The 1,091,440-nt window shown below is 38.9% G+C and overlaps 5 protein-coding genes, 2 long non-coding RNA genes, 1 other non-coding gene and 4 pseudogenes across 13 annotated transcripts; 7 read left to right on the top strand and 5 right to left on the bottom strand.

Moving 5' to 3' along the window:
* Positions 1-155,913: 155,913 nt before the first annotated feature.
* LOC116580190 lies at positions 155,914-209,440 on the bottom strand. Its single transcript, XR_004281541.1, has 3 exons — positions 209,361-209,440; positions 156,732-156,842; positions 155,914-156,187 (listed from the first exon to the last, which is right to left on the bottom strand). It is a non-coding gene; the product is annotated as an uncharacterized LOC116580190 (long non-coding RNA).
* A 71,010-nt stretch (positions 209,441-280,450) lies between these two features.
* On the bottom strand, positions 280,451-281,283 carry LOC116579933 (annotated as a pseudogene).
* A 30,729-nt stretch (positions 281,284-312,012) lies between these two features.
* On the bottom strand, positions 312,013-553,336 carry PHKB (phosphorylase kinase regulatory subunit beta). 2 transcript variants are annotated; one of them, XM_032326066.1, is made up of 32 exons: positions 553,185-553,283; positions 550,943-551,055; positions 519,961-520,050; positions 517,814-517,952; positions 498,914-499,013; positions 492,903-493,010; positions 489,182-489,262; positions 462,233-462,348; positions 446,464-446,527; positions 439,860-439,955; positions 438,398-438,595; positions 434,909-434,966; positions 434,075-434,152; positions 425,662-425,820; positions 406,897-406,991; positions 367,050-367,105; positions 366,443-366,536; positions 359,980-360,063; positions 359,449-359,553; positions 357,929-358,011; positions 357,633-357,723; positions 352,651-352,712; positions 352,392-352,554; positions 351,004-351,085; positions 349,584-349,641; positions 347,137-347,227; positions 344,110-344,312; positions 332,747-332,881; positions 318,888-319,017; positions 315,817-315,924; positions 313,527-313,667; positions 312,013-312,882 (listed from the first exon to the last, which is right to left on the bottom strand). In XM_032326066.1, the coding sequence occupies exons 2-32, from the start codon at positions 550,995-550,997 to the stop codon at positions 312,745-312,747; spliced, it is 3,261 nt and encodes a 1,086-aa protein (XP_032181957.1). In that variant the 5' UTR covers positions 550,998-551,055; positions 553,185-553,283; the 3' UTR covers positions 312,013-312,744. The 2 variants fall into 2 exon arrangements, with proteins under 2 accessions (XP_032181957.1, XP_032181955.1); XM_032326064.1 differs by lacking the exon at positions 550,943-551,055 and having other exon boundaries at positions 553,185-553,336.
* A 52-nt stretch (positions 553,337-553,388) lies between these two features.
* Positions 553,389-847,180, top strand: ITFG1 (integrin alpha FG-GAP repeat containing 1). Its single transcript, XM_032326067.1, has 18 exons — positions 553,389-553,781; positions 555,476-555,548; positions 560,924-561,069; positions 562,253-562,310; positions 563,762-563,836; positions 584,307-584,401; positions 642,118-642,179; positions 653,947-654,028; positions 690,032-690,126; positions 692,785-692,957; positions 738,670-738,820; positions 741,547-741,655; positions 769,301-769,344; positions 794,655-794,733; positions 838,398-838,522; positions 839,165-839,247; positions 843,106-843,223; positions 845,773-847,180. Exons 1-18 carry the CDS (start codon positions 553,574-553,576, stop codon positions 845,830-845,832), a joined length of 1,836 nt encoding a protein of 611 aa, XP_032181958.1. The 5' UTR covers positions 553,389-553,573; the 3' UTR covers positions 845,833-847,180.
* On the top strand, positions 775,421-775,522 carry LOC116580354. Its single transcript, XR_004281611.1, has one exon. It is a non-coding gene; the product is annotated as a U6 spliceosomal RNA (small nuclear RNA).
* Positions 832,537-832,652, top strand: LOC116580389 (annotated as a pseudogene).
* An 11,136-nt stretch (positions 847,181-858,316) lies between the features above and the next one.
* Positions 858,317-922,644, top strand: NETO2 (neuropilin and tolloid like 2). Of its 4 annotated transcripts, XR_004281388.1 has the most exons (10): positions 858,317-858,419; positions 870,163-870,219; positions 872,870-873,010; positions 873,733-873,981; positions 877,967-878,011; positions 878,094-878,221; positions 896,640-896,868; positions 916,595-916,708; positions 918,059-918,878; positions 920,864-922,644. XR_004281388.1 is itself a non-coding variant. In XM_032325420.1 (9 exons), exons 1-9 carry the CDS (start codon positions 858,386-858,388, stop codon positions 918,637-918,639), a joined length of 1,557 nt encoding a protein of 518 aa, XP_032181311.1. In that variant the 5' UTR covers positions 858,317-858,385; the 3' UTR covers positions 918,640-922,644. The 4 variants fall into 4 exon arrangements, 3 of the variants coding, with proteins under 3 accessions (XP_032181311.1, XP_032181313.1, XP_032181312.1); XM_032325420.1 differs by having other exon boundaries at positions 877,967-877,990; positions 918,059-922,644; XM_032325422.1 differs by lacking the exon at positions 918,059-918,878.
* A 15,309-nt stretch (positions 922,645-937,953) lies between these two features.
* LOC116580263 lies at positions 937,954-950,129 on the top strand. The gene is made up of 4 exons (XR_004281571.1): positions 937,954-938,238; positions 942,540-942,873; positions 949,346-949,443; positions 950,046-950,129. It is a non-coding gene; the product is annotated as an uncharacterized LOC116580263 (long non-coding RNA).
* Positions 950,130-985,916: 35,787 nt separating this feature from the next.
* DNAJA2 (DnaJ heat shock protein family (Hsp40) member A2) lies at positions 985,917-1,001,197 on the top strand. Its single transcript, XM_032324988.1, has 9 exons — positions 985,917-986,147; positions 987,591-987,650; positions 987,962-988,185; positions 991,115-991,195; positions 991,442-991,575; positions 993,852-994,048; positions 998,755-998,899; positions 999,080-999,207; positions 999,979-1,001,197. The coding sequence occupies exons 1-9, from the start codon at positions 986,070-986,072 to the stop codon at positions 1,000,168-1,000,170; spliced, it is 1,239 nt and encodes a 412-aa protein (XP_032180879.1). The 5' UTR covers positions 985,917-986,069; the 3' UTR covers positions 1,000,171-1,001,197.
* A 22,760-nt stretch (positions 1,001,198-1,023,957) lies between these two features.
* On the bottom strand, positions 1,023,958-1,058,194 carry GPT2 (glutamic--pyruvic transaminase 2). Of its 2 annotated transcripts, none has more exons than XM_032325089.1 (12): positions 1,058,060-1,058,194; positions 1,057,576-1,057,846; positions 1,049,595-1,049,684; positions 1,047,299-1,047,407; positions 1,042,032-1,042,165; positions 1,039,814-1,040,057; positions 1,035,811-1,035,890; positions 1,033,693-1,033,829; positions 1,030,302-1,030,476; positions 1,028,687-1,028,842; positions 1,027,310-1,027,422; positions 1,023,958-1,026,035 (listed from the first exon to the last, which is right to left on the bottom strand). In XM_032325089.1, the coding sequence occupies exons 2-12, from the start codon at positions 1,057,816-1,057,818 to the stop codon at positions 1,025,945-1,025,947; spliced, it is 1,572 nt and encodes a 523-aa protein (XP_032180980.1). In that variant the 5' UTR covers positions 1,057,819-1,057,846; positions 1,058,060-1,058,194; the 3' UTR covers positions 1,023,958-1,025,944. The 2 variants fall into 2 exon arrangements, with proteins under 2 accessions (XP_032180980.1, XP_032180981.1); XM_032325090.1 differs by lacking the exon at positions 1,058,060-1,058,194 and adding an exon at positions 1,057,948-1,058,045.
* On the top strand, positions 1,046,104-1,046,186 carry LOC116580398 (annotated as a pseudogene).
* A 5,893-nt stretch (positions 1,058,195-1,064,087) lies between the features above and the next one.
* The window catches only part of LOC116578853, a 41,953-nt pseudogene continuing 14,600 nt past the window's right edge, over positions 1,064,088-1,091,440 (bottom strand).

The raw sequence follows: 1,091,440 nt of genomic DNA, 5'->3' as shown, positions 1-1,091,440 counted from the left end.
CAAGGCAGTGATGGCCAGTACATCTTATATTTGATATCTCCCATGCACCTCCCCTTCTTTTTTTTTTTTTTTTTAAAGATTTTATTTATTTATCAGAGAGAGAGATGGGGAGAGAGCGAGCACAGGCAGACAGAATGGCAGGCAGAGGCAGAGGGAGAAGCAGGCTCCCTGCTGAGCAAGGAGCCCGATGCGGGACTCGATCCCAGGACGCTGGGATCATGACCTGAGCCGAAGGCAGCTGCTTAACCAACTGAGCCACTCAGGCGTCCCGCACCTCCCCTTCTTAGTCTTGGTCACAAACGCCTCCCCATCCTTTTAAACATGTCTGGCAACATGAGCACTCAAGAATAAGTGGCACGAGTGTGTGAGGTTAATAACTTAGCTACAGATGCACAGGAAGGAGAGACAGAGGGAGCATTTGAATCCTAACCAGGCTGACCTTAGGAGCCCTGCTCCTAACCCCTCTGCAACAGCCACTCGTGTCCCTTCCCCTTGGCCTTTAGCAGGGACAGTGATGACTATAAGCACTGCATATCGGGGAGAGTGATTTCTGGAAGAGTGGCTCTTGTTTTCATGTATAATGACACAGAACAGTCTTAGTGAGCCCCCCACCACCCACACCTTACTGTTGCTGAAAAGTCCCCAGGGAAAGACTATGCTGAATAATAGTAACCAACATTTATCCAGTAGTCCTCAAACCACAGGCTTAGTTATTGAATCCTCATCATATTCCCACGGGGAGGCACCAGTGTTATATTACAGATGAAGAAACTGAGGGTCAGAGAGCAATGTGACCCATGTCACACAGTTAGTGAAATCTTAACCCAGGCAGGTCAACTCTAAAATGTGTGTTTTTCAGTCCATTTAATACAGCTGGGAACCGAGATTCTCCAGGTGAGAAGGAGCCCAGTGTTAAGTGTTGTAAAGCCTACATATTTGTCAGCATAGACTCAGTTATGCTGTGGTAACAAACAGCCCCTGATCTCAGGGGTGTATTCCCTATGTTTGTGACCTGTCCATCATGGGTCAGTTGTGCCTGTACTTTTTATCCTCTTCACTCTGTGGTGCAGGCTGGCAGAGCAACCTCTGCCTAGCACATCACTAATCTTGTGGCAGAGGGCAGACACACGTGACAATCAAAAGTGACACGTGCCATGTTCCATGGGCAAAGCAAGTCCTGTGGCCACTCCTGAGCTCAACAGTAGGGAGGGGCACCACAAACACATAGTGGAATTTGTCCCTTCAGGGAGTGTATAATCCACCTCTTGGAGGGGCAGCATGTATTCTGAATAACACTACAACCTACCACAGCTTGAATTTGGGTCTTGGTTTTGCCACTGAGTAGCTGTGTGATCTGGGGAAATTAGCTTGCCCTCTCTGAGCCTCCATTCCCTCATCTGTAAAATTTGGGGTTTGGACTGAGTGTTCTTTCCAGTCCTGACTTAACTATGAGAGGAGAAAAAAAGGAGGATATGAAAGCACTTTCCAAAGAGTAAAATCTAGACTTTTAGGAGAATTACAATAAACCCTAACTGTAATAAAAAAAAAATTTTGGTAAAGATTATATTTTTAAAATAAGTTGAACAAAGTTTAACCAAGTTCTGAATCTTCACGCCTCCTTTGATGCTCTTTGCATGTAAGAACATCTTTGAAATTTTAGTCTCACTTTATTTTGGTGGCCCAGTTCTACTGTGCTCTGTTCATCTGCTTACCCGTGGAGTGATCTTCTGTGAATTAGAACCTCTTGAATATCCTTTCTTGGGTGCAGAGAATAAACCACTTACAAAAACTACTATTATAAATTATTAACAAATTGCCTGTGATATGTTTCCCTGTTAGTTGGGTCCTGAAGCTAATTGTGAAATGGCTGATCTGGAATAGGGTGGGCAAACCATAGCCTGTAGGTCAAAACCAGCCTGCCACCTGTCTTTATAAATAAAGTTTTATTGGAACATGGCCATTCTCATTTGTTAAAGCATTACTATGGCTGTTTTCACATTCCAATGGCAGAGCTCAGTTTTTGCAACCAAATGCATGTCTTCTAAGCCAACAATATTTATTAACCTGGCCCTTGACAGAAAATTCTGATCACCCCTGGTTTAGGCATTTGTACGTGATACAATTCAGGTTAATGAGATGTGATAGGGAAGTCAACTGGGTTTTGGGGGGCAGGTTCTGGAAAGCATTCTCTCCTATTGCCTCGTGTGTTTATGGTGTCTGAAGCTGTGGCAGCTCTCTTATGACCACAGAGGAAGTGGAGAGATGAACAGAGCACAGGTCCTTGTTTACAACTTTGATCCACTGGCTTACCAACTCTGCCTTCATTTTACCTCTTATTGTTCCAGAAGATGCCTTTTCTTTATTATTCAAACCAGCTTGATTTGGCTTGTTGTTACTTGCAACCCACAACATCATAAACAATGCAGAGGACAGTGATGTTTTCCTTCCTGGGACATCGCTGATTCTGACTCAAGGGAAAGAGAATCTGGGTCCCTGTCTTGGGATTCACGCCTGTCTTCCTTTAGATGTGGCCCAAATGAGCATTAGGTCATATCTAAGCCAGGAGGAGTTTCCAATTCACATCTCCCCCTGAAAATTCATGCCATTTATGAATATTGCCCTCAACTTTCCTCCCTGCTGCTTAAGATCAGAAAGACTCAGGAAGAACTCACAGAGTTTGTTCTTGCTATTCGAGTGAACAGATCTGAAATTGGCCCAGAATTGCTGGTAAAAATGTGAAATATTCTCTGCTAAGAGTTGGAATCGCTTTGGCCAGAACAGCATGATTTAAAATGAATTGAAAAGCACAGGAGGTCAGTTTGGGGTCAAATGGACGATCAAAGAAATCACTTTTCTTTTGGCCCTGTGTAGAAGGTCACCTCTGGGTGAGGCTAAATCGGGCACTAAAACCTTCAAATAAATGCTGATTTCCATAGAGAAGGTCTGCCTGACTTCACAATGTGCCTGTTCATAGCTCCTACTGAAAAGCTTTCTCTCTGGTGGGACCGGCATTAAAGGGCCAGGCTGAGTCTGTTTTTAGGGTTTCAGCACAAAGCATGGCAGCATGATCTGTACCCTCAACTCCGGGAGCCCCTGGAGCTCTGTGCCTCCATCACCTGGCAAAAAAATTACACCCAAAGGAAATTAATTTTGGTTTTACACTTCTTTAAAACATTGTTTTATTATGTTAAAATACATATAAAATATACCATTTTAACTATTTTCAAGTGTGGGACTCAGTGACATTTAAGTACACTCACATTGTTGTGCAAACATCCCCACCACCCATCTCCAAAACTTTCTCATCTCCCCAAACTGAGAATTTACCTATTGAACAATAACTTCCCATTCCACCCTCCCCCAACTCTCTGGTAGCCACCATTTTACTTTCCATCTCTGTGAATTTGACTACTCTAGGTGCATCATAAAAGTGGAATCATACAATGTCTTCTTGTGACTGGAAGAATTCTTTTAGCATAATGTCCTCAAGGTACATGTCCGACACCATTCCTTTTTAAGACTATTCTAGTAAGTGTGAAGTGGTATCTCTTTGTGGTTTTGATTTGTCCCTAATATTTAGTGATGCGGAACATCTTTTCGTGTGCTTATTGGCCTTGCATTTCTTTAAAGGAAATTTACATGACATGTAAAAATCTTAACAGAAGAGACAGTGTTCTACCATTTTGCAAAGTTACTTTGATACAGAATGTTGTGTGGATGGTCTGAGTCAGAATCTGGACAGGAATTTAGAGAATACAATTATTAACTATGAGCTAAGCACCTGATATACTTCATATCATTAAGTCTTTAAAACAGCACGGGGTAGAAATGATTCTTCCTCTTTGCTTGGGGAAATTATGCAATTTGCCCAAGGTTACCTAGATGGTAAGTAAGGGAAAGCCCAGAGCCTACTCTTTCAGCCCAATCCCTTCACTTCACAGATTAGAAAACTAAGGCAAACAAAGCCTAAAACTGGTCTAACTCATCTAGAAAGTTACAGGAGAGAATTAGTATCCTGAACTTCAACTAGTGTTATACCGATGACTTCACATTGATTGATGCATAGACTGTTTTCCAAAAGGTCAGTGGTGGCCCAGTTCTGTAATTTGAGTCATAAAATAAGTAAAAGACAATAGTACTTTCTTCCAGGTAGCTTATAGTATTACTGGAGATATGACTTAAAAGTGCCAAAGAGAATACCATTACATGATGGAGGAGAGAGTGTAAGGTTAGATGTAAGCTCATTCATTCATCCTTTCACTCATTCATTCACTCATTCATTTATCTGATTCTTCACTCTTATGATCCATCCTTCCATTTAAAAGAGGGAGAGATGAATGAAGATTGGCACAGATGAAGATGATTCTGGAAACCACCAATGGCTCTTATAGGACAAGAAGGGTCTGTGAATATGATCCTGTTTGAGGAAATCATCTAGAGACCCAGAGTTAAGGATTAGCTTGGTTGAGGGAGACAGCAGGCAACTGTCTAACTAGGGCTGACAACTGTTTGGAAAATTGTCAGGTACTTCACTGTCTGCATTTCCAAACACAGTTGGAGACCACCAATGGCTTGGATACAATTGGTGATGGGAGAACAGTTTGTTGTAGAAACAATTAGGGCAGCACTGGGAAGAACCATTAGCAGTCATGGGAGTCTGGCCAAGGAAAAGCAGGGCTTCTGATAATCCCACTGCAGCAGAGCCAATAAGCTATGGGGGACAGAAACTGGTTGGTTCCAACACATCACCCCCTTCCCCAGGGCAGGTTGGGCATCCTGAGGAGAAACTGCCAGTGTGGCACACAAGGGCCACATTTGCTGGTCCATAACATGCACTCTGCCCCCACCAACAGGAAGCTCTTTCTCAGGCATGCAGTAGAAAGCCAAGTTCCTTCTGCTGCATCCATTTCAATTGTGTGCCTCTTTGCATTTTCAACTGGTAAATCAGAGATCATCTGCACAGCAGGATCATTTCGGAAATGATGAGGCCACTCTGCAGAGAGCACATTTGGCTTGGCAGCCAAAGGGGTTCTTTGGGAAGTGGTCATAATGGTGCTACCACACTAATCAAATTCCTCCATTTTCTCCGACGAGGGGATTTTAGAGCCAAGTCTCACTCTAAGCAAACACAACATGTTAATATCTGAATTGACCAACTGAGGACAGGGACATGCGGTATAGAGAAGCCTAAGCTTTAGGATTCTAGGAAGGGTAGTTAGTACTCTGCGCACGTCCCTCTTGTTTGTTTCAGTGTGATTTGGTCAGTGCCTTTAACTCTTCTTCCCAGGATTGCCTTGGACTACTGGAGCCCTCATGAGGAAAACCAGAAAAGCCTAGAATCAAATCCATCATTTCAAGTCTCTAGCACCTGTTGGGAGACCACCACCCACTCTATTCTTAGTCCAGGATCTAGGCAGTTCAGGCTGACCCCAGCAATTGCTCTGGGGTTAGTCTGGGAACCCAGACCAGGCTGATATGAGTCACATCTCCATGGTGCTCTGAGAGATTTGAGTTGGGCACATGACCCAAGTTGGGCCAGTCAAGGTAAAACCCCGAAACTAAAGGGTAAACAGGGAGTTCTCCTTCTTAGATGGTGAGGTCCATAGATCTCTTTAGCTTAAAGATTCCAAATGCCATTTTCAATATTGCAAGGACAGTGTCTTCCCGAGAGTGAAGCCAGTATAGAAGAAAGCAGAGCCCAGATAAGGAGAAAATGTTACTGTGGGCCCTGGGTATTACTTATCTGCTCTGAGGTAGCACAGTCCCTATTGGTGGATTGGCTGTTGATGGCCTACCTAGGTTGCTGACTTCTGTTATCCTCAGAGCTTCCTAACCCACTAAAGACCCAAATGCCCCACTGTGTCAGAGCTGTGCTGTTTCATGCCCTACGTGGGAAGAAGGCCCTCACCAGATGGCCCCACTCCAGTCCATGGGGAAAGACTAGGAGCTAGTTGCTCTTCCAGATGAAGGCCTTCCTTGCATAGACCACCTCCTGCAATCAGTCTTCGAATCTGGGAGGTCCCTCTGCTACCCTGTCCTATAAGCATCTTGAAACATATAAATAATAAAACACTTATTTAATGCTTGCCATGTGCCAGACGCTGTTTCACAAGTTTTGCCTGACAACCTCATTTACTTCTCACAAGAGCTCGATGAGCACATGTGGTTGTTATCCACATTTTACTGAAGCATAGGCAGGCTGAGTTACTTGCCCAGGGATCTTGCATTTTTAAAGTATCTTTAAGTTCTTAAAATGATTTCACATCTTTAACCTACTTTATTATCACAATAGTCTCCAGAACTGGGATTTTTATTCCTCATTTAGATTTTTTTTTTTTAAAGCATAAAAAGTTGAGATAAATTGCCAATGGTCAAGCTATGACTCTTAAGTCAGCATTCATTCACAAAACCACAGAAGCTCATACTTGGGAGGGACTACTAAAGACACCCAATTCTGACTGTCCCATCTAATGGGAGGGGAAAGAAAGGCTCGAAGGACAGAGAGGTTTGCCTAAATGCAGGTTGGTGTCTGGAGTCTAATCTCCCAGTTCTTTTTTTTTTTTTTTAAATATATTTATTTATTTATTTGACAGACAGAGATCACAAGTAGGCAGAGAAGCAGGCAGAGAGAGGAGGGGAAGCAGGCTCCCTGCTGAGCAGAGAGCCTGATGTGGGGCTTGATCCCAGGACCGTGGGATCATGGCCTGAGCTGAAGGCAGAGGCTTTAACCCACTGAGCCACCCAGGTGCCCCTCTCCCAGTTCTTTTATTTTACCATGCTCCTTGGAGAATGTGTGACTCTATCTCTCTCTCTGCCTTTGTCTCTCTCTCTCTCTCTCACACACACACACATGCACTGACACACTGCCCCTACCCACCTTCTAAGAAACGACTCCTTTTTACCCTCACCACATCTCCCTACCCAGAATGGCCACCCTCTACATTCAGAAGAAAGAGAGGGTCTGTGCTAGTCCCAGTCCCTCTGATGAGCTAGACCCAAATAGCTTTATTTCCCTCAGGAAGTGTCCTCAGTGTTCAAGGAACTTCCAAATTTCCCTCAATTTTTAGGGAAAGACAAGCTGAAGGGGGAAGCAAGTACATGATTAAGGGACCCCACAGACTGAGAGAGCCAAGCAGGAGGAGGATGGGAGTGAATCAGCCAAACAAGCAGGCCAGTGAGCAGCCATAGCCAGCCAGCCCCGTATCACAGTGCAAAGAAGACATGAGGGAGACAGCCAGGGAGGGTTCATAGTCAAAAGGAAAAACCCAAACAAATGAAAACTATCAAGTGCCCTTGAGAGGTAATGAAGAAAGTGGATCAGTAGAGGCAAGGCAAACTCCCACTGCTAGCCAAGCTCTTTCCTTTCCCTTCCAAAAAGCTAACATGTGTGGATTGATGGATATCTCCCGAGTCGGAGTCAGCAGCACAAGTAGAATTAATGAGGGCAATAGCATGGAAATGCATTGTATTAATAGACCCAAGCAGAAAACAGATTCAAATGACTTTCATAAATGAGTTCAGCTCACAACAGAAAGAAGATGCAGAGCACAATAAAAGGTGGGGGAGGGGCTACAGGAGAGGTGGGAAGACTTTGAAAATGATTACCAAAAGTTATTTACTTGAAGCCCTTGGTGACAGCAACTCAAGAGATGAGCTATCTGATTAAACGTCAATATGAGAGCATGGCAGTACTCAAGGTTTGGCACCAGGGAGGAGATTGAGGATAAGCAGAGGAAAATTTGAAAATCAAGAAAGTGAAGAGCATGATTCCACAAAATTGCATTTGCAACTGTGTGCAAAGTGGGGTCTATGGGGGCAGAGTTTCACTGGTCATTGACGGACGCAGTGACAGAGAAGCACTGCTCATTGGGCTTCTGGCAGCTGCATGAAGTTGGAGTTCTTCTGATGGGAATGGTGACTGTACTGGAGAAGGCCAGGGACCAGTCAGATCTGAGCAGTAGCTAGCATTTCCAAGGAAAGATGAATATAACATGAGTGTTTCAAAACAAAAACAAAAACAAAAATATCCTCCCCAAACATAAGTGTTTCCTAAGGCTTCAGTCTTCACAAGTTCTCTGTGAATTAATTGGAGCCAGGAATGGGATCTCAGACTACACCGTGTGGGTTGGTGACTTTCCCCCAGTGGTTCCTCACCTACTGAAGAAAAGGTGGTGGGGATTTTAGTTTCCACCTGTAGCAGAGTTAGTGGTCTCACCAAACATTCCATCTATGCCTCCCTAACCCTCCATTCCTGGTTCCCTTGGTATCAGGGAGAGATTTTTGCAATTCTTTCACAATTTTGGTCAATAAGCTTAAATGGAAGTACACATGTCAAAATAAACTGACCCATGGAAGAGCTAGGGAAAACCCTCTAGAAAGCTCTTCCATTGTTTTGGCCACATTCCAAATGGTGAAGCCTCTACCATCCTGGGTCCCTGAGTAAGTAGATAAAGAATTTTTCTTCTTCTTTAGGGAGGACCCTTTTCTACCACAGGCAGACCTGAATAAATCAGGTGGTATGAGTGAGAATTAAATTTCTGCCATATTAAGTATAAGATAAACCTTTGTTAGGTAGAGATCTTACTACAGTTATCATGCCCTAGCATACTAGGCCATGACTGTTACACTCTCTAATAGGCACCAATCACTATCCAAATGGATACGTGCAAAAGCTCTATGACATCAGTAAACTGTCTTAAGATTTGATTATTTCAACTCAACTAGCACTTATTGAGTATGTACTAGGTTCCAGGTATTTTCCTAGGCCCTGTGGCTACTGAGATGAACAAGACCTATGGACTTTGCATTTGTCTGGGGAGATAGATTCATGGGTATATTATAATGATGTAGTAGGAGAAGTTTTATTGCATTGTATTCCAAAGTACCATGAGGAAATCAGAGTGCTGAGTACCAGAAGCTGAGGTAGGGTAAGGGGGTCAGGAAGACTGTACAGAGGTTATGTCTGAGCTGGGCTTTGGAAGAAGTATATGGATGTATCAGGTAAAGAAGGCTCAAAGAACATGCACATCAGAGAACTCAGGAAGATTAGAACACTTCCTTTTTGCTTCTTTATTGGGCTATCTTGCCTGCTATCTATCCTTTAAGATCTTCCCAGGCATTGTTCCTTCTTGAAAGCCTTTCTCACCTCAACCCCTATCTCCCTCATCACCCACCACCGCATACACAACCCCAACCCCAGGCCAGGTTGTGTGGCTCTTCTCTTTGCTTCTGCAACATGCCAGCCCCACCAAAATAGCATTTCGTAATTCCCCACCATCTTGTTTGTCTTCCCAAGTGTGTTGGAACCTTGATGTCAGGGTCTGTCACTATATTCCAAGAGTCCAGCAGAAGGCTTACTCATCATACTAAAAAAAATTTTTTTTTGAAAAGCAAATAAAACTGGGAAAAATGAATAATCCAATCAGAAACAACTCAAGATTTCATAGCAGACCTAAGGAAATTTGGCCTCTGTCTGGCTCCAAGTTCTAGGTGTAATGGAAAGGAGGAGATCAGAGGGGAGGGATGACACAAGGCAGGAAGGTCTAGGAGAAGGTGCAGTCCAGCTGGGAAAAATCAGCTGAACCAGGAAAGGACCAATCTTTAAAAGCGAGAGAAGGGGCAGTAATTTAGTGAGGTAAGGTCATGGAGATGTCACGAGCTATTAACTTTGTTCAGTCATTAATGCACTGACTGTTGACCAGAAAAGAGCATCTCTCTTTCCTACAATTTCTGATTTCCCCAGGAACCTCTCTGGCATTCTGGAATTTCTGTTAACACACGTAAACATCTCAATGGTAAATTCAAAGTGTCACCACTGTTATTGGCATTTTCCCTGGGCTGAGATCTAAAGATCATCCTGTGTCTGGGAATCAACAGCTACTTGATAAGCCTTTGCTCTAGACAAGGTGCAGGGATAGGAGTGGGGACACCATGATAGAGCAGACCTATCTGGGATCTTGAACAGTAGTTACAGTAGATTACAATAGCTAATCTTTACAAGGTGCTGGGAAAACATCCATGTTCTACACTATCTAATAATCCCTCAAGGCCAAAGTGGGGTGTGGAGCAAACCCAGCTAATACCAGGGGTCATAGTGGCCCAGGGACTGGAGTCAGGCTGGGTTGGTGCTCACACTGGAGGCTTAGGATAAGACAGAGCCAGAAAGGCAAAAAAGCTGTTTCCTATGGACAGGAGGGATCAATATCAGGGAAGTCAACTTCTGTGCCCAAGTTCAAAAAGGAAAAAGCAGGGCCAAAATGGGAGAATTGTTGAACGTCAGAAGTCAAGAAAAGACTGAACAGGAAAAGACTAGAGGGATTGGATGGGAGGAGAGAGAAGATTCAAGACACTTAAGTCGTAAACTAGGCTGGAGGCCCCAATATCTGTTTTTATTGGTTGTTAGCCAAAGCTTTTGTAGGTGGGTGGGTTTATTTATAGGCTCAGGGTTTGGGTATACATCTGTGTAGTTCTTTAAGACATGACTCACAAAATCCAGTGCCAGGGTGGGTTAGAGGACCAGAGAAACACAATCAAGAGAAATTTCAAAGCTAGCACTCCTATCCCTGATTTAGATTTTTCAGATGTCAAGGAGGGCATGTGTTTGACCTCAGTCATTCTTAACACATTTTTGTTTTTTCTCTCATCTACTTTGCCCATGTGCTATAGCACTCCAGACTTATTATTTTCCAAGCCACCCTGAAAGTCTTCAGTCTCTCAGCCCTGACTCCCCAAGATCCCTTGTATTTTCCTCCCTCTCCCTTTTTCCAGATTCTGCACTACTGAGTCTCCAGAGCAGGCCTGCTGAGCAGTGCCCTTCTTAAAGGGTGGGGAGCAGGCTCAGCCAGAATGCTCATTAGTGGGTAAATGGTCAGGGAAGACTGGGAACTTTAATCTTTTAAATGTTATATTCCATCACATATGGGATGGATCACAAAATGCCCAATGAGAAGCCAATATTCGGTGGAGGTCTAAGGACTTGTGTGGGCTCAGACAGCACTCCTGAGTCATGGAGATTTCTTGGGAGAGTGGTGTAAAGTGTCCCAAAAAGAACATTCCAGTCCTTCTAGGCAAAAATTAAGGCTCCCACTTCAGGTCAAAATCTAGAGGATGTCTCCCTGTGCCCCTGTGATGGTTCAGACTCCAGATGTAGGTTTGACCAAGTGTTTCATGGTTGATTTCCCCCTTCACTGCTTCCACATTCTCAAGCGGCATTATTAAATGCCTGTGCTTTGATGGTAGGGCACACCTTAGATTTCCCAACTACAAAATGATCCTATTTTATAACACTGCAGGCACCGTATTGCTTGACTGCTTCTCAGTCCTGGAATCAATCCTGCTCAAGCCAAGTTGTTGAAAAAAACTCCCCAGCCATTTTCCATTCATCTCAAATGTTGAATTTCCTGACATAATTGCCCAATCCTGGGGTGTCTCTGCCTCTTCGAATCGCAGCTGGAGGAGATTGGTACCATTTCCTTATAGATAGAAGCAGAGCAGGAGGTTAGTTCCTTCACAGAAAGTGAAAATATAATTTTTTTTCACAAAGTGTGAATTTTCTAGGAATTACCCTAGTCCACACCCTGCACTTTAAGCATGAGAACAGTAATTCCAAACAGGTCTTATAACAACAGATGAACCTATTTAACAACCACGTTGGCCACCTTTTGGCAGACTGGGCTCTGTCCCTGAGGAGTCCTAATCTCAGGCATTTTTAGGTGGCTGAACATTCCCTAGTCAGCATCATTCCTGTCCTATGCAACCATCCTCAACTTCTTTCCTCTCAACAACAGGTGACAGGTGTGTGCTACCTAGGAATTAGAACAAAGCTTCCCAAAGAAGATTGTTCTCTGGAACCCTGGTCCCTAAGGTGAACTGTGAGAAAAGAGTTCATCGATTAAACACATTTGGGAAAGGCCTCAGACTATGGAGATTTACAGCGCAAGTTGGCTGTGTTTTAACTTGGGCTCCCCAAGAGCATTTACTGCGATAGACTCCTGATTCCTGGAAGATGCAGAACGAGAGTGGAGAAGTGAGTCAGGAAAGAGAAAGCAGCCCGTAAAGGATGAGTTAGAGGACCAGTTACCATTGTGAACTGAAGTTTAATCCCATTGCAGACCAGTAGACCACAGGCTTGTCATCCCATCTGAGGATGGTGCAGGAGAGCTCCATCTCTCTTTGTTTGAGGACTCCTCCTCACGAGGGTTCATTCCTCAGCACCTCTTACTTGCTTTGGCTGAGCAAAGTGGGTTCCAAGGATCACACACGACCCTCAGGGATAGAAATGTGTGCATTGACCATGGAAGTAGGGCTGGTGTGCCCTGAAGGAGGGCGAGGGAGAGATATGGGTGGATGCTGACGGTATCTGCCAAAGATCATCAATTCATACACTGTGACAAATTTTGGATAAAACTGACTCAAATACTTAATAGGTAGACATAAAATCAGAGCTGAATATAGTGCTTCACAGGCTTTTCAGCCAGGAGAATAGAAGATACTAGAGAGGTGGGGGTAGGCCTTTGAGATGTTTCCAGGCAGGGAAGCCAAACGAGCCCTTCTTTTCTGGAACGCAGTGGGCAGATCTGGCTCAGTGAATGGAATAAGTGTAGTGGCTGGACCCACCACCAAAAGGATGGAGGGAAGTGACCTTCCCAGTGCTGGACAAATTCTAGCAGCATCAGGATTCTGTTTGTGTGGGGGGTTGGGGTGGGGTAGTGGGGTTGGGTGAGGGAATATTTAGGGAGGGGACATTTGTTGGAAGGCCAGACATTAGGGCTCTGAGTTTGTGGTTTTTAAGTTTTGTTTATTTTATTTTTAGAGAGAGGGGGAGGGGGAGGGGCAGAGGGCAAAGGAGAGAGAGAATCTTAAGCAGGTTCCACATCCAGCTGGAGCCTGATGTAGGGCTCAATCTCACAAACCTGAGAATCATGACCTGAGCTGAAACGGAGAGTCAGTTGCTTACCTGACTGAGCCACCCAGGTGCCCTGAGTTTGTATTATTTTGAAGTCTTCATTTGCATTCTTCCTCTAGGATTGAAGGGCAGGAAGATTAAAAAAGCCAGGACATTTATATCTAGTTTCTCCATTTACTTAGCATCTCTAGCACTAGCTGTATCTCTCAGTGCCCCCTGGACAGAGTCAGCCGTGATTTGTTTTTTGCTGGAAGGCTCTGGCTTCTGAACTTCAGACAAAAGATGGAAGACTCATTTCTCCTCCCCATTACAGATTTATCCATTGGCTGAGGGGAAGGGGAAACCTGTTCTTCTCTTAGAACTAGGATGGGAGGAGGGCAAGGAAGTGTAATGGTCTGAGGTGCTAATGGCCAGAGGTCATTACCTGCTGTGGCAAAGGCCATTCTCTCTCATCTCTTATCACCAAGTTAGCAGTCCCACAAGAAACTCAGGCTGTGCTGAGATCTTTAACCATGTCTCAAGCCTCCAGACTGCTGAGAAGGCGGGGAACTTCTTGCACTCTTAACTCAGAAAGTTGTGCTTTTCTGTTGATAAGAAATAATAGTTGCCTTTTGTTCAAAGAGTCAGAAAAATGGATTAGCCTCTTGGGAACCTACAGATTTGGTTTAAATTAATCTTCCAAAGACGTATGGAGAACATGAAAGAAAAATCCCAGATTAATAATAAAAAAGAACGGAGGTACTTGTCAGAAAAATAAATTAAAGAAAACAAGCAAATCTAATTCCCCAAACCCCAGCAGGGCTTGCCTTTCTGCTCTCTGTAGTATTCTGTATTCTAACAGAGCAGCCCTGGGTATGCAGTGTGTTTCCAGGACCCTTGTAATTCACTTTGCCCGGTGCCTTCTGACACTTCCCAGGTGAGAGATGGCCTTTTGTATTTTCACTCATCCAATGAGACAAAGTTCTGTGCTGGCTCCAGGGGAAACAAATCCAATGGGAAGTGTGGAAGGAGGCTATGCTCCTCAGATGCCTGTTTGCTTCCAAAACCTTTCCCTACCTTCCCTATCTCATATGGTGTCATTGGAAACCACATTTCCCAGACTCCCTTGCTCTCTGAAGGATGAGAGAAGAAGAAAAATGAAGGTATTTCTTCTCACCACCCTCTGCCTGTTGAGGTGTCTTTAGTAGTGTCTGTGTCTCCTCTGCTGTTTCAGCTTCCACCAGGCAGTCCCTCTATCCATTGTCCCAGATACTTCCCAGAAGCTACTGCCATGGTTTTAGCTCCTACCAGGAGGCCTGGCTTCTGCACTCTGTAGACCCATCTCTTCCTATTGTCCTTCTAGCCCTCTGGTGATGGTGACCTGCCATTGTTGCTAATTTCTGGTTCTCTGCATTGTCCTCTGCATTTGTCTTGGTTTTTTTGCATTATCTGTGTTGCAGTTTCCCCATATCAAATTGCTTCTGCTTGGACCTGGACTGACTTTGACTTTTCTGACTAGATCCTAATTATAATAGTGATCTGTTCTGGGGTTTGAGGACAAAAGAGTCCCTATTACCCTCCACTGACTAATGAGATGAGAAGCTGATTCTTCTAACTCAGGAATGTGCTAAACAGAAGCCAGGCCACAGGGAACAAGGATTTGGGTCAATGTTATTATCAAACAGTAGTCATAGAGGCCCCTCAGTGCCATAGTTCCCAAAATTATTTCCTTCTGTCCTGACCTAGAACATTCTAGGTTTGTTACTATTACCTACTATTTTTATCCTATTTTGCAAATATGGAAATTAAAATCTAACATGAAATCAGTTGCCAAAGGTCAGTGTGACTCCAGAGCTTGTACTCCTGACCCCTATACTATTCCAATCCCCTGACATGTTCTCCACATGGTCCCCAAAATAAGTATTGGCCAAGATCCTCTGTTTCTGATCTACTCAGACCAGTCCTGCTTTCTTCTGGCTTTTAATGGGAGTTGGGCTGCAGAAGAAATAAAAACATGTCCAATTTTTGCATCTTAGATCTCATTTGACTTGTACCAAGGTAAGTCCCTAATCAGCTCTGTCATAAAATGGCAGAAACAGCCCACAGGTCCTGATGCTTAGGCTGTAACTATGGGGTCTACTTCATAGATACACATATGTTTTCTAATCCAGCAGTAACCAGCCATCCTCCACGCTCTCTTACCATCTATAGGAACATCTGAGGGTATTTGCAAAATGCTGAGTGAGATCAGGGGTGGGCTCCACTCATGAAATGGACAAAGCTCATTACCTTATGAGGGGTTGGAGCCATGACATCAGCCTCATTAGCAAATGTCTCTAAACAACTGACAACAGCCATTGATGCAAACTCCTTTCCTTCCAAGAATGTTTTAGGCCATAGACTAAAAAGCTATGCCCATACCCATTCCCAGGGAGCCAGGCCTCATTAAGAAAATAACTTAGATGGGTCCAAAAGTTCCTCAGAATGACAAATTAACTAAGCTTTTTATAAACTGTAGCCTTGGGGATGAAGAGGAACTGGGTTATTCCCAGCGAGTCTGCCCCACTGATGCAGGAAGGCTGTTGTATTGCAAAGAGCCCTGAAAGAATTGACTGAGAAGGCAACAGGCACCTATTAGGGAAGAAAAGAACTTGCAGAGCCTGAACTAGGGCTGACCTGATTTCTTGTTGGGGAACTGTTGCCTGGTGCTGCAAGTAGAACACAGAGGGAATTTGTTTCAGATTTGTATCACCATGACTATCATCATCGTCCTCATCAATGACATTATCATCCTCAACCCCAAACAATATTTATAGGTTATTTATATTATAGGTTACTATGGCAGCCAAATAAATTTGGGGTAATTAACTATGAAATTTAGGTCCATATCTTACTCGAGCCAATCAATCAAATATCCACCAACATTTTCTGAGTGTCTCTGACATGCTGGACCACTAGTTCCAGTTGTGTGTTAGAATCACCAGGGCCTGAGCCTCACATCAGACCAATTAAATCTAAATCTCTGGTTGTGGGACATGGCATTTGTATTTTTTTTTTTTAAAAAGTCCACTGGAGACTCTGGTGTGCAACTGAAATTGGGAAGAAATGTTTTAGGAACTGGGGAAAGGCAAACAAAACAGAACAGGTTAACAAAATCAAACACCTGACCTCTGGGTACTGCCTAGTTAGGGAAATGTATGTAGTTAAATAACAGCATATGTGTTAACTAAAGAAGTAAGACAACAACTTCAAGGGACAAAAAAGTTAGGAAGGTGTGAAGGGAAGAGTAATTTGAAGACTTTGTGAGAGCTTTCTGGAAGAACTGGAAACTGAGAAGGGACTTAAGGACAGTCAGATAGCAGTTGGATTATTCAAAGCTGGAGTTGCCCAATAGTGCTAGAAAAGGAGATTAAACTTGTTATATTCTGGAAGCAGTGGCTAGACCAAGAACATATTTAGTGGGTCACTACAAGAGAAGATTAAAAAGGTCGGTCATAGACTAGATTGAAGTCAGCCTTGACTATGTTGCCCAGCAAATTTCTAGAACTTGTTCATCATGTATAACTGAAATTTTACACAAATTGAACATAGTGCCTAGTTAACAATACTGTATTGTGTACTTAAAAATGTGAAATTTGTTAAGCGGGTAGAGCTTATGTTATATACTTTTACCACATATACAGAAAAGACACAAGGGAACGTTAAGAAGTAATGGGTAGGTCTGTTACCATAATTGTGATGATGGTTTCTTGTTTGTATGCATGAGTCCAAACTCCTCAGATTGTACACATTAAATATGTACATTTTTATATATTACACCACAATAAAGCTGTTTTTAAAAAGGAAGAAAGGAGGGGCTCCTGGGTGGCTCAGTTGGGGAAATGCCTGACTCTTGATTTAGGCTCAGGTCATAATTTCAGGGTTGTAAGATTGAGCCCTACATCGGGCTCTATGCTAGGCATGAAACCTGCTTGAGATTCTCTCTCTCCCTCTCCCCCTTCCCCTCCCCCACCTCTAAAAAGAAAAAAGAAAAAGGATGAAAGGAGCCTTTACTGCAAAATAAGGTACTTGGGTGGTGGAGGAACTGTTCTGTTGATTTCTGAGAAGGGGAGTTCAGAATGCAGAGATTTTTTATTTTTGGACTGGAGTGGAATGGAAGGACCTGGGGAAAGGAAGGCATTTGGAAAGTTATTGTATCATCTCAGGAATGAGAACTTCGACCAAGACAAAGGCTATATATAAAGAAGAAGCTAAAGAAGAAGAGTCACTGGGTCCTAGTGACCAGTGGGATATCGAAGTTACTGGTTTGGATGTTTGATTGGGTGCTGGTATTATTAACCAAATAGGATGGCTGCCAGACTGGCATAGTGGAAGATCAAGGTTTGGAATAGCTGGACTGAGTTCAGCTGCAGGTCCGCCACTCACTGAACAAATGAGATTAGACTCTGAGATCTAGTTTTCTTATCTGTGTAGAGGAGCATACAATATCTGCCTTGCATGCTAGCTGGGAAGATTAAAAATAATGTATATGTAATGCTACTTCAGGGCCTTGCATAGTATAGTTACCCAGTTGGTGTTATTATTTTTAGTATTATTAAAAAACATAGGGGAAGATGTTAGGATGAGTGGAGATTTCACTTAATTGAGCTGTAGATATGTTATACTTTCAGGATATCTCAACGGAAATGTCTAATCAGCAGTAGGTAGTATGGGCCCAGTACTGAAGTCAGGGCCCAAAATAAAGATAGGAGGATCAACTACTTAGAGGTGACAGCAGAAATTCATGGAGGTGGATGAGATTTCCTAGGGAAAGTATACAGAGTAAGCAGAAAGGAGGTTCAAGAGTGGTTTTTGTATCCATCCAGACTCTGGTAACAAATGGTAGAACTCTAACTCAAGTGGCTTAAGAACAAAAATGCAGAAAGGAAGGACTTTTATTGACTCTAGTAACTGAAGTTACAGGGGAGGTTCACACGTGACTTCACACATGGTTGCATGTCAAAGATGTCATGGATGTCAGGAGGATTCTTCTTTCTGCTGTTCTTCTGGATGGCTTCATTCTCAAGCATGTTCTTCCCGTGTAGGGCAAAAATGGCCCTGAGGCTTTATTCTATAACTTATAAAGACCGACAGAAAAAGGTCATGTCTTTCATTGGAGTTCTAACAAAGGAAGCAAGACTGATTCCCATCAACTCATTGCTCTCATGCCCGTCCCTGAGACAATACCCAGGACTTGGAGCCTGGATTATGTGACCACCCTTAGGCCTGAGGAGTGGGCTCAGGGCCACCAAAACAATATGAACTGGGGTAGTGAAGGTATGTCTGCACAAAGGAAAATTGGAGGTACTGTCAGTCCACCAAACAGGGGTCCACAGGCCAAATCCTCCCACCTACAATGCATTTTTATAAATATAGTTTATAGTTCCAAAGTTTATTTGGAACACAGCTAAAGCTACATGTTTACGTATTGTCTACAATAGATTTGAGCTACAGCAACAGAGCTGTGCCATTACTACAGAGACCACCTGGCCTGCAAAGTCTGTAATATATAATATCCTACTATTATGTCCCCTTACAAACCAACTGACATCTTCCTTCAATACCTAGAGCTTCTGTCTGTGGGTTTAACATCTTCTGGATCTCTGTAATAAGCCCTGGGGGAATTGCCCTGTATACATTGTTAAAATTTAAAGACTATATTGGTTCTTTACAGAAAAATTTGCCAACCCCTGCACTAGGACCTAAGCCCATAAGAACAGAACTTTGTCTGTTATATGTACTGCTATATGCCCCATGCTGGCAGAAGTTCTGATAGATGGTAAGTACACAATGAGTATTTGTGGCATGAATAGGGAAGTGGATACTGGGTTTGTATAAAGATTGGATGTTTGGTACCAAACCTCAGAGAGCATTAACATTGAACAGAGGTCAGCTTTAGGGTCAGGAGGGAAGACAGAGGAGGGAATGGCACTTGAGCAGGACCCATGCCTCCAGAGCTGCATGAGGAGAGCAGATCAGAGAAGCAGCAATGGCAGGAAGGGGAGAGGAGGCTCATGGGTCTGGATGGTAAGAAGGCACTCAACATACTAATCTTCCCCAAAGCCAAGCCAGTGGATGCAGCCTGATGAAGAGTGGGTTGAAGAGGTAGAAACAGCTCAGGCTTAGGGACTTGGGAGGAACAAATGCTGGGCAATGAAGTGTCATGTGGGAAGGGGACAATCTTTCACATTCAGGTTGATAGGAGGGGCAGGCCATAATGAGGAGGATGCCTGGGTCCCTTGGAGGTCTTCTCTCCTCGTCGTGGCTTGGAAGTGCACTCCTGAGAACCCAACCAGCCTGTTCTGACATCCATCCTCCAAACAGCTGGGAATCATGCAGCTCCGAGAGCATTATCACACATGGTCAAAATGATCTACTGTTTCCTTACTAACTCACATTTTCCTCCAACATCCAGAGCTCTTGGATTTTCCCTGTGGGTTTAACATCTTCTGAGTCTTTGTAATAAGCCCTGAGGGAATTTCCCTGTATACACTGTTAAAATTTAAAGCAGGAAGTATAAAGGCTGGTCTTTTCTTCTTTTTTTTCTTGAACTTAATTCAAAGACCCCCTCTGCTAACTTTATTGGAGTATATTAATCAATGTCGAAATCACCCATCGCAGAGGTACAAACTGCCAGTTATAAAATAAATAAGTTATAAAGATAAAAAAAAATACAGCAGAGGGAATATTGTCAATAATATTAAAATAACGTTGCACGGTGACAGATGGTGACTACATTAATGTTGGTGAGCAATGAGTAATGTATAGAATTGTTGAACTACGTTGCACACCTGAAACTAATATAACATTGCATGTCAACTATACTTTGATAATAAATTAAAAAAAAAACACCAACTCACAGTCAGCTGAATTTAAATCAATTCAAATATATGTAGATCCCATTGAAGGCAGGATTCCGTTCCTCCAAGTGTCAATTCCCTCCCAGAGGAACTCCTCACATTCTGGTTTCCTCTGTGTGAATCTTAAGTGAGCTATGGTTTTTTGTTTGTTTTTTGTTCGTTTTTTATTAACATATAATGTATTATTTGTTTCAGGGGTACAGGTCTATGATTCATCAGTCTTACACAATTCACAGCACATACCCTCCCCAATGTCTATCCCTCAGCCACCCCTTCCTCCCTCCCCACCTCCCCTCCAGCAACCCTCAGTTTGTTTCCTGAGATTTAAGAGTCTCTCACGGTTTGTCTCCCTTTCTGGTTTTTGTCCTATTTAATTTTCCCTCCCTTTCCCTATGGTCCTTTGTCTTGTTTCTCAGATTCCTCATATCAGTGAGATCATATGATACTTGTCTTTTTCTGGTTGAATTATTTCGCTCAGCATAATACCCTCTAGGTCCATCCACGTCACTGCAAATGGTAAGATTTTGGGGATTTTGATGGCTGCATAATATTCCATTGTGTATATATACCACATCTTCTTTATCCATTCATCTGTTGATAGACATCTAGGCTCTTTCCATAGTTTGGCTATTGTGCACATTGCTGCTATAAACATTGGGGTGCCTGTGCCCCTTCGGGTCACTACGTTTGTATCTTTGGCGTAAATACTCAGTAGTGTAATTGCTGGGCTGTAGGGTAGCTGAAGTGAGCTAAAGTTTAAAGAAAGAAGCCTCTAGCAGTGTCTCCGGACTCAGTAGGCACCCACAAATCCATTTCCCCTTTCTTTCCAGCCCTTCCAAAATGGACCTGGTCAGAAGCTGGTTCTTCCCACTGACCTTCGATCCTAGGAAGGGGAATTTCAGAAGGCTTTGACTTTTTAGACTCCCTTCAGGGAAAGTGGCCTTTGCATCAACTCATTAACTGGGGTTAGGCATCCAAGGACACCCTTAGTATGCTGTTTCAGATAAGCTTTTGCATTTAGGTTTTCGTTAAGAAAAGGTGAGTAAGCTGTCATCCAGGATAGGACTTTCAGGTTTTGTTAAGTCATTCCCTGGGAAGACAGAAGATACTCTGCTGCTAATACAAGCCCCTCTCTCAAGGGTGCCATTAGGCTTTTCTCACCCTGGCTGGTGGCAGCTGCTGGTGGGGATGTGAGGATAAAAACAGAGATTAGGAGCCCTTGGGTGAGGCCGGGCCTGTCTACCCCTCATTCTCTGACAGCTAATTCTCTGGACAAAAAATCAAGTCAGAGCTGGGCCCCAGCTTCACAAGATATACTGGGCCAGTGAAAATGGGACTTTGCTGAAACTCACTCCCTGTTCTCACCAATCTCCAGCTCGGTACTCCCACCCCAGGGGCCACTGATCCAGATGTTCCCCAAGGACCGCCCCCCCCCCCAACCCTAACAGTGTCAGTATGAGTCTAAAACTAACCTGGTCCCTAAGAAATAAAATTAGTGAAGGTGAGCAGGGAGTCGGGGGGAGGGGAAGATGTTTCAGGGTCCTACTAACATCTGGAGACGAATTTAGAACAACCTAAACTCTAAAGCCCTGTTATTTGGGATCCTTTTACAGTCCTGTGTGTTGCAGCTTACTACCACTAGGGGCTGCTGTGGTCGGGGAGTAGAACCAAGAACCTAGAGCTGTTTACAAAATGAAAAAGAGAAAAAAGACAAAGCAATGATTATTTCAGTTCATGAATATTTTTGTGATTTGGGTAGTGTGCTTGCCCTCTGCCCCCATTTTGCAAGTACGTGACTCCTTTCTTACAGAGTGGCCCCTGCCAGGACGACCCCATTAGAAGGTCCCCTCCATTTGATCTGCAGACCTTGTGTTGACAGGTGCAGGCTGTTATGGCTGATACAGGCTGGGCTGGACTCCATGAGTCATCCAACCCAGTGCCTAGGGAGGAAAAGCACTTCTGAGGATACAGAGCGGAGTTGGATTTTCTCTTACAAGTCGGGTAATGAACGTGGAAGAGAGCAAACTAGATTGGGGGACAAGGTGTGGTCAGTCCATCTCCCCAGATTCTGTAATTCTCTATAGGGCTAACACCAAGATTAGAAACTATCAGTGCTTCAGTTTAATCCCATGCAGCATTTACCAGGCACCTACTATGTGCAGGATACCTGATCTAGTTCAACAGTGTTTATACAAGACCTCTGAAGAGCCGAGTTAGAAATTTGTAAGGCAGGGTAGGGGAAGAGTTGAGAGGCTTTTGAAAACAGCTCACAATAGCAAGGAAAGTAAGAAAAAACTGTAAATGCATTTATTTAATTTACCAGGAAGCAGAAACTGGAAGGGGAAAACAGTGAATTAAAGGATAGGGTTTATGCTTCCTTTATTTCTTATGCCTAAAAAGCATGAAAGCTGGAAAAATGAATCCCTGCGGAAGAATGATTTTCTCCATATTGCTAAAAGGTCATGGTGGCATTGTTTTATTATTATTATTGTTGTTGTTGCTGCTGTTGTTGTCCTTATTGTGGACATTTTTTTTTTGCCAGTGTGAGCAATTGTCTGCAAAGGACATGCATTGTTACTTATCAATTTAGCCTCAAAACAAAACAAAAACCCATTCTTCCCCTACTGGAAATAGACCTGAAATTGGCAGCATTAATAATGGGATCGTCATGCTGCAGCATTACAGTCTGGGCTGGAGCACTGTTATGGTTTGGCACTTCAAGCCCCAGGAAAGATTTTTGTGAAGGTGGAATCTAGGCAGGACTTCCACATTTGCTCTCTGCAGCCCTCCCCCAGGAGCAGACAATACTGGAGGGAAACAATGACAGCCTACAGTCAACCTTCACTAGATTCTCCTCAGGCAGCCACACGCAGCTGTGATCTGGGCACACTTTGGTGTTTGTCCTGACCCTCCAGACAAAGCGGGATATTTGGAAACACAGTCAAAGTCAGGACCTGTATGTAGAGGCACAAAGGAGCAGTCTGGAAAGTGTGTGCTCACCCCCAAAGTTCATGCATATCTGGAAACTTCTTTACCCTCTATTGCCTTGTGACAATGTATAATGAGCAGAGGGTAAATGTGTGGAATGAGTCTGGTCCCTTGTCTGGCAGAGAGTAGGTGCTCAACATATGTGATTCCCTCCTCTTCTCCCTTCCTTGTTGACTTGTTCCCCTGTATCAACCAAAAGTTATCAATCTAGGGATTTTTGGTGAGGAAGAACGGGCCTTTTATCTGGTGTTTCGGGAATGGCCTATGTGGTCAGCTCAAGAGGGGAGGGCAATTTACTCCTGCTCTTCAGGCCAAGTAGGGGAGGAGCATTGGGGTGGAAATCTGAATGGAAAACTGGTAACTCAGAAACACACTTAATGGAGAGGCTCTTGGAGGGCGAGAGACCATTTTGCCGAGAGTAACAGCAAGGGGCTTTAAAGTGTCTACAGGTTCTGCATGAGTTATGTATTTTCTGCTTGTAAAGCATTTGACAGGTTTTTAAATGCATCAAACTGAGCAGATTTGTTGTGAAATGCAGCACACATATGCTGAGCGTTTTAGTAGAATCATAGCCACCAGGAATGCTTTTCTTCTGGTGTGAAAATACAAATACCCCCTCCTTCCTTTGATCACAGTTCCCAGCAGAGAGATCTCTGGATTTACATAAATAGAAAGATTAATTTTTATGTCTGGAAATCACACCCTACCAGATTTCTCAACTTTGTCTTTTTCGCTGAAAGCTCAGCGCTCAGGGACTCTTAGGAGTGGAGGTGACATACAGTGTTACTGACACTAACCCGTCTGAGGAGTTTTATCTATATCCTCCCTGCCAAAGGGTGGTCGATGAGCAGCGAGCCCCAGCATCACCTGGAAACTCGCTGACAATGAAGAATCAGCTGCACCTCAGACCGAATGACCCAGAAGCTGCTTTTTAACAAGACCTCCAGGTGATTCACGAACAACTGAAGTTTGAGAAGTGTTGTTCTCCTTCCGCTCTGACAGATGCCACCTTCTTCCCCTGAAGAGAGCGAGCTCTTCGAAACTTTTCTACTCATTAGCGATCATGAGCTTTCTGAAGCATTGGCTTTCTGAAGCAGCATGTAGTGTGTCAACCCTCCCCTCTCCAAGCAAAGCAATTAATTGACTCACCCAACAAATATTTATGGTCTGCTGACTCGGTGCTAAATGTTTGTGGGGGAGGACAGAAATGTATGTGAAGATAGCAGTTCTGCATCCCATCACCTTCCTTCTATGAACGCGCAGTGTATTCAGCTGGTTCTCAAATGACATGGCTTTCCAGCCCCGTTGTCACATTCTTTTAACATCAATTCACCCCAAAAATATTTATTGAATCCCCCTTAAAATCTGGCCCTTAGATAGGGTCATGTAGTTCTTTTCTTCTTCTTTTTTTCACCAGATAATCCAGGATTCCCACTTCTGGGTATTTATCCAAAATAATTGCAATCAAGATCTTGAAACAATACCTGCACTTCCATGTTCATTGCAGCGTTAGTCACAATAGCCAAGATGTGGAAACAATCGGAATATCTATCAGCCGATGCGTGGATAAAGAAAATGTGGTGCATACATAAATGGAACCTTAGGGGCACTCGAGTGGCTCAGTTAGTTAACTGTCCGCCTTTGACTCAGGTCATGATCCTGGAGTCCTGGGATCAAATCCCACATAGGGCTCCCTGCTTGATGGGGAGCCTGCTTCTCCCTCTCCCTCTGCCTCTGCCCCTGCTTGTGTTCTCTCTCTCAAATAAATCAACAAAATTCTTTTAAAAAATAAATGAAATCTTAGAAAAGAGGGATGTTCTGCAATATTCAGTGACAGAGATGAACTGTGAGGACGTTATGCTGAGTGACATAAGACAGTCACGGAAGGACAAGCACTCCATGATTCCACTTACATGAAGTATCTCAAATAGTCAAATCTATAGATGCAAAAAGTGGCATGATGGTTTCCCATGGTTGGGGGAAGAGGGAAATGGGAAATGACTAATCGACAGTTAGAAAGTTCCAGTTAAGAAAGATGAAGTTCTAGAGATCTGCTGTACAATGTTGTACCTGTCATTAACAATGCTGTATGTACCTTAAAGACTTGTTGAATGTAGATCTCATGTTAAGTGTCCTTGCCACTATAAAATTAAATTTTAAAAATCTCATATTTCTTATATAACCTGAAAAATTAATAATTTACGGGGACTTCTTGTGGTCTGGACAGAATTGTCTGAAGTCTCTAGTGTGAGTCCCATAACTACCACTCATTAGCTGTGTGACTCCGGGGCAAATTCTTTCATTTCTCTGGATATCTTCAACCTAAAGTATGGCTATTGGAGTACATCACTGAGATATGTTCACAAACTACGTTTTATGAGAGATACTGTGAAAAAGAAGAAAAAGAGACTCCGCCCGCCCCCCGCCCAGCCACATTGCACCACTTGGAGAACACCACTTCCTTTCCACCATATTTACTGAGCACACCCTTCCCTCAGTGCCAGGCACATTCCCACACTCTGGAGATGGGGCAGTGATTAGAGCAAACAGCCTCTGCCCTCATGGACCTTCCATTCTAGGAGAGAAAAACTAAAAACAGAGGACCCATAAATGAGCTTCTTGCCCAAGAGCTCTTGGCCTACATACTGCAGGTTGGGCGGAGTGTTGCTGGAAAGACAATAAGAGGAGAGTCAGGAGGAAGGATTTGCTTCTTCTATTACTGTCACCCTCTCAGTTCTTCATCTCTGTTTTGCAAGCAGCGTTGAGACTGAGGGAATGAATAAAGTAAAATAAAACTCTTTGTTTCTTGCCAAACCAACTCTTTCCTTTAACACTGACTCCCACCAGGAGAACTATGTTGTCTTTCCTATTCAGCAAGAGGAGGGAAAGAGGAGAGAAGTAGAAACCTGCAGCATCAGAGAAACAGTCATCCTTCAGCCCTCAGGCAGCAGGAAAGAGCCCGTAAAGTGGGCTCCGAAGTATGATTTATGGAGGCCTGCTGGCTAGGCCACTCCACTGAGTGCTCTGGAAACAAAGCTCTGTCACAAAATGGAAAATGCGTGTTTACAGGTTGCCCCGGTACAGGTCCAGGGGTGCGTGCTTAAGAGCTGACTCACTGACATTTCCCAGGCAGGTTCTTTCAAGCATCTCTTCTGCAAACAGTGAGACTCAGAGGATGGCCTTTCTTCAGGATCCCTGCCATTCTGCTGCTGCAGGAAATCATTTGCAGGAGCAAATGCACCTTGAACAAGCTTGGTGATGGAGATGTATTGCTGCATTCCAGAAGAATGTCCCTGTACAAAGCCTGTGTCCCCTTCCACCAGACAACTCCAGCTTAAATGCAGACTTTAGTCCCAGAACTCCCCAGGAACTCCTCTGTTTGATCATGAATCCACCATTCTGGAGACTCCAGGTGCCTCTCTCTCATCAGACAAGGTTTGCTGAACATCTGCCATACAGAATCTGTTCATCTATAGCTGCATGGTCCAAGAAAGACCTAGTCCTCTCTGCTACTTTCCCAATTCCTTGACTGGCCAAGTGGGGTGCTAGAGCTTTAACAAGATTTTAAGCCCCACCAACCCCTTTGTGTCAGTTAGGATTCTGGGCTGCACCCAACAGAAAACATCTTTGGTCTCTTTATATAAATGGAGACTGCTGGGAAAGATAAAACAAGTAGGAGTTGTTCTATCTCAAGTGTGGATGCCATGGCCACTACCACCTCCACCATTGCCATGATGAATAGCCTCATCATGGGTCGTTTACTTTTCAATGGTTTTCTTTTCAGCAGTCTTTCAAGATTCAATGTCTGGAGAGAGAGAATCTGCTCTAGTTATCCTGAAGTGACTCCCTTAGTTTTATAGTGAAAGATATTCATCTGGAATTATTTTTCACCAAGAGTATCCCCAATGGGGAGCACAGGAGGTAATTTCCCAATAGGAAAGTGGTGGGCATTTGATGTCTGTCTATGACATAGTTGGCCAACCTCCATCTTGCAAAGACAACCAAAAGAAAATCCAGGGGAAGGTATCTAAAGCTCTCCTGGTTTTATCCTCTTTGTCTTTTGACAATATCAGAGACATCACACAGGAGCCCCTATTTGGGTTAGAGTGTAGGGACCTAGTTCCAGCCCTGTCATATCCCAGCTTGGGGTCGTCTGTAAAATGGGGCTAGCCAGTCCTGTCAACTTTTCAGTGTTGCTGTGAACTGAATGAGGAAATGAGTATAAACGTTTTTGAAGAGCAGAACTCATCAAGTAATTGAGAGATATTAAGCTTGCTCTGAATGGGCCAGCTGTGCCTGATCACCAGCTTTTCATTCCCTCCTGTCCTCACTGCCCCTGTTAATTTGCTTTTGCTTTGATTTATTTAGTTGGTTAGTTTTACTCCGCTTTATTCCTCAGAGGGTTTGGCTTTCAGGTGGCAGAATTTCCTCCTTCATTCCCTGGCAGGCTGGTTTTTGCTCACACCTCTGCTTCTGTGATTTCGTGAGGGCATTTTTCCTTCTTTGGGTTTCATGTGTAGATGATGGAAGAGTTGGAACAAGTGTGGGGCTCACCCTTTGATGGACAGCCTTTCCTGGGCACCCACGAAGGACCAGGGTACCTTTTTTTCATCCAGGCTTCTGCAGAATTATTCCCACTCTCCTGTCCCAACACATTTCCCTTTTCTTCTTCTCCCCCACCCCCTCCTCCTCTGCTTCCTCCTCTTCCTCCTCTTCTTGCTGCTGCTGCTGCTGCTGCTGCTTCCTTCTCCTTTTGTTTCTAAGTGTTACTGCATTGAGACCCCTGGGACCCAACAGGCTGAGTATAATACTCTCAGGATCTCTGCCCAGTGCTTTCAGGGTCTGGGTGTAACAGACCTTCCTAATCTAGTCTACTCCAAAAAGGTGTCATTAGGCTGTAACAGTTGCAGACTGAGACTCACATTGGAAAGAACCACAGGAAAACAACACACTAGAGTCCTCTTGAAAAGGACATCCAATAACAACATATAGCCAACTAAGAGAGAAGTCAAAATAAAGAAGTAGGGGTGGAGAAGTCACGGAAAGGGGCAGTTCTGAACACTAGAGCCACTTAATTATGAACCAGAACTAAATAAGTTGGGAATTGTAATTATAGAATAGCTTGCAAATGTCATAAACCTTGAAAATTAAGAAAAAATAACCAATAAAAATGGGAGTAGGGCAGTGCTGATTTTCATATCTTCCATAGGATGGAGTAAGTAAATATTATTTGAAATTGGTATATATAAACAACACTTAGAAATTTATATGGATAGCTAAAATAACATTAGACACTTTCAAGTTTTAATTGTCATTATTACTTTAATCGCAGCTTTACTTTAAAATTACTTTAAACGCAGTTTACACGCATTACTAAAAAATTACTTTAAATGCAGCTTTTTAAGGAATTAATACCTTTGATGGTACAGTAACTTTTACTTGAAATTTATAAATTCTTTTAATTTAATGTTAATTTTTTCCTAATAGATTCAAGTAAAATAAATTTATTTTTAACGAAATAGCGTGTTTGGTATCTTCTACTTCACAGAAATGTATTTTACATGATTTATCTGTCCTCCCAAATATATACATGCAAAAGAAAAAGTGTTTGAAATGATATTCTGATAATTTTTTTAAAATTCACATTATTTTAATAATACCTATTTCTAGGGGTTAGATTCAGTACAAATCTTTTACTTACTTCTTTGTAGATTTGGCACTGCTTGAGTTCTTTAGAATAAACACAAAGCATTTTTTTTTAAAGCCCAGTACATCATTACTCTCAAAACAAGAATCTTAAAGTAAAGGACCTGGGTTCATTGAAAAATATGATGTATCAATGAATAATTGAGTATAGATTCTTAGGATAACATACATGATTACTCATGTTGACGTGGACTATTTGAATTTATCCATAAATCCCCCGAATTTGTAACTCAGGTACGTATTTTTTGAGCTTAAAGTCTTCCAATTAGGAAATGTTTCTGTATGTTAACATATGGCTCTGCCACTGTTGAAGTGTGGTACACACGCTGTCTTAGTCCATGTTGGGGTGCACAGCCGGTGACAAAGTTGGGACAGAGGGTAAAGAACAAGCTCCTATTTTAAAGGCCAATGAATTTATTATGATCAGAACTACCAGAGCGAAGCAAAAAGGGAACATACAATGAATTAATGGTGTGAGGGAAGGGCCGAGAAGAAAGACTCCTGTCAGAGTGACCGCAAGCTTAACATTGTGACTTACGGCCTCTCTTTTTATGCCTCCCTCTAGTTTGGGCTTGATGTAGAGACAGTCCCATGCTTTAAGACTCTCTCTTGTTCCAGTTATTTTTCCCTGGGTGGCAGTTTTTCTGCTCTCCATTCAGGGAGAGTGAGCTGAGAGCAGGTGAATTGGTGGGAGAAGCCTAGCCTGTAGAAATCAGGGCGGGGAGAGGCTGTTTTTGCTAATCTTCAGCCCCTACTAAGGAAAAGCTCTTGGCGAGTCGATAATGTAGTGCCCTCTGTAAAAGTGGGTGGTTTTAAATTTGAATTCATCTGGGAAAATTGCATTTCAGCAAATTTATGCCAATATTCTGACCCAAGCTCTGACACTGATGTCACCCAAAGCACTGGTATTTAACCAGGGCCTTCAGAATTTTATCAAAAACAAGGAATAAATGACCCAAATACCTTCTTACTGAAATTGTGAGAAATATTTAGAATTGCTTGTTATAAAAAAAATCAACAAATACATGCATACATTTTTTACATGGAGAAATATGTACATTTATTTTGTATTTTAACATAAACCGTATCTTACTATATATCTATATAAATGCATCTAAAAAGGTCTGCAAATCTTACCTCAACAGTGATGGCCTTTAGGGAGAAGGGAAGGGACCAAGGCTGGGCATGAGGAGCAGAGACCTTAGCAAAAAGATATCTGTGATTTTCTCACATCTCTCTCCCTCTCTTTCTTTTCCTTTCTTTTGTTTATCTTTTTGAGAAATAGTCATACTTCACTTCCACAATTTAAAATTACTTTTAAGGATTCGGCAATAATCTTTCCCAGGAGAGTCCAGTTATGCATTTAATCATGGCCTAATCAAATTGTTTATCTGGTTGTTTTAAAAACCAACTTTTGCCTAGTAGCTATGGCTTGTGATGCAACTGACTTCATATGGTCACTGAGATAAATGAACATAGTAAAGGAGATGTGTTTTTTTATTTGATTTTTTCAATCTGAATAAATGTTGTGGATGGATGGATGGATGGATGGATGAACAGATAGGTGGATGGTGGGTTGGGTGGATGCATGGGTGGATGGAAAGATGGATAGATGAGTGATTAATGGGGTGTGAGAGATTGTTGAATTAAGGGTGACCTTGAGCATAGGTTATACATTTGAAAAATATATGAGTTAAAACACATTCTTATTTCCTTCAGGCCAATAACTGGATTTGATAAAGATATTATTTCTTATCTTTTAAAAAAAATTAGCAAAATAAGGAGTTGGGCGATGAAGCTGAGGTTTTGTAGGGGTTCGACAATGAAATTGAGGTTTTGTAGAGATGCAATAGGGAGCAATAAACTGTTTCTTCTCTCTCAGTAAAATGAGAGGAAAACATACAAATGAACACCGAAATTATTTAGGAATGCAGAAGGGTGATTATACAAGCTACAGGGAGGACAACTGTGCCCAGAGGTGTAGCAAAGCAGTCAGGAAAACTGGATCGGCTGCACAAATATGGGTTTTATTCCAAAAGGGACAGCAGAAGGAGACACTCACTGGCAGCCAAGCTGGTTCTCCACCCCAAATGTGATAACGGCATCAATAATTCCACAAAAGGAAGCAAGAGACTCATCCTCTCGTGGACACTCTGTGAGAGGAGACCAGAAAGTTACATTTTTACTTGACCAGAGTGATGCTTTTTCCTAAAGGATCACCTCCTACTCACTTTCTACTTCCCAGCTCAAGGTCACTGCCCTCTCCCCCTACCCACAGGGTCTCTTTGTATTTTCCCAGATCTGGATGTGGAGAAAAACGAAGACCGAATGTGAAGCATAAAACCTTCATCCTGTGTTTCCATCACTAGCTGACTTCATCCCAGCCTATTGGGGAAAACAAAATCTTTTCTCCAAGCCCTAGAAGGCTCTTTTGGTGGGCATCTTGCCAGAGAACACCTCTTGGCTTACACAGCAAAGAATCTCTAGGGCCACAGCTTGAAAAGTGCAGTGTTATATGATGTCCTAGCCTCGTGGCTTTTCCAGGAGCCACTGGGCATCTTTACAAAGAGAATTCTAAGGCAGAGACTTTACCTAGAAATTAGTGGCAGCAAGAAAAAATAGATTTGGCTATTTCACACAACCACCTAAAGAGTGTAGACCAAGGCTCTGGGTGGAAAGAAGGAGAAAGAGAGAAAAATCCCCCTCCCTCCCCACTCCCACCTCACACAAAGGCTGGCAGTGATTGACTTTGGAAGTGCCATATATGCATCTCTGCTTAAAACACAGGCTGTCAAACTTGTTTTTCTGCTCCTTGAAAAATTCTGTCAAATGCCATAAGCCATTCTGTCAAGAAATCTCTTGTTTTTAACTGCCAGATCCTTTGCCTTGCCTCTTTTTTCTTCAAAGCATTAACCTTCTTCTTGGGCTGTTGGCCAAATATGATGCAGGAAATGAATGCTCTAGTTGGTTGTCCCGATGATGGAATGTGCTATTTGGCAATATGCTAAGCCACAGGCCTCAAACTCAAAGGCCTACAGGGGCCCAGCAGGTGACATAAATAAACAAAGCAGGCCTGATGGTGGCTTTGGAAAGTAGGCCATCCACAGCCCACCATCGAGGGGAACCTGGTCCTGAGCTCCAGCTAAATGTTGATCTGAAAGTCTGGTGTGGCAGATCTGCTTATCCATCTGTTTCAGAAACCATTATTTTACCCCTCCTATTTCTCTAATTTTTATGTTTCTTTGGGGATTTTTTTTGTGTTTCTTCCGGTGTTGTTCAGTTTATAGTAACTGCACCAGTGGCAAAGTCGCGTTACCTCCCTCCATCCCACCCTCATCTTTTAGGAAACTGTTTTGTTTTTCTCTTAGTCTGTGACTCTAAAATGTAACTTACCAGAAGCTACTTCTGGTAGCTGCACAATGACTGCACAATAACTACACAGTAACTTCTCCAAAACTTCTCCAAGAACAGGCACCTAGCCCAGGCTGAACTGATTCTAATGCCACACCTTCCTGGCCACAGTGATTAGTCCAGGGGCTGGTCTTGTGACCCAAGTTGCCCAATTAGCATCTTTTCCTCTTTTCTTTTCTTTTTCTCTTTTCTTTTCTTTTCCTTTTCTTTTCTTTTCTCTTTTCCTTTCCTTTTCTCTTTTCCTCTTTTTTTCTTTTTCTTTTCCTTTCCTTTTCCTTTCCTTTCTTTTCCTTCCTTCCTTCCATCTGTCTTTCACTCTTTTTTTTTTTTTTCTTTTTTGAGTTGGAGCTTGGGGAAAAGAGCCTTCTTTTCCCTGTGAAGCTGGGAGGGTATCATCTAGGAAATAATTGGTGGCCCCTATTGCAGCTTTGTGGAAGAAGTTAGCCTGAGGGAAGTGTGCAAACACCAGAGATCAGAGATGGAGTCTCTAATGGCAGTCTGTGAGGGCAGCCATGTTTCCAGCCTCTGTTGCTTCTGAGAGCAGGGTTATTTTCAAGGATTAGTTTATGAAGAGATAAACTTTCCCTTTTTGCCTAGCCAGTTTGTGTTGAGCATCTGTCACTTGTAACTCAAAGGACCCTGTCAATTATGTGGACTCAGCTGGACTGTGTGGGTTTGATCTACATGTGAGGCTTCTTAGCTCTGTGATCTTGAGAAAATTTATTGACTTCTTTGCCTCAGTTTCCACAGCTATAAAATGGTAACAAGAACAGAAACTATCTTGGTGTTACTGTGAAGATTAAAAGAGTTAATACATATAAAACACCCAGAACATAGGTGTCGTTATCCAAGTGTGATCAAGTGGCAAAAAAATTATTTGGAGAGACAGAAGGACTCTATCAGTCTGTCTGCAACTGGACCCAAAGTGTTTGCACTTTCACTCAAAGAAAAATTTGAAATCTAAAAGTGCTTCCTCTTCTATTAGGTTTTTGCCCTTAGTCAAAGAAAGTGCCTAAGAAAGATGTTTTCCTTCTTCTTTCCCAAAGAGAAGGAAAAAAGAAAGCTTTTATAAAATCACATTTATGTTATATCTAGAAATTAGAAGACGAAGTAGATAGGAACTCTAGAACAAGGAGGAACTTATTAATATTCTGAGAGGGATGGAAAGTTGAAGAGAGAGTAGAGTCATTATAAGACATTTAAACACCCACTACAAAGAGAAGTTACTAATGGGTGAGTGTAGGTATAATTTAATGCTTACATTTATGAGAAAATCCAGGAAATGACAGGCCTGTAATTTTGACTTCAGAGAAGAGGTAATGGAAATGCTGCTCAGGCTTAGAGCAGCAGAGTGCTGTGCAAGTTATTATTTAATTAGGACCTGTAAGCACAGATTCAAACAAGGGAAGAACTCATTTTGCATGCAAGTTCATTGGCATCCTGAAGAAACGAAGAGGCAGGAGAGAAGCAAGATACTAACATCTTTAAGAGAGCCTGTCTAAAATGTTGCCGAGGGTGATCATTTGGGGTCATGAGTCTCCAAGGGAACCTTCCTTGCAAGCTGCCTTTTCTCTCAAGGGCCCTTGGTGCCAGTCTCAACAGAAACAATGTCATCTTCAAGACAGGAAGGAGAAAAACGAAGTTGGGCAGTGATTTCTGTGCTTTAGGAATTGAACCGAGAAAGGAGGAGATTAAATGTCAAAAGAATTGCAGTTTTGATAAGAGAATCAACTTTGTGAAATCTAATGATGAAACTTCAGGTTGAGGCTATGGCATCCAGGTATGGCATCTCCCCTCTTGAAGATCTTTAGGAAGGGATGTGATAGTCATTCGAAGACAAGAAAAGTGAAGGAGACAGGTCTATTTAGGGTGATTTTATGGCTATTTTGCTCACTTCCACTGCCTGCCCAACACCACATATCACCATGAGTTATACTGACATTAACAGACTGTCATGGAAAGTTTCAGCACTAAATTGTTTTCAAAGACAAACAAAGCTTTCATGAAAATTTCATGTTACCTGGGAAGCCCTCACTGTTCAAATGGTGGGGCAAGGCAGGTTAGAGCACAAAGAAACTCACAGCTCTGTTTGACATCACTGTTTTTCCAAGGATGAACAGCAGCCTTCAAAAAAACAATGGTTATTGCCACCGAAATGGCTATCGGTAGATAAAAAGATGTGGTACATATACACTAGAATACTATTCAACGATATGAAAGAGTATATCTTTCCATCTGTGACAACATGGATGACCCTTGAGCACCTTAAGCTAAGTGTGATAAGTCAAATAGAGAAAGGCAAGTACTATATGATATCACTTATACATGGCATCTCAAAGTTATATTCATTTAAAAAAAAACAGTAAAATTGTGGTTAGCGGGGGATGGAAAGGAGGATAAGAGTGATGTTGCTTAAGGGTACAAACTTGCAATGAATAGTAAAGAAGCCATAGAGATCTGATGCACAGTATAATGAATATAGATAATACTATATTGTAAGTATGTAATGTGACTGATATTGCTACAATGGCAATCACATTACAATATATAAATGTATCAAAGAAATGCATAATGTTATTGTCAAAATTATCCAATAGTTTTATTCAATATGTCAAATTTTTCCAATAAAAAAAAGGTGGTTATTTCTGGGTGAGACATTTCCTCTCGGAGGATCAGAAAAAGGATGGATCATCAGCCCCAACCTTTGTTTCATTCATTCTTATTTAAAAAGGTTGAAAAAAGAAAGTGAATCAGAGGCCAATTTGGAAAATACATGGAAAATGCATTTTATGAGTCAGTCTAATTGGTCCCACAACAACTTACCTGGTCACAAAGTCAAGGGCCCCATTACTAAAAGTATTTCTAAATTGTCTTAGGGGATAACAATCTTAATTCAGAAAACAGTTGGTGTGTTTAGGGTCTGAAGGCTCATACCATTGTATATCTGTCAGTTCAGTCTCTAGGTTATGCCCACAGGAGGTGGCCAGGGGCAAAGAAGCGAAGTTATTTGAACCAGCTGACACAGTTTCCTGTCTCAACTCTGGCTCTGATTCTGGTGACCTTAGGCAAGTAAGTTTTCCTGTCTAAGCAATTTTCCTTTACTATAAACTTGAAGAAATGAAGAGTCCTTGGCTTCTAATTTCCCTTTCAGCATTTAAGCTCTGTGAAATAAGTCTTTTCTAGAAGAAGAGGCTATAGTGTGAATTCTATAAAAGTGTGCTTTTGGGGAGGCAAATGTGATAGTGAATGAAATGTTGACTGAGAAGGCAAGACAGAGCAAAGACAGCACCAGGATTGCTGCAGACCAGGAAGCAGGAGTAGAATGTATTATGGGGTGCATGGTAGCACGGAAAGGGAGTGAAGAGCTTTGAAAGTCAAAGGCAGAAGGAATAAGGAAAACATGGAGCAGAGTCAATGCATACAGCACTGGGTTCTACCTCAGACTCTGCTCTGAGGTTCATTCCTCAATGTGAAGTTTTAGATTCACCTTCTTGAAGCCTTTCCAGACCAGTCCCACCTATAGTACTCCGGACAGGTCAGGCTTCTCTCAGAAACCATCTGTGGCTCCTCATGGCATGGAGAATAAAATCTAAAATCCATATCCTGTCTTCAAAATTTGTCTTCTACCTATTTTTCTAGACCTCTCTTTAACCTGCCCCTGGAAAAGGCTAAATACTTGATCCTTTCCAGACTATTCCTGCATGTCCCCCCACTGCTTCCTTTTTCTGGAAAGCCTTTCAGTTCCCTCACTATTGTGAGTGGAAATATACTCATCTTCAAAGATTTATGACACTGTTCCTGACTTTGGGAGTATTTTACCTATTAGCCCTACAGATTTTTCAGGAGCCTATGACCATGAGGCCTGCAGAGAAGGCAAAAAAGAATAATGGGCCTCAAAATATGAAAAACAGAAATCAAAAAAAATTTTTAAAGATTTTATTTATGTATTTGACAGATAGAGATCACATGTAGGCAGAGAGGCAGGCAGACAGAGAGAAGAGGAAGCAGGCTCCCCACTGAGCAGAGAGCCCAATGAGGGGCTTCATCCCAGGACCCTGAGATCATGACCTGAGCCGAAGGCAAAGGCTTTAACCCACTGAGCCACCCAGGTGCCCCGAAATCAAAATATTTTTAAGACACATTTTTGACAACAAAATATATTTAATCTGAGAACTGGATGCATTTTAATATGATGACCATGTTTTGGGGTGAAGCCTTAAAAGGAAAAAGTGCTTAGGGCTTACAGATGCCTCACAAGAGAAGACCCCTGCTGAAAACCACACCTAGAGGGCTCTCTCTCTATCTTTCCTACTTCTCTAGTACTTGGAGATGCATGCATCACACCACTAATTCACTCTGCCCTGTGTCAAAGTGACCTGTGTTCCCTACTGCCCATGCTTCTTGAAGGCAGGAATCCTCTGTCTCCAAATGGGGATCCCAATTAGTAGCCCATAGGTCAGTAGACAAGTTTTTCAAATCAGGAGATTTCACCAAATGCCCTAGTTTTTGGATTCTTTTATTTATTTTATTAAGGGATAGGGACTGGCAAGGGAAGAGGGAAAGGGAGAGAGAGAATCCCAAGAAGACTCCATGCCCAGCGTGGAACCTGAGGCAAGGCTCAATCTCACGACCCCAAGATCACAACCTAAGTTGGTCATACTTATGTTGGATACTTGACCAACTAAACCACCCAGGTGTTTGGTTTTTGGCTTCTTTTAAGAACTTAGATGCTGTGGTCATACCAGTCTTACCTTTGTGCCAGGTAGTAGGTGACTGGGTGCTGAGTAGGCAGAGCATATAGTCTCTTGTTTGCCATGCTCTCCTATGCCCCCTTCAGCAACTTATGTCAGCAGCCTGGCAAATATAGGCACTGAATCTGGGACCCTTTGTCTTATTCATTTCTGTGTAACTCCTCTTAACTCCTCCTCATACCCAGAACATTGTCTTGTATAGTTCAGGGACTACATGTATTTGTTGAGCAAATAAGTGATTACAGGGTTTGGGGCTTGATGTCCCCAGATTTCACTGTCAGAATCAGAGTTGGAGTTGCACAAACTTTAGTCATTTACTAATAACATGAAACTATTTTCCCTTTTCCAGCTGGTCGAGGGAGGGAAACTAATAACAAGCTATGTGGAGTATAATTGGATCATTTTACTGAAAATGATCACAGCAGTGGCAAATTATATCTGTATGATGGATCTCCAGCATTACTGAATTTTTTTGTCAAATTTGCAGGCAAATTATTGTCTTAATTCCAAAATGATGTATTCAAAGATTTGTTAATGCAAGACTGTCAGATGCAATGGAAATTTGTAATGAAACATCAACTGAAAGCAAGATAAATGTGTACCATCTAGTGCTTCTATTTTCCTTTTATTAAACAAAATTACCCTTTTCTCTTAAATTGAAAAATATCCTTTATGAAATGAAAAATTCAGCTGAAAAGAACGCTAGAGAAGTTTAAATATTGCTGACCAGAGATTTAAAACCATCATTTCAGAAACCCAAAATTTTTTCAAAAATTTAAATTTGCTTCTTAAATCCAAGGTACAGATATTAGGTTTGAGAAACATGATTTAAAAAAAAAATGCTAGTCCATAGCCTCAGTTGTGGAATTTAGGATGATTATTTTCAGTGATGGTTTGACCTAAACCATACGTACACTGTAGTACTGACATGCCTGGTCTATGTCAACATGGGAGAGCATCTCGATTTTCCAACCAGATGCTATGCTCCTTAAGGGTAGGTACTGTGTCTCACCACTCAGTCTGTCTTCATTTCCCTGCTACAATGCCCTGTGTATAACTGGTGCCTAAATACTTATGATTACTTGGCTAATAATGGGCCCAACCCATTTGCAATTAAATATAAGAAACCTTCATTCAACTCTCTTAGAAAATGCCAAGTTCTAAAATGTGGGAGGGCTATGGAAAAGTGAGTAGAACTATAACGGGATCCTTTGTATTAATAACTCATGCAGGGAGAAAACTGTAATTGGAGAGCAGAACACTGCCAAAGCTTTGGGTAAGTTTCTATAGTTTTGCAGTGGAAAGGTTACCACTTTGGTAATGGGGAATGGGACTTATATATTGACCAGTTGCATCAAATCAGGTGTAGTTGTTCAGTTTCAGAGATAGAATGTGACCTGTGAAATACTCCAGTCAAGGAAGTAACGAACTCTTCAAGAAATAGAAATATATTGTAGCATTATTTCACAAATCAAGAATATACGTAGTATTACCATTCAAACATGATGTGTGTTTCTATTCCTTGACCAAATGATCATTGAAACCAATAGTACTTGAGGCCCAGATAGACAAAAGTATATGCTAGATTACACTACTCTTAAAAAATTTTTTCTTCCACCAACCTCATTCAATCCCCATAGGAAGATGCATCTTGACATTGAGCTGGGCCACGTGACTTGCTATGGTCAATGAGGTGTTTGTAGATGAGAGTACAAGCAGAGACTTGAGGTTTACCTGCTTTTGCTTCTGACACATGAGAAGACCATGCCTGTGTGGCTAATGGCCCTTCCATCAGTCTGGGCCCTGAGCTGAGGTCTGTGAAGCAAAAACACCCCCACAGATCTTCATACCTGTGAGTGATCTGCTATTTGGGGGCACTCTGTGGTGCAGTAATAACTGATTGATATAGGTGTTTGAACTCTCCAAGGTCAAACAGCCAGTGAGTATACCAGGAAACTTGAAGATTCACAGCACCTTAGCTCTCCCTCTGACAGAGAGAGAGAAGGGAAGCAAGGAGCTGGCAATATCATCCTTGAGGACTCAGAAAGCCAGTGGTGGGACAGAGAGAGAGAGAGAGGCAGATGTGGGTGTTGATTGTAGAATCCTGGATCTGGACTTCTGTCACACGGCTGGGCTCTGACGGAGAATGCACCTATACTGCTTTGAAAAATTCTATCATTGAAGAGTTACATGAGAAAAACAATGGATTGCAGACCCAAAACTCTCTCCCCACTCCACATCTTTTTCTCTCTCTCTCTCTTTCTTTTTCTCCCTCTCTCCCTCTTTGTCAACTTGAGGATGGAGCCAGCGTGGTACACTTGAAGCAAGAAAATTATGTTTTGGGGCTCTCTGTGTCACTCTATCTGAGACTCTGGCTAAGTTACTTCACCTCTTGGGGCTTCATTTTCCTCAGAAGTAAAGCAGAATTGGTAATACTACCTGCCTCTCAGAGGCATGGAAGGGATTTATGAAATAAGAATTCTAAAGTGCTCATGATGGCCTCTGGCTCAAGTTCTGCCTCTGGGGAGAGGCAGATAGCTCCTCCTTTTACAACCTCTTGCCACAGAAAAGGTTACATATTTCCCCCCCCTCTGTCAGGTAAAAATGTGCAGAGCCAGCAGATGCTAGCATCTTCCTGTCAAGAAAATCGGCACAGAACAACCTCCCTGATTCAGTTAAACAGGTCACCAGGGTCCTGTGCTTCTTCTCTAAGAGTCTTGTGTTCTTCTAAAACCCTCAAGTGAGTTATTCTTCATAGACAGGTAATGCCACTCATTCTCCAATCTGGTCTTTTGACTTTAATTCCTGATTCAGACATCATGCGCCACCAGGTTTCATTTCTAGAGCCTCAGTTAGATTTGGACCTTCTTAATTACCTTTATTCAACAAACGTGTGCCAGAGGCAACTCTCACTTGTGAAGCAGACAGAAAAATCCCTGCCTTGTTCTCCAGGAGCTCGTGATCTCTCTGGGGAAAAGACTTTAAGTAGGAAGTGTTCATTTATTTAACAGTTATTTATTGAGCACTTACTACATGCCAGGCTCTGTGCCAGGCTATGTGCCAGGCCCTGGGAATGTTGTGGCAAATAAGACAATGTTTCTGCAGATATTTAGTCTGGAACAGCTTTGTCTGACATAAATATAATGTGAACCGTATATATAATTTTAGGTTTTCTAGTATCTATATTAAAAATGTAAAAACACACAGGTGAAGTTAATTTTAATAATATATTTTATTTAACCCAATACACCCAAAATGTTACCATCTCAACATGTAATCAAGAATTGTACTTTTAGAATGTCTGGGTGGCTCAGTCAGTTAAGTGTCTGCCTTCGGCTCAGGTTATGATCCTAGGGTGCTGGAATCAGCCTATATTGTGCTCCCTGCTCAGCAGGAAGTCTGCTTCTCCCTCTACCTGCCACTCCGCTGTTTGTGTTCTCTTTGTCTCTCCTTCTCTCTGACCAAAAACAAACAAACAAACAAACAAACAAAACAAAACAAAAACCTGTACCTTCTTACTGGATTATATGGTAATTCTGTTTTTTATTTCCCCCTGAGGAAACCCTATACTGTTTGCGACCCAAAGAAGATGGAAACACTAATTTGAAAAGATGTATGCACCACTGTGTTTGTTGTAGCATTATTTACAATAGCCAAGATATGGAAGTAACCTGAGTGTCCATCCATAGATGAATGGATAAAGAAGTAGTGGTACACACACACACACACACACAGTGGAATATTATTCAACCATAACAAGAATGAAATCTTGCCATTTGCATCTATATGGGTGGAGAGTATAAGGCTAAGTGAAATAGGTCAGTCAGAGAAAGACAAATACCATATCATTTCACACCTATATGGAATTTAAGAAATAAAACAAATGAACAAATGAAGAAGAAGAGACAAAACCACCCTTAAATATAGAGAACAAACTGGTGGTTATCAGAAGGGAGGTTGGAGGATGAATGAAATGATAACAGGGATCAAGTGTACACGTATCTTGATGAGCACTGAGTAATATGAAGAAATATTGAATCATTGTGTTGTATACTTGAAACTAAAATAACACCCTAGGTTTACGACCCTTCAATAAAAAAATTAAAAAGTTTCAAAAAGATTTGTGCCTTCTTTTATGCATACTCTTTGAAACCTGGTGGGTGCTTTATAACACATCTGGATTGGGGCTGCCACGCTTTACATACTGGGTGGCCGTATGTGGCTAGTGGCTACTAGCAGTAAGAGTGTAGAGTAACAGACAAACAATGGGAGGCTTTGCTGGTCTGCAAAGAAGAGTGAAGAGGGCAGGAAGGGCACAGACAGCGGAGGGACTTCTGAGGAGGCAGGTAGAGCGGAGCCTCAGGGGTAGGAAATAGGTGGCCAAAGCTAGAGCAGAGGAGACATCCCTGCTGTGCCAGGAGTCAGCTCAGCCAAAATGAAGGGGGAATATGGGAGGGGAGAGAGTGAATCGGAAGCGCTGGAGTAATTCCAGCTCTGGAATGGCACAAATAATCCCAACCACAAGAAGCATCCTGAAGGGAGTACCAAGAACCTGAACATATGTTTGGTCTCTGAACATCAATTATGTTTTTCATTCATCACAAATATTTGTTGAATTCCTACTATGTGCCAAGGACTGTGAATATCGTGGTGAATAAGAGGGTCCCTTCCCACATAGAAATCACGTTTAATTGGAGATCGGTAGATAACAAACAAGTGATAAGTAAATACCATGGTTTCAGATAATGGCAAATGCATGAAAGGGAGGGGAAGAAGCAGGAGAAGTGACACCCTAGTGACAGCGGTGGTGAGCTGGGTATTCTCCATTTGTCTCTGAAGACCGAATCTTCACCTTCACCTTCACCCAATCTCTGCCCTGCCCTGTGTCCTAGGAGGCCAGCTTCTGTAGAGTGTAGCAGCAGACTTGTTCCCTGGCTCCCTGGCCAATGGGGAACACTGATAGGAAATTGAAGAAGGAGAGGGAAAGGTTAATGCCCTCCCAGGACCCACCCCTGTTGCAGCTGTCCCCACGGTTTGGGGAGTAATTGCATGACTTTACCTATGGCCCCAGTTCTTGCCAGAGATACTTACACCTTTTTCTCCTCTGAATCTAAGCTAGGGATTGGTAATAGCTCCTGTCTGGCCCATTCCTGTGTGCTTCACTCTTCCATCTTTATCTCTGTAACCCATCTTCTCCTCTGTAAAATGCACCTTAGTTAAACTCCCTTCAATCCCAACTCTGAGTGCTCCTGCCACTTCAGGCTTGATCAGGGAGGCTTCTCAGAGCTTTTGCTGGAAGGATGAAGGTCAGCCAAGGTGATATCTGTGCAACGGAGCTCCAGGCAGAGGGGATGCAGGAGCAAAGGGCTTACAGAGAACAAACTAGGTGTGTCATAGGAACAAAAAGAAAGTCAGAGGGACTGCAGCTCAAGCAAGCAAGCAAGAGGAGAGAGAGGTAAGTGTGGGGCTGGTGGGTAAGGTCAGACGTGACGAGGGGCTCTTGTGGGGGGCAGAAGTGTGGGGAAGAACTCTGGGGCTTACTCTAAGTATGGTGGAAATGTGTGGGAGGGTTTTGAGCTGTAGAAGAACATGATCCAATTGATGCTTTAAAAAGACATGGCGGAGGGGGCACCTGGGTGGCTCAGTGGGTTAAGCCACTGCTTTCGGCTTGGGTCATGATCTCAGGGTCCTTGGATTGAGCCCCACATCAGGCTTTCTGCTCAGCGGGGAATCTGCTTCCCCCTGCCTCTCTGCCTACTTGTGATTTCTCTCTCTCTCTCTATCAAATAAATAAATAAAATCTAAAAAAAGAAAAAATAAAAAAGACATGGCTGAGGAGCCTGGGCGGCGCAGCTGGTTGAGTGGTCCACTCTTGGTTTTGGCTCAGGTCATGATCTCAGGGTTGTGAGATCATGACCTGAGGTAGTAAGTTGGGCTCTGTGTCTCTCTTCCTCTCCGCTTCCCCTCTCCCCTTCTCTCTCTCTCTTTCTTTCTCTCTCAAATAAATAAATAAATAAATCTAAAAAAAAAAAAAAAAAAAAAGAAAAGAAAAGAAAAAGAAAAAGACATGGCCTGTGCCAAACACGAGAGATCAAACCAAATAAAAAACAATCCTCAAAAAGGTTGGGGACACTTAAAAAGTCACATAAGCCCAGAAGCCACCCTGAAAGATCTCCCAAGGGTCAAACTAGAACAAAGTAAATAATAATTGTGTTGGATTATCACCCAAAGAGGAAAATACTTATTCATAAGTCCATACTGATGTAAATAAGTAATTGAATAAGTAAATTAAGTAAATAAATGGAGGAGAAAAGCTGACTCTTCCTTACAGAAGAATTCCAACTAATAAATGGGACTGAATGAGGGGAAATAGAAAATCACCGTTAAGGCACCAGAGTAATCATTGCTGCAGGCAATATCCACCAATGAATCCTAAAATTAGTGAGGTAAAGTTTAAGGAGAAGCAGGATATTTGTACAGCCTCAATGTATCTCCCTTCAGATATACATTAATTACTGTGGTGCATTTAACATATACCTACACATTCTTTGACACTCCTTCCTCCAGGAGACAGAGCTTAACTCTGTTCCCCTTGAATGTGGCCCGATTCCCTGACTCACTTCTAATATATAGCATACAGAAAGGAAAACTAGTAACTTTGGAACGGATACCACTTTAATCTAGTGATGGAAGTTAGCATCACCAACAATAAGACATGTGGCTTTCCTCTATCCCCCTCTACGACAGGATGAGAAGGGCTCCCTGTCTCTGTGGTATACTTTCCTGAGTCTGTAACTTCAGTCTGATCATGAGAAATCTTTAGGCAAATAAAAATTGATGGATGGCTTGCAAATTACCTGACCAGCCCTTGTCAAATGTTCCAAGGTTATACAGGATGAGGAAAGATTGAGGAACTGTCACAGATTAGAGGAGATTAAGGAGACATAATGACTAAATTCCATGTGGAATCCAGATTCAATCTGGTTTGGATCCAGGAACAGAAAAAGGAAATCTGAATAAAGTCTGTAGTTCAGTCAATATTATTGCATCAATATTAATTTCTTAGTTTTGATCATTGTACTATGCTCATGGAAGATACTAACATTTGAGAGAGGGTGGATGAAAGGTATGTGAAAACTCTGCTCTCCCTGCAACCTTTCTATAGAAAAAGTCTAAACTTATTTCAAAATGAAAAGTTAAAAAAAAAATACATGGTTGTATTAGTTGTGGTTCTCCAGAGAAACAGAACCCCAGGATCTATGGCTGTATCATTTATAACTATATCTGTATCTTTTTCATCTCTATCGTCCTTAGATCTATCATCTATGTTTATATGTCATTTATTTCATCTACATCTATATCTATACAGACAGAGGTATTGTGAGACACTGGCTCACACAATAGTGGAGGCTAAGCAGTTCTCTATCTGCTGTTTGGAAGCTGCAGAGGAAGAGCCATTGGTATCATTCAGTCTGAGTTAGGAGGTCCCAGAACCGGGGCAGCTGATGGTGTAATTCCTAGACCCAAAGCGAAGACCACTGTCTCAGCTCAATCAGGCAGGGAAGGGACATACCCTCCTTCAGTTCCCCTTTTGTTCTGCTCAGGCCCTTAATAAATCAGAGGATGCCCACCCACCCCGTGGAGGGCAATGTACTTTATTGAATCCACTGATTCAAATGCTAATCTCAGCTGGAAGAGCTCTCACAGACACGCCCAGAAATAACGGTTAGCCAAATATCTAGATACTCTGTAATCCACTCAAGTAGGCACTGCAAAATGAACTGTGACAATGATCCAAGATGAAAATACATGTATCAGCAAGGAATTTATACTTAGGCATATCCACAAGAGGATGACCAGGAAGTTTTAGTAGCATCATTTTTACCCTGCAGACTATGGTGCTTAAAACCCAACTGTCCCAGCAAGACTGCCTAAATTAAGGGACCAAATTAGCACATCCCCAGAGCTCTTTTTAAAAAAAATATTATTTATTTATTTCACAGAGAGAGCGAGATCACAAGTAGGCAGAGAGACAGCCAGAGAAAGAAGGGAAGTAGGTTCCCCACTGAGCAGAGAGCCTCATCCCAAGACCGATCCCAGGACCCTGAGACCATGACCTGAGCTGAAGGCAGAGGCTCAACCCATTGAGCCACCCAGCCACTCCCCACCCCCAGAGCTCTTTAATGCAGGGTGAGAGGAACACCCATCCTCATGCAGCTTCCTTACTCTCTAGAGTCTCACTGAATTGCAGGAGCTCAGGTTTTGCCTCTCTGGGCCTTGGTGGTTCCATCCATAAAATGGGACTTTGGGCTATAGGACCTCTAAGGCTTTTGGGTTTTAGATGTCCAACTCTGAGGGCAGATTTACTGGATGGGAATTACATCCCAAGCCACTGGAGCCAAGTAAAAAGAGCCAGAAAACACGTGCTACTTTTTGCATGGTAGGCTCCCCACAGTAGGAGGCAGTTGTAACAACAGCTCTAAAGGTAACTAACACCTTGCAGAACTCTTCCTGTGTGCTGAGTGGTACTCTAAGCTCTTTACAAGTATCTACTTAATAAATCATCATCATCGTCGCCGTCGTCATCATCATCATCATCTTCACTTTATAAGTAAGAAAGCCGAGGCACAGGGAGGTGAAGGGAGTTGCTTAGGTTACACTGCTGATGAGTTGCACAGCTAGACTTGAACTCTGTATTATAATATAAGGGCAGGACTTGCTCTGTGCTGCACAGAGCAGGGATGATGACGTCCTGGTGAGGGCAGGGACGGAGCCTGCCTCCTATCCCAGAAAGGGAACAGCACCTGCCAGTTGGTATTTGCTTCACTGCACCCAGGACCCCGAGGAGCCACATTCGAAGGCCTGGCCGTGGTCCTGGCACAGAAACGCTCAAGGGAATGAACACTTTAGCAACTTGCTCTCTCCAGAAACAGCTTCTTTTCAGCTGTTTCCGTGGGCACGTGGGGAGTATCTGTCTCTCCCACGGACTCCCCTACCTCCTCCTTATCTCTTCCCAGCTTGGCTTTTTATGGATGGTGTGTGCTCATGCGTGCCCACAGTTCATTTATTTTGTTCCCTCTGTTGGTTTTATAAAAATTACAAAGTGATAAATACTCATTGTGAAATATTCAAATAGCACAGACATGCATAATGGAAGAAGTAAAAACACCCTCTTCCTTCCTCATGCTTCCGTGCCCATCCCTGAATTCCCTACTCTGGGGGTAGCTGGGTAGTTGCTATGAGCAGACATTTTCTGAGGCACACTCCACCCCCCCCCCAAAATAGGATCCATGAAGCCAGGGCTATATCTGTCTTGTTCGCTGTTGCAGTCCCAGGAGAGAGCCTAGGTAGGTGGTCACCCATGTTTGTTGAACTCTGGATGAATTCATGTTGATCATCAACTTACTTTCTTTTTTTTCTCCTCCAAGAAACAGAGCTATTGACCTACGTCCCTTTTTAGGGACTTTGAAGCACTCCATAATCTAGATGTACCTTAACGCATCCAATGTTTATCCTTGGATTTATACAACATTTATACCAATAAACACTTGGGTCTTTTCAGGTATTTTGGTACAATGAGCCTTCTTTTATAGGTTTCTCATTTGCACGAACGGATGTTTCAGTGAGGGAGAATCGCCATAATGCATCTGCTGGGTCAGAGGGGGTATAGAGTTCAAATTCTGCTCCAGAGATGGGGCAGTGGAATGGAGGGCCCAAGGTGGCTGCAGGGTCTCGTGAGGCCATGGCTGCTTCCTGACAAAGGGTTCAATCAACATCTCTGCTCAGGCATGGGTTGCAGCTTGTAAGAGAGCATATTCCTCCTTCAGGGCCGTTGTCGAGAAACTGGAGACCCGCAGGTGACTCTGGGGGCAGACAACAGTCTCTCTTCCTGGACATTTAGGATTCTTTCTTATAACTCACAAGCTTTTATAAATGCTTGTGATTTTCAAAATACCGTCACTTGATTAGCTTCCCTGGAACTTATAATCCCTGTGATGCAGACAGGAAAGCCCACATCATCTCGCTTTATAGGAGAGGTAAATGGCAGCCCAAGGTCACACCCAGGTCAACAGGAACAAAAGCAACTGTGTGAAAGGCCTAGTAGGACCTTTGGAATGTGTTCTTTTCCTAGAGCAACTTTTCAAAGGTAAAAACATCCTCAGGTTACTTGAGAGGCACCTTTAAAGAGGAGAAAAAGAGAATGAAGTCTGTCTGATATTAAATCCACAGAAATTTCTGCTAGCCCCCAAATAGGGTCTGCACACAGCTACTCTGAAGGGACCCCACAACCGGAGAAGGAACTTCACAAAGTAGAAACAAGATTGCAGAGGGTGTCCTTTGTGTGTTCTCAGCTTGGGTCTTAGGGAAGTTAAAGTATTACCTCATAGGAAGAAACCACTGATGGTTTAAAAATTATTTATTTTTGGGAGGCTGGTTCTCCATTCAGTTAAGCCAGTTTATTTAATTTCCTCATCAGAGGGTTTCATAACAAGATCAATAGCAACAACAATAAAATGGACACCATTTTTGACTGTAATCGCGGGGGCACCCTTCTTTGTTTTTCATCCATGAGAACCCCCAGTGCCAACCCCAGGGCTTTTGCAGGAGTAATCCGTAAATAGGTCAGCACCTCCTACTCAAGGTCTCCAAACCGGTAGTTGGTAAGTCTGGAGCTACTACGGCCCTCTATTCAGCATGTGGGGACAGGCTCCCTGAGAATGAAGTTGGTGTGACAGGGAGCAGGCTGAGAGAAGAGACATACATAGCCCCTGAATCCAGCCATTCCTGAAGCCAAACTACTCCTGGACTTTCCAGATAAGAGAGTCAATAAATCCCCTTTTTGTTTTTTGTTTGTTTGTTTGTTTGTTTGTTTTTTAATTTATTTGACAGACAGAGATCACAAGTAGGCAGAGAAGCAGGCAGAGAGAGAGGAGGAAGCAGGCTCCCCGCCGAGCAGAGAGCCTGATGCGGGGCTCGATCCCAGGACCCCGGGATCATGACCTGAGCCGAAGGCAGAGGCTTTAACCCACTGAGCCACCCAAGTGCCCTCCCCTTTTTGTTTAATCAAGTTTCATCTCCACCATTGAAGGACTCCTCATTAAGATTTACAAAATGTTAAGCAAAACTGTGATTTTTACTGGTAATTCTTTGATGAGGATATAACATACACCATAAAACCCAGATCTCAAGTATTCCGTTCTATGAGTTTTGACAAGTGCACGCACACCCCTATCAAGACACCAGACAATTCCATCACCCTTGGAAAAATCCCTTATGACCCTTCTTTCTGTCCCCAGCTCCCACCTTAAGGGCAACTACTGCTCTTATTTCTTTTCACCAGAGATTAGTTTTGCCTTTCGTAGAACTTTATCTCAATTAAATCATACAGTACGTGCTAACTTGTGTCTGGCTTCTTGAACTCAACAAAATGATTCAAGGCTCATCTACACTCCTGCAAATAACCTCTAATGTTTTTGAACGCTCCTGGGCTGTCAGGTGCTCTGTTCTGCACTTAACATTCTTCCAATTTTTATAATAATCCCACAGAGTGTTATTGTCCCTGTTTTGCAGTTGAGGAAACTAGGCTTAGGGAGGTTAAATAACCTGCTCAGGCACATTGCTGGTCAGTGGACCAGTCAGAATTTGGTCTCCTGTGTCTGACTCCACAGCCTGGCACTCTGTCCCTTGCACTGGGCAGGGTACAAAGGCCCAGGCTCTGTCCCCTGCACTGGGCAGGTCAAAGGCCCAGGCTCTGTCCCCTGCACTGGGCAGGTCAAAGGCCCAAGCTCTGTCCCCTGCACTGGGCAGGTCAAGGGCCCAGGCTCTGTCTCCCACATTGGGCAGATCAAAGGAGGCCTGGGCTCCGACCTGTGCTGTGCAAGTCACAAAAGATCAATAACCATCTGACACATGCCCCTCTCGGCCTCTGGACTGCTGCTTCCACCCTCCTCTCAGTCTCCTTGCTCCTGGGCTGGAATCTTCTATTCTATTCTACTCCAGAGGGGTCACCTTCACCACCCCTCCACAGGAGCGAGCTTCCGGGAGAGAGCGCCCGGTGTGTGAAGGTGGCACGGCTGTTCCGGTGAGTTACTGCTCCATCACCGTCCTCTGAGTGATGATTGCGTGCGAAGCCTGACCCATAAATACGGTTACATTTCTGGGCCTGTCTATGGAAAGAAAGATTATCTACAGCTATAAAAAGGGTAAGGTGCAGTTAGAAAAAACAACTGCCACCCAGATAACCCAAATTAAACAAAAGCCTTTCCTGTCTAAGGTGACACCTGATCAAAATGGAATTTTGGGGGGGAGGGTGGGAAGCTATTAGTTATGACTCACAGACACATTCTAACATTAGTCCAGCAGATCCAGTGGGCACATCCCAGCCCAGTGGCCAGGAGATGTTTGGGTGACTGGATATTACTCAGCACGATGAGGAGGGGAAACAGCCAGCCTGTTTAGGAAGCTCTCTGTTGAGAAGAGCAAAGCCCCTGCTCCTGACCCTGCAGACTTCCTGCCCACCCCTTCTAGACTTTTCTGCCTCACCTCCTTCAGATCAAGGCCAGAAAAAGATCATTTGGGTCCTCTGGGAGGGGAGTGGGGTCGAATGGAAAGCAGACCACTCTGGGCACACGAAATTGGGAGGAAACTGGGCCCATTATATTGAGAAAATGAAACAGGATGGGCAACAACCCGTCTTCCAGGCCTTGAAGGACATAGAATATTTCTTGGCTGTGTGATCTTAAGCAAGTTGCTTAACCTATCTGTGTCACTGTTTCCTTAGGTGTGGCAGGGGGTTAATAGTCGTACATATGTTATCAGGTTAATACATGTAACATACTTAACATGGTTTCTGGTAGAATAAAAGCACTCAATTCATGTGCATAGTATTGCTATTACTTTCGTTGTTGGGACTGTAGAAAGAGCATTCTGAACTAGGAGTCGGTCAAGGCAGATTCTCCTCGTGGCTCTGTTCATAACATGTTGGATGGTCTTGAGCAAGTCACTTCCCTTTCTGGGTCTCAATTTCGCTATCTGCAAAGTTAAAGGCCCATTATATCTCACGTATTCTAGAGTCTACACTCCTTGGAAAGACAGGTTTCAAGCAAAGCCCTCGAGCTCTCCTCCCTGTCCCTCCCCATTGGTCCATAACACCCGAATCTATCTGAAGATGTCAGCAGCCTCCCTGTGTTTCAAGATGGAGAGCTGAGACAGTCTCAAGCTTAGTTTGGAAGACTACCTTTTCCCATATGGAAACTGCATCTGTTGGCCGCTTCCCTGAGGGTGATGCTTTCAGGCAAATTGTCCAAGTCTTTGCTTGGCCACTGACCAGCTGCTTGACATCCCTAAGTCCCAGATTCCTCTTCTGTAAAGTAGGGGTAATAGTAACAGCTGTCTCATATGGCTATCATAAATGCGCCTCCGCAGTGGAAGAGCTTAGCACCATGCCTGTTGCAAAATAAGTGCTCAGCAAATATCAGTCATTTTTTTGAGCACTATGTTCATCACCATTTCCTCTGTTCCTGTCCTGGCCCTCAAGGGCAAGCAACAAACAGTCTGAGAACATAACCTCCCCCTTCGCTGCTCTTGGGAGCCATGTGTTTTGCTCCCTCCGTGTGGATGTGTGCCCACGTGTGTTCACACATGCTCTCTCACCCACATCCATCCATTCACCACCTGGCTTTCAGAGCACCTGGACTGGCTGTCCTGTTGGGCAAGGGCAAAGACAAGGAGCGAGCATGCAGCTTCTGGCCCGAACACAATGATTTGCAGGCCAAACTGGGCTATTTCTGCAGGTTCCCCAGCAATTTCGGCTGCTCAATAAACACAGCCCGCAAGTCAGGAGTCGGGTGAACTGTGTGCTCCGACCCATATTTAAGATCATCCTTGGATAGCAGTTGGCAGTCAGAAAACAAAGTGTGTAATTTTCGATTAGTGGCACTACAAGCTTCTAGGTTTGCCTAGACTACAGCAGTCTCGTCTGGAATATGGTTTGTCACTGGCTCTAGCCTAAAAGCAAATGAGCCCAGGACTCTTGCAAGGAAGGGAAAATATTTTGTATGTGAGGATTTCTGAGCACCCCTTCTCTGTGCTCCTGACGTCCATAGCCTTGTTATGGGAATGGTGTCCCCTTCCAATCCACACTGGGGGTTCCCCACCACGCCCCCTTGACTCAAGTGCCCCCTCTTCTTCTTGCTTCAGTAGGGCACATACTCCTCTTCTTCTGGGCCTGGCTTCAATTACAATGCTGTTTGATCTTGCTTTGAACTCCCAAATGACCATCCTTTTGTGTACATACCAATTTCTACATTTTTTAAAAAACGACAATCACTACAACAGCAACAGTAATAATGATGATACTTCTTAGTTATGGCCACTGTCTATACAGCAAGCACTGTGCTAGCTGCCTTATGAGCATTAATTCACTTAATTGCAAAGCAGTCCTTGGGGGCCAGGTGCTACTAATGTTCCCACCTTGCTACTAAGGAAATGAGGATGAGAGAAATGAACTAAATTGGCTGAAATCTCCAGTCATCTTGAACTTGAACCATACAAGTCTGATGCCAGAATCCAGGTTCCTAACTTCATGTGTCACTGTCTTAAAGAGTAACATGTGGTCTTTGATGATAATCTTCAAACCTTGGCTTGTGACCCATTAAGTCATCTTAATGAATCACACACCCTTTAAAACAGATTAAATTAGGCGGGGAGTATCAAAATGCATCACCCACGTTAAGGACAAGTACTATTTCATGACACTTTTTATCTTAGTTTGACGTGTACATGTGAGCTTGTACCTGTTTACAAGGTAAAGTGTCTATCCTAAGTTTAGTCTCAACCAAAACCGGTTTGAAAATCTCTGGTCTGTGGAGTCCTTCTGGGAAAATGCTGGATGTTTTGAGTTGAGGTTCTGCCCTCTCTCTTTGCTACCTTTCCTGATTATAATAATATTAACAGCAATGCTTTTTCATGGCTCTGATGAATGTGAAATTAAGCAAATCATAAAATCATAAGAAAGTTCCAGATTGATTCTTACTTTTGCTGAGTGGTTTTGTTCACAAATCTGGGAGTGAATGGAGAGGGATAGGTGTCCTGGACTATTGTCAAGGGCTCCAAGGAATCTCCCGTCTCACTGTCCTGTGGTTGCTGCAGCCTGATGGCCCTTGGGGTACCATTTTTTCCAATTAGTAGCTCAATGCCTAGAGGTTAGCGTCTTAGGTGATGGGATGGAAACGCTCTTAGTCCTTTGGGGAGTGTTTTCAGGAGGAATTAGCCTTGTCAGCCTTTTCCCAGGTATTAGAAGTCTAGCCAGGTCCTAAATTCACCCATCCCAGCAGGTGGCTATCAGCTTCCTGGTGAGAGCTGGGACAGAAGTCTGCTGATCCCCCTCTCCCCCACAATGTCTTTGCTGGTCATCCTTTCACAGGTCACCAAGAAGAACTTTGGGACTTGATTCCTAAGCAATCTCGGACTTCGCCATCAATGCCGAGAACGACAACAATTCTATGGGTTTACACAGGGCCTTTCTTCTAACAAGTTCCAAGTACTTTCTTGAATTTTGACCTCATTTTTTCCAAGGTCACTGTGGAAGGTGTAGTTTTGTTGCCAGTTCTTGATACTGGTTTGATAAAAGGTCTTGATGACCAGCAGATGGCACAGGTTGAGATGGATTTGCCCGTAGCTTAACTTCCCAAATCTTGCCATCTGATTTCTGCTTTCTCAACCTTGTTTTTATTATCACCTCCCTGAAGAGCCTTTTTAGACAATTATCCTTACTTGCCTTCCACCCTCCCTGACACCCATGAAATGTTAATACCATAGATACACTGAGCATCTATTTATGTACTGTGTATCTCTGTGCCCCAGGGGGTGATTTTGCGCTGTCAGGAATGCATGCTCTAAAGATAGAGTGTTGGTAGGACCTAGCCTCTTGAGGTGAAGTGTTGGCTCCTTGTCTGTATACTAGTGCAAGGTAACAAGTGTACCTCCTCACGGCATTACCGTAACCATAGATGGTCCTTAAGAAAGTGCTTAGCCCTATGCTTGGTACACAGTCAGCTCTCATAAGTGCTGTCTCATTATTAGTAGCAGTAATTATAACAGTTAATGTATTAGGGAATTATCGTAAGATGGAATTTAGAGCTTTTCATAAATCCAGTGACTTAGTTCTCATTGCAACCCAGTGAAGTAGGGACTATTATTGTCAAATAAGAAAACTGAGGTCCAGATAAGTTGACTTATCCAAGGTCTCAGAGCCAGTAAGTGACTGTATTTGATTCTAGGGAGTCTGGTTCCTAAATTTATACTCTTTGTATAAATTGTATAAATTTTATACAAAGCCTTTGAGGCTCTGTATGTGAGTCATGTAAACATAATGTTAGTAGAAACGTCTGGATTAATCCTTTAACTTTTCCAACAACGGCAAGTGGCCCTATTGGTAGTATGGCTTCAAATAGGGTCTGGCTCATGTTATCATCTCAGGACTTTGAAATACATTTTTTCTGATTCTTGCATACCAGGCAGAACTGGCTGAGTTACTGATAAGAATCAGTTATTTGAGCTCCCACTTCCCAGCCTAGAAAAACCACCCAGGTTTCCTCTACAATGATAACTCTCTCTTTGGAATCAAGATGGCACTGAGTACGGGCTGCTGCTGTGGAGATGCGTGTTGCTATGGCAACAGCTCCTGCCTCCTTCCTACCCTCTCAGAGGTGCTCTTACACAGGCAGGAGTTTCTATGGAAACAAGCTGAATGGAGGGTCCATGAAGAAAGGGCTGTGTGGGTTCTGACATGGGGGAAATTGAAAATGAATCCTGGGCATTTGGAGGGTTATCCTGTCCCACGTCAAAGGCAAACAACATCATCCCTGCAGGAATGGTCCCAACAAGTAGAGTATTAGAAATATCAGGGTTTCTTAGTTTATTCTCTTTACAAGTTCACCTTTTGCCTTTCTTTCTAAGGATACTTTCAGACTTCAGAAAATAAGATGAAGAGGAAGAAATGGTAGCTGAGAGTGAATGCTCAGGGGTGCATCATTAAATTACTATGCAGGCAACAGTCCCACAGATAAACTTTTAAACATGGTTCCAAACCCTTCAGAGAAGTTTCAAAGGAGGAAAGGATCACTGGTCTGTCCTAGTTGAAGCTGTTCAATGCCCCGCTGCAGAAAACGCTGCCCACGGATTGACAGTCTCCACTCTGCAGGCTGCGGGAGCCTCTTCAGAGACTCCACATTTCCGGCTGCCAATAAGTCAGGGCTGCTCCACTCCCCTCCCTGGGGCCCTGGCTAGCTGCACCTTGAGATCAGGCCACATATCAACACTCACTTTGTCCTTTGCCTGCGTTCAAGGTAACAGGAGGTGCGGGAGGAAAGCCAAATTTGTGTCAGCCTAGTATTCTAAGAGTGCACTCAGCATGGAGAGACCATTTGGCAGTGGCAACTGTTTTGCATCTCTTCCTGGTTCAGCATATAAAATAAGTGATGGGATATGCCCCTAAATGCTTATTAAGAACTTACTTTGTGTTAAGCACCATTCTAAGCAATTGACATCTATTGACTCATTTAATTTTCCCAACAACCTGATGAGATACATAACATTATTATCCCCATTTTACAGATGAGGAGATAAGCACAGAGAGTTTGAAGAACTTACTCAAGTTCTCACGCTTAGGAAATAGCAGAGCTAGGAAGCAAAGCACACATTAGTACCCTGAATTTAGGTGGTAGTCATGGGAAGAAGCCAAATTAGTATATTTATAGAAACCTGGGCAGAAAGTGAGCTTGCTGCCAGAAGATGTGAGAACCAGAGTTGGGCTCCTTCAGTAACAGAAGTCCACTCAGGCAGTCTTAAGGAACAAAAGGATTTCAGATGGTCACAGTACAAAGATGCTTGGGATGCACCAACTTCAAGCCCAGGAAATCCAGCAGGTGCTCAGTCTCTCAACCCAGGCCAGGCTCCTCTCTATTGGTTCATTCTCAGACTCTCCCCCGGTGGTGGCAAGGATGGCTCTTGGCATTAAAGCTTTAGATTTTAGACATCCTGCCAGCTTAGGAGCTCCTGGATAAAAAGGGGACCTATCCCCCATTATTCTGACCAAATCTTGGAATTGACTAGGTTAGCATGATTGGTCACAATGCAATCCCCAAACCAGTCATTTGGTTGATGCTATATTCACATTGGTCGAACCTGACTCGTATGCCCAATCCTGTCATGACATAAAGGTAGGAAGAAGTGATGTGTTCCTAAGGGGAGTTCCCAGTTGAAAGTCAGGTTGCTATGAGCGGCACAAGGGTGGATGGGTGCAAGACTAACAGCAGCTGTTGTTAACCCTCACTCTCTGGTACATATAGAGAGATATGGTGACCAGACACTCAGCAGCCTGCATCCACTACTTCTGCCCACTCTGACTCCCCAGCTTTGCAAGGCAGATATGAGCCAAACTGTTCTCTCTCCAGGATGAGTAGCCAACCAGGGGCAGCTGTGCCAAGCTTGTCTCTGCCCATCATTCCCCCTCTGCACTTGAAAGGACACCCAGCTCTCTGATACCTGCTCTTGCACTGCCTCATTACCTTTGCTCTCTGGGTCTCTCATCACCTCACTCGGACTCTTTCATCAGCAATGTTTCAACTCTTTCAGCTTCCCCTTTCTGCCCATCCTTCACCCGGCATTTTCCCCACTGTCCTTAAAGAAACCAAAGCCTCGGCATCTCCTCCCTCTTCTGAGATTCCCCGAGCCTGGCACATAAGAGCCCAGGAGTTTTTCTCGGGGGGCTCTCTGAGCTTTTGAACATGAGCTCCCCGAGAGTGAGATTCTGGGGACTCAAGCATCTCTTGCTGGGGTTTCTGATGCTGAGGAAGGGCATTTGGGGAGATAGTATTTTGGGAGGTCATTAGGTTTAAATGAGGTCACAAGGGTGGTACTCTCATGATTGGATTAGTGTCTCATAAAAAGAGGAAGAGACACAAGAGCTCTTTGTCTTTGCATGAGCGTGCACTGAGGAAAGGCCATGTGAGCACACATAGAGAAAGTGACCATCTACAAACCGGAATCTTGAATTTCCCAACCTCTAGACTGGAAGAAATAAGTTTCTGTTGTTTAACCTATCCATTGTGTTGTATTTTGTTGCAGTAGTCTGAGCAGATGAAGACAAGAGTGTCAGCAGCAGAAGCTAGCCTTGCTCCTCTGTTCCGAGAGCTCAGATAGATTACAATCAAACTTCTTGGAGCTCAGTGACAAACTTCCAAAGATTAACTTTCTGAGTTCGTGTACCAGCTAAGAGAGAAAGACAAATTCATTACTTTTCCCACATAAGGTAGTCATTAGTACTGTTTAATAGACATTTCTTATTCTCCTGATAAAATGTAGGAAGTGCACTGTGTTACCTCCTTGGAGTTAGGTGTGCACATGTGACATTCTTTGGTCAATAAAATGTGTAGCGACTCTTTCAGGTGAATGTTGTAAGAGCCAGTGTGTGACTGATCATGTTCTCTCTTCCTCTCTTTCTCTCTACCACAAGACCCAACATTAAGGTCCAGGCTGCTCCATCAGCCTGGGTCTTGGGATGAGGAGCCATGAAGCAGATTTCCCTCCCTCCAATCTGCTGTGGACATGTGCCATGAATACCACGTAAGCCTATGTCATTATGCATCATTGAGATTGGGAGTCACTTACTATGGTAACAGAATCCAGTCTGATCTGACTGATGGTCAAATGCTATTACAAGAGGGCTATATGTGGATCAAGGCCTAAAGGCACGGTTGCTTAAGGGATATTCCCCAACTCCATTAGCCTAAAGTATCCTCTTCTCTACCCACTAACTCTTCATATGGCTTAGTTTTATCTTTCAGGTCTTAGTTCATAGGTCACACTTTCAGGACAGCTTCCTTGCCCAGAATGTGTTAAGAGGTTCCTCCCAGTAACTTCATACCTTCATCCTTCAAAGGACTTGACAAACTGACAGTCTTGTTTATTTGCTTCTCCACCAGAATAAAAGTTCCTTGAAGGAAAAGACCTTATCTTGTGTGCCATTGCATCCTCAGTCCTTAGAATCATGTCTGGCATGGAACCTCCATAAAGTTTGTTGAATGAATGAATAAGTGTATGGAAAATAAAGTGACCAAGAAAAACCTTTATGTGTTAAGATGCATCTTAATGAATGGGGGCTTGGCAAAGTTTGAAACTCTTCTTTCTCCTTCAACCTCACTGTTTGTACTATGTTTATATCAGACCTCAGTAGAATTGGAATACCCCATGAAAATGTTTCAGCAGCAGTTAATTGCCCCAACTCCTCCCCAATGAACTCACCCCTCCCATGTTATCCTCTCTGAAAGGCTGCCTTGGCCTCCAGTGGGCTTATTATCTGCTTCATTGGGCTACCACAAATCTCCACTGTTAAAGCTTAACATACCTTATTGTGGTACATTATGAGTATATGGCCCTTAGTCCATCAGCCCCTTGAGCACAGGGATTGAATATTTGTACCTGCACTTCTGCAGGCTCCCACAACACTAGTCCTATACAAGAGGGTGAGGAGATGCTCACTGAAGGAATGAATTATCTTCCTTTGCCTACAGTTATTCCCCACATGTTAGTTTAGTCATTCTAGTGGGACTGGAGTAAAGTTGCTGGAGGATAGTATTTTATTTCCTCCTTAGGTCTTCTTTATATCAAGCATGTAGTAAATGTTCAGTAAATATTGTCTGATTTTTTTTCCTTTGTCAAAGGCCCACTTTTTTTTTTTTTTTTTTTTTTTTTCCCATTGCACACAGAAACAGGTATTCACAGAAGGAGCTGATACGCTTCCTGTAAACCCCACGTGGGGGATGTCTGGGTTTTTTAGAGGAAAGATTAAGTTGGGGAAGGGAGGCAGATATCACAGGTGGGCAATAGAGTGTTTTTTTCCCAAAATTTCTAAATTGCACATTATAACACTGGATAAAAACTTTTATGTCATGATTAGGTGCATAAGGTAATTTTGGAGTTAAAGTTTAGATGCCCAATAAATATTAACCAAATGAGTAAATGAACAAATGGCAAATACTAAGATGACAATGCAGAATTAAAACTTTCTGTCTCATACAAAAATAGCACCAAGAAACTATACCCAGAAAGGAATATCTTCATTTTCTAAAACTCTTCTGTAACTTCAAAATAGTCTTTAAAATCTGAAATGAACTGGTTCTCTCCTTTGTTTTGAGATATTCTGAAGTCCTTAGAAGTTCTTATAAGAAGCCAGGATAATCCTGGTCACTTCTGTCATGATATTATAGTCAAATACTCAGTGCACTCAAATGGAGCCCCACAGATGGGTGACTGGGTCAGTACCCACCCAGGGTTAGTGTTTTCATCACAGATGAGTGCCTTCATCTGCACATTGTAGACTTGTGGCCATACGATCATCTCTTGTCTGATATAATACCTCTTCTAACTGAGCCAGTGGGGGACAGAAACAGGTAAGTGAATACTGGTAACAAGAACATCAAGCTTGCTGTTCTCCTCCTATCAGAAGAGGCTATGAGGTTTAGTGTGCACCAATGAGGAAATGGCTAATTGTCTGCTTACAGTCAAAGAAAGCTTTGAAAGATGTTTAAGCTGAACCTTGAATAACCAATAGGAGAGGACATTCTAGCTTGTAAAGACATGATTATAAAAAACAGAGGTGTGTGGAATAGCTTGGTGCCTTGGAGCCTTTCTGGGAACAGCAGGTAGTTCAGCATTGCTGAAGAACAAGGCATTTCCATTCTGTCTTCAAATCTGCTTTTCATCAGGTTTTTATAGTCTTGCTATCATATAGCATCAAATGCACACACTCACATATGTGCACATACACACAATCATGTGCACACAAACACACTTGATGGGACTGACCTAAAATACACTTAGTGAGCTTCTTGTGGTCCAGGGAGTCTGTTTCAAAGGCTTAAGACTCACATATTAAGTGTGCGCACACATTTTAGCCTAGCATGTGCCCCTCTCAAGTGCCTAAATTGGTACCTCCATTCATTCTGTCTGGGTAACCCAAAGTAAAAAAATAAGAATAGATCTGGATTATGGTCCAGAGAAATATTGGGGTATTATCTCAACAAATAAAGCAGTTATGGAATCTCCTGAATAATCCTTTGGGTCTGTGTTGTTAAACTTAACACTGCTCTCCTCCACATATTTTTGTTCAATCGAGTAATGCAGCAATGTCAGCTGCCAGTATCAGACCTTTCTCAGCTACTTGAAGGCCAGAAAAAAGCTAACTCTACCATCCTCTTGATGATTGCAAGAGCTATCATAGTACACGTTTTACCTGACCTACGATCAGGGTCATTTTGAACAACAGCTTTATGGTTTTTTGTATACACTCATACCCTATAAAAAGATGGCAACTGTCAGGGTCAGTGATACAGATATGCATGTTGTCTCAGCATCCAAATAATGGGTTCTGAACTCCTTTTTCTCAGCTTTGTTGCGGTAGGCTACTTCCATGAAAGTCTAGAGATGGCAAATGGGAAAATGACAGTGAGACCCTACAAGCTGGAAGCCATCTCAGTTGATGGGCAGGGTGTCCCTATTATGGTACTACCATTTTTGTTAGAGGTAATAGTACTTACCTTGTTTAAATACCAGGTACTTAATTTTTTTTTTTTTTTTTTTTAAGTAAACCCATGAGCAAGAAGTGGGCCAATATGGTCTGGAGAGAAGGAAGTTAGTCAAATATCAAGATTTAACCCTTGTTTCAGGCAAGGGACAAAAAGAGTGCCATGACATGAACAGCCTCCTAATATCCCTATCTCACTGGACACCTGCTGTGTTTTAACTACCCTCCAATATGACCAGTTGGACTACAAGGACTTGTTAAAAATGTATGCTCTAACTAAATTCCAGATTTCTTCTCTTGAAAGTTCACTGAGTAGGGGTCATAATCTGGTGACTTAATCATATCAGCTCTTATTCTCTAGAAAAGACAAGGATCTGAGGAATAGAATTCACATCTGGGAGAATGTCCAATGCTCAGAGGGTGCCAGGAAGCATACCAGGATGGTCATTGGAAGGCAATGCCAAAGGGAGTTATGGGCTCGTGACTGAGACACGCCTTGTCTATTTCATAACTTTGTGCAAGTCCATTTCTAAGGATTTTGTAAAAAAGTAGAATACATATTTCTATCAATTTTTCTGAGCCTTTAAAAAACTTTTCCCAGCACGATTTGCCCTCTTGAAAAAGTGAATCACATCTTCCCAGAAGTGGTTACAGATGAAACCCAGTGTATGTTTATGTCCCTTGATAAGAAAGAAAGAAAGAAAGAAAGAAAGAAAGAAAGAAAGAAAGGAAGAAAGAAAGAAAAAGGAAAGCAAGGCCAGGGTAAAAGTCTGTCCCGACCTGTATGGCCCTGAGAGGAGTGCCCAGCAAGGTTGACATCAGTGGGACAGTTCCTTCCAGCAGGGAGAGCTGGCGGCTTTATTACAACACCCAGTCAGAGCACTCTAATTGTTTTTCACGCCATACAGTCTCACGAATCTCGCCTTCCCTCAAAGTCCGGCAGCCAGCATCCGCACGATGATGATTTATTTCAATTCTGCTTTTATTAATAGCTTCTCATATTTGGTAAAATCAAATCATTTTGCTGTCGTCCAGAATGTTAATGCACTGCACAGCCCGCAGAGCTAGCTTGTCAGGACATTCTCACAGATACACACATGCACATATTTAAAACCAAAGGATTTTATAAAATTTCACTTTGCACTTTAAAACACCTCTGCATTTAGCTCAGAAAAATAAATGTGTTTCTGTAGGCAGGTCTATTACCTGCCCCCTCTCACTGCTTCTTTCATGTCTTTCAAAACTCAAAATCACCTTTTTCACGGTATCTTATAATTTTTTTTTCTCTTTTCACCTCTTTGGAGGGATTTTCATCTCTACAAGTCAATTCCCTTTAAAGGAATTTTGAAGATTTTTATATTTTAATACTATACTTTGAAAAGAAAGGGAATTCTCAGTTTGTGGATAAGAATATTGGACAAACAAATACAAAATATTTGGGGATCTGGAGGATAAAGCTATGCATTTGTGTTTGATAGTTTGATAGGCCTTTTTTTTTTTTTTTCTACATGGCAAAGGGAAATCGGCTCTTGAATTTTCTTATTGAGATCCTGTCTTTGTTGATTACTTTGCTACTGCCTGAGCCCTTGATGAAAAGCTCCCCAAGGCAGGAAGATGCACACCTCTATCTCCATTATCATCCTCCTTCAGCCCAATTTGTTCAGGAGGCTGCGGGCAAGAGAGTATGTTGGATGGGCTAGGGGCCAGGTTGTGTCCATTAGAAGGCACTCCCCCCAGGTTCAGCCACACAAAGGGATTTTAAGATCAAGCTGTGATAAAAGCCTTTTTCTCTGGCTCTTCAAGAGACCCACATCCAGACTGAAGACTTCCTTCCCATACTGTGCATCTCTTCAGGCAACTCTTAGTTATCTGTGCTGATGGAGAGTGGCAGCTCAGCTAAGGGTTCCACATCATTTCTACAGGACTTTGGAAGTAATTGAATGAGCTTGGTTTTGAGGAAGCCAATGTATTTTCTGGATTACTTAGCCTAATAGACTCCATGTTATTAAAATGAGGTCACACAAAGCAAGGGTGGACAGTGATGGGATCTGGAAGGGGCAAGGAAGAGTCAGTCTGGGGTTAAAAGAATTTCAAGCTCAGTTGCAAAGCTGATATCAAGAAAATCATTGGCAGTCTGCATCTACAGCAGGGCTGACTCCTGAGTGAGATTTTGGGGAGGTGTATTTTGTTTTGTACTTCTCAAGACCATTTTTAAAATTTGAGTTAAGATATATATAACAAAATTTACCTTTCTAAATTGTTTTAAGTATAGAGTTCAGTAATGTTAAGTACATTCATAATGTTATGCAACCAATTTTCAGAATTCTTTTCATCTTGCAAATGTGAAACTCTGTGCACATTGAACAACGACCCATTCCACAACCTCCAGGCATGGGCAATCCCTTTTCTACTTTCTGTCTTCTTGGGGCCATTTTAAGTGCCTATGCTATTAGGGCTCTTTTAGCCATAAGTAACAGAAGCTGCTGGAAACTGCTAAAGCAATAAAAGAAATTTATAAGCTCCAGAGAATTCAAGGAAAGGTTGGGCAGTCAACCACAGAAAGGGAGGGATGGGCTTTAGGAGCATATAGAATGTAGACCTCCAATGCCACCAAACTCCTGCATCCCTGCTTCTGACTACCCATCAGTTCCATCACCCCCTCTCTGCAGAAGGGCTTTCTCTTTTTCTCTCACATGGCAAAGAACATGGCTCCATGTTAACTTCATCTACTAGAGACACACTGGATTGAAAAGTTTTGTGTTTCCAATATAAATTTGTAGGAAAGAGGCTTATTGAAGCAAATGGATCAGAGCCCCATTCCTGGACTAATCAGCCATGGCCAGGATGACTGGCCTAGCTTAGGTCAGGTGCCCACCTCTGACCAATCAGCTATGGCTAGGGGAGGGGCACATAAGTTCACAACAGAACCCATGGGTAAAAGGAGGCTCTGAAGGACTTCCCAACAGGAAGTGCCAGTGGTGCTGGGCAGATACACAGAAGGCATCCACTAGCATGCCCTTCACCTCCTCTTTCTCCATATATTTCAAAGCCACTTACGCACTGTTCTCTCCCACTTATTATGACAAGTCTTTCCTAGGACATACCCCCTTTCTTAGAAGCAATAAGAGATAAGATAATGAGGTAGTCACCTACATAGTCCTTGGAACACATGCAGAAATATTCTGTCTCAGGGAGCCTGAGTGGTTCAGTCAGTTAAGTCATTGCCTTCGGCGTAGGTCATGATCCCAGGGTCCTGGGATTGGGCCCACACTGGGTTCCTTGCTCAGCAGGGGAGCCTGCTTCCCCCTCACCTCCCCATTCATGCTCTCTCTCGCTATCTCTCTTTCTCTCTCTCAAATAAATAAATAAAATCTTTTTTTTTTTTTTTTTTAAGAAATATTCTGTCTCTCTCTAACAAAAAATTTCCTGTTAGGATCTTAAAATATGATTCTTCCCAATGCTTTCTCATACTTATGAAAAAAAAAAAAGAAGAAGTAAGGACCAAAATCTTCTAATGGCCCATTGCTCCAAATTCAAACCTCATCGTGGAATCAAGGCATCTGGTCACCTAATCTCTTTTCCCTGAGCCTGCCCAGTAGTAATTCCTTGTTGGAACAGCCACGAAGCTGCTGGCAAGAAGACAGAGGGAGGTTTTCTCCTCATTCTTGTTATTACACTAATTCCCTTGTTTTGTGACATTTAAGCAGACAGGCTCCATCTGTGTTTTTATATTGGTCAGATTATCCTTGCCTTTAAAGAGTTGTCTCAGTATTCGCGCTGAGCGGACTTACAGGCAGACAAACACTTCCTCTTCACAGCTTATTAGCTGAAAAGCAAAGCCCACTGTGTTCTGGGAGGCCTCCATCCCAGGCTGATCCGGGCCATAAATTGGCCACAGCAGTGTCCCCAAAGAGATCCTCAGAGAAGCTGTTCACTGGTTGTCAAGAGGATCTCAAGGGAGATCACAGACCCTACCTAGCGCCCACATGGAGGCCTATTTAAAGTAACACTACTAAGCCTGGTCAGTCCCTCATGTGTTTAAAAGACCATTAGCCTCATCTGAGAGTTTCCAGAGACACTTTTGAGGTCTGATGCTCAGTCTGAGGCTGTTGATCACGGTTCACAAGTTTGAACAAAATCAGAGAAAGGTTTTTAAGAATGTTTGTTATATTTTTGGCCACAAGTATTGCCCCAGGCTTTTCTGCCTAAAAAAGATAGAATTATAGCATTGAAAATCTAGGAGTTTTCAATGTGAATCAGGCTTGATGATTGCCAGGATAAAGGAAAAATTATTTATTGAACACACACAATGTACACACAGTGCCCAAGATTATGCTCAGAAAAGCATGAGCTGTGATTTCTACCCTCAGGAGGACTACAGCCCATTTCCCTTTATGCCACTCAAGGAAATCTGACTTCCTTTGAGGAAGCATCCCTACTCCACTCTCAGATTGTGTGACGTGTTAGCACTCCTCTTCTCAAATGTCATAGTCACATGACTCAGTGCGAAACAATTAGGCTTTTTCATCTCTCTGATTGCATAATGGAGCATATGGCCCAAGGCTGGCCTATCAGACTCATTTCTGAGGCTTTTACCGGAATTATTGGGAAAGAGCCTTGAACTTTTTGTTTGTTATTTAGCTAATGAGGTGGTGGTCCAGAGTGTCTGGTCTGGTAGTTGTATCCTTCTTTGTTTTATGGATGAGAGAACTAGAATACAGAAAAAGCAAATAATTTGTCTAAGTTTATAAAGTCAGCTTGAGAAAATGCTGGGATTCAAATCCAGATAGACTGTTCTAGAATCCATGCTCTGTTAGGGTGTCTCTCCTGGAATCCATATACCTCTCATTACCCGCCAACAGAGATCTCTTCACACTCCCCATAGCTCTTTCTTCCAGGAAGAGACCCTCTCTTGCACATTCTCCCAGGTCTGTCAGAAGCAATGATCTCTGGCGTTGGGGCATATCATGGGTAAGTAGGACTGATCTCTGGGTGAAGAAATTAAGGAACACAAATGTAGGAGACAGAGGACAAATAGCCCATTAGAAAGCCTAGAATGAGGACTCTCAATCTGCTAGGAGTTCCTGACCCCTCTGAGAATTACATTTCCCAAAAGAGTTTGTATGCACTTGAAAGTTTATATCTGACAAGGTTTTTCTGATTGCAAGTGACAGAAACCCAACTTGAATCAGCTCCATTAATAAGGTTCACATGACTACGGTAAGAGGAAATCTGCAGCCAGGCTTAAGGAACAACTAGAACCAGCTACAAGAATTGTGGTTTGTTTTTTTGTTTGCTTGTTTCCTCTGCTTCTTTCTATGTGTTTGTTTTATTCACTCTCACCCATGGTAAACAACATGGTTGAAGGTGAATCTCATTTCACATTGCTGAACCACATCTTTGGCCCAACTCTAGTTCAAAAATATCCCAGTAAAGGATTCCAACTGGTCATAGGTTATGGACCTAACCCTATGGCTATAGAAGCAGAGAACTGGGGTCACCAGTAATTATCACTCAAGGAAAAAAGGTAATATCTTCAGAAGATGCAAGATTGTGGGGCAGACAAAAAAAAAAAGATGACCCCAGGAAAGCACCCAGGGGAACTTTGGACCTAGAGTCTAAAACTGTGTCTAAAAAAATAAAGTGGAGAACTAAAGATATTATATGAATAATTCAGGAAAACATCTCAATTATCTGAATAGTTCAAGAGAAATGTTTTGGCCAAGATTATCCAAAATGCGGCCTCCAAATTTTCCTTTTTTGGCAAAGAATTTATAACACAGCCCATTTCCTGTGCCCCATGAAAGGGAAAATCACTTTACAAAACAGAAAGAAAATATTGATTTCTTATTGGGAAATACAGTGCTCTGTGAGCTCATCTTAGCATGAAGTTTCTTTTGTTTTCATATTTGAAAAGAAGAGACAGACATTAAATCAGATTGGTCCTACCCAGGTTGTTAGTTGTGCAAAATAGATAGGAAATGCTCAAGTAGGCTCTTAAAAGTCATCCTCCACTTCAATTTAAACCCCTTTCAGTCTATCTTCTGCACAGATCTGGGGTTAATTTGCCTAAAACACTAGTTTGTCATGATTCTCCCTAAATTCCTGGTGCTCAAAACTACACACAACAGTGATCCACTCTCCTAAACCAATCTCATCTACAACTACTCTGTCTGGGGTTGCCTTGTCATCCTCCAAAGCTTCATGCTTATTTTCACCTCTGACATCCTCGTCTTCTTTCAACTTATCCCCAATCTCATCCATTATGTAAAGCCTGGTTTGATTCCCACATTTGCAGAGGACTACCGAGAGCCATTTACCTTTTGTCCTTCAATTCATTGCCACCTTTTGCCTGTTCTGTTCTGTATGTAGGGAACTGATCCCTGCAAACTCTGTTTCCCATGGTCCCTTGAAACTGTGCTAACTGGTTTCCAGGTATATTCATCCAATAGGAGGTAAGTAGGCAGAGGATATTTTTGAGGAGTGGCATCTCTGGTAGTGACTAGTCTCCTCCATGACCAACTCTATCCTCTGATGTTGCTAATCCCTGGGCTGTCTCACTAACCCTGTTTGTCTTCTCACTTTATATTTTTGTGATGAGTCCTCCATATAAAATTCACTTTATATAGATACCTGGTGTAGATTCATTTTTCCTGACTAGACTTTTTTTTTTTTTTCAAGATTTTATTTATTTATTTGACAGAGAGAGATTTGACAAGTAGGCAGAGAGGCAGGCAGAGAGAGAGGAGGAAGCAGGCTCCCTGCCGAGCAGAGAGCCCGATGCGGGGCTGGATCCCAGGACCTGAGATCATGACCTGAGCCGAAGGCAGCGGCTTAACCCACTGAGCCACCCAGGCGCCCTAGACTTTTTTTTTTTTTAAACAGGATCACTTCATAATCACTTTCTTCTCTGTTTTCCCATAATAGATTTTGTAATATCACTTTTTCAATCATATTTCTTAACTCTTAAAAAGTAATATAGTTTGAACTATTTCAAATAGTACAAAATAATAAATAATAAAGAGTTTCTCATTCTAGATGCCAAGTTTTTTTTTTTTTAAAGATTTTATTTATTTATTTGACAGACAGAAATCACAAGGAGGCAGAGAGGCAGGCAGAGAGAGAGAGAGAGGAGGAAGCAGGCTCCCTGCTGAGCAGAGAGCCTGATGCGGGACTCGATCCCAGGACCCTGAGATCATGACCTGAGCCGAAGGCAGCGGCTTTAACCACTGAGCCACCCAGGCGCCCCCAAGTTTTTTTTTTAAGTATACAAGAGTTAGAGCATGATGGCAGACTAAGAAACTCCTGTTTCTCTTTCCCCCACAGAAACAGTGAATTAACGATACATGGACTGTAATATATGGACAGTTGAGTTGAGAAGCCATGGAACACAAGCTCATGAAAAATCAAGAAAGAATTCCAGAGAAAGAGGTGGAAAAATGTATGAAATTTTGCAAAACCATAACCTCCCTCTACCCAGCATAGCAAATCACAACACTTCCCCCATTCCAATACCAGAGATCTTTCCTGGGATCTGAAACAAAAAGGAGGACTGTGCATCCAACTTTCTGGGCTGCCTGGGGATTGTTCTTTTGTTTTTGTTTTTGTTTTTTTCTGGGGATTGTTTGTCTTTGGGGTTGCTATCTAAAGGATTGGTTTCTGTATTACCTGACTCAGAGCACTTACAGGACTAGTGCCAGAGTTTGCAAGCTGCTGAAAACAAAGGCAAGCATTACAGAATATTACAGCCACAGTTCTTCAGGCATACATCAAAGGGTACAAGAGATCAGAAAAGGTTTGAAGAGTCCTAGAACTTTTTAAAAAGATTTTATTTATTTATTTATTTGATTGTTTGCTTATTTATGTATTTTATGTGGAAAGCATCTTTTTAAGATTTAAGTTCAATTAGCAAGCATATGGTACATTTATTTATTTGAGAGAGAGAGTGAGTGAGAAAGAGAGAGAGAACATGAGAGAGAGAGAGAGAGAAGAGCAGAGGGAGAGGAAGTAACAGACTCTCTGCTGAGCAGCAAGCCCAACATGAGGACTCAATCCTGGGACTCCGGGATCATGACCTGAGCTGAAGACAGACACTTAACTGACGGAGCCACCCAGGTGCCCCAGTCCTAGAACTTCTACTCAGGTTAATTATGAAGTTCTTCTCCTGTGTGAAGCCACTACTTAAAGCCTGGGAGAGGTGGCTGCTTATTCAAATGCACAAATCTCAAGAAAAAATATCACAAGGCATACAAAGAAACAGGGAAACATGGCCCAAAGTAACATAATAAAACTTTAGAACCAGACCTTAAATAAATGCGGGTCTCTAAGCTGCCTGACAAAAAACTTAATTGTCATAAAGATGCTCATGAGCTAAAAGAGAACACCGATAGAAAACTAAATGAAATCAGGAAAACAATGCATGAGCAAAATGAGAATATCAACAAAAAGATAGAAACTATCAAGAAGATGAAGAGAAGGGAGTTGGGGGAAATTGGAGGGGCAAATGAACCATGAGAGACTATGGACTCTGAAAAACAATCTGAGGGTTTTGAAGGGGCAGGGGGTGGGAGGTTGGGGGAGACTGGTGGTGGGTATTATGGAAGGCACGTATTTCATGGAGCACTGTGTGTGGTGCATAAACAATGAATTCTGTTACACTGAAAAGAAATTAAATTTAAAAAAAAAACAGTAAAAAAAAATAAAAATAAAAAAAGAAGAACCAAACAAATTATGGAGCAGAAAATTACAAGAATTACAAAAACTAAATGGAAAATTTATAGAGAGCTTCAGTACAAACTTGATCAGGCAGAAGAAAGAACCAGGTGTGAAGCTAGGTCACTGGGAATCAGTTACAGGAGCAAAAAGAAAAAAAGAATGAAGAGAAGTGAAGAGAGCCCAAGGGACTTATAGGATACTAGACAGTAGATCAGCAGATGCATTATCAGAATCTCAGAAGAAAAAGAGAGAAAAGGGTAGGGAAATTTTATTTAAAGAAATAATGGTTGAAAACTCCCAAATGTTGGGAAAGAAATGGGCATATATATATTCAAGAAGTTAAAAAACTCTGACTATGATAAACCCAAATAGACCATTTAATGATTATTATAATTAGTCACATTATAATCAAATTGTCAGAAGTCAACAACAAAAAGAGAATCTTGAAACAAGCAAGACAAAATTGACTCATCATGTACAAGGGAGCCTCTGTAGGATTATCAGCAAACTTATCAGCAGAAAACCTACCAGCCAGAAGGCATAATATATTCAGAGCATTGAAAGAAAGAGCCCAAAAACCCATCAACAAAGGATTCTGTATCTGAAAAAAACTGACTTTCAAAATGAAGGAGAAGTGAAGATTTTCCCATAAAAACAAAAGCTGAGAGAGTTCAGTACCACTTGACATGTTCTATAAAAAAATGTTAAAGGGAGTAAATTGAATTGAAACAAAAATATGGCAGACAGCAACATGAAACTGTACAAAAATATAAGGTTCTCCAATAAAGGTAAATACATAGACAAGTATAGCAAACTGTATTATTGTAATTTTGGTGCATAGAATTAGAGATGAAAACTTAGCAAAAAATATAAGTCTATGGTAATAGGTATACAACAAATAAAGACATAATATGTGACATTAATAACATGAAGTTCAGGGGGAAACAGCTGTAGAGGATAGAGTTGTTGTTGTTGGTTTTTTTTTTTTTTTAAGATTTTATTTATTTATTTGAAAGACAGAGATCACAAGTAGGCAGAGAGACAGGCAGAGAGCAGGGAAGCAGGCTCCCTGCTGAGCAGAGAGCCCGATGGAGGGCTCGATCCCAGAACCCTGGGATCATGACCTGAGCTGAAGGCAGAGGCTTTAACACACTGAGCCACCCAGGTGTCCCGAGGATAGAGTTTTTGTATGTGATTGAAGTTACCAGTTTAAAATAGAATGTTACAGCTTTAAGGTATTTTATGTCATTGTAATGGTAACAATGAAAATATCTATGGAATATAAACAAAAGGGATGAGAGGGAAATCAAAGCATGTCCCTACCAAAAAGATCAATAAAACACAAAGGAAGGCAGTAAAACAGGAAAGGAAGGACAAACAAGTTAAAAGATACACAAAAAAAAGGTTAACAAAAGGGCAATAGACTATCAGTAGTTACTTTAAATATAAATGGATTAAACTCACCAATGAAAAGACATAGATTGGCTAACTGGATTAAAAAATAATATCCAACAATATGTTGCCTCTAGGAGATTCACTTTATTTACTTTTTAAAAAATTTTATTTATTTGTCAGAGAGAGAGAGAGAGCATACACAAGCAGAGAGAGCAGCAGGCAGAGGAAGAAACAGCATCCCCACTGGGCAAGGAGCCCAATGTGGGACTCCTCCCCAGGTCCCTGGTATCATGATCTGAGCCGAAGGCAGACACTTAACTGACTGAGCCACCCCAGGCATCCCAGGAGATTCACTTTAGATCTAAGGACACATAGGATGAAAAATCAAAACCTGAAAAAAGGTATTCCACAAATAGTAACTGAAAGAGAGCAAGAGTGGCTATACTAATATCAGACAAAATACACTTTAAGTAAAAAACTGTTACATGAGACAAAGAGGGATATTAAATAATGGTAAAGGGGTCAATTCACTAAGAAGATACAGCAGTTATAAACATTTATGCACTAAACCTTAGAGCTCCTAGTAATACTTTGAAGAATTGTAGGCAGAAATAGCAACACAATAAAAGTATGAGACTTCAATATCCCACTTTCTTTTTTCTTTTTTTTAAAGATTTTATTTATTTATTTGACAGAGAGAGAAATCACAAGTAGGCGGAGAGTCAGGCAGAGAGAGAAAGAGAAGCAGGCTCCTGCTGAGCAAAGAGCCCGATGCGGGGCTCGATCCCAGGACACTGAGATCATGACCTGAGCCGAAGGCAGCGGCTTAATCCACTGAGCCACCCAGGCGCCCCCAATATCCCACTTTCAATAACGGATAGGAAACAAGACAGAAATATCAGTAAGGAAAAGAAGATGTTTACAACACTATAGATCAATTGAACCCAACAGACAGATCATGAGATTAATAATGTATTAATAACATGTATATGTAATCTGTATATGTATTAGGAATACATATAGAGAACCCAACAGACATATACAGAACACTCCACCAAACAATAGCAGAATATACATTCTTTCCAAATGCACATGGACTATTGCCCAGGATAGATCACCTATTAGACTGCATAACCATTCAAGAAGTTTGAAATCATACAAAGTATCTTTTTTGATCACAATGGAATAAAATAAGAAATCAATGGTAGAAAGAAAACTTGAAAATCCACAAATATATAGAAATTAAGCAACACACTCTCAAACAACCAACCAACCAAAAAGTCAAAAAAAGAGGTAACAAGAGAAATTAGAAAACTTTTGAGAAAAATGAAAATAACAACACAACATACTAAAATTTATGGGATAAAATGAAAACATAAATAAATTTCATATTATGTGTATCCTTTTTGTGTTTTGTTTAATTGATCTGTCAAATTCTGAAAGATACTGATCTGTCTCCCAATACTAATATGGTTCTATGAAATTCTTCATTACATTTCTATATATATCTATTATATATATTATAATATTTTTGTTGTATAAATATTATAAATTTTTTGTTGTATATTTTGTTGTATAAAGATACATATCTTTTATCTTCCTCTTGTGTAATATAATTTTTGCTAACAAATATTATTTTGTCCCTTTTAATATTTTTGGCCCACTGCATTCTCTCTAATGACTATGTATTCATAACATGGGCTACTATATTGCTTAACCAATATTCTATAGATAAACATTTTAATTGTTTCCAGTAGTTACTATCTTCAGTAATGCTCTTCATTCCAAATTTGTTTAAGCATATTACTTTCCTGTTTTTTAGTATGTTATATTAGTCACCAGTATGTCATTAACTTTTGATACAGTGTTCCAAGATTCATTGTTACGTATAACACCCAGTGCTCCATGCAATACTTGCAATACTTTGAACTCTGTTCTGTTGAAGGAGATTAAGAAAACACATAAATCAATATGTTTAAAGACATTATGAGATGTTTTTATTAGCCTGGACCTAAGGTATATGTGCAATGCTTTTTAAAACCAAGCTTTCTCCCCTGTTGATCTACTTGTATAGTTCTTGACACTTGGGAATCAATTCTACTAACTTATTATTAAAACTAGAGGCAGCAAAATAAATTGTTGAACAACTTCCTTTAAGGTAGGTATTTAATACTAGTGATAAATGTACAGAATGATTCACCAGATAAATGAGGGAAAACTGAGTATTCAAAATAGAAGAAATCTTGCAGATGGTACAAAGACAACTTTGACATTTAATTCAATAGCAGAAAACTGAATGAGATCAGAGGGACTTTGAAATTACAGTTCCATATGGCCGCTGTTATAGAAAATCACCAGGGAATGTTACCAAGTTTGTTGAACACTACTATAATAAAAAATTATTATCATCTCAGGAAGGAAGAAAAATCATTGATTACAAAGGTAGACACTGCATTGCTGTAATTCCAATGAAATCACTGGCGTATTTGTCACATTGCAGAGAACACCACCTCCAGCCTTTTCCCATCGAATTATTAATGGAGAATTGGAAATTACTTGATAAAAGGCTGAGAGGGAGTTACATTTAGCAAAACAAGTGCCAGTGACACTCAGAGAAGCAGGTGTTGATGAATAAAACATTGAGGTTGTGGAATACAATGAGGTGTGTAGATGATTTGGACATACAGCTTATGTGGACTGATTTGAGTGAAACAGTGCGTTCTGGGTGAAGGAAAGTAACACAATCATGGGCTTCACAAAGGACATTTCCTGCCAGGGAATCTATAAATTAATTTTTTAAACACGGTATTTCTTTTATAGCGATTCCTGCCTTTGACATGCAACTTGGGTCAATGAAGGATTTCAGATGAGAGTAGAAATGATCCTGGAGGAAGTGTCTTCCATTCTTACATTCTGCAATAAAATTCAATTAGATCTTTCTCTTGGATCAGAGATCTCCATGGGTCTCCATACTGAGAGGCTCCCATGCCTGTAGCACTCTATCAGGTGCAAAGAACAGTCTCAACTATTAGAAAAACACACTAAAACTCTCCTGTCGACCGAATTAATCAATGTTCAGTGACTTTGGTCTCTGGTCTAGTGGAATTCATGTCATTTTCTTCGTTGTGTTAGCAGTAGTTTATTTGTAAGACTGATGTCTTACAAATATACCTTTAAATTGTGGACTATTATAGTGTAGGTACAAGCTCAATGCTAAGGCAGTCCCACTATACCCCAAGACCAAAGTTTCCCAAATACAAAGAATGGATGAGCTGGATGGACATTAAGGCCTCTTGAGGCTTTTACAGTCAACAAAAATACACCCTGTATAAACATCCAATTCCTACCAAACTGAACATATGTATAACAGGCTCTTCTCTTATGTTTATTATTAATGTTGAAAAATCCTGAGATGCTTTGGTCAAAGGCTTTAGATTTAGTACCAAATGCCCAGTTAACTAGTTCTTTTTGGCAATGCTAGCACTGCAACATTTCTGAGAAGAAATGAAAACAATCTGGATGGTAGTTGACCACTCACTTTCCTATGTACAGTATCTCATTTAATCCTTTCCAACTTTTGTTACCCCCACTTTTTGCATTGAAAACTTAAAAACATTTATTTATTTGTTTATTGTGATATAAGAACTTTTTTATTATGTTATGTTAGTCACCATATAGTGCATCATTAGTTTTTGATGTAGTGTTCCATGATTCATTGTTTGCATGTAACACCCAGTGCTCCATGCAATACACACCCTCCTTAATACCCATCACTGGGCTAACTCACCCTCCCACCTCCTACCCCTCTGAAACCCTCAATTTCCCAGACCATAGATATCTAACTCTTAAAGATATTTTTAAGGATGCAATACAATATTGCTATATATGGGTACAATGTTTTAGAGCAATGATTTAGAACTTATAATCTTATGTAAATTGTGTAGCCATTGATTAGCAATTCTCCTTTTCCCCCTTGCCACAGCCCCTGGCAACTACCATTTTGATCTTTGCTTTCATGAGTTTACCCTCACTTTATATATGAAGAAAGGCAAGTTCTAAATAATTGTCCAGACCATATAACTAATAAGTGGAGAAGCCACATTGACTCCAAAAACCAATATTTCCATGACACTTCACTATTTATGAAGGGAAGCAGACTATTTCTGTGTCAGAAATTGTGCTAAGAGCTGTAATACGAAAACTTGTTGAGAAAGTACTGTCATTGACATCATTTTACAGAGGAGGGAGCACACTTGGAGAGCTAGAAACTCAGAGCTGGGGATCAAATCACGGCAAGTTGTTCAGTTGTGAAATCACTGAGCATTCTGCCTCTTTTCTAAGGTGAAGAGAAAGGAGAGCCAAAGCCCCTGGAGGCATAATGTTTACATCAAACAATCCCCCAGAGAAAAGTGGTCTTGTTTTGACAGCGTCCTAAAGCAATGTTACTTTGGTACTGACTCTACGAACACAAGAATCCACTGAGGCTCAAATGCCCACCTTAGAGCACCATGCCTGTAGCTCTCCTTCTGAATATAGATAATATACCTCAAGGGGAAAAAACACAACAAGACTTTGAAAATTTGTAGGGAACATTAGAAATGGAAACCCGAATGATCACAGCTTATTGAAGAAGCCTGGTGTGTAAGAGGGCTATTCAGTCAGGAAAAATAAAGACTGAGCTGGATGGTGGAGGTTGCCTTGGTAACCAAATCCTCCTACAAGATTTAGGGTGTCCCCCAAAGCCTCAGAAGAAAGTCTCATTGTACAGTCTCTTCACTCTGAGGCATGTGCCTTCCAGTAGCAACACTCTCCATGTCAGTTTGCCACTCCCTCTATTTCTCAGTCATTTCCAGCCTCATTCATTGACGACTCTCATTGTTGGCTCAAATCAGCCATCCGTTTCCCATAAGCCACCCTATTAGATCAAAGGTTCAAAAAGCTCTCTTTCAGTCTATGAAATTCTATCACTTAAATTCATTCACTGAATAACCCCCAACCAGACCAATTCTCCAACCTCATGGAAACATCTAAACTGACTCTTAATTTTTTTTTTCCCTCTCCATGTGTCTCCTCCCTACGCCAGTGAGTCCCCAAGGTTCATAACTAGTGCCTACACTTCCCTTCCTTTCTGTCCTTTTAAAGCACCTACCTTGGCTCCATCCTCCAATGAATCTGACTACTGCCTTCTCCATGGCTGCATCTGCACTGCTGGGCACTTGGAAAGAAAATTACACAAGTGGGTCACTGGTACCAATAGAAACTCACGCTCACCAATCTCAACAGGCCAGGAAGCCTACTATGTTTTCCTGGTTAGTTCATACTCCTATTATTTTCAAACTTTTTCATCTTCTTAAATCTCAGACTCCTTTACCCCTCACTTACTGTTTATTCTCAAAACCAAATATGCAAATGTTCCTGCACTAGCACTGCAGCATCTGTCCTTGGGGCCGCACTGAGATCTCCTTAAGAGGTTGGCACACTCATTGCCCAGTTGGTGTGGAAGTTGGCAGCTAATGGTTTGTGCCTGTGCCCTTCTCTGGAAGATTATTCAGACTACAGAAGCTGCCTCATCCAGAGATATCTGGGGGATTATGCACCCCACCCCACTTCTAAGAGAGCAGCCGTTGGCTACCTGATAGACTGATGCAACCCTCTGGCCTCAAAGAGAAACTCAGTGGAAATGGTTCACATGCCAAAATTCCTTGAAGAATCATGCAGAGTCTGGATTTCTGAAACCATATTACCTTGCTTTTGCCCTACAAAATCCTGCTTCCTATACTCTTTACACTTTTTTTTTTTTTTTTTTTGAGAAAACTCCCTCAGTAAATCACTTGCACAGAAACCTCAAATCAGGCTCAGCTTCTGAGGAAATTGACCGCAGATAGCCATCAACATTTTCTTCCCCTTTCCTCCTACTGGAACTGAGTGATCCCTGCTCCTATTCAAGAACAATGCTTCCTCCTGTGTTCTGGACCCCGTGCTGTTCTGTCTTCCCAGGAACTTTGCACAATCAATAATCCTTTTTCTCTTTCTTGGCTTTTCCCCATTAGGACTGAACGAGCTCAAGCCTCTCCCATCTTGAAAAAATAGACCTTCCTTCAACCCCATCTCCTTTCCAGCTATGGTCTCCCTCTCTTTTCTCTTTCATAGCCAAACTTCAGCATTCAGTTGTTGGAGATTTTAAATTATATTTTCATAGCTACATTTCTCCCTCATGTGTAGAAGATAAAGGGTCTCCATTACAGAAAGATTAGAGATTTTGGAGGACTCAAGATATGGCCGGAAGAAAGCACTTTAAGGATGTGCCCACCACTATAATTGTTATTTTGAGCTTTTCTGGCATATGAGCTGGTGAATTCTGTCCCATAGTGCTGTTTACATATATCTCCTTCATTCCCTCACCTCCTACTCTTTTGCAACCCACTCCAATCTGGTTTCTTCCCCCTACCACTTTCCCTTTGACCCCCCTGTTGCTAAATCTAATGGACACCTTTCAGTTTCCATCCTACTTGATTTCTCTCCCTCATTCTTTTTCTCTCTCTTTGTATTGCTCCTGCCTGTCCAGCTGCTCCTAGTTTGGTTTGGTTCCTTTGCTCCTGCTTTGGTTCCTTTTCTAGTTCCTCTTTCTTTCAAAACCCATTAAATAATCATATCTCTCAGAAATCTGACTGGAAATTTTTTTCTTTTCTCACTCTGCATGTGCCTTAAGTAATGTTGTGCATTACCAAGAATTTAACCACCATCTCCACAAAATGCATGTCCAAATATCCAGCCCAGGCTGTTCTTCTGAACTCTGGACTTACATCTGCAACAAACTTTGCCACATCTCCATGTGAACACCTTAAATGTGTCTTAAACAGAAAATGTCCAGAATTAAAGGCACAGTTTTTCTACCCAGACTGCTCCACTGCAATCTTGATAACATTAAGAAGTGGTACCCCTACCCACATAATTTTTCAAGTCAATAATTTATGAGTCAGTTGTTAGTCCTCTCCAACGTCATTTCAATCAGTGAAGTAAGTCCTAGTAATTCAGTCCTGTTCTACACATTCTCCCATGACAGTAGGCTACTTTAGCTATCATCTCTTGTCTGAAGTATTGCAATAATCTCTGTATCACTACCTATAATCTCTGTGTCAATTAGGGGTTAATTGTAGGCAGTAGAAATTCTTTTAGCTTTTAGGTATACAGGGATTTAATGTAGAAAACAAGAAGCTTACACAATTCTAGGTAGACTAGAAGACTCTGAGATAGGCTTCCAGAAATAACCTCTGTAACAATACAACAGAATGAACCCATCAGGGGAACTGCTTCCTTACCACAATCAGGAAGGAAGTCAGCACTGGTACTGCTGACCTTAGATGTTACCCAGGGATCACAAAGCCAGTGGAGCTGCCTCTTGCCACTATTTTGCTGGTATCTGACCCTGGACTTCTGCTTCAGAAAAGCCAATGTCCACAACCAGTCTTGCCAGCTGGAAGTACCTTCTGAATCTCCAAGATGTATGTAATTGATGGAATCTTACCTGTTCCAGAACCTGAGCTATAATCTGGTCTTCTGTAGGCTCTGCAGTGCAGGAAAGCATATTTGAGGAGAACTGTATTGGACACTGAGTCAGCCAACTCCCCCACCAACTGCCATAATCCCCCCCCCCAATATCTTACCTTCCCCTCCAGCCCCTTTTCCTCTTTGCTGCCATAACAATGCTTTTAGAGGCACAAGACAGATCATGAAATCCTTTTTAAAAACTCATTGATGTCCATTGGTGTCCATTGCTTGCAAAATATAATCCAAATTCCTTGTTGTGGCCGACAAGGCCATACATGGTGTTTATCATGTGCCTACTATGCCAAGGTACTCTACTAAGTGAATTTTGTGAATTATCTCATTTAATCCTCAAAATAAGTCTATGGCTTAGATACATTATTCTAGTGTCACAGTCTTTGAGAGGTTAAGTTCAATTCTCAAGGCCACCCATTTGGGAGTCATGGCAGTCAGACTTTCTGTTCGACTCTCATGCACTTAGTTCCGTGCCATATTGTCTCCATCAACACAAGGACTGGCAATGTCTATAGTTTTGTTTCTTACCACTGCCTTTCTTACTCCCTATGCTCAGCCCATGCTGGTTATCCTCAGTCCTGGAAGATATTGCATCCTACAATTTTGAACATATTAGCTCTTTTTTTTTTTAAAAGATTTTATTTATTTATTTGACAGACAGAGATCAGAAGTAGACAGAGAGGCAGGCAGAGAGAGAGGAGGAAGCAGGCTCCCCGCTGAGCTGAGAGCCCGATGTGGGGCTCGATCCCAGGACCCTGAGATCATGACCTGAGCCGAAGGCAGAGGCTTTAACCCAATGAGCCACCTAGGTGCCCCATATTAGCTCTTTTTTTCTGGAATGTTCTTCCTCCCCTTTCTCTTTAGCTCATGCTTGCTTATCATTTAGGACAACTCAGCCAAATACTCCTTCCTCTGAGACGCTCCTCCTGACCACTTGGTGGATGCTGACTCTCCTCATTACTCCCTCTTGGGGTGCCCACCCACATCTCCTCTACTACAGCACTTCACACACATGGAATTACCCACTAAATAGTCCAATATGCCTTTATTTCATGTTTGGTTAATACTGCATGATGAGGGATGCCTGGGTGGCTCAGTGAGTTAAACCTCTGCCTTCAGCTTACGTCATGATCCCAGGGCCCTGGGATTGAGCCCCACATCAGGCTCTCTGCTCAGCTGGGAGCCTGCTTCCTCCTCTCTCTGCCTGCCTCTCTGCCTACTTGTGATCTCTGTCTGTCAAATTAAAAAAAAAAAAAACTGCATGATGAGGCATAAGCCTCTTATACTCCTCACTCTCTCCCAGGCATCTAGAACCTTGTCTACTATAAAATGGGTACTCAATGCATATTTATAAACTGACTGACTTATTAGTAAAGAGAAAGATTTAAAAATGTTTTTCATCTTGTAGAACATTTATTATTTATGTATTTAGTTGTTATTTTTTGGCAGTTTCAAGTTTTTATTTAAATGCCAGTTAGTTAACACATAGTGTAACATTAGTTTGGGGGGTAGAATTTAGTTACTGTTCACTTACGTACAACACCCAGTGCATCACCAAAAGTGTCACCTTAATACCCTTTACCCATTTAACCCATCCCCTTGCCTACCTCCCTCCAGCAACTCTCAGTTCGTTCACTATAGTTAAGAGTCTGTTCTACGGTTTACCTCTCTCTCTTTTATCTCCACCATGTTCATTTGCTTTATCTCTTAAATTACACATATGAGTGAAGTCATATGGTATTTGTCTTTCTCTGACTGACATATTTAGCTCAGGACAATACACTCTAGCTCCATCCTCATCATTGCAAGTGGCAAGATTTCATTATCTAATGGTTAAGTAATATTATATCAGATATCTCACAACTTCTTTATCCATTCACCAGTCTATGCATATTTGGGCTGTTTCCATAATTTGGCTATTGCTGATAATGCTGCTATAAACATCAGGGTGTATGTATCCCTTTGAATCAGTATTTTTGTATTCTTTGGGTAAATACTGAGCAGTGCAATTGCTGGGTCATAGGGTAGTTCTATTTTTAACTTTTTGAGGAACTTCCATACTGTTTTCCAGAGTGGTTGCACCAGTTTGCATTCCAGAAATTTTTAAATCTTTACACCTAATTATCTGAAATAGGGTGACAAAAATAAAACCAGATCAACAAAAAGCATGGACAAACTCCCCATTAGAAAGTAGAGGAATGACTCAAGGATATGAGATATATTTCCAGACACTGTTGATTTCCTGAGTCCATCCATGTAGGTACAGAATGTAGGAGAGATAGAAATGGGGCTACAGTGTGATTGGATCCCTATGTGCAGCCCCAATTCTCACTCCATGCCCACCTTTAAGTCAGGGTCAACTGTCACACGTTCCAGAATAAGATCTCCATGAAAGAATGTTATATTACCAAGAGGTTAAGGTGAGGGAAAAGAAGGTTAGATGTCATACCATGTAGCCAAACTTCATAAATATTTCCTTTAAACATCTCTGATCTATTCCCACAGTCTTCTCCAGCTACTAGCCAACCAATCTACCCTTTCTTCTCTAGAGCAACCCTTCCCTAGCTTCCCCAGCCATGCTAGACCCTTCTTACCAGACACTACCCATATTTTGTGTGTTCTTGTCTTCCCTTCTTTGGGCAGGACAGTGAGAGTCACTTTCTCAGCTTCTCCTGGGAGCATCCTTACACTCAGCCCTTGCTCAATAACAAAGCCTCCTCCTTGGAATCACTTCCCCTAGAAGGCAAGGTGGATTATTGTAAATATAGTGAAGATATTTGGTGGGGCATCAAAACATTATAACATTTGTCCCTGATAATCCTTTGTCCCTAGTCATGATGGGCACAAACATCAAGAACAATGCCTAAAAGACTCAAATCATAGTTTCTCTCATGGTGTAGCAAGGAGGCTCCCTCTTCTGGTTTTAAGTCTCAGCCATGAGACTCAGTACCATGGGGGAACAGGGTAAGTTCTTTCCAAAGAGAAAGTATGATTAAAAAAAACCACCACTTCCACCATAGTGAAATGTAGAAACAATTAGGAAGAAGATGCTAGACACATGCCCCACTATTTTCCTCATTGGGTGGAAGCTTTGCTGGAGTTATGGAAATAATGAGATAGATATGGGGGAGACAATATCCTTATGGGGCTGTGGCTGAAAGGTAACATATTTCAGTGGGCATTGCTTGGGGGAAAACAATGTGACACAGGAGAATGTAGCACCTCAGTTTGAGGGGTCAGATAGAATAGTCTTTCTCAAGCTTGTACTTGGGCTGCAGAGGACCCAGATGTTCCTACATACACTTGTGAAGGAGACAAAGGGTACAGAGAAGACTACTGGTGTAGCAAAGTCTTTAGTGAGGAAAAGGAAGTTGTCAAGTGTGGAACCTCAATGACCAGGGGCAATGACAGTGGTACCTAAGCAAATACCAGTTCAGCCATCAGACCACCTCAGTCATGCTAAAGCAAAAATCGGAGAAAGAAGACAATTTGTGAACTGGGTTTCACAAGCTTTTTCATGCCAGGAGGACTCAAGCTGTCTCCATACTCAGAAAGAAGGAGAGAGGAAGAAGAAATGGCTTTGAATGGATCAAATATTTACCCAGTAGAGACTGTTCTAAACTAAAAGAGACTTTTTTAGATAACTCAAATTAGAGAAACCACTTGGCATGTTTCAAGTTTGTTACCTATCTTCTACTCCCTCTGTACTCTCTAACCTACCCTCAACAAAGAAGTCTAGAGACCTATGTGGTCTTGTAGCACCCAGGGAAGCTGACAATACTTAGAGGGACCTCATCCTTCAGGACTGAGACATATAAGACTTGGGGAAAAAATCCCAGCATCCTCATGGTCTCCACAGGGATTCTGAGGGAAGCCACAACAGAGCACACCTGACTTTACCTGAGTGGTCTGGATATTAATGAGACAGCATGCTCAGATCTTGCAATGTCATTGCTGCCTATAGCTGGCAGGTTGTAAGCAAACAAACAAACAAACAAAAAACCCAGTTACATTTTGAAAACCATTTAATTGTTCCTCGCAGTGAGCTCTTGTCCAAGGACAGGATGAGGGAGGGGGCCAGCTGCTATTTCACAGGGAGAGCACCGCCTGCCAAAGACACCCGGCAGAAAACGACCAGCATTTTGAAAGGCTGCAGCCTGTCCGCCCAGAAATTAGAACATGGCATTGAATGAAGACAAGTAAAACGAGAATGAAGAACCCAGGAATGGGCACAGTTTGAATGCTATTGCCATGGTTTTTTGTTGTGGTCTTTAAAACATGGTCAGTGCCGATGGGGAAGGGAGAGGGTATGGTTAGGAAGGGCTGAGCTGTTGAAAGGACAAAACTGCCAGGAGCGGCAGCTTTGGAAATGCCACTTCAGCTGTTTAAATGCTATGGTTGGTTGTACAGAATGATTGTTATCTTGAGGCCTGAATTCTGCTGATTCAATTGCTCTTATTTGGATTTTCGAATTATTCCTGACAAGATAATAAGTCTCTTTCAAAACATTAAATCGGATAAATCTCCCGGCTGGAGGTCTCTAGTTCCATTTAATTTTCTGAAGATATTCTAAGGACCTAATGAGAAATCAAAATGAAAGGGCTTAATTGGAATTCCTCTAATTCCCCAACATGAGGTCCCAAGTTAAAGAACTTGGAAGCAGCGGCCATGCGGCCGTGTGTTTCCTTGCTCTCGCTCTCGCTCTGGGTCTTGCTGAGGAAGTCCTACTCCTGACCTTTAGACCGTCTTGTTAAACTTCACAGTCTATGGATGGCTGAACATTAATTACAGAGCTTGATTTTTGCTTGTTTTTGTGGCCAATTTTAATACACTCCCAGTTTTCTCTAGATCTATTTAAGGCTGCATGTTATGTCTTCTGCTGAGCTGCATGGACATAACAATCAGATGTGAATTTTCAGAGCTGCTATTCTACAGAACTTGGAGATCTGAGAACTGAGCCTGTAAAGTCTCCTAGAAAATGGTTTGCCAAAATTTATGTCTTTGATTCTAAGGAGCTTCCCTGGATAAGTGCATTTGATGTCGTTACCCTCTATACTAGGTAATAACCATTGCCCTTTATTGAGGACTTGCTATGTGCCGGGCACTTTGCTAAGACTTGTACATATGTATTTCATTTAATACATCTCCACACAACATCCCCATGAGGTAGATGCTACGATTATCTTCATTTTATACATGAGCAAGTAGACTTAAAGAGAAGTCATTTATCCAAAGCCACACATTTAGTCGGGAGAGTGTGTTTGGGGAGTGGGACACAGATCTGAGTCTAGATCTGTGTGTGCCCCAAATTTATGCTCTTGTTACCCCCAAGAACAGACCATCTAAGCTATACAAAAATCACTCTGAATGAGGTTTCAGGAGAGCATGGTATGGCTTTAGATAACAGAGCACAATCCTTGTCATCCATCCATCCACAGAGAAAAATTATTCAATTGCATATGGGGGTCCCTTTACAGAGAGGGATAATGAGGCAAGAGGAAGGAGAATGGGGTATAATTTCCTCACCAAAAAGTTGCTGCCATCCAGATGGGAGAGAGATTGACCTGACGGTGCCTACCTTCATGTTCCTAGGATTGTGAGAGAAGACAGAGGAGTCACATTAGCTGCTCTTGGCAAAGCTCCTGCTTCATTAAAGATGATACCGGCCAATTTAATAGTCCTGGGCCAAATATAAAGAGTGCCTCACTACAGAATCAAGTCAACAGACAAAAGAACACCTACCCAACAGGTTTTATTTTCTCCCCTGCTGCCACCTGGGCTGACAACTACCCCCCACCGCCCTGCGCCAGTTGACAGATACTTCTGATATTAATGGCCATCTAAGATTAATAGAACCAGAAGAGTAAAGACCATCCAGGAACTGCTTTGAGTGGTAATTTTAAATGTGGAGCCTGTTCTTGCCCTATCACTTCTCAACTTTTATCACCAGCCATGATGATACTGCAAAAAAAGATGCTCTGGCCTGGACACTTTCAGGCTGGGTTTGCTCACGAGACTTCACTATAAATACAAGATGGCTGGCCTGTGCCCCTTGCTTTAAAACCCATAGGGAGGGACGGCAGTGAGAATGGGTGGAAAGAGCTAACTTTGACTTAATCAGCATAAAAACTTTCAAAATAAAGAAACCAGTCAGCAAATTTCTTTTTAGGGGACACTGGCTTCCTCGTAAAGAGGTGACTAAGACCTTGGAAGTCTCAGCACCTGTGTCTGGAGCTCTCCAAGCTCTCCCCCAGTACCTCTATATATTTATGTGCCGTTCCCCTCCACTCCCCACCTTACAACAACCTAGTTTTCACCCTTCACTTGCTTTGAAGGCATTTGAGAGGCAAGTAAATTAAGGAAAATCACCTTTGAAAAGTTTGACTGCAGGGCTTAGAATTTAAGCTCTTTGGCAGAAGGAATTGCCTCCCTTAGTCTTCTGTATCTATCCAAGGAGCAATCAGAAAATGGAAATACTTCAAACAGTAACATCACAGCAAGCGAGCAAACAAGGAGCTCTGAGTGAAGGCACTGTCATTTACGGGGATGCTATGATGCTGCGGGGTGGGGTTTGATATTGTTGGCATTCGAATCATGGCTGGGTCAATCTCCTCATGAGCCATTTATTATTTATAACCCTGACTACTTTCCAAAAAAGGTAAGGTAGCTTATAGCAAAAGGCACATACTGTAAAAACAAGACTCAAATAACAAGACATTGATAACTATTGAAAGAGACATAACAAAAAAACTTTATTGTACAAGCCTAAATTATGAAACGTTTAAAATGAGCTTCCTGACATCCAAGGTGAAAAAGGAGCCATGTTAAGTTGCATACTTTTCAACATCTTATTTTAAAAGCACATCACGTTAGGGTATGGGGACTACATAGTTTTACTCTGTTCCACGGCTGCCCATCATACCCCAAGCAAAAGCCAGACAAAACAAGCAGTCTCTACTTTAAATGAAACTTAGAGTGGCTACAGTATTATTATTTTTTAAAAGCGCAACATCCTCTCGTCATTGCTTGGTAAACTCTCAGTAGGATTCTGGATGAGAATTAATTTCATTAAACTACTCCTTGTAGGACTGGAGAACAGTTGTCTGGTAGCAATAGCTGAAAAGCACCTCTGAGCTTTGCTGGAAGGAGCAAGGAGATCACTTACTATTTGCAAAGATCTGTTTACAATAGAGCATGACCGTATTCCAGAGAACACTGACATGGGAATCAGGATCCCTGAGTTCTTGTCCCAACTGGACAAGTAAGATGACCACGACACTGGACAAGCTCCTTCCTTTTGAATTTCACTTTCCATTCTATACTATGAGAAGGTTGAAGTTGGTCAGCGGTTCTCCACTCTGGCTGCATATTAGAATCACCTGGGTGAGCTTTTAAACATGCATATGCATGGCCCCCTCCACGTGTAAATTAATAATTTTTAATTTCCTAGGGGTAAATACTTGCCAGGCACTGGTGTTAAAAACACCTCAGGATATTCCCGCGTGTAGCCTGGACTGAGATCCCTGGGTGGGATGATCTCTAAAAGACCCCTTCAGAGCTGTGCTTCATGGAGACATTCCTATTTTGAGGAATACCTCAATTAATGATTCCCCTGGGCATGGAGCTCTTTCTTGCAGTCAGCTAGGTTAAAAAGAACAAACCAGAAAGGTCCTTATAAATCATGCAAAATGAGCTGCCTGCTTATGCAGCTGCACGACAAAAATACCTCAGTGTACAATGTCTATTTCTCCCTTCTTGTTGATGATAAACAGCACCCCTCTAATGCAGAGCACGAGCTGCATCATCTATGACCTCAGTCTACCTTTCTGGTTTCCTCCTCTCCCCACTGGTCCCTCTTACCTCACTTCACATTCCAGATCCTTCCCCCCATATATATGGAGAAAGAGCTGATAGCAGGCCTTAACCCACAGGGTTGGCTGACTGAACACCAATAAAACATTAAATTTTACTTCAACTTGATTTAATTCAGCAAGTATTTGGCAAAGGCTGGGTTAAGCATGTTCCCTACTTTATTTTAAATATTTTATTGCCTTTCAAAGATGCCAAAAAGTAAACATTTTACTGGCATTTGTAGAAAACAGGAGATATCACTATTTAAAAGGCAAGCGTCAGCCCAGCGATAGGTTTGGGAGGAGCCTAGGTATGATACCACAGGGGGCCGCCTTGACTAGCCTTAAAGGATAGCCTCTTCCAAGGAGCTTGGGGGAGGAGATTGGGGATGGAGTCTAACAGACTGTCCTCTCCAGGGTGTTTGGTAATCAATGGCTTCTCCCAGGACCTGGATCCCTAATTGCCATAGCTACGGTTGACCAGTAGGCCTGTGCCTCAGCCCTTTGCTGGCTTTGCTCAAATAATTTGGTGAATTTACATCCTAATCTCCTGTCCATTGGCCCATGAATTTGTTCATATTTTGCATCTCTTGGATCACTTGAAAATAACACAATTGGTATGTATATCCTGATGCTCCCATTCCAAACTGACTTCCAGTGAAACATGATAAATATTATAAAATACTTCCGGTAGGGATAAAATAAACATTAAGTGACTGAGGAGATTATGGTTCTAGTATAGAATGCAAACATAGTAAACTAAAACCTAGTAAACTAAAAATAATATAACCAATAAAAATAAAATTGTTGTGAAGGGACCAAGCAGACAAAAGTACAAGCAGGGTAATCAGTTCATCTACCACAGCAAAGACGAAAAGTCACTTCTAACAAAAGAATTAACAACAGGGTTAACTCTTAAAGTTTTATAATATATTTTCATGGCCATAGAGAATCCTTTGAGAATAAATGGTGTTTGTAATAAAAAAACAAAACAAAACAAAACAAAACAAAAACAAGAAAAAAGTTTAATAGAAGTTGGGAAATTTCTTCAGTCTTGCATCAGTTTCTTTCCATTGTTTTAAATTCATACAAAATGAAATGAAAATGTTTTTATTTTCTAAAAACCATGTATCCTCACAGATTTCTCTCTCTTGCTCCATATGTATATTCATACAGAGATGTCTGGAAACATGTTCACCAAGTGTTAATATTAGTCATTTCTAGGAGTGGGAGTTTAGTTAATTTGTTGCTTCAATATTTGTTCTTTTCGATCTTGTTTGCATTTTTTTTCTTTTTACCTTTTGACCCCATTCATCCATTTATCCCATCCCCTATGCTTTACCTCTGGCACCATCAATCTGTTCTTTTTATCTATGAGCTTTAGTGGGTTTCTTTATTTGGTTTGGTTAGGTTTTTTAGATTCCACATACAAGAGAGATCATATGGTATTTGTCTTTCTCTGTCAGACTATTTCACTTAGCATAATGTTTGCATTTTTTAACATGATCATGTATTATGTTTTAAAAAAATCATGACTTAAAAAAGTCAATGACTATGATGGGTCCACAAGTTCAAGGTAAGTTTGAAATTATATGCAATATTTTCTGTATAATATGTATTTGCATTTTTTTCTGGAAAGTGTGCCATATTTTCCTTTGGTTACCAGAAGTGTTTATGACTCCAGAATGTAATTCTGTGCCTTCTGCATTTCTTTTACTTTCAGTTTTTAAGCTTTTGGCTAATAATATAGCTTTCAACTATCAACTAAATGCCAGGCACTAAATCAAGTACTTTATATGTGTTGTCTAATTTTATATGGTAGGTGTTAACAATTCCATGTTATGGAGGAGAAATGAGGACCAGGGATGCTCAGTTACTTGCCCAAGGTCACACAGCAATTAGGGGTGGAATTTGTAATCTGAACTGAGTTCTGTCTCGGTATGAAGTCTACACTTGCTCTATAGTATTCATCTACTTCATCACATAAGTCACCAGAAGTCATTCATCTGCTATTATTTGAAAGCCTGCAGAGCTGGCAATGTCCCAGGTGCTGGGGACACAGCCGTGAACATTGGACAAAAATCTCTGCTTTCCTGGAGCTGATATTTTATAAATAGCTCAACACAGTTTTAAAATATGTTTATATTACTTCATTTGATCATTATAAGAATCCTCCAAAGCAGGCAAAGGATTTCCAGTTTTATAGACAAGCTAACAAAATCTGAGAGAAATTAAAGAGTTATCCAAGTTAGGTAGCTACTGGGTAATGGACTCAGAGTATCAAATCTGACAGGATGCTGAGTCTCTAAGTTTAAAATACGTATCTATTTTATAACTTGATCATATCCTAGTAGCAAATAGTTGTAGTGATAGAATATAAAAGTTAAAAGTAAAGTTTGCCTACATTAGTAGCCAGTCTCACATGATAAAGATCATTGGAATTATGCAACAGATTAGGATTTCCCTTCCCACACTCCCACTTCCCCTTTCAGGGTCCTCCTCTTCACTTCCATGGTGTTTTTTTTTTTTTTTTTAATTTTTTCAATTTATTTATCTTCAGAAAAACAGTATTCATTATTTTTTTCACCACACCCAGTGCTCCATGCAATCCGTGCCCTCTATAATACCCACCACCTGGTACCCCAACCTCCCACACCCCTGCCACTTCAAACCCCTCATATTGTTTCTCAGAGTCCATAGTCTCTCATGGTTCACCTCCCCTTCCAATTTCCCAACTCCCTTCTCCTCTCTAACACCCCTTGTCCTCCATGATATTTGTTATGTTCCACAAATAAGTGAAACCATATGATAATTGACTCTCTCTGCTTGACTTATTTCACTCAGCATCATCTCTTCCAGTCCCGTCCATTCATGCTCTTAATTTTCACTCACGGTCCTCAGTTTATTCTCTATTGTTTAAGCACAGCTCAAGTCCAACCCTGAAGTCAGGGGTCAGATGACAATAATTGGCATGTCTTCTATATGCAGTCATTGATCACCGAATACCGAAAGGATGCTGAGCATAGTGCAAGTGTGGGGAAGTATGTATGCAAAGATATGGCCCAAGTCCTCTCCCAACAGGGGTCTGTATTTGCATCTTTATTTTTTTTTAAGGATTTTATTTATTTAACAGACAGAGATCACAAGTAGGCAGAGAGGCAGACAGAGAGAGAGGGGGAAGCAGGCTTCCTGTGGAGCAGAGAGCCCGATGCGGGGCTTGATCTCAGGACCCTGGGATCATGATCTGAGCCGAAGGCAGAGGCTTAATGCACTGAGCCACCCAGGCTCACCTGTATTTGAATCTTAATTTGGGATTTCTTAAGCCTAAAGGATGTTAAGACCTAAAAACAGGTCTCAGAGGGTGAATATTTAGGTATATTTATTTAGTTATTTAAATAGTTAATTAAGGTATAATTGACAATATACCAGTAGTATCATGTGTATCTCATACTGATTTGATTCATTTACACATTGCAAAAGGATCCCCACAATCATCTAGCCATCATCTGTCACCATTTAACGTTATTACATTATTATTGAATATATTCTCTATGCTGTACATTACACCCCATGACTTCTTTTTTTATAACTGCAAGCTCGTACTGTTTTATACCCGTCACCCATTTCATCTGCTCCCAAACCCTCTCTGATAATCAACAATTTGTTTCCTGTATCTATGAGTCATATTTCCATTTTGTTTTATTTGTTTAGATTCCACATATAAGGGAAATCATATAGTGTTTTTCTTTCTCTAGGATTTATTTCATTTAGCACAATACCTACTAGGTCCATCCACATTGTCACATCATTCTTTTTGATAGCTGAGTGATAGTACATATATATAAATATGTGTGTGTATATGTATATATACATACACACATATATATATGTACTATATATACATACACACACATATATATATGTATGTATGTATGTATCCCACATCTTCTTTATCCATTCATCTAACAGTGGACTGTTGGGCTGCTTCCTTATCTTGGCTAGTATAAATAATGCTGCAGTAAACATGGGGGGCATACATCTCTTTTAATTGCTGTTTTTGTTTTCTTCAAAAAAATACCCAGAAGTGGAATTTATGGATCATATAATAGTTCTATTTTTAATTTGTCAAGGAAATTTTATACTGTTTTCCACAGGAGCTGTATCAATTTACATTCTCACCAAGAGTGCACAAAGCTTCACTTTTTCCACATCTTCGCCAACACTTTTTCGTTGTTGTGTTTTTGATAATAGCCAATCTGACCAAGTGAGATGACATCTCACTGTGATCTTGATTTGCATTTCCTTGATGGTGTGGGATGTTGGCCATCTGGATGTATTTCCTGAGAAAATGTCTGTTCAAGTCCTCTGCCCATTGTTTAACTGGTTGTTTGTTTCTTTGATGTTTAGGCATCAGTAAGTTTTTTATATATTTTAGCTGTTAACATCTTATCAGATGTCTGATTTGCAAATATCTCCTCCTATGTAGTAGGTTGCTGTTCCATTTCATTGATGGTTTTCTTCACTATGCAGAAGCTTTCCAGTTTGAGGTAGTCCCGTTGGTTTGTTCTTGCTTTTGTTGCCCTTGCTGAGAAGACTAGTCCAAAAAAAGATATTGTTAAGACCAATGTAATAGAGCTTACTGCCTATGTTTTCTTATAGGAGTTTTATGGTTTTAGGTCTTAATTCAAGTCCTTAATCACTTTTAATTTATTTTTGTATTTGGTGTAAGACAGTGGTCCTGTTTCATTCTTTTGCATGTAGATGTCCAGTTTTCCTAACATGAATTATTGAACAGACTATCTTTTTCTCATTGTATATTCTTATCTCTTTCATCATAGAGTAGTTGACCATATGTGGTATGTTTATTTCTCTCTAATCCATTCCATTGATCTATGTGATTGTTTCATGGCAGTACCACACTGTTTTTTTTTTTTTTTTTTATTCTTTTATTTATTTATTTATTTATTTATTTATTTTATTTCCAGCATAACAGTATTCATTATTTTTGCACCACACCCCGTGCTCCATGCAATCCGTGCCCTCTACCACACTGTTTTGATTACTACACCTTTGTAGTACAGTTTTAAATTGGGAATTGGGATGCCTCCAGCTTTGTTGTTCTGTCCCAAAGTCGCTTTGGCTATTCAGGGTCTTGTGGTTTAATACAAATATTATGATTCTTTGTCCTGGTTCTTTGAAAAAATGACATTAGTATTTTGGCGAGGATTGCCTTGAATCTGCAGGTTGCTTTGGACAATAGGGAAAATTCGACAATATTAATTCTCTTAATCATTGAGCACTGTATATCTTTCCATTTATTTGTGTCATCTTCAGTTTCTTTCACCAGTGTCTTATAGTTTTCAGAGTACAGGTTGCTCACCTCTTTGGCTCAGTTTTTTCCTTAGGTATTTTATTCTTTTTGATGCAGTTGTAAGTAGGATTGCTTTCTTAGTTTCTCTTTTTGAGAATTCGTTATTAGTGTGTAGAAATGACACTGACTTCTCTATGTAAATTTTGTGTCCTATTTTCAGATATATTTTAAACATATATTCCATTGGAATCATTTCTAAATTATCTGAGAGCTTGCTATAAATTGTCTATTCCCAGGTTCCACTTTGAGAACTCTATATTCTGGGGTTGTGACCAGAAATCTACACGTTCAGAAAGCTTCTCAGGGTTCATGCAGCACATTTTTTTGGAAAATCATTGGTGTGTGGGAAGAGAATGCACTGAGAACTGACTCCAGAAATCTTTGCATCATAGCTGCACCCACTGGATGTCTGTCAAATCACCTATCACACTCTATTATGCTTGTCTGTCTGTGTCTGCCACCAGAGTAGAGCCCATTTCTATTCAGTTTTGCATCCTGAGTTCCTGGCTCACAGTATCCTACCTAGAGACATTCAGTAAATATTTACCAAAATGTGGAGATAGGCCCAACTCCTAGCCCTGCACTGCTACAGTAACTGAGATGAACACCTGTTTTTGCAATATGCTAAAAAGGAAGGTTTCATAAAGCCATAGTTGACCTATCAGCTGAAGAAAAGCAACAAGGTACATGATAAGAAGAAAGTTAATCTCTTGATACATTCCCACGCCCATCTAACAAATAAAGGCATGAAACTTACAATAAAGAAATAGTGATCTTAGTGAAGATCACACAACAAGTTGCTTAGATTCAGGATGAGAACCATAATTTTTTTCATTCCATATCAAGTCCTTACTGAGCTGATCAAACCTAAGAAATCCAAATATTTTTGATCTTTTACCACTATCAGTAAAAACATAATGATACATGAATAAAACCCGATTTTTCATCTTATAGATATAATGAACAGAACTGGAATGTCCTCTTCTGCATGACAATGGATTCTCTTGCACTTGCTCTAGAACATCTTGACTGCATCAATTCTTTTACTTAAAATAGAAAAATCTAGTTTGGAGGCCAAAGGGGAAGGAAGTCCAAAATAATAGGCAGAAAGAAAGAGAAAAGGTAAGAAAGAGAGAGAGGGATGGGGGAGGGAGAAAGCTGAAGTAAGGGAGGATGAATGGAGGAAAGGAAAGAGGGATGTAAGAAGGAGGAAAGAGGAAGGAGTGGAATAGGGCAGAAGGGAGAGGATTCTGAAGCCACACACAGATTTTTTTCTTTTTCTTTTTTTTTTTTTTTGAAGGCCAACTGCATTATACATGGGATCATTTCATGATATTGTTATTCTAACTCGCAAGCAACAAGCTTGGATTAGTCAGAGGAATAGCAGGCTATTCCCCACACTTTCCTCATTCCAATTTGCAATCTACTTTGGTAAGATGTCAAGTAAGAGTGTCGCTCATTCATGGCTTCCCTGATGCTTGTGAGAGCCCATGAATGTGTTTATGGTCAATATCTCTCTATTCCGGAAAGCAGTCTCGCAGCACTGTTTATTTGTTTTTCCCCATTCATTTTCCAGGCCTTTGACTGAGACTCCAGCACAATGCAGCCATGATAATAGAACAGATAAGGTACTTATTATGTCTAAACTGAGACAATCCATTTGTGAACATGCCAGAATTTGTTTTAATAGAACCAAATAAAGTCAATGCTATTGTGAGCCCAGAGAATCCCTACAAGGGCTGAAACTCTAAAATATTTTCTTCTGTATTTCATATATTTGGAAAGAACTTTGAAGGTCATCTAGTCCATTCTCCAAACTATGAGTTAAGTACTAAAAAAAGAAAGTCACTTTATCTTTGGGGGGGGGTCCTTGGTTTCTTCAACTGCAAAATGAGAGGACTGTTATTAATTTAAAGTCTAAGAGTCATTCTGGTTCTAACCTCTTGTAAATCAACAAAACTAGGAGCAGTAAGCAGTCACAGATATCTTCAAACCCTGAATATGACAGATGACCAAGCATCATCAAATATATTGAATAAGAAATCAGAAGTATGGCTCTCTTCTTTGCTTCCAGATATCAACTTACAAATCCTAACCTTAAAGTGTTTAAAGGAAAAAAAAAATCTAGATACTGAATTTGTACCACAATAAAATTTATGTTTAAATGTTTCTTAGGCACCTGGCTAGCTCAGTTGGTAGAGCATGGGATTCTTGATCTTAGGGTCATGAGTTCAAACCCCACCTTGAGCACAGAGCTTACTTTAAAAAAAATCCAAAGTATTTAGAAGAAATGTGTTCTAGTCTGGAATATACATCTAGATACCTCTAGAAGTATAAATATTTTCACTTTTTTTAGTATGGTAAAGGGTTAATTATAAGCATCTTTTATTTCCATGATTTCATATCACCCCTTACCAAATGAGCAACCTCAAAAGTAGTGTCAAAAGGGTAGTAAAGTTTCCAGAGCTAAAAAAAAAGAAAAAGGAAAAAAGAAAAAAAGAAAAAAAAAAAGGGCATGTCTTCTCAGACTTCCACAAATGCTAATTACTCATAATGACAAGTCATTACCCAAATCCATTTCTGGAAAGTCACAAGGACTCGACAGGTCAAAGCAAAAATGTCATTTCAGGCTCCAGCAAAAGACTCTGCCAAATTAACCCTCAATATACTTATAAATGTGCTATCCTCTTTCTTCCTAGGAGGAAGAAACAAATATAAAGGGAGGTCAGTACCTTGGAGAGAGGAAACCAAATCAAAATCTTCTACTGGGAAAGCAAAGGCAGCTATTGAGCTCCAGGAGAAAGAAGCTTACGTCAAGGGTGTCCTGTAGCCCAACTTTTACTACAGGCACAACTACAGGCTTCTATAGGGGACAGAACTCAACAGGCATAAATTCAGCCATCTGGAATTTGGAACTGGGGATATGGGAAGGTCCAAGATCTTTGGACACAGACAGGGAGAAGATAAGACCTATGGCTATCTTTAGCAACAGATCTTGTAAACAAATTTTGGTTCCACCCAGATCCCTATTAATAAATGTATTTGTTATTTCATTTATGTATTCAAGCATGTATTTGATCACCAGATATTTCCGGGGGATCTACTTTTTGTCAATCACTGTTCCAGGTTCCAGGGATAGAGCGGTTATAAAGGTGGATAGTGTCTGACCTCCTTGAATTTCCAGAAATAAGATCAACAGTAACTAAATAAACACACAAATAAGTAAATATAAATGAGGTTCACACTTTATTGAGTACAACAAAGGGAAGAGAGAGGGCAGAATGAACGGTTTGAACAGTATTACTTAATCTAGTCAGCAGAGGGTTATGGATAAGAAGACAGGGTCATCCTAGCAGATAGGAGCTAACAAAATCAAGAATAAAGAATAGTAGCATTCCAACAAAACCTCTAAGATGGGGATATAGGAACTTGAAAGAAATGACAGTGTGGTTAGAACCTAAGATAAGTTTGAGAGTTGGGGGAGCAGAGACTGGAGAGGTGAGAGGGAGCCTCTGAATTATAGGTCAGTTGGGAACAGGAAAAAAGGTAGAAGATAGCATGTCCCAAAATTCACAGGTAAAAATAGGCCAAAACTGGCACAGAGAAGCAGTTCCCTAGAATAAAAGAGGCTGCCTGAGGACTGCAAATACCTGAGGAAATTATAGAGAACCTTGTCGTGCAGGTAAGGAATTTGGGGTTTACTCTAAGTTTAGTGGGAAGCCACTAAAGTATTTTAGTTAAAGAGCAATATGATTTGACAATGTTTTTAAAGATCACAGTAGGTATATAGTGGTAAAAACACAAAAACTATACAACAACATGGAACATTTTTAGGAAGACGATGAATTTTTAAAAGCAGCCCTGGAAGACTACATACTGTGAGATATCCTCTTTATCAAGCTCAAAACAAGCAAAACTAAGAATGTATTGTTTGAGGATTCAGATGGGATGAAAGAATAGCTTTTAAAGGGAAGTATAAACATGACATTCGGGATGATGGTGACCTCTGGGAAGAGGAAAGAGGGTGGTGTAGGAGACAGATAGGGAGTTATCAGGTTTGTGTTCTAATCCTTAAGTTGCATGGTTGGTTTTGTGTGTTCATTTTATTATGCTTTATCATATGTTTTATTTAAGAAGAGAATGGGTTATTCTGGCTATTGCATGGAGAATGGATTTAAGGGAAACAGGATTGGAAACTGAGAGACTAGTTAGTGCCCGTTTCAGTCCCCAGGCCAGATACTTACTGTCTTCCATTGTGCAAGTGACAAGAGGTTTGAGGGAGGACCCATAGCCCACCAGTAACACCTGCCCAGCACTTAGCATTACTTCGTGTACATAGTAGAGAGAGTCAGTAAAGTGTTCCTTAGTAAAATCATGAACAAGTACAAAGAGTGCCTAGATATATTGAAAATCAAGAAGCACATACAATGTTTATTGAACTATCAACTCTATGGTAATTACATGTTTAAAAATCACTTTCACATTCATTGTCCTTTTTCACCAAACTATGGGAGATTCATACATTCCATAAGAGGTAGCTGAGCACAGTGTCATGCCTGTAGTCCCAGCCACTCAGAAGGCTGTGGCAGGAGGATCACTTGAGCCCAGGAGTTCTGGGAGGTAGTGCACTATGTTGATTGGGCACCAGCACTAATTTGGGAATCAATATGGAGGACTTCCATAAGTGGGAACCACTAGGTTGCTTAAGGAGTGGTTAACTGGCCCAAGTTGGAAACAAAGCAAGTCAAAACTCCCATGCTGATCACATGAGAGGTAAAGTGACTAGTCCAAGTTCATACAGCGAGATAAGGGTTGAGATGAAACCATATCTTTCTAAGTTGACATACTCTTTCCACCATGTTTTGATGTGTCTCAAACACCAAATGTAAATAATCACTTTTAATACCATCCCACCTCATTCCCAAACCATTCTATTTAAGCTCTGTTACATTTTGTCAAGTATCTTTCAAACCCTGTAGCTTTTAGAGTTTGTTACACACATACATATATATATACTGTATACATATTCTCTATCTGCCCATCACCAATAATTTCACCAGCTTATTGACCAGGATATGTAAGCTTTCCCTTTTTCTGCAACCCATAAGGTACTGGGGTTGTGAGTGTGTTGAGGAACTACAACCTGTGATCCCCTGGGTCACCAAAATTGATCGAGCTATTCCAGTGGCTTCGCAGGTGTGTCCCCCTTCTCTCCTCACTACTCTAGGCTGAATGTCCTCTTGATGAACAAGACTATCCTTTGTGAGGAGCTGCCTGTTTCTCAGACAAAGTCATTCAAGATAGCTGTACACTCTTGCCAGAAGTTTCTCAAAGTCTAAGCCCTGACACCAGACCCACAGTAGTTGATTAATAAAGTTTCCTCTGTATTCCAGGGTAGCAATTCCCTATTCATCCAGATTCTAAGACATCTGATATCTTTTTACAGGGGCTCTAGATCCTTTTCATAATCCTGTTAACTATAATCCAGGATACAGTATACCATCAAGAATATCAGAAATTCATGGCTGTGCTCTGGAGAAACTAAAATTTAGGATTTAGTCCTGGATCCAGGATCAGAACCACAGAAATCAAGATGCAGAAGGTTGAAGTGGATGGATGCAAGGGTTAAGCATAGTCATAAGCTTGGTGCATCAAGCTAAGTTACCAAATAAAGGTAGAAGTCTGGCAGAGAAGTTGTAGGAAGATCTGAGAAATACCATAATCCAAAGTTCACATGCTGAAACCAACTAAGACATACAGAAAGAAACCACTCCCTAATGGAGAAAAGTCTTTCTGACAATCCAAAACACCTAATGGGCTCTTTTTTGCAAGAATAAAAATGATCATCTCTGCTAAGCATCATGTGCCTGGTACCACTGCAAATTCTGCATTCATACTTTCATTTAATCCACACAAAAATAATTTACCATTGTTTTCCCCTTTTGCAGATGAGGAAACTGAGGTTTAAGAAGATGAAGTGATTGCCCCAGTGTCACACAGCTATCAAGAAAGAAAATAATTAGAAGAGATAAAGACAGAGAGGTTGAACTGGATCACCTCTAGTCGGTGTTGCTCAAGAAACACCATCTTAGCGAAAAATCAATACTACTTTCAGATGAATCCGTGTCTTCAATTCCCTCTCACATTTCCTGACCACATATATACATACATTTATAAAAATTAGAAGTTTATATTTATTTGGTTTTGAATTGGGTTGAGCATTTTGGATGACCTTTGAGATGACTTGAGAGAACTCAGGAGTGAGAACCACAGCTTTGGGCTTCAAAGGACCCCACGGAAGGGGATGTCAGGAGGCTGCACCCTTGAGTTTCCCCTGGAGGATTCAGTGTGTCCTTTATAGCTCTGCATGGGGTCTCCAGCATGCTGTCATGCCTTGGAGTGATCAAGGGAGGAGACTAGGGGCAAATTAGAAGATACACAAGGACAGGTCTGAGTGTTATAATTCTGATAAAAAAAAAATCAAGGCACCATAAAAATTCTATTTCTGAAGATTTATACTCCACTTAATTCTATGAAGACTTGAGGTGGCTAAAAAAAATCTATTTGGAAAGCAAATAGAATTATTGGATTGTGAAATTGAGAGCTATAAAATTTAAAACAATTTTATATGAAACTTCAATATTTTTTGTATTTCAAAGTAAAAGAGTCAGAGACTATCAAGTAAATTTGAATCTCTTAGTTTTGAGGACACAAGGAAGAAGAGGAGCACAAGGTTTCCCTTTGCTGGGTAACAGAAAGGCTGCCATCAGCGGGAGGTACTTTGGGTTAAAGGCCAGCTTTGGGCTAAAGCCTGTGCTTGACCCTGATTCTTGCTATACAAGCTCTCTCCTGCTGTCTGCCTGATCCTTCCTTTCCCCTAAAGAAACTCTGTTATGAGTTTTGTACCTACTTCAGCTTCTTGGTGAACACAGCACCTGAATTTCACATTTAATCACACCGTGTAAGATATTACCTTCTATTCTTCTTCTTCTTCTTTTTTTTTTTTCCTTTTCTGTTAAGTTCTTTTTTTCCAGTTGAAGAGTAAGCTCTTTTGGTTCAAGAACATTCCCTGATGCTTCTCTTGTTTTCCCCAGTCTCAAGTGAGTGACAGCTTAGTTCAGTGATTAAGACTTGAGTTTAAATTCTGACTCTGTGTAATATTGAATAGGTTACTTACTCTTTTCTTCCTCTGTAAAATAGGGATTAAGTGGGCATAAATGCTCAACCCAGCACCTAGCACATATTCATTACCCAGTAAGCTTTATTTATGATCATTATTCTTTATTGATTAGGAGAAGCAGCTTCAGGTCCTAAAACACAGCCGAGGCCCTCTTAGGCACGATCTCTGAGTTCTTAGATATCATTCCTCCCTTTTCAAGATTAGGAACTGAGCCCTCCTTTCACCATAATAAGGAACCCCCACCACCTCTGCCACTACAGCTCCTCTCCATCTGATTTGAGTGTCTATTATCATTTCATTGAGATGCCACTTAGACATAGCCTTAAACTGTGGAGCTGTGGAGGGGGTCTGGGTGTAGTCTAGGATAGAGTCCTGCTCCATTAACATTCAATCCACAATAGAGACCATTATCTTGGCAGCAAAATACCCCAGCAGTAGTGATGTGAGGAAATGGGGGTGGGTGGGTTACCAAAGCAACAGAGAGACTGGAGCTGCACTGTTTCTATGGCAACAGAGAGCAGGCATGAGCACTTTCCTAGTTGGAATGATGGTTAGTTAGACTCTCACCAACGGTATGGGTGACTTATCAGATGAATTGCATTGCAAAGGGTGGATTAGTAAAAGGTTTCTCCTGGAATTTTGACCAGAATGAAACCCAGAGTAGAAATCCTAACCCTTCAAGGGGAGCCCAGACGTCTCTCTCCAGTGTCAGTGTTCTTTCTTTGGCTACTGACCCATTAATTACCTCCCCAATATCATCAATTCTTATTTATAACCTGCAATCTCCATGAGTGGCTCTCTTGAATGAAATCCATTTATGGAAATCCGACTCATCAGGTACATAAATTAAATAGTAGGCAACTAAATGCCCAAGCAGTTTTTCCTTTTTTTCTCAATTTTCATTTATAAAAGAAATACACTTACATCATTAAAAAGTAATTAGTGCTTAAAAGCTTATGAGAAAAAAATAGCATTCCCACATGTATAATACCTCCTCCCTCACCCCAGTTTATAGAGGCAACTACCTTCAGCAATTTTAGCTGTAAACCCTTTATTTACCTTAATATTCCCAAATATATCTATATTGAACACAATTTCCTTTTAAAGTAAATAGAGCTCTCTTACACCCTACCTCTCTTCAATTCCAACCTCCAATATGACTATATCACAACTTTTGAATAAATCCATATGGAGTGTTTTCAACATCAAGCACTGCTGAGTCAGGTAACAACATGAGACATGGGTAAGGGGCTGGAGGTCTCCTCATTTGAGGTGCAGACATCCAGCCAATCCCCTGGGTTTGGTCTGCCCCATCTGCCCTCCCCTGCACCCACTGCACCTGAAGCTGGAAGCTCTCTGTTCAATTTCTCTAGGGAATTACTTCCTTGTTGTTTTGCGGTGATTATAATAGAAGAGGGTAGAAGCACCTTTTTGCCATTAGAGATTTTGAAGTTTTGTCGAGGTGCTTGGCTGCCTAGGAGGTAGACTTCATTGAAGTGATTTGAGGATGGGGCTGGATTGTATGAAATACCTTCTAAATCTTACAATACCATTATTTTAAATGTATGACTCTCTAAACCCATCCAGAGAATGATTTAGTTTGAAAAAAATTTGGTTTGAAAAAATTTTTTTTCCTGTTCTGGTATATTGTAATCAAGGCTAGGCAATTTTACTTTTGACTGATTGAGGCTCTATCCTAAGAAAATAATTTTAGACAAGTACTAAATGAAATTGATTATTGCTGTCTTAACTATAATTGTGAAAGATGGAAATTACCTAAATGTCCAATGAGAAGGTGCCTGGGATATGTGACTGCAACGGAATAATATGTACAACATGAAAAATATGCCATTGTATCAAGCAGCTGACTTCTTGTTCTGGTTACAAATGTGTAATCTAGCCATTATAATCTCTCTGTGTTTCAAATTCCCCATCTGTACAATGGGATAGTAAAGTAGTTACTTCACAGGCTTTCATGAGGATGGAAGGAAAGAATGCCCCCAAATCTGAGCTCATGCCTGAGACCCGGTAAGCATGTAATAAACGTTACCTATAGCTGCTGCTTGTTCCACAATATGATGGTGTGCATGTAAAGGTTGTGAGATTTTTTTGTGTTCCATTTCCATTTTTCCTTTTTCTAGTATTCCTCGCCAAATCAAAAATCAAGACACACAATAATTTCCTCCATAACAGTACAGAAACACTTATATTATAATGAAATTGTTGTAAGCAGAGATCCTTTAGCTAAAGAAGTGTGGTTTTGGGACCAGCAACATCAGGGTCACCTATAAAGTTGTTAGAAATGCAAATTCTCAGTCTCCACCCTACACCTTCTGGATGAGAAACTCTGGGGTGAGGCTCAGCAATCTGTGTTTTAACTAGCTCTAGAGGAGATTCTGATGCATGTTAAAGGGTTCTCAACATGGGCTGCACACTAGAATCATTTTAGAAGCTTTAAAAATGAGTGCCTGGTCCCACCCAGATCAATTAAATCAGATGCTCCACGGATGGTGTTCAGGCATCAGTAATTTTTAAAAGCTACCAGGTGATTCTGATACACAACCAAGACTGTGAACCACAGTTTTAGAGAGATCACTATACAGGCAGGTCAAGTTAGATGGGAGGAGCAGGTAGTCATACCCAAAACGTTTTTTGTTTTTGTTTTTTTTGTTTTTTTTTAATTTTTTATTTTTTATAAACATATGTGTATACCCAAAACGTTTTAAAATTATTCCACCATCCTTTGTTTCCCCAAGACCCTACTGTGCCTATTCTTAATGGATTCTAAGTCCAGAGAGACTGGGGTGATTAAGAAGGCTCTTCCAAGTCTTCCAGACATGTTGATAGATTTTGGAGATGAAGGAGAAATAGAGATGAGGAAAGTTTGATGTGGTAATGTTAGACACAAAAGAACATGATTCTTTTTACTTTTGAGAAAACTATCTCTTTATAAATTAAGATCTGGGTACGCCGGTCTCAAGGAAAACCTGATATTTTCTTAGGTGCCAGACCAGAGGCAACCTCACATAGCCTGAGTTTTCCACGCCTACTTCCCCTTTTAGAGTCAAGCTTGTGTCCCATCAGAGTCAAACACCCTCTAGGAATGAACTCTAATTCTGGGCTCATTTTCTGGGTTTCATCTCGGAGATTTACTGACAAATTTCTGTCAAGAAATTACAAGGAAATAAACATTGCTGGTTATATTTTATTTTCCTTTTACTCCAATTTTCTTACTCATTTGCTTTTATCCTGTTGAATCTTTCATATTTTTATACTTCTCACCAAATTCTTTTTTAGAATTTGGTGGAGTAAAATAAATAGAAGCTATAAAAGCCAATCAATCGTATTCTGCATTTGCTTTTTTACTGAATCCTTTATTTAACCAACCAGTAAGCATTTATTTCTATGCATTTTAAGAAATTTCTATTGAGTACCTCTAGGTGCACTATGAAAGCTGCCAAAGAAACACAAGTTTTAACACCCTTCTTTTCTTCGAGAAATTTGCTTACTATTGTTACTGGATGAACAGAGAAACACCTGAAATAAATAAAGAACAGTATGGACAAATTGCTGAGCTAAATACAATCAAATGTGAGAGAATAGACATGCGTTGAGTGCTTAATACAAACCAGGCATTGGGCTAGGTGTTTTTCATGTTACAAGTGCAACCCTGTGAGCTGGTAATTTGGGTTGTCCAGCCTCATGGGTCAGGGTGTGAGCTCCAGAGTATGCCAAAGCAATTTACTTACCCATTCTGTGCCTCCCAGGCAGAATGGGGGTAGTAATAACCCTAACTCAACGGGTTGTCATGTGTTTCAAATTCAGGTAAAACACATAGAGCAGTGTTGGATGAATGTGTCTTAATTCCTCAACACATTTCCATGCCTGGCACATAAAAGCTATGCATCGTGGTTAGGTGGCGATCTAACCACATGGTTAATTCCATTTTAAAGATGATAAAACTGATGTAGAAAAAATAAAAACAAGGTAGAGAGAGCATGACATCATGTTATCACCACATATCTGGGCACCAAAACCCGTGTGCTTTCTTGCTTGCTGGTAAAATCAAGTGCTGACATATTTGCCATAGAATCCAAGCAATCTACTGTTCTGTTTGCATTATAAAAATATTTAGCAAGGGCACCTGTGTGGCTCAGTGGGTTAAAGCCTCTGCCTTCGGCTCAGGTCATGATCCCAGAGTCCTGGGATCAAGCCCCACATTGGGCTCTCTGCTCAGCGGGGAGCCTGCTTCCTCCTCTCTCTCTGCCTGCCTCTCTGCCTACTTGTGATCTCTGTCTGTCAAATAAAGAGACAAAATCTTTAAAAAAATATTTAGCAAAGCCAAAGTCAAACTCAACTTGGTCATTTTTATTCATTTATTGCTTGATTTTTAATAAAGAGGTATGCTGTAAAAAACACTAAGTGCTTCTGCTGGTAACAGACCTACCCAGGCCCATCACAGCATGACATCTAAGCCACTGTAAGTATGTTCAACTCCCACCTAAGGCAAGCGCACCATCTGCCTCCTTCCTCTTCTTCCTTTTCCTTTTCTTCCCTGTTTTGCATGTCCCCATATTCCAAAGCCTTGCCAAGGCCCTTTCCTCTGCAACCCCATCTCACCCCTGTTCCTTCTGTCCCCCTTCTCAGAACCCATGCAGACATGGTCAATATTTATAATGACTACTACAAGTCTTTCCTCACAGCACAGAGCACCCCACCCATAATATCTCACTGAATCTTCAACACTGCCTTGATTTTGTGACCCTCACTCTACTGATGAAGAAAACTGAACTTCAGGGGGTTGAGGAGCATGTTGGAGTTCCCACATCTAAAAACTGGAAGAGGTAATGCTAAATCCCTCACTTTATCCTGCAATACTCACGTTTCATGTTTATTTACCCTGACCTTCCCAGCAGACTGAGCTCTTTGAATTCAGTGAGCATAGGAATGGAACACAGCAGAACTAGCCATTAGTAACTAACAGAGAAGTCCTTCAGATGGAATACTGTGCTCTAAAGAACTTTTCTTCCCATCACACTCCCAGTGTGTATCACTGAAGACGCCCCAGTGGGCACAGACTGACACTGAGGACACTATAAAAACCTTCATGATAGAGCCCAGAGACCACAGCATCCCCCAGCCCCAAGCCAGGCTTTGTGTAAGCTATTCCTTTTCACCTCTATTTCTATCTAAACTCTAAGGTCCCATGGAGGTTTATCTGATTTAACTCTTAGATGATATGAGTTTCTTCTGGACTTCCATTAGTCATTTATTCATTTGAAAATATTTATTGAGCTGCTACTATGTGTATGTTCACTGGACTAGGTGCTGCTATATAATGAGCAAAAAGAAATACGGTCCTTGCCTTCAAGGAATAGAGCCAAGTAATCAAAGAATCCCACAAATCCATTTGGTAACTACTGTGGCCAAGAGGCATGAGCTGCTCTGAAAACACTCACTAGAGGGACTTAACCTGTCTGGGAGATAAGGAAAAGTCTTTCTTGAGAAAGTGATAATTGAGCAGAAATCTGAACAAGAGTAAAAGTTAACTAAAAATAGGGAAGGGGTACAGAATGCAGGGCAAACATTATATACAAAAGCCTGACATGATGACTACATACACAGGCAAAAGGAAGACAAGGAAGGAGGTGTGAGTGGAAAGGAGTCAGACCAGGAATGGCCTTATGGACATATTAACAATTTAAGCTTTTGTCTTAAAATCAGTTGGAAAACCCTGAGGTTTTTTAAGCAGAAGGCAACATTATTTAATGTATGTTTTGGAAAGTTTACAACATGAAAGTCACACTGGAACCATGCACACTGTAGACCATTAGGCCAGAAAGATGATGTAGGACAGGGTGATTCTGGTGAGGTGAAAACAAGTGCACCAGTGTGAGGTAGTCAAAGGATAGAACCGTGGTGATTAATGATAGGAAAGAGTGGCAAAAAGCCATGTCAAGGAAGACACTTTGGGTTTTAGTCTGAAGATTGGTAGAGGGGGCCACCATTCATGAAGACAGGAATCTTGGAAGAGGACAAAGTTCTAAGGGGAAATAATGAGCTCAGATTTCAACAGGCTAAGTTTGAGGAGCCCTTAACACATTCACATGGAGATATCAGGAGGGTAGTTAGGCATATGGGTCTGAGATTCACAGGACTGGCTTAAGTTCTTCAAAGTAGAGTTTGTGAGTCATTAGCCCATAGGAGATAATTAAAGTCATGGGCAAAGACAAAATTTATAAGAAGAGATTAAAAAATGAGGGAGCCTCTTCAATATTTAATGAGCCGAGATACTTGTAAAAAGACAGACATATGTTCACAGTGATAGGAATAAAATCAGGATAAGGAAGGGTGAGTTTTAAGGATGGTTTCACAATGTGGAGGTCATTAGGGCCTTATCCTCAGCTTTGCAGTGCAGTGATACCAAGAGCAGTCGAAATGGAGTCTGTTGTCATCAGTGATTTTCATGGATGTGAATGCCAGAAACCCCGTGTTACAGTCCCTGCCAAACACTAATAACCTTGGTCTTGGTATTTGAGTCCAAGCCAAGCTGTTTGAAAGAAAGCTGGTTTCATCCAACTATTTCTAGCATTCCAATCCAGCAGAAGAGAAAAAGACAGAAGAATTTGAATTTGCTGATAATCTTTGAACTAAAGGTCAAGACAAGAAAGGGAGTAATTATCTGCAGCTGAAATCAAATCTCTCAACCAAAGGTGCTGAATTCCCAGGTGGATGCAATGTGCACACCTAATGAAGAGTCCATCTGTTATAAGATGAATTGTGGCAAAGCTCTGGGAGCATCACAGTATCCTATGACAAGACCACTTTGTCCCTTCAAGCATGTTATAAAGACTTGGGAAAAGCTTCATTTTGCACCTGACATTAAAGCACCATTAAAGGATTGTGAATACAATCTCAAAGCCAGGCAATTCTGAAGATGGCAGGAGTCATGAACTCATCCTATTACTTTTAGAGGGACAGGAAACATTAAAAAAAAAAAAAAAAAAAAGAAGAAGATGAAGAAGAAGAACAAAGCTCTGTTTAAAGAACAGAAAAGCCCAAGAATAAAAGAGGAAAAATGTAAGTGCATGTGGAATCACAGCTTAAAATAACACACAGTGTGTCTGGTGTCCTGTGAAGGAGCAATGGCCACAGAAGCTTCTGTGCTCAAACATGCTGTCACATGGGTGTGAGGCTTGATCCCTCCTTCCAAAATTCTGGATGCTGGCAATTACCACTATTCTGGGGTGTGCAGGGGGCTCTCTGTCAGCCATGCTCCCTTCCTAGTGTGTTCTGAAACTCCATAGTTCACACCCAATTCACACAATGATTAGTCTTTTTTTTTTTTTAAAGATTTTATTTATTTATTTGACAGAGAGATATCACAAGCAGATGGAGAGGCAGGCAGAGAGAGAGAGAGAGAGAGGGAAGCAGGCTCCCTGCTGAGCAGAGAGCCCGATATGGGACTCGATCCCAGGACCCTGAGATCACAACCTGAGCCGAAGGCAGCGGCTTAACCCACTGAGCCACCCAGGCGCCCACACAATGATTAGTCTTAAGAGTGTCTCTTCCCTTTAGATACCTGGTGAGTTCATCACCCATCATGGAGGAAGAACGGAGGTCCCATGGAGGAGGTGGGAGGGAGAAAAAGTTTGTTACTGCTCCATCATGAAGAATGACACAATGGCTGCCATTTACTATTTATTATTACTGTGGTCCAGAAACCATGAAAAACACTTTATGTAGGCTTTCTCTCCAATCCTCACATGAACCCTGAAAATTAGGAACTATTCACCTTCATGTTACAAATAAGAAAGTTGAGTCCAGGAAAGAGAAAATGATTTTCCATGTCAGACTCCAAAGTCCATCCTCCTTGGACTTCACCCTTGATTCTTATATGGTTGTAGATACAGTGTGAAAAATCAGGAGGTATTAGAAAGTAAACCCAGTGGCAGAGATAGCCACTACTGTCTGTTAATCCACCATCCATGGTCCCTTTTGAGATATTGCCTCTCCCCTACTGGGATGGAAATCTAGACACCCTCCACCCTATAGAAGCTATAGGAGTCCCCAGAAGCTACTTCTGCCAAATTTTTCCTCTGCTCCTCATAGATAAGGTTTGGCTCAAGACCTAAGCTTGGCCAGCCAAGGTCTTTCCCCTGGATATTGACTCCTAAACTGAGGAGAAAGGACAGAATCAATCATAAAGTTTATCAGTCCAGCAAAAGAACTCAAGAGAGACTGCTGAGTACTTCCTTCCTCTTTCAATCTGGATTTCTTAACCACTTCTTGTTCAATAAATTCTCTAACTCCTTGCAACCAGTTTCTGTTCCTCATAGTCAAAGAACTCTAACTGAAAAAACTTAGCATATAAAGGAGTTCTAGTATTTTATAAAACAAGAAGGAGAAAAAATTTGGTCAATAATTTCAAAGAACATATTAAAGGAGCATGGAGGCATATGAGCCTTGGGTGGGAAGTGCTATAACCAATAAAGTATGGCAGAAGCGATGTTATATTAATTCTTGGCACTGCCCTTAAGTGGCCTGGAATTTTCCATTTTTGCTTGTTGGAACACATACTCACATGACACTCCCTCTTGGAATCAAGCCATGATGCTATGAAAAGCCAATTCACATGAAGAGGTCATGTGAAATAGTCCAGTCAGTCGTCCCCTTGGAGCTCTCAGCTGCCAAGCAGCACCAACTGCCAGCCACGAAGTGGACATCCATCTTGGATGTCTAACCCAGTTAAACTTTCAGATGACCACAGTCTCAGTCTCCATCTGATCATAACCATATGAGAGACCCTAAGTGAGATTCAGCTGGTCAACATGCAGAAGTGTGAGCAATAATAATAAATTGTTTTAAGCCACTAAATTTTGGGTTGGTTTGTTATGCAGCAATAGATAACCAGAACAGAATGCTCAGAATTAAGATTGCTGGATAGAAGGAAATGTGCTTTTATGATTTTGATAGATACTGTCAAATGTCTTCCCTGAAGGCTGTACCAGTTAACACATCCACCAGGGGTAGATGATAATAAAGATGGGATTCTGTATCCCAGCTCCTTATATTTTTCATAGCTATGAGAAATCAAGAGCACTCATGTATCACCTACTAGCACTCATTATTTCAAAATTCTTGTCAAGAAAAATGAATGGAAGAAAAGATATTTGAAAAGAAGGGCAGGCTGTTCCAAATTCCTTTCAACACCTTGCAATATATTTTTGGTCCGTCACTCAATTTACCTTGGATCCTGACAGTAAATCACACTATCATGTGTGAGTAGGGTAACTAAACAGTGGCATTTAATTAAATTTTATTTGATATGACAAATGCTTACTGAAGCACTACTCTGTGAGAAGCACTGAGGAACCATAGAGATGGCTGAGATAGGAATGGAGCTGAGTCTACAGTGCCTCACATAAATAAATCAGACCTGCTTCCTCTTTTCTGCAAAATTACAAGCCCAACATTGAGTCTGCACCTTAATCCTAAAGCTGGGTTGTTCCTAAATGTGGGTTTCTTTATTTACCAGCCTTTGTCTATTCCAGGAGGCAGCCTCCATTCCTGTTAGCTTCAGTTCCTACCACTTTATAATATGACTGTAGGAAATGGGATTTTTCCTCTTCCTTCTTTACATCTCAGTGCATGTCCAAGATGGTTCCATTATCATAGTGTTCGTGTGTGTGTGTGTGTGTGTGTGAGAGAGAGAGAGAGAGAGAGAGAGAGATTTCCAGATGCTCAGATTCCTGGATCTCTAAAAGGACACTGGAAACTGAAGTAGTTGAGTAGTTGAGGCAAAGAAGATGGTGAGGTCAGATGTCAGTGGTAGGAATGAAGAGAAGAGAGCTGGTCCCCATATCAGAGAGCAAACTGTTCCTCACCCCTGGCTACTGAAAGGGACAGTGAAGGAGAAAAGTCTGTCTTACACGTAATAATTAAAGAATGTTACAGGACCAGCATTATGACAAAGACTCTCTCCTTGACCAAATTTTAAACAGACTCCTCTGAGCCCTCTTTTCCATGGGAACTTTACTGTGGCTACTGTCGCATCTTTGGCCTGCTCAGACCTGTCTAAACAAAGAATCCTGCTCAGTCATCCCTGACCTTTGATATCCAATCAGTCTTTCATCCTCCACCTTTGATGCCTGCTTTTAGCAAGAATTCTCAGAGGTCAGGTTAGCAAGAACACCCATCCCTTGATGTCTTCTCTTATTAATTTTCCATCCAATGACCTCCTCACCCTGCTCCTTGGCTATAAATTCCCACTTGTCCTTGCAGTATTTGGAGTTGAGCCTGATCTCTCACCCCTACTGCAATAGTCTTATTTCAATAGTCTTGCAAAAGTCTTCCTTACCATTTTAACAAGTGTCAGAATAATTTTTTCTTTAACTATGCATCACGAATGTGGAAGATCCTATGTCCCCTTGTGCGCTTGGTAAAGTTTCATTTATCCTTAAGTTCAATGTCACATTGTTTTCCATTTTTCCCTGAGGACCTCATACCTCCCTCAAAAGGATGAAAAGTTTCCTGTGATTTTAGCATGTATTACATGGCATTATGTGTTTTGTTTTGTTTTGTTTTTACTATTTGTCTTCTCTTATATGAGCACGTAGAGAGAAAACTGTGTCTCTGTGTCTTTGTGCCCCCAGAGCCCAGCACAGCCCTGGCATGGAGAGGAAGCTCAAGACTCTTAACTGAATTACTTCACTATAAAGTCAAGCTCTTAAGCTTTGTTATGGGCTGAAAGTTTGCATCCTCATAAATTTATATATGGAAACCTAATCCACAGTGTGATGGCATTTGCAGGTGGAACCACTGAAAGACAATTAGATCATGAGGGTGGAGCCCTCATGAATGAGATTTATGCCATAAAAAGAGACAAAAGAGAAATGACCTTTCTCTCTTGTGAGGACACAGCCAGAAGGCAACCATCTTGCAAACCAGAAAGAGAGTGTTCACCAGGAACCAAATTGGCTAGCACCCTGGTCATGGACTTCCCAGCCTTCAGAACTTCAAGGAATGAATTTCTGCTGTTTAAGCCATGTAGTCTAGGGTGTTTGTGTTATAGTAGTCTGATATAAGACAGGCTCAAAGCACAAGGAGAATTTTTTGGACTGGGAAAGGCACAAGTAGGGTTCAAGGAGAATGGAAAATGCTCAGTTAAGAAGAAAGCAGTTAGGAGGACACCACTGAATCAGGATCAGCATAATCAAGTGGGGGACAGTGAGATAGTTACCATGTAGGGGGAAATAGCATAATTTGGTATATAGAAACAGCAACCCACTCAATATTTGAGCAGTTCCCTGTATATAAATTATAGCTCAATTAGAAAGCAGACTTATTATAAGCTTATCTCCTGATATACAAGTTGAAGAAACATGGCTGGTTGTTAAGATGAACAGTAGTAAGGACCTGGAATGCTGGAAAGATCACAGACAAAATATATCTTATCTCTCCATCCCTAACTTTCCTTGGATCAGCTTTATCTATTCCACCTTCACATGGTCCAGCCTGGTCATTCCCAACTCACCTGCACAGTCACCTCTCCAAGTCCATAAAACCTTCCAGTCTAGCTCTACAACTAACTAGAGCCTCTATGAGAGTCCCTTGACCCTCTTGAGGTCCAGTCAGGTGTGGTATGGGAAGGGAGACACCTAGGGTTGCAGGGATCTGGTCCCACGACGGTAGAAGGGTAGTTTTTGGAAAAGAAGTCCTAGGAAAGACAGAAACTTCACAAGTATGTCAACTACAGGGCACATTAAGGAGATCAGCTGGATCAGAATAGAGACTTTGTGTTGAAAAGAATTGGAGATGGGGTTGGATCACAGAAGTTGACCAACAAAATGCCCAGAGGGTTATGTACAGTATCTTTTAGACAAGGACAAGCATATGTTGTAGAAATACTTTAATATTGAGTTCCAGGTTCCAAGGGATGGGGGAGGGTATGTATCCTAGAATGCCTTCCCAAGGAAGAAGACCAGAGAGAGCCTAAGCAATCCAGAGCTCAGTTTCAGAACCCTATTCTATGCAAAGAAGAGCTGTTGGAAACAGTTTAATGACCTGCCTCCTCTCATTATAGAGGTTGCCCTTCTTCACCAGCTGGAGAAGCAGGGACAGCCACATCTCCTGACTACAATGACAGGTACACATTGAGATTTGGGGCCTCCAGATGGGGCTGTGCCATCTGGCCCTAATTACCATTTTGAGGAGCAGAACAGTTCTGTCTCATCTTGAAGGGCCCACACGGGGAGGTGGAATGTGTGCCCTAGGTGTCTTTCTTGGCAGTGGACTATTAAAGCAACACCCAAGGGAGGGCATGAAGGTGGTGCAAAGAGCTGGCAAAATGTGGTTTAGCAGTCACATCAATCTCAGAATACCTTTGTACAGCTTACAACTCTTCTGGTTACAATTACCGATCCTACCCAGAGCTGGCATTGACCAAAAGGAGAAATAACAAGAATGTAGAAAGAAGTGTCTTAAAAGAATCCACTGGGTTTTAGGGACAGCATGGACTCAGGACTGGAGCCCTGGGGCCCAGTTATACTTTTTTTGCATGCCTCCTTCATTCTTTTTCACCCAACAGAATAGCTAACTCCTCTTCCTTGTCCACAAGGCCGAATAACAGTCACCAGCAGCTCCTGAATTCACATGACTTATTTTCAACAACAATCAACTGAACCTGCCATGCCTCAGTTTCAGTCTGTGTTTATTGGGGGGGACCTGACTGGCAGCTAGCGCTGATGAACCACCAACTGTGGCTGGAGGTGTGTGTCCATGCTATATGTACATGACTTCTCTCATTGGAAAAAAAGAAGCTGAGGGTCGCGGGGAGAGGAGACTGTTATAAAAGCAAGGGTAATTACACCACAAACTACAAGGCACTCCAAGGCTGTCTGCTGTGGCCTCCCTGTGTAGGGACCTAAAAAAAAAATCCCATTTTTTTTTTAATGTCACACAATGATTGTTCTGTTGGCCAAGCTTCAGTCACTCACAAACCATCTTGACAATCCTTGTTATCTCTAGTACCACCTTTCCTGTTATCTACATCATTTTTTAACATCAACTCCTTTGTTTTATTTACTTAAGTAAATTTTGGGCTTGACCTAACCAACAATAGTCATAAAACTGGGTTTGGTGTGTTTTTAAAATATTTTTGTCTCACACACATTATAATAGGTGCCTACCATTAAAATTAAAATGGTTCATCCATAAAATCTTGAAGTGGTTTCACATACCCCTAGTGATAAGGGAACAACACTTTGGGACTGATGCCCCTCAAAATGTCCCAGAAAAGAAAATAATAGCAGAGGATCATGGTTCTTGGAGCCAGGCAGGCCTGAGTTCAAATTCTAGGCTTTCTAGGCTATTCAATCTTTTGCAAGTCACACGAACTCTGCCAGCCTCAGCTTTTTCTTCTTTTTATGTAAAATGATTTTATTTATTTATTAGAGAGAGAGGGGGCATACAGAAGGAGAAAGGGAGGGAGAAGAAGACCCCCCACTCTGCTGAATAGAGAGCCCAATGTGGGACTCGATTCCAGGACCCCGAGAGTATGACCTGAGCCAAAGGCAGATGCTTAACCAATTAAGCCACCCAGGCACTCCAAGATTTCTCAATTTCAGTACTTTAAAAAGTAGAATTGTTTTGTTTAAGTGACATTACATTGTATTGAAATGATAGCTGTAAATGGTTGTTATGGGAAAGATACTATTTTAAAAATTTTCTAGAATAATTTTTATAACTCCAAGGTCTTTAAAGAACAGTAAATATTTTATATAAAGCATTTTAATATATCAAATAGTTTCATATCCATTATTCCTTAAAATTCTCTAACATAAATATTGCTATACCCATATACAAGATAAAATGGATTCCACTAGTTTAGGTGATATAATCAAGATCATTTGGTTTATACAGGACAAAACTGAGACTTGAACCCAAATCTCCAGACTCACATTCTGTGCGCTATGCCACCCTGCGGCTCTGAATAGACACATTACACCTAGAAAAGAATGTGGAATGGTGTGTTGGATTTCTAAAAATGTGTATACTGTTGACTTATTGATACTATAGATGAGAAGCATGGGAGGCTTTGTTAACTCAATCGAGTGAAGAAAAGCTTCAGCTTTTGCATTTAAACATTTCTTTCAGTTGATCTATTATTGGCATAACATTGTGCAAGTTCAAGGTGTACAACCTATGGATTTGCTAGCTCCCACTTCTATCACATCACATGATTGTCATTTACATGGTGAAAAAATTTAAGTTCTAGGCTCTTAGCAACTTTGAAGTACAATGGATGAATGGATAAAGAAGATGCAGTATACATATACAATGGAATGTTATTCAGCTATGAATAATTTGCCATTTGTGACAACATAGATGGCCCCTGAGGGTCTTATTTTGAGATAAGTCAGGTAGAAAAAGAGAAGTACTATGTATCACTTATATGTGGAGCCTTAAAAATGCCAAACTCAGGGCACCTGGGTAGTGCAGTTTGTTAAACCTTGAAAGGATGCCTGCTCTGTGTTCTTGGTTTTGGCCCAGGTCATGATCTCAGGGTCTAGAGATCCAGCCCGCATCAGGATCTATGCTCAGTGCAGAGTCTGCTTGAGATTCTCTCTCCCTCTCCCTTTGCCTCTCCTACTCAGGCTTTCTCTCTCTCTCTCTCTCTCTCTCTCTGAAATAAATAAATCTTTAAAAAGTATATAAAAAGCTAAAGTCGTAGAATCAAAGAGAAGAATGGTGGTTTCTTTAGGGGTGGGGAGGTTGTTTAAGGATGCAAACTTGTTATAGAAGATGTGCACATTTTAGAGATCTAATGCACAATGTAGTGATTATAGATTTTTGCATTTGTAAAGTGGGCATAAGCCATACCTGCCTCAAAGGGGTGCTATAAGACTTAAAGGGGGTGAAGTTTGGGAAGTGCTGGACACTCTTTCCATGCTGCAGGGGCTCAAACCCACTGAGGTTTTCAAAGGTATGAGGGGCTCCTGAAAGACGACCACGGCTAGCTCGTCTTGGTGCCATCTTGTGCACACACCTCGGAAACTCTCTCTCATCCCTCAAGGTGAACCAGGCTCCCGGATGAATCCCCCACAAAAGAATACAAGAATGTAATCACAGTATAGTGCTTAAAGTGCTAGAAGTTAGCTGGGCCGGATTTAAATACCAGTTCTGCCATTGAGTAGCTGGGCAACCTTGGAAAAGTGGCTTCCCTTCTCTAAGCTCCTGTTTCTTCATCTATAAAAATGATTATAATAATACCTACTCCCAAAAGGTTTTTGTGAAGATCAAAAGAGAGAGAGTAAGCCTTCAACACCCTTCCATCTGCCTTTATTCTATACCAGTGGTGTAACCACAGCAGTCACCTGCTATTGGCCACCGTGACTGTGACATTCCTATACATGCCTTGACAAGAGCCACTGTTTCCGGGATGGGACAAGCTGAGCTGTCTGCTGGAGAGGGACTCCGTGGGAAAACAGGCCTGACCATCAGCTTCATGAGTTCTGACAGTAATGTGTCTAGCAATGAAAACAGTCATCATTTTCCACAGCAAAAAAAGGGAGGAAAAAAAAGCATCTCTCAAACCTTTGTAAATGAGAAATAATTCATGCATGAAGAAAGTCATTCCAGGGAGATATTATTAAAATTCTACCCTTTCTTGCTATTAAAAGAACAAAATAGGCAGAAAGAACTAGGGGAAGGGGGGGCTGGATTCTTCTCCCACATCTGCAACTTCAAAATAAATATAAAATGTCTTCTCTTTCAATTTTGAAATTATGTCCCTTCTCACTTGGGACCAGATAGGAAGGGAAAGAGTTGGGAAGCCTCTGATGTACTCATGGGGACCCTTTTGAAAAATTTACTCTTTTTCATAAAGCCACAGGGGAGGTGGGATTTTTTTTTCCATTCAAATGCAAAGCTGACCTTCACGGGTTTGCCTTGGTAAGGGTATGAAGGTAAGAAAATGCAATAAGAAGGGGCCACTGAGGGAGAGCCTTTGAAGAATTTAGGTTTGGGATCCCAATTTATTTGTTTGTTTGTTTGTTTGTTTGTTTAATTTATTTTCAGTGTAACAGAATTCATTGTTTATGCACCACACTCAGCGCTCCATGCAATACGTGCCCTCCATAATACCCACCACAGGCTCCCCCAACCTCCCATCCCCTGCCCCTTCAAAACCCTCAGATTGTTTTTCAGAGTCCATAGTCTCTCAAGGTTCATCTCCCCCTCCGATTTCCCTCAACTCCCTTCTCCTCTCCATCTCCCCATGAGGGACCCCAATTTAAATCAGGACTGCAAACGTTAATGCCAACAGGGCATTAATTTAGGCAGGTAATTTAGATAAATGAGGGAAGAACATAACCAACTGGAGAGTCCATTCTCCATCTAAATGGGGACAGCTGCTGTTTAATGCAGCCAACTCCTTGTGCTGGAAAACGGGCTCCAAATTGCCAGATCTTCCAGTCCTTCTAGAACAGCCAAAAATCTGGATTTTTATTTTCAATTTCTTTTTAGTTCACACTATTTAAATATTTTTTTAAAAATAGTGAATCGGAAACAGCCCACACCACCGCCCTCCCCCCCAAACTCACAATGTTTATAGGCCACATTTGATCCAGGGGAAACTGGTCTGTGACCTCTGATTTAAACATTTTTTCCTTGGCCTACCTTCTTGTTCACTGGGGTGTTTTTAGACTGTTTTGCTAGTAAAGAGTCACAGGGTGTCTTTGGTCGCAAGACACGCAGAGCTTTGAAGGATGTCTGCTCTGTGTCATTAACGTAGGAAAATTTGCATCCACACCTGCCTACCAATCCTCTCCAGAACATGTATTTGTTCCTCAAACTACTCCATTTTTTAAGGAGGTATATTTTTCAATCTCAGATGTGTTTTCAGCCAGGACGTTCTCTTTGACACCAGCATAATCTACTGTGACATCGCCTGCTTGCTTGACAAATGACAAGACAGGGGCTTGACAATCAGGACAGATTCCCAGCCACAGGCCAGGCCTATTGCTACCTGCAGGTCCTCCAGGGAGCCCGGGGGATGCTGGCCACCCCCTCCGACATGGGTTGCCTGATACACAGCTCTGCCAAGATGAAGCCTCTAGGCATTTTGTCATAAATACAAGAGCTATATTTTTCTGTTTTAGTCGTTTAAACATGCAATCTTGAGATGGCTGCAGCCTCCCCAGAGGGTGATGTGTTTTGACATCCATATTTAGGGCTGACATTAGAAGACTCCTGGAGGAATAGCCCTGATGTGATATCCCTTCTGAATGGAAGGTACATGATGTGCAAACTGCTTCCTGGCTTGGCTTTTTATGAGGGGTATTCCACTGAGTGTGAGATGCAAGCATCATACAGAAGATAAGCTATTTGAAGGTCACAAGTGCCCCCATAACTGTAACAGTAAAAGAGAGTAAGAATACTTATTCTCAGGGCCCTTCCTAGTATTAACTGAGAAAGTCCATGTAATACAGTTTTACAAAAGAAGATCAAACATTGGCTCCATTCAGCTTCTTAACTAGAAAATTGTATCCCCAAATTGTTGGACAAGTGGGGAGGGAAGAATTATGTTGATAACACTTTAAATTCTAAATATTTTGAACTTATACACTTTATAATTTATGTAAATATCTTCTCATGAAATCAGAACACCTTGGACTTATCTAGTATCCTTCTCCATTAGGAAGTTTTCATGCTCTTGTTTCATTTGTTCTCCCATAGTAACACCTAGGCATATGCTCTTGGGTGTGTCACTTATCTTTGGGTTTCAGTTTGCTTATCTGTGAAATGGGGTAATTTAATGCTCCAGTGCCTGGGATCTGCCTAGAAAAGAAACTGTGGTAAACTATGTGAAAGCACTTTCTAAAATACGGAAAGTAACATACACAGTGAAGTTACTGGTTAGTTTGACCCCCTCAGTCCATCTGAGAGCCCCTGCGGTACCCTGTCCTCTATGGCTAGTGGGGTTCCAGCCCCACTCATCAGAAGTGGACCTTGGCTCCTTCCTGGTAACAACACAGATGGTGGGGCAGAGGGTGTGAGCCCTGCACCTCAGGGCCATGCAGGGTTTTGCAAGTGTGAGCACTTATATGCTCTTCCCTTTCCTAACGGCCTCATGGGTCCTGCCGGTCACATCTCCATTCAATATCTCAGTGAACCCTCTTGACTTCACTTTCCAAATGGATCCCACCACATGGCTGTCTCTCTAGTCTGAGCCACTGCCATCCTTTGCAACAGCCATCTCACTGGTCCCTGCTTCCACCTTTGCCCTTACAGTCTGCTCCCCATGCAACAAACAGACACATTTTTCACAATATCATTCAGACCAGGGCCCCCTCTGTGTTCTAGTCACAGCCCTCCATGTGTCCTTTTCTTCCCTGAGGACACAGCTGATCCTTCTTTGGGCTTCACAGACTGGCCTGAGCTGACCTCTTGCTCCCTCTCCACTTCTCTCATGCCAACTGCATAGACCACCCAGCACTTTCCATTTCACCTTCCCACTAGCTATACGAGGAGTGGACTCTGATATCCTTTTACGGAAGAGGGAACTGTGGATCAGAAAGGCAGTCACTTGCCTAAGGTCATGCTAATCACCTTTGATTGGATGGAAGTTTGGATTGGAATTTGAGCACCACTTTATGCTGGCTTTATTTATTTTTACCCTTTTGTATAAACCACTTTGATCCATTTTGGAATAAACGGAAGGAAGAAAGGAAGGAAGGAAGGAAGTAGGGAAGGAAGGGAGATTTTGAAGTCTAGGACGAGCCATGTCTCTAGAACAAGAGCCTTTGGAGGCCAGAAAAACTATTAACCTGGTAAAAATCATTCCAGAAGGCATATTTCAGCCACCAGAGAAGTCCTGACTAACCAGTCTAGCATTTGAGTTAACGGCACAGAAAATGTAGTTGAGCCATCAGAAAATTGTTTTAATGTCTGGAGTTTCTGCTATTGTGCTGCCGTTAACATGATGCTAATGAAATGTAATAAAATGTGGCTTGAAAAGGAAGCCCATCTGCTCTGAAACTTCAATTAATATGATTAAGATACAGCTTTTACACAATAAACTTGCATCTGATGCACATTCTAGGCTTTATGGATTATTACAGCAGCACTATTGCAGTCATATAAAGTTAAGTTGTGCCCAATTAACATTTGCAGCCAGCTCTATTGCCCAGGGCCTCCTGGTAGGGGAGAGGGAGTAGTAGTGCCTCAGACCTGACCACTTCCCTGAATGGCACATCACCTCTGCTCTCAGTTCCTCCAGACAGAGCCGCACCTGCTCTCCACTTTTTCCTGCTTTTCTCCCTTCCGTGGTATGTGACAACACGGATCAAGCAGGGAAAGTGTCCATGATGACAGTCTTGTTCTAGGACTGAGAGAGGAATGTCTACCCTGCTCTGACTAGAAGGGGCTGGAAGTTCCTTGGTAGGAACTCACCCCTTTTACTTTCTTCTTTCGATATTCTACCATCAAACTCAACAAGTTTTTCTGAGCATCTACTATGTGTAAGTCACTGGAAGAGAGAAGATATACAAAGAAATAAATGGCAGCCCTGTTCCTTAGAACACATGGAGAGGCTTCAGGAACAAAAACGGGCCACTGTGTTCAATGATATGGATGGAGCCAAAGAATATAATGCTAAGTGAAATAAGTCAGTCAGAGAAAGACAAATACTGTGTCGCTTCACCCATATAGGGAGTCTAAGAAACAGACCAAGTGAACAAAGGAAAAAAAGAGACAAAAAAATGGACTTTGGGGGTATCTGGGTGACTCAGTGGGTTAAGCGACTAAGCCTCTGCCTTTGGCTCAGGTCATGATCTTGAGGTCCTGAGATTGAGTCCACATCGGGCTCCCTGTTCAACAGTGAGTCTGCTTCTCCCTTCTCCTTGCTTCTCCTACCTGCTCGTGCTCTCTCTCTCTTTCTCTCTCTCTCTCTCTCTCTCAAATAAATAAATAAATAATCTTAAAAGAATAGACTCTTAAATATGGAGAACAAACTGATGGTTACCAGAAGGGGGTAAAGGGGTGGGTTAAATAGGTGATGGGGATTAAGGAGAGTACTTGTTATGATGAGCATGAAGTGTTGTACAGAAGCGTTGAATCACTACATTGTATACCTGAAACTAATGTAACACTGTATATTAACTATACTAGAATTAAAATTTCAAAAGATATCACTGAGGGAAGAAAGCCTCTTCATGAAGAAGAAAACCCCTCAGAGAGGAGAAAGAATAACACAACCATAAAACAAGGATAGGATGTCATTAATAAAAAAATTAATAAAAGGAGTACTCAAAGGGAGAAAATAAATCTCTTGGGGGTGGAAGGCATTGAAAGACACAAATGTACAACTGTAAAATAAAAAAATCATCATGATGTAACACACAGCATGGTGACTATAGTTAATAATACTGTATTACATATTTGAAAGTTGCTAGGAGAGTAAATCTTAGAAGTTCTCATCACACACAAAAATCCTGTAATTATGTATGGTGATGATGGTAACTAGACTTATTGTGATCTTTTTGCAATGTATACAAATATTGAATCATTATGTTGTATCCCCAAAACTAATATACCTCAATTTTAAAAACACAGGGGAAAAAATGGGCCTCTGTGAAAAATCTTATATGGGTCTTCTGTTCACCTTCCTTCCTCCAAACTCCAGCAGACTTCAGATATAGGGAGTAGAGAGAAAAGTCCAGTCTTCTTTTTGCTTCAGTGGCAGGAAGGTACTCACCCCAAAGATAGAAGGGGCATCTGTCCCAGGTGGAGTCCCCACAGTTTGGACAGGGGTAACCCTACCCTGTCCCCTGTTTCCAGGCATGGCTGATCAGGGCAGGCCATGCATCTGACCACAGTGATTGGCTCAGGAGTCTGCTCTTGATCAAATCAAACCAATAAGAATCAGGCCTAGGACATTCTATGGGAGGACTGGGGAAGAAGTGCTCTCCTCCAGGTGATTGCAAAGCTAGGGAAAGTGGGCCAGGAGCTGCTTGGGGGCTATGTTTGCCATCAAGGGGAGTAGAGGAGCAAGAAGCCAACAGAAGAAGGCAAAGCCAAGCTGTAGGGAAAGACAGCCTTGATAACACAATTTGGGCATCTACAATCAGTTGTGCCTGATAGCAACTTATCTCCTGCCCTGCCTAGTTGCCAGGCTTGTGAATTCATCTTTTAAAAGGTAGTTATTTTTTTGTTTTGTTTTAAATATTTTATTTATTTGACAGTTCACAAGTAGGTAGAGAGGCAGGCAGAGAGAGAGGAGAAAGCAGGCTCCCTGCTGAGCAGAGAGCCCGATGCGGGGCTCGATCCCAGGACTCTGGGATCATGACCGGAGCCAAAGGCAGAGGCTTTAGCCCACTGAGCCACCCAGACACCCCTAAAAGGTAGTTTTAAGTTGACTGTTGCAGCTGAAGAAGTTCTGGCTGGTATGAAGGCAGATGCCACAAAAGTACTAGAATTTCTAGGGACATGGTGCTGCTGGAGGGGTTTCTTCAGACCCCAGAGATGTTACAGAAACTGAGCTGGGATGTCTCAGAGATCAGCTGACTTCTGTGATTATTGCGGTCTGCAGAGGCTGCAGATTCACAAAGCCCACCCTCTCCTTTATTCCCTCCACCACCACTTCTTCTTCCATGGTTATCTCGTGGAAATATCCCATCAACCTTCAAAACTGTTGTAGGGACAGTTGATCCACAGTTCGTGAACCATTGTGACCAGTGCTCTCTCACGTGTGTTACATTTTCAAGAAACTCATAGCCTGTGAACCTAAAGCAACATTGCTCGAGGAGATATTTCAAAGTAGGAGAATGAGGAAAGCACTAATCAGCCTATCAGAGGTGTTACTCTCTGAGTTAGTAGAGGTGGTACCTGTGGAACCTTACTCTGATGGCTCTGTCCTGGATTCATGGTCCCTACAACTACCTTGATTTTACTTCCAAGCACACATTGAGAGGCCTCAAAGCTGAGTTGGACAGGAGGACATAGAAACAAGATGGGGGAGAGTGGATAGGATTTCTAATATTGAATAGACCTGGAAACATAACCCAGTTCTGCATCTTATATGAGTAGCCTCAAAAAGTTACCTAACTTCCAGATGCCTCAGTTTCTACTTTGGCAAAATGGTAATGCCTTCATAGGGTTGTTGTGAGGATGCTTTGAGCTAAGATTGCATATTGCTTCTCTTGGGGCTTGAAAATACTAAGCTTTTTGTAAACTTAGTTTTTATATTCCAGGCACCAAGCTAGAAGTGTTGGCATACTTTTTCATTTAATCATCACCAGATCCTTGTTAGGTAGATATCATTTTTCTTGTTTTACATGCAGAAGCTGTGCCAGTCAGATGCAAAAAAACTAAACAAAACAAAACAAAACAAAAAACAGAAACAGACTGGCTTTCTTGGATAAAAAGGGAATTTAATCAAAGGATATTAGGGATTGGGGATTCAAAGAATCACTGAGAGGTCACAGGACCAGGCTGGGTGGGGGGTGGTGGCTGGGAACTAAGGTCATGCAACAGAACTTGTCTGGGCCACAGTTCCTAACAGTATGGGCAAGGATAAGACTTCCAGATGGTCCCTCCAATTTTTACCAATCGGCAAGGTCATAGAAGAGAGCAGCTGGCTGAGCTTACATCAGCTATGTCCATTGGCTGGGATGGAAGGTAGAAGGAGGGTAGAGAAAGGACTGGGCACCTCTGCTTCCATGGCAGAAGGTGGGCAGAGGAATGGCCCTTCATCAAAAGTACACAGTGGGATATTTCCCAAATGAAGATTAGGGTGTTAACAGATTAGAGTATTTGATTCAGGACAGCTTACAATTCCAGAGGATCACTGGAGACAATAGTTTTGAGACTGTTAGTGGCTTGGTCAAGTTCTGTCTGTCTGTCTGTCTCTCTCTCTCCCTTTCCTTCCAACCCTCCCCTCCCTATACATTTAGTAACGAATAAGGATATAAACCCATACCTTTTGACTCATGGACTTCTTTTTCTGCCCTTCTACACCTTCTGCAAGGTGAAGGGAGAAATGATGGACAGAGGCACCAAAAAGGAAGTGGATTTTGAATATGGTGCTTAGGTAAGCCTCATGATTGTACAGAGGGAGACACAGGGTTGGAAAAACTGGCCTAGTTGTGGGGAGGTAGGGAGGCTATGTGAGATGGGCTAGGAGGGATGCTATCTCCTCCAGAGAGAGCAGGAAAAAGGAGAAATGCTGGGGAGTGAAGTGGGCTAGGAGTGAAAAGCAGAGCACTTTGGGGTTCCAAGTCTGGATAGTAATACCTGTCACGTGCTCTTCAGAAGAAGCTAGAATGCCAGGACAGGCTGCCCTTGAGATGCTGAGTCAGCACAGCCTGGCCAAGAATCTCCTCCAAACACAGGAGCTCATAAATCACAGCTGACAAGGTGGGGGTTGTCTGCTGTGCACACCTTTTGTTTCAGGGACAGATGGTCACTGGAGCATGTGTGTGGATTTTTTTGTAGTTAGGGAACTCCATGTGCATCCTGGAGTACTTATTAGTCTAGATAGCTAAAATAAGGAGATTGTTTCTGCCTGCACCCACCATGGACCACAGAAGGGTTTCCCAATCTAAAAATATTAGAATATAAATTGTTCTATAATTACAAAATGTTATCATTTTATTTGGACTCATTTTTAAAGTCCAAATAAATATATTTTTAAAGTAACTTTTAGACTTTCAGTTTCTTGTCTAGCTAGAGAGCTTGAATGCTGTTACTATGCTCCAATAACAAGTAAAAAACTAAACAAACTGAAAAAGCAATAATTCTTCTTAGATCTGTCAGAGATGTGAGGTCACACGGCAAACTGAAGTCTCTACAATTGGAGGGACAGACAGTGAATATAAGAATCATAGCTTACTGGAGCAGAAACATTCTGGGGAACCAGTACCGAGTTAGGAAAACCTAAACTGTAACTGACATATTGCTGGGGGCTCACTGTGGACAGGTCTTAGAACTCCTGGGAGACCCACTCATGGGGGTCTGCACACTTTGCAAATTTTACCTCTAGGAGCTCAACCAAGTTCTTACAGTAAATATCAAAGAAAAATGTCCTTATGCTTTCAGCAGGGAAGGTGAAAAAGAACCACTCTGAAATATGCCAGAGGACTCTGTTCTTTTTAACAAGATCTACCCTCAAAAAAACCTATTATACCAAAGCCTGAACTATTAGAGTTTTATCAGAACCTAATCAACAAGAGGAAAGGAAATACTCAACTCTAAGCCACTCTAGTCATCTTGTCCATTTAAGGAGGAAGAAGGGGACTGAGAAGCATTTGTAAAGTTTTAAGCCCAGAGGCACAAGCTCATCAAAAGACTGAAACCAGGCCAGAAGAGTATAGAACACTTACTTCCTCTTCTCCTACAATACCAAAGTCCTATTTATAATTGCACCTTTTATCCAGCACATCGTGTCTGGCTATTGAGAAAAAATTACAAGGCATCCTAAAAGGTTAAAAGCACAGTTTTAATGGACAGAACAACCAACAAAACCAGACTCAGGTATGGCAGGGATGTTGAAAACAGATCAGCAATTTAAAACAAATATGACTATTATGCTAAGGGCTCTAATGGAAAAAGTAGACAACATGCAAGAATTGATGGACAATATAAACAGAGAAATGGAAATTCTAAGAAAGAATAAAAAAGAAATGCTAAAGATAAAAACATTGTCAAGCAGAGAGAGTCAATCATCATATGGTTTCACTTACTTGTGGATCGTAAGGAATAACATGGAGGACATTGGAAGATGGAGAGAAGTGACTTGGGAGAAATCAGAGGAGGGGACAAACCATGAGAGACTGTGGACTCTGAGAAACAAACTGAAGGTTTTGGAGGGGAGGTTGGTGGGGGGTTGGGAGAGCCTGGTGGTGGGTACTAAGGAGGGCAAGTATTGCATGGAGCACTGGGTGTTGCACATAAACAATGAATTCTGGAACACTGAAAAAAATAAATTAAATTTTAAAAAATTGTAAAGAAATAAAAATTGCTTTGATGAGGTTATTAGTAGACTGAACAAAGAAGAGAAAAAAAATGTCTGAGCTTGAGGATATGTCCATGGAAACTTCTAAAACTAAAAGCTAAGAGAAAAAAGGAAAACTGAAGAAAACAGAACACAACATCCAAGACCTGTGAAAAAATTGCAAAAAGCTGTTAATATATACATAATAGGAATACCAGAGTGGAAAAAAGAAATGGAAAAAACATTTGAAATGACTGAGAATTTCCCCCAAATTAATGTCACACACAAAACCACAGACCAGACCTAGGAAGTTCAGAAAACACCAAGTAGGCTAAACGACCAACCCCCCACCCAAACAAAGACCAAAACCCACTATGCCTAGGCATATCATATTCAAACTACAAGCAAACAAAGAAAAAACAACAAAGATAAAGAAAAAAAAATTCAAAGAAGTCAGAGAAAACTTTTCAAAAACTTACCTGGAGAGGAGCAAAAATGAGAATTATTATTGACTTCTCTTCAGAAATCATACAAGCAAGAATGGAATGAAATATTAAAAATGTTGAGAGAAAAATATTTACCATGTGAGAGAAAACAACCACCAATCTAGAATTTTGTACCATGTGAAAGTGTACCTAAAAAGTGAAGAAGAAATGATGACTTTATCAGACATAAAAATTGAGAGAATTTGTTCCCAGTATCTCTGCCTCATAAGAAATGTTATAAAAAGCTCTGTAGAAAAAACAAAACTTATCTAAATTAGAGATTCGGATATACATAAAGAAAGGAGGAACGCTAGAGAAGGAATAGTAAAGGTAAAGTAAAACTTTTTTCCTAATTGATTTAACAGATAATGAAGTAACAGTTTGTGCAAAATAACAGCAACAATGTGTGTGTGTGTGTGTATTTGTATAAGCACTTAAGTGAAATGAATGACAGCAATGGCACAAGAGATGAGAGGGGGGAATAAGTATTATTTTGTTATTATAAGTACTTGCACTACTCCCACAAACTGGCATAGTCTTATTTGAAAGTGCACTTGGATTAGTTGAAAATAAACATTGAAAAATCTAGGGAAGCCAAGTTTAAAAAAAAGGGGGGGGAGCAAAACTAATATAGAGAAAGAAGAGAAAGTGAATCATAAAATTCTCAATTAAAACCACATGATATACTGTATGATGACTAACTTAAAATAATAAAAAAAAGAAAGTTTCAATATAACCCAAGCCTAACATAAATAAACAAATAAATAAATAAATAAATAAAATAAAACCACAAGAGGCAGAAACAGCAGAAGACAGAAATAGGGATTGGGAATAAGGGCAATAAAAAGAAAAGGGTAACAAATATGGTAGATATTAATTCAACTATGTCAATTACCACATTAAATGTCAACGGTTTAAATACATCAATCAAAAGACAGAGATTGTCAGAGTGAACCAAAAAAATGAGACCCAATTATATGTTATCTATAAGAAACCCACTTTAAACATAAAGACACATATAAATTAAAAGTAAATGGAGAAAGATATGCTGTGTAATGCAAAACAAGGCTGGAATAATTACATTAATTTCAGACAAAACAGACCTCACAATAAAGAAAGTTATCAGGCATAATGAGGGGTATTGCACAATGATAAAGGAGTCAATTCTCCAAGAAGATATAACAATTCTTAATGTGTATGCATCTAACAACAGAGCATCAAAATGCATGAAGCAAAAACTGATTGAACTGCAAACAGAAATAGATGAATCCATTATTAGAGATGGAGACATGAATACTCCTCTATCAGAAATGGACAGATCCAGAGAGTAGATAATCAGTGAGGACATAGTAGAACACAACAGCACCATCAATCAAGCAGATATAATTGACATCTACAGAATACTTCATTCAACAAGAGTAGATTATATATTCTTCTCAAGTTCAAATGGAACATTTACCAAACCAGACTACACTTTGGCCATAAAAAACAGCTTATCAAATCTAAAAGAATATAAATTATACCATGTCTGTTCTCAGACCTCAATAGAATTAAACTAGAAATCAATAACAAAAAGATCCAGAAAAACAAAATGCACTTGTGGGTTAAGCAATAAACTTCTAAATAACATGTGTGTCAAAGAAGAAATTAAAAAAAAAAAAACATATATATATATATATATATATCACTACATGAAAATACAACTTATCAAATTCATGGAATGTAGCAAAAGCAGTGTTTGGAGGGAAATTATAGCATTGAATACATATATAAGAAAATAAGAAATACCAAAAATCAATAACCTAAGTTTCTTTCTTAGGAAATTAGAAAAAAGAAGAGCAAATTAAGTCCAAAGTAAGAAGAATAAAAGAAATGATTTAAAAAAATACTAGAGCAGAAATCAATGAAATTGAAAATAAGAAATCAATAGAGAAAATCAACAAAACTAAAGCTGATTTTTAAATAAATCAGCTTTAGTTTTTATTAGTAAAATCAATAAGACTTAATTTAGGTTAACTAAAAATAACAAAAAGATACAAGTTATGTATATCAGAAATGAAAGACGAGACATCACTACAGATCCCTTGGACATTAAAAAGGTAATAAAGGGGTTGCCTGGGTGGCTTAGTTGGTTAAGCCGCTGCCTTCGATTCAGATTATGATCCCAGGGTCCTGGGATCGAGTCTCACATTGAGCTCCTTGCTCAGAGGGGAGCCTGCTTGTCTGTGTCTCTGCCTTCCTCTCTGTCTCTGCCTGCCACTCTGCCTGCTTGTGTTCTTTCTCTCTCTGACAAGTAAGTAAATAAACTAACAAAATCTGGGTTTTTTTTAAATGGTAATAAAGGAAAAATTCTATGCCCCAAAATTTGATAACTTAGATGAAATGGACCAATTCCTTGAAAGACACAATCTTCCAAAACTCATATAAGAATAAATCACAGGGTGCCTGGGTGGCTTAGTGGGTTAGAGCCTCTGCCTTCAGCTCAGGTTGTGATCCCAGTGTCCTGGGATCAAGCTCCACATCGGGCTCTTTGCTTGGCAGGGAACCTGCTTCCCTTTCTCTCTCTCTGCCTGCCTGTAATTTCTGCCTGTGAAACAAATAAATAAAATCTTAAAAAAAAAAAAAAGAATAAATAGACAATCTGAATAAGCCTATATTTCTTAAGGAAGTCAAATCAATAATTATTAACATTCTAACACAGAATGGACCAGGCTCAGATGAATTCATTGGTGAATTCTATGAAAAAATTAAGGAAGAAATTATACCAGTTCTCTACAATCTCTTCCAGAAGATAGAAACAGAGGAAATACTTCCTAATTTATCCTGTGGAGCCAGTATCAGTCTAATACCAAAACCAGACAAAGACATTATAAGAAAAAAAATTAGGGACTAATATTGCCCATGAAGATAGATGCAAAAATCCTAGATAAAATATTAGCAAGTTGATCCAATAATTTTAGAAAGAATTACACACCACAACCAAGTAGGATTTATCCTGGGTATGAAAACTGGTTCAACATTGGAAATCAATTAACGTAATTCATCATATCAATAGCCTAAAGAAGAATCGCCCATTATACTATATAATTCTACCAACATATGTATAGAAAGCATTTGACGAAATCCAATACCATTCATGATAAAACAAAACAAAAATCCAAAAAACCTCTTTGTAATTTAGGAATGGAGAGGCACTTCCTCAACTTGATAAAGGACATCTATAAAAACCTACTGCTAACATTTTATTTAATGGCAGGAAATAGAAGCTTTCCCACAAAATCAAGAAAAAGGCAAGGATATCTCATCTCACCACTTGTTTCAACTTCATATTGGAAACCCTAGCTAATGCAAAAAGACAAGAAAAAAAGATAAAATGTATAATGATCGAGAAGAAAGAAATAAAATTCTTTGTTCACAGATGACATGATAATCTATGTAGAAAAATCCAAAATAACTGATAAAAAAGAAACTCTACCAGAACACTATAATAAGTGATTATAGCAAGGTTGCAAGATACAAAGTTAATATTGAAAAATTATTCAAATATTGAAAAATGTTGAAAGTCAATTCGTCTCCTATGTACTAGTAATGAACAAGACAAATTTGAAGTTAAAACACATTATAATTTATCTTAATACTTCCTCAACATATTTAAAGATAAATCTAACAAAATATGAGCAAGATCTATAAAAAGAAACTACAAAGTCTGATAGAAATAAAAGCATTAAATGAATGAAGAGATATTCCATGTTCATAGATAAGAAGATAATATCAAGGTGTCAGTTCTTCCCAACTTGATCTATAGAGTCAATACAAACCCAATAAAAACTCCACCAGGTTTTTTGGATATCAACAAGCTGATTCTAAAAATTGTATGGAAAGTTAAAAACAAAACCAAAACAAAACAGAATAGCCAACCCAAAATTGAAGGAGAAGGACAAAGTTAGAGAACTGACACTACCTGACTTCAAGACTTACTGTAAGTCTACATAATCAAGACACATATAAATGTAGTTAACTAGTCTTTGACAAAGGAGCAAAGGCATTGGAGAAAAAAATGGCCTTTTCAGCAAATGGTGCTGGAACCAATTGGACCTTCATGAGCAAAGAAATTAATCTAAACACAGACTTTACATCCTCCACAAAAATTAACTCAAAATGAATCATAAACCTAAATGTAAAATTCAAAACTGTAAAATTCCTAAAGGATAACATAGTCTTCTCTTAAACTAGATGACTTTGGGTTTGGCAATGACATTTTAGATGCAACACCAAGGCACAATCTGTGAAAGAAATAATAAGCTGTATTTCATTATAATTAAAAACTGCTGCTCTGCAGAAGACAATATCAGAGAATGAGAAGACAAACCACAGACTAGAAGAAAATATTTGCAAAAGACCCATCTGGTAAACTGTTAACCAAAATATAAAGAAGTCTTCAAATTTCATTGATAAGAAAATGAACAACCCAATTAAAAAATGGGCAGCAGACCCAAAGAAACATCTCACCAAAGAAAATACACAGATGGCAGATAAGCATATGAAAAGATGCCCTACATCGTATGTCATTAGAGAAATGCAAATTAAAACAAAGAAATTCTACTATACACCTATTAGAATAGCCAAATCTAGAATGATGACAACTGGTGAGGATGTGGAGCAACAGGAACTTTCATTCATTGCTGGTAGAAATGCAAAATGGGTACAGTCAGTTTGGAAGACATTTTGGAAGTTTCTTATACCACCAAGCATACTCTTTCCATAGGATCCATCTCTCAAGCTCTTTGGTACTTACCTGAATGACTTGAAAATGTATATTTACACAACAGCCAGTACATGGATGTTTATAGCAGCTTTATTCATGATTGCCTAAATTTGGAAGAAACCAAGATGTTCTTCAGTGGGTGAATGGATAAATAAACTGTGATACATTCAAAGCATTTGAATGTTATTCAGTGATAAAAAGAAATGATCTTATGAAGCCACAAAAAAGATACCAAGGAAGCTTCACTTAATATTACTAAGTGAAAGAATTCAATCTGAAAGGCTACATATTGTGTGACTTTAACTATATGGTATTCTGAAAAAGGCAAAACTATAGAGACATTAAAAAGATCAGTGGTTGGGCACCTGGGTGGCTCAGTGGGTTAAGCCGCTGCCTTCAGCTCAGGTCATGATCTCAGGGTCCTGGGATCGAGTCCCACGTCGGGCTCTCTGCTTAGCGGAGAGCCTGCTTCCCTCTCTCTCTCTGCCTGCCTCTCTGCCTACTTGTGACCTCTCTCTGTCAAATAAATAAATAAAATCTTTAAAAAAAAAAAAAAAAGATCAGTGGTTGTCAGGGTTAGTTAAGAGCGAGGAAGGGTTGAACAAGTGGAACACAAAGGCTTTTTAGAAAACCCATGAAATGTACAACAGCAAGAATAAATCCTAGCATAACTCTGAACTTTGGGCAATAATCCGTCAATGTAGGTTCATTGATTGTAACAATTATACCATTACATTGACGGATTTTGATATTAAGGGAGGTTACACATATGTAGGGGGCAGGGTATGTATGGGAAATGTGTACATTTCACTTAATTTTCCTGTAAGCCCAAAACTGTTCTTAAGAAAGTCTGTTTAAAAAGACATTTTATTGTATACATTCTGTAAATGCAAAATCAATATTAGGTATGAAAAGAAAAATAGCTCTAGCTTCCTTCCTTCCTTCCTTTCCTGAAAAAAATCCAGTTCAAAAGCCATCAGGTGGTACCAAGCATAGTAATTCTTTGTGCCAATGTTGAGGAGCAGCCCAGTGTGAGGCGTCACAAGTGTCACAAGAGGATAATATCCTTGCAACCTGTGGAGAAATGCCAGAGTCTGTGTATGGAGGTGGAGGCAGTAGTGGTGATGACCCAGTGCAATGTGTTGAAGCCTGGGAAGAATGAAGAATGTATCCACACATTGGAAAGAGGTCAGTAGTAACAGGAACCATAGGGTGTTGGGTGGCAAATGGGATGAAGAAGTTAACTGCACAACCCAATGTGGAGTTTTAGAATTCTAGCAGGGTAAAGAAGGTAAGTATGGGGTAAAGTGTCAGGCCCAGGAAAGATGAGGAAGGAAACTGTGTGTTGAGGGGTGATGGCAACAGCAGCCAGTGTAGGGTGGAACCTGAACCTGATGAACCTGAACAGGATGAAAATCATGCTTGCAATGGAGATAGAAGAGGTAGGAGTCAGTATGAGATGTCAAAACTCAAGTAGGGTGAAAGGGCATCTGTGCATGGGATAATCATGATGATTGGAGACTGGCTATATAAAGGAGAGTTGTTCCAGGAGATTAAATAGATTGATGCTAATGAGAGCCAGTTTTCTCACTGTTGGAGAAGGAAGTTAGGAGTATAAAGAGGGAGAAAGTGGAATGAAACCTGTGGTTTGGGGTTGGATTTAGTATGAACTTATGATTGTAGTGAGATAAAGAGCTAACAGAGTTAAAAATAAACAAGCAAACAAATAAATAAACTGAGAGGGCTTGGGAACAATGACATCCCAATGACAACGAGCACACATAGCACCCAGACCTTGGTTTCTAAATACCATTCTCCACTAAAGTAACCAGAATTTCTTAGAGAAATGGCTGATTCTAGAGCTGTGGTTGAAGATCCTGGAGAATTTTGTGACGGAAAACAAGGAAGTGCTTGTAGAATGACTGGACATGTCAAAAGAAGAAAGGACAGACTGCAGAGGCTCTTATTAACCAAACTTGGGACAATTTGAGTTTCAAGATAAATGATAGTAAGAGATTAGAGACAAAAGAATAAGATAGGAATTTGTGAGTATCTACAGACATAAATAAATATATGGGGGGGAAGAATGCTATTTCTCTCAGCTGAAAGGTTGACGAAAAATAATAGAATGAGAAATACAGTGTTTGGTAACGATCAGAGTAATGATTAATTCATTCAAGAAACATCAATTGATGCTAAAAGTAGTCTTTAAAATTTAACGAGGAACAGGATATTTACTTGGTATCACTGTATCTCCCTAGAAAAGGTTTATAAATTACAAAAGGGAAAAGAACAGCTTTTTTTTTTTTTTTTTTTTTTTTTTACAGTGGAGAAACCTGGCAGGCATCACCTTAATCAAGTAATCAAAGTTAACATTAGCAGTAATGGGACAAATCAACACATGTGCCCTCTGAGAGGATGCAGAGAGGAAAGATACATCATCTCGGTGATATTTTGCCAAAGATGCATAATCTAGATCTAATCATGAAGAAATGTCACACAAATGCAAATTGAAGGACACTCTACAAAATATCTCACCTGGGATCTTTAAAAGTGTTGAGATCATGAAAGTCAAGGAAGGACTGAGAAACTGTTCCAGATTGAAAAAAACTAAAGAGAAATGACAACTAACTACAGTGATCCTGAATTGGATTATTTTGCTAGAAAAGACATTCTTGGTGTCTTATGGCTTATATGGTAGTTACAGATCAGCATTAACTTCCCGATTTTGAGGGTTATATTTGTGGTTATGAAGAGAAAGTCCTTGTTTGTAGAGCTTACAAATATTCAGGGGTTATGAGCATCATGTCAACAATTCACCCTCCAATAGTTCAGAAAAAATATTATATAAATTTCTTAAATTTGTCTCTAAATTTGAGATTGTTCAAAATAAAGATTATCTTCATCTTAAAAATAAGGTGACTATGAAATTAATACAATGAAAACAAAATGTTGTGAAATAGCTACATTGGGTTGCTATGAAGGGCTGGGAGCCTGAAGTCTTCTCTTTGTTTGAAATGAAGATTAACAAGAGTTTGGTGTTCAGGGCATGCTTATAAACAGAGGTTTTCTTCTGTCATAGAAGAGTGAGAGAAATTAGACAGGAAAATAACTTTCTCAAGACAGGTTTGCATGTTATATAACACTCTGTTTGTGTTCCCCTAAAATCATTCCCTATACCACTAGAAGTGTTTGGTCTGCACTTCAGGAAACACTGGAATACAATGACCCAAATATATACTTAACAAATTCTTATGCCTGAGAAGATAAATGAGGGTAACCTGCTTTTTTTTTTTTTTTTAAAGAAGCACTATTGCTTCAAAATAGAGGAATTTGGGCAGAAAGAATATTGTTAATAGAAAGTCCCAAATTACTTCTAGACTTCACCCTATTTGTCTCAAATTCTTTCACACCCAAGTGATACAATGTTTAGTCTCCTTCTCTTAATACTGGTCTCTGAGCCCCAGAGTGTGCATTTAATGTTTTCTGAGCCCCAGGCTCAGTATTCAGCAGCTTATTGACATGTTCACGTATACAACCTACCCCTATCACAATGCTTAAATATTCAAAACTGAACATATCCTTTCCCTACCCCTCTCCCAAATCTCAGATCTCTTCCCCCTCCCCTCATCTCTGCCTTAGTGATTAACACCCTCATCCACCAGTTTTTCAAAACAGAACAGAGGCATTTTTTTTTCACACCTCTGTCTCCCTGAGTCTGTGAGTCTACCCGAGACTATATCATAAGTGCATCCATATTTCCCCATATTCTTTGCCTCCATTCAAACCCAAGCTCCCAACCGGCCATTCCACTTGCACTCCTGCCCTCTCCAATTCATTCTCCAAACTGCAGCCAGAGTGAGGGTTTTTTTTTATTTTTAAAATTTTTTATTTTATTTATCTTTTTAAAGATTTTATTTATTTACTTAAGAGAGAGCAAGAGTCAGAGCCAGAGAGCACAGAGGGTGATGGAAAAGTAGACCCCCTGCTGAGGAGGAAGCCCAATATGGGACTTGATCCTAGGACCTCAAGATTATGACCTGTGTGAAAGGCAGATGCTTAAAAACTGAGCCACCCAGGCACCTCCAGAGTGAGTTTTTGTAAAGATAAATTTGATCTTATAATTCTCTTCCATAAAGTCTTTCAAAGCTGCACTAATATAATAGCCACAAGCTACATGTGGTTGTTAACTTTAAATTAATTGAAAGTAAACATTCAATGCAGTAAACAATCTTTGTCATACCAACCACATTTTGAGGGCTCAATAGCCACATGTGGCTAGTGACAGCCATACTGAATAGCATAGATTATAGAATATAGGAACATTCAATTGGATATGGCTGCTTCAAAGGTTTCCCACTGCTTTTGAATAAAGTTCAAACTTTTGTGGAGGCCTATAAGGCCCCTCTTGAATGGATTTCAGCACCTTTCCAACCTTTTCACATGCTTCTCTCCCCACCAACCACGATACTCAAGCCACATGGGCCTTTTTCTCATTTCCTCAAATGGACCAAGCCATCTGGTCCTCAGGGCTTTACTGATGGTGTACCCCTGCCGGGAACATTCTCTCATTCTCTGTCTCACTACCTTCTATTCATCCTTGAGATTTTCTTAACTTTCCAACCTAAATAAGTAAAATAAGTATTTTACACTCTTTTCTGCACCCTTCTTTTAAAAAAAAACTACCTATTTTTTATTAGATTTTATATTACCACAGGGCCTGTGAAATTGTGGACCATAAAGAAACATTTTTTTAGAGCAGCTTTAGGCTTACAGTAAAAGATTTCCCCTGTGCCCTTGCCCCCACACTTGCACAGCCTTCCCCCATTCCTCACATCACTTGGTACAATTGTACCAAGGATAAAACTACAGTAACGCATCATCATCACCCAAAGTATAGAGATACCTTAGGGTTTGCTCTTGGTGATGTACATTCTATGTGCTTAAACAAACATAAAATGTATAATGACATATATCCTCCATCATAATAATATCGTATAGAATGTTTTCACTGCCCTAGATACCCCATGTACCCCATCTATTCATGTAACTCCCACCTTCCCGCAGCTCTGATCTTTTTACTGTCTGCATAGTTTTACCTTTTCCAGAATGTTATATAATTGGAATCAAACAGCATGGAGCCTCTTCAGATTGGCTTCTTTCACTTAGTCAGATGCATTAAAGATTCCTTCGTGTCTTTTTATGGCTTGATAGCTCATTTCTTTCCAGTGCTGAATAATAATCAATGTTTGGATGTACCACAGCTTATGTATCCATTCACCTACCAAAGGACATCTTGGTTGCTTCTAAGTTTTGTCAAATACAAATAAAACTGCTGCAAAACCAACCATATGCACATTTTTGTGTGGACATGTTTCCAACTCCTTTGGATAAATACCAAGCAGCATAATTGTGGATTATATGGCAAGAGTATATTTACTTTTGCAAGAAACTGCTAAACAGTCTTCTAAGGTGACTGTATATACCCTGCTTTTCTTGTTTCATCTCATTTGTCATATTCACAATGGTGATATGTTTAACTCTGTGTTTATTTAATATCTACCTCCCTAGCTCAAAGGAAAGAAGCCCTAATTTTTTGCTCACGACTCTACTTCCATTGCATAACAGTGCCTGGTGCATAAAATTCACTCAAATTATTTGCTGAAGAAGAAAAGAGTGATTTTATAGCAATGTAACACTATAATCTATACACCTCTTTGGGAGTTAGGCTAGGTATGGAGTCAGTGGCAGAAATCAGGAAAACAATTTTCCACACGTCGTCCTACCTTACTGCTTCTTAACCATGGGTTCTTGTCTTTAAGACTTGTCTTTTCTACTGAGGCTGTCCAAGAAAAGACACTTTCTCTAATCTTTTGTCTTCATAGTTCAGCATTAGTTCCTTATCTGTGAAATGGGAATACAATTTCTCTGCCTGATATCTAGAGCCACACTAGCAGATCTCTTAAGAAACTCTTCTGCCCAGACTATAATGGTATAATTCTCTGTCCAGAAGGCTGGTTTCCCCTATAGGCAAATTTGTAACTAAGTAGCTTACTACAGAGGTTAATTGCACAGAAAATGTGGTTTGCGGACCATCAACTTTTTTCCCCTCCCATGTTTCTGCTATTAGGCTGCAATAAATGCTTGGCTTAAAACAAAACAAAACAAAACAAAACCCACCACACCTAAAAATATCAAGAAGGAAAAGAAAACAAGGAGAAATCTAATACCTGAAACACCCATAATCTGGACCATTTGCTGTGTGAAAGAGAGAGTTGATATTGCCCTAGAGAGAAAGCATGCACTAATTGGAGCCATTGCTGCACAGTGTGATGAGAGAAACAAACTGTCTCCCTTATAGAAGTACCCAGCCCATGGCAGGAGAGGGATGGGAGATACATCTCCTGCTTAACATCACAGAACAGCAGAGCTGGAGGGAACTTAGCAGACCTCAAACCCAAGCACAAATTCACATTTGCAGAAGCAAGCCCAAGCTCTAGGGACTGGAACTCAGGTGTCCATACCTGCAATCCAGAGTCCCTTTAAGTCAGCTTTGCCACACACCAGATAATAGGGGTTAAATCTGATTGTGCATAACGTTTCTTCACTGCCTCCCACACTAAGGTTTCTGCACTAGGAGTGACAGGCAAGGTGTGTGTGGTCATGACGCTGCATCAGGATATCAGGGGGAAAGCTTCAATCCACACCCACCTTGAGGGCTTACATTTGAATTTTGCTTTGCTTCAACTCAGAGTCAGTGGTGCTGCCTTTTTAAACTACACTCCTACACCATGTCCTGAATCAGCAAGACCTTTCCCTCTTACTCCATTCCAAATGAGTAAGGGACTAGGATCCCCCATTTGGTCACAAATTCCCTCCTTTACATTTTTAATGCAAGGGCCAGTTCCTTCCTTCTATACCCACAAGACCCTGGCTTGATGCAGGGCCCATAGCAGGAAAGTGACTCTTTCTTATCACCATATCTGACAGGACGATTGCAATTTAACTGCTTTCCCACTTAGAAACAGAGGATAGCTAAAGAAAAGACATTTCCTTCTTTTCCCTTCTCCCCCGGGATAATCAAGTTAGTCATTGGTGCTGGGAAAAGAAGGGGGTGGGGCACGAGAAAATAAATACTGATAACTTTTTTACTGAGATCTTATTCAGTCTGCAAATCATTCCAATATAAAGTGGAAAATTATTACAATTTCAAAAATATGGTTTGTGAATCATGGTCAAAAATTCCCTGATAAAAGGACCACAGGTGAAAAGTCACTAATTAAGCTCATTCTCTCTCTCTCTCTCTCTCTCTCTCTCTCTCACACACACACACACACACACACATTCTCTCCCTGAGTTATTCTCACAATACATTACAATCTAGGAAATGGCTTCCTCGCTGAAGAAATCTAATAATTTTCCTCAAAAGAAACATACTAGGATGCATGGGCCATTCTGAATGAAAAAAAGATATCCTAAATTAAGCACAGTGTGGTCAACATGAATTTAATTCTACCTGCCAGGGTCACTGGCTATAAACAGACAACTAGTATTCTTTATTTTGCTACATAAACAGTGGCTTCTCATCGGATTTCCTGCTGCTAGTCCCTGAAAGCCATTGCCTGAATCACCAGTAGGGCTGCTAATTGAAGAGCTGAGCAGATTTTTCCCTAAAAGTCAGGATGACATGGTGAAGCTGGGCACATTGCCCCTGCTCCCCATGCATCCTTTTGGAAAGTATGATCTTCTAAACAGAAATAAAACTTGCAAAGCACAGCAGACAGAAGGCTGAAGGTCAAGTGATAAATTCCAAGTGCTAAGACATGCTTTACTAACTAAACTCCTATGTTCCACTACGTCTCTGTGTATATGAGAAAAAGCTGCAGGAGTAAAGAACAGAGATTCACAGGCTCAGGAAGAGCTGAAGAATTTGGGTCAGACTGGAGGAAGGATGCTCCTTGGCTGGAAACTAGTTACTATTTGTTGGATACTTACAATATAACAAGTAAATAGATAGATGATAGACAGTGACAGAGATTTTTAATTTCACAAAGTAATGTATTTTTATATATACGTATGTGTATATATGTATATGTGTGTATATATTATACATGTACATATATATATACTTATTTATGTTATGCATATTTGTAAGAAAATCAGAGCTCAGAAAAGCTGAGTAAGTATATTGGCTTGTCGCCACATCAGAACTTGAGGAAAAAATTTGAGAGTAGATGCTTTATTTCAAGGTGATCCCAGTAAACAGGAGTGAGGGAGTGGGAAGTGTGATACAAAGAAGGAAGAAAGAGCCAACATGAAGTGTTACTGAGCTGGTTCCTGCTGTGGCAACTGCGTTCAATTCCGCTGGAGACTCTTTGAGTAACTGTGTAGAATGTGCCTCAGAACTGTCCCTTCAAAGGATAAAAGGATGGCATTAATTCTTGCGCTTCTGGGATGTTTCACATGTGAGCTGAGAGAGGGTCCCTAGCTTTGGGGGATACCCTTGAGGCAGGAAAGCTGATGGGCTGATTCAGTTGGCCTTTGAGAGATGCTATCTCTGTGTATGGACCTGTATGTATGCCGATAACTGCAGCTGAAATCAAAGGTAGGATGAGTGGAAATGATGTCAGGCACAGAAGCATGTTAGAGCGACCAAGCTGCCTGACTTCAAGACCCATGAGCTTTGTACTCTATTATGTTATTTTTCTAAAACTGGGCATCAGCAGTGTCAGGACAACCTGTCCTTCCTAGGTATTCATCCTGTAGCCCATTCCTACAGGTCCTTACTCTTAGGTGGATGCTAAGCCTTAGTTGAAGACAATGCAACATTTCCCCAGATCAGAGTTCTTAAGTTTTGAAAGCGGACTCCGCAACAGCTCTTTTGAAGTACACTAAGTACACAGGTAATGAACTTTCCAACTGTAAGATGTTCCATAAGCCCACAGTGAACGGCAGAAAGGCATAATATGAATGTCTACACCAGATGGTGAATTAGACTTGGATGTTTAAGGAAATTTCAGAATTAAATTCCAATTCCAGGATTCTACCCCACTTTTTCATGGGTAGATTCATGTTAATCCTTGTATATGCATATATGAATGCTGAGTTATAAGGGAGCAAATTTCAGTGTCCACTTCTTTTCTTTTTTTAAATCCAACAATGTACTTTACAGATTATTTTAGCCAGTTTGGACTGCTATAACAAAATACCATGGATGTTTAAATAACAAATATTTATTCTCATAATTCTGGAGGTTGGGAAGTCCAAGAGCAAAGTGTCAGCAGATTCAGTGTCTGGTGAGAGCCCACCTCCTGGTTTGAATATGGCTGTCTTCTCATTGCATCTTCTCATGGTAGAGTGCAGAGAGAGAAGAACCAAACTCTCTTGTGTCTTCTCTTATCAGGTCATTAATCCCATCACATAGGCTCCATCCTTAGCACCTAATTACGTCCAAAAGGCTCTACTTCCAAATAATATCATATTGGGATTAGGCTCAATATATGAATTTTAGGGGGGCACAAATATTCAGTCCATAAAACAGCTTAATCATTTTATATCAGCATGTTTCTCTCTAATATTTAGATACTGGTTCACTATATAAATAGTGCATGAGTTATTTAACCAGGTCCTTCTTATATTTACATGGTTTCAAGTGTTTTGCTTCAATAAGCATCTTTACATGTTATTTATGAAATATATCTTTAGGTTAAATTCCTGGTAATTGCTGGGAAAGTTGGTATGTGCATTTAAATTGATGGATTTTGCCAAAATTATCATCCGAAGATGTCACACCAATTGATAATTACCACATAAATGTATGAGCATTTTATCACCAACTCACTAAAAATATATCTCATCAATCCTTTGATCCTTAGGGAGACTTCCTTTTGTTCTACTACTTTTTATTAAGTGAAAAATGTTAGGAATTGGCATGAAAGCATCATTAGTCTTTGCACTGAAAATCATATCATATGAATATGACCTTCCCTTAGTGCCTTAACTACTGTATCAGTTTGTCTCTATATCTACCATTGTATCAGCTGGTTTTTGCTGTGTAACAAACCACTCCTAATTCAGTGGCTGAAAACTATAACTATAATTAAAAGCATCTTTTAAAGATCCTTCAAGACAAATAAGGCAGGTATTGAAATACTCTGCAATGAGCCAATCTGGGTCTTTCAAAATAGAAAAGGGACACAAGGGATGGCAATTTTCAGTAAAGCTGTCATTTTTCATTAATATACCAAGAAGAATGTGGCAGTTCATTGCATGCAATTCATCTTTATTCTTCTGTATACATTTTGAAGAGCTTTCTTAAATTCCCTTGGTAAATATCAGATATTATGGGCTTTTTATTAAAACTTGGGAGAAACTAAGCATAAAATGAAATATGACTGGTTTCCAACAAGCCCAACATTACCATTGTTAGAAACGTTTCACCAACTCAGGTTGCACTTATAGATTTTGCTGAGTTTTATTTTTATACTTTACAGTTCTGATTTGAGATTTAAAAAAACAAGCTATCCACTAGACAGAGTACATAATTCATAACAAGTAACAACAAAGATCTTTTATATTAGCTATTCTGCAGAAACTACAGCCTTCAGCCACTTTTGCACCTAACCTTAGGGTTGAAAAGGCGTGCGTGAGCAGTTTGCTATACATGTTTTACCTATTTTTAATTTAAAATTTTACCTAACACCCAAATTCTCATGATAAAAATTAATACAGCATAGAAGTGAGAATAAATATTGAAAGTGACCTTCACCCCTACATTTCCACCCCCATGCACTTCAAATACCGCTTACCTCCTAAAAGGCAACCACTATTTGCAATTTAATATATAACTTTCTAGATATTTTTCTATGCTTTCATGTTTGTAACATAAACATTTCTTTCTGTTTTACAGAACAACATTCTTCTCTACATTTTTTTACTTAAATTCACCTTTTTACATTTAATCATATGTCCTACAGATCTTTTCATGCTGTTATATTTAGATGCACATTCCTTTTTTACTTCTACATGGTATCCATAACATGACAGTATCATAATTTGACCATCCCCCTGCTGAGAAGTGTATGCATAATTCGTGATTATTTTTTACTACCATAAGTAGTGATACAGTGGATATTCATGTGTGTGCAGACATGCGCTAATGCTTAAGTGTTTTTGAAATATAATGTCTTCAAATGGGATTGCTAGGTAAAGGCAGTAGGCATGTTCAATTCAATAGATTTTTGTCAAATTGCATTCCAAAAAGGCTATATAAATTCTGTTCTGAGTCCAGTGCAGACAAGATGGACTCAGAAAGCCCCGAAATCAGATAGGTAGGGCTCATATCCAGCCCCCACCATATCTTAGGTAGTGACTTCAGCAGTTGCTCAAGTTTTTTGTGCTTCCATTTACCCACACACATAGGACTTATGCACATCTTTAAGGGGTATTTGAGAGTTTTAAAATCATAATGGATTGAAATGGAAGTTCCTGGTCTATGATGGGTATTCAGCTTTCCAAAATGTAGTAATCTAATTTTGAATCAAAGTGGTCCAGAAAGTCATACTTCATTGTAAGACTACCAGGAGATTTTGGAGTAGTTATTCTTTGGACTACACTTTAAAAATCACCTCATTACTAGGTAAGTCCCAATTCCACTGATGATCTCTCTCTGATGAAAGGAATCCTATTTAATATATTTAAGAAGACAATTTCCCTTCCTTCTTCCCAGCTGTCTGTCTCTATGCTTTCCAGTAAGAGAGAATGAATAAGTCAGAAAGAGGGATGGGTATATCTGTCTACATAATTTGTTAACCAGGCCTTGGAACCCCCATAGACTTTGAGATATTTTTGTTTTGAGACAGAGAAAAATTCATATAATAAGTTTATAATAATGATAATTGGTCTTAGAGATAAACAGCTCTACATTCAGCTGCTGAAAATGTCATATTTAATCAAATCCAAGATGCTAAGAAAGAAAAATGTTGTCATTTATAATTTTAAGTTTTTTGTATTATAAATAGCATCCCAATGTTAAAATATGAGAAAAATCTCTGTCTTAGAATTGATGAAATATAGAGATTTGCATAGAATATTTTACAGGCAAGGAGAAAAACACCAAGTTATGGTCAATGATAAAAGATGACCACTGGGCACCTGGGTGGCTCAGATGGTTAGGCATCTGCCTTCAGCTTGGGTCATGATCCGAACATAGGATCAAGCCCCACATCAGGCTCCCTGCTCGGTGGGGAGCCTGCTTCTCCCTTTCCCACCACTGTTCCCCCTGCTTGTGCTCTCTCATTCTCTCTGTCAAAGAAATAAATAAAATTTAAAAAAAAAAAAAAAAAGATGACCACTAAACCATCTCCTGAATGTGAGAGCCCATTGGAAGCCATTTGGCTTGTTCAGCCCCCTCATAAGTCTGGGTGTACACATTGGAAAGGAGGCAGAATTGCTCTGCTTGATGGAAGATAGAGAAGTATAAAATTCTTGGAGGAATACCAGAGAAAGAAAGAGAGGTGAATATTCTGGGCACTGCATGGGGAAGAACAAGAAGTTTTAAACACAGACACATGCATAAACACACATACACACACACACACCAGCATACACATATTCACACGTAGACATACACAGTCCCTTGGGAACATTCCTTAGGTGTGAGAGATGTAATGAAACCCCATTCTCATTCCCCTTACCAGATCTTCAGTGAAGTCGACATTGCTCATTTATACTCTTCGGTAAGTGGGTTCTTTCACAATATATAGATTTTGTTTCCCTTTTGTCAGTAAGTAAAGACAAAAATGTAGCTGCTAGCTGGTTATCAGCATTAAGTTTTACTTAATTCACAGGTGAAGAAACCTCTTTGGAAGAGCTAAGTAGCTTGTCTGACATCATTTAATGTATTTGAACCCCAGTTAGATTGTGGGACCCCTTGAGCCCTCTCAGCTTCCAGGTATCAGGCTCCTTCCTCTTCTGTAGGACTATATCCTACAGAAGATCCTTCTGTAGACTATATATCTACTGTTTAGTTTATTAAAAGTAACTATGCAGCAGAAATTTCTGGGCTCCAAGAGAACCAGGACCTTCAGTAGGTTATTCTGCTGCTTTTTATTTTTTTCCTGCTCAAATAATATTACACAACTTTTAGTGAGTGGCAGTGACTGCAGTCCTCTGAGATTTCTCTTTCTTTTTCCCATATGTCTACACAGCTATGTTACCTGACCCTGACTTCAAGGCATGGGTAATGATGGTAACAGAGTTTTGCTCGCAATTGAGTACCTTCTCTGAAGAAGGAGCAGCATTTTCAGCTCTTTTATGACCACCTCCTCCCCCCACTAGAGGACAAATGACTAGCCTGGTAAGGGTCAAGTGTCGTCTAGTCGTGACTTCTCTGGAATGGACATAGCACAGTAACTTGGGCTGCAACTTTTGGTGCTCTGGGTGCCCTCAGCTTAAGACTCAAACTGTCTCAATAGAGACCTGATCCATTGATGCTCGTATTAAGTGTAGTTCTCAGCATTCATCCCAAAAGAGCCAAGCCATAAAATTTAAAAAAAAAAAAAAAAAAATCCTGTTCTGCCTTTGCAAATTAAATGGAACGCCTAATAGTTCACATGAGGAAAATACAAAACTTGTAAACAGCTCTTTCAGGTTTAACAAGCGGAGACTTAGCTGAACGTTTTCTGCAGCTTGACAATCAGAAGTGACATCCACACAATAGAGTGTCACTCTTCTTAGCAGATCCTTTGTTTCTCTGCTAATAAATGCAAGTGTCACATGGAACCCACTTCTTGTTTCATTTTCTGCAGCATAGTGTAGGACTAAATCACCAGCACCCTGGCAAACTGCTAACATGTTCCCACAGGATGAATAGCATCTCAACAAAAGGATGAATGGAGACCATTTTCTCACTAGGAAGATAGTAGAAGGAATGAGAAGAGTCACTTATCGACAGTCATCACCAGTAGGTCTGTGCCTATTTGTTTTGATCAACATTATCGAGGTATAATGTACATTGAAAGGATCACATCCATTTTAATTGTTCAGGTCAATAACTGACAAATGTATACCACATAACCACACAATCAAAATATAGGACATTAGCATAACCCCGGAATATTCCACTCTACCTCTTTGTCGCTAACCCTTTCACAAGACAGCCCCAGAAAATCACTGATCTGTTTCTGTTGCTGTAAATTAGATTTCCCTTTTTTATAGCTTCATATAAATGAAACCATGTCACACATATTTTGTTGTATCTGTGTTTTTCACTCAGCATAATGTCTGTGAAGTTTGTTCCTTTTATTGCTAGTAGTATCCCTGCTTTGCGTGGATTTATCACAATTTGTTTATCTGTTCAGTAGGTGATGGACATTTGGATTATTTCCAGCTTGAATTATTATTATTAAAGCTGCTATGAGAATCTGTGTACAACTCTTTGTGAGAAAGTATATTTTCATTTCTCTGGGATAGTTATCTCTGAGGAATTGTTGGGTAGCACTGTGAGGGCATGTTTAACGTCACAAAATATTACCCAAATCATTTCCAACATGTTTGCACTACTTTGTGGTTCTATATCTCCACTAACCCTTGGGATTTTCATTCTTTTTAACACCTTCTAGTAGGTGTGAAGAGGTATATCACTGTAGATTTAATTTGCATTTCCCTGGAGACTAATGATATTGGGCATATTTTCATGTGTTTTTTGGCCATTCTTATATAGTATTCATTCAAATATTTTGCCTTTTCTTTTTTTTTTTTTTAGTTGTGTCTCCTTATTATTGAGTTGTAAGAATTCCTTATATACTCTGGATGCAACCACTTTGCCAAATACATTTTACATATATTTTATCCCAATCTGTGACTTGCCTTTTTAAATTCCTAAGGCTTTTTTTTTAAAGCACAGATTTTTAATTTTGATGAAACCCAAAGTTTTTTTAATTTTTTTTGTGTAAAAGCATAACATGCCTAAGAAATCTTTATCTACCCTGAGGTTGTGAAAACTTTCTCCTATTTTTTTTATAGAATTTTCATAGTTGTAGCTCTTATGATCCATTTGGAATACATTTTGGTAGTTTCTTATAAATCCAAATGTATACTTTCCATGCAACCCAGCAATTCCACTCCTATTATTCAAGAATAATAAAAATATATGCCAAAAAAGACTTGGATACAAATATTCACTGAAGTTTTATTCATTAGAGCCAAAAGCTACCAACAAATCAAATGTCCGGCAGTAAATGAATTGATAAACTATCTGTTATATCCTCATGTATATAATCAGCAGTATAAAGGAACACATTACTTATAAATATAATACTGAAGAATCTCATAGTTAGATTGGGTGAAAGAATCCAGTCACCAAAGAGTAAATACTGTATTATTTCATTTATGTGAAATTTTAGAGAAGGTAAAAATAACCTGTAATGATAGAAATCAGATCAGCGGTGGTAAATAGGCAGATGGAATTTGGGCAGAGAAAGATTAGGCAGAGGTATGAGGAAATTTGGGGAAAGATAGAAATGTTCTATATTTTAATTAGGATGGTAGTTTCATGAATGGTTACATTTGTCAAGTAATTGACTTGTATATTTAAAATATGTGAATTTTATTATGCAAAATTGTATCCCAGTAACAGTGACTTAAATTTGACACTTACCAAATTTTTTTGACACTTATTATTTTGTAATTGTATTAGACAGTGTTCTCCAGAGAAACAGAACCAATATATATATCTATACACACACACACACACACACACACACACACACACACACACGTATAGGATATAAGGTGTATAGGGTATAGGGTTCTCCAGAGAAACAGAACCAATAAGATACATACAGATATTTAATACAGGAATTGTCTCATATGGTTATGGAGAATGACCAGTTCCATTATCTGCCATCTGCAAGCTGGAGAATAGGGAAAGCCAGAATCTGAAATCTTGAGAACTAGGGAACAGTTGGTTATAAGTCCCAATCTGAGTCTGAAAGCCCAAGAAAGATGTGTGCTGAAGACCAAGGGCAGGAGAAGAAAGATGTCTCAGCTCAGGCCAAAAGAGTGGATTCACGCCCTTCCACCTTTTTGTTCTATTCAGTCCGTAAGTAGATAGGATAAGGCCCACCCTCACTGGGGAAGGTCTTCTGCTTTACCAAATCCACCACTTCAAAGGCTAATCTCTTTGGAAACACCCTTTCAGATGCACCCAAAATAATGTTTCACCAGCTGTATGGGAAACTTAGACTAATCAAATTAACACATAAAATTAGCCACCACATCTACTTATTAGGAGGAATACTATTTAATACATCTTCCTTTTTAGCCCTCAAGAACCCTGTGTGTTTTGCTCACCACTGAATCCCCAATACCAACGAAGCACAGTAACTAGCAAATGGAAGGTATTCAACAAATATTTGTTAAAAGAAGGGAAGAGGAGTACCTTACAGTCTTATTCATGAGAAACAATACAAGGAATTAAATAACTGAATGCAGGGTTGAATTCAAGTAAAAAGGCACAGAAGTTCAGGTAGAAGGGAATAAATCTGTGTGTTCTAATGCAGTTGAAGAAGACACTTAGAAATAAATGGGTTTTAAAAGGTAGAGGGATTTAAGAATGGGTGTATAGAAGAGATGGAATTCCTGGTGGAGAAGATTTCATGAATAAAGAAATGGAAGTAAATGAGTGAGAAATGAGGAGGAAGCAGAGCTTCGTGAATTCTTATCTTACTCCCAGAGTTTGCAGAAGAGACCCATCTTGCTACCTTAGCCCCATGCCCCAAATCCAGACCCTTATCCTCTGCCAACCTGTGCCATGCAACCCCCCAGGTGGCTGTGTGCAGAGCATCCCACCCATGCTGAGAGTGGGATGACTTTGAATCTTTGCACTGATGCTACTTGAGGTCCTGGTGCTTAATGGAAGTCCCAGGCCTGGGGCGTGCAGCAAATGGGCTTTGGAGAGAGCGTCTCAGGTCTTCTCAGTACTGCACACACCGGAGACAGCAAATTACAAGCCGAAAATTCATTACATTTGTGAAAAACCTGAATTTATTTAGACAAAAGCAGATGGAGAGGATGGATAATCTCGTTACATTTCAGAACACTACACTTTATTCAGAAGAAATGAAACATAACGCATTATGCGTTCTTTTCTTTCCATCTGCTTTCCCTTCCCTAAGTTCAGGTTTATTATTAATATAATGAATTCATCTTGCCTCCCTCTCAATTCCATTAACCCGTACTCCTAATTAAGTTTTGTTCACATTGTCCTTTTCAACAGCTCAGAAACTCTCTTTCAATGTAGCTATTTTCCCCAGACCTCAAATCATTTCTACAGATGAACTGCTGCTACCAGGCATATGAAATGTCTTAATCAAATTATAATTTCTCTCAAATGTTAAGAAATTATCTAGGCCTTCTGTTTCCCAAAGCAAATCTGACTGACTTGAAGGACAGATTCTTCAAAGAATTGGGACCTACTCTTGACTTAGGTTATTTGACTTGACCTGGGGAAGACGAGGTGAGCGTCCTCTTCCTCGAATTTCCAGGGTCTTAACCTTGGTCACTTGACCATTAGCCAGAGCATTAATTTTCCCATTCTTCTCCAACCAGTGCATTTTTTTCCCCTCCAAAGCAAATGTAATGGGTACAGAAATTCTCTCAGGGAAAGTTCAAGCTTCAGAGAATAAATGACAGATGAAAAGATGGCAAACCAGTGCTTAGAGGGATGTAGTGACTCAGAGACAAATCCCAGCTCAGCCCCAACTACTAGGGTGAACCTGGTCAAGCTACTTTATGCCTCAGTTTCCTCACCTGTACAACAGGGCTAGTGATTCAAAGATGCTTGATAGAATTATTGTGAAGAGATGATATGGGGTGCCTGGGTCATTCAATTGGTTACGCATCTGACTCTTGGTTTAAGCTCAGGTCATGATCTCAGGGTCTTGGAATCAAGCCCCATATCTGGCTCTGTGCTCAATAAGGAGTATGCTTGAGATTCTCTCTCTCCTCTTCTCTCTCCCCTCCCCCCACTCTCTCAGGCTCTCTCTCTCTCTCTCAAATAATACTAAATGAATAAATAAATAAATTTTTTTTTTTAAGTAGATGTAAGAAAGTATGACAAGTACTCAGCACAGTGTCTGGTACATGAATGCTCAATAAATATTGGCAGTTACAACGATGGCAGCCATTATGACTCTGCTACTATCCAAGGAAACCATCAGGTTCTGGAATTTGACCCCAGCTGGGCCTGCACACTCACTTTTGCACCGAAAGACTTAGAAAATCAACCTATAATTAAAGTCACAGCAACTTACACCAAACATTAAAAAGACCAGCTTTTCTCTGTTGGGTCAGTGTCACAGTCCACCCAACTGAGGAGGTGTCCCTCTGATAGGGTTACTGAGGGAGGCTCAAGTGTAACGACGATTCTCCTCTCAGAAACCAAATCCTAAAAGAGGTTACTTTCTACTGTATTATATCAACCTTCCTCCAAAACCTTATGGTTCTGCTCAGAATCTCTATCTTCGGGCATTGCATTTCTCAGGCTGAGTCTGGTGAGGCTGGTAATCCTGTTCTTTCTGTATCAAAGCTTTAAGCACGGGTCCAGGATGTCTGCTACTGGCATTCTGAAAGTTGGCAAATAGGATCTGTTCACCTCTCTTTATGAACCAAGGACCTGGATCACAGGGAAACCGACCCTGCCTCTGGCCTTTCGTTCTAATCGACTCTGAGAAACACCATCACTGACCCCTGAAGAACCAAGCTGCAACATCCCCAATGCTGCAACCCTGATTAATGAGTTTTCCTGGAACTCTTTAGTCACTACCTGCCTTATGCCTCAAGCAAGACACCTCTTTGACCAGGTCCAGTTCTTCCACAAAGCAGGGGCAGAGCAAGCTGTCCACTGACCTCAGAGGCCAGTCACACCTGCAGTCAGGGAAGAGCAGAGTCACTCTCAACTTTATTACTCCATCGAAAGCTTCCAGAATGAACTCACATAAACCACTGCTTGTTGGACTGGCGAGTGAGTTTTTTATGACTCTGTTCCTGGGCTCTAAGGAGAGAGCACATTTTCCCAAAGTTAAATCTTCTAAATTGGAGTTGCCACCTTTCAAGGGTGAGCTGATCCAATGTCATTGCTGGTCAAGGAAACTTCTAAATACAGAGGAAAAATTAACACCTTCCTTTTCACTCACCAGATGAAAGAGGCCATGATGCATAGGTCGAAACATTGGCTCAAATCAAATTGTTGAAGTTGCTTTATTTTTAGAGATAGAAAAATTGCAAAATGTCAGTCCTTCTACCTCCTTCTTCTGCTGAGGTCTCTCACCCATCCATCAGGTGACTCTGTTTTTGGCCTCAGAATCCTCCAGGATGAGCCTGCCCTCACCACCCCCATCCAGGCATTGTCTGGGTGCACTGACCCAGCAAAGCCAGAAGCCTGCAAAAATGTCAGCTCCAGAAGGCAGGGAGCAGCAACTGACTAGGACAAGACAAAATGTCACAGCCACCTCCCACTAGCACCTGTATCTCTCTGCCCCACAGACTGTGCCCTCAGGCTGGCCAACCCCAACTCTTAGCAATAGCAGAAGGAGGCAGACAAAAAATAAAAGAATGCCTTTGACCTGGAAGAGCATGCTCTCAGTTAGGAATCCAGAGCACAGTCCTATGGAAATGACTTGAGGCTGCAGAAAAAATATATAGTATGAGATCTAGGGCTCTGGAGCCAGGCTTCCTGGGTTTGGATCATGTACGTGCATGATAATTGTGTGACCTTACAAAGTTGCTTATCTTCCCCAGCTAAAACCTCATGGGGTTCTAAGGACCAAGAATGAGAACATGTGTAATATTTGGTACTACTTGACCAAAAACCTCTTTATGAAGAGCTTAATCATCTCACATCCTCTCTGCACCAGCTTCCTACCACACAGGGAACAAGATCCAGTTACGCTTCCCAACCACAAGCCCTGTACATCCTCACTCTGCTATCTCTCTAGCCTCAGGGTCCCCCACACTCCTCATTGCTCGCTCAGCCCCAGGCACACTGGCCTTCTTGTCATTCAAATCCAGAGACATCCTCCCACCTCAGGGCTCTTGCTTGGCTGTTCTTCATCTAGATTGCTCTCACTAATCCCTCCCCCTCGACCCCATTCTCTAGGCTTGTTCCTTAACTACATTCAGTGCCACCTATTCCCTGATCACTTTATCTAAAATAAAAATATACCATCCCTGATACTAAACCCCTTACCCTGTTTTTTTTTTCATTTTTCATAGCATAACTCAACCTGAAATTATATTGTTCATTTATTTTGTACTCTTCACTGTAGTATACTTAGAGTCTAGAAGAGTATCTGACAAAACAGACTCTTGATAAGTGTTTGTTAAGGAGTGAGTAAATAAATGATACGCAAGTACTTGATGAATGCTAATTTCTGTTATTACTCCTGCAGCAGGAGTCTTGGCTGTCCTGCTACACGTTGCCACCATCTCTGGTTTCAGCCACAGCTGTTGGATGGTCTTATGGCAGCCTGGACTTGTCTCTCGCTGGCTCTCACCTCAAGCACTCACAGATTTTCATTCTGCCCCAGCGTCTTCTCTGATGTTCTGGGATTTCGCTAGATCAGAACACACGTGCTGCCCCTGGTGTGAGATTAGTGCCCACAGGACCAATACACAATTGATAGAGGTGGGGACTTCATTGTCCCTGTCACCCCACACTGACAGGGACAGACATCCCTGGAAAGTGTTCTGCAGGCTACTTGGGAGGTCCTGCTGGAATCCAGCCTTAGCACACATGACAATGACCTCAATAATACATCTTCATACTGGCTTTTCCTCACCTCTTGTCTTGCTGTCTTCAGCCCCTCACATCTACTCTTTTTTATCACATCCCAAATGAAGCACCTGCTCCTAGTACCTGTCTCAGGCTCTTATTTGAGGAAAATAGCTCACATTGAGTCTTAAAGTGCCTTGAAGTGCACACTTGAAGCACACAGAGCATGATCCCACTGTGGTAGATAAGCAAAGAGGACTTCCTGGAGGAAATGACCTCTCAGTTTCATTTCAGAGAAGAGAAGTGTGGATTGGCAAGATCAAAACAAGCCCTTTCAGGCTATAGGGATTCAGCTCCCAAAGACTTAACAGGAAAGAGCAGAGAAGTGAGTCCACATGGACCACAAGGTTTTTTAGTCTGGAAAGATGGTAACCAGGGCTGTCAGGTTTCATGCTTTTCCATCTTAACCCTTCTTCATTGAGATAGCATTTATAAGAATGTTTTTGCCTTCCTAATGAAAATTTAGCCTTTCAAGTCTTATTAACCATAATGGGAAAAAAATACCTCAATCTCTTTTCTGGAGGTAAAAGCAATGATATTAAATGATCCAATTTACACATTCCTAATATCATTCTGGTCACTAATGAAGATGCATCTGCAGCGTAATGTGTGGTTCACACACAGGGCATCACTGCTCTGACAGAGAGCATGAAGACTGCTCTGTGGAATAAGGAAATGTTGGATGCAAATTAAATTTTTATGAATCAAATATTGCTCTCCTCTTGCTTCACATGATTGTTTAGGAATCCTACTTTCTAGCAGGCGGGGCCTGAGAGGAGGGTCTCCCCCATGTTCCACTTCTCCTCATTGCCATGTGACTGATGACCATAAGGAAAAACATGCACAAGGGGACAGCACCTTTGTCAAGTTTGATAGACTAATTAAAACAGTATGGCATTGGCATAAAAAGAGACACAATGATCAGTGGAACAGAAGGGAGAGTCCATAAATAAACGTACACATATACGGTCAATTCATTTATGACAAAGGAGGCAAGAATGTACAATGGGAAAAGAACAATCTCTTCAATAATTGATGTTGGGAGATCTGGACAGCTACATGCAAAAGAATGAAACTGGAACACTATTTTACACCATATACAAAAATTAACTCAAATGTAGCAAAGATTTGTATGTAAGACTTGAATCCATAAAACTCCTACAAAAACAAAGCAAAACAAACAAACAAACAAAAAAACCCCAAAACATAGGGGGTAACCTCCTCATTGGTCTTAGTAGTACTTCTGATTTTTGGTTTTTGGCTTTTGTTTTTGTATTGGATCTGACTCCATAGGTAAGGGAAACAGAAGCAAAAATCAATAAAAAAGTGGGAGTACCTCAAACTAAAAAGTTTCTGCACAGTGAAGGAAATCATCAACAAAATGAAAACGCAACCTACTAAATGGGAGAAGATATTGTCAAATTATATCTCTGATATTGTCAAATTATATCTTTGGTTAACATCCAAAATATATTTTAAAAGCTCATACAATTCAGTAACAAAAAACTATGACGATTCCATTTAAAAATGGGCACTGGATCTGAATGTGACATTTCCCCCAAAAAGACAAACAAAGGGCTGAAGGGCACATGAAAAGACACTCAACATCACTAATTTTCAGGGAAACGTAAAATAAGAACCACAATGAGATATCACTTTACACATCTAAGAATAGCTATTTATCAAAAAGAAAGAAATAACAAGGGCTGGCAGGCATATGGAGAAAAGGAACCCTAGTGCACTGTTGGTGGGAATGTAAACAGTGGAGTCACTGTGGAAAATAGTATGGTGGTTCCTCAAAAAAATTAAAATAGAACTACCCTATCATCCAGCAGTTCCCACTGGGTATCTATCCAAAGAAAATAAAGCACTAAATCGAAAAGATACGTGCAGCAATATGCACCTTTATGCTCATTGCAACATTATTAATAATAGCCAAGATATAGAAACAATCCATGTCCATCCTTGAGTGAATAAATATTTCTTGAATAATTATGCAATGCCAGGTACTGGTATATAACTGTCATCTTTTACTAGTATTCTTTAGGTGACTTAAAAAAAAAAGAAAAGAAAAGCTTTTATTTATGTATTTGAGAGACAGAGCGAGTGCACACAAGCAGGGGGAAGGGGCAGAAGGAGAGGAAGAAATAAATTCCCCAGTGAGCAGGGAGCCCAGTGCAGGACTCTATCTCAGAACCCTGGGATCATGACCTGAGCCAAAGGCAGAAGCTTAACTGACTAAACTATCCAGGCTTCCCTTTAGGTGACTCTTAGTGTCTCATGCCCTATCTCTTGTAAGTCTCACAATAATTCTGACTCTTATCCCCACTTTAGAGTTGAGGAAACAGATATAAAGATATTAAGTTCACATAGCTAGTAGCTGAGGAGCTGGGATTCAAACTCAGACACAGCAGACCCCAAGCCACCTTCTCCGCCTAAACTCTAAACTCCCTTCCAAGGGGAGGAACTAAAATTCAGACCTGAGCCTTGTGATTCTGAAGCTATGTTTTTGCTACTATGTTACATCGTGACAAAATTCATAAATGGTATTATATACTTAGATCTGTTTCTACTAAATATAAAGTTGTGGCTGCATTCGCAAGTGCTTAGAGCATACTAAAATGATGGCCACCATTTTCTAAAAAGATTTATTTATTTGAGAGAGAATTAGTGAAAAGGGCAGAGGGAGAGAAAATCTCAAGCCAATTCCATGCTGAGCTCAGGGTCTCATGCCAGGCTGGATCTCAGAGCTCTGAGATCAAGGCCTGAGACTAAACCAAGGGTTAGACGCCTAAACCACTGCCTGACTGAGCCAGCCAGGTGCCCCACAGCCATCATGTTCACAACTGAAGTCATCTGTCCGGTCCAAGGTCCATCACAAATAAGAATTCTGATGCCATGTTGTTTATGCCTTTTTGTTCCACTCACTCTGGAGGCATACTGGATAAAAATGAAGGCAGAATTCTGGGAAAAAAGCCCGATACACCTGAGCTGAGGATGCGTACCAAAACTTTAACCTACAGGGGACACTGGCTTGTCAGACGGAATCCAGTATCATTTAAGAGCAAGGCATGAGATACGGGGTTTCTCATGACTTCTCAGACTCAGGCTGTAGGCACTTGTCCTTGCCTCAGACAAATCTTGCTCCCACGAGGCATCCAGCTGCCTTTGTGGTTCTGGTTTTGGTGGAAGCTCTGCACATATTCCTCTCAAAATGAGCATCTTTGTAACAAACCCCCAAATGAGTATCATTTCAAATGCTAATATGTGAGGTGAACAAAATAAAAGAGATGAAAAAAATCGTCTGAATATATTTATTTGTGATGATACATGAAGTCTGGTGTTTCAGGGAAACCATTTTCTAAAGTGAAAGCTACCCATCATAATGTGAGTTGTCGGACAGCTAACTCAAAAGCAGAAGAGGCATGGGATTTTTCTGCATATTAAATGCACAATCAAAGAGCCATCTGCCCCAGATGATAGTGATGGAAATTGACAGACAATTCCATTAAGTATAATCTTCAAATTGAGACTTTCAGGAACAGCATGCAAGAAAAGGGTATGTTAAAGATTTATTATGCTTATGAAATATATTTTTGCACAATTATTCAAAACAGACTGCCAGGGTAAATTATTTCATAAAATGTACTTGAAATGAGTGTGTACATTTAGGTATTTAAAGTGTATGTATTTATTAAAGAGCTCTTAACATCCTGCTATTTTATTTGGCATGTGATTTTTGTTTTTAAACGTCTGTTAAGTATTTCTTTGTTTAGGGATATTTTTCAAGCATTTCAATAGGAAATGGAAAACATATTATGGCTGCTAATTTAGTAAAATTACATCTGGAGGAGCGTTGAACTCTGGGTGTGTGCCCTACCTATTTTATAAACGGCACTATATCAAACAGTGGAGGAGGAGGAGGTTGGTATATTTTAAATATGATGGGAAATAAGTAAGACAGGCACTAATATCTTTATATATTATTTATAATGCCCTAATCTCATGCTTTCAGGAACTTCTAGCCACACTCCTGTGCCATAATTCAAACTAAACTTCATTCACTTTCATATCAGCTTCCCCAGTGATCTTTCTCATTCCTTTGTGTCTCCAGGCAGATTCTGACACCTCCCATTACCTCCTCCATTCCATCACTTTGATCTTGTAGGACTTGAGGGTAATGGAGCCTATTCCTCCTTCCTCTGAAGAGCCAGCTCTGAAATATTTGGATTTGATATATACAATTATACTCTCGAATCCAGTCCATTGTGTGCTGAGAGGAGGTCCCTTTTCTTAGGGGGTGGGGAGGGCAGGACCAGTGCCATGGAAAGAGAAGGGCTATATGCTATCTCTGCTCTCATGGCCAAGCAATACTTGAGAGACTCTTGCAACTGTCCCCATCCCCAGCTCCTGCATTCTTGAGGAAAGGGGCAACAGTTCTCATGAATGTACCCTCTGGTAAATGCCTTGAAGGCTTACCACTAGCTGTAAAATAAATGCTCTTAGTATCAAGTATCAGCTTAACTAAGAGAGAATGAAGAGGAAAAGTGAATTAAGGGTTGTTGTACCACCAGAAACAGACATGAAGAATGAGCCAGATTATTAATATTTTTTGTTTAATATTTAACAAACCACAGCTCTCCACTTGCCAAAACAACTCCCCGGGTATAAATCTGGCCCAGATGGAATGAGAGGTTTCTTTTCCCTACTGCAAAATCTGATTTTTATTGTTCTCTTTGCAGTCTTAGAAATTGTCATACTCTCGAAATTTACTCTCTTCATCCCAGTATACCAAAACTCAACCTGTCCTTCACTTTGTCCTTGAGTTAAATACATTCCCAGTCATTTAAATAGTTCGGAGCATTTCCCACAGAGCTAGCAAGTCTCCTGCAGTTTTTTTCCTCCTCTGTCTCATGGTGACTTCAGACACAAGGAAAGAACAGGGGCTTGTGAACAAATCAGAAAGTTGGAGCTCGGAGAAGCTTTGTAGAAATCAGCGAGGGAAATTGAAGCCCAAAGGGGAAGAAATTGAGCCAGAGTCACATTGCCAGCATGACTTGGGACAGACATGCCCTCATGGGTGGGGCTGCATTAACTCTGGGATCTGGCTACCAGAGTTCCAAGGCCTGGTTTTACCATTTGTTAGCTGAGTGTCTTTTTAGAGTCTCAGTTTCTCCATCCATCAATGAGGGATAGTAACTGGTATGTACCTGCTGTGAGAGTTTCGTCATGTAACATAGGAAGAAACCCATGAGTGTCAATAATTATTATTGAATATAGAATGACTACCCATTTCATTGAAAAAACAAAAAACAAAAAACCTCTTTACCCAAATGTTACTTCTACAGAACTCAATTTTTCTTTTTACTACCATGGGCTTTAACAGATTCACTTACTATTCTGCTTATAAAATTTGAGAATAAGTGCTAGAGCAGCAATCTGCCATTCCTTTTGCCCCAGGTATTTCCAAAGACATTAAATTAATGTTCTCTCTTGCCCTTGGTGACTTGACAAACATGAAAAAAATATGGGATAAGGTCAAAGAAGAAAAGGAAAGGGGAATGAACTTCATAGAAGGACAGAGCAGAAAGACAAAAAGGGTTCCACGGGAACAGACAGAATTCCTTTCTGACTAGAACTTAAGAAATCATCTAATCCAACTGCTTACATTACATTTGGGGAAACTGAGGCACAGAGAGAGGTTAGGTCTCCATGGGGCAGAGGTAGAATAAGAACCTAAGATCTAGTTTTCCAAATGCCCTTCCCTCCGCCTAGAATGATTTTCATCCTGCACCACTCTCCCCATACCACCTTTTTGCCTTTTTAATGTCTATTCATTTAAAAATCCCAGCACAAACTCCCTTCTAGAAGTTTCTTCTAGAAATGAGAAGCATGTTTCTTCCCCCTTTTTCCATTCTCTACCCACCCTGCAGGGCTGGTAATCTGCAGTCTGCAAACACACACGTCCATTAGGGAACAAGAAACGTAGAGCATGTGCTCCACGTAGGATGCTTTTCACTACAGCAAAGAAACATCTCCATAAAATTCATTCATAAGGCAACAGACAAAAATAGTTTCCATTGATGCATCTTTCAATAGCAAAGTGAACGTAGGATTCATTAAAAGAGACTGTTAATTGTGATGTTCCCTCCTGAGAGTCAATGTGGCTCTTTCTCTCTACCCAGTTCCTCCTTTCAAGGCAAGCAGTGCTAAAGAGAACAAGAACTAATAAGCAAATTCCATCAATTGTTCTAGTGCTTTTTTTTTTTTCCAAACACTTGCTCTTATCACCCCAGACATACTTTATGTGGAACAAATTGATTAAAACATAAAACGAGGATTCACTTTCTGTTAGGCTCTGCTATGTGTAGTTATTGGGATGTAAAAAGATCCAAGTAGCTTAACTAAATCTAAAAAAAAATCCATTTCCTACTCTCTTATCTTCAGCTGTAAAGTTTAAGCTCCTTGCTGAGAAGGGCAGAGGAAGAGAACTGACATTTATTGAGTACCTACTACATTCCAAGCACTAGGTGAGACAGTGTTCATCATGATTAACAAGCATGCATGATTATTCAACAAATATTTGAGTCTAGACACTGTCCTAGGAACTGGGAATTGAGCAATGAAAAAACCAAAATCCCTTTCACTTCTGAGATTCCAGTCTGGTAAGAGGAGACAGACAGTAAGCAAAGGAAAAGACCACATGATGTCAGATAGGAATTATTTCTATGTAGAGAAATAAAGCAAATTGGAGACATAAGAGTAATGGGAGATATTTTTAGTTGAGTGGTGAGGAAAGTCTTTCTGAGGAGGAAGCCCTGAAAGAGAGAAATGAGTGATGTGTGTGCCAAAGCTCATGACTACTGGGACAAAGAGCATTCTAGTTAGAGGAAGGAGCAAGCACAGTGGTCCTGAGGTGATAATATGTTTAAGTAGCTGGAGGAAGCGAAAGGTGAGCCAACATATGGGGAGTCCAAGAAACAAGGCAATAAGGATCAGGAGATGTGGACAGAGGCCAAATCATGTGGCCCCACTAAGGACTTTGAACTCTATCACAAACGTCACAACATGTTGGAGGGTTCTGAGTGAGGGTACGCCATGATCTGATTTACTTTTTACGTGATTGTATGTCATTTAATCCTCAAAATAACTCAGTTTATAGAGGTAAGATTGGGGAATGAGGAGATTAAATATCTTGCCCAAGTTGGTGCTGCTTGTAAATGGTAGATTTGCAATTCCAACTCAGGGTTCCCAAGCTAAGGCTTTTCACACCTTCCCATGCCACCTGTGTCCTGTGTGATTTTGAAACATGGTCACAGCAGCCAGTATGCAGCCACCACCTGGTGGGTATTCCCTAAATGAATGCAGGAGACTCAAACTGCCAAATTCCTGGGACAGCTGGGTGTTTGGGTCACTGAAGAGGTGGATACGGAGAATGAAGGGATTTTTACGATCAAAAAAGAGAATGAAAAAAATTAAGATATTTTGATCTGTGCTCTATTTCAGGTCCTATTGGTCCATGGAAAACCACGATTTTTTTTTTCAGTGCTTCAGTGTTTTACTTCATTTGGTATTTAAAATTCTGTCTTCTACATACAGTGCTGTGCATGCACACAAACATCAACTGTAAAAAGGATGATCTCTTGCTGTTCTGTCCAAGTGTCTATGGAAATGACATCCATTACAGTCTGAGTTTGCTCCTAAAGGCTACCATGTCAAGATGAGAAAACCATGACTGGATGGTATGCCCTTTCTCTTTTTTACATCCTATAACCCACCATAGAGTGGTTCCTTTTCCATCTTTTTCCCAGGGTACCTGAAAGAGAAAAGACAATTTTCAGGTGAGAACACTTTATGTACCCCACCTCTGACTCAAACCCACCTTGAACACCTGAAGGCTAATCCTTGGTAGGTGTTCATGCAATGAAGACTAATAAGGAAAGGGACACATAGGGTTAGGAACTGTCCTTGGTGCTGGAGTGCTAGTGAGCTTGTCTAGGGCATAAGGCCAAATACATTCTCACACAAATATTAAATGGAAATGTGGAAAGGCACCGAAAAAAACAAACCAGAAATTCTAAGAGCTTTCAGAAGGGCCCTCAACTATTCTGGGGTGGAGGCACAGAGGCTTCTCTGATGAGTGACTCACAGAGGATGGGTAGGAAGATGAAGAGTAGAAAGGAGGAGCAGTCAAGGCTAGGAGATTTCTTGGTGCTCTGAAAAGGGCAGAATCAAGGGATTCTTGAGGACATGAAGGGGCTATTGTGACTGGGGCCCAGAGAGAGCAAAAGAAGACTTTAAGAAGGAGGCAGAGACTTACAGGGTCTGATCTCTGCATTGCTTTTGCCCTTAATACTCACCATACTGATTGTTGATGTAGCCTCCAAGTGAGACAGCACAATAAACAAGCCAAAACAGGCTCAGGAAATCCTCAAAGCTCCTGGGTGTCTAGACATAGTGGTTCTTTAATCCTGTAGGAGACGGGGGTGGAGAGGAATTTGCAAAGAAAGCCATTAACATCACCTCCCCAGGGAGAGGAACTCCAGGTGAGGCTCTCTGGGAACCTGGCCGTAGTGAATAGTCGTTTACTTCCTGGGGCTTCTGTATGAAATGAGAAGCAGTCATTAGCACAGCAAGCAGCCCTCATCCTTCCTTCTCCATAATAACTCTGTCACCAGAGGACGGAAAATTACCCTGACGTCTCTATATCTCTAAATTGCACTTTGGAGACAGACTGCATAAGGCAAACAGACCCCGAGTGAAAACCTCTTGGCTAGACTTCCAAGCCAAGGACTAATAAATAACCCTGAAATATACAATCTGACTGCAGCTTTGCTCTGTAGCTCGTGGCTTCTGCCCTAGGGAGGACCATGAATTGCAGGGTCTGACAGAAGGGTCAGAGAAGTGGTGTCTGCCTGGTGGGTTGAGGACCCACAAATTAACCCCATGGTGGTGCTTTCAGAGCAAGTTGGCCTGCTTAGGCAAAGACTAACCTCAACTAGAGGAGCAGGCTTGGAGGCAAGGCCTCCTGGGCATGAAAGGATCAACTCCAGCCCACAAAGAACAGGGATGAGACATCCTACTTGAATGAGGGAGCTCTATGAATCACAGAATGGAAGATTTTTAGCAGTGATTGAAAATGCTCATTAGGGGAGAGCCTGTGTAGCATTAAGTGAGCCCAATTGAAAGGTGCAAAATTTTCATAGTCTGTGTTTTTCTTTCTCAGTCAAAAACACTCTCAATTTGCCAAAGCACTTTTGCAATCATTTGTAAATTGGTCTGCCAGGGTCTCCATGAGAATGTTAAATGACAAGAAAAGAATCAATATCTCATCGCTGACTCGGGGGTAGGCATCCGTGTGAAAAACAAGATTCAAAGCACCATAGAACGATGCAAAGATGTCAGTCTCCTGGGATGAAAAAGAGTTAAGCAAAAGGTGCCAAATGCCAAGCTAGAGAGAATGATCTAAATAACGAATGCAAGTAAATCTAACATAAGGCGTCTATAAATGTTGAAGCTTTTTTTTTTTTAATTTGATTTTGTCAGGGACTACTGAGAAGAATTAATCAAATAAGATTATCCAGAATGAATTGACTCGCACTGAAGCAATGGCTGCAAAAATTGTGATGTGAATTATAGAGAAAATAAATGAACAACTTTGGAAATAGGGAATTTACAGAGAGTTTAGCACACAGTCTGCATCCTGGAAGAGGCACTGCTTTGGGGGTGGAGGACTGCTGTTTGGGAGTCAATAATCGTTAGCGTTTGTCAGGTGTTTACTGCATACATACAGGTACCACTGTGAGGGTTTTGTTTTTTGTTTTTGAACATTCAACATGCCCTATGAAGGATACAGATCATTGTCCCTGTTTTGTAGTGAGGAAACTGTGGCACAGACAGGTCAACTATCTTATCCAAGATCGCACAGCAAATCAGAGCTGAGATTCCTAATATCAGTCCCAAAGCTGTTATTATTTGAGCCTACTTTTCATAATTTCCTATCCATTTGTCTCAGAAGAAAGGGAATATTGCAAGGACTAGCTGATATTCCCACCAGAACTAGGAAGGAATAGTTAGATAGCTTTAACCAAATAAACTCTTTTCTGGGGGAGAAAATGAAATGCCATTGGAAAGAGAGAAGACAGGCATTATTTTGGGCATGGCCATCACCAAGGCTATTATTTTTCCCCTCAATGCCATTGCAGAAGCTTCAGCTTCTGCCTGCAACTTCAAAGAGAATCCTGGGTTTTTCTCTAAATACAGTTATATTTAGCAACATAAATATAAATTGGAAAGCAAGAGACAGAAGTATTTCTTAATACATGTTTTCCCAAGTTCGTATAGGAAAAGGAAATTCAGCAATGTAATCATTTGAAATATTTTTAAGTAATGGCACAACAAGGCAAAAAGCCAAAACATCCTCTTCTTTTTCAAGATATTCTGACTCCTTTTGCATTCCTACTTCTTGGAATAACAAACCATTGTCTCTTTTTATTTCTTTTCTATTTTAGAAAAGCTGCACAAATGCCTTTCAAGTTCATGTCACCCTCTTCTCAGCAAATTATCAGTGTCTCCTGAAATATTTATTCAAACATTGCAAGGCTGGTAATCAGATCCTTCAAGAATAAACAGAACTTTTTTTTTCTTTCTTTTTTACTTGTGGTTTTATACCACCAATGTCTTCTTTTTCCTCCAAACAAATATATGAATAAAATTCTCCTCCCGGTAACACATGACCATTTTCATGTTTCACTTTAAAGGGAAGTTCTGGAGTGATTGTTGACACAGTCCAGGCCAACAGTTTCCACCAGTAGATGCCAATGATCCTATTTTCTGTGTACTTAGTAGCCACAGTCCTTTTTTTTTTTTTTTTTTTAATGGTTCTTTTGTTATGCAGACCTGCTTGGAAGTGAGGAGGGCATTAAGTCAATTAATTATGTTTGGATGCAGCGGGTCTTATATTCTGTGAGCCAGCAGAGGATTGCAAGTTGGCTGGGAGAAAAGGGTCTCAGAGAGGGGGAAAGAAGATTAGGTGATTTTTGGGGGAAGTCACTGAAAGGGAGCCCACTGCCCAAGTAGCCCGGGTATGAATTGAATGATGACAGGAACAAGGCAGGCCTGCCAGAATGAGCAGCCCTGGCTCAGTGGGGTTTTGCTTCCAGCCAGCAACTCAGTGCTTCCTTCGTGAGATACACGCTCTCCTCTGGGTCTTTCTTTCTCCTTCTGTTTCCTCGGTGATTCAGAAAATCTTTTCCTTCACTCCCTCCTCCCTTTCCTCTCCTCTTCATACCTCCTTAATCTCTGTCTTCTTCTCTTTTACCTTTCTTCTGTCACTAATGTTTTATTGGATACACTCCATGTGGTTGGCATTCCCTCCCAGGGAACTGATGTGCAATCTTTTGTTCTTCCAAGCTGTTTTTGTTTCCAAGAGACAAAATACCTACTTTGTGTCATGCTCTCTTGTGTGTGACTAATGATAACAGAACAGTTATGAGCTATATATTTGTATTCTTAGAGAGCTTCAATTAGTGCCATTTTTAATATAACAATTATATTAACATAAATTGTTTGCCTCTAAAACAAAACATTTGAAAGCCAGTTAAATGATTTAAATTATAGATGTCCATTGACTACTAAAGCATTCAAAAATAAATGCTAGTAATTCTCAAACCAAACTTTGTCACTGTTTCTGTTAACTACATGTTTATAAGATGACTTTCTATGCCTTCTAAAAACAAAAGAATATCTGGAGGGGGAGAAACAGCTATCAAGGCAAATCATGTGCACCTGTTCTCATTTCTGATATTTACTTTCTGTGTTGGTTCTCTCTCTTGACATTTTTGATACGAGTCATAAGGCTTTTATAACTTAAGTTCTTGCCAGGATTGAACTAATTTTTAATAAACATTACTGAGTGGGTGAATGAATGGATGGATGATGTTTGGGTAGATGCATGGTGGTTGGACAGATGGATGTATGTTGAGTAGATGGTTGGCCATCTAGAGAGTAGAGGGACGGATGAGGATGGTTAGGTGGATGGATGGAGTGGATGGATGGGAAGATGGATGGATGGTGGATGGAAGCTGACTCTTCTCATCAAATCAGATCGTTTGAGAAATATTACCATTGTTCATTGTCAGTCAAATGAGTCCTTGCCTTATGCAAGACATAAGGTGGGTGGATGTGTTGAAAAAATATGTAGGAGATATGGTCTCAGCCCTCAAAAAAAGCTGCAATCTAAATCAGAAAGAAGACAATATATAAATTACAATGCACTTTTAATTAAATGCAAAATTATGTAGTACAAACTGTTCAGAGAAAACTCAAGTGGAAAAGCAAAAAAAGAATTCCAAGTAGAGAATGGAGTATTCAGGGAAAGCCTTACAGAAGTGACCTAATCTGAGCAAGGGTTTATAGGAAAGATTAGGTTTGGAGAAGTGGGGAAGAAGAGCCACTTCAAGGAACTAACAAATGAAATTTGGTGACACCAAGTCATTTCTCTTTTACTGATTGTTTTCCTCTGTTCAAGGGCTTTCAGTAGGAGGCATGGTAACCTTGTTTTTTCTTTAATTATACACTCAGTCCCAAAGCATAGTATCTTGCACAGTTTAGGATCTCAACTGATATGCAGTAAGTGGATGTTGAATGAAATGAATGAAGAGCTATACCGAAAGCCCCTATCCAGGCTCTGATTTCTTCTTGGGATTCTTGGCATAAAATGAAGTCCAGCTACACTCTGGCTAGTATGGATTATATTTGATTAAACTCTCCCTGTATTAAAGAGCTCTGATAGCAAGTTTACAATATGGATTGATGATAGATTGATTAAATAAAATTTGTTCTTTGGCAATAATGGAAGCAAAACTTCTAATATTTTTCCAGAAGGAACTCTTTCATTTGTGAAATAAATAGAAAAAGGCCAAAGGGAAAAATAGAGCCATGCTTTGACACAATCTTAATTAAATAACATAACTCCCAGCTTTTTAGAAAAATCAAATCTAGTCGTATTTTGCCCATGGATTGTTCTTCAAGAGGATAATAACAAATCACTCCACTAGCTTTAGCCTTGCAACCAGCAACATGCAGTAATTTAATTACCTGATGTGCTGTATCAGCAATTTAGAGACTGCAATTGACTACTCAGAACTAGACAGAAAACTTAACTGAGAAGGGGTAATTGCTTTTAAAGGTCCCGGGCAGGAAGTAACACAGGGAGTTTGTTAAAGACTTTACGTATTCTTTAAGAAGCTGAGCCCTAGATTCCCTAAAGTCCATCTGTTCTTGAAGTCCCTTTAGGAAACTTTAGCTCCAAGCCTAGAGAGAAAATAATGGAGAAAAAGGAAGGAATATTATAGCCTCCAAGAAGATCCTGCCTGCCTCAGGGCCTTTGCATTGACCATTTCTTCTGTTTAGAAGATTCTGCTCACAGCAGCCCAGACTTCCCTGACTTCTGCACTTCCCTCAGGCCTCTGTTCAAATGTCAACAGAAAGACTTTCCCAGGTCATCCTCCCATTTTGACATTCCCCTCTCTTTCCTTTTCCCTCCTGACCCCTTACTCTTCATACCCCTAGACTGCCTTATTATTTTTCCATAGTGCTTATTCACATGATAGAAATATTTGTTTGCTTGTCGTGAGTTACCTCACATGAGAATAGATAGGATAAAAGCCCTATCACGTGACAAGTCATATTCAGTACTTAACCTACACTCAAGGCTAGAAGGTGCCCGCCACACAGAAGGCACTCATAACTGTTAAGGGAATGAGTTTATTGTATTTTTGCCTTACATAGTTAATCCCTTTAAAGAGCTAAGAAAGGAGAGTTCTAATAGGAGTTGTATAACATTTCTTGAATACCTAGTGTATGTGAGGCCCTGGGTTAGTCCCCGTATGTTCATGGGCCCATCCAATCGTCACCACAACTTTATAAGTAGATTCTATTATACCTCTATTACAGGGTAGTGAGCTAAGGTAGTCACTGCCTGCCACACAGAAGAATTATGTTTAGGATCATCCCCTTAATAACCCATGTGTATTGAAAATAAAGAAACTACTTGAATGAGTCATGATAAGCTGACACATAAAATACTCACTATGTGTGGGGCACTTTCCTGAGCATACTATATTACATTGCACCTGATTAATTCATTTAATCATCCCACACCCTTATGAAATGACGCCTGATATGATCTCCATCTTACAAATCAGGAAAACGAGCCAGAGAGAAGAATTTGTTCAAGGTCACACATTCAAGCTAAATGTCAGAGTCTGGTTCCAGGGTCCTGCAGAAATGACATTAAAACAACAACGAAAAATAGAGCCCCAAAGAAGAGAGGCGCTCGGGACTGGAATCTGAGTCAGCTCCACAGATCCACAAGGACTCAGCGGGTACTATCAGAGGGGAGTTACAAAGACCCAGACACTAGAGCATTGTTTTTCCCTGAATAAGCTTATGCAATATTTACAGAAACTGTTCATTGAAAAGAATATTAGAGGTGGAATCTCTTACCAAAGGGGATTTTTATACCTAATAATCACTAGATAAGTGAAAAAATTCATGCTCCGTGGAGCTAAAAACTCTTTCCCAAGGGAAATGGAAGAAGCAGTCCCCAAAATAAATTTTTAAAAAAGACGTGTAGGATAATCATTATGCTAAATAATGTACATGACAAAACAACAACAACAAAAATCATCCAGTCCCTTGCATTTAACTGAAGAATTTTTTTAATGAGGTTCTTTTACTTGCATCTAAGAGATTTTTTTTTTTTCTGCTTGAACTACTGCAAAAAGAGTGAGTCAAAAGAAAACTTATTGGGAATGGAATTCAATAATATTTAGGGAGAAGTGAAATTAAATATTATTTGATGTCTCAATTCCTGGTTGGCCTCATATAAGTTCTTGGCTGGGAGCTTACTTAGCTAAGCCTCAGAAAGCATGTTCAATGGGTTGTAATTCCACACACACACACATACGCACAGACCTACATACAGGACAAGGGTGGGGAGATAGAAGGGAAAAAAAGAATAAGTCTGAATTCTCCAGTAGCACCCAGCATGCAACTCAGAGACTGTAGTTCAGACTTTGTGTCTGTATTCATGTCCCTTTTTTCAGCCAACTAGAATCTTAATAACTTGAATATTAATAATTATTTGTTGAGCACTTTCAATGAGCTCAGAACTATGCTAAATGCTTTCTGATTATTAAATCATTTACATTCTCACAATCCCATGAAAGAGATGAAGAAGTAAGGACCCAGAAAGGTGACCAAGATTAACTCCACCTCACAGCTGGCAACAGGTACAGCTGAAAGGTGCTCTGTGGCAGGCCCCACTCAAGATTCTGAGTTGTCAGAATTTTTTTTTTTTTTCAAAGATTTTATTTATTTATTTGACAGACAGAGATCACAAGTGGGCAGAGAGGTAGGCAGAGAGAGAGAGAGGAGAAAGCAGGCTCCTTGCTGAGCAGGGAGCCCGATGCAGGACTCGATCCCAGGACCCCGGGATCATGACCTGAGCTGAAGGCAGAGTCCCTAACCCACTGAGCCACCCAGGCACCCCTCTGAGTTGTCAGAATCTTGTCAGCCATGCCACAGTAGTGGTCAAGAAGCCTTTGGGAGTAGCTTTAGTTCACTTCTAATCCCATTCCCAGACCTCACAGAATGAGGTCAGATGAGAAATGGCTCCTCAAAATGAATTTCTGGGCTCTTGTACCAGAATAGGCAATGCGGGGAGAAGTGACAGACTCATTCCAGTAGTTGTCATTTACACCTGTCATGGATTTGTTTAGTAGGTGACAGGCCCTGAAATGACTGAAGAATAGCCAAAGGATACCATCCAGATGGGATGACCCCCTGATAGTCCTAGGCATGGGGGATCCATCTTTAAGGCACTACAACCTTAAAGACAAGCCCCAGGCTGCTCAGTGATGCCCAAGGCCACTTCTGCACTGGGAGGAATGGTTTGTCACCTGACTTTTTGAGAATCACCAAGGTTGTGATCTCAGAGGACACTGGAATAAGAAACATCAGGCAGGTCAGGGTCAACTACAGGGTCCTCTTCCCATTTTTCCCTTTGGGATAAAGTCAAGCATCTTGTCTCAGGTGGGGATTCCCCAGAAACAAATCCTGAGGTGATTAGTTAAGGACAAGTTGCTTATTTGGGACGTGATCTCAAGAATACCAGGAGGAACAGGAAGAAAAGGGAGCCAGTGCAGAGTGTTTACAAGCAGGTCCCACTGTGGTTCAATCCTGCTGAGGGCCAGAGGGATCACTTAGATTGTGCCTCAGATTCAGAGTATTTATCTGCCAACTCCCATCCATCATTTCTGAAGAGCAGCTCCCAAGGGAAGCTCGCTGACATTTCTGGCCTACCCTGGGTATACTGCAAATATTCAGGTGGCCAAAGAAAGCCCCAAAGGAAAGAAGGACAGGTCAGAGCAGTCCCAAGCAGTCTGGCTGGGGTGTGTGGGGATGAAGGAAGTGGGCCGGATGTCAACAATGCCCGCCACATGGACAGACTACTAGTTCTCTACGGTGGGGAAGGCAACAGCCTGCATGTCAACAAGAAACTGTAGCAGCTACTTCGCTCCAAACAATTTTTAGCCATGCGAGATGTGGACACAGTGTTCCAGAGAAACCACAAATCTAAGGTTTACTTGAAATCTCTTGATTTTCCAATGTGTTGCTAATTAATTCAGAAATTTAAAAAACACTACACAGGCTAAACAAAGCTCATCTGCTGGTCCCTGCTTATAGCTTCTGATACAATAGATACCTGTCACCTCACAAGGTCTTTCTCACATTCCAGGGACAAGCCCAGCTTCAGAGAGGTTTCTGCATAGAGCACATTGCAGAGTTGTCTGATCGGTTGATAAAAAGTTCTCCCAACTTTGGCTGTCTCTTCCCCCAAGCCAACCGTTTTGTGACTCTCCCGCATCCTACCAAAGAGCCCTCATCAGGGGTGGCCGGCTTAGATCAGGAACTTCTGATGGATTGAAGTTTTCCTGTTCACTTTTCACCCATCACACAGAGGTGGGAATTCTCAAGGCCAGTGGCACCATCCGTTGGTACCTCATCTAGCTTGCACGCCAGGAAATCTGCTTTCATATCCTTTCCACACCATTCTACAAAGAAGGGCCCAACAGTCACCACAGACAGTGGTGATATTTCCCAGATACCCACACACCACTATGTACCTCTTTAAACTTCCAGAGAGGCCATGGTCAGAGAATGAGAGCCAGACTTATTTACTCATTCAACAGATAATTACCAATGCCCACTGCGTGCTAGCACAGTTCCAGGTACAAGGCTGAACAAGATGGACGAGCTTTCTTCTCTCCTGGCACTTACATCCTATTCAGGGAAACTTCACATTGGAGAAGTTGGGAAAACATCCCCATTAACTACCTATAGGACCTCCTTGACCAGAAAAGGGTAATACCACCTGGCCTGCCCACCCTACTTACCTATGTCCAGGTCAGGTGAAGCCATGGGTGTGGAAGGAGTTGGGAAGCTGAGGACAGTGAAAATATGTTCAGCACTCACCTGGTCCATCCCCCTAGGCTCTGCCAGGTGGAGAAGAGCTATACCTTCCAGTCACACAGGAAGAAGTATTTACTAACACTTCTTTTGTTTAGGTAACATCTCTAGTGTTTACCCAGAAATTATACCTGGATTGGACAACTGCTGTATCGAATTCACAAGAGAATAGACTCACATCCATAAAGAGTCACTATTTCACAGCAAATTAAGGTATTTTACCCTAAAAAATAGTTTTGGGGTATCTCTACACCAAGGTTGTAGCCTTGTGTTTGGATATTTCTTATAAAAGTAGGTTTAGTGAATAGAAATGGTATTCAAAGTTAGGAGAGTCTGGAAGTATCATCTTGGCCACTCTCCATTTTATAGCTTGGAGAATTGCGGTCTGGAGGGAGGACCTAACTTGTCAGAGGCTGCCCAGCTGGTGAGAGCAGAGCAGAACAGGACCAGGACTTAGTCCAAAGCCTTCTCCACAACAAATCACAAAAATGGCCTTCGTGTGAATCTGACTCATTCAGTACATTCTTACTGAGCACCTTTCAAAGCAGGGTCCTCGGGTAAGCACTTGGGACAAGAATTTTCTTAAAATAAGTGTCCCAAATGCTTTTGCAGGAATTCTGATTCAGGAACTCCAAAGAGGACACCTGTATTTATAACAAGTGCCCCCAAGTTATCCTGAGAGCCAGACAAGTTGCAGTAGCAGCCTGACTGGCTTGGGGTATTAGTCTTATCCATCTTAGAGCACACATCCCTGCGATCTGCTCCAGCGACAATTCATAGTCATCTAATATTCTTTCAACAGCTTTCCTGGGTAAGCCTGATGCACACCATGTGCCTGGTACTCCTGACATCATAGGTAAGACCACTGCTACAAATGCCGCATGCAACGATTTAAATCCTAGCTCCCTAGTCACCGGCTGTGTCACCTGGGGTAAAGACACTTCTCTGCAGCAAACCACAAGGAGAATGGCAATGGAACCTATCTCTGAGTGCTCTTATGAAGATCAGATTAGATGGTTCATGTTGAGTCCTTAGCATAGTGTCCAGCACATGGGTACACAAGGAATGTTAGCTGTTGTTTAATTTTATGTAGTCTGGCAAACCTACACTTACCCAATAGCCTAAAACTCCATGGGAAGCTACAGTTCATGGCGTAATGAAGATAAGTGATGTTGGAAGAGAGCGTGTAACCAAACATTTTGTACTAAGAAAACAAATGCTAAGAGCTCTATACATACAGACTTTCAATACTGAACAAAGAGAATGCATTCCACACTGGGAAAACTGTCCCTCCTTTCTCCACATCTAACCAACAGCCTTCTTGTGTCCGCTTAACTTAGCGATGTTACCTAGCATAAGCATTCCAGCTTGTCCTTGGTAAGGACAGCCTTCTTGTGTATTCCTCCAATTTAGGGATGTTATCTAGCACAAGCATACCAGGAAAGGAAGCATTTGGAGTTACCTTTACACACATGTGGACATCTCAGAAAATCCTCGAATCTTTCAAAGTTAGCCAAGAGCACAGTTGAACTGACAGAGATGCTCTGAATCAGGCCACTTTTTTAGCAACTTCCCTGTTTAGGGGTTACTTAGAGCCATCCATTTTGGTGTTCTGCAAAGAGATTGTCCCATTCCAGGGAATAAGACTATTTCAAAGGAGCTAAGAAAATAAACACACTTTTCCTGTATTAAAGCCTCTGCCTTCTTTGAACTTCTCATTTTTAGAATATCTCCACTGATAAGGACAAATGCAATTTTCACCATCAGTGAATCTGAACAGACAATTACATTAAGGCAAATAAGACAGGGTGAGGCCAATGATGTAAATCACATTGTGTGCATCTAATGTGCAAACAAACCCTCAGATAAAAATGAACCCTCAAAAAGCAGTCAACAATTATTACTCTTTTTTTTTTTTTTCATCTAATCAGAATGTAACTTGCATAAACATTCCTCTGTCTACAACCTCCACAAAATCATTTGCTGGCATTAGAGGTCTGGGGAGAAGGTAGAATTCAGCCAATTTGCAAAAGATTTTTCCTTAGGAAACCACTCAACACCCTGGGGAAGGGCTTATGGGGGGGCTAACAGAATGTTTTCCCTATTACAGCATTTCAGGCCCATGAGTTTTTCTCATATCCAGTTCCCATTCAGTCCTCCCCACAAACCAGTGAGACTGACAAGAGAAATCCTCTCTTATCTTTATAATGGAGATAAACCCAAGGTTAGGAGTGGTCTCACAGTTAAGTGTCAGGACCAGAACTGGAGTCTTACTTTCCCTCAGACCAGGCTAGGGTTGTCTCTAAAGTCTTTGCCCAGGTGATGAGTATTAGCCCCTCCAGTAGATTCCCCCAGGCCTGATGCTGCTCTGATTCCTCAGTACAGAATTGGACACTGCTATAGAGCAAAGCAAGGAACTTGGAAAAGCGCAGCAAAAACTGCACACAGCATAGCTCAGATTTACATTTTTTTGCAAGTGGCGTTTGAGCCAGCTAAGCGGGAGAAGCAAAAGGTCAAGCTCACAGAATAAACCCGTGTTGAGCTTTTGTGTTGCTGGAGGAAGGGAAAGAAATGATATTCAGGAAAAGAGTGTCAGAGAAACCACAGGGAGGGTAAGGCGGAGCAAGGCCTGAATGCAGAGGCAGAGAAAGGCAGCAGCCTGCTCTTTAAAACCTCCCCAGCGCTTGGCATCCGAGAACAGAGACCAGGGCTGATATGCTTCTGAAAGGAAGCTGGCAGCTCATGGGGTATTATCTGCAGGCCTCGAAGGCATGGCAGTCCATGTTTGATGAAGACCTGAGGTGCCAGCCAATGTTGGGGTGCCAAAAGAATGTAGGCTCCCCACAGCCCACCCCACTGCTTGGCCTTTGATGTGCTTTTGCATCCCCCTGGCTGCTGACAGGACTGGTGGAGGACAGTTTTACTGCTTCTCTGTGGAAGAGGCAAGCATGGGACAGGGGGAGAAAGGGATGGGGAAGAGGATTCCAGTCTCTGGGGAGGCTTGGCTTTCCAGAAAAACAAAGGAGAATCCATGAAAGGGTTCAGCCAGAGCAACCTTGCTTTACACCAGCTAAGAAAATGAAGGGTACGAGATGACAAAATGCTGGGGGAAAACAACAGCTTGCAAACCACTGCCTATATACTTACTAAGGCTCTTTCCAGATCTGAGGTTCCCAGATTCTCCCCTTTCCAGCAAAAATGGGTCTTCTTCGTTCTTTAACCCCATGTTTTTCCGAATTGGGAATTAATGCATTACCAGGGGTTTTGCCTGGTATTTGGAAAGCATTGTTTAACAACTATGCATTTATTTTAAAGTGGTATCTCGTGTTTATAGCAAATGACACTGGGTTTGTATTTATGAAAATGATACGAAATGTCTTTTTAGATTTTTTTTTAAGATTTTTTAAATTTATTTGACAGAGAGAGATCACAAGTAGATGGAGAGGTAGGCAGAGAGAGAGAGAGAGAGAGGGAAGCAGGCTCTCTGCTGAGCAGAGAGCCCGATGTGGGACTCGATCCCAGGACCCTGAGATCATGACCTGAGCCGAAGGCAGTGGCTTAACCCACTGAGCTACCCAGGTGCCCCCGAAATGTCTTTTTAAAGTCAATTTATTTACACTTTTAAAAAGTGAGTCACTTTCATTGTTCAGTAACTGTTAAGTAAGAGCATGTGTTTGTTGGACGTGGAGTTGGCAAAAAGCATGCCGTCTGATTCCCGGCAACTGGGGACTTGCTGTGCTGATCCTATTGGTGGAGTCAGCTCACCATGGGCATGGACTCTAGTGGAGTGTCCATCAGGCACACAAACCCACTGAGAGTCCTAGACCAAGTCAGTGTGAAGCAGTGGCCACCGTGTGAGAATTCACAACTGGCCATTGCACGCCTCCCATAGTGGAGGCAAGGACAAGCTAAAGACTCAAGTCACACAATAAGATAGGAAAGTCAAAATTCCTGCCCACAAAGGGTGGAGTAGGGGTACACAGTAAGGGAAAAGGATGGACACCGACTTCTTGTGCACTTGTGTCCAATACAAACTCTTCCCTCTAGTCAGGCTAGTCTAGGACTACTCCATAACTGTGCTATTAATTTGCATCCCCTTTTTGTTTTCCTGCCAGAAATGATCTCTGTTTTCCTCTCTGTCTTTCAGAGCTTGTGTTCTACCTTTTCCCTGAAGCCTTCTTTGATCATTCCAGTATTATAAATGTTCTGTTGCCTCCCTTTACCATTTTCCACGCACTTACCCCTATTGCTTCAACCCAACCTGCTTTCCCCCTAGCGGGAAATGCACACAATTGATGAGGTATGGGATGATTTAAGGGTAAACTGACTCATCGTTAAAAATAACATGAAATCACAGAGTGAGGAAGTCACTTTTTCTTTGCTTATGATTAAGTCAAAAAGAAAGTCTCGGTTTGGTGCTAATATATCTTTAACAATATTTGCTAACCTCCCTGTTTAATAGAGAGGGAGTTCTGGATGAGAACCTTCATCATGCATTAATATCCACCTAGAATTTAATGACATTATTTTGTTTTTCTTATACCTGTTTTTAATTAAAGCAAAGTTATTCTGTTTGTTTGTTTGTTTATTTATTTTTTGGCTTGGCATTCTGATTTTTTGAATCGATATATTTAAACAAAAATCTAATCAATTTAAAGAATATATTATGTGGTAGCACATAACAATGCATTTATACATAAGTGTATAAATGCCCTCTGCCTTCTGACTATGTGCTGTGGGTACTCCCTCCCCCTCTGACTTTGGGCTTGGCCACATGGCTTGCTTTGGCCAATGGAATGTGAGCAGACATGAGGAGGTAGAGGCATTAAACATGCTCATACTTCTTGGCTTGGCTTCTTGCACTTCTGCTGCCTGCAGTGATAAAGAGCATGTCCTAGAATAAGAGACATGAGGAATAGACCTTGCCAACTGCAGCCTGTAGCAAAACTGCCTCAGGTAACACCTCTACTCATGAGCAAAAAAATTAAATATTATTGGGAGCTACTGAGATTTGGCAGTTTGTCACACAACCCTGTAGCAGAAAACTGGCTCTCTGTGAAATCACTGACCGAGTGGGACAGAGAAGGAGGGACCCAACCTTACTGTGGTTGATCAGGGAAGAAAGTGTTGATAACTAAGATGAGCAAGTAAGAGCTTGTCAAGGTAAAGTGGAGTGGGGGTCGGGGGGAGGGATTCCTGGTGGAGGCAGCAAATGCAGGGGGAATGCAGCAGGCTTGAAACACACCATTGTTTGCTTTAGCTGGACCATGGATTATAGGACCTTTTCATCCACTTCTCTGGGCAATCTCAGTCCTGTGACTTCCTTTATCATTTTTGTGTTCACTCTTCCTAAATACATCTCCAACTCAGACTTCTCTCAAGGTTCAGGATCCCTTCTCCAACTGCCATCTTAATGGAGCTTTCATAGACAACGTGTCCTAAGCTTTCTTTCTCAGTCCCCTTAAACCTGCTCTTACTGTGCTTCTGATCTCACCAATAACCACCCCTGCCAGGGGCCCAAGTCAGAAGGCTTAACCTCTTCTCAGATACTTACTTCTCATCCAACTCACACCCAAGAGAGGATGAAGTTCTGTTAAGCACACATCTTTACCTCCCAAATTTGCTCCTGACTTTCCATACCTCTTTCCACTGCAAATCATCATAGCATTGTTGGGCATTTTTACCTTGTTTCTAATTGTTAGAGGTTTCTGATGGCTACATTTTCTCAAATTGAGTAATTTTCCTTCTATTCCTGGCTTACTATGAGTTTTTTTTTTTAAACACATGGGTGTTGATTTTATAATTTTTTTTCTGAATTGATTGAAGTGATCAAATAGTGCTTATTCTTATTCTTTAATCAATTACTGAGGTAGATGTCCCGAGGCACTCATCAAACATACTTGGTCATGATGTAACGTTCCTTTAACTGAAAGCTTAATTTCATGCAGGGGTGGGTTCTATTACCATTCCCACATTGATTTCTCCCAGCCAGTGTCTCCAACTCAGACTTTTTGCATTTATGGTCATGACTGATATTGACATATGTCATTCAGTCTTTGTAAGATTATATAATATTACATGAAATATTTTAATAATACTACGATAATATCTATCTCATTAATAGAAATTAATTTTTACCAATTTTATTTAGGTTTTTGGCTTTATTGGTTTATTTGTTATTTTTTCTAGCTTCCTATGTTAAAAATTATTTCATTAAATTTCAATATGTCTCAGCTTCTAATGTATGTTCTCAGAACTATACATTTTCCTGTAAGTACCATACTGACCATCTCTCATTGGTATTGATTTATAGTCATTTTATTGTCATTCATTAGAAATGGCTTGTAAACAATCTGGCTATCTTCTATGGCAAACCATTTCTCATTGGTTTTTGGCTACTTTTGGATATGCAATAAACAAGACATTTTAAGTTTCTTGTTGTAATTTTAATTAAGATTTTATAATCGAGAATTTTTAGTTTAATTAGGAAGAATTCATATTAGATTTTCTAAGAACATGATATGTATCTCCATTTGTCTAGATCTTCTTTTATGCCCATCAGTGAACTTTAGCATTTCTCTTACAGAAGTCTTGGGCATCTTTGGTATGTGTGTGTTGGGCTATCTTTGTGTATCTTTGCTAGTGTGAAGGGGATCCTTTCCCCTTTACGGTTTCTAATTGGTTATTAATGATACAAGGATAACTAACAATTTATTATTATTAATGATACAAGGATAACTAACAATGCTTGTATTTGACCATACTACTAAGCAGTTTTGAGAATTAGTAGTTATTTGGGTTATCCTCTTGCATTTTCTGCCAGAGAAAAGGCAAAGTACCTGCAAACTATTCCTCAATAAATATTTGTTGAATGAATATTTGTTGACTTTCTGAGCTTGTCTTCCAGGAAGTATGGTCAATCTTACACAGTTTGGATGTCCTTTAAGAACCTTGCCATATAGGAATCTTCCAACTTTTCTAAATACACTCTGAATTGTCTTCACAAATTCTTCGTACCTCTGTGATTTATTTTACCACATCACATAAGCTATTCTCTGGTCTTAAATAATTTAGAAGAATCAGAATGTAAAGAATTCATAGAGCAGTCTCACAAATACTAAGGCCTCGGTGATGAATGCTCTCATATTTCTGAAAGACCTTCTACATCATATCCAAACTTCAAAAGTGGGAGTATCTCTATTCTTCCTCATTGCAAAACGATATTATTGGGAAATTTCCTATCTCCTCTCAGAAAGCTCAGACTGACCTTTTGTCTCTACATGTTCTTTCACACACAGATTCTTTCCACAGAAAAGGAGCAGAAAAAAGAAATGCTGAAACCTGTCTTTGTGGCAACACCAATCCAGGAAGACTTGAAAGAATTGGGAAATACAAACTGTCCTCCAAGAAACAAATTTGCTTTTTCTATATTTGATTTAAGAAATCCAAACTTAAAAAAAAAAAATCAATGAGGGCTAAGGAGGAGAAAGGAGTCAGGAAAATGAGCCCTTTGAAAATTCCTCTGGAGAACCAACTGAAGCCTATTAATATTAACACAAGGGACCTCTACCCTTGGATGCATTTGGAGATTCATGGGCTGGCTCTTGGGAACCCTGCTGTGCATGGTTCTTTTTGAATGTTAGGAATAAAACCCATGCTTCTGAGTGAGGCAGAAAAATGTCCATTTTCCTTTGTGTATACACTTTCATAGAAAACTGCCTGAGGCATAGAAAAGAAGGAAAACAATGAGAATTTTTAACCACAGGTTGTTTCTTGGCAAGGAAAATCCTTATTTAAGAATCTTACAAGGTGAAGAATGAATAGGAGACAATGAAATCATGCTCAAATTCATCTCAGGAAATTATTTCTTCCGGAGATGGACTCAATTACTGATCCTGCTTGGTGACTTACAACCATTTGTATCCAAAGCAGTGCAGTGAAAGCAGCATGGAACATTGGGCTATAGACAGAAAATGGCTGGAGGGAAGGAAGACTTAAAAATTTGGAAGAAAGAAAAGTGCTTCGGCCATTCCTTAGATACATATGGTTGCTTGGTGGGAATCCAGACTTGACCTAGAACACAAACAGATTCTTACCACTAGGCATCCAGACACTTGCCCACACTAGTCTATCCTTTTCTCTGGACAAGCCCACTTGTTTGCCTGTTTCCCATTGCCTCATAACCTGCCAAGTCTTACCAGTCTTTGAGGTCAGCTGAGATGTCACTTGCTACAAGAATTCATCCCTAATATTCGAGATCTCATGACTACTTCTATTGTAACACCTATTACACATGGTTATAATTACCCACTTAGTCATCTCTCTTTTCCCCACAGACTCTATGTCCATGCCATTGAATATTGCTCACCTGACACAGTGCCTGGTCCATGCTAAGAGCTCAATAAATATTTTTTGAATGAATGGAAAAGGTGTAGACCAGCACAGCATTTCTGGAAGCAATAAGTCACCCTCGCACCCTAGGGCTGCATTTCTGTTTGAAATGAAAGCATTTTCAAGGTTGGATATATTCCTGGAGTCACATTTAATTGGCCAGCATCCCAAACACTAAATCATTTAGTTCCAGGAGGAAGATTTTTTTTTTCTCCCTCAGCAAACATTTCCTAAAGAAAAGCAGATGAGGTGACTGTTGGAAGAAAATGAAACATTACCATGGAGTGTGCAAAGACGTCCAAACACTGCCAAAGATGTCCCACGAGTTTGCCCACTCAGGGAATATCTATAAATATTTTCCTCAGTTAGGCTATTAAGACAAAATCATCTTGAAAACATCTTCTAAATGTTAAGTCACAAATTTTTTCTAATAGTTCATTTCCCTACTTTCCTCTTCTTTCAGCATAATTGGGTGTCCTTCATTTCTGGACTACATGGGAAATCTTTGGCCTGCCTTAACATTTTTTGTGAGAAAAGGCAAACTTAAACAGTCAAGCTTTAGAGTTTGGTCAAAATAATCTTGACCCCTTAAATGAGGAATATTATTTTGCTAGGGCTGCTGTAACAAAGGGCCACAGACTGGGTGGCTTAAACAGAATGAAATGTATTTCCTCACAATCGTGGATACTAAAACCCTGAGACCAAGGTGTCAGCAGGCTGGTTTCTTATGAAGCCTCTCTCCTTAGCTTGCAGGTGGCCACTTTTCCCTGTGTCTTCACAGGGTCTTCCCCCTGTGCATGTCTGCATCCAAATTTTCTCTTCTTATAGGGACATCAGTTATACTAGAATAGAAACCACCCTATGACCTAAACTTAAATAACCTTTTAAAGACTTTGTGTTCAAATATAGTCACTTTCTGAGATATTGGGGGTTAGAGTTTCAACATATGAATAGGAGAGGATGGGGAGACACCATTCAGCCCATAACATCAGGCTAGAGTTTTTCCTCAGCCATGTTGGGCAAAAGTAGAAGACATAGGCGCATGGACTCATTTCTTCAAGAGTGAAAAGGGAAATGGAACCTGTCCTCTCAACATATGATCTCCAGTGGGAAGTCCCAAGTTGGGAAAAAGCAGTGATTTGATGTTTCCATGATTTAAATATCCCCCTCCCCATCAGACTAGGAATAAGATAACTCAGACTTTGTTGAAATTCTATTTTGGATTCCCCTTTCCCTTCCATTCCCAAAGTGCAGGAGGATGAGGACAAGGGGTAAAGATGTCAGGGATGGGTGAGGGGTGACTCCTTCCAGTCTGTTCCCCATGATGGAGATCCTTGATATCAGTGCACCACTTTCCTCCAGGATTCAGGGTGAGAGTGAGGGGTTGTTTCTCTCTAAGGGAGAGAAAGCAGAATGAAAAGTGACTTTTGGAGGTTGCAAATCACATCTGCCCTGACTTTGATTAAACACACTGCTGACTGTTTTTAGGAGATAAACAGTGTTTAATAAGATAGCCTAAACATGCCATCACTCTTCACCCAGACATGGAGATTTTTCCGAGCAGATGGGAAAGCAGGCTGTCAAGAACATCACTTAGCCTCATTTGACAATAGCAGAAGACTTGGAAAGAAATGTCAGCAATGCCCAGAACATGGCCCTGCAGCGGAGGCCTCTGCGTGTTCCTTGTGCCCCGTCTCATGTCCACCTTACATGTTCAGAACACTCTGATTTTCCTTTGGGGAAAATCCCCAGTGTTCCTGCGCCTGAGAAACTGCCACAGTTCTTGTCTTTTCCAAATCTTTTTTCATAATTACCTTGGATTCTGTGAGCTATTTACATCTGCCACCCAGACTTCCCTCTCAAACTCTGTTCATACATCCAACACCGGCACACAAATAGTTAGCAGGCACCCCAAACTTCAATCCAACTCCTGATCTTCTCCCTAAATTTGCTTTAGTCACAGCCTTCCTCATCTCATTGGATAGCAACTTCATTCTTCCAATTACCCAGGCCAGCAACCTTGGAGCCATCTCGGACTCCTGTCTTTCTCTCACGTTTCGCATGCAATGTAAGAGGACACCTTGAAGTATATTCAATGCATATTCAGAATCCAGCTCCTCACCACCACTTGGCCACCATCATGTCTTGGAAAATTCAGTGCAACTGCCCCATGATTGACCTTCCTGCTTCTACAGTCTATTCCACCAACGTATACCTTCCAAAATGAAATTCAAAGTATGTCACTCCTTTCTGCAGATCCTCCAGGCCCACCATTTAACTCAAAGTAAAATCCAAAGTCCCTGCCATGGCCAATAAGAGCCCACATAATTTGAGGCCCCTTTTTATCTCTTTAACTTACTCTATTACCACTCTCCTCCAACGCGTTCTTCTAGCACAGGGCCCTGTTTGCAGCTCTTGGAACACAAGAGGTGTGTGTCTGCCTTTGAGATCTCTGACTGCCATGGCTGACCCCTCACCAACTTCAAGCTTCCCCTTCTCAATGTGGCCCACCTTAATCGCCCTGTTAAAAGCGCCACCTCTGGCACTCTTGCCTTGCTCTACTTGTATCTGTTTGGATAACTTACTGCTTCTCATACATCCTGTAGCTTACTTATTCTTCTTCATTGTTTACTGTCTGTCTGCCCAGCAGCCCTTTCCCTTTCCCAACAAGAGACTAAGGTCTACAACGTCAGGGATCTTTGTCTGTTTTCCTTCTCTGAAAAATCCCAACCCCTAGAATAATACCTGGCACATATTAGGTGCTTATAGTTTTTTGATGAATAATAATAAAGCATATATCCTTCCAATGAATCCCTGTAAATTCAATCTAGCCCAAGTCTGTTACTGTTGCTTGCAAGCAAAGTAGCACAGCGGGAGAGAATGTCCTGCTCTGAGCGCCATGGTCCCAAACGAAAACCTGTTATATTTTTCTGTGTCTAAGAAAAAGGATCAAAACCAGAAAGAAACAGAAAAGATACATAGTCTTCTGCTTGTCTCTATATTGAATTCAACTCTGACCTGAGCAATTGGTCCTTTCTGTCTTCCATGTTAGTAAAAATCAGTGGAAAAGTCACTGGACTTGGAGCCAGGAGAGTGCCTTGACTCTGCTGTTTATGAATGATGCAATCTTGGGCATCATTCAACCTCCTTGGACCTGTTTTGTTTTTCCTATATGGCATAGCTAATAATCCCTATGCCTTGGGGTTGTTGCAAAGATTAAATTAGATAATGAATGAGACTCACTCAGCCCAGGTGCTGGGACTGGGAGGAGGGGATCCCCCACCCACTCCTTACAGTCAGAGCATCTCAGTCAGCATTGTGAGTAAGAGCATGAGCTCTGGGCCAAAAAAACAAAAACAAAAACAAACAAACAAACAAACAAAACAGTTCAAATCCCACCTCTACCACTTACTACAATGAACCCTGGCCACATCACCTGGCCTCTCCCTTAAAATGGGATGATAAAAGTAGCCTGCCTCAGAGGATAAGCACAGGAGTCACTGATTCATGCCCATCAAGTGTTGAGCACAGCCCCTGACACATGCAAAACACTCAATAAATATTTGTTGTTGTTATTGCTGGGGCTTGGTAAAGGTTCATTTTCCCTCCTGTGATGAGAGCTTCAGCACATGAGCCAGACCGTTTATTTCTTTTTTCTCCTTTGATGCCAATGATGATACAAAACTTGCCCTCAACAACCTGGCTCCTCTGGAATATTTTGATGGGATAACAAAAAAAAAAATGTGTTTGTCATGCTTTCTACAGCTACAGACCTGACTTCCGGCCTGGAACTGTCAAAATAACCCTAAAACGCAGGCTTTGTGCCAAGTCCTCTTTGAGAGGGAGAGAGTTAGCATTCAATCCTTCCTTTCTCCCTGCACTGCCCCCACTTCCACCCAACCCAATTCTTCTGCTGCAACGCACTGTGTCAGTCGTGCTTGGGAGGGCTGGTAAAACAAGGGTTTATTTTAGCTCGGTTGGCAGAGCACAGGGTAGTGTGTGGAGAAGGCGCATGGATAGAGGCAGGTGACAATAGTTAAGAAATGCCTGTGCGATGTCATTTGGCTGCACCAGGGCTCTGGAGCTAAAGGTTATGGGTGCTGTGCCCTTGAGGCTGACTTGGAGTCACAGCTTATGAAACTCTGCACGTTAATGAGGGATCAGAGCAGCTAAGGACAGACAAGGATCCCTGTCCACCTTGGAGTAGGTCTTCCAGGGTGATAAGAGCTGCCAGGGGCAGCACTCGCTGCCAAACCTTGTTGTCACATCATCATAGCTTCTTTGTCACTTCAGATTGTGACATGAGTCTTATAAAACAGACACTCTCCTGCTACCTAAGGTCTCAGAGTCAAGAATCTATAAAACTGACTTCACCTCAAGCTCATGTGAACACACCATTTCCATGACCTCTGACCACCCCTGTTTTGACCAGGAAAGCTAGACGATCATAGGTTCACCCTCCACATGAACAAATTGGGTCCCTCTAAAAATCCACTGTATTCGATCCATAAATTATCAGATACACCAATGCAGACCTGCGGTTGACAAAGAAATCACTCATTCAAATCTCCAACAAGCACGTATGTTTAGAAATAACTCATTGTTGGAGGGTATGTGCTATGGTGAGCGTTGTGAATTGGGTAAGACTGATGAATCACAGACCTGTACCCCTGAAACAAATAATACAGTATATCTTAATTTTTTAAAAAATTATTTTTTAAAAAGAGAAAGAATGCATTGTCTTCCTGAGGTCCCCTTTCTCACTTGCACAGGTTTATATTGGTCAGGATTCTTGGATGCTGATGACAGAAACCCGACTGAAGTTGGGTGCAGCAAGGAAGGGCACATAGTAGTCCCTGTAACTGAGAAGCTTAGCGGTATTCCAGCTGGATCAAAACGTCCCCAAACCACGCCCAGACATTGGTTTCTCTATTTTTTCCATGTTACAAGGATGGATCCCAGAAGCTCCCCCTCCCAGGTTTGCATCTTACTGGTAGAGCCTCCCCCAGAGAGATGTTTTCTTTGCTAATATTTCCGGCAAAAGTCCCAGCAAGGGATGGTCATGGCTCTGCTTGGCCCTACTTGGGTGACATAATATTCTCACACAAACTCCATTTTAAGAGCTGCTATTAATTGTCTATTGTGTGCCAGGACTTGAACCACACTAGCTCTTTATCAGTCTACTTTCAGATGATGGAACTTAATTAAGGAGTTAAATAACTTGCCCAACATCACATTCTGAAAATGGAGAAAACAAAATTTGGCCCAGTTCTTCTGAACTTCTTAGAGCACCAATCTCTTTGCTGCTATGAACAAGTGAACTTGTTCCTTGCAATTATTAGGTACCTTGTGTGTGCCAGGCACAGAAGTAAGATACCAGTTATGACTAGAAGATCATAAGGGCATTTCAGTACTCCACATACTCCTTTAACCTTTCATGGCCCTTTTCTGGGAAGTCACCTGGTAGTGCTAGGAAGAGACAAGGCTTATCAAGCACTCCTGGGTAGTACAACTTCCCCAAAGAAGACTAAGTTGCAGTTTGCAACTACTGCTCTGCCTGTTTGAGTTACCCTCAAGGAACTCACCATCTTAGGGAAGATAGAAGTGAAAAAAGGGTCACAAACTGTTTGGTCCCAGAGATATTTTTCTCAACCTACATGGTATTATTTCTAAATTGGTTTCTTGCCAATATTAAGACAGACATCCTACGTTCAATGCCACATTTCTAGCTTCTAAACATATTAGACGTGGCGATAATGTGCCCACACTCTCACATGGTGATATTCAGTAAGAACTGACCAGAGCACTGAGTAATGCTTTTGGGTGGGGCATGTGCTCCCAGTTTGCCTTAGTTCCCTTCATTCCCAGGCTGCTTTACTCATTTCCCTGTTAAGTGAGCAGAATGAGTACAAACAAGAGGCTATAGCCATGCAGAGAAAGAAGCTGTGGATTCCCCTGGGTGGAAAAGGAGAAATCAAAAAGAATTTCCAGGAGGAGTCAAGTTCCATCCAAGCTTAAAGGATGGTAGGATTTTAAATATAAAAAGGCTTCTTATACAAAGACAGGTTGTTATCATGAGAGTGGAATGATGTGGTGGTGTGGGAGAGGGGTTGGCAGAGGTGAGTGAAGGGCATGGGGAAAGGTACAAGCGGAATGCCCAACTGAGGTCTGGGGAAGCCCTGTCTGCACAAACAGTATTTTAGGATGTCAAACCACAGAGTGCAAGTAGGGTGAAGACCAACTGGACTGAATTCTACAGCATACGTACCCAGACTCTCAGGAGCATCAGTAGAGGTGTGAGAGGAGACCCCTGGGTGGCTCAGTCAGTTAAGCATCCAGCTCTTTCTTTTGGCTCTTTCTCTGCATGGCTATAGCCTCTTGTTTGTACTCATTCTGCTCACTTAACAGGGAAATGAGTAAAGCAGCCTGGGAATGAAGGGAACTAAGGCAAACTGGGAGCACATGCCCCACCCAAAAGCATTACTCAGTGCTCTGGTCAGTTCTTACTGAATATCACCATGTGAGAGTGTGGGCACATTATCGCCACGTCTAATATGTTTAGAAGCTAGAAATGTGGCATTGATCTCAAGGTGGTCATGATCTCAAGGTTGTGAGATTGAGCCCCACATTAGGTTCTGTGCTGGACATGAAGCCTGATTAAGATTCTCTCTCTACCTCTGCCCCTCCTCCCATTTTGCCCTCCACTTCTCCACTTGCACACTCTATCTCCCTCCCTCTCTCTAAAAACAGAACAAAACAAAAAAGAAAAAAATAGTTTCTCATGGGTTCAGAGATGCAACTGAGTCCAGCTGGATAACCCACCCTGTAGACCAGAGTAGGGAGCCATGCTCCAAACTCCGCATCGTCCCACTGATGTCTATAAATGTGACTGTTTCTTCAGCAGGCCTGATGAGTGTTTTGACCCGCATCTTGGTAGGATCAGGACCTCTTGCTTCTTCTCCCAACTTCTTTTCTGGCTGTTCTGGCTGCTTCTGAACCCCTAAGGCTCAGACACCTCCCCTCCAGCACAGCCTCCTATCAGAAAAGAAAGAAGTACCCCAGCTGAATATGGGCCCCCAGAGTTCTGCGTTGTTGGGTGGCAGACCAGGAACCCATGAGGTGGGTGAAGGGAGGGCAAGGTAACAGATGACAAGGTGCCCAGCATAGCTGGGTGCTTTCTTCCTTTGGAGGATTGGTAGGATTACCCCAAGTTTACAAAGGAGGAAACTGGAGCTTGGAATGGTTAGTGACTATGACCCTAGGCAAAGCCTTTCAACTTCCCATTTCATCCTCCAGATAATGAGGATAATTTGCAAATCTAGGTTTTGTATTGTTGTTGTTGTTTGGTATGTGAAATTTAGAAATAGTATGTAAAGTGCTGGCCTGATGCATTCATTTATTTTCAAATAATTAGGAAATATCTTATACCCCAGGCATTGTGCTGGGCACAGAATTACACACTCAATAAGATAAACACAGTTCCTGCCTATAGGGAATTATAGTCAGTATATGTGAGTGTGTGTTTGAATGTGTTGGGGTAGGGAGAGTGAATGACAACCTTCAATCCAGTGCATAAGTGACCACTGAGAGGAGTGTCCGGAGATCATAATTTTAGGTTGGGGAGTTCAGGGAGAATGTACCATTTCAACATCAGGTTTACAAAACAGAGAAAATCAGTGTGACTAGAGAAAAAATGTGCCTGGGAGAGAGGGAAGACAAAAGAATGTGAGGAGCATGGACCAAGGGAAGGTCAGGTGAGGCAGGACCCTAGACGTTGTGTTCAGGGAGTCGAACTTTATTCTAGGGGTCCTAGGGTGTTGTTTTAAGTGTGATGAAGGAGGAAAGAGGAGACATGAAGTTTCCATGCAACAACTTTCCCACTGCTCCTTTGGCCCACTGCAGTTCATCTCAACTCCACAGGCAAAGCAATCCCATGAAAACGCCAGTCAGATCACATCATGACTCTGCTTGTTACCCTTCAGTGGCTCCCCATTTTCCTCTGCATAAAAGCCAAAGTCCTCACAAGGCCCCCCATGACCTGGGCTTTTACGTCCTTTCTCGCTTCAGATGACCTTCTGTGGAGGATTCTCTCTCTGACTTTTGCCTCCACCTGGGATGCCCTCTCTCTTCTCCTCATCACCTTCACCTCTCTCCACAAATTTCACCTTCCCAGTGAAGCTCACCATGACCACCGATTTAATACTGAAGTTTGCCTCCAGGATCCCTCTAATATAGCCCCTTTATACCTTGCTTTGTTTTCTCTATAGCACTTCCCTCTTGTCAGTACCTTCTGGCCAAAGACCAGGAGGTTGCTGTGGGACATGCTCAGTTTATTACTGTTGCAGTGACAGACATGATATACCAGGGGAACCATGGGGAATCTCCTTCAGAGCAAAGAGCAATAAATTGAATGTGCTCAACTACACCTTGGTTCCCAGTGGCCTTTGTCTGGAGGTTGTTGACAATACTATAGGAATCACTTGATTGTTATATATTTTTTTGTCTCCTCTTCTAGTTTCATGAAGGTAAGTGTGTTCTGACTGTTCTGCTAACAGATCTGCCCAAGAGTCTAGAACAGTGTGTCATGTACAGTTGAAGCCATATTCGTATTTGTTGAAGGAATTAACTAAGTAATCCAAGCACTGACAGGACTTGGTGATTGGTGATTGGAATGGGGTGGGTGAAAGTGTCTTTCACCAAGATGGAGAAGACTGGAAGACAGGCAGGTTTGGTGGGTGGGTGTGGAGGCAGGAGGAACTGACAAGCTTGAGCTATTTTCAGTCACAGAATCATTAGCTCATCTTCCTGTGTCAGCCTCACCCACCTGCTGGCTGGGTTGCAATCACAGCCTCCACTCTCACCCTACGTTACTCCCAGGCATGCCTCAGTCCTCATTGAACTTCCCCAGCAGTATGAATAATAACACCGTTATAACATATGCCAGGCACTGCTCTAAACACTGGACACAACAGATCCATTATTTCGCCTAGTCAACATCTTTATGGTGTTACAGATAAGCAAACCGAGGCACAGGGAGGGTAGGTAAATTGTGATAGGCTAAACTGAGATTTGAATAACGTTGCTGCAAATTGAGGCTAAAACACTTGTGGGACATTCAGAAACCCTGAATTCAGATGCCAGGTAACAAGATAAGGCACCAAGGAAAAGTTGACTTTGGAGTGTAGCAAAGGAGCCCATTTTCTCTTCTGTTAGGAGGAGGCAGTTTGCAACAAACACTGCTCTGTGTCCCACAGGGAACCCCAAAGGCTGCCCAGCACCCTCCCAGCTGCCGGGTCTCACTCAGGCCTATCCCGCCCAACTGACTGCGTCAGCCCTGCTGGTTATGTAACAGGAAGGGACCGGTGCCTCTGACATGACGCACCAACAGGGAAATTCATAAAAATTTTAAAAGGGGCCAAGCTTGGTCCTTCTCTCCCCACCAGAGGAGAGCAGCTGAGATCTGAAAAACAGGGTTATTAACTCCACCAGGCACCCGAGTTGCCATGGAAACCACCAGCCCAGCATGAGGCTTCTGCCCCTTGGTCCTGAAACTGCTTTGTGCTTCAGCCTTGACTCATGCTGGCAGAAAGAGGATTTTTCTCCCCTCCTTCCCCAAAACTGATCCCAAAAGTGTAAGAGGGATTTGACGACTCAGAGCTGGAAGAGCTCATTCTACTCCATGTCATCTTTTTAACCACCGACTTCTTTCAGACTCTGACGTATGTGATGTTCATTGTAGTCACATTAATATGAACTTGTGTATGTGGCTACAACTGCGCTCTTAGAAAGTATGTACCTATGTATTTCTACTGTCGTTGAGGATTAAATATCTTGGAGGTCTGAAGAGAGGGAACGAAGAAGCAAATTAACACCTTCGAATGTCTGTGTTTGTGCCTATTACGAAGATGGCCATTGGTGAACCTGAGGCGAAATTAAAATTACAGATATGAACACAACACAGTAAAATGAAGCCTCAGTTCATCCTGACGGTGAAACCTCCAAGTCCCTCCAACACAGGGACAGTGATTGATCTTTGTGTCCCCAAGACCTCACACAAAACTATGCTGACATTCTCAATAAACTATCATTGATATCACATTCTCAATAAACATTGATCAAATAAGCACATTTGACTAATTTTAACTCCCCCAAAATTCCTTATCTCAATGGAGCCTCACAACTACATGAAGTCAGCATGAAGTATTATTGTCCAACCCAGGCCAAAATCCGTAATATAAATGATAATGATCTAAAATGCCAGAATAGAAGTTTACTTGAAATATGCCAGTCCTAAGTGGCTTGATGGATGGACTGAGGAATGACAGAGAGAGATGTGAACAAGCAAATACAGCAGAATATCAATGGTAAAATGCCTGGACTGAACAAAGCTCAAAGCTCCTTTTGTTTCCCCAATTCGGTTTTTGTATTGATTTCCTAAGCACCCATCAGATACATAGTATAAAATGAAGATAAATTGATGTTTCCCCCATAAAATCCACTTAAGATTAAGCTTTCCAGCTACTCAGAATAGAGCCCAGGTGTATCAGTCAGGGGCTAGCCTTTGCAGTGTTAGAGAACGGCCCCGAAATCTCAGGGCTTAAAACTACAAAGGTTTATCTCTTGCTCACGCTGTGTGTTCACAGGAGGCTAGCCGGGGGCTTTGCTCCAGCATCGCCATCAACGCTGTCATCCTTGTTGCTCTCACTCAGGACCCAGTGGACAGAGAAGCTCTGTACTTGCCTGAGGGAAAGAATAAAGGCCAGCAAAGCACCGGTGCCTCTTAGGCTTCTTCACACGTCATCAGCTAAAGCAAGTCGCACAGAGGCATGTGACTGGGGAGGGGAGCTGGTCCGCCACACTGTCACATGGTCCTTTCCCTTTCGGCAGAGTAATACACATGCTTTTTGTCCCTCCTCTTCTTTTAGATTGTAAGCCCCTTGAAGTCAGTCTCCATTGGGTTTTTTTCCCCTAATTATGCAAACTATGTCTAAAAAATTTCCACCTCCCTGACATACCCAGTGCACATTTGCCATCATTTGAGACTGAATTTCTAATAGGTTTACCCTCTGAGAAAAAAAGCTCTTCTGTATGTGTGAGATCCTTCTTTTGCCAGCTCCAGGATGAAATCCTATGGCCAGTGATCAAGGTGGGTCTTAGAACCTGCGGAACAAAGGCCTTGTGTGGCTTTCTTTGCCTGGCCGAGATGAGAGCCTCAGCAGCGGGACTGCCTCTCTTTCTGGAAGCTCTCAACCTCACACTCTGCTATTGTGCCATTGCAGCGGGGAGCAGGGAAAGAGGGAATCATTTCAGGGACCCCAGGGGCTCGTGTGGAATTTCCACAAGACAGAAGTGATAATAAAAACTCAGTGGAGTGGGACAATTGTGAGGGAGAATACGATTAGCAGTCGGAGTGGGAGGGGGAGAAGGGATTAAAAGGAACCCCGAGGTTTGTTTCCAAGGCAAAGATCTCATCTCCCCACTGGTGCGGCTCCCTTACCCCCGGTGCCCTTTCCGTCTACTGATGTCTTTGAGTCTACTCATTGCAGTGCTGTCCAAGGCCAGGCCCCTCCCCAGAGGCCATCAAGCCAGATGATTCATGCTGTACAACCCAGTACATTCGGACACAGGCTTCTGTGAAAGCCAGCTTGGCTCTAAAGCAGTAAAGTACAAAGCCCTTCACAGCAAAAGCCAAACAGGTACAAAAATGAATCAATACTCAAAGCGCTCAGCACATTCACACATATTTACTACAGAAACATGCTGGCCCAGGCCCAGTACCGAGGCCCCTAACTGTGCTAGTCAATATCACTCGTCAATTAAAAACTAAAGGAGTTTCATCCCTCCCCCTCCGACACCCCAGACTCCTGGCTCATAAAATGGATTTCAAGTCAGTGTAAATAGCTTGCTTGCCCAGCAGCTGTGTTCCTGAAAAGTTTCTTGTAAATCAAATCCTCTTTTAAAATGCATGAAACTTTCTGTTTAAAAGGAACCCTGTGATTAATCCTTTTGTAAGGCAAAAAAATCTTTCTGTAATATAAGAACACCACTACCACCTGCCCCCCCCATCTCGCTCTTTCTCTCCCTGCCACTCTACCCCTCCTGTGGCCACCTGCCCCCACCCATTCCCTTCTGTAAGGTCAGCTTTAGGCATAAATAACATTTTTAAAAGAGGACTTATGTCTTTATGACTTGGAAGCAAACCAAAGACCCATCTTTTTAACACGTATCTTACAAGCATCCTGATAGAGAGGGCTGCAGAATATATATCACTTGTTTGCAGATACCACAATGCACAATCACCAGAAATGCTGATGAGCTTGGCTATGAAAGGAACTAGCTGATGTTCTCTGCAAGAATGCCTCATCATTCCTCACTGGGGATGAAGCTGAAGACGGCATTGAGGAAGACAGGTGGAGACACGGTGAAGACACCCTTATGTCCCCTCCCCAGGTCCCCCCATCCCTGCTATAAAGACTGAAAAATACAATGACTCATGCAACATGCCATGCTCTGAATGTTGTTGGGAGCATGAGTCTGTAATTTTGCCTAAGTGTGAGGCCAAAGACTAGCCTGGGGTTTCTCAATCCTTAGCTATTTAGCTAAAATACTAGATATTTTAGTTAAATGACTCACTTCTTTTTACTTGGCCCCGTGGAAAGCAATGAGATTCATGAACGCACAGGTTTAAGATGTAATTATATTTTTTGGATGCATTAAAAAAAAATGAATATCTATTTTTAAAAAGTGTCTATCCAAGCTGTCACCAAAATAGTGTGGATCACTATTGATATATATGCCATGCTTTGCCAAGACTGGACTGGGTGGCCTCACCAAGTCTAATTGAGTCATGATAGTCTCAATGCCCTTACCATGGTTCGCATACCTGTGCCCATATTCATGCAATAGGCATTACAGAGTATCTACCGTACATGGGCTCTGTGCTAGGAACAGGTGACAAGAGGAAGAGCCATGTGCCTTTGGAAGCTTATGATTAGTGGAGGGAGCAGGCTGAGAAAGGTCATAACGTAGTGTGTTGTACAAAGAACTGGCGGAGCACAAATAAAAGGAGAAATGAACTCTCCCTGAGGAGCAGGAGCCTTGAAGACAACATTTTGAGTAGGCTTGGAACAATGGATGAGACTCCCTCTGATGGGAGAAGTGAAGGAAAAATATTCTAGGAGAGAGAAGAGACGTGTGCAAAGGCATGTGACAGGATGGTATATGGTTAGGAGGGATGAGTGTTCCAGGTGCAGGAGAGTAGCCAGGTTCTAAGATCAAATCATAGAGGTCTTCTGTGTAGGATAGTAAATAATAATGTCCTCAAGGCTCACCCATGTGGTAGCATGTGCCAGGATCTCCTTCCTTTTTAAGGTTGCATAAAATTTCCTTGTGGGTTGTTATGAATTGAATTGGGTCTCCCCCAAATTTTTATGTGGAAGCTCTAGCTACCATGTGAGTATATTTGGATATAGGGCTTTAAAAGTAGTTAATGTTAAATGAGATCATGAGGGTGGAGCTCTGATCCAAGGGGACTGGTGTCCTTAAAAAAGAAGAGACACTAGGGAGGCACCAGCACAGAGGAAAAGTGTTGTGAGGACACAGCAAGGCTGCAGACATCTGCAAGTCAGAGAACACTCGAGAGAAGCCAACCTTGCTGGCACCTTCATCTGCGATTCCAGCCCCCAGAACTGTGTGTGTCTGTTTTTGAAGCCACCCTGATTTGTGGTATTTTGTTACGGCAGCCCAAGCCAATTGAAACATATGTATGTACCACATTTTGCTTATTCATTCATTCATCAGTGGACATTTGGGATATTTCCACCTTTTGGCTATCGAAAATAATGCTACTATGAACAGTGCAGTACAAATATCTCTTCAAGAGCTTGCTTTTGGTTCTATCAGATATGACCCAAAAGTGGAATTATTGAAACATTATGGTGATTCTATTTTTAATTTTTTGAGAAAATGCCATACTGTTTTCCATTGTGGCTGCACCATTTTATATTCCCACCAATAGTGTGCAAGGTTTCCAATGTTCTCACCAATACTTGTTATTTTCTGTTGTGTTTTGTAGCCATACTAATGAATGTGACGTGATCTCTCATTGTTTTATGCCCCATTTCTCTAATGATTACTGGTGTTAAAAATCATGTTTTCATGTTAATTGACAATTTGCACATCAACTTTGGAGAAATGTCTATTCAAATCCTTGGCTTATTTTTAATCAGGTTACTTGTTATTGTTGAATTGTAGCAATTCTTTATATATTCTGGATATTAACCTCTTATCAGATATATGATTTGCAAATATTTTTCCCCATTCTGTATGTTGCCATTTCTTGGTTGATTGTGTCCTTTGATACAGATAAATTTTTAAGTTTGATGTAGTTCCATTTGTCTACTTTTCATTTCTTTCACCTATGCTTTCGATGTCATATTAAAAAAAATCATTGCTAAATTCAATGTTATGAAGATTTTCCTCTATGTTTTCTTCTGGGAATGTTATAGTTTGGGGTCTATAGTTAGGTCTTTAATCCATAGGAATTAATTATTTTATATGGTGTAAGGTAAGAATCCAATTTCATTCCATTGTATGTGCATATCAGGTTTTTCTAACATCATTGGTCCTTTCCTTATTGAGTAGTCTTGGCACTTTTGTCAAAAATCATTTGAACTGTATACATAAAGGTGTACTTATGGGCTCTCTATTCTATTTCATTGGTCTATATGTCTTTTTGTTGTTGTTGTTGTTGTTGACAGAGATCACAAGTAGGCAGAGAGGCAGAGAGAGAAGAGGAATTAGGCTCCCCACAGAGCAGAAAGCCCCATGTGGAGCTCGATTCCAGGACTCGGGATCATGACCTGAGCCGAAGGCAGAGGCTTTAACCCACTGAGCCACCCAGGTGCCCCTATGTCTGTCTTTTTAAAAAGATTTTATTTATTTATTTGAGAGAGGGTATGTGTGTATGAGAGAGAGAGCATGAGCAGGGGGAAGGGCAAAAGGAGAGAGAGAAACAAACTCCCCACTGAGCAGGGAGCCTGACAAAGGGCTCAATCCCAGGACCCTGGAATGATGACCTGAACTGAAAGCAGATGCTTAACGGACTGAACTACCCAAGTGCCCCTATATGTGTGTCTTCATCCTAGTACTACATTGTTTTGGTTCCTGTAGCTTTGTAGCATGCTTAGAAATCAAGAAACATGAGGCTTCCAAATATATTCTTCTTTCTCAAGACTGTCCTGGCTATTTGGGATCCCTCAATATTCCATATGAATTTTAGCATAGATTTTTCTATTTCTGTAGAAAATGCCATTGACATTTTATAGGCATTGCATTGAATCTATAGGTTGCTTTGGGAAGTATTAATATCTTAAAAAATATGAAGTCTTCCAGTCCATAAACGAAAGAAATCTTTCCATTTATTTGTGTTTTTTTGCATTACTTTCAGCAATGCTTTGTCGTTTTTAGTGTATAAGTCTATTATCTCCTTTGTTAAGTTTGGGTGTTTCCTTCTTTTTCATTCTTCGTTTTCATGCTATTGTAAACAGAATTCATTTCTTATTTTCCTTTTCTGATTGTTCACTGTTAATGTGTTGAAGCACAACTGATTTTTATGGGTTGATTTTGTATCCTCCAACTTTGTCCAATTTATTTATTAGTTCTAACAAATTTTTGTGTGAAATCCTGAGAGTTTTCTGCATATAATATCATGTCATCTTCAAACAGACAATTTTATTTCTTCTTTTCCATTTTGGAAACATTTTATTTATTTATTAAATTGTTTGTTTGTTTGTTTTCATCAATTGCTGTAGCTAACAATAACAAATTCTACTTATTTAACTTTGTTGAATAAATATAACTTTGTTGAATAAAAGTGGTGAGAGTAGGCACCCTTGTCTTATTCCTGATCTTAGAGGAAAACCTTTTCATCTTTCACCATTGAGGCTCATATTAGCTAATAGCTTTTCATATGTAGCCTTTATTACGCTGGAGTTGTTTTGCTTTATTCCTAATTTGTTGATTATTTTTATCATTAAAGGATGTCAAATTTTGCTTTTTTTTTTTGCACCAATTAAAATGATCATATAGCTTTTTCCTCTTCATTCTGTTAATGAGGTATATTAAACAGATTGATATTTTTGTTGCTGAACCATCCTTGAATTCCAGGAATAAATCCCACTTGGTCATTTTAATATGGTGTTGATTTAAGCTTGATAATATTTTGTTGAGGATTTTTACATCAATATTCATCAAAGATATTTTTTATAAGCCTTTTGGGTGTTGAGGGAAGTTTTCTATTTGTTTTGTTTGCTTTTTCTGTTTGTTTGTTTTTTCTTATAGTATCGTTGTCCGGCTTTGGCAGGAGGATAATGCTAACCCCACAGAATGAGATTGGAAGCTGCCATTCTCTTCAATTTTTGTAAGAGCTTAAGGACAATTAGTGTTCGTTCTTTAAATATTTGATGGAATTCTCCAGTGAAGTCTTTTTTGGATTTCTTTTTTGGGAGGTCTTTGATTACTGCTTTAATCTCACCAATTATAGGTGTGTACTGATTTGCTATTTATTTCTGATTCAGTCTTGATAGGTTATATTTTTCCAGTAATTTATCCATTTCTCCTATATTACCCAATTGGTTGCATTTAATTTTTCATATTAGTCTCTTTTAATTATTTTTATTTTTGTGGTAACATTTGTAATGTTCTCTCTTTTATTATTGATTTTATTTATTTGTGTCTTCTCTCTCTTGTATTAAACTACCTAAGGCTTTGTTGATTTGTTGATTGTTTCAAAAAAATTCTTAGCTTCCTTGATTTTTTCTATTGTTTTTCTAGTCTTTATTTATCCCTGTTCTAACCTTTAATAATTTCTCTTCCACTAGATTTGGATTTGGTTTGTTCTTCTTTTTTTAATTCTTTGAAGTATAAGGTTAAGTTATTGATTTGAGATCCATTCCTCTTTTTTAATGTAAGCATTTATAGCTACAAACTTCTCTTTCAAAATTGCTTTCACAGAATCCATATTTTGCTATATTGTGCTTTCATTTTCATTTGTCTTGAAATTTTCTAAACTCCCCATCATTTCTTCTGTGACTCATTCGTTGTTTAAGAGTGTGTTATTTAGTTTCCACATATTTTTGAATTTTCCAGCTTGCCTTCTGCTACTGATTTCTAATTTCATTCATTCCATTGTGATTGAAAAGACACTCTGCATGGTTTCAGTTGTTTTAAAGAATTTAAGATATTACAATACTAATTAAAATGTGACAAGTTGTAGGGCACCTGGGTGGCTCAGGTTAAGTGCCTGACTCTTGATTTCAGCTCAGGTCATGATCTTATGGTCATGAGATTGAGCCCCAGGTTGGGCTCCTCACTGGGTGTGGAGCCTGCTTGGGATTCTCTCTCTCCCTCTGTCCCTCTCTGCCACCCCACCACCTCCCTATTCCCTGCTCACATGTGTATGGAACACTCTTCCTCTAAAAAAAATTTGTTTTCAAGTGTTATTTTATGGCCTAACAGATTCTTAATCTGGGGAATGTTCCATGCTCACTTGAGAAAAATGTGTATTCTGCTGATTTAGGGTAGTGTTCTGTATATCTGTTAGGTCTAATTGGTCCATAATGTTGTTCAAGCCTTCTGTTTCTTAATTGATCTTCTGTCAGTTTGTTATATTATTGAAAGTTTCTTATTATTATTGTAGAAATGTCTATTTCTCATTTCAGTTGTGCCAAGTTTGTTTCATATCTTTAGGAGCTCTGATGTTTGGTGCATATAGATTTATAATTGTATCTTCCTGGTAAATTGACCCTTTTGTATTATCATATAACAACTTACTTGTCTCTTGTAACAGTTTTTGACTTAAAGTTCCATATTGGGAGAGCTACTCCTGCTCTCTTTTGGTTAATATTTGCAGGGAATATTTTTCTAATCTTTCACCTTCTGCTTCTGTGTATCCTTAGATCTAAAGTGAGAATCTTATAGGTGGTGTTTAGTTGGAGCCTGTGTTCCTATCAATTCAGCCTATTTATATCTTTTGATTAGGAAATTTAATCCACATATGCTTAAAGTAATCACTGATAAAGAAGGACTTCTATTGCCATTTTAATTGTTTTCTGTTTATCTTCTAGATTTCCTGTCCTTTCTTTCCTCTCTTACTACCTTCTTTTGTGTTTTATTTATTTCTTGTGGTGACATATTTTTGACTCCCTTCTCATTTCCTTTTGTGTATATTTTATACTTATTTTCTTTGTGGTTATTATTGTAATTACATAAAACATCTTAAAATTATAATAATCTATTTTAAACTAATAACTTAACTTCAAGGACATACAAAAACTGCTCTTTTGCGGGTCTACTCTTACCTCATTACACAGTATTAATGTCACAAATTACACCTTTATATATTATGTGCCCATTTATATTTTTTATGCTTATTAATTATTTTTATGCTTTTTAAAAACTATATATGATAGGGGCCTGGGTGGCTCAGTGGGTTCAGCCGCTGCCTTTGGCTCAGGTCATTATCTCAGGGTCCTGGGATAGAGTCCCACATCAGGCTCTCTGCTCAGCAGGGAGCCTGCTTCCCTCTCTCCCTCTGCCTACCTCTCTGTCTACTTGTGATCTTTCTCTATCAGATAAATAAATAAAATCTTTAAAAAAAAAAACCTATACATGATAATTAAAATTAGACTTATGCACCCAATTAAAATGCTTCAGTTTCTCTATTTTTCTGTAGATTTACGTGTACTAGAGAACTTCACAGTCTTATATAGCTTCATGTTAATGTCTAGTATCTTTTTATTTCAGCTTGAAGGATTCTTTTTAGCATTTCTTGTGGGACAGGTCTAGTGGTAATGAACTTCCTCAACTTTTGCTTATCTGGAAAAGTCTCAATTTCTTTTTCATTTTTGAAGGACAGTTTCTGGATATAGTATTCATGGTCGACAGGTGTTTTTTGTTTTTTTTGTTTTTGTTTTTTTCAACACTCTGAATATATTATCCCACTGCCTTCTGGCTTACAAAATTTCTGCTGAGAAATCCACTGATAATCTTGTGGAGGCTCTCTTATATACGATAAATCACTTTTCTCTTGCTGATTTCAAGATTCTCTCTTTGTTGTTGAATTGGGCAGTTCAATTATAATGTGTCTTGGTGTAGGAAACTTTGGGTTTATCTTACTTAAAATTCTTTGAAAATCTTGAATTTTTATGTCCATTTATTTCCTCAAACTTGGGGAGTTTTCAGGCAGTATATCTTCAAATAGACTTTCTGCCTCTTTCTTTCTCTCTTCTTTTTCTGGGACTCCCATATTTACCTGCTTCATGGTGTTCAGTAAATCCATTAGGCTCTCTCCACTTTTCTTCATTCTTTTCTTCTTTTGCTGCTGACTTGATAATTTCAAGTGACCTGTCCTCAAGTTTATTGATTCTTACTTTTGCCTAATCAAGTTGACTGTTGAACCCCCTCTAGTAATTATTGTATTTTTCAGGTCCAGAAATTTTGTTTGATTCTCTTTCATAGTTTCTATCTCTTTGTTGATATTCTCACTCTGTTCCTGCATCTTTATCCTGATTCTCTTTAGTTCTCCTTTATCTCATGCAGCATTTTCCAGACAGTTTTTTTTTTTTTTCAAATTTTTTTGTCAGTGATTCAGAGATCTGTATATTTTTAGGGCCAATTTCTGATTCTTTTTTTTTTTTTTTTTTTTCCATTGGGAAGAGTATCCCTGTTCTTTGCATGCCTTGTGATCTTTTGTTAATATTTGAGCATTTGACTCAACAGCCACTTTCTTAGTCTTTATAGACTGACTTTGTGCAAGGGAAGACCTTTACTAATCAGCCTTCCTGGAGGTTCTGGGACCTCTCATAACCTTTCTTAACATTCATGTTCTCTGGGCTTTTGTGTGTGCTTTTATTTCAGTATATATGTCTGCTTTTATCTATCTTAATTTCTCTAAGAGGCTCACCCCTGATTCTTCTCAGGAGTTTTTGTTTCTGCTTCTATTGTATTCTTCTGCCTATAATTTCTTGCTCGCCTGATGCATGCCTTTGGAACTTCTGACTTCCTGCTGCTCTAACATTCTGCAGTGCTTGCCAGCTATTTTCAGCATGGTCTACAATCTGGCATTTAAACAATGCCACTGTTGTCATCAGTGTCCCAAGTCATAAAACAGTCTCTTAGGCAGTCACCAAACTGAAGTCAGAATGTTGAACACAAATTCTACTCTTTCCTTTCTCTCGCAAGGGAGGATCCAGGACTTCAGAGGTTTCTTCCTAATTGGATGCACTGCATTGGGTGGGGAAAGGGCTAAAGTGTGCAAAACATTACAAAATTTCCCAATATTTTCCATCATTTTTTTCTTGTCTACATGTTCTACTGGGTTCCTCAGCTACCCAACTGATTTCTGGAATATTCATAATAATATTTGGGCCAATACATTGCTTTAATTTGGCATATCTGGTTGGGGGGGGCATATGAAGAATGATGGCCAGAATCTTCTTATTCTACCATCTTGCTGATGTCATCCTCAACTACTGTTTTTTGCCAAAGGTAAAAAGACAGTTCAATTAGAGAAATAATAGTCTTTTTATCAAATGGTTTGGGTTAATTGGATATATATATGCGATGAAATGAATCTTAACCCATTCTTCACACTGCATACATAAATTTACAAATTGAATTGCGGGCAAAATTGTAAAACCTGTAACTATAAAATTTCTAGAAGAAAGCAGAAAATCTTTGTGACCTTGGGTTAGACAAAGGTTTTTTGATATGATGCAAAAATCATGATCCATAAAGAAAAATCTGATATATTGAACTTCATCAGAATTTAAAACTTCTGCTCTTCAAAAGATTCTGTTAAAAAGTAAAAACACTTCAGATGGTAGGTTTTATGTAAATTAGAATGAGTAAATGAAACTGGTGTGAACTTAAGGTTTTAAATATATAGAAATAAATATAGAAATAAATATAGATGTAAATGTGTAAATATAAATTCCCTAACTCATCACTCTGAAGGCCTTGGAGCAGTGACACCCTATATCAATAGTCACACTAGATCTGGGTTTTTAAATACCATTCTTCTATTCATTTATTCAGGGATCCTTGAAGAAATTATTTATTTTAGGGCTGGGGTAGGATAAGAACAATATAAGTCTAGGTGTTCAAATTGATGGGGACATGCCAAAGGGACACAGAAGTCATCTTAAGGGGGCTTCTGTTGTTCAAATCTAAGATAATTTGTGCAACAAAATGAGTGATACTAACAGGCTATTGCTAATTTGCTAAATAAGAAATTGATTAATGCATATCAATGGACATAATAAATTGAAAGTTTGGAGAAATAAAATATCAACATAGTCTCAAAGTATCTCCCTCCCAAGAAAAACTTGTAAGTTACACAAGAAAGAAGAATAACTTTATAAATCCTAATAGATAGCACTTTAGTAAATGATCAAAGTTAACGTCACCAGTAATGAGTAATGAGACAAGTCATTGTGTGCCATCTAATAAAACACAAAAAGAAGCACATTTTATCACTTCTGTCATATTCCTTTCAAAGATGTTTAACCTGTCTAATCATGAGGAAACATCAAACAAATCAAAATCAAGGGATGTTTTACAAAATAAGTGGTCTATAATCTTCAAAAATGTCAAAGTCACAAAAATCAGGGAAAGACAGTCACTTTTACAATGTAGGAAGACTTAAATAGACAAAACAACTAAATACATGTAATCCTGAACTGCAACCTTTTACTGAAAAGGACATTAGAACAATTTGGAAAACTTGGAAAGTCTGAATGACATTACAATATGTATCAATTTTAATTTTCCAAGTTTGACGGTTGTATTACGGTTTTCACAGTTACCAAAATATTCAAGGATAATGGAGCATCATATTAGCAATGTGTTCTTAGATGGTTTATATTGTTTTTACTTCCTGTAAGTTTGAATTTGTTTAAAAAATGAAGACTGATTGTAACAGTTGTTCAACTAAGCCTCAATGAAAAATGAGCATAGAGTCATCAGAGCCCTTACCAGAGAGAGGACAAGACGAGGAGGGTGAAACTGGCAAGACCCAAAGACAGACGAGATGAAGGGGCAGCAATAGCAGGTGGAGACTAAGATGACTGTCATTTTGTAAGGCCTGGAAGATTGAGAAGATATTGGAGCCCCATTAAAAAAAGTAAAAATGTGTAAGTCAGGCAGAAGATTAGGGTTGAGTAAGGACAAGAATGAGTTTGCATTTTGGATATTTTGGACATGTTTGAGTTGAAAGAGTAGTTCACAGCATGCTCAGACTCCAGGTTCCTCTGAGGATATGGATAAGAGCAGATGCTAAACACAATATGTGTGTGTTGGAGCAGGGCAGATCAATGCTGGACTTGGCTTGTGCTGGGTCCACCTCCAATAACTGTCTGAACGTGCTGCATTCCTACATAAGTTATCCTCTTTCCCAGGACCCTGATTGTCCACACCTGTGAGGAATGAGCCTAAATATATAACTGATTATTCTTGGAAGTTTGCCAAGAGTAAAAGCTAAAGCCAGAAACTCTCCAAGCTGTCTCCAGAGCATAATGTATTTTCAGCTCACACAAATCCCCTGTTGCCAAATGATCTGTCAATGGCCTGGATTGTTAAAGGGATGGAATGCATTTCAGATGCACAAATGTGTCCTTTGATAACCTTGTTATTTAGTTCTCTATATAAAGGCAATTTGTGGCCCCAGTACTTTATCTTGGCATCTGAGACTCTCTCTAAATATAATTCTGTAGCCCCATTTCCTTTCCTTTCCTATGTAAGACCCATTGTCCTTTATGTTGTCAAAGTTTGTCTTGCTTTTTCCCACTTTTGAGACTTTCCTCATCTTGTGGGTTGAAATTCAACTCATCGTGTCTATAGAAAGCATTGTGCTAGGCACTCTAGAGGCACTTATTTGATTAAACCATGACCTGTGTCCTCAAGGAATTTGTAGTCACAATAGAAATATATAAGGGAGCAGGGGATCTTTATGAAGGCAGATGTGGGAAAGGAGTGGGCATGTAGACTCAAGACTGGACAGATTCTTACTTTTAAAATTATGATGTGAAGACATCAAACCAATCCGTCCCCCAAATCTCCCATTTACAACTGGCTGCTCCCACTACCTGAAGAGTACATATTATGTATACCATCTTCACCATCCCTCATTCTTCATGCCTCAAATAAAAATAAACACTTCCCTCAGAGTGGCTTTTCCTGATCCACCCCTGCCACTAACTACAGTACAATAAATGAGAAGATCTATATGCACACTTTTCTTTTTTCCTCAGGGAAAATGGCTGGGGTATTATAAAGAATTGGAAGTAAAAGATCAAGAAGTCTCAGAATCTCAAAGCTGGAATGGAGTTTCGCCAGGCCGGGCCCTTGCATGGCAGATGAAGAAACTGAGGTCCAGACAGGGAAAATAGCTTACCAAATACCACACAGCAGTTCAGATGACTTTGACTCGAAGAAATACAAATCTCCATCCAAACTGGCTTACACAAAAAGAGAAGTTATTGGTGCATATAATTGAATATTCCAAAGGTGTATATCTAACTTTAGATAAGACTTGATCTGGGACCCCAATGATGAGACTGGGATTGGGATTGGGATTAAGGTCACTTTCTCTCTCCCTCCCTCCCTTCCTCCCTCTTCTCCTCTTCCTCTATCCCTCCCTCTATGGCTTCCTATTGTGGCACCAAAGCAGGCCCTAAGACACCCAGAACTACAATTACATATTTCTCCACTGGACACCATTTCCCCAATAATCCAACCAATGCTCCGGAAGTTGGTTTTGTTGGCCTTAGCTTGGCCCTCACATGGCTTGGTGTGCAGTATACCTCTGAACTCATTATTGTGGTCACTGCAATGGGATATACAGACTTGTTTGAAGCAAACAGAGCTAGCCTGAGAGCTGGGAGTCAGATCAGTTCACCCAAACCTCATGGCTGAGAAATGTTGGATGCTATTGTGAAGAGGAGAGAAAATGGATACTGGGGATACAATCCATTGTTGTCCACCACAGAAAGTTACTGGCAAAGTCAGAGCTACAGGCCAAGTCTCCCAGATCTGTTTAATGGTGTCACCACATTCTGGAAAAGCCAGCTAAGTTTCTGTGGCACCAAGACTTAGCCACATGGCTGGTGGCACTTTGCATTCAAACAATTCTATACTGACTCTGAAGTGGCAAAGCTAAATTCACCATTCCTCAGGCAAAGAGAAAGTAACCCCAGGACCTGAATCCAGACAGAGATGAGGTACAAGAAGAAGAGAGGTGATCAAAATAAGCTACATATCTAAATCAGGAATGAGAAGTAGAGGACCCGGTAATAACTGTCCCACGTGTGCTGCCAGTGGAATTGAATCAGCATAATTGATTTAATCTACATGAAGTGAGACAGGTCTCCTGGAAAACTGCCTATGAGTAGATCAGCAAGACCCATAATAGGCATATCAAATGAAAATAAAGTGCGACTAAAGGTGGAGTTCTTCCAACCTGAAATACCCAGGGCAAACAGAGACTGGCTGGTTGGAAGAGCAGGGAGAAGGATGGCAGGTGTGATTTAGTCCAAGGGGGCCATAGCTCAGAGCTGGCTACATTAGGAATCTTTATTTGTGTATTATATTAAAAATGAAGTACAAACAGAATGCATTTTATTCACAGTAACATACAATTTAAAAAGTGTTTACTTCTTGGTTTAATCACAAAAATATTATATCTGCTAATCCCCAAGAGGGATTTCCGGTCCTATAATGATAACTCCTTTTGGCTCATAATTCTATCACCAAATAAGTAGGAATGACTCAAGTCCTTTGATAATATTCGTCTCCATCATTCCTAACTAAATGTTCTCTTGGAGAGAAGGGGTAGGGAGTTATAGGACGATTCTACCTTATGAAGACCCTTTTCTGGCATATACTCAGTAAAAAAAAACTTTCAAGTCTTTCGCAAGGCTATCCCTAGTCCTGGCCCACCTTTCAAACTCAATCTCTTTCATCCCTATTGCAACAAGCCCAAAGCAGTTTTTCTATACAGTTTCTATGCTTAGCCAATGTGGTTTCATGCAGGCTATCTTTTACCTTTCCCACATCTATGAGCTAGATTCAGATGTTGGTGTCTCTAGTTTGTGATCTCTAGATTAAAGTTCCACCTTTTTGATGAAGTCTTCTTTGGTTCCCAACAAGAAGACATGACCCCTATTTCCTGTGGTCACCTCATCATTTTGCTTCTCTTTCTCTTAGATTACTTGTTACATGTCTTGCTTTGCATTATTGTGATTCATGCAGCCATCTTATCTTTCATTTTGATCTCTTGATTTCCAAGGCAGAAGTGACACATGATTCATCCCTGTAGTCCCCTGATGCCTCGCCTGGATGGATTTCTTGAAGATATTTTACAGGGCAGAAACTGTGTGTATTTTATTAACTAAGGTACCCTGAACAAGTACAGTCGGATACCACAGGAAGGTAGATAAATGAGTAAATAAATGGAGACCGACCCTGGGTTCATTCTCTGATGGCATTCCCTAAAACCTTATTTTCATTGCCCCAGCTCTGAGCCTTTCACTGTGAAAGCTATTTGTCATCCTCAACCCAGAAGAACCTTCACTTATTAAATTACCATGACCCTGGACAGTTACTAATCTGTGAGGCAATTTCAGGCCAACATTCTTGGTGGCACTAATCATCTGGAAAAGTTATTGTGAAGTGACATCCAGCTGGTAACATGCCTTGGAGTGGGATGTTCCCAAGAAAGTTGTCTAGATTTAAAAAATAGACTCTGAAGTCATCAGTTACAGAAATAGATTCTGGTACAAGAGACCATTTGGTGGGGGTTGTTTTGTTTTCACCTGTGCTCTTGCTGCCAACTTACCCATGGACTCCAGCTACCCAAACTGCCCTACCCCTGTCCAAGGTAATAGCGCATCTCCCAGGAGCAAATGGCATACACGAAGATATGAAGACAAAAGACTTGTCTTCAGGGAAAACTAATCAACAACCCATATGTGTCATTAAAACTAAAGTGGAATTCAGTGTTATATTAACCACTAAAAATATGTATTCTAGAATTAAGGTTTAAGGTTTGGAACTAGCTCCCTTCGTTGAGGGACCTTGAGAAATTTATCTGACCTGAGCCTCAGTGAACTTATCTGTAAACTGATGACAGCAATAGTATCTACCACATAGAATTGTTTTAAAAATTAAGTAAATCATGCAAGGAAAGTCATTAGCAGAGTACCTGGCACATAATGGCATCGAAAATGTTAGCTATTATTTACCTCCTTTATGATCATTATTATTAAAGTTTTTGTGCTAAAATTCCTGGTTGATAGTTAAGAAGAGCCATAGGACAGGTTCTTAACCATCATCTTTCCTGAAACTGAAATAGTCATGGGCCATCAAGACCCTTCTACTACCTGCAAGAATGCCTATTTTCCCACATCTTTGAAAGAATGTCCCTCATCTTTTTGTCAGGTCCCTTGGATCTTTCATTAATAGATTCCAAGGAACAGAGCTAGAAACATAAGTTGGAAAAATATGCTGGGACTAGTTTCATCTCAATATAATGGAAGAATTTTCTTACAAATAGGACTGTCTAAATATGAGACGGATGGCCTCTGGAGGTAGTAAATTCCCCATCAAAGGAACTATTCAGGCAAAAAAAGCTCGGTGAACTTACTGGAAATACTGTGAAATAATTCTGATATCATATACAGAATTGAACTAAAAGACCTATGAGAACTTGACTAATCCTAGGATTCAATTCTATCTCTTTTTTTTTTTCACTCTTAACACTTCCTTGCAGAAAAATAATTCAGTAACATTGAAAAGCATCTGAAACACATTCCAGCTAGGGACCTGCTTTGTGAAACAGAGTGTTTTGCAAAGCAAAGATTCCCAAACTGTTACCTTTGGCTAATAGAAAAGAATTTCTAGTAAACACACTACCAACACCTACAAAACTCAAACTTGAGAGTCAAAGAAAATTCTGTTTACTCACTCTTATTTTAAAAAAGCTTTCACTGAATTGCTTAGCTATATGAACCTTAAGTTGAATTAAATTCAGGAGCAAGATATATCATTTAAAAATGCTTTCCTTCTATCTTTTAATATAGCATGCTTTCTGCCTTTGGAACGTGTCTTTTATCTTCTGGGGAGGATAGAATCTCTCAACCTAATCAAAGAGTACTTATTAGATGCTGTGGTATAAAAAAGAATTTGTGTGCTCTGTGTCCCAGATTCCTGGCAGGGAGCTTCCAAAACCCCTGGAATTTCTTAAGTGACAGAAGTGTCTTTGTAATGCAAATAAAGTGACTAATCGTGCTTAAATAACTTTAGGGTGGAACTTAGCCATGATAAAGACCAACCAGGTGATTAAAGGATACTGACCCTTGGGTCAGACCAATCTCTGTGGAGAAGCTGGGGGCTAGATCTTGAATTCAATTACATGGCCAAGATGTAATCAATCATGCCTATATAATGGAACACAATAAAAACTTCGTTACCAAAGCTCAATGAAGCTTCCTGATTGGTGAATATATTGGTGTTCTAGGAGGGTGACATGGCCTAACTCCATAGGAAGAGGGCATGGAAAGTCTTAATTCAGGATGCTGCCAGATCTCACCCTATATGTATCCTTTATAATAAGTTGTAAACGTAAGTAGAGCAATTCCCTGCGCTCTACGAGTCATTTTAGGGAATCATCAAAACTGAGAGGGTCAGGGAAGCCCCTAAACTTATAACCATTTGGCCCTTAAACCCTTAACCAGTTGGTTATAAGTATAGCCTGGGGACATTTGAAGGGTGGTTAGAACCTCAAGTTCTGCTTTCCAAATTTTGCAGTGTTATTCAGATGCATTCTGTATGTGCTCCTTAGGGGTAGCTGGGGACCTGGATGGTCATTCATCACCAAAGTTCATTTCTCAAAGTAGTCTGTATGTTGTTTAAAACCAAATCCACACGTGTGCAGCTTGGAGGCTGAGATCCAGAGTTCACCCACAACAACTTCATGGGATCCCTTTGTCAAGCTTCCTCCTCTCCACACTTCCGCACTCTCTCCCAGGACCCCTTTCTATCTGGCTAGAAATCCAGTGTTTTGGTCTCCCTAGAGGACTGTGCATTTCTCACCATTGAGTGTGCTGCCAGGGACAAATGGTGGAGGATAGAGAGAAAGAGAGAGAAGCAATGGGAACTTCCCCTACTCCTCAGAAAATAGGGTTGAAAGAAGGCTCCATCTTCCTCAGAATTTTAGATGCCTGACTAGCTACTGATGCCACAATGTTTTCTATCCACATTACATGAGCAATATATTCTAGGATTCCGGTGCCTTGAAACTAAAGGCAAAAAAATCACCAACACATCAGTCTTTTTTTTTTTTTTTAAGCTTTGTAATATATATTTTTTATTAACATATAATGTATTAATTGTTTCAGGGTACAGGTCTGTGATTCATCAGTCTTACACAATTCACAGCACTCACCATAACACATACCGCCCACAGTGTCCATCGCCCAGCCACCCACTTCCTCCTACCCCCTCCCTTCAGCAACCCTCAGTTTCTTTCCTGAGATTAAGAGTCTCTTACAGTTTGTCTCCCTCTCTGGTTTCATCTTGTTTCATTTTTCCCTCCCTTTCTCTATGATCCTCTGTCTTATTTCTCAAATTCCTCATATCAGTGAGATCATATAATTGTCTTTCTCTGATTGACTTATTTCGCTTAGCATAATGCCCTCTAGGTTCTATCCACGTCATTGCAAATGGCAAGATTTTGTGGGGGGCTTTGATGGCTGCATAATATTCATACACACACACACACACACACATACACACACACATACACATCACGTCTTTTTTATCCATTCATCTATTGATGGACACCTAGTTTCTTTCCATAGTCTGCCTATTGTGGACATTGCTGCTGTAAACATTCGAGTGCACGTGCCCCTTTGGATCACTACATTTGTATCTTTAGGGTGAATACCCAGTAACCAACACATCAATCTTACTTCACATTTTCTTCCTCAGTCAGCCTGATATCATTTACTCTTTGGAGTCCTCAGATAGTCATTCCATCCATTCTGTCCAGGGCTTTTAGTTATACTAAAAACAGTTATACTAGTTATTCTAGTTATACTAGAAACAGGATGCAACATGATTATCCCATCTTAACTGGAAATATTTTGTACATTTCTAAATTTTTGTATAAATAATCTCAGACTGTATCATTCACTTAAATTAATATTTTTTTAGTTTTATATTACCATATTATCTTATAAACACATGTCTTACTGCTATATGTAGTTCCTTACTAATACATGTTTAGTTTGTTTCTAACTTTTTACGATTATAAACAATAGTATAATGAACATCCTTAAAACATGCTTTAGCAAGACAGGAAACAACAAGCATTAGAGAGGATGTGGAGAAAGGGGAACCCTCGTACACTGTTGGTGGGAATGCAAGTTGGTGCAGCCACTTTGGAGAACAGTGTGGAGATTCCTCAAGAAATTAAAAATAGAGCTTCCCTATGACCCTGCAATTGCACTCCTGGGTATTTACCCCAAAGATACAGATGTAGTGAAAAGAAGGGCCATCTGTATCCCAATGTTTATAGCAGCAATGGCCACGGTCGCCAAACTGTGGAAAGAACCAAGGTGCTCTTCAATGGACAAATGGATAAGGAAGATATGGTCCATACACACTATGGAGTATTATGCCTCCATCAGAAAGGATGAATACCCAACTTTTGTAGCAACATGGACGGGACTGGAAGAGATTATGCTGAGTGAAATAAGTCAAGCAGAAAGAGTCAATTATCATATGGTTTCACTTATTTGTGGAGCATAACAAATAACACAGAGGACATGAGGAGATGGAGAGAAGAAGGGAATTGAGGGAAATTGGAAGGGGAGATGAACCATGAGAGACTATAGATTCTGAAAAACAACCTGAGGGTTTTGAAGGGGCAGGGGGTGGTAAGTTGGGAGACCCAGGTGGTGGGTATTATGGAGGGCATGTATTGCAGAGAGCACTGGGTGTGTTGCATAAACAATGAATTCTGTTACACTGAAAAGAAATAAAATAAAATTAAATTAAATTTAAAAACGTGTTTTCTTGTATCTGTTGTAAGAGTTTTTCTAGAACATATGCCTAGAAGTGTCACTGCTGAGTAAAAAGATATATCCTGTGTATTATAAAATGCTCTCTAAAGTAGTTGTACCAACAAAAACTCCTGCTGGCAATGGATAGATATTCTCTACTCCTCCCCATACCCTTGCAAACAAATTGTGTTGTTATATTTTTAAAATATTTTCCAGCCTCATGGGTGCAAAATGGTATCTTGCGATTATTTTAGTTTGTAGCTCTCATTTGTAGCTCTCTTTTAAATCATTTTATGACTGCAAAAACGTATATGTACACTATAAAAGTAGTATAGCTAACACAGAAATATAGAAAACTTGACAGAAAATAGAAAAGTATAAAGAACATTTTTTTAAAATCCAATAGACCAAATTAATACAAGTGATTATCCCACAGAGGGAGGATAGTTAAGACTGTGCACCATGGTCAAAGGGGATTTAGCTTTGTTTTTTTTTTAAAATAAAAAATATATTCATGCATTTTTTATAATCAAAAATTAATTTACTATGTGTGGTGATAGACGTTAACTAGATTTTGTAGCAATCATTTAGTAATATATACAAATAACAAATCATTATGTTGTATACCCAAAACAAATATAGTATTATGTGTGAACTATATCTCAATTTTTAAAATTAATTTAAAAATAAATTGTGATAATTTTGTTTGGCTATCTTTCCATTTGATATGTTATTAAAGGTTTATATGTTATTACATAGATACAAATAAACTATATTTACAACCCAAATTTGGGTTTTGGTACTCAAACCATAATAATTTATTTTTTAAAACTTTGTAAATGTTTTTTTTTTTAAAGATTTTATTTATTTATTTGACAGAGAGAAAGATCACAAGTAGGCAGAGAGGCAGGCAGAGAAAGAGGGGGAAGCAGGCTCCCTGCTGAGCAGAGAGCCTGATGTGAGGCTCGATCCCAGGACCCTGAGATCATGACCTGAGCTGAAGGCATCAGCTTAACCCACTGAGCCATCCAGGTGTCCTGTAAATGTTTTTAAAACTCTCTCCATAGAGGCTTTATTTTTATGTTGAGACATAGTTGACATATAATAAGGTGTGAGTTTTAAGTATGCGATATATTGATTTGCTACATTTATATATTGCTGTATGACTGCTACCTTTGTTAGCTAAACTTCAATCACATCACATAATCATCATTTCTTTTTTGTGGTGAGAACATTTAAATCTACTCTTAGCAGCTTTAAAGAGCACAATATACTGTGGTTAACTGTAGTCACAATGCTGTGCTGTAGATCTCCAGAATTTACTCAACTTCTAACCCTTCTAACATCTCCCCAATTCTTCACCTCCATTCTCTGTTTCTATGACTCCCATGTAAGTGAAATCATACAGAATTTGTCTTTCTCTGCCTGACTTACCTCACTTAGCATAATGCCCTCAAGATCCATCTATGTTGTCCCAAACGGCAGAATTTCCTCCTGCCTTTTTTTTTTTTTTTAAGGATTTATTTATTTTTGAGAAAGAGAGAGAGCACAAGCAAGGGGCAGGGGTAGAGGGAGAAGCAGGTCTCCTGGCTGAGCAGGGAGTCCGATGCCGAGCTCCATCCTAGGACCATCATGACCTGAGCTGAAGACAGATACTTAAGCGACTGAGCACCCAGACATCTGAATTTCCCTCTTTCTCATGGTTGACGGCTATTCCCTGTGTCTGTGTCTGTGAGACATCTTCTTTATCTGCTCATCCATTGACAGACACCTAGGTTGTTTCCATATCTTGTCAAATGTGAATAATGATACAATAAACAAGGGAGTTCAGATATCTCTTTGAGATACTGAATTCATTTCCTTTGGATACATATTCAGAAGCTCGATCATATGGCAGTTCTATTTTAAATTTTTTGAGGAACCTCCATACTGCTTTCCTTAATGGCTGTAGCAACTTACATTCCCACCAAAAATGCACAAACTTTCCTTACTCTCCCCATCTTCACCAACTTTTATCTCCTGCTTTTTTGGTTATAAGTATCTTAACAAGTATGAGGTGATATCTCATTGTGGTTTTGACTGACGTTTTTCCCGATGATTAGTGATGTTTAACATTTTTCTCATGAATCTTTTCATATATCTGTATCTTCTTTGGAAATATGTCTATTCGTTTTCTCTGCTCATTTTTGAATTGGATTGTTTGGGGCTTTTTATTGTTGTTATTGCACTGTACGCATTTTTTATATATTTTGATATTAGCCATTTGTCCAATATGATTTCCAAGTATTTACTACCATTCCATAGCTTGTTTTTTCATATTGTTGTTTCTTTTGCTGTGTAAAATCTTTTTAGTTTGATGTAGTCCCAGTTATTTATTGTTGCTTCTTTTTTTTCTTGTGGTTTTGGACTCCTATCCAAAAAATTGTTGCCAAAACCTGATGTTTTCTTCTAGAAGTTTTATGGTTTCGGATCTTATGTTCAGATCTTTAGTCCATTTTGTGTTAGCTTTTGTGAGTGATATAAGATTGGGGTCCAGTTTCATTCTTCTGCGTGTTGTCATTCAGTTTTCCCAACATCATTCATTGAAGAGACTATCCTTCCCCTATTGAATATTCTTTGCTCCTCTTGTCAAATAATAGTTGACCAAATATAGAAGTGTTTAATTCTGGGCTCTCTATTCTGTTCATTGGTCTATGTTTCTATTTTTTATGTTAGCACCATACTGTTTTAATTATTAAAGTTTTGAAATATAGTTTGAAATCAGAAATTATGGTACTTCTGGCTTTGTTCTTCTTTCTCAGGATTGCTATGGCTCTTCAGTCTTTCATGGTTCCATACAAATTGTAGAATTTTATTTTCTGTTTCTGGAAAAATGTCATTGGGATTTTGATAAGGATTACAATGAATTTATACATGGCTTTGGACAGTATAAACATTTTAACATTATTAATTCTTCTGACTCATGAAAACAGGACAGTTTTCCATTTGTTTGTGTCTTCTTCAATTTCTTTCATCAGTCTTGTAGTTTTCGTTGTATAGGTCTTTCGCTTCCTTGGTTAAATTTATTCCTAAGTATTTTATTGTTTTTGTAAACATCTTTAATGGTTGCACAAAGACCCATTTGTGTATGTGCATTATAATTTACTAACCATTCACCCCTGAAGGATGTTGGAGTTAGTTTCAGTTTTTCTCCTTGGAGGAAAAAATAACACTTCAAAGGACATCTTTGTCAACATTCTGGATAATTTCCTTAAGTTAAATTCCCAGGAGAGGAATTAATGTATTGAAGTGTATAAACATTGCTAAGGCTCTTAATATATCCTGCCTTATTATTTTCAGAAAGACTGGGTCACTTCAACCAGCAGTACATTAGAGCAGCTTGCCAGGATTCAGAAGTTTTACTTTTTAACAATTCTCTATTTTTTTTTTTAGTTTCTCATAAAAGAAATCCATAAAATAGCTCTTCAATTTATCTAAGACATAGCTTCATTATAGAAAGAAGAAGAGTGTGTATGTGAGAGAGAGAGAGAGAGAGAGAGCGAGTGAGGGAGTAAGAGAGAAAGAGAGAGACAGAGACAGAGGCAGAGACAGAGACAAGAGAAATAGCTCTTCTCCCAGCTAAAATAGAGTAAAGGCAGTGGGCAAACACCGACCAAATCAGCTCCCAGGAAGGGCAAATAAAACAAAATCAACTTTCTTCTTGGTAGAAAGCTTTGTTTTTCAACTACGTATTACTTCAACTGTCACGTTACTTCTCTTAATCTAAGACCACCCTCTAAGCCCCAGCCACAGGAGGGTCAGACAACAAACGTCATTGGTAATAGCATCTGAACAAAGTCCACTTGCTCAATCCCGCAAGAGAGTGGAAGAAACTGGAACTCCAGTCCAGTATGGAAGAACTAAACTTTACCCCAAATAACACAGAATGCTCATTTATTTTACAACAAGACATTTTAAACTTCTTAGAAGTGCTTTTATCAAGTGGTTGAATTCAAAACGTCATTCCATATTATATAAATAAAAAAACAGCTTTTTGCACCCAAGAAACACACTCACAGTTGGTTTTGTGGTTGTTGTTGTTGTTGTTTGCACCTTGTTTTTTTCACGTAATAACATAAGCTAGCGATTACTCTATAGCAGTACAAAGAGGGAGTTCTCAGTGTCTTATTTAGAAACAAATTTTTACATTGAGGTAAAACATAACATAAAATTAACCATCTTAACCATTTTAAATGTATAGTGCAGTAGTGTTAACTATATATACATGGTTATACAATCAATCTCTAGAATTTATTTATCCTGAAAAACTGTATGCACTGAACAACTTCCCCTCTCCCGTCCCCTAGCCCCCAGCAACCACCATTCTTTTTCCCCGTAGGTTCTTTTTGGAACATTTGAAATATATGAAAATCAAACTTACATAAAATGTGTCACATAAAGCAATTCATAATTCTCGAAGCTAATATAAAACACTGAACATAGACCCACTTTGCAAAGATGAAAATAATCTGTGAGTTCACTATTGAAAATCCTGTTCACAATAATACTTCCAATTTTTCACTACGCGTATTTTTCAGTTATTGGTATGATAACATTTAGACAATTTTTATCTTTCTTTTTTACTTAACTTTTTAATGTAAGCATTTTACCTACCATTCATCACTCACCATAGCACTGTTTTTTAATACCTGCACATAGATTATAATACACATTATAATATACATTATAATTTGCTATTTGCCTTTATTTATCTAGAGAGTTCCTATCAGGCAGGTACTATGATCATCTCCATTTTACAGATAAGACTGCTGCACAGAGTTTGGTATCCTACATCAAGCATGAAAAAAAAAAAAAAAATCTAAATAGTGATCCTTAACTGCTAACTGTGATTTCCATAGAAACTGAGAGCCCAAATAATCACTGTTTTAAAACCTCAGTTACCTTGTTTTAGTTGAGCTGGTGTCCATTTCCATGGAAACAGATGTGATAGCAGGAGAGGAGTGAGAACTGGCTTTGGTGAGCATCAGAAACAATTGTTGCCTGAGAGCAGGACTCTCGGTTCCTAAATTGCACCTGCCCAGCCCCCGGCATAAGCCACGCAGCTGGAGATTATAGATTATTGATTTTGGAACGTAAAAAGAAGAGTTCTGCCATATTTGACACCCAACTCCCCAGCTGAGCCTTGCAAGTCAGTCTAAATAATTTAGACAAAATTAGATTTGTTTTTAACCCAGTTTGCAGAGAGACTATGTAGTTAGCATCAACATTTTTGAGATAATAATATCCTACTTCATTCATAGGAAAAAAAAGCTTACTTTCATCAAAATGTGATTATGATTAAGTGACCCGTGTTCTGTGCGTATCAACAAAGGGTAAGAATTTTATAACTATGGTTTCACACCTTAAGAAATTATCATCTCTAACTTCAGGCACATATATTTTAATGTTTTACTATGGAAAATTTAAAATGTCCATTAAACTAGACAGAATAAACCATGGAAAAGCAAACTTTACCCTATAGGCCAAAGCTGGACTGCCTCCTGTTTTTGTAAAGTCTTACTGGAACACAACAGCATTCATTCATTGACACATCGTCCGTGATTGCCTCCGTGTTACAACCTCACCACTGGGTAGTTGCAACCGAGAGTACACCGCCTGAAAGCCTGAAATATTTACGATCTGACCCTTTAAGAAAAAAAAAAGTGTACAGGCCCCGATCTAATGAACCCCGTCTATCTATCACTCAGCTTCAGCAAGTCCCAGCACATGAGATGCATATGCAAGCAGGTAAGCTCTATTGTTTTGTCTCCCTTTGTGCCACTTAAAAACATTCAATGATTTATACAGCATAAATATCAAGAGTCAAAAATAGTTGCAACTCCAGACATGATAACTAAATCAGCAAATGTTTGGATAGCAACGTGGTCTTGCTGTCATTCCTCCTGCCTTTCTTGACTGGTGTCCCTGTGGACTTAGGCCCGAGGAAAACAGTGCCGGGCAGGTGGCGTGGAGATGACCCAGGGCTGAGATGTAAAGGTGCTTCAGAAGGGTGGGGGGCAGCTTGAAAGGGAAGGAAGAACCAAAAGCTGACTAGGAAATCTTCAGAATCTTCTCCCCATCACTGCAAGCCCTGCCCAACACACACTGTTTTCAAGATTTCCTTATATCCAACATTAGTGTAGGCATGAGACTAGGCGTATGTGGCTAGAACACAGAGCCAGCGGAGGAGGCTTCTGCTCTGATGCTAGCGTGCTGTGCCATGCTGGGTATGTCATTCATCAGTGCTGGGCAAATCAGTCCATGGGAGACTTGGTTTGCCTGAAATAAAAGGACATCATCCCCACTCTCAAAATTTGGAGGATCAGATGGGAAGGATATGCATAAGTGTGCTTTTTAGAGACCTGTCATTCGCCTACATGGTAGATACGAGGGATAACTGGTTGAGACCATCTAAAAGACACTCAAGAATTTGGAATGAAATAAACTAACAACAAGACAAAGGGAGAAAAGCCCTTCCTTTGTTTTCTTCCATGTCTTTTGACTTTTTTCAATGCTTTTAGTTTTATCCATTTATTTTACCCTCAGAACCTGCCTTTAAGGCATGTAGGCAATTTATCTAAACCCACATTTTATAGAGGAGAAATATGAAGCACTGAGGAGTAAACGCCATTTCTCAAGGCCACTTGAAGGCATGATCTTGTTCACAGCACAGACGGAGGGAGCTTGCCAATCAGACCCAGATTTCTGGCTCTAACACATGCCATCTCTGTTTCCTGGAACAAATTTCTTAACCCCTTATTTGCCACTTTTCTCTCCTTCAGGAAATGTTGCTAACAGGTACTTAACAAATATATATATTTTTTCCCCATAATGTGTATCCTGGAGACAAAACACTCAACATGATTTTTGTTTATGCGTTTGGGGCTTTTTCTAGGAGAGGTGTGTGGTGGTGCCTTGAAAACAGAGTCCAGTCCTAACTCTGCATGTATAGTAAACTTAGACCACCACTTTGAATGACAGAGAAATATTCAGACTTTTAGACAATGCTCTGTTCTGTTCTTTTCAAAACAGGAGCTCTAAATGATTAGACTACTTAACCTGAGCTACTAGCCTTGACTTTTAGAAACTTAATCTTCACCCAGAACTGGAGCCTGATGACTTTTGGGTTGGCTGAGTAAGGTGACAACTCCATCCAAAAGATACTGAGACATTAGGAATTCAAGGATATTCACGCTAACAGGTGTAGAGAATTGCTCCTTTCCAGACAAAACCCTCCTTTTTGGAAGCAGATATTCTACGGGTTCTATTACGAAGACACCCAATGCAAACAGAGGCCAAGGTAGACCCACAACTGCTATACCATAAAACTAACAAGACTGCAGGCTGACACATAAATGGCCAAGCACACACACCACCAAAACCTTCCTCATCAGTCTTCTGAGTCACATCTCTGCATTCTGTTTGCACTGGTGAGATTTTCTCCTCTTCAGCCTATTATCCTAGCATTCATCTGTCCTGTCAACACATCATAAATTGTTTATAATGCATCGCACCAGAACAGCCCTGAAGTAATGAGAATAAATAGATCCTGATAGACATATTGCTACCCACCAAAATTGAACCGTTAAACAGCTTATGAATATTTAGAAAGCGTTGACTTGCTTCTCACCTCATAAGGCATTTGGGAAATTTTGCCACAAATGGGAATCTGCTGTTCGAGAGCCACGGAGAAGCAATGAATAGAAAGAGTTGGGAACAGGGCATGTTCTAAGCTCTGTCACTGACTGGAGCAACTGGCTTTGAGTTTATTTAGCAAGTCCCTTAAACTCTGCATTTTAACTAGTCAGAAAAGTATCCCTAAGGTTTCTTCTAGGTTTGAAATTCTGATTCTTGGGAAATAAAGTCTTCTCCTCTGGACCTCGTGTTCCACAGTGCCTTGAGCCGCTTGTTATTACCCTAGCCAATCAACACTGTGATGACCAGCTCAGCTGGATTCAGCCTCAGCCTCGCATGGACATAGCCACAGGCCTGCCAACAGCCTCTTGTCCTGGAACTTCCCCACTGGACACTGAGGTAAGAACACTCCTGCCAAAAATCTGAGGTCATTCAAGCCCTGTTGGTCAAACATTGGACTGATGGGAGATGGGATCTGGCAAAAATTCTCCCTTACTCAACCAGATGGATTATCTTAAGAAGGATTTTTTTTGTGTGTGTAATTTGACATTGTAGAAGATGGTTCCATGAGCTAGAACAATGAGTTACATTTAGCAAGTGGTAGCCAGTTTATTAAAATCCCCTCATACTGCCTTTCCCTCCTTCTCTGCCTCATCCCCTTTGTTCCTCATGTCTGCCTCCTGGGATTTTACTCTCTAATAAAGAGGTAACCCATGAGTTTGCCTCAGGCTTTGCTCAGGGGAAACTGAGCTAAGATACTGGATTCATGGATCAAATTAAGACAATGTGACATTTATGGTCCAATAGAAACACCCAATGTTCTCTACTTGATTTGTGATTATTTTAGAAAGTAGAGTATCATTGGGCAATTTTTTTTGTTTACTTACCCAGAAAAAGAGAAAAAGTTCCTTTCAGAAATTTTCTTTAAGTGAAGCAAGAAAAGGTAAGACGTGAACTTCACCATAACTGAGACTTCGATCTGAGTAGGGGAAAATAATCAATATTCTTTCTTTCACTGCTGCCTTGCTTGGCTTGAACCCAGTAAAACAGTAACTCCTACCTCTGGCTCCCTGAGGCTTTGCCTGTTCTCACCATTCACTGCCATCATATCTAGAATTTTGTTGTTAGCTCTGTTCTGAAAATAATTCTGCCTGAGTTCTTATGCATACCTATTTGGCCTCACTAAGGTCCAGGTCCTAAGTACAAGGTCAATTAGAAAACTGAATTCTACGATTGTACACAAAAATGACTTCACTTCATTATATTTTGGGTTATTACCTTGGACCCTGACGATGCTCTCCTATTTTGCACAAATGCATATTTGAGTACTTTGGTGCTATTGTTGTATCTCCCTACCATGCTTTTTTCCTGTCCCAGCCCCCACCTTCTGGTTTTAAGCCTTGCTTCCGACACAGGGTTGGGTATATGACTCAGACTGGGCCAGTCTTAGTGCCTTAACCTACTCCTCAAGCCAGAAACTGGTCCAGGGAGAGATACTTGACCCAGTCTAGGCCAACCAGAATACTTCACTCTTGTTTTTCCTTAACAGAAGTAACGTGAAAGATTCCTTTTTTCCTTGGATGAAAGTTTCAGAAATATGATCCCAGAGTTTCCAGTAGCATGACCACTGCCAAATAGAGAAAACGTTTCTGATGTGCAAAAGAAGGAAGCCAAGACAGAGAGAAAAACAGAGAAGGATAGAGGAAGACAAAGTTTTGGTACCAAGTCCTCAGTTTCAGTCTGAGCTTTATGTATTCCTGTAGTGTTTATTCTCCAAGATGCTCCAGTATCATGTTACTAAATCCCTTCTTTGCGTAAGCTGGCTGCGATTGGGTTTCTGTCACTTGCAGTCAAAAGAATACTGGTTAATTATAGATGTGTACAAAAAGCAAAGCCCTTTCTCTAGTTTTTTTTTTTTTTTTTTTCACATCTATGCATTTTTTTTTATTAATTTTTTTTTTATTTCCAGCATAACAGTATTCATTATTTTTGCACCACACCCCGTGCTCCATGCAATCCGTGCCCTCTATAATACCCACCACCTGGTACCCCAACCTCCCACCCCCCGTCCCTTCAAAACCCTCAGATTGTTTTTCAGAGTCCATAGTCTCTCATGGTTCACCTCCCCTTCCAGCGCCTTGCTATTCTTTTCTTCTCTGTGCAAAAAAAAAAAAAAAAAAAAAATGGATTTGATGTAGAGATAGCAGGACCTTTTCAGCTACCCTGTGTATTAGATAGTTAAGTTGGATTTAGGCATCATCTTTGGAATTTGATCTATCATTCCTTTTTTCAGTGCCGTAGAGAAGTTTTATTTAGATGTCTACACAAACCAGTATAGGGGACCATAACTTAAGATGACAAAGAAAAGTCAACCAAGCTAGTTCATTCTGCTTACTAGTCCAAAATTTTGTCCATGAGTATAGCAGATGGAGGAAAAGCCAAATGTTTAATTTTTTTTTTTTCTGATTCTGACACATTGTCAGGTAGATAGAAAATCCAATTTTATTCTTTGGATGGAGGCTTTTCACTATGGAGTTTCATGATCATTTACTTTCATAACTTTCAGAGACACAGAGACCTGAGTAATTATGCAGAATGGAATATCTAATTGTATTCAATAATTACATGGGAAGCTACAGTGTGGAAAATAAAGAGTTACCAAAATAACACACTTTTCTGACAAAATGAGAGGAATGTATAGTTCTGACTCCAGCAGGAACAGCTGCCTGTCACAAGACTAGTGTACTTTCTGCTCATCTGGGCAGCTCTGCCACCCATGTGCACAGATGTGAAACCACCCAAGACACTCTAAGAGCTGACTCTTGTGGCTGGACATGTCTTTCTCTGAAACAAATTATGTGGGCTCCTTTCATACTTGAAAGTTTGTGTTTCAAAAAATTGATTCTCAGGCATCTGTCATTCTAACTTCTGAAATGTTTTCTTCAAAGATATAAGCACTTCAGTAAGGGGTCTCACAGCTACATATCCTGATGTCTTAGTTATCCAGTTCTGGCGGACCTACTAACCATGTACTTTGGATCCCTCTGTGAGCCCCTTTGCTCTGATAAACAGCAGAAAATCAAAATCCTTTGCATTTGCATAACATTGTCTTCTTCTCAAACTTCTTCCATTTTAAATGTAATTTCCCTTCTTTGGTTTATAAGGCAGGGGTTATCACCACCATTTGAGGGAGAAGAAACCTGTGGACCATGAAAAGTTCCAGGATGAATTAGGATGGATCTTAGCTCACATAGAAAGTATGACCACCCTGTTGCTATACACATATATGCACACACACACACACATGCACACACACACACACACACACACACACACCAGTGAGAAGTATCAATTAGTAGTAATTATCTGCTGTCTGATTGTTTTCCCCTGGAGATATCAGATCCTTCCCAGCCTTTCTTTATCTTGACCATGGTTAATCCACCGCTGAATAAAAAATTTAACTGCATTAATCAAGTATGAATCTGTGGTCTCCTTTCTGTAATGACCAGCCAGTTTAGAGTTGACTATAAATTTTGTCAATCTTCACATCTTTCTAAGAAGAAAAAATTCATAATGCTATGCTCTATCAATCGGTCTACTGTGAGGATTTCTAGCATTTGTGTGTTAATTCCACAAAACCTAAAATACCAACAAAGATCTTTAGAAAATTTGTCTAAATATGGTATAGAGATAAGCAAAGAAAATATAGACAAGGCGGTAAGTAGATGGTCACTGAAAAAACCCTCCTCTTCAATTATTAAAAGAATACCAGCAAACTATTACCAAAAATTTTACAAAAAATATTACTCAAAGATATTGCAAAGCCCCCTTTCATAGATGTTTACAGTCATTATGGTAAAGTCTACTAAGGAGAGAACAAAGGCAGAGATGGTAGTGCAAGGCCAGGATCCAAAGTGAGGGGAGGAATAGACTCCTGAGAGATCTCGATATACATTTGTGGTTTGTGCAATGTGAAATGTCATCACACAATAAAAGTACTAGAGAGGTTGTGTTCAGAGACATCCCCACCTGCTCTGATGAAGTATGGTGTCCACTAAGGGCCCATGGTGGGTCTACTGCTTAATGTCAGTGGGCTAAGGAAGCTGTGACAAACTGAAACCTGAATTCCTCAGACAGTGGGTCAACAGAGAGGAGCTGTCCCTGCTGCCCAGTGTTCTATGACTTTCTACTTGACTGGTTATTGTTCTTCTGGGTGCTTAGAGACCATTTCTGAGAGGCACTTCGTAGCTCACTAACTTCAAAAGAAATGGGTAAGAGGCTCTGAGTAATGTTGTTAAGAAAATGGAAAAACAGTTTCCTGCTCAAAGAGGACAGTTTTAAAATGAGGGTACAGGGAGGGAGGGAGTGGAAAAGAGAGAAAGAAGGAGATGGAGAGGAGAGAGAAGCAGTTTTTATTTTCTTCATGTTTTGGTTATTGTACTGTATATATTCAGATTGTTATTGTTGGTGTTTCAGGTCAACCCATATTGAGACAGAAGAGCTGGGACCATGCATAGATGAAGTAGGTGGATCTACACAGTGTGACTTAAGGGGTGGGCAAGATCCAGACCTGAAATAGTTCTTCCCCAGGCTTGACAGGGCACATTGAGTAGTGATTGCTTTGGGTTCCTCTCTATTTAAATGCAAAGAAGTCTGGAAAAGATAATATATATCATGATAGTCATTAAGCATTAGTGTGATTAGCTTATCAGATCACTTCTCCACTTGATTCCCAAGAGATCCTATTCAAGATTAATCTTGACTTACATATGAGTTTGTGATCTTAGATAAGTCTGCTAGCCTCAATGTGCCTTGGTTTCATCATGGTTCTAGACACCATTGTTTACCCCATCTGCCTCTTAGGACACTTGTCAGAATTGAATGAGATAAAGGCGCCTGGGTGTCTCAGTCAGTTAACCATCTGCCTTAGGCTCAGACTATGTTTCCAGGGCCCTGGGATTGAGCTCCACGTCAGGCTCTCTGCTCAGTGGGGAGTCTGCTTCTCTCTCTGCCCCTCTCCTCTTCTCAGGCTCCCTCTCTCTTAAAAATAAATAAATAGACATTTTAGCAATGTTTATTCTTCCGATCCAAGAGCATGGAATGGTCTTCCATCTTTTTGTGTCTTCTTCAATTTCTTTCATGAGTGTTCTGTAGTTTCTTGAGTACAGATCTTTACCTCTTTGGTTAGGTTTATTCCCAGGTATCTTATGGTTCTTGGTGCTATAGTAAATGGAATTGATTCTCTAATTTCCCTTTCTGTATTTTCATTGTTAATGTATAAGAAAGCACAGATTTCTGTACATTGACTTTGTAACCTGCTACAATACTGAATTGCTCTATGAGTTTTAGTAGTTTGGGGTAGAGAGGATGTGGAGAAAGGGGAACCCTCTTACATTGTTGGTGGGAATGCAATTTGGTGCAGCCACTTTGGAGAACAGTGTGGAGATTCCTCAAGAAATTAAAAATAGAGCTTCCCTATAACCCTGCAATTGCACTCCTGGGTATTTACTATGGGGCATTATGCCTCCATCAGAAAGGATGAATACCCAACTTTTGTAGCAACATGGACGGGACTGGAAGAGATTATGCTGAGTGAAATAAGTCAAGCAGAGAGAGTCAATTATCATATGGTTTCACTTATTTGTGGAGCATAACAAATAACATGGAGGACATGGGGAGATAGGAAAAGTAAGTTGGAAATTGGAAGAGGAGGTGAACCATGAGAGACTATGGACTCTGAAAAACAATCTGAGGGTTTTGAAGGGGCAGGGGGGTGGGAGGTCGGGGTACCAGGTGGTGGGTATTATAGAGGGCACAGATTGCACAGAGCACTGGGTGTGGTGCAAAAACAATGAATACTGTTATGTTGAAAATAAATTTAAAAAAATAAAAAATAATAAAAAAAATTTGTTTTAAGAGACATCTGTCAAATGGGAGAAATTCTAATAAAAGTAGAGCTCTTATTTTTTTTTTCTAAAGTAAAGCTTTTTAGATTTGAGCCAAGGATTCCCAGTCTATAAAATTTGGAAAGAGAGAACCACCTTCCTTACAAAGTTTACAAAACTCTTAGAAGGAAAACTAAGATATGTGTGAAAAGAGTTTCTAAACTCATAAATCTCTCTGTAGCATCAGAATGGAAGATGGCAGAAACATTATTTCTTCTCAGTTGCCTGCTATAAGAAAAATTGTTTCAGAACCATGAACAGTGAAACTACTCAGTTATGTTGAAAAACTAGCCATACCAAAGCAAGTAAAGGAAATTTTAAACCAGCTTTTAAGTGCAGTTTTGTGTCATTTAATGCAAGAACTTATTTCATTAAAGTGGTTGCAAAGTGATTAGATTCAATCACTAAAATAACCCCTCTCTCCATAAGCATCTGCTACTCCTACCTTTAGTGTGAATAGGTAACAGCTGGCAAGAAATCCTATTATTCAGGGCCTCTTGGAGAGCCTCACAAAATGAGAGGACAGGACACTCACAAGCAATTTGTTTCCTCAACAGCAGCAACAACTACACTTCCTGTTTTTTCGAACTTCACCTCTTTGACAAAATTTAGTTCATTGTTTCACATGAACACAATGGGTCTAGAGTAAAATGCTGTTGCTGGTGTTATACACCACCACCCATCAAGAAGCAACCAAACACCTTCAGGGAACAGCCATTTATCAGCTCTCAGATTCCAGCCACAGCTCCAGGTCAGCAGGGGATCTAGCACCAGAGCTAAGAAAGGGTCTGCACTTCAATAGATGAGAGAGAGAGGCTGCCTTCAGAGATGTCCTCTGATTTCCAAATTCCTCCTCTCTTTCCTGTTTCTACAAAGATCTGGACTTCACTTTTGAATACATTCATTCATTCATTTTACAGATACAAAGTGAGCACTTACTATGGCAGGCAGTGTGGTGGGCATGGGAATTACCAGCAGTAAATAGGGAAGATAAGGTCCCTGCAGAGAGTTTTATATCCTGGTGGTAGTGACAGGCAGCACACAAATCAACAAGATAATGAGAAGTGTCACAAATAAATGAAAAGAAGATCAGGGAATAGAGAATGACTGGGAATGGGAAGCAGTTTTGGATTAGGTAAAAAGGAAGGCTTCTCAAAGGAGACCTGAAAAATAGGAAGGAGGCAGCCCTGGAAAATATTTGAGGGAAAAACCATTCCAGGCAGAGGGAATGGTGCGTGTGAGGCTCTGAGTTGTGCATAAGTCCAGTGTGTTCAGGGAACCAAAGAGTTTTGTAATCAAGAAGACAATGAAACAAGATGGAGTCAGGGAGGCTGGCAGAGACCAGATCATGTCAACCCTTGTAGGCCACGGTGTAGAAGTAGAATTGTATTCCCTTTTCCCATTCCCATTGCAGTCCAGGAAAGGTGAAAGCACTGGATGTCTGAGCTTCTGAATTCAGGGAGGAGTGTTTCAAAAGGCAAAAACACACATGCACCTGAGACCAAACAAAACAGATCCTCTAGCATGGTGAGAGAGGAAGACATGGTAAACTTGGGAATCAAACAGTATTAAATTCAAAATCTCGTTCCTCAGTACCCCTACCTACTAACCTGGGACAAATTCCATCCTTAGAAAGTTCACTACAGAAGCACATAGAATGAGCATCACTAGGTGCTATAAACTGAATGTTTGTGTGTTCCTTTCAAAATTTATATCTTGAAAATCCCGCCCTCAATGAGATGGTGTAAGAAGTGGGGCCTTTGGGAAGTAATCAGGATTAGATGACGTCATGGGGGTGAGGCCCTCATAATGGGATTGGTGCCCTTATAAGAGTCACCAGGGATCTTGCTTCCCCTCTCAGTTGTCTATCCCATGAGGATACAGTGAGAAGTTAGCAGCCTGCAACCCAGAAGAGAGTACTCACCAGAACCTGCCTGGGCTGGCACCCTGAGCTGGGACTTTCAGCCTCCATAGTGATAAGAAATACATTTTTGTTGTTTATAAGCCAACCAGTCTGTGGTATTCTGTTATAGCAGCCTAAATTGATGAACACTTGGAAATGTACTGGAATTTATCTTGATTATCCCTGTGAGCACTAGGGGAGCATTCTATGATTTAATTCAATATCATAACAACTGAGTGTTTACAAAATGCCCAGAACTATGCTAGGTGATGGAGTTTCAAAAATGAATGAAATAGCAATAATAGCCGCATGCTTCCATGCACACTATTTTTCTCAGAAAGCGATGAAATTTTGGAAGCAGGCTTTGGCAAAGAAATCTTCTTAAGCTAAAAATAGCAAGGTGGATATTCCAAGCATTTTTAAATGTCTGTGTTACTCTCTACCAGTATGAAAAGAGTACTGCTTTTGGGGATATCTTCTTGTTCTGAATTAATTAGCAAGGTGAGTTGGAATCCACATCTAATTCTTAGGGCATTTGGCAAAATGGCAGGAGTTCTGCAGTGTAAATTGTTTACAACTGATGCTAATGCCTGCTCATTTGATTTAATGCGTGGTGTGCTATTCAGTTGCTCCCAGGGAGGTGGGAAGGGGGAGGATGTCTCCTAATAGTCAATCTTGTTCGTAATTGCAATGTCTGCCTGCCAAATGAATTCACAAATATTAAAAAACAATCCTATGAAACAATGAATAGAGGAATTTGAAGAAAATTTGCCACAACATGAACAGAAATGTAGATGAAGAGACAGAAGCTATATGAGAAAGGACCCTGCTGGAGTTGAGGGTCAAAAGTGAGAACCAGGTCCCAGGAAGGATTAGAGACATAGGAAGTCATGCCAATTCTAAAGAAAAAATGAAGGGAAGGAAGAAGGGAAGGGTCTGTCCTTCTAAAAAGAACTCTCCCATACACTCTACCTGCCTTCCAATGCCCCCCACTCCCCACCCCCACCCCTTAGCCCTCCACAACCTCAAAGCAAGGGAAATGCATTGTTGGGATAGAACCTTCAAGTGCAAGCACCACAATGGTTGGATGTCTGACTAACTCCTCATTTGCTATTTCATATAAACAGTTGGCATCCTGGTCCACGTATTAAAAATTTTAAACATTCCACGTATTAAACATTTCAAACATAGTTTGACCCCCTTTCCTAAACCACAGCCTTATCCTCAGTGACTTTCACTGATCTGGAGTAAACAGACTCTTATCCCTCTACTCATCTAACTAGAACAAAAATACAGCTGGCCATAACTAATGAGAGGCTCTTGCTGGCACCTTGCACCCCCTCTCCACATGCTCCCCTCAGTAATATGTGTAACATTCCTCAGGCACCCATGACCACCATAAACAAGCAACAGATATTTAACTTGCAGAGATCACAATCCTGCAAGACAGGAATCTCCCAACTATCTTGATGTTAATGGCTTGCTAAAAGACAACATTGACCAAGCCAGGAGACCTCCAGTATCCTGGCACCTTGTAGGCCCTCTTTAGCATATGAAAGCCCTGTTGAAACCTCCCTTTCTCTCACCTTCCCTCAACCGCAGGGTTACATAGCCTGCCATCCCTCACAACCTGGGGCAGCAGCTCCTCCTGCCCATGGGTTCTGTCCCCGTGCTTTAATAAACCACCATTTTGCACCAAAGATGTCTCAAAAATTCTTTCTTGGTCATAGGCTCCGGACCTCAACCTACAGAACCTCACCTAAGTTCTAGAACTTCATCATATGGCGCCCAACGTGGGACTGTGAGTCTTTACATTTGGACTCTGAGCTTTGGTGCAAAGTTGGTGAGTACTTTCTCCATCCTTTTCCTTTAGTCTCATTTCAGGGGCTTTTAAAGGAGTATGGTCTTATTGGAACACTTGCATGTCAATTGCTCAGGCTGTAATCCTCTAGCCCGTGGCTGCTCTACGGGGAGGAGAGCATCTGTCTTTTGGCTGTAAGTTAGTACCCTGGTGGGAATGGCAATAAGACCCAGAAACTTGATGGCCTCTCTTTATTCCTGTTCTTATATAAAGTTGTTTCTCTTGGGCCTGGGACAGCCACCTAAGTTACCAGGACGGTTGCCAATCTTTAGACTCCCGTGTGAGGTTTCCTCCTGATTGATGTAATGTGATCCCCTCCACATCCCTGATCTAGACACTTCTGGCCAAGAGACCTCCACTGGGAGCTGGCTGAAACCAGTACCCGATTGAATTAAAATGCAACCAGGGGCCGGTTCCCGGGGAAGTTGGCTGTAAGGATCACATGTGTTGGAATGTCACATAGACCATGATGGATTTCAGTATTTACTGTTTCTTGTCAGTGTCTTCTGCTAACTACTTAAAGATACGAAGCTGGGTAATTTCCCCTTGTAAAAACCTTCCTAGTATTTCCATGGGTTAAAATGGCAAAACAGTATGCAGTCTTTAGGATAGACGATGGCATGGCATGGCACAGTATTTTGGTCCATTCACCAGGCACCCATCAGCAGCCTAGGATGTGATGGGGAAGGGGAGGGATGCTGGCACTCCTCCAGGGCCTTTTACAGCAGGAATGCCTTCCCAGGGAAGGAGGATGGTGATCAATAGCGATTTTTGTTGAGGGACGCCTTCGGTCACTTTTGACATATGGGAACCTCTGACATATCCTGCTGGGATGCCACCCAGGAGTTGGCGGGGGGGGATTTGGTAATTGACCTTCTTTACTTTTCTGGGAGCATGACCTCAGTAGGCTTCTTCAGTTCCCAAGGACTCTACCTTGGGGTGCCCTTTAACCCATTGGAAATAATTTGGATTGCAAAACTTGGAAAAGGACTGAGCTCCTGTAACACTTCATGGCCTCAGTGAGAACTATCAGTTAGATCTTCTCTGCAGGAAACAGGGCAAATGGACCTAGGATACCTTCATTGCTCATACCTAGGTCTTCATTGCTCTACACCAGGACCCCAATCTAAGGGGCTTTTGCAGAATGTGTTTGTCCAAATGAGTCAGCTAGTAAACTTCCTCCTGACATACTGGATGATAATTATGTTAACAAGCTGCCTTCTAGTAAACCCACGTTGCTGGGCCATCACTAGCAAAGGGGACTCTGACTTTATGTCTCTCTGTTTCTCCTAATATATGTGAGGGCTTCTCCTTTACTCATTTCCTGTGTTAATGGCTATAACTGGAGCCAACAGGGGTTAGTCTAACTCGAGATAGAGACCGTAAGGAATATTCCCAAGCAGCTGCCAAAATTCCCTTTGTTTCAGGGAAATCCCCTGTCTTCTCTGGCCCGACTTGGACTGCTTAACCCCTCCTCCCTTGTTGGTGGGAAAGCATGGCATCTGCTCCTTTGTAGAGCTTATGAGCTCTAAAACTGGGAATCATTTCTCTGCCTCCTCACAGCACTTTGTTTCTTCTGTCTCCCCCTTATCGTGTTTCTGCACCAACGTGTGTGCAGCCTGCATGACTAGCCTCTAGACCATGCATCATGGCTCCTTCTCTCTTCACTGTCAAGAAGCAAGAAGAGCACCCACTGGACCTAACACCCCCCACTCCAGATCTTCCCACCCATGTCTCAGTTAAACATTCAAAGTGGAGTAAGTCCAGGTGGAACGTAAATCAGTATTTGAACTAAGTTAAGTTTGTTGGTTTAATTAAGATAGACATGTCTTTGAAGTTACAGCAGTAAATGTGAAACTTCAATCAAAGTTTACTGAAGGTCAAATAAGCTCGAGTTATTTGTTAAAATCTGTTAGCAAAGAAATTACTAAACTGATGGTTAGTTGTCTGTATCAATGTTTTAATGGGTAATTGCTGAGATAACTTTCAAAGTCTTTGGTAACCTGAAAGTTTAAAGTTTTGCTTGGATGACAAATGGAATTAAATTATGGTCTTAACCAAACAGGATAAAATGCTAAGTCATTAGTTACTGGATGTAGGTTTGTGCTTTTGACTTCTTACTGCAAAGAAGCTAAGAGTATTTAAATCTGTTGGTAAACATGTTTTGTGCTTAACTGATTCAATAAGTTTGCCATTTGAAGAATTCTGTTGTAACAGTTCACAACTGGTTAATACATAGTCTTTACTAGAGATTAAGGTGTTTCTAAGAGTACAAAATTTTGCTCAGTGTAACTAAGACTGATGGAAATAAGGGAAACAACTCTGGAAAAGTAGATGATATGTAAGAAAGATTTAAGGAATGGAAATGCATTTTATTAAAGATAAAAGGTAATTTTGTCCTAAATGTGATGGTTGTTTGGAAGGAAATGACTTGGGACAAAACCTGAATGCAAAGGAAATTTGTAGAAGGTTTGTGAAGGGAAATCTTCAGAAAAGGAATTTTAGCTATGGTCAGGACGGACTAAGATTGAAATGAATGGGTTTTAAAGGTACATTGGTATAAGACTGAAATTGTCTCTGTTTAAAAGGACAAAGTTTTCTTAGATTAATTGATCTGCTGTTAAGAAAATGTAAATGGTTTTCTCTTTGCCTGCCCAGAAAACCCAGTTTCTCTGTTTTGTCTTATCTCGTGTTTAACATCCCTAATTGTATTTAGGCATGTGCTTCAAAACTTTATAAGATTTTAGCAAATGTTGACAAGATTTAAGTTGTAAATCTCTTTAACTCCGGCTTTTCCTTGGTATGCTAAGTTACTCATGAAGTACTGCTAAACCAATGCTAAACCTTGGGTTACATTTGGGAAAATGCTATAACTATTCTAGAGATTCTATGCATTTCCTAAAGTTTTAATGTTTTGAGAGATCATCACTTGATATTGTAATTATGGAAATGTTATGTGTCACAGAAATAACCTGATTTCCTTGCCAGCTAAATGTCTCATCAGCTCTAACCATATCCATTCTGAGTTTTTGTCATTTATAATTGTTTTATTTCTCTTGTAAAATGAGTTTTATCTTCAAGGACATTCATATAAAGGACTTCCAGGACAAATACAGATATTTGATATACCTGAAAACCCTAAAACTGAAATGGGTAAGAATTTCCAGAACTAACTAAAGCTGCATTTGGACTAAACCAGAATTAGTAACATGGGACTAAATGAACTAAAAGATTATAGTGTTATGTCTCTTGTTTTAGACATTGCTGGTCTCTAATGTTTGCTCTTCCAGACTAGGGATACTTTCTTAAAATGTAAATTATATAAAATTATTTATTTGCAAACAAATCAAAGCATTCAACTTTTCTCTCGATCTGAACCCTGTGAAAATCAAAAGGTCTCAGTAAGTATTCCTTCTTCCATGGCAATCAGTCATTTGCCTAAGTTCAGTAAGAATCCGTTCTCCTTGTAACAAGACACCATTGGAAACATGGGTTATTTTACCAACGCTTTGACTGAAATGTCATATTTGAAAAGACTCAGATATGACCAGACAGCTTAAAGGAACTAAGGTTGACTTTATGAAACCTGGAGCAATGAAGCCCCTTGGGACTGTTGGCCTGATACCTTGCTTACAGAGTTCCCAGCAACCTCACCAGCTAAGTAAAGAATGTCACTTCCTGGCAGGATACTTTGGGAACCTCAAGAAGAAGAATTCACCCAAATTGACAGGTATTGCAGACATGTCTGATGGCGAGTATGTGGCTTGGCTTCTGGCCCGGAGTGGCTACTAAAAGTTCAACCTAGAGATACCTTATAAGAAGTTCCAGCAAAGCATATTCTAAAAGATCTATATGATCACACTCACTGTTCTTGCTGAGCTTATATAAATAATTAGGCCAAGTTTGTTAAAACTGGACTTGTTTTTCAAATGAATTAGTCCTAGTTTGGCTATCTCTAGAAATGAGGATTATTTTAGAGAGAAAAATTATGTTCAGTAACACACCTTTATGGATGTTAAATTCTAGATCTGATCGTCTTTAAATGTTTGTTTACCTAAGCTAGACAATTTGAGGTAAACTTCAGAAAAGTTGCACAATAGCTCATTTAGACAATCTTCTTGCTTTTTTATTTCGTGAGGATAATAACAAGACCCCATGGCACGTGATTAAACAACTAGAAAATGGGATTGATTCCCCTACAATTGTATAATTTAATTATCGCCTTGTGTGTGACTGGAATAACGTATTGCCTAAAAGCCAGCATACCACACTCTATAGGATTAACTATGGACTTGTGGAGATAATGGATGACCCCACTTTCTTTATGAGTGGATTGGATGATGCATGGGGAACTCCCCTTATCTCTTGACAAGTTTTCTCCCACTTGCCAGTGATCCTCTGTAAGAAGGATATTGTTAAGGCTGGACCACTCAAAGGGCTTCTTAATGGTTTCATCCTTTAGTCGTATTTATCCTAGAAGCCATCTCTGTTGAGGTACAAGTCCTCCTCATAAAAGAGCCTCAAAGCTCACTATGGGACAGTCCCTGACTGTAATGACTTCACATCAGGTCCAGATTTGTCTTAGAAGCCAAAGACCACCAATGGATGATGGAGGCCGACTTATTAAATACTGGGCTACGCTTACAGATATGCCAGAAATAATACTTAAAACTTGTCAAACTTTAAACCTAGTTAACTGTATGCCTGAACCTGACCACTGTACTTCTTTCTCTATAGAGAAAACTGTTCAGAGATTAATGATCTTGCTTACTCTAGTTGGTCAGATTTAAGATGCTCCTGCTAAAAATACAAATGACAGTTGGTTTACTGATGACAATACTTTTCATAGAAAGAATAAGAAAAACTAGGTATGCCATAGTGCTCACTAGCACTTTGCAATTGCCAAAGCCTAGCAATAAACATTAACACTGACTCCAAATATGCCTTCCTGGCACTACATGTCCATGGAGCTATTTGGAAGGAAAGGGGATTGTTGTAAGCCATAACTCCCCAATCAAATATGGGCCTAAGTTACAAAACCCTCCTTATTGCTATACTAAGGATGGCATATATCAAATCTGGGATACATATTTGTGACTCACACCCACTATTGGACAGCTCAGTCTAAAGGCAGTTTAATGCCAGGAACAAAGAAATCATACCTATGATACTTGGGCAAATAACACACAACATCTAGGATGGCTATCATTAGAAATGTGTTCCCAAATAATAGTACTCCAAGCTACTGACCGGTTTTCTACTGATTGGATAAGGCGACCTGGCAGCTCCAAACGGAACCCACTGGATATGTGGAACTAACCTGTGCCCCTGGCTTCATCCAGGATGGATAGGTCACCGTACTTTAGGATTTGCCTGGATTCATAGGTGCATTATTAAAACTATCAGCACTCCAGCTAATCTCCCTACTTAATACCGAAGTCTCACAGTTACGCAAGGCAGTCCTACAAAATAGGATGGCCTTAGATATCCTGACAGCAGCACAGGGTGGCACATGCGCAATTTAAAGCAGAATGTTGTGTGTACATCCCAGACTATCACAAAAATGTCACAGGACTAATAAAAGATATGAATGCCCAGATTAAGGCTCTACAAGATCCTTCTCTCTCTCTCAGTGATTGGTTAAGTTCCTGGTTTAAAGGAGAACTATGGCCAACAATTAAAAATCTCCTTTTCGGGCTTCTCATTCTTATCACCTTATTAATCTTAATATGTTGCTTTGTTCAATGTTTCTCTACTTGGTGCCGAGACTCCATTGCTGCGATGACTTCACAGCGACAGATGATCCTTACCACATGCAAAGACACTTCTTCACTGTCAGTGCTGGATTCAGCTGCTTCCGCCTTTCATAACTCCCCTATATGTTCCTCAATTGATCAATGTTGACCTGAGTAGGCAGGGACAGCTCTACACCCCTATTCAGCAGGAAGAAGTTACAGAAGATTACAAAAGTTACAGAAGAGACCTTCTACCTTCAACTACCTTAAAGATTTAACAGTCAAAATTGTTCAGGGGGAATGATGAGGGAGCAGGAGCCTGGCTGAGGACAAAGCAAAAGCTGGCACCTTGCACCCCCTCTCCACATGCTCCCCTCGGTAATATGTGTAACATTCCTCAGGCACCCCTGACCACCATAAACAAGAAACAAATAGTTAACTTGCAGAGATCACAATCCTGCAACACAGGAATCTCCCAACTATCTTGATGTTAATGGCTTGCCAAAAGACAACATTGATCAAGCCAGGAGACCTCCAGTATCCTGGCACCTTGTAGGCCCTCTTTAGCATATGAAAGCCCTGCTGAAACCTCCCTTTCTCTCACCTTCCCCCAACTGCAGGGTTACATAGCCTGCCATCCCTCACAACCTGGGGCAGCAGCTCCTCCGGGTCCTGTCCCCATGCTTTAATAAACCACCATTTTGCACCAAAGATGTCTCAAAAATTCTTTCTTGGTCATCAGCTCCAGACTTCAGCCCACTGAACCTCACCTAGGTTCTAAAACTTTATCAATAACCATCTTTCCTTTAAAGGAATAAAGACTTTAAGTTTTCCTTTAAAAGTAGAGACTAATAGAGACAAAAATGTTAATGTTCTCTGTCTGCTCCTAGGTTATCACTAAATCTATTTTAATTTCAGAATTTTATATGACAAAATAAAATATGACCCCAATACCAAAAAAAATCAGTCAGGTTTTAGATGAAGGAGTGTGACTATTTGGCAGTGGCCTTGGGCCACTAATGGAATTCCAAAAATGACAAAAGAAATGTCAAGAATCTGTGGAGTTGATCTTGGCAGCTGTGTCCAAGGAAGTATCTTGCAAACTAGTGAAAACACTATGATGGAAATGTTAAGCTTGGGAAGATTTGTCTTAGATCATTTCCCTGGGAAACAGACTCTGAGATGGAGATTTTCATGCTGGAAATGTATTTATTAGAAGGTGACTTAGGAATTGATACCTGTTTGGGAGTGAAGGAAGTGGGAATGAGTAAGAGAAGAAGCTGAATTCTGTTGTGAATACCAAAAAAGCCCTCAGCTGCCCCCATGTGGATCTCTGGTGCAGGGAGGGCCCTTTAGTGTTGTCCAGTCTCAAAGTAAGTGGGCTGGACATTTATACTCCTTCATTGAACAGTCATTGGATGGGGGATGCCCTTTGAAAGGGGCATGAACTTGGAATATGGCTTTCTTTGGCTGGGAGCAATTCCCAGAGAGCAACCCAATTGAAAGCCAATAGCTGTGATACTCCCAACATGTGGGGGAATGAATATCTCAGTCCTAAAGTGCAAATATGGTCTGTAAGCCATGGTATTCATTATATTACTAAGGGCCAGTGGCATGTCTGGTTAGTCCAGACTGTAAATCTGTCCTCACAGATTGCCTTCAAACATTCGATTTGCACACTGCCTTCTTTCCTTGGATGAAATTATCTTCCAACAGTAGTCTCTAATTACTGACTCTATGTGTTATCCAAACTGCATTTCTTACAAACACTTCTGTCCTCACTTTCTCCAGTTTCCTTTGTAGGGGGAAAGTCTCATGATCCAGTGCATGTTGGCTCTCTTATCCTCATTCTTCCATTTTAACAGCACTGGAAGGGGTCCTGATGTTCTTGGCACTGCACTCAGTCAGGGATTTACAAAGATGAAAATGGCACCAGCCTTCTCCCTGAGGAGCCTGTGTTAGAAGGCTGTGTTAGAAGGCTCTGTTCTTCTAACAGCCTTCTGTTAGAAGAAACAGTGAAAAAAAAAAAAAAAAAGATTTCAGAACAATGTGGTAAGAGCAGTGATAAATGTCATGAAGAAAATTTTTTGAGAAGGAATGACCAACTTCTACTTAGAGAACATTTAGAAGAAGGTTTCCTCTGGAACGGATGTTGGATCTTGACTTTGAAAAATGAGTTGATCTACCAGATGGGGAGATGGAGGTAGACAAGCAAGGCAGGGCATGTACAGAGGTATGAGTAGGTTCTAGATTCATTTGGGTTAGGGTTTGGGGACCTATAAAGTTCAGCATGGCTTGGGCATAGGGTGTGGAGGGCCCATTGTGTCAAGCTAATAAATTCAGATTTTATTCTGTAAGCAATGGGAAATTAATGTAATGGAGGTTTTCAAGTAGAGAATGACAAAATTAGATTTTCTTATTTCTAAAATATTTAGTGGAATTGTGAAGGAAGGATATGAATGCAGGGGAACTTCCAGAAAAGAGATGAGACAAGAGACTTGAAAAAAGTTTATTATTAAATATTCAAGATACAGAGAAAAACAGAGAATGTAATGAACATCTTGTCCATATCAGAGTCAATAAAACTTAACATTTGGGGATACTTTTTTCGGGTCTTCTAAAAAATAAGAAAAAACTTAGACACACTGTTGGAGTCTCACTCATATCTCTCTCCTCAATATGGCCCTTCCCTCTTACTCAACATCCCCCCAGGTGAATGGCCTCTGCTAAGAGACTGGTAACATTTCAGAGTGACAATGTAAGGGGTGGTTTAAAGCAATGGCAACTAGAAAGAAGTTGAGAGAAATGGATTCAAGCAGCTTCTATATTGTATACCTGAAACTAATAAACACTGTATGTTCACTATACTGGAATTAAAATAAAATAGAATAATGAAAAAAAAATACAAAGAAGCTTCCTGCTATATAATTGACAAAATTTGAGGTCAATAGTTTAAATGAAGGCGAGGAGAGTTGTGTTAGCCCTTTCAAGCTCCTATAACAGAATACTGCAGACTAGTGGCTTATAAATAACAGAATTTCTTTCTTGCAGTTCCAGAGACTGGAAGCCCAGGATGGCTGTGTCACCAGATTTGGTGCTTGGTAAGGGCCTACTTTCTGGTTCATAAAAAAAGCCTTCTCACCGTGTCCTAAAATAGTGGAGAGGGCTAGGGATCTCTGTGGGGTCTCTTTCATAAGGTCCTAATCCCATTAATGAGGCCTCCACCCTTATGGTTTAAAAACTTTCCAAAGGCCTTACCTCCCAATACCATCATCTGTGAGAGTTAGGATTTCAACGTATGAATTTGGAGACACGGGGGACACACATATTTAGACTGTGGCAAGGAGGAAAGGGTAATTTCCAAATTTTTAGCTTGGATTACAATTTAGCCTGCAATACCATTAATGAAAGATGAAAACAGATGTGACAAATCAGATTTGGAGAAAACAAAGTTCAACTTAGGGTAGTTCTGGAACCCCAAAAAGAAGTCTGGGCCAAAGCAATGTTTCTGGGGTCCACATGGAACCCTCTGCCTTCTTGTTTCCAATATTTTTCTTTATTTCAAACAATATATAAATGCAGCTTCAGAGAGAATTGATTGCCAGAACTGGAATTACGGAATTAGAAGGTAAGGAAAAGGAGCATTTGGCATCCAGGATTTGAATGTACTTATGTGCAGGAATTCCTCTTATAGCTCACTCTTGCCAGAATCAGCTATTATCATTTTGACAAACATTTACTAATCTGATAGGCAAAGAACAGTTCTCTTACTGTTGTTTAAATTTGCATGTCTTTGATTATACTGGAAGTTGCACATTTTTCCATATGTTTGTTTACTGCTTTGCATTTCTTATTTTGTGAATCATCTGTTCATGTCCTTAGCCCATTTATCTAGTTCAGTTTAAGTGTTTTCATAATCAGTTTTAGGAGTTCTTTATGTAACAAAGCTATTAACCCAATGTCATATGGCTTGCAAATATTTTTTCTCAGTGTGTTTGCCTTTTCATTTGAGTTATGCGTTTCATTTTTGTTTTATATACATATATTCTTTCATACTTATTCTTTTGTTTAAGATCTTTCTGCACTCAACTTCTGAGCATGATATGTAAGACCCTTAGGCGTTGGCTCCTTCCACTTGTCCCTTGATAATTCATCCCACAAAAATGCAAAGGTAGATGTCCTCAATGACTTCTCTCTATGTAAATGCAAAAAGCTCTCTCATATGTCTAGGAGTTAACATATATGACCAGAACACCCTTCTCATCCTTCAGAAACTAGCTCCAACATCACCTCTAAGGCAGTGTCATGAGGGGGTGGGTGCATGGACTCTGGAATAAGAAGTCCTGTGTGGGATTCCTAGCTCTACAACTTCCTTACCTGTTAAGTGAGAATAAAAGTAGTGGTTCTTCAAAGTATTAAACATGGAGTTACTGTATGACCCAGAAATTCCACTCCTAGGCATAAATCAAAGAGAATTAAAAACACACTTAAAAAAAAAAAAAAAAAAACTTGTACCTGAACATTCATAGCAGCATTATTCACTATAGCCAAAAAGTGGAAACAACACTGATGCCCATCAACCAATAAATGGATAACCAAAATGTGGTATATCAACAAAATGGAATATTATTCATGTATAAAAAGAACCAAAGCACAGATATATGCTACAAAATGGATGATCCTTAAAAACATTATGCTAAGTGAAAGAAGTCAGATATTAAAAGCCACATATTATATGACTGCACTTATATGAAATGTCAGAATATGCAATTTCATAGAGAGAGGAAATAGACATTACTGTTTGCCAGGGGATGGTGGTAGATGGAATGGGGAGCAACAGAGTTTGTTTTGGGAGCATAAAAATGTTTAGAACTTGATAGTGGTGGTTGTTGTACAATAAGTTTGGAAACTTCCTTTATGTCTATCCCCCAAGACATATGTTGGCAGGCATCCCCCAAGCATATGTATCACTAATATTCATCTAAAGGGTCTCATGCCCAAGATTTTATTAGGCAGTAATAAATGACTTTTTCCCAAAAATAGCTAGTCCCTCGAGGTCCTAGAAACCTTGCTTCCAAATTCCTTAGAGACTTACGCTATCCCTAACCCTCCCCCAACTTGAACGTATAATGAGCCACCCTTTATAATCAAAATGCAAACCCCCTCCCCCCAGCAACCCTCAAAATGCAGCTCTTTCTGCCCGTAGGTCCTGTCCTTGTGCTTTAATAAAAATCACCTCTTTGCACCAAAAAAATGCTTAAAATAGTGAATTTCAGATTATACAAAATTCACCTCCATTAAAAAAAGAGTACGTACACCATAGTGAGAACTATGCATATCTGGAGCACTGGGTATGGTTGGTCTCTGTGCCAAGCTAACAAGGCACTGGTACAGGGAATGGCATGAAGTGAGGCTACCTCCATCTCACTAAGAAGGGACTCTTCTTCTTTAAAGACACTTTACTCTCCTCTAACCCAACACTTATATGTATAGCAGCCCTTGCTTTACTTGTATGGGGTTCCTTATGAGAGTGGCTGGGTTATGGTCAACTACATGTCCCTGGTGCCCAAAATAAGGTCTGGAGTATATTGTGTAAGCTTAGAGTACAGCTGGGAGTGAAGCTGGATCTAAACCCTAGGAATATATGTGTCTAGTGAGTATGAGTCCAAAGCGTCAGCTTGAATCCCAGAATTATCACTTTGTAATTTCATCTTTTATTACAGAAGAAACCGAGACCTGAAATGTTGTATAATATACTCATGCAGGCCACATGGGGAATGAAAAGAGAAGATGGATTCAAGCCACCTTTCTAAGGACTAACACCGCCCCCCCAAAACACACACACACACAAACACTCAGCATCAATGGGACCATGACTACTACAATGGATTGAATGATATCTCTGCAAAATTCATGTATTGAAGCCCTAACCCATAATGTGACTGTATTTGGAGAGAGGGCCTTTAAAGAAGCCATTAAGAGGTCAGTAAATAAGGTCATAGATGGGCCTTAATCCAATATAATTCATGTCTTTATAAGAAGAGGAAGAGACACTGAATGCTGCTCACAGAGAATAGGCCAAGTGAGGACACGGTGAGAAGATGGCCATCTGCAAGCCACGGAAGAGGCCTCAAGAGAAATCCACCTGCTAACACCCTGATCTTGGACTTACACCCTCCAGGATTGTGAGAAATAAAATGTGTGATGTTTAAGCCACCCAGTCTGTAGCATTTGTTATGGCAGTCCAAGCAGGCAAATATGGTCACCCAGAAGCTGTTGGATGACTGCTCAGAAGTATGAATCATTGAACACTGCATCAGAAATTAATGAAATGATTGGAGAGGAGGGACAAGATGGCAGAGAAGTAGGAGACCCTGTTTCAACTTGATGAGGGAGCAGGAGGCTGGCTGAGGACAGAGCAAAAGCTGGCGTCTTGCACCCCCTCTTCACCGGCTCCCCTCCATATGTGTAGCATTCCTCAGGCACCCCTGACTGCCATAAAATGATAAAAAGTTAACTTGCAGGGATCACAATCCTGCAGAACAGGAATCTCCCTTGCTCTACAGATGTCCTAGAGATCTAAACAGGGAGGTTACCTTATCAATAGCACAAATTTCCAGAGGCAAATAACTCTCAGTTCCTGAAGCCCTAATGTCTCCCTCCCCACCATAAACTGGAGGAGGCTGAGGTAGAAGGGAATGTAAATGACAGCAGGATCATAATACCCCACCAAGAATCTCCCAATTATCTTGATGTTAATGCCTGACCTAAAGACGACATTGATCAAGCCATAAGGGCAAGGCCTCCCCCCGGCACCTTGTAGGCCCTCCTTAACATGTGAAAACTCTGTTGAAACCTCCCATCCCTTCCCCTCACCTTCCCCCAACCGCAAAGTATATAACATGCCTACCCTCACAACCCAGGGCAGCAGCTCTTCCTGCCCACGGGTCCTGTCCCTGTGCTTTAATAAACCACCATTTTGCACCAAAGATGTCTCAAGAATTCTTTCTTGGTCATCAGCTCTGGACCTCAGCCCACCGAACCTCACCTAGGTTCTAGAACTTCATCAAACTGGTCCCCTAAAGTGAGATAATTATCTACCAGAACACTCTGAATCAGCCTGAGATGTACGATTATACACTTCTGGATCTTTACCCACTGGAGAGGTAAAGCAGAGTAGGGATGATTGGACTGATATCGGAGGATAAACAGAACAGGGAGGGAGCCACCAGAAGTGACCCATTGGAAAGTAATACCCCATTTTAAAGTACCCTTTTTTTGGGGACGAGCATTAACTTAGAGTCTGGTTAAAAGCACTCAAAAAGACCAAACGATCTTAAGGGGCAACAGGTGGAATCAGGCAGTCATGGGCACAGGCCTAAGCCCATGGTCCCAGGAAGACCACGGCGGGTGACCACCTGTGCCAGAGAGAGTGCGGTGGAGCCCGCAGGGTTGCACAGCTTTCATCATGGCTTGGCTGGGCAAACTCCTGCCCCCACATGAGGGAGTCTGGTGACAGCACCAGCCTGTGCTCCCTAGAACTTTTGTGCACTGCGCGACAGGGGTCTGACACACTCCCTGCCCGTGCCTGAGCAAGCTCTGTCCTGACACTAGCCAGTGGTCTCTAGGACTGGCGGAGGATCTGGACTTTCCCAAATCAGGCCTGAAGGAATTCAGCGTGATCCCTGGTTACAATCCCACAGTGACAACCTGAGGTCTGGACCTTAGACAGCAGTCCCTGCAAAGGCGGCCACCAAAAATGGGCTCCCTGGACCAATATCACTTGCGGTTTTAGTGGCACCAGGGTGCAGAGACAAGTGGGAGCTTCGGGCATCCCCTGAGACAGTGGCTGGGGATGTGCTCTGCCTGTGGGAGATTGCATGGCTCAGCAGAGTTTGCAGAGGGGGAGTCTGTGTGTTCTGGACCACCCAGAGGGGAGCAGACTGAGGCTTCTCTCTGAGATGGAGGTCTGGGTGCAGTTTGCTTTCCACTAAACCTCTTAAAAGCAACAAAAAGCCTCCAGGGTCGGGGAGGAACCTCCAGAAACAGAACCCTGAAAAACCATTTTTGACCGAGCCCAGCCGCTTAATAGGAGGCAGAAGGACTCAACCCAAGCAAGACTGCCTGAAAGACAATGTAGCAGGACCCTCCCCCAGAAGGCAAGCCAAAAGAACAAGGGGACAATAACCATAGGGTCCCCATAAAACCGTAAAACACCAACATCAGGGGAAAACAATATATTAAGCTCCCGGTATTGCCCTAAAACCTATATATTTCATAGATACAACTTTTTTTTTTAATTCTTTCTCTTGATTCTTATTCTTTTTATTTTTTTTAACCTACTTACCATTACAACTAGAGGTTTAGTACAACATATTCCAAAATAACCGTTTAACTTGAACTTTTTTCATACATATACCTGTGTTTTTTTCTTTTCTATTTTTTTAGTATACATATAGATATAAGCTTCAAGGTAATCCTCTTTCCCTAATCAACACTACCCTATATATAAACCAGTTTTAATGTCCCTTTATCTCTGGAAAGTTGAGTCTGTTAACAAAGATATCAAGATACACCCAGAAAGAATCAAACTAAACTTCCTGGCCCACATCGAGGATTCATAACCACCCTCCCATCTTTTTCTTCTGTCAGTGTTTCTGTGTATTTGTTTTTGTTCTGGTATTATATAAATCTTATCCTTGGGGTTCATTTTGGCGGGGTTCTCTTCTTTTTTTTCTCTTGTCATTTACTTTTGTTGGTATTTTTGTTTGTATATCTTATAAATCTTACTTTTGGGGCTCATTCTGACTGAGTCTTCTCTTTTCTCTCTCTCTCTTTTCATCTTTTTTCTTTCTTTTTGATGGTGACTTCCAATTGTTCCAAAGCGTTCCAGGGTGCACCTTGTCTGGATCGTGTTTGATATATTCAGCTATACATCCCCTCAAACACCTCTCACCAAAATGACTAGGAGGAGGAACCCCGAACAGAGGAAAAGTACAGAGACTGTGCCCTCTACAACAGAGCTATTGGATATGGACATAAACCGTATGTCAGAAACGGAATTCAGGGTAACAATTATCCAGGCAATGGCTAGGTTGGAGGAAAACATTAGTGACAACATGAAATTGCTAAAAGCAGAAGTGAAAGCTGCCCAGGAAGAAGTTAAAAATGCTATCAATGAGATCCAATCTAATCTAAATACCCTAACAGCTAGGGTAACTGAGGCTTAGAAGATAGAATTAGTGATCTAGAGGACAAACTGATAGAAAAAAATGACCAGGGAAGGCATGGAAGAAACAGCTTAGAAACCATGAAAACAGAATTAGGGAAATAAATGATGCCATGAAACATTCCAACGTCAGAATTATTGGAATCCCAGAGGGGGAGGAGAAAAAAAGAAGAGTAGAAGATATAGTTGAACAAATTCTCCATGAAAATTTTCACGGTCAGGGGAATGGAACCAGCGTTTGTGTCCTAGAGGTAGAAAGAACACCCCCCAAGATCAATGAGGCACTTGACTGTGAGACTGATGAATCATAATTTGAGACAAGAGTTTTTGAGGGCAACTAGGGGGAAGAGGTTCCCTATGTATAGAGGAAGGTCCATCAGAATAACATCAGACCTGTCCACAGAAACCTGACAAGCCAGAAAAGGCTGGCAAGACATATTCATGGCACTAAATGAGAAGAACATGCAGACAAGAATACTTTATCCATCAAGGTTGACATTCAAAATGGATAGAGAGATAAAGAGCTTCTAAGACCAGCAAGGTTTAAAAGAGTATGAGACCACCAAGACAACACTACAAGAAATATTAAGGGGGTTCTATAAAAGAAGAAAGAACCCAAGAGTGACATAGAAGAGAAATTTACAGAGACAATCTGTTAAGCCTCTGCCTTCAGCTCAGGTCATGATCCCTGGGTCCTGGGACTGAGCCCCGAATCAGGCTCTCTGCTCAGCAGGGAGCCTGCTTCTGCCCTCTTTCTCTGCCTGCCTCTCTGCCTACATGTGATCTCTCTCTGTCTCTCTCTTTCTCTCTCTGTCAAATAAATAAATAAATAAATAATCTTTTTTTGAAAAGAGAGGGGCTCCTGGGTGGCTCAGTGGGTTAAGAAATTTACAGAGACAATCTATAGAAACAAGGACTTTACAGGCAACATGATGTCAATAAAAATGCATCTTTCAATAATCACTCTCAATATGAATGGCTCAATTGCTCCCATAAAACGGCATAGGGTTACAGATTGGATTTAAAAAAAAAAAAAAACACAGGACCTGTCCATATGTTGTCTGCAAGAGACCCATTTGGAACCTAAGGATACATCCAGACTGAAAGTGAAGGGATAGAGAAGCATCTTTCATGCCAATGGGCCTCAAAAGAAAGCTGGTGTAACGATTCTCATATGAGGTAAATTAGATTTTAAACTAAAGACTGTAGTCAGAGATACAGAAGGACACTACATCATTCTTAAAGGGTTTATCCACCAATATCTAACAATTGTAATTATTTATGCCCCCAATATGGGAGCAGCCAACTACATAAGCCAAGTGTTAATCAAGATAGAGAGTCATATTGATATGAATACATTAATAGAGGATCTTAACACACCACTCTCAGTAATAGATCATCCAAGCAGAAAATCAATAAAGAAACAATAGCATTGAATGACATATTGGACCAGATGGACTTCATAGATATATACAGAACATCCACCCTAAAACAACAGAATATTCTTCTCGAGCACACATGGAACTTCCTCCCGAATATATCACATACTGGGTCACAAATCAGGGCTTAACCAATACCAAAAGATTGAGATTATTCCCTGCATATTCTCAGACCACAATGCTTTGAAACTGGAACTCAACCACAAGAAAAAGTTTGGAAGGAATTCAAACCCTTGGAAGCTAAAGACTAGCCTGCTTAAGAATGTTTGGATCAACCAGGAAATCAAAGAAGAACTTAAGCAATTCATGGAAACCAATTAGAATGAAGACACTTTGGTCCAAAACCAATGAGATAGGGCAAAGGCGGTCCTAAGGGGGGAAATGCATAGCCATCCAAGCCTCCCTAAAATAATTGAAAAACCCAGAATACACCAGCTCTCTTTACACCTTAAAGAACTGGAGAATCAACAACTAATTAAGCCAACTCCACACACAAGAAGGGAAATAATCAAGATTATCAAGATTAGAGCAGAGATCAGTGAGATAGAAACTAGCAATACAGTAGAACAGATTAGTGAAACTAGAAGGTGGTTTTTTGAAAGAATCAATAAGATTGATAAACCACTGCCCAAACTAATCCAAAAGAAAAGAAAGAGGACCCAAATTAATAAAAGTATGAACAAAAGGGAAGAGATCACAACTAACACCAAGGAAATAGAAACAATCATCAAAAATTATTATCAACAGTTATATGCCAATAAGTTAAGCAATCTAGAAGATATGGATGCGTTCCTCGAAACCTATGAACTTCCAAAACTGAATCAGGAAGAAACTGAAAAGATTAATATCTGGTAACAAGACTGAAGCAGTGATCAAAACCCTCCCAAAAAACAAGATCCCAGGACCTGACAGATTGCCTGGGGAATTCTACCAAACATTCAAAGAAGAAATAATACCTATTCTCCTGAAGCTGTTTCAAAAAACAGAAGCAGAAGGAAAACTTCCAGAATCTTTCAATGAAACCAGCATTACCCCGATCCCCAAACCAGGCAAAGACCCCACCAATAAGGAGAATTTCAGACCAATATCCTTGATGAATATGGATGCCAAGATTCTCAACAAGATCCTAGCTAATAGGATCCAACAGTACATTGAAAAGATTATCCACCATGACCAGGTGGGATTTATCCCTCGGATGCAAGGGTGTCAACATTCACAAATCAATCAGTGTGGTAGAACAAATCAATAAGAGAGAAGAACCACATGGCCCTCTCTATTGATGCAGAAAAAGCATTTGACAAGATACAGCATCCATTCCTGATTAAAATGATTCAAAGTATAGGGATAGAGGGAACAGTCCTCAACTTCATCAAATCTACCTAAAACCTACCTATGAAAAACCCACAGTGAATTATCATTCTCAATGGGGAAAAGCTGACAGCCTTTCCTTTGAGATCAGGAACCCGCCAAGGATGCCCACTCTTCACCACTGTTGTTCACCATAGTATTAGAAGTTTTAGCAACAGCAATCAGATGACAAAGAGAAATAAAAGGTATTCAAATTGGCAAAGAAGAAGTCAAACTCTCTTTCTTCGCAGATGACATGATACTTTATATGGAAAACCCAAAAGACTCCACCCCCAAACTACTAGAACTCATACAGCAATTCAGTAATGTGGCAGGATACAAAATCAATGTACAGAAATCAATTGCTTTCTTATACACTAACAATGAAAATACAGAAAGGGAAATTAGAAAATCGATTCCAGTTACTATAGCACCAAGAACCATAAGATACCTGGGAATAAACTAACCAAAGAGGTAAAGGATCTGTACTTGAGGAACTACAGAACATTCATGAAAGAAATTGAAGAAGACACAAAAAGATGGAAGACCATTCCATACTCATGGATCAGAAGAATAAACATTGTTAAAGTGTCTATACTGCCTAGAGCAATCTATACTTTCAACACCATCCTGATCAAAATTCCACTGGCATTTTTCAAAGTGCTGGAACAAACAATCCTAAAATTTGTATGGAACCAGAAGAGACCCTGAACTGCTAAGGAAATGTTGAAAAAGAAAAACAAAGCTGGGGGCATCACATTGCCTGATTTCAAGCTGAACTACAAAGCTGTGATCAGCAAGACAGCATGGTACTGGCACAAAAACAGACACATATACCAGTGGAACAAAGTAGAGAGCCTGGATATGGACCCACAACTGTATGGTCAAATAATCTTTGACAAAGCAGGAAAAAATATACAGTGGGAAAAAAAGACAGTCTCTTCAATAAATGGTGCTAGGAAAATTAGACAGCTATGTGTAGAAGAATGAAACTTGACCATTCTCTTATACCATATGCAAAGATAAACTCAAAATGGACAAAAGGCTTCAATGTGAGGCAGGAATCTATCAAAATCCTAGAGGATTTTGACAGTAACCTCTTCAACATTGGCCACAGCAACTTCTTTCAAGATACGTCTCCAAAGGCAAAGGAAACAAAAGCAAAAATGAACTTTTGGGGCTTCATCAAGATCAAAAGCTTTTGCACAACAAAGGAAACAGTCAACAAAATAAAGAGGCAACCCACAGAATGGGAAAAGGTATTCACAAATGACAATACAGATAAAGGGCTGATATCCAGGATCTATAAAGAACTCCTCAAACTCAACATCCACAAAATAGATAATCATGTCAAAAAATGGGCAGAGGACATGAATAGACACTTCTCCAAAGAAGACATACAAATGGCTAACAGACACATGAAAAAATGTTCATCATCATTACCATGAGGGAGATTCAAATCAAAACCACATGAGATAGCACCCTTACTCCAATTAGAATGGCCAAAATTAACAAGCCAGTAAACAACAAGTGTTGGAGAGGATGTGGAGAAAGGGGAACCCTCTTACACTGTTGGTGCGAATGTAAGTAGGTGCAGCCACTTTGGAAAACAGTGTGGAGATTCCTTAAGAAATTAAAAATAGATCTTCCCTATGAACCTTCAATTGCACTACTGGATATTTACCCCAAAGATACAAATGTAATGAAAAGAAGGGCCATCAGTACCCCAATGTTCATAGCAGCAATGGCACAGTCGCCAAACTGTGGAAAGAACCAAGATGCCGTTCAATGGATGAATGGATAAGGAAGATACGGTCCATATATACAATGGAGGTATTATGCCTCCATCAGAAAGGATGAATACCCAATTTTTGTAGTAACATGGATGGGACTGGAAGAGATTGTGCTGAGTGAAATAAGTCAAGTGGAGAGAGTTAATTGTCATATGGTTTCACTTACTTATAGAGTATAAGGAATAACATAGAGTACATTGGGAGATGGAGAAGAGAAGTGAGTTGGGGGAAATCAGAGGGGGAGACAAACCATGAGAGACTGTGGACTCTGAGAAACAAACTGAGGAGTTTTGAGGGGAGAGGGATTGGGGCTTGGGTGATCCTGGTGGTGGGTATTATGGAGGGCATGCATTGCATGGAGCACTGGGTGTGATGCATAAACAGTGAACTTTGGAACACTGAAAAAAAATAAATTAAATTATAAAACTAATGATGTCCTGTATGGTGGCTAATATAACATTAAAATTTAAAAAAAAAAAAAAAAAAAGAAGGAAGTGTGCTACTCCAAGAAGGAAGAAGCCCCAAATGATGAATCAAGGTGAAGGTGAATACAAAGGAAGTGGAGTCTCCAGATGTTCCTGTTCTCTTCCTTTCCTCTCACCTCCTGTCTTTGCCCACATCTGTGGCCTCTCTGGCTGCAAGAACATTTCTCCAGCATTTCTTAACAAAAAGACAGCTGGCTCTGTGAAGGGCCAGGGAGGAGCAAGATGGGACATATCTGAAGGCCACAACCAATGTTCTGGTTTGCAATTCAGAGCAGCATCCTCCTCCCATCCCTAGGGTGACCTTCTCCCTGTGAATGGTTAATTAATCCTATGAATGGTTTAAGATACAGAGCACTAAATTAAACAGATCATTTTCTATTGCGAATTCTCCTACTGTCTTAGTTACTTTTTATGCCTGAAATTAGTTTATTTTTAGTTAACACATTTTTTAAAAAAACAGAATTAAATGCAAATCCTTACAGAGCTTGTCCGACTCCTGTAATGCTTAACTACATAAAAATTTCAATGTATTATTTATATCCAGATATGCTGCAGCTGAATTTTACACGTAAATGTTCAGAATTCCAAGTTCCTTAACTGGAAAAAAAAAAAAAGAACGTCTTCACTGCCACTTGCTTTCTCTCATCTTTTATTAAAGAGTCTGTTAACACTTTAAAATGTGGCCCTTATACACACCAGAGACTTCAGACCAAGTTAACATCTTGCTTTAATTCACAAAAGAATGAAAATCTAACATCTGAAAAATGTTCAACCTGTATATAAATGCTCTAAGTGGAGAAAAATCAGCAAGAAATGTCCTGAGTCCTGAATGAGTATTCTCTTGCATTTAGGGAGACAAGAAAAGCTTGGCTTCCTTAATAGTATCTATAAACTGTGAATTTGTACACTTTAAATCAATTATTTAAGTCCTGAGCTTGTGGTGAGACTGAGAGAGAAATCAAACAGATAGACTGAGGTTCAAAATCTTGGGGCCAATTATAATCACGGAAGCAGTGATGCCAATGGGAGGCTAACCTGCCTCGTAAAGAAACACCAGGATGCTGGGAATGGTACACACCATGCTGCAAGGAGAGGGCAGAGTCAGGTTTTAGCAGCCAGTGAGCAGGGCTTGGTTGTGGGAGAGGAAGTCAAGAAATATTTCCCTCCCAATCCCACACCCATAATCTCCTCTAGGTTCCCTCTATCATCCTGTTAATGATCCAATTGCATATTACATATCGAAGAGACTGACCCTTGCTCTCACACAAAGAAAGAGAGAGGATGAAAGCCACACTGGTTTTGGAGAGTGGGGTTGCTTGGGGAGAGAATGACTCTTCTAGCAATGCTTCTGACCAAGAGAAGGAAGACCCAATTCTAGGTCCCCTTTTGGCTCCAGCCATGTGGCCTCATGATAGCCACATGATCTCAACTATAATATGAGTCTGTCTTTAGTGAAGTAGGTGATTCTTTGATGTTCCTTGAAATTCTGAGTTCTAGGAGTCTATGAATTTGCATTCGAATCCTATAGCACTGCAGTAGAAAGCTGCTCAGGAGCTTCCTCCCTCTCCTCCTGACAGGTGGAGTAGGCTGCATCTCCGGGAGAATCATCACTGTGCTGTCAGCTACTCAGAGAACATTTCCTGGAGGAGGTGGGTTGTAGGAGCAAGTACCTAGAGAAATTTAAGAGTGAATGAAAAAACCAAGAAGTCACAGAGAAGCCTCTAAAGCTCCCAGGGGCTAAAGGGGTGTGACTTTCTCCACAGAAGTAGAGAGTCTAAGAGAACAGGTGTAGAGGGCAGCCCCTGAAGGTCAGCATGCCCTGCACTCAGTGGAGGGTGCTCAGAGGCACATGGGTTCACATAGGGAGGGTATGCGTGTGTGTTCATTTGGGTGCACAGAGATGACACTCAGTGCAAGGGTGGAAGATTATTTCCAAAGGACGGGCAAAGACTTGAATGTTTTACTACAAAAAGTAAAGGAAGAAGGACGAAAGGGTACTTCCTGAATCATCAAAGTTCATGAGTGTGGGGGAATGAAAAGACCCTATAACTACAAACACTAATCTAATAATAATAACAATCTGATAGTCGTTCGTATTGGAGCACTTATATATAAGAGAATATACTAAGCATCTTATGTTTATTATCTCATTTGACAGCCACAAAATTCCCGAGATACAGGTATTATTATTGTGTATTTCCAATGGGAACATGGGGGCATGGATGATTTAGTAACTTGCCCACAGCAACACAGTTGGGAAATTCCCAGACAGGGGTTTGATCCCACAGGATCAAAGAGAACTTGAGTTTTAATCCTTATAAAGATTCCTTAAGCTTATTATCATTGTTACCACCTGCTGAGTTCCTCCTAATAATACAAATGTGTGGGTGTCTGTCTTAAGAAACCATAAGGTCGGGGCGCCTGGGTGGCTCAGTGGGTTAAAGCCTCTGCCTTCAGCTCAGGTCGTGATCCCAGGGTCCTGAGATCGAGCCCCACATCGGGATCTCTGCTCAGCAGGGAGCCTGCTTCCCCCCCTCTCTCTGCCTGCCTCTCTGCCTACTTGTGATCTCTGTCAAATAAATAAATAAAATAAAATAAAATAAAATAAAAAAAGAAACCATAAGGTGGGAGTTAGGGAAGTACTGCCTTCAGGCAGCCAGTTTTGGGGAAAAGGGGCAGGAGAAATGGCTGCACTGTCTAGAAGCTGTGTTCATAGCCTCTTTTCCTAAGAATAAGCCTTCAGTAAAATGGCAGTGAAACTGTTTACTACTTAGCTAATTTGGGGGTTGGATCAGTCTTGGTCTTCTTTGAAGTGAATGTTTATGTCCCCCCAAAATTCTTATGGGGAAACCCTAACTTACTCCATCGTATGATGGTATTAGGAGGTGTGGTCTTTGGAGATAATTAGGTTTAGATAAGATCATGAGAATGGAGACCCCAGGATGGGGTTAGCACCCTTAGAAGAAGAGAAAGAGACAAGAGAGCTCTTTCTCTCCACATGCACATAAAGAAAAGATCATGTGAGCACACAAGTAGACAGCCATCTGCGAGCCAGGAAGAGAGCTCTCACCAAGAACTGAAGCTGCCAGTGCCTTGACCTTGGACTTCCCAGCCTCCAGAACTGTGAGAAATAAATGTCTGTTGTTTAAGCCACCCTGTCTGTGGTATTTTATTATGGCAGCCCAAGCTGACTAAGACAGGGTTCTTGGCTGTGAGCAACAAAAACAGAGGGAATCTGCTGAGGATTTCAGGACACTTGTAGAATCTGTGGAACAGTGGACTTAGGAAGGGCAGGAAACAAGAGGGTTACACAATGCTAGGAGATGGGCATCAGGAAGCACAGAATTTTCTCACATCTGAACTACCTACGTGGGACACCAGTCATCCTTTCTGTGTGTCATCTGCTCTGAGTCTTAGGACTCCCAGGATGTCATGTTCCATTGGCCAAGCCCAGCAAACCATGGTGGGGAGAGAAAGACTCTGTCATCTGGAACAGACCTCCCCCTAAGGCAACAAATGTTGGAGAGAAGAAACTCCTGAGAGGAATCTGGATGCTGCTGGGCAGAGAGACAAATTCTAGGCAGGCAGAAGTTAAGAACACATACCTAGATGTAAAATATGAATGAACCTGAGCTAAGAAAGTCTGCGGTGAAGGCGAGCACAATCCTCCCTTGTCCATCCCACCAGTACTGCCCTCCCACTTCCAGATCCCAGAGACTCTGAGTTCCACAGGAAATTCCACCATCTAGGGACACCATTGTCTGTCAAGGGGGCAGAAGTGTGGAGGGAATGGAAATGAGGGCTAGGGAGACTAATCTAAAGGAAGCAGCAAGTAGAAGAGAAGAAACACCAAGGAAATTTAACCAAGACGGAGTGAATAAACCTATTCCAGGGAAACAGGGAGGTAAAAAGAAATCACAAAATTATCCATTAAAGCAAGTCCTTTTAGCTGAATCAGGCATTCGGCCAGGAACCCAATAGCATCAATAAAGAGAAGCAAGCAGCCCTCACCCCTCCCTCCTGAAGAGCCTCAGGAAGAGAAAATCCCATCTTCCTCTCTTTACGTACCACTTTACCCTGCCTGTGTAAGTGACTGATGTTTTTCTAAAGCCCTTTACATTTGTTTTCACTTCCACTTGACCTCCCTTTGCATATTATTTTTTCTTTCTCTCCCAAGGCTATTGAATTTAGAAGGCAGGGTGAGAAGTTTATACACAGAGACCAAGGATAACTGAAGTTGGATAAGGACAGAGGGCATGGATAATGGGTATGATAAAGGAACTGCAAGTCTACAGACCTGGCCTCTCTTCCCAGCAATGCCACTGACGTATCTCCCCATCTTGGGCACTAGACTGCATCTAGACTTACATTTCTTAAAAAAACAGAAAAAGGTGCCACTTCTCCCAGGTACCTGCAGCTCATGGACAGCTTGGCTCTCTGGCATAGGTTATATTTCAGCTCTTGTTACCCCTCTGCTAAGTTCCTTATACAGTGAAAAACCTGCACAATTGGATGTAGCAACCCTATTCATTCAACTCATGTAACTTCTGTGCCTCTGTTTCCCTACCTGCAAAAAGGGAAGAATACCAGCTGCCCTGCTTGAATTGTAGATATGTATTCTTTTACCTTTTTGTGTATGTGAAATGTAACATACAAACTGAAAAGTGGATGAAATAAATATGCAATGCCCCAGGGTCATTTCAGGAGAAAATGAAATAATGCCAGGGAAGAGATCTGGAGAGTTAAAAGTGCTAATTTAACTGTTTATTGAGTCAGAGCCAAGGATTTTCACACCTTCAGAGGGGGAGTCTAGATTGAGTGTCTGCTTCCCATTCTTAATCAAGTTCCTTCTGAGCTCTCCTAAGGGACTCCTATGACTACTGAGTTAGGCCTCAGTGGGGGTTCAGGACTGATGCGATCAAGAAGGGTTGTCAAAGGGGAAGATTGGTAGTGGTGAGGGGACTGCCCCTTCCTCCTCCAAGCCTCGGTTGCTGTTTCGTGGTGCTGGGTTTGTGAGGAGATGTTGCAGGCATTGGGCGGCATCATAGCCTCCTCTCCTCCTCCCTCCACAACCAAGTATGACTCACTGTGGGATGGGGAGCCTGAGTCACTCGCCCACTCACATACCCAGCAACCCTCAGCATCACAGATAAGAACTCAGAGGACAGGGGTGCCTGGGTGGCTCAGTTGGTTGAAGAATCTGCCTTCGGCTCAGGTCATGATTCCAGGGTCCTGAGATGGAGACCTGCGTCATGCTCCCTACTCAGCCAGGAGCCTGCTTCTCCCTCCCCCTCTGCCTGCTGCTCCCCCTGCTTGTGCTTTCTCTCTCTGTCAAATAAATAAATAAAATTTAAAAAGGAAAAAAAAAAAGAACTCACAGGACAGAATCAGACTGGCCTGACCCATCACCACTGAGCTGTGTGGCCAAATCACCTTACCTTTCTGAGCTTCAGTGCCCATATGTATAAAGCAGGAATCATAAAACCTATCTCATAGGCTTATGACTATTTTGCATCAGATAAGCAGTCGACAGATGCCAGCCATCCTTGTGATTGTAGAGAGCTAGAACAAGCTTGCTGCTCTTCTTGACTCCATGTTGCTCACTATCTACCCTCACTGGAAGGTGGGGGGTGTTCCAGTAAAAGCTAGGTCTTCACCTTGCCCCTGAGAGGGAGCTGTTAGGGTCCGTTATCAAAGGAGCGAGACTGATACAAAGTGAAGGTCAAGCAAAGCTTTATTTCGCGCCAAGCATGGTGAATCAAACTGACCGGTCAGGGCCATCTCTTGCAAAGAGGCAACACCTCCCAGCCTCACAAACTAACTTTTATAGAGGTAGTTTAGCCGGGCTATACCCAGGTGGCCAATGAGATTGCAATACACAGAGAAAACTACACAGTCATGCTAAGTCTGCCATACACAGAAAAAAACTGCTAGATAACACATGGGTGGCCAATTGAATTTCAGTTTACCCTAGTAGATATATGTCTGCCCCACTGATTGGATGTCTTCACGTGGCCTGACCTGCCCTTGTATCTAGGCTTTGCAAGTAAGTTCCTCTGGGAGGGGCAGGGTCAATCTAAGTTTACCGCATAGGGTCAATCTAAGTTCACTGCAACGAAATGGCTCCCTCTGATTTAGTAGGCCCTTACAGGAACCACCAAAAGAACTTCTTCCTCTGGTCACACGGTGATTTTTAATGAAAATAATGAACAGCTTGTAGGGGTAAGCAGCCATATGCTGATTCTGGCCTCTTAGAGAACCCTCTTCCCGTTCTGACACTGAATGTTATTGTAAAGAGGCTTGTCCCATAGGAAGTGTCTTCTTTCTTTACAAGCACAGGAAACAGTTCAATAGCAATGCCTATGTTCAGTGTTCATCCAGGATCTGGCAGAAGTCAAGCCTTTCCTGAGTCTCTGGGAAGAAGCACCAGGACCTTCAACCCAACTCCCCGGATGCTTGTTCTGCATGGGCTGTGACATCACAATAACTACCTGGGTAGTTGTCTGCAGACAACTGTGACTGAGTGTGTTGCACCCCAGAGAAGCAGAGGATTGTCAAGAATCTCCCAACCCCAGGCCACTAAGGGGCCTCTGAGATCATTTAAATGAAGGGGCTCATCCATGGATGGATCCAAAATGTTTTCTAAGTATCATGAAATTATGTACAAAATTTTATCTATGTGAGGTATGTGAGTCATTTTAGGAAGAGAATAGTTTTCACTGATTCTCAAGAATGAATGGATGAATGAAATGAATGAATGAATGAATGAAATGGATGAATGAATGAATGAAAAGGATACAGTGAGCTCGAAAGTATATATAGTACATAAGTATAAGTGTGTGTATATATATATACATATATGTATATATACACACACATATACACACTTATGTGTACATTTATACTTTTTTATGGTCCTTATGGACCATATGGACCATATATACACACATATATATATACATATATATATACACACATATACACACTTATGTGTACATTGTATGGTCCTTATGGGTATGTGCTACAGCTCACTGTATCCTTTTTATATCTCCTTTTCGTATCTCCTTTCATATATCCTTTTCATATCTTCATCTGACGTGCTTCATACATTTATACTGTCTTCATGGTCCTTATGGGTATGTGCTTTTGAACCTTGATTTTTTTGGTCATTCATTCTTGGTATTTGGGGGGCTGTGGATCCACTTTTTAGGACAAAAAGAATATCTTGAGCCAGATCTGCTCCATTGGTCCAGTGTGCAGTCCCCACCAATCAACAAGAGAAAGGATTTCTCTAAAGAACCATCTGGGCCTACACCACACCTGGACCCACCCACACCCAGGAGGGGATCTTTCTACAACACTGCTTCCACAGCATCACTCTCATGTTCAAAGAAGAGGAACAACAAAAGACTGGGCTTGGATGCACGCTGTCACTAGAAAAGAGTAGGAATTAAGATACCCAAGGAAGCCTGTCATCAAAATTGAGGCTGCAGCTAGCTTTTGAAGGATGGAGAAAAACTATGTTTGGGCAAGAAAATACGACCGAAACAAAAACCTGCAAGGAATTTGGCTTGAAAGAGCTAAGAGTAAAGGTAAAAATTTCCATCAAAAGCTTTCACTGAAACCTGTTGTTGCCTAATTAACACAGAATGTTTTTAAGGAGACAGAGGCTTTTCAGGACATTAGTGGTCTCAAGGGTATTAAATAGAAGGTTTTCAGGCACATTTGGTTTGGAAAATCATTCCACCCAATGATGTCAATGCCTGACTCACACCCTGTGCCAGACAGCATCCCAGCCAGAGTGTTAGTCCCTATGGTCTGAGTCAGGAAAATAAAGGGAGATTTTTATCAATCTCACTAGCTGCTTATATCCCACAGAGAATGAGAGGTCAGTTATATCCTCTGTTAAACCGGAAAATATGACCTTTCTGTGCCCCTCCAGGTGACCGGACTGGCTTGGGACAGAGGGAGGGATGACCAAGAAGCAGGTAGTAGGTAGCAAAGGAATGTCATGGAAAAGATAATATTCTACTTAACCCAGCCATCATGCAAGGGCAGGGATAGTGCACTGATTCATGACTACAAGGAGTAGATCACAGGCCACTTTAGGTTTCGGAAAGCTTCCACCGCTTTCCTGCAGAAGTGATGAGACAGGAGGATAACATGAAGCTGCTCTATCAAACTACCAAACTGGAGGAAGCGATTGTGAGATCCATGCCATCCATGACTATTCTTTCCACAGTGCCCACAAGTAATGTTCTCCTTTCCTCTCCTCAGTCTCTATGGCCCGGATATTCTCCTTTGGCCCCTTAGGTCTCATCTCCACACTGTGCTCTATGCTAGAGGCTGATCTGTATACCCTGAGAACTGGATTTGCAATATTTGGGAGGAGTTAGTTGACTTTGAATGTTCTAAACTCCTAAGCCATACTGATAGCCCTTTTGCAGCAGAAACAGACATTCAGCTCCATTTGAAGGTTGTGATGTCTCAGTTGAAGAGCCCATAATTACCTCATCTGAGGTGGTTACATTACAAGGCGATCTTAATTCTCCTCAAATCGCACACCCAGCACTTCCCATTGTATTTAGGCTGAACCCCAGACCTCTCAGATCGAACTCAAAGTCAAATCCAGGAGAAGGCCAAAACACTACAAATTATTGCAGGATTTGCAAATTTATCAGCAAAAACCTGAAGGAAATGTACTAAGTAGATTCTGAATGTGTTAAGCACAGAAGGCAGAACAAGTTTAGTTCAGGCTTACCAGACTCTGGATTCAGTGTGTTAGCTACAGCTAATTGTGGTTGTTAAGTGTTGCATACTTGTTGAGTAAAACTGCATTGAATGGTGGGGGGTTTTTTTCTTTCTTTTAACACTAAATACCTCACCCCACTCTCCTCTTGCCTGCGCAGCTTCTGAAGAGAAGTTCAATGTAATTCTTATTCCTCTGTCTCTATAGGTTAAGTATTTTTGTCTCCTAGCCTCTTCAAGACTTTATCTTTGCCTTCATTTTTCTGTAGTTTCTATATGATACACCTGGATGTATTTTTTTTTGGTATTTTTCCTGCCTGAGCTTCCCAGATCTGTGGTTTAACATCTGTCATTAATTTTGGAAAATTCTCAATTGGAAAATTCTTATTGTTTCAAATATTTCTTCTGTTCCTTCTTTCTGTTCCTTCTAGTATTCACAATACATATATGTTATATCATTTGTAAATGTCCCACAGTTCTTGAATAGTCTGCTCCATTTTACTTCTTTTTTCTCTTTACATCTCAGTTATTGGAATGTCTATTAACATCTCTTTATGGCTTTTTAAATTTTTATTTAAATTCAACTTAGGTAACATATACTGTATTATTAGTTTCAGGAGTAGAGTCTAGTGATTCATCAGTTGCATATAACACTCAATACTCATTACATCAAGTGCTTTCCTTAATGCCCATCACACAATTACCCCATGCCAGCTTCCACCTCTCCCCAGAAACTCTCAGTTTGTTTCCTACAGTTAAGAGTCTCTTATGGTTTGTCTCCCTCTCTGTTTTCATCTTATTTTATTTTTCCTTCCCTTCTCCTAGGTTCATCTGTTTTGTTTCTTAAATTCCACATATGAGTGAAATCATATGGTATTTGCTATTGACATATTTTTAATTTGTCCTCCCTTCTGCCTGATTTGGGTTTATTTTTCTATTTTCTTGTCTAGGCTCTTAAAGTGGGAGCTTAGAGTTAGAGATTTTTCCTCTTTTATAATGTATATATACACTGCTATAAATTTCCACTTCTGCACCTTTTTAACTGTGCCATACAAATTTTGATATATTTTCATCTTCAGTTCAATGTATTTTTTGATCTGCTTAAGAACTTTCTTCTAACAATAACCATTTGATGGCTTGGCAAATTGATTGTTTAGAAGTACATTGTTGCCAAATATGGAGATTTTCCTGTTTGGGTTTTTTTTTTTTTTCCTAATTTTATTCTTTTGTGGTTATACCCACGCTTCAATTTTTAAAAATTTTGTTGGAGTTTGTTTTATGGCTCAGGTTTGATCTATCTTGGTATATATTCTACAAGTACTTTGAAAGAATGTGAATTCTGATGTTGTGGGTAGAACCTTCTATAAATACCTATTTGTTCCTGGTGGTTGATGATGCTGTTCAGTTCTATATGCTGACATATCATCAGTCTAGTTGAGTTGTTCTAACACTTCTTGAGGAAATTGTATTAAATCTCTGACTATAACTGTGGATTTCTCCTTTCAGATCTATTAGTTTTTGCTTCACATACTTTGAAACCCTGTTGTTTGGTTCATACATAGGATTGCTATATTCTCTCAGTAAATTGACCCTTGTTTCATTATATAATATCCCTCTTTGTCTCTGGTAATTTTCTTTGCCCTGAAATCTACTTTATCTGGCATTAATATATACTTCAGCTTTCTTTTGATTAATTTTTACATTATATATCTTTCTTTCTTTTAAAATATTTTATTTATTTTTTTGACAGACTGAGAAGCAGGCAGAAAGAGAGAGGGAAGCAGGCTCCCTGCTGAGCAGAGAGCCCGATGTGGGGCTCAATCCTCTGACCCTGAGATCATGACTGGAGCAGAAGGCAGAGGCTTAACCCACTGAGTCACCCAGGCACCCCACATTATATATCGTTCTTTAGCTTTTTTCCTTCAACCTATCTGTATCATTTTATTAGAAGTGAGTTTCTAAAGAGAACCCACAAACACTGTTGGGTAGAATGTAAATTGGTGCAGCCACTGTGAAAAACAGTATGGAAGTGCCTCAGAAAGTTCTACTAAAAATAAAACTCTCATATGATCCAGCAATTCCACTTCTAGTAAATATCTGAAGGAAACAAAAACACTAACCTGCAAAGTTATCTGCACCCCCATGTTCATTACAGCATCATTTACATTAACCAAAATATAGAAACAAACTAAGTGGCCATCAATAGACAGATTTTTAAAATATGGCCTATACCCATAAATATGTATAATTCAACCACAAAAAAAAAGGGAATTCTGCCATTTGCAACAACATAGGTGGACCTTGAGGACCTTATGCTGAATGGATGAAGTCAAAGACAAATGTTACAGGATTTTACTTATATGTGCCATCTTTTTTTTTTTTTTAAGATTTTATTTATTTATTATACCCTTTTTTTTTAAGATTTTATTTATTTATTTTATATGTGCCATCTTAAAGAACAAAAAACAAAAATAAACAAACAAAAAACCCTGAATCCATAGATACAGAGAAAAGATTAGTGGTTAACAGAAGGGTGAGGAGTAGAGGGAATAAATTGAGTGAAAGTGGTCAAAAGGTATAAACTTCCAGCTATGAAATAAATAAGTTCTGGATGTAATAAGTGTAGTGACTATAGTTAACATTGGTATATGCTATATTTAAAAGTTGCTGGGAGAATAAAAACCTAACCTTTCCTTCACCACAAGGAAAAACATTTTTTGCAACTATATAAGGTCATGTATGTTAACTTATTGTGATGATCATTTTGCAGTGTACATACATGTCAAGTCACTATGCTGCACCCCTTAAAATTATACAGTGTTGAATGTCAATCATATCTTAATAAAAATAGGGAAAAAAATTTTAAAATAAGTGAGTTTCTAATAAGCATCATATGCTTAGGTCATGTTGTTTTATCTAGTCTGCCAATCTCTTTTTATTGGATCATTCAGAATATTTATATTTAATGTAATCATGGATGTGTTACAATTTAAGTGGTTTTTTTTTTGTTTTCTATTTGTTCTTTCCATTTTTTGCTTCTCTGATTTCTTTCTTTTTTTTAATTAAATTGATTTATTTTGAGAATTATTTATTTTGAGAACAATAGTATTCATTACTTTTTTCACCACACCCAGTGCTCCATGCAATCCGTACCCTCTATATTACCCATCACCTGGTTTCTTTTTCTCTTTTGTCCCATAGGTTACTTCATTTTTTTTAGAAATCTGCTTTGAGGGATCTATAGTGATTTAAGCTTATAAGTGTATTAAATTCTTAGTGTACCTTCTTTAGTGGTTGCTCTAGAAATTTCATTTTATATACATCATTTGTTGCAGTCTACTGATGTTATCATTTTACCAGTTTGAATGACATATCGAAACCTTACCTCCTTTTACTTCCTTTAACCCTTCCTATTTGTCATATAATTGTCTTACATATTTGTCATATGTGCTTGTACAGTCACACCACAGAGTGCTATAATTCTGCTTCAAAAGATAAATATTTTGAAAACTCAAGAGGATAGGAAATTCTGTTTTTTCCACCCATATTTTTTTCTTTCTGAAGTTCCTAGATTCCTGCTTTTATCATTGCCTTTATATTTAAAGAATTTCTTTCAGTCATTCTTTTAGAGTAAGTCTGCAGGCAACAAATTCTCTGAGATAGTTTATCTGAGAATATATTGATTTCCCCTTCATTCTTGAAAAATATTTTTAACGGACTATAGGATTCTGGATTCATATTTCTTTCAGTTCTTGGAAAATATTTTGCCACTTTTTTCTGACCTTCATTATTTCTTTTAGAAATCTGCTGTCATTCTAATTTTTTTTTTTCATTATGGTTAAGGTGTCATATTTTTCTCTGACTTTCAAGACTTTGTCTTTGTCTTTAGTTTTCAGTTAATTCTGGTGTGTCTTGGCACAGATTTCTTTGAGATTATCCCATCTGGAATTTGTTCAGCTTGTTGAATCTGTAGATTTACATCTCTTGCCAAATTTGGGGAGTTCTAGTTGTTATTTCTTTGGGCACTTTTTCAGTCATGCTCTCTTTCTCCCTCTTTCGGAGACTCTGATGACACAAATGTTAGATCTTTCGTTACAGTCCGATAGATCCCTGAAGCTCTGTTCAATTATTTTCATTCTATTTTTCCCCAAATAGAGAGAGATATAAATCTGTTGTTTAGATTGTGTACTCTGTATTGTTCCATCTTCACTTATTCTTTCCTTTTGTTCTCTTCATTCTGCTGTTGATCTTATCCACTGATATTTCTTTCAATTATTGCATTTTTCAGTTCTAAAATGTGCATTTAGTTTTTTTCTATTTTCCATTTCTTTTCTGGTGCCAAACATTACAAACATGTTCATAATTACTCATTGAAGCATTTTTATCATGGCTGCTTTCAAATCTTTGTCAGTCAATTTTAATATTTCTGTCATTTTGGTGTTGACATGTACTAATGGATTCCATTTGAAATCGTTCTATTCTTCCTGGTATGATGACTGATTTTTTCATTGAAAATTTAACATTTTCATATTGTGTTATGAAACAGGATATCATTTTAGATGTTTTTTGGTGGGGTTTTGTTTTTTTTTTTTTGACATTGCTTTGGCAGGTGAAACAGATGCATTGCCTTGCTACTACCAGATAGGAGTAGAAGTCTAAGTTTCCCACACAGGTTCCATGACACCTGTGCATTGAGGGCTCCTCAGTATTACTAAATAGCAGTGGGAGGTCCAGTTTCCCAACTCCACTGACACTGTGGCAGGGACAGCATCATTTCCACTGCACTAGAGTGAAAGTCCTAACTTTCCAACTAGTCTTGCTTTGACAACAATGGGTACCTTATAGCTGCTGGGTGGAGTGGATATGCAGGAGGTCTACTGATACCACAGGGGTTAGGCACCATAAGCTGCCAGCAGGTATGAAGTCCCACATTCCTACTTGGTCTTCCCTGACACCAGCTCATTGGGGATGGTGGGGGGGGTGCCTCTTTATAGATTCATGAGAGTGGAAGTCTAAGCTCCCCACCATGCTCTCACAGGATTTAATGGGATGGGTGGGGATAAGAGCCATAATTTTTGCTATGGTATTTGGCTGGAATAGAGCCATATGTTTTCTATCTTGCTAGACTGCCCATTTCCTAGACCTTTGTTGGGACTTTTTTTAATTTGCATCCCTTATTATTTCCAATTTGCTAGCTTCTTCAGCTCCAAGTCTGAGAAACCTGAGGCCAAAAAAAAATTCAGGGAACTTATCATCGTGTTTTTCATTGGGTAAAGAGGTCTGCTTTCCTCTCTCCATGTCTGAGTCTTCTGTTTGCTTTATGTATGACCATTGATTTAGTTGTACTTTGAAAGGAGAAAGAGAAAAGTACATCCATTCTATCTTCTCCAAAGTGAAAGAACCACTTCTGTTTTTAAAAATTGGTTTTGCAGTTAACAAAACCAATAGACAACTGACAGAATGGGAGAAAATATTTGCAAATGACATACCAGGTAAAGGGCTAGTATCCAAGATCTCTAAAGAGCTTAGCAAACTCAACACCCAAAGAACAAATAATCCAATCAAGAAATGGGCAGAGGACATGAACAGATATTTCTGCAAACAAGACATCCAGATGGCCAACAGACACATGAAAAAGTGCTCCACATCACTCAGCATCAGGGAAATACAAATCAAAACCACAATGAGATACCACCTCACACCAGTCAGAATGGCTAAAATTAACAAGTCAGGAAATGACAGATGCTGGTGAGGATGCGGAGAAAGGGGAACCCTCCTACACTGTTGGTGGGAATGCAAGCTGGAGCAACCACTCTGGAAAACAGCATGGAGGTTCCTCAAAAAGTTGAAAATACAGCTACCTTATGATCCAGCAATTGCACTACTGGGTATTTACCCTAAAGATACAAACGTAGTGATCCGAAGGGGCACGTGCACCCGAATGTTTATAGCAGCAATATCTACAATAGCCAAACTATGGAAAGAACCTAGATGTCCATCAACAGATGAATGAATAAAGAAGAGGTGGTGTATATATATAATGGAATACTATGCAGCCATCAAAAGAAATGAAATCTTGCTATTTGTGATGACATGGATGGAACTAGAGGGTATTATGCTTAGCAAAATAAGTCAATTGGAGAAAGACAACTATCATATGATCTCCCTGATATGAGGAAGTGGAGATGCAATGTGGGGGATTTGGGGGGTAGGAAAAGAATAAATGAAACAAGATGGGATCGGGAGGGAAACAAACCATAAGTGACTCTTAATGTCACAAAACAAACTGAGGGTGGCCGGGGGGAGCGGGGTCGGGAGAGGGTGTTGGGGTTATGGACATTGGGGAGGGTATGTGCTATGGTGAGTGCTGTGAAGTAAACCTGGCGATTCACAGACCTATACCTCTGGGGCTAATAATATATTATATGTTTATAAAAATAAATAAATAAATCTTTAAAAAATTAAAATTGGTTTTTTCTTTTTATTGAATTTTAAGAGTTCCTTATATTTTCTGGATAAACACGCTTTTTTCATATTTTTAAAAAATATTTTGTTTATTTATTTGACAGAACTCACAAGTAGGCAGAGAGGCAGGCAGAGAGAGAGAGGAAGGGAAGCTCCCTGCTGAGCAGAAAGTCCAATGCAGGGCTCGATCCCAGAACACTGAGATCATGACCTGAGCCGAAAGCAGAGGCTTAACCCACTGAGCCACCTACGTGCCCCTCTTTTCATTTTTCTTGAAATTTTTTTCCTTTCAGTCTGTGACTTACCTTCTAAGGAGTTTTCTTAACAGTATCTTTTGAAAACAATTTATGACTTAGAGTGCTTTTTGTGTCATATTTAAGAAATTTTCCCAAGTACAGAGTAACTAAGATTTTTTAATGTTTTCTTCAGGAACTTTTATCATCGTAGGTTTTATATTTAGGTCTAAACTCTATTTTTTGTTATTATCTATATTTGTGTATTTATATGTGATTTGAGGTAAAGGTCAAGTGTTTCCTCTGCCCTATGAGGTTATCTAATTCTTCCAGCACCATTTGTGAGAAGTTGAATGGTCATGTATATGTGAGTCTATTTCTGGACTCAATTCTGTTCCACTATCCTATTTATCTGTCTTTAGGTCACTACCACACCATTTTGATTTCTGAAACTTTATTGTAAATCTGGAAATCAGGTAATGAAGTCCTTTCTTTTTGTTCTTTTACTTCAAAATAATTTTGGTTATTTCAGGTTCTTTGCATTTTACTGTAAAATTTTAAATGAGCTTGTCCATTTCTATAGACAATGCCTGTAGATTTTGATTGTGATTGAACTGAATCTAGAAATCAGTTTAGGAAAACTGGTATCCTAATAAATTGAGTCTTCCGATGTGTGAGCATGGTATATCATTCTATTAATTTCTGTCTACAGTGTTTTGTAGTTTTTGGTGCACATCTTACATATATTTTGTCAATTTTTTCCCTAAGACAGTTCATATATTTTGCTATTGTAAATGGTATCATTTTTTAAGTGGTATCGTTTTTTTAAATTTCTAATTTGATTTTTATTATAAATATATAGAAATACAATTGATTTTTTTATATTGATCTTGTATCCTGCAATTTAACTAAACTCACTTATTTGTTCTTTTAGATTCATGAGATTATTTGCATGGATGATCATGCAATCTATCAATAAAGACAGTTTACCTTTTCTTTTTCAATCCAGATGCCTTTTATTTCTTTTTCTTGACTTCTTGTTTTGGCTAAGACCTCCAACAAAATATTCAATAAAATTGATGAAATTTTAACAAGAAAGTATTTTGTTTCTCACCATTAACTATGACATTTATTATATGGGGGTTTTTGTAGCTGCCTTCTATCAGGTTAAGAAAATACTTTTTTTTACAAGTTTGCTGAAAGACTTTTCTTTCTTTCTTTCCTTTTCATTGTAACTAGATGATAAATTTTGTCAAATACTTTTTTATACATCTATTAAAATGTTTTTGTTTGTTTTTTAGTCTGTTAATAAGTCATACATTGTTTACTTTCAAATGTTCAATGAGCTTTGCATTTCTGGCGCAGGAATATATTTACTTTTGAAAAGGGTATAAAGGCTATCTTTGCAGGCAGTAGACTAAGATGGGAAAGGCCACACTTCAAAAAAGACACTCTTTCCAGGAGAATGATGCCATCCAGAAGTGAGAGAAGAGAGTCAGCCACAGTTAAATAATGTTGTTAGCTGAGCATGGTAACAGGCAGCAGAGCCCAAGTAGTGATTAGAAATATATGAAATAGTATTTGATGGAGGACAATTTACCACTGGAGTCTCTAGGACCAAAACAGATGAACAGCTCTATGGTCTTACTTGTCCAAGGCAAGCAAGACTTACTTGAGTCACTATGAAAAGAATTGCAGCCTATTATTTAATTCCAAGGCCCAAATCAATTTATAGATCTAAAGCACCTGGAATAAAGGGGAAACCAGGAAACACTGAGTAAAAATATTGATATAACACAGTTGTATTCTGGAAACCACTCTCCTTGCCATAGCCAATAAAACTAGAGATCAGGGTAACTGATCAATAAAGAAATGAAATCCTGGGATCTTTCAGAATTTGCAGGACTCCAGCTGTGGGCCAGTACTATTTCCTGACGACCCAGAAGGTATTATGATTCATTGGGCAGATTTATAACATTTTCTTCCCAGCTCTGTAACTTTGGACTCTGTTAAAGTTAGAGGTTTTCAAATTTAAGAGAAAAAGTCTTCTGCCTGGAGATTGCAATAATGCTTATATTAATCTGAAAGTTGAAAACTGCACATGATTATTTTGAACTACTCACAACACCAGAAAAACAATGAAAAAGCTGTTGTATTGGTTGGGGTCATTGATCCTAACTGTCAAGAGGTAATAGTAGTGCTCTACACAATGGGAACAAGAAGGAAAATTTCAAGAACCAAGGGATCCTTGAAAGAAAATCCTAAGCAATACTGAATCGGAACAGTCTTGGTGGGCATATAATCCAGGTACACAGAGAGGTTCCATGAACTTTCCTCTTGCTTCCCCAGTAGCTATCAATGGGTACACTGTACACATTGTCTAAGACTAACTTATTAAAAATTTCTATCTACTCATTTTTTAGTGAAAAGATACTTGAATGAAAGAAAGAAATTCCTGGAGCTCAGTTATTCCAACTATGCATCCCTACAGAGGAAACCAGTAGCTGTCAATTGATACCTATGTGACCACCTCCCATAGTAATGGAGTTGAATATGGGATATAGCAATCCAGCTAGGAACCAAATTTCCCAGTTCCCATGGTGCCAAGTGACGAAGTTCTCATAAATAGAATGAGAAGAACAATTCCTGCCTTACATATTGAAAAAAGTCCCCAACCCTGAACTATTCTCTCTTCCCTCCTGAGACTGAAATGGTAGTAGGCAGAGGGACCTTACAAACCATATGTTGAAAACAGAAGTACTATAATAAACCCGAACATTGTATAGAGCACAGAACAAAGCTTCACCAACATTGTACCACACATCTTAGACTGTTAGGGAAAAAAGAAATTTACTTGTTTTTACAGCTACTGAATTACAGGGTCTCTGTTTTAATCCTAATATATCTCTAATAGTCAATTAATACGCCTTGCTCTCGGGTCTGATGTTCAGTCTTTTTGTCAATTCTGGGATCTCTGTAATTATCTAGTAATTACCATTTTAAATATCCTCAGGAAAACAAATACCATAATCAATCTCCAACCATTGCATTAGGGAAAAAGAAATTATTTGACAGCACCCTGAAAACAACCCTCTGTTGAAGGGAATGCAAAATCTGGCAGAAAACTGCCAATATGTGTTCTCCTCTTTTCCCCTAAAGCTGATCATATAGCTATAGAACTATAGATACAACTCTAGGACTAATCTAGTTGTATAGATACAACTCTAGGACTTGTCAATAAAATGAAAACAGAAGTGATACGTACAGCTTTCAGATTGTGCTCTTAAAATGTGAAGGATTTCTCTCTCCTTCCTCTATCTGAAATGCAGAGCTGGTGTGTAATATGTTATGCTAATAGATATAGGTCAACTAGTAGAGAGAGCGGAAAGAGGACATAGAAACAACCAGGGTCCCTGGCCCAATAGTCTCTGACACCTGGGACTGAGTCCCTAACACCCGCTTTGAGAAAGAGAAAAACTTCTCTCCTGTTTAAAACTTTTATGTGAGAGGGAATCTCATTAGAGTGCCAAAGCAATGTTGTAATTGGTGTATAAATTATGTACTCAAAGAGAAACTGAGACAGTGAAAGGGAACTAAACTGTGTAGATTGGAAACCAGGAGAAGGGCTCTAGCTTCAACAGGTCTGTTAACAAGCAAGTCAGTTCCCTTCTCTGAGCCTCAACTTCTCCATCTGAAAATGCAACCTCTGCCAAGATGAACAGCCAGTGAATAAGCTGAGAACATGTTGTGCTAAGCACGATAATGAAAAAGAAATAGGCAAAATTGAGTCCTGCCAGAGGTGAACAAATCCTTGGAAAACATCAAAAACAAAAAACAAGTCATGCATATTATAGGGGCAAATCCATGTCTACCCCCCCCTTTTTTTTTTTGCCTTGATGTTATTCTCTAAGACATTTGTGTTTTTAAATAAATCCTACAGATTCAGTGCCAAAATTCCATCTGCCTCCTCCTGCTGAGAAGTCATAATGCCATGTTTATGACACCAGGCTCTGTTTCCATGGGGATGATTGTGTCAGTGTAATTCTAGCATTATGACTTCTGGGTATGTTTGAGAAGATGGTTGAAGGCAATGAAAAATCTTCGAATATACACGTTTGTTGTTATTCTGATAACTCACAGCTACATGAATGATGATGCTGAAAATAGAGAGTAGGAACTAGTCAGATGCCCACTGAAGGCTGAGATCATTTTTCTAAGTGCTGAAAAGGTCGCTTAACCCCTCACCCCTTCCTTCTTGAAGTTTTTGTTCTGCTAATTTTTAATATTTTTGTTAAGTTCTTAATACAACATAATTTGCATGAGGCAACTGTCAGGCTTTTATGTGCTCCATTTCATTGCCTGAATCTTTCAGCTGGGTGGGAACTGCATTAAGCTCAACCTGAATAATGGCTTCTATTATTTAAATCTATTATTTAAATTCAATTTTGCCAAGAAGCTATCACTCCTACTCTATCTGCAAATATGGAAACTTAAATGTAGAGGTTCCTCCTGAAATTTTCCACAGGGAAAAAAAAGTCATCCTTCTAAGTGCACGCTTTGAGCTCATTTTGCAAATTCTTTGAGCAAACAACTTTAAACAACCTGTTTCTTTTTCATATCAAAATTGGTATTTTTAAAAATTAAAAATTTTGCTGATTATAAAAGTAATTGTGCTTACTCTAAAAAAATCAATGAGGAATCTGAAATAGCAGTGTCTACTCAAAATTGCTACCCCCAGAGAAACATTGTTTTGTCTTTATATTTTTTCTAGATTTTTAAATATAAAGAAATATCCATATTTACATATATTGAATCATATGATACTATTACAGACTGTATTTTTTAAAGACAGCTACAACAATATCCCCTTCCTGTATGCTTTACTTAAAATGTCCTTGCTGCCCTGTCATCAAGAAATGCTATTTCTCCACCCCCCTGGAATCTAAGCAGGCTTTTGGACTATTGCCATCAATTGAATAAGACTACCATATGATGCCAGTTCTGTACATAGCCCTCAACTGGACTGGCAAATGACACTTTCTACTCCTTGGAAGCTGGTTGCTGTGTAAGAGCTAAGACTATCCTGAGACCACCGCCCTGTAAGTCCAAGGTGGCCTGGAAGACGAGATTCCATGTTGAGAGGTCAAGAAACCAAAGTTCACGAAGGCACCAGACATGTAGGTTAAGAAGCTGCTTTGCAGGGCACCCCGGTGTCTCAGCTGGTTAAATGTCTGCCTTGGGCTCAGGTCATGATCCCTGGATCCTGGGATGGAGCCCTGCTTCAGGGTCTCTGCTCAGCAGGGAGTCTGCTTCTCCCTCTCCCTCTGCCCCTCCCACCCACTTGTGCTCTCTCTCTCTCAAATAAATTAATAAAATCTTTAAAAAGAAAGAAAGAAAGGGAGAAAGAGAGAAAGAGAAGAGAAAGAAGGAAAAAAGAGAAAGAAGGAAAGAAAGAAAGAGAGAGAGAGAATAAGAAAGAAAGAGAGAGAGAAATAAACTGTCTTAAAAGTGGAAACTTCCAGACTCTGAAAAACAATCTGAGGGGTTTGAAGTGGCAGGGAGGTGGGAGGTTGGGGTATCAGGTGGTGGGTATTATAGAGGGCACAGATTGCATGGAGCACTGGGTGTGGTGAAAAAATGATACTGTTATGCTGAAAATAAATAAATGAAAAAAAAAGTGTGCTGAACACAACTGTTGCTGTAAGATAGGACTTTGTTCCCTTAGCATCAACAGTTTAGAACAGCTTTAAAAAAAAAAAAAAAAAAAGTGGAAACTTCCACCCCAGAGGATACAGTTGAATACATACAGCAAACCAGCCTGTTAAGCCCTTCTTGATTCCAGGTACAAAATCATAAACAGAGTAAAATCATTGTTTTAAACCTGAAGTTTCAGGTTTAAAATTAGATATTAGATATCTAATATTAGAGAACCAAAGCATATTCATTGAATATTTTTATGTTAAAAAAATTAAATTCACCTTGTCTCTTTTAGTGGCCCTCATAGTATTTAATTATATGCATTTACCATATGTTAACTCATCCCTAATACATGTACTTTTAGACTGTTTTCCCTTTAGTAATCATAAATAATGCTTCAGTGAACATTTCTTTACTGATGCACCCATCTGATTGTTTTCAAGGGTAAATTTTCACAAGTTATATTAAAGATAATTCAAAGATTACATTTTGATATCCAGCCTGATGATATATCAGAAATGTATAAAATTATTTTCACACCAGGTACATATGAGAACCTTTTTTCCCACACTGTCATCATCACTGGGCCTTATCATTCTTTATAATCTTAACTGATCTGCTAAAATATGTGTAATTTCATTTTTATTGACCATTTTTTTTAAAGATTTTATTTATTTGACAGACAGAGATCACAAGTAGGCAGAGAGGCAGGCAGAGAGAGGGGGAAGCAGGCTCCCTGCTGAGCAGAGAGCCCGATGTGGGGCTTGATCCCAGGACCCTGAGATCATGACCCGAGCCGAAGGCAGAGGCCCTAACCCACTGAGCCAACCAGGCGCCCCGACCATTTTTTATATTTTATAAATTGCTTGTTTATAAAGTTATTTCAAAGACATCTTAAAACTTAAGTTTCTTAATATATAAACAATAATTTCATAAATGTATATATAGTAGATATTTCTGCTCACTAATATTTCCAATTCTCCTCCCCTTCCAAAGGAGGACAGGAATAATAGATTTTCTTAGCTCCATGAATTCATGTATGGCTATGTGCCTTGGCTTGGAAAAAAAAAGAAGGAGGAGGAGGAGGAGGAGGAGAAGAGGGGGGAAGAAGAGGGGGAAACAACACGCATCAAATCCAGGCAAAAACCTTTAATTACCAGTGCACAATACTCCATGTTTTTTCTTTCCCAGCTGCAGCAATAACAAAAACACAGGTTGATAGGAAGATTCCATAAAATCTAAATGTCCTGGAGGTCTAAGCTAACCTGTTGAGAAAATTGCTCTGGAGAGTCTCCCAGACCCTCAGACTTGGTGTGAGCAAGAATTAAATGGTTTTTTTTTTTTTTATATTAACGCACTGAACTGTTAGTCTGTTTACCACTGAAGAATAACCTAACCTATTCTGGCTAATACAATACACGTCCGGTTATATAAAATGCTTTCCAAATGCAGACTTTGTTTTTTGGCTTCCTTGCTTGTTGCTTGGCCCTACACTTACCTTCATATATATCAGCCCACACAGCATAGGTCACCTCAGTAGAAGGATTTAAGAATCTGGTATGTGTCCTTCCATTGTTTTCCTTCATGCTCACAATACTATACAAATACACAAATATGCAAACATGAGAATGTATGTATGTAAAGTGAGATTTTAGTCTTTGTTTTACAGAAAAAGAAAGTGGGGTCGCCTGGGTGGCTCAGTGGGTTAAAGCCTCTGTCTTCAGCTCAGGTCATGATCTCAGGGTCCTGGGATCAAGCCCCGCTTTGGCCTCTCTGCTCAGCGAGGAGCCTGCTTCCCCCCTCTCTCTGCCTGCCTCTCTGCCTACTCATGATCTCTGTCAAATAAATAAATAAATAAATAAATTCTTAAGAAGAAAGAAAGAAGTCTGTATCTTGTATTCCTTACTCAACAAAAAGTGGTGAAATAAAGTCACCTACTATAGCTCTAATTCACTCATTTTACTGATTGTTCAACAGAATGTAGAACACATGCAGAAGGATTTATTCAACCAGTCCCTTCTTGACCAGCATCCACTTTAATCTAGTATTGTGCCGTTAGAAACAAGGCTGCAATAAACACTTTAGTGCCCATGTCTCTTAATACATCTGCTTTTATTTCTATTGGCATTCTTGGGAGAAGCCTAGTAAGGTTAAATGATATATGTGTTTTTATTTTTGATAAATGCTGCTACTTGCTTCTGCCAAAGGCTATAACACTGCACATTTCCACCAGGAATATGAGAGTATTATTTTCTTTCAATCGCCAGGAGTATTAAGTGTGTAGTTCTTTCTAACAAATGTAAACTGCAATCTCATTGCTCTTTAAATTTGCGTTCTCCTGGTTACCAGGGAATTCAAGCGTCTTTTCATATATCTGTGACCATTTACATTTGCTCCTCTATGACTTTTCCTTAGTCAATTATTTAACAGTGCTGTATTTTTCTTCTCATTTTGGATAAACGCTTTGAATAATATGGACAGTTTATACCTTGTTTGCATTTACATTACACTATTTTTTCCTGATCTATTTATTCATTGAATTTAATTGCCTCTTTAGCCACACAAGGTTATTATCATCCCTTTTACAGCATCCAATTTCTGCTCTTAGTTAAGATGTTCTCTCTGATCTTTACATTGCAAGATTTTCTTGTAAGAGTTCCTTTTTTTTTTTTTTTGGCTTTTTACACTTAGACATTAAAATCATGAGGAACCTATTTTTCCTTTTTTGATTTTTTAAAAGTTAAGGTCTAATTTATATAAGATAAAATGCATTTATTTTAAGTGTATAATTTGATGAATTGTGGTTAATTATATGAGATAAAGTAGTCACAATCAAGATAGAGGCAGTTTCATCACCATAAAAGGCTTTCTTAGACCCCTCTATTTCCCCCACCCCAGTCCCAGGCAATCACTGGTGTTTTCTGTTTTGCCTTCTTCTAAAATCATGTATAAATGGAATCATCCAGTATAGACTTCTTGTTTGACGTCTCTCACTTACCATAATGTTTCTGAGATTCAATGATGATGTTGAATACATTTTGTTACTTTTTATTGCAGTGCAGAATTTCATAGTACAGATAAGTCACAATTTATCCATGCCCCAGTTTTTGTCTCATATAGATTGTCCTGTTATAAACGTTTGCATACATGTCTCTGTGTATGTAAAATTTTCTTTCTCTTGGGTAAATATCTAGAAGTAGAACATCTGGGTCATATGATAAGTGTATGTCATACAGTTAAGGATACTACCAGACTGTTTTTCAAAGTGACTATGCCATTTAGTATTTCAACCAGCAATGAATGAGACTCACAATTTTTCCATATCTTCACCAACATTTGCTCTTGTCTGTATTTTTCAGTTCAGCCATTCTGGTATACATGTCACTGTGGTTTTTAATTGACATTTTTGTGATAACTAGTGATGTGGAGAATTTTTTCATATTCCTATGGCTATTCATATATCTTCACTTATAAAATCTCTGTTCACAAATTTGGTCCTTGTTTTAGAAGTACCTTTTTTTAAATTGGGATACTTGACTTCTTATGTTTGAGTTGTAAGAGTTCCTTCTGTATTCTAGGTAGAAGTCCTTTTCTGATGCATGTTTTGCAAAAAGAATTTCCCAGTCTTTGGTTTGCACTTTTATTTCCTTAACTGTGTCTCTTAGAATCCAAAAGCTTTTCATCTGAATGAAGTCTACTTTATCAAATTTTCATTTGTATTTTATGCTTTTTGATACTGTTTAAGAAACCTTAGTGTAACCAAAGGTCACAAAGATTTCTCCTATGTTTTCTTCCAGAAGTTTTATAGATTTAATTCTTATAATTAGGTCTATAATCCATTGAAAATTAATTTTTTGGTTTAATGTTAGGTAAGGGTTTAAGTTCATTTTTTCTGTACATGAATATACAATTATTCCAGTGTGTTTGCTAGAAAGACCATCCTATGTCTATTGATTTGCCTTGGTACTCAAATGACCATATAGTTGTGTGTCTAGTTCTGGGCTTTGTTCTGTTTTGCTGGTCTATATGACTATCCCTATGACAATCTTGATTCCTATAGATTTACAGTAAGTTTTGAAATCAGGTAGAGGTTAAGTCTTCCAAATTGATTCTGATTTTATGTCCACTGTCTTTACATATAAACTTTTGAAACTGCTTTTCAATTTCTTTAAAAAGCCTCTTGGTTTTCATCTTCTCAGATACTGGAGCATCCCAGATGTAGAGTCCAGAACTGGGAGGACGTGACTAATAAGGGGGCCCACCATAGGTGGAGTAACAAGAAACTGATTTGCTTTTATGCCTGAAACAACTAACAAATTGGACAAAATATATGAAAGACGTTTTCTGGAGACATTGAACATCAAGTAAAGAAGGACACTGATCCCTGAAAGATGAGAAACCAATGAAAGAGTTGCTACAATTGCTTTAGCTATAGCTGGGGGAGAATTTTCAGGCAGCAACACAGGAAGGGACAACCCACATGGAGCACAACCGTGTTCCTAAGTTGAAAAGGAGTGGGGATCCAGAGATGCTAAAGCAGCTACAATTAGCAGGGCAGAGTCTTGAAGATGAGAAAGCTACAAGGAAAGAGAATTCTAGAGATCTATGAGAGTCCCAATATTCTTCACACATGCATGTGAGAAAAGTACCAAAAGGATTGGGTGTGGGGGAGAGAGGGGTCCTTGAGGATTACCAAGGCCAGAATAGTTCCTCTTCAGACCATCTGGAGGGGAAAATCCTTATATTTTAGGATTGGTAGAATGAATGCGGAGAGTTTTATCTCGGTGGTGAAAATTTTACCCTAGGCTACACATTGCTCTATTCCTTCTTAACAAAGTTTAAAGTCAGACCTAAAAGGATCAAACTGTTTCTAAGTAACTTAACTGCATCCCAAAATGAAGCTCAAGTATATTCATAGGAATATAATAATGTACAGCATCCAACAAGGAAAATATCACAGTCTGGCATACATTCAAAAATTATGAAGCATGCAAAGAAGTGGAAAAAATGTAACTCATGAGGAGAAATGTCAATCAATCAAACTGACTGGAAGTGACATAGATGATAGATTTAGGAGACAAGGACATTGAAATAGTCAATATAACTATATTCATTCTGTATGTTCAAAAAGCTAGAGGAGATTGAACATGGTAAGTAGAGACAAGAAAGATATTTCAAAATAACAACACATCAAACTGGTTTTTCTTCTCAATCATCTTTCTGTTCTTCTCCTTGTATAATATTTATCACTTTGTCTTCAAAGTCATCATTTCCCTCTGTCATATCCATTTGGAGTTTAAGTCCATCCAGTAAATTTTTGACTTCAGAAATCGCGTTTTTCATTTCTAGAATTTCTATTTGCTCACTTTTTACTGTTTTTTTTTTAAGATTTTATTTGTTTATTTGACAGAGAGAGGAGACACAGCGAGAGAGGGAACACAAACAGAGGGAGTGGGAGAGGGAGAAATGGGCTCCCCGCTGAGCAAGGAGCCCAATGTGGGGCTCGATCCCAGGAACCTGAGATCATGACCTGAACGGAAGGTAGACACTTAACGACTGAGCCACCCAGGCATCCCTTACAGTTTCTTTTTCCTCTGCTGAGATTTCCTTTTCTGTGTTAAAATTTTCATTGATTGAAAATATGTTTTACCTTACTTTGTTAAGACAGTAATAATAGTCACTTAAATTACCTTGTCTGTTAGTTGCAACATCTTTTTCATCTTGAGTGTCATACTTGATTTTTTGCTCTTGAGAATATGTTACATTTTTTAATTTTATAATTTTATAAATTTGATAATTTGGGATTATATCCTAGACATAATGAATGTTAAATTGTAAAAACTCTGGATTTTGTTATTTTCTTCTTGTAAGTGTTTTTAGCAGACGATATTCTTGCTTAGTTCTTAAGCTTCAAACTCTGTCTCTTGAGAAATAGCTGTATTCTTGGTTCAGATTTTTTGCCTTCAGCTGAGCTACTTTGAGTCTTGTGCATATATGTAGTTTGAGAGTCAGAGAGTGGGTACATCACCACTCCCAACTCTCTTCAGTTTTCACATGATTCCAGCTTCAGTCTTCTGGTTGAAAGAAAGCAAGTTTTCCCACATGTACCCCCACAGTTGCTGTGTGCACCATTGTGTGAAGCCACAGAGAAGACCATAGGGACCTTCACATTTTCCCCACTCCAAGTAAATACACACTTCCCACTAGAATCTGTCGGCTTCTCTTCATCCTCCCATACTTTCAAGTAGTTGCTTTTTGTATTAATTCCATATTTCATAATTGTTTTCTGGAATGGAGAGTGGGCAGGTTACCCAGTATGGCCTTAGTCCATGATAACTGGAACCCTGACAGAGTCTATGAAAACTTATCTTTGGATATGGTATCAAGTAAGAGTCAGTTTAGCTGGATGGCTCACTTGAATAACCTCTCTTCCTGTAGAAGTTACCATTTTTGTCATATGTTAAATTCTCAAGCACCAGTATTTATTTTGAAATCTCTTTTCTATTTCTCTGATAGATAGATTAGATTAGATTAGAAAGATCTAGATAGATAGATTCCCATACAAGTATCACATTGATTTAAATACAGTGACTTTGTGACATAATATTAAAAAGCAAATTCTCCTTCATGATTGTCCTTCAGGGCTTCCTAGGTTATTCCGAGGCATTTATTCTTTAGATACTAGAATTATCCATCCATATTTTAAAAATTTTATTTGTATTACTAATTGAAATTGCACAGGGTTTATATATTCAATTGAAATGAACCAACACTAACAATAAGTCTTTATATTCAAGAACAAGTTTCTTGGGGAAACCTTTCTATTATCAGTAAGATTTTATAATTATCTCCAAATAGGTTCAATGCCTTTCTTTTAAATGTGTTCTAAATACTGTAAAACCTGTCTTTTATAAACAATGTTTTCATATTTCTTTGTACTGATTCCAAAAATAATGTAATTCATTTTTTCATTATTTATGTGGGGCATATATCCATCTATATACCTATCCATATAATGAAATATTACTCAGCCATAAGAAAGAATGACATCTTGCCATTTGCAATTATGTGAATGGAACCATAGAATATAATGTTAATTGAAAGACAAATACTGTATGATTTCGAAAACTCAGGTGTAAATTTAAGAAATGACACATGGTTATAGGGAAGAAAAAGAGAGAGGCAAACCAAGAAATAGACTCTCAACTATAGAAAACAAACTGATGATAATCAGAGAGGATGTGGGTGGGGAGATGGGTTAAATAGGAGATAGGGATTAAGAATTGCACTGGTGATGACCACTGGGTGTTGTATATAAGTGTTGAATCACTATATTGTACACCTGAAACTAATATTGCACTGTATGTTAACTAGCTGGAATTTAAATAAAAAACAAAAAGAAAACAAAAGACAAATTCTGATACCTTCTTAGAAAGCAAACAAACAAACAAAAGAAACCCACAAAAAGCAACCTTTTTATTTTCCAAGTTTATAGATACCATTCGCAAAAGCACTGTTGTTCTTTCCACCACTCACCTCAGTTTTATTTCATGCTTTATTTTGCTACAGGTTTTGGGAACTAATCATAGCAAGTATCCCTTATTTACTGCTAGATCAAATGAAATCAGTTTATTTGTTAATGAAATCAGTTTACTTGCTATTAAATTCATGTTTGTTGTTGGTATTTTTGAACAATGTTTTGTAGTCATAATTCAAGCAGTTTTCTTTTATTGCTATTTTATTCACAATTTTAATAGCTACTGAATTTTATCAAATGTCTTTTCTATGTCTACTGCTATAATATAGCTTTCTCTTTACTGTATTATTATAATGGACAACATTGATAGATTAGAATATTGACTTTCCATTTCTGGAGTAAATCATGCTTAGAGTTATTGTTGTGACCCCAAAAAAAATTCTTTAAAAAAATAGCAAATAGAGTCTAGCCTTGGCTGTATATTCATAAGCAATATTGGTTGTCAATATATTTTACATGAGGATTATCACAATCAGGTGTTAAAATTATGCTATTTTCATAAAGTAAATATATAGGAGGTTCTCATTTTCCCTTGGCCTAAAATATGTAAATAATATTGGAATAATACTATTCTCCAAAGGTAAAACTTATCTTGATTGGTGCCCTTACTAGTGATAGAATGTGAACAAAAGTCTAGCTTTTCCTATGGCCATTATTATATTCAAGTTTTCCAATTTCTGAGGAAAGTTTAATGATATCTACCTTGCTAGTAATGATCTATTTTTTTAGGTCTTAAATTTGAATATCATAGAGTTACAGGCAATATTCTTCTGTGTCTTTTAAATGGTTATAGTCCCCTCTCTCATTCCAAAACTTGGCTATTTTTGCTCACAGTCTCATCTTATTGATGTTTGCAAATGTTTGTTTTGGTTTTATTTTTCCCCAAAGGAAACATTTTCTGTATTTTTCTTTTCTTTTTTCTGTTCCATTTTTTCAACCTTTATCCTGATAATTCCCTCTTCTTAGTTACTTTGTTTTTTATAACTTTTATGATAAATATTTTGTTCCCTTAAAAATTTGTTTTTCTTTTTTTTTTTTTTCCTAATTGAGACATTTAAAGCTCTAGAGAATTCTGTTGTAGTGGGTCATTTTATTTTACTAACAATCTTTACATTTTTTTCTCTAATTCAGGTATTTTCTAAAAATGTGTTTCTTAATTTGCAAGTAATTAAAATTTTTTAAAATCACTATTTTATTATTTATTTCCATATCTATTGTGTTACAATCAGAGAATATACAGAAAAATTTAAGGTTTTCTTCATGGCCAAGTCCATTTTTTAAACATATGCATGAATATAGAAAAACCCCATTTTGTATTTGAAGGATATAAAGTTCTATCTATAGTTATCGAATCAAGTTTGAGTGTAATCTAATTCCACCTTATGATTTCTTTAAAAAATCTTTCTCAAAAAACAAAATTTTTCTCATAGGGAGACTGGGGTCAACTGAAATTACCTACTAGCCAAAGCTAGAACAAATTTGAACAACAAAATACATCATGAGAAATTATAACCTACAGAATACAATAAATTTTAATGATTCATACAGATATAAACAGCAATTGGGGAAAGAATAGACAAATCTTCCATGCAGAACTCCAAATATTTATGTAAAATTCTACTCTCAAGAACATGGAGAATAGCTCCCACTTCTTAAGTGTGGGCTATGCATGATGACTTTCTTCCACAGAGCACAATATGGAAAGTAACCTTACCTATAAATAAACATTTATCCAGGTAACCAAAGTTGATATCTGCATGCTATTCACTCGGACAACATGTTCCCTGGACATGATCTAATAGAAAACAGCATTTTGCCTCTGATATTTCTCCAAAAAAAAATCATAACTCCAGTCTAGTCATAAGAAAAAATCAGGCAAATACCACTTAAAAGACAGTCTACAAAATATCTGACTGGTACTCAAAACTGTCAAGATTGAGATATCCAAAAAAAAAAAAAAAAAAAAAAAAAAAAGGCAGAATAAGGACCTACATAAAAGCAATAGGGGAAAATGGTGAAAATAGTCGAATCAACTTTCTTGAAACTCTGGAAACTAAATGAGTACTTGGTGTAAATTCAAGAGCATTTAGCCAAAAAAAAAAAAAAAAAAAGAAGAAAGAAACACAATCTCAGCAAGAGTAGGAAGTTTGTGACATTTTAACTTCCCATTTCCCACTCTTCAGCACTGTTAAGACCTTGAAATATAGTAACCTGTATTCCTAGTACTAGAGGGAGCAAAATGCTGCTTGAGCTCTTCCTCAAGCCTCATGACAAAGGACAAGTCATTATTTGACCAACCTAGTGGTTCCCTGAAATACTTCCCTCTATTTGATATCACTGAAATTAGCTCAGTGTTAACAGCTTCTCCATGAAAGACATTTGTCAGACATCTTAAAATGTTGGCTTCCTGGGGCAATGAATAGTACATGGGGCAAACTATAGACTAACCAAAAGCCTAAAAGGAAAAGCTTAGGAATAAGATGTTCATAGGGGCAGAAAGGTCATTCACATGTGCAGGGCTTTATGCATGCTCAGGAAACACCAGAAACTTAAGGAAAGTCCTAAGTTCTCACCAAAGATTGACTTTGAAAATATGGGTAAGCAGCAAAAGTGACAAAGTTGTAACTCACCTGGTTGAGTGTTGAAGATATTCCCATAAAGGCACACAGAACTCCTTGGTAAATATCCATAGATTATAAGTTCTAGGCATTTAAGAAATCAGGAGAACAGTGTGTCATCAAATAGAAAATACCAATAAAAAGATAGAAATTATAGAAAGGAGCCAATTAGAAAACCTGGATCAAAGAATATTAACTGAACTTAAAAATTCACTAGATAAACTCAATATAAGATGTAATGCAAATATAAGCAGGAAAAAGAATCAGCAAACCTGAGCATAGATCAATTGAGTTTATTCAGTCTGAAAAAAAATTTAAAAGAAGGAAAATAAACAGAATATCAAGGACCTCTAAGGGTCTTTGTTGGCACCATTAGACATACCATCACAAGAATAATGAAAATCCCAGAAAGAGAGAAGAGAGATGGAGAAAAAAGGGTGTAAAGAATGTTAAAATAAATAATGGGTGGAAACTTACCAAATATTGGTGAAAGAAATGAATCTACACATCTAAGAGACTCAATAAATTCCAAGTAAAATAAATTCAGAAATCCTCTTAATCTCAAACATCATAATCAATGGTCAAAAGCTAAAGACAAAAAGAATATGTGAAACAACAAGTCACTGTTCATAAAAAGTGATTCTCAATAAGGCTATTAGTGGATTTATCATCAGAAATCCTGGAGGCCAGGGACACCTGGCTGGCTCGGTTGGTAGAACGTGCAAATTTTTATCTCAAAGTTGTATCTTTAAGCCCTATGTTGTGTGTAGCAATTACTTAAAAGTAAAATATTTTTTAAAAAAAGAAGAGAAGAGAAACCTTGAAGGCCAGAATGCAATAGCATAACCTACTAAAAGTAAAAAAAAAAAAAAAAAAAAAAAAAAAAAAAACTAAAAACCAAGAATTCGGCAAAATTATTCTTCAAAAAACGAAAGGGAATTTTAGATATTCCCAGATAAGCAAAAATGGTAAGTTTATCACTTGCAAAATTTCTCTACAAGAAATACTGAAAAGAGTGCCTCAGGTTAAAATGAACAGACACTAGAAAGTAAATTGAGTCCATATGGAGAAATAAAGAGCATCAATAAAGTTAATTAAATAGTTAAATATAAATGGTGTTACAAGTGTATTTTTTGTTTGTAACTCCTTTTTTTTTCCTTGTCTGATTTAAAAAAAAAAACCAACTACATAAAACAAGAATTATGAATCTAGGTTGTGGGCAAACAATGTGCAAAGACATACTTTGTGACAATAACAGCATAAAGGAGTGAGTGGGGGAATAGAACTTATAGAGAAGCCATGATTTATATACTATTTAAATTAAGTTATCTTGATCAAAGTTAGATCATTATAAATTAAGACTATAAATGGTAATTTTCAGGTAAAATACTAAGAAAATAACTCAAAAATATATAATGGGGTGCTTGAGTGGAGGAACTCGTTAAGCATCTGACTCTTGGTTTAAGCTCAGATCATGATTTCAGGTCATGAAATCAAGGTCTAAGTTGGGCTTTATGCTGGACAGGGAGCTTTTTTGGATTCTCCCCACCCCCACCCCCTGACCTCCCAATCTCTCTTTCTCTAAAAAAGTAAATAAATAAAACTTCTTAAAAATACATAAAGAAATAAGGAAAGTTAAATGATACACTAAAAATCTATTTAACACAAAAGAAGACAGTAATTAAAAAAAAAAAAAAAAACAAAGAACAGGGTCGCCTGGGAGGCTCAGTCAGTTAAGTGTCTGCCTCAGGCTCAGGTCACTATCCCAGGGTCCTGAAATTGAGTCCCACATCACGCTCTTGCTCAGCCTCTGCAGGGAGCCTGGTTCTCCCTATCCTCCCTGTTTGTACTCTCTCTCATTCTTTCTCTAATTTTCTCTCTCTCAAATAAATAAAATTGATTTAAAAAAAAAAAAAGAAAAGAAAACAAAGGACAAAACAGACATGACAAAGAGAATACAAAAAGCAAAATGCTAGACATACATTTAGTAATTACATTAAATGTAAGTGAATCAAACTCTCCAATTAAAGGTAGAAAATGGCAGAATGGAATTAAAAATATGATCGAACTTTATGCTGCTTAAGAGACTCACTTTAGAAGCAAACAGGTCAAGAGTAAAGCACAGCTAAAGAAACAAATAGGTCAAAAATAAATCATGGCAAAAAACAAACCCTGAAAACAATAACAAAGAGAGTGACTATACATATATGAGATAAAATAGACTTTAGGACAAAAATTTTTACTGGGGACAAATAAGGATATTTCATAATGATAAAAAGATCAATCCACTTAGAAGATATAACAATTATAAACATGTAGTCAGAAAAATAAAGATGGTAGAGGAGTAAGAGACCTTAGTTTTGTCTGTTCCCAAGAATTCAGCTAGATAGCTATCAAATCATTCTGAACACCTGTGAACTCAAACAGAGATCTAGAAAAGAACTGTTGCAATTCTACAAATAGAAAACTGACCATTTTCTTCAAGAATGACAAGAGAGAAAAACTCACCTCAAAAAAGAGAAAAAGAGGTAGCACTAACTGCCAGGAACCTAATCAGTAGGCATATAATTAAAATGTCAGAAATACAGTTCAGAATAATGATTTTGAAGATACTAGCTGTGCTTGAAAAAAACATAGAAGACACTAGAGAATCCCTTTCTGGGAAAATAAAAGAGCTAAAATCTAATCAAGTCAAAATCAAAAGGTTATTGATGAACTGCTATAAAAATGGAGGTTCTAACTGCTAGGATAAATGAGGCAGAAGACAGATTAGTGATGCAGAAGACCAAATGATGGAGACTAAAGAAGCTGAGAAAAAGATAGATAAACAACTACTGGATCATGAAGGAAGAATTCAAGAGATAAGTGATACCATAAAGAGAAAAAAATATTAGAATAACTGAGATCCCAGAGGATGAAAGAGAGAGAAAGAAGGGCAGAAGCAATACTGGAGCCAATTATAGCTGAGAAATTCTCTAATCTGGGAAGGGAAATGGACATTCAAGTCCAAGAGGCAGAGAAAATCTCCCTCAAAAACAAAAAAATATATCAACACTGCAACGTATAATAGTGAAGCTTGCAAATTTCAGAGATAAACAGAAAGTCCTGAAAGCAGCTTGGGACAAGAACTCCATAACCTACAAGGATAGAAATATTAGATTGGCAGCTTACCAATCCATAGAGACCTGGCAGGACAGAAAGGACTAGCATGATATATTTGGGTGTTAAATGAAAAAGAAGCCAAGAATACTTTACCTGGAAAACCTGTCAGTCAGAATAGGAGAGATAAAAAGATCCCAGGACAAACAGAAACTAAAAGAATTGTGACCACTAAACCAGCTCTGCAGGAAGGAGATTCTGTAAGTAAAGAGAGAGCCTAAAGAGTAACATAGAGCAGAAAGGAACAGAGACAATATACAGAAATAGTGACTTTACCAGTAATACAATGACACTAAATTCATATCCTTCAATAGTTACTCTGAACATAAATGGGCTAAATGCCACAATCAAAAGACACAGGATATCAGATTGGAAAAAAAAACCCGACCCATCAATATCCTGTCTATAAGATACTCATTTTAGACACAATGACACCTCTATATTTAAACTGAGGGTGTGGAAAACCACTTATAAGGCTAATGGAACTCAAAAGAAAGCTGGGGTAGCAATCCTTATATCAAATTAGATTTTAAAACAACGACTATAATAAGAGATGAGGAAGGACACTATATCATAATTAAAGGGTCTGTCCCACAAGAAGATCTAACAATTGTAAATATTTATGCCCCTAACATGAGAGCAGCTAATTCTGTAAACCAATTAATAACAAAATTAAAGAAACACATTGATAATAATACAGTAATAGTAGGGGACTTTAACACCCCACTCACTACAATGGACAGATCATTTACACAGAAGATCAACAAGGAAACATAGGCTTTGAATGATGCACTGGACCAGATGGACTTCACAGACATATTCAGAGCATTCCATCCTAATGCAACAGAATACACACTCTTCTCCAATGCACATAGAACATTCTCCAGAATAGATTGCATACTAGGTCACAAATCTGGTCTCAACCAAAGGATTGGGATCATTCCCTGCATATTTTCTGACCATAATGCTTTGAAACTTGAACATAATCACAAGAGGAAATTTGGAAAGAACTCAGATACATGGAGGTTAAAGAGCTTCCTACAAAAGAATGAATGACCAACCAGAAAATTAAAGAAGAATTTTAAAAATTCATGGACACTAATGAAAATGAAAAAGCAACTTTTCAAAACCTTTGGGATGCAGCAAAGTAGGCCTAAAAGGGAAGTATATAGCAATACAAGCTTTTCTCAAGAAACAAGATAGGTCTCAAGTGCACAACCTAACACTTAAACGAGCTGGAGAAAGAACAACAAATAAAGCCTAAACCCAGCAGGAGAAGAGAAATAATAAAGATCAGAGCATAAATCAACGAAATAGAAACCAGTAGAAAAATAGAACAGTAGAACAGATCAACGAAACTAGGAGCTGTTCTTTGAAAGAATTAATAAGATTGATAAACCCCTGGCTAGACTTACCAAAAAGAAAAGAGAAAGGACCCAAATTAATAGTCATGAATGAAAGGGGAGAGATCACAACAAACACTGAAGAAATACAAACAATTATAAAAACATATTATGAGCAATTACATGCTAATAAATTAGGCAATCTGGAAGAAATAGATGCATTCTTAGAGACATATAAATTACCAAAACTGAACCTGGAAGAAATAGAAAACCTGAACAGACCCATAACCAGTAAGGAAATTGAAGTAATAATCAAAAATCTTCCAATAAACAAGAGTCTAGAGCCTGATGGCTTCCCAGGGGAATTCTACCAAACATTTAAAAAACAACTAATACTACTCTTCTGAAGCTGTTTCAAGAAGTAGAAATAGAGGGAAAACTTCCAAACTCATCTTATGAGGCCAACATTACCTTGATCGCAAAATCAGACAAAGACTCCACCAAAAAGGATAATCACAGGCCAATATCCTTGATGAACATAGATGGCAGAATTCTCACCAAGATACTAGCCAATAGGACCCAACAGTACATTAAAAGGATTATTCCCCATGACCAAGTGGGATTTATTCCTGGGCTGCAAGATTGGTTAAACATCTACAAATCAATGTGATATACTAATTAATAAAAAAAAGGACAAGAACAATATGATACTATCAATAGATGCTGAAAAATCATTTGACAAAATACAGCATACTTTCTTGATCAAAACTCTTCACAGTGTAGGGATGGAGGGTACATACCTCAATATCATAACAGCCATCTATGAAAAACCCACAGCAAATATCATTCTCAATGGGGAAAAACTGAGAATTTTCCCCCTAAGGTCAGGAACATGGCAGGGGGCTCCACTCTCACCACTTTTGGTCGACATAGTACTAGGAGTCCTAATTCAGCAATCAAACAACAAAAATAAATAAAAGGCATCAAAATCAGCAAAGAAGATGTCAAACTCTCACTCTGCAGATACGATATTTTAAACAGAAAACCCCAAAACTCTACTCCAAAACTGCTAAAACTCATACAGGAATTCAGCAGTTTCAGGATATAAAATCAATGCACAGAAATCAGTTGTATTTCTACAGAACAACAACAAGACAGAAGAAAAAGAAATGAAGAAGTCCATCCCATTTATAACTGCATCCCAAACCATAAGATACCTAGGAATAAATCTAACCAAAGAGGCAAAGAATCTGTACTAAGAAAACTAAAGAATACTCATGAAAGAAACTGAGGAAAACACAAAGAAATGGAAAAACGGGGTGCCTGGGCAGCTCAGATGGTTTAGTGCCTGCCTTCAGCTCAGGTCATGACCTGGGGATCCTGGTATCGAATCCTGAATTGGGCTTTCTGCTCAGTGGGGAGCCTGCTTCCCACTCTGTGTCTCTCTTTCTGTCCCTCATGAATAAATAAATAAAATCTTTAAAAAAAGAAAGAAAGAAATGGAGAAATATTCCATGGTCATGAATTAGAAGAACAAATATTGTGAAAATGTCTATGCTACCTAGAGCAATCTACACATTCAATGCAATCCCTATCAAAATATCACCAACTTTTTTCAAAGAAATGGAACAAATAATCCTAAAATTTGTATGGAACCAGAACAGACACCAAATAGCCAGAGAAGTGTTGATAAAGAAAGCCAAACCTGGCGGCATCACAATTCCAGACTTTAAGACTTGTTACAAAGTTGTAATCACCAAGACAGCATGGTACTGGCACAAAAACAGACACATGGATCAATTAAACAGAATAGAGAACCCCGAAATGGACCCTCAACTCTATGGCCAATTAATCTTCGACAAAGCAGGAAAGAATGTCCAATGGAAAAAAGACAGTCTCTTCAACAAATGGTGTTGGGAAAATTGGACAGCCACATGCAGAAGAATGAAACTGCACCATTTCCTTATACCACACACAAAAACAGACTCAAAAATGGATGAAAGAATAAATGTAAGACAGGAATCCGTTAAAACACTTGAGAGGAACACAGGCCGCAACCCCTTTGACCTCAGCTGCAGCAACTTCTTCCTAGAAAGATCACCAAAGGCAAAAAAAGCAAGGGCAAAAATGAACTATTGGGACTTTATCAAGATACAAAGCTCATGACTTGAGCAGAAGGCAGTTGCTTACCCAGGTGCCTAGGGGTGGTTTCTACTTTATGAGGATTATGAATACTACTACTAATTTCCTTCAATTTCATATAGTTTCCTATGTACAAGTCTTACATATTTTTTGTTAACATATTTCTAAGTATCTTATTCTTTTTTATGCTATTGTAAATAGGTTTGTTTCTTAATTTTATGCTCAGATCGTTCACTGAAAATACAGTTGACTTTTGAATAATATGGGAGTTAGGTATGCTAAGCTTGTTGCCCACCCAAAAATCTATGTATAAATTGGACTCCCCCAAAACTTAACTACTGATAGCTTACTGTTGACAGGAAGTGCTACCAATGACATAGAGTCAATTAGCTCAGGGTCCTGGGATGGAGTCCCAGATTGGTCTCCCTGCTCAATGGAAAGTCTGCTTCTCCCTCTCCCTGTGCCCCTTCTCCCTGCACATGTGTGCTCTCGCTCTCTCTGTCTCTCAAATAAATAAACTAAAATCTTAAAAAAAAAAAAAAAAAAGAAAGAAACTACCCCAATATCCATCAACTGATGACTGAATAAACAAACAGTGGTATATACATGCAATTGATTGTTATTTGGCCATAAAAAGGAATGAAGTGCTGATGGAGCTACAACATAAATGAATCTTTTTTTTTTTCTTTCTTTCTCAAAGATTTTATTAAAGGTCTTTGCGGATTGAAATCCAGTCTCCAGATCCAGCTGCCGGAGAGACCCTGTTAGGCTGTGGGTACTGGCTGTGGCATAGCAGGAGGCTCTGGCTTCCCACCTTTCTGTTCCGAGATGAGGGTGGTGGGCAGTATCTCATCTTTGGGTTCCACAATGCTCACATGATCCGACAGGGGCTTCTTAGGGCCAATCTTACCACTTGGGTCGCAAGGAAGCATGATCTTCACTTTGATGCCAGGCACACCCTGTCTGAGCAGCACAGGGCGCACAGCCATATCAACGTAGTAGTTAACAGGGTCCCCACTGTGAATCATCAGGCCATCCACAAACTTCATGGATTTAGCCCTCTGTCCTCGGAGTTTCCCAGATACCACGACCTCTCAGCCTTTGGCCCCGCTCTCCATGATGAACCGCAGCACACCATAGCAGGCCCTCCGCACAGCAAGGCCTCCTAGGAGTTTGTAACGCAGAGACTCTGCCTAGGCAATAGCACACTGACCTCTTGTAGCCACCTTTTCAGCATAAAGCTCTACACTGCCCTCGGGGAAACCAAACCTCTTCTGAACCACAGCAGTTAATTCTCGGATCCGGCGGCCCTTCTCACCAAGAACATTCTGTGTCCTGGTGGCCAAGATAATGATTTCTGTCCTGGTTGGTGTAACTCGGACCTCAACCCCGGAGTAGCCATCTTCAGCCAGCTCCCAAGTGAGGAACTCGTTCCGTTCAGCTTTGAAGATGCCATCAGGGACAAACTTCCTCTTCTTCGAAATCTGCACCACCATCTTGCCGCCGCGCGCCCCGGATAAATGAATCTTGAAAACACTTTGCTAAGTAAAAATAACCAACAACAAAGGCCATATATTATATTCTACCTATGTGAACTGTTCAGATAAGGCAAATCCATGAAACAGAATGTAGATTAATGGTTGCATGGGCTGAAGGGATAGGAAGTTTGAGGGGGTAAAAAAAAAAATAGGGTTTCTTTTTGGGGTGATAAATGTGATAACTGATTAGAGCAGTGGTTACACAGCTCTTTGGACATATTAAAAAAATGCTGAGTTGTACACTTCAAATGGTATATAAATTGTATGGTATATAAATTATATCTCAGTAAGGCTGTTACCAAAATAAAACAAGTAAATGAACAATGGTCTAAGTTATCAAAAACAAGGAAATTCTGAGGAATTATTATAGTTAAGAGGAGCCTAAAGATACATGATGACTAAATATAATAAGGTATTCTGGATGGGATCTAGGTGTTGTTATACTCATATTTGACTTTAAAGCAAAAACTGTAATAAAAGACAAGGAAGGCCATTACGTAATGATAAAGAGATCAATCCAGCAAGAAGACATAATATTTATAAATATACAAGCACCAACAGAAGAGCACCAAAATATATAATGTAGATATTTAAAGACCTAAAGGGAGAAATTGACAGTGATACAATAATAATAGGGGACCTGAATACCCACTCACATCAATGGATAGACCATCTAGACAGAAAGTCAATAAGGAAATATCCACCTTAAACAACACATTAAGGGGTGCCTGGGTGGCTCTATCAGTTAAGCATCTGCCTTGGGCTTCGGTCATGATCCCAGGGTTCTGGGATCAAGCCCCACATCAAGCTCTCTGCTTTGCGGGTAGCCTGATTCTCCCTCTCCCTCTGCCCTTCCCCCTACTTGTGCACTCTCTGTAAGGTATATAAATAAAATCTTTTTAAAAAGACACATTAAACCAGACGGACATAATTGAACTATACTAAACATTCCAACCCAAAACAGTAGAATACACATTCTTCTCAAGTGCATATGCAACATTCTCCAAGAATAGATCACATGTTAGACTGTAATACAAGTCTCAATTAATTCAAGAAGACTGAAATTATATATATAAAAAATTTTACTACAATGATATGAAACCAGAGATCAATTATAAGAAACCTGGAAAAACATTAAAAAAGTGGAGATTAAGTAACGTATTTCATTTTATCATTATGTAATATCCCATTTTTCATCGTGTTTAGTGCTTTCAACCTAAATCTCACTCTAATTTTAATTGAGTCATTGCAGCAGCCCCATGGCATGCGTGCTTTCTACATGACCACAATAAGGTGGGATCTTTGCTTTTACTTCTCACCATCATCTATTTCATAGACATCCTCATTTTTAAGGCCTCTAGAACTTTTTACCTCACCTGTGTCTCTGTCTCCCAGCTCGTAAATTTACTGAGCATTTATTAGAATACCCCGTCTACCATACCCCTACTGCTCCCTCTTACCACACATCATCAATCCTTTCATATCTATTTATAGATATTCTGTTCACTTAATTTTTCTGGTTTTTCTCTATTCTTTTTATGTGGTTAGTCATTTCCTTGTTCTTTTCTTTAGATGAAGCATAAAAAGAAATATTTTTAGATCCATTTTTGAAAGCTTTCACTACTTCAGAAGTCACAAGGATCCTGAGTTTATGGACAATTTAAGAAATCATTATTGAAGAGAGTGATTCAAACTGTCTCTCCATCCATTGATTTCTTCAGAAGGGTGCAAAGACCTACTTCCTGCCAGGGAAAGGTGGAAGTTTTCTCTTCCATGAAAGACTCTTGAAAATCACCATGTATAAAGGCAGAAGCTGGAGATTGCTGGGATTTACCTACTTGGAATAGCCGGAAAGTATGTGGAGCAAATGTTAGTGTAATCAGCACAAATGAAAGGGCAGTTTGGCCTGTTGGAGAGGGAGTGTTTAAGCCAAATAGAGCAGAGTCCTACGCACTGGCTAAGGGAAGAGAGCCAGCAAAGTCAGCCTAGATAATAAGAGGTAGGTAGTTCTTTTCCTGCTCTCATTTTGGAGACCTTACCAAGCAGGATTTAGCTGTCTGAATACACTTCCTTGTAGAAAGAAGCCATGCCTCAATGAAAATAAATTCTTCTTCTGGTACCACTCAGGTTTATTTTAATGCACTGTTACAGGGCCTCATTCTAAGTAAAGGAAGGGAAGGAAGGGGAGAAGAAGAAGAAAAAAAAAAAAAAACGGAGCCAGGACAAGTTTCCAGGCCTTTGTAGGGATTAAACTTAAATAGAGATTATTTGGGGAAAGGTTACCACTTTTAACTTTCCAGAGAGAATGGCCACTACCTATAGATTCAATACAGCCAAACACAAACAGATAGGCTTGAGGACCCCTGACAAGCTTAACTGAAGATTTTACCCTGGGACAAAAGGGATTTCATTTTTTCCTCCCTACATATTGATATGCATTTTCTCAGCCTCCTAAGGCAACAGGCTGGGACCACTGGTCTGGGCCCAATGACTCATTACAATTATTAGTACAATCACATTTTTTCAGATCCCAAGAAAGAGCCTTAGGGTATATTTTTACTTATATGGTAGACTCAGCATTTGGTCTTAGGTATTATGAAACATCTTGATCAAAGTCAGACAGGTGAGTCCTAGGGCCAGGTGGGAGTATTCAGATAGTCTTATATTAGGCACTTTATTCCTCTATCCTCAAATCTGCTCTCACCTAGTATTTGAATATACAACATCTGTGCCGTTGTTCTTAATTGCACTCTCTGATGGGAAGCTGTACGACTTGATCTCTTACACATTATAGGTGTTTCATTAGAATTATCATTTGAAATAAGGAAAAATGGCACACTCCAGGGTGCCACATATTAAACATTTTATCTCTTCTCTTTAAAACAATCAGAGTTAAATGTTTTTACAGATAATCCCAGATCTCATTATAGGAGAGTAAACGCACCCTCTTATGAGCCACTTTTCAGGTTCCTCAATAACCTGGCTTATTAACATTTTTCTTTTCTCTTCCCTTTTCACATTTCACCTAGTTTCCTCTCCTGAAATTTAGCAGGAGCATCTCCACCTTGTGTACTTTGGACTGGGCTCCCCTGATTTCATTTCTGGAGATGATTTCTGGGAGTTATTTACTTAATGTCACCCACACTGTCACACTCTTAACAGAAGTTGACCTGTAGTGGATTATAAGGAGTTGACAACTTTATGTCACTTTCTTGCTTTGCAGTATGTTCTAGGGAGGGGAGAAATCAGTGGAGCTAGCTAAGTGCTGCCCTTACTTCCCCCTTAAACATTATTGTTATCGGGCGCCTGGGTGGCTCAGTGGGTTAAGCCACTGCCTTCGGCTCAGTTCATGATCTCAGGGTCCTGGGATCGAGTCCCGCATCAGGCTCTCTGCTCAGCAGGGAGTCTGCTTCCTCCTCTCTCTCTCTCTCTGCCTGCCTCTCTGCCTACTTGTGATCTCTCTCTGTCAAATAAATAATAAATAAAATCTTAAAAAAAAAAAAAACATTATTGTTATCCTTATAGTTGAGTCTGCAATGGGGTTTCTTTTTTATAAAGGACAAAGATAGCTCATGAGTGAAGGAGTCCATAGACCTTCATGTCTATCCTCATGCCTCTGTCCCCCAGGACAGGTTGGGGTCACACTAGATTTCCAGAACATTAGTTTTCCCTCTCTGCGTTGGGAGGGTTCAACTTCCTATTCAAATGCAGTAAGTTTCCTTAGAGAAGCAGAAGACTCTCCGGTCATCCTCCAGGCTGAACCAGTCATAATCCTTTCCTTGGGAAGATGGGTTGCGACTCATAGCAAGACCCCCAGCATGTCAACCCAGCTATTGCTGGTGGCCATGTCTCATACCAGATGAATTATAGAACTGATGGAATGAGAAAGTTGTGAAGAGGGGAGCCAAGATGAGGGCAAAGAGTTCTGCCTTGGTGACATCCATGTCTTTAGGTTTATTCTTTTTATATATATTTTTAAAGATTTTATTTACTTATCTGACACAGAGAAAGAGATCACAAATAGGCAGGCAGAGAGAAAGGGGGAAGCAGGCCCCCTGCTGAGAGGAGAGCCCAATACGAGGCTCAATCCCAGGACCCTGAGATCATGACATGAGAGGAAGGCAGAGGCTTAACCCACTGAGCCACCCAGGCACCCCTATTTTTTTCTGAAACCCAGCTGCCTCGTGTATCCATGAGCTGGTAATTTATATAATAAATTACCCCCTCACTTATTTCCCACTGTAAATAGCTCCAAGTTGGCTTCTGAGGCAACCAGTAGTGTCCTTACTCACAAACATTTCTAAGTCTTAAGGAATTATTCCTTTTCTCCTCGCCTTTCACCTTTTCCCATTTAATTGCTTGGTTTTGCCTTCATGGAGCATACACATGTGCACTTGTGTGTTGTATATCGATCTGCCAGTCCATATGGGAAAAGACACTTTTATCCTATTCATAAACAAGCACAGAGCAAAGCACTTCAAAGCCTCCCTTGGTGAATCCCTTGCAGAGGCAGCTGCTCTTCAGTATTAGTCTGTGGAAACGCAGAGCTTGTGTTGTGAGAGCTTACGCTTTTTTCATGAGAAATCAGAAATAAGAATTTTTATGAGAAATCTCTCATTTGACTCAATTTGTGTCTAACTATGCAATAGATGAAACAAAAAAGAAAACAAAACAAAAAAACCGCACAAAACTATCTGTGGGCTACTTGTGATCTTGACTTTAGATCTTCTTTGTTATTCATAGTATGGTCTGAAGACCAATGGGCATTGGCATCACTCAGTAACTCACTAAAAATGCAGAATCTCAGTCCCACCCTAGATCTGATGAATCTGAATTTGAATCTGAATCTGAATTTCCAGGTCATTTGTCCACATATCAAAGACTGAGACATCCTGGATTAATTCATTTGTTCATAAAGAGGGTTACACATTGAAATTACCTGAGGAGCTTTAAAAAATACAGGTATCTGTTTCCTACTCTCAGAGATTCTATTTTAATGAGTCTGGAAGGTAGCCTGGACACTTTTTTTCAAAGCTCCCCCGGTGATTTTACCATGAGGCAAATGTCAGGAACTGCTGGTCTGCGGTAGGATTCCCCCACTCCCTCTTGGCTCTGAGAGAACACACCCAGGATTTCAGTCAGACTGTATCTGCCTTGGTCTGTGAGTTGGCAACCCCCGGCCTGCAGTCTCAAGGCACGCGATGTGGATGGAGCTAGAGTATAAAGCGGAGTGAAATAAGTCAGCCAGAGAAAGGCAAATACCATATGACTTCATGCATATTTAAAATTTAAGAAAAAAAAACAAAGGAGTGAAGGGAAAAAGAGACAGAGAGAGAGGCAAACTAAGAAACAGACTCTTCTTAGAGGGGAGGGGAATATGGGGGAAATAGGTAATGGGGATTAAGAATGAGAATGGGGCGTTGTATGGAAGTGTTGAATGACTGTATTGTACATTGAAACTAATATTACACTGCATCTTTACTGGAATTTAAATTAAATTAAATCAAATTGAATCAAAAAGACTTTCATAGAAGTTGCATATTGAAGGTTCACAAATATTGCCAGATTTTTTTTTTTCACCCAGAACAATGTTTCAAAAACATATTTAATTTGTTGGTACTAAATAAGAAGACAGGACCTTGTTAAATGGTATAAAGAAACATTGAGTATAAACATCTTAGAAAAATAAACTATTATAGCCAAAAGTAATCAATTACACAGTACAAAGATTCTAAATACATATTTAAGACCTGCATCTTCAATGATCTCAGGCATCAGGAAAAAACCCGGTCCTTTGAAAATGCAGTCAAATGAGAAGAGAGAGCAACAACAACAAAATAACCAAGGTCAAATCCTGAGGAAATGGACACCTAAAATTAGAGTACAGGAAAAACATCTTCTTAAATTCTGACACCTAATTTTGTACTCTGATCACTGCCCCTACATTTCAGTAGCTAAAATAAGACTTTTTGTTTGTATCTGTGTATGTATAAAATTCTCCCAATGTGATAAAATGCAAATGAAAACCAAACTAACAATTCATTACCCTCCCTGTATCCATGCTCTTTGCAACGTGACTTGTGGCTCCTACCTTCCAGAGTTAGAGTCTAATACATCACCCTTCGAATCTGAGCTGGCCTGGTGAATGCCTTTGCCCAAATGGGATGGGCAGAAGTGACACTGTACCAGTCTGAACCTAAGCATCAAGAGGCCTTGTGCACAGCTTCTCTGTCTTTGGATCCCTGTTACTGCAGTGGGAGCAAGCTGGATTATCTGAACTGGCAGACGACCCAAAGCCTTCTTAAATTAGCTGGCATCCAGCTGACTCCCAACATTTGCAAAGTCCCAGCCAGTATCTGCAGTCAACTCTCTGACCCATAGTTGACCAAAGGAGCCAAAGGTGCATGAGCAAGCCCAGACCAGACTAAAGGAACTAACCAACCAACCCACAGAATCATGAGTTACATAAAGGACTAATTTGTTTGGGAGTGATTTGTTGCAAAGCAATATCTACCTGACATATCTAGCCCAGGGAATTTCAACATCGATGTTAAATTTCTAAAGAAATTGAGTCTATAGGAATTAGAAAATGGTTAAGCTAAACTAGAAAGACTTTGTTCCCCCATTGGGCCATATTGGTGATATTGAATTACTTAGCTAGGTCAAAAAGCTGAGCAGAAACAGAGCCAGCTCTTTGGAGGTGGTGCATTTTCGGAGGCTGTCCCTAGCGATTGGTATCTGATACTGATTTCTATCTACTTCCTAATTGTATCACCACCACTTCTCCTTTTATATTTCCATCCCCATGTTATTGAACATCTTAATTTGGAAACTAAATTTAAATGTGAACAATGGCTCATGTTCTGAATAACACTAATATACTGAATAAGACTTAGATAACTTCTGGGACACGTGGGTGGCTCAGTTGGTTAAGCATCTGCCTTTGGCTCGGGTCATGATTCCTGGGTCCTGGGATTGAGGCTGGCATAGGGCTTCCTGCTCAGCTGAGAGCCTGTTTCTCCCTCTGCCTGTTGTGCTATCTCTCTGTCAAATAAATAAATAAATTCTTAAAAAAAAAAAAAGATTTAGATAACTTCTATGAATTAGTAAGAATTACCATCTGAACCATACCCTTGGCAGTGCTGATCTACACATCATTATTCTTAGGTATGTCCATCTTGTAAAATTAGTATGATTTCCCAAATAATAGTAGCATTACATACCTTAAGGTTTTCTGCAAGCTTCCTAAGAAAGCTGAACTGTTTTCTTTCTTTCAGGGAAAAAAAAAAAACAAAAACTGAATTGTTTTCTTTCTTTCAGAGAAGAACTACTTTCAATATTCTTTCAATATTCTTGCTAGTTCTGAAAACCAGTTTAAAATTGAGCTCAAATGGCAAAATAACAGAAAGAGAGTCAGCATTTAAAAGATTAGAAGATAGCACATGCACAACAGACTTGGTCCTCCCCCTCCTCTAACAAATTATGAGTGGTGTTCAATCTTTAAGAGCAGACAGCTTTGTAGAAAAGAAAATTATCTGCATGTAGCTCCCTGTCATACAGGATGAAAACCAGATTTCTGCAAACTCCTCCTAGCCTTTAGAGCTAACTTGAATTTGTTAAGGAATAAAACCAGCCACATAATCCCAATTTAAGGCCATCATAGCTTTTAAGGAAGGTTGGGGGCTGCTTATAATAAGAAGCAGCCCAAATATGAGCAAGATTCATATGGAGAACCAGTTCTACATCAGCCTTACTTAGTAAGGTAAATAGAAGACAAAGAAAGTTGCTTTCTTTTCCCTCCTAATAATGAGGCCGGCAAGCTAAATACATGACATCTGTATGAATCTTTGTCCTAGGTATTATGAGAGGTAGAGAAGCCATTTCCTATGTAGTTACTGCTGTCAAGGAGCTAAGAGGCTAGCTAGGGAGACAAGATGGACATACTTGAGAAGAGTAGTGTGTAAATCTGAGGCTGAGAAGGCGTGGTTCAGAAGGAAAATGGTAACAGTTACCAGAGTTAGGGCTCAGCAGAGCCATTGTGAACTGGGAAGGCAGGGAAGGCAGCAGAAATCAAGTAGACCTCAAAAGACCCTGTTTGTTTATAACAGCATGACTGAGATACAATTAATAATACTGTATCTATTTAAAGTGTGTAACTTGATTTTTTTTTAAAGATTTTATTTATTTATTTGACAGACAGAGATCACAAGTAGGCAGAGAGGCAGGCAGAGAGAGAGAGAGAGAGGAGGAAGCAGGCTCTTTGCGGAGCAGACAGCCCAATGCCGGGCTCGATCCCAGGACCCTGGGATCATGACCTGAGCCGAAGGCAGAGGCTTTAACCCACTGAGCCACCCAGGCGCCCCTGTAACTTGATGTTTTGATATATCCTGAATCTTATGAAATGATCACCACAATCAAAATCAACATCTATTACCACATAGTTACCTTTTCTTTTGTGTGTGTGGGAAGAACACTTAAGTCTTCTCTCACAGCAGATTTCAAGTGTACAATGCATTATCGTTAACTATAGTCACCATGCAGTACATTAGATCTCCAGATCTTATTCGTCTTGCACCACTGAAAATCTGTACCCTTTGGTCAGCCTCTCCCCATTTCTTCCTCCCCCCAGACTCCTGGCAACCACCATTCTAGTCTTAGTTTCTGTGAGTCATTTTAGACTCCCAATTACAAGTGCGATCACGAGGATTCTGTCTTCTAGGTCTGGCTTATTTCACTTAGCATCATGTTCTCCAGGTTCATCCATCATATCATTCACTGACATGTGGAAAGTAAGAAAATAAATGAACAAAGAGGAAAAGAGACCCCAAACAATCAAATTCTTAAATATAAAGAACAAACTTGTGGTTTCCAGAAGGGATGGGTGAAATAGGTGAAAGGGAACTGAATAACATATAGAATCATTGGATCATTCTCTTATACACCTGAAACTAATATAACACTGTATGTTAATCCTACTTCAATTTAAAAAAAGCAAACAAACAAAAAACAGACTCGAAGATTTATTTACATGAGAGAGAGTGAAGATGCATAAATGCACAAGCAGAGGGAGGGGCAAAGGGCAAGGAAGAAGCAGAGTCTCTGCTGAACGTGGAGCCCAATGCTCCACACTGGGTTCCATTCGGGGCTCCAGGCAGGGCTCAGTACCAGGACCCTGAGATCATGACCTGAGCCAAAGTCAGACACTTAACTAACTGAAACACCAAGTGGCCCCCCCAAAACAGACTCTTAACAGAAAACATCTGGTAGTTGCCAGAGACAAGGGGATGATGGGTGGGAGCAGGATGTACAAAATAACTTAAGGGGATTTAGAGGTATAAACTTGCTGTTATAAATAAATCACAGAAGGGCGCCTGGGTGGCTCACTTTGTTAAGTGTTTGCCTTTAGCTCAGGTCATGATCTCAGGATCCTGAGATCAAGCCCCACATTGGGCTCCTTGCTCAGTGGGGAGCCTGCTTCTCCCTCTCTCTCTCTCTGTGTGCTCTCTCTGTCAAATAAATAAATAAAATCTTTTAAAAAATAAGTCACAGAAATGAAAAGTACAGCATAGGGAATACAGTCACTAATATTGTAATAACATTGTATGGTGACTATACTTATGGTGAGCATTGAGGTAATCTATAGAATTGTTGAATCATTGTGTTGGTAATTCTGGGCTGTTGTCGTTGTTGTTGTTTCCAGAACCTCCATATTGTTTTCCACTGGATTGTACCAATATATATTCCCACTGGCAGAGTACAAGGGATCTCTTTTTCTCCACATCCTCACCAACACTTGCTACCTTTTGTCTTTTTGATAAGAGACATCCAAACATGTGTAATATCTCATCATGTTGAACATCTTTTCATGTATCTGTTGGCTACTTGTATGCAGGACCTTGTTTATTAAATACACCTTTAGAGGTATTTTTTCAAAACCTGTCTCTCTGTTTCTCACACACACACACACACACGCACACATACACACACACACAAGGACAATGCTATATTTCTCTCAAGGAATCATCCCTGTCTCCTGAGAGATAGCTTGTAGTAGGTCACTGTTGTCATTTCTTTACATTATTCTGAGCTGACACAATCTGGGACAGGTGAGCTCCCAGAGAAAGAAATAGTCCCAAGTGTTACCAACAAGACAAGAGCAACCCAGACAAGTGAATCAGGAACACACAACAAAAGCATCCTTGATAAGTTCTCGTGAATAGCAATTCTTAGAAAGCTTTCTGTGGGATGCCATCTGGATGCATAAGTATCACCGTGATAAAATAGCACTTGCTTCCAGTCTAGCCATGCACATATCTTATAATTATCTATACTCCCAAGTTTTCTGAGCCTTTATTTTTAAGATTAAGGCAAACTTTATCTTTGCACATTTGGTTTTCAATACAATTGTAGCACATTTTCCAAAATGCCAAGTAATCTGAAAGTAATTTACATCTGAGCTAGGAATATGTTGAATTTTAAGGATACTTTCCTTCTTAACATCCTGAATTTTGCTCTTACTAATCTAGTAGTAAAATTAGTTAAATATTCAACTAGGCACAAACTACATGATTAGAGAGGACAGCTATGAGGGCTGGAAGGAAACCAGACTGATTTAAAATTTATCAGGAGATCATTTAATTCCATGCAATGAGCATTTCCCAACTACCAGGGAACCCATCATCATTATTCATTAAGACACGACCCACATGGGGCTAGATTAAGGGGTGATCGTTCAGAGGTCTCACTACTTTTTACATACAAATGTAACCCCATAGTTTTAACAGCACAGACCAACCTACAGATGGCAATTTCACCTTGCGGGCTATTAAAATAAGCCTCTCCAAGCTTTATCTAGCAGACAACCACCTAGCCTTACTGCAATCAACCTGAAATGTGCCGCACGTTGCATCTCGCTGCCTTAATTAAAGTACACCAATCATCCAATTACACTGCATGATTTCTCAAGCCTCTCTTGAAACAAGCCCCAGGAAAACCAGGAGGAAAAATAAACTGAAGAAGGAAGCCCCAGGACTTGAACAGGTTCTAACCACAAAGGGTTCAATTTGTCCTAGGTGTATGAGGGGTAAAAGTGAAACGAGGCTCTTCTCCCGCAGGGTCTTCACAAGCAGAGGATGTGGCTCGGCCCAAGAAGGTAAATGTGAATATGTTCATGAATGCCTCATTGTGAAGTTACACGTGGCCTCTCATTGTTTCTCACCCTCTAGGCTGACCAAGCTGGGTGGGCTTGCCTTGGCTACTAAAACATAAATCTTTGAGAGGAAACAGCTTACCTCTTTGGCCATATCATTCACCAGCAAGACCATTCTTACTTTTGATAAAGTGACTTTCAAAAGAGATCTTTCACAGTATGTGAAATAAATAAATCACAGTACATCCAAATGTCTCTTTATAAATAAAAAGCATCCATGTAGATTCCTCTTAAGAATGTAACAAGCATTTTCTGAATCTCTGCTCTGTGGCTGACACAACGTTGAAAAAGTGTTCAGTGCATGTGATACCTTTACTCTTAACCATCCATATGGGGACCTGACCTTGGAGTTCAGAGTGGGTGAATCATTTGCGTATAGACAGGCAAGAGAGAAGATGCAGAATAAGAAAATGTCATTGGACAATTTGAGAATACAAGTCTTGGGTTCTGCTCTTCCCAGAGAACGGAGACATGGTTAGGAGCATGGATTCTGGAAGCAAACCCACTTGGGTTTGAATCCTGATGTTATGACTTTATAGCTGTATGACCTTGACAAAGCTGTTGAACCCCACTAAGATGGGGATACTCCCCTCTACCTTATAAAGTTTCAATGAGGAATAAATTAAGTAATAATTCATGCAAAATACTTAGCACATTACTTGACCCACAGCATGTTCAGTCAGTGATGGCTATTATTATTAATTACATTATCTTCCTTGGTTTAATTTCCTCTCAGTCCTTTATTGGAGAAGCTAAAGACGGGAGCTTTAGCTAAACCAACTTCCAGCAGATGGATGTGAGAAGCAACTGGAGATCATTTGCCACGATGGTGATAAAGCAGTAATTAAATGGGAATTACCACCCAAATTCAACCAGGCAGGAGGGATTGGGTAGGAAATCTGGTCTAATGGTTTTTGTCTTTTGTTGTTGTTGTTGTTGTTGTTTTCTCAGAGGCAGAGCAGTGCTCACAGTGAGGCTGGGGTTGGAGGCAGAGGAACATGGAGCTAGAGGAAATGGAAGCCCTCATCACCTATGGCTTTCACTTTGATTAAGATTCCATTCTTTGCACCGTACCCTTGAACAAGATGAACCTTGAACACAGGGTGTGCTGCAAGAGACTCCATTTGGATCTGCTGGCTCCCAGGGCCAGCCATCTGCCACATCCGATTGGAGAGCAGAGATGAAATTAAATTGCTGCGGCATTACTCCCCACTCCCCAAGAAACCCACTGAAGGATGGTAGGCTCGCCGCTGAGGCCATTCATTGGGCAGAGCATTCTGTGCTAATCCAGCAAAAGAAGCAGGACAGCAAAACTGGGAGAGATGCATTTTCTGATTTTTCACGGAGAGACCTCGAGGAAAGACAATGCAAAGTGAGCAAAAGACATCAGAATCATGTTAGTACGGTGCCATCTCTATCGTTTAAGTTTTCCCAGACCAGAGGAGCACGGAAAACTTTGAAAAGAGTTACAAGAATAGCTGGAAATAAGAAAAAGGACTTATGCATGAGACCACCACTCAAAAGTAAAAAGCACCGCAGTTCACCCACAGTGCGGAGATGGAAGGGTCAGGATGGGACACAGTGTCCATCCTATAAAGCATATCTGGGCTAGGAGCAAAGGAGCCTTCATTCCAGTACTACTCAGAAGCGTGAGGGCTGACATGCTCACCAAGTGGCACTTTCTCAATGGCTTTTTTGTCCACATTCTGTGTTCACATAGATGAAAGACACGGGGCCTGTCTCGGTGTGAGAGCAAGACCACAAGACGCCCAGAGAAAACAATCCAAAGCACTTGCTGCGGCTCCTTCCCCCAGGCCACGGTGCCAGGCCAGCTCCGGTGGAAGTTGCCTGCTTACAGCCCGGGCGCTCCGACTACCACCCAGCCACAGAGTTGAGAGACTCAACTTCAGCCACCGGCTGGGGGTGCTGCTGCTCCTTCTGCCCGGCAATGTCATGAAGCAGATTCAGTGAGAGCTTTTACAAAAAGGCTGTTGTCAGTGTGCTGGTCCTCTCTCATGAGGCACAGACAAGGAGACGGAAAAAAAAAAAAAAAAACCCAGGCTTAGGAAACGGAGATTGGGGAGCGTTTCAACCCCTTCCTGCATCATTTTGTAAGTGAGCCAACGATGGCGTGGGAAGGCTGATTTCTGGAAGTTTACACCCCGAGGTCAGAGGTGGAACTAGGGCAAGGGTGACAGCGTGTTTGAGGAAGAAACTCCTTTTTGTTAGGAAGTTGAAACTGAAGCGTGCGTGGATGAGCGGGAATCTCTTTACTGAAGGCATGGAAAATGGGGCTGATTTTCTTAAGGTCTCAACAGCTCATGAGAATCAAGTTTCTTCCCCTGCTCAAGAGTCCACAAGCACATTCCTGCTCAGTGGGGAGCCTGCTTCTCCTCTCACTCTGCCCCTTCCCGCCACTCATTCTCTCTTTGGGGCGCCTGCGTGGCTCAGTGGGTTAAGACTCTGCCTTCAGCTCAGGTCATGATCTCAGGGTCCTTGGGATCGAGCCCCACACTGGGGCTGTGTGCTTGGCGGAGAGCCTGCTTCCCCTTCTCTCTGCCTGCCTCTCTGCCTCCTTGCGATCTCTGACTGTCAAATAAATAAATAAAATCTTAAAAAAAAAAAAAAAAAGAGTCCACAAGCACAGAAAAACAAAATGAAGAAACAATGAAGGACAGAGACAGCCAGGTGTGCAGAACAAGACGGACCCCGGGCAGCCGAGCCAGTATGGCTGTACGACTGGAGGGGAGCTGGGCATGTTGCAGGAGAAGACGGTCCGGGGTTGAAATTTGACTGCAATTTGACCTCACGCAGAGAGCTGAGAACTTCCAATATACAAGGCACCCTTCTAGGCACTGCTGAGCTTACACAGCTGTAAGAGGGGTTGGGGAGGGAAATAAAATGAAATGTTGGGACCAGATACGACAGGGTGTCACTTTCATGTTATGAGCCACTGAGCTAAGTATTGTTTTGCTTATTTCACAGACCGGAGCCTCAAACAGTGGCAGAAAACAACTCAGCATACTGTGTTTGTGCATTCTCTCCCTACATCCCTTCAGATTTTAGCTGGAAATGGGTAAACACCAAAGAGAAGCCCAGATGTGTTCGTGAAATTGACATTTCAACAAATCTGAAGACTGTAACATGGAAAAAGGAGATGCACATTCTCTGGCATCCGCACCCATAGCCATAGGCACAGGGATGGGTGTCGTCTTGACAACCCTTGACAACCCTGCTTTTGAATTAAATGGGATGCATGACTCTCCCCTTAGCAGAGAGCTAGCCGGTTGCAGAGTACAGCTTTGGGGTTTTCCCCAATACACAGTTTCAGAAGTCTGAACCCTACTCTGTAAACAGTGGGGACTCAAGAAATGTTTCTGAACAAGAGGGGAACTGGTTGGATATGATGCTTGTAGGCAAGCCGGGCCTAAAGGACAAAACTCGAACTTGCAAAGCTGGTGGGAAAAGGTTCTTGGAGGAGTGGAGAGGAGAGGTTACAAAGAGGAAATGAGAATGAAAGAGCAAATGGGTGGAAATTATCTCTCGGCCCTGCTGCCAGGCACCTTGTGTGATGAATCCACGTCGGCGCAGGTAACTGATGTGCTCCCAAGAGCCTAGAGCATGCATTTACCAAGAATCTCCTGGAGAGGATGGCTTTCTACCTAAAGGGCTACTCGAGGTGGAAAATGAACCCAAGGGGGCAGCTGGATGAGAAAGTCCCTCTGGAAAGGGGCAGGGAAGGCTCTGAAGCCCTGCTAGAGCATCTCTTGCTTTCCTTAGCTGGGAAAGGCTGCCCCCAGCAAGCACTTTTTCCACCCTCATCAAGCAAAGACTCCTGGGATATGCAGAGAGAGATGTTTTCTGCTGTTCTACCATCTGACTCCTTGTCCTTTCCTCTTGTGTCCATCTTCCAATGCAGTGATAGAGTTTACCCACCCAACCCTCCTTGCTGGTTCCCTGAAAAATAGGCAGAATCATGTCTTGCTTCTGAGGGACTATTATGAAAACAATTTGACGATTAATTTTTTTTAATGTGCAGAATAGATTTTAAAATTGTCAGACCTCTTAGCAGGCCCTGTCCCTGGGCTTCACTCAAAGCTAACCACGTGCTTTCTTCTCTCCATCTATCACAGACATAAAAGCTGGTTAAAGATCCATTTCCTCCTCCTGCCCCCCATTATTATTACCTTAGTTCTAACTGTCAAGAGACCTTGCTAAAGAAAAGAATGCTATAATTCAGTATTAGCTTACTAGAAAACACTAGTGGGAGTTGAAATCACAAGTAGGCAGAGAATAAAGTGGGACCAAAATTCATCACAAGGTCATTTTCACCTCCCACACTCCACTCTGACCCAGACACTACCCTTATTTGTGAAGAACATAAAGATTTGTTCCTGCATATCATAGGAAAAACATCATGATGGTTGGTTGCTGCTATTTTTCAAGTGTCAAGATTTGTATTCCTCCTCTGGAAAAGAGCAATATATTTTAAAATGCTCCTATCTCTTATCTACAATCAGCAAAAAATTTATAATTTAGTTCACTTTGAGGAAATGATGTTTGAACTGGATTCCAAAAGCAGCCTATGTGGCTAATTGGCAATTCTCTGCCTCTAAGAACCGTGACAAATGTCACAGAAGGGCCTTGTCCTGCACTTCAACAAGAGGTCCCTCGAAGCCCTTAGGTGCCTGCCTGATAGGGAGGCACAAGGAAAGCCGCTTTCAGAGGTGGACGGCTGGCTTCAGGCATCCAGCAATTTGGTGGCAGCAGTTTCGAAGGTAGAATGTTAACTCTGTAAATGTGGCCCAGTCATCTTAATTAAGGCCCGACCCTCTTCATTAAAAAGAAATAGCACTTGAGTTCGGGAATCCAATATAAGTTGCCACAACAAATTGGAAAGGATGGAGGGCACTGATTAAATATACAGCTAAAGGCACATTTGATTTTTAGTTGCCTTGTCTTAAAGCTAGTCTCAACTTATAGGCCGAGTGGCTAGCCAGGGCCAAGGGGTTGGAGGGTGGTCTGGTGAATGCTAGTGTCTCTGTCTCTTGGCTTAGGTGCTGCACAATATCAACTGAGCTTGGCCTTACCAGAGGCTATCCCTGTGTCTGATCCAGCAATGAGTCGCCCAGATTCTTCTTCCCTCCAACGCATTCATGTCACCAACAACACTCACTGCTTAAAACCTTCCAATGTCTTCCCACTGCACTTAGAAAACCGATCCCCTGGCCAAAGCCTGCAGGTTGTACAACATCCAGCTCCAGCCCTGCCTCAACCTCACATCTACCTATTCCCCTTTGTTCATTCCAGTCCAGTAATCCTGGACTTCTTTCTGTTCTATGCATGCAACTAACTCACTCTTGCCCCAGGACATTGGCATTCACAGTTCCCTCCTTCTGAAATGCTCTTTTCTCTAATCTTTACCTGGCTGGGTCCTTCCCGTCATTTGGTTCAAATGCTCCCTGCTCATAGAAGACTTCCTGATATTCCCTAAAATATCCTTGCTCCCTCCAGAACTCTCCAATCACAGTCCTGGTTTTGTTTCTTTTTATCATCAATCTCAGACATTGCTATATTTCTTGCTTATTTTTCTGTTTCTCCACACTAGAATATAAGCTCCTTGAGGACAGAGACCTCAATTGTCTTATTTGTCTCTAGACCCCTAGTGCCTATAATGTGCTCAACCAATAATTCTGGATGAATGAATGGATAAATTTGTTAGGAGACTCAAAGATCTCAGCACCCAGGCAAGTACATGTGGAAAAACACCAACGTGACAAAGCTTTAGAGAGAATTCTGCACACGTCTTGGTAAGAGTCACTGCTGTGGCTCCCACCACTGCTGTGCTCCTGGCTGGCATCTGATAGAAGACAGAAGTAATTTGTAGGAAATTGCTTTATAGTAAAAACCAGAGGGGCACCTGGGTGGCTCAGAGGGTTGGGCCTCTGCCTTCGGCTCAGGTCATGGTTTCAGGGTCCTGGGATCAAGCCCCGTGTCAGGCTCTCTGCTCGGCAAGGAGCCTGCCTCCCCCTCTCTCTCTGCCTGCCTCTGTGCCTACTTGTGATCTTTCTCTCTGTGTCAAATAAATAAATAAAATCTTAAAAAAAAAAAAAACAAAAAACAGAAGTTCTAGTTTTCAGGCCCCAGAGCCATTACATTCATTGGTGGGAATTTTTACCCAGAAATGCATCCTGCAGTCAGCCCCATTAATATCTAACATAAACAAGCTACAAAGGGCTTTAGTTGGAAAGACTTTAAAATAGCGTCTCGAGCAGTCTGTGCACAGACAAATTTCAAAGTTGGAGTGATGCACTGCTTGGGAAAGAGCCTGTGATGAAAAGAAAAATCGCAGTTGGAATCTCCTTCTGAAGTACATTTACCTACTTACTCTTCTTACACATCTATTTGGATGTTGTCCCAAGATGCCACACGCACACCCGGGAAAGCCAAAGAAGGCAGTTTTTTCAGTTATGGTGCAGACCGTGGGCATGCTCCCTGGAGCATTTTTTGCTTCATCTCGAGTGGGTGATCCAGAAAGGAAAGGAAAACCAAATGGGGTCCGACTCATTGATTGTGTTTGATTCCCTTTAGAGGAATTCAAAAATAAATAAAGATTAATACTTTGTAGGAAGCAGGGTATACAGTCGATCTGAATTCTCTCCCGTGGTTCCCTTCATGACTAACTGATTTTTATAACTTGTAGGATTTCTTCAGCGGGGACGTGAACGTGCGTGGTACCTCCATGGAGCCATGCCAAACAACAAAGAAACTATTCAGGAGATGTAAAACCATAATGATAATGGCAGTAATAATTCAGCTGTATTTCCCTGGGAATCGTAGGTGAGAACACTGCAGAGGACTGAGACCCTTGCCATCACCTGGCTGTGACTGCAGGTGGGGAGCTGGCCTGGTGCTGCCAGAGGCAGGCTTTCAGAGGAGCAACACAGAAACTCCAGGTTCTGATGGGCTTCGAACTTATAAGCTCAGGGTCACTTCTTCCCCTTGTGATGTGACAGAGGTCTGAGGGCATTTTCATAAAAAGGGATTAAAACAATGAGGCTGGAATAGACCAAAGCCAACCTTTCTTTCCCAAATCCAAAGAAAGAACAAAACATTTAGCAGTCCAGCCTGACTCAGGAGAGCAGCCCTGTTATGTACTCACACTTTTCACCATCGTTCAGTCAATAATTGGGCACATACTATGTGTGTGCAAGGCACAATGATAAACAAGAGAGACAAGTTCGCTGCTCCCTCTAGAGCTTCCATTCTCATATAAGGCTTTCCTTTTTTTAAATAAGACATATATTTATTGAGATATAATGCATATACTGTACAATTTTTCCATTTCAGGTGTACAACTTAATGGCTTTTCATATATTCATAGAGTTCTTCAACCATCACCATGATTGATTTTTTTTTTTTTAAGATAGTGTAAGGTGTTAAGGAGCTAATCCCTTCATCAATTAGGGCGTTGCAATTGTGATCATTGTTTCTCCCTCTTTGAAAGAATGAAGCATGAAACATCAGGAACTTTCTGGTCTTGGGGCTCCAAAAAGGCTTTCCGCAAAGTGACAACTGAATTGCAGGATGATGGATGACTAGGAGAGAGCCTGGCTAAAGGAGGAAAGTGAGGAGGCAGCCGAGAAAACAGGGGAAAGGCTTTGTGGTGAATCTGAGAAATGGAGACAAGAGTTTTTAATTTTATCTTAGAACGATTTTTTTTTTTAATTTTTTGAAGAGTTCAAGTCTCTCTGCTCTCCTCCTCAACACCCAAGCCCCCTGTAAGATTTTCATTCCAAAAGTACTTTGCCTGGAGTGCTTAGGTGGCTCAGTCATTAAGCGTCTGCCTTCAGCTCAGGTCATGATCCCGGAGCCCTGGGATGGAGCCCCGTTTTGGGCTGCCTCCTCGGCGGGAAGCCCGTTTCTCCCTTTCACACCACTCCTGCTTGTGTTCCTTTCTCTCTCTGTCAAATATATAAATAAAATCTTTGAAAATAAAACAACAACAACAAAACCCCACAAAAGTACTTTTCCTGCTTATGACTGAAGAATAGATTGGAGGTAAACTCGACACAAAGCAAAAAGACTAGTTAGGAGTCTATCTCAGAAGTTCAGCTCTGAGATGATGGTGGCCTAACCCAATGGAAATGAGAGCCATGAGTCAACTCAAGGTCTGTTAGGACCTGAATTGAAAGACCTTAGTAATTGACTCACTGTGGTAGTGATAAACCCCAAATATGATGCCTCCACGCCTGGGTATATGGATTATGGAAGGACAACTGGAAGTAAAGTGGGATTTTAGGAGTTGGGAGAGAGATCATTATAGGTTCAATATTGGATGTACTGACGATGAAGTGTCTGTCCATAGACTATGCTGTCAACTAGGTAGTTGAGTATGGGTCTGATGTCAGAGGTTTAAAGATAGAAACACAGAAGTCCCTGTTGTATAGTCAGCTGTTGATCAATGACATCCCTATCCAGGGAGACATAGTGGACTAGAGAAGGGGGTCTTGGGTGAAGCCAAGGGGAAATGCCAACATTTTAGTGGTGGGTAGAAGAGCATACTCTGGGTAAAGCCCCTGAGAGCTTCCGGGGAGGAAGAGGTAAACCAGGAGAATATAGAGGCCTGGAAACCAAGGGAAGATGGTGACTTAAGGTGAGAGAGGTTGTTGAAACACTGCTAAAGAGATGAAGCCTAAAGAAAATGTCCTTTGGACTCGGTGACATGAAAATTATTGATGACCTTACTAAGAGTCATTTCTGAGACAGACAGGAAAGTGAAAAAATAGAACATGTGCAGACTGTTTTGAGAAATTTGTCTGTGGATGGGTGAAGAAGAGGATAAAGTTGGTCTGGGTGAAGGGCCATGGGGAGTGAGGGAGGAAGTTTGTTTTAAGATGGGAGAGATGAAAGCATATGTTAATGCTAAAAAGAAGGACTCAGTGAAGAGTGGAAGAGAGGAGAGAGCTGATGGGTCAAGTGCCTCGAGAAGCCCAGAGAGGGTGAGATACCAGCACAGCTGCAGGGGTTGGTCCTAGTTGGAAGAGAAATCTGCTTCGGTCCTGAGGAGCCCGAGGCAAACCCTGGTTTCTGCCATGGCCAGGGATGGAGCCATGTCACACTGGCAGCAAGAACAATATTCTAAAAGAGCCTCATTGGGTATCTCTTCACCAGGCACTGGGCTTGTCTCCTTGCCTTCCTGGGCAACACACACACACACACACACATGTATGTACACTCATTAAACATGTGTTTTGGAAACAGAAACCTCATAGAAGCCCCTACCCCTACTGCCTGCCCAAAGCCTTTTTCCTTGCACTCCTGAGACCTCAGTATGTACTTCACACAACAAAACACCCTTTTACCATTCCTCCACCTCTCAGAGGCGTCCACCTGCCACCTTCTCAGGATGATAACAAAGGGCCAATTCCCACAGACAGACCCACTGAGACCTAATAAACAGCAAAAGGAAGGTCAGGAGCATAATATCACTCCAGAGAGGTGGTGGTGTTTGGGTCACTGCAAGACATCATGTTCCCAAAGGCAACAACATGAAGTCACTAAACGGACAGGTAGCAGCAGAGGAGAACAGCTGCTACCTGACTCTCTGCCCCCCAAGTCTATAAAATTCACGAAGCCTCAGGAACTAGGAAAGAGACAGCTGTTCTCTTTCTCTAGTCACAGAGTTCAGGGGGACTGGCCTTTGGCGCGGCTCCAGCCTGGTCGTGTCAGGGGGACGACGGAGCTGTATGTGCGCCATCGCTTTTAGAGGAGGGGAACCACCCCCAGAGGGGAGGCCCAGTGACTCCGAGGGTGAAAGGGGATAATGGCTGGGAAAGGGCCTTGCACAGGCGGCTGATATTGTCATGAATCATTAATGGTGGAAGGATTTGGTAAAGATTCACACGGATCCCTGGCCTGCAGGGGAGCTTTGGGCCAAAGGCCTGTGTGGTCACTATTCTAGTACCGAATGGGCACATTGAAGTCAGTCTCCCATATGCACCACAATACAATGCCTGTACATAGTTGAGGCTTCATTTTATAAATTATGCAATAGAATAACTACTAGGCAGACCTGTTGTTTTATACCAAGCAAACTTCAATAATGATGTGCTATATACTACAGTGCTACCTTTTTCGGGGCACTTTCTCATTTATCACCCCACCTTTTCTTCACGATGACCCTCTGAGGTTTCCCTCATCCATCTGATGAAGAGTGGGGAGCCAAGAGAGACCCACGGATGAGCATGCGTTTTCTCCATTTAATGGTAAAGCAAGGTGACCCAAGGCAAGTGTCTTCTCCAGTTACTACTATGTATTGCTGTCTTGGGTCTCTTCTTAAAGAACCTAAGGAAAATCTCACTGGCATAATGTATTTTAACCAAACCATTGCCAACTAAACTCCTGTCAAGGATACGGGGCACTGGGCCAAAAGTAGAAGGAATTGTGTTGGGATCATCCTCCACTCCACAACAGAGAAAATTAATGGCACCGCCCTTGATGCATTTGAGAGAACCACTTAACTAACTGCTGACTCTGCTAGTTCTAGTTATTTACTTCCCTGCTCAATAGAAGTTGAAAAATCACTTGTATTATTAATTTGCGTAAAAGCTCCCAGTTTCAGAATGTGACTCCAAAGCTATTTTTATAAAGCAAAGTTGGAATTCTCAGCTTTTTGCTTTCAGATGACTATAGTCATTCATCAGCAGTTCTCAGAAACATGGAGCTTACAATTTTTTTACCTTTCCTTTTCCAGATGAGATAAACATGTACAGGTTAACTGAATTTCTCTCTCACCGCCGCACAACCATATATAAAACTACAAAAATAGTCCTTAGTCTCTATTTTCAGACAAGAGGACAGTAACATTGCCCTTTGGAAAAAATCCCATCTATAATAAATTTTTATTATCCACTCTCTTTTTCTGTCAATCAACAAGCATTTACTCAGCCTCTGCTACATGTTTAGCCCTGAGGTTGGTAGTGGGTGGAGGCACCCAATTTATTTAGTCTTTACTGAGTGCCAGGCCGCAGAAGGCTTATATTTCACCTAAAGAAAACATTGGCCTCATGAAATACTAAGTGCACCAGTAGAGAGTCTATATTCTGTAACTGCGTGGAATCCATGGCATCCTTGGGCATGCTGAGCTAGAGACGACTAGGAGGAGGATGGGTCATGAGGACAGAAGAAGTAAATAAGAGAGAAGGACAGGAATACATTTCAGACAAGGACACCACATTTGTGTTTGTTTTGAAGACAGTAAGTAGCCTGGACTGACTCACAAAGCCCGACAATAGGGAGTCATTGAAGGTTTATTTACAAGATGAACAAAATGTTTACATTCAGTTTTGGAATGGCTGGAAAGGAATGGTAATTAGACTGGAGACCTCAAACTGGGTAAGTGGAGGATATAGTCAATTTGGCAGTGGTGTAGTTCCAGGGAAAGAAAATTGGGTTAAATGAGACAAACCATGCAAAGAGGGCTTGACGAAAAAATGGTAGGACAGATAAGTGGAAATTTCCAGTGGGCAAATGGAGATTTTATTATTTATTTATTTATTTATACACACGTGTGTGTGCGTGTGTGTGTATGTTTATGTATATATATGTATATGTGTACATATATGAGAAAGAGTTATGAGGCTTGAGGTGATATTTGAGGCAAGAGAATAGGGTGGTCTTCGAAAAGCAGCACCTAGTGACACAGGAGTGAAGCTTCCGTTTAAAGGAAAAGGGATGCACACAGTTACACAAATGGATGATGATTTGATAAAATGGTAGAGTTGAAGGGACTTTGCAAAAATCTTGCCCAACTCAGTCACTTTAAGGATAAAGAAACTGAGGTTCGGAGAGCATCAGTGATCAGCCAGTGGTCCACAGCGTTTAGAAAATGAAAGATCTGTGGCAGGAGACCAAGTTCTCAGATTCTCGGTTTTTGTCCTTTCTCACAGTTCTAAGCTGGAGACCAGGAAATGGCTGTGTGCAAGGTGAATGCTAATTAATATTGACCACCAGGATGAAATTGGCAATCGTGAGCTTCTAAATTGGGGTAAAATAAACACGAGTCAAGGAATTTTCACTACTACACCATTCTTTGTCCTCTAACACAGGTCAATAAGAAACACCAACAAAAGCAGAACCAGGAAAAAAAAAAAAGCATTAAATGAAACAATCCTTTAAATGAGGGCAGATTAACGATTTCAAAGGCTGGAAAATCATTCCTCCCCCGCCCCCCCCTTTTTTTTTCAGTATAAGCAGGTAGTAGAAAAAATCAGATTCAAACACTCCATTTCTGGGGGATTCATCCTGCTCCTTCTCAGTGCAGACTGGCACGTGAAGTGGACCAGAAGAAAAATTTGATTGCGCCGCCAAACTCCTGGGTCGTGAGCTGTGCTTCCGTAATTTGCAATATCTCCATCAAAAAACAATTGAATCTGAAGAGCTAGAAAGGCGTGCTGCATGAAAGACTTCTGATTACAGCACCCACTCCCAGGCTCAGAAAACAAACACTTCTCTAAATGATCCAAACCCCTTATGAACTTATCATCTCTACTGGTGCCTCGGCCGGTGTTCGAACTGAACTTGCCACTTAAACCTGCCCCCGTAGTTCACCGTACTGAGCGCACGAGATGGGAGAATTAATTACCCACTCGAGCCGTGTTTCTCTACCAAACACGGCAATATGGCGGGGTGGGCACTTGATGGTGAGTGTCTGATAGTATTGAGTTTCTTCGTTCTCATTGGATTCCTGGCTCAGAAAGGAAGTGAAATACATGCGGTATTGGGAACTTTTGTCCTTATTTAGAACCCTTCAGTGCTTTCAGCAAGATGGAACTGGGACCTGCCTTTTCTGTCAGATGGATATGCCTCTGATGATCTCTCTGCGAGGAAGGAGGGTTAAGCCAGATTCCAGAGTAAATGTGTTTCTCTCAAGAGCTGCAAGGCTTCCAGCAGTTCAGGGAAACTGCTTCCCTATGTCCCCACATCACAGAGGCACCGCGATGCTGTTGTAAGATGGGCAGGGGCTAGGGGACAAAAATAGATGAGCTCGGTTCTTAATAAAGCATCTTTGAACGAGTCATGTTACAAATTTGAGACTTTTCTAATGACTATGTATCCTTAAAATTTTTCAAATTCCTCTGCATTTGAGAAATAATTATCTCAGTTCTAATTTTGTGATCTGGAATCTCACTGTTCAGTCACGTACTATTTGTGGGACCTTGGATAAGAGGCTTAAACTCTGTTCCTCAGTTTCCTCATATGTAAAATGAGGATACTAATAGCTTCTACTCCACACTGTACATATGGCACTATGTGCCATATATACATAGAGCACTTCAATATAAAGAACTAAGCCCAATGCCTAGTATTTTAAATGCTCAGTAAATGCAACCGATTATTAGCCCCTGTTCTTACTTGATTAGGCTAACTGGTGGTATAGCGATCTAATGGTTTCTTTAAAAACCAACAAACAGGGACACCTGCATGGCTCAGTGGGTTAAAGTCTCTGCCTTCAGCTCCAGTCATGATCCCAGGGTCCAGGGATTGAGCCCCACATCGGGCTCTCTGCTCCGCAGGGAGCCTGCTTCCTCTTCTCTCTCCTGTCTCTGCCTGCCTCTCTACCTACTTGTGATCTCCATCTGTCAAGTAAATAAGTAGAAGATGGGATTGGGAGGGAGACAAACCATAAGTGACTCTTAATCTTACAAAATAAACTGAGGGTTGCTGGGGGGAGGGGAGTTGGGAGAAGGGGGGGTGGGGTTATGGACATTGGGGAGGGTATGTGCTTTGGTGAGTGCTGTGAAGTGTGTAAACCTGGCGATTCACAGACCTGTACCCCTGGGGATAAAAATACATGTTTATAAAAAAATAAAAAATTAAAATAATAATAAATAAATAAGTAGAATCTTTAAAAAGAAATTAAAACAAGCAAAAAAACCGGCTCTTAGATTTATTTTTTGTTTTGTTTTTGAATTAGTTTCACCTGATTATTTTCTTTCTTGCAATGAGTATTTAATTTCCATTTGATCTTGTTTGGTACTATGTTTAGAACTATAATTTTTGTCTGAATATGGTCATAGTCATCTTTTATGTAGTAATTTGATCACAGTTTAGATATTCTGAAATTTCAGTTTCGGTTTCAATAAAGAATTTCAAAATTATGAGAGGTTGGCTTTTTTTCTTTTCTATTTTGTTTATTAAACTGAAGCCTTTTTTGTTCTTTAACTGGACATAAGAGAATGCAGTCTTCACTTTTATTGGGCATGGAGCCCAATGTGGGGTCTGAACTCACAACCCTGAGATCAGACTCTGAGCCAAGATCAAGAGTCGGACTTTAACCAACTGAGACACCCAGGCACCCCTCCATTACTTCTAATTTTGAAATGCATGGAGATTCTCCCTGGCACCCAAAATAAGGACAGCTTCAAAATGTTTCAGGGGAACTAGAAGATATAATCTCTGTAGTTTGGATATAGAATTAAATATTTATGTTTTAGTGATTATTCCCATGGGGTCATTATTTGTTTGCAGATTTTATTCATCACAGGCAAGTTAGTGATTATGTTTTTGTTTCTCTTTGCATTTTCAGACACTTGCTTTAGGTATCTTGCTGCTGGCTAGAGGGAACTGCTCACATACACTCACTTTCAGTTTCATACTTTATATCTGGTTAAATAATTCTTTACGTTACATTCTTTTTGTCTAAATAACTGGTAGTTTCTGTATCCCGATAGAATCCTAGCTCAGTGATTAATGACAGGTGATGCAGCAAGCAGAGTGGGGGGAAAGAGGGGGTACAGACCGCCTGCCTCACCATTGGTCAGGGACTGACACTGAGGCAGTTTGGCCATTGTCCACAAATGGCTACCACATTCACCTTGCTCATTGTCATCTCAGCCCACAGGAGTAGGGGAAGTGCACAGGGCAGGCAAGCACAGAGGTTTATTGACCAGGTCTACAGGTACCATTCACTACTTCTGCTCATATCCCATTGGAGAGCATTCCACTGAAGTCACAAACCCATACTCTGTGAGAGATAATAGAATGTGTGGTACATCTGAGTAGCCATATATGCCCAGCTATAATTCTGTTACTATGGAAGTGGAGAATGGATTTTGATGGACGTCTAGCAATTTCTGCCATGACGATGCTTTGTTCTGTATATAGATTTAGGCCTTTGTATTCTAGTTACAGATTTAATGTTTTTTGTTTTTTTTTTTTACTTTTAATTAAAGGTTGTCTGACAGTAAAGTGGAGAGTCACAGTTATAAGGGATCTTGGACTGTCATTTTGTTTTCTGTCTTATGCTTTACGGTCAATTTACTGAACATCACCTCTCCTACCTGGCACCTTGTGGTAATTTAAAATTACTTGCAATTTCAAATCGTAAACTTAAAAAAAAACCTTAATTTATTGATTTATTAACTTTAAAAAATGAAGTGAATAATATTCCTTGCTGTGGAAAACAAGGAAATTAGCTCATTAGTACTTCCTTCTCAGCCACTACTGAGTTTTGTCTAAAAAGCTCTAGGCTTGTTGTCTCAGCCCATAATTACATCATTTTAAATTGCTAAGTTTTTCTTTCAAGTCACCTTTACATTCTTTTCTGTGACTGTAAATTGTATTGTTGTCACTATTGATACTTTAATGGATTAATCATTTATGAGTAGTTCTTACATATTTATTATGTTTTCTCCATTACTGCACTATTCACATTGATTCTCTTGGTTGACTGGATTTAGTCCAGTATTATTTTCAAGAAAGATTCACGGTGTTATGATTTCTGAGTTACTGTGTATTGAAGAATTCTTTGCCTTTACAACTGGCCAGGAAAAAAAGTCTTAGATCACACTTACTGAGTTGAGCCCTAGAAGATTATGGGTTTTGGGGTCTTAACTTCTCCAAGATGTTTCACTGTTGCTCACTTTGTATCAAATTTTTCTGGAACATGAAGTTTTCTCTCTACCTGCAGATTTAGTTCTTTATTTAGGGAAAACTTTATATCATTGAGTTTTTTTCTTCTGTGCCAATGTAGCCTTCTGTACTGATGGATACCAGTTTTATTTATGTTGGATCAACCTTTTCCACCTCCATCTCTATCCTTTTCCATCAGCATTTACTCTGATTATCTCTCTTATGAAATACCACATCAGAGACCTCTCCATAACCACAGGAAAACTAATGGTGTTTGTCACTCGTTCCCTCCCCGTCCTGTCTCATTTTTCTTCACAGCATTCATTACTATGTGTCACCCATGTTCCCAACACCAACTAGACTATAAACTCCATGAGAGGAAATTTGTCTTTTTTCCCCCAATTACCATGCCAGAACAGTGTCCAGTGTAGAGTTGATATTCAGCACTTGACTGAATTATCTCGTTTTCCTTGTCAGTCAGCAATTCAGTTTTTAGCTATGTATATTTTGTTCTTTGCTGTTTCTAATTTGTGAAACCTGTTGCCTCAACTCTATTTTCCTTTCTTATTGTATTGTCTTGTCTTTGCTTTCTTCTTTCATCAATTCCTTTTCTCTTTATTTTTGAGTATAGGGCATTTGTTGTGGAGGGAGTATATTCAGAATGAGTTCTATATCTATTCTTTTATCCTGTAGTATTTTTACATAGTTTACAAGCAGCTTCTTTCCATCTTTCTTGAGATTGGCACAGCATTTTTGTGGGTACCCAGATATAGTGTCGGTGGTCTTCTGAACTTCTTCCCAATCTGAACGCTTTTCTTTTGTTCTCTTCTAGCTATTTCCAGCTGAGTCCCTCCTTCTCTGGCAATAATAAGTAAGCTCCAAAGTTTGCCCTGTTTAAAGGAACAGTCTCATACTACAAGCCACTGTCCTTGGAAACAGGATACTCTTGATTAGGAAGAGTGAATTCAGGTCTCATAGTGTTAAAACAAGACTTCAGAAAAAAAAAGATAGTCGTCAAATCCAATCACCACTGCCAATAAGCCCCTTCTCAGGCAACAGGACAAGGTCTGCAGTACCTATTGACAGACCATCTATTGTTAGTAGATAATTGTTTCTAGGGGATTGTGGTCACCCTTGCTCCTCATCTACCCCACCCCACATGAAAAATCAAAACAGCCACTCTCAATAGTAATTTCCTTCCTTGGAGAGCACAATTGTGGCAGTGCCCAGGTAAGGTGCTCAGTTAAGAGGGCAACTGGGGGCTGAAATCCAGCTCATTCTTGGCTCTCTGAGCCATGTGTCCTGCTATAGGATTGTATCTGTTCAGTAAAAGGACATTTTTCTTAGCACAAAGGTGCCTGACCCTGTGCCCACAGGGCTGAGTGTGCCCAGAAAGGCTGCCTTTTTCTAACTCACACAGATGTCATGTGGGCTGGCAGTGGCCTTGCTGGAGAATAGTGCCAATGGTGGTATATGTGGAGGGGGAAGGAATTCTACGCTGGAAGGACACTGTCTTTTTCCCCTAGACGCTGACTCAACACTCATCTGTTTCCCTCAAAATGCATTAGGTTTTTCATAATTTATCTACTGCCTTGTCCTCGCCCTGTACAGCTTCTGGGAGGCCAGAATATGAACAGGAGCCAAATATGAATCCAATGAGCCTTTTGTCTTCCTGTTGCTTTATAGAGTTTTTGGTAGGGGATTGTATTGCTTCATCTGAATACTGCTGGTTTTGTTTTGCTGATCCTTCCTCCCTCGTTTTTCATTCATGTTTTTAGTTTCTGAAATAGAGTAGTTTTATGATCTGGCTGCATACTACCATGCTACTTCCAGCCTCTCCTTGATTTAAACATGGTCTCTCTGTGCTGCTATAACTGGGTAGTCAAACCGTGTTGACTTCTCTGCTTTTATACGCCATCTATTTAATATGCATGCTCATGAAGGGCAACAAGCACGTCTGAACCTACTCTTTATAGAGTTGTGGCAAAAAGCTAAATTTATTCAGGTGTCCTATAAATGTTATTTCGTGTCCATAAGGCACCGTAAGTTTATCACATATTGAAGATGACATCAAGATGATCCCACACTCTGATTTTTTTAGATTGAAATATGACTTTTTCAGACTTAAATAAAATATAAGAAAATCTGGAAAACACCATGTTTCTTAAAATGATAGCTCTGGAAATGTAGTTGAATTTGATATTTAGTCAGGAGTTTCCAACAGACGTTGCTTGTACAATAAACTTACACAGTGAATCTGCCATTGTGATAGAGGAAGTTTTAAATCAGATTTAAATCTTGTCATGCCTGGATAAATGTGCTAATATTTTCAGTCAGTCCCTAGTACAGCTGTTAAAATATTTTAGCTCTGTAGGCCAAATGGGACTTTTAAAATTCATATGAGTTCTGTATTCTAATTCTTATTATGTTCTGCTTTCCTAGTTAGAAAACAGACATTGGCTTCTGTAGAGGTGTACATCAAGGTTTACATATCTTTCAGTACAATAAATTTTGAATCTCATCAAAACACAAAGTTGGTACGTATGTCACAGATCCTGAATGCCTTAGCAGCATGGGAAAACCAGAATCCTGCATATACAGCATTTAAGCAGCAAACTAAAACTCAGGCAGGAAATATATTGGCATTTGATGTTTGATTTCAATAAAGGCAGTGACAGGTTTCTGGCAATTTTGCCTAGCTTATCAGACTTCTTAAAAATTCTTAAAAATACAACATAGTTTACTTTCCTCTAGATTTCAGCAAATACTAAATATTTCAAGGGCTTTTTTTTTCTTTCTATTTCCAGTTTCTCCAGCTATGAAGCATCAGTCTTCAATTCTCCATGGGCTTCAAGTTTAAGTTTTTTTAATGCTTGTTTTGGAAACTAGGTTCATTACCATGTTTTCATAAACTCTCTTAATTTATCAAGTAATTGTCTTCTTTGTCATATCCCTCTCCTTAAGATGTTCTATAAGGTCAGATTTTTTACCTCATTCTTCCCATGTTTGCCAACCAGTGCGTGTATGATTTCTTATGTAAGATCCAGGCAGTATACCTCAAAGTTATGAGAAATGTGCTTCACTCTGCAGATTTTTCCATGCGCTCACAGAACCATGTATTTGATATCAATTTGACTTGTTACTAAAGCCATTTGTCCTATGTTTCTTAGATCCTTTCAGACTATGGAATGGGCTGCCTCCTTTATGTAACAAGTTTGACTTCTTAGGTGAAACTCCATAATAAGTGGATATCTTCATATTATGGTGATACTCTATAATAAGACTGGTCAGAAAAATGACTCTCCTTTGGTCCATGGCTCAAACTAATGGGCTGTACTGTAACACTCAGTAAGGATTCATAAAACCTAAACATTTAATCCATTTTCTATTTTTCTTAAAGTCTGCTTAAGTGAATTTCATAGCAAAATATGTGTAAGAGTAGATACCACAGATTTTCTTCCACTCTATCTACAGATCAATTAAGCTGAAAATATTCAGGAGTAATAGACTTAATATTGCGAACAGGAGAATAAAAAGTGTGTCCAGATATACTCATTAATTCAGGAAAAAAAACGTAATGATTTTCAATTTTGTTTTTATTAGTACAAACTAGGTTAATAGTCCATACTTCTGAACAATCTTACACGTGCCATATTTTTAGTAAGAGCTCAAAGAAAATGTTTGATCAGGTATAGATTACACTGTATTTTAGCCCAACCCCTAAGGTCAGCAAAAATACAAAACCACAGTCATGTTTACAAGGTAAAAATTGTACAACAGCTCTGTATACTAAAATATTACCAACAACACAGTATCTGAAAATCAAAACATTAGCTGGAAGATTTGTTTTTATGATTTTAATATTTTTTCTAGTATGACAATGCCACTAAGTTAAGTTCACCATTCTTTCTCTATCTTCTCATTTCCTGTATGCACTTCTAACTGGCAAATTCATTTTAATGGCAGTAAGTTGGGAATTTATTCCAAAGAACAAAGATTCATTTCGATGAGTTATTTGATCATAAAACATGCAATGGTGAACTTTTAATTCATTAGCCATTTCTATTGTTCAGTAAAAATTATTATAGTTGGCATAATAATCATGAGAAATTTTTTCCACCTAGTTAAAGCATTTCTTACCATTAGATTGACTATGGCATGCAAGAGGTCCAGTAACTGCCAAGGGTATGCCAACCACCTCAGCAACAAAATCAATCCATACATAAATGGCAGCCTGAACTAAGCTTCAACACAAAACTTAACACACTGCTAGAAAATGTGTCTCAATTGAGCCTCTCACACCTTCCTCACTAACTAACCAGACATGGGTCATCGTTGCTTGGTTTGACTTCTCCTTCTAGCAGCAAATTCATCACAACCTTTGTCAAATAGCTGCATGTTCCTCTTTTTCCCAGTGGGGGAGTGTTATAAAAGGAAGTCATGTCATCCTACAAAGGAAAACAGTAAGCGAGTTGTTTGATTTTTGTTTGTAAAGAGTTGACAGGTAAAATCAGTGTCAGCCTAGGGGGAAAAATAAATTCGCAGAAAGATTTCCTCATGGAAAATAGAACCTTCTTGAGGTTTTCTTTCATTTTCCTAAGGCATCTTCTCAGCATATAAAACAAAGACAGACATTTTTAGTATTCTCCTCTTTGCTGATAATTTTTATTTACTTAGGGAACCTTTTTAAGATGAGCATAAAATATTAAACAGAGAGCCTGGAAGGCACTATATTAGATAGTATACACAGCACCAATGTAGCCTGTTACGTATTCCCATCCTCCCCAGAATTTAATTTTATAGCCTTCTGGAATCTATGGCTCCTCTCTGGTAAAACACATTTTAACTGCTAACTATATAAAGGAAATTTATATCTTCCCAAGTTTTCTTTTTAGTCAGAGCTTCATAGCTGAACTGACTAGTAATTAACTAAAAAGCACCACTAATTTCTCAAGTAAGTCAGACTTCTCCCTGCCCCTCAAGTACTCCATTTTGCACTCTATAAATCTGTTTTGTAAGTTAAACGGTAAGAGATTAGGGATATTTTGAAGAGTTGAGACAATTTAAAAAAAAAGCTTTTTTCTCTACTTACTTGTTTTTCAACTTCCTTTAGTCGACTCTCATCTTTTTGAAATTCATGAAATGCTTCTTTTACCAGTTTGTCTAGATCTACTTTGTCTTGAAATTCTAGCTCAGGGTTTCTTTCCAGTACAATGGATACAACCATTAGTAACTAGAAGAGACAGACGTTGAAAGCCAATTATATGAACCATAAAAGCAACACAGTCTGGACATGCTTTCATTCTTTACTCAGATTGATGGATGACCCTTGAATTCTACAGTGTGTTCTATACAATGATTGACTATGATCATTGTGAATGGAATCTTTCTAATCTTGCAAATTAGTAGGACAAGTTCTGTTTGGAAACCACACATTTTTTTCATTGTGTATATCTTTGTAGCTGTGCAGAAATGTTTTAGGTCACTTAAATGAAATAAGAAAAATGGTTTCCCAGTCCTGTCAACAGTACACTGTGCTCTATTTGCCCAAGGTGTCTGAACTTTCTGGCCTTTGGGCATTAATCCTTGTTGGCAAGACACCAAAACCAGTGTCCAGTGGAGCACAGCCTGCCCTACGAGAGGTGGTAGGCAACAAAGCTAAAGAAGGCAGGTGAGTTCAGTGGAGACTCCGGATCTAGGCTCATGATCAAATGACTTGGAACCCAGGACTCCAAAATGAGCATAATTCTGCGACATTATAGTGTTTCTCAGGTAATGGTTATGTTTTAAAAAATACACCTAGCCCTGATCTCTTTACGGTCTGAGTACTACTTGGTCTGCATATCTTAGTTTAATGCATCATCCTATTGTTTGGCTATCTCATACATTTGACCTAGGTAGTAACTTCTACTTTAGATGACAAACTGCTATACACAAAGATTGTGTCTGAGTATACAATGCTTGGTAAAGACTTAACCGACGATAATTATGACTCCTTCTTTGTACATGAAACAGGAAAAAAGACTTCATAATTCCCAGTCTGGAAATCTTCCTGACTGTACTCTCTCTAAATGCTTCCAAAACAGAACATGAAAAAAACAAAGGAGGGGCGCCTGGGTGGCTCAGTGGGTTGAGCCGCTGCCTTCAGCTCAGGTCGTGATCAGGGTCCTGGGATCGAGCCCCGCATCGGGCTCCTTGCTCAGCGGGGAGCCTGCTTCTCTCTCTGCCTCTGCCTGCTTGTGATCTCTGTCTCTCTCTCTCTCTGTCAAATAAAAAAAAAAAAAAAAAGGAAACACTTCCAGAAAAAATACAGGTGTCACAACGTGGGAGACGTTGGAGATGGCTTTAGCCAGGAGAATTGAAGTTTTGCTCTAGTTCTAAGAAAAATTTCTTCTGCAAGGGGACCCTCACTTGGTCAACAAGAAGGACCTCCATGTTCATTGTAGGTCCTAAATGATGGGCACTAGACACTGAATGGCTAACAGCTAAGAAAGGCATTCACCCTTCCAATAATCCCATCTCTTCCTAACCCCAGGCTGCCTCATTCCCACATGCTATGTAACTGGCTGATATTGTCTCTAAATCCTGGCACAGCTAAGGTACGACTGAATCTCACTCAACTCTGACTGGATTTCAGGTGCCAGATCCAGCACTTACTGAGAGCTTCTGCCTCACCCAAACATATTACCCATCTACAAGAAGCACAGTCTGATGGAGTCATCCCCAAGGAAAGAGAAAAAGTGAAGATGTACTACATGTTAAATCCATTCATTATGGGGATTCTCTCCATATTTGGCATAATGTTTTAAAATGGCAAAAGAGCACGGGTATACACCATGCATGTATGTGAATATTTTAGCATTTAACTTTATATAAAATGATACAGCACAAAATTACATGTCTTCTCTAGAGGTTCAGAGAGGTGTTTGGAATGATGTCCCTCAAAATATCAACACTGATGATCTATTGCTAGTGGGTATGGAGAAATTTTTCAGCTTTCTTTTCTATGATTTTCTAAACTATTAAAATTTTCTACAATAGTCATGTGTTATTTCTATAAATAGAAAAAAATGAAATTAAAGCAAACAGGAAAAAGCCACTTGCTCTGTTTTTTAAGTTAATGCATGTTAATGCACTTGCCACTGAGGGGTAACTGAAAAAGCTGGGCAGTCTTTCCACACTGAAGGATTTAAGATGTTTGAATTATTTATGCATCTTGGCTTGGGTCAAGGATGGCTATATTGTCTAAGACTCAACTAGAGGAGATCCAGGTTGGGTAAAGAGTGGAATCCCTGGTCTCCCTTGAGAAATGTGCTTTGTGTTAGTGTTCAGAGAACAGACAGAAAGCACTTTTGAAGCAATCTGCATTTCTAGATACAAACCTCCACAACAATCTGTCTGTACTTTGGCTGGTCAATATTTCCCAACATGTCTTCAACAAGGAGAGAGAAATTCATCTCATACATGGTCATATCTGACAGGGTTGGTTGCTGAAAAAAATAACCCAATATTAACATGCTGCATTGTTATACTGTGGTTCCCACTTAATAGAGGAATTTCATTTTCTAATCAATAACCTTTTTCAGGTTTTATAAAACCTTAGGGAGCATTTTCAGCAATATGACTGGATTTTATATATGTCAAACTACTGAAGCCAACCAGCTGACTATTGTGATATACTAAACCTCCTGTTTTTAGTAGTTATCTTCACTATACAAATGTTAAGGAAAAGAGACTATATTGGAAATCCACTTCAACACACAAAAGGAACAGCGAAAAATTGAGACAACAAATAGAGTACATATTGCTTTCAGAATTAACACAAGAAGTTATGCTTGCTGTCAGACTTTAGCATGTAAGTCACTTGATATTGAATTTACATCATTTCTGTGGCAGGTCCTTTCTGAGCTGGCAGCATAAAAAATGCATACAAATAAGCAAAAAGCAACAAAAAAAATACTGCATGTAGAAATGGCAAGAAAACACAGGAAAAAAAGCAAAACTAAAATAATTTACTCTACCTTTTCTACTTCATTTAAGACAAGAGTACTGCATAGTCTTTTCACAAACATTTTCACCAACCAAATGAAAGCAGCTAATAAACTCAAATTCAAATGCAAATCCAAATCTGGACATGATGGCTAAGCCTCAAAGGATTGAAGACTCTAAATCTTAGGTTTGAATGGTGGAAAGCAGATGGAGTCACCAGACTTATTACCAGAGATGCAGAAATGTGAGTCATATTTATTTGCTTCCACCTCAATGATGACTTACAGTGAACTTAATCATAGCCTTAGAACAATGTGTATCTACTTACTATTCTTAATGGGACCCAGCAGGAATGTCCCCTTGAAATCAAAAGACAGCAAACTAGTTCAACCTCTATAATTTGATATGGTCCAGCTATTGTATTCTATATTCAGTTCAATCTAACATATTATTAATGTTTACAGGCAGTACCTAGTTTGGGGAAAGTGAGCCCAGTTGCTAAACACAGTAATTATAATTCTTTAGATGTCTAGCAATGGGATTAGTAGGGCTACAGAAAGAAAGAAAAACCCTGTCATGGTTTCATATCAATCTCCTTTTACGAGATCTCATTTGAAAAGTCAACCTGGCTATTGTGCAACTATGATAAACCTAGAGAAGGGACATCAAGCTTGCTCTACTTCCCACTCTATGGAAGATTGTGGGGTAGGCCATATAGCAGAGAAGTTAAGACAAAAGACAAGTCAAATTATCAGGGATAGGGTAGGGGATATGTGTCACACTCAGGGTCAATTACTTCCTAGATGTATGGCCTTGGGAAAATCACTTAGCTATGCCTCAGTTTCCTCATCTGTCAAGTGGGAATAATAAAATACGCACCTCAAAAAAACATTTTATGAGGATTAAAGGAGCACTTAGAAAAGTGCCTGGCACATAAGAATACTTAACATGCATCTACTGTTATTTTTGTTAGCAAAGAGAGGATACAAAATGTAAGTGGCCTGGGCAATCACACAATTAAATGAAAATCTGGTAGCTATTAGCAGGGCCTGGGGAAGAAGCTAACAAAAGGTTGCCATAGTCCACTGTGTGCAGACATGAGGCTTAGCATACGCAGAGTAGGAATAATGGAGGCCTATACTATGCTCACAGGAGATAGTGCTGCCTCATACGAGGGTCACAGAGCATGTGGGAGAGGAAAGGAGCCCCTATATTCATAGCCAAATACAAGCACTCAACAATTTGTGACTAGTATAAAGAATAATTTTAACAGTTCTTATTCATTTTTAAAAATAAATAATAGATTTACCTAGTTCAATTTTGAACGGCTAAAAAAGGTTTTCAGTGAAAAGCCCACCCTGTGCCCTCAAACCACAGGTCTCTTCCCCAAGGCAAAGAAAAGAATGCTACCAGTGTCTTATGGGTCCTTCCAGAAATACTGTGTACATATAAACAAAATAGGTGTGGGTATGTGTATTTAAGAATACTATATTTGAATAAGTAACTTCATCAAAAGTAATTTGGTTGACATTTCAACACAAAAAACAAATACAGTATTCCATTTCCAAAAGGCCTGGTTATTCTTGTTTGTATATAAGCAGAATGAGTTAGATGTCAGTATTAAATAAAATAACCAAATCAAAGAAGCAAGCCAGTTTATATAACTTGGGAAGTCCTCTGAAGGAGGGAGCCCTAATTCATTTGGATCAAAGCTCAGTTTATATATTGAGTAAATTAAGTGATTTTCTATGATCTAAAAAGTCATTACGATTTTTACATTCACCAAAATTCAGTCATTTCCCTTTCCACAGCAATACTAAGCCACTTTGTTTTTATTTTGTTGTTTTTTTTTTTTTGGTCTGATTCAGTTCTGTCTTTTGAATGTATGTTTTATTCTTTGTGAGGTTCTTCAGCACTGGCTCACTACCACTTGGTGGTAAAGGAACCCCAGCACTCATAATTATGCCAACATAAGAAAGCCTAACTTTCACTAATAAATAAACAAAAGAAGGACAGCTGCTTGGCAAAAGGTTTAGACATATGGTTCTTTTAAACACAGAGCTTCCCTGAAACATATGAAATATAATAATACAAAAAATATTTTTAAAATTTTTATTATGTTAGTCACCATACAGTACATCATTAGTTTTTTTTTTTTTTTATTAAATACAACTTTTAAGCAAAGTATCCATTTTGCTTAATGGAAATGGAAAAAGCAAGGCTTTTGTATAGAGGGGCACTAAAATTAAAAAATTAAAGTAATTCGGACTGGGGGGAATATTTCTAGCCCAATTGATTAGGTATCTTATTTTTTAGTAGTTCTTCCCTTCGGTATCTTGATACCCTTCCTCTAAATACTTTTAGAAAATGGAATAAAGAGAAAGGTTATTGGCAATGCAGAGGGGGAAAGAATTTCCTACTGCCTTAAGTACCCTTAAATGACACAAATACAGTGGGGCTATACCTGTGGCAAATGCTTCCCAGCTACAATGATACCATTGGGCGTGCGCTCCAGGATCTGCCATACTCGGTCATAAAACCCAGCAGGAGTTCTATTCAAAGACCCATCAATCTGACGCCTGTTCAGCCAACATCTGTAGACCAAAAGAAAATGCCTCAGAGCTGAAGAGCAAGGTTGTTCTCATAGAGAGTAGAACTTTCAATACAGATAAATTGTTTCAATAGGGTGAGCAACAAAAACCAAAGTCCCTCAATGATGCATACCTACCATGTGTTACAGGGGTTACTAAATATTTCATAGTGAAAACAGAGCTTGCAGGAAAGGAGAAAATCCCCAAGATTTTAAAAATTCAATAGGCAAAACAATATTCTCTAGTAAGTTATAAGGTTGCTCACTATGTGATCAAAGGACTTCCTAATATGCAAAGAAGCTCCATTTAAAAACACAGAAGCAGCCAATTTCAAAATAATTTCATGTGGTCCTTACATACAATAAAATATAAACTTCATGAAAGCATGGATATTGTAAGGTTTGATTACTCCTATACACTCTTCCAGAAAGATGCTTAATAAAAATTTGGTAAGTAATGAAGGTTCAAAAAAGTATTATGTACCTAATGAAATGACCTTGTTTTAAACCTTATACCTAAAACCTTCGATTTATTTTTCTATTTAAATATGGCCAAAGTACTAGTGCTGAAAAATCATCTATATGATCTTACATGTTATAATAATCATACCATAGTGAGAAGTCAAAATTCTAGATCTTTAAGTTTTCATGGATTAAGTATTACATACATCTTTTTTTTTTTTTTTAAAGATTTTATTTATTTATTTGACAGACAGAGATCACAAGCAGGCAGAGAGGCAGGCAGAGAGAGAGGAGGAAGCAGGCTCCCTGCTGAGCAGAGAGCCCGATGTGGGGCTCGATCCCAGGACTCTGAGATCATGACCTGAGCCGAAGGCAGCGGCTTAACCCACTGAGCCACCCAGGCGCCCCAAGTATTACATACATCTTAAAAATATAATACTCCTTCACAAACTGCTAAAGATGCAGAATTTGCATAATTTGAAAAGAATACACAAACGAAATAGCAGTATATTCTTCCAAAAGCTATAGATAGGAACAAATATGTATTTTTTTATACTGGATATTGAAACAAGTACTGAATGAAATATGCCATCAACCACAAGGTAAGCATGTGACCAACAGTATTTCTAGGTAGGAAAATAGCTATGCAGGAGACAGTATAATGAAAAAAGACATTTTTGTTCTGATAAAAGAGGACCAATTAAGTTTTAAAACTGCATAAATGAGTGAGGTATCCTTTTTGGATGCTGGGTTTTAATTTTTTTTGTTTTGTTTTGTTTTTTTGGTTGTTGTTTTTGGTTTTGTTTGTTTTGGTTTTGTCGTTGTTGTTGTTGTTTTTGGTAGACCCAGTCTTGTGTGGCTGGGTTCAGTGCTACACCAAAGAGAAGAAGGCCGAAGGGGTAGGGGTTTTCTCAGTGATGTTTTACTTTGGATAATGAAGGTGTTAAAACTGAATACCCAGTACTCTGCTTTTGACTTTTTTCCTATTCCCTTTGCTTGGCAATAAGAAAAAAAAGATGTTTTCAGAGTTCTATAAAGTCATGGTTAGTATTATAAAAGGGAAAAGTTTGCTTAGAACAACAAAGAAAGTAGAAATACATGAAAACTCACAATGGAGATGCATTATTTTTGAGGACCTCTCTTTATTTTTTGGCTTTTTATTTTAAAAAATTTTAGACTTAGAAGTCAAAACAATAATTCACGAAGCTCCCATATACTCAGCTTCTCCTACTTCTGTTATCTTACATAAAAATACTCGAAACCAGGAAATGAATGCTGACACAATATTATTAGTTATGGACCTTATTCACATTATGTCATTTTACCACTAATGTCCTTGTTTGGGTTGTGGGTGCAATCCAGGACCCCACACTGCATCTGGTTTCCAAGACTCCTTAGGTAGGCTCTTCCAATCTGTGACCGTTCCTCAATCTTCTTTCATCTCCCATGAATTTAACATTTTGGACATGTCAGTTATTTTGCAGAATGCACCTCAGTTTGGCTTTATCTGATGTTTTCTCATGATTAGACTTAGATTGTGCATTTTTGGCAAGAATACCCAGAAGTGATTGTGCTTTTTGGTATATCATATTAGGGAGTACATGATACTGATGTGTCTGTCTTATTCCTGGGATGCTAACCTTGATCATTTGATTAAGGTAGAGTCTACTGGGTTCCCTCATTATAAAGTTACTATTTTTCCTTTTGCAATGAAAAAGTATCTTGAGTGAAATACTTTTGAATTAAGCAAATTTTTCATTATCTCCTCATATTTCCATCCACTAAATTTAGCATCCATGATGGTTCTTGCCTGCAACAATTGTTACTACTGTATTTCTCTAATGGTGACTTTTCTTTTCAATCATTCCATCTACACTTGCTAAATTGGAATTAATAGTGTCTGTTTCCCTATAGCCCCAGCAAATGTTTGTCATACTGTCTAACTTTTGCCAGTCTGTCTGATGAGAAATGGTATTCCAACATGTTTTAATTTACATTTCTATAATTATGAGTTAGTTTAAGCATCTTTTCAATCTAAGGCTTGTTTCTTTATGTTTTAAATAAATAGATTAGTCATATTTTTCTCTTGGGTTTTTGGTTCTTTGTCTCTGAGTTTTAAGAATTCTTGGATAGTAGCCCTTTATAGCCTATGTTTTGTTCCAGTTTCTCAGCTGTCTTCTGAGATTATCTATTTTCTGCCATGCAAAATGATGTTTTAAATTTTTATATAGTCTTATTAATCTTTTAATACCCCTAGAGTTGAGCCCTAGTTAGAAAGCCTTTGTCATACTGAGGTTAAAGTGGTATGTCTTCTTTTACCGCTGGTGTGGTTTCATTTTTTACATTTAGATAGCTAATCTATTTGTGGAGTTTATTCTTATGTACAGTATAAAGTATGGATTTGACTTTATCTTTTCCTAAATGGCTATCCAGTGGTCCCACCACTATTTATAAATAATCTTCACCCTTAACCCAGTGACATGAGATGTCACCTCTATCACACATTAACTTTCCATATGGGTTGAAGGTCTATTTCTGGACTTTCCATTCTGTTCAGCTGGCCTATTTATGTGTTCATGTGCATCACACTTTTTATCATAGAGGCTCTACAGTACATTTCATTGTCGGTTAGGGCAAGTCCTTCTTTTATGTTGTTCCAGTTATTCTTCCATGTTTGCTTCTCCATATGAAGTTTAATATTAACTTGTCTAACTCCATAAACAACTTGTTGGAATTTTTTTGCTACTGTATTACATTTATAACTGATATCATTTTTAAAATTAACATATAATGTATTATTTGTTTCAGGGATATGGGTCTGTGATTCATTGGCCTTACACAATTCATGGCTGGCACTCACCATAACACATACTCTCCCCGATGTCCATCACCCAGCTACCCCAACCCTCCCGTCCCCTCCCCTCCAGTAGCCCTCAGTTTGTTTACTGAGATTAAGGGTCTTTTATGGTTTGTCTCATTCTCTGCTTTGTCTTGTTTCATTTTCCCCTCCCTTCCCCTATGACACTCTGTCTTGCTTTTAAAATTCCTCATATCAGTAAGATCATATGATAATTGTCTTTCTCTCATGGACTTACTTCACTTAGTATGACACCCTCTAGTTCAATCCACATTGTTGCAAAGGGCAAGAGTTCATTTCTGATGGCTGCATATTATTCCAGTGTGTGTGTGTGCATCATATATTCTTCATCCATTCATCTGTTGATGGACATCTAGGCTCTTTCCATAGCTTGGCTATTGTAGACATTATTGCTATAAACATTGGGGTGCATGTGCCCCTTTGGATCACTGTATTTGTATCTTCAGGGTAAATACCCAGTAGTGCAATTGCTGAGTCATAGGGTAGCACTATTTTTAACTTTTTGAGGAACCTCCATACAGATTTCCAGAGGGGCTGTACCAGCTTGCATTCCCACTGTGTAAGAGTGTTCCCTTTCTCCGCATCTCGCCAACATCTGTCATATCCCAACTTGTTAATTTTAGCCATTCTGACTGGTGTGAGGTGGTATCTCATTGTGGTTTTGATTTGTATTTCCCTGATGCCTAGGAATGTTGAGCACTTTTTCATGTATCTGTTGGCCTTTTGGATGTCTTCTTTGCAGAACTGTCTGTTCATGTCTTCTGCCCATTTTGTGTCTGGATTATTTATTCTTTGGGTGTTAAACAAATTCTTTTTAGATTCTGGATACTAGCCCTTTATCTTATATGTCATTTGCAAATATATTTAGATATTTTTTGTTAGTTGCTCTCAGTTTTGTTGACTGTTTCCTTTGTTGTGCAAAAGCTTTTTCTTTTTTCTTTTTTTTTTTAATCTTGATGAAGTCCCAATAGTGCTTTTTTTTTGCCTTTTCTTCCCTTGCTTTTGGTGATGTTTCTACGAAGAAGTTGTTGCAACTGAGGTCAAAGAGGTTGCTGCCTGTGTTCTCCTCAAGGATGTGGATGGATTCCTGTCTCATATTGAGGTCTTTCATCCATTTTGAGTCTATTTTTGTGTGTGGTATAAGGAAGTGGTCCAGTTCATTCTTCTGCATGTGGCTGTTCTTTTTTCCCCAACACCATTTGTTGAAGAGACTATCTTTTTTCCACTGGGCATTCTTTCCTGCCTTGTCGAAGATTAATTGACCATAAAGTTGAGGGTCTATTTCTGGTCTCTCTATTCTTTTCCATTGCTCTGTGTGTCTGTTTTTGTGCCATATTTGATGATTACAGCTTTGTTATAGAGCTTGAAGTCTGAATTGTAATGCCACTAACTTCGGCTTTCTTTTTCAAGCTATTTTTTTTTTTTCTAGCTATTTGGGGTCTTTTCTGGTTCCAAATAAATTTTAGGATTATTTGTTCCATTTCTTTGAAAAATATTCTTGGTATTTTGGTAGAGATTGCATTAAATGTGTAGATTGCTTTAGGTAGAATAGACATTTTCACAGTATTTGTTCTTCCAATCCATGAGCATAGAATATTTTTCCATTTCTTTGTATCTTCCTCAATTTCTTCCATGAGTACTTTATAGTTTTCTGAGTACAGATTCTTTGCCTCTTTGGTTAGGTTTATTCCTAGGTATCTTACGTTTTTGGGTGCAATTGTAAATGGGATTGACTTTTTAATTACTCTTTCTTCTGTCATGCTGTTGGTGTATAAAATGCAACTGATTTCTGTGCATTGATTTTATATCCTGACACTTTACTGAATTCCTGTATGAGTTCTAGCATTTTTGGAGTGGAGTCTTTCGGGTTTTCCACATAAAGTATCATATCATCTGCAAAGCGTGAGAGCTTGACTTCTTCTTTGCCAACTCTGATGCCTTTAATTTCTATCCTATGTTGAATAGGAGTGGTGATAGTGGACATCCCTGCTGTGTTCCTGACCTTAGGGGAAAAACTCTCTGCTTTTCCCCATTGAGAATGATATTCACTGTGGGTTTTTCATAGATAGCTTTGATGACATTGAGGTATGTACCCTCTATCCCTACACTTTGAAGAGTTTTGATCAAGAAAGGATGCTGTACTTTGTCAAATGGTTTTTCAGCATCTATTGAGAGTATCATATGGTTCTTGTTCTGTCTTTTACTAATGTATTGTATCACATTGATTGATTTGCAGATGTTGAACCAATCTTGCAGTCCAGGAATAAATACCACTTTGTCATGCTGAATAATCCTTTTAATGTATGGTTGGGTCCTATTGGCTAGTATTTTGACAAGAATTTTTTTTATCTGTGTTCATCAAGGATATTGTTCTGTAATTCTCCTTTTAATTGGTGTCTTTGGTTTTGGGATCAAAGTAATGCTGGCCTCATAAAATGAGTTTGGATGTTTTCCTTCCATTTCTATTTTTTGGAACAGTTTCAAGAGAATGGGTAGATATTAATTCTTCTTTAAATGTTTGGTAGAATTCCCCTGAGAAGCCATCGGGCCCTGAGCTCTGGTTTGTTGGGAGATTTTTGATGACTGCTTCAATTTCCTTACTGGTTATGGGTCTGTTTAGGTTTTCTATTTCTTCCTAGCTCTGTTTCAGTAGTTTATACCTCTCTGTAATGCAGTCACTTCTTCCAGATTGTCTAATTTGCTGGCATATACTTGCTCATAATGTGTTCTTATAATTATTTGCATTACTTTGGTGTTGGTTGTGATCTCTCCTCTTTCATTCATGACTTTATTAATTTGGGTCCTTTCTCTTTTGTTTTCAATAAGTCTTGCCAGGGGTTTATCAATCTTACTAATGCTTTCAAAGAACCAGCTCCTAGTTTTGTTGATCCGCTCTTCTAATCTTTTGGTTTCTATTTCATTGATTTCTGCTCTGATCTTTATTATTTCTCTTCTCCTGATGGGTTTAGGATTTATTTGCTGCTCTTTTTCCAGCTCCTTTAGGTGTAGCGTTTATAACTGATATCTTTATAATGTTGTGTGTTCCTCTTTAAGAACAAAGGTATCTTCCCATTTGCTCAGATCTACTTTTGTTGAAGACTTCTTTTCTAAGGATATAAATACCACCTTAGAAAATATCAGGCATACAAATAGTGCTAATAAATGCTTGCCTAAATAATTATATTAAATCTCTTTCTATAATAAAATATTCTTCAGGGAGGAGTCAAGATGGCGGAGAAGTAGCAGGCTGAGACTACTTCGGCTAGCCGGAGATCAGCTAGATAGCTTATCTAAAGATTGCAAACACCTGAAAACCCATCGGCAGATCGAAGAGAAGAAGAACAGCAATTCTGGAAACAGAAAAACAACCACTTTCTGAAAGGTAGGACCCTCGGCGAAGTGAATCCAAAGCGACGGGAAGATAGACCCCGGGGGGAGGGGCCGGCTCCCGGCAAGCGGCGGAGCAACGGTGCACAAAATCAGGACTTTTAAAAGTCTGTTACGCTGAGGGACATCGCTCCAGAGGCTAAACCAGAGCGAAGCCCACGCGGGGTCAGCGTGGCCTCAGGTCCCGCAGGGTCACAGAAGGATCGGGGGTGTCTGAGTGTCAGCTTGCGGGTATTGGAACAGAAAAGCCAGCTACAGAGACAGAGCCGACAGTAAGCTCGTGGCTCGGTGTTACCTTGAACCGGTCGCAGGCTTGGTGAGCTCAGAGCGCAGCCGGAGGTCAGGCAGACGGGAGTAACTGGCGCTGTTCTCTGAGGGCGCACTGAGGAGTGGGGCCCTGGGCTCTCGGCTCCTCCGGGCCGGAGCCCAGGAGGCCGCCATTTGTATTCCCCGTCCTCCGGAAATCTACGGAAAGCGCTCAGGGAACAAAAGCTCCTGAAAGCAAACCCGAGCCGATTACTCACCCCAGCCCCTGCTAAGGGCGGTGCAATTCCGCCTGGGGCAAAGACACTTGAGAATCACTGCAACAGGCCCCTCCCCGAGAAGATCAACAAGAAATCCAGCCGAGACCAAGTTCACCTACCAAGGAGTGCGGTTTCAATACCAAGGAGAGCAGCAGAATTCCAGAGGAGGAGAAAGCAAAGCACAGAACTCGTGGTTTTTTCCCTGTGATTTTTTTTAGTCTTGCAGTTAATTTAATTTTTTTCTTTTTCATTTTTTGTTTTTTTTCTCGCCTTCTGGTAAAATTTTTTTCTTTTAACTTTTACCTTTTTCTTTTTTAACGTTTTTTAACCAGTTTATCTAATATATATATTTTTTCTTTTTTATGTTTTTCTTATTTGTTTTCTTTTTTTTTAAATTCTTTTCTTTTTTTTTCTTTTTGAACCTCTTTTTATCCCCTTTCTCCCCCCTCACGATTTGGGATCTCTTCTAATTTGGTTAAAGCATATTTTCCTGGGGTTGTTGCCACCCTTTTAGTATTTTACTTGCCCCTTCATATACTCTTATCTTGACAAAATGACAAGAAGGAAAAATTCAACACAAAAAAAAAGAACAAGAGGCAGTACCGAAGGCTAGGGACCTAATCAATACAGACATTGGTAATATGTCAGATCTAGAGTTCAGAATGACAATTCTCAAGGTTCTAGCCGGGCTCGAAAAAGGCATGGAAGATATTAGAGAAACCCTCTTGAGAGATATAAAAGCCCTTTCTGGAGAAATAAAAGAACTAAAATCTAACCAAGTTGAAATCAAAAAAGCTATTAATGAGGTGCAATCAAAAATGGAGGCTCTCACTGCTAGGATAAATGAGGCAGAAGAAAGAATTAGTGATATAGAAGACCAAATGACAGAGAATAAAGAAGCTGAGCAAAAGAGGGACAAACAGCTACTGGACCACGAGGGGAGAATTCGAGAGATAAGTGACACCATAAGACGAAACAACATTAGAATAATTGGGATTCCAGAAGAAGAAGAAAGAGAGAGGGGAGCAGAAGGTATACTGGAGAGAATTATTGGGGAGAATTTCCCCAATATGGCAAAGGGAATGAGCATCAAAATTCAGGAGGTTCAGAGAACGCCCCTCAAAATCAATAAGAATAGGCCCACACCCCGTCACCTAATAGTAAAATTTACAAGTCTCAGTGACAAAGAGAAAATCCTGAAAGCAGCCCGGGAAAAGAAGTCTGTAACATACAATGGTATAAATATTAGATTGGCAGCTGACTTATCCACAGAGACCTGGCAGGCCAGAAAGAGCTGGCATGATATTTTCAGAGCACTAAACGAGAAAAACATGCAGCCAAGAATACTATATCAAGCTAGGCTATCATTGAAAATAGAAGGAGAGATTAAAAGCTTCCAGGACAAACAAAAACTGAAAGAATTTGCAAACACCAAACCATCTCTACAGGAAATATTGAAAGGGGTCCTCTAAGCAAAGAGAGAGCCTACAAGTGGTAGATCAGAAAGGAACAGAGACCATATACAGTAACAGTCACCTTACAGGCAATACAATGGCACTAAATTCATATCTCTCAATAGTTACCCTGAATGTTAATGGGCTAAATGCCCCTGTCAAAAGACACAGGGTATCAGAATGAATAAAAAAACAAAACCCATCTATATGTTGCCTCCAAGAAACTCATTTTAAGCCCGAAGACACCTCCAGATTTAAAGTGAGGGGGTGGAAGAGAATTTACCATGCTAATGGACATCAGAAGAAAGCAGGAGTAGCAATCCTTATATCAGATCAATTAGATTTTAAGCCAAAGACTATAATAAGAGATGAGGAAGGACACTATATCATACTCAAAGGGTCTGTCCAACAAGAAGATCTAACAATTTTAAATATCTATGCTCCCAACGTGGGAGCAGCCAACTATATAAACCAATTAATAACAAAATCAAAGAAACACATCAACAATAATACAATAATAGTAGGGGACTTTAACACTCCCCTCACTGAAATGGACAGATCATCCAAACAAAAGATCAGCAAGGAAATAAAGGCCTTAAACAACACACTGGACCAGATGGACATCACAGATATATTCAGAACATTTCATCCCAAAGCAACAGAATACACATTCTTCTCTAGTGCACATGGAACATTCTCCAGAATAGATCACATCCTCGGTCCTAAATCAGGACTCAACTGGTATCAAAAGATTGGGATCATTCCCTGCATATTTTCAGACCACAATGCTCAAAAGCTAGAACTCAACCACAAAAGGAAGTTTGGAAAGAACCCAAATACATGGAGACTAAACAGCATCCTTCTAAAGAATGAATGGGTCAACCGGGAAATTAAAGAAGAATTGAAAAAAATCATGGAAACAAATGATAATGAAAATACAACGGTTCAAAATCTGTGGGACACAACAAAGGCAGTCCTGAGAGGAAAATATATAGCGGTTCAAGCCTTTCTCAAGAAACAAGGAAGGTCTCAGGTACACAACCTAACCCTACACCTAAAGGAGCTGGAGAAAGAACAAGAAAGAAACCCTAAGCCCAGCAGGAGAAGAGAAATCATAAAGATCAGAGCAGAAATCAATGAAATAGAAACCAAAAAAACAATAGAACAAATCAATGAAACTAGGAGCTGGTTCTTTGAAAGAATTAATAAAATTGATAAACCCCTGGCCAGACTTATCAAAAAGAAAAGAGAAAGGACCCAAATAAATAAAATCATGAATGAAAGAGGAGAGATCACAACTAACACCAAAGAAATACAAACTATTATAAAAACATACTATAAGCAACTCTACGCCAATAAATTTGACAATCTGGAAGAAATGGATGCATTCCTAGAAACATATAAACTACCACAACTGAACCAGGAAGAAATAGAAAGCCTGAACAGACCCATAACCAGTAAGGAGATTGAAACAGTCATTAAAAATCTCCAAACAAACAAAAGCCCAGGGCCAGACGGCTTCCCGGGGGAATTCTACCAAACATTTAAAGAAGAACTAATTCCTATTCTCCTGAAACTGTTCCAAAAAATAGAAATGGAAGGAAAACTTCCAAACTCATTTTATGAGGCCAGCATCACCTTGATCCCAAAACCAGACAAGGATCCCATCAAAAAAGAGAGCTATAGACCAATATCCTTGATGAACACAGATGCGAAAATACTCAACAAAATACTAGCCAATAGGATTCAACAGTACATTAAAAGGATTATTCACCGCGACCAAGTGGGATTTATTCCAGGGCTGCAAGGTTGGTTCAACATCCGCAAATCAGTCAATGTGATACAACACATCAATAAAAGAAAGAACAAGAACCATATGATACTCTCAATAGATGCTGAAAAAGCATTTGACAAAGTACAGCATCCCTTCCTGATCAAAACTCTTCAAAGTGTAGGGATAGAGGGCACATACCTCAATATCATCAAAGCCATCTATGAAAAACCCACCGCAAATATCATTCTCAATGGAGAAAAACTGAAAGCTTTTCCGCTAAGGTCAGGAACACGGCAGGGATGTCCATTATCACCACTGCTATTCAACATAGTACTAGAGGTCCTAGCCTCAGCAATCAGACAACAAAAGGAAATTAAAGGCATCCAAATCGGCAAAGAAGAAGTCAAATTATCACTCTTCGCAGATGATATGATACTATATGTGGAAAACCCAAAAGACTCCACTCCAAAACTGCTAGAACTTATACAGGAATTCAGTAAAGTGTCAGGATATAAAATCAATGCACAGAAATCAGTTGCATTTCTCTACACCAACAGCAAGACAGAAGAAAGAGAAATTAAGGAGTCAATCCCATTTACAATTGCACCCAAAACCATAAGATACCTAGGAATAAACCTAACCAAAGAGGCACAGAATCTATACTCAGAAAACTATAAAGTACTCATGAAAGAAATTGAGGAAGACACAAAGAAATGGAAAAATGTTCCATGCTCCTGGATTGGAAGAATAAATATTGTGAAAATGTCTATGCTACCTAAAGCAATCTACACATTTAATGCAATTCCTATCAAAGTACCATCCATCTTTTTCAAAGAAATGGAACAAATAATTCTAAAATTTATATGGAACCAGAAAAGACCTCGAATAGCCAAAGGGATATTAAAAAAGAAAGCCGGGGCGCCTGGGTGGCTCAGTGGATTAAGCCGCTGCCTTCGGCTCAGGTCATGATCTCAGTGTCCTGGGATCGAGCCCCGCATCGGGCTCTTTGCTCAGCGGGAGCCTGCTTCTCTCTCTCTCTCTGCCTGACTCTCCGCCTACTTGTGATTTCTCTCTCTGTCAAATAAATAAATAAAATCTTTAAAAAAAAAAAAAAAAAAAATAAAAAAGAAAGCCAATGTTGGTGGCATCACAATTCCGGACTTCAAGCTCTATTACAAAGCTGTCATCATCAAGACAGCATGGTACTGGCACAAAAACAGACACATAGATCAATGGAACAGAATAGAGAGCCCAGAAATAGACCCTCAACTCTACAGTCAACTAATCTTCGACAAAGCAGGAAAGAATGTCCAATGGAAAAAAGACAGCCTCTTCAATAAATGGTGCTGGGAAAATTGGACAGCCACATGCAGAAAAATGAAATTGGACCATTTCCTTACACCACACACCAAAATAAACTCAAAATGGATGAAGGACCTCAATGTGCGAAAGGAATCCATCAAAATCCTTTAGGAGAACACAGGCAGCAACCTCTTCGACCTCAGCCGCAGCAACATCTTCCTAGGAACAACACCAAAGGCAAGGGAAGCAAGGGCAAAAACGAACTATTGGGATTTCATCAAGATCAAAAGCTTTTGCACAGCAAAGGAAACAGTTAACAAAATCAAAAGACAACTGACAGAATGGGAGAAGATATTTGCAAACGACATATCAGATAAAGGACTAGTGTCCAGAATCTATAAAGAACTTAGCAAACTCAACACCCAAAGAACAAATAATCCAATCAAGAAATGGGCAGAGGACATGAACAGACATTTCTGCAAAGAAGACATCCAGATGGCCAACAGACACATGAAGAAGTGCTCCATATCACTCGGCATCAGGGAAATACAAATCAAAACCACAATGAGATATCACCTCACACCAGTCAGAATGGCTAAAATCAACAAGTCAGGAAATGACAGATGCTGGTGAGGATGCGGAGAAAGGGGAACCCTCCTACACTGTTGGTGGGAATGCAAGCTGGTGCAGCCACTCTGGAAAACAGCATGGAGGTTCCTCAAAATGTTGAAAATAGAACTGCCCTATGACCCAGCAATTGCACTACTGGGTATTTACCCTAAAGATACAAACGTAGTGATCCAAAGGGGCACGTGCACCCGAATGTTTATTGCAGCAATGTCCACAATAGCCAAACTATGGAAAGAACCTAGATGTCCATCAACAGATGAATGGATCAAGAAGATGTGGTATATATACACAATGGAATACTATGCAGCCATCAAAAGAAATGAAATCTTGCCATTTGCGACAACATGGATGGAACTAGAGCGTATCATGCTTAGCGAAATAAGTCAAGCAGAGAAAGACAACTATCATATGATCTCCCTGATATGAGGAAGTGGTGATGCAACATGGGGGCTTAAGTGGGTAGGAGAAGAATCAATGAAACAAGATGGGATTGGGAGGGAGCAAAACCATAAGTGACTCTTAATCTCACAAAACAAACTGAGGTTAGTGAAGTGTGTAAACCTGGTGATTCACAGACCTGTACCCCTGGGAATAAAAACATATGTTTATAAAAAATAAAAAATTAAAAAAAAAAAAAACAAAAAAAAACAGAGGGTTGCTGGTGGGAAGGGGTTTGGGAGAAGGGGGTGGGATTATGGACATTGGGGAGGGTATGTGCTTTGGTGAGTGCTGTGAAGTGTGTAAACCTGGTGATTCACAGACCTGTACCCCTGGGGATAAAAATATATGTTTATAAAAAATAAAAAAATTAAAAAATATATATATTCTTCAATTTGATGCATTTGACAAGTATTTGTTTTGCTCTTATTCTAAGCTTAGCACAAGTTATGGCTATGAAATGGTTTAGCCATGAATAAGTTTTTAGTTTACTTAGGGAGACAGTCACAGGTAACTTATTCAAATAACATTACCAAACTCATATCTTTATCCCAAAATGTTGGGAGGTAAGTACTACAAAGATTCAGAAAGGAAATTGATCAACACAGTATGAAGTTTTACGTTCTATACAAAATAATAAAAATTAAGAAACACTGATAAACTATACCTGAAAAGAATAAAAAATTAAAATCAACACAAAATCATAAGTGAAGATAGACATTTGGGTTAGTATTTTGTATATACTATCTACCTCATAAGATGACCTCTGATACTCTGCTGCATTTTATTTATTACCACCTTATTAATCTCTTATATATATATATCAAAGTATAATGTTACTATAAATCCAGAGTGTCCTAGAGGTAACAACAGGTCTTCATTACCCTCCATTCTGTTGGGGCTGGAGAATATCCAACAGAAGTTGTTTAACTTCACTCGGTGACAGCTGATACAAGTCTCTGGCTGGCTTGTCTCCACCACGGATCTGTAATTCATACTCCATAGCATGGATGATCCACCTAAAACAAAACAGGAAAAGCATGAATCAATAACTCTTGAAATAAAACCACCTGGTGCTTCTTACAGCAATACCCTTAACAGCACTGACCCATTGAAAGGTGAATGAAGAAAAAGCCATCTGAATTTTCTGAACCGTTGATATAATTACTTCCATCAAGATTATATGACATGATCAGATTCTTTAAAAAGACCCTTGCTCTTGCACGTACAGTTAGGTAGTAAATCTGAAAACATGTAAGGACTTAGGTTCTTCTTAAATGAGATTCTACCAATTTGGTATGAAAGTATACAGTATATAATAGCTGCTACACTATTACTTTCCTAATACTAGATATATGCAAAAAACAAGCAGGACAGAAATAATTCATTGGAATTGGAAATGGGCTGAGATATGCTATTACATAAATGTTCCTTTCCCAGGAATGGTAAGCACTTACACCTATTTCTTTTACTTTGTAGTCATTCCCTTGCAATTGGAGGGGACAGAGGAGTATCTTCTTTCAAGATACAAGAACACAGTTAGTTATAACTCAATCATATGGGTATATTAGAGAATGTACTTTTACCAATAGATTTCAGAAGAATCTCCTTTACAGATATATTTTTTTAAAAAGATTTTATTTATTTATGTATTTATTTGACAGAGAGAGAGAGAGTGAGCACAAGCAGAGGGAGAGGGTGAAGCAGACTCCCCGCTGAGCAGGGAGCCCACTGCAGGACTCCATCCCAGGACCCTGGGATTGTGATCTGAGCCGAAGGCACACCCTTAACAAATAAGCCACCTAGGCATCCCTCCTTTACAGATATTTAAATGCTGTTCATGTACCTATTCTTAAAGAATCTATTCTTTAATAGATAAATGCTGTTCATAAAATAATTACTTTTATTGCAGAAGAAGCTTTAATGTCATTACTTAGGCAACTGGAATACTACTTGTGTGCCTTGTATTTTCCAAGGTAAAAAATTTAATTATCTTATATGTAAATTATTTCACTTTTTGATTTAAGAAGTTTTCAATAAGTATTTTTATACTTTCGTCTCATTTCTTTCATTTACTGCATTTTGAGGAAAGAACTGAGATAAACCAGTTATGCAAACCAAAGAAAACCATGGAAATAATACTGTGCCTTAGGGTACCAGAACTCTACACACCATTAGGAAAAGCTAGGGAATTAGTTTTACACAGCAGATTCCCAGGCTTTATCCTTAAATCCTTCGGTGAACACTGAATAACAAACAGAGATAGTTCGGCTCAGCAACTAGAAAGAATGTGCTTTCATTCACCCATGCTACTTTGTCTCCCAAAGGGAAGCTGTGTAGCCAAACCACTGGAAGAAACGTCTAGTTACAGCAGTGAAGATTTAAAGTGCCTAAGTGACTGCACTCAAATATGTCATTATCTTTGTCCTGATACACTTCGAAAGACAGCCCACAAGGCTATTGCAGGTACAGAGGATGAAAAAGTTGGGTGGAAATAGTCAAAAGATTAAAGTCCTTTCTGCCAAGGCTGCTTTGCAAAACAATACTGATGCATCCTCACAGGATACCTTTAATGTCTCTCAGAGGAAAAGAATGAGAAAACTGTGAAGCATTCCCAGTAGAGCCCAGGTGATATCAGCCTGGCATATGTCCCAGCCTGCTGGGCCAGCCCACAGGCCACAAAGCAAATGCCCCTATTCTTTGACTGCTCGAATCTCACGCCATCTGCTGAGGCAACTCTCAGTTCTTTTTCCTATCCTCTCACGTATTCTTTGTTGTTGTCATTTCTGGAAGATAGGAATTTAACTGAGATGCATGAGAGATTTCTAAGGACAGAACATAATAATTTAAAATATATATTCTTACTAATATTTATGTTGATAGTGCATAATAAATATTTAATAGTAGCTCACTGGTAAGAACAATAAAGATGACACAGCATTTGCAAACAAAAAAATAAACAAAACAACAGAACATGTGACTGAATTAAGAGTTACCATTTTTATTTCTCTAATAGGTTGAAAAGAAAAGCTGGACTAAAACTATATTATCTTCATCCTCATTATTATGAAATGTATTTAGTCAAAATGTTATAGCAGCTTAAAAGCCACAAGAATATAGTTACTTTGGATGCTGTGATGTTAAAGTTGCTTATGAAATTATCTGTTAAAATGACATTTCAGTTATAATAAACTGCTTCATGGATCTCTCTTTAAATAAAATACTTTTTAATTTTACAAGTTATAATAGTCTTCTATTATTTCCTTTCTTTAATATTTCACATTTACATTTGAGGCAACTTTGTAAAAGAAAGAACATCAAATTAAAAATCTGAAGACCTGCCTTTTGGTCTCAACAAGTCAATGGCATGAAAAGAAAAGTCTGGGTTAAGGGGTCCTATTCTAGATTAAAAGTGATTGAAGAGACATAATAACAAATGCCATGTGTGGGCCTTGTTTGGGATCCCAATTTCTTTTTTTAAGTTATTTTGAGGACAACCACAAAAATGTGTATAAGAACTGGGTATTAGGTGATATTAAGGAATTATTGATAATTTTGTTGGATGTGATAATGGTATTGTGATTACTGAGAAAACTTCCTTTTTAAGATATATATACTTACTTAATTATTGAGGATTAAAACAAAAAATGTCTGGAATTTGCTTTATAATCTACAGCAAAAAAAAAAAAGAAGAAGAAGAAGAAGCAAGGCAAATGTAAATTGCTAACAATTGCCTATAGCCATTTAAATTATGGATATGTGAGGATTTTACTAAACATTTAGTCTATTTATGATGACAAGCAAAAATATAAGACAGGCTTAAATATCAATCCTGTCACTCACCAACTGTGTTCCACTGGCAAATTAGTTTTCAAATACTCGTTCTGCTCATTTTATGGAATTATTTTGAGGACTAAATAAGACAATATATGTTTAAAAGCTTTTGAAATTATAGAGTCATGAAAAATGTTAGCAAACTCCTTTTATTTGACCTCTGATATTCAGGTTGGAGAAAGGTAATACAATTTTACACTGACGTCTTGGAGTTACTTAAGCAAGGGCCTTATCCACTTAAATTCAGGACGTGTCCCCTTCTAAAATAAATAACTTTAAAATTTCAAAAACATTAACCTTCTAAAGTCCTCTAAAACTTGAATTATCAAAACTGACCATTATTTATCATAGTTACCTTTTCAAATCTTTAGTACCATAAATAAAGATAGTTGGAGATCTAAAAACTTCCCCTAGGGTTTTTTCCTTCTGTTCATAAAATCTCAGCTATACTGTGAGCCAAATTATAGAAAACATTATACTCAACAGTCACCAAAGAAAGAAGGTGACTGTTTTTCATTCACTCTAGCACAAATTAATATAACTTATCAGCCAAATTATTAAAATACATTTATTCATTCAAAAATACTGGCCAAACTAAACTATTCAGCTTGAAATTCTTCAAAGGACTAAACAACAGCAAAAGTCTTAGACATAAACTACTATACAACAGTCAGAGACAGAGAATGTAAATTACCAAGTGAGAAACAAAGTTAAAAAATTCAAAGACATTTAATCCATTTTTAGACATTTAATCCATATATAAGGGCATTAATTCCTTTGCATGAGAACATCTCACTTCTTACCCTCATTCCCGCTGACAAAGTCATCAAATCTGATTTGACATTACAATATAGAAGCAGTTAATGCAAAATAGGGAAAGAAAAAGCAAGCAAGCAAATGTGGAAGGTCAAAAGAATGAAGGTTATCATTGGACCACATCCATATAGATTCAGTCTGTCTAAAGAACCAAGGACATGCTCTACTTGCCAATAAGCAAATGAGAGAGTGGCATATACACACAACTGACCAGAACAACCTTCATGTGTGCCAAGATTTGACTTGGGGACAATGAATTCTTCAGCACTACTGGAGAAGTATGATAAGGTAGATAGTATCCCTATATAGTCCTAGGGATACATTATCCTTCTAAAAACTCTCTTGTTGTGAGGTTAGTAAACATATTGTGTATATATTGGTATTTTTCTTTCTAACATGCCCCAATCAAGGAGTGAAATATACTACAAAGTACATGGAAATCTGACATCACTGGTAAATGAGGACAGCTGACATTTTCTGAAAACATGCCTCTGATTCATAGCAAGACACATCTTTAAAAATAATCACTTTGAGCCAATCTGAAGATACTAAGAAGTGTCTGCCAAGTTTGCTGTTAAACAAGTGAATGTATAACTCTCTGCAAGCATTTATTAAGCCATATGAGAGGAGATGGGAAAATTGCACAGGAAGGCACTTGACTGATATTAATACAGAGAGGGTGATAATTTGATAAGGCAAACTGAGCTTCCTGTCTGGTAACTGGAGAACAATGACTCATTCGCTCTACCCCTGAAATCATCAGAGCAGAGGTAGGAGAGTTCCATCATCTCACTTCCTCACTTCATATAAATATAAAATGTCAAAAACAGAGACCTCTGAATGAGTATCAAGCCATGCTAATGAACTCAGACCTCTAATTACCTCCTCTTTCCTTTACTGCATAAGCAATGTTATAGTCTAGTAGCTATGACATCAATGGCCTTCTCTAAGCATCAGATGTGTGATCCACAGACCCAGTTGTGGGCATCAGAAGACAAGACATGTCTGAAGCATAATTGCTTACAGAGGATGTCCTGGCAGTATGAAAAGTGGAGATGAAAAAGGCTTGATAACATATATCCTCAGGGGTTATCTCCCACTAAAGCCTGACTGACAGACCTAGAGCAGAAAGCAGTTGATTGGAGGTCTTTACAGTAATGGGCCTGTCAGGAACTTGATCTATTTCAACATGAAAGCTGGAGCACAAATCAATAATGAGACAGCAAATCAAATCATTATCAGACTAGAATACCATTCCTGTGAGCAGGTTAATTTTGTTCACAGGAGTACCTGATAGCAGTAATGTTGAGAAACTGCACTGGCAGAATTAACCTTGGAAAAAAGAGAAAAGAAACATGGTAGTACTGATTTAAAGCAATGAGACAGTGGGTGATGTAAATAAATAAATTTTAAAAACCCCAAAACCTCAGCGAGAAAAGTTAAAACAGAGAGATAAAAGTACATGTAGTGCAGAGGAATTCTGGATAAATGTACCATGACTAAAATAAATGTTCCTATTTCTTATGGGCATGCAACCTAGTGAATGTTGGCATTTCAGGCGGAAGACAGTGTTAGAAGCTGACTGAACTCTCAATCTCTTTATTCATAATCAACAAGAGAAACAATAGTAAAAAGTTAGATATGAATGAGTCTGAAATGCTTTAACCTTTAAGGAAGTAAAAAAAAATGTATTTTCCATAACATTCCCCTTTTTAAAATCATGCTGGAATCACTATAATACAGAAAGGGGAGACTTAGAGAAGCAACAAGTTTAACAGTTTATAAGATATTTGACATTCAAGGACCCTACGAATGAATAATTTACTCATCATTAAACAAACTAAAACCTTCTAGGAACTAACTTAAGGTAAATTGTTGTAAAGAAACATATAAGTGTGTTTCTGCAGCGGCAGTAAACTAACATGCGAGGAAACCATTGACTTAGGGAGCTGAGGTTTGAGTAAAATTGATTTAAGGATAAAGTACAATAAAAACATATTGAAAAATACAAAAATATCTTTTTCCTTTTCAGAAAAACACTATCACAAGCCCCATAGACACGATAATAGTACTTCTCTAAAGTTGTCTGATATCCCTAGAATAGAAACAAGGTTCCAAAACTTTTCTGTTAATGTGGCTAAAGAGCACTATGGGCACAGGTATAGGGTCTACCAAGTATTTCATGAGGGATGATCAATTGATGGAGGCGTGAGACCAAGTCACATGGCAACAAAGTATATCCAAAAGAGATTCTGAGTTAAGGTTTTTGTATGAAATGCTTGGGGATCACTGCATTGGGTTCTCAAGGAGAAACAACCATGGCAGAAAGGGATACCTCTATGGTGAACATATCTTATGGGAGCAGAGAGTCTTTGCAAGCCTAGGACTGGAATAGAGAGAGAGAGAGAGAGGGAAAGAGTGGAGGAGAGAAAGGGAGAGAGAGAGAATGGATGTTGGATGGGAGAGGTTCCTCCTTCTTGGGATTTCTGGCATGTAAAAGATATCCCTAGATATACCTGTACTCCAAAAGCCACATGATAGAGAACCTCAAATTACTGAATGTCAGGGCAATATTGTAGAAGTTTTACAAAACATCTTCACATTCCTTACCCAGAATCTGCACAATCCAATGAGGAAGCCCAAGCAAGGATAGCTTCCCTATTTTATAGACAAATGAGCTGGAACAGGGGCTGGGGAAACATGAACACTAGAGACATTCACTCTAGGTTCAAATCCTGGTTTGTAGTCTTATGACCTTGGGAGAGTTACTCTGTTAAACTTTTACAGTATTTTACATTTCTTGCAGTGTACAAGAAGCTAATTTAGAATCAGTTCCACATCATCTCCATTGGTTTAGTCTCGTGATGAATAAAGGGGCAAAATCTCATTTCTTAGGTTAACTTCTAACTATTCAGGCTTCTTAGTGTGCCCTGCACTGTATGTTAAACAGTACTGATGCCAGATTAGAGGAGTGATAAACAAAAGATGAAAACTATCTGGGGCCAAGGTACATCACAGTTGCTACATAAATACTTGAATACAAAATGGACCATAAGTTGAAATCATGTAGAAGAGACCATAAAGTCATAAGTTTTTAGGAAAACAGCAATGTCTGTTTCCCTGAGAAAACAGCAACAGTTTATGTAAGTGAAAACATTAGTACTTAGGATCAAAGAACAAGAATTTTGTAGTTAGGCAGATCTGGGTATGAATCCCACTTTGACAAACTGGTTTGACTAAGGTCATCTAAGCTTTCTGAACCTCAGTTTGTTGATTTTAAAATGGAGGTACTAGTGCCTACCTCAAAGTTGTTGAATCAATTAAATCAGATAATATATGTGAAGTATTTTAGTATATTGCATGGTATATAATAGGCAATCAATAAATAATATTTGTTATGTTGGAAGAAGAGGAGGAAATAGTTTATCATAGTGAACTTCTGAGTACAATAACCACTTTATTCATATGCATATGCCCTTAAATCCTTATTAGGAATGCTATTTAGGGAGGTACCATGATAAGGCAACTTGAACCATACTGATGTGATTAGCTATGCCATTCCATTAACAAAAGAAGTGAGGAAAGTGCTATATCCTTCTACCTTCTACATGTATAAGTGGATTTTCATATAAACAAGACCCTGTTTAACTTGGTAATTTCCTGAAGTACATGGCTTGTACAAATTAAGTACATTTATCAAAAGTAAAGAGTCCTTAATCATAGGAAACAAATGGAGGTTTGCTATTGGGGGTGGGGGTGGTAGAATGCGGTAATCGGTTGATGGATATTAAGGAGGGCACGTGATATAATGAGCACTGGGTGTTATGTGCAACTGATGAAGCACTAAACTCTACCTCTGAAACTAATAACACACTATATGTTAGTTAGTTTAATTTAAATTTAAAAATAGGAAAAAAAACTTGAAGTAATTTAAAAAAAAGTAAAAGTCCTTTATTTCTTTATCTAATGACCACAGAAACATGCTATCTTTTGGGTTTCCTAGATTCCCCCCACTGGCTCAAGCAAGCTATCTGAACCTGCTTATAACCTATATATTAAATAATCTGTCAAATTTTATTGAGCATCTCTTGTGAGCTAGACCCTGACAGAGACAGGAAGTTAAGATGCAGTCCCTATCCTTAGCAGAAGTAAATTTCTCAAATAAATTATACCTTATGAAGAAAAAATAGACTTCTCTCCAACTGAAAATGTACCAGTATTTAGAGCTAAACCTGTGAGTCCCACGTGAGAGGGAAATACACATTAATGAATCGGGCAGGGACATTGTTAATACACACAGTGGAAATATAATGCCCTGATTAATTCCAGGATGAATTTCAGGACAATGAATAATTAAAGTTGCATGGCAAATCTTCATTAGGAGGTTTTCTGCTATCGTTAAATACTAAGTCACATGCTGCTGTCCTGACATTTTTATTATGGGTGGCACAGTTTAAGGAAAAAAGAGTATATTGTTTCTCATGGAAGGCACTGAACATACAGAGTAGCAGATACAAAAACAGGAAGAAAACTATTTTTAAAATAAATTAAACATATTTCATTTCTGTGAAGAGAAATTTCAGGTCAGATCTGAATTCAAAAAAGAAAATTCCAATGGGTTTTTAGAAGAACATAAATTAGCCTAAAATGCTAAATAAGCAGTAAAGGAAAAACTACTAACAGGCTGAAAAACACAGTATTGGAAGTAAAATCCTGGGAAACTGTTAACTTTTACTCTCGGGCTTTGCTTGAACCTCTGCAAGGATGACTATCACTTAAAGAGCCTCTCCTGTATAGAACATTTATTAGAAAGAACGTGCTTTGGAAGTTATAACCTTTGCTTCTCAGTCAGATTCAGAGAAATGCCTGAGCCTGGGACAATAGAGTACTTTTAATACCTGGTATGGATACAGAGAATCACATTTCCTTTCATTTAGGGACAACTTACACGAAAGACCCATTTCTGTATCTTTATATGTAGTCAAGAGGTTGGAGTTAAAAATATTAGAGCAAATAGACTGAACAAATCAGGGTATGATTCCAAGTTCTTATAGCTGATTTGGAACACCTCTAAATCTTTGAAAGGAACAATTTCAAGGGATAAAAATTAAGGTCAAGTTCTATGCTGAGTGAATTCATTTCTTGATCAAAAGAAAGGTGAGATAAAGATTGGGAAATTCACCTGAAATAAACTATAATTGAAATCAGGCCAAGAGTTTAAAAATAATAACCTCAAATGAAACAACTTTAAATAAAACTGAAAAATATAACTTAAAAGTAGAAATTTCCTAGAGAAAATAACGGACACCAATTTTATTTCTCAGAGATTTCCCCATATATGCATTATACACATAATGTATAGTATTATTATTGCTCTTTTATTAAAAAACAGAATAATACATTTGCAACTTAGCTATTTTTTCACTTAATTTATCTTGGACATTTATAAATGTCAGTAAAGACTTTCTCTTGTTACTTGTAATGGCTGAGCAGCATTTTACTCTCTGACTATAATAATTTAAACTATTTCCTACTGATGGATATCTAGGCTGTTCCCAAGGTTTCACTATTTCAAAGACTACTGAAATGAAGACTGCTATAAAATATGTCTAAATTCCTAGAATGAGAATTGTTGAAACATGAGGTATGCAGATACTGCCAAATAAGCACCTAGTTTTTTTATATGTAATTTTTGAAAGAAAAACTGTGCAATCGTTTTTTATCAAGTGCTTCATATTCACGTGCAAAATTAAAACTAAGAAATGAAAGGGAAATCCAGCACAAAGAAATAAGGAAAAAATAAAAAGAAAGCACAGTAAACAGAAAACAACATGATAGGAATTAATAAGTCAAAATAGAAAAGAAATGGCACAAATATGAAATACATACTTCTATGAAAAGATGTCAGATTGAATTAAAAATAAATACAGCATAGATGCTGAACATAATAGATATATCTATACTAAATGAAAAAAGAACATTAAGGGTAAAGAGAAGACAGTATATTAAACTAATAATGACAGTAGAAGAAAGCAGCCATGGGAATAATATCAGACAGAAAATAATTTGTTATATTTTATGCATTGTAATGGTATCATGGTTATGTTTTTAAAAAGTCCTTATCTTTTAGAGATACACACTCAAGTATTTACAGATGAGATGAAATGATGGATTTGCTTTAAACTTGGATGGGGTTTGGGTGGGGTGATTAATTGGGAGGTATGAGTGAAATAAGATTGGCCATATGATGATATTGTTGAAGCTGAGTGAAAGTATGAGCACAGAGGCTTTATTGTATTAGTCTCTAATTTTGTAGATATTTGAAATTTAAAAAAATTTTTTAGAGATATTTGTAGATATCTACAAATTTTGTAGATAATTGAAATTAAAAAAAATATTTTTTAAAGAATTCAAGTAGAAAATAAATGGCACAAAGGAAGATATATTGTTAAAATTATAAAGTAATATGGACAAAAAAATTTTAAATATACAAAATAAAACTGAAAGAAAACATGCAAGGAGGAGATAAATCCATAATTAAAATGAGCAATTTTTAAGATTTTTACCAAAAATTGAGAATCAAGCAGAACAGAAATAGTAAAGATACTAATAATCTAATTATATTACCAGCAAGCTATACACTTATTCATACTCACACATTCACATATATTTGTTCCTGACAAATTCTATATTCTTTTTAAACCCTAGAGGAACACCCCCACCCTAAAACTGGCCATAGATTAGATTACTCTTTATGCTTCAGTATTGTTTGATTCTGACAATTAGGAGATAATCATGTATGTGATAAAAAATTAAAGAAAAGAAATATTTATGCTTTATTTGGTTGTGGTGGGTTTTTAAAACATATTCTCTCATTCCATCTCACATAAAACAATAAGCCTGGTATGAAAGTGAGGCTGGAGAGGCTCAATCATTTATCCCAGGTCACTAAATTGGTAAGTGGCAACCAGGACTCAGACCAGAACCACTCAGTTCTGCTGAATGCCAGAGCTGGGTCAGCCTGCCTGACCACGCTGCCTCACGAAAATCTTGATTAGGAAGATTCAAGTTCACCAGACGCTTACTTTTAATTTCTCCTCCAAACAGAACATTTAAGATTTTAATGAATAAAAATCAGACTCTGGTAGAAAATGGATGCAGTAGAATATTCTGAAAAGGGACAAAAATTTTTACTCCAGTATGTCTTCCTGACACCCAATTTTACTGAAAATCATTCTTCTCTTAAGGTTTAACCATTTTACTTACGGGAATTTTTATCAGTGTTACGCTTAGTGGTGGTTTTTTGTTTTTTGTTTGTTTGGTTTTTTTTTAAGCATGTTGCAGTTGTTTAAATCCCTGGAGTTTGATTTTACCAGAGAATAGTGTTACTTCATTATGTTTAACATGGAAATTTAAAGAAATAGGAATATTCTTTCAGGCCACAAGTATTTATTTCTTCATACCACCAGACGTTGCCTCTATCTACTCTGGGGAAAGATGTGCTTTCCTAGATACCGATCAGGCCTGGGGCAGGCCACGTCTGTGGGAAGACAACTTGAACAATTCTCTTTAGGCAAATGCAAAGCACTTTACTCACCCAATTCGAATTTTCAGCATGCCACTGAATAACTCAGGGTTATTGGAGATGATCCAGCCAATATGGATGACCAGTTCTTGCTGAATGACCGCCTCCCTCTCATCATGGGTATTACACTTGTAATAGATGATGTTCTTAATCACTCTCGGAGACAAAGGATTAGAGATAACCTCTTCTTCATGCCCAAAGGCACCCAGAGTTACCTATAAGTGGCAGATTTTTATTGCAAAAATTTCCTAGCTACTAAAAGATAAAAGAAAAAAATTCAAGGCTCAGGATGACTGGCAGGCTGAAATTACTCTACGTGAACTAGGGAATTAGGTAGAATAACTGTTCCTGCTATTTATTAAAATGGCTTTCAAAGCGTGACTCCCACTGGAGTTCATGATGGTTCACAGTCTGGTCTAAAATATAAGGGCAGGTAAGGGTCCCAGTTAGGGGAGTGAAGGTGAGTGGATAAAAGCAGGGAAGGAATATAAATAACTATTAAGAGAAAATTATTCTGAATGACTTTAGTACTAGAAACTCCCCAGAGAAACCAAAATACATTGGATAGTTTTACTTTACTGCGCAGTCTACACAATTTAGTAGTTGAGAGTATATTTTTCATTTCTTTTATGGTTTCTCATGTGGAACTTTTGCTCTTTAACAACACTATCACCTTTTGAAAGGCAGATGCAAGGTCATATAGTTCTAGTGTAGCCCCAACTTATCTCAGCATTGTGTTAGGCACCTAGTGAGTATTAAAATACTTGTTGATCTATCTATCACCTATGGAGGGGAATAAACGAGGCTGCCCACAGGCCTAGGAAATGAGAAAGCACAGAGGGAAATGACAACAAAAACTCAAAGCAGAGAGGGCTGCTGGAGCTCGCAAGAGGAATACTCTGTCTCCTCTCTCCTTGGCATCTTGCCCCCCAGAAGAGACTGCAGCCCCTCCTTCCTCCTGATTACCCCTCTCCCTCTCTCTTTCATGGACAGTGCACAATTATGAGAGGCAGGAAAATGAAAAGCATATCAAAGGGTGCTTGTGTTTTCTGAGATGAGGTGAGAGAGATCACGGGATCTTTTGCCCCAACTTTATGAGGAAGTGAAAACTGAGAACTGCTGGTTTATTATATCACAAGTGGTACTAACCAGTTAGTCCAAGTGTGATTACTTTTATTAAAATGTCAGTGTGTAAAGAAGAAAACAAAGAGAAGGCACACCACTGCCTCTGGAAGCAGTGATGACTAAACCACTGTTTCATTCCAGAGAGCTTGAGGTGATTGGGAAGCACTTTGTAGGAACAGTATTAACTTCAGTTCTCAGGGCAGTATTTCATAAATGAGGGAATGCAAACTTTGAATGCTTGATCCTCATTTCTTTTTGGTAAAGTGGTAAGATGCAGTCAGTAAAGGGACTTCATGCACCTGAAATGGGGCTGTCAGGCTTCCAGGCTTACTCGGCTCTATAAATGTTTCCATGAGAGATGTGCTGCTCTGGCAGGCAGCGGTCCAGCCACAGCCTCACGACAAGCCCCCTAGGATATGGAGGGCAGAGTCTCAGGATCACAGGCTGCAAGTCTCCTCCATATAATGCACAGAATGGACATGACTAACCCTAACCCACCCCTCTCCAAGGGGTCAGATGCCATGACCTCAAAGATCTTCAAAATCTTCTCATATACTCATATGTAGTAGAATTAACTATATTTTCAGATATACTATGGAGACCTAAAATCCAAGGAAAAATAGCTTCCCAAAGCCCATTTACTTTCTCTCAGAGGTAACCCAGTCCAGGGCAGCAATATGAGACTGTGGCTGGATGTAAGGACTGTGGAGAGTTAGAGCAATGGATAAGGTACTTCCTGTATCTTGGTCTATGTAGCTGATGAATGAGGATGAAAATTCTATTAATTCTACTATTAATTTGGAGAAAACAGAGAAAATAACATGTGTGAGAAATGATTTAACTTTTTCTCAGGAGTTTTTAATTAGTACAATCACTTTTTCATTGTTAATAAATATTACAAGATAAAAGAATTTACTATTCTAACATTTTAAGCTGGATGTCAAGATGAAATAATTTCAGTTTTAATGAATTAAGAGCCCTGAAATATGAGCAATGGGCTGATTCTATTAAGGAGGGTTAAAGTATTTCATATTATTAAAGCTTATTATATCCCTAGGCCAACTGTCAGGAAAGCATGATAAAGTGCACATAGTCCCAGAGAAGAGAAAGAAAGCAAACAGGTTTTCACTCCAACCAGTGATGATTCAGCCAGGTAATTAGAGCTAATGGTAAACAAAACAAAAATGAGCAGCCACATCCCACTCTGCATTCCCACATGCACAGGCTCAATTCAAGCCACATTTATCAAGCCAGACCCCATGCTGGAACAGGTCCTGGAAAAGACCTGGGCCCTGACTTCCAGGTGTTCACAGCTTACCTTGGGACACTTGGAAATGAACTGGGATCCAGGACAGATTGTGAGAAGTGTCACAGGTCTGTCATGAGAAGCCAGTGGAGAAAGGAACCACTGGTAACTGGAGAAGGCTCTGTGAGGAGGAGCTAACGAGAGCTGGCCCTTGTGGGAGGGGAGGAGCTATAGGAAGAGGTGGCCTAAAGGATTAAAGATCTGGGGAGTCAAAGCATTTCTCAGAGTGAGAAGAATTTCATGTGGAGTAGAAGGGGAAATGTGCCCTTTGCTATTCACCTGTCTTGGCCCTGCCTATCCAAAACTTGTGTGGAGTACTTTAGTTGGCATTATTGCATGTTCTGGGTCAGCAGCCTCACTGATCTCAACACAGGAGTCGGAAACCACATCTCTAAGATACAGCAGGAGAAAGGGGTGGTCTACTTAGTGAATGTGCATCTTTAAGATTAGGTTTTGCTTCTGTAGGAGCCTTCTGTAGAAATGCCTGAGCCATTGTTAATGTGGCTGAGAGGCCTAGGATATTGAGGCTTGCCAGATTTAAAAGCAAGAGTCTTATCCAGAAGCTTTTGGGATGTGATTGAGTGAGAGTCTGAAAATCAGATACTTACCTGTTTGCCCTGCACTAAAACATTAGTAATGGATGGGGCCAGGCTGTCCACTACTTTACTTAAAAGACTTGCTGCACAGCGCACAACCGACCTGGGGGCAAAGAACAGAGCACGCCAGAGGTTGACAAATCTAAAAGATGGTGAATGAATGGGGGCCCTGATGTGGAAGATTGAAAAATGTGCACAACTAAGTCCTTAAATAATAATTTGAAGGAAATACTGAGCCCAAGACACTGGACCTCATATCTGAAGTCTCCCCAACTGTAGGACCATCCAGAATTAGGAAGGGAACCCCTCATCTTTATCTCTGCTACCAGCATGATTCATGCCATTATCAATTTAAAAAGAAAGAAAAGGAGCCTAACCATCCCTTTGAAGGGGAGTCGAGTTAGGAGGAGTTATTAAATGACTATTCTGATTTTGCATTAAAAAATTCATTATTGGGGCACCTGGGTGGCTCGGTGGGTTAAGCCTCTGCCTTCGGCTCAGGTCATGATCTCAGGGTCCTGGGATCAAGTCTCGCATTGGGCTCTCTGCTCATCAGGGAGCCTACTCCACCCCCTCTCTCTCTGCCTGCTGCTCTGCCTACTTGTGATTTCTCTCTGTCAAATAAATAAATAAAATCTTTAATTAAAAAAATCATTATTAAGTCTGTCACTATATATGTCTTCTATTCCTATAACCATTTTAAATCATGTTTCTTTTGGTGCCTAGATAACCAAATTCCTGGATTTGGGGACTCGCTAAGTAGTCAATTTCAGGAAGTGATACAATGAAATACCAGCATCTTTTTTTTCTTGATAGAGCCAGAATGTTGGAGGAAGGAAGACACATTGCTATTTTTACATTTCCGAAAAAGTCTCAGATTCTAGAGAGAACAGATTTTTTTTAAAGCATGGCACATGCAATACATAAGACATTTTTCCCTCAAAAGTAAAATTCATGTGGAACTTTTAGAGGAAGAAAATAAAATGAAAATGTAGGTTTCAAACAGTTTCCTATATTTCAGGATATCCATGGAAGCTGACTTATAAAAAGTATCTATATTCCTTAATTCCAACATATACGGACTAGTAGAAAATTAAGTAAATAACGGGTAAAGTTAGTGAAACAAATGCTTCTTACTTTTAGAGAAGCTTTCATCCACACATTTTAAGACCAAAAGACATACTTAACCCTCAGAATGCAAATAAGCCCACACGTTTCAAGCAGCTTCAGTTTTGCCACATTCTGTGTATGTTACCTGTTTTCCGTGTACCAGAAAAGTAGTAATGTGTGGGGCTATAGAGGAAGAAAATTTCTGGGTAAAGGCAGCCCCGTAGCGTACCGCCAACCTAAGTGTGTCAGTGGAAAGCCATAAAAGGAAAAATACAGTAAATAAACTTCCAGGAGTTTGTTCTTTTAAACACGAGAGTCATCACTCTAAATATCTGCTAGTTAATGCTTTATCTAAAATCCAAGAATAATAACATAAAGTAAAAACAAGTTCACTTAGCAAAAAATTAGACTATAGACCACATTTGAAATATACTGGCTGAAAAGCAACATCTATTGGCTTGTATGTCTTACTGTGCTGAGAATTTATAGTGCAAATTTGAGATTTAGCCAGAGGATTATTATAGTATTTCTTTTGGGTTGGAATGGTATATTTGAGTTGATATACTTGATATACATCTCTTAGATGGTCTTGTTAAATCCTCTTATTTTAGAGATCAGAAACTTGAGGCTCGTTGAGGTTAAGACAATTTCTTATGACATAGCTTGAGATTTTTTTTTCAAAATGAGATAATAATGGGTCATTTAAAAAATACATGTATTCTTACTTTCAAAATATTAGATTCTGCTGGTAAAATGACTAGAATTGCTTCAAAATACAGAGGGCTATGCATTTAGGCATACCTACTCCATTGTGAACTGAAATAATTTTATCTCATCTTGCCCTATTTTTTTTTCCATTCCCTGAGAGACTACTTCTGCAGAACATATTAGTTATTTTACATGAAGCAACTATAATCACTGGGATTCATTCAACTTAAGTAGTGAGAGAACTGCCTTCTATTATTTTTGCTTATGATTAAATGAACCATTGGTCTTTTTTCATGGCCTTCTATGAAATACAAAGTAGAACTTAAAGCACCTTGCTGGGACAGAGGATACACAATGTAGGAAAAGAGTCATTAGCCTATCATTCCAGTGAATACTCTCTCCAGGTTCTGTTCCTGTGGAGGTCCTTATTCCCAGACATTATTTTTAATAACTTGGGAGAGCCACAATACAATGGAATGTAGGCAGGCCCTTAGAAAGTAGACAGCATCACAGCCGTAACCTTGGAGTTTAAAAGTAAAAATTAGGATAAATAACCATCTTTAAGATTGCCCATTATCTTTATGCTTTTAAATATGACAACACAAAAAATAAAACATAATGACAAAGACACTAATACGAACCAAAGCTTTTTGCTGCCAGCTCTTCTATATACTCTCTCAATGTGATCAGAAATGGTACCTAGACATTGGATAATAGAGTCTTTGTTGAAGAAAAAAATCCTTTTAATTAAATACATAACATTTATTCTCTTTCAAAAAAACACTCTTGTATCTCATTTTGTTCCACTAGAGTTAATCCCACATCCAATAGTCTTCTGAACTACCTGACATATTTAAACATGTAAACCAATATATTACGTGAATGTCCCAGCCATAATTAATATTTAGTTTGAGTATATGATTTTGGTGAGTACTTTATTTCTTGAAATTTATTACTTTCTTAATTAATATGCAATCTAAGTTTTTAACAAATAAAGATGTTATTTTAAGTAGTGCAGAAAATAAACAGAACACAGAAAATTGAACAAGTACTGCAGATTCTGAATATAAATATACATTTATTTGTCCTATGAAAGTTTACAGAGACTCTCTAATGTGCATGATCATTCCAATAAACATTGCTGTTTAGAATCCTCATCAATCTTTAATCCTAAACAAATCAACATGCCCCTCTAACAGAGGACAGAGCCAAAAACTTTGAGTATCTTGAAATGTATTCTATATTATTCTATGTAATAAAACGCTAGAAGCAGGCCATGATGGAGAATTCAAGAATTCCTTAGAGTGCCTCAACATATAAGTGTGGATTTCAGGGGTAATTGGTCACATCCTTAATGCAGAGAGGACATGATTAGACATGATTTATTTTTGTTGGGGCGCCTGGGTGGTTCAGTGCATTAAGCCCCTGTCTTCGGCTTAGGTCATGATCTCAGGGTCCTGGGATTGAGCCCCACATTGGGCTTTCTGCTCAGCGGGGAGCCTGCCTTCCCCACCCCCCATGCCTGCCTCTCTACCTACTTGTGATCTCTCTCTCTGTATCAAATAAATAAATAAAATCTTAAAAAAGAGAGAGAAATGATCAATTTTTGTTATCAATGTTATCAATTATAACAAGTAAATTTTGTTATCAATGTCTTGTTATCAATTTTGTTGTCAATGTTTGTTATCAATTCTATTAAATGCCATATTCCATTGGCTGCTGAAGACCATGAGGGAGCTAATTTTTATAGCTATAATGATTTAATATTGTTCTTAGAAACATTCAGGAAATAAAACTGGAAACAGAAACTGTCAATAAAGACCTATGAAAGAGTCATCAGAGGTTAACAGTTACAGGCAGAATCAGGCTTTACCACCATTCAGACAATCAGAGAAACAATCAAACATCACTGCATGAAAGCAATTTAGGAGTTAATACATCAGTCTATACCACTCTAGGGGGTATGAATAAACATTTTCCATTTAAAGGTTAAAAAATGGTTTAATGGAGAATAAAATGGTCTCATTATTCAAAAATGTTCTCTTAGACGTGTATACTTACCTTCCCTGGTGATGAAGTTGGGGCCTTCTCTTTTGAGCAGTATACCCAGCAGGATGACTTGGCTAGCCAGACAACTGCAGTCCTAAAAATACAAATCACAGTGAGTAACTGGAATAAAATGGATACAAAAGTTACCATAGGTGGGTATTATAGAGGGCACGGATTGCATGGAGCACGGGGTGTGGTGCAAAAATAATGAATACTGTTATGCTGGAAATAAAAAAAAAAAAAAAAAAAAAAAAAGTTACCATAGGGAGTAACTAATCAGGCAACCACATGATGCAGAGAGGAAATCTGTTATTATTAAAGAATTAACAAAAAATATTAAAGAAAAAAAATAAAGAAAAATAAAATGTTGCTGATATACTACCAAGCACTAGCTGACATTAAACAACTATTTATCTTAGGTATCTTGGAGACAGAGAGTAGACAGGTTGGTTTCCTGATGTAGTAGTATTTAATAATCAAATTTTCCAGAAAACAAGATAAGCAATGGACAGAAAATATATTGTCTCCAAGCATTAATACTTGATTAACACTTGATTTTGCCACTCTCTGATTTGGCCAAGTCATTCAACCTCATTCCTTTTGCTTATTCATAAATAAGAAACCATGTTGCTATCAACCTGTTATGAGATGGATAAAAGCAGGGGACATGCATAGAATGCTTTTTATGTATTAGGGCATGTGCTATGTGCTTTATGCTTACCATATTATTCTCATGTTTATGGAAATCTGTAGATAATGTTAATCAATAACAAGAACAAAAGATATCTAGTAGGATACATAGTTAACCTATATGCTCAAATTTGTGGTATAGCCCAATAAGATGTCATAGTGTTATAGTTCTATCATTAGAATTTCATTTCCTTGGATAAGTACTATAACCCACTCTCACCCCACCTCTTTTAAAATGCAAATACTCGTAGGGAAGGTAAAGTATTAGGTTGTTCACATAATATTCATAGAATATGGTCATAGGATTGCTTTCCTCAATGACTGGAGAGACTTACAGCAAGCATTAAGACCTAAACACAGGGATAAGAGAGAAGATCCAAGTTGCGAAAAGGATGGGAGAGTGCCAAATGAGAAGTCTGGAGATCCCAAAGGCAGCTATTCCTGACATAATTTCTTCAATGGCTCATATAATACCTTCATACCCAAGGCAACTCAAATCATCCACACTCCTTAAGCATCTTTAAGACATCAGTGCTAATGTTAGACCATGAAAACAACCTCTCATTACTGCCTCTACCACAGAGAGGTCATCTACCTCCAGGCACTTGCATCTACCTTCTTCGAGAAGACAAAAGAAATACGGCTTGGACCTGAGAATTCCTGCTCTGCCAACCTCACTCAGAGCCAGGTGGGAATTACATCTTCCTTACATTGAGTTTTTGAAGAATTTCATGGGTGGGCTTGTTCTTCCATTCAGTAATGGCAATATCTGGTTGCTGTTCTAGTTCAGGAGCACTAGGGGTACTGCTTTGTCGTTTGACTTTTGAATGTTTGGGAAGTTCTAGTTCCTCAAAACTCTTAAATTCTGGAAGCCTAGAAATTAAAGAAACAAAAAAAAAAAAGGTTCAGATTTCCTACATTTCTAATTCTAGTTTCCTGCTTTTCTAATAATAACCCAAAGGGACTTACTCTTCTGTGTCACTGATTCGTAGGAAGTCAAGTTGTTCCACTACAGCTCCAGATATTAGTGTCTGAAATGTGATTGAGAAAAAATTCACAACTCTTAAATTCATGAAGCCATACCCTTATGATCTGTGCATATACAATTCTGTAAGAATATAATACTCAAAAAAAGTTTACTTTAAAAAGTACACACAATTCTTAATTTCTTAAATGAGCATTCTAAAATCAGAGAGGTTTTCATATACAAAACCCTCTTTAAAAGAACAAGTAAATCATGCTACAAGTTCATGTGTCATAGTAAATAGGAAAGTCAACATGAGTCTCTCTGTTCTGAGAATTATATGCATTTATTTTTAAGCTAGAGTTAAAATTCAGTATCTACTAACATGTTAAAAATAGTTTGAAATTAAAAAAACAAGAAATACTAAAATTGCTTTGAGAAAAGATGATAGGAAATTGCACTTTGGATTCTGTTACCGTATATATTTCAGGGCTATCTAATGATAGGATACTGCCAAGTCTCCATTTTTCAGGATTAGGAAGTTGTTGATTATTAAGGCTAATTCTTCTCTACATTCTGGCAACCCATATTTGGTCATTTCATTTTTCATTAGTTCCTGATTATAGGTTAGCAAACTAAATAAGGCCAAACTCAAACACAGTTTTTGTTTGTCAGTGGTTCATGTGAAGAACATAAATGAATGAAAACCCACAATGGTTTTTTAGCAATATGTGTCACTTCTAATTACCTGATGAATTGTCAGATAAAATTGAGAAATGTTATGCATAAAAAACAAGCCATAAATTATTTTAAAAATAAGCCAATTCTTCAATCAAAACTGTCTTACATGTATTACTTTCTCAATTTTCTCACTGTTCTTTTCAAATATGAAACAACATGACACAGGAAATGTTGCACTTATTGGCTAACCACCCAGAGCTATACTGTCTTCTCCTCTAGAGGAAACTCATAAACAAAGTAGATCATCAACAAATAACCTACTATAAATGTCAGGACATATTACCAGCAATCATACTAAAGCCTTCTTTCAGACTTTGAGTGAGGAAGGCCAAACATGGAACCAATCTGCACATTTTCATGTGGCAGCGATAGTCAGGGTCTGAGAGCAGTCTGTGCCTAGGTAGAGAGCAGTGTTGAGCATAATAAAAGTCCGTTGAGTGATATTTCCTAAGATTCAGGCTCATATCTACACATATTTCTCTCTGGTTGACTAATTTATTAGACAAATATTTATTGAACATCTACCATATTCCAGGCACTCCGCTAGGTATTAAGGATAAAGCACAAATAAAATACACAAAATCCTTGCTCTTTTGAAATTGACCTTAGCTGTGTAGGAAGAAGACAACACAAACAAACAAAAATCTAAATATGCTATGTCAGATGATGTTAAGTACAAAGTAGAAATAAGAAAGGTAGGGGATGAGAAGTGTAGGGGTAGGGTAGTAGGAGGAGGCAGGTTTGCCATTTTACACGGGTGATCAGAAAAGACTTCCTCTCATAGAGTGACATGTATGTGGAATATACAATATAGATCTTAAGGAAGAGTGTGCAGGGCTGAGTTCCTGAAGTGCAAAGTTCTTGAAACAGAAGCATGCCTGGTGTGTTTTAGAATCAATAAGGAGAAGAATGGATATGGAACATGGCAGACAGGACAGAGTGGTAGGAGATGAGGTCAGAAAAAAAGGTTCAGATCATGGATAGTACAAAGACCATTGGAAGGACTTTGGTTTGTTTTCACTTTGTATGAGAAAGAAAGTCAGTAAAGGCTTATGATATGTCATATAATCTAACTGCCTTATGAGCAGGTAGAGGATAACTGTCTTATGGCCAGTAGGAATTAAGACTACTGTAAAAATCTAGGCGATGCATGCTGGTAACCTGAGCTGTGATGTTAATGCTAGAAGTGATGGAAAGTAGTTAGATTCGCGATATAATCTGAGGGTAAAGAAAACCAGAATTGATAATGGATTGTAATAATGTGGGATATGAATGAAGGAGAAGAGGCAAGAATTATTTGATGCTCAAATCTAATAGCTAATACTGAAAACATAAGAAAAATAATTTTGACTTAGTATTTTCTTTTACTAGCCTACCCATACTATATACTGATTAAGCTCATAAGGTAAATGTTAATAGGCAAATGCTAAATTCCACTAATACTCTCTATAGAGCTTTTGATAAAAAAAAAAATTCAGTTGGTTAACAAAGTCTCCTAAATTAGTTTCATAAAAAAAATTACACTTATAATCATTTACTAGGCATTAATACTTTACTTCTGATGGTAATCAAATGACTTAACATTGTTATATATATGTCAAATGAAATATAGTATTCAAAAAGGTATCCTGCTCTGTGATACTTAATTATATCCCACCAAGGTCCTTTCCAGCTGAACATCCTACCTAAGATTGCACTCCATCCTACCATCCTGCATTGCTCCCTTGCTTTGTTTCTGGTTTGGCTCCCCCACTAGAATAAGTCCCATGAGATCAGGGACCTTGTATATTTTTTTCACCATTTTATCCCCAGTGCCTAGAGACGGAGCTCAATCAATATATGTTGAATCAATGAACCAATAATCATGTCTTTCCTAAAAGAGAATAGTAGTGAGCAGAGCACTCTGGGAATACAGAGATGACTCGGGCTTGGCCTGAGAAAGTTTTCAATCTACAGAGAGAAGCAGACACAAGAAACTAGCTACACTTAAATTAAGAGCTATAGCAAAGATTCAAGCAAAATGCCATAGAAACACACAGGAATGTGAAATTAATTCCAACCTTGGAGACATCACTAAAGAGGAGACATTGGCCTAAATTATAAAATTAAAATATTTAGAAGGAAAAAAGGAAAAAGGCAAGGATAGAAGAGAATAACAACATGAGCAGGAAAAAAATCCAATTACATTCAGGGATTTTGAAAGTACCCAGTATATTTAGGAGTGGAAAACAGGTCTGGGAATGAGCTGCATGGAAAGACCCTGGGTGATGAGGCAGGGAGGGAAGTTGGGGTCCAGTGATGAGAGAGACCGTGGAACACGGGCTAACGAGATCTAAAAGGGCTTGAAATAAAAAGAAAAGCATATAGGTGTCATTTTCATTTACTATATTAAAGAGAAGACAAAGGCTAGGGTGCGGGGGATGAAGGGTTGTTGTTTAATAAGTACAAAGTTTCAGTTTTGCAAGATGAAAAGAAAGTTTATTCTCTGGTGAAAGACTCTACTCAAGGGAGAGACAAGGCACAGCAGAGAGCAGGAAACAGCAGGACGCCTTGGCTCCTTCTACAACCCTGTACTCAGGATATGAAAGCAAAATGTATCTTCTTTAGGCATGAGGTTATATGTTTATTTTGGAAACTGAAGGACCTAGGAGAAAAAAAACTCCAGATATTGGCACCTGGGATTTCTCCCCAGAAAGAGCCCTTGCTATCAGACTACCTGATAAATGACATCATTGTGACAAAAATCCTTGTTCCCAAACATAGAGGTTCCAATAAATTTATTCTTTCACTCTTAAAAATGAATGGATAGCTAAAGATTACCACACATCTCACAAATGCCCCCAACATGAAAGACTAAGCACAAAAAAACAAGAATTTTTTTTTTTTAAAGAAAGAGATCAGGCAGAGAAGAAAATTTCAAAGGTTCTCTAGTAAATAATCTCAGAAAGATAAAATATAATACCCAGAAAATATGAACATGATTTTATGAAAAGGGAAAATTAAAAACATGATAGCCAGAATATAAAACTTAACAAAGAAGCTGCATGATAAATACAAAAGAAATTTTTAGAGAAAGCATAACAAAAAGACAATAGCAACAGGAAGCGATAGAAAATAAGGGGGAAAAGATAAAAAAAATTTTTCAGGTAAAAACCAATAAAGTAAACAAAACAAACACTAGTGGAATGAGTATGTAAACATGCCACTTATAGGTCCCTCTGTAAATTTCCCTCTTTCTTACTGATTATTGAGAACCTACTACACGAAAGACCCTATGAGATAATCACATTTTTATGTGTGTGTGTGTAGAAAATAAGGCACTTAAGTCCATGACAGACTACAACCTGACTAGTTCATGTTTAAGGTCATAGAAGGATCTCCAGAAGAGTACTGTTATATTTGACCTAGGTGAGTTTGCAGAACCAGTCTTAAAGTTTGGTAAGATTTTAAAGTGCAGGGCGCCTGGGTGGCTCAGTGGGTTGAGCCGCTGCCTTCGGCTCAGGTCATGATCTCGGGGTCCCGGGATCGAGTCCCGCATCGGGCTCTCTGCTCAGCGGGGAGCCTGCTTCCTCCTCTCTCTCTCTGCCTCTCTGCCTACTTGTCATCTCTGTCTGTCAAATAAATAAATAAAATCTTTAAAAAAAAAAAAAAAAGATTTTAAAGTGCAGACATCTTGAAAGAATAAAGGATATTCCAGATAGAGGAAATGGCATAAGCAGAGGGGCAGAACCTCACAAGGTCAGAACAAAGTAATCAACTTGAATTGGCAGAAGCACAGAGTGCTTAGTAGAAGATAACTGTGGGCAGGGAGGCTAACAGGGAATCACAAGGGGCTTTTCTCATTTGGGAATTATGAAGATAATGCTGTGAGGTCCTGAATCAAACGAGGATCCTCTCCAGGTTGGATGTTACTGTGAAGCATGGAAAAGAATACTGGACCAGGGAGTTAGGTAACTTGGACCAGGGTGTTAGGCAGGTCACTTCACCACTCTGGACGCCAGCTTCCACAACTGCAAAACAGATGTTGGAGAGGAACTATTTAAGTCTAAAATTCTGGTTGGGAAACCACTGTAATTGTTCAAGCACAAGACTGGAGAGATAAAATAAACAGGATGGTTACAATAGGAATAGGAAGGTAGGCACAGAATAACCTTAAGACAAAAACCTTAAACAGAACATAGTAAGAAAAATGGCTGTGTGTATTAATTGTCCTGAAACAGAAACACACTGAAATTTAGAAGATTACCTGTAGACGATCGACATGTACTTTGACTCCTCCAACTATTCCCTTTTTAAAGGCTGCCAACATATCTAATATGGGGTTGAATCGACTACCTCTAAAAAATATAAAGACAAACAAAAAGTACATTATTAATAACAGAATAAGAAATAAAAAATCTAACACTAAGTATCCTTCACATATGCAAGTCTCTCTGCTACATGCTGACAGAGACATAAAAACAGTAGGAGGGCCTTCTCCTAAAGGGTTTACAGTGTTAAAACAGGTGAGATGGGTGCACCTCACTTCTTTCGTCAACCTACCGTATATTGTCTTCCCGGATGAGAACAAGGAAAATTGGACGTCCATGCATTTTCCAGTATTGCTTAATGAACTGTAGTGCATTCTATCAAGACACAAGAATGAGGTAGCATGTAATAGCATTATATCTGAGCTGATCAGGATGTTTAACCATTTGTGGAAAATAGCCAACAAAATTCTGATATATCAAGATAATTCACAGTCAATCCCTGGATAATATAAACTACTAGGGGTAGAAATGTTCTGATACAAACATGTATACAAGTATGAATATATACAAATTTAAGTCTGAAACTTCACTGAATTTAAACTTTGTTCTTAAAAGGAGTCAGATTACATATATTTTAAGACTACTTCCATTTTGGTGGCCTAATTGAATGGTCCCTGGAGGGAAAAACAAAATAAAAGAGAGAGAGAGAAAGAGAAGTCAAGAAACATTAACTATAAAAAACAAACTGATGGTTACCAGAGGCGTGGTGGGAGGATGAAATGGGGGATGGACATTAAGGAAGGCACTTGTGGTGAAGAACACAGGGTGATGTATGGAACCACTGAATCACTATATTGTACATGTGAAACTAATATAACACTGTATGTTAACTCTAACTGGAATTAAAATAAATACTTGAAGAAGAAGAACAAAAAGGAATGGTCCCAGGGAGGAAAAATCAATCCAGGGTTGTCATCCAGAAGATTAATCCTCATCCCACATTACTGTGCATTTATTACAGCAAATGGGAGAAACAAGACTGAATCATAAATATGGAGAGTCCTTTTTTGACTCAATTTCTACTGTTGTCATCATCATTGTCATCATCACATCAAAGACTTACATAACACTTCACCATATGTCAGGCACTATTCTGAGCACCTTATATACATTAACTCATTTAATTCTCAGAATATTCCTATTATTATTCAGTTATACAGATGAGAAAAGAGAGACACAGAGAAGTCAAGTAACTCGCCCAAGATTATACAGCTGGTAAATAAACAGTAGAGCCAAGATTCTAACAAATGTAATCTGGGTCTAGACTTCATGCTCTAAACCATGACTCTAAGCTTCTCTACTCTGCAAATGGAAAAGGGATTGGAGGAGATTTTAACTGACGAGATGTTATGAGTTGGTTGAGGTTTTACTTGACATTCTTCATAATATAAATAAAATTACTTTCCTAACTCAACTTTTGTTCAAAAAGAGATAAATTACTGCTGTCATATGAACATGGTTTCCAAATGGTTTCCCCTTTGCTTTATAAACTGTATCTTTTCATTCCATTTATAGAATGGTCTATCAAGCAACGTCACACAACTTTATATAAGACATACTCCATCTATTATTCTAATGCTGCAAGCAATTTAACTCTTTCTCTAAAGCCACGCAGACATTGTTTTACTTTCATATTTTACAGCGTGTTAACCCAGTGTCACAGACACCCAGAAGCACTCAATTTAATAACATATGATAAAATCAGTAGAAACACAGTCATCCAATTTCAATAAAAAGGGGTTTTGAAGCTACCTTTATGTCATCTATCAGCAGTAGAACATCTTGAGACATGTAGAAATCACTTAGGTCAAAGATGATAGGGTAACAAACCACAGTCTTTCCTAGAATGCGATAAATCTGTAAGAGATAATTTTAAAAAGTACAAAACAGGACCAAAGGCAAAAGTACAGTAGTGTAAGTCCTAATAAAAATTAAAAGTGATAAAGACATTTCTAAGTTTCTTGATTCGATCAGTAAGATCAGTATACTAAAGTGTAGTCCACCTCTACTGTGCTAGAAAAAGCCTCTGAATAAATACTGTCAAAATCAGGTAACTTACAATGTTCATAAATAATATAGCAGTGAGATGCTTATTCTTTCCTAGAAGACTTCTGTGATATCACACAAAACAAACAGTAAGATTTACTTATAGAAAATAATAATTCAGACAATCAGCCCAAGTATATAATGAAATGTGAGAATGGACACATAGCAGGTCAAACATCATTTCGTTCTGTGGTATTATGATCTGAACACTGCTCCACAAGAAGATTTTATGAGCACCTTTGATGTACCAAGGCAGCCAATGGGCCTATCTGGCCTTCCGGAGAGTCCTAATTTTTCATTGATACCCAGGTGGAAATAAGCCTGTAAGACATAAATTTGTAAATCAGTCAGGCAAGAAGAATCAATGCTTTCCTTTTTGGCCCCTTTATTCCCCCTGACTAAAACCCTCCTAATTTCTGATCTTTCCAGAGGAAATGTGGCCAGGGAAACCTTACTCAACAGACCCGCAGGAAAACAATGAAGCCAATGAATTGGCTAGAAAAACTAGCCAATGATGACTTAGATTTGAGGGCACTGAGAGATTTGAGAGTAAATCTTTGGAGATCTGCTTAGCAACACTGTAAAATTTGACATTGTTCTTGCGTTGTCAAATGTAAACTTGCATGCTCTTTCCAATTCATAAAAGAATACATAGAGAAAAATGCTTGCTGTGTGATAGAAACAACAACAACAACAACAACAAACTGGCTAAAGTCTTAAAATTCAGGGTCTCACATCTCCTACTAGATTCCCACCTTCAAGTATTTCTCATCAAAATGGAAATGCTGGGAACACATCAAAATAAAAAGCCTCTGCAAAGCAATGAATCAATCAACAAAACTAAAATGCAACCTACTGAATGGGAGGAAATATTTGTAAATTATATATTCAAAAAAGGGTTAGTATCCAAAATACATAGAGTTTATTTAAGTGGACACCAAAACCTACAAATAATCCAATTAAAAAATGAGCAGAAACATGAACAGTCATTTATTCAAAGACATACAAATAGATTCCAACAGACATATCAAAGGTTGTTCAATATCACTAATCATCAGAGAAATGAAAATCAAAACCACAATGATATATCACCTCACACCTGTCAGAATGGCTAAAATCAAAGCACAAGAAAAACAAGAAGTGTTGGTGAGGATGTGGAGTAAAAGGAATGCTCTCGGACTGTTAACTGAAAATGCACATGACTTTTTTAAAGATTTATTTATTTATTTTAGAGAGACAGAGAGAGCATGAGCCAAGGGAGGGGAAAAAGGGAGATGGAGAGAGAAGAAACCACAAGCAGAAGGAGAGTGGAGCCCCATGAGAGGCTTAATCCCTGGACCTTGAGATCATGACCTGAGCCCAAACCAAGAGTCGGCTGCTTAACCGACTAAGCCACCCTGGTGCCCTAAAATTGACTCTTAACTATAGCAGGTTACTAGAAGGTGGTAGGTGGGGGATATGGTTCAAATATATGACAGGGATTAAGAATACACTTATCTTGGGGCGCCTGGGTGGCTCAGTGGGTTAAAGCCTCTGCCTTCGGCCCAGGTCATGATCCCAGGGTCCTGGGATCGAGCCCTGTATGGGGCTCTCTGCTCAGCAGGGAGCCTGCTTCCTCCTCTCTCTGCCTGCCTCTCTGCCTACTTGTGATCTCTGTCTGTCAAATAAATAAATAAAATCTTTAAAAAAAAAAAAGAATACACTTATCTTGATGACCACTGAGTAATATATGTAATTGTTGATTAATGATATTGTATACCTGAGACTAATACAACACTATGTTAACTATAATGGAATTAAAATTTAAAAAATTTTAAAAATGGAAATGTCTTTATTGATTTTTCTGATTACATAAATTTTATGAAAAATTTAAACCATATGCTCCAAGTGAATGGTTTATTTATTTATTTATTTATTCTCATTATCCAACTCTTGCACTTTGGTATATATTGAAGGATGTGTAATTTATTGTGTAAACCCTAAAAAAACACCTGAAGTATAGGGTTACAGATTTTTCAAAAGTATATACATAAATATATACCCATATTACATACATATATCAATATGTGCATATATTTACATAAATAAGTTCATAAACTATGTCTATATATATATCTGTATCTATTTGGTGTCCTACTTGTTAAAACTTAGTACTACTGTGTTCCAGTTTCAAGATGGTAAACTGAATCTATGCATATACTCCACATTTCAGTGTTTAAATGACTGAAGAAATATAAAAACCCCTAAAAATATCTGTAGCACTCACTATTGGAAAACATAAAAAGGTGCCACAGTGGAACAGAAACTTCTAGAATTTCTACAAAGTAAAAACAGATGGATTTGGAATGAATTAGAAGGTTACCAATGCCAAAGCTGAGCACTTCACCCAATAAGGTGCCTTCTTACCCTATTTAATACCTATCCCTTGATGAAGGTAGTTCCCAACTTTTTTTTATTTCAAAATCAATTCAGTAAACATCTCTGGACAGTGTACAATTATTTCAGCAGAATAATTTCCTAGACTTGCTGGATCAAAGAGAATATGTTTTCTTTGAAACATAAAGCCAGGTTAGTCACCCTGCAGAAATAGTGGACCAAATTACTACCATTAATAGTGCATAAGCCTTTTTAGTTACTCCCTTGAGTCAGAAAGTTCATCTTAAACTAGTTTTCAAATATTTTATGGTTGAACTTTCCCATATATTTCATGGCTACTTGTATGTTCTATAAATTTTCCCACTTGTTCCCTTTTCTATTGGGGATTTTTCATTCTTTTTTGATTTGTAAGAGATCTTGGTATATTAAGAATATTACCCTTTGTATAAATATTTTACCCAGTTTGCTCATCTTCAATGTTACGAAATGTGAGAATGACTGCACAGTAGGTCAAACATCATTGTAGTATGCGGTATTTCAATCTAAACATTTTCCTACTAGGAAATTTCACAAGCACCTCCGATGTGCCAGGTTGTTATCCCATCTTCAGCCCTATTTAGTTAAATTTGTCAATCATTTCCTTAAAGACTTTTTTAGTGCTGGCATTATTCTAAGAATGGACTCTCACTCCAGTTGTAAACTGTTCTATTTTTTCTTCTAAAGATTTTGTTTATATCATTTTAAAAAGTTTAAATCTTAAATCTGTCTGGAATTTATTTTTCTATTTGATGAGAGGAGGAAATCTAACCTGTTTTCCCCTGAACTGCTTCAAATATGAACCTCACCGTACCTAAAATTAATGTCATCACCAGAAGTCTCTGGTCATTATGCTATTGTGTACACTCCCATGTCAGAGTTAGCTCGGTGTCTCCTTCTCCTTCTGCATTGCTATGTTCCTAGAGGACAGCTTCCTTGCAGCTGGTTGGCACTGTGCCTGGCACATAGCTGTTGCTCAGGAAATACCTGATAGAGGAATGAGGGAGCAACTGAATGTCCTCCTGAGCCACCCAGGCTCTGAATACTGACTCTGGAATAATGGCTCTCATTTTAAATAAAATCAACTGGCCAGAAAAAGTACCCTATAAGCATTAGGCTATATAGCTGCCCTGAAACTACAGCATTCTACGCTAGATGGAGTCCCCTTTCTCTCAAATATTTTCCAAATTTTTAGAAATGAATGTATGTCTAAGCTATTTTAGATTTCTTCTTTTGGACAGGTGATTAATTAACTATGTACTAGTTAAAATGTCCTTTAAATACTACTGTGTTACAGTGACAGGGTTTTCCTTAATTTTCTGAACCAAGGTATAGTAGGTCTCTGACAGTTGTGTAGAAAGACCTAGAATGCTCCCCACATTCTAGGGTGTGGATAAAACTGTCCCCACATTGTACACATCCACACCATTTAATCCACTGAAATAGCATATTGTAATGGCTAAACAACAGAACTTCATTCTAGATCACACTATATTCATCTCCCCATGAACTGAATCACACCACAGTCGCCACATCATGAAACATTAACTACACACAGTATAAGTCCTGCTCTCAGCTGTCTGCTCTATCTCTTGAGTGAGCTGAAGGAAGGTACAGCTCCTTAGAACAGAAAGATGAGCCACTGGCATAAGAACATGTGCATTAACTGAGATTGAAGGGCACACTTTTACTTCTAAAAGATGGGCTTAGGGTGCCTGGGTGGCTCAGTTGGTTAAGCAACTGCCTTTGGCTCAGGTCATGATTCTGGAGTCCTGAGATCGAGTCCCGCTTTGGGATCCCAGCTCTTTGGGAAGTCTGCTTCTCCTTCTGACCTTCTCCTCTCTCTCACTCTCCCTCTTTCTCTCTTCCTCTCTCAAATAAATAAGTAAAATCTTTAAAAAAAAATAATAAAAGGTGGGTTTATCACTGAGTAATATATGGGACTATTGTAGACCTGAAACTAATACAATATTGTATGTTAACTACACGAGAATTAACTTTTTTTTAAAGATAAGCTTATAAGAAGCAATATACTAGGCAGTATATCTTAGAGGATGAATCCCAAAAAGCAGCTAGCTTGGAACACAAAGGCTGTAGCCCCAGAGAATTTTCTATCTTGACACATGATTAGGGAAGTTGGACTCTTGGCCCCAAGTCTCATTTTACCCAAACCACATACCCATTTGTTCACACCATCTTTAAAACAACAAAATATAAAATAAGTCAGGTCCTTTTAGAACTCTTCACCTTACTCTTTCAATTTATTTATTTTTTATTTTTATTTATTTTTACTTTTTGAGAGAGAGCACATACGTGCGCACTAGTTGAGGGAAGGGGCAGATAGAGAGGGAGAGAGACAGAGAGAGAGAGATACTCTTAAGCAGTGTCCATGCCCAGTGCAGAGCCTGACTCGGGGCTCAATCCATGACCCTGAGATCATGACCTGAGCTGAAACAAAGAGCTGGACACTTAACCGACTGAGCCACCCAGGTGCCCCAAGTCTTCACCTTAGTCTAAATTGAATGCTTTCTATCACCTCCACAGCACCTTGTTAAACATCTATTATAGCGCGAATCTAGGTAGATTGTAATTAACTATTTTTCCTGTCATACCAATAGACGCAGAGTTTACTGAGAACAGGGACAGAGCACAGAGCCATTTTATCTGAGTGCCCCACACAAACTTCTGCACATAGCAGGTGTTCACTAATCAATGAATGCATAAAATGTCACATTTAAGTCATTTAAAGCCATGTTTATCTTTAAAATATTGACTGCATATTGTCTGGTGGGGTACAGATTCACCGAAGATTAAAAAAAAAAAATTGCAATATAAATTAGGCTTGAAAAAAATGGAGTCGAGTTTATTTGCTTTGAGCACATGTTTATCAAAGAGTAATAATCTTTGTTACTATTCTCTGGAGCTTTCAGTGAAGAACCATAAAAAGTATATCAGCAAATGTAGCCAGTAATAATAGAGTGTTAGAGACTTAGATTTTCCCCACTTCATGCTGCCTCCTCTCCTTGCCTTGTGAATCCTCTGGTCCCTCTCCTCTTCTACCACAAAGCCCATTTATTTACATGTTGGCATGATTTCAAAGTGTTCCCTACTCTAGGGATCCTTGAATTTTCAGCCTTATCTCTTTAATCAGAGGGGATAAGAGCTCTAAATTTGTTAGAAGAGGTTTAAGAGCCCTCAAAGAGCTAGTACTCAGGGTGATCTGACACCCAGGTTCTGGTTTTGTTGCCAATGGACAAAGTCCTGTCCAATCAGCAGTGACGCTCTAAGGCCCTGCCTTCTCACATGCAAAGTACACTTCTCTTCTCTAAGTTTGAATTCCTTGTTGTAGCATTAAGGCTTTGACCACAAATGGTTATATCAACCTAACTGAGCTAACCTTGATTATTTGAGAGAGAAAATTCTAAACACTTACATCAAACACTTCAGAGTTTGTTCCTGTATTGTTTTTAACAATTACTATGTAGAAGTGATGGCATATAAATAACTAGTGGAATTGGGCTCCCTGCTCAGTGGGGAGTCTGTTTCTCCCTCTTTCTCTACCCTTCCCCCCCTGCTCATGCACACACACACTTTCTCTCTAGCTCTCTCGCAAATAAATAAAATCTTTAAAAATAAATAAGTAAGTAAATAAATAAATAACTGATGGAAGTCAACAATTTCCTGTCACTAATGGGCAGGAATATTCCTAAACAGGCATTTCTGAATTCTTCTGCAGAGTATTACATGCAAAAGGCCCCCAAAGTCACCCTTTACTCCAATCTAAATAGGTACATAACAACATTAAGAATGAACTCAGCTGTTACTTTGAGACCGAGCAAACCAGAAAGGTGAGAATTACTTCAGACCCCAAATAAGTAAGGCAAAAGAAAAATGGAAGTAATTATTACCAATAAATATTTCAATGAGAAATTTTGTTTAATAGTTAATGTAAGGGAAAATTACCAAGTCCAGTATAAATGTTAATTTTAAACACCAGGCACTAAAATTCAGGTTAATTTGTTATTTAAATGTTCGGTCTAGTTCAGTAATAGATTTTAGAAGTAAGAATCAATAGACCTATGTATATAATGTTTACACACACAATGCAAGGGTTTTTTAGTAACAATGTCTGATAAGGTACGTTTCTCAACTGAATGAGAAAGACTTCTGGATTAATGACTCTATTTCAGAATCAGATTTTAACTATGCTACCTGACTGTAAACTAAGTCTAATCTTCATGCTCTAGTACCTCTACAAAATTGACAGTAAAGAAGTAGAATCACTTACTTTCACCAGCTCCTGCTGAGCCCAAATCTGAATAGGTTCTACCTGTTGAGGAGTTTGAGTCTGAATACCATACGTGTTGAGGAAAACTTGAAGGCTAAAAACACAGGGAGAAAGGGAAGAGACATTTTTAGGCAATGCACGTAGAGTGTAGAGAACGGTGGAGGAGGAGGTGGGGAGGAAGGAGACTATGCTAGCTTGGAGAACATTTTAATTTATTAATGTGAGCAATATGCCATCTGTGCTGGGATCCAGAGGCCCCCTGGGGTTCCTTACTAGGCATCAGGTGGGAGCTCTGGGGGCTGGCAGAAAGAGCAAGCACTGATTTGGGGAACTCCCAGTATCTGTGGCACTAACTCCTCTGAACTACACCCCAGGCAACACTGGCACAGGTCACACAGTCTTTAATATTCACATCAACTAAAACAAAATTATTTTAAACATGAAAGCAATGTTGTTCTGGCACTTAAAGTGACATTAATGACTCCTTGAAACCCTGTCAAGGGGTCTGTGAAATTAATCTCTACCACATACTCAATATTGTAACATAAAGCAATAAGCCCCCTCTCCTTCCTCCCAAAGGAGCACACCACCCATCCGGATTTCATACCGTTGGCTTTCTGCTATGAGTGCTACATGAACAACCAAATCATTTTCCAGTGGGCCCTGTAATATAGAATAAGGGAGGGGGGAGAAAATTTTTAAAAGATCTGGCCATCATCAGCTACAATGAGAATCAAGGACAGTATTAACTATCTCTAATCAGTTCATTAAAATGATGGACACCTACTGGCTCCATGCAGTCACCTCTCTTTCCTTGCTCTCCACTGCCTACTAATCAATTTGATGGTGTAGACAGAGTAATGGAACACCAAGGAACAGAAAGCTATAAATCTCACCCTTACCAGAGGGGCTAGCCTGTCAGGCCTATTTTGAATGATGCATAAGAGTACTTTTGGGACTGAGAGTCATTTTCCATCATTTAACTCTGAAGGGAAGAGAAGGAACTAAAAATAAAAACCCAACTTATGCATTCTCTGTAAAATAATGACTGTGAGTTAAAATTGTTCATTTGACATCTTAACCACATATAAGGCTATTCTCTTTCTTGTTAGCCAATTTTCCTTTGGCACCATATATATCAAAATAGCTTTATTCTAATATATAGTTCCTATAGTAGAGAATGAACTACCCAGTTGACTATGTAATTAACACTGTTCATTAAATACAAGCTGTTGGGCTTAATAGTTCTAATCAAAGATACTGTTGGATATTTGTTACTCTTTTTGTGCATGTGTGGAAACAATTCACTATAGCATATATTACACATTGTTAAAATGAACCCAATTTTGAGCCTGTATTAATTAACAGAGAACATTAAGAAGCATCAATAAATTACAGTATTAAGAAGCTCTGAAAATACTGATCAAATGTAATTTCTTCATAGTAATGAATCCAACATTCCATTCCCAATAGTATGCTGTAAAATGTCTGATTTACCATCAGTCAGTTCCCCTCTATGGTATTCAATATGTCACTAGAATTTATGTATGATGGAAAGCAAGAAACACCAGAATACATATATCAGCAGTAAATATCATACATTCAAAAGGATGGTTCCCAGAATCATCGTGAAAATGCCATTTTGGGAAGACTTCCATGTGATTTAAATGAATATATAAGAGAAAATATGATATAACAACCCAACAAAAATAAATACACATTAAAAATGCCATAAATTCTATTTTTATTTGATAAAGACCTTAAAAGTTAATGTTACTTAAGAGGATGAGAAAAAAAATTAATATTCACAGTCTCATCAAGATCTCTAACACCAAATGAATACATTAAGCCTACTTCTCTCTGATGAAATCTAGTATTTACTTCATCAAAAGAAGTAACCTTAGAGTGGGCAAATTACCCATAATCTTCAGGACAATTAGGGATTCTTAAATAAAAAGCAAGTGAATACATATACAAGAATGCAGATAACATTTCAATAACAATAAATAAGGTAGTTTATAGATTAGGATTGGCAAATTGGTATCTTTTTTTTTGAATCACAGACCTTTTAGGATAATGTTGTTTCCATTGGTATGACAGAGTACTCAGATCTAAAATGCCCACAACACATGTTGAATCATAATAAGTATTTAGTTAGGGGACTATTAGTGGCTGAAGAATTTTTTCATTGTAAAAACTCAGCATTTCAGAAAGTTACAACTCAAAAACTTTCTGTGATGATCTTAGGCCTTTGCCATAGCCCAAGTGGGACACTGCACCCCACTTCTACCCCAGAAAGAATTCAGCATGGGTATTCTCACCCATATAATAATAACAACTGCCCTTATCTCGGAGAATTGCTGAGGATTTAGGGAGGGAACAAAGTGCTAGGCACAGTATTGACACCTAACAAAAATAAAGACACTAATACTTACTGCAGTTGCATTTACTGTTTTTACATCTATTCTAGAACACCTGTTCCTCTCTTCCTTGTCGAGGTTCGCTTTAATACCTAAGTCACCCTAGGCTTCTACCATTCTAAAACATGAAGACCATCTATTACTCCATTTTTATATGGCTAGTTCTTCCCCCAAAGAATTCCAAACATCTTTTAAAAGAAATCCTCAGGTAAGTTACCACTTTCTAATTTTCTCTCCTTCTATTCTCAAACACAGACTATAGCTATCTTCTTACTTTTTACCTTTCTTGCCTCTATAATTCTGTATTCTGCCATCTAACCTACTTTGCCTTTAGAGACTGAAAACCTCATACTTAAGTCCTTGGTTTCTACTCATTGGATTTCTTTCTCTTTCTTTGTCTCTCTCACCAAACTCAATTACTCTGGGAGTTAAAATTATGACCTCTAAGCAGATCATTTCATATTTATATTTCTAGTCCTGAACTTTCTCTTGAGTTCTAGTGCCCATATTTTTAACTTTCTGGACATTTTCTCCTGGCTATTTCCAAAGTTAAAAGTTCCAGAACTCAACTCCTCACTGACCCTACCTCCACCCTAAACAGGCTCACTCTAGCTCAAAATCACCTTTCACTCCTGTTTTTTACCCTCCATATCCAATTTGTCACCAAAATCCTGTTAATCTTTCCCTCAAAAAGTATGAATCTTCTTTTCTTGAATCTTTTTTCATTTCTGTAGCAGTATTCAGGATTGGAAAGTACTAACCACAGCAACAAACACTTCACAAAACACTCAACAGTCTATGTGCAAGGCACTGTTCTAACAAACCATTATTTCCATTTTCCAGATTTAAAAAAACTGAGGCAAAGAAAGCTTAAGTAACTTATCCAAGGATATGGAGCTAGCTAACAGAAGAGCTAAAATTCAGACACAGGCAATTTGACAGCAGCATCTTTGCTCATATTCAGTTATTCTGCCTCTCAGAGATGGAAAAAGGGCAAATGTTAAAAAGAAAAGATCCACATACAAATCCAATCTTATCACTTGATCCTGTATAATCCAGGTCATCTAATGGATGCCTTCAATTTGCCATGAACAAGACTGAACCACTGAATTCCATCCCTAAAACCACTCATCATCAAAGTATTTATTTCTTTAAGGTCCCACACTATGTGCTCATTTGATCTGGCCAAAACCATGTAAATCATTCTTGATTCCTTTTTCCTTCAAACCTCCTGACAACAACAATAACAAAAGATAAGTTATTAAGCACCATGTAACAACCATCATAACACCCATACTAGGTAGGTAACTATTATTCTTATTTACTAATGAGACAACTGAGGCATGGAGTTGTTTAAAAAAAACTTAGCTAACATCACACAGATAATAAGTGGCAAAGGGGGAATCCAAATCTGGGCAGTCTCATCTATCTCTTAAACACTATAGTATCTGCCTCTCGAAGGTGCTACTAATTCATCAGTCATATTGGTTCTACCTCTAAAGCATGTCTCAAACACACCACCTCTGTCCACCTTCACTGCTGCGACCACCCTACTCAAAGTTGCCATGATCTTTCACTTGGTCAGTTAACAGTTGTAACTACCTCAGTCTTACCCCACCATTCACAGCAGTCCATTCTGCCAACAGCAATGATAATTTTTTTCTCAAAAAGTGTAAATCATACCATCTCACCACCACCTCATTCCATCCTACTCCCATGCAAACATATATACATACTCTGTTTATAACTCTCCAGTGGTTTCCTTTTGCCCACAGAATATGAACCAAACTGCTTCCTATGTCCTACCATGGCTTGCATGATCTAGCTCTGGCCTACCTCTTCTTTCTCATTCTCCCTCCCTTCCTTTACCACGTTTTAGCCCCAATGGATTCTGTCTGTCCCTAGAACAAGCCAGCTGTGTTCCTATCACAGGGCCTTTACACTTGGAGAACTTCTGTTTGGAATGTTTTTCCTTCCCAATTGTTTTGTGAATGCCCTCTTGTTATGCAGGTCTCAACCATTATCCCTTCCTCAGAAAGGTCTTCTCTCTCTACCACAGCCCGCCCCTCTCTATCATTTTATCTTATTTTGTCTATTTCTTAGTATTTATCAGCTCCAGAAATTATATTGCATTATTTATTTAAATGTTCAATGTTATTCATTCCCACTAGAAAGCAACTCCCTGAGGACAGGAACTTTGATCTATTGTCTCCATTGCTATGTCCTCATTGCCTAAAACAGTACCTGAGCATATAGCTGGTGCCTACTACTTGATGAATGACTGCTCAAGAAAGTTTCTCAATTATGTGTTTATCTGTAAAGTGGGAATAATGATATGTAAGCTGCCTAACACGGAGGGGGAAAATCAAACAAAAGAGGGCATGTAATACATTTACACACTGATCTGCTAAACACATGATATCTATAATATTTATTCTGCCATTCTCTGCTAAGCTTCCCTTGCTAAGCCTCCCTTTCTTCACTGGTAAACTGGAATAATAAAAGTATCTACTTCATAGGATTATGAGGATAATACAGAGCACATAGAAGCATTTAACACACTGTCTGACATATCGTCCTAAGTGTTCAAAAAACTTTAGCCTTCTCATCAACCCCAGAAATACAACCATAATTCTGAGTGATTGTAATATGCTTCCTCAACTTTCTGCTTCATACTTGCATCTGCCCATCTTCTGTATTTTATAGTCAGGTTAATTTTCTCATGTCAGTGATTTACATAACAGAAGTGGTCAAAAAATACTTGTTGAGGGGCGCCCGGGTGGCTCAGTGGGTTAAAGCCTCTGCCTTCGGCTCAGGTCATGATCCCAGGGTTCTGGGATCGAGCCCCGCATGGGGCTCTCTGCTCAGCAGGGACCCTGCTTCCTCCTCTCTCTCTGCCTACCTCTCAGCCTACTTGTAATCTCTGCCTGTCAAATAAATAAATAAAATCTTTAAAAAAAAAAAAAAAACTTGTTGAATGAATGAAGACAAGAAACGAAAGATGGGTGAGTAAACATATATTTATGTAATGTTTAGGGTATCACTTCTTACTCTAAAACCAGTGTTTCCCAAATAAAGGTCCAACTTCCAAAAGACCTTTACAATATAACCACTACCTATGGTTCCCTATTTATCTCCCATCTGTTTGCCTAAGAGCGTGCCACTAAAAACAGTCACTCCTATCCATCTCAAGTTTCTGTCTACTGTCCTTCTATACTTCAACATTTTAACTGCTCCTTTGTTCCTGTCTATCCAGATCCTGACCCACTCTTTCAACATAGTCTCCTCCATAAACTTGCCAAACATCAGGGTGTCCAGATATCTTCTGTTCCCCATCAGCAAATGCAGGTAATGTCTGTATGAGTTACTTGATGATACTCATATTGTCTCATTGAAAGGCTTTTTGCATGCTTATAAGCGGTCTGTACAGAATGAACTACAGAGTGAACCCCTTGAGGGGCCCCTCATGCTCACTTTTCTTACCTCGCTTGTATACAATACCTTATATTAAAATAAAGACAGTTGGTGCTCATTTGGTGGTCTGAAAGAAGAATCTTGTTTTTAAAGTACTGTTGTTTATATTTATTAACAATATATATAAATCATCCCTTAAATATACAAAACAGATGTTTGCAAATACAAACAGTATATTTTTAACAAAGGAAAATAATCACAATTTGGTGTACACGTATTTATATAAACTATCAAAGGATGTACACAGGTCATCTTAATCACATGACTGAAGACCAACAACCTGTGGTTAGAAATATTCTGATTTAAACTTCCGTTTTTACGGGGCGCCTGGGTGACTCAGTGGGTTAAAGCCTCTGCCTTCGGCTCAGGTCATGATCCCAGGGTCCTGGGATCAAGCCCCGCATCGGGCTTTCTGCTCAGCAGGGAGCCTGCTTCCTCCTCTCTCCCTCTCTCTGCCTGCCTCTCTGTCTACTTGTCATCTCTGTCTGTCAAATAAATAAATAAATAATCTTTAAAAAAAAAAAAAACTTCCGTTTTTACAAATGAATCAAGTCAGGTTTAAAAAAATTTTTTTTACTCTGAAAAAAACCACATAACACAAAATTTAGCATCTTCACCATGTTTAAGTGTACCGTAGTAGAAGAGGAATTTTTACACTGTAACTCATCTTGCTAAAAATTTAAAACTACGGTAATTAAAACACTGCAGGTACATCTGTCTAGATTCTAGTTTTTAAATTACCCAAATCAGGTCAAAGCAGCAAAGCTAGGAGATTTGCAGCTGGGAACTATAAATAAAACAGTGTAATACAACTTTCAAAGGTTATACAGAGAAACATTAATGTGAATGTGCCTTGATGGTTTCCTTCCCCTTTTCTTCTTTCAATTTAATTTTTTCAATAGGTAATTAATTCATATGGTTCAAAATTTCAAAATTATTCAAGTTTTCAATGAAGTGTCTCTCCTTCCTACCTGTGGCCCCAGCAACCAGCCAGTTCCCCACTGTCTACCAACCAGGTAATTGCTAGGATTATTTAATGCCCCTTGCCAGAGTTTACATAGAAAAGCAAACATTTACATTCTTATTTTCTCATACTTTTTAGATGAAAAACAGCATACTATCAGCTACTTTCCCACTAAGTAATTACATATCATGATGTACTTTTTATATATTAGTATATAGAACACAACCTCATTTTTTGTTATAGCTCCTTGGTATTCCCTTTTATCAATGTACCTTCTTATTAATGTCATCTTTACACATCTTTTATCATTTAAGGCTAGTCAACATTTGCAAAAAATCTCTGGACAGGGTTATGGTGGATTTTATATATGGAATCATTAAATATCAGGTTTCAATTTTGCTTATAAAAGCAGAACGCACTTAACCTAAATCATTCATAGGCATTCCTATCACTGGATTATTTGGGTCACTAGAAGACAGCTATCAGAAAAAATCAGTAGGATTCAATTTTGGGAGGGAAACAGTAAAAAAAGAGTTTGAATATTTTCTAGGGGAAAGCACAGAAAGATGCACAGATGTCCTTTTATAGGCATATCTCATTTTATTGCAGTTCCCTTTGCTGCATTTTGCAGATGATTAAGTTTTTTACGAATTGAAGGTTTGTGGCAACCCTATATAGAGTGAGACTACTGGCATCATTTTTTCAACAGCATTTGCTTACTTCATGTCTCTGTGTCACATTTTGGTAATTCTCACAATATTTTAAACTTTTTCATTTTTATCATACTTGTTATGCTGATCTGTGATCAGTGATCTTTGATGTTATGATTAAAATTGTTTTAGGGTGTCACAAACCTACCCATAAAAGCCAGCTAACTTAACTGACAAATGTTGTGCGCATTCTCATTTACACCGACTGGCCCATTCTCTCTCTCTCTCCTCAGGCTTCCCTATTTCCCAAGACACAACAACGTTGAAATCCAGCCAATAAATAACCCTATAATGGCCTCTAAGTGTGCAAGTGAAAAGAAGTCTCATGTTTCTCATTTTAAATCAAAAGCTAGAAGTGATTAAGTTCTGTGAGGAAGGCATATCAAAAACCAGAACAGGCTGAGAACTAGGCTTCAGTTAGTCAAGTTGTGGAGGCAAAGGAAAAGTTCTTGAGGGCAATAAAAAGTGCTATGCCAGTGAACACACACATGATCTGAAAGTGAAACACCCTTATTGGTGATATGGAGAAAGTTTCAGTGGTTTAGATAGATCGAACCAGTCATAGCATTCCCTACACCAAAACTTAATTCAGAGCAAGGCCCTAACTCTCATCAATTCTATGAAGGCAGAGAAAGGTGAGGAAGCTGGAGGAGACATTTGAAGCTAGCCGAGATTGGTTTATGAGGTTTAGGGAAAGAAGCCATCTTTATTACATCAAAGTGCAAAGTGAACAGCAAGTGCTGATGTAGAAGTTGCAGCGAATTTTCTGGAGGATCTAGCTAAGATAATTAATAAAGATGGCTACAACAAACAACAGATTTTCAATGTAGATAAAACAGCCTTCTATTGGAGGAAAATGCCATCTAGAACTTTCAAACCTAGAGAGAAGCCATTGCCTGGCTTCAAAGCTCCAAATGACAGGCTGACTCTTTTGTTAGAAGCTAATGCAACTGATGACTTTAAACTGAAGCCAATGTTCATTTACCATTCTGAAAATCTTAGGGTCCTTAAGAATTATACTAAGTCTACTCTGCCTGTGCTCTATAAATGGAACAACAAAAGCTTGATGACAGCCCATCTGTTTACAACATTGTTTACTGAATATTTTAAGCTCATTGACTGTGTACCTAGTCATCCAAGATCTCTGATGAAGATGTACAATGAGATTAATGTTTCCATGTCTGCTAACACAACATCCATTCTATAGCCCATCAAAGAGTAATTTCGACCTTCAAGTTTTACTTAAATACATTTGTTAAGATTCTAATAGAGGCCACAAATAGGGATTCTCTGATGGGTCTGGACAAAGTAGATTGAAAACCTTCTGGAAAAGATCCACCATACTAGTTGCCAACAAGAAAATTGATGATTCATGGGAAGAGGTCAAAATATCAACATCAACAGGAGTTTGGAAGAAGCTAATTCCAATTTTCAAAGATAACTTGGAGGGGTTTAAGACCTCAGTGGAGGAAGTATCTGCAGATGTGGTGGAAAGAGCAAGAGAAGTAGAATTAGAAGTGGAGCCTGGAAGTGTGACTAAATTGCTGTAATCTCAAGACAAAACTTTAATGGATGAGGAGTTGCTTCTTATGGATAAAAAGAAAGTGGTTTTTTGAAATGAAATCTACTCCTGGTGAAGATACTATGAAGACTATTCAAATGACAACAAAGAATTTAGAATGTTACATAAACTTAATTGATAAAGCATCAGCAGGGTTTGAGAGGACTGACCCCAATTCTGAAAGAAGTTCTATTATGAGTAAAATGCTACCAAATACATTACACAGAAATCATTTATGAAAGAGATAATGTGGCAAACCCCATTATTGTCTCAGTTTAAGAAATAGCTATACTCACCCCAACCTTCAGCAACCACCAGTTTATTTTTTTTTAATTTTTAATTTTTCAGCGTAACAGTATTCATTATTTTTGCACCACACCCAGTGCTCCATGCAATCCGTGCCCTCTCCGATACCCACCACCTGGTTCCCCCAACCTCCCACCGCCCTGCCCCTTCAAAACCCTCAGATTGTTTTTCAGAGTCCATAGTCTCTCATGGTTCACCTCCCCTTCCAATTTTCCCCAAATCCCTTCTCCTCTCTAACTCCCCATGTCCTCCATGCTATTTGTTATGCTCCACAAATAAGTGAAACCATAGGATAATTGACTCTCTCTGCTTGACTTATTTCACTCAGCATAATCTCTTCCAGTCCCGTCCATATTGCTACAAAAGTTGGGTATTCATCCTTTCTGATGGAGGCATAATACTCCATAGTGTATACGGACCACATCTTCCTTATCCATTCGTCCGTTGAAGGGCATCTTGGTTCTTTCCATAGTTTGGCAACCGTGGCCATTGCTGCTATAAACATTGGGGTAAAGATGGCCCTTCTTTTCACTACATCTGTATCTTTGGGGTAAATACCCAGTAGTGCAATTGCAGGGTCATAGGGAAGCTCTATTTTTAATTTCTTGAGGAATCTTCACACTATTCTCCAAAGTGGCTCACCAACTTGCATTCCCACCAACAGTGTAAGAGGGTTCTCCTTTCTCCACATCCTCTCCAACACATAGCAACCACCACTTTAATTAGGAAGCAGCCATCAAGATCAAGGCAAGACCTTCTATCAATAAGAAGATTATGACTTGCTAAAAAGTTCAAATGCTGGTCATGGTTTTTTTATCAATAAAGTATTTTTTTTTAATTGAGGCATGTTCATTGTTTTAGACATACTGCTATTATACTATTAACAGACTATAGTATAGTATAAACATAACTTTTATATGCACTGGCAAACCAAAACTTCATTTGACTTGCTTTATTGAGATATTTGGTTTATTGCAATAGTCTGAAGTCAAAACCACAGTATTTCCAAGGTACAACTGCATAACTAATTAATGGAAATAACACAAGAGTTTATTAGTAAGATTTATATTATCATGTTATTGATTATATTTATTTTTCAGTATAGCTTAGAATGTCAAAAAATTAAAATATCTTGATAGCCTGCTGCTAAAGACGTATTATTTAAGGTCTATGTTATATAGTGTCACAAGAATTCCCATATTGTAAGATCAGAAAACCAATAAGGAAATAGGTGAAATAATTTGTCAAAAGTCATATGTATAGCCAGTGATAGAGCTTAAACCTGACTGCAGGTATGTGTAAGTCCAAAGTCACAAAGTCAGCAAGGCACATGTCATAGCATGTATTTCATAGATTATATACTGACTGCTGTTGTGGTTTGTATTAGGATTCTCCAGAGGAGAACTGATAGGGTGTATATGTGTGAATAAAGGGCAGAAAAAGATTTACTATAAAGAATTGATTCAGGCAATTACAGTGTCTGCTAAGTTCCCAGACCCACAGGTTGAATCAGCAGGTAGAAGACCAAGGAGAGTTGATGGTATAGTTCATCTGAAGGCCAGGAGGCTCAAAACCCATTTCAAATCAAGAAGCAGGAAAAAAGCTGATCTCCCAGTTTAAGGCCATCAGGCAGGGAAAATCCTCTCTTGCTCAGGGAAGAGTCACTTCTCTGTTCTACTCAGGCATTCATAGATAAAGCCCACCCAGATGAGGGAAAGCAATCTGACTTGCTCAGTCTATAGATTTAAATGTTAGTCTTCTCCCCAAATACCCTTACTCTCATCTAGAACATTTGATCAAATATTTGGCACTGTGTGTCCCAATAAAGTTGACACAAAAAAATAAAATCATGGGGGGCAGAGTGGCATGCAAAAACCTTGCAACCCACCAACAGTCCACTTTTCATCCACTTTAGATCACGTTTTTAAGAAAACTCAACTCTAAGTTTGTCTACAAAACCTATTTTCTTATCTGCTTTTTGATAAAATATAATTCTGAAGTTCTTGGCAATTAAGTTAAAAAATTATGTCTTCTAATAAATAACATATACAATAACATATACATATATACAAGTATATAGAATTCATAATTGTTCCTTTTGGAACATCATATTGAACCCTAGTGCAGTAGTTTTATTTTTAAAATGCCCTATGTTGCTTAAAATAATCTATTGTGGCTGACTTGAATACGTCTTTTACTGAAAGAAGGGCAAGGGAGAAGAGAAAGAAGAAAAGAAAAAAGCAGCCAACAAATAAATGGGTCCTACCTCATCCAAAGCTAGTCTTGCCTCAAGGGTAGTACATTTGAAACATTCTATGCCTCTGTTTTTGGGGCCTTACAGAAACTCATTTATGCTCATTAGCCTTCATCAGTAGGTCCTGCCAACAGCCAGCATTTTTTCATTACACTCATTTTTCAGCAAAACCTCATTAGCTGAAGAAACCAAGCAGATGCTTTATACATCTCAATTCCAACTGGAGACACTGCACCCGCAGTATTTTTCCTGTAGGAGCCAAGTAACAGGATACAGCAGTTTGAACACAGGCACATCCTGACTGGAACACATTGGCATCTTGTTCTGACATTTCCAACCAAGCCAAAGCAGCAACATGGAGAAAATTAATAGGGAAGCAGAAAAAGGTAAGTAGAAATACCAGAGGAATAACAACATCAAGCATAGTTAAAGAGCTAAACTCAGCTCAAGAGGAGAGCTGGCCAGGGAAGAAACGGCCCTGTAGGATCCTGTATTTATACGCCCCATTAATGATAATATAAGCTTTCTACTTAAGAGGAAAACAAATGAATTTTTAAAAAGTATTCCCAGATCTCAGACACATAGGTTCAAATGCCGGAATGAATAAATCAGGCCATGTCTTTTGACAGCAGGCCTTTCAATGACTGCAATTATCTTGGAAGAGAATACTGATCATCACTTTGTCACAATGAATTGATTTGTAAAACTGTATTCCCTCCTTTCTAAGCACTTGCTGTAACTGGATGTTTCTATATTTTTATCTTAAAGAAATGGCAGTGCCAAAGATCTTGCTACTTCTTGGAAACAATGCTAAAATGCTACATGGGCCCAGATGGAGAAAGCCTGACTCATGGTGTCCACACAGCTTTAATCACAACCAGAGGGAGGAACAAATTATGGAAAACTTATAGCAACACATCAGGAATAACTGATAAAATGAGATGAGACAGCGGAGGCAGAGGCAAAAGAGGGAAGCAGAGTTTCCAAAACTCTGGTCATTTCCCTCTCAGGGTTTTTGTCATTTCAAAGGGCTTCAGTTCCTGGATTACCACCAATGAAAGGCCTCTAAAAGGTAGATGAAAGGAAACCATCTTTTTAGAATCATGGGGGTGGGGTGGGGGTGGAGGAAGCAAGCAGAGCAAGCCAACTTGCTTTGGTTTTTCCCTTTTAGGTGCTTGTGCTGAGTAGATCAGTACCCTGATGTCTGAGCTGAAATGGTCAGAGATGGAAGAGGCTGTTTTTATCACCTGGAACTTGGGGAAAAGGGTAATGAAAAAAATGTGAAAGTATCTATGGGAGATACTGGGTGGCAAGACTCCACTTAAGCCAGAGCAGCATAACTTTGTTGTATTTGTTGTTGCTGCTCTGGTTTTTTATTTTAATTCGGGGATAGTTAACATAGAGCAGCACAAGTCTGAACTATTTATTGTATATGCTAAGATTCTGCCCAAGATTTTGTGTGAAAAATAAGTTTCCTTAAAGTCAGTAATCCACTTGATGGGTAAGAAGACTGAGGCCCAGCCAGAGGAAATGGTCCAAATCCAGGCCTCGGGACTGATTTGGTCCAGAGCTCTCTCTAATATGTCAGACTGCTTCATCTTACTGGTTATATAGTCAACGGGTCAGTACACTAGAGAAATGTTAAGTACGTGACTCTACTTAAAAGCTGAAATGGACAGGCCACATATGCAGTCATTCCAATGTGACAGCCACCTAAGAAGGGTGGTCTTAAAGGAAGAAGAGTACAAAAACCTGTGCTGCTTTCTCTTTCAGTATTTTATGCACATCCCAAGGACAAGAAGCTTGGACTAGTAAGACAGTGCAAGGGAAAAACTGTGGCAAGATTTATGGCTGCTGGCTTAGAGATCAAACAGCTACAGAGGTATCCAGGAAGCTCTAGAATCCAGCAAGCCTTTAACCATATATTGCTATCTTCACTGGTTGAGGCCAAACTGTTTCTAGTGTGGATTCTCAGAAAGGACCTGACTGCAGAGGAGACACCAGACCATCACACTTAGCAGAGTAAACCTAAATGTCTTCCAGACCCTTGAGAGCACAATTCAACAATGTTGTGTACTAGAAATGTTCCCACCTTAGAGGGTTTGCTCATTCATTCATTAGTCCAGACATCATGGCAGTTACTAGGAATGGCAGAAAGACAGATGAAACATTACCCCTATTCTTCATGAACTCCCCATTTAACAGAGAAGACAAACTATTCTTGTAGTTCAGTAGGATACTAAATACAATGCTCTTAATGGTTGCTCTGAAGACAAAAGAGGAAGCATCTAATTTAAACTCAGAAAATTACGGAGAACTTTATAGAAAAGGTATCTTAGCTGTTGGTTCTTAAAGGATAAAAACTTGCCATTTGTGAATTTATTTAGTAAATATTTCTCTTCAGTTATGTGACAGACAAATAAGACAAAATCCTTCTCTCATGAAACTTATATTTCAGTCTGGGAGAGATAGACAATTAATAAACAAAATGTACAGGTAACTAAATAATGAAAAACAATAATAAACTGGATAAATGTAAAGGGTAATATAACAGAATGACTGAAGATATAGGAGCTGATTTAGGTTGATGGCCAGAAAATAATTCTTTTCGGGGTGTCATTAAATTTGAGACTGAATTCAAAAACAAATGAGCACTTCATGCAGAAGGAATACCATGTGCAAAGGCCCTGAGATTGAAACCCTTGAAGGATTTGAGGAACTAAGAGGAGAGTGTCTGGAACATAACAGGCAAGCAAAAGAATGATAAGAGATGGGGGTGGAATTAAGGCCTAGCAGTGCTTACTAAGGCAACGAGGCATTTGGTTTTCAACCAAGTGAAATGAAGAGCTACTGAAAGGGTTTCAGGGGCACCTGGGTGGATCAGTGGGTTAAAGCCTCTGCCTTCGGCTCAGGTCATGATCCCAGGATCCTGAGAGCGAGCCCTGCATCAGGCTCTCTACTCAGAGCGGATCCTGCTTCCCCTCTCTCTTTGCCTGTCTCTCTGCGTACTTGTGATCTCTGTCTGTCAAAAAAAAAAAAAAAAAAAAAAAAAAAAAGTCTCAAAGAACAAATAATCCAATCAAGAAATGGGCAGAGGACATGAACAGACCTTTCTGCAAAGAAGACATCCAGATGGCCAACAGACACATGAAAAAGTGCTCCATATCACTCGGCATCAGGGAAATACAAATCAAAACCACAATGAGATATCACCTCACACCAGTCAGAATGGCTAAAATCAACAAGTCAGGAAATGACAGATGCTGGCGAGGATGCAGAGAAAGGGGAACCCTCCTACACTGTTGGTGGGAATGCAAGCTGGTGCAGCCACTCTGGAAAACAGCATGGAGGTTCCTCAAAATGTTGAAAATAGAACTGCCCTATGACCCAGCAATTGCACTACTGAGTATTTACCCTAAAGATACAAATGTAGTGATCCGAAGGGGCATGTGCACCCGAATGTTTATAGCAGCAATGTCCACAATAGCCAAACTGTGGAAAGAACCTAGATGTCCATCAACAGATGAATGGATCAAGAAGATGTGGTATATATACACAATGGAATACTATGCAGCCATCAAAAGAAATGAAATCTTGCCATTTGCGACAACATGGATGGAACTAGAGCATATCATGCTTAGCGAAATAAGTCAAGCGGAGAAAGACAACTGTCATATGATCTCCCTGATATGAGGAAGTGGTGATGCAACATGGGGGCTTAAGTGGGTAGGAGAAGAATAAATGAAACAAGATGGGATTGGAAGGGAGACAAACCATAAGTGACTCTTAATCTCACAAAACAAACTGAGGGTTGCTGGGGGGAGGAGGGTTGGGAGAAGTGGGGTGGGGTTATGGACATTGGGGAAGGTATGTGCTTTGGTGAGTGCTGTGAAGTGGGTAAACCTGGCGATTCACAGACCTGTACCCCTGGGGATAAAAATATATGTTTATAAAAAATAAAAAATTTTTTAAAAAGTAAATAAATAAATAAGTGAATGAGTGAATAAAAGATAAAAAAGTTTCAAGCACGAAAAAGACAATGTAATTTACATTTCTTAGAATAATAGTAATAAATACATATATTGAACATACTATATAGGCCAGGCCCCACCCAAGAATTATATTATGATGGCTACTATATAGACATGGGTTGCAGAGGGCAGAGTGGACACAAGGTGACGTGGTTTATAGCAGTGGGAATGAAGGAACAAGTGGAAAGATTTCAAGAATATTTAGGAAATAGAATTGGCAGGACTGGATTTGGAAGGGGAAAAGTAGTGACAGAAGAAGAGAGAAAAGAAAGATTACTTTTATATTTTAACAGAATAACAGGAAGAGGGAATATTCAATGGTGTTGAATATCTGGGAGGCCAAACAGACTTGAATCTGAAAAGAGATCACCGGATATATCAATTAGAAAATCATTAGAGGGGCACCTGGGTGGCTCAGTGGGTTAAGCCTCTGCCTTCAGCTCAGATCATGATCTCAGGGTCCTGGGATCGAGCCCCACATTGGGCTTTCTGCTCAGCGGGGAGCCTGTGTCCCTCCCTCTCTCTGCCTGCCTCTCTGCCTACTGCGATCTCTCTCTCTCTGTGTCAAATAAATAAATAAAATCTTTCAAAAAGAAAAGAAAAGAAAAGAAAATCATTAGAAACACTTTGCAAGTGGTTTTGGTGGAGTGGTGACAGAAGCAGCTAAACTGTGTACAGTAAGCAGTGACCGGAAGTTGAGGAAATGGGAGATAGTGGCAAGTATTTTTCTACAATGTCTGAAAGAGAAGGAGACAATGGAAGTTAAGATAAGTCCTTAAGAGAGACACAGTCAAGGAAATCGTTTTTTCAGTTTTTTTGGTCAGGAGACAAACGTGTTTATAGATTCAGGAGAAAAAATAAGTAGAGAGAAAAAGGCTGAAATATAGAAGAAAGAATGGGTATCAATATAGAACATGTAAAAGATTAAGGGGAAAAGTTGAGTAGGTTACTGCCTACCATGGGGGCTTTCCTTGGACTTCTGGGATTCAGAAGAAAAAACAAGGATGACGCAAGGATGTCAGTATGTACTCGAATCCATTAATTTAGCTTTAATCTTTATGTTTCTGGACCCTTCTGAGAACTTAAAACTCTATCTTCCAGTTTTAACAATTTTGCCCTTGTACAACATGAAAGGCTCACGCTCTGCTACAGAGGATTATTCATTGTTCATTACCACATTGAACTCATATATTCTTGGGCTGATTTTACTAGTTTCTTCAGTCTGTAAATAATATTATTAGAAGAGTCATAATCAATGTCCATTTATCTGCCCATGACACCGTGTCCCTTAAAATTCATCTTCATCACCCAGGAGCTCCTGGGTGGCCCAGTTGGCTAAGCATCTGCCTTTGGCTCGGGTCATGATCCTGGAGTTCCAGGATCAAGTCCCGCATCAGGCTCCCTGATCAGTGGGGAGTCTGCTTCTCCCTCTGCCCCTTCCCCTCTCATGTTCTCATTCTCTCTCTCTCTCTCATTCTCTATTTCTCAAATAAATAAAATTGTTATTAAAAATAAATAATATGAAAACTATATGCATTAATGGAATATGGTCTTCTCCTAGCTTCTGAAAGTAATTTTTGAAAGATATATTTCTTAGACCTTATAGTGTGACATTTCTAATTCAATATTATTCTTAAGAAGTATGGTATACAACAGGATAATGCAATCTGACAAAAGGCAATGGACAATAAAGTTGTAACTATTCCAAATCAAAGTTCAATATATGGCTAATTTTCAAAATGGAACTATATTCCAAATTTTTAAAAAAGAAACTGTCTAAATTAAAACACTGGTTTGCATGTATATAGGGACAGGCTTAATCAGAGACATACACAGAGATAAAAGGAATTTAACACATCAAATATTCAAATTAATTTTTTCTAAGCTGAATATAATTTTAAAAATACATTTAAATGGCTCCTTAATGAGGCCAATGCTTCCTTTACATCCTTCCCAATTCTTTTTTTTTTTTAAAGATTTTATTTATTTATTTGACAGAGAGAGATCACAGGTAGGTAGAGAGACTGGCAGAGAGAGAGAGAGAGCGGGAAGCAGGCTCCCTGCTGAGCAGAGAGCCCGATGTGGGACTCGATCCCAGGACCCTGAGATCATGACCCGAGCCGAAGGCAGCGGCTTAACCCACTGAGCCACCCAGGCGCCCCATACATCCTTCCCAATTCTTCACAAATTCAAAATCTTATCTTCTACAAAGTAGCCCAACTATAATGCTTAATCAATAGAGATTATAGAAGTTTATACAAGAAGTATTTTATATATGATGGTCATCAACGAGGTCAAACTCTTTGACTACTTAAAAAGGAAAAATAAATGAAAAATGTTCCAACTTAGGAGAAAGCAAAGTCATGGCAGAAGCTACATAGTGGTTTCACATTCCTACTGGTAGGTAATTGGCTGATAAATGAATATTTATTTGTTGGCCTAGCTATATGCTAATTGTTGGTGCGGGAGAGATGCAATAATGTAAGTCGTGCTGCTTCCAACTAATCTAAGTCATAAGGAATGATGAGAATATAAAAAATGGCATTAGTAATAAAAGCCCTATTAACAATGATTCTTTGCTTGACCAAACTTCAGGCAGGCTCCTGAAACTTCTCTTAGGCTCAGCTGTATGCTTTGTAAACTTCAGTTTTAGCAAGAATGCTGCTAATGATATCTGATTATCCTTGATTTCTCATCAGGCTCCTCATCTTCCACCATCCCTCAGCTGAGGATACATGATAACACTGGCCTATCTTCAACAAAGAACCCTGTTAGGTTGGTTTAGCCAGAATCCTCCTTCCCTGTGACATTTCCTCTTGGCAATTTTCCATCTACTGACTCCTACCCTGATCCTTAGCTATAAATTCCTACTTGCCCAAGCTGTATTTAGAATGATCCAAGTCTCTCTTCTCTTATTGTAAAATCCCATTGCAATGGTCCCTATACCTCCTATGATGGTCTTGAATAAAGTCTGCCTTATCATCTTTAACAAGTGTTACTGAAGTAGTTTTAGTCTTTAATCTCATGCAGTAAGTGTACATTTTTCACCACACTGTACCCACCATGTATACCACCATATAACTATGTACACCATCATGTAACTATGGTATACATGGCTCACCTGGCCACACTTCAGTACCCCTGGGTTCCAGCTTCAGATCTGTACCTGTGCGACCTTAGACATGCCACTCCTCTTTGAAACATTTCCTGCTCTACAAGATGAGGGAGTTAAAGAAAACACTCTTGACAATCTTAATATTCTCTTAATACTTCTCTCTTAATATTCTATCATGTATGTAAGGTAGAGGCAATAAATATAAGTATACATATAATACATAAAACCATAAATTTTTAACTTTATCAGTGAAATAAGAAGAAATCAACTCCTCCCTGTTAACAGTTGTGAATAGTTTCATGGCTTATACAGACACATTCAATTAATAACAAAAAGACTCCCAAATCTGGGCAAAGGTCTAAAACAGTATGTTTAGATCAAGTACGTTTTAGGGAAGGAAAAATTGGGGGACGTGATTTTCATTTTTATTATTTTTATTTAAGTGTAAACTTAAATTGTTTTATCTTATAATCCCTTGCTTTATTTTCATTAGCTAATGAACACTATGGGATATAAAATATTTCATGTAGTAACAGAAAAGCATTAAGTAGAGACCTTTTAATGAAATAGCAATTTAGCCATACTAGTAGTCTTAAAAATGTTATAATGATGTATTAAACATCAAATCCCTTTTTTAAAAGATTTAATTTATTTATTTATTTGAGAGAAAAAAAGCAAGCACAAGCGGGGTGAGGGGGTGTGCGGGGAGGCGGTAGACAGAGGGAAAAGGAGAAGCAGGCTCCCTGCTGAGCAAGGAACCAGAGGTGGGGCTCTATCCCAGGACCCTGAGATCATGACCTAAGTCAAAGGCAGACATTAAACCAACTGAGCCACCTAGGTGCCCCTAATCCTCAAATTTAATCATCTCTTATTAGGATAAACTTCTAGAATATAAATGATTAGGTGTTTGGTAAAGGAAAGCTTGATATAGCCAAATGAAAAAAAACAATATATGGATATTTAAGATAATATTTTACAGAAATAGCGTGAAAAATAACTGATAGTATAAATAAGTGTTAGTAACTGCAGAACTGAATATCCAACAAGGCTGCAAACACACAATAAGGGAGCCTATGCATAGTAATAAGCCAAAGTGTTGAAAATATGTTTTTCTCCAGACTTTATAGAATTTTTCTCATTCTCTTTAAAGATAAAGCATACTACTTATAAAATAAACTATTTGGGATAAAATGTATTTTTCTTTTATTGTTATTTTTCAATAATATTTATTTAGTTCTTATGTATCAGACATTTTTAGAGCTTTACATATGTTATCATTTTATCATATATGACCACTGTGAGTTAGAAATGATTATCACTATTTAATAGATGAGGAAAGTAAGGCTTAGAAAGATCAATTAAATTGTCTAAGGTCACACAGTTAATCAGCAGGTGAGACTGGTTTAATAGTTGGTCCTGTATCATATAAAGCCACTATACTATGTCACCTTCATAAAAATAAAAATATATCACATATAAATGTGGTATTCTTTAATCTTCTGGAAAATAATTTGTGCAAAAATTTTATACACCTGTATTTTCAGAAAACAAAATATGAGCCCTTTTCTTCATTAATTTGAAAAATGAGAGGCCAACAAGTGTACATGTTTGTAACTGAGATCTGTATAAATATGTACATGATTTAGTAAGTAAGTACTGACTTTCATCCTAAATTTAGAATTTCTGCAGCTTAGAAAATAAGCTCTTATTATGACTAAAAAGCATTCCTTTCATATTGGCCTTTTCTCCAAAGACTGTCAAAGTAGATCAATCCATTTTAATTGGCATATTAAATGTGCTAGTCTACTTCTCAGATTCAAAGCTTGGGTGTCACGGAAAATGATAAAAGTGAAGCTGAATTTTCTCAAGGGTGCTTCAACACACATGATCTGGTCTGTCATGATAATTATGACATAAATGTAAAATATTGCTTCAAGTAGCTGATCAAAAATACTCATATTTTATTCACCAGTACAATGGCAAAAATACCTGGAACTCTCTAAGGACCTCACGAGAGAACATCACTCCTTGGGGAGGTAGGGGCTCCGAAACCCCAGTCCTCTGATTTAGAAGAGGGCATCTCCTTGTAAAATGGCTCATTAAATAAGAGCGGGTTAGAATAGGACTAAATGGTAAGGTTTTCTTCAAAGATCAACAGACATTTAAAAACTGTGAGTGGAGGGGCGCCTGGGTGGCTCAGTTGTTAAGTGTCTGCCTTCGGCCAGGTCCTGAGATCAAGCCGCACATCAGGCTCTCTGCTTGGCGGGAAGCCTGCTTTTCCCTCTACCACTCCCTCTGCTTGTGTTCCCTCTCTTGCTGTGTCTCTGTCAAATAAATAAAATCTTTAAAAAAAATAAATAAATAAGTAGAAACTGTGAGGTTCAAAGTTAGGAAAAAAGGGGGAAATAGGCAAGTCACAGGTAAGTTCATAAATTTATTTATATTTTTGAGAAAATATGATTTTTTTTTCCTCAGAGCAAAATGCCAGGAATATAATAAGTAGGCCCATGGGTTGGACCAGAGCAGAAGCATAAACTGAGACCTGCAGTAGGTTCATCAAAATAACATTGGATCATAATATTCCTATACACCTTTGTTTTGGACTAAAAGCCTTGCTTTTTTACTCGAATCTATTTTTCTTCTTTTATATTTCAGACATAGCTAAAAGAAGTCTTCATCTTGTTGATGAAATATTTCATATCTCATGTCTATTATTGGAACTTTTAATTTTAATAAGTTCAGTGGGTTAATTAGAATGGTAATATTAAATGTGTTTAAGTTCAGTTTTTTATTTCCAATTTAACATTTTTCACAGTTCTGGATATTTTTGATTAAGGCATTAAATTTTCATTGCCCATGGTATAAATACTAGTTGATAGGAAGCTCTTATTTCCCTTAAAGACTACAAACAGTATTACCTGAATAGAACCTCTGTGTAGCTATAGCATATGCAGGCTAGGCTTTCAGAAGCATTTTTGATGCCTTGACTATTTTATTCTGTTTTATTATGATAATCACTAGAACTTCTGTTGAGTACTCAAAAATTTATTCCCATGCTTGTAGATAAATTTGGCTTTTTAGTCCCACACAAACACTTTCTTTCCTTGCCAAGCTAATGAAGTGGAGCTTTTTTAATCCTTTAAGTAGAAATTATGTCTTAAACTGACTAAACTATTTGGGAGCATTAGAATGAACTGAACCAAATAAAACTGAGCCTCATGCAAAATTTCCTTAAATCACTGAAGATTAATAAACCTTTAAAAACTGTGAACAGATTTGAAACAAGAATAGAAAAGGGAAGCAGGTATAAGTCCATATTGTAGGAGTACTATATAATGAATCTACTAAATTAGGAGAAGCTTATAACCTTTCTTGGATTGGAGCAAACTCAGTTCCTGAACAGATGGTCTTCTACCATTTAATCACTCTTTAACTCCCTACAATCTGGCTTCTGGGCACACTATTCACTAAAATCACTCGAAGATTACCAATAACCTAGGATCATGGAAGCCAGCAACAGAAGTGCTAGAAGGAATTTTATGAATCATACCCAGACAAATAGTTTTATAGATTAGAGAACTGTAACTGTATTAGAGACACACTAGGAGACCTTCCCCAGATTACCCACAGGTGAACCATGCAAGGTCTGAAGACTCATACCTGGAATTCTGCCAGTGCTGTGCTATTCCTCCAAGTGAACTAGGTAGTTTGCCTTCTTGAACCATTGTCTAAGTCAAAATCCTCCATACTTTCTCACTCAGTGATGCTGTTTTACCTTCTTGCTAGATGATGCCTTTGTTCTGCCCTTCTTTTGCACATCCCTTTGTTTTCAACATCTGCACTCCCCATACACTGGCAAAGAACTAAGCCTCAGGCCTGGCCTTCCAAAAATTGTCTGCTCTCATAGTTTCAGTTTCCACCATGAACCATGTTTATAACAACACAACCTTGTACCTTTTCTTTTGATTAAATACTGGACACCTTGATTAACTACTATGTCTGAAGTGGAACTGTCAACATGCAAATAAAAATAACTAACATTTGGGGTACCTGGGTGGCTCAGTCATTAAGTCTCTGCCTTTGGCTCAGGTCATGATTCTAGGGTCCTGAGATTGAGCCTCTCACTGGGTTCCCTGCTCAGTGGGAAGCCTGCTTCTCCCTTCCCCAATCGCCCGCATGTATTCCCTTTCTTGCTATCTCTGTCAAATAAATGAAATAAAATCTTTTTAAAAAAAAGAGCTAACATTTGTTGAGTACTTAACTATAAACCAGGAACTACTCTAAGCTCTTAAACTGTATTAACTCTTTGAGATAATATTCTGATTTTCACATATAAGGAACCTAAGTTACACAGAGGTTAATCAACATGCCTAAGCTTGGACTCAAACCCATGGACTGTGTTTTCAGAAGCTGTGCTCTTAATTGTTTTGCTAGGCAGCAATAAAAATCTCCTCTTTGTACCCTTGAATATTAAAATAACGTTTTAATATCAGAGTACTTTTTTGTCTATGACTCCTCATTTGATATTGGAATGGCTTATTTAAAAATTCTGTTGCACATGGGGGCTTAAGTGGGTAGGAGAAGAATAAATGAAACAAGATGGGATTGGGAGGGAGACAAACCATAAGTGACTCTTAATCTCACAAAACAAACTGAGGGTTGCTGGGGGGAGGGGCTTTGGGAGAAGGGGGTGGGATTATGGACATTGGTGAGGGTATGTGCTTTGGTGAGTGCTGTGAAGTGTGTAAACCTGGTGATTCACAGACCTGTACCCCTGGGGATAAAAATATATGTTTACAAAAAATAAAAAATTAAAAAAAAAATTCTGTTGCAGTCTCCATTCCAGATTAAAACACTTCAAAGTATAGGGATAGAGGGAACATTCCTGAACGTCATAAAATCTATCTATGAAAGACCCACAGCAAATATCATCCTCAATGGGAAAAAGCTTGCAGCCTTCCTATTGAGATCAGAAACACGATAAGGATGCCCACTCTCACCACTCTTGTTCAACATAGTATTAGAAGTCCTAGCAACAGCAATCAGACAACAAAGAGAAATAAAAGGTATCCAAATTGGCAAGGAAGAAGTCAAACTCTCTTTCTTCGCAGATGACATGATTCTTTATATGGAAAACCCAAAAGACTCCACCCCCAAACTACTAAACTCATACAACAATTCAGCAATGTGGCAGGATACAAAGTCAATGTACAGAAATCAGTGGCTTTCTTATAGACTAACAATGAAAATACAGAAAGGGAAATTAGAGAATCGATTCCATTTACTATAGCACCAAGAACCATAAGATACCTGGGAATAAACCTAACCAAAGAGGTAAAGGATCTGTACTTGAGGAACTACAGAACACTCATGAAAGAAATTGAAGAAGACACAAAAAGATGGAAGACCATTCCATGCTCTTGGATCAGAAGAATAAACATTGTTAAGATGTCTATACTGCCTAGAGCAATCTATACTTTTAATGCCATTCTGATCAAAATTCCACGAGTATTCTTCAAAGAGCTGGAGCAAATAATCCAAACATTTGTATGGAATCAGAAGAGACCCTGAATCGCTAAGAAAATGTTGAAAAACAAAAATAAAACTGGGGGCATCACATTACCTGATTTCAAGCTTTACTACAAAGCTGTGATCGCCAAGACAGCATGGTACTGGCATAAAAACAGACACATAGACTAGTGGAACAGAGTAGAGAGCCCAGATATGGACCCTCAACTCTAAGGTCAAATAATCTTCAACAAAACAGGGAAAAATATACAGTGGAAAAAAGACAGTCTCTTCAATAAATGGTGCTGGGGAAACTGGACAACTATATGTAGAAGAATGAAACTCGACCATTCTCTTACACTGTACACAAAGATAAACTCAAAATGGATAAAAGACCTCAATGTGAGACAGGAATCCATCAGAATCCTAGATGAGAATATAGGCAGTAACCTCTTCGATATCAGCCCCAGCAATTTCTTTCAAGATATGTCTCCAAAGGCAAAGGAAACAAAAGTGAAAATGAACTTTTGGGACTTCATCAAAATCAAAAGCTTCTGCACATCAAAGGAAACAGTCAACAAAACAAAGAGGCAACCCATGGAATGGAAGAAGATATTTGCAAATGACAGTACAGACAAAAGGTTGATATCCAGGATCTATAAAGAACTTCTCAAACTCAACACACACAAAACAGATAATCATATCAAAAAATGGGCAGAGGATATGAACAGACACGTCTCCAATGAAGACATACAAATGGCTATCAGACACATGAAAAAAATGTTCATCATCAGTAGCCATCAGGGAGATTCAAATTAAAACCACATTGAGATACCACCTTACACGACTTAGAATGGCCAAAATTGGCAAGACAGGAAACAACATGTGTTGGAGAGGATGTGGAGAAAGGGGAACCCTCTTACACTGTTGGTGGGAATGCAAGTTGATGCAGCCACTTTGGAGAACAGTGTGGAGATCCCTTAAGAAATTAAAAATAGAGCTTCCCTATGACCCTGCGATTGCACTACTGGGTATTTACCTCAAAGATACAGGTGTCGTGAAAAGAAGGGCCATCTCTACCCCAATGTTTATAGCAGCAATGGCCACGGTCGCCAAACTGTGGAAAGAACCAAGATGCCCTTCAATGGACGAATGGATAAGGAAGATGTGGTCCATATACACTATGGAGTATTATGCCTCCATCAGAAAGGATGAATACCCAACTTTTGTAGCAACATGGACGGGACTGGAAGAGATTATGCTGAGTGAAATAAGTCAAGCAGAGAGAGTCAATTATCCTATGGTTTCACTTATTTGTGGAGCATAACAAATAGCATGGAGGACAAGGGGAGATGGAGAGGAGAAGGGAGTTGGGGGAAATTGGAAGGGGAGGTGAACCATGAGAGACTATGGACTCTGGAAAACAATCTGAGGGTTTTGAAGGGGCGGGGGGTGGGAGGTTGGGGGAACCAGGTGGTGAGTATTGGAAAGGACACGGATTTTATAGAGCACTAGGTGTGGTGCAAAAACAATGAATACTGTTACGCTGAAAATAAATTAAAAAAAAATTCTGTTGCATTCAACATCTATGTCATGAAACAAGCTCAATTGTTCTCAAATCAACCTAAAAATAAAGAAAAAAAAAAAAAATTCCTGGCTGGTCATATGCTATAACCTGTTAAATATGTTAGTTTCAGATAGAATCCTGCAAATCCTGCCATAAAGAATTAAGTGTGTTTTCCTATTTACCAGAAATCCTCTGTGTTCTGATTAGTATAACACATATTTTAAAATAAAGTCAGTTTGCTACACAACCCCAGAAACCCACCACCCAGTTGCTATAAACGGATGTCCTCTACAGAGTTACCTTATTCCCAGTGGACAACTGTAGTGCAGAATACAATGAATCAGTGAAATATACACAGCCAGCTGCTTCGTTCGCACAGTAATTAGACCTCTTCCAAATACGAAGGAGCAGCAAAGGCTGGAAACAAACACCACCTTCAAGCAACCATTATCTCATATTAAAATAGCAGAGGTGCTATAGTGTGAACGATGAAAATTTCATTCACAGATAATCAGTAGGTTGCCAGCACCAGAATTACCTGCAACAGAAAATGATGGACCCCCAGTAGGAAACAATCTAGGGAGAAAGGAGAGGGGACTAACCACTCAGAAAAGAAGCTTGCTAACCTCTTGAAAGTACTTTCCTTTGGATAAGGAAAAGGGAAATCCCTAGTTAAATTACTAATGGTTAGGCTTGTGTACTTGGTCTCATCCTAATGCTAATAAGGAAGAAGAAATTAACAAATAGACCCCCTTACTATGACCAGCCTACATTTTGTACTAATGTAACATCTTTGCACTTGGTTTTCAGATCATTTCCACAGGCCTCTCAGTGTTCTACAGGCACAGATGCAACTATTTTTCTGTGATGTGATACTAAGGCAGGCTGCTGAGGAAACAAGCTACTTCCTCTGTTAACTCCTTCACACCATTATGAAAATCACTGCTTCCAAATGTTTGACATCTTTTCCTTCTTTCCTTCTTTAGTTAACACCTTAATATTGGTTCTGTTACTTGAAAAAAGTGTGACCTTGGAAAAATACTAAACTTCTCTGAGAGGTTTATCTGTAAAATTAGTATAATAATATTTATTTCAGAAGATTGTTGAAATCACACACAATACTATAAAATACTTTGAACAGTGCCTATAAACAGGAGCACAATGAATACTGGTTATTTTGATCTCTCTCACTTCCCTTTTCTTGTCCTAGAAGACAAGAATATGATGTATTCTCTGTGCTGAAGACCACTGTCCCAGAGGCAGGCTTATTAACTAACAGCTACAGTAGTGTGGCAAGTGCTGTAACATAGAGTATGAAGAAGACTATAGGAAGGCAGGCTTAACAGTGTAGTTTCCAAACCCACAAGACTTGCTTTTGGGGAGTAATCTATGGGATGACTGGATAATATGGTCTTTTGTATAATTTATCTTTTCCAAATCAAATGTGACATAAGAAAGCAGGGAAAGTGAAGCAGACACTATTACCCTACTTATAAGAACAAATGACAGACTAACAGTTTGGGGTAAATTATTCTCTTTTAAATGTTTCTATACCAGGCAATTTGAATAATTTTCACACTTAATTTACTTGTTTTGCATCTACTTGTGGCCATCACAACTGCTTAATGAACACCTACTCTGCTCAAATCCCAGTGTTAAGGTCATCAACCAAGATCTGAAGCAGCACAGAATGTTGATGGAGAGAAGATACTTAACAACAATGAGATAAGACTCAAGCATAGGAGGTGAGGCGTAGGCTTCTGGTTCTAGACAGCAGAGTGCATATACTCAATTCTTATCTCTCTTTAGCCTTACAGAAATGACCACAAAGATATTTAGAATAAACACAGAAGACTAAAGCCATAGCAATGAATAGAAAGAGGGCCATCAAAGAAGTACATCAGTACATTTCCAGTACAAAAGATGGTAAATGGAAGTGCATTAATGAATAAAGCACAGTACCAGAAGGTTATAAAACCCAAACTATACCAACATACCACAGTGTCACCAAAATGCTGCCACAGGTGTAGGAGGTGACCCACCAAAAAGAGGGGCTCCACAGAGGCACTTAGTTTGCAGTTAGTTACAATGGAGGGCAGATAGGAGAATTGGGGCATAACGTGGAACTGATTAAAGGCTATAGGAGCCAGCTCCATGCCCCACATAGGGAACTACAGTCATCAATAAAACAGGGTTCTCTCTTAATATATTGAACAAATTGGCTGTGGTAAGTTAATGTTTCTAGTGTAGGCAATAGCTTCCTCAAAGTAAAGCCCTTCACATTTTGGCATTTGGTAAAGGCGGTGAGGGTCTAATTTGCTTCACACCAGATCCCTGAGAGACAAAGCTTCCGATCATATCCTCCTCACCTCTTGTTGAGGTGGAGGGTGGAGGAGACTACTTAATATATTAAGAATATCCAGACTGTCTATCACAGTAATGCATAATTAGGTAAATGAGGAATTACCAGATATATGACAAAATAACCAGAAGGGTGAAAGAGAACCACCACATTAATGAAACATAAAAATTATCTTGGACGTTATGCTTCGTGAAATAAGCAAAAACATAAAGGCAAATATTCCATGACTTCACTTATTTGAGGTACCAAGAATAAGTAAATTCATAGAGACAGAAAGTAGAATAGAGGTTACGAGGGACTAGAGGGAGAGGAGAAGGGGAACTCATTGTTTAATGGGTAAAGAGTTTTGTTGGGGATAATGAAAAGTTTTGAGTACAGATAGCAGTGATGGTTATACAACACTGTAAATATATTTAATGCCAGCAAACTGTAGACTTATGAATGGTAAAATGAGAAATATTAGGTAATGTATGTTGTACCACAGTAAAGAAAAAAGACAAAAATCAATTTGGAAACTCAACAAATGGTGCTGTGACAAGTGAATAGTCACATGCAAAGAATGAAACTGAATGCCTACCTCACACCATATACAAAATTAATTCAAAACGGATCAGAGACCTAAATGTAAGAACTAAACCTCTAAAATTCTTAGAAGAAAACAGGCATAAATCTTCATGACCCTTGATTAGGCAACGGTTTCTTAGATATGATACCAAAAACACAAGAAATCAAAGAAAAAACAAATTAGACTTCATCAAAATGAAAAACTTCTGTGCTTCAAATAATACAATCAAGAAATTAGACTGGTAGTCCACTGAATAGGAGAAGGTATTTGCAAATCATATAAGGGACTGATATCTAGGACATATATATAAAGAACACTTACAACACAATAATAAAAAGACAAGTGACCCAATTTAAAAATGACCATGGTACCTTAATAGGCATCTTTCCAAAGAACATATATATACAAATTGCCAATAAACACATGAAAAGATCCTCAACAACATTAGTAACTAGGGAAATGCAAATCAAAACCACAATAATATACTACTTCTCATCCATTAAAATGACTATAATCAAAAAGATAATAACAAATGTTGACAAGAATATAGAGAAATTGGAAACGTCATACATTACTGGTAGGAGTGCAAAATAGTGCAGTCATCACTTTGGAAAACAGCCCAGGCAGTTCCTCCAAATGTTAAACACAGAGTTAGCATATGACTTAGCAATTCCACGATATCCAAGAAAAATGAAAACATGCCACATGAAAACTTGTAAAAATTTCACCACACCGTTACTCAGAATAGCCAAAAAGTGGAAACAATCCAAATGTCCACCACCAGAAGAATGGATAAATAAGATGTGGTATATACATACATTGGAATGTTATTCAACCATAACAAGGAATGGCATACAAACACATGCTACGACATTGAAGGACTTTGAAAACATTATGTGTAGTGAAAAAAGCCAGTCACAAAATAGCACATATTATATGAAACCTCTTATGTGATATCTCCAGAATAGAGAAAATACATACAGAGAGAAAGTAGATTAGTAGTTGTCTAAGGCTGAGGTAAGGAGAAAGAGAAAAGTAGAGGAAAGTGGAGAGTGACTGTTAAAAGCCACAGAGTTTCTCTTGGGGGTGATGAAAATGTTCTAAAATTAATTGTGATGAATATTCTAAGAACTGCTGATTTATGCACTTTAAATTAGTGAACTGGGTAGGATTAATTATATCTCAATAAAGCTTTAATTAAGGAGAAAAAGATGATTCAAGAAACAGAAGAAATCTTAACTCTAATTTCTACTCACAGAAAGACATATGAAGATAAACTATCTAAAGAAAGGGAGGTGGAAACATGATGGCCTAAACTCAGTTTTCCCTACTGCTCTTAATACAATTGTTCACCCTGAAAATAATTCAATGGATAATAATGACTCTGGGATCTGCAAAGAAGTCAGGCTGGACTGGCTAAGCATGTCAGGACTTGATACAATGTGGTCAGATTTCTGAGATCCACATATGGGCAGAACACCAGAGAAGCCTGTGGCCTAACACAATCAACAAGCATAAACTGAAAAAGAAAAACAATTAAAGTCTGTTCTCTCTGGCTAAAGGACTAGAAAACAGGAAGCACAACAGAGACTGAGTTGGGGGATCCAACCCTAGCGCCTCCGCTGAGCTCCCAACCAATTAGTTGTCCAATGTGCCTTCAGCAGAAATTTCAAAGCTGGAGTGGGCCCACCAACCTCTGCTTCACAAAGGCCACTGGTGGGCCAAAAGGACCATAGCATCAGCTAAGAAGCCCCAGTGAACTATCCTGATGTCTGCTCTGTAAATTGGGCTTCAGCGGGCAGTCCAATTCACATACAATAGCAGCAGCAAAGCTCTGAGAGCCATCTCAATCCCCATTCCACAACCAGTGCACCAGCAATCAGGCTGATCTGCCTTCAGCAGAGCTTCACAGCAGTGACAAATCTACCCAACCTCTGTTCTACACCTGGGGAACCAGTGAGTGGGCTGATCCACCCACATCAGCTGAGCTTGGTGCCTCCTAGCCTTCTACTCAGAGGAGATGCTGGTCAGACAGAAATGGCATATTACCTATAAAACACAAATCTGAACTGACAAAGTGTTTATCATCTGAAACTAGGAGGCCAGAGAAAGTAGCATAATAACTCTCAGTGCTAAAAGAAAACAACTGTCAATCAAAAAATTCTGTGACTAACAAAAGTACCTTTCGGAATGAAAGGGAAATAAAGACATTATCAGACAGAGGAAAACTAAGAATTATGTTCAGCAGACCTACTCACAAATAAAGTCTTAAAAAAAGAGCATTAAACAGAAAGAAAATGATAACAGAAAAAGGCTGGGATATTCAGAAAGAAAAGAACAAGGGGATGGTAAAAGTTGAGATAAGCACAATAGACTTTTACCTCGTGAATGCCTCCAATAAAATTTTATGGTTGAAGCAAAACTTTTCACACAATCTGATGTGCTACTCAATAAATGCAGAGGAAATACTTTAAAAAATATATTTAAAAAGTAAAAAAGGAACAAAAACTAAATGGAAGTAAGGTTTCTACACTTCACTCAAAGAAAAATACTGACATCAGGGGGACTTTAGATAACAATGTATATGGTAATTCCTGGAGAAATCACTAAGAAAATTTTAAAAATCAATATACTAAATAACATTTTAAGTAAATCAAAATAGAATTCTAAAAAAATTTTAAGTAATCCACAAGATGTCCTTCAACAGATGAAAGGTTAAACAATGGTATGGTCCTACAATGAAAAACTACTCAGCAATACAGAAGAACAAACTTGTTATATGCAGTAACTTGGATCTATCTCTTTGGAATTAGGCTGAGGGAAGAAATCCAATTCAAAAGGTTATATGCCATATAGTTCCATTTATATAACATTTGTGAAATGACAGAATTATAAAATGGAAAACAGATTAGTGGTTACCTAGGGTTAAGGAGAGCAGTGAAGGAGCAGTGGCTATAAAAGGGTAACACAAGGAAGTCTTAGGATAATATGGTGATGGTACATTATAGTATATTGACTGTGGTGGTAGTTACACAAAGTTACACATGTAATCAAAATGGACAGAACTATACACACACAAACACTAATGAGTATATGTATAACTGATAAAATGTGAATAAGCTCTATGAATTGTATCAACATCAGTTTTCTGTTTTTCAGGTTGTACTATAGTTACATAAGATGTTAACGTTGTGGAATGCTAGTGAAGAATTCAAAAGCTCTCTCTGGGTATTTCTTTGCAATTTCTTGTGGACCTATACTTATTCAAAATTAAAAGTTAAAAAACTTGGGGGGCACCTAGGTGGTTCAGTCATTTAAGTGGTCTGCCTTAGGCTCAGGTCATGATCCCAGGGCCCTGGGATCAAGCCCCACATCTGGGTCCTTGCTCTGCAGGGAACCCGCTTCTCTCTCTCCAGCTGCCACTCCCCCTGCTTGTGTTCTCTCTCCCTCCCTCTTTCTCTGTCAAATAAATAAATAAAATCCTTTTTTTTAAATTAAAAATTTTTTTAATTCATTTTTTTACTATGTTCTCTTAGTCACCATACATTATTAGTTGTTGATATAGTGTTCCATGATTCATTGTTGGCATATAACATCCAGCGCTCCATGCAATATATACCCTCCTGAATACCCATCACTGGGCTAACCCATCCCCCCACCCGTCTCCCCTCTAAAACCCTCAGTTTGTTTCCTGGAGTCCACAGTCTCCCATGGTTTGTCTCCCCCTCTGATTTCCCCCACTTCATCTTCCCTTCCTTCTCCTAATGTCCTCCATGCTATTCCTTTTGTTCCACAAATAAGTGAAACCATGTGATAATTGACTTTCTCTACTTGACTTATTTCACTTAGCAAAATCTCCACCTCCTTCTGTCCATGTTGATGCAAAAGTTGGGTATTCATCCTTTTTGATGGCTGAGTAATATTCTATTATAAATATGCACCATATCATCTATCCACTCATCCATTGAAAGGCATCTTGCTTGGCTCTTTCCACAGTTTGGCTATTGTGCACATTGCTGCTATGAGTGTTGGGGTGCATGTGGCCCTTCTTTTTACTACATCTGTATCTTTGGGGTAAATACCTAGTAGTGCAATTGCTGGGTCATAGGGCAGCTCTTTTTTTTAACTTTTTGAGGAACCTCCACAGTTTTCCAAAGTGGCTGCACCAATATGCATTCCCACCAACAGTGTAAGAGGGTTTCCTTTTCTCTACAACCTCTCCAATATTTGTGGTTTTTTGCCTTGTCAATTTTTGCCATTCTAACTGGTGTAAGGTGGTATCTCAATGTGGTTTTGATTTGAATTTCCCCAATGGCTAATGATGATGAACATTTTTTCATGTGTCTGTTAGCCATTGGTATGTCTTTGAAGAAGTGCCTGTTCATGTCTTCTGCCTATTTCTTGACTGGACTATTTGTTCTTTGGGTGTTGAGTTTGAGTTCTTTCTAGATCTTGGATATCAGCCCTTTGTCTGTAGTGTCATTTGCGAAGATCTTTTCCCATTCCATGGGTTGCCTCTTTGTTTTGTTGACTGTTTCTTTTGCTGTACAGAAGATTTTTATCTTGTTGAAGTTCCAAAAGTTCATTTTTGCTTTTGTTTCCCTTGCCTTTGAAGATGTGTCTTGAAAGAAGTTGCTGTGGCTGATGTCAAAGAGGTTACTGCCTATGTTCTCCTCTAGGACTTTGATGGATTCCTGTCTCACATTGAGGCCTTTCATCCTTTTAGAGTTTATCTTTGTATGTGATTTAAGTGAATGGTCAAGTTTCATTCTTCTTATATAGTTGTCCAATTTTCCCAGCACCATTTATTGAAGAGACTATCTTTTTCCCATTGGATATTTTTTCCTGCTTTATCGAAGATTAGTTGACCATAAAGTTCAGGGTTCATATCTGGGCTCCTTACTCTGTACCATTGATCTATGTGTGTTTTTGTGCCAATACCATGCTGTCTTGGTGATCACACCTTGAAATCAGACAACGTGACAACCCCAGCTTTTTCTTTTTCAACATTTCCTTGACGATTCAGGGTCTTTTCTGGTTCCATACAAATTTTAGGATTGTTTTTTCCAGCATTTTGAAAAATGCCATTGTTATTTTGATCGGGATGGCACTGAAAGTATAGGTTGCTCTGGGCAGCATAGACATTTTAACAATGTTTATTCTTCCAACACATGAGCATGAAATGTTTTTCCACCTTTTTTTGTCTTCCTTCATTTTTTTTTCGTAAGTGTTCTGTAGTTTCTAGAGTATAGATCCTTCATGTCTTTGGTTGGGTTTATTCCAAGGTATCATATGGTATTGGGTGCTATTATAAATGGAATCGATTCCCTAATTTCTCTTCTACAGTTACATTGTTAGTGATTAGGAGAGCAATTGATCTGTATCCTGCCACATTACTGAATTGCTGTACGAGTTCTAGTAATTTAGGGGTGGAGTCTTTTGGGTTTTCTATGTAAAGTATCATGTCATTTGCGAAGAGAGAGAGTTTGACTTCTTCTTTGCCGATCTGAATACCTACCTTTTTCTTTCTTTTTGTTATCTGATTGCTGTTGCTAGGACTTGTAGTACTGTGCTGAACAACCGTGGTGAGATTAAAATTTTTATTAAATTGACACCTCAAGATTTTTTGATTGTGTAATTTTGTCAACAATTGTGATAATAATTTTAAATAAAAAACCAGAAAGCTACAAAAGGAATAATTAGAGAACAAAGATGAACTATTAGAAATTAAAAATATGACTTTGAAAATATTTCAGCAGAAGAGCTGGAACAAAAAGTTAAGGAAGAGTCTCTGAATATAGGAAAAAAAAAATCCAAAAAGCAAACCAACCAACCAAACAAACAAACAAAAGAAACAGAAACCATCTAAAAAAAGAAAAAGGAAAGAGATTCAGGGGATCATTCCTGTAGGACTAGGATCTGACTAATAAAGGAATCCTAACAGAAACAATAGAAAAAGAAAGTAATAATTTAAGAAAATTTTCCACCGCTGAAGAAAGTCACAAATTGAAAGGGCCCAAGTGCCAAGCAGAGAAAATGAAAACAAAATCCACACAAAAATAGAAATTTTAGGACACCAAAAATAAAGACAAGTTCCCAAAAGGAAGTGATCCCAAAAATATAGTTTCATTACAATGTATAGGTAGCAAAAGTGATAAATAGAAGAATTAAAAATTACTACTCCATATTAGGAGATTAAGATGGATGGGCGGTTGAGGTATACCCCTTACAAACAAACAACAGAAACTCTACAAAAGTAAAATATCAAGCAAAAAGAGTTACATCTACATTATTCAGAAATTTGGGAGAACACTCAGGGAGAGGGAGAAAGAATCTGAAGGAAAGTGCACACATAGTCCATAGCCTGACATGGGGCTGTATCTCACAACCCTGAGATCATGACCTAAGCCGAAACCAAGAGTCGGATGCTTGCCTGACTACACCACCCAGGTGCCCCATCATGGAAGCTTTTAAGCAGGAAATTCCACTAATGGACCCAACTTTATAAGATCATGTATTCTCAAGCACAGAGAAAAAACAGAGAGGCTGGAGTCAGAGAGAGAGAGAGTATTAAAACCATGCCACTGAGTTGTAATGAAGTCGAAGTGGTGCGTGGCAGTGGGGCTAAATATGGAGAGACAAATATGAATGCTACTGTGAAGGCAGAGCCAATATGAGACCCATCTGAACAGAAGAGCTACTGGCATGAGAAGGGACCACTGAAAGCAATGTCCTTATCCAAAGACAAGCAATATGGGAAGAAGGGCAGATGTGAAGAGAGAAGATAATACATTTGGTATTAGAAATGTGTTTTTGCTCATCAGGGACATGCAAATCAAAACTACAATGAGATATCACCTCACACCTGTCAGAATGGATAAAATAAAAAACACAATAAACAACAGGTGTTAGTGAAGATGTGGTGAGAAAGAAACACTCGTGCACTGTTGGTGGGAATGCAAACTGGTGTAGCCACTCTGGAAAACAGTGTGGAGTGTCCTTAAAAAGTTAAAAACAGAACTACCTTATGATTCAGCAATTTCACTATTAGGTATTTACCCAAGGAATACAAAAACACTAATTCAAAGGGATACATGTCCCCCTATGTAATAGCACCATTATTTACAGCAGCCAAATTATGGAAGTAGTCCATGTGGCCATTGACTGATGAATGGAAAAATAGGATGTAGTGTATATACACAATTGAATACTATTCAGCCATAAAAAAGAATGAAATCTTGCCATTTGCACTGACATGGGTGGAGCTGGACAATAAAATGCTACATGAAATAAGTCAGAGAAAGACAAATACCATATGATTTCACCCATATGTAGAATTTAAGAAACAAAACACACAAGCAAAGGAAAAAAAAATGAGAGCAAAAAAGAGAGTCAAAGCAAGAAACAGACTTTTAATTATAGAGAACAATCTGATGGTTACCAGAGTGGAGAGTGGGGTATGGGTTAAATTGGTGACAAAAATTAAGGAGGGCACCTGCTGTGATGAGCACCAGGTGATCTACAGAAATGCTGAATTACCATATTGCACACCTGAAACTAATATAACACTGTATATTAACTAGAGTTAAAATAAATTTTTAAAAAAATTTTGGTATTCATTTAAAAGAATATGTTTTAAAAAAAATATATGCTTTATTTTTCAACAACTTTATGAGATATGATCGACACGCAAAACCTGTACATATTTAATGTCTACAACTAGATGAGCTGGAGATAAGTATATACTCAGAAATGTTGGATTTTAAATACTAGATCTGTGGAGACATGATCACCAAGTAGTTGGAAATTCAAGCTTAAATATTAGGAAAGATGTTAGGATGTAAATTTAGAGACATTTGCATGAGAAGTCCACTATTTCCCATGACATTCCTTCCTCCCACACATACCTTCAAGTATACTCAAACATTCAAGTTAAACACTGACTACCTTCTATATAATAGGTGTTATGATACTATCACAGGTACTAAAGCTACAAAAATAAATGAAACATGTTCTCTGGTCCCTAGGAACTTACATTTGAAGATCTCCAAAAGGTGGGTTTTGAAGGTTTTTCTGGGGGTAGGGTCAAAATCTCACAATACTATAAAGTATATCTGCTGTTGTTTACAATACTTTTCTTTCTACTCCTCTAAACTGACTTATAAAAGGGGATTTGTTTTATTCTCTAAGTAACATCAAAAGAAAACAGCAATTTCTGACTAGTGACAGAGTAGTGAGGAAGGTCATCCCAGATGATACCACATTTTGCCAATAGCCTTATGTATACTTGAAGGAGTGGACAATTATACAGTTATGGCACTCTCCTTGCTTTCTGGAGTCTAGAAACTTCCTTCTGCCATACCTTTCTGTAGAGGAATACATTGATTCAGCACACCTGGGCTGTTCAAACTCTGAACAATCCCAAGAAAGGGATATTTGCAGGATGGGGCCTTGGCTGGCTTCTTGGAAGGATCTGTCAGGTAAGTGTTTTTGCATGCTTAATTAAGGTCATGGACCATACGGTACCAGTTTGTTCAGAAGGTTTATCACTAACAATGTGATTTATGGTGAACATCTGTGTTTTTGTTGTTGTTGTTGTTGTTGTTGTTGTTTTGCTTTGTTTTGTTTTGTTTTGTTTTTACCTCTAAGGAGCTAGCGCTTGAATAACCAAGGTCAATCATGCAGGTGCTACATGCCTACATGACTGATTGTCAATAAAAACCTTGGACACTCAAGCTTGAGCAAGTATTGGTTGGCAACACTTTGCATGTGTTTTCACACATCATCGCTGGTAATTGTATCTCACATGACTCCACTGGGAATGGCCATTAGGAAGCTTATGCCTGGTTTCCTCAAGACTTGCCCTGAGTGCCTTTGCTGATTTTATCTTGCATCCTTCCCCTGTAATAAACCATAACTGTTAAGTATCAGGGCTTCCAAATCCTTTGAGTTCATGTACTCAATCACTGAGGCAAAGGATAAACGGGGACCTCTGACATATCTTCCTTTAAAGTCAGGGACTTTTCTCACTTACAGAAATTATCTGAACTTTACTACTCTTCTCTATTTTTCCCACTGTTTAGTAGGGTTTAAAGCACCTGGTCAATCCCCACAGATAAGTTAATTGCAAAGTATGACCTGGTCAATATAACCAAGAGAGAGGTTCCTGGGTGGCTCAGTTCGTTAAGTGTCTGCCTTTGGTTCAGGTCAGGATCCCAGGGTTCTGGGATCAAGCCCCATGCTGGGTTCCCTGCTCACTGGGGATCATGCTTCTTCCTCTCCCCTGCTCTCTCTCTCTCTCAAATAAATAAAGTCTTACATAATAATAATAATAATAATAATAATAATAATAATAATGACCAAGAGGTCTCTAACATCAATATTTTAAGGAGAGGTCTACGTCTGACTTCTGTATTTTATCAATCAATGCTACCCAGTCCCAGCAACAGACAAGGTCATATCTGGTCTTGGCTACTGCTTAAATGGCCAAGAAAGTGGCAAAGGCACCTCACTGCTTTATATATCACTACAACCAAGCTGCAACAGGGTGGGGCATGATGGCTCCTAGCAATTTTCTGCTGCCAATCCTCCTATTATCTCTTTCTCAGAAACTGTACACAACTCTGCACAGATGTAATCCTCATGAAACTGAAAGAGAGAAGCCCTTGTCCTTAACCTATAGTAAGTCTCTGATGTAGGATGTGGCTCCACCTGGGGAGCAGGGCATAGATAATTTAGTAGCAGCATCAGAAAATGATTTCAAATACTCTCACTCACTTGTACTCTAATAAGCTTTCTTGAATGGGAGAGAAAGAGTTGGAAGCACTCTGCCTGTCAAAAATTACAGAGCCACAGCCTTCCTTACATAACTGTTTAAATTGTTGATTTTGTTAGTTATGTGCTTTGATGCTCTCTGGTTCCTATCCCCACAACTCAAATCTGTAATCTATTTATTTTCTAGAAAAGTCTTTGTGATTTCATTACCCTACAGAAGTGGGTAGCACATGTGAAATGCTATGTAAATGATACACACACTAGTCTAAAAATGGCTCAAGAGTCACAGCACTGGGTAATAGGAAGTTAAATGTATTCCTTATTTTACCATTTCTTCAAGTAAAATTCATATCTCAGATTTGTACAGAATGTATCCTTGTACTGCACTGACACTAGTGGTAACTAAGATAAAGGCCAAATCCTCACCTTATACAGGAGTCAACAGGCCAGTGAAAAATTTCTAATACATATTAACATAGGGATTTCACGTTCTTGAGAAAATCTTAACCTTTATTTATAAGTCTCCCAAATAACTTCTCAATAACTTCTCATCTATAAACCACTCAGAGTAATTACATGTTTTGTTGAAGACCAGCAAAATAAACAGAAATAGTGTGACAGAATCCAAAGGACCTAGTTGGCTCTCCTTTACTCTCATCAAAACAAGGATTTATTTGTGTATGTTTATGTGTGTGTGTATTATATGTATGTATGTATGTATGTATGTGTGTGTGTGTGTGTGTGTGTGTGTATATATATATATTTTTTTTAATAAGAGGGGCATTTTGGGTTTTTTTTTTTTTAAGATTTTATTTATTTGACAGACAGAGATTACAAGTAGGCAGAGAGGCAGGCAGAGAGAGAGGGGGAAGCAGGCTCCCCGCTGAGCAGAGAGCCCGATGCGGGGCTCGATCCCAGGACCCCGGGATCATGACCTGAGCTGAAGGCAGAGGCTTTAACCCACTGAGCCACCCAGGCACCCCTTGGGTTTTGTTTTATTTTGTTTTTTAAGTAGGTATGTTTTTGTTAAGACCAGCATGGAGCCCACTGCAGGGCTCAAACTCACAACCATGGTAAAGACTGAGCTGAGATCAAGAACTGGAAACTTAACCAACTGAGCCACCCAGCACCCCAAAAGAAGCATTTTGATTTTATAAGCATATCTTCTGGAAGTGCTATGATTCTTATTAAATCAATGTAAACTGCTTAGAATCCCAGGCACACACTCAGGTTCATTCCCTTTCTCCTCAGGCAGTTTCCTGAATCCACAACATTCTCATTTTAACAGTCCTCATTACTGGTATCGTTTAATACTTGAGGGTTTGCTCAAATCAACATCAATCTTGCTGATCCTGCAAACACTTATTTTGTTGACACAACACAGTCTGAATCCATAGCTACTAAGTGTAAAAAATTTTAAATTATTCCTTCACCCAACATGTCACCAAATACTAAGAAAACTCTGTCAGTCACTCAGTCCTGTCACAGAGACATAGAAATGGACAGACATTAAGCACAGGGCCTTTCATGGTACCCCACTTCCCCCACATATATTCTCTTGCCCACACATACATACCTATCCTCCTGAAGGTATTTAACACCTTAAACTCAACCACTGTGAAGATGAAAATGCCTGCCTGGAAGACATCCTGTTGACATATCTGATTCATACTTCTTCATTAACAAGTAATCTTTTACCACAAGTAAATCTTAATTAACCAGAAAAGAGAAAAGCCTTGCCCTCAGAAAAAGAAACAAAAACCCATTCAGAATAAATTTTTTTTTAAATTAATCTTTAAATGTCTCTAGATGAGTCTAAATTAAGAAAAAAAAATCTCTTTACTTGATTGGAAAACCTCATGCTCACGTTACGCTGATTCTGTAATGGGACATAGCGCTGGACAGGATCAATGTCTTTAGGGCTGATTAATTCATCAGCTGAAAAAAAAAGAAGAGAAATGACATTGTCAAAAATTCATCTTTACACTATAAACCAACTTGACCTAATAGCAACAGAATACTTCATCCAACAAGAGCACAATATATATCCTCCTCAATGTACACAGAGTATCTTCCATATGCTAGGCAATAGAACAATACTCAATAAATTTAAAGAGTTAAAGAGTTAAAATTATACAAAGTATGATTCTGACCACAATAGAATAAAATTAGAAATCAGTCAATAGGAAGAAATTTTAGAAATTCACAAATACATGGAAATTAACACACTCCTAAATAACCAATGGGTCAAAGAAGAAAACAAATGGGAAATTGGAAAATAGTTTCTAATACATGTTCTGATGAGATGATTGAAAATGAAGATACAATATGCCGAAACTTGTGGATGTAGCTAAATCAATGCTCAGAGGAAAATCTGGAGCTATAAATGCCTATATTAAACAGAAGAAAAACTTCAAATCAGTAACTTATCTTTACATCTTAAGACAGCAGATGAAAAGAGAAAACTAAATCAAAAGCAAGCAGAAGGAAGGAAATAGTAAAGATGAGAGTGGAAGTTAATGAAATAAAATAGAGAAAAGCAAGAGGGAATATAAGTGAAACTAAAAGTAGATTCTTGAAAAGCTCAGAAGTGGACAAAAGGGTTGCTGGGGGTTGGGAGGAGGGATAGGGTGGTTGGGTTATGGACATTGGGGAGGATATGTGCTATGGTGAGTGCTATAGATTATGTAAGACTGATAATTCACAGACCTGTACCCCTGAAGCAAATAATACATTATATGTTAATTTTAAACAGATTAATCTTTTTTATTTTTATTTTTTTTAAAGATTCTTTTTTTTAAAAATTTATTCGACAGATGGAGATCACAAGTAGGCAGAGAGGCAGGCAGAGAGAGAGAGGGAAGCAGATTCTCTGCTCAGTAGACAGCCTGATGCGGGGCTTGATCCCAGTACCCTGGGATCATGATCTGAGCAAAAGGCAAAGGCTTTAACCCACTGAGCCACCCAGGGGCCCCATATGTTAATTTTTAAAAAGTGGACAAAACTTTAGCTAGACTGAACAATAAAAAAAGAAGACTCAAATTATTAAATCAGGAATGGAAGTTACAAACATTATCACTGACCTTTAGGAGTATATGATAATACCATGAACAAATGTATGCCAATAATTTAGATAACCTAATATAAATTATATTTATTTATTTATTTTTAAAGATTTTAATTATGTATTTGAGAGAGAGCACACAGAGGGAGAGTGAGAGTGAGAGGGAGAAGCAGACTCCCCACTAAGCAGAGAAACACAGGCTCAATTCCAGGACCCTGAGATCATGACCTGAGCCAAAGGCAGATGTTTAACCAACTGAGCCACCCAGGCACCCCGATAAACAGATTTATAACAAGTGACTGAGACCCTGGAGAAACAAACAAAAAAACAAAAGCCCAGAACATGATGGCTTCATTAGGGAATTCTACCAAACAGTTAAAGAAGAAGTAAAATCAATCTTTCACACACTTTTCCAAAACAGTAGGGAAAATACTTTCAAACTCATTCAAGGAGGCCCAAACTACAAAATGAAAACATAAGTAACAAAGAAGAGATGAGATAAATTGAACTTTGTCAAATTATAACCTTGTGGACCTCAAAGGACACAATGAAAAGAGTAAAATAACAGCCCACAGAATGGGAGAAAATATCTACAAATCATGTACCTTGCAAAGGACTTCTGTCTTGAATATATATAAAAAATCTTGTGACTCAATAAAAAAAGAGAATGCAATTTAAAAATGGCCACAGTACCCAAACTGACACTTCCCTCCAAAATGCACAAATTACCAGTAAGTTCAGGAAAAGATGCTCAATAACATTAAGTCATTTGAGAAATGCTTATCAAAATCACAATGAGATACCACTTCATATTCATTAGGATGCTTATTATCAAAAAGCAGACAAGAACAATGGTTGGAGAGGATGCAGAGAAACTGGAGTCCTCATACATTGTTAGATAGAATGCATTACGGTACAGTTACTTTAGAAAACAGTCTGGAATTACTCAAAGTGTTAAACACAGAGTTACCAAATGGCTCAGCAATTCTACCCCTAGGTATATACCCAGGAGAAATGAAAACAAATGTCAAGAAATAACTTGTACATGAAAGTTGAAAGCTCAAAGCAGCATTATTCATAAAAGCAAAATAATAGAAACAATCCCAATGTCCATCACCAGATAAATGGAAAAATCAAATGTGGTATATACATACAATGCACTGTTTTTTGACCATAAAAAGAATTATGATACATCAGTGAACCTTGACAACAGGGTGCAAAGGCCAGGTATTATATGATTCAAGGTATATGAAATGTCCAGAATAGGCAAATCTACAGGGATAGAAAGTAGATTAACAAGTATCCAGTGTTGGGGGAAAGGCTGAAGTGATTTGGGGTGGTTGGGGAGTAACTGGGCATGAGGTTTTTGAAGGGTGATGAAAATATTCTAAAATTGATTGTGGTGATGGTTATCCAAATCTGTGAATAAATTAGAAACCACTGCATTTAAACTTTGAATATGTTAAGATATAGCATGTAAATTATGTTCAATAAAGCTGGTCTCAAAATAGTGTATTAACATTCTCTAAAGAAAGGAAAACAATTCATGAAGGGGAGACAAAGTGTTTCCTGATACTAAATTCTGATAGATTTCTGAGACAGAGCATTTTTCATGGGGTGCTAACCAGCATGAAAGCAATGGCTTCAACTGCTGTTATACTGTTGTACTGGAATCCCCTTCCACCTGGTAGCTCCTTGTGGCAACTATGGATAAAATCCAAGGGCGACAAAATCAGGACTTTTAAAAGTCTGTTCCACAGAGGAACATAGCTCCAGAGGCTAAACCAGGGGCAAGCCCATGCAGGGTCAGCATAACGTCAGGTCCCGCGGGGTCACAGAAGGACCGGGGGTGTCTGAGTGTCACAGAGCTCGCAGGTATTAGAGCGGGGAAGCCGGCTACAGCGACAAAGCCGGGAGTGAGCTCTCAGCTCGGGATTACCTTGAACCGGTCACAGACTGGGTGAGTGTGGAGCATGGCCAGAGGCCATGCAGACGGAAGCGACCAGGCGCTTTTCTCCAAGTGCAACCGATTGAGCGATTTCCTCCAAGCGCGACTGGAGGCCAGGGAGACAGGGGCAGTTGGGCGCTTTTCTCTGAGGGTGCACTGAGGAGCGGGACCCCGAGCTCTCGGCTCCTCCGGGCCAGAGACTGGGAGGCGGCCATCTTCATTCCCGTCCTCCAGAACTCTACAGAAAGTGCTCAGGAAACAAAAGCTCCCGTAAGCAAACCTGAGCGGATTACGTAGCCTGGCTCCTGCTAAGGGCAGTGCAATTCCACCTGGGGCAAAGACACTTGAGAATCTACAACACGGCCCTCCCCAAGAAGATCAACAAGAAACCCAGCCAAGACCAACTTCACTCACCAAGGAAAACAGCAGAATTCCAGAGGAGGAGAAAGCAAATCTTATCTGGACAAAATGATGACACGGAAAAACTCACCACAAAAAAAAAAAAGAATTAAGAGGCAGTACCAAAGGCTGGGGACCTAATCAATACAGACATTGGTAATATGACAGATCTAGAGTTCAGAATGATGATTCTCAAGGTTCTAGCCAGGCTCAAAAAAGGCATAGAAGATATTAGAGAAACCCTCTCCAGAGAGATAAAAACCCTTTCTGGAGAAATAAAAGAACTAAAATCTAACCAAGTTGAAATTTAAAAAGCTATTAATGAGGGGCAATCAAAAATGGAAGCTATTACTGCTAAGATAAATGAGGCAGAAGAAAGAATTAGTGACATAGAAGACCAAATGACAGAGAATAAAGAAGTTGAGCAAAAGAGAGACAAACAAATACTGGACCACAAGGACAGAATTCAAGAGATAAGTGACACCATAAGATGACACAACATTAGAATAATTGGGATTCCAGAAGAAGACGAAAGAGAGAGGGGAGAAGAAGGTATATTTGAGATAATTATTGTAGAGAATTTCCCTAATATGGCAAAGGGAACAAACCTCAAAATCCAGGAGATGCTAAGAACACCCCTCAAAATCAATAAAAATAGGTCCACACCTCATCACCTGATAGTAAAATTTACAAGTCTTAGTGACAAAGAAAAAAATCCAGAGAGCAGCCCAGGAAAAGAAGTCTGTAAAATACAAGGGTAAAAACATTAGATTGGCAGCAGACCTATCCATAGACCTGGCAGGCCAGAAAGAACTGGCATCATATATTCAGAGCACTAAACGAGAAAAACATGCAACCAAGAATACTATATCCAGCTAGGCTATCAATGAAAATAGAAGGAGAGATTAAAAGCTTCCAGGACAAACAAAAACTGAAAGAATTTGCAAACACCAAACCAGCTCTATAAGAAATATTGAAAGGGGTCCTTTAGCAAAGAGAGACCCTAAAAGTAGTAGATCAGAAAGAAACAGAGACAATATACAGTAACAGTCACCTTACAGGAAATACAATGTCACTAAATTCATATCTCTCAATAGTTACCCTTAAAGTTAATGGGCTAAATGACCCAATCAAAAGACACAGGGTATCAGAATGGATTAAAAAACAAAACCCATCTATATGCTGCCTACAAGAGGCTCATTTTAGACCCGAAGACACCTCCAAAATTAAAGTGAGGGGGTGGAAAACAATGTACCATGCTAATGGACATCAGAAGAAAGCTGGGGTAGCAATCCTTATATCAGATCAATTAGATTTTAAGCAAAAGACTATAATAAGAGATGAGGAAGGACACTGTATCATACTCAAAGGGTCTGTCCAACAATAAGACCTAACAATTTTAAATATCTATGCCCCTAACATGGGAGCAGCCAACTATATAAACCAATTAATAACAAAATCAAAGAAATACATCGACAATAATACAATACTAGTAGGGGACTTTAACACTCCCCTCACTGAAATGAACAGATTATCTAAGCAAAAGATCAACAAGGAAATAAAGGCCTTAAATGACACACTGGGCCAGATGGACATCACAGATATATTCAGAACATTCCATCCCAAAGCAACAGAATATACATTCTTCTCTAGTGCACATGGAACATTCTCCAGAATAGATCACATCCTGGGTCATAAATCAGGTCTCAACCGGTATCAAAAGACTGGGATCATTCCCTGCATATTTTCAGACCACAGTGCTCTGAAGCTAGAACTCAATCACAAGAGGAAATTTGGAAAGAACCCAAATACATGGAGACTAAACAGCATCCTTCTAAAGAATGAATGGGTCAACCAGGAAATTAAAGAAGAACTGAAAAAATTCATAGAAACAAATAATAATGAAAACACAACGGTTCAAAATCTGTGGGACACAACAAAGGCAGTCCTGGGAGGAAAATATATAGCAATACAAGCCTTTCTCAAGAAACAAGAAAGGTCTCAAATACACAACCTAACCCTACACCTAAAGGAACTGGAGAAAGAACAACAAAGAAAGCCTAAACCCAGCAGGAGAAGAGAAATCATAAAATCAGAGCAGAAATCAATGAAATAGAAACTAAAAAAACAATAGAATAAATCAACAAAACTAGGAGCTGGTTCTTTGAAAGAATTAATAAGATTGATAAACCCCTGGCCAGACTTATCAAAAAGAGAAAGGACCCAAATAAATAAAATCATGAATGAAAGAGGAGAGATCACAACTAACACCAAAGAAATACAAACTATTATAAGAACATACTATGAGCAACTCTACGCCAACAAATTTGACGATCTGGAAGAAATGGATACATTTCTAGAGACATATAAACTACCACAACTGAACCAGGAAGAAATAGAAAACCTGAACAGACCCATAACCAGTAAGGAGATTGAAACAGTCATCAAAAATCTCCAAACAAACAAAAGTCCAGGGCCAGACAGCTTCCCAGGGGAATTCTACCAAACATTTAAAGAAGAATTAATTCCTATTCTCCTGAAACTGTTCCAAAAAATAGAAAGGGAAGGAAAACTTCAAAAATCATTTTATGAGGCCAGTATCACCTTGATCCCCAAACCAGACAAGGATCCCATCAAAAAAGAGAATTATAGATCAATATCCCTGGAACACAGATGCGAAAATTATCACCAAAATACTGGCCAATAGGATCCAACAGTACATTAAAAGGATTATTCACCACGACCAAGTGGGATTTATTCCAGGGCTGTAAGTTTGGTTCAACATCTGCAAATCAATCAATGTGATACTATACATTAATAAAAGAAAGAATAAGAACCATATGTACTCTCAATAGATGCTGAAAAAGCATTTGACAAAGTGCATCATCCCTTCCTGATCAAAACTCTTCAAAGTGTAGGGATAGAGGTCACATACCTCAATATTATCAAAGCCATCTATGAAAAATCCACTGCAAATATCATTCTCAATGGAGAAAAACTGAAAGCTTCTCCGCTAAGGTCAGGAACACAGCAAAGATGTCCGTTATCACCACTGAGGTTCAACATAGTACTAGAAGTCCTAGCCTCAGCAATCAGACAACAAAAAGAAATTAAAAGCATCCAAATCGGCAAAGAAGAAGTCAAACTATCACTCTTCGCAGATGATATGATACTATATGTGGAAAACCCAAAAGACTCCACTCCAAAACTGCTAGAACTTGTACAGGAATTCAGTAAAGTGTCAGAATATAAAGTCAATGCCTAGAAATTAGTTGAATTTCTTTACATTAACAACAAGACAGAAGAAAGAGAAATTAAGGAGTCAGTCCCATTTACAATTGCTCCCCAAACCATAAGATACCTAGGAATAAAACTAATCAAAGAGGCAAAGAATCTATACTCAGAAAGCTATAAAGTACTCATGAAAGAAATTGAGGAAGACACACAGAAATGGAAAAATGTTCTATGCTCATGGATTGGAAGAACAAATATTGTGAAAATGTCTTTTCTACCTAAAGCAATCACATTTAATGCAAAACACATTTAATGCAATCCCTATCAAAATCCTATCCATTTTTTCTTCAAAGAAATAGAACAAACAATCCTAAAATTTATATGGAACCAGAAAAGACCTCGAATAGCCAAAGGAATATTGAAAAAGAAAGCCAAAGTTGGTGGCATCACAATTCCACTCTTCAAGCTCTATTACAAAGCTGTCATCATCAAGACAGTATGGTACTGACACAAAAACAGACACATAGATCAATGGAACAGAATAGAGAGCCCAGAAATAGACCCTCAACTCTATGGTCAACTAATCTTTGACAAAGCAGGAAGGAATGTCCAATGGAAAAAAGACAGCCTCTTCAACAAATGGTTCTGGGAAAATTGGACAGCCACATGCAGAAAAATGAAATTGGACCATCTCCTTACACCACACACAAAAATAGACTCAAAATGGATGAGGGACCTCAATGTGAGAAAGGAATCCATCAAAATCCTTGAGAAGAACACAGACAGCAACCTCTTTGACCTCAACCACAGCAACCTCTTTCTAGGAACATCGCCAAAGACAACCGAAGCAAGGGCAAAAATGAACTATTGGGATTTCATCAAGATCAAAAGCTTTTGCACAGCAAAGGAAACAGTGAACAAAACCAAAAGACAACTGACAGAATGGGAGAAGATATTTGCAAACAACATATCAGATAAAGGGCTAGTATCCAAAATCTATAAAGAGCTTAGCAAACGCAACACCCAAAGAACAAATAATCCAATCAAGAAATGGGCAGAGGACATGAACAGACACTTTTGCAAAGAAGACATCCAGATGGCCAACAGACACATGAAAAAATCATCCACGTAACTTGGCATCAGGGAAATACAAATCAAAACCACAATGAGATACCACCTCACACCAGTCAGAATGGCTAAAATTAACAAGTCAAGAAATGACAGAAGCTGGCAAGGATGCGGAGAGAGGGGAACTCTCTTACAATGTTGGTGGGAATGCAAGCTGGTGCAACCACTCTGGAAAACCGTGTGGAGGTTCCTCAAAAAACTGAAAATAGAGCTACCCTATGACTCAGCGATTGCACTACTGTGTTATATATCCTAAAGATACAAACGTGGTGCTCCGAAGGGGCACGTGCACCCGAATGTTTATAGCAGCAATGTCCACAATAGCCAAACCATGGAAAGAACCTAGATGTCCATCAATAGATGAATGGATAAAGAAGATGTGGTATATATACACAATGGAATACTATACAGCCATCAAAAGAAATGAAATCTTGCCACTTGCGACGACATGGATGGAACTAGATGGTATTATGCTTAGTGAAATAAGTCAATCAGAGAAACACAACTATCATATGATCTCCCTGATACGAGGAAGTGGAGATGCAATGTGGGGGGGTTGCGGGGTAGGAAAAGAAAAAATGAAAGAAGGTGGGATTGGGAGGGAGACAAACCATAAAAGACTCAATTTCAAAAAACAGACTGAGGGTTGCTGGGGGGGAGGGGGGATGGGAGAGGGTGGTGAGGATATGGACATTGGGGAGTGCATGTGCTATGATGAGTGCTGTGAAATGTGTAAACTTGGCGATTCACAGACCTGTACCCCTGGGGATAAAAATACATTATATGTTTATTAAAAAAAATTTTTTTTAAGTTAAAAAAGAATAAAAAAAAATCCAAGGGCATAATAATGAAGGTAATTTAGAGTTTGGAAGGAGAGGGTGAGGAGAAGGTATTAAGTCAGTGGTTCTCTGCTGTCTTCTACTGTAACACCTCTCAGAGAGAGTCAGAACCTAAGGCTTAACAGGGATTCTCCATGGACGTGGAGAGGACTATGCTAGCAAGGGGTGGTGAAAAGAAAACTTCAAAGTGTAATTCTGCATGACCTTGTTGGAGTGCAAGTTGGCAGTATCTATGCAAATTTACCACAGGCATACACTGTCCCAGCAACTGCACATGTATAATGTTATCTTAGTTATACTGAGACATGTAAAGGTAATCGAATAACAACATTAAAAAAAAAAAAAAGAATCTAACTTCTTCCAAAGTGAATCAGCACAATTTTTGCTGCACTTATGCTATGAAAAGTCTTCATTTCATATTTGATCTTCAGTTCTTTACTGATTACATAAAAATGACACCATGCTGAATGTCATATAAATTTACCTGTGTATAATATTTAGTAAAAAACCAACCAAACAACCAAACAAACAAAAACCAACAACCTAATTTTCCATAGTTTTTTAGGTACTTCTTTAAGTCAGTGAATAATTCTGAAAAACAGAGCAGAAAGTCAACCACAGAAACGCTTGTAAATTTCCTTGCAGCTAGGGTAATGTTTCTCATTATACAGGTATTTCTATTCTAGGGTTAACTTCAGGGCACGTATGCAATGTTATCCAAAAGACAGAATCACAAAAGGTGTTTTTAGTAACTCTTGAAAGATGTTTTTAGTAATAATAAAAGTGATATTAATGATAGCATGACAAGAGAAAGGAGGAACAGTGCAGGCACTGTTGCCTCTGTCACAGGAACCACAGAAACACTCACCAAGTGCTCACTCTGTTCCTAGCCTCATTTGAGCAGTTCATTTATACTAATTCATTAATCCTCACCACAGTCTTGTCATTTTACGGATGACAAAATGGAGGCACAGAGGGGCTCAGCAACTTGCACACAGAAAGTAAATGACAGAGCTTAGATTCAAACACAGTCTCTCTCTCGAGTTTGCACTCATAGCCTAGACTAATTTTACCCTTTAAGAACACTGACACTGTATACAACACAGATGGAAAATATACCAATAGGAGAAAACATTCCACAAATAACTTAGACCTTGATATGTTATATTTTTCCTATTCAAATCACAGAATATTCTTCTACCTCTGAAAAAAAATACACTTTTGTAAAATTTAAACCAAATCAATGTAGGCTTATTATGGCAAATACCGCCATATAATTTCTATTTATTAATATCAGTTGAGCTCATGATGCAGGGTTGATTAGTACAATGATATTCTAAATAGCACCAAATTATCTTCCTATCTCATTTGTCTGATCATTGGATGTGAAAAAATTTCCACTATCAACAAGCATTTTACATAATTAATGTTTCACTGTCTTTCTACAGAAATAAAATTCTATCTTTATTATTATGTTATTTATAAATGACAGAAAAATTAGTAAATCTTAAATCCCTGGAAAGCATAAATGCTAATCTGTAAAATTGATATGGATCAGTTAACCAAGTCTCTTGAAAAAGCTTATTTCTTTGTATTTCCTTCTCATTTCTCTATTTGTGCTGCATCTATATATCCAGCTTGACATCCGAACTTCCACCATGTGCTCATCTATAACCCCACAGGCTGTATGCTTCTCATTCATGGCTAGTCCCCACCTTCTAGCACAGCATCTTCCATATAGTAGGTGCTCAAGAGACTTATTAAACAAAAAAAATAAACTACTGAGTTAACAAATTTGGAAACGTCAATTGCTGTAATCATTGCTTTAATTTTCATAATGGTAAAAGTGACTAATACCTCAAAAAGATCATATTATAAACATATTTTTTTGAACTGCATTGATTTTTGACATTCAGGAGGCAAAACAGAATTCCTCACTGTGCCAGTTCCATGGTACTGGCTTTCTGGTGAAGAGTGAAAGCCTGAAGGAATGTGTGTCCAACCAACTACAGAATATTTAAAATGAAAATAACGGAACAAGGATATAAGACCAACGGCTTTCTACATTTCATAGTATGGTAACAAACTTCACAGATAAGCATTTCTATAAATAGGGACAGCTGTCTTTAAATCTTTAGACAACAGATTAGGTTCATTAATATTTTTATTTTTTGTGTGTAGATATTTTATGAAAAATACACCAGGTTTACTTCAATCATTATTGAGGGTAAAGAGAAAATATCAAGAAGAATTTTTGTTTCTTTAATAAAATGACAATTCAAAGGAAATTTAACAGAGCAAGTAATTTTTTATCATGACACCAAAATTATATAGGACACACTAAAATAGGCTCAGCAGATAATTTACAGGGTAAAATTATGTGCTTCTAAGCCTAACTGATTCTCAGCTGTAGTGCCACCTATTAGTAACACATGTATTAAGAAATAAGCGACAGAGAAAAAGAAAATGTAGATCCTCAACCTCAGATACCATACCAAAAAAATTCAAATTTATAAATTCTTTTAACTCAATTGACTAACAGGGATGGATTTCTTAGAATTAAATGTTAAATTCCATGGCCAGAATTAAATTGAAAAATAATGATAGATCTAATTATATAATGACTTTAAATTTTGTTCATCAAAAAGCAATGCAAAAAAAAAAAAAATTCATAGGCAAACAAACTAGGAAAATACCAAAGAGGTCAATACACCTAATACATAAAACATTCATGCAGACTGATAAGAAAACCCATCAAAATCAAAGTTAAATGGGCAAAGAAAACTAGACAATTCATAGAGGACAAAAAATCACTAAGAGGGGCGCCTGGGTGGCTCAGTGGGTTAAAGCCTCTGCCTTCGGCTCGGGTCATGATCCCAGGGTCCTGGGATCGAGCCCCGCATCGGGCTCTCCACTCAGCAGGGAGCCTGCTTCCCTTCCTCTCTCTCTGCCTGCCTCTCTGCCTACTTGTGATCTCTGTCTGTCAAAGAAATAAATAAAAATCTTTAAAAAAAAAAAAAAAAAATCACTAAGAAATCATTTTTTAACAATAAGCATGTAAATGAAAATAGGATACAAATTAATATCTTTTATTATTAGCAAGGTTTTTATTTTTAATGAGCGTATTTAGAAAGGTTAGAGGTGATACAATCACCCTGCAGATTCCGGAATAAATCATTAAATCAGTCACGAGCTATGTAACCTTGGATGAGTTGCTAAACTCTTCTGAGCCTCAGTTATGACTCATATGAAGCTAGGAGGATTACCTAGGTTAAAACTTACAAAGGACAGAGCACAGAATTGGATACATTTTAAGGCAGGTATTATTAGTATTTCTGGGAAACAGTCTTCTCAGACTCTAGGCATTACTGCTTTTATATTCAATTTTACTAATATATTTAAGGGTGGGATCATAAATTTTTATACAAGTTTCCTAGCCTTAGTAGCAATTTAACTAAAAATTTTAGTTTTAAGAAAGCCAGAAATTTATATAATAAGCTAAAGGAAGAAAATCTTCTTAGGTGAAGCTTTTAGAGTCATACTGTATTACATGTGCTTGCAAGATGTTTATAATGCCTACTGCCCAGAAATCTCACTTCAGGGCACTAGCAATCACACAGATACCATGAAAAAGATAACAAAAGTGCTTAGAAATCGATGTCTTTCTGCTTGAAGTTTCCTGAAGTGTAACAGCTGGGAAATCTCTTAGCAACCACAATGTAGAAATGTATCTGTATACTCTTATCTGTTCGTTTTATCTTTAACTGATCAGTACCAAAACCTTGTGCTATACTGAGTAAGGAGTCAACTGCTTTTGAAGTCAAGAGACCAATGAAAATCAAGACCCGGGTGCCAAGGGTGGCTCAGTCGTTAAGCAGCTGCCTTTTGCTCAGGTCATGATCCCAGGATCCTGGGATGGAGCCCCACATTGGGCTCCCTGCTCAGCTGGAAGCCTGCTTATCCCTCTCCCACTCCCCCTGCTTGTGTTCCCTACCTTGCTGTATCTCTCTTTGTCAAATAAATAAATAAAAATTAAAAAAAAAAAAAGAAAGAAAATCAAGACCAATTTCTTTTGTCCTCGTGCACACTAGGGGGCACTTTATCACTAAATTTAACTCTTAAAAGCATTAGGTTTCCAGGCTTAATCAGTAGTTTTTATATCTGACGTCAATTGGGCAAAAAATACCATGAATGAAATCAAATGCAAATGAATTTACCTTAGCTACAAACATTAGAATTAGGAAGTAGTATATATTTCCTAGGTTGTCATTTTCTTGCTGTAGGGCTACTGGATATCAGTGACTAGCATACAGTAGGCCTCTGCATATAGCAGCTAAATCACAGAGAAGACAAAAGATTAAGTAGCAATTAGGGAAGCATTTTATTCTTGTGATGTTTTGTGACTATGGGCGTACATACAAGGAGGGCCCGTGAGCATCCTAAATTGTCTGGTTAATAAGAACTATGAAATACATTTTAACAAATACTATCTCTTAAATAGTGGCTGAGAGAGGGAAGGCAGAAGGAAGTACAGGAAATAGAGCCATTTAAGTATGTATCTGTGCCACAGTAAATGTTTTATGTATATTTCTTCATCAGTTAATCCATCCATCAGTTTAAAAAAAAAAAAACTGATGATACAGAAGTTAAGAAAATTCTTCAAGTCATGTAAGTGATAAGTAGCAGAAACTTCACTGAAATCCTGAACTGTCCAGTTTCTTAAGTTCATGACTCTAAAACTCTTAACCTTTCCATCACAGTCCAAGAAAAACATGAAAAGAAAAATAGGAAGAGAAACAGGCAGAGAAGGAGGTGAAAGAAAAAGATGATTATATAAGAGAAATAATCTATATCAAATGGTTGGTTACAAGTGTGCTGGGTGTCAATAATCATTTAAAACACAGTTTCTACTGGAAAATAAATTGGATTCCAAATAATGACTTACCAAAGAACATTAGACACCCAAAAAGTTAAGTTGGGAACTTTATAAGTATATAACATTTAGCATAATTTAATATACCCCTATATCTATCTTATCACTTTAGACATCTCTTATTAACACTCCTAGGAAATTCAATAACACCTCCCTCAAAAAGGAAAATAATCCTTTGTGAAATTCAAGAGAACTTTCATTCATCTGAATATTCTGGGAGTTTGTGTGTGTTAGAAAGAAAGTTGTAGTTAATTAAAATTGCTCAATATTTTAGGGCATATGGTTGGCACAGCTGGTCTAGCTTCTAACTCTTGGTTTAGGCTTGGGTCATGATTTTATGGATCATGAGATCAAGCCCCACATTGGGCTCTGTGCTCAGTGGGGAGTCTGCTTGAAGATACTCTCCCTCTCCCCCTCCCTCCACTCATGCATTTTCTGTCTCTAAAACAAATTAAATCTTTTAAAAAATTGCTCAATATTTTCAAATTTAATCAGAGAACATGCCTCATTTTAACTCTTGATATTTATTGTTTTCAAAGTATCCATCCTAAAAACATTCTTCTATCCACCTATCTTAAGTTATCCAGTATATAATGCTCTAATCTTTAATGATTTGGCATCTTATAATGGTGCCTAAATGAAGGTCATGTTCATGAATATCTGATGTACAGGATATAAGGGAAGTTATCTAAAAATATATTGAAAAGAAAAGCTAAAGTCTAGAAGTCAGATTTTTTTTAAGCTAAACTCAATATGCTATTTCCAGACCTAAGACCAGGAGACATGGTCTCTTAGTTTCTCTTTTTAAAAACACTGAATAAGAAATATATTAAAGTTAAGTAATGACTTTGGGGAAGTTTTAGAGTTAGTTATCATTAACCTTATGTTACATTTCTCTTGTATTCTTAACTTCAAAAAAAAAATCCAATCCAAAGATCATGGTTTTTCAAGTGACTTTTATGTGATAAATACTTTTGAAGTTATTTTTGCAAAACACTTAAAAAGGTACACCCCAAAGATACAAATATAGTGATCTGAAAGGGCATTTGCACCCCAATGTTTATAGTAGCAATGTCTAAAATAGCCAAACTATGAAAAGAGCCCAAATCTCCATCAACAGATGAATGGATAAACAAGATGTGGCATGTGTGTGTGTGTGTGTGTGTGTGTGCGCGCGCACGCGCGTGTGTGTATACACACACACACATATATATGGAATATTATGCAGCCACCAAAATAAATGAAATCTTGCCACTTGCAATGACGTGGATGGAACTAGAGGGTATTACGCAAAGCGAAATAAGTCAATCACAGAAACACAATTATCATATGATCTCACTGATATGTGGAATTTAAGAAACAAAACAAAAGATCACAGGGGAAGAGAGGAAAAAATAGAACAAGACTAAACCAGAGAGGGAGACAAACTATAAGAGACTCTTAATCACAGGAAACAAACGGAGGGTTGGAGGAAGGATATTAAGGTGATGGACATTAAGGAGGACATGTAATATAATGAACAGTGGGTATTATATAAGACTGATGAATCATAGGCCTGTACCTCTGAAACCAATAATATATGTTAATTAACTAAATTTAAATTTTAAAATACGGGAAAAAAAGATACACTGTGTTCTAGAGACTGATCATCTCTTCTATGGTAGGTTTCTAAACTTCCAAATTTAAATAATGATTAAAGGTATAGCTAATGATCATTTTATTCTAAGACAAGTCAAATATTGTATTTTTTTTAAGATTTTTTTATTTATTTGACAGAGAGATCACAAGCAGACAGAGAGTCAGGCAGAGAGAGAGAGGGAAGCAGGCTCCCTGCTGAGCAGAGAGCCCAATGCGGACTTGATCCCAAGACCCTGAGATCATGACCTGAGCTGAAGGCAGAGGCTTTAACCCACTGAGCCACCCAGGTGCCCCTCAAATGTTATATCTTAAAATATGTCTTATCTGGTTTAAAATAAACATGTTTATCATGGAACACTACATCAAAAACTAACATGTAATAAAAAAAAGTTATATATAAAAAAAAGAACAAGGGATAGACAGCAAATACTAACAATCATCATGTTTTGCCTGAAGATCAGATGTAAACTTGATTTTATTTTTAATTATCTCTAATATTTTCTATAATGTAATACTGTAAGAAAACATTAGAATATAGTATTCCAGTAATAACAATTCTATGTCAGATGTAAATAAATAAATAAATAAATAAAATTAATATTTATAACTTTTGACTTATTTTATAGCAACTACTGATTTTCTTAAAATCTGAATTTTCTAAAGAAAGAAGTACTGTAATAATTATTTTCTAAGAATACACTAGGTAGTTCAGGTCTTAGGCCAGGAAAAGCATATTGAGTCTTTTTGCTCTAACAATGGGATGAAAGTCACATAGTTTTGTTGCATAATTATTCATTAGGGTGTGTGTGTATATATATATATATGTGTGTGTGTGTGTGTGTGTGTGTGTGTGTGTGTGTGTATATACACGCAAAATATTCTTACTAGATTTCACTGGATGCAAACTGGCCTGAATTAGTAAAAGCCATATATCATAGAATAATTTCAAAATTTACTATTCTATTATTTTCAGTTAATTCCAATTAAATGGACCCACAAAATGCTGTCAAGCAAATATCCAACCATGCCCCTTTAATGAATAAATAAGACTTTGTTAGTTAAATGTGGCATCTGGAATCTCAATAACATCCATAGAAGTTTAATGTTCTTAGGGGCAAGTATATAAGAGTTAAGAGTAACTAAATGATTCAGTCTTCTGAGATCTTATTCATCTTAACCAGTGAGTTTGTTAACCAGATGACACACAGCTAGGTCAGAGTGCTAATGAATATGTAGCATCTCTTTTTTCAGCAGCAGAGAAAGTTTGTGGTTTCATAGTTTGCAACACACCTTCTGTATGTTCTCAACTGCCTTTTTAGGAGCTCAGCAGGGAAAAGAGAAATAGACTCTTTCTTTGAAGTTTTTCTTCTTTTTGGTCATGAAACAGAGATGAGAAGGTCTGGCCTGGACTATTTCTGTTCACACTCATCTTAACATAAGGAAATGCTATCTACAATCAAAATCTGTCTACATTCAATACATTTATTTTAGAGTAAGGAAGGTACAATGCTTTTTTCTTTTTTTTTTTTTTTTATTGGCAAGCTTTATTCTATTGGATGGCTAACACAATTTGTTTATCCATTCATTTCTTTTTTTTTTTTTTAATATTTAATTTATTTATTATTTTTTTTATTTCCAGCATAACAGTATTCATTATTTTTGCACCACACCCAGTGCTCCATGCAATCCGTGCCCTCTATAATACCCACCACCTGGTACCCCAACCTCCCACCCCCCGTCCCTTCAAAACCCTCAGATTGTTTTTCAGAGTCCATAGTCTCTCATGGTTCACCTCCCCTTCCAATTTCCCCCAACTCCCTTCTCCACTCTAAGTCCCCATGTCCTCCATGCTATTTTCAATTTCTTCCTTTTTAAAAACCCAAGTTGCTTATGTATAGTACAGTCAATTCTGCATTCCCAATTCATTAGCCTCCTCAATTTTATCCATAGACTTTGCTCAAATAGCACTCTTCCTAACACTTAATCACAGACCAGATACAGAGCAAAAAGCAGGATGATAAAGGTTTAGATCTCAAACTCAATATCCCAAGTTCTAGTTTTCAACCTCAGAATCAGAAAAATTTCATTAAGCTCAATTATAATTTCCAAGCTCCAATATATAGAAATTTATGATTCAGATGTTAAAATTTTTATCCTTAGATCAGTTAACTACTCCTTTACTACAACATGCTTTATTTAGCTGTATCACCAGAAGACTCCCTTGTATTCATGCTAGTGAGATGGAAAATAACATTCTAGCCAGCGATAACCTTGCCAACTTGGCTTGATTCTAAGAAAACTACTTCAGGTGTATATATATTTTTTTCTTTTGGAAAATCTAAAAGCAATACCTGTATAAATAATATCAACTCCTTATCAAAAAGCTGTCCCCTTAAAAGAAGAAAATTTTTCTACAGGTTCTTAAATTAGCATTAAGTATATATGGAGACCCGGAAAATGCAGTTAGGAAACAAGCAAATTGAAAACAGCATTAACTTAATTTTCTCTTCTTTGGTTAGCTTCTGTGTGCTTTTATATGTCATTTGTGTAAAGCTTGAATTGGAAATCTGAAATACTCTTCCCTAATGGAATGTAAAAAAAAGAAAGAAAGAAACCCAAGATGATTATTCTTACAACACAAACAAATTTAGCATTTATGCAGTAATACTGGGAACACCAAAGACAATAACATACTTCACACGGTAAGCAGTTCTTTTAGTACAGGTACATACAGTATCTACAATCAGCCTGTTTCATAATTTGTTTGCCATTAAGAAATTCTGACTCTAATTTGATAGCCTTTTTGATGGGAATGCTAATAATATTTGAAATTTAAGCAAGCAATGATGCAGAAAGATGCATAATAATGCTTTTGTGTGTGCGTTCCTTAAATTAGCCTTCATCTCAATATGTCCAAAGAGTGCTCATATTCAGCAGAAGTTTTGGGAGAAGTTGAAAAATCCTCAAAAAATTATGAATAATGGTCCCATTAAGCCTCTAAGCTAACTGAGTAAATTACCAATGCATATTTGTGGGAAAGAAGAGAACTTTGAGTTAACCAATTCCTTTTGACAAGTGGTTTACTAAAGCTATGAGCAAGCATAAAATCAGAATTTTTGCTATGTTATATAAAAGTAACTAAAAGTTTCCACAGCCTCCTGCTAGAAACCTATCCACCAAGCTGAATGAAGCCCCTAAATGATCATAATGGTATTCACACCTATTTGACATTCTTCCCAGAAACTGTCCATCATTATTAAGTGAAACAGACATATTAATATAGCTTTACATACTAAGAAACTTCCCCAAGACCTCTTAACAGTAGGAAACACCACCCAAATCCAAGAAAGATGAGAGCAAAGATATACTTATTTCTAACAGCGTGGTATCAAGGGAAAAAAATGTTCCCAAACTTCTCTACTTACCCAGGAGTTTTGCAATGATATAAAGGGCTTGTCCCCAAAGAAAGAGTTTTCCATCACGGCCACAGTTGCTAGGAAATCGCTTTTGACTACCAGGGTTTCTTTTCTCGTATTCTACAAAATCAGCTGGCACGTAATAGTACTTTGGTATGACAGGATAACCTATGGAGTTTAAAAATACATATTTAAAATACAAAGATCAGTGTCCTCCCCAAATTTTCCCCTCAAGAAACTGAAATGTTAGAAAACAGAGAGAGACGGGTTCTAAAGAAAGTAAGAGATTTGATCAGCTACAGGAAATTGGATATAATGGCCTCAGAAACTGCCAGTGAAAAACATGGAAAAAGCTCCTTGATTTTAACACTAATTTGACAGCATATGCTATGCTTTAGCCAATAATACGTACATAATCTCCTTTAACAACATTTAATTTTAACACCTTTAAATGAATCAACAAAAATACAGTATGCAAACATTTAGAGCCATACAAGTTTTCTTTAATAGGATTAGTCTGTAGAAGCATTACAAATGAGATACCATGTAATCTCAAATGAAGAATTATAACCCTGAGCCATTGCTTAAAGCAAAGAAATCCTCATTTTAAACATCAAATCCAATATCTACCATTTAATATCATTGAAAAGAAAAAAAAAATCCATCCTCCTCTGTAAGCAACTTGTTTAAAACATTCCTTGAAGGGCATGTGTTGTAATGAGCATAGGGCATTATATGCAAGTAATAAATTACTAAATCTTTCTTCTGAAATCAATAATACTATATATGTTAACTGAATTGAATTTAAATAAAATCTTGGAAATAAATAAATAAATACATTCCTTGATAGAAACTAAAATTTCTCATTTAAAACCTAAAATCTTTGTGAGTAACATAAAGAAAAAAACAACACTCTTGTAGAATGCTAAAGAAGACTTTTTGTACTATCAACCCTGGGTAAATTTATTTTTCCTAATAAAATGGCATAGATTTCCCCAAAATTTTTTTCCTTCATACATCTATCAATTGAGATATTTGGTTTGTTTGTTTCCTTATTTATTTATTTTAAATTCAATTATTCAACATATAGTACAAAACATTAGTTTCTGATATAATGTTCAGGGATTCATTCACTAGTTGTATACACCACCCAGTGCTCATCACATCATGTGCCCTCCTTAATGCCCATCACCCATTTACCCCATCCAACCACCCACCTCCCCTTCTGCAACCCTCAGTTGGTTTCCCAGAGTCAAGAGTTTTATATGGTTTGTCTCTGTCTCTATCTGTTCCCATTCAGTTTCCCTCCCTTCCCCTATTGCCTCTGCACTATTCCTTATGTTCGACATAATGAGTGAAACCATATGATAATTGTCTTTCTCCAACTGACTTATTTCACTTAGCATAATCCCCTTCAGTTTCATCCATGTCAATGTAAATGTATTCCTCCTTTCTGATGGTTGAGCAATATTCCATTGTATATATGAACCACATCTTTATCCATTCATCTGCTGAAGGATGTCTGGGCTCCTTCCATAGTTCGGCTATTATGGACACTGATGCTATGAACACTGGGGTGCATGTGCCCCTTTCTTTCACTACACCTGTATCTTTGTGGTAAATACCTAGTAGTGTAATTGCTGAGTTGTAGGGTAGCTATATTTTTAGTGTCTTGAGGAACCTCCATATTGTTTTTCAGAGTGGCTGTACTAGCTTGCACTCCCACCAACAGTGTAAGAGGGTTCTCTTGACTCCACATCTTCATCAACATTTGTTCTTTCGAGTCTTATTAATTTTTGCCAACCTAACTGGTGTAAGGTGGTATCTCATTGTGGTTTTGATTTGTATTTCCTTGATGGCAAGTGCCATGGAGCATTTTTTTCATTTGTCTGTTAGCCATTGGTATGTCTTCCTTGGAGAAGTGTCTGTTCATGTCTTCCGCCCTTTTCTTGATGGGATTATTTGGTTTTCTGGGAGTTCAGCTCGAGTTCTTTATAGATCCTGGATACCCGCCCTTTATCTATAACAACATGTGCAAATATCTTCTTCCATTCCATATGTTTCCTTTAGTTTTATTGGTTGTTTCCTTTGCTGGGAAGAAGCTTTCTATCTTGATTAAGTCCCAATAGTTCATTTTTGCTTTTGTTTCCCTTTTGAGACATGTTTTGAAAGAATTTGCTATGTCCAAGGTAGAAGAGGTTGCTGTCTGTGTTCTCCTCAAAGATTTCGATGGATTCCTGTCTCACAGTGAGGTCTTTCATCATTTTGAGTTTATCTTTGTGTATGGTGTAAGAAAATGGTCCACTTTCATTCTTCTGGATGTGGCTGTCTAATTTTCCCAATACCATTTATTGAAGAGACTGTCTTTTTTCCATTAGATATTTTTTCCTACTTTCTCAAAGATTAGTTAACCATTAGTTGAGGGTCCATTTCTGGACTCTATAGTCCATTCCATTGATCTGTCTTTTTTTGTGTGCAGTACCATGCTGTCTTGATGAGCACAGCTTTGTAACATAGATTGAAGTCAGACATTGCGATGCCCCCAGCTTTGGCTTTCTTTTTCAACATTCCCCTGGCGATTCAGGATCTTTTCTGGTTCCATTAAAATTTTAGGATTGTTTGTTCCAGCTCTGTGAAAAATGTCAATGGTCTTTTGACAGGGATTCCATTGAAAGTGTAGATGGTTCTGGGTAGCATAGACATTTCCACAATGTTTATCCTTCCAATCCATGAGCACGGAATGTTTTTCCATCTCTTTGTGTCTTCCTCAGTTTCTTTCGTAAGTGTTCAGTGGTTTCTAGAGTGTAGATCCTTTAACTCTTTGGTTAGTTTTATTCCTAGGTATCTTGGTTTTTGGTGCAGTTGTAAGTGGAATTTATTCCTTAATCTCTCCTTCTTCAGTCACATTGTTAGTGTATAGAAAAGCGACTGATTTCTGTGCATTGATTTTATATTCTGCCACATTGCTGATTTGCTTTATGAGTTCTAGTGATTTGGAGGTGGAGTCTTTTGGGTTTTCCACATAAAGTATCATGTCATCTGTGAAGAGTGAAGGTTTGACTTCCTTGCCAAGTTGAATGCCTTTTCTTTTTGTTGTCTGATTGCTGAGGCTAGGACTTCTACTACTATGTTGAACAATAGTGGTGACAGTGAGCATTCCTGTCCTGTTCCTGACTTTAAGGGAAAAGCTCACAGTTTTTCTCCAGTGAGAATGATATTTGCTGTGTGCTTTTCATAGATGGCGTTTATGAGATTGAGGTATGTTCCCTCTAACCCTCCACTGTGAAGAGTTTTAATCAAGAAAGGATGCTCTATTTTGTCAAGTGCATTTTCTGCATCAATTGAGAGGATCATATGGTTCTTGTCTCCTCTTTTGTTGATGTGATCTATCACGCTGATTGATCTGCGAATGTTAAACTGCCCTTGCATGCCAGAATAAATCTGACCTGGTGGTAGTGAATAATCCCTTTAAAGTACTGTTGGATCCTATTGACTAGGATCTTGATGAGTATTTTGGCATCCATCCATATTCATCAGGGATTTTTGTCGGCAATTCTCCTTTTTGTTGTGGTCTTTGCCTGGTTTGGGGATCAGGGTAATGCTGGCCTCATAGAAAGAGTTTGGAAGTTTTCTTCCATTTCTATTTTTTGAAACACCTTCAGTAGAATAGGTATTATCTCTTCTTTAAATGTTTGATAGAATTACCCTGGGAAGTCACCTGGCCTTGGACTTTTGTTTTGGGGGAGGTTTTGTTTTTTGTTTTTTGTTTTTCTTTAATTTTTTATTTTTTATAAACATACGTTTTTATCCCCAGGTCTGCGAATCACCAGGTTCACACACTTCACAGCACTCACCAAAGCACACACCCTCTTTGGGGAGGTTTTTGATAACTGTTTCAATTTCCTTGCTGGTTATTGGTCTGTTCCGATTGTCTATTTTTTCCTGTTTCAGTCATGATAGATTATAAGTTTCCAGGAATATCCATTTCTTCCAAATTACCTAGTTTGTTGGCATATAACTGCTAATAATAAGTGCTGGTCCCATGTTGGAGGCATAGATATTCAAAATTGTTAGATCTTCTTGTTCGATACACCCTTTAAGTATGATACAGTGTCCTCTATATCTCTTATGATTCTTTGTTTAAAATCAAGTTTGGCTGATATGAGGATTGCTACCCCAGCTTTTTTTTGTGGTCTGCTGGAGTGGTAAATTTTTCTCCATCCCCTCACTTTCAATATGGAGGTGTCTTTAGGTTCAAAATGAGTCTCCTGTAGACAGCATATGGATCGGTCCTGCTTTTTTATACAATCTGAAACTCTTGTGTCTTTTGATGGGACCATCAGCCCACTTACATTGAGTAACTATTGAAAGATATGAACTTCGTGCCATTGTATTGCCTGTGAAGTCCCTGTTCTTGTAGACTATCTCTGTTATTTTTTGGTCTACATTACTCTTGGGGTCTCCTTTCAATTACAGAATCCCCCTTAATATTTCTTGGTGGTCACATATTCTTTCCATCTGTCCTGGGAACACTTTCTTTCTCCTTCCATTCTCAATGACAGCCTTGCTGGATAAAGTGTTCTTGGCTGCATGTTCTTCTCATTTAATACCCTGAATGTATCTTGCTGGCTTTTCATGCCCGCCAGGATTCTGTGGATAGATTTCATGTTATTCTGATGTTCCTCCTCCAAAGTATGGAGTCTACTTTCCCTAGCTGCTCTCACGATAGCTTCTTTGGCTCAAAGATTTGCAAGCTTTACTATTACACGTCAGGGTGTTGATCTATTTTTATTGATTTTGTGAGGAGTCCTCTCTGCCTCTTAGACATGAATGTTTGTTTCATTCCCCATATTAGGAAAGTTCTCAGCCATGATTTGCTCAAATATACTTTCTAGCCCTCTCTCTTTCCACTCTTTGGATCCCAATGATTCTGACATTGGTTCTTTTCAAGGCATCATTAAATTCTCTATGCCTTTCTTCATGGGCTATAATTTGTTTCTCTGTCTTTTCCTCAGCTTCCTTCCTTTCCATCAGCCTGTCCTCTGGATCACTTAATTTCTCTTCTGAGTCACTGTCCCTAGCTTTAGAGCATCCAATTTAGACTGCATCCTATCAATAGCATTTTTAAGTTTTGTGTGGTTAGATCTCATTTCCACCCTTAGAGATTTTGTATTGTCATGTATGCTTTTTTCAAACCGAGCTATTAACTTTAAAACTGCTCTCCTGAATTCTATCTCTGACATCTTGCTTATATCCATATAGATTAGCTCTGTGGCAGAGAACATTGCCTCTGGTTCCTTCCTTTGTTGTGAGTTCTAGTCATTCTGCCCAAGAAGGATGGATCAGCAAATGAATAGAGTCCAAAATATCAACCATGACCCAAGCAAAATGCACCACAGGAAAAAATCTAAAGTTATCTGCAGCCACCACAGAAATGCGAACAAAGCCAAAATGAACAAAACAATAAAAATGGGGGGGGGTACAATGGGTTGGTGGAGAAAGACTATAATCTCTCAGGGTGGACAAGCAGGGTGATCTACTTATTCCTGACTGAATTTAGGTTTGTGTGTTAGAAGACACTACATCCCAAATATGCAAAGAAAACAAAGTTCGTATATATATAAAATAAAATTTAGGGCACCTGGGTGGCTCAGTTGTTAAATGTCTGCCTTTGGCTCAGGTCATGATCCCAGGGTCCTGGGACTGAGTCCCGCATAGGGCTCCCTACTCTGCGGGAAGCCCACTTTTCCCTCTCCTACTGCCCCTGCTTGTGTTCCCTCTCTTGCTATATCTCTCTCTGTCAAATAAATAAATAAAATAAATAAAGTCTTTTTAAAATAAATAATTTATTTTTTAAATAAATAAAATAAAATTTAATAGCATGAAAAAAGGACTAGAATGAGGCATAAATCTATAAAATGTTGATGTGGAAAAGAAGGTTAAAAAGCCACTTAAAAACATAAATTGGAAAAATAAGGATCTAGTTATAATGGGAAAAATGTAAAAAAAAAAAAAAAGTAAAATTTTAGACTGAAGGAAAAACAAGTTGTGAGGAAACACCTGGAGCTCAATATATTATTTTCCTATAGTGCTGGACTTTTACAGACCCTTGAGATCTATTAGCTTGTCATTCACCTATTCTTCCAGTCTGTCTTCTGGGGGAGGTACCTCCTGTTCTGCTTCTTGGGTTTCTTTGCCTGGGTGGAATTGCACCATCCCTTGTCAGGAGGATGGCCTCAAGGTGAGCTGGTCCTCTGTGTGGTTTTCGTTCCTTGCTAACTTTTCATGACTCTTCAGAGGGTCAGAGCAAAAATGGCCTTGTCTGGATCCTTGGCCTAGAGCCACATGATCACAGACCCTTTCTTTAGTAAACTTTCTAAGTACAACTGTCTTCACTTTTGTGTGCACCAAGCTCTACAGAAACCCCTGGGTGACAGGGACTGCATTTCTCCTGGGAGCATTCCTAGAGACCCACAAGCATTTCTGCACTTTGTATCTTTGGGACTGGAAGAATCTGTGGGCTTGCACAGATACACCCTCCTCCACTACTCCCACGTGCCAGCTGGGTTCTGCTTTATTGTCCTTTCCAGAGCTGCTGCCACCCTGAGAGCTGTTGCCTGGTCATGGTGCAGCTCTTTGGACCCTTCCAGGGGTTGGTAACGTGGCCCACATGTCCCAGTCTTTTTCTGGTGTGCAGGCAAAGAGTGCACTTGCTACTGGCCTGGCTCATAGTTTATGGTGACCTGAGCTGAGAGTGCCTCTTGGGCTCACGGACTATAACCATTTTCCCCAGTCCACCGCTTGGGCACCCTTTTGGTTCAGGCACCCTGGTTGCTTCTGTGGGATCCTGAGACCACAGTGACTGACCTAGAATTCTGCCTTTTCCATTCCTTTAGCTCCTTTCAGAAAGGCAATCAATAGTGATATTTGTATCTAAAACCAGTAAAAAGATCTTTGATACACAAAGAAGAGTTTGAACATCACTTTCTGAACATGACAAAGACTAAACTGTTGTACACTAAACTACCCTCTCAATGCATCAATGATCTACCACTGAATACTAACAGATATGATTCAAGGGATTGGATTTCTATTCATTACAGCATGCATTACATTATTTCTCACATTGGATAAATTATTATTTGGAGCATAAAGATATTAATAACTGGTTTCAAAAATTAATATTTATTTGGAATGCAAGGTTTATTCACAAATACTTTGCTACTTCCACATTACAAGTATTTTAAAGGCTGAGCACACATTGTGAAGTTTTTATTTGAAAATACTTGTGGAAAACTGTAAAAAATATCACAAACTTCTCCTGAGGGAGGAATGAGGTCCAGTGCTGTAATTCCAAGTTTGTGGAAAGGGTCCATAGGACCACCCATTTTTTAGCCATACATCATGATTTTTCACTTTCAGATAAAGGTTTTCAAAGCTGTTTACTTAAGAGAATATGTTCTTATTTTACTAACACTAATCTCCAAAGAATCTAGAGCTCTAAAGAATCTAGAGAATCTAGAGTTTCTTTTTTGGAACTATTAGTTTTCTAGTCATACTGAAAATCAGTTATATTCTTTTATGGGCTCTGCTGGTGTTTAACTAAAACCAATATACTATTTGTAAGAGTCTTTTAGCCACTTCTAAAGTATTAAACCCATCCTCAAAGGATGAATCATTAGCACTAGGCTGACATTCAAAATAATATGCTAAAGATCCAAGAAGTAACTCCAAATATGAGGCCAATCTGTTTCTGGCAGTAGTAGTACCTTTAGGCTATGGCAGAACCTCTTAAGGTAGCCCTCTGGAGGGGGCAGCATTCACCTGAACATAGCATCTCTGATGATCGGGAGAGAAAACAGCTACTCTATATTATTGTCATACTTCACAGAGTGAAGGAGTTTCATAGTAGGTAGAAGAACAAGAAACTTTGCCCACCTGGAAAAGTATTTTGTAATTACTACAACCATAATCACCTAAATTTATTCTTCAACCTTGTCTTGCCCAGTGAACTCCTTTTATAAAAACACACTTCTAATAACAAATTAATAGATCATTCCTTACAATTCATTCAAGGCTCCATTTTTTATAATTTAATATAAGTTGTTATATTTAAAAAGGAGTAATTTAGGGCGCCTGGGTGGCTCAGTGGGTTAAGCCGCTGCCTTCGGCTCAGGTCATGATCCCAGGGTCCTGGGATCAAGCCCCGCATCGGGCTTTCTACTCAGCAGGGAGCCTGCTTCCTCCTCTCTCCCTCTCTCTGCCTGCCTCTCTGTCTACTTGTGATCTCTCTCTGTCAAATAAATAAATAAAATCTTTAAAAAAAAAAACAAAAAAAAAATAAAAAGGAGTAATTTATAGATTTCAAAGTAACATTTAGGAAATATTAGAAAGAATTTCTTGACAAACAATCCAACTATACCTTCTGTGGTCTGATGAAGTACTGGAGTCAGAAGATCCTGATACTCCTTTACTTGTTTGGGATTGCCTCTAAAAACTCCTAAAATTTAAAATATAAAAACCAATAGCATATGAGCTCAATAAGTACCACAGAAACTTTGCCTTAGAAAACTCGACTAGTCCATGGGGCACCTGGATAGCTAAGTTGGTTAAGCGTTCGACTCTTGATTTAGGTTCAGGTCATGATCTCAGGGTTGTGAGATCGAGCCCCATGTTGGGCTCCATGCTGGGCATGGAGCCTAGTTAAGATCTCCCTTCTCCCTGTGCCCCTCCCTCTCCACTCCCTCTCTCTAAAAAAAAAAAAAGAAAAGAAAGAAAGGAAAAAATCTATTAGCCCAGTTATAATTATTTTGTTAATTTTGTATGTAAATGATAAAAATAAAATTGGAAAAAAGTAATGCAAATATGTATATTATTCCATGAAATTGTTTTTAGGTCATGTTAACATTTAGAACTGATTATTGAATTTTAATGGAAATTTCTCTACTCTTAAGTATAAATGTTATAGATATTCACAATGTCAAAGATTACAATATCTATTATTACTATCCATAAAAATTTCTCTTTGCAAATATGAAAATATATTTGTATAATTTCTTAAATACTTCAAAGTATTTTTGAACTCTTTAAATGATTTAATATACACCCAGAAAGCAGAAGAGTAGCATATAAAAATGCAGAGCAGTTAACATCACTGAAGTATAGCCTATTTTGCTAGCTGAAAGGGTCATATTTCATCTGCTTTTCTTTAAACCACTTATATGCCATAGTTTAAATTTTAGAAAATCTCACTTACCATCAATCATCATGTAAAGGAAAAATATGGGAAATTCACATTCAATGCCATCAAATAGCTAAAACATAAAATAAAAATATTAAAAATTTCACTGAAGTTAATTATATTAGTTAGAACAATTATATTAATTAGAATAAATATATTAATTATATATGGAATAACTGTTAGAACAAAGATATATAGAAGTATATAGATTATACTGTATAGTATAATGAATTATAGCATATAGGATATACATAGAAGTATATAGTAATAACAAAATTAGACTGATATAAGTAGTTTAACTGCTTCTAAAAAAATTCTTAGAACTCTTGTTACTCAAAATCTCATTCATTTAATCCATCACACAGTAATCATTCATTCAACAAATATTTACTAAGTACTTAGTAATGCCTGGCACCAATTAGACAGAGGGCTATGAAGACAAATAAATAGAGAACCCGCCCTCAAGTGCTCCTAGCCTAGTGGGGAGTCAGGCATGTAAAGAAACTACGAAAGTATTATATGAAATGTTTATACATGGCACATCAGAAATACACAAAAGGAAACACCTGAGTCTGCCCAAGGGTTAGGAAGGGATAATAGTAACGGACGTAGTTCAATTAAGACTTGATGGATTTCTTTGGGGAGAGGAGCTAAGGGAACTCTGTGCAGAGAAAGCAAGAGTATAAACTACAGATGCATGGAAGGACAAAGTCTGCTAAAGAAATAACCAGCAATTCAGTATTTTTGGAACAAGCAAGCAAGAAATTGAGAAAATTAATGCCCAAGAGGTGGCCCGGCCCAGGCCAGCCAGATCAGGAAAAACCTGGGAATCATGCTAAAAGACTGAGACTTGGATCTGGAAGTGACAGGGAAGCACTGATGAATACTGAGCAGAATCAGATTTACTCATCAGATTTACTTACTAGTTGGAAAGCTGGCAGTACTGAACAGAGTTTTGGGGCAAGAAAAAGGAAACCAGGTGGAAGGCTACTTGGAAGCAATCCAGAGAAAATATGATAGCCTAAACTGAGATTTCTCAATTTCAGGACTACTGACATTTTGGGCCAAATAATTCTTTGTTGTACAGGCTGTTCCATGCAGCGCAGAATCTTTATTAGCATCTCTGGCCTCTACCTTCCAGATGCCAGTAGCACCCACTAAGTTGTGACAATGAAAAACGTCTACTGATATTGTCAAATGTCTCCTGGGGCACAAAATCCTTTGCTTAAGAATCACTAGCCAAGGAGTTAATAGAGAGGAAGGGACAGACATTAAGATTTACAGGAAGTTAAATCTGCTAGGCCTGGGGAGTGATAAAGAGAGCTAAATGAGACAGAAAAGCCTAGAATGACTCTCAGGTTTGGGGCTTGGGCAAAAGAGTGGGACTTGTCCAAAAGGCAGCTGGACACACATAGTACACCCAAGGGGAGAAGGAGATCTGGGGTTCAGAGTGATAGCTGAAGCTATGATTGCATGGATAGCATGAAAGAAGAATAGGACTAAGGATGAAACTTGGGAGAAGAGCAATGTTTAGGAGGTGGAAGAAGAACCTGAAAGGACAAGGACAGAAGAGGATTAGGAAGAATGCGATCACAGAAAGTGGAGAATATTCCAAGAAAGAAGACTCAATTAAAACATACAAATGCCAAGGAGATATTCAGTGAAAGAAGGTCATAAAATCCTCCACTACCCAGTGACCTAAACTGAGTGAAGCCAACAGGGTTACTGGAAAGTGCTAAAGAAAAAGAGGAGTATAACATGAGGCAGTGAGTAGGAGGCAAACAAGGAGACACACCAAGAACAGACTATGCTTTTCAGAAGTGTGGCTAGAAGGAGAGAGAGAGAGGACTAAAGGAAGAGAGGAGTAAAGGTTTTGGTTTGGGTTTTAAATGAACACCACTGTGCTTATGCTGAGGGAAAAAAGCTGACTGGAGTTGGGGGAGAGCAAGACAGAAGGAAGGGAGAAGTGAGGAAGATGGGGAGGAAAAAAAGAAAGAGATAGAGACAGACATCCTTCCATCAGAGAAGAAAACAAATGAAAGAGTAAGAAACCCAAGAAGTAAAAGAGAAGAGGATGGGGTGTACATATGGAGGGTTAGCTCAAGGATGAAGAACAGACAGCACCTTCAGTGAGACAGAGATGGAGGCAGGACTGGATGACGGAGAGGTGCAGTGGAGGAGGGCAAACAGAAATGAAAGGCTACCCAGTAAGAATTAAAGTCTGGGAACTTGAATACAAATAGGGAAAAAGCTGGAAAAGCTTGTAAGGGAGTTCCTGGCAGAGTCACACAGCAGTACTGACAAGTGGTGAAATCAGCAGTGAGGACTGAACCAAGATGGGTGCTCTGAATCTGGGGCGGCATCTGACTATAGCTGTGGCTCTCCACGCTGGTGCTCACCAGCAGGTACACAGACACAGAACCTCTACTGGACTGATCCAAAGATGAAAATTTGCAGGGTGGTAGTTACAGAAGGTCCAATTCAAATGTAAGTGCTACAAATTAGCTCAGGAAATGTATTAAGTAGAGAAGAAATATCTGAAGGTGTTTGAGAAATAAATGGATCTTTTGACTCAACCTAATAGACTGATGTAAAGTTTCAAATATGTACACAGTAACATGGCTCCTAATGCTTCCAGATGATAGTCAGTTGTTAAACTAAATAAGATGATAAATAATTTCTCTAATTATCCAGCAAATTTAAGTGTGTACTAAATATTAAAAGAGTGGTATTTAACTGCCTAATGAATTATAAGGTACAATCTTGCCTAAACATTTTATATAGAGAGATTCATAAGTCCCTACATATCTTTAAAGTTATGACCATGCTAACAAAAATAATTGTCAATCTATACCACTAAAGGAAAACCTTCAGCAATGTGGATGGATGCTTACCCTTTTTTTGAATGTTACAGTTTTCTGAACAGCTTAAAAATTCCTAGAATAAACCTAGATAAAATGGTATGTATGTGCATTTGAAATAAATATTTTAAAACTGAAAATTTAGAGGACTATATTTCAAAGGGAAATGTCTACGTGAAATAGAAAAAAAGAGCATTTACTTAAGATATTAAAAGTTGAATCACAAATTGGTATATTCTATTATATAAGGCATACAGTATGCATACACTTAGCAGATAGGCTAAGTACTGAAAGTTCAGTCAAAAAATTACTCATCCAATGAATCACCCCAACCCAATATGAGCAAATGGGCCTCACTGCCAGTAAGGCTAATGCTTATCACTTACTCTGCGTCAAGAACCATTTGAAGCACTTTTAGACATGTGTTCACTCATTGAATCCTCATAAGAACTTCAGTAACAGGACAAATAATAGTAGCTATTATTATTTTACCAATGGAAAATATTAAACACACAGAGGTTTATTAACTTGCCCAAGGCCAAATAGCTAGTAACTGGCAGAGCCAGAGTTCAAACCCAAGAAGTCTGTTTCCTAAATCGGTGTTTTTGACTACTCTGTTATGATATGAAATATTTTTTGATACCTTAATTTCAGCTGGTTTGTAGTAGCGTCTGTTGGGATCTTCCAATGATGTTCTATATCCATCTCTCAAGAAACGCTTAAATCCATATTTACCTTTTAATTTTCTAACCACTTTATCAAGTGTCTGGCTAAATAAAGCTTCATCATCCAGGGCAAATGCAGGATAACTGATGCAGGGTAGTAGGGCAGCATCTGTGTTCTGGAGGCAATAAGAAAAAGAAGGGAATGTAAATACCCACAGTTATATGATCAACATAGCCAAAGGAGAATCAGGGAGATGAAAAGTCAATAAGGTTATCTAACTGACAGTGAGATTGCTGTGTTCCAAGGGACAGGCAGACATTTATATGACATGGTTTGGTGAATCAATAAAACTTTATCCATTAATAAGTATTTTCAAGATTCAACACTGGATGCAAAGATATTAATTAAGGCAGTGTGTAAAAATTTAACACCGATAATTAATAATTATAACTTGGTCTGTCATAACAGTGGTTTATAATGGTAAAAAGCAGAAAATAATCTTGAATGTCCAGTTCAGAACTGAATGTCCAAAACTGAATGTTCTTCCACTTTTATAAAATAAGAATAATATTACATGTACATAAAAACGTACATAAAAATGTGTGGAAACATATAAACTCAAATGCTATCATCCTATCATCCTAAAACTGTAATTGAGTGGTGAAATAATGAGTGGATATTATATTATTACTGGCTTATTTTTGAGTTCTGTTTTATCATAATCTCATTGTACAATCTCAAGTACAATCAAAATTGTACTTCTTATTTTTTAACTTTTAAAAAATTTTTAAAGATTTTATTTATTTATTTGACAGAGATCGCAGGTAGGCAGAGAGGCAGGCAGAGAGAGAATGGGGGAAGCAGGCTCCCTGCCAAGCAGAAAGCTCAATGCGGGGCTTGATCCCAGGACCCTGAGATCATGACCTGTGCTGAAGGCAGAGGCTTAACCCACTGAGCCCCCAAATTGTACTTTTTAAATAATTATTTTATTTGGGGTGTTTTTTAAGAATAGAGCCACAAATAGCCCCTAGAAAAATCTGTAATCAGGTATTACAGGCATATAAAAGTTTGAAGATGAATCACATCAGAGAAAAGAAACAAAGCAGGTAATTTTGATATTCAAAAGAAATATAAATCATGAAAAACATTTTTCTAATACTTTATGACCAAAAAATTCATTTCGGTATAAGGTTGCTACTCTCTACACCCTGCCTCAAAAAATAGTTCCAGTTTTCTATAGTTCTACAGAAGAGCCAAGGACAAAGTAGGTTTGCCCACAGCTTTCCCCACTTCCTGAATGAAACCTCCACAAGACAGTGGACTGAAGGGCAACATTTCTCTCTCCTCATCTTTTCTGGCAACCTCTAACATTTTAAGCACTTTTTGAGGAAGCAATCATAAACAGTAGTTCATATTTGTTTATTATAAAAATATCTCACATGAGATCTTGATTCTCTGGGTAACAGTGAACACAAAGTTTGCCTATTGCGATTGTGAGCATCGAGATCCACAAATATAACCGACCAAGAGCAGCCCTGGAACGAGAGAAAATAAAACAAAACAAAACATTTTCTCAATCAAGAAAAAAGAACATGTAGAATGCTAGACATTTTGGCTGTAAGAAATTTCACAAACATATTAACATTGGTTGCATTTGAGAGTGTCATTACAGAAGATTTTAACTTTCTTTTTTATATTTTCAGTATTCCTCAAATTTCTTGCAATAAACATTAATGTTATAATCATAAAATACAAATGTTATTCTTACTTTTTCCCTATTTCTTCTTAGTCTGTTGTAATTCAAAATGTAGTGATTACAAGACAACTAATCAATTAAGAATATTTGTTTTAATAAAGATAAAAATAGGTTAACTAGCATTTTTAGCAAGGAATAAAGCAAGAATTAATTAGGATGCACGAAATCTGAATTACACAGTCTTAAAAAGAACACTGATTGTATGATCAATCTATACAAACTTAGATACAATCTGGAATTAAAGCTGTAAAAACCATTTGATTGAAATATGAAGATAGGAACATCTCTAATAATAATAAATCATATAATGCTAGCTAATATTCATGATAAGCACTGTTCTTTATGCTTCACATGGATTATCTCACTTAATCCCCTATATGTAGATATTATTATCCCCATTTTAATGAAGAAGATGCTAACTCCTAGCTTAACAGAGCAGGGGTTCAAAAATCAGGTTTTGACAGAGTAACTCACATCTTAACCACTGAGTTATACAATTCCCACATTAAAAAATATTTTTCATGTACGAACCAAAAACTTAAACAAAAAAGATAGGTGTAACAAAAAAGTGGCAATTGGTCTGATAACTAAGTTTTTAAAAGTTTACTATTTAGCCATTAGTACTTTCCATATTCAAGGGCATAGTTATAAGTAAACATGGTTTTGTTCTTTTATTGGGGAGTTAAATATTTTGAAAACACAGGAAGTGAAATTGGAATACATAGACTACTTTTACTATAAGAGAATACTCAGAAAAATACATGGAGAAAGGAAGAAGAGAACTCATAACTTTCATGTAAATCTCGACCAAATTTACACCAAAGATGTATTCACCCTGAAACTAAAACACCTCAAATCAATCACCTAGACTGACACCCCAAATCTAGGACTACTGGGCCCTACATCCAAATAGTAGATTCAATATATGTATATTTTTCCTGTTAACCTGTTCATACATGAATATTAGCTCATAAAATAGAATAATTTTTCATTCATAGTATCATTTCTTAAATCTCTCTTAATTCTGATAATTAATAAATGAACAATGAATGAGTGAAACTGACTCTCAACAATGAGATTAATGCTAAACTGTTCCTTTCTACAATTTGAAAGTCTTAACTACTCATCTCTACCCACAAAATTGAGCCCAACAAAAGCTTGATGCAGTAGCTACCATTGTCAGAGTCAAGTGCTCTCTCCTTCAAGAAAAACAAGAAAGATAGGACTTGATCTCTTCTCTCAAGGAACTGACCCTGGTGATACACAGTCCCTAAACAATACAAATAACAAGCAAAACAAAAAGATAGCATATGGCAACACACAACTTGTACCAAATGACTGGCTTAGATGAAAGACTACTAATGATAATAAACTTCTTAAATTAATAGGAGAAAAACAAAAGGGAACTTGAGAGACTTCCTGGAGAAGGTAACTAGAATGATGAATTTTGGGGGAAAGAGGAGCAAGGAGGGTAGTTAGAACAAAGGAGCAGAGAAATAAATGGGTATGAGATGTTGGGAATCTGTGAGTATAGAAAATCAGATTTATGGTTTATCTTTAGGCTGATAATAAAGTTAATTGCATGCCAAATCAGTCTGCCTTGAATTGAATTTTTAAAAGATACAATCTAAGTAGGGAAACTTATAAATAACGAAGTGAAATGGCAAGTTTGGCAATTCCTGACATTATCTGATTAATACAAACTGCCAACTTCTATTTTCTGGCCAAAATCAATGGCTTATTAACCTAAATTTTCAAAGTATTTGTTTCAGGTCTCTTTCTCTGCCAGCTTCTAAGAAATATGCACAAAAGGAAAAAAATCTCATAATTTTACCATATTTTAACACTGAAATCAAGGTTAGTTAACTGTATTGTTTGGCTAACCTCTTAAAAAATACACCATGCTGTAGGTATATAACTCAGATTTACAGGACAAAATTCATCCAAGGCCTTGGGTCACTATTCCTAATCAGAAGCAACTTTTTCTAAAACCCATCAAGGAAAACCTACATATGGAATTAATTATCACCTTCCTTAAATTATCAGACACATTAATTTTAGGACTGTAAACTTGAAAGGAAGCTACATATGTCTCCATTGCTTTGAACACTTTTCATAATATGAGCAATCTCTCCAGTCATCACCTTTTAGATTCTGGCCTCAGCTCATCTGTTAGTATCTTTTTTTTTTTTTTTTAAGATTTTATTTATTTATTTGACAGAGAGAAATCACAAGTAGATGGAGAGGCAGGCAGAGAGAGAGAGAGGGAAGCAGGCTCCCTGCTGAGCAGAGAGCCCGATGCGGGACTCGATCCCAGGACCCTGAGATCATGACCTGAGCCGAAGGCAGCGGCTTAACCCACTGAGCCACCCAGGCGTCCCCTCATCTGTTAGTATCTTAATTTTGCCAGTTAAAGACACATTATATGAAAGGATGTTTTATATGTATATTTCACTGCAAAATACCTGATTAGCTTTGGATATTTTATTTTCATCTTCCATTTCCTGAAATCATCACAATTCTGCCATAATATCTTAACTCCAGCAAAAGAACATATTTTAAGACTGGTAGTTCAAACTTTAATCCCCAAATTGAGTTTCTGCAATTGTGTCCTAGTAAATACACTAGAATTTGTTTCAACCTGACTACCATCATGGGGACTTGAGTTACAGTGGTGGGTAAGAGCTGCACTGAACCATCTACCCCAGGCTTCACAACCACAACAAACATTTCTGAGGTGGTGCCAGGGGTGACATCTATGACTATAAGACACTACTGATCTCTTTAGTTTCAATTCAAAGTGAAATGATTTGAAGGACTGTCTGGGTCTTTCTTTTCCTCATTAATCACTTCTTTGAACCTGAGCTAATGGGCTTGCTAGCTTCATCCAGCATCAAAGAACCAAACAATGAAACTGGTTAGTATATCTACTATACATGAAATCATTACTATTCTTCTGAAAACAAAACCAACAACACTCTGATGACCTCACAGTCTTCCCCAGTTCAGTATCAGGCTCTCTCTTAGCTTTGTGATAGATCCTGGAAATCTGTTTTCTTACAGAAACAATATTTGCTGATGGGCCTTACCCCTCTGTACCATGGCTATGGGTGGCCATGGGTGTATAAATAGCCAGCTTTTACATACTGACCAAACAGTAGCCTCTAGTAGCCCTTCCCACAAGGCACGCTTCTTTTCTCTACAAAAGATCCTACTCACATTTTCAAACTACAGAAAGAGATGAACCTGAGAGTTAATTATCAGGGTTTTAGAAGAGCAAAGCTGAGACTCAGACCCAGGAATCATGAAACTGTTGCTAACAATGCCAATGACATTTGCTGAGCATAAATTATGATTTATTTAAGTATTACATCTAATAATATTTCTGTATATTGTCATCATATTTATACAGGATATATTTTGAAATCATCATGAAATATGTAATTCTCACACTGAGGATTATATGAGTTTTATTTCTAAATGCTAGAAACTAGCCTTTATTATAAACTTTTCAGTAAAAAAATTAAGCCATTTTATCGTACATTTTTCTTAGGTATTCTCTCACAAAAGAAAATAAGTTTTGAAAATAGTTTCAGAGTAAACATTTTATTTTTTTTAAAAAATAAAGGTGAAAAGCATTCAAGATCCATGATTTCCTGTACTAACAGCTGATTTTCCAGATTCATTAGCAAATGGCTTTGGTTTCATTCCTGGGTTTGCCTCTGTTTCATGACCTGCAAAAAGCCATCTCAACTCTCCGACCATTCATTTTGAGAGAAGGACTCTTCCAGCTCCAAAGATCTATGACTTGAAGAGGTTTCTTCGTTTGAACAAAAACATTTCTTTGTTATATTAGTTCTTTTTCTAGCTACTGATTTTAGAGACCACAGCTCTTTTAAGCACATGAAGCAATATTATAAGATGATAAAACACTAAAAAGATCACTTAATTTTTAAATGTGGTACTGTTTAGCAGGTACCTTTTTAATTTCATTGCTATAGTGATGGGAATTTGCAAAACTAGCTCTGATTATCCAAAAAAAAAAAAAAAAAAAGGAAGACGAAGAGGGGTTCTACTTGCAATAGGTAACTTCTGTGTGGCTACAGGAATAAAGCATTATTTATCTAAATTTCTACCAGAAATAATCAAAGAATAGTCCAGTCAGTGAACATTTGGTGTATAACTCTGCCAGAAATACAAGCTAAACAAGGTCAAGAATGAATTCTGCTTTGGGATGCCTGGGTGGCTCAGTCAATTAAGTGTCTGCCTTCAGCTCAGGTCCTGATCCCAGGATTCTGGGATCAAGTCCCACATCGGGCTCCTTGCTCTGTGAGGAGCCTGCTTCTCCCTCTGCCTGCCACTCCCCCTGCTTGTGCACTCACGCTCTCTCTCTCTCGCTCTCGTTCTGGCAAATAAATAAATAAAATTTAAAAAAAAAAAAAGAATGAACTTGCTTAGAGCAGTTGTTCTCATCCTTGGCTGTGCATTAGAATTTCTGGGCAGTACAGGAAAACTTCAATACCCAGGCCTCCTCCAGACCAATTCAAATCTCTACAGCTAAAGCCCACACATCAGTATTGGTTAAGTTCCTCAGATAACTCCAATGCACAGTCAAGATTGAGAAATTATGGCTGGGTAACGATACCGGCAATATACTTAAAACTCAAAATCAGAATGCATAAAAAAGCAGGTCAGTGCTTTTAAAGTTATGGCTAAGAGATTTCTGAGAGCTTTCTGGGAAAAGCAGGCTGAAGGCAGAGCCCTGAGAGATAGGGAGTTGGGAAAGGTGCAATTATGTGTATGGGTATCTGGATAGGTGGAGGGGGTATATACAAGATACATAAGCTACATATGCTAAGATTCCAGTATACCAAAGTAGATGGCACAGCTGCAAAAAAAGAGCTGATCACTACTTCATAACATCCAACCATACAACTCTACTCAGCCACTATTTGGTAGGCCATGGAGAACAGAAAAGCAAGACCTGCATCTTTTCAGACTGTTGCTGTAACACTACTGGTTTAGTCCATGCGTCTTCTCCATCTCTTTGAGACACCCTCTAGAGGTTTTTCAGTCCAATCTCCTCATGTCCTTTCTTTAGAATTACCGTTAATCCATTAATAGTAATGAGAGATAACACTTACTGAGGGTTTAATCCTTGTCAAGCACTAAACTAATTGTTTTTTAATTGTATGAAAACCTTCTATGTTAGATCCTAGTATCAAAGTTATAGAGCTCACTGGTAGGGGTACAGAGCAGACAATGATCCTATTTCCTGACTCGAAAAACAATGTCACTCCTTTTTGCCATATGCCAACTTGAACCTTTATTAAATTCAAGACTTGTAATTAAATTACAACTGCCAGAACAGAAACCATGTGACATTTTGCAGATCTGAGTAAGTTCCTAAAATGTGTCTCCACTGACTTAGCATTTTAATAGCTTAGGGTTAATCATAGTATCAGCTGGAAACTTCCTTTACCCTCCCATCTTAAAAATCCAGAGATTGCTAAAGAAAATTAGCCTACTCCTTGATTGAGAAAAGTAACCTGTATTCCTACATATTATTGCCTTCCATTGACAAATCAGTCCATGGTCACTTGATTAGGTGTAGAAATTGGTTAAACATCTTATGAAAATTTAAGGCAACCCTCGGGATTTCCTTTTTATCCCAAAGAAAAAGAGAATTAAACATAAAATTACAGCTAGCTGAGGATTAAGCTAGGATTAAGTTTCCAATTCTTTGGCTGCACAAATTACGCAAATTCCCCTCTGTGTGAGATATACATTGATATATATCATACTGAAATCAACATGGGAACTGACACAGAAAATATATGATTTGTAATATCAAGAATATTTAAAAACGTGAAAACGGGGTGCTCGGCTGGCTCAGTCGGTAGAGCGTACAACACTTGATCTTGGGGTTGTGAGTTTGAGCCCCATGATGGACACAGAGCTTACTTAAAAGAGAGAGAGAGAGAGAGAAATAAAAATGTAAAAGTGCAATAAGAGATTTGGGGGGAAAGTTACTGAACAAAGAAAATGAGAATTCTTTTTCAAAAGGTATTTTTAAATTAAGCAATGTTTTTTAGTTAGAAAAATATGATTTAACTGGAAAATCATATTCAAAGGAAAGACTGATCAACCATGAGCTGCTACATAAATTTCAGACATTCTTTGATCATAAGGAATGACCTGATAAATGACCAAATTAATTAATCATGCAATTCAACAAAATAATCAATTCGTTGTTGATATTCCTGTTTTGTTTTGTTTTATTTTACCTGATTGCCAAAGAGGTTGAATCCATTAACTGCTTCTAGAGCTGCTTTTGCTAAGCCAACAGAGCTAAAAGAGAAAAGAAAATCCTTTAGAATTCTGATATCTGGCTACAAAATAAGAACGATTATCTAATGAATATTCACAAGTAAGTTTCTTTATTAACACTTATAATAACTTCCATGAGAAAAATAATGTCTAAGAGACTCTAATCTGACATTTCACTATTTCACTTTTTCTTTTTTATGGTTAGTGATCTTCTGGGGAAAATATTTCTAAGTTCACCTTGATCTAGACAAATAGTCATACTATTGATGGGAGTAGTTTTAATCCCAGTATCATTTATATTCACTAACGCAAGGGAAAAAAAAAGATGAACTTTAGAGGAAGGTGTATTATGATGACATGTATTCAATAATAACCAGGTTGGGCATCATTAGTTCAGATCAATTTAACAGAGCTTTCCTGCCATCAACACTGAGCCTTAAAAAAGATCTTATATGTCATACACTTACCAGAGTTTAGTAAGAGCTTAATATACCCATTCAAACACTCTTAGCTTAGGGTACAATAAAATGGGCATTATTTTATACTCAAAGAACAACTTGATCACCACACCTCTCATTTTTTGCCATATTCTTCTCTTTGCATAAAATGTGTACTCCTTTGGCCTCTCAAATGCCATATACAATAGTGCTGAAAAATGGAAAAATCCCAATTTCATTAAAAATGTGACACTGTTGGGATTCTGGATGTCTCAGTCAGTTAAGCATCTGCCTTTGGCTCAGGTTATGACCTCACAGTCCTGGGATGGAGTCCCACATTTGGCTCTTTGCTCAGTGGGGAGTCTGCTTCTCCCTCTGCCTGCTGCTCTCCCTGCTTGTAAGCTCTCTCTCTCTCTCTCTCTGACAAATAAATAAAGTCTTTAAAATAAAAGCAAAAAAAAGAAAAATTGAAGAAAAGGTGACAATGCCATCTCATAAATGTTAACCTTTAAATATTTTAGATCAAATATCTAGTTTATTGCACTTACTGCAATTTTGTTGTTTTTACTTAAAGCAATAACATATGCCATTAATATCTTTTGAAAATAATGGTCTATCATCATCTAAGCATTTCTTTAAAGCAGTTATTTCAAAAGTATGGTCCCCAAAGCAGTAGCATTCTCTGGGAACTTATTAGAAATGTCAGTTCTCACTCCTCTCTGGGAGTGGAATCCAACAATTAGTGTTTAAAAGCCCTCTAGGGGGGCACCTAGGTGGCTCAGTGGGTTGGGCTGCTGCCTTCGGCTCGGGTCATGATCTCAGGGTCCTGGGATCGAGCCCCGCATCGGGCTCTCTGCTCCGCAGGGAGCCTGCTTCCCTCTCTCTCTCTCTCTCTGCCTGCCTCTTTGCCTACTTGTGATCTCTGTCTGTCAAATAAATAAATAAAATCTTAAAAAAAAAAAAGAAAAGAAAAGTAAAAAACATTTAAAAATAAAATTTTAAAAGCCCTCTAGGTATGGGGCGCTTGGGTGGGTCAGTGGGTAAGCCTCTGCCTTAGGCTCAGGTCATGATCCCATGGTCCTGGGATTGAGGCCTGCATTGGGGGTCTCTGCTCAGTGGGAAGCCTGCTTCCCCCTCTCTCTGCCTGCCTCTCTGCCTGCTTGTGATCTCTCTCTCTGTCAAATAAATCAACAAAATCCTTTTAAAAAATAAAAATAAAATACCTCTAGGTGCTTGGATGTGTTTGAAATTGAGAACCACTGTTCTAAGCTATTTATGTCACAATTATGCCCATTTTCTATGAGTTGTTTACATGAAATGTCCTCAAGTAAGCACTACTTTAATTACAGGATAGGGAAACTTATTTTGAAAGAATGGAAAAAAGGTGGAAAACTGATTTTGAAATATGTGGATGGAAAGGTGGAGTAGACATAACTTTCCCTAATTCCTCTCACTAAACACAACTAAAAACCTTGAACACTTTTCAAGCAAACATAAAATGGCTCAGAAAATGGAAATAAGGCAGACTGGCTAAGAACCTCAAGATTCTAGGAACAATACTTTTTTGTCTCATATATAATGGACTTAAAGAAGCCAACAACTAGGAATGCCATTAGGTGCATATACAAAAAGACCCAACAAAAGCCTGTTCTCTTTAGCCAAAGAACCAGGAAAAGAGCAGCCTAGCAAAAACTTTTAGACAATAACCATTCAGAAAAAAACTGTAGACTTAGCCCCACCCAGTTCTATAAAGATTGAGTAGAAAACCTAGACTTTTACATTCTAAGTCTATAATGAAGAGCCATACCCATTCACCAACCCTCCCAGCTCTGATGGTGTCACATAAGTCCAAGGAGGAAGCCAAGACTTTTCATTCCCAACAGGTAGTAAGAAGGCTCCCCCTTCATACTGTGAAGATTAGAGAGTCTAGATTTCTACTCCTACCCATCAGTAATGAAATGAACCTCCTTGTCTTGCTTGGACGGCATCAGAGGAGGTCCACTGGAGAGTCACAACTTTCACTAATGTCCAGCTGTAAGGAGACTACACCCTTTCGTATCCTTTCCAGCTAGACAGGTTATCAGTGGAAGCCTATCGGAGAACTATACATCCCATCCATACCCAGAAGTAACAAAGAATCTCCATCTTGGGTGTCAACAAAAAACCTGGCAATACATTCTCACCTGGCAATAATACAGTGATGCTCCTGTCCCCTGCCATTACCAGAGTGGTATCAATAAAATACAGTTAAAGTAAAAAATTAAAAAAAAAAAGATTCAGGGTCTTATAATACCCAAATGTCTATGTCTCAATAAAAAAATCACTCATCATATCTAAAAACAGAAAGATCTCAAACTGAATAAAAAAGACAATCAATAAATCCTAACACTGAGATAAAAAAGATGTTAGAATTATGGGACAAAATTTTAAAGCAACCATGATAAAAAACGCTTCATTGAGCAATCATAAATATGAGTGAAACATATGAAAAGACAGAAAGCCCCAGCTAAGAAACAGATAGTCTCAGCAATTTCAATTCAATATTAGAATTGAAAAATAAAATAATCAAAGCAAAAAGCTCAATAGACAGGATTGATGGCAGGAAGGAAAAAACAGAAGAAAAAATAACTAAATTAAAAGATAAAACAAAGCAAAAGAGAGAAAATAGACTGTTAAAAAATAAAAAAAGAAAAAGAAAAAGAAAGAGAGCCTCAGGGACCTGTGGGACATCTAACATTCATATCATTGAACTCCCTGAAGGAGAGAGGAGAAAGGACAGGGCTAAAAAAAGTACCTGAAATAATGGCCGAAAACTTCCCAATTAGCAAAAGACTAAAGCTACAGATTCAAGCAGCTAACTCAAACAGAATAAAATAAAAATGTCCATGCTAGGAAACACCATAAGTCTTGAAAACTAATACAAATTAAAAATATTAAAAAGGGGTGCCTGGTTGGCTGAGTGGGTGGAGTGAACAACTCTTGATCTCAGGGTTCTGAGTTCAAGTCCCAGGCTGGTTGTGGAGATTACTTAAAAATTAAAAATCTTATTAAAAAAAAATCTTGAAAGTAGCCAGAGAAAAACACCTGACCTATAGGAGGAAAAACAACTGAATAACAGTGACTCATCAGAAACCATGAAGGCTAAAAGGATGTGCCATGAAAGTTTTTAAACACTGAAAGAAATGAACTGTCAACTCGGGATCTTATATGGGTAAATACATTCGTTTACCTATCAATTTATCTATCTGAGCAAGACATTCTCAGAAAGAAGAAAAATAAGAGATATGTCACCAGCAGATCTACTCTAAAAGTGTGACTAAAATAAGTTCTCAAAATAGAAAGGAAATGATAGAAAGAGGGAAAGAAAACAACCTTGGAACAATCAAAAAGGAAGAAAGAATGTGGTAAGCAAATATGGGTAAATATAACAGGCTTTTCTTATCCTCTTACATTTTATAAATTATGTGTAATAATTACAGCAAAAGTTGTGAAACTGTGGTTGTAAACATATTGGAGAGGAAATACCTAAGATATTATATTACAGATGGGCAAAAGTAATTCTCTATTTCCCTCCAACTGGTACAATGATAATATCAATAAGCTTGACCTGTTGTGTATAAATAATGTAATACCTACAGCAACCACTAAAAAGCTACACAAAAAGATACATTCAAATCCAATATACATAAATCAAAATGGAATTCTAAAAAATGTTCAAGAACTTACAGGAAGGTAGAAGAAGAAAAACAGAAATGAAAAACAGAGAGAATTAACACAAAACAGAAATAAAATGGCAGACTTAACCCCAAACACATCAGTAAGATCTAACTATACCAATTAAAAGAAAGATTGGTAGAGTTGATTTAAAAATATGATCTGGGGGGCGCCTGGGTGGCTCAGTGGGTTAAAGTCTCTGCCTTTAGCTCAGGTCATGATCCCAAAAAAACAATCAAAAATCTCAGAGTCCTGGGATCAAGGCCCATATCAGGCTCTCTGCTCAGCAGGGTGCCTACTTCCTCCTCTCTCTCTGCCTGCCTCTCTGCCTACTTGTGATCTCTGTCTGTCAAATAAATAGATAAATAAAATCTTTTTAAAAAAAATATGATCCGGGGTGCCTGGGTGGCTCAGTTGGTGAAGCATCTGCCTTTAGTTCAGACCCCTGGGACTGAATCCCACTTTGGGCTCCCTGCTGAGCAGGAGGTCTGCTTCTCCCTCTCCTCCTGTCCCTCCCCCACCTCCACTTGTGCTTGCTTTTGCTCTCTCTCAAATAAATAAATAATATCTTTTAAAAAACAACAAAAAAATAAAAATAACCATGACCCAATGATATATCATCCATAAAAAACTCAACTGAATTCTAACAATATAGGCAGACTGAAAGTAAAAGGATAAAAAGAGAAATATCACGCAAACAATAATTTAAAAAAAGCAAGAGTGACCAAAAGGAAAAAAAAAAAGCAAGAGTGACTATTTAACATCAGATAAAGTTGACCGCAGAGCAAAGAAAATTACTGGAGACAGAGAGGGATATTATATAATAATTAAATGGTCAATTCAACAGGAGACATAGCAATCTTAAATGTGCATGCATCAAATAAATGAGCTGCACCATACATGAAGCAAAGCTGACAGAACTAAAAGGACATATAGACAAACCCACATATATAGTTGGGGACTCAACACTCCTCTCTCAACAATTAGTAGAATGACTAGACATAAAATCAGCAAAGATAGAGAAGAACCTTTAGCCAGCAGAATCTAATCAATATTTTTCTAACCTTATTGCTATGGACCAAATTATGTCCCCCAAAAACACATACATTAAGGCCCCAACGTTCACTTTTATATATTTGAAGATGAGGCCTTTAGAAAATAATCTGGTTTAGATGAGGTCATGAGGATGTGGCCTTCATGATGGCATTAGTATCCCTATAAGAAGAGATACCAGAGATTTTCCTTTCTCTCTCCTCTGCCATGAGAAAAATATAAAAGAACTGAAATCATAACATGTTCTCTGACTACAATGGCATCACACTAGGATCAACAATAGAAAACAGGAAAATCTATCAACACTTGTAACAAAACAATATATGCCCACCTACACAATTCACATAGGTCAAAGAGGAAGTCTCAGGTAAAATTTTAAAAATATACTTAACGTGAAAGGAAAATAGAACACCAAAGGTTGTGTGGCAAAGGTAAAGCAATGTTGAGAGAGAAATTTATAACACTAAATGCATATCCTAGAAAAAAGAAAAAAAAAGCCTCAAATTAATTATCTAAGCTCTAACATAAAGAACCTGGAAAAGAGCAAAATAAACCCAAAGCAAACCAAAAAATAGAGAGAGATGAGAGCAGAAATCAATGACATTAAAAATAGAAAATAATAAAATTTATGAAACAACTGATTCTTTAAAAAGCTAATGAAAAGCTGATAAATCACTAGCAGGGCTGTCAAAGAAATAAAACAATAGAAATGACGAATATTAGGAATAAAAAAGGAAATATCATTACAGACATAGCAGAACATCAAAAGGGTAATAAGAAAACACTACAAATAATTCTACATACATAAAATTGACAGCTTACCAAAAAAAAAAATCAATCAATTCCCAGAAAAGCATTAACTACTATTACTTCCCAATATGAAATAAATCATTTGAATATCCTCATAACTTTTAAGGATATTTAATCCATAATTTCAAAATGGCCAAAAAAATAATAAATCTCCAAGCCTAGCTGATTTGATTAGAGAATTTTATCAAACATTTAAAAAAAAAAGTTAAAACCAATTTTATACACTCTCTTCCAGAAAACAGGAAAGAAAGTACTTTGGGTTTTATTTTACAAAGCTAGCATTACTGTAATACTAAAACTAGAAAAAGGCAATACACAAAAAACAATTATACACCATCATCCCTCATATGTGTGTGTGTGGGGAGGGGTGTGTGTGTGTGTGTGTGTGTGTGTGTGTGTGTGTTACAAAAAAGAATTTAGCAACATATAAAATGAATTACCCTGACCATAACTAACCAAGTGGAGTTGATCCCAGGGACACAAGGCAGGTTCAACAATCAAAAATCAATCAATGTAATTCACCATAAAATTAACAGGCTAAAGAAGAAAAATCACAAGATCACATCAAGTCTTTGTAGTATTGGTGGCAGGATAAACACATAGAACCCAGGAAGAGACTGACACATATGCCCACTTTATTTTTAATAGGAGCACAAAGGCATTTCAATGGAGGAATGATGGTCTTTTTAAAAAATTTATTTTATTTTTTAAGATTTATTTATTTATTTATTTGACAGAGAGAGAGAGAGAGAGAGAGAGATCACAAGTAGGCAGAGAGGCAGGCAGAGAGAGAGGGGGAAGCAGTCTCCCCGCTGAGCTGAGGGCCCGATGTGGGGCTCAATCCCAGGACCCCTAAGATCACGACCTGGGCCGAAGGCAGAGGCTTAACCTACTGATCCACACAGGCATCCTGGAATGATAATCTTTTTAACAAAGGCAAATGATGCTGAAAAATTGGACATTCTTAGGTAAAAAAGGAAAAAAGGATTAAGAACTTCAACCTTAGTCTCATCAAACAAGATTAACTCAAAATGGATCATAAACTTAAATATAAGACATAAAATTATACAACTTTTGGAAAACAAGTTGTTGAAGAAAATCTTAAGGATCTAGAGTCAAGCAAAAAGTTTTTTGACTTTATACAAAAGGTACAACCCAAAAAAGGAAAAATTGATAAATTTAATCTCATCAAAATTAGAAGTTTTTGCTCTGTTTAGACTCTGTTAAGAGGATACAAAGACAAGCTATAGTAGGGAGAATATATTTGCAAAATATATATCTGACAAAGGACTGCTATCTAGAATTAAAAACATCAAGAAATAACAATAAAGAAAAAACCCAAGTAAAAATGAGCAAAAAGCAAGAAGAGACATTTCACTGAAGAGGATTTACAGATAGCAACTAAGCACATGAAGAGATCCAACATCATTCATTATCCACTAGAAAATGCAAATTAAAGTCACAATGAAATACCAGTATAAACCAATCAGAGTGCCTAAAATAATAAAAAAAAATAATGGTAACACCAAATGCTGGCAAAGATGGAGACAAAATTGTATTACTCATACATTGCTGGTGGGAAAGTACAATGATACAGGGATCTGGCAAACAGTCTTGTAGTTTCTTTGAAATCTAAAAGGCAACTTCCTACGAACTGTACTACTGGGCATTCACCCCAGATAAATGAAAACTTGTGTTCACACAAAAACCTGTAGAGAGAACATTTTGTTGTTGTTGGTTGCATGTGCTTTAGGTGTTACATCTAAAGTGTACTCTTGTCTAATCCAAGGTCACAATGATTTACAACTCTATTTTCTTCTAGGAGTTTTACAGTTTCAGCTCTTACATACAGGTCTTTGATCCATTTCCAATTAGTTTTTTTTTTATTAAAATATAATGTATTATTTGATTCAGGGGTACAGGTCTGTGAAATTAGTTTTTGTATATGGTGTGAAGTAGGGTTCCAAATTCATTCTTTCACATGTAGATATCCAGTTGTCCCAGCACCATTTGCTAAAAAAAAAAAAATTATCCTTTCTCCACTGAATTGTCTTTGCACCTTCACCAAAATCAACTACCATAAAGGTATGGACTTATTTCTGAATTGTCAATTCTATTCTATTAATCTCTGTATCTGTTCTTAAGCCAGTATCACAGTATTTAATTATTGTGGCAATTACTCTACATATAATAAGCATAGTACTGTAGTAAATTTTGAAATGGAAAGGGTGAACCAAACTTTGTTCTTTCTCAAGGCTGTTTTAGCTAGGCTGAATCCCTTGCATTTCCATATGAATTTTAGGATCAGCTTGTCAATTTCTGCAAAAAGACACTTGGATTTTTTGTTAGATTACATTGATCACAGGATATCTTCACATTTTTGTATGTCTTCACTAAAATTGATGCTGACCATTTTACCTTAGTTTTCAAGAACAATTGAGCTAATAATCTGGGTTTAAGATATTGTCCACCTGACTCAAATCTACAGTCTAGCATTTCAACACCAGTAAAGGAAGTACTTGTTGCTTCCACCAGTTAAACAAATTCCATAATATTTCACATGGTACTGCTGGTATACTCAAGACAAGGGCAGTGGTCTCTTTTCATATCCAAAGACATTTTAGAGAAATGGCAAAGCCTGGAACCTAAAGAAATTCTGTCCAAGTATATGTGGAATATGTGGTGGTTTAATGCACAAGCACTTACATGCATCTAAGGTTGGTAATACCAGAAACTCCTCCTTACAGTGTTATTAAGATTGTTTGTAGTATTTTGAGAAGTGAGAAGTATTTTGAGAAGTGAGAGAAAATAACGTATTCAAAAGGGTAATAAAAAGGAAACTCTGTACTAAAGGAAATACATAATGTAGCCAGCCCAAGGTTCTGTCTTTAACAATTGTACATAAAAGCAGCTAAGAGATGAATTTGGAAATTATCTTAATAAATCATTACAAAAGAAAAAGACATTGTGCCTGAAATACAGTAAATGTTGACTTTTGTCCATTTTAACCTGCTTTCCTGATGCAATTGGTTAAATAATTCGACTTAATTGAAATTAACAAATACATTAATTTATCAACCACTGGTTATTTGAATCTCTGGCAAAAGCAAGTTATTTAGAAACACAAACATATTCCTAATGTGATTTACATTTTATTGGAAAATAGAATACATTATGTTGTAAGAATTAAAAATATTTTACTGGCACAAGATACTCTCTGAAAATTATTCTATGGTTAGCTAATGAATATATTAATATTAGGGGACTATTGCCAATAGAACATACATCAGTTTGTTCTTACAAGGTGTTACCTCAACATTCATTCAAAAGGGCTAAAAGCAACATTTCTTGGGATATTGTGATGCGATTTGTTATAGTAATGTGATTTGTTACATAAATCAAGTTTTACTAGAAAAAAGGATAGGTTTGGACTAAGTGATTTACAACCAACCATGGAATCCAAAAACTGAGGCTGTACTGGATGTTCATTAATTGTTTTGTACAGTAAAAATTCATAAAATGAAGCACAATGGATGGACAGTTGCTTCTTTCATAACCCAGTGACTGGAAAACCAAAAATGACTGAAAAAGGCTAACTTTGAATAACAAGAACTAAAAATGGACACTAAATGCATCTTAAACTAAGTGCTGTTACGATAATTACTTACCTGATATTTTAATGATCGCTTTCTTTATTGGAGAAGCCAAGAGATTAGAACTTAAAACCATTAAAAAAAAAAAAAAACCTTGAAAAAAAATGATTTAAATTTTTGCTTCTATGGTCTCCTTTATATCGCAAATACAAGATTTAACAAAATGAAAAAAAGGAAATTATGCTGTTAAATGTAAAGTTCTCTTTAGGAGTCAATGTTCAGAAACTTATCTTTCCATTAGGGTATATCTACATTACTAATTCATTAAATGCTTAAGTATTCCTTTGTGCTTCCCAATAACGAAAACAATTCAAGGTTAGGTTTGAGATTCAACCATATCTTACAGAGGACTCCTCTCATCTCCAAAACAGAGTTTTGGTTTAAAGAGTTTAAAGGTAGCCTGAGGAGTTGGAGTGTCCTTATATAAAGAGGGGAAATATTAAGAGGGGAAGATATTAAGAGGTGAAAGTATTAAGGGGGAAGAGGGGAAAATATTAAGATAAAAATACATAAATTAAACTTAAAAAGGTTGAGAAGACTACTTGGATATTTAACTTTGGGGGTTAAGAATTGGTGCTACAATAAATATGTACCAAAATTATATATGGAGGAAAATATAATTAAATCAAAGAAGAGGATTTTTAAATGTATAGGAACTTGCTCAAAGACTGAGACTGAACAGGAGAAAAGAGAATTATCTGGTATGGTTCCAGACACCTTAGCAGAAACTGAAAGGAACATATTGCTTGAGGAAAATAGGGTCAACAGAAAGACCAGAAAACTGGGAATGTTTTAAAATGTTTTAAATGTTTTAAAAAAGAATGTTTTAAAAAATGTTTTTAAAAAGATTCATTGTAAGCTTAGAGCAATAGACCCTTTTATTAAAGCCCTCGAAAAAGGTGAGGTTGCTGCAAGAATGGGGTTCAGATAAATGTAATGAGATCACTTTTTACAAAATACTTTGGGGTTTATCTAAGAAATACTAAATAATTAAAGAATTTGAACTAAAATAGATACCAGCAAACCAGGAGCTGAAAAGGGCAGATCGGCAAGGGACTAACCAAAGCATTAAGCTGAATCAAACTTTAATGATTACTTAAAGATATCCTTAAAACTTTCCAAAATTTTACCAAGATTGCACACCCTGCTGTTATTTCAAACTTTAGGAAACTTTTTAAGACTTTAAATTACAACACGATATAGTTGAAACAACTTTCCATTTGGAGGCCAAACACCTGGAATCCAGTTCTAGCTCTACTATCTACTGATTTGTATTTTAAGGTGTGTGTAGGGGGAGAAGCACAAAACCTTCTAACCTTTAACTTTCTTCTGTATAAAAGGCAGTAATATGTTCCTGGTATGGCCTAAATAAAAAATATTCTGTAACTGTACAGAACCAGAGATTTCAATTATTAAGTAACAGCTGAGCTTGGTTGCTAAAGAGGGAGCCTCTGACCTCAGAATACTACAGCATGCATATTGTGGGCCCAGAGGCAGAAATCTTCTTTGATCAAGGTGCAGCTTAGAAGCGATGTGTGCAATGAGGCAAGGAAAGAAGAAACACTGATCAAGCCAGTCACTCTGGCCAAGACCTTAGTAAGCACCAAGGAACTAGTCAGATTGTGCTCTTTTACTGACTCCTGCTGAAGGACTGTATAGCACAGAGATGAAGAGAGGAAAAGTAAGTTAGAAGACAAAGGACAGTATGAATACTTACTTATGGGAGCAATTATCATAGACTATTTAAGGGGTACAGAATTTCAGGATGTCTGAAACATCCTGAGAACAGCTTTGGATATAACAAAGATATTGTATTAAGCAGTAAAGATCACATCCAACTAGAACAGATAGTTCTGGGATAGATGAAGTGTCCCTGTCTAGTAGCAGCTCTACATTCTACTACCCATGTATAAGTGCAGACTACCAACCTCCCACCACCATTGCCATTAATGAGCCCAAAAATGCCATGAGGCTCAGATCTCCTGCAGTTTCAAAACACCCTTTTGGCACCAGACATGACACATCCAAAACATGCTTGTAGAGATCGGAGTTCAGAAATGTTTGGGGGAAAAAAATGCTTAAAGTTCTTTTGGGGAATTGTAAAGTAATACACCAAAGAAAATTGGGAAATCAATGTTAAATGTGTAAAACCCACTATCCAAATCTAAAAGGCAAACTTCAATTTCCTATCCATTTGAATAAAACTGACCTGCCACAAATTAAGACTGACTTTGCATGCATAGCAAAGAACATCACATAATAATCTTCTGAGTCTTGAAATAAAATCCTTAATGATTCAATTTAAAAGTCTGGCACCTCTGTTACATGCAAACTTGTTGGAGCCTCTCTGTTTTTTCACGGGGGACATTTCAATACCCTCATTTTTTGGGTTAATGGTAACCTTTACCCAAGGTTCTTCCTGAGTTTACTACAGTAAACAGAAAACGGAAAAATAGAAAACAATAAACAGAAAAACCCTTACTCCAAATATTATATACTGAGAATGTCAGTGGGTTCACAATGGAATATACTAAATGGTTATTAAAAAGCAGGGAAGGGCACTGACAAATCAGAAATACTGAAAAGAAGATAGATTTTTAAAAATCATCTTTTCTATTTTTTTTTAAAAATAAAAAAAATAAAAAAAAATAAAAATCATCTTTTCTAATTAGATCTACTTTCTTGCAATTTGACTGATAATCTGGAATGTTAAGAACTTAATTTGAATGATAGCTGAAACAGAACTTTCTATTTATTTTCCTATTTTTAGTATTTTCCAGAATTTGCTTAATGCCTGAAATGAACTTCCCATAAATCATTTTTCTACTCCACTGACTTCTTTCCTGATTGCTACTATCCTGCTCTATATTTCAAAATGCCTCATATAAATCATAAACTTATAGAAAAATGTGTATAAATTAGTTTCCTAAAGTTAATAGAAAAATCTTCTTTGTTTCAATATTTGTTATTAACATACTCTGAAATGTGTAAGTACTCTTGCATTCTAATGCTTACTTCTGCTTAGGTATTCAAATGATTTGTATATGTTAACTCCATCATTACAACAACTTTGTAAAGTAGAAACTGTTGTTGGTTCATTTTGTAGATGAGGAAACTGAGGCATGAGGATATACAGCTAGTGATCTGGAGCCAATTTTTAGTTTACTAAGTATCTTAGATCAGCTTAATTTTTTTGTGTATGATTAGTCGTTCTATTCAAAAAAGTATATCTTCTTAAGTAATGATTCCTAATCTGTTTCTACAGTTCATTTAAGTCCCAATGATCTAAACTATAGTTGATAACCTTTAAATCTTAAATCTTTGAGTATGAAATTGAGAAGCCTAATTAATTGTATGATACTTTTTTTTTTTTAAATTCAAGTATAATTAACATATAGTGTTATTTTAGTTTCAGGTGTACAACACAATGACTCAACAATTCTATACATTACTAAATGCTCAAGACATGTATATTCTTGACTGGGTGGCTCAGTCAGTTAAGTGTCTTGACTTTTGATTTCCACTTAAGTAGTGACCTCAGAGTTGTGAGATCGAACACTGCACTAGGCTCCATGCTGGGCATGAAGTTTGCTTAATAGTCTCTCCATCCACTTCCTCATCTCCCACTCTCCCTCTTAAAAAAGAAAGAAAGAAAGAAAGAAAGAAACAAACAAACAAACAAACAAACATATACTCTTGGGACACCTAGCTGGCTCAGTCAGTAGAGCATGAGACTCCTAAACTCAGGGGCATAAATTCAAGCCCCATGTTGGATGTAGAGCCTACTTTAAAAAAAAAAAAAAAATTAGAAGATATGTGAATTCTTAATCCCCTTTATTTGACCCATCCCCCAACCTTTCCTCTGGCAACCCCAAGTTCGTTCTCTGGTTTTTTTGGTCTCTTTTTGTCAATGTTTTGTTTTATAAATTACACATATGAGGGATATCATATTTGTCTTTGGTATCTGTCTTTCTCTGACTGACTTATTTCACTTAGAATTATACTTCCTAGGTCCATCCATACTGTTACAGATAGCAAGATCTCATTCTATTTTATGGCTGAGTAATATTCCATTATACAGATATAATGGAATATATATAGATATCACATCCTATGTGATATAATCTTTTTTATTCATACATCTATCGATGGGACACTTGGGTTGCTTCCATATCTTGGCTGTAGTACACACTGCGGCAGTAAACATAGGAGTGTACGTATCTTTTCAAATTAGTGTTTTTGTTTTCTTTGGGTAAATACCCAATAGCAGAATTACTAGATCATATAGTAATTCTATTTTTAATTTTTTGAGGAACCTCTATACTATAATTGTTGCATTCCCACCAACAGCACAGAAAGGTTCCTTTTTCTCTACATCCTCATTGACACTTATTTCTTGTGTTTATGATGTAGCCATTCTGACAGATGTAGGATTATATCTCATTGTGCTTTTAATTTGTATTTCCCTGATGACCACCTTTTCATGTTTCTGTTTGTCTCTGTGGGGTTTTTTTTTTTGTTTTTTTTTGAGAAAATGTCTATTCCGGTACTCGGCCCATTTTTAAAATCACATTCTTTGTTTATTTGAAGTGGAACTGTACAAATTATTTATATATTTTGGATATTAACCCCTCAACAGATATGCCATTTGCAATACCTTCTCCCATTCAGTAGGTTGCCTTTTTTGTTGATGGTTTTCTTCACTGTAAAAAGCTTTTTATTTTGGTGTAGTCCCAATAATTTGATTTTGTTTTTGGTTCCCTTACCTGAGGAGAAAAATATTTCTGTGACTAATGTCAAAATAATTCCTGTCTAGGTTTTCTTCTAGGAATGTCATGGCTTTAGGACTCATATTCAGGGCTTTAATCCAGTTTGAGTCTACTTTTGTGTAGAGTATAAGAAACTGGTCCAGTTTCATTCTTTCACATGTAGCTATTCAGTTTTCCCAATACTATTTGTTGAAGAGGCTATCTTTTCCCCATTGTATAATTTTGCCTCCTTTGTTGCAGGTTAACTAAACATATAAATACAGGTTACTTCTGGGCCCTCTATTCTGTTCCATTGATCTATGTCTATTTTTGTGCCAGTTTTATACTGTTTTGATTACATAGCTTTGTAGTATATCTTGAAATATGCAATTGTGATATCACTAGCTTTGTTCATATTTCTCAAGATTGCTTTGGCTATTGGGGGTCTTTTGTGGTTCCATACAGATTTTAGGATTAATGTTCTAGTTCTGTGAAAAGTTTCATTAGAAATTTGATAGGGATTGCATTAAATCTGTAGATTGCTTTGGATAGTATGAGCCGTATAATAATACTGGTTCTTCCAATCCACGAGCATGAAATATCTTTCCATTTGTTTGGGTCATTTTCACTTTCTTTCATCAATGTTTTATAGTTTTTGGAGTACAGCTCTTTAACTTCCTGGGTTATTTTTGGTGCAACAGAGCTAAACTTTTCAGTAAAAGGTGCAGTCAGTCACTAAAGCTATTTCCCTAACCTTAAAGAGTAAAGGAAATTCATACACCACTAACATCAGTCATAAGCTATTGTTGTTTATGAACCCCACTAAGCCAGAATGCAAGATGTTGATCACATCTCCTACAGAAAACAGTAAACATTAAGTTTTGTATGAAGGGTGTGGGTATCTGGTTAGGCCAGCTCTACAATATGGAAGGGAATTTCATGTGCAATGAATATACATTTGGTATTTGGCAATTTTAATGTATTTGATCTTTCAAATGGTATCATTTCAAGAAAAAAAAAAGAGAAATAATTGGTTGAGCAGGAAGGCCAAGCCTTGGACTTGAGGCCGATATGCATGTACCGAAACCACGGGAAGTTGGGAAAGATATCCTGCTTTTTTTCTTCCATCTGTTTCTGGGCCCTGAGAGTAGTCTCTTGCTTTAATTTTAAGTGAATTTCATCTGCATCATATATAGGAAAAAAAGAGATGAAAGTTAACATAGAAACGATAGTTACAATCTAATACTTTGATTTTTATTCAAACTCCACACATTTAAATTTTTTTAAAAAACTCAAGAATCACCAAATTACCTTGAATGTAGCTCTGTGCTGCCATTGTTATATTTGCTTCCTCTTTCCCAGACACCAAAGTCAGGTACACGGTAAACTCTTTCTACACAAAATACAAGGTTTTGAATAAAAGAGACCTAAAAAATAAAAAATGAAACATAAGGACACATATAGTAGCAGGAACTTTAGATACTGATAAGAGCAATTAGATTATCATTTGAAATCCAATTATACACTTGGTACCAATACTTTCTAAGTATGTTTAAATTATTGTTTTTTATATTACTCATAGTAATATAAATACTGGTTTTACATAGTAATATAAATACCTGGTTTTTCTAATATGAAGCCTCAACTGAGAACTTAATATACAGTACAGAAATGAAATTTAAACCCGGTCAATGCTCCAACTTATAATTTTTCAGCAATGTATCTATTACTGTTCATAGACACTGGGTATCTTGAGAATTAAGAAAAATATAAAGCATCATTTTATAATAAATATTTGTTATCTAAAATGTTCATATAAAATGTTAAATAAATCTAAAACTTTAGAGATAAAAAGGTATTTCTCAGTTCTGAAATGAATCAATCCATTAACTGACTCGTTAAGATTAACCTGGAGTCTTGAGTCTATTAATCCTGGAATCTAATATTCTTTTGGTCTTTTCTACAACTGTTGATACCCATTCTTACGAACTCAAAGCTAATGGATAGAAATGAGCACCAACCAACAAGCCAAGAGTCACAGTTCCCTTGTAAAGATTTCAGACAAATAATGAAAATTAAACTCTCAAAAGTAACTCTAGAAAGCAGAGATTACAGCCAGTTCTTATTTTAAAGAACTGTTCATTTTAGGGAAGACAGTATCTTAACTGAACAACTGGCCTCAAATACAATGCTTTAAATTTAGTTACCATGTTTGGTTCAATATCGCAAATTGAGTATGTGCACTTACCTAACTATCCTCCATCTCGAGATCCCTTCTGAAGTGGCAATATGTATCTCCCACCTCTCCCCATACACATAATTAATATAATGCATGTACTTTTAAGAATGACACAGTGATGGATGGGAGAGGTACACTAAATGGGTTATGGGCATTAAAGAGGGCACTTGTCAGGATGAGCACTGGTGTTATTTATAAGTAATGAATCACTAAATTCTACTCTAGAAACCAATACTACACTATATGTTAGCTAACTTGAATTTAAGTTAAAAAAAAAAACAGAAAAACCTCTTAATGCCATTGTAATTATTGTATTTTTAAAAATTATAGTTAATAAAGTATACACAAAATTTTTGAAATGACACATTAATTAAAAAGCCAAGGCAAGATTTCACCAGTATACCAGAAACTGTGCCAAATTATAGTAGAAGAAAGCAAAGAAAAGAGTTATTTGAGAAATCAGAGCAGAGAAAACCACAGCCTCTTAAAATGATTCTTCTTTGTTCTTTAGGATCTCTACAAAGTATTTAAGCCCAGAGTCAACAAAGGCATTGCTCAAGAGTTGATCAGAAAGCGGTCTACCCAGACGCTTTCACAAAACATGAATGCTTCATCTTGTGTTTCATGTCGGAATCCCTGACATTTCCACCCTGTATCCCAACAGAGATGTTTGCCCTTAGGGTCAAAAGCAGTTGACGAATTTCAGTGAAGAAAAAAGCAATAAGGGTGTTGGAGTCTCAAAGAAGCAGAACAGAGCATAAGATAATTCTAGATTTCCACAAAACACACACCTGTCCCATAACTTCCCTACGCAAGAGTGAAGCATTACATACCTACAAAAAACTTTTTTTTTTTTAGTTTAAATGTTATTATTTTTTTTCTTGCAATACACTGTAGGAAAACCTGCCTGTAGAAGAATCCTGGTCCATTGTCAAAAAACCTGGTAACTTTAGCTCTTCTATGGTCTTTAGAATTATTTAGATTCTATAATACATACAGAAAATACTTCAAGTTTAAAGATTTGAAAACATCTATGTCCTCCTTCCTTTCATAACAAACTTCTCAAGTATATAATCTATATTCCTGTTCCTTCTTTCTCTTAGTTAGGAGGGCTTTAGGACAGGACTAGGCCCAAGTAAGCAGTTTGCTCAGAATGCCTACCTGGTATAAATGGCTGGAAAGGCATTTTTGGCTAACAAGCCCTGTGAGGAAAACTAAAATACCATTTACATTCTAGTTCCACAAGTAAAGAGACTGGGAATTGCCATTCCACTCTCTCCTAACAAGTAAAAAGCTGTACAAACTGAAAAATTGACAACCCTACTTATATCCATAAAGTGTGGGGGTCGGGTATGGAGACAGAATATACTGCTGCCCTAAGACAGAAGAAACCTACAAGTGAATATAGGCAGCCATGGCTTCCTGGGGTAGAGACTCATGAGCAGAAGTCACCTTGGGAACCAGGGCCGGGGTGGTAAAACCTGTACTGTAATTGTGCTGGTAGAGGCACAGTTAAAAATTGAGAGTTAAAGCTCTGAGAGTATACAGCTCCAGGAGGAAGTCATAAGTAGTTCCCCACTATATACTGAGATTTACCTGCAAAAACTCCACCAGGTTCCCATAGAAAATGTCTGAGGAAAATCTCCTATGTCTTCCAGAAGGGGGAGGGGAAAAGAAACCATTCTGAAATACAACTATCTGTGCTTTCTAAATGTTCTTTTTTTTTTTTTTTTTTTTTTCTAAATGTTCTTAAGCTAGTTCACTTTTACAAAAGACCTACACTACTACCTGTTTTCACTAACTGAAAGAAATCCAATAAGGGTTTTCAATTTTACAAAAACAAACAAACAAAAAACAGCCATTACTATACTAATGCAAGTCTTTTGTGAAAGCAAAGTGGTGTAATACAAACTTTGAGAAAGTGGGGGATAATCTTCACTTTACAGATTAAGGCTTACAAAAGGTTCCATAGGAACACTCTACTTCCAGACTGTGGGGGAAATCTCTACATTGGAACATTTTGTTTTTCATAACAAGGCCTCAAATTAGTTAACCAGACCTTGACTAACCAGACCTTGCCTATTAGGCCCTAACTGACCTGGGGAAAGGGAAATACCAACGCCAGTCAGCTCTACCCTCCCACATGAAGAAGAGAAATACTTCTGCCCAAGGTGAGAGGGAAAAAAAAAATATGAGATATACTTGTGAAGTTCATAGTCCAGAGCCACAGGCTAACTAAAAGACTAGACCTGATTAGGATTACAGAATACTTTGCATCCTTTCCCCTCATATCTCACAACCACATTACTAAAGGCCTATTTACAATAGTTATTTTTTTAAAAAACCTCACACAATCTGAAGAGACAAAGTAAACATCAGAACTATATATGACAGGAATATTGGAACTATCAGACAAAATTTAAAATAACTGACTAATTATGATATGGAATCTGTCGAATGAAGTAGTAGTAAACAAGAACACATGGGCAATGTAATCAGAGACGGACATTCGAAGAACAAACTCCTCAACAATGCTAGATATAAAAAAATACTATAATAGAAATTAAAATGCCTTTGATGAACTTATCAGATATCAGCACAACTGAAGAAAGAATCTCAGCCAGAGGCTATATAAACAGAATTCTTGAAAACTGAAAAGCGAAGAGAACAAAGACTGAAAAACACAAAACAGAATATTCAAGGGCTGTGAGACAACTAAAAAAGGTGTAATATACATGTAATTGGCATATCAGGATGAGAATAAAGAAAAAAATAGAAGAAATATTTTAAATAATAACAACTAAGAATACCCCCATATTAAAAGTCAAATACCAAACCACATATAAAGGAAGTTCAGAGAAGATTAAGTATGAAAAATATCCCCCAAAACGACACCTCAGCACATCATTTTCAAATAACAAAAAACTCAAAGTTAAATAAAAAAAAACCAGAAAAAAATAAAAGGAAACAATAATGTTACCTATAGTAGAAGAAGGCTAAGAATTACATTCGACTTTTTATCAGAACCATTCAAGCGAGATTGGAATGAAATACTAGAAGTGCTGAGAGAGAGGGGGAAAAAACCCTCATCAACCTAGAATCCTATACCCTGTGAAATTATCCTTCAAGAGTGAAGGAGAAATAAAAACTTTTTCAGGTAAACATAAATTGAGGAAATTTGTTGCCAGTAGGCCTGTCTTGCAAGAAATGTTACAAGTTCTTTAGAGAGACAGAAAATAATAAACAGAAATTCAAATGTAAATAAGTGAAGGTGAGGGACACTTGGGTGGCTCAGTCATTGTCTGTCTTTGGCTCAGGTCATGATCCCAGGGTCCTGGGATCGAGCTCCACATTGGGCTCCCTGCTCAAAGGGAAGCCTGCTTCTCCCTCTCCCATTTTCCCCTGCTTGTGTTCCCTCTCTCTCACTTGTCTTTCTCTGCCAAATAAATAAATAAAATCTTTTTAAAATTAAAATAAATAAATAAATGAAGGTGAAATAAAATTCTTTATTTTTATTATTCTTAATGGATTTAACAGATAACAGTTCATTCAAAATAATAAATAGCAACAATGTAATTGATTATATATTTTTATATCTAAATGTACCCTTATATATAAATAAAGTTAATGACAGCAAAGATACAAGGAAGGAATTAGGGTTATTTTGTTATTAAGAAATACCACACATGAAATGGTACAGTGTTAGTTGAAAGTGGACTTGGATTAGTTGTAAATGTATATTACAAACTCAAGGGTAACAAGTTAAAAAAGTAAAAAGAGGTATAATTGATATGCTAAGAGCGTAAGTATGTATCTGGAAGCTGAATTGCTTAATTATAGACTAAGTGCACTTTCGACTTTACTAGATGTTGTCAAAATGCCCTGCATGGTTTAAAAAAGAAAACTGGTGACCAATGAGGTCATGGCAGGTAAGGCTTCTAGGAACTGTTTTTAAATCCCCTTCTTCTTTCCCAATTCTTACTAGTGTAGACATGATAACTAGATGAACAGCACCTTTATTAACGATTATTTGGATAAATGTCCCATGTTAAAAACAGCAGAATAGGAGAAAAGCCAGTCTATATCTTTGATGACACTGATCAGCTAATGTTAAAGCTCAGGACTTCCAACCACCAAAAATATTGGTACATGAAATAAAGCTTACATCTGTTGAAAGCACTCTTTGTTGGGTTTTCTATTACTTATTGCCAAATGTAACTTAAATTATATATTATCCATGATTCATTTCACATTTTCATTTCTTCACCTTTCCTCTTTCTCTGCTCTTCCCTTGCCAGCTGGAGTTGGTCTGCAATTAAGGATCTGAAAACTTCCCTGCCCACTTAATCAAAAGTAGTATATTTGTCATTCTCTATCAGGCCATGCTATTTGAATTTGCTACATTGAATCTTATCTTTCATTCTATTTTAGTAAGCTTCTGCCAATTTTCCCAACTAAAATGTAATTTCTACAAGGCAGGGAGGTGCCTTGTCTGTCTTCATCATTCTGTAACCCTAGTGCCTAGAATAGTAATTTCTACATGACAGCAACTCAATTTGTTGAAGAAATGGTTAATGACCTAAAACCATTTTAAAAAGAATTTGATTTTTCACATACTACCTCCGTCAACTTTTATAAAATTATAGCAACCTCATAAAACTTAATGGGAAGCTTCCCCTGTTTTATCAGAAATTACCCCTTCCTTTAAACTTTGGTGGGTTTCCCTACAGAACTAGCTGGAAGAGTTGTTTTTCTGGAGAGCTTGAGAGGGAAGGGGAAAGATTTCTTACCAATAATTTACTTTTCTCAAAGACTGTAGATCATGCATTCCTCAGAGGGTAAAAATCGGTTTTCAGAAGCAAAAGGAAAAAATCTTACTTATTAGAAGAGGGCGTGGCCCTGGAATACTCAACTCTACCTTGACAAAATCTTATTCCCTAATTTCTCACATTACAGAAAACTTACATAGTTTTCCCCACTCTGGAGGGCAACAACAACAAAAATGTTAAGAAATATCTTAATATAATTCTATTTTATTTTTCTACTTCTTAAGTTAGTATTAGTAACTATATTAGTTACCATAGCAACATACTGAGAGAGGTATTTATTTTCTCATAGTTGTGGAGGCCATATACCAGGATCAAGATGCCAGCAGATTTGGTTTCTTCTAAGGCCTTTTTGACCTACAGGTAGGTCACACTCTTGCTACTTTGTCCTCACATGATTATTCCTCTAATCACATAGGCCCCTGGTTTCTCTTGTATGTTCCAACTCCTTCCTCTTATAAGGACACCAGTCAGACTGTATTAAGTCTCACCCTGTGGGCCTGATTTAAACTTTCCTCTTTAAAGGCCTTATCTCCAAATACATTTGGAACAGCCATATTTCCAAACAAGACCACATTTTGAGATATGGGGCCTTTGGGTTTTAATATATAAATTTGTAGAAGCTAGAGAGGGGGAGGCACAAATCAACTTATAACAGTAACTTAGGGTTTTCCTAGAATACATTCCATTTGGAATCATTTTGATATTTATTGCCAAATAATTTCTTATGGTATAGTCTCTCTCTTTAAATGTCTACTTATTTGTAGTTATATTCTCCTTTCATTCCTAATATTATTCATATGTCCAAAAGTATTTCTTTTCTCCTGGGCAAATTTTGTTAAGAGGTTGGTTTAAATTATTAACCATTAAAAAATCCAATTCTTGGCTTTGTTGGCAATCTCTATTCTAACTTCATATTTTATATAATCATTCCTATTTTTATCTTTATTACTTTCTTCCTTGTACTTGCTTCATGTTTATAGTATTCTTTTTCTGAATTTAAAAATAGGATACTTAACTTGCTAGTTTTTCATTGTAACTCTTTTCTAATATGTGCATTCAAAGTTTAAAAATTGCCTACTAATAACTTCACAGCTACATTCCACAAGTTTTGGTGCATAGTGTTTCACTGTCATTCCACATTATTTCTCAATTTCCATTTTCATTACTTCTTCAAAATCATAAAACAGAAGTGTATATTTTGTTTCCAAAAACAGGATACTTAGTGGATATCTTTTACCTATTAACTTCTAAATTTAATGTGGTCAGAGAAAATATCCATTTGTTCTTTGTTACTCATTTAGTCTTTGTCGAATTTTGTAGAGACTAATTGTGCTAGTCAAATAATATATATTATAATTTTGATTTTTCTTGTCTTCTCAGTTTATCATTTTCTAAGGGAAATGTGTTAAAAATCTCCCACCTGTTCCATTAAATTTTTGTTTTATGTACTTTGAGGATATACTGTTAGGTTTATACAGCACTATTTCATCTTCACAGAGAAATGTTCCTTTGATCATTAAGCAATGTCCCTTTTTACACCTTTACCTTAAACATATGGGGTAAAAAAAAAAAAAGACTGCTGCAAAAAGAAAACCCCCCAATACAATGGCATTTTAAGCTATAATTGATTTCTTATACCGTACAGTTTGTCTATGTGTAATATAGTCTTGTTTACTTATTTGTTTTAAAGCAGTCCTTTTCTCAGTTTTGAAGACCTGGATGAAGGAGGCTCTTCCTGTGTTAAGATAGAGGATTAAGTACTGATTATGTTCATATCTCAGCCACTTCCCTAACTGGGTTCTCACACTCCATGCATTTTGCACTCACCCTAATTACTTCAGGACTTAGATACCATAAAAATAGAGACAGACCCTGGGGCCCACAGGAGTACTGAATTAGCCAGTACAACAGAGACTACAAAACCTAGTTAACTCCACCCTCCTTGCTATACATAAATTGTCTCCTATAGTTGCATCTTGTTACCATGTCCTCAGTTACAAACCCCAGTGTGGCCCTACATAGGGGCTTTCTCATTTAGAGCTATAAACAGAGTTGCACATTTCATCCATCTGAGTGTCACTATGTTGTTTTAAGCAATCAAAATAATTTTCTTAACTGATAAAAACCATAAACCTTCTAAAACACAGACTGGCATGGCAGCTTAGTTCCACAATGTCATTTAGAGACCCAGGCTTCCTCTATTACTTGTTCTATAATTTACTAGGGGTTTTCTAGGTGGGGCAAGGAGGGCAGTGGGAGGGGAGAATGTATTTTTATCTATTCTAAGACTCATGTTTTCATCAATTCAGATATCAATCACCACTTCTTCAAATATTCTTCAAATATTGCCTTTCCCCAATTCTCTTTACTGGTTATTCTTATGAATCATAAGAATAACCTTCTTATGCGGTATATATATACAATGGAATACTATGCAGCCATCAAAAGAAATGAAATCTTGCCATTTGCAATGATGTGGATGGAACTAGGCGGTATTACGCTTACCTAAATAAGTCAATCGGAGAAAGACAACTATCATATGATCTCCATGCAGCATGGGAGGTTTGGGGGGTAGGGAAAGAATAAATGAAACAAGATGGGATCAGGAGGGAGACAAACCATAAGAGACTCTTAATGTCACAAAACAAACTGAGGGTGGCCAGGGAGAGGGGGGTGGGAAGAGGGTGGTGGAGTTATGGACATTGGGGAGGGTATATGCTATGGTGAGTGCTGTGAAGTGTGTAAACCTGGCAATTCACAGATCTGTACCCCTGGAGCTAATAATACATTATATGTTTATAAAAAAATAAAAACAAATAAAAATAAAATAAAATAAAAAAGCATTTATTTAAAAAAAGAATGACCTTCTTATTCTATCCTCAACTATCTTAAATCTGTTTTCATATTTTCTTTTTACCTCTCTGTTCTCCCAAAACCATCTTCCAGTTCATAAATTCCTTCTTCAACAATGTCCAATCTACTCTTTACTACTAACTTTTTAGTTGTTCTTTAATCTTTATTTCTAATAATCACTTTTGGTTCTTTTTCATATATTCTTTATTTTATCTAATATTAATATTTAACAATTTAAACATTTTTATTTTAGAGTCTCTTAAAAACAGTTCTGTTACCTAAAATTCTTGGCATGCAAGCTTTCCTATCTGCTGTATGTGGTTGTTTTGAATAATTTCCTCATGTAATTTGTAATCATTTGTAATTATTATTTGTATTATTTAACTTCTTTCAGTAAAGGTTTTCATTTGTGGATATGTACCTAAGAAGCAATTTTACCTTTGTATCAGACCACATATCCACATATGGCACAGGCTTAAAAGTTTCAATTTAGGGTCCTAGACAATAGTAGCTTCCTATTCTCTAGGCCAGTGACCTGAGGTTTTTTTTTAAATTCTCCTTCTAGAGGACAGTTCTTTTTAAGTTCATGCACAGAATTCACATGCAACATCTTGTCTTGAATGAGCCCAGGCAACAACTCTTGTTTCAATGTGACCTTTTAAAAACTCAAACTCTTGGCCCATAAACTCTATGACAGGGATTGCACAACTAAACATCCTTCTCTTCATCTAGACCCTTGAAATATGATTTAATAGTTCTTTCGAACAAGAGGTCAGACACATGATTTACTTCAGCCACCAGAATGTGACACAAGTGAGGGTGTGCCAAATCTGAGCCTCTGCTTCGAAAGGCCTTACATGCATCTGCTCTCTCAGATCCTTAACTTTCCCTTAAGAATAATTCTAGCTCCTTTCTGGAGGTTGATAGACCACACAGAGCAGAGATGGTTTATATCAGTTAATGTCATCTTTAATCAGCTGTCAGTCTATTAACTAGTCATAACATGCATCAGTGAGCTCAGGTGGCCAAGCAGAATTGGCAAATCAGCAGAACTGATCAGCTCTTCTATAGACCAGTAGGGAACAAAACTTGTAAATAAGACACTAAATTTGGCGGTACTTTGTTAAGAAACTGTAATAGCTAAGTGATACAATATATCTGAATCTATTAGGTCCCTGAGCTTACCCAAATCACCAAATCAAATACAAATCTGCTAATTTCCTTATCATTTCTGGCATCTAGGAATCTCCTTTTCTTTCATTTATGCTTGGTCACATAGTTTTTTTTTTTAATAAATTTTGTTATAATTTACCTAATAGTACATATTTTTGGAGTTAAATCTGCTTATTCAGTTGTATTATCACATTTACAGAAACATGACAAAAATTTCTCATGACAAGTACTCAACTACCTCTCTTGGGTTGTTCCCAAACACTTGGAAGTGAACCTTCTTCCAGTTCCTAGAATCATCGATGTTCTTTCCCAAGTTTGGTGATTTCTACATAGTATTTCTCCCTAATATATTCTTTTCCTACTGCTTCGCCCACCTATAATTCCTACACTGCCTTCAGATATCAACCTGGATGAGGAAATTCCCTAAAAGAAAAACCTTCACTGATTTCTTAAGTTTGGATGAGCTATCTTATTCACCATTATATCACATTACCTTCTTATACATGAAAGGTCCACAAGAAATATTTGTTGGAAAAAAAAATCATATATTTACACCTCAGTAAACACCAACAGAAAAACCAATTATCCTTTCCATACTTCGGCATTGTTGAAGAAAAAGCCCTCCCTCCCCTAAAACAGGGATCATTTTTATGCATAAATTCCAGGAATATTAAAATTTAAAAATTAGTCTTTCCCAACTGAACTATACCCTGCACTCTTCTCCATATTAAAATAGTTTGTCATTGATAAGGACTTACTCTTCTAACTCTGTTATACTGTTACTGGTGACAAGTGTAGGGGCATTCAATTCTAAAGAATCTTCATCCAGGGATTTCAGAAAACAAAATTTTTGTCATCCTAATAAAAATTCTACTGAAGAAAACCCACATATCCTTTGCCAGATTCAGGACACTGCAACCAAATAATAACTATGAAATAGCAAATAATATAATTTGACCTAAAATTCCCATAAAAAGCCTTTACAAATTTTTAAGTGAGATAAGCAGAATTTTGAAATTCTAAAAAGAAAAATACTGAAGTCTTGAGACTTACCAGTCAGGCATCAAGGGATATCAAATACCAATAAAGGAATTTCATAGCTGGAAAACAATATCCTAAAGAGTATTATTCACAGATCAAATATTTAAATTCTAACTTTAGCACCTCATCTTACCATCAGTGACTTCATTACCAGGGCAGTGGAGAACCTGCAACTAATAGCAACAAAATCAAAATGCACTAACGTTGCAAAGGAAGAGTTAAGAAACAAATAAAAATAGGTAAGTCACTAAAAAGGTTTTTCCTGCCATACTACAGGATATTAATGACTTTTAATTCTTGACAAAAATTATAGGAAGATTATATATCCTAAATGCTATTTGATTACATGGAAAGAGAATTGTTCAAAATTTCAGTAACTTGCAGAAGATCTTGCCTTCCTCTCAGAGTAATTTGGAATAATTCTGAAAGTTCAATTTTATGCTTTAATTCAAGAATGGTTATTCAAAATTGCTTTGTAGCTAAACATGATATATTTTAGTTTGACCAATGCAAATGAATTCTAGTCATAAAAAGTCATTTCATTGTCAAGTAGAAATATTTGTCACAAATGATATTTAACCAGGGAACATATTTCTTCATACCATTTAACAGATTAAAAATTTTTAGACAAGTAATTCAGCCATTCACTAAACTAAAATATTAGCATTTCCTGAAGAAATAGAAATAAAGACTCTGACTATATGTACATTTAACTTGTATATAACCTAAAGGTTATAACTCTTTGTTTATTAACCATAAACATCAGAAAAATAAATGCATTACTACTAACAATTACTAGTATTATATTATTTTCCTAAAATAGGTAATATAGAAAAGTGAATCCATATTAAACAATGACAATTTTATATAGTTAAGATAATTTGTATATATTTCTGCAGTAAGAGAAGTGGCTATTCCAGCTTACTGTGGCTCACGAAATTATTGGTATTTTTTAATCTATCAGTTTTATTTCAGTAATAACTAACATTTGAGAATACATCTTTTGGTGACACTATTCTTTTCAAAAAATTTTTATTAACATATAATGTATTATTAACACCAGGGGTACAGGTCTACCAATCGCCAGGTTTACACACTTCACAGCACTCACCATAGCACATACCTTCCCCAATGTCCATAACCCAACCACTTTTTCCCTACCCACCTCTCCCCAGCAACCCTCTGTTTCTTTTGTGAGATTTAGAGTCTCTTATGGTTTGTCTCCCTCCCAATCCCATCTTGTTTCATTTATTGTTTAATTAGGTAAAGAAATGTATGCCAACATACTGTAGGCTTAATTTTTTTTTAATTCCCCAAGTTATAATATTATCCTGAAGTGGGAAGCTATTGTAACAATTAAAAATTCATTTTAATCCTATTGGAACATTATTTAAATTTCCCCATCTCTCTTAACTCCTAACAACACTACATAGACAATGAAACAAATGAACAAAATTCAATTCATAAATTTCTAAGCTTATATAGGGAACTAGGAACACATTTTTATATTTGGGAAATATTTTTATTTTGTTGGCAAAAATAGAATAAAACTGTTATTTTTAAATATTTGGAGACTGGATTGGAAAAGAGCTCAAGAAATCATCATACCAACCATATCTTTCTAGGTGTGTATGGTTCTAGCATCTATTCTAAAATATTTACAATGAAGCAAGCATTACAAGGCCCTATTTTTCTAACAGTAACAAACCTGAACCTCCTCCAATGTCTGTAAATTCCCCATAGATTATAGCACCCCAACCTAGATGCAATATTGGAAAAATGATTTGTGTGATGGATGATGATAATTTGTGTTTAATTCTTTCTATAGCACATCATAACCAAGATACCTCTTAAATAATGCTGTAATGCAGCATGAATATGTGTAAAGGATCACCACAAGGGAAGGGCAAATTGCCATTTAAGGTATGCAGAAAGGTTTCAGGAACATGAACATTTCAAGAGACAGAACATGGGACAGAGTAGGTATGGGAACACAGAGTGTTAGCAGTGGTTACACAATGACTCGGATGACTGGACTAGGGCTCAAAAGAACAAACTTTTTACAACAAGTTGGCTTATAAGACACTAAATTTCTCAGGAGATACCACAAGCAAAATACAAAAATGAGGTAAAGTAAGCTTTCTTTCATCAGGAAAAGCTGGGTTTTGAAATGAGGGAAAGGAGATGGAAGAATACCTAAAGGAAAATAAGTTCCTGATTCTTACACAAAATCATTTTATAACATTGTGAAAATTCAACATACTGTACATGATAGGCAAAGATAGGAAACAACCATGTGCAGTAACTAAGGTAGCCATTAGCCAGTGCTTATTGAGTATTTACTATGTACCTAGTCCAATTTAACTTTCAGTGCAAAATACATACCAATTTTGAAGACTTAGATAAAAATGTAAAATATCAACATAATAATTTATATTTATTACATGTTGAAATAAAGATACTATCAGTATATTGCATTAAATAAATACATTATAAAAAGAAATTTCATCTGTTTTTAATGTAGCCACTGTAAATTTTAAACTATGTAAGTGGCTCACATTACATTTCTATTGAACAAACCAACTGTAGAGGAAGGAAAAAAAAAAAAAAAAGAAAAAAGAACTTACTTTCCCAGCCTGCCTCCTTTGCTGGAAGTACCTTATATAAGGCATAAGCAGGAATTTGCAGAGGACTTTTGGGAAAGATTTTGAGATTTCTGATTTTTTTTTAAAGGCTATTTCTGAGAAAAACTGGTTAACACACCACTTTTATCAACCTTCCCCCTTCTTTTTTGCCATGATGCCAGTAGAGCAGCCATTTGAGATAAAGAGAAATAGACCAGTCAAATATCTACAGGCATCATATTATATGAGAAAAAATAAGCAACTTTTCATTTAAGCTACTTTAGTAAATTCCAAAAGATACAGGATAAATTAGCCTATCCTTTCATAAAGAACTATAATTTCAGAAAGCCAAGGATGAAAGATAAATTTCAAATATTCATAAAACAAGCTTTATTAAATACAAAAACCCTAAATTTATTCAGTAACAGTCATATATCCAACACAAATATAAAAAGCAGGGTTTTTTTATGTTCAATTAGCCAATATACAGCACATCATTAGTTTTTGATGTAGTGTTCACTGATTCGTTAGTTGCATATAATACCCAGTGCGCATAACAACATGTGCCCTCCCTTAATACCCATCATGTGGTTACCCTATTCATCCATCCCATCCCTCTTATAACCCCTCAGTTTGCCAGACGATGTCCAGAGTCTCTCATGGCATGACTCCCCCCGGATTTCTTCCCATTCAGTTTTCCCTCTCTTCCCCTATGGTCCTCCCAGCTATTCCTCCATCCCACAGATGAGTGAAACCATATGAAAAGTCTTTCTCTGCTTCACTTATTTCACTTAGCTTAACTCCCTCCAGATCCACTCATGTTTATGAAAATGTTAGGTATTCATCCTTTCTGATGGCAAAAATATTCCATGGTATAAATGAACCACATCTTCTTTATCGATCGATTTATCTATTGAAGGACATCTTAGCTCCTTCCACAGTTTGGATATTGTGGACATTGCTCCTATGAATATTGGGGTGCATGTGGCCCTTCTTTTCACTACATCTGTATCTGTGAGGTAAATACCCAGCAGTACAATTGCTGGGTCAGAAAGAAGCTCTTTTTTTCCCATTTTTGAGGAACGCCAATACTGTTTTCCCAAAGTGACTGTTAACATCTTGCTTTCCCACCAAAAGTGTAAGAGGGTTTCCCATTCTCCACATCCTTGCCAACATTTGCTATTTCCTGCTTTGTTAATATTTGCATTCTAACTGCAATATTGTATGGTGGTATCTCATTGTGGATTTGATTCGAATTTTCAAATATTGAAAATTTTTTCATGTCTGTTAGCCATTGGTATGTCTTCTTTGGAAAAGTGTCTATTCATGTCTTCTGCCCATTTTTTGATGGTATTATTGGGTTTTGGGGTGTTGAGTTAGAGAAGGTTTTTATAGATCTTGGATACCAGCCCCGTTATCTGTAATGTCATTTGCAAATAACTTCTCCGTTCCATGGGTTGCCTCTTAGTTTTATTGACTGTTTCCTTTGCTGTACAGAAGCTTTTTATCTTGATGGAAGTCCCAAAAGTTCATTTTTGTTTTTGTTTCCCTGGCCTTTGAAGATGTTCTTGAAAGAAGTTGTGTGGCCAGTGTCAAAGAGGTTACCACCTATGTTCTCCTCTAGGATTTTGATGGATTCCTGTCTCACACTGAGGTCTTTCATCCATTTTGAGTTTATATCTGTGGACGGTGTAACGTAATGATCCAGTTTTATTCTTCTGTATGTAGCTGCCCAATTTTCTGAGGACCATTTATTGAAGAGATTGTCTTTTTTCCATTGGATATTCTTTCCTGGCCATTACTTAAGGGTTCGTTTCTGGGCTCTCTAATCCATTCCACTGATCTATGTGGCTGTTTTTGTGCAGTACCTTGCTGTCTTGATGAGCACAGCTTTGTAGCATAGATTGAAGTCAAGCATTGTGATGCCCCCAGCTTTGGCTTTCTTTTTCAACATTCCCCTAGCAATTTGGGATCTTTTCTGGCTCCATTCAAATTTTAGGATTGTTTGTTCCAGCTCTGTGAAAAATATCAGTGGTCTTTTGACAGGGATTCCATTGAAAGTGTAGATGGTTCTGGGCAGCATAGACATTTCCAAAATGTTTATTCTTTCAATCCATGGGCATGGGATGTTTTTCCATCTCTTTGTGTCTTCCTCAATTTCTTTCATAAGTGTTCAGTGGTTTCTAGAGTATAGATCTTTAAATTCTTTGGTTAGTTTTATTCCTAGGTATATTGGTTTTTGGTGCAGTTTTAAGTGGGATTTATTCCTTAATTTCTCTTTCTTCAGTCACATTGTTAGTGTATAGAAAAGTGACTGATTTCTGTGCACTAGTTTTGTATCCTGTCACATTGCTGATTTGCTTTACAAGTTCTAGTGATTTGGAGGTGGAGTCTTTTGGGTTTTCCACATCCAAGTTTCACGTCATCTATGAAGAGCAAGAGTTCAACTCCCTTGCCAATTTTTTTTTTTTAAAGATTTTATTTATTTATTTGACAGAGAACACAAGTAGGCAGAGAGGCAGGCAGAGAGAGAGGAGGAAGCAGGCTCCCTGCTGAGCAGAGAGCCCGATGCGGGACTCGATCCCAGGACCCTGAGATCATGACCTGAGCCGAAGGCAGCGGCTTAACCCACTGAGCCACCCAGGCACCCAACTCCCTTGCCAATTTGAACGCCTTTTATTTCTTTTTGTTGTCTGATTGTTGAGGCTAGAACTTCTACTACTATATTGAACAACAGTGGTGAGACTGGGCATACCTGTCCTATTCCTGACATAAAGGGAAAAGCTCCCAGGTTTTCCCCAGTGAGAATGCTATTTGTTGTGTGCTTTTCATAGATGGCTTTTATGAGATTGAGGTATGTTCCCACTAACCCCCCACTATGAAGAGTTTTAATCAAGAAAGGATGCTGTATTTTCTCAAATGCTTTTTCTGCATTGAGAGGATCATGTTTCTTGTCTCCTCTTTTGTTGATGTGATCTATCACATTGATTCATCTGCAAATGTTGAATCTCCCTTGCATGCCAGGAATAAATCCCAACTGGTGGTAGTGAATAATCCTTTTAATGTACTGTTCGACTGTATCGACTAGGAACTTGGAGAGTATTTTGGCATCTATCCATGTTGACCAGGGATTTTGGTCTGCAATTCTCCTTTTTGTTGGGGGACTTTGCCTGGTTTGGGGATCAGAGTAATGCTGGCCTCACAGAAACAGTTTGAACTTTTTTCTTCCATTTCTATTTTTTGAAACACCTGCAGTAGAATAGGCATTATCTCTTTAAATGTTTGGTAGAATTGCCCTGGGAAGCCACCTGGCCCCAGACTCTTGTTTTTAGGGAGACTTTTGATAACTGTTTTAATTTCCTTGCTGGTTATTGGTCTGTTCCGATTGTCTATTTTTTCCTGTTTCAGTCCTGATAGATTATAAGTTTCCAGGAATGCATCCATTTCTTCCAAATTACTTAGCTTGTTGAAATATAACTGCTAATACTAAGTGCTAATAACTGTCTCTGTTTTCTTGGTATTGGTCGTGATTTCTCCCCTTTTGTTCCTGATTTTATTGATTTGGATCCTTTCCCTTTTCTTTTGATAAGTCTGGCCAGAGGTTTATGGCCTTATTAATTCTTTCAAAGAACTAGCTTCTAGTTTTGTTGATCTGTTCTACGGTTTTTCTGGTTTCTATTTCATTGATCTCTGCTCTAATCTTTATTATTTCTCTTCTCCTGCTTGCTTTAGGTTTTATTTGCTGCTCTTTGTACAGCTCCTTTAGGTCTAAGGTTAGCTTGTGCATTTGGGACTTTTCTACTTTTTTGAGAGAGGCTTGGATGGCTGTGTATTTCCCCCTTAGGACTGCCTTTGCAGTATTCCGTCAGTTTTGGACTGATTTGTTTTCATTCTCATTAGTTTCCATGAATTGTTTAAGTTCTTCTTTAACTTCCTGCTTGACCTGTTCATTCTATAGCGGGAAGCTCTTTAACTTCCAAGTGTTTGAATTCCTTCCAAATTATTTCTTGTGATTGAGTTCCAGTTTCAAAGCATTTTGGTCTGAAAATATGCAGGGAATAATCTCAGTCTTGAGAAAAATGAGTATTCTGTTGTTTCAGGGGGAAATGTTCTGTATATATCTACAAAGTCCACCTAGTCCAATGTGTCATTTAGAGCTCTTGTTTCTTTGTTGATCTTTGGTTTAGACCATCTGGCCATTGCTGAGAGTGGAGTGTTGAGATCTCCTATTAGTATAGTATTATCAATATGACTATTTGGGTGAAGAGTTGGTTTATGTAGTTGGTTGCTCCCATGTTGGGGGCATAGGTATTTACCACTGTTAGATTTTCTTGTTGGATAGGCCCTTTAAGTATGATATAGTGTCCCTCTACATCTCTCACAACAGTCTTTGGTTTAAAATCCAATTTGTCTGATATGAGAATTGCACCCCAGCTTTCTTTTGATATCCATTGGCATATAAATGGTTCTCCATCCCCTCACTTTCAATCTGGAGGTGTCTTTAGTTTCAAAATGAGTCTCTTGTAGACAGCATGTGAGTGGGTTCTGTCTTTGTACCAGTGTGCAACCCTGTGCTGTTTCATGGAAGCATTGAGGCCCTTCACATTGAGAGTAACTATTGAAAGGTATGAATTTAGTGCCATTGTACTGCCTATAAAGTCCCTATTTCTATAGATCATCTCTGTAGATTTCTGGTCTATAATACTCTTGGGGTCTTTCTTCTTTTATAGAATCCCCCTTAATATTTCTTTCATGGCTGGCTTGGCGGTCACATATTCTTTCAGTTTCTGCCAGTCCTGGAAGCTCTTTGTCTTGCCATCTGTTCTGAGTGACAGCCTTGCTGGATAAAGTATTCTTGGCTGCATTTTCTTCTCACTTAGCACCCTTAATATGTCTTGCCAGACCTTTCTCGCTTGCCAAGTTTCTGTGGATAAGGTCTGATGTTTTTCTGATATTCCTACCTCCATATGTAAGGAATCTCGTCTCTGTAGCTACTCTCAGGATAGTTTCTTCAGCTGTTTTATTTGCAAGCTTTACTATTACACGTCAGTGTATTGATCTATTTTTTACTGATTTTAGAAGGGGCCCTGTCTGCCTCTTGGACACAAATGCTTGTTTCCTTCCCAGATTAGGGAAGTTCTCAGCTATGATTTGCTCAAATATACTCGCATACGCTCAAATATACTCTCTAGATGTCTCTCATCCCTCATCCTCTCAGGGATCCCAATAGTCCTGACACTGAAATGTTTCAAGGCATCATTAATCTCTCTAAGCCTTTTCTTATGGGCTACTGCCTGCCTATCTCTGTTTTCCTCAACTTCCTTCCTTTCCATCAGCTTATCTTCTAGATCACTTATTCTCTCTTCTGCCTCATTTACCCTGGCTGTTAGAGTAGTCAGCTTAGACTGTATCTCATTCATAGCATTTTTAAGTTTGGCCTGATTAGATATTATTTAGATTAGAGATTCTATATTTTCACTGGTGCTTTTTTCAAGCCGAGCTATTGACTTTATGATTGCTATCCTGAAGTCTATCTCTGACATCTTTCTTATATCTGTATCAATTAGTTGGGGGACATGGTCTCTGATTCTTTTCTTTGTTGGGTGTTCCTCTTCCTAGTCATTCTATTGAGGGATAGTTGAGTGAATGAATAGAGTCCAAAATATCAGCTACAACTCAAGCAAAATGCACCCTAAAAAAATCCAAAATGGTCAGAAGCTACTACAGATATACAAACAAAGCCAAGAGGATGCAAAACAACCTTAAAAAAAAATGGAGGGGAGGGGAAATACTATAATCTCTCTGGGTGGACAAAGCAGGGTGATCTACTTTTTTTCTTCGTCAGTGTAGCTAAAAGATTCATTCTTTCTTTTCTATCTTTTTTAAACACTGTTCCCTATTCAAAGGGACTCTTATTTCTCAACTTATGTTCTTAAGTTGCTTTTTAATTTCTATTTTTTTCCACATCTACATTTTATAGATTTATGCCTCATACTAGTCCATTTTTAACTCTACTCAATTTTATCTTGAATATATATATACATATATATATATATATAGCATCATTAAAGAAATAAAAATTATTAAAAGGAACCAAAATGAAAAAAAAGACAAAAATGAGAGTAATGGTATTCAATAATTTTACTACAATCACTCCAAATTGTTCTGCAATTATGGAATAAAATTATAAACAAGTAACAGAGGGAAAAGGAAAATTGTTACATTCACAAATATGTGAAAATCAAATATTACACTATTAAATAATCAATGAACCAAAGAAGAAACCACAAGGGAAGTTAGAAAATACACAAGGATGAACAAATACAAACCAACAACAATGAATGTAAAGATAAACCAGCAAAAAAAAAATTCCAAGTCAAAGTAGAAATAGTAAAAAGCATAGAGAGAAGGATAGAAAAAAAGAGGTGAAAAGATATGGGACAAGATGAAAAGATATGGAAGAAGGTGTAACAACTATGTATTCGGTGCTTCAAAAAAGGAAAATAGAAAAAAGGAATGTAACACAAACAATTATCTGAGTATAAACCAGCTGAAAATTTTCCAAATCTTATGAGAGACATTAAGTTCAGATATGAAAACTTCTACAAATACCAAGGATTATAAATACAAAGAACAGCACAACTAGCACATCTTAGTAAAACTAATAAAATGAAAGACAAGGAAAAACAGTTTAAAGTTGCCCAACAAGAAAATGTTTTCCTAAAAGCAACAACAGAATTACACTGGATTCACACATAAAAAAACAATGGAAGCCAGAAGATAATGTAATGATATATTTGAAGTATTCGAAGAAAATAACTCAACCTAATAAAAGTAAGACATTTTTAGAAAAATAGTAAGTCAGGAAGAGCCAATAATCCCACAGAACAACCTAGGAAAGAAAGATGATCATCACAATGGTACATGTGAAGATTATATGTATATGAATGGATACACAGTTCTATATTGTTGAATACAGCAATAGTATTAATGTTTTGTGCAACTTAAAATACATGTAGATTTGGGGCACCTGGATAGCTCAGTCGGTTAAGTGCCTGACTTTTGATTTCGGCTCAGGTTGTGATCTCAGGGTCATGAGATTGAGCCCCCCCATCAAGCTGTATGCTGGGTGTGGAGTCTGCTTAAGATTCTCTCTCTTTCTCTCTCTCTTTCTCTCTCCCTCTCTCCCTCTTCTCTTCTCTTCTGCCCGTCAAAGCCCACTCACTCTCTCTTAAGAAAACAATTCTTAAAACTTATGTAGAATTAAAATAAATGTCAACAATAGTATGTAAAACTAAAATGTGCTAAGGGTTTTCAAAGGTCTGAAAAACAGTCAAAATATAAATATTGAGTAGATCCTAGTAAGTTGAGGATACTATGATTTCTACAATTACCACTAAAAGAATAATAAAATAAAAGCTTAATGAGCTTATGGAAGGAGGGATGCTACTGTAACAAATACTTACTGAATCCAAAATGATATAAGAAAGGAGAAAAAAAAATACAAAGAACCGATGAAACCAACAACAAATAGAAATATGAAAGACTAAAACCAAGACAAAAATTTACATTAAATTGTAAATGAACTGAGTCCTCCAGTTAAAAAGAAAAGACTGCATACTAGATTTTAAAAACAGCATTAACTGTATGATACAAAGGATACACTATAGAAATACTAGTCAAAAGAAACTGCTCTAGTTAAAAAAAGGTGATTTTAAGAAAGAAATTTTATGAGTTGAAATGGGACATTGTCAACTCAAGAAAGTATAACAACTTTTATGCTGAATGAAATAAGTCAAATAGAGCCAATTATCATATGGTTTCACTTACTTGTGGAGCATAAGGAATAACAAGGAAGACATTGGGAGATGGAGAGGAGAAGTGAGTGTTGGGAAATCAGAGGGAGAGACAAATCATGAGAGACTGTGGACTTTGAGAAACAAACTGAGGGTTTTGAAGGGGAGGGAGGAGGGAGTTGGGTGAGCCTGGAGGTCAGTATTATGGAGGGCATGTATTGCATGGAGCACTGGGTGTGGTGCATAAATAATGAATTTTGAAACACTGAAAAAAGTTAAATTAAATTAAATTTTTTAAAAAGAGGCTATGGGTGTGGGAGGGCAAGAGTATATCAGAACTTTTTGTACTTTTTTCTCATTTTTGCTGTGAACCTAAAACTTCTCTAAAACACAGTCTGTTAATTGGGGAAAAAAGTATATTCATGTTCTCTGCTCTTTTTATTGTCTTCTTTAAATTCTTTTTAGATGCAAACAATTTCATTTCTTCAAAAAAAAAGTATAACAACTTTAAATCATATGCATGTAGTTTTACGTATATACTTATGTGTGTATACATACACACATATATAATCAGAAAGTTACAGAAATGGAGGAAAAAATTCAATCATAGCTGGATACTAAATGAACATAACAGACAGAAAACTGCACAACACATAAAAAATATGAAGAGCCTGATTAACACAGTGTACTTAATTAAAATAAAGAACACTGAGCCCACTAGCATTTTTGTATTTCTATGAAATACTAACTAATAATGACCATATGCTGAGTCATAAGCAAATCTCAACAAATTTTTATGGATCAGAACTGTATAGAATATGTTCTCTGACCACTTAAGATTTAAACTATAAGTCATATCAAAGACAGAAAATAGCCAAATATTTAGAAATTAAGAAATATATTTTTAAATAACTCATTGGTAAAAGAAAATATCATAATGGTGATTGGAAAATATTTTTATTGAATGAAAATAAAATTAAAGCATAAACTTTTAGAATGAAGCTAAGCAGGGAATATTTAAAGCCCTAAGTATATACATAAGGCAGAAAAAAAAGCGCAACAAAATCAATAATCTAATCTTCCATATAATGAAAAACCCTGAAAAGGGAAAAATTAAAAAGAAAGTAGAAGAAAAGAAATAAAGATATCAGTAGAAATGAATGAAACAAAAAACATATAGTAGAGAAACTCAAAAAAAAAATTCTTAAAAAAAAAAGGCAGAAAACTGGTTTTTTAAAAGTCTAATAAAACTGAAAAACTTTAAGCAAGTCCAAGCAGAAAAGAGAGATGTCACAAATTATCAAATTGAGGAATTGAAAAATAGGACAACATTACAGAACCAACAGTTGTTAAAATGATAAAAGGATTATTATGAAAAAATATATGCCAATATATTTGAGGGTTTAAATTGAAAGAAAAATTAAAATACAATTCACTGCAACAAAGAAATCAAAGAGTACTTAACTATACTTGGATCTTTTTATTCCTTCAAACTGTTGTATGAATTAAGAACTATGATTTAATATTTATGTTTTCTTAAAACATATGCTTAATAAAGGTCAAAGAAACAAAGTAAAAAAAGTTATACTTGATGATTTTCATAATGGGTTTTAAAATTTTTTAAATTTCAATTCAATTTATTAACATACAGTATATTATTAGTTTGAGAGGTAGAGTTCAGTGATTCATCAGTTGCCTATAATACCTAGTGTTCATGACATCAGGTGCCTTCCTTAATGCCCATCACCCTACTACCCTTCCCCCATCCTCCTCTCCTCAAGTAATTCTGTTTGTTTCCTATGGTTAAAAGTCTTTTGGTTTATCTCCCTCTCTGATTATGTCTTTTTTTACTTTTCCCTTCCTTCCTCTATGCTTTCTGTGTTGTTTCTTAAATTTCACATATGAGTTAAATCATATAATAACTGTTATTCTCTGATTGATTTATGTGTAGTTAAGTAAACTGGCATCATTAAAATTTGGTTAATAACACCTATGAAGATCATTAAGATGCCAAGACACCTCAGAAAAAGAGTACCTAAGAAGAAATAAAAGAGGAGGAGTCAAGATGGCGGAGAAGTAGCAGGCTGAGACTGCTTCAGCTAGCCGGAGATCAGCTAGATAGCTTATCTAAAGATTTTAAACACCTGAAAATCCATCGGCAGATCGAAGAGAAGAAGAACAGCAATTCTGGAAACAGAAAAACAACCACTTTCTGAAAGGTAGGACCGGCGGAGAAGTGAATCCAAAGCGACGGGAAGATAGACCCCGGGGGGAGGGTCCGGCTCCCGGCAAGCGGCGGAGCAACGGCGCACAAAATCAGGACTTTTAAAAGTCTGTTCCGCTGAGGGACATCGCTCCAGAGGCTAAACCGGGGCGAAGCCCATGTGTGTTCAGCGTAGCCTCAGGTCCCGCAGGGTCACAGAAGGATCAGGGGTGTCTGAGTGTCGCAGACCTTGCGGGTATTGGAACGGGAAAGCTGGCTACAGAGACAGAGCCGACAGTAAGCTCACCTTACTTGAACTGGTCGCAGGCTCGGTGAGCTCGGAGCGCGGCCGGAGGTCAGGCAGACAGGAGTAACTGGGCGCTGTTCTCTGAGGGCGCACTGAGGAGTGCGGCCCTGGGCTCTCGGCTCCTCCGGGCCGGAGACCAGGAGGCCGCCATTTGTATTCCCGTCCTCCGGCACTCTACGGAAAGCGCTCAGGGAACAAAAGCTCCTGAAAGCAAACCCGAGCAAATTACTCACCCCAGCCCCTGATAAGGGCGGTGTAATTCCGCCTGGGGCAAAGACACTTGAGAATCACTACAACAGGCCCCTCCCCCAGAAGATCAACAAGAAATCCAGCCGAGACCAAGTTCACCTACCAAGGAGTGCGGTTTCAATACCAAGGAGAGCAGTAGAATTCCAGAGGAGGAGAAAGCCAAGCACGGAACTCATGGCTTTTTCCCTGTGATTTTTTTTAGTCTTGCAGTTAATTTTTTTTTTTCTTTTTTTTCTCGCCTTCGGGTAAAAATTTTTTTTTTTTAAACTGTTACCTTTTTCTTTTTTAACGATTTTTTACTAGTTTATCTAATATATATATTTTATCTTTTTTACATTTTTCTTAGGTGTTTTCCTTTTTTTTTAAATTCTTTCCTTTTCTTTTTTTTTTCTTTTTTCTTTTTTTTTTCTTTCATCCTTTTTGAACCTCTTTTTATCCCCTTTCTCCCCCCTCACGATTTTGGGTCTCTTCTAATTTGGTTAAAGCATTTTTCCTGGGGTTGTTGCCACCCCTTTAGTATTTTACTTGCCCCTTCATATACTCTTATCTGGACAAAATGACAAGACGGAAAAATTCAACACAAAAAAAAGAACAAGAGGCAATACCGAAGGCTAGGGACCTAATCAATACAGACATTGGTAATATGTCAGATCTAGAGTTCAGAATGACAATTCTCAAGGTTCTAGCCGGGCTCGAAAAGGCATGGAAGATATTAGAGAAACCCTCTCGAGAGATATAAAAGCCCTTTCTGGAGAAATAAAAGAACTAAAATCTAACCAAGTTGAAATCAAAAAAGCTATTAATGAGGTCCAATCAAAAATGGAGGCTCTCACTGCTAGGATAAATGAGGCAGAAGAAAGAATTAGTGATATAGAAGACCAAATGACAGAGAATAAAGAAGCTGAGCAAAAGAGGGACAAACAGCTACTGGACCACGAGGGGAGAATTCGAGAGATAAGTGACACCATAAGACGAAACAACATTAGAATAATTGGGATTCCAGAAGAAGAAGAAAGAGAGAGGGGAGCAGAAGGTATACTGGAGAGAATTATTGGGGAGAATTTCCCCAATATGGCAAAGGGAACGAGCATCAAAATTCAGGAGGTTCAGAGAATGCCCCTCAAAATCAATAAGAATAGGCCCACACCCCGTCACCTAATAGTAAAATTTACAAGTCTCAGTGACAAGGAGAAAATCCTGAAAGCAGCCCGGGAAAAGAAGTCTGTAACATACAATGGTAAAAATATTAGATTGGCAGCTGACTTATCCACAGAGACCTGGCAGGCCAGAAAGAGCTGGCATGATATTTTCAGAGCACTAAACGAGAAAAACATGCAGCCAAGAATACTATATACAGCTAGGCTATCATTGAAAATAGAAGGAGAGATTAAAAGCTTCCAGGACAAACAAAAACTGAAAGAATTTGCAAACACCAAACCATCTCTACAGGAAATATTGAAAGGGGTCCTCTAAGCAAAGAGAGAGCCTACAAGTGGTAGATCAGAAAGGAACAGAGACCATATACAGTAACAGTCACCTTACAGGCAATACAATGGCACTAAATTCATATCTCTCAATAGTTACCCTGAATGTTAATGGGCTAAATGCCCCTGTCAAAAGACACAGGGTATCAGAATGGATAACAAAACAAAACCCATCTATATGTTGCCTCCAAGAAACTCATTTTAAGCCCGAAGACACCTCCAGATTTAAAGTGAGGGGGTGGAAAAGAATTTACCATGCTAATGGACATCAGAAGAAAGCAGGAGTGGCAATCCTTATATCAGATCAATTAGATTTTAAGCCAAAGACTATAATAAGAGATGAGGAAGGACACTATATCATACTCAAAGGGTCTGTCCAACAAGAAGATTTAACAATTTTAAATATCTATGCCCCCAACGTGGGAGCAGCCAACTATATAAACCAATTAATAACAAAATCAAAGAAACACATCAACAATAATACAATAATAGTAGGGGACTTTAACACTCCCCTCACTGAAATGGACAGATCATCCAAGCAAAAGATCAGCAAGGAAATAAAGGCCTTAAACGACACACTGGACCAGATGGACATCACAGATATATTCAGAATATTTCATCCCAAAGCAACAGAACACACATTCTTCTCTAGTGCACATGGAACATTCTCCAGAATAGATCACATCCTCGGTCCTAAATCAGGACTCAACCGGTATCAAAAGATTGGGATCATTCCCTGCATATTTTCAGACCACAATGCTCTAAAGCTAGAACTCAACCACAAAAGGAAGTTTGGAAAGAACCCAAATACATGGAGACTAAACAGCATCCTTCTAAAGAATGAATGGGTCAACCGGGAAATTAAAGAAGAATTGAAAAAAATCATGGAAACAAATGATAATGAAAATACAACGGTTCAAAATCTGTGGGACACAACAAAGGCAGTCCTGAGAGGAAAATATATAGCGGTACAAGCCTTTCTCAAGAAACAAGAAAGGTCTCAGGTACACAACCTAACCCTACACCTAAAGGAGCTGGAGAAAGAACAAGAAAGAAACCCTAAGCCCAGCAGGAGAAGAGAAATCATAAAGATCAGAGCAGAAATCAATGAAATAGAAACCAAAAAAACAATAGAACAAATCAACGAAACTAGGAGCTGGTTCTTTGAAAGAATTAATAAAATTGATAAACCCCTGGCCCGACTTATCAAAAAGAAAAGAGAAAGGACCCAAATAAATAAAATCATGAATGAAAGAGGAGAGATCACAACTAACACCAAAGAAATACAAACTATTATAAGAACATACTATAATATAAAGATTCTTGATCCAACATCTAAAATCCAGTATCTGATTATATGAATAAGCCATTTTCATAAAACGAAAACTAAGTTTTAAAAAGTAAAAGAAAAAAATATTCTCAGAGATGAAATTAAGTACTAGAAAATTTGGGCAATTCATACCTCATCAGTGTTATAGATAATCTGGAGTCCTGAAGAAATCATTTCCACAAGGTAAAGGAGATAGAGTGACACCGTATTTATCTGAAAACAAAGAACATTAAAAGGTTAAAGGAAAAAACAAAAAGACTATGTTATGAAATTATATGTAAGAGCTAAAATTACAAGTCATTTTCTCTAATAGTGGCAAATAAAAAATATTGCCTTTCCTATTGTGAAATAAAGGAGCTGACTATTTAGCTCATCATAAAATCCCAGCTTTGAATATAAAACTCTAAAATCCTCAAATTTACTGTGGTGGTTAATACCTGATTAGAAAAATGACTCCTAATAGAACTGTTTCTGTAACATTTGTTTTCTAAGATTTATTTTCAAATTCTGGGTCTAAAGTAGTCTACTTTGAAGTAATTTTGCCTCACAGGCAGCTAAGTAATGTCAATTCATTTCAAATGTATGTAAATGAAAAACTTATTTGGCAAGTAAGACATTAGGACTTTGCCAGTACACCATAAACAATAGGCAGTGCATCCAGAAAACAGTATTTTTCTCAGAGAATGCAGAATTTATGTAAGCAACTGCAGGGACATATTAATTTTAATCAATGATATAGCATATAAAATACATTTAAGAACAAATGAGTTTTATAAGCAAATGAGTCATTTTTCCTTTTAGTTCATCTATTAAAGATAGACATTATATGATATAAACGAAAAAAATGAAGACAATAATGTCTACTTTAACAAAAAAGATTCTCACAGAAGCCTGAATGGGATGCCAAGTAAATAAGTAGTGAAAGATAAATACTGTAACACAGACAAAACTTGAATATGCTAAATGAAAAAAGACAGTCACAAAAGACCATATATTGTATGATTCCATGTCTATGAAATTTACAGAATAGGAATACGCATAAAGATAGGAAGTAGACTGGTGATCGCCGAGGGCAGGAGGCTTTCGAGAAGGTGGGGAATGACAGCTAATGAGCCCAAATTTCTTTATGGGGTAATGAAAATGTTCTCAAATTAACTGTGACAGTGGTTGCACAACTCTCTAACTGTAATAAAAACCACTGAATTGTATACTTTAAATAGGTGAATTGTAAATTTTGTGAATTGTATCTCAATAAAGTTGCTATATAATAAATAAATACACAGGAAGCAGTAAAAAATTTTTCATTTACCTAGGAAAATGATAACTTGAGTTAAAATCAACTAGAAAGCACAATGTAATTTTGTCCTGATAGGATTCTAATCCAGAAGATCATTACTCTCTAATAGCCTTGGTGGCTCATGTCTTCCCTGACTCTCTTCCAATCCTTACTAAGTAACTGACAGAAACTGGGGGCAGAAAATTATTTGTGTCCGAGAGGCCCGGGACAAAGCGGCCCTGTGCTACCAGGTGTGTTGGGTATTTTGCCTAATCATCTTTGCCTTAGACATCTTCGCCGTAAGCACTTAACCACAAATATTTTCAGTGGGTACATTTTTTCCACATCACCAATTGGCCATAAGGCAATTTTGCTGTAAAAGAAAAAAACAAAAACCTGGTAGATAGCCTGATTTGACAGTTTGGTTTCATTTCAGCATTTCTCCCACTTTTATATTATATAAATCTTGTATTTTTATAAGTATCTTTTTGTAATTCGTACTTTCTATATTAAATCTTAGTCCTCATAATGGTCTATACAATGATGCAGATGTTTGAAACCACATTTACCGCAGAACTATGGAGTGTCTATGAACAGAGATGTGACAGTATGCCAAGAACAAACAAACAAACAACAGTGTAGACGGCATTCAAAGGCAGTGCAAAGCTCAGTGACAAATATGCATCCTAGTATTTGGAAAGTAATACCCCTCTTAATGAAGGAAGAAATTTTGGTAAAAAAAAAAAAAAAAGCGTAACACAAATGAGGAGACAAAACAACAAGCAAAAAACAAAAATTTATTACTCTGAACCAAAGACTTTGAAAACAAATGCTTAGGTAAAATCCAAAAAATAAAATCAGTTATTTGCACAATACTGTCATGAATTTACACACATTTTAAATATATTTAGTGTTTTGTATTTCACAATAAAGTCTTTACTTTTGTCATTCATTTTTCATGCTATATAATATCCCTTTTAATGTCCTTTTATTTTTTGTGATTTTATATTTCAAAGTAAAATTGCCTTAGAGCCAATTAGTTATGCGGTGAAAATACATGCAGTGAAAATTTTTGCAGCAAAAATGTATACTATAAAACTACATAACACCGCCACCAGGACCTGGCAGTGCTGATGCCTCTCTCAGGAAGCAGAGCGGTCTTGGACACCTCCTGACTTTTCAGCAAAGTCCAGGGGGTGTCATGGTGCTGTCAAGGTCCAAGTGAGTCAGACCCAAAGATATAAATTCTTATTTTAGGGTTTTTTAGACTGACATACTTTTTTTTTAGACTGACATACTACTTTCGAGTGACCCTTCTCAGAACATGGTAGAGAAGAGCTTCAAACCCCTGCCAGGCTCACCCAAATATTTTCTTACAGCACTGTCAGAAATGATTTCAAAGAAATGTCACTGCTATGGTCGGGCATTTATAGCTACACCTCCAAAAGCCCTCTGCTTTGACTTGCAGGATGCTTCCATGAGAAAGTACAGTAAATGGCAAATAGTACAGAAACAGCCAAAAAACAGGTTGACCAGCATTTATTTAAAATCTACTATGAGGCAGGCACTAAGCTTAAGTTCTAGGAAACAAAAATAAATGAGCAACTATCTTCTGAAAACCCTATTTCAGACAGTAAACATATTTGTCAAAGCAAGAGATACATAAAACCTAATTATGTCACAATTATAAGGAGAAGGTTGAGCAACTACATATTCATATAATACTAATTCTCCAAGGAACTGGTTACAAGTAAGTGTAAGAGTTTCCGTTGCATAGAAATGGGGACACTGTACTTTCTATGACTGGAGGAGTCATACTAAAGTAAGACATTTCAGATCTCTAGAGAGAAAGGGACTATAAAAAAAGACATACTCTTATTTTAGTAAAGAATATATGAATAATAAGCATTCTGTCCTAAAGACAGCAGAATCAAATGATGAGCAGGAAAAAAACTCATTATAGAGCATTTGTAATATTTATATTCTAAAAACAAGGCAATAGGATGTGCAGCTAAAAGTAATACACAGATGTAAGAGAAAAAGAAGTGAAAACAAAACATAAAATCCTACAATGCATTCTTAGCCTTGGTATAAAATTTAATATAATATGTGAGACAAAATTTATAGACTCCAGAAATGCCTTTTGGAATACATTTTAATGATAGGCTGATAGCTTTGTTGAAGGTTGATATACCAAAACTGAGCTGTCACATAACAAAAATTTCTGACTTGTTGCTGTATCACTGCCAACTGTCTTTTATTCCATAGTTCCTAAATGGTGAAATTCTTCTAAATTTGAGAGTAAGTACAAGCTTCATTGAGATAGGAATAATATTATAAGTTATCCAGTTGCTCTTTAGTCCTTGCAGACCAAGACCTCAGTCTGAGTTGATGCTCAATCACAATTACTAACTCAGCCCTGGAACCTACCATTTCACTTCCTCATTTTGGGGTTGGTTTTCTACTTCTGTTGTGAATAATTTATGAAATCTGCTTTCTAAAACTTGCAAATATCCCCAAACCTTCTATGATATAGACTATGAACAGAGAAGAAAACTTATAGACTTCTCCTTTTACCTGAAGATGACCATATTCCTCATAGGAGAAGACCTCATCTCCTGTGTGCACATTGAAAATAGAGTGAAGACAGGTTGCTGGGCGTGGGTCCTGCTTAAACTGCTGGACCTAGAATCAAATACAAAATTCAAATAGTGCTACTAATTCACAATATCATCCAACCTTAGAGATTATAAATTATTTTTCATGAAACCTTTTAAAAGAGAAAACCATAGCCTAAAGGCAGAATACAGAGTAAAGCAGATATATTACTTTTTCTAAAGAAACAACACACCAACAAAACTCATATAACTACTAACTAAACAGTTAACATGATTATTGAATAGCTGATATTTCAAAAATAGCAAGTCAAGTGTAATATGGAGCTTGTAAGTATGGTACCAACAGCTTTTACAATGGTTTTATATTCATTTTATTTTAGGGTCAAATAATAGTTTACTCTGTGGGACAGGATTTCAGGGATTACACCTCACTGTACTGACACTTGGAAATGCTTCCATGGATTTAGACCTCATTCTAATTCTAATTCTAATTCTAAGTAAGTGTTCAAAACTTCAAATGCTGTTTCTTTCTCTAAAGATGACAAATTTTTTTTTAAAGATTTTATTTATTTATTTGACAGAGAGAAATCACAAGTAGATGGAGAGGCAGGCAGAGAGAGAGAGAGAGGGAAGCAGGCTCCCTGCCGAGCAGAGAGCCCAATGCGGGACTCGATCCCAGGACCCTGAGATCATGACCTGAGCCGAAGGCAGGGGCTTAACCCACTGAGCCACCCAGGTGCCCTAAAGATGACAAATTTTAACCTACATTCCTATCAACAGGTTTTCATTTCCTTTGCCACATACAGTCTCCTTACTAAGTCATCAATTCCAAGAGAACATAACACACTTGTATTTATTAACTGCATATAAAGTTTAACCATTTTAGAATACTAAGTAAATACTAAGTGTTCTAACAAACTCCAAGGACAAAAAAAGAAATCCATTTACTTTTTAAGGGCCTGTTCAATTCAATTTGGTGACTTTATACTGATACCAATCATATGTCAAGTACTATGCTAGCTCCTAGAAGTATAAGATGAATAAAAACAGACAATGAATAGAATAACACCTAGATATATGTAAATGAAATAATTTTTTCTTCCTTTTAAAATATGTAAGTGATGATAATATCTACAATGTTATGACTTCGCATTGTTTCACTTGGCTAACGAAGTACATAGAACCAAGTTCTTTTCTTCACCTTCAAATTTTCTCTCATCCTTAAAATTCTACCCCCCCCAAAAATCTTCTTTTATAAATTCCCTTCAGAAATGTTCCTTATATTCCTTCCTCTGGACTCCACACAGGGTACTTATCCTTCAGTAACTTCTTCTCTCTTCTTTTTATTAGTTGTCTGTATCTCTATCTTATAGGTCTCTAGAAGTTACACTACCCAATATGGCAGCCACTAGCAATAAACAACTAACTAAATTACAACTAAACAAAGTTCAGAAATTCAGTACCTCAGTCACACTGACTGTATCAAACATTCAGTAACCATATGTGACTAGTAGCTTCTGCATTGTTCAACACATTAATGCAGAACATTTCTGTCATCACACAAAGTTTACTGGACAGTGCCATGCTAGAGGGTTAATACATCTTTGCATCCCCTCCCCACCACCAAGAGCCTGTAAATACCCCACAGATAAATACACAGCCCTCCCTATCATTCAAGTCAACAAAATGAAAGCTAGGCCCTACCAGTGGATACTCAGGAATGAAAGGGTAAGGACAAAGGTAGGGATGTGTATCTTCTATGCGTACTATGTACAGTGACCAAGCCATTGAGTATTAACTCAGAGAAGGTGAGAAGGCTATTCCTTCTCAGTATCTGAAACTGCAGCCACAGTATTAGACTACACAAATAGAAATCAAATGTGGTCGTTTCACACTAGTATCTCAAGGTATTGAACATTATTAGTCTGGGCTCTTAGACAAAAATATGGTTAAGTTAAAATACATTCTGCCTACTTGATAGAGACCCAAAAGGATAAGGTCTTAACTGTTTAATAAAGTTATTGCTACAGTTGACAATGCAGTGATTGTCATTTGTCTTCAAGACACACAAGTACCCAGCATGAGAATTTATATTCAATCACTGTGTCAGGGGAAAAGTAACTATTAAATGATTAAAGATACTCAAACAGAAAATTATGTAACCATGTTTTGAGTCTTGCAGCTGTTATAAGACAAACAACTTAAAATTTCAGAAAAAAATAAGACCCAAACTATACAAGCTTTGAAAATTAATGGGACATAGTGTTTGTGAATTATAGACAATAATTATCCTTGAAATCAGTCAATAATAAGGTGACATTAATCATTATTTTATGTCTGGCATTTGGCAAGTAAAAATAAAGAATGATTAAAGCAAAATTTTCTAGGCCAAAAAAAAAAAAAAAACGAGAATAATGTTTTCGCTGTTTGTATTTTACTTAGATTTTTCCTGAAAACTTAAATCATTGTGAATAAACAGTTTATCATTTAGGAAAAGGTGAGTATTTTGTCAACCATTCTTAATTTATAAAATAACATAGCATTTAAGTGAGAAAAATCATCTCATAAGGGAATGCTGGAAGGATAAATTTTATAAAATCTAATGATTTTTCATTAAAAATCATTAAATCTGAACTAGAAACTACTCAATAACATTTTAGACAAATTTTTTATGTAGACAGCTAGGGACAGCAACATTCATAGTCCATTATAAAGGAAATCTGTGCCTTCCAAAATACTAAATGCAAATTGAATTTATTTTGAAAAATTCTGAATGCTTCTCCTTAGGGAGTATTAGAAAATAGAGTAAATGAGAGAGTAAGTATATGAACATTTAGAAGTTAAAAAAAAAAAACACCTAATATAAATAAGTAGGCATTTTAAGACAAGTAGCACGATAGTAATAGAAATCAGATTGCTCTACACTCTGCAAAACAAGGACAACTCTATTCATTCAAGTGCATAATGAAATAAAATATTTCTTTTATATAGTATTTTTAGAAAATATGTCAAGAAGTATATCATGATTTTACTTCAGAAGACAAAGAAGATGAATCTTAGTGTCAAATAGCAAATGATTACTACAAATATGCTTCACATTAGTTTTAAGAAAAAGGCAAAAGATATGCATTTCATAACTTTAAAATTTGGTAGCCTTCCCTACTACTACATAATCATGAAAGAAACTGTAAACATCAACAAGGTGAAGGTTTGGTAGGAAGCAGTGAGCTGGCTGTGTGTGGTTAAATCTAATCTCAGAGTCACTCCCTCAGAGTCATATGTGAATCACGATAATATCCTCCATTCTAACTATAAAAAGTTATGGGATCATGAAAGATTACAGGGGTGCCTGGGTGGTTAAGTGTCCAATGTTGATTTCAGCTCACATCATGATCTCAGGCTTGTGAAGTCGAGCTCTGTGTCAGGCTCCAAGCTAGGCAGTCTGCTTAAGACTCTCTCTCCCTCTCCTTCCCTCTACACCATTCTCCACTCACACTCATGTGCATGAGCTCTCTCTTAAAAAAAAAAAAATCACAACTATAAAAACTTCTTTAAAATCTGTAAAACCTTATATTTGGTGGTAAGTATAAATACCTAATCCTAATGGGCCCCATACCTTCTCTTAAAACTCACACTTACTTTTTAAGATTTTATTTATTTGTCAGAGAGAAAGAGAGCACAAACAGGGAGAGCAGCAGAGGCAGAGGGAGAAGCAGGCTTCCTGCTAAGCAGGGAGCCTGATGTAGGACTCAATCCCAAGACCCTCAGATCATGACCTGAGCTGAAGGCAGACACTTAACTGCACCATACAGGCTCCCCCATACTTATTTTAATTGTCTAGCATCATAACTAAATAAAGGAAAGAAACGCTAATCCTTTATAATTTAAGAAATTCAAGACATCTTAAGTCCGATTTAAGCTGTATTCAAAAGAAAACCTTAATTGTGAAGATTGGTCAGAGAAAGACAAATTTGATCTCAATCTTATGTGGAATTGAAGAAAAAAACAGATGAGCGTTATGGGAAGGGGAAAAAGAAAAAAAAGAGAGAGGGAAACAAGCTATAAGTGATAAAGAATAAACTGACGATTGATGGGGGAGGTGGGTGGGGGATCGGCTAGTCGGGTGACGGGAATTAAGGATGGCATGTGTTGCGATGAGCACTGCGTATTACATGTAAGTGATGAATCACTCCAGAAACCAATACTGCACTATATGTTAACAAACAAAATTTAAATTAAAAAAAAAAAATTGTAACCCAATTGCTGGGTTGGGCCCTCTGCCTTTGACTCAGGTCATGATCCCGGGTCCCTAGGATTGAGCCTCGCATCAGGCTCTCTGCTCGGCAGGGACCCTGCTTCCCTTCCTCTCTCTCTGCCTGCCTTTCTGCCTACTTGTGGTGTCTGTCTGTCAAATAAATAAAATAAAAATCTTAAAAAAAAAATGGTGAAGACTGGTTAGTAAGGTTGAATGATATTTAGAAAGAGATATTAACAACTGGTTAAATAAGCCACTTAAGGAACTCTTTATTTCCTCCCTTTTGATAAACCATACTAATTTTAAGTCTGTCAGTTTGTTTAGTAAATACGAAATTCATGGCTTTCACAATGTTTCCTTAAGAGAAAAGTTAATTCACAGACATTAGCCATTCATGAAATAATAAATGTGAAATAAACAGTAAACTTCTCACAGTAATTTTCCCAGAAGAAAAAAAAATCTTTAATCACAGTTACTTCAAAATATATAACACACTAGTTTAATTCAAGTACACCAATAGGATATTATTTCATCAAATGAAAGACCTTTATAATAATGATTTATAAAATCAAATCTCAGCAGACAACTACAGGTTTATTACATATCTTTATTATCAGCTGGTGAAAAAAATCTACTTTTTCTGCCAAATAACATTTTCTTGTTGTCACATTCTGAGGGCAAAATATAATATTTTGTTAGCTTTAACTTCAGATACGGATCTTAGGAAGAAAATGTGTGATCACAAAAAATCTAATAATCACAAGATAAAAATATACAAAATATTAAGTGATCAAAATTGCCTGTGTAATTACTGATGTGCATCTTTGCTCATGAACCATCGAACCTGGTACTCTTGGGGGCCCAAGATATACTCACTGATATATGGACACGTAATATATTAGGACCTGGGGACAAAGGGATGTATGTGAGTAGGAGAAATATTATATTATATTTACATAGTACCTTGCAGTTCTTATTATGTATATTACTTTAATAATAACAATAATAATTACCAATTATGTATTCCACAATAACCTGTAAAATCGGCTATTTTCTAAGCCAATCATTTCTGTCCTCTCTACATGTAAATTATGAAGTATTTTTAAGCTGAAGTTCGGGGATGCCTGGGAGGCTCAGCTGGTTAAGTATCTACCTGCCTTTGGCTCAGGTCATGATCCCAGGGCCCTGGGCCCAAGGCCCACATCAGGCTCCCTGCTCAGAGGGGACACTCCGTCTCCTTCTGCCTGTCACTCCCCGGTTTGTGCGCATGCATTCTCTCTGTCTCTGACAAATAAATAAATAGAATCTAAAAAACAAAAATAAACTGAAGTTCACTTAAGTCAGGGCAATCACATGTGCAAAAGGAATTTTGATAAAGATTTTCTTAAGCAATATAATATTCGTTAGACTTATGGATATCGTAAGGTTCCTGAGAAACTGAGTCTTTTATCAAGCAAACACCAGATGTGAAATACAAACAAATTCAGTCCTAAATAACAATTCTCCATCAACTCTCACTTAATCTGTTTCTTCAATTTCAGTATTTCAAACCCTGGGCTGGGAATGCAGAGGCTGTTTTAACCTATCTAGACAGCCCTAGGATGTGGCTTTACCTTTTGAAAGTACATTCTTCTTCAGAAGATGCTATTGCTATACTGGTTAAATTAATCCTTCAGAATGATGTGAGAATTCCAGTCCACACTACAGTGTTTTACCTTATCGGCCTGACGCATATAGCAGTAGAGAATTCCTCTCATACATTTTATAGCGGAGTGCTCCAGCTCATGGGTCCTTCCCTTGTCATCATCAATGCGCCTGGGTGAGAGAGATAACTCATGAAACAAATTGGAAATGCATTTGAAAAGGAAGCAGAGCTTTCGGTAATTAAGTATTTAACTATCTGACTAATCCTATGTTCTGGCGACATCTACTAATTCTGTAACAGTGAAACTCCATTTTCCCAGCAGATGTAGAAATGCTGCAAAAAAAAAAAAAAAAAAAAAGTCCTAAGATGAAACTTGTGTTGATTTCTCCTTTTTTTAAGGAAGTAAGCCAATTGCTTCAGAAATAGCATACAATATTTCTACATTGACTTGGCTGAAACTTTAAAGGATATGATATATTGGAAAAATCTACCAAGAGATTTTTTGAATTTGCTGTAATAGAGTAGAGGCAATTTTTAGTATCAATCCCTTTAGGTTATGCAATGGCTACTTAGATTCAAGGCAACGCAGATTAAGGTGGACACATGCCTTCTTTGCTCTACCATGTGTTTAATAATGTCAGGGTGGGCAGTTTAGTCAAGGATGTCTTCAAATAAACACATATCCAGTATGAAACATGATGTATTTGGGCAGTTTTATACTCTTGGCTCATAGTTTAAAATCAATCAACCAATGTTTATATTGTTGGCTTTCAAAAAGAAAAAAAAAAAAACAGCTAAAATCTAACCATAAAGCAAGGTTAAGATGTCCTTCTGTCCTTAAGTTCCTTTTTCACCATGAATCAAAAAGTAATGAGAGTTACCCACTACTGTAAATGAAAGTAACTTATTCATTGGTTCGCTAAATCTTAATGGAAATATCTGGCAATCATCCACACTTGATAAAAAGTGTCACTTGTCTCCTTAAAAAGTATACTACAATACCTCCGTTTCCAACTGCACACCTCATATACCAGTACTAGAAGGAATAATGATCATTTTAACATAGCATTGTCAATGTCAGGCAAAAGTAAGCTGTTATTAGAACATCATTCCTCCCTTCAGATGCAAGCACTACAGTACAACTACCATGATTTTGCTCTATGCTTTATTTTTCTGTCTAATGTGCTACACAAGTGTTTTAATAGAGACAAATTATGGCACAGGTAACAGTGGACCAGGAATTGATATCTGAAGTTAACAGCACACTTTGGATAGATTAAGCTCAATGAAATTTGTTTCCAATTCCTACTTCATCTAAAAACAAAAACAAATCGAATTTTTCCAAATTTGTCTTTTAAAGTAATTCTCTGCCCCTAATTTCAACAACCATTTAACCAAAACAAAAATATTCCAGAATAAATCACCCATTATAGAGTTCTTATATTTCAATGAACTTCTATTTCTCTGTTCTTCTGCAAATAAAACAGAAACCAGAAGAATATTTTTCTTCTGACTGAGAAAGTAAATGAATAGTTTTATGTGAGTAAAAACATTTAGGCAACAAGTCTACATATATTACCTTTTCAAAGATTTAAAGTGAATCTGATGATCCAAAATAATTTCTCTATTTTCTGCCAGGATCTGGCAATATTCTACTCTCTTTAACAAGCCCTGTGGAGGGGATGAGATAGGGGATGGAGTAAGCCTGGTGGTGGGTATTATGGAGGGCACGTATTGCATGGAGCACTGGGTGTGGTGCATAAAGAATGAATTTTGGAAGACTGAAAATAAAATAAAATAAAATTTAAAAACAAACAAACAAACAAAAAACCAACAAGCCCTGTGGATGTCAATTCAAGTTTTAATGGGCTCTGAAGAATACTTCTAATTTTAAAAAATGAATAATTAAAGAACTTTAAACTTCATCTGTGAATTTACTTATCATAAACTATGTGCAAGTGTTGTTCAAATATTTCTACCATATTAAGTCCTGTTATTATACCTAAACTAGAATTCTGTACTTATAAATATAAACCAGTGAAAGAAACTGGATACTTGAATCCTGTCAGTGCATTATTTCCCTACAATCAAGCTTAAAGGAAAATAAAATCAATATTGTTTGGTTGAAAGAGTCACGTAACCTGATTGTTTACCAAAACTAGTTAGGACCACCTATTAAACTCAACTCCTTTAATAGCTATAAATCTAACGCTAGGAAGAAATGGGCTGATTTCCTGCAGGAAGTCTACCTCTCTCTCTCCCTTGGACAGTGCTGCAAATGTTTGCTATTCATTCTCATTCTTCCTATATATATATGCATATATATTTAGACAGTCTACACATACCCTTTCAAGTCAATACTCTTTTCAAAATATCACTTACTCTTCTCAAATATAAAAAGAAAACTTAATTCCATATTTGAACCCTAATTTAAAGTCATGTTTTTCTCTAGAAATTATATTAGAAACAAAAAACAAAAAAAATTACATAATACTTTTTAATAAAGCATAAAGTACAGAATCAAAACTCATTTAACAGATTTTGTGTAGTTGAGTAGGTTCAGAAACAGTTTTAAACTGAATCATGTAAACAAAAATAATAAACATATATAATTAAATTAATTTTAACTATATAATAAAATATAAAAATGTTTACATTAATTACAATAAATACATAGTTATATATAATATAATACAGCTATAATTTTAAATACTGGTACACTAGGGCCAAACTTGTCTTTAAAATAACTGCCTGAAAAAAATAAATAAAAAATAATAAAATAAAATAATTGCCTGGGTGGCTCAATCTGCCTTCAGCTCGGGTCATGATCCTGGGGTCCTGCAATCGAGCCCCACATCGGGCTCCCTGCTCAGCAGAAAGGCTGCTTTTCCCTCTCCCAATTCCCCTGCTTGTATTCCCTCTCTCAGTATCTCTCTGTCAAATAAATAATAAAATCTTTTAAAAATATAAATAAACACTGGTACATTGGGAACTGCAACATGACATAAATATTTTATTATTTTTTAAAAAATGTTTAAATTAATTAATTAATTTTGAGAGAGAGAGAGAGAGAGAGAGAGAGAGAAAGCATGACCAGAAAGGGCAGGGGGAGAGAGAATCCCAAGCAGACTCAACACTGAGTGCAGAGCTGGATGTAGGGCTCAATCACAGGACCCTGAGATCATGATCCAAGCCAAAACCAAGAGTCAGATGTTTAATTATCTGTACCATCCAGGCGTTCCTATAAATGACATTTTACAAAGTCAAACATGCTAGTCAATTTTTCTTTCCTCAACAAAATTATAATGTGGACCTGTAATATTATATTACATTCAAAATATTATACTATATTCAAAAAATTAAAGTGTATTTTTGCAAAGAAATCATCTTGTTGTCTCTAAAAACAAAATAAGACCATATCTGATTAATTAAATAACACCAATTATATTCTTACATGCATATAAAATATAAATGTGCATAAAATCTTTTTAAGCACTCACTACACACACACACAAACACACACACAGAAACAAATCCAAACAGATACGAGGTTTCAAGAGATTGTTAATAAGACTGAAAACCAATGCAATGAGAAAAATCAAATTACTCACAATTTTTAAAAATTAATAATTTTATATTATGCATTCATTAATAAAAAAAAGGTAAATATAAGTTTCTGAAAATAAAATATTGACAGCTTAATTTTTTAAGAATTCTCCCTAATGTAATCTGTATGACTTCACTACCATTAACAAGTAGAATTAGAAACGTCTAATAATTTTTTAAAAAAGTCTATTAATTTAACATGGAAATTATCTAAACAAATCCTTTCATGATTTAATGTAGCAAAAGTAAAAAGGACTTATTCTGTGATAAGTACTCTTGCATTTCTCCAAAAGGGAAACAATTCCCTTGCTAGTAATTAAAAAAAAAAAATGTAATGCTTTACATACATAAGAAGATAAATTATCCAGGGAGTTAGTACATAGAGTATGCCCACAAAGAAAGGACTTGAAATTCTCTATCAAATATTTGAAGCTTTCTGAGAAAAGGCCTATATATTATACTTTTTCAAGCAAAATTCCCCAAAAATTTTATTCAGAAAAATTTCAGGTCCATAGAAAAAATGAAAAGAATGTTATAATGAATAAACATTTTAATCTTCACCTGGATTCCCCAATTACTAAAATTAGCTTGCATTCTCTATAATTTTTCTACTTTTTGAAAGTAAACTACAAAAATCACCACCCTCAGACACTTCAAAAATTTGTCTTCAAAGACATTCACCTTTAGAACAATATTATCATTATATCCAAGGAATTAAATATTGCTAGTAAATTATCTAATATATATACTATAACAAATTTATCCAATTATACTCAAAATATACCTTCTAGGATTTATATTTGGTTTTTGTTTTGTTTTTTAAGATTTTATTTATTTATTTGACAGACAGAGATCACAAACAGGCAGAGAGGCAGGCAGAGAGGGGCAGGAAGCAGTCTCTCCACTGAGCAGAGAGCCTGATGCAGGGCTTGATCCCAGGACCCTGGGATCATGACCTGAGCCGAAGGCAGAGACTTTAACCCACTGAGCCACCCAGGCGCCCCTAGGATTTATTTCTAATGCATGATCCAATCAAGGATTGGATTTGAATTTCATGTTTATTTTTTGTTGACTAATATAACATTTTATTCCTTTTTTTCATTTTTTAAATGAAGTATAATTAACATACAGTGTTACATTAGTTTCAGGAATACAATATAATGATTTAACAACAAATGTTACCCAGTGCTCATCTATCTATTCTACCCATCTGGCAACCACCAATTCGCTATCTGCATTTTAAAGTGTGGTTTTTGTTTTGTTTTGTTGTGGGTCTTTTTTGGCTTGCCTCTTTTCTTCTTTGTCCATTTGTTTTGTTTCTTAATTCCACATAAGTAAATCATATGGAACTTATCTTCCTCCAATTTATTTTATTTTGCATTATACCCTTTATATCCCTCTATGTTGTTGTAAATAGCAAAATTTCATTCTTTTTTGGGCCTGGGTAATATTCCAGTGTGAGTGTCTGTGTGTGTGTATGTGTGTGTGTGTGTGTGTGTCACACACATAATATATCTTCTTTATCCATTCATCAATGAATGGACACTTGGGATGTTTCTAGGCATGGAAACAATGATATTGTATCTATGACATTGCCAATGTTACAATAAACATTGGGGTACATATCTTGTTGAACCAGTGTTGTCATTTTCTTTGGATAAATAACCAAGTAGAGGAATTGCTGAATGATATGGTAATTCTAGTTAACATTTTTGAGGAACTTCCATGTTTTCCACAGAGGTTAAACCTATTTGCATTCCTACCAACAGCACACAAGGGATTTTTTTTTTATGCACATCCTCCAATGCTTATAATTTCTTGTTTTTTATATTAGATTTTGAGAGGTGTAAAGTGATATCACATTGTGATTTTAATTTGCATTTCCCTGATGATTAGTGATGACGCCCTTCTTTTCATATACCTGTTAGCCATGGGTACATCTTCACTGGACATACTGATCCTCTGCCCACTTTTTAATTGAACTATTTGGGGTTTTTTGTGTTGAGTGTTTTAAGTTCTTTATATATTTTGGATATTAACCCATTCTCAAATATATCACTTGCAAAGATGTTGTCCCAATCACTAGGTTGCCTTTTTGCATTGCTGCTGGTTTCCTTTGCTGTGCACATTCTTTTTATTTTGGTATAGTCCCAATAGTTTAATTTTGTTTTGGTTCTCCTGAGGAGATATAACTAGAAAAATGTTGCTATGGTCATTTTTAAAAAACTTGCTGCCTACGTTTTCTTCTAGAAATTTTATGATTTCAGGTCTCACACTTAGGTCTTTAATCCATTTCTTTTGTGTGTGTGTGTGTGTGTGTGGTGTAAGAAACTGGTACAGTTTTCATTCTTTTGCATGTAGCTGTCCAGTTTTCCCAGCACCATTTACTGAAAAGACTGTCTTTTCCCGACTGTACACTATTGTCTCCTTTGTTGCAGAATTAATTGACCGTACAAATGTGGGTTTATTTCTGGTCTTTCAATTCTGTTCCACTGATCTATGTGACTACTGCTGTGATAGTACCGTACTGTTTTGATTATTCTGCTTTGTTCTCTATCTGGAACTCTGCTATGGTGATACTCTCAACTTGTTCTTCCTTCCCAAGATCGCTTGACTCTTTGGGGTCTTTTGTGACTCCATACAAATTTCAGGATTATTTGTTCTAGTTCTGTGATAAATGTGGTTGGTACTCTAATAGTAATTGCATCAAATCTGTAGATGCTCTGGGTAGTATGAACATTTTAACAATATCAGTTCCCCTAATCCATGAGCATGGAATATTTTTTTATTTGTATCATCTTCACTTATGTTCAGAAGTTATAGTGTTTGGAGTATAGGTAATTCATCTCCTTGGTTATGTTTACTACTAGTAATTTTATTCTTCCCTGTGCAAATGTAATTGGGACAGGTCCTTAATTTCTCATGTGGTACTTCATTATTAGAGTATAGAAAGCCAAAAGGTTTTTCTATATTAATTTATATATTAATTCTCAGACTTTACTGAATTCATTTATCAGTTCTAGGCGTTACTTGGTAAAGCTTTAATAGTTTCTGTTTCCTATATATAGCCTCTCATCTATAAATAGTTAAAGTATTACTTCTTTTTTTCCCAATTGGATACTTTTCATTCTTTTTCTTGACTAATTGCTGTGGCTAGGACTTCCAGTACTATATTGATTAAAGTAGTGAGAGTGGACATACATGTCTTGTTCATGATCTGAGAGAAAAAACTCTGTTTTTCACCACTGAGTATAATATTAACTGCAGATTTTTCATACATGGCCTTTATTATACTGAAGTATGTTCCCTCTAAAACTACTTTGTTGAGAGCTTTTATCATGAATGGATAATGTACTTCATCAAATGCTTTTTCCACATCTATTGAGATGACCATGTTTTTATCCATTCTTTTGTTGATTATATCATATTCATTTGGTATATCATTCATTTGATTATATCATATTCAATCATATTGAACCACCCTTGTATCCCTGAAAAAAATCCCACTTGATTGTTAATTTATTTTAATATATAGTTGGATTCAGTTTACTAGGATTTTCTTAAGAATCCCTGCATCTGTGCTCATTAGAGATAGTGACCTGTAATTTTATTCTAGTGTCTTATATGGCTTGATATTAGGGTACTGCTGACCTCATAGAATGAATTTGGAAGCTTTCCTTCATTTTCTACTTTTTTTGAATAGTTGAGAAGAATAAGTATTAACTCTTCTTTAAATATCTGGTAGAATTCATCCTTGGAAGTGCTCTGGTCCTGGACTTTTATTGTTGGGAGTTTTTTTTTATTATTACTGAGTCCATTTCATTGCTAGTAATTGGTCTGTTCAAATTTTCTAATTCTTCCTGCTTCAGTTTTGTTAGGTTTTATGTTTTTAAGAATTTTCCACTTCTTCCAGGTTGTTCAATTTGTTGGCATATAGTTTTTCATAATATTCTTTTATAATCCACTGTATTTCTGTGTTATTATTACTTCTACTTCATTTTTTATTTTGAGTCTTCTCCTTATTTATTTATTTATTTATTTATTTATTTATTTATTTTTTGAAGTCTGGCTAAAGGCTTACCTACTTCATTGAGATTTATAAAGAACCACCTTTTGGTTTCATTAATATACTGTTTTTTAGTCTCTATTTCATTTATTTCTACTCTAATCTTTACTGACTTTGTTCTTCATTTTCTGGCTCCTTTAGCTGTTAAGATTAGGTTGTTTATTGGAAATTTTTCTTGAGGTTTTGCCCCTGTTAGAACAGATTTTGCTGTATCCCCCGAATTTTGGACTATCGTGTTTTCATTTTTTTTTTAAGATTTATTTATTTGAGAGAGAGACATCATGAACAGGAGGGCAGAGGAAGGAGAGAGAATCAAATTCCACACAGAGTACAGAGGACTTGACCTCACAACCCTGAGATCACGACCTAAAGTCAAAACCAAGAGTCAGATGCTTAACTGACTGACCCACCCAGACACCCTGTGTTTTCATTTTCATTTGCTTACATGTAGTTTTTATTTCATTTGATGGATGAGCCATTCATTGTTTAGTAGAATGTTATTTTGTCTTCATGTATTTGTGTCACCTCATGTTTTCATTTTCATTTGTTGCATGTAGTTTTTGATTTTGTCAGATGACCCATTCATTGTTTAGTAGACTGTTAGTTTATCTTCATGTATTTGTGTCCCTTACAGATTTTGTTTTTGTTATTACTTCCTGGTTTCATACTGTTTTGGTCATAAAAGATGCATAACATTATTTTAGTCTTTTTTAATTTATTGAGATTTCTTTGGTGATCTAACATGTGATATCTCCTGGAGACTATGCCAGGCGCATTGGAAAAGAATGTGTATTCCACTTAATTTGGATGGAATGTTCTGAATATGTTAAGCCCATCTGATCCAATGTGTAATCCGAGGACACTCTTTCCTTGCTGATTTTCTGTCCAAATGATCTATATTGATGTAGCTAGTGTATTAATGTCACCCACTATTATTGTATTCCCATCAGTTTATCCATCTGTCTATATTATAGTTTATGTATTTAGGTGCTCCCATGTTGGGTATATAAATAGTTACAATTGTTATACCCTCTTGTTGGATTGTTCCCTTCATCATTATGATCTCTTTGTCTCTTGTTATAGTCTTTGTTTTAAAGTCTATTTTGTCTGATACAAGTATTATTAAACTAGCTTTCTTTTTGCTTGCATTTGCATGATAAATGTTTTTCTCTATCTACAAAATCAATTTACATGTGTCTTTAGGTCTGATGTGGGTCTCTTATAGGTAGCATACAGATAATGGTCCTGCTTTTTTATCCACTCAGTTGCACTATGTATTTTGATGGAAGCATTTAGTCCATTTACATTTAAAGTACTTTATGGACAGGTATATATTTATTGCCATTTTGTTACTTATATTATGCTTGTTTTTGTAGCTCTTCTCTGTTCCTTTCTTCTTCTCTTCCTCTTGAGTTTTATGCTTGGATTTCTTCCTCTTCATTTTCTGTGTATCTATTGTAAGTTTTTGATTTGTGGTTACCATTAGGTTCACATATAACATCTAATGCATACAACAGTCTATATTAAGTTGATGGTCACTTACGTTTGAATCCATTCGAAAAGCACTGAATTTTAACACCCTCCTCCCCATGTTTCATGTATATGATGTCATACATAACATCCTTTTATTTTGTGAATCTCTTGACTGATTTTTATAGATACAATTGACTTTATTGCTCTCTTTCTTTAGCCTCTGTACTGGTTTAATAAGTGATTAATCTAGTTTTCTCATGTTTGCATTTGCCTGTGAATTTTTTTCCTTTCATAATTTTCTTACTTTGAGTATGGCCTTTTCTTTCGACTCAAATAATTCCCTTTAATGACTTCTAGAAGGCTGGTTTAGTGGGGATAAACTCATTTAACTTTTTTTCTAGAAAACTCACTCTGCTCCAATACTGTATAACTTTATTAGGGAGCATATTCTTGGTTGCAGGTTTTTCCTTCCATGCCACTCTCCTCTGGCCTACAAAATTTCTGTTGAAAAAATCAGCTGATAGCCTTATGAGGTTTCCTTATTTGTAACTGTTTTATTTTCTCTTACTGCCTTTGAAATTCTTGGTCATTACTTTTTGCCATTTTTATTATGTGGCTTGGTATGGACCTCCTTAGGTTAATTTCATTGGGGGCTCTCTGATTTCCAAATATGCATGTGTTTCCTTCCCTAGATTTCGGAAGTTTTTCATTTTATTTCTTCAAATAAATTTTCTACCTCCTAGGATCCCTATAAGGTGACCATTATTACATGTGATCATATTGCTGAAATTGTTTATTACGACTTTTTATTGTACTTTTTTTCTTTCTGCTATTCAGCCAAGTTGCTTTCCTTTACCCTGTCTTCCAGGTTGATCATCACATTCTTCTGCCACTTCTATCCTTATATTGATTCCCTTCAGTGTATTTTTTATTTCAATTATTGACTTCTTCATTTCTGACTGGTTCTTTTTTACATTTTCTTTTTGTTGGAGGCCTCACTGAAAGCCTCCATTCTTTTCTCAAGGCCAGTGAGTATCTTTATGACCATTACTTTGAATTCTTTATCAGACATATTGCTTATTTCCATTTCATTTAGCTCTTTTGTTGTGGTTTTGTCCTGTCCTTCCAATTGGGTTATATTTCTCTATCTCATTTTGTCTAACTGGTTGTTTCCATGTATTAGAAAAGCCAGCTACATCACCTGCTCTTGAAAGTAGTGGCCTTATAGAGACAAGGTCCTATAGTGCCCTATAACACAATGCTCTCTATTCACCAAAACCAGACACATCATTTAGTGGTGTCTCTCATGTGAGTTGTATGCAACCTACTATTATGGCTGAGCTGTATTTGCCTTCAGTCCTATCAGTTGCAATGGCCTATTTTGCCTGTTGTTAATACACCAAGTAGGGTTTTGCCTCCGTATTGTTAAGGGGCCAGTTTGCAGCTGCATTTGGGGTTGTATTGCAGTAGTGTCATCTATCAGACCAGATGCTTGCCCTCAGCCAACCTGCTGGGGCTGGTCACACTGACCTGTGTGAGGTCACATTGACCTACTTTTCTTGTCCCGACAGGTTTTTGTTAGTAGTTAGTGCTGACTGTAAAACCAGAATGCCTGGCCCCAATCTGTTTGCCAAGACTGCAGTAACACTGATTGGCAAGGCACTATCTCTGAGCTGCTAGCTATAAAGTTCAGCTGCTGGAACTATGGACTTACTAGGGTATGTGATTATCTTTTCCCACTCCCCAGGGCAGGAGTCACTGTAAAATGGTAGGAGTCTCTCCCAGGAGTACTTGTAGGGTATTTTGTGGCAGGAGGTACTCTGGAGATATTCCTGACAAATGGACCTGGTTGGATGGAACAGATGTCCAGGAGAACACAAGGGCAGGGCACTTGGAGCTAGCAAGGTAAGTGGAGAGTATTTTTGCTTGTTCTACAAGTGTCCCACGTTCTAAGCTGTGTAGGGGGAAAGAAATGGCACTTGCCACCTCTTTTGATCTTGGAGAAGTCTCCTAAAGATCCTGCAACTCCAGCACTTATTCTGATATTAATAAATAAATCTCCTTTATGGACACGCCAAAACTTTTTACAACTGTTCCTTCTTTGCTGTATCTCAACCATGTTACTTATGCTGGCTCTTTTCTTTTTTTTTTTTTTTTTTAAGATTTTGTTTATTTATTTGACAGACAGAGATCACAAGTAGGCAGAGAGGCAGGCAGAGAGAGAGGAGGAAGCAGGCTCTCTGCTGAGCAGAGAGCTCAATGAGGGGCTCAATCCCAGGACCCTGGGATCATGACCTGAGCCGAAGGCAGAGGCTTTAACCCACTGAGCCACCCAGGTGCCCCTTATGTTGACTCTTTAAAGGCAGGAGCTCAGTTTCCTATCACATACCAGTTATCCTACAGCAAAATGTACTAATTTTTAATGTAAGAACGGAACCCTGCTAATTGTAAAAACTCCTGAAGTTAAGCCCCATACATTTATCTAAGCCCAGTGTTATAGGGACTCATCTTGCCAATGAGGGTCCCCTGTGCCTGGAGTACCTGGTATGGAGTCTGATCCTCTCACTTCTCTGTGGTTATGGTATCCCTCTCCTTTGTGGTTAGTCTCAAAGGGGGTTTGACTCCCACCCATGTCACTGCCCTTCCCACTCTTTTTGATGTAGCCTCCTCTCTACAATTAACTGTGTAAACTCTTCTGTCAGTCAGAGAACGAAAGCACAAAGACCCGTTTCCACTGAGCCCATCCCTCTGACAGGGAGCAGGGTAACTCTGCCCAAGCAGGGCTGTGTGAGAAACAGCGTGGCAGGCTTCTCCCCAAGAAGAAAGTCTGGAAGAGTAAGAGGACGACAGCCCTAGAATCCCAATAAAAATGTAAAATCGCTACACAGGAGAAACTACTATATAGAGCTCCAAGCGTTGTCTCACAGCTTGTTATTTTTTAGAACCAAATCTCTTTTTCTTTTTATTCCTTCTTTTATGCTTCTTCTGAATTTTTTTGACCTTATTCTCATTATAACTAGATGTTTAATATATCAACTTATATTTCATAACAGCTTTTTAACTTGTACTTTTTCACACCTATATATTTTTTTATCACTATATGCTTCATTACAGTCCTTTTTCCCTATTCAATATTACCTTTATATATACACAAGTTTTACTTATCAGTAATTTTTGTAAGTAGTGTCCTCTAACAAACAGACCAAAATACACCCAGGAACACTGGAACAACCTACACTGTCCACACTGAGAGATTACAGCCCACTTTACTTTATCTCACCCCTGCCGTTTTTTTTTTTTTTTCCCACCCCTGCCTTTTAAAAAATTTTTGTTTTAAATTTTTTTATTTTAAAATTTTTACTCTTGTGTTTCACCTTGGCTTTGTTTCTTTCAGTGGTGGCTTCCAACCACTCTAGATTTTCTGAGGGTGCATCTTGCTTGGTTCACATTTGATATTTTGGACTCTGAACATTCCCTCAACCATCCCTCAACAGGAATGGAATCCCAACAAAAATAAGAACCAGAGACGATGTCCTCTGCCACAGTTCTAATGGACATCGATATAAGAGGTAGAATTCAGGATAGCAATTATAAAGTCAATAGCTAGGCTTTAGAAAAGCATTAGTGACAATACAGAATCTCTAAGGGCAGTAATGAGATCTAATCAGGCTGAACTTAAAAATGCTATAAATGAGATACAGTCAAAATTGGATGCTCTAACAGCCAGGGTAAATGAAACAAAAGAATGAATTACTGATCTACAAGATAAGCTGAAAGAAGGGAAGATAGAAACCCATGAGAACAGACTTAGAGAGATCAGCGACACAATGCAAGGTTCCAATGTCAGAATTATTGGGATCTTGGAGGGGTAGGAGAGAGAGGGAGGACTAACAGGTATATTTGAGGAAATCATAGCTTAGAACGTCCTAATCTAAGGAAGGAAACAAGTATTCCTGACAGAGAGGCAGAGAGGACACCTCCCAATATAAATAAAAACAGACCAACATCCCGGCATATAATAATGAAGCTTGCAAATCTTAGAGCCAAGGAAACTATCCTGAGAGTAGCAAGGGGGAAGAGCATTCTTAAATACAAAGGGAAGAACATCAGAATAATGTCAGACCTGTCCAGAGACCTGGTAAGCCAGAAAGGTCTGACAAGGCATATTAAGAGTACTAAATGAGAAGAAAATGCAGGCAAGAATACTTTATCCAGGAAGGCTGTCACTCAGAACAGATGGCAAGACAAAGAGCTTCCAGGACTGGCAGAAACTGAAAGAATATGTGACCGCCAAGCCAGCCATGAAAGAAATATTAAGGGGGATTCTATAAAAGAAGAAAGACCCCAAGAGTATTATAGACCAGAAATCTACAGAGATGATCTATAGAAATAGGGACTTTACAGGCAATACAACGGCACTAAATTCATGCCCTTCAATAGTTATTCTCAACGTGAAGGGCTTCAATGCTTCCATGAAACAGCACAGGGTTGCACACTGGTACAAAGACAGAACCCACTCACATGCTGTCTACAAGAGACTCATTTTGAAACTAAAGACACCTCCAGATTGAAAGTGAGGGGATGGAGAACCATTTATCATGCCAACGGACATCAAAAGGAAGCTGGGGTGCAATTCTCGTATCAGACAAATTGGATTTTAAACCAAAGACTGTTGTAAGAGATGTAGAGGGACACTATATCATACTTAAAGGGCCTATCCAACAAGAAAATCTAACAGTTGTAAATACCTATGCCCCCAACATGGGAGCAACCAACTACATAAACCAACTCTTCACCCAAATAGTCATATTGATAATACTATACTAATAGGAGATCTCAACACTCCACTCTCAGCAATGGCCAGATGGTCTAAACCAAAGATCAACAAAGAAACAAGAGCTCTAAATGACACATTGGACTAGGTGGACTTTGTAGATATATACAGAACATTTCCCCCTGAAACAACAGAATACTCATTTTTCTCAAGACTGAGATTATTCCCTGCATATTTTCAGACCAAAATGCTTTGAAACTGGAACTCAATCACAAGAAATAATTTGGAAGGAATTCAAACACTTGGAAGTTAAACAGCATCCCGCTATAGAATGAACAGGTCAAGCAGGAAGTTTAAAAAGAACTTAAACAATTCATGGAAACTAATGAGAATGAAAACACATTGGTCCAAAACCAATGGAATACTGCAAAGGCAGTCCTAAAGGGAAATACATAGCCATCCAAGCCTCTCTCAAAAAAGTAGAAAAGTCCTAAATGCACAGCTAACCTTAGACCTAAAGGAGCTGTACAAAGAGCAGCAAATAAAACCTAAAGCAAGCAGGAGAAGAGAAATAATAAAGATTAGAACAGAGATCAATGAAATAGAAAACAGAAAAATAGTAGAACAGATCAACAAAACTAGAAGCTAGTTCTTTGAAAGAATTAATAAGGTCCATAAACCTCTGGCCAGACTTAACCAAAAGAAAAGGGAAAGGACCCAAATCAATAAAATCAGGAAAAAAAGGGGAGAAATCACGACCAATACCAAGAAAACAGAGACAGTTATTAGCACTTAGTATTAGCAGTCATATGCCAACAAGCTAGGTAATTTGGAAGAAATGGATGCATTCCTGGAAACTTATAATCTATCAGGACTGAAACAGGAAAAAATAGAGAATCAGAACAGACCAATAACCAGCAAGGAAATTGAAACAGTTATCAAAAGCCTCCCCAAAAACAAGTGTCCGGGGCCAGGAGGCTTCCCAGGGGAATTCTACCAAACATTTAAAGAGATAATACCTATTCTACTGCAGGTGTTTCAAAAAATAGAAATGGAAGAAAAAAGTCCAAACTGTTTCTGTGAAGCCAGCATTACCCTGGTCCCCAAACCAGGCAAAGACCCCCAAAGAAAAGGAGAATTGCAGAGCAAAATCCCTGATGAACATGGATGTATGCCAAAATACTCACCAAGTTCCTAGTCAATAGGATCCAACAGTACATTAAAAAAATTATTCATGGGTGCCTGGGAGGCTCAGTGGGTCAAGCCTCTGCCCTCGGCTCAGGTCATGATCTCAGGATCCTGGGATCGAGCCCCACATCGGGCTCTCTGCTCAGCTCTCTTTCTGCCTGCCTCTCTGCCTACCTGTGATCTCTCTGTCAAATAAATAAATAAAATCTTTAAAGAAAAGAAAAGAAAAAAGGATTATTCACTACCACCGGGTGGGATTTATTCCTGGCATGCAAGGGAGATTCAACAATCGCAGATCACATCAACAAAAGAGGAACAAGGACCATATGATCCTCTCAATTGAGGCAGAAAAAGCATTTGACAAAATACAGCATCCTTTCTTGATTAAAAACTCTTCACAATGGAGGGTTAGAGGGAACATACCTCAATCTCATAAAAGCCGTCTATGAAAAGCACACAACAAATAGCATTCTCACTAGGGAAAAACTGGGAGCTTTTCCCTTAATGTCAGGAATAGGGCAGGGATACCCACTCTCACCACTATTGTTCAACATAGTAGTAGAAGTCCTAGCCTCAGCAATCAGACAACAAAAAGAAATAAAAGGCATTCAAATTAGCAAGGAAGTCAAACTCTCACTCTTCATAGAGGACATAATACTTTATGTGGAAAACCCAAAAGACTCCACCTCCAAATCACTAGAACTCATAAAGCAAATCAGCAACGTAGCAGGATACAAAATCAATGCACAGAAATCTGTCACTTTCCTATACACTAACAATGCGACCGAAGAAAGAGAAATTAAGGAATAAATTCCGCTTACAACTGCACCAAAGACCAAGATACCTAAGAATAAAACTAACCAAAGAGTTAAAAGATCTACATTCTAGAAACCACTGAACACTTACGAAAGAAACTGAGGAAGACACAAAGAGATGGAAAAACATTCCGTGCTCATGGATTGGAAGAATAAACATTGTGGAAATGTTTATGCTGTCCAGAACCATCTACACTTTCAATGGAATCCCTGTCAAAAGACCATTGACATTTTTCACAGAGCTGGAACAAACAATCCTAAAATTTGAATGGAGCCAGAAAAGACCCCAAATTGCCAGGGAAATGTCGAATAAGAAAGCCAAAGCTGAGGGCATCACAGTGCCTGACTTTAAGCTATGTTACAAAGCTGTGCTCATCAAGATAGCACGGGACTGCACAAAAACAGACATATAGATCAATGGAATGGACTAGAGAGCCCAGAAATGGACCCTTAACTAACGGTCAGGAAAGAGTATCCAATGGAAAAAGACAGTCTCTTCAATAAATGGTGCTCAGAAAATTGGAGGGCTCCATAGAGAAGAATGAAACTGGACCACTCTCATATACCATCCACAGAGATAAACTCAAAATGGATGAAAGACCTCAGTGTGAGATAGGAATCCATCAAAATCCCAGAGAACATAGGTGGTAACCTCTTTGACAATGGCCAAGCAACTTCTTTCAAGAACATCTTCAAAGGCAAGGGAAACAAAAGTAATAATGAACTTTTGGGATTTCATCAAGATTAAAAGCTTCTGTACATGAAAGGAAACAACAAAACTAAGGCAGTCCACGGAATGGGAGAAGATATTTGCAGATGACATTACAGAGAATGGGCTGGTATCCAAGATGTATAAAGAACTTCTCGGGGCGCCTGGTTGGCTCAGTGGTTTAAGACTCTGCCTTTGGCTCAGATCATGATGTCGGGGTCCTGGGATTGAGTCCCGCATCAGGCTCTCTGCTTGGCAGGGAGTCTGCTTCCGCCTCTCTGCCTGCCTTTCTGCCTACTTGTGATCTCTATTGCTGTCAAATAAATAAATATATAAATCTTTAAAAAAAAAAAAAGAATTTCTCAAACTCAACACCAAAATTATCAAATAATCCCATCAAGAAATGGGCAGAAGACATGAACAGATACTTCTCCAAAGAAGAAAAAGCAATGGCTATCAGACACATGAAAAAATTTTCAACATCAGGAAATCCAAATCAAAACCACAATGAGATACCACCATACAATAGTTAGAATGCAAAAATTAATAAGGCAGGAAACAACAAATGTTGGCAAGGATGTGGAGAAAGGGGAACCTTCCTACACTATTGGTGGGAATGCAAGATGTTAAACCACTTTGGAAAACAGTATGGAGGTTCCTTAAAAAGGGAAAAATGAGCTACCCACTGACCTAGCAATTGCACTACTAGGTATTTACCCCACAGATGTTGTGAAAACAAGGGGCAAATGCACCCCAATGTTCATAGTGTCCACAGTAGCCAAATTGTGGAAGGAGCTGACATGCTCTTCAACAGATGAATGGATAAAGAAGATATGGTTCAGGGAGTCTGGGTGGCTCAATTGTTAAGCATCAGGCCCAGGATACTGGGATTGAGCCCCGCACCGGGCTCCCTGAGCAGTGGAAGGCCTGCTTCTCTCTTTCCCACTCCCCTAGCTTGTGTTCCCTCACTCACTGTGTCTCTGTCAAATAAACAAAATCTTTAAAAAATAAAAAAACTTAAAAAAATAAAAAGAATATATAGTTCATATAATACAATGGACTATTACTCAGCCATCAGAAAGGATGAATATGTATCATTTGCAACAACATGGAAGTGACTAGAGGGTATTATGCTAAGTGAAATAAGTCAATCAGAGAAAGACAATTATATTATTTCACTCATATGTGGAACATAAGGAATAGCGCAGAGGGCCATAGAAGAAAGAAGGGGAAACTGAATGGGAGAAATCAGAGAGGGAGACTAACCATGAGAGACTATGAACTCTGGGAAATAAACTGAGGGTTTTGGAAGGGACTAGGGTGGGAGGATGGGGTAGCCAGGTGATGGGTAATTAAGGAGGGGTCATGATATAATGAGCACTGGGTGCTGTATACAACTAATATACTACTGAACACTAAATCAGAAACTAATGATGTAGTATATGTTGGCTAACTAAACATAATTTAAAAAGTATATGCATATGTCTCACCTCCAGAAAATTAATATTCAGAAACCTAATCTTAATAACAGTTAAAATGTATTACTATAGACTATGAATCAGGACACACATTGGATGTTTTCCATATATAACAAAATAAAGTAAGAATATATTTTATATTGTGAAGGGATTTTTTTTTTAAAGATTTTATTTATTTATTTGACAGAGAGAGAGAGATCACAAGTAGGCAGAGAGAGAGACGAAGGAAAGCAGGCTCCCTGCTGAGCAGAGAGCCCGATGTGGGGCTCGATCCCAGGACACTGAGATCATGACCTGAGCTGAAGGCAGCAGCTTAATCCACTGAGCCACTCAGGTGCCCCGGGGATTTTTTTTTTTTACTTTATAAAATAATTATTTGACTTATAGCCTTATTTAACAAATGATACCTCAGTGAAATTGTAGGGGGTAAAATTCTAAACTGGGGTGGGGTGCAATGGGCCTCAGCCCTGCTCTATCATTAACTAGTTGTGTAACTTTGGATAAATCTGTTAACTACCTGGGCCCTAGTTTTATCATCTGCAAAATTCGATCAGCCATCATGTCCCTCTGATTGAAAGCAACCAAGTCAAGGAGAATCGGGAGATCATTCTGCCAAAAACAAATGATGACTTAAATATCTAGAGATGAAAAAAATTTTGGTGACAAAATCATAAAATGTCAGAATTAGTCTTGCATAAACTCTTAAGAAAACTTAAATATTTAGAGGCCTAGATAGATATGAGCACTCACAGATTACACAGTGAATCAGCAGCAAAGCCCAACAATTGCCCAATTTGTCCTAGGCCAACAAAAATCTATTATCCAGACTTAAAGTTACTAGAAGCGCACACACCAGCTTACCTGTATGCAAGAGCCAAAGCCCAGATCCCAGCAGCGCAATACAGACTGTCATGGATTTTTGCCTTCTGATCATCACCACATGTTTTAGTGGGAAAGAGACCTGTGGTTGGACTTTGATACAATAGCAATGTTGACTTGACTGGAATGGAACACAAGAAAAAGAATGAATTGTACAGCCATCCATTTTCCTTGGGCTGAAGATCTTAATCTTTAGTTTCCTCATTCTACTTTTGACATTTCTGTTGTTCCTGAATTTACCTATAATATGCAACTTTTTAGCATGCAGAAACTGCTTCATGTAGATCACTCCAACTTAAGTGGGAATCCACCCTGAAGGAAGGGTATTTCTACTTTTGAGGAAAGAACTCAGCTAATTAGCAATTAAAAATCTTTTAGCATAGCCTACCTAATGTCAATAAGTGTAGTAAGGCAACATCAGGTACAGAAAAGAAAAAAAGACCAATAAAAAAGAAGGATATTTTCAACAAGTTCAATAGGGAAACAAAGCAAATGTACAACAAAGAGTGGCATTAGTCGCTAAATCCAAATCTTGTTTTCCACTGATGACTAACTTGTGTCCTGTCTTCAGAGGAATGTATTCATTTTATTTTAATATTATATATATATGTATATATTTATAATATAATATAACATATTATATTATACAGGCTGGAGATATAGTAACAGGTCAAAATCAAATCTTATCCTTATATGACATGAAAATAAGTAAATAAATATTTGGAGAACATTTTACTTAAAAATCTGAAATTAATGCTTTATTACCTTTTATAAAAGAGCCTTGAAATATAAATATACACCCACCAAAACTACATTTCCTAAAAGTTATTTTTTCTAACTATAAATTTGTTTTTCCATAAAATACATTTAATTAATCTAGATTGACATATGCCACCTTTTTTTAGAGCAATTTTTTAAGGACCTAAAGCACTCTTCTCCTTCAAAGACTTAAAGAATTTCTTTTTCTTTTTCTCAGACAAAACTGATGTTATCATTACCATTTTTTTTCAGAATACCAGTATAGTTATCATTTTTCCCCGAGCAAAGAATTAGTCCTTATAGTTTGAAGTAAACAACTGGCATTTCTTTAGAAAGGTATTTAAATTTCTTTATCTAGTCATGGCTACAATGATAATAGAAGGGCCACATAAGAATATATTCCAAAATTGTGACCAAAATAACATGAATTAAGGTTTTACGTGAGCTAAACACAAACAACAAAAAACCCTTATCTTAGGGGAAATAAATTAATTTAATTTAATATTATTTTCCATACAAGTCCATATAAATAGCACAAGAAGAAAACTGGCAAAAATTAATAAGCTTTTCTAACTTAGAGTCTGATGAACAAAGAGGAATCCCGTGCATACATATCTCGAAGTCAATTACTCACATTCAAAAGCAGAATCTGCCAGGCTGCCTTCGGCAAAACAATAACAAATAAAATAGGGAACCATTTTTTTTTTTTTTAGTAATACTAACCTGAGGTTATCTTGTGTCTCTCAGTGAATTAGAAATAGATACAAAAGCCTTAGGACTACTTGGGAACCAAGTATAGGTAAATGAGGAAGGAACACTTCTACAAAATCATTATGTAAAGTAGTAATCAAGAAGCAGCCTCTAGTTCTCAAATCTGGGAATGTTCAGGAGGGCTAAAAGGACACAGAGGACATTGGTGATGGTTTTAAAAATTATTCAAGGGACAGATGACTTGCTGGAATTCTTTTATAGTCCCAGTATCAATATGCAATTGGAATATATAGCTGCCTCAGCAATGACACTATCCCAACATCCCAATGAAAGAATATCATCAGGGGCGCCTGGGTGGCTCAGTGGGTTAGGCCGCTGCCTTTGGCTCGGGTCATGGTCTCAGGGTCCTGGGATCGAGTCCCGCATTGGGCTCTCCGCTCAGCAGAGAGCCTGCTTCCTCCTCTCTCTCTCTCTGCCTGCCTCTCTGCCTACTTGTGATCTCTCTCTGTCAAATAAATAAAATAAAAATCTTTAAAAAAAAAAAAAAAAAAAAAAAAAAAAAGAAAGAATATCATCATTCATATAATATATGCAATAGAAGGCAGGGTAAATACTAATGTTAACTACCTAAGGACACATTTTCCTCAAGTTTTGCTTACCAATTCTGTAATAATGATCCAGTTTATCCCAAAGAGTCTCATTATCAGGTCTCGGAAGATTAATGCTTTTAAGAGGTTCATAAACTGAGCCTAAAAGAAAAATGAAAACCCATAAATGCAATCATTTTCACTGAGATAAACAAAGAAAACTTCTAAATAAATAAATGAAAAAGCACTACTTAATCTAATTTTCATTTTTATATGTGAACTACCACATTGTATTACTGGTCAAGTTTTTGGTAGGGGAAGAAGAGAGAAGAAATCGCCCTTGCAACAAGTATAGAAGAGTTTTAAATGTTACGGAAACCCCACCTCACCCCTGGCAGTTAATCTAACTGACATATATATATATACATATACTGATCCCCACAATTCAAATACCAGTAATACTTATGTGCTAGTCGTGAGTTCAATAATTTAGTTCCTGTTGAGAAATATCTACCTAGAATGCCCTGAAATCCAAAACTTATTCTTTATGCTCATGATCAGGCAGCTTTCTGTCAAATGATCATATCCCAAAAACCTCAAGGAAAAAGAGAATGCTAACATGTTCTGAAGTCATACACTCCATGAATATTCAGATAGTTTTCATACTGAAATTCTGAAGCCTCTACTTTCTCCTAGGTAGATAAAACTCATGCCTTATTATCTGGACTAAAGCAGAAACCATTTCTACTTCTCAGCCATGAAAACTACTCCAACGTATTAGCAGAGCATACTGCTCAAAAGCTACAGAATACATAATTATTATGATAATTTGCCACAAAATGGATACAGAAAATTGTTCACTTGACTAGTGCGCATTCTCAACTACTGACTGAAAGGAAGACACCTGAACCTCCAGCCATCAGACTAAATACTGTCTCTCATTCTTGTTCAAAGCACTCAGAAATTATAAACATCTCAAGGTCACAACTAATCCACCACTGGATTCAGGTAATATACATAATATGGCCTATCAACATAGCACAAGAGTGCCCCTTAAATTTACCTAGGGTTAGAAGGGGACTGTGTTGGCATGCATTAAGAATGTTTTTCTAAAAAAAATTAAAGCATTTCTGTTCATAAAAGTGCTATGCCCACTATGCTAGTATAAAACTTAGGTATTTGGAATCCCTTTATGTTTAGGGAGAAGATAAACACTATGAAGGAAGAAAGAAAAGATCTATATATTAAGGCAATAATCTCATTATCCTCTGGTGGAAAGAGAAGTGATTTATGCAACAAAACAGGAATATGAAATGACTTGAAGAGATTGTCTAAAAAAGATAATGACATCAACCAGAATGGTCCCACAGAGAAGAATGGGGAGGCCTATCAACCTAGACAGGAAAGCATCAGGAACTCCTGCACAAGAGGCAAGGATCTGGCCATGGCTTCTACCTCCCTGCATTCAATAGCTCTGGGTAGGTATAAGTATATGCGCAGCCTGGCAGATTGGAAAAAGGAATATGGCCACTGCTTACAAGTTAGGTGCTAAGCTGTGGGAGTCTACAACCTCTCTGTGAAGCTCATTCAATAATTAATAAAATAGAATCAGATATATATCATCATAAGTTTTAAATTGTGAATACACATATACAAAGATTAAAGGAGGCACCATTGCTGGGTGGAAGGACTGGGAATGCATGTTATTTCTATTTTTACTTATTAGAAATGTTAATATTTTGCTAAGAAAAAAAACCACCAGAAATTGCATATAATTTCATTACATATAGGTAAAACAATATATGTGCATATGGATAGAAATTGAAGTAGAATATAAAAAACTAAAATCCAACTTTGTATCTACCATAATAATTGTAGGTGAATTTATTTTCAAATACTGTTTTAATGTCATTGTATCATGGTTTTAGGGTAAAAAATATTTATTTTTAAAAGTGCTATTACATCTAAGGTGCCCCTCAACTCCCAAAAAAGATTAAAATGATTCTGTTATCTAATGTTCCGCAATGAAATCACCAATGGAGTCTCATTAAAGCTATGATAAACAAAAGGAAAACCAGATTTTACAGAAAAATAAATACCTCTGTAGTAAGAGCTAAAAGAGATGTTCAAAGCATGCAGAAAAGTATAAAAGTAACATCACCTAACTCACTAAGAACCAATATTTTCTTATGCTTTCTTCCATCTTCAAAGCAAACCCATGGTGAATTAAGAACAGCTTGCCTAGATAAATGTTAGTATTTTAGTGATCACCATTGTATTGTTTCTGAAGTAACTGAAAATTAAACAAGGATGTTCCTTATAATTTATGGCAAAAAGTACCACAAATCTGAGTCAAAGGAAAAGTAATCAATGGTAACATTTTAAACAAAAATTAGACATCTAGGGGCGCCTGTGTGGTTCAGTGGATTAAAGCCTCTACCTTCCGCTCGGGTCATGATCCCAGGGACTGGGATCAAGTCCCACATCAGGCTCTCTGATCAGCAGGGAGCCTGTTTCCTCTCTCTCTCTGCCTGCCTCTCTGTCTACTTGTGATCTCTGTCTGTCAAATAAATAAATAAAATCTTAAAAAAAAATTAGACACCTGAAAAGCTTCAATACAAATAAAAATGTGGGGCGCCTGGGTGGCTCAGTGGGTTAAGCTGCTGCCTTCAGCTCAGGTCATGATCTCAGGGTCCTGGGATCGAGTCCCACATCGGGCTCTCTGCTCAGCAGGGAGCCTGTTTCCTCCTCTCTCTCTCTCTGCCTGCCTCTATGCCTACTTGTGATCTCTCTCTGTCAAATAAATAAATAAAATCTTTAAAAAAAAAAAACAAATAAAAATGTGGAGGAGAAAGCAATCAATAGAACATGAATTCCCAAAGACAATGAAAAAGATGCAAAATTACAGAAAACATTAGTAAATGTTTAGAGTTCAAAATGAAATGAAGTATCTAAATGTGAATTTTTCCTTTTATGTTTTATCCCAGTTGAATTATGCCTATATTCAAACATCACAAAGTAAAATAAAATTATCTTTTTCCAATTTGTAAAAATGAATTTAAACATGTTCATCTGATTTTTCCCTGTCAGTTTTCTTGGTATTAGGAAAATACAATCAATCTACTCTTCATTTCAGAACACATTATTGCCAAAGACATTCACTGACAAAGAACAATACAAGGAGAGGCAGAAGTTGTTTCTTGAAGATTAATATTTAGCTTTATCATAAAAGAGGAAAGGGTTATTATTTAGGAGATTAAACAAGGAGTTTCCTAAAAAAAAAATTCCATGAGACGAAAACAATACTAAGAACACAATAAAGGTACAAATTTTACGAATTTGGCTCCATGAAACACCAAGAAGCTTTCTGAGTGTTATGGGGAGGCTCTTAAGCAATCATAAAACAGCACTCGTAATTCAAATAGCAACCACTAAAAGAATAAAAATAAGGACTCAAAAGGGAAGTCAAGATGGAAAACAGATCAGCAAACCAAGACAGTATCAACTGTCTATTATTTGGGCATACAATTTTTCAGTATATGATTGAAAGCCCTTTAATAGGGTCTACACAAAAATGTTATTAATCAAGGCTTTCATGAACCCTTAAGTACCTTTATCATTTTTCCACATATGGTGATAGACCAAGATAAATACCATTATTTATTCATTCAGTTAATACATGCAGTGTATGCAAAAAACTCTGGATTCCACATCTAGAAGGCTACCAGGATTCACAGGTTAGTAGTAAGATAAGGTTTTGAATAAGAGTAACACAAATTAGAGTAGTGAGTTTCTTAAAAGAAAAAGGATAGGAAAATTCAGTCCCCCTCTGGGGCTAAGAGAACAGGAAACTCCTGCATTGCAATCTCTGAAAATAATAGCAATTGCAAATAATGAACTACCATCTAAATATGAAGATAACAACTGAAATCTAGGAGAACACGAAGTCATAAACATATATACAAACCTATAGACATATTATCATAGCTCCAAAGCTTATACACGTGTCTTACGGAACAAGATACTACATACCAAGGTTTTTTTTGAAGTGATACACATGAAAAGGTTTAGGTGAAGAAAGGATATAGCTAACAGGGTACATTTTATTGAACACAGATCCAAATATGCCCTTTTACGAAATAGGAAATTTTATTATAAACCTAAGTCCTTAGAAAGGCCTATAGGATTCTGATCCTCTCCCTCAATTAAAATAATTTCTTTTCAGATTAAAAAAATACAACATTCCACCAGCCTAAAATAGACATCGTTAACATTTTGGTGCATTCCTTTCAAGCATTTCTTTAAGCAATATTTGTAAACATGAATAAAATTTACCACATGTGGAGTCATAGCATATAGGCTGTTTTTATCATTCTTTTTTCCCTTATCTCACTTCTTGCCCTCTTCTGTCCTCATTCCCGTAACCATACTTTTTCCTTATCTATGTAACGAAACACATATGCATAAATGAGGGAAGAATCTTTCAATGCTTGTTTTATAAAAATGGAGTCATGAAATAGACCCTTCCTTGCCTCTTGCTCCTCTCATTTGACAACACACATGGAAATCAAAAAAGGGGATGATTCTTTCTTTGACTGATTCCAGGGTTTTAATACAGTACAGCTTATTCAATTATTCCTCTTTCAGTGAGTATATATTTGTTTTCTATTTTTGCCATCAAAAACAATCCTGCAAAACATCCTTATACATAGATACAACCAGTAGTTTGCTAGAACCAACTAATACTCACTGGAGAGAGTCAAATATTAAATTTTCAGGAATTTTGGGAGCTGGTTACTTAACAAATATATGAAAATAAAATTACAAAAACTTACAATGATAATTATTAAAAACAAAGGTAATAAATACTCAAAACTCATCACTTCCTAATTTTACTACATTTTACTGTTATATGGGCTCTTGAATTGATTTATACCTATAGATCTGCACGTTGGAAATACTATGTAACAGCATGTTACAACATGTCTCTTTCCAACTCTGCATTCAGTGATGTCATGTAGATTTGAGCAGTTGTGACAAAAACCAAATGGTCTGCAAAAGCCTAAAATTTTTTACCATCTGGCCCTTTTTAGAAGTTTGCCTGCCTTTAATCTAAATTCCCAGTAGTATTAAATTCAGGAATAAATGTACTTTTTAAAAAATAATGGCAAACTGCATTTTTTCTAAAGGCTAAAACAATTCCTATTCCTACTAGATATAAGTGCTTCATTCTTATAGAAGTTTTTCCAGGGGCACCTGGGTGCCTCAGTTGGCTGAGTGTCGGACTTTTGATTTTGGCTCAGGCCATAGTCTCAGAGTCATGAGATCGAGCCCTGCATTGGGCTCTGCACTGAGCATGGAGCCTACTGGGGATTCTCTCTCTCCTTCTCCCTCTGCCACTCTCCTTGTGCTCTCTCGAAAAAAAAAAAAAAAAAAAGTTTTTCAAATCTGATAGTGTCTTATTTTTGTTCATCATTTCTCATAGAATTCGTGAGTCTGAAAATCTTTGCAAACTAGCCATTTGGATTTGCTCTTCTGTGAATTGCCTACAACCTATTGCCATTGGCTATTGCTTTGTTAGTGTTTTTGCCATCAATTTCTGAAAGTTTTTTGTGTATTTTGTTTGCTGCTTAATATTTCATTTCAAATATTTTCCCCTGGGGCACCTGGGTGGCTCAGTGGGTTGGGCCACTGCCTTCGGCTCAGGTCATGATCTCAGGGTCCTGGGATTGAGTCCCGCATCGGGCTCTCTGCTCAGCAGGGAGCCTGCTTCCCTCTCTCTCACTCTCTGCCTGCCTCTCTGCCTACTTGTGACCTCTGTCAAATAAATAAATAAAATCTTAAAAAAAAAAACAAAAAAAACCACAAATATTTTCCCCTGAGCTTTCATTAGTATACTAACACTACAATATAAAAACTTCCAAGAGTCAAATACATCTCTTTCCTCATTTAGTTTTAGTTTTCCTTTTTTTTTTTAAAAGGTTTTTGACAAAATGAGCAAAGGGGGAAAAATTAAGAGAGAGGAGCAAACCAAAAAACAGACTCTTCTATTGTTTTTAATATTTTATCTATTTATTTGACAGAGAAAGGAAGATCACAAGTAGGCAGAGAGGCAGGCAGAGAGAGAGGAGAAAGAAGACTCCCCACTGAGCAGAGAGCCCGATGTGGGGCTTGACCCCAGGACCCGGATATCACGACCTGAGCCGAAGGTAGAGGGTTAACCCACTAAGCCAACCAGGCACCCTTAGACACTTAACTATAAAGAACAAACTGATGGATGCCAGAGGGGAGGCGAGTGGGGCATGGGTGAAATAGACAATGGAGATTAAGAAGTGCTCTTGTGAAAAGCACCAGGTATTGCACGGAAGTGTTGAATCACTATATTGTACACCTGAAATTAATATTATACTGTATGTTAACTAACTAGAATTTAAATAAAAACTTAAACATTAAATAAAAAGGGTTTTTGACAACTCCTAGATTACATACAGAGTCATCCCTCAATTTTCTGCTAAGCTTTTTATTATGTAAAAAAGTTTTCCCACTTTGGTATTTGATTCATTGGGAATCTGTTTTCTAAATTGCTTCTATTTATTTATTTGTTTGTTTGATTTTGTATTTATGTTAGAGAGACAGCACCAGCAGGGGGAGAGGCAGAGGAAGATGGGGTGAGAGAGAAACAAGACTCCTCCCTGAAAGCAGAACCCTACATAGGGGCTTGATCTCAGAACCCCAAGATCATGACCTGAGCTGAAATGAAGAGTCAGATGCTTATCCAACTGAGCCACCTGGATGCCCCTAAACCACTTTTAAAATAGTGAGGTCCAGACTTTTAAAAAGATCAAATTGGTTCTTTTTTTTTTATATTACAGAATATTAAAATGCTTCAGGCAATATATACTTATTTTTTTAAAGTACTTACGTAGCACTCAATATTGAATACTGACACAAAATTAAAACATAAAGGAAAGAGCATACTTTCATTTTTCCATGGGTCTTGGGTTCTAGCAGAAAATACACAAAACTTGTGAAGGTAAAAACCTTAGCCCAAGACAAAAATCAATTAGTATCTACAATTTGTGCTTTTTAATGAATGTCCTACTTTGGAAATAGAGCAAGTTGAAGTTAAAATCTTCTCCTGCATTAGCTCAAGGTAAGCTGCTAACTGTATAGACAAAGGGCGTGTTAAGAGTTGTGACTTTTCAGTTAGGAACAAGTCTCTGAAAGCCTAAGGAGTAGTTTTTGAAGACACCAAGGTACAGAGGCTATTAAACTAATAAGAAAGTGTACACAAAGAAGCAGTAAATAACCAAAATCCCAAGAGCTAACATGTTCCGCAAGATAATTAAGAACTAAGCAGAATGTGAAGACCTTGTATTGTAGAGGATCAAATACCCCATAGTTTCATGAGTTCTGTACATTCATCATGCTCACATACGCATGTAGAAAAAGTGAGAAGGACAGAAAAGGCTAGAGAGCAGGTAAGCCCTGGAGAGCAGAGAGACAGCCTTATATACGAACACACAATTTTGTGTGCAAACCTTTGTGGTTTATCAGTGAATTACAATAAAAACCTGTGGTTTGTCAGTAAATTACTAAAACATTAATTTGGGGGCTGCTAAGACAGAAGAGTTCTCAGAGTACGATAATCTATATGTTTATCCTACATATAAATCTATATTTAATACAATATATTTTCAAGCAACTTTAAAATTTAAGTTACATCTTTAATTTCAGAAGATAATTTCTTCATCTTAAAATTCTCTTTTACTCCTCACTGATAAAAGCAAGAAATATACTACTATAGAAGAGGCAATTTATTCCAACACATTCTTACTCTATATCCCTGAGGCTGGTATTAAGAGGTTCTCAGTAAATATTTATTGAACTGAACTTGATGAATCACATGATCAGAGAGAGGCCTTCTTGAATTCCCACAGTTAATTTGGCTATCTTCTGCGTTCTTATAACACTTTGTAAATACTTTAATTATAGCTTTTCCTTGTCACAAAACATGTTATTTTCACTCTTCAATTAATGTGTTATACTACATTAGAAGCTGAGAGACGATAGGGGCCACACCTAGTAAGTGGTAGATGGCAGTGATATTTGGTAGGAAGGAAGGAAAAAGAAAAAAAGCTGACAAAAACATGTTTCAGAAAACTTTTGATGAACACTTTTACAATTTTCTTCTCACAAGCTACCCTATCTCCTGTTACTGCCCCAACCACATCATCTGAATTAATGATTAAGTAACACTTCTTCAGACTTCCATAATTAGACAAAGTGGAAAACTTCTCTAACTTGAACACGTACACATATTAACTTTTAGAGTTAAAAGATATGAATATACTATACATGACTCCACACTTTAAGCACCTTCAAGATCACCAATAGCCCCTTGCAAAACAAATGAACAAAAATACCCCAAAACTTAAACCCTGATTTTCTTTACTGTTCACTTCCACCATGCGCAAAAATTCAAAATATTAAGGAATAAACGTACCCCCAGCAGGGGAATGAATAAATTGTGACACTTCCATTCAATGATACCTTGAAACAGTTTAAAGGAATGAGGTAGATCTCTGATATCATGAAAAACCTAAAAATTAGTGTGAAAAAATAACTTCATAGAATAAGATTCACGGTATGATACCACCTGTTGCAAAACTATACATATGTTATGTTTACAAATGTGCATACAATACAGATAACTAAGAACTTTAAAATGCTGGAAAAGGATACACACCAAACTGGTAAAAATTTTACTACTCAAGAGGGGATGGTGATTTTTACTCTCCATATTTCTGATTATCTAAATATTACATAAGACGGTATTCATTTACAGGTGCCTGGTTGGCTAAGTTGGTTAAAACTGTCTGACTCTTAATTTTACCTTAGGTTCTGGTCTCAGGGTCATGGGATCAAGCCCTGCATTAGGCTCTGCACTGTGTGTGGAGCCTGCTTAAGATTCTCTCTCTCCCTCTGTGGCCTGCAGCTGCTCACACTCTTAAAAAAATTGTATTCATTTACTAGTTATATAATTTTTTAAATGATAAATGGAAATTTTGAACCCCTAATACTATGTGTTGTAGAAGATACTTTATACATAATATCCCATTTCCTCATCTAACAAAGCTCTGAGGTTGGCATAGAGGCACAAAGAAGTCATTACATAACAGGATGAATTTGAACACAGGACTCTTTGAAGACAAACTCTATGCATGGTCTTTTCCCTATACTATAAAACCTCAAAATTATGAGGTTGCTTCAAAATAATAAATACGTATATATGCAAGAATGTATATTTTTAACGCAAATTTATTTTCACAGTTCATCTGAACCCTCAACTTTTTAAGTCTTCATGTTTCTTATGGCAAGGTAGGTGAGAAATATACTTTAAATGTAAAATATGAAATGGCAAATATGAAGTAACACAGCTTTATAAAAATGAAGTAAAATTTGCCTGTTCAACTTATCCAAATAAGATGCGAAAAGGCCACTCCACTATTCCCATTTTATTTTTAATAAAAAGGTATTAAGTTCTACCAGTGACCTTTACAAAAGGAGCATAGCCTATAAAATCTATTTAAGGATATTAAATCCAGTTGATGTTTCATGTGTTGACCTTATGAATTCCAATCACTCAATTAGCTATTTCATTTTCCGTTCTTATTTATAGTCTAGTAGCATACCTTTTTATAATGTACCATGAATTCATATGATTTCTGTGAGATAAGAGCTATACTCCAAAAACTCTAATCTTTAAAAAAGTGTTTGGAACTCCTCTCTATGGGAAAAAAAAGAAATGCATTCAGAAGTGGCACAAGTTGTTAAATTTTCTTGAAGTGGTTGTTTCATTTACTGTTATAAACAGTGCCAACAGTGCTTGGTAAACAGTAAGCACTCAAAAGTATTTACTGAACAAATGAAATTAATATCTTCTGATATCTAAAATTTGCCAAAATTTACTCATAATCAGCTGCAATGAATAAAATTGTTCATTAGGGCAGATGAAGTAAAGTAAGACCCATTAATCAATAACCTAAGCTGTCACCATAAAGTAATTCAACTTGTTCTACTCTTCTCTTATATTCTGTTCTGTTCTTCTGTTGCTCATAAAGGAGGAGCTAAATGAAATTATAAAAAATATGATTAAAAATTATTTGATCACTAGAAAGAATGTATATAGACTTACAAGTGGGTCACTATATAAAAGATAATGCTAATCTGGACATGTGAGATTTCTCCAGAGAAACCCAGCATCATTATTTCATACTTACAGTACAAGTAAAAATTTTAAATTGCAAACTTCTAAGACTTAAATGAAAGAGTTTTAGTTCAATAATAACTGAAGTACACCAAGGGGGGAGAAAGAACTTCACTATATACCATGCCTAGTCTTTACAAGAAATATTTAACTTTATTATATCTTCTGTTACTACAGTGATAAAAACATGTGATACTAGGCATTATGCTATGTCACAAGTTATTCTATACAAGTATGAAAGAAGTACTTTCAAGCCATTCAGCACTTTGAGAAATGGAACTGACCCATTTCCCTTGATCATTTACATTTTGATGAAGGCTGGCCTGTATTTCTAGTCTTGGTAAAGTTCAGAAATGCATTTAATATGAATGTCATTACTATTAATTAAAAATTTCCCTTACAACACTTTATATAATAGGCATGAATAGAGGAGGTCTTAAATTTTAATTTAAAAAAAAACTGTAAACTGTGAATTAGCAAAGTAAGTTACCCTGGTAACAAAAACACTCAAAACCAGAATAAAAACTAGAAATACTACTAAAAAACAGTTTGTAAGTTTGTAAACAGTTCATAAAATAAAGTTTGTAGATAATGAAAGCTGTTCATTTTCTCACCAAAATGCAGTGATATTTAGATCACTAAGTAAAACAGGGCAGAGATGGCACTGCCATTTCCAACACTATACCCTCACACTTTGGTGATTTGTTCCAAGGCTATCCTAAGGGTCTGCATTAATGAACTGCCTTCTGTTAAGACCCACCTGCAATAAAATAATTAACTGACCAAACTTTCTTGTATGGAATCCAGGCCACATATGTTAAAGCCAACTTTCACTCTTTAGAGAATAAAGTTAAACTTCAAAGTTCAAGCAAGGAAAAGAAAGGTCTCTCTGCTCTCTACGGCCCCTCCTCCTCATCTCCAAAATGTAAGGAAACTCCAGCAACTCTACGCCAATAAATTTGACAATCTGGAAGAAATGGATGCATTCCTAGAAACATATAAACTACCACAACTGAACCAGGAAGAAATAGAAAGCCTGAACAGACCCATAACCAGTAAGGAGATTGAAACAGTCATTAAAAATCTCCAAACAAACAAAAGCCCAGGGCCAGACGGCTTCCCGGGGGAATTCTACCAAACATTTAAAGAAGAACTAATTCCTATTCTCCTGAAACTGTTCCAAAAAATAGAAATGGAAGGAAAACTTCCAAACTCATTTTATGAGGCCAGCATCACCTTGATCCTAAAACCAGACAAGGATCCCACCAAAAAAGAGAGCTATAGACCGATATCCTTGATGAACACAGATGCGAAAATACTCAACAAAATACTAGCCAATAGGATTCAACAGTACATTAAAAAGATTATTCACCACGACCAAGTGGGATTTATTCCAGGGCTGCAAGGTTGGTTCAACATCCGCAAATCAGTCAATGTGATACAACACATCAATAAAAGAAAGAACAAGAACCATATGATACTCTCAATAGATGCTGAAAAAGCATTTGACAAAGTACAGCATCCCTTCCTGATCAAAACTCTTCAAAGTGTAGGGATAGAGGGCACATACCTCAATATCATCAAAGCCATCTATGAAAAACCCACCGCAAATATCATTCTCAATGGAGAAAAACTGAAAGCTTTTCCGCTAAGGTCAGGAACACGGCAGGGATGTCCATTATCACCACTGCTATTCAACATAGCAGCACTAGAGGTCCTAGCCTCAGCAATCAGACAACAAAAGGAAATTAAAGGCATCCAAATCGGCAAAGAAGAAGTCAAATTATCACTCTTCGCAGATGATATGATACTATATGTGGAAAACCCAAAAGACTCCACTCCAAAACTGCTAGAACTTATACAGGAATTCAGTAAAGTGTCAGGATATAAAATCAATGCACAGAAATCAGTTGCATTTCTCTACACCAACAGCAAGACAGAAGAAAGAGAAATTAAGGAGTCCATCCCATTTACAATTGCACCCAAAACCATAAGATACCTAGGAATAAACCTAACCAAAGAGACACAGAATCTATACTCAGAAAACTATAAAGTACTCATGAAAGAAATTGAGGAAGACACAAAGAAATGGAAAAATGTTCCATGCTCCTGGATTGGAAGAATAAATATTGTGAAAATGTCTATGCTACCTAAAGCAATCTACACATTTAATGCAATTCCTATCAAAGTACCATCCATCTTTTTCAAAGAAATGGAACAAATAATGCTATAATTTATATGGAACCAGAAAAGACCTCGAATAGCCAAAGGGATATTGAAAAAGAAAGCCAACGTTGGTGGCATCACAATTCCGGACTTCAAGCTCTATTACAAAGCTGTCGTCATCAAGACAGCATGGTACTGGCACAAAAACAGACACATAGATCAATGGAACAGAATAGAGAGCCCAGAAATAGACCCTCAACTCTATGGTCAACTAATCTTCAACAAAGCAGGAAAGAATGTCCAATGGCAAAAAGACAGCCTCTTCAATAAATGGTGCTGGGAAAATTGGACAGCCACATGCAGAAAAATGAAATTGGACCATTTCCTTACACCACACACAAAAATAGACTCAAAATGGATGAAGGACCTCAATGTGCGAAAGGAATCCATCAAAATCCTTGAGGAGAACACAGGCAGCAACCTCTTTGACCTCAACCACAGCAACATCTTCCTAGGAACAACGCAAAAGGCAAGGGAAGCAAGGGCAAAAATGAACTATTGGGATTTCATCAAGATCAAAAGCTTTTGCACAGCAAAGGAAACAGTTAGCAAAATCAAAAGACAACTGACAGAATGGGAGAAGATATTTGCAAATGACATATCAGATAAAGGACTAGTGTCCAGAATCTATAAAGAACTTAGCAAACTCAACACCCAAAGAACATATAATCCAATCAAGAAATGGGCAGAGGACATGAACAGACATTTCTGCAAAGAAGACATCCAGATGGCCAACAGACACATGAAAAAGTGCTCCATATCACTCGGCATCAGGGAAATACAAATCAAAACCACAATGAGATATCACCTCACACCAGTCAGAATGGCTAAAATCAACAAGTCAGGAAATGACAGATGCTGGCGAGGATGCGGAGAAAGGGGAACCCTCCTACACTGTTGGTGGGAATGCAAGCTGGTGCAGCCACTCTGGAAAACAGCATGGAGGTTCCTCAAAATGTTGAAAATAGAACTGCCCTATGACCCAGCAATTGCACTATTGGGTATTTACCCTAAGGATACAAACGTAGTGATCCAAAGGGGCACATGCACCCGAATGTTTATAGCAGCAATGTCCACAATAGCCAAACTATGGAAAGAACCTAGATGTCCATCAACAGATGAATGGATCAAGAAGATGTGGTATATATACACAATGGAATACTATGCAGCCATCAAAAGAAATGAAATCTTGCCATTTGCGACAACATGGATGGAACTAGAGCGTATCATGCTTAGCGAAATAAGTCAAGCAGAGAAAGACAACTATCATATGATCTCCCTGATATGAGGAAGTGGTGATGCAACATGGGGGCTTAAGTGGGTAGGAGAAGAATCAATGAAACAAGATGGGATTGGGAGGGAGACAAACCATAAGTGACTTTTAATCTCACAAAACAAACTGAGGGTTGCTGGGGGGAGGGGGTTTGGAAGAAGGGGGTGGGATTATGGACATTGGGGAGGGTATGTGCTTTGGTGAGTGCTGTGAAGTGTGTAAACCTGGTGATTCACAGACCTGTACCCCTGGGGATAGAGTATTATGCCTCCATCAGAAAGGATGAATACCCAACTTTTGTAGCAACATGGACGGGACTGGAAGAGATTATGCTGAGTGAAATAAGTCAAGCAGAGAGAGTCAATTATCATATGGTTTCACTTATTTGTGGAGCACAACAAATAGCATGGAGGACATGGGGACTTAGAGTGGAGAAGGGAGTTGGGGGAAATTGGAAGGGGAGGTGAACCATGAGAGACTATGGACTCTGAAAAACAATCTGAGGGTTTTGAAGGGACGGGGGGGTGGGAGGTTGGGGTACCAGGTGGTGGGTATTGTAGAGGGCACGGATTGCATGGAGCACGGGGTGTGGTGCAAAAATAATGAATACTGTTATGCTGGAAATAAAAAAAAAAATAAAAATTAAAAAAAAAAAAAATGTAAGGAAACTCCTGAATGGAGAATATCTTGTTATCTAAGAGGCTGTGAGAAGAACATGGGTTTTGAAAACAGACAGACCTTGGCTACAATCACAGCTGTTATACTTTGCACCTTTCAGGACTGGGACTCTCTCTCTGAGATAGGTCTTCTCATCTGTGAAGTGGTAAGAATTACAAAACCTCCCAAAGTTGTTGTGAGACTTAAAGGAAATATTTTGAGTAAAGCAACTAGCACAGTGTATATTAAATACCAATTGTCTTCCCTTTCCCATCCTTAAATCTTTAAATCTCCTCCAGCACTTAGCTTAGGGTTAGTCACAAAAGAAGAAATCAAGCAATGCTTGATTAACTAGCTTTGTCAGGTTAACATCTTGATTCATGCAAGAATAGATGCTCCACACAGTGATTTTAAATCAGCAATTTACATTATCAATAACTTTTAAGAAACAGCAACAAGATAACTGAGTGGAATGTGAACTGTATATCTTATATTAAAATACCCTTGGTTTGCTATACATAGTTTAGTGCCAAGTGCAAGTGCTATAGGAAACCAAGATTATCGACTTCTCTACCCAGAAGAGAAAGCATGACTTAGAGTAGAAAGGGGAGAAATGCACCACTGAAATGTGACCCTCTGCTACATAACAGTGATGCTAACAGGTCTTCAATAAAATTTTATAACCAAAATGAATATTTCTGAAGAATGACTATTCAGAGCTAATCTTAATTTCACTAATAAATCACCACCAACCTCCAGGTCTAATCAGAGCCAATTGTCAAACACACCAGAAAAACATGCTGTCTGTGGGGAGACAAAGCAAACTTAAGACCCTTGGGAGAAAAATCAAGTCTCATTAAGAAGTGTAGGATGAGTGGGGTATCTGGGTGGCTCAGTAGGTTAAGGCCATGAGATGTAGCCCCAAACTGGGCCCGGAACTCACAGAGTCTGCTTGAGAATTTCTCTCCCTCTCTTTCATCCCTCCCACTACTTGGGCTCTCTCTCTCTCTCAAATAAATCTTAAAAAAAAAAAAAAGTATACGATGAGTATTAGGCTGCCACACACATGCAATAATGAAGATATTAAAATGTAAATTAATCTACTTTCTAATACATATGTTTAACATTAAAGAACTGAATACCAGAATAGGCATTCTTTAAGTTCTAAGTGTATTCATTAAGCAATACACTTTTCAAGCCTTCTACTTTGACTTAAAATTTTTCACATCTATTCTAAGTATAGCTTAACTTTACCATATGTTTTATGGACTGTTAGTTTTTTATGTAATACAAAACTGAAAGAATGTAACTCTGGGTGAACACTAAGACTATTAAAATTTTGTTGTACTTTAATTTGCATTATAATTTAGTTATAAGGATTTTATTGTAGCAAAAAATTGCAATGAAAACAGGAGTCATGACAATGGATATTTAAGGTATTCAGCTTATACTATTGCAAATGAAACTAAACCACTACTGTAACATGAAGCCATAATGGAAATCAGCCTTGAACTTGATGGTTTTTGTAGTTAATTTGAAGACTGTGCTATTTCCTCTTCTCTTCAAACAAAATTATAGTGTATTATTTGAAGCACCTACCCTCATTTTTATGTTCATTCTATAAGACTGTTGAGTATTATCTTGAAAGGATGACTAGAAAAAAAAATCTAAAGTCAGTGTTAACTGACATCATTCTGCTTTAAATGATAAGCTGCATGAGTTATGAAAAAGGCCAGATCCTCCCCACTCCCCACCCTGCCGGCAAAATGACCATTACCATCAGAGGCCTCTGCAAAGATCTTAAAACAATCAGCACATTAGTTTCTCAAAGAAATACTTAGGGAAAATAAACTGGACTCTGGGGAAAACAAATGAGCTTAACTTCCAGTGCTGACCAATTATGCCTCTCATTTCCATTCATTTGGCTACAAAACTCTCTAAAAATGAGGGGGTCATTGCATCCTGAACAGAGCAGCCTATTGAAACAGAGACTACATGGTTCTTAGGACATGAAAGGGATCATGAAATATAATTATTAAAATCATGTATGGTAAAGAGACTAGAAGGAAAAGTGAATAATACCCAGTCATTTTTAATGACATCTGCTGGAAAATTTAACTTGTGTTATTAATGTACAGCAATAGCCTCAAAATGGGAGCCCTGAACTGGCAATTCAAATGCCCCAGCTCAGCTAAGTAAAAAGGTTTGGTCCAGGTAAATCGAGGCAAAAGTCCAAGCCTGGAGCAGATTACAAAACTGATAGAGGCAGAGAGCCATACTAGTGAAAGGAAGCTGCAGAAGCAAGCCATGGTCACACACAGGAACTATGGAGTTGTCCCTAATGAGAATCAGTGATGCTGATCATGACATTTATCCAAAAAGTAAGTTCAAGATTGGGAACATAAGGATGCTTAATTCAGAGCCCAAAATCTAGAGTCTCGATATAAGGCAGATAAGAGATGAAGATGATATAAAAAACTGCTCAACAAGAATGGTACGTAGTAGACTTTCGCTATCCCAATGGTAATCCAACCACCAGCAGCAGGACCTCACCTGGGATCTTGCTAGAATTACAAACCTTCAGGCCTTATCTCAGACCTGCTGAATGAAGTCTCCATTTTTAAGAAGATCCAAGACTCTACAGAGGTAGTAACTCCATCTTGCAAAAAACAAAATAGAGGAGAAAAAGACAGGGAAGAAGAGGGGATTAAAATCAACTAGGGGCTTTGTTGTCTTAGGAAAATCCAATTCTACAACTCCTAGAAGGTAAGACTATGAACCAATTAAAACAGCTTAATATCAAAGTAACATCTTGCTCACTGAGGTTTGCCTCCCGACCTTGAATCACTGTAATAACTGATCCAAAGTTATCATGTCATCAACTCTGCCCAATCCAACCAGATCCCCCTCTCATATGATCTGCCTTAAAATCACCCAGCCTAGGTTCTGAAACCCTGTAAATATTCTCCCCTGACTACCCTGAAGTCAATGGGCAAGAGACATAATATTTTGAAGCAGAAAGGAATGGAAACAAGCAGATGGTCTAAGTCCCTTATTTTATGAAAGAAATTCACAATTTGTTCAAGAATGAAGAGAAGAACTAACACCAGAAACAAGATCTTCTGACTCCCTCTTCAGGGGTCTCATTTTTGTCTAATTTACATTAATTATTCTTGCCTCTATGTCCCGGACAAGGACATTGCTTAATGTTAATATAATTTACCAGGATACCCAAACTCAACAGACAATATACCAGACTGAATATAAACACATAAATCCACTTTCAACACAAAGAGATCAAAAAGGTAAGGAATAATATAATCTCATTATTACCAGCATCATAACAAAAACAGTTAACATTATTAGGGCATTTGTCATGTGCAATGTACTATGTTAAAAGCTTTATAAACGGTTTCATTCAATCCTTGCAAACCTATTATGGAAGTAGTATTATTATTTCCATTTCATAGATGCAAAGTTACTGAGGTTAAGTGACTTTTCAAAAGTCACACTGCTAGCAAGTGGAAGAGCCAGAGCTTAAACACTGAAGTATGCTTTGATTTTCTTGTTTGCCTGTTTGTTTGAGGTAAAACAAAACAGAGATGAGTATATACTTATTATTTAAGGTCTTCTCTTGAGAATTTCATTTCTAATTACAAAAATAACATAAATTCACAGCAATATTATATAACCTGCTTCCAAGTAAAATTTAAATCAGAAATATTGCTTTAACTTTTTTTTTTTTTTACCAAAGCACTAAGTTGTTTTCCAAGCAGTTCTAGTGTTTATCACTGCACTTTGTCCATATTAGCTGTGTAAATTATCTGTTTCAGACATTATACCTGACACAACTGTCCTTTACCAAGATTTCATTTCCCTTTACTTCTGTTAGTTCAAGACATCTGCAGTGCACAGGAATAAAAAGGGCTCTCTTCTACAAGTTACATATATAATAACTGACAGACTTGATTTGAAGAGGTCCACCATGAAAAGAGAGATTTTTCTCTAGCGTATTATTAGAAATATATTTTATACCATCTTTATTCTGAAAAATTTTATACTTACTCTAGATGGCATGTTTAGGAAGCTAATTTCTTCCCACTTCATTTAAAAGGGTACATTAAAAAAATAAAAGGGTATCATTTCAGTGTCTTTCATTTCCATATTCTTGAAACTTAAATGCCAAGTTCAAGTTTTTTGGTATCTTAGATAAAGTCTATACTGTGATAGCCAAGGCCAATTAAATAGGGTTGTCCTTCTCTATATGTGAAAAAATAAACATGCTACTGATGACTGACATCTTGATAACAACATGGATGAACAATCTATATGATTTCTTACATCTTCACCTCAGGAAAAGCAAACTTCAGTACACAAAAATTGCTCACGGTTCTTAAGCAAAGAGACAAAGGCAGCTAGAGGCAGGCAGGACTGGCTCTGCAGATGTTGTCCACAAGTATAGAGAACAATCAGAGAGCCCAACTCGTGAAATTACTATCCTCTAAGATCACTATTTCGCATCACTTACTGATTTATTTTTTTGAATTTGAACTTTGAACCTTTTTTGATTTCTCCAATAAGGAAAATCTATTGAGTATGAAACAGCTAGAAAATCAATTCACCAAAATTTATTTATCAAACATAAAGGAGAAATGATTAGACAATATAGAGTGCTGACAAGTTTATTCTATATCAAAACAGAACTAATTCTTTCTAGAATGATTCATTCAACCTTAAGACCCCAACACCAAGCCTACATGAGGGGCTACTGATATAAAACTATAATCAATTCAGTCTAACCTAAAGAATTCATGACCTATAGAGGAGATAGATATATAATTATGGCAATTCAGGAACATCAGATCTAAAAGAAGCATGTGTAAGGTGCCAAAGAACAAGGAGAACAATTCAATGAAAACTGGGATGCGGGGCGCCTGGGTGGCTCAGTGGGTTAAGCCGCTGCCTTCGGCTCAGGTCATGATCTCAGGGTCCTGGGATCGAGTCCCACATCGGGCTCTCTGCTCAGCAGGGAGCCTGCTTCCTTCTCTCTCTCTCTCTCTGCCTGCCTCTCAGTGTACTTGTGATTTCTCTCTGTCAAATAAATAAATAAAATCTTTAAAAAAAAAAAAACTGGGATGCAGAGGAAGGGGGTAGTCAGAAAATACGTAAAGATAAGAGATCATTGGAACCAAATAAAAGATTACAGGAGTACACAAAATTTTCAGAGAAAGGCTATCTAAAACAGAAGGAACCTCACTATAAAGTTGCAGAAGCAAGAAAGAAAATGCCCCATCTGAGAGATTAGTAGCACTACAGAAGAAAATGCAAGAGGGAGGGGTGATTGGAAAGGTACCTAGAAATCTAACAGTGGAGGATGCTAAACAACAGGTTCTAGGTTTGCATTTTTATCTTTTCGATAACAGAGAACTGCTGGGGAAGCTTAGGCAAGAGCATCATATGATCAAACCTTTAAAAAGATATAGCATGGAGGACATTAGGAGAAGGAAGGGAAAAATGAATGGGGGAGAATCAGAGGAGGAAACGAACCATGACAGACTGGACTCTGGGCAATAAACTAAGGGTTTCAGAGGGAAGGGGGTTGGGGGGATGGGTTAGCCTGGTGATGGGTATTAAGGAGGGCATATGTGGCGTGGAGCACTGGGTGTTATACACAAACAGGGAATCATGGAACACTATATCAAAAATTAAAGATGTCCTGTATGGTGACTAACATAACAAACTCTGTTGGCACCGTGAAGGACTGCATAAGCGGTGAGCCCTTGGCACAAGAGTCCATTGGTTAAAAGTCCATTTTAACCAATGTTTTGGTTAAAACATTCATCCAAGACCCTTGAATTATGGTAGTAACAGCAGGGAGGCAAAGGGGAGGAAAAATTCAAGAAGTATTTAATAAATAGGATAAGACTGTGGAAAGGCTTAAATTTGATACAGGTGTTAAGTAAAATATTAATACTGTATAGTGTAATACACAGCAGAAAGAGTCCAGTGATAATACCTAATCCCTAAATGGTTTTTATTCCTTCAAATTATGATAATTAACTTTACATTCTGCTATGATTTTTTTATCCTTGTAGTTATTACACAAATGATTATTATCAAAGCTACAAGTCTATTGAGAATTGGGATTAAGTGGGTATAACAAATTAATTGAGCTTCATTATGTATTTCCATGAAAACAAGATAACATAACCAAACACAAGGATCTCTGAACTGACAAAAACAATGATAAAAACTGATAGAAAAATTCCATGTGCAGGGAGGTTAGGGGGGACACTAAAATATGGCAGCATAGAAGATCCCTCCAACCATGGACATACCAAATCTATAACTGCTCCTCAAAAACAAAGAATAAAAGGTACACATTGAAGTAGGTAGGTGAGTCAGAGACATAGTCTCACCAAAAACCTCATCCCCAGTGCAGTGACCCAGTTTTTGAAGGGATCTCAAAAACACAGAGCTTCACTAAGTAGTGAAGCATTTGTGTTCCACATCAGGACCTCAATCCTTAGGACCTGCATCACAGACATAAGCTCTCCAAATGTTTGGCTTTGAAAAACCAACAGACTTTATGTCTAGGAGACTCACAGGGGTACATGGAAATGAGATTCCAGCCATACAGGGTTCCCTCAGACACATTCTTCCTATGACACAGCATGAAACCAAGTCTGAAAATCGCCTACACTATGTATGGAGATTCATTTGCTAATCTTAGTGTCTGACAAAGGACTAGGGCCTGTTGGGACTCTTTTTGGGGACACAGGCGATGGTAGGAGCCCTCTCAGCACTCCCACTTTACCTTGCTAGTGCCAGCACTACCCCATTCTTAAGTTCTCCCACTATCTTGCTAGAGCTGGAGAACGTGCACAGTAACAGCACTCTCCCACTGTCCCAATTAAGTTGGCAGGCGTGCTCCTCGCCCCGAAGTCTACAACTCTTTTTCTAAAGTAAGCAGGTGTACCATGGCCCTGTGTTCTCACAGTGCCTCGCTACGGCAGGTATGCACTGGCCCTACATCTCCAGTTCCCTTGCTATAACTCACAGCAACACCCTGGCCCTGCACTCTCCTGCTGTCTCACTACAGTTGGAGAGTGCTTTGTAGCCCTGGACTATTCTGCTACCTCGCCAAAGCCAACAAGCATACACAGTCCACATAGGGGATACCCCTAGATCACCTGGCTCTGGAGGCCAGGGAGGCTTGTGTTTCTGGGCCCCATAGGACTAAAACAATTGGAAAGATACTCTTTATCAGCCTACCACCCAAAGGGCACTGCACAGACAGGTTACTGAAACACATCCCAAGCATTTCTATGGAAAGAGCCTATTTACTGGTCTTAGAGCTTAAACATGAGGGACAAGTGTCAGGTTTCCTACACAAATAGAGACTATGGAGGTGATTGTGGGAAGTGTAGACTGGGGAAAACAATATTTGCTTACTTCCTTAGCTTCACTACAGCTCAATGACACCTACCAGTAAGGAGCTCACACATGTGTCTGGGACCCCAATTTTTGCAACTGTTGCCTATGGACACCTCCAGAAGCTCAGAACACAATGTTAAAAGGGTTAATAACTATAGTCCTATAAGACTGTATATATTTCCATACTTTAAAGGTTGCTGTCTGAGGGTATGGCACCCATTCAGCCTGAACCTAGATGCTGACTGAGGTCCTTCCCTTTAGAATACTGACAGGTCTTGACACATCCTCAACAACTGGCACCTATCAAGAATAAACCAGACTGCTTAGACAATCACAAAGTTTGACAGACAACCAAGAGCTACGGCAAAGTTGAACCATAAGGTTTATCTCCTATATGAGGCAACTGGTCCATGACTGGAAGAGGTAGTTACTTCACCTAATACATAGAAACAAACACAGAAAGTCAGTAAAATCAGAAAATAAAGGAATAACTTCCAAACAGAACAAGATGAAACCTCAGAAAAAAACCTTAATGAAACAAAGATAAGCAATTTATCTGATAGAGTGCAAAGTAATGACCATAAAGCTGAACTCGAAAGAAGAATGGATATATAGAGAACTTCAACAGATAGGAAATATAAAAAAGTATCAAACAAAATAAAAGAAAGAAAAAAAAAAAGAAAGAAAGAAACCAAAGGAAGTCAAAAGCTGAAGAATAAAATAAATGAATTTTAAAATACACTAGAGCAGGGCTCCTGGGTGGCTCAGTGTGTTGGGCCTCTGACTTCAGCTCAGGTCATGATCTCAGGGTCCTGGAATCGAGCCCTATATCAGGATCTCTGCTCGGTGGGGAGCCTGCTTTCCCTTCTCTCTCTGCCTGCTTCTCTGCCTACTTGTGATCTCTCTCTCTATTTCTGTCAAATAAATAATAAAAATAAAATCTTTAAAAAAAAAAATACACTAGAGGGATTCAAACCAGACTAGACAAAGTACAAGAAAGGATCAGTGAGCTAGAAGATAGGCAGTGGAATGCATCCAAACAAATCAGGAAAAAAAATATTTTAAGAAGTACAAATAATTTAAGGGACCTATGGGACAAAATAAAGTAGAATAATACCTTTGGCTCAGGTCATGGTCTCAGGGTCCCAGGATCAAGCCCCACATCGGGCTCTTTGCTTGGCAGGGAGCCTGCTTCCTCCCTCTCTCTGCCTGCCTCTCTGTTTACTTGTGATCTCACTCTCTTTCAAATAAATAAATAAAATCTTTTTAAAAAATCACAGAAAACTACAATGAACCATCAAAAAGCACTTACTAATTTTTTAAGATCAAGTATATAACATGCAGTTACAATTTTGTTGTTTTCTACTTAGGGATTTGAAAATACATCCCCTTCAAAATCATAAAAGACATATTCTAACTGTGTGTTTACCAGTAAAAATAAAATACTTATATCTGCCATGAATCTAACATCTATTAACAGGTAAATCAAATCTCCATATGCATCTTCCAGCTTGAACCAAAAAAAGATACAGCAGAACTTTGCACAATTTTGCAGATTATTCTTCAGAAATAGAATGGCCAATCTGTCATTTTAAAATATGGACAAAGATTATAATGACATAAAATAAGATATATATTTATAAGAATTTACTATATATACACACACAGGAAATCTGTTGAATTGGGCCTCCTTCTAAAAAGTCAGTCTGTTGAGTCAAAAATTATGTAATAAATGGCAAATGGATTCTAATACATAATCAAGGTGATCACATTTTCTGAATCTAGACTGATGAAAGAGTCAACTTCATAGACATTCATCACTCAACGAGGACCCATGCTTGGCATCATGCCCTGTGTTAAGCATCAGAGACAGACGTATAAAATACGGCTTCTGTCATCAGCCACTCCCTACCTTCTACCACTCTCCAATCTGTTTTACACTTAGTAGCCAGAAGATCTTCACAAAACATTACTCAGTCTTATCGCTGTATATTACTTCAAATTTTAAATGTCTTTCCTTCTCACTTACGATAAAATCCAAGTATCTTCAAGGTTTCCAATGCCCTGCCCATCCCAGCTGTCTTCTCTCTCCTATTTCTGTCATTCACAATCCTTTGGCCTTTGGCTTTCTCAGTGCTCCTTAAATGTCCAGCTCTATCTATCCCCTAGAACCTAGACTAGAATCTTCATATTAACTTCTCATTTGATTTCCACTTCCTCCTTCAGCTCAAATGTCACTTCCAAAGAAGAATTCACTGAAGTCCCACACTAATGCTGCAGGAGATGGAGAGCAAATGAGTAGTGTTAAGCAAGGGAGGAACAGATCAGTTCTCTATTTTAGAAAAATAATCCAGACAGTAACTTGTAGAACAGACTTGCCAGAGGTGGTATAATGGCAGATGATGGCCATAGGCAGCAAAGTTAAGGAGGAAACAACTAGAAGAGTCCAAGAGAGACAGAGATTGTATATCTATAAGAGCACTAAAGTCATCTGTAGCTCTGCATAAAGTTCCATTGGGCCATGAGCTCTCTAAAGCCAGTATTGTATACTATAAACTTCCTATGACATTAGAGAGACCCCATAAACATTAGTTAATCTGAAATGAGAGAAAAGTGATGAACATAATCAAGATACAAATAATAATCACTGCCATCCATTTATGCAACACTTAAGCACTATGCATAATGAAGAAGGCAAAGGCAGCAGTGGTTAGGAGCAGTGGTTCTGCCAAAGTCTATATTCTAGCTGCATGACTTTATGTGAGTTTAATTCTGTGTGTGTGTGTGTGTGTGTGTGTGTGTGTGTGTGTGTGTGTGTGTGTTTAGGAGAAAAGTAATAGTACCTATAGCCAAAGATTATTGTGAGATTTAAATGAAAAGCACCGAAAAGGACACTGCTTGTCACATGTTAAATACTCAATAAATATTAGCTACTAAAATAGTCACTGCTAACACCATCAACATTAGTCTTTATTGTTAACATTAGTACCAGTACTACAACCACCAAGTACGTCACAGCATTATTGCATCTTCACAAAAGGACTTATGAAGGATAACTATTATCTCTATTATCCAATGAGGAAAAGTAGATAAAAAACAATTCACACAGTTTATAAATATCATACTGGGATCTGAGCCTAGTAGCATGAGCCTAAAGTCTATATAATAAGCACACAATGACACTGTCTCTCAAAAGGGGCAGGAGGGACTCAGGTGTGATAAGTAATAAAATTTTCTAAGCAATATGATTTACTGATCATTTATTATGCTCCAAGACCTCCTCTAGGCTCTAGGGATGCAGGAGGACAAGACAGATGAAATCTCTTCTCTCATATGAGACAGGCAAGAGAAGAGAAAAATATCAAACAGAGAGAAGTACACTAAAGAGAATTAGAATTAAGAGTGATGTGTCTGACGTGGATGGAACTAAAGGGTATTATGCTTAGCGAAATAAGTCAATCGGAGAAAGACAACTATCATATGATCTCCCTGATATGAGGAAGTGGAGATGCAACATGGGGGGTTAAGGGGGTAGGAGAAGAATAAATGAAACAAGATGGGATTGGGAGGGAGACAAACCATAAGTGACTCTTAATCTCACAAACAAACTGAGGGTTGCTGGGGGGAGGGGGGTTGGGAGAAGGGGGGTGGGGTTATGGACATTGGGGAGGGTATGTGCTATGGTGAGTGCTGTGAAGTGTGTAAACCTGGCGATTCACAGTCCTGTACCCCTGGGGATAAAAATATATGTTTATAAAAAATAAAAAATTAAAAAAAAAAAAGAGTGATGTGTCTGGGGGCCACTTAGATTGGATAGGCAGAAAAGGCCTTTCTAAGGAGACTTAAGCTTAAGATGAGAACCTAACAGACAACTGAAAGGGACAAGCACAAGCTACCAAACAGCAGGAGAGAGGGCTTTCCAGGCAGAGGAAATAGCTATTACAGAGAACCTAACTGAAACAAAATTGTCCCTTAAGCAACCAAACCAAGCCAGTATGCCTGAAAAGCAATAGGTGAGGAATACAGTGTTCCATGAGTAGATTACAGAGATGCAACATCAGGTGCCTTGGGTCACCCAAGGGAAGGGACAGTGGATTTTATGCTTAAACGTAATAAATTATCACAGGAAAGTGACATGATCTGACTTACATGTTTAAAAGAATCTTCTTACTGCAAGGTAGAGAACAGATTGTAGTAAGGGAAAAATATGAATTCTTTCCAGGCTATCTCAGTAATTTAGGGAAAAATATGAATTCTTTCCAGGCTATCTCAGTAATTTAGACCAGAGATGAACGTGGCTTAAACTAGGGAGGCAGGAGTACAGCTGGAGAAAAATAGACAGATTTTAGTATACATTTTTGGCGATGGAGTAGAAAGGATTTACAAATGAACTGAAAAAAAGGATGAAGAAAAAAGGAATAACCTCTGTATTTTTAGCCTGAAGAGCCAGCAAAATAGTAGCTTACTGAGATGAAGAAGATTAAGGGAGGCCCATGTTTCGGGTAGGAATAGAAATTAGAGGTAAGAGTTTGATTTTGGCCAGGTTTCATTTGAGATGCCCATCATATATTCATTTGGAAATGTTCAAGTAGGTGCCTGGATCAGAATCAGGAACTCTGGAAGTTCCTCTTATCATTTCTCTCACCTCCCAGAAGACTGATGATAAAGAAAACATCATGAGGAAAATAGATTTTAGGTGGCATACTGTGAGTATTCTGTAACAATGTGAAACAGCAAGACAAGACACAGTGCTCCTCATGAAACTATTTCACTTATAGAATCTAAAGCATCATCTCTGCTAAGGATAATGATACAGAGAGAAAGTAAACTTTAAGGTCAATGAGATTCATGCCAGGAGAGTTAAGCCACATCCTATGTCCTCTATTTCTTAAATCTTATAAGATTACAGGGCAAGACCTACTAAGAAGCGATCAGAGCTCCCAGCAGGATCCAATTTACAAGTGTTTTAGAAAATTCCATCCTACTTGAAGGGAACCTGTTTTATATCCAATATAAGACAAAAATAAAGTCTGACTATACATAAAATAATGACTGCTCTCCCTGCTATCTGACAGGAATTTCCATGGAAACTGTCATAAAAAATTTCTTTAGTCTTATGTTATTGACAAAAATGAAATGGACTTGGACTCAAATGAGAACCAGATTCTGGGTAATCTGATTCAAGCTAATTGTATTTTAGCATGACAAGTTCTCTTAATCAAATGGCTACCTAGAGGCTAGATATCAAAATGAGAGAGATAAGCAAACTCATCTGTTTTTGTAGAAGTCCTACTTTTAAATACTTATCAGTGATATTATAAAAGATCATGTTAGGAAAGATAAAAACTAAAATCTATTGGGCAGCTAGCTACTAAATAGCAAGTGTTTTGCATATAACATCTTACTTAATCCTCACAATAATTCTTCCAAGTAGGTTTTATTACCCTTATTTTTATAGAGAAAGCAGCCAGTTCTCAAGGATTTAAGTAACTTGCTCAAGATCAAACAACAGTAAACAACAAAGGCAGGATGAGATCCAGGTTTAGCTCAACACAAAAAGTGTACTCCTTCCTTAGGCTTTTCAAAGGGGCTATAACCCACAGTGGTCCAGGAACCCAGGTATATGGTATCTCTAAGCCACAAGAAACTTTTTGATTAATTGTCTGTTACATTAGGCTGAAATCAAGCCTATCATATAATGCCTTTAAAAAGAAAAAGAAAAAGAAAAAAGAGAGAGTCAAAAATGTAAAATAGAGTTGAGTTATGCCCAGAATATATAATAAAACTTTACCAGGTACTGATATGCTCATCAAATCAAATTGATAAAAGAATATTAATCAAAGAACCTAAAAAGAAATCAGGAAAAAATTCAAGTCTTATGCTGATAAACTCACTTAGATGCTGGTAAACTTAGGGAGCCAAGATAGAGACAGGCTACTTCATTTTAAGAAGGAGTAACTTTCAAAATTATTATCTAAGAATAAAAGTAAAAACACTTCTTAGCTCACTACAAAATGCTCTTAACAATTACTACTAATAATTCAACCACAATACCAATGTGACTGCTATTGCTGACTAGCTCTGTTAACCTAACATATTGTATAACTATAGCAGTCACATGAAAGATGGAGGCAATCTGAGGAATGGATGCTACACTCCTTTCCTAATTTGATAATTTATTTTGCTGGTGGAATTTTCCTATAAATTCAAGGTCTTGTATATTTTACTCCAAGGTTCTTTAAAGAAAAACCTGTACCTCCAGATGCCTCTTTGGATTTAAGTAGTCGAAACGAAAAAGATGATATTTAACCATAGCACTTATCAGAGCACAACTAAGCATGCACACACAATAAATTGAGTAAAGAGTGGGAATGAAGACAAAATAATAGGAATAAATTCAGGGCGCCTGGGTGGCTCAGTGGGTTAAGCCGCTGCCTTCGGCTCAGGTCATGATCTCAGGGTCCTGGGATCGAGTCCCACGTCGGGCTCTCTGCTCAGCGGGAAGCCTGCTTCCTCCTCTCTTTCTCTCTGCCTGCTTCTCTGCCTACTTGTGATCTCTCTGTCAAATAAATAAATAAAATCTTTAAAAAAAAAAAATAGGATGGGGCGCCTGGGTGGCTCAGTGGGTTAAGCCGCTGCCTTCGGCTCAGGTCATGATCTCAGGGTCCTGGGATCGAGCCCCGCATCGGGCTCTCTGCTCAGCAGGGAGCCTGCTTCCCTCTCTCTCTCTCTCTCTGCCTGCCTCTCCATCTACTTGTGATTTCTCTCTGTAAAATAAATAAATAAAATCTTAAAAAAAAAAAAAAAAAAGATTTAAAAAAAAAATAGGAATAAATTCAGGAGAAATAAAGAGGGTTACAATACATAAAACAATCTAGGTACACTAGAAGTTAATTTTCCAAAATCAAGGTACTAGCTTTCATTTTTGGTAACATCAGAGAGTATCTAGACAAAAACACCAGGGAAAAGCTCAGCTGTCAGCCCAGGACATGCTTCAGAATAACTGTTAAATGAAATTATTCCTTTTTTTTAAGATTTATTTACTTATTTATTTGACAGAGAGACAGAAAGCTACAGCATGAGCAAAGGAAGAGAGAGAAAGAATCCTCAAGCAGACTCCCTGCTGAGGGCAGAGCCTGACACAGGGCTTGATCCCAGAACCCAAAGATCACGACCTGAAATTAAATCGAGCCAGTTGCTCAACCAACTGAGCCACCCCGGCGCCCCTGAAATTATTCCTTAAAACACTCTTCTAAAGTGATAATGTCCAAGAAATCACAATAGGGAAAATAAATCATTTCCAAAGCAGTATTTCTCAATTAGTAAATAAATTATAAATGCAAACCACTCAGAGTGTTTAGCAGATAAAAGATTTAAGGAGATTTTGGAGTCATTATTAAGTTTTGGTTAAAGGAATCCCCCAAAAAGTGTAAATGTTGAAAGTAATTCACAAGGAATCAGGTCTTTAACATAGCTTAAAACTGTTAAGTTTGGTATATTTCTATTTTGTCTCTTAGTGCATTCTATTTCAATTTAATGATATGGTACTGAAAATGCTTTTTGTATATGAAGCATCTGTATATCAAATACCCTATGTAATGGTAAAGCACAGTTCTTATGTTTTGAAATTTTCAGTACTATTGATGCATAAAAGCATATCTTTTGTATTCTCTTTCCGTATAACTGCTGAATGACTTTGCTAATGCTGGAAACCCACCAAGCCCTTACTAGGAAAGCCAAAATGGAAAACAGAGCCTGGTGCTTAAAATACAGAAAACACAGTCCAAAGATATATGTCTTCTTGGTCTCTTAGTTCAAATATTAAACCAGAAATCAAATGTCGATGTTATATATTATATACTATTTTGTTATTTAGCAGATGATAGCTGAAGACAAGGATCATTTTCATTCCTTAATATGAGCATTCTTTTCTGTGATTTTTCCTTAAGCTCCTTCCTATTTCAAGATTTTCCACCTCAATCTTGCCAAAACAGGAATTAAAATCTAAAAGGAAATAAAAATCTGGGCTTTATTGTCAGGGTTTGGGCTGCCTCATCTCACATTTACCTGTTAATGAGTCCCAAGGCTGAATATTCTGCTTAAGGGATATTTCAGACGAAAAGCATCCTCTTGCCAAAGGGCTTCTCCAAGAGTGTTCACACAATGAACAGATTTTAAATGGCCAAGATGGGTCACTACATATAGAAAAAAGCCCTAAAGAAGGCCTTTCCTTCTTTTGTAAAGGAAGACTAGATACAGCCAAAGACCTGAATTCCTAATGAGAATACAAATGTGGTCTCCATTGGATGCATGAACTTTCTTGCATATGTTTTCCAAATCCTAGGGACTCATGAGGGGAGCAATCAGCTTTCATCCAGCTTGCAAAGGGTCTCACCAACATGTCTAAGAGCCACTGTGCCAATATCTCCTCCAGCCCTTATACCAACATGCCAAGGGGTAGAAGGCAAAGCAGATAGCCTTGAAACATAATAGTCTGGGATCTGAGGCAAGTTGTTTTATACCTTTGTGAGCTTCCATTTCTTGTCTACAAAATCCTATTTACAAAAATACCTTCTTCACAGGGGCACCTCAGTGGCTCAGTCAATTAAGCATCAGACTCAGCTGAGGTCCTGATCTCAGGGTCATGAGATGGAGCCCCACATTGGGCTCTGTGCTGGGCATGGAGGCTTTTTAAGATTCTCTCTTTCCCTCTCCCTCTGCCCCTCCATCCACCTCTCTCTTTAAAAAAAAAAAGAAGAAGAAGAAGAAGAAGAAGAAAAACCCTACTTCACAGGTAGTAGATGAGGAAATAATTATAAGACTAACCAAAAATTTCTAATTTAAGAAAGTTACTTCCATTATCCAAGAAGATGATAATCACTTAAGAAACTTTTTAGGTACCCATTTTACAACTGAGGATCCCTGGCACTGAGGTTCCCAGACCCTGGACACATATTGCTAGAGTAAAGACAGGGGCTCCTCTCTACACTTCTCACGCCCTACACAGTATGACTATAGGCCACATTCAACATATAGTACAAACTTGAGTCTAACAAAAACAGAAATGATGTCAGGCTTGGGCCCACCAAAGAGGAAATAAAGCCAAGATGGTATCATATGGTTGACACCAACCTTCAGAAACAAAGGTATTTAAAATTACCAAGTGACCCTTTTGGGGTCTGCACACTTACCAGACCTTAAGAAAGCTGGAGGAGAAGAGACGATGGCATCAGGTGAGCTGGCCATTTCAAATTGTTGACTCTAATCATAAGCGTCGCAGGCTAAACTACAGCAATTTTCAAAACTGTTTAGTGAAGGTTAGAAGCAATCAGCATTAGATTAATTGAAAGCAGTGTGAGCAGTTATTAACATGATGCAGTGTGCAACAAAGGCAATAATCGAGGCTCATTATAATTTTATTTTCTTTTTAATGACTTGAAAATTTGATTTTCTTTGCTTTGATAAATTACATTTGCTTATAGGGATGAGGCAGGAAATATATAATATCCACTTATTAAACATTACACAAGTGTAGCATCCTCTATTGAGCAGTGAAGTGATTCGCTACTATGTAACAATGCTCAGAACTTTGCAGTGGCATCTGTCTCAGAGTCAGGTTATATCTTTCAAACTAAGCTCAGTTTATATATTCTTCTAAAAGTAACAAACAGAATCAGGTTGATTGTTTTTAATAACATAAGTTCACGCAATAAACTTTATAGTCAACACCTTACAGAGTTAGAACCTGAAACCTCAACTAATTTGGAGGATTGACTTTTAATACTATCTTTTACTACCATGATATAAACACACAGTAACATCCAACATTTATACTATGCACTTAACCCCTTTGCACATGAAACTGACTGCATTCAACAAAAGTTAAATCCGATTTTTTTTTTCTCACTTAAGAAAGGGAAGGTAGGTTTTCAAAGCTTACTGTTATGATATGCAATTCAGAGAAAATAGAGCCTGGAGAAGAAAATAAACCCTATAAGCTTATTAAAAGAAAAGAGAAATGCTGTAAAATAGACGTTGGGGGCAGAGCTCAGATCCCTGGAAGAAAACTCAGGTTACTCTCTTTGACCAGATGTGTTCAATACAATTAACACCAGGTAGACACATTGTTAGTGGTCAATAAATATTTCAGTATGACACAAAAATTTTAAAAACTGTGAAACAACAATACATGTGACTAATTCAAATAACTGTAATGACTCTGAAATGTACTAAGGACTACTTGCTAAAAAAATTCTCTCATACTTTCCTGGTAGTTTTGCTATAACCTAAATAAGTAGTGCAAAACTTTTAAGTAAAGTTTAAAAACAACGAAATTGGCAAGGAAGATTCAATGACTTTCTCCTGTATGATTTATGATATTAGACATATTAAAAAAAAAAAGGCAAACCACACAAGAGACAACCAAAAAATACATAAATTGAAAAAACCCCAAACATAATGGGGCATATTAGCTGAAGAAAAAAAAAAAAACTCTCAATATCAATGCAAATGCAGACTGGTTTTCTGAGGGCCATGCCTTTCCTTGCTTAACATTAGCATCTCTCAACACTGACATATAATAACGTCAATCCTTTAAAAAGGAAGATTCTTAATTAAACACTTGTCATTCCACACATCTTTTCTGTTTATAGGCACACATTTAGCTCAAGATGATATCCAGCCAGCCAGAAAAAAGGGAAGTTTCAATTCTATCTAGAGGAGCGATCAGCCACAAGTGCTAACTTCAAAGTCGTGACTTTGCAATTTGAACAAGTCAGTTCAGGACACTTCCAACTGTTGTAACTGCCTGCGCAGCGTCTTCTGACCTCGGCGGCTTTGGATTTGGGAGGCACCACTGGGAACTGTGAGTCTTGGGGCCACCTGCCCAGGGAAAGGGCCCGCTTCCTTCTGAGCCCTAAGCATGCTCAACGTGACCCCCTTCACAGCGTAAGGCCCTGTCCCCCCTCGATTCGTGCTACATAGAAAACTCGCAGAACTTGTGAAGAATGTAAAAGGGAGAAATGAAATAAGGCAACACATTTCTGCTGCCAGTTTTCTAGGACCAGATCATAGTCACATCTAAGAACGAAGCTGATATTTGAGGGAGGACGCACTCCCCCCAGGAAACTGGCAGCCACCTGATTTCTAAAGACTCGGGGCTTAGTCGACACCACCACCTACTTTCCGGGGGGGGGGGGCACATACGAAATAGCATTGGGGAAAAACACATGTGGTAAAGTTGGGGACACTACCAACTGGTGCGGATGGGGGTAGACATGAGTAAGGAGGCCATGGACCGCCCTCTGCTTCCTAAGGGGACACACGCGGGCACAGGTTAAGCCCCAGGACCCCCACCACCCTCCCGTCCAAGTCGCTTGAGGGGGAGAACCACCCGGGTGCTGGGGAAGGGGGTGGCGCCCCAGCCAGCCAAACCTGAGCGCTTGGCCCGGGCTCTTCGCTCCAACACCTTCCAGCTCACTTCAGCCATGAGCCCCGCCAACCCCAACACCGCTCTCGGGCAGCTGCCTTGGCCACCGCCCCCGGGGCCGCCTGTCAGCTCCTCCCGGCCGGCCCCGCCCCCCCCCCGCGCGACACTGTCGAGAGGCGCGCCGGCCGGAAGTGAGCGCAAGGGCGATTTTCAACCTAGTTCCGCGGCCTCCCAAGCGCCAGAGGTTTAGCTCTTGGGGAGAGTGAGCGGGGAACCGGCGGCGGCTCGTGCGAGCGTCTGGGCAGTGCGATTTCTTTCTCGGCCGGCGGCACGGTGCTTTCCGGCTGCCGTCAAGCGCGGCAGTGGGCCGGCGGGCGGGAGCCGAGGGGCTGCCATGGCGGCGGCGGGCCGGCTGCCGAGCTCCTGGGTGCTGCTGGCGCCGCTGCTTGTGGGGCTCGCGCTGCTGGGAGTCGGGCCGGTCCCGGCGCGGGCGCTGCACAACGTCACGGCCGAGCTCTTTGGGGCCGAGGCCTGGGGCACCCTGGCGGCCTTCGGAGACCTCAACTCCGACAAGCAGACGGACCTCTTCGTGCTGCGGGAAAGTCAGTGCTTGCCCGGCCCTCCCTCTGTCCGCTGTCCCTGTGCCCCTCCCGGTGTTCCCACACCCCTAGCCCGGATGGCCAGTCCTCCTGCATTTCCCAGCCCTTCTCTCCCAACCCTGTCTCTCTCTTAATTTCCAGCATCCTTTGCAGCTTGCCCGTTTTCTCCATCTTTTCCAGCCCCGGATGCTGGCCTGGCCACCCCACAGTTTGATCTACCTACAAGAATCCTAGAAACACCCCAGGGTTTTGTGTTGTTCCTGAGAAGCCTGAGGCCTTCACCCGAGTACCTTCTGCTCCCCATGCAATCACCTGCTTTCCCAAGTCCTTCATGATTCCCAGGAGTCTTTTTAGCTTCCCTCTGCCTTCCCTCCCCAAATCCCTTCATTCCTTTCTGCTTTACTTCCTTCGATATTCCTTCTCCTTTAATGAACTGGGAAAGCTGCAACTTGACAGTTTCTTCTGATACCTATCTCCTCATTTGCTTTATTCACCCGCCCCTCACTTTTTCAGGGTCCCAGCTTTGAAGCTACTGTATCCACTCTCCGCCCCCTGCCCCCCCCCCCCCCCCCCCGTGCCCTAAACACTTCACAGCTCACACAACCATTTTGAAGGGACCATTGAGAAACCCAGCGTTTATCAATGTTAAACTGCGGATTCTTCTCCCTCCTGAGCTGTGTAGTCTTATGAGCACCTGACCTTTTCCTCACTTCGGTCACCACCCTAATCTTCCAAATCTCTGCTTTCCTTGTCAACTTGAGGTTCTTAGGAGTTCTATGCTTTAATCATCACTAAACAAACTTTATTGTAAATCTTGATGCTGACAATGGATATTAAAGGGTCTTAACATTTCGAGTACCCACAGAACTGGGTAGATCAAGGCCATTAAGGGAGGAGGTGAAGCAGGTTTATACAGAGCTTAACAGGATCTTGGTCCAGGTTTTTTGTGGCTCTTATAAATATGCCAAAGCCTCTTGTGGACTGTGGATAATTTTCCTATCTTTGTATGACTATGTATTTATTGCAAGAAGGGTGCATACTGCCAAACCTGTATCTATTCCATCCAAACTGAATTCAGAAAGTTGGCTTGGGCTTAATTAAACAGTTTCAAAAGTGTGTTCCAGTGAGTTCTCATGAATGCATCCATTGAGTTCCAGTGCATCAACTTGGGTGATGGTTCCGTAGAAGCCACAAGAGGAGGACCTTAGGAGATTCAACTTTTTCTTAAATACGTAATCATGTCCTTGTTACTAGTTAGATACCTACAGTAGGAGTTCCTGTTTCTTGGGGCAATGCATCTGTGTGATACACTCAACAGCCTTATAAGAGGTCATGTTGGTAGGTTTGGGAGATAAGGCTTGACATATACTATAGGTAAAAGGCGTGTTCTTTATATATTCTTTTAAGTCACCTGATCTGATTCCTGGCAGAAGTCATTGGCCTCAGTTTGTTTTGATCAGCCGCATTTTCTGTGTTCATCCTTCCTGTTTCTGTGCCACTTCAACACTGAATTTGTGATATACTGTTAGGTATCCCCATTCCATCAGACAAGTAGGACTCACCTTGAGAGGGCAGAGGAACTGGAGTAAAACAAAAGGTTTTTTGTTAAGAACAGCACCCAGAAAGCTTTTTGTAACCACTGATTAGAGGTATTACCTGGAAATATTTCTCTAATAATGTATATTCACTTCTTTTAGGAAATGATTTAATCGTCTTTTTGGCAGACCAGAATGCACCCTATTTTAAACCCAAAGTAAAAGTGTCTTTGAAGTAAGTACAAATGTATATTTTCCTGTAAAAACAATCATTGTTGTAATGATTGATATGCAATAGCTAGTTGAATTGTCTTTGAATCAATTTTACTCAACTGTGTTGACACAAACCCATGAGGTATAGGTAGCAAGTGATTTGTTAGGAAAAATATTGAGTATACCAAAGTTTAAAAATTACTTACTTTTTAAAAAAATCAATATGTTTGAGTAAATTAGGTTTGTTCCTGCATAAACACCCTTCATTCTCTTGCAATCTAATACCCCTTCGTGAATGTGTTGGAGATTGTCCCTCATCCTGAGTGTGCACATGGCACCAGCTCATTCACAGGTTCATCAGGTCAACTATGTGTTGAGGGTAGGAGGGGGCCTTTATTTGCACTGGGAAAAGGTCAGTGATCTTTGTGCTCATTTCTTTTTGCTTGGTAAGTGGTGGGTTTTTTAAGGTTTATTTTGAAGGAATTTAAATCAAGCTGAATTTTAGATTTGTTCAAATAATAGTTCTTATTTTTATTTTATGTCACTGACATGGCCTGAAACTCAGTGATCATCATCAGTAATGAACCAGCACAGTTTTGAAACATCAAGAAGCAAGCACTGATTGATGACTGGTTCAAGGAAGACTTGTACAGACTAAAGTGGAAACTTCTAGAAAGTTACAGGATTTCAGTGACCCTCAGTATAATTTAGGTGCAGGCTTTTAAGTTTGGGGACACAGCATTAACAAGAGATAGCAGTAAGCGTGTTGTGAAATGGAGATGGAAAGATTTACTTAGCTGAAATGGATGGTATACTTTGGAGAGTTATGGACCAAGAAGATGAGATCAGGGAGGACTAGGAACCTGTGATAATGTTATCACAACGCGTTTGAACTGAATCCCATGAAAGGTAGGGAATCATTACAGGTTCTTGTTTAAAGGAAAGATGAAGGGGCGCCTGGGTGGCTCAGTTGTTTAGCCCCAGGTCAGGCACTCTGCTCAGTTGGAAGCCTGCTTCTCCCTCTCCCACTCCTACTTGTGTTCCCTATCTTGCTGTGTCTCTCTCTGTCAAATAATAAATAAAATCTTAAAAAAAAAAAATAAAGGAAAGATTAAAAAAATGGTATTTTAAGTTGATTTACTTGTTAACCATTTACAGGGTGAATTGGTTTGTAGAAAGATAAGAAATTACTTAGGAAACAGTTTAAAAAATATTTAATTCCCTTTGTGGGCTAATAATGATTGCTCAGACTCTACAATATTTAAACTCAGACATTTGTTTAAAAAAAAAAAAAAAACCTTGGGGTGCCTGGGTGCCTCAGTGGGTTAAAGCCTCTGTCTTCTTCTCAGGTCATGATCTCAGGGTCCTGGGATCAAGCCCCACATCAGTCTCTCTGCTCAGCAGGGAGCCTAATTTCTGCCCCCGCCTCCTCCCACCAACCTCTCTGCCTACTTATAATCTCTGTCAAACAAATAAATTTTAAAAAATCTTAAAAAAAAAAAAAAAAAAGGACCTTGAATTTGAACATTGAGAGAAAGTTTTAAATGAACAAACAGGAACTGTCTTTCTTGAGAAATTTTCCTAGTAATAAATGTCAGCATGCTTGGCGTGGGCAGGTAACAGGAGGTAAATATTATATACAAGAAATGAACTGCTTGGAAGTGATTTTTCTTGGAAAGAAATGTTTGAACTACAAAGGACTAGACTTTTACCGACTTTAAAAAAAATGGCAGTTTGTTTCATTTTCTTTGATTACTGCAGTGTTGTCTTATATTATTAAAATTTAGAAACTTGTTTTTATTTTGTTTAGAATATTTTTCAAAGGAAAAATAACTCTCCTTTCCTCTTTTCTTTCCTCTTCCCTTTCCTCTTTGCTCTTTCCTACTCCCATGTTCTTCTCTTAGATGCAACCACTTAGAAAACCTTCAGATATTTTTTCTGAGGTTTATTTCCATATTAAAATAAGCATTTACACTGTAATTTCTTCACTAATTATCATCTCTTGGATTTTTGTTAGCATAGATGAGGATTTGCCATCTTAATTATCCCCATCATCTTAGTTTCATTATATCATATTTTTAGTTAAATTAGTAAACTTCGTTTACATTTTGACATGTAGTTTCTGTGCACGTCAGTATCCACCATTTTTTATTTCATTTCTGCAGAGTTTTTCCTCCTGAAGTAAATGGTTGATTTTTGAAAATTCAATTGCATAGTTTTCTGTGTACTTTAATTTCATGGTACATGTTCCATCGTATTGGCTGAATACCAATTGTACATTTTTGTTTTCCCCTTTGAGTCCTCTACACTTCTACCCACTCTGGATTCATTCTTTAAGCCTCCTGCAAGGTTAGTATTTGGGGATTTTCCTTTTGTCATTCTTTGTTGGATCCCTCTTTTTTGGATCCTGTGCCCTTTTATTCTTAACGTCTTCATTTACTTCACTAGAGTGCATCCTTTAAGAAATTTCTAAGCAACAGTATATGCTTTGTCCTTCCAAGTCCCCAATTTTTTATTACTTTTAATACTTTGATTGGCCTGTAGTCTTCTAGTTTCATGGGGTGCTATTTTAAAATACAGTGCTTTTTTCCCCCCTAATCCTTCTAAGGTGACTTGTTTTATTTTTACTTTTGGAAGCTTTTAGGGTCTCTTTATCCCTTTTGCTCTGATATTTCATGATGCTGTGTCTTGATTTATTTTTCATTTGTTATACTGGGTATTAGGTGGGCCCCTTCAAAATGGAGGTATCTAACCTTGGGTGCTTTCTGAAATGTTCTTATTTCTTTAGTAATTTTTTTAATTCTCTTTCAGGAATTCTTATCAGTTGGTTATTGGACTACCCTTACACCTTCATTTTATCTGTGTTTTTGTCATTTCATTTTGTTTGCTTTCCAGGAGGTTTTCTCAGTTTTACTTGAAGCCTTCTACTGAATTTTTTGTTAGCTGTCTTATTTTTTATCTCCAAGAAGTTTTCTTTGTTCTCTTACTATTCTTTTCTTTTAGCATGCTGTTCCTTTTTTGTTTTATGGACATACTTCCTTATGTCTTCAAGTATAGTTTTGAAGATTCGTTATTCCCCTTATTATTTCTCTTTTCTTCCATTTCCTTAGTGCTATTTGTTTTGGCTCTCTTTAATATTCATAGTTTTCTTCAAAAAGCAGAGACATCATACTTAATAGTATGGGACTAACAAGCTGATTGGAAACTTTGCTTGGTGCCCCTTATCTCCTGTCTTGCCCTGTGGGTATGTTCCTGGATGCCTGGCATCCAAGGAATAAGATAGAGCTGGGGGCAAGGGTCAAATTGTTCCTTCTGTAAACTTAACATTCTGTTTTTAGCTGAGTCCCAAACCTTACCCTTTGCTGTAACTTAAATCTGTAATCCCTGGTTAATAAACTGCTTGGTTCTTGTCTTGTTGAAAGAGAGGGACAAGGGACCATCACTCACAATACAGACTTTCAGATAAAGCTGTTTTCTGCCTCTTGCATCACTCTTGTCTTTCATAATTTCTGATGACTGCAAATTCTGAGCTTCTCAGTTCTTCTGGGCAAAAACTTTCATTCTTAAGCCTTTTCCTTAAAACGTTTTAGCTTATAGTTTTCTTGTGCTCCTAAGTCAGCATTCCTTCCACTCCCTATCTCCCTTTATTATCTCTTTGTTTTTGAGGGACATATATTTTTTAAAAACTTTTATTCAGTATCATTTTAGTCGGTTCTTCGAAAGAAGAAAAGAAAAATGCATATGTCGGGGCGCCTGGGTGGCTCAGTTGGTTGGGCGACTGCCTACAGCTCAGGTCATGATCCTGGAGTCCCGGGATCGAGTGCCACATTGGGCTCCCAGCTCCACAGGGAGTCTGCTTCTCCCTCTGACCTTCTCCCCTCTCATTTCTCTCTCACTTTCTCTCTCTCAAATAAATAAAATCTTAAAAAAAAGAAAAAGAAAAACACATATGTCAATCTCATATCTTTAAACGTTCTACTTCTTATTTTTACAGCCATAAAGAAGCTATGTATTTGTGGCCATATAATCTGATTAGGTTAAATTCCCAACTAATCCTTTGTAATACATACCTGTCTATTCTAGAGTACTTTTTGCCCTCAAATCATGAATATATTTAGACAGGTATTAATACCAACTATGTTCAGTATGTGTTACTGAGTATGCTTCTATATGCACATGCAGATGAAGAGACCTCCACAATTAGATATAGTTTGCTACATCGTAGCATGGGTGATTGCTATAGCATCATTTTTAAAAACCAGGTATTTTTATGGATAAAACTTAAAGTATTGTTGGAATTATTTGAGGAAACTAGCATTACCAAAACGATTTTATCAGGATGAAGTTTAGTTTTAGAGGCTGACACAATTTGAATTTCAGCTATTCAGTTTAATTATCATCTAGTTAGCTAGTTAGTTTTAGCTTTTAGCTTTAGCTTTTTAATTGCTCCAGACCTCAGTTTTCGAGTCAGTTCTATGAGAATGATAATTCAGGTGATAAAAATTATCAGTTAATAGCTATTAAGCATTGATGTAATGTATGGGACATAATAGGTAGATGCATTATGATGCTGTTGTTTCTCTTCACTCCTTTTAACCTTGCTTAACCTTTTCAGTATTTTTCTCATTTTCACCCTAAATAAAATCTGTTATATATATTTTTAGATTCTTAATGCCATTTACAAAGTAATTATCTCTAGTCTATTGGAAAACTTGCTATCTTGCTATTTGCTCTAAGTGGAATTAAATAAAGATTGAATTTAAGGCATGTTTTTTGGTTGGGTCATTCAAATGTTACAAGAAGACATGTTTTAAGTTTTCAAGGTTAATATAAATAATTTCAAAATTATTTCATTATTAAAATATAAAATTAGATATGCATGTTTTGATAGCATATTGCCAGGTTTGATAAAAAGAACTTACTTACCATTGTGAATCTTGACTATTTTTCAAAGATAAAATGATTAATCTTCATATCTGCATTAAAATCAAAAATTAAATATTTTACAAATAATATACTTTTAACTAAAACGACAGTGATACCCCTTATTGTCTTAACAGTTGATTATGAGCCTCCATTTCTTATAAACCAGCCAAATTCATTGGTGTCCTTGACAAAAGAACAAAGTAAAAGGACTATATTAGCTAGTATAAGAACATAAAACTGTGCTTTCTTTTGAAATATTTCAGATTTGTCTCTGCAGTCATCCTGAATTATTTTGTAGATCAAAGAGGCCTAAATACATGAAGGATGATAAGAAATTAAAAAAGAATGAAATGAGAATCAGTTCTGTGATTTTAAAGTTTACATTGAAAATATTTGTGTGTAGTACAAATATAAAGGTGTCCTTTTCCATTATAGCTTGACTCGATGCCTTAAAATGTTTATTTCTTTTAGGAATCACAGTGCACTGATAACGAGTGTAGTCCCTGGGGATTATGATGGAGATTCACAAATGGATGTCCTTCTGACATATCTTCCCAAAAATCGTGCCAACAGTGAATTGGGAGCTGTTATCTTCTGGGGACAAAATCAAACATTAGGTGAATTTGTTTTTTAAGAGTTTTTAATGTTTATCACTGGATATTAAAGGAAGAATATACCCATTATTCCTAGGTAAATACAACAAAATATTGTTCTGAAATCAGTTCAGTAATGAATTTCTTAAGAGTCAGTAATTGTTTGTAAAAACATTTTTAAAAGTCAAATTTCTGATTTTTTTTTTTCAGTTGGGCTAATCTGAAATCAGTTCTAGAGAACAGATTCCACTCTTGCTATCTTAGGAAGAGAGTGATTTATTAAAGGGTTTAAGGCCTATAGAATCATTGGGATAGCTAAAGAACAGACCCTGGGTTGAACTTTCAGGAACAGTCCCAGAGCCATCAAGGAAGGCTTTTTACTATAAGAATACTGCCAGTTGCACAGCAGCTGCTAGAATGACACTGTCTGCTGTGACCCTCACCAGCCAGATGGATGCTCTGCACCCTGCCTCTTGATACTACAAATTCAGTGATCAGACACTGAAGTGGAACTACTGCCTTCCAAAATTCAGTATATCTGATTGGCAAGGCTCACATTTTATTCAGAATCTCAGATGCAGAGATATGTGAGAAATGCTATTTTGGGTTTCTGGTCTCCCCATTACAGGAAAACACAAAAAGGTTGGAGTGGAGCTTGAGAGTCTCCCCCAAAACCTTCAAGACTTACCTGAAAAGCCAATTAGTTATACCTAAATAGATAACTTAGTTCGTGGAGCCAGATTTCTCAAGGCAGTGTAGAAGGGATATAGTTATGTTTTCTGTAACATTTGAGAAGATTAGTAGTCTCAAAACTTCAAATTCATTGTCAGTAAATATCTAAAGAAACAGCACCATTGAAGAAGCATTTCATGTATGTAAGCATGGACATTTTAGAGTCAAGTAGTTTTGTGCATTTTGTCAATTGTTCCAGTGCAAAATTGTATTTAAAGAAGACTCACCTAAGAGGTTTTGATGGAAGCCTCTAAAGAAAGTTATCGTAATGATGGTCTTAACTATAGAATGAACCCCAGTATTTTGTCTTTACAAACTTGGTATCCATTTTAGTTAGATTTATAGTGTCTTCTTATTGGTAATAGTTGAAATTAATTGTAGATGAATTTTGAAAAGAATAGATATTTTACCCCAAGTGTAGATATCAAATATAATATAAAGTACCTGCTAATTTATATATTTTCTTTCTCTGCAGATCCTAATAATATGACTGTACTCAATAGGACTTTTCAAGATGAACCACTAATTATGGAGTAAGTATGTGCTTGCTTCCTTTTGAATGATTTTAAACTTAAAAACATAAAATTTTTCACATAAGAGACCACTTTGCAAAGTAGCATTGACACTGAATTTACTCCCCCTTTGAAACTGATAGAGTCTTACACTCTTGACTATATGATATTTACTTGCCATGGTGGAGAAAAGAAAAAAATGAAATTCAGGGGACGCTTAGGTGGCTCAGTGGGTTAAAGCTTCTGCCTTCAGCTCAGGTCATGATCCCAGAGTCCTGGAATCAAGCCCCAGGTTGGGTTCTCTGCTCAGCAGGGAGCCGGCTTCCCCCCCCACACTCTCTTTCTCTGCCTGCCTCTCTGCTTACTTGTGATCTCTGTCTGTCAAATAAATAAATGAAATCTTTTTTTTTTTTTTTAATGAAATTCAGTATTTTAGAAAGAGGAAGAAATTTGTCTTTTTGTTTCAGTACCTTTCAATGCGTCCATTATGGATCTATGTTGACTGTCTGTAGCCATGTCATTACTCAGAGAATTAAGGTAACTATTTCAGGGTAATACTATTAGCACTTGATTGACAAATATGAATGGTATGAGCTTTTCTCCAGAGATTTAGAAAAACGTCTATATTAAGGAGACACCTTTTTTTAAAGCTCTTCTTTAGTGCTATCATTTATTTCTCAAATACACACATATACTAGATAAAGTGTAATCCAAATTCCTGTCAGGGCTTTTGGTAATGATACAGAGATCATTTGGGGAGCTAAAGCAGTATACAGCCACTTGTTTCCATTGCTGCCTTTCATTCAGTTATTAAAATAGTAATCATATATCAGTAGGTCAGTGGCCATTTGAAGTCTGAACTGTAAATCCATGGATTGATCATCTTAAAGGCCCTCAGCTTGATTGCTTTCATAGTTGTGGTTTTTTTTCATTCTTGTTGCAGTACTTAATGAAAGTATGAATGTTTAAACTAACAGGGGATTACTTTTGTGGGCTTTTTCTCCTAAGCCCATCTAACTACATTGGTTGGGTCTGAAATACGTGTTGTCTTCTTACCACTCAGGGATAGGCGAAGTTATGCAGAAACTACAGACAGCCCTAAAATTTCACAACAGAAGTTCATTTCTTGCTTGCACTCCCTGTCCAGTGTGGGTCTGTGGTAGGCTCAACTCTGTGCCATCAGTCAGGTGCCAGAGGCCCCATCATCTGTGGGGCCGGACCACATGAAACACATGGTCTTCTCATTGCCACTGCAAGCTGAAAGCAGGCTGGATGGTCCAGTAATAATAATAAACCCTTTTGCCTAGAAATAACACATGTCTTACACTTCTGCTAACATTTTATTCACTACAGTAGAAACTGGTGAGCATTGTGATATCGACCACACCTCCCAAAGGTTATTTTCCTTTTAAAGCTAGAACATGAGAATTTTATGAAATAGCTGCTTAATGTTTTTAATGTTTTCTTTTCAGCTTCAATGGTGATTTAATTCCTGATGTATTTGGTATTACAAATGAATCCAGCCAGCCACAGATACTATTGGGAGGGTGAGTAAATATGATTATAACCATGTGATTAATTGTACTTATTGCTGCTACAGGATCTGTGTGCCTATGTGAACTGATTGCATTAACCATTAGGAGAAAACTCACCTCATTGGAAATCCTTGCTTCTAAAGACTTTTAAAAGGGCATTTGGTCATCAAATAGGCTTTCTCAAACAGTTTGGGATTTGATCTGCAACTGCTCTCTAGGTAGAACTGGCTTAATCATTTATCTTCTTGGAAATTAAAGGTATAAACTTACGTTTCCCCATTTGAATATTGGTTCATTAGATGTTTTTTAAGAAAAATTTAATTAAAAAGATGCCTGCAGTCTTGATTGAATTCTCTACCTTAGTCATGTTTGCTCCGAGACTTTTACTGATAAGCCTGTTCCTTCTCCATTTTATTTGTTCAATGAGCAATCATTGCCTGAGAATGTAAACACTCCTTCTCTGCACTCTGGAAACTTTGTGTTCTTTATCTTTGACAAATATGTGTGCTAGGAGTCTCTTACTACCCATGCGTGCCACTCTTTCAAAAAACTTTGGAATCTTGGAATTCAAAGATATAATTCCTCTAGACTTAAATAGAACTGGCCTCCTAACTTTTATAGCAAGTTACTTTTCATGAGATGCCTTTAGATTGGTTAATTTTTTCTTTGTCTGGTAAGACAGAAATTTAGTTCAGAAATACGGAACATGGGGCACCTGGGTGGTTCAGTCAATTAAGTATCTGACTCTTGATTTCAGCTTAGGTCATGATCTCATGAGTAGTGGGATAGAGAGCTACATCAGGCTCCACCATCAGTGGTGAGTCTGCTGGAGAGTCTCCCTCTGCTTCTCCCCACATTTGCACACACGTGTGCATCCATGCAAGCTCTCTCTCTCTCTTGCTCTCTCTCAAATAATACATCTTTGGAAAATAAAAAGTACAGAACGCATTTACTTGTTTGACTTTCCAGCAAGTGCAATGAACTACCTTTATTAATAATTTGTCTTCCCCAGGTGTTGGGAAATCTAATGAATTTCTTTCCTGTGTTTTGGAAAAGTCATATATTTTTATATTTACCTTTTGAAATGTGATTCACAGCCCGTAGTCAAAATTTAAGGTATTATGAGAAGAAACTGTCACATTTCCTGTCACTTTTTCTGAGGGTTTTCAATAAGGAATATGGGTATTTTAATGCTGGTGATAGTGATCGTTAAGGGACTTACTGTGAATCTTGAATGACAAACATAGTTTTTCTCCCCAGTATTTGAAAAATATCTGAAAGAGAGACCTGCATTCGAGACCAATTGGTTGGAGATCTTGCTTTGCCTAGTAGCCCTGTCTAGGCCGAACTGAGTGTGGGTGGGGTTGGAGGAAGGCAGAGGTCACTCCTGCCACTGCCAGTCCTACTTGTTTGCTTTGAGCTGGTACTATTCAGGAAACTGTCTTTTTGTTTCCTCTGTTTAATGGCATAAAAGGTGGGGGTTGGGGGGGTGCTGGCTGTCTCCTTTGGAAGAGCATGCAACTCTTGATCTTGTGATCATTAGTTCAAGCCCCCAGGTTAGGTGTAGAGATTACTTAAATTAATAAAAACTCGGGGCACCTGGTCCCTCAGTTGGCTGAGCCTCTGACTTTTGGTTTTGGCTCAGGTCAGATCTCAGGGTCATGAGGTATGGCTCCGTCCTCACCAAGAATTTGGCTTGAGAGTCTCTCTCTGCCTCTCCCTCTGGCCTTCCCCCTGCCACGCTCATCTGTGCACACTCTCTTTCTTAAATAAATATATAAATCTTTAAAAATAAAACCTTAAAAATAAATAAAGGCATACCTATGATTGAGAACGTGATGGTGAATTCAGGCCTGCTTTATTTTATTAAGTGGAATAATCTCCACTTTAGTCAAAGAAATACTTGGAATACTTTTAATATGTAATTTGACCTTTAGAAATTAAAACTATTGAAACAGCTATCATTAATTCAGAGAGTAAAATTTCCAGTATCTTTATGGGTTTTCTACTTAATCTACAAGAAAACTATTGAGAGTATCATGTGATAGTATCATAGCTTATTGTTCTGAATTCTGCATTAGATTTTTTTCTCTGATGTTTACTGAAAAACAATAGCTTTAAGAACTTATGCCTAGAGACATATTCACTTTTATTTTTTAGACACTATATTCTGGTATATTTCAGTATACTAGAGTAATATTCTCATTTTTTCTCATTTATACTTTAATTTACAGATTAAACAATAATAGCTAATTGTGTTGTAGTAACAAGTTTGTAAACAAGATTTATTCTGATGCCAGTTTAAAGAATGAAATTATATAAACTGACAGAAAAGAATTCCTGTCCATAGCATTGCTGGGATAACTATAGCCTAGCAATATCATGATTCCAGACAACAGAAAGCTTAATATATCCCTATGGGAGCAAGCATTAATGTGTGACTAAAATAAGAAAAATGTGTCTAGGCCATATCACTTTTACAAGTTAGAGACATATGTACTGGTACATAAGTAAAAAAGCCATCAGCATTGACATTTTGGACTATTCATGAGACCTTGACTGGCACCCTAGTCTTATTTATCAAGAAACCTAACCTACATTTTGCAACTTAAATGTTGTGCTTTATGGGCATGGCAGACCCAAGATTATCTTAAATTTAATTAAATTTTGCAGATCCTTAATTTTATGGGAAATTTGCAATGATCTTTAAATAGAGTACTAAATGCTCCCATAGAATTGTGCTGAAAAGCCTACAACCATAACCCGGTCCAGTGCCAGCATGGAAATAGGAGATTGCCCACAAATAAAACTAGCATGACTGGTTTGGCTGGAGTAAATGTACACATGGTCAGTCTAAGCAGGCAGTGGTAATAGGCAGAAGGATCCTTTTTAATTGGTACAGTGGGGTCTATCTAACAGGGAAAGTAGGGTACTAAATCTACTTGGGTGCCAGAGATATTTGAAGTATGTTAAATGGTCAAAGGTGATGCTTCAGTTTGTGTCTCAACCTCACTTTGTAGTGACTTGAAATAATGTAACCGTGTGCCCCATTACTTAGAAATAACACCTAGCCATTAAGTGTTAGAGGAGCTTTTGCAGTGATGTGAGGTTATCATTAATGAGCATTTTCTATAAAAGGGAATTTGAAACTGATGTTGCATAAGCATTCAGAATATTTAGTATTGAAGTGAAAGCATTTGTACCTGTAATTTTAATCAAAGCCAAATATAATATTGGTCTGTTCAAATTTCTGTGACTCATACCGAGTTCAGACTTATTTCTGGTTCAGACCCAAGTTGTATACTTGGAAATATTAATGTAGGTATGTAATAGATAAATACTTTGACATATACTCCATTTACTTCACAAGTGATTGCGTAAAAATTTTGAATGAATATTAATGGCACTGAAAGCATCCATTTTTAACTGTTAGTTATATGGATGGATATTATTCTCCACTGCCGAAAAAATTATTTATCTACTATTTATTTATTTATTTTTATTTCTGCTATTGACTATAGCTATCATTACAATGGAACAGAAAATTATATTATTTCAAAATATAGAACCAAAAGTTTTTTTTTAACTTTTTTTTTATGTTTAATTAACCAGTGTATGGTACATCATTAGTGTTTGATAATTTTGATAGAGTGTTCAACGATTCAGTAGTTGCATATGACACCCAGTGCTCATCACCACACATGTCCTCCTTAATACTCATTACCCATTTACCCAGTTACCCCAGCTACCCACCCTGCTCCCTTCTGTAACCCTCAGTTTGGTTCCCGGAGTCCAGAGTCTCTCATGATTTGTCTCCTTCTCTGATTTCTTCCCATTCGGTTTTCCTCCCTTCCCCTGTGGTCCTCCGCTATTCCATATGTTCCACATATGAGTGAAACCATATGATAATTGTCTTTCTCTTCTTGACTTATTTCAGTTAGTATCTTTTATTTAAATGTAGTTAGCTACTCACAATCCAAGAGGCATAAATCCCAGGTAAACTTTTCTTTTCTCACTTCATACCCATAACTGATTTATTTAATCACCCTTCATGTATACTGCAGATTTTGTTGGTTTGCTGATGCAATACAGAAAATGTTGCAAATATGTTTCTTAATGGAGTAATGATATGATACTGTGTAACTTAAATCTATTGTTTAGAAAAATATGAAAATTATAGATTTATAACTCCAAAGGGACGAAATACTCATCAAAGTAATTGTTAACTTTGTAATCAGCATTAGTATTCATAATCTTAACAAAAAAGGTGGCTTGAGATTATTCATATTTTCTGATATGAAAATACTAGAATTCCTCTATTAGCCTTTTCCCCTCTCACCTTATATACCATTTATATTTGGAACATTGTTATTTAAAGGAATCTATTAGAACTTGAGAAATTAGTTTTTTACTATTATTTCCATAGAAACAACACAACAGTTTTCTAACTTTTCTATATTCCTAAAGAAATTTTCCTATTGTAGATAAATTATTTTATTTTCCCATTGTTTCTCATCTAAACGTTTTTCTTTTCAGAATTAAGCCATAGAAATAGTGAAAAGCTTTAGCAAATGACTGAATTGAATATGATGTAATTATTTCGAATGGCATGTCACTTAAGGATCCCTACTTTTATTTAATTTTTTTAAGTTTTATTTATTTATTTGACAGAGAGAAAGAGAGAGTGAGAGAGGGAACACAAGCAGGGGGAGTGGGGGAGGGAGAAGTAGACTTCCCACAGAGCAGGGAGCCCATTGTGGGGCTGGGATCATGACCTGAGCTAAAGGCAGATGTTTAATGACTGAGCCACCCAGGTGCCCCGAGGATCTCTAATTTTATTTCCTGGAGTTCCACTAGGACGTTTGAGGGGTCAAATGACCTGCAATTCCCTGGTGATTGATTATACTACTTTTTTATAGGTATTGGTTAGCAGTATTGTATGTAAGTGAATTTTTATTTATTTGTAAGTGAATGAAGGAGCTTCCTAAGAGGTGTAGGTAGAAGCTATAGCTCTCTTCCAGATCCAATTCTAGAAGTTAAACAGCATCACTTGACTTCTTGCTGTATTCTATTGGTCAGAACAGATCAAAGAACTAGCAAATATTCAAGGGAAATCTTGGAGGATTATAGAGTCTCCCTATGGATGTGGGCATGGCGGAATTAAAATGCAAAAGAGCATATAGGATGGGAAATAATGTGGCCATCTTTGGAAACACATCACAGTAGTCTGGTCATGTATTTTACCATGAATGAAGACCTACCAAGGAATATGCAAACAGATCATTTCGTAAATCACATTTCATAGTACTCCTACCTAAAATTGATGTGCCTGTATGTCCAGTATTTCTGTTTCCTGATACCTGTGTCTCTTAAGATGAAGGTTGGCTGCAAAAGGGAGCATTCTGATCCACAGTGAGATATTCTGATTTCAGATGTGGTAGACTAAGGTTGTGGGAGTAATGACAGCTTTTGTTTTAATGACTTTGCCTCTTCTATTCCATAACAGTTGTAAAAAATTTGTTCAGAGAGAGCCCTGTGACAGCAGACCAAAAAACATCCGTAATAAACACCGAATTCCTATAGCAGAACTTAAAGCTTTTCATAGTACTTTAGCACTAGAACACAACATTAACTGGAAAGAAGGTACCTTTTATCTGGGTGATGACAATGATTATTATATACGTGACTAGAATGTTCACTAGGACTACGAAACCTATGGATGAAACTTTTACATAATTTCCTTCATATTTGATAAGCATTTTTCTATCATATAGCTGAAAACTTTTATAAAATCATACCCAAAAAGTTCCATTTAAAGTAAAGGATCTTATTATGTCTTATGGAATGTTTATTCTCTTTCTCTTATTAATAAAAAATAGGGGCATCTGGGTGGCTCAGTCGGTTAAGTGTCTGCCTTCGACTCAGGTCATGATCTTGGAGTTCCAGAATCAAACTCCACATCAGGCTCCCTGCTTAGCAGGGAGTAAATAAATAAGTAATAAGTCCCTCCCCCTACCCCTCCAAAACCCTTAGATTGTTTTTCAGAGTCCACAGTCTCTCATGGTTCATCTCCCCCTCCAATTTTGTAATACAAGTTGAAGTCCAGGATTCTGATGCCTCCAGCCTTGCTTTCCTTTTTCTAGGTTGCTTTGACTAATTCATGGTCTTCTGTGGTTCCATACAAATTTTAGGATTGTTTGTTCTACCTCTGTGAAAATGTTACTGGTATTTTGATAAGGATTGCATTAATATGCAGATTGCTTTGGGTAGTATAGACATTTTAACAGTATTTGTGTTTCTGATTCACAAAACTACAATGTCTTTCCATTTCTCTGTGTTACCCTCAATTTCTTTCATGAATGTTTTATAGTTTTCAGAGTACAGGTCTTTCCCCTCTTTGGTATATTAATTTTGTATGCTGGAACTTTACAGAATTTGTTTATCAGTTCGAGCCATTTTTCAGGTTTTATATACATATATAGTATCATGTCATCTACAAACAGTGAAAGTTTTACTTCTTCCTTGCTGATTTGATTGCCTTTTATTTCTTTTTGTTTGAGTGCTGAGGCTAGGATTTCCAGTACTGTGTTGAATAAAAGCAGTGAGAGTGGACATCCCCTGTCTTGTTCCTGACTATAGAGGAAAAGCTCTCAGTTTTTCCCTTTTTAAGACAGTATTAGCTTTGGTTTTTTTCATATATAGCCTTTATTATGTTGAGGTATGTTCCCTCTAAACCTACATTGTCCAGAGTTGTCTCGAATGGATGTTGTACTTTGTCAAATACTCTTTCTACATCTATTGAAATGATTATATGATTCTTATCTTTTCTTTTGTTAATGTCATATATCACATTGATTGATTTGTGGATATTGAACCACACTTGCAACCCGGGAATAAATCCCACTTGATCATGATGAATGATTTTTTTTTAATGTCTTGTTGGACTCTGTTTTCTTGTATTTATTATTGAGAATTTTGGCATTTATGTTGATCAAGAATATTGGCCGATAGTTATCTTTATTAGTGGCATTTTATGGGGTTTTGGTATCAGGGTAATGCTGGCCTCATAGAATGAATTTTGAAATTTTCTTTCCTATTTTTTTTTTAATAGTTTGAGAAGAATAGATATTACCTCTGCTCTAAGTTTTTGGTAGACTTCATCTGTGAAGCCGTCTGGTCCTAGACTTTTGTTTGTTACAGTTTTTTGAGTGGTGATTCAATTTCATTGCTTATAATCTGTTCAAACTTTTTATTTCTTCCTCATTCAGTTTTAGGGGGTTGTAGACTTCTAGAAATGTATCCATTTCTTCTAGAATGTGTAGTTTGTTGGTATATAATTATTTGTAGTATTCTCTTACAATAGGTTGTATTTCTTTGGTATCAGTTAGTATTTCTTCTCTTTTATTTCTGATTTTGTTTGAGTCCTCTCTCTCTCTCTCTCTCTCTCTCTCTCTCTCTCTCTCTTTCCCTCTCTCTCCCCCCAACCTTTTTTCTTGATGAGTCTGCCTAAGGCTTTGTCAATTTTATTGATCTTTAGAAAGAACCAGCTCCTGGTTTCATTGATATGTTCTGTTGGCTTTTTTAGTTTCTATTTTATTTCTGATCTAATCTTTATTATATTCTTTCTTCTGGTTTTGGGTTTTGTTTGTACTTTTTTAACTCCTTTGGGTATAAGATTAGGTTGAATATTTGAGTTTTTGGTTTTTGTTTGTTTGTTTTTTCCTCTTGAGGTAGGGCCATATTGCTGTAAACTTTACTCTTAGAAAATCTTTGCTGTGTCCTGAAGATTTTGGAGCATTGTGTTTTCATTTTCATTTGTCTCCATGTATTTTTTTAGTAAGGAGGAGCAGAGGGGGTGGGGAGAAAGAATCTTAAGCAGGTGGAGCCTGACACGGCTCAATCTCATAACCCTCAAATCATGACCTGAGCTGAAACCAAAAGTTGGACATTTAACTGACTGAGCCACCCAGGCACTCTGTCTCCGTGTATTTGCTTTTCTCTTTTATTTTTTGGTTGACCCCTTCATTGTTAGTAGCATGTTATTTAAACTTCATGTATTCGTGCTCTTCCTATATTTTTTCTTGTGGTTGATTTCTAATTTCATAGAGTTGTGGTCAGAAAAGATGCATGACTTTGTTTTTTTCAATTTTTTGAAACTTGTTTCAGTTTGTTGAAACTTGTTTTGTGACCTACCGTGTGATACATTCTGGGGAATGGTCCACGTGCACTTGAAAATAGTATGTATTCTGCTGTTTTAGGATGGAATATTTGAATACATCTAGTAAATTCATGTGGTCCAATGTACAATTAAAAGCCACTGTTTCCTTGTTGATTTTCTCTTTAGATGATCTGTTCATTGATGTAAGTGGGGTGTTAAAGTCCTGTCCTATTATTATATTACTATCAATTAGTCCCTTTATGTTTGTTATTAACTTTTCTATGTACTTGGGTGCCCCCAGGTTGGATGCATAGATATTTACAATTATATTACCTTGTTAGATTGTTTTCTTTATAATTATATGGTGTCCTTCTTTGTTTCTTGTTACAGTCTTTGTTTTAAAGTCTATTTTGTAATTCCTCAAGTACAGATCCTTTACCTCTTTTGTTAGGTTTATTCCCAGGTATCTTATGGTTCTTGGTGCTATAGTAAATGGAATCGATTCTCTAATTTCCCTTTCTGTATTTTCATTGTTAGTGTATAAGAAAGCCACTGATTTCTGTAGATTGATTTTGTATCCTGCCACGTTGCTGAATTGCTGTATGAGTTCTAGTAGTTTGGGGGTGGAGTCTTTTGGGTTTTCCATATAAAGAATCACGTCATCTGCGAATAGAGAGAGTTTGACTTCTTCATTGCCAATTTGGATACCTTTTATCTCTCTTTGTTGTCTGATTGCTGTTGCTAGGACTTCTAATACTATGTTGAACAAGAGTGGTGAAAGTGGGCATCCTTGTCTTGTTCCTGATCTCAACGGGAAGGCTGCAAGCTTTTTTCCCATTGAGGATGATATTTGCTGTGGGTCTTTCATAGATAGATTTGATGAAGTTGAGGAATGTTCCCTCTATCCCTATACTTTGAAGCGTTTTAATCAGGAATGGATGCTGGATTTTGTCAAATGCTTTTTCTGCATCAATTGAGAGGACCATGTGGTTCTTCTCTCTTCTCATATTAATTTGTTGTATCACATTGATTGATTTGCGAGTGTTGAACCATTCTTGTAGCCCAGGGATGAATCCCACCTGGTCATGGTGGATAATCTTTTTAATGTGCTGTTGGATCCTGTTGGCTAGGATCTTGTTGAGAATCTTAGCATCCATATTCATTAGTGATATTGGTCTGAAATTCTCCTTTTTGGTAGGGTCTTTGCCTGGTTTGGGGATCAGGGTAATGCTGGCTTCATAGAAAGAGTCAGGAAGTTTTCCTTCTGCTTCAATTTTTTGAAACAGCTTCAGGAGAATAGGTGTTATTTCTTCTTTGAAAGTTTGGTAAAATTCCCCAGGAAATCCGTCAGGTCCTAGGCTCTTGAAAGAAATTGAAGAAGACACAAAAAGATGGAAGACCATTCCATGCTCTTGGATCCGAAGAATAAACATTGTTAAAATGTCTATACTGCCTAGAGCAATCTATACTTTTAATGCCATTCCAATCAAAATTCCACCGGTATTCTTCAAAGAGCTGGAGCAAATAATCCAAAAATTTGTATGGAATCAGAAGAGACCCCGAATCACTAAGGAAATGTTGAAAAACAAAAATAAAACTGGGGGCATCACGTTACCTGATTTCAAGCTTTATTACAAAGCTGTGATCACCAAGACAGCATGGTACTGGCATGAAAACAGACACATAGACCAGTGGAACAGAGTAGAGAGTCCAGATATGGACCCTCAACTCTGTGGTCAATTAATCTTCGACAAAACAGGAAAAAATATGCAGTGGAGAAAAGACAGTCTCTTCAATAAATGGTGCTGGGAAAACTTGACAGCTATATGTAGAAGAATGAAACTCGACCATTCTCTTACACCATACACAAAGATAAACTCAAAATGGATAAAAGACCTCAACATGAGACAGGAATCCATCAGACTCCTAGAGGAGAACATAGGCAGTAATGTCTTCGATATCAGCCACAGCAACTTCTTTCAAGATATGTCTCCAAAAGCAAAGGAAACAAAAGCGAAAATGAACTTTTGGGACTTCATCAAAATCAAAACCTTCTGCACATCAAAGGAAACAGTCAACAAAACAAAGAGGCAACCCACGGAATGGAAGAAGATATTTGCAAATGACAGTACAGACAAAAGGTTGATATCCAGGGTGTATAATCAACTCCTCAAACTCAACACACACGAAACAGGCAAACATATCAAAAAATGGGCAGAAGATATAAACAGACACTTCTCCAATCAAGACATACAAATGGCTATCAGACACATGAAAAAATGTTCATCATCACTAGCCCTCAGGGAGATTCAAATTAAAACCACATTGAGATATCACCTTACACCAGTTAGAATGGCCAAAATTAGCAAGACAGGAAACAACATGTGTTGGAGAGGATGTGGAGAAAGGGGAACCCTCTTACACTGTTGGTAGGAATGCAAGTTGGTGCAGCCTCTTTGGAGAACAGTGTGGAGATTCCTCAAGAAATTAAAAATAGAGCTTACCTATGACCCTGCAATTGCACTCCTGGGTATTTACCCCAAAGATACAGATGTCGTGAAAAGAAGGGCCATCTGTACCCCAATGTTTATAGCAACAATGGCCACGGTCGCCAAACTATGGAAAGAACCAAGATGCCCTTCAGTGGACGAATGGATAAGGAAGATGTGGTCCATATACACTATGGAGTATTATGCCTCCATCAGAAAGGATGAATACCCAACTTTTGTAGCAACATGGATGGGACTGGAAGAGATTATGCTGAGTGAAATAAGTCAAACAGAGAGAGTCAATTATAGGGTTTCACTTATTTGTGGAGCATAGCAAATAGCATGGAGGACAAGGGGTGTTAGAGAGGAGAAGGGAGTTGGGGAGGTGAATTATGAGAGACTATGGACTCTGAAAAACAATCTGAGGGGTTTGAAGTGGCGGGGGGGTGGGAGTTTGGGGTACCAGGTGGTGGGTATTATAGAGGGCACGGATTGCATGGAGCACTGAGTGTGGTGAAAAAATAATGAATACTGTTTTTCTGGAAATAAATAAATTGAAAAAATCTAAATAAATAAATAAATAAATAAAATATAAAAAAAAAAATAAGTAAAGTCTATTTTGTTCACTATAAGGGTTGCTCCCCTGGCTTTTTTACTTCCATGTGCATCATTAATACTTCTCCATCCTTTCACTTTCAGTGTGCAGGTCTTAAATGAGTCTCTTGTAGGCACCATAATGGTGGGTCTTATATTATATCTATTCTGTCACCCTGTGTCTTTTGAGTGGAGCATTTAGTCCACTTATATCCAAAGTAATTATTGATAGTTATGTCCTTATTTTATTACTTATTTTGTAACCCTGAGACAGTGAATGAAAGGATTACTCCCAAAAGCTTAGTAGGAGAAAGGAGAGGCCTGGCGGCCAGATGCTCTAGTGGTGAAAGGCCTTGAGCCAACTTCTGTCTCTGCTTTTATTGTGAGTTTAATTAATATACCACGTGCAAGGCAAGGAGTTAGTGAGGTACAGGACCACTACAGATGCCTGCACTTAAGCATTTACTCCCTGGATGAAACCTTTGAGCCATAGTAAGAATCTGGCCACATTCAGCCAAGAAACTTGAGAGGAGGCCCAGTGTTCTTTTGCTTTTCAATGGGCCTCATCCAGGGGGGCATATACAAGTCAGGTTTTATCTCTTCTGGCACTGTGAATCCCCACATTGTTTTATGGTTGTTTGTTGTTCTAATTCTTTTGTTGTTCTCTTTCATGGTTAGTTGGCATTCTATAGTGGTACACTTACATTCCTTTCCCTTTATTTTTTATATATCCATTACTGGTTTTTGATTTCTGGCTACCAACTGGTTTGTCTGTAACATCTTGTGCATATAGTAATCTGTTTTAAGTTGATGATCGCTTAAGTTTGAACCATTCTTTGCTCCTGTCCCCCACCTCCCCACATTTTATGTATATAGTATCACAATTTACAAGCTTCTATTTTTGAGTCCCTTGATTGATTTTTGTAGTATACTTTTTTTTCTGCTCTTGTGTTTCCTACTTTTCTTATTTATTATTTATGTTCTATCCTTTTCTCATATAGAGTTCCCTTTAAGATTTCTTGTGGGACTGGTCTAATGGTCATGAATTCCTTTGATTTTAATTTGTCTGAGAAACTATTGATCACTCCTTCTATTCTGAATGATAGTCTTTCTACATAGAGTATTTTTTTTTAAGATTTTATTTATTTATTTGACACAGAGAGAGAGAGATCACAAGTAGGCAGAGAGACAGGCAGAGAGAGAGGGGGAAGCAGGCTCCCTACTGAGCAGAGAGCCTGATGCAGGGCTCTATCCAAGGACCCTGAGATCATGACCTGAGCCGAAGGCAGGGGCTTAACCCACTGAGCCACCCAGACGCCCCAAGAAGTCTGTAACTGGTTGTGATCAATTAATGTAAACACGACTGCACTTGGACCAGCCGCTACATAGAGTATTCTTGCCTGAAGATTTTTCCATTTAGCACTTTTAATATATCATGCCCCTCCCTCTGGCCTCCAAAGTTTCTGTTGAAAATGAGCTGATACCATTATGGGGTTTCTTTTGCTTATAACTATTTTCTCTTTCTGCTTTAAAAATTCTCCCTCTATCATTACTTTTTGGCATTTTACTATTATGTATTTTGGTGTGGACCTCCTTGGGTTGGTTTTGTTGGGAAATCTCTGCACCTCCTGAGTCTGGATGTATTTCCTTCCTCACATTCGGGAAATTTACAGTTATTATTTATTCAAATAAAATTGCCCCCTTCTTTCTCTCTTCTTCTGGGATTGGTATAATGGGAACGTTAGTACATTTGATGGTGTTGGCTGAGTTTCCTAAATCTATTCTCATTTTGTGTTATTTTTTCTCTCTCTCTCCTATTCAGCTTGATTCCTTTCCATTTCTTGGTCCTCCAACTTGCTGATCCATTCTTCTGCTTCATTTAGTCTACTGTTGATTCCTTCTAATGTATATTTCATTTCAGTTACTGGTTCTTCATCTCTGATTGGTTCTTATTTATATTTTCTGTCTCATTGTTAAAGTCCTCAACTCTTTTCTCAAACCCAGTGAGTATCTTTATGATCATTAATTTAAATTCACTATCAGACATATTACTTATCTCTGTTTTGTTTTTATCTCTTGCTGTCATTTGTCCTGTTCTTTCCTTCAGGACATATTCCTCTGTCTCCTTTTTGTCTGACTCTGTGGTCTGTTTCTCTGTGCTAACAGTGTTAGCTACATCTCCTGCTCTTGAAAGTTATGGCCTTATGAAGAAAAGATCATTTCGTGCCCTGCATTGCTGTGTCCCCTGTTCACCAGAACCTTACACTTCAGGAGTATCTCCTATGTGTGTTGCCTATACCCTCCTTTTCTGGCTGAGCTGGCTTTTGCCTTCAGTCCAGTCATCTGCAATGGCTCTCTTTGCCTGTGCTGGGCAGTATTTGGTCCCTGTGTTGCTAATGGGCCAGTCTGAGGCTGCCTTGGGCTTGAGTTGAGTCAGACCAGCAATTTGTCAAAGATGCAGTAGCACCAAACTGCAGAGTACCTTCCCTGTGTTGTTCCCTGAGAAGCTTCAGTTGGTGAGTGGGATCTGCGGTCAGACCAGCTGTCTGCCCCAGCCCATGGCTGGGTCCATAGTCTGACTAACATGTGTGGTTATCTTTCCCTCTTTCTGTGGAAAGAGTTACTTTGGAGTTGTTCTGGGCTTTGTTGCGGCTGCTTGCATACTGCCAGGCTCTTGGCATTGTTCTGAATGTGCTCTACCCAACAGCATATTTGAAGGTGTGGATCCGCATAGTTTGTCAGATCAGACCTGCAGTTTTTGAAAGGTTTGCGAACAGGTCTTTTGCAGGAGGGAAGCTGCAATTGCCAGTACTAAGGCCAGCTGGTTTGGAGGGGGTGGATCCACAAAGTATGTGGAGGTGAGTGCACAGTGTTAGCAAGGTTTGCTCAGGTCCTCTGGTGGAAGGGTTCTGCCAGGGCAGGACTTGCAGTATAAGCAAGTTAGGTTGGAGTGTTGGCACTGCACTGGTTCCCACAGATGTACATGTATTTATGCTGGGAGGCAGGGGAGGGAAATACCACCTGCCAATCTCTTTGTTCCTAGAAAATTCTTCCATGGAAGCCTGTCCCTCCAGCACACACTCTGAGATTAGTATAGACCAGTTCCCCTCCAGTATGACCATAGCACTTTTCAAACTACTGCTTCTCTGCTGTATCTCCTCAAACTGTTTATTGTGCTCTTTAAGAGCAGTAACTCCATTTTCTCTCACTTTATGGCTCCCCAAGAGTGGAACCCAGTGATTTCGAAAGTTTCAAGTTTTAAGTCCTGCTGGTTGTAAGAACTCATGAAATTTGGCCCTTCTAGTTTTCAAAGCCAAATGGTGAGGGAGATTTGTCTTCCCTGTGAGGTCTACCTACTGTGAGAGTCTCTCTCTCTACAGTATCCCTCCCTCCTGTGAACAGTCCTGTGGGTCTGTTTAGCTCCCCACCTTTTGGCTCCCTACTTTGTCTCTGCCTTTCCTACCCTCTTAGATGTGGCCTCCTTATATTTAGTTTTGTAGTTCTACCAATCTTTGGGTCATTTGCTGGGTTATTTATACTGATGTGAGTGTTATCTAGTTGTATAAGTAAGATGAAGTGAACTTAGGGTCCTCCTACTCCCCCATCTTTTCTAGCAGTCTTGTTCATGCAGTTTTTGTGTGTGGATAATGGTGGGTAAAAACTCAGTATGGTAGTTATAGTCCACTGGGTACACTTTTTTAAGAACAATTATTTTACAATCTTAATAATTCTAAGAGATTTGAAAATTACATATTTGATAACAGTTTAAACTGATGAAAATATTTAGATTACTTTTTTAGAAGGGATCTTAAATGTGGAAAGGGATACATAGTTTTTAAAAATTCCTTTAGGGCCTATCTGAGTGAAAATGTTTGAAGACCAGTGGACTAAAGAATTAGAGAGCTTAGAAAAGCATACTAGATCCATCTCCTCCTGGTAATTGCTTTTATCTGGATATCTAAAATAATGATAATTCATTATAGACTGATCATTGAAAAGTGGGTGGATTATCAGTCATTTCAAAGAGCAGTTACCATAGGCAACCAAAAGCTACAGTTGACATTAATTACATTTAAATTCATCCTTTGATAAATGCTATTCTTTGAGATTAAGGGTAATGGTGCTCACAAATTAGAACACCTTGACATAATTATGTTTCCTGTGGGGCGGGGTGGTGGGTAGCTAATAATTGGAATTTTCTATAGAGGTCAAGAAATGTCAACAAATAGACTCAACATGGCTCAGAACTGCCCATTTTTTCATCTCTGCTCTTTCTTCCTTTGTAATGAGAACAGTTTGTGACCTTGGCCTTCAAATGGATTTGAGCATGTATATGAGAAGGTTATAGTTTATTTGAATACAGTTGCTTATAAAGATGGTTTCTGTTGCTTCTTATTGAAAAACTGTTGTGTACAAAGAACAACAGTAAAGGTAGAGGAGAATGAATTTTATTTTCAACTTTAAATTTTTAAAAAATAAAATTTTGATATACAACTGTATATACATTTAATTTTCAACTATCTCAAAATGCATCACAAAAAGAAATAATAGCTCTTCCCTTCTATCCCCTTCTACCACTAGAAAGTATAAGGATCAGTTAAGAGACATAACTGTAATTTAACAGAGTATAGGCAACAAGTATAAAAGTTAAAGTACTGTGAAGACCTTGAATATTGATTGGAAGAGTTCCAGAAAGGAAGATTATAATTAATATTTTGTTTGGAGTTGCAAACTCAAATGTCTAAAGGGACCCTGAAGGAAACCAAAGTGAGTGAAGCAGTTTGGAAATGTGGGGACTTTGGCTGCCCACAGGAACTATAGCTGTGTCTGAAAAGGGCCAGTTGGTTACCAGAACTAGTATTTCAAGAGAAGCTGGAAAGAAGATTTTTATGTGAAATCTGATTTTTTATTTTTTACCAATGAATGCAAAATATTTAAAACAATATATGAGCCAAATAAAACACATTGTTATGCTGAATTTGGCCCCTAGTCTGCCACTTTATCACTTTTGGTTTATTGCTCTTCTAAATTCTTTATTTGAAATGTACATTTTTGTCAAGTAGTTTCTAAGAGTTAGTTTAAGTTTTCTAGAATTCTAACTAAAACTTATTTCAAAGCAAACTTATAAAAAGATTTTTAAGGAATGAAATCAATAATTTCTCAGGTAGTAACTAAAGGCAACCACATGATTAACCTCATTGAGCTCAATTCTGTAGAAGCTTATATTTTTTAGTTCACTTTTGGCCTATAATTACAAATTTCTTGGGAACATTAGGAAACTCTTCTGAAATGACTTTGGGTTAAACTTCTTGTAGAATCTCTCTAGCCTGCCTCTGATTATTTTGTTAGTAATTAAAAATACTTTAATGCTCAGAATTTAAAGAACCTGTGAATAAATGGTCTCTTAAAAAGAATGAACTGGCCTTACTAAATTGGACTTGATTGAAATTATTTTAGGCATTTCTAACCTTGTGAAGTATGAAAGAAAAACACGACATGAATGCTTGGCATTGAATTACCTTACACTGAATGCTGAATACAGTGTCTCACTTTCATATTTTATGGTCATAACCTTATACTTTGGGATTTTCGTTAAAATAATAAAATTGGGTTATACAAACATTGCTTAATTTTGTTTTTACTGTCTTGTGAGGCAACAGATGAGGCCTACTGTATGTTAAAAAGTGTGTATGAGGATATTGGGAAGAAGTTACTGTTTGTAGAACATGGACTCTTTGTGTAGGGAAAATTTTCTCCTGATGAATGCTTCTTCTTTTTCCCAGACTCCACCTGCCAAGAGAAAATTAGTCAATTGTTTCTCTCTGCTTTCCCAACACATTAAAACCAAATTCAAATAAATCTTGTTTGCTATCCAATCACTTAGATGATATATTGATAATTAAGTTTGACTTATTAATTAGCCTTAAATTTCTCTTTGGACATGACATATATTTCACTGGAACATCGTATTGTGGAAAAAAAAAATAGCATGCTCTAACTAGAGGTAGAGAAGAATAAGAAATGCTACTTGATACTATGATGCAGTCTAGCAAGTATTTGCTAATTAGACCATATTTCATTTCAGCCACTATATGGGAGCCATATCCTGGTTAGACTATGTAGATAGAAATATCTATGAATCAGGATATCCAGGGGAGCATACATCTTTTTTTTTTTTTTTAAGAGAGAGAGCGTGTGCCTGAACATGTGGGGAGACACATGGAAAAGGGGAAAAGAGAATCCCATGACCCTGAAATCGTGACCAGAGCCAAAATCAACAGTCAGGTGCTTAACCTGTTGAGCCTCTGTCGGGTCCCTCAGAGGAGCTTACATCTTAAAAAGTGCTCTTAGTTGAGAAGAGGGTACTTGGATACCAGTTAAGAAAAGCAAAGTAGGGCCTTGATAAATGACAATGACTTTGACAATGGAGTGTGTTCTACTGATGATGAATTGAGAAATTATTTTATTTAAATTTGCTCGCTCTTCTATAGTTCATAATAATTTACCAGTGTGACCTCCCTGGTTTTGATAATTGTACTATGGTTATATTAGATGTTGACATTAAAGGAAACTGAATGAAGGATATATGAAAACTTTTTATGATTGTTTTTTATAATTAAACAAAATTTACATAATGTATAATTAGCCGTATGAAGTGTACAATTTAATGATATTTAGTATATTCACAATGTTTTGTGACTATTACCTACTTCCGGCAGCTTTTCATTATTTCTGCAGGGAACTCTGTATCCATTAAACGATCACTTTCCCTTTCCCCCTACCCCCAGCCCTTGGCAACCGCTAAATCTGCTTTCTCTCTCTATGGATTTGCCTATCATTGGTATTTCATCTAAATGAAATCATACAGGATGTGACCTTTTATGTCTGGCTTCTTTCACAAAGCATAATGTTTTAAGGTTCATCCATGTTGTGCCATGTATCAGTACTTAGGGTATTTTCATTTTTGGCTATAAAATATTTTTATTGTATGAATGGCATCTTGTTTATCCATTCATCCATTGGTGGACATTTGGGTTATTTCCAGGTTTTGACTATTGTGAATAGTGCTGCTAAGAGTATTCATGTACAAGTATTTGTTTGAATACTTGTTTTCAACTGTTTTGGATACATACCTAAGTATACAAATGCAGGGTCATGTGGTAATTCTATGTTTAACTTTTTGAAGAACTGCCAGACTTTTCCACAGCGGTGCATCATTTTATATTCCCAGCAGTAGTGTACAAAATTTTCTGTTTATTCACTTCCTCCCCAACACTTTTCTTTTTTGGTTTTGATTATTGCCATCCTATGGTTGTGAAGTAGTTTTTCATTAAGGTCTTCTTTCATAATTCCTTAATGACTCACAATGTTGAGCGTCCTTTGACGTGTTTAGTAGCCATTTGTGTATGTTCTTAGATATAGTCCTTTGCCCACTTTTTAATTAGGTTTTTTTAATTGTTGAATTGTAAAGGCTAAGTACTTTTTCCCATTCTATGAAATTCTCATTTCACTTCCTTGATAGTATCTTGTGATGTACAAAAGTTCTTAGTTTTGATTAATCTAATTCATCTATTTTTTTCTCTTGTTGAATTCTTTTGGTATTATATCTAAAATTCCATTTCCAACTCCAAGGTCATGAAGATTTTCCCGTAGGTTTTCATACAAGAGTTTTATAGTTTTAGCCCCTTGATCCATTTTGAGTTAATTTTTGATATATGGTTTAAGATTCTAAATTTATTCTTTGGCTCAAAATGTTGGAATTAATATTCATAAGAGATAATCATCATTCTTCATTGTCTTAGAAAAAACATTTATGATAATATTAAATCATTTTTTCTTATTCTTAAAAAAGAATTGAAGAATATAAGAGCTAAAACTATAAAATTCTCAGGAGAAAGCATATGGATAAATCTGTATGAACTTGGATTTTAAAATGGTTTCCTAGATATGACAGATAAGAAGAGGTAAGAACAATCAACAAAAAAATAAATAAATGAATAGGATTCATGAAAAAACTTCTGTACATCATAGGATGCTCTCAAGAAAGTGAAAAGCCAATGTGCAGAATGTGAGAACTTTTACCTAAAAATAAAACATTATATATAAAAATCTAACTTAAAAATAAGCCAAGGATTTGAGTGGACATTTCTCCAAAGATGTACAAGTGGCCAGTATACACTTAAAACATTTAACATCATTAGCCATCAGGAAAATACAAGTCAAAACCATGAGATACACACCATCTAGGATAACTATAATAAAACAAAGGGACAATAAATAAAAAGTGTTGACAAAGAAACAGAGATGTTGGAACCCTCTGACATTGCTAGTTAAGAACATAATATGGTGAAACCACTTTAGAATATAGTTTGACAGTTCCTCAGAAAGCTAAATATATAGTTACCATGTGACCCAGCAATTCTTAGATATATACCCAAAAGAATTGAAAACATATGTCCACATAAAAACTTGTACATAAATATTCATAGCACCATTATTTATAATAGCCAAGAGTGGAAACAAGCCAAATGTCCATCAAAAGATAAATGGATAGGGGTGCCTGGGTGGCTCAGTGGGTTAAGCCTCTGCCTTCAGCTCAGGTCGTGACCTCAGGGTCCTGGGATCGAGCTCCATGTCGGGCTCTCTGCTCAAAAAGGAGCCTGCTTCCCCCTCTCTCTCTCTGCCAACTGTGATCTCTGTCTGTCAAATAAATAAATAAATAAAATCTTTTTTTAAAAAGACAAATGAATCAACAAAAAGCATAACCATATAGTGAAATATTATTCAGCCATTAAAAGGATCGAAGTACTGACACATGCTACAACATACATGAACCTGAAATTATATTCTAAGTGAAAAAAACCTGACATAGAAGTCCATATATGATTCCATTTATATCTAATTTCCAGAGTAGGGAAATAATAATGATACAAAGCAAATTAGTACTTGCCAAGGGCAAGAGGGAGAAGAGAATGGGTAGTAAATAATGGATACAGGGTTTGTTTTTGAGGTAAAGAAATTTTTCTGTTGATAGTGGTGAAGTTTGCAAACTGTGACTATACTAAAAAGCATGAAACTGTATACTCAAAGAGAATGAATTTTATGGTATGAGAAATATCTCAACAAAAATCAATACATTTTAAAAATACCTTGCAACAGAGGATTTTCTGTTTTAAAACAATGCTTATTTGATATTTGCCTTAAGAAAATTCTTTTTTTTTTTTTTTTTTTTTTTTTTTAGGAATTTATCCTGGCATCCTGCATTGACCACTAAAAGTAAAATGCGAATTCCACATTCTCATGCGTTTATTGATCTGACTGCAGATTTTACAGCAGGTAAGTTACACATAAATGTAAAATATTTCTTTTGAACTGCCAAAGAATTACAAGATTTTATTTATTCTTTTCATAGTAATCATATCCTACTGAATTGAATGGTAAAACCAAAATGTTAAAGGGTTATAAGGAAGTCAGTGATATTAGATACACTTTAAAAGTACTGGACGTAGAGGTGCCTGGGTGGCCTAGTTGGTTAAGGGTCTGCCTTAGGCTCAGATCATGATCCCAGGGTCCTGGGATCGAGCCCACATTGGGCTCCCTGCTCAGTGGGAAGCCTGCTTCTCCCGCTGCCCTTCCTTCCTGTTCTCTCTCTCTCAAATAAATAAAATCTTTAAAAAAAAAAAAAAAAAAAGCACCGGATATAATAAATAAACCTTTAGTTGCTTTTGTTGTTTGTTAACCACATCAAAATTTGGATTCTCCACTTAAAAATTCATGATAATTTAGATACCTGTTGCCTGATGTTTCTTTCCTTTTCCATTTAAAAATTATTGACTAATAAATGCTCTAAATTTAACTGTAAGAAAAGTATTTAGCTTATAATTTAAAAATTTCAGAGGTTTTTTACAAATTTTTTTAATATGAACAATTCTAAACATAGAAAAGTAGAATAATATGATACACTATTCTTTTCTTTTCTTTTCTTTTCTTTTTTTTTTATTTTCAGCATAACAGTATTCATTATTTTTGTACCACACCCATTGCTCCATGCAGTACATGCCCTCTATAATACCCACCACCTGGTACCCCAACCTCCCACCCCCCCGCCACTTCAAACCCCTCAGATTGTTTTTCAGAGTCCATAGTCTCTCATGGTTCACCTCCCCTTCCAATTTCCCCCAACTCCCTTCTCCTCTCCATCTCCCCTTGTCCTCCATGCTATTTGTTATGCTCCACAAATAAGTGAAACCCTATGATAATTGACTCTCTGCTTGACTTATTTCACTCAGCATAATCTCTTCCAGTCCCATCCATGTTGCTACAAAAGTTGGGTATTCATCCTTTGTGATGGAGGCATAATACTCCATAGTGTATATGGACCACATCTTCCTTATCCATTCGTCCATTGAAGGGCATCTTGGTTCTTTCCACAGTTTGGTGACCGTGGCCATTGCTGCTGTAAAATTGGGGTACAGATGGCCTTCTTTTCATGACATCTGTATCTTTGGGGTAAATACCTTATAACTTAGCTTCAACAATTATCAACATACGGCCCATCTTATTTCATTGGTACAACCATCAAGCCCCTCCTGCCCCAAACAATTTGAAATTCCAAACATTGTATCATTTCACTTATGAATATTTTAATCTGTATCTCTAAATGATAAGGAATTTTTTATTTTTAACATCCAAAAGATCATTTTCATATCTAAAAAAATTTAACAATAGTTTCTTAATATCATCAAATATTTATTCACTATTGAAAATGTCCCAGTTATCTCCTAAATGTTTTCATCAAATCAAAAGCTAAACAATGTACGTAGGTATATTAAAAAAAAAAATTACCTGTCAGCACCTGGGTGGCTTAGTCAGTTAAGCTTTCACCTTCTCAGGTCATGATCTCGGGGTTCCAGGATCAAACCCACATCTCGCATCTGGCTCCCTGCACAGCAGAGAGCCTGCTTCTCCCTCTCCCTCTGCCCTTTCCCTGCCTCTTCTCCACCCACCCCCCACCCAGCTCTCATGCACATGCTTGCTCACTCTTTATCTCAAATAAGTAAAAATCTTTGAAAAAAATGAAAATCAAAAAACATCTTTGTGTTACAGAATGTCTCAAACTCTGAATTTTCCATTTCTATCCTCATGGTGTTAGCATGTGACTCTGTTCTCTGTATTTCTTTTAAACCAGTAGTTAAATTTGAAACCTTGATCAGAATGAGACTTCTTTTTTTTTGGTCAAGAATACTTCCTAGATATTGCTGTTTGTTTCAGCTCATTAGGAGACATGTGATTTAAATTCTGTCTCTTTGGTGTTGTTAAGATTGATCAGTAGTTTCAGATTTCCTCAGCATGGACCATTCATTGTGATGCTGTCTTAATGGTTTTAGGTGCTATTGATATTTATGAGCATGTCCAGTATTTCAATAGGAGTTCCAAAATTGTGGCACCTTAAATCTGTCATTCATCTGTATGTATTATTATCTGGAATTTTCTATCTAGTAAAAAAGACAAATTCCATCATTATCTCTTTAGTTACCTCAAGTACAGCTCAGACAGGCAGGTTAAGTGCTGGATTTTTGTTCCTCCTCCCTAATTTTTTTCCAATTATTTTTAATGAGGTCAAATACTTCTAAAATTTGCCATCTTAAATCTTGCCATTTGCGATGACATGGATGGAACAGGGGGTATTATGCTAAGCGAAATAAGTCAATCAGGGAAAGATAAATATATGATCTCACTGATATGAGGAATTTGAGAAACAAGACAGAGGAACATAGGGGAAGGGAAGGGGAAATGAAATAAGAGGAAAACAGAGAGGGAGACAAACTATAAAAGACTCTTAATCTTAGGGAAAAACTGAGGGCTGCTGGAGAGGAGTGGGGTGAGAGGGATGGGGAGACTGGGTTGTGGACATTGGGGAGAATATGTGCTATGATGAGTGCTGTGAATTATGTAAGACTGATGAGTCACAGACCTGTACCCCTGAAACAAATAATACATTATATGTTAATTTAAAAAGAAGTGAAGAATAAATATAAAATACATGTATATATGTATATCAAATAAGTCACCAAGTTATTATATTCAGAGTTTGAACTTAGACTCGTTAACTATGAAATAATCTATTTTGATTTTCAAATGAAGAAAGCCATAGTAAATAAAAAAAAAACTTGCCATCTTAACCATTTTTAAGTGTTTCATTTGGTAGTTTTAAATACACTCATATTGACCTACCATATAACTCATTTCATTTTGTAAAATTAACACTGTACACCAATTACTAACTCCGCATTCCCTTTTCCCACCCTCTAGCAACCCCTATTCTATGTTCTGGCTCTGATTTTGACTACTCTGAGTACTTCAAATAAGTGAAATCATGACAGTATTTGTTATTTTGTGACTGACTTATTCACTTAGCATAATGTCCTCAGGATTCATCCATGTTATAACATATGTCAAGTTTCTTTCCTCTGTATCCCACATTTTGCTTATCCATTCATCTATTCAAGGACACTTAGGGTTATTTCCATGTTTTAGCTGTTGTGAGTAATACTGCTGTGGACATGGATGCACAAACGTCTCTTAGAAATCCTGCTTTCAGGGGTGCCTGGGTGGCTCGGTGGGTTAAGCCTCTGCCTTCGGCTCAGGTCATGATCTCAGGGTCCTGGGATCGAGTCCCGCATCGGGCTCTCTGCTCAGCAGAGCCTGCTTTGCCCTTCTCTCTGCCTGCCTCTCCACCTACTTGTGATCTCTCTCTGTCTATCAAATAAATAAATTTTAAAAAAAAGAAAAGAACTCCTGCTTACAGTTTTTTGGAAATGGAATTTCAGGCCGATATGGTAATTCTTTTTTTATATATATATATATGTTGAGGAACTGCCATTCTAGCAGCTACACCATTTTGCATTCCCACCAGCAGTGCGTAAGTGTTCTCCATGTACTTGCCATTTGTTATATTCTGTTTGTTTGGGGTTTAATAGTAACCCTCCTAATGGGTATAAGGTGGTATCTCTTATATTTTTGATTTGCATTTCCCTAATGATAAATAATGTTGAACATTGTGGAACGCCTGGATGGCTCAGGCAGTTAAGGGTCTGATTCTTGGTTTTGCCTCAGGTTATGGTCTTAAGGTTTTGGGATTAAACCCTGCGTCACGCTTCACACTCTGTGGGGAGTCTGCTCAAGGATTCTCTTTCTCTCTCCCTTACCCTTTCTCTCAAATAAATCTTAAAAAAAAAAAAAAAAGTTGACCATCTTTTCGTGTGTTTATTGGCTATGTGCATATCTCCTTCGTAAGAATGTTTATTCAAGTCCTTTGTCCATTTTTTAATTGGATTTTTTTTTTTTTTTTTTTTTTTGGTGGTGTTGAGTTTGAGTTATTCTCTATTCAGAGTATTCCTCATCAGTGATAAGATTTACAAATATTCTCTATCATTTTAAGGATGCTTTTTTACTCTGTTGATAGTGTTTCTGGATGCAGCAGTTTTTAAAAAAAAAATTTTTTTAAGATTTTATTTATTTATTTGACAGAGCTAGAGAGCACAAGCAGTCAGAGCAGTAGAGGGAGAGGGAGAAGCAGACTTCCCACTGAGCAGGGAGCCCAATGTGGGGCTCGATCCCAGGACCCTGGGATCATGACCTGAGCTGAAGGCGGTCGCTTAACCAATTGAGCCACCCAGGCACCCCAGTTTTTAAAAATTTTTAAGCCCATTTTTTTGTCTTGTTTTTTTGTTGCCTGTGCCTTTGGTGTCTACCCAAGAAATTATTGCCAAGTCCAGTGTCATGAAGCTTTTGCCCTATATTTTCTCAGAAGAGTTTCATACTTACATACTTTTGTCCCTTTAGGGCTTTGATCTGTTTTGTGTTAACTTTTGTATACTGTGTTAGATAGGAGTCTAACCTCATTCTTTTGCATGGATACCTGGTTTTTTCCAGCACCATTCATTGAAAAAACTTGTCATTTCCCCCACGAAATGGTCTTGGCACCCTTGTCAAAAGTCATTTGACAATATATAGGAGGATTTATTTTGGGGCTCTGTATCCTATACATTTGACTTTAAGCCAATACCACACTGTTTTGATTATCATAGCTGTTCAGTAAATTTTGAAATCAAACTGAATTTTTCACCTTCGTTCTTTTTCAAAATTGTTTTGGCTATTTGGGGTCCTTTGATATTCCTTATGAATTTTAGGGTGGATTTTTCCGTTCCTGCAAAAAATGTCCTTGGGATTTTGTTAAGGATTGTTCTGAGTCTGTGGATCACTTTGGGTAATATTGACATCTTAATAATATTGTCTTCCAGTCAATGAACATGGAATATATTTCCATTGTTTTATGTCTTTTAATGATTTCTTTTGGCAGTGTTTTTTAGTTTTCACTTTACACGTCTTTCACCTCCTTGGTTAATTCCATCCTATTGTTAATGAAGTTGTTTCTTAATTTCCTTTTTAGATTTTTCATTGTCAGTGTGTATAAATGCAATCACTTTGTGTGTTAATTTTGCGTCCTGCTATTTTGCTAAATTCATTTATTCTGACACATTTTTGTGGAATTTTTAGGGTTTTCTACAGATAAACTCATATTGTCTCTATGCAGAGATCATTTTGCTTCCTCCTAATTGTTTACCTTATATTTCTTTCTGTTCTTCATCCTATTTTTACCAGTAAAGAAAATCTCTTTGAGTAATCTTTCTAAAGTTAGCTTAAAATACATGGGGAAATATTAAAAACTGTTATTATTAGTACTGTGTTTTTCAAAACATTATTTCTGCTGCTAAAATCATTTCAGCAAAGTTATTGAATACCTGCTCCATGCAAAGCCCTCTGCTCTTTGTTATGTGAAATACAAGGATGAGAAGAAATGCTTGCAGTCCTCAAAGAGCATTTAGTTTTCTGGGAGAGTCTACCAGTCTAGCCATGTTATGTGGCAGAATAAATAATTACATATTACTTTATATATATAAATGTTTAAGTATATAAATATATTTAAAGTAATTATATATTAATTACAAACTGCTGTATAATAACAAGAGAGATAGTAGGAAGAGACAGACAGCCCCACTGTTCTTGGACTAGAGTCCTACACAGTTGAGCTAAGAATTTGGCCACCAAGAAAATGCGTTATATGCTTCTCATTATCCATCATATGCTCTATACTCATTCTTTAGAAAATATAAAGCTTTGCTAAACAATTAGTTCTAGAAGAAATTCTTGTTATAAGTGGGACTTCCTATGGGAGACAAGATATAATGTAGTAATTGAGTTGCCTATGACAAATATTTTTTAAATGTTTTTATTAGATATTTTTATAATTACCTAAACATGGCTTTTAATGACTTTTATCCATTGTATGGTTGTAACATAGCTTATTTAATCCTTTTTTTGGACAGTAGTTTCTTGTTTTTATTTCATTTTTTATTCTAAATAGAGACTTATTTTGTGTACTTATTTTGTGTACATCTCTGAAAAGTTAAGGGGAGGGCCTGGAAGTAAAATAACCTGGTTAAACAAGTGTGAAGATTTTTAAGGTAAAACATAGCCACATTGCCCTTCAGAAACCTAAGAGAGTGCTTCTTTCTCCCACCTTTCCCAAAACGTGCGTATTACTTTTTGTTTATTACTATTTGGATAAGTGAAAAAAAATTTGATTATACCTTTAACATCCATTTCTCAAATTAGTATGAAATCGAATTTTTTTCATATGAGAGTTTCATATGTGTATTGCCTTATGTATTGCTGACAGTTGCCTGTTATTTAAAGCTATATTGAAAAGTGAAAACTAAAAAGACATGAAACTAAATGAAAATTAAAACTAAGCATGAAGGGACACCTGGGTGGCTCAGTCAGTTAGGTGTCTGCCATTGGCTCAGGTCATGATCTTGGAGCCCTGAAAAAGAGCCCCGCATCAGGCTTCCTGCTTAAGGGAGAGTCGGCGTCTCCCTCTGCCTCTGGCCCTTTCCCTGCTCGCGCTCTCTCTCTATCTCTCTCAAATAAATAAATTAAATCTTAAAAAAAAAAAACTGAAATTAAATATGAAATCTTGAGGCATCTGGGTGGCCCAGTCAGTTAAGCATCTGACTTTTGATTTCTGCTCAGGTCATGATCTCAGGGTCATGAGATCAAACCCCACATCAGGCTCTACACTTGGCATGGATCCTACTTAAGACTGTCTCTCTCCCTTTCCCCTACCCCTACTCATACTCTCTCTCTCTAAAAGAAAAAACAAAACTAAACTAAACATGAAAACTAAAAACATACCATTAAAACCTAATTTAGTGAAAGCAGTTCTGTAGGGAAGCAAGTCAGTAGAACCCACAATCTGGCCCAGAGCAAGGACAGGTCCTTGGAATGTTAAGAGAATGGTCCACATGTCCACATGTCCCAAGTCATTCACCTGTAAATATCTTCTTTCTCAACTGAATTTTGATGCAGGCTCTAATTTATAGCAAGAACCTGGATTTTGGTATTTCTTTTCATTTTTGAAGGCAGGTATATTTTCCTCAGTCACCTAAATGGGGACGAGATGAGTTTTCTTCTGTAGAAATAAAAGAATGTAATAGAGTCTACTCCAACTGATGTGTAGTCATTTCTGCTATATATGGGGGGTTGGACCAAGATTCTAAGATTATTTTCTTCAGGTGGATTATTGAAGAAAATGAGATGATCAGAATAATGTATTAAGAAATACAGAATATTTGGGGGTAGTAAAGAACTGAAAATCTTGAAGACTATTTAGAAAATACGTACATGAGTCAGTTTCCACTGATTGTAGAAGTCCTTTGATTGATAGAATAACACAGTTTTACAGCAAAGTAGAGAATTTAGGAAGATTTGATATGGGAGAATTTGAGTTTAGACAAAAGGTATTTGAGACTGCGGTGGGTGGCGGGACATACATGCAAGCAATCATTGTCAATTTTACCCTAGAACTTGAGAATACAGTTCAAGGTCAGAACCTTAATTTGGGTCTTTTGCTTTGTTGAGACTATGGAAATGGCTGAGCTCTTTGATTAATAAGAACAGAGGGCTATGAATCCAGTATTCTTTTTGTTTGATCAGTTATTTATGTGTGTATTTATATATTTTTAAAATTATTTAAAAGTAATGTGATTATGGTAAGAAACCCAAACAGTTCAAAGAAAGGCAACCGCTATTTTCAGTTTCCTCTGCCCTTCCTGAAATGTTCTGCACAGATACACACTTCCCATTTTTACCCAAAAGGAAGTAAATTTTGTGTATAATTGTGAATCTATCTTAATTCAGATATATTAACATATAAGCAACATATAGATCTACCTGGGTTTTTTTTAAATGACTTATGGGGTCTTCCATTATATAGAGATACTATAATTTGACTAAATATCTGTCTCTTGATGGACATTTGTATGCTTCTCCTTTTTTTTTTGCAACAGTACTCCATTAAACATTTTTGTTCATACATCTCTGTATTTGCATGCAAACATGGGAATATCACATATTCCCAGAACTTTAATTAAGCTTGTACATGTGCTTTTCTTTCCCTTAACTGTCTTTTATCAGAGAATATTTTAAATATGTGGAAGAGAATAAAGGATAAGCTAGAATGAACATAGAAAACTTTTATTATTAATTCTCATAAATATTGCAGTTTCCCTTCGGAGGCTGTATTGCAATCCGATGAAAAGTATATGAAAGTGCTCATTCTAGCCAACATTGGATATTTTCTATCCAATATGTATTAATTATGGATTATTTCAGGCATACAGAAAAAGTGGGCATGACATTTGTTGTTTTATATGTTCACATTTTTTGCTAGTCTAATAGATAAAAATCATACCTTGTTTTGATTTGCATTTCTTAAAATGTTATTAATGTTAAACAGCTTTTCATATAGTTATTAGCCATTTGTGATTCTTTCTCTTGGAATTGTCTTTTTATATACTTTGTCCCTTTTTTTGTTGGAGTTTTTTATTTTAAAAATATAAATTTTAAAATTTATAAAAGTTCTTTTTTCTGGTATCTTTTTTAATTATTTAAATTCAGTTTAGTTAATATATACTGTATTATTATTTGTTGAGGTAGAATTTAGTGGTTCGTCAGTTGCATATAACACCCAGTGCTCATTTTATCAAATGCCCTCCTTAATGCCCAGCACTCAGTTACCTCAGTCCCCTCCAGCAACCCTCAGTTTTCCAGAGTTCAGCATCTCTTATGGTTTACCTCCCTCTCTATTTTCATCTTATTTTATTTTTCCTTCCCTTTCCCCATATTCATCTGTTTTATTTCTTAAGTTCCACATATGAATGAAATCATATGGCATTTGTGTTTCTCTGACTGACTTATTTTGCTTAGCATAATACCCTGTAGTTCCATCCACATAAAAGATCTTTTACCTTAAGGAAACTATTTTTACTTTGTGATGTATGCTATACATATCTCCAGCTTGTGTTTGTATAACTTTTTACTTTGTACTTAGCATTTTTTGGACGTATAGAATTGTTAAATGTTTACTAATCACATTTTTCTTTCATGGTTTTTAAGTTTTCTGTCATGCTTGGAAAATGCCATTTGTGTGTAAGATTTTTTAAAACAAGTTTTTAAAATATTTTTGGTGCTTTTTAATCTTTCAATTGCATTTTCTTGTTGATATTTTTATTATGTCTTTAGTTTTAGTTGATAGTTTTGTTATATCTTTATTAATGGCCCCTGAGGATTCCTTCTTCAGCAGCACAGGCTTCCTTCTATTTCTTGCCAGTAATTCCAGTACTTAACTGTTTATCTGTGTCCTCCCTTATACAGCATGTGGGTCATCTTTTCCTTCCTATAGGTTTGCAAATAAAGAAACAGTCCCAATCATTGGTCATTTAAACAGAGAATTTATTATACTTGAATAAAAGATGACTCACTTTAAAAAGAGTATCATAAATAGTGCCATTGAAATTGTAACAGATTATAACATAGGTATACACGGGAAACAGCCAATTTGTTTTCTAAAATCAAAGCTCTAAAATCTGTTGCCTTGGACACATATTGGAGAAAGGAAATTTAAACTTCTCAATTAAAATTATCTTGGGCTCTTTAGGGTTTTAATTTTTCAGTTAAATTTTCAGTTTTTCTAGGACTTACCCTATTTCTCCTTCTAGCCTGAGTGGCAACTGGGTAAGCCTAAGGATAGGTTCATAAGTCCTCAAAGAATTGGAAGAAGAGATCTTTGTGTCTGCTCTGAAGTCCTTATACCACCACACTGATGACCGTTATACACTAGGTACCCTGCTGGCATTTGCTGCTGAAGTAGGCAGCTGGGGAACTCCTTCCTGATCTTTTCTGAAACGGTCAGAGCCTCACAGTCTGCCTGCCTAACTTAATTCTGCCTTGAATCTCACTGTTTGAATGGATTCCTCTGAAGCTCCACCCCTTCCATTGAGCCCTCTGACTTGGATTGTCCATCAAGTGTCCTGTGTCTTGGGATTCACTTGACTTAAACCATACTAGCCCAAGCAAGGACCAGTGACCCTCGACTTGGCTACCTTTTATGATCTTAAGTCTCTTCTCTACAAATGAAAGTCAAGGGGAGTGTTGAGAATTCTAGGTGAGGCTTCTACACTGCCTTTTATGTCATTAAGAATAACCCCTGTACATAGTTGTCATTTCACAAGCCAGGCTCCTCCTTGAGTTCTAGTAGGAAGTAGCGTGCAGGTTGTATTCATCTTTCCCTTCAGCTTCATCACTTTCTCTGTTCTTAGTGTTTTCCTTCTCCAGGTTGAACCTTGACTGAGGCCAAGAAAGGTGATCAAGGAAACTGGCCTTGAATCTCCTCTTTTTCCAATCTCTGACTCCTCCTCTTTGCCCCCAGCCTTCTTATTACCTCCCTAGTAGCTCACATTCAAGCTTGAGTTCTTTCTACCTATGATTTAAGTAAAATTTGTTCAGATCCCCAGGTTTGGCTTTTAACGTGTAAATAGAATTCTGGGGATTTAGGACTCTTTTTCATTCTCAACAGAGCCTGACTTTTAGTACTTTTTTCTGGCTGGAGACTCAAATACTGCTATTTTGGAGGTCAAAACCTGAATAGTTGACTCTTTTTTGTGGTTCTGCTGTGGTAACCCTAACCAATAGTTTTCAAAGTGTGGTCTGGGTATCCCTGAGGATGCCAAAGACCCTTTTTTTGATTGGGGTGGGGGGGTTGCTGCCCAGAAGGACCAAGTAATTTTTATAAAAACTGTAAGACATTATTTGCCTTTTTACCCTCATTCTCTTACATTCTTTTCACTGTTGTTCTCTTTGCTCTCATTCTCTCATGACACAGTGGAGTTTCTCAGAAACTTTGAAACATGTACTGTGTTCATTACTTTGACATCTTGTGTGTGTGTGCTTATATATTCTTATGTTTTTAAAATGTCTGCTTTAATGGTGTGTGACCAAATGCCCAAGTTCAATAAATGCTTGTTGAATAAATCTCCAACGTAAATTTTGCAGAGTCTGCCCTGGACTCTTGACCATGTAAAATATGTTCTTCACATAACATTAGTAACTTTAGTAATCATTTTTAAATGCTAACTATTTTAATTAAGACATTCCTATTCTAAAAAAGTGTCTACTTTAATTTTTAATTTGGTAGGTTATATCTATATTATATCTATTATATGATAGACACAAGTCATGTACAAAAGCTCACTGGGGTCCTCAGTAAGAGTAGAAAGAGATCCTGAGACCAAAAAAACTGCCCTAGGCAAATGGGTGTCTCTGACTGACTGGGGTCATTATACAAAGTAGTGAAAAAGACTCATGTAATAATCTTGATACATACTTACATTTTTCAATCAAAGATAAGATCTTGGCTGTGTAAAGTCAAATAGATTATAACCATCTCTCTAAGCAACCCCCCCCACCACCACCACTTTATTCCTGCCAAATAATTGCCATGGTTCTGGCATCTAGCCCTGAAAGGCAATCAAATGAAAGGACTAGGAGGCTGGTCTGTTGGTGAGTTGATATAAAATATATAACCTTTGGTCCCAGAGACTCTACCATTTTCTTTATTAGGTCATTTGTCTGTTTATTATAAAACTGGAAAGACATCCATTTACGTAGGCATTAGCCATGTATTTACTTTTAGAACTTGAAAGTTCACCCTTAGAATGCCTTCCTTGTCATTTTCCTCAGCAAGGGAATGGATGGGGCCTGCTAGCATTTAAGAGGCAAATGTTGTCACTGGGAAGGCAAGGGAAACATGACCTGAAAATTTCTTTTTTCCCCCCCTATTTTATTGAGATCTATTGATGTATAGACCCATATCAGTTTAGGGTGTCGAGTATAATAATTTGACTAACATTTATTGTGAAATGATTACCACAATAAGTTTCGTTAATAGCCATCATCTAATATAGATATAAGAAACAAGCAAGTAAAAAAAAGCACACATGCAAAATACTTTTTTCCTTGTGTTGAGCTCTTAGCTCTCACAGATTTCCTATGTATCATTCAGCAGTGTTAGCTATAGTCATCATGTTGTACAATACATCCTAGTATTAATTTATAACTGGAAGTTTGTACCTTTTGACAATCTTACTCTAATCTACCCCCATAACGGCCCTCCTCTGATAACCACAAATCTGATTTCTGAGTTTGGTTTACTTCCTTGTTGTTGTTGTTTTAAATCCTGCATATAAATGAGATTTATCTTACTCTTTCTGACCTGTTTCACTTGGCATTATCCCCTAAAGGTCCACCCATATTGTTGCAAATAGCAGAATTTCTTCATTTTTTATGGCTAAATAATATTCCATGTGTGTGTGCTTGTGTATGTATATACCCCCCCTTCCTTATCATTTCATCCATCGGACACTTTCATCCAATGATGGATGCTTTCCATTTATTGCTGTTGTAAATAATGCTGCAGTGAGCATGGAGATACAGCTGTCTCTTCAGCACAGTGTTTTCATTTCCTTCAGATGTATTCCCAGAAGTGGACTGGGTGGATCATATAGTAGCACTAGTTTTAATCTTTTGAAGACTTTCCATATACCATTTTCCATAGTGGCTGTACCAATTTACAGTACCACCAACAGTATACAAGGATTCTAATAGGCATGAGGTAATAACTCATGGTGTTGATTTGCATTTCAACATGACCTGAAAATTTCTTTGCTATCACAAATACTTTTTCCCTCATTCATCAGTTTCAGTAATCACTGATTTTCTTCTCTGTGAGGCATTATGCTAGAAACCAAGGGTTTAAAGATGAAAAACAAGATCACTAGACTCAAATGCTATAATAGCATGAACCTCAAGGATATTATTATAGCAAGATATCCCTTTATTCATGTTGGATTCGGAAGTTTAAATTTGATTTTTAAATACACTGATTTACATCTTAAATGTTTTAAAATGCAGCAGAATTTCAGACCCAGGTGCATGCCATTGCTGAAGAGAAGTTGTTTGTTGTGCATCTGGTGGAACTACACGGGATTCTTTGCGTCTTTCTTTGCACAACCTTGGTGATCTCATGGTTTTAAGCATCATCTACATGCTAATGACTCCCAAGTTTCTAAGTCACATATCCAGCTGCCTGCCAGCCATCTCCAAAGCTATATATCTGTCTGGTAACACATTTCAGTCAGTCTTTCCCAAACTGTATCCCTCATCTTTCCCTTCAGCCCTCCTCAGCCCCAAGTCTTCCATCTTACTTAACGGTAGCCCCATCTTTCCAGTTATTCTGTTAAAATGTTAGGAGTCATCCTTGTCACCTCTTTCTGTCACATCCCAAAACAGATCCTTAGGAAATACTGTTCATTCTGCTTTCAGAATATATCCCCAACCTGACCTCTTCTCATCACCTTCACTGTAGCGATCCTGGTTCAAGACAACATCATTTCTCATCTGAATTACTCCAGTTACTCCTCCCCTGCTTCTGCTTCTGGCTTTGTCCCCCTATAGTCTCTTTTTAACACATGGGTTGTTGTGATTCTTTAAAAATATAGCTCAGGGGGCGCCTGGGTGGCTCAGTGGATTAAGCCGCTGCCTTCAGCTCAGGTCATGATCTCAGGGTCCTGGGATCGAGCCCCGCATCAGGCTCTCTGCTCAGCAGGGAGCCTGCTTCCCCCTCTGTCTCTGCCTGCCTCTCTGCCTACTTGTGATCTCGCTCTCTGTCAAATAAAATAAATAAAATCTTTAAAAATATATATATATAGCTCAGGTCATGTCACTCTTCTCAAAGTCTCCCAGTTGCTTCTTCATTAGATTTAAAGGTCCAGCCGATGTCTGTAAATTGGCCAGCTGGGCCCACATAATTTTACCCAAGGTTGTTTTCTTTTCCCTTTGATGCCTTACACCAGACACACTAACTTCCACGATTTCCTTAAACACTACAAAGCAAGGTCCAGTTGCAGAGCTTGGGTTAAGTGACTGTTTTCTCTGCCTGGAATATTACTCTCCCAGATACCTCTGTCACCTCTTTTCGGTTATTTCTTCTAATGTACTTCATTTCCTTCACATCTTCATGCAGATGTCATCTTATTTGTCATCGAGTCCTCCTGTGTTCAGAACTGCAACTCACAAGCACCCCCCACCTTTGCCTTTGTTCTCTAGTTTTTCGCTAAATCCTTTTCCCTTGCTAAAATATTATATACTTATTTTTTATTATGTCTTTTCATACTACAACATAAACTCTGTGAGGGTGGGGACTATTGTTTATTATTATTGTTCTATTCACTTTCATTTCTCCGGTACCTAGAACAGTACCTAGCACCAAATAGGAACTTAAGGACATCTGTTGAATAAATAGTCACAAGTTTGGCAGCAAAACTGAATCTGAAGACAGCTAGCATATTTTTAAGTGCTCAAACTGTCCCTAATTGGTAGGGCTCTTTCAGCTAAAGATTTAACAGCTAACCAAGGAAGCTCTTGATGAAAATAGTATTTGTTTCCAGAAGTTCAAATATGTATTATTAAATGGGTTCTCTTTTAAAACTCCACAAGGGTTTTCTCAGAACTATATACAAAGCTTGGGAGTTTTGGCTGTGAAAATTTTATCTAAGCAGGTGTAGAAAATAATGGAGACATTTTTCAAGAATTCTGTCCATTTTTTAAAAAATACAAATTAAACCATTTCAACCCTTAAGATATCATAAGGTTATCTTAAAAGTCCCTTCTAAATGCATTCAGTTTGAACTGATTCAAATTCGATTCTAAATAATAGTTGATCTTTATCAGCAAAGATGAAGAGACCTGTTTACTAAAAACTGCAGTTGTTTCTGATGTTATCACTGTGGTCTCTGATAAGGATAGGGCACCAGGGAGACAAAGTAATAGGAAAAATTTTTTTTTTTTTGTAAGCATCCTGTAACTTCTCTGTTACTTACACAGTTCATTCTTAAACACTTCTGAGAGAGACTTTACAGAGATATTAGTCTGTTGTAGCACTATTACACTTGTTTATTTTATAATATTAGTATCTGTTATTGGTCGGTCGGCTTAATCTAGGGATATCTATCCTTTTCTCAGTCCTTCCCCCCAAAAAAGTCCATTAAGGTATTGATTCTATCATATATTTTTTTTAGCTTTTATCTGAAATAAAGTCAGGAATTAATAAGAAGAAGAATCACTACCATTTATTGAGCACTTAGGTGAGCCTGGCCCATATTGTAAGCAGTTTAAGTACTCTATTTATTTAGTAAGTAGTCACTTATTTAATCCTCACAACAACCTAATGGAGCAGATTCTATTATTAAATTCATTACATGGGGCGCCTGGGTGGCTCAGTGGGTTAAGCCTCTGCCTTCAGCTCAGGTCATGATCTTAGGGTCCTGGAATCGAGCCCCGCGTGGGGCTCTCTGCTCATCGGGGAGCCTGCTTCCTCCTCTCTCTCTGCCTGCCTCTCTGCCTACTTGTGATCTCTCTCTGTCAAATAAATCTTTAAAAATAAATAAATAAATTCATCCCTATATTGTGAAACCAACACAGAGAGGTAACTTCCCTGGGAGTCACACCATGGAACCTGAGAAAGAGACTCTCTGCCTCTAAACTTTCAGTTTATTGTATACCTTTATATAACTGTGTAGAGCTGTATTCTTAACATTATTGTGGTCCTAAATCCCTTTGAGAATCTAGGGAAAGTTACAGAACCTCTCTGAAGAAAAATACCCATAAAAATAAAATGTTTTGTTCACAAACACCCCGAAACCTATCTATAAACTCCCTAGAAGGTCTCCTGGTTAAGAATGAAATAATACAGCTCATTTTGAATCCTCAAACATTACAGACATATGATGCAAAAAAATAAAAGTCCCACATTACCTGAAACTGTGGATATTAACATTGTTACTGCTTTAGTCTCTGTTGACCAGATTGTTTTTCTAAGCATATTCTCTGCACAAAAGAAACCATAGGTGATTTGCTTTGTTTTGTTTTTTTAATGATGGTAAGAACTATATTGAAACATAAAACCTCTGTTCATCAGAAAATATCATTAAAATAAAATAGAAAGACAAGCCAGCCACAGATGGGGAGAAGATATTTGCAACATATGTAACCAAGCATGAATTGAGTTCCAAACTAAAGAACTCATATAAATCAAGGAAATGGGCAGCCTACTAGAAAAATAGGGAAAAAATATGGACAGGCATATCACAAAAGATCAAACAGAAAAGACCAATTAACATACATGTTCAGCATCTGGGGAAATCAGAGAAGTTAAGTGAAAACCAGAAAATAAGAGTTTACACTCATCTGTTCTGCAAAAAATTATTGAGACTTCTCTGATTACGCAGTGAAAAATTATTATACATGTTAACGTGACAGAATCTCAGAAACAATGCTGAGAAAAAAAAAAAAAGTCTCAGAAGAGATTTTAGGTAGAGTTCAAAACTAGGCAAAACTGAATAATACACATTGCATATGTATGGGTGTGTATAAGAAAACTATAAAGAAGAGTGGGGAAATAATCAGAAAGTAACCTTGTGGATAAGGAGGAGGAAGAAAAGATACAGCAGAGATGCACTGGATTTGAGTGGCAAAAGAGTGATCTGTTAGTTAAGGGAGTGGAGTATACTTGAATGTTTATCACTCTTTATATCTTTGATAAATTTTATGAGTTATTTGCCAAAAATGAGGCAATATACCATTTTGACATTTCCTTTTTTCACTTCATTTCTTAGAAACCTTTCAATCTCAGTATTTTAGATCTACTTCATTTACATCATAGCTGAATAATTTTTATGTAAATATGTATCTCTTTTAACATAGTAAGTCTTGCCACTAAACACAGATTGGGAAGTACCCCAGTAATAAATGCCACTTACCACATTCTGGTTTGTGAAGAGATTCTCTGTGTTCAGTGGATTTTGCATTTTGTCTGTAAGATACCACTACCATCAGTGGATTTAAGATTTTTACTTTGTTGATTTAAAACTTAAATTGTGTGGTTTAAAGTTTATTTAAACTTTAAGTAAACACATGCTGTAATGCCAGTGTACTGTGGTATGTAGCACTAAATCTGCTTTTGGCTCACTTAACACCAGTACATTTAGCACTGACTTCTTGTTTTTCTTTTCCCAGCTTTTTATTCTGAAAGTTTTCAAGGGTTCACACAATTTAAAAGACTATTAGAGTTAGAATACACTTAACCTACATTGAATAGTTTTTAACATTTTACTCTATTTTCATTTATATACAGTATACATGCATATGTATGTGAAGAATTTTCCTGAACTATTTGAAAGTGAGTTGATTTTCTCCTATACAACCATGATACCATTATTACATCTAAGAAAATTAGTAGTTGTTCCACAGTATTATTTAATAATCCATTCGTATTCACATTTTACAGTCGTTCCAAAAATCCATTTCCTAACTACCTTTTTTTTCTATTTAGGTCCCAATCAAAACTCACCTATAGCTATTTCTCTCTAATCTCTTCTCATCTAGCTGTCACCTTGCCTTTTTTTTTTTTAAATAATATTAACTTTTTAAAGAGTCCAAGCCACTTGTATTATAGAATGCCCCACATTCTGTATTTATCTGGTTGTTTCAGTTGTTTCCATATGGTGTTTAACTTTCAGACACCAACTTCTTATAGTGTAGTAACGGAAGGTACTCCAGTAAACTCAGTGTTGTTGTTGACTCAGTGTGTTCTGACAAAGATGAACTTTTATTTTTTCTTTTCATTATGAAGCAGAAAAAGGACCAAATGCCGTAAATAGTACAAATGTGATCTTTTCAAAAAAGGAAGAAGAAGGATCAAGTATAATGAGAGCTTATTACATTAGTTGCATTTCCTCAGAGACACCAGTGTGTTGGCCATAGCAATTTATAAAGTCTCTTCCTGATTTAAAATTTATATGTATACATATTTTTAAGTTACTTTTTTTTATTATATTAGTGCAATATGTTATTTATTGTATAGAAATAGTGATGTGGAATCTCTTCCTTTGATTCAAATGGTTTTTGGTATTTATTGCATGAAGTATGATTCTTTTTCCACCTACATTAAAAACACAACTATATTTCAGTGTGTGAGATATGTTGTACCTCTGTTCTTTGATTCTTTGCAAACGCATTTGATACTCGTGTTTTATGATTCTAAAATTGAAAACATAACCTCCTTATATACATGATCAATTTGGTCATTTAAATCACTAGCCAGTAAATTTAGCCTATAAAAACTGTTAAGATTAGACAACATAGTTGAAGTCAGTTGGCCATTTGCTACCAAATGGAAATATACTCCAGATATTTATAATCAAAGAAGGTTAAGTGAACACTGTTTAACACTGGCTCTGGGTGGTCAGAGTCAAGATTCTGTAGAGAACCATGGCAGTGGCACCCAAAAAGGTTGGTCTTTCAGTTCTTCCCCCTCAGTTTGGAGTTTGATCAAGACTTTTGGTTTTTTGAGACTGTCTTCTTATTTGTAAAAATGGGGATTGTATCACATAGCTTGATACAGTGTCTTTAGAGTGTTTCTGACTGAGAGCCATAGTAAGAAAATAGTTTACATCATAACCTGTACATACATAGTTATACCATGTATGTTTATAGGTCTATACCTATACATGTATAAACTTTTCTATATAACATGGCTTACTCATATTGTGTATGGTACACTTATTTTAAAATGTTGATGAAATTGATTTCATGACCCAATAATAGGTAATGGCCCTTGGTTGAAAACACTATAGAAAGATTCAGTTAGTTTCAGATTCTACTACTAAAATGATTCTACTACTTCTACTACTCTGGTCATTCAATTAGCAAATGTTTATTGAGCAGCTGTCATGTACCTGTGTGAACAGAACTGGCAGTCCCTAGCCTTTTGTTGTTTGTAGCCCCTTGGGAAAGAGAGAAAATACATAAGAAAATGTGTCTTTGTGAACTATCAACTAAACCACAAAGAAATACATGGGCAAGTGAAAGAATACCAGAAAGAACCTGCTTTATAGTGGGCATGGAAAGCTGCAGCATGACCATATGGCTCAAACCGGGGGCCAGGAAAAAGGAAACCGGAGCAAGGATGAGGGAAAGCTGCAGTGGGGCTTTTGAATCAAGTCTTGACTAGACAAGTTTGAAAATTGTGCTTTCAATCATTTCTCCTGAGGTCACTGATTCTTTTAATAAATGATCCTGTTGTAACTAACCACATAAATAATGTATTGCACAAAAGACTTTCCCAAATGATTTTAATCTTTAACTGTTTTAATAATCATCCCCTGTACCAACACCCCCACCTCATTCTAGGCACCAGTCCCTTTGACATACCTAGTACTTATCTCCCAGAACTCCCACCATAATTCCCTGTCTTTGGGGCTCTGATTTAACCTCCAGGCAGCATCTGACACAATTTTTCTGTCCTCATAACACTTGCTTTATTTTTCTTTCTTTTTTGAACCCTCCATGGGCTCTCTTTATCTCTCTGACTGATAGATATGAGTAAAGCTCAGGATTTTGTCTTCTAACCTCTTCCCTTTTTTACAATAAACACTCTTCCTGGGCACTATATTGATTTGGTGGTTCATTTCTGTGGCCCAAATCAGCTACATTACATGTGCCACCAACTTCCAAATTTATGTCTCCTATCTAGATCTCTCTTACAGATTTTACCACTCCTGCAAACCATAGGCATTTCAAACTCCATATGCCCCAAACAGAATGTTATCTTACCCTCCAAACCTCATCTCATGCTTTGTTTTCTGTCTTGGTGGCAACATCACCAAGCTGCCAAGCCATTTACAAGAGTCATTCCTATTCCCTTTCTTTCTCAGTCCTCACATCTAACCAGTTACCAAATCTTCGTGATTTTTGCCTCCTAACAATCTTTGGGAAACCACTATTTCAACTACCCAGCTTTAGACCATATCGTATCTTACTTACTGTACCTTAGCAGTCCCCTGACTGGTCTCTTAAACACCAATGTCCTTTTCTTCAAGTCCAGTATCCAGACGACATCCTAGAGTCTAAAGTAGAGATTTGATCTTATCACACCCTTATTAAAATCTCTTAATGGCACCTCATAACCAATAGGAAGAATTTCATGCTCCTTATCACAGCATCCAGGGCTCTTGCTAGTCTATTCCTGCCCTGTCGAATCCCCTTGTTAGCTTTCTCTAAACCCCATCTCTTTGTACTCTACATGGAACTTATTTTCTATTTCTTCTGCCCAAGATACTTGGAACTCTCCTACCTCCTTTCAACTGGCTGACTTTTACAGATTCTTTAGCTCTCAAATGAGAATTCTCTTTTTTTTCTGGGAAACTTCTCTGAACCCATTGTAACTGCTACAATTGTAATTGCTCGTTTACTTGTCTTTTTCCACTAGGAGATTGTCAGCTCTTAAGGAGAGTTGTCTGTCTGCTCTGTTCATCACTCTAGCCCCAGCTCCTGACACAGTGCTGGTACCTAGCAATACCTATTTGAAAGATGAAGGAAAGAATGGAAGTAAGAAAAAGCCAGTTGCAAAGGAGGACAGTGTACCATTGTGCTGAAGAACATAAGCTCGAAAGTCCAGTGGGTCTGGGTTTTAATCCTGCCTCTACCACTGACCAGCTGGACAAATTATTTCACCTACGCTTCATACTCCCCATCTGTAAAAATTTGGGTGTTAATAGTTCCTACATTGCAGGGTAAGGGGTAAAATTAGAGAATATAAGTGGAGTATCTAGCACAGTGCCTGTAGTTTACAAACAAGTATACAATAAGGTTAGTTTTTCTTTCATTGCATTCTAATACATGAACAGATTGAACTAAAAAGCTATCTGACTATCACTGTAATATTTTTATCAATAAAAGCACACATACCTAGAGGACAACATGACCCCACTGACAGAGATTGCTTAATCAATATCAAGAGACATGAGACATACTGTTTGTTACATGTGGTCTTCAAGTCCTGAAAATATTATAAAAAGCTAACTGATTTCCCAGTTGGATAAAAATACAATTATGAGGTAAAACAAAATCTTTACTTGTTATAGGGAAATGTGAGCATAATTACAGCTTATTAAAAATGTCCTTTATAATAGTATACTGCATGAAAAAGAAGGGAAACTTTATCATATCTGATAAGAAATGGAAAGAATGTGAGGTTTCTGAATTTTTTGATGGTAACTACTCTCTACTAAGGTATATCTCTTAAAGTGTTTTTTGTTTAAAAAAGAAAAGTACATTGTAGCTCTCTAAAATCCACTTACTAGTATTATTCCATTTACCTTTTATTTCATGTTCACTGAATTTATTATCTATTATTTGATGATACAAATTAATTTAGTTGTACCTTGGCAACATCTTTCACTCTCTGCCATCTGTCAGAGTAGCTCTAGCCTTCAAAATGTGATCTGCACAGAAAGGGAAACACTTATCTGAACTGATTAAAAGTGCAGGGAGAGCAAGCAGCTCTCTTCTTCCTGATATGGAAAGTTCTTTCCATTGTGGATGTTATCTAGTCTGATCCATACATGTGGTTTGAAGAATTACACTTCTTTTGTCTGGTGAACAAGCTGTCCCTAAGTATGGAATGAGCATATTGTAATTGTAATCATATTAGCTTTTTAATGTCACTAAGGCTCCATTCGGTACCCTAGAGAAGGAATAAGTGACATTTTGGCATTATGGTTATCATTCTAGAAAGAATGCCTGCCTGTGGATTAAATTCTTTCTGTCAGGGAGGATCTGATTTATTTGGGGGCATTACTGCCTTGGTGACCTTGTTTGGTATCTAGCTTATTTTCAGAGAAATAAATAGAGAGGGCAACCTGAATCAATGTAATATTTTCTTTTTGGAAACAGATTGCCTTGGTTATATTCAGCCTTTTATAAATTACCATCATTATCAAAAGTAACTACTAACTGAAGTGAGCAAAACAGATTTGCAGAACAGATAAAAAATGGTACAAATTTGGAAGCTTGAGTTAAAGATTTTTTTCTTGAAGAGGAGTTAAAATGAAGAAGTCTAGTGACCCATGTTTTAGCTTTCATGAATATTTCCAGAATTAAGCAGTACACTTTGCAGTTGGTTTTTTTTAAGAAGTATTTACATACTTTTTTTTTTTTTTTAAGATTTTCCTTATTTATTTGACAGAGAGAGAAAAAGCACCAGCAGATAGAGCAACAGGGAGAGGGAGAAGGAAGGCAGGCTCCCCACTGAGCGAAGAGCCCAGCATGGGACTTGGTCACAAGACCCTAGGATCATGACCTGAGCCAAAAGCAAACGCCCAACCCACTGAGCCACCCAGACAGCCCAAGAAGTATTTACATACTAATTCAGACCTTTTTTTTTTCTTTTTCTGCATCATGTTTCTTGCCATTTCTTTGTTCCTCAGTACCTCTAAATAAACACTGAAAATAAGAAAGAAAATAAAGGTTTTTCATGTTTTCTCTGTTTTTAGTAATTGAAGAAGGAGCAGTGTTGTTAAAAGTAGTGTAGCTTAGGGGTGCCTGGGTGGCTTGGTTATTAAGGATCTGCCTTTGGCTCAGGTTATGATGCCAAGGTGTGGGGATTGAACCCCACCCACGTCCAGCTCCCTGCTCAGCAGGAAGCCTGCTTCTCCCTCTCCCTCTGCTTGTGTTCCCTCTCTCTCTGTCTCTCTCTCTGTCAAATAAATAAAGATCTTAGAAAAGAAAAGAAAACTGACTCTGAAAAAAAAAAGTAGTGTAGTTAGTTTAAAGTCTGAACTTTAGGCTAACCTACTCTGTGTGCCTGGTCAACTGTGGGACACAGCGTTTCTTCTCCAAGGCCTACTGTTGTGTGAAGAAGAGACTTCAGTCAAGTGTTAAAAAGTGATTAAAGGCATGCTTAAAAGGGCTTATAAAAAACAAGGGCCCCTGGGTGGCTCAGCAGATTAAGCATCTGATTCTTGATCTCAGCTCAGGTCTTGATCTCAAGGTCCTGAGTTCAAGACCCATGTTGGGCTCTATGCTGGGCATGGGGCCTACTTTAAAAAATAGATATATATAGTGCATGTAAACTAAAAAGAGAGATGACTGATAAGGCTCTTGTCATATGTAACCCCCACCCCATATCAGTCATGTTGTATAACTTTTTTTTTTTTTTCTCTCAGAGACCTACAGTAACTCCTCTTTATCCTCTAAATTAGACACTGGTTCCTTAGCCTGCATATTTGTGGCCCTAGCCTCCTTTCCCAGCTTTAATTCCGGAATTCCCCTGCTGTTATCCTATAATTCAGCTGCACAAAACTAAGCGTGCATTCGTTTTCCTCATTGCTATGCCTTTGTTTATGCTCTTTCCTCTACCTCATAGTTCCTCAACTGAGGCATTATTGACATATTGAGCTGAATAATTCTTCATGGTGAGGAATTGTCATGTGCATTGTAGGAGGTTTAGGAGTATTCCTGGCCTCTGGCCTCTGAATACCTCTAAGTAACCAAATATGTCTCCAGACGAGAAGCAAATTACACTTACAGATTATTTCTGCCCTAAGTTTCTGCACATCTACTCATTTGAGGCTTCTGCCACCTAGCTGTACCAGCCATTTTCCATTTGTTATTACTAACACCTAACTAACAACATTACACCTAAGTAACAACATTACTAACAACTAACACCAGTTGGTCAGTTTCCTAGAGATATAATGCCTCCCAGATAGTTATCTAACTGCTGCTGTCATTTTAGATGACTTCATTGTCCACAGAGATAACCCCAACCCAGCATCATAACCTTCCCACGTCAGCGACTTCAGTTACTCCCTGTACCTTGTAGGTACCAGAAAATATACCATCCCCCAAATCACTAATCAGATGTCCCACTCTCCTGCTACTATCTCCTGTCCTTCTAGGTTGCCTGCCTTAAGTGCCTTCCCTGCAACATTTATTGGACTTTACTGAGACCTCCAGTCCACTGACTGACCCTACTGCTTTCTGTCCACCTATCCACCTTCCCACTTTCACTCCCTCCCTGGCCATGGTGCATCATTAAAAACAATCTCTTCCAAATACCCTTAGCTTCTCTCATTCTCCAACAGTCTGACACTCTAATCCTAGCTAAATCCAGCTCTTTCAACAAGAAAAAAAATAAAATCATTGAGGTAGGAGTCTGTTCCTAATTTCAGTCTTTTGTTCTGAAGTCAAGGCCTCATTTTCTTCTCTCATATTTCCTGAACTTTTTCTTCACTTTGTTACAATTTGAAATTGAAGTCTTTTCTCATTCTGTTATATGTCAGGTGGTCTCCTGTTCCAATCCCCTTCCTCATCCTCCTCTCCAGTTAGCCTTGGAGAAGAAAGCCATGTACACATTTCAACAACCACTAACAGCTCTACCTGTTCATCTTGGCATTTAGCAATGTATTTGCTCTGGGTGCTTCAGAGACAAATGTAGACCTCTCCCTCACCCATATTCTTAAGAAAATAAAAAGGGATAGTTGAAAGTTTTCTGACATTCTGAAGCAGATTAAAGTAACAAAATATCCTTTGAACTGAGTAGATGTAAGTTGGGTCATCAGATACCTAAAACATTAGGCAGTCTTTTACCAGGAGACTGATATGACATTTAGTAGTAGATTATGTTGCATGGTTTGATATTTCTTCACACCTGCTTTCTGAATATAGATGTGTTCTTAATTTGATATCCAGGATCACATACTGCTGACGATAGACACAGGGCAATAATACTGTATTTTCTACAAAAATGGAAGGAAGTTTTTGAAACTCAGCTTTTTTGACAACATTAGGAAATCGGGTATTTTTATATTAATAGAACTTTGGAAATTTTACTTTAAAGTAGTATTTGGTACTCTTAGTACTCAGCTCTTACTGACTACACAATAAAGAAAATAAAATTGCATGATTTGCTTCTATTATATGTTTTCCATATATTTAAGTACCCTAAACAGTGATTCTTAATCACCTGAAGATTTCTTTCAGTCTTTGTCACTTATTAACAGAATCGTGCTGACATTTTAAATCTAACTAGTTAACTTTTCATAGGTTTATACTGTAATACAGACTTTCAAAACAAGTTTCTTTACTTGAGCACTTCAACAGAATTAGAATGTGAAGGTGCTATGTCTTTTAATCTGAATGACAGTTTATGGCATCTCCAAACCTCACATGTTGTGCCGAAAAATTTAAATGATTGTGGTAGCTCATCATATTTTTAATAACCTATGTAGTAAATGTATATATATTAAGTAGCTCAAATTGTTTGAATTATTATCTAGTCATATTCAACATGAACTAAGTCAGTTTATATCCATTATAGCTGGTTTACTATGAACTTAAAGACTATTGACATTAAATGTACTGGATGAGTGGGTGAGAGCTGTGAAGTGTGTAAACCTGGTGATTCAGAGACCTGTACACCTGGGGCTAATAATACATTATATGTTTATTTAACAATATAAATAAATAAATAAATTTTTTAAATGTCCTGGGCCTTAAAACTGTTAAATTGGCACAAATAAGAAGATTATAAAATTTCCCAAAAAAAGGATTATAAAATTAACATGCAGATTAAGTCACATAAAAATGTTTTGACCAAGATGTATACATTTATCTTGGTAGAAGTGATCTATAATCATAACAGACTCTTCATACTGTATATTGGCATCCAAAACACTAAAGCCTAAAAATAAATATTTAGATATACCCTGCCTACCTTCCTTCCAAAACCAAGAGAGTTTTCCATTGATGTTTTTTGGAAGGCTAGCTGAAATTACGGAGTAATGAGAAACTAATTTTTACTGACTAAAGAATCCATTGCACTCTTTTTAGCACCAAGGATCTCAGTATCAGTCATGCCTGTGGCATGCTTTGAGAATATTTGAGAATGCTTCCAGTATCCATGTTTAGAAATACAAAGTAACTAAAATGTGTTTTAACTGAGCTAAAAGTGTATATAGGACGACTTTGTACAAATTAAGAGGCCATTTTTTTTTTTTTTTTTTTTTGGGCAAGAACTTTCATTACAGAGCTTCTGGCAAATAATAGAACCTTAGCCCTTCCATCCTAAGAAAACACATAGTGCCTAGGATTTGGCATCCTGTCAGCATTCTCAAAGTGTTATATGTGGTTTCCCCCCTCCCCAACATGGCCTTTACCTAAGGTGAAATAGAATTTTTATTTCTGAAATAAACATTAGAATTAGTCTATGTCAGTAAGTCATGACAGATTTAAAACAAAGCTTTCAGGAATGCAGAGCAAGCTGAGATAGAGGTACTTTTGGCTCCTGAGAATTGTAAGCTATCAGCTGACTTAAAAGTGTATACTATTTCTAATCAGTTTAAAAATGATGATCAGTATGTGGCTCAGTCGGTTAAGTGGTCACCTCTGAATTTGGCTCAGGTCATGAACTTAGGGTCCTGGGATTGAGAACCCCACTGGGCTCCATGCTCAGTGGAGAATCAGCTTGAGGATTCTCTCCCACTCTCTCTGCCTTTCCTGCAGTTTGCATGCACATTACACTTGCTCTTTCTAAAATAAATAAATCTTTAAAAAAAAAAATTAGTATGCCAAACATACTTTTTTCCCTTAAAAATAGATCTGTGAAACAGCTCAGTTAGATCTAACTTTTAAATGTTTCCATCCTCTTAAACCAAAGTTAATTTTCATAATCATTAAAAATATAATGCAGATGAAAGAGATAATGGGTTCTTCTACAAAAAGCTTGCTACTAGTGAGTAAATTCTTTCCTATTGCTCACAGAACCATTTCTAGTATGAGTACTAGAATAAATGATACTTCCAACATATATACCAAAGTATATAAAATTTAATATCCCAAAGGATGAATCCTAATCCACTGTGGTAATTGAGAATTCTGTTACCTAAAGAGATTTAAATTAAAAGCTATATATATTAAATGACACTGAACTGTTAACGTGTTATGGTTGCCCATAGTTTTATTAATCCCCAAAACATAAAAGAGCCAGATGTTTGTTGAAGCTTGTATAATTCCATGGTCTTGTATTTAATAAAAAACCTTTTATTTATTGTGATATGAAGTCACTCTTTTTCTTTTACAAGAATATTTAGATGTTTGCATTTTATTTATACATGTAAAATTTACCACCTATTTTTAAATTATACTTTTTGATAATAAAAGTTATCAATTGATAATGTATTGATAATAACATTGATAATAAATCCATTCGTAATCCGGAACTACCATCACTACAGTCCTCCCATAACTCTTATCATCTTGTAAAACAAACTCTAACCACTAACTTACTCTCCTCTGCCCCAGCCCCTGGCAACTACATGAGGTATTCTTATGTGTCTGTGATTTTGACTACTCTGAAGTCCCTCATATAACTGGAGTCATGAAGTATTTGACTTTTTTGTGACTGGCTCATTTTATTTACCATTATATTCCCAAGATTCATCCATGTTATTGCATATGTCAAAAATCCCATTCTTTTTTAGGCTGCATAATATTCCATTGTCTGTGTATACCACGTTTATCTGCTGATTGATGATGCTTAGGTTGCTTCCATGTTTCAGCTACAATGAAAAATACTATTATGAACATAGGTGTAGAAACATCTCTTGGAGGCCTTGTTTTTAATTCTTTTAGGTATATACCTGGAATTGCTGGATTCTGTGGTAATTCTATTTTTAATTTTTTGAGGAACTGCCCTCTTTGCAGCTTTACCATTTTACATTCCCAGCAACAGTGTAAGAGGGTTCCAGTTTCTCCACATGCTTGCTGACATGTGTTATTTTGTTTTTCTCCACAGTAGCCATCCTAGGGGGTGTAAAGATACTTTGTTGTAATTGTTTCCCTAATGTTTACTGATGTTAAGCATCTTTTTACATACTTATTGGTCATGTGCATATTTTCTTTGGAGAACTCTCTATTCTAATCTTTTGCCCTTGTTTAATTAGGTTGTTTTCTTGTTGCCATTATTAAGTTTTTTGAGTTTTTTACATGTTTGAGCTGTTTCTCCCTCATCGATACATGATTTGCCAACATTTTCACCAATTCTGTGGGATGCCTTATACTGTATTCTTACTATTTGATGCAAAAATGTTTTTTAAGGGGCGCCTGGGTGGCTCAGTGGGTTAAGCCGCTGCCTTCGGCTCAGGTCATGATCTCAGGGTCCTGGGATTGAGTCCCGCTTCGGGCTCTCTGCTCAGCAGGGAGCCTGCTTCCTTCTCTCTCTCTCTCTGCCTGCCTCTCAGTGTACTTGTAATTTCTCTCTGTCAAATAAATAAATAAAATCTTTAAAAAAAATGTTTTTTAAATTTTTGCAAAGTTCAATATGCTTGTTGTTTTGTTGTTGTTGTAACATTATTTTCTTCCAGTTCTGGAATGTGACATGTGTTTCCATTTGTTTGTCTTCTTAATGATTTCTTTCAGAATTGTTTTATAGTTTTCATTGTACAGGTCTTTTACCTCCTTGGTTAACTCCTGAGTATTATATTTTTTTGATTCAAATATAAATGAGAATGTTTTCTTAATTGTGTTTTGGGATTGTTCATTGTTAGTGTATGGTAATGCAACCAACCTCTGCATGTTAATTTTGTATCCTGCTACTTTGCTAAATTCATTTATTAGTTTTATAATTTTTGTGGAATATTTAGGATTTTCTATAAATAAGATCATATAATCTGTGAACAGAGATAATTTTACTTCTTCCTTTCCAATTTGGATGCCTTTTATTTCTTTTTCTTGCCTAGCTGTTTTGGCTAGAACTTCTAGTACTTTGTTTAACAGAAGTGGTGATAGTGATCATTCTTCTTTCTTCATCTTAGAGAAAAAGCTTTCAGTCTTTCACCATTGAATATGATGTCAACTGTGGGTTTTTCACACTAGGTTTTATTTATGTTGAAGTAGTTTTCCTTCTATTTCTAGTTTAAGTGTTTTTATCATGAAATGGTTTTGATTTTTGCCAAATGTTTTTTCTGTATCAGTTGAGAAGACCAGGTGTCCTTTATCTTCATTCTGTTTTAAGTGATACAATATACTGATCAGTATTCATATGTGGTATCATCCTTGTGTTCTGGGAAAAAAATCCCACTTGATCATGGTATATTATCTCTTTCAAATACTGCTGAATTTAATTTTCTGAATTTTATTGAGGACTTTTCCATTAGTTTTTATAAAGGATATTGGCTTGCAGTTTTTGGGGTTTTTTTCCTTGCAATGTCTTTGTCCAGCTTTGGTATCAGGGTAATGCTGATCTCATAGAATTAATTAGTAAATGTTCCCTCCTCTAAAGTTTTTGGAAATATTTGAGAATTGGTATTAGTCCATCTTTAAATATTTAATAGAATTCACTAGTGGATCCATCACATTTACGGGTTTTCTTTGTTGGGAGAGTTTTGATTACTGATTTTATTATTATTATTTACAGGTCTGTTCAGATTTTTCTACTTCTTCATGGTTTAGGTTCATACTGCTCTCTTATAATCCTTTACTTTCACAGGCATGGTAGTAATGTTCTCGTGATCATTTCTGATTTTAGAATTTGTGCCTTCTCTCTTTTTTTTCAAGTCCATCTAGATAAAGATTTGCCAATTTTCTCAATCTTTTCCATGAACTAACTTTTGGATTCATTGATTTTTTTTCTATTATTTTTGTTCCTTATTTTGTGTATCTCTACTCTGATCTATATTATTTCCTTTCTTTTTTTTTTTATTATTTCCATTCTTCTGCTAGCTTTGGATTTAGTTTGTTTTTCTAGTGCTGTAAGTTGTAAAGTTATGTTGTTGACTTAGTGTTTCTGCTTTTTAACATAAGTGTTTTACACTGTGTCCTATAAGTTTTATAATGTTTTTGTTTTCATTTCTTCTTCACAAATTTTACTTGTGATTTTTTGATCCACTGCTTTTTTTAGAGTGTGTTGTTTAATTTCTACAAATGTATGAATTTTCTAATTTTAATTTTACTGTTGATTTCTAATTTCATGCCCTTGTATTCAGAGAAGATAGCTCTTTTTAAAACTTAAAAGGAGTTAATTTTCAGTATAATTATCAATAATTATAGTCTACTAAAAATGTCCCTGTTGTACATAAGAAGAATATGTTGTTGTTGTTTTTGGTAGCTTGGTCTGTACATGTCTGTTAGATCTAGTTGGTTTATTTTGCTTTTCAAGTCCTTTATTTCTTTATCTTATCTGGTTGTCCTGTCCATTATTGATAATGAGATAATAAAGTCTCCCAACTATCATAGTAAAACTGGCCATTTCTCCCTTCATTTCTGTCAAGTGTTACTTCTTACTTTGAAATATGAAATACTTCATATTTTATTTCACATTTTGCTGATCCATTATGAAGTGTGTAAATGTTACTGCTACAGCTTCTTGCTGTATTGCACATTTTAAAAATAGATAATGTCCATGTTTATCATTTGAAACCTTTTTTGGTGTAAAATGTATTTTATCTAATGTTAGTAGAACTACTCCTCTTCAGTTTTGGTTATTATTTGCATTGAATATGTTTTTCTGTCCTTTTATTCTCAATTCTTTTATGACTTTGGATCTAACATGGGTCTCTTGTATAACATACCATTGTGTCATGTTTTTATTCATTCTATGAATTTCTGTCTTTTGATTGGAAAATTAATCTATTGACATTTAAAGTAATTACCGATAAAAAGGGACTTAGTTCCACCATTTTACAATTGTTTTCTGTACGAGTTATGGCTTTTGTTTGCCACTCATTTCCTGTATTACTCTTTTGCGTTTAGTTGATACTCTGTTGTGGAATATTTAAATTCATTTCTTTTTGTATACCATTTGTATCTGTCCTGTTGTGGTCACCGCGGTGATTACATTTAACATCCTAAAATTATACTCCTCTAATTTGAATTTATATCAGTTTAACTTCAAAAACATAGAAAAACTCTGCTCCTTTTCTGCTCTTTTCTTACCCCTTTAGGTTGATGAGCTCACAAAATTGCATCTTTATTTATTATGTGACCAAAAATGTAAATTAATAATTCTTGCAAATGCATTAGTCTCTTAAATTATATAGAAAACAAAATAATGTTGTTATAAACCAAAGTTACAATGATACTAGCTCTTGGAAAGATGACTTTTTTAACAATGTAGTATTCATAAAATGTAGTATACATTTTAACAATGTAGTATTATTTAGGCACCCCTAAATAAAATCTTTAAAAAAGATTTTTAAAAAAGAAAAAGAAAGTGGAATAAGTCAAGCAGAGAGAGTCAATTATCATATGGTTTCATTTATTTGTGGAGCATAAAAATAACATGGAGGACAAGGGGAGATGGAGAGGAGAAGGGAGTTGAGGGAAATTGGAAGGGGAGGTGAACCTTGAGAGACTATGGACTCTGAAAAACAACCTGAGGATTTTGAAGGGGCGGGGGGATGGGAGGTTGGGGGAACCAGGTGGTGGGTATTAGGGAGGGCACGGATTGCATGGAGGACTGGGTGTGGTGCAAAAACAATGAATACTGTTACGCTGAAAAGAAATAAAAATTTTTTTTCTTTTATTTATTTATTTATTTATTTTATAAACATATTATATATTTTTATCCCCAGGGGTACAGGTCTGTGAATCGCCAGGTTTACACACTTCACAGCACTCACCATAGCACATATCCTCCCCAATGTCCATAACCCCATACCCCTACTCCCAACCCCCCTTCCCCCAGCAACCCTCAGTCTGTTTGTGAGATTAAGAGTCACTTATGGTTTGTCTCCTACCGTCTTAACCCCCCATGTTGCATCTCCACTTCCTCATATCAGGGAGATCATATGATAGTTGTCTTTCTCCAATTGACTTATTTCGCTAAGCATGATACCCTCTAGTTCCATCCAAAAGTGGAGTTACAAACCATTGTTTGAAACACTAGCTTATAAAGGGGCTCCTGGGTGGCTCAGTCATTAACCATTTGGCTTCGGCTCAGGTCATGATCCCAGGGTCCTGGGACTGAGCCCTGCATCACTTCATGCTCACTGCTCATCAGGAAGCCAGCTTTTCCCTCTCCCATTCCTCCTGCTTATGTTCCCTGTCTTGCTGTATCTGTCAAATAAATAAATAAAATCTTAGGGAGAAAAAAAAACTAGCTTATAAAAAATAATTTAAAAATATTAAAAAACTAAACACTAGCTGTTTTTATTTTTACGAATATTTTTATTTCAGTATATGGTTTCAGGTCATTGTCTAATGCTATTTCATTACCCCCTGAAAGACTCCCTGGAGAGGCTTTTTCAGGATAGGTCTAATGGTCATGAATTTCCTTACCTTTTATTCATCTGCATGTCTTAGTTCTTCCCTCACTGTTGTACAGTTTTGCTGGATATAGGATTCTTGGTTGACAGTTGTTTTCTTCTAGCAGTTTGAATTTACTGGTGCACTGCCCTTTTGACCTCCAGTGTTTCTATTTAAAATATTTTAATCTTATTGAGGATCCTCATTATGTGATTAATTGCTAACTTTGTCGTAAAAGTTTTGATTACATTGTCTTGGTGTGGCTCTTCTTGAATTCATCTTTTTGGGAGTTCATTGAGCTTCTTATATATTTATATTCATGTATTTCATCAAATTAAGGAAACTTTTAGTCATTAGTTCTTCATTTTCTCTATACCCCTTTCGTCTCCTTGTGAGACTCCCACAGTGTCCCACAGGCCCCTTAGGGACTGTGCCTTTTTCTTTAGGTTTTTTATCTCTCTGTTCTAGATTCAGTAATTTCCAGTGTCCTTTCAAGTGTACTGCTTTATTTTTTCCTCTGCCTGCTAAAATCTGTCTTTAATTTCCTCTGGTAGATGTTTCATTCATTTACTATACTTTTCTACTCTAATATTTAATCATGGTTTCTTTTTAGGTTTTCTAGATCTTTATTGATATTTCTGTTTTGCTTAAACTTTGTTTTATTGACTTTCTGCACATCTTCCTGTTGTTCTTTGATCATCTTTAAGGTGATTGTTTGAAAGTCTTTGTCTACTAGATCTACCACCAGATCTTTTTCAGGGACAGTTTCTGGATTTTATTTTCCTTTGAATGGGCTGTACTTTACTTTTTCTTTGTATGCACTGTGATTTCTTATTGAACACTGGACTTTTGAATCTAATAATCTTGAAATCTAATAATCTTTTAAATCTTGAAATTAGGGGCGCCTGGGTGGCTCAGTGGGTTAAAGCCTCTGCCTTCAGCTCAGGTCATGATCCCAGAGTCCTGGGATCGAGCCCCGCATCGGGCTCTCTGCTCCGTGGAGAGCCTGCTTCCTCCTGTCTCTCTGCCTGTCTCTCTGCCTGACTCTCTGCCTACTTGTCATCTCTGTCTATCAAATAAATAAATAAAAATCTTTAAAAAAAAAAATAAAAAAAAAAATCTTTAAATCTTGAAATTAGATTCCCTTCCTTCCCCAGAACTTACTGGTTGATGTTTATTGTAGGCTCTCTCAGGGCCAAGAGACACCCTGAGTTATAAACTTAAGGTCTTCTCAGGTCTTTTCTGGACCTGTGCCTTTTCCTTAGCTTGTGTGGTCACTTTCTAATTTTTCCCATATATTCAATTGCTCTTTAATGTCCTGGTTTTTAATGTCTGGTTCCTAAATTGGGAAAAAGAGAAAAATGGAGCTCAGGGGACCAGCCCTTTAAATCCCTTGGAAGTTATATTTGCTGGTAGTGCCGGGTGCAACAATGAGAGACGTACAACAACAGTTGCTGCTGTCCTGTTTGCCTGTACCTCAGAATTAGCAGTCAGTGATTAGAGAATAGATCCTCAGTATTTGGAGGACAAAGCTCTCTGTGCCCACACCAGCTTGTGTACACTGCCTTCTGTGGAACTGGGGATGAGGGGTGGGTTGCTGATACTAGGAGCTAGGAGCTAGCAGCTAAAAGCTGAAGTAGACCAAACTTAAGTGTAGTGTACCATCAGTGTCTTCCTGGATAGACTACAGAATTCTAAAATAATTACATGAGGCAGATTCTGCCAGTGCAGTTATTGGCCTTGGTGGGGAGACAGACTCTTGGTGCTTCCTACTCCACCATCTTCACAGAATGCTCTCTTCTTTAGTCACTCTTACCTGTGAATAAACTTCAAAAGATAATCCTGTAAGCACTATGAAACTTGCCCATTTCCTCTTTGCCTCTCATTCTTGCAGGATCTCTCCAGTCTTCTAAGGACCTTCTCTTGAACTCTCAGAACATTTCAACATCTCAGAACATTACAACATCAGCACAGCCCTTTGGATAGTGTATTGTGTCTACTGCATATTATTACACTACTGATCATCTAATTATGCTGGAGGAATAAAGGCTTAGGCAACCTGAAGTGTATGATGTAGTCAGAAAAGGAGCAGATACAGTAGGTAGATGTGTCCGTGGCTGTTTTTAGAGACCCAGGAAACTCTGGGGACCAGGTGAACTCCCATCTTACTTCCTGAGCATCTAAGCTCCAGTTGTCCTAAAATGATAGTGCCACTACTTTTATAGCTCTGCTTCTCTCTATGTATTGTTTTGTTTCTTTTCCCTCTTCTGGTCAGCTGATATTCCTCAGAGGCTACAGCTTTGGATGTGTGCACAGTCACCCTGTGACTGTGTAGTTTTATTGGGAGTAGTTTTATCACTACTGTGATAGTAGTTTTAGTGGGACTCTTTTTTTTCTCTTTCCCTGATCACACTCAACTGTTAGTTAACTACCAGCTCATCGCTCTATTATTTTCAGCAATACCTTGGGCATGAATTGCTCCATAATCTGATATAATTAAGTTTGGACTCCTTTGCACATTAATTTTTTAGGTCAGTGTTTTAGGTTACTTAGACCTCAGCCAGGTTCTTATTTCTTCTTTCCTTAGTTCTCTCAGCTAAGTTCTCATTCCTTAGTTCTTTCCAGTCTGTCATTTAGGATTTTTCTTTCATGAAACTGACAGCCTCCTCTAATTGTTTTTCTTTCATTAGTTTTGAGTTTGCCCTTAGTCTTGAACTTTCCAACTTTCTGTTTCAAATAGAGTCAGTTCCTTAGACAAGAGCTTGGGAGCTCTCTGTGTACAGCCTGCCTCTCCTCCTGGGTAAAATCCTTGATCCATGGCTCCAAACCTGGGAGCCAGGACAGTGAGGTACTTCTTTCCATGACACACCTGCTCTAGGAGAGCACAGGTTGAGGGTGGTATCTTCTGATCTTCTTGGCTTACTCACTGGCATGGAACCAACAACCTACAAATAAGCTAGGATGCTGATGATCACCACTATTTTAAAATGCACTGTGCCTAAGGAAGATCCTCCATCCTATAAGTGGGGGCTGAGTTGAAGAAGAGAGTCCCTGATATCTCAGCTCGACTCACTTGAAGTTTAGCCTCTGCAACACATTGCTGGGAGGTGGGGCTGAAAACTGCAGGCACCTGCCTCTCTGAAATATGTGCCATAACTCTTAGTTACTCTAGAAGAAAAGATTCACATAGAGGAATAGTTTGATTGGTAGCTGGGGAGAAAGGAACTCTCTGTTTTGGCTATACCTGCCTAAAGCAGTTTCAATCACACTGAGCTAGGAGAGACAGGAAGAGAGCTGGTTGTGGTTCTTACACCACAGATTCTCACTATTCTTACTGAGTTTGGATATATTTTTTTTTTCTTTTTCTTTTTTTGAAGAGCTATTTCTTCATCTGCTATAGGCTTACAACAATGTTCAGAGACTTAAAATGAGTTTTTTTAGAATATTTTTCCCAGTAGTGCTTGTTCTGCTGGGGAGCAGGTCTGTGGCACTAGCTCCTCATGCTGCCATATAGAGATAGAACTTTCACATTTAGTAGGCATTTGCCAACCTAAAAGGAGTCCATCCTAGTGCCAAATTGTGATTTTTGTTTAAGACTATGGGCTTGAATTTAGTTGTTTGCCTTTTCTGATAGAACGTTTTCAAGATGAAGTTTCATGATGCTGTATGGGATTATTTTGGAAATGTTGGAGATTATTCTATAAGTAAATATGACAGATTTACAAAGCATCACTAGAACTTCCCTATCTGGCTTAACAAGCCTTTTCTTTTCTTATTTTTGGCACAGTATTTTAATTAGGTTTTCAGTTTTAAATGATGAAGTTCTGATTCTCATGTAAGACCCTTTGACATTAAAAAAGAAAGGTTAAATCTCTTCTTATTGATGTGAACACTCTTAACATAACCTATAAATAACATTCTCCTATTCTAACAGCAGAGAAGAAGGTTAATTAGAGGTTTAATAGACACTATGAGGTTTACTATTTGCATTACAAGCTGTCCACTTTCCATATCATTGAAGATATACTTTTGGAGTTAACATCAAGTTTTTTAAATTATTTCATGTAGCTCTTTGAAAGGAAGCTTTAATACATTTAATATCCATTTAATTTTTATGCTTAATCATACTGTACTTGTTTCTGCTTCATGAGAAATACATTTATAATGTCACATGTGAGGTTTGGGGACTACTTTAATCAGTTCCTTATTCTTGACAAAATTATTTCCTTCTACAGAATTATCATTAACTTCAGATTTTGTATAGCTAAAATGGGAATATGAGCCATTTTTATAATTGTCAAGTGTTCTTGGGGTGTACATTACACCAGTAAGATAAGCTTTACCTAATACTTGTTTCTGAATGAGGGAGAGGCCATGAGTGTGTCTCATTATTTTAATCAGTTGCTATAACTTAACGTTTCTTAATGATTTGATTGGTTTTAACTTACTCTGTGTGTGTGGAGTTTTATATGCTATAAAATATGTGTTGATAGTATTAGCAAGTCACTGATAAGAGTATTAAAACTTCTGAAAGTGATTACCTGTTAAGTTTCTGACCACACAGACATCACCTTCTTGTGAATACATCTAAGCAGTATCTCCATCAGCTCATTTCCCATCACACATGATCGTAATTCTAGCAGAGTAATTGCCACATGATATTTGTCTGTTTCCACATCTGTCTCCCTCATAAAGTTACTCAAAGGAAAGGAGCATACCTCATTTGTGTTTCTCTAATATCTGAGTGCCAAGCACATAGGAGATGCTAAAAAGATGTTGAACGAGTGGGTGGATATGATATGAAAGAAATCTTAAAGATCATTTAGTTTAACCACATCATTTTATAGGCAAGGAAATGAAGCCCAGAGGTTAATGCTTTGCTTTAGTTTCTCCAACTTACTGGAATTTATTATACTTGAAGCATTTTATCACTACATTGCTCTAGATACAGCAAAAATATTCCCTTCCAGAATGTTACACTAATGTGAAGCATAGAAACCATGTAGACAGATTCTCTCATTAAGGCCACTGTTATCCTAATGAGTAGAAAGTCCCTCTCTGGTGCTTAGAAGGAGACTGACACCAGGTATGAAGAAAACAGCACACAAACCAAGACTTCAGAAACAGGATGGGGCATAACTACCTACTGTTAGAAGTTTCCTTTTGAGTGATTATAAGTTTAAATCATTGTATTTTTTTTTTCAGTGTTCCAAGATTCATTGTTTATGCACCACATCCAGTGATCCATGCAATATATGCCCTCGTTAATACCCACCACCAGGCTCACCCAACCCCCCACCCACCTCCCCTCGAAAACCCTCCATTTGTTTCTCAGTGTTCACAATCTCTCATGGTTTCTCCCTCCGACTTCCCCCAGCTCACTCTCCTCTCCTTCTCCCAATGTCCTCCATGTTATTCCTTATGCTTCACAAGTAAGTGAAAACATGTGATAATTGACTCTCTCTGCTTGACTTATTTCATTCAGCATAATCTCCTCCAGTCCCATCCATGTTGATACAAAAGTTGGGTATTCATCCTTCTGATGGAGGCATACATAATACGCCATTGTATATATGGACCATATCATCTTTATCCTTTTGTCTGTTAAAGGGCATCTTGGCTCTTTCCACAGTTTGGCAACTGTGGCCATTGCTGTTATGAACATTAGGGTACAGACGGCCCTTCTGTTCACTACATCTGTATCTTTGGGGTAAATACCCAGTAGTGCAATTACAGGGTCATAGGGAAGCTCTATTTTTAATTTCTTAAGGAATCTCCACACTATTTTCCCAAAGCCGCTGCACCAACTTGCATTCCCACCAACAGTGTAAGAGGGTTCCCCTTTCTCCACATCCTCTCCAACATTTGTTGTTTCCTGTCTTGTTGATTTTGGCCATTCTAACTGCTGTAACATGGTATCTCAATGTGGTTTTGATTTGAATCTCCCTGATGCCTAATGATGATGACCATTTTTTCATGTGTCTGTTAGCCATTTGTATGTCTCCTTTGGAGAGGTGTCTGTTTCTGTCTTCTTCCCATTTTTAGATGAGATTACTCGTTTTGTGGCTGTTGAGTTTGAAGAGTTCTTTATAGATCTTGATATCAGCCCTTGGTCTATGGTGTCATTTGCGAATATCTTTTCCCATTCCGTGGCCTGCCTTTTTGTTTTGTTGACTGTTTCCTTTGCTGTGCAGAAGCTTTTGATCTTGAGGAAGTCCCAAAAGTTCATTTTCACTTTTGTGTCCTTTGCCTTTGGAGATGTGTCCTTTCTTTTGAAGATTTTTTTTTATTTGACAGAAAGAGACACAGCTAGACAGAGAACACAGCAGAGGGAGTGGGAAAGGGAGAAGCAGACCCCCGTGGAGCAGAAACCCCGATGCAGAGCTAGATCCCAGGACCCTGGGATCATGACCTGAGCCACAGGCAGATGCTTAACAACTGAGTGACTCAGGCACCCCTGGAGACATGTCTTTTTTTTTCTTTTCTTTCTTTTTTTTTTTTTTTTAAGATTTTATTTATTTATTTATTTGACAGAGAGAGATCACAAGTAAGCAGAGAGACAGGCAGAGAGAGAGAGAGGAGGAAGCAGGCTCCCCGCTGAGCAGAGAGCCCCACGCGGGGCTCTATCCCAGGACCCCGGGATCATGACCTGAGCCGAAGGCAGAGGCTTTAACCCAATGAGTCACCCAGGCGCCCCTGAAGACATGTCTTGAAAGAAGTTGCTGTGGCCAATTTCAAAGAGTTTACGGCCTATGTTTTCCTGTAGGATTTTGATACATTCCTGCCTCACATTGAGACCTTTTATCCGTTTCAAATTTATCGTTGTATATGGTAAAAGAGAATGATCGAGTTTCATTCTTCTATACATAGACGTCCAGTTTCACTGCGTCACTTATTGAAGAGACTGTCTTTTCTCCACCATATATTTTTTCCTACTTTGTTGAAGATTAGTTGACCATAGAGTTGCAGGTCCATATCTGGGCTCTCTACTCTGATCCACTGGTCTATGTTTTTATGCCAGTACCATGCTGTGTTGGTAATCAAAGCTTTGTAGTAAAGCTTTGAAATCAGGCAACATGATGCCCCCAGTTTTTGTTTTTCTTTTTCAGCATTTCCTTAGCAATTCGGGGTCTCTGCTGGTTCCATACAAATTTTAGGGTTGTTTCTTCCAGCTCTTTGAAAAATGCCAGTGGAATTTTGATCAGGATGGCATTGAAAGTACACACGGCTCTAGGCAGCATAGACATTTTAACAAGGTTTATTCTTCTGATACATGAGCATGGAATGCTTTTGTATCTTTTTGTGTCTTCTTTGGTATCTTCCATGAGTGTTCTGTAGTTCCTCAAGTACAGATCCTTTACCTCTTTGGTTAGGGTTATTCCAAGGTATCATATGGTTCTTATTGCTATAGTAAATGGAATCAATTCTCTAATTTCCCTTTCTGTATTTTCATTGTTAGTGTATAAGAAAGCAGATGATTTCTGTGTATTGATTTTTTTATCCTGCCACATAACTGAATTGCTGTATGAATTCTAGGAGTTTGGGGGTGGAGTCTTTTGGGTTTTCCATATCATGTCATCTGCAAAGAGAAAGAGTTTGACTTCTTTGCCAATAAAAAATACCTTTTAATTCTTTTTGTTGTCTGATTGCTGTTACCAGGACTTCTAGTACTATGTTGAACAACTGTGGTTAGAGTGGGCATCCTTATTGTGTTTCTGATCTCAAAGGGAAGGCTGTCAGCTTTTCCCCATTGAGAATAATATTCGCTGGGGGTTTTTCATAGGTAGATTTTATTAAGTTGATGAATGTTCCCTCTATCCCTGTACGTTGAAGTGTTTTAATCAGGAGTGGATGCTGTATCTTGTCAAATGCTTTTTCTGCCCCAATTGAGAGGACCGTGTGATTCTTCTCTCTTCTCTTTTTGTTCTGTCACATTGATAGACTTGCAAATGTTGAACCACCCTTGCATCCCAGGGATAAATCATGGTGGATAATCTTTTTCATGTACTGTTGGATCCTAATATCTAGGATCTTATTGAGAATCTTGGGTATTGGTCTGAAGTTCTCCTTTTTTTTTTTTTTTTTAATTTCTTTTCAGTGTAACAGTGCTCCATGTAATCCATGCCGTTCCTAATACCCACCACCTGGTTCCCCCAACCTCCCACCCCCCGCCCCTTCAAAACCCTCAGATTGTTTTTCAGAGTCCATAGTCTCTCATGGTTCACCTCCCCTTCCAATTTCCCTCAACTCCCTTCTCCTCTCCATCTCCCCTTGTCCTCCATGTTATTTGTTATGCTCCACAAATAAGTGAAGTTCTCCTTTTTCATGGGATCTTTACCTGGTTTTGGGATCCGGGTAATGCTGGCTTCAGAGAAAGAGTCTGGAAGCTTTCCTTCTGTCTCTACTTTTTTAAAGAGCTTCAGGAGAATAGGTATTTTTTCTTCCTTGGATGTTTGATAGAATTCCCCAGGGAATCCATCAGGTCCTGGGATCTTATTTATTGGGAGGTTTTTGATTACTGCTTCAGTCTCATTTCTAGATATTGGTCTATTCAGGTTGTCAGTTTCTTCCAGATTCAGTCTTGGAAGTTTATAGGTTTCTAGGAATGCATCCATTTCTTCTAGGTTGCTTAACTTATTGGCATATAACTGTTGGTAATACTTCCTGGTGGTTATTTCTATTTCCTTGGTGTTAGTCATGATCTCTCCCCTTTCATTCATAATTTTATTAATTTGGGTCCTCTCTCTTTTCTTTTGGATTAGTTTGGCCAGTGGTGTATCGATCTTATTGATTCTTTCAAAGAACCAGCTTCTAGTTTTGTTGATATGTTCTACTACATCTCTAGTTTCTATCTCATTGATGTCTGCTCTAATCTGATTATTTCCCTCCTTTTGCATGGGGTTGGCGTAATTTATTGTTGATTTTCCAGTTCTTTAAGGTGTAAAGAGAGCTGGTGTATTTTGGATTTTTCAGTTTTTTTGAGTGAGGCTTGCATGGCTATGTATTTCCCCCTTAGGACCACCTTTACCGTATCCCATAGGTTTTTGGACTGATGTTTCTTCATTCTCATTGGTTTCCATGAATTGTTTAAGTTCTGCTTTGATTTCCTGGCTGATTCAAACATTCTTAAGCAGGGTGGTCTTTGGCTTCCAAGTGTTTGAATTCCTCCCAGACTTTTTCTTGTGGTTGGGCTCCAGTTTCAAAGCATTGTGGTTTGAGAATACGCAGTGAGTAATCTCATTCTTTTGGTATCAGTTGAGCCCTGATTTGTGACCCAGTAAGTGGTCTGTTCAGGAGAAGGTTCCATGTGCCCTCAAGAAGAATGGATAGTCTGTTGTTTCAGGGTGGAATGTTCTGTAAATATCTATGAAATCCACATGCTCCAATGTGTCATTCAGTGCTCTTGTTTCTTTGTTGATTTTCTGCTTAGATGATCTGTCTGTTGCTGAGAGTGGTGTTAAGATCCCCTACAAATAATGTGTTCATGTCAGTATGACTCTTTATTTTGATTAACATGTGACTGCTCCCATATTGGGGGCATAAATATTTACAATTGTAAGATCTTCTTGGTGGATAGACCCTTTAAGAATGATGTAGTGTCCTTCCGTATCTCTGACTACAGTTTTTAGTTTAAAATCTAATTTATCTAATATGAGAATTGCTACCCCAGCTTTCTTCTGAGGCCCGTTGGCATGAACAATGCTTCTCCATTCCTTCACTTTCAGTCTGGATGTATCTTTAGGTTCCAAGTGTGTCTCTTGTAGAGAGCATATGGATGGGTCCTGTTGTTTTATCCAGTTCTGCAATACTCTGCCATTTTATGGTATCATTTAGGCTGTTCACATTTAGAGTGATTATTGAAAGATACGTTTTTATTGACATCATGTTGTCTGAGAAGTCCTTGTTTCTATAGATTGCCTCTGTAAATTTCTGTTCTCTGTCACTCTTTGGTTCTTTCTTCTTTTATAGAAACCACCCCTCCCCTTAACATTTCTTGTAGTGCCGGCTTGGTAGTCACATACTCTTCCAAACCCTGCCAGTCTTGGAAGCTCTTTATCTCTCCAACCATTTTGAATGTCAGCCTTGCTGGATAAAGTATTCTTGACTGCATGTTCTTCTCATTTAGTGCCCTGAATATGTCTTGCCAGCCCTTTCTGGCTTGCCAGGTTTCTGCAAACAGGTCTGACCTTTCTCTGTATATAAGGAATCTCTTTCCCCTCACTGCCCTCAGAAGCTCTTGTCTCAAATTATGATTTGTCAGTCTCACAATCAAGTGTCTCAAGGTGTTTCTGGATTCGTTGATCTTGGAGGGGTACCTTTCTGCCTCTAGGACACAAATGATGCTGCTCCATTCCCCAAACTGGGGAAATTTTCATCCAGAATTTGTTCAACTATATCTTCTAGTCTTCTCTCTCTCTCCACCCCACTCAGAGATCCCAATAATTCTGACTTTGGAATGTTTCATGGCATCATTTATTTCCCTAATTCCGTTTTCATAGTTTCTAAGCTGTTTGTTCCAGGCTTCCTCCTGATCCTTCTTTTCTATCAGTTTGTTTCTAGATCACTAATTCGATCTTCTGCCTTGGTTACCCTAGCTGTTAGAGTATTTAGATTGGATTGGATCTCACTGATAGCACTTTTAACTTCTGCCAGGTCAGCTCCATTCCTGTCCTTAGAGATTCGATGTTGTCACTAATGGTTTTCTTCAACCTAGCCATTGCCTGGATAATTGTTACCCTGAATTCCCTTTCCAACACACTGTTTATGCCCATATCCAATAGTTCTGATGGAAAGTCTCTGAATTTTCCCTCTGTTGGATGTTCCTCCTAGTCATTTTAGTGAGAGGTAGTTGAAGGGATGTATAGGTGAGTATATCAACTATGGTCCAGGCAAAGTGCCACCCTGGAACACTTCAGAGCAATTAGAAGTCACTACCCAAAAGAAAGAAAAAAGATGAAGAGAGAGAGAAAAGAGAAGACCCAGTCAGAAGGAGCCCCAAACATAAGATCTATAAGGTATACAAACAAAAATGGACAAACAAAAAGACAGACCAAAGTAAATGGCAAGAGAAAAAAAGAAAGAACCCAGCCAAAATGAACCCCAAGGATAAGATTTACATAATACTAGAACAAAAACCAATACACAGAAACACTGACAGAAGAAAAAGATGGGAGGGTGGTTATCAACCCTCCTTGTGGGTGAGGAAGGTTATTTTGATTTTTCTTGGGTATATCTTGGTATCTTTGTTAAAGGCCTCAACTTCCAGAGAGAAAGGAGAATAAAACTGTTTAATATATAGGGGTAGTATTGATTAGGGAAAGAGGATTACCTTGAAGCTTATATCTATATGTATATAAAAAAAATAGAAAAGAAAAATAGAGGTATATGTATGAAGAAAGTTCAAGTTAAAAGGTTTTTATGAAATATATTGTATTAAACCTATAGTTATAATGGTAAGTAAGTTTAAAAAAATTTTAAATGAACAAGAATAGAATGAATTAAAAATAAAAATTGTATCTATGAAATATACAGGTTTTAAGGCAATACCAGGAGATTAATATATTGTTTTCCCCTGATGTTGGGGTTTTACAGTTTTATGGGAACCCTGTAGTGGTTGTTTTTCATGCATTCTTCTTGGGTTGAGTCCTCCTTCCCCATATCAAGGTGCCGGGCTCTGTGGAAACACGTTTTTCAGGCTTTTGCTTTCTGGAGGTTTTTGTTCTTTGGCAGCTTTTTGCTGCTTCTTGGAGGTATAATGGAAAGCAGAGTGCACCCAGACCTCTGCCTCAGAGAGAAGCCTCAGTCAGTTCCCCTCAGGGTGGTCCAGAAGACACAGACTCCCCTTCTGCAAAACTCCGCTGAACCGTGCAACCTCCCACAGGCAGTACACGGAACCAGCCACTGTCTCAGTGGTCGCCCAAAGCACCTACTTGTTTCTGCAACCTTGTGCCACTAAAGCCGGGACTGATATTGGTCCATAGAGCCTGCTTCTGGTGGCTGCCTTTGCCGGGGCTGCTGTCTGGGGTCCAGAACTCATGATTTCTCAGGTCGCCGCCCCTGAGGGATTCCGGCTAGAGAATGTGCTAAGTTCCTTCAGGCACCAGCTGTGAGCGTCCAGACCTTCTGCCAGTCATAGAGACCGCCAGCTGGCGCCCACACGGAGCTCTCTTTGGTGCATGTGGAGGTACGGTTCAGACCCAGTAATGCAGTACAGGCAGAGCGCACAAGGATGTGGTTCTAGAAAGCGACCACCAGACTCTGTCATGAGGGGGCAGGAGTGCGCTCAGCCAAGTGGTGGTGCAAGCCCCACAACCCTGGAAGCTGAGGGACCAGGAACTCACGGTTCCGCCACGGTCTCTCTGGCATGCGTGGTTGCTGGGTGGTGGCCATCCTCAGTCTGTGGGCTAAGGTCTGTGCCTGGGACTGCCCAGTTCCATCAGTTGCCCCTTAAGATCTTTTGCTCTTTTTGAGTGCTTTTAACCAGTCTGCAAGTTAATGCTGGTCCCCAGTCACAAGGCACTTTTGTATTGGGGTATTACTTTCCAGTGGGTCGCTTCGGGTGGCTCCCTCCCCCTTTGTTTATCCTCCGGTATCAGTCCAAGTTTCACTCTGCTTTACCTCTCCACTGGTGTCTTCTGCCCGGTAGAGATCCAGAAGTATATAATCCTACATCTCAGGCTGCTTTCATGGGTGTTCAGAGTATTCTGGTAGATATTTAGATCACTTTAGGGGACCAGTTGAAACAGGGTCTCCTACTTCTCTGCCATCTTTCCCCTCCTTTGAGTTTAAATCATTTTAAATAACTCATTTTGTATGCTAAACTGTCCTGCCTGTGGATTTACAAAAGGAATAATTTACTAAGCTTTTCTGACCATATGTATTGCATTTGCAGTTCGATCTGATGTAGCCATGGTCAGAGATACCAATAGGTGCTACTCATAAATTGTAGAGCATTCATTACCTTGATTGAGTCATGCCACTTGAGAAATAAATTACTGTCAAGTTGAATTTGATTTTAAATGTCTAGCCACTATTTTTGTGAGCAAAACTAAGGTTTCTTCTCTAACCCAAATCCCCTGAGTAGGAGCCCATCATGTTGGAAAATTAAGAATTCTCTTAAAAATGAAACAACTCAGGAGACAAATGCATAAAAGATACAGTTAAAGCCCTTTAACAGTCCTTTAACATCAGTGGAGACTGACTTTTTTTATTTCTGCTGGTTTTTTTTTTTTTTTAATTTCTGCTTTACTCATAAGTCTATACATAAGGGTTGCTCTTTTTTTGTTGTTTTTAAGTTTTTATTTAAATTCCACTTAGTTAATGGGATGCCTGGTGGCTCAGTTGGTTAAGTGTCTGCCTTTGGCTCAGTTCATGATCCCAGGGTCCTGGGATTGAATCCACATCAGGCTCCTTGCTCAGCAGGGAGCCTGTTTCTGCCCCTGCCTGCCATTTCTCCTGCTTGTTCTCTCTCTCTCTCTCTGACAAATAAATAGATAAAATATTTAATATAAACAAATAAATGAAGAAATAGGTATTCCACTTAATTAACATACAATATAATACTGGTTTCAGGAGTAGAATTTAATGATTTAATGATTGATCACTTACATACAACACCCATTGCTGTCTCAACAAGTACCTTCCTTAATACCCACCACCCATTTAACCCATGACCCACTCACTTCCTTCCAGTAACCCTCAGTTTGTTCTCTTTGGTTTACCTCTCTTTTCCCCCATATGGTTCATCTGTTTTGTTTCTTGAATTAAACATGAGTGAAACCATACAGTATTTTTCTGACTTATTTTGCTTAGTGCAATATACTATAGTTCTATTAATATCATTGCAAATGACAAGATTTCATTCTTTTTTATGGCTGAGTAATATTCTATTGCATATATATGATGTGTGTGTGTGTTCAGATATAGATAGATAGATAGATAGATAGATAGATATCACAACTTCATTATCCATTCCTTAGTCTATGGACATCTAGGCTCTCTCCGTAGTTTGGCTATTGTTGATAATGTTGCTATAAACATCAGGGTGCATGTGCCCCTTCAGATCAGTATGTTTGTATCCTTTGAGCAAATATCTAGTAGCGCAGTTGCTGGATTGTAGAGTAGTTCTGTTTTTAACTTTTGAGGAACCTCCATACTGTTTTCCAGAGAGACTACACCAATTTGCATTTCCACCAACAGTGTAAGAGGGTTCCCATTTCTCTGCAATCTTGCCAACATCTCTTGTTTTCCTGGACATGCAATCTTTTTATTCAAAGGAAATAAGTACTCAAAAATCCAACATGCCATGTTAGTGCTATGTAGGTAGCTTTTGAACAATTGGCAAGTATAATATCTTTATAAATTTGTAAGTAAGACATAAGGGGACATGGTAATAAAGGATCAGAATTTTGGAATGAAAGCATCTAATGGAAATAGGTGACCTTATTATAAAAACCAAATGGATGTGACCTTATTGTATAAACCAAATCGAGGCAGACTGACTTGACTGCCCTGAGAAGAAAACATCAGGGCAAATGCAGTTCTAAAATTTGTGTTATAAAACCTTCATTCAAGTAAATTTACTTACTGAGAGCTGATAGAAAATATGAAAATCTTAGTAGTGATTAATGCCAAGTTCCTGTTCTCCTGTTCTTTCCATCATTAAATATTATCATCTCTAATGAATTCTTTACCTTCTGGAACATATAAGACTCTTATAGAAGATGAAGTGTCTTCTCATATTGGAATTTTGAATCATAATGCCTGTTCACCCATCAAAACATTACAAGGTTAAAAACATTAAAACTGCAAATTCCCCAAGGTTCTTTAAGACTCTAACCTCTTAGGAATAGAGGAAATATGTGACTTAAATTGAAAGATAAATATAAAACAGTAGAATTCAAAATACTGCTAAGACTTTGAATTAATTTATTTTGATGATTGATTACATTTCTCTAAAAGTTCATACAAGTTCTGAAAATAAATTTCCTATAGTAAAAATGTAAGTAAAATATATCCATTCTTCATTTGTTAATAATCCTCATCAAATGGAAATTATAATTCCCTTAAACATTCAATTTTAGGGTCATACTAGGCCCCCCTCATCATTTGCTGCCAGCAGCCTATTACTTAGAGTTTATTGTTTTCACCTGAGATTCTCATGTTCCTACACAATCTGAGATAAATCCAGTCTTTTTTCCCCTTACAACAAAAGAACTTCTGATAATGATTTGACTGATGAGAGAAGGTGCGTGTTGAAGTTGTTTCTTGTTTACCCAGGATTGAGGGCTTTCAGTCTTAAAATGTGTGCCTGTGGACCAGAGTATGATGTCTTAAGTCTCTCTGTACCTTGTGTACAGTCTCTTACGTTTGAGGTAGTCAGAGCTCTCTGCTAAGTATAGTGAATCTTCAGCTGGAGCCCAGTGCTTCGTGATAGGAAAAAGAAAGGAAGGGGAAGTCTAGATAGAAGGGTATAGCTTAAAAACTGAAATCTAGGGGCACCTGGGTGGCTCAGTCTGTTGAGCGTCCAACTCTTGATTTCAGCTCAGGTCATGATCTCAGGATCATGGGATCGAGCCCTGCATTGGGCTCCACACTCAGCACAGAGTCTTCTTGTCCCTCTCCCTTTGTTCCTCCCCCTGCTTATGTTCTCACTCTCTGTCTCTAAAATAAATAAATAAAAGTCTTTAAAAAATGAAATTGAAAAATGATTCCTAGAAATTTATACTTCTTCCTTAAACTTTGTTTTGTGAATGGAGATCCATTTAAACAGATTCCTCATATGTTATTAAATTTAATTCATTTGTACAGAATATGATTTGGGACTATTATTTGAAATAGGAATATAAGAAATAGGGTTGGTTCTCTGCCCACAGATATGTAAGCAAAGCAGTAGTATATCAGATGTTTCAATCTAGTACCTGTGGCTAAAACTGGAGTCTCTGCAGAAATGTTTTTGTTTTTTTGCCCTTCCTGCTTAACATATTTTGAATTACATTTCAGTATTTTTAAAATATAATTTTTCATATTTAAAAACCATATTTCCATAATAGTAATTGCCTGAGGCTAATTAGTTGATGTCTTCATTAGTCAGTGATCAGATCTTGTGGCTTCATCTAGCTCTACTACCCACCATCTCATCCATCCTGAGATTCGTGGTCAGTTTTTGTGCTCTGTAACTTTTTATTGTTTGATCATCTTCATTGTACCAGGACCCATTAACTTATTTAAGTTGGAGCCTCATGCCTTACAGTCTGTGTGTTGATGACCTCTGAACCAGAGTGCAGTTAAACTGCCACTGGGAAGGGGAAGAGCTCCTTTGTCTTCACAATTTCAGCTGCCATGTTGACTTCAATGTGCTTTTTTATGAACAAATGGAAGCAGGGGGAAGATATTTTTATTATGCTCATACTTATGCTCATCTTCACTAATATAACCAGACCTAAGAAAGACTGGACAGTACTAAAGAACAGATGTAGAGCAGGTGTTCTATAGTACAGATGTAAACATGAGCTTGGCATGTCCTCTGTGCTCAAGATTAAAGCAGCACAAACTGTGATACTGCTTTGAACCATTTTTTGTGGAAATACCTGAAGCTTCCATAAAATACTGAAAAAGTCTTATGAACTCTGTTTTTCAAAATGGACCATAATATTTACTCCCTTGGAAGTACAGTGACTTTCATCATTCAAGGAGAATTTCTTCATGCAGGAACTCCAAATGACATGATGAATACTTTTTAAAAACTTCCATCAAAATATTTTTTCAAACAGCAAGATGTCACACTGAAAGGATGCAGTGCTGGAAATTACAGTTTTTAACCTCTTCCTTCCTACATAGTATATCAAAAGGATGTTAAGTGCCCATTACTATCTAACTTTAAACTTTGATCACAATCATAAAGCCTTGTTTGCATTTTTCCTAACGTGGTATAGTTAGCGTAGTCGAACTTCCAATTTTAGTTTTTAAGACTCCTAAGTGGGCTTCCTTTTGATGCCAACTTTAACCAGAAGATTTTTCGCTTGAAGGGAAGGCTGTGCAGCGCTTGGCAGTATTTAAAAATGCAGTAGCTTAATCCTTTCAAACTATGAATGGAAATAATTGAAGCAATACCATTTAATGTTTTTGTGTACACTTACTCAACTATGTATATTTTCTGGGGAAGAAACTGCATGTGCATTGAATAGTTTCACTTTTTTACTTGTTATAAGATTTTAATGAAAAGGGATTTCATTGAGTTTGGGGCTTATATCCTGAATTTTTCACTAACTCATGATCTTTTGTTAAGGATTATTTCTTCAAGTAAATACCAGTGAACTCAGCCATCATCATACTGTATTTCTGTTAGCATTTTAAAAAATTAGTTTTTAAGACAGGAAGAATAAACCCATATCCAGTGTGTGGTCTGCTCCTGTAAAGTGAATTGCTACCTCTTCTAGCATGTAAGGTATCCAGTGTAAAAACCTTGACCCCAACCCCAGGTATTTTTTCTACCCCACCCTACACCTCATTCTCCCTTGTTCAAGCAATCTCAGAATATAGTCTCATGCATATTCTCCTGGCCCCTGCCACTACATGTTAGCTAGGTCCTGGACTTAATTCAGGCTATAGTTCCTTTTTCCCTTATGTGTACATCACATCCCTGGCTAGATTATTTTGTAACTTAACCCCACTTTGTGGTCTAGTAGCCAGGAGAGAATATGAGACAAACTATAGGAACTTGGAAGCATGTTTTCCAATGGGAGCAGAATCCTCTCCCTCATCTTTAAACAAGAGAGAGCACTACTAGCCTTTAGGGAAAACATCATGTTCAAACAGGAGTGAATACCAGCCTATAACAGTGAAAACTGGGCCACTTATGCAAGCTTTGAGGACTCAAGTGAATCTGAGGGCTGAAGACTTCAGGTTCATCACCCAGATGTTCCTAATTCATGAGTCAGGTATCATTCTTTCCAAACTAGGGCCCTGACGTTAGCATACCAGACCAGCTTAGGTTGAGAATTCAACCTTCTTTGGAGATCTTCTATTCCTTTTTTTTTTATTATTATTTTTTATTTTTTAAGTATTCCAAGATTCATTGTTTATGCACCACACCCAGTGCTCCACACAATACGTGCCCTCCTTAATGCCCACCACCAGGCTCATACATCCCCCATCCCCTCCCTAGTGTTTCTAGATCACTAATTCGATCTTCTGCCTTGGTTACCCTAGCTGTTAGAGTATTTAGATTGGACTGGATCCCACTGATATCATTTTTAACTTCTGCCAGGTCAGCTCTCACTTCTGTCCTTAGAAATTCTATGTTGTCACTAATGGTTTTCTCCAACCTAGCCATTGCCTGGATAATTGTTACCCTGAATTCCCTTTCCAACATACTATTGATGTCCATATCCAATAGTTCTGATGGAGAGGGCACAGTCTGAATTTTTCCTCTGTTGGGTGTTCCTCCTTCTAGTAATTTTGGTGAGAAGTGGTTGAGGGGATGTATAGCTGAACATATCAACCACGACCTAGGCAATATCCACCTGGAAAGTTTCAGAGCAATCGGAAGTCACAACCAAAAGGAAAGAAAAGGGAGAGAGAAAAATAGGAAAAAAAATAAAATAAAATACCAGAAAACCCAGCTAGAATGAGCCCTGAAAGTAAGATCTGTACGGTATGTAAACGAAAACGAACAAACAGAAAGACCAACAAAAGTAAAATACAAGAAAAAAAAAAGCCAAAATGAATCCCAAGAATAAGATTTATATAGTACAAAAAAAAAAAATGCACAGAAACACTAACAGAAGAATAAGATGAGAAGATGGTTATAAACCCTCCATGTGGGCATGGAAGGTTAATTCGGTTCTTCCTGGGTGAGTCTTTTTATCTTTGTTAAAGGACTCTACTTTCCAGAGATACAGGGAAATTAAAACTGGTTTATAGATAGGGATAGTATTGAAGAGGGAAAAGGACTACCTTGAAGCTTATATCTATATGTATTAAAAAAAAAAAGAAGAAAAGAAAAAGAAACACAGGGATATATATGAAAAAAGTTCAAGTTAAAATGTTATTATGGAATACATTGTATTAAACCTCATTTGTAATGGTAAGTAGGTTAAAAAAATTAAAAGAACAAGAATCGTGAAAATGAATTTAAAAAAAAAAAAGAAAAGAAAGAAAACTTGTATTTGTGAAAAATACAGGTTTGGGGGCAATACCAGGAGCTTAATATATTGTTTTCCCCTGGTGTTGGGGTTTTACAATTTTATGGGGACACTGTGGTGGTTGTCCTCTCATTCTTTTGGCTTGCCTTCTGGGGAAAGAGCCTGCCCTGTTGTTTTTCGGTCAGTCTTGCTTGGGCTGCTTTGCCCTGCCCCTTATCAAGGGGCTTGGCTCTTTGGAAACCTGTTTTTCAGGATTTTTTTCTTTGGTGACTTTTTGTGGCTCTTCTGGGATTTAATGGAAAGCTGACTCCACTGAGACCTCCACCTCATAGAGAAACCTCAGTCTGCTCTCTTCTGGGTGGTCCAGAATACACAGACTCTCCCTCTGCAAACTCCACTGAACACCACAGGCTCCCACAGGCATTGCGCACCCCCTGGCCACCTTCTCAGTGGTCAGTGGTTGCCCAAGACCCCCAGTTGTCTCTGCATTCCTGTGCCATGAGAACTGTGAGTGATATTGGTCTAGGCGAGTCTGAGCCCGGGTGGCTACCATTGCCAGACTGCTGTCTGGAATCCATGCCCATGCCCAGTGTGCTACACCCCATGGAGGCACAGGTTGGGGAAGGCTGCAGGCCGACAGACCCCAACCTGAGACTGCACCGAGTTCTCTCAGGCATGGGCTGGGTATGCTCAGACCCCAGGATCGCATAGGTCTCGGAAGGCTGCGGGCCGGAGACCACAGGCTGGCATTCACACGGGGCTCTCTCAGGCTCCAGCAGCAGTGTACCCAGCCCAGCAGTGATGCAAGTGCGGAATGCTGTGGGCTCAGAGACCACAGAGGCCTCACCCGGCTCTCTCTGGCATAGATGTGATCACCGGTGGTGACTGTCGTGGGACCCTGGATTTAGGCCTGTGCCCATGGCCACCCAATTCTACCAGTTGCCCCTTAAGATCTTTTGTGCTTTTTGAGTGCTTTTAACAAGTCTCCAAGTTAATACTGGTCCCCAACCACAGGGCACTTTCATATTGGGGTATTACTTTACAATGGGTCACTTCTGGTGGCTCCCTCCCCCTTCAGTTTATCCTCTGATATCAGTCTCAGTATTCCCACTCCATGTTACCTCTCCACTGATGTCTTCCGCCCTGTAGAGATCCAGAAGTGTATAATCTTACATCTCAGGCTGATTTCATGGGTGTTCAGAGTGTTCTGGTAGATATTTAGCTCACTTTAGGGGATCGGTTGAAACAAATCCTGGTCTTAGTCTTCAGCTCATTTTTGCCCTCCTACTACAGGAGATGAGAACCTCTTTAGATGCTACTCAAGAGGCCCTCTTGGTTTCACACATGGCTTTTACTTTCTCGTCAGTCATGCTTAGTATTGGTGTCTCTCCTCTGTTTCTTCAGGTAAGCTTAACAATAGCCATCCAATTCCACTGTCTTTATAGTCAGTGTTTATCTCATATTTCTCAAAAAGCCTGAAATACCACACCCACTAGTGTATTCCCTTCCACCAAAATACCATCCCAATAATACCAGTAAAAGATAGTATGGCCATCTGTTCACTCTTTAACCCCAGTGAAAAAATCCTTATTAGCAGTCTCTTTTGAGGTGATCCAACTTCAAAATCTTAGTATTTGCTTTCTTTTTTTTTTTTTTTAAAGATTTATTTATTTATTTGATAGACAGAAATCACAAGGAGGCAGAGAGGCAGGCAGAGAGAGGAGGAAGCAGGCTCCCTGCTGAGCAGAGAGCCCGATGCGGGACTCGATCCCAGGACCCTGGGATCACGACCTGAGCCGAAGGCAGAGGCTTTAACCCACTGAGCCACCCAGGTGTCCCAGTATTTGCTTTCTTAGGTCACTTCTGGTATCAACAGTTGTAGATTGCATTTTCTGAGAAGTAGACTTTGAAATAGAAACTAGTGTGCAAGAAGTTTTAGGGAGTGCTCTTATAGTCAGTACTACTGGAGGAAATGGGAAGGAAGCAGAATTGGGCTATGATTTAGTGTCAAATAAAAACCTCACCAGACCTTGGTCTTCTGAATGCCTTGTGGTGTGGCCCTGCAGACTTTTCCTGAGTGATGGTGGCGGGGGTCTAGACTTTATTTCTCTGAACTGACCAGTTATTGAATGCAGCCTAGTGTAGAAAGGGATGCAACCTTTGGCAAAGCAATTCTTTTCACCTAGAGCTGTTCCAGAAAGGGCAACTGCGTAGGGCTGTCTGCCAGCCGCATTTCCAGTAAGCAAAAGAATAAGTCTTTTATGCAGAAGGGATCTGGGTGGCATGTCACAGCATCTGTTACAGTTTCATTGGGTACATTTCCTTCCATTATATTATGTGAATGAATTACTCTTACCCATGTAGGAGGTGAGAAGTTGGTTGCTTTATTGACTTTTTTCCTAGCTTATTTAATTTCATTTCTTTATTTCATTCTCATTTCATTCAAAGTCAGAGGCATGATTTCATCTTGAATTGTTGATTATTAATTGTCTCTATTTCTCCACAAAATGAATCATTTATTTTTCCTATAACCTTTTTTTGCATAATTGAATAGTGAAATGAAGTTTTTAAATCTATTTTACAAGATACTTCCAATCCCTCATCCAAATTTACTGTATTTCAAAATCTTAATATAATAGCTCATGAAGCTATGAAAATGGAATCAGCAAACGTGGTTATAGTTGTTAAATTTTCAAACTGTGAATGGAAGAGCAGAAAGCTCATGATTTATCACCTTTTATGCAAATGTATTGAGACTAGTGCAGCGCCATCAGAAAAAAACATTTTGTGTTGTTTTTCTATGAAGGGTAATAGATTGCTGGTAACCACCCACCCCTCCCTTCTAACTGTCTCTGCTTGGTCATTTGTGGTAACAAAAGAGCTCTTCCAATCCTACAAAGCTAACTGGCTTATCAGGGCAATGAGCCTGTGAGCCCTTGTCAGAAAGATGCCCCCTCCTGTCTTCTCAAATGCGTTCAGAATTTCAACACTGTAAATGTTTTCAGTTTGAACAAATTCACCTGTATTGTGTAATAATAGTGTAATTATCCGCTTTACTTCTGTCAAATAGCTCAGAGCTTGCACTGACATGGTTGTAAGTGATTCTTAGAAATCTCTATGGCTGTTAATACCTAATCACTTTCTTATGCTGATTACTCACATTTTCCTTTTTTTTTAATTTTTTTTTAAATTGTGTTATGTTAGTCACCATACAGTACATCATTAGTCTTTTTTTTTTAAAGACTTTTTTTAATCAATTTTTTTTATTTGTATAAACATATAATGTATTTTTATCCCCAGGGGTACAAGTATGTGAATCGCCAGGTTTACACACTTCACAGCACTCACCATAGCACATACCCCACCCGCCTTTCCCAGCCCCCCTCCCCCCAGCAACCCTCAGTTTGTTTGTGAGATTAAGAGTCACTTATGGTTTGTCTCCCTCCCAATCCCATCTTGTTTCATTTATTCTTTTCCTACACCCCAAACCCCCCACATTGCATCTCCACTTCCTCATATCAAAGAGATCATATGATAGTTGTCTTTCTCTGCTTGACTTATTTCGCTAAGCACAATACCCTCTAGTTCCATCCATGTCATCACAAATGGCAAGATTTCATTTCTTTTGATGGCTGCATAGTATTCCATTGTGTATATATACCACATCTTCTTGATCCATTCATCTGTTGATGGACATCTAGGTTCTTTCCATAGTTTGGCTATTATGGACATTGCTGCTATAAACATTCGGGTGCACGTGCCCCTTCAGATCACTACATTTGTATCTTTAGGGTAAATACCCAGTAGTGCAATTGCTGGGTCATAGGGTAGCTCTATTTTCAACTTTCTGAGGAACCTCCATGCTGTTTTCCAGAGCGGTTGCACCAGCTTGCATTCCCACCAACAGTGTAGGAGGGTTCCCCTTTCTCTGCATCCTCACCAGCATCTGTCATTTCCTGACTTGTTAATTTTAGCCATTGTGATTGGTGTGAGGTGGTATCTCATTGTGGTTTTGATTTGTATTTCCCTGATGCCAAGCATCATTAGTTTTTGATACAGTGTTCCATGATTCATTGTTTGCATGTAACCCCCAGTACTCCATGCAATCCCTGCCCTCCATAATACCCATTACCAGGCTCATATTTTCAGATAAAAATTAACAGTTTTTAAAACATTCCTAAGACAGGAGTCACTATAATCAGTCATACATATTTTGAATGAAATGCTCTAACATAAAACCCTTCTTTTCCCAAGATACCTTTTAAAGATGCAATAGAGTAACTATTTATAGATAGTTCAAGCCAATTTTCAGGAACCACTGTATATTTTATATAACTAAATACAATATATATATACATATATATACCCATAAACACACTTACATATGTCTGTAGACATGTATATGTGTATATATGTGGGGCGTGTGTGTGTGTATGGTATCATTTAGTTGTAAAACAGTTATTCAAACACATTTCCAAGTACATAGAAACCACAGAGATATAAAAACCAATTAGGCATGACTCTTCCCCTCAAGAAGCTCAGGAAAGACAGATATGAAACTGGAATATCATAGGATCTTGTAATCATGCCAATTGAGATACCATAGTGGAATAACAATGAAGGGAAAGCTATGCCTAGGGAGAGGAAGGGCCTCAGGAACAGTGGGGACATCAGATAGCTGTGACATAAAAGGGTACTACAGAGAGTCAGTTTCTTGTGAGAGAGTAGCAGGAAATGAGCATGGAAACTTAGATAAGTAGGCTTCCTCATATGGGAAGAAGAGATACTGGAAGAGAAGGAATGAGATCGGATTTGCACTTTTATTTTTTCATCATGCTAATAGCAATGTGGAGGGTATATGGGAAAAGGAGAGGATGTTGGCTGTAGGTGCATCATCTCACAAATCTCAGGTATTGTTTGGGAATTTTCCTAGATGAGCATGGAAGTACAGAGTAAAGAAATTATCTTCAGGGGCACCTGGGTGGCTCAGTGGATTAAAGCCTCTACCTTGGGCTCAGGTCATGATCCCAGGGTCCTGGGTTCGAGCCCCGCATAGGGCTCTCTGCTCAGCAGGGAGCCTGCTTCCTCCTCTCTCCTCTCTCTGCCTGCCTCTCTGCCTGCTTGTGATCTCTGTCTGTCAAATAAATAAATAAAATCTTTAAAAAAAAGAAAGAAAGAAATTATCTTCATAAAAGACTTCAAAAAGACAGGGAAAGCATCCTTAGTGTGGTAAAAATAAATCAAGAGATATCTGATATATTGACAGAAAGAATAGTTTCACTTACTTGGAATCAGGAGTTTAACTACAACTAATTGTAACAGAGAAGAAATTACTTAGCTTTCTGGGGATTCTATGAAAATTCTTATTATTATAATTATTTCATAAATGAGCTTCATTAAACTCATATGAAATCTCTACAGAAAACACATTAAAATGTGAAGGATAGTTTTCTTAAACAAATTTAATAGGACAGAAAAAATCTTTTCTTTAAAATAGTTATGGTCTGCATATCACTCTGAATAATTCCCACTTTTTAAAGCATGAAAGAGTAATGTTATTTTAATATTCTTATGAGTCAGCTCATCATTCTGAAACTATGTATTTGCTAAGTAAAATTGCCACTATGCAAATATAATAAATACTACTACTAGAATAGATTTGCATTTCACCTGGCCTTTGGATTAATAGGGTGTTAGATTTGACTGTCAGCCTATTATTTTTCAACAAATTTTATTAAAAATCTTACACTTTCCAATAGAATAAATTTTTTTAGTTGGACTACATGAAGACAATTCTTCTATTCAAAATTTGAAATACAATTTATTGTTCACTTAACATAAGTACTAAAGATTTTGGATGCTATGATACTGTGACTTAAAATAACACTTAAGCCATATATATATATACATATGCTTCCTTATGTATCTCATATATATATATATGAGATACATAAGGAAGCATAACTCTTAGGTGAGAAAGCACAATGTGATTCTAATTTGAATATTTTGTTTAAAATATAGTGTGCTTTAAAATAAAAATGTATAAGATAAAAAAGGTTAATACACATAACTGCTCTTAAAAATAAAGAATGCTTTTGAAGGAATAATACCAAATGCTGCCTTTAAATACATTTTCCTTAGTTGTACTAGTACAGGATAATATGCTTTCTTTTCTTTGACAGGATCAAGCTCCTTAAAAATAATTTAAAATATGTTTAAGTACAACTCTATTAATAACTGTTTTTCTTCCTGTTTTAAATGTATACATCAGTAACAAAACTTACCATTCTATTATTTTCCTTCTAGATTTATTCCTCACGACATTGTCTGCCTCTAGTACCTTCCAGTTTGAGATATGGGAAAATGTGGTAAGAAATCTTTTCTTTGAAGCTTTTTTAAATGATGGCTTTCAGTAAAAAGCACACAATTTTAGAAAATAAAATGAAAGTAATCACTTGGTCGGTTGGTTTCAACAATAAATAGAACAACTTTAAGAGCCTTTGGTTGCATTGCTGCATTCAAACTGCTGAATATTGCTAAAGGAAATGATTCATTCAGCATCAATTCCTCTGCAGGTTTTTAGGCATGACTGCCAATTAAACCAATCAGTCTGCCCTAATGTGAATGTTAACAGGGCCCCTGCTAGGCTGTCAGCTGTTGAGAGAGGTTACTGTCATTTAATTTGTCAGCATGATGGTTTATTGAAGAAAACCCTTTTTAAAAGACTAATTTTTCCTTCTTGCCTTCAGGCTTATATAAAGAAAATAAGAACAACATGCACTAAACTTACTGCCAACTTGACCAGAATTAAGGAGTCTTTCCCAATATGTGTATATTTTAATGGCAAACTGAAGATCTCCAAACTGATGTGATTTTATTTTATTTTACTTTTAGCTTGGCATAGACTGTATTAAATATTAATTAATGAAGAACAGAACACTCCAGATCTTAAAATTGAATTTCAGGCTGCATTGTAGAGGACAGGAGTTGAGGACAGGCCAAATTGGCCAACTGACTGACATTGATCAAATAAAGGTCAAGTTTTAAACCTCATGTTCCTCCTATGCAAAATGGGAATAAGAGTGCTTCATATGTTATGAAAATTAAATGAAATAATGTGTGTAAAGTGCCAAGCACACAATAGACACTTAACAAATTTTAATTTTAGATCTCTTGATATCCCGTCTATTTAATACAGATGAAAAATAAGCAGATCTCAAAAATTTATCATGCAGTTTGTGGAAGGAAATTCATTATCAGGCATCTCTTAAAGTATAGTCAGTGATGTTGGTCGTGACTCAAATATTTTTCACAGAAACAAACTCAGTTGAGTGGAAAAGCTATGTATAGACAAGATTAGAGCTTTTAAGTATGACTTCTACAGCAAATAATTTTATCCTTTTTTTTTTTAATATGAGAAATGGGAGATAGACAATCAAACCAGAAAGATTTATTTTTGTCTACTTTTTTAAAAGTGTAATTATATTAGTTTTACTGATAATAGAAATATGATTGTCATATACTTAATAATTATTGTAAATTAAATCTCCCCCTGCTGGGGGACCTTTGTTTTTAGGTGACCTTGGAAACAGTACCAAGAAAAATCAACCATTTTGACTAATCTCTATCCACCTGGAGGATAAAAAAATCTCATTACATTTAAATATAAGGTGTATATAAAATTATTAAGTACTTTTAAGTGTATGATGTCCTCTCAGCCTAGGCTGATTTTCTTTTTCCCTAGCTTAGATTATTATTTTTTTATTTAAATATAATTAACATGCAGTGTTATTTTAGTTTCAGGTATACAGTATCATGAATCAGCAGCTCTGTACAATACTAAGTACTCATCAGGATAACTGTGCTATTTTTTTTTTTTTTTTTTTAGGATAACTGTACTCTTAATTGCCTTTATCTGTTTCACTCATCCCTACACCCACCTCCCCTCTGGCAAATACTATTTTCTTCTCTGTATTTAAGAGGCTGTTTTATTTGTCTCTGTTTCTTTTGTGTATTTGTTCATTTTGTTCTTAAATCCACATATGAGTAAAATCATATGAAATTTGGCTTTCTGATTTATTTCACTTAACCTTATACCCCCTAGAGTCATCCATGTATTGCAAATGGCAAGATCTCATTCATTTTTATGGCTGAGTAATAGTCCATTGTGTATATATACCACATCTTCTTTCTCTATCTATGAATGGACCCTTGGTTGCTTCCATATCTTGGCTATTGTAAATAACACTGCAATAAACATAGGGGTGTCTGTATCTTTTCAAATTAGTGTTTTTGTTTTCTTTGGGTTGATACCAAGTAATGGAATCTTTGGATCATATGGTAATTCAGTTTTTAATATTTTGAGGAACTTACATGCTGTTTTCCACAGAGGCCCCACCAATTTGCATTTCAGTCAATACACAGAGGGTTCCTTTTTTCCACATCCTTGCCAACACTTGTTACACTTATTTCTTATGTTTTTGATTTAAGCCATTCTGACAGATATGAAGTGGTATCTAATAGCAGTTTTCATTTCTGTGATGATTAGTTATGTTCAACATCTTTCCAAGTATCTGTTGGCCATCTATGTCTTTGGAAAAATGTCTTTTCAGGCTCTTTGCCCATTTTTTAATCAAATTATCTGGGTTTTTGGTGTTGAGTTATGTAAGTTATTTATATATTTTGGATATTAACCCCTTATTGAATATCATTTGCAAAGACCTTCTCCTGTTCAGAAGGTTGCCTTTTGTTTTGGTGATGGTTTCCTTTACTGTGCAAAGATTTTTCTTTTGGTATAGTCTCAATAGTTTAATGTTGCTTTTGTCTCTCTTGTTTCTCTAGACATACCTAGAAAACTGTTGGTGCAGTCAGTGTCAAGGCAATTACTGCCTATTTTCTTTTCGGGAGTCTTATGGTTTCAGGTCTCACATTTAAGTCCTTAATCTATTTTGGGTTTATTTTTCTATATGGTGTAAGAAGGTGGTTCAGTTTCACTCTTTTTGCATGTAGCTGCCCAGTTTATGTAGTACCATTTGTTGAGGAGACTTTTTCCCATTGTGTATTCTTTCCTCCTTTTTCATAGATTGACCATATACACGTGAGTCTATTTCTGGGCTGTATTCTGTTCCATTGATCAATGTGCCTATTTTTCTGCCAGTGTCATACTGTTTTGATTACTACAGCTTTGTACTATATTTTGAAATCTGCAGTTGTGATACCTCCAGCTTTCCTCTTCTTTCTCAAAATTGCTTTTGCTATTTGGAGTCTGTTGTGGTTCCATACAAATTTTAAGATAGTTTGTTCTAGTTCTGTGAAAAATGTTTTTTGTATTTTGGTAGATTTCTTTGGGTAGTATGGACATTATGACAATATTCTTTCTTCCAATCCATGAACATGGAGTATCTTTCCATTTGTTTATGTCATCATCAGTTTCTTTCCCCAGCATTTTATAGTTTTCAGAGTATGGGTCACTTACCCTCTTGGTTAAGTATATTCCTGGTATTTATTGCTTTTTGTGCAGTTGTAAATGGGATTGTTTTCTTAACTTCTGCTGCTGCTATATCATTATTAGAGTATAGAAATGCAAGATTTCTGTATATTAATTTTGTATCCTGTAACTTTACTGTTTTCATTTATCAGTTCTAGTAGTTTTATGGTACACTTTGTGTGTGTGTGTGTGTGTATATATATATATATATATACATATATGTGTATATATATATATATATATATATATATATATATATAAAATCATGGCATCTGCAAATAGTGAAAGTTTTACTTCTTCCTTACCAGTGGATGCCTTTTATTTCTTTTTCTTGTCTTACTGCTGTGGCTAAGATTTCCAGTACTATGTTGAATAAAAGTGATTACTGGACATATTTTCTTATTCCTGATCTTAGAGAAAAAGCTCAGTGTTTCACCATTGCATGTAATATTAGCCAGGGTTTTTCGTATATATGGCCTTTATTATGTTGAGGTATGTTTCCTCTAAAACTATTGTGTTAGAGTTTTTATCATGAATAGATATTGTACATTCTCAAATGCTCTTTCTGCATTTGATGATATGACCACATGGTTTTTATCCTTTCTCTTGTTAATTTGATATATCATATTGATTGATTTGCATGTATTGAACCACCTGTGCATCCCTGGAATAAATCCCCTTAATCAAGGTGAACAATTTTTTATGTAGTGTTGGATTCATTTTGCTAATATTTTGTAGAGGATTTTTGCATCTGTGTTCATCAGAGTTACTGTTCTATAATTTTTATCTTTTGTACTTTCTTTGGTTTTATTATGGGTAATGCTGGCTTCATAGAATGAATTGAGTGGCTTTCCTTCATCTTCTTTTTTTTTTTTTTTAAATTTTGAGAAGAATAGGTAGTAGTAACTCTTTTAATGTTTGGTAGAATTCACCTATGAAGTCATTTGGTCCTGGACTTTTGTTTATTGGGAGTTTTTTGAAAACTTATTAAATTTCACTACTGGTAATCAGTTTGGTCAATTTTTCTATTTCTGATTCAAATTTGGGATGTTACAGTTTTCTAGGAATTTATCTATTTCTTCTAGGTTCAATTTGTTGGCATATAATTCTTCATAATATTTTCCTGTAACCCTTTGTATTTCTGTGCTATTCATTGTTATTTCTCCTCTTTCATTTCTGATTTTGTTTATTTGAGTTCTCTATTTTTCAGGAGTGGGTTGCTTTTTGGATGAGTCTGGCTAAAGGTTTATCAGTTTTTGTTGATCTTTTCAATAAACCAGCTTTTGAGTCATTGATCTTTCTGTTTTTGTTTTTGTTTTTTCTGTATTTCACTTATTTCTGTTCTAATCTTTGTTATTTCTTTACTTCTACTGGTTTTGGACATTAGTTGTTCCTTTTTCCAGCTCCTGAGGTGTAAGGTTAGGTTGTTTATTTGAGATTTTTCTTGTTTCTTGAGGCTTCTGTTGTTACAAACGTCCCTCTTAGGATCACTTTTGCAGTATCCCAAAGATTTTGGATCATTGTGTTTTCGTGTTCATTTGTCTGCGTGTATTTTTTTATTTTCTCTTTGATTTCTTCCTTGACCCATTCATTGTTTAGTATCATGTTATGTAGTTTCCATGTATTTGTGTTCTTTCCAAATTCTTTCTTGTGACTTATTTCTAGTTTAATATTGTTGAGGTCAGAAAATATACATGATATGATTTCAGTCTATTTGAATTTATTGAGACTTGTTTAATGACCCAATGTGTGATCCAATCTGGAGAGTGTTCCATGTGCCCTTGAAAAGAAAGAGTATTCCTCGTCCTTTTGGGTGAAATGTTCTGAATATATATCTGTTCAGTCCATTTGGTCCAATATATCATTCAAAGCTATTGTTTCTTTGTTGATTTTCTGTCTGGGTGATCTATCCATTGATGTAAGTGGGATATTAAAATTCCCTATTATTATATTCCTGTTGATTTTTCCTTTATGTCTGTCAATAGTTGTTTTATATATTTAGCTTCTACCATGTTGGATGCATAAATATTTACGATTGTTAGATCCTCTTGTTGGATTGTTTCCTTTGTCATTATGTAGTGTCCTTCTTTGTTTCCTAAATGGTCTTTGCCTTTAATGTCTCTTTTATTAGATATAAGTATTGATTGCAACCCCAGCTTTCTTTTCACTTGCATTTACATGGTAAATGTTTTTCTCTCCCTTCTCTTTCTGTCTGCATGTGTTTTTAGGTCTGAAATGATTATCCTATAGGCAACATATAGATGCATCTTGCCTTTCTATCCATTCTGTCACCCTTTGTCTTTTATTTGAAGTATTCAGTCAGATCATTTACATTCAGTATAATTATTGATAGGCACATACTTACTGCCATTTTGTTACTTGTTTTTTGGTTGTTGTTGTTTTTCTTCTCTCTTCATTCTTTTCTTGTCATCCTTTGTGATATGATGGGTTTTTTAGTGATATGCTTAGATTACTTCCTCTTTATTTTTTGTATCTCAATTACAAATTTTTGGTTATATGATTATCATTAGGTTCATATATAACATCTTTTGCATACAATAACCTGTATTAAGTTGATGGTCACTTAAGTTTGAACCCATTCTAAAAACACTACATTTTTACTCTGAAACCCACCCCATGTTTTCTGTGTATGATATCATATATTACATCCTTTTATTTTATGAATCCCTTGACTGGTCTTTATAAATATAATAGATTTTGCTGCTTTTTTCCTTTAACCTTTGTACTGCTGTTTTAAGTGATTAATCTAGTGCTTTTATTATATTTGTATTTACTTGTGAAATCTTTGTTGTCATAATTTTCTTACTTCTAATTATGGCCTTTTCTCTCCACTCATAGAATTCCCTTTTAGCATTTCTTGGAAGGCTGGGTTAGTGGTGATGAACTCCTTTAACTTTTGTTTGTCTAGGAAACTTTTTATCTCTTTTGTCTTCTGAATGATAACCTTGTTTGGTAGAATATTCTTGGTTGCATGTTTTTCCTTTCAGTACTTTGAATATATCATTCCACCCCCTTCTGACCTATAAACTTTCTGCTGAAAAATCAGCTGATAGCCTTATGTGGTTTCCCTTGAATGTAACTGATTTAGGTTTTTCATTTTTTGTTTGTTTGTTTGTTTGTTTTTTCTCTTGCTGCTTTTAAAATTCTCTCCTTATCAGTACTTCTTGCCATTTTAATTATGTGCCATGGTGTGGACTTCTTTGCATTGATTTTGTTTGGGGGTCTCTGTGTGTCCTGGATCTGGATGTCTGTTTTCTTCCCTGAATTAAGGATGTTGTCAGCTCTTACTTCTTCAAACAAATTTTCTGCCCCTTTGTTTCTTCTCCTTCTGGGATCCCTATAATGCAAATGTTATTACAGTTGATTATATCACTGAGTTCCCTAAGTCTACTCCCATTTTTATTATTCTTTTTTTTCTTTGCTTTCCATTGGTTGCGTTCCATTACTCTGTCTTCCAGGTTGCTAACCCATTCTTCTCCCTTTTCTAATCTTCTACTGATTCCCTCTAGTACATTTTTAATTTGTTATTGAGTTCATCCTCTTTAACTGGTTACATTGTATATTTTCAATCTCTTGTCTCACTGAAATTCTACACTCTTTTCTCAAGTCCACTAAATAGCTTTGTGATCATTACTTTGAATTCTTTATGTGTACTGCTTATCTTCATTCATTTAGCTTTTTTTTTTTTTTAAAGATTTTTATTTATTTATTTGACAGAGAGAAATCACAAGTAGATGGAGAGGCAGGCAGAGAGAGAGAGAGGGAAGCAGGCTCTCCGCTGAGCAGAGAGCCCGATGCGGGACTCGATCCCAGGACTCTGAGATCATGACCTGAGCCGAAGGCAGCGGCTTAACCCACTGAGCCACCCAGGCGCCCTCATTTAGCTTTTTTGCTGTGGTTTTGTTTTGTTCTTTCATTCGAAAAATATTCCTCTGTTTTCCTGATTGTCTAACACTCTGTTGTTACATATTAAGGAAGTTGGGTTTGTCTCATCTTGAAAGTAGTGGCAGCCTGCTGAATAAAACATATTAAAGCAATGTAGTAGGAGAAAAATCATCAAGAAGAGACCAGATTTTGATCTGATCCTTTTTATTATTGTTGACTTTAAAGAAAGTTAATAAATTGGCTATTGAACAATAGAGACTAAGGGTTGTTCTTGCTGCAAAACAGCTGGATCATTAAGATACCCATGTTAACAATTAAAAAATCACTGGTACAAATTAAGAGAAATGTAAACTCAATTACTTCAGATAAAGTATAGGTTTTATAAAATGGAGGATTATTTCAGTTAGAGATTGGGGAAACAATTTGTAGTATTCACTATTAGCCAAAAAAAAACCCTTGAAATCCTATTAGGTACTAGAACTAGAGCATCAGCAAATCTTGTTAGAATGCAGTTGTCCACACAGTCCCATGAAGGTACTCTAGGAGGCAGAAAAGTTAAGAGAGTTTATAGGCCAAAAGGGCTAAGATGTGAGTGTGGGGAACTCCGACTGGTTTGATGAGACATACAAACCTCATGCTACAAGTAGCTCAAAGACAGAGCAATTGCTTCCATTTGGTCTACTTAGGATCGTCAGGGAGAACTTCAAGAAAGATGTGGTATTTGAAGTGGCCAGTATAAATGAGCAGGATATTAATGGTTGGAAGTGACAAAAAGTGGCAAGTGACAAAAGTGGGCAAGGAAATACAGGGGAAACTCAGAACATATTCAGAGAATAGAATGTGGCTGGTTTGGGCCAGAGCATGAAAAGATACTGAAAAGTTAGATTAGAAGAATTGGTTTAGGTAAGATCAGCAGAAGTCTTGACTTCTAAACTAAGTCATTTGACCTTTTAAGTATTTACTGAGAAACTTTTAAATGTTTTAGGACTGAAGGTGAGATGAAAAGAGCTTTCATTATTGCAGTTATCTTGCTACTCCATATCAGATAAGTTTGCATGGAAAATCTAGAGGCAGGGAGATAATTTAAGTAGAATTTACTATAACCTAGAAAAAAGATGAATGATTAAAGGACTAAAGTATCAAAAATGGCCTACAAAGGATAAATGTTAGAGAGAAAGACCATTAATGAACGGTTACCTTGTGTTTTCTATTAGTGACTAGTAACAAATAAGATGAATGAAATACCTGATTTGAGGCAGGGAAAATATTATGTCAGATAAGAGACATATCAAGGAGGTGGTAAGAATTGTTCAGACTAGAACTCAAAGAAGAGACTAAATAAGTGTCACAAAGGGGAGTAGCTAGGACAAGAATGGCAAAGTCATTGGGCTTTACCCATCACCCTTTATGCCAGAATTCCATCTTGGCATTATTACCATTTGAGACCAGATAATTCTTCATTGTAGAGTTCTGTCCTATGCACTGTAGGTTGTTTGTCAGTATCTCTGACTTAGGTGCTAATAGCTAGCTCCAGTTATGACAGTCATATAGATCTCCGGACATTGTCCAGTGTCCCCCAGAGAACAGAATCACCCCCAGTTGAAAATCATTGCTGTATATGAATAAAACTGTAGATACAAAATAGTCATCAGATATTGCTTCTTGGTCATTTTTTCCAAACACTGTACATATAAGAGTTTTCACGCTAAATATTAAAACACATGGGCTGGGGAGACCTGCGTGGCTCAGTCAGTTAAGCATACAACTCTTGATTTCAGCTCAGGTCAGAATTTCAGGTAATGAGATTGAGCCCTGCATCAGTCTCCACATTGGAGCCTGCCTAATATTCTCTCTCCCTCTGCCCCTTCCTCCCTATCTCCCTTTCTTTCTCTCTCTAAAAACAAACAAACAAACAAACAACAACAACAAAACACGTGCAGGCCAAAGCATAGGTAGTCATCTACAAAAAGATACTTGTTACAGCATTGCACTTGTGGCTGGCATTAAAACAGAAAATGGCAGGTAGTTTCCTCTGTCAATGCCAGTGGGTTACCTGCTTCAATAGTAGGGGGTAGTTTTGGTAGCAGAAATAGTGGTATTACTACTAGTGTTCCTACTTGTGATAATAGTGAATATATGCATATATTCTACTAAGCACTTTATATGGATTATCACTAATCCTCACAAAAGCTTTGTAAAAATACATTTTCAAGATAAATAAACAGATGCTTAGATTAGAACTAACTTACTCAGATCTGAATGCTAGCAAACAGTGGACCTAGAAGTTGAACTAGGAAATCTGTTTCTAAAATTTCTACGCTTAAATCTTTGTACAGTCATTTCATATGGTTATAGGCAAAAGGAAAGGCAAAAGACATAACTGCAGCAGAACCCCTAGTGAATTAAGACAAATTTTGGATTGTAGGGACACACTGAAGGCCAGTAAGAACAGCATGGTAAAGAATGGGATAGAACATAGTGTATTAGTGTCAAAAAAAAGCCCATGATCGGGACGCCTGGGTGGCTTAGTTGGTTAAGCAACTGCCTTCGGCTCAGGTCATGATCCCAGCGTCCTGGGATCGAGTCCCACATCGGGCTCCTTGCTCGGCAGGGAGCCTGCTTCTCCCTCTGCCTATGCCTGCCATTCTGTCTGCCTGTGCTCGCTCTCTCCCCCTCTCTCTCTCTGAAAAATAAATAAAATCTTTAAAAAAAGAAAAAAAGAAGCCCATGATAAAAGCACTTGCAGCTCATCAAAGCACAGGACTGCCATTATGAAAATACCATGTAAGAGCTTGATAAGTTCACATTTTGCAGAATACTTCTAATCTATCATTGCACTGATCCTCTCTAGAATGCTCAAGTAGATAGTACATTAATCCCCTACTAAACTGTTAAGAAACAGACCCAGAACAGTAATGGCTGTCCCAAAGTGAGATGACTTGCCAATGAAAGCAGGATTAGAACCCCTGTTATCTAACTCCATGTCTAGTGACCTTTCTACTAGACTATACCAAGAATATATTCTCTTCCTCCAGCAGTTAGAAGGAAGTATTACTTTCCTTCTATTGAGGTTCAGGGTTCATGTGGCATCTTAGACATGGAAGGACATCACCTGGGAAGTACTTAGTGTTTCTTGATGGAGATACATTGTAAAGTTATATCCAGAAATATTTCTAGGTATATTTACTAAGTTTAACATATTTTCACTGGAGTAGTTTGTTCACTTGAATCAGTATAATGAGGTGATATTCTACTTTATGATACATGAAGCTGAAGTATTTTAAAAGAGATTTTTCCATTCGTTCTATAATGAATCTCTAGAACCATTATGTCCACTCTGTACCCAGTGCTGTGGTCTTTCTAAAATGTAAAAACACCTGACACTTCAATCAGAACTTGGGCACCTTTGATATATCTGTAATGTAATTTCAGGTATCGGTAAGACTGGAGGGGATTCATAAGGTATAAGACACTGTGTAAATAAGATTTCTATAGAAAGATCATTCAAAAAGTATATCAGATATATTAGTAATTGTAGGGAAAACATATTTCTGCATGCAGATAATAGTGTTAAAATGTTTAGAAAATTGTCTGCCACAAGACAAATCTTACCCACTTACTCATGTTCCTCAATCATTTGGTCTTCATGTTTTTAATGCAGCAGTGCTTTTCTTTGTAAATATCAGAAGGGATTTCTTAAGAAACTAACTTGCGGGGTGCTGGGTGGCTCAGTGGGTTAAAGCCTCTGCCTTCAGCTCGGGTCATGATCTCAGGGTCCTGGGATCAAGCCCCGCATCGGGCTCTCTGCTCGGCGGCGAGCCTGCTTCCTCCTCTCTCCCTCTCTGCCTACCTCACTGCCTGCTTGTGATCTCTGTCTGTCAGTATGTCAAATAGTAAATAAATATGTCAGTGATAAAAAGAGTGCTTCAGATCCCAAATTCAGTGTTTGGCTGATTTTTCTGGTATTGTCACCTAAAATTATAGAAAAGAAAGAATAATTTAAAGAAATGCATATTTTTATAAGTAAGATGTGTAACTCTCCATTTCAGAAAGAGTAACTGAAACAAATGATCTCTAATGGGTTTTCTTTTTTTATTTAGCTTAGCCACCCCTAGTACCTGCCAGTCTTAATCCTTGACTCCCTTTTCTCAATGATACATAAATTTGAATTGTTAAGTAATTAGCTCTGTAAGGATCAGTGGAATTCTCATTTCATTTGAATCTAAATTTTTTTCTTAATTATGCCCAATAGAAATTTTTGAAATCTGTGAAACATACATTTGCTACTTGTACCATTTATATATATTACCTTCAGAAGTTCTATTTCCCTGACATATCTTATCTCCCAACTGGATTGTAAGCTCCCTCAAGGTAGGAATTTTTTTCATACTTCTTTGTTTTACCAAATATAAAGAATATACCAAATATTCTACTGTTTCCATGGTACTTGAAAGTAGAAGACAGTCATTACATCTGAAATTATAAAGAAGATTTAGTAAAGGATATACAACTGAAAGGGACAGCAGAAAAGCACTCCAGGCAATCTTTATCAACTCACAGCAGTTTCTTTCTTTCTTTTTTTTTTAATGATAAAGGTATTATAGGAAAGTAGAATAATTTTTGGACAGTACAACAAAAGCCTTAAATTATTTATTTCCCTGCTTCAGTTTAAATGCTTTCTTTCACATGTGACAAATGAATAAATTATGATAGTCTAACCCAAAATTTTCTGCCATTAACAGGATGGAAATTTCTCTCTCAGTACTGTATTTGAAAAACCTCAAAATATGATGGTGGTCGGACAGTCCGCATTTGCAGACTTTGGTAAGATTCTTTTCAACTTCCAAATTCCACCCCTCTCTCTAACCTAGTCATATTAATTTCCTATACCTGAATATAATTTTGTTGTCTTCAGGAGTATTAAAGATTTTAAAGATGCCTTTTCTAGTATTATGCATAGAAGGTGGTCAATTCTTTAATACAAGGAGCAATTTATGACATTTACATTTAAAGTGTAATTTGAACTTCAAAGACTCCTTTTTGCCAGAGTAACATGCAAAACAAAGAAGTCTATTGAGGCTTTTCTGAGAATACCAAATAGTAATTATTGTGAAGTCTTCATATATATCTAGACTATGGAACCAAAAAACAAACAAACAGAGTTAACCTGGCCTCTTGAAACTTTTTATTTACGTCACCATAAAACCATTTTTATTTACATCTTAATTCCAAAGAAGAAAAACATCTATTAGGAATTTGCTGCATGAGAACACATGCATCTCTGTTTTCCGTAAGATTCTATCCCATAAATCAAGTTTACTTCAGTTAGGAACATCTAAAACACATATGGCTTTCACCATTTGCCATTTATTAAAAAGAATTTTGGTATTCAGTGGGAAAGTAGTATAGCTGACCACCATCTAAGAGTTTGAAGCTCACTCCCCTCCTGTTTTTCCTTCATTCTGCCAATAAACACCTCAGCCTATTCCTCAGAATCCAGATGACATGTCATCATGTCCAGAGGCCTCAGTTTCCTCATTCATAAAATGACAGTGACATTCATATCCAGTTCACAAGACTACAGTGAATAACACAATGTGAATAAAGCATAGTGTCCAGCACACAGTAAGATCACAAGAAATTACTGTATGAGTCTTTTCATCAGGCTTACCTGGTTTTATTGTTTATTGTTTATTGTTACTGCTTTATGCTCAGTTGACTAAGTCAACTCATCATTCAGTGTCCTCGAGATAAATCCTAAGGCACCTAAAGCAAGTTTAATAGTGCTATTTGATGGAAACATGAACATACATCTCTATGTTGTGTTGTATTTTAGTTTCATTATGTTGAATATTGCTTTGATTTTGAGCAGATTTCTGGTATTTGATTTATAGTATTTAATAAGCTAATAGTCAAGTTATAGAATACATGAAATAATTTTTTTATATTTGCTGACTGACTTGATTAGCTGGATTAATGACAAATACTATTATAAGTCTCTCTATAGAAAAAAAAGTATATATGCGTTATGTGATTATCAGAGGGCACATATACCTCCCTTTAACCTCTGCCTAGGAATCCCCAAATTGGGAGGAATTAAAGTCCGAATTGAAGTTACTTGTTTTGTAATTGTGTGTTTTGTATGATAAAGTGCCTTGTTTTGGGTTTTGTTTTTTTTTTTAATTTCTTTTCAGCGTAACAGTATTCATTGTTTTTGTACCACACCCAGTGCTCCATGCAATCTGTGCCCTCTCTAATACCCACCACCTGGTTCCCCCAACCTCCCACCCCTGCCCCTTCAAAACCCTCAGATTGTTTTTCAGAGCCTTGTTTTTAACAAAATTGTTAGTAGCTTTCTTAATTTTTTTTAATTTTTCTAACCATAAACATAGATATTTATATATTAGTATTTTTTAAATGTGCAGAATATAGGATGCAGTCCATTAAGAAACATAGCTATATATCCCCCCTATTTTGAATGAATTTAGGTAACATATCAGTAAACACTTGTTTGTTTGTTTGTTTATAACAGTTTTATTTATAATCGCAAAAACTTGGAAGCTAACAAGATGTTAGCTTATCAATTCATGTTAAGGCATGGGGAATCTTCATATTGCAAATCCTTTTTTTTTTAATTATTTCTTTTCAACCTAACTGTATTCATTGTTTTTGTACCACACCCAGTGCTCCATGCAATACATGCCCTCCTTAATAGCCACCACCTGGCTCCCCCAACTTCCCACCCCCCCCCGCCCCTTCAAAACCTTCAGGTTGTTTTTCAGAGTCCATAATCTCTCATGGTTCACCTCCCCTTCCAATTTCCCTCAACTCCCTTCTCCTCTCCATCTCCCCATGTCCTCCATGTTATTTGTTATGCTCCACAAATAAGTGAAACCATATGATAATTGACTCTCTCTGCTTGACTTATTTCACTCAGCATAATCTCTTCCAGTCCCGTCCATGTTGCTACAAAAGTTGGGTATTCATCCTTTCTGATGGAGACATAATGCTCCATAGTGTATATGGACCACATCTTCCTTATCCATTCGTCCGTTGAAGGGCATCTTGGTTCTTTCCACAGTTCGGCGACCGTGGCCATTGCTGCTATAAATATTGGGGTACAGATGGCCCTTCTTTTCACGACATCTGTATCTTTGGGGTAAATACCCAGTAGTGCAATGGCAGGGTCATAAGGAAGCTCTATTTTTAATTTCTTGAGGAATCTCCACACTGTTCTCCAAAGTGGCTGCATCAACTTGAATTCCCACCAACAGTGTAAGAGGGTTCCCCTTTCTCTACATCCTCTCCAACACACATTGTTTCCTGTCTTGCTAATTTTGGCCATTGTAACTGGTGTATGGTGGTTTCTCAATGTGGTTAGAACCATTTGAATCTCCCTAATGTCAGTAAACACTTCAAATATATTGGTAAGCTTTAAGTGAATATCCCACAATGTCTTTTTAAAAATCCTTGTATTTTTAGTTGGTATTATTAAAAAACAAGACTGATAATGAGTCCAAAAAAGCAGATGACATTGAGTAAGGTTATAAATATTAATATATACAAAATATACATTTTCTATACATTTGAATACATCTGTGAATTGCATCCTGCTCTCCATCCTTAACTCCCCTGTGCAAGGCACATGCATGTGCATGTGCATACTCTCTCACTCTCTCACTCTATCTATCTCTCTCAGAACCAAGCCAAGAGATGAGGTTGATGGCCAGGAAATCAGCATGATTTCAGAAATTCACTATTTACGAAATGGGTAACAATGCATTTAAAAAAAAATTTTTTTAATTAAAAAAGCACATGCTTGAATAATAGGTTCACGGGAAGAATCCTGTACAAGAAAGGAGGGTTTAATGGCTTCCAGCTCACTTACGTTGTCTAGAAACAGAAGTTGTCTTACAGTTATGATGAAATTTTTAGTTATTAACATAAAATGTTTTGTTAAAGATTTAAAAATATATACTTTAAATTTAGACTATTCTGGTATAGCCAAAAGGAGGTAGGTAGAGTGATTTGAAATCACACAAAGCAGGAGCTTTTGCCAAAAAAACCCAGGATAATTATTCAAGCTAAATATAATGGTATTTATTTCCTTAATAAGACAAAGACAGGGAGACAGGGGCGCCTGGGTGGCTCATTTGTTAAGTGTCTGTCTTCAGCTCAGGTCATGATCCCCGAGTCCTGGGATCAAGCCTCGCATCAGGTACCCGGCTTGGCAGGAAGTCTGCTTCTCCTTCTCCCACTCCCCCTGCTTGTGTTCCCTCTCCCACTGTGTCTTTCTCTGTCAAATAAATAAATAAAATCTTTAAAAAAAAAAAAAAAGACAAAGACATACTATTCCAGAAATCAGCTAAATAAAACTGCATAGAATATTATACAGCCGATAAAAATGATGGTTATGAAGATTCTGTTAGAAGAAAAAACACATTTAAGTGTTCAGTCATATTAACTTAAAAAAAAGAAATTAGAACAATATGTTACACAATGCAATCATCTTTAAAAAATTAGAAAAAATATATCAAACGGGTAGTAATGGTTGTGTGAAAGCAGTTTAATAGGTTATCTTATTACGTTTTTCAGATTTTCTGTTGTGTGGTTAGATTAATATATTAATTTAATAATGAAAAAGTAAATTATGGGGGAGTAATTGTCAGCAATGGCAAGAAAGAAGCCAAACTATGTACCTAAAGTGTCTTATTTTTTTGGTGGAGTACTTCTAAGTTCATACGCAATTGATCCTATCCTCTGAGTTGGATGAACTTCTTTAGAGAGCATCATGTATTTTAATAGATCTTTAGTTTTAACAAGATCTTTAACACCTACAAACAAAATGCAAAAGTTAGACCTTTCTTATGTTTCAAATACTGTACTGAATGCCTCGTAAGAAAGTACAGATTTTAATGTAAGGTCCTTGCCTTTAAGAAATGTATAGTCTAGTTGGGAAAACAAAAGACAAATTTGTAAAAAGCACAGGAATAAAGATGTGATTCACGCGCGCGCGCGCATGCACGCACACGCGCACACACAATGGAATACTATGCAGCCATCAAAAGAAACGAAGTCTTGCCATTGGCAATGACATGGATGGAACCTAGAGGGCATCATGCTAAGCAAAATAAGTCAATCAGAGAAGGACAAGTATCATATGATCTCTCTGATATGAGGAATTTGAGAGACAGGGCAGGGGGCAAGGGGTCAGGGCGGGTTGAGAGGGTAAAAAATGAAATAAGATGAGACCAGGAAAGGAGACAAACCATAAGAGACTCTTAATCTCAGTAACAAACTGAGGGTTGCTGGGGTGGGGGAAGGGAGGGATAGGGTGGCTGGGTTACGGACAGTGGGGAGGGTATGTGCTATGGTGAGTGCTATGAAATGTGTAAGCCTGATAATTCACAGACCTGTACCCCTCGGGCAAATAATACATTTTATGTTTAAAAAAAAAAAAAAAAAAGCACAAGACTAGAGTAACAACTGCCACAACATAAGTGAAACCAGACTATATTTCCCTGTTAAATACAGAATTAATGCCACAGACAAGATGCAAAGTGTTATAGCAAATCAAATCACTTTAGGCTGAGAAAGGGTAGGAAGACTCACAAAAAAGGTGAGATTTTGGCCTGGACTTTGAAACAACTCTGAGGTTTGGCTAAAAATATATAGAGGTATAAAAACAGGGTATGGTTAGTGACTGGTAAATAAACCACTTAGGCTTGAAGAGATTTTCTGTAAAAATATAAAAACCTTAAAAATGGACTGAGAACACATTGAATTACCATATGATAGCAGATGAACAAATGTTAATTTTATTCTGTGAAAGCAATGGGAAGTAGTAGAATAATTTTGAACATCTTTTTATTATTACCTTTTTTAAAAGATTTTCTATTTCTTTATTTGACAGAGAGAGACATCACAAGTAGGCAGAGAGGCAGGCAGAGAGAGGGGGAAAGCAAGCTCCCCGCTGAGCAGAGAGCCCAGTGCAAGGCTTGATCCCAGGACCCTGAGATCATGACCTGAGCCAAAGGCAGAGGCTTAACCCACTGGGCCACCCAGGTGCCCCTTATTATTACCTTTTTATATTAACTTCAGAAAATGAAAATCTTCTGATCTGATGGAATATGCAGAAGGTATTGCTTCTTGGACATAGAATAGGAATTCAGGGGAAATTTATGAAAATCTCTGATATGCCTGAGATTTTTGTATAAAAAGAGTGGCAAATTTAAAATCTTAAAATAGTGCGTTTTCTGGGGATAGAAACTGGTCAGGAGACAGGCCAGGTCTGAAGTGGTAAAAGTATGCACTAATTTCGTCAATAAGTTGGAAGGACAAGTGTGAGAAACATTGCAAAGAAACAATCAGTAAATTTAGTGATTAGTTTGACGCTGGAGAGTTAAAAACAAAAAAGCCTCTGAATGACTAAAGGAATTATTTTGTCTATTTTATTTTAATTATTAAAGGAATTATTTTCCTTCATAGACAAAGGTAATTAGAAGAGAAAGCTGGTTTGAATACTTTAGAGATATCTTAAAGTCAGTATGTTAATTACACTAATAAAAGAACAAAGCTGGAACATTTGGAAACCTAGGTTCAGGAATAAAGCAAAGTTAAGTTTAATAATCCTCCAAGAGCTAAGAAGTCAAGACCCAAATGAGCCCTCCAGAAAAGAGAATATAAATAGCTTGACAGAGGAATAAGAGAAAAAGAACTAAAACGTGGTCCAAAACCACTGATGTTATTATGACAAGAAAAGGCCTTTGCATTTACAGGTTACAAGGGTTCTAGTGACCTAAAAGGTATTGTTTGTAAAACTCTTTGGCAGTCTCTGAGCCTTAGAATGAGCTCATAAATAGTGCTGCTACTGGTTAGTGTCAAGTAAGGTACTTGGGAGATCTGCAACCCATAGATGCCTCTAATAATTAAGCAGTCAACTTCTAAAAAGCTTATTTTGTGTTTTCTCATACTGTTAAGGCTTTTAAACTATATGTTAGAGTTGTGTCAGAATATCATATTCTAATTTCTACAAATACGGTGGTATCTCTTTATTAAATTACATAGGACCAAAAGGTAAAGAAAAATAAGGTATATTTATTTTCTATCAAATAGAATTATAACCAGACTTAGAGAAAACATTAATTTTGCATGCCAGATGTAGTAGAAATCAATAAAATCTATAAAAGTAGCTACAAAACTAAAGGGAGAATTGAAAGATTAATAGAATGTTAGCATTTTCTATAAATTGAATCATTTTAAATCTCATAATACATAAATTTGTGTATCTAAATCTGAGGCTAACTCATGTGTATCCGATCGTCATAAGAAGATCACACTTTATTCTTCAAGTGAAGGGAGAATACCTAGAATGTTGGTGAAGCCTGGGAATTGTCCATCGGGTCATCTAAATAATTTTATAAGAAATAAAGGGGCTGATGAAAATATAAAACCTGGTCACCCTTGGACATTATTAACGTAGATGGTATCACTGATGATTGAGACCCAATCTTACAGAGTATCCCCATTGCCTAGCCCAAAAAATAATCAATGATGGTTATTAAAGTGAAGGAGAAAAAGAGGGAAACCCCAAAATCAAATTATTTCATGAAGTCTATGTGCTGCTTGGTAAAAATTCAAATTTTAATTCCAGATTAACCATGATAGAGCTGAAATGCTTAGTTCAAAATAACATGGCATTAATACTTTCTCTTGTTTTAGAATTAGGTATATTCAATAACAATCTGTCAAATGAAAATTGTTTCTTGTTAGTACTTGATCTGTTAATAAAAGTAAGTCATATGAGCCATGTACAAAATTTTAAATTTCATATTTAGTCTGAATGTGAATAGAGAATTGAATGTTTATATTCTCTTTTTTTTTTTTTTAAAGATTTTATTTATTCATTTGACACAGAGAGATCACAAGTAGGCAGAGAGGCAGGCAGAGAGAGAGAGAGAGGAGGAAGCAGGCTCCCCGCAGAGCAGAGAACCCGATGCGGGACTCAATCCCAGGACCCTGAGATCATGACCTGAGCTGAAGGCAGCGGCTTAACCCACTGAGCCACCCAGGCGCCCATGTTTATATTCTCTTTTACAAAAGAATTTTAAAAATCAAATGCTTTCAAATAGATGACAATTCTATTATAAAAGAGATTATATAGGGGAAAGTTGTAGGTGTTATGTTTTCTGGGCTTGGTCTCATTATAAGTCATTTAAGACTGCCTTTTATTCCAGAGACTTAATAGTGGAGTTTGTTTGTTTCTTATACTTAGAAATTGGCTGCTCTTTTGTTAAGTAGCTTTATTTGTTTTTTCATCAAAAAGTAACACTTTTTAACACTGAATTACACCTGAATTCAGAGAAATGTTTGTGGTTTCAGATACTCTCTCTTGAATGTACTACCATAGCACCTTCGTCACCAGTCAAAATGTATTAAGTAGATACAAATACAGAATACTTTAATATATGAAATACGGACAAATTAGATGTAATTCCTGGATTCAAGGAATTTGAAATATAATACTTGTATTCTCCTTTGAATTTTGTGATACAGACATATCAGTTCAATCAAATAGTGTATTTTTAAAATTGTATAGTGATCAGTTGTTTTTCCATCCAGTTTTCTTCCTGTTTTATACTCAAAGATGTACAAGATGTTAATCTATTCAAAAATATTTTCTGAGTGCCTACTATTTGGACTGCTGTATTCTACCTGCTTGGCATATACCACAAGTGAAGCATATAAGAACCCTGCTCTTAGAAATTAAAATTCAACTGAGAAGGGAAAGACAAGAAGAATTAAATTAGTAAGGTATTTTTAGAAAGTGAAAATAAAGTTCTATATTGGGAAGTAAGAAGGGCTGTTTTCCATAGCTGATTGGGGGTCGTATTTGACCCAAGAATTCAATGAAGTCACAGGAAGTCTTGGGAGAGTATTGCATGTAGAGATAACACCTAAGTCAGTGCTGAAGGAACAAAAAGAAGGCTGGCACTTGGCCAGGTCTTCAGGGCCTTGTGGACCTAGGTAAAGAGTTTAGGTTAATGTAGATGTAATTGAAAGCTTCAAGGAGACTTAGCAAAAGGATATGATGACTTGGACCAGGGCAACCATTAAGAGATAAGAGAAGCTGTCATATTTAGGTGCTAGAGACAAAGTTGACAGAACTTGCTGATAGATTGGATGTTGGAGGGAAGAGAAGAAAGGATGACTTCTAGGTGTTGGGCTTAAATAACTGTCTGGATGGTGACACCTGGGCACATTCACTAAGGTAGAAAAGGAGTAGGAAGAGTAAATTTGGATTTCTGTTAATTAATAGTTCTGTTTCAGGCATGTTAAGTTCGAGATATCTGTCAGACACTGAAACAAGTTACAAATGGGAGGTACAAACTCTAGAGAGACACAGAGTTGGGTATCAGTATATCTTTGTTTAAATGCCTTTTAGAAGATGGATGATGGATAAATGAAGGAGTAACTGCAAAGTACCCCACCTTTCTTCCTAATAGTGTAAATATAACCATATTCCAGCCACACTGGCCTCTTTGTATTCTACAAACAGGCCAGGCAGTTTTCTCTGAGAGCTTCTGCCTTTGCTCATTCTCTGTAGAATGCTCTTCCTCCTGATATTTCTCAGGGGCCACTTCCTGATAACCTTCTAGTCTTGCTGAAATATCGCCCTATTCAGGAGACCTTCCCTGATCACTGTATGTAAATTCTGCCCCTCCCCCCAGCACACCTATCTCCTTTCCTTCTTTATTTTTCTTCATGGCATTTACCACTATCTGACATACTGTGCATTTTACTCATGTACTGTCACTAGAATATACTCCATATATGGTATGTTTTATTTACTGCTCATTTCAGGCCTGGAGCAGTACCAGTCACATTGTAAATACTCAATGAACAATTTTGAATGAGTAATTCAATTAAATGAAAATACATTCTAGTTTATTTACTAATTGGTTTGTAAGAATTGAGCCCAAATTTAGGATATGTCTTAAGTATCTTTAACCATAATCCTACTAAACCAGAATGTCTAGGTGTCATTTTTATCTAACATTACTTTTGCTCATTTTGATTAAAGTTAAGTCCTTCAACTAAAAAGTGTTTTGAATCTCTAAAATAGATGGTTACTGATTTCAGGAGACCTCCTGGGTCCTTATAAATTTTTGTTCTTAGTCCTCATATTTATGTTTTTCTAATTCCTGAATTCTGACAATGTGTATTATCTATAGTATATATTATTTAACATTGAAACAAAGTGAAGTATTTGCATAGCTTCTCAATATATTTGGGGTCCTTCTAATGCCATTTTATTCTGCAAAAGCAACCAATTTAAACAGTTTTCTCTCTAACCTGCTGAACCTTTGTTTCCCTCCTCTTGACCTGCCCCTATCCCACCAAAGACAATACTACTATAAATTTTTGGTAAAACCAAAATCATTTGTATATTTACACATTGCCATGTGGAACATAAGGTGATTAGAGGTTCCTAGAATATTCTAAGTCCAGTTTGTTCCATTCCATGTCACTGTGGCAATTGCACTGCAGTGGTTGCCATAGCAAAAGTGATTACTCTCTGAGTTTCTACTTTCTAGCAAAGACTGAGGCATCTATCTTGGTGAGTCACGGATGCCAGATGTGATTCAGATAAAATATTTTGAATGCTTTTTGATTGGAAATGGTAATTTATATACAAATTATAAAATTGCTGCTTCAGAGTCCTGATTTTATACATACTCAGCATTTAAAGCAGCATTAAAGCTGTACTCATTTAAGATACACAGCATGAGAAAAAACTGGGACCTGAAATCCCTAAAGCCTTTATGTATAGGTTTGTATGTATATTAAATTCTTGCCTTTCTAGGTAGAGGTTTTTTTTTTAGTAAAGCTGTACCTCTGATGACATTCTGTATTCTCAAAACTACACTGTTCTTTTATTTTTTTTTTAATGATGCAACGTATTAGAATGTATAATTGACCCTTTGGATACTGAATTTAAAGTACTTAAGAATTCTTTAAAATAATTATTTTTACATTATTACATTGCTACTTTGTAATTTAATGTGTGGTATTTTTACTACATTAATATAACCCACAACTTAATTGGGGCACTTGTCTTTCTAAGCCTGCCCAGTTAGTAGAATGAATCTGTGATAATGGAGCAACCCACATAACTACCCTATGATGTTCACCAGGCATTTCTCTCTTCCTTACTTGATTACCACAGTACCAGGAAAGTGATTGTTGAAGGATCTTGCCTGTTCCTAGGCCTTCTAGATAGATCAGCCTAGGAAAGAGGAAAGACAGTGAAATCCATTCCTCTTTGGTGTATTACACTAGAGGAGAATTCCCTGCTATCAGTCAGAGCAATAAAGAAGCATTCGAATAAGTTTTGAAGGTCCCAGTGCCACCCCTTTTTTAAATGTCCTATTCCATTTTTAAACAACTTGGACTCTCATTTCAACCCAATTTTCTTCCATCTGCAATACTGCCTTTTCATTCTGTATAAATTCCCCCATCCGTTAATATCAAAAGCAAAGATGTACTACTTAGATGTAGGTAGGTACACAGACAGCTCTTCTGTGCTTAATTAACCCTCACGGAATAAAGAGTTGACTTACGGATTGGACAGGTGGATTGGTAGTTAGGTAGATGGTGGATGGGTAGTGGATGGGTGGATGAAAGTGCCGTTTGCTACTTATCCTTTGTCCAGAGCAATCCATTCCCATAGCAGCTCACAAGACAATACCATTTTCCTATTCTGTTCCACAATAGTAAGTCAGTTCTTTTCATTCCCTATTACACACAGAGATGAATGGACATTATCTGTACTTAACCTTTCCGTACCTATCATCATATTACCTCACAAAAATAATGTATTCTTAATTGACTCATAAGAAAGTTTCATGTTTCTTTACTCGGCAACATTTACGGATGTAAGAATTTAGTATTTTCCAAATGTTTGTTTACTTCTTTTTCTTAATACTTAACAGTACTTATTATTTAGCAGGAACTCTTTTACATTTATCTCAGTCCTCCCAAATCTCCCTGAGGTGAGCAGTATTATTTATCCTCATGAGACAGATGTAGTAGCAGGGGTTCAGAGAAGTTAAGAAACTTATCCAAGGGCACAGAGATAGTAAGTGGCAGAGCTGGGACATGATCCTTGGCTCTGTCTCATAAGTTGTGTTCTTTTTTTGAGAGAGAGCAGGAGTGAGGGGTGTGGAAAGGGCAAAGGGAGAAGGAGACAGAGAAAATCTTAAGTAGACTTCATGCCCAGCACAGAGGCCAACACAGGGCTCGACCTAGGGTTCCATCTCATGACCCTGAGATCATGACCTGAGCCGAAATCAGGTTAAGCCAAAATCAGGTTAAGCCAACACTTAACCAATTGACCCGCTTGGGCACCCCTCACAAGCTGTGTTCTTAAACACTATGTGCCACTTCTCCTGAATTACTTATTAAAATATGTGACCATACTTGTTAACGGCCATCAACTATGACCTCCTAGTATGTATGCACTGTTTCAGTTTTATAAAATTGTGCAGTATGTTAATGGTGAACTTTTCTTTATCTGACCACTTTCCCAAGTAATTATCCATCTCAAAAATATGATTATGTACATCAGGAATTATATAACATATAATGCTTATGGATTTCAGAAAAAATCAACACAAGGATTAGTGATTTTGATTTTAAAACTCAATATGTTAATATCTCAACACAGCTTTTCAGATATCTCTATCAAGTATGATAAATTTCTACTTATTATTAGTGTAAAGCCGTTTCACTATTAATTTTCTGAGTACTAGTGGGAGGTCTTTTTTTTAATAGTTGTATTTTTTTTTAATTTATTTTTTATTTTCAGCCTAACAGTATTCATTATTTTTGCACCACACCCAGTGCTCCATGCAATCTGTGCCCTCTATAATACCCACCACCTGATACCCCGACCTCCCACCCCCCGCCCCTTTATTTCCTAGAAATAAGCTCCTTGCTCTCCCTTTGATTTTGATTGTTCCCCTTACTACAGTTGTTTTTGGTTTTCAGCCACATATCCATATTATTTAGTCAGTGTTTGAAACTGTGACTCACTTCTAAATTGTGACTCATCCTTTGAGAACAAGATTTCTCTAAGCTTATTCAAACGCATTCTTATATAAATTCTTTATGTTCTCTCCTAGTTCATATTTTTTAAGTCAAGAATTTTTTACTTCATGTTATACAAATGATTTCTTTTCTCGTCTCCTTTAATTTAGTAGTCTTTATTTGAAATGTTTGCTTATACCTGTCATGTATTAAGAATGTCCATTAAGTTTACATCTCATAAAATCTTTTCAAAATAAGCTCCCATTTTAAAAATTTAATTCATTATTTATTTATTTTAATTAATTATTTCCATAGTTGCAGATCCCCATTAGAGAGAGTATGCTACTTTTGTTTTTATTGAAGTATAATTAACATACAGTGTTATATTAGGTTCAGGTATACAACGTAGATTCAAAAATTGAATACATTATTGAAAGCTCACCATAAGTGTAGTCACCATCTGTCATTGTACATTATTATAATATTATTGAATATATTCCCTGTGCTGTACTTTTCATCTCTGATTTATTTACATTAGAACTGGGAATTTGTACCTCTTAATCCCCTTTATCCTTTTCACTGTCCTCCCACTCACCTCCCCTCTGGCAACCAATTTATTCTCCCCCCACCATATTCTGTACACACACACACACACACACACACAGACATATTTGGGGTTTTTTTAAGAGTCTACAGACTACCCAGGTGCCCCTCTTCTCTATATTAAAAAGTCCGGGTTTTTCTTTTGGTTTGTTCATTTAAATTCCACATATAAGTGAAGTCCTACAGTATTTGTCTTTCTCTGTCTGACATACTTCACTTAGCATAATACCTTCTAGGTCCATCTATACACAAATGGCAAGATTTCATTCTTTTTTATAGATGAATAACATTGCTTTGTGTGTGTAGGTATACCAGATCTCTTCATCTGTACATCTATCATGCACACCTGAGTTGCTTTCATATCTGCTATTGTAATAATACTGTAATAAACACAAGGGTGTATTTATCTTTTTGAATTAGTGTTTTTGTTTTCTTTGGATAGATAACCAGTAGTGGAATTAATGGATCATATAGTATTTCTATTTTTAATTTTTTGAAGAACCCCCATACTATTTTCCACATGGTTACACCAACTTATATTACCACCAGTAGTACAGAGGCTCCTTTCTCTCCACATCCTTGCCAATACTTGCTATTTCTTGTTTTTTTTAATACTAGCCTTTCTGATTGGTGTAAGGTGATACCTCTTTGTTGTTTTGATTTACCTGATAGTGATGTTGAGTATCTTTTCATGTATCTATTGGCCATCTGGGTATCTTCTTTGGGAAAACGTCCATTCAGATCCTCGCCAATTTTTAATTAGATGATTTATTTATTTGGTGTTGAGTTGTGTAAGTTACTTCTATATTTTGGATATTAATCTCCTACTGGATTTATTATTTGCAAATATCTTCTCCCATTCAGTTGGTTACCCTTTGTTTTATTGATGGTTTCTGTTGTTGTGCAAAGCTTTTTATTTTGGTATAGTCCCAATAGTTTAGTTTCCCTTTGTTTACCTACCTGTGGAGACATATCCATAAATATGTAGCTAAGGCCAATGTCCAAGGGATTACTGCTTGTGTTTTCTTTTTTTTTTTTTTTAATTAATTTTTTATTTTTTATAAACATATATTTTTATCCCCAGGGGTACAGGTCTGTGAATCACCAGGTTTACACACTTCACAGCACTCACCAAAGCACATACCCTCCCCAGTGTCCATAATCCCACCCCCTTCTCCCAAACCCCCTCCCCCCAGCAACCCTCAGTTTGTTTTGTGAGATTAAGAGTCACTTATGGTTTGTCTCCCTCCCAATCCCATCTTGTTTCATTGATTCTTCTCCTACCCACTTAAGCCCCCATGTTGCATCACCACTTCCTCATATCAGGGAGATCATATGATAGTTGTCTTTCTCTGCTTGACTTATTTCGCTAAGCATGATACGCTCTAGTTCCATCCATGTTGTCGCAAATGGCAAGATTTCATTTCTTTTGATGGCTGCATAGTATTCCATTGTGTATATATACCACATCTTCTTGATCCATTCATCTGTTCATGGACATCTAGGTTCTTTCCATAGTTTGGCTATTGTGGACATTGCTGCTATAAACATTCGGGTGCATGTGCCCCTTTGGATCACTACATTTGTATCCTTAGGGTAAATACCCAATAGTGCAATTGCTGGGTCATAGGGCAGTTCTATTTTCAACACTTTGAGGAACCTCCATGCTGTTTTCCAGAGTGGCTGAACAAGCTTGCATTCCCACCAACAGTGTAGGAGGGTTCCCCTTTCTCCGCATCCTCGCCAGCATCTGTCATTTCCTGACTTGATGATTTTAGCCATTCTGACTGGTGTGAGGTGATATCTCATTGTGGTTTTGATTTGTATTTCCCTGATGCCGAGTGATATGGAGCACTTTTTCATGTGTCTGTTGGCCATCTGGATATCTTCTTTGCAGAAATGTCTGTTCATGTCCTCTGCCCATTTCTTGATTGGATTATATGTTCTTTGGGTGTTGAGTTTGCTAAGTTCTTTATAGATTCTGGACACTAGTCCTTTATCTGATATGTCGTTTGCAAATATCTTCTCCCATTCTGTCAGTTGTCTTTTGATTTTGCTAACTGTTTCCTTTGCTGTGCAAAAGCTTTTGATCTTGATGAAATCCCAATAGTTCATTTTTGCCCTTGCTTCCCTTGCCTTTTGCGTTGTTCCTAGGAAGATGTTGCTGCGGCAGAGGTCAAAGAGGTTGCTGCCTGTGTTCTCCTCAAGGATTTTGATGCATTCCTTTCTCACATTGAGGTCCTTCATCCATTTTGAGTCTATTTTTGTGTGTGGTGTAAGGAAATGGTCCAATTTCATTTTTCTGCATGTGGCTGTCCAATTTTCCCAGCACCATTTATTGAAGAGGATGTCTTTTTTCCATTGGACATTCTTTCCTGCTTTGTCGAAGATTAGTTGACTGTAGAGTTGAGGGTCTATTTCTGGGCTCTCTATTCTGTTCCATTGATCTATGTGTTTGTTTTTGTGCCAGTACCATGCTGTCTTGATGACGACAGCTTTGTAATAGAGCTTGAAGTCCGGAATTGTGATGCCACCAACGTTGGCTTTCTTTTTCAATATCCCTTTGGCTATTCGAGGTCTTTTCTGGTTCCATATAAATTATAGCATTATTTGTTCCATTTCTTTGAAAAAGATGGATGGTACTTTGATAGGAATTGCATTAAATGTGTAGATTGCTTTAGGTAGCATAGACATTTTCACAATATTTATTCTTCCAATCCAGGAGCATGGAACATTTTTCCATTTCTTTGTGTCTTCCTCAATTTCTTTCATGAGTACTTTATAGTTTTCTGAGTATAGATTCTGTGTCTCTTTGGTTAGGTTTATTCCTAGGTATCTTATGGTTTTGGGTGCAATTGTAAATGGGATTGACTCCTTAATTTCTCTTTCTTCTGTCTTGCTGTTGGTGTAGAGAAATGCAACTGATTTCTGTGCATTGATTTTATATCCTGACACTTTACTGAATTCCTGTATAAGTTCTAGCAGTTTTGGAGTGGAGTCTTTTGGGTTTTCCACATATAGTATCATATCATCTGCGAAGAGTGATAATTTGACTTCTTCTTTGCCGATTTGGATGCCTTTAATTTCCTTTTGTTGTCTGATTGCTGAGGCTAGGACCTCTAGTGCTATGTTGAATAGCAGTGGTGATAATGGACATCCCTGCCGTGTTCCTGACCTTAGCGGAAAAGCTTTCAGTTTTTCTCCATTGAGAATGATATTTGCGGTGGGTTTTTCATAGATGGCTTTGATGATATTGAGGTATGTGCCCTCTATCCCTACACTTTGAAGAGTTTTGATCAGGAAGGGATGCTGTACTTTATCAAATGCTTTTTCAGCATCTTGAGAGTATCATATGGTTCTTGTTCTTTCTTTTATTGATGTGTTGTATCACATTGACTGATTTGCGGATGTTGAACCAACCTTGCAGCCCTGGAATAAATCCCACTTGGTCGTGGTGAATAATCTTTTTAATGTACTGTTGAATCCTATTGGCTAGTATTTTGTTGAGTATTTTCGCATCTGTGTTCATCAAGGATATCGGTCTATAGCTCTCTTTTTTGGTGGGATCCTTGTCTGGTTTTAGGATCAAGGTGATGCTGGCCTCATAAAATGAGTTTGGAAGTTTTCCTTCCATTTCTATTTTTTGGAACAGTTTCAGGAGAATAGGAATTAGTTCTTCTTTAAATGTTTGGTAGAATTCCCCCGGGAAGCCGTCTGGCCCTGGGCTTTTGTTTGTTTGGAGATTTTTAATGACTGTTTCAATCTCCTTACTGGTTATGGGTCTGTTCAGGCTTTCTATTTCTTCCTGGTTCAGTTGTGGTAGTTTATATGTTTCTAGGAATGCATCCATTTCTTCCAGATTGTCAAATTTATTGGCGTAGAGTTGCTCATAGTATGTTCTTATAATAGTTTGTATTTCTTTGGTGTTAGTTGTGATCTCTCCTCTTTCATTCATGATTTTATTTATTTGGGTCCTTTCTCTTTTCTTTTTGATGAGTCGGGCCAGGGGTTTATCAATTTTATTAATTCTTTCAAAGAACCAGCTCCTAGTTTCGTTGATTTGTTCTATTGTTTTTTTGGTTTCTATTTCATTGATTTCTGCTCTGATCTTTATGATTTCTCTTCTCCTGCTGGGCTTAGGGTTTCTTTCTTGTTCTTTCTCCAGCTCCTTTAAGTGTAGGGTTAGGTTGTGTACCTGAGACCTTTCTTGTTTCTTGAGAAAGGCTTGTACCGCTATATATTTTCCTCTCAGGACTGCCTTTGTTGTGTCCCACAGATTTTGAACCGTTGTATTTTCATTATCATTTGTTTCCATGATTTTTTTCAATTCTTCTTTAATTTCCCGGTTGACCCATTCATTCTTTAGAAGGATGCTGTTTAGTCTCCATGTATTTGGGTTCTTTCCAAACTTCCTTTTGTGGTTGAGTTCTAGCTTTAGAGCATTGTGGTCTGAAAATATGCAGGGAATGATCCCAATCTTTTGATACCGGTTGAGTCCTGATTTAGGACCGAGGATGTGATCTATTCTGGAGAATGTTCCATGTGCACTAGAGAAGAATGTGTATTCTGTTGCTTTGGGATGAAATATTCTGAATATATCTGTGATGTCCATCTGGTCCAGTGTGTCGTTTAAGGCCTTTATTTCCTTGCTGATCTTTTGCTTGGATGATCTGTCCATTTCAGTGAGGGGAGTGTTAAAGTCCCCTACTATTATTGTATTATTGTTGATGTGTTTCTTTGATTTTGTTATTAATTGGTTTATATAGTTGGCTGCTCCCACGTTGGGGGCATAGATATTTAAAATTGTTAGATCTTCTTGTTGGACAGACCCTTTGAGTATGATATAGTGTCCTTCCTCATCTCTTATTATAGTCTTTGGCTTAAATCTTAATTGATCTGATATAAGGATTGCCACTCCTGCTTTCTTCTGATGTCCATTAGCATGGTAAATTCTTTTCCACCCCCTCACTTTAAATCTGGAGGTGTCTTCGGGCTTAAAATGAGTTTCTTGGAGGCAACATATAGATGGGTTTTGTTTTTTTATCCATTCTGATACCCTGTGTCTTTTGACAGGGGCATTTAGCCCGTTAACATTCAGGGTAACTATTGAGAGATATGAATTTAGTGCCATTGTATTGCCTGTAAGGTGACTGTTACTGTATATGGTCTCTGTTCCTTTCTGATCTACCACTTGTAGGCTCTCTCTTTGCTTAGAGGACCCCTTTCAATATTTCCTGTAGAGCTGGTTTGGTATTTGCAAATTCTTTCAGTTTTTGTTTGTCCTGGAAGCTTTTAATCTCTCCTTCTATTTTCAATGATAGCCTAGCTGGATATAGTATTCTTGGCTGCATGTTTTTCTCGTTTAGTGCTCTGAAAATATCATGCCAGCTCTTTCTGGCCTGCCAGGTCTCTGTGGATAAGTCAGCTGCCAATCTAATATTTTTACCATTGTATGTTACAGACTTCTTTTCCCGGGCTGCTTTCAGGATTTTCTCTTTGTCACTGAGACTTGTAAATTTTACTATTAGGTGACGGGTTGTGGGCCTATTCTTATTGATTTTGAGGGGCATTCTCTGAACCTCCTGAATTTTGATGCTCGTTCCCTTTGCCATATTGGGGAAATTCTCCCCAATAATTCTCTCCAGTATACCTTCTGCTCCCCTCTCTCTTTCTTCTTCTTCTGGAATCCCAATTATTCTAATGTTGTTTCGTCTTATGGTGTCACTTATCTCTCGCATTCTCCCCTCGTGGTCCAGTAGCTGTTTGTCCCTCTTTTGCTCAGCTTCTTTATTCTCTGTCATTTGGTCTTCTATATCACTAATTCTTTCTTCTGCCTCATTTATCCTAGCAGTGAGAGCCTCCATTTTTGATTGCACCTCATTAATAGCTTTTTTGATTTCAACTTGGTTAGAGTTTAGTTCTTTTATTTCTCCAGAAAGGGCTTTTATATCTCTCAAGAGGGTTTCTCTAATATCTTCCATGCCTTTTTCAAGCCCGGCTAGAACCTTGAGAATTGTCATTCTGAACTCTAGATCTGACATATTACCAATGTCTGTATTGATTAGGTCCCTAGCCTTCGGTACTGCCTCTTGTTCTTTTTTTTGTGTTGAATTTTTCCGTCTTGTCATTTTGTCCAGATAAGAGTATATGAAGGGGCAAGTAAAATACTAAAAGGGTGGCAACAACCCCAGGAAAAAATGCTTTAACCAAATTAGAAGAGATCCAAAATCGTGAGGGGGGAGAAAGGGGATAAAAAGAGGTTCAAAAAGGAAGAAAGAAAAAAAAAGAAAAAAGAAAAAAAAAAAGAAAAGAAAAGAATTTAAAAAAAAGAAAACACCTAAGAAAAATGTAAAAAAGAAAAAATATATATATTAGATAAACTAGTAAAAAATCGTTAAAAAAGAAATAGGTAACAGTTTAAAAAAAAAAATTTTACCCGAAGGCGAGAAAAAAAAAAAAACAAAAAATGAAAAAGAAAAAAAAAATTAAATTAACTGCAAGACTAAAAAAAAAAATCACAGGGAAAAAGCCATGAGTTCCGTGCTTGGCTTTCTCCTTTTCTGGAATTCTGCTGCTCTCCTTGGTATTGAAACCGCACTCCTTGGTAGGTGAACTTGGTCTCGGCAGGATTTCTTGTTGATCTTCTGGGGGAGGGGCCTGTTGTAGTGATTCTCAAGTGTCTTTGCCCCAGGCGGAATTGCACCGCCCTTATCAGGGGCTGGGGTGAGTAATCCGCTCGGGTTTGCTTTCAGGAGCTTTTGTTCCCTGAGCGCTTTCCGTAGAGTTCCGGAGGATGGGAATACAAATGGCGGCCTCCTGGTCTCCGGCCCGGAGGAGCCGAGAGCCCAGGGCCGCACTCCTCAGTGCGCCCTCAGAGAACAGCGCCCTGTTACTCCCGTCTGCCTGACCTCCGGCCGCGCTCCGAGCTCACCGAGCCTGCGACCAGTTCAAGGTAACACCGAGCTGTGAGCATACTGTCGGCTCTGTCTCTGTAGCCGGCTTTCCCGTTCCAATACCCGCAAGGTCTGCGACACTCTGACACCCCCGATCCTTCTGTGACCCTGCGGGACCTGAGGCCACGCTGAACCCGCGTGGGCTTCACCCCGGTTTAGCCTCTGGAGCGATGTCCCTCAGCGGAACAGACTTTTAAAAGTCCTGATTTTGTGCGCCGTTGCTCCGCCGCTTGCCGGGAGCCGGCCCCTCCCCCCGGGGTCTATCTTCCCATCGCTTTGGACTCACTTCTCCGCCGGTCCTACCTTTCAGAAAGTGGTTGTTTTTCTGTTTCTAGGATTGCTGTTCTTCTTCTCTTCGATCTGCCGATGGATTTTCAGGTGTTTGCAATCTTTAGATAAGCTATCTAGCTGATCTTCGGCTAGCTGAAGCAGTCTCAGCCTGCTACTTCTCCGCCATCTTGACTCCTTTCCCTGTTTTCTTTTAGGAGATTCATAGTTTCAAGTTTCACATTTAGGTCTTTAATCCATTTTGAGTTTATTCTTTTTGTATGTATATGTTGCAAGAAAGTGGTCCAGTTTCACTTAGTTGTATGTAGCTATCAGATATTTCCAATACCATTTATTGAAAAGACTGTCTTTTTTCCATTATATACTCTTGCCTCCTTTGTCATAGATTAATTGGCCATGTAGCTATGGGTTCATTTCTGGATTCTCTATCCTGTTCCATTGATTTCTGTCTATTTTTGTACCAGTACCATACTATTTTGATTTCTATAGCTTTCTAGTGTGTCCTGAAATCTGAGATTTCCAATTTTGTTGTTCTTTCAGCTTTGTTATTCTTTCTCAAGATTGCTTTGGCTATTCGGGGGTCTTTTGTGGTTCTATACATATTTTAGGATTGTTTGTTCTCATTCTGTGAAAAATGTTGTTTGTATTTTGATAGGGATAGCATTGAATTTTCAGTTGCTTTAGGTAGTGTTGTCATTTTAATGATACTAATTTTTCCAATCCATGAGTATGGAATATCTTTCCATTTGTTTCTGTCATCTTCAGTTTCTTTCATCAGTGTCTTACACTTTTAACAGTATAGGTCGTTCCCTTCCTTGGTTAACTTTGTTACTAGGTATTTTATTCTTTTGGTGCATTTGTAAATGGGATTGATTTCTTAATAATTATTTTTGCTACTTCATTACTAGTGTACAAAATGTAACATAGTTCTGTATTTTAATTCTTATTCCACAACTTTGCTGACTTGATTTACCAGTTCTGATAGTTTTTTGGTGGAATCTTTAGGGTTTTTCATACGTAATATAATGTCATTTGCAAATAGTGACATTTTTCTTCTTCCTTACCAATTTGGATGCCTTTTATATCTTGTCTGATTGTTTTAGCTAGGACTTCCAGTACTGTGTTGACCTACAGTGCTGAGAGTGCACATCCCTATCTTCCTAATCTTAGAGAAAAAGCTTTCCATTTTTTTACCATTGAGTAATGATGTTAGCTGTGGGGTTTTCATGTATGGCCTTTACTTTGTTGAGAGTGTTTACCATGAATGAATTTTATATTTTGTCACATGCATTTTATGCATCTATTGAGTTAATCATATGGTTTTTATTTTTGCTCTTGTTAATGTAATATATCACATTGAATGACTTGCAAATATTGAACTACTCTTGCATCCCTGGAATAAATCCCACTTGATTGTGGTGAATGATTTTCTTTTAATGTATTGCTGAATTCAGTTGCTAATATTTTCATGAGGATTTTTGTATCTATGTTCATCAGAGATACTGGCCTATACTTTTATTCCATTCTAGTGTCTTTGTCTGGTTTTGGTAATAGGGTAATGTTGGATTCATAATTTTCCTTCCTTTACTATTTTTTGGAGTAGTTTGAGAAAAAAGAGGTATAATTTTCTTTAAATGTATGGTATAATTCACCTGGACTTTTGTTTGTTGGTAGTTTTGTGTTAGTGATTCAATTTCATTACTAGTAATTCGTCTGTTACATTTTCTATTTCTTCTTAGTTGTCCAAATTATTGGCATATAATTTTTCATAATATTCTTTTATAATTATTTGTATTTCTATAGTGTTGGGTTTTTTTTTTCCTTCTCCTTCATTTCTTATTTTATTTCTTTGAGTCCTCTCTTTTTTTTCTTGATGAGACTGATTAAAGGTTTATCAATTTTTTCTCTTCAAAGAGCCATCTCTTGGTTTCCTTGATCTTTTCTATTGCTTTCTTAGTCTCTATTTCATTTATTTCTGCTCTATTCTTTATTATTTCTTTACTTCTACTAGCTTTGTCTTCATTTGTTCTTTCTCTAGCTCCTTAGATATAAGGTTAGATAGTTTATTTGAGATTTTTCTTGTCTCTTGAGGTAACCCTATATTGGCCTATATTGGCTATAAACATCCCTCTTACAACAACTTTTTCTGAGTCCAAAAGACATTGGACCATTGTATTTTTATTTTCATTTGTCTCCAGGTACTTTTTTATTTCCTCTTTGATTTCATCTTTGACCCGTTCACTGTTTAATGTTATTTAACCTCCATGTGTTTGTGTTTTTTCTACATTTTTTCTTATGATTGATTTCTAGTTTAATATTGTCGTGGTCAGAAAAGATGCATCATATTATTTCATTCTTAAATTTACTGAAACTTGTTTTGTGGTCTAATATGATCTATCCTGGAGAATGTTCCATGTGCACTTTAAAAAATGAGTATTGTGATGGTTTTGGATGGAGTGTTCTATTTATATACCTGTTAGATCCATCTAGCCTAATGTGTCATTCAAAGCCACTGTTTCCTTGTTGATTTTCTGTCTGTCTGAATGATCTATCCATTGATGTATATGGAGTGTTAGAATTCCCTATTATTATTGTATGCTATCATTTTCTCCCTTTAGCTCAATTAGTTTTTGCTTTATGTCTTTAGGTGCTCCAGTTTTGGGTACATAAGCCTTATAATATTCTGTCCTCTTGTTGGATTGTTCCCTTTATCATTATGTAATGCCCTTTGTCTCTTGCTACTGTCTTTGTTTTAAAGTCTGTTTTGTCTGATATAATGTTGTTGCCCTGGCTCTTTTTATTTTATTTTTTTTCTTAATTCCATTTGTGTGGAATATCTTTTTCTGTCCCTTTTCTCAGTTTCTATGTGTCTTTAGGATTGAAGTGGGTCTACTGTAGGCAATACAAGCTGCAAGTTTAAAACAATGGTATATTTTATGATAAATGGCAGCAGCGGAGGACAGGAATGTAGTACATTGTAAGTAAGACACTTTGAAATTAAGCACAAACCTATTAAAAGTGATCGAAGACTTATAAAATAAAATTTGTATTTTATTTTAAATCTATTACAGATAACTTATAGCAGTATTATTTTGCAGTTAAAGATTTGTCTTGGGCTTTAGATTTACATAGATCTAGATTCAAATTTCAGTTCTTGGTAAGTTATTCAAACTCTTTATAACCAACTATTTACTCATTATAATATGGAATTAAAACTAAATTTGTAAGAATCATAAAATAAAATGATATTTTAGTTGCTTTAATGCCTTGCACATGATTCATACTAAATGTGAGCTGCAATAATAATGATATTTTAGACTATTTACTTACAGTTTAATATCCTTTTTATTCAATATGTTCTCCTGAAGATTCAAGAGAGGAATTCTTTAGTACAAAATCATTCTTTAAAGCCTTTCTCTTTTCTCCCCTGCTGCTCCTAGAATATCTACCTAGGGTTTTACTTACTATTCACTGCCCCATATTTCTCAAACCACCAAAAGGACATAGATCTTACTTCCTTCATATTTCTTTAAACTATCCTTTTAAGCAGATACATTTTTTTAAACTCATCTCTCTCCTAGCTTACTGAAAGATAGTAATCTTTCATAGAGAAGATAGAGATCTTCCAACTCTTTTCTTGTTGCTCTCCGAACCATTCTCCATCCTGTAGTGCTACTTCTACGAAAAATAAATCTGAAATCCTTATATAAATAAAATAATTTTTATTTATTTGTTTGTTTATGAGAGAAAGAGAGAAAATGCACAAACAGGGAGTGAGGGGTTAGAGGAAGAGGGAGAAAGAGAATCTCAAACAAGTTCCACACTGGGCCTGGAACCTGACATAGGGCTTGATATCATGACCCTGAGACCATGACTTGAGCCAAAATCAAGAGTCAGATGTTTAACTGGTTGATCCTCCCAGGTGTTCCAAAATGAGTAAATTTTATAAAATAGAATAAATAAAAGTAAAGTCCTTAAACAGCTCCATGTGCCCTTAGAGTAAGGTCCAGTCTTCACTGTAGCACACCAGGCTCTTTTAGGTCTAATTTCTCTTTACTTAACTACAGGAAGACTTTACTGACACACTGATCTATTTACAGTTCCCCACCTATATCATACTCCTTTTCCTATTTCATTTCCAAGCCTTTGTATGTGGGCTTTCCTTTGCCTGGAATCCCCTTCCTCCTCTTTTTTTTTTTTAATTTTTTTTTTTTTTAAAGATTTTATTTATTCATTTGACACAGAGAGATCACAAGTAGGCAGAGAGGCAGGCAGAGAGAGAGAGAGGAGGAAGCAGGCTCCCCGCGGAGCAGAGAACCAGATGCGGGACTCGATCCCAGGACCCTGAGATCATGACCTGAGCCGAAGGCAGCGGCTTAACCCACTGAGCCACCCAGGCGCCCCCCTTCCTCCTCTTTTACCTTCCTAATCCCTACTCCCTTTTCAGGTCCTAATAATTATTCTCAACAAACCAGTCACCATACCTGACACATAATAGACTCTCTAAAAGTGTTTGTTGGATTGATAAGGTGATGATATCAGATGGAGTTTCAAGTTAGAGTGACTTCCCCAGGAATATTTTTGGAGACAGAATAACTTTCATATTTATATTTCAGTGTCTAAATAGTGGTTGACACACAGTAAGCACGTAGTAAATGTTTAATGAATATTTCCTTTGAGAGGAGTCTGCTTACATTATTTTAAATTTTTAACAATTTGTGGTTTAACCTGCATCCATGAAAGTCTTCCATTTTAATTATAAGTGTAGAGTTCAGGGAGTTTTAGTAAAGCGTGATACAGTTGCGCATGACCACAATCCCAGTTTTAGAACTTACATTGACCCACAAGGTTTCCTCATACCCATAGGTAGTCTGCACTGATATCCCCTGCCCCAGACAACCGCTAATCTACTTTTGTTTTAATTGGTGGTTAAATATGACTTACAGGGGTGCCTGGGTGCTCAGTGGGTTAAGACTCTACCTTCTGCTCAGGTCATGATCCCAGGGTGCTGAGATTGAGCCCCACATTGTGCTCTCTGCTCAAGGGGAGCCTGCTTCCTCCTCTCTCTCTACCTGCCTCTCTGCCTACTTGTGATCTCTGTCTGTCAAATAAATAAATTAAATCTTTAAAAAAATATATGACTTACAAATTTTTTTTATTCTGTCTGCTGCATTTTCATTTTGGTGATGGTTTCCTTTGCTATACAGAAGCTTCTTAATTTGATGTAGTCCCACTTGCTTATTTCTGCTTTTGTTGCCTATTATTGTTGTTGTTATTATTATTTATTGTTGGTGTATAGAAAAACAGCCAGTTTTTCTGAGTTGATCTTGTGCCCTCAGCTTCCTTAAATTCATTCATTGTCATATACGGTAGTTTTCTTGTGGATCCTTTTGGGTTTTCTCCATATAGTTTCATATCTGGAAATAGAGATAGTTGTATTTCCTCCTTTTGAATTTGAATACCATTAATTTCTTTCCTTATCTAATTGCTCTGGCTAGAAGTTCCAGTACAATGTTGAATACTAGTGGTGAAAGTAGGCATCCTTGTCTTATTCCTGAACTTCGGGGAAAAGTTTTTACCATTGAGTATGTTGTTAGCTCTGGGTTTTCTTAAATGCCCTTTATCAAGTTAAGAAAGTTTCCTTATATTCAGATTTTTGAGAAAGTTTATCAAGAGTGTTGGATTTTGTAAGACGACTTTTCTGTGTCACATGAGATGATCGTGTGGGTCTTCATTCTTTGTTTTATCACTATGATGTGTTGCTTTAACTGATTTTCTTATGTTGTGTCACCCATTCATTCCTAGCATAAATCCCACTTACTCATGGTGTGTAATCATCTTAATATGCTTTTGGATTTGTTTATTGGTATTTTGTTGAGGAATTCTGCAACACTAATCGTAAGGAATAATGATCTGTAACATTCTTTTGATGTCTTTATCTGACTTTGATACCAGAGTACTTCTGGCCTCTACAGTGAACTTGAAAGTGTTCCCTCTCCTTTTATTGTTTTGAAGAGTTTCGAGAATTTGGTGTTAATTCTGTAAATATTAGTAAAATTCACCAGAGAAGCTATCTGCTTTGATTTTTTTTTTTACTTGAAAAGTTTTTGATTAATAATTCAGTCTTTGCTTATTATAGGTTTGATGAGATTTTCTCTCTGTTCTTGAGTCAGTTTAGGTAATTTGTGCATTTCTCAGAATTTGTTCATCTAGATTATCAGATTTTGTTCAAACTTTTCTTATATTGCTTTTTCTCTGAAGACAGAAGCAGTGTACTCACTTTCATATCTGATTTTATTTTTAAAGAAAAGGGATTAATAATTAGGAAAATATGTGACTTAAACACCAGTGTTATGAGGGCTCTTTATACCTCTTATTAAGTAGATTATTTTACTTTTAATAATGCCAAGGACATAATTAGATTACTATAGAATTCATTGTTTAGTTCACTTTGCTTATGAACCTAGCAACTTTATAAGTTTGATTTCCTATTTCTCCTTTGAAAAGGATGGATAATAAAGATTTTAATCTCAAAAATGAGTATCTTGTGAGAGTAGGTATTACCACTGTTACCAGTGTTTATTTCATCTTTGCTCATCCTTCTGAAAAGAGGCTCACAGTCAGCCAATGAAACAAAACTCAGTCAGAACCAGAACAAGCCAGCACTGTTTGAGACATTCCATGGAGAAGAATCTTTTATTAATATGATAAGGTGGGAAAATGAACTTCTTAAAGATAGGGAGCCAAGATGTGAGAGCTTGATGTCCTAATAACTTCTTCAGTATTTATAAAGATGCATATTTGGTTGTTTAAAGCTGTCATAAATAAAATATGGTGCTCAATGGAAATTATAACTACTCCATAGTTGTGAAGGGAATTAAAGATGTTTATCTTCTGAGAAAAGTGCTAATTAGCTCATTGATTATACAACCAAATGACTAAAATCCTCTAAAATACGTTTTCCATGAAAATTTTAAAATTAACCTGACTAAAGTATATTTTCCAAAAGAATATTTTATATTAGTCCATATATTTCTGAAATTTATTCTTTACTAATACTTCTAAACTACCCATGTCTAATTAAAATATTGCCAGTTATAAAAGGATCTCAAATATGAATTTCCCAAAGATACATTTTTCAGTGAAAGATGTGCCTAGGCAGAAGTTGCAAGTGGTTATTATCAGTGTTCATTTTAACCGGAGCCATCTTTGACCTTTTTTGGAGGTAAGACCCTCATTCATTCTCTCCAGAAGAAACAAAATAACCATAGTCCTTCCTTATTTGGGGGGAAGAGATGACTCTTGTTTTATGTGAAAGCAATAGTCTTTGACATTTTAGTATCAGCATGTTACCCCTTTGAGTGTTCATCATATGAACAATATCTACCATTTATTAAGCTTCTGTGTGCCAAGCATTTTGCAAAGGGCAGTGTCTAAGAATAGGGGCTTCAGAGTCAGTCTGCCTGGGTTTTATGTATTCTGGTTCTGCCTCTTACTAACTCACTCTTTATGGGCAAGTTACTTACTTAATCTTGATAACTTTTTTTCTTCTTCTGTTAAATGGAGGTAACAATATAGGAAAACAATGCAATAAGATTTGTTAGGAATATTAAAGGATATAATATATGTGTAAAATTTATAACTCTTTTGAATATAGTAAACACTCAGTGAATGCTTACTAACATCATGATTATCATCATTTAATATTTACAAGGAACTGTTCAGGTAATGTGCACTTTATAGATAAAAAAACTAAGGCAAAGAAATGGTAAGTAACTTGCCCGAAGTTGCACTGCTACCAAGTGATACCTAAGTTTTGAACTCAGGTCCCTGTGACACCTGAGCCTATGCTATGAAACTATACTGTGGCCTTTGTGAAAGTGGACTGTGGATGGCATTAGTTTTATAGATTCTATTTATTTATTTATTTATTTATTTATTTATTTATTTATTTGGAAGAGAGCAAGAGCACAAGCAGGGAAAGCAGCATGCAGAAGAAGAGGGCAAAGCAGGCTTCCCGCTGAGCAAGGAGCCCTATGCAGGGTTTGATCCCAAGACCCTGGGATCATGACCTGAGCCAAAGACAGACGCTTAACTGACTGAGCTACGCAGGCACCCCTGTGCATGGCATTTTATTTCAACATTTTTTTTCTGTAAAACCATACTGTGTAGAAAACATCTTTTTTTTTTTCTAGATGTATTTAAATTCATTTTAGTTAATATATAGTGTATTACTACTTTCAGCAGTAGAATTTAGTGATTCATTAGTTGTGTATAACATCCAGTGCTCATTAGGTCAAGTGTCCTCCTTAATGCCCATCACCCAATTACCCCATCCCCTAACTAACCTCCCTCCATGAACCCTCAGTTTGTTCCCTGTATTTAGGAGTCTCTTATGGCTTGCCTCCCTCTCTGCCTTTATCTTATTTTATTTTTACCCCCTTCCCCTATGATCCTCTGTTTTGTTTCTTAAATTCCACATATGAGTGAAATCATATGGAATTTGTCTTTCTCTGACTGATTTTAGTTAGCATAATGCACTCTAGTTTCATCCACATCCTTGTAAATAGCAAATTTCATTCTTTTTGATGTCTAAGTAATATTCCATTATATATAGCTACCACACCTTCTATATTTATTTATCAGACCATGGATATCTGAGCTCTTTCCATATTTTGGCCCTTGTGAACAATAGAATAGGTATTGGTTCTTCTTTAGGTATTTGGTAGAATTCCCCTGACAGGCCATCTTGCCCTGGACTCTTGTTTATCTGGAGACTTTTGATTACTTATTCACTTTCTTTGCTGGTTATGGGTCTGTTCAGGTTTTCTATTTCTTCCTGTTTCCTTTTCCGCAGTTTATATGTTTCTAGGAGTTTATGCATTTCCTCCAGATTGCCCAATTTGTTGTCATATAATTGCTCATAATATTCTCTTATGATTGTATTTCTGTGGTGTTGGTTGTGATTTCACCTGTTTTATTAGTGATTGGTAAGTCTGGCTAAAGGTTTATCATTCTTTTAAATTCTTTCAATATACCAGCTTCTAGTTTCATTGGTCTGTTCTCCTGGGGTTTCTGTTTTGTTTTGTTTTGTTTTGATTTCTGCTCTAGTCTTTATTATTTCCCTTCTTCTACTGGTTTTAGGCTTTCTTGGCTGTTCTTTTTCCAGGTCCTCTAGGTGTAAATTTGGAGTATATATTTGAGACTTGTCTTGCTTCTTGAGGAAGGCCTGTATTGCTATATATTTGCTTCTTAGGACTGCCTTTGTTGCATCTCAAAGATTTTGAAATGTTGTGTTTTCATTTTCACTTGCTTCCATATATTTTTTAAATTCTTTTAATTTCCTGGTTGACCCATTCAATCTTTGGTAGGATGGTGTTTAAGCTCTGTGTATTTGTGGTCTTTCCAAATTTTTTCTTGTGGTTGTCTTGAAGGTTCATAACATTTTGGTCTGAAAATATGCATGGTATGATCTTGATCTTTTTGTACAGGTTGAGTCCTGATTTGTGCCCCAGTATGCAATTTATTCTGGTGAATGTTCCATGTACATTCGAAAAAAAGTGTATTCTGCTGTTTTAGGATGGAATGCTCTGAATATATTCTTCTTCCAATCCTGAGATCAATTTGATGGGTGTTCCAAGTGATCTGACCTCAATGCAGCTGTGTTCAAGGGACAAGGAAAGCCTGGGGGTCCTCTTACTTCTCCACCATCTTAACTTCTATGGATTGCATTTGAGAATGTCAGGGAACCTAACCTTTTCATTTTACAGTTGAAAAAACTGAGTTGGCCAAGTACCTTAGTAACTAAGCAATCTTAAAAGCAAAATCTTTCCCATTCTTAATCCACTGTCTTTTCTACTACACCCAAACATGTGTACGTATCCCAAGAATTCTCTGGGACAACTTTTGTCATATGCATTTTGATTCTGCTCTCTGACCAAATATAAAATACTTAATTATTAGCATTTATTTGAAGCTTTTTGAGTATAAATATCTTACTAAATAAACTAATTTACTTTTACTATCATTGTTTGCTTCCTTATTCTTATCAAAACAAGAGTTTGAATCATTTGCTGCCCTTTTTGCAAGTGTGGATTTTCATATTTAAATGTATTTTGTTCTTTTGAAGTAAAGGCCTTATTTTGGATGCAGAATTGTATTGACAGGAAAAGACTAGCAGCCACCTTTCCTTCCCCTATGCCACAAACATTAATAAATTTATAAAGCAAAAAATAGGATCTTGTTTCAGCTTCTTGTTTATTTTAGAATTCAGATTACAGGTTGACTTGGCTGATGATTTGTCTTGATAGGTTACTTTATTACTAGGATTAAAGACATGAAAGAAAATTTTAATCACTTTCATTTAAATTGAGCTAACCTTAAAATGATCCCCACACACACAATTTCATATTATGTTGGGAGCACTCTGAAATAAATAGAGAAAATAATACTCTTTAAATATTATTCAACACAGTGGAAAATAAGGAGAATGTCAAAGTAAGCTAATCAGTTATATAACAAATAGAATAGACTTTTTCCTATGTTGCCCACATGGTTTTAAATAATATATGGTTTGATATTTAAAAATATATTCAAAATGCTTAATGCATTATTAATAGGAATATTCCTCATTTTAACTGATACATGAACATTATGTAAAAATTTTACTATATCCATACACAAATAAATGTATAGTGTTCATTTTTGGTAACAAAACATAAAAGAATTATAATTTCACAACATATTTGATAATACAAAATAATAAGTACAGAATTATAGATTTAATCATAAGAATCTTAAAAATAATATTGAACCTTCCTCCCCATACCCTCCTCCTAGTTTCAAATGTAAAATAAACAAGATCATTACCATGCAGAATGTTTAGGAGACATTTCCACTATTGTGTTTCTAGAGGTGACTGGGCAGGAATTAAGCCTCTTTACCCTATTATATCCTTCTCACCAAAACAGTTGGTTTTTACCTCTGTTCCTATAATAGAGCAAGGAAAACTCAGAAGAGAAAGTGGAATATGCTATGACTTTTATAAAATCTTTAGTAAGGAAAAAAAACTACTAAGACATAGTTGTCAAAGAACCAGTATATTCAGCAAAACAGAAAGCATCAGAAGATGAGTATCCTGAAGACATTAAAGCCTAATAGATACTTAGGTATTGAAATGACAAAAAATATTGTATCATCAATAAAAACAAGTAATAGAATTGACAGGAGAAATCTGTCATGAAAGTCCTATTTCATGACTATCTACTCACAAAGCCTAAACATATTAAAGCAGATTTGATTCACTGTGTGTATTTTTGGTCCTACCTCATGCTTTCCAGCATTACCATGTCTGATAGTAACCAGCAACATCTTAAAGAAATATAATTTTTCTGTTTTGATCATATTTATATCTTTTGACAATATATGTTTCTTATTTGTAAAATTGTTAAGGCCCTGGCACTTTGGAGGCTTATCTTTAACCATATCACTATATTAATACTGTGTTTATATGAACACAATTAAAAATCAACCTGTATGTTATTCAACATCTGAAACAAAATTAAGTAAACTGATGTATGTATTCATAATTCTGTCATTCTGTCCTTTAAAAATGAATATTTTAAAGAAATTAACTATATTTCACATGTTAATGTGATAATATGTTATTCATTTTTTCCTCATTTTTAAAAATAATATAGCAGTGGTCTCCCATTGTCATACTTTGGTTTATGAACTTCTTTTAAAAAGCTGAAGAAATTAAATATTTTCATTCATGCCCTCTTTTTTTATATATATCACCATTTATTTTTAAAGCCTGAGTTTTATTTTCTTGGAAAGCCTAATCTGGCTATTGTGTTAGATTTTGTTTAAGATTCAAATTATTTCTGTGTCAATAATTTCAGTATGTTAATGATGTGTTCTGAAAAATATAGAGTGATATATTTCATATATTACAATGGAAATAAGGAAATGCTTTTTCAGTAAATGGTTTTTTATTTTAGCAAGTGTATTTCCAGTTTTATATGAATCACAAAAAATGTAGTTTAATATGTGAATACATTATCTGTCATATGTCTCACATGCCTGTTGACAAATGTGATGGGGAAGATGTTACTTCTACTTAAATTCTGGATCTTTTAGCAAAAAATTCAGTTTTAAAGGCCCTGTACAGAAATCTTTCAGCCTTGTGTTGCCGATGTTAAAAGTTAAATCCTTGAATTCTATTTAGAACTTTCTAACATTAATTAGTTGTATGACTTGTGATATTTATATCTTGCTCATGCCATAGCCATCCATGAGTAAATTTTCCAGATGGTGGAAGGAGTCATTTGACTTATTCCCCATTTGAGCTGTCATGACTTGTTTTACTCTGTAATTCAGAAATTACTGATTTGTTTTTGTTATTGAACTCAAGAGTTCCAGGTTATAGAATTAAATACTCTACCATTCTACTTATATTTTTTTCTCCATCTATGGAGTAACATTCATCAAATCCTAAATTGTTACTTTAATTTTCCGTGACCAAATGTTTCGGTGTTTCCTGCTATAAGCATTAAGTGTGTCCTGGAAGTGAGAACTCTAAAGAAAAATCAGTGTGTCCCTCCAGAAGTTACTCGTCTTTTTTTACTCTGTTGCCTCCTTCAAAGCACAGTATACCACTGTCCTAAGTACACACAACATACTGTAGTGATAAAGGATGTATAGAGATAATGTACTCCATTATGGTTATTTACTGTTTTACAGTATTTTCCATATTCTTTCCCCCACATTTAATCCTCTCAATGACCCTTTGCAGTAGCTAAATTATGTTCCTTTTGATCATTTTACAGGTAAAGAAAAATAATACAGAGGTAATGAGTTTCGTGAAAACTAGATCATTCAGTAGGTGGTATGGAATAACTGGATAAAAAAGTTCAGTAGAATAATAACTCATAGCTAAAGCCAGAATAAATTCTAAGTGAATCAAAGACCTAAACGCAAAAATAATGTCCCCAAGTCTATGAATTTCAGAGTTCTTTTAACTTATAAGGAAAACCTAGATGCTATAAAGAAAAACATCAATAAATCACAGACAAAAGAATAGTTTTCTTAATATAGAATGACTCCTGCAAATTGGCAGGAAAAAGACCAACAACATTTTAATAAGGAAACTAAAAAAATTAAAACCACTATGAAATATAATTTTCACTTATCAGAGTGGCAAAAATCAGAGTATTTGATAATTCATTTATTGGTACAACCTCTGTGGTGAAAATGCTCAAATTATAGTCCAAAGTATACACCTAGGGTTGGGAACTTCTGCAATTCTTTCACGGTGTCCATAAGGTCAAAACTATCTGCGTGATCATATTTTGATCCAGTTGGCCTTTTTAACATTCTTGACATCAGCTCTGATAATCTAAATGCAATAGTGAGTAAAGCTGCATGCCATTTAGCACAAACTAAAGTAGTAGCACCACATTTTATTAGCATGCATTGTATTCTTCACCATTACACACTCATAGTGTGTCTGTCATGACTTGTCATGTCATGACTTGTTCTACTCAACTAGTATACATTTAAGCAAACTCTCTAAGAAATAATGTGACTATGAAGAAGTCATGCTGATGGAAGGATCAGTCTCTGAACTTGGACACATTCCTTAAAGAAGACCCAGGAATTAATAACTTTGTACTTAAAATTTCCTTTGGGTGTGAAGTTGGACTCTCAGCAGCTTTTCTATTACTTCCTCTAGATACCAAAAAATAACACTGACAGCACAAGGAAGACATTCTCTGATAAAGTTCTCCATGTCATGACCATATCTAAAATATTGTTGATAATTTATACTAAAAGGTATGATTAGGAATTATCACGAGTTTGTTGTATGTTTATTAGATGGCTATTTGCCAGCATTAAATGTCAGCTACCTCATAGTTGAAATACTTTTAGGAAATAGGAAGCTACTCAGAAGAAAGGAAGTAGGAAAAAATAAAAGTGTAAATCAGAATCTAACCTGAATATTTTGCCATGGGGTAAAAATGAAGGGCAGAGACTTAGTAATGGTCTTCTAATTTGTCCCCCCATTAATTGGCAGTAAAATGGCTTGGCTTTTAATGAAGTCTTCCTAGATCCTGCTTATAAATCATATTTTGTATTTAATTCATTCTTACTTGGATAGCTGTTTTTTTTATTTATCTTTAACTATGATATATGTTTATGCCCTTGATAAGACTTTTCCTTTCCAAGTATTCCTGCCTAGAGTTTCATCTCTCTCTCTCAACTTCTTTCTCAATAGTCTGAATCTATATACTGTCAAATTGCAGATGTTCTCCATACTTCCATTATTAATTCAACTGTTTTTACTTAATGTTTTACTCCTCTGTGTAGGGTTCATTATCACTAATGATATTAATTGTAAGGGTCATAGGTAACTAAACCATGAAATTAAATTTTAAAAGTTTATTTTTCACTATGCTGCACCTTTTAATTTTCCTTGCTGTGGTAAACTTCCATGGACTAGATTTTCAGCCCACTCATCCTAAAATTATTTTTTCCCTTTTGAATGTATTACTGAAGATAGGATAGGCTTGTTAAAATTTTATATTTCCTTAATATATAAGCCTACATGTGAAAGAGTATTTCTCTATAGCTAATCTTTACTCTCTCCTTCAAACTGAGGGCACTTGTCTCAGACATATATTATATGTTAATATAGCAAATGAGTGAATGAAACAACACAAAATTTAAAATCTAAATGACTATTCAACTATGCATGTCACTATAGCAATTTAACTCTAGGACATCAAAATCTTAAACCTTATCAGGTAAGGGGCAGTAGGTAGGAGAGACCATTAGAGGAATTGATTCCAGGTTCTTCAGTAACCTCTTTTCTGAAGGTCTTTGCAAAACATTGTGCAGTTTTGTGAGTTGTTTTTTGTTTTTTGTTTTTTAGATTTTATTTATTTATTTATTTGAGAGAAGGAGCGAGAACAGGAGTGGGGGTAGGGAGCTCAGTGGGACAAAAATCCAAGACCCTGGGAATCCTGGGTGGCTTAGTTGGTTAGGCTGCTGCCTTTGGCTCAGGTCATTGAACCCGGGCTTCTGGGATTGAGTCCTACATGGGGCTTCTTGCTCGGCGGAGAGCCTGCTTCTCTCTCTGCCTCTTCCTGCTGCTCTGCCTGCTTGTGTTCTCCCTCTCTCTCTTTGTCTGACAAATAAATAAATTAATTGAATCTTTAACCAAAAATAAAAGAATCCAAAACCCTGAGATTATGACCTAAACCAAAATCAGACACTTGTCCAGCTGAGCAACCCAAGCACCCCCATCGTGCAGCTTTTCAAAATCCAGTCAGCTGGAAATGACATCTGTATTCTCTTTGTTTGCCTTTTTATTGGTAAAAATTTATTGATGCCTTTTAAAAGCCAAGGTGCTGAGAGCTTTAGAACTTTTGAAGTTCATACTATGTAAAAGATATTTAAGAGAATGTGTGAAGATAAATTATATGTAAAGACACGTTTTAAATAAGCCATATAATAATGAGTTACTATTGACATGCTTGTTTTTCTCCTGCAGCAGCAATGATAATTATGTAAATAAGTCAAAAGCCACATTGTTTAAAAATTGATGATTTTAACATTAAAGCCTGAACTGGGGTTTTTTTTCCCAACATTGGATAAATATTTAACTGCAGAAAAGTGAGCAATTTAAAACAAGACACAATCCAGGTAGTAGATGGCAAGGGCCAGAGTAATTGTTTTAATTGAATCACATTTATAACAAAGTCGTACGTCAATTTCTTTCATTTATTCAGATTGATGCAGACTTTGAACAAATAGGAAATGTAATCTGCCATACAAGAACACTTTATTTTGTAGCTGTTAATGGACTCTTGAAATTTTCTTTTGGCAGATGGAGATGGACACATGGATCACTTACTGCCAGGCTGTGAAGATAAAAACTGCCAGAAGAGCATCATTTACTTAGCAAGATCTGGAACGAAACAGGTATATCAGCTTGTTTTTTTAATGTCAATACAATTACCTTCTTAAAGAAAATCTTCAGAGATTAGAAAAAGTATCTGAATAATCAGAACACAGTGAAACCCTATACAAATTATTGACTTCCTCATTTTAATTTAATGAAATAAATTTGAATATTTTTGTGTTTATTTATTGAGAGGGAAAGCACTGTTATAATCATTTCTGGTGAAGAAGACCAGTCTTTGTCCTGTAATTAAATGACCCATTCGCATTTTACAGGCTAGGAATATTGTAAAATGCACTGTAACTATAACAAAAGGTTATGGAGAAGAACATCACATCTGTTGTCAAGGCTAATCTTGTCTTTATTTGTGCTAAATAGATCCGTTTCATTCTCTCAAGCTAACATTTTACCTATAGCTTATGGATAAAGAGTTTAGAATCCACAGATTACTGTGGCAGTGATAGGTTGTAACACTGAAAATTTTTCCTTATTGTTAATACTACCAGAGAAAACCAGTATTATTATAGTACTGGAATTACTCAGTTTTGTTTTCTATCTTAGGGTAAAAAATTATTGCCCTTACAGGAAACCACATTTTATGGTAAAACACTAAAGAAAAATCTTCATACAATCAATAATCTAAAAACATTTAGATTCTGTACCTATAAATTTTATTATCTTAAGCTTTTTTAAGTTTTTAATCACTGAAAACATGAGGTCAAGTAACACCTAATCATGTTTCATAGGTATAAGTAAACATAGTAATTATAGCCTGGCTTCAAGCAACAGACTACTGTAAGAATATTTTCAAATTATACAGTCATCTCTCTCTAGGAAGATAAATGTCACAGTTCTTTGATGACTATTAAGGATGTCATATTAATAAAAAATCTTTTTACTTTTTAGACCTTAATACATTTACCTTAATAAGAACACTTTATCCTCACTAATAAACTGTCAACCTTTTCAGAAGTTTGTGATAACAGCATTTTGTGAAATTTCCCATCTTCTTCCAAAACAAAACCAACTATTTTTTCAAAGTCAAATGAATCATTAAAACATTTTGATGATAAATAATATTTTTTTGCTCTTTGGAAAGATTGAAAAATTAATCTAAGATGTAAATGAGTTTTTTTTAAACAGTTATTTCCTATAAATATGTATTTATTGTTAGCTTTTTTTTTTCTTTTTTTTTAAAGATTTTATTTATTTATTTGACAGAGAGAAATCACAAGTAGACGGAGAGGCAGGCAGAGAGAGAGGGAAGCAGGCTCCCTGCTGAGCAGATAGCCTGATGCAGGACTCGATCCCATGACCCTGAGATCATGACCCAAGCCGAAGGCAGCGGCTTAACCCACTGAGCCACCCAGGCGCCCCTATTGTTGGCTTTATTTTCTCTTTTTCTTTGGCAAGTTATGCTTTCTTTGGAAAACCTAGATTATGTTTGGGGTGCCCAATGTACTAATCTCTGTTCAAGAAACCATTTTTAATATCGTTTGACTTGAAGCCATATAGAGTCACCTGCTTAAAAGAAACCTGTGTAGCCTGCTGTCATTTCAAGCCAGCTGCGCTGGTTTCAACATCTCTAGGGTGTGTGCCAGTATTCATACTTTGAACTAATTTTAGGCGTATCTATAATTTTAATGGTATGATTTCTTCTCTTCAGATTTTTACTTTGCATTAGCTTGAGTGGATTAGGGTACTCAAAAGAGAAATGGATTTCCAAAAGCTCTTTTTGAAATCAACTTTATTCTCTCTGGTCTCTTCATTATAATCAATATAAAAATAAAGAACTTACTAAGCTGTTTTGGTGACAAAGCTCATCCCCCTGGACAGGCAGAGCTTCTTCAATGCTGGTGTTGTCAGGGAACCTCAGAACTCTTGGCTCTGAAGATATTGACTGAAGTCATCATCATGTATAAAAGGCAAAACAGGGGAACAAGGGAGATTCTATCATCTTCCTTCTTCCTAAGCTGATCCTTCTGAAAGGACACCAGTACTAGATAATATTACAGTTTGCTCTCATTTAAAAAAATATTCATTTGCTGGGGCCTACGTGGCTCAGTGGGTTCAGCGTCCAACTCTGGGTATCCACTAAGGTCATGACCTCAGGATCTTGAGATCAAGCCCCCTGCTGGGCTTCATTCTCAGCGGGAGTCTCATTGAAATTCTCTCTCTCCTTTTCCCTCTGTCCTTCCCCCTTATTCTCTCTCTCTCTCTCTCTCTCTCTCTCTAAAATAGGTATCTATTTAAATTTAATAGGTATCTATCTAAAATAGGTACCTATCTCTCTAAAATAGGTAAATAAATCATTAAAAAATATTCTTGAAATTACATTTCCACTCAACACAGCTTTAAAATGGGGAGATTCAACTATAGGAATCAGTATCAATTCAAACCTAAGATTCTGTGATTTTGTAAAAATTTTTCAAAGGCTCTATTGTACCAGTTCAAGGAAAAATGATTACGATGAAATTTAAATGGGACTTTATTTTTTCTAGAGTATCAATTATCTGTTCATCAAAGTAAATTATAATATCCTTAGGTTGTAGAGATAAAGAAGTTTAAGTAAGATGATGCTTATGAAGACTTTTAATAGATTGTTTGTTTTGCGAATGGTGAATTTTTTTTTTTCTAAAGTAACTGTAAAATCTAATCTTTTTCCTCTTATTCCATAGTGGGTTCCAGTCCTGCAGGAGTTCAGCAACAAGGGCACACTCTGGGGTTTTGTGCCATTTGTGCATGAACAACGACCAACTGAAATACCACTTCCAATTACCCTTCATATTGGAGACTATAACATGGATGGCTATCCAGATGCACTTGCCATACTTAAGAATACATCTGGAAGGTATGGAAATTAAGTCAAGTGAGAAATATTTGTGGAAATTCTTTGATTTGATACTTTGTTAACTGAATAGCTCCTAAATATGGTAGAGTACCTTAAATAAGGAACATGATAAGTTTGATTTCTAATTGCTTATGTCGTAACTAAACTTCCAGTGGCTTGGAATACCTGTTCTTTTCCACAAATTTATTTTCTGTAGAACAGAAACAAAAATTTGAAAAATGTTTTTCATTCAGAAATAGTTTATTTTTAGAAGGCCAAAATTTTTTTCTTTAAAAAGAGTACAATTTAATATTCAATTCAGTAAATATTAGCTGAGCCTTTTTTATGTGTAATTACACACGATCCCTACAGTCAGGAAGCTTCCATTCTGGAGATAAGAGACAAGCTGGAAAGCAAATACTGAAATATCTGTATTACATTCAATAATAGAGGCACATATAGAGGACAGAGTGATTGTACTCTTGGTTTTTTGTGTGATTTTTTTTCCTGCAAATAGTTGAAATTTTATTTCCTTGTTGGTTTAATATCTGTATGTGAATATAGATGATACACAATGTTACATTAATTTCAAGTGTACAACCTAGTGATTGGACAAGTCTATACATTATGCTGTGCTCACCACAAGTGAGCATAATTGTACCACACAAGCACAGCATAAGTGTGCAGCTACCATCTGTCACCACACAACACTATTACAATACCATTAACCAATATTCCTTATACAGTCCTTTTTTTATTCCTGTGACTTACTCTTTTTATAAAGGAGGCCTTATCTCTTACTCCCTTTCACCTGTAAGGCCAAAATTTTTAAAACCAAATAACCCAGTTACATTTTCAGACTGAAAACCATCATGCTTAAGAGCTGAACCTCGGCTTCAGTCTGAGTCCAGCCACTTATCACCCATCTGACCTTAGGCACATTACATGACCTCATCTGTAAGACAAGAGTAATAATTGTATCTGTCTCTTGCAGTTGTAGTGAAGATTAAATGAAGTAAAAATAAGTGAAGGAATTAGTGAGTACCCAGCACGCACAGACTTTTAGTGAATATTGCCTTAGTGTTGTTTGTTTATAACTGCACAGAAATTCAAACATGATTATTGATATTATTCGTATACATAAAATGCATATTTACTACATTATCAGTGATTTTGAGTGCTGCAACTCCTTTTTTTCCTTAAGTACAGGTACCAGTAAATAAACCAACATGGTTAAATTTATAATTAGACTGACTCTTTGCAGATTCTGTTCATAAGATTCTTCCTAAAATTTTAATACCTTATTGTTTTCTTCCTATGATTAATTATATTTTTTGGCCCTTATTCATTACTATCTCCTGCATCATTATCTACACAGTTTATCCTCTGTGCATTAATTCACTCTGGAATTAATGATGATTCAGCTTCACATTTCCTACCAGGCACATGATGCAAAACAACTTCCCTGGGGCGGGGTGGGGAACAGATATATTGTTGCTTTTAACACCAAACAATGTCATCTAGAAATCTGATTTTTAGAGGAACATATATTATTAGTGAGTGTCCCTAAATATTGTAGAAAATTATGGAGAGTCTGTACTTAAATTTTCTAAGGATTTGATTTGAAATTATAATTGCTCTAAGTTATATATGTGGAATTTTCAAGGGACATGATCATTATGCTTCATAACTATGTGTCTGAAAGCAATTTTTTTAATTTAATTTTACTTTTTCAGTGTTCCAAGATTCATTGTTTATGCAAACACCCAGTGCTTCATGCAATATGTGCCCTCTTTAATACCCAGCACCAGGCTCTCCCAACCCCTAACTCCCTCCCCTCCAATACATTCCCTTTGTTTCTCAGAGTCCACAATCTCTGAGAATCAGAGTCCACGAATCTCTGGTTCGTCTTCCCCTCCAGTTTCCCCCAAATCACGTCTCCTCTCCACCCAGTGTTCTCCATGTTATTCCTTGTGTTCCACAAGTAAGTGAAACCATGTGATAATTGACTCTCTCTGCTTGACTTATTTCACTCAGCATAGTCTCCTCCTCTTCCATTCTTTTGTTGTTACAAAAGTTGGGTATTCATTCTTTCTGATGGAGGTGTAATATTCCATTGTATATATGGACCATATCTTCTTTAGCCTTTCATCTGTTAAAGGGCATTTTGGCTCTTTCCACAGTTAAGTGACTGTGGCCATTGCTGCTATGAACACTGGGGTACAGATAGCCCTTCTGTTCACAATATCTGTATCTTTGGGGTAAATACCCAGTAGTGCAATTACAAGGTCAGAGGGTAGCTCTATTTTTAATTTCTTAAGGAATCTCCACACTATTTTCCCAAAGCGGCTGCACCAACTTGCATTCCCACCAACAGTGTAATAGGGTTCCCCTTTCTCCACATCCTCTCCAACATTTGTTGTTTCCTGTCTTGTTGATTTTGGCCATTCAAACTGCTGTAGCATGGTATCTCAGTGTGGTTTTGATTTGAATCTCCCTGATGCCTAATGATGATGACCATTTTTTCATGTGTCTGTTAGCCATTTCTATGTCTTCTTTGGAGAAGTGTCTATTGATGTCTTCTACCCATCTTTTGACATAATTATCTGTTTTGTGGTTGTTGAGTTTGAGGAGTTCTCTGTAGATCTTGATATCAGCCCTTTGTCTATAGTGTCATTTGCGAATATCTTTTCCCATTCCATGGCCTGCCTCTTTGTTTTGTTGACTGTTTCCTTTACTGTGCAGAAGCTTTTGATCTTGAGGATGTCCCAAAAGTTCATTTTCACTTTTGTTTCCTTTGCCTTTGGAAACATGTCTTGAAAGAAGTTGCTATGGCCAATGTTGAAGAGGTTACTGCCTATGTTCTCATCTAGGATTTTGATAGATTTCCTGCCTCATGTTGAGATCTTTTATCCATTTCGACTTTATCTTTGTGTATGGTGAAAGAGAATGGTCAAGTTTCATTCTTCTATACATAGCTATCCAAATCTCCCAGCACCATGTACTGAAGAGACTGTCTTTTTTCCACTGTATATTTTTTCCAGCTTTGTTGAAGATTAGTTGACCGTAGAGTTGCAGGTCCATATCTGGGCTCTCTACTCTGTTCCACTTGTCTATGTGTCTGTTTTTTGTGCCAGTACCATGCTGTTTTGGTGATCAAAGCTTTGTAGTAAAGCTTGAAATCAGGCATTATGATGCCCCCAGTTTTGTTTTTCTTTTTCAACATTTCCTTAGCAATTTGGGGTTTCTTCTGGTTCCATACAAATTTTAGTATTGTTTGTTCCAGCGCTTTGAAAAATGCTGGTAGAATTTTAATCAGGATGGCATTGAAAGTATGGACTGCTCTAGACACTATAGACATTATGACAATGTTTATTCTTCCATGAGCATGGAATGCTTTTGCGTCTTTTTGTGTCGTCTTCAATTTCTTCTGTGAATGTTCTAAAGTTCCTTGAGTACAAATCCTTTATCTCTTTGGTTAGGCTTATTCCCAGGTATCTTACGGTTCTTGGTGCTATAGTAAATGGAATTAGTTCTCTAATTTCCTTTTCTATATTTTCATTGTTAGTGTATAAGAAAGCAACTGATTTCTGTGTATTGATTTTGTATCCTGCCACATTACTGAACTGTTGTATTAGTTCTGGGAGTTTGGGTGTGGAGTCTTTTGGATTTTCCAAATAAAGTATCATGTCATCTGCAAAGAGAGAGAGTTTGACTTCTTCTTTGCCAATTTGAATACCTTTTATTTCTTTTTGTTGTCTGATTGCTGTTACTAGGACTTCTAGTACTGTGTTGAACAACAGTAGCGAGAATGGACATCCTCGTCGTGTTCCTGATCTCAAAGGGAAGTCTGTCAGCTTTTCCCCATTTAGAATGATATGCACTGTGGGTTTTTCATAAGTAGATTTTATGAAGTTGAGGAATGTTCCCTCTATCCCTATACTTTGAATCGTTTTAATTAGGAACGTTACTGTATCTTGTCAAATGCTTTCTCTACATCAAATGAGAGGACCATGTAGTTCTGCTTTCTTATCTTACTGATTTGTTTTATCACATTGATTGATTTGCGAATGTTGAACCACCTGCAACCCAGGGATAAATCCCAGCTGGTCATGGTGGATAATCTTTTTCATGTACTGTTGGATCCTTTTAGCTAGGATCTTGTTGAGAATCTTGGCATCCATATTCATCAGGAGTATTGGTATTTTCCTTTTTGATGGGATCTTTGCCTGGTTTGGGGATCAGGGTAATGCTGGCTTCACAGAAAGAGTCCAGAAGTTTTCCTTCTGTTTCTATTTTTTGAAACAGCTTCAGGAGAATAGGTATTATTTTTTCCTTGCATGTTTGGTATAATTTCCCCAGGAAATCTGTCAAGTCCTGGGCTCTTGTTTTTTGGGAGGTTTTTGATCCCTGCTTCAATCTTGTTAGTAGATATTGGTCTATTCAGGTAGTCAATTTTTTCCAGATTCAGTCTTGGAAGTTTATAGATTTCTAGGAATGCATCCATTTCTTCTAGGTTGCTTAATTTATTGGCATATAACTATTGATAATAGTTTCTGGTGGTTATTTCTATTTCCTTGGTGTTAGTCGTGATCTCTCCCCTTTCTTTCATAATTTTATTAATTTGGGTCCTCTTTCTTTTCTTCCAAACTTTTTCTTGTGGTTGTGTTCCAGGTTCAAAGCATTGTGGTCTATGAATATGTAGGGAATAATCTCAATCATTTGATAGTAGTTGAGCCTTGATTTGTGGGCCAGTATGCGGTCTATTCTGGAGAAAGTTGCATGTGCGCTCAAGAAGAACAAATATTCTGTTGTTTTAGGCTGGAATATTCTCTATATATCTATGAAGTCCACATGCCCCAATGTGTCATTCAGTGTTCTTGTTTCTTTGTTGATTTTCTGCTTCAGTGATCTGTCTGTTGCTGAGAATGGCATATAAGATCCCCTACTATTAATGTATTCATTTCAATAAGAGTCCTTATCTTGATTAACACTTGGCTTATGTAGTTGGCTGCTCCCATATTGGGGGCATAAATATTTACAATTGTAAGATCTTCTTGGTGGGTAAACCCTTTAAGAATGATGTAGTGTCCTTCTGTATCTCTGACTGCAGTCTTTAGTTTAAAATCTAACTAACCTAATATGAGAATCACTACCCCAGCTTTCTTTTGAGGCCCATTGGCATGAATGATACTTCTCCATTCCTTTACTTTCAGTCCCAATGTATCTTTAGGTTCCAAATGTGTCTCTTGTAGATAGCATATGGACAGGTCCTGTCATTTTATCCAATCTGCAACCCTGTGCCGTTTTATGGCAGCATTTAGGCCGTTCACGTTCACGTTGAGAGTGATTATTGAAAGATACGTTTTTATTGACATCATGTTGCCTGTGAAGTCCGTGTTTCTATAGATTAATCTCCATAAATTTCTGTTCTGTGACTCTCTTGGGTCTTTCTTCTGTTATAGAACGCCCCCCCCTTAATATTTCTTTTGGTGCTGGCTTTGTGGTCACATACTCTTTTTTTTTTTTAATTTAATTTAATTTATTTATTTTCAGCATAACAGTATTCATTATTTTTTCACCACACCCCATGCTCCACGCAATCCTTGCCCTCTATAATACCCACCACCTGGTATCCCAACCTCCCACCCACCCCCGCCACTTCAAACCCCTCAGATTGTTTTTCAGAGTCCATAGTCTATCATGATTCACCTCCCCTTCCAATTTACCCCAACTCCCTTCTCCTCTCTAACTCCCCATGTCCTCCATGCTATTTGTTATGCTCCACAAATAAGTGAAACCATATGATAATTGACTCTCTCTGCTTGACTGATTTCACTCAGCATAATCTCTTCCAGTCCCGTCCATGTTGCTACAAAAGTTGGGTAATCATCCTTTCTGATGGAGGCATAATACTCCATAGTGTATATGGACCACATCTTCCTTATCCATTCGTCCGTTGAAGGGCATCTTGGTTCTTTCCACAGTTTGGCGACCGTGGCCATTGCTACTATAAACATTGGGGTACAGATGGCCCTTCTTTTCACAACATCTGTATCTTTGGGGTAAATACCCAGGAGTGCAATGGCAGGGTCATAGGGAAGTTTTGTTTTTAATTTCTTGAGGAATCTCCACACTGTTCTCCAAAGAGGCTGCACCAACCTGCATTCCCACCAGCAGTGTAAGAGGGTTCCCCTTTCTCCACATCCCCTCCAACACATGTTGTTTCCTGTCTTGTTAATTTTGGCCATTCTAACTGGTGTAAGGTGATATCTCAATGTGGTTTTAATTTGAATCTCCCTGAGGGCTAGTGATGATGAACATTTTTTCATGTGTCTGATAGCCATTTCACATACTCTTTTAAACCTTCTGGTCTTGGAAGCTCTTTATCTCTCCATCCATTTTGAATGTCAGCCTTGCTGGATAAAGTATTCTTAGCTGCATGTTCTTCTATTTAGTGCCCTGAATATGTCTTGCCAGTCTTTCTGGATTGCCATGTTTCTGTGGACAGGTCTGACGTTATTCTGATGGACCTTCCTCTGTACATAAGGAATCTCTTCCCCTAACTGCCCTTAGAAGCTCTTCTCTAAAATTATGATTCATCAGTCTCACAATTAAGTGTCTCAGGGTCTTTCTAGATTTGTTGATCTTATGGGGTATTCTTTCTGCCTCTAGGACATGAACACTGGTTCCATTCCCCAGATTGGGAAAGTTTTCATCCAGAATTTGTTCACCTGTATCTTTTAGTCTTCTGTCTTTTTCCACCCCTCAGGGATCCCAGTAATTCTGACGTTGGAATGTTTCATGGCATCATTTATTTCCCTAAATCTGTTTTCTTGGCTTCTAAGCTGTTTGTACCAGGCCTCCTCCTGATCCTTTTTCTCTTATCATTTTGTCCTCTAGGTCACTGATTCTGTCTTCTGCCTCAGTTACCCTAGCTTTTAGAGTATTTCGATTAGAATGGATCTCATTGATAGCAAAGTTAACTTCTGCCAGATAGGCTCTCACTTCTGCCCTTTGAGATTCTATGTTGTCACTAATGGTTTTCTCCAACCTAGCCATTGCCTGGGTAGTGTACCCTTTCCAACATACTGTTTATGTCCATATCCAATAGTTCTGATGGAGAGGGCACAGTCTCCGAATTTTTCCTCTGTTGGGTGTTCCTCCTCCTAGTCATTTTGATGAGAGCTGGTTGAGGGGATGGATAACTGAATATATCAACCACAATCCAGGCAAGGTGCACCCCGGAATGTTTCAGAGCAATTAGAAGTCACCACCAAAAAGAAAGAAAAAGGATAAAAAAAGAGACAGAGAGAAAAGAGAAAACCTAGCCAGAATGAGCCCCAAAAGTAAGATTTATAAGGTATATAAATAAAAACAGACAAACAAAAAGACCAACAAAAGTAAATGGTAAAGAAAAAAAGAAAGAACTCAGCTAAAATGAACCACAAGGATAAGTTTTATATAATACCAGAACAAAAACAAATATACAGAAACACTGACAGAAGAAGAAGAAGATGGGAGGGTGGTTCTAAATCCTTGATGTGGGTGAGGAAAGTTATTTTATTTAGTTCTTCCTAGGTGTATTTTGATATCTTTGGTAAAGGACTCAACTTTCCAGAGATAAAAGGTGATTAAAATTGCTTTATATATAGGGGTAGTATTGATTATGGAAAGAGGATTATTTGAAGCTTGTATCTGTAAGTATATTAAAAAAAATAGAAAAGAAAAAAAACACAGCTATATGTATGAAAAAAGTTCAAGTTAAAATGTTGCTATAAATATGTTGTATTAAACTTCTAGTTTTAATGGTAAGTTAAAAAAATTAAAAAGAACTAGAATCGTAAGAATAAATTAAAAGTTGTAACTATGAAATATACAGGTTTTAGGGCAATACTGGGAGCTTCATATATTATTTTCCCCTGATGTTGGGGTTTTACAGTTTTATGGGGACCATGTGGTGGTTGTCCTCTCATTCTTTTGGCTTGCCTTCTGGGAGAGGGGCCGGCCACATTGTTTTTTGGTCATTCTTGCTTGGATTGCGTACTGCTGCCCCAGGGCTCTGTGGAGACTGGTTTTTCAGGCTTTTGTTCTCTGGAGGTTTTTGTTCTTTGGTGGCTTTTTTTTTTTTTTTTAAGATTTTAATTATTTATTTGTCCAAGAGAAAGAGAGAGCACGAGCACACACAGGCAGGCAGAGTGGCAGGCAGAGGTGTAGAGAGAAGCAGGCTCCCTGCGGAGCAAGGAGCCCGATGCAGGACTCCATCCCAGGACCCTGAGATCATGGCCTGAGCCATCTCTGGTGGCTTTTTGCAGCTTTTTGGAGGTGTAATGGAAAGCATACTGCACCCAGACCCCTGCCTCAGAGAGAAGCCTCAGTCTGCTCCCTTCTGGGTGGTCCAGAACACACAGACTCCGCCTCTGCAAACTTTCTGAACAGCACAACCTCCCACAGGTGTTGTGCACCCCCAGCCACTACCTCAGTGGTTGCCTCCGCCAAGGAATCCCGACCACAAGTAATGCTGGGTTCTCCCAGGCCAGGGCTGAGAGCATCCAGACCCTTGGCTGGTGGCAGGAGACCAGGGTCCTAAAGAGCGCCAGCTGACACCCACACCAAGCTGTCTCAGGTGCAGGCTGGAGTGTGCTCACTGTCCACGGTTCCTCAGGGTGTGCAGATTGCAGGAGACTGTGTCCCTAGAGAGCACCAGCTAGCGCCCACTCCAGAAGCTCTCACATGTGGGCAGGACTGAGCCCAGCTGAGCAGTGGTGCAAGCAGTGGACTGGAGGCTGTGCTGCACTCTGTCTGGCACAGTTGGTCACTGGCGGTGGCCATCCTGGGTCTGTGGTCTGACCGCCTGGTTCCACCAGTAACCCCTTCAGATCTTTTGCTGTTTTTGAATGCCTTCAACCAGACGCCACACTAATGCTGGTCTCCAACCACAGGGCACTTTCATATTGGGGTATTACTTTCCAATGGATCACTTCGGGTGGCTCCCTCCCTCTTCTGCTTATACTCCGATATCCGTCTGAGCATTCCCTGAGTGTTCTGGTAGATATTTAGCTCACTTTAGGAGGCAGTTGAAACAAGGTCTCCTATTTCATCATCTTGCCCCTCCCACTGTGTGAGGCAATTTTAATGTAAAATGAAACCTCTGAACTGAATGTATTATTCCTTTTAAAGGTGTAGTGGCACATGAAAACAAGGAAACTTAAGATTATTTTATTCTGGACATTAATTCTATTCAATAGAACAAGGAATTGCATCTGAAATTCATTTTAAGTCTATGATTAGTCATCCTTAGAAGAATATCCAAACAATTAATGTTTTGGTCATAAGGGTCTTTTTTTTAAACCTAGTGAGTTATTTTGTTGTTATTATTACATTTTAAGTCCCAGTATAGTTGACATACTGTGTTCTATTAGTTTTAGGTGTATGGTATAGTGACTCCATTCATCAGCTGGTGCTCATCACAAGTGCCCTCCTTAATCCACATTACCTGTTTCTCCCTACTTCCCTCCCCTTCCCTCTGGTAACCATCGGTTTGTTCTCCATAACTAAGAGTTTGTTTCCTGGCTTCTCTTCTCTCTGTCTTTCATTTTCTTTGCTCATTTCTTTTGTTTCTTAAATGCCACATCTGAGTAAAATCATACGGTATTTGTCTTTCTCTGACTGACTTACATTACTTACCATTCTACACTCTAGCTCCATCCATGCCATTGCAGGTGGCAAGATTTCATTCTACTGAGTAACAGTCCTTTGAGTATATATTGTCATAAAGTTTTTATCAATATTTTCTTTTTTTTTAAGATTTTATTTATTTATTTGACATGGAGAGAGATCACTAGTAGGCAAAGAGGCAGACAGAGAGGGGGTAAGCAGGCTCCCTGCTGAGCAGAGAACCCGATGCCAGGCTCGATCCCAGGACCCCAAGACCATGACCCAAGCCAAAGGCAGAGGCTTAACCCACTGAGCCACCCAGGTGCCCCAGGAGGACCATTTTTTATAAGCATTTTATATGTAGAGGGCAGCACACTTCATTAATTACAGAGAGTAGTGAATGATATATGAATGTGTATGCTTGTCTTTCCAGACAGGCCATATGATAAATTTCATTACTTACATAGTTTTGCTACCAAGATAAATTTCAATAAGCCTTTCCTATATAATCAATGAGTACATTGCCAATTTTTGCATTAAACTATGCATTATAGAGTAAAGTAAGCTTTTTAGTTATTGAATCATTAACATATATAGTTAACTTTTATAAATGGTGGAGGAGTACTGGGAATAATATAAGTATATTACATTTATAAAAATCCATTTTATTTCATTTAAATTAGCTTCCTTACTAGAATAGTAGCCGCAGTTTCATGATCTCTAAAGAACAATAACAGTGCTCCTTCATAAAGCAGAAACGTGAAAGATTTTGAACTTCTATTTTTGTAATTCTTATCAGCTATATGAATTAGACTAATGGTGGTAGACTGGCACTATGGAATCCATTTCACAGGATGACAGAATGTAAAATGACTCTCCTATTTGTCCATGAACAAGGCAGGACTTAGATTCAGACCTCTCTTAGGTATGTACTTGTGTTCAGATGTATTAATGAAAGAAGAAATAAAATATACACTTCTTTCACTACATTATATATCCCATAAGTTTAAAAGAAAAGCTTATTTCTAAATGCAGCTTAGAAGAGAAAGACAAAACCATGGACTTTGGATTCCAGTTTAAATACTAGTGTGCCACTTAGGAGTTGTTTCCTTCAACAAGGTATGTATCCTATCTATGTATCTCCAAATCTATAAGATAAGAATAGTTATGCCTTCCCTACAGATTTCTTTTGAGGTTTTCATGAAATACCATTCCTTCCCCACTTCCCTCTCAAGCTAACCTTATTAAGAAACCTGTATTTAAACTAGCCTGTCAAGAATATGAATGTTGACTTTAGTTCCAAAAGACCTGTTAGCAGCTAGGTAGCTTCTGACGATGTTATTGTCAGGGAAAGAACTGATGGCTAACTTTGAACCACAACTCCTAAGCCCAGCATGTTTATGTATTAGAAATTTAAAATATATAAGTTAAAACCTATCAATCTAAGCATATAATGTAAATATTTTTTTCAAATCTAAATGGTTTAGTCAGATTGGAATCTTTCTCAAAAGACAACATATTTACTAAGAAAACAATAGTCTCAAAATTCTCTCTGACAGTTTGAATACTCCACCTAAAGGGAGAATGGTTTGCCAGTTTCCAAAGGAAAATAAGGGAGAGTTAAAAAGTATTAGCAAAAAATTTTCTTCTGTTGACTTCAAGGAGTAACTTGAAATTTTTCCGAGTCTTTGCAGATCCTCTATATGCAACCTTTTTTTCTTAAGGCTGATAGATTAAATGCTACAATGGGTCACTGTTTTCAGTGTTGTTACACATGAATTAAAGAAACAACAACAACAAAAAATTAAAGGTCTGTGGAAGCAAGATCTATCTTTTTGTGTAAATCTATCACCTTTTCCCACTTTCTTCATTTAGCAAAGGGAAAGGTATAGTCATAAAGAATAGATAATGAAAATATATATTAGCATTGTTACCCATTGTCTTTGTATCTTTGTCATTAAATTAAATCTCAATAGAATTTTTAAGAGCTAGTGGTATTTTGTTTTGTGGTTGGTTTTTTAGTTTGTTTTGTTTTGTTTTGTTTTGTTTTTTACAGAGGAGAGGCTTGATTCAGACCAAGTGTATTCTTCATCCCCAGTATCCACAGTATGCAAACATATCAAATGTAGACCAGACAGCAAAGGAGCAGGGCACATGGGATGAGAATTAGATTTGCTGAAAAAGATTTATTTTAGAATCCTGACTTTGGGTCATCCTTTCCTCCTCTATGAAATGAAGCAAATACTTAAGCTATGTTACAGAGAAGTTGTCAAAGCAAGATAATATATATGTAAGAGGAAACTACAAAATGTTTTATTAAGCTAAGCCTTTATTTTAATCTTTATTTGTTGGTAACAGTTTTTTATTACTGAAAGCAAATATTTGCAGTGTTTAAATTTATAACATTTAGAAATTGCAATATTGAGATTTGGGGTAGAGTATAATCTTTCATTATACATTATATTAGACATTAACATTGCTAAAAATAATAATAATAATAACATCAAAAAATATAGATCATAACTAAAGAAGAGGTCTATTCCTTGGTAATACTTCTGTTAACCGAAATATTTGGAAAACATGGTATGACTTTTTAAAGGACAAAATTCAGATTTCTCTACTCTTATAAATTTCACTAAAGCATTTATAGGTTTGCCTTTACTGTAATATATTAATATTTTAATCAGTTGTCTTTCAGTGAAAAATCTATACTGAGAATCACCTTTGACTATTATTGATATACGGAGGAGGATTGTCTAAGGAGCATTGTTTTCTCTTGTTGTGAGGTTTGTTCCCATTGTCTTTTAGGAATTCTCTCTATTCATGAGTTTATTTACCTTCATAAAGGCATATAAAGTACTGTTTTCCTATAGTTTTTAAAAATTTAGACTCATGGCCTTTTAGGGTTGAAAGGAAATTTAAAATCATGTTATCCATTTCCCTCATTTATGAATTGATTAGAGCTCAGAGCAGTTATGTGACTTAGCTAAAATCACTCAGTTAGTAGTGGAAATGAATAGATTAATTAATTCTGGATTCAGTGTACTTAACTTTCCATTTGATTGTGCTTGAGTATCAACAATTTCCCTACACTTAGAAGGGAGCACTTATGCTAGAATCTGATGATACAGAACTTAGTAAGACATATACATATCCTTATGGTGTTTCAATCTGACTACCTGCACAAATCTTTTAAAAAGTTAAGTGCTGTGATTGAATAGTGCAAGAAATTATGAAAATGTACAGCAAGACTATTTCTTCTATTCTAGAGGGATTCAAATGAGAAGACTTTCCTAAGGAAGTGATGTCAATAGCTGAAGGTGTTATATATGTATCATACTGTATAAGACAGAAAAGAAGTTAAGTTGAGACATTAACTGTATCCATGAGTTCTAATAGAAGTTACTGTTTACTTTTCATCTTAACAACAAGCTGTGACTCTTATACAAAAGACCAAAAACACTTAAAAAGATGCCCAACATCATTTGTCATTAGTGAAATACAAATCAAGCCATAATGAAATACCACTTCATCCCCACTAACACAGCTAAAATCCAAACTCAAGTAACAAATGTGGCAAGGATGTGGATAAATTGGGACTCTCATACACCACTGTCAGAAATGTAAAATGATACAGTTGGTTTGGAAAACACTAGCAATTCCTCAAAAATTGAACATAAAATTACCATGGAATCCTGCAATGCAATTCCTGGATATATATGCAACAGAGTTGAAAACATGTATAAGCAAAATGTACATATGCAAGCATTATTCATAAGAACTAAAAGTAGAAACAACCCAAATGTCCATCATCTGATGAACTGATAAATATACAGTGAAATATTACTTATTTAAAAACAGGAAAGAAATACTGAATCATGTGGATGAATCTTGAAAACATTATACTAATTTAATGAAGCCAAAGACAAAGTCCTCATATATGTTTCAATTTATTTAAAATTTCCAGAATAGACAAATCTGTGATGCAGAAAAAAGATTAGTGGTTATCAGCAGATGAGGGCAGAGAGGAATTGGGGCTGACTGCTAATAGGTATGGGGTTTCTTTCTGGGGTGATGGATATTCTAGAATTAGATGGTGGTGATGACTGCACACCAGAGTGAATATACTTAAAACCACTTAATTATACACTCTAAAATGGTGAATTTTATAATATGTGAATTATATCCCGGGATGACACCACGTACATGAATTTTTTTCAAAGATGTGTATCAGAAAATGTACATTTATTTCTCTTGTGGTTCTCTAAGGAACACAGAGAATAATTCTAATTAGAGTGGCCATGGGGAAAGTGGGCATAGTTTATCTGCCTCCTTTTGAAATGATCTAACAGGTGGTTGAAGAATATAATGAAATAGGTATCCAGATTTTATTTGTTTGAAGAAAAAGTTATTATGAAAACATTTATCATCTGTTTAGATAATGGTGACATTGCACATTGCACCTGAAAAAGATATCAAAGAAATTAAAATTTAGTTTCTTATGTCAGCATTGAAACATTTGTATGAGGAAAGAATACTGTCTCCTAAAGCTGCTTTGTAATGGTCACAGTGTCTGCTTAAGTGAGTTGCATACATCTGTGACTAGAGAGATGTAGTATATCTTATATAGGTACTCTGTTTTTTGCTAGGATTTGAGGATACTTCTATACTGCTTCATCATTTTTTTGAAGATTTTATTCATTTATTTGACACAAAGAGACAGAGCAAGAGAGGGAACACAGCGGGGGGAGAGGGAGAAGGAGAATGAGGCTTCCCATTGAGCAGAGAGCCCAATGTGGGGCTCCGACCCAGGACCCTGGGATCCTGACCTGAGCTGAAGGCAGATGCTTAATGACTGAGCCACCAGGCACCCCTTCATCTTTTTTTTTTTTTTTTTTTTACAAATGTATAATTGTTTCCTACCATTACTAATACACATACCATAGGGTGCCTGGGTGGCTCAGTGGGTTAAAGCCTCTGCCTTCTGCTCAGGTCATGATCTCAGGGTCCTGGGATCGAGCCCCGCATCAGGCTATCTGCTCAGCAGGGAGCCTGCTTCCCCCTCTCTCTCTGCCTGCCTCTCTGCCTACTTGTGATCTCTGTCTGTCAAATAAATAAATAAAATCTTTTAAAAAAAAAATACACATACCATAAAACTCACCTTTTAAAGTATTCAGTTTAATGGCTTTTGATAAACATAGAATTGTGTATCCCTCACCACAGTCAACTTTAGAATGTTTTTATTTCCCCACAGAGAAACCTCAATACCTCTAAGCCATTACCACTCCCCACCCCAACCCAAGGGAACAACAGACAACCACTAAACTACTTTCTGCCTCTATAGATTTACCTATTCTGGGCATTTAACATAAATGAATTCATACAATATTTGGGTTTTTTTGGCATCTTTCACTTACTATAGTGTTTCTTTTTTTTGCCAAATAATCTTCCACAGTGTAGAGATAGACCATGTTTTATTTATCCAAGCTTCAGGTGGTGGCTGACACAATATTGTAGAAGGATACCAAGATGACATTGTATTGTGTATTAGTGTATCATCACAAACATAGTATCTTATCAAAAACACATTTATTGGGCGCCTGGGTGGCTCAGTGGGTTAAGCTGCTGCCTTTGGCTCAGGTCGTGATCTCAGGGTCCTGAGATTGAGTCCTGCATCGGGCTCTCTGCTCAGCAGGGAGCCTGCTTCCTCCTCTCTCTCTCTGCCTCTCTTCCTACTTGTGATATCTCTCTGTTAAATAAATAATTAAAAAAAAAGTCAATTACTTTAAAAAAAAAACACATTTATTCTGTTAAAATTCTGGAGGTCAGAAATCTACAGGTCAGAAATCCAAAATCAGTTTCACTGGACTAACATCAGAGTGTTCTCAGTGCTGTTTCTCTCTGCAGGGTATAAGGAAGAAACTGTTCCTTGCCTTCTCCAGATTCTCAAGGTTGTAACATTCCTTGGTTCATGGCCTATTCCTCCATTGTCAGAGCCAACAGAGTATCTTTGTGTTAGGGTTCTCCAGACAAATGGAACCAATGAGATATGTATAGATAAATAGATGGTGAGAAGGAGATTAATTATAAGTAATTGGCTCATGTGATAATGGAAGCTAACAAGCACTGTGATTGGCAGTTGGCAAGCTCAAAACCCAGAGAGCCTTATGTCATTTCAGACCTAGTTTGAAGGCCTGAGTACTAGGGAAGTCAGTGTAAGTTCCAGTTCTGGCATGCTCGACTTGATCTCAGGGCTGCAGGTTCAAGCCCCACATTGGGTATAGGGATTACTTAAAAATAAAATGTTTAAAAAAAAATTCTGCATGCTCAAGACTCAAGAAGAGCCAATGGTTTAATCCAAATCCAAAGGCCAGAAAAAAAACCAACGTTTTAGTTCAGGAGGGGTTCCCACTTACTCAGCCATTTTTATTCAGGTCTTCATTTGATGGGATGAGGCCCACGTACAGTAGAGAGGGCAATTTACTTTATGTATTTTACCAATGTGAATGTTAATCCACACTGGGTGCAGAGCCTAACATGGGGCTCATTCCCATGATGTGAGATCATGACCTGAGCTGAAGTCGAGAATTGGACACTTAACAGACTGAGCCACCCAGGCACCCCACCATCAGTCTTTAACATCCATATTTTTATCAACAACTGTCTGTTCAAGGTAATGGAGGCTTTTTAAAAATCATGTCCCAGCCTCTACCAGTTACCCAATTTTAAAGCCACTTTCACATTTTTAGATATTTGTTACAGCACCACCCTACCTCTGGTATCAAAATATGTATTAGCTTCTTACTAATAAAATTAGCTTCTGATTCCCTGACAAATTCCCAAATTTAGTAGCCTAAAGCAACACAAATTTATCCTGCAACAATTCTGAAGGTCAGAATTTCTATATGAGTCCTTGAAAGCTAAAACCAAGTGTTAACAAAGTCTACTTTTCTTCTGGAATCTCAAGTCAAGAATTTATTCTTTGACACACTTCAGCTTCTAGAAACTATTCTCATTCTACCAAGGCCCACATCAGCAGTTCTGATGATACCACATCACATCACCTTCTTCCTCTCTGCTTCTGACCTCACATGTCCTTCCAGCTCTAACTCTGATCTCCTTCTTCTCTCTCATGAGAACCCTTGTAATTACATTGGGCCCACGTAGATAACACAGGATAGTCTCCACATGTCAAGATGCTTAACTTGATCACTTCTGGAAGTTCTTTTTGCCTTATAAGCTAAGGTATTCAGAAGTCCTGGGGATTACAGTGTGGGCATTTTTGGGTGACCGATATTCTTTCTGTCACAAGTTGTATATTGGTACATTTTTCTCATGATAATTGTTAATTTTACTGAACACTGAGGATGTGTCCTAAGTGCTTTGATAAGATATTTAAATATATTTCATTTAATCCTCGCTACTATCCCAGTGAGCTAATTGTTGTTACTCCACATTATAGATGAGCAAACTGAGGTTGCCATAAAATGAACTAAATACAGATGACAGCATATATGAGATGGTGGATGGTATTTAAGATACTAAATTTTGGGGGCACCTTGGTGGTGCAGTCAGTTGGCTATCAGACTCTTGGTTTTGGCTCAGGTCATGATCTCAGGGTCATGAGATTGAGGTCTTGCCTTGGACTCCACACTCAGTGCACAGTTTTCTTAAGATTCCCTCTGCCCCTCCCCAACCATGCTCTCACTCATTCTTTAAAATAAAATAAATCTTTTAAAAATAAAATAAAATACTAAATTTTCAAAATCAAGTGGGATAGCCAAAACGATCTTGAAAAATAAGAACAAAGTTGTAGGTCTCAGACTTCCTGATTTCAAAACTTACAAACCATAGTAATTGGAACAGTATGTTACTGGCATAATGACAGACAACAGGATAGAATAGAAAGTCTAGAAGTAAACCTTCACATACATGGTCAAACCATTTTTAACAAAGATGATAAGACCATTCAAAGGAAAGGACAGTTAAATAGTGTTGGGGAAACAATATCCACATGTGAAAGAAAGAGAGAGAGAAAGAAAGAAAGAAAGGAAGGAAGGAAGGAGAAAAAAAGAAATTGGCCCCCTACCTTATACTGTATTCAAAAATTAACTCAAAATTAATCAAAACCTAAAGATAAGAGCTAAAACTATAAAGCACTATGCAAACATAAGTCAATTTGGCAATAACTTCTTGGATATGACACCAAAAGCACAGGCAACAAAAGCAGAAACAGACTAATGAACTGCATCAGAATTACAAATTTTTGTGTGTTAAAGGACATTTATCAACAGAGTGAAAAGGCTACCTATAGAATGTGAGAAAATATAACTCATAAATAAGAGATTAGTATTTATAATATATAAGAACTCACAACAAATCATCAACACAACAATAAAAACATAAGACAGACAGGACTTGGAGAAACATTTCTCCAAAGAAAATATACAGATGGCCAATAAGCACATGAAAAGATGCCTGACATCATGAAACACTAGGGAAATGTGAATCAAAACCATAATAAGATATCACTTTACACAAGTTAGGATGACTGTTATTTTATAAGAAAAGAACAAATTTTGGTGAGGAAGTGGAGAAATCGGAACACTTGTACATTTCTGGTGAGAATGTAAATTGCTGCAGCTGCTATGGAAAACAGTATGGTGGTTCCTCAGAAAATCAAAAATAGAATTACCACATGATCTAGCAATTCTTCTGGGTATGTATCCAAAAGAATTGGACTCCAGTAAATATTTGTATGCCATGTTCACAGCAGCACTATGCACAATAGCCACAGGGAAAGAAACCCATGTGACCATCATGATGAATGGATAACAAAATGTGCTGGATAATGGAATATTAAAAAGGGAGGAATTTCTGACAAATTCACACAAAATGTGCTGGATAATGGAATATTAAAAAGGGAGGAATTTCTGACACATGCTACAATATATATGAACTCTGAAGACATGCTAAGTGAAATACCAGTCACAAAAGGACAAATATTAGAGCAGTCAGTTCATAGAGACAGCACAATGGTCATTAGAAGGAGCTGAAGGGAAAAGGGAGTGAGGAAACTGTTTAATGCATATAGAGTTTCAGTTTTTGAAGATGAGAAAGGTTCTGGTGATGGATAGTGGTGATGATTATACAACAGTATGTATGTGTGTAATACAACTGAGCTGTATACCTTAAAATTGTTAAAATGGTAAATTATATTTTCCTCAACATATAGGAGAATATTAAGAGAGTTTATCTGCATCTGCAAAAATGGAGGCATTATAATACATGTTACCTAGGAGAAGAAAAAAAAAACTCAGTCTTTCCTTACCATAGTAACCTCAAAAATACCTAAAATATTATTTTAGTCAATTGAACTGATATATATATTTTCTTTTTCTTCTATTTAAATCTTTGTATTAATTAGTTTATGAAGGTATCTTTTCTCTTATGCAGATTATACTTGTACATGTTTTCATTCACCTAGAACATAAATAGTGCTGGGCATTTTTTTTTCAGGTGTTAGAGCAGGAAGAAGAAAAGACAAAGCCCTTGTTTCCCATTGAGTTTTACATTCTAGTGGTTGTGGCTGAGGCCAAGATGTCTACTTTAACTCGTATTTGTCAAATAAGGAATTGCCAAAATAATAACATTTGAGATTAAGCTAAAATTATAAGGAGATAATCATATGAGAGCTACTGCATCATAAAACTTGATCAATAATTTACACATTACACAAATTTTATTGAGGGTGTACCATGTTCCTGGCCTTATTCTATACTTGGAAAATAACAGCATGAAATGAACAGAGTCCCTAATTTCCTACAGTTGGCATTATAATGGAAAGAACAGATTGCAAACAAATATATGTAAATATAAAATGTAAAAAATGCCAAGGATAACAAAATTAAGCAAGGTAATGTGTGACAGAGTGGAAGTAGACAATGAGGAGATGGTAGATAATTTTGGACATAGAAATCAGGTGAGGTCTTTTTGGAACAGTAACTTTTGAGCAGAAACCTGAATTCAATGAGCAAGAAGCCATGGGACTATCTACTTAAAGAACGGGAAGGGAAGCCAGAGGGAAAAGGTCTTGAAATATCATGTTAGAAATTCCAGGAAAATGAGTATGACTGGAGTGAGTGGTCCAGAAATTAGTGGAAATGAGGTTAAAGAAGTAGCAAGGGGCCAAATCATTTACAGCTTTATGGACTACAGTCAGACCTTGGATTTTACTTGAAGTATCATAGAAACACTTAAGAGATTTGAATAGATGAGGATTTAAATTTTAAAAGAATCATTTCTAATTATTCTTGCTGCTATTTGGAGGATGGGTTTGGGGTGAGACTGAGCAAGATTTGAATAAGGGAGGCCAATTAGGAAGCTGCTGCACAACTGTAGGCAAGAGACAATGGTGACTTTAGTTGATAGCAGTGAAGGTGTGGGGAAGTGATAAGTTTTGCTAATATATTTGGAGATAGAACTAACACTTTTCTTATGAATTAGATGTAATGTCTAAGAGAATGAGAAGAGTCAAAGATGACTCCATGGTTTTTGCCCTGGCTAGCTGCATGGATGGGGGTGCCATATTCTGAGATGGGGAACACTAAAGGAGAAAAAGTTTGGGCACTGGAGAAAGGATTATGTAGATCTGTTTTAGATACATTTTGGTTGGGATGTTCAGTAGCCTCCCCAGAAGAGTTGTTGTATAGATAGCTAGATATGTAAACATGAAGCACAGGAGAGATAAAATAAGGCTGAAGTAAAGAAAAAGGGGAGGGGGGAATCAGCCTACATATAATATTAAAACTTTAAGATGGAATGAGATAATTTAGATAATTGGTATAGGCAGAGAAGCAGTCTCATAACAACTATAGAACCCTCTAACATTTACAAGTTAGGAACGAGAAGAACTAGCAAATGAAAATGAGGTGTGGCCAGTGAGGAAAGCCATCATAATATGGCTTCCAGAAGAGTTTCAAGGAGTAAGAAGTAATCAGCTATGTTAAATGTTGCTGAGTCTGGATAAACTGAAACTCTGAGAATTCACCATTAGATTTAGCAATGAAAGCTCTTGGTAACTTGGATGAGATTATTTTCAAAGGACTGAAGTCTAGTTGGAGTAGATTCAAAAGTAAATGGGAGCTTCCAATTTCAGAGAAGATAGAATAATCAAAATGTACTTTATCCCTTCTGATTATAATTAAAAATACATAAAACAATTATAATAAGGCTCTCAAAGGTGGAGAAAAGAAAGTGGACTGGCTAGGAACCTCAGAACTTAGAGGGACAACCCTGTTATGAGTCTCCTAATTTTTGTTTTTTGTTGTTTTGTTTTTTTGTCCTAGTTAGTTGGGGATTTTGTTTGTTGCTTCTCATATATCCTGACCGAGTTGATAAAATAGCTTGCAGCTCAGAAATGCCAGTGGGCAAAGACAAAACAAAAAGCCCTAAGACTCTCAAGCCAAAGGAGTGGGAAAATGGAGAACTATTTTACAATGGAAACCATTTTGGCCAAATCTACTGTTACTTTTCACAGTTTTGGAGACTAGAAGTCCAAAACAAGTGTGCCATCAAAGTTGACTTCTCTTCATTTCTATAGACTGTCCTCTTCTGACTATGTTCTCACATGGCCTTTCCTCTATCTCTGGTATCTCTTCCTCCTCTTATAAGGAAACCAATCTCCTATTAGATTAGGGCCCCACTCTTGACCTGATTTAACCCTAATTATCCTAAAGGCTCTGTCCTTAAATACTGTCACATTGAAAGTTAGGAGTTCAGCCTGTTAACTCTGGGGAGACATGATTAAGTCCATGGCACCTACTGTACTTCAAATGAATACCAGATAGTCTCTACTACCTCTTCATGGGGTGCCAAGAAAACTGAGGAGTAGAGCTTTGTGGACTGTGCCAACTATGCATTAACAAACAAAAGGGAGATTCTTCCCCTTCTCACCTAGTGTAAAGACTGAAGCAAAGCCTTATTGACCATTGACCATACTAAAGTGGTATCCCATGTGGTTTATAAACTATGGGAGAATGAAATGCTGTTTACTGTCCCCACCTACGTAATGAAATGTTATCAAAGACCCATTCCCTGCCACCTACTAACAAGACTGTGCAGAGAAAATTAAGGAGAGAAGGGAGCTGGAGAAGGAGATTATTAAATCTGTTTGAAGTCCTGGATATGAGCTTCAGTGGCCTATGCCACTTGTGGACTTCAAACTGAAGTCCACAAAAGTGAGTTGGTAATTGCATTCTCTAATTTCATATTATTACAGTAATAAAAGATCTAACATATTATTACAGTAATAAAAGATCTAACATTTGTGTCATTGGAGACTCAACAAAATAAAAGAATGCAGGCCTGAAAAACATTTGAAGAAATAATGGGAGAAAATATTCCAAATTAGTATAAGACATAAACCTACAGATTGAAGAATGTGCAAACCTCAAACAGATTCATAAGAAATCCAGGGGTGCCTAGGTGGCTAAGTCAGTTAAGCGTCCAGCTAAATCTCAGCTCAGGTCATGATCTCAGGATTTTAAGAGTGAGCCCCACGTCCAGTGCAGAACCTGCTTAAGATTCTCTCTCTTCCTCTCCTGCTGCCCCTGCCCTCCCTTTCTCTCTCTCCCCCTCTAAAAAAGGAGAAGGACAAGGACAAGGAGAAGAAGAAGAAATCCACATCATAAGCAAATCTATGAAAACAAAAATGAAGAAAAAATCATAAAAGTGATCAAAGAAAAAAGGAAACATTGCCTTTAAGAGAACAGTAATCCAAGTGACTGCATATTTCTATCAGGGACCATGGAGACAAGGGGAATTGACGCATTTTTCAAGGGCTGAAAGAGAAGAATTATAAGCCCTGAATTCTATGCCTTGCAGGGATGAAAGTTAAATAAATATATCCTCAATAGAAGATATATTCTCAATGGAAGACAGTCTGAAAATTTGTAGTCAGCAAACCTGCTGTAAAATTATTATTAAAAAAAATTCTTCACAAAAAGAAAATAATATAAGAAGGAAACTTGGAATATCAATAATGAGGAAAGAAAGGCTAAATATCTGGGTAAACAAAATAAATTATTCTTTTCCTCTTGAATTATTTAGACTATCTTTGATGGTTGAAGGCAAATTATTGTAACATTTTCTGAAAGGGCTCTCAGTGTATAAAGAGATAACATTCAAGAAAATCTTGTCATGAAGGGTAAATACACTAACCGGAAAGTTTTCCGGATTTCAGTTGAAGTGATAAAATGATGCTAGTACATGGTAATGGATGTTGTATATTAATGTAATCACTACACCAACCAGTAAAGAAAAAAAGAAACTAGGTACAGATACTCAAAAACAGTAAATAAAATGTAGTATTTTTTAAATATTCAAATTATCAACTGGGAGGCAAAAAAGAGAATAAAAATGAAAAACAGTGGTGACAACAGAGGGATTAGCCAAGTTAAGACATAGCAAAGTTAAAACCATTACTTACATTACTTACTTACTTAATGTTACTTACATTAAATTTAAGTGGTTAAAACATACTAATTAAAAGACAGAAACTGACAGAATGGATAAAAAAATCATGACCAAATGATATGCTATCTAAAAGAAATACATTTCAAATATAAGGATATAAGTAGGGCAAAATGAATAGGAAAAGACTGCCATGCCAACAATAATTAAATGAAAACTAGAGTAACTATTTTAGTATCAGTAAAGTAGACTTCAGACCAAAAAAATTACCAGGGACAGAGAATGATATTACAAAAATATAGGAGTATTAATTCAAGAAGAAACTGAAATCTCAAATGTGTATACTTCAAGCAACAGAGCTGCAGATACATGAATCAAAAACTAGTAAGATTAAGAAGAGAAATAAATCCACAGATATAGTGGGGGACATCAGTACTGCTCTCTTAATCAATAGAACCATTGAACACAAAGTCAGCAAGATATGAAAGAACTGAATAATGCTATTAACTAAGCTCTAACTCCCACTTACCAAACAAGGACTCCGTGCAAAATTGGAAAAAGGCAAATTCTTTTCATGCAAACACATGGACCATTTGCCAAGAAAGAACAAACCTAAACAAATATACCTATACTTGTATGACCATGATGGAATTAAACTAAAAGTCAATTAAAGATAACAGGAAAGCTTGTAAACACTTGGAAATTAAACAGCACACTTATAAATAGTATGTTGGTCACAGAGGAAGTCTGAAGGAAATTTTTTAAATATATTGAGCTAAATGAAAATGAAAGTACAAAATATGAAAATCTGTGGGATACAAATGAAGCAGTTCTTATGTGAAAATTTATAGCACTAAATCACATTAGAAAAGAATAGCTGTGTTAAGTCAATAATCTAGAAAAGGAAACAAAAATGATCCCAAAGCAGTCAGAAAAAAGGAAATAATACAGATAAAAGAAGAATTCAAGAAAATTTAAAACAGGAAAACAGTAGACATAGCCAAATCAAAAGCTGGTTCTTTCAAAACATAAGTAACCACAAGCAAAACTGATTTAAAAAAAAAGAAAAAAAAAAAGAGGATGTACCAATAACAAATAAATATGAGGCTATCGCTACAGACCTCACAGACTTTAAAGGATAATGAGGGACTACTGTGAACAACTCTACATGCACAAATTGACCTTGAGCATAATGGATCAATTCTTTGAGAACTGCAGACTACTAAAACTTACCCACAGTGAAACAGATGTTATAAGCCACTGTGTAACTATTTTTAAAATTCTTTTTTTTTTTTTTTTTTTTGGTAGAAGCCTTCTGAAAAGGAAATTTCCAGATCCAAGTGGTTTCACTGACAGAGTCAACTCATTTTAAGAGACCCACATTACCTTGATACCAAATCACAGAATCCAAAAATAAAAAACTACAGACTAATATCTTTCATGAATAGAAATACAAAATTGCCAAGCAGTGTGTTAGCAAATTAAATCTCTTTGATTCTCCAATACCAATCAAGTGTCCCCAACAATTCAATCCTATTCTGATACTAACTGCCAGGGGTTAGTGTCAGACTCCACAGGCTGAAGGGTTCAGTCTCACAGGAATGCCCTCATTTCAGATGCCAACTTGTAAGTCCCAGTCTCTAAGCTTTTATGTCTGACTTGGCTACAAATCTGGGGATTCCTACAACACCCATGACTTTCAGGATTAATAATTTGTTAGAGCAGTCACAGAACTCATGAAAATGTTAAACTTATTGTTAGTTTATTACACATATAAACAAATAGCCAGATGAAGAGGTATGTAAATCAAAGTTGAAAAGAGGCTTAAGCACAGGAAACTGTCCCCATGGAGTTGAGGTGAGTTACCCTAATGATACATGGTTGTGTTCACCAACTTGGAAGTCCCCTGAACCCTCCTGTTTAGGGGTTTTATGGAGGTTTCCTTGTTTGGGCATAATTGATTAAATCACTGGCCATTAGCAACTGATTCTAGTTTCTGTCCCTCCCATCCCAGGAGGTTCCAAGTTTTGTACTTTCTGGCATCCAGCTCCCATCCTGAAGCCATTGAAAAGCCCACCAAGGGTCACTTCAGCTCCTGTGGTTGAACGGGGTTTGTTTTGAATATCAAAAGATGTTCCTATCACACAGGAAATTCCAAGGGTTTTAGGAGCTCTGTGCCAAGGACTAGACAAAGACCAAATATATTTTTTCTGTTACACCACACAATTCCAGCAGTATATCAAAAGAATAACATCACAACCAAGTGGAGTTTATTCTATGAAAGCAAAGTTAGTTTCCTGTTAAAAAATTGTTATATTCTCCCATTTAATATTCTAAAATTAGGGGAAAAAATCATATCAATTAACAGAAAAGTCATTTGACAAAACTTAGCAACCATTCATGATATAATCCCACAGAACTATGGGAACATAGGGAATTTTGTCAACATGATGAACTACAAAAAAAATCTACAGCTAACCCTATTCTTAATGGTGAAAGGCAGACTAATGCTTTCTCCTTAAATTGGAAGCAAGGCAAGTATGTATACTCTCAACAGTCAGTGTCATTAAACATAGTGCTGGAAGTCTTACATTGTGCGGTAAGACAAGAAAAGGAGATGCAAGGAAATAAAGGAAGAAATTGTTATTCCTCTATTGTAGTTGACATGATTGTGTAGAAGATTTCAAAGAATGTAGGAAAAAAAACCTCATGGAAGGTTGCAGGATATGGGATTGATGTATTAAAAAAATACATAAGCTGGCAGCTAACAGTTGGAAATAGCAATGAACAACACAATGCAATTTAAGGTACAGAAATGAGATACTTAAGTGTGAAAAGTTTTAAAGTCCATATGCCAGTAACTCCAAAATACTCATGAAAGAAATCAAAGAAGACTGAATTAAGAGACATGACACTGTTGAATTTGGAAAACAATACAGCAAAGATACTGTGGTTCCCCATCTCCCTGTAGATTTAATGTCATTCCTATCAAAATCCAATAGGATTTTTTAGACAAACTGATTCTATAATTTATGAGGAAAGACAAAAAACTAGAAAAGCTAAATCGGTTTTGAAAAAGAATAAAATTATTGGAATCACACTACTTGAGTAGAAGATTTTACTATATAGTAACAGTAGTATTAGCAAAGCAGTAGATAGATCATAGATCAACAACACAGATAATGAAGTCAGACAAGTACAACTAACTGATTTTTGACAAAAAAATGCAGTAGCATTTCAGGAGTGAAATGATAGTCTTCTCAACAAATGGTATTAGAACAATTGAACATTCCTTGGGAAAAATGAAAAGTCTTCTTGACCTAAAATTTCACATATTACATAGAAATTAAAGAGACCCTAAATTTAAGTGTAAAATATAAAAGGACAAAACTTTTAGGAGAAAATTCTTGTGACTGAGGGTTAAATGAAGAGCTCTTAGACATGAAATAATAAATAATAAAAGAACAAAACTGATAAGTTGATCTTTTTCAAAATTCAAAACTTCTGCTTCTACAAAAGATCTGTTAAGGAAACTTTTTTAAGGCACAGACCAGGAGAAAATGTTTGTGTAGCATACTCAAAAAGGACTTCTGTCCGTAATATATAAAGAACTCTAAACTCAACAGTAGGAAAACAGCAAGATTCAGAATGTATGTAACCTGGTTCCTAAGATTTTGCGAAGGGTTAACCTTGAATAAAATTTCAGGACTTTCATAGGTACTCACCATTTCTTAAGTTATCCTCTTATCATGGACGACGTGGCTGTGCTGTCAGTATTTCGTGTGATGTTGATTTCTGTTAGCTGATAATCACTTTCTACTCTAGTTGTTTTCCCCTCACTTATTGTAACTGTCCCTTTCTCCCCATTGCGACTGCTGGTTTTTTCCCTGCAGTAGCAGCATCGGGGATTCTAAAATACCAAGTTTTACGATTGTTTTCTTTTTTTTTTTTTTAAGATTTTTTATTTATTTATTTGACAGAGAGAGATCACAAGTAGGCAGAGAGGCAGGCAGAGAGAGAGGAAGGGAAGCAGGCTCCCCGCTGAGCAGAGAGCCCGATGCGGGACTCGATCCCAGAACCCTGGGATCATGACCTGAGCCGAAGGCAGTGGCTTAACACACTGAGCCACCCAGGCGCCCCTTACAATTGTTTTCTATGCAGAAATTCTCTTTATCTAAGCCTGAGTGTAACAAGTCTGTAACAAAATAGCAGCCAAATTTCTGTTCAGGCAGGGATGGAAAGAAGTCTGCTTGCCTCTTTTCCCTTCTCTTAGTCTCTCATCCATTCCACCTGGGCTCTGGGCGCTTGTGTATAATACTCTTCCATTTGAAATATCAAATGAGGCAGCACTACTTACCTGGTCTGTCTGTGAATCAGATTGACTAAATCAGTCCTTATGTCTGGTAAGAAACATTTGTAAATGACTCCTTCCATCTTGCAAATCTCTGATACTCTAGCAAATCCTAACTTTTTGTCACATTTGCTTCACATCATTCAAATACACTTGAGACCTCTGTGAATCCTGTATTATGCACTGACACTTTTATATACAGAATCTCCATTTCTAATCTCTCTAAATATTGTTTGCTTTAAACAAATCTAGAAACAATACTCAGGACCCAGAAATAAATAGATACAAACTTTAGCTCTCTTTAGACAGTAGGGATATCAGGAAGTAAGAAGAAGTTATTTGAATAAAATGTGGGGGCACCTGGGTGGCTCAGTCATTAATAGTCTGCCTTTGGCTCAGGTCATGATCCCAGGGTACTGGAATCAAGCCCTGCATCGAGCTCCTTCCTCTGCGGGAAGCCTGCATCTCCCTCTCGCTCTTCCCCTGCTTGTGTTCCCTCTTTCACTGTCTCTCTCTCTCTCTGTCAGATAAATAAATAAAATCTTAAAAAAAGAAAGAAAGAAAGAAAGGAATAAATATGTGATAATAAAGTTGAAACAGATTTCTTCTGCCTTAGTTATTATATATGATTTTGTGATCAACTTTAAAGGTGACCCTTTTGCCTAAGATACTCTTATTGATTATAGGTAATTCTAAGCTCCCTCCCATATCTAAGAGCTAAAATTCACACACACTCATCTCCTTACAGAATGAGAAATGTAAATAACATACTCTTTAAAACACAGCTTTGTTATTATAGTGTTTATTTTATGAGTGTGTACTAATTCTTCCAAATCCAATGTGTATTTTACATTACAGAATTAGTCTGGGGTGCCTGGGTAGCTCAGTCAGTTAGGCATCTGCCTTTGGCTCAGGTCATTGTCCCAGGGTCCTGGGATCAAGCTTGGCATCAGGCTCTCTACTCAGCGGGGAGCCCATGTCTCCTCCCTCTCCCTCTCCACCCCACTCATGCTGTCTCTCTTGCTGACTCTCTCTGTCTCAAATAAATAAATAAAATCTTAAAAAAAAAAATTTTAGTCTACCCACAATTCAGTTGCTCAGTAGCCATTTGTAGCCTACAGGCTGCCATATGAGATAACAGTTTTGTACTAAGTCATCGAATTCTTAACAGCTTGAAAATTCAGATTTGTAGTTACAACTCCAATTTCATTTGTTATTACCATTTAAAATTGCAGATTAAAATGGCCATATCTAATTTCCTTTTTAAGTTTCCAGGTATTGTGCTCATTGTAAATATATTCATATGTGAGAAGGCTGTTGATTTTGGCATATGGATTTTATTATTCACCAATCTTTCTTTATTCCTTTATTCTAATAGTTTATATGTTCTTTTGGGTTTCCCATGCATATAGACATTTCATTTGAAAATAAGGGTAGTTAGTGGTCTTGCTACAAAATTGTTATAACTCTTACTTCTTTCTGTTCTTACTGCATTGGCCAGGAATTTCATTACAGTGTTAAGTAGTCATGGTATTTTCTGGCATCGTTTATTTGTTCATGACCATACATTAGGTTTTAATTAAAAAGAGTAGTTTATTTTTTAATATGTAACAAACTGGTATGATTTCTGTTACATATTAAAAAATGTAAATGCAGCATAGCATTTTTTATTTTGTATGTTCTTCAAATTATAGAAATGTAGTAAGTGCAAATAAAAAAAAAAGGTTCATCCATAATCACATTGTCCACAGATGATCACTATTTTCATTTTGGTATATGGCAAAATCATAATTTAGGCATTGAAATCAATCTAAAAGTGGCAAAAGTACTCTTAAAAATTTATTAAGTCACCTATAAATATTTATGTATTTGTGTATTTATATATGGATTTGTGTAATCCTCCCTACATCTATATTGTAAAATGAGATAGAAAATACATATGAAAATACACTTTTCTAGTCTTTTTACTATATTTCTGGAACTGTTGAACAACAGATTATATTTTATTCCCTCGGTCTGTCAAACATTATAAATACAGTAGAATTCAGGACATTAAATGTATATGGATCAGTTCTAATATGTACATGATTTTCACTTTAGTGATTTGAGCACCTATACTTATCATAAGTTATGACTCTAGCATATAAAATTTACCGTATTTTATAAATACCTATTATAGTATATTTACTTGCTAGCATTTTGGTTTAGGCTCATGATTGGCATTTCAAAAATGGTGACCTTTGTAATACAAAAAAGCTAATAAGTTGAAGAAATTTCCCCCCCTTTCAATGTCACATAAAAAGGCCATGCTATATAATTATTCCAACCATAGGTTAAAGAAAACAGCCATTAGCCCCTTTGTTAAAATAGCAAAGGAGAGGCCTGGGATTCTCACGTTCCAAAAAAATACACTTTTCAGTCTTCGTTCTTCCAGGAAGTGGACAACTATTGTCAACTAAAAAGAGAATAACAGGGACGCCTGGGTGGCTCAGTTGGTTAAGCAGCTGCCTTCGGCTCAGGTCATGATCCCAGGGTCCTGGGATCGAGTCCCACATCGGGCTCCTTGCTCGGCAGGGAGCCTGCTTCTCCCTCTGCCTCTGCCTGCCTCTCTGTCTGCCTGTGCTCGCTCGCGCTCTCTCCCTCTGTCTCTGAAAAATAAATAAAATCTTTAAAAAAAAAAAAAAAGAGAGAGAATAACATACTGATATATGCACAGATACGTGTGGGAAATTTATCAAAAGATTTTAGGAACATGAATCCAAGTAACAGAAACTGCTAAAATAATAGAAATCTGGTATATAAAATCCATGTTAACCAAGCTTTTAAAATGTTCAGAGGTTGGAGCACCTGGGTGGCTCAGTTGTCAAGCATCTGCCTTCGGCTTGGGTCATGATGCCGGTGTCCTGGGATTGAGCCCCATATCAGTCTCCCTGCTTGGCAGGAAGCCTGCTTCTCCTCCCACTCCCCCTGCTTGTGTTCCCTCTCTTGCTGTGTCTCTCTCTGTCAAATAAATAAATAAAATCTTTAAAAAATAATAATAATAATAAATGTGCAGAGGTCTTAGAAACTCCTTCCCTCCCTTCTGATGAGTGAACATCAGAAACCAAGTAGATCACCAAAATGAGAATGGTAGATATTGTCATTTTTCATATCCTGTAGAGTTTGAAACAGAATTCTAAAGAGCAAAGGAGAAGTCATGGGATGATAGGATGTGTTAGCACTCCTAACATGGGAGGCATAGTTTATTTAGTGATATTTTCTATAAATTTTCATTAACATAGGTATGCCATTACTTGGCAGTTTTAAAGCCATCATTATCCCAAGAACAGAGAATTTTATCTTACCTTTGAATAATGGTAAAAAGTAATTTAGGATGATGAGCTTAAATCTTGTCACTTAGGGTCATTCAAGGCCAAGAAAGACCTGGCTAGGAAAAAGTTTTCAGTTTTATAGAAGCATTAATTGTGTTACATTTCCTTTTTCTTTCAAAGTTTTAGTTAATTATCTAAATGTTTTGTCCTCTGCTTAATAAAGGGTTTAATAGGTGATTATGTATACATTCCTGGTTTAATCTTATTTTAATGCATTCTCATTGATGGTACAAAGCCCTTTTTTAAAGATACATAATTATCTTAACTCAGCATGTTATCAAGCTTTCCCAAGAAGATAAAATTGAACTTAAATGTGGTTAGTTCTTTGGCTCACAGGTAATCAAGTACATTGTATTTCTTACTTTTCATGAACTAATGGTATTTCATAGAAGTTGGTTTTATAACATGGTGTAAAATGAAAATATGGCTGGAGATAGAACAGTTTGTTTTCCTTGATTGAATTTAATTGGTATCCTCAAATATAAATGTATATGACTGGTATTTATCTAAAAAAAATAGAACCAGATGAATCAGTTGTCCAGATAAGTCACCTTGGTAGAATAGACATTTCTTTAATAATGTTTAAAACACTTCAGAAATTCATCTGTAAGAATTGTCTATATGGGGAATGACAGCTAAGGCATATGGGATTTCATATGAGAATGATAAAAATAATCTGGAATTTGATAGTGGCAATGGTTGTGTAACCTTGTGAACATACCAAAAACTGCTAAATTGAACACTTTAAAATGGTGAACTTTATGGTGTATGAATTATAGTTCAATAAAAATAAGTCCATTAAAGAGTCAGGTTTACATAAGTCTCACTGCTTCATATGTACTTTGATTTTGTACACATATTATACTAACCAACCTATTTACTGACCTTAACTATAACACTTAAGTTCACATTTACTGCTCACATTGAAGATTTACCATCACTGAGGATGACAGAAGACTCAGTAATTTCCGAAAGCATCCACAAAGAGGAATCACAAAAGCACTGTAAGCAATGACACTGAAATAAGTGTAAAGCATCACAAGGAGCTTACCTGAAATAAGTGTAAAGCATCACAAGGAGCTTACCTGGAGGATACAACATTTGTGTGTGTTCTGAGATTATTCTTTTATAAAAAGGAGTCCTGTCAACTTGTCACGTTGTCTTTTCTCGTGTAACAGTCCAGGCTACTCTAGGCCTTGTGAGGTATCTCACTAGGCAGCCCAGAGAAGTGTTTGTCCTCAGATTCAGAGTGTTACTGGGGGTAAAGTCCTTATCAAGCAGACTATATCTCCACCGTTTTCCTTTGCTTCTAACTTATTTGGTCACTTCTAAAATGGAGGAACTTAGGAGAAACAGCATTTAACAGTAAGTTAGTCTTTTAGTATTTATTTTTATTACAAAAATTTTACTTACTAATATTTACTTAAATATTTATTGAGTGCCTATTGTATTGAAGCAATCTTTGAATGCTAACAATATAGTCTGAATAAGAGAGAGAAATTTAGGAAAGATAGGCAATAAACAAGCAAATCAAAAATAGGAAAAACATAGTTCTGAGACTATGCAATGAGTTAAAACAGGTGATATGAGAGAGTGAGTGGTTACTATAGGAAAGCACTGTTTTCTGCTTACTACAGAAATATAGATTCTTATCAAAAGAAATAAAGTAAAACATACCTAAAACCCTGCCTACCCAGAGACAAGTTCCATTATCCTTGCCTATACATCCTTCCAAACCTGCTCTAAGCTTCTGTGTGCTCATGAGTATGTGTAAGAGTATGTACGTGACATTTTATTTGTATTACAAAACAAGATCATATCATTAATACTGTCTTGTGACATGCTTTTCTACTTTACAAACAATTTATGTCAAGAATTCTTTTCTTATTTTAATAATTGTAAAACATTCCATTAGGTTAATTTAACCAACCTTCAGTTATTGAATGCTTGCACTGTCTTGTACCATAACTCAAAAAAAAAGTCACATGAGATATCATATGTAGCTTAAGTTCACATATTCAAAAAAATCATTTCTGATATTGAATGACAAGTTTCTCTCCATCACTGAGTTGTTGGTTTGGTTTTTTGTCTTACTCTTTTATCTGCCCCCGAGGACATTCCACAAGGTAGAATCTTCAACTGTTGATACTAACTACCTTTCTCCCCTGGGCTATTTCATTCAGATTTATAGGACAAGTCATCTTAACTTTTAGGTGAATAACACTCAGATCAGTATCTCACACCTTGTCTTCTCTGTCATATAAATATCCAAACATAATCATACCTCCCCTTCTCTTTACATCCAACCCTTTCTCCTAATTTTCTTTTTACTGCAAAGATATTACCATGGCCCCAGTCATTTTAGGCTAAAACAGTTAAATTATCTTTGTCCTTCACCAAGCAGGTACAGTCCTCTTACACAATGTGATTGCACACTTCCTTGCTTTTCATCATCACTGCCACCTCCCTAGGTCGTCATTTTCTCCTTACCCTGAATTACTTTAACAGTTTCCTCGTTGATTTCTCTGTCCCTGTGTGATACCCTTTCCATTTCAATTCCACCTGTATCCTCTGGTGCACAAGTATCCCCTCTCCTTTGCCTTCAAAATCTTCTTATTCCACTCTCTTTTCACCCCTTTCTTTATTTAAATAGGTATACGTCTCTCCAAACTCAGAAAAAAAAAAATATTTCGCCCTTAACCGTCATTCTAGCCCACTCCACTCCTCTAAACCTTTCGTTTAGCCCCAGTGACTTCTATCTAATTGACAGATCCATTGGACACTTCACAGTCTTTATGTTACCAGATTCTTGCCTACATTTGTTTGTTGATGATTGAGAAGTCTCTTCCACAAGTTCTCTTTTGAGATTTTGGTGTTTCTTAGGGTTCCGTTCTCAGCCCTTCGTTCTCTTCTCATGTTCATTGTCTACTTTGACTATTTTAATTTGCCACTTATAAGCTTAGGACTTTTAAATCCCTTTATCTCAACCTTAAAGTTGTGTGTATTTGTGCCTGATGGATCTTCCACTTCTAGGCAACAAGGAGTAATATACCAGCCATGGGCTTGGGTGTTTTAGGCTGCCTGAGTTCCACAGCAGTTCTGACTTTAGCCTTCTTACACATGTGCAATTTGAGGCTGAGAGAGATTTAATAATTTATGCAATATCACATGGCAGAAGGGGCAGGAGTAATTTTTGAAACAGGCTCCTGGCTTTAGAGCTGGCTGTTGCAAGCCCAGCTTAACACAGGTTTCTTTCTTCTGAGCATCCAGTTAATGGTTGCCTAGCAGTGTTGACATTGAAATTGAATCCTCACACACCAGAGGAAATCATTAAGTTTTGGGATGGGGAAAATGATTTCCAGGAAGCAGAGCAACTTGCCCACAATCATTGCCCCTGTGTGGGGCAGAATTGGGATCAGAGCCTTGACCGCTGATTCACAGTCTGGGGCTCTTTGTAGACACGTGGTGGTGCACAGTTCAAATGTTCTTTTCTTTTTTGATGGTGGGGGATTGGTAAGGATGGGCATTGCGGGGGGGGGGGGGGAAGGCTTTCCTCAAATGAAACCTTTCTCCGAAGTCCAAAATCTACAATATAATTAGACAAATATATGTTTAGGAATAGCAATAAAGATTTACTACCTGAATGCTCTACCTTTGGCATCCAAACCTGAAATTTTCTTCTCCCCCCTAAACCTGTTCTTAGTGTACTGTTTATCTCAGATGGTGGCTCACTTGGTTACTCAAATCAGAAATGTGGAGGTCATCCTTCATTTTCCTATCTCTTTCCTCGTTTTCCCTCTCCCTTTCCCCTTATTCCAACTCATCTGCCTCCTATAGTATTAACAACTAAACCAGAACCGGTATAATTTCCCAACCAATTTTTGTTCCTTTGGCATATGTACATTATAAGTTGTGGTATGTCCATGAATTTCTCATTCTTGAAGTCCAAATATCTAACAAATAAAATGACCATTTATTTCTTTTCATAATAAAAAACACAAATATCATAATACCTAGAAAGGAGATGTAGTGGCTACCAAATTGGCCAATATATAAGATATCTTTGAATAAAGTTTGAATTAAAACATGACAAAATCCTTTCTAACCATTTACTTAACAGGAACTTTTAACAGTCAGTCTTAATCCTATTAAGTTTTGCCTTTCACCCGGCCTAGCTCTACAAAACTGCTTGCTTCCTCCTTGGATTCAAAAAACATTTACTATTTACCCACTGAAACATGTATCCTAGATGCTGTTGGCTAATAAATGTACTGCTTTTCCCCAGAATTCAAGTGAACTTTATTCTAGATTTCAAATTTATCACCTCTTTTAAACATCTCCAGTTGTCAGTCTATACTACAGAAATCTCAGTAATTTTTAGTATTTCAAAGTGAAAGTTTTACGTTGTTATATTGACTTAGCTGAGGATTGTGCATTTACCAATAGCTGGCAGCATGGTTTCAGAGGAGCAATTTTAAAATTTAAAAAAATTGTTTTATTTTTAGAGGATTTCTAATAGACGTATTTGGTTTTCTTAACTTTTTCTTCTGTGTGTAGAGTTGTCTTTCTTAAGGTTTATGCAGAAAGATAGACATATCCTCAAATTGAAGCTCTTTTCATTCCATATGAGCCCAGGCTGATAATGAAATTGGGGAATTAAGAGAAAGAAAGTTAAGGACAATCTAGAAAAGCAGAACTCACTGGAGATAGAAATGACTAAACTGGACACACAAGCTCTAAGATCAGCCAGGGAGAAAATCAAACTTCAGGTTAAATGATCCATCAGCTACCTTTCTTAATGAGAAATAAGACAGACAAACACAGCATATTAACAACCTAGAATAAACCTTGCTTTCTCAAGTGGTAATGTGCCAAAAAACAACACCAGCTTTATAGACTTGAAAGAGAAATTAAAACCAGTCTCAAAAGGCTGCATGCTAGATGTGTAAATACCAGTCTATTCAGAGAAGAGACATTTGACATGTGAATTTTACATGTTGTGTCTTAAACAATAACCATTGGTTTTTTTAATTAAAATTTTCTGTAATTCTATTTTTTTGTCAATGGCTTTATTGAGATAGAATTCACACACCATACAATTCACCCATTCACTGTCTACTCAGTGGCTTTTAGTATATTCACAGAGTTGTGCATCCTTCACCACAATCAATGTTAGAACATTTTTCATTATCCTGAAAAGAAATCCCACTTACCTTAGTCATCAGTCGCCAATCTCACCAGCCCTAGGAAACCACTAGTCTGTCTCTCTAGTTTTGCCTTTTCTGGACATTTCTTGTAAATGCAATCAAACAATATATAATATTCTATGATTGGCTTGTTCGACTTAGCATAGTGTTATCAGGGTTCATCCATTTGATAGCATGTGCCTGTACCTCATTTCTTTCTGTCTTTGAATAAATTCCATTGTATGGATATACCACATTTTCTTCATTCATAATATGAATGAACATGATATGTGCATTGTTTCTAACTTGGGACTGTTATTAATAATACTACTATGAACATTATATGCAAGTTTTTGTGGAGATGTGTTTTCATTTCTCTGAGGCATACCTAGGAGTTGAACATACTTAGGAATGGAGTGCTATGTGTAACCCTCTGAGGAACTACTTGTTTTCCAAAGTACCATTTTACGTTCCCACCAGCTGTGTATGAGTGTTCCAATCTTCCCACATCCTTACCAGCATTTGTCCTTTTTATTGTAGCCATCCTAATGAATATGAAATTGTGTTTTGCAGTTTGAGCTTCTTTTCATGTGCTTATTGGCCATTGTGTGTATCTTCAATAACTGTTAATTTAGATCCTTTGCCCACATTTAAAATTGAGTTATTTGCTTTTGTATTATTGAGGTACAAGAATTATTTATATATTCTACAGACAAGTCCCTTGTCAGATAAATGATTTGCAAGTTTTCTGTCATGCCGAGTCATCTTTTTACTTTCTTGATGGTGTCATTTGAAGCACAAATGTTTTTCATTTTGATGATATCAAGTTTAGTTTTTCTTTTGTTGCTTGTGTTTTGGTTTTTCTCATGAAGGAGTACCATCTATTTTAAAAAGCTTTATTGAGGTTTAATTGACACAAAGTAAAGTGCACATCTTTGAAGTGTATACATTGATATGTTTTAACATATACCACCTATGCACATAATACTAAAATCAAGATAAAGAGCATATACAGAACTCAAAAAAGTTTCTTTTTAATCCATGGCAATCTACCCTTCCATTCCTTCCACCCTTCTACCGTTTCCTCATCCCACAGGCAACCACCAGTTTTCCTTTTGTCACTGTAGATTAGATTGCATTTTCTACTATTTTATATCAATGACATCATAGGTTGTATGCTCTTTATGTCTGGGCTCCTTCACGCAGCATTTAGTATTGAGGTTCATCCATACTGTTACATGTTTATTGACGCTCATGGCTGAGGAGTATTCACTGTACAGATATATCATAATTTGCTTGTTATATCCATTTCCATGTTGCTAGACATTAGGTTTTTGTCAGATCTGGTTATTACAGATAATCTCGTATGATCATTCTTGTAAAAGCCATTGTGTAGACAGGAGCTTTTATTTGTCTTGGGCAAATACCAAGAAATGGAATATCTGGTCTTTGGGAAGGTGTGTGTTTAACTTGTTAAGAAAACGCCAAGCAGTTCCAGTTGGTTTGCGTTTTCAACATTGGTATGGTCAGTCTTCTTAATTTCAATTATTTTATTTGTAGTGTGGCTCTTTGTAGTGTTAATTTCAATTCCTCTAATAGCTGATGATTTTGTGACACCTTTTCATGTAATTATTTGCTTTTCATAGATCTTTAATGAAATGTCTGTTCAAATCTTTTGCCCATATTTTATTTGGGGTATTTGTTTTCTTAATTGAGTTTTGAAAATTCTTTATATACAAATCCTTTACCATTATTATTTGCAAATTTTTTTTCATCTCTGGCTTATCTCTCTATACTCTGGGCAGTGTGCTTAATTTTTTAAAAGTCTATCAGTTTTTCTTTTATGGATTATGATTTTTAGTGTCATATCTAACAAATATTTACCTAACTACAGCCACAATGAGTTATGCCCTCCCTTAGAAATTTTCTTAGAAGTCCTACATTTTACATTTAGGTTTATGATCCATTTTGAGTTAATATTTCTATATAGTACAAGATACAGATCCAAGTTTATGTTTTTGTAAATTGTTCCAGAACCATTTGTGGAAAAGAATTCCTTAAAAAAAAAAGAAGAAGAAAAGGAAGGAATTAATTCATTTTCTACTCAATTGCTATTAAACTTTGATGAAAATCAATTGGCCATATGTGTGTCAGTGGGTATAGTTCTTCACTCTATTCTGTTCCAATAATCTGTTGTTCATCTTTGCAGCAATACTAGAATGGTTTGACTGTTGTTTATTTACAATGAGTAGTAAATTTAGATAGTGTAAGTCCTCCAACTTTATTCTTTTTCAAAGTTATTTTGGGTATTTTAGATCTTTAGTATTTTCTGTGAATTTTAAGCTATTTTCAAATCTTCCACCCAAAAAATTTTGTTTAAAGTCTGCAGAGATTTGGATTGATATGGAAGTATTCCTCCCCTTTATCCATGGGGACTGTGTGCCAAGACCCCTGATGGATACCTGAAATTGCTGATGGTATTGAACCATATGTACTGTTTTCCCTGTACATGCATAACTATGATGTTTAATTTCTAAATTAATCACAGTAGATTAACAGTAACAATTAATAATAAAATATAATTATAATAAAGTATAATAAAGCTTATGTGAATATGGTCTCTGCCTCTCAAAATATTTTATTGTACTGTACTCACCCTTGTGATAATGTAAGATGACAAAATCCCTATGTGGTAAGTTGAAGTGAAATGAATAATGTAGACGTTGTGATGTACTGTTAGGCTACAGTTGAGCTTTTAATATATGTGAGAAGTAGGTTCATCTCCTCCTGGACCACAGTTGATTAGGAGTAACCAAACCACTAAAAGTGAAACTGTGGATAAGGGACACCTTCTGTACATTGACTTTGTAAATCAATACAGGGATAGTTCACATCCTAACAATATTGAGTCTTTGGACCCATGAACTCTCTGTGTGTTTGTGTATATGTGTTTCTGTTTATTTTTTTACCAGTGGTAAGATCACTCCTACTTTTTAGTTTCAATTGCAGATTATTGTTTGCTAATATATAAAAATACAGTTGACTTTTGTATATTAAACTTGAGTTCTGCTACCTAGCTCAACTTACTAATTCTGTAGTAGGTTTTTTCTAGATATAATAGGGTTTTCTAAATAGGAGGTCATATAATTTATGAATAAAGATAATTTCAGTTCTCTCTAATTTGGATGCTTTTTATTGTTTTTCTTGTCATTCACAATGGCTAGAACCTACAGTACAAAGTTGAATGGAAATGGTAAAAGCAGACATCCTTGCCTTGTAGAAACAAGTATCTTAGAAGAACAATATCCGGTCTTTCATCATTAGTATGATATTGTAGGTTTTCTGTAGATGTCCTATATCATGTTGAGAAGGTTCCTTCTGTTCCTAGTTTGCTGAGAGTTTAGATCTGAAATGGGTAGGGGATTTTGCCAAATAATTTTTCCATCTTATATTGAGATGATTGTATGGTTTTCCTATTTTTATTAATCTGCTGAATCACACATTATTTTATTAAAGCAACTTTGCATTCCTGCAATAAACCCTAGTTGCTCATAATTTTATCTTTTTTATGTACCCATACAGTCTTCTCTTTGCAGGGTACTTTGGTCTCTGAAACATATCAGAACCATGTCCTGTCTTTGCATGGTTGTCTGGCAAATCATGAAGCAGAGACATGGTTCCAAAATGCACACGTTTCAGTGGACACTGTACCATGCAAAGCAAAATCCAAATGTACTATTAGATTCTATTTACTCGAATTTTGTTAAAATACTTCTGTCTGTGTTCATGAGGAATATTAGTCTGTACTTTTCTTGTGATGTCTAATATTCCTGTTTAATGCAGTATCAGAGAATGAGTTGGGAAGCATGTATCCCTCATATATTTTCTGAGAAGTTTGTGTAGAATTGGTACTATTTCTTCTCTAAATACTCAGTAGAATTCATAAGTGAAGTCATCTGGGCCTGGATTTTTTTTTTTTTTTCAGATTTAATTTAGAAGATACAAAACTACAATTTCAATTTCTTTTTTTATCCCATTTTATCTTCAGTGTGCTTTGGTAACTTGAGAGCTCCAAGAAATTTGTTCATTTTGTCTAACTTGTCAGTTATATTGGTACAAATTTTTTTTTTTACAATCCTTTATTATCTTTAATACCAGTCAACTCTGTAGTGGTGTTACCGCTCTCTTCACCATAGCTGTACTTAGTGTCTTCTCCCATTTCAGTTGAAGATTTTTGGGTTTTAAAATTTTCTTCACAAAGAACTATCTTCTGGTTTCATTCCTTTTTCTCTGTTGTTTTTATTTTCTACTTCATTTCTTTCCTCTGTGTTATTATTTCCTTTCTTCTGCTTATTTCACATTTCATTTGCTCCTCTATTTCCAGTTTCTTAGGCAAGACTTTGAGGTCATTGTTTTGAGGCTTTTCTTTTTTTCTAATAAAGTACTTCGTGCTATAAATTTGCCTCAGAAATCTATTTTAGTGACCTACTGAAAACGCTTGATATGTTGTATCTTCATTTTCATCAAGTTCAAAGTACTCTGTAATTTCCATTTTGATTCCTACTTTTACTTACTCATAGATATTTAGGAGTAGTATTTCATGTAATATCCAATTTGGAGATTTTTAAGTTATTAATTTCTTTTTTCAGCCTTATGAGATGTAACTTACATATAACATTGTGTAATTTAAGGTGTATAGTGTGACGATGAACATATCATCATGCATGTATATTGCAAAAAGTTTACTGCGTTAAGGTTAGTTAACATCATCTGACATAATTACCATTTTCTTCTTTATGTCATTATAGTGAGAACATTAAAGCTTTATTCTCATAACAACAACTTGCAGTATGCAGTATAGTATGGTTAACTGTAGTTAACCATGCTGTACATTGGATCCCCTGAATTTAATCATCTTATAACTGAAAACGCCACCCCTGGTAACCTCCATGTTACTCTCTAGGTTCAGTGTTTTTATATTCTACCTATAAGATCGTATAGTATTTGTCTTTTTATATCTGCCTTATTTCACTTATCATATTGTCCTCCAGGTTCCTCCATGTTGTTTCAAATGTCTCTTTTTTGAAGCTGAATAATATTCCAGCATACAGACACACATACACACATATGCACACCACATTGTCTCTACCCATTCATCAATTGATGGACATTTAAACTATTCTTTATTTTGGCTGTTGTGGATATTACTGCAGTGAACATGGGATTTCAAATATCTCTTTGAGATTATGATTTTAGTTCCTTTTAATATACACCCAAAAAGTGGGTTTGCTGTATCATATGATAATTCTGCATTTAATTCTTCTGAAGAACCCTCATACTGCTTGCAACAGGGGCTGTACCAATTTATACTCATACTCCCACCAGCAGTGTTGTGTTTCCCCCTTTATGCCTTTATTTGAATTAGGTGAGCATTTTTTAAGATTATATTTTGTCTTTTTGTTAAATTATTAACTATAAATCTTGTCATTTTACTGGTTGAGTCTTTAATTCATCCCAGTCCATCTTCAAACAATATTGTGCCATTCACTTACAGTTGAAGAACCATATAACAGCACATTTTCATTTCTCCTCTCCCAGCCTTGGTGCTGCCATCTCACACATTTTATATCTCCTCATGTCTTTCACATTGCACTGTGTTTAATTATCAGTTATCTTTAAAGAGATTTCAATAATAAAAACTATATATTTTTTACTTTTCCACATATTTAATATTTTCACTGCTCTTCATTCCTTTGTGTAAATGTAGTATTCATCTGGTTTCATTTCCCATCTGATGATGGACTTACTTTAACATTTCTTACAGTGCCATGAAGAAAAATATTGACATAAATGACTATGTCGTATTATAAATTTGTCAGTGAAGAACACCATAAACTCTTAAAATAAAAGGCCAGGACAAAATGTTTGCAATCTATGAGTAATAACATCACATATAATAAAATATCAACAAGAGCAGATACTGAATGTATGCTGTGCTATGTTTCGGGCACTTTACGTAACTCTTTATCATGTACTTTCTCATTTAATCCTTACAACAGCCATTTAAATTAATATACTATTTTTGTCCTTATGTTGCAAATAATGATATAAGAATAATAGATAAAATGTTAATAACACTAACACTCAGAGATGTCCTAAAAATCAGTAATTGAAAAAATATACTCAAGTGCCAATTCCCAGAAGAAATACAAATAGCTGATAAGTATAAAAATAATACTCAGGGACGCCTGGGTGGCTCAGTCAGTTAAGCGTCTCTCTCTTGGTTTCCACTCAGGTCGTAGTCTCCTGGTCCTGAGATCAAACTCCACGTCACAGCTCTGCACTCAGCTTGGGAGTCTGATTGGGATTCTTTCCCTCCTCCTCTTTTCACCCCACTCCCACGCCTCCACCCACTCACACACACTCTTTCTTTCTCTCTAATAAGTAAATAAATAAAATCTTTAAAAATATATATTTTTTTTAGATTTTATTTATTTATTTGAGAGAGAGAGAGCATGAGAGGGGAGAAGTTCAGCGTGAGAAGCAGACTCCCCATGGAGCTGGAGCCTGATGTGGGACTCAATCCCAGGACTCCAGGATCATGACCGAGCCAAAGGCAGTTGTCCAACCAACTGAGCCATAATCAGGAGAATGAGATTTTTTAAGCTACCCAGCTCACAAATATAAGAAGCAATGATATTAATATTGGCAAGATATGGAGGATATATTCATACATTACCAGAAGTACAAATTGGTACTTTTTTTTAAAGGACCATTTAGCTTTACCTGTGGACTTTTAAAATATGCATATTCTTTGACCAATGACTATCATTTGGAAACCTTTGTACAAATTCCCAAGGGCAAACAGTATATGTGTGTGAATGTGTGGTACACTGTAATGGATAATGATTGAACACTATCTATCAAAAGCAGGGTGTTAAAACTAGTGATGGCTTAACCATATTGTGTAGTATCCATTGAAAAGAACTCACATGTGGAGAACCAGGTAATTTGATGGGCTGCTGCTGGGATTTCTAAACTAGTACCACTTCTCTGAGGGGACTTTTCAAAATGAATATCAGAAATTCTCATTCAGATGATACCCCTTTGCCCTGTTATGCTGTATTATTGAATGTAAAGAAATAAGTTGCAGAAAAATATGTGTTGTAGAACCCAAACGGTTTTCTTTAAGGCTTATATACTTACATATTTATGTATTCCCAGAAGAAGGTTGAGAAAGATATATACCAAATAACAATGGTTATCCCTGGAAAGGAAGAATTTTATTTTTTAAATGTCTCCCATTTCTTGAATTTCACAATAACTTTGTAAGTTTTGAAAAAAAAAAACAGTTTTTAAAAAGATAAACTGCTTGTAATTGCCAATAACACATCAAGAGACAGACTCAAAAGAAGCAAGATCATTTCTCCTCATGGGTTTCCAACCCAAATGGATCAAGATTCTTCCTTCCTGTGGTTTAGTGGAATTTTATTTATAAAAGGGAGATATTGGGCTCTGCGTGTAGGGTTCAATAACACTTAGCTGAAATTTTACAGACCCCAAGTTCCATAGTGCAAAACCAAGATAGTGAGCAATGAGACAAGAACCATGGTGCATGGCATTTATAATCTTTACAAACTCAGATCAGAAATTAAAATGACATTTTAAATTGTACAACTACAATTAGTTTCAGTTGTCAGTTGTATTCTGTATTTAAACTTGCAGCCATAGTTCTAATAATGAAATCCATGCACTTTGAAAAGGGAAGTTAGTGGGGCACAGTGACTCAAAAGGTTGGCCAGTACATTAGTTACAGAAGATTGTAGAAAAGCTGCCTTTATCACATGTTCTCATGTTTTAATATAATCTCCTAATAACCGAATAGAAGAGTCTTCATTTCTGTGAAATATCTAGTAAAATTCGTCAGCTAAAAAAGTAGGATGGTTAAATTACCTGGAAATTATGTTAGGCCTTGAGCAAAGTCCCTTCAACATTTTTCAGGTAATTATTATAATCTGGGAGTTCTTTTTTCTCCTTCATTAATGATTTGTTCTTAGGAACTAGTTGTGTTGGAATTTTTATCTAGAAAAGTAATTTAAAGTCAATCATAGGGGTGCCTGGGTGGCTCAGTGGGTTAAAGCCTCTGCCTTCAGCTCGGGTCATGATCCCAGGGTCCTGGGATCGAGCCCCGCATCGGGCTGTCCGCTCCGCGGAGAGCCTGCTTCCTCCTCTCTCTCTCTCTGCATACTTCTGATCTCTATCTGTCAAATAAATAAAATCTTTAAAAAAAAAAAAAAGTCAATCATATATTTGGTACATTATGCAAATTGCAAGTTTTATACATAGGTTCCCTTACTGTATTATAAACACTAGGAAATTTTCTTTATAATAGAGCTTTTTTCTTTTATAAATTGTCCAGACCCAAAGTAATATTTATATATAAAATATGAAAACATCCCAAATGAAGTATCTTTTTAGTTTTATTTAAAATAATTATTAGAGGGGCACCCGGGTGGCTCAGTCATTTAAGCGTCTGATTCTTAATTTCAGGTCATGATCTCATGATCCTGAGATGGAGCTCCACATCAGGCTCTGTGGTGGATGCAGAGCCTCTTTAAGCCTCTTAAGAGTCTCTCTCTAACTCTGCCCCTCCCCTTCCCCACTCACCCTCTCTCAAAAATAATAATTGTTATTAGATAAAATTGAGCAGTAGTAAAATTTAACATCTTTAATCTATTATTTTTTGTATAAGTAGAGGGAAGTGAAGGACTGTGTACACTGGGAAATGCCTGTTATAGGAACCATTACATAAAATCACACTACAGAAATTACTCCTATTTCTAGAGGAAATATTTTTGCATGGCATGGTGTTACACTATAGAAATAAGAATGATGATAATACAAACACTTTTACTGAGATAACTGAATGATAGGAATTATTCTAAGTACTTCACATTCAGTATTTTTTTTTCAGTATTTCATTTTTTACAACAATCCTGTAAGTACTCTTATTACTCAGTTTAGAAATAAGGAGATGAGTCTCCAGGAAATTAATTTACTCAAGGTCATATAGCTGCTAAAGGACAGTCAGGATTTTAATCCAGGTACTCTGCCTCCAGAATCTAAGCTTATAACCACTTTTCCTACAGAGTAGCATCTAAGAGGGAGGACTACATAACTATGAAAATTACAATGCTTTTGTCTGAGAGAAGCTCAGCAATATCCACCCTACTGCCTGTCTGGAAGTTGAAATTGTATTATTATGGATTTGCTACTTGGGGTTTCCAAGACTTAGGGATATCAGGTGGTTCCATGTAAAATGCATATACTCATCTGAAGAGCTATACACATCGGAAGATATAATTACAGCGTCCAGGAACTCAATAATGAAACCACAGGGCCAATGACTGAATTAGCAAGAGAGGAAGAAAGGATAGACCTGAAACCTCCATGTAAAAGGAGAGAGGCCAGCAACTAGGTAACCTTAGAGAATTTTTGCCAAAGGCTCACATAGGATAGCCAACAATTTAATTTTTGCATGATACAGTACAATTATCAGTAAAATGTAAGGGTTTTTTTCATATCATTTCCACTATATGCTATTTATCATCTCTGATTCTAGGAAATACATCACAGCTGATACTAGACAGAACTGATGTGTTCTATTAACTAAATGCCTTTCCTTTATCTTACAGCAATCAGCAGGCCTTTTTACTGGAGAATGTTCCTTGCAACAATGCAAGCTGTGAGGGGGCACATCGTATGTTTAAAGTCTACTGGGAGCTGATGGACCTAAATCAAATCAGAGATGCCATGGTTGCCACCTTCTTTGACATTTATGAAGATGTGAGTTCAGAGCTCTCTTCTGTGTTTGGAGTCTAATTGCCATCCACTTCATCTCACTTTCACTTCACCCTATTTGACCAGAAAATGTAGATGAGATAATGAAAGCAAATGAGTTAATTAAAGAAAGCCCCTTTTAATGTTAAATGGCACAGGGAACAAATTTATTGACACTACTAGCTGATCAGTACAGTGAAATATGAAAATGCCTTTATCTCATTTTGTGCTATTTAGATTAACCACTAGAGAATCATGCTCTGAGGCTGGCAAATGTGCATGTGCACCAGTAGACAAAAGCATAGCCAACAGTGAACCTATACAAGATCATAGAAGAGTGAATGCAGTACCCCCTTTTAACTTTGTGAACTAGAAGTAGCATCTATTTCCACAGATGCCTGTGACTCCATCTTCAGTTGCCAAGTGATAATGAAAGGCCCTGAGGGCCCTGGTTTCCTCCATTCTAATGTGAAAAGCCAGTTTACCACTCAGAAAAATAACAAATTCTGATAAAAATATGTTGAATTCTAGGGTTAATATATCACAGTACATCCTTATAAAATAATTATTTTTAAAAATTCACTGTCCATGAGGACATTTATATCTCCTCCTAACATAATTTTTGGTTTTGGTTTGGTTTGGTTGTAACATTTTCAGTTTTGTCTTGTTGTGTTGTAGCAGACTGATTCTCAATTATATGAATTGTCCATGTTCCTGTTTTCCTCTTTCTGCTACCAAATCTCATGTTATTTCACTTTTTATTAACAGTTGACAAACATGAAAGTAATTGACAAAAATACCATAAGGGGAAAAATCAAGAAATTTGACTACAAATAATTTTGTGGGGGGAGGGGGAGAGCAAAGGGAGAGGAAAGAATCCTAAGCAGGGCTCCATGCCCAGCACAGAGCCCAGGACAGGTCTTGATCTCACAACCCAGATATCATGAACCTGAGCCCAAATCAAGAGTCAGACACTTACCTGCCTGAGTCACCCAGGCACCCCTACAAAGAGGCTTTTAATTACTTTTAATTACTATACATAAAAAAAATTAAATGAAATTTTACACTGTTTTTAAATCTGGGAAATAAATTTACTATGAAAGAGTCAAATAGTATCTTTAATATAAAAAGTATTTATACAAACTGATGCAAGTCCCCAAAAAACTCCCACTGAAGAAACAGAACATGGTCAATTTACAGAAAAAACATGTGTGGGTAATACACAAAAGAAAATGATAAATGATCAATATCAGTAAGAATCAGTATAATGGGGGTGCCTGGGTGGCTCAGTGGGTTAAAGCCTCTGCCTTCGGCTCTTGTCATGATCCCAGGGTCCTGGGATGGAGCCCCACATGGGGCTCTCTGCTCAGCAGGGAGCCTGCTTCCCCCTCTCTCTCTGCCTACCTCTCTGCCTACTTGTGATCTCTGTCAAGTAAATAAATAAAATCTTTAAAAAAAATTAAAAAAAGAATCAGTGTAATGGACTGCATTTGTGGTGAACATAGCATAAGGTATACAGTTGAGTCATTATGTTGTACCCCTGAAACTAATGTAATACTGTATGTCAAGTATACATAAAACAATTTTAATATGTAAATAAATCATCAGTAAAGTAGAAATTTAAATTTAAATTTAAATATGAGCATAGCTTTCCCCTCCCCAATAAAATGAGCAAAATGTCCTTCTTTTTTAGGGAGAAATAATGTTAATATGTCATGGTCACCAGGGCAAATTTAAAAAGTGCTCTCTTCCTCTGATGGTTGAAAACAATTTAGCAGTCAATTTCATAGTTCTTTAAAAATTCATGAAGGAGTGCCTGGGTGGCTCAGTCAGTTAAGCATCCAACTCTTGAATTCCGCTCAGGTCATGCATCTCAGGTCATGCATGGCAATCCACGCTCAGCAGGGAGTCTGCTTGAGTTTCTTCCTTTCCCTCTGCCCCTCCCCCTGCTTGCACACTCTCTCTTTTTCTCTAAAATAAATAAGTAAATCTTTTTTAAAAAAATAAAAATACATGCAACTATTACCAGAAGGAAATATACAAAAATGATAATACTTATCTCCAGAGATTAAAATTACAGATTTTTTTTTCATTCTGTTTATAGTTTACTATTTTAAGGTTTGGGGTTGTTTGGCGTGGTTTTTTTTGTTTTGTTTTGTTTTTTGGGGTTTTTTTTATTTGACAGAGAGAGAGATCACAAGCAGACAGAGAGGCAGGCAGAAGGGGAGGGGGAAGCAGGCTCTCTGCTGAGCAGAGAGCCCAATGCGGGCTTGATCCCAGGGCCCTGAGATCATGACCTGAGCCGAAGGTAGAGGGTTAACCCACTGAGCTACCCAGGCGCCCCGGGTTTTTCTTTTTTTAAGTTTATATGTGAATTCCAGTTAACATTTAGTGTAGTAATAAATTCAGGTATACAATATAGTAATTCAGTAATTCCTTACAACATGCAGTACTCGTGACAAGTGCACTCCTTAATCCCCATATCCCCATCACCTATTTCCCCCACCCCCACCCACATCCTCTCTGGTAACCATCAGTTTGTTCTCTAGAGAGAAGAGTCTGTTTCTTGGTTTGCCTCTCTCTCTTTCTTAAGGTTTTATATTTTTTAATAGTATTTTTATTTTAAACATCAAGTTGAATAAGGTTTATATTACATGATGACCATGCATGTATTTTCATTATTTTTTCAGTTGCTGGTTTGTTCTTACAACTTTTGTGTATTTGTTTTCCAGGGAATCTTGGACATTGTAGTACTAAGTAAAGGATATACAAAGAATGATTTTGCCATCCATACACTAAAAAATAACTTTGAAGCAGATGCTTATTTTGTTAAAGTGATTGGTGAGTATTTGTTTTATATGTTTTATTATTAATTTATTAATACTTAATTTTGTATTCTCTCTGTCAATGCAAATTCTCCAAAGAATAAGAACAGACTCCTACATAACCTATATACAACTCTCTGAATCAGGAAATCAACTTTGTTACACTACCATCATATATACAGACCCTGTTCAAATTCTTCAAATGTCCCAACAATGATTTTTTTCTGTTCCAGGATTTTATCCAGCAATTCCTATTGCATTTCATTGTAACATCTTTGCAGACTTCTTCAGTCTGCAACAATTGCATTTCAGGTCCTTACCAATTTTAAAGAATACAGGTTTCATTCTGTAGCATAACCCTGTTTTCTCTTTCTCTACTCAGGTCATACATTCTTTGCAGAAATTCCATTGCATGGAATTGCTGTGTACTTCTCGTGCATTTTATCAGGAAGCATGTGATGTTGGCCTGTTACACCATCATAATGTTAATCTTGATCTTTTGGTCATCTTATTGACCACCAGGTCTTTCCACCTTAAGTTCACTATTTCCGTCTTTGTGTTTGCTTTCTCTGAGATAGTTGTCAAACAGTGATTCTCTATTTCCAACATTCCTTCTACATTTTAGTTGGCATTGTACTATATCTTTCTCTTCCATGTATTTATGTATTCATTTATCATATATATGTGTTTCATTATTGTATTTATTATATGTATGTATTCATATTATATTCAGTACATAAAATCATTTAATGTTCAAAGTGTTCCCAATAGAAGCAGTAGAAGCTCCTTCACACTGGCTCCTGTATCTTTTTGACATGTTTTCTGGGATAGAAAGATACTCCAGATTCATCTTATACCTCCCTTTCCCTAAGTCTAGAATCTGACGTCTCTCCAAGGAGCCCTGTTACCTTTTATAGTGGATGGTATTTAAAAACCAAATTCTAGATTCTCAGTGTGCTGATTCTACTGAGTGTCATTTCTTCTAGCTTTTCCCAATGGACAGAGCTAGGAAATACAGTTACGGCTTCACATACACAACACAGAAATATACCCATCTATAACTGTATGTATGTATATATGTATACGTACATTTACTTACAATAAAACCATGAATTTATGCCCTTACTTCCATTCCTAATCTAACATAGCATTTCAAGGGTTCTTTCTAGTCATTTCTGTCTATAGGTATCTTCTCTAGCAGTGAGAAACTCAGCTTCCACTTTCCTCAGTATATTTACTTCAATTTTCTCATTATTTCCTATTTCCAACTGGCATCCATGTTACCATAGAGATCCTGTACATTTTCTGTTAAGTGTATGATTAAATTTTTTATTTTCTTTGAAGTGATTACAAGTACTGTGTTTTTAAGTTTGGTTTCCGCATGTTTGTTTTTAATAAATAGAAATAGTTGATTTTTGTGTGTTCCTCTTGTATACTGTAACCTTGCTCATTTATTGATTCTAGGAGGCTTTTTTAAGATTCGATAGGATTTTCTACTTAGACAATTACATGGAAACCTCTGATTTCTTCTTCCCAATCTATGCCCTTTTTTTCTTCTGGCTAAAATTTCCATTACTGTGTTAAATAAGATTGGTGCCAGTGGACATCCTTGCCTTGTTTCTGATCTTGGGGGAAAGCATTCCATCTTTCACCATTAAGTATGATATTATCAGTAGGTTTTTGTATTTCTGCATTGTGTTAAGTAAGTTTACCCTGTTTCTGCTTTGCTGAGAGTTTTATCATGAATTGCTGTTGGAAGGTAACTGTGTTTGTGTTACTATTATTATAGTTGACACTAAGACAGCCATCAAGACAGTCATTTGTTAATTGTTAATGAAGTGACACATGTATTTATAAATAACAGAAAATGTAATTTTCCTTTCTAACCAGCATATTCATCCTACTTTGAGTGAACTAAGAGTCACTCCCATCTTCATTACTATCACAATCTCAGAATATTGATATTCTACCCATTTCTACACTTTTTATCTATATGATTGCAGGCACTCCTTTGCCATTCTGAAGGAGGTATTACTTGGCTATTTTAGAGCTAAAAAAAGATTAAACTTTGCTGTATATTTGGCTTGCTATTAATGTATCTACTTTCAAGTGTATTTTTTTTCCTCAGCAGTTTTCCTTCACCTTTAATCCTCTTCTCATCTGAAAGATAAGGAATCCTTAAAATTTTTGCTAACCCTAAATGTATGTGTAATTAGAATAATCTGATTCAGTTCACTGAATTGAAACAAGCACTGTTGAAATAAGTACAGTTTGGAATTTGATCTTCTTCAGATAAATAACTAAGTCTAGTATAGTCATTGACTAATGCAAACTCTAGTTGCCTTGGGAAGATTCAGCTGAAGCATACATCTCAATGTATCTGTTCTATGCCCTTGGATCATTAGGATCAGCCTTCGTAAATGACAGCACACTCCTAGTTCCCATTTACTTAAATATAACACGTAATCTCTTCTCTACCCCCAATTCCATCCATTCCAGGATATTTGAGAAGCACTCTGAAATCCAGACTTATTTACTATGGTCACCTGCTTAACATCTTTCTCTCAGAGGGTATTAATAGTATTCTAAACAACTTGAGATTAGTGTCCATGTCTTATTTGTCTTTGATTACGGAATGCCAAACACAGAGCCTGGCATATAGGAGGCCTTAGGAAATTAATGTTAAATGTATGGCCAGGTACTTTTCAAGGCATGGATTGGCTATCTTATCTTAATTTAAAAGTATTACCTCTAGTACCCAGGCAACATTTGATGCCTCAGACCCCATGTTCTGTCTCTAGGAAACATTCTACCAAAATATGAAACTCGAATTCAAGGACATATTCCCACCTTTACCTGTTTTGTGATGCTAGAGCTATAGGTAGTCAGTAGTTCATTTCCAGGAAAGAGAAGATTGAGCCTTAGTGAGTGAGTTACCTACCCTTGCTTAAGTTCTCAGGTCTACCTATATTCAGGATTCTCTGTGACTAGAAAATAACTTACTTACTTGGATGACTCGGTCAGTTAAGTGTCTACCTTCAGCTCAGGTCAGGATTGCTGAGTCCTAGGATCGAGCCACATATCAGGCTCAGGGAACCTGCTTCTCCCTCTGCCCCTCCCTGCCTGCTTGTGTGTGCGCTCTCTCTCTCTCTCTTTCTTTCTCTCTCTCATTCAAATAAAAAAGCAAAATCTTGGGGAAAAAAAAAAACTTAATCTAAGAAACAAACTGAGGGTTTTGGAGGGGAGAGGGATGGGGAATTGGGTGAGCCTGGTGGTGAGCATTAAGGAGGGCATGTATTGTGTGGAGCACTGGGTGTGGTGCATAAACAATGCATCTTGAAACACTGAAAAAATTTTAAATTAAATTTAAAGGAATCCAAAATTTATCCATGATAAAATAAGTAAATAAATAAATAATAAAAATTTTAAGAAATTAAAAAAAATAACTTACTTAATTTCCCAGGCTTATAAACCAAAAATGTACAGAAAAAATATCATGCATTAAGAGAGGGGCTCTCATGACCTTAATGAGATCCTGTGAAAATAACCTTTTTGTTCCAACCTAGAATGTTGTTTCAAAAATTTATATTAAAACTCAATAATTCTCTTTCAAAGTATTTTTTTTTCTGTTTAATGAGATAGCTATAGGATTTGTGTCCTTGATTTGAGTTTTGCCAATGTACTTCAAAGAAACTATTTTATCACGTTTAAAGATTTCAAAAAAAAAAATCTATTGCTTAGTTCATCTAAATGTGAAATATTTATGTGTGTGGCTGTACAGATTGAAGAGTGATGCTTCCTAGAATAGACGTTACTTATTGAGTAATAAGGAATTCTAGTGAAATAGATACTAATTTGTATATGGTTAGGACAAATCAAGTTCACCCTGCACTCAACAGGTTCTTTTATTCCAGCCTTAAAACTGCTTTCATATTTAAAATTATTTGTTTTGTAAAGCTTGAAAAAATATGCTTGAATTTTTATACTATACTCACAAATTTGTTAGTTAACATAAGGGCATATGATGCTGTTACTTTCCTTGTATGCACCTTTAGACTCTCCTAGAGTAGAGGTCATCAGTCATGTGAAATAGAAGTAAATTGGAGCATAAAAGATTTTCCTACAGTGGAATTCAGATCCCCAGTTGTAATCATAATCATAATAATGCTAAAGAGAGAAAGCAGTTTCTCAGTATGAAGTAGAAGCTGGTCTCACACTTTGTTTATATTGATCCCCTGGAAATTGTCCATGTGAAAAATGCATACATATAATTTAGGATATACAGTCCTTCCTTGATATTTATTCATTTATATTTTTAAAAATTAAAGAAAGATCAGGGAATCCTAGAGATGGGAAAGGCCCCAGAAGACCTTGCCCAAGTGCACCCTCATGCAACATCTCACTCAGCTTCTGCTTGAATGCCTAGCAGCAAAACTCACCTCCTCATAAAACAACACACACTTTTATAAGTCAGTTTAGTTGTTAGAATATTTATTTTTGTATGAAGCCAAAATATGCATATTCAGTTACTTCTATCCATTGATAATAATATCTGGTGTATAGCGGACCCTTGATAAATATCTGTTGAATAATAAAACAATTAGTCCTACTAAAGTTATTGCAGTTTTTCTCCTTACAGTAGACCATAAATTATAACTATAGTAACAGAATAAATAAATACATAATGGCCCTGCTCAGGAAAAAAGTAAACTTATTTAAAGAATTAAATACTCAGACAAGAGACTACATGAAAATGAAATGACATGTTTGAGGTGTCTCTTTAAAGTAACCCAGGGAACCTCAACTCTATGGTCAACTAATCTTCGACAAAGCAGGAAAGAATGTACAATGGAAAAAAAGACTGTCTCTTCAAACAAATAGTGTTGGGAAGATTGGACAGTCACAAGCAGAAGAATGAAACTGGACCATTTCCTTATACCACACACAAAAACAGATTCAAAATGGATGGAAGACTCCCTCAGTGTGAGACAGAAATCCATCAAAGTTATAGAGCAGAACACAGGCAGCCACTTCTTCGACCTCAGCCACAGCAACTTCTTCCTAGAAACATTGCCAAAGGCAAGGAAAGCAAGGGCAAAAATGAACTATTGGGACTTCATCAAGATCAAAAGCTTTTGCACAGCAAAGGAAACAGTCAACGAAACCAAAAGACAACTGACAGAATGGGAGAAGATCTTTACAACTGACATATCAGATACAGGGCTAGTATCCAAAATCTAAAAAGAACTTATTAAACTCAACATCCAAAGAACAAATAATCCAATCAAGAAATGGGCAGAGGACGTGAACAGACATTTCTACAAACAAGACATCCAGATGGCCAACAGACACATGAAAAAGTGCTCCACATCACTCAGCATCAGCCAGAATGGCTAAAATTAACAAGTCAGGAAACAACAGATGTTGGCAAGGATGCAGAGGAAGGGGAACACTACACTGTTGGTGGGAATGCAAGCTGGTGCAGCCACTCTGGAAAACAGTGTGAAGGTGCCTCAAAAAGTTGAAAATAGAGCTACCCTATGACCCAGCATCACACTACTAGGTATTTACCTGAAAGATACAAATGTAGTGATCCAAAGGGGCACATGCACCCCAATGTTTACAGCTGCAATGTCCACAGTAGCCAAACTGCGGAAAGAGCCTAGATGTCTATCAACAGATGAATGGATAAAGAAGATGTGGTACATATATCCAATGGAAATTATGCAGCCATCAAAAAGTGAATTCTTGCCATTTGCAACGATGTGGATGGAACTAGAGGGTATTGTGCTAAGCAATATATGTCAGTCAGAGAAAGACAATCATCATATGATCTCACTAATATGAGGAATTTGAGAAACAAGTCAGAGGATCATAGGGGAAGGGAGGGAAAAATTAAACAAGATGAAACCAGAGAGGGGGACAAACCATAAGGGACTCTTAATCTCAGGAAACAAACTAAGGGTTGCTGAAGGGGAGGGTGGAGGGAGGGATGGAGTATCTAGGGGATGGACATTGGGGAGGGTTTGGGCTATGGTGAGTGCTGTGAATTGTGTTAAGACTGATGAATCACAGACCTATATCCCTGAAACAAATAGTATATTATATGTTAATTTAAAAATTTTTCAAATTAAAAAAATAAATAAAAATAGAGTAACCCAAGGAAGTAGGAAGTGGAATGTAGATGTAACAAGATTGGCCATGTTTTGTTGACAGCTGAAACTGTGAAGTGTGAGTGGGGTTCTTTCTATATTTCTAATATTGTGTAATTTGAAAAGTTCCATGTAGAAAGTTTAAAAACCAATGGATCTGGGGCGCCTGGGTGGCTCAGTGGGTTAAGCCTCTGCCTTCAGCTCAGGTCATGATCTCAGGGTCCTGGGATCGAGCCCTGCATCCGGCTCTTTGCTTGGTGAGGAGCCTGCTTCCCCCTGTCTCTCTGCCTGCCTCTCTGCCTACTTGTGACCTCTCTCTCTGTGTAAATAAATAAATAAATAAATAAACGATAGATCTCTTGAGAATCTGTAGCCTGTGACTTCCTAGTCTAAGTCAGAATGGGGACCACTGGGTAGCACTAGCATCTAATTAACAGTATCCAGGAGAAGGTTTTTTCCACACATCTGCAAGTTCAGACCCAGACATAGCCAATTTGGTGCAGGAGGTTTTAGTTTTAGGAAACAGGATAATTTTGCATTAAGGATATTAACATAAATATTAAGAACATGCTTTATAAAAAGGTCATGGGAAATTAGATACCAATTTGAAACAATCATATGGGAAAGATAACCTAGTTGTTTTGAAGTGGTCTTCCTCTTTTTCCCTTGATTATTAGTTGTTTACCTTAAGTCAGACAGTTACTAGGATGTAATTCTTCTTTCAAAACCATCTACAATGTCCAGAGTTAATTTTGCCTTAAAATTATTCCATTATTCTAATGCTCAAACCAGCCTGTGTTTAATTAATGTCACTGTTTTTCAGTTAAGAAAATTGAGGAAGTTGGTGACAGAAAACTATCCTTTAGCCTATTCCCAGTGGTACCCTATGACACTGCAGATCCACAGAATGCATTCCAAGCACTTCTGTAAAGTTGAGGGGCCCTGTGCATTACAGAATTGTGGGGTTCCCTAGCTCTCTTGAATCAGAACCGATTCCTAGCTCTTTTTTTTTTAACCTTATTATTCCTATCAGCTGCACTGGAAGGTTCTGCATTCTAATTCAGTTCTATCAGAACTTAACTCCAGTTTCTAACAAATATATGAACCTGAATTTCCCTAACACTTTTTTTTTTTAAAGATTTTATTTATTTGACAGACAGAGATCACAAGTAGGCAGAGAAGCAGGCAGAGACAGAGAGCGGGGAAGCAGGCTCCCTGCTGAGCAGAGAGCCTGATGCAGGGCTCGGTCCTAGGACCCCAGGATCATGACCTGAGCCAAAGGCAGAGGCTTTAACCCACTGAGCCACCCAGGCGCCCCTCCCTAACACTTTTTAAATTGTAACAGTGTTTTCTCCATTTACTTCCCAAATAGGATGAGATATTTAGAAATATTTTATTTCCATGCCTGTTTCAAGATTCTGTTGAAATAGTGTGGAAGTTTATTTATGGATGATTAATTTTGTTTTACCTTTTCTGCCTTCTGTTTTACAAATTCTTTCTTAATCTTTCAAAACCAAATTATCAATGATTATTTAAACTTAACAAGTTTTGGGTGCCTGAGTGGCTTAGTCATTTAAGCATCTGCCTTTGGCTCAGGTCATGATCTCAGGGTCCTGGGATGGAGCCATGCATAGAATTGGGCTCCGTGCTGAGCAGGAAGTCTGCTTCTCTCTTCCTCTCCCTCTTCCCCTCACTCCTATTCTCCTGCATGCACACGATCCTCTCTCAAATAAATGAATAAAATCTTAAAAAAAAATAAACTTAACAAGTTTTGCCAGCTTTATTGCCATCAGTTTACCTATATGCCACTTCTTTCCTTTTCTTTTTTCTGATTCCTATCTCTTTTGGTAAAATACTTCCTCATGTGATTTTCAGAGGGTTTACATAGGTTAATATATTTTCTGAGTACTAGTGTGTCTTAAAATGTTTTTAAGCATAATACTGCTCTTCCATATCAACATTAATTTTTTTTGTATAGAGTTTTATAAATACTGCTCTGTTTACTTCTTGTAAACAGTACGGTAATCTTTCAAATTTTTCTCCTTTATGTTCTCTTGTTTAGGTGGAGACCATTTGTATGATTGCTCACTTTGGTTTTCTTTCTCTTAAGCTGTTGTTTTTCTTCATGCATCTGAGAATTTTTCTATACTTACAGTTTTAAAAAGAATTAGTGTTGGTAGGTAATATGGGTATGAAAAGCTCATGCGTCGTATACAATTCTGCCTCGCAGACAATTGCCACAACTCCCTTTCTCCCCTCCCTGTGCAGGAGCTCCTTGGGGCTCAAAAGTGGGAGCTAACCAGAGGTGAAAAATTATTTAACAAGATGGTGACTTCAGAGTTCTCAGAGAACAGCACACAAGTGATGCCTAGGTGGTGAACTGCACCCCCACTTCTATGAGAATTACTAGCAAGGGATATAACCAGAGTCTCTAACTTATTCCTCTGGCCTCAACCTGGGGGGATCATCAAACACGAACAGAGTTGTGCTTTCCAATGAGAAGATTAGGAGATTTACAGGGAGGCACAGTTTATTAAACAATCCCACTGCTTTGCTGAACCTTTTTGTGTTATTTCACCATGTGGATTCAGAGGGTTGGTTTTTTGGCAGTAATCTAAAATTATTTAGAACACTATTTAGGAATACCAGCAAATCCCCCAATTTACTTAGCTAGCAGGAACCTCCCAGTGACAAATACATCTTTTCCCTATGTGATCCTTGGCTCAGTTCTAGGACTCCTTCATCTCCTCCCTGCTCCCCTGGCCCCATCATGGCTTGCCCGTGTTATCAACCCTCACCCTGAGATTCAAAGTTTCTCAGTGGTGTGCTAGGGAGTCCATCCACTATTGACCCACTGACTCTGTGACATGGTTAGCATTAACTGGCTATTTTCTCAATATTATTTACTTACTTAATACCCTTAAGAAATTCCTCAAAATAGCTGCCATTGATCACACCTTTTATTTTCAGACTTTTTTAATCATTGTAGTGGTATTTAGGGATTAAGGAAGGTAAATATATGTATTCCATTTTTAATTAACTAAAAGTTTTTCAGACATGTTTACCTAGAATCAAATATGGTTTTAAGCTAAGACCTCCTGAATTTAGAATAAATTTTAACAAGTTTATATGTGTGTAAAACATATGCCTGCCATATTTAATATTGATTTGCACAAGTGGTGAACAGGATCAAAATTAGTTGAAAGATGATTGACTTTTTACTTTATAAGTTTCTGTATCTAAGTTCTTTTTAATGAGCATATAATTTTTTAACTAAAATAATGAAAGATAGGTAATCAACAGACAAAAAGGTGTCCACAAGTTGTCCAAATTAAAGTCTGAATGACAGAAATAGCTGGGACAGTCGCTTTTATTTCCCAGGTGGTATTTGATTATGACATTTGCCTTATACTCACATGTCTTAAACAAAAACAAAAAAAAATTTCAGAGAATGAATATGAGGAGTCACATATAATCCAGGCAAGGATTTTTCATTTTACTTTTTCTTCTTCCAAGATTTTATTTAAATTCAAGTTAGTTACCATATAATGTACTATTGGTTTCAGGAGTAGAATTTAGTGATTCATCATTTACGTACAACACCCATGTCTCATCAGAACTATACTCCTTAATGCCCATCACCCAGTTTAACCCATCCCTCACCCACTTCCCTCCATTGACCCTCAGTTTCTTCTGTAGAGTTGAGTCTCTTATGATTTCCTCCCTCTCTATTTCTTATTTTTTCTTCCCTTCCCCATGTTCATCTGTTTGTTTCTTAAATTCCACATATGAATAAAATCATATGGTATTTGTCTTTCTCTGATTTAGTTTGCTTAGCTTAATATAATCTAGCTCCATCCACATCCTTGCAAAGGCAAAGATTTCATTCTTTTTGATGACTGAGTAATATCGCATGTACCACATCTTCTTTATCCATTCATCAGTCAATGCACATTTGGGCTCTTTTCATAATTTGGCTATTGTTGGTAGTGCTACTATGAACATTGGGGTGCATTCACCCCTTCAAATAACTATGTTTGTATCCTTTGGATAAGTTGTACCTAGTAGTACAACTGCTGGGTCATAGGGTAGCTCTATTTTGAACTTTTTGAGGAACCTCCATACTGTGTTTCATAGTGGCTGCACCAATTTGCATTCCTACCAACGAGTAAGATGGTTCCCTTTCTCCACATTCTCGCCAACATATTTGTTTCCTGAATTGTTAATTTTGCCATTCTGACAGGTATGAGATGATATCTCATTGTCGTTTTCATTTGTATTTCCCTGATAGTGATGTTGAGCACTTTTTCATGTGTCTATTACCCATATGTATCTCTTCTTTCAAGAAATGTCTGTTCATGTCTTCTGCCCATTTCTTAACTGATTATTATTTTTTGGATGTTGAATTTAATAAATTCTTTATAGATTTTGGATACTAGCCCTTTATCTGGTATGTCATCTGCTTTTATCTTCTCCCATTCCATACATTGCCTTTCAGTTTTGTTGATTCTATCCTTTGTTGTGCAGAAGCTTTTTATCTTGATGAAAGTCCCAGTAGTTCACTATTGTTTTTGTTTCTCTTTACCCTTGAGACATGTCTAGTAAGAAGTTGCTGTGGCTGAGGTCAAAGAGTTTGCTGCCTGTGTTCTCCTCTAGCATTTTGATGGATTCCTGTCTAACATTTAGGTCATTCATCCATTTTGAATTTATTTTTGTGTATGGTGTAAGAAAATGGTCCAGTTTCATTCTTCTGCATAATATTGTCCAATTTTCCCAACATTCGTTGTTGAAGAAACAGTCTTTTTTCCATTGGGTATTCTTTCCTGTTTTGTCAAAGAGTAGTTGACCATAGAGTTGGAGGTCCATTTCTGGGGTCTCTATTCATTTCCACTGATCTATGTGTCTGTTTTTATCCTAGTACCATACAGTCTTGGTGATTACAGCTTTGTAATTCAGCTTGAAACCTGGAATTGTGATACCTCGAGGTCTGGTTTTCTTTTCCAATATTGCTTTGGCTATTCAGGGTCTTTTCTATTCCATATACATTTTAGATTTGTTCTATCTCTGTAAAAAAAAATGCTGCTATTATCTTGATGGGGTTTGCATTGAATGTGTTGATTGCTTTGGGTAGCTTAGACATTTTAACAATATTTGCTCTTCCAATCCATGAGCATGGAATGGTTTTCCATTTCTTTTGGTCTTCATTTCTTTTATAAGTGTTCTGTAGTTTTCAGATCTTCTACCTGTTTGGTTAGGTTTATTCCTAGGTATCTTAAAGTTTTTAGTGCAATTGTAAATAGGATTGATTCCTTGATTTCTCTTTCTGCTGCTTTATTATTGGTGTATAGAAATGCAACAGACTTATGTATGTTGATTTTATATCCTAAGACTTTGCTGAATTCATGTATCAGTTCTAGAAATCATTTGGTGGAGTCTTCAGGTTTTGTATATTGAGTATCATGTCACCCGCAAAGAATGAAAGTTTGACTTCTTCCTTGCCAATTTTGAGGTCTTTTACTTCTTTATGTTGTCTGATTGCTAAGGCTGGGACTTCCAGCATCATTTTGAACTATAGCGTTGTGAGTGAACATAGCTGTCATGTTCCTGACCTTAGGGGCAAAGCTCTCAGTTTTTCCCCATTGAGGATGTTATTACCTGTGGGTCTTTCATTCATAGCCTTTATGATATTTTCATATGTTGCCTCTATCTGTATACTGAAGAGGGTTTTTATCAAGAAAGGATGCTGTATTTTGTCAGATGCTTTTTCTCCATCTATTGAGATGATTGTATGATTCTTATCCTTTCTCTTATTAATGTGGTATATCACATGATTGATTTATAGATATTGAACCATCCCTGCAGCCCAGGAATAAATCTCACTTGGCAGTAGTGAATAGCCTTTTAATATACCATTGGACTGATTAGCTTGTATCTTTGTTGAGAATTTTTCATCATGTTCATCAGGGATATTGGTCTATAATTCTTTTTGGTGGGGTCTTTTGTTTGCGGATCAAGGTAATGCTGGCCTCATAGAATGAGTTTGGCGGTTTTCCTTCCATTTCTATTTTTTTGGAACCATTTCGGAATAATAGGTATTAATTCTTCCTTAAATGTTTGGAAGAATTCCCCTGAGAAGCCATCTTGCCCTGGACTCTTCTCTGTTAGGAGATTTTTGATTACTGATTACAGCAATGTCTTTGCTGGTTATGGATCTGTTCAGGTTTTCTATTTCTTCCTGTTTCTGTTTTGATAGTTTTTATGTTATCCATTTCCTCCAGATTGCCCAATTTTTGGCATATAATTGCATATAATATTCTCTTATAATTGTATTTCTGTGGTGTTGTTTGTGATCTCACCTGTTTTATTAGTGATTGATAAATCTGGCTAGAGGTTTATCAGTCTTTTTAATTTTCTCAATATACCAGCTCCTAGTTTCATTGTTCTCTTCTCCTGGGTCTTGTTTTGTTTTTTTCCTATGACATAAATTTCTGCTCTAATCTTTATTTTTTCCCTTCTTATACTGGTTTTAGGCTTTCTTGGCTGCTCTTTTTCCTGCTCCTTTAGGTATAAGGTTAGGTTGTATATTTGAGACTTGTCTTATTTCTTGAGGAAGACCTGTATTGTGATATACTTGCCTCTTGGGACCACCTTTGCAGCATCCCAAAGGTTTTTTGGACTTTTTGTGTTTTCACTTTCATTTGCTTTCATGTATTTTTTCGTTTCTTAATTTTCTGGTTGACACATTCAATCTTAATAGGATGTTATTTGATTTCCATGTATTTGTGGTCTTTCAAAATTTTTTTCTTGTGGCTGACTTCAAGTTTCAAAGCATTGTGGCCTGAAAATATGCATGGTATGATCTTAATCTTTTTGTACTGGTTGAGCCCTGATTTGTGAACTAGTATGTGATCTGTTCATAAAGTGTTCTATGTGTGCTCAAAAAGAATATGTATTCTGCTGCTTTATGATGAAATGCCCTGAATAGATTTATTAAGTCCATCTAGTCCAGTGTGTCATTCAAAGACATGGTTTTCTTATGATTTTCTGCTTACATGATATGTCCATTGCTTTGAGTGGGCTAATGAAGTCCCCTACTATTATTGTGTTGTTTTCAATGAGTTTCTTTAAGTTTGTTATTAATTGATTTGTATATTTGGCTGCTCCCAAGTTGGGAACATAAATATTTACAATTCTTAGATATTCTTGTTGGATACACCTCTTTATTATGATATAGTGCCTTTCTTATCTCTTATTACAGTCGTTGTTTAAAATCTAGTTTGTCTGATATAAAGATATCTACTCCAGATTTCTTTTGATATCCATTAGCATGGTTCTCCACCTCTCACTTTCAATCTGAAGATGTCTTTTGGTCTAAAATGAGTATCTTGTAAGCATTGTATCAATGGGTCCTGTTGTTGTTGTTGTTGTTTTAATCCACTTTGATACCCTATGTATTTTGATTGGACCATTGAGTCCATTTACATTCAGAGTGATTATTAATAGATATGAATTTTGTGCCATTATATTACCTGTAGAGTCTCTGTTCCTGTAAATTGTCTCTTTTTCTTTCTTATCTTTTTTGCTTTGGTCTCTCTTTCCCATTCAAAGTGTCCACTTTAATATTTCTTGCAGAGCTTCTTTAGTGTTCATGAACTCCTTTAGTTTTTGTTTGTCTTGGAAACACTTTATTTCTCTTTCTATTCTCAGTGGCAGCCTTGACTGCATATTTGTTCCATTTAACACATTGAATATAGCATGCCACTTTCTTCTGGCCTGTCAAATTTCTGTGGGTAATTCTGCTAAACTTATGTATCTACCCTTATTGGTTAAAGACCTTTTGTCCCTAGCTGCTTTCAGAATTCTCTCTTTTCTTAGTATTTTGCAGGTTTCCCTGTGATGTGTCTTGGTATAGGCCTGCTTTTATTCATTTAGAGGGGAATTCTCTGTGCCTCTTGGATTTGAATGCCCATTTTCTTCCCCAAATTAGGGAAGTACTCAGTTACAATTGGTTCATATAACCGTTCTGCCCCTTTTTCTTGCTCTTCTTCTTGTGGGATCCTATGATACAGAATATTACCATACTTTATGAAATCACTGAGTTCCCTAAGTCTGTATTCATGATCTAATAATTTTCCTTCCCTCCTCTTTTCTGGCTCACTATTTACCATAATTTCATCTTCATATCACCTATTCTTTCCTCTGCTTCTTCCCTCCTGTTGTGATTGTATCCTGTTGGTTTTGCATCTCATTTACAGCATTTTTTTATTTCAGCCTGACTAGTTTCTGTAAAGTTTTTTCCGGCGAGATAAACACAACACCAGGCAAAGTGGGTGCAAGGCAAGATTTATTAAAAACGCTCTCTGGCGAAGTTTCAGGGCTCAGGAGAAGGGGAGCCAGGAAAGTTGTGCCGGGAGGAGGTGGGCACCCTCGGGCGAGGTTCTGCGACTCTGGAAAGCAGAGTGGCGGAAGTCGCGCCCAAGGCAGGGAGGAGGGGGCTTTTAAGGGGTCTTGGGGAAAGCTCAGGGGTCTTTTGGCAAGTTTCCCTTATTTGGATATCCCGCCGCTCATCGGATTCCCATTGGTCCACAGGAGCCCGGGGCGGGGGTCTCAGATTCCTGCTTGGGCCTTCGTTCTCCTGTCCGAGCTCAGGTCTTGTGGCGGGAACTTTCGCCATCTTTAGTAGCCCTTCCTGCCAGCCCAACAGTTTCTAGGTCTCTGATCTCTGAAGCAAGGGTTTCTCTCGTGTCCTGCGCTGTTTCCAAAGCCACTAGTAATCTTGTGACTGTTGTTCTAAATTCTTACTCAAATAAATTGCTTATATCTGTTTTGAGCAAGTCTGTGTCTCTGATTTCTTCTTGATCTTTCTTTTGGGGAAAATTCCTCTATCTTGTCATTTTGTCTAAGTTTCCATCTTTTGAGTATTATGAAAGCTTGTTATGTTTCCTGCTTCTGAGTGTAATGCTAAAAAAGCTTCTGAGCGTAATGCTAAAAAAGCCTGTATGTTTCCTGCTTCTGAGCATAATGCTAAAAGAGGTCATACACTGTCGAAGGCCTGGCCCTTCAAGAAGTGTTTCTGCTGCTATGCTCTGTGCACTCTGCTGTTGTGTTTTGGCGGCTCTTTCCCGTAAGTCAGTCTTCAGGATTCCTCCTTGCTTGCAGTGGGGAGTGTCTGGGCATTTAACTAGGTGTGCTTTGATTTGTTTGTTAAGATAAGCCTGATTACAAAACAAACAAACCTGACCCAAGAAAAAGAGAAAAAGAATAGGAACGAAAAAGGCAAACAGAATATAAGCTTGATTTCAAAGAAATGAAAAGAAGGCTGATCTAAAATATTAGAAACTATAATCATGATTCTAAAGAAAAAAGAAAGGAAAAAAAATTCAGGGGAGGTGGGGATGGCAGAGCCTGGTCCTGTTTCCACCAAAACTGAAGCCAACTCTTAGGAGTACTCTGTGGTCAGTGGACTTGGTACATGTAGAGGGCCTGTGTTGGTCCTCTGTGGGAGAGGCCCACTGCACTGGCTCACAGTTGGACTTGCCCTAATAATGATGCTCCTGTAGGGCACAGGGGGTTGGGTTTGGTGTGAGTGGCTCCAGCTACTGGGGCAAATAATACATTATATGTTAATAAAAATAATTAATAAAATTTTTTTAAATACATGAGCTATGACATATATTGTGTTTTAACATGAAATTTTAAGGGGTGCCCGGGTGGCTCAGTTGGTTAAGTATCTGTCTTCAGCTCAGGTCATGATCCCAGGGTCCTGGGATCAAGGCCCTCACTGAGCTCCTTGCTCCATGAGGAGCCTGCTTCTGCCACTCCTACTCCCCCTGCTTGTGTACTCTTTTTCTCTCTCTTTCACTCTCTCTGTTAAATAAAATCATTTTTAAAAAAATGGAATCTTAAGATCCTAAGTGTTGTCAGGGTGCCTGGCTAGCCTAGTCCATAGAGCATGCAACTCTCAGTCTCAGGGCTGTGAGTTCAAGCCCCACCTTGGGTACAGAGATTACTTAAAGATAAAAATAAAAATCTCAGGGCACCTGGGTGGCTCAGTCAGTTAAGCAACTGCCTTCAGCTCAAGTCATGATCCCGGGGTCCTGGGATCAAGCCCCATATCGGGCTCCCCCTACTCTGTGGGAAGCTTGCTTCTTCTCCCTCTGCCTTCCACTCCCCCTGCTTGTGCTCTCTCGCTGTCAAATAAATAAAATCTTTAAAAATAAAAAATAAAATAAAATAATAAAAATAAAAATCTTAAAGAAAAAATCCTATATATTGTCACTTTAAAATTTAAAATTTAGGAATTATACATTCCATTAGTCATCAGTTTTAAGCCAATTTAATCCGCTAGTAACCAGTACTTCAAGTAGCTCATTAAGTATTTTATTTACAGATTTTCATTTAATACTGTGAATGGACTATCTTCTAAATTCCAATAATCTTTTTTATAACAACTATAGTTTTTAAAGTCTAAGGGTCTTAGAAATTACTCTTTAAAACAGTCTATTTAAAAGGGTAATATAGGGGCACCTGGGTGGCTCAGTGGGCTAATAAGGCTCTGCCTTCGGCTCAGGTCATGATCTCAGAGTCCTGGGATCGAGCCCCACATCGGGCTCTCGGCTGAGCAGGGAGCCTGTTTCCCCCTCTTTCTCTGCCTTCCTCTCTGCCTATTTGTGATCTCTGTCAAATAAATAAATAAAATCTTTAATAAATAAAGAAGTAAAGGAGTATTATAAAAAGTAAAAAATAGAAGTGTATTATAAAATGTTATAACAAATCTGTATATAGGATTTTGTAATATGTCACAAATACATACTCATAATTTACAAAAGTTTATGGAATGGATAAAATTCTTATCTTTCTAAAAATTAGACTGTGTTTCAGCCAAGATCAGCTGGTTAGTAGGAAACCATTCATTGACACTTGAAATGAGAAAGAGAGATACTTTAAGAAGCTCACCGTGGTGAAAAACACAAATAGTGGAATGCTGGAATTATATACCAGTATCTACCCTGTGAAATTCCATTTTCCATTTGGGCTCTTTATATTAGCCCACCTTCCCAGTTGTTGTTGCAGTTACTTAAGAAAATTGTTTTACTTAAAACCATGTAGTTTTAGGGGTGCCTGGGTGACTCAGTGGGTTAAAGCCTCTGCCTTCTACTCAGGTCATGATCCCAGGGTCCTGGGATCGAGCCCCAAATTGGACTCTCTGCTCAGTGGGGAGCCTGCTTCCTCCTCTCTCTCTCTTTCTCTTTCTGCCTGCCCCTCTGCCTACTTGTGATCTGTCTGTCAAATAAATAAATAAAATCTTTAAAAACAAACAAACAGCAATCGCCAATATATGCTTTTTATCACATGCCAGGCCCTCTGCCAAGTGTTTTATATGGATTGTCTCGTATAATAGTACCTATATATGATCACTTTTAGTGAAATACATTAGAATCTATAACTTTTTAAAATAGTAGGATCTTGCATATCAGGGAAAGAGAAAACAGAATATTATCTTACAAACTAAGTTATACTCCTGGTTCTTCTATGCATTTCTGACATGTGTGAGCAAACATAAACAAAGCACTCTAAAACCAAACCACTTCCATCTGTGCTGGGATAGAATGTTAAGCTCCTGAAACTATCTACTAGCAAGATAGATACCAGTTTGGAATCTTAGGATACGGGAATTTTTATAACCCTTGAAAATTATTTTATCCAATCATAGTATTATAAAGATTTTTCTAAAACTGTAAAACGGAGAAGTGAAGTGATTCGCCCATGCCCACACTTTGCACTGGCTTACACACTTGATGAAATTTCCTATACTATATGAATAGGATGCCTGAAAGGAGCAGATCTTATGGATTTTAGCCAGTGTTGGTGTTAAATAATCATTTGGAGATCTATTCTTTTTTCTTTTAAGATTTTATTTATTTATTTATTTGTCATAGAGGGAGAGAGAGTATAGGCAGGCAGAGCGGCAGGCAGAGGCAGAGGGAGAAGCAGGCTCCCTGCCAAGCAAGGAGCCTGATGTGGGACCTGATCCCAAGATGCTGGGATCATGACCTGAACCCAAGGGAGCTGCCCAACCAACTGAGCCATCCAAGTGTCCCTTGAGATTTATTCTTGATGAACGTTCATGACCTGTAAACTTGGTATAATTTGACATGAACAGAAACTAACAAAAAAAAACCCTTATTAATAACAAGATGAACTACAAATACAAATATTAAATGTATGCTCAGTTATGTTTCTCAGCATTTAATTTAGTTCTTCCTTTCTTTCTGAGGTTGTATGTAATTTTAGTAAGTTAAGATTTAAACTGTACTGATGAGCCTGTCACATTAATATACAGAATAATATAGTAGGGAAATAAAAATAAAAATTTTCTGATATAGCCTGTACATTTGAAGAAACCTAATGTTTTTCAGACTTTTTTTTTTTATTAACTCAAGAATGGAAGAAGATAGAAATGTGTATGTGAGTAGGTGTGTCTTTTTTGAGATTGGAAACTTAAAGGGAAAACAGAGGGATTTGTGATAAAGCCAAAGCTTAAAGTGAAATTCCATTCTTCTATAGTATTCTTTGAGAAAACAATATAATTACTGAAAGTAGCTAAAGACATTTTTTCTGCCTCATGTCAAAGATACAGAGCTAGTAGAGCCCAGAAACCATACAGTCTAAGTCTGCCCTACCTGCTGCAGTTACTAAGTAGATGTCACTGAAAAAAAGTCGGGTTGTTCTATAGATGAAATAATAATTTCAGGCTAAGAACAGATTAACCTTCATAATAGTATTTAGGAATTCTGAATTCCTAATTAAACAATATTATCAACCAGAATATTAAATAGACTCAAGGGGTATTACGATTCCTTCTTGCAACTATGCTTGCAGAAAACAAGGAGATGCGTATTCTATTTGTATTATGTAGGTATCTCCTCTTATAAGACATATGTATGTATAATATATATAACATGTGTATGATATGTATATAGGTATGATATATTTAAATCTTATCTTGATCCTATTGCTATAATATGAAAATTCAAATTTGACAAAGGAAATCTTATAAAAAACAAAAATAGATACAAGAACCAAATTTTTAGCTTGCTATATACAAAATGAAACAGACTATTATATAATTTTGAGTAAATACTCTCAAACTATGCTAAACAAGACACAGACAATTTATCTTGTACAGAAAATAAAATAATCCACTGCTTCATCGATTTTTCCATCTCCCATAAAAGTAGGATAATGTGCTTTTTAAATGAGTTAGTGTCTAGTGGCCACGTGTTCTTTCATAAGAGCTCCATGTGTTTTGTGACCTTGAGTGATGTACTGGCCCAAGCTTCTGTAAAAAAGAAGCTTCTGTCCTTTTCTGTAAAAAAAAAAAAAAAAAAAGGAAGAAGAAGATGATTGTGGGGGTCAACTAAACGTATCTCCCAATCTTTCTTCTAAGGAAGAGCATATATGAAAGCAAATTCCTGTTCAGAGTTTGGCACTTACCAGCTCAATGAATGTCTACTAAAAAGATACCTGATAACCTTTCTGAAGGAGAATTTCAGTATATACACCAAAAGCTTTAAGATTACACCCAGAAACAATTCTAATTCTTTGGTTAGCCCAAGAAAATTATCAGGGATGTGCCAAAGATTTGTGTATAATATACTATATCTGTAAAGATGATCTCCCCAGTGGTGTTTTTAAAAGAAGACAAAGTTAGATTACAGAGTGGAGGAGAACTTAAATGTCCTAATAAGAATGGGTGTATATTTTATGTATATATTTATTTATGATCTCATGCATACACTTGCAAAAGAGAAGAAGAGAGGTAGAGGGGCAGAGGGAGAAACACTTCCCACTGAGCAGGGAGCTCAGTCCCTGCATTCATGACCTGAGCCAAAGGCAGATGCTTAACTGACTGAGCCACCCAGGCACCCCATGTAGTTATGTGATAGAAGCATATTTAATAATGTAGGAAAAGATTGGATTATGACAACCAAAAAGATTACAAAATTATGAGTAGCATGTCTTCATATATGTAAATTTTTTAAGTGTGTGTATTAGTCTACTCAGGCTGCCATAACAAAGTTCCATATAGCTGGGCAGCTTAAACAAGAGAAATTTGGTTCTCATAGTCTGGAGATTGGGAATTCCAAGATTGAGGTGCCAGCAAAGTCGGTTTCATTCTGAGGCCTCTTCTCTTGGTTTATAGGTGGCCTCCATCTCTTTGGGTGCTCACATAACCTCCACTTTGTGTGTGCAGTGAGTGAGAGAGAGAGAGCAAGAGAGCAACTCTCTCATGTCTCATCCTTTTTTTTTCTTTTAAGATTTTATTTATTTATTTATTTGACAGGTAGAGATCACAAGTAGGCAGAGAGGCAGGTAGAGAGAGAGAGAGGGAAGTAGGCTCCCCGCTGAGCAGAGAACCCAATGCGGGACTCGATCCCAGGACCCGGAGATCATGACTTGAGCCGAAGGCAGCAGCTTAACCCACTGAACCACCCAGGTACCCCAGAGTAGATGATTATAGCGGTTGCTTTAGGCTGAGGGTGGGAATAGGAGGACTAGGGCCTAATAGCTAAAGGGTACAGGGTTTCTTTTTAGAAGTGATGAAAAGTGATTATGGTTATGATTGCACAACTCTGGAAGTACACTAAAAACCACTGAATAGGACACTGTAAATGGGTGAATGCTATCTCAAGATGTGAATTATATCTGAAAGCTGTTACAAAATGTGTGTGCACATGTGTGTGTGTACATGCACATGTGTATGTGTGTGAAGGTGGTTTTGGAAACCACTATTTACATAACAAGCATTTATTGCTAAAAGGAATCTGTCTACTTGAAAGAGGAAGATGTTTGCATGTGATATAGCTAAAGAAGAGTGAAAAGTGCTTTGTACTTGAATTATATGTGCTAGAAGATTATTAAGATCATAGAAGGCTTCTGTGAAAATGATAAGTGAGAACCTAGTTCCAGAAAGATGGAACGACCAAAATGGCTAGTGGCACAACATTACAGGTGAAGGCCATGATCACAGAATACAGAGTGAGCAGATAGTAAAGAGAAATTAATTCTGCTTTAGGAAAAATGTTGATGGTATCCACTGATGAATGGGCATCTGTGGCAGAGGGATGATTGTCAGCGATCTAATAATTGCAGAAACTTACTGTATTAGCGTTCTCCAGAGAAACAGAACCAATTTTATATATATATCACACTCTCACACACACACACACACACACGTACATACAGAGGTAGGGGAGAGGGAGGGAGAGAGTTTGTTAGGCAAGAAAACCTGATGTTTTAGTGTATAGGCCATCTGGCCAGCGAATTCTTAACTTGGGAGACTTTTGCAGGCCTTCAGCTGACTGGATGGCACCCATTATGAAGAGCAACCTCTTTTACTCATTTTACCAATTAAATATTAATCTCATCCAAAACTGCTCACACAGAAATACTTAGAAAAATTTTTGGCCAATTATCTGGGCACCCCATGGTCTAGTCAAGTTGACACATAAAACGATCACACTTACTCCTTACATTTTTCATCAGATTGATCGTTTGTTCACATAACTGTGTGAATGAAGAAGATAAATTTTATAGCAGTGTTCAGAGGGAAGAAAGTGGATGTACATAATGAAAAGGTCAGATCCAGGGTGACCACCTTGACGTGTAGGTGTGAGGGGAGAAGAACAGTTACAGTGATGGGCGTACAGAGGAAAAGAGCGTGGTGAAATTTTACACAGGTGAAATTCACAGCCTGGTGAAATTTTATATAGATATACCCCCTTCTAGCCACACCTAGATCAAGATGAAACATTTGCAATACCCCAGAAGGTCCCCCAACCCAGTCAACACTTCCTGCAAAAGTATATCCATTGCTATGATCTCAGTCACCACAGATGCATTTTCCCTATTTTGAATGTCATATAAAAGCAAGCATACATTATTACACGCTCTGCCTCTGCATTCTTTATCTCAGCATTATGTCTGTGGGATTCATCCAATACATATATTTGTAAATAGAATCTTACTAAACACTTTTGCCTGCATCTTGTTTTTTTATCTCACCAAAAGAGCATAAACACTCTTTCAAGTCATTACTTACAGGTCTCTTTCATTAGGGGAGTGAAGGAGGAACTTATTTTATTTAGTTCCAGAGGTAGAATTTAATGATTCATCAGTTGCATGTAACACCCAGTGCTCATTACATCAAGGGCCCTCCTTAATGCCCATCACCCAGTTACCCCATCCCACCACGCCTCCAGCAGTTTGTTTCCTAGAGAAGTTTCTGCTTGTCTCCCTCTCTTACTTTGTCTTTTTTTATTTTTCCTTCCCTTCCCCTATGTTCATGTTTTGTTTCGTAAAATCCACATATGAGTGAAATCCTATGGTATTTGTCTTTCTCTGACTAAATTATTTCCCATAGCATAATAACCTCTAGTTCCACCCATGTCATTGCAAATGGCAAGATCTCTTTTTTTTTATTATCCAAGGGATACAGACATAGTGATTTGAAGGAGCATGTGCACACTGATCTTCAGAGCAGCAATGTCCACAATAGTCAGAGTATAGAAAGAGCCCAGATGTCCTTCATTCTTTCAGTAACTCCATGTCATTCCATAATACTGTACATGTTCTACAGTTATCTAGTATTTTCTCTAGAAGATATGTAGATATGTAGCTGGTTTCCAATATTTCATGGACATGAAATTAAGTGAGTTGAGGGGCTGGGTTTTTAATATTAATAATACCAAATTACCATTCCCAAAAGCTCTAAGTATTTACATTCCCACCAGCATATGACACTGTCTAGTTTAGTACCTATTAATCTGAGAGCTCTAAATTTTTATTTCATTAATAAATTTGGTTTTTAAGTAATACATGCAAATGATGAAAAATATACAAGAGTAAGTGGTGAAAAGTCAGTCTCTCTTTCCCCATCTCCTTGGTCTAATTCTTTTTCCCAAGACAACTTCTTTGTGTCTCTCCAAGATACTTTATGTATGTACAAACATATATGTATATACTTTTATTTTACATAAATGGTGGTTCTAGGCTCTGCTTTCTTCACTTAACAACGTATCTTGGAGAGTATACCACAGCAATATAATCTAGAGCTGCCTCATTATTTTAACTATGGTTACAACATGATGAGTTCTTTTAAATAGATATCAAGGCTATTTCAATCCCTCGTTATTGTAATTATAAATAATGCCACAGAGAATATCCTGTTGGATAAATTTCTAAAAATAGAATTAATAAAAAATAACATAAATGTTTTAAATAAAAAATTACTGAGTATACTTATAGAAAAGCTACCTAAGTATACAGGCCTAATTTCACAAAATACAATGTACCTGTGTAATTATTGCCAGATCAAGAAACACATATAACCAGCAACCAGAAGCTTCCTCATGCTCCCCTGTTAGTTACTAATCCACATCACCTAAAAATAACCAGTTTTCATTTCCAACACCACAGATTAATTCTGCCTAGTTTTAAACTTTATAGTATATTTTTTATTTTAACAGATGTCCCTTCATAGAAATTGTATCAATTTATACTTTCATCTATAGTATATAAAAATGTGTATTTCCTAACACCTTCATCAACCAGTGGGTTGTTAAACTTTTTGATTTTGCCAATCACGTAAGTGAAAGGTATTGTCTCTTTTATTTTGCATTTTTCTTATACCGTGTAAAGTTCAGCATCCTTTCATATGTCTGAGAGTCATTTGTATTTTTATTGCTACAAACAGTCCTTCTCTTTTTTCACTGTCTTATTTATAAATGTACTGTAATATATATTAAGGAAGTTAATCTTTTGTTATATGTGTTGCAAATATTCTTCCTAGTTTGTCATTTATCTTTGATTTTATTGTTTTTTTCCTACAGACATTTTTCTTGGGCCTTTTATTTCTTGCCTGTTAGGTATAAAATTGATTTTTTTTTCCCTGACAGGTGAGGTTGAGTGTTTCTGTTTATGGTTTTGATTATTTGCATTTTCTTTTCTGGGATATTGCTTCTTGATATCCTTCACTTTCTACTGGATTATCATCTTTGAATACATACCTAGAAGCTCTTTGTATGTGAGCAATAGTATGGTTTTGTAATGTATGTTTAAAAGGAAGTTTACACCCCTGTCATTAGTTTTCAAATGTTTATGTCTTTTTTGTAGTGTAACAGCTTTGAGATGTAATTCACATGCCATACTATTCACCCACTTCAGTGGCTTTGAGTGTATTCACAGAATTTTGCAACCAACACCACGATCCATTTTAGAAATGCTTATTACCACAGAAGAAACCCCATGCCCTTTAGTAATCACATTCAATCCCCTATTGCTGCTCCAACCCACCCCAGCCCTAGGCCCACTATTCTCTTTGTCCATAGATTTGCCTATCCCACACATTTCATAAAAATGGAATCCTATAAAGTATGGTCTTTTGTGACTGACTTCTTTCACATACCATGTTTTCAAGATCATCCATGTAACATTATCAATACTTTATTCCTTTTAATTACCAAATAATATTCCATTATATGAATATACCACATCTTTTTTATCCATTTATCAGTTGATGAATTTTGGCTATTACAAATAATACTGTTGTGAACATTAATGTACAAGCTTTCATGTGGACATATATTTTAATTTTTCTATTTTTTTAAAAGATTTTATTTATTCACTCGACAAAGATGACAAGTAGGCAGAGAGGCAGAGAGAAGCAGGCTTGCCACTGAGCAGAGAGCCCAGTGCGGGGCTCGATCCCAGGACCCTGAGATCATGACCGGAGCCCAAGGCAGAGGCCTAACCCACTGAGCCACCCAGGCGCCCCAATTTTTCTATTTTAATATCTCTTTGAGATATATCTAGGAATGGAATTGCTGGATTAAATGAGGACTCTAATTTATCCCTTAAGGAATTGCCTGATTGTTTTTCCAAAGCAGCTGGACCATTTTACATCCCCACCAGAATTGTTTGAGAGATCCCATTTCTCTACCTCTTCACCAACATTGATTATTATCTGACTTTTTTATTATACCCATCCTAATAGGTGTGAAATGGTATCTTGGGAGTTTATTTCATTTGGGGTTTTTTTGGTTTTTTGTTTTTTTTTTTTACCAACTTAACCATTTTTTTATTGTGGTTAAAAAAAAACACATAACATAAAACTTACCATCTTAATCATTTTTAAATGTTCAGTCAGTAATGTTAAGTATATTCACATTGTTGTGAGACAGATCTCCAGAACTTTTTCATCTTACAAATCTGAAACAGTATACCCATTTAACAACCTTCCCTCTTTTCCTCACCCTTAACCTGTGGGAACCACTATGCTACGTTTTGTTTCTATGAATGTGACTTTAGTTACCTTATATAAATGGAATCATATAGTATTTGTCTTTTTTGTGACTGGCTTGTTTCACTTAGCATAATGTCCTCAAGTTTCATCCATGTTGTAACATGTGACGGGATTTCCTTTTAAAGCCAAATAATATTCATACATATATAGATATATGAACATTATTTGAGCATATATATGAACATATATATGTATATGTGTATATATATACATATACATATATATGTATAATCCCATTTTATGTATTTCTACTCATCCTTCAGACATTTATTCAGTTTACTTCCCCATCTTGGATATTCCAAATGTGCATTGCACTGTGGTTTTCGTTTGCATTTCTCTGATTGCTAATGATGCTGAACATCTTTTCATGACTTTGTATATCTCTGTATCTTCTTTGGAGAAATGCCTTTTCATATCCTTTGCCCATTTTTTAATTAGGTTATCTTTCTGTTGAGTTCTTTATATTATTTGTGTCCTTGCCAAATGTAATATTTCTGTTGAGTTGAAGTCTAACTTTATTTTCCTCCAAGTAGCCAATTATCCAGTACCATTTATTGAATAATCCATCTTTTTCCTCCTTCAACAAGTACTTATTGAGCAAATACATTGGGTTAGGCCCTAAGAAAATAAGGATAAAATGATGCAGAGCTTACATACTAGTACAAAGACAGACTTGTGAGAAAATAATTACTGTTCATCAAGATACTGCTTTAGGGGTAGCTGGGTGGCTCAGTGGGTTAAAGCGTCTGCCTTCGGCTCAGGTCATGATCTCAGCGTCTTGGGATGAAACCCTGCATCGGGCTCTCCGCTCAGCGGGGGGCCTGCTTTCCCCTCTCTGCCTGCCTCTCTGCCTACTTGTGATCTCTCTTGTCAAATAAATAAATAAATCTTCTTTTAAAAAAAAGATACTGGTTTAAATGAAGTTTATGAAAATCATTTTGTGACAAGAAAAAAAAAGTACCAATATCTACCTGGAATTTAGGGAAGAGAAACAAAGGAGGAGGAGAAATTAGGTCATAGAAAGTTGGGAGAATAAAAGAGTGAGAACCAGGTAGTGTTCTGGGATAAGAAACTTAAACACTGAAAACTGTTCTGCAGATGTAAAACATTTATTTCAGTGTGTACTCAGATTGTAGTTCATGTAAATGTACTATAACAAATGAACAGATATCTTTTTGTGATGAAGTATGTCATGCTCATTTTTTGTGTCTTTGTATATACTTTATATATACTTTATAAACTTTGCCTATACTTTATATGCCCAGCCTAAGTATTTCTGTTATGACTGTCATTTCACATTCATAGAATATAAATTAATGTAAGGTGCCTTTTTCCTATGGATATGTTTGAGTTAACAAATATTTATAATTATTGAGATAATTCATGCTTACTGACCACAAATGTCAGTCATCTCTTTAATGCATAACATATAGAATACTTAGTAGTATATAATATCAACTTCCTTCAAAGGTGGCACGTCACATGAAGGGATGGTAAAAAAAAACTGTGTTTCAAAACTCATGTTACTTATACAAATAATATTCAGACATTCTAACCTTTTCCCTTTTTTCCCCCCTTTGGTGATTATAGAATAAACATGTCACTAAATTACTTTTGTGTATTTATCATAAACCCATCAATTCTTTCATAGTTGTGTTCTCCATAAAGTTAATTAGCAAGGGTACCCAAAATCTTTGACCCAGAAACTTTGACTAGATAAGTGGGAAAAGTCTAATTTGAGATATAAAATGCTAAATGTGTTTTTCTCAGTATACATTTTAATTGGTTTGCATTTGGCACTTCTCTGTTAGAATCTAAGTCATCCTTAGAATTTAGCTAACCACTTGGAAAATACAACCAAGTGTAGGTATGGCATGATATAACTATAATTAATTATCTCAACTATATATTTCACAAAACAGCAGCATCTTAACTGCTTAATAACGGCTTTTAAAATATCATTGTAAAGTGAAAAACAGAAACTTGATTTACCCAGATCTAAAGGAATTGAATTGGTTTTTGCCTGTGATTATGACTCAGTAGAGCACGTTAATAGATTATGGGGGAGGGGGGAATTAGAGTTCACTTTAAATATAAGCTTAGGTTGTAACAGTAATAATCGCCTTTTCTTATTTTTCCACAGTTCTCAGTGGTCTCTGTTCTAATGACTGTCCTCGTAAGATAACAGTAAGTAAACTTAATTCTCAATTGTAAAATTTTGTGAAAAATCTCTGAGTAATAGGTATACACAAAATAGTTGTTATAGGTTACACTCAAATTATTATTATTTAGAAGTGATTAAAATGTTCTTCAATGCTCAAAAAAACTTCGCTGAGAATAAAATACCTTGCCTAAAATATTCTCACCTCAAAGTTCACCTCCCTGATGAAGCCTTTTCTGATAGCTTGGAAAAATAAGCACCCCTCCCATTGTTTATGGGTACATGATTGCCATTCTGGCATATATAATGTACTTGAACTCACTTCTGTTTATATTAAATGCCTCTCTACACTAGACTGGAATCCCTTGACGTCAAGAAAGCTCTCATCTTTGTATGCGTGGTATGTAGCACAGAGTCAAGCACAGAGTAGACAATTAATGAATTTTTTTGGTATAGTCTTAATACTGACTATCTAATGGAATGTTTTGGTGAAATAAAGTGTAAAAATAAATTAGGCTTAGTTTTTGAAATTGCCAGTTCATTTAAATAGTAATAAGAATATTACATTATATTTTGAGTGTGTGTGTATGGCATATGTTGATATATCTGCTTGGGTCCTCATAGTAACCCTTGTTTCATAAGGAATTAACCCCCATGTAAAGATGAGGAAACTGAGGATCAGAGAAATTAAATTGCCCAAAGGCATAGAGCTATTAAGTAGTGGAACTAGAACACATAGCTAGATGTTCTCATACTTTTACTAGTAGTAAAATAGTCTCATACTTTTACTACCCCAGTTAAGCACTACATAACCAATATTGTGCGTATGGTTGGGAAATTAGGTATTTAAGATATATGGAAACAGATCCTGACCCAGAGATTTGTATGCAGAGATTTAATTTAGACTCAACTCAGGAGCAACAACTGTGAAGTAGTAAGGAAAGAATTGGCAGGAGAAGTTGGTCTGTGATGCATGTGGTGCTGTGAAGGTAGGATGGCCCTTCAGAGATGGCCCAAATAGAGCAGAGGAGTCAGGCTTTTGTATTCCCATATCAATCAGAGACTGCATGCATGTAGTCCTCAGGAAAGGCTTATAATAGGTAGGAATCAGCTCCCTTTGGATGAAAAGAGTTTCCAGGTAGGAACCCAGGTGTGAGTCAGAGTAACTCAGGGAATAAGTACCTCAGTACTGAAGAGAACATCTAGACAATGCATCACCACATCCATTATGAAAGAATGTGAGTGCCTGGTCAAATCCATCTGCTTTCATATTATAAAAATGTAGTTGTATAGTGGGGGAGGCTATGGGGAGGGAAATGCAGAAGATGTAGGGGAACTTGCCAGTTAATTTTGTTGTGAATCTAAAACTGCTCTAAAAAATATGTCTGTTTTTAAAAAATTTTTAAAGAGTAGATGTAATTAACCAGAGGCTTAAAGCAATTCAGTTATTCAGGTATTGTCTATCCATTCCATGAAATGTTCAGACCCTTTGTTCCTCTTCCAGGTCAGGGTCTGTTTCCTCTTCCTTCTTTCTCTCATTGACCATATTCACTACATGGTCAAGCATAGAACTTTAAAACATTGAAATGGAACCCACTCATTTTAGCCACAAGTTCTGGGAGAAAAGGTAATAGGAAAGGCGGCATGATTAAGGCAGGTTATACTTCTAAGATCAATAATGCTCCCATTCTCTTTATCTTAAAATAAAGGCAATTTTAATTACAGGGAGAACATAATCATTTAGAAAGCCAGGTACCTAAATTTCAGCATGCAGAGCTGTTCTTACAATGATTATGCTAACAGTCCAGCACCTTTGGGCTTTTTTGCAGGTAACACATCTGCCTTCCATTCATCCATTTATTACTTTCTTTTGAAGTTCAGATACTGTTGAACTGCCTTCACATAGATCATTTTCCTTCCCCACGGATATCATAGATCAAAATTTTATGACAACCTAAAAAAAACAAATGCATACTATACTTCCACAGGTTTCCATATATTAAATGTGTGCCCACTTGTAAAATTATTTATTATTTCATGAAAAAGTGGGCCTTCTTCATATTGCTTTGACATTAGATCCACTTGATCTTAGCAGAAAGTGTTATATTAAGTATGACCCTGTGTGAAACTAAGAGGGAAACGTATCTAATGTGATATTCTTTACCACTTGAGTTATTTATGAGTTGAAGAGCTCTTCTGCTGCCAGTATGCTCCCCCCTGATATAGGCAGTCTATTTGATTCGTGGAGAGAGGAAAGAATTATTCAAGTCAGAAACCAAACCCACCCAAATTCCTTCCATCTCTATTCTGAAAACCCCAGGCCATACTCTGGACCTTATCTACTAGAACTATTACGGTTTTGAAATTATAATGCCATCCATTCAGCAATCTGACCACAACCTGTTTTCCCAGCCCTCTCCCCTTACTGTACCTGTTCATCTTTTTTTTTTTTTTTTTAAATTTTTTATTTTTTATAAACATATATTTTTATCCCCAGGGGTACAGGTCTGTGAATCACCAGGTTTACACACTTCACAGCACTCACCAAAGCACATACCCTCCCCAATGTCCATAATCCCACCCCCTTCTCCCAAACCCCCTCCCCCCAGCAACCCTCAGTTTGTTTTGTGAGATTAAGAGTCACTTATGGTTTGTCTCCCTCCCAATCCCATCTTGTTTCATTGATTCTTCTCCTACCCACTTAAGCCCCCATGTTGCATCACCACTTCCTCATATCAGGGAGATCATATGATAGTTGTCTTTCTCTGCTTGACTTATTTTGCTAAGCATGATACGCTCTAGTTCCATCCATGCCTGTTCATCTTTAAGACCATGAGTCTCTTGACTTCTTGCCTTTATCTTCCTCTTTTAGGTGCCATACAGAGCCTCACTCCTGCCATTGCTTTTAACTCTTAACTCTTAACTCCAGGCATGCACTCTTTCATTGTGCATGCCTGGCAGAATTACAGCCCTGGGTTAGTCCAACTATCTATCTTGTTCAGTACTAGACCTAGGCTTCTGGGCATTTCTGAAAGGAAAAAAATAAACAGCTTTGCAAATTGGTACCACAACTGGTTCATAGTCTTCAGCCTGAAATAAGCATTCTTAATTGTATCGGTCTTTATGTGGATTCCTAGTCATCTTTTCTCCCTTTTTTTTTTTTTTTTAGATTATTTATTTATTTATTTGACAGAGAGAGGGGGCACACAAGCAGGGGGAGTGGGAGAGGGAGAAACAGGCTTCCCGCCAAGCAGGGAGCCTGATATGAGCCTCCATCTCAGGACCCTGGGATCATGACCCAAGCCAAAGGCAGATGCTTAAGGACTGAGCCACCCAGGCGCTCTCCCGTTCGTTTTCTCTGATTACTTTCAGGATTTTCCCTTTGTCTTCGGTTTTCTGCTGATTGAATATGATATGCATAGATACAGATTTTTAGGTATTTTTCTTGTTTTCATTACCTTTTCCCTGTGTGTTTCAGTTTTGGGAAGTTTCTGTTGATCTTCACACTCATTGATTCTTTGCTCAGCTGTGTCCAGGCATTCTTCATTTCTATTAAAGTATTTTATTTCTGTCATTTCTGTTTGATTCTCAAGAGTTTCCATCTCTCTGCTTTTTTCATCTGTTTTTGCATGTTGTCTACTTTTTCCAGGAGAGCTCTTAACATATTTATCATAGTTATAGTTACTTTAAATTTCTGGTCTGATCATTCCAACATTGCTGCCATATCTGAGTCTGGTAACTGACAAATTACTGGAAGCTCAATATGAAGCAGTTTGAGAATCCAAAACTCTGGGGGAGGAAGGGAAGTAGTCTCAGAGGGGGCCTGAATAAGTTTTACCTCCAGTAACCAATTCTTGCTTACTCTATTCAAACTTTTTCTTCTGCCTTTTAGCATGCCTTGAAATATTTTGTTGAAAGCCAGAAATGAGGCAGATAGGCCTTTGATATGAGGTTTTATGTCTATTTAGCTAGGATAACTTTAATAACTGTATTTTCTGTTTGTGGTAGCTGTGTTCTCAGAGGCAGCATTTTTCTAAATCATCTTTTTTGTCTCCATGTAGTCTTTGTGTTTCCCTACAGACTTATCCTTAAACAGGATCTGAGGCTTGCAGTGCTTTTAGCTGTAATCCTGTTATTAGACAGGATCCCATTGATGTGGTAATAAGGAACTATAGTCCTGTGATTAGGTCTGGACTTTTAGTGAGCCTGTGTCCCTGGGATGTGAAGAGTCCAAGTGCTTCTTAGCTTCCACTCCCCCTTAGGCAAGTCAGGAAGGTGAGAGGGCACTAAATAAAGTTAAGCTCTTCCTTTCCCCCAGGATAGAAAGGTTTCGGTGGAACCCAAGTAACTTAAGCTCTGGTAAAATAGTTTTCCCTTGAGGGCAAGGTGTGAAGAACAAAGAGATCTGGGCATATTTCAGAATGGTTACTTCCCCTCCCTGTGTTAGAAGCCTGAAAGTTCTTTTTGTTTTCTAGTCTTCACCCAGTAGTCCGGTGGGATTCTCGAGGTAAAACTTATTCAGGCCCCCTCTGAGACTGCTTCCCTTCCTCCCCCAGAGTTTTGGATTATCAAAATGCTTCATATTGAGCTTCCAGTAATTTGTCAGTTACATTTTAAGTGTCCTACCATACTGGCTCCGGTTCCAGTCTCCTGCTTCTAGGCCTCTACTCCCAGTAAACTGTGATAGATTCTCTGTATCCATCCCATCTCTCCAGTTTTCAGGGTAGTGGTTTGCCCAGTGACAGTTCTCTGAATCTAAGGAGAGTTGCTTTTTACTTTCTTCAGCTTTTTTTTGTTGCTTTTGTGAGGACAAGAGTCACAACTTAAAGATCATTACATGTCAGACCAGAAACGCTCCTTGCATTTTTATCAGTATCACTTTATTTTTATTTCTTACAGCTTTATTGCAGTATAATTGACATGCAATAAACTGTGCATAATAAATATATTCAGTTGGATGTTATTATGTATATACATTATGTGTATGTATACATATATACACTATGTATATTTAAATGAATATATATAAAAATGCCAATATAATATATATCATATTAAAAATATGATATATATGATGTATAAAAATTATTAAAAAAATTTTTGTGCCCATTGGCTATCCATCGTTCTCACCTTCCCTGACCCTTCTTCCCTATCCCACTTTTTCTGAGTCATCACTAATCGGTTCTCTGTTGCTTTATTTTAAAAGTTATTTCTGTCCATGATACTTCATGGCTTTTATCAACATATCTCCCTCTGTGTCATTTATTGCTTGTAACCTTGATATCTTTTTGCCTTTTTAAAATTTTAAATATCTATAAAAGTATAGATTAATACAATAAAACTCCTTGTGCCCATATTACCACCCAGTTTCAACGCCATCATATGTCCCCACCTAATAATTCCATTCACAGCCTGCCCCCTTAGGTTATTTTAAGGCAAATCCATCGTATCCTATATTCTGTAAATATTTCCATGTGTATCTCTAAGATAAGTACTTTACATGTTACACCGGAAACTCCCATTTTTTCTAAAAACTATTTCATATCCTTTCCAATCTCCTCTTACATCTATCCCCAACTTCCAGTTCTCAATAATTGACCTTGCTTCCTGCTTCAAAGGGAAAATAAGAATATAAAATCAGAATCCCTTCAACTATCTTAAGTAACTTTGGGAAAGTTATTTAACTCTTGTCAAGCCTCATTCTCCACATCTATATAATGGGGAAACCAATTATACCCCATTTATGTTAGCTTCCTATTGCTGCTGTAACAAATTATCATAAACTTAGTGGATTAAAACAGCACAAATATATTCTTTTACAGTTCTGGAGGTCAGAAGCCTAAATACACTTCCCTGAGCAGGACTCCTTTTGGAAGCTTTAAGGGGAATCCATTCCCTTGCCTTTCACTTCTCAAGACCACCTACATTCCTTGTCTCATGGTCTTTCTATCCATCTCCAAATCCAGCCATATAGTATCTTCAGATCACTGACCCTAACCCATCCTGCTTTCCTTATTCATTTATAAGGACCCTAAGTGATTACATTGGGCCCACCTGGATAATCAAAGATAATCTCTCCATCTCAAGATCCTTGACCACGTGTGCTAACTTCAGCAGCATACTAAAGTTAGAATGATACAGGGAAAATTAACATGACTCCAGAGCAAGGGTGACATGCAAATTTGTGAAGCCTTCCTCATTCTTTTTGTTTGTTTAAGATTTTATTTATTTATTTATTTATTTATTAGCAAGAGAGGGAACACAAGCAGAGGGAGTGGAAGAGAGAAAAAAGGCTTCCCGCTGAGCGGAGAACCCAGTGGTGGGCTCCATCCTAAGACCCTGGGATCATGACCCAAGCCGAAGGCAGCCGCTTAATGACTGAGCCACCCAGGCACCTCCGACATTCTTAAGAGAGAAAAAAAAAATCCTTAATCACATCTGCACATTCCCTTTTGCAATATAAGGTTATCAGCAGGTTTTGGGAATTAGGATGTGAGTATCTTCAGAGGACCATTATTTTGCCTGCTACACTCCCTCCTAACGTTTTGGTTCTGTTTGTTTGTTTGTTTGTTTTTAAGATTGATTGATTGTTTTGACAGAAAGAGAGCAAGAGAGGAAACACAAGCTGGGGGAGTAGTAGCTGGAGAAACAGGATTCCCGCTGAGCAGGGAGCCCTATGTGGGGCTCCATCCCAGGACCCTGAGATCATGACCTGAGCCAAATGCAGATGCTTAATGACAGAGCAGTCCAGGTGCCCCCGCACTAAGGTTTTTATTAAAAGATTTTATGTAGGCAAATCATAATAGAGACCTAATATACAATAAGTACTCAAAAATTGTATCTGCTATTATTTGTCAATGATGGATGGTTATTTCTCTGCCTGTATAATGTCCCTATATTAGTAAGGATAGTGAGTTCCAAATATTTGAGAGATACTGGTATTCTGTTTGCCTTCAAGACTAGTGGCCCACTTCACTTTTTGACTTTCTCTTATCATGTAAGTATATGTCACAAGTTTATGAAATATGGGTGTGAAAGATATCAGTATTTTTAGTGAAATTTACCATAAGCATCTGCAAATCTATTTCCTAATTTATGTCTTTAAATACCAAACTAACTCTTTGAGTCTTTTATCCTCAGTATAACATATAGTCTGTTAGTGGAGATTATAAAGCTTCTTTCTCTTGTCAACCTGCTAATTTTTTTACCCAAAGCCTGGTGGTAACTATTCCACTTTAAAGATTATGAGTCTATAAACAGGCATATGAATACTCTCCCATTGAACAAAAGATTTGGAAATATTCCTTTAATCCTCTCTATATAAAAAGAATCTATGCATATTCCTTTTCAGTAGCTCCATGAGGGCAGAGGGAGGATCCGTTTTGCCTGCCACTGTGTCCTAGAACATTAGCACAGGGCCTTGTACTTAACAATGTCAGTTGTCTCCTATAGCGCTAAGTGTAATCCCTTTATCCACACCCTTCCCTTTTGCTATTTCTTTTTGCTTATCAATGTACCATTTATGCTGTGGGCCCCACATCCTTCTCAGGGACCTCATTCCATTGTTTATTCTACCTGGCCTGTGTACTCAAACCTCTGCCTCTCTGTTGTTGCCTTCCCTTCAGCACTTAAGGAGTGCCCAAATCTCTTTTATCCATAACAGCATATATGCATACCTTCTAAAACCCATATCCTCTCCAGCTACCACCCAACCTGTTTTTCTCTTCCCAGCCAAACGTAAGGCGTCCACCACTGGATCTCTCCAGTTACTTATTTCCATATCCTTCACCCACTGTTGTAATCTAGCATTTGACCTGCACTTGATTCTCCTGACACTCCACTTTTCTTGGCTTCCTTTACATTCATCCTTCCGAGCTCCCCTTCACCTCTCTCGCCATTCTCCCGGTTCTTTTATGGACATTTCCTCTGCCCACCCTTTTTATTTTCCTTATGTCTCATTTAATACCCTGGCAATCATAACATTTCCCAATGTTATACATGAAGTAACCAAGGCACAGGGATAATACATATATTGTCCAAGATCACACAATTCTGACAGTTGTCATGGCTGAACCCACCACATCTGCATTCAAGCAAGTAAGAAGGAAGAAGGAAACAAAGGTATGATTTTCAGGAAATTTCTTAAATTTTATACATGAAATTCCACCTTTTATCTCATTGTCCGCCCACCTTTTAAATATTGATGCTTCTCAGGCTTCCATCCTAAGTTCTCTTCTCACTCTACATTTTACTCTTTAAGTTTTCTCAACCTCTCCCCTGTTTGGTGGTTTTTGTTCTGATTTGGTGGGTTTTGTTGTTGTTGTTGTTGTTGTTTTGCCATTTGGATACTGATTACTTCTAGCCATCTGTCCTGAGCTTCAGACCTTTATGTATAAGGGTCTTACAGAAACGCAGTCCACTTTCCATGTTCCCTGTTTCGGTTACTTTTTCCTTTCCCTTACCCTCCAGATCTACTAGATTATTATTCTCCCTTCTGTCTTTCTCACCATCATTTATTCCAGGCCACCATCCTTTCTTGCCTGACAGTTGGAGTTATCTGAGCCATCCTTCAAAAAGATACCACAGTGGTCTTTTTAAAAATAAAAACCTTCAGTAGCTTCTCTTTGTCCTTGAGAAATGGTCCATACCTAGTTTGTTGAGACAGAGCTTTTGTTTATCTCTTCAGGCTTACCCCATGCCATTCCTTCTCACACCCACTCCCAACTCTGTCAGCCACACAGAACTACTGTGTTCTGCCATGCTGTCTCATCTCCAGCCTCTTGCATGTTATTTCTCTACCCCGAATCCTCCTCTTCTCCGCCTTCTCCTAGATTCCTTCCTATGACCTTCAGGTCAGCTTTCAGACAGTATTTCCTCTGATTTCCCGGCTCCCCAGTGATACAGGATTGGACACATCTGTTGTTTCTTAGTATAGTCCTGCTACTTACCACTTCTACTCTGTAAGTTGGTGAATTATCTGAGTTCAGTTCTTGAAGAAGGGAGACTGGGTCTTGTTTATATTCTGTCCTTACTCCCCAGCACATTGGCCTGACACATAGTAGCACAATAAAATATTTATGTATGAATAAATGAGCTTTTCCTAAATTTTGGTTTCCGTTTTTTAATAAGCCTTCATTGATAAATTTACTATACCACCTCTTAACCACAATCACATATTCATTGTTAAGTTTGAACATTTGGAGAATAAATTACAAGCTATTCACAAGAGAAATACGTTCTGTAAAGGCCTGATATAAAGGAAAAACGTCCCTTATTTATGTTCTCAGAGATACCTCATTATGAGACACAGATGTTCCAATTGATACTACAAACAGATTGATAATATATGTAGCAGAACAAGATGTCTTTAACGTTTTTTTCATCTTTTCAGTCAGAAATATTCTCAGGCTTTTATTTGCTCTATGCAGGACTAGTCTGAGAAAGTATAAGCCAAGTATGTTTCTCTTTTGCCTTTATTTTGACTAAGTGAGTTATCTGAATTGGTACTGTTTCACCTCCTCACCTTTAAAAGACACCAGCCTTTGCTACAACAAATATTTAGTGATCCCAACAGATTTATTTGATATATTTTTAAAAATATTATTCTACCTTTAATTCTGAGTATTTGCCTTTTTCTTATTACACCTGACAGTGCTAATATCATGTTTCCTATACCAAGGATTTTTTAAAAATGACAAACATTTTCTGCATTTGATGTCTTTTCATAGTTCATAGTCCTTTACAAAGGAAAATACCTTGCAGTTTTAGCAGGAAAATAAGCAAATTTTAAGGAAATAATTTTTGAGCTTTGCACAGTGGCAGTATCATAGCCAATGAGGTTTATCTGAGCCGCAATTAATTTATGGAATTTAATGTCTTGAAGAAATGAGTAAGAAACAATACAAAAAATTCAATATTGAATTACATTGGGCAATACAGTTAGTCCTAATGACGATATCCATGTTTATAAAAATATCTGGTTATAAATATCCATGTTTATAAAAAACACAAGGTAAACAAAAAATTGCCTTTGGAAAAAAGACCATAGTCAGCTATTTTTCTAATATTTTAGAATCATAAATTTTAGTGCATAATTAAGCCTAATAATGATTTTTATCTAACATAATATGTCTTAAAAGTTCTTCCAGTTTTACCATCCAGAGTCAATGATATAGAAGATAGTTGGTCTCTACTGTAGGAACCAAGAACTTGACACAAATCCTTAGATAATTAGTTACTTGACACTGACATAAAAACCTAAGATTTGTCTAGGCTACTGAAAAAAGATAATCTATGAAGAAAAAAGATACATTCCAACCCTGATTTTATATAAGTCAACAGGCATACAGAGGACAGTTAGTTTAAAAGAATCTATATAATACAATACCCAAAGTGCATTGCATCAATATGACACATTCTAGAACAAGAAAAATGACCCAAATATAGTCCTTGATTACTTGGTGTGTGGAAAAATTGAAAGGTCACTAATATTTCTTAATTTAATTTCTCTGAATTTTTTCAAACCAATATCAGACATGACATTTAAAAGGAAAGAAAGAAGAAAAAGAAAGAAAAAGAAATAGAAATAAAAGGAAAGAAAGGACAATATGAGAGATTTGTTCTAAGATTTTCACACAGAAAGTGAACTTACTAAATGGGGTACAGGGCCCAGCATTCCCAATAGCTAATGTCTTAATTTTTTCTTATCAAAATTTATTAAATCAATTTATGAAATGTTTTCCATTTCCACAAAATGTTTTTAAGTTTCTGCCTTAAAAATAAAAACAAAAACTGAGACTGATGTAAAAGTGAATGCAAGAAAATAAATTCTCCTATATGAACTGAGACCTCAAAATACACAGAACATAAAATCACATATCTCACATATCTCTGCTGAAAATATAAGGTTTGGTCACCCAAGCTTATGACACAGTCCCTCCCTACCCACAACTCTTCAGAACATGGGACACCACCCTTTCATATAAGTGAAGCCATCAATGCCTCGTGGTGTACCTTATGTTTAGGGCTGGACTGGCATCCTCTGAGTATAACTGTCCTCCATTATTCATGCTTCCTATACAAGTTTCCAGAGCCTTCACTTTCAAAACAGTACTCAGAAGCCATAGTTTGTGGTCAGAACTACGTGTACCACACCCTGAGGTGAAACTTCCAGGTCACATTAAAACATCCAGATTTTTTTTTTTTTTTTTTTTTCAGAGGAAGTGGGGAGAAGGGCAGAAGAAAAGGAAAAGAGAAAATCTTAAGCAGGCTCCTCACCTAGCACGGAGCCCAATGCAGGGCTCAGTCTCAAAACCTGAGATCATGAGATCATGACCTGAGCAAAATCAAAAGTCAGATGCTTAACTGACTGAGCCACCCAGACACCCCAATTTTCAGAAATTACTATGGAGAGTTGATCTGCCTATGTGTGGATGTGGCATAATGCCTTCAATCTTATAATTACAGGCTCTCTAAAACCCTCCCATTCCAGTATAAAAAGAAGTTTCAGAATCACTAGGAACTGGGTCATAATCATGAGGTACTTACAAACATCATTCCACACAAAAAAGTTGCCAAGCTGGGAGGAAGGACAAGGTGTAAGACATAGAGGACAAATTATTCTTTATGACTGAGGAAGTCATTCATGTATTCAATAAATATTTATTCACTTTTTGCTATGTTCTAGGTGCTAGATGAGACAAAAATCAGGGCCCTCATGGAGATCACAGTCTATATCCAGCAAACCATACTAGTAGAAGGAAACATTTGAGCTGGGGGGGTGGGGGGCTTCACACTGCACAATTCCAGAGGCTACCATTCACATCACAGTCTATGTCAATGGCAACACCTAAAGTGGTAAAATGGGCAACCTGTAGAATCTTCCATGGTGACCATGACTTGAGTCTTAAAGGACTAGGATTTTAGTAGGTATAGAAGCAGAAGGAGAGAAGTCCAGGTAGAGAAAAATAATATGAGCAAGGGTATCAACCATCATTTATTTAGTGCCTACTGTTGACATGAACTCTAGGTCCTGGGGCTACTACGAGTTAAGTTCTTGTGACCTTATCTATAATGTGACATAAAACCACATCACTCCTACATGATCCAGGTTCTGCTATAAAACATGGGCATGTAGTAGTGAACAAATCAAAAATTGTGCCCAAGTTCATGGAATTCACAATCCCAGGACATATGAAGAATTACAAGAATGATGAGCACTTGAAAAGAAAAGTATTAGTATTAGTATCCAGTGTTAGGAGCCCTTATAACTAGGAAAACATACCTAGTTTAGGTAATTAAAAACTGGGGGAATGGGAGAGGAGTGGATGTGGTGAAAGTATGAGAGAGGGGAATGGATTTGGATTATTTAGGAAATCAAATGTCCATAGCAAAAACAAATCGGGAGTGTCTTTGAAGAAAATAGGCACCTAGGAAAAAAAGACATTTAATACATTGTATTCTTGCTATCCTGCATATTAAGTCTGCATGGGAATGTGTCATAGGGAATGTTGACCTCAGTATGCATTCTGTAGGGGAAAAAAATTGAAAGAGAAAACAGTTCATTTTATAGAAACTCTAATATGCATTCGTTTCATTAAGCAAGAACTCTCTGCACATAACTAAGATTATTATGCCACTTACCACAGGTTACATTCTCAAAAGTGTATCTGGAAAATTCATTTGAAACTAAAGACCTGCAAAGCATCACCAGATCCACTCCTAGACCTTGACTCAGCCTGTTTACACCACTTACAAACCGGGGGGTGGGGGGATACTAAAACCTACGCCTTTTTCTGTTCAACTCAGGAACTTAGATGTCTCACTGTAAAAAGGAAGAAACTCTCATGAAATGGTAGAGAAGTCCATAATTATTCACTTAATATAGGAAGTTAAAAGAGATTGCCCACTTTATATATTATTAAAAGTATTCCCATGTATAGTAAGTACCTTTTCCTTTCCATGTTTCTGGAAAACAGTCAAAACATTGGAATTTAACAAAAGTTATGTTCAACATAATTGAAAAATTTGCAGACTCCTGGGCTAGAATAATAACAAAAGAAAGTAAAAGATACTTCCATCTTTATCTGATTAGCTAAGTGTTCTGACCAGTTCACCTATACTTTTTAAGCTAGCCCCCTAAATATCCATTTAATCAAATATTTGCCTTTTTGGAGATGTCCCCTCCAAATTTTAAAGAAGTCTTTTGGGCGCCTGGGTGGCTCAGTGGGTTAAGCCGCTGCCTTCGGCTCAGGTCATGATCTCAGCGTCCTGGGATCGAGTCCCGCGTCGGGCTCTCTGCTCAGCAGGGAGCCTGCTTCCTTCTCTCTCTCTCTCTGCCTGCCTCTCAGTGTACTTGTAATTTCTCTCTGTCAAATAAATAAATAAAATCTTTAAAAAAAAAAAAAAAAAGAAGTCTTTTGTAACACAGCATAAACTACAGGTTTCTTTCATCTGAAATACTCTGTATTTTTTGCTGAAAGTAAAAGTGCTCCCCTCTTCATGATTATTCTCTTTCTCTGAATTTAAATCACTTGGAAAATAAAATTTGCTTGAAAATTTAATAAAGGTTATTTAATGCTGAAATAATTCATATTTGCTGATACATTCTACTTGCTTCCTTGTCAGGGGAATTCTACTCCCACACATATTCCAACATGATACTACACTTCACTTACATACCTATCTGATAAACAGCCTTAAGTTTGCCCTTAAGTGGAAAAGGTCATACTATTTTATTTTGTAGTTACAGATGAAAAATGAGTATGCTATTGTTATAATAGTGTAAGCCATGTGAAAGCACTTACACAATAAATACTTCCAGATCATACTTTTTGGAGCTAAATAATTTAAAATAAATCTAAGCATTGCAGATTATATCACACAATTCAGAAACCTTAATGATTCCCAACTTGAGTCTCCAACTGTCTTTCAAGACTGTGAAATTTCAGTTCTCTGAATCCTCATTTTACTAATTTGCAAAGTTTGTATTGGTTAAGAAAGGTGCGGTGCTACTAAAAAATGAAATAAAATAAAATAATAAAATAATAAAATTCTGCACCACATTCTGAAAGGAATAAGTGTTTCTAACATTAGTTTTTTATGCATCCAACTCAATCAATGGTTTTATTCTCTTGTAGTCAATCAAATACAATCATAAAATAAAAGTTTAGATTACCCTAAATACTCTCACAAGCTGCCAATTTTTATAAGGTATAAAAAGTATAGTCCCAGGGCACCTGGGTGGCTCAGTGGGTTGGGCCGCTGCCTTCGGCTCAGGTCATGATCTCAGGGTCCTGGGATCGAGTCCCGCGTCAGGCTCTCTGCTCAGCAGGGAGCCTGCTTCCTCCTCTCTCTCTCTGCCTGCCTCTCTGCCTACCTGTAATCTCTCTCTGTCAAATAAATAAATAAAATCTTTTAAAAAAAAATGTATAGTCCCAGCAGATCAGGGGTTCTTAATGAGGGGTCACCAAACTCCTGGCATCAGTATATCTGGGAATTTTAAGAAATGCACATTCCCAGGCCTCACCCAGACATATGAAATAAGAACATCTGGGGTGCAGCCAGTGAATCTGTATTTTAACAGTCCCTGCAGGTGATTCCAGTGCTTTCTAAAGCTTGAAAACCACAGCACTGGACTTTTAGAAAAGGGATTTCCTGTAGGCCAACTTTGTCTTACACAGTAATTTGTACACTCAGAAGTAGAATTTCATTTCAAACATACCTTCTTACAAATAAATTATTCACGTAGTTTTAGAATCTTATAATACAGTAAAGAAAACTAGAAGGCAAACTTGATAAATATTTTTTGTTTCAAACAAAATAATTTTGCTCACCAGTCTGGTCAGGTTCTGATGAAATCTCTCTTCCTGGCTTGCCTTGGTCTCATATGGCCTTTCCTAGGTTCAAGCACATGGAGACAGTGTGAGATCAAGCTCTTTGGTGTCTTGAGGGTTCCACTTTCATGAACTGTCTAACCCTAAGTACCTTCCAAATATCATCACTTTAGGAGTTAAGGCTTTAACATACAAATTTTGGGTGGAGACAAACATCCAGTCCATAGCACAATAACAATCTATTTCAGAGGAAGTGTGAGAAAGAAATTAATATGAAACTCACAGATGTGTTAGCATCATTGCTGATTAGTATTCCCATAGTTTGGACTCCTTGCAGATTAGCTTTTCAGGTTTTTCATGAAGATTTTAAGATGTATGCATAAATTCTTTTGTGAACTAGAGGGATTATTTCAGAAATTCTTAATCCTTTCAATTGAACATGAACATTTTTAGTACATTTTTTACTAAACATTCATACAAATGCTAAATGGCAGTATCTTGGGAAAAAGAAAAAAACTCTGAAACATGTATAACACTATGACATGGAGTAAGACACCAAAAAGACTTATACACAGAGATATTAGTCCTATCATTTCAATTGAGGAAGGCAAAGTCTGGTTTAAATTATTCATTGTTCACATAGTATAAAGCAGTGGTTCTCAAACTTCTTGGTCTGAGTTTTTCAGAGTTGTTCTTTGAGTTATGTCTACCAATATTACTGTATTTGAAATTAAAACAAAAACAATATTTCTAATTAATTCATTTTTTAAAAAGATTTTATTTATTTATTTGACAGAGAGAAATCACAAGTAGGCAGAGAGACAGGCAGAGAGAGAGGGGGAAGCAGACTCCCTGCTGAGCAGAGGCTCGATCCCAGAACCCTGGGATCATGACCTGAGCTGAAAGCAAAGGTTTTAACCCACTGAGCCACCCAGACGCCCCTAATTAATTCATTTTAAAGTAAAAATAAACCCATTATAAGTTAACATAACTTGTATTGTATGAAAAAATAACTATTTTCCAAAATAAAAAATTAGTTAAGAGTGGTATTGCTTTAAGTTTTTTTCAGATCTCTAATATCTGGCATAATAGGAGACAGAAGATTCTTTTGTCTCTCTTTGCATTCATTTTTTTATTGTTTTGGTTGAAATACATGGAAAAAATTTAACCTCTCACAGATGTGTAGTAAAAAACAGGACTATTTCATTTCCTATTCAGATAATTAATACTATACCAAAACTGAACATGTGGCAGTTACTTAAAGGTTACTTGTAATTTGGAATTTGAAACCATTATCAGTGAATTTTCCCTACTGTTCCATTACCCACTGGTTATTTAGTAGTCTGTTATTTAACTTCCACACATCTGTGAACTTATATTTACTGAGGCATGTTTTATGGTCTACTATATGGATCCCCCCTGGAGAACATTCTTTGTGTACTTGATAAGAATATGCATTTCTGCTGGAGGTGCGTGCAGTGTTCTATATAAGATTAAGTCATCTGTTTGCTTGTTGATCTTCTGCCTCATTGTTCTATACATTAATGAAACTGGTATACTAATAATTATAATCATATCCAACCATTATTGTTGAATTATTTCTTTGTCCCATCAATTCTTTATGTATTTTGGAATTTTATTTTTAGGTGCATTTGTAATTCTTTTTGTGTTTTTGTTTTTTTTTTTTTTAAGATTTTATTTATTTGACAGAGAGAGAGGGAGAGACCACAAGCAAGCAGAGAGGCAGGCGGCGGGGAGGGGGGGGGAGCAGGCTCCTTGCTGAGCAGAGAGCCCCGTGCGGGGCTCGATTTCAGGACCCTAAGACCATGACCTGAGCCAAAGGCAGAAGCTTAACCCACTGAGCCACCCAGGCGCCCCAGCATTTGTAATTCTTATGTATTCTTGATTGATTGACCCTTTTATCATTATAGAATGTCCTTTTTGTCTCTAGTAACAATTTTTATCTTAAAGTGTATGTAAAAATTTTTGTCTGATATTAGTATGGCCATTCCAGCTCTCATTTGGTTACTATTTTAATGGTATATCTTTTCCATGCTTTTACTTTCGACCTATTTGTTGTCTTTGAATTTAAAGCATATCTTTTGTAGAAAGCATATTGTTAAATCATATTGTTCTGTCCATTCTGCTGATTTCTGCCTTGTGACAGCACTGTTTTAATCTATTTACATTTAGTATAATTATTGATAAGGAAGGTTTCTGTCTGCCTTTTTTTTTAAAGATTTATTTATTTATTTATTCTGTCTGCTATTTTTTTTCTCTATGTCTTGTGTCTTTTTTATTTCCTCTGTTCCACCATTATTGCTTTCTTTTGTGTTACATGTTTTCCAGGATATGATCTTAATTCCCTACTTTCTTATACTCTATTTTTTAAAAGTTACTTTCTTAGTGGTTTCTTGGAGAATTGGTTTCTATCTTAGAAACAGTCTAGTTCATATTAACAGCAACTTAATGTCAGTAGCATAAAGTAACTTACTCCAGTATACCTCAGTTTACACCCCCCTCTTTTGCACTTCTGTTGTCATATAAATTATATCCTCATGTATTAAGTTCCTGATAACATATTTTTTTTAATTTTTGTTTTATGCATGTTTTAGATTAGATAGGGGGGAAAGCTACCAAAAAAAAATATTTATGCCATCAGGTGTATTTACTTATAGTTACCTTTCTAGTACTATTTTTGTGTGTGGATTTGAGTTACTGTCTAGTGGACTTTTCAGTTCAGCCAGAAGAACTCCCTTTAGTATTTCCTGCTAGGTGTGTTAATAACCAATTCTTTCAGTTTTTACTTCACAGGTTGTTGATTTCCCTTTCATTCTTGAAGGATATTTTTTGCTGATTTTAGACTTCTCGGCTGACAGTGTTTTTCTTTCACATTTTAAATATATATCATCCTTTAAATATATATCATCCTCTGGCCTCCTTGGTTTCTGATGAGAAATCAACTGTTATCTTATCAAGAATCCCTTGTACATAATGGGCTATCTCTTGCTGCATTTAAAATCCTTTGACTTTCAACTGTTTGACTATGCTGTGTTCAGTGAGGTTTGACTGTGATGTATTCTGTCTGTCTACTTGTGATCTCTGCCTGTCAAATAAATACATAAAATCTTAAAAAAAATTTTTTTGTTTATTTATTTATTTGACAGACAGAGATCACAAGTAGGCAAAGAAGCAGAGAGAGGAGGAAGCAGGCTCCCTGCTGAGCAGAAAACCCAGTGCGGTGCTCGATCCCAGGACCCTGGGATCATGACCTGTCCCGACCTGAGCTGAAGGCAGAGGCTTTAAACTACTGAGCCACCCAGGCACCCCATCTTGGGGACAATTTCTATTGACACCTTTTTTTCCCTATGTATGAACCAAACTTTCCTGTCTGTGTCATAATTTTTTGTTAAAAACCAGATATTTTATAATAATAATGTATTAATCCTAGAAATCTCTCCCCTGGATTTGTTGTTGTTGCTGCTGTTTGTTGTTGCTGCTATTTTTCCAGTGATTTTCCTGGACTAATACTTTAAAATCTCTGTTCTCTACTGTGTGTAGCCACTGAAGTCCCTACTCAAGTTAGCCTAATGGTCAGATGAGACTGGACAGATGTTTCCTTAATGAGACATGAGATGAGAAGTTAGGGCCTTTTCAGGTCTTTTCTCTGGAAACAGTGTTGTACAAGTATGTGGCCTTCCAGATCTCCAGGAATATGGCAGTGTTTCAAAGCCCTTTGAACATCTCATTCACACTTTTCCTTTTAAGATTTGTTCAACCTCTCATTAGCCCAAACTAATATCAAATAAACAATTGCTAGTGATTGTTTTTAACAAATGTACTAGCTTGATAAGGCTGTCCACACAGAACAAGCTCTCAGTCTTGCCAAATAAAGGTAAATACTGAGAACAGAGTTTGTCAGAAAGCAGCCAGACACATCAAATAGCGACAATGCTCTGGGGATGGGGCTTTGATGAGCTCCTAACCTGTTCTGCCAAACCATCCATTAGCTGCTAGGCTTTTCATTTTCACAGCTAATGTAGTTGCAGAGCTATTGGCTTTCAAGGCTACTTTGGAGCTAAGGAAAAGGTTATAGGAATAGGGCAAATTAAAATGCAGCAAAGTACTATTTTTACTGATATTCAGCTCTCTTCTTGAAGAGATACTCCTCATATTCTTGAAAACCTTCTGGTAATTTCCAGAGCTCTGAAAAAAAAGTTTGATAGGTTTTTCTTTGCCAGTGTTCTCATTACTTTTGTGAAGAAGATTTTTTGAAGTCCTTACTGTACCATTCCAGAAAAGATTCTCCCCTACTCTATTACATTAAAAGCCATTGGTCTGTCTTGATTTCTGAATGTTCTTTTACCTGTGCATGGTTTAGTAACATCATGCTTTGAATTATTTGGGAAATATTGGTTTACTGAGTTATGCAGATCTTCCCAATATTAACATGCTTCATTATATACTTTTTTTAAATCACACTTGTTAATATCACTGCTGATCTCATCAGAAAAGTTTTTAATATGTCAGGCTCACAGTGTGGGACACAGGTTTTCTAAAATTCCAATTTTCATTTAGAATAAGCTCAAATATTATCATACCCACAAATACTATCAGTAATTTTCCTAAAAGTAAGAGACTCACTTTGTTATTTTCAAGAAAATGTTGGGTAAATTGAAATACCCAAATCTGAATAACAGTAGTTTAGTGCCACTGCTGATTATCTGCACTTTCCACAGTGGGGTTTTGAGACTTCCAGGGTCCTTGCACCACACACTGAGAACTACTATGTGGAGGAATTGAATCTGGATTTCTAGATCTTGTCTTTAAATATCAAAGTGGCCGGCCCATGGTGAGAAATGAACTGCAGCTTTAAGACTTATAATAGAGACATGCTGATAACTGATTTTTTAAATGAATATAAGACAAGAGAGAAAACTTGCCTAAGTAAATCTGTAAAATAAGATACTGTGGATAATATTATGAAATTCTTCAAGTGTGAAATACAAAAAATAGTCAAGAATACATTTGGGAAAGTTCACTGAAAATACTGCTTATAGATCAAAATTCCAATCTTCCAGTACATAGACTAGACTATGGGTAATAAAGTAAATTTGAGGTTGTAACACAGTGATAAATATGGCTTCATAAATATTATTTCAAGCCTCACTAGAATGAGACAAGTTTAAAGAAACAAATGTAGGAGAGATTAAATAATTTCTGTTAAGAAGTGTGTACCCCATTAGCAATGTTTTTTGCTAAGCATGCGAAGCAACATTCATTTGGTAGATATAAACTGGTATTATCACTTTAGATTAAAAAAAAATGGTACTACTTGTGATGAGCACCTGGTGTAGTATGGAAATGTTGAATCACTACATTGTACAACTGAAACTAATATTATATACTGTATGTTAGCAAACTGGAATTTAAGTTAAAATTTTAAAAAATACTAGTGAAATAGCTACCTACCAACATGGAGGATAAAAAGAAAACAAAAAACAGAAGGAACAATTGAATATCTTTTTAAAGAGTATTAGAGTCTCTAATTCCCTCCTTGCCTCAGCTCAGTGAATGACTTCCATGCCTTTTCTCACCCCAGCAGAAGTCTGGGGTTTCATTTCCTGGGAAGGTTGCTGAACTGCAGAATGCCAGAGACAACCTAACCCAACCCTTTTTTTTTTTTTTTAAGATTTTATTTATTTATTTGATAGATCACAAGTAGGCAGAGAGGCAGGCAGAGAGAGAGAGGGAAGCAGGCTCCCCGCCGAGCAGAGAGCCCGATGTGGGACTCGATCCCAGGGCCCCGAGATCATTACCCGAGCCGAAGGCAGAGCCTTAACCCACTGAGCCACCCAGAGCCCCCAACCTAACCCAAATCTTAACCCTACCTCTAACCCTAACCCTTAGCCCCTAACCCCTAAACCTAACCCTGTGTGAATGTCTCTGAACTGCAAGATATCAGGCACATGCCCTAACTCTGGCTCTAATTCTAACCCAATTGGCTGGGGGGTGGCGAGGGAACATGGTGTGTGAGTGTGCACGCACATGCATGCAATGAAATATTACTCAGCCATAAAAAATGAAATTGCCATTTGCAATGACATGGAGCTAAAGAGTATTACGGTAAGCGAATAAGTCAGTCAGAAAAAGACAAATACCATATGATTTCACTCGTATGTGGAATTTAAGAAACAAAACAAAGGAGCAAAGTATGGGGAAAGGGAATGGGAAAGGCAAACCAAGAATCCACACTCTTAACTGCAGAGAACAAGCTGATGGTTGCCAAAGCGGAGGTAGGTGGGGGAATGGATGAAACAGGTTTGGGGGATTAAGGAGTATACTTCTCATGATGAACACTGGGTGATGTATGGAAGTGTTCAGTCACTATATTGTATGCCAAAAACTAATATTACATGGTTAACTCACTGGAATTTGAATAGAAACTTTAAAAAATTGACACTACCTAGTACACTTGAACATACATATTTATATATCCTTTGACTTTACAATTCTACTTCTGGCTACATAACTCCTGACAAACATTAGCACTTCTGCATCAGGTGACATACATGAGAATGCCATGTTTATCATGGCAAAAGAAAAATGGAAACAAGTGTCAGTCAATAATAGAATGAAAAATATTTATGCTATAATCATACAATGGCATACTCTGTGTCAATGAAAATGAACTATACAGCTACATGCGTACTCATGGATGTGTCTCAAAAAATCTATTTTAAAAAACAAGTCACAGAAATCTGGAAGAAATGGATGCATTCCTAGAAACATATAAACTACCACAACTGAACCAGGAAGAAATAGAAAGCCTGAACAGACCCATAACCAGTAAGGAGATTGAAACAGTCATTAAAAATCTCCAAACAAACAAAAGCCCAGGGCCAGACTGCTTCCCGGGGGAATTCTACCAAACATTTAAAGACGAACTAATTCCTATTCTCCTGAAACTGTTCCAAAAAATAGAAATGGAAGGAAAACTTCCAAACTCTTTTTATGAGGCCAGCATCACCTTGATCCCAAAACCAGACAAGGATCCCATCAAAAAAAGAGAGCTATAGACCAATATCCTTGATGAACACAGATGCGAAAATACTCAACAAAATACTAGCCAATAGGATTCAACAGTACATTAAAAGGATTATTCACCGCGACCAAGTGGGATTTATTCCAGGGCTGCAAGGTTGGTTCAACATCCGCAAATCAGTCAATGTGATACAACACATCAATAAAAGAAAGAACAAGAACCATATGATACTCTCAATAGATGCTGAAAAAGCATTTGACAAAGTACAGCATCCCTTCCTGATCAAAACTCTTCAAAGTGTAGGGATAGAGGGCACATACCTCAATATCATCAAAGCCATCTATGAAAAACCCACCGCAAATATCATTCTCAATGGAGAAAAACTGAAAGCTTTTCCGCTAAGGTCAGGAACACGGCAGGGATGTCCATTATCACCACTGCTATTCAACATAGTACTAGAGGTCCTAGCCTCAGCAATCAGACAACAAAAGGAAATTAAAGGCATCCAAATCGGCAAAGAAGAAGTCAAATTATCACTCTTCGCAGATGATATGGTAATATATGTGGAAAACCCAAAAGACTCCACTCCAAAACTGCAAGAACTTGTACAGGAATTCAGTAAAGTGTCAGGATATAAAATCAATGCACAGAAATCAGTTGCATTTCTCTACACCAACAACAAGACAGAAGAAATAGAAATTAAGGAGTCAATCCCATTTACAATTGCACCCAAAACCATAAGATACCCTAGGAATAAACCTAACCAAGGAGGCACAGAATCTATACTCAGAAAACTATAAAGTACTCATGAAAGAAATTGAGGAAGACACAAAGAAATGGAAAAATGTTCCATGCTCCTGGATTGGAAGAATAAATATTGTGAAAATGTCTATGCTACCTAAAGCAATCTACACATTTAATGCAATTCCTATCAAAGTACCATCCATCTTTTTCAAAGAAATAGAACAAATAATTCTAAAATTTATATGGAACCAGAAAAGACCTCGAATAGCCAAAGGGATATTGAAAAAGAAAGCCAACGTTGGTGGCATCACAATTCCGGACTTCAAGCTCTATTACAAAGCTGTCATCATCAAGACAGCATGGTACTGGCACAAAAACAGACACATAGATCAATGGAACAGAATAGAGAGCCCAGAAATAGACCCTCAACTCTACAGTCAACTAATCTTCGACAAAGCAGGAAAGAATGTCCAATGGAAAAAAGACAGCCTCTTCAATAAATGGTGCTGGGAAAACTGGACAGCCACATGCAGAAAAATGAAATTGGACCATTTCCTTACACCACACACAAAAATAGACTCAAAATGGATGAAGGACCTCAATGTGCGAAAGGAATCCATCAAAATCCTTGAGGAGAACACAGGCAGTAACCTCTTCGACCTCAGCCGCAGCAACATCTTCCTAGGAACAATGCCAAAGGCAAGGGAAGCAAGGGCAAAAATGAACTATTGGGATTTCATCAAGATCAAAAGCTTTTGCACAGCAAAGGAAACAGTTAACAAAATCAAAAGACAACTGACAGAATGGGAGAAGATATTTGCAAACGACATATCAGATAAAGGACTAGTGTCCAGAATCTATAAAGAACTTAGCAAACTCAACACCCAAAGAACAAATAATCCAATCAAGAAATGGGCAGAGGACATGAACAGACATTTCTGCAAAGAAGACATCCAGATGGCCAACAGACACATGAAAAAGTGCTCCATATCACTCGGCATCAGGGAAATACAAATCAAAACCACAGTGAGATATCACCTCACACCAGTCAGAATGGCTAAAATCAACAAGTCAGGAAATGACAGATGCTGGCGAGGATGCGGAGAAAGGGGAACCCTCCTACACTGTTGGTGGGAATGCAAGCTGGTGCAACCACTCTGGAAAACAGCATGGAGGTTCCTCAAAATGTTGAAAATAGAACTGCCCTATGACCCAGCAATTGCACTATTGGGTATTTACCCTAAAGATACAAACGTAGTGATCCAAAGGGGCATGTGCACCCGAATGTTTATAGCAGCAATGTCCACAATAGCCAAACTATGGAAAGAACCTAGATGTCCATCAACAGATGAATGGATCAAGATGTGGTATATATACACAATGGAATACTATGCAGCCATCAAAAGAAATGAAATCTTGCCATTTGCGACAACATGGATGGAACTAGAGCGTATCATGCTTAGCGAAATAAGTCAAGCAGAGAAAGACAACTATCATATGATCTCCCTGATATGAGGAAGTGGTGATGCAACATGGGGGCTTAAGTGGGTAGGAGAAGAATAAATGAAACAAGATGGGATTGGGAGGGAGACAAACCATAAGTGACTCTTAATCTCACAAAACAAACTGAGGGTTGCTGGTGGGAGGGGGTTTGGGAGAAGGGGGTGGGATTATGGACATTGGGGAGGGTATGTGCTTTGGTGAGTGCTGTGAAGTGTGTAAACCTGGTGATTCACAGACCTGTACCCCTGGGGATAAAAATATATGTTTATAAAAAATAAAAAATTATAAAAAAAAAAGTCACAGAAAGATACATACAGTATGGTTCCATTTACATAAAAATTAAGATAGGCATAAGCAAATATATTTTAACATTTTGCATAAATGATAAAACTGTACAGGAAAAAGAATAATTGTATGAAGAAGATAGTTTAACTTCTATGCAACTATCTGTAGTTGCCTTAAAACTGTTCGTATCTAGGGGCGCCTGGGTGGCTCAGGGGGTTAAAGCCTCTGCCTTCGCTTCAGGTCATGATCCCAGCATCCTGGGATCAAGCCCTGCATGGGGCTCTCTGCTAAGCAGGGAGCCTGCTTCCACCTCTCTCTCTATCTGCCTGCCTCTCTGACTGCTTGTGATCTCTGCCTGTCAAATAAATAAATAAAATCTTAAAAAAAAAATTTTTAATATTCACATTTATGTGATGAAGAAGAGATAATAGTGGATCTTAGAAATATATAATAATGGGCGCCTGGGTGGCTCAGTGGGTTAAGCCGCTGCCTTCGGCTCAGGTCATGATCTCAGGGTCCTGGGATCGAGTCCCGCATCGGGCTCTCTGCTCAGCAGGGAGCCTGCTTCCTCCTCTCTCTCTGCCTGCCTCTCTGCCTACTTGTGTTCTCTGTCAAATAAATAAATAAAATCTTTAAAAAAAAAAAAAAAAAAAAAAAAAAAAAAAAAATATATAATAAAATTAATGAACTTTGTAAATGCAATTAACAAATCATTTAAAGCTAATTGTATACATTTAAAGTGTTTCTACTAACAGAGGTTTTCTTTTATTAACAGGTTGTCTATTTATGGAAATGTTCTCTAAGTACTACCAATTATTAATAATTATATATACAAGAGTGTTTTACTTTATTTGTGATAGATTTTCCTAAATCTTCAAATGATTTGCTTACTTTCCTAGACTTTACTATTCCTTTTTTATTGCAGCCCTTTGGAGTAAATCAGCCTGGACCTTATATCATGTATACAACTGTAGATGCAAATGGATATCTGAAAAATGGTTCAGGTAAGACAAGATACAATACACAAAAACACCTTTAATCAGTATATTAGCAAGGTAAGCTGAATGACAAAAATCATCATCATGTTTCACATGCTTTATAAAATCTTCACTTTTTCTATTATACTCCCTGCATATCAGTAAATTACAAAAAGGTCCTCATGACAAATATATTAACATTCATTCCTCATATATCCTTATTGTGATAGAGCCAAATCATTATCCTTATTTTTCAGTTGAAGTTAACAGAGAGATTTGGAGAAATTACCAAGTTATCTTGTGCAAAGTATGAAGTGGTAAATTAGTTAACAAAGCTATTTTTAGAAGTAAAAATTAGGAATCCAGTCTACGACTTAGACTAATTTTAGCTTTTTCATATGTGGAATAGAAACTAGAATGTTACATAGAGGCTTTTTAATAAGTGACTATAAAGAGAAACTTCTAGTCATATACCTGAATAAATAATAAAAGGAAATGCAATCAAAACAAATAATAAGCCTAAACAAAGGATATCTGCTTTTGACAGGTAGCCAGCTGACTGAGATGAGGTCCAAATCACAGTAGATAGAACTGTTCTAATTTCAACTCTCTAAGTAAGAAAAGGAACCCTAACATATCATTAGGCTTCTTTGAGATTCCTAGAGTCCTAATCATGAAGAAATATAAACAGAGTTACTGTTACTCCTCCACTTTTATGCACTAAGAAAACAAAAAAAAGAAAGAATTTATTATATGGCTGTTCTCATTTTATATAATGGCCTAACATAAATATACCAGAGTAAATTTCCTTTTTAGCTAACTGTACATATTTAAGACTCTCAATCATACTACTACTTCAGCACAGAAACACTCCATAAAACAAAAGCTGTTTAATTAAATTCAAGAAGAAATTGACAGGCACAACTAAAATCAAACACTTTAATATACCATTGTTAATCAAGGAAACTTAAATAAGGATAAGAGAATTTGAACAAGTTACTTATTTTTTTTCTTTTTTTACTTATGTATGATTTAATTCAGGTGCATATCAAACTACAAAAAAGTTTATGGGACTGGCTGTTTTTATCTTTTATCGGTTAATTTTTGTTTAAGATTTTATTTATTTATTTGACAGACAGAGATCACAACTAAGCAGAGAGGCTGGAAGAGGGCGGTGGAGCAGGCTCCCTGCTGAGCAGAGAGCCTGATGTGGGGCTCAGTTCTAGGACCCTGGGATCATGACCTGAGCCGAAGGCCACTGAGCCACCCAGGCGCCCCTATTGGTTAATTATTTTTGAGTTTTGGCGGTAGATAATTTCACTGCCAAGTAAAGTGTTCCAGAACACAGGAAAAAAATATGAAGCTACTTATTTAACGAAATAAGCACAACTTTGGCAAGGCCAGCATGCTGAAAACCAAAAATTCACTGGTCAATTATTAATGAAAAATGCTAACTAAAATACTAACAATTTTAATTCATCTATTTTTTTAAAGAATTGCTTATTTAACATCATCAAGTAGGTAGTTAACCCCGAATGCACTAAATGGTTTAAAATGGGGAAAAACTGGGGCGCCTGGGTGGCTCAGTGGGTTAAGCCACTGCCTTCAGCTCAGGTCATGATCTCAGGGTCCTGGGATCGAGTCCCGCGTCGGGCTCTCTGCTCTGCAGGGAGCCTGCTTCCTCCTCTCTCTCTCTGCCTACTTGTGACTCTCTCTGTCGAATAAATAAATAAATAAATCTTTAAAATGGGGAAAAACTCTTCATTATCCTAATAGTAGACCAAAAAAATTTAAAGACCCATCTTCCTCTTTTTTTTTTCATGCAATGATATATAAATTTTTCCATGTATGTTTATATAGGCAATTTATTTGGGGATCATTTTGTATATTGATACAGTAACTACTCTGGACATGCCACTGTTATTTTTCTTTTCTTCAATATAATATAATATAACAGTAAAATATTTGCACATATATTTTTGTGCAATTAAATGAATAATTCTCACTCCGTAGAAAAAAAGCTAGAAGGATATTCATCAAATTGTTAACATTTATCTTGGGGATGCAAGATATTAAGAGATTCACTACCTACTAGACACATTAATTACTTACTACTTTTAATCCTTTTAAATATAATTTTTTAAAAAATAAATTTTACAACAAATGAAATTATTTTAAAATATTATTCTTAAGTTAGATGTGGAGAATGTTTTTTAACTCTGTGAATGTTGATTCATTCAAAAATATATATTTAATGAATCTCTACTACAAACAGGCACTGATACCTGGTAGAATATCTTACTATGTGCTAAAAAGTCATTCAGGAGGGCGCCTGGGTGGCTCAGTTAGTTAAGCAACTGCCTTTGGCTCAGGTCATGATCCCAGAGTACTGGGATCGAGTCCCTCATCAGGCTCCCAGCTCCTTGGGGAATCTACTTCACCCTCTAACCTTTTCCTCTCTCATGCTCTCTCTCACTGTCTCTCTCTCAAATGAATAAATAAAATCTTTACAAAATAAATAAGTAAATAAAATAAAAACTTATTCAGTAATATTCAGTACCCATTGCTGTTTTTAAGTGAATAATTTCCTTAGCATGATTTCTTTTAGTCTATCCCAAAATAGTAATGGAACATTGGGTCTGTTCTTACTAAATTAAATATTTAAGAGTAATTAATTTTTCCTTGAATTGGGGAAGGAATTTATGAGCATAAAAGAAAGAAGAAAATATCTACAGAAAAGATGAATGCAGTTGAATGCATAAATCAAATGAGTGCATAAACTTTCATGGCAAAAAATCATAAAACTAAAAGGCATTAGCAATCTTGGAAACTCTAAATGTCCAGTAGAGAAATAATTAATAAATTATGCCATTTTATAATAATAATTTCCAGCCTATGACATATTTTAAAATAATTTTTGATTCAACAAACAGATATTTATGATATAATATTTGGCAGGGAGGCACATCCACATGTATAATCCAAATTACATGTGTCTTTTTATAAGCGTGCCTATGTGTAGGAAAAATAGAAAAACAAAAATGACACACAAATATTACCATGATTATCTCTTGGTTGTGGGATTTTCCTCTCTGTATTTTTTCATCTTTCCATTTTACTACACCGATCATATATTGCCTTTAAGAAATTAAGTAATAGGGGCACCTAGGTGGCTCAGCGGGTTAAGCCTCTGCCTTCAGCTCAGGTCATGATCTCAGGGTACTGGGATCAAGCCCCGCATTGGGCTCTCTGCTCAGCAGGGAGCCTGCTTCCCTTCTCTCTGCCTGCCTCTCTGCCTACTTGTGATCTCTCTCTGTGTGTCAAATAAATAAAATCTTTTAAAGAAAAGAAAGAAATTAAGTAATAAATAATATTAAATATTTTAAATATTTCAAGCATGTGCTACATTTCATGCATAAATATATGTTCTAAATAGGGAAGTAGTACTTAATTCAATTGATTCAGGAAGTACTCTTACGAAACCCCCCTCCAAATCTCAAAGGGTGAAAATTCATTGTTTAAATGCTAAGCATGTTGAAGTCTACAGAAATATTGCTTGTTTAAACTATACATACCTTCCAACCCACCTAGTCCCACTAGAGAACTTTCTGCTGTAGAAAGAGAATGACCACATATATGTACTTGAGAAGCTGCAACTCTGGTTTTCTTATAAAGTAACTAAGGTCAGTACTTATTAGTGGGATAAAACTAATTTGGTGTGGCTTATGACAAGGACTTTTTATTTAATCGAATGAAAGAGAACAATAGAAAATACCAGAGTATTTTCTCTGACCACATAGTAATGTTAAGTATTTATTGTCGGTGTAAAAAGTATGAAAGCCACAGCCAGAGACAATAATGTGCCTTAGTATTATTCAAAAAAAAAAAAGACCTGCCTTAATCATACTTTTGCTTCCAGGGATCTTAGCATGGTTAATCAAATACTCTGTGATCTTTCTCCACTACCTAGCACTGTCTGAATAGCCAAATCTTGTTAAAGAGTTACATTACAGAGTACTCATTAATTTTTTAAATAACAATAGCTTCTGTAAGAGATTACAAAAATTAAACTACATTTATCATGACAATTTTAAGAGCTAAACAACTCTGGTTTGGAATCTAGGATTTTGTTTACTGGTCTTGTAAATTAGCCAGAGATCTGCAATGCTCAAATTCCTTCAACAATATTTAATGAAAACTTAGTAGATTAGAGCATGGTAGCAAAATTGTATAAACTAATAAGTTGTTGGTCATTTGTGAATAATAGCATTATTAGACCTAAGAAATTTTTTTTTACTTCTTAAATTACTTATTTAGTCCTGCTCTTTAAATCTAAAAGGAAATAACTTTCCCTTTAGTCCTCTGTGTTTACTATTTATTAACATGTCTGAGAAAAACATAATAACGCTTACCTTCTATGCATACTCATCATGTGCCTCAAATATAAGAGCAGTTAAAATGTATGTTATACTGACAACACAGCATCTCAGAGGGCAAAGAAGCATTTGTAATATCAAAATTCATATTGATGAATTCATAGTCACATTAGATTATTATTCATATTCACATTATGTTATTGATGAAGATGATTTATTGTAACACATAAGCACATTGTCTTTCTATAATGTTAATTTATCACCCTTCAGATTTCTCCATTTGAACCAATAATTGTCACATCTTCCAATGTCAAAAACATTTTATCCTTCATGTTCATTCCTTACATATATATTTTCTGAAATTATCTTCAAAGTATAGTCATGTTCCATTTATCCACATGTAATTATCCATAAAAGAATATTTTTAATCCCAAATCACTTTATTTTAACCACTAATCACATTTTAAATTGTCAAACTCCTAGCTCAGCCAAAAATTTTAGTTTAAGCAATACTTAACTAAACAGTTACATTTTGTGTCAAAAATCATAATTCATAACAGAAAATGGAAAGAGTTGCTATGGCTTCCTGGAAATCCACAACATTCTTCTCTGAAAGAATGAATTTTTGTAAGAAGAGTCATTCCCTTTCCTTAATCTCCCATTAACTAAAGATCTGATAGGAATAGCCAAGCTGACAGAGATAAGGAGGGGGACTTGGCTAGTGATGATGCTTTTCTTTCACCAGAATGAGAAAAAAGAAAGAGGTGTGGGAAGATATGGAATATCTATAAGCAATAACTGAAATACCCACTTGACAGAATTATAAAAATTGAGTGACTGAATAATGAAATACATAGAGTCTGCGAAACTGTAAGAAAGTTTGCAAACTATTCAACTGTTCAGCTATTAGAAATCCCATCTTTGAAAATGCAGATGAGTCAAAGTCATACTCTAGAAGAAACAAAAAAAAAAAAAGAAAGAAAGAAAGAAACCCATAAATTGTAGTGTCAACAAAAACAAAAGTTTTGCCTCCTGAAATTCTATCTACAGGCTGATTTCTAGTACAGTATTATAGTCAATACAGATCCTAATACCAAAGGAAAAACCACCTAACAGCTTTGGAAACAGAAAGTGGGAGAAAGAATATACTTTGTCTATTCTATGGTCTTTGCTAGCAAATGTTTTGCAATCCCACAAGGTGTTATAAGTAATCCAACAAACTACGTCTACTGTACACATAGATTTGGTACAAAAGAATTTGATTAAATTCTCATTCATTATTCAGTAATACCACTGATGTATTCCTTCTCATTGCTTTAGTCTTACTTAAAGACTTAACTATTTTCAATTTTCATGTTTTCCTCCAGCCTCAGTTGTGCACAATACAAACCATGGAAAGCTACTATGTGCTGCAATAAAGGTTGAAATTCACAAATATATCATGTATACAATGCTGTAATATAGGAAATAATACACGTTGAACTCGGGAATGAAATAAAGTTCTTGAGATGATTTTCTTACACATGCTTAAATAAAACATTGCCAGTGCAACGAATTATTTACTGTAAGTTGAGTCTAAAATTGAAACAGAAAACTGCTTGAAAACACTAGATTCTGCATCTTCTTAATTTTTCACCACTCCTTACCTTAAACTCAGTATGAGTTAAAATCAACTAAGTAAATTTAAAGAAGAGATGAGCTGATTTAATTATAAATATAACAATTTACTCAAGTATTTCTTTCTTTAGGCTAGCTCTACCTGACACAAATTCTAAATTGTTATTCTCTCATGTGCTTTTTCTGTTACTAGTCTGGACTTTCCAGACCATGAATACAACAGGAGAATTAAAGGCCACAAAAAACAAATACATGATATAGACCAGTAATGAGCTTGTACCCACTCAACATAACACCTCATCGCTCCTCATACTACTCCCACAAAGACCTAAGTCACGGATCAATATTTTCTCATCTTTCCATAATCTCTGACATTGCTCATTCCAAATTTAGATAACACTTATCTGAACAGTTTGTTCTCAGTAACATCAGAGATTAGCTTCTATAGACTGTTGAAATCTCTTAGAAATCTTGTAGAAATTCATCTTTCTAAAGCACAAGTCTAGGGTACCTGGGTGGCTCAGTCATTAAGCATCTGCCTTCAGCTCAAATCATGATCCCAGCGTCCTGGGGTCAAGCCTCACATTGGGCTCCCTGCTTGGCGGGAGGCCTGCTTCTCCCTCTCCCACCTCCCCTACTTGTGTTCCCACTCTCACTGTATCTCTCTCTATCAAATAAATAAAATCTTTTAAAAAATAGTAATAGGGGCACCTGGGCGGCTCAATGGGTTAAGCCTCTGCCTTCAGCTCAGGTCATGATCTCAGGGTCCTGGGATCGAGCCCCGCATGGGGCTCTCTGCTCAGCGGGGAGCCTGTTTCCCTCCCTCTCTCTGCCTGTCTATCTACCTACTTGTGATCTCTGTCTGTCAAATAAATAAATAAAGTCTTTTTTCAAAAAAAATAGTAATAAATAAATAAAGCGCAAGTCTTTTTATATCCCTAAATAACTTCCTACTGCCTGAGTTGCTCATCCTGCTTTCTTTTGTAATTGAGTGACAGGAAAAGAGTCTGCTGTCCCAGTGATTCTAACACACTGCTTAATGTTTGCTCCTGAGGGACATCATCATTATTTTTCATGTCATTAGAATTTGAGGATACTCCTAAGTAATAATATTAGCCAACAGTTATTAGTACTTACTCTGACCAGGCACTGTGCAGAGTATTGTACATGGATGGCCTCATTTATAACATTAGGTGTAAAATTTCCTGTCAGCTATATATATTTCATCAAGTTTTTGAAACTTAAATACATGAGAATTTAAAAAGCACTCTAGTATCATAATAGTACATATATTGAATAAGGAAGAATAGAAAATTTCTCAATTAAAACAAGGAAAACTTATGACCCTGGCATTCTGCTCTTGCATTTCTTTCTTCCTTGATTTAATGAACATAGATTTCTATTTTCCTAGTACAGTCTGAAGAAGATAATAGATAAACCTTGAAACTGTTAGACTTTCTAACATTCTTCATTTAAGACCAAAGAAATTACATTTTCAACAATTAAGACTACATTTAAATTCAGACATTTTAATTAAAGAATTAAAATGATTAAATGAAAATGTATGAACAGATTATTTTATTAAATGTATCATTTTGACTATATTGCTCTTGGTATCCTTAAAGCTCGTCCATGTAAGCAGAAATACTTTTTAAAGTATTTCAGTAATACATAGTATGGCCAGTTTTACTGTAAAAAACAGAAATAACAGTTTAGTTATATTCAAAGTTTAGAAACAAAATACTCATTCATTGGCTGAACACTGAGAACCAAATAGTATGCCCTGCCAAATGTTTTCATGTGGTTATTGTTATTCTTTGATGTTAAAGTAGGCAATAGGAAATACTTATTCTTTAATCAATAAATATTTTAGAATTTCTGTTAGTGGTATCTGAATAATTTAATAGATTAGATAGAATGGGTATTCATTATTAAAAGCTAAATTATCTTTTTCACCTAAGAAGATATCACTTACTACACTCAAGTACTTTAAGGAAGGAGATATTAGTGGTCTGAAGGACTTCTTTGAATTGAAAACAGAAAGAAAACAATTCCATAACATTGGTAGACTTAGGCTTACTTCTCAGAGTCAATAACTAAATATTAAGAACAACAAAGATACAGATTCAAACCTTGCAATGATTTTTTTTAATATGTCTGCTGTTGCTTCACAAGCTAATTGATATTCTTTAATGTTCTTCTAGCACTAATTCTTCTCATTCTCTACCCTGTGAATGAGTAGTTATTTCAAAGGCTGCTATGCAGTTTTAACTATTAAATGAAATATAATAGAAAGCACTTAGATACAGGTATTGCCTCAGGCAGAAATCTTAAATCATGTGGCAGTGCTCAACAACAGAAACAAAAATAGTTCAAAATGGACTAAAACTTGGATAGATAATTCTCTAAAAATATAATACCAGTGATTAATAATACATGGAAAGGGGGGCACCTGGCCTGCTCAGTCAGGCAGGAAGGGCATGGATGTAGTTGGGAGCTGAAAGAATGTGGAGGACTGTGGAAGGGACATAGCCGATTCAAAGAAGGGAAAGAAACAGATCCTCGCACCAAGCTCTCCAGGCATGGGGAACCCACATGAAGAATACTAATCCCCATAACATATGGCTTTGAGAACCAGGGGAGCATAATTTCATAAATTCTTGTAGTGAGCGGGGCTTAACATCTAGAAATTTAAAAATCAGCCCGTTCAGCTCTGGCAGAGCCAGAAGGGCAATGGAATTGAGTCTCCCTTGAAGAGAGAACATAAACAATCCAAGGAGATATAGCATAGAAGCAAGTTTGAAAAAATGCCAGAAGTATAAAGGAGGAAGATTTGTTTACTAATCTCAGAGCTTGAGCTAGAGGGGCAGGTCATGATCTCAGGATCATGGGATCAAGCCCCACGTGGGGCTCTGTGCTCAGAACAGAGTTAGCTTGATATACTTTCCCTCTGCCCCCGCACCCGGCCCATGGATACACTCACTCTCTGTCTCTCTGTCTGTCTCTCTCTCTCAAATAAATAAACAAATCTTAAGGTGACCCCTACCTCTGGGAGGAAAGATACCACACATACCAGTCCAACTGCAGCCCAAGCAGTGGCTGGAGCAGACAGGCTTTGACTACAGGCCCTGCCTACCACCCAAAGCTTCTCAGGGTACAACACATGGAAAGTTCTGGGCAGTTTTCTGCTACTAAATCTCTGGCAAACACCTGCTGTGACTCAACTCAAGCCCAAGGAAACCCCAAACTGACCCACTAAAAACACAGGGATCAAAACCTGTGCAGGGGCAAAAACAAACAAACACTGAAAGACGACTGGACTGAAAGCAAATGTATCTCAGCTACAACAGTAGGGGGTACACAACACACACAGTAGTACACACCCCTGAAGTGCCAGGTTCTGGTGAACAAGGAACATTGCAATGCAGGGCATTATAGGATTTCTTCTACATAAGGCCACTGCTTTCAAGAGCAGGAGATGTAGCTGACTTTGCTAACACATAAACACAGAGAATTGAACCAAATAAGGAGACATAAGAATATATCCCAGATGAAAAAACAGGACAAAAATCATAGCAAGAGACCTGAACAAAATGGAGGTAAGTTATATGCCTGATAGATAATTTAAAGTAATGTCTTAAAGATAACTCTCTGAACTTGAGAAAAGAGTGGAGGGCCTCAGTGAGACCCTTAACAAAGAGATTTAAAAAAAAAAATGAAAAAGAACCAATCAAAGATGAAGAACTCAAGAACTGAAATGAACAATACACTACACAGAATAAAAGAGAAGAATGGATCAGTGATCTAGAGGACAGAGTAGTGGAAAGCAAGCAAGCTGAACAGGAGAGAGAAAAAATAATAATAAATTAAAATAGACTTAGGGAACTCCGAGACATCACAAAGAGTAATAACATTCACAAAAGGAGAAGAGAAAGGAAAGGGGACAGAAAATGTATTTGAAGAAATAATAGCTGAAAACTTCCTGAATCTGGGGAAAGAAGCAAATGCATATCCATAAGACAGAGTGCCCCCAACAAAATCAACCCAAGAACATCCCCACTAAGACATACAGTAGTTAAAATGGTAAAGAGTGGCTAAAAAGAGAGAATTTTAAAAGCACAAAGGGGAAAGAAAACAGTTACAAGGCAAACCACATAAGTCTATCAGCTGATTTTACAACAGAAATTTTGCAGGCCAAAGGGAGTAGCATGATATATTAAAAGTGCTGAGAGAAAAATCCAGCAAGGGATTTCCAGACAAACAAAAGTTAAAGGAATTTATAACAACTAAACCAGCTCTACAAAAAAAAATGTTAAAGGGTACTCTTTAAGTGGGAAGGAAAGTAGGAGTAAGAAAAGTAAAGGAAGCACAAAAGCAGTAAAATCAACTATATCTATAAAAATCAGCCAAAGATTTTACAGAATAAAAAAATCTAGAGTATGCCACCATATACCTAAAACTTAGGGGGAGAGGAGTAGAAAATGGATTCGAGGGACGCCTGGGTGGCTCAGTTGGTTAAGCAGCTGCCTTCGGCTCAGGTCATGATCCCAGCGTCCTGGGATCGAGTTCCGCATCGGGCTCCTTGCTCGGCAGGGAGCCTGCTTCTCCCTCTGCCTCTGCCTGCCATTCTGTCTGCCTGTGCTTGCTCTCTCTCCCTCTCTCTCTCTGACAAATAAATAAAATCTTTAAAAAAAAAAAAAAAAGAAAATGGATTCGAATGTAAGTGACCACTAACTTAATATAGTATGATACATACGAAAGGTGTTATAGACAAACCTAATGGTAACCACAAATCAAAACCAGGGACATGCAAAAAAAATACAGAGAAAGGAATCCAAGTATATCACTAAAGAAAACCAACAAACCATGAGAGAAGAGGGCAAGAGAAAAAAAGAACACAGAAGAACTGCAAGAACAACCATTAAACAGATAACAAAATAGCAATAAGTACGTACTTATCAATAATTGGTTTAATGTAAATGGACTAAACGCTCCAAAAGACATAGGGTGACAGAAAGTATAAAAAAGCAAGACCCAAAAAAAAAAAAAAGGCAAGACCCATCTATGTACTGCCTACAAGATACTTAATACAGACCTAAAGACATGTGAAGATTGAAAGTGAAGGGATGGAAGAGCATTTATCGTGCAAATGAAAGTGAAAATAAAGCCAGGGCAGCAATACTTATATCAGACAAAGCAGATTCAAAAAGATTGAAGTCATACCATGCATCTTTTCTAACCACAGCACTATGAAACTGGAAATTGACCACAAGAAAAAAATCTAAAAGAACACAAATGCATGGAGGTTAAATAACATGCTAATAAACAATGAATGGGTCAACCAAGAAATAAAAGAGGCAATCAAAAATACATGGAGAGAAATGAAATTAAAACACAGTAGTCCAATCTTTGGATGCAGCGAAAGCTCTTCTAAGAGGGAAGTTTATAGCAATACAGACCTACCTCTAGAAACAAGAAAAATCTTAAATAAACAACCCAACATTAACATAGGAGCTAGAAAAAAAAGATAAAACCCAAAATTAGTAGAAGGAAAGAATAATAAATATTAGAGCAGAATAAGAATAAGCAAAATAAAAACTAAAAATAAAATAGAATATCAATGAAAACCAGGAACTGGTACTTCAAAAAGATCAACAAAATGATAAGCATTTAGCCATACTCATCAAAAATATAGAAGAGGGGGCACTCAAATAAAATCAGAAATTTAAAAGAAGAAATAATAACAAATACCACAGAAATACAAAGGATTATAATAGAATATTATGAAAAGTTATGTAACAAACTGGACAACCTAGAAGAAATAGATAAATTCCTAGAAACCTATAACCTCCCAAATCTGAAAAAGGAAGATACAGAAAATTTGAACAGACCGATTACCAGCAATGAAATTGAATCAGTATTCAAAACTCCCAACAAACAGAAGTCCATGAACAGAAGCTTCACAGGTAAATTCTACCAAACATTTAAAGAAGAGTTAATCCTTGTTCTCAATCTATTCCCAAAAAAGAAGGGGTAGGGAAGCTTCCAAAATCATTCTCTGAGGACAGGATTACTCTGACACCAAAACCAGATAAAGGCACTACAAAAAAAAAGATCTACAGTCCAATATCTTTAATGAACATAGATGCAAAAATCCTCAACAAAAGGAGTGCCTCAGTGGTTCAGTCAGTTAAGCATCTGCCTTTGGCTCAAGTCATGATCCAGGGCTCCTTTGATCAAGCTCCACATTAGGCTCCCTATTCCATGGGAGGCCTGCTTTTCTCTCTCTCTGTCTCTCACTCTCTCTCTCTCTCAAATAAATAAATTTTTTACTAAATTTTAAATCCTCAACAAAATATTAGTGAACTGAATCTAACAAGACATTAAAAAATCATAAACCACAATGAAGTGGGATCTATGCCTGTGGTCCAAGGATGGTTTAATATTCACAACTCAATCAGTGTGACCTGTCACATCATCAAGAAAAAGAATAAAAACCATGTGATCATTTCAGTAGATGCAGAAAAAGGATTTGACAAAGTACAACATCCATTCATGATAAAGGCCCTCAACAAAGTGTAGGGTTAGAGGGAATATACCTCAACATAATAAAGGCCATATATGAACACCCTACAATAAACATCATACTCAGTGGGGGAAAAACAGAACATTTTCCCCTAAGATTAGGAACAAGAAAAGGATGTGCACTCTCCCCACTTTTATTCAACATAGTACTGGAAATTCTAGGCACACCAATAAGATAAGAAAAAGAAAGAAAAGCCATCCAAATTAGTAAGGAAGAAGTGAAATTTTCACTATTTGCAGATGACTTGATACTATATATAGAAAACCCTCAAGACTCCACCAAAAAACTACTAAAGTTGATAAATCAATTCACTAAGGTCACACAGTGCAGAATCAGTGCACAGAAATCTGTTGCATTTCCATTCACTAATGATGAAGTCAAAGAGAAATTAAGAATACAACCCCGTTGGGGTGCCTGGGTGGCTTGGTGGGTTGAGTCCCTGCCTTCGGTTCAGGTCGTGATCCCAAGGTCCTGGGATTGAGCCCTGCATTGGGCTCTCTGCTCAGTGGGCAGCCTGCTTCCCCCTCTCTCTTTGCCTGCCTCTCTGCCTACTTGTGATCTCTCTCTCTCTGTCAAACAAATGAATAAAATCTTGAAAAAAAATATAATTCCATTTATAATTTCACCAAAAATAATAAAATTGCTAGGAATAAACTTAAGGAGATAAAAGACCTGTACTCTGGAAACTATAAAACACTAGTGAAAAATATTGGATATGACACAAACAAGTGGACAGATAATCCATGCTCATGGATTGGAAGAACTAATATTGTTAAAATGTCCATACTATCCAATGCATTCCACAGATGTAATGCAACCCCTATCAAAATACCAACAGCATTTTTCACAGAACTACAACAAAGAATCCTAAAATTTGGAATCACAAAAGACCCCAAATAGCCAAAGCAATCTTCAAAAAGAAGAATAAAATTGGAGGTATAATAATTCCAGATTTCAAGATACACTACTTAGTACAAACCTGTAGTGTTCTAAATAGTATGGTACTAGCACAAAAATAGACATATAAGCCAATGAAAGAAAATACAGAGCCCAGAAATAAACCCACAATTATATGGTCAATTAATCTTCTACAAAGGCGGCAAGAATATGTAATGGGGAAGACAGTCTCTTCAACGAATGCTGTTGAGAAAACTGGACAGCAACATGCAAAAGAATGAAACTGGACCACTTATTTTCACTGTACACAAAAATAAACTCAAATTGGATTAAGGACCTAAATTTGAGAACTAAAACCAAAAAAATCCTAGAAGAGAGCATAGGCAGTAATTTCTGATGTGGGCCATAGCAACATTTTTCTTGAGATGTCTCTTGAGGCAAGGAAAACAAAAACAAAAATAAACTATTGGGACTATGTCAAAATAAAAACTGGACAGCAAAGGAAACAGTCATCTGTGATGTGCATTTTACCACAAATAAAAATAAATATTAAAAGCCCTAAGAGGGGCGCCTGGGTGGCTCAGTGGGTTGAAGCCTCTGCTTTCGGCTCGGGTCATGATCCCAGGGTCCTGGGATCGAGCCCCGCATCGGGCTCTCTGCTCAGCGGGAGCCTGCTTCCTCCTCTCTCTGAATGCCTCTCTGCCTACTTGTAATCTCTGTCTGTCAAATAAATAAATAAAATCTTTAAAAAAAAAAAAAAAAGCCCTAAGAAAATATTTGAGGATCTTTCTGAGAAAACTCTGTAGTCACATTTAAAAATGTAATTGTTTAACACATAAATCATTAGCCTTTTCATTCCCAGTAAAATGTTATCATGACTTTTGACAGCTAAAGCCTGTCAAGTGCATCTATACCAACCCTACCAAAGATTCACCCATACCAACCAGCTGCCATTACAAAAATTTCACAACTACTAATTTATGGTCTCGCAGACTGAAAGTCTGGCAGTCATTAGTTCCCTTAGCCATTCCAGCAGGCACTTTAAAACTATGTTACTTTACAAATTCAGTCTTTTCTAAGGTATATATCATCATCTTTGTCCCCCTAAACCACTACGACTAAGAGTCAACAAATTCAATAATTGAGCTAATTGTACTTTGATAGCTTCTAGTTTGTTCACATTTGTTTATACCTCTATTACAGCTTTTTTATTTCTTTACTTTTTTGATTGTTCTTAAAGGAGGTATGCACACACTCATTGCTTATGCCAAGTAGGGTAAAAGTACAGTAAAGTTTAATGATAACTGACAGGGAGAGAAACAGCAGAATGCCTGGCCCCCGGTCCTCTCACTGTCTTGCAGTAAGACAAACCTGAATCAACTGTAATGGGATGCACCATGGAGAATGCTCCAAGAGAAGATAAAATACCCAGGAAATGTATTTTATACAAATGTTAGAAGAAAATGAGTAATGTCTAGATGAAAAGAGAATTTCCTGGTTAAGGATAATGACCTTGTTTGAAAGGAAGAGCTAAGAGCTGGAGCTGGAACTAATCTTCAATTATTAGCTTGTCCTTTTATTTATCAAACTCAGACCTGCTGAGCCAGCTCCTTGCAGTCAAAAGTCAAAAGGTAGGAGAAAAGGAACCCAGGACCATCCAGATTTGCCTCTCCTCTATCTTCCCCTTAAATTATATGCTCTTCAATTTTCAAATCTTTTCCTGATTCATCTTTCTGTTTACAGTGCCAAAAGTGTCTGGCAAATAACATTATTATTTAGATAAGCAGATAGAAAGAGGGAATCCTAACTAAATATTCATGAGTTTTATAATATTTGTGAATTTTATAGACTACGTCAGAATTTCTCAAATTACCACTATTGACACTGTGGGCCACATAATTTTTTGTTGTGAGTGTTGTTCTGTTTATTATAGGATGCTTAGCAGCCTCTCTGGCCTCTGTCCATTAGGTGCCACTATCACCCTCCAATCATAACAATCAAAAATGTCTCCAAAGAACAACAAAGTAAGAAGAATAACACTTTTCAATTTAAAGCTGTATTATAAAGTTATACTATACCATAAAAACCGATATTATAAAGCTATAATATACCATAATGTAATACATATATTATATATATAATATACCATAAAGCCCATATTAGAAAGTTATGATATACCATAAAGATGTGGTATATTATAGTATAATATACCATAAAAAAAACATAAAACTAGAAGGAAACAGGAAGAAAGCTTTGTCATGGGTCTTGGAAATGATTTTTTGAGTATGACACTTAAAGTACAAGCAACAAGATTAAAATTAAACAAAATAAAAGTAGGACTGCATCAAACTAAAAAGCTTCTGCACATCAAAAGAAGTGATCAACAAAATGAAAAGAATGGGAATGGGAAAAAAATATTTGCAAGCCATGTATCTGCTAAGATATCAGAATGGGAAAAATTTATCTGCTAAGGGGTTATTATCCAAATTATAAAAAGAATTCATACAACTCAATAACAAAATAATAAGTAGCCCAATTTAAATATGGACAATGAACCTGAACAGACATTTTAAAAAAAACTATACTAATGGCCAACAGGTACATGACTAATCACCAGGAAATGCAAATCAAAACCACAATGAGATATCACCTCATGCCTGTTAGAATGGCCATCATCAAAATGATAAGAAATAACAAATGTTGGTAAGGATATAGAGAAAAGGGACACCTTTTGCTTTGTTGGTAGCACTGTAAATTGGTATAACCACTATGAAAAACAGTGTAGAGCCTCCTCGAAAAAATTTAAAGTAGAACTACTATATGATCCAGCAGTTCCACTTCTGGAAATGCCTGAAGGAAATTAAAACACTATGTCAAAGAGATATTTGCTCCCTATGTTTATAGCAGCATTATTTACAGTAGCCAAGACATGGGAACAACCTAAGTGTCCATCAACAGGTAATGGATAAAGAAGTTGTGGTATAGGGGCGCCTGGGTGGCTCAATAGGTTAAGCCTCTGCCTTCAGCTCAGGTCATGATCTCAGGGTCCTGGGATCAAGCCCCGCATGGGACTCTCTGCTCAGCAGGGAGCCTGCTTCCCCCATCTCTCTCTGCCTGCCTCTCTGCCTACTTGTGACCTCTCTCTCTCTCTGTCAAATAAATAAATAAATAAATAAATAAATAAATAAATAAATAAATGAAGTTGTGGTATGTGTGTATATATACATACATACACACACTCACACATAATTAAATATTATTCAGCCATAAAAAAGAAGGAAATACATCATTTGTGACAACACAGATGGACCTTGACGGCGTTATGCTAAGTGAAGTAAGTCAGACAGAAAGACAACAACAAAAAATAAAACCTCCTGGGAAAAGAGGTTAGATTTATAGTTACCAGGCTTGGGGGAGGGAGAAGTGAAGGAATGTGGTCAAAATGTGTACAAACTTCCAGTCATAATTAAGTGCTAGGGATGTAATTTACAACATGATGACTATAACACTGCTGTATGGTATATTTGAAAATTGTTAAGAGATTAGATCCTAAGAGTTCACATCACAACAAAAACCTTTTTCTTATCTTTTTCTTTTTGTATCTATTTGAGATGATAGATGTTAACTGAACTTACTGTGGTAATCATTTCACAATTTATGTAAGTCAGATTACTATGCTATATACCTTATACGTATCCTGTATCAGTTATATCTCAATAAAACTGAGGGGATGGGAGGAAATGTCTCCAGACTTGATCTCTCTACCTAGTGCCCAGCGTTTTTCGTTACATTTAGCAGGAAGAATTGGGAAGTATAAATCTACTGTAGTATCTTCCCAGAAGGGAAAGATCAGCCTGAGTGATTTTGATCCAGAAGGAATGGGAGAAACTTACTGGCCTGTAAGTTTTGCACTTGTAAGTTTGACTGTACCAGTTCCTGTTGCCACCATTGAGGTTTAGTTTCTCAATTAAGGAATGGCATGATAGATACAGGAGGTGGGATCAGGGTAGGGGATGTACAATAGCCTCAAACTTGTGTGTCTTAATCTTACTTTGATAACACAACAGACTTGTTTTCTACAGTATCTTTTACTTTTTAAGCTTCTGGAATAAAAGTAAATACAGTCATCTGTCAAGTAAAACTTAATTTATATAATGCTACCAAGCAATTTGTTTATTGGTTCTTTTGTCTCATTCATGTATTTGAGAGGCAGAACATGGTAATATATAAGAGTAATGTATCATGGAGCCAAAAATGAAGGAATTTCTGATTAATGAGCTATAATACTCAGATGTTACAGTGTTTGATTAGTTTCATCTGAAATCCACCAATTGTGTAAAGGACTGTTTGGGATTACAATTAATTAGTCTTGTTTTATTATGCACAGTACTGAAAAATGCATCTGGCTTATTTTCTAGGATGGACATCATCATCCTTACATAATTATATTAACTCAGAATGTTTTAACATCATCATCCTTACATAATTATATTAACTCAGTAAGGTAGAAAAGATTAAATGAGCATAGTACAATTTCTAGGTACTTACCTCGGATGAAAACCAAATATCTTTATGTGTGTGTGTGTGTGTGTGTGTGTACCTCTATCCATTGATACTTATGACAATATAGTGTATTATTAACAACAGAAATTATTTTAGCAGTTAAAATGGAAAAATGCGATGTCTTTGTGGAAAATACCTAGGAAAAGATATATACTATTTTATTGTTAAGCATGTGTCAGACATAAAAGTATTTTCTTACTCTATTCACATTAACCAGAGTTTACTCATTAATTACATTGTTTTAAGTTGAAATAAAATGGCTTTGACTATAAGGCAGGCATTTACCAATATGTAAATTGCACCTCTGTTTCTATTGGTTTTTAGGGTAGTGATTGCAACTCCACTGTAGTTTACACAGTAAATCAGAATTATACCATAAAATCCATTAATCTTATTTGTAACAGAAAAAATACAACATTCGTAAAATCCAGCAGTGCCCAATAAGAAAAGTGTCAGCACCAACAAGCGGTACACATTAAAAGGATCATTTTAAGAAATCTGAAATAGGGGCGCATGGGTGGCTTATCTGCCTACTTGTGACCTCTGCCTGTCAAATAAATGAATAAAATCTTAAAAAAAAAGAAATCTGAAATAATTTTACTTCATCCTCTGTATTTTTTGATTCACTGAATCTACCTACACTTAGATATGATTACATTGCCACAAGACTAAAAGATTTAAAAAGCAGGCTCATGACATGAATACATAACACATGTATGTGACCTTATTAGAAAAGAAATGAGGCAAAACAGATTTTGAATTCATCTAGAAAAGATTTTAAGCATACCTTTTATGAAATACATACGTTAATTGATTTGTTAATAAAATGTCCATCTTTAAGACAAGGCAATGAAAGAAAGTATTCAGTTCAGAATTAGAAAAGGAAATTTTTCTTTTGGCAAACTGAAACCAGTGATTCTCTCTAGTAGGATAGTATATGTACCTCATTGTGATCGTAAACCAAAAACTAGTTTCTTAAATGCTAAAAGTCAATTAGAATGTTCTTTGAATTCTATGAAATGTTGGGGGCATAAATATTTATAATTGTTAGATCTTTTTGTTGGATTGTCACCTTAGGATTATATAGTGCCCTTCTCTGTCTCTTTTTAACTCTTTTGAATTAAAGTCTAGTTTGTCTAATATAGGTATTGCTACTCGGGCTTTCTTCTGACATCCATTTGAATGACAAATGTTTCTCCATCCCCTCACTTTCAAGCTTCAGGGGTCTTTAGGTAAAAAATGAGTCTCTTAGAGATAGCACATATAGCTGGGTCTTGTTTTTTTATCCATTCTGACACCCTTTGTCTTTTTACTAGAGCATTTAGTCCATTTACATTTGAAGTAATTATTGATAGATTCATATTTATTGCCATTTTATTATTTGTTTTGTTATTTCTGGAGATTTTCTCTGATCATTTTTATCTGTCACTTTTGGTCCCTCCTTTGCATTAAAAGAATATAGGTCATGAACTCCTTTAGTTTTTATCTATGAAACTATCATTCTATTCTGAATGATAGCCTTGCTGGAGAGGATTATTCTTGGCTGAAGATTTTTCCCATTCTGGCTTGCCAGATTTCTGTTGAGTAATCTCCAGCTTACTTATGGTTTTTCCTTGGAAGTTAAGAATTTCTTTTGTCTTGCTGCTTTTAAGATTTTTTTCTTTATCACTATATTTTGAAAATTGAATTACAACATGTCTTGGCATTGACCTGCTTTTGTTGATTTTGATAGGTGTTCGCTGTGCCTCCTGGATCTGGATATCTGTTTCTTTCCCCAAATTAGGAAAGTTTTCTGCTATTATTTCTTGAAATGAATTTTCTTCCCCCTTTTCTCTTCTTCCTCTTCTTCTTCTGGGATGCCTATAAAATTGATACTATGTTTGATGGAGTCAGTGAGTTTCCTAAATCTATTCTCATGTTGCATAGTTCTTTTCTCTTTTGTTCAGCATAATTAATTTCCATTCTTTTGTCTTTTAGGTCACTTATTCATTCCTCTGCTTCTTCCAGCCTGCTGTTTATTGCCTCAAGCCTGTTTCCAATCTCATTTATTGCATTCTTCAGCTCTGATTCTTTTTTAACTCTTAGCTCTGTGGTAAGGTTCTCACTGATTTCTACTTTTCTCAAACCCAGTGAGTATCCTTATGATTGTTGCTTTTAATTCTTCATTGAAGATGTTACTTACATCTGTTTCACTTAGATCTCTGGCTACGAGCTTATCTTTTTCTTTCACTTGGGATGAATTCCTATCTTGGCGTTTTGTCAAAGTCTCTGCATTCTCTGTGTTAGAAAAGCCAGTTATGTCTCCTACTCCTGAAGGTAATGGCTTTATGAAGAAGAGGTCATTCAGTGTCCAGAGCCTTACACTTGAAGGAGTATCTCTGGTTTGTGCTTCATGAGCTCTGCTGTTGTGTTTTGGTCACTGTGTCCTTCAGGCGAGTTGTCTTCAGAGGCTTTCCTTGCCTGCTCTGGGCTGTGTTTGGTCCCTGGCCTGAATGTGGCAGGTTTTAACTAGATGTGCTCTAGTTTGCTTGTGAAATGAGAACTGACACCAACTCCACCAGAACTGGGCTCTACAGAACTCTCTGATTAGGAGGTGTGGTGTCTATAGGGGGTTTGTGCTGGTCTTCTGGGGAAAGGGGCCCACTGCACTGGGACTAAGGCAAGTTTGACTGAGAAGGGCAGTCTTGCCAGAGCACAGGTGGGTCTTGGTCTAAGCAAGTTAGTCAGCCACTGTCAGTGCAAGTGGCTCTGTATATATGCTGACAGTGGGGTAGGGAAATGGTAGCAGCCAGGTCCCTTGTTCCTGGAGAGGCATCCCTACAGAAGCTTCCTCTCAGGGACACACTCAGAAGAGCAGGAAGTCTCCCCTGTGTGTACCAGGCATTCCCCCATCACCATTTCCATGCTTTCTGGCCCCAGCTATTTGCCTGCCCTCTCTCCAGGAGCAGCACACTGCCCTCTGGGCTCTATCCCAGCCAAGCCCACTACATTTTTTAAACCTCCAAACATTAAGCCCCATTGATTGCAAGAACTTGTTAAATTCAGCCCCTTTCATTTTCCATGCCAATGGTTTTGGGAGAAGGCTCTCCCTCTGCATTCCCCTGTGTTCTCCTCTCCTCTTGCCCTTCTCCAGGATCACAACTCCCTCCCCTCCACAGCACCCATGATCCATTCCTCCCTTAAACCATGTCTCCATACTTTTTACCTTCCTTGATGTAGCCTCTTTTATTCCTTTAGTTGTGGAGTTTCTTCTGTCATTCTTCAGGTAGTTTTCTCAGTTCTATATATATTTTTAATTACTAACATTGCAGTCAAAGCGTTGTGTCAAACCCCTTGATGAGGATACAAATATAAACAACAGAAGGATTAGTGACCATTATCAGAAAAGATAATAACATGATTGGTTTTAAGACAAATTAAAAATATTGAGCACCCCTAGGACACCTGACTGGCTCAGTTGGTGGAGCATGCAACTATTGATCTTGGGATTGTGGATTTGACCCCCATTTTGGGTGTAGACATTACTTAAAAATAAAAAGTAGGGCGCCTGGGTGGCTCAGTGGGTTAAGCCGCTGCCTTCGGCTCAGGTCATGATCTCAGGGTCCTGGGATCGAGGCCCGCATCAGGCTCTCTGCTCAGCAGGGAGCCTGCTTCCCTTCCTCTCTCTCTGCCTGCCTCTCTGCCTACTTGTAATCTCTGTCTGTCAAATAAAAAATAAAATCTTTAAAAAAAATAAAAATAAAAAAATAAAAAATATATTGAGCACCCCTGTGAAACAAATTTAGAGGGTTTTTTTTTTTTTTTCTGTCTTATAGCTTCACTGATAAATATTTCACTGGTCCTCAACTTATTCCACCATGCTAGGTTTGGCTCTGGATTCATGTTGTCTTACCATCAATAAACTGTGAGACTAAGGACTTGATACTAAAATAAATTCAGTAAGAATATTCCTAGCTTTAAGTAGTATGCAAAATGGAAATTTAGTCCCAAATGTAAATTATTTTCCTTCTCATAAAATTTTATTAATTTTTTAAAAATTAATATTTTTATTTTAATAATTTAAAAAACTATTTTTAAAATAATTCTTTGGGTCCCACTATCCAGTATCTTGTACAGATGTCATTAAAAATAGAAAGAATAGGGGCACCTGGGTGGCTCAGTGGGTTAAAGCCTCTGCCTTCGGCTCAGGTCGTGATCTCAGGGTCCTGGGATCGAGCCCTGCATTGGGCTCTCTGCTTGGCAGGGAGCCTGCTTCCTCCTCTCTCTCTCTGCCTGCCTCTCTGCCTACTTGTGATTTCTCTCTGTCAAATAAATAAATAAAATCTTTAAAAAAAAAAAATAGAAAGAATAATCTCCCTATTGCAGTGGTTCCCAAACTTCTTTTCTTTTAAAAATCTCAGTATGTGGGCACCTGGGTAGCTAAGTTGTTAAATGTCTGCCTTCCACTCAGGTCATGACCCCTGGGTCCTGGGATCGAGTCCCACATTGGGCTTTCTACTCTGTGGGAAGCCTGCTTCTCCCTCTCCCATTCCCCCTGCTTGTGTTCCCTCTCTTGCAATCTCTCTGTCAAATAAATAAAATCTTAAAAAAAAAAACCTCAGTGTCCATCACTACTATCTCATAGGGCTTTTAAAAGTAGTATATGGGAAATAGAGCAAGGAATTTAATAAACTAGTGACAAATTCAATAGATCTGTTTTATTTTTAATCTATATATTGCATTTTTCTAACATGTATTTGGTTTTGATTAGAGCAATGGCTCTCAAACTGTACCATACATCAAATTACCTAGAAAAATAATTAAGGGGTGCCTGGATGGCTCAGCATGTTAAGCATCCAACTCTTGATCATGATCTCATGGTCCTGAGATTAAGCCCCACATCAGGCTCCACATAGTGGGCATGGAGCCTGCTTAAGATTCTCTCTCTCCTCCCTCTGCCCCACCCCCTCCACTCATGCACAGGTGCATGTTCTCTAAAAAATAAATAAGCAAATGAAGAAGTGAATCACAAATTGCTGAGCTCCACCACCACTGAGTTTCAACTCAGTATGTCTAATATAGGACCAGAGAATTTATATGTCTAACAGGTTACTAAGAGGTGATCCAGTATCCAAGGACTGCATCTTGAGAATGATCAATAAGATATTTTATAACTAAGAATATACCCAAAGATTTATGTGTAGGTATTGTATTTTCTCTTTTTCTATGGTATGATGTTTAATAGGTATTTAGGGACCTAAATGACCTATAACACCTCATTCAGCTTCTTCATATCCCCCCAAATGGAAGCTTTTATATCAACTGTATTGACATTTAAGAAGACAACATAGGAAATAAATTTATGTTGTTGTTACTAACAGTTGTTATCAACATTCTTGTATCTATTCAAGGCATTATTTTCCTAGAGATAAACCATCCTAGATTACTTGTTTCTAATTTGTAATCTCTATTGTATAGAAATATACAAGTGAATAATTAGCATGGTCCCTCTGAGATTGATATACCACTTAAATTTTTTGTGTAGAAAATGTGAAACTTTTAAGTAATTCAATGTGGCATTCTAATACACTGATAAATTTGAAAACTAATATTTTAGTTCAGAGTTACTCATTCTATAACTATTTCAAGTAAATGGATAGAGAACATGAGACAGTTTCATAGTTAATGGTTGAATTATTTTGCTATTTTCTTTATAAGACTTGATTCATGTTACAGAACCAATATTTTGTTTTCTTAAAGTTAAATCAGTAACAACAGTCTGATTCTATTACCTACCAAAATGTAATCTCAGAGCCTTCCAAGGAAAAAATTATACAACAGAGCTTATCACCTCTACCTCTACCTCAAAACAGAAAATCAGTGGAGCAAATACACTGCAGTAAAACCAGAGAAAATAATTTTGTCAAGTATTTATTAAAACTGGTCACACAACTTCATGGGTTTCCAGGAATTCCAATAGATTCTCATGATGAAGAGCCAAAAATAACCCCTTATGCCAAGAGCATTCTCCATAACAAAAGCCTACTCTCCAAGAAAAAAAAACTTCATGAAGGAATGGCATTTACCTGACACCCTCCAACCTTCCTGTATCACACTAAAGACCTCGAGTTCTGTTCCGTTCTGTTCTTTTCTTTTCTTTTTTTTTTTTTACAATTTTATTTATTTATTTGACACAGAGAGATAAATCACAAGTAGTCAGAGAGGCAGGCGGGGGGAGGGGGGAAGCAGGTGCGCCACTGAGCAGAGAGACCAATGCGGGACTCCAGCCCAGGATCCTGAGATCATGACCTGAGCTGAAAGCAAAGGCTTAACCACTGAGCCACCCAGGCACCCCTAAAAACCTCAGGTTCTGTAACATCCCTTATCATATATATCATATCTAGCACCTACTGAAAAATTACCTGGCAAGAAAATTCAGTCTGGAGGCACCTGGGTGGCTCAGGCAGCTAAGCGTCTGGCTTCAGCTCAGGTCATGATCTCAGAGTCCTGGGATCAAGCCGCACATTTGGGCTCCCTGAGGAGCCTGCTTCTCCCTCCCCCTCTACCCTCCCCCCGCTGCTCATCTTGCTCACTCTCTCTCTCATGGTCTCTCTCAAATCTGTAAAATCCTTCAAGATAAAAAAGAAGAGAAAATACAGTCTGAGTAAACAAAAACATCAGAAACAGGCCCAGATATGTCGCAGATTTTAATGGGCTTATCAGAGTGGACATGGAAAAGGAAAGACTCAGGGAGCCTAAAGACAAGTCAGCAGTAATTCCCCAAACTGAAATGCAAATACAAAAATAATAATAATAATAATAATAAAGGAGAAAGTGTGAAATATATGTACAATTGGAAAGTCAGAAGAACCGAACAGAAGAGATATTATAATGGCCAAGAATTTTCCAAAATTAATGACAGACACCAAACCACAGATTCAGAAAGCTCAGAGAATACATGAAAGATAAATGCCAAATCTGTGCATAGGCATACCATAATCAAACTGCAGAAATCCAAAGACAAAAAGAGGATCTTGAAATAAGGCCAAGGAAAAAATACCTTACCTTCCCTATAGCAGAAAAAGGATAAGAATTGTAGCCAGCAGCATTATTTACAATAGCCAAGATATGGAAGCAACCTAAATGTCCACTGATAGGTGAATGGGTAAAGAAAATGTGGTATATGGGCACCTGGGTGGCTCAGTTGTTAAGCGTCTGCCTTCAGCTCGGGTCCTGATCCCAAGGTCCTGGGATTGAATCCCACATTGGGCTCCTTGCTCAGCAGGAAGCCTGCTTCACCCTCTACCTTTTCTCCTTGTGTGATCTCTCTCTCTCTCTCAAATAAATAAAAATAAAATCTTAAAAAAAAAAAAAAGGATTGTAGCCAACTTTTTTCAGAAAGCAACGCAAGCAAGAAGAGAGTAAAATATTTAAAGTGTTGAAAGAAAAAACTACCAACCTAGAATTCTATATCCAGCAAAACTATCTTTTAAGCATGAAGGAGAAATAAACACTTTATCAGACAAACAAAACCTGAGGGAATTCATCACCAACAGATCTTTCCCACAAGATATGTTAAAAAATAATTTTTCAAGAAGAAGGAATATGATAGGTCATAAACTCAGATCTACATGAGAAAAGAATAACATCAGAGATGGAATAAATGAAGACCTATTTTTCATCATTGATCCAAAAATAACTGCTTAAAGTAATAATAAAGGAGCACCTGGGTGAGTCAGTCAGTCAAGCATCTGCCTTCAGCTAAGGTCAGGATCCCAGAGTCCCAGGATTGACCCCTACATCAGGCTTCCTGCTCAGCAGGGAGTCTTGTTTCTCCCTCTGCCCCTCACCCTGCCTCATGCTCTTTCTCTTTCTGTCTCACTTCTCTTTCTCAAATAAATAAATAAAATCTTAAAAAATAATAAGCTAATAATATTAACAGTGTACTGGGTGATTATAAATAACTAATATCAGTGACAACAATACCCTAAGAGATGGGTGGGGGGAATTGGGAGTGTTCTGTTATTTAAATTGGCCCTTTCCTGGAAATGAAAATCAGGAGCCCATCCTTATCACTGACTTCGTATGATAACCTCTTTCAGGGAAACAACAGTAGGCTATAAAATTTATACTGTATCTTTAAAGATCAGTGACTTTGTAACACCCTCCCCCAAATTTATAGTGTTCAAGAAGACATGATGTAAACAAAAAAAAAGGATAAGGAACAGTAAGAATAAATCAGAAAGACATTTAGAAACACAAAACTATGAAATAAATATGAGCAAGGGGAAAAAAAAAAACAAGAGAATAGAAATTAAGAGAATGACTGAAAACTGACAAGTGACAAGTTCAAGAACTGACAGTGATTTCTGATGAGTGTTGTCTCAGGGTTGGGACTCTGCATGTAAACAGTTAACTCCACAGTGAAGGTGGTTTGCTCTGTGAAGATTTATTTTATTATTACACCAAAAAATGTTTATTGAACATCTAAGTACTAGCTATAACCCTAGGCACTTTTAGAAGTATGAAATAGGGGCACCTGGCTGGCTCAGTCAGTAGAGCACGTGACTCTTGATCTCAGGGTTGTAGTTGAAGCCCCACATTGGATGTAGAGATTACCTTAAAAAAACAAAAAATAATTTGAAATAAAGTATGAAATATATTCATTATCCTCAAAAAATATACAGTTTATTTGGAGAGATAACAAGAAAAATAACATGATTTTTTTTTTTTTTTAGTTTTTAGTTGAATTCCACTTAGTTAACATACAGTATAATATTAGTTTCAGGTGTACAGTTTAGTGATTCATCACTTAAATACAACATCCACTGCTCATCACAAGTGCTGTACTTAATCCCCATGACCCATTCAACCCATCCTCCATCTACTGTTCCTCTCCTGACCATCAGTTTGTTCTCTATTGTTAAGAGTCTGTTTCTTGGTTTGCCTCTGTTTCCCCTATGATCATTTGTTCTGTTTCTTAAATTTCACATATGAGTGAAATCATATGGTGTTTCACTTTCTCTGACTTACGTATTTTGCTTAGCATAATATTCCCTTAGCTCCATCCCTGCCATTGAAAATGGCAAGAGATTTATGGCTCAGCAACATACCACATCTTTATCCATTCATCAGTCAGTGGACATCCATAATTTAGCTATTGTTGATAATGCTGCTCTAACATGATAAGCCACTAATAAAGGATTTATCAGAAGAAGAATAACTTTCTGGAAGATGATGATATCACTATCCACTGGCCCCTTCTTTTATAAGATTTAGGTATCTAGAGTGGAGTCCTAAGAAAGACTAGGATTCCATATCATCACTTGTAAGACTTTGATGCCCTCGATAATTGAACAGGACAGTTTGCCAAATGCTATGAATGTGCAAAAATATTAAGATGCAGATACTGCCATGAGGAACTTTATATAAAATATAAAGGTAAACATTTATATTTTTAAATATCTTCATAAACAGTAATTGCAAAGCAGTAAGTGTCAAATTTGTGGCAACAGTAAGTTCTATAGGAGTTCAAAGAAAAAAGAGACTCTTGTGGACAGATTGACAGGTAATACCTTGTGAAGGTAGTCTTCATTTGAAGGATTAGCACAATATGTATCCCCAAAAATTGAACAAGAAGAAAGGTAGAGGTTGCATTATCAAAATCAAAACATGAGAAATGTGACTTAATTAGGAGTAGCACAAAAAGGAAATAATATGACAATAAAATCTTGTTCTGGTTTTTGAAATCTATACTATACACAAAAGCTATAATATCTTTGAATATTTTCTTTTTACTTTCCTAAGTGCTTTTAGGAAAATATCTAGTATCCCAGACAGATGTTCCAATTGATTTCATTTAGTTGCTCTACTACCTCTGCACACTTGGTAAATGGCCTAGAATTTAGGATAGTTATTGTTCTTTACACAAAATATTTGTTATTTCTAAGTTTAATTTAGAGAGTTTACTAACCATTATAACACATTACTTAATTATGCAGTCACAATAAGTAGCAATTGAGAATATGAGTTATACTTATTTCAGATTTTTGTAATTTTTAAAATCAACAAACAATCTTAAAATAGACCTGATTTCCCAGTTCTTGAAGTGAATTTTAAAATACAATGGAGAAGGAGAGAATGAAAGAATGATGAACAAATGAGTGAAAAATCTCTTTAACAAGTTCAGTTTCCAGTTCAACAGGTAAAGGACTTGTAATTCATACTCCTATCTTCACCCCGTAAAAAAGATGAACAAAAAGAAAATCAGTAACTCCTTTTTGACCCATCAAAGAATTGAGGATACAAAACAAACCACTGCAAAAGAGGGAAATACATAGAAACACAGCTTAACAGAAGTCACAGAGGGGCCGGCAAGAACATTTTAAGTGTAATTGTCTAATTGCTGGAGACTGAGCTTGAGACTAGTTTAAGAGATTTAAAAACTCCCAGAGGCCCAGGCTTAAGGGACCGCTCACTTTCACGAGTTTCTCATCTAGGAGCCACACCAGGTCCTCCAAGTCAAGATCTGAAAAAAAATCCTCTTGTGCTTCTGTTGGAGGAGGGGAAAATTAAACATTTTTGAAGACTCCTAGAGCTACTATTCACCTTAACAAAAACCTGATCTCAAGGGAAATTATTTTACAAAAGCCTAACTAACTTGGGTTTTTTAGAACTTAACTGATTAGAGGGAAGTAAACTACCCAACTCTGGCCCCATCTAGTCTTCCTGTCTCACCATCAGGAATGGATGAAGATGAGGAAAAGGAACCTGAAAAGCACCTGTTAAGGTCCCAGTCCAGGGTCATAGCCAAAGTGAGACCTAACTGTAGAACTATAGAACACTTATCCTTTCTCTGAACATCTTACCACTACATTAATCAGTCTCCTGTATAACAGAAGATTACAGGTGAGCAAGGACTCCCTTTTAAAAAGGAGTCTCTAAGGAGATAGATAAAAGACAAAAACAAGGACACTAGAGGAACTTTCAGCTTCTGACCCACAGCTACAGCAACCAATAAATTCAGCCTAACTCATAGCCAGATAAACCTAAAGCCTCATACTATACATGACCAGCTTTCAACAAAAAATTACAAGGCATGCTCAAAGACCACAAAAAAAAAAAAAAGGTGGGGGTGGGGAGGGAGGCTCTTTGAATAAAAAAAGGAATTTTAAATAACCATTATTAATATCCTAAAGGCTCAAACAGAAAGGAAAGAAAATTCTAGAAACCAAAAGCACCATACTAGAAATGAAGAATGCCTTTGAGGAGCTCAGCAGTAGCTTGGACATAGCTGAGGAAAAGAATCAGTAAGCTTGAAGGTGTCAATAGAAAATTACCAAGTTAAACATCAAAGAGAAAAAGAAAAAATATAGTTTAGCTTAATGACCATTAAGATGTAAACTGCCACACCAGTGGCCCCCAATAACTGATAATGTAGTTCCTCCACTGTTGACTCTGCTTAAGCAAGAGGACATCAGCAAACACGACACAAGTAGAACCTTAATAGATCTTATACTTGATACTTGCTCTCTTGGGATGCTCTCCTGAGACTGCATGTAAAGAAACCCAGTGCAGTCTCCTTCAGAATGAAAGTCTAAAAGGAGAGAGGTCTACTCAGCCATCCCAGCTGACCTTCCAGCTGAAGGTAGCCACAAGAGTGTCAAAACGAACAGAAATTGCCCAGCCAACCTATACAATCCATGGGAGATAAAATAGTTATAGCTGTAAGCAACTAAACTTTCAGTTAGTTCATTAAAGAACAATAAATAATTGCTAAAAGAAGTGTATTCTGCTTTGCTTGACAGCCAAATATGAAAGAGTTTACAGAGATGGACCTTTAAGAAAAAGGTGTGTTTGGGAAGTGCCGACTTAGTAGACAGGAAAGGGAAAGCAATACACTGAAGCAGAAGGTGAAAGATTTAAGAGTAGAAGAGAATATGCTTCCTGATAGTCACAACTTTAATTATGTTCTCCAGGAAGAAGGTGCATGGGAAAAGAAATGACTTTGGTAAAGGAAATTTATAAGGTATTTTTGTGTTTTATATGTATTATAGCCAAGTAACTGTCTCCAAGTCTCTACAGTCAACTAACGTGATAACTACTTAGTCTAATGAACATTTTTAAATTCACATATTTTAGTGAAAAACCTAACTTGCAATTTGGGACTAAAAAATAACCTCGCATCTTTGGTTTAAGTAGCTATGTATCTTTTATCCCTATTTTAGAACTAAGCAGTTTTACTCCCATGTGCTTTTTGTCACTATAGAACAGTTTTGACTAAAATGCTATGGCTAAGTGTTTTGCCTCTGAGAGAGAGAGAGGTCTCCAACATGAAAAATAAAGTGCACTAAAGCATAAACCAAGCTTTCCTATTTAGCTCATTTATATCACATTGTCCACTTCAGAAACCAGAGTTTATCTTTCTAATCCAGAGAATGACGGCTGAAACATAATTGTACACAACCTCAGAAAAGTTTACCTCCTTAATGTAAAGGAGCACTGACCATTAAATTAGACATTCACAGTCAGTAACGCCCAGGGCAATTTGGTTTTATGAGAGTTGTGGATTTGTTTTGTTGTTTCCCTTCAGATTATTTTTTACATGCACTGGCAGTGTTTTTTATCATACCTTCATAGATGCTTTGACCATTAAGCTGTAGAAAAACAGTTACCAAAGTGCACCTGCGTAGCTCAGTCGGTTAAGCATCTGACTCTTGATTTCAGCTCAGATTATGATTTCATAGTCGTGAGATCAAGCCCCCTGTCAGTCTCCACACTCAGCATGGAGTCTGCTTGAGATTCTTTCTCTCCCTCTCCCTCTACCCCTCCCACCACTCATGCTTGCTCACTTTCTCTCTCAAAATAAATAAAATCTTTTTGTTTTGTTTTGTTTTTTGTTTTAAGAAAAGCAGTTATCAGGGGCGCCTAGGTGGCTCAGTGGGTTAAAGCCCCTGCCTTCAGTTCAGGTCATGATCCTCAGGGTCCTGGGATCAAGCCCTGTGTCAGGCTCTCTGCTCAACAGGGAGTCTGCTTCTCTTCCTCTCTTTCTGCCTGCCTCTCTGCCTACTTGTGATCTCTGTCAAATAAATAAATAAAATCTTAAAAAAAAAAAAAGGAAAAGAAAAGCCATTATCAAACTCAAACTACTCAGTTCCAAAAATAGTTAAACATAGAGTTACCATATGAATCATTAATTCCACTCCTAGGGATAATATTCCCAAGAGAATTGAAAATATGTGTCACGTGGCGCCTGGGTGGCTCAGTGGGTTAAAGCCTCTGCCTTCAGCTCGGGCCATGGTCCCAGGGTCCTGGGATCGAGCCCCACATCGGGCTCTCTGCTCGGCAGGGACCCTGCTTCCTCCTCTCTCTCTGCCTACTTATGATCTCTGTCTGTCAAATAAATAAATAAAATATTAAAAAAAAAAAAGAAAATATGTGTCACATAAAAGCTAGTATATGAATATTCATAGCAGAGTTATTCACAATAGCTAAGAAATATAAATGAACCAAATGCCCATTAACTAATAAATGGGTAAACAATGTGGTATATCAATATAATGGAACATTATCTAGCCACAAAAACACAAAACATTGTGGAACATGGATGAACCTCATAAAATATTTTAAGTGAAAGACATCAATCACAAAAGACTGCATATTATACAATTCCATTTATATAAAATGTCTAGAATAGACAAATCCATAAAGATAGAAGGGGACTGAGGCTTACCACAGACTGGGGGAAGGAAGAAATGGGAAATAACAGCTAATAGTTACAGGGTTCCTTTTGGGGGCTGATGAAAATGTTCTGGTATTAGTGGTGACACTTAGACAACTTGTGACTATATTGAAAACCACCAAATTGTACACTTTAAAGTGGTAGACATTGTGGTGTGTGAGTTATATATTGATTTAATAAAAAAAGACATTTAACCTGTACCCCTGGGGATAAAAATATATGTTTATAAAAAATAAAAAATTTTAAAAAAAGACATTTAAAACTATATTCTAAATTTATAACTGGGAAGCAGGTTGACAGATGGAGTTTGAACCAGAGTTCCAAAACTTCCTGATTTACTACAAAAGAGAAATTAGAAAAACTTCCATGAAAAATTGGTGTTACACTATTTTTCAGGAATGTGAAGTTAAAGTTCAATCTAAGGGGAAAAAACAGAAAATATGAGGAATGGTTATATAATAATCAAAATAACAACTAACATTTGTATAGTGCCTTGCAGTTTTCAAAGCACTTTCATTAACTATTAAAAATTAAGTACTGGTGTTGTAATTGCCTCACCAAATCCATGCAATAAGTGATACTGTAATTCTGTTTTTAAGGATGAGGAAACACTCAAGTTCTATTTTTCTGTTATATCTTTAAGCATTTCCAGGTCAAGCTTTGTATCTTTTTCATCTCTGTGTAAAAGGCATACATAGTATGCATTCAGTATATGTTTAGGTGAATAAATTAAAGTTTAGGAAAGTCAAGGGACTTTAGAAACCAAACAAAGCAGTGTTAAAATACTGTCTTTGGCATTCAAATCTTGTTCGCTTTCCATAATACCACATCACAAGTCTCCTGTGTCGGAATTTTTTTTGTTCAAGTTCTAGTCTAAGTTGATGTCAGATTATTATTAGGATGCCTTCAACAGCAATTGTCGATATGGCATATTATATAAGACCTCAGGAAATACTAAAGTTAAATGATTATACAAATTAGACTTAGTTATTTACTACCAAATCTTCTGGTTAGTACAGTGAATATTTACTAAGTGCCCATTAGGTGTCAGCCATAACTATATCCTAGAAATAGGGCATAGAAAGGAATATATCACTAGACTGGAAGCAGCTCTGTACCTCTTTCCATGGTGCTATTTTCAGTCTAGTAGGTGGTTCTCCCACATATTTCATCACTTTATCCTTGTCAATTTTCTAGAAGCTGAGTTCACATATGATTCCAAATACTCCAAAGAAATAAGTCAAATGTTAGTGGATTCCTTCACCCTGCATTATAAGTCACCCATCAACTACCAGGAAAAGAGGCCAATAATTGTTTTAAGAAGCTTTCCATAGGGGCACCTGGGTGACTCAGTTGTTAGACATATGTCTTCGGCTCAGGTCATGATCTCAGGGTCCTGGGATTGAGCCCCACATGATCCCTGCTGAGCAGGGAGCCTGCTTCCCCCCCCACTCTCTCCCTGCCTCTCTGCCTGCTTGTGATCTTTGTCAAATAAATAAATAAAATATTTTTTAAAAGAATACACCATAAACAGCAGTTTAACTTCTAGATTTTCCGTCTAGGCTATCTGATTTGGCAAATATTTACAATGAAACTTATTATGTGAGATAACACAAATTATTACCTCAGGTTGGCATTTAGGTAAAAGAGACTGTGATAATTGGTCTAGGAAGATTTTATTAGCTATATCAGAAACTTACTCTGTTAGCAATTAAAACACACCAGCAGCAAGGGAAAGCAAGTGCCAATGTATTTTTAAATTTTTAATTTTATCATGTATCAATACCTTTTTAATCCATTGGTTTTTATAGAATCCTAACATTCTTGACAACTTTGTTATGAGAAAAAAAATACACCAGTACCTGGAACAGTCTTTCTCCATGCCTTTGCCCTGCCAGGAAGAGGAATGGTATACCAGTCACCTAATGAAAAGAGAACACATTGATTAAAGGAACATCTCTCACTTACAATGGAGAGACTAAAGGCAGGCATGGCATTATACCAGAAGCATGATTTTCTTAGGCAGCTAGAAAATTGAAAACAGGCCATTAAAGAATACAGGCCAATGAGTAAGAGGAAACATTGCTGGCCAAATCGTTTAAATCAGAGTCCCTACGTAATGAAATACAGTTAATATCAAATCTATTTAAGAACATATTTTTCTTTCAAAATCTTCATTTTTCTTAACCTCTAGCATTCATGTTATTATCCAGCTTGCCATTTTGAAAATCACAAGTTTTCCCCACCAAGAAACACAGTTCCCTCCCTACCTGATGGTCTCATAATGTTTCCTTGTAGTAAAATAGAATTTAACATGCACACCACATGAAAAAAAAATGATGATGTTTCTTTTAGCATCCCCCTACAGGCAGTGAAAATAGTCCTCTAAAAATTTCACTCCATCTTTTTAACTACCTTGAATGAGCCAGAGAACCTGAGCTTATTCTAGTATAGACCAAGGGCTAGTCCATATCCATAGTACAATCTTTTTCATGATCGAGTCCTGTGTGGATACAATTGGATTAAACTCTTCCTCAGTAAGTTGATGCCTGTTGTAGAAGATCAGCAAAATACACCAGCCCCATCTTCCAGAACTGCTTAAATAGCCCAGGCTTTAGTTATAGAAGGAAACATCACAAAGCCCAATGCCACAGCCTAGATTTACAAAAGTTAAGAAAGGCCATGTTAACTGGAAGAACTACATATAAAATGTTATGGATTCCCAGATCATATCCTAGGACACCACAAATACAAATCCAAGTAGTAAAAATCATGGGGTGCCTAAGTGGCTTAGTCAATTAAGCATCTGCTGAGAAAGGGTCCTGGGATCCAGCGCTGTGCTGGGCTCCCTGCTTAGAAGGGAGCCTGCTTCTCCCTCTCCCTCGGCCCCTCCCCCTGCTCAGGCTTGCTTTTTCTCTCCCTCTATCTCACCTACTCTCTCAAATAATTTTTTTTTAGACCATAAAAGATCAAATGTCGTTGGATGGGGTTATTCAATGTCCTTAGAAGTCCTTTTTATAGAACAGTAAGACAAACATCACACTTCTTTTTCAACTGAAAATAAGATCACGGGTGATGATGAGAGGTGTGGGCTTTGGAATTAGGCTGCCAAAATTAAAACCCAAGCTCCTCCATTTAGTAACTATATGTTTTTAGTCAAATCATTTAACCTCTTGATTTCCCCATAATCAAGTGGAGATAATAGTACCTACCTACATGCAATTATTGTTAACAACTGCAATAAGATGCAAAAAACACTTGCCGTAGTTTTTGGCATATCATCTGCATTTAATAGCTGTTAATTCTTATTGCTTCAAGAGGGTATTTTCTTCAGTTTTTATACTTTGTCCTCTCTCAGTGTTCTTCATCTCCATTTTAATTGATGTCAATGTACTCTTGATTCAGAGCTGTTCATTTTAGAATAATGAATACTTCTCAGAACAATTTTCTCTCCCAAGAAGAGACATGTTTTTCTCTAAAGTTACATAAAATATTGGTTGTTTGAATGTGTGCTTTTATCTCATTCTTATAGAGATGGTATTTTTCCTCAAGCCAGGGCAGTGCCAGAAGAGTTACAGACGTTACTGTTAGATGCAAATTCCCAGTGGCTTAATCCCTTGCAGGGAGATAGAAATTAGTGTCCTTTTGACTCAATCACACACATACTCACACACCAAGAAGATGAAATTTTAGTTTTATTCCCCTTTCGGCTAGTTATTTTTCCCTTTGCTTCTCTGCCTCTTACATCAGCATATATATAGTATTTAAGTTTTATTTTTTGACAAATTGACATCAGAGCCACAGTTATGATAAAGTTCATATCTGGTATTCTTTTTTTTTTTTTAAGATTATTTATTTGTTTATTTAACAGACAGAGATCACAAGTAGGCAGAGAGGCAGGCAGAGAGAGGAGGAAGCAGGCTCCCCGCTGAGCAGAGGGGCTCAATCCCAGGACCCTGGGATCATGACCTGAGCTAAAGCCAGAGGCTTTAACTCACTGAGCCACCCAAGTGCCCCCATATCTGGTATTCTTTTTTAAAGATTTTTTTTTTTTTTAATTTAACAGAGAGATTACAAGTAGGCGGAGAGGCAGGCAGAGAGAGGTGGGGAAGCAGGCTCCCTGCTGAGCAGAGAGCCCTATGCGGGGCTCAATCCCAGGACCCTGAGATCATGACATGAGCCGAAGGCAGAGGCTTAACCCACTGAGCCACCCAGGCGCCCCCCCATATCTGGTATTCTTGAACAATGAAGTTGGCTTCAGTATCTTACCTCAAAACAGACTGCATGGAAATTATTAAAGTGGGATTTCTCTCCTGTCCTGCCTTCTTAATTACTTTAGACTCTTAAATTACAGCATAATCTATTTTACAATAGCATTAGGCAGTCAGGATTATGTCAGTGTAACATTCTCCTGGAGAATAAGAATGAATCAATTTTTAAAACTGTTACTTTTTAAATTACATAAATGTGTATTTGAACTGTTTTGGAAAGTCAGATTATTATGTAGTCATAAAAGAACATATAGGCATTTGAATCTGGTGCTTAGTATATCACAAATGCCTTTTATGTATTTATCGTTAGGTAGACAATCTTTCTGTACTGGTATCTATGTGGTATAAACTGATACTGTATTTTTTTTTTTTAAAGATTTTATTTATTTATTTATTTGACAGAGAGAAATCACAAGTAGACAGAGAGGCAGGCAGAGAGAGAGAGAGAGAGGGAAGCAGGCTCCCTGCTGAGCAGAGAGCCCGATGCGGGACTCGATCCCAGGACCCTGAGATCATGACCTGAGCCGAAGGCAGCGGCTTAACCCACTGAGCCACCCAGGCGCCCTGATACTGTATTTTTAAGTTGAGAATATGTTATAAGACTCAGGTTTGGTGTATTTGGTGGGTAGAATTCTTTATTCATTCTTTGGTGAAAAAATATGCACTGAGTGCCTAATATATGCCAGGACTGTTCTAGAATCTTATGATATAGAAGTAAACAAAAGAGACCTAAATCTTAGCCCTCATAGAGATTATATTCTAGTAGGGGGAAAGAGGCAGTATATTATGTAATACTATTTAACACTTATCAGGAAGTGATAAGAACTGTGGGGCAGGGGAGGATAAAGCCAGGTAAAAAAGGATAGTCATCAATTTTCTCTAGAGTGTTCATAGCAGGCCTCTCTGAGAAAGTACTATTTGAACAAAGATTTGAAGGTGGTAAGAGAGTTGGACATACCATTATCTTTTGAAGAATATTCTTGGCAAAGGAGAAAACCAGTGTCAAAGCTGGAAGGTATAAGCATCTGTGCAATTGTCAAGGAGCAGTGAAGAACCCATATCTTAGAGCAGAAGGAAGAGAGATTAAGGAGTAAAAGATGAAACTGAGAGCAGATTAGAGGTGACCAGGGAATCGGGAGTTATTGCTTAATGGGTATGGTATATTTATGGGGTGATGAAGTGTTTGGAAACTAGAGAATGCTGGTGGTTGCACAACATTCTGAATACACTAAAGGCCACCTAATTTTTATACTTTAAATAATGGATAATTTTACATTATGTGAATTTCACCCCTAAAAAACAATAAAGAAATGAAATGTAATAGGTGCTTTCATTGAGAAGTAGAAGAAATATACAGTACACCTCTTTTTAAAAAATATGTTTTCTTTTCTATATCATTCTGTAGGTGTCTTAGCATAATTTGTTGAAGAGACTATTCTCTTTTGTTTTCTTTATATTTAAATTCAATTAATTAACATATAATATTGGTTTCAGAGGTAGAAGTCAGTGATTCATCAGTCTTATATAATACTCAGCGCTCATTACATCACTGCCCTCCTTAAATTAATGCCCATCATCCAGTGATCCTTTCTCCCAACCCTCCTCAAACTGCAACCCTGTTTGTTTACTGTGATTAAGAGCCTCTTACGGTTTGGAAGAGACTATTCTTTTATCCAATGAATGTCCTACTTTATGACCCAGTATTCCATATCTAGGAATGCAAAAAACTAATCCTGATGCAGACAAATATTGATGTGCAGGGATGTTCACTAAAACATTATTTATAATGGTGAAAGATTAATCACTTCTTGGCCTTTTGGCTAAGATCAAGTTTACTATCTGCTCTTACCAATTTGATAATAGTTTGACAATAGTGATATCAGTTTGATAATAGCGAAAAATAAGGAGAAATCCATCATCTCCATTATCTCCAACAATAGATTTTTTTCAATGATGATATAAGAGGATTAATGTAGGCAAGAAAATTGGTTTTGGTAATATCTAGATTTTAGAAAAATAATTTTTAAGGACATATATAATAATAAGTGTCTTTTAACTTTTTGTTTGGTTTTCTCAGTGGGATTTCAGTGTTGGAATAATCTTTCTCTCTGCTTACCCATTTTTATTTTTTTTTTAAAGATTTTTTTTTTATTTATTTACTTGACAGACGGAGATTATAAGTAGTCAGAGAAGTAGGCAGAGAGGAGGAAGCAGGCTACCTGCTGAGCAGAGAGCCCAATGTGGGGCTTGATCCCAGGGTCCTGTGATCATGACCTGAGCTGAAGGCAGAGGCTTTAACCCACTGAGCCACCCAGGTGTCCCTGCTTACCCATTTTTAAAGAATTTTAATAATATGAGAAAATACTCATAAAATAATACTGAGTGAAAAGCAATGAAACTAAACTATGCTAATGTGTTTGTGTATGCACATGCCGAGGGAAAAAAATTACATGAGTAAAAGATTGCTAAAATGGGGCACCTGGGTGGCTCAGTTGTTAAGCGTCTGCCTTCAGCTCAGGTCATGATCCCAGGGTCCTGGGATTGAGTCCCACATGGGGCTACCTGATCTGCGGGGAGCCTGCTTCTCCCTCTCCCAAACCCCCTGCTTGTCTCTCACTGTCTCTCTCTATCAAATAAATAAATAAAATCTTAAAAAAAAAAAAAAGTATGTTAAAATATAATTATCTCTTCATTTTGAGATTTTGAATACTTTTATTTTCATTATTCTTTTAATAGTTTTTCAGTTTTCTTATTAAATATACTTTATAGTTTCAAATTTATGTTCTTTGGTCTTCTTAATAGAGTATTAATAATAAATGTTCTTGTCTTGGTTCTTTACAGTCAGGTAATTATAGGAAAATAATTTATATGTCTAGTTTTGTCTCTTAAGCCAGTCTTCTGATAGTGTAATGAAATCAGTATATATTTGATTTTTACTTCGACTATATAATAATAAATTTTATGATAACATATAGCTAATATGTTTTATTTATTGTGTAGGACAAGATACTCGAGTTTAATCATTATCATTCGATTCTACTAATTTGCAATTTATTGCTTTACAATTTTATATACTTATTTAACTTTTTTAAATGCCTTTCCCTAAGTTCAATGTCTCTTTACATTATACATATCCATTTCTATCATAAGAACTATATTTTAAAAATCATGTATACTTTCAAATGATTTCATATTTCTGGGTAATGTGTAGTGATGTTAGCAGAGTCCCACTGAATATTAAAATACTTAGGTATTAATTAGTCTTATCCTTTAAATGTTCAGTTTAATTATGTAGGAAATACCTAGCAAATATATGCGCACATAGGGAGAGACTGACTTTTGGGATGCCAGTGTGAGGAATACATGACCCGGTTCTCCCCAAAAAGGAAAAAAAGGTACTGACCACACAGCTAATATCAACCATTTCAGAACTCTAGAAACTAACCAAAGCCACAGAATGGAGTATGTTGTCTATCTAAGAGGAACTACTAATCCTCAATAAAACTGCAGGGCCTGTCACACTTTAATTTGGGGCTATTCCCACCCAAGCTCCCTTCTCTACTGAGTGGTATGGAAATGCATCTGCCATGAAAAGCCAGTAGTTCACAGTCAGTAAATAGGACTGACTGAATTAAAATTCCCATCCCCAAAACAGTATTTTATCTAAACTAGCAACTCCCTGGAAAATCCCCATTCTTAGGATGTTGGGGCTATTTTATTTGACTTGGAGTTCAGCCCAGCAGTAAAACATAAAATTTAAAAAAAAAAAAAACACTATTCCCCAGGACATTACAAAAAACAACAATCATCTGCTGGCAAAATCTAAGCCACCTAAGCCTAAGACTTCAGGTGTAGTGAAACAAGAGCCTGGCCAACTAAAAAAGGATGTCCTCAGTGACCAGGTAACCATAGGCAACTTTCTAAAACTCCAGTATATTCATGGGGATCTAGAAGGCTATCAACATCCAGAAAGGAAACTACTTCATTCAGATATTTAACCTGCATATACTACCTTGAGGCCCTGCTCAAGCAAGAAATGAAAGCTAAAGCTATTCCATAAACTCCTTGAAGTTTGAGGACATGCTTCCACACACAAATCCTCCAGACAAAATGTGGAAGACATGCAGAAAACATTTCTGAGGAAAACTTGTGTACCAGCCGTTGGTTATACTGATGCAAGTATGCCCCCTAGGAAGTCAGAGTGAAGACAAAAACTTTAAAAATAAGAAAAGAAAAGAACTTTGTGGCAGGGAATGAAAACCTATAGAATTCATCCAGGAAAGTCACTAAACAAATGAACACCAACTACAACAACAAAGAAAACCAACAAATCCTTAAAGGGAGGTGGCTGATACTATAGTTGTTATAAGAAGTCCACTTTCAACACAAGTTATAAGATATGCAGAGAAACAGAAAAGTATGCCACAAACACATTTTAAAAAATAAATAAATAAAAACAAACCACAGAAAATGTGTCCAAAGATATTGGACTTCGTTGACAAGAACTATAAATCAGCTATTATAAATATGTTCAAAGAACTAAAGGAAACCAAGATTGAAGAATTAGGGGCAAGTATGATAACTATGTCTCACTAAATAGAAAATGCAAATAAGGAGATAAAGATCATTTTCAAAAATCAAATAGAAGGGGCACCTGGGTGGCTCAGTGGGTTAAGCCTCTGCCTTCGGCTCGGGTCGTGAACTCAGGGTCCTGGGATCGAGCCCTGCATCAGGCTCAGCATGGAGCCTGCTTCCCCCACTCTCTCTCTGCCTGCCTACTTGTGATCTCTCTCTCTGTCAAATAAATAAATAAAATGTTTTTAAAAATCAAATGGAAATTCTGGAGGTGGAAAAAATAGTAACTGAAGTGAAAAATTCAGTAGAAGGCTTAATAACAGATTTGAGTTGACAAAAGAATAAGCACACTTGAATATAGACCAAAGCTCAGCATACAGTGTATACAGCCTAGGTTTCAGGAAAAAACTTCAGAGGGGTGCTTGGGTGGCTCAGTTGATTGAGTGTCTGACTCTTGGTGTCAGCTCAGGTCATGATCTCAGGGTTGTAAGATTGAGCCCTGCATTGGGCTCTGTACCCAGCAGGGAGTGTTCTTGAGATTCTCTTTTTCCCTCTCCCTCTGCCCTACCCTCACCCCTCTCTGTCTCTTTCAAATAATAAATAAATCTTTTCTAGTAATCAGAATTCTTTTTTCTATTTATTTATTTATTTTTATTAACATATAAAGTGATATTAGCCCCATAAATAAATCTTAAAAAAAAAAAAAAACTCAGAGACCTGTAGACCCTCCATCAAGCATACCAACATATGTATAGGGGATTCTTAGAAGGAAAAGAGAAAAGGAGGCAAAATAAATATCTGAAGCAATAATGAAAATATCTTAAGCAATAATGACTGAAGCCACCCAAATTTGATGAAAAATATTTATCTACTCATCTAAGAAGCACAGCCAATTTCAGGGAGAATAATTTAAAAAGATCCACACATAGTCAAACTGTTACCAAAAAAAAAGAGTATTGATAGCAGCAAGTGAGATGCTACTTTCCACATTCAACAGAGCCTCAATAAGTTTAATAGCTGACTTCTCACCAAAAAACCATAAAAGCCGGGGGGGAGGGGTGACATATTCAAAGTGCTAAAAGAGGAGGCGGAATCTGTCAGTCAGGAATTCTATATGTGGTAAACCTGTCCTTCAAAAATGAAGATATTTAGACATTCCGAAATAAACAAAACAGTTCATCTCTAGTAGACCAAACCTAGAAGAAATGCTGAACTGCAAGGACAACAGACAGTAATTCAAATCCACACAATTAAGTAAAAAACACTAGCAAGATTATAGATAAACTTAAAATATGGTAGTGTCTCATTTCCTATATGATTTAAAAGACAACTGTATAAAGTGATCATTATGAACCTGTGTTGATGGGTAGACAATGTATAAAAATATGATTTGTATAGTTAGAGCACAAAGGAAAGGGGACACCAATAGCTATATTGGAGTTGTTATTTGCACTAGGAATTAAGTTTTTTATTTTAGTTAATATGCTAACTATAATCCCCATGGCAACCATGAAGATAATAATTCCAAAAATAGGAAAAAAAAATAACTGGGGAGGGGTGCCTGGGTGGCTCAGTGGATTAAAGCCTCTGCCTTTGGCTCGGGTCATGATCCCAGGGTCCTGGGATCAAGCCCCGCATCGGGCTCTCTGCTCAGCGAGAAGCCTGCTTCCCCCCCTCCCCGCCTGCCTCTCTGCCTACTTGTGATCTCCGTCTGTCAAATAAATAAATAAATAAAAATGTTTTAAAAAATTACTGGGGAATTAAAATGGTACACTAGAAAACATTTAACAAAGCAGCAATAGAGGAATAGAATTAAAAAGACCTAAGACGGGGTGCCTGGCTGGCTCAGTGGGTTAAAGCCTCTGCCTTCGGCTCAGGTTATGATCTCAGGGTCCTGGGATCGAGCCCCACTTCGGGCTGTCTGCTCAGCAGGGAGCCTGCTTCCCCTCTCTCTCTCTGCCTGCCTCTCTGCCTACTTGTGATTTCTGTCTGTCAAATAAATAAATAAAATCTTAAAAAAAAAAAAAAAGACCTAAGACCTGTACAAAATCAGTAGTAAATGGGAGACATAACTCCTACCTTATCAGTAATTACATTAAATGTAATTGGAACAAACACTCCTATCAAAAGGCAGAGATTGGTAGAATGGATAATCGTATATGAAACAATTATGTGCCATCTACAAGAGACACTTTAAGTACAAAGAAAGTACAGAAAAGTTGAGGGGCACCTCAACTGAACTTTAACTAGACTAAAAGACTCAAATTACTAAAATCCAAAGTGAGAGAGAGGATACTACTTTCCCTTCACAGAAATAAAAAGGTTAAAAAAAAAAGAAGAAATAAAAAGGTAGCTGCATATATATATAGCCAGTAGCAACTCAACGTGATTAGTCATTAGGGAATAGCAACTCAACGTGATTAGTCATTAGGGAAATGCAAAAAAAAGCCACAATGTGGTATCACCTCACAACCACTGGAATGGCTGTGATCAAAAAGACAGATAAAGGGTTAGCAAGGATGTGGAAAACTTGGAACTTTCATACAAATGGTGGGAATATAGAATGTGCAAATATTTTGGATAACGTAAGTTGACACACTAGTGTGAACACGCACAGCAGCATTATTCATAAAAAGATCACACATGTATGACTGTATCCATATGGATCTCCAGAAGAGGCAAATCTAGAGAAAGTAGATAAGTGGTTACCCATAGCTGAAAGAGTAAAGGTTAGAAATAGGATTAACTGCTAATGGGAATGGGATTTCTTTGTTGGGTGATGAAAATATTCACAATTTGTGGTTATGGCTCAACAACTTTTTTAATATACTCAAAACCACCACTTATACATTTTAAATGGGTGATGTTTATGGTGTGTGAATTATATCTCAAAAAGCTGCTTTCTTTGAAAAGTGAACCATTAATGGTAATGAACCAGACATTCCATTTCACATTTTTATCCTTAAAGAATTTATCCTTAAAGAATTAAGTTTTGGCACCTAAATTGTTAACATTTTATCATTTAACATTTGATGAGAGCAATGTTTACAAAGATTCCTTTTTTTTTTTTTTTTTAATAAATTTAGCTGGACAACTCAGCCAGTCCGCACATTTAGCCCTCCAACTACCATACAATGTACTTGGTTTAGGTCGAAGTGCAAACTTTCTTGATCATCTATATGTTGGCATTCCCCGTCCATCTGGAGAGAAGGTGAGTAAAAATTTATTGTCTTTACAATTAATCTGTCTTAATAAATAATATTCACATATCTAAATTCAACTATTTGAATTCAGTTGAATTTGAATCCAAATAATTAAATCTTTTTTAATCTCTTTAAGGAGAATATAGAAAAAGAGAAATAAGTAGTGACCTATCTAAGCTTATCTTACATAGAACACAGCATAATTTAAAGATACAGTTTTCCACCACCTTTAAAATAAACCTCATGACCTCCTGTCCCTCTTTCCTGCTTTTTCTCTTCATCTTCACTATGTAACATAAAATACATTTTATTGTATTTCTTGTCATACCTCACCTCCACTTGAATTTTGCTTCAAGTAGCACTTGTACATTAGCACGGTGAACAGTGCCTGCTACACTTTCAATAAATATTTACTAAATTAATGAATCTATGAGACAAATAGAATCCTTCCCTGAAAAGTTCAAAAAAAATTTTGCCAGCAGGGCCCAGGAGCCCTGTTTGGGGCTTAATATATATATAAATTTAGCTTAATCCATACCTAGGATTTCAATTAATTAAGGAGCACTTAAGCTTTTTTCTTATTTATTTAGAATAATAATTCTGTTTTTAAAATATACTAGATGTTAATTGCTCTTAAATTCTTTTTTCAGTCTATACGAAAACAAGAGTGGACTGCAATCATTCCAAATTCCCAGCTAATTGTCATTCCATATCCTCACAATGTTCCTCGAAGGTAATGTCCTTGCTTGAACTGATCTTGATAAAAATACTGTCAACTGAGAATCACTGGTACAGTTACATGTTTTTAAAACTCTCTCTGCTCCTGCTGTGTTCCCATGAGTCCCATCACTTTAAATGACTAAACATTCCCACATAAAAGGTCCCTGATTTTTTTTATGAAGAACAAATTAAACCTTACTAGAAAAACAGCAAGTTAATTAATTAGGGATTTATACATATTCTGCTTCAATGAACGGATCTTTAGTTTACTAGCTATAAATTCTAAAATTTCAGAATGCTGAATTTTTTAATAAGCATTGATCTTTCTCAAATAAATGCTTGGGAAGTGTGTATGTCCCACAGTGGTTAGGCATAAGTTTTAGAGTCAAACAGACCTTGGCTAGAAACTAAGATCTACTGCTGAGGGTCAGTCTCTGCACCTGTAAAGTGGGAGATAGGTAGGTAGGTGCCTTAAAAGGGGGTAGATGAAATACACTTAAGACAGTGCTCAGCACTGAGTAAGTTTTCACTGAAAAGTGAAAACTGGTTTTTTTTCCTTATTAGCAAAATATATTTTTTATAGGAATAGCATTTAAATCTAACTCCTTATCTTTGTTCAGTTTTCTTTAATTACTAGAGTGATTCCACTATTTTTAAAAAGTAGGTGATAAAGGTATTGAGTAACACTCAGATTTCACTGGGAAGACTATAAGTTGTTCTTAAGGCTAGTCTGATATCAATATGAAAAAATAACCAAAGGGAAAGGGTGTAATGTATCTATGAATATGTGACCAGTGTGGTCCTGCTTTGTTACATTTCTTCTCAAAATGGAGGCTGTACTGTTACTTACTAAATTTTTAGATGGAATTGAATACAATGATTTGCTAGAACCAGTTCATGCCAGCTCATGAGCTGATTGTATACATCTAAAATTTTATACACTAAAATCAGCTATGATGGGAGTATTTACAACATGAAAATTGGCAACTGGCACGCCTGGGTGGCTCAGTTGGTTGAGCAGCTGCCTTCGGCTCAGGTTGTGATCCCAGCATTCTGGGATCGAGTCCCCACATCGGGCTCCTTGCTTGGCAGGGAGCCTGCTTCTCCCTCTGCCTCTGCCTGCCATTCTGTCTGCCTGTGCTCACTCTCTCCCCCTCTCTCTCTCTGATAAATAAATTAAAAATCTTTTAAAAAAAAAAAAAAAAGAAAGAAAGAAAGAAAATTGGCAACTGCCAATCAAGTCTTTTTCCCCACCCCAGAGAGCCAGTTTACCAGCATACTACAGGATGTCTCTTATGGTGGATTTAAGGGCTTTAGAACCAAACTACTTAAGAAAACAATTTATTACAACATTTGCTTAAAATAAGATAACATCAGTAGAGGGGCACCTGGGTGGCTCAGTCAATGGAACACATGACTCTTTATTTTGGGGTTATGGGTTCTGGTCCCATGTGGGGTATAGAGATTATTTAAAAATAAAATATTTTTTTAAAAAAGACAGTATCACTAGAAACAATAATAGTCTGAGTTCAGATATTTTTTTAATGAATCTGTATTATGTGTTTGTTATTTTCTCTATACATGAAATTTATAACAAAACTAGAAAATGTGTATCATGAGTAGGCAAATGTATGAATTATGGTACTTCTGAACATTGTAATATCATGACATAGAACAATCTCTTAAAATAGAGTGATAAACAAAAGACAATAAAAGGAAAATGCATTTTAGAGTATGTATAGTAAGAAACCATTTGTGATTTGAAAAAGATATATGTGCGGGGCTCCTGGGTGGCTCAGTGGGTTAAAGCCTCTGCCTTCTGCTCAGGTCATGATCCCAGGGACCTGGGATCGAGCCCCACATTGGGCTCTCTGCTCAGCAGGGAGCCTGCTTACTCCTCTCTCTCTGCCTGCTTCTCTGCCTACTTGTGATCTCTGTCTGTCAAATAAATAAATAAAATCTTTAAAAAAAGAAAGAAAGAAAAGAAAAAGATATGTGCATATATATTTATATACGTATAAAACATCTCTGGGCGGATATGTAAGAAATTGATAAGAATGACTGCTTCTGAGTAAGAAATTAAGGACTGGCCTTTCATCCAATTTTTTTTCTTACCAAGATAACTATTTTCATGGTTTTTTAAAGTCTATTTAAGAAGAACTACCAAAAAATCTCAGGAAAGAATTTTTTTTTAAGTATGAGGTAAGGTACTGAGAATAGTTAACCTCAACTAACAGTATTTGTTTCCCTAGTTTTCTTACTTTTGAATTTCTAGAAAATTCTAGTATAGTTTTCTTTTATAATCTCAACATTTTTCATGTTTCTCTTGCTCTTTCTGAAGAAATGTTCTTTTCAAATTTATGTACATAATAAAAACTGAATTGATTTTAGTTTGAGGTATATTTTGAGATTTATTGACTAGAGGCTAACTTACGGATCAATAAATTTTAATTACCCCAAAATAAGTCAATCGCTACTTGCTATTCATCAGAATGATCTTACTTTTATTAAACTTTTGAAATGAAAATAGGCTGAATGGATTAAAAAACAACACCCATCTATATTCTGCCTACAAGAGACTCACCTCTTGTGATGTAAAGACATGCAGAGACTGAAAGTGAAAAGAAGGGGAAAATGTTTCATGCAAATGGAAACCAAAAGAAGCTGGGTAATCGTACTTACATCAGACTAAAATAGAATTTAAAGCAAAGACTATGATAAAAGACAAAGAAGGGCATTACATAATAATACAGGAGTCAATCCAACAAGAGGATATAACAATTGTAAATATTTATGCACCCAACACAGGAGCACCTTAATATATAAAGCAACCATTAACAGACGTATGGGGAGAAATTGACAGTAATGCAATAATAATAGGTGACCTTAAAATGAAAATATATCTATTACCTATTTTCAGAGAGAACAGAATTCTTTGTATATAACCACCTACAGAGTTGATGATATTAGACCCCAATTTTAAGCTTTTCAAGATATCCAAGTGCTGTATTATATGGACTGTTTTAAAAGAAAGAGCTAGTTCTATTTATACTAAAGTCTGTCTATTGCCATTAACACTGAGGTACTAAAAGTGATTTTTTTTTTTAAGATTTTAACTTATTTGACAGACAGAGATCACAAGTAGGCAGAGAGCAGGCAGGGGTGGGGGATGGGGGGCAGGCTCCCTGCTGAGCAGAGAGCCCGATGTGGGGCTTGATCCCAGGATCCTGAGATCAGGATGTGAGCCAAAGGCAGAGGCTTAACCCATTGAGCCACCCAGGTGCCCCTAAAAGTGATTTTGTAAGAAGTCTCAACATCATTGTAGTAATGTAAACCCTCCAGCATGACACAGAAATGATACAAGTGTTTTTACACAAGCCGTCTCACTACACCCACTGAGATATATGGCTGTTTTAGTTGGCCATAGTACCTATGTAAACAGGGGTCAAAATATAAGGTGATAGGAGATCTTGTCAAAATCATGTAACTGTGTAGCCTTAGAGTCAGGGTTTCAAATTCAGCAAGTAAATTAAGATGTAAAAACAGTGTCTACTAAGATTGTCCTAAGTGTCCTTAATAAGTTTACTTAAGAATAATTCTCATGGGATCAAAGAAAAATAATGAAGCATCTCATCAAAAATTCTATCCAGTTCTCTGAGTAAAATCTGAACTCTGCAGGATCATCAATATTCTTAGCCCTATCTAAATTTAATTGCTGTTGTTTATTTATAGTGAATGGAGAGATGGGAAAATGAATTAATGGATGAATCAACTGATTCATTAATTAATAGCTATTTGCTTTTCAGTCTTAGTAGAATTTTATTATTTTTCAGTTAAAATGTATAATTTTATGATTCTTTTTTATCTGCAGCTGGAGTGCCAAACTGTATCTTACACCAAGTAACATTGTTCTACTTACTGCTATAGCTCTCATCGGTGTCTGTGTTTTCATCTTGGCAATAATTGGCATTTTACATTGGCAGGAAAAGGTTTGTTCATTTAAATGAAACATTAACTTTTATTAATTTGTATTAGTAATACATTGCTCTTTAAAAACACTATATTTTAAACTTTCTTCAAATGACTTGATTTTGTGATTTTTTCACATTCTATCCATAATGTTCTCTTATTGATTATAATTTCTTTCATCTCTTTAAGTTATTAATGTCTCTCAGCAATTCATACAAATCACAAGAAACTAATTTAAAACTTCAGTGCTGTATAATAGTAATAAAATGATCACCCAGAAATTACTGGGTATATTGAAAAATTTAGAAATAATTTCATGAAGGCCTGAAAAATGATAATTTTTTTTCTAACAAGCCTGTGTTTATTATCTACTGATAAAGCTATGAACACATTTTTCCAGGAATAACATCTATGGCTATATAAAGAATTAGAGCACAGAGAGGCTAAATGATTTTCTCAAGGTTTGGGTGGAAGATAACAACTAAAGTAATAAACATCTTTTCCATCTATAAAGTATGCTTTGTACTAAACTAAACATTTTTTTCTTTAGTATCAACCCTAAATAATAATTAAAAACAACAGTCCCAAGTGTAGGTTTTTTATACAATATTTATGAGGAGGAAAAAGGAGGCTATCACATAAATTTACTAGCAGTTTAGATATAAATTGAAAAAGCTAATTTCTATGAAAATGTCAATATGAATTAAGTACATGAATTAATATGAATATATATATTAGGGCATATAACATATAGCAGTTTCCAGCATTGTTCCCAAAAAAGGGCTTCTTCGTCCCATAAAAGTGTTTTCTTTTGGATTGTCTTTGGATTGTTATGTCCATCATAATAATTTTTTGGTAACTAAATTTACTGTGAATTTTAGCTGTTTTAACTTAGGAAAAAGAGATCTTAATTGTGATAAATGTCCATAGGTTTGTCTCTTCCTAAAAAACTACTCCTTTATACATCAAAAATGACAACAGAAACTTATAAAGTCAGTTAATTTTAAGATTGCGACTTAAGACATAAAATAAAGGATGATCCTACATACTTTTGTCCAGAAGTGTCAGAACATAGTCTGAAGTACTACATAGCTCTAGACCTATAAAGGAAAGGAAATTAATTTCATTAATTTCTCAGATCATCTGATTATAGTGTAAACATTGTAGACTTAAAATAATAATGATGCAGTGGCTAAAAATTGAAGTTTAAATACAGATACAGATTTGACCATGCATACTCTCCTGTGATACTGTGGTTCATCTCCTACCTCTTTGACCACTTCTCTTTCACCTAGCTGGGTGCTCCTTTCTACCATTTCCTAACCACAGTGTCTGCCCTAAGCCGTCTTCTTTCTACACTTTTCCTGCCAGTTTTATCCAAAACCACAGTTTCAAGCTATTACCTCAAATATCCCTAACACTCGTCTGTCCCTAAAGTTCTCTTAGCCCATTTCCAGCTGTCTCCATGACATCTCTACCTAGATCACTCACAAGCACCTTAAAACAAATATTTTAAAGCTTTGTCTCTCTGCTTTCCTACTTACCTATAAAATTTGATCAGTTGCCCTCTGATTCTGCTTCCATGACAATCCATGCAGCTGACTCCATTTCTGCATTTCTACTCCCAGGGCTTTAGGTTCAGCTCCTTGTCCTGTCCAGTCCTGCCTTACCTCCCTGAATCCATTCTCTCTCTTTTTTGTTCCATTGATCACATTGCTGCCCTCTAACTCATCATCAGATTTAGCCTTAGTCATGTCACTCCTCTGCTCAAAAATCCCTGCCTAAAATGTGTCAACTCCTTAGCCTAGCCTTGATAGAACTTCCATGTGACTCCACCATATATCTTTCCAACCTCGCTTCTTACCAGCTGCTTTCACATATTCCCTCCTCCTGCCCAACTTCCATGATTGCACCTGTTCTACCCCAGCTTGGAAGGAGTGCCTCTCCCCCTGCATTTCCATAAACACCATCTTTTCAAAGCTTTCCCTTTCCTCACTCCAACCTAGAAGTAATGTCTCTCCAAGAATATTAGTGACAGTTTTCACTTTTTTCCCTAAAATACAGTTATTCAGTATGTTTTGGTGTTTTTTTTTTTTTTTGAGAACACGATACAAAACTAAGGATTTTTTTAATCCCTCAAAATACAAAGCACAGTACTTTGCTGGGAGTGGAGGGTCAGTGAATATATGCTAAATCAATAGGCTAAGGCCAAAATAACTAATGTACCTTACCTAGATTCATTTATTAATATTAGTGCTTATAATGGGAAAAATATAGTTCCATCCTTGTAGAATCTAATGTTTACTACTACTTTCAAATAAATAATAAATGATAACAAACTAAGTATTTAAGGAACATTTCTTACTGGTTTTTAAAATTAATTAGTGGGTTATTAATTATAAAATAGGTACTGTAAACTAAAAATTTCATGATTATTATGTAATAAAATCACATCTTTTATCTACTATTTGCCTAGAGATTTGTTTTTTTAATTACTTTATATTTCAGAAATGAGTGTTTTCTTGACATTTTCCTGTTATTTATAAACTAATCTAAAATTCTTTTTCAGAAAGCAGATGATAGAGAAAAACGACAAGAAGCGCATCGGTTTCATTTTGATGCTATGTGACTTGCCTTTAATATTACATAATGGAACGGCTATTCACTTGATTAATTGAAACACTAAATTTGGCTAATAGAAGAAAATAAGAGATTTTGAGTATTATTTATAAATGATGTCTCCTTTGGTAATTATTGAAAAGTATTCAAATAAATATGGTCTGAATGTGTCACAAGGTCTTTTTTTAAAGCACTTTGTATACAGTAATTTGGGTTATTTAAATGTGCTGTACATTTTTGTTACTTTGTGGAATGTGTTGCATGTACTCAGGTGTTTCTGTATTTATAATCTTACTAGAATAATGATGATGGGAAAAGACATGTATAAATAAAAATAAATGAGCAGGGATTTTTGTGTTCCACTTGAATTGGTCTTGCTTCTTATTCTAACATTGCAAATTACGCCTTTGTGAATGTATCACAGATAACGTTATTTCACCTTAGTCACAGCAGGTGATGACACACGGGCAAGAGCTTAGATACTCTGGCTTTGGAATTGCAGTCCAGCAGGCTTGCCTTAAATTCTGGGTTCCACCACTTCCAAGCTGTTTGAATTTGGTTGTTAACCTCTGTGAGCCTAAGTTTTCTTGTTTACAAATGGGGCTAGTAATACTACTCAGCTTGGGTTTGTAAACATCAGATGGGATGATGGATGTGGAGTGCTTAGCTTGGTGTCTAGCACAGAGTTAGTTAACTGCTCAATAAGTGGTACTTGTCATGATTACTATTATTAATTTGTTGTTGTTGTTTTTTTTTACAAACTTCTAAAACTAATTATCAAAATATATAGACTCAATAGAATGTAATTTTCAAGCATGAGGAAATCATATTCTTTGGGAAAAGTAAATTCTTAGTGGCTGGCATCTTATATGACAATTTTATTACTTGCTCATATTAACTAAAAATTATAGTACCCTCCAAGAATTAACATGCACTAAAATTTTTCATTTCAACACTGATCCTTATCATGTGATAATGAAGAACATCTGATTTCTTGAAAGGAAACTGCTATAGATAGCATCTAAGAATGCAAATCTTCGACCACATTTTTATGCTCAAAAGCATAGAGTCTCTAATTTACATTCAGACTTCAGTGCAAATTTTTGTGAACTTAACCTCACCAAAAAGTTACTTTAAGATTTAAATCTAAGACTGGGAAAAGTTTATATATCAATGTTAATTTTCTAATATGCAATGGACATGTGATGGCTATAAAACACAAAAACTTACCTAATTTTGTTCTTCGTGTTCTTTTTTTCTTTACAGTTCATTGAGAATGGCATGTGTATAAGTGGTTTACTTTGTGTATCTGAGCATGTTAATATGTCTCCTTAATAAATACTGTGTATTGAAACAAAGTATTTTGGTGAGTTTGTAAATATTTTTTAAGTATAAAGTCTAGGGGCGCCTGGGTGGCTCAGTGGGTTAAAGTCTCTGCCTTCGGCTCGGGTCATGATCCCAGGGTCCTGGGATTGAGCCCTGCACGAGCCCCGCATCAGGTTCTCTGCTCAGCGGGGAGCTTGCTTCTCCATCTCTCTCTGCCTGCTTCTGCCTACTTGTGATCTCTGTCAAATAAATAAATAAAAATCCTTAAAAAAAAAGTATAAAGTCTAAATCATTTATCTGCATCCATTGCCTCCTTGTGAGTTCACGCAAGATAGGAATCCCCTGACTACAGTACTCCCTTACTTTATGAAACAGTTATCAACAGCAACACTGCCAGGCACACACTGACCTAAAGACTGTTAGGCTGAGTATCTCTCAAATAATACAGCACGAGTTTTAAAACTCACTTGGAGTCAGGGGCTATGAGGAGTATATTATAAGCCAATAAAATGTTAAAGAGCAAAAAAAAAAAAAAGAAAAAAAGAAAAGAAAAATGAATACTTCACAACTCCTTTAATAAGGTTAATATTTCCCTAATACTACTACCCAGTACCTTACAAGAAAACTACAAACCAATATTCCTCATAACATAGCTGCAAAAATCCCCAACAAAACATTAGCAAATTGTATCCAGAAATATAAAACCAGATATGTAATGACCAAGTAGGTTTCATCCAGAAAGCAAAACTAATTTTACTATTTGAAGGGGGAAAAGCAGTATTACCGTATTAATAAATCAGAAAAACCACCTTTTAATCTTCTCAATAGACACAGAAAGAAAACTTAAGAAATGTAACATCCACTTCTGATTTAAAAAAAAAAAAATCTAGACAAACTATGACTAGAATTTCACTAACTGTAAAAGGCATTTTCTTTAAGAATCTGCAGCTAAGGGGCGCCTAGGTGGCTCAGTGGGTTAAGCCTCTACCTTCCGCTGGCGTCATGATCTCAGGGTCCTGGGATCGAGTCCCACATCGGGCTCCTTGCTCGGCGGGGAGCCTGCTTCTCTTGTCGCTGCCTCTGCCTGCCTCTCTGCCTGCTTGTGTGTACTCTCTCTCTCTCTATCTCTGGCAAATAAATAAAATCTTTTAAAAAATAAATAAATAAATAGAATCTTAAAAAAAAAAATCTGCAGCTAACAACATACTTAATGGTGAGAGACTGAATGCTTTCTCCCAATGATTAGGTACAAGACAAGGATGTCCTCTCCCATGGTTACTTTCCCACATAGTACTAGAAATCCTAACTAAAGTAATAATCCAAGAAAAAAAAAATAAAAGGCACACAGATTGGAAAAGAAAAAATAAAACTATCCCTATTAGTAGATGACAGGAGTGTCTAGAAAATTCCCAGGAATCTATACACACACACACACACACACACACACAAACTACATCCTAGAACTAAGTGAATTTAGCAAGTTTATCAGGACACAAGGTCAACACAATCATTTAATATATAAACATAATGAGCAATTGGAAATAGAAACTTTTTAAATACTATTTAAAAGGGATACAATAATGAATTTTTTAAAAGATTTATTTATTTATTTAAGAAAGAGAAAGAGAAAGAGCACGCAAGCAGGGGGAGGTGCAGAGGAAGAGGGAGCCCAATGCCAGGTTTGATCCCAGGACCCTGAGATCATGACCTGAGCCAAAAATCAAGAGTTGGCCGCTTAACTGACTGAGCCTCCCAGGCGTCCCTGAAATTCTTATGTAGAACTATAATGAAGCATGCATGGAATTTGTATGCAGAAAATTATAACATGCCAATGAAAAATCAAGGAAGACTTGAATGTAAAGACACTGTAGTCATGGATTGGAAGATTTAACTTAGTAAAAATGTCAACGTTCCACAAAGGGATCTAAAGATTTAATACCATCCCTATAAAAATCCCAGCAGTATTTTTTGTAGCTATAGACAAGATGATTGTAAAATTTATATAAAAGAGTGAAGGAAGTAGAACAGCTTAAAATTATTTTGAAAAAGAAGGCAAAGCTGGAGGAATCAAACTGATTTTAAAACTTCCAGTGAGTCTTTATAATAAAGTTATAGTAACCAAGATAGTATGGTATTGACAAAAAGATAGACACATAGAGCAATGACAATAGAACAGAACAGAGGATCGAGAAAAAAAACCAACGCAAATAAAGCTATTTGATCTTACATACTTTTGTAAAAGTGATTCAGTGGAAGGCAGTCTTTTCAACAGATAGAGTTAGTTAGAACAATTGGCCAAATATAGGCAAAGAAAAAGAAGAGCTCGATCGAAATCTCACACCGTCTATGACAAATTAACAAAAATGGATCATAAACTGGGACACCTGGGTGGCTCATTTGGTTAAGCATGCAACTCTTGGTTTCAGCTTAGGTCAAAATCTCAGAGTCGTGAAAGCGCAGAGCCTGTGTAAGATTCTCTCCCTCTCCCTCTGCCCCTTTCCCCCATGCTCGCTCGCTCTCAATAAGTAAATCTTTTTTAAAAATAGATCATAAACATAAATGTAAAACATAAAACTATAAGACTTTTAAAGAAAACATAGAAGAATATCTTCATGAACTTCATGAATATTGTCATGAGTTAGGCAAAAAGTTCTTAGAAATAACACCAAAAGTATGATCCATAAAAGAAAATATTGATAAATTTGACTTCTAAATTAAAGACATTTTCTTTGCCAAAGCCACTTTTAAGACTATGAATAGACAAGCTGCATATGGGAAGGAAATATTTGCAAATCACATCTCCATCAATGGGCTTATATCCAGAATGTATAAAGAATTCTTAAAAGTCAGCATTACAGTGGCGTCTGGGTGGCTCAGTGGGTTAAGCCTCTGCCTTCGGCTCAGGTCACGATCCCAGGGTCCTGGGTTCGAGCCCCGCATTGGGTTCTCTGCTCGGCAGGGAGCCTGCTTCCTCCTCTTTTTCTCTCTCTGCCTGCCTCTCTCCCTACTTGTGATCTCTGTCTGTAAATAATAAGTAAATATAAATAAATAAATAAATCTTAAAAAAAAAAAAGCAGTACATAACAACCCAGTTTAAAAGTGTGCAAATACTAGGACATATCACTAAAAAAGATATACAAATGGCAACTGCTGAAGAGATACCCCACACCATTAGCTGTTAGGTGAGTGAATATTAAAATCATGAAGAAATACAATTACACACCTACTATAGCAGCTAAAACAAAAAATACCAACAATTCTAAGTGTTGACATGGATGAGGAATGGAAGCAACTGGACTTCTCATCCTTCCGAAAGGAAGGCAGAAGTGGTAAGACCACTCTGGAGAACAAATTGGTGGTATCTAAAGTCAACTGCATTTTTATATATGAACAAATTGGATACGAAATGGATTTTAAAACAGGTAATATTTATAAACTCATCAAAGTCAGCTACCCGTGAACAACACAAGATGTATCACATCTCTGCAGGGTCAATTATAAAACTTTCTTCAGAAAATTAAGAAGTCTTCAACAAATGTACATTTATTTATACCATGTTTTTGGACAAGAGGACAAAGTATTGTAAAGATGTCAAATCATCCCCAGCTCTACTCAATATCCCAACAGAGTTTTGTTGTAGTAGCTGCTAAACTTGATAAGCTGTTTCTAAAATGTATACAGAAAAACAAAAGGCCAAGAATAGCCAAGACTATCTTAAGAAAGAACAAGACCTTGCTCTGTCAGCTATCAAAACTTTAAGTTGTAATGATTAATACAGTATAGTATTAGTGAAGAGACAAATGGATTCCAAACCTAAATGTGCAATGCAAATTCATAAGCTTTTAGTATTTAATATACATAAATAACTTCATGATCCTGGAGTAAGAATGGGTGTCTTATTCAGGTCACTAAAAACATTAAAGGGAAAATTCTTTCTATACAGGAGCATATTAAAATTAATAACTTCTTCTGTTCATCACAGACACTATTGAAAGGATGAAAACAAGTCATAAAAATGAAAGAAAACATTTCAACACACATAACTGATTAGTTACACAAAATGGAGAAATTCTATAAAATTATTTTAAAAGACAGCCCAGCAAAAAATGAGCGAAAGTTTTGAATAGGTCATTCACTAAAAAAGGAAATGCAATTAGCCAATAAACATATAAAAAGATGTTCAAATTTGGGAAATGCAAATTAAGCAAACAAATAATCAGAAATAGATTCACAAATACAGAGAACAAATTAGTGGTTACCAGATGGGACAGGCAAATAGGTAAAGGGGATTAAAAGATAAAAAAATATTCCAGTTTCACAATAAATATGTCATAAGATGAAAAGTACAGCAGAGGGGATATAATAAGATGGTAATAACTTCATGTGTTAACAGATGATAACTACTTTTATTGTGCTAAACATTTTGTAATGTTTAGTCTTGGATTTGGGTTCAGGCAGGTCATAATTTCAGAAAGTACCTGGATGATCAATTATCAACCCACTATGCTGTACACCATAAACTAATATAATAATGTATGTAAACTATACTTCATTTTTAAAAAAGAGAAAAGGGGGGACCTGGGTGGCTCAGTGGTTTAAGCCTCTGCCTTCAGCTCAGGTCATGGTCTCAGGGTCCTGGGCTCGAGCCCTGCATTGGGCTCTCTGCTCGGCATGGAACCTGCTTCCCCCTCTCTCTCTGCCTGCCTCTCTGCCTACTTGTGATCTCTCTCTCTATCAAATAAATAAATAAAGTCTTTAAAAAAAGAAAAGAAGTTATGTTCTATGAGGGAAAAAAAAGAAAACAAAAGGAAGGAAATGATAAAAGAATAGTGATAAACTCTAGAGAATTGGGAGAAGATTATAATCATACACAAGCACATGAGAAGCTTAAGGGTTTTTGTCAAATTTTATTTCTTGATTTGGGTGATGTTTACATGGCACTTAGTTTTATAATTAACTGTACATACATGTTTGTTTTAGACACTTTTGTGAGTATTATATTTCACAATTTTTAAAAAAATCTTACAGGGGCACCTGGGTGGCTCAGAGGGTTAGGCCTCTGCCTTTAGCTCAGATCATGGTCTCAGGGTCCTGGGATCAAGCCCCGCATGGGGCTCTCTGCTTAGTGGGGAGCCTGCTTCCCCCTTTCTCTCTGCCTGCCTCTCTGCCTACTTGTAATCTCTCTGTGTCAAATAAATGAATAAAATCTTTTTTAAAAAAAAAACTTACAAAAGTTTTCCAAAATCCTTTCATAAATCTCATACCTAGAAATATGTTTCATTACAAATCTTCTATCTTTTGCAGCATAAAAAATAGTTTGCGATTTGTTACTAATAATTGAAATAATTTAGACACAACTTCCTTTCAAAAATGAAAATTGAATAACACCAATATATCGTTGAATATATATACATTCTAGTCACACTAGCATTAAGAGCATAGGATATCAAGCAGCACAAATATTCAGTCCATCAAGCCCTTAAGTTGAACTTTTTTTTTTTTAAGACTTTATTTATTTGTCAGAGAGAGAGAGAGAGAGAGCATGAGCACAGGCAGACAGAATGGCAGGCAGAGGCAGTGGGAGAAGCAGGCTCCCTGCCAAGCAAGGAGCCCGATGCGGGACTCGATCCCAGGACACTGGGATCATGACCTGAGCCAAAGGCAGCTGCTTAACCAACTGAGCCACCCAGGTGTCCCTTAAGTTGAACATTTAAGAAAGTTCTTTTATCTAGCATACAGTACCAAATAACTATATGAAGAATGTTATAGTTTAGTATTATGGTTTCATGTTGTAGGAATAAAAACATTCGTTTCAGCTTGCAGTACACAGGCTTAAGCATAAAGTAAATAGATATTTCAAAATGGGGTTTTGGCTTTTAAGAAAATGATACCAGGGATGCCTGGGTGGCTCAGTCCGTTAAGTGCTGAGTCTTGGATTTGGGTTCAGGCAGGTCATGATTTCAGAGTCCGAAATTTCAGGCAGATCAAGCTCTGAATGGAGAGCGATTAAGACTTTCTTCCTCTCCCTCTACCCCTCTTCCCCTCAAAGAAAGAAAGAAAGGAAGGAAGAGAAAGAGAGGGAGGGAGGGATGAACAAAGGAAGACGGAAGGGAAAATGGTACCATGTTTGTTAGCAGTGTTATTCTAAGAAGTATCATTAGGACCTTGTTTTTTCACAATCAAATGAAAGTACCTGGATGATCAGAAATTCTCCTGATAAAGTTGAAATACTTTAGTATTTTATACTAAAGTACATACATAATACTTTGAGGACTGGTCGTAGGCAGTATTTCTTAAAAACCTTCTTGCTTTGGAATTCCACTAAGCAGAAAAATGGAAGTAAGAATGGGTGACAGTGTTACTGAAAGAACTGGTTTCAACTCACTGGAAGCAGATCTTCTTCAAAATCATTAACGATTTTTTTAAATGAGTAATTTTGATTCAGGAGTGTGTGCGTATAGGGACTGGATTGTGTCCGCTGCCCCTAAACTCATATACTGAAGCGCTAACCCTCAACGTGAGGGTATGTGGAGACTGGGCTTTTGAGGATGTAATGAAGAATAAATAGGTCATAAGGGTGGGATCTTAATGCAATCTGAACGGTGTCCTTCTAAGAGGAACAGACATGAAGTTTGCAGGGCACAGAGGAAGGACCAGGTGAAGACATAGCAAGAAGTCTGCAGTCTACAGGACAGGAAGAGAAGTCTCACCAGAAACCTATGTGCACCTTGATCTTGGACTTCCAGAATCCAAAACTATGAGAAAATAAATTTCTATTGTTTAAGACCCGCCCCCCCCAATCTGTGGTATTTTGTTACGGTAGCCCAAGAAGACGAATTGGAGTTAAATTTATTTATTTATTTATTTATTTATTTATTTATTTTAGTTTCCTCTTTTCTTTCCCTAAAAAACACTACAGTTGCATAATAACAAATCTATACGATATCGCTTTTCATTAAATGTTGCCATCATTGTTGCCATAGCCACACACTGTAAGAAAAGCAACGTGAGACCCCTATGTTACTTCAGTACAAAATAGATTTTCTGTACATCAGCATGGTTATGCGTAAATTCCTCTGTCTTCCTTAATCATAGCTCCGTATGGGTCTACTCTGACTTCCATAACAAAAGGCCATAGACTGGGGGACTTAAGCAGCATATATTTTCTCACAGTTCTGGAGACTGGAAGTCCCATATCAAGGCTCCAGCCAATCTGGTTTTTGGTGAGAACTCTTCTGGGCTTGCTAAACACTACCTTCTCACACTGGCCACACAGGGCATTTCCTCTGTGCTGGAGTGTCAAGGAGAGGGGGCACTCTGTCTGGTCTCTCTTCTTATAAAGACACTAATCCCATCAGATCAGGACCCCACCCTCATTTAACCTGAGAGGTGCCATCTCCAAATACAGTCCTGGAGGTTAGGACTTCAACATAAGAATTCTAAGCGAAACAAACATTCAGTCCATAAAAACCTCTAAACATAACAACCTGCCTTCCTAGGCTATCATGTAATCAAATGTCAGAGCTCTCTACCTCTAGTGGAAAAGAGAGACAACAAAAAGCTGTTCAGTATACAAACACTGAGATAAAATGCTGTATTTTTAAAATGATTCGTTTTCATAGTATGTCAATGGTACATACCATTCAAGTGCTACAGGGGATTTGGTCATAGAAAAGCAAATTTTGTTATTTTTTTTAAGATTTTTATTTATTTATTTGACAGAGATCACAAGTAGGAAGAGAAGCAAGCAGAGAGAGAGAGGAGGAAGCAGGCTCGCTGCCAAGCAGAGTGCCCGATATGGGGCTCGATCCCAGGACCCTGAGATCATGACCTGAGCCGAAGGCAGAGGCTTAACCCACTGAGCCACCCAGGCGCCCCAAGAAAAGCAAATTTAAACTATAGGAATGATTCTCTGAAGACCTGGGAGAGGCTAAAACTATGCCTTGAAAGATCAGGTGGGATGCAATGAAAACAAAGTCCCCAGTTACCTGGGAACTGGCAGGTAACCTGGGAACAGGCTTGAGTGTTACTGGGTGGTCTTGCAGGGAAATAATCATTCAAATACAAAACTCTCCAACAGAGAGATATTCTAAGGGCTTTCCTTTTGATTTAGTTAACATATGGCCACACAGTAGTCCCAGCTATGATCTGTGCTTTATCACATTCCTTGAAAAATCTACTATAGACAATTACATTAACACAGCCAAAAGATAGGTGTCTTAAAAGAGAGCCAAAATTGAGCATTCCCAATCTATTCCCTGGGAATCTATATCCCAGCCAGTATCCTAGAGGATTAAAAACCTTTTTAGGTTTCATCAAAATGGTTCTACCAGGAAGGGCTACTCAAAGAACAGTTTGTGTGGGACGCCTGGGTGGCTCAGTTGGTTAAGCAGCTGCCTTCCGCTCAGGTCATGATCCCAGCATCCTGGGATCGAGTCCCACAACGGGCTCCTTGCTTGGCAGGGAGCCTGCTTCTCCCTCTGCCTGCCACTCTGTCTGCCTGTGCTTGCTCTCGCTTCTCTCTCTATGACAAAAAAAAAAAAAAAAAAAAAAAAAAAAATCTTTAAATTAAAAAAAAAAAAAAAAAAACAGTCTGTGTATATACTTTAATTTAAAATTACTGCAGTTGCTCTAGTCCCCACCCTCCTTTCCCTATATCCTCAACTGAACGGACAGATTCGTTTTTCCAGAGCTCCATAACTCCACTACTAAAAATTATGCCTCTGGCCACCTGAATCAAACACAAACCCCTCTGCCTATCATTTAAGTAAGAATCTCCATAAGTCAAAGCCCACCATATTCTATTCTAGCTTTACTGCCGGACTCAAAACTTGCCCCAAATGCAATGCAAACCCTTGCTCCTCGCCTGACTTGAAAGCTCTTCTGCCTTCTCCTCCATTTGCCATCCATAGCCTTTCCATTCTTTGTGGGTCACCTCCTCCATGAAGCACTCTCTGATGACATGACAGACACCAATTCTTCCTTCAGTCAACAACTATGCATTAAGAACCTATTCTGTTCCAGACGTTGAGAGGGCTCTTTCTTCCTAAATCTTTTTGTCCACATTGTCTGTGACTTACATTTAAAACTCTTACTACTGTCCAAGTCTTCCAATATGTCACTTTATATTTGTGGAAAAGGACCTCAAATGTTTTATTTACTAGTTGGCTCTTCTGTGCAATCTCACAAGTTACTTGGATTTGTAGGTGATTTGTCTTGGGAACCAACACATACACATCTTTTATACTGTCCATAGCACATGATATAGGGCTAAATATCTCACTATTAACTGGCGTTAAATACGTTTTCACTTGCAAACCTTGTGAATACTTACTTTTGTTCCTTTCTTTGAGGGACAGAAGGAAAGAGAGAAGAGGTTAACATCCCTGGAAGAGTTTTTTTTCAGTTACCTATCATTGTCCTTAACTGTAATTTGTTAACAAGTATTTCTGGAGTTCCTACTATGTGTCAGATACAGGCACAAATATTCTATTATGGTAGAGCCTTAATCACAGCCTTAATTCGCTAGGCACTGATTATTGTTCTCTGCACATAGTTAACACTCAACAAGTAGGTGTTGAGTGACTATATGAACGTAGCCTCCTGCTCTCAAGCAGCTCCTATTTTAGCAATGTAGAGGTAAATAGGCTATAGGTGATGAATAAATAAGTAGATGAGCTAGGTGATTTCAGAGCGTGATAATTCCTATGGAGAAAATTAAAAATGATAATATTATGCAGTTTGCCAATTTGGCTTTTTGTTGTTTTTTGTTTTGTTTTGTTTTTAAAGATTTTATTTATTTATTTGACAAAGATCACAAGTAGGCAGAGAGGCAGCAGGGAGAGAGGAAGAGAAGCAGGCTCCCTGCTGAGCAGAGAGCCAGATGTGCGGCTTGATCCCAGGACCCTGGGATCATGACCTGAGCCGAAGGCAGAGGCTTTAACCCACTGAACCACCCGGGCCCCCCTTGTTTTGTTGTTTTAATCAGCCAAGTCAAGCTACCATCAGCACGACTTAGTTAGTGGACAATATTGCCATCTCTGGCGGCAGAATTCCTGGGTTCACAACCCTGCCTTCTTCCCCCGCTGTGTGGCTCTAGACAAATTACTTAACCTTTCTGGCCTCGTTATCCCCATCCTCTAACAGTACCTACGGCATAAGATGGGTTGAGGATTTTTAAAAAAAAAGTTGATAAGCAAAGTACTTGGTACTGTGCCTGGCAACCTAGGAAGCCTTTTAGAAATGTCAGATGTCAGTGATCATCACGGCCGCCCGTCAGGTTAACTCACCTGACGCCAAGCGGAGGTGAGAACCTCAGGCGCCCTCTGTCCCTGAGCCCCCGCCCAGATCCTCGCCTCCTGCCCCTGGCAGGTTAACAAGCTGGGGCTAGTGGGGCAGAGTTTTGACCTTGAACTGAGGTCCTAAGAGGCCGAGGGGCCGGTGCCCAGTCCATCTGCGAAGACGGACGGAGATGGACAAGGGCTGCGGGGCTCGGGGTGGGCGGCGGGCTCCCCAGCTCCTCCCTCGGGCCGGAGGCCTCGAGGGCTCACACCAGCTCACCCCGGACGCCCAGCAGCGGCGGGGGATGGGCCGGGCTCTCCCCCAGCACCGGCCTCTCGGAGCCGCGGTTCGCTGCCGAAGGGGTCGGGACCGCAGGGCCCAGCTCCTCGTCGCCCCGCCCCCAGCCCAACGGTAGCGGGCGCGCTGCCCTCCCGGGGTGCGAGGCCGCGGGCGGGCCTGGCGATTGGCCGGGAGAGTGCGAGGGGCACGCGGGCGGGGGCGGGGGGCGGGGACGGGGATGGGGGGCGGGGGGCGGGCACAAGCGCGCAGGCGGCGCGGCCGGCACGCGGCGCTCGCGCTCCCTGCTTAAATGAGCCTGGGCTCCCCGCGCCCGCCACTTCGGAGGGGCTCGCGCCGCGGCCGCGGGAGGAGCGGCCCGTGCGGGTGCCGTCCCTCGCGCCAGCGCGCCTCGGCTGCGGGGCAGTCGATGGGACAGAGCGCCGCGGAGCAAGAGGCGGCGCCCGTCGGGGGGCTCGGGCAGCGCGGGAGCCCGCCGGGGGACTCGAGCATGGCGCGCTGCAGGACCTGAGCCCTGCCCCGCGGGGAGAGGCAGCCTGGTGGCGGGCGATGGGGGCCGAGCGGGACTGCCGCCGCGCCGGGCCGTGAGCGCCGCGCCGCCGCCGCCGCCTCCTCGCCGCCGCCTCGGCCCCTCGCGAAGCGCCGGACCGCTCGGGAACATGGCCCTGGAGCAGCTCTGCGCGGTCCTCAAAGGTAAGCGCCGGGGGCCGCGGACGGCGCCCCCTGCGGGCCGAGGCCGGCGTCTTCGCGTCCCTCCCGGGCGCCCGACGCGCCTCTTTGTCTGGTCCGCGCGGACCTCGGAGCTCTCGCGCCCCGCCGGATCGACTTGCTCGCGCAGCGCCTCTGCCCCAGCCCGCTGCGTGCGGGCAAGCTCCGCGGGGCGCTGGTGGGAACGCGCGGTAGGACGGGAAGCGGCGGCCCGGCGGGGCCCTCCGAGCCGTGTCCTCGCGCCTCTTCGTTTCAGTTCCGCGCATCGCTTCGCAAAGTTGTGGGGTCCGTGTAACTGGGGCTAAGGCCGGTCTTTTTCAGCATTCAGTGACAAAGTCATTCCACGCAAACAATAAACGCCCGGGCCGAGGCGTCGCTGAGCCGCTCTCGACAAGCCCCGCGCTGGCGGGTGGCGGGTGGCTGGTGGCGGAACGGCCTGCGAGCCGGGCCGGGTCCCACCTGCTGCGGCCGCGGACGCTGCGGCACCACTGCGGGCGCCGAGACCCGGCTCGGCCCGGCCCAGAGCCCGCCGCTCGCGGCCGCGCCCCGGCCCTTCCCGGGACCTCGGAATACCGTGCCGCTGGTGTCTGGTTCTTTTTGATTTGTGGCACCGGGAATTAAAACCGTGGGCTTGCCAAGCGTACAAAGCTCCCAAATACTCTAGAGCTGCTTTGCATTTTTCTGGAGGTGTTAATTTACCTTGAAATTTTTATGCATGGATAATTAAGGTTGTGATACAAAGTTGCTTCCGAAACTCGGACTGAATAATTCCTTTTTTCAGTCGTCAGAGGAACAGCATCACCACCAAAAAAAAGGCTTCCCTTTTCCCCCACTCATTTAAATTGAAAACTGAATAGCTGTATGTTGATAATGCTATGAAATTATCTCTTTTTTGTATTGGGTAAGGAGTTACGGGATTGTATTAGCAGTGTCACATAGAGATTATTGTATCCTGATATTTTACAGTGACAAATGTTGGGTGGTTTTTTTCCCATTCCAAATTAACACTTTTTTCAAATTTGTTTATTAGAAAGTTCAGTATAATTTTGCTTTTAATTTTAACTGGACAGTTGCCTGCTTTCCAGATTTTCCTAATCCATAACTGAGACTTCAGCAGTTTAATTTCAAATGTTTCCCCAACTGTATACTTACAGACTTATATCAGGACTTTCTACCTAGTGAATATTTCATATCACTCCATGAATTCTTAGTGATTCCTTCACTAAATTAAAATTTAGAATTCTGGGGGCGACTGGGGGGCTCAGTCGTTAAGCATCTGCCCTCGGCTTAGGTCATGCATGATCCCAGGGCCCTGGGATCGAGCCCCGAGCCCCACATCGGGCTTCTTGCTCAGCGGGGAGCCTGCTTCTCCCTCTCCCACTCCCCCGCTTGTGTTCCCTCATTCGCTATGTCGCTCTCTGTCAAATAAATAAAATCTTTTAAAAAAATTTAAAACTCTGATAATTTAGTATAGTTTTCCTGTCTGTAAATCCTAATTTGTGTAGCCATTCCTTGGAAATTAGATTGTTTTATTCTTCCAAAATAAATTCTATATGCACAATAGGTTTTCGGTTAGTGTTCATTATCCAGATTTGTTTCGTTGTCTTGATTGCTTTATGGTTATCGACATCATGACACTCCATCTGGGCAGCCCCCTAAGGAGAAATAAGTTAGCCCTGTTACACAGCTCTACCTGCGGAACTTTATGGGAACTGAGCCGGATAGGACAGAATTGCTGGTCCTCCTGAATCCTGAAGGTATTTGCAGCTTTTCTGCTTATGCTTTTGTCATTGGTACATACTGCCCTCTCTGGTCACTGTGGTGAAGCATTTAGTTGTTGCGCCTTTCAGGAAAGAACGCTGTGGTGATGGCAGAGCTGACAGTGAAAACAATGTAGTATTTGGCTTTGCTTTTTAGTGTACACTAAAACCTACAATTGTTTTACATGCTGGAGCATTTTTAAAGCTCAAACTAAGTTGCTGTAGGCTTGCTAGAGATGAAACAAGCTATTTTTAAGTCTTCTAAAGTTTGTGTGTGTGTGTGCTTGTAAATATGGGGAATTGGTCTAGAAAGATTCAAGAAATAAATGAAAGTTGATTGTGAGAAGCAAATCTGGGAGATAGAGACCAGAGTGAAAGGAAGACTTCTATTTCACCGCACCCCCATTTGTAACCCTTGATTTTTTTTTTTTTACCAAATGCTGTGTGTTATCTATATAAAAATTGTTATTTTTAATTTTTTAAAATTATCTTTTTAGAAAAATACTAGATTTTCCTAGTGCTCCCATTCATTGTGTGCATTAAGGCATGAAAAAGCAGCCCTTAAGTATTCTGTGAGGTGAATTGCTTCAGTGCTGAAGAGGTTCTTATCACAAGCAGTTATTTAATATTTGCATAATTATAGCTGTTACCTATCCAAAGCCTTGTTTGCAGTATTGTGGTCAGTTTTAACTAAAACAAATCATCCATAATGAATGTGTGAGATCTTAAGTAGAAGGTAATTTTCTTTAAGATGCCATTGATTCTTTTTGTTTTACTCTCAGCGGTAAGAACAAAAGGATAACTCTACTAGGCTTTTCAAACAGTTCATATGTTGTTAAAACTGAATAATTCACTTTTAACTGTTTATGATCCCTCTGGGTCTTATAAAATTTGATTTAACTTTCTGTCAAAGTTAAGTAAGCATCATAGTCACATGAAAATATTGCATTAGTATTATAAGCCCATTTTTTACTATTTTATTCACTCTTCACACTTTAGAAGAATCCTATTAGATTCAGCTATATTTAAACTGTATAAACTACTATAAAATTTATCGTGTAACAGCATTAATATCCCTCGGCACTATATTTTTAAAAAAATCTTACCTGAGACTGACAAAAATTAATTCCTGTCGATTTTTCACATGCCTCATCCAAAAACTAGTAAACTCTCCAAAAATAAGTGCAGTACTGGAAAGCTGTCCTTTTAATCATGAAGCTTTAAACACCGTCTTATTAAAAACTAACTTGTTGGTTTTTCTCCCCTGGAAGAAGGGAAATGTTTTAAGGCTGAAAATTGAAGTCTGACTAAACACTTATTTTATTATAGTAAATACTCAAACTAGAATCCATTTTATCTATGTTTTGAAACCAGATTCACCCGTGAGAAAAAAACCAAGCAGTCCTGTAATACACATGTGCATTACAAAACAAGTTCATATCCAAAGTTTTAAAATAATCTCACATTATGTTTTTGGTTATTACCCATTCAGCAGTCTCCTATAGTTTTGTTTTGTTTTGTTTTCAGTCTCATTTTTTTCATTTTATGCTCCTTGCAGAGTAATTCTTGATTAAAAAATGTGTCCCTCAATCACTACGCAATCCCAGTTATTATGGTCTTTGATTTGAAAAGGAAACCCTAAAATGTTATTGGGTCCATTAGCTTCCAGACTTTCCGTAGAGAACTTCCTCAAAAGGAACCCTTCTGAGGGGGTACTTAAAAACAAACTATACAGGGGTGCCTGGGTGGCTCAGTGGGTTAAGTCCCTGCCTTGGCTCAGGTCATGGCCTCAGTCAGGGTCCTGGGATTGAGCCCCACGTTGGGCTCTCTGCTCAGCAGGAAGCCTGCTTCACCCCTCTCTCTCTCTGCCTGCCTCTTTGCCTACTTGTGATCTCTCTCTCTGTCAAATAAATAAATAAAGTCGTCTTAAAAAAAACCAAACTATACAAAGATAATAGATAAGAGCTAGGTTGCTGTAATTGGTGAAGGACCTCACCCTCTCGAAGGATCATTGGAATGGCCTCCCAGAACTAATACTTTTTAACATGTTTATTATTATCACTCAAAATTGCAGTGTACTAATCTGAAACGTCAGTTCTTCCTGAGCAAAATGATATTAAAACATGTTGGTTTAAACATGTTTAAACATGCCTGGGCTAGTATGTTCGAAATTACAGCACTAGTGGGTAAGCACTCTTTAAAAATGTGACCTGATCAACTTAAAATTTGTTGCTGTGAATGTCTAAAGAAGACTCCTATAAAAAGAGAACACATAAAACTGCCCTCTTAGGAGCACTTGGCCAGCAAGGAGGTTGCCACATTCTGCAGCAAAGAAAGCATTTCTGCTATAGTTAGTCTTTCTTAAAGTGGTTGGCAGTTGATTAGCATATGTAGGTTGGAGATCCCAAAGTTCGCCAAGTCCATCCTCTTTCTTAACTAAGTAAAATTGAGTTTGATTAAATTTGGGTACTCTGTTTTGTGGAACATAGTTTTATCAAAAACAAGTTACTACTAACTCAAGTAGTATGTGGACTCTCATTGAACTCCATTCTGCTTTCATAATAGAAAATAGTAAAGAGCTGGGGTGCCTGGGTGACTCAATCAGTTAGGCATCTGCCTTTGGCTCAGGTCATGATCCTGGGGTCCTGGTATCGAGTCCTGCATTGGGCTCCATGCTTGGCGGGAAGCCTGCTTCTCCCTCTCCTGCTTCCGCTGCTTGTGTTCCCTCTCTCTCTCTCTCTGCGTCAAATAAATAAACTAATTTAATTAAATTTAAAAAATAGTAAAGAGCAAGGAGACCTTACGGCCATTGTAACATCTGGCATCTCATGATAGACTCTACAGATCTTACATTTTCCACTTTGTAGCTTAAAACAGGAAGGCTTATTGGAAAGAGACGAATTTAAATACTAACAGAGGTAAATTGAGCCAGCCTGAGAAAAGTAAGCTTAGTGGCTGGATATCTGAGAAGAAAAAAAGTCAGTTCTTTTTCTGTCCCTTGACTTATGCTTAATAAAAGAAGCTGGGTCATCTGTGTGACAACCATTAACCAAGATGTGTGCTTCTTAATTTATTAATGCAGGACTCCATACTGCATGTTGTAGTTACAAAAAGGATGTAATCAGGACCATGCTTAGTCATTTCAGGTATTCATCTAATTTTTATTGAATGCTGTTGTGCGCCAAGCAGTCTTCTAGTCACTAGAGATGGATCAGTGAATCAGACAAGGCTCCTCTTTCTAGTAGGAATTGACAAATAATAAGCAAAATATCAAGTGATATAAATAATAATTAAAATATTTATATAATAAAACAGAATGAAGGAGAAAGTGAAGAGCTTCTTCAGAAGTCAGAATGTCCTGGGGCGCCTGGGTGGCTCAGTGGGTTAAGCCGCTGCCTTCAGCTCAGGTCATGATCTCGGGGTCCTGGGATCGAGTCCCACATCGGGCTCTCTGCTCAGCAGGGAGCCTGCTTCCTCCTCTCTCTGCCTGCCTCTCTGCCTACTTGTGATCTCTCTCTGTCAAATAAATAAATAAAATCTTTAAAAAAAAAAAAAAAAAGTCAGAATGTCCTTACAAGACCTGAATGACAGGAAGGATCCAGCCATGCAGAGAGGTTCTAGGTGAAAGGAATAAGCTAGTCCCTAAGGCAAGAAATTAGCTTGGTATATTGAAGTAGTGGGAAGAAGGCCTCTGTAGCAATCAGGAGGTCAGAGAAGTGGTTAGATGCTAAATCACATAGGACACCTGGAGTCAGTGTAGGGGGTATGGATTTACTCTAAATGTAATGGGACTGTATTAGAAGATTTTATGAAAGTTTTGTCTGGTTTATGTCTTAAAGGGGTCACTGGCTGCTGAGTACAGAATAGACTGTAGGGGACATGGCAGAAATAACCAGTTGTCTCCCAATATCCATCTTACACTTCAGTAATTCTCTGAATTTTAATTAAGCCTGTGACCACCCAATGGAAACACTAGATTTTCCAGTTTTCCTTAGGGTTAGGTGTGGCCATATGACTCAGTGAGTGGTCAACTAGATGTGTGTGCAACTTGAAGAAAGCGGTGATTTTTTTTTGTTCAGTTGAAATTTTTATTTTGAGATCATTGTAGATTCTAGGCAAATATGTTTAAAGGAAGGAGGAATGTCCTGTGTTATTTTTTCGCTCTTTCTGGCTCTTAACACAGGCATGGAAGCTGTAATGAAGATATAATGGCTGGCACTTCGGCATCCATGTGGGACCATAAGATGAACTTGGAAGGGAAAGTCATAGACAACTGAACAATAAAATTGAAGGAGCTTAGATCCCTAGTACTAATAGCCTTCACTCTAGCTCTTAAGTACTTATCACAAAAGTTTGTATACTTGCAAGAAATATATTCTGTCTTGTGTAAACTTGTGTAAAAGTAAAAGAAACAGAACCAGACAGATAGAAAACTGCTAATAGGCATAGAAGTGAAAAATCCGAATGCTACCAAATGAAATTAATTTTGAAATTTCCTAGAAGAAGCAGGTTTTAGACCCTGTAAAGGTAATTTGGTGGAAGCAAAGGGCGATCCATGGCAAGTGCAGAGGTTTAGAAACAAGAAATGTTTGTAGCAACATAATGAGTATAGGTACCAAGCATTCAACAACATTTCCAAAACGAGCTCATTGACTCCTTTTTGCCTGCCCTCTACCCTGCTTCATCCCTCTTGACCCAGCCTTGCCCCTGCCATCTCCATCCACATCAGTGGAGAAAACGGGCATTCTCTTTCCGTCTCTTGCAGTATACTATCATTCTCTTATTGCGGTGGCTGAGCTGCAAAGCATGGTCCCAGGGCCAGCAGCTATAACATTGCTAAGGAATTTGTTAAAATGTAAGTTCTCAAGCCCAACCCCAGACCTACTAGGTCGGAACTCTGGAAGTAAAACTTGCCCCCCAAAATCTGTGTTTTAATAAGTTCTCCAGGTGATCGTGGTGCACACTACTGTCCCAGTGATTGATTCCATTCTCCCCGCTAGAAGTAGACTTGCTGGGTGGGATTTGTGCATGTTTAAACCCTGATATATATTACTAGGTTAACCTCCAAAAAGTTATGCCAGTTTGCAGTCCAGTGACAGTGTATGTCAGTTTCCTATATCCTGACCAACAGTAGAATCTACATAATTTTTTAATATTAGACTAAATTTTTGTATTGTTTTGGTTTTTGACACGTTTTTCTGGTGACAATCTTTTTTTCTCAGTTATTTGTAGTTTTTCTTTGTCTTTAGTAAGTGAAGGTGTTCTCCACTCAAAGGATACTTACATAATTCACCTTTTTTGTTTTTTCAATCTGGTATTTATTTTTCTATTTAGCATGAAGGCAGGGATCTGCTTTTTTTTCCCCAAATAATTATCAAGTTACCCCAGAATCATTTATTAAACCTATCCTTTCACTGAGAGTTTCAAATACCATACATAAATTCTGGAATATATATATGTATTTCTTGAGCTTTTTCTTTTCTTCCATCTTCTTATCTTTAAGTTCCTTGAGAATAAGGACCAAGACTACTTGGTTCATTGCTGTAGTAATCTCAAGGATTGACCCTGTAGTACAGTGGGGGCTGGATACGTTTCTTGACAGATCATCTATTTTTTTTATACCATTGCTACATTTTTAATTACTGTAGCTTTACAGTAAGTATTTTTTATGTATTTTATGTCTTTTTATTTTTTAACTTTCCTTAGCTAATATAAAAAAATCTTCAAGATGAGCATCAGCAATATTTTTAGTCCCCCAGAAAACTAAGATTTTGATTAAAATATAATTAAGTATATGACTTATTGGGAAGAATTGTTACCTTTATGTTGTTTAATTATCCAAAACATATTGTTTCTCCATTGTATTAAATTTATTTACTTACTTGTTTATCTATTTAAGTCTTACTCTCTTCTCTCAATAGGTATAATAATTTTCCAGATAATTATCTTGGGATTTCTAGGTTTTAAGTAACATTATCTATAAATAATAATTTTATCTCCTTTCCAGTATTTATTGCATTGGCCAGGGTTTCCACTATTAACAGTAAAAAGAATCAAGTTGATCTTGATTTTTACAGTGGAAGGTAAGGTCTTAAACTAGAAGGTCTGGGCTGAAGACTCTTAGAGCTATTAGGACAGTGATTCTAGGCAAAAGGAGTATCCTTGATCCTTGAACAACATCTGTCTTTATCATGTAAATCTCCATTTTAAAGAAAATTTTCTTTTTTTTAAGAGAGGGGAAGGGGGTGCAGGGAGGGACAGAGGGAGTGGGAGAGAGAGACACTCTAGCGTGGAGCCCACTGCAGGGCTCTAGACAGGGCTCCTGTCCTGGCTCAATCTCATGGGGCTCGTGGCCAGGCTGAGTCATGACCTGAGGCCATGACCTGAGCCTAAATCAAGAGTCAGTGCTTAACCAACTGAGCCACCCAGCTGCACACACATCATTACAGGGCCTCAGCTAAACTCCAGAACCAGATACTTGGGGATAAATGGTGGGCACTCCTGTTTTAAGCATCACATCACAAGCAGTTCTCTATATAATTAAACAGTATGGTTAAGCAGTTTAGAATTTTTGTTTTGGCATGGATTTCTACCTTAAAGAATTAGTGCCTTCTTGGGCACATGATCTTTGAAATCAAAATGTGTGGTATTTCTGAATTTAAGACATTACTGATCCTTTCGGTAAGAGGAAGAAGGGAACAGTGGTACGTGGTTGGAACGGAAGACAGAACAAAGCACCACAGCCCTGCTTCCTGTACTAAATAAGTCCTGTGTTTGCCATTAATGGAGTTTGTTTGAATATCCAAGCCTGGTTATAACAAGCAATTTGCAAAGATCCTATTATACAACTAGCAGGAAACTGTTTATTACGATATAGAATTTAGAATGATTAACAGTCACTACTGTATCACTAAATGCTTCTGTCCCTGATTGTTGTGCAGATTCACCCTGTTCTTTGTATAAGATTTTTTTAATCAGTAGCACAGCTCATTTGATTGATTGAGTTGTGGATAGTTTTTTAAATATTTGGGGGAAAAGAAAATTGTGAGCAACCCTTTAAATAAAGTAGAAAAGAATAATAGGTTTATTGAGGCTTATAATTTTATTTTTAAAATGATCTACCATAGTTGCACAATCCGTAAATTTCATAAGTCAGATATTTTACGTAGACACATTTTATTGATCATTATATAATTTTACTGGCACTGTTCATCCTTTTACCATAGTTTTACTGTTGCTTTCCTGGTTTCAGTTTGGTTACTTGTTACTTGTGCTGTCTGAATGGCTTTGTGTTATTTACATACTGTGAATTATAAAGGCGAAAACTAGTAAATTGTTATGTGTATGATTCAGGAGGAAAGGTATACTGAGCACAAAATTTTGATCAGTTGTGTATCATCTGAATGATAGGCCTTGGGACATAGTGTTCTCTAACAAGATAAATTGATAGAAATGGATGTGTTATTTGCTGAATTGTCAGATACCTCAGATTACTCTAGGTTTTTCTTTTTGATCATAAATATTCTGTTTAGGAAAAAAGCAAAACATGTTTCAATTCTCCATTCCTCAAACGTGATCCAGTGCAGTTGTGAAGAGTTCGAAGGGAGAATTTTTCCTATATATCATGAGGGCTTCAACACTGCTGGCAACCAAAGAAAGGGAAGGGGAAGTGAAAGTTGTTGAGAGAAGACAGAGGAGACAAAGGTCAGCAAGGACACAGGAAGCTAAAGATGAAGATGTTGGTGATTAGATTACAAAATGTGAACTACTGAATGGCAAGAATTACCTTTTTTACATTGGCGACTTGGGTAGTGGATGCTCAGTCCATGCTACTGCATGAACGATGATATGACCATCTAACAGTCACTTAACTAGCAACTTCACTTCAATAGCAACTTCACTTCAATGCCCGCATTTCTTCCACCACTTTCATCCTATAAGTCACCATTTGTGGTTAACTCTACATCTGAATCACGTTATAAATCTCTCCTCCTTTCCATTTCCAGTACCACTGCTCTGCTTCAAGACCTTATCATTTTTGCTTCCCGAATGGCTTTCTCTCTTCTCTTTGGAAGTTTAGACTACATGAAACCATCAGGATTATTGGTCTAGAACACAGATGGGATAATATCATTCTCTAGTTTAAAAACCCAAAATGAGGGGTTCCTGGAGGGTTCAGTTAGTTAGGCATCCGACTCTTGCTATCAGCTCAGGCCATGATCTCAATGTTGTGAAAGTGTGGAGCCTGCTTAAGAGTCTCTCTCTCCCTCTGCCCCTCCCCACCCCGCCTTAAAATAATAATTAATTTTTTAAAAAGATTTTATTTATTTATCTGTCAGAGAGATCACAAGCAGGCAGAGAGAGAGAGGGGGAAGAAGGCTCCCCGCTGAGCAGAGAGCCCGACGCGGGACTCGATCCCAAGACCCCAAGATCATGACCTGAGCCGAAGACAAAGGCTCAATCCATTGAGCCAACCAGGCACCCCTAATTAATTAATTTTAAAAAATAATAATAAAAACCCAAAATGACTTCTCATTATAGTCAAAAGTCCAAACTCTTTAGCATGACAGTCAGGCCTTTGTACAGTCAGACCTCATCCTGTTTCTTACCTGGTGTACCAACATCCCCTTCTTGTGCTGTGCAACTCTGATACTCAAGAGTTCACCAACCTCCATAGATTGTGCTCCTCCATGCTTTTATCCAAGCTGTTTCTTTCTCTGTATCCTAGACTGTAGTCCTGTAACATCCAAATAGAATATACCTTCTATTTCTGGAACTTTCCTCACTCTGTTGGTCTTAACACCCAGCAGAATGAGTGGTTCCTGTCTCTGCTTCCGTTAAGCTTTCTGTATAACTCCTATTAAAGTTCTGTTTACCTTGTATTGTAAATTCTTTTTTGACAGTAGATTGACTCCTTAAGACTGGTAGTTTCCTATCATTTATTTAGCAGAATGCCTAGCATATAACAAGTAGTACTATGTGTGTCATCATCTCATTTAATCTTCTCAAACAGCCTTATGAGGTTTGGTGCTACTGGAGAAATAGCCTCATTTTACAATTAAGTAAGCTGAGCTAAAAAGGCCTCACAACAGGTACACAGTAAAACTGGAATCCCAGCCTGGATCCACCTAACTAGTAAAGTCCATACTCTTAACTATTTTGCTGTATTTTGCCCCCCAACATCTGTGTGTCCTTGGTGCCTGCTACCCCTTGGTACAGTAGGTGCTCTGTCAGTGCTCATTGACTGAATGAATTATAAAAACTCCAGTTCACACAGGACTTGGAGGCACTGTGATTTCCATTGAAAGGGAGAGTGAAAGATATCAGTGCACCATTCATAAAAATAAAATGTTTAAAAGAATTTTAATGTATTTGAACCAAAATACATACATATACAAAACAACTCAATGTGTTATTGACTGGGTCTCGGCAATGTTCAACTTGGGGAAAAAGCTTCGTTTTCTAAATATACTGGCTTTTGTAATGCAGGACAGCACATAGTACTACACAGTTATAAAATGTCTTGAATTGATTTCTGGGAGACTGCTGCCCCCTTACTTCTGTCTTTGTAATAAATTTCTCACAGGTCAGGTAATCTAATTGAACTTTTACTGGCATAATACATTGTAGAGCTAGCCATATAATGCATGTAAAATGTAGTATAATTGGGGTCAACAGAGTTTTTTGCAAAAAACTATGTTTTAAATCTATCATAAACTGAAAAATGCTTTACATGCCATATACTGGTAGTGCTTGTATAAATAACTACATTATCAATTTTGGGTTGTCTTAAGTGTCAAATAGTAAATCAAAACATAACATTTGACCCTTAAAAATCTTGAGATTGACTGTCAGTAAGAGTAGGAGACTTAATTAACCTTTTCTTTACCATCTGATTTTCCTTATAGATTTAGTAAAATGTGATCTAGATTCAGTTTTTTAACTTTTCTTTTCTATTATTTCTCTAGTGTTGTTAATAACAATACTTGTAGTCGAAGGGATTGCTGTGGCCCAAAAGACCCAAGGTAAAGTACTTTCAGTGATAACTTACACGTATTCAGGACAGTGAGTGGGATGGCTTATTGGAAAGGACTGCAACTTTTGAATACTATTTCCATAATCCCTCTGGGGTGTTCCAATGACCTAAGGCTTTCTGTCAACCTAGCAGCTTCAATTTTATTGGGTTCAGTTACAGTTAACTAGAGTAAATTGTCAACATAAAGACTTGCTGATAAATTTTTTTAATGGGCATCACTAGCAGCTCCTAGCACACTATGGATTATGTCCAAAAATTAAATGAGATTCATGCATTATCACTCAGCAAAAATAAAAATCCTTTTTTCAATGTAGACAAATGAAATATTCCCATCAGTATCTTGTTAAAAGCCCTGTGGACCTGTTCTCATTATCCTTGTTTATGAAAGAAGATAAGCTAGTGTGCTTTTCCAACCAGATTTTCATGTCAGAGTTTAGAACATTTACTGGTTTACTTTTTACTTTCATCTAAGTTGTACATACACGTGACAAAAATCAAAGTATTCTGAATAGCTAATTATGAAATAATAGTTTTCTGTCCTCTGCTACTCTACTTCCTTCTCCATGGAGATAACCAGAATTTTAGCTGAATCTTGGTATTTCCCTGCATATTTCTAAATAATATGTTATACTATTACTTCTTAATTACTTCAGTTTTACATATTTAGACAATATTTTCCCACCACGGAAGATGAAAATTCAGCTCTTTCATGCACCTACTTATTCTACCCCTAACTGTATACCAGTGTTCTATTACTTTCCTTCTGTACCACCTGTTTTGGTGTAGTCTGTCATAATTCTGGTCACACCTATATTGAGAATTTAAGTCACTCATGGAGCTTTTTCCATATGAAAATTTTGTTTTTCAGTTTAGGAAATTTTTTATTTCTTTTCTCCTTGTTTAAGTTTTTAAATTTCTTTTTTTCTTTCTTTTGTTGTTGTTGTTGTTTTATTCTTAAGAAATTTCTGTTTGGTTATGGAGTATTCTTGGGGTTGTTTTTCTATTTTCCATCTGTCTTTCTACTCTTGTTTTCTTCTCAGTCTGTATTGAGACTTCCCCAGCTTTACCCTCTAAACCAGAAATTGGTAAACTTCTTCTGTTTAGGGCCAGACAGTAAATATTTAAGATTTTACAGGCCTTACAGTCTCAGGAGCAACTACTCACTTTTGCTGTTGTAGCATGAAAACAACTATGCACCATATAGGCACATGAATGGACATCGATGTGTTCCTTTGTAAACTTGCCTTATGGTAACAGGCCACAGGTTGCATTTGGCCCAGAGCTACACTTTGCGGTCCTCTGCTTTAAAATTTCTACTAATTTTTCCTTTTTTTTTTTTCCTTTTCTTTTATTTTTAGAAAATGTTTGTTTTCTGAATATTTTTAAAGTATCCTTATTCTTGTTTTATAAATATCCTCTTTTTAATCCAAGGGGATTAAATCACGGTTTTGTTTAGTTTTTAGTTTGTTTTTTTATATAATCTTTGTTTCCTCAGATTTGCTTTCTTCTTGTTTTTTATTCATTGTTTGTGTTAGAGGCTTTCCTCAAATATCTGGTGATTATTTATGAGAGGTGCACTAAAATCTGATTGACAGGCCGTCTGTAGGTGTAGAAGGACTTGTTTGCTGTGGCCCTCGCTGGGGCATTCCGAGTCTGTATTGCTGGCACTTTTCCTTTGGATTCCTGAGAATCCCCAGATAGGAAGCTTTCCATTTCCAGCTCAGACAGACGTTCTGCATCTCACCTAGAGGCTTTGAAGGAGTTGAGTGGGGGAAGAGACCAGGAATGCCATTGGCCCAGTTAACATTCCTAGTCTTGTTTGCAGGCTGGTGTGGTCACCCCCAGCTGTGCCGGGTGGTGTCTCCTGGTCCTGTAACGTTGCTTTATCCTCTGCAAAGGAATCATCTCATTTTCTGATGTGGTGACAGAGCAGCAGCTTCCTAGATTTGTAGAGTAGGGCATGGTGTTAGAAATCAGACTGATTCTGAAAAGACTTTTAGCCAGGCCTCCTGTTTTTAGAAAGAACAGTTTCACCACCACCTGTCATGCCCTCTTCTGCTCACCAATACTGCCAGTTGTTGTGTTTGCACCTCTTTGTCCCTTTTCAGGGGGTTATTTTTGCCCTTAAAAAATCCAGTACTGTTAGTGGAGTTTAAGGAGAGAGAACTAAATGCATGTGTTCAATCTGCAATCTTTAACTAAAATCCCTTTGTAATCTTTGGATCCTTTTTGGCTTTTGTGCTAAACTAAATATAGAGGTACCATACCGGAGATAAACCCCTGGGATCCTTTTATTTTTATGTTAGAACTGAATTTTGTAGAGTTGCACTGATTTATCAGATTCTCCCACACAGCTTTGCCCTTGTAAAATCTAAGCATTTTATTTCCCTGCTCTCCTACAGGGCAAACTTGTCCTCTAGCAGCAAGTTCTTCCCACCAGCACAGCATACAATTTTACCTTTCTCACACTTCCGCTGTATTCAGTTTGTTGCACTAAACTTGGCAGTGGTTCTTGCAAAATTATATACACTATCTGTGTAACATAGAGTGGGCAATTGTATGGCTGAATTGTGGGGGAAAGAGAAGAATGCTGTTCTCTTTTGCTGTAATTCATATTTTAAATGCCATTTTTCCCTAAGATGGACAAAATATTGGAATCAAGCATATTCCTGCAACCCAGTGTGGCATTTGGGTTCGAACCAGCAATGGAGGTCACTTTGCTTCACCAAATTATCCTGACTCTTATCCACCAAACAAGGAGTGTATCTACATTTTGGAAGGTATTAACCAATTTCTGTCTTTTAACAGATGAATTTTTACTTTATTGTAAAACTGAGTACATTGGTAAGATGCCCAGTTTAAGCCAGTTTGAACAAAATTTATACATGTATTTGAACTAAACTCTAGTAATTATAAATATGTCTGGATCTATTTATTATGTCTGGATAAATTATTACCCAGATTATGTCTGGATATATTATGTCTGGATAAGTATGTCTGGAACACAATAACAAAATAATAGTTGAAATTTTATAGGAATTTTGAATCTCCTAAGATACAATTCAACCAGATGCATCAGTGTAAATGAGAAACTTCTCTAATAAGGAAGGGAGGGACGGAGGGACTCAAACTCACGGGCATCTCTGACGCCTTAATGCAAATTTACGTCCATAGTTACATTAGGTCGTGTCATTTCTTCTGTTTTTCTATTCATTGTAGCTCATGAACTAAGCAGTAGCTTTTGTAGTCTAATTTTAATCAATTAAGTACACTTAACTAATTTAATAAACAGCCTATTCCACAGGGAAACATCAGTGTAGTTCTGCAGAGCAGCGTTGTTACTATTGATATAAAGTGTAACATGAATTACGAATTTCGTATATAACAGTCCTCATGATTTTTATCTGTGGAACTGTAACAGAGCAGTTGCTTTGCTTTTTCCACTTGTGTCAGGACATTTATACTGTGTGCTGCCCTGATTTGCTTGCTTCTTGTTTTCTAGCTGCTCCACGTCAAAGAATAGAGTTGACCTTTGATGAACATTATTATATAGAACCATCATTTGAATGTCGGTTTGACCACTTGGAAGTTCGAGATGGGCCGTTTGGTTTCTCTCCACTTATAGATCGTTACTGTGGTGTGAAGAGCCCTCCACTAATTAGATCAACAGGGAGATTCATGTGGATTAAGTTTAGTTCTGATGAAGAACTTGAAGGACTGGGATTTCGAGCAAAATATTCATTTATTCCAGGTAATGAAGTTGTCTTTTTTTTTAGTGGGTTTACTCTGGTTTTAGAATCTTATGTCTGGAAAAGAGAGAATTTAGTCAAGTTAATCAAATCAAAGTTTTAAAGAAATTAGCAAGGCCAAAGGGAAATCACTTCATGAATAAATAAAACCAAAAATTGGAAATAGAACTGTATCACTTGAATTTTGAAGCATTTCATAGACGGTATCACAGTTTTCTTAGATTTCTTTATGTTTTATAATGTATATCAAGGCTAAAAACATCAAGATAAATGTATTTTAAAAGATAATTCAACAAATTGTCTTATTTTCATAATCCTTACCAAAAATTATTTTGGCAGGTTTTTTCCATTGGAATGCTTGAATTAACCACTCATTTGAATAATCTCTAGAAAATATTGAGCAATAGAAACTGCTCTGCACTTGGAAGCAAAAGACCCGTGTTTGAATCCGTTCTCTGTTACCTGACAGTTGTAAGACTATTCAGCACAGTTGCACCTGAGGGTTGCTATTGGTAAAATGGGAATCCCTGATCTATTACTTTCCTGAGACTGCCTTAACCAACTATAAATTTAGCAGCTGAAAATAATAGAAATTTATTCTCTCAGAATTCTGGAGGGCAGAAAACCCAGCAGCTCCACATTTCTTCTGGGAACTCTAGGGAAGAATCCATTGCTCACCTATTCTAGCTCCTGGGGGCTTCCCCAGCATTCCTGGATTTGTGGCCACATCACTCCAGTCCCTGCCTCCGTCACATTGCCCTCTCAGAATCCTTAATTTAATCCCATCTTCTGTTTCTGAATGTAATATTCACTCTTTTTTTTTTTTTTTAAACCACATAAAGTACAGGTTCTGAGGATTTGGATTATGGTCTCCGTTCAACCCACTCTGCCTATCTTACTCTGCCCTGTAGTATGTGCAAACACTTTGTGACCTGCAAAGCCTCTCTGGTGTAAAACTGTGCATATCCCTAATGCAGAAACACAAAGATCTACAAGTTAGTGCTCCTGTCTTCAAACAACTTATAGACAAACAAGATGAAAAAGTAACAATGTACCAATTATATCATCTCTTTGCTTTTGCTTTCATGTAAGAAATTTGTTAATTTAAAAAAATATATATCCAAATGAAAAATCTATAATCTTACCATCCTATATATAAAAAAACCACTTTAACAATTTGGTGTGTATCCCTTCAGATGTTTTTCTGTATCTCTTTATTTTGTTTTACATAAGTGACAACAATTATATTACCTGCTTTTTTGCCTGAACAACATAATCAGCTTTTTTTCTTGTCAGTAAACATGGGAATTTTTAAGTTTCAGTGTTTATGTTCTCAGTGCTGAAAAGATAACGTATTTTACTATAATAAAAATAAATTTTTAAAAATTAGTTACCAAAAAAACTTAATTTGAAAGTTTAAATAGGAATTATATACACCAAATTGCCAGAACGAAAAAGTTGCTCGATTAAAATATCTCAGGATCTTTAAATAGCCTGCAAAACCTATTTCAATGTACAGTTTATTGTATTTAACTGGATGTTCAATTCTTGTTAAGGTTGTCCTTCATTCCAGATACTTTCTTCATAGTTATCATATTTTAAAAAGTAGGGGGAAATTTTTTAGCTTAATTGAGAATACATCTCAGAGACTTTCCTCTTTTAACTTAATAAACTAAACCCAGCCTTGCTGAAAGGGGACAACAACAGTTTCAGCTCTTCTGTAGAGAAATGTCAAAGACAAATTTAATTAAACTGCAGTGGAGTAAAAAGTGATAGGAGCTACCTGCCAAATGAATCAGAATTTCTTCATGTGTAGACAATTATTCTAGGATGTTGTCATTATTGCATTAAAATTTCCAGAATTATCCCAGTTATTTCCAGGTATTAATGATTCATTAAGAGTTCTCGATCCTCAGTAGATAACACCAGTAACTGTTATTTCAGGTATTAATGATTCATTAAGAGTTCTCTATCCTCAGTGGACAACACCAGTAACCAATAGATAACCAGTAATCAGTAACCAGAGAATTTCATTTAAAATATACTGATTTCTTGGGGTGTTGGGTGGCCCAGTCAGTCAGGTGTCATGATCTCAACCGTGAGATCAAGCCCCACATCGGGGGTCCACGCACAGCATGGAGTCTGCTTGAGATTCTGTGTTTCCCCTGCCTCTTGGGTGCACTCTCTCTTTGTCTCTCTAAAACAAACAAATATATGAAATCTTTACAATATACCAACTTTTCATTATTAGTAGCCGTAGTCTTCTAGATTTACTGATCCCTAAACAAAATTTATTTTATAAGTATGACTTGAAATAACTAGACACAGCCATAATTAGACAGACAGTTATGCGTTACCCATTTATTTTGATTTGGGGGAGGGGGTTAAGATTTATTTATTCATTTGACAGAGAGAGACACAGAGAGAAAGTGAACACAAGCAGTGGGAGTGGGAGAAGGGAGAAAAAAAAGCAGGCTTCCTGCTGAGCCGGGAGCCTGATGCGGGGCTCGACCCCTGGACCCTGGGATCATGACCTGAGCTGAAGGCAGATGCTTAAAGACTGAATCACCCAGGTGCCCCTACCCATTTATTTTGATATTTTCTCTTGTAATAGTTAAACTGTGGACTCGTCACCCACATTATAGAGGCAGTATGATAGGGTAAGAAAAATTGTCTGGAGAATTGTAAGCTAGTCCTGGCTTTGCCATTATAAATATGGTCTAAGAAAATCATAATCTCTCTCATTCAGTTTCCTCATTTTCAAGGTAAAATATTACATAGTTTTCCTGAGCATGATACTAAGCATAATGTATGTAGAAACTCTGTAGTAACATAAAATGCAAATGTTAGCTAATATAGTCTAGAAATCCTTAGTGTTTTATTATAATTTGTCTGTATTTTAATCATAATCCATATGAAGTTGCTTTTCTTCAAGTAAGAATCTTTATGTATTAAAAAGCCTGATTTTTAATATTTAAAAACAGTATTCGATTAAGAGCATTGCTTTTGATATCTGCTTTTTTCTTTCAGGTAGTCTAAACTAGTTAAGAAAGATCTGATTCACATATAAGATTTTTTAACATCTTTTTGAAACTTAAAGTCTCATTATTTCAATTAATTGATTTGGTTCATAAAAATCAAATACCTGACCAATTTGCTGAAATCCGTTATTTTGATATGAACTATTGGTTTTTGGTCTTCTATGAACTACTTCACTGGACAGAATATCTTGTATACCACGTACTCATTTTTTCCCTGCCACTTTGAAAACACTGCTCACTAGCTCCTACTGCGTGTGTGTGTTGAATTAAAAGTAACATAAAATTCACCATTTTAATCCTTTTTAAGTGTATGAGTACATTTACAATGCTGTGTAATCATCACCACCATCCATTTCCAGAACTTTTTTGTTAACACAAGCCGAAACCTTGTCCATTAAGTATGTACTGCCCATTCTCCCTTTCCTCCAGCTTCTGGTACTTACTGTCTATATGAATTTGACTAATGTAGGGATCTCAATAAATGGAATCATTTATTTCCATATTATTATTAATATTTGTCTTTTAGTGTCTGTCTGATTTCACTTAGTGTAACATTTCAGGGTTTATCCGTGTTATAGCATATATCAGAATCTTATTTCTCTGTTAGGCTGAAAAAATATTCCGTTGTGTATACTGTATTATGTTGATTCATGCATCCATTAATGGTCTAGCTATTGTTCTTGACAGAGGGTTGCAAATTTTCAGGTGGCATAAATAAGTTATTCATGATGGAATCAAAAGTATAAACATTACCATTTTTAAAAAAACTTTTCCTATAAATAAGCACCTAAACATGCCCAGGTTTAAAACAGTGCTCTGTATTCTACACCTATGAAAGCTTTCTCTTGCTTTGTTTTTAAATGAAGGATTAGACATAAGACATGAAGCCTTAATGTAACTCTACACTATCTCAATGCCAATCACTTTCTTCTTTTTTCTATTACAGATCCAGACTTTACTTACCTAGGAGGTATTTTAAATCCTATCCCAGGTTTAGTATATCACCTCTTTCTCCTCATGGCATTTTAATCAGTCATATTTTCCTTTGAGCATCGTTCCTCTATTCTTTCTAGATTGCCAGTTTGAGCTCTCGGGAGCTGATGGAATAGTGCGTTCTAGTCAGGTAGAACAAGAAGAAAAAACAAAACCTGGTCAAGCTGTTGATTGCATATGGACAATTAAAGCTACTCCAAAAGCCAAGGTATTATTATGCATTGAGTCATTTTAGAGAAGAACATAATAAGACATTGATCAGCATCATGTATTGTTTTGATTCATGGAGATACTTGCTATTATAGAAACTGATAATGCAACTTTTATTTCAATCAGATTGGCCACCTAAGTTCTAAGTACACTGCAGTATAGTTCCTGGAAGATGACACAAACATTGAGAGTCTTAAAATCTTTGTACTCCTAGATCAGGGGTGCAAGTTTTGATCCATATGATTACCGATTCATAAAGAACTTTATGAGGAGGAAAAACAGACCACAAGAGGATGAAGCATCTTGTCAGAGTTCATAGAGTTGGTCATGGCAGAGTCTAAACCAAAACACAAATGTAGCAAGTCTTGCTTCTGGGTTCTTTCCATGCTGTCCTCTGCTAACGATGTGGAGCTGTTATTGGAAAGTACTGCAGTAATGGATGTTTTTAAATAACTCTGACAGATTGGGATTGGTTGCTGACTACTTTTGCTTTTTGCTCTTAATTTATACTTCTAGGAATATTCACAGTGAAAATTATATTTAATGTGGATATATGTGAAAAGAGAAAGTGAGGATAAGAGAACAAACCATTAAAGAATTACAAAAATAAGGGCAGCTGGGTGGCTCAGTGGGTTGAGGCTCTGCCTTCGGCTCAGGTAATGGTCTCAGGGTCCTAGGATTGAGCCCCACATCAGGCTCAGCAGAGGCTCAGCAGGGAGCCTGCTTCCTCTCTCTCTCTCTCTCTGCCTGCCTCTCTGCCTACTTGTGATATCTCTCTCTCTCTCTCTCTCTGTGTCAAATAAACAAAATAAAATATTTTTTAAAAAAGAATTGCAAAAATCAAATTTAAAATTATGGTAATAGCGCAGATTAGATAACGTGAAATCCTGACCGTTATAAAACATCTGGATTCATTGAGTAAAATATAACAGACACCCTTTTAAAAAGCATAGGTAAGATTTCCCCACCCAAAAAAGGGTAATTCTTATGGACTAGAAATGAAGAGAGAGAAATAGAAACCAGACCAATAAATTGAAAATGGAAACTGATGGTACAAATATCTCTTGCTGATTTTAGTATCCTCCAGCTACTCACCAGTAGACCTGCCGGGAGCTTGGTGTTACTAACCACAGTGAGAAAAGGCCTGAAGTTTGTGTGACGTTTATGAGGTCCCTCACATAAAATTGGAACCCTTAAAAGGATGTATAATTGCTGTGAAGTGGTAGATTAGAAACCTCTTCCACTAATAAGTTAACAGTGAAGAAGCTTACCTTTCTAGGCTCAGTCCCAGGATAAGGCTGGGGTCTCCCCTAAAGCTTTTACCTAGAAACATGTTCTTACTAGAATTTGGGACATACGTGATTTACATTCCAGGCCCAATCCAGGAACCACTTAGTCTACAAATTAAGAAAACGGTCCTGGCCTCAAAAATCTTTTTAGACACCTGGCAAAAATAAATACAGAATAACCACAGAGGGACACCTGGGTAGTCCAGTTAGTTAAGTGCCTTCGGCTCAGGTCATGATCCTAGGGTCCTGGGATCAGGCCCCCTGCTCAGTGGGGAGTCTGCTTCTCCCTCTGTTGCTTCCTCTGCTTGTGCTCTCTCTCATACACAGACACAATATATCTTCAAAATAACCACAGAGGCTGTAGGATTGCCATCAGTAAAATACTGCTGAAGGTAAGCTCACAACCCAAAATTAGAAAACGTAAAGAAACAACCCATCATGAGTGAATTAGCAGACCTAACAGCAAGAAGTTTCTTTGATGCCTAAGAAGTTAGGTGTTTTAAGTATCTTACAAGAAGGAATCAAAAAAACAAGAAAGAAAAATGACCAGGTATACTTTACAAATCACCAAGTAAAGCTTCCTCAAGTAAAAGGTATAGTTATTAAATGATAGATCTGAGAAAATTACCCAGAATGTACCTCAGGGGGTCGGGGAGGCATAGTGGGACTTTAGCAAGAAAATGTTCAGGCTGACAAAAAGCACTGACCCAAGTGACTCCCAAAGCAAGAAAAAAGTTTATATTGACACCTCACTACATTGGCCACAACAGACAATGAGAAAATCTTTAAAACAACTAGAGAAAAATGAGAGCTGTGAGAATCATTAATAGCAAAATAGGAGCCAGAAGACAATAGAGTAATGTCTTGAAAGTGCTGAGAAAAAAAATAAGTAACTGCCAATCTAAAATTCAGTATTCAACTATCATTTTAGAATGTGAACAAATCAGGTCATGATCCCAGGGTCTTGGGATTGAGTCCCGCATCGGGCTCCTTGCTCAGGGGGGAGCCTGCTTCTCTCTCTGCCTCTGCCTGCCACTTTACCTGCTTGTGCTCTCTCTCTCTGACAAATAAATAAAATGTAAAAAAAAAAAAAAAGAATGTGAGCAAATTAAGATATTTCTGGGCAAAAATAATAAATGGACCAAATGCTACAATTAAAATCCAAGTATATACTGCTTTAGGAGAACTATGGGAAATTTTGAAAATAAGGAAAGAGGAAAGAAATAATAGACAATTATCAAAAGAGATCTGATAATAGCTATTAAAATAGAAATCAAGAAGGCCACCAATTTACAAGGAAGATACAATTTTTTTTTTTTTTAAGATTTCATTTATTTATTTGACAGATCACAAGTAGGCAGAGAGAGAGGGGAAGGGAATGCAGGCTCCCTGCTGAACAGAGAGCCCAATGCGGGTCTTGATCCCAGGACCCTGGGATCATGACCTGAGCCAAAGGCAGAGGCTCTAACCCACCAAGCCACCCAGACACCCTGGAAGATACTATTTACAATTTTATGTATTAATATGGCCTCAAAATTTACAGAATTGAATTGGCATTTGCTGAGGAAAATTGACAGAGCCACAATTATAGTAGGTAACTAATTTCACCTCTCAGTAATTAATCAAGCATACAGAAAAAGTGGTAAGGCTCAGATTTAAACAACACAGTATGCCTGATGAGACATGTCCTACTCCCAACATCCAGCAGATAGGCATTCTCTGCGAGCAGGCATGAAACATTTATAAACTCTCATCCATACGCTAGACTACAAACAGAAGTCTGAAATACCAGTGCTTTGTATTATGCAGAGCACCCTCTGACAATAATACAATTAAATCAAGAACCAGCAACCAAAAGATAACTTTAAAATCCATATGTTTGGCAATTTAATAATATACCAGTTAGTAATTAATAGGTCACAGATTAAATCAGGGTGGAAATTTAAACACACTTAAAACAATAAAATTGAGAATATCAAAATGTGTGGGATATAGCTAAAAGTGCTATAAGGGAGTTTTCATAAATATTTCTTTTAGACGAAGAAAAAGTTTAATGAGCAAGTTTCAACTCAAGTTAAAAGAATGTCCAAAGAAATCCAAAGAAAAGGTAATTAATGAGAACAGAAACAAATGGTATTTTAAAAAGAACCAACAAAACCAAATAACTATACGTACACCTCTGCCAAGATTGATTTAGTCAGAAAGACTTAAATAATATTTAGAAATGGAAAAGGTCATAGAGGTACCTGGGTGGCTCAGTCAGTTAAGCGACTGCCTTTGGCTCAGATCATGATCTCAGGGTCATAGGGTCCTGGGATTGAGCCCCACACGTGGTCCTGGTCCAACTCCCTGCTCAGCAGAGAGTTTGTTTCTGCCTCTTCCCTTGCTTGTGCTCCCTTTTTCTTTCTCTCCCTCAAATAAATAAGTAAAATCTTAAAAAAAAAAAAAAAAAGGAAAATGAATCTACTATAGCGGAGATTTAAAAATTCTTAATATGACAAACTATGAAGAAAACCTGCTGAACAAGAGAAAAAACCCTATAGTTTCTTCAATAAATAAATGACAAAGGGGGAAAAAAAAGCAGTGAATATAGATTAAAAGAAATGGAAAGTCAGATGAACTTGTGGATTCAAAGTATAAAAATAGGAAACACTACAAGACATGTCTGAACAGTGGTGTTTGATATGAAGAAATTATTTATTTGGTTTGATAATAGAACTGATCATATTTTAAGTGGTCTTTAGCAAAACACATAGAACTGTTGACATGTGAATTCTCTCTGGGATTTTTTTCTGTATGTGAGAGGCAGATGTGGGAGGGTTATAGTTCAAGCAAGACTGACTTGAGTTAATAACTGGTAAAGCTAGGGGATGAGGACAAGGTTATGATACTATTTTGTCTGCTTTTGCACATTTGAAATTTTCCATAATCACACTGTTTTAGACTATAAGAATATAAGTAATTTTATTTGCTGATAAGTTTGTAAGTAGTCTAAATGGACAATTTCCTGAAATATATAATGTGTATGTGTATATATATACTTATATATATACACACACATATTTATATACACTTTGTAAAATTTACAGAAACTAAATCAGAAATAGAAAACCTGAAAAATCTTACCAAATTAACAAAATTGATTTTGTACTTAAAATATATAAACAAAAAAATTGGTCAGATTGGATTTTATCAGGTACTCAAGGAACATGTTATATAAATGGTTTCAGAAAACTGAAGAAAAAAGGAACATTCCCCAGCCTTTTCTATTAAAACTAAACAACATGGAGAGTTATAAACCAGGATTATTTGTCAAGTGGGGAGGGGGAGACTCTAAAAACTAAGCAATAGCAAACTAAACCTAGTAAAGTTTTTTTTAGAAATCATGACCTAGAATTCTTAGACAGTTTAATATTAGAAAATTGAATGATGTAGTTTCCCATATTAACAGATTAAAGGAGAAAATCCAGATACATCAGTAGATGGCAGAAAAAATACTCCATGAAACTTAAAACCTATTGATGAAAATCTCACAGTAATTGCAACATAGGAGAATGCATTTTAATCATTATAAAGAATATCTACAAAACCCCTAATTCAAACACTGTAATTAATGGTAAAACCTCTAAAGCACTTACCGTAAGCACAGAACAAGTCAAGGATGCCTGTTGTCAAGGTTTTGTTTGGTGTTCTGAAATGCTAGTCAGTGCAACAAAATGAGAGAAAGGAAAAAAGTTCATCGGTTGTAAAGATCAGTTGCTTTTCTTTATACTACAGCCAAAAGCAGTTAGAAAATAAAAATTTGTAAAGCACAATTTACAATAAGAACAAATCAGAAGGTATCAGGAAGCAAATTTTAAAATTATGTTGAAATGCATAAAAGAAGGCCTACAGAAAGAGATCATTTTCATGGATGGGAAGATTCAATGTCATAAAAATGTTCATTGTTCTCTAATTTATCAATTTAAAGTAATTCCAGTCCAAATCCCAGGAGGGCTTTCTAGGGAAGATGGCAAACTAATTCCAGAATTCACATAGAAGAGAAAGTGTTCACAAGAACCGTTAACAGTTTTGAGTAAAAACGTGGGGCTGCTTACCCTTCAAGATAAAGTTGTGGTACTTGGATGGAATGGAACTGTCTAATAAAATTGGATAAAATTAGAAGGTAAAAATTTACATGTATTGTGGTCGCTGGGGGGAGGTGGGTAAGGGAATAGGTGAAGTAGATAAAGGGAATTAAATGGTATGGACTTCGAGTTATAAATAAGGCACAGACACGAAAAGGACAGCATACAGAGTATAGTCAATAATACTGGGATAATGTTGTTTGGTGATTACACTTACCGTGGGGAGCACTGAGGAATGTATGGAATTGTTGAATCTTTGTGGTACTCCTGAAACTAATAGAACACTATATGTGAACTGTATCTCAGGGTTTTTTGTTTTTGTTTTTGTTTTTGTTTTTGTTTTAAGTAAAAAAAACTACACATGTATGGAAGGCTGGTATATAACAAATGTGCAGGTGCACCTTGGAAATAGTACCAGTTCTGTTCCATACCACAGTAAAGCAAATATTGTAATAAAGTGACTCAAAGAATTTTTTGGTTTCCCAGTACATACAGAAATTATGTTTACACTGTATTGTAGTCTGTTAAGTGTGCAATAGTATTGTGTCTAAAACAATGTACATCCCTTAATTCAAAAACACTTTATTGCTCAAAATTGCTAACCAGCATCTAAGCTTTCAGCAAGTCCTATATCTTTTTGCTGCCTCGATGTGGACGGCTGCTGATTGATCAGGGTGGCGGCTGCTGAAGGCTGGGGTCACTGTGACAGTTTCTTAAAATAAGTAACCAAGTTTGCTGCATCCATTGACTCTTCTTTCACAGACAACTTCTCTGCAGCGTGCGATGCTGTGTGGTAGCGTTTTACCCAGAGAACTTCTTTTAAAATGGAGTCAATCCTCTTAAACCTGCTGCTGCTTTATCAACTAAGTCCATGTAATTTCTGAACCCTCTGTTGTCATTTCAACAGTCCTCACAGCGTCTTCACCAGGAGTAGATTCCATCTGAAGAAACCACTTTCTTTGCTCTCCATGAGAAACTCCTCACCCGTTAACGCTTTATCATGAGATTGTTATGATTCACATATAATAATTTCTAAGTTTTAAACACTGTGGGAATTACCACATGTGACCCAGAGACACAAAATGAGTAAATGCTTTTGGAAAAATGGCACTGATAGGCTTGCTTGACACAGGGTTGCCACAGACTTTCAATATGTAAAAAATGCAGTGTCTGAGAAGCACAGTATGCCTGTATTTTTATGGAAAGGCCGCTGAGAACAATGGACTTGAACATCAGTCACTTCTTTTGTATATTTATAAGTGGATTTTTCTGAAACATTGCCCATTAACTAGTTTATCCCATTTTTGAGTATTCGGCTCTCAAGGTAGTCTTTAACATTTTTTCCTTTAAGGTGGCTCAGTTGGTTAAGCAGCTGCCTTCAGCTTGGGTCATCATCCCGGCATCGTGGGATCGAGTCCCACATCGGGCTCCTTGCTCCGCACGGAGCCTGCTTCTCCCTCTGACTCTGCCTGGCACTCTGTCTGCCTGTGCTCGCTCTCGCTCGCTCTCTCTCTGACAAATAAATAAAATCTTTAAAAAAAAAAATTTTAATTTCTAAAGCTTATTTACCCATCTAGTTTAACAATGGTTTTAAAAAATTTGATCCAATTCCCATGTCAACTATGTATAGTATTTTGAACCTTTTCAGTTTTAAAAATTTAGTTATTAAAAGTTACATTCTCGGGGCACCTGGGTAGTTCAGTCGGCTAAGCGTCTGCCTAAAGCTCGAGTCAGGATCCCAGGGTCCTGGGATCGAACCCTGTGTCGGGCCCCTGCTCAGTGGGGAGTCTGTCTTTCCTTCTTCCTCTGCAGCTCCCCCTGCTTTTGCATGTGCTTGCTCTCTTCTCTCTCTGCCAAATAAAATCTTTAAGAAAACAAGTTACATTCTCCAATATTCAGTGTTTGAAATAACATAATATTACCCACCTCCGCTTGGTAAAGAGAGCAGGATCTCTTGCCCATGTCATTCTCCACTCCCCCCCACCACCACCCCGGCAAAGAAAAATCAAGATGTGAGAAATATTATTTAATTTCTTAAACACTTAGAAAGTCAAATACTATCAAATGAGAAAGTAAAAGCTATATAATACTACAGGTATAGAGGAAATCTATGTTCCCATTATCTTTCTCACATACCCTATTGTGAGTTTGAGTTTTATAATTCCTTCTATACCTTCATATTTATGTACTATGAAAATATACATTATTCTTATACTTTAAAATTTTGTATCAGTTGTAGAAATCACTATCCATTCTCCTTTTAGACATTCAGTTTTACTTTTTTAAGATTTGCTTATGGGGGTCGGTGCAGATGGAGATAACTTCAGGCAGACTCCCCACTGAGTCCACAACCCTGAGAGCATGATCTGAGCCAAAATCAAGAGTTGGTTACTCAACCAACCGACTGAGCCACCCAGGCACCCCTACTTTCACACTTTAATAATATATTAAATAATGCTGTAGCAATTTTTGTATTTTCATTATGCCCATCTATGATGATTTTGTATGATTATATATCCAGAAGTGCAGTTCTTGTGGAGTGTGACCATTTTCAGCTTTACCAGAGCATGTCAAAAGGTTTTCCAAAGTGTTTTTGGCAGTTTATCCTTTTAAAGCAAGTTAAGAGCATTTCCTTTACTCAGTCCTTGCTGACACTTGGTTGTGTCAGGATACTCAGTCATGTCAACCTACAGGAAGATTTTTTGACAGCCACCAGAATCAAGAACAGTTCCATCACCCCAGGGAAATTATCTCATGCTCTTCCTTTGCAGTCAAAACCTACCTTCAATCTTTACTTATTTCTTTAGAATTTTATTTTTTTGTCAGCGAGAGGGAGAGAACATACAAGCAGAGGGAGAAGCAGTATCCCCACTGGGCAAGGAGCCTGATGTGGGACTCAATCCCAGGACCTGGGGATCATGATCTGAGCCAAAGGCAGAGGTTTACCTGACTGAGCCACCCAGGCGTTCTCTTCAGTCTTGATCCCTGGCAACTAATGATCTTTTGTTCTATAGTTTTACCATTTCTAAAACTAAGAGAATCACACAGTTTTTGTGAGTCTGAATTCTTTAATATGGTGCATTTGAGATTCCTGTTACTGCATGGACCAATTAGCTTATCCCTCTTGTTGAGCAGATTTTATTATATGGATATACTGTAGCTTACTGTTACCATCTGAACATTTGGACTGTTTCCAGTTTTTGGTTATTATTGATAAAACTGCTATAAACATTTCCATACAGGTTTTGTGTAAACTTGTTGTTATTGTTGTTGTTATTGTTTTCATTTTTCTGGATATCCATCCCTGAACCTGCTGATTCACGTGGTAGCTTTGTAAGAAACCACCAAGCTGTTCTCCCAAGTGGTTATTTTGTTTTGCATTTCCACAAGAAGTGTTATCAGATTTTCAATTACTCTACATAGTTCTCAACACTTGATTATCATCAGGTTTTAACTTGAAGTTTTTGTAATGTCTAAATCTTTGGTAAAGTGTCTCCTATCCCCATTTTAAGATTGGATGGTTTTCTTACTGTTCTTACTGTACTCTTACTTTTGAGTTCTGGATTAAAGAAGTGTTCTGGCAAGTGATTTGCAAACATTTTCTACCAGTCGGTGGCTTTTCCTTTTACTCAACAGTATCTCTCACAGAGAAAAAGTTTAATTTTAATGAAGTCAAATTGTAAATTTTTTTAATGAATTTTCCTTTGATGTATCCCAAGAGCTCTCTGCCTGACCCAAAGTCATAAGGATTTGTTCCCTATATTTCCTTCTGAAGTTTCTACAATTTTATATTTATGACCCATTTTGAGTTGATTTTTGTATAAGGTACTAGGTATAGCTCAAGGTTCCGCTGTTCATTCCTTCCTTCCTTCCTTAGTAGGGATGACTGATTTTTCCAGCACCATTTGTTGAAGACTATCCTTTCCATTGAATTGCCTTTGTATCTCTGTTAATACTAATAGCTTTATTTGTAAGAATCTCTTTCTGGGCTGTATTCTGTTTCTTGTATGTATGGGTCTCCTTCTGTCAGTACCACACTGTCTTGATTATTGGAGCTTTAAAGTCTACACTTCTGCGCTCTGTAGCTTCCAGTATGGTGCTGATTAGGACTTACCTTGTTACGGAGTTTGAGGGGGAAAGCATTCAGATTTTCACCATGGGGTATGGTGTCAGCTCTGGGTTTTTGTAGCTGCCCTTTACCAGGTTACAGAAGTTCTCTGTTTTTCTGAGGTTTTGATCATATAACCTTTCTTTTTTAGTTTATTTATAATGGTGACTTACATTGATTATTCAAAATTTAAACCAGCCTTGTATTCCTAGAATAAACTATATTTGGTTATGATTATATGAAAGTATTATACTTTTTATATGTTGCTGCTTTTCTGGCTGATGATTCTGATACCACTTCCAACTTGTGGGGTTTTTCCCCACACCACCAAGTAGTTCTCAGACACCAGCTGGGTGTCCTACAATTCAGCTCAGGTCTGACACTGTGGACCTGGAGATGGCACCAGATTCTAAGAATTGGGGGCTCCGTCCCACAAGTCTGGCCTCTACTTCAGATGCCAATTTCATGTCCAAGTTGTCATTGTCACCTGTGCTTCTGACCAACTTGCTGGAAATCAGGTTTCTAGGAGCTCCTCCTTGCATTTGATTAATTTGCTAGAGAGACTTAGAGAACTCAGAAAACAGTGTTCTTACTTAAATTACCAGTTAATTACAGAGCATATTAAAGGGTAAGATTCAACAGCCATATCAAAAGACACAGTGGGGTCTTGAACAAAGGAGCTTCTCCCCATGGAGTGGGGGGCCTGGCACGATGGCATATGGAAACATTCTGATTCACCAACTTGGAAGCTTTTTCAAACTTTATCCTTCTGAGTTTTTATGGAGGCTACTACATAACCATGGTTGATTAAATCACTGACATTGGTGCTTGATCTAACCTCCATCCCCGCCCCTCTCCCCTCCAGGGAAATCGCCATAGAACTGAAAGTTTAAGCCCTCAACTCATGGTTATTTCCCCTAGTAACTAGTCCCCATCCTTAAGGGATTTCCAGAAGATAACCTCATTAATAGGAAGTCCATTGTCACTGAAAGGGACTTGTTACGATTAACAGGATACCCGTTTCAACTCAACGGCTGGAATATTTTCAGAAACTGAGGACAAGAGACCAAATAGAACATGTTCCCGCTGCTCTTATTGCTCAGGAAATTCCAAGGGTTTGGGGAGGTCTGAGCCAGAAACAGAGACAAAGTTCAAATATATATATTGTTTATTATAAATCACAGGAATGTTGATGAGTAGTTTCCTTCTGTCTTTGGTGGTGTCACAGTGATGCTGGTCTTGTGAGTTTAGAAGTGCACCATCTTCCTGGAGGAGGTTGTGAAGAATTGGCATAATTTTTTCCTTACATGTTTGTTATAATTTGTTTATGAATTCATCTAGGCCTGGAGACTTTTTTGTAAGGTTTTAAATTATCAATTTGTTATTTTTTATAAATATATGGCCATTCAGGTTACATATTTCTTGTTAGAAGTGTCTGGTCCGTTTGTTCCTTTTAAGGAATTTGTCCGTTTTCATCTGAGTTATCTGATTTGGCGTTATAGAGCTGTTCACTGGTTTGTTTGTTTATTTTATTCTTGTTTACACCCTACATGGGGCTCGAACTTACCGAGATCAAGAGTTGTACCCGTCTTTGACTGAGCCCGCCCAGCGCCCTTTTATTTCCCTTAATGTTGGTGAGGTCTATAGTGATAGCCTCTTTTTTTATCCTTGATGGTTTATATTCATCCAGATATTTACCATTTATGTTTCCTTTCATTCATGAAGTTCCAAGATTCATTATAGTACCCTTTCTCTTTTATCTAAAGAACTTTCTTTGGCATTCCTTTTATTGCAGGTCTGTGTACCACAAATTCTCTAAGTCTCTTAAGTCTTCACCAGGGTGTGTAGTTCTTTTGCTCTCATTCCTGAAAGAATATGTTTGCTGGGTACAAAATTCTGATGTTCACAAGTTCTTTTTTTCAGCACTTAAAAATTTTGTTGCACTGTCCTTCGCTTTGATGATTTCTGAAGAGCCATCCACAGTCACTCAAATCGTTTGCTTCTACAAAATACATCATTTTTCTGTCAGATCTCAAGACTTTAAATCTCTGATTTTAAGTAGTTTGATTTTGATGTCTGTAGGCCATGTTTTTTTGTTTGCTTTTATCCTGTTTGGTGTTTGCTGAGCTTTTTGAATCTGTAAATTTTTGCCTTTCACCAGACTTGGGGCACTTTTAGCAGTTATTTCTTCAAATATTTTTTTCTGTAGCAACCTCTCCTCCCTCTGAGACTTAAGTGACACTTTTGAAATAGTTCTACAGGTCCTTGAGACTGTATTCATTTGCCCTCAATCCTTTTTTTCTCAGTATCTCATATTAGATAGTTTCTCCTGAGTCATTTTCCAGTTTACTGACTTAACTCTGTCATCCCCATTCTTGTCTTCGGCCCATAGAGTGAATTTTTTTAAAATTTCAGATATTTTTCATTTTCAAAGTTTTCATGTGGTTCTTTTTCATAATTTCTATTTTTCCACTGTGGTCTTTCTACTCCCTTAGTGTTTGCCTTTACCTCATGGACCATATTTATATAATTGCTTTAAAGTGTTTGGCAATTCTGAGATGCCTCAGTGACTCAGTCAGTTAAGCATCCTGCTCTTGATTTCAGCTAAGGTCATGATCTCAGGGTCATTAGAGTGAGCCCATCTGGCTCTGCAGTGGGCACAAGTCTCTCTTTTAAGTCTCTCTTTAAGAAGTCTCTCTCTCTTAGGAAAAAAAAAATTCTTCCAGTCTTTGGTAGTTTTCAATATCTGAGTCCTCTTAGGGCTGGGATCTCTTGACTCTTCTTTCATTTCAGAACTAACCACATTTCCTTGTTCTTCATATGTGAGTTATTTTTTTTAATTATGTCCTGGACAGTTTGAATGTAACACTGTGAGACTCTGGGTCCTGTTAAAAATACCTGGAAAATGTTGATTTTTGTTATTCATTTTATTTTTGTCAGACCAACTACCCAGTTAGATTCAGATTGCACATCTTGTCACTTTATGTGGGTGGTGGTTCCAGTGTTTGTCGTCTTCATGGTCTTTGCTGTGCTGTGTCAACTTGCCCAGGCCATGCCCCCCACTCAGGGACTTGGACAGTGGCTTGTACTAGAATCTCATTCTCAACACCTTTGTCATGTTTCTTTAGTTCTGTTTCATGAATACACAGCTTAGGGGTAAGCCAGAACTAGTGCATTTTCTTTAACTCCCTCTTCTCCAAGAGTTCTTCACATTCCCCGGATAGCGTGGTTTTTTTTTCTCATTTCCACTGGTGGCCAGAAAGATAAGTTTCCTTCAGTTTCTGCCTCCTAACTGTTGTGAGTGTTGAGTGACTAAGAGAAGAGGAAAAAAATAATGGTGAGTCCCTCCATAATCTCCCAACATCCTTTCCTTTCTCAGTTCTGCTAATTAAAGAGATGGGACTTCTCTTGGGTTTTAGTTGCTCGTATAGCTGCTGCATGTGGACCCATGACTGGTGCTGACCTTGAGCAGAGCTGGTAGAGTGGGAAAAACAAGCCAGAAATCTCTGCCTCACCCCACTCTTCAGCTGGGAAGGGTCCCTTTCTCAGTCTTATGGCTGCAGTGCTTTCTCTGAGTTCCCTGAATTCCATGAATATCAGCCCAGGAGACCAGGAAAAAACGGAGTGTCACCCTCTTTATGGGTCCTTCAAGTTTGACTTCCCATCGACACCCACCTTTTACTTTCCAGAATCCTCATGTAGTTGCTTTTCATATTTTATCCTCAGTTTTTAGTTGCAATAAGAGAAATAAGCCATACTGTGTTTCATCTTGGCTGGTTCTCAAAGTCAAATCTATTTTATATAATAAAATTGATAATCTTTATGGTTTATACTCTGTGTCTTCTGTGTTTGCTTTAAGTAAACTTTCCTAACCAAAGGTCATAGAACTACACTTCTATAATTTTCATCTGTGTGTGTTAGTTTTTACATTTAAGAATTGATTTTATGTCCACCATAAGACAGGGATCTAATGTCAGGGAGTCCATTGCATTGCCAATTATCTGGTGTCTCCTTTTGATCTGGAATGCTATGCAGGCATACCTCCTTTTATTGTGCTTCACAAATACTGCGTGTTTTACAAATTAAAGATTCAAGACCTCAGTGGAGAAGTATCTGCAGATGTGGCAACAGCCCGAGAGCTAGATTTTGAAGTGGAGCCTGAACATATGCCTGAATTGTTGCAATCTCATGATCAAACTTGAGCTGATGAGGAGTTGATCTTTTTTTTTTTTTAATTTGTATTTAAGATGAATTTATTTTTTTAATTTAAATTCGATTAATTAACAGGGGCGCCCGGGTGGCTCAGTGGGTTAAAGCCTCTGCCTTCAGCTCAGGTCGTGATCCCAGCATCCTGGGATCAAGCCCCTCATCGGGCTCTCTGCTCAGCCGGTAGCCTGCTTCCCTTCTCTCTCTCTCTGCCTGCCTCTCTGCCAGTTGTGATCTCTGTCAAATAAATAAATAAAATCTTTTAAAAAAATAAATTCAATTAATTAGCAAATAATGTATTAGTAGTTTCAGAGTTAGAGGTCAGTGATTCATCAGTCTTCTTTAATGCCCACTGCTCATTATATCATGTGAGAGTTGCTGCTTTTGACGAGCAAAGAAAGTGGTTTCTTCAGATGGAATCTATTCCTGGTGAAGATGCTGTGAAGACTGTTGAAATGACAACAGAGGATTCAGAATATTATATAAACAACTTTGATAAAGGAGCAGCAGCAGGTTTAAGAAGATTGACTCCATTTTAAAAGGAGTTCTACTGTGATATATGTACGTACACGTGCACACACACACACGAATATTATGCAGCCATCAAAAATGAAACCTTGCCATTTCCAACAACATGGTTGGAACTAGACAGTATTATGCTAAGGGAAATAAGTCAGAGAAAGAGAATTATCATAGGGGAAGGGAGGGAAAAATGAAACAAGACAAAACCAGAGAGGGAGACAAACCATAAGAGACTTTTAATCTCAGGTTGGAGGGGTGATGGACATCGTTGACGGTATGTGTTGTAATGAGCACTGGGTATTACTATATAAGACTGATGAGTCACAGACCTGTACCCCTGAAACAAATAACATGTTAATTAATTAAATTTAAAGACAAAAGAAGTTCTATGGGCAAAATGCTACCAATAGCATCACATGCTGCAGAGAAAATATTTGTGAAAGAAGATTCCATTGATGCAACAAACTTCATTGTTAACTTATTTGAAGAAATTGTCACAGTGACCCCAGCGTTTGGCAGCCACCACCCTGGTCAGCAGCCATCCACATCAAGACAAGACCCTCCCAAGACTTTCCTTTGAATTAAAGCATTTACTTTTTTTTTTTTTTTTTTTTTAAGACAATGCTATTGCATGCCTAACTGGCTACAGTAGAAGCTAACTTATATGCACTGGGAAACCAAAAGATTTATTTGACACACTTTATTGCAGTGTTCACTTTATTATCGTCCAGAACCAAACATGTAGTAACCCCAAGGTTATGTCTATAGTCGCTCTCTGAGGATCTATCTTATTGCATTGGGCAGGGGCCGGTGGAGGGGTTTTCCAATAGACAGCATCTATTTCCCCTCCACATGGAGAATGTGGAGATTCCAAATAGCTCCTTTATTACAAGAGGGCTGGAGGAACCAGCTTGATGAGAGTTTTATCAGACTTGCTAATTCCCTAGCCACCACCTGTTCGACTTCCCATCTAAGTTTAGCCTGGGCCAGGCCAGCCCAAGGAAAGTTTACATAGGCAGAGAAAACCCACTTATTGAGGTAACTGCTACCTACTCTCCAGTCCAGGGAAAGAGGGAAGGAAAAAGAGATCAGAATCCCTCCCCACCATTAAGGTAACTCACTCCACCTCCCTGAGGAGGCTGTAGGAGTGATAAGAGACCAGGAGCCTTTAGCAGTTCTGTGGTCTTGCAGTTTGGCGGAGAGAAGAGTAGTCTGTGTCTCCTCCCTGTTTCAATTTGTTAGTTTTGTTTGTTAGAAAAGATTTTTTAAGATTATTTATTTGGGAGAGAGCACAAGCAGGGGGAAGGCAGAAGGCAGGTGAGAAGCAGACTCCGCGCTGAGCAGGGAGCTGGACTTGGAGATGCGGGGCCGGATTCCAGGACCCTGAGATCATGACCTGAGCCAAAGTCAGATGCTTAGCCAACTGAGCCACCCAGGTGCCCCTTGTTAGAAATAATTTCTGAAAATTAATTGAACTGAACTGTTTCAGTATTGAGCTGCATTCACAATAGAATAGAATGTCATTGTCCTATGACTTAAATCTCTTGAGTTCAATACCTTTAAAGAGCATTTACTATAGCCTTGGATAGAACCATGTATCTTTGGATTAAAAAAACAGAGAAGATATACTTCAGACTTCTTGTTTTTCTTATATTTAGATCTACCAAGTTCAGTTTTATAAACCTGGTCATATATTCATTCTTCCTATGAGCAAGAATTGCACTAGATAGAATTAGAACATGATTCTCTCCTTAGAAGGCCTCACAGTGTAATAGAGAAGACAGTCACAGTATTGGTGATACTTGCCCATTACCACACAACCATGGGCAGAATGTTAAAATTATATAAAAAATAGAGAAATTAATGAGTACTGATGATACGTGTAAGGAAGGTTCTTGTTTCTTTTTTTTTTTTTTAATTTTTTTTTTAAAGATTTTATTTATTTATTTGACAGAGAGAGAGATCCCAAGTAGGCAGAAAGCCAGGCAGAGAGAGAAGGGGAAGCAGGCTCCCTGCTGAGCAGAGAGCCCGATGCGGGGCTCGATCCCAGGACACTGAGATCATGACCTGAGCCGAAGGCAGCGGCTTAATCCACTGAGCCACCCAGGCGCCCCTCTTGTTTCTATGTAATACATGCATGAAGATTTTGTGTGAAGTTTTGAATTGGTAATCCTATTTAATTACCTATTTTCTACAATTCTCCTGGAAGTAAGTAACAAGATGATCATTTCCAATAAGCCAAAGTTACTTGGTCAAAAGTTATCCATTTGAGGTATATTTTTTAGTTGTTTGCTCTTAGTTTTATGCCATCAAGGTATTTTAGTGGGAAGAGATACTAGATACTACATTTTTATTATATGAAGTCTTTTATTTTTAAATTTTTTAAAGATTTTAAAAATCTTTAAACAGCAGGGGGAGTGGAGAGGAAGAAGCAGCCTTCCCGCTTAGCAGGGGGCCCAATCCAGGGTTCCATCCCAGCACCCTGGGATCATGACCTGAGCCGGAAGGCAGACACTTACTGATAGCCACCAAGGCACCCCATGAAGTCTTTTAAGTTAAAAGGCAGGGGCTGGGGTGCCTCGCTGGCTCTGTCAGTAGAACCATGTGACTCTTGATATTGGGGTTGTGAATTCAAGCCCATGTTGGGTATAAAGATTACTTAAAATCTTTTTTTTTTTTTTAAGATTTTATGTATTTATTTGACAGATCACAAGTAGGCGGAGAGGCAGGCAGAGAGGGGGAGGCAGGCTCCCCGCAGAGCAGAGAGCCCGATGTGGGGCTCAATCCCAGGACCCTGGGATCATGACCTGAGCCAAAGGCAGAGGCTTTAACCCACCGAGCCACCCAGTCGCCCCAAAAATAAAATCTTTAAAATGAGAGTTGGAGGTGGCATCACATTGCTACCTCAGAAATAGAAACTAGAATGAATACTCATGTCTTTAACGACAAAGGAAATTTCTATTCTCTATTCACTAAGATTTCAATTGTAGAGTCACAGAGGAGCAACTAGAGCAAAAAGGGAACTGTCTGTGCATGCGTGCAGAAAAGGCACCCCAGAGGGTGGAAAGAACACGAATGGTAGAGTCGGGCCAACCCAGGTCAAATCCTCACCCTGAGTAACCTTGGGCAAATTCTTAACAAACTGAGCCTTCATTTTCTCCCTGCCTGTAAGGAATAATAGCCATTTCATCATTTCATTCAGTTCTCCTAGAGATATGTACAATGTGTTTCTAAGTCCACAATCTGAGCAGTAATGCTCACAGTATTTTTTTTTAAGATTTTATTTATTTATTTGACAGAGAGAAAACAAGTAGGCAGAGAGGCAGGCAGAGAGGGGAGAGAGCAGGCTCCCCACTGGGCATAGAGCCCACGGGACCCTGAGATCATGACCTGAGCCAAAGGCAGAGGCTTAACCCACTGAGCCACCCAGGCACCCCGCTCACAGTATTTCTAAGCCTACAAGTCTAAAGGAAATCTTCAAACAAAAGTGGGCCAACCATATTTTAAGAACTTAGTACCAGGTAGCAAGCTGCCTATAAAATTTTCAAGAAAGAGGATGCTAAATAAAATAGATACTAATAGTGCTTATTTTGATACTGCAGTTGATATCTTCCTGACTGATAACATAGAAATTGTTATTTATGGGTTGAAGTCTTAAAATCACTTAAATGTCCAGTATAGAATAGGAGATAAACAAACAACAAGATATCATGGAAACGTTTGTGGTATTGAGGAGTATAGTAAGATAAAAATGGTTTCAATGTGTTCCAGGGTGTATATATCTTAAAATTAAACTTAGGTTTTTAAAATGTGAAGAAAAACTGAAAAAAAAAAATCGCAACAATTGCAAGAGTGATTCTTTTATTTTCCCAATTTGTCAGTACCAGGAGGTTGCTTTCATAATAAGAAAACTATTTTGCCTCGTGGAGCAAAAAGTTTCTTTATAGACAAAACACAAACTTAGGTTCCTTAATGCTTGGTCCCAATTAAGAAGGAAACCATCAGTATTGGTTCTTTTGACTCTTGGGCACCAGCCTTTAGCTCTTGTGCCCCTGTCAGCTGTCGTAGTTCTGTATTTCTACCATGTCGACTGGGTAGTCAGAAATACAACACTCAATTTTAATCTTTTCAAAAGCAGTGTTTTTCTCTGTTTTAATGTTACAGATTTATTTGAGGTTCCTAGATTATCAAATGGAGCACTCAAATGAATGCAAGAGAAACTTCGTTGCAGTTTATGATGGAAGCAGTTCTATTGAAAATCTGAAGGCTAAGTTTTGCAGCACTGTGGCCAATGACGTGATGCTGAAAACAGGAGTCGGAGTGATCCGCATGTGGGCAGATGAAGGTAGTCGGCTAAGCAGATTCAGGATGCTCTTTACTTCCTTTGTGGAGCGTAAGTAAATCCTGTAGCATTGAGATCTTTTACATAATTCTCATTCATTCAGAATTTAATTATTGAGCATTTCCTTTTGACAAAGACTGCAAGTCAAAGAGAATGTAGAAATAAATAAGTCGGAGTCCCTTTTCTCAAGGAATTAACTGTCCTGGGTGAAAAACCATGTTAAAGCATAAATTGCAACACTGCCTTATTATAGAGGTGTAAGCATAATAGGGAACACAGAAAGTGGAAACTCCTTTCAAGGTTTTCAAAATTAAAAATAATTACCAGTGGTTTAATTCAGTTTGGTATATAATTATGAATCTACCAAACCATGCTCTTCAAAATTCAGAAAGGCTATGTTTTCTTTGTTTCTAACTTTTTATTTTTAAATAATTTTAAGCTTATTTAAAGTTATAAAAATAGTACAGAGGGGTTTTTTTTTTTTTAGTTTTTTTTTAAATTAACATATAATGTATTATTTGCTTCAGGGGTACAGGTCTGTGATTCATCAGTCTTACACAGTTCACAGCATTGTGAATAGCACATACCCTCCCCAGTGTCCATCACCCCATCCTTCCTTCTCCCTCCCCTCCAGCAACCCTCAGTTTGTTCCCTGAGATAAAGTATCTTTCCCTCTCTGGTTTAATTTTGTTTCATTTTTCTCTCCCTTCCCTTATGATCCTCTGTCTTGTTTCTCAAATTCCTCATATCAGTGAGATCATATGATAATTGTCTTCCTCTGATTGACTTATTTTGCTCAGCATGATACCCTCTAATTCCGTCCACGTCATTTCAGATGGCAAGACTTCGGAGTTTTTTGATGGCTGCATAGTAGTCCATTGTGTATATCTACCACATATTCTTTAACCATTCATCTGTTGGTGGACATCTAGGTTCTTTCCATAGTTTGGCTATTGTGGACATTGCTGCTATAAACATTCAGGTGCACTTGTCCCTTCAGGTCACTTCATTGGTATCTTTAAGGTAAATACCCAGTAGTGCAATTGCTGGGTCATAGAGTAGCTCTATTTTCAACTTTCTGAAGAACCTCCATACTGTTTTCCAGAGTGGCTACATCAGCTTGCATTCCCACCAACAATGTAGGAAGGTTCCCATTTCTCCACATCTTCGCCAACACCTGTTTTTCCCTGACTGGTTAATTTTAGTGATTCTGACTTGTGTAAGGTGGTATCCCATTGAGGTTTTGATTTGTATTTCCTGATGCTGAGTGATGTGGAGCACTTTTTCATATGTCTGTTGGCCATCTCGATGTCATCTTTGCAGAAATATCTGTTCATGTCCTCTGCCCATTTCTTGATTGGATTATTTGTTCTTTGGATATTGAGTTTGATAAGTTCTTTTTAGATTTTGGATACTAGCCCTGTATCTGATAAGTCAGTTGCAAAGATCTTCTCCCATTCTGTCAGTTGTCTTTTGGTTTCGTTGACTGTTCCTTTGCTGTGCAAAAGCTTTTGATCTTGATGAAATCCCAATAGTTCATTTTTGCCCTTGCTTCCTTTGTCTTTGGCGATGTTTCTAGGAAGAAGTAGCTGTGGCTGAGGTCGAAGAGGAGGCTCCCTGTGTTCTGCTCTAGAATTTTGATGGATTTCTTTCTCACACTGAGGTCTTTGTTTTTGTGGTATAAGGAAATGGTCCAGTTTCATTCTTCTGCATGTGGCTGTCCAATTTTCCCAGCACTTTTTGTTGAAGAGACTGTCTTTTCTTCATTGGACATTCTTTCCTGCTTTGTCGAAGATTAGAGGACCATAGAGTTGAGGGTCTATTTCTGGGGTCTTTATTCTGTTCCATTGATATGTGTCTGTTTTTCTGCCAGTACCATACGATCTTGAGGATTACAGCTTTGTAATAAGCTTGAAGTCTGGAATTTTGATGCCAACAACTTTGGTTTTCTTTTTCAACATTTCTTTGAAAAATTTCATGGTATTTTGATAGGCATTTCATTAACTGTGTAGATTGCTCTAGGTAGTATAGACATTTTCACATTATTTGTTCTTCCGATCCATGAGCATGGGATGTTTTTTCATTTCTTTGTGTCTTCCTCAATTTCTTTCTTGAGTACTCTTTAAGTTTTCTGAGTACAGATTCTTTGCCTCTTTGGTTAGATTTATTCCCAGGTATCTTATGCTTATGAGTAGAATTGGAAATGGTATCAACTCCTTAATTTCTCTTTTTTCTATCTTGTTGATATATAGAAATACAACTGATTTCTGAAATACAACTGAAAATCAATATTTCTATATTGATTTTTATATCCTGACACTTTACTGAATTCCTATATGAGTTCTACTCGTTAGAATGGAGTCTTTTGGGTTTTCCATATATAGTATCATATCATCTGCAAAGAGTGAGAGTTTGACTTCTTTGCCGATTCGGATGCCTTTTATTTCTTTTTGTTGTCTGATCACTGAGGCTAGGACTTCTAGACTGTGTTGAATAGCAGTGGTGATGGTGGACAGCCCTGCTGTGTTCATGACCTAAGGGGAAAAGCTCTCAGTCTTTCCACATTCATAATGATATTTGCTGTGGGTTTTTTATAGATGGCTTTTATGATATTGAGGTATGAACCCTCTCTCCCTCCACTGTGACGTTTTGATTAGAAAGAGTGCTGTACTTTCTCAAATGCTTTTTTGGCATCTACTGAGATGGTTCTTGTTCTTTCTTTTATTAATGTATTGTATCACACTGATTGATTTGCAGTTGTTGAACCAATCTTGCAGTCCAGGAATAAATCCCACTTGGTTGTGGTGAATAATCCTTTTAATGTACTGTTGGATCCTGTTGGCTAGTATTTTGGTGAGAATTTTTGCATCCATGTTCATCAGGGATATTGGCCTATAATTCTTTTTTTTTTTTTTAAGATTTTATGTATTTATTTGACAGAGATCACAAATAGGCAGAGAGGCAGACAGAAACAGAAAGAGGGAAGCGGACTCCCTGCTGAGCAGAGACCCCCCAAGGCAGGGCTCGATCCCAGGACCCTGAGATCATGACTGAGCTGAAGGCAGCGGCTTAACCCACTGAGCCACTCAGGCGCCCTAATTCTCCTTTTTGATGGGGTCTTCGCCCAGTTTTGGGATCAAGGTAATGCTGGTCTCATAAAATGAATTTAAAAGTTTCCCTTCCATTTCTATTTTTAGCAACAGTTGCAGGAGAATAGCTATTAATTCTTCTTTAAATGTTTGGTAGAATTCCTCTGGAAAGCCATCTGGTCCTGGGCTCTTGTTTGTTTTTTGGGGAGATTCTTTGATGACTGCTTCAATCTCCTTATTGGTTATGGGTCTGTTCAGGTTTTCTGTTTCTTCCTAGTTCAGTTGTGGTAGTTTATACATCTCTAGGAATGCACCAATTTCTTCCAGATTGTCAAATTTGCTGGTGTATAGTTACTCATAATATGTTCTTAACTATAATTATAATTATGTTCATAATTATGTTCATAATTGTTTGTATTTCTTTGGTGTTGGTTGTAATCTCTCCTCTTTTATTAGTGATTTTATTAATTTGGGTCCTTTCTCTTTTCTTTCTGATAAGTCTGACCAAGGGTTTTTTTTGTTTTTGTTTTTGTTTTTTTTTTTTTTTTTAAAGAACAAAGGATACTATGGTAATTTTATTTTTTTTTAAGATTTTATTTATTTATTTGACAGAGAGAGATCACAGTAGACAGAGAGGCAGGCAGAGAGAGAGAGAGAGGGAAGCAGGCTCCCTGCTGAGCAGAGAGCCCGATGCGGGACTCGATCCCAGGACCCTGAGATCATGACCTGAGCCGAAGGCAGCGGCTTAACCCACTGAGCCACCCAGGCGCCCCTGACCAAGGGTTTTATCAGTCTTATTAACTCTTTCAAAGAACAAGCTCCTAGTTCCATTGATCTGTTCTACTGTTCTTTTGTTTCATTGATTTCTGCTCTAATATTTATTATTTCTCTTCTCCTGCTGGGTTTAGGCTTTCTTTGCTGTTCTTCTTCATCTCCTTTAGGTGTAGGGTTGGACTGTGTATTTGAGACCTTTCTTGTTTCTTGAGAAAGGCTTGTATTGCTATATACTTTCCTCTCAGGACTCTCTTTGCTGCATCCCAAGAACAGTTGTGTCTTCATTTTCATTTGTTTCCATGAATTTTTTAAATTCTTCTTTAATTTCCTGGTTGACCCATTCCTTCTTTAGTAGGATGCTCTTTACCTTCCATGTATTTGAGTTCTTTCTAACTTTCCTCTTCTGGTTGAGTTCTAGTTTCAAAGCATTGTGGTCTGAAAACATGCTCTTATTTACAAGTGCATTTCATTGGGAATGATTTCAATCTTTTGGTATCGATTGAGACCTGATTTGTGATCCAGGATGTGATCTATTCTGGAGAATGTTCCATGTGCACTACAGAAGAATGTATATTTACTTGCTTTGGGATGGAATGTTCTGAATATATCTATGATGTCTATCTGGTCCAGTGTGTCATTTAAAGCCTTTATTGTTGATCTTTTGCTTAGATGATCTGTGCATTTCAGTGAGGGGGATGTTAAAGTCCCCTACTATTATTGTATCATTGTTGATGTGTTTCTTTGATTTTGTTATTAATTGGTTTATATAATTGGCTGCTCCCATATTCAGGGCATAGAAATTTAAAATTGTTAGATCTTCTTGTTGGACAGACCCTTTAAGTATGATATAGTGTCCTCCCTCATATCTTACTATAGTCTGTGCCTTAAAATCTAATTTGTCTGATATAAGGATTGCCACTCTGGCTTTATTTTGATGACCATTAGCATGCTAAATTGTTTTCCACCCTCTCACTTTAAATCTGGAGGTATCTTTGGGTCTAAAATGAGTTTCTTGTAGACAGCATATTGATGGGTTTTGGTTTTTTATCCATTCTGATGCTTTGTGTCTTTTAATTGAGGTATTTAGCCCATTTATATTCAGGGTAACTATACAAAGATACAAATTTAGTGCCATTGTATTTCCTGTAAGGTGACTGTTACTGTATATCGTCTGTGTTCCTTTCTGGTCTGTTACTTTTAGGCTCCCTCTTCGCTTAGAGGACCGCTTTCAGTATTTCCTGTGGGACTGGTTTGGTGTTTGGAAATTCTTTTAGTTTTTGTTTGTCCTGGAAGCTTTTTATTTCTCCTTCTATTTTCAGTGATATCCTAGCTGGGTATAGTATTCTTGGCTTCATATTTTTCTCGTGTAGTGCTCTGAATATATCATGCCAGTCCTTTCAGGCCGGCCAGGTCTCTGTGAATAGGTCTGCTGCCAATCTAATTTATCTACCATAGTAGGTTACAGACGCCTTGCCCCGAGTTGCTTTCAGGATTTTCTTTTTGTCTCTGAGACTTGTAAATTTTACCATTAGATAACGGGGTATTGACCTATTTTTATTGATTTTCAGGGGGGTTCTCTGTGCCTCCTGCATTTTGATTCTTGTTTCCTTCCCTAAATTAGGAACATTCTCTGCTATAATTTGCTCCAATATACCTTCTGCCTCTCTCTCTCTCCTTCTTCTGGGATCCCAGTTGTTCTAATATTGTTTGTTTTATGGTATCACTTATCTCTCAAATTCTCCCCTCATGATCCAGTAGTTGTTTATCTCTCTTTTTTTAATCTCAGCTTCTTTATTCTCCATCATTTAGTCTTCTATATCACTAATATAGTGATAATCTTCTGCCTCATTTATCCTAGCATTAAGAGCCTCCATTTTTTATTATACCTCATTAATAGCTTTTTTTATTTCAACTTGGTTAGATTTTAGTTCTTTTATTTCTCCAGAAAGGGACTTTATTTCTCCAGTGATTCTCTACTATCTTTTGTGCTTTTTTTCAAGCCCAGTTAGCATCTTTTTAATAGTCACTCTGAACTCTAGTTCTGAGATCTTACTAATGTCCATATTGATTAGGTCCCTAGCTGTCGTTACTGCCTCTTCTTTTTTTTTGAGATGAGTTTTTTTGTCTTGTCATTTTGTCCAGAGAAGAATAGATGAATGATAGAACAAAGTGCTGGAAGGCTAACAACAACCCCAGGAAAATACACACTAACCAAGTCAAATAGAAAGTATCTATTTTATTCGATCTATTCAAATATATATCAAAAATATTTGATCTATTCAAATTTTCTTTTCTATTCATAGAATTGAACAATCTGTTAAGTTTATAGGTCTTCAGAATGGTTTGATAACTATCTAGATGAATTCCTGGGACCAGATGAAATTTAGGTCTCCTACTCCTATGCCATCTTGCTCCTCCCTCTCTACTATAGAGTTTTCATATATTCTTCACTCAGATTCCCCTAATAATGTGGTAAAACTGAAAATTAACACTGATTTAGTATTATCGACCAATACATTATATAGACCTTATCCACATGTCACTAGTTTTTTCATTAATGTCTTTTCTGATGCAGGATCCCACACTGCATTTACTTAATATCTATCCTTGAGTCTCCTCAATCTGTGACAGTTTCTCAGTCTTTAATGACCTTAATATATTTGAAGAGCACTGGCCATTTTTTTAGTAGAATGTCAGTTTGGGTTTCTCTGATGTTTTCTCTATTCTTTTGAGGTTACATATTTCTGTCAATATCACAGAAATGATACTACACCTTTCTTAGCTCATCACACCAGTGAGGTAGGGGGATACATGTGGATTTGTCTCATGCTAACTTTGGTCACTTCCTTAAGGTGCTGTCTGTCAGGCTTTTCCACCATAAAGTTACTGATATTTTCATTTCTAGGTAATAATTGTTTTTGAGACTATGCAAATATCCCTTTGCTCACTAATTTTAGCATCTGTTAATGATTTCTGCCTGTGATAGGAATTATTGTAATGTTTACCTAATGGTAGTTTTCTGCTTCCATTATTATTCTATTTATTAGTTGTAATTCTACTGTGAGGAAGAGTTATTTTTCCCATTTATCTCTTCAGTGATTTATATCAGTATGAGTTTATTGGTATTTATTTTATGCTATTATTGTATATATAATTATAGGGCGCCTGGGTGGCTCAGTGGGTTAAGCCGCTGCCTTCGGCTCAGGTCATGATCTCAGGGTCCTGGGATCGAGTCCCGCATCGGGCTCTCTGCTCAGCAGGGAGCCTGCTTCCCTCTCTCTCTCTCTGCCTGCCTCTCCATCTACTTGTGATTTCTCTCTGTCAAATAAATAAATAAAATCTTTTAAATTAAAAAAAAAATTATATATAACATGTAATTATTATAATATTAATAATAATTTATTACTCAAAGTCCCAGCTTTAGCCCTTGGGAGCTCCTTCAAGTTGTCCCTTTCAACTTTTGATGTGCCCTTCCTTTTTTTTTTTTTTTTTTTAATTAAATTATTTTCTCACTTCCTGTCACCACAAGATGACCCAGGCTCAACTGTGTTTTCCTTAGCCCAGCCCTGAGACCGAAAGGGTTAGAAGCCCTTTCCTTCTCTTACAGAAGGCACTGCTAAAAACACCTTTGGGTTTTTTTAATAAAAATCATAATGAATCTGTGGATTGCTTTTGAGTAGTTTAGTAGTGTCATCTTAATAAATGTTAAGTTTTCCAGCCCATGAACCTAGGATGTCTTTCCATTTATTTGTTGTCTTTAATTTTTTTCAGGAGTGTTTAGTACTGCTTAGTATGCAAGTCTACAAGTCTGCATTGTGAGTGTGTAGAAAATCACCTGATCTGTGTTGTGTTTGTATCCTGCAACTTGCTGAGTTAGTTTATTAGCTGGGTGTGTGTGTGTGTGTGTGTCTGTGTGCGCGCGCGCGCGCATGCGCACACGTGCACATAATCTTGTTAAAGTTTTCTTCATATAAGATGCTATTGTCTGCAAACAGGTAATTTTCCAATTTGGGGTACTATTTTATTTTTTTATTTCCTTTTCTTGCCAGGACTTCTAGAACGATATTGAATAGAAGCTAAAGGAGACACCTTTGTCTTCTTTCTGATCTTAAGAGCAAAGCTTTTAGCCTTTTACCATTAAGTAGGTTGTATCTGTGGGGTTTTTATATATAACCTTTATCATGTTGAGGAAGTTTTCTTCTGGTCCTAGTTTATTGAGTGTTTTCATCATGCAAGGATGTTGAATTTTCTCAAAAGCTTTTCTGATTCAGTTGAGATGATTATGTCATTTTTTTTTCTCTTTATTCTGTTAATGTGTTGTATTATATTGATTGATTTTTTATATAAAACCATTTTTATGTTCCAGAAATAAGTCCCACTTGGTCATGGTGTATGATCCTTTTAAAATGTTGCTGAATTCACTGCTAATATTTTGTTAAGGATTTTTGCATCAATATGCATAAGGGATATTGGTCTGTACTTTTATTTTCTTGTAGTATCTTTGTCTGGCTTTGCTATCAGGGTCATGCTGGTCCATAGAATCAAAAAGAAGTAACCCTTTCTCTCCAGCTTTTTGGAAGAGTTTGAGAATTGATGTTCTGTAAACATTTGGTAGAATTTCCCAGTGAAGCCATCCAGCCCAGGGCTTTTCATTGTTGGGAGATAGTTTGATTACTGTTTCAAACTCCTAGTTAGAGAGCTATTCAAATTTTCTGTTTAGTTTCATTCAGTTTGGGTAGAATGTATGTTCCTAGGAGTTTGTCTGTTTCATCTAGATTAGCAGTTTGTTGGTGCAGAATTGTTTTTAAGATTCTCTTTTAATCCCTTTTATAGTGTAATATCTACAATAATGTCTCCACTTGAGTTTCTGATTTTAGTAATGTGAATCTTTTCATCTGTTTCTCTTTTTACTTTAGTCATTGTAACTAAAGTTTTGCCAGTTTTGTTCTCTTCAAAGAACCTTTTTTTTCTTTTCTCTAATTTTTCCATTTTCTATTTCTCTTCTCTATAATTTTAGCATTTCTGACAAAGGCATAGAACTCCAAGCTTAGTTTTTCCTTTTTTCCTCATTCTTTAAGGTTAAGTTACTGATTTGAGATCTTTCTTCTTTTTTAATGTAGCATTTATAGGTATAAATCTCCTTCTTTGTGCTGTTTTCACTACATCTCATAAAGTTCTGCTGTGTTGTGTTTTCATTTTCATTTATCTCAAGGTATTCTTTAATTTCCCTTCTGATTTCTTCCTTGACCAGTTAGTGGGTTAAGAGTGTATAATTTAATTTCCACATCTTTATGAATTTTCCAGTTTTCATTCTGTTACTGATTTCTAGTTTTATTTTAGTGTGATTGGAAAAGATACTTTGTATGATGTCAGTCTTTTAAGATTTTTGTGTGTATGTGGTGTAACATATGGTCCATCCTGGAGAAAGTTCCATATATGCTTGAAAAAAATGTGTATTTTGGCTGTTGCTGGATGGAACTTTCTGTATATATCTATTAGGTCTATTTGGTTTATAGTGTTATTCTTTATTTGCTTATTAATCTGTGTAATTGTTCTACTTATTATTGAAAGTGGGATAGTGAACTCTCCAACCATTATTGTAGAATATCTAATTGTGCCTTGAATTCTGATAGTGTTTGCTTCTTATATTTTAGGAGTCTGACTTTTGGTTTATATTTTTTTATAATTGTTGTATCTTCTTAATGACCCCTTTTACCAATATAGTGTCCCTCTTTGTCACTTGCAACAGTTTTGATTTGAAGTCTATTTTTTGTTAATATTTGTATGGCCAGTCCAGCTATCTTTTGGTAACTATTTGCATGGAATATCTTTCTCCATTTTTTCACTTTCAGTCAATTTATATTTTTAGATCTAAAGTGAGCCTTTTGTAGAACAGTATATAGTGGGATCCTCTGGGGGTTTTTTAAATTATCTATTCTGCCAATCTCTGCTTTTTGAATGGAGGGTTTAGCTCATTTACCTTTATAGTGATTACTGAGATGGAAGGACTTCTTCCCTTTTGCTGTTAGTTTTCTAAATGTCTTAAAGCTTTTTGTCCCTCGTTTTCTTCATCACAACCTTCTTTTGTGGTTAGATTTTTTTGTGGCAACACATTGGAATTTCCTTTTGTGTATATTCTTTAGATTTTGTGTGTGTGTGTGTGGTTACGTGTTTGTCTTTCTATGAATTGGTTACGTCTTTAAAAGTCATTTTTACTATTTTGTGAGCTCGTGAGAACCTTTTTATATTGAAGAATGGGTAACTCATGTATAGATACTGACCCAGCTTAAAAGTGGAAAATGTCCGAGGACAGATTTTAGGATTCTTTCCTTTAACTCCTGATAATTCACGTGAACAAATCCCAGGAAAAATTGGTTCTATTGCCTTTTTTCCTATCTCCTATAAAAATCCAAGTGACTTGTCTATACTTCCTAATAATTATTTTGTTGATTTTGCTTATTATAAATACAAACCATATTAATTAGCTTTGATATTTTTTGAAAAACTGCTTTCAAAAATACCATCATGTTTTTGGCTAGGTTTTGACTGGCTTGGTTTAACTTTAATCTATATTTGGATAGTGCTGATTAAGCCCTCTGACTAGTCCCTTTCCTCACGGTCACCTCTGTATGAAAAAAATTACCATTTAAAGACTTATCCACACTGCCCCAGTATAGGTGACTGTGTATGTTCATGCCACGTATATTTTAAAAATAAGTGTATATCTTCTGTATTGTTCTCATACGAGAAAGAGATATAATTTTAAGATATTATATTATTATGATTATTCCATGGATTCTTTGTTAAGATTATGATTGTATGTGACCTACATAAGCTTTATCATAACTGAACTCTTCCATCTATAATTTAAAAGACTTGATGAATTGCCGGATGGCTAGTTGGGTTATGAAGCCAATTTAGCCAATCAGCCTTCCTACTTGCCTTCCATTCATTTATTTAACATTTATCGTATGAGATACTGTGTTTGCTATGAAGATATGAAAATGAATGAAACAGTCCCTGCTCTAAAGGATGGTCTTTCAAGTGAGGTAACATACATGCAAATGGGGCAGTTGCAGGAATAACAATAACAAACACTGTTTGAGACAGAAAATGAAGTGCTTCCTGATTAAATATCTAGGTTACTTCTAGTAGACAGCATCAATTATGGAGCAAGTAGTCCTTGAAAGGAGGGCCTTTGAGTTTATTTATCCTTGAGGGCAGGTAGATTTTAGAAGGTAGAAATGTTGAATAACTGAGGTTGTTATTCCAAACAGGCTATGGAATGAATAAAACACATACAGCCCAGGCTTATTTGATCAGAAGAAGTGGTAGAAGAAAGAAGAGAGGAAAAATATGTCAAGAGAGGTAGACCAAAACCAAAGTTAGACGGCCTTTAAATTAAAGGCTAAAATTAGAGTTCCTATCAAAGGCATTGGGGAATTTTGAAGAGTTTCATACTATAAATTGACATAATCAGAACCTTGTTTCAACTGGAGTGTGGAGGCTACGGAGAAGGGAGGCTAACTTCCATAGTCAGGGGCCTAGACGAAGATGGTCTGAGAGAGCAGAGACAGAGGGAGAGTTGTGCAAGTAGAAGCAACAAGGATTTGGTGACTGACCAGACTGAAAAGTAACAGAATGAGTCAAAGATACCTACAGTTTCAGTCTGACTGACTTGGAAATAAAAATTGGAGAGATAAGTGGGATAAGTATTGAGTTATTTTGGATTTAGTGAGTTTCTCAAGTAGCTGGAAATGTCAAGAGCGCAGCAGTGATATTTACCAGGAGCAAACTGTGTTGCTGCCTCTTGTTGCCCTATGGATGCATATAAGCTATTTCCAAAAAAATTTTTATCAACTTTTCACACTTGAAAAAAACTGCTATGTAAAGGCTGCTTCACTTCTTCAAATAACTACAAAGCAGTGCTTGATACAAAGATATAGTTTCAGTTAGCAAGAAAGCCTTTCAGCCGTTTCCCTTTCTCCTCAGTTTATTTATTCCCAGCATCATGTACCTGTGCTTTCCAGTGGTGTCCAGCAGCCCCATGTGGCTGTTGAACACATAATGTGGCCCATCTAAATTGAAATGTGCTATATTTATAAAGATAAATCTTGGATTTCAATGACTTGGCAGGAAATAATGTAAAATACCTCATGAATATTTTATATGTGTTAAATGAGAGTGTTTTGGGGATTGTTTCAGGGCTCCCCAACACCACCCACATGTTAGGTGATTTGCTAGAAAGACTCACAGGACTCTGCATGTATTTGAATAGTTACAGCTGAGATTTCTGACAGTAAAGGATATGTGACCAACAAATGGGAGTTACTGTCCGAGTCCTGTCAGAGAAGTCCTCACAGCGTTCCTCAACACTCGCTCCCTCGTATGAAGGACACACTGAGCATGTGTTTCTCCAGCAACAAAAATGCAGTAACATAGACAGTATCTATGAGACAATGTCCAGAGAAGCCCATTCGAGCTCAGCACCCAAGGTTTTTACTAGGAACTGGTCTCACAGACACTTCCTGTGTTGCCTGTACCAAAATTGTGGACTCACAGAAGGAAAGAAGGTATTCGGCATAAATGACATTGTTCACACAAACTCTAGGCACCATGAACCTTATCAGTCAGAACTAAGGGCCAACCTTGCACACAGACCCTTCTAAAGGTAGTAGCCTCAGTCCCGCTGTAGTAACTCTTTTCTGCACAGATATATTGGGTTAAATAAGCTATTAGTAAAATTGATTACACCTGTTTCTTTTTAAAGATCTTTATAATGTGGCTACTTGGTCACATTTTGGCTCGCATTATATTTATTTTGGGCATCACTGATACAAATCTTAAAAGCAAAATTCTTCTCTAATGTGTTTTAGTTAAGGTATTTCTCTATAGACACTAATGATTTCTCCATCAGCACAGATCTGATAAGTAAATATGTGGAAAGTCTCCCTCAAGTTATATCTTCACAATAATCACTAAATATAAGACTTAGCTCCATATCCTAAATTTAGCTTTATTATCCATGAAGAACAGGAAAACTATCCCTCCAAAAAAAAAAAAAAGTCATGTATATGATCAAATAAAGGACTTTGTAAGTTTTTATAAAACAAAAGTCCCAGTTTGGAAATCTCCTTTTAATAAGCACCTTAGAGAGCTCCAAATAGTACATTTTTATGTGCTCATCATTGATTCAAAGTGTTAAACTCTTTTGTTTTTCTCTAAGCTATTAATGATGTGTAATTGTTATGAATCCATTCATGAAAACAATCAATATTTTAGAAAAGGTTTATATGGATGGACTAATTCTACCCATTATAGATTATAGATATGACTAAAATAATATAACTTGGCTAAAACGAATGATACAGAACAGTACTTCCCAAGCACTGAATACTAATATATATCTCACCCTTCAAGACAGGATATGGTTTTAGGAAAATAATTTCTAGGACTACAACTGTGAAAGCAGCAGAAGTTATTTTTGTTAGAATAAATCCATAATGGGATTCTCAGTGACATACTGCCTGTGGCGGTCCTGCAGGCCTCGTTGAGGGACAGACCATCTCTCAGCATCATTGCCACATCTCATGAGAAAGGGAGGGGAACTGAAAGCCTAACCCTTCTTCTTTCTCACGCCATGACCCAGTAGAAAGTCCTCAGGCTATAAGTAGAAAAGAGTTTATAACTGGCACTATTTTTGCAAGTCTCTTTGTCCCTTACTTAAAATTCCAATAATTCAACCATTTTTTATAGTTCTTAGTTGAAGTATGTCATTAGCATCCCATGTCAGTAACTGATACTTCAGTTCTCTTTTTAAACAGCTCTGCTTGTCCACTGAAAATCCATAGAGCTTAACACATCTATAATTATGAGTATAATACATTTCTACAAAACAGTATCTGACGATGTCAGCGCTGCTTTCTAATTGCTTTAAATAATGTGAGAAGCAGTTGTAAAGAACTCTTTAATAAAAACTGAGGGTGTTTTCAACTTACTGTTCAATCAATGAGAAACACTGACCAGAAAACCTTTTTTTCCCCCCTTTTGAGGATTATAAAGAGACTTCAAAATATTCTGTGTCACACAATGTTCTGTGGATAAACTTTAAGACCTAATGATAGTTTGATTCAAAATCAGAATACCTAGAAGCCACAGTGCTGCTTATAACCTCACTCAGCCCATCTTGAAAATAGCTTTTGTTCCATATCTCTTTGTTTGTGACCTGGATAAGACTAGTAAAATTAGAGAGGTCAGTAGGTAATATGATATAGTATGAAAAAGAGTTGTGGTATGACATATAAACAAAACAGAAAACCCCAGTTTTTAGAAGTATCCAAAACTACTGTGTGTTCTCTAGGCCATTGGTTATGTTAAAGTGCACACCTGAGTGTAATATAATTTTATGATCTATGGGACAGAGCTGAGGTAGGTACACTAGCTGATTGTGTACTGAAATAAAATACCAACATACCTTGTCATTGGCTTTTCTGTCCTCAACCTAATGGCTTATTTACGTAACTGGTATCTTTTGTCCTTAACGATAAGCTTTGAATCCATCAAGCATTTCTTTTCTTTTCTTTTCTTTTTTTTTTTAAGATTGTATTTATTTATTTGACAGATAGAGATCATAAGTAGTCAGAGAGGCAGGCAGAGAGAGAGGAGGAAGCAGGTTCCCTGCTGAGAAGAGAGCCCGATGCAGGGCTCTATCCCAGGACTCTGGGATCATGACCTGAGCGAAAGGGAGAGGCCTTAACCCACTGAGCCACCCAGGCGCCCCTAAGCATTTCTTAAAGAATCATGAAATACTTAATGGTTAAATGATACCATTTGGTGGATTCAGTCTCTGAGTAAATTACTGGTTATATACATGATTCTTCTGAGAATAGAAGTATCAACATGACTGAGACCACTAATTTCTGTCTCATCGATTTTATTTTTGTTTTTAAGATTTTATTATTTGATAATCTCACAAAACAAACAGGGTTGCCGGGGGGAGGGAGGTAGGAAGAGTGTGGTGGGGTTATGGACATTGGGAAAGGTATGTGCTACGAACTGTGTAAACCTGGCAATTCACAGACCTGTACCCTGGGGCTAATAATACATTATATGTTAATTAAAAAAATAAAAATTAAAAATTAAATGAATAAAAAATCAAATCAAATAAATATGTATTATTAACAACAAAAAAAAGATTTTATTATTTGAGGGGCACCTGAGTGGCTCAGTGGGTTGGGCCTCTACATTCAGCTCAGGTCACAATCTCAGGGTCCTGGGATCAAGCCCAACATCAGGCTCTCTGCTCAGTGGGGAGGCTGCTTCCCCCTCTCTCTCTGCCTGCTGCTCTGCCTACTTGTGATCTCTCTCTGTCAAATGAGTAAATAAAATCTTTTTTTTTTTAAGTCTTTTTTTTTTTTTTTTAAATATTTTCTTATTTGAGAGACAGAGAACACGAATGGTGGGGAGGGGCAAAGGGAGAGGGTGAAGTAGACTGCCCACTGAGCAGGGACCTTCCCCCGCAACACGGGACTTGATCAAGACCTGAGCTGAAGGCAGACACTTAACTGACTGAGCCACCCACGTGCCCCAGTCTCATTGATTTGAGAACCAGAAGTCTGAAATACCCGGTAGTCCAGCCCACTCTTTTAAAAAGAGGAAGCAGAGACCCAGGGAGTCAGTTAAAATTTTAAGTTAGACAGGTTAACTAATAACAGAAACAATTTTTATTAATTACTAGTCCATCATTATCTCTTCTCTCTGTTTCATAGCACTATTTCCCAAACTCACAGTTCTTAGCTATTTTATTTTAAATTCTTGAGTCATTAGAGCCACCTAGGGGTTATTATACTTGAACAGGAGTGGGTAAGTACCCAGCAAATAAGAAAGTCTAAAAGTTTTTTTACAAAGAGTATTTAATTGTATATGGATAAAACTCGTGCTGAAACTCAATGTAGTTTATAATGGGGAAGGGGAAGGGTTTCACCAATCCTGGCTCATAGTAATTAATCATCGATGATTAGCCTGCTGAACTAGAACTTGGGTGACTTTTACCTTTTGGGGATTCTGCCTTAGAGAGAGATTATATATTTGCCCTCTAATCTCAAAGCAATTTTGGGTGTTATTTTTTGTTTTAATTGAAGAATAACTGACATTCATTCAATATGGTATTAGTTTCAGTGATTTGATATTTACATACATTATGAAATGATCACCACAATAAGTCTAGGTTTCATCTGTCACTATACAAAGTTGTTACAATATTATCGACTATAATCCCTGTGCCGCACATTACATCCCTGTGACTTACTTATTTTATACCTGAAAGACTGTGCCTCTTAGGCCCTTTCCCCTACTTTGTCCTGTCTCCCCATCCCCTTCCCTCTGGCAACCATTAGTTCTCTAGATCTATGTGTCTTTCTGTTTTGTTGGTGAATTTGTTTTTTTTAGAATCCACATATAAGTGAAATCATGTGTATTTGTCTTTCTCTAACTAATTTCACTTAGCATACCTTTTCAGTCTATCCATGTTGTCACAAATGGCAAGATCTCACTCTTTTATGGCTCAGTAATACTCCAGTTCTTGTTTTGTAGAAACATTTTCATTTTTATTAACCTAACGTTTTATTTGTCTCAGTGGTACAGGTCTGTGATTCATCAGTCTTACACAATTCACAGCATTTGTCATAGCACATACCCTCCCCAGTGTCCATCACCCGGCCACCCCATTCCCCCATCCCCCTCCACTTTAGTAACACTGTTTCCTGACATTAAGAGTCTCTTATAGTTTGTCTCTCTCTGGTTTTGTCTTGTTCCATTTTTCCCTCCTTTCCCCTGTGATCCTCTGTCTCGTTTCTCAAATTCCTCATATCACTGAGATCATACGAAAATTGTCTTTCTCTGATTGACTCATTTCGCTTAGCATAATACCCTCTAGTTCCATCCATTACTCCAATTTATATATGTAGTACATCTTTTTTTTTTTAAGATTTTATTTATTTATTTGACAGAGATCACAAGCAGGCAGAGAGGCAGGCAGAGAGAGAGGAGGAAGCAGGCTCCCTGATGAGCAGAGAGCCCGATGCGGGACTCGATCCCAGGACCCTGAGATCATGACCTGAACTGAAGGCAGAGGCTTTAACCCACGGAGCCACCCAGGCACCCCTATGTAGTACATCTTTATTCATTCATCCATTTATGGACACTGAGGTTTCTGCCGTATCTTGACTATTGTTAATGATGTTGCAGTGAACATAGGGATGTCTATATCTTTTTGAATTAGGGTTTTCATTTTCTTTGGATAAATATCCAAGAATGGAATGGCTGGATTATATAGTAATTCTATTTTTAATTTTTAACTTTTTGAGGAACCTCAAAACCTCCATACTGTTTCCCACAGTAGCTGCACCAGTTTGCATTCCCACCAACAGTGCACAAGGGGTCCCATTTTTCCACATCTCCACTGACACTTATTTCTTGTCCTTTTGATAATATTCCTGTGGTCTCAATAAATACCTATTTTTCCAGCCCATCTTCAGAGCCAAATTGAGAAATACCAGATTTCTGGTAAAATCTGGTAAAATCAAGCAGGTGGATACCAAACAGTCTTGTTTGTTTGTTTGTTTATGTTTGCCAAACTGTCGGTTTTATTACTGGTGATGCAGTTGGACAATGTGTATTGTGTTGTATTCCAAAACTTCCTGTGTTTATAACCTAAAGAGAGAGCCTTCTCTTTAGAGGGAAAAGAAATACTAAATTCACTGTTTTGATAAGGTTCATTGTACATTTGTTTTTTGTTGTTGTTGTTGTTGTTGTTGTTGTTGTTGTTATTGTTGTTGTTTTTAAAGATTTTATTTATTTATTTGACAGAGAGACATCACAAGCAGACGGAGAGGCAAGCAGAGAGAGAGAGAGGGAAGCAGGCTCCCTGCTGAGCGGAGGGGCCGATGCGGGACTCGATCCCAGGACCCTGAGATCATGACCTGAGCCAAAGGCAGCGGCTTAACCCACTGAGCCACTCAGGCACCCTGTACATTTGTTTTTTAAAAAGATAGTATTTAGGGGAGGAAATCCAGTTATTATTAGTCCTATAAAATTTTATGTATTTCTTTTCATCTTGAAAATAAGCTTTTAAAAAATATATAAAAATATTTGAGGTCTATCAGTATAATAGAGAGTGGTATTCAGTTTTCTTTCTTTGATGAGATACCTATCATAAATGTAGAATTTTTTAGACAGGAAATACATTTTGCTTTATTATATTTCTGGAAGTCACAATGATTAGTTGATTTTTACGGGCTTCTGTGAATGTGAGAGAAAAGCCATCATGCTTCCTGGCTTTCAGATTCTTGTGTATATGTCTTTATACTGAAAAACACACTATTACTATGTTGGTACTTTTGTCTCCAATCCAGGACTTTATTTCTTAATAGAAGTAAACACACCAAGTCATAATGTAGTGTAACAAATGTTTACATATACAGGAGAAGTGTATGACAGAAACACAGGAGTCACACTAGGTACCTAGGAGAATTGAGGGAATCTTCACAGAGAGGGCTGCATTTTCAGTGTTCTTGAAAGATGAGCAGGTTGTCACCAGGAAGGAAGGAGGAGACATTTCAGGCTAAAGAACAGAACAATTTACATAAAACACGAAGTTACATGGTATATAGTCCATATATCTTTATCATTTTAAAAAATTTAACTTACAGGGCGCCTGGGTGGCTCAGTGGGTTAAGCCGCTGCCTTCGGTTCAGGTCATGATCTCAGGGTCCTGGGATCGAGTCCCGCATCGGGCTCTCTGCTCGGCAGGGAGCCTGCCTCCTCCTCTCTCTCTCTCTGCCTGCCTCTCTGCCTACTTGTGATTTCTCTCTGTCAAATAAATAAATAAAATCTTAAAAAAAAAAAAAATTTAACTTACAAATTCCAAGGAGTGATTTTTTTTTTTCTGGTAAAATCTACATAACATAAAATTTGCTGTTGTAACCATTTACATAAAATTTGCCGTTGTAACCATTTTTAAGTGCGTGGTTGAGTGGCACTAGGTACATTCATATCTTTGTGCACCCATCAGCACTGTCCATTTCCGGAAATTTTTGAGCATCTCCGGCTGAAACTGTCCCATCCAACGCCCCATTCCCCTCTCCTGCTGGGGCCTGGTAGCTGATGTCCTCTTTTCCTCTCAGTGAACTGACACGCTGGGTACCTCCTATACCTGGACTCATACATAATTTGTTCTTTTGTGTCTGGCTGCTTTCAAGCATGTTGTCTCCAAGATTCATCCATGTTGTAGCATTTGTCAGAATTTTCTTCTGAATTTTAACCCTGAATAATAGTCCATTACTTATGTGTGTACCTCACTGCGGTTATCCATTCACCCATCAACAGACATTTATTTAGGTTGTTTCCGCCTTTTGGTGGAATAATGCTGCTGTAGGCTTTGTGACTAATGCTGCCGTGATCACTGGTGTACTCTGTGTTCGAGCCCCTGCTTTCCGGTGTTTGGGCTATGCACCTGGGCGTGGACTTGCTGGAGCAGACACTGTCTGCTGGGTGGGAATTTGGGGGAAACCCCATCCTGTTCACCACAGCGGCTGTACTGTTTTACATTTCCCCCAGCAGTGCACCAAGGGTTCCAGAGTCTCCACATCCTCACCAACATTTTCTTTTAACATTTTGAAAAAATTTTCCAGGCTGTATGCTAGTTCCGTAAGCACCATGGCAAATGTATTCATACTCTCATTACGCTAAAAATGACGTTTGGCACCCAGCTGGAGTAAAAAGCGTTTACCTCAGACCATCTCAGAGAGTACTGGCCCTTGTCTGACTGCGTCTCTAGTACAGAGGGTACTCATGGAAGGAGGAAGGGTCAGTAAACCAGGATGAGTTCTTAGCAACAAACTTCTTCTTTCCTGCAGCTCCCTGCACAGGTAGCACTTTCTTCTGCCACAGCAACATGTGCATCAATAATTCTTTAGTCTGTAACGGTGTTCAGAACTGTGCATACCCTTGGGATGAAAATCACTGTAAAGGTGAGTGCGCTGGCAAAGGCCAACCTTTTTGAGAGAAAAGTGGCCATTGCCCTTCATTAAGAAACACTTAAAATGTTCTCTATAACTGTGCTTAGCATAGCTGCTTTGGCCCAAATGGAAACATAGAATATAACTGTTCCCTTTAAATAGATCATGCATCTCTGGTATGTGGTAAAAGCAAAGAAAAAGTATTTATTCTCAATGAAATTATTCTTTTTTTTATGTACTATGTTTTTTATCTGAAGTTGTTCAAAAGTCTGTCATGATATTTCATGCGTTATTTTAGTCATTCGTATTGTAAAGATACCTTATTCTCAGAATAATTTAGAAAGGGACCTAATATTTTTAAAATTATACAGTAATACTATTTAATAAATACTGATGGATTCAGTCTTAAAAAGCAGTAAAAGCTGGCTAGTAAGAACTGCTTTTTCATTTTATAAAATTTTCTATGCTATATTTCTAGTGTATATCTAAGGTGACTTGTGGTAATAACTGAATATCTACAGGCATTGTCAAATCACTGTCTCAGTCTTAAAGTTTACCTGCCTTCTATCCTCCAAGAGTTCAGTGAATATCTTACTATGAGAATTTAGTGTGATCTGATATGGCTTCTTAAGTACTTGACTTGAAGTATTTTCAGATAATCATTCAAAGGTTGGATCTTGATTATATACCTCAATGGGTTAGCTTGGTCACTTTAGTCCTGTCTTGCTGATGGCCATCAGTAGAAATACTGTGAGGGAAAAAACAGAAAGGAATACTGTGGATATACTTCAGCTTGGCAGTTGGCCAAACACCACAGAGCAGAAAGCTGACCTGACCTGCTAGAACAAGAGTATTTCTTTGGGCATTTCCTCTATATTCATGTTTTTATTTTTCTATTTTATTTTTTTAAGATTTTATTTATGTATTTGAGAGAGCACAAGTGAGGGGAGAGACAGAGGGAGAGGGAGAAACAGACTCCCTACTGAGCAGGGAACGCGATTCGGGGCTCGATCCCAGGACCTGGAGATCATGACCTGAGCTGAAGTCAGACACTTTACCAGCTGAGCCACCCAGGAGCCCCTAGATTCATGTTTTTAATTTGATTTGCAAATTGTATGCCTTCATGTACCTTCTGAGTAAAGAACCAAGTCCTTTTTCTTTTATGTAATCTATCCGACTATATTGTTGGTTCGTTTAACCAGAAATCTTAATGGGATTGTTTTATTTGTTTATAAACCTAATTTTAAATGGCATCATCTGTAGTATATTTGACCCACGTGTTCTCTTTTACCTAAAAATATTTTACCAACTTGTGACAGAACCCAATGAATTTTGAAAGGCTTATTGTTTCTCTTTCTACAGAAAAGAAAAAAGCAGGACTGTTTGAACAAGTCACTAAAACCCATGGAACAATTATTGGCATCACATCAGGGATTGTCTTGGTCCTTCTCATTATTTCTATTTTAGTACAAGTGAAACAGCCTCGAAAAAAGGTCATGGCTTGCAAAACTGCATTTAATAAAACTGGATTTCAGGAAGTGTTTGATCCTCCTCATTATGAACTGTTCTCCCTAAGGGACAAAGAGATTTCTGCAGACTTGGCCGACCTGTCAGAAGAACTGGACAACTACCAGAAGATGCGGCGCTCCTCCACCGCCTCCCGCTGCATTCATGACCATCACTGTGGGTCACAGGCATCCAGTGTCAAACAGAGCAGGACCAACCTGAGTTCCATGGAACTGCCTTTCCGAAATGATTTTGCACAACCACAGCCAATGAAAACATTTAACAGCACCTTCAAAAAGAGTAGCTACACTTTCAAACAGGCACATGAGTGCCCTGAACAGGCCCTAGAAGACAGAGTAATGGAGGAGATTCCTTGTGAGATTTATGTCAGGGGGCGAGAAGACTCTGCACAAGCATCCATATCCATTGATTTTTAATCTTCTACTAAGGGGACATTAGTTATTAAGTGTGTACGTATGCAGTCTACTGAGCACCCGTACTCCAGCCGCCAACCCTTTTCTCCTATCAGAACTAGGAAGACCTTCGTTCCCACTAACCTACTGTAATGGTGAAGCTTTTATTGTCTCAGGCAGCCTATGTGTTAAACCAATCAAGAGACCTGCTCCAGTCCATGAACAAAGTAACAGTCACTATTGCTTGGTGTCACACACACAAGGTACGAGCAAAACAGTATCTGAAGAGGGGAATGGTGGTGCTGAGCCTGGCTCAGGCTGCCTGTTAGGCTCAGCAACAAGAAACTGCTCTGGTTGATACAGCTTGTCAACATTTTGATCCCACAATAAGTTTAAAAATAAGATTCATCTCTACATTCCTTTTGTTTTTCTTTTCTTTAAATTTAATTTGTTTTTTAAGTCCATGATTTGACCATTTTGGTTTCTTAAATATAAATGGTTACTGTACCACACATATTTCAATACAGGCATTTGTTCTAGAATTTGTCAAAATATAACTTGTTACTGTGCTAAGTGCCAATGAAGACCCAGAGTTCTGTTGCACCCATCTGTTTCTTCTTGACTAATTTCTATACTGCTGCCTTTTAATTACTGGATCCTTAGTCCTTATCTTTTGTGAATAGTAGATGATAAGATTTATCACCTTTAAGTCATATTTTGTCTTACAGTAGAAGATTTCATAATCCTGGGATATATGCACCCTTGCCCGTCATGACTAAAAACTTGAAAAAGATTAAAACTTCTAGAAATTCTTTGAATTTTCCCAAATTTGGTCACATGCAGTGGTGGCCTATTCATTCCTGTGCGCAATGTTGTTTCTTTCATTTTGGGGGAGGCCTGTAATTATGTTTCTTTACAGCATTTCTCATCACCAGATTTGTGTTTCCTGATATTTTTATAAGAAGATGATTTTGCTCCCTTTGTACTGGTATATGTTATGGCATATAGTAGCCAAGGTTGTATGATAGTTCAAGGAAAATTCCTGAGAAACTCTAAGAGCCCTCAGATTGCTTCTTACTTGGGACAATACATTTTTCTAGTTCTTACCAAGAATAACAACTTCCACTTTTTTTTAAACTGCACTTTTGACCTTATGTTTTTTTATGGTATGTAAACAATAATTTATAAACATGATATAAAAACTCATTGTGTTTTTTTAGACTTTTGATATTATTTGATACTGTACAAACTTTATTAAATCAAGATTAAAGACCTACACGAGAGATTTCTTCCAGTGTTCACATTAGTGGCTTTGTATACAAATATGCTGTGACGGAACTACACGTATTAACTTATTGTAAAGACCTTGGTAATGTGTACATAAGCTTTTGTTTCCTTTTGTTATTCCATTTAGTTTCTGATAAATTTTTCACTGTGTGTTATTTATTCTAAATCACTACACAAATCTTATATTAAAATATACATTGTTACATGATTCTTCAATCATGTTATTGCACTGAGATTTTGAATCTTAAGATAAATATGGAAAGAAATCTGTTTATCAAATTATAACTAATACAGACATGCCATTTAAAAGAGGTCAATTTTCATTTTGATATTTTTTGTAGTAAATTCTCAATGAAATGAGAGATTGAGGTTTCACTGAATTTCATTGATTTTTTTAAGATAGCACATCTATGGGTTTTCTCAGATTAGTGAAAACTGGGACCTTTACATACGATACATACAAAATACCCCTTCAAGATGTTTCTTATATCACATTTTTTGTTTTTTAAAGTACATAATATCTAGGAGATAAAACCTATAAATACTATATATTCATGATTTAACATTTTTTAAAGTCAGCATAATTTCCTGTTTTAAAAATACAATTTTGGAAGGTAGAAAGACTAAATGAATGTAGTATTCATTGATCTAATGAGCCAGAGCCAGATAAGATAGAAATTCTTTCAGTAGCTATGTTGAATAGGCATTCTAGTAGTTAGTAGCCAGCCAACATTTGAACAGCATAGTAAATATTTAATATAACTGTGATCTCATTCTTCATGCTCATGAAGGAAAACTAGCATATTTTCTATGTAAAATTATATCCATTACAAAAACAGCTGTTAAGTCCATCTTTAACACATACATTGTAATAGAAACTAATACAGTATGCTTAACTACATTAACTATAGTCACTTGTAACTATATTTTTTGAAATGTGTATCCTATTTTCTTTTAAAAGGGCATGAAGAGGCCTACAAAATAGAGCCTTTAAAGAAGACATTCAACATTAAAACAGCATAGAACTACGTAGCTTCAGGCAACTCCACTTAGCAAGTAAAGCTTGGACAACAATTTTGGTTCTAAAGTTTCTGGCTGCTAAAAGAAATGAAATAGTTTTTGTTTTTCACAGTAGAGGACCCAAACTTATCTGCAGAGACTAGCTTTCTCTTCAACTAAAGAAAGAGGATCTTTATATAGAACAACATTTCCTCAGAATTTAAAAAAAAGATGCAAAATGCAGAGAGAAGTCAGAACGGTAAATCTTTATCTAGTGAAGGCACATTTTAAAACAGTCTAGGATCATCGGGTTTGGATCATTGTGTCTTACGGGGGTTAGAACTGAAGAGGCAATGATCAGTATCCGCTGAGCCAGCCTTAAACTGCCACATATTGTAGACCTTCATCGAAGTATAGATGGGTATGAGGCCTTGTTTAAACATTTTTTAGCCAAACATTTACTTGGCGGTACACTACAGGAAGAGAAGAGAATGAAACTTTTCTTAGGCATTATGACCAGCACAATGCTAATCGCTGTAATATATAGTCTTTCATCTTTGAAATCGGTAAGAAAACTTTACAAATTGTTTATTAAAGTAAAAGCCATAAATTTTAGTAATGGAAGATGAACTTTAGCCATCTTGTCGAAGTTATTACACCCTTCACAGAAAACAGAGAAGCCAGTTGTTAACCATACAGTGGAAAAAATGGAAATCTGGAGGGGAGAATATCTTCAGTTCATAAGTGGCCCTAAGAACATCTCCAGTGCTGGGTTTCCTTTCACCTACGATCCTGAGTTTAGCACAAGATCGACACACTCAAGTGCCCACAAATTGCAGGAAACTATGAGCCCAACATCTGAAGTAGGTACAAATGCACCTTTTGTGGAGGGAAGTCTTCAACGTAAAGTTTAACAAAAAGCAAAAGATTTTCCACCTTTCACAACACAAAAGAGATTAAAAAGGCTCCTTTCACTTTGACTTGTTAACAGCTTTTGTGTCTGTCTTTGTCATGTTTCATGTCATTATTAGGCATTAAAAGAACCTCCTAAATGTCTGCTTCTGAACATTTTTATAGTTCTGCTGTTGTCTGATGAACAGGATAAATTAGGTTTCAGGAGTGTGTGGAGTGATGAAACAGGACAGGAGAAAAGCCTAGTTGTGATTCCAGGGGTGATTCTCAAAGGGGATTATGCCCTCCTACAAAATGGTGTCTGCTGTGCTGTTCATGATTAGAAAGGGACCTTGAGTTTGGGGGCTTTTTAAGATCTAAGAAAGGTGATCTGTTCCAACTTCACGAAGGAGAATTCTGAGGCCCAGAGGAGTGAGTACCCACATCTCAGAACCAGTCCTATGCTCTTGCCTTGCCTTTGCTGTTTTTCCCCTGCTTTAGCTGGCTGCAAGTTTTAAAGGTCAAGCAGCTCTAAACAGCAGCCCAGATGTCCCATGTAACCTTGTCGGTCATTCTGATTTAAAATGTAATTTATTCTATAGTAATTTTTTTCAAAGCATTTTACTTTTTTTATTTTAAATCTATGTAACACTATTCTATAATTTTGTTGCCATGACTTCTTGGCATCTGCAAACTGCAAGACAATTACTGTGAATTCTTAATAAACAATGTTAACAATTTATAGGTTTGGCACTAGATTTTTAAAAAAGCTTCAGTGTTTTGCTTTTGTCATCTTTATTAAATCTAAAGGAAACAATGTATACTCTAGAAATTAAAGATTTGTGTGCTGTATCTCTTGAGTTTGGCGAATGATTTGAGTTCTGAGCCACGGTGACAAGTTGACCTCAGATGGTCCCTTCAAAATCAATTTCCCATGTTTTATATACCTCAACAAATTAAAAATTCTGAATTTGCTTTTTTTAGTCACTTTTTATATACTTCTGTGATTTGTTTAATGACTATAAAAACCCAAGAAGCTAATGGCTGGGGTGCATGTTTAGTATATACTGTCTTGAGTAAATTCTTTTTGAGATTCTGTTTATTTCAGAGAGAGAGGAGGGCCTGAGTGAAAGGGACAGGGAGAATCTCAAGCAAACTCTGTGCTGAGTGTGGGGCCTGACACAGGGCTTGATCTCACAACCCTGAGCCAAAGCCTGGAGTTGGACGCTTAACTGACTGAGCACCCAGGTGTCCCTTGAGTATATGTTTTTTTAAAGCAGTGAATTTTTGGTGCCTGGATGGCTTGAACGGTTAAGCGTCTGCCTTTCGCTAGGGTCATGATCCCAGGGTCGTGGGATCGAGTCCCAAATTGAGCTCCCTGCTCAGCGGGGAGCCTGCTTCTGCATCTACCTCTCTCTCTCTCACTCTGTCTCTCATGAATAAATAAATAATAAATAAATAAATCAGTGAATTTATAGAGATGAATATCCAGACCATGTAAGAATTCTTCTATGTAATCCTGGATTGGATGCTTCACAGTAAAGAATATGACCCTTGAACTGGAAATAGACCTTATTTTTGTATTTCCTTGCTTGTCTCATTTTCCAGAGTCTCTAGAATTGGCAAAGAATCCTTATTTCCTTGTAGGGAGAAGTTGGCATTTCCTACCCAACAGCTTCCAAAGTAAAATAATCTTAGTTACAATAAAAAGTAAAAGCATCCTCAGGCTCTTAGACCATTTAAGTCTTCAAATTAATCTTCCAGTGAAGTTAAAAAAATTTTCTTAAGGTGAATTTAGTGTTAGGTTGCCTACCAACGCAGTGTGTTACACCCAGTCACCGACGTGGCAGTGAGGACTTTCTGAGCTGATTGTTAGAACACAGTGTCTTATTGAGGTGCAGAGTGCATCAATCGCGGCCACAGCTTCGAAAAGATGGATGAGTAGATTTCACAAAAGGTGTATACTGAGGAGAAAGCAAAGAAAGGCAAAAACTCCAAGCTTTGCAATCATACAGACACAGATCAAGGAGCAAAGAAAGACGAAAGAAAAAAGTAGTTACCACTGGCCTGTCTCTGCAAATAGCTACAGAGCAATTTTACTTTCTCTGTTATTTAGGATCAAGAAACAGCTTTTATCTGAAAGTGCTTTCACCTGCCCAGCTTTATCATACTCTGTAACATCTGGTGCCAGCAGGCCACTGAGCCGGTACATACTTTATTGAAACATTATGAGTAACTGCTGATTGCTAGAAGGAATTTTCATCAGAAATCTAGGTATTGAACCATGCTTTTCAAATGTTCTATTCTTCAACTGATGACTTTGTCCTATTGTATTAAGCAGTGTTTCAGAGAAGTATTCACAAGTTTTGAACCGAAAAATAGTCACATGAATTGTAGGGAAGTTCTTTCCAGACTCTTAGAAGACAGTTAAGCTCTGAAAATGTTCACAGCTAACAATAGTGAACTTGCCGCAGCGTCCTCTGGTTTTTACATTCCTAGTCTAAAGGCAGTCTTATTTCCTCTGTCATGTATTTTTAATATAAAAAAATGAGTAAAGCTTGTGGAGGGTTTCTAGGATGGCTCCCATGATCCCTGCCTCCTAGTGTTCACAAGATTGTATCATTCCCTGACCTTGAGTGTGAGCTGGATCTGGGAACAGCTTCCAATGAATGTGCCGAAAGTGCCATGTCACTTCTGAGACCAGGTGACAGGCTGGCTTCTGTCTTGTTCACCCATTAGTAGTTTTGTGATTTCCTACTCAGACGGAAGCCAATTGCCATGTGCTGAGCTGCTCAATGGAGAGGCCCTTGGGACAAGAGATGGGGATTTCAAGCCAACAGTTAACATGGCACAGAGGCCCTCAATCCACCCACCTTCAAAGAAACGAATCTTGCCAGCAACATGCCTGGAAGAAAATCCTCCGCACACGGGAGCCTTGAGATGACCACAGACAACACCTTGATTGTATCTTGTAAAAGACCTTGAATACTAAGAGAGATCACTGATCAGAAATCCAAGATATGTACTATTTCAAGCTGCTGAACCTTGGGAAATTTGTTACACAGCCATAGATAACTAATACAAAGCTAGAAAAGGACAATGGCTATCCCAAATCGACCCCGGGGGGAAAGTAGTTGATGAAATTTAACATGATGTTTTAAGTTGAGAACAAAAAAAAAGTCCTCAAAGCAATGGGCATATCATCTTGAATCTGGCAACTTGGAATAAGGAGAGTTGGTCTTCCTCCAGCATGAACCTGTCAGCTACCTTGCCTCCCTAGCCACAGATAAAAACTCTTACCTAGATCTGTTCTCTCCGAAATATGGCAAAATACTGGAATTCGATTCTACATTTGAATTGTAAATTATATTAAATTCTAACTCTTGAATAGTGCCCCTTTTAAGTGACTCATCAAGTCTCCTTTGAGTAAAATGAAATTATCTAAAAATGAGTAAAGGATAAAATTCTATTCAGATTCTATATGGTATTCCTATAATTCAGTCAACATCTTGCTCATTCCCAATCACATTAACAGTTTATAGACTGCAGGGCTGGTTATAACTCTATCATTACATGAAAAGGTGATTTTTTAAAAAAGATTTTATTTATTTATTTGACAGATCACAAGTATGCAGAGAGGCAGGTAGGGAGAGGGAGAAGCAGGCTTCCCGCTGTGCAGAGAGCCCATGGGGCTCGATCCCAGGACCCTGGGATCATGACCTGAGACAAAGGCAGAAGCTTTAACCCACTGAGCCACCCAGGCGCCCCAAAAAGGTGATTCTTAGGACAACTAATTTAGAAGGCAATGGAAAACCCCCTGCAAAAAAAAAAAAAAAAAAAGGTGGAGGGGACTGTCACTAGCCTTTCATGTCCAGATCCTCCCTACCCCCCAAATGAGAAATGTGGCCAAAACATTTCCATACAGAGATCTTCCTGATGTGATAGAAAAGAGATTTCTTGGAAAAATGATTTTTTTTTTTTTTTTTTGCTTTGTTTTGCTTTGCTTTGACTTTCTTTGCTTTATTTTGGCCAAAGTGATTGAAAGACCAACCCTGGAGAGTTTTTCTTTCTGAAATTGTTCTCAATAGCTGGCTGACAGCCACAGCTACCTGCTATAAAGATAAAATTGTATCTTTAATTGTATCTGAGTGTAAATTTTTTCTTTGAATTTGAAGCCAGCTATTACTGACATTGTTCTGCCCTGTGGGTATAATTGTGTCCTAAATCTTTTTCTAATATGAATCCATGAAACCTTAGCCTCTAGAAATAGGATGTACCTGTTCCTTGTACTCTGATCTCTGCAAAAGAGGCATCAAATGAATCTTGGTATTCCCTGTCCTGCCATTCTTAATGCTAGATTGTAGTCAGAGACTATATTATGCTGCTTGAAGCTTTTCATTTTCTGTGGGATTAGAAGTTGCCTGCTTTTCTACTAGGGGCCTCATGGCTTTTGTTTTGTTGCCCACAAATACTCACAGATTTTTTAAGGAAATACTGAAACACCAAACCGGTTCTTTAAAGAAACTCCCAAGGGGCACCTGGGTGGCTCAGTGGGTTAAAGCCTCTGCCTTCGGCTCAGGTCATGATCCCGGGGTTCTGGGATCAAGCCCTGCATCGGGCTCTCTGCTCAGCGGGGAACCTGCTTCCTCCTCTCTCTCTGCCTGCCTCTTTGCCTACTTGTGATCTCTGTCTGTCAAATATATAAATAAAATCTTTAAAAAAAAAAAAGAAAGAAAGAAAGAAAGAAAAGAAACTCCCAAGTCTATCAGTGAAAAGGAAGGAACTTCCCTGAACAGTATGGGTAGTAGTAGACTAAGATGTATACAGAGAAACTGCCTTTATCAAAAGCCATGTCTTCAAGGATGTGTTAGAGAATGCTTCTATTTCAAGCTGGCATTCTCACCTCTTCACCCTGGAAAACAACTTGCTCCTCTTCCCCTCATCAGGTAGGCAAAGAAGTGATTGCACACTGTTTTTAATTGCAGGTTTACATAAAGCCACAATCGAAAAGCATTGATTTGTTGGACTGTAATCTACACTATAACACAATGAACTGCATTTCGGCAGCGTACCAGATGTGTCAACTCAGAATTTAATGACGACATTTCAGTAGCAGCCCCAGAATTTAGTACGGTACCACTGTCGAATACTAATGTGCCACTAACAAGAAAACAAAACGACCTCTTTCTCGGTTACCTTTTTTGTCCCTTACTTGACGGAGAAAATGAAAGCAATGAACTATTTCATAGAAACATCATCTCGTAATTTCCAGTCGAAAGCAACCTATAGTAGTTGGTGGTTTGCTCATGGCACTTTATCAATCAACCAAAGGTAAATTAATTTTTAACACTGCTTATTTACAAAGTTCGTGTTTTTCCTGAAGACTTTATCAAACACTTTTACTTTCTGAAAATAATTATGTACATGAAATTATTGTGAATGAAGTCACCACCTTATATCATTTCTGCTTCTCATGATTTTCAAAATGGAGTTTCATTTCCTTTGAAATGGAAAGGAGACTGGTGCCTGGGTGACTCAATTGGTTTAGCATCTGCCTTCAGCTCAGGTCATGATCCCGGGGTCCTGGGATCAAGCCCTGGGTCAGGGTCCTTGCTCAGCAGGAGGCCTGTTTCTCCCTCTCCCACTCCCTCTGCTTGTGTTCCCTTTCTTGCTGTCTATCTCTCTCTGTCAAATGAATAAAATCTTTAAAAAATAAAATATAAAATAGGAGGGGGAGGAAAAAATTTCTTAACCTAAAAGAGTGGTATTTCTCAAACTTGGCACCATTACATTTGGGGCCAAATTGTTCTTTGTTATTGGGGAGGGGGATGTTCTCTGAACTGTGGGATGTCAACCAGCAGTCTTGGCCTCTACCCACCAGGTCCCTGTAACACTGCCCCCCACTTGACAAAAATATCTCCAGATATGTCCACAGGTACCATGGGGCAGAGAGGTCAAATCAACCTTGGTTGAGAACCACTGCTGTAGAGAGATTAAAGGGTTTAACAAATAATAACCAGAAGCTGTTGGATTCTTTTATTTATTTATTTATTTGTTTGTTTGTTTGTTTATTTATTTATTTGACAGAGAGAGAAAGATCACAAGTAGGCAGAGAGGCAGGCAGGTGCGGGGGGAGCGGGGAAGCAGGCTCCCTGCTGAGCAGAGAGCCCGATGTGGGACTCGATACCAGGACCCAATATCATGACCTGAGCTGAAGGCAGAGGCTTAACCCACCGAGCCACTCAGGTGCCCCAAGCTGTTGAATTTAAATTTAAAGAAATACTTCAGACTTCTGGAAAGCTACAAAGAATAGTGAGTATTCTCGCTATTGGCTCTGACTCCTAGTTAACATCGCCCAGTTTCATCTCCCTCCTTCTGGCCCCATCCCTCAGAGGGCCCAAATTTGGTTTTTTTTATTCCCATGTCTACATTGGTTAGAAGTTATAGGGTTGCCTGTGTGGCTCAGTCAGTGAAGCATATGCCTTCAATTCACGTCATGATGCCAGGGGCCTGGCATCAAGCCCCACATTGGGCTCTGCTCAGCGGGAGCCTGCTTCTCCCTCTCCCTGCTCTTCCCCTGCTTATACTCTCTCTGTGGGTCAAATGAATGAGTAAAATATTTTTTTTTTAAGATTTTATTTATTTATTTATTTGAGAGACAGATCACAAGTAGGCAGAGAGGCAGGCAGAGAGAGAGGAGGAAGCAGGCTCCCTGCTGAGCAGAGAGCCTGATGCAGGGCTCGATCCCAGGACCCTGAGATCATGACCTGAGCTGAAGGCAGAGGCTTTAACCACTGAGCCACCCAGGCGCCCCGAATGAATAAAATCTTAAAAAAAGAAGAAGAAAGAGGAGGAGAAAGAAGAAAGAAGGAGGAGGAGGAGGGAAGAAGGGGAAGGAAGAGGGAGAGGAGGAGGAGGAGAAGAAGAAGAAGAAGAAGGGGGAGGAGGAGAAGTAGTAGATATATATCTACCTCTTACTTTGGTGACTGACCTTCATGTTTTCTTATGTATGCATCAAGTCTAAAATTAATCTACCTACTTTCTTCCTGATAGAACAAGAATCATATAATATCTTCAGTCACCCCCTTCCATCTTACATGCTATTTTAGTTCTAACTTGTTTATATATCCACCAAATGGTCAATATTTTTGTTTCTATAGTGAGTATATAGACCTTTCTCTATGTTTTTCAGCACATTTGCTCTTCATATGTTCTTGCATCCCAGACTTCACATCTGGCTCGCTTTCCTTCTGTCTTCTTTGGAATTTATTTATGGACACTCTACCTAGTGATCTGTCCAATTCTTGCTTTTCTGAAACTTTATTTCTTCCTCATTGTTGCATGATAGGTTATCTGGGTATAAAAGTCACATTGCCAGTTATTTTCCCCCAGTGTTTATCACAGGATGATCTGGCTTCTTTTATAAATCTAAATTCCTTTATTGATAACCTCTTTTCCTTTTTAATGATTATACAATATTCTTTACTATTGTGCCTTTTCTTTTCTTTTTTTTAATATTTTACTTACTTATTTGAGTGAGAGCATGAGAGAGAGCATAAGAGGTGAGACGGTTAAAGGGAGAAGCAGACTCCCCACTGAGCAGAGAGCCTGATGCAGGACTTGATCCCAGGACTCTGGGATCATGACCTGAGCCAAAGGCAGTGGCTTAACCAATTGAGCCACCCAGCTGCCACTGCCTTTCTTTTCTTTTCTTTTTTTTTTTTTTTTTTTTTTGCCCCTGCCTTTTCAATACAATATGACTACATATGGATTTATTTTATATTATTCTTGTGGTTCCAAATGCTGCTGTTGTAGAAAATTCTATCTTTCATGTCTCTTAATCTCTCAGTAGTATTTCTATCTCTTTATATTTTCCATTTGCTACATATTCTCTTTAGCTCATGGTATCTAACTTCTAACTTCTATTTGACTCATGGTAGTTGATTTTCTTGGATCCCAATGAATACTTATCTTGAATGATTATATTGGCTATTTCAAGAAATTTAGTTCTTTTCCAAATCTATCTGCTTTCTTTCTATGGTACCTTTTTCTTTTCTTGTGTTTTTATTCTCTTTTCTCTTTTAAACAACTTTATACATATTTTATATTCTGTATTCCATAATTTCATTACCAAAATTCCTTGAAAGTTGTAGTTACTTATTCTTTCTGTTGACTTACACACATGGTAGTTGTTTTTTGTGGGTGACTTATCTGCTAATTTTCTTTTTATTGTGAATGCATCTGTGAAAAAGTTTTATATCTCTGGGAATCCCCCAAGGGATTTGTATTTGATTCTGTGAGATGCCTCCAGGGTACTTTCAACCCAGGATAACTTTAGACTAATTCTCATATTGGGATTTTCAAAAACCACAGATATTATTAAATTCTTTATTAACTCTGTTGAAGTGTAATTGACATTTAATAAAATGCATGTAATTTAAGTTGTATGAGTTTTGATAATTGTATGCACCTATCTAGGCACCATATTAATCAAGATATAAAGCCTTTTTATTACCCCCAAAAGATTCCCTTGAGCACCTAAACTCTTAACCCCTAGCACCACTGATTTGCTTTCTGTCACCATAGTACAGATTCATATTATATAAGTGGAATTATTTCTTATGTACTCTTTTGTGTCTGGCTTTCTCATTGAAGATAGTGTTCCCATTAATCTATATTATTGTGTGTATCAAGAGGACATAACTTTTGATTGCTGAGTAGTATTCCATAGTTGAGTATACCCCTAGTTATTCATTCTTTTCCTGAACATATGGATTGTTTTCAATTTTTGGTTATTATGAAGAATGTTTCTGTGTACATTCACCTACAATTCTTACTGTGGACATATATATGTATATACCTCACATCAATATCAAAGTGTAGGATTAATAGATCATGCATAAGTACATGTTGAACATTTTAAGAAATTCCCAAATTGTTTTCCCAAAGTTGTTGTGCCATTTTACAACCTCACTAGAAATGTCTGAGAATTCCAACTGCTCTATGGCACATGGACATTTGGTATGATTAGTCTTTTTAATTTTAACCATGCTAATGAGTATGACACCATATTGTTTTCATTTGTATTTCCCCAATGACTAGTGATGTTGTGATTCTTTACCTCCCTTGGTCAGGCTTTTATACAAATATTTTGCCAATATATTTTCTTTAGATTGGGTTGTCTTCTTTTTAAGTGCAATAATACTTATATATATACTGAATACAAGTCCTATATCAGATATATGCATGTGAAATTTTCCTGAGTTTTATTCTCTTTTTTTCCTTTAAACATTTAAATGTAATCATATTCTGTGTTCAATGATTCATTATCTAAATTTCCAATTGCTTGTTGCTGATAAATAGAAATGAAGTTGATTTTTATATACTGCCTTGATATACACTCTTGCTAAACTCACTTATTCTAGTAGTATTTTATAGATTCCTTTAGATTTTCTACATTTGCAAACATAATATCTGAGTAAAAGCAGTTTTACATTATGCATGCATTTTCTCTCTCTCTCTCTTTTTTTTTTTTTGCCTTTTACATTAGCTAGGACTTTCAGTAAGATTTTGAATAGAAATAGTGGAAGTGGATATCCTTTTATTGTTCTTGATCTGGGAGGAAAGACATTCAGTCTTTCACCATTTAGTATTAATTAGATATACATTTTTCATGATGCTTTTCATCAGGTTGAGGGAGGTCCTTTCTATTCCTAGTTTACTAAGAGATTTTATTACACAGAGGTGTGGAATTCTATCCAGTGCTCTCTTGGCATCTATAGAGATGATCATATGGTTTTCCTGTCTCTTATATGAAAATTACACTGATTGATTTTTCAAATGTTAAACCAAACTTGCATTCTTGGGATTAATTCACTTTTCATAGTGTATTATACTTCACATACATTGCTAGATTTAATTTCTAATATCTTAGTAAGGGTTTTTTTTTGTATCTATGTTGATGAATATTGAATTCTAATATTTCTTGTGATGTCTTTGATTTTGGTGTAAGGGCAATACTAGCCTCATGAAATGAGTTGGGAAATAATTTACTTCTTCCTGCATTTTCTGATTTTGCATAGAATTGGTATTATTTCATCCTTAAGTGTTTGATAAAATTCACCAGTGAAGCCATGACTAAACCTGTTTAAAGACTTTTAATGGAAAATTCATTTTAGAAATTGATACAGGGCCATTTCGTTTTTCTGTTTCTTCTTGGGTTTGTTCTGGAATTCAAAGAACGTGAACATTTCACTTAAATCAGTCATAATCTCTTTTTTTTATCCTTTAGATTTCGGTAGATCTCTTGTGATGTCTCCTTTTTTGTTCTTAGTGTAATGTGCTACCAAAGCAAGCACTCCTCTTTTATTCTTTTTTTTTTTTATTATCAGTATGATTAACATATAATGTTATATGTTTCAGGTGTACGATATAGTGATTCAACAATTCTACATATCACCCAGCGCTCATGACAAAGGCTCTTCTTAATCTCCATCCCCTATTTCACCCATTCCCCCCACCCATCTCCCCTCTGGTAACCACCAGTTTGTTCTCTAGAGTTAAGAGTCTGTTTCTTGGGGTGGCTCAGTGGGTTAAAGCCTCTGCCTTCTGCTCGGGTCATGATCCCAGGGTCCTGGGATCGAGCCCCACATTGGGCTCTCTGCTCAGCAGAGAGTCTTCTCCCTCTCTCTCTCTCTCTGCCGGTTGCTCTGCCTACTTGTGATCTCTGTCAAATAAATAAATAAAATCTTAAAAAAAAAAGAGTCTGTTTCTTGGTTTGTCTCTCTATATTTTCCTTTGTTCATTTGTTTTGTTTCTCAAATGCCATATATGACTTAAATCAAATAGTGCTTTGCATTACACTCTTTTGCTCCATTCATGTCCTTGCAAATGGTAGGATTTCATTCTTTTTAGTGGCTGAATAATGTTCTGTTGTGTATATATACACATCTTCTTTAGCCATTCATCTATCAATGAGCACTGGGCTGCTTCCATAACTTGGCTATTGTAAATGTTGCTGCTATAAATATAGAGGTGCATGTATCCCTTTGAATTAGTGTTTTTGTATTTTAGGGTAGGTACACACTAGTGTAATTATTGGATCATAGGGTAGTTCTGTTCTTAATTTTTTTAGGAAACTCCGTACTGTTTTCCATAGTGGCTGCACCAGTTTCTATTCCCACCATAGTGTAAGAGGGTTCCTTTTTCTCCACATCCTCGTCAACACCTGTTGTTTCTTCTGTTTTTTTATTTTAGCCCTTTAACTTGGAGAGGTATGAGGTGATATCTCATCATAGTTTTGATTTGCATTTCCCTGAGGATGAGTGATATTGAGCATCTTTTCATGTGTCTGTTGACTATGTCTTCCTTGGAGAAATTTCTGTTCATGCCTTCTGCCCACTTCTTGATTGGATTATTTGTTTTTTGAGTGTTGAGTTGTATCAGTTCTTTATATATTTTGGATACTAACCCTTTATCAGGCATGTCATTTGCAAATATCTTCTCCTATTCAGCATGTTGCCTTTTAATTTTGTTGATTCCTCCTTTGTTCTTGATATTAACAATTTATATCTTCTCTCCTTTTTTCTTTATCAGTCCAGCTAGATTACAATTTTATTGATTTTTACCAAGGTCCAGCCTTTGATTTAATTGATTTTCTCTATTGTTTGTCTATTTTCTATTTATTGATTTCTACTCCTATAATTTTGCTTTCTTCATTCTTCTTGATTTCAGTTTAATTTGTTATTGTTCTAGTTTCTTAAGATGGAAGCTTTGACCATTGGCTTTAGACTTTTGTTATTAGCAGTTTCCATTACTGATTTCTAGTTTAATTCTTGTGTGGTTAAAAAGCACACCTTGTATGATCTCTGTTATTTTAACTTGTTAAAATTTATTTTACAGCCCAGCATATGGTCTCTCTTGGTAAACATTTCATTTGAAATTTAAAAGAATGCATGCTGGACGCCTGGGTGGCTCAGTGGGTTAAGCCGATGCCTTCGGCTCAGGTCATGATCTCAGGGTCCTGGGATCGAGTCCCACATCGGGCTCTCTGTTCAGCATGGAGCCTGCTCCCCCACCCCCGCCTGCCTCTCTGCCTACTTGTGATCTCTGTCTGTCAAATAAATAAATAAAATCTTAAAAAAAAAAAAAAAGAATGCATGCTGTATGTTATTGGGTGTAGTGATCTATAAATATCATTTGGTTCAGTTGATCGATAGTCTTCATTCCATTATTTAAGACTTCTATATATCTACTGATTTTTAAAAAAGATTTATTTATCAGAAAGAGAGAGAGAGATAATGGAGGGTGGGGCAGAGGAAGAGAGAGAGAATCTGGAGCAAACTCTCTGCTAAGCATGGACCCCAGTCCTGGGCTTGATCTCATGATCCTGAGATCGTGAGCTGAACGGAAATCAAGAGTCAGTTGCTTAACTGACTGTGCCATCCAGGTGCCCCTATATCTGTTGCTTTTTAATCAATTATTAAGGGAAGTGTTTTGAAATCTTAAACTATATTTGTTCATTTGCCTTGTTTTTTCTTTCACTTCTGTCAGTTTCTATTTCATGCGTTTTGAAGTTCTGTTATATGCATAACTCATATAAGATTATCTTCTTGTTGACTCGATCCCTTTATTGTTATGAAATTATCCAGTTTATCCTTGACAATATAATGATTATAGACCTACACATTGCAACCCAGACAATGCAGACCATTTACGTTTAATATAATTATTGATAATAGTTAGGTTTTAATGTACCATCATGCTATGTATTTTCTGTGTGTCCTATCTGTCCCATCTGCTCTTTATTCTTTTTCTGTTTCCTGCCTTCTTTTGTATTAGACTGTTTTTTTTTTTCATTTTTCCATTTTATTTTCACTAAAGGCTTATTAGCTGTTACAGTTTTGCTTCTTTTTTAAGTGGTTGCTCTACGGTTTTCAATACATACCTTTAACTTATACAGTCTACCTTCAAATAATTTTATTTCCCTTTATGTGTAATATATGAACCTTATACCAGTAGCATTCTTTTTCTTCCTTCCATCCTTTCCATTATTAGTTGTTATACATATTACTTCTATTTATGCTAACAACCCACAATACATTGTTACTACTTTTAAGTAGTCAACTATTTTTTTAAATGTTATTGAAAGGAGATCACTAATATTTACCCACATATTTACTATTTCCTGCACTCTTTCTTTTGAAATTTCAAGTATCTATTTGGGATCATTTTCTTTTTGCCTGAAGAACTTCCATACAATTTGTAGTATAGGTCTCATGGGGTTTGTCTGAAAAAGTATTTTTGGAAATATGGTTGCTGGTTATATAATTCTAAGGTGACAGATTTTTCTTGTCTTTCAGCATTTTAAAGATGGATTATTATTGTCTTCTGGCTTGCATCATTTCTGGCAGGAAGTCTGTGGCCATTTGTTGTTTCTATATATAATGAGCCTCTTTCTGACTGCTTTTAAGATTTTCTCTTTATCACTTTATCACTGGTGGAGTCCACAACTTCTGCTGACCCCTTAGGGCTCTAGAGAGACCCACTAGGACATTGGTTGGAAGTCTTGATCCTTTTTTGTTCGGATATCACTGGTTGACTGGTTTGCAATGAAGTTATCATAGTAGCATTTATATTTGCAAATGCCAACAAATCAAGCCAAAAAGTCACTTGCACATTTATATGTATCTTTGTGAATATTCAAAAAATTCCTCTTCCCAATGTTAAGGAAAAACAAAGCCTGCCAAAACAAATTTTACTCATGAACTGTTGCAAACAAAGAAAAGAGACTTGGGTATTGAACTGGGTTCAACTCCAGATACAACATGGACAAGTGAATATTTATCGCCGAGGAGCAGGGTGGGGTCAGTGGATAGAAAATTATAAGGAGAGATTCTAGTAAACAGACTTGAACAGGAAGGCAGGCCAAAGTGACCAGACGTCACCTGGGAGTAATGTAGGGGGATAAGGAAGTTGATCAGAGATTGAGGGTGATCAGATGTCAAGTGTGGGAGGATTCTCTCTAAGCTATTCACAAGATTATTGCTACAACTGGGTGAGGCAGTCCCAAAGAAGACAATCACTAAGGTTAAGGACAATCACCACCTTAGAGGAACCCAACTACAGGGGTAGTTGAGGAGGGGGACTTTATCACCAAGAGCAGCGGAACATACCTCTTCTCAAGTACAATGAAGCATTCCCCAGGATAGGCCACATGTTAGCCATAAAGCAATTCTTAACAAATTTAAGAAGACTGAAATCATACAATCTTTTACAACTACAATAGACTGAAACTAAAACGAACAGCAGCAGGAAACCTGGAAAATCCACAGAAATGTGGAAATTAACACACAAACAACTATGGGTCAAAGAACTCATAAAGGAAATTTACAAAGTAACTTGAGACAAATGAAAATGAAAACACAACCCACCAAAACTTGCGGAATGCAGTGAAAGCAGGGCAAAGAGAAAAGTTTATAGCCGTAAACGCTTACACTAAGAAAGAAGATCTCAGATCAAGTACCTAACTTCACATCTCAAGGAACTAGAAGAAGAACAAACCAAACCCAAAGTTAGCAGAAGAAAGGAAATAATAAAGATTAGAGCAGAGATAAATGAAATAAAGAGTAGGAAAAACATCCTTTTTATTTCTTCTTATGAATTTTAATGAAACTGAAAACCCTCAATTGGTCACAGCTCTCTCAGCATTTCTATCCTAGAAAGTACAACACCACAAAGCATATTCCTTCCAGTCCTATATCCTCACCTCCATGATGGAATCTAGACATACCCTAGAACCCATTAAACTGGTCTTAAGCCCTATCCCTGGCTTTTTCTATCATGTTCTTAAAGGAAATCTAAGGATACACTATTCTTGTCCCCCACGTAATATATCGGTGGCTCAAAGAAATTTAAAAAGTACATGTAAGAAAAAACAAATGCTGGATTTATTGGCGCTGAAAGGAATCAAGCCAGAAGGCTTTCAGAAGTGTTCTGAGCAGTTTCCTAAAGGAGAGAGGGACAACCTGACGAGAAGGTGGGCGGAATTCCCAGACAATGGGAAGACAGTCTCAGACTGCAGAGGAATCCTCACACTGGCAGTAAGGTGGGAGCCTGTTGTGTCCCTGACTACATGCGACCAACCTTGTTCTTGCACCGCCACCAGACAGAGAGGACTACAAAAGCCTCCCCGGGATGTCCCATTCAACCAGGCATGCTTAAAAAAAATAAAATAAAATAAAATAAAATAAAATACAAAAGACTGTGATGATAAAGCAAGTAGGATATGGATGCCACGTTATTCATTTTGATTGCTCAGAATATGCCAATATACTTTCATACACATCCAAACTCCAGGATCTCACACGATTACACCTTTTCTTAGTGCTGAGCCTGAGATGAAAGGGAATAGAATAAGCTCCAAGGAAACTGGAAGAGATGAAAGGATCACAGTTTCTTCAAATAACTCCAAAGACTTGAGAGACTCAAATTCTGCTTGATGACGTGAATGCTGCAGAGAGCATATCAGCAATCAGTAAGACAGAGTGCAACTCCAGAGAGCCTTGAATAAGTAATCAACAACCTCTAGTCCCAAAAGACTGGGGTTCTCTTGATCTTGGTCAGTGTGCTGGGAGTGCTACCCACCTGGGGAGAATGTTCCTTCTCATCAGAGACGGAGTGGACAAAATTACAAATGATTACACACTGCTTTCCCACCTTTACAAACAAAACATTTGTATGAATCAGGTCGCTTTGACTTAGAAATGACAACAGCCTAATACAATTCGGTTAAGGGGGGAGGGAGGAGAAAAAGGAAACCTACATGGCTCACCTGGCTGGGAAGAATCCTGATTCGCATAATTCAGAAGTTCTGCAAGAACCAGGGATTCAGGGACTGGAACCCAGGACTTGACACTTGCAGGTTCATCTGTGTGTGTGCCTACTCTTTTTTTTTTTTTTTTTTTAAGATTTTCTTTATTTGACAGAGAGAGATCACAAGCAGGCAGAGAGAGAGGAGGAAGCAGGCTCCCCGCTGAGCTGAGAGCCCAATTTGGGGCTCGATCCCAGGACTCTGAGATCATGACCTGAGCCGAAGGCAGTGGCTTAACCCACTGAGCCACCCAGGCGCCCCTGTGTCTACTCTCTTGATGCCAAGCTCATTCTCTCTCCCTGCAAGCAGGTTTCCTCTGCATGGCAAGTACATGTTGACATTCTTCCAGTACCTTGATTCCAAAGACAAAGTTGGAGGAGGACTCTAATGGGCTCAGCTGAGATCACTTGCCCATTACTGAACCACGTTCTGAGGCAGTGGGTTGGAATATTCTCTTTGACTAGACCTGGACTGATCACCTATTCTGTGGATTAGGAGAAGTAGGACCAGGAGATGTGGCCCTGCCCGCTTCAAAGCACTGAGTGTGGGATGAGACTTTTCCAAAGGAAAAGCGGGTAAGAAGGGAAGAGCAGTCATCTCTGAGCTGCTGTGGGCCAGCGCGATGCTTCCACGCACTCCGCCTTTATCCTCCACACTTGTGCCCAGATCGCTCCGTATCATCTCCTGGATGTTAGATTTGCTTTTAAGGCATGGAGTGACTTTAAAATATATATATATATATGACTCCCCAAGACACAGGATGGTACCCCAAGGCCAAGATTGAGGTGAGAAGTTGTCTAAGGAATTCAGGGAAATAATTGGGCCAGACAGCATGGCAGCGTGGACAGGGCATCAGATGTTAATAAAATTAAAGTTTTGTTGATCATTTACCAAGATTTATTAAGTACTTACTGTATAACAAATGTCAATCTGCCTTTTCTCCAGAATAGGTGACGCTTAGGGAGGCTAATCAACCTTGAAAGGTCACATAGCTCCCACCTGGCTATGTGACCTACACCTCCCGAGGCCATTCTCTCCACAAGTTTGCTGCGTGGCCTCCCCAGCTAAACTAGATGTCAAAAGACTTGGATCTAAAATATAAATGGGTGGGTGTATTGGGGTGGGTACTTTTCACTTTCACATACTTTTTAGATTTTCTTTCATGAACATATGTTACTTCTATAATTAAAAAAACAAAAATGTATTGTCCAGGAAACAGAGAAGCCTAAGGCTATTCCTGTGAATCTACGGTTCAGTCACTCACCAACACTGACAACATGTCTTTCCCCCGCTGGGCTTCTGACTTCCAGGTCACATTTACGGTTGCTGACATCTCAGATTTCCTGGGAATTTGTCTGACCAAGGAGGGGATCCGTTTCTGGAACTAACGGTTGGAAGGCTAGACCCATGAGTGCTAATGTAAAATAAGGGGGAATCAGGTCAGGGTAGCTCAGGAAGCCAAAAAGTTTCAGGTATATAGTCCAACACCTGGGGAGAGGACAGCAACCCAATGGGAAGGACGAGTTGACAATAGATCAAGCAAGACAACCCAGTCAGAGCCGGGAAAGACTCCCATCGAGTCAGCACAGAAGATGAGAGTGTGAACAGCTACACCCCTTTCATTTGGGGACCACCCCCCTTTCCCACTGCAGGCAGACTGTCAAGGAGGCTGTCTCTCCTGGGCCTTGTATTAGAAGGACTAAGGACAGAGGAAGCAAATTCTTCCTTATCAGGACACCTCACTGTTTCTGATACCACATTCCCAGCGCTGTGCTCTTCCCATCCGTCCCAAAGAGCGCTCCTTCCACTTCTCCAGTTGTTTGTAATTGAGCCAAAGTCAGCTTCTCTTGCGTGTAACCAGAGAACCCTAATAGATACAGCTGTCTCTCTTTATGTGGATAATATGACTTTGCTCTGTCCATTTTAGGTCAATAATTATTTCCTGAGTCCCGCTAAATGCCAAGATCTGTGCTGAGCACTGCCATGCATACCAAGAGAGAAAATCCATAGGTGCAGAATCAGCCCCGTGAGACCCTCTGTTTAGTAACACCTGAGTATCCAGTGGGGTGGCTGACAATGGGGGGCTGATACCGGATCCAGCTGGAGTCCCTGACAAGCTGGACAGCTCACCACGAGATTTATCGCCACTATGGTCAGATCCTAGCATCCAGCCTGGGCCACAGTGTATGGCCGAAACCATAGGTTTCTGGCCCCACCTTCCACCCTATACCTGACAGTGGCTCCCTCTCCCTCATGTTCTCTCCGGCTTCCATCTCATACCTGTGTTTGAGGCTGCTGCTCTCCCTGGACGGGCTTCCGACTTCCCTCTCCTACTGTGATTTGAATTTTCATTCTGCTGTTCATTCAACAAATATTAAGTTACCAACTGCCAGGCATAAAGGACCCCATTGTGAATTAGACAGACGTGGTCCCTGTCCTCATGAACATAGAAGCTCTTAGAGAAGGCTTGTGTTAAACAAGCAGTTTTTTTTAAAGTGATGAGTGATGCAGAAGAATTAGAAGGACCAGCAGGAGCACAGGACAAGGTCCTAAAGTCTAGAGCTTGGGAAAGGCCTCCACGAACAGAAATGAGTTTGAACACATGATGACCTCAAAGCAGAACATTCTGGGTCCACAGGTCCTAGGAGACCCCGGGTGACTATCGTGCACTTTGGGTTGTGTAGACTTCTCCCACCCAGACTCAACACCGTGCCCAGGATCCCAGCAACACAGACCGGAGGGCCCCGTCCTCAGTCAGTTCACCTTGAACGTGAAACAGACACAAACAAGTTTGTCATCCAGGACATCAGGCCAGCCGAAGAGACGAGAGTGGCCTCGGCAGAACACAAGAAGTTTATCAAAGGTCAATAATGGCCTGCTATCCTTGGTGGCGCCTCACGGGGCACAGTGTCAGAGAAAGGTCAGCTTGGTTGTCCAAGAAGGCTTCATCCAGCACCTTACAGCTAAGAAATGAGTCGTAGATATTTGTTGATTGTTTGGTGATTGTTCCAAGGGCTGGGCCACAAAACCAGGCAGTGTCTTTTTTTTTTTTTTAAGATGTTATTTATTTATTTGACAGAGAGAGATCACAAGTAGACAGATAGTCAAGCAGAGAGAGAGAGGGAAGCAGGCTCCCTGCTGAGCAGAACGCCTGATGCAGGACTCGATCCCAGGACCCTGAGATCATGACCTGAGCCGAAGGCAGCGGCTTAACCCACTGAGCCACCCAGGCGCCCCACCAGGCAGTGTCTTAACCGAGGCAGGCGTGACACAGAGCACTGGGCCACAGAACGGGGTGAGAGACCCAGAGCGCAGGCGGAAATGGAGGGAAACCCTGGCGTGGGAAATCTGCTTGACCGTTCACCCGCCTCCGTCTGTTCCCCCGCCTGGTTTCTCTTATGCAGCCAACCTGCTCCTTTTCTCCTCTTCTGACCATGCTGACCCCCGTCCTCTTGTCTCCCCTCTCCTCTGTTCACAGCTCACTGTCCCCCTCTAGCTGTTGAATAGAAGGGAACGTGTCCACGGCGCCTGGGTGGCTCGGGCGGTTACGCGTCTGGCTCAGGCCGTTTCGCGTCTGACTCTTGATTTTGGCTCAGGTCATGATCTCAGGGTGGTGAGACCGAGTCCCACCGATGTTGGGCTCCATGGTGGGTGTGGAGCCTGCTTAAGATTCTTCCTCTCCCTCTCCTTCTGGCCTCCCCTCCAAAAAAAGAAAGGAATGTGTCTGTTCAAACCCAGCAGAGGCATCAGACATGGGAAAGAAGGGGGTAGGATAGTGAGGAAAGGTGCTGGACGCAGATCTGTGCTCTTATCCTGACTCCGTCCTTGATTTTCTGTAAGACTTTAGGTAAGCCCCTTGACCTCTCCTCTCCTACTGAAAACACAAATACAATGTTCCCTGCCCTGCCTAGACTGGTGGCAGAGACAGGTTCTCATGGAGTGTAGACACTGGGACACATAAGGTGGGAGGGACTCTTCATTCCAGGAGGGCAGGACAGGGACCAGATAATCCCCAGGAGCTGATCCCCGGAGCTGGGTCTGTCATTAGTCACAGGGCATCACTGACCGGCAGCAGGCAGGCCAGACGGAATATAAGCCACACACACACCCTGGTACCTGACCTTCATGATTCTCACTGTCCGAAGCAGACTGGCATATAGGAAGCCAAGTCTCAGACAAGGTCCTAAATCAGCCTGGTCTGCCACACCTGCCCAGCTCAACTGCCCTTCAGGAAGAGGTGTGAGCCCAGAGGGCAGAATAAAGAGGTCTCAGATCCCCAAGGACTGAGCTCCAGAAACTGATCTGTAACTGCAGTTAGAGTGGCAGAGTGGCCTGGATTTGCAGTCAGGCCGGGCTATCTAAGGATAGAAACCACCCTTCCACCCCCGCCCGAGGGTTGGCTACACGTGCTCAGGCTCCCACACAGTCTGGAAGCAACTACCACCCAGCTGCTCTGCCCCCGGCAAGGAGGCCCAGAAAGCAGCCCAGCCAGAGCCCAGGAGGACAGTGGCTCTTTACAGCCTGGATGTAAAATGCAGCTCAGGCCTTGGGGCCTGGGGGAAGTTCATTCTCCCCTCTACCCAGAGTTTTAGGGGATGGAAAAGCTTGAAATGGGGAGTTGCTTGTGTCTCATAACCAGGCCTTCTGGTGGTTAAATATTGTGATCATTATTCCTGCCTGGAATAGCCCTTTGAGAGACCGTAAACGAGCAGCCCCCTGATTTGTTTGTTTGTTTAATATTTTTTTCTTATTCACCCCACTCCCCTTCACTCCTCTTTGCCCATTCCGTCTGGGGGCCGTCTGTTTGTTCTCTGCATTTATGGGTCTGTTTCTGCTCTTCTTTGTTTGTGTTGTCAAACCTGTTTCATTTGGCCAGTGGACGACCGCTGCTTTCCTGTGAACTCGAGTGCCCTTGGGCTTTCTCCAGGGCCGTCAGCCCACCACCTGCATAGAGCTGCCCGTGCTCAGCTTCACTGCCTGCCCCGGCCCCCAAGGACCTGAGATTGCAACCCCAGAGGCAGGCGCTGTCCGTTTGCACTCTTACCGAGCCAGGCCAGCAGGAGCGATGGCGCGAGTGTGAGAAGTGAGACCCCGGTGCCCACCGGCAGGCTCAGCCCGAGCGCCTTCCCACTGTCCTGTTGTCACCTGGGATCCCCCTGCCAGATATTCGCCCTTGAGGGCAAATGCAAACTCCCTCAGGGAAGGAGGAGGTAGGTATATTCTTCACTAACAGCCTGGTACAAATTGATTAATCAAATATCAAAAGAGAGAAAGGAAGGAAATTGGCATCTACACAGAGTTCACCCCATGCTAAGCACTGGATAGACCATCCCAGCTGGCTTTCCCAACAACCCCGTAAGGTAGAGATTATCCCCACTCTGCAGACTAGAAAATCAAAATAAATTAATGTCCCCTGAACTGGAGAGAAAATGAAGCACAAGCTGGTTTTTAAACCCAGATCTGCATGCAAAGCTGCATACTTTCCTGTACCCACACCCTGAGTGCTCACTCTGTTTTGAGCAGATGACTTGACCCAGCCTCTGTCCTCACCCAGCTCCCAGGTGAGCAAAAAGGTATTTTAGCAGATGCATGCGGCGTGAACTGTTGCCCCTCTTCCCTCGCCTGGAACTCAGGCAGGGATTTTTCAAAGAGTGGCAGCTACCATGGGCAGGACAGGGGATGATTTTAGGTGAAATGCAACATGAACTATTTTGTTGCAATAGTTATATATTTAATATAAAAATCCAGCCAGTTCATCAAATGCGTGGTTTCACAGATACTGTTTCAGATGAGACCACAATAGCTGGCTATGTGAGGGCTGAGGAAAAGCCAGGAGACTAGAGAGGAAATTGCTCTACAGAACCCAGGGGCACCCCTGTGGCCTTTCCAGGCATGAACCCAGAGATAGAACGTCACACTCAGTCTTCTCTGGGCACCTGCTGAAAACAAGGCCTCTTGTTCAAGTCCACCTCTGGCTTATTCCTGGCCACACCAGGTGACGCAGGCCTATTTCCCAGCCCATGTCTTAGGTCTGCTGATGCGTCTCAAAGAGAGTGGCCACGTCTCTCAGGCACCACATCAGATACAACACAGAGGCCAAGAGGGACCGAGACGGGGCAGGAAGGACCCATTTCTACTCTGTACACTGCCCAGAAGGTGTCCACAGAGGCTCCCCACTCCTGGTTCCAGAACCCCCTCCAGAACACACATGCACACACACCCAGCCCATCATTACCTCCTTGGTGACCCCAACACAATTAGGGCAGCATTCCAGGAATTAGATACTCATTGGAAAGGAAAATAGCCATAAAGGATTAAGAGTAATTTTCTTGATGAGAGTGCATCAGGAGGCAAAGGTCATAGTTAATTAAAAGAAGAAAGTGGGGCCTTCTCTGGGCTGGGGCTTCACCACCCAAATCAACTCCAGTGACCCATAAGCTGAGTCTCCCAAGCCCTCTGTGGGTACCTCCCTTCTGGAGTGCCACACTTCCTGAGAAATGGGCTGGGGTTAAAGAGGGGGACTAAGGAGCTAGAGGACAGCCAGAGGGACAGAGAAGCAAAGAGGGATGCCCCTTACCCAGTCAACTCAGAGAGGCCACACCCTCAGAACAAGAGGAGCTGGTGTTTCTTGAGTCCTTGCCTCACAAGGCCACAGACCGACTTCTCAGCCATTATGCGGATCTCCTTACTTAATTCCCACAAGACCCTGTGGGGTAGGTTCTGGTGTTTCCATTCCCCTTTACAGACAAAGGAACCAAGGCTCAGATGGGATACATGGTCTGCCCCAGGTCCCACCAGTGAGAGAAGTTCTACGTCCTGTTGAGATTTTGGAAGCTCTAAGAAGGCCTAAGCGTGAAATTGCACTATTAGGAACTCAATTCCTTCATTTGGAGACCAAACTCATAAAAAACAGTCTCCTAAAATGCACGCAGTAGCCCCATTTCCCATCCCTAAGACCTCCAGGCTGAGCACAGATGGAGTTAGGACACAAAAGCAACTGGGGACTGTGTTATCCAGATACCACGTGACCCTAGGACTTCACGTCACCTGGGGAGGGCAGCCTGAGAGCGGGGATACCAGGGAAGTTGCAAAGACCCTGCACGCTGGATGCCAGAATGGTGGCCCCACTAATCTCCCAGGATTTGCAGGAGTCTTCCCCAACCAGGGCCAGTCATGACTTTCACTGGCCACCTGCCTCCTTGCAAGCAGACAATATGCCTTCAGTGCATAGGGAGTTGGAGTAAGGACTGGGGTGTGTGTGAGTGAGCGTGTGTGTGTGTGTGTGTGTGTGTGTGTATTCACTGCAGCGGGTTCTGGAACCGGGAGTGGGGAGCCTCTGTGGACGCCCTCTGGGCAGTGTACAGGGTAGAAGTGAGTCTTTCCTGTCCCCTTTGGCCCCCTTGGCCTCTGTACCAGGAAGAGACTCCCAGAAATGTAGTTCATTAGTCATAAGCATGGCCTGTGTTCTCTCCAACTGTAAGAAGGCAGGGACCGTGTGCTATTCATCTCTATATCCCTCATGCCCAATGGGGATGTGATTTGGGTGAAGTAGGGTGCACCCAAAGACTTGAAAACAAAGAAGAAGTTCACTCTCTGAGAGTTAAACTATGAAATTTTCTCAGAGCAAAGCAGAATCAATGCATTCTCTGCCCATCAAGAGAAGGACCCTCAGTCAGCAAGACCCATCAGAAACTGATGACAAGTGCTAATAACATGTCTAAAGACAGAATGTCTCCGTCACAGGGGGTTGGCTGGCTCCGAAAGCAACCAAGACAGACCATGCCCTCCTGAGCAGTGTCCAGTGGAATGGGGGCCCAATTTCAGTTAATTAAAGGAAGAAATGCCTGACCTGAGGTGTTCTGGAGGATGTCAGGGCCACACCGGGAATGGGGGCTGCCTCAGCCAACCATCTCCCAATGCACAAGTCATTTGCATTGCCATGTGTCCACAAACCCTTCTGAAAACCAGACCTGCCACATCACACCAGCCAGCAGGGAAGAAAGGCGCTGGCAAGGCCACACAGACCTCTGCCTGCCGGTTAGACTTCTCACTGATGTCTAATCAGTGAATGTATGATTCTACCACAGTGTCCTAGGACTCTAGTGTTGGGTTAGCTTCCCTGAGTCCTGTGTGCTCAGAAGGGCTAACCACGTACAGACTTTCAGCCCAGGGAACCAGGGTTGGACTAGGGACTAGTGAATCTACCAAGGGAAGAACCACCCCTCAGTGCACACAGTGCACTAGAAACTTCTTCTTGAAAGAGACTTTGGCCCATCCAAGAAGGCGCTCCCCCAAGCTCTCTGTGGCCACACCCGACCTCCGGGCATGCCAGAGCCAAGGCCAGCTCCTCTCCCGGGACCTGGCAGGGCCTCTGGAACCCTTCCATCCTTTTATTTCTCCTTCGACCTCTTCTCGGGTTATTGTTAAATTTATTTTTATCAATTGATTTTTTTTTTTTTAACAATAACTGGTTAAAAAAAATTCAAGGAGCTTTCTGAGGTAGAAGACAAAAAGGAGAGGTCTCCCTTCCCCAAGCAGCTCAGCCTCACCCTCCCGCAAGTCAGCTCCGGGCTTGGCTGACCGACCCTGTCCCGCTCAGACATCAGCTTGCACAAATGCCACTGAGTGCACACGGCAACCCCCTCAGCACAGGACAATGGACCCCATCGGTCCCCCACCAGAGGGGCATCTAGGGCCTTTACCTGTGTCTTTCCACCTGGAGATGGAGATAGGGCCTCCTGGCTGCTGTGTCTCCGAGGGAGGGAGCTGACTGGGGTGGCTTGATGGCTTTTACTAAATGTCAGTAAATCACAAATTTCTGCCTGATTCACCAGGATAGATTCAGTCACCTCATGAGCTCCAGTCCGAAGAAACGTAGCCCCGACCCAGCGTCATGCTCTTCCCACGGCAGTTGCCAAGTGTAAAACCCCAGTGGGAGGCATCTGAGGAGGGGGGCATGAGGGGTGGGGGTGAGGACAGTATTCTCTGGAGCTTTCTAGGAGCTAACTCACTGGTGGTGGGGGCTGGCTTCTGGTTCCAGCCCTGTTCTGACCGTGACCTGAGTGTGACCTTGGAGGAATCACTTTCCCTCTTTTTACCTCAGTTTCCCCATCTTTGCTAACAACATTGGCTGAACTCACTGGGGTTAGCGCTTGACTTGTAATAGGACTTTGAGTCCTAACACTCATTCTGTAAGGTAGATACTTACTGTTAATTGTCCCTTTTTTCCTTATGGATTTAGAAACCAGAAGCATGGAGGGGTTAAAGAATGTCTCTACAGATCACACGAGGAGCCATGGCAGAGCCACGGTCTGAGCCTTGGCGGCCTAACGGCAGCCCCTGTGTGCCAACTCCCTGCGGTACATGCTTCAGGCTGTCCCCTCAGGAGGCCAGACTGGAGGCACTCTGTGGTCCAGTAGGAGCCTGGGGCCAACTTTTTACAAAGGACTTAGGATATGGGGAGGAGAGAGATCCCGGAGAGCACCTGCTAGATTCCTGACATTTAGGGAGGCCCGGGAGTAGGGGAAGAAGGCAAGGAGTCTCTTCATGCTGATTTACGGAGTGGGAGCCCCCAGAGTCATGGTCACAGGTTGGGATCCAGAGCCAAGGCCAGGCTCTTCCCTCCAATCCCAAGATGACCATGGCCTCCTCTTTCTCAAAAATTCAAAGTCCCAAATAACCAGTTCTGCCAGTCCTGCCCAGCACACAGGGGCAGCATGATTGAGCCCCGTGCCACACTAGTGTTTTTGCTTGGGTGTCAGCTAAAGACTCAGCTTCCACTTATTTTCCCTTCCCTATGGTTCCCCTGCAGGGCGTGGGACCTACAGACCCCCCACTGCCAGCGGACCGTCAAAACTAGAGGTCTGCCCTGCTCTCTCCCATTCTCCCAGACATGGCTAGAAAGGGAAGCCCCAGGAGACCCTGGATGCCATGGTGAGGAAGGGACAAGCCTGCAGTCTCTCTCACACCACATACTTCCCCGGGCGACCCCAGGCAAGGTCCTAGCTTAGGCCTTGTGGTTTCAAAAGACAGAAACCCAAATCTAGCCAGCTCAAAGAAAAGGAGTTCCACTGCAAGGAGTTTCTTACCAGCCATGTGCCTCAGGGACCGTTAGAAGGAAGGACTCAAATACCACAGGGTCCTGCCCACCCCTCCTCGCCCCATCACTGCATCTGCCTTCCTGACTTCTTCCACGTGGGAATAACGGTGCTGCCCTGGTGCCAGCCATCACCAGAGGGGAACTTTTCCCCTGCCTTTGTTCCGACATGAGAAATCCCAGAGAGGGGCTTTGATTGGCCAAGCTCAGGCCAGCTGCCCATTCCTGGCCCAATCAGGTCTGCCAAGGGCCACGTGACAAAGGCAGAGCCATGGGCCCCGTGTGTCCGATCATTCCCAGAGAAAGAGATTCACTAGGGACCAGGAAGCCACTCCAGCTGGTGTCTGTTGCACCTCTCAGACAATTTCCTCACCAGTGGATGAGGCTGATGTCACTGCCTAGTGGGTGGCTGTGAGTTATTGTTGAGATAGTATGTATGTAAAGTGTTGGTGCCTGGAAGAAACTCAACAAATGTTAACTTTAGGATTGTTGCTGTTGCTGTTAATAGGATTTGTTCTGGCCTGGGGAGAACTGAGGTTCCCGCTGAGAAAGTCCTGCCTGAGGCTGGTTCTCCTGAGACCATGCCCTGATCACGACTTCCTGCACACAGCCACCCCTGAGGCAGGCAGAGATGCCTTCCCCAGCTGCACACAACTCCCAGACCTCAGTTTCACCGTCCATCAAATAGGACAATAATCCGGACTTGCTTTCCTCTGCTACAGTTGGTGAGGAACAAGCAGGGTGACATGAGTAGAAGGGAAAATTGTGAAGTCTTATTAGCAGTTTATTATTGCTGTTATTAATTATCATCTCTAGAAAACTGCTGGGATTATGAGCCTGTGTTTTCTTCACGTTTTCTCTAATGACCATTACAACGGGGAAAGCCAAGCAGACTTAATTTGCTAATGCCAACTACTAAATTATGCAAAACTAGATCTGCTAATGAATTTTCCCCCTCTGGCTGCGGATGCTGATTAGTTTTTTTCTGGTGCCTTGTTGGAAGGAGAAAGGGGGAAGGAGCCCCAGTGTTCATTGTCCCTTCTCCACATCCGTCAGCCATATCTGCCTGCACATGCCCCCTCACAAGGGCCTCATAAGATGTGACTCCCCATCCTAAGAGGCATCCAGGGGAAATAGACGTTTTGGTGACACAAGGTAGTTCTTGTCTTTTTCAGTTTGGAGAGAACCAAATAGTTCGTCTCATCAGGAACAGAAAGGCCACTCTGAATTAATGAAAGCCTGCAAATGACTTTTCTCTCTGCTCTATTTCTGATGACTATTTATAGATCCAAGTTCCATCGTTGCAAATGAGGGACACTTTCCTCCTCTCCCGTGCTCCACTGCTCCTGCCCCAGCTCCTGGAGGATGACGGTCATTGGGGAAGCTTGGAGGAGGCTTTGGGTGTTCGAACTCACATACCCACACCCTCTCATCAGCTCCCTCCTGAGGAGAGCAGCTTCCTCCCCTCCTGTGCCTGTGAGCTCTTCCAGGGCCGGGCTGGGTCTTCAGGCCCAGGACAGGCCTCATCGCCGTATGTTAGTTGTAGTATTTCATGGCAAGTTAAGAAACACTTTTGCATTTCTCAGGCCAAAGAACGTAAATTACCTGAAGATCCAAGGAGCTTACTGATGAGAAGAAAGGGCTAAAGGAACTTTTCCAGCTTTGTAACAGCCTGGGGATCCAGGTGAGAGAAACTGTATTTTTAGGATACAAATCTTCCCCAGGGGTTTTTTTAGGCACTCACTGTGTGACCTTGCACAAGTTTCCTAATCTCTCTGGGTTAATTTATTCTGCGAAATGCATCTCACGGAGGCTTCCTATAACCCAGATGCCAGTTGAAGCCATTCTGTTCTTTGAAATTTAAATTAAGTTTGTGGGGGTCTCAGATCTCTTGTCCATGAGAAATCTGATATTTGCCCCCACAAATGACTCCTGGGGGATGGTGGCCCTCAGGGTCTACTCCTGCCACTTCTGGCATCTGAAGTTTGAGTGAGACTCCTGCCTCACTCCCCAGCCTGTTCTTGTGTCTCTGCTGAGAGCTGACCCCAACATGCAACTCAGCCCCTCCCTAAACACTCCCACCCATGATCTTTACTGAAGCGGAGGTAGGGGGAAAGGAGGTGTCCACTGTCCATCACAAATAACCATTTATGGATTAAGTGATTTTGTAAGGTATGTGTGTGTGCACAGTGGAAGTATTTAGGACGGTGACCAGTACAGAGTAAGCGTGTGTACAAGTGACTGATTATTACTTAGAGATCAGCTTCCTGCCATTGTGTCCCATAGCGCCCACTGCACACTGTTGGGCTGGCGAAAGGGCTGCTTAAGATGGCGAAAGTTCCCGCCACAAGACCTGAACTCAGACGGGAGAACAAAGACCCAAGCAGGAATCTGAAAACCCTGCCGCCCCGGGCTCCCATGGACCAATGGGACCCTGACAAGCAGGAATCTGAGACCCCCGCCCCGGGCTCCTGTGGACCAATGGGATCCCGATGAAAGCGGGAGGGGGGGGGGATATCCAAATAAGGGAAACTTGCCAAAAGACCCCTGAGCTTTCCCCCAAGACCCCTTAAAAGCCCCCTCGTCCCTGCCTGGGGCACGACTTCGCCACTCTGCTTTCCAGAGTCATGGAACCTCGCCCGAGGGTGCCCACCTCCTCCTGGGGCAACTTTCCCGGCTCCCCTTCTCCTGAGCCCTGAAACTTCACCAGAGAGTGTTTTTAATAAATCTTGCCTTGCACCCACTTTGCCTGGTGTTGTGTTTATCTCGCCGGAAAAACTACACACACTACTCTTCTTTCCTCCCCTCTGCACCATCTACCCCCACCCCAAATCCTCTGCGGTTTCTTTTTCTTTTTTTTTTAAGATTTTATTTATTTATTCGACAGACAGAGATCACAAGTAGGCAGAGAGAGTGAGAGGAGGAAGCAGGCTCCTTGCTGAGCACAGAGCCCAATGCGGGACTCGAAACCAGGACCCTGAGATCATGACCCCAGCCGAAGGCAGCAGCTTAATCCACTGAGCCACCCAGGCGCCCCTCCTCTGCCGTTTCTTACACAGAGCAATGTGTTTCGTTGTCACCTCCCAAAACAGGATATTAACTTTCACGTCCAAGTTGTTTTATTAAAAAATATATATATTTTATTTTAAAAAAATCTTCTTTTATTGAACACATAGTCTGTCCCTTGATTTCTTAGGGGGAAGAGAGAGAGTTACAATGACCCTGACAACAGCTCATTTTTGTACACTCTTCACAGTTTACAAAGCACTGGACCATGATCACACCTGTTTTTTTCACTTGACCAGTGAAATTCAAACTGAGCTGGGCCATCATGTGTTTCTTTGTACAGTCTAATGCCCAGCTTCCGGGAGACCTCTTTTGGCCCAGGCCCTGCACTCAGACCCTCCCCGAGATCCCTTCTCTGGTCTACCCGAAATTCGTTCATCTCATTCTTTAGAAATGGTCCGAGCACCCACCCTGAAGAAAGCCCCATGCCAGACAGTTTGGGGGTGAGATGAGCCGGCGGGGTCAGCCCTGGAGAACCTCCTGTCCGTTTGCAACACCGTAACAAGGTGGGAAGTACATCCATTATACAGATGCGGACACGGAGGCCTAAGGAAAGTTACGCAGTCTCTCCAAAGTCACACAGCACCGTTCTCCTATCACGTCCGCCATCCCGCTTTCTTCCTTCTTTTCCCCTCCCCCTTCCCTTCCCCCCGTTTCACTGCTGACCAAACCTCAATACCCTGAATGTATGAATGGAAACGACGCTAGGCGCTTCCCTTCCTAGGGGCCACTCATTCTCTTTTTCTTTCTTTTTTTTTTTTTTTTAAAGATTTTATTTATTTATCAGAGAGAGAGAGAGGGCGAGAGAGCGAGCATAGGCAGACAGAATGGCAGGCAGAGGCAGGGGAGAAGCAGGCTCCCTGCCGAGCAAGGAGCCCGATGTGGGACTCAATCCCAGGACGCTGGGATCATGACCTGAGCCGAAGGCAGCGGCTTAACCCACTGAGCCACCCAGGCGCCCCTCATTCTCTTTTTCAAACAGTATTTCATCAAGAGTCTTTTGTGTGTCAAGCCCTGGGCTAGATACACTTACATCACCTGCAGGTGTGCCCCTGGCCCAGCATGGAGTCTTCCCCCTCCCCCCTCCCCCTCCCTTCCCCCTCCCCCCTCCCCCCTCCCTCCTCTATTCCTATCTCCTTCCTTTCCTTTCTTGCTCCCTTCTTTGTTGTCTTCCTCCCTCCTTCCTCTTCCCTTTCTTGTCACATTTCCTGAGCACCCCTGGGGAGTCGGGCCTTGCAACTAGGGGCTGGGGATTCTCCTCTGACCCGAGAAGGCGCCGCCCTTGCTCCTGGGGGGCTTTCAGGAAGACCTTCTCCCGTCGAGGAGGAGGGCATGTGCCCTTGCTTTTCCCTCCTCTTTAACATGGTTTCCGAGCAAAGACAACGGAAAACGGCCCCTGAAGCTGAAGCTGAAGGTGGAGGAAAGTCATTTCACAAGCCAGCCCGCCCTCTGGTGGCCGGCGTTGGGGACCAGCTGTGTTTATTTCTACTCCACAAGAGCTTCCAGGGAGAGACTCGCCCTGGCACCTGCCCTGGAGGACCCAGCCCTCATTCTCCCCCACCTCCAGGTGGAGCCCCTCCCCCAACGTCCCCTCCAAGACCACGTCCGCCCAGAACCGTCCACTCAGCCTAGTACTTCCCACCTGGTCACGATGTTGCAAATGCACGTGTCCCCTCTCTCTCACCCAACAGGAGGTTCTCCAGGGCTGAGCCTGCCGGCTCACCTCACCCCCCAGACTGTCTGGCATGGGGCTCTCTTCAGGGTGGGTGCTCGGGCCACTTCTGAAGAACTCATGAAGGAATTTCAGGTAGACCAGAGACTAGGGCACTGGGAGGGTCTGGGTTCAAGGCCTGGGCCGCCGGCCTGAGGGTGCTGAGGGTGACCTCCCAGAGGCTGGATATTGGGTTTCCAGATGAAAACACTGGATAGCCCAGTTCAACCTGAATGTCAGATAAACAACAAATGAAAATTTCCTTTAAGTATGTCCCAAGTAATACATGGGACCTAATAAAAACTGAAAATTTATTTGCTGTTTATCTGAAATTTGAATGTAACTGATTCCTGTATTTTTATTTGCTAAGTCTGACGACCCTCCTGACCCTCTAGCAAAGGCCCTAAGGAACCCATCTGGGGTAAGGCAGAGAAGCTGGGACAGGCAGAGGGGCTGGTTAAGATCCAGTTTGCGGCCAGAGAGAGACTAGTGAAGCAAACTTCACATTTTTACCTGGAATTTCCATTCACATCATGGGGATACGAGGGGTTGAAAACAAGGAGAATCTTACCAGTTCTCAAGGCTCTCTGGTCAAATAGCCCCAGGCCCCAGTCTTCCCTGGGCGCCTCCCTCCCTCCATTGTCTTCAAACCTGTGTCTGCCGGACACAGTGGCAGACTCTTAGGGGCTCAAGTTGGATCTCTTTCTGTGTTTCCCGCAAGGCACCTAGGAGGTGTCAACAACCGTGTGAAATGGATTAAAGAAAGTTGTGACCCAGTGGTGCCTACTGATGCCTTGTACTTCCTCACTGGTAAAAACGGGAATAAAAACCACGCCTACCTTATAAAGTAGTTAACTGATGTAAAGTCCCTAGAATGAAGCCTGTCAACAAAGCCGGTGCTCGAGAAGCGGTAGCTCTTAGCTTGATGGTTACTGCTGCAACACTGCCTACTGAGAGCTTACCACCCCTGACTTTTCTCCTGGAATGGTACTGCATTCCAGTTCTTTCCACATTCGATGGCACCTGTAACCACCATAAAACATTCTGTAGAGATTTCCTTCACTTCCTGAGCAAGGGCGCAGACTGGTCCCAAGAACACAGTATGATGTCACGTTCTCTCAGCGAAACAGTCTCTTGGCCCCATTGCCCCGTGACCATGGCTGTGCATCTATGTTTCTAGCAATATTAGATCCCATTTATAATGATTTATGGTAATTAGACTGGACAAGAGTTTGATGGCTATTAGGCCTCTCTATTTGGCTGAAAAACCTTTGAAGCGTGACGCCGCAGGAGACGATCAGCGCCAGCGCCATTACTCAACATCCTTGTATTTGGAACCAATTTAGAGTGTCATTTCCGATATCACAGATTATCCATCTTCGGATTCCAAGTCCTTGGTATCTGTGTTCTCCTGCTCTGGTATCAGGAGGACAGAGAGAGGCAGGCAGACAGACACCAGCCCCCAAGAATTGAGTTTCCAGGGGATGCCATGGTAACCTAATGCTCTCCTCTAGCATGTCACCTGTGGTTTACAGCAAGATACCAGGACAAATGCAAATGACGTTTAAAGCCCTGCCTCGATGTCCCCTCTTCCTCCCTTCACTTCCAGAGTGAACAGGACAGCGGCATTGCTATCTGGCTAACACACACCAGCACCATTCCTGGCTATTTGGGGCTGGTGTTCATGCCGCACCTGAGGCTCAAGATTTGAATATCACTCCTGAGTAACACAGGCATGAAATGATAATATATGATAATATATAAATTCTCTTGGGCTGTGTTTTTAAGCCAAAATACCTAGAGTAAAAAGTAAAAAAAATAATGAACAGGTTAGATGCTTAATTTTCCACAATAACAAATAGAATATGTTCATCTGCATTTTTGCCACTTTCCATCTAAATGTTCTAACATAGAGGTGCACTCTGGCTCTTTTTCAGATCACTTCCGCTGGCCCACACTAAACCCTGAGAGGTGGTTTCACGTGTGCACAGTCTTTGAGGCATGAGAAAAGTAAAAAGACTCTGCCCAGGAAGAGCAGAGGAGCAGGCAAAATTGGGGCCCCAGCCTCTTCCCAAACTCGCTCCCCACCCACAGTTGAGGGGAGTGGTGCAGTCCTGGGGACCTCAACACTCCCCGGGTCCCCTGGGGAGATTTCTTTTCCTAGAAGGGAGAACACTGTATGCCATGTGATTTGACCTTTGTTTTAATGAGAAAGAACAATAAGGAAGCAATTACTGGGCCCGGGAGCCCAGGGCTGCCTGGACCTGGCAGGTCCAACTCATTTATCCTCCTCTTTTTTTTAGAAACTCAGATTGACTTTAATGGTGAGAAATAAAGTGGCTTCCAGGAGCCTCTCTTGACACAAATGAAGCCTGGGCACCCTTTCTTTAAATAGACATTGAAATATGCAAGAATACCTATGTCATCGGGACGCCCACGCACTAAGTTTTGAATACGTTAACTGCTCCTGGTAATTAGATTTGGTGAGACTCCAGCCATTGCAATGTCACCATCCGGGGAGAAAAATTCATTGTTCTAATATCCATGGGTAAACTTAGGGTTTTATTTGCACAGAGAGAACCCAGGAAACAGATACTGGAGATAAGGATGGAGAGCGACTTCAGGGTTTGTACCGGTGATTTTAGAACTTCCTTCTCCCCCTCAGGGAGCCCCTGGCCTGGCTTGGGGAGTGTGCACGGGGGAGTGGCAAGAGGTCAGCCTGACATTGATGTTTGTAACGGATCTGCTCTCTGCTTCTACCATGGCTGGAACAAGAAGCCACTTACAGGAGCCTGGGGAGGGCGATGGCCCCTGCTGCCCCCTGGAGAGGTGGCACAGGAACAGGGACTGAGGGAGCCGATTTTGGTTTTAGTGGCCCCAGTGCTGGCCTGTGGCCTGACCTCAGCCTATGGATTGCAGACACCAGGCATCTCCATAACCGCCTGCACACCCTCCCCAGGCACTTTTGTCCATGCCCAGAGCCGGCAGAGCCCCTGAGCCTAACAGCCAAAACTCCCAACTGCCTTCTCAACAGCTCCATGTGAAGGAGGCAAGCTCACCACATTCACACCATATTCAGTTGTTTCCCTGGCCTGCTCCCACCTGCTCCTCTTTCAGTGCTCCCTGTCTCAGTGAAGGACCCTCTGATCTTCCAATGGGTAAGCTGGAAATCTAGAAGTCGTTTCATGTCTCTTTGGACACACACCCCCACCTCAGCCCCCACAGCAGATGCCACGGGCATCCAGCTGGTGTCCATCAGGACTGATCACCTCTGGTCAGTGACAATGACACTCATCTTCTAACTACCAGGATCTACGGGAAGAAGCCAGGGAAGACCATCTTTCCTAGGCAAGGCAGGCTGGAAGTGCCAGGAGGTTAGACCTCTCCAGAAGCAGCCTTCAAGCAATGACCTCCCCGCCCCATCTCTCTGAGGTGTATGTTTTATATCATTTCACCAGTTTCCTGCAGGATTAAACCCAAAGGCAGGAGGGGTTTCATGACCATGCAACATGTATGGCTGCCTAGTGCACGGTGCTAAAAGGCCCTGTGCTTGGTTGAATACCCCACTGCCATTGTTTTTAAATTCTTAATAATTTATGAGCAATAGGTCTTACATATTCGTGTTGCTCTGGGTCCTGCATTCCTCATCTCTCTTCCCCACTTCTCTGTCAGTATTCCCTGAACCCCAAGTCTTCTACTTGAACTCAAATCCTTGAATCAGAGTTTGCTTCTGGGGAAAGCCCACCCGTGAGCCCCTCATTGCCATTTCTCCTTATCTGTCTGCTGCCCTGTGTTCACCCTCACCTGGCCACAACACTCCCCGTGGCATGGACCACCACATTGGCCCCCCAACCACCCTCTCCATGCACACTCTGCTCCCTCCAATTCCTTCTGGTTGGTTGGTTGGTTGGTTGGCTGGCTGGTTGGTTGGTTGGTTGGTTTGAACATAAAGCTAGCGAATCATGTCACTTTCCTGCTTGAAACATATAAATGGCTAATTGTTGAAGCTCGGCGATGCACTAGGGGCTTCTTATTTTCTTCTGCTTCTGTGTATATATATTTTTAAATTTCCATAATAAAAGTTAATTTTTTAATTTAAAATTAAATTAAAATTTAATTTTAATTAAAATAAAATTAATGCAATTTGGTACATAAACAATGAATTTTGGAACACTGGAAAAAAATAAAATTTAATAAAAATTTTTTTAAAAGTTAAAAACAAAATCTCAGCTGCTTCCTGCTGCTTTTGTAACAGACAAAATCACTGTTATCCATGAGGACCTGTGTAATCTGGAGACTCTTGTTTCTTGTTCTCAGGATATCAGCTATTCTGGCCTTTCTTTTCCTCAGATGCACCGTTTCTTTTTGCCTCAGGGCCTTTGCACAAGCTGTGCCCTCAGCTAGGAATGGCCTTTCTTTTCATATTCCTCACTCCCCTTCAATACTTCTTTGTCTGGGGACACCTGGGTGGCTCAGTCGGTTAAGCATCTGCCTTCAGCTCAGATCCTGATCCCAGGATCTTGGGATCAAGCCCCACTGCAGGCTCCTTGCTCAGCAAGGAACGTTTTTCTTCCTCTGCCTGCCACTCCCCTTACTTATTTAACAAATAAATAAAACCTTTAAAAAAAAAAAAAAAACTTGTTTGTCTGGTTATTTAACCTGTTTCTCAGTTTTTCCTCATCTTTTTTTTTTTTTTTTTTTAAGATTTTACTTATTTATTTGAGAGAGAGAGCACAAGCAGGGGAAAACAGCAGAGGGAGAGGAAGAAGCAAGCCTCGGCTGAGCATGGGGCCTGACGCAGGACTCAGTCCCAGGACCCTGGGATCATGACCTGAGCTGAAGGCAGAGGCTTAACTTACTGAGCCACCCAGGCACCCCTTTCCTCATCTTTAAAACAAGAATGATGGGGCGCCTGGGTGGCTCAGTGGGTTAAAGCCTCTGCCTTCAGCTCAGGTCATGATCTCAGGGTCCTGGGATCAAGCCCCACATTGGGCTCTCTGCTCAGCGGGGAGCCTACTTCCTCCTCTCTCTCTCTGCCTGCCTCTCTGCCTACTTGTGATCTCTCTGTCAAATTGATTAATTAATTAATTAATTAATTAAAAAAACAAGAATTATAACAGTATGTACCTTACAGGGTTTCCTCATAAGATTGTTATTAGAATAAAAGTGCCTGGCACAAAGTAAACACTCAATAAATACCAGCTGTTGTTCGTGTAAAAATAGTGCTGCTTCTCTAGGATTTGAATAATCCAGAAAACCATGTTTATTCTGTGGCTCTACATACCCCTGACTTCCCTCAGTTTCTGCACTCTGAAGATGATCCTAGGCCAGCAAGGTGCTGTCCAGGGGTTGGTAGCTGCAGGCCACCCACCACCCAGTTATGGTGAGAATCAAGTGAACCTTGAAAATATTGAGGGCCTATAAGCATGAAGCGTGATTTTCAGATGCTTGGGGGATCCACGGCAACAGCTGTCCTTCAGTGAATCAGAAGCCTCAAGGCTTATGCCAGCTTGCTTGGCTGGTTGGGCGGCCACATTTTTAAGCAGGTTCACCCTGAGTTTATCATAACTCACCAGGATGTCACACACTTCCTCTTTGTGATTCAGACAGCTTCTTGACCTGCTATATTGTCATCTAATTATGCTTTGAGTATCATCAAGTCCACGGACATCCCAAAGGCCATCATGTGTTGAAGTTAAGAAGGGGAGGGCAGCCCACAGTTAGTGCTGTGGACTAAACGATGGTGTTCCCACAAAATTCATATGCTGAGATCCTAAGACCCAAAGTGATGGTAGTAGGAAGTGGGGCCTTTGGGAGGTGATTAGGTCACGAGGGTGGAGCCCTCATGAATGGGATTTTTGCCCTCATGAAAGAAGCCACAGAGAGCTTCCTCGCCCCTTTGGCCAATGTGAGGTTGCAGCAAGAAGACTGCCATCTGTGATCCAGGAAGGGGGCTGCCGTCAGAAACCGAATTTCTCAGCCCGGTGACCTTGGACTTCCCAGCCCCTGGAACTGTGAGAAGCAAATGTTTGTTGTTTAAGTCTATGGTATTTTTGTTACAGCAGCCCAAATGGACTAAGACAGTTACCTAATACCCAATAAAGTCCAGCCTCTGTGCCAACCCTCTGAGATCATTGGGGTCTCATTGATTTACCCCGAAGTTGTTCTTAGAGCTTCTGAGGCTTTAGAAGACTCAAAATGTGCTCAAGGTCACACAGGCAAGATTCAAAATCAGATCTGCCCAGTCCTAAGCTTGAACATTTTCTCCAAGTTCCTGTGTGTCCCAAACTCAAAATTCCTGGGTCCCACCCGAACCACACTTAATTCAGTACATCAAGGGACAAGCCTAAGATTTTGTATTTTAAAAGTTTCCTGGGTGACTGACAATCAGCTAGGTTTAAGAGCCATTTACAAAGAGCCTCTGTATTCTCCCAAAGCCAAACAAAATGGCCCCCTAAAACCTCAGTTTGTGACCTTGGTCCAATTTCACCACTTGCTTTTAAATAAACTGAGTTAACCAGTTTATTTTAGATCATGCCTGTCTTATTTCAAAACAAGCCTTTTACCATCCCAATAGAGAAAGTCCTTTGTTTATTGACTCATCTCTGCCCCAAGAGAGCATTTATTCTGTGACTACATGTACTGTAGACCCCCTGCCCTCTTCCCCCTCTCATACCATAACCTCCTGGAAGCAGAAATTGAGTGTCTATCATCTCATCTGCACAGAGAGACACTGGACACATGCCCCAACCCAGCACATGTGGCTCGAGAGGAAAAGACTGCCTTGTCCTCCTGCAGTTTTACAGCAACAATTGGGGCTCCTGGAGATTTGTGGGCTCCTTTCTGGCAGGAAGATTAGACCAAGAGCTGCATTAAAGATACAGTTCTGTGCTCTCCAAGGCATTAATAGACTGGAATCATGTTGGCACTTTCTAGAGCAGAACTGTCCCTGCACTAAGAGCTGTGAGTCTAAACCAATTCAGGAGGGAAGTTGCTGCTTATGAAAAGGAGAGTCACTGAGCTTATAAATGGATTTTTCATGAATTTCTTGCCCTGCTTTTGATTTCAGTACTGGAGCATGCCAGATTGTGCTTCTAACAAATGCGTTTCCCAATTCAAAACTTGGGCTTATGATAAGAACCACTTTTAATAAGTCAAGAAATCTATTTAAGCAGTGATTTATTTCATACAGGCTGTATTTATCTCTATTCAAAGAGTATATACCTCTTGTGTTCCACCAACATCCACAGAAAGCCTTTAAGAACAATAACTTAACAGCTAAAATAAATGCTTAAATCTTTTGTTAAAAATAATAATAATATAGCTGTACATAAACATTAAAAATAGATTGCTGGCTCTCCTGATTTGTCTCTTTTCTTCAGAACTGGCCAGAAAATATATTTTTAAAAGTCCTGCAAAACCAATTTTTTTTTTAAAAAACTGCTGGGAAAGGTAGATAAAATGATTATAGCCATGTAAATGATGCCAAAACATGTTAATGAAGAACAAAACTTACAATTAACTCTTGCTATACCATGTTAAGACACTTGTTGAATTGTGACTTTTTTTTTTTAAGAGCTTTTTTTTTTTTTTTTTTTTTTTTACAGAAAAATAGAGCATAAGCAGGGGGAATCGCAAGCAGAGGGAAAGAGAGAAGTAGGTTTCCTGCTCAGTTCAGTGTGGGGCTCGATCCCAGGACTGAGCCGAAGGTAGTTGCTTTACTGACTGAGCCACCCAGGTGCCCCGGAACTGTGGTTTTTCTTTTTTTCTTTTCCTTTTTTTCTTTTTAAGATTATTTATTTATTTGACAGAGAGAGACACAACGAGAGAGGGAACACAAGCGGGGAGAGTGGGAGAGGGAGAAGCAGGCTTCCCGCAGAACAGGGAGCCCGATGCAGGGCTAGATCCCATGACTCTGGGATCATGACCTGAGCCGAAGACAGATGCTTAACCAACTGAGCCACCCAGGCGCCCCTGTGGTTTTTCTTAATGAACGGATTCAATTTGCCTGACTGACATCAACTGTATGTGTATCAACTTCTATTAGTGCAAATGACTTAACCCCTGCCTGTATGGCACCAAGTGAATAACTTGTGGAGTGTGGGAGCCTCGTTTGTCTGGAGATCCCATCATTTGGCCCCATGGTCCGAAGTCATGCCAGGGCACTGGGCCTTTTTGTTAGGGTTACTAGACAGACACTCTATGGACATGAACCAAAGGCACATTGAGGAAGGGGCACAACCGAACCTGGGGTGGGGGCAGGGAGAGAGGTTTCTCCAAGAGGGGACTTTGCAGCTATGTCTTGGAAGGATGAGTAAGAAAACAAGTGGCAGGGATGCCTGGGTGGCTCAGTTGGTTAAGCAGCTGCCTTCGGCTCAGGTCATGATCCCAGTGTCCTGGGATCGAGCCCCACATCAGGCTACTTGCTTGGCAGGGAGCCTGCTTCTCCCTCTGCCTCTGCCTGCCATTCTGTCTGCCTGTGCTCGCTCTCTCGCCCTCTCTCTCTCTCTGATAAATAAATAAAATCTTAAAAAAAGAAAACAAGTGGCAGATCATATTGTCTCAGGGACAAAATTAACCAGCTAATTGAGGCACAGTCACATTATATACAGCAGAGACCGTTTAGTGCTGTGTCTTCTCTTTTACAAACACCCTCTCCTCTTGAGGAAAGTGTTGCAGGCAAATATCCTCAACCTCCTGTCCTCAGTTTCTGAGACTGCCCTTTGCTAACCTCGTGGATGGCTCCATGTAGCGCAGGACATGAGTGGGCAGCTCTCTGGTCAGCTCAGCTATGTCACTGCACCCAGTACTCATTTTCAGTTCTTTTCATCTTTCCTCCTGTGTCAACCCATAACCACTTAATCCAGTGTCCTGTGCAGACGTTCAGCTGTCTGTCAAGCCCTGAGGGACAGAGTGTTATGGAGGATTCTTTCAGGTAATAGGGGCTTCTGTGGTCTGAATCTTTCTTTGTTTAGGCATCTAGAAAGGGGAGGCTTCTTTTGTCAGGGCTGCCCAAAGGCATTCCTCACCTTCCAGATGGCACTCTGTGTCTGACAGGCTCTACTTTAAGAACACTCAATTTAGGGGCACCTGGGTAGCTCAGTGGGTTAAAGCCTGTGCCTTGGGCTCAGGTCATGATCTTAGGATCCTGGGATTGAGCCCCGCATCGGGCTCTCTGCTCAGCATTGAGCCTGCTTCCTCCTCTCTCTGCCTGCCTTTCTGCCTACTTGTGATCTCTGTCTGTCAAATAAATAAAATCTTTAAAAAAAAAAAAAAAGAACACTCAATTTATGAAAACTTAGCTGATAAAGCCAACACCTCAAGGGTGCGTCACGTTTGTTCATCCTGCTGGGCATCCAGGTCCTGCTTCAACGTGAAGGCTTACGTATATGGTCAAGTCTTTATTTTTCTTCAGGGTCATTTCTCACATTCCTTAATTATCTCAAGTTCTCAAGGGCACTCATTCTTTTGATGCTGTGTCTGCTGATATTCTCCAAAGGTGTATCAATTCCCCATGTGAGCTCATCTTCTCCGGGTGTGTGTGTGTGTGTGTGTGTGTGTGTGCATGTGTGTGTGCAAATAGACATATGTCCTGTGAGCTCAGACATATGAAAATGACCCCCCTCCAGAGAAGGTCTGAGTGTGCGTCTGTGAACACTAAAACCTTTCAACTCTCTGTGATTAGTTTTCATGTCACTATATCACTCTGTTTTACTACAACAAACAGGAGGAGTAAAATTGGTTTGCATGTGTTGAAATTTGGGAGTTGAACTTCTCAAGTTGGTCTTTTTTCTTTCGCTGAGAGCCCTGAGAAGATAAGCTCCAATGCCTGGGTAGGTGGGCAATGTTTTTGGTCCCCTAATCACAAGGTGCAGCTATTCCAGACCCCAGGTTCACCCAGGGATCAGTTTCAACACCCCCCACCACTTATGACCGGGGGCCTTGTCTCCTATCCCACTGTGGCCAATAAAATGTTTGCGCTGATATCCAGATCCACTGTCTCCTGGGCCATCATGGCCCTGACTTGCCTAAGCACCACTCTGATGTGAGTTTTCCTTCATTTCTGGCACTTGGGGAATTTCTCTATTTTGAGGGTGGCCTTGGATTTAAACTTAAAAAAAAAATTAATCTACTGTTTACAGTAAGAGGGAGGCCCACATTCACTCATTGTGTCATATTCTGAGATACAAGCTAAAGTTAATTTTTTTTTTAAGATTTTATTTATTTGACAGACAGAGATCAAGTAGGCAGAGAGGCAGGCAGAGAGAGAGAGGAGGAAGCAGGCTCCCTGCTGAGCAGAGAGCCCGATGTGGGGCTCGATCCCAGGATCCTGGGATCATGACCTGAGCTGAAGGCAGAGGCTTTCAACCCACTGAGCCACCCAGGTGCCCCAAAGTTAATATTGTTTTTTTATTTTTTAAAGATTTTATTTATTTATTTGACAGAGAGAGATCATAAATAGGCAGAGAGGCAGGCAGAGAGAGAGAGGAGGAAGCAGGCTCCCTGCTAAGCAGAGAGCCCGATGTGGGACTCGATCCCAGGACCGTGAGATCATGACCTGAGCCGAAGGCAGAGGCTTGACCCACTGAGCCACCCAGGCGCCCCAAAGTTAATATTTTTAAAAGTGGGTTAAATTATGACCAAGAAAATGTTTGAGTTGGCCATAAGGACTTGTGCAATTGCTACGATGAGCTTTCTAACAGGCAAAAGGAAATGGGAGATATATAAGGTTCTTATCAAAAAAATAAGGAAATGTATCAAGTATAAGAAAAACTTGCCTTTTACTTTATTAAAATTAAACCCTGATCTTCCAGTATTAGACATGGATGGAGACTCTCCAGTAAAGCGGCACAGCCTGATACTGTTATTTTACATGTGTGTATGATGCTTACACCTTTTACTTAAAATAAAATCACTAAATATTCATTGTAGAAAGTGTGGCAACTCAAGATAACCACAAAGAAACAAAAACTCTTGGCTATTTGGCATCCAGTCAATCATAACCCTGTTTGTGGCATATCCATGCATCTGCAGAACACTTAGGACTGAGAAACAGAATAATGACTCTGGGGGCGCCTGGGTGGCTCAGTGGGTTAAGCCGCTGCCTTCGGCTCGGGTCATGATCCCGGGGTCCTGGGATCGAGTCCCGCATCGGGCTCTCTGCTCAGCGGGGAGCCTGCTTCCCTCTCTCTCTCTGCCTGCCTCTCTCTGTCTACTTGTGAGCTCTCTCTGTCAAATAAATAAATAAAATCTTTAAAAAAAAAAAAAAAAGAATCATGACTCTGCACTGTCTCCTGAGCCTCAAAAAAGGACCAAAGCTTGCTAAGGAGGCATAGCATAGCAGACTCTGATGGCTGCTCGGCCACTTACCATGTAGCAAGCGGCAAATTCACCACTCTGCACTTCAGTTTCTTCATCTGCAGAACTGGGATAGTAACGGTAACTACTTGAAGAGTTGTGAAGACAAAATGAGTAATAAATGTAAAGTGCCAAGCACACAGTAAGTGCAATATGAAAATTTGTTATTATCTTAGAAATCATTTTAATGTTTTAGCCCAATTTTGGAAGATCAAAAATACATGTAAGCCTCATTTGTTAACTCTCACTTATCTTGGAGAGTTGATTAACCAGGGCACTCTTTTCCTTGACCCTGTCAGATAACAGAAAATTTATTGTACTTGGTGTTGTAGAGGCATGCATTAGAAAGGACAGTTAGCATCAATACAAACTCATGGGTAGCTTAATATAGTCACAGATGGGTAGGCAGAGATATAATTACAGGTTTGTGTACATGCCTGGGTTAGTACACATCTATAGTTTTCCTAGCTCTGCCCTCTCAAAGAACCTCAGTAGCAATGAGCACATCCTATGTTGAGATCTTGTTTTCTACACACCATTCTCCAATAAAAGAAACCAGGGCTCTTTGGAGAACTCGCTGATTCTAGGTCTGGAGCTGGGAAACCACAAGAGAAGTCTGGAACATCTTATAATATCAGAACATACTCAAAAAAATGAGAGTGGGAACTTGTTGAAAGGACACATTCACCAACCCAGAAGAGCTCCTAATGGCCAATGCTAGAATAATTTGAACAAAAAAAAAATAGTATTTAATTTTAACCAAAAATATACAATAAATATATATGAATCCATAATGATACAAACAATTGAAAAAAAATAAGTAGAAGAGAAGAGACAAATTTTCGCTGAATTTAGGGGTGCCTGGGTGGCTCAGTGGGTTAAGCCTCTGCCTTTGGCTCAGATCATGATCTCAGGGTCCTGGGATCGAGCCCCACATCCGGCTCTCTGCTCAGTGGGGAGCCTGCTTCCCTCTCTCTCTGCCTCTCTGCCTACTTGTGATCTCTCTCTCTGTCTTGCAAAAAAAAAGAAAAAATTTTTCCCCTGAATTTATATTGATAACCATCACTCTTAGAAGTGGAGGGTAACATCCACCCCATCCCCAGAATGTGCTGCATTTAGTGATTTTCTTCCAAAGAAGAGAGTATGGGGGCACAGAAGAGTTATTTTCCAGTGAAGAAACCTGATCCACATAATTAAGTTTAACATCATCAATGATAAGTCATATTGATATCATGTATCTTGATAGAATGTGATGAAAAGGGTACTTCACCTCTGTGATGTTCTTCCTAAAAACACATAATTCTATATTTAAGGAAAACATCAGACAAATCCAAATTAAGGGACAGTCTATAAAACACATAATCAGTAATTCTCAAAACTGTCAGTCAGGAAAAACAAGAAAGATCGAGAAACTCCCATAGACCAGAGAAGAGTATGGAAACAGAACAACTAAATGTAGTCTGACATTCTGGGTGTTACTTTGGAACAGAAAGAGGACATTAGTAGAAAAAACAAGTGAAATCAGAATAAAATCTGGAGCTTAGTTAATAGTAATGTAACAAGTTGGTTTCTTAACCATGACAGATGTACCATGGCAACGTAAGATCTTAGGGGAAACTGGGGGAGGGGTTTATGGGAACCCTCTGTGCTATCTTTGCAACTTTTCTCTAAATCTAAAACTATTCTAGAACAAACTGTTTCTTAACCCCGTTCTCCCTCCAAAAAAGGTGGCCAAATATTTATTTCCTTCAAGGTCTCTGCTCAGTTAGAGATTCAGCATGGTCTGTTTTTTATTCGAGCATTTGGGTTTTTTTTTTAATTTATTATTTTTATTTTTTAAAGATTTTATTTATTTATTTGACAGAGAGAGATCACAAGTAGGCAGAGAGGCAGGCAGAGAGAGAGGGGGAAGCAGGCTCCCTGCTGAGCAGAGAGCTGGATGTGGGACTCGATCCCAGGACCCTGAGATCATGACCTGAGCCAAAGGCAGTGGCTTAACCCACCAAGCCACCTAGGCGCCCAAGCATTTGGGTTTTTAATAAACACTATGAGAGGGTTGATGAGTACTGAGTTCTCCCATTACTTGCCATTTATCAGTGTCCTTCCATTTATGCCCTTTGAGCCACTTTTCAATGTGAGCACTTTTATCCAAGTTTTATTAAAATAATTCATAAATAACTTTGAAACATCTATCATGTGCTTAGGTACAAAATACCTTTTTCCTTCATAAATATATTTTATAATTGTAACAGAAAGACCTGTATCATTGTTCTTACGTGGTCTGAGGCCATATAATCCTAATATTTGTTATTCATGATCCCATTGTCTTCTAGACTTTGACACTTGATTTATTATTTAATTTGAAAAAAATAGAAAGTGGAATACATAATCCCTCATGTATCAGTTCTTGAAGACTGACAGAAACGCAACGCAACCATAAGTTTGAAGTCTGACGGAAAGACTAATAATAAATCAATACTACATTTGCTAATTTGCCAAGATTTGGAGTGGATTTTTTTAGTTAAATGGGAATTATAAAAACAATTTTTAAATCCCATTAGTATCCTCAAATGCATTTCCTCTGTACTTTGTGGCTAGAATGCATTCAGGTTTTCCAAGGGTACCCTAAGTAGCTTTTGTCATGTCCTTTTCTAAAAGATGTGCACATTTTTTCAGTGAAAATTTCCCTCTATTCTTATTCTCTGAAGAAAGGTGTCAATATTGCCACCATTTGGAAGTTTTGTGTTTTTGTTTTTTTTAACATTACTTGTTTGAGAGAGAGAACACAAACAGGGAAGGGAGAGGCAGAGGGAGAAGCAGATTCCCCACTGAGCTGAGCAGGGAGCCAAGGGGCTCACTCCCAGGACCCCGAGATCAGGACCTGAACTGAAGGCAGACATTTAACCGACTGAGCCACTTAGGTACCCTTGAAGGAGTTTTAATTTCCCACTCTCTTTCCTGGATTAAAAATAATTCCTCTGTTTGTATTGATTTAATACATGCTACTGAAGCTTGCTCATAGAGTCTCATGTTTTTCTTTCTTTTTTTGTTGTTGTTCTTGTTTTTTAAAGATTTTATTTATCTGACAGAGACATAGCAAGAGAGGGAATACAAGCAGGGGGAGTGGGAGAGGGAAAAGCAGGCTTCCCGCAGAGCAAGGAGCCAGACACGAGGCTTGATCCCAGGACACTGGGATCATGACCTGAGCCAAAGGCAGATGCCTAATGACTGAGCCACCCAGGTGCTCCTCCTGGTTTTGTTTTTATAACAAAAGGAATATAAACCAGATAGTCTAAAATAGAAGTTGCAGTCTGGTGACCCATAGGCCAAATATTTGGTACGTCCCATATAACTTACTTTTTTTTTTCACATAAAAATCTAGACTTCCATATTCTTCTAAAAGAGCAGTCTGGCAACATAGGACTCACATTTCCATCTGGCTACAATTATCTGGACCTGAAAAGGGGCTTCCTCATCCAGTTGACATGTAGGTCCTCCAGAATGCCACAATCCAAATGGTAAGACACTCAGTTTACCCCATTCATGTCTCTCTGCAGCTAATTGAATTTCCAGGTCCTGATCTAGAGTATCAATTACTCTCTTGGTCTAAATGATTTTCTCTGAAGTATCATAAAGAGAAAGAGAAACTAAAATAACCATGAAGCAAAATGAACCAGCTTAAAGTCATCACTCTACACATGTTTGGAATAAGTAATAAAGAAATTAACACCCTTTCATTAAAAGTGTGCTACCTTTGGAATAATACTCTTGAAGCTGCCAGCCAAAATCTGGGTCTTGGTACTCATGGCAATAAGTAAAGCCACTTCCTAACCATCACCCACCTTTGCCGTTGCAATGGGATGCTATGTGGTCCTAGTGACTTCAGACTACATGCTTAGACTTCCTAAATTGGAAGGGTCATTGTGACTGGACAACATCTGTTCTCAGATGGTGTAGTGGGATCAAAGGCATTGGAGGAGAAAAAGAGAAGAGTGCCTTTTCTGCATCCTTTACTGCAGTGACAGCACAGTTAGAAATGTGAGACTTTGCTGCTATGAAGACAGAGCCCACCCGGGGCAGAACACTAGTACAACAGAGATGCATATTTTCATCCTGAGTTCTTAGACTTATGTTTGGACACTGACTTTTTTTCTTTTTCAGATAGGGAGGGAGAGGGGGGGGTAGGAGCAGAGGGAGAAAGATCCCACAACCCTGAGATCATGACCTGAACCAGAATTAAGAGTTGGACACTTAACCAACCGAGCCACCCAGGCACCCCTGGATATTGACTTTTTAATGTCTACGCCATGATGAACAAAACTGTACATAGTTTCACATTTTCCTGAAAGCTTAATCTATGGTAAGTCTAGACAATTGATTATTTTTGGCCTAATAGGATGTATATCCTGCTTTTTCTCTATTTATTATAATAAAATTCATTTTCTCCGAAGTATTTCTAAAATTATCTGCCATATCTTAGAGCCCTGAATCAAGATGATGTTTTATATCCCTCTGTCTAAAGTCAACAGGAGTAGGTGAAGATATATCTGGGAAGTTGCTTTAAAGGCAGGAAATCACAGAGGCCAATTGTCCAGAAAGTAAAGAGGACCAGTATGACCTGGGGAGACATAGGTGGACACCACCCATACCCCCCCTACACCATCCCAGCCCCAAATTGTTCATTTCCTGGTATCAAAGACTTGATCCAGGACACTTTCTGGGCCTGGCAGCTCAGCCTCCTGCCTGGGCCTTCTCAACTGTTCTTCTTAGAGTTTCTGTCCTCCTTTGAGTAGACAAAGAACAGATTCTACTGCCCTCTGGTTCAGGCCTACACAGTGCCCTGCCCCAGCCTTTTTAAAAGATTTTATTTATTTGACAAAGAGAGAGAAAGAGAGAGCACAAGCAGGAGAGAGGCAGAGGGAGAAAGAGAAGCAGGCTGCCTGCGGAGCAGGGGAAGCCCGATATGGGACTCCATCCCAGGGCTCCGGGATCATGACCTGAGCCGAAGGCAGTGGCTTAACCAACTGAGCCATCCAGGTGCCCAGTGCCCGGCACCTTTTAACCCTCTGAAGTGATATAGAAAAAAGAATGCCAAACTTTATTAAGTCAAGCCCTCTGGAGAATAATGCAGACCAAGTGGAGCATTTCTTTCTTTTTTTTTTTTAAGATTTTTATTTATTTTTTGACAGAAATCACAAGTAGGCAGAGAGGCAGGCAGGCAGAGAGAGAGGAGGAAGCAGGTTCTCCGCTGAGCAGAGAGCCCGATGCAGGCCTCGATCCCAGGACCTTGGGATCATGACCCGAGCCGAAGGCAGAGGCTTTAACCCACTAAGCCACCCAGGTGCCCTTTTTAAAAATATTTTTTAAAGATTTTATTTACAAGTGGAGCATTTCTAATGGATTTTTCTTTACATGCTGTAACAGGAGAGGGCTGATGTGCTGTGGTCAGCGGGGGTCAGATGTAGGTGGAAAGGAAGGCCAGCTGGGCAGGGACAGAAACCTAAAAGCAATGCTAACAGAGCAGTAACTGCAGCAAACTAATGACTTTGCTCTTCACCCCCTCCCTGTCTCCATCTATCTGGACTGAAACACTGAGGGCTGGTACACTGGGTGGGGCATGGAGGTAACAGAGATATAGGGAAGGTGATGAAGGTTTAGACGTGAGTGGAATCTGGATAGAGGGAGCCCCATGCTGTCCAGCAGAAAGTGCAAAAAGAAACACACTAAATCCCAAGAATCTAAGAGCAGATAGGCTTGTGACCCACTTTGTGGGAAAGTTGCAAAACTGAAGAAAGGAAATGGCCACATAGGAGTCTGATAGGATGCGGCTGTGGAGAGACAGTTACTTCTCAAACCCAGGCATACAATGGAAACAGGCAGAATGGCCCTGATAGTGTGGACCACACTATGCCACCAAATGACCAGGCAGATGGGGGGAAAGATGGCTCATGGACACCGGTGGACAACACATTTCAATTCCTGGTATGACAAAAGCCCCTAAGAACCTAGACACAACCACAGGAAAGGGAGGAGCTGCATATTTCCATAATTTCTGTCAAATAGGGGTCTTGGAGGAAATTAAAATACAGAATAACAGAAAAGTTTGTTTTAAGATTTATTTATTTATTTGAGAAGAAGAGAGAGTACACAAACAGTAGGAGGGGCAGAGGGCAAGAATCTCAAACAGACTCCCCACTGAGCACGAAGCCAGACTTGGGGCTTAATCTCACAACCCTAAGATCATGACCTGAGCTGAAACCAAGAGTGCGATGCTTAACCGACTGAGCCACACAGGCACCCTGAAAAAGTTATCTTTCTTGCACACCTCAGTTGTATGCCCAGTATAAAATGTAAAATAGATCTGGTTTTTGCCAAAGCCTGTATGTGAAGCTGAAAATAAAACATTCCTGGCCACACACAGCTGTGGTCAAGTTGTCTGAAATGAATAATGCGTGGTGTTGCGTTGCTTATTGAAAATGAGTGACTTATTTTGTGACCTAAAATTTAAACCCTTCAATATGTGATCTTGGGGGTTGTTGGTCACTGGATTTGGAAATGTAAGAAGCAAAAGTGAAGAATGAGTAAGAATAAAGAAAAAATAGAAACTGTTTCACTGAATTTTTTCTAACATGAACTTTGCTTTAGCCAAGCAAGGTAAATTAGTAAACCAATCTGTTTCTGGGTACAATTTTTATTAAAATTTGGTGAAAATGGGAAACTGTATTCTATGCCCTTATTTGTATATAAAATGGGGACATATGTGCTTATCTGTACATAGGAAATGTCTCCAATGAGCATAAGAGACGGTTATTAACAGAAATTGCCTCCTGGGTGAGAAGGCTAAGGGTCTGGAGAAAGAAAGAATTCCTTACTCATGAAAGTATTACTTTAATTTTTTAAGATTTTAATTATTTTATATAGTGAGAGCATGCACAAGTGGGGAGAGGGGCATAGGGAGAGGGGATAGGGAATCTCAAGCAGACTCCACGCTGAACAGTCTAATGTGGGACTTGATCTCACAACCCTAAGATCGTGACCCAAGCTAAAATCAAGAGTCACATGGCCAACCGACTGGACCACCCAGGTGCCCCAAATGTATTCTTTTACTTTTAAAAGCAACATTAGCAATTAGCCAAAACAAAAAGCCAAAGTTATTGGTAAGTCACAGCTATTTATTAGTGAATAGGTAAAGGAAGATAAAGTAAAGTAAAGCAAGGAGAGTCGGGCAGAGCAGGACACCAGAATTGGGGGCACACAGCTCCCATAGCTGTATAGCTCCTGATCCCAGGTTCCTGGTGGTGGCTCTTGGTCTGGGATGCCAGGAGTCAAAACTTTTAAGTCCTTATAATAAAACCTTGAGAAAGCTCAAGGGGATCTTCGCCACCCAAAGAGTTCTTTGCCACCCAAAGAACCCTAACTGAAATCACCAATCCCTTGGGAAGAAAGGCTGATTTGAAAACAAAATATCTAAATCATGTACTCCCAGCTCATCTACTTTCCACTAACAATGGGAAAGAGTCTAACTCATGCTTTTTACCCTGTGTGTTTCACCCTTTATGGCTAGGCAACAGAGTTGCCTCTTGACTGCCCTATTTTGGTCATGGTTCTAACAGATGGACTGAATTCTATATCAGAGGCTAATAGGCTCTATTCTATCTTTATAGCTATTAATATGATGATGTATTTTATTTACTAATGTATTTCCATTGAAAATGGATTCTATGATCTTGGTGATCCATTTAAACCTTTCTAAAGTTAAAAGAAAGTAGAATGTATATGGTAACTAAATGGGAATGACCTGCTGAAATAGCAACTATTTTCTTTCAGTGTGATTGTCAGAAGAGGCTGCTTTCTTGAAGAAAAAACCAAAACAAACAAAAAACAACTAAGTAATCAACCAAGGTCAGGAATACATTCTAGCATTCAGGGCCTTTGCACCTGCTGTTCCCTTTACCTTGAAGATTCTTCCCTCAAACAGCAGCATGGTGAGTTCCCTCACCTTCCTCCTGGTCTCTGCTCAGTTGTCTTCTTTATAGCAAGGTCTTCCCTGATTAGCCCGTTTAAGAGAGCTTCTCCTGCTCCCAGTCCCATGCCTTCCCGGCCCTCTTTAGTCCCACTCTCTATTTTTAACCTTAGTTTTTAATTTATTTTATTTATTTATCTGTGAGACAGAGAGCACAAGCATGGTGGAGGAGCAGAGGGAGAGGGATAAGCAGACTCCTCACTGAACAGGGAGCCCAATGTTTGTGGGCTGCGATCATGACCTGAGCCGAAGGCAGAAGCTTAACCAGCTGAGCCACCCAGCCACCCCTTTTCCTTAGCTTTTGACACTATTAGATAGTCTTTGTTTTTTTGTATTTTTCCCTAGCCCCCAACTGAAATACAAGTTCTGAGAGCAAGGAATTTGCCATTTTACTCATGAAAGCACAAAACGTATCTCTAGTCTCCGGTAGTATCTAACACAGACTAAGTGCTCAACAAAAATTTGTGGAAAGACTGAATGAAATCACAATGACTGGATATTGAAAAGAGGACACACAAATGGGTTGTACAAAATTGCTAGAAAATCTCCATATACGTTCCCTGCTATGCATGAGATAAACCCTTGTGCTGTATAGATGATACAAAGGAAAATCAAGTGGCTGTACGTTAGGAGAGGTAATATGCTCGGTAGGCGTTGATTTTATTCTTATATACACCATGTCTATAGGTCTCACTGAGATGTTAATTCCCCAAGAACTCTGGTCTTAGACCAAATCTGAATCTTCTACATGTTGACTGGGGGCATATGTTTAATTTAGCCTTTTTTTTTTTTTAAGATTTTATTTATTTATTTGACAGAGACCACAAGCAGGCAGAGAGGCAAGCAGAGAGACAGGTGAAGCAGGCTCCCCACTGAGCAGAGAGCCTGATGCGGGGCTTGATCCCAGGACCCTGAGATCATGACCTGAGCCAAAGGCAGAGACCTTAACGCACTGAGCCACCCAGGCGCCCTAATTTAGCCTTTTGAAATAAAGGTAATTGATATTCACCATAGCATGGCTGATGTTCTAAAGATTAATATAAAATTTTATATGTCTTCTCAGAGTGATCTGTTTTTTAAATACTCCACAAACTTCCTGAGGTGACAAATAGTTCAAAAGATTTAGTAATATTTAGGAAGAACAAGGTCTGCTAGGCAGGGTTCAGTACTTTCCATAGGAGAATCTGAATAGTAATTGCTGGGACAGACAGTGAGGGAAAGGTTTCCACTGCCTTTCAATGATCAGCTATTGTAGGGGAGGTGGGAAATGAAAGAGATCCAGAAAAAAAATAATTTTATTTTCCTTCAAAATTGTTATCTCTGATAACAGTCACCAAGTTAGATTTGGCAAGTAGGTTAGAAGCCACTTCGTTTGGCTGGTTTTAAGAGTTAGGCACTGAATAAAATGAGTGGATGGAAATGGAAAATTGGGGTTTCAAGGTGAAACTCGAGTTTGTGATGGGAGCGACCGGAAGGCTGAGGCATTCTAGGTATAAGAGCTGAGGCAATGGGGAGGTGGAGATCTGAGGGTGTTCGGGGCCATTTTTGTGCTTTATAAACTTAGAACATGAAAGCTCTTAGTCAAGAGAAATCACACTGATTACAAAGTAAATCCTCAAACGCACAACTTATGACTGATAGGGAACATATTAATAATAAAAGGTCAATAGGAATCTAAAGAAATTTTTATTGAATTATAACATACACAGAAAAAGCACAAGAGCAGATGCTTCTGAGCAGAACCCCATTCTCATTTGTAATGTGTCTATTTCTTTAATACAAAAAACTTATTGTGTTGGGGGCGCCTGGGTGGGTCAGTGGTTGAGCATCTGCCTTTGGCTCAGGTCACGGTCCTGGAGTCCTGGGATCGAACCTCAGGTTGGGCTCCCCACTCAGTGGGAAGCCTGCTTCTCCCTCTCCCACTCCCCATGCTTGTGTTCCCTCTCTTGCTGCCTCTGTCAAATAAATGAAAATCTTATTTAAAAAAAAAAAAAACACACAAAAACTTTGTGTTTACATTATAATAAAAATAGCTTATTTTTTTTTAAGATTTTATTTATTTATTTGACAGAGAGAGAGATCACAAGTAGGGGGAGAGGCAGGCAGAGAGAGAGAGGAGGAAGCAGGCTCCCTGCCGAGCAGAGAGCCCGATGCGGGGCTGAATTCCAGGACCCCAGGATCATGACCTGAGCCGAAGGCAGAGGCTTTAACCCACTGAGCCACCCAGGTGCCCCCTCAAAAAGATTTTTAAATACTTTTATGGGGGCACCTGGGTGGCTCAGTCGGTTAAACGTCCAACTCCTGGTTTCAGCTCAGGTCAAGATCTCAGGGTCGTGAGACCACTCCCCCCCTCCCCCTCTTGTGTGTGTGCTTGCACACTTTCTCTCAAAAGAAAGCAAAGCAAAATAAAACAAAACCTCTTATGGAAAAGGCTGGGATCATAATACATCTGAAAAAATACATTCACTCTGTAAACAAGTATTAAGTGTCTAGACCAGGTGTTCTGTTAGGAAACAGAAAGACAAAAACCACAAACTCTACTCATTAAGAGCCTAAGGCTTACTGGTTAGACATTCAAGTTGCACATAATCAGTGTGGTAAATGCTAGCATGCACATACTCTAAAGCTAAGAAATTGATTGGCGCATGCATTACCTTTCTTCAGGAGGTTTTATATTTTTGCTTTATACACGTGAACAATATTTTAGTGCAAACTCCATTGCCCCTGAGCTCTTTTTCAATGAGGCCTGACTTTTTTACTTCTGTCATCTCTGCTTTGTCCAATTTAAACAAGAATCTTGATAAATCAGTTAATCAGAATCCCCCATCCTCCAGATCTCATCACCCTCAGTATGTAATCAGGATCCTCATCCTCCACTATACCCCAGATGATGTCTGACCATTATGGCCTGCCTTCTGCAAGAATCCTGTTAGGTAGTTCGGTCAGAAGCTTCCCTCAGCTCAGATGGGTCCTCTTAGTGATTTTCATTCTACTAACCCCAACCTGCTCCTTGGCTATAAATTCCCACTTACCCATGCTGTATTCAGAGTTGAGCCCAATCTCTCTCTCACACTATAAAATTCTATCCCAGTGGTCCCCATACCTATCACACACATGATATAGTCCCCCATCCCTACCTTGATTAAAGTCTTCCTTACTATGCTTTGACAAATGAAAGAGAAAGTTCTTGCTCCCATGAAACTTACAGAAAAATGGGAAGGAAACTTTAAATTACTTTCACACTCAGAATAATGAAGGATAGTTGGAAGAAAAGCAGACAGGGACAACAGGCCCTGCCCTAAGAGGAAATCACTCTTTTTTGTTTTTAAGATTTTATTTATTTATTTGACAGAGAGAGAGAGAGAATACAAGCAAGGGAAACGGAAGAGGGAGAAGCAGGCTTCCAGCTGAGCGGGGAGCCCAATGTGGGGCTTGACCACAGGATGTTGGGATCATGACCTGAGCCAAAGGCAGAAGCTTAAAGACTGAGTTACTCAGGCGCCCCAAGAGGAAATCATTCTTAAAAAAGGAGTCCTCCACCCTTTCCCACCTGATAGGTAGATGAAAAAAACCTGAATGGATGACAGGCTCATGCAAGGCTAATCAGATTAGAACAGCCACCAACAAACCCATAAAAACCCCTACACTCAGAAACTGGTGGCAACCCTCTCAGATTCCCTCCCCCTTCAGGAGTTTTGTACTATTGTTCAATAAACTTCGCTTTGCTGCCCACCCCACCACTCTTTGTCTTGTCTGTTCATTCTTCGAAGTGCCATGGCCAAGAATCACAGGCACTAAGGGAAAAGAAATCTTTTACAAGAACACTTATTGCACAACCATGGTCTTTGGTCTGCACATATCTACAGATGGCATTTCCCTTATCCTTACAGAGCATCCTGGAGCCCAACAATTATTCCTTATCTCCCATCTTCAAAGAGCAATGGAATCCTTCATATCAATGGTAAACCACATTCACTTCTCAATGTCCTTCCAATTCAGGAATCCAACTTGTGGAAAACAGGCAGTGTGGAAGTTTCACGGGGCATGACCTTAGAGAAAAGAGGTCATGCCCATTCGATAGTACCTAGCAAGAATGAGTATTCAATAAATGTTAATTGTTGTTACTGATGACCACCTTAGCCAAAGAGAGCAGCCATAACTTGCAGGGATTCCCAGAGCAACTTTTACGGGCGTTGTCACAGCTAACATTTAGACCTTCATTAATCCTGCTAAGAAAAGAGAAAAAAGAACTCTTAAATACCTTGCAGGAGTTAGGTTGTGGCACTTCTTCCAGGCCACCATTGAAATGATGGCTTTCTAGATAAGGCTGGTTATTCATTCATGGCCCTTCTTAGTCTGCTAGTCCATTAAGCAGGTAAGGCAGGTAAGAAGCATTTAAATGGCTTCTCTTTGGTTTGCTGAAATCACATTTCAGAATGCATTCTTCTTTCTAAAGAGACACAGTATTTTAGCATGGTTTTTTTTTTTTAGAGGAAAAGAGGACTTCCATTCCTGAGACCAAAATTCCTCTTGGACTGCTGTGTATTTTGCTAGTTTGACCTGAGCTTGTTTCTTTAGTAGGGAAAGTCCACTAGCCAAGTCCACAGCTAAACCACAGTTCAAGTAGTCTCCATTACTTTGACCTAGAAACTGTAATTCAAAGCTAGTGTTCTTTCAATTTCAAGGTATCTTTCCCTGAATCATAGGAGAAAACTAATGACTTTGAGCTCAAATGGCAAATGCTGATGCTGATGGCTTTATATAGTCCCCTGGGAACTCTTTAATTCTGCAATATTTGAAATTAATGCCTTCTGTCCTAAAGAAAATTTGAAAATTTCTTTTGATTAAAGCACTTCCTTTAAAAATTAAACTACCAAAAATAAATTCAAAACTTGATTCAGCCCTATAGAATGCCCCTGATGAATTGGATCTTATTTTTTAAAGGATGGGAAATAAAGAAGAACTTCTAAGGCCCTTTCATCTCTGGCACATACACATATCTTAATTACCAGATAACAAGTCAAGTATCTGTTAATAAATAATTAAATGAATCATGATACAGCCTTCACAACGTATGTTCCCATTAAAAAATGAGAAAAAAATTGAATAAATCTCTATGTACTGATGTAGAAGAATTTTCAGGATTCATTAGGTGATCAAAGCCAATGTAGAGCAGTGCATGTGGTATTCTACTTTTCATTTTAACAAAAAGTAAAAATAGAATACAAATATGTATTTGTTTGACTTATATCAAGAGAAACAGGAAGGATAAGTTAAGAATTATAGGCAATGCAGGGTGAGGGAAATGGGATTGAAAGGACAGGAGTGGAACCAAGAGCTCTCTTTGTATAATTTTTATATAGTTTAGACTTTGAAATTACATAAATGTATTAATAAGAAAATTTTTAAATCTTAATTTTCTTGTTAGCAAGACATCTATATTCATGGACTTGTAAGTCTAAGAAACGTTCAAATATATATGGATCAAACTGAAAAAATAGTTGATTCTGAAAGTCAGTTAATGAAATTTTTCTATGGTAGATTAAATCAAGTTCTTTTTTCCCTTTTTCATTTAAGAAACTGGTTAAGGGGCGCCTGGGTGGCTCAGTGGGTTAAGCCTCTGCCTTCGGCTCGGGTCGTGATCTCGGGGTCCTGGGATCGAGCCCCACATGGGGCTCTCTGCTCAGCAGGGAGCCTGCTTCCCCCCTCTCTCTCTGCCTACTTGTGATATCTCTCTCTCTCTGTCAAAAAAAAAAAAAAAAAGAAACTGGTTAATCCCTCAGATCCAGAAATTTATTTATTTATTTATTTATTAGATCCAGAAATTTAGAAAGAAAGTATTAGGACTCTTGATCAGGCTAGAACTGGAAACTTTTAATATAATTAAAGTTCTGTAATAAATCATCCTAGGGTTTATGAAGTGTATCACAGCAGATCTGAAATGGTTTCAAAGCAATATTGGCTGGTACTTTAAGCTTAAATTCCTGTGGAATGGGTCCAAAATTACCATAAAATTGAAATTCTTCCCCTGGAATTCACTGTCCATCAAAATTCCCATATGTTCATCCCCTTCTCTGAATTTACTTTTGCCTTCCTATTCAAATAAAAACCTACAGGCCACTCAAACCGTGGCTATTTCGCCTCCTTCCTCCTGTGTCTCCTTACCTAATCCCTAGACCTTGAATGCCATCAGAGGGTACCTGCTGCAAAAGTATCTCAGCTCTGACCTCTTCCCTGAGTTCCAAGTAATTCAGTCTGATTCTTTAGCCTATATCTCTAGTTAAATATTAGAATTTCAAATTTAACTCTCCCAAAATAGAATACTTGATTCACATAACTACCAAATCTGCTTCTCCCTTTAGTCTTTTTCGTCTCTGCAAATGACTCTACCACCAGTTTAGTGTCAAGTCAAAAATCTAGAGTCACCTTGTCATTTCTTTTCTTTTCAATAGCCACATCAAAACCATCAGCAAGTTTTATAGGATCAGGATCAATAATCCATTCACTGGGGCACCTGGGTGGCTCCGTGGGTTAAAGCCTCTGCCTTCAGCTCGGGTCATGATCCCAGGGTCCTTGGATCGAGCCCCGCATCGGGCTCTCTACTCAGCAAGGAGCCTGCTTCCTCCTCTCCCTCTGCCTGCCTCTATGCCTACTTGTGATCTCTGTCGGTCAAGTAAATAAATCTTAAAAAAAAAAAAAATCCATTCATTGATAGATCCTTGTTCAAATCTCACTGTCAAAATTTATCATCACTCCCCTGCATACTCTCAAAGTCCTTGTTCCTTTTTCACTAATGGTCTCCACTTTGCTAAATCCAATGCTGGTGTGGCTGAAAGATTGTTGGAGTCAGAGTATTAGAAGGAATGGAAAGATAGTGAATGAGATTAAGGATAGTTTGGCAATGACAAAGTTATAAAACTACAGAAATGAGTAGTTCCAAGGGAATGGAGGACAAGATCATTGGATGTGAGTTCCATTAACTGAGAGGCCAGGGTGTTGGAAGGATTATTTGCAGGTATATTTCAAGTCAAGAATTAAGACAGTAGTGGAGTTGGGAGAGAGTGAACCCAGAGCTAAAATTTTTGAGAGATAAGGGGTCAATAAATTGACAATGCAATATGGGGTAATGGGGATACGGTCTAATGACTAGATAGTGAAAGCTATATGTTTTTAAGAATTTTAAGAATTCAGGACAGGTAAGTATCTGGAAACAGCTATGAGGATCACCCATCTTACCTCCAGGATCGATCGATCCATCAATCGATCTGTATCAGTATTCCTCCCTATTTTTACTATTAGCATCCGATCCTATATTGTCTACGTTGTCTTTCTTTCTCTCTCTCCTGGGTCCCTGCAATTAAGTTTCCTAATTGGTTTCCTTAATCCTTATTTACCAACATTTTATTTTCTGTATCTTTGATATTGTGATTTTTTTTTAAAGATTTTATTTATTTATTTGACAGACAGAGATCACAAGTAGGCAGAGAGGCAGGCAGAGAGAGAGAGAGAGAGGGAAGCAGGCTTCCCGCGGAGCAGAGAGCCCGATGTGGGGCTCGATCCCAGGACCCTGAGATCATGACCCGAGCCGAAGGCAGCAGCCCAAACCACTGAGCCACCCAGGCGCCCCAGATATTGTGATTTTTTACCTTGATGAAATTCACTAAGAAAGAAGGTGCCTGATAAGGAAAACTGAATCCAAGATTGTGAATTCCTTGATGACTAAATCAAAATTGAATGAGCTTTCTGTATTCTACTCATTTTTTGCTTTTTTTAAATTATGATTTTTTTTTCTGATTAAGCAATGTTGAAATCTCTTAGCACTATGTCTAGGAGAAAGATTTGGCACTTAAATGTCACTACAGATTTTGGATATTTTTCCTAATCTGTATTATCAATTGTTTAATAACAATTGTTCTAATGTTTAAGGCATGGAAATTTTATTAAGCAAATTCATAGCTTTGGAGTATTTTAAGAACTGTGCTCCAGAACAAAATTACATGTTCTTCATTGTGTGAAACTGACAAAATAATATTCTAGAAATATGTCCCACTGGAGCGACTAAAAGTATACACAAAAATTAGACTTATTAAGGCTATTCCTGGAAACACTGTTTACAGTTTTTTTTAAAAAGTGTAAACAGTGTTCAAAAACAGAATCATCTTAGACTGTTTTAAAAAATACAGTGCCCTTGGGGCAGCTGGATGGCTCAGTTGATTAAGCTTCCGACTCTTGATTTTGGCTCAAGATTTCCCTGACTCTTGACTTGGGCTTGGGTCATGATCACAGGGTAGTGAGATCAAGCCCTGCTTTGGGCTCAAGCTGGACATACAGCCTACTGAAGATTCTCTCTCTCCCTTTACTTCTACACCCTCCACTCTCTGGGGAAAAAAAAAAAAAAAAGTTCAATGGCCTGCCCTACTTCTTGATCAATTCAGTCAGGTCTTTTGGGAGGAGAGGCTCAGACACTGCCATTTTACAAAGCTCCTCCAGGGGTTCTAACATTATCAAGAGAACTATTCAAGGTGAATTTACCCAGTTTTCTCTCTCTATACACCATCAATGTGTTGAAAGGGTTCCAAATACATCTTTAGCCTGGATCACCGCCCTTTCTAACTCCATTCATATCAACCTAACTGCTCGTTTAACACTGCTCCTTGAATGTCTAACAAGCATCTGTAATTTAATGTAAACTTTTCTTTTTACCACACTTCCGTTCAACCCAACATTTAATTCTATCATCTCCAAGTTCAAAATATTTCCAGAATCCAACCAATACTACCCCGCCTCTTCTCCCAAGTCATCTCTCAGCCTGGGTTTTACTGCAATAGCTTTTCAACACAGCTATCTAAGTGATCCATTTTAAATGCAACTTAGTTTAGGTCTTTCTTCTGCTCACAATCTTTTAATGGCTCTTCATTACATAATAAAAGCCAAAGTCTTTGTAATGGACCTGATTGGGTCTCCCATAACTTCCGTGATTTCATCACCTCTTCTTCCACTGTATGTGTAACTTGCCGTGCCCAGCCATTACTGGTCTTCCTCCTCTAATAAGCCAGGCCTGTTCTGCCTTAGCGACTTTGCAGGACCACTGCCTGGAAAGTTTTCTCAAATATTCTCCCTTCTCTTGGATTGAAATTCAAATGTCAGGATGCCTGGGTGGCTCAGTCAGTTAAGCATCTGACTTCGGCTCAGGACACGATCACAGGGTGCTGGGATGAAGTCTCACATCGGGCTCCTTGCTCAGCAGGGAGCCTGCTTCTCCCTCTCCCTCTGCCTCCTACTCTCCCTCTTATACTGTCTGATAAATAAGTCTTAAAATTTTTTTTTAATTAAAAAATTCAAATGTCATCTTATCAATTAAGTTTTCCCCAAATACCCTAAATAAAAATAGTATCTAACCCGGGGCGCCTGGGTGGCTCAGTAGGTTAGGCCTCTGCCTTCCGCCAGGGTCATGATCTCAGGGTCCTGGGATTGAGTCCTGCATCGGGCTCTCTGCTCCACGGGGGGCCTGCACCCCCCGGGCCTTCTCTCTCTCTCTGCCTACTTGTGATCTCTGTCAAATAAATAAATAAAATCTTAAAAAAATATTATCTAATCCAATATTCTTTATCCCTTTTCCTTTTCTCCAGAATATATGTTACTATCTGAAATACTATATACTTGTTTATTGTTATTATCCATCTTCCCCACTAGATATAAGTTCAGTGAGAGCAGGAATTTTGTTTTATTTAAGACTGTATCCCTAACCCTGAATAGTGTCTGATACATACTCGGTCTATATGTATCAGACACTTGATGGTGAACAGTGGGAAGGAGCAGAGGGGAGTAGGAGAGAGGAATCTTTTTTTTTTTTTTTAAAGATTTTATTTATTTGACAGACGGAGATCACAAGTAGGCAGAGAAGCAGACAGAGGGAGAGGAGAAAGCAGGCTTCCCACTGAGCTGAGAGCCCGATGTGGGGCTCGATCCCAGGACTCTGAGATCATGACCTGAGCCGAAGGCAGAGGCTTTAACCCACCGAGCCACCCAGGCTCGGTGAAGAAAGGAATCTTAAACAGGCACCACACCCAGTGTGGAGTGGGGCTCCATCTCCCAACCCTGAGATCATGACCAAAATCAAGAGTCACTTAACTGACTGAGCCACCCAGATGCCCCTCAACATCCATTTTTAAAGATTTATTTATTTGACAGAGACAGAGATAACAAGTAGCAGAGAGGCAGGCAGAGAGAGAGAAGGAAACAGGCTCCCCGTTGAGCAGAGCCGGATGTGGGGCTTGATCCCAGGACCCCGGGATCACGACTTGAGCTGAAAGCAGAGGCTTTAAACCACTGAGCCACCCAGGCGCCCCATAAACATCTATTTTTAACTCACAAGCAAATTGGACCTTTACAGTGTGCTAATTGACATCAAAAGGTCTGACATGACACTGTTTGATAGGTTAGCAGTGGGGCTATTCGCCATATACAATTATATACGTGTGTGTGTACACACACACACACACACACACACACACACACACACACACGTGTATACACCATATACAACCAGTTGCCCCATCACTGAACAATCTCGTTTAGGAAGCACAAAGAATTTAGTGATCTAAACCTCACAACTTTTTCTGCCCAGAGTAGTACCATCAGTCCTGTAAGTCCTAACATCGTCTTGACAAGAGCCATGAGCACCTTCTTTCACATCGCCTGAAAAATATTTTAACTGGCATCACCTGCCCTATACATTCAAAACTAATTAGATAAAAGGCTAAAGGGGCACCTGGGTGGCTCAGTCAATTAAGCATCCAACTCTTGGATTCAGCTCAGGTCACGATCTCAGGGTCCTGAGATCTAGCCTTGCCACCGGCTTCCTGATCAGCACACGCTTGAAATTCTTTCCCCCTCCTCCCCTTCTGCTCCCTGCCCCACCAAATGCATGTGTGCACGCACATTCGCATGCTCCCACCCTCCCTCTCTCTCAAATGAATAAATTTTCTTTAAAAAAAAAAAGACTAAAACCAAAACTGACCTGACTTAATCATACATACAAGGGCTGTCTGTAATGGATTGATTACATGGTTTGTATTGTGTTAGTTGTGAACAATATAAAGGGCCTTAAAGCTATTACGATTCATATACTTCCTCCCTAGTCCTTAAAAATACCTCCTCCCCACCTCAACCCCTCACAATTACATAAATACACCAAATTTTAAAAATTTCTAAAAAGGAATTGAACAGGGGCACCTGAGTGGCTCAGTGCGTTAAAGCCTCTGCCTTCGGCTCAGTTCATGATCTCAGGGTCCTGGGATCAGGCCCCAGAATGGGGCTCTCTGCTCAGCGGGGAGCCTGCTTCCCTTCCTCTCTCCCTGCCTACCTCTCTGCCTACTTGTGATCTCTGTCTGTCAAATAAATAATTAATTTTAAAAAAAAAAAAAGGAATTTAACAACAATATAAGCCTGGCAGAAATCTGAAATCACTCCAGCTTCAAACTTTAAATCATTTGTGCAGAGAGAACAGCCCTCAGATGACTATGACTCAGCATTTCATGGTGCCTGAGACATGAAGTGAGATAAAGGTCTTGTTCTCTTCATGGCATTAGCTAAATATGGAGCTAAAATGAAAGAGCTACCTTAAAAACACAAAGTCAGTAGCTGAAATGTTAGTGCTCACAGGTGATGACAGGGAGAGTATAAGCCAGTTGAAACACACAGAACTGTTCTGAAGTAACTTGTTGACTTATAAAATTAGAAATAACAATACTGATCACAATTAACACTCAGAAATGAAGCAACTATTATAAATAAATGAAAACAAAATTAAAAGGTGAATTATGTTGCTGGTTTAGAGACAGGTAAAAAATAACTTAGAGCTAAGGAGAGAATTTACTAGCTATTCACTAAAATATCTAAAATTGAACCAAGTGAGGACTTTCTTCCACTTGTTAAAAAAATTTTAAAAAAAGAAAGAAAAAGTTGAGTAAAACTGAAACAAACAGAAAAGTCCAGTTCTTTTTGACTCTTTATGAGCAGAAATAAAGAAAATAAGGTAAACTACATAAAGGTTGCAATAAAGACAGTTTTCAGTTCATATTATCATATGGAGCAAGAACTGATGAATGAAGAAAGTATGGTAACTGGCAAGCAGGGAGGTCTGGAGAGGTGAGATCATGAAAAAGGACTGAGGGGCATTCCACATAAGCAATGGAGGAAGCTGGGGAATTCCGCTCAGGAAACGCAGGTATTTAAATGAAAAACAATGAACAGACATATGGAAAACAGCCTACAGGCAAATGGGCAAAAACCAATTGCTAAAATTTGGCATTAACTCCTGTTCCAATTATGTTATTAACTCTTTTAATTCTCAAAACAAGCCAATGACATAAATAGTATTAAACCTAACTTTACATGTGAGGAAATAGACTCCGAAAAATTAAATAACTTGCTCAAGGTCACATTGTTAATAAGTGGCAGATCCAGGCTACCAACCCACAAGCTCTAACGCCACAACTTTATACTGCTTTTTATGAATGTCTCAAAATGTGAAAAGGAAGTGAGGAAACTGAAATTACTGAGGCCTACTGCATTCAAAACCAGACCTTGTGGGGTACAGAAGAATGAATTTCCCCTAAGTAATCTACAGCCTATTAATGGGAGTTCAGACTCACACAAAAATACTGTTCAAATTTCACATCCGACACGACTAGGAAAGGCACAACAAGGGTAGTGGAAACTCGTATGAGAAAAGTGGTGTTCACCACGCTGTGGAATCAAGTCAAAGTTCACTGAAAGAAGAGCATTTTTCGATAGGATTTAAAGAAAAGGGAAGAGTTGGGTGGAAGGAGTACCAGGTCTTCCCACCAAGGACTCCCCAGAATTTTCAGGATAAATTGCACTCCTTGGCAGGATACTCAAGGCCCTCCACAACTATGGCTGGAGGAATGCCAAGGAAGAGAGATTATTCTGAGATGGTTCTGCTGAAGTCTTTACGACGAGTTTGCGTTCCAAAGGATAAGAACATCTTATTTTTGTGTCTCCATAAACCGTTAGGGAGTTGAAGGCCGGCACTGCGGCTTCTTCTCTTGTAACCCTCCCCTCCCCCAGTCCAGGTGACTGTCCATCACAGCACGTGGTGGGTGCACTGCAAACATTTTCTGAAATGAACGTAAATCGATGGGCATCAATCACCGGGTAACTGTGCAGCCAGGCTGCCTTATACCCTTTAGAGCTCTGGCGTTGGCTCATTTTAATGCTATAAAGTTAGAGACTTGAACATGTGATCCAGAGGCAACGAACGGGTCGGCCCTAATTTGGACCCGGATACCACAAATCAACTGTGAAAGGTCGTTAAGGCAACTGTGAAAATCCAAACATGGACAAGGAATTAGATGAAAGACTTAATTTCATTAAATGTGGCTATGCCTTCAAAAGTCATGTCGGGTACATACACTTATGAATAAAATGGTTTCCCTTAAAACACTGGAGACTAGGGAGTACGGGCGGGAGGAAACAAATGAAACAAAATCGGTAAAATGTAGCTACAACTGTTGTACTCTGCGATGCAACATACTACTTGCAGGGATGGTTAAAAATTCCTTAATACAAAACACACACGACAGACAGAGACACAAAGACACACACACACACACTCAGGTGCTGTTTTTCATCTTAAACCCCGAGGGAACCAGACGCAGAGGGTCCACCTGCGGCATCTCGGAATCGGCGGACGCCCTCTGCGGGGCCTCCCGCGGGGGCCCGGCCTGGTTTTCTTGCCCGCGATGCTGACCGAGGCAGGTAGCCTCTTCCTCCCCCTCAGCACTCTCCATAAACGCCTTTCGCAGAGAGCTGAAATTCTTGGAAAGCGCGGGTTACAGTTCTCTCAGTTTCTACGCTGGAACCCGCCCGCGTGACCGGACCCCGACGAAAAGCCAGCCTACCGCCGAGTCCTTCTCCACCACGACCCCCAACGGCTAGGGCCGAGGGCTTGGGGGCGGACTCCGCGCAACGACGTCACGGCGCGCCGTGCGTCGGGTCAAAGTTCAGCCCCGCCCCTCTTTCCCTCGCTGTCTTCCTCGGCCTGCGCTGCCGCCGACGCCGCTGTGGGCCTGGCTGCGCTCCGTCTGCTCCGTCGCTTACTTCCCTAAGCGCTGCCCGGCCGGCCGCCATGGCAAACGTGGCCGACACCAAGCTGTACGACATCCTGGGCGTCCCGCCCGGCGCCAGCGAGAACGAGCTAAAGAAGGTAGTGGGGAGCGGGACGGCCGGGCAAGGTGTGAGGGGCGCGGGCCTGCTCGGCTGAGGCGGCCAGGCCGCACTACGGGTCTGCCCACGAGCCGGCGCCGGACGCTGCGGGTTCGGGCCGGGGGGCGGCAGCGGCAGCGAGACCGGCCTCGGCTGACCTTGGGCCGTCGGCCCCGCCCGCCCGCAAATGCAGCAAATAAAACCCACCCCTGCGCAAACACGACGGGAGCGCTTCCTTCCTCCCTCCCCCGGCAGGCGCCGGAGGCCGGGCGCTCCCGGGAGGCTGCAGCCTGCGCGGCCCTCCCCGCGCGGAGGTCATCACCCTGGAAAAACAGGTTGGACAGAGGCGCACAGCGCATCTCGGCCTCGGGGGAGACGTCTACGCCGCGGTTGTCGGCTTCGGAGCCGACTCCGGCCCGGGTCTAGGGCCTGGCGGGCGGGTTGAGGCCGCCCCCGCCGGTGCCTCCGGGCAGTTGGGGATGTTTCCTGGGTGCCGCAGCCGCAGGAGCGCCTCCCTCTCTTCCTCCTTGGCCCACCAACCCCGTGCGTCTGTGTATTGTTCTGTGGGCAGGTAGCCTGGATGTGTGTACCCGCTTCAGGAGTAGCCCGTGGGTCCCAGCCAAACACCTGAGTGTACACTAAAAATAAATAGAAGGCCTTACTGCGCTCTGCAGTGCTGCGAATCTTTGATCTCGAGATTTCAAAGCACTTGCGGCATGTGACTGAGCCCTACACAGTCCTCACCGAGCTTCAAGTATCCAGATTTGTAAGCTGAGAAAAAGGGAGACTGCTCCTTAGGCCTTGGGACGGGTCGAGTTGAGAGTAAAATGGACTTCCTGTTACCTTACCGGAAATGCTAGTCTGTATTATATAATTCATGTGTCTGTGAATAAAGACTTAAGTGCTGTGTCTCCTAGCCACCTAAATGTGTGCAACTTCACGAAAACTGAAGTCACTCCAATTAACTAATACCCTAATTAATCCTCCACATGAAAAAATAAAAGGAGCTTCTCTTGCCTGATGTTTCAGCTAGAGCGAAGGTAGGAGCCATCCTGTGCAGAGGCTCTACCCTTAGCTTAATTGTTAGTTAAAATGTTTCGCAGTTTTAACAAACTTAACGATCTTTTCTTTAGCGTTCACTGGAGTCCTCTTGGTATGGCTACTGGCCATCAGAGACATTTGACAATAATGAAAATACCGATTTCTCATATTTTGTTTTTGGTTAGTGAGTGAACAGTATTGAGGCGAATAAATTAGTAAATAATATTGAGATTTTCTCGGCTTATGAATCCAGATTGTCAAACAATCTCAATGAATAAAAGATGTTTTCGGAAGGTTGTGGTTTTAACCCATTGCTTCTCAGAAAAATTAATATTTAGTATTCATAAATCGTTAAATCAGATTTTGTATGTAACCTTTTTTAAATTTTTCTTTTGTATTGAAGGCATACAGAAAGTTAGCCAAGGAATACCATCCTGATAAGAATCCAAATGCTGGTGACAAAGTAAGTTACTTGAGACTTTTCCTTAGAGGTTTCAGTTTTAAATTGCCCTGCTTGAAAAAAGGAATCTTGTAAAGAAAAGTCCCATGTGTTCCCATTAAGCCAAACTTTTACATGAAGAGTATTTTGGTTTTGTATTGGGAATGCTAACATTCCAGGCAGTAGTAGGTGGGAGATAAGACCAGAATCAAACCAAAGGTAATTTATAGCTTTTGTTAGAATAATTGGGTTCCAGGTTCCAGTAGCCTTTCCCCCACTCCTCTACTTGAAAATCTAATTGTTTTCCTTGTTGCCTTTTTTTTTTTATATAATAGTTCAAAGAAATCAGTTTTGCATATGAAGTACTGTCAAATCCTGAGAAGCGTGAATTATATGACAGATATGGAGAACAAGGTCTTCGGGAAGGTAGCGGTGGAGGTGGTGGCATGGATGATATTTTCTCTCACATTTTTGGTGGGGGATTGTTCGGCTTCATGGGCAATCAGAGTAGAAGTCGAAATGGCAGAAGAAGAGGAGAAGACATGATGCATCCACTTAAGTGAATATCTTTTTTTTTCTTTTTAAAAAAATATTGAGTACTATTTTTTCAAGTAGTAATGCTTAGTAAAGCTAAAGGTATCAAAAATGTTCTGTCTTTTGTCAGAAAAAAAAATCTATGTCCTCACTGTCCTCATTGGATGACTAAATTGAATTTGATAACCTGGGTGTCTGTATTTTGCTACACATCTTAAAGGATGGTTGATGTTTCTACTGAGGAGGCGGGGAGGGGGGGGTTGTTATATTGGTCTGAAGCCACTTGTTACTATATAATTTAAAATTACAATAATGAAGATTATTTTCTTTTAAGTACTTAAATTTTCCAAGTTACTTTTTATTTAAAAACTTACAGAGTGTGGGACTGTGACTAGTTTGTTTACATGTTACAGTCACTCATTACTTGATCCTCAGTGTGAACTCTCCCAAATTGGTTTCCATGGAGCTTGCTGGCTTCTAGCCTGACATTAACCTGCCAACATATGAATGGTGTCTGACCTTGGTCTTAGACTGTGAACCCATGAGCCCTCTACAGTATGAAAATAGCTATTTTACTTCGCAGAGTTTGTGAGGTCTTTTATCACCTTTTCGTGAACCAGTAATGGTTTTACTAGCAAATACCAGAGACTTTCAAGTGTTTATTTAAAATATTTCATTATTACCTGATTTATATATTTGAGTAGATAAGAGGAAGTGTAAACTTCTACATTGTTTGAATCTCATTCTTAAATTTGTTTGTATTTTTAAAGAATTTATCCTTAGAAATAAATTATCAGTTGGATATTCTTCCAAGTATGGTGGGTTAGTTGATACAGAAATGATTTAAGAAGTAAATAAGATCAGGAAGAGTACTTGCTGTGCCTTAATAAATTCTTAATACTTTAAAATTTTTTCAATGTATACAGTAGATGCTGTTTTCTTTTAACAGTATTAAAATTTACCTGTTGTTACAGGATTTCATTTTGGGAGGCTTTATAATATTTCATTCCATGATTTATTTAAGCATTCACCTTTTCTAGAGGATGTTGCGAATTTTTTTCTGTAATAAATAGCTGCTTTGACTATCTTTATATACAGCATTGTCTTTTCTTGGCGGAGATATCCAGGCAGGCTTCAGTGTTTTGAGGCTGATAACTACAACTAAATTGCCTTATAAAGGATTGTGCCAGTTTAGCATCATTGGTGGAGAGTGTCAGCTTGGCCAGACCATTACCCATACTTTTCCTTCATAAGCCATGTTTGTTGAAGTGTCTGTGTTTTTCTGGCCTCTTACGTAGTGGTTTTGTATACTAGTGTAATTTAATATGTAAGGAGTAAATGAGCTACCTATTTGTTTTCTGTAGATGATTTGGTTAAAGATTGTTATGGGTATAAAAGACAGATGCAGCCAGTTGCTTTTGTCTGATTAAGTTGTAGCTATCTCATTGGGAAGTGTTGGTAGTGTTTTATTCTTACACTGCCTAGAACATACAAATTTTAGCTTGAGGTAATGATTTTGGGAAAGTTTGGATACCACAAAATAAATAGTATAGGTGCTTTCTTTACTGCTAAAGGAGATTTTAAAACACAATGAGAAGAGTAAAACCACATTAAAAGCATTGCTCTCAGATCCTAAAGAATAATATATTTTTTAAAAGATTTTATTTATTTATTTGACAGAGAGAGATCACAAGTAGGCAGAGAGGCAGGCAGAGAGAGAGAGGAGGAAGCAGGCTCCCTGCTGAGCAGAGAGCCCGATGTGGGACTCGATCCCAGGACCCTGAGATCATGACCTGAGCCGAAGGCAGCGGCTTAACCCACTGAGCCACCCAGGTGCCCCTAAAGAATAATATTTTTGAGACTTGATATACATAGATTGTTTTGAGGTTAGTTTGGAAATGAACAGTCCTGTAATTCAAATATGCTGTATAAAGATGAATTGGATTTTATCAGTTTTGTATTTTTTTTTTTTTTTTTTAAGATTTTATTTTCTTATTTGAGAGAGAGCAGGAGAGAGGAGGTCAGGGAGAAGCAGACTCCCTATGGAGCTGGGAGCCCAATGTGGGACTCGATCTGGGTACTCCAGGATCATGACATGAGCTGAAGGAAGCCGCCCAACCAACTGACCCATCCGGGCGCCCTCAGTTTTGTATTTTTAATAGGCTTTTAAACTGTTCTTTTTTTAAAAAAATCATAGACCCCTTTGGAAATTTGTTAAAAGTTGTTCAGAGTTATAATTTTGGTTTTAAGTCAGTGGGTCCTTCTTAAACTTCTTAAACTTAAAGACTTAAACTTAAGAACTTAAACTTAAAGACCTCTTAAACTTCTAGGCTCTGTTGAAAACCTGTTCTTTTCCTCCTCTTTGTCTCACTGTTGATAAGGTCTCTTTTGTTTTTTGTTTTGTTTTGTTTTGTTCTTGAGACACACAAGCTAAGTTGCATACGACTCCTATAAGTTGTAATATAACTTTGTCACCTTTCTAAAAATTGTTTTTGGGGGGAGCAGAGCCTTTAGTAGAGCATGGACTCTGGAGCTATGCTGCCTGTGTGACCAAGTAAGGCAAGTTAACCTCTGCTCAGTTTTGTCTTGTAAAAGGAGGATAATAATTGTATCTCATTCAGAGGGTTGTATTAGATGGAGGCTCCTGCCTGAGGCCAGAAGAAGGTTGTGGTGCTTGGGTTTGTTCGGTTATCAACTCTATCAGAAAACACAGCATAGCGAATTTTTGGCCTGATCCTATAGGTTGTGGCTTTGAGCATCATATATACTCTCCATAATCATAAAATTCTTCTAATTTGAGTCACAAAACAAAAGTTCCGTCAGTTGACTTAATGCAAGATGATTTTGAATTCTTTAAAAGGTTATAGTAAAATTTGCTGTGCGAGCTGTCATTTATATCTTATATTTAGAAGAATTTGGCAAAATTTGATTGGACCTAATTCTTTTCTTCCCAGAGTGTCTTTAGAAGATCTGTATAATGGCAAGACAACCAAACTACAACTTAGCAAGAATGTACTCTGTAGTGCATGCAGTGGGTAAGTGTGTGTTCAGGTTTATGAAATAAATTAATTTCTGTTCTTTCAGTGGCACATTTAGTCTATACCAGGTAAAAATTGTTCATGATTTAAACTACCCAAATGGAACATTTTCTGATACATTTGAAAGTTTAAATATTAGTCATTGAAGGTTGAAGATGAAGGTGAAAAGCACATTTCCTGTTTGTCATGGCCAGTGGTATGGTCTGTGGGCAGAAATCTAACTTACATCTTTCCTTCCTTTAGCCAAGGCGGAAAGTCTGGAGCTGTTCAGAAGTGTAGTGCTTGTCGGGGTCGAGGTGTACGCATCATGATCAGACAGCTGGCTCCAGGAATGGTACAACAGATGCAGTCTGTGTGTTCTGATTGTAATGGAGAAGGTATGCATGCCAGTACTTCTCTGCTTTTATGTTGAAATGGATTGGAAATGCAGGAATTGGAGAGGCTTATAATTTTTCTTTTTTAACATGTGTTTGTGTTCATCTTATTAAAGATACAGAGTTCTAAAAGACGAATATGAAAGTAGTTATTCTATTACACATAGACTGTATGAACACAACAGTAGATTTGTTTAGTGAAATGTTAGTCTTCTTTAGTTTCGAAAGAATGGGCAAAGTTTTTTTGTCCCTTTATATTTTTAAAGGTTATATTTGATAAAGAGGGAGACAGCACATTGTTCAGTTATCATTTTGATAAGTGGAGGGTTTTACTGTAAGCTTTAGCTTGCTAGCTTTTAAGCAAAATGGGGATTGAAGCTCTTCTCACAGAAGTAAATACTTCAGGGTTTTTGTGTTTTTGGTTTTGTTTTTTTACTACTTCATGTTTTGAATGGCTTTGAAATACTTAGGCTCAGAGTAATTTCTTTCTTTCTTTCTTTCTTTCTTTTTTTTTAAAGACTTTATTTATTTGAGAGAGAGCATGAGAGGGGAGAAGGTCAGAGGGAGAAGCAGACTCCCCCCAGAGCAGGGAGCCCAATGCGGGACTCAATCCCAGGACTCCGGGATCGTAACCCAAACTGAACGCAGTGGCCCCCAGGCGCCCCCTCAGAGTGATTTCTGAAACTACTACTCACCTCTGTCCTTGTAGTGGTTTTATAGTTATAGACAATATATAACCAAATGGACATGACCAACTTCCAGCTAAACATTCCTTAGAAAAACAGGCATACCCAATTTGGCCTGTGGGTTTTAGTTTGCCAGACCCTGTTCTAGAGCAGTGCCATCTAATAAATTTTTTCTAGAGTGATGTACAATGATATACAAAAATTCTGCAAAATTTTTCTAATAAAATATTTCTACACATTTTTCTGTGTATGCAATGTCAAGTATGGTCACCACTAGCCACCTGAGACTGTTCAGTATGTGAAATGTAGCTAGTGTGACTGAGCAACTGAATTTTAAATTTTAATTAATTTAAATAACCACAGATGGCTGATGGCTACCATTGGGCAGCACAGTTCTAGAGCATTTTTTTCCAGATTGGTCTAGGAAGTGGTGAAATAATGGAGAAACTGTATATTAAATTCCCCTCCTGGAAAGTCTCAGTGCACTTTACCTTATTAAAAGCTCTAACAGTTCCTGCTATCAAGGAACCAGAGTTGACTGAATCTTTACCTATGTACTGTTACGAGGAATTGATGCTTTACAGAACATAATTTTTGAGAGTAGTGTTCTAGAAATAGTCCCTGAAGTCATTAATTATACATGTTACCTAAGCATTAAAATGTGCCAGTAATCAGCCAGTAGAAATCAATGCTATTTTTTCACAATGTACTGTGTAGAGCTTCAGTTTTACTTTATTATACCACCAATTAAATGTTTCAGAAGAATGCTTAGAAAAGAAACTGTGTTGTCCTAAACTTGGTTTGAGGATACTCAATGTCAGCTAAAATTTAGTCATCTCTTTATTGGTTTTGGAAATATCTCAATGATAGTGTACCTAAATAAAAGGAAGATCTGTAATAGGATGTCTGGGCAGGGGTTAGTCTAGGAAATAAATAAAATCACATACCCAGTATACAAAGTTACAATGAACCATAAAAGATTTTTTTAAGTTTTTATTTGGGCTGTCTCTGTAGAGTTAAACTTCCATGAAACTAAGACTGAGGACAAAAAATGAAGTAGCACTTTCAGAAGCTTCAGCATCTGACTACCCATTTTGTTTCCTTGATCCTTAGGCTTTGTTTGAACTTTAGGAAGTGTAGTCAGGAGTCAGGAAAGTATTGTTTAAGATATATTACATTTCTCATAACATTTCTTCTTGAAATGGAACAAGGTAGCTGGGTCCTTCAGGTAACTTGTAGTAAGATGTAAGTTTCTGTTATTAAGAATGATAATTTAGGGCGCCTGGGTGGCTCAGTGGGTTAAGCCGCTGCCTTCGGCTCAGGTCATGATCTCAGGGTCCTGGGATCGAGTCCCACATCGGGCTCTTTGCTCAGCAGGGAGCCTGCTTCCTCCTCTCTCTCTCTCTGCCTACTTGTGATCTCTCTCTGTCAAATAAATAAATAAAATCTTTAAAAAAAAAAAAAAAAAGAATGATAATTTAAACAAAACTTTTTACATAGAGGTTAAATCCAAAACATGTATTTAATTAATAAAAGTATTTAAGAGTACAATGTAATACTTTTGCTGGGAGTTTGAATGTTCTCTCTTTTTAGGAGAGGTAATTAATGAAAAGGACCGCTGTAAAAAATGTGAAGGGAAGAAGGTGATTAAAGAAGTCAAGATTCTTGAAGTCCACGTAGACAAAGGCATGAAACATGGACAGAGAATTACATTCACTGGGGAAGCAGATCAGGCCCCAGGAGTGGAACCAGGAGACATTGTACTTTTGCTACAAGAGAAGGAACATGAGGTAATTTCCTTTTTGTTTGTTTGTTTAATTTTTGTTTTATTCAGAAATGGGTCTCGTGGTTAAGATACAGGTTAAATCTTTTTGGGTTCTGTGGAACAACACTGAACATAGAAGTTAAGTGGTTAGGCTAAGTTTATAAGAACTGACTGTTTAGTAGACCAACAGAGCAGGTGCAGTCAGAGCACTGAAAAGGAGTCAGTTTTAGTCCCAGCTCAGCCATTGGTTAGCACTATAATCTTAAGTAATCCTGTTGTCTCTACACCCCAGTTTCCTTGTTTATGGAAAATAAGGGCATTGGACCAGATGATCTAAGGCAGCTCATTTTTCATTGTGGAACTCCTTTGATGGGTGGTGGATGGTGAGTGGTGGATAGGACTTCAGTCTTCAGTGCTGCTCTCTTGATTTGTTTTACATTCTGGGTTTACCATGTGACCTTTTCTTAAAAGGTTCTGCAGTTTTAAAAAAAATTTATTTTGGGGGTGCCTGGGTGGTTCAGTTGGTTAAGCATCTGCCTTTGGCTCACCTCATGATCGTGGGGTCCTGGGATCAAGCCAACATTAGGCTTCCTGCTCAGATGGGAGGGAGTCTGCTTCTCCCTGTGCCCCTCCCCCACTGCTCCTGCTTGTGCTCTCACATTCGTGCTCTCTCTCAAATAAATAAAATGCTAAAAAAGTAAAAATAATTATTTTGGATACATATCGTATGTTATATACAAGGCATAATTAAGTGGTCCATCGATGTGATCTAGTATGTATTGTTCTGTTTACACCATTACACTTTTTTTTTTTTTTTTTTTAAGATTTTATCTATTTATTTGACAGAACTTGAGAGCACAAGCAAGGGGAACAGCAAAGGGATAGGGGAGGCGCAGATTCCCCACCAAGCAGGGAGTCCAGTGCATATACTGAGGGCCTTTATTCTTGAAGACGGTATTCGGAGCTATTCGGGAAACCTCTTCAGTAATAACCCATATTCTTTTTTTTTTTTTTTTAAGATTTTATTTATTTATTTGACAGAGAGAGATCACAAGTAGGCAGAGGCAGGCAGAGAGAGAGAGAGGAGGAAGCAGGCTCCCTGCCGAGCAGAGAGCCCGATGCGGGACTCGATCCCAGGACCCTGAGATCATGACCTGAGCTGAAGGCAGCGGCTTAACCCACTGAGCCACCCAGGCGCCCAATAACCCATATTCTTGACTATAGAAGCTTTTCACAAGGTTCTGGCATCATACTTGATCACATTGACTTGAGTTTCTCTAAAGGTTCTTATATCACAAGTCAACCACATTTCTAGCTTTTTGTTGTTGTTGTTGTTTTAAAGTTTTTATTTATTTATTTTTTATTTATATTTATTTATTTATTTGACAAAGATCACAAGTAGGCAGACAGGCAGGCAGAGCGAGGGAAGCAGGCTCCCAGCCAAGCAGAGAGCCTTATGCGGGGCTCGATCCCAGGACCCTGAGATCATGAACTGAGCTGAAGGCAGAGGCTTTAAGCCACTGAGCCACCTAGGCACCTCCCCCCACTGCCTTTTTTTTTTTTTTAAGATTTTATTTATTTGACAGATCACAAGTAGGCAGAGAGAGGGCACCATTTTAGTTTGTACTAAAAATTTTTCCTCATTTGATGGTGATTTCTACAAATAAAGTAAATTTTGAAAATCATTTAAAGAATTTAATAGAGAATAAAGCTATATTGAAATTGTAGAGTCTGGGAATTTGATTGGTTGGATTAATTCCCTAACTAGATTGTAGCTTGCTCTCTCCTATGTTAGCCTTTCTCAGGATAAATTTTTTACCTCAGCAAATCTATAAATTACTATATATATTTAGGCCCTTTGTGGATATTGCCAAACCTACAGATAGCAAGTGCTTCTTGCTTAGCAAAAAACAGTAATTCCTAGAATTCTGCCTTAGGATCTTATAGGTTGAAATATTTGTAACTCCTTTCCTCCCAGGTCCCCCACCCCAAGACTTATTATTTATTTGAGAAGGACAGAGAGGTGGGGGAGGAGCAGAGGGAGAGAGAGAATCTCCGGGAAACTCCATGGTCAGTGCAGAGTCCAATATGGGGCTCAGTCTCACAGCCCTGAGATTAGGACCTGAGCCTAAAGAAAGCAAGAGTGGGGTGCCTGGGTAGCTCAGTGGGTCAAAGCCTCTGCCTTTGGCTCAAGTCATGGTACCAGGGTCCTGGGATCAGGCCTCACATCGGTCTCTGCTTGGCGGAGAGCCTGCTTCCTCCTCTCTCTCTGGCTGCCTCTTCCTATTTGTGATCTTTGTCTGTCAAATAAATAAATAAAATCTTTTAAAAAAAGAAAAAGCAAGAGTCTGATGCTCAACTGACTGAGCCATCTAGGTAACCTGAAAATGTTAACCTTCTAAGAAAATTTGGCTCAAGTAGTTAATGAAAAAGCTTATAGTTACTTTGGGGCTCCCCCCCAACTTTCAGCAGTTGTGCTAAAGGAGTTGTCAGGCCATGAGATTAGGGTGAGTGCTATAGCCAAAACATACAAATCTTCCAGTCAGAAAACATTTCAATTTTGAGACTGCTTTATATCATGTGTATTTGTCTTTCAGTACAGGTGTATGTATGTTTTGGTGATAATGGCTACAGTTGTGCATTTGCACAACAAGGAACCACAGTATCTGGTGATGTTAGTCCCTTCTTTATACTTTGTTTTCCAGAAATTATCATCGCTTTAAGTCTTTAACTGTCTGGTTCTTGGTAGTTCTTCCTCATTAACCTGGTTTTTCAAAAATTCCCCAAATTCCTATTTGTTCTCTGTTCAGATTTTAGCATCAGATTTTCTAACCTACTCACCCCTCCACCAGAGTTCCCTGCCCACCGAAACAACCCTGATACCATCTTCAGTTGGAATCATTTTAAGTTGAGCTCCCTTCTAAGAACATGGTGCCTCTTGTTCCCTACTTCTGATGTAGCTTTAACCGAAGGGTATTTGGTTATAGATGGTTCTTGGAATAATAATGTGGGGTTTTTTTTTTAAGATTTTATTTATTTATTTGACAGAGATCACAAATAAGTAGAGGCAGGCAGAGAGAGAGGGGGAAGCAGGCTCCCTGCTGAGCAGAGAGCCCGATGCAGGACTCTGTCCCAGGACCCTGAGATCATGACCTGAGCTGAAGGCAGAGGCTTAACCCACTGAGCCACCCAGGCACCCTTGGAACAATAATGTTACAAGATGTTCAGAAACACTGGCATTTTGCAGTTATAAAAAACATTAAAATATCCTGTTTGAGGCGCTTGGGTAGCTCAGTTAAGCATCTGCTTTTGGCTCATCAGGGTCCTGGGATTGAGCCCCACATTGGGCTCCCTGCTCGGCAGAGAGTCTGCTTCTCCCCCTCCCTCTCCCGCTGCTTGAGTTCTCTCTCTCACTGTTCTTTCTCTGTCAAATAAATAAAATATTTTTAAAAAATGTATTTAATTTGAATTTAGTTAGCATATACTGTATTATTAGTTTCAAGGGTAGAATTCAGTGATTCATCAGTTGCATATAACATGAAGTGCCCTCCTTAATGCCCATCACCCAATTATTCCATCTCCTGTCCAGGAATCCTCAGTTTGTTTCTGTTGCTGAGTCTCTTGTGGTTTGCCTCCCTCTCTATTTTTGTCTTATTTTTCCTTCCCTTTCCCTGTGTTCATCTGCTTTATTCTTTGGAGGAGAGACTATTTCATATTGAAAAAAATCTAGGTGAGACCTTCCATTGCAATTTTGCTTCATCTTAAATTTCAAGAGCTAAGTACAGATAGTTGTAAATTCTAATAAGCAAAAGTTATGTTAGGTATTTGTGCAATTGGACGTATTTTTGCTACAAATTGAAAGCTCAGAAACATACTTGATGTTTATTAAATTATCTTTGCATTACTTAGGCCATAGGCTAATAGTGTAATTAGTCAGTGTTAGCACTGCTGTTTGATTTACGTTCATCTAAGCAAATTTTTCACATTTACAGAGTTTAAATGTAAAACTTAAACATGTGTAAAGCATGATATTGAGTCCATTTAGTGGCCAGGCATTACTGGTTAGGCTTTTTATGTTGAACATAGGCTCTCACCTTCCCCTGTTACGATCATGTCTGGTGAATCTGTTCTACAGAATCCCCCTGGACTGTCTACACCTTTTGCTCAGAGGCAGGGCCAGAAAATAAGCCACAATTGCAGAATATCCCTGGTTGTGGTTTTTGGAGCCTCAGCTATGCTTTTTTTTAAGATTTTATTTATTTATTTATTCCCAATTCCAGTGCTTTTCTTTTCTTTTCTTTTCTTTTCTTTTTCTTTTTTTTTTTTTTTTTTAAGATTTTTATTTATTTACTTGAGAGAGAAGGCAGGAGCCCAGTGGAGGGTGAGGGAAGGTATGGGCAGAGGAGGAGAAACAGGCTCTTCGCCAAGCGGGGAGCCCAACTTGGGGTTTGATCCCAGAACCCTGGGATCAGGACTCAAGCCAAAGGCAGATGCCTAACCGACTGAGCCACCCAGGTGTCACTCCAGTGCTTTTCTGATAGGTGTTCCTAGCATATTACATGAGAATAGCTCGGTTTCCTTATGTAAATTTATGGAATTAGGGATGATGACAGTTTGGCTTTTACAGTGAATGGTAGAATGAAGGTTTTGAAATCGTTTCAAGGAATACAGCACAACAGGGTGTGGCTCCATAATTTTTTTTTTAATGTGTTTTGTTTGCTTTATTTATAGGTGTTCCAGAGAGATGGGAATGATTTGCACATGACATATAAAATAGGACTTGTTGAAGCTCTGTGTGGATTTCAGTTCACATTTAAGCACCTTGATGGACGTCAGATTGTGGTAAAATACCCCCCTGGAAAAGTAATTGAACCAGGTGAGTCTTGATTTTTGTCTGATCCAGGATTCCATGTGGAGGGGTTTTTTTGTTTTGTTTGTTTTGTTTTGTTTTTGCAGTTAGTAAATTTTTATAGTAGGTGACTTTCAAAAAAATATTGAGCAGTTTTCTTCTTGGGTAAAATTCTAATAGTTTTCTTTTTACTTACTCAAATAATAGGTTGTGTCCGTGTAGTTCGAGGGGAAGGAATGCCACAGTATCGTAATCCGTTTGAAAAAGGTGATCTTTACATAAAGTTTGATGTGCAGTTTCCTGAAAACAACTGGATCAACCCAGACAAGCTTTCTGTAAGTATTCTCTCTGTATATAAGCGAGAAATTACTTAAAAGTTTAATAATGAGGTGGTCCTTTGTCACCTTTGATTTGTTTTTGGTGCTAAGAATAGAACATGTAATTTGTAAAATTTTGCTATTTTAACATTGAGTGATCGTTGGGCTGACCTGGTGATTATTAAAGGCAAGGCTTGGGGCACCTCTGTGGCTTAGTTAAGCATTCAGCTCTGTTTCAGCCCAGGTCATGGTCTCTGGATTGTGAGATCAAGCCCCACGTCAGGATTCTCCCTGGATATGGAACCTGCTTAAGATTCTCTCTCTCCCTCTCCCCCTACTCTCTCTTTCTCTCAAAAAAAAAAAAAAAAAAAAAAGATTGCTGTGTAAACGTTGATGGTGCCAAGCAGGGAATAGTAAAGAATTAAAGCAGACTGGATGTAAGTTTGTGGGAGGATTGAGACAACCCAAACACCAGATCCCTTACCTGAAGAGGCAGCCTCCCAGGTTAGCATTAGTTATTCCATGCAGGAAGGTGTGTCTTAGGTAAAATTTTCCAGTGTTTAATTGTTGGCAACTAATTCTGTTTTTTTGTGTCCTAACCAATATTGGGATGTACAAAAGATGTCTGCAGGTTTGACCTGTGGGTCATCAGTTGGTCATCTCTGGCTTTAAAGTACACTAGATTTATTTAACTCTCAAAGAAGCATATATTTTGGATTGTATTCAGAGAGAAGGCCAAGAGATAGCTCACAAACTTAACATTTTTGTTTCGTTTTGATTTTCGTGAAGGAACTAGAAGATCTTCTGCCATCTAGACCAGAAGTTCCAAACATAATTGGAGACACAGAGGAGGTAGAGCTTCAAGAATTTGATAGCACTCGGGGCTCGGGAGGTGGTCAGAGGCGTGAAGCCTATAATGATAGCTCTGATGAAGAAAGCAGCAGCCATCATGGACCAGGAGTGCAATGTGCCCATCAGTAAACTCTGCAAACAAATTGCACAGGTGGATTTTCTTTCCACATTTGCCCGGTTTGCTTTCAGCGATCCAGCTGGAGTGTCTGGTCAGTCCAGATGAACTGATGGACATCTGTTGGTCTATGTGTAACTTTTAAAATTGGTATAGTATCTACAGAGTGTATAATTTAAACTAACCACAAAGCTTTACATCTTCATTTTGACTGTTCTGTAGCAGAATAAAGCACTTGAAAGGAAATAAGACTCCCTTTCACACATGGGTTATAAGTTTCAGTCCTGGTATCCGTGCTTGATTTTTATCAGTTTTGTGTAGATTTTATGTTTCATATTTTAAATCCAAATCCCACATTGTAAAGTTTGTGTACAATTTGTCCTGAAGCTTTGTGTTTGGCTGCACCTGCGTAAGCTGCTACAAATAGAATAAAGAATTTCATAGCCTGTATCTATCATTTAGATGCATGGAAAAATGGGCTTTGCACACAATGGGTTTGGAGCTGACTGGGAACAATGGAAAAAAATAACATTAGCTGTGGTTGTAAAGTCCCCTCCACTTTTTTTTTTTTTTACCATCTTGTGAAAGGTTTCTGAAACTCGATAATAAAAAGCAGTTGGTATAAATTATTCTTTGTGTCACATTTTTAGAAGGAAGAACATACTTTGAACTGTAAAATGTATCCTTAAACTGGAGAATGTATCCTTCATTCTGGTTCTTAAGCAGCCCTTAAAAACCCATTGGCCTGAAGCTTATGCCTCAGGTATGTGCCCATTTTATAGTATTAAAAGGCAAAAAGAAAGTTTGGTATGTTGGTAGAAACAGGCTTTATTGGCTTCAATTGATGCTTTGTACAGTCAAGGACATCTGAGTTATGTAACTCATAAGTTACGATCCTGAGCATCGGGGCCAGGTTAAACTAGCCTCTGTATCTCCCCACCACCACCCCTTTTAAAAATAAGGTAACAGCAAATCAATATTAGAACCATGTCTGCATAGAACCTGTTAAAATGCTGTTTTCATTAAATGTTAAGTTAAAGATTCTCTGTCTCCATTAAGTTGAATATTTGAGATTGGGGGAAGCATTGATTACTAATGTTTTATAGAAAAGTAAGACTCTTAGGCTGGTATGAGAAAAATCAGGTAAAACTGCTATGAAGAGAATGTTGTGTTGCTCTTTCCATCTTCTATTACCTTCTTTTCATTCCCAGAGTAGATATTTTTAGAACACACTTTAATTTTAGGGAGAAGAAACATTAGTTGTACATTTTACATTTGTAAAAGAACAAAGAGGGAAAAGTGAAAACTAAAATTTAAAAATGTATTATGCCATCCCTGAGCCTCAACACAGTACTTGTAGTTTATTTCTAGGTCTACCATAACCTGAATGGGGGGCATGTGGTGGGGGTGGGAAGGGTCCTGGCATTAATCAAGGCCTGTGAGGTTTAAATTATTGCCCTATCCTCTCTACCTCCATTGTACAAAAAATATTTTACAACCAGCCTGGGCAAGATTCAACAGCATAGTAGTTTTGTATCCAAGGTTACTTCCCCACAACCACTTTAAGGGTAAGAAATGCAGTGGCAATACAAAGTTTGTAGCCTTTCCAATAAAGGTTTATAAAACATTAGAGTTGTTCAGTGTAGTCTTTTTTAATTCTTCTACCCAGGTTTTTTTGGCCATAGTGAAAACCATATGGAAGGAGAATCCAACCTTGTTAAAATCTGTTACGCACTCGGCCGTGCTCTGCTTTGTCGAGCACCTGTACACAGAATAAGCATCTATGGTATTGACATTACAAAGAGTCTTTTTAACAACTTCATTGAAATAACTCCTGTGCCGTTAAATCTTTTTTTAAAAATGGTGTACAACTCAATGGTTTCCGGTATATTTACAGAGTTTGCAACCATCACCACTAATTCCAGAACATTTTCATCAACCCCAGAAGAAAAAACCCAAATCCATTAGCATTTACTCATTTTGTTCCCCAGCTCCTAGTACAATCACTAAGCTAGTTTCGTTTTGTATAAAATGGGCTCCTAACAACATGTGGCCTTTTGTAAGCTATTTATTTAGTATGTTTCCTAGGTTTATCCCTGTCATAGTATGGATCAGTACTTTGTAGTAATCTGTTGTGTAGCTAGCAATACCATGCGTTTGTTGACCCATCCATCAGTTGATGAGCATTTGGGGCTTTTTCCATTGGAATAATGCTACTATGAACATTCATGTATAAATTTTTGTATGGACTTATTTACAATTCTTTAAGATCTGTTCCAGGTGTGGAATTGCTGGGTCACATGGTAAGTGTTTAATCTTTTGAAAAACTGCCAAACTTTTTCAGAAAGTCTGTACCATTTTAAGTCCTACCGGCAATGTATGAGATTTCAATTTATCCACTTCAACTGCCAACATTTGTTAGTACCTGTCATCCTAGTGGGTAATGAAGCAGTTTTTATTTTCATTTGCCCAATGTCTCATGATGTTAGCCATCTTTTCATGTGCTTACTGACTATTTGTGTATCTTAGGAGAAATGTATTCAAATCCTTCGCCACCCCATACTTTATTCAGATTTTCCTAGTTTTTATCTTTTTCTGTTCCAGGATATCCCATTATATTTAGTCATATCTGCAAAGGCTCTTCTGCTGTGACAGTCCTCAGACTCGCTTTGTTTTTGAAGACCTAGAGTTTTGAGGAATACTGGTCAGCTGTTTTGCAAAAATGTCCCTTGATTATATGTGTAAAATTTCTCACAGCACTAGTTGCAGGAATGAATCAGTATAATGTTGGAAAACGTGTTTCCTCTGCTCATAACGCTTCTGACACTACCTGGAGTTAGGGCAGACCCCGCAGGTTAAGAACTCAGTCCCACTAGACTGCCCGACCTAAGGTGTCAGTCACAAGTCCCAGGTTGTTGCCTACACTTCTAACCAACTGCTCATCAGTGGTACCCACAACCCCGTCTTCGGGTTGTTAGAATGGCTTATAGAACTCAGGAAAACACTGCTTATGAGATTGCCAGTTTATCATAAAGGATACAACAGGAACACCCAAAGGGAGGAGATGCCCAAGGCAAGGGATGTGGAGTTGCCGTGCCTCTGAGCACATCCTTCTCCCAGTACCTTGATGTGTTCGCCAATCTGAAGCTCTCTGGCCCCCGTCCTTCGAGGTTTCTGTGGAGGTTTCATTCATAGGCACAGCTGATTAAATTCAGCCATTTATGGGGTTTTTGTTTTGTTTGTTCCCATTAACCTTTTTTAATGTAGGGTCTCAAAATTCAGTGACAGATTTTGGCCATGTTGTTTCAAAACTAATAACCTAAAACTGCCACACATGTGCACACACAAAAAATGGTTCACAAAACATTGTCCTGGTTTTACAATGCATCATTAACCAGTCTTACCATTAAATGGTGTCATCAAAGCAGTGGACAAGAAGGCAGCTGGAGCTGGCAAAGTCGCCAACTATGCCCAGAAAGCTCAGAAGGCTAAATGAATATTATCCCCAATACCTGCCACTCCAGTCTTTTTTTTTTTTTTTTTTAATTTGACATACAGAGATCACAAGTAGGCAGAGAGGCAGGCAGAGAGAGAGGAAGGGAAGCAGGCTCCCCACTGAGCAAAGAGCCCAATGCAGGGCTCGATTCCAGGACTCCGAGATCATAGCCTGAGCCGAAGGCAGAGGCTTTAACCCACTGAACCACCCAGGCGCCCCCTGCCACTCCAGTCTTAACCAGTGGTGGAAGAATGGTCTTAGAACTGTTTGTGTTCTTGACCGTTTGTGATTGAACTTCACCTCAGCCTTTCTCGCCTGCTGGAGGTCTGGAGGGTGAGGCTGAAAGTTCCAACCTTCTAATCACACAGTTGGTTCCTCTGGTAACCAGCTTCCATCCTTCAAGACTCATCTCATTAGCATAAAGTCAGGTATGGGTGAAAAGATCTTGTTCTGTATAAAAAAGACACTCTTCCCACCCCTATCAGGAAATTGAAGGGTTTTAAGAGCTCTGTGCTGGGAACCAGGAATAAAGACCAAATGTGTATTTCTTTTTTTTTTTTTTTTAAGATTTTATTTATTTATTTGACAGAGAGAGAGACAGAGATCACAAGCAGGCAGAGAGGCAGGCAGAGGCAGAGAGAAGCAGGCTCCCTGCTGAGCAAGGAGCCTGATGCGGGGCTCGATCCCAGGACCCTGATCATGACCTGAGCTGAAGGCAGCGGCTTAACCCACTGAGCCACCCAGGCGCCCCTGTATTTCTTATTCTATCACAATTTCACAGTATTATCTCAGTGAAACACTGCAGAACATTAAAACTCTCAAGGCACATGCGTAGAACTTGTTTCTAACTGGCCGACTTGCATGAATCAGTCTGGTGTTATTTTAGTGAAACATTGAGAAAGCTTGCTCCCACACTTTACCTACTACCATTTGCTTAGTTGTTGAATTCCACGATGATACGTGGATGGTGATAGCAGAACTGTAAACCCGTGCCCACCTGGGAAACAAGTTATGAACTAGTGTACAGTGCTAAGAATAGTTTCTTTCAATTTTACAGATTGCATTTCCAAAGTGACTTATGTTAGTAACCTCACCCCCTTCAGGGAAATTGTTAATATGTTGTAATGTAGTTAGATGGTGTTGCGTATTCTGCATTTCATCCTAGGAACCACCCCCTACCACCTCTATATGATGTTTTCAAATCTGCATACATTGAGGGTCACTGCTATAAAGTTCACTGTTTTGACAGATGCATTGTGTCATGTATCTACTAATACAGTGTCCTATGGAATAGTTTCACCACCCCAAAAAAGCCCTGTGCATCACCAGTTCAACCCCCCTCACCTCCTGAACCCATGGTGACCTCTTCTGTTTCTCACTCTTCCAGAATTTCATATAGTTAGAGTGATATAGTTAGCATGTAGCCTTTTCAGACTGGCTTTCACTTAACAATATGCATTTAAGATTCATCTATATCTTTTTGTGGCTTGATAACTCATTTCTTGTCATTGCTGAGTAAGATTCTATTTTTCGGGTATACCATAGTTTATCTTTTTAATTTTTTTTTAAGATCTTATTTATTTATTCGAGAGAGAAAACAAGCGGAGGGGAGTGGTAGAATGAGAGGGAGAAGGCGGCTTCCCGTTGAGCAAGGAATCCAACACGGGGCTCAGTCCCTGAAATGACCTGAGCCGAAGGCAGGTGCTTAACCAACTGAGCCACCCAGGCACCCCTACAGTTTATCTTTTATCAAGATTTTTGATTTGCAATTTTTTTTTGCCATTTTGTGGATTGTCCTCACTTTTTAATTTTTTTGAAGATTTTATTTATTTCACAGAGGTCAAAATGGGTAGAGCAACAGGCAGAGAGAGGGGGAAGCAGGCTCCCCAATGAGCAAAGAGCCTGATGCAGGACTTTTCCTAAGACCCTGAGATCATGACCTGAGCTGAAGGCAGAGGCTTAACCCACTGAGCCACCCAGGTGCCCCTTGTCTTCACTTTCTTGATAGTATCCTTTGAAGCACAAAGATTCTTTTTTTTTTTTTTTTAAGATTTTATTTATTTATTTGACAGAGATCACAGTAGGGAGAGAGGCAGGCAGAGAGAGAGAGAGGGGAAGCAGGCTCCCTGCTGAGCAGAGAGCCCGATGTGGGACTCGATCCCAGGATCCTGAGATCATGACCTGAGCCGAAGGCAGCGGCTTAACCCACTGAGCCACCCAGGCGCCCCGAAGCACAAAGATTCTTAATTTTAAGTCCAATTTATCTATTTTTTTCTTTTGTTACTTGTGCTTTTGGAATTTTAACTAAAATGTATAACACTGGGGATGGAACCTTCAGTGTTTATTTTGGTACAGTAGCTGGTTTTTTGCATACAATAATCATCTGGTTCTGGGGAGTAGGAGGACATTGTGGATCCTACCTGGTAACTGATACTTTACTTGGGAAGCCCACACGAAGTTACTTTTAACAATTCTATCAATTAGGTCTCGTGTATTTTGCTGGAAGTACTAATTATACTGACTCACTTTCTTGTCTCTCCTTGCCAACCCATTTACTTAATGCCACACAGAGTAAGTTAGATCCATAAACCCAGATTTCCTCTTTTGGCTTGCTACTTTGCAAGTCTTACGTTCTTTCGGTTTCAAGTGAACACATTTTATATTAGTATCAATAGCTAGAGTTTGATTACAAAGAAATACATGTAATCTAATAATTATTCCAAAAGTCTTGTGATTAATTCTTCCCCAGTTGAAAGAGATTTGATAGAACTCTGAAGCCCACATAGTCTGGTGCAGACTTCTAGAGAATGTTAGTATAATTGCCATTTGTTTTTAATTTCTGAAAGTTCAGTTAAATCTCTGGTCAAAGTGAACCAATTGCCAGTACCACTGTAAGTCAGGCTAAAGAAAAGAACCTGAAGAAGCTCTTTAACAGTGGTAAGTTGAGGACTTTCATTAGTGATGTATTTTACCCATCTGTGTGTAAACAGCTAATCCCCTCTTGTGATCTACAAATTATTTTCTGTTAGGCAGCACATGATCATTAAAATATGAGATTTGAGGGGCACCTGGGTGGCTCAGAGGGTTAAACCTCTGCCTTTCGGCTCCGGTCATGGTCTCACGGTCCTGGGCTCTCTGCTTAGCAGGGAGCCTGCCCCTCTCTCTCTCTCTGCCTGCCTCTCTATCTACTTGTGATCTCTCTCTCTGTGTCAAATAATAAAATAAAAATCTTTTTTAAAAAATGAGATTTGAAAAATGACTCATCCCCTTCTCAAATCCCATACTGATGAGACTATTCATGCAAACAGATTGGTCTTCATTCTTTAAGATTTGTTTAATGTATATAGAAGCAAACCTCCCATCTTTAGTCCTCTTCCCAGATGTACTTTTACCATTTTCTCATGACTGTGTGTGTAAAAATGGGATACAATTTATTTAACAAATTTTCTTAGGTCTTTTTATTCATTTGCCATATTTGCATACTGACACACAATGATCTATGTCATCTTTTCAATGACCTCACAGTCCCGATGTTTGGATGGACCATAATCTAATCTTCTATTGGTAATGAAGACCTTAAAAATCAAATAGCCAGCTATTTTATCAACAAATCAAGTTCATTTGGGAAATAGCAGAAGACTTAACAATTAGTGACATACAAACAATGGCAAACCATAGGCAAGTCTGGACAATAAAGGAGAGAAATATTACTTTATAGAGAAAAATGAAGATGCTAAGAGGGGTTGCTTTCAAAGAAAGTATGTTGGAGGAGGGGCGCCTGGGTGGCTCAGTGGGCTATAGCCTCTGCCTTCAGCTCGGGTCATGATCTCAGTTCCTGGGATGGAGCCCTGCCTGCATCGGGGCTCTCTGCTTGGTGGGGAGCCTGCTTCCTCCTCTCTCTCTGCCTCTCCGCCTGCTTGTGATCTCTCTCTCTCTCTCTCTCTGTCAAATAAATGAATAAAATAAAAAAAAAAGTCTATTGGAGGAAAGCAAGAGTTCAGGGTGGTGATGATTTCTCATTGGCTGAATTGTGACAGTTTCTCACTAGCTGGGGTGTTGGTGGGCAACGAGATAATTTTCCACCCTCTTGCTGAGGAAGTAAGGTGAACTTCTTGCTCAGGAATGTAAAGTAAACTGTAACAGAAGTTGGTGAGAGCTCCCCCTTCAAGTTTTCCCAACTCCATTCTTTTTTTTTTTTTTTTTTAAGTCTATCATCTATCTATTTATCTATCTATCTATCTATTTAGTAAAGATTCTATTTATTTATTTGACAGAGAGAGACACAGTGAGAGAGAGAACAGAAGCAGGGGGAGTGGGAGAAGGAGAAGCAGGCTTCCCACCGAGCAGGAAGCCCGATGTGGGGTTCGGTCCCTGGACCCTGGGTTCATGACCTGAGCCAAGGCAGACGCTTAACAACTGAACCACCCAGGCACCCCAAGTTTATTTATTTTTAAGTAATCTCCATACCCAATGCAGGGCTTGAGCTCATAACTGCGAGATCAAGGGTTGCTCGCTCTCTCGACTGGGCCAGCTAGGCATCCTTCCCAGACTCCATCCTAAATGAGGTTTTCCCTTCATTAATTTTCACAATAGATACTTAGGCTGCCTCCAGTTATTTCTTATTACAAACAATCATATGGATAATAACTTCATAAATGTCTTTGTGCATTTGTACACAAAGCACAGATTACAAAGTTAAGCTTATTCTTCTTCTTTTTTTTTTTTAAAGATTTTATTTATTTATTTGACAGAGAGAAATCACAAGTAGGCAGAGAGGCAGGCAGAGAGAGAGAGGAGGAAGCAGGCTCTCCGCTGAGCAGAGAGCCCGATGCGGGACTCGATCCCGGGACCCCGAGATCATGACCCGAGCCGAAGGCAGCAGCTTAACCCACTGAGCCACCCAGGTGCCCCAAAGTTAAGCTTCTAATGCATAAAACACTGGCACATAGTAGAACCTAAATAAATATTTATTGAATGAAAGGAGTGCCTCTTAACCTTTGAACCTAATCTAAAATCTGGAAGATATGAAATAATGACCGAAATCTGAAAAAGGACTCTAAAAAAATAATAGATCCCTGTTAGAATTGGAGGATAGAGCCAAAATGAGTTTCTCAGCTTCTTCAGTACCAAAGATCTCATGCTGAAATATTTTCCTCGCCAAGTAAGTTATGATTACTTACTTTTTTACTTTATTAAGGCATAATTTTCAGTCCTGAAACCTATGATTTAGCTCCCTGTAGAACCGAAATCCATAAAACAGGGATCTATATTTAAAGTGGGGATCTAGGGGCGCCTGGGTGGCTCAGTGGTTTGGGCTGCTGCTTTCGGCTCGGGTCATGATCTCAGGGTCCTGGGATCGAGCCCCGCATCGGGCTCCCTGCTCTGCAGGAAGCCTGCTTCCCTCTCTCTCTCTCTCTCTCTGCCTGCCTCTCTGCCTACTTGTGATCTCTGTCTGTCAAGTAAATAAATAAAATCTTTAAAAAAAAAATAAAGTGGGGATCTATATTTAACATATATTTAACTTTAGGAGACACAAGAGTCAGTCAGAAGAATGCCTGGGAATCCCAATTCCTGAGACAGTATAGATACTGTTCCAGGGAAACACCTGCCCATCAAGCCTTATGTACTAATCCTGATACTAGTGGGAATTGGGCTTCCCTCATGGACAACTGATTAAAGCTAGACTCAAGGGGTTCCTGGGTGGCTCAGTGGGTTAAGCCTCTGCCTTCGGCTCAGGTCATGATTTCAGGGTCCTGGGATGGAGTCCCACATCCGGCTCTCTGCTCAGCAGGGAGCTTGCTTCCCCCCCACTCTGCCTGCCTTTCTGCCTACTTGTGATCGCTGTCAAATAAATAAATAAAATGTTAAAAAAAAAAATACAGCTAGACTCAAGTCTCCAAGGTTTTGGCCTTGCTTAGGCATCTAAAAGCAGATTGAGAGCTGAGCTATTTCTTTGAAGGCATAGTTGAGACCTTGCCCAAGCGCTCTCAATGACCAAGCTCTGTCAATATGGGTCACAGTGGCATGACAGATATGATGACACTTCATCCCATTCTCTTTCTCATCACACTGGTCCAGGGATGTCTTTCTTTTATAAACTTTTTAAAAAAAATTATTTATTTGAGAGAGAGCATGAGAGAGCATAAGCAGGGGAACAGCAGAAGGAGAGGAAGAAACAGACTCCCTGCTGAGCAGGGTGCCTGATGCAGGGCTCGACCCCAGGACTCTGAGACTGTGAGCTGAGCTGAAGGCAGATGGCTAACTGACGGAGCCACCCAGGCATCCTGGTCCAAGGATGTCTTGTAGCTAAAGCTCTTTAAATTCTAGGTCCCCTGTGGCTTGATCCTAGAGGGTTGGTAGCTGGGTACCCAGAAAGACAGACAGTGTTGGATCCTCCCTGAGTATCCCAACAATTTAGAGATGTCCACTATAGTGGCCTCATTACAGGAATTGATGCTTTGGATGCTTCCTTTCTTGCTCTCGAAGAGAAGAGATTCAACCATAGGTTAGGCTCTTGTCACAGCTTATGTTTCAGACATGAGAAAGATCCAAGACTTCAAGAATGGAGAAGCAGTGCTCCACTAACCGGCTCTGACATCATCTTTGGAAACCTTCTGACTCCTTACTATTAGAATAGCTTTGGTCTCAAAGAGTTTGTCCACCGAGTTTCCTTGTCCTTCTGCATATTTACTCACAGAGGACTAATGACTACACTTGTTCAACACAAGATTCCTTAAACTATTTAATAATGATCCACATAAAATCCTTAGAATGCCTTTGCCAATGGTGTACATGTTTATCTCACCAAAACATTTCAAAACATGAGTGTACAATGGCTGATTAAGTCCTGCTAACCCTGACGAGTACATACTTACATCTAAAGCATTTTGTGATTGCAGTGAACAAAGACACAGTTCTTCTTAAGAAGAAGTAGCGAGACCCCTCTGGAGGGGGAGGAGTCCATAATAACTTATCAATGAAAGTCCAAGAGTCTTGATTTATGGACAATCATGGTTCCAGCGATCTGCCTAAGAAATTAGAACTGGCACAAAAGAAATCAGCTTATTGGGGTGCCTGGGTGGCTCAGTGGGTTAAAGCCTCTGCCTCCGGCTCAGGTCATGATCCCAGAGTCCTGGGATCAAGCCCCGCATCGGGCTCTCTGCTCACCATTGAGCCTGCTTCCTCCTCTCTCTGCCTGCCTCTCTGCCTACTTGTGATCTCTGTCTGTCAAATAAATAAATAAAATCTTAAAAAGGAAGAAAGAAATCAGCTTATTAAGAAGTAAAACCTCAGCACATAGGCTCCCCAGCTTGCAGTCTACCCTTCTTTCGGGTCCTGAGTTTGAACTCCTGGTATAGTAGACTCAAGAGAGAAAGAATCTCTCTTTGTTCTTTCCATGTAGACTAATCCCTAGCCCAGCTAGTCAACATTGTTTTCCTGTGTTAGCTTGAAGAGGACAGAAAATGAAGGCTATGTCAGGAGCATTAAAGGCTTATAATGGGCATTTTCTATATTTTTGGATACTTTTTTTCTATGTCTTCTGGGTACTTATACTCTGGTTTTCCCCTAAAACCGGCGGTCAGCAAACTACAGCCGATGGGTCATATCTAACCTACCACTTGTTTTTGTGAATAAATAAAGTTTTACTGGAATGTAGCCATACTCATTCTTCTACATATTTTATGTGGTGATTTTCTGCTACAATAGCAGGGTTGAGCAGTCACAACAGAGACCATATAGTCTATAAAGCCTAAAATATTTACTATCTGACCCTATGCAGGAAAAGTTAGCCTACTTCTGGTCCAATAAACCACTACCTTCCTCATTCTCAGTTCTTGTGATTAGAGCCGATTTGGGTTGGGTTTTCTGTCACCTTGCAACCAGTTGAGTCCTACCTGATGTAAAGGTGGCCCAGCTCAAATCTATCTCCTGACGGGGCCTAAAACACATGATCAGAGCAGCAATGATCCTTTTGTATCTTAGATGGATGGGAACCATGCTCCTGTGGCCAGAAGCTACCTCTTGCTTTCCAACAACAGGATCCAATATTTGAAACTGGTTTCCTCTAAAATCCCAGGTGTATTGTCACCATATGGTGATGCCTCATCTACATATATGTATGTTGATGTATGTATATGTGTGTGTGTGTGTGTGTGTGTGTATACACACAGTATAAAAGGATACACATAAACACATATATATTTGGTGAGACAGCAATAGTGCTGTGGAGGAACAGGTTTAACCGGATGGAAGCTTGCTGCCTCCACATCCCAGGGTGTGGATGGTGTCATAACAGCCAGCCAACATCATGGAATGATTGGTCCATGCCAGTGTTTTTACAGGTTATGTCATACGAACCCCACACCAACCTTGGAAGGTAGAAATTATTGTTGCCCCAGTTTACAGATAAGGAAACCAAATCTCAGCAATATTAAGGAATTTCATAAAGATTATATAGCCAATAAGTGATGAAGACGGGATTCTCATTCAAGTCCAAACTCCAAGGACTTGGCCTTCAACCTGATGCTATACAACCAAGTCAGCAACCCCATCAAAGCAGCAGCTCTTTCTCCACACTGCCAGCAAAAGTCCCTTGTGGGGCACTTATTGTCCTATGTGGGTCATAGGCTCATCCTTGAGCCCATCTCTGGGGGCAGGGATGCTGGGCCTGGGTTCCATGCCCAACGATGAGCCCGAGATGGGGCCATGCTCACCTAAATTACATGACCCAGATAATGCCAGTGCCAGCATTTCCATATAGAAAGGAATGGAAGGTGACAGCATTTTATTTTAGGGGTTTGAGAAACATCAATTGTCCACATTTGTTGGGGGTGGATAGGGAGTCGGTGTTGTCTCTGCTCTTGGCCTTAGTGCTTTTGTCCTTTTCCACTATGATCTTTGACCAGATGAGATGTTAAGACGTCATCCTTAGAGCACCTTTTCTGACAGAGAACTGTGTATCTATCAGGGATGGGACTTGTAGGCAGCACCTGGGCCTAGGCACTCTGAATTAGGATCTCAACAATCTCTGAGCAAAGTCAGTTGTTAAACATCTGTTCCCCACCCCCTTTTTTTAAAAGATTTTATTTTTAAACAATCTCTACATCCCATGAGGGACTCAAACCCACAAGCCCAAAATCAAGAGTTGCATGCTCCAGCAACTAAGCCAGCAAGGCGTCTCTCAGTCTCCTTCTGATCGAGTCTGATCTAGTCCTCAAAACCAGTAAAAATATCAAAATAACCACAAGGCTTATGAGAATGTACAGGAATGTACCAGAAAGAATCATCTATAGGCTAAAATCAATTAAGTAATAAGGAAGGAAACAAGTTCAAGTTCAAGTTCACCTCTCACTAGATTCTGGTATTCATGTCCACCCCACCCACCGCCCATCTCACCCCCTCAATACACAGGATCTCCAGACTAATATAGTTATATAAATGGTATATGTCCAGGGCCTCCGTTAAGAGTTACTGGGTACCAGGCATTGTTCAAATGCCTTGGCACTTTTTTTTTTTTTTTTTAATGATTTTATTTGTTTGACAGAGACAGAGAGAGAGAGCACAAGCAGGGGGAGCTGCAGGCAGAGGGAGAGGGAGAAGCAGACTCCCTATTGAGTGGAGAGCCCACCATTTGCGTGGATCCCAGGACTATGGGATCATGACCTGAGCTGAATGCTTAGCTTGATCGGCTGAGCCACCCAGGCACCGCTTTATATATATATTTTTTAAGATTTTATTTATTTATATGACAGAGACAGCAAGAGAGGGAACACAAGCAGGGGGAGCGGGAGAGGGAGAAGCGGGGAGCTGAGCAGGGAGCCCAATGCGGGTCTTGATCCCGCCCCTGGGATCATGACCTGGGCCAAAGGCAGATGCTTAACGACTGAGCCACCCAGGCAAAGCCTGCACCCATCTTCACACTTTCTTCACACAAAGCTGAAATAGGAAGTTGCAGATGGGCTCAGCTGCTTAGTTTGAGGGTGAGGGTTTGCTTTAAAAAAACAAAAACAGGGTTGCCTGGTTGGCTCAGTGGGTTAAGCATCAGCCTTCGGCTCAGGCCATGGTCCCAGGGTCCTGGGATCAAGCCCCACATCGGGCTCTCTGCTCAGCGGGGAGCCTGCTTCCTCCTCTCTCTCCTCTCTGCCTGCCTCTCTGCCTACTTGTGATCTCTGTCTGTCAAATAAATAAATAAAAATCTTTAAAAAACAAACAAAACAAACAAGAAAAAAAAAAAAAACTGGCTGTGGGGATCCTGTAGGAGACCAGCTCCCCCTGGTGCTAAACATTTTCTCCAGCTGGAAATCTCTGTTGAGACCTCTATCTTAGGAAAATGATGGCTGTGCAACAAGATTCAGTACAAGAATGTTCCCTGAAAGATCATTCATGATTGTGAGAAACCGGAAATTACACGAAAATGCCCCATTAAATTTTGTTACATCCATTCAGTGCATCATAGATAGTTGTTAAAACACAATGTTTTAAAGAATGCTTTATGACATGATGTTAATTATGTAATAGAAAATGCTTTCAGTATGGTACTGTTTTAAAAATACATGCCTGCGTAAGTGTTCAGATAGAAGGTACACAAAGTTGAAAATGATGGGTTTCTTTGTGTTTCACATTTATGTATGTTTAAAAATGTTTTTATTACAAAAAGTACGCCCAAATAGAATTCTATAATGAACTGCTCTGCATCCATTGACCCAGGTCATTCATTATCAACATTTGGCTGACCTTGCTTCAACTATTCTTTTTTTAAAAACTGACCTCTTTCCTGAAGTATTTTTTTTTAAGATTTTATTTATTTATTTGACAGAGAGAGATCACAGGTAGGCAGAGAGGCAGGCAGAGAGAGAGGGGGAAGTAGGCTCCCTGCTGAGCAGAGAGCTGGATGTGGGACTTGATGCCAGGACTCTGAGATCATGACCTGAGCCAAAGGCAGAGGCTTAACCCACTGAGCCACCCAGGCACCCCTCTCCTAAAGTATTTTAAAGGAAGTATCAGATATCTTTGGATTTTATCCCTACATACTTCAAAATGCATCTTTAAAAAGGACATTTTGGGGCGCCTGGGTGGCTCAGTTTGTTAAGCATCTGACTTTGGCTCAGGTCATGATCCTGACTTTGGCTCAGGTCCTACAATCGAGCCCCAACTTGAACCTGCATCAGGCTCCCTACTCAGCCCAAAGTCTGCTTATCCCTCTCCCTATGCTTCTCCCCCAACTCTCTTTCAAATAAATAAAATCCTTAAAAAAATAAAATAAATTTAAAAATATAAAAAGGACATTTCTTAAGCGTTTACAATACCATTATCATGCCTATCAAAATGAACACCAAACTCTTTGCATTCTGAACTACCCAGATTATATTCATATTTTCATGAGTGATTTTCTCTTCTTTCTTCTAATCTATGTCTTCTAATTTTTATGATAAACATAACATCTATTATTTAAAAGCAGTAATTTTAAAAATTGAAAAATTCTTTGATTTATACATTCCTTTCCCCCTGCCCAGGAACACACTGATTACATTAAGCAATTAAATACTAAGTCTGACAGATACACAATACCCTGATGACAAATAAGAGCTTGCAACTTTTTACCAATTTAACAATTCTTCAGAATTCCTCAGAATTCTTCTCAAGGATTTGCCGCCCAAGTATTCAGGACAGAACAACATTATGGGGGGAAATGCCTGGTCTTTAAGAGAGACGCAGAGACTGGGTGCCTGGGTGGCTCAGTTGGTTAGGCCACTGCCTTTGGTTTGGGTTTTGATGGAGGGGTTGGAGGATTGAGTCCAGCTTGGAGCTCCCAGCCCTGCCAGGAGTCTGCTTCTCCCTCCGACCTTCTCCCTTCTCATCTCTCTCTCTCAAATAAATAAATAAATAAAATCTTTTTAAAAAGAGAGAGAGACTGAGAGACAGAGACCGAGAGAGAAAGTGAGAGAGACTGATTTCTGTAACAGTCACGGTGGAGGTACAGTGCTATCTCAAGGTTCTCCCTCAGGTTCCTGCTCCCTGCTCAAAATCCAGTAATTCCACTTGTGGGTGTTTCTCCATTGAAAACAGAACACTAATTTGAAAAGACATTTGCACCCCTATATTTACTGCAGCATTATTTACAATAGCCAAGACATGGAAGCCAACTCAGCATCCATTCATAGACGAATGAATAAAGAAGATGTGAGATATATACAATGGAATATCCGTCAGCCGTGGTAAAGGACGAGGTCCTGACATTTTCACCAACATGGACGGACCTAGAGGGTATTGTACGGAGTGAAATAAGTCAGACAGAGAAAGACAAACACCATGAAATTTCACTTATATGTGGAATCTCAGAAACAGATGAACAAACAAAAAACAGAAACAGACTCATAAATATGGAGAACAAACTGGTGTTGCCAGAGGGGAGAGGATAAGGGAATAAATGAAATAGAAGGGATTAAGAAGAACAAACTTCCAGTTATAAAATAAGTAACTCACAAGGATGGAAAGTACAACACTGGGAATATAGTCAATAATATTGTAATAACGATATGGGTTACAGATGGTAAATGGTAAGTACACTGATTGGGGTGAGCATTGAGTAATGAACAGAATTGTCGACTCACTGGTGTACACCTGAAACTGATACAATGTGGCACATCAGCTATACTTCAATAATAGAAATTTTTAAATTCCACATGATCTACCTTTAAATAGCTGAAGCCCCGGCTTCAGTTCCTGCTCTGACAAAACTGGCCACAGCTGTGGACAGCTGTGGCCATACCCTTTCCTCCTGCCGGTTCTCTTTGCTAAAAAACAAGCTGAGTAGTTTAAGCATCTACAATCCAGATCTAGGTAACTCCTTTCTCCCCTGTATATATACGAAGATGTGGTTTGCCTTCAAGCAATAAAAACTGAACTCCAGGCTAACGTGGGCAAATGGGAGGATTTACTGGCCCTCAAAATACAAGAAATCAGGAGTGCAGAGTTAGAGATGAGTCTTTGGGCCATGGACTCTCATCTCGGATTCTCTGTGAACGTCGGTTCTGATGAGACCACTCTTCCTCCATGAAACAAGATTCATGTTGTCTTTGGGGCTTGAGTTCCATGGTTTTGTTTTAATAGTTACAGTTTTTGGAGAATTAGACTCTGTTTCATGTTACAGAACGGACTTCCTGACCCATCCAAGATCAGAGGTTTACAGACTTAAAGAGTAAGGCAGCTCCCTTACTTGGGGGAGGGAAGAGTATTCCCAGCAAAGAGTATAGACAAGGTGAGTCTGATCAGATAATACTGTCCATCACCATACTATGTAAGGCAATTGCAACTGGTACTTCCAGTTAATAGTGTATCCTGAATGACTTCTCATGTCAGTAGATGTAGATATACTCATCTGGATGAACAGTTACATGGTATTCCTATATTCCTTTATTCCTATATTCCTTTGAAGAGACACACCAATTCCTTATTAATGGATACTTGGGTCTTCCCACCCCCTTTTCCATGGCCAACAATGCTGCATAGAACATCCCTATACATATATCTTTCACTTGTGAGAAAATGCTCTGGAATAAATTCCTGAAGGTAGCATTTTTAGATCAAGGGACATACATATTCCCCCTACCCCCATTAAGTCTACTGAGTTATAATTTACATACAGTGAAATACACACAAGTCGAAAGTGGACAGTTCAGTATGTTTTAGACACATGAGTATACCAGTATACCAGTGTAACCCATGGCCCTATGAAGACATGAAATAGAACTTTGTTCCAGGCCATGATGGAGTAACAGAGTGGATTTACCCAACTACCTTAAACAACCTAAAGAGCTGGGGAAAAAAACCCACATCAAATAATAGTTTGCAGACATTAAACAATAGGTAGCACAAGATAGTGTTTCCTGAGAGATGGGAAACACATGAAGTGGGCTTTAGGGTGCCCCAGCTTTCTACCTAGCAAGAGGTTTTAGGTCACAATGCAGGGAGGGGAATCCCAAACAAAGCCTTCTTACACAAGGCTTTCATGGACAAGTGCTTTCGTTTCTCTCAGGTAACTTCCTAGCTAGGAGTGGAATTGCTGGGTCATAGAGTAGATGCGTTGAACTCTGGAGGAAGCTACTGGTTTTCCAAAGTGATGGGAATATTTTTCATTCCCATGATCACGGTTGTGGTTGTTCCTCTTCCTCAACATTTGGTAGTGTCAATAATCTTCATTTTAGTCACTCGAATGGTATTTTAGTAGGTTTTTTTTTTTGAAGATATTTATTTATTTGTTTGTTTGTTTGTTTGTTTAGCAGGCAGAGAGGCAGGTAGAGAGAGAGGAAGGGAAGCAGGCTCCCTGCTGAGCAGAGAGCTGGACATGGGGCTCGATCTCAGGACCCTGAGATCACGACCGGAGCCGAAGGCAGAGGCTTATTAACCCACTGAGCCACCCAGGCGCCCCTATTTTAGTAGTTTTCATTTGCATTCCTTTCAAGTACCAGTGATGTTGAGCATTTCTCATGTGCTCATTGGCCATTTGTGTATCTCCTTTTGTGAAGCATCTGTTCAAGTCTGTTTTTTAATTGGGTGGTTTGTCTTGTTGCTGACATTTTGAAGTTCTTTGTATATTCTTGATACAAGTCCTTTATGAGATTTATGTTCTGAGAATGTCTTCTCCCTGTGGCTTGTCTTTTCATTTCATAATGGCGTTCTTTTAAAAGCAGAAGTTCTTAATCTTGACGTGGTTCAATGTATCAATTTTTTCTTTTTATGATCTGTGCCTTTTTGTGCTAAGAAATATTTACTTACCTTAAAGTGGCATAAGATATTCTTATATTTTCTTCTAGAAGATTTATAGTTTTAGCTCACATCTTGATCTATCTCAAATTTTGCTGTGACACCATCTGTTGAAGAGACTTTTCTTTCCACTTGATACTTGGGACTGAGAAGTATGTTGTCCATACAAGTGTATCAAAGATAGATATGTACATATGTGTGTGTGTGTGTGTGTGTGTGTGGTCTTTTTTAAGCTACAGTGATAAATGTACGAGTCTATTTCTGGATTTCATCTGTCCTTTCAGTAATGCCATACTGTCTTGGTTCCTGTAATTTTTTTTTTTTAAGATTTTTTATTTATTTATTTGACAGAGAGACATCACAAGTAGGCAGAGAGGCAGGCAAGGAGAGAGAGAGGAGGAAGCAGGCTCCCTGCTGAGCAGAGAGCCCGATGCGGGACTCGATCCCAGGACCCTGAGATCATGACCCGAGCCGAAGGCAGCGGCTTAACCCACTGAGCCACCCAGGTGCCCCTGGTTCCTGTAATTTTGAAGTCGGCATGTACATAGTTAATGTTGACAGTGTCAAATTGTCCTTCCAAAAGGTTGTACAAATTCATACCCCTCTCTTACCAGCCTGGGTCCTTGTTAACCTTATAAATCATGGGTCTGTGGCTTATTCACTACTGTGTCTCCATGACTGAGCAATGTACCCAGCATGAATGATGAGAAGCTTCAAGCTATCTATGAATGTTGCCAACACTTATTAAGCTCACCTAGTAAGTGACATTATGATGAGACAATCAAGCCATCTAGGCAAACGTTTCTGAAAGCCCAAAAGATCGTGTCCTTAGATTAGGGGGGAGTAAAACAATAGCAACAATGAAAGCTAAATCTCACACAGTGTATATTACACACGGACATGTTGTTCTTGTTATCATGGCTTAGATGCCCCCCGTTACAGCTACATTCCAAGTAGCTACAGGAGAGGACAAGGAAGTAAAGGGACAAAAGTGAGGTAGCCTTCTGCAAGGGAAGTTTCCAGCAGCTACCACCTGATACTATGTCCTATTAAATTTATGGCCACTTTTTATGGCATTTATGCCCACATACAGGAGCGAGGGAGGCTGAGAAATGCAGGTTTGATTTACCCCGTTCTTAACTTCTTCTTCTGTCATGTAGAACCCAAAGAGTCCTAACCTATATACTCTATCTCCTTGAGTGGGGTTATGGTACCCAATGTGTATGCCATGGTGCTGACCAAAAAGACTGAGGGTATCCTGTTTTAAAGCTTAAAGTCAGCAATGGCAAATAGCAGCTTAGCTTAACCATAAAGAAATAAAGGCCCACAGAAGTCTTGTGGAAAGGGCATAGTCCCGTCTAAATACTGAGGAGTCCAGTAACCCCAGTTCCTAATTGGTGTCAGCCAGTCAAGATGGACCCACACTGAAAACAAGTTACTCTAGAGTTGTCAAAACGTGATTTTTAAATTGGACCTATCTCATAAAGATTCTAGTGTAACTGGAGCGCCTGGGTGGCTCAGTGGGTTAAAGCCTCTGTCTTCGGCTCGCGTCATGATCCCAGCATCCTGGGATCAAGCCCCACATCAGGCTCCCTGCTGAGCAGAGAGCCTGTTTCCTCCTCTCTTTGTCTCTCTGCCTACTTGTGATCTCTGTATGTCAAATAAATAAATAAAATCTTAAAAAAAAAAAAAGATTCTAGTGTAACTGGTCTCGAGGCATTTCTATTTCAGAAACTGTGTCCAAAACAAACAAACAAACAAACCACAAAATGGAAAAACGAAAACTTACCACTGACAAAAAAAAAAAAATAACTAACCAGTGTACTCTGCCTAGCAGAATGTTTCGAAGTTTTGGCAAATGGTCCTCACTTCTTCTAAATGTCATTTTCATATTGCATCTGGCATATCAAGGGCGTATTTTCCCATTCCATTTCAACATTATCAAACATGTACTCTATCAGCACTGCTCTAAAATGGAGATAATCATGGGAAGCGCTGCTTGCCAAGAACTATTCTAAATCACTCTCACACACTCTGTCTCACACACAAGTTTTTCCCCATATAATGCTCATAATTTATCCTATTGCTCCATAAGTGGATTTTATTCCCTCCATTTCATAGATGGTAACAGGGGCTCAGTGATCCCATAACCAGCAAGGTATACTCCAGGGTCTCTCCCATTCTGGGCTCTGCCTGGGGGTGAGGCCCTTGAAACTTATGGCAAACACCCAGTCCTAAGAATGTTCCCCAATAAGCCTAAATACAAGGATAAGGGAGGTGTGATACCATCTTAAGGTAAGGATGCTGATTATGCAGCATTATTTTTTTTAAAGATTTATTTACTTATTTATTTATTTGACAGACAGAGATCACAAGTAGGCAGAGAGACAGGCAGAGAGAGAGGGATGCAGGCTCCCCACTGAGCAGAGAGCCCTGCAGGGCTCGATCCCAGGACCCTGGGGATCATGACCTGAGCTGAAGGCAGAGGCTTTAACCCACTGAGCCACCCAGGCACCCCTATGCATCATTATTTTTAAAAACCAAGAATTATGTGCAATCTAAATGCTTATGAGTACAGCTAACTAAATGATGGAATAATCCGTAGAGCAGATGAGGTCGCCATGGAAACTGCGCATTAGGCAATTTTATTAACATGTTTTGATGCTGAAGGGGGACAAAGTTAGGATCCAAACCACACACACATACACATCTCAACCACGTTAAAAATATTCTCAGAAAAAGGGCAGTAAGGAAATCTCCCAGAATGCTAGGCTTGATGAACTCTGCTTAGGGGATTTCAAATTTTCTGAACTTTTCTTCATTTTCTAGCTTTTCCACATGAACGTTTACTTTGATAGAGTATTTTTGAGTTTTACACTTCTGTGTAATGGATACTTTTGTGGTCTGAACTTGTCAGTTACCATTAGGATTCTAGATGCTTAAGAATCTTCAAAATCTTTTAAGATCTTCAAAATTTAGTATCTTTAAAAGGACTTCAAAGGGATGGCTGCAGTATTTGCATTCAGAGCAAAGGCAGATGAAATTGGGGAGGAGACAAAAAAATGCTAAGTTCTTTTGTGCTTGTTTGTTTGTTTGAAGTGAGAGAAAGGAATCTCAACAGGAAACTCCAGCTGACCTGAGCCTCTTTAGAGAGTTGGGTGGGTACCTGACTGGAAGTTCCATCTTCATTTTTCTTGGGGAGAAGGGTATCTCCTGGCTTGGGGGCAGGATGAAGGCCAAAGATATCTGGCATTCCTCAAAGGCACTGAGAGGTGGGCAAAGGCATGTTCCTTAAATCAGTAGAGAACAGGGCGCCTGGGTGGCTCAGTGGGTTAAGCCGCTGCCTTCGGCTCAGGTCATGATCTCAGGGTCCTGGGATCGAGTCCCGCATCGGGCTCTCTGCCCAGCAGGGAGCCTGCTCCCCTCTCTCTCTGCCTGCCTCTCCATCTACTTGTGATCTCTCTCTGTCAAATAAATAAATAAAATCTTTAAAAAAAAAAAAATCAGTAGAGAACAGCATTACCCCCTTCTCCTGTGCCTGACCCACATATTGCTTTCAAGCCCAGCACACTGGGTGGATAGAGTTTGAGTCCAGAACTGTCTGGGGGCCATTCTATCTATGGCTTTTCAAGGACAGTGACCACATCCTACTAAATTTTTTTTTTTTAAGATTTTTATTTATTTATTTGACAGAGAGAGATCACAGGAGACAGAGAGGCAGGCAGAGAGAGAGAGGAGGAAGCAGGTTCCCTGCCGAGCAGAGAGCCGGATGCGGGACTCGATCCCAGGACCCTGAGATCATGACCTGAGCCGAAGGCAGCGGCTTAACCCACTGAGCCACCCAGGTGCCCCACATCCTACTAACTTTTGACTCCCCATTCCCTAGGAGTCTGTAGCTCATGGGTACTTATCAAACATTTGCTGAAGGCTTTCTAGGTGTGTTACAGCAAATCAATACCAAAAATAATACAGAATAGTCTAATCCCTTCCTATTTAATAAACTATGTAATACGCCTCACCAAGTTTAGTCTCCAGACAAGATGTGTACGTTCCCAAAATGTATGAATGATGAGGGAAGATAGTCCCCTTGGTTATCAACCAGTAATGGCCCTTAACCAACCCACCCAACGCATACCATTCCCTCCCCTAGTCCCTCTCTAAAGAGCCACCTGTAGTAAACGATGCACCCCTGTCCTACAGAGAGCAGCTTCTCTTCCAATGGCTCTGATGGCGCTGGCAATTCCAAGCCACAGGGCCAGCTGAAGCCCCCAGGGCCACAGAGACTGATTTAGGAAGGGCAGATGGACCAAGGCTGCCAAGGTCCTTTCCTGGAATTTTTCAACACGCTAGACAAGACAGTCTTTGCATTTAACAGAGTAAACAGGAGAACCTAAGCCAGCTTCCCTCCATGACTTGAATACAATTCCTCTTTCCTACTTCAGGGTTCCATTTCTTTTTTTTTTTTTTAAGATTTTATTTATTTGACAGAGATTACAAGTAGGCAGAGAGACAGGCAGAGAGGGGAAAGCAGGCTCCCTGCTGAGCAGAGAGCTGGATGCAGGACTCGATCCCAGGACCCTGAGATCATGACCTGAGCCAAAGGCAGAGACTTAACCCACTGGGCCACCCAGGCGCCCCACGGTTTCCATTTCTTCCAGCTGAAAGAATCCTACTTTTTTCCTTTTCCATCTCCCAATCTTTCTTTAATAAAGACATACAAATTTTAGTTTAGTTTAGTGAAAAGTTCAAGTTTTGAATTTCAAAACCACACATCAAAACTTATGTGGATCTGGGAGAGGCTGAGGAAAAGGAATGAAATCCCCCGTATAGACGACTCCTTTCCCCACTGGCCTCACAGCTCATCACTCTTTCATGGACCGCCAAGGCTGCATTCATTTTAACACCATCGCATTTAAAGAATCCACATTTTCCCACCTCAAACAAGAGAAAGCCCTAAGCAGGCAGGGCGGGGTGGGGGTGTGGGGTTGACATCTAGAAGGAAATGGAGATTGAGAAGTCGTGACTGAAGTCTGTAGAACTGGGGGAAAATGCTCATTCGGGTGCTAGAAATGTAAATTACAGAGTGAAGATGTACAATTGGTGACATCTGCTTGCGTTTAGATTGGGATCTGCTAGGTAGACGTAAACTACAAGGAAAAACGAACACAGTCACCATTTTGGACATGTATTTTATTGTATAGAAATTTCCAGCAGAGCTAGCATTAAGTACCTTTGTCAGGAGATGCCTATGGGAATCTAAGTCAGAGAACAGGGACAGGCAGGCCTGTCAGCTCTTCCTGCAAAACCACACAACACTGGGACAACCACCAGCTGGGCCTCAAGGTACGAGGTGATGAGCCACCCAAGGTACAGTCCCGAATCCCCCATGTGTGGATCTAGGTGAACAACGAAATTCTGCAGGTATAGATTTAAAGTGCGACCCCAAATGACAAATGACTTTCTTTGGCGGTACCCAATATATCACGATCAGCGCTCCTCCCCTGGATGAAGTTAACCTCCTAAGCCAGCTGACCTTCTAACGTTTTTATTTATTTATTTTAAAAGCAAACCAAGTGCATACAGCGTCTTTTAAAAAGTCTTGTAAACGTTGCAAAGTTTTTAGGTGTTATTTATAATCTGAAGAGATTCATAAAAAAACTACTGGACTTGTTAAGACTACAAATACTAGCCCCCTGGTCCCCCCATGAAAAAAGCAGTTGTTACAAAAATATAAAAAATAGACTAGCTTCTACTATGTAACCTCTCCACCAGAAACCTCACGACTCGGGGCACATCCTGCTTTTACGTACCATCCAACACGCACAAGTGCAATTTTCTCAATTTTTAAGGAAGGAAAAGTTCCAAAACATGCCCTTTGTTACTTGGGACTGTGGCTCCTTTCTTCACAGGGACTATAATGCTAGCAAGTAGGGACAGTTTGCAGTTTCCTACTGCCTTCCCCTGCATGGGCCCAGCACAGAGATTTCAGCGCAGGAGGCTGCCTTCAAAGCTCACGCCTCTTCATACTCGTGTCTCTGGTGCCTTTGATTCCAGTTTGGGACTTTGTGGGTCCCCAGGCTCCTGAGCTGGCTTTGGCTTCCCTTGCTGCCTGCTGGGGAAGGCCACTGGTAGGAGGGGGCCCTCAGGGAAGGGGCTCTCAGAGAAGCCTGCTGTTCCCAGAGCCCCAACATTCGGGGAGTGCGGCTCAGGGCCCCACCCAGCTCTGCTAATGCCACGGAAGTGGCAGGCCTGGTGCAGAAAGGACGGATGCCCCAGGAGGGTATGCAGAGTCTGCGAGGGGAGCCAGCAGCAGACGTGGAGGCAAAATCCTTGGCATTAAGTTAAAATAATTTGATAAACTTCCAATCCAATGACATGTACTTGTCCACAGCAGCCAAGCTACCAGGCACTCTGGCCAACTGTGAGCTAGGAAATGGGCTGAATTCGTTTTGAAACAACAGACACTACAGGAAGGGACTGGTGGCGAGGGCTTGGCTGTGGGTCAAGTCCTTGAGGATGCCCCTCCCTCATCGGGACAGTCTTAGTGTTTCCTTGTCCCCGCTGTCACCAACAGGGGGCGATGTATGTAAAGGCTCAAGGGAGCCCTTGGTAGAGACCGGCTTCGGGCTAACAGCAGGATGCAGCCACACAACAGCAGACAGATCTGTCACACGACGATGGGGATATTGCTGGGCCGTACCCTGCATCCCCGAGGTCCAGGGAGAACAGTCAGATGGGGGTCCCAGCCTAAGCCTGCTTCGCCCCCAAAGCCCTCACTACCTGCTGCTCTCTGTGCAGAGTCCTCACTACCTGCTGTGTGCTCCCAAGGGGAGACCTGGCTCAGCTGGGAGCCTGGCTCACACCCACTCCTCCCCTGCAGGACCCGTCAACCTTGGCCATAGCCCCCAGTACCTGTCACGACCTAGCCTGGCACCCAGGGTAACCAGCCTGCTGCTACTTTCACCATTCCTGTCTGAGAGACAGGCCACCTGCCTGCAGGCCAGAATGGTGGGCCCTTTCTGAGCCTCCAGTGGACTTCCAGCCTCTCCTGTTTGAAGAACTAGATTTTCACACCACTAAGGGTTTTATTTCACAGATCACGGTGGTGAGTTTAGGATTTCCAGTCCTCGCCATGATTGTCATACATTCCCCACACCTTGTTGCTTCAGATCCGAAACATCTCTCGCCCAACATACCCTGGTTGTTTTAAACTCCAATGACCTTTCCAAAAGAACAACAACGGATTCAGAGAGCGCCGGCCACATGTGCTGAGCAAGTCCCCTCTACTTTGGTTGCTTCAAGAAAACAGGACTTGTGAGATATCCCCAATCACACTGCTCAGAAGAGAAGTGCTCCCAACATCAAGGCACAAAGAAAGAAGTCTCTTGGGGCAGAATGACAACGAAAGCGACCAGTGACCTTTGTGAGGCCTGAGGCAGAGTCGCCAGGGAAGGCAAGTTCAGTCTGGCGTGGGTGGGCATCAGGGGGAAGGCCTGACTAGCGGGTCTCCCTTTGGGCCCAAGCAGTCCTCATGCATACTTCTCTAGGAACTTTATGTGGAAGTCCTTCACCTTCTGTAGAACCGTCTTCAGCTTCTCCACCGGAGGGAGGATGGTCATTCTGTCAGGAAACAGGACAGCAGTTAGCCTGGACACAAGCTGCTCTGGAAAAGGGGAGAGGAAAGAACCCAGCAGCTCTTTCCATCACCTGAGTTGTAGAGAGGAGGAGGAGGAGTAGGCAGCAGTGGGAGGGGGATGCTGGTCTTCGCTGCGAAAGCACCAGCCCCAGGACAGAACTTGGAACTTGTTGAACCTCCCCCAACCCCAAATCATACGTGTTCTTTCTACCCAAGTAACACACAGGACCAAAAGCAGGAAGATGGCAGCAGAGGCTCCCTGACACGTCCACCTGTGATGGCAGGCCAGGATGACGTTCTGACCGGTCCATACAATCTCTAGAGAATGACTTCATTTTCCTACAGATACAGAATGAGCTGTTCCTCCTGCTAGGCAGGCCCTTTTAAAACCTTAGAGGGAGAACGAACCTCTGTCACAAGTCTCCCTCCAAAGGAACTCCCAAGTTGCCATGGTAACTAACTCCTCCCTCTAATGCTGTCATTATGCCCCCCATCCCCAAAAGGCAGCCCTCTCCAGTTAACTGTTTCTGGAATGAGTCACAACTTGCCAAGGTGAACCTAACTAGCGGGGAGAGGCCAACCACACATGTCTGTCCATCCGGGGCACACAGCCCACGACCTGAGTCAGGTCTTGGCTCCAAGGTGCTAACTAAGCTCATGACATTTCTTTTTTTAGCATCTGCTGCAGGAGACATCTGAGAGCACTGTGAGTGGAGAAGGTGCTGTTCGGAACAGAACAGGCCTTGGTGGGGAAATCCCCTGCTCCCCAGGCCGCCATCCCAGCAGGGTCGGCACACACGGTGCAGTGCATCTCAGTAAGCAAAACTCATCCCAATGTTTCAGATGCAATATCTCTGCAGACTTCTGGATGAGCTCCTGGGCACCTGGACACTGTATGCTACTGCGTGCACTTGAGAAAGGACAGAGAGATAAAACAAATCAGCCTACCAGGAATATTTCAGATGGTACAATACAGATGGAGACGGGGCGGGGTGGGGTGGAGGGAGACAAGAGTGGTCAAGCAGATGACCTTGGGATCTACCCACAGTGTTCCTAAATCCCTAGACCCAGTTCTCAGCATGGCTCCGCAGCAAGGCAGAATGGGGGTGGGCGGGGGGTCTGCAGCAGGGGCGTGAACCGCACATACTGCCATCTCTGGAACCAGCCTGTGCTTTTGGCCTGAACATGCTGCACACACAGATGCCCAAGTTTTCCAAGACCAACCTCGGACCAGCCCCACGGTGTAAGACAGAGGTACCTGAAGTGGTAGGTGCCTTCCCTCTGCCCGAAGCCGCTGCCAGGTACGACACAGATGCCGGTCTCCTCCAGGAGCTTCATACAGTAGAACATGTCGGGGGCCATTTTATGGGCCTGTGGGAACAGGGCAGAACTCAGGGTTCGTGTATGGCTTTGTAGAACACACCACTGAACACCCGAAGGCCAGTAACCTCTGCAGCGGCAGGCTCTCTCCCACAGCGGGGCCCTTCTCCCCTCCCTGCAAGGATCGAGGCAGGACAGTGGACGTGGCCGGAAGCAGGCGCAAGGAACAAGGAAGCTGAAGGCTACTTCAGGATGGCCACAGGCTATGGTACTTCTGTTCCTCGCCCAGGACTGACAGTTTCTTTCCTTTGGGCCCCACACCCTGGCAGCAGGCTTTGGTGGCGGCTCCTATATGCCGAGCACATATGCCTCTGATGACGAGGCCCCGAGCGCTGCGCCCAGGGTGGCTTTCAGAGATCATCTCCACAGGGGCTTTGTTCACAGAGCTTCTCCCCTCTGGTCTGGACAACCCGCGGTACCTGCTGAATGGGTTCCTGGGCTCCAACACCCGGGATTCTGACTCAGTAGGGCTGAGTGGGGGAGGGCCCAGATTCTGAATGTTTAGTGGGTACTGAGAACGTTTGGGGGGCATGAGGACACTTTCAGAAATACTGCAATACTCTGCAAACCATGGGAAACGTGGAATCTGAGAAACAAACTGAGGGTTTTGGAGGGGACCTGGGGTGGGTAGGATGAGCCTGGTGGTGGGCATTAAGGAGGGCACGTATTACGTGGAGCACTGGGTGTGGTGCACAAACAATGAATCTTGGAACACTGAAAAAATAAAATAAAGTTAAAAATATATATATTGCTCTGTCCCTTGATCCTCAAAGTACGGTCTGTGGCATGGCCTGAAAATGCCGCACACACAGAATCCCGGGCCCTCCGCAGATTTCCTGCGCCAGCACAGGCACTGTAACAAGCCCCCCAGGTGATTTCGTGTTCACATTCCAGTTTGGACAGGTGCTGCCCTAGGGTAGTCACTGCACAGAGCAGATGCTGTCATGGTTTCTTCATTGTTAAATGCATCATGTCACACGTGGGGCACTTGCCTTCTTAACACTGGAGTTCACAGAGCCCAGATCCACTGGGTCTGCCCACCTGGGACTGACCTCACCTCTGCCCCTCACCACAGCATGCTGCAGGGCTGGGCTTCCGAGAGCCTAGCATCTTTATGCTGAATGCACCAGCTGGCAGAACAGTCTGCAATATTCCAAGTCCCCAGAGTCAGCATTTTTGCTCCCTGAGACAAGAACAGCCCCCAATCCAGCAATCCCAAGCAAGCTCAAGTGTGCCCCAGCCCAGCACCCCAGACCTGAGCTGCCTCCACGGCTTTGCTGGGGATGAAGATCCGAGGAAAGGCGTACATAGCTCCCTGCAAGGGGTTGCAATGAATTCCCGGGACTTGGTTAAACAGGTCTTCCGTCAGCTTAGCCTTTTTGGCCAGATTACCCAGGACAGACTCTTTCTCCTGAGGAGACACAGAAAACACGGGAGGAGTCAGCATATCTCTGGGCATCATGGAATGGCTCCAGCCACTAGGAATGGTCCCTTCAATGCGGGGGCAACGGAGCAGCAGGGTGAAAAGTGAGCTCGTGTGCATGAACACAGCAAACCAGGGAGGTGGGCGAAACACATCCCTCTCCAGGAACTTCTTCCCTGGGTGCTCAGCCCCGAAGGCTGCCCACAGCCCCAGGGCACACAAGGCACACAAGTATAGAGGGTTCTGGGCAATAGGTAGGTCCTACATAGGTTGTGTCATGGCTTCTGTTCTTGTATAGGCGGTCCTTCCTGAAAACGAGAAAACCCCATCCCAGCCCAGAAGTATGAATGGCCCTGGATGGAATACTCTAGAACATGCTTCCAAGAGATGGCCCACACTCTTTACTTTGGGCGCCATTCTCAATCTGTGTGGTGTGCATAGGGCATGTGACCCAGGCAAAGCAAATCAGTGACTGGCTCAGAGGTGAACCATTTCCAGGACCGCTGCTGCACTGGGGCATGAAGCTGTGGCCTGCGGGTGAATGAAACATGGTCCACGCATACAAGGGAGTATCATTCAGCCTTTAAAGGGAAGCAAATTCTCACATGTTATGACACAGATGTACCTTGAGGGCATTATGCTGAGTGACATAAACCAGTCACAAAAAGACAAATATTGTATGGGTCCACTGAGACGAAGTACCTAGAAGAGTCCCAGTCATAGAGACAGAAAGCAGAACTGAGGTTAGCAGGGGCTGGGGGGACAGGGAAATGGGGAGTTGGTGTTTAATGGAGACCAAGTTTCAGTTTGGGATGAGGAAAAGGTTCTGGAGATCAACAGTGGTGATGGCTGTACAGCAGTGTAAATGGATTTTATGTACTAAACTGTTCAGCTAAAAATGGTTAAAATGGTAAATTTTACATTCTGTGTATTTTACCACGTTTTAAAATAATGCGAGCCTGGAACATCTGGGAACTGACTTTTGGTTACATGACCCACACATTTTGTTTAAACTAGCTGGCTGGGTTTTTTTCCCTTGCAGCTTAAAAGGGTCTGAGTGGATCACTTCGAGCTGCAAAGACAGCAGTTAGGCCAAAGGCAGGCCTATGGCCTGGAAGCAATGCCAGGCCCATCATTTCTTCTTTTCGGTTTAGTAACTGAAGCCCCTGCCCAGGTTTCTCAGGACGCAAGGCCTTTCTCTGGGGGTGTCCACCCGCCCACCCGGGTCCACATGTTCACAGGTGACAAAGAAGTGGTCCTCCACTTCAGAGCATCTTCACACGTTTTAATTAACCTCATGTGGTGGTTCAGGTACAAGAGGAGTCATGAGCGCCCCTGGGAGGCCATCTGGAGAGAGGCTGGCCATGGTGACCCAGAGTCCAACGTGAGTGCTCAGGACCCTGGCTGTGGCAGTGACACAGAGGGGCCACAGGACACGGCGACTCACCCTGTGGAACTGCTCGAAGGATTCCTCTCCAGGCACTGGGGGGTTCACGACGATGTCCATGGCAGCCTGGCCGGACACTGGCGGGCAGAGCCGCACGGAGAGCAGCTTCACCAGCTGGCCTTTGATCTCAGGATGCAGGTTGATCACCTCCATGTAGCCTCCTCTGTAGCCACACCTGCAGGGTTGAAGAAGGGAGAAGGACCCACCAGTCAGAGAGGCCTTAACTACGGGCAGTCGGTCAACCAGAAGGTTCTGTAAGCATCCCCATGCCTAACAGAGTGGCCAGGTGTGACTGAGTTCTTCGCAATATAAGGTGAATGGCAGTGACATGGGCAAAGTCCACATCACTTCCTTATAAGGAAAAAGCATGCTCTCCCCTCTTTTTTCTTGCTTTTTTCCCCACTTCCAGAGACATGGAGATGCTGGAGGAGCAGCCTCAGTGTAGAGATGCCGCATGTTGACTAGGCAGAGGCCTCCTCCGTGAATGACTCCAAGGTCAGACTGTCCTGACCTCCCCTGCCTTTGGGCTATTACGTCACAGTCAGATACACTTTCACCTTGTTTTAGCCCCTGTACTTAGGGGCCTCTTTGTTAAAGCAGCTTCGTCTGAGGCCTAGCTAATACAACGGCCCAGGATTCAGGCCCACACAGGCTCCAGGGGCGGGTCCAGACTCAAAGGAGCCATGAGCAGAGCCTGAGGACTTCTGCTGGAACCTCCTGCTGCCTGAAAACAAAGTCAACCCAAAGGACAGCAGAGCTGAGAAAGACAACGAGACCAAGAGATCAGAGACCAGGCCCATCGGCATCTTCAAGACTCATGGCTTCTCGCCAATGTTATTTTAAAAAAAAGAAAAAGCCTCCTTGGTACAGGTCAGTTCGAGTGGACTTTCCATTAGTTGTCACCACAAGGACCCTGACTGATACAGAGTCAAGTCACATGAATGGGAGCAGAGATATGCATTGAGTTAAAAAAAAAAAAAAACAAAAATCCTTTCAGAACCAACTCGGCCCAAGCAGGCCCACTTTCCAGAGCCATGCCCCCTCTTCTGGGCTGTGATAGGTAAGTTCAGGCGAATGACCACAGAAACGCAGCCTCCCTGAGGCAGCAATCTAGCCTCACCCTCCTCTGTATACCCCACACCCTCAACCTCAGAGCCCCTGACCCAACGAGACACTCCGTAAAATGCCACTGGAATCAGCCTGCAGAACGGACCCGGCAAAGGCAAGTTCCCCTCTCAGCCATCAGCTGCGTCTTCCGAAGCAAGAAGATAAATTCTGGGATCTCAGAGGCTGAAAGAAAGAACTTCCTGCCTAATCCTCAGCTGATGGGCAGAAAATCCACTTGAGGGGCACCTGGGTGGCTCAGTGGGTTAAAGCCTCTGCCTTTGGCTCGGGTCATGATCTCAGGGTCCTGGGATCGAGCCCCGCATCGGGCTCTCTGCTCAGCGGGGAGCCTGCTTCCTCCTCTCTCTCTGCCTGCCTCTCTGCCTACTTGTGATCTCTGTCTGTCAAATAAATAAATAAAATCCTTAAAAAAAGAGAAAAAAAAGAAAACCCACTTGAGAACAACAGTTTCATCTCAGGTGAGCACATCTGAGGACTGCAGGGCCTAACTCAGGATGCCTACGTCCAGGAGACTGTTAAAAGGGTAATCAATAACACAGACGGACAGATGGCTAGTTATGGGATAAAAACACTGGAGCGTAAAAAATGAGTTCACAGAGAACAGACTTATTTAGGAAAAGAGCTACACAGCACATGAGTCTAGCAAAGATAAAGCACTGCTAGGACGTGGACCAGAAGACCAGCAAGAATTAACCCCTGCGCACATCAAATAAAGCCAGCTGGGCGGTCATCCCAAAGGTACAGCTCCCGCCATCTGGCCAAAATATTTCTCCCAGCTTCACAGTTCCACTGGCTTCCAGCTTAACAAGGGAGACCCCTCCCCCGTCCTTACTCCTGGTGCATGAAAGGACCCTCCCCCAGCAGTGCCTGGGGGCACGAATGCCCTAGTCCTCCCTTCTCAGCGCTTTTGCAGTTTCCCCTTTTCTCCCCCACCTTCTGAGCAGTGAGGGCCTAGACCAGTCCCTAGACCTCCTGTCTCTCTACGCTCCCTCCCTGTGGGACGTCCAGGCTCCGAGATCTAACATCGCACTCACCGCATCTCCCAAACTTCAGTGAGCAGGCTATCCGCCCCGAGCTGGGGACTCACACATCCATCTCTATCTGGACATCCAATGGGCATTTGAAAATTTAACAGATCCAAAAACCAACTCCCCATCTTTCCCCCAAATCTGCTTCAGCCACAGCCTTCCTCATCCGCTGATGGCATCTCCTTCTTCCCTGCCGTTTCAATAATAAACAACTTGGAAATGAAACTTGCCTCCTCGCTCACAATCATCTTTTCCATCAAGTCCACTCCACCTTCAAACACATCAGGACCCAGGGTCTCCCCTGCCTCTCTGTCCCGGCCCACAGCACCTCACCTGGCTGCACGTCTCTGTTCCCGCCCCTACGACACAGCAACCGGACAGCGTTTAGTAAGACGTTCAGTCAGGGGAGTTCACACCCTGCTCTCATCTTCCAACGGCTCCCATCCTGCCCAGCGATCTGGACTCCCAGGAATTCTTTGGTCTCAACAGCTGCCCCTTTCCCCCTCATGCACTGCTTTTCAGCCCCATTTCCCCGAACATTCCAGGCACGTCTCAGGGATAAAGCCTCAGACACCGGCACAGCTCCCTCCTTCCTCCTCAGCGACCCTGCCCCCTACCACCTGGCACTCCCATTTCTTCTGTTTTTGTCCACCTGACCCACGATTTTACTTGTCTACTGCCTCTCTCTCTTCACTAGGCCCTAGGTGTTTGGGGCAGGGACTGCCACGGTTTGCTGGCTGCTGTCCCTCAGGGCCGAGATCAGCACAGGACTCACAGCAGGTCATCCGTAAGCACTGGCTGGATGAACCAGGACAGGAGTGAGGCAGACTCTGCCCCCAGCTAGGGTGGGGGTGCACAGACAGCTTGCTCCCCTAGCCTCATGGCGTTCACGCACTTAACCTGCCTTCCCAGGCCACTCAAGATTTCAATGCTGGAGCCGCAGCCACAGGGCTGGCAGAAAACACTACGCTGTTGGGGCCCTGCTTTCATCTGTATCATTTACTGGGCTCAAGTTTCTTTCAAGCAGGACCTTATTTTTTAAGAACCTCTCTGCACAAGGGCTGTCCTCACACCACAGGGCTCTCCTGGGGGGGGGGGCGATGTGGTCTGACTCCTTCCTGCTTCTTGGATCAGCAGAGGCTGTAGTAAGGGCGTACACTGGCTGTGGGGCAAGGCAGAGCAGCTGCTGGTGCGGGGCAGGCCCAGAGGCAGCGGGAGGGAGGTGGAAGCCGACGTACTCGCCCATGTAGCCCTTGGAGGTAGAGTGGAAGGAAGCAAGCTCCACGTTGCTGGAGTACTCGGGCCCCATCTCGTAAAGCACCTTCTTAAAGGAGTGGAATCTGCAGTCTGGAGAGTACACGTTGTCCTGGTACACCTGGGGGAGAGGACAGGACAAGGACAGTCACTCAGTTTCCCCCAAGAGGCCTGAGCCCATGCAGGCTGCCAACCAGGGAGGGCACGGGTGCCCAGGCTCAGCCTAGTATGCTATGAAGCCCAACCTCTGATGCTATTTCCAAAACGAGCCATACCAAAAGAACCTTCCAGAACACATCAGGAGGAAAGGCTTTGGGTTTTATGTCCATTTGATTTCTCCCATTCACCCACACTCAACTCCACCCAACCTCCAGACCTTTCTCCCTCATCTGACCTATGATGGCGTCAGGGACTCCTATCGGCCCAAGCAAGTTCTTTCCCTCAATGTCTACCACTTTCCATAAGACTAATAATGAAAGCAGTTCACGTAGCTGTCCTCTGACCGTGTCCCCACTTGAAGAGCCGAATGTGTTACTCTCTTGCCCATTATGCCTCCATCCTCATTGGAACCATTCTGTTTTTTTCTGTTTGTCTCACCGCCAGCCTTCAAGACTCCACACATGAGAGACATCCATACATACTTCCTTCCTGTCCATATAGTCAACCTGGCAAGCACCCTGATCTGCCCTTGGAGATGAGCTTCCCACACTCATGTTGGAGCTCAGGGAACTGAGGCTTTTGGGGATCCTGTGGGCCCATGGGGCGTCAGCCCAGCTCCACCTTCAACAAGCTAGGCACAGCCCTCCTCCTCTTCCTCCTCCTACCCCTTCCCACACCGGAAGGGGAGGAGGTCTGCGCACCACACTAAGGTCACTCTGCTGCCCCTTCTCTCCTTCAGAAATGAAGATTTTTAACACCTGATACTAATATAACCCCGTATGTTAACTATACTGGAATTAAAAAAACAAAACAACGGGGCGCCTGGGTGGCTCAGTGGATTAAGCCGCTGCCTTCGGCTCAGGTCATGATCTCAGTGTCCTGGGATCGAGCCCCGCATCGGGCTCTTTGCTCAGCGGGAGCCTGCTTCTCTCTCTCTCTCTGCCTGACTCTCCTCCTACTTGTGATTTCTCTGTCAAATAAATAAATAAAATCTTTAAAAAAAAAAAAAACAAAACTTTAGACCCATCTGCTAATCAGGGCAACCATTCGGGGGATGAGCTGTGAGTGTGTGAGTATGAGTGTGGGTATGCACGTGGGGGCTGGAGAGCGGTAGGGGTTGGAGAGTGTTCCTCTAGTGAGGAAAGAAAGGAAACCAATGTGGTAGAAGCTACCACTGACCAGAAATCATGCGTAAGTGAAGAAACAAGCTGAATTTGACAAGCCTGAGTTTCTTCCTCACAAAGCAGGAAAAGAATGGGCAGCTCCACATCTGGGGTTTCGAGGAGCAGCAATCATGAAATTAAGATCCCCCCCCCCCCGCTGCTATAAATGGGATGGTAAACACAGAAGCACACGCAGGCACAGGAATGCAGCAGTATGCCTCCCCAGCATCCACACTCCCCTCCAGAGAGTCCCTCCACTTGCCCTCAGGAAAGAGGCAGAGACCTCACCCCTTGCCTGGGGCCTGGTCAGTTTGCATATTGCAACCACTGGCCAAAGTGACTGGTTCAGTGAGGGTGTGTGACCCAAGCTGCACCAATGAGGCTCGATTCTGAGACTTTTGTGGGAATCACCAGGAGGAAATGCTCTTTCTAGGCTGGGAAGAAAGCAGGGCCATGGGTGAAGCCAACGAGGAAGGCGTGAGAATCTGAGATAGGGTTTGAGCCCCGAGACAACCCACACCTGTTATCTCTACCATCCTTTTTAAGTTTTAAGTGGTTTGGCTTAACTTTCTGAAGTTTATAACTAAAGACCCAAACCAATATAGAGATGATTTAGGTCACAGTCTCATAGGCTGGCACATCCTCACCCTTGGTGAGAGTCACTCCTCCAACACCTAGAAAGTTCTCTCTGGCTACTCAAGAGTCAAGTCCGGCTCCCTCCCCTTAGAAAAGAAAGCTCAGCCTCACTCCCCACAGAGGAGAACGAAGAGCAACTCTTACCTCGTCAGCCAGGAGAAAGAGCTTCTCTTCCCAGGCAAAGTGAATCACATCTTCTATGCACTTTCTGCTTTGTACCTGACCTAAAAAAAAAATCCCCAACAAAACCAGAATGCAGCTTGTAACACTGTTTAAATTGTCCCCTGGAATGAACCCCACCAAGAATCACTCAGGTGTTCTGTGTTCCCACATGACGCTTTGGGATCACCCTCCCTAGTTACTGCTCCTGACAGGGTGTAGTCGACCTCTAGGGACCCCCCAAGTGTTGGCCCCACCTGTCTGACTCACTTAAGCCAGGCACATGGAGGGAGACGTGTTTCACACTCAACTCGGGAGAGGTATGTGTGTGTGTGTATGCGGGGGAATGTTTGTCTGGGCTAGAGCCCAGAACAGGAGAACAAACCCGAAGGGTTCAGTGAATCAGCTCTGTGGCCCCCAGACCTTACCACACAGCAACAGCAGCCAGTGGAGAGATCACACTGGCTGATGGAGAGTTCCCACAACGACTCAAAGAGGCACACACAAGCTCTGTGAGTCAGGACAAGGTCTGTGCGGCTCATCCTTAAAGCCAATACTCAGCAGGTGCCCAGGAAGTATTTGAGGAGTGTGTGCTGAATGAACAAGCCTGACACCAGCTCTGGGGTCTCCTGTCAGGGGCCAGGTGGGAGCTATGCATTGCTGAGGACAGGGAGCGCACGGCAGTCTCCCTTTCGAGGACTTGACTCAACATGAACAGTGGAAACTAACCGCGCCCCCCACCCCCGCCATGTTACAGAAATGAGCACAAAAAGCAAAACGGTCCTCTCCCAGTTCACAGGAAATGCCCCGGGCTGAGGTGGGGAAGGAACAAATGCTGCAAGGTGGAAATGGTTTGAAACTTTCTCCTGTTTCCTGACACCTACTATTGGTGTGGCACTGGGAGGTGTGGCACCGGGAGGGTGAGAGTTGCTCCCATACCCTGCAAGGAACAACACTACAGTCAAGCTTGCTGACTACTTACCAAAGAAGGCTGCTTCCTTACTATGCATGTATGTGAGTCTATGGATATTACTCGTAACTATGTGCATATGTATGTGTGTGTCTAATGTGCACATTATTTATATACATGTACCTACCTTGATGCAGAGCAATCCGTAGATTATGTTACATTTTTGTTAAAAATAGAAACACTAGGGTGCCTGGGTGGCTCAGTGGGTTACGCCTCTGCCTTCAGCTCGGGTCATGATCTCAGGGTGCTGGGATCGAGCCCTGATCGGGCTCCCTGCTCAGCAGGGAACCCACGTCCAGCCCTCCCCCGCCTGCTTCTATGCCTACTTGTGATCTCTTTCAAATAAATAAATAAAATCTTTAAAAAATAAAAATAAAAATACCTACATTCTTCCCTGTATGAGAATATTAAGGACATGTCTGGAAAAAAGTTGTACCTTACGAGAGTACAGTATGATTCAACCAGATCTCAGCTCTGAACTATCGAAACAATGAATCAACTCCTTTACCAAAGATTCAACTCTCCTCTTGCCAAGCAAATGCCAAACCGGGCTTCCTATGAAGCTCAGCATTCTGGGATTCTGGAAAGGCAGCGGCCCTGGATTGTACAAGGAATTAGCCACTGTTCCCACAGACTGACAGGTGGTGGCTACCCGGGGGGTGGGGGGGTGGGGGGTGCTGGGCCTGCCTGCAAACCCTGCGGGGCTTGCCTCTGATCTCACAGACTATCCTGTTAGAAAATAGAAAGCAAGCGAAGATCTGAGCAGCAAGAATATCAAAACCACAGGCACATAGTCTAAGGAGCGTGCAAAGAGGAACTAAGTAAGGACCAGGGCCTCAGAAAGCCTGCTGCTCAGTAGAAGGGAAGTAATTTCACTGAGGTGTGCAGTGCAGACCTGAGGACAAGGACAGAGCTTGTTTCTCTCCAGTGCCTGGGCGTCACTCAGAACATGCCCCAGAGCCAGTGGCTGGTTAGACACATGTGGTGGTGTCTAAGGGACCAGGACACAGCTGTGCCCAGCAGGGGGAGACATGAGGCCACCTTACAGAAGGGATGGCTTGGACACAGAAAGGCTGGAGAGGGGTCTTCCAGGTGCCTCTCACTAGAGGCTGAGCCAAACCAAAGCCAATTTCCCAAACCTCATGAGAAAATCTGTTGTTTGAGCCTGCCCAGGGGCCTTCTCTTCTTTGAGTAACAGAGCTCAGCTGTCCTGCAGGGAACTGCCTCTCTCTGCACTCCAGCAGGCCCGTGGGACACATACATGGCCAGAATCTTGGCGATTTGAGTGGCTCAGGGATGGGCAGGTGACCCTACTTGGGCCAAAGAGAACCTGGCCTGGAATTTTTGCTTTAAAACTTTGGGCAAGGCTCTCCCAGGGAGGTCGCTCAGCAGGCAGACCAGGGCTAGAGCGGCTGAAGGTCACTCCAAGGACAGAGACTTCCTGGGAAGGACACCAACCCAGACCTGGGGAAGGGACTGAGGTTCCTAGGGCAAGGATGCTGGTTCAGGTGGACTGCTTTACCCCTGGTCTTTACAGTTCTAGGACCCAAACCCTTCAGCCTTGAGCTACATTTCTGTCTTAAAACTCCGAGTCCTGGCTTATTATCCCACTCCATCTGGACACCTTTCAGCCCAAGTGGTCACAGCGTGTGGTCCAGACAAGATACCTGGCTATCTCAGGTAGGTTTCTATTTTCCATCCCCCATCTTCCAAGAGCTGACTGGTATTTCACACATTGAGAACCCAGAGAGCCAAACCAGCCTCTGCCCATTCATGAAGTCACTCTTTAAAAATTACTCATATTAATATACATTCACATGATCCCTTTACCTAAAATAATAAAGTCTTTGATGCAAATATTTCTTCCCGGACAGCCAGCTGATACAGTAAATGCCCGGCTACAAAGTTACCGATCCTCTAATAGAAACTAGGCATACAGAGTATTTCCCAAAATATAGGACTTACTAACCCAAGTTTGGACCGGTACCATCAGCATCACCTGGGAGCTCGTTAGAAAAACAAATTCTCAAGCCGCAGCCCTGCCTGAAAACATCTGAGTACCTTGGAGCGGAGTCCAGCAGTTTGTTTTTTAACAAGTTACAGTCTGAGAACCACTGTCCCAGTGTAGTGGGTTCTCATGCAAGGCACAGGGAATACTGACTGATGGAGGGGTGCGGCGGAGGGTGGGGGGGAGGTGCACATACCCAGAGACTCTGGCAGGCAGCCCTGCCTTTGGCATTTTTTAAAAGCTCCCTTTGTGATTCTAATGTGCAACCTCAATAGAGAGCCCAGCTGTAGTCATTTTCCTTCCTCCCGCATTCTGGTTCGACTGCGCCCCTACCCCCAGGGTGCTGCTGTACATAAATGAGTGTCCCAGCCAGCCGCACCCATTTTCTGCACTCTGGAATTCAAGTGCTGCTTTCAGCTGATTGAAGCATCATTTGATGTTCCAGGGAAGCAGACTCCACAATCAACTCCAACGCGATTTGGCCCTGACCCAATTTATCTCCACAAAGGAGGAGAGAGGAGCCCTTGTTCTCAGCATCCAAATAGCAGCGGGGGCAAATGAAGCCAGTGGCCCAGAAAGATCAAAACAGGGAGGGCTGGGCGTTTGGTGGGGGTTTTCGTTTTTGTTTTTGTTTTTAAATATGTAAAAACAGGAGTGCTTTTCGACTTCTGGAAGCAGGGTGTTTCAGTTTGTTTGCTGTTGTTTTTAACAAGGCATTTCCTCCTCAAGTCTCAAAGTACACAAGTAACGCTGTGTCAAAGAAAAACAAAAACGCACACACCAGCATTCTGACGACTGGTTCAGCAAAACAACTAGGAGTAAAGGTAAAGTGAGGCCTGTGATTAATGGGGACAGGCTGTGCATAATTAACCTCAAGGAGAGTCTTGGCAAATGCAAGAAAGCTGGGAGCAGCGAGAACATCACATTAACTCTTTAGTGACCAGACGTGTAGGACACCAGCTGCCCTGCCCCTACCGCCCAAGAAACTGGCAAAGAAGTGGGGCACAGACCTGTGGGGTTCCCGGGGTTGATGATACACAGCACCTTGGGGTCACAGTGGTCTTTGGCCTCCTGCACGGCCCGCCGGAGCTCGTTCACGTTTAGGGCCCAGCAGTTCTCCTCATCCAGGTAATAGTTCACCTGGATGGCATCGAGCTCCGAGATGACGGCCGAGTAGAGGGGGTACTGTGGGATGGGGATCATCACACCGGTCCGAGACTTGCCACCCCCGGACACCAGGATCTTCAGGATTGTCTGCAACAGAGAAGTCACGGCTTCCAGGAACACTGCCCATCTCCACCCTTTGGGGGCTGCCAGGAAGACTCCCTCAGAGGCCCCAACCCTAACCTTTTACCAGCCACCCCACTGCCTGCCTTCAGTGCAGCCCCATGTGAGCTGCTTGACGTCTCCCCCCATCTTTAAAACGAGGTCTGCTGTGAGAAGGAAGCAAAATGAAATGCTTTCAAGTTCTTAACAAGCTAGTTAAAACACTCAACGCCTATGTTTTTTGAAGAGGACTTTTGAAACAGTCGTCCACAAACTGGCCCTGTCTTTGCCCTTAAGCTCATTCCGTATGTCCTGGAGGGGAGGAGGGACAGGAATCTGTCTTTAGTAATTACCGGTGCCCACCGCTGGGCAGACCCTGAACAAAGAAGAGATTGTCGAATCAGGATAAAATACCTACGTACTACCACCAGGTGGCGCTTCAACCTGGTTGTTTCCCGGGCCGTGTGGCTCAAGGTTTGCAGGACTCCTGAGAAACCAGGCCACCCGAACCCCACGGCGGGGGATATGGGTGGAGGTGGCAATAACTGACTGCAAACCCTGTTCTGGAAGAGTTCCCACCTTACACACAGGCCAGTTCCTCGCTGCAAGAATGCCACTGGACTCAGAAGCTCAACAACTTGACTCTTTTCACAAAATCCCGAGGACACCTCCTTCGGTTGCTCTAGGACCTCTGCGTGTATGTGGGCTCCTCTGGGAATTGAGAGGCCCTGACAGCACAACACAGCGGAAGATGTGACGGCTGGAGACCTGAGCCCCAACCCTGGAACCCCAACGGTCACAAGAGGCTGACTTAAAGACAGCAGAGCATTTAATGTTGCTGGGGCCCGTTTCCTGGGCTCCCGTAAGAGCTCCATGCATCTGAAAGGATTAAAGCCCTGAACAAACAGGAGAAACAAGAGCCTTGGAGGTCCAACGACCAAGAGGACCCCATCAAAGGAAGGGTCCACACACACTCCCTGAGGAGAGAAAATAAAGGAACTGAAGGCACCGGCCCTGATGAGGCTTAGGTAGGAGCATGCTCCAGAGGATCGCAAGACCACAGCTCCCTCAGACCCAGGACTTCAGAGGCCTTCTGCTAAGCACACTTGGACAACAGCCCCTCTTCACCCCGCCCACAGCTAACCCCCAGCCCAAGCCACCTCCTCCCTCATCTAAACACTCCCTCACATCCATCATCCCCTTCCCAGCCGAGTTAAAACTCAACATAAATCTAATTATCCCCTCTCCATCTGTCTCTCCCCAACCTTCAATGGACATTGTTCTTAGGACAATGACCTACATCCTCAGCATGGCCACTAAGGCCCTGTAGGACTCAGGCCCCGGCTGCCTCTCTAGCCCACGTCTGGAAACTCTGGCTCTTGCTACGTGTGCTCATTCACTCTGACTCTTTCCAGCTCACAGCCTCTGCACACGCTGACCTTCTGTTCAGAACGCACTCTGTCCCCTGCCTCCCCGTTCATGCCTACATATCCCCCAGATCTCTGCTCACTCATCCTTTGAGAAGAAACCTTTCTGCTCCCCACAACCACCCCCACCCCCTGCTGCTCCTCCTGGGGCACTCTGTCCTCTTCACCCAGAAGAGAAATGGAAAGCTTGTGATATGGCATTTATCTATGGGTTATCAATGCTGGTCTGATCGGGCACTAGGGTGTAAGCAGAGGCCAAGTGTGTTCAGTTCCCACGGTCTCCCGAGCACCTGGTAACAGCACCTTGCAAAGGAGGAACACCAGTAGGAACTAAGCGAGAGAAAGGCTAATGCCACCAGAAAGACAGGCACCCTCGAGTGCCCATGGCTCCTCTCCAGCTGGACATGCAGAGCGCCAACCCTTCCTCCCAGGCCTGTTTCTCCCTACTGGCACAGGCTCACATCCTTGTCCCTAACTAGGAAGGCTGTTCTTCACGGGGGTAAACACTGGAGAGCGAGCCCCCCCTCACACGTACAGAAATGCCATCACTGGCTCCTGTGGTCAGGTAAATGTTGTCCGGGTCTGCAGGCACACCACCGTCTCTCCTGGTGATGTAGGCAGCCACGTCTTCACGGATGCAGTTGACGCCCTGGCTAGCACTGTAAGACCCTGTAAGACAGCAAGCAAGACAGTCACTAGAGGCAGGATGACTGGCTCTATGGAGTTGGCGACATCCGTATAATTACCTACATGGGGACAGGGGGATGGAAGGGGTTTTAGGACCCAACTCCCACTATTCTAGGCTATGGAAATCATGGCAGGCTGCTTAACCACCTACCCACCCACCCATCCACTCATCCGCTATCTGGGCATTCATCTGCCCGTCCACCTGTCTACCCACCTACCCAACCACACACTCGGTATTCACTGAGAAGCTGTTAGACGTCAAGCGTTACTCCGGGTTCTGGCTTCCCATCAGTCAAATGTGCCTATACCTGTTTTATCCACCCTCCTGGGGTTTACACACATTCTGTTAACATGTAAATCACTACTGCTAGACTTCCTGTGTCTTTATCACTGCTGCCTGCACAGGGTCCCACGGAGCCCGGACAAACGGCAAGAGCCTTCTGTAGCACACTGCACATGTTCTCTGTCATGATCTGGTGAGGGTTACACAGGTGTGTACACGTGCAAAACTTATCTGAGCTGTATACCAATATTGGTTCATTTTATTATAGATTTGTTAATATCTCTATAAAGAGTTTTTTTTTTTTAATGTCAGGCCACTATTTTTAGAAAGAACTTGAGTGAATCTACTTGTGCAGGCACATCTGGCAGGAGTCCCAAAGTGGTGAGGATGAGCTCTGTGGGGAAGTGAAGGGGAGGCCAGGGGCCAGAGGTGGGAGGCAGACTTCACTCTATATCCTTTGACACTGTTTGAATTTTATGCCCCATTTAAAGAGAACCAGCCTATTCCTTCTAAGACTACTACAAACCCACCACCAGGAGGCTTAGGGCTTCGGTGAGTCTCAGTCCAGGCCCTGGACCCTGGAAGCCCTCGTTTGCCTCAACGTCTGTGCCTCACCGGGCTCAGCCTTGCCTTCTGACCAGCTGCTAAGATGGAGAGGGAAGGCAGGGGAGCCTAGGCCGGTTCTCTAAGGACCCACGGGCAAACATGAACATGAATCAAGTCCGGGTGGTGGGTTCAAGGTCTTTTGTTACATTATTTGGAGTATTTTTTTTTTTTAAGATTTTATTTATTTATCTGACAGACAGAGATCACAAGTAGGCATACAGAGAGAGAGGGAAGCAGGCTCCCTGCTGAGCAGAGAGCCCGATGCAGGGCTTGATCCCAGGACCCTGAGATCATGACCTGAGCTGAAGGCAGAGGCATTAACCCACTGAGCCACCCAGGCGCCCTATTTGGAGTATTCTAATGCATCTGAAATATTCTGCAAATTAAAATAGTGGAGAGGTACAAATGCTGGTATTAGAGAATCCCTCCTCTGCAGAGTGACTGACTTATTATTTCTGAGCTCCCATATTCAGAAACCTTTCCCTCTGCCTTTTCTCAATGCCCTCGCTTCTAGTCCATGGGGCCTGTCCATTCCCACACCAGCCAAGCCTCCCCCTTTTCCTGCCTCTAGCTCACCCTCCTCGAGTTCCCAGGCCTTCACCCTTGGCAAGCTCCCTGCCCCTGCAGGCCACGTACCTTCGACCCTTTCCTTCAGCCTTTCTGTGATGCTCCAAACCACACTGGTCCATCAAAGCTCAAATCTAGTCTCTCTCTCGGGGCCTGTCATAAAAATACCGACCCGTACTAAGCCTCTCTCCTGACCTGCATTTTCTCCAGTTATTTACTGTAGACACATGAAGCCTGCCTCCCCCTGCTGACTGTACGTTCCTTGAGGGCAGGGCCATTACCTATTTCTTCTGTGCATCTCTGCTAGAACACCGATCCCCCTGCCTGGTCCACCCCACTACACTCCTGCTTAGGACCCACTGCCCTCAAACACATGGCAACCTGCCTCCCATGGCCTACAAACCGCCATCATCATCACTGCCACACTTCCCAGCCCCATCACACCGCCCCATCCAGACCTCTTTACTTGATCACACTCAGTTCTCAAACCTCAGGGCCTTGGCACACATCATTTCTTCTGTCTGGCATGCATTTGCAGGTTCTCTATTACTCACCATCCCCCATGAATATGAATCGTATTTGCGGCTTAAACCCTCCCTCTACATTAGAATCCCTGGTTACAGACCCATAGCATAGCTCTTCTGCTTTTTCTCCAAGAACTCATGAAAACCAGAGATTAGTTTTTGTGTGAATTCTTTTTAATGTTTGTTTCTTCCAAATCCCATCATGAACTTTTGTGAGCACAGAAATTCCATCCACCTGGTTCACCAGTGTCCCTCAGTGCCTAGAGGGGTGCTCTGGGAGGACTAGATAAGAACCTGCACCTCCCTGGATGTCTAGATTCCACCTTAATCCTTTTAAGATCCAAGATACAACCTGAGAACTGAGTTACTCCTCAAACAGAAAATGAGGAACTCTACGAAGAATTTTAGGGGCGGCTGGGTGGGTCAGCTGGTTGAGCACCTGACCCCTGATTTTGGCTCAGGTCATAATCTCAGGGTTTTAAGACTAAGGTCCAAGTCCAGCTCTGCGCACAACGAATACCCAGCCTGCATGAGAGTCTCTCTCCATCTTCCCTTGCCCCTCCCCCTACTTGTGCATGCTCTTTCTCATAGAAATCTATCAATCTTAAATTTTTAAAAAGTCATTTTATTTTTTTAAGGATTTTATTTGTTTATTTGACAGAGAGAGAAATCACAAGTAGGCAGAGAGGCAGAGAGAGAGGGGAAAGCAGGCCCCCTGCTGAGCAGAGTCTCCCATGTGGGGCTCGATCCCAGAACCCTGAGATCAGGACCTGAGCCGAAGGAAGAGGCTTAACTTAAAAGGCTTAACCTTAACCTGAAGGAAGAGCCACCCAGGCGCCCAAAAAAAGTCATTTTATTTTTTTTCCTTTTATTTATTTATTTAATTTTAATTTTTTTTTTTTTTTAAATAAACATGTATTTTTATCCCCAGGGGTACAGGTCTGTGAATCGCCAGGTTTACACACTTCGCAGCACTCACCAAAGCACATACCCTCCCCAATGTATAGTTAAAAAAGTCATTTTAAAGGGCACGATTAAAACACATCCAGATGAGCTCTAAGACCTTGTGTATGTTTTTAATAATCCCGACCTGGGTCAGGGCTGTCCTGGGCACACTGACACTTTCCATTTCCCTTACTTCTGTGGGCTGGTAGGCTTAGTTGACAGAACACCTCCCCCAGGATGACACTGCCCTACCTCTTGCAATGGGCAGGGACTGGTGGTGACCCCCAAGGACAGGGCCTCTCCACACCTGACAAAGGGCTTTAGCACATAGATCAACCTCCTTCAAAAGCCCAGGAGCTGAGCAGAGGACTTCCTAGCTCAAGGAGGAGAAGAGAGGCTCAGGGAATACCCACCTCACCTATCCTCATAGGGTCCTCAGAACTCAGTGCAAGTCCCCAAAACCCCACACGCAGGCCAACTTTCCTCTTGCTGTAACACCCCAAGTGGGGGCTCACATGAACGTGGCCTCCCCAACTCCTTTCCAGAGCCCTGGCTGACAAAGTTGCAAAAACTCAAAGCTTCCTGCAGGGAACAGAGAACCCCCTCCCCGCCGCGTCAGACGGATTCCCATCAGGCATGCAGACAACAAACACTCCCTCCCCTGCCTCTCCTCGAAGCTTTCAGGAATCTTAGGCCCATGGCCACAGGGTCTTGGCGCCTTTGTCCTGTGGACTGGGCAGAGGGCACAGGAGGAGAGGAGGCTGCAGGCTGAGCGTTCCGGCTGCCGGGTTGTTCTCTGACAGCTTGTGGTTTCGGCCCTGCCATACAAGGAGCTAGCCCACACCCTCCCCAGTCTGGCAGGCAGGAAAGCAAGGGGAGTTGGTCCCTTCCTGAGAGGGACACCCTGAAGGACAGTGACCAGACTCGGACAGAGCATGGTGGGGTAACCACAGCAAGGAAGGTAAGCACAGGGCTCTCATTAAAGGGAAAGAACAAGCTTTGCGCAGTGGCAGTGTCGTGGCCAATGAGGTTTATCCGAGGCGCGATTATTGCTAATTGAAAACTCTTCCCGATTATTGCTAATTGAAAGGGAAAGAACAGAAAAAGGGAGGGGAGGGATAGGGGAGTGTCAGAGAAGCGGAAGGTAGCTGACCCTCTGCTGAGCAAGCTACAAGAATCCCTCTCCCACGTTCCAGAACATTCAGGCACCTGTCCTAAAAAAACTCTCAGAACAACTATTTTTCCTGGGGTGAGGAAAGTTGGATCCCCTCTGTAGGCATGGGGCAAAGGAACGGGGCAAAAGCAAACAGAACAAAGAACAGGCGATGAGAACAAAGAGCCAGAGGCCCAGAGCCTGGAAATCCATCTCAACAGCAAAGGGAGGGAGAGTATCATTTTCACATCTGCAGGGGCCAGATTCCAGGGCCTCCCTCCATGGAGGGCTCCCTCCTTAAGGAGGCAGATGGCTGGGCGCGGGCTTCCAGCAAAGGGGACCAAAGGCCAGGGAGGTGGGAACAGAAGGAATAGGAGGGTGGAAGGAAGCCATCACACAGGATTCAAAGGCATCTCACAGCACTCCCCTTCCCCAGTAACTGACCACCTCTTGCCACAGCGGTGACAGACACGAAGACTGGGCAAAGCCACGCACCGCACCTCACCCAACCCGTCACTGAGGCCCATCACTGGGTTAAACCCTCTGCTCTGAGGGGTAGGTCTGGGTGACTCAGGTTACCCTGATTCTTGACTTTGGCCAAGAACATGACCTCGGGGTCCCAGGGAGTCAGCTTGAAGATTCTCTCCCCTTGCCCCTGCTCATGCTCTCTAAAAAAAAAAATAAATAAAACTTTAAAACAAACACACCAACATTCTGCGGACAGAAGGGTCAATTACTCAAGTTGGCTTCCAGGTGTGAAACCAAACTCCAGGTCAACGGAGGCTCCTGCAGCTCAAGTGCCTTGATCCTCCAAAAGATGGCATTTACCTCACTGCTCAGCTAACGGGAGGTTAACAGAGCAGACACGAAGAGGAAGACTGTTTTTCATTTACTCTGCGTGTTACCATCCCGTACACATGCACACACTCACATGGGTAACTCTCCATTCGGGGCCAGGGCCCAAGCCTGCACTCAGAACGCATGTTCACCTCATGCCCTCCGGGACCTGACTATGGGGGGCAGGGGAGGGTGCTCACCCAGGCTGTTCCCGCCACAAGCCTGTAGGATCCGCCGGGCGCGCTTCTTAGCATCTTCTGGGAAGCTGGGGCTGTCCAACAGGTTTGGGTAGGTGCAGAGTGCCATCACCTGGGGGAAGAGAGGCGCGGGCTGGGCTCCTAGCACCCCCAACCCCAGAGCCCCAGGAGGGCCGTGAGGACCCTGAGCATGGACAATGTGACGACCCCAACTCCGGGACATGCCCCTCCACGAGGGCTCCAGCCTGGGGGGAGCTTGGGGTGGCTGGGGAGGAGCATGCTGGGCTCTTTGGAGCAGGAGATGTTGAAAGGTGGGGTACATCATGACCTGGGCTTGGGATCCAAAGGGAGAGCTGCCAGAAGAGGAGCCGGGAAACAGGAGGAGCCTGCCCCTAACTCTTCCAAAGAGGACGGCAGTGCACACACCCAAGGCCACAAGATCCAGGGGGCTCCTGAGCAGGGGCCAGGGCTGAGCAGGCAGGTGAACCCCAACTTAAAGGAGCACAGACCCCTTCCTAACTCACAGACTGAGTGTCCTCCCCCACACTCTCAACCCCTGCCCCCTTTCTCACGGTCATCCCCTTTCCTGGCCAGAACTGAAGGCCGGGTCAGTTTCCCCATCTCTGTAACAGAGAAAATCACCCTAACCTCACAAATTAAGAGGATTAAGCAAGGAAATGTTTGCAAAAGTGCCGGTAAACCCCAGCTCACCGGGCAAGTCTAAGCTGGCAATGCAAAAGCTGTGCCAAGAGCCCTGAGGGGACACGAGGGCTCGTGGCTCTGACACCAGCTGGGTGACTTCAGGTGTGAGCTGGCTTCCTGGTGCCTCACTTCTTCATGCATACAATGGTCAATGACGCGGCCTGCCCTCCTCCCACCAATGACACGGCCTGCCCTCCTCCCACCGGCACTTGTGAAGAGGAGACACATGTGAAGGCTGCAGGACGCCAGCACCAGGCAGAAGAGGCTGCGTTTGCCACAGCCAGAGCCGGAGCCGGATTTGGGAACAAGTCAGCCAGCCAGAGGACAGAGTCAACAGGAGCCTCTTCAGGCCCAGAGCCCCAGGCACTTGTGGGGAACGGCTTCTACTCTCTCCTCCAGAGCTGTGAGACTCCAGGACACTCAGGGCTCTCCAGCCTTCTCCTGCCTCCACTTCCCCGGCAGAGCTGTTTGGTCGGATCCGTTTCCCCAGCTTCGGGCCCAGTTTGGGGCCTCATCCGTTCACAAGCTGCTGGTATGCTCCTGAGCTCACCAGCAGTGGCCACGGGAGGGGAGCCCCAGTGACGTTCCTCGGCTCAATGCCAGCCTCGGTTCTCTTCCCCAGACCCTGCGTGAACTCCCCAAGCTAAGTCAGGTCCCTGCACCCCTCCACCAGAGAGTAGGGCAGGGTCACCCCCGCCACGCCAGCCCCTGCAGCAGGCGAAAAGGGAGGGGGCCTCCGGGGCTCAGCAGCCCTGCTTGCCCAAGCCTGCGAACCTTAACCACGTTAAGGACCATATTTTGCTCCATAGGAAGCAGCTTTCGCCACCGCTGGTCTCTCCCTCTGTTCAGGAGGCCCTTGGCATTTTTTTCTCCCGCCAGCCCACCAATCCCACAATTTAAGCCCATGCAGCATCCTTGCAATTGGTGCCCAAACGGAAACACTAAACCCCACCTCCTGGAGACCTCAGGAGCAAGATGGGTCACATCAGCAAGGCAAGCAGGAGAGCAGCAGCTGACAGTGGTCACCAACCCCACACTCTGTGGGCCAGGGATCAGCACTTCATACTCAGTGTCACACTGAGGCCCCCAGTGTCCTCCAAGGCAATGCTCGTGACCTGCCTTACTCAAAGCCACCCAGCTGGTAAGTGGCAGAGTCAACGCTCAACGCTCTCACCCAAGTGAGACACTTGGGATTAAAGTATCTGGACCCCCACATATCACCTCCCAGCCCACTGGGCCTCTATCTCTCCAAGCTGCTTCTCTGACACACTTAGGAACCATGCTCTGATCTCAGTATGAGAGACCACAGACTATGGAAGGGTATCCCTGGGAGCCTCATATGCAAGAGTAGCCCCAAAGTGAGTCTAGACATTCCAGACAACTTTGGAAGGGGAGGAGACTGAGGGAGAGACCCAGGGCACATCAGACACTGGAGGTGGCTGCTACTTCCATGGCACCTCCCTGTGGGATTCTGGTGCCTGCTGTGTCCCGAGGGGGCCGGACAGGGGAGGAAGCAGGAATGAGAAGAGCTGGCTGGCCCGCCCAGGCTCCAGTTCCCTTCTCTCCCAGCAGCCTCTGCTCCTGAGCGCCAGCTTACCTGTCGGAGGAAGGTTATTGGCTGCTGGCCCATGGCCTGGGCGTCCCCGATGTTGGCACGGATGACTTCAGTGAATGGTTTTTTGATACCCTGAGCAGGGAGAAGGCAACAGGTGGTTACTTGGAGACTCAGAGATCCTGGATTCGCCAAGCAATGCCCCCACAGGATATTAATAAACACTCCTATTTTGAGCCTCACCAGGTGTCAGGCATAGTGCCAAGCCCTTGACGTGGCTCGCCCCATTTAACCTTAACCACCACCCCATGAAGAACTAGTATTAATCTCATTTTACAAATGAGGAGAATGAGGCTTCAAAAGGCTAAGCAACTTGTCCGAGATCACATAATTGATAAACACAAGTAGTGGGATTTGAAGCCAGACTCCAAGATCACTCTTCTCAACCATTATGCTCACCACCACCCACTTTCTAAGAAGGCTGCAGGAGTTCTCCTGGGCTGCACCCCGAGGCAGCTGCAGGTCCAAGGCCTGCCAGTCAACTTGGCCTGGGAAGGATGCCTAAAAAGAGGACCTTGGGGCAAAAGTGGTGGGAGGCAGGGGTCAGCAGCAGAGGCCCCCAAACATCAGGGAAAGGCCCCCACAACTTGCCCCCAAGCACGGCTCCATCTCAACAGCCTAAATAAATGGCCAGGGCACCAGAGTCGCCCTCCCCTCCAGAAGATCCAATCAGCAGGGACCTCTAGGCTTGTTCCCTTGCAACCTGGTTTTGCAGAATAAAGAATGTGGGCTGATTTTCGCTTAAAAAAAAAAAAAAAAAGGCACCAAAGATGCAAAGAATGGCTGAAGAACTAACTCTCAGTCACTGCCCAAGCAACATGTTCAACACAGAAAGGAGGTCCCAGAGAGGAGGGACTCAGAGACCTGCCAACCTCAACGTCATGGGGGGCAGGGGTGGGGTGACTAAAGGACTCCCGGCTGCTGAGAATGAGAAAATGCACTCCAGACAGAGGTTTTGGGGATCTGGAAATAAGGGGATTCCACAGAGCTCCCAAGTCCAGAATTTGCCACTAGAAGTGTTAAGAATCAGCAGCCAAGTTCAATGACAACCCCCCAGGGTGGCTGAAGGGTTATCTGAGACAAACAGTAGGAAAGCACTTGGCAGAGTACAAACATCATCAGGTTACAAAGCCCGACCAAGGACGGGGTTGGGAGGGTCATGGTAGGGAAATGCAGCTGTGGGGCAAGGAGTGGGCAGGACCAAGGGGTGGCCTGGATGGAAAGCCTGGCCACCTTCCCATCTCCAGCTGCCCTTTCCTCAAGGACATGTTAAATTCAAATTTTAAAAATATAAATTCTATGTATTTTTATTTAAATTCCATTTTGCTGGAGCACCTGGATGGCTCAGTAGGTTGAGCCTCTGCCTTCGGCTCAAGTCATGATCTCAGGGTCTTGGGATCAAGTCCAGCATCAGGCTCTCTGCTCAGCAGGGAGCCTGCTTTCCCCTCTCTCTCTGCCTGCCTCTCTGCCTACTGGTGATCTATCAAATAAATAAAATCTTTAAAAAAAATAAATTCAGGGTGCCGGGGCGGCTCAGCGGGTTAAAGCCTTTGCCTTCAGCTCAGGTCATGATCCTGGGGTCCTGGGATGGAGCCCCACATCGGGCTCTCTGCTCGATGGGGAGCCTGCTTTCTCCTCTCTCTCTCTCTGCCTGCCTCTCCACCTACTTGTGACCTCTGTCAAATAAGTAAATAAAATCTTAAAAACAAATAAATAAAATAAAAAGTCCAATTTTGCTAACATATAGTGTATTATAGTTTCAGGGGTAGAATTTAGCGATTCATCAGTTGCATATAACACCCAGTGCTCATTCCATCAAGTTCCCTCCTTCATGCCAGTTCTCCCAGTTACCTTATCCCCCTGAAGCAACCCTCAGTTTGTTTCCTAGAGTTAAGTGTCTCTTAGGGTTGGCCTCCCTGTTTTCGAAGGTTTGGACCCTTGTCTCTTCCCCAACTCCCACAATGTGTGAATTAAATCACCTTTAGAAAACTCTGCCTTTTCAAAATCAATAATATATACCTTAAGTAAAAAACAGTGATCTTAAGGGACAAAAGTAGCTGCCAAACAAGTTTTCCTGACCCTCCTCTGCCACCCCTAAGACTCTTCCATTTATCTGGCTGTTCTGGAGCAAGAAGGCATGGGGTGGGGACAGAGCCGGCTGGGGAGGGTGTCTCAGAACTGGCCATGGACCTTCATAAACAGGGCTTGGTAAGTGTCTAAAAGCCTATGAGGGGAAAGAGGCCTTTTAAATCCCTGTGTCCCTTCTGCACAGCTCTTCAGGGCTGGTCTGTATGAGAAAAGGTCCCAGCTTAAGTGTCCTGAGGGCCAAGGCCCGTGGGTGGCACCACCCTCTGCTGGGTGAGAGCAGGACCCTGGCGACAGACTGAGAGGCATGTGGCCTCAGGGCTCACCCCACAGGCAGGAGGCTGGGGGCTGGGGGGTGGAGGAGGGGCCAGGCCACGGTGTACAAAGGGGTAGGACTGACTCACCCCCATTGGCACCGGCCTGAGCTCCTGGCACAGGTCCTTCTGTCAGCCTGTGAATTGCCACAGCCCCCTAGGCCTGGCCAGCTGAGCACAGGTAATTTCTATGGCATGGGCACAGTTCATTCTTTGGTAGGGATAAAATCCATCACAGTCGAGGGCCAGGAACGAACACACAGCTGTGGGCCCTCAGCCAGCCCAATGCAGGGAGAGAATATGCCTGGAACAGAGCCCTGGATGTTCCTTTCCCATGCCCGCCCCCTGCACTGCTCAACCAATTCAGGGCCTGCTGACAAGAAGCCTGGGAACACTGCGCATCTCTTTTCTTGGGTCTAGGTGCCCAGAGACCCCAGACATTTTGCTGTGATGGATGAGCTGGGGGTAGGGGTGGGGATGAGCTGGCTCCCTTGAATGGGCAGCAGATCAGCCTGTCCAGCCAAAGGCCCCCATATAAAGGAGGCTGTTCTGGAGCAGATTCTTACAAAAAGCACTGAAGGTCCACACGGGATGGGAAATAACAAGGAGCCAGGGACTGACTCCTGCCCACACTGACTCATCCAGGTCTGATTGGCACACCCAATAGCGACCTTGCCTCAGCCCAGCCCCCAGGAGCCCATCAGGTCAGCAGATCGCATTCCCGTTTCCTCTCACAGTATCCAGGAGCACATCTAGATAACCCACCTGCTTACATCCCACTCAGCGCTGCCTCCCTGGGCTTGGGGTGAGGCAGGCAAGCAGCTGAGATAATGTACCTAGAGAAAGGCCTTCCCCTCCGTTCAGCTTAAGTAGGGATATGGGAATAGGCCCTCTGGCTCAAGGCATGACCTATTTCACAGGGTGTTAGCAAGAAGGAAAAAGATTTTTTTTTTTTTTTTTAAGATTTATTTATTTATTTGACAGAGAGATCACAATTAGGCAGAGAGGCAGACAGAGAGAGAGGAGGAAGCAGGCTCCCTGCCGAGCAGAGAGCCCGATGTGGGGCTCGATCCCAGGACCTCGGGATCATGACCCGAGCCGAAAGCAGAGGCTTTAACCCACTGAGCCACCCAGGCGCCCCAGGAAAAAGATTATTAATGGCCTTCCCAGGTCACAGGCCCAACATCATTATGAAGGCTGATGGGACGAAAGCTGATTCCAACACTGCACAAGGCAGTTTTCTTAAGCAAGGGATGGCTCCTGTCATTTCATGTGACATGCAGGGGGAAAGGCTGGGCAGGACAGTTATTCCCTGGAACAGAGCCCTTGATGTTCCTTTCCCATGCCTGCCCCTGGCACTGCTCAACCAATTCAGGGCCCACTGACAAGAAGTCTGAGAACATTGAGCATTTATTTTCTTGGGTCTGTGTGCTCAAGGTCCACAGGGGATGGGAAACCCTGAACTCCGGGGGTCTGTTGGGAGGGTCACCAGGAGAAACAGAGACTCACAGGGAAGAAGCAGGAATGAGCGCTGATGAGCTCCAAATAGAATAATTCATGATAGCCAGGCTAAGGACCAGGAAAGACAGAGCACACACTGCAGAATGCACTCCCAGACCCAGAGAGGCTCAGCATGAAGGCCAAGGAAAGGGCATTCCTTGGTGCTTCTCCTCAAGCAACTCTCTTTAGTTTGAGAAGAAGGCTCTTAAGAGGTTTTTTGTTTTTTGGGTTTTTTTTAAAGATTTTATTTATTTATTTGACAGACAGAGATCACAAGTAGGCAGAGAGACAGGCAGAGAGAGAGGAGGATGCAGGCTCCCTGCTGAGCAGAGAGCCCGATGGAGGGCTCGATCCCAGGACCCTGAGATCATGACCTGAGCCAGAGCAGAGGCTTTAACCCACTGAGCCACCCAGGCACCCCAGCTCTTAAGAGTTCTAACTGACTTCTAGCTGTTCTCATTCTCATCTCAAACTAGTGTTTAGAGGAAATAATTGGCCCATTTTGCAGAGGCAGAAACTGAGCCCAAGGTGCTCTGAAAGACCTCTCTGAGGCCCACAGCATGTAAAAGCCAAGCCCAGGATGTAGGTCCATGGAGACCTGGACAGGGTGGGTGGGGGAGGGTTTGTTCTATTAGAAGCCAGCACTACCAATTTGTTTTAAATTGAACGTTGAAGAAAATGACCATGAGATTTCACCACCTGTGCTTGGCACAACCAGGGTTCCTTAGTTCTCAGCTAACTATAACCATGTGTTATATAGCACCTTCCATTTTTACCAGTGTGGATGCAGCACACACTGATTTTAACAGTCACAATCAGTTTTTCCCTCTATTTATGAATGTTTCGCCCCAACTGTGTGTACTTTACAAACAGAAGTAGAGCCATTCCTGTCTCTACTCGTGCCAACTTCCTCCCCTCCTGCAATAAAGGAAAAAAGTAGTAGGTTGAGAAAGAACTGACAGATCTTTTCAAAACTCCTACTAATTGCAGCTTATTTTTAAGGGCTGCTCCCAGTTAACACCAGGATCTGAAAAGCTAATAGTTTCTCCCCATTTGGAGCTTGGAGCTGCTGTCAGGGAGAAACAGGGCCTCTCTGAGAGCACACAGACAGGACTGGGGTTGAATGGCCCCTTTCACACCCACTTAACCAACTTCCCTTCCCTCTGTCAGGCTTTCCTGAGCACTCTCCACTCCTGTCACAGACGGAAGGAGGATGGAACTTGCCCGGCCAGCCACCTCAAAGTCAAACACCAGAACCACGTGTCCAGCCAAACAGTGAGTACTGTCTGCAGAGCACCTGGTGAAATAATTCCAAAAGGCAGCATAAAGGCCGGGACCCCTTCGATGGACAAGAGATACAAAAGTCAGGGCAGGGAATTGGGGGGGGGGGAGATCTCTGGGCCCACCAAGCCACCTCTCTCCTTTTATAGACTAGGGAAACCAAAGCCCAGAGATGATAGGAGATTCACCCCAAGTCACCCTACAAATCCTTACCCGTCCCATCTCTACCCAATCAAACTCTTTTTTTTTTTTTTTAAAGATTTTATTTATTTATTTGACAGAGAGAAATCACAAGTAGATGGAGAGGCAGGCAGAGAGAGAGAGAGAGGGAAGCCAGGCGCCCCCCAATCAAACTCTTTATAACACCAGTCCCATTTTGATCACTGCAGTTCAAAACTGAGGTAGAGGGGCGCCTGGGTGGCTCAGTGGGTTAAGCCGCTGCCTTCGGCTCAGGTCATGATCTCAGGGCCCTGGGATCGAGCCCCGCATCAGGCTCTCTGCTCTGTGGGGAGCCTGCTTCCTCCTCTCTGCCTGCCTCTCTGCCTACTTGTGATCTCTGTCTGTCAAATAAATAAATAAAATCTTTAAAAAAAAAAAAAAAGACTGGGAAAAATATGGCTCTCTCAGAAGGGTCACTGTGTAAGCTAGCAAAGTAGATACAGGGGGTCTCCCAAAATGAAAGGTTTAAGGGAGGCTATGCTGGCTTGGCTGAGCTATGTCTCTAGCAGCTAGACTGGGACAAAGTGAGAATAAAACGAGAAGGCGTTAAGTTTGAATGAAAGCACCAGAAAGGAGGTGTACACAAAACTCAACCTACTTAGGAGTAGGCTATGGGAATGTGCATCATCGTCCCTCCCAGAAATCATACGGTGCCTCCAGCTTAAATGATCAAGAAATTTGTTCACCTCAATCATGGAACTGTGCCCTACTGGAACCCCTTCATGGTTCCCCACTTCACACCAAAACCCCCACTTTGCCCCCGAAAGTCCTGAGCCCAGCCCCCAAACTCCAGCCCACCTTGTCTGTCTCATTCATCTCCTGTAACCTCCTGCCATGGTGCTGCTCTTCAAACAGCACCAACCCCTGACCCAAATGCCAGAACTTCCTAACCTTCCATCTTTGCTCACAGCTCCCACCTGGAATGCTCTCACATTTTTCTCTGCCTGATAAAAAATCCCACCAGTTCTTAAAAAAAAGTGGTGGTGGAGAGGCTCAGGTCCACAGAACAAGTGGGCAGTCAGCCTCCTGAAGACAAAGACAGGACACCTTTCTGTTCTAATCATCCTCGTACCTCATGGAGCCCACACCCCAGCTGCTATTTAGCAAAAGGTGGAGAGTACCCCTGGAGCCTTTACCAGCTCTGAAACCAGAGGAATTCGCTCAAGTGATAAGCCCGGAACGATTTAATCTCAGTGTTGCTTGAACAGGGGAAACTGTTGTCTCAAGGACGGGAAACTCCAGTCGGCCAGTCACAAGAGCAGAGTGGCAAAACTCGTGTTTTCTGTCTCTGGCCCACCTCACACCTCGGGCCAGGAAAGCACAGAAGCCGAGTCAGCCTTCTGTGAGCCAAACCTTAAACTTAGCCGTGAAAGGAGTCAGAGGGAGACACTGGACTCTAACTAGTTCAGCTCGCTATTTTCAGTCAGGAGACCTGGGATCCCACCACTGCTTCCTCTCATACATGCATGGGACACTAAGTGATCAACTCACCCCAGAGTCACCCAGTTCTAGAGCCTCTGAGAGCGCCAGATCAAGGAACCCTCCCCCACCCACATTCTGGGTTAGAACTATCTTAAGCAAGCAGCTGTTTCATCAGATCTTAGAAATCTTAGCAGTGCTCACTTTTTCTTTTTCTTTTTTTTTTTAACACTGCCTCTCTTGACTTGGCCTCCTGAATTCCACTCAGGTTAGAACTGGTATCTTACAGAGGTATCTCTTACACACACCCAGTCACCCTGGTTGTAGGAAAAGAAATCACTCCTGGGGATGCGGTCACTTTTACATGCAACTACAAACGAAAGCCAAGATCGCAGTCAGCCAGCCACCCAAGACAAAGAAAGTCCAGGGCCATCCTACCAAGGCTCCAAAGGCTCAAGACTTTGACTACCCACTGGGGAGGAGGGTATCCCCAGAGATCAAAATGTTTCAATGAGGCAGGAATCCTTGAGGACCCTCCTCCACACCTCCACTCTTGTCATGGAATCCTTACTGGCACAACGACCAAAAAGGTCTCAGAAAGAAAAAAAGCTTTGGGAACAAACCTAAGTCTTAGAGCCTTCCTCCCTCTCCTCCTACCTAACATGCCAGCCTTCCCAACACTCCCATCCAGCAAACCCTTACACCATTCCTCCATTTTATTTTCTCCAAAGCACTTATTCACTATCTGAAATTCTCTCGTCTCTTTCTTTACTGGTTGTTGTTAACCTCCCCCCACGGACCTTGGTTCCGCCGCGGGTAGGACAGCCACATAAGTGCAGTGCCTGGCACTCCCGGTCGCTCAATTATAATTGATGAATTCAATTCAACAAGTGAACCGTATCTGAGGGCCTTACTTTGTGCCAGGTGCCGGGCGGGCACCAGTGGGTGAAGGGATAGGAGGAGGGCATTCTTGTTTTAGCCAACCTTGGCTGAACGAAGGAGCTGGCCACCGGGGTGAGAGGAAGCCCCAGCGGGTGGACCCCAGCCTCGAACAACTACTGTTCTCCCTCCCCCCAATCCCTGACAGTTTCGGCGACCCTAGCCTCCCTGGGCCCTCCCGCCCCGCGGCCCCAGGCGCCCGCGCTCACCCGCTGCAGCTCGAGCTCGATCTCGCCGGCCTTGAGCACGATGGGTCCCCGCACCGCATACTCCACAGCCTTCACCTGCGGGTTCATGGACTCAAGCGTAAGGATGCGCTCGCGCCGGCTCCGCTCGGGCCGCACCTTGAGCACTGCCGAGGCCTCCGCGGCCGCGCTGCTCTGACTACGGCTCCATGGGCCCGGGGTCCGGGGGCAGCAGCCCCGCCGGACTAGTGCCGCTGCCCGCTGCATCGCGCGCCCGTCCAGGAAAACCTTGACACTAAAAGAAAAAGAACAAACATGTCGCGCACAGTCCAAGGCGGGCACCAGTGCCCCAACCCCCAAGCCCAGCCAAAGGGCCCTTTCAGCGAGCGGAGCCACCTTGGCTCCGGGGCCGGGTGCCCATCCCCCGGCGACTCGAACCCTTCACCGCGCTACCGCAGAGCCAAAGCAGTTTTGCAAACGCTGCGCCCAATGCACGAATGCAACGTGCCTGCTGCCGCCGCCTGGCCACCCCTAGCTTCGTCCAGCTACCGCGCGCGCCTGAAACTGGCCCGGGGCTTGGGCGCCAGCAGCCGCATTTCAGCACCCAGAGCCCGCACCGCCCGGCCCCCTGCGCTCGCACACCCACAGCCGGCGGGTCCGCCCCGGGCCTGCCCACTGGCTCCTGGGCCTTGTAGTTCCCCAGTCCGCTTCCAGAGCCGATGTGGAAAGTGGTCGAACTACAAGTCCCATAGTGCTCCGCGCTGGCCAGATAGGGGGCCGGGCCAGAGGCGGGAACCGTCTTCAGACTCTGCCGGGGGCTGGGCGGGCTCTTTGTCCCCCGCTCTGGGGCTGGGGAGCTGGGCGGGGGCTGGGCCAGGGGCTCTTTCAGCCTCCTACGAATTTGAGCTTTTTGCAGTGTGTCTGGAAGCGCATCCCTCCCTCCACGACCCCTCCCCCCTCTCCACCCACTACCGAGCACCTGCGAGGAGACGGCTGAGAGATGGTGCAGTCCTCGCCCGGGTTTCATCATCCAGGGCCCGAAGGTGGCCGCGGCCGCTCGACGGGAGCTGGTAGGAAGTGGAGCTTAGGAGTTTGGGACCTGACTGCCACTCTTTACCCCTCTGAACGTCAGCTTCCTTGTCAGCAAAGCGGAGATCTGACCCTAGCCTCTAAGGGTGGTTGTGAGAATTAAAGGATCAGCACCAGGCAGGTACCAGGTGGTCGGGTTTCCTGACTCCCATCTGTAGCTCTTCCCTACTTTCATTACCTCTTTATTTCTTGCAAGCATCTGAAATTATCTTATTTAGATACCTCTTACGGGCTTCTATCCACCTCCTGCATTCACCACGTTAGCTCCAGAAGGGTAGTGTTTCCTCTTCATCCTATTCATAGCACCTTTAAGGGTTCCTGGCAGTTAGGTAGGCACTAGTAAATATTTGTCGAATTTTTTTGGCAAAGGTATTACCAGTCAAAGGCACCTTGGCTCCCCCAGAGTGAATGCAGGGCAAGAGTCGGAATGGAAAACACCAGTCAGACACCAAAATACAGGGAGCCAGCGGGAGAAATCACTTTCCCTCTCTGGGCCTCAGAAGTCTATCTGCAAAGTAAATTGGGTTAAATGCCCCCAGGTTCCCTTCCCCTCTTGGAAATTCTGTGTCTAGGTGTTTTCCTGCAGAAAAGCAGCCCAAAGCTCCCTCACCCCAACAAACACACACACTCAGTATTAGATGTGTGAAAGTAGGGGGCAGGAGGCACTTTAAAAACACAGCAGTGGGAGGGCCTGGGTGCCTCAGTGGGTTAAGCCTCTGCCTTAGGCTCATGTCATGATCCCAGGGTCCTGGAATAGAGCCCCACATGGCAGGCACCAGTGGGTGAAGGGATAGGAGGAGGGCATTATGGCATCATGGGGCTGTCTGCGCAGCAGGGAGCCTGCTTCTCCCTCTGTCTGTGCCTGCCTCCCTGTCTACTGTGATCTCTCTCTCTTTGTCAAATACATAAATTAAAAAATCTATTTTTTTAATTTATTTATCTAACAGATAGAGATCACAAGGGAGAGAGGCAGGCAGAGAGAGGAGGAAGCAGGCTCCCTGCCCAGCAGAGAGCCCAACACAAGGCTCGATCCCAGGACCCTGGGATCATGACCCAGGCTGAAGGCAGAGGCTCAACCCACTGAGCCACCCTGGCGCCCCTAAATAAAAAATCTTAAACACACACACACAGCAGTGTAGGGGGAAAGGTACTAAAAAATCTGGGTTTGAATGTAGATACATATAATCATTTACCTCTTGGCTGACTGTGAACACGTTACTTAGCATTTGTAAGCCCAGTTTCCCCATCTGTAAAATGGGGTAACACACTTAACCTCTTGGGACTGGGAGGATAGTTCAGTGAGGTAACTCTGAAAAAGCCAATAGTTTGGAACCTAGTGCTATGAATCTCTCTTACTCATCCTTGTCAAGAGATTGCCATATACTTGGATTAGATAAATTGGTTAGCAATAAAGGGGAAAAGCAGATTGAGGGAGCTGCAGACACGAATATCTCTGAATATTCCTATGTTAATAAATTGTCTTGCCCACCAAAGACAGTTATTTGGGCTTCTTATCAATGGTTCCACCCCCAGCCCTTCTGTTGATACTGTCTCCTTCCCCGCCTCTGTCCCAGTGGCTAGGTATCCAGTCTCCAGGCAAAGATACCCTTCGGGAGCTTGACTTCTCTAAGGACACCACCGCTTTCAACATCATGTTCTCACCTGCTCTGCCCAGTTGTGGAGAAACACACCCACACCCCTCTATCTCTAAAACACATTTAACCTTGACCCACATAAAATGTAAACATGGTCCCTCACTGTTCACCCACGGGTTGGTGCACTTCCTATAGTCTCCACCCCAGATCAGAAGGGGCAGGGGAGCTGGCAGGGTGGGTGGGCGTAGAGAGGTGAGGACAAATCCATTTGCAAAACTGGGGAAAACAATGCGTAGCACACAGTCCATCTACGTGGGCTCACACGTCATCGTTGTAGAAAACAGGTTAATGTCCCAATTATGTCCTTAGTCAACCTGTGATGACTGCATGAGAAGAGAGCTCCCTTTCTTTCCTGTGAACCACACTACTACAGTTTACAAAGCACATTCATACTTATCACTGCGTTTGAACCTGATAGATATCAATGAAGTGAAAAGGGCAGGCATTATCCACATCTTGCAGATGAAGCTCAGAGAGATTAAGTGACTTATTCAGGTGGCTCAGTCAAGTGCAGAGCCTGAACTGTGATTTCTAACCCAGCGCTTCAGTCCATACATGCAGGGACCAGGCTTGTGTAGCTCTGTGGGTTTGGAAATTGGCACTGCCACTGTAATGCCCTGAGCCCTAGAAAAGCTTTTGGGTGGTAGTTGCGATGATGATGGTGGTAATAGAGTGAACTGTGGCTTAATTTTACCCTCTACGGGGGGTGCCTGGTGGCTCTGTCAGTTAAGCAGCTGCCTTCAACTTGGGTCATGATCCTGGAGTCCTGGGATTGAGCCCCACATCAGGCTCCCTGCTGGTTGGGAAGCCTGCTTCCCCCTCTCTCACTCCCTCTGCTTGTGTTCCCTCTCTCGCTGTGTTTCTCTCTGTCAAATAAATACAATCTTAAAAAAAAAAAAATTGCCCTCTACACCAGATTGGCATGGAGCAGGAGCAGCTTCTAAATATAAAAGAGAGGTGGGGCGCCTGGGTGGCTCAGTGGGTTAAGCCACTGCCTTCCGCTCGGGTCATGATCTCAGGGTCCTGGGATCGAGTCCCGCGTCGGGCTCTCTGCTCGGCAGGGAGCCTGCTTCCCTATCTCTCTCTCTCTCTGGCTGCCTCTCCGTCTACTTGTGATTTCTCTCTGTCAAATTAATAAATAAAAAAAATCTTAAAAAATAAATAAATAAATAAATAAATATAAAAGAGAGGAAACCTCATTGAGATAGTCATGAAAGTTCTCTCTGTGAGCGGGACGAGAGCTCCAAATACACAGCAAATCCCTGATGACCCACAGTTGGAAGAGTCGTTTGTTTGCAAGACATGGTACAGCTCGCCATCCCTTAAGTTTTTACTGAGCACCTGCCATGTGCCAAGTGCTGACCTGAGCTCTGGGACTATAGTGAGTCACACAGATGGTCCTTGCCTACACAGACACACAATTTCTTAGGAAAGGTGGACATCCATTAGATAAGCACACACACAAGCATGTGATTGCAAACTATGATAACGGGTCGGGAGAGAAAGGACAGTTTTATGAATACTTATAGTTCGCAAGTCTGAGTGAAGGTTTCCCAAAGTAGCCTACAACCTGCCCAGAGAAGCCTGGCAGGATGATAAGGGGTAGCAGTACTGATGGGTGTGGTGGACACGGAGATGTGCCCTCACCCATCAAGGGAAAACTTGCCTGGAAATAAATCGGAGAGAATTTACCTTCAACTAAGGGGTGTGATCCGTAGCCTGCCTCCACCTGCCAGTGCCATTAGGGTCTGCCTCACTTGCACAGAACTGGCCTGAGGTTGCTGTCGCACCCTGACAGGAGAAGCCTAGGTTCAGTGACTGAGTGAGACTTAGCAAGTGCTGGGGTGGTATTTGCTGCAAGGCTTCCCAGGAGGTTGGCTAAGGCTTTGGCAGGCCTGCTTCATGGTTTTTCTTTCTCTGCCCAAGCCTGCTGCCTCCCACTTCCTCTTACAGAAGCAGATTCCTAATATCCATCTTGCACCTCACACTCCATCTCAGTGTCAGTGATGAGGCACCAATGTCCCAGGCCAGGGACTGCTGAGAAGCTCCGAGAAGGCTACGGTGACTGCAGGGCAAACTAGGAGGGAGGGGAACAGGGCTGGAAGAAAAGGGTCAGAGGTGAGCGGTTTGGGACAGGCAGCCTAAGGTCCTAAATGTAAGCATTTCAGTTTTCATCCCAAGAATCATTAGAAGCCTTTGGAAGGCTTAAAGTAAGGGAGTCACATGATCATATTCCTGTTTTAATTCTGCTGCATGAGGATGGATTGGAGAGGGGCAGTCGAGGGTGCAGAAGGATGGGCTATGGCACCAACAATGTCCACTGTTGGCCTGGACTAGGGAATGGTGAGAAACAGACAGGCTCTCTGGCATCCCCAGAATCTAGTATATTACCTGTCACACAAAAGTTCCCAGTAAATTTTTGCTGAATGAATGAATGAATGAGTGAATGAAATAGACTCTGTAGGGTCTGTGCTCTCAAGGTGGCCGCAGTCTGGGAGAAGGGTGGTGCATCCTAAGTGTGATAAGGGCAGCCCCCAGGAGTGCAGAGCAGCCAGTCCTCCGAGTCAGCGAGGGCTATTCCACTCAGTGGAACAAAAAGTGAGAGGGTCTTCCCAGAAGAACAGATGGGCATTATCGGGCTACAAGGAGGGACGGATGACCTTCCAGAATGTCAAATCATGCTCAGGTTGGGTGCTTGGGGGACTCAAAGGTAGTTCTTAATCTCTTGGTCCCAAGAACACTTGGGGAGCTCTGTGGAAGTTAGTGGAATTTATCAATAAACAAATGTCTTGGCCCACGACAATGATTCTATTGTCCCAGAAGCCCCTGAGTGTTTGCCTAAAATGCAGATTCCAGACTTTTTGGTTTTGAAACTCTAGGGGTGGGTGTGCCCAGGAATTTTCCTATGTTGGGATTTTTAATTTAAAAAATTATTATTATTATTTTTTTTTTCTGGAGAGAAAGAGAGCATGAGCAGGGGGAGAGGTAGAGGGAGAGAGAGAATCTTAGTCAGGCTCCACACAGCCCAGAGCCAGTCATGGGGTTCTATCTCATGACCCTGAGATGGTGACCTGAGCCAAAATCAAGAGTCCAGCACTTAACTGACTAAGCCAGCCAGGCACCCTTCCTATAATCAGGATTTTGATGCACCAAAGTTTGAGAACCACAGGTACAATGCAGGGGGAAAAAGCATAGATCAGAGTTCTGAATTCTGGTTCCAAAGCTGTCACTAATCTATTGTGTGACCTTGAGCCAGCGCTGTCTTCTTCCCTGGCCTTAGCCTCCTCATCTGCAGAACCACCTGCATTTCTACCTGATTTCTGGGTTACTGGCTCTAGCTTGAACACATTCCAGCCTCCCCTTCCAGCCCAACTGATTCCCGCAGTCACAGATGCAAACCTCTGCTCACTGAGCCTCAGTTTCCTCACCTGTCAGTGAAGTGATGACAGTGTTTCCTCAGAGGGTTGCTGAGAGAATTACAATTATATATTTAAATATATATACTTGGGACGCCTGGGTGGCTCAGTTGGTTAAGCGGCTGCCTTCGGCTCAGGTCATGATCCCAGGGTCCTGGGATCGAGTCCCACATCGGGTTCCTTGCTCGGCGGGGAGCCTGCTTCTCCCTCTGCTTCTGCCTGCCTCTCTGTCTGCCTGTACTCGCTCTCTCTCCTTCTGTCTCTGACAAATAAATAAATAAAATTAAAAAAATATAAATATATATACTTACATATTTTAGTTACAAATATGCATTTATATATTTAACAGTTTTAAAACAAGCTCTGGCCTGTTTTATTAAAGAAAAATTTTGCATGATTTACTTTTTATCTGTTCCGACAAGATTCTAACGATATTAGAATCACCTGAGGGCGCCCGGGTGGCTCAGTGGGTTAAACCTTTGCCTCCGGCTCAGGTCATGGTCTCAGGGTCCTGGGATCAAGCCCCGCATGGGGCTCTCTGCTCAGCAGGGAGCCTGCTTCCCTCCCCCCCCCCCCCGCCCCCGCCTGCTTCCCTACCTATTTGTGCTCTGTATGTCAGATAAATAAATAAATAAATAAATCTTTAAAAAAAAAAAAACAAAGAAGAATTACCTGGATCCATGATAGGCAGAGCGCATACTCTGTGGTATTTCCCACATGCTGTGCCCAATTCACTATTATTATTTTTTTTATTTATTTGTCAGAGAGAGAGCGAGTGAGAGCGAGCACAGGCAGTCAGAGTGGAAGGCAGAGTCAGAGGGAGAAGCAGGCTCCCTGCGGAGCAAGGAGCCCGATGTGGGACTCGATCCCAGGACGCTGGGATCATGACCTGAGCCGAAGGCAGCTGCTTAACCAACTGAGCCACCCAGGCGTCCCCCAATTCACTATTATTGCCACTGTAGTGACGGACACCAGTTTTGGCCAACATGGTACAGTACGCTATTTCAGTTCCTCAAGACCAGAGAGTTGTTGGCGAGGATGACCAGTTTCGCTTTACCATGTCTGATCATCACAGTCTGCTTGTACCCCAGCATGTACTTTTCACTTTTCTTAATGAGTTGGAGCCTCTAGCAACTCTTTCATCTTCTTTGGGCCCACCACCTTCTTGCCATAGGTGTTGGATGGCCCCAACGGAGAGCAGTCTAAGATGACCCGAGGCTGGAAGGATCCCCCTTTCTTCCTTCTTCCCTCTCCTCTTCTCCCCCTCACTTCTACCCCTCTATCTCCTTCCTTCCTTCCTCCCTTCCTTCTTTCCTTCCTCTCTTCTTTCTGTCTTTCTATCTTTCTTTCTTCTCTATCCCCAACATGGGACTTGAATTCACAACCCCAAGATCAAGAATTGCATGCTCTACGGACTGAGCCAGCCAGGTGCCCCTAAAATGATATTTTTAAAGTTTCTTTTCCTTTTGAATATTGGGGTAGATTAGAAAGTCTGGGAAAGGGGCGCCTGGGTGGCTCAGTGGGTTAAGCTGCTGCCTTCGGCTCGGGTCATGATCTCGGGGTCCTGGGATCGAGTCCTGCATCGGGCTCTCTGCTCAGCAGGGAGCCTGCTTCCCTCTCTCTCTCTGCCTGCCTCTCCGTCTACTTGTGATTTCTCTCTGTCAAATAAATAAATAAAATCTTTAAAAAAAAAAAGTCTGGGAAAATAAGCACTCTATTGTTAATGGGCTTATTGTTGGCTCATCTTGCCTTATGCTTAATGTATTATCAATGTTTTAAAAAAAATAATGATAAAAAAGAAAAATAAGTTTAAAAGAAAAACAAACATAGAATTACCACATTCTGGGTAAACTGTAAACACGAAGGACTTGAAGGCAGGGACTTGAACAGATAGTCTATGCCTGTGTTCATAGAAGCATTATTCACAATTGCCAAAAGCGGGAAACAACCCAACTGTCCCTTGACAGATGAACGGGTAAACAAAATGTAATGGAATGTTATTCAATCTTTAAAAGGAATGTAATTCTGGGGTGCCTGGGTGGCTCAGTGGGTTAAGCCTCTGCCTTCAGCTCAAGTCGTGATCTCAGGGTCCTGGGATTGAGCTCCACATCAGGCTCTCTGCTTGGCAGGGAGCTTGCTTTCTCTACCCACCCCTGCCTCTCTGCCTGCTTGTGGTCTCTGTCTGTCAAATAAATAAATAAAATCTTTTAAAAATAGGGGCGCCTGGGTGGTTCAGTCATTAAGCATCTGCCTTCGGCTCAGGTCACAATCCCAGGGTCCTGGGATGGAGCCCCGCATCCGCTACCTACTCAGTAGAGGAGTCTGCTTCTCCCTCTCTTCCACTCCCTCTGCTTGTGTTCCCTCTCTCTGTCAAATAAATAAATAAAATCTTTTAAAAAAATCTTTTAAAAATAAAAATAAAAGGAAGGAAATTCTGACACATGCTGCAACGTAAATGAAACCTAAAGACATTATGCTAAGTAGAAAGGACAAAGGCACATTATGCAGGACAATGTTGTAATTCCGCTTCTATAAAGGGTACCCAGAATAGGCAAATTTACAGAAACAGAAATTAAATTACTAAAGACTAGGGGAAAGGTGGAATGGGAAGTTGTTGTTTAATGGGTATAGAGTTTCAGTTTGAGATGGTGAAAATGTTCTGGAAATGGACAGTGGTGATGGCTACAGAAAAATGTAAATATACTCAATGCCTCCGAACTATGCACTTAAAAATGCTCAAAATAGCAATTGTATATAATGTATATTTTACCACAATAAAAAACAATCACAAGGATTTCCTTTATGTTGCAACAAAATTTAAAAAGGGAAACAATGGAAATCCTAGCCTGCTTATGGCCTTGTTTCAGAGATGGGTAGTGAGCATTTCTGGGAGGCATTTGCTCAGGCTTCTCCATCTCTCTGCCACATACCAGACAGCACCCTTCCTTGCCCTCCATGATCCCCTTTCTAAATGAAGTCCTCATTAAAAAAAAAAAAAAAAAAAGGCTTGAGATTTTAGGATAAAATTAGAGGGGATTTGGTTGAGATCCCATCTGCCCTGAGTCAGTTTGAGGCAAATTATTGCCTCCATAACATGCAAATATTAGTTGAGATGAATGAATAGAACTCAGAAAAGCTTTCAAAATGACCTGCAAAGCAGGTTAAAGATAAACTCGTAAAGATACAAAGCCAAGCTAGATAAGGCAACTGGCGTGTTCCAAGTAAGCATTTACAGAGCTCAGGAGAGAATAAAGACACTTCACAAAAGCAGTCCTTATAGAGCTCAGCATTGCATTGATACCATTTCAAAGCAGAGGCAGCATGTTGCGGTCTTAGCAACCGACTCAGAGAAACCCAGGAGGTATGGGAGCTTGAGGAGAGGAAAGGGTAGGGGACAGAAGGAGAAGGAACCATTGTGTAAGCTTCAGGAGCAAACCCAGCCTCCTTCCTTCGCAGTGTTTGTTGCTCCACATTCCTTGATTGCTTGCTTCCTGATCCTGCCGGGATGTGATCTCTTGGACTTGCCTTCTTCAGTCATGGGGAAAGATTTCAGAAACAGCCCAAGAGACCAACATAAAGAATTCTTAGCAGCAAATTCAGTGACTTTTTAGCCATTCAGGGCCTTAAAGCACAGACAAAATATGAAGCAATGGCTCAAATCAACGTTTCCAGCTGGTTCTCTCTCCAGCTTTTCCCAGATATTTGTCATGAAGCCACAGGATCTTTCACCTAGAGAGGCTTGCAAAATAGTCTCAGGACCTAGGAAATTAAGAGAAAAAATAATTTATGCAAGGCCTTATGATGAGGGAACAGAAGGTATTCTGAGGACAAAGCAGAAGCTGACACCCCCCCACCCCCCCACCCCATGGAATATATGTGACATTCCTCAGGCATTCCTGACTGCCCTAAAGGAAAAACAAATAATTAACTTGTAGAGATCACAATCCTGCAAGACCTGAGTCTGACTCAGTTTACAAACGTCCTAGTGAGGGCATCTGGGTAGCTCAGTGGGTTAAAGCCTCTGCCTTCAGCTCGGATCATGATCCCAGGGTCCTGGGATGGAGCCCCACATCTGGCTCTCTGCTCAGCAGGGAACCTGCTCCCTTCACACCCGCCCGGCCTGTCTGTCTACTTGTGATCTCTGTCAAACAAAACAAAACAAAGTCCCAGTGATTTACATGGAAAAAGCTTTCTTACCAATAGCCTAACTTCTAGAGACCCATAACTTGGTTCCTGAAGCCCTAACATCATCCTCCCTTTCATAGAATTTGTTGGGCTGGCAAGAAGGGCTACTAAAGATGGCGAAAGTTCCCGCCACAAGACCTGAGCTCGGACAGGAGAACAAAGGCCCAAGCAGGAATCTGAGACCCCCGCCCCGGGCTCCCGTGGACCAATGGGATCCTGATGAGCAGGCGGGATATCCAAATAAGGGAAACTTCCAAAAGACCCCTGAGCTTCCTCGAGACCCCTTAAAAGCCCCCTCCTCCCTGCCTTGGGCGCGACTTCCGCCACTCTGCTTTCCAGAGTCGCAGAACCTCACCCGAGGGTGCCCACCTCCTCCCGGCGCAACTTTCCTGGCTCCCCTTCTCCTGAGCCCTGAAACTTCCGCCGGAGAGTGTTTTTAATAAATCTTGCCTTGCACCCACTTTGCCTGGTGTTGTGTTTATCTCGCCGGAAAAAACTTTACAGAATTGAGGGTGGCTGAGGCAGAAGGAAATGTAAATAAAGTTGAATTTCCTCTACATTTAAAGCTCATTGTGGGGCGCCTGGGTGGCTCAGTGGGTTAAAGCCTCTGCCTTCGGCTCAGGTCATGATCCCAGGGTCCCGGAATCAAGCCTCGCATCAGGCTCTCTGCTCAGCAGGGAGCCTGCTTCCCCCCCACCCTCGCTGCCTGCCTCTCTGCCTACTTGTGATCTCTGCCCGTCAAATAAATAAATAAGATCTTTAAAAAATTTTTAAAAATAAAGCTCATTGACAAGGATGTGTGATAGCAGGAATGTAATATTCCTCCAGGAAGCTCCCAACTATCTTACTGTTGTTAATGCCTTACTAAAAGGAAACACCACCTTAACTTGATAATTAAAGTTTCCGGGATCCTGTATGTCTTTTTTTTTTTTTTTTTTTTTTAAATTTTTTAAAGACTTTATTTATTTATTTGACAGAGAGAAATCACAAGTAGATGGAGAGGCAGGCAGAGAGAGAGAGAGGGAAGCAGGCTCCCCGCCAAGCAGAGAGCCCGATGCGGGACTCGATCCCAGGACCCTGAGAACATGACCTGAGCCGAAGGCAGCGGCTTAACCCACTGAGCCACCCAGGCGCCCCTTTTTTTTTTTTTTTTAAAGATTTTATTTATTTATTTGACAGAGAGAGATCACAAGCAGGCAGAGAGGCAGGCAGAGAGAGGAGGAAGCAGGCTCCCCGCTGAGCAGAGAGCCCGATTCGGGGCTCGATCCCAAGACCCTGGGATCATGACCTGAGCCAAAGGCAGCGGCTCAACCCACTGAGCCATCCAGGCACCCCTCCTGTATGTCTTTTTTAAAACATGAAAGTTCTTTCAAAACCTCTGTTTTGGGGCACCTGGGTGGCTCAGTGGGTTAAGCCTCTGACTTTGGCTCAGGTTGTGATCTCAGGGTTCTGGGATAGAGCCCTGCATTGGGCTCTCGGCTCAGCAGGGAGCCTACTTCCCCCTCTCTCTGCCTGCTTCTCTGCCTACTTGTGATCTTTGTGTCAAACAAATAAATAAAATCTTTAAAACAAAAACAAAAAACCTGTTTTTCCTTACCTCCCCTTACCCCACAGTATATAATCAGCCACCCCTCAAAACCCCAGAGCATCAGCTCTTTCTACCCATGGGTCCTATCCCTGTGCTTTAATAAAGCACCATTTTGCACCAAAGACATCTCAAGAATTCTTTCTCGGTGGTCAGTTCTGGACTGAACCCCACTGAACCTCACCTGTATTCCAAAACTACATCACTTATTCTTTGTAGTTCTCATTTATTCTTTTAGCTTTTAAAATTCTAGTTCTTGTTCACTCTTCAGACCCCTCTGTGTTTTAAGAAAGGAAATGAGTTTCTTATTTTATGCCTGGGGTGACAGGCAGAGATACTTACCTACAACATTATCTGTGATTTTGGATTAGCACCAGAGTGTCCTGGTACAAAGCCTTCTTTATTAATAAAAATATTTTTAAAATTATAGCCAATATTTACTAAGCATTTTTAATGTGGGCTAAGCACTTTACTGTATCATCTCGTAGGGATGACATACTTGTCACTGTGCTCATCACATGGATAGGAATACTGATGTTCAGAGAGATTGGGCTACTTGTGAAGATCACACAGCTAATAAGTGGCAGAGCTGAATTTGAACTTAGGACCTAAAAGGTTAAAAGTGCAGTTCCACAAAAGTGCCCCCACTTTTTTTTTTTTAATATTTTATTTATTTATTTGACAGACAGAGATCACAAGTAGGCAGAGAGGCAGGCAGAGAGAGAGAGAGAGAGAAGCAGGCTTCCTGCGGAGCAGAGAGCCCGACGCGGGGCTCGATCCCAGGACCCTGAGATCATGACCCGAGCCGAAGGCAGCATTCCAAACCACTGAGCCACCCAGGCGCCCCGAAAGTGCCCCCACTTTGACACTAGTCACAGACAGAGTCCCCAAGCTACCTGCACTCCTGCGGAGACAACTACAAACTCAAGGGTCCCACGACACTTCGCTCAGGCTCGGTAATTCTCTAGAATGACTCACAGAACTCAGGAAAGCACTATTCTTACGATTAAAATTTCATTATAAAGACTACAACTCAGGGGCGCCTGGGGGACTCAGTCCTTTAAGCTTCTGCCTTTGGCTCAGGTCTTGATCCCAGGGTCCTATATCAGGCTCCCTGCTCAGCAGAAAGTCTGCTCGTGTTCCCTATCCATCAAATAAGATCCCAAAGAGAGAGAGAGAGAGAGAGAGAGAGAGAAGAATACAACTCAGGAGCAGCTAAATGGATAAATGTAAGAGATGCCTAAGGCACACTGTGGGGGATGGGAGGCAATGGCACAAAGTTTCCATGCCTTCTCTGGGCGAGCCACCCTCCCAGCAAATCGGTATTGTCCCCCACCCATAAGATCTCCAAGCCTACTTGTTTTTATCAAGGCTTCTTTGCATGGGCTTGCCGCTTAATATCATTGACCATTGAACTCAATCTCTATACTCCTTCAGTTCCCTGGAGTTTGCCAGGTGGGGCTGAAAGTTCCAACCCTCTAGGCAACTCCCTTGAAACCAGCAAGGGCTCACTTTGAGCCACCTTGTTAGCATGAACTCAGATAAGGTTAAAAGGGTTTCACTATGAATAACTAAAGACACTCCTAACATTCAGGATATTCCCAAGGTTTTGAAGCTCTGTGCAGGGAACTTTGAGAGCAAAGACCAAATACATTTCATTTTATTCTTTCATTTTACTTTGTTTCATCATGCTAAGTGTGCCTTTAAACCTCATAACCTATTTCACCCACACCCCCTCCCCTGTGGTAACCATCAGTTTGTTCTCTATAGTTGTTTCTTGGTTTGTCTCGTTTTTTTTCCCTTTGCTCATTTGTTTTGTTTCTAAATTCCACACATAAGTGAAATCATGTGGTATTTGTCTTTCTCTGACTGGCATTTAGCATTATACTTTCTAGCTCCATCCATGTCATTGCAAATGACAAGACTCCATTTTTATGGCTGAATAATATTCCATTAGATAGATACACCGAATCTTTTTTATCCATTCATCTATCAGTGGACACTTGGGCTGCTTCCATAGTTTGGCTATTATAAATAATGTTGCAATAAACATAAGGGTGAATGCATCCCTTTGAATTAGTATTTTTGTATTTGGGGGGTAAATATCTGGAAGTTCTTTTGTTGGGAGTATAAGGTAGTTTTTGTTTTTTTTTTTTAAAGATTTTATTTATTTATTTGCCAGAGAGAGAGAGAGAGTGAGTGAACGAGCACAGGCAGGCAGAGCAGCAGGCAGAGGCAGAGGGAGCAGCAGGCTCCCCGCCAAGCAAGGAGCCCGATGTGGGACTCGATCCCAGTACGCCGGGATCATGACCCCAGCTGAAGGCAGATGCTTAACTGACTGAGCCACCCAGGCATCCTGAGCATCTTTTCATGTGTCTATTCCCTATATATCTGTCTTATTTGGAGAAATGTCTGTTTATGTCTTCTGCCCATTTTTAAATTGGATTTTTTTGGAGGGAATATTGAGTTGTATCAGTTCTTTATAAAATCTGGATGTAACCCTTTATCAGGTATATTACTTGCAAATATGTTCTCCCATTTTGTATGTTGCCTTTTGATTTTGTTGATTGCTTCCTTTGCTGTGCAGAAACTTTTTATTTTGATGTAGTCCCACTGGTTTATTTTTGCTTTTATTTCCCTTGCCTCAGGAGACATATCTAGAAAAATGTTGCTATGGTCGATGTCAGAAAAATCACTGCCTGTACTTTCTCCTAGGATTTTTATGGTTTTAGGTCTCAAATTTAGGCCTTTAATGTATTTTGAGTTTATTTTTGTGTATGGTGAGAAAAAGTGGTCCCATTTCATTCTTTTGCATATGGCTGTCCAGTTTTCTCAATACCTGGGTTTTCTGTTCTGTTCCATTGACCTATGTGTCTATTTTTATGCCAGTACCATACTGTTTTAATTTCTACCAGTTTGTAACATAACTTGAAATCTGGAATTATAATACCTCCTGTTTTGTTTTTCTTTTTCAAGACTGCTTTGGCTATTTGACCTCTTTTGTGGCTCTATACATATTTTAGGAGTGTTTATTCTAGTTCCGTGAAAAATGTTATTGGTATTTTGATAGGGATTGCATCAAATGTGTGGGTTGGTTTGGGTAGTATAGACATATTAACAATATTTGTTCTTTCAACCCATAAGCATGGAATATCTTTCCATTTCTTGACATCACCTTGAATTTCTTTCATCAGTGTTTCATAATTTTCAGAGTACAGGTCTTTCACTCTTTGGTTAAATTTATTCCTAAGTACTTTATTGGTTTTGGTGCAATTGTAAGTGGGATTGCTTTCTTAATTTCACTTTCTGCTGCTTCATTAGAAGTATATATGAATGCAACAGATTTCTATACATTAATTTTTGTAGCCTTCAGCTCTATCGAATTCATTTATTAGTGCTAGTAGTTTTTTGGTGGAGTCTTTTGGATTTTCTATATAGAGTAGCATGTCATCTGTAAATAGTGAGGGTTCTACTTATTCCTCACCAGTTTGGATGTCTTTTTTTTCTTTGTGTTTCCTAATTGCTGTGGCTAGGAGTTCTAGAATTATATTTGAATAAAAGTGGTGAGAGTGGACATCTTTGTCTTGTTTCTTTTTTTTTTTTTTTTAAAGATTTTATTTGTTTATTTGACAGACAGAGATCACAAGTAGACAGAGAGGCAGGCAGAGAGAGAGAGAGGGAAGCAGGCTCCCTGCTGAGCAGAGAGCCGGATGTGGGACTCCATCCCCGGACCCTGAAATCATGACCTGAGCCGAAGGTGAAGGCAGCGGCTTAACCCACTGAGCCACCCAGGTGCCCCTTTGTCTTGTTTCTGACCTGAGGGGAAAAGCTCTCAAGTTTTTCACCATTGAGTAGAATGCTGGCTGTGGGTTTTTTCAGATAAGGTCTTTATTGTGTTGAGGTATGTTCCCTCTAGACCTATTTTGTAAAGGGCTTTTGTCATGAATGGATGTTGCACCAAATATGTTAATTACATCAAAACAGGATAGAGTTGAATCCTGTTTTTTTTTTTAAAGTCATTCTGCCAATCTATGTTTTTTTAATTCAAGTATAACTAACATACAGTGTAATATTAGTTTCACATCAATCTATGACTTTTGATTAAGAATTTAGCCCATTTACAACAATAGTTACTGATAAGAAAGAACTTACTATTGGCATTTTGTTATTTCTTTTCTGTTTGTCTTTTAGATTGTATTTGTCCCTCACTTTAACTATTACTGCCTTCCCTTGTGTTAACATCAGTTTTTCTAGTGACATGGTTTGATTGCCTCCTTATTTACTTTTATGCATGTTCTAGAGATAGTTTCTTTGTGGTCTCATGGGGATTACATATAACAACCTGATATTACATATAACATTTAACCATGTTAAAACAGTCTATTTTAAATAATCTCTACACCCACTGTGGGGCTTGAACTCACAACCTCGAGATCAAGACTCAGACATTAATGACTGAGCCACCCAGGCACTGCCTAACAGTCTACTTTAAATCAATACCAATTAAACTTCAATCACGTACAAAAACTCTACTTCTTTATAGCTCCATTTCCCCACACTTTGTTTTTTAATGTCAAAGTTACATCCTTATATATTCTGTACCCATTAACATAAATTTATAATTATTCACATGGAAGAAGTGGAAGTAAGTGTATACTTAGAGAACTAGCATCTTGGACTTCAGCTGCAAGGTGCTGGTTCTGGGCCCCAGCTTTTCTTTCTTGCCTTACACTCAGGCACTCAGCTTGCTGGATTTGATACTTGATTAGACACTTTGATCACAAGTGCAGAGTTCCTCATTCTCACTGCGTCAGGACACGGGGAAGGAGCTCTTAGTTTTTGAAAAGTTTGGGGAAATAGAGTATAGAAAAATAATATATCTGAGAACAAGACAACTCCTACAAAGAGCTGATGATCTTGTACTAGTCTAGAGGACCCTGGTCCCTATGGTCAGGGTTTCACAGAGGTCAAGAAAGGCTCCTACCAATTCCATTATTTAATAGTCACTTGAATTAAGGAGAAGAAAAGACCAAAGCAGGGTGCAACAATTGTGGCATCCTTTTATTTATTTATGTATTTAGTAAAATTTTTTATATATATATTGCAAAAATTTTTACTTATTTATTTGACATACAGAGATTACAAGCAGGCAGAGAGGCAGACAGAGAGAGAAGGGGAAGCAGGCTCCCTGCTGAGCTGAAAGCCTGATGCAGGGCTCAATCCCAGGACCCTGGGATCATGGCCTGAGCAGAAGGCAGAGGCTTTAACCCACTGAGCTACCCAGGCACTCCAAATTTTTTATATTTTTATATAAAAATGTTCAAACTCATAGAAAAGTAAGACACCCATATACCTACCAACTAAACTCAATAACTATTAAATTTTTGCCATATTTACTTCATTTATATAAGTACTTCATCAAATCAAAGATGCCATTGATTATAAGACACTCCATCATTTTATTTAACAATAAAAAAGAGAAACACTGTCATTAATTGTTTAAACACCAATTTCTTTCTTTTTTTTTTTTCAAGATTTTATTTATTTTACTTGAGAGAGAGAGCGCACAAGCAGGGGGAGCATCAGAGGGAGAGGGAGAAGCAGGCTCACCACTGAGCAGGAAGCCCAATGCGGAGCTTGAACCCAGGACCCCAGGATCATGACCTGAGCTAAAGTCAGTTGCTTAACTGACTGAGCCACCCAGTCATCCCGAACACCACCAACGTCTAACATGCTTTCCAATTTCAGGGATATTAAGATTTTTAAAAGTGTGTCTAAAGATTATATGTTACATAACTCCATTATGTTAAGTAAAATAAATCTGTGATGAAGAGATCATCAGAACAGTGATTCCCTCAGTGAGGGACCAGAGAGGAGATTGATTTTCTGGGGAAATTATTCTGTATTTTGATAGAATAGTGGCATTTGTCAAAACGTATTTCACCATAAGACTTAACATCTGGGGGCACCTGGGTGGCTCAGTGGGTTAAGCCGCTGTCTTCGGCTCAGGTCATGATCTCAGGGTCCTGGGATCGAGTCCCGCATCGGGCTCTCTGCTCAGCAGGGAGCCTGTTTCCTCCTCTCTCTCTCTCTGCCTGCCTCTCTGCCTACTTGTGATCTCTCTCTGTCAAATAAATAAATAAAATCTTAAAAAAAAAAAAAAAAGAAAAGAGAAATTAATGGGGCACCTGGGTGGTTCAGTCAGTTAAGCACCTGACTCTTGATTTCACTCAGGTCACCATCTCAGGATCGTAAGATCAAGCCCTGTGTTGGGCTCTGATCTGAGCATGGAGCCTGCTTAAGATTCTCTCCCCTGTTCTCCCTCTGCCCCTCCCCACCCCACCTTCTAAACAAACAAACAAACAAACAAACAAAAGAATTAAAATAACAAAATGTGATTGAAATTTGCTTTTTTTGATAGAAAAAAATTTTTTTAAAGATTTTATTTGTTTATTTGACAGACAGAGACCCAAGTAGGCAGAGAGGCAGGCAGAGGGAGAGGGAGAAGCAGGCTCTACGCTGATCAGGGAGCCCAATGTAGGGCTCGATCCCAGGAGCCTAGGGTCATGACCCAAGCCAAAGGCAGCCACTTAACTGACTGAGGCCCCCAGGCCCCCCAATATGTATCAATTTCTTTCAAATTATTTTTCTTTCTTTATTCTGAATTTAAAAGCCTTTCTTTTTTCACCTTCTATTTCTCAAAAGGCAATTATCTGTAATATGTATTCATTCTTGTTTTTTTTTCTAGTTTAGCTTTATTTCTTAAATAAATTATTTATTCTTAATTTTCCCCAAGTTTTGTCACTTAATTGCAATATTTTTCCAGTTCTAATTCATGTTAATCTTTGATATCTTGTACCTTTGGAGATATCTTTTAGGTAGTTTTAAAATACTAGTTTATACTTGTCATCAGTTTTGCGGAAGGCAACTTGGTCACTTAGCTTCATGAATCCACATTGCTCTAACCGCTCCAGTCTCTTCAGATCTTATCAGAGACCCCTTGTACTTATCTAGGATTGGAGCAGGCAAACCGGTTGTCTATCACTGCTTTGCTCCAATCAGTCCACTCTGCCTTCCACGAGTACAATTTTGCTTGTCCATCAGTTGCCTTGTTTCTTCCCTCTGGTTTCTCCTGTATAAACGTGAATATAATGCAGATCTCATAGTGGTGGTGCTGGTTGTGCTCACTCTCTTGTATTTTTGAATTTTGTGGGGACACCCTATCATCTGACCTTGTTGTTGATGTTGTCTCTAGCTGTTTTTGGTTTTACCATCTAGTTATTCTGTCTGCTTTTTTTTTTTTAAGATGGGAAGAAGATTCAGGGAAATTAAAAAAACTATGCCACTGATGTCTCTTTCCAGAATTGTCATGGGGGAAAAAAGAGCCAGGAGAGCTCTGGAATCAATTTATTATATTTTCATCAAGACCATGCGTCTGAACCAAAGTTGAGCGTGAATAGGCGAAGGTGGTTCCCAGGAAGCAAGCTATCATGTTTTTGAATTCTGTACCAAAGAAGGGAAACACAACAGATGTTCACTACAGTGTTTTATAAAACATTCCATTTGAGGGGCTCCACTACTTAAAAAAAAATATGAGAGCTCTTTCTTGGTACTGCCTGCGGAGGTGGTAGCCGTCTCCTACTTGGCATCAATGGCCATCCTCAGACCTCTGGTGAAGCCCAAGATCATTCAAAAGAGGACCAAGAAATTCATCCAGCACCAGCCAGATCCATATGTCAAAGTTAAGCATAACCGGCAGAAACCCAGAGCATTGACAATATGGGGCACAGAAGACTCAAGGGCCAGGTCCTGATGCCTGAAACTGATTACGAGAGCAACAAGAAAACAAAGCACATGCCACCCAGTGGCTTCTGGAAATTCCCAGTACCCATCAAGGAGATTGAAGTGCAACAAATCTCCCTGGGTAGAGATTGCTCACAATGTCTCCTCCAAGAACCGCAAAGTCACTACGGAAAGAGCAGCCCACCTGGCCGTAAGAGTCACCAAGACCAATGCCAGCATGCACAGTGAGGAAGGTGAATGCACAGAGAGCATATGTGTGCGTCATATCTTGTATTTGTTTGTATTTGTATTTGTATTTGTTTATTTGTATTTGTATTTGGATTTGTTTATTTGTATTAATAAAACTGTAACACTACCCCAAAAAAGTATGATAATGCAGTTACATGACTTGTCCTTTAACCCTATTTTGAAGTTAACTTTTAATTATATGAATGATTTACAAATGCATTCCTTTATAAGAGATGAACACATACATAAGGCTAAAGTCCTTTTTGACCACCTCACCAACCCAGATCCCCTGGTTATTTTTTGATGCCTGGCTGACTTTGCCCTATCTTCAGTAGAGGTCCGGTCCACAACTTTCTGCTTTGCTGGGAGCATTTATAGTCATTTTAACGTTAACTAAAGTTAAATGTAATTATGAAAGTGAATCTATTAGAGGCCAGTTGGGAAGGATTATCTGTGCTGTTGTCCATTTGTACAAAAATGTAAATCGGAGGATGGTTGAGGATTTAAGAAATTTGGCTCTTTCTCTCTTCTTTAGCATGGTGAGGGCCTTGAGTCATGTTTCCATCTTTATCAGTAATCTTATTGTTCCACCACAGTAACTAGTGAGCTTCTTGGCTTTGCTATCGTACTTTTGTTTTTGTTTTGTTTCTTACAAGGTTTGTTGAAATAATTTTGATTATAGTGCATTATGATTCAAGTTGCCAAAAAACCCTACACATATTGGCTGTTAAAAAGGGATACACTGGGGGGCACCTGGGTGGCTCAGTCATTAATCATCTGTTTTTTGGCTCAGGTCATGATCCCAGGGTCCTGGGTTCGAGCTCTGCATCAGGCTCCCTGCTCTGCAGGAAGCCTGTTCCTCCCTCTCCCACTTCCCTTGCTTGTATTCCCTCTCTTGCGGTCTCTGTCAGATAAATAAATACAATCTTTAAGAAAAAAAAAAAGTATTTCTTTAAAAATAAAAAAGCATATACTGGTTCATGGAACCAAACGGTGTGGAGGTATTTGGCACTTCAAGAGTTGCTGGCTTCAGGGCTCCAATTAGGTCATGGCAATATGCCTTCCCTAACTTCAGGGGCCCTCATTATATTGCATGGCATGAGCCCAACACTATGTACTCTTGGCAATGCCCTGGTAGTCTTGTGCTGCAGGGTTCTTCTCTTTGTTCTGTATTCTATGGTTGTTGACTCCCTCTCGGGGGCCTCCATTCATAGCAGTGAAAGTGCTGTAGTAGCTCTTCTCCTCACATCCTCCCCTCACCAGTACCTGGAGAGAACAGAGGACTACCTTCTCCCAGAAGCCCCAGGAAAAGTCCCATCATGATTCACTGGCTCTGACTGAGTCACAGGCCCAGCTCTGAGCCAGTAACTAAGATCAGGGAACACTGATGTCTGATTGGCTCATGCCTGGTCAAGGTTGGCAGGTTCTTCAGAACTTTGTGAGTGGGGGTGGGGGTGGGGGGTACCTGGGACCAGTCATGGTTAACAGAGTGAGGCTGTGACAAGGGTCAGCTCTGTCTAGCTTAGATAGCACCCTCTGTTTCATGACAGCATAACATAGTAGATGAAAGTGTCAACTATGGAGCCTAATGACCTTGGTTTCAATATTGGCACAACCATTTAAGGGCCAGGTAACTTTAGGCAAGTTACCAAACCTCTGTGAGCCAAAGCTTCCCCATCTGAAAGGTGGGGGATGATAGCAAGATTCCCCCCAAGACTGTTGTGACATAAATTTGATGATATGTGCATAAAACACTTAGAACAGAGATGGGCATGGGATAAGATCTAAAGTTTTTGCCATTATTGAGAGAGATTTAATGATCCTGAGGACAAAGTAGAGGAAATGTTCCACACAGCAAGTACTGAGTAAAGGATAGGGTTCCTTTGACCAAAGGTTATGAGATAAAGTGATGGGAAGTGACCCCTTTCATTAGCTCATCCGTCTTAGTATGGAAAGAAGAGCTTCCAGGTTCCATGCATGTGCGTGATGGGGTGTGGTTGGCTCGGAAGAGATCTGGGATGAGGGCATAGCTATAGAATGCCATTAAGGACAACCCATTGTGAGATTTGATTCACAAACATTGTTCTAGAACTTTAGACTCTGATTCATGATTTTGCTGCCAGCCTTGGGAGCAGCAACTGCTTTGGTTTGTGATGCAACACGCTGATTTATAAACCATTTATAGCTCTCCTCCATGCTTAACGCGGCCATTCCACAAATGACTCAGGTTGCAACCAGAGGGGAAACTGGGGACTGTGACTGAGCTGTTTCTATAATGGAATGTAAATTGTCCTTTTGATTAGTGCTTTTTTCTTAAATCTCAGGTCTCAAACATGGTAATTAAGAGAAGCCAGAAAAACAAAAGAGGCTTGTGTTCCAGGCCCTCTTTTCAAACCCCAAATGTCGAATTTTCTGGGGCTGTGTCTTGGCCGGTATCTGATTCTCCCCAACAGCCTCCTCCCACCCTTTTCTTAGTAACAATCTCAGATCCTAGCAGCAAATGGCATGTGAAGCTGGGCACATTTTTATTCTACACACACAGTATTATATAAATCTTCCTGCTTTAAAGTAATTTCTTTTGCCCTTTATCTCTTTTGTGTGCCTTTAGGAGTCTGCTAGGATTCTTAATGGGCCATATCCTTGGCTGGCTTTGCTCTTGCTTTTAAGTAAAACATACTGATTCCAGTGACTTTCATCCAGTCATTCACACTTTTATTGAGGGCCTACTATGTGGCAGTTGCCTTGCCAGTTGCTGAAGTAATCGGAGAGCTTCTTCCTATCCTTTTTTTTTTTTTAAAGATTTTATTTATTTATTTGACAGAGATCACAGGTAGGCAGAGAGGCAGGCAGAGAGAGAGGAGGAAGCAGGCTCCCCGCTGAGCAGAGAGATGATGCGGGGCTCGATCCTAGGACCATGGGATCACGACCTGAGCCGAAGGCAGAGGCTTCAACCCACTGAGCCACCCAGGTGCCCCTCTTCCTATCCTTTTAAGCTAGTTTTTTTTTTTAAGTCCAAAAAATGTAACTTTATTTTGTTTGTTAAAAAATTCTACTTTAGACACTGCCCCCTTTACTTTTCTTTTACTTGAGAGAAAGAATGAGAGCGAGCGAGGATGAGAGGGGGGAAAGTTAGAGGCAGAAGCAGACCCCCTGCCAAGCTCGGAGCCCAACGGGGGACTCAAACCCAGACTCCAGGATCGTGACCTGAACTGAAGGCAGTCACTCAAGCAACTGAACTACCCAGGTGCCCTCCCTTTACTTTTCTTTCATTCTTTTTTTTTTTTCCTTAAAGGCATAGTTTTAGCTAAAGGCCTAATTCTTATCTAGTTATCCCTAGTGTAGACAGTTAATGAAATGAGACTGACGCCATCAATTCTCCCAGGCAATTTTTAGGCTAGGTTACATTTCCGTGTTTCCTAACATGATTCTGAGGTTCTCCTCCTCCTCTCATTCATCTTGCTTACTTTTCTGTTTTCTAAAGTTAGGTCAACATCATGACTCTTCAGGAAAACTTTCCTGGATCCTTCTGATTTATATGTTCCTCCCCTTGGCTCCTTGGAGTCGGCCATTCTTGGAGAAAGTGTTGCAGTTGGACAGTGAGCACCTATTTACTCCTCTGCCTCCCTCACTAGGGTAGAAACCAGGCAGAGACCATGTCTGATGGGACTTACTCTCCCCAGTGTCTTACAGGTAAGTATCAAGTGAATGAATGAACACATACTTACTGAGTACTGCTGCACCAGTCCCTGTACTGTACTAGGCTTTTGGGACACCAAAATCTTGTTTCGTTAAAGAGTATAATGTAGTGGAAAGATACACACTAGGTTAATAATTGCATGTCACTATACAATCTTGAACTGATCAGTGCTTTGAAGGAAAACAACAGGATGTTAGGAGACTATGTGGTAGGAGGACACAGAGGTTGGATAAACAGGACTTTTGCCTGGGTAAGAGTGTAGAGGGAAAGGTGGAAGGACTTTCTGGCAGGAGACTTTGAGGTGTACTGAATGAGTCAGTAGATACGCAAGTGATTGTGGGAGAGGGAAAAGGGAACTAGCCTGCCTGATCATCATGGGCATCTGCTGATGTGGCTTGTCCTGTGTCCTTCTCCAGGTAATAGCACCCTGAGTTTTCTTCATGGGAATCCAAGCCTTCCTCACTTCCATCCTGACCTATGCCTTCTTCTAGTAATGGGCATTTGACTAGTGATCTTGTGATTAGTCTACGGATGAATTTGGACCTAAGTCAAGTCTGGGAGTTTCAGCAAAACTATGAAGAAAGACAAGCATTGGGGCGCCTGGGTGGCTCAGTGGGTTAAGCCTCTACCTTCAGCTCAGGTCATGATCCTAGGGTCCTGGGATCAAGCCCCACATCGGGCTCTCTGCTCAGCGGGGGCCTGCTCCCCTCCTCTCTCTCTGCCTGCCTCTCTGCCTACTTGTAATTTCTGTCTGTCAAATAAATAAATAAAATCTTAAAAAAAAAAAAAAAAAAGAAAGGCAAGCATTTCTTTCACCACTTAGGAGTTTGTGTTCAAAAGACAAGGGAAAAGATAGATGGAGACAAATAGATTCCTGATGATCTTTTTTCAGCACCTAGATCGAACCATGCCTAAAATCCATATGGGTATAGTTGTGTCTAAATTCATATATGTATAGGGGTACCTGGGTGGCTCATTCAGTTGAGTGCCTGACTCTTGATTTCGGCTCAGGTCATGATTTCAGGGTCATGAGATCAAGCCTTGTGTTAAGCAGGCATTCTGCTTGAAATTCCCTCTCCCTCTGCCTCTCCCCCCTCATGCTCTCTCTCTCACTCAAACAAATAAATCTTATGAATTCACACATGTATGGCTCTCAGAGTTACTGGCTAAACAATTCTCCCATTATTTAAACAAAAAGGCTTATGCTAAATGGGCTTAAGCTCATTTTCACAGGGCTTTGGTTACTTATAACTAAAAGTGTCTTTATTAGTACAATGATTTTATTTATTTTATTTTATTTATTTTTTTTATTTTTAAAGATTTTATTTATTTATTTGACAGACAGAGATCACAAGTAGGCAGAGAGGCAGGCAGAGAGTGAGAGAGGAGGAAGCAGGCTCCCCGCGGAGCAGAGAGCCCGACGCGGGGCTCGATCCCAGGACCCTGGGATCATGACCTGAGCCGAAGGCAGAGGCTTTAACCCACTGAGCCACCCAGGCGCCCCAGTACAATGATTTTAATTGATATCACTTATTTGCTAAAGCCAAAGGAGGGGGGAATCTGGGTGGCTCAGTTGGTTGAGCATCTGACTCTCAGTTTCAGCTCAGGTCATGATCTCAGGATTGTTGGATGGAGCTCTGCATCAGGCTCTGTGCTCAGTGTGGAGTCTGGTTGAGATTCTCTTCCTCTCCCTCTACCCTTCACCCCCCAGAATGTGTTCTTGCACTCTCTTGCTTTAAAATAAATAAACATGGGAATGCAAGTTGGTGCAGCCACTGTGGAAAACAGTGTGGAGATTCTTTAAGAAATTAAAAATAGAGCTTCCCTGGGGCACCTGGGTGGCTCAGTGGGTTAAGCCTCTGCCTTTGGCTCAGGTCATGATCTCAGGGTCCTGGGATCGAGTCCTGGCATCGGGCTCTCTGCTCGGCGGGGAGTCTGCTCCCTCCTCTCTCTCTCTGCCTGCCTCTCTGCCTACCTGTGATCTCTGTCTATCAAATAAATAAATAAAATCTTAAAAAAATAAATAAATAAAAATAGAGCTTCCCTATGACCCTGCAATTGCACTACTGGGTATTTACCCCAAAGATACAGATGTAGGGAAAAGAAGGGCCATCTGTACCCCAATGTTCATAGCAGCAATGGCCACAGTCGCCAAACTGTGGAAAGAACCAAGATGCCCTTCAACGGACAAATAGATAAGGAAGATGTGGTCCATATACACTATGGAGTATTGTGCCTCCATCAGAAAGGACGAATACCCAACTTTTGTAGCAACATGGACGGGACTAGAAGAGATTATGCTGAGTGAAATAAGTCAAGCAGAGAGAGTCCATTATCATATAGTTTCACTTATTTGTGGAGAATAAGAAATAAAACGGAGGATATGGGGAGGTGGAAAGGAGAAGGGAGTTGAGGGAAATTGGAGGGGAAGATGAACCATGAGAGACTTTGGACTCTGGAAAACAATCTGAGGGTTTTGAAGGGGTGGGGAGTGGGAAGTTGGGCCAGCCTGGTGGTGGGTACTGTGGAGGGCACGGATTGCATGGAACACTGGGTGTGGTGCATAAACAATGAATTCTAGTACACTGAAAAGTAATTTAAAAAATAAAAAATTTAATTAAAAAAAGAAAATAAATCTTTTTTTTTTTTTAAAGATTTTATTTATTTATTTGACAGAGAGATCACAAGTAGGCAGAGTGGCAGGCAGAGAGAGAGGGGGAAGCAGGCTTCCCAGTGGGCAGAGAGCCTGATGTGGGGCTTGATCCCAGGACCCTGAGATCATGACCTGAGCTGAAGGTAGAGTCTTAACCCACTGAGCCACCCAGGTGCCCCAATAAGTAAACAAATCTTAAAAAAATAATAAAGCCAAAGTGGGTGGGAAAGGTCAGCCGAAGCATTTGTGGAGGTCTGTTAGCCAGGAGAGGCAGCTAAACACACTCATATTTCCTGTACTGAGAGAGATTTCCCCAAGCCTTTATCTTTTTCAGAGATCCAGACCCTTGGCTCTCCATCAGGGTTTGAGTGTCTAATAACAGACGCCCTGAGGGAGGGCTGGTATAGGGAGATCCAAACAGAAACCTTGCCCAAGTCCCCGAGGTGCCTGAAAATCACAGACTGCCTCTGTGTTGGAGGAATAACAACCCTGACTGAAGAGTGGAGTTCCAGCAGGCAAACTGCTGAACCTGCAGAGCCGGACGCGCTAGGCCGGTGCACGGCCTCAGTGAGCAACAGCACTGGTGGGTCACGGCTGCCATCTAGCGCTCAAGGTTACCTTTTGCAAGTTGTTTACTGCTTATTTCCAGCGGGAAGGCTTTTGAGGGCCAATTGGAAGGAGGAGGTCATTACCTCCGTCTTCACGTCAGGAAGAACTTCAAAATAAGATTTTCGATATTATCTCTAATTTGGCTTATTAGAGATACAGTCCCCGAGCCTAAGTGTTTGGCTAGGGGGAAAGGGCAATCATTCCACAATGTTAAACTTCTGTCTCATTTCAAACCTCTAGGGTACTATGAATTTTACAGATAAATAGATAATTAAAAAAAAAAATAAATCTTGTAATCGTCGTATTTATGATTCAGTGTTCTGTCAAGAAACAGGTAGCACACTCCAAAGCAGTAACTGGGGAGAGTTTAATGAAAGGGCAACTTACAAAGGGCTGGGAAGGAACCCAGGCAAACAATCAAAGCCTGGGGAAGCATGCTAAAGTTAGTGGCAGTAGGAAGCAGCTACAACCCCTAGGCCTGATGGAGCAAAAATAGGAAGAGGACCCAGTAGGAGCTGTTCTGTGACAGGAAGAGGCCACGTGACAGGGGCTGTGGTCCCAGCTGCCGGTTCTTGGTTGGATTCTTGAGAAGCCTGCTAAAGGAGGATTCATATGTGGGTAATTTATTAAGGAAGTACTCTCAGGGCAGATGGGAAGTGAAGTGGGAGAAGCAGGGTAGTGTAGGTAAGAAAGTCAGGCAAGGTGTGATCCCAGACAAGGTCCTATATAGGGTAGTAGCTTCGACCTGAGGCTGCAGAGGAGCCCTAGACGGTGGGTTATGTTTCAGGAGGTCTGCCCAGGCTGCCTGGGTGTCTCAGTCTGTGAGGCGTCTGCCTTCAGCCCAGATCACCATCCCGGAGTCTCACATTGCGTTCCCCACTCAGCCGGGAGTCTGCGTATCCCTCTGACCCTCCCCTCTCTCATGCTCTCACTCTCTCTCTCTCAAATAAATAAATAAATCTTCCAAAGAAAAAAGAAAAAAAGAAGGTCTGCCTAGAAGCAGAGAGTGTTAGCTTTGAAACTCTCAATCTGGGGCACCTGGGTGGCTCAGTGGGTTAAGCCGCTGCCTTCAGCTCAGGTCATGATCTCAGGGTCCTGGGATCGAGTCCCGCATCGGGCTTTCTGCTCGGTGGGGAGCCTGCTTCCCTCTCTCTCTCTCTGCCTGCCTCTCTGTCTACTTGTGATTTCTCTCTGTCAAATAAATAAATAAAATCTTTAAAAAAAAAAAAAAAAAAGAAACTCTCAATCTGCCAGTTATCAGTCAGGAGAGGAAGCATGGGAGGAACCTAGGCCCTGGACCTTCTGAATGTTCAGGTAGGGTGAAGGGCTAACTGAGGCTCTGAGAACACTGCCTGAGCACAGCTGTAGGTGATGGGTGTTAGAGGAGCCCATTGAAAGTTCAAAGGGATCCAAGGGGATCTTGGTGAACCAAGGACATCGGCCTCCTGGGGGTTGGGAGCCAGAGAGATGAGAGATGTTAGTTGACTCCAGAGGGAGGAAGGTGCTGAGGTGGTTTTGAAGTACAACAGCTTTGGGGCGCCTGGGTGGCTCAGTGGGTTAAGCCTCTGCCTTCAGCTCAGATTACGGTCCCAGGGTCCTGGGATCGAGCCCCACATCGGGCTCTCTGTTCGGCGGGGAGCCTGCTTCCTCTGCTCTCTCTGACTGCCTCTCTGCCTACTTGTGATCTGTCTGTCAAATAAATAAAGGATTTTTCCTTTAAAAAAAAAAAGTTTATGAAGTATGACAGCTTTGTTTATGGCAGAAGGTAAGGCATGTGAAAGATAAAGAGGGAGCCTTCAGGCACAGTCAGACCTGACATTCTCAGCCAACCCAAAGGGAGCTTTGGAGCAAACATTGACCAAGAGAGGAGTCGAGTCCTGTGCCGGGCAGAAGTGACCAGGTGCTAGGACTTCATGCCATGCCCAGCCATTGGCATGACACCTTCAGGATCCTGAAGGTGGTCCAACTGGAGGCTCCTTACAGCTGGATGGCAACTTCTTTTAGAAGGACAATCCAAATAGAGCACCTCCATAGCTGCCACACTTAATGAAATGTAGCACATTTGGTTGCCTGAGCCATCTCTATAACACCAGGAAGGAAGAGCCTGCTTGCAAAGAGTACAGGAACAAGGGTCAGGGAGAGAAATGTGGCCCTGGTGGTTCATAGGAGCACATAGACCCAGGCGTGCCTGACGCCCATCATATGCTTCGCTTTTTTTGGTTACATGAACTAATAAATACTCTTTGCTTAAGCCATTTTGAGTTTGAACTTTCTGTTTCAGCAAAAGAAAGATTCCTGATTAATATACCCCCGAGCTTCACTTTACTTAACGGTAAAATGAGGTTCATGATGCCACCTTGCAGGGTTTGAGAAAGAAGACGGACAGTTAATGTAAAGCAGAGACACAGAGTAGGTGCCCGATAAATAGAATCTAATATTATGAGAGGAAAAAGCAAAGGAGGCAGAGCGAGGGATGGGTATCTCTAGAGGCCCCTTTGTGTCCAGGGCAGGCCAGTGGGCTGAGTTCAGTGCTCAGCAAAGATTGGTGCATGGCTTGGACTGTCCAGAGGTATCCGCCTGTAAGGGAGGGCGGGCTTCTTGAGTCACTGTGAGCCTGAGGCTTTTTCTGCAATGAGTGTTCCCTGACCCAGAGCATTATTGTCTGTGTAGGAGGGGAAAAAAAAGTCTTATTTCTGGCCAAAGATGAGGATTTTCATCCTCTTTTTCTTTGCCTGGACAGTTCTTTGAATTTATATTTGTTATTATTGTTTGCAAATTATTCCTTTGTAGAAGTATGCAAAGCTTATAACAAAATAAAAAGCATAAACACGACCACATTGGCAGCCTTGTGATAATTCCAAGGCTTTTTTGGGGGGGAAAAAAAAAAAAGACAAAGCAAAACAAGAAAGAACAAAGACTTCTAATTTATAACTCAAGAGCTATTTTCAGTTTTCTGAGAGAAATGGGAAATTTTGTATTTTAAAAATCTGCTGAGCTTCCCACTGCTCTTCTTCTGTTCTCCCACCAAAAATGTAAAAGCTGTAAAAGACAGGTTGGTAGAGACTCTGTGTTCTGAATGTTAAAGCAATGACAGGAATAAAGGTGGTGCTGCTGCATCTCAATTCTCCATATCTCCCTGAGGAAGCTCACGTCCTAATTATTCCAGAGAACAAAGAGTGGCTTTGAATAGCCATTTTGGTTCATCGGGTACTTAATAGCTGTTATTAAAGAAGCTCCTGCCTGGTCTAATTGCTTCTTGTGAGACTAGAGCACATACAGCCACTTTAGTAGCATGCATAAAAGATCTTGAGCAAAACTGGAGTTAGAATCAAAAGCCAGTGGAAAGTGGACTCCTCTAACACCTGGCTTTCTGTCTTTAAGTCAGGGACAGACTAGATGATCTCCCCTGATTTCTTCTATTTTTCTTAGGGGTAGTGGGACCCAAAAAGCCCATCTTTATGTCACTTCCCTTGTGACATAAAGAGAAAGACCTGGCAGAATCAATTATTGCTTACTCTCCATGCCCTGGCAGAATTAATTATTGCTTTTTTGGGTACCTGTGGTGGCCAGCATCCAGGATGGCCTCCAATAATCCTTGCTTCCTGGGATACGCGACCTTATTTAGTACCATCCTACACTGAAAAAGGCTGACTTGTGTAACCAATAGGATATTGCAGAAATGACAGAGTATAACTTCTGAAATTAGGCCATAAAAGACAGTGGATTCCTTCATGTTCTATCTTGGATCACCTGCTCTGTGGAAGTCCAGCTGCCCTGTCAAAAGGACACTCAAGCAGTCCTACTTAGAGGCCCCCATGGTGAGGAATGGGACCCCCTGCCATCAGCCAGTGTGATAGTTTTATCTTTCTGTTTTTCTCTAAAGATTTCATTTATTTATTTGACAGAGATCACAAGTAGGCAGACAGGCAGGCAGAGAGAGAGAGAGGGGAAGCAGGCTCCCTGCTGAGTAGAGAGCCCGATTCAGGGCCTGACCCCAGGACCCCAAGAGCACAACCCGAGCTGAAGGCAGAGGCCCAACCCACTGAGCCACCTAGGTGCCCCAGCCAGTATGATAGTTTTAAAAGAAGTTCACAGATTCTTTGATACACCTCCCTTCAAGAAATGGAGCTTAATTCCTTTCTCTTTGAGTGACGACTGGACTTGTTGAATTGCTTCTTCTTCTTCTCCCCCCACCCCTTTTTAAAAAAAGATTATTTATTTATTTATGTATCACAGAGAGAGAGAGAGAGAGAGAGAGAGAGAGCACAAGCAGGGGGAGCGGCAGGCAGAGGGAGAAGCAGGCTTCCCACTGAGCAAGGAGCCTGGGACTCGATCCTAGGACCCTGGGATCATGACCTGAGCTGAAGGCAGACACTTAAGTGACTGAGCCACCCAGGCGTCCCTGTTGAATCACTTCTAATGAATAGAATACAGCACACATGATAGTTTGTGATTTCTGAGACTTAGTTACAAAAGGAAACAAAACTTTACTCTTGTTGTCTCTCTTAGATCACTTGACCTGGAGGGAATCCCCTGACTTGTTATGAGGACACTGTGGATAGATCCATGGGGCAGGGGACTAGGACTTCCTGTCAACAGCTATGACTATGAGTCATCCCGGAAGCCTATCCTCTAGCTCTAGTCAAGGCTTCAGATGGCTGAGCTCTAGCTCATAGCTTGATTGCAACCTCCTCATGAGAATTTCTGTGCCAGAACTACCCAGTTAAGCTGATCCTAATTTGGTAATTATTTAAGTTTTTAATTAAGTTTTAAATAATATATGCTGTTTAATATCATGGGCTAAGTTAGAAAAGGAAAATTTATTATTTTTCACCCTAATATGACAAAAGAAACTTTACTACTTTTGGTTTTGTTTTGTCAAGAAAAGCCAAAATTAACAATCAATAGCTAGGACTGTAGTGTATTATTTGTGGAGGTAAACTAATTAATGAAACCATAAAACTGTTAAAACATAAATGACATTTACATACAGAACACAAAGAAGGGGCACCTGGCTGACTCAGTCAGTAGAACATGTGACTCTTGATCTTGGGGTCGTGAATTCCAGCCCCACACAGGGGGTAAAGATTATAAATTAAAGAAAGAAAGAAACAAACACTAAAACAACCCACAGAGAGGGACGCAAGGGAGGCTCAGTTGGTTAAGCGGCTGCCTTCGGCTCAGGTCATGATCCCGGCGTCCTGGGATCGAGTCCCACATCAGGCTCCTTGCTCGGCAGAGAGCCTGCTTCTCCCTCTGCCTCTAGCCTGCCACTCTGTCTGCCGGTGTTTGTGCTCTGTATCTCTCTCTCTCTAACAAATAAATAAAAATCTTTAAAAAAAAAAATCCTTAAAATCCTTTCTAAAAAAAAAAAAAAACCCACAGAGAAATAAATTCAAAATCAAAATAATCTTTTAAAAAATCAACAAGTTATAATTAACATATTACATTGTATTAGTTTCAGGTTTAGTGTACAATGTGATTTGCATATGTATATATTGCTAAATGATCACCACAATAAGTCTACTTAACATCTGTCACCATATAGTTGTAAATTTTTTTTCTTTTCAAAACAATATTTTTAAAGAAAGACTGTTAGATTAAAGAGACAATAGAAAAATAGTTCGACCACTTTGAAAAGCAGTTTGACAATTCCTTAAAATGTTAAACATAAGGAGAAATTTTAAGACAGTAGCTAGCAAGATCTTGACCTAAAATTCCTCCCATGGGTACAACAAATCCACACCTGCATTCAGAATAACTGTCTCTAAGGAGAACCTAGAACCTGGATGAACAGAATGAAGAGGATGGCACTGAGATGGAGAGAAGAGACAGAGATGTGGTGATGCTAAGGAAAAAACTACATTCCAGGTGCAGTGCTCCACTGTCAGAAGGGAACTCAATTGCATAGAATTTTTCCCTGAGGAGTGAGAGATTCAAGCTCCAAATCAGGCACCCCAAACAAATCCTACACAGTAGAGATGAGCTGGCAAAAACCTATCTTTGAAAACTAACAGGAAATACTTCAAGGAAAACTACAGAACTTAGGGAAATCTACTTTTATTTATTTTTTTAAAAGATTCTATTTATTTACTTGAGAGAGAGAGTGAGTAAGAAAGAGCATAAGAGGGGAGAAGGTCAGAGGAGCAAGCAGACTCCCTGTGGAGCTGGGAGCCCAATGTGGGACTTGATCCTGGGACTTCAGGATCATAACCTGAGCCAAAGGCAGTTGCTTAACCAACTGAGCCATCCAGGTACCCAGGAAATCCCCTCTTGAAGGGCTTGTGATCTAGAAGCTAGTACAAAAACATCAGATGGGAAAGTACACAGATCATAGGTGAAGGAGACCCATTTATGAAACAGAGAAACTGCTGGAAAGGCAGGAGGCAGCTGGGCCTCTCTCCAGGGACTGAAACTGGCAGCACCCTTTTTTGCAGCTCATTCTGCTGTGCTGATCCCAGCAGTGGTGGGTGCCATTTTGGAATTTCCCTCTGGATTGCTATTGCCAAGGGGCATGACCTGCTGAAAGCCTCACAGTACCCTGCTGGGGTTGGCTGGCCCTCACAGCTGACAGAATGATAACTCTGCCTACCAGTGGACCTGCAGCAGTCAAAGTTGGTCTTCATAGCCAGCTGAGACAGGAACCACCCGCCCCCACTAGTGTGGCCACAACAACTGTGGTTCTGCCATATGAGGAGGGTACATGCAGCCCACAAAGGGGACATAGTTGGAGCACCTGGCTTTTGTGGCCAGGGATGGCACTTCTGAATGCTCAGAAGTGATGGCTCCTGATGGCTCCACAGAACATATCTAATATAAGACCGGTCCCTTAAGACTGGGATACATATCTCTACTACCTAATACACAGAAACAAACACACAAAGTTAGGCAAAATGAGGAAAGAGAGAGCTCAGTTGGTTGAGCTGCTGCCTTTGGCTCAGGTCATGATCCCGGTGTCCTGGGATCGAG

Source organism: Mustela erminea, chromosome 19 (genome assembly GCF_009829155.1).
Source record: "Mustela erminea isolate mMusErm1 chromosome 19, mMusErm1.Pri, whole genome shotgun sequence".
Lineage (NCBI taxonomy): Eukaryota > Metazoa > Chordata > Mammalia > Carnivora > Mustelidae > Mustela > Mustela erminea.
Note: the sequence above shows the minus strand (reverse complement) of the source record. Positions and strands in the feature narration are given on the sequence as shown.

What these genes read in the sequence shown, in the direction of transcription:
- ITFG1 (XM_032326067.1), top strand. Translation starts at nt 553,574, where the DNA reads ATGGCGGCGGCGGGCCGGCTGCCGAGCTCCTGGGTGCTGCTGGCGCCG. An exon ending in CCACAGATACTATTGGGAGG is followed by an intron (nt 563,837 to 584,306) that starts GTGAGTAAATAT and finishes TTTTTTTTTTAG; the next exon opens with GAATTTATCCTGGCATCCTG. An exon ending in TTATTTTGTTAAAGTGATTG is followed by an intron (nt 741,656 to 769,300) that starts GTGAGTATTTGT and finishes ATTTTTCCACAG; the next exon opens with TTCTCAGTGGTCTCTGTTCT.
- DNAJA2 (XM_032324988.1), top strand. Translation starts at nt 986,070, where the DNA reads ATGGCAAACGTGGCCGACACCAAGCTGTACGACATCCTGGGCGTCCCG. An exon ending in TTCTGATTGTAATGGAGAAG is followed by an intron (nt 991,576 to 993,851) that starts GTATGCATGCCA and finishes CTCTCTTTTTAG; the next exon opens with GAGAGGTAATTAATGAAAAG. An exon ending in TACAAGAGAAGGAACATGAG is followed by an intron (nt 994,049 to 998,754) that starts GTAATTTCCTTT and finishes CTTTATTTATAG; the next exon opens with GTGTTCCAGAGAGATGGGAA.
- GPT2 (XM_032325089.1), bottom strand. Translation starts at nt 1,057,818, where the DNA reads ATGCAGCGGGCAGCGGCACTAGTCCGGCGGGGCTGCTGCCCCCGGACC. An exon ending in TCGAGCTCGAGCTGCAGCGG is followed by an intron (nt 1,049,685 to 1,057,575) that starts GTGAGCGCGGGC and finishes CTCCCTGCTCAG; the next exon opens with GGTATCAAAAAACCATTCAC. An exon ending in AAGCCGTGGAGGCAGCTCAG is followed by an intron (nt 1,027,423 to 1,028,686) that starts GTCTGGGGTGCT and finishes CTGTTCCCACAG; the next exon opens with GCCCATAAAATGGCCCCCGA.
- NETO2 (XM_032325420.1), top strand. Translation starts at nt 858,386, where the DNA reads ATGGCCCTGGAGCAGCTCTGCGCGGTCCTCAAAG. An exon ending in GCTCTGCGCGGTCCTCAAAG is followed by an intron (nt 858,420 to 870,162) that starts GTAAGCGCCGGG and finishes TTATTTCTCTAG; the next exon opens with TGTTGTTAATAACAATACTT. An exon ending in AAGCTACTCCAAAAGCCAAG is followed by an intron (nt 878,222 to 896,639) that starts GTATTATTATGC and finishes TTAATGTTACAG; the next exon opens with ATTTATTTGAGGTTCCTAGA.
- PHKB (XM_032326064.1), bottom strand. Translation starts at nt 553,239, where the DNA reads ATGGCTGAAGTGAGCTGGAAGGTGTTGGAGCGAAGAGCCCGGGCCAAG. An exon ending in TGCTGATAGATGACATAAAG is followed by an intron (nt 358,012 to 359,448) that starts GTAGCTTCAAAA and finishes GTGTCTTGATAG; the next exon opens with AATGCACTACAGTTCATTAA. An exon ending in ACAGACAGATTGTTGTGGAG is followed by an intron (nt 313,668 to 315,816) that starts GTTTGTATCTAG and finishes TGTCTCTTCTAG; the next exon opens with TTACTAATGGTTGTATCCAT.